Genomic DNA, 1153433 nt, shown 5'->3' with positions numbered 1-1153433 from the left:
ATGTCCGTTATCTTGCCTCAGGGCTCTATCAACTTTCCTGTCATGTAGGTTGAAGGGAACTTTATTATCTTAATAACCAACAAAACATCAAGCTGGTCAGCCACATCAATAGCATTATACTCATTGGACTCGTGGAAATGACTACATACTTTTAGGGGCGCCTGGGTGGCGCAGTCGGTTGAGCGTCCGACTTCAGCTAGGTCACGATCTCGCGGTCCGTGAGTTCGAGCCCCGCGTCGGGCTCTGGGTTGATGGCTCAGAGCCTGGAGCCTGTTTCTGATTCTGTATCTCCCTCTCTCTCTCTCTGCCCCTCCCCTGTTCATGCTCTGTCTCTCTCTGTCCCAAAAATAAATAAACGTTGAAAAAAAAAATTAAAAAAAAAAAAAAAAAAAAGAAATGACTACATACTTTTTAGAGTGCAACTTGGCCATATATACCAAAAGCTAAAATACTAAAAGGTATTATAGTAATCATAAGTAATCCTAATATTTTATATTCAATTTTACACAAATGCAATAATTGAGTACATGCAATTATATATACAACCAAAAATGTTTATTGTATCACTACTCATAAATGTGAAAAATAGTATTAACCTAAATATGCTAAAACATGAAATCATTTAACTACAATATGGCATATTCATTGTCTGGAAAGCTATATAGGCATGATAAAAGAATAGAGAAAATACATACTTAATGACATGAAGAGGATTTCTCAATATACCAAATGGAAAAGTATGTTATCAAATAGTATCTGTATTATGATACTACTTTGTCATAAAATGCTTATTTTTTTTTAAATTCATAAAGATATATACCAAAATGTTAACAAAGGTAATCGTCAGGTGGATATGGGGTGATTTTACTTCTTTCCTTCCCATTTTCTGTCTTATGTGATTTTTTTATAATAAATATATTTGACATTTATAATTAAAAAAACAAAACTAATTCCAATTTGGAAAAACTAAAGAGCTACCTTCCATAAGTTGAGTGATATCTGAGAAAGGCTTGCATCAAAGCTGAGCATGCTGAACCCCCAGAGAATTTGACCAAGCTTTATGTAATCTCCCTAGAAAAAGATGTAGGTCAGGTGCCTGGGTGGCTCAATCGGTTAAGCGTCCGACTTCAGCTCAGGTCATGATCTCATGGTCTGTGAGTTCAAGCCCTCTGTGCTGACAGCTCAGAGCCTGGAGTCTGCTTTGGATTCTGTCTTCCTCTCTCTCTGTCCCTCCCCTGCTCACACTCTGTCTCCCTCAGAAATAAATGTTAAAAATTAAAAAAAAAAAAAAGATGTAGGTCAACATCTAGGGGTGGACTGAACTGCAGGTAATGACCCAGGGGATCCGTCAGGGATGACTGGAGGCATGCAGGAGCAAGGATGGAGGAAGGCCATTGTAAGTCCTCCCTTTACAATCCCTAGAGTGTATACTTAGGCCAATGTACCAACAAAGTGAACAGAATCATGAGGAATTGAAAACTGTGGATAAAAATAAGGAGGAAAATAGATGTGTCTCTCTGATTTAATGACTCCTGGTTCCCAAAGAAATGAAATGTGAAGTTATTTGTACACACTTCATTAAGATAAATATGATCGTTCCATGTGACAGGCACCGTACTGGACATCAGATATAAAAAGATGGACATGATAGAACTAGTCCTTGGCTCCATAAAGCTTGTAACCTCGTGGAGGAGAGTCTGACAAAAGGGCAATTGCATGAAGGGAAAGTCAGATGGCTCTAAGAGGCATAAACAAACAATACTTTATTGGGATGAGTAGTTGAAGAACAATTCCAGGAAGGAGTAACATTTAGCTTGACATCTGAAAAGAAGGTAGGAGTAACAAACTGAAATGAGAAAGGGTGTGGAAGGTGATGTGGGGGAGGAGGAGGAAGTGAGGCTTCTCAGCAGAGGAAATTTACAGTTAACCAATCAAGGTCTTACTCTGCATTATGAATTTTTCTATAAGTACTTATGCTTGAGTATTTTTAGCCATAGGGAATTGCTTCTTCCCAAAGCAGTCAATTCCATTTTGGACAGCTCTACTTGTGCGAAAGTACTTCTTTAAATAGAGTCCCACATTGCCTTTCTATAAATTCCATCTATTGGTCTATTTCTGCACTTAGAAGTTGTGTAGAAGGAGTCAAATCACTTTTCCCCATGTTATTCCTTTCAATGTTTGGAGGCCATTATCAAATCCTTTGCTGGCTAATCCTCCAACAGTTCTTTCCTCTTGCTTTTTCATGATTTAATTCCAAATTCCTCAATATCCTAGTCATTCTCATCTAGACGTGCTGTAAGATGCCAAGGTCCTTTGTAAATATTAAAAAATAATAATAGTTCAATAAATATTTATTGATCATGTGCTACATGACAGGCATTTTTCTAGGTCCAAGTAAAAGCACAGGGAGTTAAACAGAGTCCCTTGACTTTGTGGAGCTTATATTCTAGTGAGGAAGAGAAAGAGAGATTGAAATATGAATATATATATAATATTATATTGGAATGTGAATTCCAGTATATGTAACATTATACTGGAATAAGTATAATATCTTAGGGTATATTCCTAAAAGTAAAATTCTTGGGTCAAATGGTAAGCAGGTTTTTTTTTTTGTTTGTTTTTTTTTGTTTTTAAATTTTTTTTTTCAACGTTTATTTATTTTTGGGACAGAGAGAGACAGAGCATGAACGGGGGAGGGGCAGAGAGAGAGAGGGAGACACAGAATCGGAAACAGGCTCCAGGCTCTGAGGCATCAGCCCAGAGCCTGACGCGGGGCTCGAACTCACGGACCGCGAGATCGTGACCTGGATGAGGTCGGACGCTCAACCGACTGCGCCACCCAGGCGCCCCAAGTAAGCAGGTTTTTAAGCCTTTCAGCACACTTTGCCAAATCACCTTCAAGAATTTTTTTCCAGTTCCAATCCTCACCAGCAATATATAGGATTTCTAATTTGTCACTACCTCAGCCTCCTACTTAATCATTTTAAAGTATTTCAATGTGGTTGATGAGTAATTATATCTCATTTCAATTTACAACTTTTATTACTAGTGAACCTAAATATTTTTTTCCATTTTGCGAGCTGCTTATGTATATCCTTTGCCCATTATTCTAAAAGTAGTTTTCTTTCGGTCAAATACTTGTAAATACTTTATCATATAATTAAGATACTAACCTCTTCACTATCCTATATGGTAAAAATAGTTTACCATCATTTCATAATTTTCTTATTGGTATATTTTTGTCAGAAATGGTGCTTTTAAGTGTGAGTTCTTTAGTAATCAAATCCATCCATCATTTTCTTTGTGCTTTCTCATTCTGGCTTTGACAGAGTTCTTGGAAAAAAGTTTTCCCACTCTGTCACGTAAATCTTCAATTATAATAATTCCCGGTCCAGGGAGCCTGTGTGGCTCACTCGATTAAGCATTGGACTCTTGATTTTGGTTCACGTCATGATCTCACGGTTCGTGGGATTGAGCTTTACTTCAGGCTCTACGCTGAAAGCATGGAGCCTGCTTGGGAGGCCTCTCTATGCCCCTCCCCTGCTCACACTCAAGCTCTCTCAAAATAAATAAATAAACATTAAAAAAAAATTCCTGGGGCACCTGGGTGGCTCAGTCGGTTAAACATCCGACTTCAGCTCAGGTCATGATCTCACGGTCCATGAGTTCAAGCCCCACGTCGGGCTCTGTGCTGACAGCTCAGAGCTTGGAGTCTGTTTCAGATTCTGTGTCTCCCTCTCTCTCTGACCCTCCCCCGTTCATGCTCTGTCTCTGTCTCAGAAATAAATAAACGTTAAAAAAATTATAAATTATAAAAAAAAATCCTGATCCTTCTACGAAATTTTAGAACCTAATATTTAATTATAATTTAATTAATAACAATATTTGGGTACCTACCATTATTTTGATGAAAATAAGAAGCTAGGAATCTTTACACTTTTCTCTTAGAAAAATCCAGGCATTTTAATAACATAACCCCATTTGTTTTTAAATGCCACTGATCCGGGGCGCCTGGGTGGCGCAGTCGGTTAAGCGTCTGACTTCAGCCAGGTCACGATCTCGCGGTCCGTGAGTTCGAGCCCCGCGTCAGGCTCTGGGCTGATGCCTCAGAGCCTGGAGCCTGTTTCCGATTCTGTGTCTCCCTCTCTCTCTGCCCCTCCCCCGTTCATGCTCTGTCTCTCTCTGTCCCAAAAATATAAAAATAAAAATAAATAAATGCCACTGATCCTTCTACCTACCATTCCATATGAACAGATCACATGTAAATCCAAAGGACTGTCCATACTGAGTTCTCATTCCTCTACAGCTGCTCTGAGTAGCTGTTGCTGTGTTAGAGGAAGCACAGCTCTCTAATTTGCCAAGTGCTTCTCTTGCTGTATTCTGGCTCCATGTAAGCATATGAGTTTAGAATTCTGTCCTAGGACATTCTCTTAATTATCAAGTCTTGTAACTCTATTAAGTATCCATTTAGCACTCCCCTTTCCCCCACTAACACCTGCATTTCCTAAATAGCTCACCAGTATTAGTAAGAGTGCCAACAGCTCTGACAACAGCAGCAGCAACATCTATAAATCTAGGGAAGAGCCCCTCAAGTCTCATGTCATACAGCTTGGTCTCATACAGAAGTGAATGCCCCAATGTTCAGAAGTCTTCTGAACCAAAGGGAGGAGTCCACAGCTTCTGAAATGCTGTGCAGGTGTCTAATTTGGTTTTACAGAACAAAATGGAGAATACCACTAGATAACAATTGCAAGTTGGCATTTTTTCTCCCTTATTTGTTTATGTATTTTCCCTGTGCATGTACCCAGAGGCTGTTGCTGTGATGCATTCTTCATCAGCCCAGTCAGAAAAGTGGCACACTGATGTAGGCAAACATCTCCAAGTTATAGAGACCCAGAGAGCCATCAAAGAAAGTTAGATTGTGGCCCACACAATGATAGTCAGCTATCAGTTATGGGGATTGAGGAAATAAACAAGGAAGTAAATGGAAAACTACCCTCTGTCTTCAGGATCAGCAGCCTAGGCACATCACATATTTGCTGAGCTAAGAGTCATGTGAACTTGGCACTGTTCCTTACATACCCACTTTAAGAATACAATAAATTACACTTTTAGATTACAGATGCTTTAGAAAGATGCCTCCAAACAGCCAACTCTCATAAAATAGAAGCAAAGGCTTCTATTTTTGTACAGTAGATGAGTGGGAAGGAGTTACAGAAAATCGCTTACTCAAAAAACCCTCTTTTAACTTGCCAATAGGTCAACAATTATACTATTTAAATGCATTATCCAAGGGGCGTCTGGGTGGCTCAGTCATTTAAGTGTCGGACTTCGGCTCAGGTCATGATCTCGCAGTTCATGGGTTCAAGCCCTGCATCGGGTTCTGTGCTGACAGCTCAGAGCCTGGAACCTGCTTCCGAATCTGTGTCTCCCTCTCTCTCTGCCCCTCCCCCGCTCATTCATTCATTCATACACACTCTCTCTCTCAAATAAATAAACATTAAAAAAATTTTAATGAATTATCTAAGAATATCTGGTAAAAGGATACAATGGTTACTATTATGAATCAACTTGGAGGGTGGTTTGGGATGAGATTAACATTTGAATCAGTAAACCTTGAGCAAACAGATTGCTCTTCTTAATGTAGATGGTCCTCATCCAATAGTTAAAGGCCTGAATCAAACAAAAAAGACAAGTCTCCTTGAGCAGGAGGAAATTCTCAAGCCAACTGCTTTCAGTTGTCATCTGCACCATTGGCTATCCTGGGTCTGTACCTGCAATCCTTCAGACTGGAAACTGCACCATTCACTCTCCTGGGTCTTTAGGCTGCCAGCCAACACTGCAGGTTTGGACTTTCCAGGCTCCATAAGCCATGAGCTAATTCTTTAGAACAAATCTCTTTATAGAGATTTTAAAATATATTCTATATTTTATATTTAAATACACACACACACACACACACACACACACACACGTATACACATCCCTTTGGTTATATTTCTCTGGAGAACCATGACTAATATGGGCAATTTTTACTAGGAAAAGAAAAAATCCTTTTCATCATATTTCATTACCAAATTAGCTATTCATATCTCTAGGTTCTGAAAAAATGGTACAAAAGATAAATAAGTTTAATGGAGAAGACCAAAAACACAAACAAAAAATAAAATAAAACTGATTTGTCCTGAGTGTAGATATCTTGAGCATCTGAAAGGCATCAAGGAAATGACGGTCATGGCCAACGAAAAGGAAGAGATGGACAAAAACAAGGACATCAAAGGCAAGCTATTTTATATTATTTTTCCAGGAGCAAAGCCTTAAGGTGGTAAATAGAAAGCTGAAATGCCTCAGAGGCGAGCACTACTAGACTGTGCCAGGACCAAAGATAAGAGTTGTATGAGTCACAGACCAGAAAATTCATAGATGTTTGGTCTGTGTTAGAGTGAGACCACTGGACAAGAACAGGTTGCCAAAGGAACCAGGGAGAATGCTCAATCTTCGTGAAATCTTGTTTTTTAAAAAACTAGAAAAGAAGAAGGTAGAGAAAAAATCAATGTTGGGCTCTTTGGTGCTCTAAAATGCCCTGAAATTATAGTAAAAAGATGGTTCTGTCATTTACCATCCATGTGACCATGGGCAAAGGACTGCTTTCATCTATATATGATAACAGGAAAATGATTCTTCCTCAGGTAAATAAATACTATAAATTAAATAAATTTATTGAATACTATAGACTCTCAATAAACATCAGATTCCTTCCTAAGAACAAAGTCATTTTGAGCCTTTCAATAATCAAATGCCTGGCACATTCTGCCCTTCCTGGAGAAAGTAGTCTGGCGTATGCCAAACTCAAAGGTACCAACTCAACTGGCTGGTAGAGATTAGTTTATAAATACAAATCCCTATTATTCTTTCAGTTCCCTAGGTTTAAAAGCCCAAGAAGAGTTGGTAACTGCCCCCACCTGTCACCCATATTTTGTTAGTTACCAAGTTCTACAGATGTTACTTACCTCCACAATGTTGCCCACATCTGTCCCCCTGCCCTCTACCTCATCCCAAACTCATTCAGACCTTCATTACCTTTTGTGCTGAATATGTGTTGACACTTGCGATCCAGATAAACCTTTCTGTAGCATAGATCACATAATGTCACTGTGCTGCTCAATTTCCTCCTCTGCAAGATGGACATATTAGTACTAGTTCGTGGGGTTTTTGTGAGGATTAATTGAGATAATACATATAAGAGTTCTTAAGATATTGCCTACTTAGGACTCATGAACTCTTGGCTCTCATTTTTTTGGTGGTATCACCATCATCATCATTATTATCATCATTATTGCTATTACGAAGTAAACAGTAAAATAACAAAGCCCTTTATTTAAAAACTTCCAAAAGCTAGTCACAGCCCATCTTCTCACCTGCAAACCAGAGGCAGGGACCCACACACCCATCTGTAGGAGCAGCATTGACAGAGATGTGAAGAGGAGTTCCAGGTACCCTGGAGACCCATGCAGAACAGTATCCGGTGTCCGGTAGGTCAGAAAGAAGGACACACAAGTGTCAAAATTTCTGCATTCAGAAAGAATCTGATCCCCCTTACCCGTCCAGTGAAATTGGTGTGCTGGTGCTGTTCTGATCATGGCTCCTATCATTAGATAGAAGAGGAGGTGGGGCAGCATTCTGAGTGCCTGAACCCTTCAGCACCATGACATTCTGCCTATTTGTACAAGAAGATAATAAAGGCGGGTACACATAAGTAGCTCTAGAGCCAAACTGCCGGGAGTTGAATCTGATTTCTGTAGCTCATTAGTAGTGTGGCCTTGGACAAATACTTAACCTCTCTATGACTCAATTTTCTCATGTTTACAAGCTGGATAACAACATAAACTAGCTTATAGAATTTTGTGAAAAGTAAATGCCTTAGTGTCTGTAAAGGGTATGAAGTAGTATCTGGTACATGGTCAGAGCCCAAAAATATTAGGTATTCCTGGGAGGATGATAAATAGCTAGAAGGAAGAGCACTGGATCCAAGAGCATGGGTCATTGCCAAATTGATCCTCGTATTTCTCATTCCCTTTTCAGTACTAAATGACAGCAATTCTTGCAATTTTCGTAAATCTGATAAGAAAAAATGCAACATTGTTTTAGTCACTTGAGCTGGGCATTTTGGCATGTTTACAGATGCCTCCTTTTATGTGTGTGAATTTACTGTTCAAGTTTCTTATTTTTTAATTTATAAAATTTTTTGCTCTCAGTTGTGCCCATTTTCACTACACAAAAGTGGACTCCGTGTTCATGCCCCCTCTTGCACTTTCCCATCACTGCAGCCTGAGGAAAATGAAAGGACACACAGAGCATGCCATCAGACTATTTTCATGCTGGTAGAACAGAGAAGTCCTCTGGCCTATGCCAACTAAGGCTTACAGGCTGAGCTCTAGCCAGTGATGGAGTGTGTGTTTATTAGACCTGTGTGCAAGAATCAAGCAAGGAAGCAAGGCAGTAGTCGGAACTAGGCAAGAATTCTAGGTCCTTGCCACCTTTTTCAGAAACACCAGCAACACCCAATAAATGTGTGGCACATGTGCCTAACCAAATGAGTACTGAAGAAATATATTGAGTTCATATGTTTATTTGGCCAGTTATCTGTTGATTTATTTCTTGAGCAAGCATTTACCAACTAAATACTGAAATAACAGTATAGTGTTGGGCATCATTCAAGAAATGAGAAAAGTATGCAAATAAATGCTCTCAAAGGAAATTACAATAGCAACACGGACAGAAACAATCAGCATACAAGTCTCATTGTGACCTCCCATGATGGTAGCCATGATGGATCACAGAGCTTGCATTTTGCTCAACTCCAGGTCATGTGTGACAATCTTACTTTTATGGTATGCTGCCAAGGCCCCTTCAAAGGGCATGGACTCTATGGGCAGCGTTATTCGGAGGAGAATAAAATAAAAAATAGCACAGATGTTTGGCTCCTGATCAGATGACAATGAAGAGCAGGCTGGTGAACGTTTTGTGATGCCTTCCTTTCCTCTTAATTCCCCACTAGGGGTATCATCTATCATGTGACATTTCCTCCTGAGTATCTCCAACACGTTTTAGACTAACATGTCCAAAATCAGATCATTACCAGATCTCATCTTGCCCCCAACCCTGGCTGCCAGCCACTGTTTCCTACCACCCAGGATGACACCACCATCTGGCCAGTCATGATACAAACAAATCAAGAGTCACCTTTGATTCCACTCTCCCTCAGCCCCACATCTACTCCATCATCTAATTCACTTCTGGAATAACGTTTCTCCATCCCTGCCCCCATCACCCTCTGTTTCAAGGCAACTTCCTCTCCTGTCCCTCTGCTTCTCTTATCCTTAGAACATTCTAATTTGTATATCTGCATCCATTCAGGACTTTCTCAGATGTGTCTTCCACAAGAGAGTCAGAATAACCTTTCCAAAAGGCAAATCATTCACACCTATGCTTTCAAGTGTCCAAAGCTTCCCACTGGAAGGCTTAAAACAAAACTTAGGTTGGACTTCCAGCCCCTGCACACCCATGGCCCACACCGACCTCTGAAACCATAACCCCCTTACTTGCCACACTCTAGCCACAGAGGCCTTCTCTTCCTCCATCATGCTTCCTGGGCCCCTCCCTCCACAGGCTCTCTGCACCCATCCTAATTCTCTCTTATGGGCTCTGTGGCTCTTGAGTTTATACTTTTTAATTTGTATGTGTAATTATAGTATTGTGCATATCCCCAAAAAGACTGGAAGCTTCATTAAGGCAGGAACTGACTTTTTCTCCCCAGCCTACTGAGATATAATTGACATATAACATTGTATAAGTTTAAGGTATATAACATGTTGGTTTGATACACTTGTATATTGCAAAATTATTATCACCATAGCATTAGCACCTTCATCACATCACATAATTATCATTTCTTTTTCTGTGGTGAGAATGTTTAAGATGTACTCTCTTAGCAACTTTCAAATATATAACACAGTATTAATAACTGTAATCACTATGCTGTACATTATATCCCCAAAGAGTACATAATTCTTTGTTCACTGTCAGTGCCTGACCCATAGTGGAACTCAGAAAATAATGCTACCAAAACAGATAAATGAATAAATGAACAAATTATAAAAAGGAGATAATTCTAAAATGGGCTACACCCTTTCCTATTATTTTTTATTTAGGATATGCTCATATAATTGGAGTCTTTCTCTTTAATGCTTTCCTTAGAAAATATAGAATTTCTTGAACAGTTTTTTTTGTTATTTTTTTAAACATTTATTCCATGTCGGTACATAAGTAGCATGTACTTTCACTGAAAAGGAAAAAAAGTGAGTATAAAAAATGTAAAAGTCAACTATAATCCAGTACTGAAAGATTATTAGTGGTATTTTGGTATTTTTCTTTTTATATGTGTTTTTAAACAAATGAAGATATTCTGGTAATTTTTGTAACTTACTTGGTTTTTCCAATTAATTTATCAGAAATATCTCTTCACACCAACAAATGGTTTCTACATCATATTTAGTGACTATGTTACATTATTTTACGTGGCTTAGTTATAGTTTGCCTTTAGAATATCACAGAATTTTTTCTTTGACAACTCAAAATTCTTTGCTAACAATCCTTGAAGTTAAATCTTTATGTTATGACTTTCTTAGATTAACAATTGTTTTTTTTTTTTAATTTTTTTTTTCAACGTTTATTTATTTTTGGGACAGAGAGAGACAGAGCATGAATGGGGGAGGGGCAGAGAGAGAGGGAGACACAGAATCGGACACAGGCTCCAGGCTCTGAGCCATCAGCCCAGAGCCTGACACGGGGCTCGAACTCGCGGACCACGAGATCGTGACCTGGCTGAAGTCGGACACTTAACCGACTGCGCCACCCAGGCGCCCCAGATTAACAATTGTTAAGTGGGCTCCATGGTGCTGGGTGGTGAGCGCTTTTTCAATGAAAGACCGTAGAGAAATTGAAACAGAGAAGATGACCACTCACAGATCCTGAAGAAAGCACATGGCCTTCTCAGTGGCCACATAAGAAGGCTGAGACAGGCTACAGGAAGAGTGAGAGGCAGGACCTGGGGTACCTGCCTTTATTAGGGTCCATGGGTGAGACCTTGGACTTCCCAGGCTAAGGCTGAATTGGTAAATTCAAACCCAAAAGAGCAAGGTTTTGGTAAGCTCCACAGGGAGCTGACCTAAGCAGAACTCAAGGAGAAGGCCTTGGGAGGTGGGAGAGACTGGTAATGAAAAGGACTCTTGGGGCAGTCTGTGAGGAACTTACATTTGCTCATGGCTCTGTGGGCTGCTACCTAGGGTACAAGCTTGCATATAGGGAGTAGTGTCAGTTGGAGCCCCCCAACCCCCACCCTCACTCCACTTGGCCAAACAAAATGGATGCTGAAGCATCAATAACACAGAGTTATCTCAGCTAAACTCTTGACATCTTATGAACACAATGTTTTCCTTGAAATGCTGGGTCAAAAGATGCACAAATTTTTAAAGCATCTTATATGTACTGTCAAAGCACCCGTTAAAAACTTGTACCAATTAATGTCTCCCCCCAAGACAGCTGCAGATGCTTGCTTCTTGCCCCTTGGCAACACTAGATATCACCTGGTTTTTAAATCTTTGCCAGTTTGACAGATAAATAAATACTGCTTTCATATTTCATTCACATTTCTTAATTACTTAGGGTTAAACATTTTTTCATTTCTTCATTGGCTATTTGCAGTTCTTTTATGAATTAACTTGATTCTGTGCTTCTGTTATTTTTTTATTTTTTAATGTTTATTTGAGAGGGAGAAAGAGAGCACAAGGAGGAGAGGAGCAGACAGAAGAAGAGAGAGAAACCCAGGCAGGCTCCGAGCTGTTAGTGCAGAGTCTGGCATGGAGCTCAATCCGACCAACCGAGAGACCATGACTTGAGTCAAAATCAAGAGTCTGACACTTAACTGACTCAGCCACTCAGGCGTCCCTACACTTGTCAGAGTTCTGCCAAACAAACTATAAAACTAACTCTGGGCACCCCTTTGGCTGCTCAGAGAACTTCAGGTTCTGCTCCTGGGTGTGGTCTGTGCTACACATAGTGGATATTCCCAGGTAAATTCATCTAAATGACTGAGAAATTGCTGCTTATGCACCTTTTTTTGTTTTGTTTTGTTTTTTTCTTTGCCAATGGGAACTATCTGAGCTCTTAAGCACCACAAAACTCTGGGAAGTTTTGAGTCAACAATTGTTGGGCAACAGGCCCAATTAGAGCCAAGAAGTCCTGGGAATCCCCTGACAGCTTGTCCACCAGAACCATCTGGCCAAACCCGAGAAAATCAAAATAACTCCTCTCTGTCTTCATCATGAGCCCAGATTAGCAAAGAAGAAACAATTTCCTTCTCAGGAGGACTTACCACTAAATTTAGTCACTGACTTTCAGACACCTTCACTGCATAAATAGGCTAAGACAGATTGTTCTGAGAGCTTCCGAAAAAGTCAGATAAACTGTAACGAATTTGAAAACGAGCCAAAATAATTAATAGAAACTGTTTCATTGCTGTCTTGTTTCTCTTCCTAATTAATATTTATATGCACACATTCCAGAGACATTGCTGTTTGTTTAAGAATACACTATTGCAATATTGTTGGCCACAGCTGTTTTTGCAAAAAGAATTCATTGAGCAGCCTAAAATTGACAGATTAATACCCTGGTAATTAAATTTCCTAAATGGGCGGAGCCATTTCTCTCTCCCTAAAAAATAAATGAACCAAGTATAGTGGCAATTATAGGTGGAGAAATACCAAAGATCCTAAAATTGTCAAAGGAGTTTGGGGAATCAGAAAGTATGTTAATCAGAAGCTGTCACAGGGTAAGGAATGACCAGACCGTGAGGTCTTGTTCCTAGGAGAAGGTGGGGCAGGTGTCTATGGGAAACTCAAGCCGTTTGCAGGAGGTAGCATTTGTGTTGGTAGTAAATGCTATATGTCTTTACAATGATTTGTCATGACAGCTCTACACTGATGAATCACATCTAGGGCAGCCCCTAATCAGGAAGTTTCATTCATACCAGTGGGTCATGTGAGCTTGTCCCTCAGCAGGCCAGTTTTAATGCAGTGGCAAAGAATCCGGAAGAGTCAGGAGTGCCCCCTGGAGTGCAATACCCCTAAAACTGCACAGGTCAACTGTACCGGACCCCCACCACCACCCAACACCACTCCCGGCCACATATTCGGGGAATCCAGTTGTGGTTTGCAGTGAAGGTCCTAGAGTGACCCCAGATCCTTCTCCAAATGAATAAACTTCCCAGTTTTCTGCTGGCAAGCTAGATTTGGCTGCAATCCTGAACCAAATTCTAGCATTTTTGTTATTTAGCATTTATATAAAACTTACTACTTTCCAAGTGCTTTGCAATCATTGATTAGTTATTAGCCAGCTTGTGATAGATGAGTATGCAGTTCCTAAATTATACTCTGCACCAAATAAAGCAGTGCATATCTCTCTCCTTCCCTCCTCTCTCCCTTCCTGTCTTTCTCTCTCTTTCCCTCTGCCTTACCCTCTCACTCTCACCCAACCCCCAACCCCACCCCCCAACCAGTCCACCCTAATCATTCCAGTCGGGATCTCGCTCCTGTGAGAAGGTCTCCATCCTGCCAAAGTGGGAGCTCTGTGACCACCTCCCTTCTGCTGCTCCCTGATGCTACACAGTAAAGTCCCTTCTCATCACCAGGTCTGTCAGTCACACTAAATCCGTAAATCATTTCTCTTGTCTGAGGTTTCAGCTTGGCCTCCCCTGCCCTCCCAGACTGATAGTTGGGAACAAATAGTGCTCTAACCGCCTGTTTATTAATAAAACATTTGCCTCCTCTAACACAAGCAGTAAGTAATTTGAAGTGACATTGCTGTTATGTTCCCAGTTATTTTTCAGTGCTGCTGAGAAATGCACGCATTTCTCTCTGTTTTGGGAAGCTCTAATTTACACCTTCCCTTAAAGGCCCTCGCCTCCCCTTTGTAGTTTGCCTGCCTTTCTCAGCTGCCTGTTTTGGTTTGTGTAAAGTCTATAGGTACCTGTCACTGGGGAGACTTGAGGCAAGCCAGGGAGAAAACACTGGGCATTTTGAGATTCTGCCAAAGGCACTGAGCCATCTTTCACTCCCTGTTCAAACGGGATTTCTTAGTCACATAAAGGTGCCAAGTCCTAGTCAAGGCATTATTTTGTTATGTACCCTGAATGATCCTTGATCTAATTTTACTCTTTATCTAAAAACTGGTTTAGTACCGATTACAGTTGCTCGTGGCAGTATCAAGGGAACCCACTGGCTTCAACCCCGTCCTCTGGGCTCAGAATGATTGGTCTTAGCACCGTGTCAGGTAACCCGCCCTCTCCTTCCTCATCCATCTCCTCCTCCAGGTTTCCTCCCTGCCCCCCGCCCAGCTGGGCCTAATACCAAAATTAATTACTTTTTACTAAATTGCCAGGCTTTAATTTTTCCCCTCCTTTGCTAGATAATGCCACGAGTTTAATTCAGGAAAGCATTCCTGCAGTATTCCCACTGACTCCAATTAACATGCAACCATAAGGGTCTTACTTTCTGGCATCCTGAGTAATTGCTTATTGCTTATACACAGTTTCCACTTGAACCAGGCCAAAGACACAAAACAAAGAATAAAACAGCAACGACCAAAAAAAAAAAAAAAAAGCCATATCATAAGGGAAACTTCATCAGTGCTTTCTGTTTGAAGATTTTAGCATATTGAAGCTTCTGAATGCTCTTTTCCCAGGATTCCAGACCAAAGGGAATCCGTTAAAGCAGAGGGCAGTTGCATCCATAATACTGCCAATAGTACGTGCATTAGCAATGCTGCCCACTAATTAGCCAGAACTGTACAGCAAGAGCACATCTTGTCGCTTCAATTGCACACCAAATAAGCATCCCTCCTCCTCTGGGAAAACTGATTAACCTTTATCTCCCAATTTAAGAATCTAGAATGATGTTACAAACAATTACCTCTTGAATCAATCATTATTAGTCCATTTGTGTGCAGTGCAACAACACCTCCAAATTCTGTTGTTTTTGTATATTTATTAATTGGCTAAAAAACATTGAGTGTTCGCCATATTGAGGAATGGATCAGGTGCTGGAAATAACACAAAGTTCATGAGGCAAAACTATTACATGGCCTAACAATAAGTTTATGGAAACAGAATAAAAATGAGGGGCGTTAAGCAGAATAATGCCCCCCAGATATTTATATCCTAATCCTAGGAACTTGTGAATATGTTATTTTATACGGCAAAAGGGATTCCACACTTCAAAGTTTGAAGTATAGAGTTTATCTTGGGTCCAATCTACTGACATGGGTCCTTAAAAACTGAGAACCTTTCTGAGATGTAGAGAGAAAGAGAAGTGATTGTGGAATCAGGGTAGGAGAGATGCTGTGTTGTTAGCTCTGAAGATGGTAGAAGGGGGCCACAAGGCAAGGAATGCAGGTAGCCTCTAGAGAGTGGGAAAGGAGGGAAACTAATTCTCCGATAAAGCCTCCAGAAAGTTAAGAAGCTCTGTAGATAGCTTGGTTTTTAGCTCAAAGGAATCCATGTTGCATTCCTGACCTATAGCACTGTGAGATAATAAATTGTGTTATTTTAAGCCACTAAGTTTGTGTTATTTGTTATGACAGCACTGGACGGTAATACAGGAGTTTGTCTGTGGTGAAGTACAACTGTGCTACTCATTAGCTGTGTGACTTGAGCACATTACTTAACCTTCTTAGTGCCTCAGCTTCTTTATTGGCTTACTGAATATAAAAATGCCTACTTTACAGATTAATGATGAGAAAAAAAGATAAGATGAAGCAGGTAAAGCCTCTGCACCATGCCAGAAGCCAATGGGAATTCAGTAAATAGTTGCTAAATATACTGTTGATACGTAACTCTGAAATTCATCTATACCAAGTCATCAGGGTTTAATGTCACTTGCTGTGGGGTAGACTAAGAACCCCAAAGGGTCAAAGTAGGCAGGAGAGGGGAGGTACTACAGAGGTAGGAGAAGAGAAGCCTGTGTGAGTCCAACAGAGATTATTATTTCAACATTCTGCCTCATTAATCCTGTTGTTGCTTTTCTCATTTTACTGAAGGTCCTAGGGTGCCCTGGTGCTTGAACTAGGGGTATGACTACCATGGGGGCTCCCAGTCCACATTCAGTGGCATTCCTGAGCACTCAGCATTGTTAAAGCATTTATCAAGCTACACTGTGATTAATGATTTCTTTCCACTCACATTAATTCTGAAAACCATAGAGATGTGATTGAGGCAGCATCCCAAACACAGAATCCCATAATAACAAAAGGGCTCTGGATCTCTCAATAGCCCATAACTACCTCCCAATATCACTTCATCTGCTCACATAGCTACAGCAGAGATATGGCGACACCAACGTTTGAGCCTGACTACAGACTATAGACTTCCAAATAACTAGAAAGCTTCTAAGCTGGCAGAGATCTTAGAAGTCATGGGGTTGAACTTCTACAAAAAGGGGGAGGGGGTTCATAGTTGTTCAGAAGAAACTGGTGAATCTCTAAAGGGTGCAAGATAGTGTAAAACTTTACCAGGACCTTCTCTGTGGGTAATTTGAAGGTTAACAGCTTAAACTTCAGAACGTTCATAACCTTTAGGTGGCTATGAAAGTTAAATTTTACTAAAGTTGTCCCAGATGGAATATATTACTTACAAGAAATCAGAAGTGGAACATTTAAACAGGAGAAACATAAGAGATAATGCAGAAAATATTCCTGAATGGTTAAGGGGATCAGACTAAGACAACTTCCAAAGCTTAAATTTTATATGTATCTTCAGCCATTTCAGCTTCTATACTGAGAAGAGAGCCAACATAAATAAGAGGTTTAACATAGCGAGATATTTCTTTAAGGAACAATATGGAACTTTAACTTATCTTTGTAATTCTCTGATGGTTTAATGTTAAATCCTAGAAGTAAAAGGTGGCTAACATCCGATGCTTTTGCACATTCAAAAGTTCTAACAAAAATGTTTATTTCAAGCTCTGTTGGAAAGAGAGGAAAACAATCAATATTGGACAAACAAAGCAGTACATATTTGCTGGAGAAATACTATCACATGGGCTGGAAAATAAACTGTTTAAGGGAGAATGAACAAATTTTGCTTTTCATAACTGATATTAATTATGCAGCTCAAATGCTTCAGGCATGTACTTTCTCTTCAGATCAAAAACCTTTGCAAACTGTTTTCTGTGACCTTCACCAAAGTACTGCTCTGGAATTTCCTCTCCCTAAAGTTCCCATGCTCCCTGTATAGAAATAAAAGTCTTATAATTCCATTTCTTCCATCTCTTCTTTTCACTCCAACTTTTTATCCAATTTCTTAACCTGGAAAATCATTTATTTTTCCTAATGGCAAGGTATTACAAATCTTTATAACCTTGCTTAAAATATGTCACTTCCAAGATTAACATAAAAAATGCCTATAACTGAATTATTTGAGTTCTTAATTCTTTCCATAAATGTTAAAATGTTCATTCAAAATAGCCTATGAATAAATTATATTTAGCCAATGTATAATTCAAGCTCCAAAACTAAGAGCTTCCACTGCCTTCCTTGCCTGTAATTAGACCCTCGAATATGTGTACAGTTTTGTCAGAGGGATTTCTAGGCCACCATCTTTAGAATAATTTCCCTGTGTTCTTCTGACCCAGATCTCCCCTTCTTGGTGGGCCAACATTGATTACCTTTGTTGCCAACAACCACTGAGGGCCCACCGCTTTGACGTGCCCAGCTGTCCTTGCTGGTTACCATAGCTGCCACTGTAGCCTCAGGAGAGATGATGTAGCTATTTCCTTTTATGCTATTCCAATGATAGAACATGACCTTCCCCTTAATCCCTCACAAAATAGGAAAGATCCTCCTGTAACTTTTAATGGTTAATGGATGGTCCAGGAATAATGGAAGAGCAACAAGACACAGAATGGTTTACAACAAACTACATGATTCCAGACAATCCCAGTGTTCCTTAAAGAACCTTATTTCTGCCCCACCATGGCTGCCTCCCTGCAGCCCAGTGCATTTCCCATCCCGATGGCCAGAAAGGCTCAGGTCATCTCTATGGCTCAATATCTAGACCAAACTATCCCTCAGCCCACGAGAAGGGAAAAATCTTTCTCTCTTATTGGCTCCTATGTCTTTATTTCCCATACTAAAATTCACTACCTTTTAGAATGATTAACAATAGTTTGGTTCTTTGGAACTCAAAAAAAAAAAAAAGTCACAATAATCTCAAACTTGCACATTTACTAAGGTACTTATTACCATGCTTTAAATTATTATTTGTATTATTAGCCTTGGGGCACCTGGATGGCTCAGTCTCTTGAGCGACTGACTCTTGATTTGGGCTCAGGTCATGAACCCAGGATCATGGGATCAAGACCCACATCAGGCTCTGTGATGAGCATGGATCCTGCTTAAGATTCTCTCTCCCTTTCCCTCTGCCTCTCTCCCCTGCTCTCTCTCTCTCTCTCTGTCTCTCTCTCTATATATATATGTGTGTACATATATATATATATGTGTGTGTGTGTGTGTGTACATATATACATATATGTGTGTATATACACACACACACATATATATATATGTACACATATATATACACTTGCCATTAGGCAAATATGTGTGTGTGTATATGTATGTATATACATACATATATACATATATACATATATACATACACACACACACACACATATTTGCCTAATGGCAAGTGTGTTGCCCTACTATCCACCCGTTTCTTTTCAGTCTCTCCTCTGGTCTCTCCACATAATCGATTTAAAAACATTGAACCTCTTGGGAATGCAAGCTGGTGCAGCCACTCTGAAAAACAGTTTGGAGGTCCCTCAAAAACTCAAAATACAACTACCCTATGACCCAGCAATTGCACTAACTAGGCATTTATCCACGGAATGCAGGTGTGCTGTTTCAAAGGGACACATGCACCCCCATGCTTATAGCAGCACTATCCACAATAGCCAAAGTATGGAAAGAGCCCAAATGTCCATCGATGGATGAATGGATAAAGATGATGTGGTGTATATATATACAATGGAGTATTACTCGGCAATCAAAAAGAATGAAATCTTGCCATTTGCAACTACGTGGATGGAACTGGAGGGTATTATGCTAAGTGAAATTAGTCAGAGAAAGACAAAAATCATATGACTTCACTCATATGAGGACTTTAAGAGACAAAACAGATGAACATAAGGAAAGGGAAACAAAATAATATAAAAACAGGGAGGGGGACAAAACAGAAGAGACTCATAAATATGGAGAACAAACTGAGGGTTACGAGAGGGGTTGTGGGAGGGGGGATGGGCTAAATGGGTAAGGGGCACTAAGAAATCTACTCCTGAAATCATTGTTATACTATATGCTAACTAATTTGGATGTAAATTTTAAAAAAAATTAAAAAAAACATTGAACCTCTAATGTCATGCATATCACACAGGGTCATCTTGGTACATGAGTAAAGATCTAGGTATGACATGGATTATCCCAGGTTTGTGACCAAATTGAGTGTAGAAATCATGTTGGGCTTCACAATGTTGCCAATGAAAGTATTCCCTTTAATAATATTAAGAGAGAGATGTCAAATGGTTTAAAATTATTCTATCTGCACAATTTCAATCACATGTATATTATCTTTATTTCTGAGAAAACTCTTTAATGTAAAATTGAGATTCAGAAATTTTATGGCTTGTTAGACCAAAACAAGTGACCAAGTTACAAGCTTGTGTTTCAATTATAAGATTGAATAATTTGGGGGGCGCCTGGGTGGCTCAGTCGGTTAAGCGGCCAACTTCGGCTCAGGTCATGATCTCGCGGTCTGTGAGTTCGAGCCCCGCGTCGGGCTCTGTGCTGACAGCTCAGAGCCTGGAGCCTGTTTCAGATTCTGTGTCTCCCTCTCTCTCTGCCCCTCCCCCGTTCATGCTCTGTCTCCGTCTCAAAAATAAATAAACGTTAAAAAAAAATTAAAAAAAAAAAAAGATTGAATAATTTGGGGCACCTGGGTGGCCCAGTCGGTTAAGTGTCCAACTTTGGCTCAGGTCATGATCTCACGGACTGTGAGTTCAAGCCCCACATTGGGCTCTATGCTGACAGCTCAGAGCCTGGAGCCTGCTTCGGATTCTGTGTCTCCCTCTCTCTCTGCCCCTCCCACACTCATACTCTCTTTCTCTCAAAAATAAACACTATTTTTTTTTAAAAAGACTGAATAAGTTGGCTTCTAAAATCCAGTAGATTTTTAAAGTCATTATTCAGCAGCATATATCAGTGTCAAATGGAAAGGGAGTTAATAATTTGATGTCAACCAAAGGTGGACATTTTTATGAAAGCTATCTCATTTAATCATGACAAACAACCTAAAAGGTAAGTGTTGTTATTCCCATTTAGTAAGTAAGAAAGATGAGACTCATTAAGCCTATGCAACCTGAGCACTGTCATGCAGCTAGTAAGTAGAAACTTTGAAATTTTTATTCAGTTCTCTTTTGTTTCAGGGCCTGTGATCTATCTTTAAAAATGGATTAACAAAAAAATAAAAATTAAATAAAATAAAAATTAAATGGATTAACAAAAACCTAGTAAGACATGAACTTTAAATGATATCTACAGCAGAGGGTAATGAATTTAAACTTTTTGCAAAACTATTTTCTTTTCCTTTGAGAAACATCCATTGCCAGGTGAGGCAAAAATAACTTATGCTCCCATGTGACTTGGTTCATATGGGATAGACTGCTGGCTCCAGGAGCCTAAAGGGTGGTGTGGGCTCTCAAGATGAGATGAATTAATTACAAAAAAAAAACCCTTTAATTGTTTTATAAATTAACTCCAGTGAAAAAAGAACCCACTGCTTGCAGGTTTCCTGACAGTTAAGTGACTAGAATTTATATCAAATTATAAACACTACACACTTACTAAGCACTCCTACTTCGGCCCATAAATCTTGCAAGATACCTACCTATGAGATACATCTAAATGATATCAAATCATAATTTGAATTTTACATGTGATGAAGGTATGGTTCAGAGAGGTTGCACAGCTTCCAAGCAATGAAGCCAAGAATCAAATCAGGTTTATCTGATTCCATGTTCAGTGCACTTTCTACTGTACCTTACAGAATCAGAAATTTTAAGCACCATTTAAAAATTTGATATGACCAGGATATGGCTGAGGATAGGAGCTGTATACATGTATGAGAGAAAAATTTAGGTATACAGTGCTGAGTCAGTGTACCACAAATGGATTTTTTTCTAAGAATGTTTGAAGACAGAAAGGTTTACTGACAGATTAGTTGGTGGACCCTAGTGTCATTTATCTTCTAGAAATGAGGAAGAGGAAGACACCAGGTTGAATAGTATGCTAAGTAATCAGAGACAAAAGAGTTATATTAAAAATGAGGGGTGCCTGGGTGGCTCAGTCGATTAAACGTCTGACTTCAGCTCAGGTCATGGTCTCGTGGTTTTTGAGTCCCACATTGGGCTCTGTGCTGTCATCTCAGAGCCTGGAGCCTGCTTCGGATTCTGTGTCTCCCTCTCTCTCTGCCCCTGCCCCACTCACTCTCTCTCTCTCTCAAAAAGAAATAAACATTAAAAAAAGAGTTACATTAAAAATGTTTTTAAAAATGCAAATTAGTGGGGCGCCTGGGTGGCTCAGTTGGTTAAGCGGCCGACTTCGGCTCAGGTCATGATCTCGCAGTCCGTGAGTTCGAGCCCCGCGTCAGGCTCTGTGCTGACAGCTCAGAGCCTGGAGCCTGTATCAGATTCTGTGTCTCCCTCTCTCTCTGACCCTCCCCCGTTCATGCTGTCTCTCCCTGTCTCAAAAATAAATAAACGTTAAAAAAAAAGCAAATTAGTAATTCATGACTTTTGCTTTTCAATGCTTCCTTGCCCAGAGATTTATGGGCAAAGATACAAAGAACTGGAATATGAAATAATAAATACTACACTCAAAAAGAGCAAAATTTTATATAAATTATCAAAAGAAACAGACCAAAACGACAAATAGGTATCTTGTGCTATGCCTTGAAAGTCAATTGCATAGACTTGCTTGATTTAATATTTAAAAATACACGGACATTTTTCTTTTTTCGGGCACTGCTCTTCAAGATCTGATTTAGAGGCTTAACTAGATGGATCCTTCAAATAACTTGTCAGAAGGAAAAACATTTTACAGTTGATTTAGAAACTGATTTAGAAGCGTTAAAATTTCTTTAGTTATATCCGTTAGATATAAGGAATATAAAGCAAGGAGAAATAGAGCAAATTCTGCACCAGTGTGTTTTCCATGATTGATATTAAAGGTAGATCAAAAGAAAAATAAACACATATAACAAAGAAAAGAATTAAAGGGGAAGAACAAGAAGAGGTGAGGAAAGGATCAGTTAGTTCACACAGGATGGCAGTTTAAAGTTTAAAACTAACATTTCTCTTTCTTATTTCTTTCCTTAATCATTCATAATGAGCACAATGAAGTAAGTTTTCCTATGACAGGTGACAAAAAGTAGTGGCCATTTCCTGGCTTGATCCTGAATTGTGTGTGTAAAAGATCTCTCATAGAACGAAGATAATTGTATAATGTGGAAATAAAAGAGAAAGGATCTGAATTTGAAACAAATTCCTATCAACTATGAAAAAATCCATTCTGTTGGTCACAAATATTGTTGAGCACTGACTATGTGCCACAGACTCACATCTTTGCTTTTTACCTTGCTCAAGTCTCACATAAAACAAAGTGGCACATGAAGTGAGTTGATGTTTATGTGAATTCCTATCATCACAAATAGTACTTACTTGAGGGATTTCCCCTTCCTGCTATGTACCTCCCTGCCATAAACAAACAAAAACTGGACAAAATATATAAGGCTACTGTTTTCAAGCATTGGATAATGGACAACTTAGTACCACGATTCTTGAGAGAAAGGAAACAAAAGAGGTAACCCCATGGTCTACATTGCTCTCTGCCCGGGGAGATAACCATTTCCCAGCCATAGCACAGAGAAGCAGAGCCCAAGCACAGCCCAGTGGTTGCTCTACACTGAGGAGCTCAAGACCAGAGTGCAGGGCTTTGGAAGCACCTGGAAGGTCCAGCCCAGATTAGCACAGAGGAAGAAGCTCTGCAGGAGGGGAATACCACAGTTGGGTGAAGGTGGACGGACACAGCATTGCTACAGAGGCCTGGACGATGTTCAGTGTAAGACTCTGTAAGTCTATCAGAGAGTGGCTGCTATAAGCTTGATATGGTATGGAGCTAATTTAGGAGAGTTTGAAACACTGGTCTAGTCAGAGTGGAAACACCACAATGGCCACATTTCAGGAATAAGAGCCACGTTTTAAGTGTAAAGCTACCTTAGACCTGTCCTAACAAACACTAAACAGAGCTTCAGTAGGATAAAAGAAACCAGAATTCCAGTAATCAGTTGCCTATCAGAACAAAACTCAATGCTCTTTTAAGGAAGACAACATATCCAAACTCTGCACAATTATCCATGATGTCCAGCATACCATAAAAAAAAAAAAAAAAAAAAAAAAAACACTTCTATACATGCACATAACTAGAGTATATATTCTTTAAAATTTTTTTAATGTTTATTTATTTTTGAGAGAGAAAGACACAGATCGTGAGTGGGAGAAGGGCAGAGAGAGAGGGAGACACAGAATCCGAAACAGGCCCTAGGCTCTGAGCTGTCAGCACAGAGCCCGATGTGGGGCTTGAACTCACAAACCGTAAGATCATGACCTGAGCCAAAGTCTGACGCTTAACCAACTGAGCCACCCAGGCACCCATGGAACTAGGGTATTTCATGCTAAGTGAAATAAGTCCATCAGGGAAAGACAAATATATGATTTCACTCACATGTGGACTTTAAGAAACACAACGGATGAACATAGGGAAAGGGAAGGAAAAATAAGATAAAAAATGAAGGAGGAGGCAAATAATAAGAGACTCTTAAATACAGAGAACAAACTGAGAGTTGCTGGAGGGGGAGTTGGTGAGGGAATAGGCTAAATGGGTGATGGACATTAAGAAGGGAACTTGTCAGGATGAGCACTGGGTGTTATATATACGTAATGAATCACTGGGTTCTACTCCTAAAACCAATACTACATTGTATGCTAACTAACTTGAATTTAAATAAATAAATTTAAATTAAAAACTTTAAAAACCTTATCCATGCAAAAATGAAAGAAGATGTGATCTATAATTAAGAAAAATATCAATCAAAAGATAAAGACTTTGAAATATCCCAGATGTTATAATTAATAGACAATGACTTTAAAGTAGCCATTAAATATGTTGAAGGGTTAAAACAAAAAGAAGGCCTTAATAAAAGACCTGATAGGGAAATCTCAGCCAAGAAATAGAAATTATTTTTGAAAGCTGAATAGAAATACTAATGCTAAAAAATACAGTGTCTGAAATTTTAAAATATTCGCTTCTTGGCATTAATAAATTATTAGACATAGCAGTAGGAAGAGTCAATAAACTTTAAGACATATTCATAGAAATTAATCATTCTGATTAAAAACAGAGAAACAGAATAGAAAAAAGAGAGCCTCACTGATCTGTGGAAAGACATCAAGGAGTTTATATATGTGTAATTAGAGTTTTATAATACAGAAAAGAGAAAATGAGGCAGAAAAAATATTTAAAGGAGTTGTGGTACAATTTTTCCTGAATTTGGTAAAAAAAAAAATCAGTGTATAAATTCAAAAAGCTTACCACCTAGCTTCCAGCAATATTCACATCACAGTCATATCACTGAAAATCAAAAATAAAGAGAAAAATCTTAAAAGCACCTAGAGGAAATGGCACACTACATACAAGAGTAAAAAAAAAAATAGTAACAATGGACTCCTACTGGAAACAACGCAGGTCAGAAGACAAAGGAATGGTATCTTTAAAGAACTGGAATTTGGGGAAGGGGATAGAGAATGGAGGGAAGGATAGTCCACCCAGAATTGTATGTCCAGTGAACATAACCCACAAAAGTGAGAATAAAATAAAGACATTTTCATATGAATGAAAGTGAGAAAATGTATTGCCAACATATCTGTACCATAAGAAAGACCAAAGGAAGTTTTTTAGGCTGAAAGAAAATGACAGAAGATGGAAACTGATCTACATAAAGAAAAGAAGAACTCAGACAAGATTAATTTGTGCCTAAATAAATGATCAGCATTTTTCTTACTTTAATTTCTTTTAAAGGCAAATAGCTGTTCGAAATAAAAATAACATTGCATTATGTGTCTATAACGTATGAAGAACTAAAGTATAGGGAAATAATAGCACAAAGGATAGGATAAGTGGAATTAAACTGTTGCAAGATTTATACATTCATGAAATATGATTTTTGAAGAGTGAAGTGTAAAATATTTCAGTGTAAATTTCCAAGGAGACTGTGAAAATTTAAGATTTTATATTGTGATCTTTAGAGAAACTAATTAAAAACCTAGAAACAATCCCAACATCCTTTGATAGGTGAATGGATAAACAATGATATATTCATATAATTGAATGCTAGTTCGAAATTAAAAATAAATGAATTTCTGGTACACAAAACAGCATGGATAAACTTAATAAATATTATTCACCCAAAGAAGCCAAACACAAATTATGTAAAGTCTATGGTGATAAAAATCAGATCTATATTTGCTTGGGGCAGAGAGGAACTTTAAAAGAACACAAGTGAATATTCTAAGATGCTGATACAAGTGGTGCTTTCATGGGTATATAAGTTTGTCAAAACTGATTGAACTGTGCACCTAAACTCTCTGCACTTCATTATATGTAAACTGTATCTCAATAAAGTTTACTTTTTTTGAAAAACACTTTTTAAATATAAGGGAAACTAGGAGAATCATAGAGGAGAAGGAAAAATTACTCATAATCCCATCACCTACAGGTAATAATTCAAATTCGGATGTATAATATTTTTGTACCCCTTTTTTACACAAATTTTTCACACTATACACAGCAGTCTGCAGCCTTCTTTTTATTTTAAACTTTAGCAATGGTAAAAGTTTTGTATCAATAAGTGTTCTGTTCTAATAACTTATAAATTATTACAGAGTATAAATTATAGCTGGATTAAAGGCTTATGCAAATGTACAAAAACATTAAATATCGCAATGAGTATCAGAAAGACTTCTATCCCACCACTGCCACCAAAAAAAAAACTTCCTTTAGTTTCCATTGCATATCACTTTGTATTGTCCAGTTCTCATTCCCACTGAAGATTAAACATTAAATCTGCGAAGTACAAGTATTGTTGTCTTCCTGCTTAAAATACTCACTTCAAGGTAATTCCTTTGTCTCTCAGGGTTTCTTCCACCTTTCTTGTGTTCCTAAGATGGTGCCTCAGTGTGTTGATGGCATTCTTGTAGCATTACATGAGGGGCATCTGTGTTTCAAGATGTCTTTCAGATGCATGCAGTATTCATTCACTAGAGTGAAGCTTAGCCTGACTGGTCACTAGTTGTTCTTCACCTGTATCTGCTTGAGTGTGGCTGATGGCATCTGACCTTTTGGGAATCACGTTATGACCCACTGCCAGTAACTGTAGACCTTGCCCTTAGCTTCACTCTCAACCACATCATTGTGCCTTTCTCGTCCTAAATCTCAAATTCTTAAATTCCATTGGTCTTCTTAGCAAAACTACATCTTGCTTAGAAAGCCTGAGAATTCTCAGCTGTTCATTCTACTTTATGCTAGAGTGTTCATGACACTGTGAATTTCCTCAGCCCCACATGTCTAGGCACCTCCCATAGTCATTGTTGTTTTATCATTCTGATGGCATGTTGGAAAAGAACTGCAATGAACTGGGAACACCTCTGAGAAGTTTTCATCCTTCCCAGACTATGCCAGAGGATTTAGGATACCAGCCCTGAAATTCTTCAAATTTTTTTTAAATTTGCAAGTGTTTCTTCCTCTACCACAAGGTGTCAACTACAAAGATTTAGAAAAAAAAAGCCATAACATTTGCTTCTCTATTTTTCACCTTCTCTATTTTTACTCTTCTTCTCTCTTTTGGCTTTATCCTACCCACCTCCAATTCCAGGAAGCAGGTGGCAGAAGGATGCCTGGGTGGCTCAGTTGGTTAAGCATCTGACTCTTGATTTTGGCTCAGGTCATGATCTCATGGTTTGTGAGATCGAGCCCTGCATCAGGCTCTGTGCTGACAGTGTGGAACCTGCTTGGGATTCATTCTCATTCTCATTCTCATTCTCATTCTCATTCTCTCTCCCTCTCCCTCCCTCTCTAAATGAGTGAATAAACTTTAAAAAAAAAAACATGGCAGAAATCTCCTTTATATCGCATCCTCCTCTTAGCTTTTCTTTGAATTTCTTTAGAATCAACCTTATAGGCATTGGTTCTTCATATATAAAATTCTGAGTTGAAAGTCTAGCTAGTATTTTAAAAGGGAATTGTTTGAAACCCAAAGAAATGACTTATGTCTGTTTTAAGGAGCCATAAGCTCAACCTGAAGGCAGAGTAGTAATGGAGAAAAGACAGGCAGAAAGAGCCAAGAAGAGAAAATATATTTGCTCATATGTCAAAGAGCTTCTAGCTTGAAGTATTCCATTGTTTCCATGTACCAAAATGTATTTAACCAATCTCCTATTGTTGGACATGTAAGCTTCTACCCATTTTTAAAATTATTATTTTTTAAGCTCAAAAAGGAAATTTTAAGAGGACTAGAAATCAGGGCTTATATAGAAGATATAAAGATACAGGTAGGAGAAAAAGTCTGTGAGACTGCTCAGCCTCCTTTCTCTTCCAGATGACTCATTGTCCCTACTATTTGAGCCTTGATCGGCGGCACAATTAAGAATTCAGGGGAGAGAGGCACCTGGGTAACTCAGTTGAGCGTCTGACTTCGGCTCTGGTCATGATCTTGCAGTTCATGAGTTCGAGCCTCACACCAGGATCGCTGCTATCAGCCTGCCAGTCTGTCAGCCCAGAGCCTGCTTCAGTTCCTCTGTCCCCCTCTGTCTGCCCCTCCCCCACTTACGCTCTTACCCCCCCCACACACACACACAAAATAAATATTGGGGTGCCTGGGTGGCTCAGTCAGTTAAGCATCTAACTCGACTTCAGCTCAGGTGATGATCTAACGGCTCATGGGTTTGAGCCCCACATCAAGTTCTACACTGATAGCATGGAGCCTGCTTGGGATTCTCTCTCCTCATCTCTCTGCCCCTTCCCTTCTTGCTCTCTATTTCCCTCTTGAAATAAATAAAAATAAACTTAAAAAAAAGAATTCAGGGTATAAATGCATTCTTTCTGGATTCCATCAGAATTTCCTCTAATGTGCTCATGAGTGTTCCTGATATGTGCCCACTTCCTCAAACAATGCCTGAAATATCTTGCAGCTTAAGTCAGCAGTTTCCTATCTAGGAATAAATAAATAAATATGCTATCCATGATGACTTACTATTTTTAATAAACTAAATGTCAGGCATAGAACCAAGAGGCATTTTTTAAAGCATTTCAATCATTTATACCTCTTTTATTGAACATCTAATTCCTACTGAATACACTCTTCCCCTAATCACCACACCTAATCCATCACCAAGTCCTATAAGCTCCGCTTTTAAACTCCTCAAATCTTGCCCAGTGCTCTTCATATACAATTGCATTACACTAAGGTCAGCCACATCCATTTTTTTCCTGAACTTCTGCAAAGCCTGATGTCAACTTTTATTCTTACCCTCTCCAACCTTTCACATAGCAGCCAGTCATCTTTTCAAACATAAAGTAGGTGACTCCCCTCTTCTGCTTAAACTTGTTGTACTCTGAATAAAATCCAAATGCCTTATAGTCTGTAAGACAGTAGGTGATCTTCCTCCTGCCCAACTCACTTTATCTTGTATTTCCTTTGCACATACTATCCTGAAGCCAGATAGGATTCCTTCATGTTTCTTGAACAATCCAGGTTCTTTTCCCTTCTAAGACTCTATACTTGCTTTCTTCTTTTCTATACTAGAAATCTCTTTTCTACACTCTCATAGTAGATTCCTTCCTATCCACCTACTTAAGATAAGCCTATGCTCACCAATATCTAAAGACTACTCAAGAAGCTATCTTATCACTCTTATGCTGATCACCATTTGAGGTATTCTTGGTTTTATTGTTCTATTTATTTATTGTTTTATTGTTTATTTATTGTTTTACATCTGTTTCCAACAGAGATTTTTAAGGTCCCTGAGGAAATAAACTTTGACTTACCCCTAATGCCTATCCACAACTCAAAATACAAAGATATTTAAGAAATATGTGTTTAATGAACATATGTATCACTTTGTTGTGAATCTCAAACCACCATGATTCGGACAGCCGGGGAAGGAATATATTAGAAATGTAATTCCTGGGTCGCCTGGGTGGCTTAGTTAGTTGAGTACCTGACTCTTGGTTTTGGCTCAGGTTATGATCTCATGGTTCGTGAGTTTGAGCTCTACGTCAGGCTCTGCACTGACACCATGGAGCCTGCTTGGGATTCTCTCTCTCCCTCTCTCTCTGCCTCAGTCTCTATTTTCTCTCTCTCTCAAAATAAATAAACTTAAAAGAATGTAATTCCTTTACCCCACCTCACCCAGATCTACTGAATCTGAAATTCTGGTGTGGCCCAGCTATTTGTGTTTTAATAAGCCCTTCAGTCACTATTTACTCTATTGTCCCATTTTACAGATAAAGAAATTAATAAAGGTTGTGTAATTTGCCCAAGTTAATAAGTGATAGATCTAGGTGCTAATTCTAAAGCCTTACACCTTAACCGTTAAATCACACTTCCCCAGAGTCCAGGAAACTAAATAACAAGAAAATGAAGTTTTTCCTTCAGGTTCAATACAATGAGTCAGAATTGTAGAATTGTATAGAAATAGATCTTATTTGAGTTATGTACAAGGTTCTAACAGAACACAGGGGCAAGATACTAGGACTCAGCCTGGAGTGGGAGGGAAAGCTTCAGCTGCAAGTTGCATTTCAGGTTTCCCTTTCATAATAAGTAAGAATGAGCTAAATAGAAAAGGAGTAGCATGGGTGAATCCAGCTATGAGGGAGTGGGGTTTTGGGTGAATAAGCGAGGGAAAGACGATAAGTTTCAAAACTACAGAAGTAGCTAGATCCTGAATAGTCTCAATTTGTATTAGCCATCTCAGGTGGCTTAAACAAAAAGCAAAAAACAAAAAAAAATTTTTTTTCTCAGAAATGGAAGCTAGAAATCTGAGATCAAAGTGTTGGCATATAGGTTTTATTTGGAGCAATCTATGGTGTCTCTTCTTACAAGGACATGAATCTCACTAGATTAAGACTCCCCTTCCACCTTGTGACTTTATTTAATTTTAATAACCTATTAAGGATACTATCTTCAAATACTTTCACACTGGGAGTTACAGCTTAAATATATGAATATGGGGAGGATAAAATTCAGTCCATAGCACCTCTGTATAGAGTTTGTCTCTTATCCTAAAGGAAATAGGGGATTGTTGAAAGATTTTAATAAAAGGGCAATGACCAATGATCCTCTTCTTATTCCCACCAAAGATATAACATTTGAATATTTGGAAGGAGGGTTCAGTATAATTTCAAAGAAAAAAGGTAAGTCAGCAATGCAGCCAAGGGCATTCTTATCCAACTGGAGGGTGAAGCAAAATTCTCTCCACCTGTCAGCAGCATCTTCAGTCACTTGGATTTTGCTTTGACTCCTCTATAAATTTTTTATTGTGCCCTGCTCCTAATTGGGGTCTGTGTGTTATTTTGGCATTAAGGTTGAATTAAATATCATTTCACACACATACACAAATTGACAACTGATGATAAAGGGAAAGCTACCATTGTAAATTATCTGGCACTTATAAGGTAAGACAGATCCTAGGAGTTGACTTTTATAACTGGGTTGAGTACAGATCCAGAATTTTTGCCTTGCAGCCATGGAATGACATTGTGAAAGGTACATGCATACAGAATTACATGTTTTTTTGCAAATAATTTGACATATGCTTAAGAGCTTGTACACAGAGCAAAACCTTGAAGTGCTTATTCCTATTTCTTAATATTCATTCTATATAAGAAGTTATCTAATCAGCATATGTTTTATGCCCCCTAAATTAAAGAAATATCACATTATCCATAAAATGGCTTGAAAAGAATCCAGAGAAACATTAAACATACAAAGGTTTTTAATATCAGGCATTTCTGTACTCAACATCATCTTCATAGATCACAGATCCCTTTGATGCACTATGATTATGGCTCTGTGCAAGTTGAGAAGAGGAATCATATCATTGGACACTATGAACATCTAATTTATGGATATTTAATTCAGTTGTAGAGAGAAAGCAATGAAAGACATTAATGAGCTCTGATACTCAGGACTGCATTGCAAACTAGAACACAACCATGGAACTACATAAAATTAAAACCAGTTTAACCATGAAACACTGAAAAATGTGTGGCTTATCAAGGGCCGTTCTCTTATAAGAAGAAGTTCTTCAGGTTCGTGCTGGGTTTCCATGAAGCATGCTCCCAAACTGAGTAGCATGAAGTTTAAATCAATTTGTATGCAGACATTCTTAGGAATTTACTGTGAAAAACTGCTAGTCTCTTGCACTGATTTGTTGTGCCAGCTATATAACTTGGTACATTGAGCACATATACACTTGCTAAAAAAGACTGCAAGGGCAAATTATTGATTTTCAAATAGTTTTCACCTAATTAAGTGGGGATGTACTGAAGAAAATAGGCTTTTGCCCACTAAAATTAAAATGAATGTAGCATTAGTTTAAAGAAGAAAAAAAATAATAAACGTGCTGAGACAGGCTTGAAAGACTGACAATGCCCAGGGTAGGAAATAAAGACCGTGCAATTTTAGGAATAAGCAGGCCCGCCTTTACTTTCCTATCAGGGTTTTTCATCAGTCCTTAAGCTTCATTTTCTTTCTTCTATCACCTTGCCTTAACTTTTTTTTTGTCTCCCTAAGTTTCTAAGAATAAGAGCTATAATATTAGTACCATGAGTTAAAATTGAATAAGAACTTGCTATGTGCCAACTCCGTGCTAAACTCATTTAGTCCTTAAAACAATCTGAAGAAGTTGGTGCTAATATTTTGGTATTTAACTGAATCTAAGATGCCATAAATTAATGTACACGCCTCTATACTGGACCCAGTCGTGTTCTTCATCAGCTATGCTGAGTCTCACTGTTGCCCAAGCCTTGGCTGCATGTCCTGCTTCCAGTTCAGTGACATCTCCAGCAGTGGCCTGGTTATAAAGATGTGACCACCTAAGCCTCGTGGGGTTTGCAGGCAGAAAAGCAAATCCACTCTCCAATGTGCAAACACCCAGGTTCAGCATGGCCTCCACCATGTTCACTGTGATGGGGCCTCCATAGCTCTAGCACTGAAGTCTGATCCACTCAGATCCCTGCAAGCTCTCCTGCCCCCAGTGGAGACACCAGATAACACATCCCAGGCATGGTGGGAATCAAACCAAAATTAGACCAACAAAAAACAGGAGAAAGGAAGGAAATTGTTCACTATTCCCCTCCACATATTGAAATGTGAGATGCAGTGGTTCCATACGGCTTTTCTAGTCACATCCCTTCTGATCTAGAACTTTCTGGGTGTTTTGTGAAGCTCTCCCAGTGTGGTAATGGATTCCCTATTTTTGTTTTTACTTCTTTCCTGACTAACTTTACTTTCTCTCACTCTTTGGGACCGCAAGCTGCACGTCTCACCCCCACCCTACCCAAAAGAAAATGCATACTTTTGGCCTCACGCTCTGTTTTCTAAGATACTCCAGCTAATAGAACTGATCATGCTATTGATTATAAAGTGCATTCTGAGTTCAGAGATATTAATATACACTGATGCTTACACAGTGCCTGTCAAGCTCTGTTCTGAGCACCTTATATATAATTAATTGTTGTACTTCTCACAGTCTCCCACTGAGTTAGTTACCATTATCCCACTTAATAGGTGAAGTATCTGATGCTCAGAGAGTTTATGTAACTTTCCTGAAATCACACAGCAAGTAACTGATGGAGCCAAGGGAAGAACATAGTTCTTTCTGATGCCAAAGCACAGGCCTTTTAGTCACTATACTACATTTTCCACACCTGCCTTTTTCCTCTGCAAAGCTGCACTGGCTTATCCATGGAAGAAAGTGTCAATGTCTAGTCATTGGGGACCTCTCTTGTTTTAAAGATCTATTCCAAAAATGTATGATATTGAGGTCATCTTTCTCTTCTTAAAGTCCCGTATCTTTAGCAAAGCTATTTCTCTATTTCATTACACTAAAACCCTTCCCTTCTGAGTAATTTTAACAATTACCATGTACTGTCACATAGTGTCATTTAAAGGAGAGAGGAGAGTTTAGATTTATGGAGTGCTTACTTGGTATAGGGCATTGCATGAGTATATAGACATATTGCAAAATTAATTGCAAGAAAAAAATCTTTTTTTTTGGCCGACAGTATTTTTCCATTTACAGATGAAGATGCTGAATCTTGGAGAGGTTAAATAATTTGCTATGGTCAGAGTGTTTAACAAACAGTAGCAATCCACTGGTGGGCACATCATTTTACCACTCTTTCTTTTTTCTTCCAGAGTAAAAAAAATCCAGGTTTTTATACTTTTCTATATTCGGCGTAGTGTCTAGTACATCAACATCACTTACGTGAAAGACACCCAACAAATGGAGCAATAAATGAATGCAATGTAAGTGTGCCATAAAACACAGCGAGAAGGGGAAGAAACATTATTTTACTGCAAAGATGATTCCCTTACCAACATTTTTTTGGGTTCTATTGTTTTTTTTTAATTTTTTAAGTGTTTATTTTATTTTTGAGAGAGAGAGAAACAGAGGGTGAGCCGGAGAGGAGCAGAGAGAGAGGGAAACATGGAATCCAAAGCAGGTTCCAGGCTCTGAGCTGTCAGCACAGAGCCCAATGCAGGGTCAAACCCATGAACTCTGAGATCATGACCTGAGCTGAAGATGGACGCTTAACCAACTGAGCCACCCAGGCGTCCCTCTATTGTTTTTTTAAAAGAACCCTTGAGATAAAGGGAGCCTTAGAGACTTTTTTTTTTTTTTTTTTTTTTAGAGAGTAAGAGCACATGTGAGAGGGGAGGGGAGGAACAGGAGAGAGAGAATCATAAGCAGGCTCCATGTTCAGTGCAGAGCACAATGCGAGGCTCAATCCCACATCTCTGGGATCATGACCTCAGCTGAAATCAAGAGTCTGATGCTCAAGTGACTGAGCCACCCAGGCACCCTGTTTCTATTGTTTTTTAAATTATCTAAAACTCACTCTCTGCAGTCACTTTTCTTGAATAAATAGAAATCCTTTAAAAGATTCAGTATATAATTGTTTCATTACTTTTACCCTCCTATGGAAGCTTTGCTCAGAATTCTTACACTTAAATATAGTAGTCAATCCTTTAGCCTTTGGAGAACAATTTCTACACTTATTACTGCACATATATACACTAGAAAGGGCCCAATAAAGAATCATTTATATGCAATCCATTATCAAAAACAACGTGTGGATGTCAGGGTACGGCAGACAAATGAATTACTTGGATCTTTTTAGTCAAATCAGAATTTGCACTTTCAACTTTTTAAATCCAGTCATTAATTCCTTAAGACAGGCAAGAGCACTAGATAAACCATTTAAATGCCCTTTGGTCTTGGCCACGAACACAAAATCCTAAATCTACTTTACCTGTCAACTGGCATTCAGATGTATGTGCAATGCTGGATGGGCTCATGTTGAGTCTTCTATAGAATTTGATCTTTTCTTACCCAGAATGAGGTTATCTCTTCTTATCTAATTAGTAAGGAAATGGAAATGACTTACTTTAGAAAAGATGGATCTGCTTCCTTTTATTTCATTTTCGTTACCTATGAAGCCATTTATATCTCATTAAATGCTCTACGTAGCTGCGGAATGAAACGTCCCAGAAATAAAACCCCATGCTCTGCAGACCTGTTTCCCCTGCCAAACTAGCAACATTTCCAACACTATAGAAAAATCCAGGGGAGGTGGGCTTCATAAATTAAGGAAAAGGGAATAGCAAGAAAGGAATAATAGTTTGTTTTTTTTTTAAAAGATACGAAATTTATGTCTCAAATAACATGGTATTTGACTTAGTCTCCATTGCCAACAATAGCATGAGCTTATTTTGCTTGCCCATTACAAATCCAAATCTAATTTATCATCCACTAGCAAGACTTCAAGGTCTTTTTCACCATTAGTACTTTCCAGGTTTTTCTAATCCATTGAATACCTGTACTGCACATTATTTCACCTCATATGTATCAAATTGCATTTGCTACAACTGAATCCCATTCTGTTAATTCCTACTCCTGTTACTAACCTTTTTAGGTTCCTTTATAAGACTTTTCCATATAAAGCCCCCACCGCACTTCAGCACAAAGCCCTGCTCTTTTTGAGGCACTGCAATATATTTGATGAACAGTGACCATGTATAATAGGAAATATAATAATCATTCAGCCTCCATACACTCAGTAGGTCCCTGGTCACACATCACACATCCAGAAATCCATGCCAGGCTATTTCTTTCTGAAGGTATGTATGGGTATTCTCCCTGGAATGAATTCTCTGCCAAACCATGGGGATTATCAGAAATTGCAGCTCTCAATAACAATCATTGACCTTGCAGACACATTTAGCTGAAAAATAAAATGACTTTATTATAAGTTCCCAAATCCTGAAATTAAATATTCTACAAGCCTTCCAATACAAGTCTCAATTAACACTCAACGTTCTGAGCTTGGGTACAAATAATCATTGACTGAAATATTTTCTTCCCAACCCAAACCTCATATTAACTACATAATCCCTATATAAACCAAATGATACACTGACTACAATAATTTGTAAGTGTAATAGAATTATTCAGGTGATCTGACAGACTGGTACTCTCCAAGAGCCCTCAACACAGTAAGTGATGCCGAATCTTCCAATTACAGAAATGTATACGTCCACTGTTAATTTTCTAGTTGCTAACAATTATATTAAGTATAGGACATATTTCATGACTAACAGGCACCTTGATAGATGGAGAAGAGACCATCACTTACATGAAAAAGAATAGTATCAGGGGGCACCTGCGTGCCTCAGTTGGTTAAGTGTCTGACTTTAGCTCAACGCATGATCTCACAGTTGGTGAGTACCAGCCCTGTGTCCGGCTCTGTGCTCACAGATTGGAGCCTGGAGGCTGCTTCGGATTCTGTGTCTCCCTCTCTATGTCCCTCCTCCACTCATGCTCTGTCCCTGTCTCCCAAAAATGAATAAATGTTTTAAAAAATTAGAAAAAAAAAGGATAGCATCAGAATTCAGGAAATGTGGGCTATGTTCCCACCCCTAATATGAACTTTGTCTTGCTGAGAAGGTTAACATTTCTCTGGGCTGCATGTTTACTGCTAACTACAGAGTGGGGCAAGATCATTTTAAAAACAGACAATAGTGTGGCATTCTAAAATGTACTTTGTATCTACTGATTTCCAGAATAACTCAGTAATACTGGATAATTAATTGTTCATGCATATAACCAATGAGAAAAGTAACTTCAGAAATGTAGGTCTATGCCTTTTTTAAAAGGTTTTTTGGGGGTGCCTGGGTGGCTCAGTCAGTTGGGCTTCCGACTTCAGCTCAGGTCATGATCTCGCGGTCCATGAGTTCGAGCCCCACGTCAGGCTCTGTGCTGACAGCTCAGAGCCTGGAGCCTGTTTCAGATTCTGTGTTTCCCTCTCTCTCTGACCTTCCCCCATTCATGCTCTGTCTCTCTCTGTCTCAAAAATGAATAAACGTCAAAAAAATTTTTTTTAAGTTTTTTGGCTTTTTATAAATGAAATTTATAATGATAAATAATACTAATCTTATAACCACAGGGTAATGAGCCTGTGTTATATAGACATAAACATTAAAGGTGAAATGTTTCTACTGAAACTTTTCATGTAAAACACTTACTATAGTTGATTTTATGCTCAAGAGTACATATACTGAGTAAATGTATCTGGCTGATTTTAGTTAATGACAACAAAAATACTCTAATTATGCTATCTGTGAATTGAATAAAATGAAATCAATTAACTTATAAGATTCATATTATATTCTAAAGCTCTAGTATATTATATTAACAATTACGGCCTATCACATTTTAAATTGAGCCACTATATAGTCCTTTAACAGAATAATACTAAAAGAGACAAAAGAATATTTGGTAGAGAGAGATGAAAACATCTCGCTGTTGTTCTGGATCTGCAAAGTGGACTCAATGGAAGCAGATCAACTTGGATGTGATCCATTTGTGTTTCCAGGATGTGTGGACAGACAGGCAAATCTAGTGGTTGATGTGTCGACATTCCATATTGCCAGTGGAGAACAGTGCTGCATCAGGGACAACCCTTTGTAGAGCAAACTCTTGGGGAGATTAGTCATCACCTTCCACAATAGGGGAAGGACAGGATATTCTCTTCCCACGGACTTCCTCCTGGAAAACTCTTCTACATCTGACCTCTGACTGGAGAACAGCATGGAGAATCAGAGCCTGTGCCAGCTGCTCCCCTTTGAAATGACAGGGTTGAATCAAAGGAAGCTGTTGAACTTCTGCCTCATGAGGAGCACCGAGACAAGCCCACCTTTCTCTTGTGGAGGTCCTGCTAACTCAGGGTAAAGCTGGTCAGACTGGAGGCAGATGATGGATCCTGGGCACCGGACCCTTCATGCCCACACCATGTCAGCCTGATGCGCCTCCTTCCTTGGAGATCTGGTCATCCAGAATATTCCCGATGTTTCTTTCAGGCCTCTCCCAAATGTGCCATTTGGAACAGCAAGAATGGAAGAATATTTTTCAGTGCCTCTAAGTTCTCCTTCAACCAGTTTTTGAATGATGTATATATCTTCTTTGGGTATGTCCTCAAATGTTTCTCAACTGATAGCTGTTATCCGAATATCATGATCTTTCCCTCTTGAGGAGTCAGAAGGATTTGATATTACTTACTGAGTTATTCTTCCCAATTTTCCTGAAATAATTTCAAGTGGAATTTTATAAGTGTGCAAGTCTTCACATGAACTTACTGATGTTTCATCTTTTTTGGAAAGATCCTCCTTCCCTTTATAGGGTAAATTATCTGTAAATTGAGTATGAGATACATAATTGTTTTTCTGGATTCAGTAGGACTTGGTGTTTTTTCTGGAACTTTTACCTCTCCCTTTCTAACTGGGTGTTTTCTAACTGAAGCCAACATTCTTGGCTTGAAAACTTTTCATATGATGTTTCAGTACATAGATTATTTCAGCTACTCCAGTTAATTTCTTGTGCATTTGGTTATTTTGTTTTCAAGATGATGTAAATAAATATGTAACTCTACCACATTCAAAAACTCCCTAGATTTATATGCCTGCAATATATCCAATTCCACATTCCCATGATTCATGTTGTATTCCCCCAAAATAGCAGCCCAGCTACTCATGTTTCACAAGGTTCACCTAGAAGCTTGATCTGACTTTATCTATTATTAGGAACTTGTTCCTCAGGCAGCGAAGGATTTTATGAAACTTTTTTTCCCCTCTTTAATAAGTTTTCCTGATCTTCCCTTCCATTTTTGAAGTTCGTATGAAAGCACCTTTATGCTTCTCTGAAGATTAGAAATTCCTTCCAAAGCTTCTGTTAGTGCTATCCAAATCACTTTGCCTTTTTCCTGATGGGTTTTAAGGGATATTTTGATTGCAAATACTTGATGTTGGTTTTGCTTTATTGAGTCTTCTGAGGACTGATTCTTACCTGTAATGTCGGTCACCAGCCAAACTTGTAAACATGTAGATTCCTCTTCTTTCCATGCTTTGTATTAAGAATTTATTCTAAGACAAAGTAAAAAGGTTTTACTTTTAAGCTCTTTATCCATGATCTCTATGTTTGCTAGACCCGAGACTTGGTTCTCAGGCTAACTTCTAGTATCTGGATTTAATGTCTTCAAATTCTTTTTCAGTGTGGCTAAGCCTATCAAAAAATTGCTGCTTTTCCTTAAGAAGGGCAGGTTCCAGTAGCCGGTTATTTGTCCTTTCTTGTATAGTAATAAAAAGCCTTAAGCACAAAACCTCCACTATGACTATAACAGCCACCATCTTCCAAAGCATTCTTTGCAGACCTGGGCCTGGATTAGGATACCTGGGCAGTGTCACTATCACCTAGCACAGGATCTCCAGGATTAGTATCTTAGCCCTCAGTGGACCTCCTATGGCTTCCAAGGCCAATACTAAGTCATCTCAGGTTTCCAGAATCCTGTGGCTAGAACTGACAACAGAGTGCTAAGGAGAATATTCTTCCCAGAGCCTGCCTAGTACCTAACTATCATGATAGATTTCAGTGGAGGTGAGTGAGGGGACAAGACAGACAAAAGCAGTACTTATCATGTCTTCTTCTCATCCAAATCCACAAAGACTGTGATCATATCCCATGACACAGGGATATGGACTAGACTCTGTGGGCCAGAGGGGATGGCCTGTGGCTCTGGTCATCTTAGGCCCTTCTTGGCTACCTCAAGAACAGAGGAAGTCAATGTCTTTCTATACCTGTCACTGTACTGGGTCACTGGTTGGGAAGCTCCATGGTGGAGGATTTGCAGGCCTGCAACACTGGCCACTACTCTCTTTCTCTCCAATATACTTTTTACTCTGTGGCCTTGGAGACCTCACCTCGCCCATGAGATCAGAGAAGACTCCTCCTTGGTTTGTGTCTGGCTTGCCTTGAATTTGTTTGGGCAAGAGTATAAGGGACTATAAGGAGCCCTGCATGAAGTTTCAACACACTTCACTAATTTTACCTTCAAAAGAAATAAGGAAGATATAATAAGAATTTTTTAATTTATTGCCTTTTTCTCTAATAGACTATTTTTTATAAAGCATTAATTGCTCTATCCCCATTATCACACAGCTGAAGTATATATGTTGACAAGGGAAGCAATGCGTGTGTGGAAGCAGAGAGTCTATGGGAAGACACAGAAGACACAGAAATTTCCCATAGACTCTCTGCTTCCACACACGCATTGCTTCCCTTGTCAACATCCCCCACCAGAGTAGTACATTTGTTACAGCTGATGAACTGACATTGACACACCATAATCATCCAAAGTCTGCAGTGTACATTAAGGTCCACTCTTAGTATTGTCCATTCTATGTGTTTGGACAAATGTAGAATGACATGTGCCATATAATACCATACAGAGTAGTTTCATTGCCCTAAAAATCCTCTGTGATCTACAGATTCATTCCTTCCCCTTACTAACCCATGGCTACTACTGATCTTTTCACTGTTGTCATAGTTTTGCTTTTTCTAGAATGTCTCATCATTGGAATCATCTAGTATGTAGCCTTTTCACATTGTTCTTTTGCTTAGTATTATGCATTTAAGTTTCCTCCATCTCTTTTCATGGTTTGATAACTCACTTCTTTTCAGTGAACAGTAATATTCCATTGTCTGAATGTATTACAGTTTGTTTATCCATTCACCTACTGAAGGACATCTTAGTTGCTTCTGAGTTTTGGCAGTTATGAACAAAGCTACTAATAAATATCTGTGCGCAGGTTTTTATTTGTAGTCTATTGCCTTTTTACAGATGAGGAATGGAAGGCTTAGAGAGGGTATGTGGCTTGCCTAAGACCACCTGGGTGATGGGTAACAAGAACAGATTCTGTGTGCACATCTGGCTCCCAGGCCTCTGCTCAGTCAGGTGACTACCCTCTATCAACTGTAATATACTTCAGCTGTGTGATAATGGGGCTAGAGCAATTAATGCTTTATAATGTTTACCTGGTTGCTTCTTGCAGGGCTTACTCCAGAACTTAACGAGAGAAGCAAATTCTGAACTGAATTCAAGCTCCAGGTCACAAAATTAGCTTAGAAAGGATGGAACCCAAGCTTAGAAGAAACTGCACTTACTAAAATTTAGAGTCCCTGCATCAGAATTCCAGCTCCATCATATACTACTCTAGACCCTTGAACCCCTCAGTTTGCTCACCGATAAAATGGGAATTGAAAGACACCGGGCATGTGATTGAACTAAAACAGCATTTAACTTCATTCCATCATTCATTTTTATCCAGACAGAGTCTGCACAAGATAAAATTTTATGGGCTAAAATACAGTTTCACAGTAGTTCTCATCCTTGGTCACACATTAGAATCACCAAGGGAGACTTTAAAAATTGCTGATACCCAACACAAGAGATTCATTATTGATCGACTTGGGGCTGTGGCCTGGGCACTGGCATTTTTAGAAGTTCCCCAGACAATTCTAACATGCAGCCCATGTTAAGACTATAGTATGTGAAAAAAAGAAAGTATTAATGAGCACTTGTAGTTGCTAAACATTGTCACATTATGAAGCATTTAATCCTCGCAGTGTTACATGGTAAGTGCTATTATTTTACCCATGGAGAACTTGATACTCAAAAAGATAAGTAATTTCTCCAAAGTCATAAAGCTATAAAATGAGAATGTAGAGATTTGAATTTGGGTCTCTACCTTTAAAGACCAAGCTGGCACGAAGGCACAGGGTCCACAGTCCATTCTCATCATACTGTATGGCATTTCCACTGCTCTTATGAATTGTTAGCATCACACTCACACTACAACGTCAATGGTCATCCCACATTGTTCCTAAAAGGAGCTAAGCCAGATAAAAGAGATCAAAATCCCAGGTCAGCTAAGAGTTGGAGGTAACAAAATTCTCAGGCGTTTCACTAGCAGACACCCAAACAGACTAGATTTCCTCCTCCTCTTCTCAGACTGTGCTTGCTGATCACCTTTGACCACCATTTCATTCCTCTTTCAACCACACTGCCCAACGGATCACTAAAAAATTATCATTTGGAATCACTCAGTGTCATTCCAAATATACTTGGCAGGAGGAAGGGCAAGGGGAAGGGAACTGGCAGCAAATGAGAGGGTATGAGAGTCTCCATGTCAGAGACACTCAGAGGCAACTGATTGATGTCCAACCCTGGCAAGAAGCTGAGGGTAGAAGACACATTGCCTGACAGCATGCAATAGATCCACATTATTTCTATCACCTGTCATTAAGCATCTGAGTCTCCCACCTGGTGCACTCTAGTTCCTGTTTGTTGTCTAACACAGATGTGGTCAGAGACAAAAAAAGTTAAGGACTCAGCTACATTGAGAAAACTTTTCTTTGAGCTTCGTCTCAGAAGGTTCTCTTTATATTTCTGTGTCTTTACTCCCCATCATAATACTAAGTTAAAAACTTGCTGAGAGACAAAGGGCTACACATCAGAAACCTTGGAGTGGTCACATAGGAGAGGAAGCCCTACATTACCCTGGCTTCCTGATCATTAACATTTGTATCCATCAATGGGAGGGAGAAGGAAGACCCTGGTCCATCCAGAGTACTTAATCCACCAGAATACTGGCATTCTTCAGTAACTTTTATTGGGGAAGGGAGTGTAATTTGTGAAATAATCTTTATCTTTGTCATTAGGAAATATTGGTACGCATTCCAGCTATATGTTTAGTTCTATGAGCTTGGACAAGTCACTTAAACTTTCTGGGCCTCAGCTTCCACACATAAATTAAGGATAAAATAACTCTGTGACAGAATTACTGGTTGGAGCAAATAGACTAATGTACACGAAGGTTCATGTAACGCACTTGCCATCATACAGATTAGCTGGCTGTCTCCTGCTGCTGGAAAGACTCTTTTTAACTACCTGTAGTTATATTAAAAATCCCTACTGCTAGTCACCCTGGAGAAAGCAACACAGAGATGCCCAAATGAGAAGCGGCCTCGACAGAAATCAATGCTGACAATTCAAAGCATCTACCCTAGCGACTTTTACTTTGGGGCTCTGTTTGAAAGCACTATATGTTTTCTCATGCATATGCCATGCCTCTCGGGGTCCAAAATCCTATGGGCTCTTCACTGTTTCTCAGTTTCAACCACTCCAGTGAATGACTCTTTGAGTTGTTTTCTGGGACTCCTCCAAAAATAAATCTTGCATGTGCTACTTATCTTTTTAAATTCCTATCATACAATTCTAAACACACTGGCAAAAACTGGCAATAATCCATCTAGCCATTTCTTACATGCTGTGGCAACTGTCAAAGATATAATAAAATTAACTTCCATTATGTAGATATTCACTTAGTTTTAATAAACTTTAATTGATTATCTATTCTGTGTCAGACACTCTGATATGTGCTAGGAATATCATAAGACATAGTTTCCATCTTCAGGTGCTCCTAATATAGTAGGGGACACTTACACAAAAAAGATGATTCCACGCACTGTGATATATTCTGCACTGATACTTACCCGAGATGCTATGGGGACACTTTGGTAGATGGAAAACACGGGGATAGTCAAGGATCCATCCTGGATTAGTAGGTTTTGAGTAACCTAGTTTTGAATTCTAGAGTGAATCTAGGTACATAATATAAATATTTGGGTACATCTAGATTCTGAGGAAGTCATCTCCTTCCAAAATAGCAGGGTTTTTTTTTTTTTTGCTATTTAATTCATTCATTTAATAAATAATCCTGAAGACTCACTAGGTGCCAGGCACTGTGCTAAGAATTGAAGATATAAAGAAACATAACACTTTCCTTGCCCTCAAGGGGCTTGCTGTCAAAGGGCAGAGTCTAACATAGTATAGTAACAAATATGGTGACATCAGTGAAATAATAGAGAAATGTACAAAGTGCACAAGTGGCCCAAAGAATTTTAAGATTAGGTCTACTTTAGGTAGTCAGGAAAAGAATCCCTGAGAAACAGACTTTTGACTTGATCTCCAGAGGCCTGGGGTGAAGTAGGGTGGAGGTTGGGGCAGGAAGCATAGAAAACAACCCAGGCAGGACACAGAAAGAAAGTCACACAGTGTTTCTGAACTCCAACAAGGGAGCTTTCTTTCCCTCACCTCCTTCTTGGGAGCACTTTCCACTTTCCACTCTGAGTGTGTAACAGTAGATTCTTCTACAAAGCCGAGAAAATCATCACAAGCACTAAAACATGTGAGGTGCCGTCCCTGTTTTAACCCATCCAGTTAAGTAGTATACCTAAGTCCCCTTCTGCTAAGTCTTAGTGGCTAATGCACAACTTCTAAAGTTTTAAAAAGAATATGATTTTTTGAAAGACTGAAAATGAAACCCAGAGATAACAAAGTTTATAGATAGCTGATGACAGAAAGGCTAGAATCCAAGTCTCCTTACTCTTGAGCCAATAAATTTTTGCCATCCTGAAGTGACCAAGCTGGAGTGCAGATATTACGCTGGATATTCTCTGTTCATCCTCGTCCATCCTGTTGTGCTCCACACCCTCCAGGGAGGCTGATCTCTATGAATGGCATTAACCAGGCTTCCCTGATGCCAAGCTTCCAACTGGGTTCAATGGGAGTCACAGAAGTAAGAAGAAATAGGGAAGCAGAGGCCTGGGTATTCACATCCCTGGCTCCTTCCAGTTGGGAATATGCCTCTTCCAAAGGCCACAGCACTTGTCAAGGGGCTCTCTGCTGGGGCTACAGCCAGGCCCACAGTACAGTTCTCCCGAAGTGCTGGTAGCCAATTCCTCCCCTGGCAGTCCAGACCTAGTGATGCTCTATCACCACAACAGTGGGTGGCTTAAAACAACAGAAATGTGTTTCCTCACAGTTTCAGAGGCTACAGTCTGAAGTCAAAGGTATCAGCAATTTTACACTCCAGAGGCTCTTGTGGAAAATAGGTTTTTTGCCTTATAGAGCTTTAGTTGACTGTCTACATTCCTTGGCTTACGGCCTCAGCACTCCAAGCTCTGCCTCCATCTTCACACTGCCTCTGCCTCTCCTGTCCAGTGTTATTTACCCCCCACTGCCTCTTTCTTATAAGCACACTTGTGAAGGCCTCTAGGGCCCACCTGAATAATCCAAGGTAACATCCTCATCTCAACATCCCTGACATAACCACATATGTTACCTTACAAAGTATTATTCAGTCTTCTCTCTAAAACAATCTTTAGTTACAGGGATTAGGATACAATATTTGAAGGTACCATTCAACCCACTGTGGTGGGTTTGTTTTCCTTAACTCTGCCTGTCCCGGGTAAAAATAATGCCTTCTAAAAACTGAGAATAAACTGAGGGTTGATGGAGGGTGGGAGGGAGGGGAGCGTGGGTGATGGGCATTGAGGAGGGCACCTGTTGGGATGAGCACTGGGTGTTGTATGGAAACCAATTTGACCATAAATTTCGTATTAAAAAAAATAATAATGCCTTCAGGGCACATGGGTGGCTCAGTCAGTTGAGCATCCAGCTTCAGCTTAGGTCATGATCTCGCGGTTAGTGAGTTTGAGTACCGCATCAGGCTCACTGTTGTTAGCACGGAGCCCACTTCTGATCCTCTGTCCCCCTCTCTCTGTCCCTCCCCTGCTTGTACTATCTCAAAAATAAACAAACATTTTTAAAAAATAAAATAATGCCTTCACAAAAATAATAACACCTTTATTGGACTCTCAATTACTCTGCATGTCTCTGCCATCTTTTTTTTTTTTTTTAATTTTTTTTTTTCAACGTTTATTTATTTTAGGGACAGAGAGAGACAGAGCATGAACGGGGGAGGGGCAGAGAGAGAGGGAGACACAGAATCGGAAACCGGCTCCAGGCTCTGAGCCATCAGCCCAGAGCCCGACGCGGGGCTCGAACTCACGGACCGCGAGATTGTGACCTGGCTGAAGTCGGACGCTTAACTGACTGCGCCACCCAGGCGCCCCTCTGCCATCTTTTTGATCCAATCGAATACAAATGTGCTTTGGTAACTTTGCAGCATACATGGGATTATGTGTATAGGAAGCCACGAGACAAAAATAATACATAAATCTTACTTAATAGAAAATAATTTAAGATAGAACTTTTCCATTTTAAAAAAGCATAGAAATAATGTGGAGTAGACACAAAATTCACATGCATTTTACAGACAACACATGATTTGGAGGAAGTTTATAACCCACCTTAGGTCATTTTTAGCTTCACTCCCTGATTCTTGTATCCAGCGACTGGGAGTAAGAGTTTTTAACACTATCCTATAATAGCTCACGTTAATTTCTTAATTTGATTCTGTTTTTAGTGATTAGCCTCTAGGCTTGAAGGATATTGTCCGTGAAAAACCAGAGGTTTTGTGTTGCTTTGACCCTATTCCCTCAGGAACTAGAAAACTCATTTCAGCTCTGTCTCCAGTTTACCACATGTGCCGTGGTAAGATGATCGGGTAGTGGAATGATGTTATGTTGATCAGGTTAATGCGATTTGCAGTATTGGACCATGCATGCACCTTCATTAGAGACACTCTAAATGCGTACTCATTCTAATATTACAGCCATAGCTCTGGTCCCCATTGATGGCTCTGGGTGATGTGTGAAAGGCAAAAGTGAAGAACCTTCTACTTAGCTGACTACTGACAAACAATGGCATATCTTTGCAAAACCTGACTTCGGATCCACCTCCCTGCCAAGAAAGCATTACAAAAGAATCACAGTGTGTGAGAACACTGCCTCAGAGAAGCTTAATGCCTAATTTTGCTATTCTTGACTCATGTTTTTTTTTATCATTTGCACATGAAATTCATTAACAAATCCTGTTTCATCTATTATATACATATTATAACATATATATATGTATATATATATATATATGTGTATATATATATATATATATATATATATATATATATCCAGAATCCAACCCAGCTCCTTCTTACCAACACCTTGAGCTAGAGCCACCTTGGCTGATGGCAGAGCCTCCTAAGAAATCTCTGGCTTCTGCCCTTCCTCACTAGAGCCTATTTTCAACACAAGTATTCTTTTAAAACACGAGTTGGATATAATTCCTCTGATAAAAATCTTTCAGTGTCTTTGCATATCACTCCCTACTCAATGTCAAAAACTCTTAAAATAGATTTCAAGACCTTCGGTCAGTGTTTCTCCATGGGGGTGCTAGTGTACTGAAGAGGGCCTTTTATAAAATTCTCCAGGGGAATCTTACTGTTCCCACGAGTGGCACTCTTAACATCTAGTGAGCAGGGCAGCTGCTAGATGTTCCACCATGCATAGCACAGAGAAGAATCTCCCTGCCTCCTGCATGACTTTCTGGCATCCTCTCTGAACGTTATACATCACTTCATTTGGAACTTTATCAAGAATTGTTGGGGCGCCTGGGTGGCGCAGTCGGTTAAGCGTCCGACTTCAGCCAGGTCACGATCTCGCGGTGTGGGAGTTCGAGCCCCGCGTTGGGCTCTGGGCTGATGGCTCAGAGCCTGGAGCCTGTTTCCGATTCTGTGTCTCCCTCTCTCTCTGCCCCTCCCCCATTCATGCTCTGTCTCTCTCCCCAAAATAAATAAACGTTGAAAAAAAAATTAAAAAAAAAAAAAGAATTGTTCTTTTCACAAAGTCATGCCATCAATGACAATGTCACTCATTATACTTGAGTTACTCATGATATCCTATTTGTATCAATCTACAATTTTATGTCATGTTTATAGTGATTCTGACTATAGTTAAAGCATTTACTTCATTATATCTTCTGGTGCAATCACACACTAGGGTTTACATATATTTTTAGAATTTTCTCACCTAATTTTACTCTTAGGAAATTACATGAGTCTTTTAGAAATTATACGTATTAGTAGATCCTAATAGTAATCCTATTATCTACGGATTTAGCTTCAGAAAAGTATAGAAAGCATTGCAGAACATTTTCTATTGTATGGGACACTGTGTCTGACAGGTTCACTTTACATGATCTGACCTATGTCACTTCTGATGTCCCAAAGCCCCATCATCTCCATCTCTAGGTGTATGTCAGTGTGAGGTGATCTGGTGGCCAGCTCCTTTCTCAACTGGGATGGCTAGTTTGCTAGTCTTTTCTCTGTGGCAATACCAGTTTTCCAGGAAAGTGTCCTCTCAACTCTTCCTGAGAAGTATCATCCTGGCTACTAAGCTCTGGAACTGGGTGCTGTGCAACAAGAAGACCTGCACTTAGTCGATCTATTTGCTAGATCAGTCCCAGGTCCCCATTTCTCCAGGCCTGCCATTCCTTCTAGCCTCTCTGGTTCCCTTCCACCACAATCACTAGCTTATTCTATGTTGGGAGTAAACATCCAGGGATCTAAGATCTAGATAGATAAGATCTAGAGATCTAAGATCTCTCCCCTAGAGAAGGAACACAGAATGGGAAGGGAGAGTGATTCTGGGTAACAATGGAGAATTAGGCAGAGACCAGAGAATCTCTCAAACTGAATTAAAAACTTAAGACTTTGATCTAAGAGCAATGGAAAGTCATCTCTCTAACCAAAGAGTAAGTATTTGGTTATGTTTGCTATCTCTGTGTGTATTTAATATTTAAATCTTAATCCATAAGCATTTTTCCATGGGCTTTGAAAAGGAGATACATGTTAATTTCCTTTCAAAATAGCTAATTTCCTAACACAGTGTAATACAGAGTCTGTTCTTTTTGTATTAATTTGTGATGCCTTCTTTATTATATATAAAGTTTTTCTATAAACTGAAGCTGCCTCTGAAATATTTATTCTATTCATTGATCTAACTATTTTTCCACAAATATTTCAAGCTTTAAATTATCTCTCTTCATACTGACAAAGCAAGTTCCCCTGAATTAGTCTCCCATACGGCTTTGAATTGAATTAGAAAATCCTGATTTGAAAAAAAAAAAATACAAATTTCATACTGTTGCCACAATACCTTGATCTAAATATAAAGTAAAATTCTATCACAGTCTGTACAATTACAGAAAATGGAGGTACATTATACACTCCAAAGAATCATCTCATTATTAGATAACAGCAGCGATAGCAAATACTTACTCAACCTTACCACTGTGCTATGTGTTCTGCATTGCATTAGCTTATGTATCCAGTCCTCTTACTGCTTAGTGATCCTTCATATGGTTCCAGTCAACTCCATCCACAGAGACAAATACTTTAATGATCCCCATTTTGCAGCTGAGGAAATCAAGGCTTAGATAGGTTAATTCATCTACTTAAGATTACTTGGCCAAGAAGAAATAGAGCCAGATGATTTTTCTACTTTACCATTTATCTAATACATAACAACTGTTAATTGTCCTTACTCTATATTCCCAAAGCAATCTGTATAAACTTATGTCACTGCCTTTATAGCACTCTCTTGCAATTTTGTTTGTCCATCTTTCCTGCCATACAAGAGAAGTTGGCCATTTCTTATTTATGTCTATGCCCCGTTGCCTAACATAGTGGCACCATCTTCCATGGAATAAGTAAACACTTGTTCATTAAATTAACTGTTTGCCTTTGCTTAAACTGTACCAGAAAACTAAGAAGATGTGGATGGAAGTCAAGGACAGGCATACTAAACAGCAAGAAAAAGCCAAAATTTAAACTTTCTACACAATCTTATCATACTTAAAACTGATTGACCTAATACCAGCAATGTTGACCTCAACCCAACTTCCGCTTTATCTGAAGGAAGTTAAGGAATGAGCATTAGCACAGAGACAAGCTTTTTGGGGCTAATGCAGATGTACCTCTAAGGACCAAACCCAAGGAGCAAAAGGAGAACTCAAGTGACAGCTCTGCTCTGACCAATACTAAGAATGTTCAGTGATTGGCGGCTGCACACTTGAAGTTTATCTAAGTTTAAATCCTGGGTAACTGTACACTCTTCATGAATTAGCTGGTGCCCTACACAGCTGTGACCCACAATGAAAAAGGAACTTATCTTCAGTTTAGATGTGTCGGTAATATTAGTTTCAGTGGCTTTTTATAAAATTTCCATCGCCTGGCAATCATAGACACTTTATCTTCTCCTCAGGGCCCATAATTGTCCTATTAAAACTAATTATGAGTTTTAATATCTCAGGAAATATCCATCAGCTCAATAAATGTTTAAGAGGAAACTCAAAGCTGACACCATACTTTTTATTTCTAAGGAGTGTCCAGACCAGAAAAACAATCCAACAAGCTGTCCTCTGGAAGAGATCTCAACCTCTCATGCTACAGAGAAATGAATGTATTCATTTCTTAAACAGTAAAGATATACTGAGCACTCACCATGCCCAGTTAATGTGTAGTGCATAATGAGTGATACCTACATAAATAGATAACGCCCCTGCATGTGGGGGCTTATCATCTACAGGAAAATGAAAACACAAAAATACTTAAATTATAATGTGATAAGGGATTTTATAAAAGATTAATCAACTTCTACAAAAGAACAGAGGAAGAACAGATTCATATGCACTTGGTTGGGATGGATGAAGGCTTCACAGAGAAGATACTCTATGAGATGTGTATCAAGGATGGATAAAAGTTTGGCCAGCAGACATGAAAAGAAAATGTCTATTGAATATGTTGTGTCCAGACACTATCTTAAAAACAGTAATGGCTAATTTTTTTGGAGAGATTCTATGTGCCATACACTGTGCTAAGGGCTTTACATGCATTATTTCTTTTTTTTTTTCAAAATTTTTTTTCAACGTTTTTTATTTATTTTTGGGACAGAGAGAGACAGACCATGAACGGGGGAGGGACAGAGAGAGAGGGAGACACAGAATCGGAAACAGGCTCCAGGCTCCGAGCCATCAGCCCAGAGCCTGACGCGGGGCTCGAACTCACGGACCGCGAGATCGCGACCTGGCCGAAGTCGGACGCCTAACCGACTGCGCCACCCAGGCGCCCCTACATGCATTATTTCATTCAACTTTCAAATCATCCCCTATGAAAAATACTTTGATTCATTTAATAAATGCCTTTTGAATACCTACCATGTGCCAGGTATTGTTCTAATTATTAATATTATTCTCAAGATGAAGATGCTGAGGCTTAGGGAATCAGCAGAGGTGGTATTTGGACCCACATGCTCTCCAGTCTGATAGTAGAGTGCTATATATATATATATATATATATATATATATATATATATATATAGTGTTCTAAAATCAGGCTGTCCAATATGGTAGACATTAGCCTCATGTGGCTACTGAGCACTTGAAGTCTGGCTTGTCGGAATGGAAATGTACCACGAATATAAAATACATAGGAGATGTTAACTTAATATTTTTTAAAATATAAAATATATCTCATAATTTTTATATCATTTATATATAAAAGTGATAATTACTTGAGAGTAAGTAAATAATTCGGCTTAAATAATTATGTTATTAAAATTAATTTCATCTGGTTTTCTGATTTTAATGTGGCTACTAGAAAGCTACAAATTACAAATTTGTCTGGCATTAAGTTTTATTGGACTGCTCTGGAGATGACAAAGATGAGTACAAAGATGCTCTCAAGGTGACTGAATTATAGTCTAGTGGGGGAGATGGGACGGTATACACAAAGCAGTATGATGCAAGGCATGTGATAATTGCCAAAGTCGGGGGCGGGGGGGAGACAAATACTATTATTTAAGAGCTCACAGAAGACAAAAATTTCTTCTAAGATAATTGGGTATATTTACTGGTTTAGTTACAATTGACTTTTTACAAAATTTCAAATCTGAATATTTTCTCTCACCTATAGGCTGTCATGTAAATAAAAAGAAGTGCTGAAGCCCAAAAGAAAACCTCTAAGTATGACTTTTGATGGTTCAATCAGCTACATAGAAAGTGAGAATAAAAATGGATTAACAAAATCTATGGCAGATCTGGAACTCAATTAGCTCAGAACTGTTTAATAAGTAGATTTCCTTCATCTAGTAAACATTTCTTAAGTGCCTATATAATGCTGAGATTAAGAGAATAGATTCCACTCATAGTTAACCTATTGGATCCCTTTTGCCTTCTCACTCATAAATTACAGTAGAAATGGCTAGGAAGAGAATTGACCAACAGGTAGACAATTGGGTGGGTGTGAGTGGGGGAAAGCAAGAGTCCTACAACATTCACAAATTAGGAAGTAGCCTCTGAATAAAGAGACTTAATTAGATCAACATAGTAGCTCCACTGGGATTTCACCCATTTTTCATTTTTGAATAATTTGAAAAATCTCCATCTAATTTATGAACCAGCAGGATGTTGTGAAAGATAAACAAAGCTGTCTGCAATTTGAATTTCTCCTGACTTTGTCCAGCTCCAATTTCACATTTACCTCATTCTCTCAATTGTTATGGACTACTTGCTCTTTGACAACTCAAATCACCAGATGTGCTTCAAACCAAGAGGCCAAATTCTTCTCCTGAGAATTCTTCTCCATGGGAATTCCTATAAAAAGTGCCATAAAAAGTGAATCTTCCTGGCAGCATTTTGAAGGCGAGCTCTTTGTTCCACATGGCATCATGTTACCTGGAGACCGTTCAGCATTTGTAGTTCTGGAGCTGTAACTTTCAAATGCACATGTGATACAAGCAAGACTCCTTGAGACATGAGAACATATTGAGATGTCATTGTAATTACACAGGACGTAGACCTGGCCAGAAAGCCAGAACTATGTGTGTGTAGAGGTAGTTCGCTTCAAGCCAGTTCTTCTCTCTCCTCAACTCCCTGAGGCCCAGCCAAAAATCAAGACAAACCAAAATTGTGTGAGCACCTTCCTAGAATTGCAAACACTGACAACAAACTCTCCAGTTTATGAGCCAATGCTGAGTCTCTACCATATAGTAGGCACACTACTGACTTTATTTCTTACAATGGTGCTAACTAGACGTTATTCATTCCCATTTCAAAAGTTAGGAAACTGAGGTATTTAGCAACTAGGATCAATGTTTAGCAACAATGATCAAAATCAGAAGAGTTAAGATGCTTTCCCTTGGTAGAACAAAGTTTGAAAGACAGGCTTATCTGAACCTATGTCCATGCTCCCAACTACAGGACATAGTTCCTACCACAATATTTCTTATTTTAACAATGTATGAATGCATCCTGCCCATAAGTGTGTGAACAATTTGATATAATTGGGCAAATCAAGACATGACTGTTAGCCATGTTTTCTCATCTGTAAAATGGATTAATGATAAAAGTTCCATCATTACATCTGGCTGTGAAGTAGTCATATGTGGTCGTTTCTGCATATGTTTTATTTTGCCTAACTATTCCCCATTTCGTTCAACAAAGTTTTTGAAATGTCTTGACAAATGCTTTAACTGCTCTAGGCCTCTATTTTCCATCTACAAATGGGAATAATTATACCAGCCTTGTGCTGGCACATAGGGTTGATGGAATGAAATAATGAATCTGAAAACACTTTATTGCTAGGTGCTATACTAATATGACTTTGCAGGTGACTACCGAAGCTGAATAAGAGTTTAAGAATCTAGAGTTTTATTTTATTTCTTCTCTTCATGCATAAGAGAGTAAAGTGAAGGCTAATAAAACACTTCATTTCCTTGTTTCTAACTTTTAGTTACCCACAAACTTGGGATGTGCTTATTTTAATTAATTCATCATGTTCCTAGTGCTCACAGCTTCAAGAGTCCAGAAAAATAAATAAATAAATAAATAAATAAATAAATAAATAAATAAATAAGATAGCAGTTTCATCTGCTGTCAGAATCTGCTACCTGAAAGAAAATTTCTGGAAAGATGGGTGAATACTGAGTGGTGTGCTTTGGGGATACTTAATAACAATCCCCAAGGTATCATTTTCTGGACAGCTCCATTCTGTGAATAAGGTCAGAGAGTAAAGTGAAGCCCTCACAGGTAAATATTGAACCAGGTGTTAAAACACCACCAGACACCATACATAAATAGCAGCTGCTGGAAGGAATGTGGAGATCTCATCACCTGGCAACAGCTCAGATTAAGGCTTCCTCGTGAGAGATGTTGGGAGAAGGAGGGAGAAGGAAAATCAAACATCCACGGTGTGTGGCCAGGCCTCCATGTCTGCACACAACAAACTTCCCTCAAAAATGCAAAAGAAATTACTCAGGGACTGTTAGAAAGACCAAGGAAAGGGTTTCTTCTGGAACAGGAAGTGGGAATGGAGTCAGTCTAGACTCTTCTGTAACTCTGATCTTCCTATAAATGTTTGATGATCCAGAGATGTCCTATGGGGAACTTGGTGCTGACGTGGCCCAGCTTTTTATTCTGCACAGTTTGTGCCAGTCACCCACGTACAGAGAAGAGAAGGAAGCTGGCACTTATTGAGCACCATCCATAGAACCACGTTCTAGGTCATGTGCTGGGTAGTTAGTTCTCATTCTCACTCTATTCTCCCAAGAGCATCACAATTACTCCCAGGTTACAGAGGAGGAAACTGAAGCTCAGAATCATGCTCAAACTATGTAACTAATCATTGATCAAATTAGGATTCAGTTCGGGTATCTGTTATTCCAAATCCCATACTTTTTCTGCTTTATCAAGTCCAACACTGTCCCAGCTGTACTTACTACTAATGGAACTTACCTCATAGTCCTACTCACCCACCATTAAGCACATGGTGCTCCACATGGACTTGGCTAGTTTAAACCTAATTAAGCCATGAACTATGCTCCCTAAAGATTTTCACTGGTGTTGCTCAATTCTCTATTCTATTTTTTCCATTTGGTACCCAAAGAGAATTTAAAGTAGAATTTCTTATACTTAAGCTTTATTTATTTTAAAAAAAAATGTTTAATGTTTATTTATTTTTGAGAGACAGAGAGACAGAGCAAGAGTCGGGGAGGGGCAGAGAGAGCAGGAAACACAGAATCCGAAGCAAGCTCCAGGCTCTGAACTGTCAGTACAGAGCCCGATGAAGGGCTCAAACCCATGAGATCATGACCTGAGCTGAAATCGGACACTTAACTGACTGACCCACCAAGGCTCCCCTATACTTAAGTTTTATTTATACACAGATATTAGTGCTTGAAATGGTTACTAAAAGCAAATGGTCCAAGTCCTCTAATTTTACAGATTAGGAAAATGAGTCACTAAAGGGTTAAGAGTATTCGTTTAAAGTCACATAGCAGTGAAGATAATAAGAGTCTAAGCCTATGTCTGTATCAGGATATCTTGAGATTCTGGGTCCTGTAATGTAAGAGTTATAGAAACAAATAGAATAGGGGCGCCTGGGTGGCTCAGGCAGTTGAGCGACCATCTTCAGCTCAGGTCATGATCTCATGGTTTGTGAGTTCGAGCCCCGCGTCGGGCTTTGCGCTGCCAGCTCAGAGCCTGGAGCCTGCTTCTGATTCTGTGTCTCCCTCTCTCTCTGACCGTCCCCCACTCATGTTCTCTCTCTGCCTCAGAAATAAACATTAAAAAAAATTAAAAAAAAATAGAATATATATTCTATATTCTATATTCTATATATAGAGAGAGAGTGTATATACATAGAGAGAGAAAGAGTTCAATTAGGCAATGTTATGTTTCCATCTAAAGGGATGACAAAATTAAGCAAACACATATAATAACGTAAAATAACAAGCAAAGGCCTAGAATTTAAAGCCAGATGATCTGGATTTCAATCTTACCTTTGCTTACTTTGTGATCCTGAAAAATATTATTCAACTCCTTCAAACTTTGGTTTCCTTATTTACAAAATGGGAATGTTAATCCCTACCTTAATGATTTTGAGTATGTAATGAAACAACCTAGGCAAAATACCTGGCACAGCCAGGCATATAGTTTCTATGCAATAAGAATCCAATTTTTCCCTTCACTTCTTACAAATTTAAGAAAAAAAACACAAAAGAGGTAACATCACTGCTGCCATGCTTATTAACTTATTTTTTCTCCTGCACACTTAAATCCTAGAATTGTGGGTCACACTTGAAAGAAATAAAAGACTCAAAACAATGTTAGGCGTCTAAACACAATATACAACCTAGTTACTACTCTAGCATAAAAAATTCATATAAAAACATCCACAGTTACCACATTATTTATTCATGATGTCATCTGCCCATCAGCACTGTGTCCCCCTATGAGTAAAGCTGTTTGCAGTCCTAATTATACTCATCACACACTCACAATATCATGTTTTAATGTGATGCAGTCAACACCACTCTTCCTTTGGCACAGCTTGGCTTCATACTCTTCCTCTTACTTTTTTCTTGCAAAAAATTCCACTTAATCCTATGCCATATTCCCTGACTCCCTAAAACAGTATATACAGTCAGGTGTGGCAAAAGTTAATGTGCATGAATTCAAATGTGGCAGTACACCTCTGAAAGCAACCTGGTACAGGCTATGACCAGACTGCTGTTGAGCTCAGTCTGCTGCTAGGATCCTTGCTCTTCCACTCCCAAATGCTGGAGTCTGTCTGAGTCCTAAGTACCCAGGCTGGAAGCCAAGAAATGCACCTCTTCCCACTTCCTAAAATAAGAATTTTCTGTATGATAAGAAAGTGTTCCAAGACTAAAGTCTTCTCAGGACACATGTTAGGAATTAAGACTTAATATTTATTTATTTATTATTATGTGGATTTTGTCTCCAATTTAACACTGTCCTCTTCAATCAGAATCACAGATTTTGACTCATAGAAAGTGGCAGGCCATTCTTTCCTTTCTAGAATATTAGTTCAAATCTGTCTGCGCTGATAATGACAGGCAATCGTCTCCAACTGTGTATGTTCTGTCTGTTGGTTTTAATTGAGTGTATACTGAGCAAATATTCATTGTCGCTAAACTAATTCTGCTCGGTCTTTCTGGAATTTTCAGCAGGGAGAATGAAGAGGAGAGAGAGAGGAAAGGGGGGGAGGAGGGAAGGAAAGAAAAGCAGGAAGAGAGAAAGAGGAAGGAAGGAATGAACGAAGGAAGGAACGAAGGAAGGAAAGGAGAAAGGACAAATGACCTCACATATTAAGACCCACAGAATTCTGGATGTCATCAGAGAAGACAGTAAAGACAAAATGGAAATCATGCTCCCACACTTTATATGGGTGACTATAGGTCACTTTATAGGGACATGGTTTCTTTAGCTCTGCATCACCTGTGCCCACCCTCTTGTGGTCACTGGGTCAATCCTCAACAACTCTAGGCCAGGGAACTCAGCAATAAGGTAGGTCACTATGAACCCTCTAATCCTATCATAGTTCTAATTATTGGGCTTCTTTCTTCTTCCCATGATGAACCTTCCCTCTTGCCTTCCTATCCCAGAATTTAAATTCATATCACTTTCCATAGTTAAATCCCTGCCCTTCCTTGATGACCATCCAATATACCATTTCCTTCTACCATAAAGTTATTATTATGAACTAAACATCATGTAAACCAAACTGTTCATATTTTACTTTAATCCTTACAAAATCCATTCAACACAGGTGTAATTATAAACCAGGAAACTGAAGAGAGAGGTAACTCATTAGAGTCACGCAGTGGTAAGGAAAGAATGGAATTTTATATCAGTTTTACAGAACCTATTCTTTTGAACGAAGTACTAGTAATGTCTCTCTTATTCTTGCCTTGAAGAGACTCATAATCTAGCAGTATATGGAGACAAGAAAATAAGTATCTAGCAGTATATGGAGACAAGAAAATGACACATACTCGTAAACTGTTACATTCGCTGAGGAAGAAACAATCCATTCTTCCTGGGAAGGCTGTGCACAACTTTACTTTATGATGAATTTAGAAAGACAAATGAGGAGGAAGCATGAGGATGAGCTTTCAAGACAAAAGAAATACACAAATGGCCAGTAGTAGTTTATGGTTAGAACTAAGGTGTGTGGTAGGAATGAGAAAACAGAAGAAGCTAAAAGGTTATTGGAGACTAATTAGAGAAGAATGTGAATTCACACTAGTAAGTTAGGACACAGACCTAGAACAATGCTTTCAATAAAAATTACCTTTTCCCATAGCTGGAGAATGAATGAGAGCTGAGAGAAACCAGAAGCAGAAAGGCCATAATTACAGCCCAGATTGAATGATGGAGCCTGATTCAGGTCTGTATGGCAGGTGGAAGAGAAACAATTTGGAGGCGGGATTAAAAGATCTATAACTGATGGCCAATTCGGTTATGATGCTTGACAGTAAAGGATGAGTTGAAAATTCTAGTTAGGCAATAGTTCCAGAAAGCTCACTAACTGCAAACTAAGAGATACATCTTGAAGCACTAAAAAGTATAATTAAACCAATGTGAGAAAGTACTAAACCATACAGTATGTTTATAAAATGTGTAAGATCATGAGCAGGTAGTCTAAAATAGTGCTTCTCAAATTTTAATGTGCATACAATTCACAGGAATTTTATTAAAATGTGGATTCTGGTTGAGTGGGCCTGGTCGAGGCCCAAGAACTTGGCGTTTCTAACAAGCTCCAGGGATGCTGACACTGATGTTGGTCCACAGACCACACCTTGAATAGCAAGGGTATAAAATGCAAAATGGAGATCTTCAAGATGCTTCCAGGCAGATGGTGACTATGTAATAGATCAATAAACCAAACTGCCTGTGGAAGATTTGAGGGTGTGTGGGGTGGGGGGAGGGATAGGATGGATATATCTTATCTTTTGTGAGTGCTGAAGGAAAGCCAACCATACCTTCCACAAAGTGTCCTGAGTGCTGCTTGCAGAGGCCACAGGGACCTGGATGTCTTGGCAGCTGTCCTGGGCGGTCTTTTCAATGTGTGAGATGGAAAGAATGAGGCCCATGAAACAGCCGGGTTACTTCCATCACAGCCAAGAACATTCACCTTCTACAGAGTAAAGGTTCCCCTGGCTTCTTCCTTTGCCAAGACTCAAAGACTTGTCCTGGAGATGGAGATGAAAACATTCTGCAGTCAGCTCCTTAAAGAATGCTAAAAACACACACAAGAGATCTTTGTCCAAAAGTAAATAATTATTGGTTGGCAAGTGCTTAAAACAGTGGATGGGACAATACATGCATTCTGTTCTCTCTTTACCAACAAATGCCTGCCAGCTTTTAACCTGCAGGTGTTACTGTTGCTGGTTCCAGTTTTAATCTAGTTTCATAATGAAGGTATTCAACAAAATTACTTTTTAAGAAATGCATGCTAGCTTCCACCCGGTTAATTTACTGCTGTTTCTATAAAATTAAACTCCAAGAACTTGAAAAGTCAGCTGAGACTGCCAGTGATTCCATGCTGATAGCTAACTAAGTGATCGACTCCCCTCTGCTTGAACGCTTCCAGTGCTGGACAGCTCACCACCATTCCAAGATCTGAGTACACCTGCCAACTCTCCTGGAAAATACTAACTTATGTTATCCCAATCTGGCTTCGTGATTCTTTCATTTAGTAGTCCTAGTTCTACTTTGTAGAGTCACAAAGGAAAATGTAACCTCTCTTTCAGATAAGAGTTCTTCAAATGTTGAAGACAACCACCATGGGCCAACACCATCCACAGCTATCCAGGTCAAAAATCCTTAGTTCTTCTGACCACTCCTCATGTAAAATGAATTTAAAGCTCTATGATTGTCTGTACTCTAAAAGCACTTTAGCTTTCCTCTTAAACTGTAGTGTTCTTAAAGGGAAAAACCCAAATGTGACTTTGAATAGCGTGAATTAAAATGTGCCTAAAATCCTTTCTTTATGTTACTTATTTCTTTTCACCTTAGTGTATATTAAGATCATACTAACAACAAGGCAGAAACAGAAAAAGACTATGAATATTGTGAATGAAGGATCTGATATCAGTAATCTAGTTCCAACTCTTACTAGCTGTGTGAGCAAGATATTTAACCTAAGTTTAAATTTAAATTTATAAAATAGAAAAAATCAAACTTAAAAATTAAAGATGGACATGATATTTATAGATAAATGTATGCTAAGTTCCTAACAATGCCTGGCACATAGTAGACATTCAATAAACTGTAGTAATTATTATTAATTTTGGCGTTTAGGTGAGACATGTCAATGGTTAATCTACATTCCATTTACAATCACCTTAAAATCCTTAAATCCTTTTATGTATCACATTTCATTAGCACAATTATTTTATGGTAAAAATGGTGACATAAATTTACCTTTACCTATTTAGAACCTTTATTTCTTCAAAACATTTATATGTTATTTCAATCACTTGAATTCTTTATGGATAATAATTCTAGCATCAAATATTTTAGCTAATATTTTTCTCAACTTTGAACTGTATAAAATTATGATCATTAGCTGAATGGCATGTCATGTTTAAAATGTTTTCAAAGAATGCAAGAACTTGTTTTAAACAACAACAACAACAACAACATGGCATTGTTTAAAATGTAAAAAAAAAAAAAAAAAACCAAAAACTATACAAACACACGCTCACATACATAAGGTTGAAGGAAGCGTCCTACGCCTCATAGAAACATCCTTCAGATAAACACTGACTCTTTGAATCTAGCCCTTGTACCTCCCGTCAATCACTCTGTTTATACTAAATCATCCTATGATGTTCACAAAGATATCACAGGAGACGCTGACATCATAATAAAATCAAAACAGGTATAATATTATACCTAACCCACCAAAGAAGGAAATGATTCTACCTTGAATGATTTCTTCTTGATGAACCCATGAAGTCTAATAAAAACCTCTCCTTCCACTTCTAAATGCTTACAACATTTCTCCTTTCCTTTTAAAGATTATATTTGTTTAGAGCAGTTTAGGTTCATAACAGAACTAAGAGGAAAGTACAGAGTTTTCCCACATACCTCCAGCCCTCACACAAGCATAGCCTGCCTTATTATCACTACCCCCCACCAGGGTGGTACACTTATTACAACTATTGTCTGTAACAACTTATAACTGACACATCCTAATAACCCAAAGTCCATAGTTTTTCTCAGGAATCACTCTTGCTGTTGTACATTCCATGGATGTGGACAACTGTATAGTGACATGTAACCACCATTATAGTGTCCTACAGAGTATTTTACTGCACTAAAAATCTTCCATGCTCTACCTGTTCATCCCTTCCCTCTCCCCAGCCCCTGGCAACCATTGACCTTTTTACTGCCTCCACAGTTTTGACATTTTCAGAATGTCATATGGTTGGAATTCCACAGTATGTAGCCTTTTCACACTGGTTTGTTTCACTTAGTGATATGAATTTAAGTTTCCTCCAAGTCTTTTCATGACTTGATAGCTCATTTCTTTTTAGCACATAATACCCCATTGTCTGGATGTACCACAGTATTTTTGTCCGTTTACCTACAACATTTCTTCCTAATAATCCCTTTTCAAATCTTGACCAGAATTGTTAAAAAAAAAAAAAAGACAACAACAACAACAACAAAACAGTCTTTCTATCACTAACACGAAACTAAGGATGATAAGAAAAATTACTTCACATACCCCTTCCACATAATGTCTGGTTAAAATAGAGAAGTATTTTTCAAACATATTTTACAGAGAAAATTATTCCAGGAAGATGCTCCATTAACAGCTTGGGAATGGCTAAAAACATGAGACTGTCTTTGAGATTTTACATTAAAAAAATTTTTTTAATGTTTTTATTTATTTATTTATTTTGAGATAGAGACAGAGCATGAGCAGAGGAGGGGCAGAGAGAGGGAGAGATACAGAATCTGAAGCAGGCTCCAGGCTCTGAGCTGTCAGCACAGAACCCGACGCAGGGCTCAAACTCACATAGTGTGAGATCATGACCTGAGCTGAAGTCGGATGCTCAACCGACTGAGTCACCCAGGTGCCCCAAGATTTTACATTATAAAAGCTACTAGGGTGCCTGAATGGTCTAGTTGGATGGGTGTCCAACCCTTGATTTCAGCTCAGGTCATGATCTCACAGTTACTGAGTTTGAGTCCCCTGTGGGACTCTGCACTGACAATGTGGAGTCTGCTTGAGATTCTCTCTCTTTCCCTCTCTCTCTGCCTATTCCCTGCTCACTCTGTCTCTCTCCAAAAATAGATAAACTTAAAAAAATAATAATAAACCTACTAAATAAGAATTCCTATAGAAAAAAAAATCCAATTTGTTGAAATTGAAAGTTCCTCAATATATTTGGTCACAAAATTATTCCCTTAGACCACACATGGAAACATCCCTTATAAGTTTTTCAAATCTCTTTCTTTAATCAAAGGTATTGAATAAACTTCCTTCATATAACAAGAGATAGCTGTTTTTTATTATAAAGTTTGATTAGTTCTTTTTTTAAATTTTTAAATTTAAAATTTTTATTTTAGAAAGAGAGAGCACACAAGAAGGGGAGTGGGGCAGAGGGAAAGAGAGAATCTTAAGCAGGCTCTATGTGCTGAGAGCACAGAGCCCCATGAAGAGCTCAATCCAACAACCCAGGAATCATCACCTGAGCCAAGGTCAAGAGATGGACACTCAACCAGCGGAGCCACCCAAATGCACTGAAGTTTGATTAGTTCTTACAAATATATACACTCATGTGTAAACACCAACACAATAAAGACAGAATATTTGTATCACCTCAAATATTTGTCTTGTGCCCCTTTATTATCAGTCCCTGAAAGAACTACAACTTTAGGCAACTATTGATTAGATTTCCCTTTTCTAGAATTCCATGTAAATGATAACATATGGTATATACATTTTTGTTTCTTGTATCTTTGCTTAGCATAATGTTTTCAAGATTCAGTCATGATTTTACACTTATTGGTGGGTCATTCCTTCCTTTGTGGCTGAATAGTCTTTAGGAATCCATCATACAGATATATCAGAATTTGTTTATCTGTTCCCCTCTAAATACACATTTGCATTGTCTTCATTTTCAGATTATTATTAATAAAGCTGCTATGTATATTCGTATATAAGATTTTGTGTAGACATATTCTTTCACTTTCTTGAGTGAGGTGAATTTCAAAGAAATTGTCATTGTTGTCTAAAGTGTGTTGAACCATTTAACAATCCTTTACATTTTACATACATGAGTGTTCTAGTTGCTTCACATATTTACCAATGACTGGTGTTGCCCAGAATATGTGTTCCGTTCTCACTAGGTGGAATGTTCTCTGTCAAGTCCTATTGGTTAATAGTTACAGTTGATATTCTTCCTGAGTGTATCTCTATTTTTAATTTATCAGTTTCTGAGACAGGATTTTGAAATCTTTAAATGTAATGTTAGCTCTAATTCATTTCTACTTTCATCTCTGTCCATTTTTGCATCATGCATTTTGAAGCTCTATTATTAGGTGCACTGAAATTTGTTAGGTCTGCATGATGATTTAACTTCTCAATCATTAGGAAAGTTTCTCTCATTATCTTGAGTAATATTATCTGTTTTGGAGAATATTTTGTCTAATACTAATATGGCTATTCCTACTTTCTTTTGACAGCTTTTATTTACTTTTAAGCCATCTATGCATTCATATTTAAGTGTTATTGCAAATAGTATGTTTTTTTTACGGTCTGATAATCTCTGCTTTTAAATGTTATGTTTACACAACATATAGTTAATATAATTATCAATATGGTTGATTTCAATCTATTGTTATTTGTTTTCCATTTATCCCTTCTATTTTTATTCCTTTTATTCCCTTTCTGTTTTCTTTTGTATGAAGTGAACATTTTTATGATTCTATTTTATCTCTGCTGGTTTATTAGTTATATGTTCTTTTTTAGAGGATGTTGCAGACTTTACATTTATATCCTTAGTTTATCAAATATTATGCCATTTCACATATAATGTTAAAATGGTCATCTCCCCATCCTGCTGTTCTTTGTGTTATTACCATCATATATTTTACTTTTGCTTTTCTTATAAACCCTATGATATATTTGTGTTTTTTTGTAGTAAACAACGAATTATCTTTTAAAAAAAAGAAGCCCTAATATTTACTATTTCTGTGGTCCTTTTTTTTGTCTACATCTATGGTTCCATATGGTATTATTTTCCATCTGTCTGAAGAACTTCCTTTAATATTTTTTTATAGTGCAGGTCTGCCAACAATGGATTCTCTCAGCTTCAATTGTCTGAAAAAGTTTTTATTTTGTGCTCATTTTTGAAATATAGTTTCATTGGATATAGATTTCTAGGTTGAAATTGTTTTCCCTTAATAGCTTTAAAAATAGCTTTTTATTATTTTCCGGCTTCCTTTGTTTGGGATAGGAAGTATGAACACATTCTTATCTTTTTTTTTTCCTTTATGTAATTTTTCATTGGTTTTCTGGTATATATCCTGCTAGAAGTTCAATGAAATTTTTGGATTTGTGTGTTCATAGTTTTCATCAGATATGGAAAACTTTTCAACTGTTTTTTACTAGATTTTTTTCTACACCCTCCTCCTTGAATTTCAATTACACATTGGCAAAGCTAAACTCCTTGGTATTGTCTATCAGATGACTGAGACTCTCTTAAAATTTGTAAATCTGGGGCACCTGGATGGCTCAGTCTGTTGAGTGTCCGATTTGACTCAGGTCATGATCTCACTGTTGGTGAGTTTGAGCCCCACATGGGGCTCACTATTACCAGCACAAAGCCTACTTCAGATCCTCTGCCCACCCCCTCTCTCTCTGCCCCTCTCTTGTTCATGCTTTCTTTCAAAAATAAATAAACATTTAAAAACAAGTAAAAACATTTTTAATTCTTTTTTCTCACTATGCTACCTTTGGGGTTTTTTGTTACTGATTTCCAGTTCAGCAATCTTTTCTACTGTAGAATCTAATCTTTTAGTAAGTCCACCCAGAAATTTCTCATTTCACAACTCAGCAAGATACCATGCTGTGCCTTACTTCTTTGCCCATGCCATGGCTCTTAAACGGCCTCCAGGCAGAAAACCAAAGCAATCACAGTATATACCTCATGTGTCTCCTTTTTCTTAGGGGTCGCAGCCTGCAAAGCCTCTTTCTTGTCCAATGTCTGAACACAATTGTTTCATGGATTTTGTCCAATGTTCTCATTGTTCACAGTCCCAGATTAGTTACTCCTTCATGGCTAGCAGCAAAAATCTCATCCTGTGCAATTTTGGGAAATGCTAAACTAGAAAATTTATGTAGATACTTTAGACCTGTTTTTATATTTCTGAGTCATTACTTTCCAATAATTTATTAAGAGAATGATAATTAATTCATAAGAATTTAAAAATGAGAAGTTTCTAACTTAAATTGGTATTTAATAGCCAGAAGACAAATTGCATGCATATCATTTGAGGAAGAAAAAGCTTAAATTAAGTCAGAATATTTTAAGTACAGTGATATAGGACACACAATGACTTATATCATATTGTGTTTAATTTATCAGAAATTCTTACTTCTATATTAAAGAAATGGTTCTTTCCTAGTTCCCCAATTAAAACACTAAACTCAAGTATCAAAAAGATCATCCAATATTAGAACTAGAAGGAAAGTATGTACCATTCCTTCTATACCTCACATTTTGCAGCTTTGGAATGTAGAGTCAGAGAAGGTAAATAACTTTTTCATGCACCCAAAGCAATGTAGCTTGTTATTGAAAGAGCTGATGATACCTGATTCTCAGTCCCATGTGCCACACAAGCTTTGTTCCCTCCTCCCTCAGAATTTAGAGTATACTGAAACTAATCAGTATAAACAAATAGTCTGTTATCTTTCTAAAAATTAGAATTATTTTTCAATTATCATTATGCTATATTATCATCAAACTTTTTAAATTATGTAAATACTAGATTAAATTCTGCCACATCCTTTATTGACAATTACTGCTTTTATAAAAATCAAGTAGCCACAGTCAGTTAAGCGTCCAACTTCAGCTCGGAGCCCGGAGCCTGCTTCAGATTCTGTGTCTCCCTCTCTCTCTGACCCTCCCCCGTTCATGCTCTGTCTCTCTCTGTCTCAAAAATAAATAAACATTAAAAAAATTTTTTTTTAAATCAAGTAGCCAAATTATGGTCTAAAGGAAGTGAGAAAGAGATATATCTTTCAAAAACCATTTGTTTGCCCTGTACACTCTTCAGCACTACACAGTATTATACGGAGTTGAAGTCTTAGAAGATAGTTATTATTTGAGCCCATGGAGAATTTGCAAAGAATTACATTTTTATCAAGAATCTTAAGTCCTTATAAAATATCTGATCTCCTCAAGAGGTCCCTTAAGGTTTTATTTTTACAATCTTACTTAGCAAGCATTTAAGCAAATAATTCATCTGACTGAGTTGTCCTCATAGTTGAATTAAATCTTTGGCAAGCTTGTGTTAGACAGATTAAATAATGACCTGAATGATGTTCAAACAGTTCGGAATTAGCTATCATAAAATAAGTTTATAATTCCCTTCACTTATTACTAACACTATATTACCTCATCTGCTTGAAAAAAATGGACACTGAGTTCAAAAAGAGAAGGTGCCACAATAAATGTAAGCTAAAAGGTGACCCACAGCTTTTGATCCCCAAACAACTTCCCACTGGTTTTACCAATGCTCCATGTCAGTGTTTTTTTCTGGTCCAGAATTAACAACGACAACAACAAAAACATTATTAAAATGCATCTTTGAGATAAAACATATTAGCTCAAGATTGTTATCAGTTGAAAAAAGCAGAATATTAAACTCAGAGGAAATGATTTTTCAAATATGCATTTACACATTTTAGTCAGCAGATAATTACTGAGAACCTACTAAATGCTAGACATTGTTTCAGGGAATATATTAATGTACCAGGCATAGTGATGATTAGTAATCTATACTGTCTTGCCCATTTGTCTATTTGTTTATTGCCTGTTGCCCCCACTCAGCACTAGCAAACACTGGAATGGAAACTCAATCAACACTCTGCAAATCTTGCTCATTGATGTATCCCTAGCCTCGAGATTGGTTCCTGCCATACAGTGGGCACTAAATCGATATTTGTTGATTGATTACATGAGTGGCACTGCCCTGCCCTCATGAGAGTCTGATGTTAGGAGATGGTTAGGAAAGTTGATAACATGAGACAGAGTTCAAGTGAGAAAGTTGCTGGAAATTTTCAGAATGTTTTACTGCAGTCTATCTATATTTTATGATTCTGAATTTTCTGGGTCTTCAGGTAAGTACTAAAGGAGAAGTATTTATTTACATATATTTATCAATTTATATTTCAGTGGCTTATCTAGATCTCTATTTCATCCTATTCTTCCAGTAATCCATATGCCAGAACAGATATAGAATCTCAGAACCCCCAAATTAGAAGGAATTAGTGCAATCTGGGTTGGAACCCAGACCCCTGGGCAATCTCTCCTCTTAATTGCTGGTGCACATTGAGAGCAGACTCACTGGTGTGTTCCTTCTCAATCAAAAGAATTAGTGAATAATGGAGATCTTATGGACTATTTCTTTGGAAATCAAGAGAAAGTTACACCACATAGCAAAACATTATTACCATCACTACTTAATACCTCTTCCCTCTCCCAAGTACATCCTCATTCAAGATCCTCATCTCCCTGACACTGCTCTCCACCCCTCACCCTTGCTCAGTCTCTAGAATATACCCTCTCTATTGTACCAAACCATCCATTTCTCACCCTCAATTTGCATGTCTCACTAAACAAAGCAGAGGTTACCAACAAACACCTGTGTTCCTTGGTCATGTCCTTAGAAGACATCCAAGTCATCCAGCCCACAAGCATACTCTGAGTGCAGGGGCAGGTTCAATCTGTTTTTATGCTTCTTCCTCTAAACAACCTTTCACAATAATAGATAGTATGCTTATTTTACACCTAAGGATACTGAGGCTTAGAGAGCACATGCAACTTGACTAAAATGGGATAGCTGGCAAATAGTAGTAGAAATTAAAAACCACATGTGTCTGTCTCCAAATCCTGTGTTACTTACTAGTTTCTATATGCTTCTTAATAATGGCTACTCTTAATTGAACACCTGCCTGTGTAGCATTTATGCTACACATTTCACACAGATCACGGAATTTATTCCTTACTCTGACCCAACTATGGGTGAAGTTATTATCCCCATTTTACAAATGAGAAATCTGAGGCTCAGCAAAGATAGGGCACTTGCCCAAGATCACAGAGCAAGAAAGTAATAGAGGAATGATACAATCAGATCAATTTGGCTCTTTCATTTGTTACATTCCATCATACCACACTGTTGAAGGGGAACATAGTGATGCCCAGTTCGACATTCTACATCAATATATTAAGTTTCATGCAGGCATTAATGAATTTCAACTTTCTATGTAAACCTTTGCAGTGAAAAGATGTGCTACAGGTGTGCTCAATGCTGTGAATATAATGGTGAGAACATAGATACAATCTCTTATAGCTTACTGATTTAAGCAGACACTAATACAATAATTACACAAATTGATACATAACTGCAAAATATGATAAGTTTAAGGAAAATTACAGGAGCTTATGAAGGTGTATTCTAAGGGGATATTAGTCTAATTGGGTTGAAATTGGTGTTTTGGAAGCACTCCCTAAAAGGGGGATATTTAAAGAGTAAGCAGGAATTAACAAGGCAAAGATAGTTAAGAAGTAAAGCAAGTCAGTAAGATTTAGTACAGAGAACAGTATACAAGTCACTGTGGCTGGAAGAAGCACTGGGCCTTCCAATGATAGGAAGGCCAGTGAGGCTGAACCTAAGGATTAACAGAGAGGATCAATGAAGTTAAGGCTGGAGAGGAATATAAGATCCAGTTCACACACGAAAGTCCATACAAACGGCAGTAATAATTTTGATATTCAGTACCAATAAGTATATTTAACACAGAGGTCTTAGTTTCAAATTCCATTCTCCGATAAAAGGAACCAGGGCTCCTTGGAGAAAGGATTGGGATAGGAAATATACTGGGTGAATCAGTAGCACAATGTAGTGCCAGGAAGTAAGGAAATGCTCAAAACAAACAAACAAACCAACAGAAAATGATGGAGGTATGTCAAAGGGACATAGGAACCCACTGAAAAAGCTTCTAATAGCCAAAAGGGAAACAGTTTCAGCAAAACAATAAAGTGGTATTGGACTATAACTCAAAGAATAAAATAAATATCCATTAATTCATGCTGATATGAATAATAAATAAATAAATAAATAAATAAATAAATAAATAAATAAATAGGAGAGAATAGACACATATCCCTGTGCAGAATTCCAAGAGTGCCTGGGTGGCTCAGGCAGTTAAGCATCTAACTCTTGATTTCTGCTCAGGTCATGATCTCATGGTTAGTAAGTTCAAGCCCTGCATCAGGCTCTGTGCTATTGGCACAGAGCCTGCCTAAGATTCTGTCTCCCCCTTCTCTCTGCCCCTAACCTGATTCCCCTCTCTCTCTCCCTCAAAATAAATGAATAAACTTTAACAAAAAGGATTCCAGATAATTTATACAGATACTCTGCTCTCCCAGAAGTGGAACATAACTTCCATTACTTAAGAGTGAGCTGAGTTATTTCCTTCCAAAGAGTTGAGTGTGGAAACCGGGGCGGGGGGAAATTTACAGAATAGAAACTTGACAAAAACTACCTCAGGATCAACCGTGACACACATAGGACATACTGATAGCATGCACCTTTGATATGATGTGTTGACAATGGCACTTAAATTCTGTCGAATTCCTTGCAAAGCCCAAATCCTCACTCTCATAATGAAAAAAAAAAAATCAGACAAATCCCAGTAGTGGGAAAGCAGACAAAATACCTGACCAGTAGCTTCCACAAATGTCAGGGTCATTAGAAACAAGGAAAGTCAGAGAAACTCACAGCCAAGAGGAACCTAAGGAAACAGGATGATTAAATGTAATGTATTATCCTGCATAGAATCCTGGAACAGGAAAAAAAAAGACGTAAGATATGAGCTAAGAAAACTGGAATAAAGTATGGACTTTAGTTAATGATGTATCAAAATCAGATCAGAATTGTGACAAATATGTAATGTAATATAAGATGTAAATTTGACATGAGTATATGAAAACTCCGCATCATCTTTTAAATTTTTCTGAAAATTTAAAAGTATTCAAAAATAAAATGTTTTCAAAAAAAATAGAAGAAGGAAGGAGGAAAGGAAGGGAGAGAGGGAGGGAGGGAGGAAAGGAATGAAGCAAAGGAAAAGAAAGCAAATAAAGGAGAAAAAAAAGGCCTTTATCTGAAGTCACAGGCTTGGTCTATGGTACAATCAGGACTCTGGTTTAAAAGTGTTTCCACAAGATCACTCTGCAGTAGAAAGAAGATGTCCATTTGTCTCTTTATAATGCCAGCCACCTGAGCAACCTCAGCATCCCTGTAAATGATCCTCTAAAGGCACCCTAGGCTCACAATTCATGAACTTGCTGAACCTCAGAGATCTCCACCTCCACGTCATGCCAGCACCCACACATGCCCCCTTCAGACAGGAAATGTCTGCTGTAAATCCCCCCAACACCCTGTTCTATTTCTCCTACTGTCTGAACCCAACCTCTACCATCATAGGAAATTCCTATTTCTTGTCACCTCCCTGTCATTTCACTCTACCAACTCTCTTCTCATACCATGCCTCTCCAGAACTTGGAGTTCCTGCAAATATTCCGCTTTACCCCAGATTCTCTTACACTCTTAGCATTAAGCAACTGTTCCTTCCCCAGGCCCCAGGCAGCTGATCTTCTAGTCCTTCTCCCAGAATGCTCAGGGTTGTTGACAAAACTCAAAGTACTCAGTTGATTGGCTTCAGAATAATAGCCCATCTCTGCTAGACTCCTAATGGGGTCCACTGATCCCTTTTCTTTTCCCTAAATGCTCGTGTACCAAGTCTGTCAACAAGCTTCCTAGACCGTGTCCGTTTGTTTTGAGTCCCTAGCCTACACCCTTCCTCCTTCATTTTCTCAAATAGAATTGCTTCTGGCCTGAGGAGATTGTGGCCATCTAACTCTAACCTCCTCAGTGTCCCTCTCCCTGCCCTAGGAGGAACACCCTCCCTAACTCCCATCCTTACCACTTCGTCACCCTCATCCTGACAACATGTTTTTCTCTCTCCACCATCTTCTCATTTTTCCCAAAGGATCACCTCTCAGAGATCTTTACTGTGCCACCTCCAACCATTGTATAGAATCCCTCTCATTTCCTGAGGGGTCTTATCTCCTTAAATACCCTTTCTCTCTCTCCTCATGACTTCACTGTCTTCCATGTCCACTTACTCTCCTTGGCCATCAAATATTCCCCCATCCTATAAACAAGTTTTGCTTAGCTGTATTTGATTGCCAAGCAATGATACTGCATTCATTAATCATTTGTTAATTAATCTGCTTGATAGGCAAGTTTTTTTTTAATGTGAGCTGAGGAAAAGAAAAAATATAATAAAGTGCATCACTGGCAGTGAAAATATGGTCACTACTAATCAAAATGTTCTCTAGACATCAAGATGGTTTCCATTTTCTATGGCTCTCTAATTCATCTGTCATGTTTCTGTCTTTCTTGAGACTCTGGGAAGGGATTCTAACAAAACCTACTTCATCCTGTCTTCTATTGTACTAGTTTGCTGGCTTGCCTAAAACTTTCTTGTGGGAAGATTTCACATTTTATGTATCTCTAACATAGTGTTTTGTGAATAATAGGTATTAATTAATTTTTAATGCTCTATTCCTGAAAGCATTTGAAGCTGCTGTTTTCATTGTTAAGTATAAAGAAACAAAAATAAGGAACAGAGCCTTAGGACCCAGATGATATGGAAAATGATCTCTGCAATTTATTTGATATAGATTCTACATGCTGCCAAGGTAGGTCCTTGAGAACAAGGTCCCATTTTGATGTATGTTTTGTATAGTGCCTATATCAATGGGAATTGATGGTGAATAAACTGAGGGTGAAAGCAATGTGACTAATGGTGAGGAACTAGAGTCCTATAATCTATTATCAGCTCTAGAATTACATAGATAGCCTTTAACCTCTAACATAGGGCTTTCAAAGTTAAATTCTTCACCCTTAGAATCAGAAATAATACTTGTACACCTAGCTGGTTTCAAAAGGGTTTTGCTTAGGGTAATGGCCACAAAAAAACAAAGTATTGCTCTTCACTGAGTAGAATAAATCAATAGCCAGTACTCCAGAGAGGTCTGTATGATTATGACAAAATCACATTCTATCCATTCTCCTAGGTTCTTTCAATCCAAATCATTGTGTTTGTACTCCTCCTTAATTAGAGTTGCTGGGATTTCATAGTTGCTTAATTAAATTGAAGGAATAGCAATTCTGTGATGCCTTTAGGAAAGTGATTCCAATTATAGGGCCAATCTGTCAGTAAAAGTTAAGAGGCCAAAACATTTTAATAGCAAAGTTTCAGGGAACAAAGGATGAATATAATAAGAGGTATACTTAGTAATTAGTCTTGCTATTAGCTAAGTTTTATAGAAAATGCTCATAATCTTTGACTTAAAAACTCTGAATGCAAGGCATAGGCATGTAATTCAGCACTCTCAACTCAAATGGCTTGAGTAGCTGTTTGGCGTCCCTTAGGGACAGTACCATATGAAGGCTCAGCTTCACCTCTGCTGTGACAGGTCAGACATCAAGCACCAGTAGTGTTAGGTGAGCTGTGATGAGAGGGAGCATATTCTCCATCTGTAGCACTCTGACTACTCTATCACTGACCCATTGTGCACTTTTGGGTGGCTAAGGACAGAAGCTGGCTGGCATTACCAGGAAGAGTCATCCTATCCACACAGTTTTTCAATGTTTCAAGTGATATATGTTCTCTGTATTAGTTATTGATTGCTGTGTAACAAATTATCCCCCAAACTTCTCAATTTAAAACAATATACATTTATTATTTCAGCTTCTGTGAGTTAGGTATTTGGACACTGCTTACATGGGTCCTCTGCAACAAGGTCTCTGCCAGGGCAGGAAGCTCATGTGAAGGCTATGTCTCATAGGGAAGGGTATGTCTCCAAGCCCTAGTGGTTGTTGGTAGGACTCAATTCCTTGCAGTAGTCACACAGATGGTCTTGATTCCTTACTGGCTGTTGGTGAGAGACTGCCTTCAGTTTCTTGCCACATGCCCCCCCCCCACCACTATGGTAGTTTGCTTTATCAAAACCAGCAAGATAGAGAGAAACTGCTAGTAAGATGGAAGTAATTTTCTTATGTGACATAATCTTTAAGTGACACTGTATCACCTTTGCCACAATATACTAGCTAGATATAGTAGCCAGGCCAGCCCACAGTAAAGAGAAGGGGATTATACAGGACATTGATAACAGGAGACAGATATCACTGGGGCCATCTTAGAATCTGCCTGCACAATCTCCAATGGACATTTTCATGAAACACAAAGATCCACACATTTTGTGTCCACTCCTATAGGTCCATGCATTCACCTCTTCCCTAGATCTGATTGACATGTATCTTCCTCTTTCTAGGCTGCTGACCAACTAGCTGAGTCATTTGCTACTTCCCATGAATATGTTATTATTTCCATACCTTGGACCATCCCTCAACAGAAAGTTGATGGCCAGGTAACTTCAATGCTCTGCCCACTAAGACAAGTTCCCTTCACCATTGTTTTTCACATCTGAGTGGGTGCAGAGCACTCTGTTTCTCACTCGCATGTTCTCTCTCTCTTTTTAAACAAATTCTCTCGTTTTAATAAATTAAAAAGAACTTTTAAAAGAAGTATACTTATTGCTTTATTCTTGATTGCAAATAATATGTCAGTTGTGAAAATAAAATAAGACTAAAATGATGGAAATTAATACTTGTGAAATTATAATCTAGAGATAATCATGTCTGTGTATATACATATATACAAATACTCATTACATATATTTGCAAATATGTAGGTACACATACACACATTACATATATATTATTATATATATTATATATTATTATATATTATAACATATATATTATTTATATTATATTATATTATATTATATTATATTATATTATATTATATTATATATTATATATATATTGTTGGATCTAGTATTTGATTTGACTTCTGCTGCAGTTTCATAGATATAGGTAGAAGATCTAACTCCTGGGCCACAAACAAGGAAATTTATTGCACAAGGCAAGGAATAATGTGTAAAGCCCAGATTGGTTACTTTTCCTTCAGGCCATAGAGAGCCTGACAGGCTACAAACATAAGCTAAGGGAGAGATGTCAATGCAACAGATGCAGATAGCTATGGATTCTATGCTACCTATTCAAGTAAATCACCACATTTTCCAGACCTGCTTAGGCCTGAGCACTAATTATCACTTGTGTCAGACAATGGACTCTGCCTATCCAAACTCATGATTTGTTCTGACAATATTCTTAACAGGAAACTCCAGCTACACAGTCACTTAACATTCAGTGATCAAGTATTTGGTCTCTATTAAGACCCAACAGCACAACAGGAACCACATTTTGAACAGTGATTGGTTCTTGCCATAAATGATATGCTCTTGCTCTAGAACTCATCAGTGTGTGCTATGAATTTCCTCAGGCATTGCCAAAAATTGCACTCAACCTCCTCATCTGAGGCCAATAACTTTAGTACCATTGGATCTACTAGGTCTTGTGGTCCAAAAGGCAGAACTTCTCTTACCTTGTTGGAAAGCCATCTGTTGCTCTGGATACGACTCAAAACTGACACTCTTCTGAGTTACTTCATAAATGAGCTGGAACAGTATTTTCAAGTATGACATAGGCTGTTTCTAAAATTCAAAAAATGCTATCAGCTTGACACTCCTGGGGAAGATGGCAAAGTAGGAGGCCCCCTAAGCTCATATTGTTCCATGGATATACTTAGATAACAGCCACATCCGTGTAAATAACCCAGAAAATGACCCAAAGACTGGCAGAAGAAACTCTCCACAGCTAAATGCAGACAAGAGGCTACATCCAAAAGAATAGGAAGGGCGGGTACACATCAGGAGCTAAATGGACCACCAGCACTGTTCCTGGGAGGAAGAAACACTGCAGGCATACAGATGGGAGAGAAACACACTCTCACACCAGAAAGCCTACACAGGGAGGATGAATCCTCATAACATTTCACTTTTAAAACCAGAGGGGCCAAGTTTCTTGAGTTCTTGCAATCATCAGGGCTTAAAATCTGACACTTGAAAAATCAGCAGGCTCATGGGAAAGCAGGGAGGGCAAGAGAAAACTGAGTCCCTTCACTTAAAGAGACAGCATAATAAACAGCCTCACAGAAACACAGCATAGAAACAGCAGTTTGAAAAATACCTGGGGAATACAGGAGGGAGATTTGTGTGCTAATCTCAGAGCTCATCTGGAGGGGCAGAGGTCATTGGGAGACTTCTCTAGGAAAAAGGAGCTTGTAGGTACTATTTCCACCCTCCGCCTTCCAAGCCTACATACATGGACACCTGTAGGAACCAGCACAGTGCCAAAACCCCCTACCTAACTTGCTAACAGCTCAAACCCACCCCCATGTTCTCCTGTGGACACATCCCCTCCAGTTGAGCCTCAGATCCAGTCCCATTCCATGGCAGACCCTGGTAAATCTTGTTAACATCCAGCCCCTGCATGCTTCTGTGGATCCACCCCTCCAACGTAGCCTACCTTGGTCTCTGTAGCTATAGGTCCCCTCCCTCCACCTCAGACCTTGCTATAGCAGCATGCCTACCCACATATTCTCCTGCAGTTCTGTGATACCACAACTCTGGCAAACACCTGGTCTAACTCAACTTAACCCCAAGGTGGCTCCAGACTGACCTGCTAACAACACAGGAACCTCAAAACAGGTAAAGAGGGCCATTGCAGATGACTGCACTGAAGGAGAAAGTAGCTCAGGCACAACAACTGGACACATGGAACACACATAGATGACTCCCCTGAAGCATCAGGTTTTGATGACTAGAGGACATTGCACTATGGACACTACAGGACCTACTCTTCATAAGGCCACTACTTTCAAGAGCATGAAACATAGCTGACCTTCCTAACAAATAGAAAGGGGTGGGGGGTCCTGGGTGGCTTAGTCAGTTAAGTGTCTGACTCTTGATTTTGGCTCAGGTCATGATCTCATGGTTTTCACAGTTCTGCTTAGGATTTTCTTTCTCCCTCTCTCTCGGCCCCTTCTCCCAATCTCTCTCTCCCTCTGTCCCTCCGTCCCTCCCTCTTTCTCTCTCTCTCTCTCTCTCTCAAAATAAAATTTAAAACAAAAAAAGAAACTGACACAGAAAGTTAGACAAAGTGAGTACACAGAGAAATATGGCCCACATGAAAGAACAGAACAAAATTACAGCAGGAGAACTGAACAAAACAGAGACAAGTAATATTCCTGACAGAGATTTAAAGTAATGGTCATAGGGCTGTCTGGGTAGTTCAGTTGGTTGAGCATCCAACTCTTGATTTTGGCTCAGGTCATTATCCCAGGATTGTGGAATTGAGCCCCACATTGGGCTCCACATTGAGCATGGAGCCTGTTTGAGATTCTCTCTCCCTCCCTCTGCCCATCACCCCGGCTTGCTCTCTCCCACTCTCTCTCTCTCTCTCTTGCTCTCTCTCCCTCTCTACCTAAAACAAAAGAAAAAAAGTAATGGTCATATAGATACTCACTGGGATTAAGAAAAGAGTGGAGGACCTCACTGAGACTCTTAACAAAGAGAACACATAAAAATGAACCAGAGATGAAGAAGTCAATAAATGAAATTAAAAATACACTATATGAAATAAATACTAGACTAGAGAAAGCACAAGAACAGATCATTACCTGGGAACAAACTAATGGAAAGCAATCAGTCTGAAGAAGAGAGAGAAAAAATAATAATAAATGAAAATAGACTTAGGGCACTCAGCAACACCATCGAGCTTAATAACATTTGCATCAAGGAATCACAGAAGAAATAGAGAGAGAAAAAAGGCCACAAAACATATTTAAAGAAATAACTGAAAATTCCCTGAATCTTGGGAAGGAAACAGAAATCTAGGTCCAAGAGGCACAGAGATCTTCTAACAAAATCAACCCAAAGAGGCCCACATTAAGACACAAAGTGATTAAAATTGCAAATGTAATGATAAAGAAAAATTTTAAAGCAGCAAGAGAAAAGAAAAGAGTTGGGGCACCTGGGTGGCTCAGTCAGTTGAGTGTCTGACTTCAGCTCAGGTCATGATCTCACGGTTCGTGAGTTCAAGCCTTGCATCAGGCTCTGTGCTGACAGCTCGGAGCCTGGAGCTGCTTCGGATTCTGTGTGTGTGGGTGTGGGTGTGTGTCTGCCCCTCCCTGTTCATGCTCTGCCTCTCTCTCTGAAAAAATAAACAATAAAACATTTTTTAAAAAAGAAAAAAGAAAACAGTTACATACAAGGGAAACCTCATATGCCTATAAGCTGATTTTACAAAGGAAACTTTGCAGGCCAAAGGGAGTGGCATGATATATTCAAAGTGCCAAAAGCTAAAAAAAAAAAAAAAAAAAAAAAAGTGGAGCCAAGAGTAGTATATCAAACAAGGCTATCTGTCAGAATACATGGAGAGATAAATAGTTTTCCAGGCAAACAAAATTTAAAGGAATTCATGACCATTAGGCCAATGCTACAAGAAACGTTAATGGGGACTCTTTGAGTGGAAAGGGAAGATCATAAGTAGGAGTAAGAAAAGTAGGAAACACAAAAGTGTGTATCTATAAAAATCAGTTAAGAGTTTCACAACATAAAAGGATATAAACTATGATAACATATACCTAAAATGTGAGGGGAAGAGGAGTAAAGAATGGGTTCAAACCTAAGCAAACATCAACTTAACATAGACTGTTATATGCAGAAGATATTATATACAAACCTAATGGTAACCACAAATCAAAAACCAGCAATAGATATGCAAAGAATAAACAGAAAGGAATGCAAGTATATCATTAAAGAAATCCAGCAAACTGTGAGAGAAGAACCAGAGAAGAAGGGTACAGAAAAGAACTATAAAAATAATTATAAAACAAATAACAAAATGTCAATAAGGACATAACTATCAAATGATTACTGTCAATGTAAATGGACAAATCTTTCAATCAAAAGATAGGGTGATGGAAAGAATACAAAAATAAATAAATAAATAAAGCCAAGAACCATCGATATGCTGCCTACAAGAGACATATTTCATATCAAAAGACACAAGCAGATTGAAAATAAAGGGATGGGAAAGCATTTATCATGCAAATGGGTGTGAAAAGAAAGCCAGGGTAGCAACATTTATACGATATAAAATAGACTTTAAAACAAAGACTGTAATAAGAGATAAAGAAGGACACTATATAATCATAAAGGGAACAATCCAACAATAAGATATAATAATTGCAAATACTTATGCAGCCAACATGGGAGCACCCAAATACATAAAGCAGCTAATAACAAACATAAAGGCATTAATTGATAGTAATTCAGTAATAGTAGGGGACTTTAATACCCCACTTACATCAATAGATAGATCATCCAAACAGAAAATCAAGTAAGGGAAGAGTGGTTTTGAATGACACATTGAACCAGATGAATTTAACAGATATATTCAGAACATTCCATGTAAAAACAGCACTATACAAATTCTCCTCAAGTGCAAATGAAACATTCTCCAGGAAAGACACATATTAGGCCACAAAACAAGTCTTAATAAATTCAAAAAGATTGAAGTCATCATTTCTTACCACAATTATGTGAAAATAGAAATCAACCACAAGACAGACTCTGGAAAACACACAAATACATGGAGGTTAAATAACATGCTCCTAAACAATGAGTGGGTCAACTTAGAAATCAAAGAGGCAATCAAAAAATACATGAGGACATGGGCACCTGGGTGGCTCAGTTGGTTAAGCGGCCGACTTCAGCTCAGGTCATGATCTCGCGGTCTGTGAGTTCAAGCCCCGTGTTGGGCTCTGTGCTGACAGCTCAAAGCCTGGAGCCTGTTTCAGATTCTGTGTCTCCCTCTCTCTCTGACCCTCCCCTGTTCATGCTCTGTCTCTCCCTGTCTCAAAAATAAATAAAATGTTAAAGAAAAAATTTTAAAAAATACATGAAGACAAATGGAAATTAAAACATAGTGGTCCAAAACCTTTGGGATGCCACAAAAGTTGTTATAAGAGGGAAGTTTATAGCAATACAGGCCTACCTCAGGAAACAATACTCAAATAACCTAACTTTATGCCTAAGAAGCTAGAAAAAGAACAAACAAAACCCAAAAGCAGAAGAAGAAAGGAAATAATAAATGTGGGAGCAAAAATAAATGATACAGAAACTAAAATAATAGAACAAATCAATGAAACCAGGAACTGTTTCTTTGAAAAGATCACCAAAATTGATAGACATTTATTCAAACTCATCAAAGCGAGACAGAGAGACAGAGAGAGAGAAAGGACTCAATTAAACAATATCAGAAATGAAACAGGAGAAATAACTAACACCACATAAATGCAAAAGATTCTAACTGAATATTATGAAAAATTATATGCCAACAAATTGGACAACCTAGAAGAAACAGATAAATTTATAAAACCATATAACTTTACAAAACTAAGGAATAAGTAGAAAATTTGAACAGACTGATTACCAGCAATAAACTGAATCAGTAATCAAAAACTTCCCAACAAACAAAAGTCCAGGACCAGATGGCTTCACAAGTGAATTCTACTAAACTTTTAAAGAAGAATTAATATCTATTCTTCTCTAACTATTCCAAAAATATAAGAGGGATAAAAGCATCAGAAATCATTCTATGAGGATAGCATTACCCTATACCAAAACCAGAAGGACACTCCAACAAAAGGAAACTACAGGTCAGTATGTCTGATTAACACAGATGTAAAAATCCTCAACAAAATATTAGCAAACTAAATCCAACAATACATTAAAAAAAATCATTCACCACAATCAAGTGGGATTTATTCCTGGGATGCAAAAGTGGTTCAAAATTCATAAATCAATCAACGTGACACATTGTATCAACAAAAGAAAGGATAAAAACCATATCATCGCTTCAATAGATGCAGAAAAAGCATTTGACAAAGTAAGACATCCATTCATGTTAAAAACTCTCAACAAAGTAGGAATACAGGGAACATACATTAACATTTTAGAGGCCATATACGAAAATCTCATGGCTAACATATACTCAATGGTGAAAAACTGAGAGCCTTTCTCCTAAGGTCAGGAACAAGACAAAGATGTCCACTCTCACCAGTTTCCTTTCAACACGGTACTGGAAGTCTTAGCCACAGGAATCAGACAACAAAAAGAAATAAAAGGCATCCAAATTGGTAATAAAGATGTAAAATATTCACTATTTGCAGATGATATGAAACTATATATAGAAAACCCTAAAGAGTCTGTGAAAAAACTACTATAACATATCAATGAATTCAGTAATGTCATAAAATACAAAATCAATATACAGAAATCTGTTGCATTTCTATACACCAATAATCAAGCAGCAGAATGAGAAATTAAGAAAACAATTCCATTTATAATAGCACTAAAGATAATAAAATACCTAGGAATTAACTCAACCAAGGAGGTGAAAGACCTATCCTCTGTAAGCTATAGAACATTGATGAGGGGTGCCTGGGTGGCTCAATAGGTTAAGCATCCAACTCTTGGTTTCAGCTCTGGTCATGATCTCACAGATCTCACTGGGCTCCGTGCTGACAGTGCAGAGCCTGCTTGGGATTCTCTCTCTCCCTCTCTCTCTCTCTCTCTCTCTCTGCCCCTCCTATGCTTGTGCTCTCTCTCTCATAATTATAAATAAATTAAAAAATTAAAAATAAAATAAAACATTGGTGAGAGAAATTGAAGGCAACACAAACAAATGTAAAGACATTCAGGGGCGCCTGGGTGGCGCAGTCGGTTGGGCGTCCGACTTCAGCCAGGTCACGATCTCGCGGTCCGTGAGTTCGAGCCCCGCGTCAGGCTCTGGGCTGATGGCTCAGAGCCTGGAGCCTGTTTCCGATTCTGTGTCTCCCTCTCTCTCTGCCCCTCCCCCATTCATGCTCTGTCTCTCTCTGTCCCCCAAAATAAATAAACGTTGAAAAAAAAATTTAAAAAAAATGTAAAGACATTCCATAGTCATGGACTGAAAAAGCAAATATTGTGAAAATGTCCATACTACTCAAAGCAACCTGTAGATTTAATGCAATCCTTATCAAAATAGCAACAACATTCTTCACATAACTAAAACAAACAATCCTAAAATTTGTATGGAACCACAAAAGACCTTGAAAAGCCAAAGGAATCTTGAGAAAGAAGAACAAAACTGAAGGGATCACATTCCCAGATTTCAAAATATACTACAAAGCTATAGTAAACAAAACAGTATGGAACTAGCACAAAAACAGATGCATGGATCAATGGAAGAGAACATAGACCCAGAAATAGATGCATGATTATATGGTTAATTAATCTGCAACAAAGGAGGCAAAAATATGCAATGGGATTAAGAGAGTCTCTTCAACAAATGATGCTAGGAAAACTGGACAGCAACATGCAAAAGAATAAAACTGGACCACTTTTTTACACCATACACAAAAACAAACAAATAAATAAATAAATAAAACTCAAATAGATTAAAGCCCTAAATGTGAGACCCAAAACTATAAAAATCCTAGAGGAGAGTACAGGCAGTAATTTCTCTGTTATCAGCTATAGCAACATTTTTCTAGATATGTCCCCTGAGGGAAGGGAAACAAAAACAAAATTAAACTACTTGAACTACATCAAAATAAAAAGCTTCTGTACAGAATGGAAATAACCAGCAAATACAAAAGATAACCAACTGAACGGGAAAGGATGTTTGGAAATGACATATCTGATAAAGGATTAGTATCCAACATACATAAAGAACTTACACACACACACACACACACACACACACACACACACACACACACACAAATAATAAAGAACTTACACAACTCAACACCCCCAAAAATAAACAATGAAATTAAAAATGGGCAGAAGACATGAACAGATATGTCTCCAAAGAAGACATACAGTTGCCAACAGACACATGAAAAGCTGGTCAATGTCACTCATCACCTGGGAAATGCAAATCAAAACTACCATGAGATATCACCTCACACCTATCAGAATGACTAAAATTAAAAAAAAAAAAAAGATAATAAACAACAAGTGTGGTAAGAATGCAGAGAAAAAGAAAAAGGTACCTTTGTGCACTAATGGTGGGAATGCAAATAGAAATAAACTGGTGCAGCCACTGTGGAAAACAGTAGAGATTCCTCAAAAAGTTAAAGATAGAACTACCCTATGATCCAGTAATTTACCTGCTGAGTATTTACCCAAGAAATACAAAAAAAGACTAATTTGAAAAGATATATGTACTCCTATGTTTACTGTAGCATTATTTACAATATCCAAATAATAGAAAGAGCCCAAGTGTTCACCAACAGATGAATAGATAAAGAAGACATGGTGTATATATTCAATGGAATACTACACAGCCATAAAAAAGAATGGAATCTTGCCATTTGCAACAATATGGATGGAGCTACAGTGTACAATGCTAAGGGAATAAGTCAGTCAGAGGAAGACAAATACTATGTGACTTCACTCCTATGTGGAATTTAAGAAACAAAACAAGTGAACAAAGACAGAGAAATCAAAAAACAGACTCTTAACTATAGAGAACAAACTCATGGTTACCAGTGGGGAGGTGGTGGAGGGATGGGTTAAATAGGTGAAAAGGAAAAGGATTAAGAGTACACTTGTCAGGATGAGTACTGTATAATGTATAGAACTGTTGAATCATTATATTGTACACCTGAAACTAATGTAATACTGTATACTGGGATTAAAGGTATAAGCTTTTATACCTCATTCCTAATGGCTGAAGGTAAAGAACAATAAGTTTATCTTTTAAAAGATTTTTCATTTGCTCTAGACCACTTTATTATTATACAGGTTTCTAAAAGATTATAAAGTGTACTCTCTACTCTCCAAGTCACGTTGACTTGATGTTCTCAATATAGTAGACCAGCATGATATTGGATGGAATGAACAGTAATGGTAAATGCCATAAGGCACTAGAGATAGTCTCTAGTCCTAAGCCACTTTGATTAGAGAGAAAAGGAATATAAAAATCAAATACCATCAGAAAATTGTATGTTGTACCTATCAACTTCACTGTAGGGGCAAAAAAAATGGAATACAAGTTTAGAGACAGGCAAGAGCATTGTAATTCAGACAGTTACTATATACCAACACATAAAGCCAGAATTATACACAGACTAAAACACAAATGAATGTGTTTATTATTCATGTATACTATGAATACAATCCAAAGAGTTTCCATATCAGCTGGAAGACTTGATACCACACAGCCATTTAGGAATCCAGACAAACAGATGCTTTGTCATCATCAACACATGCTTTCCTAGGTCTCCTCAGACTTTGATAAGCCATTAGGGGAAATTAATGTTTCATGTGTGCAAGTTCTATGAATCTAAAGTGGCACACATCCCTTTCTCTCATATTGTATTGGCTGGAACTCAGTCACTTGCTATACCTATTATGAAGACTGAGAAATGAATTCTAGCCACAGGACTGATTACATAATTAACAGAACCCTGTTCAAAATGAAAATGGAGAATCCTTGTTTAAGAAGCAGGGAAAAAAGTGCTGTTAAAGAAACTAAAATATGAAGCGTTTACCCTTCTCTTATGGTCTCTGTCTCAATTTGCCATGGTGTTTTTTATTTGATTTTGAATGTCATTCTAAGAATGAAAATTTTCAACTATTAACATGAGTTTTGTCATTCATCCTTGTATTATGCATCTTGTGATGCAAATATGAGTATTTAAAATTCATATGTGAAATCACTAAATGCACTAAATTTAATTTGTTTTTTATAGCTTGTATAATTATATATATTTTGGTCTGGCAGAACAATGGAAATATTGTACAAAACAAACTCAACTCCTTTTATTTCACTTCTTGATACATTCTGCCAACACTCTATCTTTAGCTTACTAGTGAATAAGAAGAATCAAAAGGAAAAGTCATCCTGGGTCACCCTATCTTTCCCTTTCCTTTCACATCATTTTCAGTGTAAGTGGTTAGGTAATACAAGGAAGTAACACGAGTAAGAAATGATATGGTAGTGTTTCTTTGTCATTTATGTTTCTTAGAACATCACTGCCTTCTGCTTTCAAAGCAAGTTCAGGTTCAAAGGGTACCCCAAGGTGGTCTCTTAAGGTTGTCAGTGACCCCATCCCTTCGTCATAGATGTAACCCATTTGTCTTGTACTTGCTCTGAGTCTCACTGAATTCCTACACATGGAGGATGCATTGGAATTCTGTGCTCATGAGGCAATGCAAACACTATATGCAAATGGTCAGTAAGGGACAGTGAATGTGCATTATTGTGTATAGTTCTCCTGTACATCCTTGCTTTACCGTCCCACTGGACTTCAGCTATAAAACACACGGTCAAGAATAAAATTATTAAGAAATTTTAGGATGATGACAGCAGAGCATTAAACCAAGCACAGGGCCCTCTGAGGATGGTGTCCAATGAAACTGCACAGGTTGCACAGTCCTGAAGCCAGCCTTGTGTTGAGTACCCAGAAAAAAGAAGAATTTGGTTTTCTGAAAGGAAAGTTTTGTGAAAGAATTAATGCTTGAGAAAATCTAGGTCATAAGAAGTATGGTTTCTGCGGTTTATTTGTCATTTACAATTATGGCAGTCATACACCAATATATATGCCTAATATATACAATATATATGCCAGAGTTTTGTTTTGTTTTCCTAGTCTGTATGAATCAAAGACAACCTCAATAAACCTTATGGAAATGACCTATGGTCTAATCAAACCTAACTACAGACATGATACATTACTCCTTTCTATCACATCACTATGTGGTTATCTATCCATTGTTTGATTATTCCAAGCAGTGGGGAACTTGTTTATTCTCAAGCAGGCATTTCATTTGCAGAAAGTCCTCAACAAAGCATATCAGCATCAAATCCAGTGTTATAAAAGTGTTAGACTCATATTTTCATGGCATAAAGCACTATTCTGTGATAAAATTAGACTAAGACATAAAAATATTGTCTTCCATTCATGATTACTGGTACACAACTTAATAATTTCCCAATGAGGAGGTATCCTGGCCAGGAGACAGCTGGGGACAGGCGAATGAGCCTGCAAAGCCTGTGGTCTCTGGTATATCATGTCTTGCATTTTGATGGGCTGGTGAGAGACAATGTCAGCAAAAGAAAATGAACACCGTAGAGTTTAAAAACATCTAAATTCAAATCTCAGTTACACAGCTTGTTCCAGGCCACTAGCTACATGATGGTAAAGTAGAAACTTAAGCTCTCTGAGTCTCTATTTCCTCATCGGGCAACTAAGAACAATAGCTACTTCACAGGAATGTTAAAAGAATCACACAAATCAGGTGAGTTGACATAGATCAATGTTCTTTATAAATACAAGGTGCTATACAAATATAAATATCATTATACCTTCCAGTACTTAAAGTACATGAGTGAATATAAAATCAGCTGGAGATGAGAGAGTAATTGACTAAAAGCAGTGCAAGATATACAAAGAATGAAGAAAACAGTGAAACAAACATCATGAGGAGAAAATGTTCTGCCATCTACATTTATTAAGAGTAATATCTTTATACCCAATTTTATGCTACATGTTGTCAGAATTTAAAAAGTAATAACAAAACAATAGAAAAACTGATCCTAACCTTACCAAGTGCTTCCTATTACAATTTTGAGGCAGAAGACCTGGTGGCCTTATTATTTACGTGACTTGTTCTGTGATTTTGGTTAAGGATACGGCCAATTTGAGCCTCATTTTCCTCCTCTGTAAAATGGGAATGATAAATTTCTATCTTCCCAGACTTTCCAGACTAATGAAAATTAATTGAGGAAGCATCTATGAAAATATACTATGAACATGTGAGCTATTAGGGTGATTCTGTTCAAAGATGGGCTGGTACAAATATCGACAGGGTAACAATTCATAGGCTCCATCCACCAGGAGTTGGAAAGCTGTGCTACTACCTATTGATGAATGAGGGAGCAGCAGAGCAATAATCAGGATAAAGAATATTTGGGAAACCATATTTGTTTCCCTATAGAAATTACAATTTAGGCTTTAGCTCAAGAAGAGAGTCTGAGATCTGATGCCATCAGGCTACATTAGAGAGTTTCAGATCCCCCATAGAAGCTTGGAACTCATCATTTCTATTTGACAAATGCAGCCATAAACCTGAAACAGGAGAGGCAGACATAATTAAAGACTAAATGACTGTTCTTTAATGAGAAACAATTTCTGTTTTGACTCCAACAGCCTTGAATGTTGCCTTGAATGTTAAACTCCTTGAGTCGCCAAGGAGTTTAACTTGAAAATACAATTCAGGTAGAGAAATGGTGATTTCAATAGAAGCATTATCACTCTTTAGGTTCCTTTTATTTATTTTTTTTTTTATTTTATTTTTTTTTTTAAGAATGCAAGGATAGAAATATCCACTTACATTCTTTTTTTTTTTTTTATTTATTTTTGGGACAGAGAGAGACAGAGCATGAACGGGGGAGGGGCAGAGAGAGAGGGAGACACAGAATCGGAAACAGGCTCCAGGCTCTGAGCCATCAGCCCAGAGCCCGACGCGGGGCTCGAACTCACGGACCGCGAGATCGTGACCTGGCTGAAGTCGGACGCTTAACCGACTGCGCCACCCAGGCGCCCCTCTTTAGGTTCCTTTTAAATCTAATTCTTAAACCTCCCCCAGTGAATGGGATGATGATAACAGCAAATTCACAGTACATGGACTCTTGGGTTGTTTGTTTGTTTGCTTGTTTACATGTTCATTGTGTTTGTTTGCTGCATAGCATGCTCCCTTTCCCTGGAAACACCACACCTATTTCCTTTAGAATTGCCTCTGTGCAGCCTTGGTGAATCTTATATAAATTATTATTTCTTTCATGAAGGGAAGGGTGGGCAGTTCATGATTCAAGCTTGGCCAATAAGACATTGAGTGTAAAGACAAAGGGTTCTTAAAGATGGCTGGACCTGACTCCTCCTGCAGTGTTATCTGATGAGACTGTGATTAACTCTTGCTACCTGATTTCCCAAAAGCTCTCGTTTATAAACTCTTCCCACTGTGGTTCCTCAAATGTTCCTTTGGTTCTGTGAGTCAACTCATACATTTTCATTAAACAACCTCTGTTTCAATTAACTAGAATGGGTTTCTGTTGCCAGAAACCAAAACCAAAACAAACACTCAAAAATAAACAAAAACAAAAATGCAATGATATCCCAACCTGGTAGAGCTCAGAGGGAATTACTTCATTCAACTATAAGACTTGTGGGAATAAGCAAGTTGTTCAGATTTATTTTCCATTGTGCCTTTAACAAAGAAGACAATTTGAAAGTAAATCTACCCACCTTTACAAGGCAGAAACTCCATCTCTTCTCAGTTTCACATAGGAAAAAGCACTCCTTGACAGCGTTTAGACCTGCCAAAAACAGAAATTTTGGTGTAGTCCATTTATCTATCTTTTTATTACTGTTTCATTGCTTGTGCTTTTAATGTCATATTGAAGAAATCATTGCTAAATCGACTGATCCACTGTCATGAAGCTTTCCTTTTTTCTTCTAAGATTTTTATAGTTTTAAGTCTTACATTTAGGTCTTTGATTCACTTCAAGTTAGTATCTGTACAGGATGTAAGGTCACAAATAGAAATTTAAACTTTATTATCCAAGAAATCTTGGCATCACTTGGTGGAAGTTCTAACCAAGGTAGTTTACAGAATCAGAATCTCTGAATGGGAGAGAAAAGTGTAAAGGAATAACTAAAGGCATAACGTAAGGAAAACTATGGGTTTGGTAAAGTGTGCTTTGGGTACCATCCCACCTTGTTTATGGCAACTCTTTCTGCCCATCTAGCACTCAAAGCCAGTCCTCATCCATATCCTTCAAGATACTACTCTTTTCAAACTTCCAACCAAATACCACCAAGGTATATGCTGGGAAAGAGAGCTGGCCTTTATGGAGTACCTGCTGCATGCCAGAAACTAGTGTATGATCTCATTTCACAGCATCTGAACAAAGTTTGCTCATGTCTATCCTATATATGGTTCCATCTGCGAGGAATTCAAGACTAAAAACCTTTCAAATCCATTTATTCCTTCACTCATTCATTCATTTAGTCTTGCTTCCTGATAACTATTGAGCACCAACTATGCACCAGGCACCATGCTAAAATTTAGAAATATAGCTATTAACAAGCCCACAAAGAACTCAATACCTAATGTGGAAGGCTGAGATAATGCAAGTGATTCATTTAATAACTTCAAAGAAATCCTTGAGAACAGTAGGTTTGCAAATTGGTATTTGGGAGTAAGCAACTCCTTAGCCAAAACACCTTGGGTCTATACCTCATAGGATCTTATTCATGAGGTCATTCCACATTCTTCTTAGGTCACTTATGATACACATAATGAGATTTGAAGCCATAGTGTTTTGAATTTTGATCAGAGAGAGACCAGCTGGTATAAGAACAGACAGGAGAAATGATAGCACATTGTCCCCTCTGGTATCTAGCGGCAATTCAATCGTGTCTCATTCTCACCTCCTCTCTCTCATCAAAAGATAACTGCCCATTAAAGTCCAATAAAAACAAATACAAAAGTCCATTTTTTTGCTAACTTCAAACAGGGCCACAGATGTTACTTGCATGAATGCCTAATAAATTGCTGACTTTCCACAATTTTGCCACCCTGACTTTGTCCACACGTTTTCCAGTTGCAATCTCAGGCATTATAAGAACATGTCCTGATTCCCATATTTTAAAGCAATTGTATATTTATGATGTAGGGTGCATATGGTTTCATGAAAATTTTTGCCTGAGGTAGAGGATGAAAATTGCCCTTTATTAAGGTTTTAATTTTTTTTTTTAATTGAGATTTCTGTTGTTGTTGTTGTTGTTGTTGTTGTTGTTGTTGTTCCTGTTCCTCTGTTTCTTTCTGTTATGGTGAGTTTTTGATTAGGAGATTTGGTTTTGGTTTGCTGAGGGCTTTTCTCAGAAATTTCACAGTCCACCTCCAGGAGGTGGTGTCTTTTAGCATTTCCCATATGTCAATCCTCTGTCAACTTAGGACAAAAAATTAAAATTGAACTAGATGACTCACTTTTATCAGAAAATGAGCTACACTTTAAGCCTAACTTCTGTTAACTCCACTGGGAAGGGGGAGGTAAAAGTCTGTGAAGAAAGGCTTCTTAGAGACAATGAAAGATATCTAAAGTGGATCAACAGGACAAGCACACCCATACCTCGTGTTTTCTGACACGAACAGACACTTTTGCAGCACAATAGCTTATATTCACAAGATGTCGGGCTATTGAAAGATTTCTTCAGACTTTTTGAAATCTCTCTCTAATGAGAAATTAAAGCTAAAAGAGTGATAGTATCAGAGAGATTTTTTTCCCCTCGTTTCTTTAGCTTGAGAAACAAAATCCCTGAATACTCTTTTGTGATTGGACTTATTGACCATTTCTGGAGGCTCAGGGGAATTTCTTTACATGGCTGTTTAGAAGACTCAATTCAGGTGGGGAAGGTTGAGACCTGTCAGCTAACCCATCCTCCCTCTGGGAGCGGTCAAAAGGAAGAAGAGAGTGAACACTGATACCCAGCACTTAGGAAGTGCTATTCACCTGGGTTCAGAGGTTGCTTTACCTCGACAATACCTATTTTCATTTATTGAGCAACTGCACTCCATGAGGCACCTGATCAAGCACTGACCCAACTGAGATTTCAGCTCCTAAATCATAAAAAGGAGGCAGAAAGCACAAAGGTAGAGATAGATGAGAACATGCAAATGTAATTCACCTAATCATCCAGGAGTCCTAGGTAAGCCATAAGGAGCCCACATTTTGTCTCCTTCTCAAAGATGCAAGAAGTATAAATGACCCACTGTAGAAATTCAGCTTACTTTTCTTCCAAGTAGATAAGCAGGCAACCATGCAGCAGCCTGATTTGTGGAAATCTAACATATTACAACTCAAATTCATGCATGCCCTCAGACTACATTTACGATTCTAAGGCTTCTTGTCTTCGAATCAGTGATATGACCTAGTGTCTGGGGCCTACTGTGTGACCGGGAAAGACCCTGACTGTCTCATTCATCATTATGTCCCCATACCTGGCACTGTGCCTAAAACACAGTAGAGTCTTGATAAGCGGGTGATGAATGAAGGAAAGAAAAAGGGAAAGTAAAATAACCCCAAATTATTAACAATATGTGCTGTATGTCACTTTTTTCTACTTAATCAGGATTCTGTTGGTTTCTGCTTTGACTTACCATTTTGTCTAATATGATAAAATGGAAGTTTGGATGTTAAGGAGTGTTTCTCTGTTTTGATTTTTAGATTAGGGCTGAGGGCAGACATCATAAATGTGGTATTTTTGTCCCTCCCGCTGTTAGCCTCCAGCAGGACTTTCAGCTTCCCTCTATTCCTCTTTTCATGTTATCTCTTCTTTCTGCCCCAACAATGTAAACAGGCCCATTTTTTTCAGAAGGAAAAGCCTTATATAAGAACACAGCTGTAGCACCTATTGAGCAAACACCTCCATGGGCCAAAGCAGTAACAGAACACAGGTGATGTTCTGGCCACCTCTCTTCTTCCACTGCTTCAGCACTCTGGGGACTCACCTGTTATATCTCAGGGGAGTAAGGCAACTACCAGAGCCTGCTTCCCCTTTTTCTCATTCCATGTCCCCTACCTTTCCCCTCCCTCCTCTACTTTTTCATGCTCTTTCCTTTCTTTCTCCTTCTTCCTCTTGGCCAGAGTGATTGCATCTGTTCTCAGGCATTCCTCTTCTCCCAGGAGGCTAGGGAGCACAGGCTGGTGCAGCTATCTTTCCTAATCTCTGTTGCTCACCTCCCCTAAGTTGTTTACCTCATTCACATCAAAGCATGAGAGACTTAGGTGGCTATCCTAAAGATGAAATTTAGATTTCCTTAAGCCTCTCCTTCACAAAAATCTCTGCCCATCAAGCTGACATGATAGCATGCTCTCTTCTTAACTTGCTCTATATTCTATCATTTCTTCCCTGAAGCAACACTGGAGAAGCCGATTATAGAAAGGTCCATGCAATCTGTGATGGAAGGATGGACTGCTTAAAAGATTGTTTCAGTGTCAACCAATATAGTATACTGGTAAATAGAACAGACTATGGAGTCAGACTGCCTGAGTTTTATTCCCAGATCTTTATTTATTAGCATTAATATTTTGAGCACATCCCTATTTATTAGCATTAAGACTTTGAGCACATTTCTAGGGGTGCCTGGATGGCTCAGTAGGTTAAGTGTCTGACTTCAGCTCAGGTCATGTTCTCACAGTTTGTGCGTTTGAGCCCCGAGTCAGGTTCTGTGTTGACAGCTTGGAGCCTGGAGCCTGCTTCAGATTCTATGTCTCCCACTCTCTCTGCCTCTCCTCTGCCCCCACCTCTGAAAAATAAACATTAAAAAAATTTTAAAAAGGACTTTGAGCATATTTCTCAGGTTCATCATTTGTAAAAGGAAGATAACTATAATACCTATCCTAAAGAGTTGTTGTGATCATTAAATAAGCAGTTAGATAGAAGATAGATAGATAAATAGATACATAGATACACAGATAGATAATAAAGAATAGTCCTTCACATTTGGAAGCTGACCTGGCACTCACAGGTAAGACCTGTTACTGTCCTGTTGGGCATAAAAAATCTCAAAGAATACTAACTTCAGACAAAGTTACTCTGAGACCATGAGAGAGTAAGACAGAGCATAGCCACTTCATAATTTTGTCTAAGAACAGACAAAAACAAGGTCACTGTGCTGCTCATAAAGTGCTAAATATCCCCCCACACACACACCACCCTTGGCTAAAATGAGTGACTGCTACTTCTTTACCAATGACAGCTTTACTCTGGCTCCAGTCTCCACTCCCCAAAGACAAGATTTAATGAGATACTCGATCGTAAAATTGCCCCTGCTTTTTGACAGCATTCAATTTAGCAGAAGTTCCAGCTTTCTTAGACCTTTTCCCAAATCTCTCAATTGGATCCTAAATTCTTTAAGTTTTTTCTAACACCCTAGTGTTGAGACATCCTACCGTTCCCTTCTCATGTTCTCGCATGTTCTCCCTTTTTGGCAACTAGTAATAAACTCAACTTGTTCAGCTTCTGGTGTTCCTGTGGTCTTTGGCTGAAGGGCACTGATGATAGATGGATGAGAGGCACAGAGAAGGATAGTGCCTGCTCGGCCTGCTAGGCATATCACACGAAGTGTTTTAAAGTCTTTCCTAGCACTATCATTATCCATACCTTGAGAATATTAAGTACAGGACAGGGAAATCATGTGCAACATAAGAACCAAGAAGGAGATTCGGAAGGTCAGGCCTATCAATCAAATAATAAGAATAAAGCATGTGTCTAGAACAGAAAGTCAGTACCAAGGCAATGAGACAACTGGGTAAGCACCGAAGAGCAGAGAGGCATTTTTGGTCAATAAACAGAGCATACTAGAAGTGGTAACACAATGCCTCGCACATAGAAAGCACACAGAAATGTAGCTATTTTTTTCATCATTTTCATCAAATGTTCAGGAAACCACTTGGAAATAAGATGATGCTGGCCCTCTGTTTATATGGTAGGAGTCCACAAAGGACAAAAACACTCTTTCTACCCGAAACAGTACATGACTAAGTACCTGGAGGTTCTCCTTTCAGAAAGCTCTTGGCATTTATGTCTGTAACTGGAAAGCACAAATATGTTTTTGCACAGCAACCATATCACTGTCATTTGGCATTCTGTGGTACGGCCCGTGACAGCCATTTGCAGTGTAAATTCGAGTCACATCCCAGCAATTTTGCTATCACTCTTACTGTAAAGTCACCTTGCAGGTTTCCTCTATGAGGCTCTGCTTATTTTTCAACTTTATTGCTAAGCTGATTTGTTTTCCATTTGCTTATTGATGAATTGCACTGTTAACCAGAAATATTTGTTCAGTGGCTAGTAGCAAGCCCAGGGAATCTTTGCAGGACAAACCTTACCAGCTGGCAGGAGTAACAGGCAAAACTCATGTGGATCCAGCTCACATTGTTCATTCCACAGCCTGTGTTCCAGGCACTTATCAATTTATTCCACTGATAAGAATGGCAAGCTCACAACAGTCATGAGGAGAGGAAAACAATATATCTCTGTCCATTATTTATTCATGCCCAAGCCACATGGATGAAAAATACTAGCCATTAACACCAGAACAGCAATCTTTTATGATAATTGTGCCATTGCTTTCTGTACCATTCATTCCATAGTGTACTGCATACAGCAAAAAACGGTAGTTTGGTAATTAATTCTCAGCGACTCCTCCAGAGCGTAGGAGTAGAGATCAGAGTTTCTGGCTTCTCATGTCAATATTGTTGGTCTCAAATAAACACATAGGGTAACTCACTTCACATTAGTTGCCAGGATTAACAGGAAAAAAAAATTCTACTGCTTTCGCATCCCTCCAAAAAATGCTGACTGTTAATATCTTAATGTATTTTAAATATTTTTAATGTCCATGGTTTGTTTCACACATAAACATTTATATATACATATGTGTGTATACATATGTGTACGTATATGTGTATATGTACGTGTAGTTGTATTTTCATCATACATACAATTTTAAGAAAAACGTTTTCCCCATCTAATATATATGTTCTGGCCATATCTTCCAAGTGTTTGGCTGGAAACTCAGGGAATACCTTTATTCTACCCATATACATATTTTTTTAATTTTGCTTTTTCTTCATATGCTTATTCCTCTTTTGTATTAAAAATGCAAAAGAGGGGCACCTGGGTGGCTCAACGAGTTAAGCGTCCAACTCCAGCTCGGGTCATGATCTCATGGTTCATGGATTTGAGCCCCACACCAGGCTCTCTGTTGTCAGCACAGAGCCAGCTTTGGATCCTCTCTTCTCCTCTCCCTATCCCTTCCCCACTTGTGAGCCTGTGCATGTGCGTTTGCTCTCTCTCTCTCTCTCTCTCAAAAATAAACATTAAAAATATATTTTTTTAAAAACGCAGAATTTTACTCTGCCCTTTCATAATGTGTTATATCCCCAAAATACATGCAGTTTTGTTTCATTGTTTTTGTTTGTTTACTTGTTTGTTTGTTTGGTTTGTTAGTAGATTTCATCCTTACATCAGTGATAGCTCCTGTTTCTCAAAAGACATTACTTAACGACATCCCGGAGAAAAATCATTCACATAATTGCCAACACAGCAGTAGCAATTTCAGTACTGAAATCTTGTATTTCTGTGTGTGCCATTGTTTAAAGGAGGAGAGTGTTGGCTAAATTTCCACATGGGTAGGCAAGACCTGGAGAGATCCTGTAAGGGACACATGGAGAAACACTTATATCAAATAAGGTAGAAATCACAGTGGGAGATAATGTGCAAAGACTGGAGGGTGGGGGGGGGGGGGGAAGTGCAAGGAAAAAGGTAGAACTGAAGAATAATTTATCAAAAAGAAATCTAACAACCCAAAGGAACACTGTAGCTTGTTACACAGGTTCCCATGACTGGAAAGGATTAGAAAAGTTCCTGTATAATGAAGGGGCAATTAGAGTGAGTTTAAGGCAGCCTTGTTATTTATGATTGAGCAAGGTCAACGTGATTAAGTCTCTTCCATTATTTATAAGTTTGTATGTAATTACTATAAATTCTAGGTGTTTTGTATATTATAATAGACCTCACAGTAATGTTATTTTAGATCCTCTTGATGTGTGCATCTGTTCCCCCCAAAATTTCAGTCATTAAACCAAAAATACACACAGTATATTCTGACACTAATCAAGAGAAAGAGCAAATAATTTTTGGCAGACTCAAATTTTTTCAAAAGTGTATAATATAATGAAAAGCATAATCACTTTCATTCTCTATCCTTTGCTTATGGAAAACAATTTATATATTTATTTTTAGAGAGAAAGAAAGAGAAAGTGCAAGTGGGGGATGGGCAGAGGGAGAGAGAATATCTCAAGCAGACTCCATGCCCACTGCAGAGCTAGATGCCGGCTCAAACTCACAACTGTGAGATCATGACCTGAGCCGAAATCAAGTTCAAGCAACTGAGCCACCCAGGTGCCCCTGGAAAACAAATTTAAAAGCAGTTTACATCAAACTCTTGACTTGAATCTTTTTTGGAAATGTCTCTCTTGGTGGCCACTTATAATTTAACACACAACTCTTATGATTATTGTCAATGTTTGTGACTAAATGAGTCAATTGTTCAATCAGCTACAGCACTGAAATGTAGGCATGAACAATGAAGGAGCACTCTCCTCCAAATTTGCATGACTAACATTTCCACTTTGATGGGAGAGTTAGCTTATAGCATCTGTTTCAGACACATGAAAATTCAATTAAACTATCAGCTATCAGAACTGCCGTGGAGCAAATATCAACAGAGGAAACCATGACCTAATTATATTATGAATTTTAAACCAGAGATTAAAGCTACATTCCAAGTTAAGTCACATTGACTGACTCATTTCCCAGAAAGCTAACAAATATTTTTGAAATAAAATATTCTCTGGAAATATAGGCAAAGGAGAATCTTCTCTAATATATTACTAGTTTTTTTACTAGTTTTTTTACCAGATCCTTCTAAAAATACAATTTATTATTATGTATTACTATTATTATTATTTTGAGAGAGAGAGAGAGCGTGCAGGCAGGCATGAACGAGGTTGGGGGGAGGGTGGGGAGGGGCTGTGGAGCAGAGAAAGAAAAAGACTATTTTAAGCAGGCTCCAAGCCCGGCACAGAGCCCAAAGCAGGGTTTGATCCCACAACCCTGGGATCATGACCTGAGCTGAAATCATGAGTTGGACCCTCAAGCGACTGAGCCACCCAGGCACCTCTAAAATACAATTTATTATTAACAAATGTAAAGCTTTAGTAAAAGAAGCTCAGACATTGGAGCAAGAGACAAGAGGTTAAATTGGAAGACTGAGCAAAAATTTCTACAGTTTTGCCCTAGCTAGTAAGAAGGACATTGAATCAAGACTTTGACAGCCTTGAAACTCTATTCACACTAGCTCTGACTACAAAGGAAAGCAGATGTGCTATGTGTGAGATCAGAGAAATGGTAGATCCTAGCATGAGGGAATCTACCCAGGCAGAGCTAAAACTAGACAGTCTGTGTGAAGACATGCCACCATACTGGGAGTTTCTTCCATTGGAACTTAGCTAAGGAGTTCAAAAGAGGTTACCTGTCACTCTTCCTATTTAAATTATACATGTAGTTTGGTCACAGAGGCATTCAGCCAACACCAGGAAGTGGAAGCCTTAGAACAAGATAGAGCACCAGAGGCCGGCCACCATGCTCACTGAATATACTAAGTAGAGTCTTGCCTACCAAGTCTCAGACATGGAGTCCTCTCATCCTCCCTGACCTACAGTACTTACGAATTCTACCTTATTTACTGATTGATGTTCAAAATTGTTTAGTCTCTTCCTAAAACAAATGACTAAAATAGTTACCTAAGGACAAAAGACTTTATGAAGTGACAAGTCTCAACCAGACAGAGTCTTATTCAGTATTAATCAAGCAATAAGACCACGAGTGTCACTATTGTACATACTCATCTTATGTCCCCAGTGTTCCAGCCACACTGGACATTGTACATTGCTCAAGCACATATGTTTGTCTCCATCCCCAAGCCTTTGCTCATGCTGGCTGCTCGTCCTATGCCAGATATGCCCCTGTGCATCTTGTGTAGCCGGTCAATTCCCAATCTCGCTTTAATATCTAATTAAAATGTCTAACAGCACACTGTTACCTCACAAACTCTCTAGTATACTGTATTTTGACATATATTTGTCCCTGTGCTTTTTTGATTGTGAACTCAGTAACAAAAGAGATCTAAGAAAGATGAATTAATTCATGTGATAAGGTCCTCTACAGAAGAATCTTTAATTGCTCTGGGCCTTAATTAGGGTAGGAGTATCTGGGGGAAGAAAAAGGACTTACTTCTATTTCCTTGCCTAGACCCTTTTCTTAAGAATGAGGAGATCAAGCTCCCATTCCACCAAGGAATAGGAGCAAATACACAGGACAGTCCATTATACAAACTGGATACATGTGAGGGGGAAAGCACAGTTAATACTCACAGAGGTACTCATGTGTTGAGTTTACTTCCAAGGACACAACACCATGGAAATGAAGACTGCAGACTAAATCCAGACTATTCACTCTGGGGAGTTTATCAGAGCTATAACAGACACCGGTTGATACCTATAACAATAACCTAAGGATGAAGTCTGAGCCCTGGGTCAAACAGAATCTTTAAACTTTGTGATCATGGCACACAGAACTGGATAATAAAAGTTTGTGCCTACTTCAGAACTGTTAACAAGAGCTAATGAAAACTTTTAGCAATTTTCCATTCCTGTATCATTCCATGTTGTCCCATCTAGTATTTATAAGACATTAAAAGAGTTGAACTGACAGAACAAAGCAGTTACCAGATTTCAATGGAAATAGATTAGGGAAAGTGAGAGACCTACCATCTTCATAGAGACACTAATATTTTTTTCTGCCTACATGTTCATGGCAAATCCTATTTGAAATAAGATCCCTGTAGCCAGCAAGCTTGTAGGTGGGTTGTGGGAATCCTAGCAATCATTAAACTCCATATGCTTCCTCACTGCTGCTCATGTACATTGTATTTTTGTTACTAGGCAATTTTTTTTTCATTGAAGGAAAAGTGACTCTAGCTCCATGCAATTTTTAATATGTAAAAACCCAGAAAAAAGATCATTAAGAATCTGATAAAAATTCTTGTAAATATATGATATCCTGGGGCACCTGGGTGGCTCAGTTGGTTAAGTGCCCGACTCTTGATTTTGGCTCAGGACATGATCTCAGGGTTCATGAGATCAAGCACTGACAGCACAGAGCCTGCTCGGAATTCTCACTCCCTTTCTCTCTACCCCTCCCCTGCTCGCTCTCTCTCAAAACTAAAATAAATAAACATTTAAAAAACATAAATGAATAAACATATGATATCCTGTTTTTTTTCTTATATATCTTTGATTACAGAGAGTTGTCTACATTCTCAGTCTATTATCCCTTTCCTCCCAATCTCTCCTAAACCCCACTCTACTCAGGGTTTTGCTCTGTCTTCCTCCATTCTTCTCAAAGTAACCAATGTGACCTCCATGTTTCTATGGAGCTAGTGGGCAATTCTTAGTCTTTATCTTACGGATTTGCCAACAATGTTAGATACAGCTGATCCCTTTCTCCTCCTTGATATACTTCCCTCACCTTGCTTCCCGAATGCCACCCTTCCCTTGTGTTCCTTCTTTTTCTCTTTTGCTAGCTACTTTTCCTTACCAGCCTTTATCATTGGAGTGGTTCAGGTGTTTATCAGCCTTTGCTCCTCTTCCCCTCTCTATTTGCACTCATTCTTTTGGCGATCTTACCTAGTCTCTTGAGTTCTATGTACCCTCTGCATGCCAATGAGTCTCAAACATGCACAAACATTGCAATCATGGCACAAAATTCTTTCCCAAAGTCCAGACTCATCTATCCCCTGCCTATTCAACATCCCCCCTACATGTGTCTAATAAAAACGTCATGTTTAACATGTCTGCAGCTAAATCTTTGATCTTCTCCCCCAAATCTATTTTATCTTCAGCCTTCTCTCTCCCTGTTGTTAGCAATGCCATCTGTCCATTTGCTCAGGCCAGAACTTAGAGGCGTCTTTGACTGATTTCTTTCTCTGGCTCCCACATTCAATTAATCAGCCAATCTTTTTGGCTCTACCTTCAAAATATTAATCCAGAGAAACAATCATTCTAGAAATATCTACAGGGAACAAAAACATTGTTCATGGTACTGAAATATAATTTAAGAATCACTCCATGCCCATGCTTGCATGGATTTCTATGCCATGTAATGAACCCAGTAAACAAACTGCATATGGCACCTGAAACTATTGTTTTTGTTTCTTCTCTGAACATACTAAGCAAAAGCAAATTAAGTTTTGGTTTAATCTCTGCTTTATTTTTTTCTAAATATCTTTCTCCACTGATGCTAATGCACCACAGTTAGTTCATTATTAGAAATTGACTATTTTTTTCTCCCAGAAGAGCATAACACTATTCATTTGGAACTCCAGAGAGCCTATTAATACAATTTAAGGTATGTGAGGATAATCAAGGGCATATCATTTTTAGCTTAGTGTGCTTGCCAGATAATTAGTAAGAAAGAAATCATTCGTTTCCATCTCTTACTACTGATGCATTTATCCTTTCTCTCTTTCTTGTTTCCTGTTTTCCCTGTATATATAAAACACATTTTTCATCAGATAGGGGTACACAATTAAAAACAGTGGATAGTAACAAATTCACCTCCATGTTCTAATCTATTCAGCTAACATACACAATATGCCAGGCACTTTGCTAGGCACTGGAGATTCAACAGTGGTCAAGGCAGATGTAGCTTCAGTCTCTCAGTACAACTTAGTCTAGGGACAGCTACAGTCAGAGAAATAGTCTATTTACTACAATTGAAGATCTGCTGAGATAGGTGAGGACCAGAGGTCACAGGAACGCTGACTTGAGCATTTCAGCAATGACCTCTAAGAGAAAGCAACTTGCAAGGTATGGTCTAAAGGATGAGTAGGAAGAGTTCGTTTGTCATGGAGGAGAGACTACTGTTTTAAGGAAAAGGAATGTCACATACAAAGACCCAGAGGTGAAAGAACACTAAAACACACTGGAAGTTCAGAGTGTTCAAAGAAGCGGTAAGGAAAAGAAACAAACTTGGGCCAATTCTAAGAGAAGGCAAAGGGCCTGCACTTGAAAGTAAGAACTGCAGAGAAACCATCTCAGTCTGCTCAGGCTGCTGTAACAAAACTACCAGAGACTGGGGGCTTAAACAACAAACACTTACTTCTCATAGTTCTAGAAGCCAGGAAGTTCAAGATGGACGCACCTACAGATTTGGTGTTTGGTGAGGGCCCATTTCCCATTTCAGAGATGACCATCTTTCCTTTGTACTCTTACGTGGAAGAAGCTTCAGGGGAGCTCTCTCCCTTTTTATAAGGGCCCTCATTCTATTCATGTGAGTTCCACCCTCATGGCCTAATCACCTCCCAGAGGCCCTAGCTCCAAATATCACCACGTTGGGGTCAGGATTTCAACATACAAATTTGGGGGACACACAAACACTCAGTCTCTGGAAGAAACCTTAAGCCTGAAAGTGAATAACCCAGTTGTGTTTCAGAAAGATCACTCTCACGTCACTGTGAAGAAGACACAAACAAAGGGGCAAGATTAGAAATAGGAAAACAGGTAACAGCTAACATAATCTTGGAGAGAAATGATGGTGGTCCGAACAAAATGAATGAGAATACAGACAGAGATAACAAACAAGAGAGACCCCACAAATTTGGATCATTGCCAAATAAAAGTATGGCTGTCTAGGGGATTTTAAATTCTAGCACATTCCCTCAGCAGCACTTGTGGAGCACCTATTATCAAAACAGGCAAACCATTATCTGGAAACTAAGACCCAAGGAAATTAATGAAATTAATTAAAGTCACACAGATAATTACTGGTATAATAGAGTCTAGTATAGGTCTTCCAGTCCAGTGATTACAGCTCAATGTTTTATATGTAACGATGCTCAAGCTATCTCAATAAAATGAATTCGTATCTATCCATCCAAAATGATACAAAAGGCAAGGTTAGGAACTACAATGTTTAAAGTGAGCTTAATTCTGATCCTTATAATTCGCATTTTAGAAATGTAATTTGGTTGCACACCTTCCCTCAAACAGTTTAAGTCCCTTTGAATTAGGCTGTACATACAACTGTATCTCCAACCAAGAAGAGCCTAATATTGTTTGCCAGAGACTGCCTCCAGCCATGCCACTCAATTTGGTACAGCCATCAGCAGACAAATTTATCACATACATTAACCTGCTGCCTTGAGTGGAAGGTTACTGAAATAATGACTAGGAGTATCAAAATCATGAATAAAATATGGGAATTGGGATTGCAAGTTATAAAGTTCTCTTATCAAGTCTGCAGCCTAAATGTGCTCTCAGAGGTGGTGCTCCCACCTCGGGTGACACAGATGAATGATGACACTTATTTTAAAAAGAGAGAAGAGCAGATTCGCACCTTAGGTTGAATTTTGTTGGCGTTGTTATCAGTTGGATCCAAATAAAATGTGTTAATTTTTCTGTGTTTTCTCAGAGTTCACTTGTGAAAATGGAGATGTCTCATGGAGAAGAAAATAAGAAAAAAGTGAAGATAAAATAGGTCTTTTCAAGAGACAGAAGTATGGCAAGTAAAAAGAGAGGATATTTGGGCTAAAATCAAATTCTTCTTTGGACCAAGATATAGTCTTAGTTTTCTTAGACAGAGTGAGGCATGGAAAATACAAGGTAATTTGTTGGGATTATAAGTGGTAGGTGGAGAAGAAACTGGAGTATTGCCCTGTACAAAGTGGTGGGGCGGGGGTGGGGGGGTTAAGTTTAACATATAGAATGTATGTTTAGACTCCTGGGTTGAATTACCTAGATAAGCTTTGACAAAGCTGTTAAGTATTTTTTTAACAATTCTGCCAAATCTCTCCAAATTCAGTCATGATTTAAACACTACAGAGAAGCTAGCAATTTCATAGGGCACCAAGTCTTACAGAAAGAGTCCAAAGTAAGCCAAATTTGACTGACCCTTGCCAAGAACCTCGCAGAGGTTTTAATCACAAGAAGGTCTACTGGAGATCAGCCCGACTTCCTGAGCAATTCTGTAGTGTTTCACCTGGGAATCGTCTTTTGTTTGCAAGTCAGTGCTGGGTAAATTTCTATTTGGGGGGGGGGGGGAGGGGGAATTCACCAATCCATTACTTATTTTGAAAGTGTGATTATTCATCTTTGAATTTGGATCTTTGTACTTAGTAAAGAAAACAATCAGGCAGGTAAAATAATCACGTGCATAAAATGAGAAAGAATGTTTGTATATCTCTAGGGAACTAAATGCTTGCAAGCACTTTAAAAGCACCCCTTTGTACATTAACATAAGAATGTCAGAGTGGTCACAGTCAACTCAAAGAGAAATTTCCGGTTTTACTCCACATTACTCAGAACAGACCGTAAAAAGATACTTGCTCCTTCTGATATCTACCTCAAAGTTTATGGATTAAGAAAAAAGGTCCTAGCTCCTGTTTTTAATTCAGGAGGAATTTGTTTCATCCCTTTAACAGTCTTATTATATTTTCATCTATAACTCATCGTTTAATGTTTCATTTAATCCTTATAGAAACACTAAAAAATAGGGATTAACTTATCCTCAGGCTGGAAAACCAGGTAGCTTCAGCTGGGAATTTATTCATTCAACAACTATTTATTTGTCTGGTTTTTTGGAGGTCATACAATGAATAGTTGAAATTGTTGCCAGATCTAGTTTGGAAAGTTTTGGAGTCAGACTGACTTGTGTTAGAGTCTCCCGGGTTTACTAACTTGGTGAATTGAACAAATTTCCTAAATCCTTTGAGTCTCAGTTTAATAATCTATAAAATGGGTTTAATAATAGTACTCACTACCTACCTGGTGACAAAATGTTTATAAATTGTTCTAGTGATGGCCTTCAGGTGCCCTTCAATCCTAGGAGCCCTTCAATTAATTGCACCCCAAGAGGAAAGAGACCCACTGTTGTTAGATCAGTGTTTATAAGATTTTTTTGTTTGTTTTTGGCATTGAGCCATTGAAAGGAGTCATTTAGCATTAAATGATCCTTGTTCCCAGTTTGACCTCATTTTCTTCTTTATTTCTTCCTTTGGGGAAAATACCCAGGGTTTACTTGTTCTTATTATCATTCTCGCTTTGCCATCTCTCCCTTTCTCCCACCGCCACCACCACCGCATTCTCCTGAATGCTGCAACAGTGAGGGAATGAGCCTAGGCCAGTTCAGCTCTAGGATCAAGGGATGCCAACTCTCTTGGTTTGTCTCTAGCACCACTTCCCATGCCTAATTTGTTTTGGGATGTTCTTTCCTCCCACTAGTGAGAAAGATAGAAAGCGCTGGTTTGGGCTTGGGGAAAGTATCAAGAACAAGTCTTGCATTGTTTTCTTTCTGGGCTACTTAATCTTAAGTAGCTTAGGGAAAAAACAGCCCTCTTTATGGTCCATCTTAACTTATTGGACCAAAGTCCTAAATAATAAAGGGTTAGTGTGCCCTGCTTTGACTTCTTTGTGCATGGACCTCCCTCAAAGACTTCATACCAAGGAAGCAAGGCTGCACCAAAGCTGAAGTCTTGTGATCCTTAGTATTTAGCCTAAGAACACCATAACCTTCACTATTATTTCAATCCCTGCTACAATTATTAATCAACTATTTGTCTCCTATTCTTAAGTTCTGTGATATGGAGGGAAACTCAGGAATTTAGTTTGTCTACATGTTTTATGATTTTAATGACTACTCTCACAGGAGCAATGTTGTATAAAAACAAATTAATTTTATTCTTTTAAAATTTGTTTTAAGTTTATTTATTTTGAGAGACAGAAAGAGCAGAGGAGGGGCAGAGAGAGAGGTAGAGAGAGAATCCAAAGCAGGCTCTGCGCTGTCAGTGCAGAGCCTGATGCGGGGCGCAAACTCACAAACGTGAGATCATGACCTAAGCCAAAACCATGAGTTAGACACTTAACTGACTGAGCCACCCAGGCACCCCAAAACAAATTAATTTTAAATCCCTCTTTCTTATTATCAGATAATTTACAATGTTGAACATATTAAGAAAGACTTTTCTCTGTATAATTTTGTGTCACTGGAAATAATAATACTGTATTTTTATAATACATATTCAGACTTTTCACTTATTTACATGGGCCTTTCCCTAGTTAATCCTAAATAACATTGTATTGATTCATAGGCTTTTCTTTGACTTATACTCATTCTAATCTCAGCCTCAGTTTTCTTATCCCTAAAATAGGAATAACAGAAGAGTGATTATTTCCTGGTCACTTGGAACTCACTAAATAAAAAAAAATGCTGTGTTTGAATAAGATGCTTTACAGTAAGTTTAACGTGACTGAATGAGGCATGAAGTAACAGCCATACACTTAGACCTTGAGTAAACAAAATAATAGACATTTCAGTTAAAATTACCTTCTCATTAAAGACACTCTGCTGACACAAGCCGTGTTCCAATTGTGGCAAACTTGATTTTATAATCAAGTATTAGCCTTATGGGTTTTCCCAGCAAGCTATAAGATTTCAGAGTATCACTTTTAGGTGTATAATCAAATGCTATAACCCAAGACAGTCAAGCGGTTTTAAAAGGCATTCATAATACAAAGTCTTTCTAAATTGCTGTTTTTAAAAGATAACAGCTCTGAAAATGAAAGAGGCTCAAGAGATAAGATCTAATCTGATGGTGAAGAGATCCAAATGTCTTTCTAAAGATCAAGTCATTGAGGTACCAGGCATATAGCAGTGGTATTCTGAGATTGAGATATCCTTTAATTTAACAAGCATTTACTGAATGCCTAAACACGGCAGGCCAGAACTGAACTAGACTCCAGGGATAGAGAACCAACTCACTGTGACTCCAGGCCTCAAGAACTCCTAGTCTGGTGGACAGGGTTGTGTATAGTACAGTGGGGTAGGGACAACTATTCACTGTCTATGCCTGAGGACGGAGAGTAAACTGGGCCTAGTTCAGGAGAAGTTTTATAGCATGAGTCATATATTTCCAAATATGCTTTCCCAGGTAGTAAGAGAACTGATGTAAAATTGAGTAATTTCTTGAGGTGTGGGGAAACAAACATTCATATAATTTATCTCATTTAATTCTCCCAGCAAACCTCAGAGGCAGAATTGTTACCCCTTTCTATAGAGGAAGTGATAGAGATTCTGTGGCTAAAAGACTGTCCCTCACAATGTGCTAATATGTGGCAGGCCCAGATGCTTACCCAGATACAGCTGATTTCAAAGCTCTGTTCCTTCTGTTGTACCACGTGGCTCCTCTGCAAGGGTGTGAATATCAAGCTGTGTCTGAATAGTGTCTGAGCTTCCAGAAAGGAAAACTCTGACTCCTGCTTCAGAGGATAGACCTAGTAAGTTGCTCAAATTGGCTACAGCAGAAAAGACAGTCAAAACCTTAATATAGGACGACACACTAAGAGGTGTATGAAAGAAGTTGGCTGCCAACAGATGGACCATGTGCACTAATTTGCCATCCTTCCTTGTCCAGAGTGTTGTAACACACTGGGGTAACTCTAATTACACAAAGGGGTAGAGCAATGGTGATCATGGTTATGCATAAGATTGTCCATCACATGAGTCACAACAAATGTAAAGGTGATAAAATACTGCATCTCAACTGTTAGCTATGTATATAAGCCCTGGGTCTGTGTCCTGTTCACTGGTGTAAGCTCAGCACCTATCACAGTGTCTTCATACAATAGAGTTTCAATACTTGTTGGAGGAATTAATGAATGAATGATAGCAGCAGACAAAACTCCATATACCTTAGTGCAAATTATAAGTCAGGTTTTTCTTTCTCAGTCTGATGATCTGAGGCCAGAAGGTGGGCCTCCAAGTAAGCCCTGGACTCTGATTGAGGAGCTCCTATTTACCTCCTGGGAATACCCACAATCTTCCAGGTGAATTCAGTGTCTTCATATAATTTCCCCAGAGCTCAGCTGCAGCACCTGTTCAAAGGGCAGCCTCAATGCCTGCCTCAGAATTTAAATACCTAGTGGCCCTGAGTATGCTGTGTAAGCTCATCTGGGTTTTTTTTTTTACAAGGAGTCACTGCTTTCTGTCTATGCAACCTAGTCTGCAGATCAGCATAGGTGAATTAATGATGTAGTACATTAGTGCAGAGATTCAGAATCTCCATCAGCACATGCTGTCTCTCTGCCTCATCAATTCCTAAAAATAAATCTGTCATGGTGAAGAAGCAGAGGACCCACCTGATGTAAAAGAGAAGCGTGGGGCAGTAAGGGAAAGCTGACAGGCAGGGTGCACATGTGTGGGGAGAGGTTTATGTATGCATTAGGAAGTATGAATCTCAATATATTTAGAAGAGTAAAAATAAACATGTCAGTAAGGTAGTGTGTGATATGGGAGAAGCATGGACCTTGGTGACCAACAGGCTTAAGTTCAAATCTTACCTCTAACATTTACTTTGTCATGTGACCTTGGACAGGTTATTTCACATCTCTGGGCTTGAGTGAAGTTATCTTCACATCTCTGGGCTTAAGTGATCAATTGCATATACCTTCATGGGTTATGGTAAAATTTAATTGAGAGAATTATGTAAATCTAATGACAAAGTGCCTGGCACTTCACAAATACTAGTGACTTTCCTTATTCTCCCTCCTGAAAGGGGAAACATCCCTTACTAGTATCCTCCTTAATTTGGGAGCCTTCTCCTCTCCATTCATCCAGAGCCATTTTAACCATTACCTAGTCATTAAGAACCATATTAACAACCCCAACCACCAGAGTGACTTTTCTGGTTCGCTACTAGAGACATCACTCATCCTGTCTTGACTGTATCAGAGATACTGAAAAAGCCTCCACCATAAAGCAATGCCATTATTATTTAGATCGTCAGAGTACTTTCCTATGAGGCTGATCATGAGAGGAGTGGCTTCCATGTACGGAGTTCTGATGAGGGAGATAGAATTTCACAGTAATTAGGAATGTGGAATTTGGGGTCAGAACTCCTCTAAAATTTCACTCTACCACATTCTAACCATATGACTCTGGAAAATTTATTTGACTTTTTTTTTAAGACTTTTTATTTATTTAAGTAATCTCTACACCTAATGTGAGGCTCAAACTCACAACCCGGAGATCAAGAGTCACACACTCCACCAACTGAGCCGCCTTCTTTAAGCTTAAGCTTAAGTTTCTTTTAAGCTTCTTTAAGCTTTATAATCTCTATAATATAGGAATAATGATAGTATCTATTTTGCAGAGTTGTTGTGAGGATTAAATGAGATATTTATGTAAAATAGCATTAGAGTCATACCCAACCCATGTTCGTTTTTATTGTTACATAGCTGATGCTCCATGGAGACTTTTCTAATGCAATCCTTTCAGCCCAGGGCAGTTGAGGGAGCTGAAACTCAGAGAAGTTAAGGAAGTGTTCCAGATTCTCACACTCTTTTCATTTCTTTATTGATTGCCCCTCCCTCCATAAGGCAATTCTGTCAAAGCTGCCTAGAGCAGGGAGGCTCCTGCAGCGCGGACAGAGAGCAGGTCTAGGAGCTGCGAGAGACCATTTAAGCAGTCGTTACTCCACTTATCAGCTGCACAAGGGGGCAATTCACTTCACCACTCTGTAAATGAGAAGGTTTGACAAGGTGTTTGCTAAGGTCACCCCTGGCTCTGACACACAGATTCCATGTGACAGGTTTGGAGACAAAGAAGCACACTCATCTCATGGGACCTCAGTGGGCCTAACCGATAGTGATGACATTACTGGGATCATCACCCTGCTTCCCTCACTATTCCATTCACCAGGATGGCCCTGTCATCCCTCTTCCCACAGGGAACTAAATGAGGTTCTCATTATAATTCAACTTCCTCATCTGGAAAAGTATATTCCCAAACACCAATCATGTTTCCATATGTACAAAGAATAATTCATTTCCTCTTTTTGCTTCCTTTGATTTGTCATCTTCAGTCTGGGTTGTCACAAGGTAGACTTCCTTGAATATTTTCAGGCCATATCCACTAAAAATGATCACAAGAGTCAGAGGTTGTAAATATTGAAATCATAAATAACATTTTGAATCCTAATTCTAAGGACAGACTTGAATTGCACTGTTTCTGGGAAAGGGTTCCCACATTTATACTGAAATGGCATGCATAAAAATAATATTCGATGGGGGATGGGCTAAATAAGTGAGGGGTTAAGGAGGGCACTTGTGATGAGCACTGGGTGTTGTATGTCAGTGATGAATCACTGAATTCTACTCCCAAAACCAATATTGCACTATATGTTAACTAACTAGAATTTAAATAAAAACTTGAAAAAAATAGCATTCAAGATATTTTGTTTAAATTAAAATGCTGATAATCTCATTACACTGGCACAAATATATCTATTCCTTTGCTATATTTAATATGTATCGATCCCTCACCATGTCAGGCACTGTGCTAAGAACTTCATAGGACCTATCTCATTTAATCCTTAGAGCATCCTGGGGATACTAGAACTATAGTTAATTCCATTTTGCAAATAGGGAAACTGAGGCTTCAACTGGTTAAGGGAAAAAAAATACCCCAGATCACACGGAGATAACGGAGATAATTAGATTCCTAATTCCACGGAGATAACGTGGGCCAAGTTTTGAACCCAGGTGTGTCATATTCTAAAGACCGAGGTCTAAATGGTTAAGCTATTCTGCCCCCATCTGTAGTCTTTCATATTTTTATATAGTGTCAATAACAGTGGGCATGAGGTTCTTTTCTGGAATCACTTGAATTAGTATTTAAAAATGAAAATAACAATGAACGTCAACATTTCCAGCATCGGGCTAAGTGCTTTACCATCACTCTTATTTGACCTTCAAAATACTGGTGTAAGGTAAAGAACTACTCATGTCTCCATTTTGTAGATAAAGGAGCAAGCTCCAAGAGGTTATACACCCGACATGGTCACAGCACTTAGACATGGCAGAGCCACAATTTAAACTCAGATCTGCCTGACTGTAAAGTCCAAGCTCTTAACTCGAGCAATACACTGAATAACATTCTGATAACACTAAAATATTCTCCGCTTTCTAAAAGGTGCAGAGATAGCAAGAAGTAGTGGGACTTCCTCCAGAAGTGGTATTTCTTTCCATTTTCACCTGTCATTATTCAGGGACTCTGAGCTTTCAATAAAGGCCTAGGACCTCTGCAAACCACAGACGAGATTACAAGAAGCTCTGGTGAGAAAGGGGCTTGCGATGGAAGCCATGCACAGCACTGCTTCAAATGACAAGGCCACCAAGAACTGTCCACATGGAAGCCCCATGGAACTCAAGAGGAAGGCACAGAAAGTGATTCCCTCAGTTTGGCTCGTCAGTGACATCTTCTACCACTAGGCAAGCCAGAAGCTGCCCCTCGTGGATTTCCATGTGGGTTCTCTATTCATACCCGTTCTCTCCATTGGCAGAGATGGTCTTCCAACTATCTTTTCCAGAAGTTTAGGAGAAGAAAAAATTCAACAAATGCCCACTGATAGAGTCTTGAGCTCCACAGACAATGTCTGTGGAAGAAATGATAAAGAAAGTTGTAGATGTGGGCTTTCATCTCTGTTTTACCACTTTCTAAGCATGTCACTTCACCCTTTGAATAGCAGGTTTGTCATCTATAAATATGGGCAGTAATGTCCCTCTGAAGACCTTGCAGGGAATGAGATAACCGACACAAGACAGTTGGAGCACTCTTCCCACTTTAACAAAGAACACAAATTCTGGGCCCTCATGCAATGGCTACCTTTCCTCACGGACACACATCTCTGAAATCAGAAGACATTCTAGTCCGAAAGACCACAAAAGCTGACTCACAGCCTTGAAAGCTGCCGAGCTATCCAGTGGTACTATACACTCTACATGATTCTATGGCAAGGAATATAGCCATATTCCTTGTAAAATCATCGGTTTAGAGCCTCCTGTCCAGCCCCTATTAATTTTCCTGTGCAGACGATAAAACGGAAGAGAGCTCAATAGTGCCAAGGCTTCAGACGGCAAAGGCAAACTCCCCCTCAGCTGAATTCACTTACACACAGATTATGCTTAAACACTGGTCATTATGCAGGCCTAGATAAGATTTCCAGATGTGCACATTTGGGAGACCAATCCTGTGTGTTGGAAGACTGAAGTGAACTGTGTTTTCACTGATGATAAATGATCTCTTCACCCATGGAATAACTCTCAGGAAGATAGGGACGAGCATGTCTGGCCACCACAGGGCTAATCCCCAGTTTTTAGGCACATGCGAGGCTCCTTTCTTGGCTAAGGCAAGACCCTCATCCATCAATGGAGGGAAATCTGTGTTTTTCAATACTTGAAGTTACTTCTGAAGCTTGGAATGCAGGATGGTGGGACGGCTAGAATTCTGCATCAGACCCTAGTGTTGCCTCTTGTTACGCAGGCTCTGAATCATTCAAGGAACAAAACACTACCCTTTATCTCCTCTGCTACTTTTTATCCCACTAATAAAACTGGAGTTGTAATAGTGATACCTGTGTCTAATTATAGCAAGGGCTAGGGTTATGGAGCACAGTTCAGCCAGGATGGTAAAAGCATTTTTCAAAATATAGTTCATCCATTCTCTCAACCTTCTTCCACTCTCATAAGCCAATTCCTGAATGCTAAAATTATTTGAACAGGCACAGAGCATGGTGCATTAATAAATGATCAAAGGGTGTGCATTTTCTAATGTCCCTTTGGCCTCAATAAAGAAACTGGCAAATATTCCATTAACCACAACCCATGAAGTCATTTTTTAAACTTGAAATATATTTCCCCAATCTCATGCTGGAGGTGGGTCACCAGGATTGCTTACTTTATGCACTTGAAAAGTGGATCCTTAAAGAAAAAGGTTGAGATGGATTATTTATGAACATGTGTAAATTATGTAGTGACTTCATTGAGATTTCTGGGACTTCTATGAAGTGGAATGTCCCCTGTGGTGGCCACATCTCATTTAAGCCAATCGTTTCATCTTTTCCTCCACTTCAGAGAGTTCTCATATTTTAAGGTTCACTTCGAAACAATAGCTCATTTTGAAATGTAATTTAGAAATATATTTATTATTATGTGTTTCTGTGTAGCATTAAATATTGCTATATATATATATATATATATATATATATATATATATATATATAAAGAATCCCACACAACAGGAACCAGGAAAAAGGAAGTCATACCCAAGAGTCACCTTTCATTTACGATAAGATGGGCAGGGGTTGGCGGGGGGTGGGGATAAGAATATCAAACGAAATCAAAATACGGAAAAACAATGAGAAAAATTGGAAAATAATAGCCATGAAAACTATATGTGGCATCATTCTCCTCAGTGCTTTAAGGCACTTATTATCTTCCACAAAATCAGAGTATTACTAGTACTATAATACTAGTAAGTACTACTAGTATTACAGAGTATTACCATTTCTACTCATTAGCCATTTCATGAGTAGAACACTGAGGAACATAAACTCACACATCGTACCAATCTTACATAAGTGAATCACTTACAAATCAGCACTAGAGATCTGCAAAAAATAAACGTAGTATTTTCATCTCAGCTGCAGAATTGGAAAACAGGAAGTATTCCAAGGGACACAATCCACATAAACAAGAGAACATTCTAAAATGTATTTGTGTGGTTAAACTCCATACTTAATATATGCATATCGGTACCCTATTACACAAATAATATCTACATAGGTAATATATCAAAAATATTGTGTAAAATTAGTCATCACAATTTTTGGAAATGATTTTAATATTTAATAATAAAGGAGTATATCCATATAATAAAATACCAAGTAGAAAATTAAAAATAGCATTAGAGGCAAATCTTTATTAACATGGAAAAATGTTTTTCTTATATTGCTAAGAGAAAAATAAAATAGGCCTCAAACAGTACTTAAATTGTAGTATTTTTATAAAGAAAAAGCATGGAAAACCCTGACAGATCATACATCAAACTTTAACAGTAGTTACCTTTGGTGGTAGAATAATAGCTGATTTTTGTTTCCTTTGTAAATCTCCATGTTTTATAATATTATCATGTTGAGCTTTACTATACCTGTAATTAGGGAAAATTTGCAAACCACTTTTTAAAAGTAAAAATAAAAATACTTTGTAAAGAGACCACACCCAGTAGTGATTAAATGAATTATACAGATTCTGGGTACTCTCTTCTTGAACCAGTCAAATTTTTCACCATGTTAAATATGCATTTTGATGCCTTGATGGTCAAGTTCAAATTGGGAATATCATCATCTGAAGAAGCCTTTTCCTTAATTTTCAAAATGAACAGGGACTCTAATATGAACATTTAATGAAGGTTTATCTATAGTTCTATAACTCAAAAGAATTGAGATCTGAAACATATGAGGAGGCACAGCATAAGGTTTTGAGGTTGTTATCACTCAATGTCTAAGTTGAATCAACAGTCTAGTTTAATCCAACCAATATTTACTGAATACACAATATATGCCGGGTACTCTGCTACGTGAAAGGAAAACAAACATGAATAAGACATGGTCCTTGAAACTCACAGTCTAGTGTAGAAGGCTGTGTGTGCTACAGGAAAGAAGACAGTATATGAAATCAGAGAACAGGTATCCAAACCATACTAAGGACTGAGAGGCAATGAAGATTCCCTGAAGGACATGACGTTGAAGTGAAGAATAAATACAAAATGAAGCTCATAAATAAAAAAGGGAAGATCACTCCAGGCATAGGGAACTGCACCAAAAAAAAGGAGAGAGAAAGAGGGAATTAAAAAAAAAGACAAATATTTGAGTTATGTTCTAGCAGGACTTGTGATGCAGGTAGTGGTGGGGATAAAGGCTGGACAAGTAGGCACAGGCCAGATCTTATACTTACTTGGTTATGAAGGAGAAAGGAAGGGCTTGGGATGGAGGGTGAGATTTATGATGACTTTCAAATTTTTTTTAACGTTTATTTATTTTTGAACAGGGGAGGGTCAGAGAGAGAGAGGGAGACACAGAATCTGAAACAGGCTCCAGGCTCTGAGCTGTCAGCACAGAGCCCGACGCAGGGCTTGAACTCATAAACCGCGAGATCATGACCTGAGCCGAAGTCGGACACTTAACCGACTGAGCCACCCAGGCGCCCCATGATGACTTTCAATATCTTGGCTTGGATAGGTGGTTCCATGACACCTCTCACTGAGATAAGATTAATAATAGTAATAATAGTGTACACTTCTTGAGATCTAAAAACTTGATAGGACCTGTGCTAAACACATTCACATACTGGCTCACTGAAACTTCCTAACAAGCTTATGAGCCAGGGTGATGCTGAGATGCTGGGAGATAGTAAACAGAGGCAGGTGAACAGGCTGGGTGGGAGGAGCAGACATTGAAATCAGGTTTAAACACACTGAGGGGTGCCTCGGTGGCTCAGTCAGTTAAGCGTCTGAATTCAGCTCAGGTCATGATCTCACAGACCATGATCTCAGAGATGGGCACCATCAGGCATCAGTAGGAATGGCTGTAGAAAAAGGCAAAGGGCATTTATAAACAGTGCTGTGCTCTTACTAGTGACCTTAAATTGTTTCCACAAAGTGCATAAGCTATTTTGAAGGATGTGTGCTTTAGAAACAGTATTTTGATGGGGCACTGGATGGCTCAGTCAGTTAAGCATTCAACTCTTGGTTTCAGCTCAGGTCATGATTCCTTACTTGGTTCATGGATTCGAGCCCCACATCAGGCTCTGTGCTGATGGTGCAGAGCCTGCTTGGGATTCTCTCTCTCTCTCTGTCTCCCTCTCTCTGCTCCTCCCCTGCTCATGCTCTCTTTGTCCAAACAAACAAACAAACTTAAAAAAAAAAAAAAAGAAATATTATTTTGTCAATTTTGTAGAGAACAGACTGGGGGAAAGCCTAAAATGTAGACAGGTAGACCCCTGTGAGTACCTAATGTAATAATTCAAGGTTGGCTAATGAGGCTTGACCTAAAGGGATGAAGATGACTTAAAGTGAAGGTAAAGATTGGGAGGAATGGACATTTTAACATTATATAAAATTAGCAAAAAAGGAGAGAAATATGGAGTGGGCAACATGGTTCCTAAACATCTGATAATACCATTCATTAAGAGAAGGGAAACAAAATAAAGAGAAGAAGTCAGGGTGGAATTGGAACAAGAATCGAGTATTGGCTCATATATGATTAGTTTACATGTCTATGGGTCATCTCACTGGAGATTTGCAATGAGAGGTATGCACAACTAGATTTCAGGAGACCATTATGGACAAAAGATGCTGGAAGCTATCAGAGTAATGGTTGATAAATCTACTGCTAGGCCTGTAAATGGTAGAACCGGAATTCAAAGACAGATGGATTTGACTCCAAATGTTCCATTCTTCCTTCCAAACACTCTCGCTCCCAGTCATGCTGTCATGACCAAGAGTAACTCTAAGCCTGATTAAATCATTTAAGAAGTCTACACAAATGGGAAAGAAAAAGCATAAATGAGAATCCCGAAGAACATCAATATTTAAAGCTAAGTGGAGTAAGGAAATACAGAAAAGAAAAGAAGGAAGACCAAAAATGTGGTTTCACAGCCACAAAGAGCTTAGCGTTTCAACAAGGACTACTGCCATAGAAAGCGGTAACATAAGGACTGATAAGTTTCCATTGGATGGAACTAAATGAAGGCAGTTGTGACCTAGGGATGGCCTTTTCCATGGAGAAAAGGGATGAAAGGCAGATTGCTTCCTGTTGAAGATTAAACATGTGAGGAGAAAAAAGATAGCTTAGAGGTGAAGAGAGGACAAGAGACAATTAGCAAAATAAGGTAAAGGAAAGATTTTCTTATGATTTTGTTTTATACTCATGGAGGGACATGAGATTTTTACTGAGAGATAAGGAATGGCAGAAGTTGGAGAGATAGGCCAGAGGAATTAACTGATGAGTTGAGTCTCTCAGGGAAAACAGGTGCCAGAACAAAAATGGTGGGATTAGTTTCCACTTCTTGGAGCCACCTTTCATCTACCAAGATGAGAATGAGACAAAGAAGGGGAGGAGGCAGATAAGACTCTTCCCCCATATACAAGTTAACCACCACTAATGCCACATGAATTATACTACACTCACCAGACCCCGTGGGCTTAAAGATTACTTAAAAGAGAAAAAGGAAGAGACCTTAGGCATTATAATTTTCTAAAGCCCGTAACATGCGTAAATAAATTTGTTAAATTATTTCCTAACCATAGCATATTATTCTAATTGCTAATAGTCTAAGGAAAGAATCAAGAAATCAACAAGTCAACATATCAACTCTCTCATGAACCCTGCTGATCTTTAAAAAAACAGACATTTTCTGAGGCCAAAACAATAATTAAAATCATAAATATGTATTGCTACATCAAGTCAAACAATTGGAAAAGGCAAACTCATTAAGAACATTTTAATCATCTCATTACTTCTGTGTCATAGTTGTATATAAATAATTTTAATTGTTCTACAGTTTAAGTGAGACGTTTCAAAAACACAACTTGTTTTTTGTGTGTCTTTTTTCCCCAAGGCAAAAGCAGAACTTCATTGAAACTGGGGTACTTCCTATGGGATAAACCTTTCACAAGGAAATAGGATATGGAAAGGCATATGGATGAAGTGACATTTTGGTTTAATTATTGAGACCACTGTACAAACAAATGCTGTGAATAACAAAACAAGTCTAATTCCAGGTTGCTATAAACAGAGAAATGAAAATCCCATCCACAGATGATACCTCTAATACATGATGCTGAAAGTGGCCTTGGAGATTCACTTCTCGTTACCTTCACCTCACAGAGTCACAGGCCTCTGAGAAAGGGATGGGAAATATACCCATTCATCCACAGTGCATCAGCAATCAAAGGAATGGATGGAGGCAGCCATACAAGGCATCCATACATCACCCCTCTCTCCATCTCTCTTCTTCCTCCTCATTGCCCCTCTCTAGGCCGGTCATCAGTCTTTGTTCCCGACCTCAGACACAGAAAAAAGGAGTAGTTTTCCAAAATGACAAATAAATATTCACACTGAGATTCAGTCTTTAGCTTTACAATGCACTGCATTATGTTGCACCACTGGCCTCCAGCCCGGTGCGACAAGATGTATTTTCAGAGGTGGTGGGCAGTGGGGATAATGGGAATGAGGCCTTGATTCACATTCACCAGAGAAACAAGCAAGACACCTCTCTTTCGGTGAACCCAAAAGGGTCACTGCCACAAATCAGCGGAACTCTCATCCCATGCAGAGCAAGGCAAGTATTCATAGGAGACGAGTGGTTGATATTTCTCTGTGCACACTGCAAGCCCAGATAAAGGCTTCTTGCTTTCATGTATTTTTTTAAAAATTCCAGTCTTCTCAGCAGCCCAAGGACTGTTTAAGAAATATGCAGTTTTAAGTTTTCTTTTTATAGACTTGAGAATAAATTCTATGTACATTAAAAACATATGTGGCCATCACTTTCCACCCCATCCCACCAACCACGCCTTTACTAATAAGCCAACACAAAGGCTAACCTAACCTCTGACCAGATCAGGGAGTTATTTTGCATGGAAAAATATGTTCAAGAATTAAAATTCACTGCTTCCTAAGGCAAGAAACCCGAAGGTGACAAAGGAGTTTAGCTTCCGATGGCAAAACAAAACATGCTTGTGCCAGGTGGGGAACAAAGGAACAATTTTTTTATTCGGTAGCCAAAGTTGCTGAAGCGCCCTATGGAAGAGATGGCAGTTCTATTCAAAAGTGCTAGTAGGCCCAACTTTGGCAGAAAGCTAGGCCATCCTGACCACCCTCTCAGAGCCATCTCACCCTCACACCTATGATCAGAGGACACTCACCCATCAACCTGAGACGACCTGCCCAGCAAGTGCTCTTCATTCCCGAGACAGGGCAGGGTCACTGTCAGCCCAGAATTGTTTACAACACCTAAAGAAAGCCAGAGGAAACCTGAAAAGTGCCTTAACACTTGCTCATTCATTCAATCAGCCAGTTAGCAGACAATTCATCTGAAAACATTTACCAAATACTCATTACGTGCTTGTCACTGTACCGAAAACTGGTGAGAAGAAGAGGCACAACTGCTCCCCCCAAGGCTTACAGCTTAGTGAGATCAACAGGTTCTGATGTAGTAAAATAATTCGGGAGCTCTACATGCTCAAGGCTGTGGGCTCTGCTTTTACCTGGGATGGAGTGTGGGAGTAGGGTGGTTTGTCAGCAAACATAGCTCTGAAAAAGTTAAATGTGAACTGAGATCTCAAAAACGGAATAGGAGTGAAGTAGGATGAGTGTCCCAGGCAGACAAAAGAGAGCATGGAAAAGCCCTGAGATAGGAAGGAGCGTGGGATAGGCAAGGAACTGACCCAAGGGACTGGAGAGCAGAAAGGCAGAAAGGAATTCAGAGTGGACACTCAGTAAATGTTTCCAGTGAGCAAATAATGGATGAGAGAACACATGAATGAACAGGTATCCGGTTACATAAGCATCCAGCATTCCAGCCATTCATTCACATAAGGATACTCAGGCAAATTCCACCTGCTTATTTTCTTTTGACTTCTCCCAGTCTACCTTTTTAAAATTCAAGTTTAACAAAAGTAGAAAAATCAGAGAAAGGAAAAAAGAAGCAAAGCAGAGTCATCCTTTCCAATATCTCCAAACCGAGATCTGCCACCATCATACCACAGGAGAGAAGTGTGCCAGGCACCTTGTTAGGGGCTTTTAATGCACATTATATTATTTAATCTCTCAAAAAAACTCATAAGGTAGCTATTATTCCTCCTATTTTTTAAGATAAAGAACAGAAAGGTTTATCTACCTTGCCAAAGTCCTGAAACATAAGCATATGCTCTTAACTTTTAGATCAGTGATTCTCATCCAGGGCCAATTTTGCCCTCAGGGGAATATTTGGCAATGTCTGAAGACACTTTCAGATACCACTGACATCTAGCAAGTAGGGGCCCAAGATGCTAATAAATGTTCCATAATGCATATGGCACCCCTCACAACAAAGAATTATCAGACCCAAAGTATCAGTATCGCTGAAACTGAAAAACTCGGCTTTACACCATTCTGTCTTTGAAAAAAAATATATACTTTTGCATCTCAATTCTTGCACTTACCAGCACACGTAGGGAACTGTAACACCATTAAATGGTGGTTTTATGTAAAACTGTTTACTCTCCCCAAGAGTAAGTACAGTACATGGCACAAGGTAGATGCCTAGTTATCATATGTTCTTATTCCTTTTGAAGTTAGGTAGTTCAAATATGGTAAAGGGAATCAGTGACTTCCACTGGAGGACGGGTATGGGCAATAATTTCCAGGCTGAGTGTCATGCAGTAGCCGAAGGCCTCATCTCACCCTCTGGCACAGACCTTTCCTCCTTATGATCAGACTGCCTATAAACATTCACGAGAGGGACCTTGCCAAGACAGAAGGAAGAAAGCCAGGATGGTAAGATTTAATATCCTCAAAAGGTAATGGATTTTTCAAAAATACACCTATAGGGACAACATGGTCTCCAGGGAAGAATCAACTTTTTCGTCTACACTGGAGATTAAAAAGACATTATGTAAAATGGCACAGACACTTGGAAAAGCAGTTTGTCAGTTGACCCAGTATATACCCAAGATAATTGAAAACATATGTCCACATGAAAACCTGTACATAAATTGTCACAGCAGCACTATTCAAATAGCCAAAAAGTGGGGGTGGATATTTTCAACTGGTAGATGATTTTTTAATGTGGTATATCCATACAATGATGTATTTTTCAGTGGAAATGTACTACATATGCAACAACATTGATGAACCTTGATATCATTATGCAAATTGAAAAAAGCCAGACACAAAAAGACATATATTGGATGATGCCATTTATATGAGATTTCCAGAATAGTAAGCCCACAGAGACAGAAAATAGATTCACAGGTGCTAAGGGCTGGGGCAGAGGAAATGGGGAATGACTATAAATAGATATATGTTTCTTTTGGGGTTAATGAAAAGGTCCTAAAATTAGACAGTGCTAATGGTTGCACAACTTTGTAAATATACCAGAAAACACTGAATTGTACACCTTAAAAGGGTGAATTTCGTGGCATGTGAATTATATCTCAGTAAAGCTATTACTAGCAAAAGGCATTTAAGTATTTTACTTGCTTCAGTGATAGGATCCACCATTATTCATGCTTTTCTTGGTACTGTATCTTAAAAAGTATTATTGTTTACCTTTGAATAGGTAATTGAGTGATTACAAATTCATTCGGAGATTTCGTGACTAAAGGGCACTGCTTCTGAAGGTGACTTTGCCTGCCCACTTAAGAATGCAATGTTCTTCAAGATTTCCCTTTCTAGTATTTACAAAGTTAGGTATTCATTTGCTTTCCTCAAGAGTCCACCTCTTCAGCAATATCACCCATTATAAACTTGGCCTGGAGATGTTACAGGATCAGATTAGACAGAACTGAAAGCTAAAAAGGGGGAACTTTATGTTATTTGATCAAATATCTCTAACATTTCCTTGCAATTTTTTAAACACTTTGCCTACAGTGAGAGTACCTGTTTTATTTTCTTTCTACATCAATGCTCAAATCCTTCAGGATTACCAGGAAAATTGTATTTTGAAAAAAACACATCTACTGTCAATTTCAAACTAATTCTAATCTCCTAATGTTACCATCCTAGTTTTCATTAACCACATCAGTGGGGAGAGCTTTAAAGATTAAAATTTGAAGGACACTAAGATCCTTCCAACCTTCACTCTTTGTCAGGAACCAGAGCCTTCCCTTCATCCTCCATCTCACACCCTCATCAGTCAAAACCCTCCAGGGAGGGAACAAAGAAGAAATAGACCATTTGATTTCCTTAAGGTCCTTTTCTGAGCACAAAATGTCCACTTCTTCCATCCATTCAGCAGAAAAAGGAAAGACTAGCACAGAGCAGGTAAGTGGATTCCAAGATTCTAATTTACTTCCATAGCCACAATAAGGACTACAGGCAGACACCAGGGCCAATGGATTTTGTGGATCCTTGGGCAGTTCCATGATACCACCTGGAGCTCTAGAGTGCTTATGACATCTGTAGGCTCTGTGGTGCTTGAAGATGTAGGAGCTCATGGGACATCTTTTCACGAAAATACAGAATCTCATAGTTGTGAAAAAACTAAATATGAAGTTTTGAATTTCTCCTCCAAAAGTAATTATCTAGCCCTCATTTGCATTGCACCATTAATGAGAAGCTCATGACATGGAAGATAATAATTTGAACTTCATTCCCTGTTTTGGGATTAATGAAACCAAAATGAAGAGCATATTCTGGTCTAGACTATAATTGTAGTTTTATCTTTTATCGTGTGATTATTATCACTATTATTTTCCCCCGACCGCCTTTCTGTCATTATTCCCATCTTCCCTCTCAGCAAAGCATCATGGATCAGACAAAAAGATAGAAATGCTGTGTTAGAGCCTCTTTCCACCTCGAGCTCTGAATTTAAGTGCCCAAACAACAAAGCAGGGCAGCTGGTTAGCAAACACTAAAGAGTGCCACACATCCTTAAGGAAACTAAGTAGAAAGCTTGCTGCCCCCTAACATTTATCCAAGAAACAGAAAGCACCAAGCTATGATTGCCTGATGGTTTGAGTGCCACAACTGAGAAGCCTGAGTGCAATCCAGCCTCTCTCCTTGAGAGAAGGCCTTAAGTAGGTATGGGACAGAGCACACATGAGCATATAGAGATGACTCTGAGCTATGGCGCCAATGCATATTATCGTGTTTCAGGATTTCATTTAGATTTAGGGAGAGGGAGATTATTTATTTAATTATACCTTATATTAAATGGCCCTAAACTGGATGAGTGGAAGGAAAGAAAAATCAATCTCATTTTTACTAAGAAACTACAATATGCCAGCCCTGGTGCAAGACATAGAACCATTCATTCCTCAGAAAAGCAATGACTACACCTAGAGATGTAACTGAAGCCTGGGAATTGAGCCAAAACCCAAGAACCTGCTTAGTTACTGAAGTGCTCTCCAGTGCTCATTGTCCCCAGAGGGAGCAGTCAGACCAACTGGTGTCAGCTGCCCCATGGCTTCCTGGAAGTCTCTTGTTTTAAAGCCCGTTGCAAGTAAAATGACTTATGTAAGCATCCTAAAAAAAGCCCTAATTCTGAGATGAACAAATCCAAGAGGAATTCCTTCTACATGCTTCTAACACCAAAATGAAGCACAGAACCCCAAATTAGCCACTCCTTGAAACCAGTAAATTGAGCACCACATCAAGAGTCACTACTCTATCCCTGGGACAGTCTATGTTCTCTATATCCTTCAGTTAATATTTATTGAGTTCTACCATGTGTCACTCATTGTGACACAAATAGGGCATTTTATAATAGATAAAAATTAGTTTTGTGTCTTTAGGAATGTATACTCTTTTAAGGAGGTACAAACACACAGCCAGCTCTGCAGGTTAAGATGTTGCTGAGGGTTTTAATGGAATGCAAATGGCAACCTAAAGAATGGAGAGATTAATTACTATTTTGAAGCATCCAGAAAAGCTTCCCAGATCTGGACATTATTAAAAGCCCAAGATTTTTTTAAAACTTTTTCTTTTAAGTTTATTTATTCCGAGAAAGGAGAGTGGAAAAGAGAGACTCTCAAGCAGTCTCTGCTCTGTCAGCACAGAGCCTGACGCAGGCAGGGCTCGATCCCATGAACTGTGAGATCGTGACCTGAGTTGAAATCAAGAGCCAGACATTTAACTGACTGAGCCACCAGGCACCCCAAAAGCCAAATATTTTAAGGCAGTGTAGTACATCTCCTGTAGACAACATAGCATAATAAAGGCACAAAAGTATACTGTTTGTTTGAAAAAATCATGTGGATGACTTATTTTGGAAGGGAATGTCATCCTAAAATGTTCAGCCTTGATTTGTGAGGGGACAAAAAGCCAACAAAGCCCTTGAGCAGTGTGTTAACATAATCAACACTATATTCAAAGCTAATGAGCCAGGAGAACAAGGGAGGGCTTAACAGAGGAGGTGACTTTTCAGGTAGGTCTTGAATACTACTTCAGAAAATAAGAATACTGATCAAAAGAAAGGCAAAGACCCTTCCCTCGAAGATGAGTAAAGACACAAAGGCAGCAGAGCCCAGGGCACATTTTAACAACATCCTGGAATCTAGTTTATCCAGGTTTTAGACAGTACACATGACAGGAGGGTTAGAAGCAGATCATGAAACACCTTGAATACAAAAGCAAAGTGTTCAGAATTTTTCAAGAGATGCTGAAAAGCTACCAGTGTTTTTGCTTGGATTTAGTTCATTAAAGTTTTACTTAATGAGACTGAAACTGACAGCCTGAGATAGAAACATTTAGAGAAAGACAATGGAAGAGAGGAGATCAATGGAATGTTGTAGTAACAATGGCTAACTTTTATTGAACACATAATTACCTTTATGTGCATTATTTCATTCTTCACCTATGGGGGTCAAAGCTTATTTTATCTGAGTTAAGGGAACTAAGCATTTGAGAGACTGCATAACTTTTTCTATGGCTCACAGGTAGAAAATAGCAGAGCTGGAACACAATCCCATTCCATCTGAAACTGTATCTCCAGTACTTAGGATAGCTCCTGACATAACGGTAACTATCTAACAAAAAATGGGTGAACTACTTTTGTTGAACCATCTCAACTCTGAGGCCTAGATCCAATACCATCTATTAAAAAAAATATTTTCCTAATATTTTCAGCTCAAAAACGATATATTTTTCGGCATCCCAACTCTATGGATTATACTAATTTGGGAGTATGTCCCACTCCAAGTTTGGGTGGGTAGGCAAGACATCTACTTCATTTATCCTTGCGGTTCTCACAAGATGTCCACCACACTGTCTACTATAGACAAGAGGCTTGATAAATATAGAATTAATGAAGGGATGGATGAATGAGTGAGTAGCATTTGCTAAGTGGTCTCCTCTCCATTTTAGCACAGGTAAATTTCAATGACGTTTCATGAAACACCCAAGGCATATAATTGACTCAGGATTCTCAATCAGATAATTCCTTCCATTTTCTTTTCTGATGAAAATCTTTATTGGTTGTGACTTAATTTAATCATTGCATTCATATTCTCTTTATAGAAGCCCAGGGGCTCTAAGGTGGTGGGTTCTGTTTAATTAAATTTAATCAAATAATAATGATCTTTAATTTCCTAAAATCAGGATCATCGAGCATATAAGAGGCCTTTATTTAATGCAATTTTATGACGATGTTCTCATTTCTGTGTTAACAGATACATGGATCGACTAGGTGTCCTCACTGTGAGATTTAGTGGAACTAGGAAGTCTCTTTATTTAAAAATAACTCTCATACTAGCCCGCTCCACTCACTAAAATTCCAGCACTGATATCTTATTTCTTTGGGTCAGCAAGGGATTCCTTTTAAAATGCAAATGATTCATGTCAGGGAAAGCAAAACCTTAAGTGACCCTTTGCATCTCTTTTATCTTTTCTGTGCAGGGACAAAGCAAACTAGTATTTATAGATGAACATCTACACACCAGGCACTGTACAAGGCACTTTACAGACATTACTTCATTTAGTATTCACATCTCTGTGAAATATTTCTTCATTTGCAGATGAGAAACCCAAAACTCAAAGGCGATGAGAAATTGGACAAAATCAAACAGAAAACAGTACAACTGGGATTCTGGATTTGCTATTTCTAATTCAATAGTTCTTTCTTCTTTTTTATGCTGCCTCATCTTTGAGAGAATGAAGTTGTGAAAGGAAAAGGGGGGCATTATGTTGTAATGCAGTAATATGGTAGGGCTATAACAAGAGACTGAACTGCCAGTGGGCAACGGGAGAGATCAAGGGGATTCTAAGAGAAAGGGGAGTGGTTATAAAACTTATTGGCCATAGAATGCTCTAGGCCAACTGACTATAGAGGATGGCTTATAGGTAACTAATTTCAAAGAAAATACTTGCTGATAAATGTCAGCATTTGTCCAATAAATCGTATATTAGAAATATACAAATAAAAAGGTACTATTTTCTTTCCATTTAACCTTTGCTTTTAAACCAATAAATTGAGAGATTTTCTCAAAATGTTAACATTTTTGCACACCATCCATTATGAACTAAGTGTTTATGAGGGGGAAAAAAAAACTTTAGAAATCTACAGCGTGGATTATGAAGGCAAAATTGGAAAGTCTCCAGCCATATGAAAAATTCACCAGGCTTTTTATCTGATTCAGAATCACAGACCTCTTAACCTGTTTCTGAATGATATGTGACATTTGGTCTGAGTCTTATGGATCAAACATGCCCCAAAAAAGACTGGCCTGGGTAAAACACACACAATGTTACAGCTATATGTTCAACTTTAATGCCTTTATAGAGATGAATCAAATCAGTGTGCATTTCTGCCAACTACAGTTTCTTGGCGGCTTTTCACCTTTAATTTTAGAAAAACTCACCTTGAAAAAAACTGTGATTTTTTTTTATTTTTCACTGCAAATTAATTCTTCACTCTTAATTTTTATGCTCACTAATAATTGTTGTAGGATTTGGGGGAGGAAAGGGATTGTCAAGAAACTAGTGAAATCAACAAATTTAGAGAGAAAGAAAAACCTAGATAAAACAGAATATAATTTCAGCCCCGACTTGTATTTTACATCTGGATGAATCGCCTCAACTCAAGTCCTCCTGCAACGCACCCCAATGAGTGGGAGGTGGCTCTATTGAAACACATACATCTTTTTATGGCCAATGTACTGCGAGTTGTTGCTTATAGAGACACCACAGGATCAATATTGCAGGGCACCCCAGTGTACTATATTATTGTTAACATCCTGCTAGATTTCCATTTAATTGTGTTCTTATTTAAAATGTCTGCTGCACCTGCAGCTGACTTGATCAGTATTAGCTATTTGCCTGGTGTCGTGCACATTCATGAACAATGAAAACTTTAGAAAAAACGTCAGAAAAGATACACAGATCATAAATCACAAGATGATAACATCTCACATGAAAAGAAAGTCTCTGAGAAAACAGCCCCAGTGATGTAAATATTGAATTTACCAGCCATGCCATATCCCTATGGAGGCTGGACAATAGGCTGTTTCTTAAATGGCAAAAGGGATGAGCTCTCTCCTTTATCTGTATTCACTTTTCCTTTTATTTCATTCCTGGGAAAGAGAAATGCCAGAGGAGAAGCTTAAAACAGATTAGACTGTGAGTACTGTATATAGGCTATTACATCATAACTGTCTTTGAAAACTCTCAAACAGCTGACCTGTTTATATTACAAGACAGGGTCAATTTCCATTCTAGCGACTCTTTTGAAGTTTGTGAATACTAATGGTCTCCCCAGAATGCTGGCTTTAGAATAACAGCAATTGAACCATTCAGCCTTCTCTGATGCAATCTTTCTGCAGCTAGATAGGATTCTATACATGGATTTCATTGAGCCACACAGCTTGGCATGATCAAAAGCTTTGCTGGAGCCATCAGTAAATGATGTTTCAAATAATAAAGTCACAATGATGCCTACAGTTTCTACTCTAGTCACTGAGTCTGTATGTATGAGCATGGATGTGTGTATGTATGTAACAACAATGCCACAGTTTTGCTTCTGTTGGAATGCAGAATGATTAAACATCAAAATGAAATAACAGGGTAATTTTCATAGTAAATGTCTGAGAAAGAGAGAGCTCCACAGCCACACAGAGTGCTAAAGAAACTGGTGTAGCTGTGGTGTGAGCAGGACATGGATTTGACTTCCATTGCTACTCTTTCCAACAATGGCAAGTCAAGCAATTTATTTGACCTAGGCCTCTGATGCCTTATTTCTAAAATGCAAATGACATCATCAACCTGAAAGGTCATAATGTAGAAGGGATTTATATACAGCAGCAACAACAATAATAGTGATTAACACTCTTTGGGAAATTATTACATGCCAGGCACTCAACACTTGACGTGCACCATCTCAAACTAATCTTTCTTCACAAGAGCCTCATGAAGTAGGTACCATATTTATCCCCTTCCACATATGAAGAATCTGAGACTTAGAAGTAAGATTTGTAGAGATGAGTAAAAGGCCATTAATACATACCTCTTAAGACAAATCAAATAAGCTATGGTTTTCTACCTAAACAGGTGCAAGTCAGAGCATATTTTTAATGGAAAGGCTGTTCTAATCAACATTTTACCTTTGAATATTAGCAATAGAAGACACCTTAAATTACATGCAGTCCAACACTCTAAAGTAGGAATTCAGACATCCTCATCCCTTGTCACCATCCTGGTCACCATCCTGGTCAACACCTTTAGCACCATGAAGCCCAGCCCCACAAACCAGCCTATTCCACGTATGGACAGCATTCCCTGTTACAAAGACTTTTCATCTACTTCCCTTTATACTCCACCCAATGGCCCTGTAAAGCTAAACACTGACCCTTCAAATATTGAAAAGTAGCTTCTTATTTCCTCTAATCCTTCATCAGGCTGAGCATCCCCAGATTCTCAACTGTTTCTCCTTAATCTCCTCACAATCCTAAACTTCTCTGGTTTGTCAATGCCCCCCTGAAAATATGACAACCGAACTCTGGGCACTTTAAATTAGTTTGTAAGGGTAGTTTACAGTTTTATAAAGGAAAGATATCAACTCCTGTTATTTGCCACAATCTATATCGAAAATCAGATTCCAGAGATTCGTCCCTTCATAACTCAGCCTTCTATTGAAGATTTTACCACCACTTCCATTTGCAATAGAGAGGCCTTGCTATTCAGAGGGTGACAAATTATGAATTATTTAAATTTTATTTAAATACTTTCCGAGTTTAATCTCCTTCAGCCAGCTGGGCACCAAATGCTTGATAGCTTCAGTTTTGTACTGGCAGGTGAATCAGACACAGAGTCTTCCAATGGAAATACTGACTCTAAAAGCTTAATAACTGAAATTATAATTTTCTCCCTTTAGGGCAGGAAGGGGACCTGAATTAAAGACATTTCTTCCTGCAAAGTAAGGGATTCATTTTTTTATGGCAATGGTCTCAGGGTTCAAATTGATTAAAATTTTATAGCATTTTTTTCTTTCACTTTGATACAGTGAAATAATGCTCCAGCTCTATTGCTATCTGGCCACATTACTTTGGGCAATTCCTCTACACGTCAAGTCCTCACCTGTGAAATGGGTATAATATTTATCTAGCCAGGTGTGCTCTGATGATTAAGTAAGAGAATACAAAGGTGTTAGTATGATTACCACTGAAAGGGAGAAGGGGCCATGGGGGGAATAAATGGAGCAAGAGGAAGAGGAATAAATTAATACTCAGGAAGGGGAAGCCTATCCCTTTCTGTGGGAAAAGTCATGAAGTTAATTTTTACTTAACAATGAATTATATCTGTATGGTTCTTTTGCTTTCACTTACACCACTCCATTCAACCTCAAAACAATCCTATGATATATATAGGTCAAGATCCATTGTTACCACACTTGACACTTAAGGAAAGAGAGGTTGAGGGAGGGTGAGTACCAAACCTCCAAGATCACGCAACCCAATGAGGCAGAGCCCAACTGGAAAGATTTTCTAACTCCAGAAAGAGCTGTGGAGTAGAAAGAGCATGCACAGTCTGTCTACAGACCTGGTCTGCCACATACCAGCTGCATGTCCTGAGATAAGCTATTTGCTAACCTTGTTTACTTTCATAAATTGCTGATAATTACTACCCTTCCCAGTCAGGCTACTTCAGAGAATCACAGTCAACAGGATAAGAAGATGCAGTGGGTAGGGAGGATACAGATGCACGTGTTCAAAGAATGAGAGATTTATCTTAATGAATAGGCTCACACAACTGTGGGGGCCTGCAAATCCTAAATCCACAAGGGAGCCCAGTGGGCTGGAAAACCAGGTAGAATTTCTATGTCACTCTCTTGGGGCAGAATTCCTTCATCTCCAGGAAATCTCAGTTTTGCTCTTAAAGCATTCAGTTGATTGGATGAAGTCCACTCACATTACTGAGTGCATTCTCCTTTACTTAAAATTAACTGATTGTAGATGCTAAGCACATCTACAAAATACCTTCAGAGTAACATCTAGACTGCTATCTGACCAAGCAATTGGACACCAAATCCTAACCATGACACATAAAACTGATTATCATGCTATTTCACAGAGTTTTTGTAAGTTTTAAAAGATAAACTACGCATCTCGTTCAAGGTGGTAAGCTCTATAGATCGGCACAGGGCGAATGGGAATCCAGGGGTTGCTTGATTCAGACACAGGATATTGGGACAGAATTCCCATAAGAAGTGGAGCTTCATTAGGTCCATTCACCTCTTCCCAATGTCTACTCGGGAATGAATCCAGGTATGTGAGGTTTGAAGCTTCTACAATTTGGATGTCCTTCTTTAATGGCCATAAAAATAGTCACAATCATTACAAATTTAAAGTGTTAAAGCAAGTGAGAAATTATACACAATTTGGCCAACATGGAAGCATATCTTCTTTGTTGTCTTATGTCTACTTATTAAAGAATGGAGAAAATCAAATTAAAAGTTAATGAAATATAAAAGGAAAGCACACAAGATAAGCACTGAAATCAATAGAAACTGGTTTGACATGAAGAAAATTGAAACTGTATTTTTCAGATCATACCCAAGGCAATAATTTATTAAAAGGAAGAGATGAATTTTGAATAGCAACCATAAATAGACTTCTGGGTTGTTTGATAATCCAATTAATGAAAAGGAGTGAATCATATGAAAACATTGGCAAAAGATTTTAATTTCCTGCTGATTTGATACTTAAATAACAAAACTATCATGCTATTTTTTTTCTGGATTTTGTAATGCTTCAGCTATTTTTCAGCTTTTAGTCATTTGTGTTTAAAACTGTATACACTGCAGGGGCGCCTGGGTGGCTCAGTCGGTTACGTGTCCAACTCTTGATTTTATCTCAGGCCATGATCTCTTGGGTTTCGTGGGATAGAGCCCTGCGTCCACCTGTGCACTGGCAGAGAAGCCTGCTTAGGATTCTCTCTCTCTGTCTCTCTCTCTCTCTGCCCCTGCCTCGCTTGTTTGCATGCCCTCTCACTCTTTCAAAATAAATAAACTTTAAAAAATGAAAATTAAAAAAAAATTGTATACACTGCATTATTAAGAAACTTTCTGATAGTAAAGGACTTCTTTTTTGACCAGGTATCACTGAAAAATCCTCACATGGCTCATGTTTAGAAGGATTTTCCACAAACCACCTCTCAGCTCCATGCATATGAAATCTTGCTTCTTTTCCACTACCCATGTATTTCTAGTGGGTGCTGGGTGTACAGGGTGTGCTCTTATCACAATACCATTTGCAGTTCTGAGCTTTGGTTTCATGACACCAGTTGGACCAGCACAGTGGGAAGCAGGAGTGTTCCTGGAAACTGTTCCCACACCAGGGTGACTAGTAATTACTTAACTTTACAGAGAATTAACTGTGAGTGGACATATATATGACCCACTAAATTGAAACCAAAAGCATCCTCAACTTAGCCTCCTGTTAGCTAGATACCAAAAATGCCATGGCCTCTACAACATCTCTGGACAAGAGGGGAAGATGGGGGATAGCTGGAGCAGAAATCCTCTTAGTTAAATTATCTTACCCTTCAAAATTATACTATATATAGTATAGTATATAAAAGATAGAATACCTGTGGAGTCCCAGGTGCTTTAATTAGAAGGCTTAGATGACATTTAAGTGTTGCCTTTTTTTTTTTCATTTTGTTTAAAACTTTTAAGCCTAACCATTTTGTTACTAAATAAAATATTTACTGGGTGCCTATTCATTGCTCAAAACTGATCTAGCTGCAAAGGGTACAGAGTGAGCAGTAACAGTCCCTGACTTCATGAGGTTTATAAAAGGTGTGTTACAACCAGGTGATTGCAACCAGGCCATTGAAAGTGAAGGGCTCTGAAGCTTAAGCTTCATTAGCTTCATGTAAATCAGCCTCTGCCTAGTGCAAAAATAATTTGTTTTTCCCCAAATGGAGAAGATTTTTGAAAAAGTGTGTGACATCTCTGCAACACACATTAGCTGGCCTCTTAGTCCCCTGTCCTTGCTTCTTTTCATATACAGGTAGTCCCCCAACCCTCAACTGAGCTCTAAACCTCATGAAGTCAGGTATTGCTTACTCTGCACCTCTTACAGCTACATCAGTTTTGAGTAAGGAGTAGGCACCCAATAAATATCTTACTAACAACATGACTAGGTTTAAAAGTTTTAAACAAAATGAAAGGAAGGGCAACACTTGAAATGACTGTCATGACAGCCTTCTACTGAAACCTGGGGTTCCACAGATGCCGCAGTTTTTTATAACTGCAAACAAATTACTCTAAAACTTAGCAGCTTAAAACAATAATCATTTATTTTCACTCAAGGTTTCTATGGGCTGGGAATCTGGTGCAGTCAGATGGTTACTGGGGCTGGGTCATCTCAAAGACTTCTCCATTCATGTGTCTGGTACCTGGGCTGAAAGAACCCAACAGCTAGGTTGCAGCAATTTGGGCATCTCTCTCCATCTCCCTCTCTCCTTCTCTCCACCTCCCTTCCTCTCTCTCCCCTCCCTTCCTTTCCCTCTTCCTCTCTCTCTCTCTCCCGTCCTTCCCTCCATCATTCCCTCTCTCTTTCTCTCCCTGCCTTAGTGTCTTCCCCGCTCTTCCTCACTCCCTCTCCCTCCCTTTCACAGGCAGACTCAAGTACTCACTCGTGCTCTCTGGTTTCTCTGCATAATCTCTCCAAGTAGGCAGCTGCTAGGGAGCTGGACTTAATGTTAGCTTATGTTCTCAAGGTGTATGGCCCAAGGAGAAGGGCCAGGTAGAAGCTATTTTGCCTTTTATGACACAGTCTTGGAAAACATGCAGCCTCACTTCCATTCCATTCTATTGGCTGAGAGGGTTACCAAGATCCCCCCAGTTTTAAGGGGTGGGAACATAGACTCAACCTCCTTACAGAGGCATATTAATGTCAGGCATATTAATTGTAAGTAGATCATCTGGGATAAGATATATACTGGTAGGGCTATTTTAGGAAATATAAACTGTCCTATAGGAGAGGTTTCTAAATTTATAAGCATTTTTTAAATAATGGAAATTTTTTGGGCTCTTGCTACTAGCTACCAGCTATTGTTCCTTTGGGGCCAGATCACTGGGTGCCCCTGCTAAGGAAACAAAGCATTGCACATAAACATTGAAATGGCCTTGCTTTCAGGATGCACACTGGTAGATGATGTTACATCTCAGAGTAGATGAAATATGTGATTTACTGTGGTTTTTGAAGTGCCTTATAGAGTTCCACACAGCAGCCCTCTCTCTCTGTTGCCACCGCCGTTCAATACAGGGTGGCCAAAGTGAATGACTAATATTAATACAACACAGCTGTATACTGTATTGTTTGTGTCTCCTCCAAATTCATATGCTGGAATCCAATCTTCTATGTGATTAGGAGGTGTACTAGGAGGTGGGGCTGTTTGAAGGTGAATATGTCACAGGTTGAACTTTCATGAATGGAAATGGCACCCATTTGGAGACCCCAGAACGCTCCCTTGACTCTCCTGCCATGTGAGCACATAACAAGAAGTCAGAAGTCTGTGAACCAGGAAATAGGCCCTCGCCAAATAACAAACCTATCAGACACTTGCTCTTGACTTCTCAGCATCCAAAATGGTGAAAAATAAGTTTGTGTGGTTTATAAAACATCCAGGCTGTTGGTGGCAGCTCAAACTAAGACAAGCCCTATATTCTATTTCACCCTCTGAGGATATAATAGGCACATCTTATGGACCTCCTCAGATTCCTGGACTCATCTCCTTTGTTGTCACCTGGCACTGCTGAGGCAAAAACAACTACGCAGATCTGGGAGGTTCTGCCTCCACAAGCTAACGAACCTGATTCCTCTAGTTGCTAACACCTCCCACCACTTCTACTTCAGACTCCAATAAATGGCCACGCAACAGGATATGGGATCTGACTTTGGGAGCAGCTGCCAGTTAATGCCCTGTGGGACAAATCGTGACCAGCTGCAGACAGGATACAGAAGGGAACCAGCAGATAAATTCCCTCTTCTCTCTTCTCACTGATGGTCTGTAAGCACAGTATTATTTGTCTGGAGAAATTCTGCAAGGCCAGACTGGTGCACCTGCCGTAGATCATGCTGTAGTGCCTGGCACAGTACTGCATTCTGTTACATAAATTCTCTTTCTTACCTGCTACACTTCCTTTTTCACTCTCAATGCTCTGGGATGACATCCCCCCCAAAAAACACAGCAACTAATCCTTTACTCAGGCTCTGTATTTTAAAGAACCTAGGCTAAGACTGAAACCATTCTTATTATCATTGTCTTCATTTTAAATACAAGAAAACTGAGACTCATAGAATTTTCTAACATCTCGCTGAGTGAAAAACAGTATTTGAAATAAGCATTTTTCCCCCTACTACAAAGTTCACATTTTATTTCCTTTTCCACCATGCTACTTTTTCAAGAAGTATAGCACATAGGAAAGCTGGAAAACAGGGTTGTAGTCCTAACCGCAATGGTGGATTAAATAAACACTGGAAGTAATATAAGAATAATATTAATAATTAGTAAATAATAATAGCTAACAATTGTTAAGTCATTACTAAGTGCCAGACTCTGTTCTACCTAATTTATACATAATTTCTTTAATTATAGAAGTTACTTTATGATTTAAGTAATATAATCATCACTACTTTATAGATGAGGAAACTGAGACACAGAGGTTTTCTACCAAAGGTTCCACAGGTACTAAGTGATGGAGTCTTTGTATGTCTGTCTGCCTATCTGTTAAATGTAGACATAACTCCTCTCATGCTTACCTCACAGCACTCTCATAAAGATTTGACAATGACATAAAAATGCTTAGAAAAGTACAAATACGAAGCAGCTATAATATCTTATCTGTCCTTTCGATAAATGGAGTAAAATATCCATGTACATGCAGCATCAGAAAGCAGGTCTTCAGGCATGATCTTCAGCCAACAACAGGCTCTACCTGGCGTTCCATCTGGCTCAGTCAGTAGTGCACAGGACTCCTGATCTCAGGGTTGTAAGTTCAAGCCCCACGTTGGGTGCAGACATTACTTTAAAATAAAATCGTACACAAACAGGTTGTATCGAGTAGAACCACATTCCCAAGTAGGCATTAACCAGGCATCCATACTCCTGTGAGTAAAGGCACTCACTCTCTCTCCTATCTTAAGATCTCAAGTACACACAGGGAGCTTTCTGTTCCTCCTCTGAGTTCAGCATACCCATTTCCTTTTGATTTCTATGTATTCTAAAGATCACATTATATCAATAAAGATCACTTAGAAGGAATCATAAATCACCCTCAATCTCATCACCCTCTCAATACCTAGGAGATTAGGTATTTTCATACGTGTGATTTCCCTTTGTCCTTACACATGGACATTTTTACACAGTTGTAACTATAATGCAGGAAAAATAGTTTTATTCTACTTAATATTACAGGATAATTTTTAACCTATCTCTAAAGAATTGTTGTTACCAACATTGAGTAGTTAGTAGAAAAGAATTTCATCATTAATTAGTCTATTTTCACCATGAATTTGGCAACAGACAAAATCAAGGCAATGGGCAATCCCTTATGAACCCATTTTCTAACTCCATTGAATCTGACCTCACCACTATCTTAATTCCCAACCCTACAAGTGCATCACTGCCTAATCAACCTCACCCTAATTTCTATGTGGGCAGGGACCATACCTGTGTCATTCATCTGTGTTTTAATAAATCACCTGAAAGTGTTCGACACTCAAAATTTCCCTTCCCTATACTTCAGAAATTGCTCAAAATCCCATTACCACAGCATTTTACATGGAATTTCTCTATCAGCTGCATCACCCAAAAGCACACAGCAGAATGCTCGATTCACGTTAGAAGTACACATCATGGGCTGACTATATTTGAAAAGAAATTAACTTTGAGATCACTGCTTAATTATACCTGCAACCTCATGATCTGGCTTATGTGGCAATCCCTATAGTTTCCTTCTAAAAATTGAAAATGTAACATGCAAATAAAATGTAAATTGTTAAGCTCTCTGAGGGCAGAGACTGTTTCTTTGGTCTAAAATCTGATAGTAGTACTGCTCCTGCTTTTCTTTTTTTTTCAGCAATGTTTGCGTGGTGTAACTTTTCTTTCTTTCTCTTATAACATACCTATGTTATAATACTTGAAGTGAATTTCTTGTAGCCAGTGTATTGTTGGGTCATGTTTTTTATCCACTCTGGCAATTTCTGTCTTTTAATTAACTTTAAACTATTCATATCAATTAGTGATATGGTAGAGCTGAAGTCTGTCTGCCATTTTTTTCCTTGTTGTTTTCTATCTATTTCTTCCATTCTTCATTCCTGTCTTCATTGTCTTCTTTCCTGTGGGTTATTCAAACTTTTTTTTTTTCAGGATTCCATCTTGACTCATATTTAGTGTTTTTGATATATCCCCTGGTTTAGTTTTCCTCGTGGCAGTTTTAGGTATCACAATATGCATACATAATTTCTCTTGGTCTACTGGTATCCACATTTTACCACTTCAGTGACACAGAAATCTATTTTCAAACTTCCTTCTTGTTAAATACAATTATTTTAAGTATTTCCCCTATATACATTGAGAACCACAACAGATGTTTATAATGTTTGCTTCAATCATTAAATACTATTTAAGAAAATCTCATGAGGATAGTCTATCATATTTTGGTTTATTTGTACCCATGCTGATGGTCTTTTTTTTTTTTCCTTTCTGAAGCTCCCAGCCTTCTTTTGCTGTCATTTTCTTTCTGTTCAGAGAACTCTCTTAACCATTCTTCAAAGACAGATTTTCTAGCAACAAATTCTCTGTTTTCCTTCATCCAAAATTTTCTTTCTTTCCCCTTCTTCCAGAGGACATTTTCACTGAATACAGCACTCACACATGACTATTCTTTTCTTTCATTACTTGAAGACTGTTGCACTACTTCCTTCTGGCATTCAAGGCTCCAGATGAGTGACATACTGTCATTCTAATTGGTCCTCCCCTATAAGCAATGAATGCATCTTTTCTCTCTGCTGCTTTCATTTTTTCTTTATTTTTTAGAAGTTTAATCATGATGTGCCTTGGCATAGGTTTCTTTGCATTTATCCTATTTGAGGGTTGCTCACCTTGAATCTACAGGTTTTTGTCTTTTGCCAAACCTGGGAAATTTTCATCCATTATTTATTTAAATTAATACCACTCTTGTCTCTCCTTCTGGAACTCCATAATATAAATGGATATTACACCACAGGTTCCCTGAGACTGTTCATTTTTATTCAGTCTACTTTCTCCCTTCAGATTGGGTAAATTCTATTGACCTGTCTTCAAACTCACTGATTCTGTCCTGTCATCTCCATTCTACTTTCTGATCTCATCCAGTGATTTTTTTTTTTTTCTTGGTTATTTCAGTGTTGTATTTTTCAGTTCTCTAATTTCCATTTGGTTCTTTTTTAGAATATTTCTTTCTTTGCTAGGTTTTCTATTTTCTTAATATGCTTCAAAATAATGATTGAGACTTTTTTTTAGTTGAAGTATGGTTGACACACAATGCTACATTATTATTATTTCTGAATGCACGCTATAGTGATTCAACAACTCTATAAGTTATGTTGTGTTCACCACACACGTAGCTACCATCTTCCAGCATACACTATTACAGGACCATTGACTATATTCCCTATGCTATACTTTCATCTCCGTGACTTATGCATTCCATAACTGGAAACCTGTACTTCCCACTCTCCTTCACTTGTCATACCTATCTCCCCTACAAGGCAACCCCTCTTGGAACCACCAGTTTGTTCTCTGTATTTATGGGTCTGTTTCTGCTTTTTGTTTGTTTGTTTGTTGAAGCATTTTTTGATGGCTGCTTTAAAATCCCTGTCAGGTAATTCTGACATCTGATTCACATTGGTATTGGTGTCTATTGGTTGTCTTTTCTCATTCGTGCTGTGATTTTCCTGGTTCTTGGTATGACAAGTGATTTCCTATTCTGACATATTGGATATTATATTATGGGATTCTGGATTCATTTAATCTTTTGTTTTAGTACTCAGTCCCTCTATTAAGGTGTAGCATGAGGACCAAATGGGCCCCACCATTACCATCTAGCAAAATAGGGGTACTGATTCACAATACCCCATAACAGAACAGTGGAGTGAACATTCAGCTCTCCCTTAGTCTCTGCTGACTCCTTTCCTTTAAAAATGAGGCACTAATAGTCAACTGCCTTATTGTCTCCAAGTGGAAGTGAAGATTAAGATCCCAATTGGGCCCAGCTTCCATCAAGTAGGAGTAGAGGGCTGACTCACACTTTGTTGCAGCAGAGTGGGGATGAGTCTCAGCTCCCCAGTGTATCCCACTGACATGGGGTGGGGAAAAAAGGAGAATGAAGTCCTTACTACCCTCAATTTGCACCACCATGTTCATTGATGTCATATAGGGGTAGAGACTCAACTCAGCAATAGATCCAATGATACCAACCTGGTGGGAGAGCCAGAGTCCTACCTGGGTCTGCTGGATTGGGGATGGAAGACCAGTTCACCAATACCATCTGGCATGGGGGAGGTGGAGTACTGACACCTGCTCCTTCCAACTAAGCAATGGAAGAGAAGGTCTCTGCTCCACTCAGCTGATATCAGCCAGTGGGAAATTGGTGCACAATATTTGCTTCCATGGGGAAGGGACTGAGAGGTGGAAAGAAAGATCAGTTCCTCTCTGGCAGGCTGAAACTATGGAGAAGAAATAGTACGTTTTTTCTGCTAGCATTTGACTAGAGTAAGGTTAAGTACTGCCAAAAAGAGTTCCTATTGTTAGGCTAGCCTTTTCTTGGTCCTTTAGCTAAGGGAAAGCTAAGGCCTTTCCTGGAGATTTTTGTCTGTGCTTATTGGTGTTTCTGGAATGGAGGTTTCTGCAGCACCCTGTTGAGGATATGTTGGAGGCAATAAGGAAACCCAGGGAACTTATCAAAATTTTGTTCCTCAAGCCCTAATGTCCCAAGGCAGTCCACCTTCTTCTTTCCACTTCGAGAGTCTTCCTGACCTTCTTTGTCATGTTATAGTCAGGGCTTTTAGTTGTAAGAGGGAGTACCTGTGAGGAATAAGCTACTCCACCTTGACAGGACCCAAGAGACTATTTCTTATTCTGCAAGTATCTTTGTATGTTATGAAAGTACCTGGCACACAGTAGATATTTTGACAAATATTTAGCCTACAATGAAGGAGTCACTAATGCAAAGATGGATATAGTACAGTCCTTCCCTATAGTAGTTTAGAGCTGGATTCTCTCGGTTCTAAGTTTATGTTTTACACCTGCCACTTACCAGTTTGGGCAAGGTCGTAAACTCTTTAAGATGTATTACCTCTAAAATGGATATTCTAATCATTTCTGTTGGAAGTGAATGGTTTTCCCCAATTCTTATGTTTCTTTCCATGTCAAAGTGGCTTCATTAACATGTCAGTCCTGGCCTCTCTTCCCAGTTTCTTTCTCTACCCCAAGCAAGTGGGGTGACTGCTTGATTGGTGAGTTTGGAAGGAGAGACTGAAAATATATACTGAACTTCTAAATCATTCTAACTTATCTACACAGGCATCAACAGCACTGGTTGGGGGCATGTCTCACAGGGAGGATCAGAGAGGATTGTATGTCTCCACTGGGCATCTCATGTCCAGGGAGACAGAAGGATGCGCTCGGCATACCCAGTGTCATTAAAATGGATTATAAACTTCTGTCTCTCCTAATTCATTGTAAGGTTCTTGAAACTAGCAAGGAATATTCAATAAATACCTCTTAAGCAATGACCAAGGGCCAGAGATTATGTCGCTAAACAAAGATGAATTATTTAAGGTGCCTGCCTTTGTGTAGCACATTGACTATTTGGGAAACTGAAAATATAAATAGTAACAAGCAAACAACCTCTTAAGTGCTATAACAGAATTATTAAAATATGGTGAATTGAAACAAAAGTGTGGAGAGCAGGTAAGCTTTCACAAACATGGTCTAATTAACCTAGCATCAGAAAAAAAAGAAAAAAACACCTGGGAAGTTAATTATAGTAATAATCACAATAGTAATAGTATTGGGCACTTACCATGATGAAGTGCTGAGTGCTTTACATGGACTATCTCCTTAATATCAAAGTAACCCTTTAAAGGACATGCATCCCTACCCTCATTCAGGGAAGAGAAAACTAAAGCATAAAGGGGTGAACAAGCTTTCTTGAGATCACACAGGTAGTTAATGATGAGTCCACCCACCCCAAAGTCTATAATCCTAACCAACAGAAGACATTCTCCACTCTTAAAATGAAGAAATTAAGGCTTAATTTTATTTAGTTTTACATCTCCAGCACTTTACTGCATGCATGGCAAACACCAAGCACTCAATAACTACCAGGGGATAAAAATAAGATAGGAAAGGAGAAAAGAAGGGAGGCTCTTTTTTTTTTTTTTAATTTTTTTTTTCAACGTTTATTTATTTTTGGGACAGAGAGAGACAGAGCATGAATGGGGGAGGGGCAGAGAGAGAGGGAGACACAGAATCGGAAACAGGCTCCAAGCTCTGAGCCATCAGCCCAGAGCCCGACACGGGGCTCGAACTCACAGACCGCGAGATCGTGACCTGGCTGAAGTCGGACGCTTAACCGACTGTGCCACCGAGGCGCCTCTAAGGGAGGCTCTTTGACTCAGAAAAAAATCATCCATCAGAAAAACAGAATGATATATTATTGTGGCTCCTGGTAGTGGTATGACTGTTGTCACCAGGAAGCAGTCATTGAAGGACAATATATTTGTAAATATTTTGAGTTCTGATTTATTGTAAAAAGGGCAGGCTGAATACACAGCTGTGTGCACTCCTATATATTTGTTTGGTCTATAAATAATAGCAATGTGGTGACAGTCCAGAGGCTACTCAGAAAAAGCACTCCTGGGTGACTTATCTCACCCTAAACAGCCAGGCTTCTGAGACCAGTCTACATGACAAAGCAAGGGCTTTCCATTCTAGCTGACCTTAGCCAGAGAGTCAGGGCAACACAGACGACACAGGTCAGAGGAATGACCAAAGAGTTGGAAAATAGAAACAGTGGTCAGTATTTGATTACCGTTTTTTGTTTTTGTTTTAAACCACTTTAACTCTCTGGAGTTATATTCTCTATTTCTTCAGAAATATTTCTATTTCTTCTTCTATTCTAAATCTTCTTCTATTTCTTCAAATTCTATGAATTTGAATTGTTAACACCAATTAGAATTAATTCTACCTCTCAGAGAAAATGTAAAAATAGTTTCATTATTTCTCAGGGCATTTCTTCTGCCATGCACTATATAGGTGTATTCTGGCATGTGCCTGTCTGATGTTCTAAATACACACACGTTATAGGTAAAGGCATGCTGTTTTTTAAATTTTATTTATTTCTTCACTCCTAGTTTCTTGCATAATAAAGATATAAAATGACACATGAAAACTCTCAGTAAATGACTGAGAAATTGGTAAGTAGTCATTAAGCATTCCATTTTTCCTCATGCTACCATATCTAGAGACTGAGTATTTTAGTCAGAAGAGAAAATAGGATTTAACCTGTTGGCAGCTTCCTCCCTGCTTCTCTCCTCCCAATCCATCCAATCTTCTCCACCTACTTCCTGTTTATCTTCTTAAAAGCACATTGGGCTGCTTATTTTCTAAAGCTGCACTTTCCCATATAGTAGCCTCTGGTCATGAATGTCTGTTTACATTTAAACCAGTTAACATTAAATTAAAAATTCAACACTTCCTCCCCACTTGCTGCATTTCAGTGGCCAAAAGTCTCAAGGGGCTAGTGGCCACTCTACAGACAACACAGAGAACATTCGCATCTTCCCAGATAGTTCCCTTGGATAACACTGCTTGAAAGACTTCCTTCTGCCCCCAGCTCTTAAGGTAACACCTTTATTAAGAGTCTGACTCCTGCTTCCCCCGGCATACATCTATGTTTTAAAATGCACACACATATCTGCTGTGATTTCTCAGAATAATCTGGAGGCAGGAACAGAGCTGGTAGGAAATGTCTAGGGGACTGTTGGTAAAGGGGTTGACTGATGAAAGTGTCTAAAATGTGACTACGCCCCACATGAGAATAGGCTCCCCAGGACCTGTGCTATTTGAGCAATTACATGTCCAGGGTTAGATGATTTGCATTCTGATGGGGTTGAGGGGTCAGGTCAAAAAAAACAGTGCATCTCTCAATTCTTCTCCTAGGATGTGAGGGATTGTGTGTGAATCATTTATATGCTCCCCATAAATATTTATAGAAGATAATATATATGTATAGATGTACGTATATATTTACTCTATGCATATGGTTAAAATTCATCTACATTAGACTTGAAAGACCTAATGTTTGCCATACTAGAACAACTGTTATCCAACTAGAAATCATTCTGCAGGAATGAGAGCAGGGAGGATGCCTTTGCCGAGGCAGAGCAGCCAGGGGTGTGCAGCTAGTGAACAATATGGCTTTTCTCCAGCCATTTTTTTTTCCATCCAGCCACTGCTGATGCAGAGATTCATTGCTGTGACACTGTAAGTCTTGCTGTCTACTTCATCGGGGGATCTCTCTGATTGTCAGGCTGTTCCGTCCTCTCCATTCCCATTGTAGGAATGAACCACACCATTGTTTTTATCAACCCACTTAAATACCAGTGTAATGACAAGAAAAAAAATCCTCATTGAAATAGGTTGATTTTCAATGTGCTTTTATCTGCCTGAAATGGAAATCTTGCTTCATTACTATTAATTTATTGAATGCTTACTGTATACGAGATTCACTCTATCCTTTACCTTATCTGACCATGACAATGCCCTACAAGAGCAGCACCAGTAACATATCCATTTTAGAGATGAAGATATTAAAGCTGAACTAAGTTAAGCTCTTTTCAAAGATCACACAGCAGGTAAGTCTTAAGATTCTGGCTCAATATGAAGCACATCATTCTAAGAAGCTGGGAACGTGGGTGATTTAGGATGGAGGGAAGGGAACCTGATGTTGTACATCTTAGTGATTTATGTTTGCAGCAGAACTGCCACTGTCTTGGGATACTTGTCTATGTGGAAAGGCCATTCGTGCTCTAAACTTGACACTCACTCAGGAGGACACATTCCTGCTCTGTTATTTCCCCACGGACATGTTCATTTCCCAACTAGTCTTCCTTTTTGGGGAATCCCCAAAACTGGGATTGCGCACAGTAGCAGGGCTGGACACTAGGTTTTTAGATTGGTGAATTCCCTGTGTGCTTCCCTTAATTTCTTCAGCTTTCATTTTCACACCCTTTGAAAGAGGCACTCACAAATACTCAAACAGAGCAACCAAGAATTGAACCATCTATGGCTTCAGATGAGATTATTCACAAAGACAAAAGCCTGGAACATTTAACAAATGCAAGTGTAAGCAGCCAGTTCAGTCTATGAGGGGCAGAGAAAATAGATTGCAGTGTCAACTTAATCAATGGTTCATCACTGTACTTTTTCAGTGCTTGAACCTTATTAGGATTGAGGCTGCATTGCTCAGCTGAAAATCAATCTGGAATTTTTCAAACAGCTACAAACTGTAGAAATAAAATTGCAAATAATTCAAATAATTTGATGACTTCTCCCAGTACCTTGGGAAAATCCATGCAGAACTAAGTGGGTGTGGTACATGGATGTGCCTCTGGCTGAGTCTCAAGGGCAGGAAAAGGATGAGGAAGCCAGTGGAATCCATGTTGGGGTTCCAAATCCAGGGCAAATTGACTGAACTCCTGTCTGAGCTCAGTTTTGAAGATGCAGTGACTAAACATAGTGGTATGAATATTAGACTCTCTCAATACAAAAACTGACTTCAGGCTAAGGTCGGAACAACAGAACATACACAAGATCATAGAGTTTCTCTTTGGAACCTGACCTAGCATTTAGAAAGGCTTCAGGGATGATATGGATTGCCAGGACAAAGGGAAAGAAGAGAAGAGACACTGACAGATGAAAGGTGAGATAGTCTTAGTGAACCTAAGCAGGCCACAGTGTATAGAGACTTATATGTCTGGCCCCAATTAGCTTGTGGCTGAATATATGATAGAATGATGCTCAATGCAGACATTAGAAAATAATTTCTAAAGTTTTAAGATACAGGGAATCCCAAAATGGCTAATAGGCTCATAAGTATAAAAATAGACATACCTGCATTGTGGCTAAGAAAATGAACCTTCATATAAGTGAAATCTGGATTAAATACTGCTCCACCATTTAGTATAGGACCTGGCGAGAGGTACTCAACCTCTCTGAGTCTCAATTTCATAGTTAACAATGCTAGCACTTCCCACCTCTCAGGCTTGTTAAGAAGATAAAAACGAAATCATTAAATGTCTAGGACCATGATTGGCATGTAATGCATGGTTCCAAAGGGTACAAGTTGATGCTATTACTGTGAGGAAAAGAAAAAATACAATTTTAGACTAGGTCATTGTTATGAGTTGAATTGCACCCCTCCCCCAAAAATATATGTTGAAGTCCTAACCTCTGATATTTGTGAATGTGATCTTAATTCTAAATAGAGTATTTGCAGATATAATCAAGTTAACATGAGATCATTAAGGGAGGCCCTAACCCAGTATAGCTGGAGTCCTTATGAGAAGAAACAGACAGACATGCACAAAGGGAAGATAGAAGAGACACACAGAGAAAATGACCGTGTGAACCCGGAGACAGAGATTGGAATTATGAAGTCCTTGAGGATGCCAGCAGCTGGAAGAGGCAAAGTTTCACCCCACAGAGGTTTCAGAGGGAGCGCAATCCAGCTAACATATTGATTTCAGACACCTGGCCTCTAGAATTATGAAAGAGTAAGTTTCTCTTACCTTAAGTTACTTGTTTTGTGGCACTTAGTTATGGCAGCTACAAGAAACTAATACTGTCATAATTTATACCCAAAGAAAGTCTGTTTAGCGGACATTTAATTAACTCTCAGTCTTAACTAACTAGAGTCACTTTGGTGCAGTAGGAAAGCTCACAGAAATACAGAAAGACTGCAAAGTTTTGAATGCTGTAATTTTGAAAAAATTTGTGATTTTTAATATAGTTATAAGTTTAAAAATATGGTACAGTTTATTGCATTAGTTAGCTCAGGCTACCAAAACAAAATACAAAAGATTGGGTGGCTTAAACAACAGAAATTTATTTTCTCACAGTTGTGGAGGCTGGAAGTCTGAGATCAGGGAACCAATAAGGTCAGGTTCTGGTGGAGACTCTTCCTGGCTTATAGATGGCCACCTTCTTCTTCTTTTTTTTTTTTTTTAATTTAAATTCTAGTTAGTTAACATATGGTGTAGTACTGGTTTCAGGAGTCAAATTTAGTTATTCATCACTTACATATAACACCCAGTGCTTGGGGCACCTGGGTGGCTCAGTCAGTTAAGCATCCAACTCTCAATTTTGCTCAGGTCATGATCTCACGGTTCATGGGATCAAGCTCCTCATCAGGCTCCTTGCTGAAAGCATGGAGACTGCTTGAGATTCTCTCTCCCCCTCTCTCTCTGCCTCTGCCCTGCTCTTTCTCTCCCTCTCTCAAAATAAACATTAAAAAAAAATAATTAACACCCAGTGCTCATTCCAACAAGTGCCTTCTTTAATCCCCATCACCCATTTAGCCCATCCCTCCACCTACTTCCCCTCCAACAACCCCTCCTTGCTGTGTCCTCACATGGCTTTTCCTTGATGCCATGTGAGAGAGGAAGAGCAAGCTCTCTGTTGTTTCTTCTTATAAAGCCATTAATACCATCAGACCAGGGCCTCATCCTCATGACCTTACCTAATCCTAATTGCCTCCTAATGGCCCTATCTCCAAATAAATATCATCACATTAGGACTTAGGGCTTCAACATATGAATTTGGGAAGGGATGCAATTATTTACTTCATAACATATGTTTTGAACCAGCATACTATATATTATTCACTTTCTCCCTCAAATATATCATGAGATCAGGTTCACATACCACTTTGGGTGAGAGGGGACAGAATATGCCCAGTGGTTAATAAGACATGGTCTCTGCCCTCAAGCATCTTACAGACTAATGGAAAAGATAGTTTGTTAACAGAACACTACAATCTAATATGGAAGATACAGTGCTGGAGGTGAGCCTGTGGGACAGCAGAAGAGGTTCAGGGAAATGTTCCTGCAGTGGACCCCTAAGTCCAGGGAAGGGGTATGCCTCATTCCTTCTCATCCATTCAGAGCACAGCATATTGCAAGTGATATGATTAGTGTTTAATAAATACTCATTGAAGAATAAAGAATAAATGAAACATATTGCCATCAACTAGAACACCAAAATTCCTTACCACCAAGGATGGTATGTTAGAATTTCATTATAAATTCTAAAATGTAAGTTGAGTTGTCGTATAGGAAAAAACATACAACTAGGAATCTAAAGAATAGGTTTTATTCCTCACTGCCTTAAACTAGCCCGGGAACCTTGGATAAGAGACTGGAAAGAATACATCTGAGAACAAAGGGATTCATCCAGCCCCTGTTAGCTCTAAAACTATAATTCTGGGATTCTCTTCTTAGATTTCATCTGAGGAACATTATGAATAACATCAGGATTTCTAAAAGTAACTCATTACTCTCTGTATGGTAAGAAAGGACCCAACAATCCACATAATAGCCACAGACGTCTGCTGAATAACAAACATTCAAATGTTGGTTGAATGTTTGTAAGTAGTATAATGCAGAGGTGCCAATGGATTTTATTCATTCATTTGAAAGTATTTATTCAACTACTACTAAGTATCACTCTAGATACCAGGTAATGGTATATGAAATATATGTAACATAAATTTTTAAAAATACTAAAATATATTTCTCCTGAGCAACTTTCTAAAAGGCTTTTTAAACTTTTCAACCTGACTGCTCTGTTGCCACAATCTCACGTTAGCAGTGCTCTGTGGAAAGGAATTTCCTCTAATGCTTTTAGTGTTTGGCTCTTATATCTGAACCATGAGGTTATTGTAGTTGACAAAAGCCAAAAATAGTTTTATAAAATGCAGCCTCTTTATTCCCCTTATAAGTTGAAAATTCTTAATAAAGTTTCATTCACTTCCAGTTTTTTGGGAAGAATATTTTTAAATTCTTCCTGAAGTCAAGTCCATCCCAGTATCAATGAAGGATCGCTTCCCAGCCTTTCCTACACCCTAAAGAGATAATGAAGTTTAAACATACAAAGAAAATGACAGCCCAAGTCTTGCTCCTCTCTGCCCTTGCCTTAGGTTCCAAAGAATCGTAGAATGTTAGTGGTAGAGTGACCAGAGGGCTGATTTAATCCGACTCCTTCATTCTGCAGATAAAGAATAGCTAGAGGAATGAATTGATTACCCAAGGTCTTTCAGCTAACTACTTTGTGAGGTTGAGACCATCTCCCAAGTCTCCTTATTTTAAGTTACAGTTGCTCCACTAAACCATGCAGCCCCATTGCCCAGTTTCCTTTTTGTCCTTCACATGGCTTAGCTCATAGATGTGGGCATTCTGAGATCTTTGTCATGCATTCAACTGGTTCATATCTGTTTAGATCAAGGGCCAGAAAACTTTTTCTGTAAAAGGCCAGATAGCAAATACTTTAGGCTTTGAAGGCCATATGGTCTCAGTTGACATTCTCTGCTGTCACTGTAGTGCAAAAGCAGCCATAAACAAAATGTAAACAAATAACAGTACCTGTGTTCCAATAAAACTGTATTTACAAAAACAGGCAGTGAGCTGCATTTGGCCAGTGGGCCATAGTTTTCCAAACTCTGGTCTAGATAGATTTGTCTTCCCTACTCCTGATCCTAGAAGACTACTTGTCAGGATGAGAATGAAAGATACCATCTTTCTTCCCTTATTGTAAAAACAAGATCTTAAGAATTTTATACATTAGTTCTACAGAAATCTATTGAATACCTACTTTATGGGAAAAGAACAAGTGGTAAAATATGCTGCGATAATAATAATAAGGTATGATATCTGTTGAGCACTTACTATGTCCCAGCTGCCAGGCAAAGTACTTTATGCACCTGCTTCTCATTATCCTTACAAAACCCCATGTTACTGCTAAGGAAAGTAAGGCCTAGCAGGAGTAGGAAACTCATCCACAGGCATACAACTAGAGAGTTGTAGAAGTAGGATTTGGATCCAGATATGCATGGCTCTTATCACTGTCACTGTCTGACTTCCTGAGATGTTGGGGAATCTGGTCTCATGTAACAAAGGAGGCATAGCTCTAACCTGGGGTCCGTTACTTAGGAGCAGGAATCCCCTCCCCCATCTATTCTTCCACCTCTGTTCTCGTTTGGCAATAATTTGTGTTCCCAGAGATAGCTGTGAATGGCGTGAGTTGTTGAATCAAAAGAACAACAGCAAACTATGGTGATATATTAGTCTAGGTTTCAAAAAAAGAAAATGGTTAAAAGCCTAATTATAGACCTTTTATTTTTCTTAAAGGTTTCTTTTTCTTCTGAAAGTTTATTTATTTTGAGAGAGAGAGAGCAAGCGAGTGAGCAAGGGAGGGACAGAGAGGGAAAGAAAGAATCCCAAGCAAGCTCCATGCTATCAGCGTGGAGCCCAATGTGGGGCTTGAACCCATGAACCAGATCATAACCTGAGCCGAAATCAAAAGTCAGATGCTTAACCAACTGAGCCACCCAGCCAACCCCAAATTATAGACCTTTTATAAATATATATCAATCAGTCTTTCAGTTTTTCCATATGTGTGATTTGTCCACTCACTCTGCCCCACACAGTGCTAGGCACGGCTAGTCCCTCACACAAGCAAGACTTTGAAGTCCTAAGGTTTAGCCCTTACTCTTCAGCTATTTAGTCAAGAGAACTTAGTCCAATACCTGTGATCCTTACATTCCCCTTAAGTAAAATGAGGGAGTTTTATTTAACACTGACCAAGGCTCAGATCGTCTTCTTACGGAGTCTACACACATGCAGCCCTCCGGATTTGACTATTCTTCAAAGAACTATCTCTGCTCCATAAGGTTCATGTGAAGGATGTTTCTAGGGACCAAAATTTAACTAGGAGCACCAACTTAATACAAATGCAACTGCATTTGTGTGAGCACACATATGCATGTGTTTGCCCAACACTGTAATGCGATAGTTAAGAACCCTGGCTTGGGCGTCAAACACCCCTGGTATCATGCCTTGATTTTACTGCTTTTTGATTGCATGGGCCCCTGCAAAGGGAGGGTTAAAGTGGACTGGACAACAGGTCTTCTCTAGCTAAGACATGAGAAGGGAAAGAAATGGAGGTGAGGGCACTGGAAGCTTCACAGTGTAATAAATTGAAACACTGGTGACTATAGGGGAGATGTCAGATCCAGATAAATAAAAAAAGGAAATGAAATGAGTAGGAAGGCGGTGAGCTCTCTGTCCATGGGAGGACTCAAATAGCAGCTGGACAATCACTTTTTGAAAATTATGAAAAAAGGAATTGAGTTACCAGATAAGAGTACAGCCCGATAGACTCCAAGATCTCTTCTCTGAAATTCTGTGACACTAGGGTGTATGAAATGGATTTGTTTGCTTATCCTCTCTCAAATATATAAGTAGTCCAAGGATCATTTGGGTTTAGTTTCCATTCTCTTGGAGTATCATGAAGAGCACTCAGCAGACATAGCCTTTCAGCATGCCCAAAGGGCATTTTCTTCCTTCCTTAGAACCCAGATGACCCCTCAAGTTATTTGCCCAGCATGTATGCAATGACCTTGAATTCACTGTCTTTTCAGGCAAAACAGACTGAGAGTTGTCCAAGTGGCTCCATGGAGTTCTCAGTTCAATGTTCCCTAACTTCATGGTCACAATCGACAAAAGTTTACATTGCTATTTAGAGTTTTCCAGTCACTAATCAGAACCCTCAGTGGAATGAGCTCCCTCCACAAGGTGTGGGCCCTCCTCACTGCAATGTAGTAGTTGGATAAATACTCTTTCATCCAATTAACAAGTCATACTGTTGCACTTTCCAAATGACAGGCACCGTACAAACCACTGGAAATACAGGAGCCACTTGCCATTAGCCCTTTGTACCACTAGTTCCCAGCATTAGTGCTGTGATTGATAATACCTTGTGTCTGGATCTCTGTGTAGGCAATGCCAGCACTGAATGCAACAGAGAGAAGCATCATTACTGGAGCCAAGTGTGATGTGATGAAATGGGATGCAGTGTCAGCAGTAAAAGTACATGAGATGATGTTCTCTCCAACAGGCGCATCTCTATTTCTGACTTTTTTTAGCTGCTTTGAGAGGCTTAGCAATGAATTGTCCAAGAACGTATGTGTCCAAGCTTTTGCCATGTCCTTATCAAAGTCTGCCATTTGAGCTCTGTTTTGGAACTTGTCCATTCCTCCCTACAGATCATCCAACTAAGTAACTCAAAATTCTTGAGGAAGTGTGTGGGGCTCACCTCCAGCTATCATATCCTTTGACTTCCCTCTCAGATTTCCCTTTACATGATTCCTAACAGAACAGAACTGGAATAGCAATCATAATAATATCAACAATAGTAACTGTGGTGTATGTTGTTGATTGATACTCAGTACCATCCCTACATTTCTCAGTTCTCCCCTCTATTTGCAAGGACTGAAAGCCTAGAACCTGTATTTTTGATATTCCTCTTCCTCCAAGATGTATGCTTAACCAATAAGACACTTTCACAAGATCTGTAAAACATAAAAAAAGAAATACGGGCATGGACAACACAGCACTTCTCCAAATGCTTTCTAGAAAATCCCTGATAATCATCCATTTCCATGATGCTGGCAGCTGAGATCACAGGTAGTGGCTTCTCTGTGAATCCTGAATATCAGTGTGTTCTGAAACCCAACAGCAGCTGTCCTAATCTTCTTGCCCCAGTTCCTCCAAGTCATGTAAACCTCTCTCTGGACCAAAACTATAGATACTAGTGGGGCTCATCTAAACTTTGACAAGTCTCAGTCTTGAAGGAAACTAAGTGTCAGAAAGGACAGCATAGCAGGAACTCAAGTATAGGCAATAAGACTGGGATACAGTGACCATTTGAAGTGGTCAGAGTAGAACAATGACTGATAGAAAGTAAGAACCCTCAAAATATGAAATGTGATGGCATGCTCTAGCAGCTTCTTGGCTACCCCTTTTCACACCGTCCTAGAATCACACTGGGATTGTTCTCAGAGACTAGTGAGGAGATAAATTTTGATGTGGGTGTCAGGAGGCCTCAGTTTTAGAATTTGTAAAAGTGAGAAGACAGAATTTACACAGTTTATCATTACCATGCCATGCTTTATTCTTTTCCCTTATCATTGAGCCATTGTGTTATACAAAGAACCACAGGCTACAAAAAAAAAAAAAAAAAAAAAAAAAAAAAAGCAATAAAAGCTATAGGGTGTGTTAGGTAGGGTTCCCTAAAAATTTATTCAAGCAATTTATTCAGGATGCATTCTTAGGAGAAGGATTAAAAACTAAGGATTAAGGATCAAGGATCAAGGATTAAGTCCTTCCTTCTGATGTCACAGGGAAGCTCTGGAGAACAAACTGCACCACATAGTTAGCCCCACCTTGCAGCAAGTGAGATGGCCTCTTAAATGACCATGCCAATGAGACTTCTGCCCCAAGAGGGAAGGAGGGATAGCTTCCAAGGTGAAGTGCTCCATGTTAGTCTAAGGTGATTCTTTAAAGAAGGGGATAGCCGTGAACTATTGCCAGCCAACACTCTCAGCAGGTGGGTTATGGGTACCCTTGGTGATTAAAAATATCTGGGCAAGGCCCCAACAGCATCCACTTCAGTTCACTGCTTACAGCACTTCGATCCATTTGTTTCCTACATTAAGTTCACTCCTTCTGAGTATAGATTCTTGAATTCTCATGTGTCTCAATTCCTTAGAGAACTTACAGGAAGATGGTGAATTGAGATGAACAACATCTGCTACTGCTGCTGCTAAGGCGTAACTGATACTCATTATCTCTAATTTCTGATGTCTGTGTTAGATTTTGCTCCCCTTGGGCCACAGTTCTACTGGTCTAGGTGACTTGTCTGATGCCTTACCATGAGTTCTCATCCCTAGGGCTCGAAAATCCTGGTTACTATGCTCTGATTAGACAATGGTTGCTCTATTTGTTAATTTGAAATTACAAGTGGGCATAAAGTACCAAGAGATGCCTACGTGGATTATCTCTATGTTAGGCATATTCCTCCTTGCCTTCATTATGTATAAGGAATCCTATCACCTCATGATAATCAGGTGCCACTATGGTAGCTCTGCCACTATAGTAGCTCCCTTCTTTGGCTGATGGTCAGCTGGCTTGAGGATCCCAAGGTGACCATGAGGCGGCCATAACTTTAGATTAGGAGTACTCTTACTATGTCTCCTGGTAGAAACAATCCCCTCTGGGACCTAAGACCTTTAAACCCACAGAGCCTAAATTTGCAGGAAAAGTTTGCAAAAATTCCACAAATCGTTTACAGGGAGTCAAAATGAATGGTGCCATTTTTTTAACCTTATTTATTCATTTTGAGAGACACACACACGGCGGGGGAGGGGGGATGAAGGGAGAGCACGCACAAGTGGAAGAGGGTCAGAGAGAGAGGGAGAGAATTCCAAGCAGGCTCTGTGCTGATAGCACAGAGCCTGATGCAGGGCTCAAACCCACAAACTGTGAGATCATGACCTGAGCCGAAACCAAGTCAGATGCTTAACCAACTGAGCCACCCAGGTGCCCCAAGAATGGTGCCATTTCTACTTCCACTCTTTGCTTCTCAGTCCCATGTATTCTACCTATTGGGAACATAATAACATATAATACCATTAAGGTATATACTGATAACTCTCCATCTTTTCAGGTGTCTTCTCAAAGCTGATGTTCCAGCTGTGACATCAGGAGCTTATTTTCATTGTTCTCCCAAGCTGTAATCTTCTGGATGCTATAGTACAAGATAGGAGCAGTGGATGCCACAGCCATGGGCTGCTTATGTCCAAGCTTTTGCAAGCCATCCCAGCACTCAAGGTCCTATGCCAAGGTGCTAAGTGCTATGTCACAAGAGAGTGCCCCCAGTACAGTTAGACTCTCCTTATCTAGCTTTATATTCTATTCCCCATGATCTAGCATTGATTCATTCACAGGTATACTCTCCAGTTCCTGCCAGTACATGTGAGCCTAGTCCTACAGCTATTTCAGCATACAGTCCTGTCCTGTCTTAGTGGGTTGGTTAGGTTATGCTGCAATTTGACTTTATGCATATGGAACAGAGGAGGTAGGACAGATCCCAAAATCCGCTACACAGGAAAGGATTCTGCTGAAGAAAATGTAAAAGCTTCTAACTGAATTAGTTATTAATTTGTTTCTAAATTTTAATAAGCAGTCACCAGTATGGGGTGAATTCCTTATCACTAGAGAGGTATGATGTGAGCTGGTTGGCCATTTAGAACTGGTAAGGAGTCAGTCCACTGGGCTCTGAGGTCCCTTCCACATCTGAGATGCTATTATTGCACTTCAGTGGGGAGAAAAGGAGTCGGAAAAATGAATGAGGAAAAAAGGGAGGTTAGAAGAAAAAAAAAAAAGAAAGCAGAATCAAAGCCCTAGAAAAGAGGTCATTTAGCTGGAGCCATTGAGCATGGACAATTTGGGATTGCTTAGGAACCCCTGAATTTGTATGCAAACTTCTGTGTGAATGGGAGTGTGCTTTTTGCTAGGAAAATAGTCTATAGCTTTCATCATATTCTCCAAAGGGTCTGTGCTATAAACAGAATTAAGTGAGAGAGAAAGGCTCCTTCTTAGAGAAGCAGAAATCCCTCACTGGAACTCCCTACATACTCCATGGCTGAGTTTTCCTTGTACTGTTTTGAAAATGCATTAATTGAATTTCTACAAGAGGAGATTGAAATCAAAACACCAGAGAGTAAAGACTGTACCTGATGTTCTGCCTCATAGCTTACAAGTTTTGGACTGACATTTTTTTAGGACTAGTCTTCCAATGGAGAAAAGGAAACCAAAGTAACTAAAGACATTTCATTTGTGCTGAACTAAAACAAGGCCCTTCCTGGTGAGTGTCACAACCCTACCATAACCCGTGCCTTTGCCACATATATTTTGATTCTGACTCTAGTGAGAGAAAGTTCAAGTTTGGGAAGAAAATTACAAGAGGAATAAGGAGGAATCGCCTCAGAGGACAGAAAAGTCCTACTGTAGAGATAACATATTTCTCCGGAATCCAATAAACCTCAGCTCTGTGTCAACAGCTCACAAAACCAGGAAAAGACACGTAGTCCCTGTTACTCAGTGAGCAGCCCCCCCTCATGATTCAGCGGTGAGGATGGGTCTGACCTGCAGGACTTGCCCTTATGAGATTTTTATTATGACAGCATTGATTCGCTCTACTGGATAGACTCATGGAAGGGATTTTATGGTTTATCTCAACGACTTCCTCATTTTACCAATTAACAAGCTGAGGCCCAGAGCAGAGAAGTGTCATGCTTGAGAGTGGCAAAGGTGAACCTAGCCCCAGATAATATTGTACAGAGAAGACAGCTGAGATTTTTAAACTAAGTTGCCTCAGGCCAAATCCTGACTCTGCTGCTTATTTGCTGACCTGCAGCAAGCCAGGTAACCTCAGTCTACTTGCCTATAAAATGGGGACCAGGTTATTGCAGATGGAACGAATTAGCTCTTGAAATCACTTAGCACAGATCTGGTATATGGTGAAGGCATAGTTAACATTAGCTCTAGTATTGTCATTTAAACAAAAGTCACCTGACTCTGAATCCAGTTTTCTGTTCAATAAAGAACAACAGATTCAAATTTGGAATATTTCACCTATTAAATGGGACTTTTTGGACAGGTGACTTAATCTCTCTACAGACTCATTCCCTTATCTGGAAGGTGACAATGATAACATGCATATTGCATGCAACTGTGTGAGGACAAAACAAAATAATGAGTGTAAAGCACGTCACATTTAAGAAACACATCACTTCCCTGATAGCCTTTGATTTAGGACTTCATATTGTGAGAGAGAAGAGGGTAAAATGGTAGAGAACTCAGAGACAATTAATGATTATATCATTTTTATGCAGTGGGTTTGCTTTTACCTGTATCATCTTCATTACCTTCAATCCAAAACCGTGTCTACTATTAACCCAACTTTACAGATGAGGACAAGAGCGTCAGGAAGCTTAAGGAACTTTCTGGTAAGTCTGCAGTGTTAATGTGCACCAGCGTCGGGAGTCCTGCTGAGGTGCCAGGTCACAGTTTGTCCACCCCACTCACCAACGCTGGCGAAATGGGGAGTTACCACCACACCCCCAAGCCCATTCCATATGCACTGCTCTGTGCTAGGCTCTGAAGTGAATACAGACACAGGAGGAGTGAGAACTACCATTGTCAGGTGCTCCTAGATCCAGGTTTTAACAATGTTATTCCATTTAGGAAGACATGACATCCTGTGAGCCTGGAAACCAGTTCCAAGAGGACAGCACAGTGTCTCACTGTCTTGTGTTTCAATTCAGCACTGTCTGATTTTTTTTTTTTTTAATACTAAGGTAAGCAACAGTGGTGAAGAGGCTCCTGGGTCTGTCCACACAAATGTTGACTCAGTCACCATCCCTCAAATAATTGTATTAAGTAAACTTCGAGGTGAGGAATGAACAGCCAAAATCAATTGGAGTTGCACAGTCCACATAGGTTATCTGCACAAATATTAAAATGCCTTCCATGGATTTGGAATTAACTTCTAATCCTACGAAGAGTGATGTCTGGAATTCATTGGCCACCAGTCCAGAAGCCATGAGCTGGATGTACCAGCACCAACCCGGATCTGGCTGTGGACAAGTTGGGCTTAGAAAATCAGCTTATCTGAGCTGTGAAAGCATTACTAATTTAGCCATTTCTTGAAGAAACCACAGTTGTTATAACTGTGATGATTAGGCTGATGTGCTCCTAGTGAGCTCCTTTCATATCATTGTCTACGTATTGCCAACATATCATTTTAAAGAGTAAAAAAATAATTATACCCACATCATTGGTGATTATTTTAGCTACACACATCCACATAAATGGCTTATTACCATATTAATAATAATCAGTACATGCATGTTACTTTTCCAAAGGACATTGAAATGTTTTCTTTTATCCTGACAACTCTGGAAATTGCACTTGGGTTGTTATTCCCAATTAACAGATGAGAATGGAGAGTAATTCAGTGATTTTACCCAATATTACACAGCTGAAAATTCAGACATACTTAAGGTGGTCCTGAGTGTTTTTACCTAAAAGCTACTGCTATGCTAAGATACCAGATGTTAATGTTCAAATATCAGTTTGCTCATCTGTAAAATGGGGACATACTATTAAATCATAATATTGTGAGGATTAAATGAGATCATTCAACTAAATCACTTAGAACAGTGCTGGAAACATTATAAGGACTCAGAAATTCTAAATGCATTATTAACAGTTCGTAGATGTAGCAAAGGACTCAAAAAGCACGAAGGTTCAGGTCCTGAGCTAATACTTTATAACTGCATGAGTTGCAGATAGGCCTAAATATAACATATTAAATAGGATTAGGTTATTCTTGCACTACTAATTTCACAAGATGTGTGACATAAGTGGAAACGCTTTGAAATTTGCAAGGTCCTATGAAAATATCAGAAGTTATTATATTAGTGCAATAAAAACTCATCAGGCAGCAGAAATAATACTAGTTAACAAATACTGGCTCCTTGCACACATGCGAGACACTGTGCTCAGTGCTTTATAAGCTGACTCCTTTGTCATTCTCACAAAGACCTCAAAGGGCAGATACTAACATCCCCATCCAATGGATGAACATGCCAAGGCTCAAAGCAATTAAGTAATTTGCCCAAAGTCACTCAACAATAAGTGATGGATGGGATAAGACCTAAAATGAAATCCAAATCTTAAGTTTAAACTCTTAAGCACTATACCATAAAGATGAGCTGGTGAACTTTATAATCGTGAAGAAAGGCTCAACAATAAAAGAATAGCATTCTTTTATAAATGCAAGGATCATTTACAACATACCAGTGAGACTGAGTAGATAGGCTTTGTCTGGCCCTGAATGCATTGTCAGAAAACAATAAATTACATTTAGCTAAATAGCTTTGTCATCTTCACATATGGACATTCTCCCCACTTGGGGGTTCTACTGGGGAATCCCAAACTGATTTCTTTAAAAAACCTACCTAAGTATTTGCACCTCTTTCAACTAGAACCCACCACTTTAAAATGAAAACAAGACAGTATTTAAACAGTGCCTCTCTCCCTCTCTGACCAGGGTATTCTAGAGAAGGAAATTAAAATGCCATTTCAATGGGGAAAAAATTTGAATATTTAATCTTGGGTATTTCAATCTGTTCTTTTGGAGCTTGGCAGTATTACAAACTTATTGGCATGTTTTTTTTAAGGAAAATACTGTGGGAGGTCCAATTGGATTTATTTTTACATAGCCATACCCCATCACCCCTATTTAGATGAGGTCATTTTGGAGGGATATTTATCTTTTAAAACTCAAAAACAAATCAGAATATTTTTTCTTTAAAAAAAAAGTTTTCAGTGCATTTTAATAAGGCTCAAACTGTCTCCCTGTGAGTTTCCCTCAAGTTATCCATTTTTAATTGTCTTTAGATCTTGGCATCTTGACGCCATGGATAGGAATTGTGGCTCTGTTCTGCCAGTCTCTCCCACCCCCTTCCTTGTATGCTCACTGAAATAAGCTTAGCAGCCATCTGCATCTCCGTGTGGAGGCAGACTGAATGTCAGCCCTCCCGCAGGCTCCGCACATAAGAGAGCTCCAGAGGACCTGCTGGTCTTGCACCCAAACTGCCGTCCCCTTGCCTCGCTGTCTTTTCCTATGAATATTTCAGCGCTTGGGTTGCCTGGGCTTCGGAAGCCCTTTTGTCTCAGTAGGGAGCAGAAGACAAGCTCCATAGAGGGTCTTTTTCTTGCAGTTTGAGAACTAGTATTTAGATCTGACTAAAGAGCAGGCTCCATTATTGTCTCCTTGTAGGCTAGAGAGACTAGATATTCATGCTAACCTTTAGGAAAAGCAGAGGAGAAAAGTACAGGTTGGGCTGAATGTTAGGCAGAAGAGAAGGATAGAAAAGGGAGAGAGGACAGGATGAAGAAGGAGGCTTATGGAGAAACGGTTCAGAAAAAGGTGAGAATCTGAAGGAGGAATGAAGGTAGACAAAAAGAATGTAGGTACTGTGCCTAGTGTTGAGATTGCAGTTGTAGGTATATCTACAGTCAGGAGAAGAGAAGTCTCTGAGAAGAGACATGGAGGAAGGAGAAGAAAAATAAAGATACCTGTAATGCCTACTATGTACATACCAAGCAGGTGTTTGGGCTTTTATATCCTCTCTCACTTAATCTTTACTGCAGTCCTATCTGGTAGGTATAAAGAAAATTAGGTTCAGAGTAATTCTGAAAGTTGCTTAAATTTTCAAAGCTAATAGCAGAATCCAATCCTTACTGGTCATTATGTCATCAAGCAAATATTTGTTGAGTACCTTATGAAGAGATTCCCTAGGCTGTGACAGTTGTCCAAAAAAGTGATGTACAGTTTCTGCTCTCCAGAACCTCACAACAAATTGTAACAGACTTATCTGACAATAGGATGAAGCCTAGCCTCAGGTTGACTTGGCAGGGCTCACAGTCTGAAGAAGTCCATATAATAGAAACCAGTCTCTGTGTTTCAGAATCAAGTTAGGAGCTTGTTCTAGGTTGGCTAGAATGTCTCTCAACTCTTTAGATTGTTGATGGAAGTTGCTTGGATGTAGGGCTCATGTGTTACTCAGTTTTCTCTTAATCTAGAGATATTTTATTGAGGTCAATGCTTCCCACACATACGAGGGCAAACATCAGCAAGATGATGGGCCAGAGATGCCCTAATTCTTATCTCCCCTACAAAAACAACAAAAACAATAAATAAACTACAAACTGACAAAAAAAAAAAAAGGCTTTGGCAAAGCTCTGGACTATGAAAGAGTAGGAGAAATCCTGCAAAGCTCAAAAATTTAGGATAGCTGCATAGACAAGTATGGGAAATGGTTTACCTGAACCACGGCAGTCCTGAGTCCAGAGCAGCTCAGTATCCAGAAGGATGTCCACGGGGAGATTTAACCCCAAAAGGAAAAAGGAAAGCAGGAGAAACACAGAAAACCTCATCGCCACTGTGAATGCTTGTAGCCCTTGGTACTGAGGACCTCCATGGTCTTTACCAATGCAGAATCCAACTGGTGGAGCCGCCCAGAGTCCCCATCACTGTATTCTCACCCCAAGGCTGGAGTTGCTGTTACAGTGAGACCTGCTCCCAGAGACTCTAGTCGCTGTTGTGAACCACTTGTCAGGTTCAGGACACCATAGCACCTTGCCATCTATAGGACCAGAGTGGCCACTGCTTGGCACCCCACCCTTTGAGCCCTAAGTCAAGGCTTTAACCTGCCCAAACTGGGTCCAAGCTGTCAATTCTCTGTATCTTGCCCTCTGGCTCCAGACATGAGGCTTCAATGGACCATTGCTAGCGCCATGCTGCTGCTATTCTATGACTGCCTCCTGGGTCCTAAGTCACAGCTTGGACACAACATCACCAAGCTGCACTGCCGCAGTTCAGTGCCCCACCCCCAGAGGTGTAAGTTGCAGCTTTGACCCGTCATCACCAGGGAAAGCTGACACTGCCCTGTGCCCCATTCCCTGGGTGTAGCTTTGACCCTCCAGCTTAAAGACTGTGCTGCTTTGCTGGTGCCCTGTCCCCAACTCACTGGGTTTTAAGTTCTGGCACTGACCCACTCTCACTGATCTGTGCTATTCCATCTTTGTGTTCATCTTCCTGGGTCCTGAAGTGAAGATGGGCCTAGCAACAATGGCCTGTGTTGTTGCTGCTCTGAGACCTACTTTCTGAGTCCTAAGCTGGGGCTTTGTCCAGTATCACTAGGGCCATACTGCTGATGCTCTGCACCCTGCCCATAGGCCTAAGCCACCACCACACTCTGTCATTCCAGGGTCCACGCTGCTGCTGCACCTCTCGCCCCCAGCCTGAATCACCGCAGAAAGCCTCAAAGCCCCAGGCCCCAGACCCCAGCTCCCAGGAGATGTGCACATGCCTGCACTTCTGGCACCAGCACCACCACTGCAGCACGTGTACATGTACCCCTTCTCCAGACACCATGGTAGTTCCACATGTGCCTGATGCCAGGCCACTGGCTCCACTGCTACCTTGAGTACCAGCACACTAGACCTGGCACCAAGAGAGATGTCCTCATCCAGAACTTCCTCCCATGGACAATAAAGAAGAAGAGGCTAACCCACAAGCCTTTACCACTGAGGACACCAATAGCCTTAAGCTACCACTGCCATTCACAGGACCTCCACAGTCTTGGACACTGAAAAGACCCATCGTCTTTGCCAACACTGACCTAAGCTGACAGAGTTACATGAAGACTCTGATGCTACACTCTCCCCAGAACCAGAAACACTGCACTCCAGCCAGCCAGCACCCTCTCAGCCACTTTCAGGTGAAAATCTTTCCCCACTGAAGCCAGTCCAAATACACTGCACTCAAATGTGCAGATATCAACACAAAGTCACTAGGAATATAAAAAAAGTAAAAAAAAAAAAAAAAATGACAGCCCCAAATGCCAAAACAATTTTCCAGTTAATTGACCCCAAAGAAATTGAGGCCTGTGAATTACCAGAAAAAGAATTCAAAATAGTTATGTTATGGAAGCTCAGTGACATTCAAGAGAACACAGACAATTCAATGAACTCAAGAAAATAATGTATTAAAAAATTGAAAATTTCAAAATACAGAAAAATTATAAAGAAGAATTAAACATATCCTGCACATGAAGAATACAATAAATGAAATTTAAAATGCAATGAAGAGCTTTAATAGTAGGCTCAATCAAGCATTAGAAAAACTCTGCAAACTTGAACACAGGTATCTTGAGATTACCCAGAGGGGGATGGAGAGAAAGAAGAATGAAAAAGAGTGAAGAAGGGGAGCCTGGGTGACTCAGTTGGTTAAACATCTGACTTTGGCTCAGGTCATAATCTCACAATTTGTGAGTTCAAGCCCCACATGAGGCTCTGTGCTGACAACTCAGAGCCTGGAGACTGCTTTGGATTCTGTGTCTCCCTCTCTCTCTGCCCCTCTCCTAATCACACTCTGTCTCTCTCTCTCTCAAAAATAAATAAACATTAAAAAAAAAAAAAAAGGAAAAGAGTGAAGAAAGCCTACATGAGTTATGGGACACCATCAAAAGAAATGATATTTGCATCATGGAAGTCCCCGAAGGAGAAAACAGAGAAGGGAACAGAAAACTTATTTAAAAAAATAATGGCTGAAAACTTTTCAAAGCTGGGGATAGATATGGCCTTCCAGATACAGGAAGCTTGGAGAATCCCCAAAAACATTCAACCCAAAGAATTTTTCACTGAGACACATCATAATTAAACTCAAAAATCAAAGACTAAGAGATTTTTGAAAGCAGTAAGAGAAAAAAAAAATACTCATCATGTACTAGAAACCTGAGTAAGACTATCAGCAGATTTCTTAGCAGAAACCTTACAGGCCAGGAGAGAGTAGGATAATATATTCAAAGTGCTCAAAGAAAAAAACTGCCAACATAAAATACTTTACCCAGCAAAGCTGTCCTTTAGAATCAAAAGAGAGTTAAAGACTTGCCCAAAGTTGAGGGAATTTATCACTACTAGACCTGCCTTACAAGACACAGAATTTCTTCAAGCTGAAATGAAGGGACACTAATTAGTAATATAAAAATATATGAGAGTATAAAATTTGCAGGTAAAGGTAAGTAGTGATTTTCAAAATACTCTAGTACTGCAGTGGTAATGTACAAAACACTTTGAACTCTAGCATAAGTTAAATGACCGAATAGTTAAAAATAACTACAACTGCTATATTTTATTCATAGGCACACAATATAAAAAGATGTAAATTGTGACATCAACAACATAAGTGTGGAGAGTGGGGCAAGTAATGTGCAGAACTTCTGGTTGTTTTCCGCTTAAATTATGCTCATGACTATAAGATGTATTATGAAATCCTCATGATAACTACAAAGAAAAAAATCTATATGAGACACACAAATGAAAAACAAAAAAGAACAAAAGCATACCACTACAAAAAAAAATCATCAATACATAAATACAGCAAAAGAGGAAGAAAGACACAAAAGACTACAAAACAATCAGAAAACAATAAAATAGTATAGTAAGTCCTTACCTAGCAAAATTACTCTAAATGAAAATTGTTTAATTTCTCCAATTAAAAGATATAGAGTGGCTGTTTTTTTTTTTTAAAAGACCCAACTATATGCTGCCTACAAAAGACTTGCTTAAGCTTTAAGGATATTCATAGGCTGAAAGTGAAGAGATGGAAAAATACAGTTTGTTCAAATGGAAACCAAAAGAGAGCATGCATGGCTACAGTTATATCAGACAAAATAGGCTCCAAGTCAAAAGCTGTAACAAGAGACAAACTTCACTATAAAATGACAACGGGGTCAATTCATCAAAAGTATATAACAAAAATATAAATATATACATACCCAGTATCACAGCACATAAAGATATTAAACAGATCTGAAGGCAGAAAGAGACAGCAATAAAATAATAGTAGAGGACTTTAATACCACACTCTCAACAATAGGCAGATTGTCCAGACAGAAAATCAATACAGAAACAATGGACTTGAATAACACCATAGGCCAAACAGACCTCACAGACATACAGAATATTCCAACCAAGAGTAGCAAAATACACACTCTTCTCAAGCATACCCAAAACATTCTCAAGGACATCACAAAATAAGTCTTAACAAATTTATGAAGATTGGAATCAGATCTAGTATCTTTTTCTGACCACCTGCATGGCACTAGAAATCAATAACAGGAAGAAAGGTTAAAAAATCATGGATATGTGGAAATTAAACAACATGGTTCTGAACAACAAATGGGCCAAAAAAGATATAAAAACGGACATCAAAAATAACTTGAGGCAGACAAAATTAGAAACACAACATACTAAAATTTATGGAATGCAGCAAAAGAAGTTCTAAGATGATAATTTATAGTAGTAAATGCCTACATTAAGAAAAAAGAAAGACCTCAAACAATCTAACCTTAAACCTCAAGGAACTAGAAAAAAAGAAGAACTAAGCCCAAAGTTAACAAAAGGGAGGAAAAATAAAGATTAGAGTAGAAGTAAATTAAATGGGTACTAGAAAGACAGTAAGAAAGGTCAAGGAAACTAGGAGTTTTTTTAAAAGTTAAACAACTATGATAAACTTTTAGCTAGACTGAGAAAGAGAGATGAGGCAAATTACTAAAATTATAAGCAAAAGTCAAGACAACTGATATCACAGAAATACAAGGGGTCATAAAATACTGCTATAAAAATGATATGCCAAAAAATTAGCTAATTTGTAGAAGTAGATAAATTCCTGGAGGCATAAAACTTAGCCAGACTGAATCATGAAGTAATAGAAAATCTGAACAGACCAATAACTAGCAAAGAAATTGAATCAGTAATCAAAACTTTCCCAAAAAATAAAAGCCCAGGACCAGATGCCTTCACTGATGAATTGTACCAAATATTAATATGAAATGAATTGTACCAAAGAATTAATACTAATCCTCAAACTCTCCCAAAAACTTGAAAAGGAAGGAACACTTCCAAACTCCTTTTTAGAGGATCAGCATTACTCTGATACCAAAGCCAGACAAGGGCACTACAAGAAAAGAAAATTATGAGCCAATATCCCTGATGAACACAGATGCAAAAATACTCAACAAAATGCCAAGAAACTAAATGCAAGAACTTCAAGAGCGCATTAAAAGGATCATACACCATGATCAAGTGGGATTTATCCCTGGTATGCAAGAGTGGTTTCAATCAATAAATATGATTTACCACATTAACAGAATGAAGGATAAAAATCATATAATCATTTTAATAGATGCAGCATTTGACCAAAACAAATTAAAAAAAAAAAGCATTTGAAAAAATTGAACATCCTTTCATGTTAAAAACTCTGAACAAATTACGTATGGAAGGAATGTACCTCACTCTAATGAAGGCCATATATGACAAGCTCATAGATAACATCATACTCTATGGCAAAAAGATAAAGCTTTTCCTCTAAAATCAGGAAAAGACAGGGATGTCCACTCTTGCCACTTCTATTTAACAGAGTACTGGAAGTTCTAGACACAAAAATTATGCAAGGAAAAGAAATAAAAGATATCCAAAGTAGAAAGAAAGAAAGAAAGAAAGAAAGAAAGAAAGAAAGAAAGAAAGAAAGAAAGAAAGAAATTATCTGTTTGCAGATGACATGATCCCATATATAGAAAACCCTAATGTCTCCACCAAAAAAAGAAAGAAACACCTGTTAGAATAATTCAGTAGAGTTGCAGATACAAAATTAACACAAAAATCAGTTGTGTTTCAATACACTCACAATGAACTATCCAAAAGAGAAATTCAGAAAGTAATCACATTTACAATAGCATCAAAAACAATAAAATACTTAGGAATAGATTTAACCATGGAGGTAAAATTGACTTCAAACTGTATTACAAAGCTATAACACCCAAGACAGTATTATACAGGCATAAAAACAGAACCATGGACCTGTAAAACAAAATACATACACCAGAAATTAACCCACTCATATATGGTCAACTAATCTTTCACAAGGGCATCAGGAACACACAATGGGGAAAGGATAGTCTTATATAAATGGTATTAGGGAAACTGAAAATGCACATGCAAAAAAATAAAGCTGGACTTCTGTCTTACACCATTCACAGAAACTAACTCAAATGGATCAAAAAATTTAAATGTAACACCGAAAGCCATAAAAGTTCTAGAAGAAAACATAGGGGAAAAGCTCCTTGATATTGGTCTTGACAATGATTTCCTAGGTAAAAACACCAAAAGCACAGGCAACAAAGTTAAAGTAGGACTACTTCAAACTGAGGAGCTTCTGGGGCACCTGGGTGGCTCAGTTGGTTGAGCGTCTGACTTCCGCTCAGGTCATGATCTCGCGGTCCGTGGGTTCAAGCCCTGCGTCGGGCTCTGTGCTGACAGCTCAGAGCCTGGAGCCTGTTTCAGATTCTGTGTCTCCCTCTTTCTCTGACCCTCTCCTGTTCATGCTCTCTCTCTGTCTCAAAAATAAATAAATGCTAAAAATAAAATAAAAAATAAAATAAATAAATAAATAAATAAATAAATAAATAAAGAGCTTCTGTACAGCAAAACCTGAGAAGAGGTTAATGTCCAAAATACATAAAGAATCCATACAACTCTTGAAGGGATACATGCACCCCAACATTTGTAGCAGCATTATCAACAATAGCCATAGCCATATTATGGAAACAGCCCAAATGTCCATCAACCGATGAATAAAGATGTGGAATGGAATATTACTCAGTCATCAAAAAAGAATGAAATCTTGCCATTTGCAATGACGTGAATGGAGTTATGGTGTATCATGCTAAGTAAAATAAGTCAGTCAGGGAGAGACAAATATCGTATGATTTCGCTCACATGTGGAATTTAAGAAACAAAAGAAATGAATATAGGAGAAATAAAAAAACAAGAGACAAACCATGAAAACCGTCTCTTAACCACAGAGAACAAACTGATGGTTATCAGAGGGGAGGTATGTGGGGGCTGGGTTAAACAGCTGATAAGGATTAAGGAGGGCACATGTTATGATGGGCACCAGGTGTTGTATGTAAGTGATGAATTACTAAATTCTACATCTAAATTCTACTAAATTCTACACTAAATTCTACAACCAATACCACACTGTATGTTAAATAACTGGAATTAAAGTTAAAACTTAATTAAAAGGGCACCTGGGTGGCTCAGTCACTTAAGCATCTGACTCTTGGTATCAGCTCAGGCCATGATCTCAAGGTTCGGGAGTTCAAGCCACGCATCAGGCTCTGCACTGACAGTGTGGAACCTGCTTGGGATTCCTTCCTTCCTTGATTGATTCCTTCCTTCCTTCCTTCCTTCCTTCCTTCCTTCCTTCCTTCCTTTCTCTCTCTCTCTCTCTCTGCCCCTCCCACATGCACATACTCTTTCAAAGCAAATAAACAAACTTTTAAAAAATGTAATTAAAAAAAAAGAACTCATACATCTCAATAGCAAAAAAAGCAAATAATTCATTTTTTTAATGGGCAAAGACCTGAATAGACATTTTTCCAAAGACATACAAATGGCCAATAGGTACATGAAAAGTTGCTCAACATCACTAACCATCAGGTAAATCCAAATCAAAACCATATAAGATATTACCTGTTAGTATGACTATCATCAAAAATACAAGAGCTAACCAATGTTGACAAAGATGTGGGGAAAGCGGTAGTATTACACACTATTGCTGGGAATGTAAATTGGTATAGCATTATGGAAGACAATATGACAGTTCTTCCAAAAATTAAAAATAGAACTACCATATGACCCAGCCACCCCACTCCCTGGTACATATCTGAAGGAAATGAAATTGGTATCCGAATGATATCTGCACTCCCATGTTCATTGCAGCATTATTCACAATAGTCAAAATATGGAAACGACCTTAATGCCCTTCGACAGTTGAGTGGATAAGGAAAAAAATGGATAAAAGAATAGATAAAATGAAATACTCTTTAGCTACTAGAAAGAAAGAAATTTTGACGCTTGCAGCAACATGGGTGAAAGTGGAGGGGATTACACTAGGTGAGATAAGCTGGGCAGAGAAAGAGAAACAAATGCACGATGTCACTTATGGGTGGGATCTACCAAAAAAAAAAAAAAAGTCAATTTCATAGAGACAGAGAATAGAATGGAAACTGTCAGGGGCTGGGGGGACAGGGAAGTCAGAGATGTGAGCTAAAAGTTATAAACTTACAGTTATAAGAATAAATTCTGAGGCTCTAATGTACAACATGGTGACTATAGTTAATAATACTGTGTTGTATATTTGAAAACCGCTGAGAGAAGGTATTTAGTGTTCTCACTGTAAAAAAAAAAAAAAGTGAACCATGTGAGGTCATGGATGTATTAATTATCTTTTTTTAAAGTGTATTTATTTGTTTTGAGGCAGAGAGAGGGAGCGAGTGGGAGAGGGGCAGAGAGAGGGAGAGAAAGAGAATTCCAAGCAGGCTTTGCACTGTCAGCGCAGAGCCTGATTCAGGGCTCAAACTCACGAACTGCGAGAGATCATGATCTGAGCCAAAACCAGGAGTTAGAGGCTTAACTGACTGAACCACCCAAGAGCCCCAATTATCTTAATCTTGGTAACCATCACAACAGATATGTACATCAAATCATCATGTTGTACACCTTAAATACATAAAATTATTACTCAAATATGCCCCCATAAAGTTGGAAAAACAGAAATTTTAAAAAAGAATAGGAACTGAGTTGAGCTACAAAAAAATAAAGAGATCTATTTCATGCAAAAATGAAGAAAAGAGAGGTACCTGGGTGGCTCAGTCAGTTAAGCAAACAACTCCTGGTTTCAGCTCAGGTCATGATCTCACGGTTCATGGGATCGAGCCCCATGTCCGGCTCTGTGCAGAACCTGCTTGTGATTATCTCTCTCTTCTTCTCTCTACCCTTCCACTCGTGCTCTCTGTCTCAAAATAAATAAACTAAAAAAAAAAAAAAATGAAGAAAAGCCAAGGGCTTTGGTATGCAGAAAGAAGAGCCACAAGCTCGACACTCCAGCACTTGTCATGTGCTAGGAAAGACAGAGGTCTGCAATGGCTGAATCTAAGAAAAGGGAAGAATCAGAAGGAAAATTATAGTAAGGATTTTGGATTTTTATCCTAAAAAGAAGCCCTGCAGAGTTGTAAGCAGGAGAATTATGTGATCTCATCATTCATACGTGTTCAAAGGATGATCTAGGCAGGTGGGGAGAAGGGTAGACAGAGGAGGCGAGAGACAAGTTAGTTGACCAAGTCAGTAGTCCCGGTGATAAAAGATGACAGCTGGGACTGGTGGTGGCAATGGAAATGAGGAGAAGTTCAGATAAAGGACGTGTTGTAGTGGCATAGTTAGTGGGACTGTCTCATCAATTAGATATGGCAGGGTGGGCAGAACAGAGAAATAGATGACTGCTCAGTTTCTGGTTTGAACAATACAGTACAAAGTGTTGTATTCACTAAGACCGGGAGGAGAGGTAAGAAACACAATTTTTCATTAAGTTATTGGCATGTAGAAACAATAGTTCTTTTTGGGAATTTTTACTTTGAGATACATTAATTAAATACACTAGTGGACACGTCTAATAGACAGGTGGGTATATAAGTTAAAATTTAATGGAGAAACTGGGGCAAGAAGCAGAAGTTTTCAGCACGTACAGCGAGAAGTGTAAATAGATGAAAGAAGTCATCCAAGAACTAAGCCATGATGTATTTCAACATATAATAGGCCAAACGGAGAAGAGGGAGCAAGCTCAAAAGTCAGGAAGGAACGACCTGTAAGGTAAGAAGAAAATTAGGAGAGTGTGATGTCAGGAAAGCCAAGAAAAGAGAGCGTCTCTATTGGAAGGGTCAGATGAGTTATCTACTGCTGAGAATTTGTGGAAAATGAGAACAAGAGGCAGAGCTATTGAATTTGGCCAGATAGAGGTCACTGGTGATATTGAAAAGAGCGGTTTCCATGGAGTGTTAGGTATAGAGGACTAATTAGAATAGTTTGAGGAAGGAAACAGAGAAGAATGAGAGGCACAACATGACTCTTTTGAGACATTCTGCTTTGAAAGGGAGCAGAGAAATGGGGCAGTTTTTAGAGATGGACCTCAGTCAAGAGTAGGCTTTTCTCCCCCCTCATAATGTGGAAAGTCTGAAGTTAGGTTTCCCTGACACGAGAATTCATGCGCAAGGACATTATGAAGGAAGTGTCCCCAAAGATAATAGTAAGGGAGTCAGGGAAACAAAATGGGGAGGAGAGGAGGCCCAGCAAAGGTGGGATCTCTGACATAGTCCTGCTGAGTACAGCTTCAGCCTAACGCACCAGGGGAGCTGTGTGGTGTAAGGTACCTTCAGAGCTCTCCATACCAGAAGCAGGGAATGCTGGACTCTCACAATCATTCCCCACCATCTGCCCCCTCACATTGCTAATAACTTCTAAGTACTTCTGGATTTCTGAGAGGACATTAGAAATGAACGAACAGGGAAGTGAGTAAGGAGCTTACTGAAGAAAAAGGAAAGAAAGGAGGAAGGAAGGAAGGAAGGCAGGAAGGAAGGAAGGAAGGCAGGAAGGAAGGAAGGGAGGAAGGGAGGAAGGAAGGGAAGGAGAGGAAGGAAGGGAAGGAGAGGAAGGAAGGGAAGGAGAGGAAGCAGAGCTGAGAAGTGTACCATCTCAGAGATGGCTGTTCTCTCTTGAAAGAAGTTAAGTGGAGACCTGACATAGACTCTGTGGGAACCTGTCTCCGTTTTGCAGCATGAAATTTCATTCCAAAGATATTTACTGACCACCTACTTACTACCTGCTTGTCAAGAATCCTCAGTGTTGATTTGTAAGCAAGGATGGAGCCTGGGCCTTTCTGCAATAAGCTGTGTGGTTTCCATAATGGACAGAAACTTATTATATACCATCCAAAGACAAAAACCTGTAAGTATTGAAGGGCTTTAATTATGCTTTCAATATCCATTCAACAGTTATTTTTTTCAACCTCATACCCTGAGTACTTGCCTGGAGTTCACTAGAAAGTAAATTGTTTTCTTCCCGCCTCTAACCAGAAATAAAGATTTTGCAATGCAGACTCTTATGACAGCTTAGTTGTTGGCATGAGCGAGATAATGGATTTCTCTGCTCCCACTGTTCTATTGATGGAAGAAGAATATAGCTAACACTCACAACTTGCAGGAAGAAGACAAAGGCATTACGTAGGCTGATTTCATATACTCCCCAACTCTAAACACGTATTCAGTCCCCAGAATTGTCCACCCTGCTTGGTGCTGAGACTACAGAGATGAATAAGACAGCCCCTACCTTTGGTAGGCTGGACAAAATCCAAAAGTAATACAGAAACATAGAGCACCAGCAAACATCAATCTAAAATTATGTGAATTCATCCCCATTTCTCTTCCATCCTGACAGAATTGTTCAGCCCAGTAAATTAGCATTTACTCTGAGCCATATTGTGACATAAAAATTCCTTAGTGTCAGTTTTTGATACCTTCTTCCTTCTCCATAGCCAGGACTGTTGTTATATTTTAAAATCCCATTTCCTTAAACAGGCCTGTCAAGCTGACAATGCACGAGCAGTAATAAGGCCCAGAACAGTTCGAGCCTACCTTGAGACCCAGCTCTGTAAATATACATGGTTTCATAGGCACCTAAGATTCAGTGTTTTCTGAGCACGTGCAGATCCCTCTTTCTTTGTCAGTTTCTGGACACAGCCTCAGGCAGCTTTATAGGACCAGGCATTTCATCACAGTGATATGTGGACATCACGAGAGGGAAGGACAAGTCCATTGCCTACTTCATAGAACTCTTTCAGTGAGAAACATGGCCCCACATTGGTCAAAGCTGGAACAGGAAGGCTCCTTCATCCCACAAACATCATGGAGTTCTGTTAGTAACACTGTGATGTGCACGCCCTCCCCCACCCTTCAGAGCTCAGGTATACACAGTCCCGCTGTCAGAGCACTGGCAACTACAACTGTTTCCCAGGACTCTTGTGAACAGTGTACCACAAACAACAGAATTGCATTGTCTCAGAGCTCCGGAGTTTGGGAGTCCAAAATCAAGATGTGTGTGGATTGGTTCCTTCTGAGGGCTGTGAAGGAAAATCTGGTCCTGGCCTCTCCCCCGATTTGCAGATGGCAATCTGGCTGGGTGTTCACATGGCCTTCCCTCTACACCTGTCTGTGTAAAAATGTCCCCCTTTTTATAAGGGCATAGTCAAAACTGGATTAGGACCCACCCTAATCATATCTTAACTTGATCATCGTGACCTCTGCAAAGACCCTATTTCCAAATAAGGTCACATTCACAGGTATCAGGGGTTAGGACTTTGACAACTTTTGGAGGGACACAATTCTAACCATAACAGCAACTGAGCACTTGTCGCTAAAACGCCTCCTGAGATTGGCCTCAGCTAAAGACAGGGACCTCTCCTCCCAAGTCACTCTCCCTTCCCTGCTTCAGCCCACATCCTATGACTGATCAATGCAGAGAGTAAAAAGGCCTGAATCCCCTGCCCCAATTCAGGGCAACTGCAGGGTTATCCCAGCTCCAAGACTCCCTGTAGTGGTGGCAGAGATCTCTGCCTGGCCCTTCTTCCTTCACTTCTCCTACAGGCAGTAAACTGGAAAATACACCCCACTAAATTTCCTGCATGCAAATGACCAAATCAGTGCCCACTTCCCAGGTCATACCTCTTGTAGCAGGGACTCTCTGAGCCTGCCCTGGGCCAGTGATGCTGGCGAATCAAAAGCAACAAGACAAATGGCCGCCCTCCAAGACTTTCCTCGATGGCAGAAAATGTTATAAGGTACAGAACCAAAGGCTTACCTCAAACACGTCCTGCCTTTGGGACCTCCATTCTCTGTTTTGTGATTTGTCTCCCTTATCTGCTCCTCTCCCAAATCTCAAACAATGGTCACATTCTTCTCTTCATGAACTGTGCTTCTATAAGAAAAAAATAAAGAGGAAAAATAATTGTTAATTAAGTAGGATTGAAAGCTAGGTATTTTGCATATGTGATTCCATTTAACTCTTTCAACAACCCTGCACCTTGCCATTACAAATGGAGAAGGTGAGATGCTTGGAGGACCAGTGACGACCAGCTCTTCTGGCTTGTAGTAGAACTAGAAGGAAGGAAATTCAGGGACTTCCAATGTCAAAGCCTGTGCTCACTCTACCACACCAGTGGTTCCCAAACTTGCATTACACAGGTCAGTGAATTAAAAACAAAAAATTGGCAAACAGAAATAGAGCTGGCAACTTTGGATGATGCCAAAAACATTTATTAAATGTAGAAACTACCATTTCATAATCAAAGGGACATTCCAACTCAGAAACTTTTGCAAAGACTGAATCACAAAATAGAGGATAAGCACTTATAATTAAACGAATTTAGCTTCATGGAAAATACACCACATTGCCCTTCATTTTCATTTCGCTAAAGATTCGTGAAAATTTTCTCAAGAACCAGTACAAATCCTGAACAAAGAAAAAAAGGGATTAGAAATCATTTCTAATAGATTTGGAATTTGTTTACACTGAAGTGAAAATGACCGCTCTGGGTTACTTAGCAAAATATTTTTGAGTGTTTCAGAAGATGTATCTAACCTAGCTTTGATGTGATCAAACATAACTAAGGACTACATGGGAATGTTACATTTGAAGAAACAAAGTGAAAGCAAAAGGAAATCATATTTTATAACTTGGCTATTTTTCCCCAGGTCTCAGAGCTCCATCAGAACTCAAGAGCTGGCAAGGGTCCAGTTTTCAATCAGAAGATTTTCTTTTGGCTCTATCCATTCACATTTGAATGCTGAAGTTACATTCGACAATTTTTATTCTGCCGTCAGTTATCTCTGACAGGGAACAATAGTTAAAATTCACACGTTAGTAACTGAAAGCTTGTAACATCACAGCTTGGGTTTGAAATGTATACATTCTATAACGCTTGCTGCACATTCTTTCTAATTATTTGGAGGCTGTGTAATGAGCTAATATATTCAGTAGCAGCAACAAACATGTCGTGTGCAGAAACACCACGGGCTTGCATTCACGAGTGTCCTTCATTCTGGGTGCTCTCGAAGCACCTCATAGATGTCGTAAGGATCAGCCGCCCACCAGCAGATGCCTCAAGGGTAAAAACCCTTGTGTCTGAGGTTTTAGCAGCGCAGAGAGCACACTGCAGCATTACATGGGATGAGGCCCTAATTCCCCAAGTATTACAGATTTAGAACTGACGTGAGGTATTTCGTTTGAAGAACAGAAGTATTTTAAGAAGGCTGAGTGCAATTCTGAAGTGGCAATCATTCCTTACAGGCAGCTTGTCATAGCAGAAAGAATGAAGTCTCAGGAGTTCATCAGAACTAAGCATGCATCCCAGCTTCACTCCTTATCCAGCAGAGTGACCCTGAATATAACCTACTTCCTCTTTGTAAAAGTGGGAGTGATAAGGATACCTTCCCACAAACTTGCTGTAAATATCGAATGAAAGACTGCACCCAATACATGACAGTCATTGTATTTTATCTATAAAATGGAGGTATCCTCAATCTCAGATATTGTGAAAATAAAAATAATAAAGAACAGGTAGTGAGGAGGTACAATGTGCTGGGAAATGTGCACGGCGCTTTACACATATTATCTCACTGAATCCTGACGATAAACATATCATTTTAACAGGCGAAGAAAGTGAAATCCCCGAGAGAAAGTGACACATCCAAAGTCACTGTGCAGTGAGGGTCAGGTGGTACCCAAATTTGTAGTGTTTAAGTGCATAGATGGACCAAACAAATGGTATTCAGCTGATCTCTTTAGAGAATCTCATCTCATCTCCCTACACCCATTCACGTCTCTGGCAAATTATTCTGAAGGGATTCAAAGTCAAAGTACACACTGCACCCTTAAAATTTGCCCTCTCCAGAATAGCTCCAATTCCATACAATGCACCAAATCATCATGGAGCTCGGGCAGAGTGCAAACACTGTTGCAGGCACCACAGGCATACCAATGTTTTTGAGAAGCGGGTCCAGTGCTGTCTTGTACCAAGGCTATACCACAGCTAATTAACACACAGGTTAGACTGAGCTAAACATGATAAAAGAAGTATTACCAAAATTTTATGGACTCAAAGGAAAAACAATTAATTCTGCTTGGGAAGAGAGGAAAATCTACAGAGTGGGAGGAGCATTTCAGCAAGCCTCAGAGATAGTACCCTCTCTAAGCCATCCCTGATTGCGGGTGAGTTCATTCCTTCAGCTAAGCAGCGCCCTCTTCTAAAATGTAAACGCCTCTTCCTGGAAGAGGAAGGTATTACATCTCTTACACAGGCACTTTTTTTTAGATCATTTTCAGCTGTGTCAGCAGGCTCTGGGAATGTCAGCACACAGGGCCCTGGGAGAAAAGGAGCACCAGGGCAGGAAGGAAACAGGAAACCACACACAGGTGACAGGCACAGTGGGCAACCTTCAGTGAGTTCGCCAACGTGCAGGACTATTAACGTGGAGCAGTGACCGCTGCTTTCTTGGCAGAGGCACAACACCCTTCCCAAAAGTCATGGGCTGGAATATCAGAAGCAGAAGTGTATGTTAGAAATGTGATGGGACATTTCCAAACGGCATCTAAGTTTTCAGGTCCAGAGTCCATTTACAGGAGTTTAACTGGAGTCGTCTGATTTCTGCACAGGATGCAAGAAGCTGGGGCAATGCCCTGTTAGGGGTCTTCTCAGCTCTCCTTAGCATCTGGGTTACTTAGCTGTTCTTTAGGAAATTTACTTCATTTTCAGAGGGTAACCAACATATCATTTTTTATCAAAAAATCTGCCTGAAGCTATAATAATGTCATAGAAAGTATGAGTTTGGAAGCCAAACAGGTGTGGGAATCTATTTCCTCTCTACAGCTAAACCTTGCAGATTCCTAGCCGTCTGGCCTCTCGCAAATTAACTTTTCCAAGCTCCAGTTTCTTATCTGTAAAGTGTGAATTGTACTGTCTACCTAATAAAGCTAAATACAAGATATAAAATAACATGCAACACTAGAATATAAGTCACATGAGGGCAGAGATTCTTTTTTTTTTCTTTAGTGCTGCATTCCTGGTGTCTAGAACATTGCCTAACATTTACTAAATGAATGAATCAATAATAACATCCACTCAAAACCCACTTGTGCTAGGTTTTGTTCTAGTAACTGGATTCCTGTAAACAAGAAATGGATGGTATCTACAAAGCATTAGGTAGGCTAAATAAATGTTTCTCTTTACATCCCAAACAAGAGCAGTGGATAGGGAAGAGAGAATCAACCCAAACTTTATTAGTGCCTGCCCTACACTCTCACTAATGTTCTGAATTGATCTGGAGGAGGTTCTCACCCAGATCCCAACCCTTTGATTCCACCAGCTGCTGTCCCTTTATCAACAACTGAAAATCCTTAGATCCTGATTCGAGCACCGCCCCACTTGCAAATCAAAGTGAGCCTTACTTAAAGCAAATTCTAAACGTCTTTCCCATAAAAGGCTCACCCTGAAATAGAACTGATTTCCTGCCAATGCCTATTTTGAACAGACATATATTTTAAGCTCCTCAGGTATGTCTTTAAGTCTCCAGCATTCAGCAAGGCATTTAGCAGTGTTTTGCACACAGCGAGTGCTCAGTGAGTGGATTTTTTCTTAGGAAAGAAAGAGGGGAGGAGGAGGAGCAAAACATGGAGAGTGAGGAGAGATGGGGAGAAAGAAAAGAAGATGAGGGAGAAGGAAAGGCAGGAAGGAAGGATCTTACCCTTGCTTGTGTGCCTATCTGTCCATTTAAGTTGCTCAGGGCAGTAGTTCTTAAACCTCAGTGCACAGAATCACTCAGGTAACCTGTTGAAAATGCAGATTCCTGCCCCCACTCCCAAATATTCTAATTTAGCAAGGCAAATCTCCCCAGTCATTTCTGATGCAGGTAGCCTGGGGACATTCTTTTGAGAAGCACTGCCCTAGGAAAGGCATGATAAAGGCTGCTGCAAAGAAAGGGAGTCGTTAAGGAATAGACACCCCATAGACTGAATTCAAAAACCTCAGGGACAAGGAAGGGAGTGGCTATTTTCTTTGAAATTTCACCACTGCAAAGAACAGAGTTAAAACATTGCTATTATTACCACGCTATATTCTTGCTAAACATTACAAAGTGTTCTCCACTGCCAGTAAGATAATTTTAGGAAGACACTCCATAATCTGGGTGCCACTACTTTGCTAGCTGATCCCTTTCCTCACCCATTGTTCATTGCAGGCAGAAGGATTCATGCATTATCCCTAGCATACTACAAATACCCCCTCAACATCTACGGTAGAATATTAAAGAGTTGACAAATAATTTCCACAATTGGGAGTGACTTAACACTTAGAATTTCTTCAAATCCAAGGACTGATGGCACCTCAGACTTTTGGACAGCTCCTGATATCCTGTCTCCTAAGGCCTCTGAGCCAGACTCTCAGGACTTCCCGGCAAGCCTATGAGTCCTAAAAGCCTTCAAATAAATTCTCCTTTGCTCAAGTGATTGAGAGTATTATTGTTGATTTGAATCAAAGAACCCTGACTCATACATATTCTTCCCTTTAACCTTTATTTTCTGTACCTTTCACTGGGCACCTTACATATACTGCGTTATCCCATTAATTTTTCATACACCTCTGAATTTTTCTGCAACTAAATGCAAGCTCTTTTGGAACAGAGGCTGTATAATTCTTTATGTGCCCCCACTAAAGGCCTAGGATAGTGTGTTGAATAAAACATCTGTGGTTTGGTTGGGTAATTGACTACCCCCAGAGGTACAAAGTCACCTTTCTGGCCTCAGCATAAAGTGTCCCTAACATTCTGACATCAAACTAGTTCTGGAATTTTCCAAGTCATTAGTAATCCTTTGCCAAGCCAATCTAAACTGTGATGGACAGGAAGCATTCCTGTCTGTAACATTTCCCTGGTGCCGTTGCTTAATAAAGATTGCAGCCCTGTGAACATCTGCTTAAAAACAAAAACAAAATGCCTCTAGGGTAACTTGATTTCTGATCTTCATCAAGATGTCTTGGATTCCAGCACTCATGGGAGCATTAGCAAACCCCACACTATAATTACAGAATGCTAAGCTACCCTTTTCCCTGTTTGGGAGGTAAAGGGTGGGCTTTCAGTGACACGCCCTCTTGGCAGTTCTCCAGGCTCCATTCTCTTGCCCTTTTCTTTCTAATTACCCAAAATATGTACTCTTCTGTACCCAGAGTACAGAATGCGTACCAAGGCTGCTTTTCATGAGTGAAAGGACACTGTTAAGTCAAATGGATTTACTGTGAACGTTGCCTTTCTAATTTCCACATGGAAAGCCCACAAAAACACAGTCTATAACTAAAATACTGTTAGTTTGCCCTTGGCAATACAGACAGTCCCCAACGTACAATGGTTTCACTTAGAAACTTTTCAACTTTACAGTGATGCAAAGTGATACGCATTCAGTAGAAACGGTATTTCTAGTTCTGAATTTTGATCTTTTCTCAGGCTGGCAATATGCGGGGCAATCCTCTCTCTCAATGCTGGGCAGTGGCAGCTAGATCCAGTGCACAGTCAGCCTCATGACCAGGACGGCCAACACCTGATACACTTAGAACCATTCTGCACCCATACGGTTTTTCACTTTCAGTATGGTATTCGATAAATTACATGAGACAGTCAACACTTTATTACAAAGTTGACTTTTTGTTCAATGATTTAAGGTACTGTGAGTGTTCCGAGCACATTTAAGGTAAGCTAGGTGAAGCTGTGCTGTTCGGTAAGTTAGATGTACTAAATGTATGTTCGACTTATGGTATTTTATTGGAGTATAACCCCACCCTAAGTCAAGGAAGATCTGTAATTTCAGGTATTACGTAAAAAGCTATTTCTTAAGTAACTTCATGTATACTTTAAAAGTACCCATTTTGGGGGTGCCTAGGTGGCTCAGTCAGTTAAGCATTTGACTCATGATTTTGGCTCAGGTCATGATCTTGCAGTTTGTGGGACTGAGCCCCATGTCAGGTCTCTGCACTGATAGCATGGAGCCTGCTTGGGATATTCTCTCTGTCTGTCTGTCTGTCTGTCTCTCTCTCTCTCTCTCTCTCTCTCTCCCCCCTCCCCTGCTTGCACACACACTCTCAAAATAAATATTTTTTTAAATGTACCCATTCCTTAATATAAACTGATATTTGGGGAGGAAATGGTGAAAAGATTTGGATATAAGTAATTGCTTCGGAATCCTGTTCACATACCCAAAAGCTTACACCCTTTCTTTGCAGAGACTCAGGGATATAACAAGCAGATACATAGATATCTTTGCTGTATTCAGTCTTGGAATATACTTTCAAACATTTTTTTAGTATTTTTCAGTGTAAGAATAATCCCCTTTCCTCCCACTTCTCGTCATTTTGTCCTTTAATCCCTGGGAACCCAAAAGAAGGGAGTCTATAGGCATATACTAATAACTTTCAAGATTGAATTTAATTTTTTGACAAGAAAAAAATGTGCTCAAGCCTGAAGCAATCTCAGGGATATTTTCCACTTTCAGGTGACATTACTTCTATGATAACCTAAGAGAATTCAGCCTGGGGTTACATTAAGAATAAACAAAATATCTTCTAAAGATCTTAATGCTAAAACTCAGACAGTGAGTGACACAATTTAGACTTCATAAGAAATCTGTCTCTATCAAGAATTCCTTAGACAACCAAGTACTACATTTAGAGCTCTTATTCTCTCAACATAATCGAAAGTGTCACATGCACAAGAAAGCCAAAGTTTTTTAAAATCCCAAGAAAACAATGTGACAATGTCTTGCCTTCTACTTCTCCTCACTGCTTGTTACTATTATTATTGATAATAAGCATTTCTGTTCCACTAAAATATTCACATTACCCCTTACAGTCATTCTATCTATAAGCTGCCATTCAACCCCTACATGAGGTGAATTAGTTTTAACCTGATTTTATTAACAATAAAACAAAGGCCTCAAGTAAATAAGTAAGCTGCTCCTTCTGAAATGCTTTTACTTAGAAGAAATCAAAATTCATATTTTTATCATATATTAATACTCTAAAAACACGATGTAGATAAAAGCACAAAAAATTCCACTGATAGTGGGATAATGATTTTTCTGCAAATATCCTCAAAGGTAGTCTCATAAATCTAGAGCTTTAATTTCTTTGCAATTGTATTCAAGGAAACAAATATTAACCTTGTATCCAGGCTTAATTTAACCTTCTTCAAGCAATTCTCAGAAACCTCCTTGGAAATGCTGGGGTTTATTTCTAGAAATTATGACAGCTGAAGTCATGTGTCACAGAAACTTTGTTTTACTAAGAACAAGGTAGAATTCTAACTATGAAGTCAACTGTCCCACCATTGTATCACCAAAATACAGCCACTAGCCACAGATGATAGGTCAGTAATATATGGGGTGCAATTTTCAAACTTGTATATTTATTAATACATATTCCTAATGAAGCCCCTAATGCTAAGAGCAGAGCTACTGGGTTATACCCTCCCCCCTCCCCACCTTTTCAATGTCAGTTCGTAACTGAGTGAAATACAAACCTTTGGAGAGGAGCTGGGGAAGATGGCAGAACAGGAGGACCCAAAGATAAACCCACACCCATGTTAAACTAGATATCACTCATATCTATGAAAAAAACAAAAACAAAAACAAAAACAAAAACAGAGGCAATCCGAAGACTGACACAATAAATTCCACAACTAAATGTACAGAAGAATCTACATTCTGAGAGGTTAGGAAGGGCAGAGACAGTGGTTAGGAGCTGCCTGGAGGTGGGAAGGAGCTGAAAGCATAGAGAAAGGACGGAAACGGTCCCTTGTGCCAGGGAGATCACAGAGGGAAGACACCTGGCTTTGAAAATCAGAGGGGCTGAATTCCATGAGGAAATGCATAAGGAGCTGGACAAGGAGCTTGGAGCTTTAAAAGTCAGCTGACTCCACACTGGGTAATCTACTAAGGCAAGTGATAGCTAAGTTTCCACCCTTAAAAGGACAGCAAACCACAGAGATGCAACACAGAAGGGATAGTTTGCACGCCTGGGGCAAATGGAAGGAAGATCTATTTATACTGATTTTGGAGCATGTTGGGGGACTTCTCTCAGAACAGAGGAACTAGTTGGCAGGTGCTGTTTTCCTGCCCCACCCCACAACATAAATACAGAGCCACCAGCAGGAGGCAGCACTACACAGACACTTGCTATCCGAACTGCTGACAGTGCACCCAACCCATGCATTCTCCTGGAGACCCTCTCACTCCAAGCCTGCTGGCCTTGGTCCTGGGCTAAGCACAGAATTTGCTAATGCCATGTTGCCAAGCACCCTGCCCAGCCACTGTGCACACAGACACCACAGGACCCCACCTGCCAATGCTGTGACTCCAGCTTCAATGTTTCCCAGGAACCCAGACTAGGACTAGTAGCTCAATGCAAGTTTTGCTAACACCACTGCCCTGCTCCCAAGTCCTCTTGTGGTCACACCCTCTCAGAGCTGACCTGCCAGGATCTCACTAACACCACAGACAAAGCACAGCCCACAACAGGCAGAGAGTCAATTAACACATCTGGACTGAAAGAAGTAGTGAATCAGACAACAGCAGGACACAAGCAACACACACTACTCAAGTGCCAGGTTCTGGCAAACAGGGGGTACTACACTGCAAAGCACTACAGGACCTCTTCTTCATAAAGCCACCACTTTCTAAAGCAGAAGATATAGCTGATTTCCCTAACACAGAGACAGACAGAGAGAGACAAAATGAGGAGACAGAGAAACATATCCCAAATGAAAGGACAGGACAAAATCACAGCAGGAGATCTAAGCAAAACCAGTAATAAGTAATATGCCCGGTAGAGATTTTTTTTTTCAACGTTTTTATTTATTTTTGGGACAGAGAGAGACAGAGCATGAACGGGGGAGGGGCAGAGAGAGAGGGAGACACAGAATCGGAAACAGGCTCCAGGCTCCAACCCATCAGCCCAGAGCCTGACGCGGGGCTCGAACTCATGGACCATGAGATCGTGACCTGGCTGAAGTCGGACACTTAACCGACTGCGCCACCCAGGCGCCCCAAGAGATTTCAAAATAATGAACTTAAAGATACTCGCTGGACATCAGAAAATGGTGGAGCACATCAGTGAGATCCTTACAAAGAGATAAAAAAAACAAACAAAAAAACACATCAGAGATGAAAACTCAATAAAAGAAATTAAAAATATAATAGATAGAATAAATGTATGCTACAAGAAGCAGAGGAACATATATGGGACCTGGAAGATAGAGTAATGGAAAGCAATCAAACTGAACAGGTAAGAGACAAACACTACATGATGAGAACAGACTTAGAGAACTGAGCAACACCATCAAGCATAATAACATTCACATTATAGGGATCCCAGAAAGAGAAGAGAAATAGGAACAGAAAATTAAATAACAATTAATTAAAAATACAAAAATAAATTAAATATAAATATAAGATGGCAAAAAAAAAGTGATAAAGCAAGAATTTTAAAGGTTGCAAGAGAAAAGAAGGCAGTTACATACGAAAGAAACTCTATAAGCCTATCAGCTGCTTTTTCAGCATAAACCTTGTAGGCCAGAAGGCAGTAGTAAGGTACATTCAAAGTGCTGAAAAAGAAAAATCCGCAGCCAAGAATAATATATCCAGCAAGGCTACCATTCAGAATAGAAGGACAGCTAAAGAGTTTCCCAGGCAAAAAAAAAAAAAAAAAAAGTTAAAAGAATTCACGACCACTAAGCCAGCCATATAAGAAAGGGGAACTCAGGAGTGGAAAACAAAAACCATAAGTATGAAAAAGAAAAAAACATGAAACAAAAAAGGGGAAAAAGTAAGTATTTCTGTAAAAATCAGCTAAAATAAGCACAGAATACAATGATGTCAAAGATGTTCTCAAATGTTGAGGGGACAGGAGTAAAGAATGGGTTCAAAATCAAGCAACTATCAGCTTTATGTAGGCGGCTACATGCAGAAGATAATATAAATAAACTTTATGGTAACCACAAATTAAAAACCAGTAATAGACACACAAAAAAATAGGGGCACCTGGGTGGTTCAGTCTGTTAAGTGACCAGCTCTTGGTTTCAGCTAGTTTCTAAGTTTAAGCCCTATGTCAAGTTCTGTGCTGACAGTGTGGGGCCTGCTTGGAATTCTCTCTCCTCCCCTCTTTTTTTTTTGCCCCTCCCCCATCTCTCTTTCCCTCAAAATAAATAAACAACTTCAAAAAATATGTGCAAAAAATAAAGAGTAAGAAATCCAAGTATTCCATTAAATAAAGTCAACTTATGACACAAGAGAACAAGAAAGGAACAGAGATGAAATACAAAAAAAACCATAAAAAAGTAACAAAATGGCAATAAGGACACACATATCAATAATCACTTTGAATGTAAATGGACTAAATGGTGCAATCAAAAGATACAGACAGAATGGATTAAAGAAAAAAAAAACAATACCCATCTATATGTTGCCTACAAGCGACTTATTTCGGAACTAAAGATACATGCAGACTAAAAGTCAAGGGATGGAGAAATATTTATCATGCAAATGGAAGTGAAAAGAAAGCCAGAGTAGCAATACTTACATTAGACAAAATAGACCTTAAAACAAAGACTATAACAAGGAACAAAAAAAGGACACTATACAATCATAAAGGGAACTATCCAACAAGAGAATATAGCAATTGTAAATGTACATGTGACCAAAATGGGAGCATACAAATACATAAAGCAGCTAATAACAAACATAAAGGCACTAACTGATAGCAATACAATAATATTAGAGGACTTTAACACCCCATTTACATCAATGGATAAATTGTGCAAACAGAAAATCAATAAGGAGAGAGTGGCTTTGAATGACATGTTAGACTAGGTGGATTTAAAAGATATATTCAGGACATTCCATCCTAAAACAGCAGAATACACATTCTTTTCAAAGGTACATGGCATATTCACCAGAATAGATCATGTATTAGGCCACAAAACAAACCTCAACAAATTCAAGAAGATCAAAGTCATACCATGCATTTTTCTGAACAAAAAACTATGAAAGTAGAAGCTAACCACAAGAAAAAAAACCTAGAAAGCACACAACTACATGGAGGTTAAATAATATGCCACTAAACAATGAGTGGGTCAACCAAGAAATCAAAGACAAAATCAAAAAATGCATGGAGACCAATGAAAATGAAAACACAGTGGTCCAAAATCTTTGGTTTACAGCAAAAGGTGTTCTAAGATGGAAGTTTATACAGGCCTACCTTATGCACCAAGAATATTCTCAAATAAACAATCTAAACTTAAATCTAAAGGAAATAGAAAAAGGACAACAAACAAAATCCAAAAGCATTACAAGGAAAAAAGAAATACTAGAAAGAGAAACCAAAAAACACAAAGAACAAAAAACAATAGAATGGATCAATGAAAACAGAAGCTGGTTCTTTGAAAAGATCAACAAAATTGATAAACCCTTAGCCAGACTCATCAGAAGAAAGAAAGAAAGAAAGAAAGAAAGAAAGAAAGAAAGAAAGAAAGAAAGAAAGAAAGAAGAGGTCTCATATGAACAAAATCAGAAGTGAAAAGGGAGAAGTAACAACCAACACTACAGAAATACAAGATTATAAGAGATTATGAAAAATTATATGCCAACAAATTGGATAACCTAGAAGAAATGGATAAATTCCTAGAAACAAATAACCTCTCAAAACTGAATAGCTTAAACAATCTTGAAAAAGAAAAACATAGAGGAGGTATTACAAATCCAGATTTCAGATTATAAAACAAAGCTATAATAATCAAAGCAGTATGGGACTGACACAAAAATGGGTAGATCAATGGAATAGAATAGAAAGCCCAGAAATAAACTCATGTTTACATGATCAATTAATCTTTGACAAAGGAAGAAAGAATATGCAATGGGAAAAATACAGCCTCTTCAACATATGGTGTTGGGAAAATTGGGCAGCAATATGCAAAAAAATGAAATTGGGCCACTGCTTACACCATACACAAAGATAAATTCAAAATGATTAAGTGCCTAAATGTGAAACCTGAAGCCATAAAAATCCTAGAAGAGAACACAGGCAGTAATCTCTCCTACATTGGATGTAGCCACTTTTCTCTAGATAATGTCTCCTAAAGCAAGGGAAACAAAAGCAAAAATAAACTATTAGGACTACATCAAAATAAAAAGCTTCTGCACAGCAAAGGAAACAATGAATAAAACTAAAAGATAGCCTATGGAATGAGAGGAGATATTTGCAAATGACATATCCCGTAAAGGGTTAGTATCCAAACTATATAAAAAAAACTTAAAACACTCAACACCCAAAAACAAATAATTCACTGAACAAAATGGACAGAAGACATGAACATACATTTCTCCAAAGAAGAAGTATAGATGGCCACCGGACACATGAAAAGAATGGTCAACATCACTCATCAGGGAAATGCAAACAAAACTACAATGAGATATCGCCTCACAACTGTCAGAATGACTAAAATTGAAAACACAAGAAACAACAGTTGTTGGAAAGGATGTGAAGAAATAGGAACACTCATGCACTGTTGGTAGGAGTGCAAACTGGTGCAGCCACTGTGAAAAACAGTATGTAGTTACCTAAAAAAGTTAAAAATGAAACTAGCCTATGATTGCAGTAATCACACTACTGGGTATTTATCCAAAAACATACAAAAACACAGATTCAAAGGGATACATGCACCCCGACGTTTATAGCACCATTATTTACAACAGCCAAGATATGGAAGCAGCCCAATTGTCCATTGACAATTGGATAAAGAATGGATAAAGAAGATGTGGTATATAAATGCAATGGAATATTATTTAGCCACAAACACACACACAAAAATTAAATCTTGCCATTTGCATTGACATGGATGGAGTTAGAAAATATAATACTAAATAAGTCAGAGTAAGACAAATACCATATGATTGCACTCAAATGTGAAATTTAAGAAACAAAACAAACAAGCAAAGAAAAAAAAAAGAGAGACAAACTAAAATACAGATTATTAACTATAGAGAGCAAACTGATGGTTACCAGAGGGCAGGTGGGTGGGGGGACAGGTGAAATAGGTGAAGGGGATTAAGAGTCCACTTATCTTGATGAGTACTGGGTAATGTATGTAATATATGGAATTGTTGAATCACTATATTGTACATGTGAAACTAATATAACACTATACGTTAACTATACTGGAATTAAAATCAAAAACTTAGGCAAAGTAAAAAAAAAATAAAATAAAGACAAAACTTTGAGAAAGAAGTGGTGAAGCAAGCTTTGTTCTGGATATCTCTTGCAGTGATGGTGAGCACTTTCCACTAGCAAGAGGTAATATATTAAGCATTTTTATAGTGCATGACTTATAAAGAGTACTAAATAATTGATAGATAATTGAAGTAAAGTTGAATAGAATCTCAGAAAATCTACTGTACCAGATTGAGTTATTTACAGTCTTTTCTGTTGTCTCTACCTGTTTCATGTCATGTAATCATTATACCAAGTATATTTGCATTTGTGAACAAAGAAAGGAGTCATACCACCTCTACAGCCCCCATGTATCTAGTCCTATTTCCAGTATAGACGACCAGGGCCACCCCATGGCCACACTGCTCACTGCACAACTCCAGGCAACCCTCCAATGGTCACCAATAGGAGTGGCCCTTCCTGGAGGCTCACCACATGATAACCCTACAAAATTCCTTTCAAGCATGAGGCCCTCAGGACAGATGTAGCTTTGATGACTCCTTCTGGACTAGGGTTCAGAGTCTGTCTGGCTTTTCCTGTCCTGAGGAGAAAAGGAGATGTAGTGTTAGGTCTTTGGGGATCATCTGAATGAATGTAGTGACAAATGTGAATGTCAGTCCCAGGCTGTGACAAGGGCTTAAAGCTTCATAGAGGACTCATTCACCACTTCCTGACTTAACTGGTCCCTTTCCCTGAGGCTATTATGCCTGCCATAGGGGCCTTCCCCTTACTGTTATCTCCTCCAAAACCTAGGGCAAAAGGTTAAGTAGGATCTTACTACTATTTGCTTAACTGCTCAGTCTTAAGAAATACAATAAGCTAATCATCATTTTGGTTAGGTCATGCTGACCAACATGAACAAATCGGAGGGGGGGGGGGCAGGCGGGGTGGTGTTGTTCTATTCATCTGAAGTGAAGACACACTATTTGAACCCTAAATACAGTGTTTATGACTTCTGTTACTCTTTGTTACTAAGTAAAGATCATAAGAATACTGTATGAGAACATTCTCAATATATAGACTGATACTTATATTGCTTTTTCTCATCCTCTAAGTTTAAATTCTTGCAAATAGAATTTTAAAAATATCTTAAAAAAATTTTTTTTATATAACACCATACAGGAAACATTTGCTCACTCCACAAATAATGAATACTTTCATAAGTGCCAGGGAAATAAAGATGAACAAGACAGACACAGCCACTGCCTCAAGCTGATAATAGTTTGTCTCCAGGATCTTGAAAGGAATAAAAGATTTTTCCAACCTGCATACTTCCTGTAAGGAAAACCATCTCATCCAGTGTTAATCCCATAGTAGGAGCTGAGCAATGGTTCATTTATGATAAAGAATAATCAGTCCCTCATGAAACTGATTCAGTACTCCAGAAATGTCACTATTTAAACGTGTCCTCCATTTTTCCATCTCTTCATATCAAAGTGACAATTGGTCTCAGCACCTGCAAGGTGCACACAGGTAACTTACTAAAAGTGTAAACATGCACTGATCAGCATGCAGAAGATCTAGATGCTGACATTTATTTTGTCTCTTCTTTCTGGGTGGCATTAAAGTCCCATAGAGAAGGAAAAGCAAAAGTCTGGGTTGGATTATAGACAAATGGGAGCCTAAAAGTCATGAGCAAGCAATTGATCTCTCATCTACAACATTAATCCTAGTACTTAAGTTACTTAAGTAAAAACTGGGGACGTCTTTTAGGCTTCACTGTGGAGCCCCAGCACTCTAAGATCCCAGATATTTGAGATTCAGAGGTCTGTTATAGCTTAAAATATTTCTCAGTAAAGGGATGCCTGGGTGACTCAGTCAGTTAAGCGTCTGACTCTTGGTTTTGGCTCAGATCATAATCTCATGGTTCATGAGTTCGAGCCCCACTTCAGGCTCTGTGTTGCACTCTGCACTCTCTCTCTCTCCCTCCCTCCCTCCCTCTCCAAAGCACTCTCTTTCTCTCTCTCAAAATGAAGAAACTTAAAAAAATAATATTGCTCAGTAAGTTATAACCCCACATATAGGAAATTACCCTAGGCCTTCCAGTAGGACTCCAAGTGTTGAAATTCATTGAGGTCCAACTGTTCTGTTAAACTTAACAAGGGTGGCCTGTTTCTACGGCCAAATACCCTTTGTTCCAATAGGACTTATCTTCTCAATATATCATGCCCTTTTGTAATTCAGGATACATTTGAGGTTTATCAAACCCGATTCCATCACCACCACCATGAATACAAACACATGCACACACACCCCCACACACATTTTTCTTCCTATAGGAAATCCTTAATTATCCGTAAGGGCTCAGACCAAATATTCCTTCTTCTGTATCAGTGTCCTACAGACAGAGCTCCAATATAATGCTGTTCATATTTCCAGTTTGAAATTTAACACATGATATTGTAAGATAAATATTTACATCCAGGTTCCCCAACTAATCAATGAATTCCTTAAGGATAGAGACTGAGACCTATTTATCTTCTTGCCACAAAGCCTAGAACACAGTAAGTGCTTAATAAACACTGAATAAATACAAACATGGTTGAATGCAACAAACCTATCCTATCCTAGAATATTTCATAGGCCCACCACCACAAGGGTCACCTGTCAGGGTAACCATCCTCAAGTGGAGCCAGTTTACTTTGGATCTAAAGTGAATCCTTAAAGGGTCACTCTGAGAACATCTAACTCTCTATGGGTTTAGGGATATTAGTAGAAGGTGTAAATTTTTTTTTTAATTATGATAGGTAGATAGATAGATGATAGATATTCCAAGAAGCTCTGGGGCTTTGCAGAGAAATATGTGGATTTAAAGGAAAAGAATATTCCATCTCCGGCACAACCTCAAGTACCAAGAGCTGATTTTTCTTAATGAAGTGTTAACAAAGTGTCAGCACAGACCAGAACACTGCTGATTTGCATACTCCTTGGTTAATAGTATTAAACTAGGATTGCATGGATGTTAAATCCTGTTTATGTTAAAGAACTAAAATGCCTGTTAAGATTATTGATTCTTTTTGGAGACTCTTCGTACAGAGTAGACTAGTAAATTAAAGGTGGATTCATTTGATTGCTCTGGAACGGTTACAATTCTAATTTTCCTTTTTTTTTTTTAATTTTTTAATGTTTATTCATTTTTAAGAGAAACAGAGTATGAGCGGGGGAGGGGCAGAGAGAGAGGGAGACACAGAATCTGAAGCAGGTTCCAGGCTCTGAGCTGTCAGCACAGAGCCCCACATGGGGCTTGAACCGGTTAACTGCAAGATCACGACCTGAGCCAAAGTCAGATGCTTAACCCACTGAGCCACCCAGGTAGGTGCCCCTGCAATTCTAACTTTCAAATAATATTTCTTCATTGTATCTTCACTGGATACATTTCTTCATTGTATCCAGAAACTAAAAGGTTGACTGGCCTTGAATTTTACAGACAACCTCTTGGTTCTGAAAATTCGAGATTTTGTGTACACCAGAGAAAGAGTTAATAAGCACTGGACCCAAAGTCACTGAACCCAGCCATTCACTGTTGACCACAGAAGTACTGGGAGGCATAAGTGCTAATGAATATACTGCATCACTGTTTTTTTAAAATACAGTGTAATTACCTTCTGGAACATGCTGTATCACCAAAGTACCTTAAACAGAAATGCAAATGTACAGTTATATATATTAATTTAATACATAAATATTTACATAATATTATATAAAATCATATTATAGTATATTTATTTAATATTGATATCTGACATTTAAATATTTAAACATATTTATATAACTAGTTATATAAGTTATATATTAGCTTAATATATAAGTATATATTAAATTGTATATTGTATATACATATTTATAATGCATACAAATATATAAATACTTGATACATGCATTTAACACAATGTACAATGAGGTTTCAAGCTACACTGATAAATACAAATTCATACGTGCATTTTATTTTCCTCCTGTTAGTATTACACCCATATATTCATCTGGAACTTCAAATTTATCAACTCAACAGCCACAAAAGTTACTTTTCATCTTCTTCTTCCTCCTCCCATAGCCCTCTCCCTGTTCGGGTCAATAGCTACCCAGTGAACCTGCAAAAGTCATCCATACTTCTCTATGTCCCTCATTTCCCCACACTGCAATGAATTACTAAATAATTCCAACTTGACCTCTTTAATGTTTCCCAGAAGATACCTTTTGTTCTGTTCCTACAACTACTTCCCTGGTTTAAATCCTCCTCATATCTCCTGAACATCACTTTCTCTCCGGAATCTGTCCTCCAACCAGTTACCACCATGGTTCATCCAAAATCCTGATGTTTCCTTGGTTTAAAACCCTTCAAGGGGCACCTGGGTGGCTCAGTCCAGTTAAGCACCCTCCTCTTGGTTTTGGCTCGGATCGTGATCTCCAGGTTGGTGAAATTCAGCCCGTGTCAGGCTCCATCCACACTGAGTGGGGAGCCTGCTTGGGATTCTCTCTCTCTCTCTGCCCCTCCCTCCCTCACGCACAGGTGCTCTCTCTAAAATAAAACGAAATAGAGTAAAATAAAATAAAATAAAATAAAATAAAATAACCACACAGAACCTTCGACGACAGCACATTACTCACATGACAGGTTCAAGCTCCCTAACAAACCAGGAAAGAAGCGTCTCTGCTCACCTTTCAATCTCATCTCCAGGAACCGCATGCCTTGCTCTTTACATTCCAAAACACCTAAGTATTTACGCTCCTTTACACAGAGCATGGCGGTTTTCGTTTGTTTTACTTTTCTGGATTTTTTTTTTTTTAAATTCTGAGCCGTTCCTCGGCGTTCTTTCCTCATCTTGGCCTTGGGGATTTCAAGACGGAACTCAGATGTGTTCTCCATAAAGCCTTCTCTGACCTCTCAGGTTTCCCTTCTAGGTATTCTTCTCCTCTTCGTGCTTGGGTCTGGCGTCGTTCTTCTCCCTTACTGCTTCCTGGCATGGTGAGGGGGAGGTCAGACCCCGGATCAGGATGAGCCCTCGGAGGAGGCCCCTCCCCCACCCCTCTGCCCTCGGGGTGACCTTTCCGCTCCCGCGTCGCACAGCCGGAGCCATTCTCCAGGAGGCGGCCGGGAGCCGGGAGACTGCAGCTTGCTATTGACACCACCTGGACAGGACATGTGACTCAGCCCCTTAAGGCCTAGTTAAAAACTTTGAAGACTCTGGGGCGCAGGTGCAGAGATTTACGCAAGTTGCGTCGACCCAAGACAAGCCCGCAGGTAAGTTCCCTTACTAAACCTGCCACGGACCTATCCAGGAGCGGCCTCTTTCCTTAGCGTGTCCTCGCCCTCTGGGTACGGAACCGGCTTGCAAACCAGCAATTGGTGAGCCAGCCGGGGTCGGCGGAAAAGAGTCTTGGGGAAGAGGCCTCTGTGGGGGGAAATCCCGAGCTGGCCACCCACCTCTGTGTGGGGAGGGGTGGCCCGTACGCTAGAAGCTGTGGACCACCCTGGGACACCCCCAAAAACGCGCTTGTCTGAGGAACTGGGCCGAGCCCACTGCCGCACAGAAGGGAAGCGCGTGGCGGCCACGGTGGGCTGGCCTCTAAGGGGGCAGCTTTGCGGGCTCTAGATGCCCCACTCGGGGCTGGAGCTCGCGTTAGAAAGGAGGAAGCGCGAGGTTGGAGAAGGGCGGATGCCCCCTACTCCGCTGGCTTTGGGGCCAGCAGACAAGGTGGGAGAGCAAGATAATCATCTGGGCAACTTAGCCTGCAGTTTTGCAAAGCTGGGCGGGCCCATGGTGGATTAAAGCCTGTGCATTTGGGACAAAGCCTGATTGAGCGGCCAAGACGAGGATCCCAGGCAAAGTGACGAGAACCAAAGGAAGGATGTTGTGTTGATTGACAGCGAAAGGGAGGAAGTACCCTGTGCCTTCGGACCCCTACTGCAAAGAAAATGTTTAAATAGGCATTATCCTTGACTTCTGATAATAGAGAAATATACGCCAAAACTCCTAGAAGACTTGCATTCTTTCTCTGTCCCTTGAAGATACAAATCTTACCAGGTCTTTGAAAGGTAAATACCCCAGGAGATAACTAAAAACACTGCCCACTGTTGCCTGAGACTAGACAATGTGCTTCATGAAGGTAAGAACTATATTTGTTTGTTGATCACATCCCCTAAACCTAAGATGTGGCCTGGGAGACACTTGTTGAATGAATGAATGAAGCCATTCTTGTTCACTTCTAACTTCCCTTAAGAATTTTTTTCAGCTCTTGGGGCACCTGGGTGGCACAGTCTATTAAGCCTCTGACTCTAGATCTTGGCTCAGATGAGGATCTCGAGGTTGGTGAGTTTGAGCCCCGCCTGGGGCTCTGAGCTGAAGGTGCAGAACCTGCTTGGGAGTCTGTCTCTCCTTCTCTGCCCCTCCCCTGCTTTTGTGTGTACACGCACACTCGCTCGTTCTCACACACTCTCAAAAATAAATATTTAAAAAAAAAAAAAGAATTTTTTTCAATTCTTAGGCAGGAGTGACCAAAGTTCTCAGAGCTGTTCTTGCCTCATTCTTTTCTACACTATTCATCTACTTCACAAATGCTTCTCTTATACCTTTCCCCTCCCTGCTATTTTATGGTTTTTAAAACTAATTTCAGAAATTAACAACTTCAGGATGGTCTCTTTTACCTCTATTTCATTAGCTCTAAACATGGCTGCACTTAATTTCCTACTGGATAGGTCTGTGCAATCCTAGAATATACTGCTCACCTCTCTCACACAAACATAGTGAAATGACTTGCTTTAATTTTCTCTCTCTCTGCTTAGTTGTGGAGGAAAAGGACCAAAAAAACATTCTTGGCTTCCTGATCTTTCTGACATGACTTCCAACTTGAGTACATCCTGAGAAACTCCCCCACAAAGCAGAAATAATTACCTCCTCCTTAATTCTTGTATTGCATTATGTGACACAACAATGAACAAGATACAATCCTGCCTTCAAAGGGTATAGATGTGTGAAGAAATAAGACAAACCAGACAACTGCAGCCCAGTTGTGGAAAACATTGTAACTCTCACCAGGGAGTTACTTTGAGAACTGGAGCCCCAAGGACAGGGAGCTGAGGTGCAGGAGACCTGCCCATCTCCCCCAGAAGTGGAATTCTGCCCCTGCAGTGCTGTTCTCCGCCTTGTGTCCAGCTCAGGGGTGTCTGCAGGTGCTCTGGCAGTGACCAGCATGTGTGTTTCAGCCCTTCAACCACAAAGCAAAATAAGCAAGTTGCAGGCACTGCCTTAACGGGATTGCCAGTTAAGAGGGTGGTTAGTTCTTGGGATAGAATTTTAGGCTACTCAAAAGGGATGCCTGTCCTCAAACTCCTAAATGTACTTGTTTGGGAGAGTGTCAAAGTTATCAGACCTTGGTTCAACTCAGTGCACGGCTCAGAACAATAGCTCTCTTCTCTAAGAATCGTAAAAGCGGTCACAACTGAGCCTGCCTCAGAAAAGAGCAGGCTCACTTTCTTAAGTGTGTTAACCAGCTGGTGTTGCAATTAATAAAACCTTGAAGCTGTTGCTTAGAAGCCTTTGATGGGAATGGAGAATTTAGTAAACATTTATGTATACCTTTATGTATTCATGCATTCGATAAACACTTATGGAGAAACCACTGTGTGTCAGGAAATGTACTAGGACATAGGGAGACAATCATGAATAAAACATAACCCCTACCACCAAAGGGTTTACCGTTTAGAAATTCGGGTAGCCTTCAATTATAATATGCACATGCAACATGTGGGAGGGTTTGAGAGATCCCCAGGTTTGAGAGATCACGGAAGGCTTCCCAGTCAAGTCAGCTTCCGCACCCAGTCTTGAAGAGATTAAAAAAGGGGCTTAGGACCCAACCTCGCATTTGCTCTCAGTTAACTCAGACTTGTGGGGCACACCCCTCTGCCTTAACTCTGTACTGCAGCAGTTCTGGCGATCCTCTCCTGAGATGAATGGAGATGTGTGGTAGAGGCACAGGACAGGGCTGGATTCGTTGGCTCACATGTGTGATAGTCTTGCTAAATGAGTCCCAACTGCAGTGTTTACTGAATATATTCTTCATTAAGACAACAAACCTCTTCTCTAAACTTGAGTCATAAAAGTCTTTGTTTCACCTCTGGAAATCTGCATCTACTTGTGCATGATTGAGTGAACCCAGAACAACAGAGAATAAAAGTACTTATCAATAACCTTACTGATTGGTTCTGAAATGGAGACTATTCTATGTTCTGGAATGAATATACTTCATGTTTTTCTTAAAAAAAATTTTTTTTTAATGTTTTTACTTATTTTTGAGAGAGAGAGAGAACAAGGGACAGAGAGTGAGAGGGAGACAGAATCTGAAGCAGGCTCCAGGCTCTGAGCTGTCAACACAGAGCCCGATGTGGGGCTTGAACTCACAAACTGCAAGATCATGACCTGAGCTGCAGTTGGACGCTCAACCGACCAAGCCACCCAGGCGTACCTATGTTTTTCCATAGGAGGGTTTCAGTGTTGTTTTATTTGATCTGTTTCATTGGCTTTAAGTCACAGCTTAAAAACCAGGCATGTACATTTAAAAGTACTTCACCAAACAGCTGCCTTCTTTCCCAGCACAAAATCTTTCTGTAACCATTTGAGTCACTACAATTATGGATATATTTTGTTTGTGATGGAACTTTAAATTGTTGAGACTAGAGGAGCCCAGGTGGCTCAGTCGGTTAAGCCTCTGACTTTGGATCAGGTCATGATCTAGAGGGTCCACCCCGTGTCCTGCTCTGTGCTGACAGCTCAGAGCCTGGAGCCTCCTTTGGGTTTTGTCTCCCTCTATCTCTGCCCCTCCCCCACTGTACCCTGTGTGTGTCTCTCTCTCAAAAATAAATAAACATTAAATTGTTGAGACTAAACATTAACCCACATTTTTCAAAATGGATGCCTCACAGGGTGCCTGGGTGGCTCCACTGGTTAAGTGGCCAACTCTTGTCTGCTCAGGTCATGATCTAATGGTGGTGAGATTGAGCCCAACATTGGGCTCTGTGCTGAGAGTGGAGCCTACTTAAGATTCTCTCCCTCTCCCTCCCTCTGTCCCTACCCCACTTGCATGTGCGTGCGTGCTCTCTCTCTCTCTCTCCTTCTGGCTCTCAAAAAAAAGGGGGAGGGGAGATGCCCCACAAAGTGATTACTTGGGTTATCCCCAAGGGAATAGTATTGAGGTAAGGGCGGGCTCTGTTTTTTACTTTGAACATTTCGGAAGTGAGCGTTTCGTTTTTGTAATACAAAATACAGTAAAGATGGAGGCTATAACTGCCAAATTTTGATTCTGTGATGAGACCCAGGAGAAAATAATATATTTCTCATGCCTGGGAACATTTCTCTTACAAAAGATATAATGATAAAGATATTCTACATTAACTAAGAGTCCAGGTGCAACATTGGATTAAAAATTAAGCTCATATGTTATTATCATAATCCCCCTTCGCCATGGGTGTCAGAGGGATAGCACATGGAAGCTGCTACATCGTCAGCAAGACAATCTTAAAAATAAGTGAGCAGATATTGTACAAACATCAATTTAATCTCCCAAGCAAATGCCACCTGCACAGACATCACTCCATTTATGAGTCAAATAGGTGAACCTACAAAGCACATTCTGTTTTCCAAATCTTGGAACTATGGGCTCTTGAAAGAAGAACCATAAAGATTCATGGAAATATTTGTAAGAGCAACATAAATCATGTGACATAGGTATTGTTTTTAAATCAAGTCTACTCTCCATGACTGGGCCAAAGTCCTTGAAAACATATATTGATATCAGGGAAACTAGCTGAGTTTGTGGAAACAGAGATCCAAAACGGGACTTTGTGACAGCAACAAGATTATTGATAATTTAATCTGTAATGGATTGAACCGGAAGGAATGGCAGAAGCAACATGCTGAAATCGAATCATGATCAGGTTGGTTAGGGGCTTAGGCAGTGCATACTACCATAAACAATGCTGGTCCAGGGAATCCGAGAGTGAAAGTTCTAGTAGTGCCTTTGTCGCTAACTACAGACTCAGGAAAGACCCTTCACTCTGTTATAGGAAGATGTGCTTGCTTGTCCTTGTTTTTGTAAGGCACAGAACTTGAGGGATTCAACCAAGGAGTTCTTGGCAAGCACTTGAGAAAAGTCAGAGCTCTGTTGGAAGGGAAATAGCATCCCAACCTAAAAATACTCCTGCTTCCCAAGCCTCTGCTGAAATGGGTTGGCCCTCTGACTTGGCAAACGTATAAGTGAAGCTCTTTACTTCCGTAACATAATGATGACTCTGCCTCTTTCATGTCTAGTGTCTAAAGCATAAGGGTTTCACATTAACCAATATCGTGGAATAGTTGTTAGGGAGGTCAATCATGAATGGTCTGTGAGCCAGCACCTGCCTGCCGACAGCTGGCTTAAGCCATCTGATATTTGAAAAAGATGGTCTAATGGGTATGCTAAATACCCTTTCTCCTAGATTCTCCAAGCTCGCTGCATTTTAAGTTAGACCACCAAGAAGCAATGTGCTTGGACCAAATTATCTCAGTTCTCCATAGAAATGCCTTTGCTGATTGATGATGTAAGATTTTGCCCTGAGCCTTTACAGAGGGTCGATATGAAAACTGTCTCATCAGTATTTCTGTTGTTTTTGTAAAGCTGTAGCCAGGCAATGTCCCCTGTGCTTGCAAATATCAGTTTTTAAAGGCCCCACAGAAATTCACCTCATTTAACTTAATTCCAAGAAAAGGTTTGTTCCTGTCTGTAAATGTGTATGCTTTCATTTGTCTGTAGTGAACATTGGGTAACTAATGAGGTTTCTTTTTAGAGCTACATTCAGACTTACTTTAGAGATTAACTCACCCTAGGTTTATGGCACTATCTATTTTTGGGGGGATGGCAGGGTTTAGATAGCATTTCTTCTGTTGCAGTCACCAACTATCCATTTTACATGATGTTTAACTTGGGAGCTGCTTTCTATCTTTTTCAAATTTTGGAGGCATATAGCTGAGAGGGTAAATACAAAAAGAACCACAATGCGCTGAACACTTACCCTGTGCCGGGTAGTTACATATATAACCTTGGGTGATATTAAGTAACACCATAATCTTTTTTAAAGATAAAGTTAGGGTATGTCAAATAACATAATCAATGTTAGGAAGCTAGTAAGAGTAGAGCTGATAATTAGCCCAGATCTTTTCTAGGTTTGTTCAAAGTATGTGCTCCTATTGAGGACTCTACTGTATATTTATTAAATATAAATTCTTAAAAGAAGCTTATTTTGAGCATGATTATTAAATTAAGTACCTAGTCTCCTTTGCAGTACTGTTGTGAGAGTAAAATAAAATTTAAGTATGAAAGTACTTTGAAAGAATTTTAAAACGGTACACAAATGTGAAATGTTTTATTGTCCGTTACTTCATTATACATATCATTGTAAGATTTGAATTTCTATATTAAAATCTAAGGGTCATGTGTGAGTATGCAACTCTACATCGTGAAGCTCCCCAGTTCATTACAGTTGACCCTTGGACAGCACAGATTTGAATCACGCAGATCATCTTATACATGGATTTTTTTCAATAAATACAGTACCATAAATGGATTTCCTCTTCCTTATGATTTTCGTAAGGACATTTTCTTTAGCTAACTTTATCGTAAGACTATAGCACATAATACATATGACATACAAAATATGTGTTTACCGATTATTTATGTTATCGGCAAGGCTTCTAGTTGACGGTAAGCTATTAGTAGCTAAGTTTGGGGGGCCAAAAGTTATGTGTGGATTTTCAGCTGCACTGGGGTTGGCATTCCTAATTCCCACATTGTTCAAAAGTCAACTTAACATTCAACAATGATTTTTAATCAAATGGAAAGCCAAAAAGTGCTTTGATAAAAGTCCCTCAGATGTAAAACACTTTACTGAAATTCATTAACAAATGACATTCTAAATTAAACTTGAGCTCATAACATTCCTATCCTAGTATAGGAAATTATTCTTATACCATACATATAGCACCTTCCTATTAGCTATGTGAAACCATCCATTTGGAGATCCTACAGTGGTCTTGTGGTCTTGTGACCTGCAAACAGGTATTTCAAAGAAGACACATAGAGAAAATAGTTTTTTCCTATGTCTTTTTTATTTATTTATTTTTTAATGTTTATTTATTTTTGAGACAGAGAGAGACATAGCATGAATGGGGGAGGGTCAGAGAGGAAGGGAGACACAGAATCCAAAACAGGCTCCAGGCTCTGAGTGGTCAGCACAGAGCCGACGTGGGGCTCGAACTCACGGACCGCGAGATCATGACCTGAGCTGAAAGTCGGACGCCCAACCGACTGAGCCACCCAGGCACCCTGGTTTTTTCCTATGTCTTAAGAAACAGCCTCAGACTTTATGAAATGATCAACCACCTCCAAACACAGATAAGAACAGTCCCTTCATTCGTTACCCCAGCCTGAATCCTCAGCAAATAAAGTACAGCCTCATCATGCTTGATCCTATTTCATTAATGCCTCTCTCTCCGTCTCTCTCTCTCATTTCAGCACTTTATCCTTCCAGAAAATGACTTTTGCTATTTCAACACTTGATACTAATTATATTTTTCATGTTGTGTTAGTTCTACTTCCTCTGGCTTGTCAGTGAGAAACTATTTTAAAACATACTGCGTTATAAACCATGAATATTTTTCTAAGCATCAACTGCAAGTATAGCACAATGAAAACATCACTATAATGGGAAGAGTCTAGTACTGTTTCATTATTAAGAAGGTAAACAACTCAGGAAGTCGAATGCAGTACTGAGGAATATTTAAATAAAGCTTAATTCCTTCAGTAGGATGTTTAGCAAACTACAGACAAATTATCTTCTCTATCTTCTCACCTAACTCTTGCCCATGCTTTGTCCTCACTGGTGGTTGGGGTGTTCATCTTACTTTTGTTTGTATTTTTAGAGGTGCTTGGACACCTGCCAGATCAGATATTACATGGTGAGATGTGTCATGGAGGCTTCTGGTGCTCTATAAATTATAAATACAAAGAAAATAATAATAATATGTGACCCTTATATCAGAATAACAAAGGCAGTTCTCTTGCTGACACTCTGTTAAAGCGGTAGACACAAAGTTCGGGTTGCAGAGATGAGAAGTGCCACCTCTTTCTGAGGAGTATGTCTAATCCAAAAGACCTATTGAGGGACTACCTGTTGAGCAATGTTGGCATATTGGTCTGGGAAACTTCACGACTCCCTTGAAGCCAATGCAAATGCAGAAAAATAGCAAAGAAAAATAAGGGAAAATGTGACTATACCTGACAGTTCTCTTGTCAGGAAGTAGAGCCTGAGGCACAGATTTGGATGCAATCTGTAAGTCAGAGAAGGAAGCAGAATGGAAGAGAGAAGCAAGCAAGGACATGGTGTCAAGTGAAGTCTAGCAATGGCCTGATGTGTTAGGGTTAGGCGAGACTCTAGAACAAAACCTGGCAGGATTTTTCAGTAAAGGGCCAGTTAGCCTTTCTTGCAACTACTCAGCTCTGCCATTGTAGCATGAGAGCAGCCACAGACAATAAAACAAATGAGCCTGGCTTTGTTCTAATAAAACTTTATTTACAAAAACAGTCAGTGGGCCAGATTTGGCCCCAGAGACCATAGTTTGATGATTCATTCTCTGAAGTATAAATCACACCACAGAATTGTCTGACCACCCCAGAGGAAGGAGTTTGGCCTTTACTACTCTCTACCCACCAGTCATCAGCTGTGGAGCCAGGGCAGGGGTGCTGCCTCACCCCCCAAGGTGGTTCTCTCAACTAGGATAGTAGTTCCCAAACTTCACTCTGAATCAGAATCACATGCAGTTCTTTAGAAAACACATTTCTGGGCCTCACACATTAGAGTGATTCAGCAGTTCTGGATGAGAGTCTGAGAATTTGCATTCTGTAGCAAGTTTCCCAGGGAGGTTAATGCTACTTTTTGGGAACCACTGAGATCACCAAGTTCAGACAGTTCTCCAGACAAGGGGCAGTTGTGAGCTGTTTTCAACTAACACTCAAAACAGCTAGAGGCCTGATGCACTGAGAGTAGCACAGTAGGACATCAACAGCATCTGGAACAACACTTTGACAACTTCGCATCAGGAAAGATACAGGCCTTTTAAAATGTACCTCTGATAAGGAAATGTTTATTCATGTCCGTTCTCTTTTTGATGAGGCTGCTCACTCTCAAGCTGCCTTTGCCTAGCCTATTCTGACCCAGTTATTTCTTACTACTAAGTTATATCCATCTGAGTATGTTACTTATTTATGTGTGTTTTCCACCATGTGTTTACTGATGCACTCACTGATATTGGTTGGCATACTGATCTTTGTTAAATTCTAATCTCCTTGAGAGCACAGACCATGTTTTCTCCTAATTTTATAGCTATCAAGGGAAAAGAATTCTATGCACTTCACGGCTGCTTTGAATCAATATTTCCCTAGGGAAAATGAAACTCATAGCACATAGAAAATAAGAATTTCTTTATTTAATTCCTCTCCAAACTTCTTATTCTTAACCTATATTTCTGTTATCATAAAATATTTTCCCAGGGGTGCCTGGGTAGCTCAGTCAGTTACGTTCCTGACTCTCAATTTCTGCTCAGGTCATGATATCATGGTCGTGAGATTGAGCCCCATGTCAGATTCCACACTGAGCATAGAGCCTGCTTAAGATTTTTTCCCTCCTTGTCCCTCCACCCCTCCCCTGCTGGCATGAGCATGCATGCTTACTGCTCAAAAAATTAAAATTAAAATAAATTAAAATATATTACCAGACAATTTACATGAATATTGTAAACATTGACTCTCTCACTAAATTTGTCCTTATACATAATATGGCCCAAGGACTAATGCCTGCCTGTGAGCACTCTAAGTCTGGCTCGTGGTTTCATTGTTAGAAGACCAAAGCAAAAAAAAAACCTCTTAATTTGTGCCTTATGAAGTCAGTTGTCTGAAACACATGATTTTGAGGGCAAATAATAGATCACTGTGTGGTGAACTGTGTATCTAAATCTCGATTTTATCTTTCTTGCGATCCTTGAAGACAAAGTCGAGAAATGAGGCTTGCAGTTCTGACTAGTTAACTACTTACCCAGTTTCTAGAGTGAAGTTAAGTCTACCTAAAGGATAATGATTGATGGAGTTATTTCAACCTTAAGTGTTCAAATAATAACACACAAACACAGTAGGCCAAGAAGTAAATACTGAGGCAGGATGCTGGCTCATTTGGCCAGAGCAAGAGATGGGGAGTTGAGGGGCTAAATAAAATGTGGAATATTATATTCTATCAATCAAAGCAATAAAAACTACAGTAGCAGATCCAAACCAAAATGTTTTGAGAAGCACTGAGGGTCAAAAATCAGGCAAATGAACTAAAAACATCAAGTGAGTAAGAGCTAGATCATAAGCCACAGGTGAAGCCAAGATTCAAATAAAAAACCAGTAGAATTAGAACTCAAGAGGTCATAAAGAAAGGAAGGCTAGGGGCGCCTGGGTGGCGCAGTCGGTTAAGCGTCTGACTTCAGCCAGGTCACGATCTCGCGGTCTGTGAGTTCAAGCCCCGCATCAGGCTCTGGGCTGATGGCTCGGAGCCTGGAGCCTGTTTCCGATTCTGTGTCTCCCTCTCTCTCTGCCCCTCCCCCGTTCATGCTCTGTCTCTCTCTGTCCCAAAAATAAATAAAAACGTTGAAAAAAAATTTTTTTTTTAAAAAATAAAAAAAAGAAAGGAAGGCTAGACATAAGTGATGACCAAAAGAAAATAAGATAAGTACTCGTGACATGTGCAGCTCGTGACATGCAGGCCTAAATGAAAAGCCAAGCCAAAGGCATCATTTGTAGTGCTGAACATCAGCATATATACTTTACAATCCAGCAATACCACTTACAGATGTATAAGCTAGAGAAACTTACCAAGGTGCACGAACAGGTATGATTAAGAGTGTTCAAAGCAAGGTTATTCATAAAAACAAATAACTAGAAACAACCTGAATGCCTATTTACGGGAAAATGGATAAATGATGCGATATTCACATAACAGAATATTATACATCAGGGGAAATAAATGAACTGCAGCTACATGCAATAATATAAATGAATCTTAAAAATATAATGCTGAGTAAAGAAAGCATATAAATCCTGCTTCCACTTAAGCTGTTGTTCCTGTCCTGATGACAATAACAAAAACCAGATAGTATACAAAATCATAACTTTTCTTGAACCCTTCAGGGAGCTGAGGTCACGAGGCAACCACAAGAACTGAATTTCAGAAAGAGACAAGCCCTTCCAAGGAGAAATAAGACATGGAAATTATTTTACCTTTGCCAGAGCACAAGCAAAACACAGAGCTGCTACAAAAAAAGGTAAGAAGAAATTAGCTAAAGTATTAACAAATTTCTAAAGGCCACATATGGGCAGCATATAAGTTTAGAATAAGTAATAATTAAAAGAAAGTAATCTGCTTGGATTAAGGCACAAAGCACCATCCATTTCTCTTGACCTGTCTTTTATAAAAAGTAAAAGCCTGGGGCACCTGGATGGCTGAATTGGTTAAGGGTCCAATTCTTGATTTTGACTCAGGTCACAATCTCAGTGGTTTGTAAGATCGAGCCCCATGTTGGGTTGACAGCGTGGTGCCTGCTTGGGATTCTCTCTCTCCCTCTGTCTCTGCCCCTCCCAGTTCATGCTCTCTCTCTCTCTCTCTCTCTCTCTCTCTCTCAATAAATAAATAAACATTTTAAAAAAGGTAAAAACTTTAAACCATTTGGGGAAGGGCAGCAAACCCTCTGTTCCTTGGGGTCACAAGGGAAGAGATAGAAGCAAAACCCATCCTTCTTTGAAGGAAGAATATAACACTTCCCTTCCTGCCACCAGAAACCTGCTTGGGGAAGAGGAGAAACAAGTTGTCTTCCCAGGAGAGAGAAAGGAAAATCTTTATGTCCAGGGTCCTGCACCAATATATAGCAGAGGTCTGCTACTCTAGGGAAAGGTCAGGAAACCCTTCTGCCTAAAACCTGCCACAGACACAAGACAGAGTGTAGTTGCCACAAGTGGAATTGGCAGTCACACTATACACACCCCATCCTCAAGGTCCAGGCACATAGATCCTGGCTAAAGATGAGACTGGCCCAACAAAACCAAAATATCCCCCAGTCCCACAACAAACCTAGCAACAAGTAACAAACAATAGCAATCTACCCCTAAGGAAGGGAAAAGAGAGTAGAAAGAGAACTTTGTAATATAAGCATACAGGGACTGCTAAAAGCTGAGAGTAGAGATGAGGCACAGGAAATAACCCTCCAGTACTCCAGTCCACACAGTAAGATGAAGGTAATGGCTATTCACTGCTGGAGGAACTCAAAGCCCATGGTGCACTAATAGTAACTATAGCAGCCATGGCACAGAAACCCAATTGAACTAGTGACTAGATTGACTCAACCCCCAACACTAATAGTCTGAGAAGATCCAAGTCCATTTCCAGGAATAAATGCTATTGACTCCAGTCTCTGCTGTCTACAAATGATGTAGCACATCCAATCAAAAATTATTGGCTGGCTGTGGGTAGAGCATGCGACTACTCTCGATCTTGGGGTTGTGACTTCGAGCCCCACATTGGGTATAGAGATTACTTAAAAAGACAAAATATATATATTAAAAAAATTATGAGACAGACCAAAACAACAACAAAAAAGAACTATTGTCAAGAGATAAAGTAATAAATAGGATCAGAGAAAATTCAGGTGTGAGAACTCCTAGACAACAACTTTGATTAATATGCTAAAAAATCTAACAGAAAGGTTGAGAACATAGATTTAAAAATGAGGGATTGTAGGGGCACCTGGGTAGCTCAGTCAGTTAGGTGTCTGACTAAGGCTCAGGTCATGGTCTCACAGTTTGTGAGTTTGAGCCCCACGTCAGGCTCTGTGCTGATAGCTCAGATCCTGGAGTCTGCTTTGGATTCTGTGTCTCCCTCTCCCTCTGCCCCCCGCCTCCCCACCTTGTGCTCTGTCTCTCACTCAAAAATAAATAAATGTTAGAAATGGGGGATTGTATGTACCAGAGAGATGGAAACTATTAAAAATGTCAATTATATATTGGGGCACCTGGGTGGCTCAGTCAGTTAAGTGGCCGACTTCAGCTCAGGTCACGATCTCACGGTCCGTGAGTTTGAGCCCCGTGTCAGGCTCTGTGCTGACAGCTCAGAGCCTGGAGCCTGTTTCGGATTCTGTGTCTCCCTCTCTCTGACCCTCCCCCGTTTATGCTCTGTCTCTGTCTCAAAAATAAATAAACATTAAAAAAAATTTTTAAAAATGTCAAATATAAAAGCTATAAATAAAATTTTGATATCAGAGATAATTCTTTCAACAGACATATCAGGACATGGTATATGGCTGAGGGAAGAACCAGTGAACTTGGAGATAGGTCAAGAGAAATTAGCCAAACTTAAGACAAAGATGAGAGAGAGAGAATCAGAGCAGAATATCTAAGAGCACTGGTGGAATATCACATAGTCTAACATATATGTAGTTGGAGTTCTTGAATGACAATTGCAAACTTCTCTTCAGAAATATTGTGACCTAGAGAATATTGAGACCTATGATAGAATATCACAATTAAAGTGCTGAAAGAAAATAATCTGTCAGCCCAGAATTCTACACTCAGCAAAGTTACCCATCAAAAAGGAAGGTGCCTGGCTGGCTCAGTCAGAAGAGCATGACACTCTTGATCTCAGGGTCATGAGGTCAAGCCCCACATTGGGTTTAGAGATCACTGAAATAAAAACTTTAAAAAAAAGGAAGGCAAAACAAAGACTTTTCCAGAAAACCAGAAGCTAAAATAACGCCAGTAGATTTGGATGGCAGTAATTTTATTTTATTTTATTTTATTTTTAATTTTTTTTTCAACGTTTATTTATTTTTGGGACAGAGAGAGACAGAGCATGAACGGGCGAGGGGCAGAGAGAGAGGGAGACACAGAATTGGAAACAGGCTCCAGGCTCCGAGCCATCAGCCCAGAGCCTGATGCGGGGCTCCAACTCACGGACCGCGAGATCGTGACCTGGCTGAAGTCGGACGCTTAACCGACTGCGCCACCCAGGCGCCCCTATGGCAGTAATTTTAAACAAAGTTTTTTGGCAGAAGGAAGATGGTATCGGATGCAAATTTGGATCTGTGTGAAGAAATGTAAAGCATCAGAACTGGTAAAAATGAGAGTAAATATAAAGACTTTTTTCCTTATTTTTAATAACTTTACATATATATATTGTTTAAAGCATGAAAAGTAGCAATATACTGAAGGGTTTGCAGCACATGAGAACTAAAATGTATGACAACAATAGTGCAAAGAGTGGGAGGGAAGAAATTGTTATACGGTTCATACACTCAATGTGAAGTAATATAATATTATGTGAAGATAGACTATAATGAGTTAAAGACTTATATTTTAAACCTTACAATTATCACCAAACACATTATAAAGGTGATTTAACTAAAAAAAAAACAAAACAAAAAACAAACAAGTGGAAGGGAAGTACAATCCAAAAAATGTTTGATTAATCCAAAAGAAGTCAGGAAAACGAATGGATAAAGAAGATGTGGTTTATATACACAATGGAATACTACTTGGCAATGAGAAGGAATGAAATCTGGCCATTTGCAGCAACATGGATGGAACTGGATGGTATTATGCTAAATGAAATAAGCCAGGCAGAGAAAGACAGATACCATATGTTTTCACTCATATGTGGATCTTGAGAACCATAACAGAAGACATTGTGGGAGGGGAAGGGGAAAAAAAAGTTACAAAGAGGGAGGGAGGCAAACCATAAGAGACTCTTAAGGACTGAAAACAAACCAAGGGTAGATGGGGGTGGGGGAGAGGGGAAAGTCAGTGATGGGCAGGGAGGAGGGCACTTGTTGGGATGAGGACTGGGTCTTGTATGGAAACCAATTTGACAATAATATTAAAAAAAAAAAAAAGGGTGAGGAAAAGCAGAAAAAAAAAGAACAAAGAACAGATCAGACAAATAGAGAGTAAGATAGTTTATTTAAGTCAAACCATACCAATAATTACATAATATAAATCGAATGCTCTAAGAATGATAATGTACAAAAATTTAACTATAACATGATAGCATTTTTATAAACCTCAAAAATGAGCCAAACTAAATAATACCACTTCTAAGAATATATTTATATGTATAAGTATTTATTTATTTTTTTAAATTTTTTTAACGTTTATTTATTATTGAGACAGAGAGAGACAGAGCATGAACGGGGGGGGGGGCAGAGAGAGAGGGAGACACAGAATCAGAAGCAGGCTCCAGGCTCTGAGCCATCAGCCCAGAGCCTGACGCGGGGCTCCAACTCAGGGACCGAGAGATCGTGACCTGAGCTGAAGTCGGACACCCAACCGACTGAGCCACCCAGGCGCCCCTGTATAAGTATTTAAAATATAGGGTCAACTGAGTGGCTCAGTCAGTTAAGCATCCAACTCTTGATTTTGGCACAGGTCATGATCCCACAGTCTTGGGATTAGGCCCATAATCGAGCTGTGTGCTGAGCATGGAGCCTGCTTAAGATATTTTCTCTCTCTCTCTCTCTCTCTCTCCCCCTCTCTCTCCCTCCCTTCCTCCCTTCCTACCTCCCTCCTTCTGCCTCTCTCTCCAGCTTATGCTCTCTCTCTCTCTAAAATAAAATAATAAAATAAAATAAAATAAAATAAAATAAAATAAAATAAAATATGAATAACAAAAGTCACAGCAGAGATTACTTACAGAAAGAGACCAAGAACACAGAATTTGAAGGAATGACAGCAGCTTCAGTGTTACAATAAAATTCTGTTTCTTAAATTGGGTGTTGAGTATAGATTACATTATTATGCTTTGATACTCATATGCTTTCTTATATTTTGTAATGTGTATTAAATAAAATATTTTCAAACAGAAGATTGCATAAACAACTAAATATAGGAAGGGACCTCCAAGTAAGGTAGACTGATTTTCAAAAAGTAAACAAAGAAAGCGTTTTTAAAACTATACTAAAGTGACAGGTCCCATAAGAATTTAGTTCAACAGGGGCGCCTGGGTGGCGCCGTCGGTTAAGCGTCCGACTTCAGCCAGGTCACGATCTCGCGGTCCGTGAGTTCAAGCCCCGCGTCGGGCTCTGGGCTGATGGCTCAGAGCCTGGAGCCTGTTTCCGATTCTGTGTCTCCCTCTCTCTCTGCCCCTCCCCTGTTCATGCTCTGTCTCTCTCTGTCCCAAAAATAAATAAACGTTAAAAAAAAAAAAAAATTTAAAAAAAGAATTTAGTTCAACAAAAAAATTTTTGAACATATATTCTGTCTGCAGGAAGCTGAGCTATGCAGTGGATATAAAATTATAAGTAAGACAGCATTCCCAATTTGGACCGCTTACAGCATAGTGAACACTTTGTTGTCACATCTCTATCTGAATATAATACATGGTTTGAACATACCTTAAAATGCCCCAGTGGTGGGAGCACAAAGAGGGAGTCAGTGAAGATACAGATGAGATAAATTGGCCATGAGTTGATAATTTTTGAAACTCTGTAATAGGTATGAGGTGTTAATCTATTTTTCCACATCTATATATGTTTGAAATTTTTCCTAAAAAATGGTTTTATTTTGTTTGTTTTACAAAACTATCTGGTTCCATACTTCTAAACTAAAAATAAGATGAGGAATTGGTGAACTTTTTGATCAACAAAGAAAAAACGAGGTGACAGTTTCATGATTCCAAAGTTCTTGACAGGCTAGAACAATAGGCTAAATAAAAAAAGAAGAAACGAAATAGAGATGCAAGAAAAAGAAACAAAAGACATACTCATTGGAAAGGAAGACATAAAACTGTCTCTACTTGCAAATGACATGATTATCTATGTAAAAAATCTCAAAGAAGCTTCAAAAAAGCTATTAATTAGAGAGTAGCAAAGTTGAAGAATACAGTGTTAATATAAAATGTAATCATTTCTGCATACTAGCAGTGAATAATCAGAAATTTAAATGTTTTGAATTACCATTTTCAATAGCACCCCAAAAATGAAATATTTATGTACAAATCTTACAAAATAAGTGCAAGATCTATTTGCTGAAAACTACAAAAGATTGTTGAAAGAAATCAGAGAAGATCTAAATAAATGGAGAGATACACCAGTTCACAGATTGAAAGATTTGAAATTGTAAATAAACCAATCCTCCACAATCTGATCTGTAGATTCAAACATAATCCTAGTCAAAATCCCATAATTTTTTTTTTTTTTTGAAATTGACAAACTCATTCTAAAACTTATATAGATAGGCAAATAAACTAGAATACTCAAAAACAGTTTTGAGAAAAGAGAACAAAGTTGGAAGTTTCATGTTACCCGAATTCCAAACTTACTATAAGAGTATATCTTTAGGTTCTGATACCAATTCCAATGTGGGTGTCGAGGGTCCCCACACATACAGCTAGCAGTGTTCTAACACCAGCTGAGTAGCCTACAATTTAACCCAACTCTGACAGTCTCTACCCAGAGATAGCATCAGACCCCACAGATTGAGAGGTCAGTCCTACAAGACTGCCCCACACATGCACTTCAGACACCAGTCACAACCCCAGATTGCTACCTATACTTCTGACTAACTGGCTATAAATAAGAGAGTCTCAAGACCCCCTCCTAAGGTTTGATTAATTTACTGGAATGGTTTACAGCATTCAAAGAAACATTTTTCTTACTAGAAATATCAGAGAGACATTTTACTTATGTCTTACTTTACTAGATCATTAGATCAGATGCATAGGGCAAGGTGTGGGGAAAGGGTATGGAACTGGAGGTGTGACACTATCCCAGCTCCACGTGTTCACCAACTCAGAACATCTCCAAGCCCAGTCCTTTTGGGCTTTTTTGAAGGTTTCATTACATAGGCATGATTGATTGAATAATTGGCCATTGGCAACTAATTGAACTTCCAGCCTCTCCCCTCCCTGGAGGTGTCTGGGGCGGGACTGAAAATTCTAACTCTCTAAATGATATGATTGGTTTCTGTGGTGACCAGCCTTCATCCTCAGGTGACCTAGGGGCATTCCACAAGCCACCTCATTAACATAACAAAAGACACCTTTATCATTCTCAACACTTAGGAAATTCCAAGGATTTGGGAAGCTGTGAGCCAAGAACTATGGAGGAAAACAAAACATGCATAAGAAATATGTTTTAGTCCTCTAAATGACCAAATATATGTTTTTATAAATCAAAATATCACACTATCAAAGTCAAGAGAGTCTGATGAGAGAGTACAGACATAGTATAAATAAATGGAACAGAAGAGTCCAGAAATAGAAGCACACACATAGTATCAATTTTTTATGAAGGTGCAAAGACAATTTAGTGGAGAAGGGAAAGTCATTTCAACAAATGGTGCTGAGACAATTGGGTAATAATGGGGAAAAATTGGATAAAAATGCGTTATGTTTTAAATGAACCTCAATCCATACTTCTCACTCTACATAAAAATTAACTCAAAATGGATCATGACCTAAATGTCAAACCTAAAACTATAAAATTTCTACAGGAACACATAAAGGAAAACCTTTGCATTCTTGAAGTTAAACGTGAATTTCTTAGATATAACACCCCAAGCACAGCTCATAAAAGAAAACATTTGAAAAATTGGAACTTCATCAAAATTAAGAACATTTACTCTTCAAAAGAAAATATCAGGAGAATGAAAAGATAAGCCACAGAAAGGGAGAAACTTTATAAATCACATTTCTAATAAAGAGCATATCCAAATTATGTAAAGAACTTTTAAAATCCAATAATAAATGGAGGAGATATTTGAACAGACACTTCATCAAAGAAGATATAAAGATTTCAAATAAATACATGAAAAGATGCTCAATATCAGTAGTCACTAGAGACAAAATAAAAACCATAGTAAGATACAACTATATACCTATTAGAATCAAATTGAATTTTTTAAAAAAATCTGAAAATACCAAGTGCTGACATGGATGTAGACTAACAGGAACTCTCATACATTGCAGAGAGGAATGCAAAAGAGTTCAGCCACTTTCTGGAAACATTTTGGCAATTCCTTGCAAATTCAACATACATTTAACAAGTAACAGAAATCCCACTACAAGATATTTCTCCAAGTGAATGAAAACCTATGTTCAAACAAAAAGAAGGGCAAAAATGGTTATAACAGCTTTATCTGTAATTGCCAAAATCTAGAAATAGCACAAGTGTCTCTCTACCGGGGAATGGATACACTTGATTATAGTATATCTGTATGATGGGATAATAGCAATGAAAAGGAACAAACACTGGGTACATTCAACAAGCTGTAACTGAGTCTCCAATGCATTATACTGAATGAGAGAAGCCATAGTCAAAAGCCTTTATACTAAATGCTTTCACTGAAATGACATTCTTGCAAAGGCAAAACTATAGGGGCAGAAAACAGCAGTGGTTGCCAGAGGTGGGAGTGGGAGGCTGGTTGGCTACATAACTGTGGTGGGGAATGTCTTGGAGCAATTAAAGTTTTCTTTATCTAGATTGTGGTAGTGGTTACATGGCTACATAAATTTGTCAAAACGTGCAGAACTGTACCATAAAAACAGCAACCTTTACTATAATGAAATTATGCCCAATTTTTTTTCTGTTAAAAAGTCCCCCTCCCAAAATATAGTAGGGATAACTATAAAATATTTAGATTCACAAAATTCATGAATGCGAACATGAAGAAGATATGATTTAATGTACATCCATGTAGAAAAGCACAAGAAATAATTGTAAAATCTATATGGATAAACACCTGGCATGGTTGACCAAGAGTCAGTTAACTCTTAAGAGATACACAGATTTCAAAATAAGGCAGGGACAAGTACCCTATTATTCTGTACTACTGAGACTCATCTGAGGCATTAATTCAAATCTAGGCCCAGGTGGTAGGAGGGATATGAACCAAATACCACTATCTACAATAGAATGGCCTTTTTCCAGCCAGTGTGAATTCACCAACACTGTGTTCAAGTAGAGAACCCTGAAATCAATTTCCAAGTGACTTAATAAGCCAGAACTTTAGGAATTGTTTCCTCCCTCCTCCCCAAAAAGTATCAATAAAGCACCTACTGTGGGCCAAGGACTGTATAGTCATGGTAATACGACAGTAAACAGATAGATGTGTTTCCATCTTAGCAAAGACCTAGTTAAAGTTATGAAACTAAGTACTCTTTTCTCCAAACTGCAAAACCTATAGCTAGGAAAGTAGAAATGCAGAGAGCAATGCTTCCTATTTTATTTTAATTATGTCCAGGAAATCCTCAGGTGTTTTCAGTGGGAGGTGTAGGAGAACCACTAGGGATAGTGCCAGATATTACTCAGGATTAGTAATTTCAGAGCTGTTACCACTCCTAAGCTCAGAGACAAGGAAAGACAGGATCACCAGGGAGTCCTGCAGAAGACCATCTTAAGAGCAGCAGTGACTTGTGTTTGAGAGGGATAATGAGCCCAAAGAGACTCCTCAGACAGACCTGGGGGAATAACACCCTGAGCCCACCCTTCTGCCTCCTTCCCATCTCTAACTAGGACTCTCATTGGCCAAACCAACTCAAAGGCCCAGGGAATGGGGAGCAGATGATATTATCTATCTTAGAAAATGGTAAATGGCGGAGAGTTAAGGTAGAGAGCAAAGAAAAGGTAGCCAGCACACCAACTATGATGCTTTTCATTTTTCTTGGTTAACACTGCTTGAGCTCTTTCTATCAAAAGACTTGATGCATCTCAGCTCTGGGAAGTTTTATTCTATTTCTTTTATACCTTCCTCCCTTTCTTTTCCCTTTGCTTTCTGAATGCTTTATTTTCTCATTCTGCAGCACTTCACTTGTTGTTATCTTCACCAAACTGTAAACGTCTTGAGGGCAGAATCCACAAATTACTTACCTTTCTGTCTCCTACACTACCCAGCACAATAGCTTGAACATGAATGATACTGGGAAAATGAGTTCTAAATTGAATTAAGTCTAAGCAATTTTCAGTTTCAGTGTTGGTTGCTGTACAATATTTTATCATGAGACTTTAGAAGAGAAAGGCTTGCAACAGCATTTACTTTTCTCTCTCTTCTGCAGTTTTGCTTTGATATCTGCACTGATACAGGAAAAAACAAACAAATGGGGTTTTGTTAGATTTTTAATTAGGATTAGGAATGAATGTATATCCCCTTTATTCACTTAAAATGTACACTACATTAAAACATCTAGCTCTTTAATAAGAAAGTAGTAAACAAACAGTAATGACTAACAAGTTATTGAATTTACACCTAATTTTCAATATACTGGAATTTTTTTAAAAGACACTGCTGAGATTCTGTGTTACAATTTTAGGTTATCGTGGTGCAATCCATGGGTAGAACCCTTCATCACCATTTTGTTGCTGTTGTTTACAATTTTGAGTTTTTCAATGCCAAGATATAGTTAGTCGAGTTATTTCTATCAGAGGAAAATGGAACATGTAAATTCCCATACTGCTTGGAGTCAGAAAGACCAACTCCAACCCAAGCTGTGCATTCTAACTCTACCAACCACCAGCTGATTGAATATAGGCACAATATTACCCACAAACTTTACATTCCTTACCCACAAAATAATACCTTAGATTATTATGACAATTAATTGAGATGATTTTGAAAATACCTTACTAACAGTCACCATGCCAGGAAGACCTATCCTCACATATTTTACAGACTAATGGAGAAGATAGCCAATTAAAAAAAGGAATTAAACTAAAAAAAAATCTATAGAACATGCTAGATTGGGGAAATCTATGGATGTATGGGAGTAGAAAGTAAGAGAATATTATTTCAATGGAGATAGAATGTATAATAATGAATATAACAAGTAACCTAGGTCAGGAAAAGTATATTGGAGGCAGATGGAATCTAATGTGTCTGGCACTTGGTGGGTGCTCAAAAAATGGCAGCAAATATTATTCAAACACTTGATGCAGTACTGGGTGCCAATGCAACCAGTAGATTGGCTAAATGATACTCAGAAGCAATGAAGGAGCCCCTGTCCTCCAACTGGGCATTCAAAGCCATTCTGTGGGGGGTTGTTCTTCCCCTGCCCATTAGATGAAATCTAGGCAGTCTCCATAACTTGTTCATTCCCTCTTAAATGATATGTACATACATACATAGGTACATACTACATGCACTGGTTACTATAATTTCAAAAAATAGTTTTATTTCAGTAATTAATGTGTCTGTTTCACTATAATAAAGTCATCCAAAGTCAAAACTTCTCTCTTCCTCATTCAGAAGGATGGGTGTTGGTTCACAGCCTAGGGAGTTCCAGGGTAAAATTGGAAACCAAGCAACCCCTGTGTACTTAGGGCAAGGAAACACCAAAGAAAACTGTAGGCCACTCCAGACTGGTAGGTGGCAGGGTTGGCAATTGGGAGAACTTACTTAAGAGACTTGTTCTGGGTGGCTGCAAGATGAGTAGATGTTCACACCCACCAGCCAGAATCTGAAAAGTTTATATAAAGACCTCAGTGGGGTTCAGTAAGGTATACCATCCAGAGGGTCTCAATAGCACATTGCTCTCTCAAGTCCTTCCAAATGGCTCCAGTGGAATGGTGGGTGGAGCATACATGCCAGGGACACGGGAGGGAGGAGGAGCCTCCAGTTGCCAGGGCCACTCGAGGGTCTGGCAGTCATGTCCTCTTAATAAGCGACAATGAGGGGAGCACTTTTTACTCCCCCCTGCCACCCCCCACCCCTGCCTTCCACCAACCCTGGGCTGCACATGCTTTTCCAAGTTGGAAGCCAAGGCAGAGAAAAGAGGTAGGGAGTAGGAAAGGTGTTACTTTCTGACATTACGAATCTACTTTTGGTTTGCTCTGGACTTGTTGCAAGTCTAAAATTAAGTCTCTTTGGGGTTGGCAGACGTTTAGACTGGATTCCTTGCAGACAGTGTCATTGCTGGGATCTTTCACTTCAGTTCTCACAACTGAGGCAACGCTTCATCTGCTTGTTCCCGTAAAACCCCCCATCTGCATGATCTATGCCACGCAGACTCTCCCTTTTGAGGACACATCACTCTTCCTTCTTCAAGTCATTTCAGAACATCTCTGGGTGGATTTTGTCTCATATTGTCCCACATCTGCTCATCAAGCAGTCATCGTGCATCCTTTTGCCAAAGGATCCTTTTGACAAACTGAGAGTTCAGGCTTCCCTAACACAGCTGCCTCTCCTCTGCTGTGAACACAACTAACCAGCTACAACCTCATAACTGTGGGCCTCTCTACGCTTGGCCCAGGGCCTACAGAAGACTCAGGTCAGTTAGTCTGCATGGTTTCCTCAAAGCAATTCTCACTCAACATGGGGTGAGTGTGTACAGAGTGGGGGTGTCCCAGCCTCGGTGCTGCCATAGCCTTTCTACCTACATTCTCTAATTGCTACCTTATTATTCTTCTAAAGGTGGGTGTTGATTCAAGGGCTACATAGCTGGAGTTGGAAAACTCTTTTGTGGATCTTGAATAAGTGGCCTGGTACTTCACTCCATTATAGAAATAGAACGCAGCTGTTTGCCTCTGCCAATTTGGGGCCTCAGCCAAAACCAAGGCAGGAATGCTCCTTTGTAAAAGTCCTGCAAACCATAGTAGGGACTCAGTTGAATGATTGTCCAGCAGCGGTTTGTGTGGGCAAAATCCTCAGAGCAAGATAAGCAGATACTACGAAATAAAGTGACAAGAAGATAAAAATCTAACACGCACAGAAAATAAGTATTTCAACAAACCCTACTGGGGAAGACTTGAGATAATAATGGGATGATGAACCTGACCCTAGTAAATAAAATAATAATAGTTACTAGTTATTAAGGGTTTAGTCCTTTCCAAGCATGGTGAAAAATACTTTATAAACAGGATCTCTCTTACTGCTCAAGCAACCCTATAAAGTATTACTGTCTTTACAATTCATGTAAGCAAATCAAGGCTGAGTAACCTTTCCAAGGACGAACATCTATGATATTGTGTGTAGTTTGTTGTTGACAAGTATGTATTTAAGCTTATGTATTGGATGCCCTCCTGAGGTTCCCATAAAGAATATTTTAAGATATTTTTAGAGGGAAGATTGCATTTGTGAGACCCAAATGGCACTTACAATCCAGGTTCTGGAGCTCAGAGAGCACAGGCCAGGTTAGAGGCACAGTAACCAGAGAGTAACTAAATCAGGTCTATCCATATTTGAGGTGTCCCATTGCAAAAGGACTTTTATTTTTAGAAAAGAAACTGAAAGTTATCTTTACAACTTATTCAGAGGCCTCATAACTCAGATCATCTAAGATATAACTTCAATATAAGCTAAATCACTTATAACCAGGTTTTCCCCATTTATAACACTATTTAACCCTTAGCCTCATTCATGGTTTAAGCAAAAGCCATTTTTAATAAGTAGGGGGAAAAAATCACATACAGGAAACTTATAAGCTTCTAATAATTTTATGCCAATAACTAGCTAGTCCTTGAAGAATTTCATAACGTGGTGTTTCCAATGGTTCCTTGTGACTTGTCAGAAACCCTGAATTTTCCTTCTTTCCTCCCTCTAGTACTTTCCAAGTCTCTTTTGATTTTCATGTATCATGTTGCCTATCAGATATATTCTTTAATTTGCTCTCTGAGATTTTAAATTTGCTTTCTATGTTAGTTACCAGAAAATATGCAGAGAGAGTCACCTCATCTTACCACACTTTGAAGTACTGAATATGTATAAACAAATTAAAAACAAAAACAGAAACAAAACCCGACATCCTGAAGCCTCGTCCTCCAAGGCCAAGCACCTGCCAGTCCCTCCAGTGGATGCATCCTCTTTGAAGAAGGAAGGGCTCCATCCACCTAATGGTTCAAGTCATTCCATCCACACCAAAGGACACCTCAGATATCTCCACCTACCTCTATCATCACAGAAAACACCCTGGTTCAAACCACCAGCGTCTTCCCAATCCTCAAAGTGATCCCTTCACTTGTGTCCCTGCCTCATCCAACCCTTTCTGCAAATAACAGCCACACAAGGGCTATTACAAATATAAATGGCATTCCATGCACCCCTATTTGGAACCTTCAAAGGCTTCTCATTACAATCAGAATAAAATCTAATCTTCTTAAAATTGCCTATAAAATCGTACATGGACTTGCCTCTGCTAATCCCTCCAATCATATGCTGACCATTCCACCCAGCTTTTATCCCAATTTTCAGTGTTTTCTGTGTAATGTTTCTCTCTCCCACTAGACTATGTGTTGCATGAAGGGGGCCCATGATGGTTTTATGCACCACTGATCATTTGACTGTCCCAAAATACCACATGTAGGTTCTCCATAACTTTTTGTTAAATAAATAAATAAACAAGTAAAAGTTGCTATAATCAGTAGGAAGTATTCTATTACATGCAGCCAGTAAAATGGAAATTACAAACACAATAGAGAAATGTTTACAATGATATTATGTGGGGAAAGCAGAATAGGAAACATTATGTAAAATACAGTTGCACATACCATTTACAGTATGACTAACATAATTTTTACAACATGTATATGTTGTAGATATGTATCATATTTATAATACAATTGAGCCCATTAGAACATAGAGTACACTTGCATAGTTTTTAAACTAATCCTGGTTTTAAAGAGAGGGAGATCTATGTAAACAATTATAAGAAGGGTCTGCATTCTGAGGTGGAAACTAGAGTTTATCTTTAGAGCAGATGATTCCTTTTGTTTGGAAGGAAATATTTTGGTGGCCCTTTTGGTTACACTCAATGAGGCAAAAGTCCTCTGAAATAAGAAGATGTGTGGAACGTAACTGCTCTGCATAATAATGAGTTTGCCTTTGATGTAGGTAGAGGTGTATCTCTGTGGATTGCCTTTCCTTTTTGAAAAACCTCCTGAGCCTACGCTCCCCTCCTCCCCTGTGGGTAGCAGTGAGTGGAGGGGGGCAGTCTTTCGAAGATGCTGGAACATGAAACTGTGTAGAAACACGGCCTAGGAAATAGTATGCTGAGGCAGCTCATGACAGCTTCTAAGACCCAGCTGTTTAATTTTCAGGGATTTTGTGAGATCATTGTAAAGTGCAGACGTTATTAAAAACTCATTACAAAACCTTACAATTAAAAAATTTTTACTAACAAGGTAACAAATATTCAAAACCCACCACTTCCTGTTTTATTGTATTGTACTTATGCTCTTCAAGTTACTTACACCTCTTGTATCAGGAGGGTGGAAATATTGTACAATGTTTGTTTTCGTTGTTTCACTTTTGCTATATTCCTTTATGCAAACCAAAATATCAACCAACATTTATGTCAGGACCACACGTTTTGTCAGTCACAACCATATGTTTTCTATGGGCACAAAAGTTCTGCAAAAAACAGTGAAATCAGGGGCACTTGGGTGTCTCAGCTGGTTGAGCATTCGACTCTTGATTTCAGCTCAGGTCATGATCCCAGGGTCGTGGGATCGAGCCCTGAGTTGGGCTCTGCACTGAGCATGGAGTCTGCTTGGGATTGTCTCCCTCTGTCCCCTCCCCTACTCACACACTCTGTCTCTAAAAATAAAATAAAATAAATAATAAATCAGTGACATCATTATGTAAGAATCAATTGCTATTTGGAATTTACTCTAAAAACAATTATATATTTCACTATAATGGTAAATTGTATTACACATACTTTATATGAGTAAATTTAATAATTTTTTTTTCAATGTTTATTTATTTTTTTGGGGACAGAGAGAGACAGAGCATGAACGGGGGAGGGGCAGAGAGAGAGGGAGACACAGAATCGGAAACAGGCTCCAGGCTCTGAGCCATCAGCCCAGAGCCTGACGCGGGGCTTGAACTCACAGACCGCGAGATTGTGACCTGGCTGAAGTCGGACGCTTAACCGACTGCGCCACCCAGGCGCCCCTATATCAGTAAATTTAATGATAAACTGGATATATGAGTTTATATATATACACATCCTTTTTTTTCCCTGGAGAGCCAGTTGAACCAGCTGGGTCAAAGCCACTTCTGTCACAGAATGGAATATGTGAAAGACTAAGCCTTCTTTGGGATACATAGAAACTTTTTAGAAGGGGACCATAACAACACACTGCCCTCCCGACAACAGGGGTGAGAACTCCAACTATTGGTATTTGGGGATTAAAGGTGAAATTAAGTCCTGAAGCCTGAGACTATCTGGTTCACTTGTATTACCTATACATAACATGTATGTGCGTATAGACAGGGACTAGGCTGTGATTGGAATCATGGCCTATAGCATGGTGGACTGGTGAGTGATTCTGTCTTATTTGAAAGTTTGTTTAATTATCTTGAAAATATATGAAACACAGTCACATGATTTTCAGAGAATCATTTGTCTCAAAGATTTAAGAGATATGCAAATTAAGATTTGAAGTTTAGCTTCCCACTTATAACTAATATGGGTTAAATAGTTGGCCACACTGATCCTGTGGCCCATCTCCAAAGAATAAAATCGCAGCCTGGCTCACCAGGTAATTATGGGGAATAAGCAATGCAGTAGCTTCGTACCATAACTTCTTAAAAGAATGACATATGGAGCAAAGAACACTCTACATTATAGAAGTAACTAGAGGTAAAGCTAAAGTGTACTTAAATCTATTATGTTTCCTTGTGCTCAGTTGACATTCTTTATCAAACCTGATGCTTTGAAATATCTATGATCTGTCTCTGGACAATCCTTCACTAATTCTCCCAAGTGTCATCTCTGCCATTAACTTTGAAAGTAAGAAATGTATTCTAATGAGAGTGTTAATTATAGAAAGTGCCTTATGTCCTAACGTGGCAACCTTATAAATCAAATGCTTTGTACTCTATGGCAACAAAGCTACAAATTTGCTCATTTCACAAGGCCAAAATTAACAAGCAAAATCTCCAGAAGTGACACCAGGGAATGTGGGTCCTATCACTGCTCTGAGAAATCCAGAAGAGCTCTCCTAGCATAATGACACTTGATTTCTCATATACAATTTTTACAGAAAATAAATTTGTGGCAATGTTTTAAAACAATTGCATTTTGTAGATGAAGATAGTGTCAAATTGACATTCCTATAGGTAAAGGAAGGTTACAACTCACCAGGGAAACTGTTATTTCTTTTAATAAGTGGCCTTTTACCCTCTCATTATTTTTGTTACCTCTAACTGGTGTCAAAATGATATCAGTAGCACATCCTTACCTCATAGGACTCTTGTAACTATTAAGTGATATATGGAGTGCTTAGTATAGGCACACAATACACACTATAGAGATGTTGCTATATTATTATTATTATTATTATTATCATTATTATTATTAGGAATAGTAGTAGTAGTAGTATACATGTTGGCTATGAAAATTTGATGTCAGCTCTATGCTGCCTGATGTTTTCCCAAAGTACATTTTTACTATCCATCTCATAACTTTATGGCAGGCCATCTTCTCTAGCTGTGTTCTCTTATCTGACTTCTTTTTTTTTTTAATTTTTTTAATGTTTATTATTTATTTTTGAGAGAGAGAAAGAGAGAGACAGAGTGAGGGTGGGGGAGGGGTAGAGAGAGAGGGAGACACAGAATCTGAAGCAGGATCCAGGCTCTGAGCTGTCACCACAGAGCCCGACGTGGGGCTCAAACCCATGAACTATGAGATCATGACCTGAGCTGAAATCAGATGCTTAAATGACTGAACCACCCAGGTGCCCCTGACTTCTTTCTTGTTACTTCATCTAGACTTCTCCAGGATTCACTGGGCACCTCATAGAAATTAGAAATAGATATTGAGGGGCCCCTGGGTGGCTCAGTCAGTTGAGCAGCTGACTCTTGATTTTGGCTCAGGTCATCATCCCAGGGTCGTGGGATCAAGCCCCTCATGCGGCTCTGTGCTGAGCATGGTGCCTGCTTGGGATTTCCTCACTCTCTGTCTCTCTCTCCCTCTCTCTCTTTCCACCCTCCCCCACCCTTCCTTGCTCTATTTCTAAATTAAAAAAAAAAGAGAGAGGGGCACCTGGGTGGCTCAGTCGGTTAAGCATCCAACTTCGGCTCAGGTCATGATCTCATGGTTCGCGAGTTCAAGCCCCGCGTCAGGCTCTGTGCTGATGGCTTAGAGCCTGGAGCCTGTTTCCGATTCTGTGTCTCCCTCTCTCCCTGACCCTCCCCTATTCATGCTGTCTCTCTCTGTCTCAAAAATAAATAAACGTTAAAAATAAAAAATAAAAAAAAAAGAGAGAGAGCATTTGAGTTCACTAGTGGTATCCAGGTAGCAGATCTTCCAGGATTTTGTGCAGTTAGATTTTTCTAAAGCTCTATAGTATGCACCTGATTGTTTCTCAGGTTCTTGTGTAATGGCCACCTAGAGAATGTTATTTTTGATAATTTTCTTTCCCTTATTTTGTTTCTTTATTCATTCTTCTTAACTCTAAATATATAATAGTTTTTACTTGGTGTAATTTTAGAACAAATGGCAAATTGTTTTAGAATTGTGGAATGAAATGAGAAGAACCTGACACATTGAGATGTCAAGACTCTCACTGTGGCATTGCAAAGCTTCCATTGTGAATCTCTCTCAGCTCTCCACCACTTTATGTCATTTATACTCAAGTAATGGCCACATCTGCATTGTTGCTATTTTTATCTGTCTACCCTTCCCACTTGCAAAGGGTCAAGTGGCATAGGCTGTTGAACTATCCCATCACTCTGGATGCTGTCATGGTCTGAGGGTGGACATGTGACCCAAACAGAGCTGATCTGTGTTCTCTGAAGATTGAAATTGATGCTAAGGGAGATTGTCTTATCTATGGGATCACTAGCAGTGAGAATAGTTCAGGTCTAGAGTCCTCTTCCTCCATGCAAAGAAAGCCTTGCCAGGGAATTCAGTAACTTTTAGTTAAATGAAGAAATTATCATTTGTTGTATTGGTAGGATATGCCAGGCACTGTGCCTGGTACTTCAGTCTTATTCAATCTTTGCAGCAACTTTTGAAATGAATAATATCTTTTCACTGGTAGGTGAGATATTCTGGATTCAGAGAAGTTGCTTGCCCCACACCGAATTATGCTTAACTGTCCATCACATCACATGATGATAAACAATCTCCATGAAAGTGAAAATTACCCAGTGGCTGGAGCAGCCTTCTTTCCCCCAGCAAAGAAGATGGGTGTTCCTGCGGTGAGAGCAGCACTGGGAAGAGACCAAGTCTAGCCCTGTTGCTGCCTGGAAGAGATGGAGTACTGCCTTGAAATGTGCCCACTCCACAGCTGTGACGAGAGCTGCCACAGTCTAATTGCTAGGCTGTGTCACCAGATATGCTAGTAGGGGGAAGAGAGCCTGAATGTTGCATACAAGGATTTAAAGCAAATCCAGGCCAGCGCATAACCCCTGTATCCTTCAGTCCTCTAGAGCTACCAACACCATGGTCAAGACATAAAAAAAGCAGTGACGCAAGGAAACTGACAGATGCTGTGAATGAGTTACAATATGCTATGGGTTTCCCATGAAGTTGAAAACTGCCTCCTATTCTGATTTCTATAATGTCATTCTCTTGGTTTGGGTTTTCCTGAGATAAAATGAGTGAATTCTCTTTTAATGAATTCTTCAAAATATAAAAATAAAACATCTTCCCCTCTAAACATGTACACGTGCTATGTGCGTGTATACACTACCCCCCTACATACACATACCTCTATTTCTCCTTTGTTCCTCTTTCATTGCTTGGTAATTGAAATTCTTCCAGACATTGCTTTGTCTAAGATTCTACTTGTTGTGCTTCCTTGCCTGACTCGGAGCATTGCTGAAGGCACAACTGGAGTAAACCAGGGGAAAACTTTGCCTGTCCCTTTCCTCAGCTCCATGCAAGCCCTGACCGTAGAGCATGGCAGTGGTTTACGCTAGATAGTTCTTCCAAAGGGAAGGGTCATTCCTTTTCCCCTGCTCAGAATTCTCCTTTCAAAAGCGCTTTCCGCTGGGAGTTTCTCTAAACATCTCTCACCTACTTCAATTTTGTCCCATTTCAAGAGGACTCATTCTAAAGGTCTCTTCCTTGCCTCTCATTTTCTTCATCTGCTGCCTCACTGTACTGAAGCCTTCTTTCTATTGCCATTCAAGTTTCAGTGAAGAATATGCAAACAAAATGTATCCTCACTTGCAATGCTGTTAGCAGGCTGCCCATGGTGGCTCTGGACGAATGCTGCCCCTGAACTAATCTTTCCTAGAAAATCCTTACCTTACAGCATTTGTCATAGGCCAGCTGCTGTGCTAAGTACAGCAGGCCAACTAGGGTGAACCTCAAATGATCCTATCTGATAGTTGTTATTATCATTTGCAGATTAAGGACCCATGGTTATAAAAGAGAAGCATCTTAATCAAGGTCACAGAACAAATGACTTTGTTTGGATCCTAACCTCAGTCTGTCTGATTCCAAAGCCCACGTTGGGGTGTGTGTGTGTGTGTGTGTGTGTGTGTGTGTGTGTGTGTGTGTGTTTGTGTTTCTTTTATCTCTTTGTTTAACCTGGGCATCTTGTGACTTCCCAAGGGAAATACTGGAAATTTGATATCGGAAGGCCTGAGTTAAAATCTCTGGTTTGTGCTGTGGACTTGGATTTCATTCACCCTTTCTGAGTCACCATTAACTTCCTATACCACCTACAGTTCTCTGAGTCTGCCATGTCCTCTTTGTCTTTGCTCCTTCTCCCTGGAATGCCCTCCCACACACTCCATGCTTAGCTGAGAACTACTGCCCTTCAGCCTTCAGCCCTGATTTCCTCTAGGCTAGATTGTCTCCACCTCAAAGAAGCTCTGTATGCCTCTATGCTCACCTCTGTCAGGTGCCCCATCAAAATGCACTGTAAGCATCTCCTCCCTTGCATGATGTCCACATTTATTTGGTACCAGCATCTTATCAGTAAACCATGTTTTGATGTAGATCAAATGTGTTCTACCAATATATGTACATATGTTGTATTTATATATATGTACATATATATGTATTGTATTTATATTTATGTATTTATAAATCATTTGCAGTATTATCTTTCTGACGTTTAATGCATATTTCAAGTTCATACAGAAAATACAAACTTTAATGTGAGAAAAATTTTAATGATGTGTTCGATATTTTGGTAATTATAATGTCTTCAGACTACCAATTTGCTAATAGTTTAGGGCACAATTTATACTTGGGGCAAAGTTCATCATTAAGAGAGTGGAAATAAATCAATATTTCAAATAGTCATCTTGGTATTGTATTTTTACGTGGCTTCTCAACACATCAGAATAGTTTGGCATTATTTTTAGCTCCTAATGTGGCTGACAAGAAAAAATGTCTGCCTTGCCATTTTTTACTCTTTGCTTATGTTTGTGTTATTAGTACTGTCTTCAATCCATTCTTTCTTTGAAGGGATCTTTTTAATCCAGTCATAAATCCACTTGGCAACACCCATTTGACACAGTAAATGGAAGCAATAGTAAGTAAGTAAGGAAAGAACCTCTCCTGGCTCCTTACAGGTGTAGAACTACTACTCTTCCCACGGCACACTCCCACCTATCCATGGAACAGACTGAGGGCCCAGGAAGAGTCCACACAGCAACTGGGACAACCTGATGCATGTCCTTCTTTAGACAAAAAATAACAATAAACAGGGCACCTGGTGGCTCAGTGGGTTAAGTGTCTGACTTCAGATTAGGTCATAATCTCATGGTTCATAAGTTCAAGCCTGGCACTGTGCTGTCAGTGCAGAGCCTGCTTCAGATCCTCTGACCCCTGTCTCTTTTCCCCTTCGCCCACTCCTCTCTCTCTTTCAAAAATAAATAAACATTAAATAATAATAATAATAAGCACCGGCCTCCACCTTCAGAAGACCACTGCTCTGGACAAGGTCCTAGAGGGCAAGAGCCATGTTTTCTTCAATTCAATCAGAGTTATTATTATTATGATAATCATAAATAGCCAAATTCTGTTACCCTTATTAGTTAATCTGTACAAGAAAACTACCACTTGGATATTGTTATGACTCCCAATTTACAGATGAAGAATGTGAGGTTTTGAAAAGTTAATTAACTCGGCTAAGGTCACACTGCTAGCAAGTGATAGATTTGGAATTTGAACCCAGTTATGAGGGCTTCCAATCCCATTTTATTCTTTTTTTTGGTAATGTGTATTTATTTATTTTGAGAGAGTGAGAGTGAACAAGCAGGGGAGGAGCAGAGAGTGAAGGAGAGAGAGAATCCCAAGCAGGCTCCACACCAGCAGCACAGAGCCCAGTGTGGGGCTGTATCCCATGAACCATGAGATCATGACCTGAGCTGAAATCAAGAGTTGGACGCTTAACTGACTGAGCCACCAAGGCACCCTCGAACCCATTTTAGTCTTAATGATTTTATTCTGCCTCATCTGTGTGTGTGTGTTATAATGCCTTACATATATTATATAATGTATATAATGTCTTACATATTATATATATGTGTGTGTGTGTGTATCCATCCATCCAATCTTCCATCCATCTATCCATACATCTACTCATTTATTCACTTATTTAACAAATAATTATTCAGAACCAAGCAGGGACAAGGTGTTGTTCTAGGCACTGGGGATACACCAGTGAATAAAGCAGACAAACATTCCTGCCCTTAGTGGGGAGAGACAAACAACACATTTAATAGATAATTAACTATATTATGTTCAAAGGTGACAAATGCTATAGGGGGAAAAATCAGGAAAATAGGGATTTTAGAATATTATGGACATATAATTTTAAGTAAGATAGGTAAGGAAGGCCTTGCAGACAAGGAACATTTGAACAAAGACTAGGAACGAGTTGAGTGAGTGAGTCACAGGATATTTCACAGGAAAGCATTCTGAGTAGAAGGAATAGCCAAAAGTCACGAGGCAGGAGCATGACCAGAATGTCTGAGGAAGAGTAAGAAGTCCACATGGTTGCAGCATGGTGAGTGTGGGAGACAGGATCATGAACCCCTAAAGACGTCCACATTCTAATCCCAGGAATTTGTAACTATGTTAATTTACACAGCAAAAGTGGTTTTGCAGATGTGATTAAGTATTTTGAGATTGGGAAATTATCCTGGATTAGCTCAGTGGGTCCAATGTAATAATAAGGGTCCTTGAAAGGGAAAGAGGGAGGCGGAAAAGTCAAGAAGGAGCTGTGGAGGGACATGATTTAAGATACATGGGCAGCCTCAGAAGCTCAAAAAGGCGAAGAATGGATTCTAGAGCCTCTAGAAGGATGTTGGCTCTGCCCAGAGAGACCTCAGATGCCCAGAACTATAATTTGTATTGCTGAAGCCATTAAGTTTGTGGTAATTTGCTAGAGCAGCAATAGGAAACTAATACAGTGAAGAAGAGGGAGAACAGTAGATGAGATCAAGGACATCACTAGGGTCAGATCCTGTAGGGCCAGTTGGGCCATTTTAGAAACTTTAAGTTTTATTCCAGGTGAGAAGATGACCATTGGAGGCTTTCCACACAGAAGGTATGTGATCTGAGTTACATTTTAAAGGATTCTTATGCCTGGCTTTGTAAGAAAGTCTAAGGGGAAAAGAGCCTAAGAGACTAAGGGCAGTGAGGGAGGAAGGATGTCTAATTTGGAAGCAGGAAACCAATTGGGAAACCATTGAAATAATCCAGACAACAAATGATGGTAGCTTGTCCCAAGGTGGTAACAATGAAGAGGATGAGAAGTAATCACATATTGGAAATATTTTTAACATAGAGCCCAAAGGATTTGCTAATGCATTGGATATGGAATATGGGATATAAGAAGGAATCAAAGATGATTTTAAGGTTTGGATCGAGCAACTGGAAGGATGGAGTTGCCATAAATAAGCTGAAGAACACCTTAGGTATAGGTTTAGAGTGGGAGTAGGACGGTGCAGTGAAGATCAGGAATCCATTTTTGGATATAATAAATTTCTCATTTGCAGTAGGCAGGTGGAACATTATACATTTATATTTATGGTGATTCCTGATACGATTGAAACTATTCCTCTCATCTTCTGGTTTTGATACTTTTCACTTACTGTATTTTTCCTTTGTTGTTCTTGTTGTTTAGCCATTCTGCCTTCCATTTGAAGTGATACTTTTTCTACATCCTTTTTAAAATTCTCCTGTTGGTATGGACAGTGTAGAAGACTTTTTTTTTCTTTTTTCTTTTATTAGACTTTTATTCTTTACTGTCTACCCTCAAAATTTTAGCATGTGTTTCTAAATACTTCTAAGAATGTCTTGCTATTTCTGTCTCCCAGCCAACTTGGGGACCTGGGTATGTTTTCTGTTTTAACTATATACTGAAGATCTTCTCTCATCTTGGCACTGCTCACCTTTCTTATTGTAGTTACCTAGAGTTTTCATTTCGATGTAAAAAAAAATTCAGTTATATTATAACTTCTAAATTTCCCAACAGTTTATCAATTTCTGTGTTTGTCAGTGTTTCTGGCTTTTCATTTCTTCCTTCTAGTTTCATTTTTCTTCTTTCTGGGATGTCGTTTTGATGAAAGTCTAAGAGTAATAAACCCAGAGTCTTTTTATATTCAGACGTATCTCTTTTTTGCTTTTATTCTGAAGTGGTAGTTTATCTGGGTATATAAATCAGGGTAGATAGTTATTTTCCTTTAGAACTTTGGGTTAATGTTCCATTAGACTTTTGGCAAATAATTTAGCTGATGAAAAGTATTTTTTCAATTTGGTTATTGTTCCTTCTAGGTAATCTGTCTTCTTCTTGGATAGCTTTACAGATATTCTCCTCATCCTTAAAATTGTGCTGAGGTGCATATTTTAATTTTTATTCATCCTTGTCGTCATTCAAAGTATACTTCAAATCTGAGGACTCCTGTCATTTTTCTGACACAGGAAATTTCTCCCCATCATCTTTCCAAATATTGCCTGTAAGGCACACCCCCAGGGTCTCCTTTCCTCTCTGGCTCCATTCCATTACACAACAGGAATTGATTACCTGGAGTTACAGAACATAGACAATTTCCTTCCATTCTCTTTAGTCTCTTCTTTTGCAATTTCTATTAGGCATATTTTTGTTAAAGATTTAATTTTTAAGTAATCTCTACACCCTATGTGGGGCTTAAACTCACAACCCTGAGATCGAAAGTCACCTGCTCCTCTGACTGAGCCAGCCACCACCCCTCCATTAGACACAGTTCAGAGCTTTGTGATCTATCCTCTATCTTCCTTACATGTTTTCTTTCATTCACTTATTTTTATTATGAATGTTATACATACAAACGAATATTACTATGGTACATAATTTATAATATATTGGTACTCATGTATTAAATAATCTGCTTCAAAATATAAGAAATAGGGATGCCTGGATGGTTCAGTGGGTTGAGCATCCAACTCTTGATTTTGGCTCAGGTCGTGATCCCAGGGTCATGAGATTGAGTCCTGCGTCAGGCTCTGTACTGAGCACGGAGCCTGCTTAACATTCTCTGTTCCCCGGCTCTGCCCCTTTCCCCTGCCTGTACTCTGTCTCTGTCTTTCAAACAAAAATAACTAATTAATTAACTACTTAATTAATTAAAAAATAAGTCATAAACCTTTAAAACCTTCTATTACAATATTTTCCAGTTTTATTGCATCTCCCACAAGAAGTTAACTCGTATTATGAATTTTGTATGTATAAGTTCTTGGTTTTTCTTTACAATTTTACTGTAGATTTATATATCCCTAAAATAGTTTTGCACATTTCAAAAATGCATATAAATGGTATACCCTGTGTAGTAGTCTTCTGTATCTTGCTTTTTTTTTTTACTTAATATAATTATTTGTGACATGTATTCACATTGATGAGTGTATCTTTAGTTTATTCATTCTCACTGTATAATATTTCATTATGTAAATATATCACAATTTATTCATTTTCCCATCAATGTACATTTGGTCATATGCTATTGCAAGCAGTGCTGCTGTAATTATTATTGTATAAGCCACCTAGTGAACACGTGCAGGAGTTTTTCTAAGGGGTATACCTTAGAATTGAAGTATCTCTTAGTGTATTAGAATTTCCAGTGATCTATATCCTCACCCACACTTCGTATCGTAAGCCATTTTAATTATTACTAATACGATAGGTCTGAAATCACATATTTTTCATTTTCCTAAATTACTGCTAATGTTGACGTCTCTTTGTATACATGTCCCTCATAGGTTTCTTCTTCTGTGAAGCCTATTATGACTTTTGTTTATGTTCTGTTGATTTGTTGCAGTTTTCTTGTTTATTTGTACAAGTTCCTTTAATAGTGTCAGTTTTAGACCTTTGTGGATTTGTTGCTCATACTTCCTCCCAGTTCATGATTTGTCTTTTCACTTTTTAAATATTATCTTTGAATTTTAAAAGGAAGCTTTTAATTTCAATATTTGTTTAATCTCATTTCACTGGCTACTCTCTCCAATAAAATATCAAAGAGAATTCATGACAGTGGCACCTTTTTCTATTCCATATGTTTAAAAGAATGCCTTACTATTTTACTATAAAGTATGGTATTTTCTGTAAATTACTTTTATATCCACTTAGTTTTGTTTTATTTCTACTGTGCTTTAAAAATATCATCCTGGCGATGCCTGGGTGGCTCAGTCGGTTAAGTGTCCAACTTCAGCTTAGGTCGTGATCTCACGGTTCGTGGGTTCGAGACCCGCATTGGGCTCTGTGCTGACAGCTCAGAGCCTGGAGCCTCGTTCAGATTCTGTGTCTCCCTCTCTTTGTCCCTCCCCAGCTTGTGCTCTCTCTCTCTCTCTCCCCCAAATATAAACATTAAATTTTTTTTAAAAAATATCATCCTGATATTTTCTTCATAATAGGGATTTTTTTTTCATTTTCTCCTTTAAAAACCATGAGCACACTTATTATATAATCTTTATTCAAATTCTTTATTCAAATTCTTATTCCTATTTATCCTGTGGTAAATCCCTCCTCCATTTGTAAACTTTTGGATGTCCTTGTTAATTGTTCTGTTTGTTTTAAGTGTATTTTAGATTTGGGGTTGCAGCTTAATCTCAGTAGAGATGTTTCTGTTACTCTCTCCCTCTCTTTCTCCCTCTCATTCTTCTACTCCCTTTCTTGTTCCTTCTCCCTTCTCCTCTTCCTACCCTACCCTGTCAAACCTTTGAATTTGCTTTCTGCCAACCCTTTGGCAGGACTGGTAGCCAGCTTGACTCCCTTCTTGGTCCTGAGGCTGCGACAATGTCTTCCAGCTTCCATAGTTGTGTAGCTACATATAAACTCCATCCTAGAAGACAGATGACATACTTTTTCAACATTATTTCACCAGTGGCAGAGGCACCTCTGCCACTAGTTTTAAGCAGTGAGCTTGGGGGCACCTGAGCTACTCAGTCAGTTAAGTGGCAGACTCTTGATTTCAGATCAAGTCATGATCTCACAATTTATGAGTTTGAACCCTGTTTTGGGCTCCATGCTGATAGTGGGCGGAGACTTCTTCTAATTCTCTCTCTCCCTATCTCTCTCTCTGCCTCTCCCCCTCTCAGGCTGCTTTCTCTCAAAATAAATAAGCAAACTTAAAAAAAAAAAAAAAAAAAAAAAAAGCACTGAGCCTGGTTTAGGTCTCCACTTCTCTGAGAAACATTTTCAGTCCAGCTTCCTGCATAAACTGGATTCCTGGCTGACTCTGCCTATTTCTGAACCAGAGGCTGGGAGGCCAACAGGACACCCTCTCTGCTTTACTTTTCATTTATTTTGCTTATTTCATTTGTGACTATGGACTTACCTTGTTTTCAAGCACAAAAATCTCTTTAAAAATTTCTCATTATATGTGGGTTTTTTTTTTTTTTTTTTAATTCCTATCTGGGGGAGAAGGTAGTATTTAAGTGCACAAATTACACAATTATATTGGCATAAGTTCTCTTATCTTTGTCTTCCTAGTAATGAGCACAATTCTCCACAAATGATTGATGCATCGACGCAGACATGCAGGATTCCCTTCAAGGAGAAAATAATGCCTATCTTACAACACTGTCTTGAGGCTTAGAAGTAGTGGCTCTGACTCTTGCCTTTGGTTTTTGTATTTTTCAGCTAGCTTTATACTATCTGAGTTAGTACTCTGAGGAATGTCTGATTGTTAGACAGGAGTTTGTGGGAGGAAAAAGATTGCACAAAACCTTCCTAATCTGAGCTGGCTTCTGCCTGAGGGCAGATTTTGGGAGAGGAGTCAAGTGACTTCATAATTGGAAGAGAGGCGTGAATACCAGACTTATAAAGGAAGCCTCCTGGCTCTGGAAATGGGAGAAGGCTGTGTGGGAAGGTTAAAGCCAGATCTTCTGGGCTAGAATAAAGTGACATGTACTGTGTAAAAGAATTTGAAAAAGTATAACCCTAACCCTGTAATATGGGGATTAACAATCTGGAGACTTCCCTAACCTCTCTGTGGTCTGGTCTACCCATACGCAAATCAGGGGGAGAAAGTTTGTGCCGTCCACAACCCCATAGCACATGTTAAAGAGTGGCTGAGAGTACCTGCAAAGCATTCTCAGCTTCCTGGAGGGAAAAAGGGCAGCAGAGGGTATATTAATTTTTAAGTGTTTTTATATTAATATTATTAGTAAAAGGTTCAAAATATTCTTTTTATGAGCCCTTCTGATTTAGAGGTGTTTATTACACGTGCTCTACAATTCGGTTATTTATATTGGTTTTCTCTAATTTTATTTTTCTCATATGTAACTTAAAGAATTTAATAGGAGAACTTGGTTAGGAAAGGCACTAAAACTCACATTCTCTTTTTTACACATAGTAAAACTTAATCCTCCGGGGGTAAATATATTTTAAATATATTTGTATTCACCATAAGGCAAAGCTCTGTATTTGTCTCTACTCCCTCTTTGAGCCTGCGAGGAATCCCCATCTATGAGGTGTCTTTGGGGTGTTCTGAGCAGAGGCTGACCCAAGGCTGTAAGGACAGCCATGTCGAGCACCTGGCGTACCTGCCAACCTGTTGCTAAACCTATGTTTGGCTGCCAGAACCCTCTTCCAATAAATAAAAATAAATGCATACATGGAGGAACCAGACACCGTGGAAATAATCTTGCTCAGTTTGAAGGGGGTTTTCATGAACTGCAATTTTCAAGAACAAGAATTTGCCTCTGAACCGGCTTTAATAATGGAAATTGAAATAGTTCTAAAGACGAGAGGAAGATTAGTGTGTTTGAATACTCACAGAAAGATGTATTTCCTAATGGGAGGTGACAGGTATGAAATGAGGCCACAAAATTGTTGGCATCTATAAATATATTATTTATATTCCTTCCTGAATCCAGGTACCATACTGTGATTTTTATCCAACAGTTAAAAAGCTGTGAACCCTGATAAATTTAACCAAGAGCTATTATACTTCTATCATTACAAAAAGAGACCCCTTTTACTGCTTGAGTTAAGGGTCTGTCCACTGTCATTTTCACCCTGATTTCTGTGAGGTTTTCATCTGTAAAACCATATAAAGGGTTGAACTTGACATAAATTCTTCAGAGTTGTAGGCTTTGTACCATTTTTTTTTCCTGCCCTTTAATCACTTTCATATATTTTACCGTGATTCCCGCAGAATAAGCCAGTATGATCTGAAGATCAGACTGTTCTAACCACTTGCTTATGTTGCAGGAGAGGCAACATTCCCGTTGTGGGTCGAATTGTTAGTTGATTGGGCCTAAAGCAGGGGAGCCGGCTGTTAGGAATGTCTAGCACACACCGCTCTTTCTCGGGTTGTGCGTATCATTTGATCTTTACCACGGCCTTAGGAAACGGAAAGCGTCGTCTCCGTCTTAATAAATGAGGAACCACAGGCTCAGAGAGGTGAGAGAACTTGCCCAAGGTCACACAGTAAACAAGTGGTACCAAGGAAATCCCAACCCACATCTTCTCTACTTCAAAGACCCCACGAGATCTTCATTTTCCAGTATGAGGGCTCAGAGTGGGGCCGCTAGAAGGAGGTTTTCAGCTCTCTTTGTTCTTTTCCTTTCAAGTTCCTTGAACTTCCAAAGACAAAGAGCAGATGCTCAGTGTGTGGACTAGACCCAGAAGTGCACTTTAACTCACATCTTTGCCATGGGGAGAGTTGGACTCTGCGAAAGAGCTTAAGTAGCCACTCTATCTCCTCCTGATGGTCCGTTTCACCAGCCCTGTGAAATGCTCTCTCCCCACAACAGCAGTGCTCTCTTGCCACCATTCGGGTGTCCTGCTGGCCACCCCTCAGGTTTTTATTCTCAAAGAAAAGCCTCATCCTTTAAACCTCTATGGTCAGTCAACAGATATTTACCAAAGGCCTATACCAGCCAGAAACCATAGCAGAAAAGGAAGATGTAAGGACAGATAAATAATACACAGTTCCTGTCCTCCAGAAGTTTACAGCCTTGGCAGTGGGGGTGGGAGAGAGGTGTCCAAACAGGTAATCAACTACAATGTGACAAATACCTTAGGAAGGCCATGAAACAGGGAAGATGAGAACACGGTAGAGTGAGAAATGCACTCTCCCTATGGTATTTGGATCAGGCTTCTCAGAGGAGGCGAGATTTCTATTGAGGTTGGAAGGTTGAATAAGAAGTTAAATCACTGAGGAAGGGAAAAGAGAGAATTCCAAACAGAGGAGTTGTATAAATAAGGGGAGAGAGGAATAAACGGGCATGGGAGTGGCGTGGCTGAGGTAGAGAGTGAGGAGCAGAGCAGAGGGCTGGATTGGTTTCTAATGACTCTTGTAACCCAGCACCAAACACTGGGGCGGCCCACATACCAGAAATGCACTGTCTCACAGCTATGAAGGCTAGAAGTCTAAAATCGAGGGGTTGCCAGGGCTACACCCTGTATAGTCTCTAGGGAGGATCTCTCCTTGCATCTTCCTAGCTTTTGATGGTTGCAGGTAACCTTTGGTGTTCCTTAACTTGTAGTTTCTTCAGCCCGGTGACATGGCCAACTTCCTTGTTGTGTCTTCAGATCGTTTCCCTCTGTGTGTGTCTGTCTCTGTGTCCAAACTCCCCCTTTTTATTAGGACGTCAGTCATACTGGGTTACAATCTACCCTAATGATTTTATTTTAACTTGATCACTATTGCAAAGACCCTGTTTCTGAATAAGTTTATGTTCTGAAGTACTAGGGGGTTGGTTAGGACTTCAACATATCTTTTGTGGGGGTATCCAGTTTAACCTATAACATAGATTTAAGACTGGAAAGGGAGGTTGAGAATCATTCATTCGGTAAACATTACCAGTCACAGACCATGTGCTAAATATTTTTCTGGAGAAAAAATAGTTCCTGTAAACAAGATGCTCAAACTTATTTGAGCTATGATACAATGATCTTAGAGTATAGAAACTCAAAGAGCATTGTGTCACTCAGCTATGTAATTGATCACTCCAAACTTGGCGGTTTAAAATAGGAATCATTAGGGGCACCTGGTTGGCTCATTCGGTTGAGCATCTGACTCTTGATTTCAGCTCAGGTCATGATCTCATGGTTCATGAGTTCAAGCTGACAGCACAGAGCCTGCTTGGAATTCTGTCTCCCCCTCTCTGCCCCTCCCTCACTTGTGCTTTCTTTCTCTTTCTCAAAAATAAATAAATATTTTTAATTAAAAATAAATAAACATTTTAAAACAAAAACAAAAAATGGAGCTTTCTAAAAAATAAACATAAAATAGGAATCATTAATTATTGATTATGCATCTGGAGCTCTCCTGGGGGTCAGATGATCTAGTCTGCATTCATTTGGGGAAGCTGTTTCAAGTATCTCCCATCTTCCTTGGATCAGTGGGCCAGTTGGGACTTGCTCTTCTCCTGACAATGGTGTGGAACAAATGGAAATAAGCAGGGGCTTCACTTCTATTCATATACCATTGGTCTAAGTAAGACTTATAGCTGAGCTCAAAGCTTAGAGGGGACAACTGTAAAGTCACATGGCAAAGGAAACAAATAGAGAAAAGGTGAAGAATCGGGGGTGATTTACCATATGGACTCTGCAGTCAAATAGACCCGAAGTCATGTTTGATGAATGGAGATTAGGTAGATGGATAGACAGAGAGATAGGTAGGTATGTGGATAGATATTAAATCCTTATTTTGGTAGCTGGTACGTATCCATTTTAACTTCCTTTATACTAGGCAGTAACTTGCTTTTGTAGAGTGTTTGATGTCAAATTCTGTCCTTTCTTTACTCCTTGTCCTCTTAATCTGTTGTTAATTTGTTGTCAAAGAAGTAAAAATATGACATTTAATTTAAATGATAAGGACTGGTAATGGTATAATATTTTCCCAGGAGTATGCTGAGGGACTCTGCCTAACCTGGTGGTGGGTATCACTTAATCCATCACAGTGAGGTAATAATGGTGGAATTTCAGGCATGTCTGACAGACTGGGGGCTAGCCATAATCTTCTCACTAACCTAGATAGGCAGTCACCTACTGCTCCTGTATATAAAGCAATTATGATGCTAAGGATACAAAAAACTCTCTGTGCTTATTTCTCCTTATCAATCATCACCCATTGAGGGTGATGCTAAGGGCTGCCAGGATGCCTTACAGAAATGGAGATTAAATCTAGGCTTTGGGGCCATGTCTACCTCTGTGCTCTGACAACAGCTTTATGCTGTTAGGACTCACTCAGTGTTCTTCCCCCATCATAATAGTCATTAATGTCATCCTCCCACCAAGTGAATGTGTACTCAGCCTCACTGCCATGGCACCTCCCACAGACCCAAAGTATGAAGACATCTCTGGGCTTCTATTGGCAATTGAATTACGGAATAAAACGTACCAATTCTTGATCTGTGAAAAAGGTGAGGATCTGGATGCCACTGTGCTTCATCAGGCAGAAACACACTTTTGCTTTTATGGAGAAAAAAATTTAAAAGAAGGAATAAATGACTCTTTGTGTTCACTTCTAATAACTGGCAATTTTTTCCTTTAACTTTAAAAGTAAAGTATGGTCATAGACAATTAGGAAAATTCCAGAAAGATATATAAAAAGAATAAAGACCATCCATAATACCACCACCTGGAGATAATCACAATTAACATGTTAGTGGGTGTGGCCCCTGGATGGCTCAGTCAGTTGAGCATCTGACTTCAGCTCAGGTCATGATCTCACAGCTCATGAGTTCGAACCCCGTGTCGGGCTCTGTGCTGACAGCTCGGAGCCTGGAGCGTGCTTCAGATTCTGTGTCTCCCTCTCTCTCTGCCCCGAACCCACTTGCATTCTGTCTCTGTCCCTCTCAAAAATAAATAAACATTAAAAACAAAAACATTTAATGGGTTTTTTTCATGTCACCCTTACATGTACATAAATACACATTTTACATAAAATTAGGTCACAGAGAATAAATGGATTATTTTTATTCATCTTTAATATTGTGGACATGAACCCAGGTCATTTTCATTAAATATTTTTGAAGAATGGGATTTTTAAGTGTGTAGGCTAGTCCAACAAATAAATTGATGCCTTTTTACTTTATATTTCAGGTTATGACATTTGCTATCCATGAGTCAAAACTCAAGGCCTAATTTTAAGGATATTCATTGCTAAGATGTTAAGCTTCCACTTTCAATGTTTGCCATAACCTATGTCCTTCAGGAAGTGGAGCCTGTGGCAGAGGGTATGTGTGCTATTAATTTATTGGGAACACAATTCAAGGAAGCAAGAGTTGGGGGAGGGGCGGGGAGGGGGACAAGGAGAGAGAAGCAGAGAAGGAAGGAGAGCCCACACAAATGCATTATCAGGCTGATCCCCACAGTACTGTCCAGGAAGCTGTATAACCAGACCCTCAAGATCATCCATAGGAAGATGGGAAAGAAGAGACTTTATCCACAGGTACCCATCTCCCATTGGACAAAGATTCAGACCAGAGTGTTCATTCTCCTGTACGTCAGGGCTGCACCCACATGGACACCAGGTGGAGTGTCTTGTCTCTGGCCTGAGGCAGTCTGCATGAAGTCGTGGGAGCTGGTGCAGAGTGGCAGCTGGAAAACACACAGGCAGATCTCGAGTGGTGTAGAAGAGGTGTCTGCCATGATGCCTCATCTACTCTGCACTTGCAAATTTATAACTATTTCACACACAAAACAAGATAGAAAAAAAAAACGATAAATGTTATTTAAAAGAAATATTTTACTGTTAGTCTTATGATGTTAGGAGACCAAGGGAAGAGGGAAGAAAACCAGAGGAGAGGGTTGGTGTATTATATCCTAGTAGGGCATTTACAGCCACCTGCCATTTCTTTCCTTCAAAATCCTCCCCCAAATAACCTCTCTGGGATGCCTTTCTCTATTTATTCTCCCTGAATGAGCACTGTCTGCTTGGTGCTCCCCTGGCATTTTTGCACTGTCTTCATACCGTAGTCATGACAATATTGTAGGATGGATTCTCAGTTTAACAGGGTAGAAATTCCCAAGGATGACTGTTTAGTCTTTTACATATCTATGTGTACTTAAAATTGTGAAGTGATCGAAAAACAGAAGTTTAGAGCTAAGGGTACTTCATTTCAATACGTAAATCGTATCAAATCCCCATCCCATAAATAGCAACAGTTGGGACAGTTCCGTGGTCATGGAGATAAATTTGATGTGGCAGTAGGGCCGGGAATAAGGTAGCACAGGTATACAAATGTTTTATCCAATAAATGCTGCTTGATCACCTGCTCATTCATGCTAAGCATGAGCAAGGTATACACAAGAATCAGATACAACTCTTTGTTTCAAAGGTTTAACAGTGGAAAAAAGAGTATTCTCTACATTTGTTAAGAACTCAGAGTGCTCTTTAATAGATACTAATTAGATGTTTACAATAATTTTTTTTAAATGTTCAGGTATTTTTGAGAAAGAGAGAGAGAGAGAGAAAGTGAGAGGCACACGTAGGGGAGGGGCAGAGACAGAGGGAGACACAGAACTCAAAGCAGGCTCCAAGCTGTTAGCACAGAGCCTGAGGCGGGGCTTGAACCCGCGAACCATGAGACCGTGACCTGAGCCCAAGTTGGGTGCTTAAAGAACTGAACCACCCAGGCACCCCAATTAGGTGTTTATAATAAATAACTCTGGGGAATGAAGGGTAAGCCTCGGGGCTCCGGAGTAAGATGTAGCTTCAACTTTGGTTTTTCCAGCAGCCGTAGTGGGGTGGGGGGCATTCCAAGCTTCACTTCACTTACATAAAAAGGAGAATAGTGATAAAATGAACAACATTCACTGGGTTGCTCTGAGGATAAAATAATATATGTAAAGCACTTAGCACATTGCCAAACATATAGTAACTCCATGAATGTTAACTGTTTTTATGTTGTTCTGGTTTCCCATTGAATTTAAATGCATTGTTCAGGATCATATGCCACAGCCAAGACTGGAACTCCTGTTTTCTGCTTCCCAGTCTAGTGAGATTTCCTCTGATATATAACAGGGAGGAGCATGGATGCTGGCTCCAGACTTTCAGCCCTAACATCTAGCACAGCATTTTGCGTGTAATGGATAGTCAGTAAATACTGGTGAATAACGGACTGGCAGCAGTTTCCAAGTAAAGATTACAGAGTTGCTAATGTATAAATAAAAATCAAATGTATTTCAGTGCTTTGCTTGGCATTGCTTGGGAGCATATTAAAGATACCAAACATAGTTTGTTCTCTTGGTCAGCCATCTGGTGACAAAAAATGTAGGTGCTCAGATCATGAACAATTCCTTCAAGGCCACATTTTGCTTGAGCAGAGTGGACCTGTGCACAGAAGTGTTGAGGACATAATTCTAGTTCTCATCATCTAATCAGGTAGAAAGCATGAGGTGATGGGAGTGGCTAAAGGAAGAAAAGGCTTTTTGCTTTGGGCTGAGGAGAGACCTATGGCTGACTCTGGAGCCCAGGTATCTGGGGAGAAGTGGTTCCTGGATCACCAGGGTCTGACTCATGCAGGCAGGAAAGGTGCAAGTTATTGAAGTCCAGCTCAACTGGAACAGAGGGACAGATGCTTCTCTGAGAAAGAGCCAGTGGGATGGAATCCACATCCTGAAAGGTTTACCTGTGCTTATTCTCTGGAAAATAATGGTTCTGGAAAAGCACATTGTTGGAATTTTTTTCTATTTCATAACCTAAGTATGAAATAAAAATATAAGTATAGAATATAAATACCTACAGGGACTTTCTAGTCACCATTTATTATCTGCTGTATGCCGTGGACTGTATATAAATTACCTCATTTAATCCTCAATTCTCTTACTTTCTTGGGGCATTGGAGCTCAGGGTAGGGGATTTGTTTGTTTTGCTCACCACTATATCCCTGGTGCCTAAAACAGTGCCTGGAAGAGAAGGTTCTCAACAGTTTTTGCTGAATGTCTGAAAAGAATAGAGAACACCATCCAAACCTAGAGCTCAGAAGGGTTAAGTGACTCTCGCGTGCTTGAAAGTAGGGGGCGGAGGCTGGAACCCAGATCCACCAGCAAGTCCTGCCCTCTCAGCCACTGCCCAGTGTTGCCCAGCCTTCCTGTTTCAAAGCAGATCACACACCGCCACCATTGGTGCCCTCAACACTACCTTCATCTTGTCACTTCTGAATTAAAAATCCTCAATGTCTCTCAGCTGCCTTAATGTGACATTCAGACTCCCTTGCCTAGCATCTTGCCCAGGACCTTGAAAATCTGGCTATCTGTCACAGAAAAGTAGCCCAATAGTCTCGCTACCCCTGGAACACGGTTTATGCATTTCTGTTCTCAATCTCTCCCTTTATATATGTCATTGGACATTACCAATTCCTCCTGCCCACCTCTCTGGACCCCCTCCTGTCCTTCAGGGTTCAGCAAAAGTTGAACCTCTTCCATGAAGCTTTTCTGACTCTCTCCGTGTGCAGTAATTTCTCATTTCCCAGAAATTAAAAATTGCTCATCATGTGCCCTACTCTCTGGGCAGTTGGATAATGTTCCTTATGATTCTGGTCTTGGTTGTGTTCCTAACTGGTCTTTGTTATACTCCTATGTCACTACAACTCAAGTGTAAGCATACTGAGAGCAAGGAACTTGGCCAGAAGCAAGCAAAGCAAATACTATATCTAACATATAAGAATTATAGGTTGAATGGTTGATGCAACTAAATATTTTAGGTTATGCTAGCTAGATGGCATATGTTTATATATACTTATATATATGTAATATATATGTCATGTATGTTATGATATGTTTTATCATGTTACATGTATGTTATATGTGTGTAAGGTTATTGATTTAGAACAAAAAAGGGCTCTCTTATCCTGATACTGTAAAATATCCCTTCCCTTTCCTGTTCCTTTGCTTCCTCATCCTTTTTGGTTGGGAGGGTCCTTTATGGGTCCCTGTCACAAGGCAGAGACTGCCAATGTTGGAGGATAGCATGCAGGGTCAGAGACTTTGTGAGACAAATGCAGGTTTGAGGCTGGACTGGAGTTCAAAGATTCCGGCCAAGATTTCAGGCGGGCTCCCTTAAGAACTATGGACATTTGAGTAGCAGATTATGCTGCAAGATTACTGCTGATGCAGTTTCTCAGTGACTTCAACAGGGACATGAAGGAGTGCCACTCAACATGCCAAGCCAAATTAGGGATTGGCGCTGTGAAAAGCAAGGGTTAGAAAAGATTGTTATTTCTCAACCCTTGTTAATGCAAAACCACAATGATATGCTTCTTATACTTAAGATGGAAGGATCATTCAGACTAAATACGACTGTTTCTTCCAAGTTAATCAATTGCTAGGCAAATGCTAATAAATCTGACGAAATACATGCTGTGTTAGAGCGGTGGTAGGGAGAAGCCATCTCATTCCTGCACTGGTGCAGGCTGCCACAATATGTAAAAAGCCTGCCCAAGTCTGTTCTCAGAAGGGCCATTTCTAACCCCTTTGGGGTAAGAGAATGATCTGTGCTGAGCAATCGCTCAGCAGCTCTTTCTATTCCCAAAGGAATCCAGTTGCTAGCACCAAGGGAAAACACATACCACGGGGAAAAAAAAACCCTGAAGACTGCTCAGGAAGCAGACTGGGGCCCCTACACCCTGAGAGACAGAGGCACACTCCTGAGATCCTAGGCTGTTCTGGAAAGGTCCTTCAGTTAGTTGTTCACTTAAAAAAAAAAGGTCCCCCTTTCTCTGAACAACAAAGGCAAGTTAGGGACCTAGAGACTCTCTGACAGGGAGAGCCCCTCTGGAAAGGCAGCAGGATAAGTATGCGACTACATCAAATTACTGCTGACTTGTGTTCTCCAGCACGGTAGAGGTGACTAGATACAAATAGAGCGGGTGTAGGCTCTTTGAGGCAGGACTATGTTGCGTTAACCTGTATGCCCTCTGCTTCTGGAACATAATAGGCACTCATGAGTGTTTATGGAATGCATTTATGCTTGCGCAAGTCAACAAATGGGCTAATAAATGAACAAAGGTAGTTGTCTTTTTCTATCTTGGATCTTATTATTAGTCCAAGATTATCAGAATGTTGTTACAAATCCTCTACTGTAGCACTCAAATTTACAGTAATTAAAGACTAATGCTTCCAGAATTCTCTATAGCTTCTAAATATTCTAACCATAATGGACTAAAAGCATGCATGTTTACTCAAAGTTTTAGAATAAAACACTCCACTCCCTGCTAAAAAAAAAAAGAAAAAAGAAAAAAAAAAAAAACAACTATGCAATTATGATGTGACCTCTAAGTGTTATTTGTCAATATCGAGACCGGGCCAGCTTCCTTGACTGTGACCACTAATAAAAACACACTGTGTGCTACTACCTCTGGGAGCTGAAGGATGTTCAACAGATTTGCAGGAGATTTCACACTGCTGTGGCCTCTCTGCTAGCTTCCAGGAGCAGCGCTCCAATACCTTGTAATGCCATTACTGTCACTCCCAAACAAGCTCAGAAATATGTACTGAGAAATGAAATTTTCTTCAGACATTCCTTCACCGAAGCCTTCCAACTCAGAGAGATAGAAGGTTCTATCAGGCGAGTCGATTTTGTCTTAAAGGCAAATAAAAAGTTATTGGCACGAGGTTTCAAATATCGCAGGGAAAGTAATACTTGTAGCATGGCTTAAAAAAAAAAAAGGTTACTAGTTTGTTTTAGGCGCAACCTGGAGAAAATGAAAAAACTTTCTGTGTAACTCCTTAAGCATTCTTTCATTTTTGGAGATGCCTAATCCATGTAAGTAATCTGATTACTTCTTAAAACCCAAAGGATTACTTGTAATCACTTGCCTCAAAATTCCCGTCTGAAGGTTTCAGAAATTGTGTGCCCCCGTGACTCCGACGGCAACAATATACGTGAAAGCAACACACTTAAATCGTGCACAACTGCACTTGATGTTGACAGGAAAATCAAAGGTGCTGAGGTGACCTGCCCCACATCCCCTGCTGTGATTCCAACAATGGGAAAGACACCCAAAGTGGACCCAATGCTGGGCTGGAAAGCACTTCCTTCTCTCACTCACATGCCACGTCATAGTAGCATCAATTGTAGTAAGGAGGGTGTAGGAAAGAAACCTGTGAAAGGGCCAAGTAGGTGCAGGTACCGATTCTGTTTCCTTCCTGAGTGGTTCATTTCCCCTCCCTGGCAGGTCTCTGGTTGGCTTCAACCTGAGGGGAACAGACTAGAATGTTTTTAGGATACTTTGGATGGTTTTGCCACCAGCTGTGCTTACCTAAGCAAAATGAATTGGTTAATTGAAGCAATTACCTGGCAATTCAAGTCCAAACACCTCCCCATGAGAAGCAAAGGAGGATAATTTGGAGTATTTGCCAAATTAGGCTAACTGAATACATCCTGAGCACCGATTTAAAGGTTGAGTTAAAGAAGTGTGGCATTTCTGTCTTTGGGGACACAAAATCAGGCTTCACATGGGCTTACCCAGAACTGTGAGCACATGTGTATATGTTAAGAGTAAGGAAGATCTATGTACAGGAATTAAAATTCAAACACTTTTAAAAAGTACACCTGAAACTAATATAACACTATATGTTCACTATAGTGGAATTATTTTTTTTTAATTAAAAAAACAAAAAAAAAGAGGCGTGCCTGGGTGACTCTGTCAGCTGAGGGTCTGACTCTTGATTTCGACTCAGGTCATGATCCCAGGTCGTGGGATTGAGCCCCATGTTGGGCTCTGTGCTGAGCATGGAGTCTGCTTGGGAGTCTCTCTCTCTCTCTCTCTCTCTCTCTCTCTCTCTCTCTCTCTCTCTCCCTCTCCCTCTCCCTCTCCCTCTCCCTCTCCCTCTCTCTCTGTCTCTCTCTGCCCCCCTCCCTGCCCCTCGCCTCTCCCTCATTCTCATTTTCTCTCTCTCAAATTAAAAAAAATGACGATGAAATAAAATGTTTTTTGAAAAAAGAAAGAGTGAGGAAGATCTAGGCTAATGGCTCTCAAATTTTAGTGAGCATCAGAGTCACCAGAAGAATTTGTGAAAACTCAAATTGCTGGGCTCCACCTCCAGAATTTCTGGTTCACCAGGTCTGGTGTAAGGCCTGGGACTGTGCATTTCTAAAAAGTTCCCAATTGATGCAAATACAGCAGGTTCAGGGACCACATTTTGAGAACCACTGAATTAGGCTTCTCTCTTTCTCTCTTTCTCTCCCCCACTGCTCAATAAGATGAAAGCAATGTGAGCCTTCCTATGGAAATTCCATTCTCTCCCATCTCTTGAAAATCCAAACTACTACTAAGATGTATTTATTCATTCAACAAGTGTTTTGTTGAACATCCATCCTATGATGCTTATCTTGGTGATAAAGAATTAAAGACCAGTCTGTATCCTTTTTTTTTTTTTAATTTTTTTTTTAAATGTTTATTTATTTTTGAGACAGAGAGAGACAGAGCATGAATGGGGGAGGGTCAGAGAAAGGGAGACACAGAATCTGAAACAGGTTCCAGGTTCTGAGCTGTCAGCACAGAGCCCGACTCGGGGCTTGAACTCACGGACCGTGAGATCATGACCTGAGCTGAAGTCGGCCGCTTAACCGACTGAGCCACCCAGGCGCCCCGACCAGTCTGTATCCTTAAGAGGTTTCCAGTCTGGTGGAGAGAGGGACAATACCAGATGAAGATGAGAATGAAGTAGTGTGAAAAGTGGTACAGAAGTAAAGACTGGGTACCACTGGGAACACAGAGCTCCACTTGGACTGGAGGTCATCTGCCTCTCTGCACATAGTAGGCTTTCAGTGTATGAACGAATTATGTGCCAATTCAGCAATTGTACAAATACTATATAGTGACCCAATCTGCCCAGTGGGAAATGTACTGAAGAAGTAGCTTGTTTCAAATTGACTCCTGAATCAGAGCCAAAAGCAAAGAACTTTTAATCACTGCAAATCTGGTTTGAATTGAGGCTGGTAGATTTTGAAATGAAAAAAAAACTGAATCCTATTATCGACTCCTTGAACCTGCTACTTCCTCATAATCAGTATTTTTTTTCACTTTACTGAAAAGCAACTGTATTTGGTAAGTAGTTGTTTTTGGGTGAACAAAGTTATCAGGTATGAAAATAGATGATGTTCTTCCAGCTTCCTTTGACAAAAGCCCTGGGCAGGAGAGAGGCTGGTTCTCAGTGGCGTTTTTGTTATGCAAATAGTCTGATGCAGCTCATTTCTTAAAAACTACACTGACATTCATGGCTAACATTTGGCCGGGTGAAATGGAACACGCACTAGCTTGCTTAGCTGAAGTATTCAAAAAATAAGGGTAAATAGACCTTTTTGTGAATTCAAAATGAAAAGGGGGGGTCTGTGTTCCTTAATTTAAGGCAGTATGCCAATATTTATATTTAATAATACTTAGCTGATTCAATTAAGATCAAGTTAAAAAAAATCAATTGCTACTATTTGTTCATCAACCTCTTAGAAAGGCTTTTTTTTTTCCTTTTCTTTGGTTTTGGGGCTCCTTAGTTTAGGTGGATTTCTTTTTAATTTTCCTTTCTGCATTAGTCAATGAGTAAGTTAGAAGACCATGTATGTCTTCCTTTTAGCAAGTAGACAAAAGTCTCCATGTTGTGCCCAGATGATTTTTTGAAGGTATACTAGGGAAGTAAATAAAGACTGAAATAATAAGCAGCTGTGACATGTGGGCAAATTAAAAGACAGTGAGGCAGATAAATTCTACTTTTCTAAGATTTTATGGAACTTACAATAAATGATTATCTCATTTTTATATTACATAGCAACTTTCCCTTTTCCTTAAATTAAGACGTAAAAGAATGTCTTAATTTACAAACAAGTAATGTTCCAAATGTCTGTAAGCCAGTTGTTTTAAACTTGGAATGCTTTTCCCAACAGAAATATGTTATAAATTGTGGTTAACTTGATTAGCCCACATAAGCATATTTCATTCATAACCTATCTAATGTACTGAAATATAGGGGCAGATAATAAGCACCCATAACTAATAATTTTAAAAGCAGTGATTTGTAAAACATTTTTCAAAATTATATTTTGGAGAGAGAGAGAGCTTGTGCAGTGAAGAGAGGGGGAGAGAGAGAGAGAGAGAGAGAGAGAGAGAGAGAGAGAGAGAGAATCATAAGCAGGCTCCACGCTCAGTGCATAGCCAGATGTGGGGCTCGATCTCACAACCATGAGATCATAACCTGAGCAGAAATCAGGAGTCTGATGGTCAAATGACTAAGCCATCCAGGTGTCCCTAAAAACAGTGATTTCGAATGAAAAATTCTAAAGTTTCCTCAGGATATTTGAGGAAAAGGTTTAATGAGAGGTCAAAAGGATAGATGAAAACTTTGGTGAGGATGTTGAAGTGAGATCCTGAAACTATTAATAGCTTAGTATTTGATGACATTCGTCATTTATAGGATTATGTCAAAACATGTATCAGGTGTAGCATTAGATATCCTGTTTACATATTGACCATGGTTAGTGTTGAACTTCAGTTTAGTATAGTTTATAAGTATAGCTTATAGAGAGAGGAATGGGAAGCCCTCCTTTCTGAGGTGGTGGTAATCATTAAACAAACAACTCGAAGGGCGCCATGGTGACTTAGTCCATTAAGCATCCGACTTTGGCTCAGGTCATGATCTTGCAGTTTGTGAGTTTGAGCCCTGCGTCGGACCCTGTGCTGACAGCTTGGAGCCTGGAGCCTGCTTCAGATTCTATGTCTCCCTCTCTCTGCCCCTCTCCCGCTCACACTCTGTCTCTCTGTCTCTCAAAATAATAATAATAATAATAATAAAAACATTAAAAAATTTAAGCAAACGTCTTGAAGCATTCATTTGTAGCCCTGTGTCTGTTACATTTCTTTATATGATCATTTAATAAATGGTGATTCCCATTGGTTTCAAGATCCAAGAGAGCAGATATCTTCTACATTTTTGATAACCAACATATCCCCAGCACATAGCAGAAAGCCAATTACATAGCTATTTAAGAGTATTTTTTGAGTGAATGAATGAATGAATTGAAAAGAAAAAAAAAACGATTGGCCTAAAGAATATACAATTGTGTTAAAAATATAGATGTGTTGGGGCGCTAGATGGGTCAGTTGGTTAAGCGTCTGACTTCGGCTCAGGTCATGATCTGGTGGTTCCTGAGACAGCCCTGCATGGGGCTCTGTACTGAGCAGGGAGCCAGCACTGCTTGGGATTCCTTGTCTCTCCCTCATTCTCTGCCTGTTCCTTGCTCACTCGCTCTCTCTGCCTCAAATAAATAAATAAACATTTTAAAAATATAGATGTGTTAAAAGTGAGTGTCTGAAACTACATTTATTATTACTCTCTCTGTTGTCAAAGAGGGGAGAATCATAGGGCCAAAGATAGGGATATAAAAATAAATTTCCCCAAGGATGAGAACAGTTGGTAAGACAGTTTTATTTGGTGAAAATCAAGTAGTTATGTCTGTCCAATTATGTTTGGTTGTTGTTTCAAAATAAGGGGGATTGGGATGGATCAGCCTTAGGATAGTTCAGGAGCAAAGAAGGCCCCATGCAGCGGTGTGCATACCAACGGCAGGACAGCAGGAGAATTCTGTACAGTATGCAGGTGATAGGTGGGGTGGAAACATTAACTGTAGAGAATTAAAAGAGAAAATTTAAAGAGAAAAGTCAGTCTGCTTCTTGGTATGACTATATTCCTGCAATTCTAAAAGATGTCCGTGATAAAATATTCCTCTGCAACAAGATATTTTTTTGGTGTAATTACTAAAAAATCCTGAAGTTACTGTTGTTTTAATTTGGTTACTGTTGAGTTTTAGTTTGGAGTCTGTAAGCTCCAAATTAGCACATTTTAATTACTTATCTTTTAATAAGCTTTGTAGTCTATGTGGAAGTTAATTCAGAGTACTTCTGGTTGTATACTGGGTCCCCCACAAAGGTGGCCTTGCCGGCAAATGTTTGTTTTAACGGTGAGTTCTTAAGAGTTTGGAATTATCCAAGTTCATTTCAGGTACAATTTGTACTCCTAACCCCGGAGGTACTACATATTCCTTCCTTTAAATAGCAGACTTAAAAAAGCAATGTTAACTCAGTAAGTAAAAACTTGAGGAAACAGAATTTGAGCTCTGGACTAAATTTTTTCATGCACATTTTCCTTAATCTGGATTTTATGGAGGGACTTTGGAGGGACTTGAAACCTACTGAAACAGATGCAAAAAACGTATGCATATGTGTGTGTGTATTTTTAAAACAAGGTTCCATACATAAGTTTAATCAAAGAGATCTGTGACCCCCCCCCCCCGCAAAAATAAGAGCCACTGGGATAAAGGGTATCCAATCTATCTTTTAGATTCTTCCATGTTTTATAAGGAGGAGGAATGAGCATAGTCAAATGAAGAAATATTTTTCTATAAAGTATTTAAGTTACAATTATGGTTATATATGAAGTATATGGTATATGTTTTCTTAATTATATGGTGTAATTTTGAAGGTGAATTTGAAATCTAAGGAGACTTATTTATTAAGGAAGAGCAGAAAAAGGACAAATAAATGTTCCCATCCGGTTAATATACAGATATAATGGATTGCATGAGACTGAATATCTAGAACATTGTTATTTTGCTGTATTCGAATAAAAGTCTGCCCTGCAGCTATGTGGATAAGAAGATGTCAGGGGCGCCTGGGTGGTGCAGTCAGTTGAGCGTCCGACTTCAGCCAGGTCACGATCTTGCAGTCCGTGAGTTCGAGCCCCGCGTCGGGCTCTGGGCTGATGGCTCAGAGCCTGGAGCCTGTTTCCGATTCTGTGTTTCCCTCTCTCTCTGCCCCTCCCCTGTTCATGCTCTGTCTCTCTCCGTCCCAAAAATAAATAAAACGTTGAAAAAAAAAATTAAAAAAATAAAAAAAGATGTCATATCACAATCATAAAATTTTAGCATGGAAGGTATAGTGATAGACTCTGAACTTTTTTCTGGCTTCTAGCACTGACTTTAAGCTCAGAAAAAACAAAACAAAACAAAAAACCAGGTGCTTTCTTTGTCTCTAAAAGAATAATAGCTAAAATTTGTTGGGTGCTTAGTATATGTTGAGCACATGCTTTTATGAGTTATCTCATTTATTCTATTGTTATTTTTTTAATGTTTATTTTATTTTATTTTTTTAATGTTTTATTTATTTTTGAGACAGAGAGACAGAGCATGAGCAGGGGAGGGGCAGAGAGAGAGGGAGACAGAGAATCCAAAGCAGTCTCCAGGCTCTGAGCTGTCAGCACAGAGCCTAACGCGGGGCCGGAACTCACAAACCGCAAGATCATGACCTGAGCCAAAGTCAGATGCTTAACCAACTGAACCACCCAGGAGCCCCTTTAATGTTTATTTTTGAAAGAGAGAGAGAGAGAGTGTGGGTGGGGGAGGGGCAGAGAGAGGGAGACACAGAATCTGAAGCAGGCTCCAGGTTCTGAGCTGTCAGCACAGAGCCCCACGTGGGGATTGAACCCATAAACTGTGAGATCATGACCTGAGCTGAAGTCAGACCCTTAACTGACTGAACCACCCAGGCACCCCCTTGTTTATTCTTATAATACTGTTACCGGATAGATACAGTTATAGGTCCTCGATTACATTTAAGGAACCGAAACTTAGGGAAGGTGACTTATCCAAGACAATGTAGGCTGAAGGTGTAAAATGAGAATTCTAACTCAGTCTCCCTCCCTCCAGGGCCTGCTCACTTAATGATCACCCTAAACTGACTCCTTGTTATGATATAACTTGAGTTTATCTGTTTTCAAAAAATTGTATTACCAGAGTTTTTTGACAGAAGCACTCAAGTTGATAAGCACCTATCCTTTGACTGAATACTTCCAGGGAAGGAAATTCCACCACTTTCCTCAGTGGACCACTGTGGTAACAAACTCGTCTGTGAAGGAAACCAGTACTGAATGTTTGTAGAAGGTTAACAATAAAGTGGGCATTGCCTCAGATATCCTGCTGGACAATTACTTCCCAGATCATTGATTTTATGAACACAAAAACAAAATGGGATTAATAAGAAGACATCTGGTCAGAATGTAAGTGATCACCAAGAGCAGTGTGTGTGTGTGTGTGTGTGTGTGTGTGTGTGTGTGTGTGTGTTTGCGCGTGCTATGGGGCATTTTGAAAAATCATTTGACTATACCTTGATATAAATATTTCAATTGGTGGCAGATGTTTAGCCTGTGATTGCCAGAAAGTAGAGCCTGCCTGCCTGATACAAAGACTTACTGAACATACTTTCTTGGGGGGGGGGGGTGTGGTCCCAGGGATGGAACCAGCAAAGGATAAAGAACCGATACAAGGTTGTGTTACCACGCTGGCCACTGCCTTAGGTGACTGGCTGCTTAATTCAGCAAGACCATTTGAGAAGATCTATGTAACACACTTCAGGATCCTTTGTCAGAGGATAAAAGGGGGAGCATTTATCCATGGGTCCCATCTCCCATTAGTCAAAGATTTACCATAGGGTGTTTAGTCTCTCATGCTTCTTTCTGGATTTTAGTCTACACCAAAGCTTCAACCAAGAAGCCTCTGGGTGGGAAGAGAGATGTAAGAGAGGTCTAGGGCGAGGCACTGTCAGACTGTATTTGTGTGAAGCTGGCTGGAACCCACTTAGAACTGACTGCTTTTGCAGTGCCTAAAATAGACAGGTAGACTCAGAGGATTTGAAATGGTACATACGAGGTGTGATATAGAAAGTAACATTATTTTTTCAAAGATTCACAGTTTTTCACTTACTGGCCTCCTTTCCACATCTGATATGTCATACTCATTGGGCCTAGCAGAAGAATCTCAAGCTTTCTTTCTGTGTTCATTCTTATAATATTTAATATTTACTCATGTTGATTGTGTCAGACCTTGTGTAGGGAACTGACAATAGAAATATAATTTTGATCAAGAGATTCTCTGCTATCGTAAAGCCTCCTGTATTCTCAAGTCTGTGCCTACCACAGTACTAGCACCCAGTAGGCATTTTTTAAGGAAATAAAAGAGTCTCCTAATACAATCAGTATTAAATGAGTATTAAGTACTATGGAAGTCTTAAAGGACCGGAGGGATGGCCCACTAGATAAACCACTCTATCATCCTGGTAGGAAATCTCTTACCCACTGGCTATAATGGCTTATGTCTGCCCTGGGAGTAAAGACTGTTTACTTTATTATCAATGTACTGCCTTGGGATAGGGAGGCTGAAATTTAGACAGATTTCTGTAGTTATCTGTAAGGTGCCTCCTAGGCATAAGAGAACATTCTGAGGAGCTGGAATCCGGGAGCATCACCAGCAGCAGCAGCAGCAGCAGCAGCAGCAGCAGCAGAAAGCGGTGGCGCCCACACCTACACATACCTGGCAGTGTTCCCAGGCAGAAGGTGGAAGATGTCCTGTCTCGTTGCCAGATCTCCTTCAACATCCCACTGGCCAAAGAACCATCAGCTGACTCCTACCCAAGATGCCTGGTTTCGGGAGCCAACTTGTCCTCGCATTCCACAGAAGCACTCAGGTGGGAAAGACACAAATTCATTAAAATTTCTGCTACACAGTTAGCTGCATTCTGTGGTCCAGGGGAAAATGCCATGCCAGAGACATATTTGTATGATAATGAAGTTTTCAATGCCTTAGGAAGATGCTGAAATAAAAATAAAATCAGAATAAAATTATTCAAATGATAACATTTGGGAGGGCAGGTAAGTCCTTCTGGCCTTGCAAGTGGTTCCCCTTCACTGCAGACCCATCATCTGGCCCTCTGTGACAATGAAGCCCGAGGTTACATCATGCCGATTACCTCCGCGAATTAGCTGATGTATGGGGACCTGTCAGTGTTCTTTAGTATTCACATTAAACTCTCAGGGCAGAGTGACCAGTGACTGCTTTATGGAGCAGTCAAGGCAGCGAGGCTGCTGGAGGCTTTCAAGAGGAACTTTCCACCTGTGGGGAGTAGCGGGGCCATTGTGTAGTGGCATCAGGGCAGAGGCCCCAGGCTGGGAGCTGGAAGGAAGGACAGATAAACTCAATTGGCTCTTCAAATGAAAGGGCTCACTCTAGTGACTGAGCACAAAGCGCCCCCCCCAACAACCCCTACCTCGCTCCCCAAAGGGAATTTCATGGTTCAGAAGGAGTAAGGATTTCTTGTGGAGAATGGATCTGCAGGCCCAGCGCGCCTCTCCCCCAGGTACCAATGGTAGTGGAGTCGAAGAGAAATCGCCTGGGAGAGAGCATCTGAGGCAACTCGCCTGCTGGTGTGCTGCTTTAGGGACAGATGTGCATTGCTGTGTGTGTGGGGGGGAGTAGGTGGGGAGGGGGAGGCTGGTGCTAAGACTGCCTCTATGCTTTCAGGGGAAGAAAGGCAGAAGTGCGAGGATACACAGAGCGGGACGAGCTTGGGCTCCAGGGCAGCCGCGCGTGGACGTGTGGGTGTGGTCTGGGAGTACTAGGAGAGGTGCGGGAGCAGAAGTTACTGGAACAGGCGTACTGGCAGGTTGGAGTTGCAACTCAAGCCCCAGATCAATCACTCATTCTATTCAAAGGACTTTTTCTTTTCGACAAAAATGTTGATAAACGCTTTGGAGTCAGAGAAGGAGGTTAGAGAATGCTCCTCGTTACCTTTTTAGTCTAATCCTACTCGCTTCTCCACAGGGAATCAGAGGACCCCAGGATTCAAAAAGGTGCAAAGTAGTAAGTAGGAGCCTGTCTGGGAAGCACATTCGGAATCAAGAGGCACAACCTTTGATTGTTTAATCCTCACGTTACAAACTAACCTTGGGATCTTAGATAAGCCATTGTAACCGCCTTGTGCCTCAGTTTCCCCATCTGCCCTCTGAGAGTATGGTGAGCTCCATCCCCGCCCCTGGCTGGGCCACTGATCGGGCTGAAAGCGGTGTGTGTGCTCTCCCCGAAGCCGGCACCACGCTCCAGGCGAGGCAGGGAGGCACGTTGGTGTTCTCCTCGAGCCCCGAGAGACTGGTGGGGGAAGACTCGAGCTCTAAAATTAGTCCAGCTTCCAGGCCCTGCGCCGGGAGCGCCCTCCAGCTCGCCGCGCCTCTCCCACAGCCCCCTCCCCGCCCGCCCCCTCTCCCCCCCTGCGCGGCGCTCCGAGATCGCGAGTCAGCCCGGACGCCGAGGCTTCTCTCCCCTTCGCCCTTTTCGCTCGCGGTTTGGGAGGAGGAGACAGCGAGAGAAAAGCGAGAGGGGGCGACGAGAGAGGGGCTTGGCTGTGCGTCGGCGTCGGCCGTGATGGGGAGCTGGGAGCAGCGAGGCGGCGAGCAGTAGCGGCGGCGGGGCGGCGGGGCGGCGGCGGCGGCACGGAGCAGACAGGAGAGCCGGCACTGCTCCCGGCAGGCTGCGCTGTAATCTGGGCTTCGGATTGGGAACTCGCACCCCGTCCCCCTCCTCCCGCTGCCGCTCTCCTCCTCCCGGCTCCCCTCCTCCGCCTGCGAGCCCCCCGAACGCCTAGCGCCTCTGCCCGCGGCTCCAGTCCCAGAGCGCGCGCGGCGGGCACTGCGGCGGCGGCGGCGGCCGGGTGGCCGGCTCGCTCTGGGCTGGAGCGCTCGGAGCGGAAGACCACGGAGGCAGCGCCTAGTGGAGCCGTGGATCGCCGGCGCAGGCAAGGGTGCGTGGGGATTTTAGTGTGATTATTTGGCTGCCGGGTGCACCGGCTGAAGCGCGCCTCCGGGAGCAAGCTCCAACTACCGGGTGCAAATGGGCTGCGAGGTGGGCTCGGGGAGGCGAGAGCTGGCGGAGCGCGTGGGGGAAACTTTTCACCTTGTAAAGTTCCTGCCTCGGCACGGCTCCGAGCCGCCGCCGCTGCCGCCGCCAGGAGGGAAGAGAGGTTCGGTCCTGCGGCAGTAGCCGGGAGGTTGGCATGGAGAGTTGGCTAAGTTTGGGGGTGAGGATTTTGGGAGGGCCGCGAGGGGGCTTACGGATCGGTGCACCTATCCCTGAGTCCCCCAAGCCCCGGCTGCCGGTTGCAGGTGGATGGATGAGAGGATCCAGGCGGCTAGCCTGTTAGTTAGCCGGTAGCTTTCGGGCGCAGTGGGGAGGTTCAGATGCCGATGGATGTACTTGGGCGACCCGGAGGCCAAGTTGGGTCGTTGCTGGGCAAGGTGCAGTGCGGAGCCGCGGGGGGGGGGGGGGGGGGGGGGGGGTTGCTCAGACTCCACTTTCTCCGGGGAGAGGAAGGGGTTTCTTGGACAGTTTACAGGTCGGCTCCACGCTTGACTCCGGCTTGCGGGGGGTAGTGGGCAGGGCGAAATGTTATGAAAGGCAGCGGCTTTCGGACTAGGGCGACAGCTTTTTAACAGAGTGGCTGGGTGGGAGGATTTTTCCTGCTACCTTCACAGGGAGAGGGAAACAGAGCGCCTGGGGAGAGTGCATGATTTTTGGCGGGCGGGCGGGCTTGCACGCGTGAAGGTTGCTTGTCTTTGAAAAGAAAGCTGCGCGGGTCTGAGGGTACTGGGGGTGCGTTGCCTCCTTCCGTGGGTCGGCAGGCGGGAACGCGACGGCGCGCCAGCTCCGCGCTGGGGGCCCCTTGCCGGGCGGGTGTGGACGGTCCCCTTAACCAGGACGAGAGTGGGTGAGGGGGCCGGGGTAGGGGCGGAGGGGAGCGGCCGGGAGGCGGCGGAGACGGCCGGGACTGTCTTCGCGCGGCGCGCCGTGCGCGCCAGGATTCCGCCAGTGGGGGTCGCTGAGCTAAAGTGCATTAGGCCCCCGGGCGTGCGCAGGGCTGAGAGCCCGGGTATTTTTAGCGGTGCCGTGGTCTAGTCCTCCCTCCTCTCTCCCGCTGACTTTGGTAGCGCGTGTTTTCCGAAATGGTTAAACATTGACCTCGACTAGGCTTCGCGGAAAGCAACTTTTATTGTGGAGTTTCCCCTGCTCCGCTGTCGTGGGCGGCGGCGCGCTTGGGGCTGAGATGCGGGGGTGGCGGGAGTTTGTCTGAGAGCTGGGGGAGCCTCTAGGGTAGCCTGCGACAAGAGGAAAGGGGGGCGCCCCGGACGTGTGTGTGTGTGTGGTGGTGGTGGCGGCATCCTGCGGCTGCAGCTCCTCGCAATAATGGGGGCCAACTAGGCAGTGGAAGGGTTCCCTGAATGGATATGAGGAGAGAGCGAGGCTGCGGTGACCGGGTGAGGTCGCCTTTGGGGGGGCTACGAGAGGCTTCCCCGCGGGAGAGGCGCCTGCGGCCCGGAGCGTGGGCGGTCGGCGGCGGTGGTCGGTAGTGGCGGCGGCGGCCGGCGCCTGGCGAACTCGGCTCGCCTTGGTCCCCAGCCCGGTCTCCCGCCGCCGCGCGCCGACCGGGACTCCGCTTCTGGTTTGGGCGAACCTGCAGCAGCCGCGGCGGGAGGAAGGGAAGCTCGGACCGCGCAAATGATTGAAGACTCTTTTCTCCTCCCCGGCCCTCCTCCCGCTCCTCCCCGCCCCCAGACTCCGGCGCGTTTGTTTTCCAAGTTGGATCCCACTTCCATTTACAAGTGTCAGACGAACCCGCTCGAACCTCCCCCAATCACCCCGGCCCCATCCAGACGGGAGAAGGGGCGGGGGGCGAGCTGTCTCCTCAGCGCTGGGGGCTGCTCGATGCTCCCACCGAGGGCTTGGCCAGCCCGGGCTCACATCGGAGGGTCCTTGGTTAAGAAGATACACATAAACACGAAACCCAGACCGTTCCTGGCCACTTTGTATTCCGTCGCTTTTCTCTTCCTAGCTTCGGACGTATTAATTTTCTGGCCCCAACGCTTGTTTTTTTCAAAGGCGAGTCGCGGGCGGTGGGAGGAAGGGGGCGGGGGAGCAGGCCGACCAGTTCATCACGGTGGATTTGTGCTTCTGGCTTTGTTGCTAGGATTAGATTCTCTGATTGCGCCCCGGCCGAGTTAAAATAGATGCGGAGACTGAGAACCGGCCAGAAAGACTGCAAACGACTTTGCCTGTGATCCAGGCGGCAAGTTCAGGTGGTGGAACGGGGAAGCCCGCCATCTAGGAATTGAGGTCTGAGGTGCCCCCTTGCCGGTGTCGATCAAAGAGAACCCAGATTTTGGCCCTACCTTCAGGCACTGAACTTCTCTTAACGTTTACCAAATGCTTGAATGATGTTATGGTTTGTGACGTGAAGATTTGAAACTGAGAAGCGTAGGAAGGGAGGGAGGGGCTGGAGGTGAAAGAAAGGGGGAGAAGAGATTGAGAGATGGAGATTCTGCAGAATCCTGGAAATTGCACAGAGCCAACTGCTTCTGCTTGCCTTTCTTTCTTTCTTTCTTTCTTTCTTTCTTTCTTTCTTTCTTTCTTTCTTTCTTTCTTTCTTTCTTTCTTTTTCTGTCTCTTTCCTTTTCTCTTATTCCTAAATTGGAACAGTTAAGCATCGAGAATAAAGAACAGCCAAGAAAACCAGGGCGCCAGGAGACAAAGACAAAAAATGCATAATAACTTTAGCTTTGATGTGCCTTTTTCCCCTCTAATAGGATTCCGGTGGGGAAGGGTTTTTTTTAACATTTTACAAGGAGAAAAGTTGTCTCTTAGAATTAAACCGAATGCTGATATTTAATCATGAATCCTTGTGGTTGTCTTTTTGTAACTTAGACAATGAATAGTGCTCTGGCCAGTTTCTATGCACAGTGCACTGGGATGAGAAAGTTCCCAGAACTGTCCAGTTATAATGTCTTCATATCTTAACCACACAGAGAACCCCACGTGAACGGCAGGCAGCTGGCTCAGAGATCAGAAATCAGTCGCTGCTGGGCTGGGTCCATCTCTTGTAGCTGCAGGATTTTCACAGCCAGTGTTTGTTGACCAGTGACTGGCTGTCAGCCCCCCACCCCGCTTTTTTCTCCCACATTTTATTTATTTTGGTTCTTGGCGGAGTCATTTTGGGAATTCTTGTAAATAGGACCCAGTGTATCTGTTAACTAGCAATTACAGTTATGCTGAGCTCCTCAGAAATGAAATGAGTAGCAATAAGCAGGGTGGATGCCCACTGACCTGTATGCTCTATGGTTATTTTGCCAGCTCACAGCTTTTTGTAAAGCGGCAGCTCTTCAGGCTGCTCACAGAAGAACATTTTGATGTGTCAGGTTATGTTATCCTTGCTTTCTTCATATGCTGCAGAATGACCTGCTGTAATCTGGCTGATGAATTATGTCAAATAGAAAGAAGTAGGCAATTACTGGTGAGGAGAGAAAATTTAGTCATTACCAGCTGGTCCTAGGAGTGCTCCCAGTGGCTCTTGTTGTGTTGTTCTGCTATATTTATAGCTCACAATGCAAATAGGACCATTTGTGGAGTTGGGTGTGGCATTCGATGATACCCCACATCTGTCCGCTTAACTAGTGGGTGGGCTTTACCTCTGGGCCAAGAGGGAAAGGATAGTATTTGGGGTGTTTGATTTCTTCCATTGTGGGTCATTCTTAGGCTCCTTCCTTGGGCAGGAGCTTTGAGTGGGGAATCATCTGATGGGATCAGGTGGGCTGGGCCATTTGGATTGATTTCCTTTGATTGCTGGGGAAGGGCTATAGATGAACCTTTGTCTTTGCTGATTGTGAGAAACACCAAGGAGGAATAGAAATTTAAAAGAAGGGATGTGACAGACCTAGAAGGAGGGCCTTGTCCCCTGTCCAGTCCTTCCTGCAGAGAAGAGAGCCCCTGATTTCCACTAATGTTAAAAGTGTTAAAGGAAGAAACATGTGTATATTGCTTTACGTATCGATTAAATTTTCTGAAATAGTTTTCAGTCTCTAAATGTTGAAGATATCATTATGAGGATTTTTCTGCCCAGTTATGGGGGTTGGGTCTTTGTTTTGTGTTTGTCCTTTTGATAGATACTTGCTGCTTAGGTGACTTCCTGGGCAAAGACCTTGAGGGTACATATCTTTCTAGGTTTGGCCAACTTCATTCTACAAGCTTCTTAAACTCACTGATTTTCAGTCAGTTGAAGAATATCTACTTCTTTAATAAAGCTCTTCTCTTTCTTTGTTTACATTGCCTCCTTTTCCCCAAATTTCTTTCTTTCTTCCTAAAATTTCTAATAATTTTAGGACAGCTTGCCTTTCCTTAAAGAAATAAAAATAAAAAAGATTCAGTGTAATGCCACAGGTTGAATTTACTGAGAACATATTTGACACTTGTCTAGTGGCTTCCAGCCAGTTTCTGGTCCACCAAAATAGTCTGTCAGTTACGTGTAACAGTGACAAATGACCATTCTAGTGGCTCTGGATTGGAATGGCACTCCCAGGTTAGTCTTCATTTTAGCTTGTTCTAGGATTGAGATATATTTGTATGAAATAGAAGGGTTGGAATTTGAGAATGGATTTACTGGCATGATGCTGGTCAGAGAAAATAGAGAACACATTTCAAAACGGAATGATCCAACTCCTTGTATAATCAAAGTGTGTTACTTCCCTCACTGGGTGGATGTGTGTGATTTTAGAGGCCTGGGAGGAGGCCTGGGGAGGGTTGCGGGATTGTCCTCCCTTAGATTATGTTTTATGAGAGTGTTGCCTTGTCTGGGCAGAAAAGTCTTTCAGGGGACATTGAGAGGGATCCTAGAAGAGATTTTGGTATTTCACCTTTTTGAACTTTCAGGCTTCCCAGACTGGATGACAGCCTCTATTTAATAAAGGACATTTAATTAACTTTTGCTCTTGTATATCTTATATTTTACCCCTTTGTGTTTATTCTGTGAGGTCACATAGAATTTAAAGTCCTTTCCTTTATTTTTCCTTAACTTTTCTTTTTTCTTTTTCCTGTTTTCTTTTTCTTTTTTTCTTTTCTCTCTTCAAAAAGTTCATTTCTTTTGCGTCCGAGTCTTGATTTTGGTTCAGGTCATGATCTGAGGATCCTGAAGTTCCTGAGATCAGCCCCATGTTTGTGGGGGCTCGTGCTGACAGTGGGCAGCCTGCTTGGCATTCTCTCTCTCTCTCTTTCTCTTTCTTTGCCCCTCTCCCGCTTGAACTCTGTCTCAAAATAAATAAACATTAAAAAATACATTTGTTTTAACTTTCTTTTCAGTATATTTACTCAATCTACCTCCCTTTACAAGGCAGTGGGCAGGATTCAGATATATCCTTCGTAAAAGTAAAATATACCCTTTGTTTCCAAAGGATAGATACCCATGTATGCAAACTAGAAATCAACACATGGCCATGTTTGTTAATTGACAAAGAGTGTCACTGAACAGGGTCCTAGAGGACGAGGGAGAGATTAATATGAGCTGAAGTAAACTTTTAGGAGGAATATAAAGTGAATATAATCCACTTTAGTAATTCTTAGTGAAACCTAATATGGGCAAGATATTACAAAATTAATTCTTTCATTTCTTTAGGACAGGGCTCCTTCTCTGGAAGAACATACTAACAGAATAGGTCAAATAGGCTGTTGGAATGTTATTCAGTATTTTGGGAAGGTACCGGGAATTTATTCAGGCCCTTTTCTTCGTTATCCTTTTGTGCCCCCCCCCCCAACTTCAAAGAGGACCCTTAGGTGTTTTAATTGTGTCTGGGAGCCTGCCTGCAGGTGCATGGGCATGCCCCCACTTCCTCTCCTGCGTATACACACATGGGCTCTCTAGTGGTTGTATCACCAATTCTGGGATTTTTAGTGGACTATTGGAAGTATCTAAAAAGTATCCATGTAAATAAGCTACCTTTTAGGAGACCCTTTAAAGAAGCATTCATTTTTGCTGTTTTCATAAAATTTAATGGGTTGTTCCTGGCACTACCTATTATTATTCATAGGTGACTCCTTGAGGCCTCTCACACCACCCAGCGCTCCCCAAAGTAGTCCTAAAGCAGTTCTCAGCCTTGACTGCACTTTAGAATCCCCCAAAAGCTCTGACAAACACTGTGCACAAGCTGCATCCAGGCCATTTAAATCAGAATCTCTAGGGGTAGGGTCCAGGCATCAGTATCTTTTAAAGCCTCCCAGCAGATTTCATGGGGTAGCCTCCCTGGAGAAACTCCACTCTAAAGGTTGTGTCTCAGGTATGGAGTTCGACTCTTGGCCAGAGCTCCTGGACCTCAGGGAATTTGAATGAAAACCAAGAACACTTGTGGTCTTCATTCTCCTGCTGGGAATGTAGTCCCTGAGAATCTATGCTGAGCAGAAGTGGAGCAGGCCTGGCCCTGAAGGAAGTAGCTAGAGGTTCAGGGCCTCCACCCTCCAGCATGTTTTGGTTCCCAGTTTGCCCGTGGGTACCACTCCTGTTGCTAATGTGGGTTTATCGTCCATTTCACTCTGCTTTGTCTCAGTTCCTTCTCCGGATGGTAATCACGGCTGGTCCAGGAGCTGATAAATGACATTTCGAAGGCTTCAAACATCTCCAGGAATAAAAATTCTTCCTCCTTCCATATTGGACTCTGGCTCTGGGGTCTGCTTTTATATACTTCTGAATTCAGGGGATGAATTTAATGTAATCCATTGATGTTTGCTCAATTCTCTTTTTATTTGTAGGGATTACAAGAGATGCGTTGCATTAAAATAAAAAAAATGAATCATGTTCTCCAGGAACTTACAGTCTACTTGTGGCTAAAGATGTGTACACCTAAGGAACAAACATTTTTAATGTGGGAGGTTGAAGGAAACCTACCAAGTTTAGCAGGCATGCTCCTGGCACATGCTCGGAAGAAACTTCATTCCTACAGTCTGATGTACTTGGCATATTCTTAGTTCTCTGTTTTCCTCTGAGGCTTCGTTAGGAATCTCAGAGTTAGCTTTGGCACAGAGAACTCTGAGGTGTTCTGTTCTTTAGGAATTCGGCATTCAGCTCTGTTACTCACTTTATAACATTAAAAAAAAAAAAAAAAGGTAAATAGTATGCATGCTAATGCTGGCTTCCAGAACGTGAGTGAAAAGGCTAGAGCCTTGGATGTTCAGCATGACTTGCTGATATCTGTACTTTGCAGGGCAGTTGCAGATAATATTTCGGTTATTCTTTATTTCTTTTCTTTTGTTGAGATGTCAGAGATAAGCCCAGCCGTTGAATGAGGCACAGATATGAAAGGTTAACTGGAAGTTTAATTGTAACTTCAGGACTTCAACTAGATGAAATTCCAAATAATCTGATAAAAATTATAGCCTTTCAGGACCGGGGAAGGTTAAAAAGTGAGCACGATGGAGCAGAGATTATGTTTCACATTTTGAAAGAAACCCCAAATTATTAATGCTACTAAATATCGTTGAACATTACTTAACACTTATGAACATCTGAAAGCATGCCAGATAATACAGATTAAATCTAGTGACAAATGTGCTTAATGACAGTGTAAATATCATTTTTTTCTACCAGATAAACATGGCGTGTGTGTGCCCACGTGTGTGTGTGTTGTTCTTCAAAGGCAGAATGAGACTGCATCTTTTTTTTTTAAGTTTACTTATTTATTTTGAGAGAGACAAAGATAGTGCAAGTTGGAGAAGGGCAGAGAGAGAGAACCCCAAGCAGGCTCTGCACCACCAGCACAGAGCCTGATCTGGGGCTCACACCCATGAAGCCATGAGATGATGACCCCGGCTGAAAACAAGGGTCGGACACTCAACCGACTGAGCCACCTAGGCACCCCAGTAGATTATATCTTGGAAGACGTGGTAGAGGGGTACGTTCGTCTTTTCTGAAACCTAGACCATCTATTACAAATGACATTTTGTTGATTTTTTAAAGTCTCTAAGTGTATGATTAATAGTTTGGACATCTGAAAAAAAACTATTTTGGGCATCTGAAATCTGTTTCTAAAGCTGCAGCTTAAAATGTTGTGTTTGGCTCTAAGTGGTGGCCAAATGATGGCAGTTGGTTCTGTGATTGGTTGAGGGGAGTGTTGTGTGATTCATGTGGTTATAGTTCCATGCCAGGCCAGGGTTTATGGCTACGGTTTCATAAGATTGGCCTGGGTGTAGAGACTCTTAGTGGAAAGAAATGTACACAGGAAAGTGAGCCACATACAGATAGATGACCTTAATGTTGCTAGAGTTATGGACAAAGTGGGGTGTGCATCGTTTCTACATTTCCAAAAAAAAAAAAGTTTCATAATAACAGTTTCAATCAGATGAATCAGAATTCAGAAGTGTGTAGTAATCTCCTTTGAGAATTTGGTACCTATCTGATAGGACTGTAAAGGCATTTCAGAATGTCAATTAAATGGAAAAATATGCCTGGAATTGAATATAATTAAGAAATGTTGAAGTCTGGTGTCTACATATTCAGACACTGTAGTAGATGGTTTAATTAGTGAACCAGGATTTGGATTTATTGACAGAAGGTCTCTTTCTCATGGCATGTTTCACTCATTAAAAGCTCATAATGTCTTGGATCTTTTTAGCTGTTGGAACTTGATCGTTTGCCATTTTGTGCTTCTTGACTTCAGTGATGTGTGCTTTTTTTTGACTTTGCAACTGATTAGGATGATTTCCCTTGTCCCATTGATGCCCATCCCCATGGAGTGAGCCCATGATATTTTCTAACATTATGAAGTGTCACCAAAACATCAGGCAGGGCTTTGTACCTATGAAAAACAAGGAATGGGAAGTGAAACTAATAGTGGAATTTTTGCTCTAGCAGTTTAAAAGTAGTTTGTGAGATTAATTTCTTCTTTGTAACTGTTAGCCCTTCATTGTATTTATCTGATTGCAGAGTTTACAACCTACATTTCTCAGTGTGCTTTTCAGTTTTATGGTTGATGGGTTACTGATAAAATGATTTTTAGTCCAGATTGTTGGCATGGAAAAGTTTCTAATCATATAAGAGATTGGGAATTGGTTTTTTTAATTTACTTTTTTATTATGAGAGGGAGAGAGAGTACACACGCAAGCGGGGGAGTGGGGTAGAGAGAGAGAGAGACAGACAGAGGGAGAGAGAGTCTCAAACAGGCTCCATGCTCAGGTGGGGCCTGATGTGAGGCTCAATCCCATGATGCTGGGATCATGACCTGAGCCGAAATCAGGAGTAAGACACTCAACTGACTGAGCCACCCTGGTGCCCCATTTCTTTTTAAATATACTTGTAGGATATATTTCTTTTGGAACTGCATTTGATAATTATAAATGCTTGAAAGTACCACAATTAGTAAAGAAATAACTTGGGAATGTTAACAAGGGAAGATGCGAGAAACACAGCTCACCAAATCCTTGAGGATTTGTCACTACCTGTTTACAATTTTAATTTTAGCTGTCTCTTGTAATGGTCTTAATGTGAACAGCTAGTTTCATAAGATTGCTTAATTCCTTGTCTTCCTAGGTACATTTCCATAACTAGGAGCTTAAAAATACCCTATCATTCCATCTTTGTTGTAGATGTAGCAGCGCATTCGTTGTCTGGGTGATCTAAGTACACGTTACGCTGTTAGTCTTTCTGAACGCCTATGTCAGTTCTTCAAGTCTACACTGTTGTTGGCAAGAATGTATTGAGTGCTCTAATGACCTGGGACTGATTTCGTCTGAAGCATATTTAAAAAAGTGTGGTGCCTGACCCTTGAAAAGTTGGCTTTCTCAACTGGATGATGTTTACCCAGGTAGGCCCAGAAATGGACAGAACACATGGGTGCTCTAAGTCAGAAAGACCACACAGCATCTTTTATTAGGTTGAAGTGACCTCATCTGCTTGGAACAGCCTGGATTAACAATGAGACATAATCCTTCATTTACATTCAGAAGGCAACTCCCACAATGAGGAAATTATGCAATGTAGGCAATTGATTGGGAAGTGTAAGATGAAAACATATTATATTGCCGAATCAATTTCCTAGATCTTCCTGAATTATCCAATAATTGGATAACCTTCTTTTCCTTTGGAAGGTGTAGATTTCCGTATGGGTAATTACTTATGTTCGTCACTTTATAGCCAAGTTTTATTCAGTAGTGCACACAGTCTGTTCAGTTTATACTCTCTATATTTCTGTTAAGTAGGTAGGATTAATAACATATTATACTCCCTCTTCAAAGAGAGAGAGGGAGATACAGGTATTTCATGAGATATGCCATTTTCCTACAGCTCATCAGTGGTTATTATAATAATCAAGGTGAATAAGCCTAGATTGCTCTTATACAATAGATACGTTTTTAAACATGAGTGCAAATCATATTTTTCAAAGCAAATCACATTTTAAATGCATTCAATTAGGGAAAACTCACTATTTAAGCAGATCCCGGGGCACATTATCTTATATGAACATTTTGTTTCTCCTTAATTTGTCTTTTTTTTTTTTTTTTACTTTAAATTTTTGTATATCAAATTCCTTGGAGGCAGGAGTGTCCACGTATGAGAAGTATATTTTATTTCAAACATGTGACAGTCTGAAAATTATAGTGTGACCTTTTCCTTCAGCACTACTTTGAGGTGAGGGATCCAATGAGAAGCCAGAGGGACAAGAGAGGAATGGGACAGAGTTAGGATAGAAAAGCCCACCTCATTTATGGTGAGGTTGAGGAAATGGTAAGCTGAAGAGTTCTGGGGCCATTCCTACCCAGGATTACACTTCTGATAGTATCAGCTGTTTCATGAAGATACGAAGTAAGGATCACTCCTTGTCCCAGACTTTGGAACGTCTAGAAAAGTATCCCCTTGTTGCTCAGGGCTTGTAACTTTCTACTGTCCACCTTCTTACCTTGTGCTCTCCTTGGTGCTTGTCAGCCCCTTTATATGTGCCCACCCTGCCCAACCCGTGTAGTCACTAGTCGGAGCCCTGTGAGCCCACTGCCATCTTGCAGATTGGATTAAACCTTACCTCCTGTATTGCTTTTCCACATCTCTGCACTCACGTCCCCACTACAGTTTGTATTAGTGTTGTGGCACCTAATACTGTCTGCCTTGTGATGAAATTACCTGTGGTGGTTTCTCTTCCCCACTATATACCATCATTCCCTGGGCTGAGGAGCATAACATAGTCTTTAACCCCCACTCTTATTATTGCTGGATGTTTGAGGTCCATATAATATGTTTGAGGTGCACATTTTCTACTGAAAAGAAAGATCGTCCAGGCATAGACACCCAGGTTCTTGGTTGGCTGACCTGTCAAAGCTGTGGCTCTTTCCTGTGTCTGTCTCTCTTGTCTCTCTTCCCTTCCCTTCCCTTCCCTTCCCTTCCCTTCCCTTCCCTTCCCTCCTCTCCTTTCCTCTCCTCCCCTCCCCTCCCCTCCCCTCCCCTCCCCTCCCCTCCCCTCCCCTCCCCTCTCCTGTCTTTATATTGAGAGAGAGAGAGTGTACACAGCAGTGGCAGAGAGAGAGAGAGGGTGAGAGAGCACTGTGAGCATGGAGACTGATACGGTGCTCGAACCCACAAACTGTGAGATCATTACCTGAGCTGAAACCAAGAATCTGCTGCTCAACTGCCCAAGCCACCCAGGTGCCCCTCTTTCCTGTACGTTTTCAATGAGTGTGGCGAATACACCAAAAAGGCATGTTAGATACATCCAGATATCTGGTCACCTTTCAGTAGCACCACTTTGTTTTCAAGGAGGTCTTGATAGAGGAATTTTTACGTAATGATACATACGCATGGAAATTAATGTTCACAAAGGTAAAATACACTGGGAGGTGTGAGCACATTTCAGTTTTGAGCCTTTTCTGTCTTAGAAAAGCATAAAATACATACATACATAAGAATGTTGTTATTACAGGGATCCTTGGAGTCTTTCTAATTTGTATTTAAAAAATCAAGTCATTTGTAGACACTTGTGCTATAAATATTGTTATACTAAACTACAGTTAACACACTATTCTGGTGTATACTGAGACATGAAGGTTCCCAAGGGTACTGTTTACTCAGTTCTGACCTTTGTGGGCAAGAGAATCTTGCTTTAAAGCATTGGATTTACAGTGTCAGGCACATAGTGTGTATAAATGAATGTATGAAATTACCTGGCACATAGTAATAAAATAGATTAAAATGCAAGTCTTGTTAAATTTCAAATACTGGGGCACCTGGGTGTCTCAGTCAGTTGAGCGTCTGACTTCGGCTCAGGTCATGATCTCACAGTTCATGAGTTTGAGCCCCGCATAGGGCTCTGTGCTTACAGCTCAGAGCCTGGAGACTGTTTCAGATTCTGTGTCTCTGTCTCTCTCTGCCCCTCCCCCCACTCATGCTCTGTCTCCCTCTGTCTTAAAAATAAATAAACATTAAAAAAAATCACATTAAAATAAATAAATAAATAAATAAATAAATAAATAAATAAATAAATTCCAAATACCTACTTTTTGTTTTTGTTTTTTCCCCCTGTTACATTGCAGTAAAGCATTATTTGAGGGGCAGGCTGGTAAAATCAGCAGGTGAACAGGTGTGTGTTTTGGGATTGTCACATATAAAAAATACTCAATTACTATTTCTTGAATGAATGGAAATTGGAAAAGGCCGTGTCTGTCTTTTAGACACTTTGTCATTCTGTGAGCTTAACAAACAAAATCTCATTAACACCAAATCCACGGGAGCATGAGAAGTGTGTAATGCTCTTAATTTCTTATTAAGTGATTTGTGTTTATTGAAAATTGGCTTGAAGGTACACTGAACATAATTCATAATATTGGATATAGGTGGGCCTAGATTCTTGAATCTTTTCCACACTTAGAATGTGCTCTCACAGTTCAGTATTGAAATAGTGGGTGAGAAGAGTGATATCTTATTTCTGGAAGGATTTACTGAAATGAGAAGGTGACGAGTTAGACTTTGGAGACCCTTTTCTTATGCTCCTGTGTCTTTTAGGTTTGTGTGATTATTCCAGGCCTTTATTTCTCCAGGCACACTTTGTACGTACGTGTCTACAAGCAGATGAGAGAGAGCGAGGGCACTTAGGGGCTGGTGGAGGCAAATGTGAATCCCGTTTTTTCCCTATTAACTCATGAGGCCTGCTGGGTAGCAGCAGGCATTACCAGACATTTAATTGTGTGCTAGGTAAGGCTGGCACAACTCCAGCATCATGGTGGAGCAAGAATTACACTAATCAGCTGGGATATACTGCATATATTGATTAGAGTTGGATTTTGTTATGCAAAAAAAAAAAATCCTTACAAATAGTGGGAAAGTAATTGAGAGTAATTAAAAAGGCAGAGAGTTAATTCACAGTTCTTTAGTTGAAAAGGCATTTTGATCCTTTGCTTCCATGCAGATTTCTGGGCAGGCCGGAGCAGTCTGAGCGCTGAGTCTAAATGGTGTGATCGCTGTCACCACTGAACTGGAAAGAGAGTAAATGGGCAGGCTGCAGAGATGAATCACTGGCGACCAGGTTCCAGCAGTTTCTTCGTGGTGGCTCTTTGCTGCTGGAAGCCTTCTTCATTGTGTGGGTCTGGGGGCTTTTCATTTCTTTTTCTTGGCCTCACTAATAGCTTTTGGTTATTATTAATATCCCTGATGGGAACTGAATTGGGTCCCCAGTATCCTTGTGAACACTGGTGAGAACATTAAACTGTGCTGGAATTACCTGGGACACCAGCATGTTTTGTCAGTGGCTTCTGTCCTTCCCCCAACTGAGAAGGCTTTGTAGCCATTTGCTGTCGTGGAAAACGCTTCATCTGTGAAATGATGACCTAGATGGAATGGTATATTTTCACACTCTTTCTTGCCTTCTGGACCCTTGAACTCATGGACAGTGCCTGCCACACAACATTTGCTTCATGAATATTTGCTGAATGGATAAATGAACGAGATGCATAGATTTTCGATGCTGGACTGATTTAGCATCTTTGGGTGAAGTTCTAGGTGGTGGCTGGTAGAGTTCCAAGAATCATTATGATCTGAGATCCTAAATAACCCATAGGAAAGGGGAAGCGTCAGGGGGAGAAGAAAATGGCTAAGATCTAGTAAACATCTACTGCGTTAGGCTTTTTGTGTGTATACTTTTATCCTAGCATTGACTGTGTCCTAACAGGTGGATGTTAGCATCAATATTTCATCGGTGACAAAGATATGGTTAGGAATTGAACCAAGGTCATGGAGCTTAATTGGCAAGACCGGGATTGGAACCCACAGCTCTTGTCCTCAACCAGAGTTCCTCAAATGTAGCCACACAAATCCTTGTACTAAAAGAGGAGGATGGTCTCCTACTCTCAGAGCTTGGTAGTAGGGTGCAAAGATAGACCATAGATATCAGTCAGATTTCTTTGAGGGCGAGTATTTTTTCTAACAATTTATGTGACTTTTACAGTCTGTTCATAATGTCTTTATTTCAACATGAAATAATATTTTAAGTCACTTAGTTATCAATATACTTAAATTTTCTACCCCAAATCTTTAACCAAAATTGATACACCTAAAAGTTGCTCCAAGTATATCCTCTGGGAGATCCTTAGAATTTCCATGTAGAGAGAACCAGAGGTGGCAAGTGTATTGGAAGAGGGACTGGGGAACCTATTGTGAAGTTTTGTTTCCATAGCAAGTAGAGATTTTACTTCCATTGCATGCTTATTTGCCAGGGCCTAGGCTGTTAGAGATGGGAAGGTGCTAAAACTCCCCATTTATTCAGGAACTCGAGGACCAGTGATGTAACTGCTCTTAATCCAAGTTTGAGGAGAAGCCCAGAGCCTTATTGCCCTGCATTATTTGGGTAATAATACGGACGACAATGACAAATACTATGCATATGGTTAACTACAAAGGGCTGTTTTATGATCCCAGTTTTACTGTAGGGATAATCAAGTGTATGGGAGAAACTTGAAAAAAGGAAAATGTGGATAAAGAATCCTGAAAAACAGAACACTTCCAGGCTTCCTGCTGGTCAGTAAGCATTGAGTCGATAGAGTATTGAAAAGAAGTTCTTGACAATGTTAGTAACTTACATTTGTTTATTTACAGTTTCTTCATGCGTTTTTGTATTTGTTAATAACTAACATTGAGGAGAGGCTTATGCCTATTACCTCATTTATCCCCAACAACTCTGTGAGGCAAGAGCCATTATTATTATTTTTTTAAAATAAAGTTTACTTATTTAGAGAGGGAGAGAGCAAGTGGGGGAGGGACAGAGAGAGAGAGAGAGGGGGAGAGCGAGAATCCCAAGCAGGCTCCTCACTGTCTGTGCAGAGCCTGATGCGGGGCTCGAACTTATGAATCCTGAGCTCATGACAGGAGCAAAAATCTAGAGTCAGACGCTTAACCAGCTGAGCCACCCAGGCACCCCAAGGCAAGTACTATTATTATCTCTATAGATGAAGAAATTGAGGCACAGAGCTGGTAAGTGACTTGACCAAGGTGACATGGCTTTTACAACATGTGCTCTTTACTCCTCTGCTGACCCGACAGCTGTTTCTCTCCCTGGTGGAACTCTGAGTTCCTGGCCTGTCCCAGCCTTACTCAAAGTTACAGTGACCCCATAGTGATCCTGCTGGAAGCTTGGAGTCTTCTCCAGACTACGCTGCCCGTGAAAACACCTGCCAGTCCATGGCAAATATGGTTTCATTTTTTAAAAGTTGAGTGTGTACCCAGGTCAGCAGGAAGCAAATTGAATGCATCCAGAGAGTCATGGCAACGGTATGGATTCTCCTTCTTAGAAATGACTTTTCCCTTCCAGGCTAGTCTGATAACACAAAAGAAGATGGAAATGTTAACCAATGCTCAGTAAATGCGGTTATTACGATGCTCTGCCTGAGTCATTTGCCACTTGCCCGAACTAACTTCAGAATAGTCGTCGGGATGTCCTAAATTCTGTTACGTTATTTCTTGGAGTGGGCTGTCAGATTTCCAGTGACTGCCAGTCAGGCGGGTTTCCAGCGCTGTTCTTGAACAGGACAGGTTGGATCAAAAAGCCGGAAATCTGCTCTTTTCTGATTTTGGCTTCTCAGCTGAATGTAAATACAAAGATGGAAGATAAAATGTAGAAAATTGCATTAGCATGATTAGGGGTCTTATTTGCATAAAAGAGTCTTTGAATCACAATTACCCTCTGGCTTTGGACCCTGCTTTTCTCTCCTTTCCTATTATCCCGTCCAAGGTCATTACTAAAAGGCTTCCTATTTCATGGAAGAAGACTCACTGAAATATTAATTTCATTGCCTGAAGTAGATTCACATGGTTTGGTGAACAACTTCAGGTTCTCTTAAAATCACAAAATAAGAGAGTTATCTTTCATGCCTTTGGAAAGGTGGTTCAGGAGTTTGAGTAACAGGCAGCTAAAACTTTATTTTGCCTGTCTTTGTGATAGAAATGAGTAAAAATGTCTATGTTCTTTGGCAATTAATGCAGGGAAACAACCATAACTGGGTAAGTTGCATGTTCAAGGCATCAGGGAGGAGGTTTTTTGTTTTATTTTGTTTTTGTTTAATTGCACTGTGACTGGGTTTGAATTTGGTGTGTAGCACTCTGGGAGAGAAATGAACTGGTGACACGTATCCCCCCCCCCTTTTTTTTTTTAAATATAGATAGAGCTTGAGTCTTCAAGATTTTGTTGAATGCCTTTTTCATTTTGTAAATCCTTTAACACAAACGCTTGATTTCAATTCTGTTTCATTGTTTTCTTTGCAGCCTCAGCTGTATGTGTAATTTAATCCAGTATATTAAGAAGTTGCATTCCTTCAATGGTAGAGGGAAAAAGCCCCCAATTTCTCTTAGGATTAGCTAGCGATAATAATACTTGCAAGCACAATTCCTTAAAACAAAATAAGACAAAACAAAAACAGACCCCAAACTGTAACTGAAGGCTTTTGCATCATTATAGGCAACAGCCTAAGGCTGTTGTAACAGATACACTTTGATGAGAGAGTTTGGCTCATTTTATTGATGTTTTGTCTGTTGTGAGTAGACATGCATTATTCTTGGCCCAAGTAACATCTATCAGTTGACAAAAACCAGCAACCTACTTACCTGGTCTCACTTTGGAAATATCCTTGAAAGTTGTTATTTTACTGTTGTTGTGGTTGTTGTTTTCAGATGGTTTTGTTCCCAGAGTGACTTAGTAGCTCTCTGCACAGCTACTTTCCAGTCTGTTTTATAATCTATACTTGTTCCCCCTTCCCCGCGCCCTCCCCCACGCCTGAATTGCTGGAATCGTTTCTGTTTTACTTTAAAACGCAGTTTGCTTAATGTCACAACAACATAAAGCATGGATTAGAAACAGCATTGCAGTTTCAGACTTAATGCCTTTGTGACATCTCATTGCTATGCAAATGAGATTCAAGGAGGTCATCCCTTTAGCAGTAGCTCTAGCCCTGGTATCTACTTGATATTCGTTGGCCAAACTTACTAAGCATTCATTACAGAACTAGCCTAGGTGTTTAACTCCTTGCTGGCTTTGAACCTGCTATTCTGAGGCCACTGAGCTGAACAGCTCCTCCCTCCGGGTGTGTTTTCATTGCAGGGACCTCCTTGCTTCTCCCCTCTGCACTGTGGGTACCTCAGGAAATCTAATAACTCATATTTGCAAGATACGCTTGTTTGTATGCCAAGATGTGTTGGAAAAGCTCATTTGTGATGTTTCCCTTGCTGTCTCAAGTATTTTTATCACTGTTAAATGTTGTATTTTTAGTTAGATGTTTTATTCACTTGCATCTGGGACAAGTTCCTGCAGGTATTTTGTAGAAAATGGGGGTCTGTGCTGCTAAGTGTTCATGTAATACTTATTTTAAAATTAATTGTCTGCAATTCAAATTTGATTTCATCTGATTTAACAGCTGTGTTAATAGTAAGTAGTTACTGAAGGTGGAGGAAACTGATTTTAATTCAGTAAGAACCAGCTATCTTTAATGAGTACAGATTATTGCTGGTGTTTCATTTGCTCAGGTAAAAGATTTTTTTTAAACTCACTAGTTTGCTAGGTTGTTTTTTTTTTTTTAATGTGGTTATAAAAATATCCATTTCTTTTATAATGGCAGTTATGAATGAGCCTTTTGTGGTTTGAGCAACTGGCCATATATATTTTTTAATGTTTATTTATTTATTTTGAGACAGTGAGAGAGCAAGAGAGAGTGTGTGCAAGCCAGGGAGGGGCCGAGGGGGGGGGGGGAGAGAGAGAGAGAGAGAGAGAGAGAGAGAGAGAGAGAGAGAGGAAGAGAGAGGGAGGAAGAGAGAGGGAGAGAGAGAGGATCCTAAGCAGGCTGTGTGCTGCCAGATTATGACCCGAGCCAAAATCAAGAGTTGGATGATTAGCTTAATGAGCCACCTAGGCGCCCCACAACTGGCCATATTTAAATGGTTAACTTATTACATAATTATTCTTTTAGTGATTATTTCAGTACAGTGGATTTTCTTTACACACCTGCATATGCAGTGCTCTTTAGACACTGAGTTTGTTCTGAGATTTTGGCTAAAATAACCACTGACTTAAAGAGAAACACGTTACACTTGGGGTAGAGGCTTAGGAACTATGGAGAAGAATATTGGTCATACTCATTAAGGAAGATCTCCTCCACATTAAGAATTGAAACGATGGCATTGCTGGAAGGGATGATTCGAGTAACTTTGTGTTTTGGTACTGAGAATTCTAGAATGAGGTTTGACCCTTTTCAAGGATTAAGAAGGTGTCTCTGGATTAAGGTATTGCATCAAATACAGATATTTTTAAAAGATGCTCCTTTGGCCTTTTATAAACCAGCACCTGACTAGAAGTGCCTTATCTGACTGCCTACTGGTGTGAAGGACTGCTCAGACATCTGATAATGACAGGTTATCTTGAATTGTGCTGAGAGAGGCATTACTCCTTATGATTTTGATCAAGGGCAGTAGAAAACTATGAGTAGTTACAATAGTGGAACAGTATTTGCAGGGCCAGTTAAGTGCAACTTCAAAGGGAAGGCTTAGAACCACCCTTTTATGTGGTTTCCCACCTCTTGTCCTCTTCTTTACTGGCTCTTAAGTATTCACGGAGACCCTATTATCCTGTGACCTCTTGCTGGCTGCTGGGAGGGTCAAGGAGATAAATACAACACTGTTCTTGACCTCAGGGAATTTAAGGTGTGAGGTAAGGCCTACTGGTAACCGTTGAGGAGTAGATAGTGATTTTGCTGTAGTGGGTGTGTTCTGCTGGTTTGGGCACAGAAGTGTCCTCTCTGAAGTCACCAGGGACTTGGTTTGTGACCTGAGTCTTCCAGTCAGCTCCTGGAAAGCCAGACTCTCCGTTCATAGTAGCACATCCCGGTACAGGAGCCGAGGGTGGCTTGTTATCCAGTAATTACCACTTGAAGAGCCAAGGTTCTCAACTTTATGCTTCTGATGTATGCTGGCAATTCTTATTTATTCACAAAACAAGTAGTAGAAGGAAATCTTATTGTATTTAGTAGATGTGTTCTGAGAAACAATGTGTGGTTTGTGATGAAGTCTTTTCACTTAAAAAAGCTTTACAGGTTATACCTTTGCAGAGAAGCAAATATAATTTCTGAGTTGTAAATTTGGATTTACTGAAACAATGCTGGAATTTAAAGTCAAGGAGTAGTTAGTGGTATTCGATTTGCAGATTATCTTGGTACCTGGCAGCTGCCTTTTTGCTCTTGTCTTCCTTTTTCCACCTCAGCCAGATGTTGAGGGCAGGACTGGTTGAATTGAAATCAACCAGTATTGATTAAAACGAGGGGAGGAGACAGAGGTAGAGTATGTATTAACAAAAATGAGAGAAAGTCTGAATTTCATTTGTCTCTGCTGTCATTGTTTCCATCACCACAGTTGATTCCATGGACTGTGTTCAAGCGTGGGTGAATTATAATAGCAGTAAGTTTTCTTTGGGGGATTTTGGAGAAAGTTTTAAAAATGAGTTTGCTCAGAGTTAGATGGAAATGTTCTCTGATGGAAGTCTTGATAAAAAAATGTTCATGCTCTATGTCTTAGGAAATTGTCTTCTTCTTCTTTTTTTTTTTTTTTCTAATTAGTAAGCTGTTAGAATTGTTTTTGTTTTTAATTGGTAGGTCAGACATTTTGCATCCTACCCAATTCATTGTTTTAAAAGACTACTTTCTTGTTACAAAGGATGCTGGTTAATAGAATACTCTACACTCACTTTTGTCATCAGAGTTCACAGACCCAACGTGGAAGAGTTCTTCCTGGAACCTTGGCTGGCTAATGGGGTAAAATACTACCAGATGAGCCTCAGTGCTTTGGTTTGTGGTCTGGACCATGAGCCAAGGACATTAATTTTAGGTCCAGATTCCAAACCATGAACTTTTTCACTACGTATCGTTTTTTAAAAAATGGACCCAATTTTTATTAAAATACCTTTCAATAGTAAACTTCAACCATGTTACTGCTCAGTGTATATAAAGGTTGATAAAGATCACAGTTTAAAGAAATGAGCATCCATGCATATTTAATGTTTTTCTTATCATTCTATTGTGATTCATATCGCAGACTGTTTCTTATACACACACTAGATTAGAATGTTCCTGTCTGCCATACAACTTTTCCCTCGGTTCCACGCCAGGGTCAGAATCCCCTTTTCTGGGTACTTAGAAGAGGCTTTTGAAGTAGCTCAGCCCCCAAAGACTTTGCAGCTGTTAACTGACATGAGAAGAGGGAGACAGATTTTTGAAATGTGAGATTTTGAGGTGATCATATTGTTTTGCACTGCGTTTGTACCATTGGCTTCCTGAATGAACTCTGCTACTTCTGGGTAAAAACTCCTTCGTGTTCACTTTATGGCGTGCATAGCATTGCTAGATTGAATAAATAAAAATACAGATCTCTAGTTAAATTTGAATTTCAGATAAACAATGAACAATTCTTTAGTATAAATGTATCCCAAATATTGCATAATATACATTTTTATCTGGCACCTTGACTCCTGTACAGATCATAGCTCATCCTATAATGTAGAGAAAGGGTTTGTTGACTGAACAGGAAGGGGCCTCCAGGTGGAGGTATCAGGTAGTTGAAAATGCTAATTTCGAACATAGTAGAGCTTGCTTCAAGAGTCACCATCTCATGCATGGGTGGTACTTGAAGCCCTGGAGATTGTCCAGTGTCATCGTGTGGACCGGTGGTTCTTAAACGGGAGTTCAGCATCAGTCACTTGGAGGGTTTGTAAAACATATATTCCTATGCCTCCCTCCATTATTTCTCATTTATTAAGCTTCAGGTGCAACTCAAGGACTATATTTCTAACACGTTCCTGGCTAATGTCAGTGCTGCTGGTCTGGGACCACACTTTGGGAGTCCCGGTGTAGACTGTCCAGAGAGGTATCGGCAGATGTTTTATGTAAAGGACGGGATGGTACGTATTTGAGGCTGTGGAGGGCATACCGTCTCTGTTACAACTACTCACCTGTGCCTTGGTAGCTTGAAAACAGCCATAGGAGATATGTAAATGAATGGGGTGCAGCTCTGTTTCAACAAAACTTTATAGAAACATGCTACTGGCCCCATTTGGCCCATAAGCCAGCGATGGTTTGCAGTCCCTGTTCTAGGGTGAGAATTGGTGAGAGTTGAGGTCGTTCAATTTTAAGAATGGGGCAGAGGAAAAGGAACCAGAGAAAGAGCAATCTGAGTACTGGTGGGATACCCAGGGGAGGGGAGCCACAAAGCCAAGGAATCCGATTTTCAAGAATGAGAGCACTAGTCACTCTCATCTTCTGTTGCGGGGCAATCGTGGATGCAGCAATGGCTGGCTGCTGAAAAAGGCCCTTAGATTTGGCAGTTAGGATGTGATGCTGACTGCTGAATGGAGTGGTGGAGGGGGATGCCTGCCAGATGGCAGTGGGCTGAAGTGAGGGAAGAGGTGGAGGCCACATATTGGGAATACTCTTTCAACAAGTGTGGCAGTGGAGGAAAGGAAGGAGTTGGAGCTGAATGAAGCCTAAGAAGAAAGTTGGGTCTGGGAAGGTATGTGTTTTGTTGTTGTTGTTGTTGTTTTTTCTTTTTAGTATGAACATAAGTGGAAAATGAGTACAGTAAAACCTTGGATTGCGGGTAACTTATTCTGCGAGTGTTCTGCAAGATGAACAAACATTTCTAATAAATTTTAACTTGATAGATGAGCAGTATCTTGCAATATGAGTAGTTCGTGATGCTGAATGTCACATGATCACAACTGAGCCCATGGTTCCTCTCTCTCTCTCACTGTGGGATTGTGAGTGATCATCTCCCGTGCTCAGATGCTCAGTCTCAGGCTGCGGTGTTTGACAGAAATCAGTGATTTTTCAGAACGTTAGAAGGTGCCCACAACTGACACTAGTGTATTTTTTTTTTTGTCACTTTAAAGCACCTATGGACAGTCCTTTGCTTTTCCATACAAGGGTAAGCTTAGGAATGCTTTGCTTCATTTTAGGTCAGGCTGCCTGCAGATATAGACCCCTTCCTCTGCTGCTTTATTGCCAGTTACATTAAATACAGTATATGACAAGAGTTTATTAATACTGTGCTGCAGTCAACATCTGGGGAGGCATGTACAATGGTCCCCATGCAGAAATAGAGTCCACTGAGCCAAATAGCAGTGGTTCTGTCAATGATAGTCAAAGTCGTCCTACACAATAACCCTCCTCTCTCTGGTCTTCCTCGCAGCAGCTACGAAGGTTTTCAAAGGTAACTGCAGATTAGTTTGTTTATTTTTCTTTATATTTTATATTTTCTTTATTTGTTTTTTTTTAATTTTTTTTTTTTTAACGTTTATTTTTGAGACAGAGACAGACAGAGCATGAACGGGGGAGGAGCAGAGAGGGAGACACAGAATCGGAAGCAGGCTCCAGGCTCTGGGCCATCAGCCCAGAGCCCGATGTGGGGCTCGAACTCACGGACCGTGAGATCATGACATGAGCCGAAGTCGGATGCTCAACCGACTGAGCCACCCAGGCACCCCTATATTTTCTTTATTTGTATTATGCTACAGTATTATAATCTTTTTTATATGAATATTTTTGGGTTGTGGAACGAATCATGAGAAATTTCCCCATAAATAAATAAGAAAGAATGGAATCTTATTTCTTATAGGGAAATTCGCTTTGATACACAAATGCTTTGGATTACAAGCATGTTTGCAGAATGAATTATGCTCACAAACCAAGGTTTTGCTGTGTATTTAGAGGTAGAGAGGAAAGAGCCAGTAGAAACAGAAGCCTGGGCACCTGATGTCTCCTAAGAAAATGGTGCCCCAGGAGTTGTGCAGGGTGCGTTGAAAAGGGAACAGATGAAAATACAGGAGAGTGGGGAGAATTAATGAAGAAAAGTTCTCAAAAGACACAGGATGGGAAGGGATTAAGCCAGCCTTGCAGGGATTGCAGCTTGGACTGCAAAAGGGGAAGTTCTTCTAAGACAAGAGAGGGTGAGGATCACTCCATGCAGAGGAAGGAAACTAAGAGCATTCCCAGAGGACTACCTCTGTTCCTTTGGGGAAGTTGGAAGGCTAGAGTGAAGAGATTATGGGAAAAGTAGGGATCTTAAGGAAATTAGTGAAGTAGACAATGAGGCAGAGTGTGCCAAATAGAAGTATCAAGTTTGCCAGGCAGCATTGAGGGCTCTCCTGGGGTTGAAGCTCATTGATCAGTGCACGTACATCACCCTGTTATACAAAACTCTCCTCTGAAGCTCTCCTCTGGTCAATGGCAGCCTAGGAGGCCGTAGAAAACAAAACGGATGGAGGGGTTATTCAGAACGGCAGGTTGGCAAAAGATATGGGTCAGAATGACATGGAGTGATAGAATTTAAGATGCTCGTGAATGGGAATATTAAGAAAAACTAGGGGTACAAGGGAATGAAAGTAAGAGTGGCTCCTGTGTCACAGGCTGAAGTCCTGATAGAGATGAAGGACAGGTTTACAGAGAGATGTGAGGGGGTTGGAGAAGATTGGAAATTATGAGAGATGTTGGGATTTCCTACTGGTTTCAGAGATGGGGAATCTCCAAGGAATGACAGAGACCAGGCTGTGGCTGTGGAGTTAGACTTTGAAGGAGAGTTGAAGGCTGTGTTGTTTGGAATTGAGGTGAGTATGTTGGGTAGTTTAGCAGAGTGACCTCGAAATCATGGAAGGTGAAAGTAGGAGAGGAGAAAGCTCTTGCCACAACAGAGAGACCTACTCCTCCACCTGCCTTAACCTTTGCTACCTAGTTGAGCCTCAAAACCTTATCTTGTATTTTGATTTTTTAAAAAAATATTTGTAATGTTTATTTTTGAGAGAGAGAGCAAGTGAGGGAGGGGCAGAGAGAGGGGGACAGTGGTTCCGAAGTGGGCTCCACACTGACAACAGAGAGCCCGATGCGGGACTCCGATCCATGAACCATGAGATCATGACCTGAGTCGAAGTTGGATGCTTAACTGACTGAGCCACCCAGGCACCCCTTCTCTTGTGATTTTTATAAGGCCCCTAATTTTTGCACGATTTTGTCTGCTTTCGCCATTGCTTGGTGTGACCTACCTCTTTCTGTGACTACTGAAGCAATTCGCCACACATTTTCACTCTCTCTTCATTGTTTATACCTGGCAGAAGCATGAAGAAATAGTTCAGACATATAGGGGACCCTTCTGTTGGTAACTTGAACTTCTGTGACTGTCCTTTCCAGATCAGAAGGGAGTCATTTTCCAGACACCGCTATAGAAGAGAGAGTAAGTCTTCCTGTCTACCAACGGTTACTGGTTATTAGGTATTGCTGAACATTTGCTATCAACTTCGAGTCCGTTATTATAGCTGACTTCTTTGAAGAAGTCTTTCTGTCCTAAAGTATTTGGACTCTTCTGTCTTTATATTCAAGCTTCTGATTTCAGATTACCTTCTAAAAACAAGATGGATCCCGTTCCATGAAAAAATTCAAGCTCATGTAGATGACAACTTTAATAAATGAAATAAGAATAGCATTCAAATGAACACTTAAGAAGAGTTTACAACAAATGGTTAAAATGGTTTCACCAAAGAGGACCCTTGCTTCAAAAGAATTGGATTATCTCCGCATTGCTCTGGTCCTTTCTTCTTTTCCTCTGTCTCTTACCATACAACCATTTTCTTTTTACCTACAGGAAAGGGGACTAGGTTTTAAATTTGTCTTTGTCTTTGAAGCTTTCCTTTTTTTTACAAGAATGGCTTGATTTATATCTCATATGCTGCTGTATCAGTTGGAAAATCACAGAAAACGGATTGGAAGAGTGTATCATTTTTTTGTATTTGAATCAACACATCTCACGCTAGATTTCATATCTCATGCAGATGGCATTACCCTCCGCATATTTTCCTTCCAGTTTGGAATTGCCAAAGGAGAGATGTAAATATAAAAGGTAATGGATGTTGGAGAAAGATTATTAGAATAGCTGTCAGATGTTATGAATACCCTATCTGTTTTGCTGGAATATATACAAGTTTACCTTTTGACTAAATCTGTGCAGAAAAGTTTACCATGTGCTTGACATCCATCATTATTTTTGAGAGCTAAAACATTAAAAACAAACTTAAACTTAAAAAAGAAAAAGCCCCAAAAACCTCTAGTCAACTTTGTTTTTTAAATTGTCATTGTGGGAACTGATAGATATTGGTAAGAGAGGCATAGCGCATGGGGTAGTACTTGGCAGTCTGATGTAAGATCTCAAACCCTACTGTGTGCAAGGACATTTCCATGTACATTTTGGTAAGGTGAAGAGTTTGGTATTTAAATAACCTGTCATAGATAGTTTCTAAGGGGCAGAATGAATTTCATTTAACATAACTACATTAATGATACTGAAAAGATACAAGAATCATGGAGTGTTAGGGCTGGAAGAAACTTTAGAGTGAATCTGATTTAAGCCCTTGTTTTACAGATGAGCTGAGGTTCAGAAAGGGCAAATGAATCGCCCAGGATCAACATAGCTAACTAGGGACCTAGCGAGGGGCTAGAATTCAATATTCTAAAATCCGAATTCTGTGCTCCATCACCAAATGGCTACCTGGATTTAAACATACCCGGCGTTTTCAGCATCTAAGGCTGGATTTTAAGGTTGCAGCAGGCATTTTGGAAGACTTGTTTGTGGTTTAAAAGTAAGTTAAAATACTTGCATTTTGCTTGTGAAACATGGAAACATTTTGGCAGCTGCGTCACTTTGGAAACAAACATTATCACCTCGGGTGAACTTGCAGGGAGTAATTTAGATAAAAATGATGAGCTGAAGGGGGGAATGGGAGATCGTAACAAGGCAGCCTGTGTTTGTAAGTACAGACATACCACCTGTGACTCAGAAGTGAAAGCGCAGAGGCACATGCAATCTGAAATGTGTCTCTCACTCATCAATCAGTGTTTATCAGAATTGGAGGTCTTAGTAAGTGAACTGAATGCTTTCAATCCAGGCATGTCAGTAATTGCCATCGACCAAGCGTTCTGTCACACCTGCCTGCTTTTCTTTCTTTTTCTCTTTACTTCATTACATATTGATTGACTTCTTGGGTTTTACAAGTTCATAAATCACCTTCTTTTAAGAGGCTTTTTGGCTTTTGTGTGTGTAGACTGAGAGTGCTGGAAAAGATGGATACTCGAATTGCAGTAACAAAGAACTTCATCTTCCCTCCTTCAGATTCATATGCAAGAGTAGAGCATCAAAAGATAGTGTCATTATGATGAAACCGATTTAAAAGCAGTGCAAACACCTTGCAAAAACCTGGGGCACTGGCAGCAGCTCTCCTGTCCTCTTGCCTTGCACACATGGAAGCCATTGGAGAGGGCTGGAGAGACTTTACAACCAAGAAGAGGTTTTAATATTCATTACATAATGAGAGGCCACCCTTGCTAATAATGGCGGATTATTACCCAATTGCAAATCTATAATCCCGGTACAGAATAGAATAGATTTTCATCTGTTTTGGAGGTTTACATTTTATATTGCCTGCAAAAGAATAATACGTGAGTTGGTACCTATTATCTCTTTTCCTAAAATTTTCTGAATGCATAAATCCTAGGAAATGAAGTTTTGTTATCATCATTTTCATGAAAAAGTTCATTATTTTCTCTGCTTATAAACATTTTAAATTCCTGGTTCCTGGAACATTCCTTACTTGCTGTTTTGGGATACAAACTGATATACGAATCCTATTTTTAGTCTCTAAGTGTTTTTGGTTATAATATAAACCAGTTGTAGGGCATTTTAAATTCTTGTTTTATAGATGAATCCTAAAACATTTGTTTTTTCCTGTTTACAAAGCAGACTTATATATGAACATTGAAGGGATGGTTTTCTATTTTTGACATCTAAGCATTTTTATTATAATATAAACCAGTTATATGAGACTTTTTTCTGGCAAGACCTATGCAGTTATACAATATTAATGCCCATTGTCCTCTTAAATAACAAGGAAGTCAACTTTGAGGGTTGGTAAGTCTAGTATTAGCAACAAAAAAATCATATTCCAGGCAGTTTATAACAGTTGATTTAATTTGGAGATACTCAGTCATTCCTTTCTGAATTAATTTAATTTCTGACAGCCAGTTTAATACATCAAAAGGGAAAAAAGAAAGAAAAACTGCATTTGAGGATGTCTGTAATTAATAGAGCTGACTTCTGAAGAATGCCAGACTGTTAAACCCTTACATGTGAGAAGTGGCTTATTCTGAAGGGAGAGTGCTTTGAAAGAACAAAACAATCGAAGCTTGAGGAGAGGGTCTCTGAACCGATTTCCACTTTGGTGATTCAGAGTCATTTCTTCTATGTTCTCTGTGGGGATGAGGCAGGGAGGAGGCCAGGAGAGGCTCTGAGAATAGCTGTCATTTCTTAACAGAGTTTGCAAACAGAATTTATGGGCATAAGTGTGTCTTTTGCACTAGTTTAGTAGAGTGACATTAACTTTCACAATGTTGCTACATAAAGTCAAATCAAACAAAGTGATGTGATAAAGCTAGCCATATTTACTGTGTATCAGTCAATTTCTACAGTACATGTGGTGTTTTCTTGAGACAGTTTTAGTAAACACACAGATCCAGAGAAATTCCCTTCATTTTATTAAAAAAAAGTTTTTTTTTATGTTTATTTTTGAGAGAGAGACACACACACAGAGCGGGAGCAGGGAAGGGGCAGAGAAAGAGGGAGACACAGAATCCGAAGTAGGTTCCAGGCTCCGAGCTGTCAGCACAGAGCCCGATGTGGGGCTCAAACTCACAAACCTTGAGATCATGACCTGAATCGAAGTGGGACGCTCAACCGACTGAGCCACCTAGGCACTCCAGAGAAATTCCCTTTAAAGCACAATCTAAAAAACCCAAATGAAATATATTTCAAATACTTTATTTTACTTTACTTATTTATTGAGAGAGAGCATGAACGGGGAAGGGGCAGAGGGAGAGGGAGAGAGAGAATCCTAAGCAGGCTCCACGCTGATGTGGGGCTCAATCCCACAACCCTGGGATCATGACCTGAGATGATATCAAGAGTCAGATGCTCAACCAACTGAGCTACCCAGGTGCCCATTTTTCCAGTACATTAGTTAGTAGCAGGCAGCACGAGTGTTTACTGAGCGCCAGTACTGTGCTAAGTGCTGCATAGATGGTCTCATGTAAGCTTCCTCACCTTTGGCTTCTGAGGTAGGTACAGACGAGCAACCTGAGCCTCAGGGAGGCTAAGTAACTTGTTGATGGTTGCACACACAATTAGTAATAGAACTCAAGTATGTCAGAGACAATAGCTTTCCTTTACCAACTGTGCTGTATGTCATGTTACACTAATTGAATTCATCCAGGTATTTTTCTTAATTTCTTCAGGAACATTTAGAATGGTACATTTAGACAAAAAAGCAGGTGCTTAGTTCCTACATCAATGAAAGTTAGTTGATGAAATTATTGAACTAAAATGACCTCGTGGTGATCTGATTGTAGATCTTCCACAACCAGGTATTTTTCCCATCCTAGTTACCTTACCTCTTACTTCTCCAGTAACGTGCTGAAGGAATTCATATTTATAGTAGTATTAATTGAAATCTAATTTAACAAAGATAAGTCTGCTGGATTAAGGCCCACAAGTTATATTTAATAATCGCAAATTACTTTTTTCATTAATTTGTTGAGTAAATAAGCAAGGAGTGCCTGTTCTGTGTCAGACTTTTTGAAGAAGCAGGAGATATGTGGGAGACAAAGACAGGCAAGGTCCTGCCCTCATGAAACTTATATTTTTTGCAGGGGAAAGATAGCTAATAAACAAGATCTGATTTGCTTTTATACATTTTTGAATTCTCGATGACCTAGAAAGACCCTGTGAACAAACTTATGCATCGAAAGTGCTGTTGATGTACTTGTCCCCACCCATTTTGCTTTAACAAACTTGAAAGTTCCACACAAAGAACTCACTGATCACTTTCAACGATGTGGCTAGGTTATCTGGGGTTTTATATTATTCCATTTTTAACATTTATCACTTTATGAAATATGAAGGCTCTCAGGGCCTTGACCTGATCAGAAATGTGTAAAGGGATCAGAAGCCACTTGTCTGGAGGAAGCTTCTAGAGAGGCCCCAAGGAGTCGAGAACCACAGATCTGGGGAGAATGAAGTGCCAGAAGGAAGAATGAAGAAAAACATTTATTGACTTTGCCTAAGACCAGTTTTCACGTGCCATCCTTGGGACCGAGAGCTCGATCTACTACATTGTGTATCTGAGTTGGTGTTGGGTAAGTGAAATGGCATCAGATGGGCTGAAATCCTTTAGGCTCAGCTGCCCTTGTGACCATTTCAACCACATTAGCCAACCGTGTTGCCCCAAAGTGACATCATTAAACAGCAGCAGAGTGAGGACTAGAACTTCATGACCATTTTTCAGGAATCCTGTGCTTGCGGATGTCTCTCCTTTGAGGTGACATCAAGGAGAGAACAGTCTACCTCTAAATCATGTCAACTGAACACCTCGATGAATTTCCTTGGCCGCAAGCACTGCATTGGGACCATGTATCATTTCCTTTCCTTCCTGCTGATGTTTCTGGACTCCATCCACTTTAGTCTCTAGCAGTCTCGTGCTGTGAAAGCCGTTTCCTAAGCCATGGCTCCCAAACCTGGCTGTGCCTTAGGACCAAGGGAGTTTTTATACACAGATTTCTGGGTCCTGCTGACTTAGGCCACTCATTTGGCTGAGAAGAAGCAAGTAAGTGCTGATAAACCTTCCTCCAGTAGCTATCTGTAGTAATTTTCTCTGAACTCCCCGCCAAGAATCTGCTGGGAAGACCTCTCTTCACCAGCCCCCTTCCTCCCCTCTTGTCCTGTAGAACTTTAGGTAGGGAGGAGTAAGTTAACAATATTCCATTGTGCTTTTCTCAGGGACTTGACTGTCACCCAGACATCAGCAGTCAAGCCTGAGTATCTCCTGCTCTTTCTGTAATTGTTGCCACACTTTTCTTCTACCACTGCTTTTTTGTCTGGGTCAAGCAGTGGTTTTGCAGGAACCTGGGCTCCTTGTAGACTCTCTCACCTCTCCCCCATTGCCCAGGGAACAGCCTTGCAGTGTATCTTTTATTCTCTTTAGGCAATGTGGGGAGGCCCTGGGCAAGACCTTCATAAGTTTGGCCAAGTTTCTCTCTGTAATGCTGAAGCTGGTCCTCCCTGTCCCCTGTTGCTAAGTGATCTGGGTAATGTATACACACTCAGTGGGGAGCACAGTTGGTCCTTCACACGAGTATAGGGCTGTATTCCTTCCTATCCTCTCTCACCCTCTGGACAGCTTCTGCTTCCCTGTCTCCTACCAAAGCACTTCAGATTTGGTCTCTCCTCTTTTTTTTGATTGGTCTCATTAGTTGATCTGTCTTCTCCTTGGTACATTTAAACATGTCATGCAAAACACTGGCTTCACAGTTGACAGCATTGTCCTTCATTCTTATTCATTCTTCCTGCTTATTTCCTTGGTTTCTGCTCTGAGTTTTTCCTCTTTGGAATGGGCCTCATTTGCCAAGGGCACCTAGGACATATTTATTGGCTCTTTGGAAAGGAAACCAACTGGAAAGCTTAAGCATAATTATCAGTACTTGGGATTTATAGAGAGTTATTTCTTCACAGTAACTCACGTTTCTTTTAATGTGAGGTAATTCTGTTCTTAGACACAATTGTAACCATGATTTAGCCATATTTTTTTCCTCCCAGTTCTCGTTTAAGAGGTAAGTCTTAACAATTCCTTTGTGAGGAATTTGTTTACTGCACAGATGTCCAGGTAGTGGTCCAGGCTGACAGCAGATTCACTGAATTATAGAATCTCAAGTTAGAGGAGATTTAGAAAAGATTTCCAGTCTTTACTATCGATGAAGTCTGGACTAAAAAAGATCACATTGCAGATTTCTAGATCGCTCTGAGATTTAATTCATTTGGGTTTGGATACTTAGACTAATTCAAATCAGGTATTAGTAATTCTCTAACCTTTAAAGCAGTGGCATCTTTTCTTGACATTGAAATCCCCCATGGAAGATCCAGATTTGAAATAGATAAAAAATGAAGCTTCTCTGGTTGCAGGGGGAACGGGCTTCGTACCCTGGTGGGCTCTGGGTTAAAGGTTTTTACATTATCTCCTCATCCTTTTATCTGGCATACTGCGCTTCTTTCTGAGAGATAGAAGGTGGGGGAGGCAAAGTAGAAATCCATTGACTCTGCCCTCTCTCTGTCATCTCTTAAAACGATACTGCGTTGTCCACACCCAGGGCCCTATTCTCCACATCCAAATATGGGCAATGCAATGAAACAAGATTAAAGAAATGTTAATATCCTGAGAAATCTCACAGAAGGATCCAAGAGCCTGAATTTTATTTTATTTGCCAGACTGTTCCTAAGATAGAACATTGTATTAATGCATTTTAGAAAGATTTTAAAGGACAAAGTATAAAAAAAGAAATTTCAAAGAATTAAGTTCCTGTTGGCTGGAAATACTAACCTCTGCCACTGAGCATTTGAGAAAAATAAGGCATTCCTTTATATTAGAAATTTATATATGAAAACTTTTAAATTATTAGGCAAGGAGGAGTCTTAGGTAAACTCCAAGGCAATGTTAGATACCAGGTTAGAAGACAGCTGTTTAAAATTTGGGGGCCAGGGAAAGCATTTTATGACATGTTACCCTATTAAAATTTTGTAGGAACTTATCTAATTTCTAGACATACAGAGACAGCCAGGGAGAGGTAGAAGGAAGGTTGGCATTTTGAAACTTTATTGGCAGCCATCTTGAATATTAAAAATGCGGGCAGTTGGCTGAACAGTTTCACTGGGCAGGACTTGGGAATCCAAATGTTATAGAAACAAATCCAGTGGCCACTTTGTGTTTATAATTTTTTTTCAATGTTTGTTTATTTTTTATTTTTGAGAGAAAGACAGAGTGCAAGTGGGGGAGTCACTTTGTGTTTATAGATGCCACGGCTAAAGTTAACCCTGGCTAATAGCCCTGTTAGCAACACCAGAGATCTGTGTTTCCTTGTCCTCCAGATCAGGATGGGTCCCTTGCTGTATCCTTTCACAGGCTCCTTTAAGAGGTTGCAGCACTAATCCTGACTTTATTTACCTAATTATTTATATAATTTAAAATTTTAGGATTTCTTTGGTAAACTTTATTTAACTATGTGGATAATTTTTAATTTTGGATTTTTTAAAGTATATTTGTTTATTTTTGAGACAGAGAGAGGTAGGGAGGGGACAGAAAGAGAGACAGAGGGAGAATCCCAAGCAGGCTCTATACTGTCAACACAAAACCTGATGCAGGGGTTGAACCCATGATCCGTGAGATCATGACATGAGCTCAAACCAAGAGTTGGATACTTAACCAACTGAGCCACCCAGGCACCCCAACTTTAGGGTTTTTTAAATAAAAATTTCTCATTAGCTTATAAACATCTTGTGCGCAGATACAATGTTTGTCTTCATGACTGAATTCCTACTACCTAGCACAGTCCTTGCCAATTAAAAAGCATAATGAATGAATGAATGAATGAATGAATGCTGAAACAATCAGATTTTTACATTTTCATTAGTGAAGAGGAGCTATTTTGGGCACTTTGGATATTAAGGAGGAAGTTTAGTGGAGTAATTAAGTATATGCTGCTCTGAGTTGAGCGAGGCTCTGCAACTCCCCGAATCTTAGGAGACTGGGAATTTACTTAACCTTTCTGTGCTTTAATGTCCTTTCCTGTAAACAGGTGATAATAATAGCACTTACCTTTTAGAATTTTATGATTATGGGGCGCCTGGGTGGCTCAGTCAGTTAAGCGTCCGACTTCGACTTCAGCTCAGGTCATGATCTCACAACTCGTGAGTTCGAGCCCCGCTTCGGACTCTATACTGACAGTTCAGAGCCTGGAGCTTGCTTCCAGATTCTGTGTCTACCCGCTGTCTCTGCCCCTCCCCCACTCACACTTGGTCTCTGTCTCTCAAAAATAAATAAACATTAAAACTTTTTTTTAAATAAAAAAAGAATTTTATGACTATGAGGGATCTGGCAAATAGTGGGTGTTCAACATTTGAGGAGTGGGTTAAGTATGAATGAACCTCCTTTAAAACTAGCTCTTGTCAAACACTGATCTAAAAAAATATAAAAATCTATTACTTTTTTCCTAGATACTGATGTGTGGTAATGGATATATTTTTGTTGTTGAGCCTAAGTGACACTGAGTATCTTTGGTGATTTTGTTTTACCTTCTTTTGTCATTCTGCTTTGAAAAGATTTGGCATCTGTTGGTGTAGCAAATAAATCCTTTGTGGAGTAGGGTGTGTTGCTTCAGGAGGAATGTGGGTATCTGGTAGAGACTACTCTAGGACGAGTGTATGTTTAATTCACACTTAGTGTTAAAATGCTCATGGTTTCCCTTAGCTACAGAGGCAATGCCTTAAATATTTGGAATTTATAGTCAGGAAATTTATAAGCGAGCAAGATTATATATGACTCATTTGTAAGCTTTATATAAAGCATTTGGGGTCATAAGATAAATGATGTCCTCCAAATTTATGGTTTTTAACATTATAAACAAGTGAGGAGATAAATAAAAAAGGAATAGAGAATAAGAAAACTCAGTGTAAAATTTAAAAAAAAAGCAAAAAAACAAAAGTCAAAAAAACAGCAACCTGGGCATCACTTGGCATGTGTGAATTGAGCCTTTTCTAAATACAAGGTACTGTGGCTCTATTAGGTTTCATAGTAATTTAAGTGCATTTAATACCATTAACATTTACTATGGATTTACTCTGGGCTACAGGATGTTTTGTGCTAAGTATTTTGAAAACAAATTTTTAAAGCTTTTTAAAATTTTTAATTGAAAAACTTTTTTAAGTTTATTTATTTTTACATGTTTAAAAAATCTTTATTTTTGAGAGAGAGAGAGAGAGAAAGAGAGAGACAGAGCATGAACAGGGGAGGGTCAGAGAGAGAGGGAGACACAGAATCTGAAGCAGGCTCCAGGCTGTCAACACAGAGCCTGACAGGGGGCTCTAACTCACGGACTGCCAGATCATGACCTGAGCCGAAGTCAGACGCCCAACTGATGCAGCCACCCAGGCGCCCCTTTTTTAAGTTTATTTATTTATTTTGAGAGAGATAGAGAGCACACAAATGAGGGAGGGGCAGAGACAGAGAGACAGAGAATCCCAAGAGGGCTCTGCACTAACAGGAATGCAGGAACTGAACTTGGGAACCTTGAGATCATGACCTGAGTCGAAGTCTGATGCTTAACCGACTGAGCCACCCAGGCACCCCGTGCTAAGTATTTTTTGTATGTGTTGTGTCAAGATCATCAGAGTTCTATGAGGTAGGTATTATGATGCCCGTTTTATGGTTCAGAAACAGGTTTAGAGACATCACTTAATTTGTCTGAGATTATAAAGCTAATAAGTTGTGGGGCCAGAATTGGAACCCAGATCTGCCCTGATTCCAGTGCTGTTCTCTTGACTACAGTTAAACTCTAAATCATACAGTCTCAGACTTTGGGCAATTTGGATTCTTTGTAACACTAGCAATAGGTTACCTAGGTTGCTGATCAAACCTTGCTCTTTTACCTTACTAATTTGTTGAGAATTTTAGAAGTTGGCAGCCTGCTTTTGAGCATTCTGGTGGTGAAGAGAAATTCCAAATGAAAATCTCAGGCCCTAGCTCAGAAGTTGTGACTTCTGAGAACGACGATACCGAAATTCGTGCATGTTGAGGCTTGCTGGGGAGAACAGCTCTGGCAAGGTTCACTCAGAAATGCATACAAACCTGATGTGCTCTTTTCCATTCGTGCCTAGGATTGTTTTACCCCATTGCGAAAAGCAGAGATCCTGGTTTTCATAGCTGTTTGCAATTTCAGCTCAGGTCTTGTTATAAAGTTTACATTTAAAGCTTTACAGTGGTACCAGGTTCAGGCTAAATTTGAAAGTAGCTGTGGAGGAGGCCACTTTAACATTTCCCCAGGGAAGTGGACTGGAAAATTGCTGGAGAGTGAACTGTAGGGAACAGCCTTGAATTGGTCTCTTGGGTTGGTCATAATTACCTAATGGATTTTCCATCTCTCAAAATTTTAGGAAGGAAAAAAATTCCCTTTAAAAAGTAACAACAAGAAAGTGAAACCTACATGCTCATCCATTTCTCCTTAGAACTGTGAACTTCTGCCCTCCTGACTAGCCTTTGAAGAATGACTGTGTACAGGGATAGACAAGTCAGGAAGGACAGGTGGAAGAGAAATCAGATTGATATGATTGAAAACTCACCAATACGTAGCCCCATTTCCCCCCTCTAAATCATTGTTGAATGCTAAGATTCAGCTTCTTTCAGGCTTGCTTTGGGTGCAGCTGGAACTGTATTTTAATGAACAATATAACCTAATTATGACTGAGCATTTTATTTTTCCATGGTCTCTAAAGGTATCGGTTGAGTGACTTAACTGTTTGCATATCAGGGTTTCCTGGTCAAAGGGGCCTATTATGTAATCAGTTTTCACCCAGAGCACTCCCCTCTCTCCACCCCCATCTCGCTTAGAAATTGTATATGGAACCAGGAACAGTGAAGCCAGCCCCCTCCACCTGTCCCGGATATGTCCCAATACCTTTTCTATTTTAGTGTGGTTTTTCTTTTCTATTATTATTCAGACTGCCCCAGGATGACAAAGTATCTCCTCCCTCTTCTGCTTCTCTCACTTTTATTATTATCAGCTCGTGTGTGTATGTCTGTGCTTGGAGCCAGGAGTAAATAAATATACTCCTATAGAGGAAGCCAGCCTCTGGGATCCCAGATGCATCCATTGGAATGGTGCATGTGAGTGCTTTGCTGTGTGTGCCTGATGTTTTGTTAAGTCTGAGATGGACCCACAGTGAAACAAACACTGACTCGCTGCTTTCCTGATTGGGGGAAGTAAGTGAGTTAGAGAAGAAATGAAAACACCAGGTATACTATGGTAAGAACTGTAAGGGATCAAAATGCTATGAAGTTCAGACAAGGGAGATTTCACCCTGGCTTGAAGGGTCTTGGGTGAGATCATTTCAATTAGCTCTGGTCCTGGTTGTGCCAAGAGATGTCCCAGCTGGGCACCACAGTGTGAGCAGAGGCCCAGGACTGGGGAGCACAGAGGTGACTGGCAGGGAGCAGGCATGGTTTCATTCAATTAGACTATTGGTTGCGTGGAGGATGGCATGGGGGAGAAAATTGGAGCCAGATTTTGAAGAGTTCTGGATGTCAGAGAGGGAGCTTGGACTTTATTCATTAGATGGTAGAGCTTCACTGAAAGAATGTGAGCATTTTGGCATCATTATGAGAACCATGATCAGTGTAGAGTTATCTGGAGGTAGTGTGGTGTAAACAGTGTATTGGAGGGACATGGGGGTAGAAGGAAACAGACACAGAAGAGGCAGGTGTGTTTTGATGAGGAGTATAAGGAATGGACCTAGAGCAGGTGGGATGGAGATGGGGATCAGAGTACCAAGGACATTTGGAGGGAGAGTGAACAGTTGAGCCACTGATGAGGTGTAGGGGAGGAGGATTAGAGTTTGGATGTCAAAGAGAACAATGGTGGTGTTAACAGAATTAGGTGAGAAAAGAGGAATGCAGTTGGGATGCGTGTGTGTGTGTGTGTGTGTGTGTGTGTGTGTGTGGCGTTGGGCAATGTTGGGCAGGAAAGAACTGTGGCTGTGTGATCTGACTTTCCCTTAGCTGTGTCATCTTGGGCAAGCAGTGTCACCCTTCCTAGCATTCTCCTGCATCTTTAATTCATATGACTCACTATTCCAAATAGTATCTGTTTGAGAAGAGTAGAGAATGGAATTGTTCAAGTAGTTCTCAGAAAGTAAGAAAAGGGAAGAACAGGAAATACAGTATGGAAATCTTCTGAACTTTCTGCTGCTGCATAAGATTTAGACTCTTGACATTTAAAGCGGAAAAATACAGTTTAAATGAATGACAGAAGTGTCTGTTAATTAGTGAAGAGGAAGTTTTCCCCTTTGACACTGAAGATGGCAATAATTGGGGGTAGCACCTATACTGGCCGTATTTATAATCAAGGCTAATTGTTCAGTGGGTAATAAATAGAAGATGGGTTGAAATTTCTAAAGAGACCACACCGATGGCCATGTAGTGAACATTACAAACTATAAAAAGAGAACTATAGGTCTTGTTCCTGTCTTACCTTTACATATGGTAGATGACACAAGAAGTCTACCTTGCAGTGGTGGGATAGGTGTATTTGGTTCTCAGAACTCGGCACTTCAGGAAGAACCAAAATCTTTCTCTACATCTCATAACTTGCAAATTATCTTACGGTGTCTACATTACTTGAAATTTTGTTGATTTGAAATGAATTGGAAAGGAACCAGACCTATCATTGAAAACTAATGGACTGAGCCTTCCTAAATGCTGGAGGAGACCAGAATGGCCTGCCCAGTCTTTAAAGGAGAAGGTTTTCAGCGTGCTTTCATCTCTTCTTCCTTAGGCTCTTTTTCTTTTTTCTTTTCTTTTTGTTCCTTGGGCTATTTTTCGTGTACGGGATGGAGAGCAGAGGATATGGTCAGGGTGTTTTTAAGGTGGACTTCAGTTTGCCCTCAAGATTTTCAAGCATAAGACAGTTTTCCTTAACCAGGGATAGGATCTATTACACCCCGAGCTGCTACTATTTTTGAGTCAGGAAAGTGAAGCTGAAGTTGAAGAGGTTTGTACAGCTGTCATGCAGAATTCTAAGCAGTCATTTTATAAAACCTGTCAGTGTCACCCGGTTTCTTGGGCAGATGCAGCCTTGGGCTATGGCCTCTTTTCCTGCCACCCCTCTTCCATCAGGTTTGTTTTGTTTCCTGTTAGGAATGTTTCAGATTTAGCTTAGAAGCCGTGTGTGTGTGTGTGTGTGTGTGTGTGTGTGTGTGTGTGTGTATTTTAAACATATTCATTTATGTGCTTGGACTTTGACTCCTATTTGTCTTCCAGGAGTCAAATACCACAAAACAAAACAAAACAAAACAAAAAAGATCCAGGGCTCTGGAAATTTTGTCCTACAGGGAAAAGGAAGAGCAGAAATCCTTATCAGCTTTCTTATTTGGTTATAAAAGTGGTAAGGCATGAAATTGGAACAGATGGCATAAAAATAGCTAGACTTCTCTCCTTTAGTTGAGTTTTGCTGACAATTAAAGAAAAAAATCGTTGTAAACTCCCACTTGCAATGGTTCTTTTAAGGGCCTTTAAGGCCCTGTGGGTAAATGCATCAGTGTAACACGCTCTTATCCAGGTATGTTACAAGAAGAAGGCCATAAACTCCTTCAGGACCCAAGATCTACACTGGAAAGGATTTTTTATGTATCTGTAATAAACAGATGGTAAAGGTAATGTATCACCTGGTCCCTTATCTGTCCCGAAGTTGAGACAGTATAGTTCCCATCTTAGGTTGTACCTGAGGGGGGAGAGGCGATAAATGGCCTATCTTTGATGAGTTAAAGTGGACACTAGAATATCCTTTAACAGAAGAGGAGAGAAGATTTGCGAATTGCAGGCTGAGTGTGCCAGCATATAGGACATCAGATAGACAGCAAAATAACTTAAGTAGTGGGTATCCTATTTGCTTTTTGTCTGCACATATTAAGTAGTATGAATAGCTGGGAAAAATTGTTATATCATTATCTGTGGGTAGTGTGGTGATAGTTTATTATAGGGCAGAGTTACTGAAAGAGAAAGAGCTGTATCATTACTCATATTAAAAAATGCTGTGACAGTGTACTACTTCAGATGAGTGTTGTTTCCATAAATCATTTCAAATCCCCATACTCAGGGGATTTTTGAAAAGATAGTATTTTCAGAGACAAAATTACTTCACTTTCATCATGGGAGGAATTTCAGAATGTAAGGAGGAATTCACCCAAGCAAGAAAGCCATTTAATGAGTTCATATCATTAAATAGGAAAGGTAAGGAGGAATATGTCCTGTTTAAAGATGTCTTAAAGTAACTCTCCCCAACCTGGATCCTCAGACCTCTGAGTAATTGGAATGTGTGACAGACCTGCTTATTTGTAGAATGAAGGCATAAAAACTGGATTCTTCTCTATTTTTTTTTTTAGTTTATTTTTGAGAGAGAGAGAGAGAGAGAGAGAGAGAGAGAGAGAGAGAGAGAAAGCACGAGTTGAGGAGGGGCAGAGAGAGAGGGAGACACAGAATCCGAAGCAGGCTCCAGGCTCTGAGCTGTCAGCACAGAGCCCAACGTGGGGCTCGAACCCAGGAACTGTAAGATCATGACCTGAGCTGAAGTCAGACACTTAACTGACAGAGCCACCCAGGCATCCCAATATTTTGGCTGTTAAAATGACCTCATACCCACAGGGTTGAGAATTGTTCTCTACGGTGAGGTATTTTAAGAACAAAGCTTTTGTTCGTTCTCACTCTGTTTGTCTTTTAATTTGTCTGTTTTCTTTTTTGTGGAATTTACCTCCAAGAATCTTACTACGTGACATTTCAGTCCAGCTGAGAATAGCACGGCCAAATTACAGCCACTGATTGGACCCAGTTCAGTGCAACATATAACCTAAGAGCCTTGTAGCTTCCAAGTGTTTGTGTTATTCCAACCCCTTGGTGGCTTACACATTAATACTTGATTCCTCAGGATATTTCTTTCTAAAAGTGGAAACGCCACAACTAAGAGTTAAGTGCAGTGTACTTTGAATCTCCAAACCATTAGCTCTTTGACCTGCTCATGCTGGCCGGATGCCAAGATATCTTAGCCATTCCTTTTATTAAGGATTCTTCAAATTAATGCCTTCTAATTAATATCCTATTAAATTTATTTTTTCCTTTCCCCCCTGAATCCCAGGTTTTCTCATTTCCTATATTGCTTCTTTTTAATGTATATTGACTTTTTTTTCCTGTGCCTTTTTTTAAATTAAAAAAAAAAAACTTTTTAAATGCCTAAGTCTCTGGAAGGCTAAATGGACTTAGGCATTAATTTGCTTCTGTGTAACCGGAAGAAACTTGGACAAAGGCCACCATGTTAGATTAGCTTTTGCTTACCAGAGGCATCTGAAATGATGGAATAGTGATAAGAACCTTCTGAGAAGGAGCATTTAATTGGAAATTCTACTACTGAACAGATTATAAAATAGGAGACCTCTTTAGCTGCCTTCTATAGGTAATAACTGCTTATGGGTGGTTTTAATAGCCTTCAGAATTCCTTGTCTCTCCTTCTCTTGTATTTTTCTGAAAGTAGGCAGTCTAGAAGTAGTTTCAATGGAAGAACAAGTATACACCCACTTTTACTTGAGTTCAGAGACGTCTCTTCACATATCAAGCTCTTTCCATCAGCTGATGAAACCTTAGCTCAGAATTTGGGGAATCAAGCCCTAAATGGTTATGAGATACTTTTAAGGCATTCTTGGTGTGGCCCTTGTCAGAGCTCAGAAAAGGTCATCAGACCCTTTAATGATACATGGAGAATCTCAGGAAATCAAACAAACCTCTTTTTCCATCTAGTGGAATTTTTGCTGGTCCTTAATGAGTAGGGCAGAGCATGATATGTTTGAAATAATTTAAATGTTAAATAATTTAGTGAAATAGTTGAAACAAATTTTATTTTTATAATTATTTGGGAATTTAGTACATAACCCTTCTTGAGAAAATTATAGATGATTCCACATGGGACTGTGATAAGACCAAGATCAGAAAACATCCCCATAAAAAGGGTTTGGGTGGTGATATCCATGTCTCTGAAGCTACAATACCTGGCCAAAAGGCAAATTATATAAATGCTTCTGAAGGAGGACTGCCAGTTCTGTTCCATAGCAACAGAATAGTAGAGGTATAGAGAAGTAGGGACAGTCACTGTGGTCAGAGTAGCTACTAAAATGCAAGTATTCCTCTTTGAGCCCTTCTACGCCCATAGCAATGTCTTTTATTTTCCTCTTCTTTTCCTTCTTTATTCCTCCTTACTTCGTAGCTGGTTGCTATGCCCCACATTGTCTATTGTAATAAATGGAATATTAGTCCCATGAACCTGGGAATCCTTGGTGGCCTTGTTCCCAGTATTCCCAGTGCAGTGCTGAGGGGCTGATCATTTGTGTGGTGGATGGAGCACCTCTGTGTTAACTCTGCCAGGTTTCGTGTGCTCCACCTTTCCCCAGGTTCTGTCCATCATTTTCTTTTTAATTCATTTAACTTGGTCTTTATGAGGGTTTTGGGGTCATATAAGAGCCTGGAATTTTATATATCTTTACCTATACACATACATACATACACACACACACTGTACATATATATGTGTGTATATATATATATATGTGTGTGTGTGTGTATATATACACACATATATGTATATATACACATATATATGTATGTATATATATACACACACATATACATACACATAATTATATATACACATATATATACACATATATATACACATATATACAATTATATATACACATATATATAATTAATTTGTTGAAAACTATTTCATATCACCAATACTGTGGTAGTAGTAACCATATCACTGCATATAAAGCTTTTAAACTGTTTAGCCTTCCTCTAAAATTTCCTTCCTCATGTCTGCACAAGATATGAAGTTTGGATCTGCTAAGTCAAATTCCATTTATTCTTTTTTTTTTTTATTTTTTTATTTTTTATTTTTTTATTTTTTATTTTTTATTTTTTATTTTTTATTTTTGGGACAGAGAGAGACAGAGCATGAACGGGGGAGGGGCAGAGAGAGAGGGAGACACAGAATCAGAAACAGGCTCCAGGCTCCGAGCCATCAGCCCAGAGCCCGACGCGGGGCTCGAACTCACGGACCGTGAGATCGTGACCTGGCTGAAGTCGGACGCTTAACCGACTGCGCCACCCAGGCGCCCCTAAATTCCATTTATTCTAAAACGTTGTGTGATAAGAGTAGTTGGTATTTGAATATAAATCTATACACATGTTATAATTTTAATTTTTAATTCTAAATGCTTGAAAGTGAACAAATCATGAAACATTTCCCCAGTGTGTCACCTATTAGTATTGATCATTTCCTACTTTGTATTGCTTTTAATCTTCTCTCTCTCTCTCTCTCTCTCTCTCTCTTTTTCATCTTGACTTAACTTTTCTAGTGACATTTCTCAAGCTCCCAAGAGCAGGGGTCTGCATTTGATATTAGCTTTTAGAATGAAAGAAAGCTGACATATACTGACTGAACAGCCACTGTCTTCTGGGCATCGTGCTAGGAGGCAGTGTTCAGGGAAGTGCTGCAAGGCTGGTATCATTACCTCCATTTTACAGATAGAGACCAGCAGAGTAATTAAGTACCAGAGACACATAGTTATGTTTGAGCTACTGACCAGTCACTGCCAAGCCCACAGTCTCATTTTACCATTATGAGATTTTACCATTATGCCACTTTATCTTGTGTGTTCTAGGTGTCATTTTGTTGACTTTAGCTAATTTAATTATACAAATGATAAGTAATAGAAACTTAGGTGTCATTTAATTATACAAATGATAAGTAATAGAAACCAGGGTACTTTGACATTTACCCCTGTCTCATGACAAGCCGAGGGACATTATACTAATGCAGATATTTACTTTAGATTTGAATGTGGAACTTGAGACTTATATTTTGAGCCTTGTTTTCTTTTTTTAAAATTGAAGGGTAATTGACATAGAGTATTATGTTAGTTTCAGGTGGGAAACATAGTGGTTTGACATTTACATACGTTATGAAATGACCACTATAATTTTAGTTACTATTTGTCACTGTACGAAGTTAGCACAGTGTTATTTGCCCATATTCCCTGTGCTGGTGCATTACATCCATGACTTACTCATTTTATAACTGGAAGTTTACACCTCTTGATCCGCTTTACCCTTTCACCTACCCCCCAATACCTCTCTTCTCTGGCAACTACCAGTCTGTTCTCTGTATCTGTGAGTCTGGTTTTGTTTTGCTGGTTTCTTTTGTTTTTTTAGATTCTACAAAGAAGTGAAATCACATAGTATTTGCATTTCTCTGTCTGATTTATTTTACTTACCCTCAAGGTCCATCAATGATGTCACAAATAGCAAGATTTCATTCTTTTTTATGGCTGACCAATATTCCATTGCATATATATGCCACATCCTTATCCAGTCATCTCTTGATGGATACTTAAGTTATTTCCATGTCTTGGGTATTGTATATAATGCTGCAGTGTATGTAAAGATGCATATGTATCTTTTTGCATTAGTGTTTTGTTTTCTTGGGGAGAAAAAATATCCATGAGTGGAATTTCTGGATTGTATGTGGTTCTGTTTAAGATTTTGAGGAATCGCCATGCTGTTTCACATAATGCTGCACCACTCACTTTACATTCCCACCGAGAGCGCATGAGAGTTTTCTTTTCTCCATGTTCTCGCCAACAGTTATTTCCAAACCTTGTTTTCTTTTTGTACATGTTCCAGGAATTCCACATATGAATACAACATGAAATATGGTTATTTATAGCATAAGTAAAATGTGTATTGAAATGGTTAAATTGTAGAAACCAATCTTGGGTTGTTTTAAGGACATTAAAGTGCTTTCTGCCCCTTGCCCTATAGAACAAATTGTACCTTTAGAAGGAGCTTAACCAGTCATTCAGCAGACCCTATCACATACCATACCTTTACTGTGGGTGAATCCAGGTTGCTATGACAATGGAAATATTTTTCATTTTCTTTTTTTCAGAATATAAACACATGAAACTTGAATATTGCTTAAGTTTGCAATTTTATATTTATCTTTTCTGACTTCGTGTGACAAAGACAAAGAGGTGAGGAAGACACAAGCCATTCATCTTCCGAGTTATGCAGTTGTCTCTCCCTCCCACTCCCAGCTCCTAGTGGAGGTCCTGGCACTAAATGTGGCAGTCACTAGGCTACGCTGACATCTTAAGGGCAGTTATGGAGAGAGATCAGATGTCTTTCCTTACTGTTATTATTCAGAGATTAACGTGTGTTTATTTCAACTTGGATTTGAAACCCCACTCCTTGAGTAAAGAGGGTCCAGAGTCAGAGATGCTCCATCACCCTTTTAGATTGTCGGGACTTAATTCTGTGAGTATTCTGTGGAGAAAAAAAAGTAGAAGACAGGAGAAACAAAACAATTGCTAAGCCGAGAGTCTAGAAATTACCACCGGCTCCCTGGAGGTTTTGGTCTTGGAATCCCTTCTTGGGGACCCACAGTGCTACTGAAGATGACCACTCAGGAGTCAGAGAACTGTAGATGGCTCAGCATGTTTTGGGGTGTCCAGGAGCTGAAACCCCATATTTACTTAAAAGATAGAAAACTTAGTGCCTTCTCCTTAACTAGGCTAACAACAAAAACTGTTGGAGATTTTGAAAAGAAACAACTCTGCCTTGTGCTTTCATGCATCCTCTCCCTCCAGTACACCCTCTCTTCTTTTCCTCCTTCCTTCTCCACCCTCCTGTTTTAACTGAGAGCCAGGCACTGTACTGGGCACCACAGATACAATGAATGGTGAATGGGGTTGGCCTTTTTCTCTGTCTTCATAGGGCCCCAGTCTCATGGGGAAGACACATGAGTAAACAGGAGGTTACAACCTGAGACCAAGATTTGTTGGAGAGGGCAAGGGGTGCACCACCTCTGGGGAACACCTGTGGTCCTGAGAAGACTTCCCAAGGGATGGCTAAGGTCTTGGGGAAGGGCAGGAGGCTCCAGCGTCTCTTCCCTCCTTCTTTCCCCTTTCCCTCCATCAATTCTCCCTGTTTTGGGGCATTAACTTTAGCAGTTGTCCCAGCTGAAATTATGGCTTCAATAACTACTTTTTATTATTAAACATAAGACATGGTTTGTAATATTCTCCTCCAAATCTTTAACTTGGAAGGAGATTTATCTCCGGTTCTAAACGTCTCTTTTAAGGAAATACTGACTAGTTTTTCATTAAGAGAAAGGGGTAATAAATAAGGTACATTTCTTTTCAAAATTTATCAAAGTAGCTCCCTGAGCAATTCATGCTGTTTATTTCATTCTCTAGCTTGGGAATCTGGCCTCATAATGAAAAATTATGTCCAAATATCCTTGAAACTGTATTTTCTCTTTAGTATGGGCAGCAGCTAAAGAAGTGTCTTCAGAACCAAAATGCTATTTATTCCCTGTTTGACACGTACAAATCCTCCTTGTTAAAATGTCATTAGGGAGGCATATGGAGCTGTATGGTCTTGGTTGATAGGTACTTTTCAGCTTTTATCACTGTCTCTGTCAGAAAATTAAGTGCAATCGAGGGTGCTTTCATTTCTTTTTAACTCTAGTGGGTATATTTTGTGTTAGGGAATATAGTACAACTTTTTGCCTTGGAGAAATGCATGTCCCTTTCCACTCCAACAACTTCAGCTCTCTGGAGGTTGTGGCTGAAAGAGCCTCTTTTGCCCGCCCTCTGGTTGAAAGCAAGAATTGTCTCAAAGACTCACCTCATTTCTGTTGTACAGAGAGACTGTATCTTCTATTAGTCAGGTGGTTATCTCCTAGAAGGTTTATGGAAACCCCATTTGAAAATTTGGGGATGCTTTTTGGGTGCCTCTTCCTGATTTCACCCTGATGATTTTCATTCTCTGTGATTCATGCTCATAATTCTCTGGTAATGCTGGCACCCACAGAGCTGTATTCCAATGGCAAATGGCCCGTCAGCACAGTCTGTGTGCCGCCCCATGCTGATATAAAGCTGCTGGGAGGACCTTGGACTTTGCCAGTGCCTTAATCTGGTGTGGAAGGGCATGGAAAGGCTGCCTGCCTGACAATGCCATACCTGTCACCCGCCACTGCTCCCTGAATTCCCACCGTGCTGATTCTTTACATGACTCATTTATTGAAAACATCTACTGGAGAGGAGATCTACTTGGCACCTGTGAGTTTATCATAGTATTTGTTACGCAAGAAGGAAGAACTGGGACAGAAAACAAATCCTATTTTATTTATTTATTTATTTTTTGTGTGCGCCTATACTTCTCAAAGATGAAAACGGTGTAGAGGTTGCTCATTGTAGGGACATTCCTTCAGGTGTGTAAAAAATTTCTAATCACATACCAGAAATCTAAATAGTTAATTAGTTCTAATGAGTTAACCTTAAGTATAAAAAAGAAATGGTAGGTTTCTTTGGACTAGGGACCGGGGAGAGAACACAGAGCTGGAGGTCTCCTTAGCAGCTCAGAATGTGCACAGAGTTTGGAGAGGGTCCTTGGGCTGAGAGTGGCAGCTTGGGAGCCATCATCACTTTGAGGAATGAACAGCCAAAGGGTTTGAATGTAGGGAAGAAAGCAGTGATGGTGATGGGGAAATGATCCCAAAGAAATAGATGTACCAGTTAGCCCTTTCACTTCCTGCCCATTTCTTGTATCTTCTGAATAAGTGGCTAAAACATAGTTTTACCTAGAACTATATTAAAAGAAAGTAAAAAAGTCATGTTTAATTCTGACACTTCTCAACAGAAGCCATTGGTTAACATTACTTATTTGGAGATATTCCTTTTTTAGGCTAGCATCCTGAAATTCTTAAGGAATCTGAGTCTGTGAAAATCCTTTTTGGGACTGCACAAGTATATGTGCCTTGCAGAATGACACATATGGGCATTTCTTTGTTAGGCTCTGGGGAGCTGGGTCTTCAGATGTTGTGCAGTTGCTTAGATGACTGAAAATTGTGGTCCTTCCCCCTTCCATGTACATTACCACCGGTATAGGCTTTTAGAGTATAAAGAGAATTTAGTTGTCTGCCCTCAATCCCTCATTTCAAAAAAAAAAAAAAAAAAAAAATCAGTTCAGAGAAAGAAAGGGACCAGGAAGAAACCCTGGTAATAAGCTCTGTTCAGGTCGTTAATTTACTTAATCCTAGCCCTGAGGGATACCTGTTATCCCCATTTCACATGTGGGGACACATATTCACAGAGTTAAGGAGCTTGCCTGGGGAGATGTGGAACTAGGCAGAGGAGTATTTAAGTTTAGATCTTCCTTGGGGTGCCTGGGTGGCTCAGTCGGTTAAGCAGCCAACTGTGGTTCCTGGGTTCGAGCCCTGTGTCGAGCTCTGTGCTGACAGCTCAGAGTCTGGAGCCTGCTTCAGATTCTGTGTCTCCCTCTCTCTCTGCCCCTCCCCCACAGGCACGGTTTCTTTCTCAAAAACAAATAAACATTAAAAAAAAAATTCAATTTAGATCTGCCTAGTGCTAATGTTCCTGCTCTTTCCACTACCAAAATTAAGGCCATTCTGCTAATTAGTGATCAAGAGAACGGACTGGAACCCAGGCATCTTAACCCCCTAAGCAGTGATCTTTTCAATACCTTGTAATACTTACTTGTAATACTTGGAAGAGTTTGAACATACATGCCAATTGTCAAAGAGATTCGTATGGAATTCCTTTTCTTAATTTTATAAAAAACAAAAAAATAATTTCCTTGAGACTGTTAATTCCACAATTCCCTCTCCTCTTTTTAAAAAAGTTTGGTTCTTTGCATAGAAGCTAATTGAACTTTCAGACGCATCAGGAACTCAGTTTTAATCTCTGGTCACTCTTCAGTGTATATTTCTTTTCCGTTCAGATGGTAAGTATGCAATTGCGGTTACCCTGATTAATGTTTTACATATTTCCCCAGGCATTCATAGAGAATTGACTAAAATATAAGTTACCCTTGGCTTCAGAAACTTCTGGCATTTAGAAACATGCACAAACTATACCCCTTGGTGAACAGTGTTCCAACTTACAATTTTCTTCCTTTTAAGGAAGAGTTGGGGGGCGGAGAAAGAGAAGACATTTTCAGGGGAGATTTTGGTTACAATAAAGAGAGACTGTGGTTTAAAACCATTACTTTTTTTCCACCTCAGCCTTTTACTCTGTGTGGGAAAAATAAAAACTGGTTGTGTTCAGGTGTTTTTAACATGACGAGCTGGAAGGGGAAGCAGAATCAGCTCTTTTCTCCTCTTCATCTCACAGCAAAAATATCACCATATCTTAAATTGCCTTGGGTCAGAACACTGTTTGTTGAATTATTCAACAGTTGGAACTGGTAGAATTAGAAGATTCATTAGACTGAAGGTCAGAAGTTAAGTTAAAAACATTTCCTTATCGTTATGATATGACTCGCAATGTTGACAGATTCCAGAAGGGCCGCGGGAGCTGAGAGACGTGTGGTCTTAATGAGCAGGAAATACTCTCTTGCCTGGCCAGTTAGCCCCCATCCATGAAAAGGTGCCCTGAATTCAAATCATTTCAGTCTGTGTTCGGATCTGCAGTCAAGTGTGTGCTGAGTGAGATTCCTCCTGGTTCTTTTCATGGAACATTAGGTAAGAGTGAAAATATCCCATTGATTTATTTTCATTTTCTTGATTTTATCCACATCCCATGAAAACATGAGTCTGGGTCATATAATTTGGACAAACAGAGCTTGTTGCTGTTCAGTTAATCTTCAGGTTATTTTTCAGAAGAGCCTATGGCTTGAAGTCATCAGATGGGAATTAGATTGAGTGGGATTTATCCTTAGAAGTGACGGCAGGGTCGCCTGGGTGGCTCAGTTGGTTAAGTGTCTGACTCTTGATTTCGACTCAGGTCACGATCACACAGTTTGTGGGATTGAGCCATGTGTCACGCTCTGTGCTCATAGCACAGAGCCTGCTTGAGATTCTCTCTTTCCCTCTCTCTCTGCCCTTCTTGTGTGTTCTCTCTCTCTCTCAAAATAAATAAACTTAAAAAAAAAAGTTGTGGCAAAAGAAAGGATATCAGTTCTGTGCACGTGCAGAGTACCAGGAGCTCTTGGGTAATGAAATATTTACCTACCTTCTTCCTCATTCATGTGTATGTAGTCGGTACTTAGTGTTGAGTATCATCATATGGACAATGGAGAGGATGATTTTCAGAAAAGAACACATGCACTCTGCTCTCTTGACTTGTCTATCCATGGTACCCCACTTTCCCTTCCCATTTGGCAGCCCACCAGGGAGGTTGGGCTTTGGGGGACATTCTACCCCACAGCCTCTAGTGCCACCCGAGTATTCACTTCTTGCGGTTTGTTGACATCACTTCTTTTTAACATGTTAAATTATTAGTTTGAACGCTTCAGAAATAATTGATGGTGAAGCCATCTGAGGAACAAGATGTTCACTTACCACTTTGGCTGTGGCCACTTTTTTCTCCATTAAGACTCTTTTTCCACAGGTGATTGATGACATCTTGTTGATCCTAAGCTGCCAGAGGGGGTGAGATTTCTCGGCACCATTTGGTATAGATGACCGCTTCCTTCATCTTAAAACACTTTGATTTCCGGTCTTCACTTACTTTATCCTCCCCTGGTTTTTCTCCCACCTTACTGGCCATTCTGAGAAGGCTTTTATTGAGTTCTATCTTGACCCTCCTCCCCATCTGTAAATATTGAGAGTATCTCAGGACTTGAACTTGGATCTTGTTCTCTTTTTATCTACATTCTTTTTCTTTACCTTTAGTGACATCATTTATTCCACTGGTTTTAATACCGTCTATAGGTTAATTACTCTTAAGTTTATATATCAAATTGACCTCCCACTTGGATGTCTAAGGGGTATCATCTACATACATGTCTACAGAGAACTAATGTTCTCTCCGTCACCGTCCTGAAACCTGCTTTCACCCGTCTTTCCAGACTCCATAAATGGTACCGCTATCCATGCAGTTGTTCAGGCTAAAACCCTAGGAGTCATCCTTGGTTTCTCTCATTTCCTTATTTCCCATATCTAACCCATTAGCAAGTCCTGTAAGTTTTACTTTCAAAATATATCCCAAACCTAACCACTTCTCACTGTGTCTGTTGTAACAACCCTTGTTCAAGCCATCTGTATCTCTCTCCTAGACTATTGCAGTGGCTCCAGTCCAGATGTGCACTACCTGCCTCCAGTCTTGCACTTTTATAGCCCATCTTCCACCCCGAGCCAGAATGCCTATCAGGCCGCATCACTATCTTGCTTAAAGCGTTTTAGTGGCTTCCTGTTGCTATCAGCCTAAGATTTAAATTGTTACCATAGCCATGAGGTGTCACATGACCCGGTTCCTGTGTGTCTCTCTGATTTCATTTCTCTCCACTGTCCTACTGGTTATTGTGACACACTGGTGTTCTCTCTGTACCTTAAACCTCTGGAATGGCCTGCCCCCTGACCTTTGGCTCTGCTGTTTCTGCTTCCTTTTCCTTAGCATGATCCTATTCCATTTTCTTCATGTACATTTCAGTACTTTAAGTGATCATGTTTATGCACTCTACCTTCAGTCTTCCATCACAAGAACTTCCTGTCCTTGGGGGCAGGAACTCTGTCTGTTGGATTCACTGCTGTACGCTTAGTGTCTGCAACAGTGCCTGGAAAATAGTTGCTGCTCAATAAACAGTGGCTGACTATATTTGCCTCTGTAAATTCTGGAACTCTTTTGATTTATCCTTTAAAGAGAGAGGTAACAATTCCTTTGATATGCTGGACTGAGTGAATTGGATTTGCCCCATTCATCTGAATAAACTATCTTGCCAGATCCCATTAATGTTTTCAATGTGACTTGGCTCTTTCTGTCTTCCTCTAGGTACCCATTTTGGAAGTAGATTTACTTTGATGTTGCAAAACTCTTGTCCCATTTTTAACCCTTGAGTGACAACTCTTGGAAGAAGTGTATACTGATTCCTTGCACTTCTTTCTTGGCTTGGGAGTGGTTTGTCATGAGGCTGTGTTTTTTTGTTTGTTTTTGTTTTTGTTTTTTCTTTTTTCACTGTATGGCTGTATGAGAATTAAGAACAGCTCTCCCAAGCAATAATTGGTCTCCACCTTACTTCTTCAGGGTTACAGAAGGAAAAATCCGTGGCTTATTCATCAAAGAGAGCCCTCTTTTGATGTTTTTCTAAATTCCTGCCCATGTCAGATGTGGAGGTAATGATGGGAAGGAATAGCGAAGCCACTGAAACGGCATTAGAGGAGAAATTGGTGGGGCGATTAGTGTTGTACATTGTGCCCTGCGAAGTTTATACTCCCATAGAAATGAGAGCCCCACCTGGTTGCAGATCACCAGGCAGTGTAGAAATCAAGTAGGTAAGTCTGTGCCAACTTTCTGGTTAAGGATTCTCTGTTCCAGCATAAACTTCACATTCCCATGGCATGATTAAACTACTTTCCAAGTCCCTAATACGTATGTGACATTTTGTGAGTTATTGAGTAGTGGTGGAAACAGTGACTGGAAAGATGAATGAGATGTGGATCATGTGCTCAGGGAGCTCTTAATAAATATGAAGATAGCTAACATAAAAATCAGAATACAGTTTGGGCCAGAAGAAGAAGAAAGAAATGCAGTGGCCACAGTGCAGCGGGCTTTTAAGGTGTGTGTGTGTGTGTGTGTGTGTGTGTGTGTGTGATCACATGTAGGTTGGAGGGGGATGGGAGAGAATGAAGAAGGAGAGCTGCATGGAAGATGGGTTATTGGAAAAGCACATGTCATATGGGGTTGGATAACCCAGGGAAAATGTGCTCCAGATGACTGAAATGTTAAAGGAAGGGTAATCCCCAGGCCTCCTTCACTTCTGTTCTTGTCCACGACCTTGGACAACCTTGTTAAGGAAAGGATCGCCAAGGAAGCTTGCTTCTACCTTTTGTAGAAGTAAGATCTGTTGAGCCGAATGAGATATTCATCTGCAAACCTGCTGTCCGACTGCCAGATGGAGATCTGACCCTGTATCTTGTCCAGTGTTGTGTTTATCCCAGGGAAACTGGAGGAAGCCCACCCTGTGGGACCTGGGGGGCTGGTTTCCTGTACATCAGATTTTCACATCTCACTTTCTATCAACATGCCATCGCTTGGTTCCCCCTGTACCACAATTATCTCGTACCTATTTTTTAATGTTAATTTATTTTTGAGAGAGAGACAGAGGGAGGGGGCAGAGAGAGGGAGACAGGATCCAAAGTGGGCTCTGGGCTGATAGCAGAGAGCCCGATGTGGGGCCTGAACTCACAAATTGTGAGCTCATCACCTGAGCTGAAGTCACACGCTCACCTGAGTGAGCCATCTAGGTGCCCCATCATACATATTTTTTAAACTGATCCTCTGTTTTACTTAAACAAATCAATTCCCATCCCAAACAGTAGTATCTGTGAAATCACAAGTCTGATGTCTAGTGTTATGTTTTCCCAAATTATATACTACCTCTGTTTACCTCATGTATTTTATGCTGTTACATTATACTAATGTGTTGTGTTTGTTCATAGAGAACTTGTGTCTTCTGCCTTTTGAAACCATTTCAGTTTTTGGGGAAAAATAAAATTACTTCTTCAACATCTTTGTAGCAATCCTATTAAGACCTTCTCCTTCATCTCCCTCCCAGCTCATCCCCCACCCCAGCTTCCAGATTCTGTAACATTCTGAGCCTGCAGGGATTGTAGAGGACATAATAAAAAAAGATCTTGGGTATTTTAGGATTTGAAGTGCAATGAAAGGAAATTACCGACACACTGAATCGCCATTTAATGGGAGATGGTGATATCGATCTGGTAATGTTTCTTGCGATCGTAGTTGTAATAACTGTATAATATCGTACACTTTATCAAAATAATTTAAAAGCCGGCAAATGAAGTTGTTATGGAGCCTCTGTGTAAATTGAAATGCAAGTCAGAGGGTCTAGAAGCTGGTGCAGGAGGAAGAACAGAAAGGCCTAGAGGACAAAATTAGGGGAAGACTAAAGCTCTGTAGCCAGATTATATTTCTGAGGATTCAGTAAATGCTTACGTGGGGCTTGGAGTCAAGGACCTTGTTATTCTACAGAGGGCAAAAAAACAATGCCTTCATCCCCTCATTTGTTTTAACCATTATTATTCTTTTGAGCTGACGGAAGTTAGCACACAAAGTTGCTTGATTTGTAGGATATGATTATGTTTATTAGAACATTTCTGGTATAATAAACCGACTTTATGAGGGGTCTGCTATCAGCAGGTTGCAAGTTAGTGCGTAGCTCGACACATTGGTTTTTATAGCCCATAATGAAATGTCTACTGTTATCAAAATTTTAATGAAAATTATGATGGTATTTCTCAGCTTCCTTATTAAAAAATCAGGTCTCAGTATTTCTAAAACTTTCATTATTACTTTAATCAGTTTGTACTCCCATTATCTTTCTTGGGCACTAAAATTCTTGAAATTTCAAATCTCTTTTAATATCCTTTCTTCACATGCATAATCTAGATCATGATTATAGATAGAGAAATGGTTGGGCATAATTAAGATTTTTTTTTTTGGAAAATTAGCATAAATTGGAGAAAACACTCTCCCTGTGTTCCTTTACTCGCACACGACTGCCCTGCCACCCTTCACTTTGTTTCTGACACCAGATGTGTGGGTTTTCTGCACACCAAGCAATTCTGACACCAGTTGGGTGGCCTCCAATTCAATTCCTGTAGGTTAAGGGCTCAGTCCCACAAGACAGCCCCCACTTGCCAATTACAAGTCTCAGATTGTCACCTGTCACCTTGGGTTCAATAATTTGTTAGAATGACTCAAAGAACACAGGGAAATATTTACTTATGTTTGTTTATGGGTTTATTCTATAATAAAGGATACAGATGAACATCCAGATGGGAGAGATGCATGGGCAGGTATGTGGGAAGGGATGTGGAGCTTCCTTGCCCTCTCTGGGTATGCCACCTTCTCAGCACCTCCACATGTTCACCAAGCTGGGGGCTCTCTGCACCCCATACTTGCGGGGGGGGGCAGTTATGGAGGCTTAATAACGTAGGCATGATCAGTTATTAACTCAGTTTCTAATCCTTCTCTCCTTCCTTGAGTGTGGGGAGGGGGGTTGTGAATTACAAGCTTCTAATCACAGCTTGCTTTTTCTGGTGACCAGCCAGAAGCTATCCAGGAACCTACCAAGATTTGCCTCATTAGAACAAAAAACACCCCATCACCTAGGAAATTATAAGGGATTTAGGGATTCTGTGTCAGGAACTGGGGCCAAAGACCAGATATTAGAACAAAAGATATTCTTAGTGGTCTTATCATTTAGGAAAATTACAAGGGTTTTAGGGGCTCTGTGCTAGGGACCAGCGACAGAGACCAATATATATATTTTCTATTATTTCACAAAGCAGCTACTCTTGTTATTACTGTAACAATACTGCACAATCTTGATTTGGGGCACCTAAGTGGCTGAGTCTGTTGAGCTCCCGACTCCTGATTTCAGCTCAGGTCATAATCTCAGGGTTGTGGGATTGAGCCCAGTGTCAGGCTCCACGCTCAGTGTAGAGCCTGCTTAAGATTCTCTCTCTCTCCCTCTGTCCCTCTCCCTGGTTCACGCTCTCTCTCTCTCTCTCTCTCTCTCTCTCTCAAAACAAAACAAAGCAAAACAAAACAAAACAAAAACCTTGACAAAACCCTTGATTTGGTTTCCAATTAAAATTTTCTGATAACTTGGAGGTTCACTAATATTTGATTTTGAATTATTGATACAAAGCGGGGGGATTTGTCAGAATTGTTTGGTGTGCAGAAAACCCACTTCAGGTTTGGCCACTTCAGGTTTGCTTTCAAATCTTAGCTTTTGTGAATGTGATACATTTGTTACAAAGTATTCTTAAATAATTAAGCTATCGAGGATTTATTCTTCTAGAAAACATTTTGGCTAAAAGTGGACATACATTTTTAAATTTTAAAAAACATTTTACACTTAGTGGAAAGCTTTATGTTATTTCATTAGATCTCTGTGCTTTTCTTTCCCCAGTTTAGGGACAGAGCTATGTAGTATATTGATCTTAATATTACCTTACCAGTCTAATTTTACTCATGTTTTTAAACCCAGAGGAAAACAGAATGCTGAGTTCTTGACCTTTCCTGTGACTCTGTCAGTACTCACATTTTTCTAGCCTTTCTTATACATTTATTTTGCTGTGCTATTTGCTTTTACGAATGTTTAATAGAGAGAGCTTTCACAGCTGTTGGAAGCCCTTACATCCATATGAAAGAACAGCGACTTTGTAATTGGGATTGTTAGGAGACATTTTTCCAACAGGGGCCCATTTGCACACATACGTGATGGTTACTTGCATATTTTAGTGTGTATGTCAAGTATTTAATGCAATATACATAAACACAGCAACAATAACAGGAAATTGTGCTGTAGTATGGGCCATGATTTCTTTAAAAATTATTTTGAGACACAGAGAGAAAACGATCAGGGGAGGGGCAGAGAGGGAATCCATCCTAAGCTGGCTCCACACCATTAGTGCAGAGCCCGACGTGAGGCTCAGTCCCACAAACTGTGAGATCATGACCTGAGCTGAAATCAAGATTCAGACACTTAACTGACCGAGCCACACAGGCGCCCCGGATGGGCCATGATTTCTAAGCCCTTGCTGCTCCAGTCTTCCTTCCGGGCGCCACCCTGCAAACAAGAGCCTCTCCACTCTCCATCTGTCCATGCGGCGTGCTGTAATCCGGTACCAGACCCTCTTTCCTTGTCTCATAATGCACTGGGGCCATCGCCCTCCCCAAGATTTACCTTCTTTCTTTCTCCCTAGCAATCCATCCAAGTAACTTTTCAGTTTCAGCCACTTTCAATATTTAACTTTCTCACCATATCAAATTCAAACTTTTGTGTATGGATTTCAAATGATGCCGTAATGCTCAATCTCCTTTTCAACCTTTTTTTTTTTTTTTTTTTCTAAATACCTACAAGCCTCCCCGTTCATCTCTGGTTCCACTGATTGGCAAACACGCTATGCTTCTTCTTTCCATGCCATTTAGTTATGACTCCCTTTCCCCAGCTTTTCCGAGTGTGTTTCTTTATTGTTCTCCATTTCATCAAAACCTGTGTATTTTCCAAAGTCTGACTTGATTCCTCTCTTCATCATGTATCCTAAATCACTGCTTTTCCTCACTTTGGAAGACAGCGTGTCTGTGCCACCAATTTAACATTTATCTACTAATTGATTACTTTTTGGGAGCACACATGCTGTGTAAAATAACTAATACCTCTGAATGTTCATTTTGATGATAATGATTCTTAAAATTGAGACTTAAGTACATTTATGCTTATGAATCACAGCCTTTTATAAAGTTTCCTAATTCCACTTTTCCAGTAACCTTCCTAACTTGTAAAATGAAGGAGTTGGATTGGGTGCCTCATCTTTAGAATATTTTCATAATTAAAATTTGAACCAAATCGGGGCACCTGGGTGGCTCAGTCGGTTGGGCCTCCAGCTTCGGCTCAGGTCATGATCTCATGTCTCATGGGTTCAAGCCCTGCATCAGGCTCTGTGCTGACAGCTCAGAGCCTGGAGTCTGCTTCAAATTCTGTGCCTCCCTCTCTCTCTCTGCCTCTCCCTGTTTGCACTTTGCCTCTCTCTCTCTCAAAAATAAATAAACATTAAAAAATTAAAAAAAAAGAATCAAATTTAAGAGTGCATTGTTTGTCATATGTTTATGATATCATATGTGTAATAATACCTATAAAATAGCAGTATTTTCAAAAAGAACCCATATGTCATTAAATCAAGTTTTGAATGCTAAAAGAAGGCTACTTTGCTGTCATGCTTCTTCTGCTAAATTGTAGTTCTCCGTGCTCAAATCTGCAGGGGCAGTAGTCCTGAACAAAAATGTCTTCTTTAGCCCAATCTGTTCAACAAAACAATATCTGAAACACTAATCATTTTTATTTCTATTAACATTCTCATAGTCTGCCAATACATTTTTATCAAAGTAGTCACAAAATTGTAATGCCATAGGAAGAGCTGAAAGTGACTTTGAATATCAGTTTTAACCAGAATTTTGACATATTCAAGACCCTAAGTAAGCATTTTGCTTTGGTCTGTATGGTATAGCAGATTATTGCTGAAAATATTCACTCCTTTCCCTCATCTCCACAGTAGTCCTCCTGTCCTTGAGGACTGGTATGGTCATGTGACTCCCTTTGACCAGTGGGACATTAGCATTCATGACACAAGAAAGTGCTTGGATGCTGTCTTATGCTTTGCCGTGGCCATGAGCAGAACTTCCCCCTGGATAGCTAATTCCTCTTGGTGCTTGGGTGCCTGAATATGTGTGTGTAGAGCAGACACAGCCCAATCTGCAATGAGGAATCAAGCTTAGTTGACCCACAGCTTAAACCAGAGGTGCTCACCTGCGTCGATCAGAGCTGACTTGGGGACTCATGAGCACGAGAATAAGATGCTTATTATATGTCACTGGATTTGGGTGGTTTGTTATGTAGCATTATTGCAGCCATAATTAATATAGTCTCATAGAACAACCATATTTGTTATTAAATAATTTCTATTTGTGACAGAAACTTTCTTAACTAACCCACTGAAATTCCTTTCTGGGTTCATAGACACTCCCTTCCCAATATGAAATATTCAGACTGGTGCCCGTGACTCATTGATTGCCTGCAGCTGGTAGCTTACTCTTTGGTGTGCCCACCAGCTGTTAGGTGCTTATAAGAATAAGTTTTAATTGTGCTCAAACTGGCTGATACCATTTGGACTTAAATGTTTTAATTAAATATTATGTAAATTGGTGTACTGCATCTTCATAAAGATAGTTGTTTCTGGGAAACTAAGTGAAATGCTGGGAAAAAGATAGTTTCCAAAATATTTCTGTCAAATTAGGCAGGTGAGATAACTGTATGAGAAGGGAAAAGACTGTAACATCTAGAAGTTGCTGTATAAGTTCAATTTACATTAAAGAATGGCTATGGGGTGTCTGGGTGGCCGAGTTGTTTGAACATCTGACTTTTGATTTCAGCTCAGATTATGATCTCACGATTGGTAAGATTGAGCCCCATGTTGGGCTTTGTGCCTGCTTCGGATTCTGTCTCCCTCTCTCTCTGCTCCTCCCCAACTCTCTCTCTGAAAATAAATAAAGAAGCTTAATAAAAAGGAAAAAAAAGAATGCCTAACTTGGAATCATAAGGAATGACCTATGTGTGTCATTTAAGAGCTGAAACAGGTTTTGGTTCTTGTCAAATGATTGGTGAATAGAGATATTTATGTATTTTATGTTAGAATTGTATGTTAACGACATTATTTTTTACTTTAGTCACCTTTTTGGATTAATTGACCAACTATTGGATTAGAGAGCACCTTTGGGATATTCCCTTAGAGTTTCTTCCATGTGAAAAAATGTTGGTACATTCATGAAATGTTTTGACTATATTCCTCATATTTGTGCTTCACTGTTGTCCTGGTAGGTCTTACAGGTCAGCATATATTAGGATGTTCTGCACATTTAGAATTTGCTGATTCTCTTTGGATTTCTCATATTCAGTATTAAGGGTCATATTTTTTTGATTGTCAAATCTAGCAATGCTCATATCATCTGACTAATGGAAACTGTTAGGGGTGGACAACTTTATAAATATATTCTCTGTATATTCTTCATGAAGTACATAGTATGTGTATGAATGTATATATGTTATATATATGTTATGTATATATATATGTATATATGTTAACATATATACACTTAAACACATACTATGTACTTCATAAATTTCATTTGTCTATTTATATATACATATGCACATTTTCCCTATATAAGCAAATTATAAGCAATGGTGAAAATAAATGGAAGAATAAAAACAAAATGTGACTCAACTCTTTAGTTTTGAATCCTGCTTACACAGAGTTAATTTGCAACATGCAATGATTCATGTTAGGTCCATCCACACCTTCCCCCCCACCCCCACACCTCACCACAAGTGCCAATTAGAAAAGAGGGGAGCCTGGGTGGCTCAGTTGGTTAAGCGGCCGACTTTGGCTCAGGTCATGATCTCGTGGTCTGTGAGTTAGAGCTGTGCTGACAGCTCAGAGCCTGGAGCCTGTTTCAGATTCTGTGTCTTCCTCTCTCTGACCCTCCCCTGTTCATGCTCTGTCTCTCCCTGTCTCAAAAATAAATAAAACGTTAAAAAAAAATTAAAAAAAAAAAAAGAAAAGATGGAGAGAGGTGCCTGGGTAGCTCAGTCTGTTGAGTGTCTGACTCTTGATTTCGGCTCAGGTCATGATCTTATGGTTCATGAGATCGAGCCCCTCGTCAAGCTCATGCTGACAGCATGGAGACTGCTTGGGATTATTTCTCTCCTCTCTCTGCCCCTCTCCCCCGCAAAAAGATATGGAGATAGAATGAGGGACTTTTTCTGGAGAACAGCCCATCTCAAAAGATAGTGTATCTCAAATATGATAAATATCGTGTTTGTTGATTCAGTGTGCCCTTTTTACTCCTGTGTGTTTACACTGTGGATGGCTTCCTGTCCTCTGGTGGGTACTATTGGATGCTAAGAACAACAGGAATGCTTGGAGAAGAGGTCTGAATTCAGAAATGTGCTTACCAGGCAGATGAAATCCTAGCATGAGTGGTGTAGAGGTGGGTCCCAGGAAAAGTAATATCATTTAAAATCATACTACTGTATCCTTTACCTGAGACTTTATAAGCCCTTTATACTGTGCATAAGATGACCTTAGGGCATGCAGGGCCCATCTGCCTGCTGTCCAGGTATGACCCGCCCCAGTGTGTGGCTCAGTCTCTCCCTTTACTGACTGCTGATGAGGCCATCATGGCCTCCATTGGTACAAAGGGAGGATGTACATTCATTCAGAGAAAAAACTTTAAGGTACTGAAGACATTTATTCTGTCAGAAGTAAGTGGGAGCGTTTATAATTGTTGACATTTTTAGAGAGAACCTGAAGAGCATATTTGACATGAAGGACATGTATATTCCCCCTATAACTTACATCAATCCATCTCAAATGGAAAGGGTCAATTATACTTCTCCCTGATAGGAGTACTTCACTGTCTTTGAAATCAGTGATCAGTTTGTACATTCCAACAGTTTAATATCCTTTGTGTGTATCCCTTTTTGTACATTACCATTGCCTTGCTTCGGGCCATTCTTAGTATGCTCCTTGATTATTACAGAAGCTCTCAAGGGCGTCTTTTCTGCTTCAGTGTATCCCCATCTGTCATTGCCATAAATGTGGCCTCTTTAAATCACAGATATGATCATGTCCTTCTTTTCCTTAAAATATTTCAGTTTCTCATAACTTACCCCACGATGGAGTCAAATCCCTACAACACTGCTTCCAAGACTATTTATGTTTATGATTTGGTTCTTGTCCATCTCTTGAGCCTCATCTCTGTTCAGCCACTCCCTTACCCTAACGTACACACCTCTTTGATCTACCTTTACTAAATTACTTGATGTTCCTGGAGGCTGTCATGCTGTTTCGTGACCATGAATCTTCATACACACTATTCCTTATGCCAACACTGCCCTCCCTTTCCATTACTTTACTTCTTTTGGTTCTTCAAAACTCAAGCCTATTTGAAATAAGCATGTTCTCTTTGACCTAATAACTCCACTTGTATGAGTTTCTTTTAATGAAACAACTTATGTGTAAATATGTTTATTGTAACTAGCAATAATTGTTCTAGGAAAAATACTGTATTTGGAGTAACTTAAATTCCAATAGTAGGGCAATGGCTTAGTAAATACTATTCAATATTGCATAGCCATTAGAGTGATGCTTCTGTAGATTATTGATAACATAAGAGAAGATCTATAAAATAATATTAAAAGCATATGAAGCACAAACATGTATATGTATTCTCATTTATATGTTTTAGTATATATTTCATGAGGAAGACAAGAGAGAGATTTTAAAATATCATTGGCAGGAGGGGTGCCTGGCTGGCTCAGTTAGTAGAGCATATGGCTTTTTATCTCAAGGTTGTGAGTTCAAGCTCCACATTGGGACTAGAGATTACTTAAAAAAACAAAATGAAAAAAATCACTGGAAGGAAATACCTTAAGAATGATAGAAGCTCTTCGGGTGGTAGGATTATTTTATTTTGTCTTTATATTATAAGTTTTTTGTATTGCAAGTTTCTCTAAGTGTATGTGTAGTTTACAATCAAGAGAACATTTCTGATTAAACACACGCAAGTGGATTCAAGGATCCACCCACCTGGGAAGTCTTCCATGAACTACTGATTGGGATGCCTCTCTTCATATTCTGAGGGCAAGGATAAGTCTTAAATGACTTTTTCTCAGTGCCAAGCACAGTAATTGCTTTGTGGTAAGTGCTCAGTCAAAGGCAAATGAATCAATAAACAAGAAATGAAGCCTCTTCTGGAGTTAGGCAGACACCCTAATCACTCACTGGCCCCCTGTGTGATAACAGGAGCCCTGGAGAGCACAGAGACCTGTGGAAAGTGCTTGCTTGTCTGGATTACTCCTTTTCCTAGAATTTAAACTAGAGTCTTTATATTCAAGGGTCCTACCGTTCTTTTTTTTTTTTTTTTAATTTAAAATGTTTTATTTATTTTAGAGAGAGAGAGAGAGAGACAGAGAGACAGAGCACAAGCATGAGGAGGGACAGAGGTGGAGACAGAATCTGAAGCAGGCTCCAGGCTCTGAGCTGTCAGCACAGCCTGATGTGGGACTCGAACCCAGGGACTGTGAGATCACGAGCTGAAGTTGGTTGCCTAACCACACAGGTGCCCCAATCGTCCTACCGTTGTAGTCCCTATCCCCCACCCTCTGACCTGTCCAAACTGCCCCTTTTCTCAGGTCTGTTTCAAATGCCGTCAGCTCCTTGAAGTTCTTCCTGATATCTCTCTTCTAGTGAGAGATTTTAAGTCTCTTTGGTTTGTCTCCTGCCCTGTATCAGTTGTTTTTGTCTGCACCTTCTCTGTCAGAAGTCTGGAAGGATCCTAAGGATAGGAAGCATGCTTTGTTTAGATTTCAGCATTTTTACAGTGCCTAATGATATTTTTGCATACGGCTGATGCCCTGTAAATGATGGTTACCTTGTGTCACCAATTCTGCCTTATGAATTTTTCTCACTTGGGCTTTCCCTGACCAGTCAATGTAAAATTGAACACTTTGCCCTGGAACTGCACATGTCTCAGATCTGGTTTTTATTTTATTTTGCTGTATAGTGATCATCACCATCAGATACACCAAGTAGTTTACTTACCGATTTCTTTGTCACCTCCAATCGATAATAGAGATGAATATTAGTTTTGTTCACACTGTATCCTGAGAGCCTATGATTGTGTCTGGCCCATAGAAGGTATCCAGTAAATATTTGTGGAATGAATAGTTGAAGGATAAATAAGTTCAGTTCCATTAACTTCAACAAGCAGGTACCAAATGCTTACTGTTTTGTAAAGCGCGACGAAAAGAACTGCGGATAAATCAAAGATGCTTCTCATCCACAGAATTAATTTTCAGTCTCATATGAGAGAAAGTTTCAGAGACATGATACAGCATGAACTTTGATAAGTGCGATGATAAAAATGTTGACGGTGTCCAGGGGGAGTCTGAGGAATAGGAGACCTGATTCCCACTAACTCTACGTATAGAGACTTCTTGAAAGCTGTAAAACGCGAGTTGAGTCTTGAAACACGGGTAAGATCTGAAGAGTAGTAGAGAAGATTGTGGACATGTGCATGGCCGGAGTGAGAAGCAAAAGAAGGAGCTGGCAAAATGAATTCTGAAGACAGTAAAGGGGTTATTTGTCTTCCTTATAAAGAAGGGGATGGCAAAGAAAACAGTTTGAAATTTTACTTAAACTCAGGCACATCCTTGTGGATATTGAGCAAGGCAATGTTGTAAAGCCTTGGGAAAGGTACTCTGTAGTGAGGGAAGAATCAGGGATAGGAAGAAGTACAGAAAGTAGAGATCCCTTGGGAAGCTTCTTAAATCTGCCTCATGTTCCTTAGTAAAGGGCTGGATTCCGTGGTGGTGGGTATTGTATCTGTGAAGCTTGAGAGTTTACGATGTGAAGTGCTGCAAACACACGTTTTGAAGATAGAACCGGTACAACTCAGCTTCTTACTCTGTTTCTTCATTTATAGAACAAGAATAGTAATTCTGTTTGGCTGACTCTAATGAGGCTGTTTAGAAAATATAAATTAAACCTTGTTCAATATTAACTTTTGCTATGAATGTAGGTAATCTCAGCACTGGACAGGACTTCAATAACCAGCTGTACCTTTTACCCGCTACATTTACCTGAAATTTACAATCCTGTTTAACTTCTACAAGTTAAGCCTTTGAGGTCAACATGCCTATTCTTGTTTTATAGATGAGAAAACTAAGGTATAGAGGTTGAATGATTTCTCCATAGTCACATATCAGTGAAGTTATAGGGCTGGTACTCAAACATGATCTTTGGAAACCTACTCCTGTGCAAATCCCAGCTCAGTGCTCTGTCTGTACAACCCAGACCAATTCTCTGGAAAATCTTGGTGTTATCTCCCCAGAAAATATCACACCGCTCATCATTTTATTTCCATTAAAGCAAAGTCACATCTGAGACCTCCTTATCAGTGGCAAGTTTGCCCCCTGAGTTGGGAGGCGGTCAGGTTTTCTACTTGACTTGTAGTTTGGAGTATTATAAAGTTCATCAGTCAAAAGTTTGGACATGAAACCACCACCTCAAGCATTAAATCTTAAATCATTCTCTAAAGCATCCTCGGTGCTGTGACAGTCAGGGAAGCCTGTTTCTATCAGGACACTGGCTCTGTTAACACCTCCTAGATTCTCTAGTCATTAGTTTTCACAGGTTGGTTTCAGAGAGTTTTTAGCCAGCAGTCAGTGAATACCCCAAAGAGTTGAATACAGTTTCTTTTGCGGCTTTTACACTTAATGATGGCCTATTCACTTGAATAAGCTTCTGGTCTCACCTTCAATTCAGGAACAGCTAAGTGATATACTTCTCCTATCCCTTCTTACTGAGATCGGAATCCTGGTGCTTTCTGGAAGTTTTTGTTGAAATGGGCTTGCATAAAGTGAGAGCCGCAGGGTGAGTTTGATATGTCATTCATTCATCCATGCGTTCATTCCTTTATTTCACGGACTGCTTTTTGGGCTAGTCCTCCTTGAGGGGCAGGAACTAGATACTGACCTTGCCTTAAAGTAGCTTAAAGACCAGAAGGGGCGCTAAGACCTCTTCCTTGAAGCCGTTGCTGACCCATTGAAGCAGATGATATTTTTTCTTTTGTGTCTTGGGACACAAAAGGGTTTTTGGGACTTTAATAAATCTCTCACCCTATTGTATTGCATTACTCTACTTCCATGTCTCTGTGAGTGTCCTGAGGGCTTGGAGCAAAGTCTATCCGTTTATCTCTACCTCCCTAGTATCAGACACAGCACAGGATAGGTTTTTAATAACTGTGTGGTGGATAAATAAATAAATAGGAAGTTTAGGTGCAGAATAACCCTGGGAGGATGGGAAGGAGGTGGCATTTTGGCTTTCAGGGATAGATATATAGAAAAGGGGAAGTCTTCACAGCAATGGGGTGCAGTGTATCAACGATATGGAGATGGAGGTTAAGGCCTCTGTGATTCCAGAAGTGATTCCTTTCAGATGGACTGTGGGGTTCACAAAAGCGGGGACAGGGAAATAATGTTGGAAAAGGAATATCTCATTTGTTTCTATTTCTAGATAGATTTCATTGTAAGGACAGACTATAATTTGTTTATCCACTCACATGACAGTGGACATTATTTGGTTGTTTATAGTTTTGACTGTTACAAATAAAGCTGCTATGAACATCAAAAGAAAAAAAAAACATAGGAAATAATGCTGGAGAAGGTGGTTGGGGTCCAATATGGGTTTTGCAGAGGAGGCAGTGAATAGCCAATAATGTTACTGCTCACAGGCCTTTGTGCCACTTCTAAAGATTCCATCTCTTGGGTTTTAAGGGAAAGAAAGGTAAGGGGAAGAATGAGAATATCATGTTATGAGGATTCAGGCCTGAAAAAATTTGACGGAGCTTAGGGCTGGGGATGGCTAAGATGGAAGGGTAGCCAGGGCTCTTGGAATGGGCCCATCTTACCCTGGGGTTGTGTGTGTTGTTTTCAGTTGTCAGTCTTCAGGCATGCTATGTTTGGACAAACCTGTATTGGATGTTTTTTAGCTGAACTTTGCAGAGGATGAGTGCTAGGAGGACGTCACTGCTCTACCCCTTATTAGCTCTTTGCACATGCCCCCAGCATAGTACCTCAGCTGTTGTCCCAGGAATGACTGCAGGTCAGTCTTGGTGGCAGACGGCTGCCACTGGCTGATGCTTCTTCGTTTCCCCACTCGGAGTGCATTGTTGGCACATGGAAGAGCCTCTACAAATATCCCCTGAGTGGAATTGAACTGCTGAAGTAGAGCCAAAGATAGTTTTACTCACCTCGGGGACATCAGAAACAGGAGATTTGTCTAGACTCGAGTTAAATGCACACGGCTCATGGGTGATAGAATTTTCTGTTAGGAAAATAACATTACAGGTATTATCTTCCTGGTTTCTTTATGCAACGGGAATGGGAGGGAGCAGAAATAGGGGGGTAGCAGACTCTCATCAAATTAGTAGTTATCTCTGGGACATGAATTAAGGAGTGTCCAGGAAAGTTGAGGTTGTCTGGTGGAGTCAGAGACTGATGTCTTCCATTTTTAATGGAGTAGGAATGGGAGAGTGCAGAGTATTCAAGTCAGCTCTGTGGGCTCTGCTGGGAATTGCATGTGCACAGCTGAGATTAGAACTTCTGAAAACACATGCAGTCTGTTTGTCTTTCCAATTAGGCACACACTTGTATGCATGCCCAGCTTTTAGGAAGGAGAAGCTGCTATCTATTAACAAGGTGGTATTATTGTTATTGTTATTGTTATTATTATCATTATTATTATTATTATTTTGCCAAATGGTTAGGCTTCCTAGAATGGAAGTAAATTGACTATGCTGCCTGAGCTTTTATGTGTGGTGGGATGTGAAGGGGCTAGGAGACTGGGTAGAAATAGTACACCTTACAGACTGAGAAGGGCTGGCCATGTTCTTTTCAGAGGCTTCGCCCTTTTCTTGCCACTGCACTGCAGCTCATTTGAGGTATCTAGTCAAGTGGCTGATCATCTGTGTGACATCTGGGGACCGGCAGTTAGGTCTCCTCTGTTTTTATGAAATTATCTATCTTAGCCAAATTTGAAATTATTTCCTTTATACTTAGAGGAAATCAGTCATCTTGGCAGAAGACTCCTATCTGGTTCCGTTGTGCGTGTCAGTGTTTTGTCTCCTAGAGGAGGCATTTGCATAGTTATAATTCAGTGCCAAAATTAAGAAAAAAATCTTTTTAACCAGTTATATATTTTTGTATGTGTGTTTAATTGAGGCAATTGAGGATGGAAATGGCAGCGTCACTTATTTGGGTGCTTCTATGTTTTGTTTTCTAGAATGTTCCACCTTGCTTCTCCCTGCCCCTTCTCAGAAGATAATGGGTGTGGTGGGCAGGGTGGCAGGCAGTGGGTAAACAGCTTGGCAGCACTCTTGAGTGCCACTGCTAATGCTCTTCCCCGAGATGAGAGTGTTGGCAAAAATTGCTGCTTAACAACAGCGTGACTCCCCTCTTCTCCCTGGAGACTGACTGCTTCCCTTTGCTGTTGGCTCGGGGCTTTAGATCAAAGACGGTTCCTAATGGGAAACTCTCCCCAGTTTTGGCAGCGGGGATACACATCGCTGGTGATGCTTTGTCATTCTAGCAGCTGATTTATTGTAGAGATTCAGTATGCGGTGCCTGTGGATTGGAAAAATTCAGAGTTCAAGTCTGTTTTATTGACTCCTAGGCAGGCAATCACTGCCAGTGACAGGATCAGTCCAGGGTTTTTGATTATTCTAAATCTCATGTCGCAGAAGCCTGGATAATCTAGCAGTGAGTAATGGATGTGAGTGCCCAGATCCTAGAAATAGCTTTGAGAAGCCTTCCCTTATACACACGGAGGGAACTTATTACTCCATTTGCTCATGGAGTCCTTTGAGTAATCAGCAAATAGTTACTGGAGTGGAATTGGTCATGTTGTTCAAATATATAATGTGTTTGGGGTAGCCGTTTTCCTGAATGACCACACTTGAATTAGCGATAGTCTCTGAAAACTAGTTCATTTAGAAAAGCCTCCCTATGTCCTTGTCTTAATAATACATAAAACACTTAGGACATGGTGATGAGCGTTTTAGTATCGTCATAGCATAGAAAAAAAAAATCAGTCACTTTTTGGTTCTGCTCTAAGAGCTCATTTGCCATTTGCTATTAAGGCTTGTGGCATCTGTTAGAAGAAGCTGCTTCGTGGTTTGGGCTGCACGAGGGATGTCGCCTGAAGTACTCAATGCATCAGACTGTGACTTCCTGTTGCCTTGTTACTCCCTCTTGAGCAAGAGACAATATGTGAAGAATTCTGATTACAGCTCAGATCTTCAGCATTAAGAAGTTGCCCTTTGAGCTTGCTCAGTAAATACTGATTAGTTGCAAACCTTCAATTTTGGCCCTTCACCACCCAGAATGGTGCCTAGGTAGTGAAGAAAAGTGCTTTTCCCACTGCAGAAGCACTTTAAACAGTAGATTCTTTTGCGGGGAGACGAAAATAGGTTTCCTATTGTTCAAATGGGTGTTTTAAGTGCTTTGCAGGTGTATCTTAGAGAATGGAGGTATTTATTTTTAATGAGAAGAACTGAAGAATAAAAACAATCACAGCCTTGGAGAATTGCAGATCAAAGCTTTTTTCATTATAAAACAAATGAGGGCCTCCATCCTAGGAGCTAGTAAATTCATTAATTTTTAATAGAGGAATAGGCTATAAATGGTAATTTAATTCTTGTAGGAGAAGATCATTTAAGTGGTGTTTAAAAATCTACATACTTAGGTGGTTTAGAGTGAAAACCTGCTGTGATATCGAAGGTAGTAAATGTATGGTGCAGCTAAGCAACTTGTTCAGAAACACTAAGGGTCCTTTCTAACTGTTCTCTTCCTACTCTGTGTACAGTATAATATGGTGTACTGTAAGTCATATTTAGCTCTTGTTTTGGACCTGGGTTTCCTGTCTTGCTGTTTGAATCAGAAATGCCTCTATCAAGAAGTAGAATTGTGTGCAGAAATAATAAGCAAATCCCAAACATTCCAAATCTTACACATTTTTTTTTTTTTTTGCAATTGGGCGAGATCCCTCCTCACCCTTCCAATACTTGCGCTCCTCTCTGAGTGATCCACATGCATTCTTTCTTTTAATCTTCAACTAACTAACAGCCATGATATTTATTTAAGAAGCAAGCCCTGCTCTCCACGAGTGGCCTTGTTGACTTGAATTCTGTAAGCTGCTTGTTTTTGCGACCATGGACTCACCTCCTTATCTTCGTCAACGTTGTGGTGCTGACTTGGAAAGACTCTGTTGGCTCCGAAGTCCCACATGCGCCAGGGGGCAGTGGAATTTGGGGACAGTTGTTAAAGTGAACTGACTTTGGAGTCATCTGGCAGGCACAGAAAAGTTGCAGAGCAAAGGAGCTGTCTATGATATAGACATGTTCATGGAGGCACGCATTGTAAGACTGAAGGTGCTGCTGGTCTGAGAAAGGACTTTGGGGAGATAAGATGAATTGCGAAGTCAAACAAGTGTCGAGGCAGAGGAAGCCCTGAGATCCTCTGGTTCGGTCCCCTGTTTTGGAGATGAGGAGACTGTGGCTTGGAGTGTGTCAGAGCATCCCCGGAGCCTACAGCTAATCAGTACCCAAGTCTCCTGTCCTTTAGCTCTGCTGCTGGCTTATTTATGCATTTCCTCATCTAAAGTCTTCCCCGGAACAAGGCAGCACATAAAGAAGTGAATGAATTCACGCGTTGTGTGTTTTAACATGCTCATCCTTATCAATCTGTTTGTTTATCCGTATTATAGACCTGCACGTGTTTGCCTATCCCGTTTGCCTTTCCTTTTCTACCCCTCAGATGTGGAGTTGAAGGAAGACAAGAACCTTGTTTAACTTAAACAAACTTACAGCATTGGCGATGCCATCATGTGCCCAAGAATTCTCAAAAAGTGTTCCTAGGGGATGAGTCTCATCCGTCAAATATTTGCATGTTTTATTTTCTAGGTTTGCTGGACCACACCGGGCTAGCTCTTTGGTGACGGGTAGTTGGTGTCCTAGGTTACTGCCTTCTTTTCTGTTCTTGCGAATGTACTGACAACTCCACCTCAGAACCGCTGAAGCCTGAACAATTATCTGCAGTTAGCTTCAGCTGTGCTCGCAGGGCTCAGGAGTCAGAGGGCAAGGTCAGGCCCCGACACAGACGTGCAGGGTTGTGGAAACGATCATCGATAACCCTTCTGGCGTCCATCCGAGAGCCTGTGTTCTCTAAATGATCTCTATGGCCGTTTTAGTCACACATGTTGGATGGCAGTCTGGAAACTTCCACTGTTTGAAGGGTTAATCCTGCAGGTCTGACTCCTAGGTTTGTCCAGGTGGGGGCAGTCAGTTTTCCTTGCCTCTTACCTGTGTTGGCTCCAGGCTCAGGTTTGGGGGCCCATTTCTGACTCTCTTAAATCTTAGTAGAAACTTCTATTGCACTGTCCCTCTCCTGCATTCTTCTCTGCTTTCTCTTACTTCCTAATGGCATGCACATGTGTTGTAATCCCTGTCATCATTAAAAAACATCCTTCATTTGATTTTACGTCTCCCTGCAGACATTGTACCATTTTATACACCTCTTTTCAGCAAAACTGCTTGAAAGAATTGCTTATCCTTAATTCTTTCACTTCCTTTCCATCCAGTTTCTCCTAGCTCCCAGCCAATCAGATTTGTGGCCTCGTCACTCCACTGGAACTGTCCTTGGCTGTGTCATCAGTGACCCTCATTGCCATATCCAGTGGTCAGAATGCAGCCCTCTTCATTTGAGCCGTCAGTAGCATTTGGCACAACTGACCATTCCTTCCCTCTTCCACAAGACACATTCTTCATCGAAAGACATACTGGTTTCCTTTTTGACATTCTGCAGGGACCTTCTTGGCCTACTTGGCTGGTGTCTCCTGGTCCCCTTATCACTGACCATTGGAGTGCACTGGGATCAGTCCTCTAACCCCTTCTCTTCCAGAACAAGACACACTCACATAGTGATCTCTTCCAGTCTCATGTGTTTTTTTTTTAAAGACGATTATTATTTTTTAAGTTTATTTATTTATTTTGAGGGGCAGAGACAGCAAAGTGGGGGAGGGGCAGAGAGTGAGGGAGAGGGAGAAAGAATCCCAAGCTGACTCCGAGCTGCCAGTACAGAGCCCGATGTGGGACTCGAACCCACAAAAATGTGAGATCATGACCCGAGTCAAAACCAGGAGTTGGATGCTTAACCCAGGCACCCCAGTCTCATGGCTTTTAATCTCATCTGTGCATCCTAAATGTAGAGCTCCAGCCTCACTCTCTCATGCTCTAGACTCCTGTACTCAGTAGTTTATTCAACATTCAAATGGGATCCCTAAAGAGCATCTGAATCTTCACATACCAGTATGGGTCTCCAGGTCTTTACCCCAAATGCTTGACTTTTTCTGCCACCTTCTTTGTCTCATCTCAACAATGGAAGTGCTAGCTTTCTTCCAACTCAGCGTCTCCATGATATAGACATACTATAATACATTGTAAATTTCTAATCATATAATAGTTAACTGTATACGATTGTAATATATTGCAAATATAATTAACTGGTTTTCTTGCTTCATCACTTCTTTGCTGTGGTCTATTTTTAACACTTCACTCAGTAATATTGCTAAACACTGGTTCGATTGTATCTTCCCTCTGCTCCAAACACTAATGGCTTCCTATCTAACTTCACAAGGCCTCTGCAGAATCTGGTCCCTTGTTTTTCGCAGATTTTACCTTTGCCGTCTGTAGCTCATTGACTCTCACCACACTGACCTTCTTCTTATTCCTTGAGTGCACCAGCCTGTTCCCACTGGAGGGCCGTTTGCTAAATCAGCCTGATGTGCTCTTCCCTCACATGTGTACATGTTCACTCCCTTACGTCCTTCATATATTGATTCCATGTGGCTTTCTCCATGACGACTTATCTGAATGGCCTGTTGAAAATTGTCACCTGCCCACAGTGCTGCCTATCGCTTTTTACTGCCCTCTTTCCATGCTCCTTATTAGCATATATTTTTGGTTATTATCCTCCTTTTCATTCTCCCTCTACTAGAATGGAAACCCCTTGGGGACAAAGATTATCATCTGTTTGTCTGATCCTGTATCACTAGCTCCTTAATGGTGCTTGACCCATAATAAGCCATCAGTATATTGAATAAATGAACCAATACTTTACAGCAAAATCTGCCTTTTCATGGCCCAAAGGTTCTGTTTTCTGTGGCATTAGTATTTAATGGGAGATACTCTAAGCTTACCAGCACAAGGAATGGATTTAGTTTATATGGCTTTCTTTAGCTGCACACCAGCCACCTTGGAACACCAATGTGATTTCTCTTGTGCAACTTATCAGAGAATTTTCACATAATTACTGTAGTGACGTTATAAATGCTCATTTGAAAGGCTTGGACTTGCAAAGATATATGAGAAGCTGAACCCCCTCAGCTGCCTTTTTAAGGGACCCGAGAAAAAATATCTAACATCTACGAGAATTTACTCTGGGTTATGCTTTGCTAAATGCTTTTTATTATCTCTGTCTGTGTCTGTCTTTCTTTCTGTCTCTGTTTCTGCCTCTCTCTCTCTCACACCACGCACCTGTGAGGTAGGTGAATATTTTCTCCATTTTGTACATGAAGACCCTGAAATTCAAAGGTTTAAGTAACTCGTCGAGTTCAAAGGTTAGTAGGTAGCAAAGTCAGGAGGCATCCAAACCACTCTGCTCTGTTGGAAGGATTGACTTTTCAGGTGTTCACTGAGGGGAGCTTTCCCTTTCTTCTCAGGCGTGTGCTTCTGTGTTTTTAGGGAAGCCTGATGCTTGCACTTGGGAAATCAGACCCAGCCAGAAGAGTAGAGAGATGGCAAGGAGAGAATAGTGTGTCCTCAAGTTAAGTTAGAATGGCATCCAATCTGTACCCTCAGTCTTGGGGCCTACCTGTGTGCTTCAGGCTGGGGAGGGGAGGAACATTAGCTAGTTAGAAACCCAGATGGAAAAAGGAACGCAGAGTCTCTGTCTTTCCTGGACAGGGATATAGCATGTGCAGACTACCTCTGTCTGGACAAAGAAATCTGGTCTAAATGCATATTCTACTCTGATGGCCAAAAATTATTTCTGCGTTCCTGGTCTGAGCCACAGAGAAAACCCCAGTGTATTCAGGTCTCCGAAATCACAGGAATTCAGAGCTGAAATGCATTTTAGAGATTGCGTAGCACTTCTCTTACCATGAGTGCTCCTGCCATGAAGAAGACATATGAATTCTCTACCACATTGTTCTCTTCCTCTCCCTGGACCTTTGCATGCTCTGCCGTCTCTGCTGTTAAACTTTCCCTCCGTGCTCCATGGCAAAGTCTATTTGCACTGTAAGATTCAGGCCTAGCAGAGGGGCTCCTGGGTGACTCAGTCGGTTAAGCATCTGACTTCGTTTCAGGCCGTGATCTCGCAGTTTGTGGGTTTGAGCCCCATGTAGGGCTCTGTGCTGACAGCTTAGAGCCCGCCGCCTGCTTTGGATTCTGTGACTCTCTCTCTCTGCCCCTCCCCTGCTCATGCTCTCTCTGTCTCTCAAAAATAAATAAACATTAAAAAATTTAAAAAAACAAAACAAAAGAATCAGCCTAGCAGAGAGAATACAATTGAAAATTTGCAGTTATTTTTTTCAAGAGAAAGGAAAGACAGTTAAACACTAGTATGGTTTGGGCTCAGGTCATGATCTTGCGGTTTGTTAGTTCGAGCTCCATGTCAGGCTCTGTACTGACTGCTCGGAGCCTGGAGCCTGCTTAGGATTCTGTGTCTCCCTCTCTCTCTGTCCCTCCCTCACTTGCACTCTGTCTCTCTCTCTCTCAAAAATAAACACTGAAAACAACAACAACAAACCAGAAGCATGGTTTGCTTTTATGTTTACGGCTTATTCCCTGAAGCAAAATGTTAATTTATGTAAGAGTTTATGTGGATGCTATCATACAAAAGTTTGGTCCAACTTTTAATCCCTTTTGTTTATTACAAGGCAGAATTTAACCAGGGATGTGAAACCCAAACAAGTGTATTTATGAATAGATATCGATGGCCTGTAATCAAAGCAGAGCCTGTTGGTTAAACATATTTTTAGATTAATAATAAACAGAATAATAATTGTTAAATATGCTAAGTGTGTATGTTTAGCATAAGTGTGGGACTATCTCGTATGGGTTTATCAATATTATCCTTAGGGAGAGAGGGGATTAGGTTATTTTTTAATGAATCCAGATGTCCAGCAGTGTATTTTCCCTCAAATTTTAAACATACCTCCAGTGGTAGTACTAAAGCCAGGGCTGTTGAACATGACCATGGGGATGGTAAGTGAGGTGAAACAGCTGCTTTTGTCTGTGAGGAAACTTAATTTGTGTGACACTTATTTTCTGCCTTCTAGAAAATTAGCATGCATAGTTTTAAAACACAGCGTGGAGATGCTACAGTATTTATTAAGCAAATCTAGTTTATGTCCATGCATATCTGTGTGCATAAAAGATTTTAGACTGTACTACATATGGCAAACATTTATGCACTTGAGATGACACTTTTATTTAAAAGGGACATGTAGGGGCACCTGGGTGATTCATTCAGTTGAGTGTTCAACTCTTGATATCAGTTCAAGTCATGGTCTCATGGTTCATGGGATCGAGCCCCTCATCAGGCTCTGTGCTGATAGCAGAGACTGCTTGGGATTCTCTCTCCCGCTCTCTGTGTCCGTCCCCTGCTTGCCCTCACTTTCTCTCTCAAAATAAATAAGTAAACATTTAAAAGGGACCTGTAAGTGGTGGGGAGGCGGTAAGGAGGAAGGGTACTGGCATTTATGGTATCCATTGTGTACCTGGCAATGGATTAGATGCATGCTTTGTGCACAGGCCAGCATTTCCTACTGTGCTCCGAAATCAGAGGTATTTTAAGGGCACAATGATGGGCCTGGGATGTCCTCAACTCTTCTTAGTTAAATCAGTTTCCAGTGACCTGAACTGATGGAAGAGAGCAACATTTTGGGAACTGTGGCAGGTGATTTCTCAGGACCTTTCTGGTTTTCTGAGAGAGGGGATGGAGAGCAGAGATGAGGGTAAGGCCTTGGAGGAGGGATGAGGGCTTCCACTTGCACTGTGGCCCACCCTCCTCTCTGTTCTTGCCTCTGGGAGGTTGCTGGGCAGGATTTCAGCCTTTTCTTTTGGAATGTCAAGAGTCTTTACCCTGTGTGGTTTTTTTTTTCTCTCAATTCAAAAGTAATGCAATTATTGAAAATTCAGAGTAGATGAAGCAGATTTTAATTATACACATAACCACCTGACCCTCATATCACCACTGTTACCATTTTGAATTGGAGACTGAGATGTTACAGAATTCTTTCCTTATCAAATTTGAAAATACAGTACATACCCTTTTACTTAACATGTTAGCTATCAGTTTTCTTAATTGAGCAATTGAAAAATAATGGCCAGAGAGTGATGTCACCAAAATGGTGAACTACATTGTTCCTGACTTCATTCCCCATCTTACGAACAACTAACAAGAACAACTTACGAACAAGTTCCTGTTCAGGAACAGGATGTCATGGAGAGAATCCTAGGGCACGGGGTCAGGTGCAGCATCCTCTGCACTACAGAGACCCAGACAGAGTGCATTAGAAGGGTAAGAGAAGCAGCTTCACATTGATCTCTTCCTCCCCAGACCAGTGCAGCACCTTGCAAAGAGATGTCCCCTGCATCTCCAGCTCCTCCAGTAAGAAAAGAGAACCCAGGAGGACAACCAACCCCTGTCCCCCAGTATTGGGTTTGCTTTGTGGGAGCCACTACTCTGATCTTGCACCATGGGGATTGCAGGGGAATCTCTAGGAACCACCACTGGGCGTCTGACTGTGACAGAGAGGTGGGGAGAGGCTTATAACAACCAGCACTTGGATCTTGGCAAACTGAGTTCATGCCTGAAGTACTCAAGTAGGAATTCCAACCAGTGACTTTGCTCATTTGCAGAACCAAATTGGGGGCTCACTCTGACCAGGGAACTTGGCGGGGTGCAGATCTGCCTGATTCTGATCCTTAGTAAGATGAGTTTTACAAGCCCTATATCTTGGTGTGTCCACACCCAGACAAGGAACTGAATCACAGCCCTACTCCCTGTAGAGAGTGCCTTCCAGCCCCATCTGACAAGGACTAGTGACAACTTCTTGCAGCTGTGGAGTCTGGCAGTTTTTGAGCCCAGAGAAGGGCAGGCAGAATTGATAACTTGCAAAGCAACCCAGTGACCCTGTTCAGCCCAGGAACGTGAGGTATGGATTGGCTTGACCTTTACTGGCTTTAGAGTGGCTTCTCCCAACTGCACGAGGGCAGGGATTCTAATTCATAGCTCCACTCATTGCTGAACACAGCCTCTCTGACCAGAGAACCTAACCAGAGCACCTGGGAAGCTGCTCATTCATCGCCTGACGTACAGTGGCACTTGAACAGAGAGCAAAACTTATGGCTTCCCTCATCTGGAAAGCCAAATCAGTGGCCTCATCTGTACTTAATTCCCTAATTAAGTGCACTCCCTGGCCTGATTTGGGCTCCCAAACAGGCTTTGGGTCCCCTCATGTTGCCTGCCACGGCAGAGAAGCTAATGCACAGACCTAACTATTACTAACTATAGTACCCAGTTCTGACCATCTAGTAAGCCTGACCAGAGAATCCATCCTACTGTAGAGCCCATCCTACAGCCTCACTTGGGTACGGAACCAAGCCAGCATCCAACCAGCTGTTCTCAGCCAGATGTGCACTCCGCCATCCCCAACCTCAGAGTTCAAACCATTGTCTCACCCCAAAATAGACCATAGTGGCATGTCCCAAAGATATTACCAACAGACACACTGAGAAACCCAAACTGAGTTGACTGGTAGAAAGTTGTCTCTGCCAAAGCAAACCTACAAAGACTGAAAGAGGAGGCCAATTACCCAAATGTGCATGTATCAATGCAAGGAATCAATGATCACAAAATATTAGGTAAATGTGACAGCACCAAAAGAAGCGAATGAAACTCCAATAACATTTAAGAAATGGAGATCAGACAAAGAATTCAAAATAATCCCCTAAAGGACGTTTAAGGAACTATAAGAACACAGATAACTAAAAGAAATCAGGAAAACAATGCATGAACAAAACAGGAAGTTTGACAAGGAAATAGCAACCACCCAGCAAACAAACACTAAAAAGGAAATCCTAGAGTTGAAAAATACAATAAATGAACTGAAGAATTCAATAGAGTTTCAAAGGTAGAGTCAACTCTGCAGAAAAAGAATTGGTGACTTGGAGGATAAGACATGAGAAATAACCCTTGGAGGACTCCATACACTCAGAGAAACAAACAGAGAAAACAACAACAACAAAAAGAGTGAAGAGGGGCACCTGGGTGGCTCAGTCAGTTAAGGGTCTAGCTCTTGACTTTGGCTCAGGTTGTGATCTCACAGTTCGTGGGTTCAAGCCCCACACTGGGCTCCATGCTGACAGCACAGAGCCTGATCAGGATTCTCTCTCTTTCCCCCTCTCTCTTTGTCTCTTCCCTGCTTTCTCTCTCTCTCTCTCTCTCTCTCTCTCTCTCTCTCTCTGTCAGAATAAGTAAACAAACTTAAAAAAAAGTGAAGAAAGTCTACAAGAATTCTGGGCCACAATAAAAAGAAACAATATTTGTGTTATGGGAATTGCAGAAAGAGAAGAGGAAGAAAAGGGACAGAAATTATATGTGAAGCATATGGGCATGGAAATCCATATCCTTGAGGCCCAAAGGATGCCAAATAGATTGAACCTGAATAAGGCTACACCAAACACATTATAATTCAGTCATGAAAAGTCAAAGACAAAGAGTTTTAACACCAGGAAGACAAAAGAGAGAAGTTATATATGAGAGAATCTGCATTAGAAATTGGCAGATTTCTCAACAGAAACTTTTCAGGCCAGGAGAAAATGGGATGACATACTCAAAATATTGAAAGAAAATAATTGCAACCACGAATTCAATTTCTGGCAAAGCTGTCCTTCAGAAATGGAGGGATAAAGACTTTCGTAAATGATGGAAGCTGAAGGAGTTTATTACCACAGACTTGCCTTACAAGAAATGCCAATGCTAATTCTTTGAGTGGTAGTAAAGAGCACCAGCTAACGTCATAAAAATATTTCAAAAAGTAGTGTAAGTCTCATTGGTGATGGTAAATATATAGTCATAGCTAGATTCTGAAATATGGCAGTAGTGATGCAAAATTTACTTACAACTCTAGCTTAAAAGTAAAAAAAAGCAAAAATAATCATAAATACAATAATCTGTTATGAGATGTACAATGTAAAAACATGTAAATTTTAGAAACATGAGGAAGAGGAGAAGTAAAAGTATAAAGTATATGAATTCTACTGAAGTTGTTACCAGTTTAAAATAGGGTGTTATAAGTTTAAGATATTTTATGTAAGCCTATTTTATGTAAGATATTTCCCACAAGGGAGAATCCTGTAGTAATCACAGAAAAGAACATGATAAAGAAGTCAGTGCATACTGATACCCAAAGACATCAAAACACACAAAAAAGACAATAGGATAAGAAACAAGGAACAAGGAGTCTACAAAACAACCAGGAAAAAAAAAAAAACAAATGGCAATAGTAAGTGCTTACCTATCAATAATTACTTTAAACATAAACAAATTAGGGATGCCTGGATGGCTCAGTTGGTTAGGCATCCACCTTTGGCTCAGGTCATCTCGTGCTTCTTGAGTTCGAGCCCCCTGTCAGGCTGTGTGCTGATAGCTCAGAGCCTGGAGCCTGCTTCAGATCTGTGTCTCCCTCTCTCTCTGCCCCTCCCCTGCTTATGCTCTGTCACTCCCTCTTTCAAAAATAAACAAACATTAAAAAAATTAAAAAAAAATAAGCAGATTAATTTATCTAATTAAAATACGGTTGAATGGATGTAAAAATCAAGATCCAACAGTATTCAGCTTACAAGATACTCACTTTAGCCTTAAAGACACGCATTGACTTAGAGTAAAGGGATGGAAAAAAAAAACATTTCAAACAAATGGTAACTAAAGAAAAGCAGGGGTAGCTATACTTATATCAGACAAAATAGACATTAAAAATGGTGGGAAAAAAAGGGACAACGAAGGTTATTATGTAATGATATAGAAGTCAATACATCAAGAAGATATAATAGTTGTAAATATTTATGCACTCACCACCAGAGCACCTGAATATATAAAGCAGAAACTCTAAAAAGAGAAATAAGCAGTAATACAATAATAGTTTGGAACTTTAATACCCTGCTCTCAACAGTGGATAGATAATCCAGACAGTGAATTAATAAGAAACAGTGGATTTGAACAACAGTATAGACCAAATGGACCTAATAGACATTTTCAGAACATTCTGTCTAGCAACAGAATATACATTCTTCTCAAATGCACATGGAACATTTTCTAGGATATCATGTTAGGCACAAAATAAGTTTTAGCAAATTCCAGAAAATTGAAATCATACGAAGCATCTTCTCTGACTACAGTGGTGTGAAACTAGAAATCAACAAGAGAAAAACTGGAAAATTCACCCATGCATGGAAATTAAACAATAGTCTACTGAACAGTCCATAGATCAGAGAAGAAGCTAGCGTAGAAATAGAAATGTTTCTTGAAATAAAAATGGAGACACAAGATACCAGAACTTAAGGGATCCAGCAAAAGCAGTTATTAAAGGGATGTTCATAACCTACATTAAGAAGCAAGAAAAGATCCAAATTAAACAGTTTAACTGTATGCTTTAGGAACTAGAGAAAGAACAAACTGAGTAGAAGAAAGGAAATAATACAAAGTAGAGCAGAAATAAATGGACTAGAGAACAAAAAGACGTTAGAACAGTTTAACCAAACTAAGAGTTGATTCTTTGAATTAAAAAAAAATTTAATGTTTATTTTTGAGAGAGACAGAGAGAGAGTCAGAGTGTGAGGATGGGAGGGGCAGAGAGAGAGGGAGACACAAGAATCTAAAGCAGGCTCAAGGTTCCAAGATGTCAGCACAGAGCCCAGCACAGGGCTCAAACTCATGAGCTGTGAGATCATGACTTGAGACCAATTTGATGCTTAACCCATTGAACCACCCAGGTGCCCCTAGGGTTGATTCTTTGAAATGATAAACAAAATTGACAAACCCTTAGGTAGGTTAGCCACAGAAAAAGGAGAAAGGGCCCAAATTAACAAAATTATAAATGAAAAAGGAGACATTACAACTGATATCACAGATATTCAAAGGATCATTAGAGGCTACTATGAACAACTATATGACAACAAACTGGACAACCTAGAAGAAATGGAAATTCTTTTAGAAATATACAACTACCAAGACTGAATCAGGAACAAATAGAAAATATGATTAGGTTGATCACTGGTAAGGAGATTGAGTCAGTAAAAATCTCCCAATAAAGAAAAGCCGGGGACCAGATGGTTTCATTGATAAGTTTTACCAAACATTTAAAGAATTAACATCAGTCTTAAATCAAGGAGAAAGGAACATTCCCAAACTCATTTTACAAGGCCAGCATTATCCTGACAGTAAAGTCAGTAAAGGACATTACTAGAAGAGAAAACTACAGGCCAATATTCCTGATGAATATAGATGCAATTTCTCAATAAAATACTAGGAAACTGAATACAGCACGTTAAAAAGATCACTCACTGTGGTTAAGTAGGATTTATTCTGGAGATGCAAAGATGGTTCAACATACAAAAATCAATATGATATATCACATTAATAGAATGAAAGAAAGGAACCATATGATCATCCTAATAGATATAGAAAAAGCATTTGATAAAATTCAACATCCATTCATGATAAAAACTCAAATTAGGTATTAAAAGAATACATGTCAACATAAAAAAGGCATATATGACAAGCCCACAGCTAACATCATACTCATTGTTGAAAGGTTGCAAGCTTTTCCTCTACAATCAGGAAGAAAGCATAGGTACGCACCCATTCTCACCACTCCTATTCAACATAGTACTGGAAGTCCTAGCTACAGCAATCAGGCAAGAACAAAAAATAAAAGGTATCAAAACTGGAAAGGAAGAAATAAAATTGTCTCTATTTGTAGATGGCATGATTTTATATAGAGAAAATCTTAAAGACTCAACCAGAAACTGTTAAATCTATTCAATGAATTGAATTGTTTTAGGGTACAAAATTAACATACAAAAATCTGTAGTTTTTCTGTACACTAACAATGAATTTTCTGAAAGAGAAATAAAGAACTTGATCCCATTTACAGTAGCATCAAAAACAACAAAATACTTAGGAATGAATTGAAGTAAGGAAGTGAAAGATCTCTATTCTAAAAACTATAAGACAATGATGAAGGAAAGCAAAGAAGACACATATAAATGAATGATATCTTTTGTTCAGGGATTTGAAGAGTTTATATTGTTTTAATGTCAACACTACGAAAAGCCATCTATAGAATCAATTGTATAGATACAATCCCTATTAAGATTCCAATGGCAGTTTTTATAGAAGTAGGAAAAACACTCCAAAAATTTATATGGAACCACAAAAGACCCTGAATACCCAAAGAAATCCTGAGAAAGAACAAGGAAGGAGCCATCATACTCCCTGATTTCAAGCTTGTACTATAAAGCTTTAGTCATCAAAGAGTATGGCACTGGCATAAAAACAGACACATAGGCCAATGGAACAGAATGTAGAGCCCAGAAATAAACTGAAGCATGTAAGGTCAACTAATTTTGACAAGAGAGATAAGAATAATCAATGGAGAAAAGACAGTCTCTTTATGAATAATGATGGAATAGTTGGATATTCATATGTAAAAGAATGAAACTGGAACAATATCTTATACCACTAACAAAATTAATGCAAAATGGATTAAAGACTTAAATGTAAGACCTGAAACCATGAAGTTTTTAGAAAATGAAGGAATAAAGCTCCTTGACATGGGTCTTAGTAATGATTTTTTGGATATAACCCCTAAAGTCCAAGCAACAAAATAAAAAATTAACCAATGGGATAATTTGACAGCAGGTTAAGATCCAAAACACAGGAAGAGTACATACAATTCAACAGCAAAATAAAACAAAAAATGGGCAGGTTGTCTGGCTGGCTCAGTTGGTAGAACATGTGACTCTTAATCTCAGGGTTGTGAGTTCAGGCCCCACATTGGACATGGAGCCTACTTAAAATTAAAAGAAAAGGAAAAGGAAAAGGAAAAAAAAAGGCAAAGGACCTGAACAGACATTTCTCCAAAGTAGATATATGAAAGGCCAATAGGTGCATGAAAAGATGCTGAACATCTCTAGTCATTATCGAAATTGAAATTAAAATCATAATGGTATACTACCTCACACCTGTTAGAACAGCCATCACCAAAAAGTCAGGAGATAACAAATGCTGGTGTGGATATGGAGGAAAGGGAACCTTGTGCATTGTTGGTGGATTTATAAATTGGGACAGCCACTGTGGAAAACAGTATGGAGGATCTTCAAAAAATTAAAAACGGAACTACCATATTCTCTAGGATTTCCACTTCTGGGACTATATCCAGAGGAAATGAAACACTGACTTTATTATTTTTTTTCAATATATCAAGTTTATTGTCAAATTGGTTTCCATACAACACCCAGTGCTTATCCCAACAGGTGCCCTCCTCAATACCCATCATCCACCCTCCCCTCCCTCCCACCCCCCATCAACCCTCAGTTTGTTCTCAGTTTTTAAGAGTCTCTTGTGCTTTGGCTCTCTCCCACTCTAACCTCTTTTTTTTTCCTTCCCCTCCCCCATGGGGTTCTGTTAAGTTTCTCAGGATCCACATAAGAGTGAAAACATATGGTATCTGTCTTTCTGTATGGCTTATTTCACTTAGCATCACACTCTCCAGTTCCATCCACGTTGCTACAAAGGGCCATCATTTATTCTTTCTCATTGCCGTGTAGTATTCCATTGTGTGTATAAACCATAATTTCTTTATCCATTCGTCAGTTGATGGACATTTAGGCTCTTCCCATAACTGGGCTATTGTTGAAAGTGCTGCTATAAACATTGGGGTACAAGTGCCCCTATGCATCAGCACCCCTGTATCCCTTGGGTAAATTCCTAGCAGTGCTATTGCTGGGTCATAGGGTAGGTCTATTTCTAATTTTTTGAGGAACCTCCACACTGTTTTCCAGAGCGGCTGCACAAATTTGCATTCCCACCAACAGTGCAAGAGGGTTCCCGTTTCTCCACATCCTCGCCAGCATCTATAGTCTCCTGATTTGTTCATTTTGGCCACTCTGGCGTGAGGTGATATCTGAGTGTGGTTTTGATTTGTATTTCCCTGATGAGGAGCTACATTGAGCATCTTTTCATGTACCTGTTGGCCATCTGGATGTCTTCTTTAGAGAAGTGTCTATTCATGTTTTCTGCCCATTTCTTCACTGGGTTTTTTGTTTTTCGGGTGTGGAGTTTGATGAGCTCTTTATAGATTTTGGATACTAGCCCTTTGTCTGATATTTGCAAATATCTTTTCCCATTCCGTTGGTTGCCTTTTAGTTTTGTTGGTTGTTTCCTTTGCTGAAACACTGACTTTAAAAGATGTCTGTACCCCCAAGTTCATAGCAGCATTATTTACAGTAGCCAAGACATGAAAACAGCCTAGGTGTCCATCAGTAGATGAATGGATAAAGAAATTGATACACACACACACACACACACACACACACACACACACACACACACTGGAATGCTATTTAGCCATAAAGAAAGGATTTTGTGACAATATGGATGGACCCCAAAGGCATTATGCTAAGTGAAGTAAGTCAGACAAAGACAAATACTATATGATCTTACTTGTATGTAGAATCTAAAAAAGGGAAGGACCAAACTCATAGACAAAAATAGATCAGACTCTGATTGCTAGAGGTAGAGAGTGGGGAGGAGGGTCAAATGATACAAACTTCCACTTTTACAATAAATAAGTAAGTACAAGAGATGTAATGTACAATATGATGACTATAGTTAACAAAGCTATAGGATATATAGGGAAGTTAAGAGAGTAAATACTGTGAGTTCTTATCACATGGAAAAATTTCTTTTTTTCTTCTTAATTTTCTTTTTATTTTATATGTATGAGAATATGGATGTTAGCTGAACCTATTGTGACAATTGGACAATATATGTACATCAAATCTTCATGTTTTGAGGCATCTTTATGCCTTAAATTTATAAAGCAATTTATGTCAACTGCTTCTCAAAAATGTGGAAAAATGAAGAACCTTGTTATTAAACATTTATAGTTCTTAGGAAAGAAATAATGGCTATGTGGGTAGAGAGAAGCCCCAAGAAGAGGATTGGGAGCCATTCTAGTGCTCACAGCCACTGGAGACTGAGTATCAGAGCATGTAGGAGAGAACCCCAGCTCTTTTGATAACAATAGTGCCACACAGCCCTGTGTTCATATAGCTGTTTAATCCTTCAGAAAGTCCCTGATTCTTGTAGTGTTACTAACAGTATATAAAGGAGATTCTCTCTTGTCCATGTTAGAGATGAGGAAATGAGGCACTGGACTATAACCACTTATTTTTAAATTTAGTTATTTATTTTGAGGGGGCTCTCAGAGAGGGAGAGAGAGAATCCCAAGCAGACTCCATGCTGTCAGTGCAGAGCTGACTCTGGGCTCGAACTTACAAACCATGAGATCATGACCTGAGCCGAAATCAAGAGTTGGACACTGAACCAACTTAACCACAGCCCCTTACTTCAAAGTACCTAGTTGGATAGAGATCTATATTTCTAATGAAGTAGCTTTTCTATGACATTATTACGTTCATCAGTTTCTTGCTGTCTTAGCTTGAGCTGTCATAACAGAATACCATAGACAACAGAAATTAATTCTGTCACATGTCTAGAGAGCTAGAAGTTAAGATAAAGGTTTTGATAAATCGGTTTCTGGTGAGAGCCGTTTTCCTTGCTTGCAGATGGTTGTTTCTTCCTTTGTTCTCCCGGGGGCCTTTTCTTGATGAGTGTACATGGAGAGGACAGAAGGGTGAGGGGAGAGAAATCGTGAGTTCTCTGGTGTTTCTTACAAGGACACTAATTCTACTGGACCAGGGCCCCACACTTATGATCTCATTTAACCTTATTTACTTACTTATAGACTCCTTCTCCAAATATGACCACACTGAGGATTAGGGCTTCAGCATATGAATTGAGGAAATACAACATTCAGTCCATAACACCTGTTGAACAAACATTATTAGGTATCTACTGCTGTTGTGCTAAGTGGTCTACGGGATGACACAATATCCACAAGCAATTGCCACATCATGCTATAGTGGAATTAAGTGTGAACCCGCATAGGACTATATATTAGGTAGAATATCCATTGGGAAGAGATGTGTGAATTACACCTTGAGAGATGAGTATATCTCAGGCAAAAGAAGATATTGTAATCAAGGGTTGATTCTATGTTGCTGTCTACCACTAGCACAAAGAAACAGAACTTTGTTTTGTCTTTGCCTCTTTTTTATTTTGTTCTATTTAACATCATTTTGCTGGATTATATGAAATTTTGTGAATCATACAGATGCTCTACATTGTCCGCCCCCCCCCCCGTTTTGGAAAGGTGAAATATGAATAAATAAAATGCAGAGCGTGGAGTCTGGTGGTCATGATGATGTTAATTCCAGGCATGTACTCCTGTCTGTATCTCTCTTCTAAATTCAAGTGTTTAGTAGAGATTGCATAATCTCTGTCAATCCCTATTGATCCCTTGTACTTTAGTTTGCTTGCTTTATTCAGGGGCCATAAGCATGGCTTCTTCTCTCAAGGTCTTTCTGATCACCTTGTGAGAGCAAACCTGAAATCTTAGCTTGCTAAGAAAAGAACATCACAGTGCCGGAGATTTTCTGTAAAATGCATTTCTTGGGTCACTGTCTCATTTACTCATTCAACTCACATTTACTGAGCATTTACTACTTGACATAAACTCTTATAGGTGTAAATAGTGGGTACAAGGTAGAATAAAATAATTCTTCACTTGGAGATGTGTGTAAGCTAGCACAGGGATGGAAAATACTGTTCAGCTCATACACAAACTTGGTTCCAAGGCTGTTACGAGTACCTCCATTAAAGGTTTCTAAGGCTGCCTTCAGACTTAGCCGGGAGGCTGTACTAGATTAGTGGTGTCACTGTGGGCCAGGGGCAGGAGTTGAGCAATGGACAGTAGTGTTATATGTTTGCCATCCTGGGCTGGGCAGTATCTAAAAACAGTTTTTTCACTGTATTATGGATGCAGAGTCAAGCAAAATGCATCTTCTCAGTTGGAAAAAGCATCTCCGAACATGACCAGTTATTTTAGTCTTCTGAAAAGAAGACTCTTTGTCTCCTTCCTGTTTAAATTTTGGGTTACAGTTGGGAAATTGTTCTCTTCTTGAGAGAGCAATCCATTGTCAGCAGAGATATATATTAATGTGTTCCACAAAAGTAGGAGATGAAGCCAGCTATTGTGCTGCCTGTGAAAAGAAGGGGCCTCTCAAACCCTTGACTTTGTTTCTTTCAACACAATAATTACCATTCTTGGATGCACAAGAGAATTACCTTAGATATTTTTAAAAACCCAGGTCCCACCCTGGACTGGTAGACTCTCTGAGGCATGAGATTCTAATGGGCAGTCACGGTTGACAGCTACCATCCTACCAGATCAAGTTCAGGTTTGGTTGCTTGGATGTTGGTCTGGTGCAGTTGCTCCTGGCAAATGTGGGGTTAGGAAGGAAGGAGTAGAGGGAGAAGGCCATGTCAGTGGTTCTCCTGGTTCAGTGGTCAGAGGCAGACTCAGAGTATATAGATGTAATCGAGATATTTTTGTTCAGCTCTAGACCCACAGTTTTGACAGTATCTGCTGAGTTAAAAATTCAGAATTGTAGTCTTTGGGAAGTAGCACAGAGCTGTGGTTAAGAGCGTGTGGTTAAGACCATAGGCTGTGGATTGGAAAGAAGTGAATTCAGATCCTGACTTTTATACTTAGCAGGTGCATGGCCTAAGCAAGCTACTAAATGTTACCCTGGCTTAGTTTCTACCTCTAAGAAATGGTGGAATAATAGATGCATTTAAGGATTGCATAATGGTTACAATGAGACTGTGCCTAAAGCACTTTATCCTACCAAGTACACAGAGAGGGCTCACTAAACATTGGTTTTTGTGGTAGCTGCATATCTAGTGGAGGGTCAACCAGAGATCTTGGTCCCTGAGTATCTCCACAGCACCAGCAATGCTGGGGTGCCACAATCTATCTAATGACCAAGGGATGGGAAGCAAGTTTAAGAACGTGCTATTGGTTGGGTGCTATCAGGCCCAACTTGTCATAGCCCATGTATTTCATGGGCCTTTAACAATCAGTGGCGTAAATGGATGAAATAGTTAATAGATATTTTGAAGCCCAGCATGAAATGGAGGTGATCTCAGTGGTTAGCGTGCTTTTTGTACTTTGTCAGCGACCTCCTTGTTTGTTAGGATGGTGTGCAAAGGGATAGCTCCATTACACATACTGTCCTGAGTAATGACAGTCCCAAGGCCATAGGATTCTCCAGGTTCAGAACCTAGAAAGAAGGTTCTGACTTCTTTCTTGGATTTGAATGTGCTTCCTATGCTAAATATTTAGACCACTCAGTGACCCAGAGCAGTGCATACTAAGTGGTCCCTTGCTTTTGTTTTAGTAATGGAATATTCTGTATGCATCAAAATTACCCAGACTTCAAATGGGCAACAAAATTGGAGCTTGAATTTTAGTGATCTTGTTTCTGACCTGTTCTCCAGAAACAAGCAACACCAAGTATGAGGAGCAACCAAAGACTGGATGGTCTACAGCACTGGAAGAGTAGTTGACCAAATGTAGTTTATCAGTGGCAAATCCTTCTCCTCCATGAAGCTCTCCTTGAATCCCTGTCCCTTCTTCAGGCAGATGCAACATCTTGTCCCTGAAGTCTCATGATATTTTGCTGATATTTTGATGCCAGTTTTTTCTTTTATTGAAAGTATTTATGTACATATCTCTACAAACGTTTTATAGGAGAGGAGTTGTATTATTTTTGTATCCCCCTTAACATGTAATACATATTACATGTAAACATGTAACACTTACTTTTACATCGTAAGTATTCAGTGTTTATCAACTAAAGTATATGCTTTGGATGCAATCACAAGAAATGAATTTGTACCATCAAGACTCATCACTATAATCCTGACCATTGAATGACAACTGTCACTTATTCTGTGTCACTTATTCTTCACGTGTGTGTGTTGTGTGTGTTTTAGTAAGCTTCATGCACAGTGTGGAGCCCAGTGCAGGGCTTGAACCAATGATCTGAGATCAAGGCCTGAGCTGAGATCAAAAGTCGGACACTTAACCAACTGATCCACCCAAGTGCCTCTATTCTTCAGATATTTAATGGCATTACTGATAATGAGACATTTTAGATTCTTAGAGTCTTTGATACTTTACTTTTTAAATGTCCACTCTCTAGACAAAACCTGTGGCTAAGAGCAGTGGAGAGCATCCACCATTATTTTTTTTCCTTCCAAATTCGCAACGGGTATGTAAGCATGCATTTGCAAACATACTGTTTTCTGTGTTCTGCTGGCATTGGAGTGTAGTTATCATTTAGAATTCTCCCACCTGCTTCCAGATGTCAAAGGGGGGAGGTGGATTGCTCTTGAGAGCTCATCAATTCTGCTTCAGTGGACGCTGGAAAGATGCATGATGTAAATTTTCTTTTGAAATCTTAAATTGTTCACAATCTGTGGTAATGCTTGCTTTATTTGAATATGTTGGAACGATGGGATGGCAGTGATTTGAGTTAGAAATTCTGTCCAGCAGAAGCTGGACATAAAAAATGAGCATATGCCTGCCTGGTGGTAAGCTCTTTTTGGAAGAGTAAGCTTGTTTTTGTGTGCACAACAAGGAAATGGGGGTGGTGAAGACATCCAGGATAAGACAAGTGGTGATTGACAGCCCAGCTGGTGGAGATGGGTAATTGGAAATTCATGGCACATAAATCTCCCAACACTTATCTTGAAGCACAGGAAGAGAGGAGATCTGAGCATGGGAACGTTTAACTCTTTCAAAAGGATCTAATAATGTAGCAGATCTTTAAGTTTTTCATTTTAACTTTAATTAAATTATGTTTTTCTGTCTTACAGAGATAAATGCATTCTGCTTAAGGAAATGACTCTGGGTGCAGTAAATGGAAATCTGTAGAAATGTTGGAGAACTTCTTCGTTTGTTAGTTTCCCAAGAATATGCGGCCTTGTCCCATGGTTCCCCTTCCTTTAGAGAGCTGTGGCTTCCCCTCTCTTGATGGGTTTCTGATTTCTCTGTGTACAGTGATGTCTTTTTTATGTGTCTTAGCTCTCTGATTTCCAAACTAGTGTTTTATGAAATGAGGTGGTATTAAATCATTAGCAAATAACATGAATTAAAAATAGCATAGTGTAAGGGATCTTTGCTATGCTTGTTGAAGTCTCTTGCTTTTTCTGATGATTTAATTTTTGGTTTGACATCTTTGAGCTGGACAACTACTTTTCATTATCTTCCTCATGATAACGCATTAGACTATTAAAGATGGTGATTAAGTTACCTCTTCTAATTTTCTTTTTCAAAGGGAGACAACCCCTTATCGCATACATAATTAAACTTTGTAAATCCAACAAAGTTGAGTGCTTTGGATTCATCAGGATATGACTGAGATTGGCAATCTCAAGAATGTCCAGTTCATATCTGAACTTACTCCTTTCTGTACTTGGGATGGATCTTTTAAACGAATGGATCTATTTTATTGGCTGGGCTTCCACTGTCTCTGCTCCATTTTTGTTAATATAAAGACACTTATCTAATCTCAGTGTCTTGTATGCTTAAAGATGTGTGGCCACATCTGTGTTATTTCTGGCTGCCAAAGTGTTGCATCTGTTGCAATGCCAGAGTTCCTGCTGGTGAACAGAGCTCCTCTGTAGGGGGCTGACTCTCTAGATGGCTTCCACGCTTCCATGAACATACTGCCCTGACATCTGGCTGAGGCCTGAAAAGGGAGTAAAGATTGGAGAGGTACACTTGGGTACACAAACAGAAATGAAAATAGTTACAATGGTGGGGTATAGAATGGGTTAATTAATCTGAAGGAATGGATTGAGTTTTAGAAGTGTTGGATGCTTGTGTTAGGCATCCTTGGAAATAAGGACAAAGTATGGTAGCCTGATGACCTGAAGCCAGGAAACCCAGGTTATCATCTGAGCGCTTCCAACAGCAACCTCGTTACCTGGATTGAACTAGGTTTTTAAGATGAGTTGAGAAAGAGTTGGACTAGATAATAAAGTATAGTAGGGACAAAAATGCCATAAACTTTCTTCCCCTATTCAAGGCAACTTTATGATTCTGATGTGTGAAGAATATGTTATCTCACACAATGCTCCTTGCTGTGCACAGAGGAAGAAGACAATAGATACATATGGATTGACTGATTCAATGTGGAAGAGGTAATGGCAGGGAGGTGGGTAACAAGGAATGGGTGAAGACTTATATTTGACAATCACAGCAGGAAACCTTTAATAGAAGTGATTATCAAGCTTTTAAAACCGTGTTTCATGTCTTAAAAAGCACTGTAATTAATATATGTCTCTTCAGCGAAGGAAACAAAAAGCCACATCTTCATTTAAACAACATCAGCAGCAGCTGTCAGCACTACCAATATAGGCTTTATATGGGAAGGCTTCCGGGTTCAATGGTGGGTTAAGTTCACTTTTGTCATCCTTAAGGTCTGTTGTGAATTGTAAAACTTTTGATGGTCCCCATACCTACAGAAAGAAGTCCAGTTCCATAGCCTTGTCCATTCCAACCTTCACAAACTGTCATTAACCTGTCTGTCTACTCCTCATGCCATTCATTCAACAGATATTAATGGGCTCTATGTGCCAGGCCTTGTACAAGAAGCTCAACTTTCAGATTCAAACAGATTAAGTTTCCTGTTGTCAATGAATGAGCATTCTAACCATGGATGAAAACATGAAACAAATATGTGCAATTAAGTGCTTAGATGTGATGAGAGTAATTTCTGCAGGGTGCAAATGTGAATCATGGATGTGTCAGACATTTTCTTATTCCGTCGCTTATTATATGTCCTGTCCCCAGAACGTTGCTTCCCACACTCAAGTACGAAGGAGACTTTATAGAAATCGTCATGGACTCTTCCCATTGGTGTTTGCGTGGGTGTTTGGGGGTGCCCTTGCTGTGTCACCGTGTCGGTGCTGCCTGTTACATGTGGGAAGTTTAAAGGCAGAGGATTTGTGTTGTTGGCTTTTGTGAAGAGTGGGAGCTTAATCAGAGTTTACAGGAATGCGGGCAGGCTGTTATGGCAGACTCTGCAAGTGTCCTGCCCTCTGTCTTGATTCTTCCCAAATCTTTGAATTAATGAGTCAGTCTCAGAGAGGCCTCCGACTATGTTATCTAAAATAGAGACTTCTCCTTATCCAAGTGTCTATTTATCACTCTGTCATGTTGGTGCATAGCACACATCACTCTATGAAACCATCTCTTATTTGCTTTTTTTTTTTTTTTTTTTTTTTGCAACTAAATTTCAGCTTTCTAAGAGTGGAGATCTTGTTACTCTGGTTCTTCTGCTGGATTATGTGCAGCCAGAACAGTGTCTGACCCAGAGAAAGGCTTCAGTATGTATTTGTCTAATACATGAAAGACATTTTGTTTCCTTTTTTACCTGGTTTGTGTTTCTGATAAAGCGCATGTTTTTATTATTAAAAAATAAGCTGTTTATAGTTTTTCACAGTGTTTTCTTCTCTCTCTGGGCTTGAGTTCTTCTGCTTCCTTAAAGATAACGGTGGCCAGATGACACATTTGGCACGTTCAGCTCTGTGTCGCTGACCTTTCGTGGAGTTTTCCTCAACAGGTGCCACACAAAAATGAGTTCTTTCTGAATCATGGAGTCCCTAACCCTCTTTCCCTGTCCTTTGGGTGTCAGGGCTGGGCTTCTGATTGCCTTTGTCTTTCTTGACTGTTTGTCTCCATCAAGGCAGCTGGCTAACCCTGATATATGAATTATATTTGAGAGGGAAGAGAGTGGGTTTCTTCTTTCCTCAAGAACTGCTGACCATTCCTTAAGGAAAAAGGACTTGGAATTGAAGGGAGTAGATTGGGTAGATGGCAAAGGAGAGAATGCTGTAGTGGATAAGCATGTGACTGAGAAATTCTGAGGTTCTAACCACTTGAGCGTCATGAGTCCCCAGGGCCCTGCTCACCTGACTGGAGTTCTCTCCTGACCCCTGTAGAACCTGCTTCTCCTCACATAAGGAGGAAGCAACATAGGAACAGAATGCCCCACTTCTGGGCCTGCAACTCTCTGCCAACCTGTCACCCTACTTTGATAGACTACATCTAGGGATGGACAGTGGGGTAAGGGTGAAGAACTAGCTTTGCTAGATGCTGAGTCCAGCACCATTCTCAGTGGGGTCAGTTGTACCTACTGTTCTCAGCTTTGGGACTCACAACAACCAGTTAAGCTATTACTATTTTGTCTCCCTCTGCTGAGTGATCTTATAGTGTGTTGCACAGTTATTACACTGGAACAGGAAATCACAATGATTAAAATGTCAGATATCATGACCGGATCATCTTTTTGGGCCTCTTTACGCACGTATTTTAGGTTAACGTGAAAGTACAAGAATACACAAAATCTCCCACCTCTTTCCATAGAGCCCAAAGAAGCGCTGAATCATTCAGTGTACAGCCAAACTCTGTAGAACCTCCTAGAATTCCATTGGCACATCCTAATGAAATGTCAGTGTTAACCTCTCTAGTCTGCTCCTGGGATGGAGATGCATGCAAACACACACACACACACACACACACACATACACACACATACACACATACATCTATACCATAATCCCCTTACATAAGAAAATATCTTTGCCTTAGTTTTCACTGGTGATCATTAGCATAAGTGGTACAGACTTCCAGACACAAGATGAAAGTCTTTTTCTACAAAGTTTTAAAATACTATTGGATAACATTCAAATCTCCTGGTGGTTTTATGTCACAGAAACTGAAATTCTGAGGAAAAAAATGGCCTTTGTCTGTAGCATGGCTATATAATGAACTAGAGTAGCATTTAGTCAGCTGAAAAACTCTGGCAGTTTATTGTGCAGATGTAAATTGTAATTATCCACCTAGCGTTTTCCCATGTTAAGCTTGTTATTGAAAAGGTTGTTTTGTTTCCTAAGTTTTTTTTTTTCTTTCAGTCTTGGCACTATTTATGTGTATACTAAGTTTAATTTAAGGAAAAGATGGAAAAAATGCTAAAACCAATTGGTAGAAATCACTCCTTTGTGGAATATTATCTAACCTCTATAGCAGAATAGAAGGTACTGCATTTATAAACAGTCTCTACATTTATAAACATTTTTTTTTTATGCTGGCAGGAAAATCCAAACAGAACTCATAGACCTGTTTTGAATGAGAAATAGTCTCAAGTTGGAATTTATTATTATAATCACTGTTTTTATTAATCATTTAACAAATGTATAGTGTTGATTAATTTTCTGGCAGCGTTATGTTAATAAGATTTCAGGGAAGGAAAAGAAGTCATTTCAAGAATGTGGGTTTAGTTTAATTTTATTCACCAAAATGGTATTTACTTAGTAACAACTATGGAAATCAGTACAGACTCGGGCGTTGTTGTCTTCTGTTTTAGTGCAGAGCTAATGAACAGAGCGGGTGCTTGTGGAAAAATAGGTTGGTAGAGCTATCTGGGGTGTGAGTCACAGGGGTGCGTTCCGACCTCATTAGAGTGTTTGCAGTTTGGATCAAAGATGTTTAGTTTCTACCGTAGTGTGATGTGTCCATGGATGCTTGGTCGAAGTGAATTAATGAGGAGGATTGAGAGCCCCTGTATAATTTCAAATTTGTGCTGATTCTTAATGCACAGATGAGGAAACCCCTTTAAGTGGAAATCGGTTTACTGAGGAGTTTCTTTGTAAATTTGGAGGTAAACATTTACTTTAAATTCGGAGTAGTCTGTTGGTACCAGTTTTTAAATTCTTTTGTGTTGTTTTCTCTTCCTCTCTTTACTACATGATGATGGGGATTTTCTTTTACCTGTTGGTAAGAATGCAGATCTAGATATCTTATACCAGCCCTTGTGGTTATGTCTTGTGAGTATCTTGAAATAAATACCATTTGGATATTTAATGCTTTGAGGGCCTAACATAGTCTTAATCACTCTAAGATTTAAAGAATTGAGTCCTACACGTTGACATTGCTTAAGTATTTTGCTCTTGTAGAGTCTAGACAGGCTTTGAAATTCTGGTCATAAAAATGAATTTAAGAATAATAAATTTATTGCTTAGCTCAGAGTTCCAGTAACAGAGCTTAGGTGCTGAACTACCTTTCTAATTACTTTCTCTTATGAAATATTTATAGTTTGGGTTGGATAGTCAGAGGAACAGTGGTGTCATATCAGGGAGTGGGTTGGATTCACCTCATCACACAATCATTTCATTTTGGATGTAAGTTTCACACCTGGTGGTGCAAACCTTGAGTAAATGTTGACAGCCCATTGAAGTGTAATTTAGAGGGTTTCAGATTCCAATAATAAATAATACATATAGACTTCTTTTTAGCGATTGTATAGTTAAGTAAAGATTTCAATTGGAAGCCCATGGGATTTGACGTTATACTCTGGTGTTTCAGTGATTTTAAAGACCGTTTGTAGAGTATATACCTGGGAAGTAAGGGAGCTGTGTAATGTGGTTTTCCAGCCACTTTCTGACCTTTTCCTCTGAAGACTTTTTCCTTCCTTAATCCTCTCCAGGTGGTTTTCTGGTCCTCTGAGGCATGCCTGCTTGAGGAGTGCGCCTCAGTACACCTCTCCATCCCATCGGTGCTCAGAAGGGGTCTAGGTAGCTCCTTTGTCAGCCTCCAATTTTCTTCCCACGTAATAAATCAGGATTCCTCCCGGGTTGGGATGTCAATGCCAGAGTGATTTCTCTGGGAAGTGATTAACCAGTGTTTTGCTTCTTGCCCTTTCCAGCAGAGTGTGATATAGGCCCAAACTTCTGCTTAACACATGCGGGAGAAAGGATTGGTGAGGACTTGTGTACTGGGTGAGAGCATGCCCTGATTTCCGTAACAGCTTGGTCATCTCTTCCTAGAATGAATATCTACCCTTTGCTTTCACAGAATTTCCTTTTGGCTGTTTATCTTTCTTCACGTGGTTTGCATGACTGAAGTTTCCATCTAAAGCTGGTATGTTAGATCAGCTCTGCAGTTGTCTCTGTTGTTTGTAGATATGAAGGGGCGAAGATGGCTGGTACCTGGCTCCTGTCTGTGATCTGGACACACTACAGTGGGAAAGAGGAGGTCTGTCCTGTTCTAACTGGGAGGACATGATTTGAAGAATGAAAGTTAAGAGGACAGCCTCAGTCTGGGACTAGAGAAACTAGATCTTCCACTGACCTGGAGGGGGTGAGGTGAGGCAGGGCCAGGGCCGAAAAGAAGTAAAGGCACGGAGGAGGTCCAGTATAGGTATGGAGGTCCCTGCGCAGGGAGATCTGATTATCAGATACAAGGTGTCAGTGGTGGCCAGCCTGTGGGGCCTTTTGTCAGTTGCATCATACTGATCCTTTCAGTGGGTCAGACCAACCCAGACATGACAACTAAATGCAGTATGCATTGCTGAATTCAATTCTGGACCAGAAAAAGACATGAATGGGACAGGTTGGCCAAGTTTGGTTAACAGACATTTGTAAGAAAAGTTATCCATTTGTTTCAAAGTTCTCTCATTATAAACCATAGTTGCTAAAGGGAAACTGATGACATTTCTCTGTGCTGTGTTTTGCTCATGCCCTCTTCTTTACTGCAGTGGAGCTGCTGAAGAATCTTGAAATGCCACCAGAAGGTTGAAAGAGAAAGGTTCAGAATTTTCACATCATCAAAAAATTGGTTGGCACAGAGAGGTGCTATTTTATAGATACATCAACTGTCGGTTTGGGGGTAATTCAATTTTTATAATTTTTTTTCTTTTAAAAGTCTCTATTCTAGAAGGGACAGTTCATTCTTACCGTAGTATTCAAATTGATAAATGTAGACAGAATAATGGAAATAGAAAATCATCATTTGGCCAACACCACAGCAGTAATTATCTACAGGCAAGGCTCAATAGGTATTAAAGGTAGTGGGTGAAAGCATGATGAGAAATTGTATGTGTGCATAGTCCCAAAGGGTTTCCCCACAAGGAATGTATAAGTTTAAAAGGGAAAATGGTAATTTTACAGCGGAGAAACCTAACAACTGTCACTTTAACTAAATGATCAGCCAATAATAAGACATATCAATATCATATACCTCTTGATACGATGCAGGAGAAAGGGAACATCATTTCTATGACATTCTTTCCGAAAATACACATCCTGAGTTAATCATGAGAAGATATTGATAAACCCAAATTGAGAGCCATTCTACAAAGTAACTCGCTAGCACTCTCCAATAACAAGATCATGAAAGACAAAGGAAGACTGAAGAAATGTCACGGATAACAGGACACTAGGAGACCTGACAAGTAAATGCATTGTGGGTTCCTAAATTGCATTCTGGACCTGTGACCTGTGACAGTTGGCAAAAAAATGAGTAGTCTGTCGATCAAGTAATAGTATAGCATCAATGTTAATTTCCTAGAGTTGCTACATGGTCAACATGCTAGATGTCAACATCAGGAAAAACTGAGTGACAAATATATGCAAACTCTTTGAACTAGTTTTTCTCCTGTTTTGTAAACTTGAAATTATTAAGTAAATAAGAAAAAAAGCAAAACTGTCCTTTCTTTAAGAGACATTAAGCTTCACTGAATGAATGGATTCATTAACTCCCTCCTATCTTGTCTCTGCACACACCCTCACCTTGCTAGGAAAATAAAAGCCCATGGAGTCTTCCCTTTGATGTTATCATTTTGAATATTCAGACTGTATTTTTCTAGCTGCTCAAAGCACTCTCTCCTCTTATCACCACCAGTAAGAAAAGGTATCACTCCAGTGTAGAAAGAAGGAAGTGCCTGCTTTCCCCAGGAGCTGGGTCTTTCCACCCTCAAGGTGTCTATGGAAGAAGGCATTGATAGGAGAGGCATATTTACTGTGAAGTCATTGAAGCTTCAGCTTTACAACCCTTCATTCTCAGGGGCTTCTTCCAAGCTTCCTACTTAGTTTTGAATTCATAATTTCAAACCTTTTCTTAAAGAGAGACCTCCAAATGGTATAAGCCTCAGGCCCCACAATACCTGGAATGCTCCTACCTAATGGGAATCTTTTGCCTGGGGCAGCTCCATAGAAGACCACACAGCCCATTTACATCCTGGCAGCAGAGAAGAAAACAACATGAAGCGGAAGCTAGAATAGAACATTTCAAAAGTTTTCCTTTGTTTGATTTGGCTCACTACCTGGCTAGGCAAAATTACAATCAAGTAAAGCAAAAATACATGCAAATGGAAAGCATCCTCGTAAGCAGGCTGAAATGGAGCACGTTTCGTCAGAAGCTCAGCTGTGCCACAGCTGAAAGATCACTGTGCAGAGCAGTGCACTTTGGGACACTTGGAAACAACATTACTTAGACCATGACTTGGAGTTGCAACTGTAAACACCCGCTAATACTTGCAGGCTTGCCACTCCCCAGTGGGGCCGCCAGTTCACCCCTCTTCATTGTATATCTCAGATTCTCTAACAGCCCAAGGTTCTTTAGCCTTAGATTTTGAAGTACCAGACCTCACAAGAAGAGTCAAATTATTCATATGCAGAAATCTGTGTTAAATAAAATACAGGATCAAGCCAAGGAGCATGAAATTTGGAGTTGGTGTTGACAGCCCCTCATTCCTATCACTTATTAATTTTATTTCCCTCCTCAGCTTGTGTCATTGCCTATAAATTATTTAAACACAGGTTTTCATAGTCTGTGCTTTAACTCTTTTAAGACCTTTTGTAACACATGGGAATTAAAGACCTCTTTCTCTATGAACAGTTTAAATTGAGCCTATTCTTATGGAAATGTGATCTTTAGTAATTTTATCAGAAAAAAAAATATATATATACATATATATATACTAGTGTTTCTTTCTTTCTTTTTTTTTTTTTTTTTTTTTTTTTTTTTTGCTTGCTGTAAATCTAGCTGTTCCAGCCCTGAATTTATCATGGGCATTTTATTTTTCTGGTCACGCACTTCTGAAATCAGAAGGTTGGGAATTACAACACCAGAAACAAGGCACTCATTTTGAAGTTGCCCTCTTGTCTCCTCACTTTCACAGTTTTTTTTTTTTTTCCTGTGTGTGTGTGTGTGTGTGTGTGTGTATTTTTGGAAAGTTTTACCACCATCTCTTTCTTTCACAGGGTTGGTTAAGTACATTTCCAGAGTAAGCAGAAATAAAAAATTAAACTAGTTGAGCTAGAAGTGAAGCATTGTTTTTTAAAATCTTTTAATGTTTATTTATTTTTGAGAGAGAGAGAGAGAGAGAGAGAGTGCCACAGATTGCGAGCGGAGGAGGGTCAGAGAGAGAGGGAGACACAGAATCCAAAACAGGCTCCGGGCTGCTATCTGCTAGCTATCAGCACAGAGCCCAACGCGGGGCTCAAACTCATAAGCTGTGAGATCATGACCTGAGCCAAAGTGGGACACTTAACTGACTGAACCATCCAGGTGCCCCAGAAATGAAATGTTGTTAAAGGAAGAGCTTTGGGGTTGGACGTCCCTCTTGAAAATGGTTTCTTGTTTCTTTGTTTTTTCTTTCTTTCTTTCTTTCTTTCTTTCTTTCTTTCTTTCTTTCTTTCCTTTTATGAAATAATTAAATCTAGCAATGTTGTTTTTGATATTGTTTTATCTCTGGGCTTTGGAAAAAAACCAGTGGTTTGATAACAAAATGAAAGCAGAACTAAAGAGAATGCCATTAATTTTTTTTTTAATGTTTACTTATTTTTGAGAGAGAGACAGAGACAGAGACAGAGCATGAGCAGGGGAGGAACAGAGAGAAAGGGAGACAGAATCCGAAGCAGGTTCCTGGTTCTGAGCTGTCAGCACAGGGCCTGATGCAGGGCTCAAACCCACAAACCATGAGATCTTGACCCAAGCCAGTCAGATGCTTAACCGACTGAGCCACCCAGGTGCCCCAGAGAGAATGCCATTTTTAAGAGAGACTTATGAAAGTTATGAAAGTTATTGGGGGAAACCAAGTCAGGTTTACCAGACAAGGTTCTCTAAAATGTATGAGTGAATCATTTGCCAGAACATCAGAATTATGTTATGAAGAACCCAGTAGCCATTGGGTTACTCTAACTCACTCCTGCTTGTGAGTTAAAGCTTAGAAAACCTCACAGAAGAAACAGCGTGCAGGCCATCAAAGACTTGAGGAGGATACAGGAGAGATGATTACATTGACTTCAGAATTCTATTATACTTAAGGGTTTTTTTTTTCAAGTTTATTTATTTTCAGAGAGAGAGAGAGAGAAAGTGGGGGAGAGGCAGAGAGACAGGGAGAGAGAGAGAATCCCAAGCAGGCTCCTCACTGCCAACACAGAGCCCAACACAGGGCTTGAACTCGGGAACACGGTGATCATGACCTGAGCTGAAGTCCGATGTTTAACTGACTGAGGTGCCCCTATACTTAAGGTTTTAAAATATGTTCAACCGACTCATAGTGCCCGTATCTGTTCTCACCTCATGTCTGAGATGTGTGTGACTCTCCACCCCCAGCCTCCCCAGTTTGGCTGTCACTCTACAGAGGAAATAAAAAAGCAGCAGACCCAGTTTCCAGGCTGTTTTATTTTATGGAGATGCTAAAAGGCAGCTTATTTATATTGATCATACCAGGGAGCTAGCCAAGTATGGTGTTAATTGGGTCCTCTGGAATTCTAAACCCCTGGGACCAAAAGCTTTCTAGGAAGGAGGGGAAAAAACCCACTAGCTGTATAAAAATGAAATCCAGGAGCCCACGGTGTCCCAGTCGCTGGTGATTTGGCCAGCTCCTTTTGTATCCAGTCGCTTATTTCAATTAGCTTGTTTTGTGTCATGTTTCCCCACACCCCCCTTTCCTGCAAAGCTATGAAGCCTTGTTTTGAAAACTGCTGCCCCAGAGTGCACTGGTTTGGCTGTCCTGTCCTGTCCTCATTGTTCTGATGCTCATTCCATATGTGGGTCACATACTAGTGCTCTCCCCCACCCCCCACCCCTCCACCTCCCTCAGATCCCTCCAGCCACCTCCTCTTCTGTTCATGCACTAGCTCTCTGGCTCGCCTTCTCCTACTCTCCCCCCACCCCCCAGTCCTCTCTCTCTCTCTCTCTCTCTCTCTCTCTCTCTCTCTCTCTGACACACACACACACACACACACACACACACACACACCTTTTCTCCTCTCAAGAGGCAGAGGTAGGGGCCAGATCCTTTCAGGAGCTTGCAGACAGAGCCATTCAAACCGAAAAAGCTGGCTGCTGTGCATTTAGTTTACGGCAAACACCACTTCACTGTCATGAAAGTAGTTACTCTGTTCCTCTCCCTTTTTCCCTCTTCCCACCCCTTGCTCTTTTCCCCTCTCTTTTTCCAGGACAAAGGTTTTTTAAGAAACTAAGATTGCTGCTTCCTTCTGCCCTCTCATGTTACTGTGGTAGCGAGAATCTCAGACAGTGAAGGATGGAGCAGGCAGGCTGGGGTTTTGCGCACAGTTCCTTGGGGGCTGCAAAAGGAGTCCACCGAGAGATGTGCATTGCAAGCATGCCTGCCGAGTTTCTTATGCTGGTTACCTGTCACTTACTCTGACGACTAAAATGTAAGGACTTTTGTAATCTGCTGCCGCAGAGAATTGGTACCTTGTTCTATTTCTAAGGCCTTCAACTAATTGGCTCTAGAGAGACGATTGGAATGAGAGTTTTTGCTTGACTTCTGTAGCTTATCCTATTAGATCTCTCTGATTCTTTGAACATCTGAAGGAAAAATAAGTTTGGCAATCTTATGGTTATTGACAGAATGTCTGTTTACATGTCTTTGAGGAAAAAAAAAACAACTTTTGATTCCGTGATGTTTCTTTTTTTCATTTAAAACTTTTCATTTGCCAGTGAAGAGATGTGGTATATATGTGGTCAACATTTTCAATGATTTCTGTAAACTTTGGGTGTAGGAGTTATCTCAAACAACATAAGAATATTTTAATTCAACAGATTGTATTTTTATGAATTAAAAATTATAGTGCATTTGAGTAGTCAGAGTAACAAAAGTCTGAGATTGTTTAAATGAGTAGTAACGTTTACAATGATCGGTCAGTTACTCTAGCATGGATAGATATTAATAAACCTAAATCACCATTGATGCCTCTTTTGTTTTACATATGTTTAGAGGAAATTTTCTTTTTTCTAAAAAAAATTTTTTTTAACATTTATTTATTTTTGAGGCAGAGAGAGAGCATGAACGGGGGGGGGGAGGAAGGGTCAGAGAGAGAGGGAGACACAGAATCTGAAACAGGCTCCAGTCTCTGAGCTGTCAGCACAGAGCCCGACGCGGGGCTCGAACCCACGGACTGCGAGATCATGACCTGAGCCAAAGTCGGACGCTTAACCGACTGAGCCACCCAGGCTCCCTGCCCTTAGAGGAAGTTTTCTGAGAATTTAGACTGAACTACAGGCCAAAGAATCTTATGAATAAGAACTATTATAAAAGTGTATAGACCTTAAGTTTATTCTATTAAAGTCACCTACTTAAAGTAGTTGAAACTAGAATATCAATTGCCTGTTATCTCTGGGAAAATTTTACCTTTGGTTAAGAAGCATAATTCCAAAAACAGATTATACATCACTATGGAATTTGTACAGTTGGAAACCAGCTGAGCTTTATTGAATGAAATGATTACACCTTATTTTCTTTAGTGGTGGTAATTTATGGAGACTCTTTGGTAGAAGTGTAGGATGTATTTTATTGGAGATGGAGATCCCTTTAATGATATTTTCTTTTATGGCTGCTACTCAGGGCGTGGGATGTATGTTGAGATCAGGCTCTGTTTATCAGTCTGTCGCATGAGCCATAAATGAAGGAAAGGTATATGTTTGGATACCCAACTTAAGTCAGCTTATTTTATTTATTACTTTATAAAATTTGGGTTGAAGAGCATGTGGGAAATGTTTCCTTCCAAAGGGCATGCTGATGCACCTGCTTAAACCTGGTGATACTAACAAAACAAACTGGATTTTTTTTTTTGTTAGTGATTGATTAGACTTTGAGAAGAGAGAAATAATGTGGATACTGAGGAAAGATGGTGTCTGTGAAGGAGAAAGGTTTTATTTTTTTGACCCTGACTCAGAGGTTCTTACTGGAACTACCAGAGATTGAGTAGGTAGAGTAAGGCCTAGATTTTAAAGTTTCTCTGCCACAGATACTCACCCTGATTCCTTATTGTCCAGGGTCTTTGTCAGTACGTCCCTCTCCTTTGTGTGTCAGCAGGATGGCTTTACATTCCGTTCAAAATCAATAGACTGTAACTCAGATGAACACATACTCATGGAGACCTTAAAAGTTTTCCTCCTCATGTTTTGTCCCAAATATCTCCTTCTTAATACAAAGAAAGAAAATGAACAAGAGAAAAAAAACCCACACCAGATACTTCTTCATATGCAATTTTTCTTCTCTTCCAACTTTTCAAACTTTCTAAAATTCGAACTGGATTTATCCCTTCCATAAAAGGTGATACCTTTTCGTGTGTTAAATCAGTGACTATCAACCAGGGGGTGTTCAAAGGACTCACCTGTGAAGTATTTAAATAGTGCAGGCTCCCCAGGGAGTTTGTTCTGGAAGTCTCTATCCATGCCTGATACATGGTACGTGTTCAGTAATAGTCACTGAATGTTGATTACTGAAATGTTTTCCAGGTAGATTCTAACAGGCCTCATTGGATAAGATACTGCAAAATCTTCCCTCTTCCTCTTTAGTTGAAATTGGACAGGAGCGCTTTCTAGCTTCTGTGCTTCCTACTGAGAAAAGCAGGCCTCTTCTTTTACAGACGTTTTTGAAACTCTGAAAGTAAATGAATCACCCTTAAAAGGCTAGTAGGGCCCTCTGATCATTTCCCACTACCCAGACAAAAAGGATTAATGTGTACCCAGTCCCACGACTCTTAGGAATCTCAAAATAATATCATGGAGAGAACCCAACAGATTGAAAACATTGTCTTTACATATGTATGTTTTTGAGTTAGATGTATTTTCTTACGTGGACCAGTAGGAATGTGCTTCTTGGATGCTAATTATTGTGTGTCTCCTATATAACTCTTAAGGTACCCAGGTTGACAGTGTTCCCCATATCAGATGAGAGACTGGAATTGGTCTGTGTCCGGAGCATTTGATTTTCTAATCAAAGCTTCTCTCTTCCAGTATTTTCTCTTAGACTGAGTCTTGAAAGATTATTAGTCCCTAAGCTATAGGAGCAAGACCTTTAAAAAAAGACAGTTCAACACCCCTATGTTTATTTGTAATTTATTTGTAAAGCATTATTTATAATAACCAAGAAACAGAAGCAACCCAAGTGTCCATTGATACATGAATGGATAAAGACAATATGGTATTATATACAATAGAATATTACACAGACGTAAAAGAAGATCTTGCCATTTGTGACAGCATGAATGGACCTAGAGAATATTATGCTAAATGAAATAAGTCAGATAGTGAAAGACAAATGCCATATGATATTATAAAACACACACACACACACACACACACACACACACACACACACACACACCAGAAAGAGATTCATAAATACAGAGAACAAACTGGTAGTTGCCAGAAAGAAGTAGAATTGGGGGATGGACAAAATAGGTGAAGGGTGTTAAGAGGTATAAACTTCCAGTTATAAAATAAGTAAGTCACGGGGATGAAAAGTACAGCTTAGGGAGTATAATCAATAATATAATAACATTATATGGTGACAGATGGTAACTATACTTACCATGGTGAGTACTGTGTAATGTATAAATTGATCACTGTATTGTACACATGAAACTAATATATTGTATGTCAAGTATACTTCATTAATATATATTAAAAAATGATGGATTTTTAAAAGAGAAAGTTCAAACAAGATAGTAATATCTTAATATTATATGTAATATCAGGACTTGAATTAGAATAGATGATCCTTAAATCATTCCTAGATTTCTAATCTTTGAATTTTAGTCTTCATTTCTTTTACAAGTTTAATCAACTCTCAGTAGAGTCAGGTCTGCTATAACACTTGTTTTGAAAATGAGAATTTGTCGCAAAGTAACTAATATATTAGAGAACAAACATAAAGCAAATGGTTTGCTTATGTGACATTTCTTTCTAGAGAAACATTAGATGAATGCAGGAAAGTGCAGCTTGTTGAAACCCACTAAGGACTACCCAAAATGCACAGGTGTGCACATCCCAGTCATCTGTAGCCTTAATTGACCTGTGTATTATGAGCCTCACCCACACCACATTTGGTGTTACAACTTTTCTGTTTGGTATCAGATGATCCTTGTACCATGCTTCAGAGTAACTCACAAGATGCACCCCTTTCTGCACCCAACTCTCGGTGCAAACTCTAGGTTTTTTAGTGAGGTAAAGTGCCAGTTTGATATGTGTTAGATGGTTAAGAAATACATCAAATACAAAACATTGTAGTTTTGATGTGTTTCTTAACCACTTAACACGTATAAAATAGCTACCGTTTTTATTAAGATCCTGTTTTAAAAAAATGTTACTCGTATCCTTTTGGACTGCTTTACCCCTAAGCACATGTTCCCCATAAACCTTACAGTCTTTATTGCACAATTTGCATAGCACAGAGATTTTTAGGAACACATATGTTTTGTTGTAGCAGAATTGGCTATAATGGGTTTTGGCATGATACAATTCTTGGAAGCAAGGTGCTGAGGACATTTAGCATATCCTAGCTTTGTTTTCTGTGAATGTGGTCAACTTAACATGCTTTTACCTACTTTGCATTTTTTTTTTCCAGTGGCTATAGGATGGCCTCAGAAGAAACATTTTTGAAACCTCCAAACCTTAGGGAAAGTTGTATGACATTCTCAAAACTGAAGACCAGGGGCGCCTGGGTGGCGCAGTTGGTTAAGCGTCCGACTTCAGCCAGGTCACGATCTCGCGGTCCGGGAGTTCGAGCCCCGCGTCGGGCTCTGGGCTGATGGCTCAGAGCCTGGAGCCTATTTCCGATTCTGTGTCTCCCTCTCTCTCTGCCCCTCCCCCGTTCATGCTCTGTCTCTCTCTGTCCCAAAAATAAATAAACGTTGAAAAAAAAATTAAAAAAAACAAACAAACTGAAGACCACTGCAAGATGATTAGATATCTGGTCCAACCCTAGAAATAAGAATTTTGTTGTCTTGGCTAATTAGAAATTAAGATCATTGGATCATATCATTTTTCACAGATTCTCAGGTTCAGGTTAAAAAATGGAGATGGTGGGGTACCTGGCTGGCTCATTTGGGTAGAGCATGTGACTCTTGGTCTCGGGGTTGTGACTTCAACCCCCAGGTATGGTGTGGAGTCTACTTAAGAAAATTAAATTAAAAATTAAAAAAACAAACAAACATGGAAATGGTATCATACTTTTTTGGTAAAAAACTTTATCAAATGTAATCATTTTTACATTTACCAAAAAAATCACTAACTCTTCATTGTGTGAAACCAGGAAGAACACTGGTGTGGTTTGATAGAAGGGAAAGGAGATTTTAGCCTTCCGAAGTGAGAGAGAGGGAGTATATACTGCAAGCTTGTTTGTTTGTTTTTAGCGTCTGCTTATTGTGGGCCTGGGAATTGGAGTTTGGGCTTTAGTTTCTGATTCTCCTCAGGGTTCTGACTTTTGGCCAAAGCAGTTACAGCCTGATGCTGTTCTGAGTATTCTCTTGCCTCTCTCTGCCTGTTGATGTTTGTTCCCCCCCCCCCCCCCCCGAATTTGCCCTCCAGCATGCCGCTGAAATTCTCCAGGGAACTGAACGGGATTGGGGCTGAGCTGTCCTGGGTGCCCCGCTGGTTTCTGGCTGTGTCATCTGTCAGGCCACAAGGCCAGGCTCTTTTGTCCGGAGTTGTAAAATGGAGCTTCTCTCCACCTCCTCTGCGAGAACTTTTTCGTTTCAAGTGCAGCCATTTGAAAGCTTCTGGGCACATCAGGTAGTTAGGGAAGGTCAGAGGATCATGCTCAGAATTTATTCACTTGGCTGGTGTCTTGAGCATTATATACTTAAAACATGTTTATTATTATTATTATTTTTAATGTTTATTCCTCTGGAGAGAGAGGGAGAGAGAGAGTGAGTGTGAGCGGGGGAGAGGCAGAGAGAGAGAGAGAGGGGGAGGGAGAAACCCAAGCAGACTCCTCAGTGTCAGAGCAGAGCCCAACACTGAGCTCCATCTCACAAACCAAACTGCGAGATCATAAGCTGAGCCGAAGTCAAGAGTCGGAGGCTTAACTGACTGAGCCACCCAGGAGCCCCATCTCGTGTTTATTCTTAAACATACTGTTAGGGGTTGTGTACTCCCCCAGTTCATATGTTCAGAAGTTCTGACCCCGGATGTGACTGTTTGTGGAGATAGGGCTTGTGAAGACATTGGTAAGAGTTAATGAGCTCATAAGGATGGAGCTCTAATTTGGCCTGGCTGGCGTCCTTTTGAAAAGAGGGAGAGACACCAGAGCTCTCTTTCCCCTCTTGTGAGGACACCATGAAGAGCTGGTTGTGGTCTGCAATCTCAGAGGAGAGTTCACACTAGGAATGCCAAGAGCCGGCATTTTGATCTTGAACTTCCCGTCATCCAGAACCCTGCGAAATAAATTTCTACTGTTCAAGCCGCCCAGCCTGTGGTTTTTTGCTAGCGTAGCCCATGCAGAGTGAGACACATAGACACACACAGTTTCATTTGTAACCTTAATGGACTTCCGGTTGAAGAGAGGAAACATACGAAACATTGATGTTGGAATACAAATATTTGACAAGGATCATGAAAATGAAAATCCAGCTAATAACCTTGAGATTGTCCTGGGCAGGTGGATCCTCAAGCTGAGTGGATCAGGGTTCTTAAGTTGCATATTATATCAGTTGCTAAAAATAGAAAACACAGTGTCTACTCCATCCCTTGGCTCATTTGTTTTGTTTCTTAAATTCCACATATGAGTGATATCATATGGTATTTGCCTTTCTCTGACTGACTTATTTCACTTAGCATTATACTCTAGCTCCATCCGTGTCATTACTAATGGCAAGATTTCATTTTTTTTTATGGCTGAATCATATTCCACATTTTCTTTATCCATTCATCTATGGATGGACAGTTGGGCTGCTTCCATATGTTGGCTTGGCTATTGTAAATAGTGCTGCTGTAAACATAGAGATACATGTATCCCTTTGAATTAGTATTTTTGTATTCTTGAGTAAATACTCCATAGTGCAATTGCTAGGTTGTAGGGTAGCTCTATTTTAACTTTTTGAAGAAACTCCATACTCTTTCCTAGAGTGACTGCACAAATTTGCATTCCCTCCAACAGAGCACAAGGGTTCCTTCTTGTCCACATCCTCACCAACACCTTTTATTTCTTGTGTTGTTGATTTCAGCCATTCTGACAGGTGTGAGGTGACATTTCATTGTAGTTTTCATTTGCATTTCCCTGATGTAAGTGATAGTGAACATCTTTTCATGTGTCTGTTGGCCATCTGGATGTCTTTGGAGAAATGTCCATCTTCTGTCCATTGTTTAATTGCATTATTTGTTTTTTTGGGTGGTGAGATATGTAAGTTCTTTATATATTTCGGATGCTAAACCTTTATCCAATATGTCATTTGCAGATATCTTCTTCCATTCAGTAGGTTGTCTTTTAATTTTGTTGTTGTTTCCCTTGCTGTGCAGAAGCTTTTTATTTTGTTGTAGGTCCAATAGTTTGTTTTTGCTTTTGTTTCTCTTGTCTCAGGGGACATATGTAGAGAAAAGTTACTGCAGCTGATTTCAAAGAGATTACCGCCTATGCCTTCTTCTAGGATTTATATGGTTTCAGGTCTTATATTTAGGTCTTTAATCCGTTTTGAATTTATTTTTGTGTTTGGTGTAAGGAAGTGGTCCAGTTTCTTTCTTTTGTATTTTGCTGTCCGGTTTTCCCAACACTATCTGTTAAAGACATGGTTCTTTTCTCCTTGAATACTCTTTCCTGCTTTGTTGCATATTACTTGACCATATATTTGTGGGTTAATTTCTGGGTTTTCTATTCTGCACTGTTGATCTGTGTGTGTATATTCGTGCCAGTACCATACTGTTTTGATTACTACAGCTTTGCAATATATATAATGCCATTTAAATTTAAATTATAAGCATATCATTATTTTTCTTATACACTTAAAGGAAATTAAACCCCATATATTACTTATTAAATGGGGAAAGGTCAAAATTTGTCTTCATATGTAATGAATATTATTAAGATTGTATTAAGTGAACTTTTATGATAAAATCTTTAATGATGTATTGATCTCAGATGAATGCTTGATTTTAAATCCCTTATCATATACCATGCAAAAAGGATAAAATGATTAAAAGATTTCCTAAGGGGGTTCCAGTGATTATACACTACGGTGAAAACACAAAAAGACTTTCTGAATAAAAAATGAATAGACAATGCTAAACTGAAAGAGTCCCACAGGCCTCTGTAGAGGCTTCAGTTTTCAGATACGTCTTGAACAAAGCAGATTTAGGAATACGAAAATGGAGAGGAAGAAGAGATTACTTAGGAAGTGTAAACAAGACACTCCACTTGGAGCTCAGTAAGTACAGAAGGTCTCATTCAGCTGAAAAAGAGAGAGGTTTCAGTTCTCAGACACAGTCTGCATCCTAAGATAACAGACTTGTTGGCAGAAGGGTAACTGTTGGATTTTGAAGAACTATGTACAGAATACATATTTATTCGTTGCTTTGATTAAAAACAAAACTAATCTACATGTCTGTTTTTCTATTCACAATGGTCCTCTTAATGTCATGCCAAAAATATGCCCCCAGCTAGCCATGCTTAACAAGTTGAATTGGGGATGGTTTACCTCTTGAGTACTTCACAATTAACTGCTTTGGTTAGTCTTGGCAAATTATGTAACCAAATTGTTGATCTGTTTTCTAATGTCTCTACAAAATTATGCTGAAAAAAAGGCATGCAAAGTAAATTGCAGCTGGAATTGCATGATACCCACGTTCTCTTTGTGCGGAAGGGGGAATGATTACATCACTGTTTGGAATCATTCTATTTCAGTCAACTTTTTGACCATGGGTCTTGGTTAGGGGTTAGTATGTGGGACCTATATGCTGCTGTGTGCTAGGCTGAGTAAACTCTTTATTAGTCTCATTGGAGCTTTCAGGTTAATGATTTCCCACATTTAATCTTTCTCCACTGCAGAGCCAGGCTTCTTAGGAAAAGCGATACCCAGGGTTTAATTTGAAGAAAGAAGGAATTAACCAGTCATTGTTCCAAGTAATCCTAGTGATAGGACATATGGAAGATAGAGCTGTGCTACCAAAAAGGTGGCACTTCTTGGTAGGAATTGGAGGAATTGGAACTTTAGGAATGATGATTCTGAAGGTGAGTAGGTGGGTGGGTAGGTAGGTAGGAAGGAATGAAGGAGGGGAGGAGGGAAAAGGGAAGGAAGGAAGGAAGGAAGGAAGGAAGGAAGGAAGGAAGGAAGGAAGGAAGGACTAAGAAAACTCAAAGCATGCAAGTTTAAAATGTTTCCCTCTTCCTCCAAACACAAAGCATAGAGATCCAGGCAAACTCTTCCTCTCCTTTAGTTGTATCTTTCTGTTCTAAGGAATATAATCGTTATTTATTTATTTTTAATGGAAGTTCTTTTCATTTTGGCTGCTATTACTGAGTGACCTTTGGCAATTTTGCTTGAAAAAAACTAAGGGGTTTGGTTGTTTGAAAGGGAGGTTGCCTGGTGTGTGGGCTAAGGTAACCTTGCCTAGAGAGGCTGGGTGGGTGGTGAGGTAAGATACTGTGTGGAATTTCAGAATGCAAGTGAGTGTTTGTTGAGCAACAAATAAATAAAGCCTTGCTCTCAGGTACTGGTGATGATCGAGTTCTCTTTACTGAGGTGGATGAAGTGTGTTGGAAGTGTCTATGGCTTCTTCATGGCTGTTAGTAGCTGTATGCTCAAGACTGACCAGTGAGGCCTTACACTTTTTTAGGAATCACAACTTTTTCAAATCTTTTCCTGTCCTCAGACTTCAAGAATTACATGATGTATAGGGGATGTGGTGGAATAAAGAGTTCTGACCCGAGTCAGGAGACTGGCCTTTGGGTGCAATCACTACTCTTAATGGACTGCTCTTGAGTAGCTCCCTTTCCCTACGTGACCTCAGCCTCATTAAGCTTTAAAATATGGTGCCTTGATTCTAGTAGTCCTTGCTATTCTGTTTGCATTTATGAAGCACAAAAGCTCCTGCCTGTGATGGAAGTTGGCCCAAAGTGACTGGAGTGAAAGAGTTATTCCAAGCCATCTGCCACGGCTGGAGTGGTTTTTCTTTAACAGCAATTGGCTGCCTTTACCTGGAAAATACTTTGCAAACCCCAACTCTTATAACATCCTATAGTATAGAGGAATCACCATATCGGGTGCTGATTTCTAGAAATGGGCAAACCGAGATGGAGAGGGGTAGTGTGGCAGCCTTCACGATGTCCCATCCTGTAGTGCCCTGCTGGTGAAGCAGGAAGCAGTCTCCTCTTTGAGGTTGCCTAAGAGAAGTTAGCATTTCCCTAGGAACTACATGGCCTTTTGTGCCTCCCCTTCTCCTCCCCCTTCTTCTCCCCTCCTCTTTCTCCTTTCACTTAGTCATTTCCAAGCATTCTCCCAATTTTGCAGCTTTAACCTTATGTCCTTAGCCATGGTTGTGTATTTTGAAAATAAAGGATATATGGAGAGAGGAAGACATGGAGAGAGTTTTAACCCAGTGAGATTTGTCTTTTAGGGTGTATATAGTTCTAAGAGAAGATCCCTCCTTTTTTTCAGGTTGTTTATTTTAGCTCTAATTATCTGTTTCCCCTCTGCTCCTCGGACTCCTGGTAGACAGGCTCTTTGAAGAAAAAGTCCAGCTTATGGAGAGACGTTCCTTTGTTCAGAGAATGAACACGTTGCAGTTTCTTGGAGTTGAAAGATCCATAAAGTAAAAGCACTATTTTTGCTAGAGGTATTCGACACCAGTGACCAATGCAAAGGTCTTTCCTGAATTAATACAAGCTCTGGGAGGTCTCTGTGGAGCTTCAATGTTTGGGGACACTGTCGGGGGACACTGGTAGTTTTGAATCTTGATTAGCCAGGAAAAGAGGATTGTGGTGAAAGCAGGCCAAGGAGGTACACGCTGGTCCTGTAACCACATCCCCAGCAAGAGCATGTCATCAATGTGGCATTCATTAATTCACTCATCTGTTCCCCGTGGTTCATGGAGCAGTGCCCTGGCACTCTCCTGGAGCTGAGGCTGCTGTGTCAGTAAACAAAAGGAACCCCCACCTCTTCTCCTCTCCTAGGACCTTCATTCTAATGGGGGAACTTTGGTCACTTGCTTGTATGTACACAGACACACAATCTAAAACAGGATGTACTCTAAATGGTTTCTGAAAAGAGCTGGGCAAAGGACACAGGATCTCTGCTCCCACATAATCAGCATGTTTCACAAATAAGGGGTAGACCGTCAAAAAAGTCTTCCCCTGGGTAGGTGTTAACGGTTTTCTCTAACTCTAAACTCTTCCTTGATAGGGTATAATTGGTTAATAACCTGGAATGGGTCAGGATGGCAAGTAGTGAAACATACACATTCAACAGGTGACATGAAATAATTGGAAACTTGCCAAGTTGTAGACCTCGAAGAGATTTTTGTTGTCTGAGATTTTAGGCAACAATGAACTGTTTTTGCTTTAACTCATGTTGCTTAAAAAAATTTCTTGTCAACTGCTTTAATCCCTTCTTGGGTTCAGTCTGTGTAGTACTGTGAATCTTCATTTGAACAGCTCCAGCAACAAACATGGATTCATTTCATACCCTGTGCAAAGTGTTGCTGATACAGAAATAAATAAGAAATGATCCCCACCTTTAAGGGCTTATAAAAATGAGGATTTGGAAGTATTGTGGAAATCTGCTTCTGAAAGTCATTTTTTTTTTTTGCACAATTCTGCAGGTGTATGTGTAGGAGACAGTGAAACAACTCTCTGTATATCCAGGGAGCCCTCTTGCAATAAGTTTGTACTATAAACGTGTCTGCTGGCGCCACTTACCAAATCTAATCAAGTATATATAAAAATGAGATTCTAAGAATATGAGGGTTATGGAAACACTGGATTTGCTTATATTAGTGTTTTTTGAACTTTATTCAGTGGGAAAATGTTAATAGTTATGGGGGAGGGGGAGAAAGTGGGAAGACAGAAGGATTTTCCATCAATTGAGTTTGGCAAACATTGGGCTGAAGAAAGGAAGCACTTTTTTTTTTAAATGTGTGATTTTTCCCTAACTTTTAATTTGCTGATATGCCTTGCGAATCTCCAATATGTGTGACAGCGGTAGTTTCCAAATCTTGCCTTGTAATCACAAATTCCCAGGCTCCATAAACTCACTGAATCAAAATTTGGGGAGGTGGGACCTGGGGATTTTCATTTAAAACACATTTGGGAGGCTACCTTTAGGTAGGGAATTAGTCTGTTCCTGCAGTGGTCTGAGGCACCTTTGAAGTGCAGAATGCAGTATTATGCCCCAGCTTATTTAATAGAACTGCTTTTATCCAAGAAATACATGTTGACATTTATGAACTAACAGCTTAGAGAATGCTGGCCCATGCATTCTCTTACTAAAGCCTGAAAGAAAAAAATGGTCCCTAGAAAATTTATTGGTTTGGGACTTTGCTTGAGTTGTGTATGTTACTTGTAGTGGTTGTTCAGATAACGCTAAAGATCAAGCCCATTTTCTGAACCCACACTGATGTGTTTATTTATTATTTTTTAAAGTGATACTTATTTAATTATATTATCCTTAGACTTTTTTGTTTTTTTACAACAGACATTCCTACAGAGGTTGAATGGAATATGCAGTAAACTTTGTTTTGTTCTCTTACTTTGCTAGGGAATAATACTTAAAGTTGTTTTGCGTTTAAAACCCAAATCCCCAGAGATAGGAAATTTTGTAATTAAGGCGTATTTGCTTAATTCTGGGCATGAAATAGATGCGTCTTCAAAGAGAGGAGAGAGTGGAGGATCTTATTTAAAAAAATGCTTGATCGTTTTTAGGACTGGATTCTAGAGTTTTCATTTATTTTGCTGGAGGATTACAGTGGCATAATTAGTTAGTGATAAAAGGAGGCAAATAGAATATAAAAAATACTAGTCCTGAAAAGAATTTTTCTAGGGGAAAAAAAAAACTGGGAAAGCCCTCCACAGAGGTTTAATTTTCTCTTCATAAACACCTGCTGCCACATGTGAGAGCACGGCTGTGGAAAGGCCTCAGCTCACTGTAGATGGACATCCCGGTGTGTGTGGACAGCCACCACAGCACAGGGGTGTGACCGTATCTTGAATGGTGATGATAAACTGCGATGGTAACCCTGGTCACGACAGCCATTAGCATCAGACGAAATCTAAACACAACCTTCTTTTCATTTTGAGTGTTCTTCGGTGTGGGAATGTTTTTAGAAAACTCACATTTGAGTTTCTGCTCACTTCCTTCCAAGAGAGTGGAAACCAGATTACCGCTTTAGTTCAAGCGGCTGGACCTTTGAGATTATAGGTGCATGAAAAGGCTGTGGACATTTTTGTATGGCCATCATCAGAAACCTTAATTGGTAAGGTGCAGATTCAGGCTAAATGTAGGCTTTGTCTTAAGGCCCAAGGAAACCATGTGAATGTCAGATAACAAAGTGCCATAACCATACGTGAATGGTGGCCTCTAACCCATTTTGTGATGATTGTAATGGATCTAAAGATCCTCTGAAGAGAAGATCAGTTATTTCCGACAGTCCTGCAAGCTGGATCTCTCCATAGGTTAGATGCGGGTCCTTACTGAAGACAGCCACCAGGAGTTTGAAGATGATTCTTGCAGAGATATCTTAGGAACCAGGGCCTTTAATCTGATGACATTTAAAGCCCATTTCAAGCATGTTAGGTGTATCATGTCAAGGCTCTGGGGAGGTATCTCCGGAATCTAAACAATCTCTGGGGATTGTTGTTTGACATTTTGGGGCAGGTGGGTGTCCTACACCTTGTGAAGTCATTAAGGTGCAGTTATGACAAGCTTGACTTGATCCTTTGTGATTTGCCTGCCAACCTTGACAGCCCCAAACAGTTGTAGGGACCTGGAGATACTTCTTCTCTGGCTCCTTATAACACAAACAATGGAGATATTCTGCTCCCTGTGGCTCACGCTGCATGAAAGAAATTTTTGCTGAGGAAAGGTAAAAGGCCCTCAGGTTGACAACTGCTGTTAAGTTAGAAACCTTGGCCCTATTATCGATGATTCCCTAGGTGCACATAATGGGGATAATTCCTTTTCTTCTTCTTCTTTTTCTTCTTCTTCTTCTTCTTCTTCTTCTTCTTCTTCTTCTTCTTCTTCTACTTGTGCTTTAATTGAAGGCAGACATTTTCCTCATGCTGACAGGTCACTCCTTATCTTAGCTCCCATTTAACATGTGGCTACAATGGTGCTTTTGGAAATGCAGGACTATGGCATGTCTGAAGCAGCTTGAGCGACATAGATGAAGGGTTATTCATTATTTGTGGGCATGTGTACATTTCTTTTGTGCATGCCAGAGCCCTTGTAACTTAGGGTCTGGCTCTGAAGCCATATCCATTGTTGGCAAAATAGTTTAAAATGGGCCCTGCTTGTTGAATCGGGAGCATAATATTACTATGATCACTGAGCACCAGGGTCATACAGGGTCCATCATAACTAACTATGTGATCCAGAACAAGTCATTTAACTTCTAAACCCCAGTTTCCCCAGCTGCCCATCTGAGAAAACTGGCTAATTAAACCTACCCCATAAGGTTAACTTAAGGTGAAATGAGACAGTGATTTAAAACACCAGCGTCAGGTACATAATAAGTACTTTATAAATGATACTATAATTGTTGCTTCAAGTTAACGGCACTAACTCACATAAAATATATGCATTTTTTTATCTTCTTGGAGAACAGGGGTCTTTTATTGACAGTCTTTGTGATAAATGATATGGATACGAACGTTGGCTAGAATTTCTGAATTAATGCATCTGCTCTCAGGAAATTATCTTATGTTGCTAGCAATGATTGAAAACAATAAAGAGATTGGCACTTGTCAGATAAGCAAGGTTTAAATTACTGGAGGGCTCATTTCTTAAGTCTTTGGCTATTCCTTAACTTCTCTTTTTTACCTTGGTTATTGTTAGAGTTCTTTTCCTCCTTAGTTATATATAAATACATTTTATCTAATGCCTCATTTTGTAAGAAGATAGAAAATGTTTTTATTGTTTAGAAATGCATTTGGCAGCCAGTAATAGAAAACCCAACTACAGAATCTTAAACAGATAGAGGGTTATCATTCTAATTTAACAATAGTCCAGAGATGAGTGGTTGCTAGCTTTAGTTCAAGACTTCGACAGTGTTAGGGTGAATGTTTCTTTGATTGTTGTAGATTTCCCTCATTTTTGTCTCCATCTGGTTGCAAAATGGCTGTTGCATTCTAGATATCACATCCTCATTCAAGGCAGGAAAAAAGAAAGCAGAGGGAAAGGTCATGCTTTCTGCCATCTCGTATCTGAAAAACAAAAAATTTCACACCCTCGCCTCCTTCTTCCATATATCTGCTAGTTTCATTGGCCTAAACAGCATCATTTCCTAGCTGCAAAGGAGAACAACAGTTATCATCACTTGGGGTTGGAGATAGGCTCTCAAAAGATTTATGGTATTGTTTAAGCAGTAATAGGATAATGAATATTGGGTAGGCAAAAATAGTAAGATTGCAGACCACAGTTTAGTTTTTATGCAAACTGTCTTATGAATTAGAGGAAGTAAACATCAGGGGAAGTGGCTGAGCCCAGTCCTTCCAACCTCCTTCCTATGAGTTGAACATGCTTAATGTCTGTATTATTTATTTGGTGTGATGGGCAAAGAAGGAAATGTTTGAACCAGCCACTTGCCCGCCCCAGTCTCCATCCTTGGCCTCAGGACAGTTTGTCTTCTCCTTATCACATCTATCAGGATGATTGTAGTTGATCGTAGATATAATGGATGTGATATTGCGCCATGTTTGATAATGGTTGGGTGATGACAAAAAGGCATCTGAACAAATAAATAAGCATGAAACCTGTTTTCCTGACCCAAACTCTTGGGACCAGGCACAGCCCCTGGTGTGTTCTCCTTGTACCATCTGTAGTCATCAAGCAAGAGCCCACCCATCCCCATCCCTACTCCCTCCCCTCCATCACCACTCCCCTTTCTGCTCCCATCCTCACTCCTTTCCCACCTCCACCCCTCCCTACATTCCACCCCTACCCTTACTTCATCAGAAACTGGGACTTTATTTCCTTTTGGCTTATTTACTTCCAAGACTCACTTAGAAATAGGGACTGGGGGACCTGGGTGGCTCAGTCTATTAAGTGCCCAACTTCAGCTCAGGTCATGATCTTGTGGTTCACTAGTTCTAGCCCTGCACTGGGCTCTCTGCTATCAGCAAGGAGCCTGCTCTGGATCCTCTGTACTCCTCTCTCTCTGCCCCTCCCCCGGTTGTATACACACACACACACACACACACACACACACACTCTCTCTCTCTCTCTCTCTCTCTCTCAAAAAAAAAATAAACTTAAAAAAAATAAACAGGGACCTATATTGACTCAATATCTAGATTCATGAATCCAAGTTGAATAATTCTGTAATATTTTTAGGGGCTAAAGCCTTCTGGAATCAGCATTGAGTAGCCTAGGACAAAGTGGCTGCTTTCTTCACCTGATACTGCATTTGAAAAGCAAACTTGAAGTTCACTTTCCTTTACTCAGTTATTGTTCAGGGTGAAATAGGCATAACGGAAACTTTCAGATATCCCTTGTGCAGTGCAGATAGCTTTCCAATAATATTTGTGAAAAGATATACAGTTGCTTTTGCTTATCATGCAGCTTGCTTCTGACTTTTTCTTTTCTGCATAGAAAGAAAAAAAATAAGACTTCTGTAGGCTTCCTATTAAAAGGCACCTGAGCTGAATGGAAGATTTCCTTTTATTATTATTTTTTTCTACTTGCAAAGCCAGGAGTCAAAACCATAGAATCAGAGAATTCAAGTTTCTTTATAGTTCAAGCAGAAGGAAGCAGAGAATGGGCAGAAATAGGTCACATTGTGTTTGCAGGACCAGGACAATGAGGAATTTCTTGGAGTGGTCAGACTCTGATGGGTTCTTCTTTTGGGGAAGAATGTTTCAGAAAATTCAGAAGACAAGATTTATGATGTAGGGCAGCCTGCAAAATACTTAAAAAACACCAGTCAGTGGTTTTTGTGCTTTCGTAGTAAAAGGAAATTATTTGGCAATTTTCTTTAATCATTTGTCAAAAAAAAAGACAAGTGCCTTTTCCCAAGATTATTAGAAGGTGGATTAAACGTGTGTGCGGTTACTTGCAGCCTTTAAGTGGCATTCAGCCATCACTAACTCTCACACGCTTAGGACAGGGAGAAGGCAGCAGTGCCCTTGGCTGAGAGCTGCACCTCTAGCCGCCAGTTTCGCCAGTTGCTTAGTAGCCATTTGGCAGTACTTGGAGGAAGTCACTTAACCTGAGAAGGTTTTCACCAATAGAACAAATGGGACTGTTTGGCTTCTTCAACTTCTAAAATCAGGGTGTTGCCCTCACTTTGGGGGATGCAGTTTCAAGATAATCTCGAATTCTTGGGTTATTGCTCGGGTCCTAAACAGATACAGTTAAACCTTAGTTTGCTAGCAGAATGCATTCCGGAAACATGCTTGTCATCCAAAGCACTCGTATATCAAAGCGAATCTCAAGAACCATTGGCTCAGCTGTGATCATGTGACATTCAGCATCATGTACTATTCATATTGCAAGACATCGCTCGTGTATCAAGTTAAAATGTATTAGAAATGTTTGTTTGTCTTGTGGAACACTTGCAGAACAAGTTCCTCGCAATCCAAGGTTTTATGTAGTAAAAATGAGGAGAGGAGAGGTGGTGGCTTCCATGGGTCCCTGTATCTCCCTGTCTTTCCCACAGGAGGACAGGCTGGTACCCGTGAAGGCTTCCCAGTCTTTCATGGTCTCAGTGTTCCATGGACTCTCCTTCTGGTTCTTACTCCTCCTCCTCCTGGGATTTAGGGACATTGTCCCCTTTCCCTTTCTTCTCAGTTCTGCCCAGAGATGACATGCTTTGAACTCCTGTAACCACCGGAGCATGCCCTCCTGCTGTAAAATGCCACTCCCTCCCCTGGCAGCTTCTCCACTCCCTGGACACAAAACCAAACTCAGCTAGTTGCCGGATGATCTGATTAAAGTGTTGGACGTTAGGTTGTCAGATGGTGCTGAACTTCAGCAGGGGTTTCTGCCTTTATGAAGAGCATCGTGTCCCCCTGAAAAGGATCTCCAGTTGGTGGGATATGGGGAGGAGATAAGAACAACACCCTATAGACTCCTGCTAAGTGAAATAAGCCAGTCAGAGAAAGACAAATACCGTATAATTTCATTCGTGTGTGGAATTTAAGAAACAAAAGGGGGGAAAAAAGAGACAAATCAGAAAAAGAGTCTTATGTGTAGAGAACAAACTGATGGTTACCAGAGGGGAGGTGGGTGGGCCGTGGGTGAATGGGGGAAGGGGATTAAGAATGTACTTACAGAGATCAGCTCTGAGTGATGTATAGAGTTGTTGAATCACTATATGGTACACCTGAAACTGATAGAACACTGTACGTTAATTATGCTTGAATTAAAAAAAAAAAAAGAACACCACATATGATGCTTTGTCCATTGCAAAGGCTTTCATATTCAAAATCACATTTATCACAGTCAGCCCGTTTTATCTATTCCATTTTAACCATCGAGACTCAGAGAAGCTGAGCTAAAATTTAGTTAAAAGTCATCTGCCTAAAAAGTGAGAAACCTAAAACTTGCACCAAGTCTCCCCACCTAGGGTGCTGGCCTCTGTAAGAGCCAACTCTCCACAAGTTCTTCATCCTCCTCTTCCTCTTCTTTGTCCCTGTTGAGTCAAGTGTACTGGCCACAGGACCACCATAAATTTCACAGACTTGCTGACCTTAGAATATGACTCCTGAGTTAGCTGCAGCTCAAGTATGTGTAGGCTCAGCTTTGCAGCCATAAAATATCTGCGACCATGTGCTTTTTTGGCTTTCCCCATCTTTAAAAAGTGGATTCAGTGAAGACAGGTGTTGAACCGTGTGGCATAGAGAAACGAGGATATCTTATACCGTGACCTGGGCAGTTGTCCACTGGGTGACAGAATGTAACATGACAAAGAAGGACAGTTCAGTGGGGTGATACAGGACCAGCACCTGTTTTCATGCTCTAGAAGACTGTGTTTAAATCACCAGGTAATAAATGACAATTCTTCATTCTTCAAATAGCATTCTTCAAACGATTCTTTATTCTTCAAACAACAGACAATATGAAATACAACGTAAAATCTCTCTTTTACCCGATTCTAATCTCTCTCTTGGGTTACTTTGGAGTGCATAATCTTCCAGATCTTTTCCTCTACCATGCCAATGTCTTTATGTATACATTTTAAATAATAAATCCCAGTTGCTTTAAAAAAATCTTTCTCTTTTGGTAAAAAGAGACTTACTTGATTTCTCTTAACGGGTACCTGATATTCACTGCATAGACTCACCAGAAGGTATTTACTTTTTCTTTACTGGAAAACATTTAGGCTATCTTCAGTTCGCCACTATTATAAATGATTCTTGCTAAAAATATCATGAAGGTATTTCTGTGGACTCAAAGAAGTGACATTGCAAGGCCAAAGACTATTTAAAATTTAAATATTAAAATTTAAAAACTTATTTTATTTTGCTTATTTTTATTTTACTTTATTATTTTTTAAAGTTTATTTTTATTTATTTTGAGAGAGATAGAGAGCAAGCATGGGAGGGGTAGATAGAGGGAGAGAGCAAGAGAGGATCCCAAGCAGGCTCCATGCTGTCAGCACAGAGCCTGACATGGGGCTCGAACCCACGAACCGTGGAGATTATGACCTGAGCCGAAATCAAGAGTTGGACCCTTAACTGACTAAACCACCTGGGTGCCCAAGACCATTTAAAATTTTAATAAGATCTGTTCAATAATCTTTCAAAACTATCATCGCAAATTATCCTTCTACTAGCATTGTTTCAGAATCTACTAGAATCTTCTTTTGCCAACACTGAGGAAATTTTATATTCATTTTTGCCGATTTCATGAACAAAAATAGGATCTTCTTCTTAAATTTATGTTTTTCTGGTCCTGTGAAGATTGTACATTTTTTTTTACAGTTTTTGTTTCGTTTTTTTAGGTAATCGTTTTCCTCTTAGTGGTAAGTAATGTTCTTTCTGGTCTGCTGTTAGTCTTCATTTAGTTTACAGCATCTTTTGCTGCTCATAGCTTTTTAATTTGCATGTGGTCAAATATATTAGCCTTTTTCTTTATGACTTCTAAGCATTGTGTCGTCTTTAAGGAGGACTTCTCCCTGCCAAGATTATAGAAATATTATAAAATATTTTTTCTAGTACTTTTAGAGTTTTTGTTTTTTAAACTTTTGTTTGTTTGTTAAATTCCTGATTCATATCTGACTCCAGGGAGACATCTAATTTAACTTCGAAGTTCTAAAACTGGACCATTTTAGGGAAGAAAATAAGATACAAAATTCACCAGAAAACTAAGAAAACTTTCTGGTGGCCCAGGATTGGGAGAACCATTCAGGGTGGAGTTGGGGATCCAAATCACCCACAAAGTGCTGGAGTCCCCTGAAGTCACTTCCCCACTGAGCTCTCAAGTAGCTGTAGACCATCTCCTGCCCCTATTTTAAATTCATCAAAGCATATTTTTGGACTGGTCTACGGGTTTATTGATTAATGAGAGATACTGAGCCAGTCACTGGACTTGGTTCCTCTGAAGACAGTGTACAAGAACAGCAGCCTTGAGGACCAAGAAGATGCTTGCTAGGGGAAGCACTTTGAGACAAAGGAGAAAGTTGAATGGAGTACAGCAAAGACCCTCATTTCGGCTGGATTGCAGAATGTATATTCCATTTCACGTGGATAAAACCCACCAGTAAGTCGATGTGTTGTTGACGATGCGGAATGGGAAGCCAGCAGAATTCATGGAAGATGTGTACAAGTAAAGTGAGTGCCTGAGTGGCTTAGGGATCATCCATAGATGATTGGCTTAGAGGACTGCTTGTGGAGGTAATGGGGTCAGGAAGAAGCGCATGCGGCGGGAATTTATCCTCAGCAAGTCTTGGTTAAAAAACAGAAAGCAGCAGTGAAGTTTTGATCTATTTTGAGTCTCCTTCTCCTCGAGTTGCCTTTAGATCCATGAAAGGAAGCAGAAAAGGATATCAGCATGTGCTAGACGTGGCCATCCCAAAGGTCAGAGGTGAGCAGGGAGGAAACCATGAGTGTCGCCTTCTGTCAGAGTGGAACAGCCATACACAGATGTGTGTTACATCACAAAAAAGGCATTCAAAATTTGTCTTAAGAGAAATTTCCCAAGATTGAATTTTCACTAAAACATAAAATTATAATGTAAACTAAAATCTACTCAAGAGAAAGTAAACTTCTTCATGAATTACTGCGTGTCTTTTCTGTCTTGAAGCATAACAGAGGTTATTTTGTTTGGTGTCTGTAATAATTGGTGGCCATTCTGAGGCAAGATGTTGTGGGATGTTGTGTCCTTACTTAGGGCCCTATGGGTTCATTGATTTGCCCAGGTCATTTAACCTTTCCTGAGTCTCAGCTTTCCCACCTTAAAATGAGAAATAATGTCAGCTTCTGAAAGAAATAATGTCAGCTGTGGAGAAAAAGCTAGCTAGTACATATAAAAATTAACCTGAATAATTTGGAAATCCCTGTGTAGATGGAGAGGTTATAAAACATACTAGAGCTATAAATGGATATGAACTTTTTAGGACATCTTTCTGATACAGGTCAAGTTGCTTCTGATAGGAGTAAAATATTTATCTTGACTCATTGTGCCCTGAAGTATTTGACATTATAAATACATTTTAGGGGCGCCTGGGTGGCTCAGTCGGTTAAGCGGCCGGCTTCGGCTCAGGTCATGATCTCGCAGTCCGTGAGTTCGAGCCCCACATCGGGCTCTGTGCTGACAGCTCAGAGGCTGGAGCCTGTTTCAGATTCTGTGTCTCTCTCTCTCTCTGACCCTCCCGTATTCATGCTCTGTCTCTTCCTGCCTCAAAAATAAATAAAAACGAAAAAAAAAAATTAAAAAAATACATTTTATTTTTTTTTGAAGTTTATTTGAGAGACAGAAAGAAAATGCAAATGGGGAGGGACAGAAAGACAGAGGGAGAGCGAAAGAATCCCATCCCAAGCAGGCTCTGCACTGCTAGCACAGAACCCCACGCAGGGGCTTGAACCCACAAACCATGAGATCATGACCTGAGCCGAAGTTGGATGCTCAACCAACTGAGCCACCCAGGCGCCCTATTATAAATACAATTTGAATTGTATTTTCTGTGCTATAAAGGAGGGTATGGCAAATTAAGCTTTCCAGGGCAAAGATCCCATTGTCTCCTTTCGTTTATCCCTCGGTGTTCAGATAACATAGTGCTTGTGTACATAGAAGACACTAAAGAGAGATTTGGTGATGGTCACAGGTCATCATCACTGAACTATGCTCCAAACTTATTTGCAAGAGGAGAGTTGAGGTATTGGTACCCCTCATAGTGCTGGTTGGAATCTCCTAGTGCTTCTGTATTGCTTCTGCACCAGCTCAAATTAAAATACTTGAATATCAGGGGCTCCTGGGTGGCTCAGTCAGTTAAGTTTCCAGCTTCGGCTCAAGTCATGATCTCATGACATGTGCCCACGTTGAGCCTGGAGCCTGCTTCAGACTCTGTGTCTCCCTCTATCTGTGCCCCTCCTCTGCTCACACTTTGACTCTCTGTCTCAAAAATAAACATTTTAAAAAAATGCTAGAATTCCAGATGGATTGTCAAAAAGTTTCCCTCCCCCTCTCATTTGGGAAGATGAAGGGCTGTTTAGAGACCCACACTAGAGCATCTATCCAGCTTCTGGTATATTCTCAGTTACCTGCCACAAAGGCCTGTGACTCCTCATTTGTTCCAGAGCTCACATTTCTAAAAACTAGACCTTGGAGAACGGGAAATGGATCTTGACAGGCAATTTCTGAATGAGTACTAGGCTTTTGGCTTTCTGCTTTCATACATCCTTAAGAATTATTTGTGCCTAACACAATCTTGACAGTTAAAACCTCAAGCCATCCGAGTCCTGAGGATGTTGCTGGGGGTGGAATACTGCCTCTGAAAGTTGGGGGCCAACTGAAATTCTTCCTGCTGTGCTTCCGTTGCTGGGCACCTATCTTTCTTTGTTTCCTGTCTGGGATAGTAAACAGAGGGTAATGTTGCACAAGCATCCAGTCTTTTGTGATAGCCTGGGAGCTTCATACAAGGAGTTCTGAACAGTTTGCAAAAGGGAAACTATTGTTGAATGTCCAACAACAGCAACAACAAACAACAAAACAAAACAAAACCCATGAAAAACAAAAACCTTTCCTGTTCTAGCTTGTTAGTTTTTTCCAAGCCTTTGTGAGTCTTGCCTATCTGTGAGTCAGAACCTTGATAGTTTCTGCAGTCATAAACTGCCAGGTAGTATTGAATCTTACACACTGGGTGATTTTGTAGGAGGTTCTCACCTGTGCTTAATAAACTTCAGCCTCATCTGAACACATTTCTCACAGTTGGTAGAAATCAGGCATGTTCTGAAAGTCACACATTGAGGTAGCTTAGTACGTTTAATGTTTTAAAGGAAAGGTTGAAAATTCCCAGCATGAGCAAACTAACAGACTAACCCCAAAGCAGCTGTAGTGTGGAGGAAAGAGAACTGAAGGACAAAGTAGACCTGAATTATTTTCCTAGAGACCATTTATGACCTTCAGCTGCCCCAAATATAGAAAGATTTATGGCATATTTCCTGTCTATAAATCAAAGATTTTTTGGAAATCTCACAAGACTCCATGTATGCTGAAATTAAAATAAGTATATTAAAATCAGCATTTCTAGATCGTGTAGTTGCAGAATTCCGCATGCACTTATGGAAACCGCTCTCTCCCCTTCTCTGCTTTGTTGATGTCCTAACAGTTGCTGTGTCAGCCTGTAGGGGAATCAAGCACAACTATCTTGGCTCTGTTGCCCTCTGGCTTTTGACACTGGGCAAGACATTTCTCTCATCCTTGGCTTCCTTATCAATATAATGAGAGACAGTCTATGCATTAAATTTTAGGGTGTTTTCAGATACACGATTTCATAATAACTCCATGAGATAGATGAAGAACAGGATCGGATAGTAGGAAAAAAAATTTTTTTTTTAAATTGGGGTATGATTGGGGCGCCTGGGTGGCTCCGTCGGTTAAGCGTCCGACTTCGGCTCAGGTCACGATCTCACGGTCCATGAGTTCGAGCCCGCATTGGGCTCTGGGCTGATGACTCAGAGCCTGGAGCCTGCTTCTGATTCTGTGTCTCCCTCTCTCTCTGACCCTCCCCCGTTCATGCTCTGTCTCTCTCTGTCTCAAAAATAAATAAACGTTAAAAAAAATTTTTTTAATTAAAAAAAATAAATTGAGGTATGATTGACATATAGCATTATATTAGTTTCAGGTGTACAACGTGACTATTTGTATACACTGTGAAATGATCACCACCATATGTCTAGTGACCATCAGTCACTGTACAGTTACAATTTTTTTTTCTTGTGGTGAGAACTTTGTGGGTTTACGCTTTTGGCAACTTTCAGGTATACACTACAGTGTTTTGGGCTGTAGTCGTCATGCTACTACATCCCATGGCTTACTTATTTTATAATTGGAAGTTTGTACCTCTTGATCCCCCTTCCCTGTTTTTCCAACCCCCATCCTTCCTCTGCTCTAGCAACCACCGTTCCGTTCTCTGTACCTGTGAGTTTTGTTTTAGGTTGCTGTTGATTGGCTTTGTTCTTTAGATTCCACACGTATGGAATTTGTCTTTGTCTGACTCCTTTCACTTAATATAATTCCCTCAACTTCCATCTAGGTTGTCACAAATGGCAAGATTTCATTCTTTTTTATGGCTGAGTAATATTCCGTAGTATGTGTGTGTATCACATCTTCTTTATCCATTTATTCATCAAGGGACACTTTGTTTCAATATCTTGGCTATTATGATAATGAAGCAGTGAACATAGTGAACATATCTTTTTGAATTAGTGTTGTCATTTTCTTTAGACAAATACCTAGCAGTCGAGTTGCTGGGTTATATGGTAGTACTGTTTTAAATTTTTTGAAGAACTGCCTTGCTGTTTTCCATTGTGGCTGTACCAATTTACATTCCCACCAACAGTGCTCTATTCTCCACATCCTCCCCAATCCTTGTTATTTCTTGTGGTGGTGTTGTTGTTGTTTTGATAGCCCCTCTGACAGGTGGTATCTCATTGTGGTTTTGTGTTGCATTTCTTTAGTGATGTTTAACATTTTTTTATGTGCCTGTTGGGCAACTGTAGGTTTGCTTTGGAAAAATGCTTAGTTAGGTCCTCTGCCTGTTTTTTGATCTAATTTTTGTTATTGAGTTTTATGAATTTTTACATACTTTGGTTATTAACCCCTTATCATATATATGATTTGCAAATGTTTTCTTTTAATCAGTAGGTTGATTTTTAATTTTGTTGATGGTTTTCTTTGCTGTGCAGAAGCTTTTTAGCTTGATGTAGAAAACATAGGCAATAAACTTGACATTGGTCTTGGTGATGATTTTTTTGGACCTGGCTCCAAAAACAAAGGCAACAAAAGCAAAAATAAACAAACGAGAGTTAAAATGTGTTGTCCAGGGTCACAAGGCGAGCACGATACAAGTCACATTTACTTTCCAAATTCAGTTTCTTCAGCTCCTGCTTTTCTGAGGTTTATGATAAACTGTAAGGACATGACATTGGGTATTGGACAAAAATATGCAAATAAATGGAATACTTTATTGCTTCATTGTTATTTATTTCAGTAAATATTCATTTGAATGTAGCTATTATGCCTCCAAAAATGTGTAATTGTTTTATTTTGAGAACATTAGCACTTTTGGAAGAGGGCTTTAAATATCTGATAAACATAGCAAATATTGAATAATGTGAAGTATTTTAATGAGTTTCCATTGACTTTAGTTTGCAAATTATTGTAATGTAGTAAAGTAAGGAATTTCTTGTTAGTGGGACTGACAGGAGTGAGTGTGTGTATGTGTGTGTGTGTGTGTGTGTGTGTGTGTGTGTGTGTGTGTTTAAACATCTCCAACTATATTTACAGCTTCTCAGATGCTGTTATTGAATGCTATACACACTTGTGTAAATAAATGTTAAGAAACTAAAGCCTATAATAAAATACTTTATCGTGTCAGATAAAATGTATACTTAGGAGTGCTATTTGAGATAAGTTTTCAGCTTATCTCTAGATGTAGTAGATCATGAGTAATTTAACATTATTTAGCACTCCTGTTGCCCAGTTAAACATTATCTATGGTTGAATGGATAATGAAATGCAGTGCACATAAGGTATGTTTTCTTTCTTCTCTTTTTTTCTAAATGAGAGTTCCTTCGAAACCTCTCTCAGATATTAGAAGTCCTTCTCTGATCTGAATAAATATTTTCTTTTCAGGCAGGTCATATATTCTAGTTTGTTTAACAAAATAAAAGCTTGTGGCAGAGGCATATGAAATGCAGATAATGGTAAAATAGCAGTGGACATTGCCCCCCAGGGCAGGTGCAGAGTGTTATTTTAGCAGTAAACCCCTCCTTATTAAAGTCTCTGTCACAAGGCTTTAGAAGCAGCTGATGTTCTTTTGAACCAAAGTGGCTATAAAAATGGCATCCTCACGTTTTTGCCTTGATTATGGGCTGAGATACTCCACTAGTGAGATGCTAACCTTCTTGTTTTGGCTTTGTAAAATTAATAATATAGTGAAAACTAAGTGAATAAAAAAGTGAATTTGAACAGCGCCTTAATAAAATGGAGTTTTCTCTCCTGTACTTCTCAGATCCAGTCATTCCTTAATTTGTTGAACAAAGATAGTATTGAAATATAACAAGGGGGATTGGTAAATGGAAAAATAATACATTAAACAATAATGCATATTTAAAATACTAAAGGTGAGATGAATTAACTTGACAAAAGGCCATTCTGTTTTCTTAAGCTAGTCTGTTCCTAACTTGTGTTCCTTATCAGACCTCCTTGCCCCTTATGTATCTATTCCCTCAGTTGTATCCCTCAAGCACTAGCTACAAAGCTATAATTTTCCTGAAGCGGTTCTTCCATCATGAGTCTTCCATGGTCAACAAAACAGGGCAGGGAGCGGGTTCCACAATTGCCTGTGAGTTAAAGTTCATGGTCTTTAGGTTGATTTAAGGTTTGAAGACCTACCTTTGAATATATATATATATTTTTTTCTTTTTTTTCTTTCCTCATATATATATTTCTTTCCTCATTATCTCTTCATGATGCCTTCAGCCCTGCTAACCTGGGTCAGTGATTCAGTGGCCACACACTTTCCCACATCTGTGTCATCTGTGTTTTGCTTCTTTCGTTTCCTCTGGGGTTGGAGCCAAAAAGATTCCAATCAGTCATTTGAATTTTTTCTGCCTCCTGTGACCCACCCCAGATGAGTGTATAATGCTGTGATGGGTGACAGCCTGGGCATTGAAGTCAGACACACTCAGTTTGGAAATTGTAGCTGTGCCGTAAGTGAGAACATGGGCAAGAACCTTGAATTCTTCAAACCTCAGTTACCCCATCTGTAAAATGGACATGGTGATACTTCATGAATTTATTGTAAGAATTAAATAAAATAATATAGGTGAGGCATACATGACCATAATGCCTGGCATTTATTAGGCACTCAGTAAAATATTATTAAACGCCTCCTTGTCCATGATGTTTCTCTGTTTTCCTACACCTGCACGGCAATTAGCAGCCCCTCTGCATCCCCCTAATCCATTTTATCCTTACTCTGTATTACTTGCCATGTTCTGTTCCATGTTTTCCTTGAAGTTGATCTCTGCTAGGTGGTTCACAAATGTTGAATTAAGTTGAGTTGCTGCACCAGTGTACTTAATAACGGTGGGGTTTAAATGATTTCATTATAAAAGAAATGGGAGTTTTAGCTAATTAATGGTTCTTAGGTCATGCCCCAAACTCAAGAGTCATTTTTTTTATAGTATAATAACTGGAAATTGAGCTGAAAATAAGCAAAATTGAAGGATAGATACTTAAAGTGTAAATAGCGGGGAGGTCTGAAGAGGTCCAATAGCTGATGAAAGTCATTCAACGCAGAAACATGTCAAGGGTGTTTGGACTTCGGCACCACCGGTTGAGCTGCAGCCTTTGTAGAGTTATAAGTATTTACTGTAACAGTGATTTCTCTGCATTTTAGGTTCTCATTAGATCATATAATCAATGTTATGTTTCTATTAATCAGCATTTGACTTACCTGAATCATTGAAGTTCTATTAAAAGAGTGAAGCCATCCAGTGAGGCAGCAGCTGGCACTGGTGGCCAGTGGCCAGGAGAGAGGGGTAGTAAGTGCTCAGTGTTTGGCTGTCACCTCTATACCTCTCCTCCTCCTCTTTATATGGATTTTTTTTTTCTCCCAATCCCCTTATCTGGTGGGGAATTTGGAGCCACAAGTCCTGGAACATAATCAGCATTCTCCAGCTTCTCATCTTGGAGTATCAAAGATGAGGGGAACCATGAAAGTTTCTTTCCAACTTTGTGTTCAGATTATCAGCCTCCTTACTTCTACCTCTAAATATATGTCTTAATGTAGCGGTCTTTTTTTCTCCACTGAGGCACCAGAAAGACATTTTTTGACGACAGGGCAAGAGTTCCGGAGTGCTCTCCAGTTAGGTTCTACACACTTGAGCCATAGAGCATTAATAATACTCCTCCTAAAGATCTCATTTTTAAAATTTTTTCTAATGTTTACTTTTGAGAGAGAGAGAGAAAGAGAGAGAGAGAAGGGGAGGGGCAAAGAGAGAGGGAGACAGAGGATCCAAACAGGCTTCGCACTGTCAGCACAGAATCTGATGCTGGGCTCGATCACCACCTGAACCAAAGTCAGATCCTTAACCGACTGAGTTACCCAGGTGCTGTGTAAAAGATCTCTTTAATCATGACCTTTCCCTTATCCCTTTTCCCTCTCAAAAACAGTGAAAAGAGAGAAAACCTTTTTTTTTTTTTTAATGTTTGTTTATTTTTGAGAGAGAGAGACAGAGCATGAGCGGGGTAGGGGCCGAGAGAGAAGGAGACACAGAATCAGAAGCAGGCTCCAGCCTCTGACTTGTCAGCACAGAGCCCCACACGGGACTCGTACCCATGACCGGTGAGATCATAACCTGAGCAGAAGTCAAACACTTAACTGACTGAACTACTAAGGTGCCCTGAGAAAAACTTTTAATTTTGCCCCCAGTTAATTGGTAAGACATTAAGGTTGAAAGTTGAGTCGCTAAGCCAAGTAGTTGACCAGTATTCCAATATTTATATATTGCCTTTTCTTCTCATTCAGAGTTACTTCATGAACCCAGGAGAGTAATAACTTAAGTAACACTGGTATATTTGGTAGATTATGAGAACTGTTTTGCAAATGCCATGTGACTTTGTCGGGACCCACTTTTATCAGGACTCATTTTATACCCCCACTTAAGAGGCTCATCTGTTGCCTATGATTTTCTTTCTTTCTTCATTTTTTAATTTCAGTCATCTGTAGAGGGATTCCAGAGAGTGCTGTTGATAAAGGTGTGATTCTTTCTATGAGTTTGGAGGGCACAGCCTCTGTTCAAATAATACCATTCATATCTAGCTTATAATTCTTTCCCTGGTAGAATATGAAAACACCACCTTGAGGAGAAAAGATAGCTGCTTCAATTATGGGAAGACTTTGAAACAGCCCCAGGCGAGCATTTGTGAAACCTGTTCAGAGCTCTCCTCTTCTGTCAGTGAAGAGCTGACTCAGATAAGAATTGGTCACAATTAAATTAGGCTTATGTGAGGGAATGTCAAGCTGGAGGGACTGCCCTGTATGTTCACCATTGATTAGACCTGGTGGAAATTCTTATCCTGAAGGGACTGTGTGCCAGGATCTTGATGAACTCTGCATATATTAGAAAGGAGAAGCGCTTACCATGTTGGAAGTCTGAGGACGGCACGGTAGGAACATTAGACACAAAGCCATCTCTGTCACCGGCTTACTTTGAATATCCCCGAGAGTTACTCTTAGCCTATTTCCTCCCATCCCGCGTGCTGGATCCATCTTCTGTTGATCTACATGCTTGTTTTTGTTAAAAAAAAAAAAAAAAAAAAAAGGCAAAAAGTCCCTAAATGTCCCCTTCCCTGCTCAGACACTGAATGTATGCAAAAATCCCAAACGACTTGAAATTGAAGGTTTTACTCCTTGAACTTTTTATTGAGGTTTCAGTAGTTGATTATGGTTTGCTTGACAGGCAGGGGAGTTTTGAAATTGATCGGATGATGGATGGAAGGTGATGTATTGGAGTTATTGTGTACTTTCTGGGATTTGATAAGGTAATTGTTTGCAGTTGTGTAGTTTACAATAACTGCTCCTCCCACCCCTCCAAAAAGACTGTGGCTCTGCTGAAAATCCAAGATGTTCTGCATTGTATGGCTGAATGTAAAATCGGACTAAAAAAAAAAAACATAAAAGCCCTGACCTTGAAGAAGACTAATATTTTATTAAGAAAAATTATTTTAGGGGCGCCTGGGTGGCTCAGTCAGTTGGGCGGCCGACTTCGGCTCAGGTCATGATCTCACCGTCTGTGAGTTCGAGCCCCACGTCGGGCTCTGTGCTGAGGCTCAGAGCCTGTGCTCAGAGCCTGGAGCCTGCTTCGGATTCTGTGACTCCCTCTCTCTCTGACCCTCCCCCGTTCATGCTCTGTCTCTCTCTGTCTCAAAAATAAATAAACATTAAAAAAGAATTAAAAAAAGAAAAATTATTTTAAATTGTGATAAAAAACAAGTAACATAAAATTTACCATCTTACTTACGTGTACAGTTCAGTAGCATTGAGTATATTCCCATTGTTTTCCAGTTGTAGGCTGATGGCTTTGGCATGGTCCTAGTGCACAATCAAGTGGGCACACTGTGCCACCGAAACTTGTGACTATGTGATAGAGAAAAGTTGTGAGGAACTGAAACTAACATTGAATCAGTGGAGAAGGAAGAGGTAGCTAAGCAAGGTCATTCTAAAATCTCCAAAATGAGGGGCGCCTGGGTGGCTGCAGTCAGTTAAGCATCCGACTTGGGCTCAGGTCATGATCTCAAGGTTTATGAGTTTGAGCCCTGCATCTAGCTCTCTGCTGTCAGCACATAGCCCGCTTCAGATCTTCTGTCTCCCTCTCTCTCTGCCCCTCCCCTGCTTGCTTGCGCTCTTTCTCAAAAATAGTAAGCATTAAAGTGAATAAATAAATAAATAAAATCTCCAAAATGAGGTAGACCCCACGTTTCAAAAGAAGATCGATCTGATACAGTACCTATATGGTGTTATGCCTACGTGATCTGTACATGAACTGTGAAGGGCAAAATTATACAAATAATTTATTCATTAGCTTCACATTTACTTAGTGGAGGGATTATGATGATCTATACCAGAGCTGATTTTTTTTTGCCGTTTTTTATAAAAACAAATAAACAGTATCTATTCAGTTGTGAAGCCAAATAATTTTAAACTACCAAATAATGTTTCCTGACTGCTTCTTAGCGGCGTTTTGAATCCAAATAAACACTTGAGTGGGAAAGGTAGGGTCATAAACTCTATGGCTTACATCTAAGATTCTAGGAGAGTATGATACATAAGCATTCTCTCTGTACTTCTAGAAACTTGTTTTAAATGTTTTTTAATGTTTGTTTGTTTGTTTCTTTCTTATTTATTTATTTATTTACTTATTTATTTATTGAGGGAAAGGGAGAGACAGAGTGCCAGCAGAGGAAGGGCAGAGAGAGAGGAAAAACACAAAATCTGAAGCAGGCTCCAGGCTCTGAGCTGTCAGCACAGAGCTCAATGCGCGGCTCAAACTCACGGACCGTGAGATCATGACCTGGGCTGAAGTCGGACATTTAACCCACTGAGCCATCCAGGTGCCCCTAAAAACTCATTTTAAAATATAATAGTATTATAACTGTTGATTTTGGTCTGGAGCTTGTGTTCTCATCCTGGCCGTGCCATCAGCTAACCCATGCGATGAGTACTGAATTCTGACGACCAACATTTCACCCCCCCGTAGCAAGGCGGCTGAACTGAACTACTTCTGAAATTCCCTCCTCTTAACGTCCCTAAGTCTGGAAACACCAGCTGTCAACTTATCTTAGATAACACAGCAATGCATAAGGTCTGGCAACGTGGTGCGTAATCATTCTGTGTTGGCTATCATTCCTCTTTCCCAAGTCAGCAAGTATCTATTGAATGCAGATTATATGGGAGGTCTTTTGTTGCCTAAAATTCTGGTTAGGGATATTTAATCCAAGTAATTTTTCACTAATCATATCGTTTGTTCTTTCACTTGAAAACACAGAAGAAATAGGAGGATAGTACGGTTACTCTCATGTGGCCGAGAAGTAGCATCTTTCTTTCTGACGTGGAAGAAGGAAGTTCTTGAGGACAATAGTGTAGCCTAGTGGATTCTTGGAATCAAGAATGAATGAATGAATGAATGAATGAATGAATGAATGAATGAATTTATTTATTTATAAGTGCTTGGCATACAGACTTTTCTGTGGCTAAACTCTTTGTTAATAATATTTACTCTTGTCTGTTGGCATTTGCTAATAACACATGGACATTGAAAAGCAAACTTCTGGGCTTACATTTGTAATGGTGAAATGACATTTGCTCATAATGGTCAAACCACTAGGGCTTCTTTCTTTAGTTAAAAAAAGGGGGAGGGGGTAGTGGGACAGGCATGTTAAACACAGCGACAGAAATCTGTTCTAAAGGAAAATTCAGATCTGAACCCCTTAGGTGCAATGGTTTGGTAAAGGTTAAACAAACCTTCTCTCACTCATGTGGGACTTTAAAATAAATTTCATCTAAATTCTCGTCAGCTTCCCTGTACAGCTGTCCCTAAACATCTGCTGTGGATGCTCAGAATGGCTGCTTCCCCCTTTCACAGTTTACTTAGGCTTGTGTAAACTCTTTATTTGTAATACATAATCAGTGGCAAAGTATACTTGGTTCTTAACTACATATACTCAGGGGGTGGACTAGAGAGAGCCCTGTTTACGTGGATTGCGAGCACATGTTTGGTTTAAGGCTTGTTGGGGGGTAACAATCACACTTACTTTCGAGTAGTTTCCAGCTGTTGATATTAAGGGGTGTTCGAAAATCTACTTAGAGTCTTGTAGCTTGGGGTACAACTGTGGGATGTGTGTTTGGTCTCTCCATTCAGGGCAGGGTTTGATAGCCCTGCCTGTACACTGTGCTGCAGGGTAAAATGGTCCCCCCGCCAAAGCCGTGGAAAAGTGAGGCTGCTCAGATGCTTGGGAGGCTGTGGTCTTAGTAGTCATGCAGAGAAAATTATGTAAACCTCTAGAGAGGTGGCCCTCTATTGACCTGGAAAGATCCATCTTGCAGGGTCTTGATTTTGTTGGCAGAATAAATGCTTCTGTAAAGAGTGAGATCCAAGTCGGGTTGGTGGAAAACTGGAGAACATTAGTCCTTGGGAGCAAACAGGGATTCTAGCTGTCAAGGTGACTGATGGCCTTGCCACACGTGAATACTTCCTGGAGAAATCAGGTCAAATGGCTCCACCACTGAAAAGTGAAGGTTTCTTCATTCTGTGTTGTGGATGGGAGCTCAGAAAGCAGCCAGGTTCATATTGTGGGAATGGAAGCCATCCTAGCCCTAGCAGAGGGGAGCCCAGTTCTCAGCACCAATACCCAGAGCTGATCTCCCTGGGGCTCATCTGGGGACCATCTCAATGGCAGCAGAACAACTCTGTGCAGTGTCTCTGCTGTGAACCATGCTCCTTGGGAAAGGTTTCTTTCTATATACTTGGCTCTACCCTTCTCGATATAGTTGCCCTAGTTCCTATAATCCAGTTGCAACATCAGCGTTATGGGCATTTTTTTATTTTATTTTATTTTATGTTTATTTACTTATTTTGAGAATGAGAGAGAGAGAGAGTGTGTGTGCATGTGTGAGAGAGAGAGTTGGGAGAGGCAGCAGGAGGGAAAGAGAGAGAATCCCAAGCAGGTTCCACACTACCAGCCTGGAGCCCGATGCTGGGCTCAAACTCACAAACTTTGAGATCAGGACCTGAGCCAAAACCAAGAGTTGGACGCTCAGCCGAATGAGCCACCCAGACACCCCGTTATTGGCTTTTTAGACCAGATAATTCTTTGCTTGGGAGGCTCTCTTGTGCCTTGTAGGATGTTTATCAGCATTCCTAGCCTGTAGCCACTAGACAACAAGCAACCTGTTCTTATTGTGACAACAAAACATATCTATTGAGGACAATTGAGAATCACTGCTCTAATTCTAAATTTTCTGGGGTTTCCTAAGACATTTATAGTATATCCAATAACAAATATTTATGGGGTACTTATTATATGCCAACCAATACATTTGGTGTGGAGCAACAAGGGTGACCGTAAGAGACAGTCCCTTCCTTCAGATAGTTTATGGTCCATTTGGAATAACAGATATTAATCGAATAGTCTTACTAAAATAATTAAAATGGTAGTAAGTGTATGAAGGAAATGTTCTGGGTGCTGTGAGGACATACAAGAGGCCATAGCTGATCTTGCGGATCAGAAAGGTGCGCCCTGAAGGGTATTGCAACTGAGATAATTGGGTGCGTGTGTTTCCGTGATGGGAACCAGGATGGGAAAAGAGCGGAACTCAGGTGTAACAACGTGAAGAAAACACCTGAGGCAGGAGGTGGAGTGCCAGGAACTGAGGAAAGGCCACTGCGGCTGGAAAGGAGAGTGATGAGAGATGATAGAAAAGAACTCAGGGCCAAATATGGCAGAACCTTCTCAAAATGTTGACGGTTTGGTCCTTTGTTATCCTGAAGGAACAGGGAAGATGTTGTAGTGTCTCATCAGGAATAGGACCTACTCAGGTTTTAAGTATGTCACTGGTTGGTTGTACTGGAACACCGTAGAAGGGCAAGAGTGATGCGTCAGCTGGTCAGGAGGTTGAGGCTGTAGGGTTACTGTCCTCTCGTCCCAGACAGCACCTGGACCTTAGTGACACTCTCCTTTTCCTCATGGGCCATGAACTTTGATCTACTCTGCCTCCAAAGCCCTGGATTTGAACTCACTGAGTTCTTACATATTCATTTTCTTTTTGAACTTAGTACATTTGGCTGCTTTCTCATGTCTGGCTTTTAGTTTCAAAAATGATACTGGGATTCCAAGAAGGAGGGTGAGGGAGTGTCTCAGGAAGCCATGTCATTAGCCACACCCACTCCCCGGGATCTTAATTCTTTCACAGTTGCAGTGTGGTAGCATTTGCAGAGATGCTGAGAGTACTTTAGTAGGTCTTAGCCTGAGCTCACCTGGTCAGCCTTGTTTGTGTGTACGTGCAGGTATTCCAAAGATAGGCTCTGCCCGTGGCCTTTTCCTTTCCTTTGTGGCAGCGCCTCTGGAGGGCAGAGTTCTTGTCGGGCCAGCTGTGATGTGCTGAGTAGTCTCCCACTTGATCCACTTGTGGCTTCCTTGGGAGAGCAAGCCTGTCCTGGACCTAGTATATGAGGCTTGGGTTGGCCATGCTGAGAATTACTAACTAGGTCCTGGGAGGTTCTCTGATAACTCCTTCATCTCGTATCTACAGAAATGTCTGCAAATGTCTTGCCCCTCTAAAGAAATAAGTTTTCTTAAGTGAACCTCAGGACCCCACCGATGCCTGATCCTGTAGCCTTGACTTTTTAGTTGAGATGGAGAATCATTGGTGCTCACTTGTTCTTGTTTGACCTGTTCTAAGGGGTGGACCTATGTGTTGTCCCCTGTGGGATTGAACCTGTGACCCTGGTCTCATTAGCACAGAGTACTAATCCAGGCCACGTCATCATAAACCATCAGTCAGTAATAAATAGCCTTAATGGGGAGTGCGGGAGAGCTGAAGGGACCAAATTTGCATTTTCGCCTCGCTTGCTAAGGCATGGTTGTCGGAGATGGCAACATGAGGAGACATGACTGACAAGATTTCTGGACGGTCAACAAACTTCCAGACGGCATTTCTTAACCCACACGTGAGCTCTTTGAAATCCCGGCAACGCTTCTTGTTGCCTGGTTCCAGATAATCTTTGCCTCCTCCTATAATGTAATTCCTACCTCTCTCCATAGTGTGTTCCTTTCCCATATGTCAAGCTGTTTTGTTATCTCTTCTCCCTTTTGAGTTTATCAGGATTGCTGCCTGAGATACCTTTTCCAATTCTCACCCATTTCCTGATATATTGTTTCCTTATTTCCTGCACACGTATTCCTTGTATTCTTTTTCTCCCTCCTTATCTGCCTGTTCCCCAGCCTTTGTGACGTGACACACAGAGCGTTAGCCTGTTGTTCAGAGTTGCGTGTGTATCTCTCTTCTCATTATGTCCATTTAGCAATTCTATATTGTGTATAATATACATAGAACTCAGTGCTGCTGCCTTACATTCTGGGGAGACATTTAGCCAGACACACAGACATTTCCAGAACTGCCCTTTGGAGCCTGTGATGTGCTTTGTCCAGAGTAAGAGCTGGTCCCATGTGTAACCTTGGAAAAATTAGGGATGGAATCATATTCTCCCAAAAGTCATCCACAGTCTTGAGGATGTTTTGTCATTTATCACATCTTTTGGCAGTTCATATGTTTTGGTAAAGGGAAGCCTGATACCCCCATGACCTTATTTAGGTCCTAACGCTCTGTGTACATCACCCCCGACCACAGCCTTTGCACAGATTCTTTTGCTTCCTTCTTGCCCTAATATTGCCATCACTTATCACAGTAGGAAAGGGGGGTCCTGAGGGAAGCTCTTCCATGTTATGATTTCCTGATTCCTGTTTTCTCCTTGAAGGAGAATGACTTTTAAAGGAGAATGGCAGTTGGGATGGCTAAAAGGATGTTAACTCTTGGAGGCAGGACAGACCACAGGGACTTAGCACAGCAGTAAATGAGGATTGTGTCAGAATGTAGCAAGCCGAGGGCACCTTTTTCCTTCACCTGCATTTTGCCCCCCCCCCCCCAACTACTGGAATGAACACTGCTTAAAGACATTGTTCCATCTGAAACTATCTGGGTTCTTTTCTCTTTCAGGAAGTTATTCCATAGTAAACGGTGTTATTTGGAAAAGGTGTTTTTCCCCCTTGCTTTACTTCTTTTTTTTTTTTTTTAATCTTGAGCATAAGCGAATACTAATGTATTTACCCTTTGCTTTCTGTCAGCAAGGCCCACCAGAGAAAAATTGAAATCGTGCATTTTTCTGGAACATTTTCTCAGACAGCCAAGCATAGGAGCAAATTATATCCTCTCCATACATTTTTTTTTCTTTTACCCCGTGACGAATTTCTTTCTCCAGAGGGAGAAATGATTTTTTAAAAGGCTTGAACAACATGCTAATCTTTCCTTCTGATAGCCCCTGGTTGAATTACCCCTGAATTTGAAGCATTTACTGATGAAATGATACTTGACATTAACCAGTGTTGTATGGAAATATTTCTCGCACCTGGGGAGAAAATAAAGGAGGGTATTCATAACACTGCCGCTGTGTGGCTGAATCTCCCATTTCCCTCAGAGCCACCTTGAATTACACTTGTTTCATGCTGATTGACTTTTCTCCTGAGACACTTTTAGACAATAGAAAGATTTGCACCACTGGAAAAAATTAGAATTCACGGTATTATAATAATGAAAAAGGTTGGGTTTGGGTAATGGTCTGCTTGGCTGGCTGGCAGAACCAACTGGAGGCTTTGGTGTGGGATTTTGTCCTTGTTTAGACTGACAGAAGGTGATATATCGTGTCCCTGTTCATGTAATACTCTTTCTGCTTGGGGAACTCTGCTTAGACTTAGGACTCAAGTAGACAAGCAGGATTTTCCAGGGAGGAGCAAAATATGAACGTGGTTTTAGGTTTTGCATCTCAAGAGTATTTTGGATTTGGCAAACTGCTTTTCAGCGCTGACTTTGGTGATAATAGATAACAAAAACTATGAAGCTATGTGGTTCATTGTTTAACGTTAAAAAGGTTCTTCCCCTCATGCCAGTCTTTGTTGTTTATAGGACTATCAAAATTCTGTGTGTGTGTGTGTGTTTTTTTTTTAAAGATTTCATTTTTGAGTAATCCCTGCGCACACTGTGGGGCTTGAACTCTCGACCCTGAGATCAAGGGTCCCATGCTTCACTGACCGAGCCAGACAGGCGGGCATGTTTTTTTTTTTTTTTTTTTTTTAATGAGAAAAGAAAAGTGCATAGCAAACCACGGAACAGTTGTCTCATTCTTCAGTTGGAACACGGAGATGTGTTTGTATAACAAGTATTGAAACCATTTCTTCAGGGATAACTCCCAGCTTATTTGAAATGAGAATCCATACCCTGTGATATGGTGTAGGAAGAATAATGAACTAGTCTGAAGAATCCCCAGATTGCATCCCACCTCCCAAGCTTTGCAGGCAGCCGTTTGACCTGTCTGGGCTACAGTATCTAGCTTGGACTGTGTCTCCCCAGCTGTATTCCAGAAAACACTCTTTTTTCTCCTGCAGGTGGCTATTGTGGGGATGGGGGGAGGAGATTCATGATGAAATAGATTTTAGAAGTTGTGTATGTTACATCCCTTGCAATCCCAGTTTACATAGTATATTTGTGTGTGCACCATGAATCCTGACCATGTGCCAGGACACTTTCCTTCTGCTAGTGCAAATAGACAACATACACTATGCTTTCATAAGGAGACAGCAAAGCAGGGGAAGTATTAGAGGTGACTAAGGATGGGGGACGGGGAACATTTATTTTGGACCTTACAAAAGACTCCAAGGAGTTCTAAATTAACCAATCTGTTTACCTTTGCTCAAAATGCATTTCCTAAACTGTTTTTTTTTTAGTTGCACACCTATTCACATGTCATGAAGTAATGTATCATGGGACACAGTTTGGGAAATGGTGGACCAGGTATTTACCCAGGGTCTGTGAGCTTTATAATCATAATTCCTGATTTGTCCAATGCTCATTTTGATCTTCTCCCTGGAGCATGTTGTGAAGTTACAGTGTATGCTGACCAGACACATTTCACTCCACATTGATCCAATTTTTGCCTTTTTCAAAGCATTTTGTTAGACAGATACTGCAAGAAGGAGATGAAATGAGGGAGCTAACTGTCCAGTATGTAATTTAAAGACACACGTAAGTAACTTTAATACAAGGAAGAAAGTGCCATCAGAGAGGTACAGTTAGGTAAAATACAGGCAAAGTTCAGAGCAGTGGTTCTCAGAGTATGGTTGTCCCGGGACCAGCATCTCCAGGGAACTTGCTACAATTAGAAATTCTTCACCAACTGGTCCATAAACTCTGAAGTGGAGCCTAGCCCTACCGTGATTCTGATGTTTGCTAAAGTTTAAGAAACACCACTTTAGAACTGGAGCTCACTTTTGAATGGGAATCTCTGGGATTGCTTCATAGAGTAGACAGCATTTTAGTTTCATCTAAGAAGATGAGTAAAATGTGTAGACATGAGCAAATAGAGACCTGTATTCTTGGAGGAGGACGATAGCAGTGAGTCACATTCACGGTAGAGACCTGAGGTCCAATTTAAGCTTTTTTACTGGCAAGCTGTGTGACCCTGTCCAAATCACTTAACCCCTCGCAGTGTGTTTCCTCCACTTTAAAACCAGGGTGTTGGACTAGACAATTTTATGACCCTTTTGACTGTAAAACTCAGTGAGTTTACATGGCCCTGGTTCCATATATCATGATATAATCTGAATAATGGCATGACATGCATTATTTGTGACCTGAATGCCTAGTATATGCTCTTCTGCACTCTCCAGCCACAATGGTTTGTGTTAAGAGAACTACAGAGTAAACATTTTTTCTTCTCTTCAGGCAGCCATTAGCATCAGCCAGAGAGTAAAACTTTATTCCCAAATGTGTCATACAGGCAGTCTATAACTGATTTCAGGAGCAAGGACCCAGAACATCAAGTAGTGCCATGAGGACGGTAATTTGAGCAGTGTCGGAATAGGCTGCTCTGGAAGACAGGGTTTAGCAGTATCTGGCTGTTCTGGGACTCGTCACAGCAAGGAGAAATGCTGCTAGAACTCCTCAGGAATTAAATGCCAGGTCTGAGGAGGAGCTCACTAATGCAGCTGTAGTTTCCTGACTTTTAAAATATACACGCAGGCATTGGATATGTTACAGAGCTGTGGCAACAGCCCTTGACCCGTGCCACCAGGCACAGGCCTTTTCTGGCACTGACCCCAACACAGGGTGGGAGTCTGGGGTCTGTGAAAGGGTGGCTTTCATATGAGGGTTGGGCTACCCCAGGGGTAGTCTCCCTCTTGACCCTTTATCCTTAACCCCGTTTTCATTTGTTTTCTGTTTTGTATCCCTGCTTCTGAACGCCTTAATAATTGTAATGTCAGTTAATGTTTATGGAGCATTTACTCTGTCTGAGACACTCTTGCAAGCCTGTTACATGACTGTGGAAACTCTTATAATCACTATTTTATTTTATTTTATTTTATTTTAATTTAATGTTTATTTATTTTTGAAAGACAGAGACACAGAGCATGGGCAGGGGAGGGGAAGAGAGAGAGGGAGACACAAAATCCAAAGCAGGCTCCAGGCTCTGTGCTGTTAGCACAGAGCCTGCTGTGGGGCTCAAACTCACGAACCGTGAGATCATGACCTGAGCTGAAGTCAGACGCTTAACTGAGTCACCCAGGTGCCCCAATTTTATTTTTTTAATGTTCATTTATTTTTGAGAGAGAGAGAGAGAGAGAGAGAGAGAGCATGAGTGAGGGAGGGCTGAGCGAGAGGGAGACATAGAATCTGAAACAGGCTGCAGGCTCCAGGCTCTGAGCTGTCTGCATGGAGCCCAAAGTGGGGCTCAGACCCACAAACCATGAGATCATGACCTGAGCCGAAGTTGGACACTTAACGACTGAGCCACCCAGGTGCCGCTATAGTCGATATTTTAAAGGTAAGGAAGCTGAGACTTAAAAAGGTTTAAGTATCACCCCAATGTGCCCCAGCAGTAAGTGACAAAGCCTGGATTCAAGTCCGGTTTCTCTGACCTTTGGGTCTACTATAGCAATCATTTGTTTTTAGTAAAGAAAAGACATCTTTACCTTTGATGTGGCTTTTGCTATTGGAAAAGAAAATGTCTGAGGAGATTGTAAACTCCTCCCCATCCCTATCTTGTGACTCACAGATTTTGTCTTCTCTAAAAACCGCCTTAGTTAATGATCTTAATAGCTAACCGTTGTATACTTAACCATGTGACGTGAACTGTTTTTTAGATGCTTTATATTTATTAACTCAAATCTTATTTGGTAGGCACTATCATTCTGATTTTAGGGTAGAAGAAACCGAGGCACAGAGAGGTTAAAGAACTTGCCCAACATTACACAGCTAGTAAATGGTAGAGCTGGGATTCAAACCCAGGCAGTCAGGTGTCAGAGTGTGTGCTCTGGACTCACCGTGCATACAGCCCTTGTGTGGGTGTCACGGGCTCTAACACAGATCATCTTCATGCAGGACGCAGTGAAGGGGAAGCCCGGCAGATACGGACTTTGCTCTTTGTTTTACAGCCCCTCCTAGCACATTTCCTAAGCACTATCTCTGTCTGCCAGTGAAACCCTTTCAAAGTATGTAAGATAAGAAGAGATGGAGTGAAAATAGAATGTTTTTGTAAGGTGCCTTTTCTGCTGTTCAGAAATCTCAGCTATTTAAGGAGGCCAGTTTAATGCTGGAGGAAAACAGCCTCACCAGGTGACCAAAGCAATCAGTGGCACGTGCTGAGTCAAGGCGCTCCCAGAGGCGTGGCCCTCGTAAGAGCTTTCTTGGCCCTTGGGGTCACTTGCATTTATTCACCCCTGGAAAGAAAAATCTGCATGCCCTTCCGAGTCTCGAGTCTCGGTGCTAAGATCCGCTCTCTCAGAGCTCACTGGGCAGGGGGGGCAGCACATCTGACTGCTCTGAAAAATAAATGTCTCCAAGATTGATGGCCTGATGATTTCTTTGGAGATGATATCAAAAAATATTGATTATGTTACTAAGTTGTACAAAATAGGCTCTGAGGTTGGGAACTAAGTGCTTTGTTTAAAATAATCCAGAAGCAGGATAAATCAATGTGCAGAGCATCTAAAATACCATAACTATCATATTGGCTTTGCAAATAGCTTGGCTTCAGTGTGGAAAGTGTACTATTTTTTTTGAAACAGCTTAACAGTTGTCTTAGCATGCTAAAAAAAAAAAAAAAAAAAAAAAAAAGCCAGAATCTTATTCTGGTGTTTACTTTGCAGAATTTTACAGAATCCCCCACTATCAGGCTTCATTTATTGTCTAAATCAATGGGTAAAACTGCAGGGTTTTGTTTTTTTTTTTAATGTTTATTTATTTCTTTTTGAGACAGAGAGCATGAGTGGGGGAGGGGCAAAGAGAGAGGGAGAGAGAGAGAATCCCAAGCAGGCTCCACTCTGTCTGAGCAGAGCCACACACGGGGCTTGATCCCACGAACTGTGAGATCATGACCTGAACTGAAATCAAGAGTTGGATGCTTAATTGACTGAGCCACCCAGGCTCCCCAGAAAACTGCAGGGTTTTTTAAAATCAGTTGGTGCCAGATAGGACTATTTTTTTTCCCCAAGACTAAAGATCCAAAACCTGATGACCCATTTTGGTTTCAACAACGGAATCTGACAAGCTTAGTCCTGCTCAGGTTTTTGGAGTTCAGTCCAGATTTATGCACGCAGTGATACTGTTCCACTTCAGTGTGGTTTGTAGTATTTCCTATTCACATTGAAGACCACTGATTCTATTTTATAAGGAAAACATTGCAGCAGTGTATTTTGCTGGAAGAAAAACTCAGTCTGCAAAAGTACCACTTTTCGAATAGTGAAATCGAATGATGTTTTTTTCATGTTATGACAGCATTCTGTGCTTTGAAGGATTTACCAGAATGGTTTGTAGAAGTAACTGTACCCCAGGGCACTTAAAGGTTTATTTACAGTTAACTACTTAGAGGAGGGAGTAGCACCAGGAAAATTAATAAGGTGTCAGAAGACAGCCATCGCTGCCATGTGATGATAAACCTCGTCACTAAGATTGTTACATAACTCAAAGAAAAACTAATTCAGTTGACACACGTTTCCATTTGGGATGAGTTCTGAACCTGGGAGTCCTGAGACCTGGTATGAGTGAATCTCTTCATCTTTCTGGGTCTTAGTGTCCTCATCTCTTAACTCAGGAGATCAAATCAGATGATCTTTAAGGCTTCTTTCAGTTCATATAATTTCTTGATTCTGTTTCCTGAGGTTAAGACCTGCATATTTTCTGGGATTTGGAAACGGACCATGATAAAGGCCTCTGGGCCTCTGGTTACATCAGTACCTTAGTGCTCTCTTTAGCAAACCAGTATGGTGCCCTCCTGCATGGCATGCACTATGCTGGGTGCTGTGAATAGATTGGTGCACAAATGCAGCTCCTCTCTTCAGTCAGGGTTTAAAATGGGGGTGGGGAGTGGACTAAGAAAAGTTGATTTGAGCTGAATTTACCATCAGGGCTGTTTTCTTCCCTGATGACCATGGAGTCCAGACTCCATGGGCAAAGCATCAGCAAAAGCTGTGCCCTTGGCACAGACCAGCGAGTGAGAGGTGAGGCAGAAACAGAATTTGTATTTCCCTGGAGATATTGGGAGTAACCCCAGTTTTCTAGTTTGCGAGACTATACGTGGCCTTAGATCATTCCCTAGAAGGGCCTTATCTCCTTCTGTTATGTCCCTAGTGAACCTAAAAATACCTCCCCTACTTTGGAGCGTTCTCCAATGATGAAATAGGGAGTCTATTGAGTGATATGGGGTATTAATAAAGCTTCTCCTGGTTTGTATCTGTGAGCCCTAAAGAGGGCTCTGTCACCCCAGGTGTCAGATGAGTGTGCCCCACGAAGAGGAAGCTCTAATCACACTGGTCCCAGGGGGCTCTCCATTTCTCCTGGGTACCACATTTGAGCCTTGTGCATCCAAGCCGCTGCTTCTCACTCTTAGCATGTGAACCATTTCCTAAGGACGACAGCCAAAGCCATTGCATGTGAAATTAACTTCTCTCCTTTTATAAAAAGTTATCTCGTCTTTCTACTTTTCATTTGTACCGTCTATTCTGCCCATGAAACCCCTGTATTAAACTGCACTCTTTCTACTTGCGACTCTATTTCCCGACTTGCTTCAGCAGATGATAGCAGCAAATCATATCTCATTCTCAGTCAGAACCAAGAAAATACATGCCAAGGAATTTGCTTTAGAGTCTTCTGTAAGGCAGGGTTGGAAAAAAAGAGATGAGAAAGCCTTGTGGGGGTCTGGGGAGGGCTTAGGTTCTAATCCAGACTCTGCTACCAGGAAAATGAAGTCGGATATTCTCATCTACTAAAAGGGTGTTATAACGTGTGCCTTGCCAACCCTGGGTAGGAAAGTGTTCTATAAACTACACAAATAATTTATAATAGTTTAAGATGTTAAATTTCTGTGGGCTATTTTTCAGCTGATAGCCAGCTGGTAATTGTAACTAGTTTAGAAAGGAGATAACCAAATAGAGTCGTTAGATGGGTTTCATGCTTTTTTATCAATGATGAATGGTGACTAGTTCAACAGATTTAAATTATGTCATAAGTGCTTCTAGAGGGCCTTAATTCTTGGTTACAGGTAACTTAGAGAGAATGATGATGTGATGGGGAAAAGCGTACATTTTAGGAGCAAGAAAAACCAGCGTTTGGGACCCTGCTCTGCTCCTTACCTGCTGGGAAACATTGATGGAGCCAGCGGTCCCACCGTGCAGGTTAACTTCTCTAACCTGCAGTTTCCTAACACGTAGGTGGGTAAAACCACTTAGGGCTGTTGTAAGGATTAAACACAACAAAGGGGAGATGCCGTATACAGTGCCTGAGTCAGAGAGTGGACAGAAGCGTTCGTTTCCCGTCCCCTCTTATCTCCACATTCCCTGCAGAGGAGAATGTGAGGGTCCCGCAGTGGCTGTTTCTTGGTGGAAGAACTCCAAATTGGGGGATTCTAGAAACCGGAGCTGTGAGAGTGTCAATAGACTTAGCTGTTCCTTGTTAAATTAGCCCTTTTATCCACCCTGTTTTAAATACTGGACAGATTTTATTGGTTAAAATAGGGAAGTGTTTTTATTTCTTAATCTATGTAGTCATGGGGCTGTGGCAACTATGAAAATTTAATAGTGACTGTTGAAATGAAGTGGAAGCAATTTTTAAAATTAGTTTTAAGAAATAAATCTCATATAATTTAGATTTTTCTGGCACTAAATCTTTCTTACCTCCTGTGTTCTGGGTAGCATGGTCCACACATGGCTATCACTCAGATTATGTACCTCCTTAGGGATTGTCATCTCTGCTTTCTTTATTCAGCCTCACGGTACTGGATTATGCATAAATCTTGATCAGTTTTGAAGTCAGCACAACAAAAGATGATAATGCCTTATAAGAATTCTTTTAAAAGTTCAGTTATAAAGGTAATTGTGTGACCATTGATGAGCAACATTAATTGGAAAAATATTAGAAAATACAAAAACCCCTAGCTCCCACAACTGAGTTAGTCCTTTTTATTTTTACTTCTTTAAAGTTTGTTTATTTTGAAAGAGAGAAAGAGCGTGAGCAGGGGAAGGGCAGAGAGAGGGAGAGAGAGAATCCCAAGCAGACTCTGCACTTAGTGTGGAGCCCGATTCGGGGCTCAGTCCCACGACCCTGGGATCATGACCTGAGCTGAGATCAAGAGTTGGGTGCTTAGCTGAGTCACCCACGTGTCTCAGTTCTTTTTAAATGTAAATTTGAAATTGTGCATTTAGATATTTAAGTAATAATAGAATCATAACCACACATACTGATTTTTAAAATGTTTTATTTATTTATTTTGAGAGAGAGAGAGAGAGTGAGAGCAAGGGGGGGGGGCGGAGAGAGAGGGAGAGAGAGAATCCCAGGCAAGCCCCCACTCTGCCAGCACAGAGCCTGACAAGGGGCTTTAACTCAAACCACGAGATTGTGACCTGAGCCAAAATCAAGAGTCAGACGCTTACTGACTGAGAAGCCCAGATACCCCCACATGAATTGTTTTATGATCTTTTTTTCCACTTAGCATTATATCTTACCATATTTGAAAATATACATTTTTAAAAGAATTATTTTTAGTAGCTGCGTAGTATTTCACTATATGAATGCACTAGAAACTATTTGATAAGCAGTTAGTGGCTTTTCAATCCCTTTGTCTTTTAAACTTTACTGTAATTTTTTATTATTTATTTATTTTGAGAGAGACAGGGAGACAGAGAGAGCATGTGTGAGTGGGAAAGGGCAGAGAGAGAGGGAGAGAGAGAATCTCAAGCAGGCTCCATGCTGTCAGCACAGAACGTGACATGGGGCTCAATCCCACGAAACATGAGATCATGACCTGAGCCGAAACCAAGAGTTGGAGCCACCCGGGCTCCCCTAAACTGTACTTTAAATGTACACTTGTCTATTTCCACTGGATAATTGCCTAGCAGGTAATTCTAAGTGACAGGTAAATGCATTTTTTAAGGCTTCTAGTACATTTCTCAATTAACCTTCGGAATGCAAGAAATCTTGTCCCAACGAACAATTGCGGCAACAGCGTAAAAGTGGGATTTAAAAACCCAAACAACATCAGGTTAAACCCTAGTGACTTTGAATTTCTTGCCATCTAGTACGATGAGGTTTCTGACTTTTTCTTGTATTGATGTTTTGGTAAAAAAAAAAAAAATTATAATGAAGTTTTTAAAAAGCACTGTTTCTTCACGGTGCATTCCTACACCTTCTCCCACTTTTCTGTAGGTTAATTTATCTTTTCTCTCTCTTTCTCCCCCCCCCCACCCCATTCCAGGATGGAGGTATGATACGATGGATATAACTATGGGATACTGTGTGGGTACACGGCCTCCTCCTTCTTGCCTCATTCTCCTGCTTCTCAAGCTTTTGGCCACAGTCTCCCAGGGGCTTCCGGGGACTGGGCCCCTGGGCTTCCACTTCACACACTCCGTTTACAATGCTACCGTGTATGAGAACTCAGCAGCACGGACCTACGTCCACAGCCAGGGTAGAATGGGCATCACCTTAATAGATCTGTCCTGGGATGTCAAATACAGAATTGTATCTGGAGACGAGGAAGGCTTCTTCAAAGCAGAGGAAGTCATCATTGCAGACTTCTGTTTCCTCAGAATAAGAACTAAAGGTGGCAATTCGGCCATATTGAATAGGGAAATTCAGGACAATTATTTATTGATAGTAAAAGGTTCTGTCAGAGGAGAGGATCTGGAAGCATGGACCAAAGTGAACATACAGGTTTTAGATATGAACGATCTGCGACCTTTGTTTTCACCCACAACATACTCTGTTACAATCGCAGAAAGCACACCTTTAAGGACTAGCGTTGCCCAGGTGACAGCAACAGATGCCGATATCGGCTCCAATGGAGAATTCTACTACTACTTTAAAAACAAAGTTGATCTCTTTTCAGTTCACCCCACAAGTGGCGTCATCTCTTTAAGCGGGCGGTTAAATTATGACGAAAAGAATAGGTATGACCTGGAAATTTTGGCTGTGGACCGGGGGATGAAGCTCTACGGAAACAACGGAGTGAGCAGTACTGCGAAGCTTTATGTTCACATTGAACGTATAAATGAACACGCCCCAACTATCCACGTGGTCACTCACGTTCCTTTCTCACTGGACAGAGAGCCGACATACGCTGTGGTGACAGTCGATGACCTTGATGAAGGGGCCAATGGAGAGATTGAGTCTGTTTCCATTGTCGCTGGGGATCCTTTAGATCAGTTCTTCCTGGCTAAGGAAGGCAAGTGGATGAATGAGTACAAGATTAAGGAGAGAAAGAAGGTTGACTGGGAGAGCTTTCCTTATGGCTACAATCTCACTCTTCAAGCAAAAGATAAGGGGTCACCTCAGAAATTTTCAGCAGTAAGGATAGTCCACATTGCCAACCCCCAAAGAGACAGTGTCCCAGTTAGATTTGAAAAAGAAATGTATGATGTGAGCATTAGTGAATTTTCCCCTCCTGGTGTTGTGGTTGCTATAGTAAAATTAAGTCCCGAACCGCTAGATGTGGAATACAAATTATCTCCTGGTGAGGATGCACAGTACTTCAAAATTAATCCTCGGTCAGGTCTGATTGTCACAGCACAGCCACTGAATACTGTTAAGAAGGAGGTTTATAAACTGGACGTGACAAACAAGGAAGGAGATTTAAAAGCACAAGTTACCATCGGCATAGAAGATGCGAATGACCACACCCCAGAATTTCAGCAGCCGCTGTATGATGCTTTTGTGAATGAAAGTGTTCCGGTGGGCACAAGCGTTCTGATGGTTTCAGCTTCTGATAAGGATAAAGGGGAAAATGGGTACATCACCTACAGTATTGCCAGTCTTAATCTGTTACCATTTGCCATTAACCAGTTTACAGGTGTTATTAGCACAACTGAAGAATTGGATTTTGAATCCTCTCCAGAAATTTACAGGTTCATCGTAAGAGCCTCTGACTGGGGTTCGCCATACCGCCATGAAAGTGAAGTCAATGTGACTATTCGAATAGGAAATGTCAATGACAACAGCCCTCTTTTTGAAAAAGTGGCTTGCCAGGGAGTTATTTCCTATGACTTTCCAGTTGGGGGTCACATCACAGCTGTCTCAGCAATTGATATTGATGAACTTGAACTTGTAAAGTACAAAATCATCTCCGGAAATGAACTTGGTTTCTTTTATTTAAACCCAGACTCTGGTGTTTTACAGCTTAAAAAGTCACTGATGAATTCTGGCATCAAAAATGGTAATTTTGCCCTCAGGATTACAGCAACCGATGGAGAGAATTTTGCGGACCCCATGTCTGTTAATATTTCAGTCCTGCATGGGAAGGTGTCTTCAAAGAGCTTCAGTTGCCGAGAAACTCGTGTGGCTCAGAAGCTGGCAGAGAAGCTACTCATTAAGGCAAAAGCAAATGGGAAACTGAATCTGGAAGATGGATTTCTCGACTTTTATTCAGTTAATAGGCAAGGGCCACATTTTGACAAGTCATTTCCTTCTGACGTGGCTGTGAAGGAGAATCTGCCCGTTGGTGCTAACATCCTGAAGATCAAAGCCTATGATGCCGACTCTGGCTTTAATGGAAAGGTGCTATTCACAATATCTGATGGGAATACGGATAGTTGCTTTAATATCGATATGGAGACTGGGCAACTTAAAGTCCTTCTGCCTATGGACCGAGAACACACAGACCTCTATCTCCTTAATATCACCATCTACGATTTAGGTAATCCACAAAAATCTTCATGGAGGTTGCTGACCATCAATGTGGAGGATGCTAATGACAATAGCCCAGTCTTTCTTCAGGACAGCTACTCAGTTAACATTCTTGAAAGTTCAAGTATTGGTACTGAGATTATTCAGGTGGAAGCCAGAGACAAAGACTTGGGTTCTAATGGTGAAGTGACTTATTCAGTCTTGACAGATACACAGCAGTTTGCTATCAACAGCTCAACTGGAATCATTTATGTAGCCGACCAATTGGACCGGGAATCTAAAGCAAACTACTCCTTAAAAATAGAAGCTAGAGACAAGGCAGAAAGTGGCCAGCAGCTGTTTTCGGTTGTCACTCTTAAGGTTTTTTTGGATGATGTCAATGACTGTTCCCCGGCTTTCATTCCCAGTAGCTATAGTGTGAAGGTTCTTGAAGATCTCCCTGTTGGCACTGTCATTGCTTGGCTGGAGACCCATGATCCAGATCTTGGGCTAGGGGGTCAAGTGCGCTATTCTTTGGTCAATGACTATAATGGGAGATTTGAAATAGATAAAGCCAGTGGTGCCATCCGCTTGAGCAAAGAGTTGGACTATGAAAAGCAGCAGTTCTACAACCTCACTGTTCGGGCCAAAGACAAAGGACGACCGGTCTCTCTGTCATCTGTTTCCTTTGTTGAGGTGGAGGTGGTGGATGTCAACGAAAACCTCCATACTCCCTACTTCCCAGACTTTGCTGTCGTTGGATCTGTAAAAGAAAACTCACGCATTGGAACAAGTGTACTGCAGGTGGCTGCCCAAGATGAGGACTCTGGGAGGGATGGAGAGATCCAGTACTCCATCAGGGATGGCAGTGGTCTTGGAAGGTTCAATATAGATGACGAGAGCGGTAAGTTTAATATTTTGTGCCACAAGTATTGTTTCACCTCTCACGAATTGTAACATTGGAGAAAAGAAGGAATATTCTCACACTGAAATAGAATGACAAATGAGGTTGCATTCGGTGCAGAGATGACACAAGTAAAAGCTTTATCTCAGAATGCATCGGTTTGTGAGAAGACACGTTTATACAGTGGTGCTAACCATGGTTTTCAATGGGAATCCCTGTGTTTTGTTTCTCTTGTTCTGCACTATTACCAGCTTATCTTTTGATAAGCGTAAGTAATTTTCACCTCTGTTGATTGCACTTCTGACCTTCACTAAATTAAAGGCCCTGATAAAGTAAATTACATTTGAATTGGCTTTAAATTAGAAGTGTGAAATGGATTTTCAGATGGATCTTATACACCAGTCTTTCCCTTTCTAGGAAAGCTTTGCTGGAGTGATATTGCAGTAGTTGCTTTCATGTTTCACAGGCACATCTGGCCTTTGAACGACAGGCATTCACACTGTGGATACTCAATTAATATATGGCAGTATGCTTCCGCCAGTGTTTTCGTGATCGGCTAGAGGGGGCATGTTGTGGATTTTGCTGATAAAAATTGATTTTAAGATTTTATTTGTAAGACTTGATTGTTGTATAGAGACATTTTAAAATATGGGGCAAATTTACCCCAATATTTTCATTGTCCCCCACCCATTATATTCACACACACACACACACACACACACACACACACACACACATTTTCTGTTCTTGTTATTGTCATTATTTATCTTTAAATGTACATGTGCCCGGACATGTGCATATGTGTGTGTGTTTCATGATTAGCACTGTGCATTTTCTAGTGTTCTTCAGATTGTAGTCATCTCATGACAGGGGTTGTGTCTTCTCTATTCTTGTGTAAATGGTAATATTAGCACTTCACAGCTTTCGGGGTACATTAATATATATTAACACACTGCAACACTCACTGGGTGCTTTGCTCCCAGTAAGGATAATGATGATGAAAACAGGTAGTGATGATGAAAACAGGTGTTATTATAGTGATAGAAAAAGAATTTGAGGAATTGTATTAAATATTGGATAGCAGTTGCAAAACTGAATGTACCATCACAAATTTAAACTGTGATTTTTATATACATGGACTGTAATTATGGCCAGTGTAAATTGTAAAATTGGTCTCCATAGCCGTAATGAAGGTAAATGTCAAGAAAATTGTGTTCTGATTTAGCCACACACTCTATTTTATTATATATCACTTTTCATTCCACTGGAATGTATTTTCATTTTTGAAATACAAAATGAGAAGGGAAGGGCAGTATCTTTACCGAGTGTCTACTTTGTAGTAATACTTTGCACTGCTACCAGTGACTTCATGGAATACTTAAGGTGGGCACAACATTTTATGAAGACTTTTATAGTAAGGTCTTATTTAATTCTCCCAACCGCCCCATGAGGTACAACTAATAATCATCAATTCATGAACTGATACGCAGAGAAGATAGATGATTTGGAGCCTCATTTCAAACTCAGCTCTAAGTAACTGCAGTATTCTATGCTATCTTCCATTTAAAGACATGTATGGACTTCCTCATGTTCCTAGATACACTTGAATTTGGTGTTGATCTAAAATCTATTTGGTAATAAGTGTTAAACTGTTTTCAAAGTCCTTACAGCCCTGGGTACATTGACTGATGGCACTGGCCCTTAGTCACCCTTTCTTTTTCAAAACTCTCAGTCTCATTGTTGGTGGCTCTCCAGTGAGAGAAGCTTATCGTTGGGACTCAGGTGGATGTGTGTAAGGTAGGTCAAACAGGAAGGCATCAGGTGGAATCATTAACCGCTGCTACCTAGAAGACTACATCAGCCACGTTGAGTTGTTTGTATTTGGAAGTTTCGTCTTGGTGTAGCTTGATGCAGGGAAGAGCAGCAGCAATATGGTGAGAGTAGCCTAGATTTTCCCTACTGGTACCATGTTATTTTGTTCTCATCTTGCGTGTGATTTCAGAAAATACATGTATTGTTTCATCTGATGACATAACTTCCCTTGTAATTCTTGACTCCAAGAGTTTGGTATCCTTTGTCTCTACTTAAAATAAACAAACAAACAAAAACAACAACTCACTGCTCTGACTTTGTTCCATTAGATTCTGGATTGTATAAAATAAATTTTGCCATGGATGATAATATCGCTACTTATATTTTGACATTGCTTTGTTACTTAAAATGCTCTCACTGGTAAACATTATCCCCTTTGGGTGAAGGACTAGCTAAATGAGTTGTGGGAGGTCACAGACCCGTTAGTAGGATATAGATGGACCTAGAACCCACTTGTCTCCTCTGGCCTAACTTGGTGTTCCTTTCTTTGCATTCCTACACATTCTGATTTACTTCCCCAGAGAATTTTTAATTTTTAAAACTATTGCAGCAGTTTTTATTTATTTATTAACAAAATTTTTTTAATGTTTATTTTTGAGAGACAGAGACAGAGCATGAGCAGGGGAGGGGCAGAGAGAGCAAGAGAGACACAGAATCCGAAGCAGGCTCCAGGCTGTCAGCACACAGCCTGACGCGGGGCTTGAACTCACAAACTGCGAGATCATGACCTGAGCCAAAGTCGGACGCTTAACTGACTGAGCCACCCAGGTGCCCCTATTGTAGCAGTTTTTTACCCCCTTTACGGATTTTCCCCCTCTCTTAGAAAGTATAACTGTGTTTTTCTTTCTGTTATAGAAAAAAATACATTATGGGACTGGGTGTTGAAATTTTTTATGAATTTCAGAATTTCCATGTAATAATATCCTTAACCATCTTACTTTCTCCCCTCTCCCCTTCTGTTTATTTTAAAATGCAAGCCCAGAAAACTGACGAGGAGTGATTGCCAGGACATGTGCCAGAGGGATGCTGGGGTTGAGGAGAATTTTGGCCAATGTATGTCCAACAGAAGTCATCACCATGGTGCTGTTGGGTTTGCATTACCGTTGAGGCTTCCATCAGCTCTTTGCCTCCAAGTGCTAAAAATCACAGCCTGCACTCCTGGCAGAATGAATGGCTGTTTAGCCCTGCAGCTGTTACTGAGTCTCAAGTCCAGACTCTATTGTCTTCCTTTGGTCCTTTTGGCATGGAGTGGGCTAAACTTGTTTGGGTTTTTGTCTTTCAAGAACCTTTAAGTTAGCTGCCAAAGGTTATTTAATGGCTTGCATTGTCTAGTGGTTCTCAAACTTAGGAGTGCACATGAATCAGCTGGAGAATTTGGTAACAAATACAGATTCCTGGGCCCTTTCCCCCAAGATTCCGATTCAGTAGGTGTGGGGTAGTAGCCCAGGGATCTTCATTTAAGCCCTCCAAGCATTCCTTCTATAGGTGCCTTGGAAACCCTACCCTGCATTTACTTGGACTCCTTAGAGACTGTCTCCCAGATTGTATCTTTTCTGCAAAATCTTTTTCTGTATTCTTTTGAAAGGCAGGAAATTGAGCTCATATTTTAGATAAATTTCCTTCTAGTCAAGTTTTACAATCTGAATAAATCTTCTATTATTCATTAGTGGTGATAGTTTTCTGAATGCCTTCCCGATGGATCAAAAATCTATTTCTGTGCTTCGGTAATTGCTGTGCTCCTGTTTTGTGAAACTGCATATGCCGGGATTAGTTGATCCATTTAGTAGTTTTATGTTCTTGACTTTTTTTTTTTTTTTTTTTTTTTTGGTGCTCAGCGAACAAAACCATACCTTTGAAATTTTTTTACCACGCACAGGCATTTAATAAATGTTTAATAATGTTCACAGTAAATGGATTAACTGGGAGGCCCCCAGCTACAGTGGATTTGATCACAATTTAAATTACTAGTCTGGAAGATGCAATTTAATCATTTTTCCTTCACAAAGAATGCATTCTTATTCTTTGACACAACAGGAATTCATATTCTTGACGACTCAGAAGTTTTAGAAGGTTTAGAAAGAGCACATTGTATTTTTTTTCAACTGTGATTTTCTATTAGATTCTTTTGTAAGCTGCAAACTAGAGCAATGATTTCATTGTTTTATTTATCTGAGGTTAAGGAAATATTTTAATTGGGATCAACACTTTCTAGTTCAGTGCATTAGTCATGGATGATTGGGGAGATATTTTTGCCGTCCATTATTGCTCATTATATATATATTTTTTCATTTACCAAGTATCTATTATGTGCCGGCATGATGCTAGGGGCTTTGTGGGTGCTGTTTCTAATTGTCACAGGAATCCAGCAAGGTGGGGGTTCATGAGACTTATTCAGTCAGGGTGACATATCTAGGAGTTTGTCAGAGCTGGGACTGGCAGGCTCTAAATCTCTTGTGAGCTCCTCTCTTTGCCACATTAGCATGCTAGAGTAACTTTGTTAAGCATGCGTATTAGGTTTTTTTGTATTAGTTCTGTGTAACAAACAACCACAGAATCTAATGGTTTCTGGAAACAGACAGCTCTTCTCCTTGCTCCCAAGTCTGACAGAACAGTTGAAGTAGCAACTGTGGTTTGAATTCTAGCCTGCCCCACATGCCTGCTGATGCCAGCACCCGGGTGAAGGAGTACCCACATTGTCTGGGATGTGCTGTTTTCCTCAGGGTGGAGGTCAGGGCTCAGGAGGGCTGTTGGAAGCTTGTGGTGCCTCTTCAAGCCGCTGCTCAAAACTGACCCACATTCTGGTAGCCGAAGCAGGCCATGGGGCCAGGCTTGACACTGGGGTGGGGCACAGAATGTTTCTTTTACGGAGGAATGGAGAGGAGGGAAGAATTACTACATACCAATGCAGCCTGCATCCTGGCATGAGATACAGCAGTTCTCACCACTGTCTCATAATCTAACATTAATCATGTGCTTACTTATGTGTAAGGACAAGGACAGGCACCTAGTGACACAGAGCTACAAGTGTAAGACTTCGGTCTTCTGTGGTGGGAAGTTTCCCAGGCCATCCGAGAGATCAGAATGCAGCTGCAGGTGGTGATGCTGGTGGCCATGGCCGCAGTGGTTGATATTTACTGAGCATCGTCTATGTGCCAACTTCTGTGCAGAATGCTTTATGATACTCCTGTCTCGTTCAGCCATGCCACGAGGTAGGCACAGTTGTTTCCTTATTTTCATACATCTGGTGTCTTAGGAGAGGGAGCTCACGTGCACAACACATGTGCATCTATATTTACCTTTCTTTAATTTGAAACTCCAGCCAGCATTTCTCCAATGTATGTGAGCATAGAATGCTCTCTTTATTCCAAATGTTTGCATAGAATCGGCTGAGGCTTAGGAAACCTAATGTGTGGTTGGATTCAATCGGACACCCAAAAGAAGCTTCTCACACTTCTCGAACACTGTAAAGTTAATTATCATTTATTCCAGCAGTAAGTAAACATAACTTTGTAATTGCCTTCTGTGTCTGTACTAGCTGTCTCCCATTTACCTCTCCAGACCCATTTTCCACCCTTCTTTCTGCTTTGTGTCCAGGTGCCTCAGTTCCTTGGCCAGTGGGCTCTTTGTTCCCTGACATCTGTTGGTTCTGCCCCTGGGAACGTAGAGAAGAAGAGAGTCAGGGCAGGGGATATATCCCTCTGATTCTTTCTACCCCGGCCACTGTGGCCTGGCTGCATCTCTGTTGGGGGTAGACACAGCTCCCTGCTGTTCCTGACCCTAGAGACCGCATCATTGCCCCTAAACCCTGCCCACACCTTGGTAAATAGTCTGTTTACTAAACGCTTCCCAATTACCCTGTTGGAGTGTGTGCCTTCTGTTCTCTGTTAGGACCCTGACTGCTGCAATATTTTTTTAATGTAAAGATTTCTAAAACAGATTGTAAATTTAAAAATATTTCCGAGGCTGGTGCTTTCCAGCAAATCCTGTCCACCCCGGTTTCTGCGGTGCTGTGTGTCGGCACATTCCACCGGAGGCCTGGAGAAACGGTAGAGAGAGAGTAATTACCAACCGCTTTCATTTTGCGAGGAGAGAAAGTGAAACCAGAGGACTTCGGGTCCCCATCTAGTTATGCTTTCCATCTATTGTCTACAATGAGCAGACGGTTTTTGCTTTGCTGAAGACCATCTCCCAACAGACAGAGGAAGAAGGGATATGGCTGGATGGTGTGCTACCAGGATCTTTCAGGCTCTCAAATGTTGTGATGCTGTACCTTGATCTTCTCCAGTGAGAAGGACACATTTCCTGGTGGCCCAGGGAAGAATAATACAATACCGTAATAGGGTAATACAACTGAGTAGCTTTTGTTTACTTAGTTCAACTGAAGGGTTGTTGGCCAGCACCAGTGCTGAGCCCAGTACTCTTTTATCTCTAGTCTCTAATCATCAGATAGTCCACAGGGGGTGAATGAAAACTGGGAAGGAGAAAATCTGTGTTGTGTGAAAAATGAGGAGCTTTTTGTCACTGAAGAAACCATTAGCCCTAGCCCACGTATTTATTTTTTTTTATTTATTTATTTTTTAATATTTTTTTTTCAACGTTTATTTATTTTTGGGACAGAGAGAGACAGAGCATGAACGGGGGAGGGGCAGAGAGAGAGGGAGACACAGAATCGGAAACAGGCTCCAGGCTCTGAGCCATCAGCCCAGAGCCCGACACGGGGCTCGAACTCACGGACCGCGAGATTGTGACCTGGCTGAAGTCGGACGCTTAACCGACTGCGCCACCCAGGCGCCCCTTTTATTTATTTATTTTTATATATATGAAATTTATTGTCAAATTGGTTTCCATACAACACCCAGTGCTCATCCCAAAAGGTGCCCTCCTCAATACCCATCACGCACCCTCTCCTCCCTCCCACCCCCCATCAACCCTCAGTTTGTTCTCAGTTTTTAACAGTCTCTTATGCTTTGGCTCTCTCCCACTCTAACCTTTTTTTTTTTTTTTTTCCTTCCCCTCCCCCATGGAGCCCACATTTTTAAAGGGGTGGGTAATTCCCATAGTAGCATGTCTCTTACATGATGTAATAAAATATAAGCTTCCTTTTTCTTACATTCAGAGGTGCCAGAAATCCTATTTTATCTTCTGGATGGCTGTTAATCTTTCCAGCTTCTTTCCCCCAAACTTGCCTGTTAACTCCTCTTTGACAAGCTGAGCAGTAATATGGATGTTATTTGCTGACTTTGGTGCAATTCCTGATCATTCCAGACCAAATGGCATTCTCCATCCTCATTCTTTTTTCAAGGCGATATTTTTACCTCCACCCACCAAAATCTAAAGAGATTCCCTGAATTCTGGCCCAAGCTTGCCCTGAAAATTTCCCCTTGGGATCAGAGCAAGCAAAGGAGGGAATGAAGTTATAATCTGTGACAGCAGAAACTTTTCTTGGCTCTGGAGTTGTAACCTCAGCTCTAGACTTTTGATCATAATTATTTAAGAGAAAAAAAATGTTTCCCGGAGGATCCCTGAAGACTGTGCAACATTCAGATGAACTTAGTAGCTATCATATAAGCCAGGTGGGAGAGAGGATTAGAAGCTTCTGGAAAATAATGAACAGCATGTTTTTATGACTCTTTTCAGCAGGGGCCTTCTTCTTGACCTTTTCTTAACTGTTGGCTGAAGGCAATTTAGGTTTTAATGGAGGATTGTTGGTCCAAATCTGTAATTATGTCTGTGTTGCATATCAAGTTTGAGCTGCTGTTATTCCTGGGCAACTAGTAAATGATAAAAATAATGACCATGATGAAGAGGAAATACAAATAGTGTGGCAAACCAATGACCTGAAAATCTGTGTGGTTCTTTTCTCTGAAATTGGTCTTCCTTTTATATCAATAATGGAAGTTTTCAGTGGCTTACCTGGCCCTTCATGTCAGGGTCCCCAGCGCCAAGTGATGCTGAATTATTTTTATTTTTATTTATTTATTTTTAAAATTTTTAAATGTTTATTTATTCTTGAGAGAGAGTGAGACAGAGAGACAGAGCATGAGTAGGGGAGGGGCAGAGCAAGAGAGGGACACAGAATCCAAAGCAGGCTCCAGGCTCTGAGTTGTCAGCACAGAGCCCGATGTGGGGCTCGAACCCACAAACCATGATATCATGACCTGAGTCGAAGTTGGACGCTTAAGCAACTAAGCCATCCAGGTGCCCCTTATTTTTATTTCTTAAATTAACAGAGAGTAAAACTTGAGACGCCTGGTAAGCAGAGGTTACGAAAACTATCAAACGATGACTTCATCTATTAGTGGTTCTGATTTCAGATAGCTTGCGTTTCATATCAGTCTTCTGAAAATGTTTTTTGCAGATGTTTTGTATGCACGTGAAAGATACTTTCATTTATCATTACATTTGGAAGAATTATAGAGTTTGATAAATATTTATGTGGTGCCACTACATTCATAATGTTTCATTGAAAAGAAAATGAAATGAAAACGAAAATGGGCTGTAGTCTGTATTTTTAGCTCACCAGTTTTTCTGAAAGCATGTCTTATCGACAGACAGAATCTACAAAGAGTTCTGTGTAGGATTCAATTCAATTTATATTAAATTCTGGGCACCGGTATATGACTTACTGAATATAATAGGAGTCTCCAATTTTCTCTTTGGACGTTGGAGGATTTAGTGGCTCCTCTAGGGCCACTCTTTGTGATTAAATTCACATTTTCATTTGCATAACATAGTTAATATTCTAGTTGCTTTTAAAAAGCAGTATGGTGGTGAGAATAATACTGAGCTAAAATAGCGTATGGATATGAAATGTCTTGAGTCAGAGTGAATAAAAGTGGGAGCAATTAAGCTAAAAAATTGAGGTGTACAAACACACACGCAAAGATACTATGGTAAAAACATAAAGCCTTTGTGGTTCACCCCCAATATCTATAAAATACAGCTTAAACAACTTTTATAGTTTTTTTTTTCTCCACTTGCTTCCTTAAAAATCTGCCTTTTCCCCGTTTCCCTTCTTCCTTTTTTCTTGCCACCTGTTTTTTTTCCCTCATTCCTACATTTGTAGTTCCCTGATTCCCTGTGGGCACTGGTGCTTTGCACTCGAAAAGGATGCTGAGATGATTAAGTCAAGGGCTAGCTGTACAGACAGAAAAGCATGTAATTGCAGACCGTGTGATGCGTAAGTGACACAAAGTAAGTGAGTGCCTTGTGCTAGCCATCCATCATGTTTATTGTGGCCTCAGCATCACCCTTTGGCATTGTGGGATGATTTTTACAAATTCCAATTGGAGACAAGACAGAATGAGAGATAACCAGAGCATTACAGTGAGAGTTGATGATGATATATAAGCAAGGCTTAATTGTCAAGGAATGCCTGACCCCAGAAACGGATCCAGGTTTTGTAAGGCTTGAAGTACCTACCTTGTATCATTTGTTGGTTGCCTGCTTTGAGAAAAAATATAAACATTCATGACTATAAAATTACTGCATTTGTTTGAACCGAGGAAAGAAGTCACATCAGCTCTTAAGTTTAAAACTCAACAAATACCACAAATGTCACAAAACTCGGAAAAATAATATTATATTTTGTTGATTAAACTCCTGACATACCTCTCTGATACTTCCTTTCCCCTACATTTTTTGGTTGCATGTTTGGCTTGATTGCCTCTTCATGGGCTAACAGTTCTGTAATTGTTTCTATAGAAAGTGAAGAAAGATTATTTAGTTTTCCTCCAGTGCTAGTTGATTGAAATTTGTTTTTTATTGTTGAGAGTTTAGACATGTTACTCTGTGGTCATGACTTGTTACTGGTAATGCTATGTAAATTTTCTACGTTGGTGTCAAATTTGAAAAAAAAAATCTCGATCAAGTTTCTTTTTCGTATGAGCTATAACAGACACATTTGCTGTTAATACTGCTACATGTCTGTGCTCGGTAAACAAAGAGTCCAGTAATTTCCATTTCTGGGAATCTAATCAACAAAAGAAAAAGATCATGGTGTGTTTATAATTTGTGTGCTGCATTTCAGGAGAGAATTCTCATTATGACTCTGTAGGCAAGAACCAAATATTCCAGTTACAAGCATACATATCTAATGACTGGGGAATTTTCCACAAGCTAGCTCTGGCTCCATACATTTGAGCTTGGTTTCTCCTCCCCCCACCGGAATTGTAGTCCCAATTCTGCCCACCACAAGACGTGTTCATATAGTGATGCAAGTTCTAGTCCTTCATGTCCGTGCTAGACTGCCAGGTCTCTTGGTTCAGTAGGTGGTAGGAGTGTTTTTGGAAGCCATTCCTGCACTGGACGGCTAGCGACAATTTATCTATAGCTGGGACTGATGGGGAACCACATAAATGTATGCCACTGAATGCAAACCTAATGTATCTTTAACTCCATTTTCTCTTATGCCTGCAGCCACTCTCCTTGATGATGCAGAATGTAATAGAGGAGTTGGAGGGGAAAGAGAAAGAAATTTTAAATTGTTGTGGTTAAAATATATTACTTTTGCAAAAAATGAATAAAAATGTATAGCCATGTGAATATTGCTAGGGTCCTCCCTGGGGCTTAAGGTTTGCCTCAGATAGCTACATGTTAAATGAGCATCTGCCTAACAATGCTGGTAAATGAACATTTTTCTGAAAGAAGTAAATCTTCAAGGTCAATGGAGGGAGTGACTGAGCTGGACCAGGCTGCAAAGGCTAGTCCTGACTTGAAGATTGGTGCCAGTGACACCCGGGCCAGGTTTAAGGTCTTTATCCCTCTTGGCTATTATTGAGGCAGTAGATAGACCACGCAAAGGATATAAGATCAAGGTTGCATGTGAGTGGATCTGGTTCCCTGGTGTGTCCCAGTATCTCAAGGAAGTGCTCTGGAAGTTCTGTAGCCAAAACAGCCCTTGAAGAGTAAGAAATCTGCAAGGTCAAGAAGTTTAGAGTCTTGGGCTCACTGCCTTTTTGGAACAGTTGGCTGGCGAGACAATTGCATTGTTCCTTGGGCCTACTCTGTTTCATAACACACGTTTGGGAATTGAATAGTAAGATACATCGGGATCCGGAAACAAATGAAAGGGGCCTCTGAGACCTGTCCTAGCAACTGTTGGAGTTCTTTCATTTAGACTCATTATCTATACCCTAAAAGCATGACTTGGAGGTTTCCCCTAAATCACGAGGGATTTTGCTGAGCCATAATGTCCACATCATTATTAAAATTGATTATGGATCATCAAATTTATGACTGTTATAATGTATACATTGGTAGCATATCTCACAAGTGGATAATTTTCATCCCCATGGCCTGCTGACTTTGGTAGTATGCTTCTGATTTCATTGACTAGAACGTTGATAAAGCCCTGCAATTATTTAAAAAACACATTGACTTAATGTCAGTTTTGATAAGGAATTCTATACTTGGGATATCATATCAGACTTGAGGCAGTATGAGGCCCTGAGATCCTGAATGAGTTCATGGAAATGGAACACAAAGTTAAAAGTTTTCTCCTAAAAATCCACCCTTGCCCTCATGCATATCCTACAGCTCTCCCCAGATCTGGGCAGTGGTTCATGTATTTCTTTCTCAACCCTTGAGGATACTTCTAAAGGAGTGTTTACCACATGGTTAAACTGAATGAGCTTGGAGGGTTGCCTGGGTGCCTCAGTCGGTTGAGCACTTGACTCTTGATTTTGACTCAGGTCATGATCCCAGGGTTGTAGGACTGAGCCCTGTGTCAGAGTCCATACTGAGCATAGATGAGCATGGAGCCTATTTGAGATTCTCTCTTTCTCTGTCTCTCTCTCAAATAAAAACAAAACAAAACCCATGAAATTGGAAATGAAAACACAGTGATATGTTTTTGGACAACAACTTCATAAAACATTGTTGTAGTTGCTAAAAGTGTAGGTATAGTCTTATTTGTAAGTGGTTTTAGCCTAGAGGGCAAATAATCAGAATTGGAGTGAGTGAGAATTCCATTTATAATGACTAAATTCTTGTGTTTCTTAAGTAGGATAGTGTAGGCACTCAAGGGTGCTAATGCTAGGTCAGAATTCTGTATTCCACAGTCATACAGCATGACTGCAAAACATATAATAATACCTTGCTAATTAAGAACTTCAGAATTTGGTAGGATACACTCAAGAACTAGGATGTAAGCAAAAAAAAAAAAATTGCTGTTGGGGACCTTGTAAATAGCCTATTGAAAAATAATTTGCACTGACATACCTGAACTCCTGTTTTTTGCCCAGACCTTATTTACTTTTACTTTGCACATAATTCTAATAAGCTAGACTTCCTGATATCTATCCTACTGTATTTTAGAAATTGCAAGGGGGATATTGCTGTAGAAAGGCTTAATAACAACAGTGAGAAGTAACCCTGGTAATCAGACAACAAGAGAAATAAGTAGCTAACCCCTATTGTGTGTTTGTTATATGCTACCCATTAAAGAAGTGTTAACTCATTTACTTTTCACAAGGATTCCATGAGGTGGGTACTCTCGCTATCCACATCTTACAGATGAGGAATCAAAAGCTTGATTTTAAATGACTGTCTGAGTTTTCCCAGCCCTGGTAGAGCTGGGATTTAAATGAGGCAGGCCAGTACCAGAGTCTGAGCTCTTAATCACTACACTTCAGACACTCTCTGGATAAACAGCCCTAAGTGTCTCCTTAAGGGCTGAAACCCAGAGGGAGCCCTTCGCTTCATTACTATGCGGTGTAATAGTTGATCATTACTGAATAGCCCCAGTCATTGTAGAGGCCCCGGTTCCCTAGAAAACAGACCCTGGGGCGAAAGTTACAGTGGAAGCTAATGTTTTATTAAGGGTGCAATCCCAAGGGAACACGGGTGCTTGTGGAAAAGGAAGCCAGGTCTGAAGGAAGGGACACCAAATATAAATTGGTACGTTATTAAATTGGTTACAGCTTCCCAACAACATCCAGCACGTTTCTCAGTCTCCCCGTGTGTGTCCAGGGAGGCAACATAGAACTTTTGCATCTTGGACCGCTCGGCCTGGGCTTGGAGGGGAGGACAAGCGGTTCTTCTGTTGTCTCTTTCCCATTTTTGACCTCTTACGGATCAGCTTCACCACCTGGGCATTAAGTCCTCAGCTCTTCTGGGTTGTGCTTGGTGTGCCTGGGCAGCTGGGGGAGCTGTGTTTGTTGGCAGGTCTCCCTTACCAGTCAGTGCCTTGGGGGAGCTCATTTCTCTGGTGTAGTAGTGGGAGTTCCTGTCAGGAGGCTAGGGAACAAGTGGGGGCCTGGAGGGTGGTAGAGAATCACCACCCGAGCTGAGTGAATCTCTGAGTGAATCTCGGCACCATGCAAATTGGGCTCAGGCAGCGAAGTTCAGTGCGTTTGGAAGTTTTCATCAAAACAACACGTAAGCAGAACAAAACTCAACCCATAAGATTGTGATGGCTACCTGGGCACATGCTCTTAGAACATGCAACCACACGGAAGGATACATTTCCCAAAGGCTCTGATTTGTCAAGGCATTACGACTCCCGTTTCTCTGGACCCTGGCGTGTTTAGATCTACAAGGGAAAAGTGCCAGCACTTTGTATTCTTCTATTGATGTGGGCAAAACATCTTTTTAGTATCTCTCCTTTCTTGGGAGCATGTGTGTGACAGCTGAGTGCTATTCTTTCAAATGTGTCTGCATGAATTCATGGGCTGGAAGTGCAGAGGGAGGCAGAGAGGGAACCAGATGTGGGAGATTTCTGAATTTTGTCTGCTGAACTGAGTGTCCTGTCTTCATTCCTCGTCACAGTGTAATGATCACCTTCTTTATCCTCCTCATCAGCATCACCACCATCATCGAGTCCTTATGGAGAGTCTTTCTGCTAGATAGATACTCTGCAGGCTGTCTCACATACTTGAGCTCACTCAATCCTCACATTAAACTTATGAGGCAGGTACTCTTACTATCGCAGATTTATGGATATGGGAACTGAAGTTTAGAGAGGTTGAATAACTTGCCCGATTGCACAGAGCTAGGAAGTAACAGAGCCAAAACTTCAGCTCATGTTGTCTGACTCCACAGCCCTTGTGCTTGTCCTGACACTGCTCCTGTGGTCTGCATGTCTAGGCCCTCCTAGAAAAATGCCACCCTCACCCCGCTCAGTGCATCCCATTTTCTCACTGGTCTTCGTTGCTAGGAGCTTAAAGGGAATATCTGCAATATCCAATCATTTATTGTAATATATGTTGTACATTGTGTGTGTGTGTGTATATATATATATATATATATATAAATAAAATACATTGTATATTATATAACATAATGTATATACATATATAATATAATGTATATACATATAATACATTGTATATTGTATAACATAATATAATGAACATGTAATATAGACTAAAGTGTTTTCAGCATAATAAATACATGATATACTATTATAAAGTACATCATGCAAAATAACATAACATATCATAGTATATATATTCTACATAATTTATGGTATATATTTGATATTACAATATATAATGTCATATGTTATGACATATCATATACAGTAAAATCTTGGATTGTGGGTAACTTGTACTGTGAGTGTTCCACAAGACAAGCAAACATTTCTAATAGATTTTAATTTGATAAATGAGCAATGCCTTGCAATGTCAGTAGTACATGATGCCGAGCATCACGTCACGGCAACTGAGCCAATGGTTCTTGAAATTCACTTTGATATACAAGTGCTTTGAATTACAAGCCAAGCCTGTTTCCAGAATGAATTACATTCACACACCAAGGTTTTGTGTATGTTATATATATATGTTGAGCACCAACTATATGCCGGGCAGTGTTCAAGGCACTGAGTTAGACCAGTGAGCCAAATGGACAAAATCCTTTTCCTTGAAACATTCTAATGGGGAAGTAGATCACAGTCAAGATAAGTATAATGTGTAATATGCTACATGGGTTTAAGCGCTAAGCAGAAAAATAATGAAAGTAAGGGAGAAAGAAAGTATACAGGTGGTAATGGATTCCAAAGAATGCATCACCAAGGAGATGACCTCTGGATCGCGTCCTGAAGGAATTTTATATTTGTAAGCTGGTTATTTCAACTTGGGGTCAGACAACAAAAATGGTGAGCAAACTTGGTTGATTGCTTCAGACACACTCAGTCAAGTACTTTTAGTGATTAACAAAACTATTGTGAACTACCTGTAGAAGAATACAATATAAAAGACAGAATTATTATAAATGCAGATTATTGAAACACAGAAGTATCCTGTTTAAAAGTATTTTCCAGTTAGTCAAAAGTCTTAACGTCAAGGACCCTGTCTAAAATTCCCTTTCACTCCAGCTCGTCTGCCCCATTAGAGAAACAAGTTTTTCACTCCCCCCTCTCGTTAATTACACTTATTTCCTGTCTTCCTTCCGGAGTCCCATTTTTCTGAGTACTGTTTTGTAGCAATTATACTTTTATTATTGTCAGCTGTATTGTCTTTAGACCTATTGGAATGAACTTCTGGTGTGTCAGGTGTGATGTCCCAGCTGCTGAAGCACGGAGACTTCCATCTTCATCAGGAGGGTGAGAAAAGTGCAAGTGTGTTGTCCTATTTAAAAATAAATACACAGGGGCGCCCGGGTGGCGCAGTCGGTTAAGCGTCTGACTTCAGCCAGGTCACGATCTCGCGGTCTGTGAGTTCGAGCCCTGCGTCGGGCTCTGGGCTGATGATGGCTCAGAGCCTGGAGCCTGTTTCAGATTCTGTGTCTCCCTCTCTCTCTCTGCCCCTCCCCTGTTCAGGCTTTGTCTCTCTCTGTCCCAAAAATAAATAAACGTTGAAAAAATAAATAAATAAATACACATACACATACTCTATGTAAATTACTGACTGTCAAGGAATTACAGTAATTTAGTTTGCTTTCTGCTAAGATTATAATTGAACTGGATTCTTTTTTAGAAGTCCAGTTACCTTGGAGTTTATTTAAACTAAGAGGAAAAGGACAATCTTTTCATGCAACACATACTTGATTCTTTAACAGTTGTGACAAATAAGAAAGAATTGTGGAATGCTGCACTTGGGATCCACACAAAACACCCAACATTTTGGATTGTACATAGTTTAAAGAAATGTGACAAATACTTTTTGAAATACTGTAATAGCCGATACATGGAGGCATGCCTTAGGTGGGCACATGAATGTAATTTATCAAAGAAAGATAAATATGACAGTGAAACTACTTAATTTCTTTAAAATCACTGAGCAAGAAAAGTGACATTGAACTTCCATACTGATTATACATCACCTATAAGATACCTTGACTTAAATCCAAGGGTAAAAGCTATGACTCTCCTCCTCTGTTTTTGGTACACAACTGCATGGTATGCTTGGATGACTTTCCCCCTGGATTTTACCTGGGAGGAGCCTTTTCAATTTTTTATTTGAAAGGACTAGGTTTGACACTTTTGTAATGAGACCACGAATGTTCATAATTCTCGGGATCTCAGGAAGATTCATATTCTTTTTTTTAAAGTTTATTTATTTTTGAGAGAGAGTGAGAGAGCAGGAGAGGGGCAGTGAGAGAGGAAAAGAGAGGATCCCAAGCAGACTCCACACTGTCAGCACAGAGCCCGACTTCGGGGGTCGAACTCATGACCATGAGATCATGACCTGAGCTGAAGTCAAGAGTTGGACTCTTAACCGACTGAGCCACCCAGGCGCCCCAGGAAGATTCATGTTCTTTACAGGACAGACTGTAGCTCCCATTAAGCCAGCCTGAGAAAAATGTTGACTAATACAAAATAGGCCAGTGAAAGGTATTACCTCAGATTTCTCCAGTTAATTTTGTGCATCAACTTGTGTAACCATCTTCTTCATGTTGGTTTCCAGTGCCATTACCCCCAGTCACCATTTCTGCAAGAATACCGTGAACCCCATTTACATGGAAAATTAAATCCAGGTCATGGACACTTTCAAAAAACTTGTCTAATGTTTCCATAAACACCTTGAGTTCCAGGGACATTGTGAAAGGTTTTCAGTAAGCGGGGAGAGATGGGTTTGGGGGTCAGGTCTGGATACACGTGGTTAGGAAATCCATGAATCATGGGCTTCTTGCATGATTGAATTAGATCTAAAATGTCAAGTTCACTCTGAAGAATCTACACAGGAGGCAAACTATAATGTTGCATAGTGTCTATCCATCAGTTTGTTGTCTGATCCTCCAATTAACAGTCCTCCTTCTATGAGATCACAAACATGTTCATCTCTCTGAAATATCACATGGAATGTTTCCCTGGAGATTTTCTCTTGTGTGTCTTCACTGTAGGGCTGGTAGAACTTGGAGGGCTGTGTTTCCCTTAGTTGTTGAAGGTGAGGATCACCTTGGCCTTGAACTGGATTTTTAAAAACTCTTTGATGATTCTTTGGAGCATGGTTAGTCCAGTGCCCTGCGTTGACAGTTGAGGAAGGTGAGACTTATTGAGATACATGGCTTTTCCGTGGTCCACGGCTGGTCAGGGAGCTTTGAACTCAGAACTTGTAAACAGGAGTACTGTTTACTGTTGATGGTTCAGAAGATGTTTTTAATGCCTTCGGTTGTCATCATTAACCATATTTATTACTGAGAGGTATGATTACTGGCTTGGCTCTAAGCAACACCACCTCTTACTAGAATGGCCGATGTCAAAGTTGACTATTTGTGCACCTTATACATGAGAGGTTTTTAGATGATTGTCCTTTATGGTATTTTACAGCTTAATATTTTACATTCTATTGTTTACTGACCTAAAAACATCATATATAACATTTGAAACAAAGATGAAAGCACACTTTTTTTTTAATCACACATCCTCAGTTTTTATTCACAGAACTATTTAAATTAAATCATTAGCATGTGCAAACACTCCTTTTCCCAAAGTGGTTTTTCTGCTCTGCAATTATTATGTTGTTTTGGGTAAGATAAATAAACCCAACATTAAAACATTAGACACTGAAATGAGAAACAGTAGCATTGTCATTATAAATTATTAGGGAGCCATTAAAAACATGAACGAACACAGACCATCTCCCTGTGGCTCCTGGCAGGGTGTGCTGAGCAAAGCTATGCCCCGTGGTACTTTAGCATCTGCGCGTGAACTCTGGGTGTTAAAAATTCTCTGCTGGGATCAACTGGCTGCCTCTTAGCTTGAGGTGGGTGGGGAAAGAGAGGCTTTTGCTTTCTTTTGTTCTGATCAAAACAATGCACTTTCTCCAGCTGTGAGGTCAAATTTGCAGCCCTTTCATAAAATTAAATTGTCTGCTTTGTCTAATACTATTTCAGGCAGTTCTGTTTTCAGGCAGACAGAGTTGCCTTGGGAAAGCCACCCGTTTGGGGAGCATGCATGTGGGGTTGGCTCTTGGGCAAGTGGTCAGTCATTCTGGGGACCTCAAATGCTAAGTTAACATGCAGAGCTTGCCCACCAGGTTTGAGTAGATGGCTTGTCACTCTCAAGAAGATTCATCTCGTAGCAGAGGAATATTTCCTAGTCAGCACATGGGATTCTTAATAAAGAGGTCGGAAACACCAGCCTTGCTGTGTTTTGGCTTCTCAACAGAAGGTGAAGGAAGATCAGGAGTTATCTGTCTTTCTCAGATGGATCTTAAAATCTCTCATTTTGGGAAGTGAAGTGCATTTTTGTTTGCTTGGGTGTTCGTTGTTACTGTTTTCTGTCTTTTAGCGTTTCTGAGTTGCTCTGACTTGGCAACTCTTGAATAGACATATGAACCCCAAATAATCGTACTGAGAAATGCAGAAATTATGGAGCAAGAGGCTATTGGATTTCCATAAGTAAGCAAATATATCCTAAGAGCTCATGGGTGAAAATTGCTTTTTATTTAATGAGTCATTTTTATTGGAAGGTAATGATTATGTCCAGGCCATAAATACAGTGTAAATTCCCTTCAGTGGACATTAAAAAGATGACTTTCAATTGGAAGCAGCTCTAAAGGCTTAAGAATATTGAAGCTACAAAATTTCAAACCTATGCCTTCTGCACTGTATGTGTATGAAGAAATGTGTGAAATCCAGCAAGAGCTCATGTGCAGGAACAGATGTTTATGACCGGGCAGCAGCAACTTGAAGAGAACACACAGTGGTGTAATGAAGAGTTGCTTTTTTTTTTTTTTAATTTTTTTAATGTTTACTTATTTTTTAAGAGACAGAGAGACAGAGTGTGAGTGGGGGAGGGGCAGAGAGAGAGGGCAGCGGTTGCGGGGGGGGGGGGGGGGGAGGGGGAGGGAGGGGGGGGGCACGGACACAGAATCCGAAGCAGGCTCCAGGCTCTGAACTGTCAGCACAGAGCCCGATGTGGGGCTCAAACCCATCAGCTGTGAGATCATGACCTGAGCCAAAATTGGACACCCAACCGACTGAGCCACCCAGGCGTCCCAGTGGTGAAGAGTTTTAAAAGGATGATTGCATGTGTCATCTTATTTTGTTATGGGCACCCTATGAGTGATCTCTCTCTCCCCATTTTATAAATGAGAAAACTGAGCTACAGGGGGTGGGGGTTAGTGACTTGCCCAAATACCTTCTTGACATGTCATGCTGCCTCTTGTGTTTACGAAGGTGTGAATTTTAGCACTGGCAATTTGAGCAGTTTGTCGTTAAAGTCTGAATATATTTTCTCTCAGGAGCATTCATCCAGGAGCAAGAGTTATTGCTGGTGGTTAAACTTACTCATTTGTATAGGATAATTTTTAAAAATTCTGCTGTGTTCCTGCTATACATGGGAAATAAAAAAGGTCATCCGGTTATTTTAGACCCTATTTAGACTATGCATCTGTGTACTGTCTGCGTTAAGATTCTGTTCAGCTGCTCAGAGAGCAAATGGTAGAACTTTTCCAGTTGTGTTAGCTGAGTATTTGTCTTATTCCTTCTTGATCGTAAGCTCCTTGAAGGCAGGATTTATTTCTCTAAATAAGTACGCACCATTGTGTCTTGTGCCTTTCCCAGTCAGAGCTTGGTGCATGATCACTGCTCAGTAGGTACTTTGGTGTTTTTTTTTTTTGTTGTTGTTGTTGTTGTTGTTTTTGGTACTTTGTTTTTTTAATGTAAAGGGGAGAAGTCTTTTTTTTTTTTAAGTTTATTTATTTTGAGAGAGGCAGAGACAGCATGAGTTGGGGAGGGGCAGAGAGAGAGTGAGAGAGAGAAACCTAAGCAGGCTGTGTGCTGGCAGCTCAGAATGCAGGACTGAAACTCACGAAACTGGGAGTTCATGACCTCAGCTGAAACCAGGAGTTGGAGGCTTAACTGACTGAGCCACTCAGGTGCCTCTTCAGTAGGTACTTTTGAAAGGAGGAAGAGTAGGAAGGGCTGGCTGTGTATATCTAGCTGCCACTCTTTGTCTCTGTCTCATTCCTTTCCAAAGGTCGGATTAGATGGAGACATGTTTCCCAGCCGTCAGCTTCGCCTCTGAGCATGTGGGGATTTGTTCCATTACCTTCTTTGTTCTTGTGTGGTTCAAAGCTTTGAATAATGTATGTGTAGATAAAGGAAATTGAGACACAGATGATCCAGTCCAATACTGGAGTTTGAGGTTTATTTTTTTCCCAGCCACTTAAGGTAATGACAAAAATAATGATCACAGCTTACATTTAAAAAATATATTTGATTTTCAGTGATTTGCAGTACATCTCATTGAGCCCCTAGTAAGTAACTTATGGCTTCTTCCTTCCTGCCCTAATAGAGCCAACAAAATGTCCTCAGAGCTGCCCCTCACTTTCTTGTAAACTCAGTGATCTCAGATTTCCAGTGCTTTCTGGTCACCTGGCTTGTTCTTCTCTTACAGTGTGTTTAATGCTCTCTTGGCCAGTTCTTAGGCTGACTCTTTATATTTCTATTTTTGGACATACTGTGTCCTCAACATGCTTTTTCTTATTATCTTTCTTCTCTTCTATCTTTTAACCAGTCCCCATAAACCGGTTATTGGTAAGTTCTGCTCACCAAGCAGGTCCCCCTTCAGCAGGTGATACCTCCCAGATCCTGTATGGAACTTTGGGTTCATTTCAGGCAACAGTTTTTCATACAAGATGTTCCATGCTCTTTTGACTGTGCCAAGGGCCTCTAATTTCACTACTCTCTTAAAGATTTTGCGAATATATTCATCTTCAAGTCCTTCATTTTCTATTTTATATGCATTGACCTCTTTTGGTATTTCTTTGCAAAAGTATTTTGGTGTTTTTCCAAGTTAGGTCTTTGGACTTGTCACTTCCCTCCTGCCCTCCCATCCATATGCTGTCTGTAGCCAATGCTTTTCTGACTTCCTTAAAAATATTCTACCTTCTTGGGACACCTGGATGGTTCAATGGTTAAGTCAGTTGGGGATCTGTCTTTGGCTCAGGTCATGATCTCTCAGTTTGTGAGTTCGAGCCTTGCGTCGGGCTCTGTGCTGACAGCTCAGAGCCTGGAGCCTGCTTCAGATTCTGTGTGTGTCTCTCTCTCTCAAAAATAAAATAAACATTAAAAAAATTTTTAAAATATATTCAATCTTCTCTTTCATTCAGTCTTCTTGTTCACTAAGAAATATTCTTTCTTCTTGAGAAAGCATAGTGTTTAGCTTATTGCACAACTGGTTAATTTGTACTAAATGAGTTATTTTATATACAGCACAGAGCACAATGTTTCTATTCCTTGTATATTTATTCCAGGTTTCCTCATTCCAAAAGGAATGTAATGGGCATTACTGATTCTCACAGCAACTGCCCCAATACTGTCAGACACTCATAAATTTAAACACAAAAGTATTCAGTTATCCAACATGGCCTCATTTACCAAGCCATGGCTTCATTTTTCTTCTGGCACGTAGCACACATCACTTCTGATGGAGTTACCCTGTTGAATGGGGTGAGGAACTTAGTCCCCATGATCAAGAAATCATCTCTTTTGTACACATCAGGCAATTCGAAGACTGTTTGGTGGTAATCCAGACCAAGGGGGATTATTCTGTCTTTGCCTTTGTCAAGATCGCTTCACTGGACTGTGGATGAGAAAAAAAAGCCTGAAACTTTGGGTTAAGACTGTTCATTTTCTGATCGCTGGGAGACTTTTATGGATAAATAACAGAAAGATTTGCAGGTCAGCTCTTGGCTTTGGTGTCCATATCTATCTGTAGTCAGGGCCAGAATCTTCACAGATGTGACCAAAACTATCCTAAGTACTAATGAAGAAGAATCAAGCTTTTTTCCTTTAGGTTTGAACTTCATGTTTGCTACCATTCCAGAATTGCTAACATGACTAGAATAGGGTCTTTGGAGTGGAGGCACGTAGGCATCTTCGTTCTATCCACATGAGGAAGAAGCTCAACAAGAATCAGACTAGGTTCTGGAAAATTGATGTCCTAGAGTGGGGCTATGAGGTTAGGTGAGGTTGAAGGCCAGCTGGTTAGGTCATTAACTGGAAGAACATTTAGAGGAAGTAACTATGAGAGACAAGATGAATAGTGCTATTGCTTGGTAATGTCGTTGGGTTGGAATGCCATCATGTAATCAGATTCTGTGTGTGTGTGTGTGTGTGTGTGTGTGTGTGTGTGTGTGTGTGTAGGTGTGTATGTTTAAGGAGGCTGGCTACAGGTGAGGTTCTGTTCTCAAGATAATTGGTGTTAAATTTTATACCAGGGATTATGTGTAGGAAACGTTAAATTTAAAAACAAAAGTCAATGCACCTGTCTCATAACAGTGTCTCACCTTCAAAATCCCCATTTGTGGTTAACTTTTGATATTTATGGTGCATCTCACTAATGCCTGGAGCAAACAGTTTGGAGCTGGTACGTGAATATTCCACTTACTCTGTGGCCCTTGGCATTTTGTGGTCCTTAATGGGTTCTGTATGCCCGTCATCCTCTTCCAGCGAAACATGGCCATCTGCTTGATCTGTCAACTGTAGTTTACACAGCTGTTTCTTTTCTTGAGCAGCCCAAAGGAAATCATGTTGGGCATGCCCCATCATGTGAGGTGGTGCCCATGTGACCTTCACAGCCACCCTGTGAGGCATAAGTATTCCCACTTCAGAGACAAGGATACACAGCATAGTTGAGCTCTCTTCATAGAGCTGAGACCAAACCCAGATCCCTTCACCCTTAGGCTGGCTCTCTTTGGACGGAGAGCCTCTTGGTGGTGCTTCAGTCTTTGGTTTAGTAGCTAGAATTCTTCTGTAGGTTGGAAAAGGTACAGAGTCACATTTTCACGAGTGGATGGTGTAAAACAATCCCACTGCATGCCCTCCTTTCCTAGCTGACTTCTCACTGTCAGTGAGCTGCTGATGAAATGTTGTCCTTAGGGCAACCTTGGGATTTTCCTGCTTTTACATTTGTTTTTGTTTTGTTTAGGTGAAATTCACATAACATAAAATTAGCCATTTTAAGTTTTATTTATTTATTTATTTTGAGAAAGAGAAGGAACGAGTGTACGTGCATGGGGAGAGACCGAGAGGGGGAAGGAAGGAGAGAGGGAGAGAAGCTCAAGCAGGTGCCACACTGCCACCACAGAGCCCGGTGTGGGGCTCGAACCCACAAACCATGAGATCGTGACCTGAGCTGAAATCAAGAGTCAGATACCCAACCAGATGAGCCACCCAGGCGCCCCGAAAATTAACCATTTTAATGTTCTCAGTTCATTGGCATTTATTACATTAATAATGTTAGACAACTGCTGCTTCAGTCTAGTTCTGAACTCCCCATTCCCCGCTTTCTCCAGCACCTGGCAACCACCGGTGTGTTTTCTATCTTCTGTTTTCATTTTTCGTAAGCATGGAGTGTAGCCATATTAAAGAACAGGGTGCAACATGATACAATTACCCCAGTGTTAACAGAGAAGGTGGGATCTTAGGGACTGGGATTTCTTTTATGTTATCATAAATCGAGGAGGTGAGTTTGAAGAATAAATCCTCATCTTGATTTATCTTCCCTTTAGTGATAAAAGAAAGATGTTAATTTTCTAAAGTACCTTTGATCTGACTTTTAAAGAAGTAAACCCATATATTTTTGTTCAAGCGGATAGGCAGCTAGCTGAAAGATAATTAATTGATGAACATTTTTTTTTCATTTTAAACTGTAAATTTCCTTTGGTGAATCCTAGTGGCAGTCTGGGAAATTTATGGATTGATCTTTCATTGGAAGTACCCTGTTCCATTTTTTTTTCTTTAAGGGAAATATTTTTGAAATATTGAATATTCACTATGGGAAGATGAAGTTATCAGGTATCAAAAAGAGAAGGAAGGAAACCTGAGATGTTGTCTTTTTCTCAAAACATAGGAGGTTGTGTCCTTTCAACAGAATTTTTGCTTTATGAGTTTTTGTTGCTTCATTGTAGTACTAGTTACATTCAGAGGGCCTGATCTCATAAAATGCCAGAATATCAAGGAGAAAATTGAACTCTTTGGCTCAAATCAATTGCAAATTATGTTAGGAGACAGCAGACTTCCCCAAAATGCCGCATGTAAAGTGGCAGGAGCTGGGTTTTCTCTGATTCCCGATTTTAATATCAGCTTCCAGTATTTAATAGTAAAAAGAGGTGGCTTCCCACTTATTTTTAATTTCCTCACGTTTGAAAGTTGCCCAAGTCTTATCTGGCCCTTACAAGGGGATTTCAGAACTGGTATTTAAAATATAAAAATGACTGAAATTCTTCATGGGGGGTGGTGTCAGCTGGCGTGTCATTTTCTGGAAGGAGCAGTATTTTATTCAGTTTTCATTTGGTAAATCTGGTTGTTATTAAAGTGATCAAGCTCATGTAGTTACCTTTTCAGGTGCTCTTTCCCAGAGGGCATCTTTCATTTACGGAGGGGAGACCAGTATGAGCTCCTGCCTCACAACCGGGACCCAGAAAAGTCAAACTGCCAAGTGTTTCCTTTCCACCCAAGTGTCATTTGGCTTTAATCCTTCTGCCACCACCCCCAGAATTGCCACCAATTCTGTCAGCCTCCAGCTTGAATTCATTTCGAGAGCTACTGCTTGTTTTTTTGTTTTTTGTTTTTTGTTTTTTTCCTTTTCGAAACCATAACAATAACAACAGCAGAAGCAGCAAACTGCTTTCTGGTTTCTTTTCCTTCAGGTTTTGCTAATCTTGAGATAGCCATAGTTTGATGGCCTTTTTTGTGTACGTATCCAGAAGGATGTTTGGGGACACACCAGACTACAGGTCAGGATCTACTGTTTCAAATGACTGTTCTGGTTCAGTGTTTCTTAGAGTAGTCTGCCATGAGTCAGCAGGTGGGGGGGCGGGGGGGCAAGCATTTGCACTGTAAACCAGACGACTCACTTTAAGTCACATGATCCTGATCTAGGTGATGTGCACACCACACGTTGAGAAACACCATCCTAGCCTATTGAAGTCATTTAGGGCCTCGCTTTGTCATCCGGCATATTTCTTGTCCCTCCCAGTTCTGAGTCATGTGAAAATTTGGTGAGATGTCCATGACCTAATCCCAGTCATTAGGAAAAATGTTGACAGATACAAGACTGAATTCAGAGCCCTGAGGCAAGCCACTGGAGACTTCTCTCCAGGTTGACATTGCCTTGTGTGTACTGAAATTCAATCAGTTTTAAACCCCCTTTTCCCGGCTTGTCATTCAGCCCACATTTTCTCTGTCTTGTCCCCTGGGATCTCATGAGAGATTTTGTCAAATACCTTGCTGACAGCCAGCTAGGCTAGATCTACAGAATTTCCCCCACCCAACCAGTTTAGCAAACACATTTTTTTTTTTAAAAAAGGAAAGAAGTAAAGAGAAGGGAAAATAATATTTTTAAACAGGAGAAGAAAAATAAGATTAATTTGGCCAGCTATCCCTTTTCCTCTTGATCCAAAGATACAAATTTGAACCAGAACTTTGTTTTGGGTATTTTCCCTGGAACACTCAGTTTATCAGATACTTCCCAGGAGTCACTACAGCCTGACAAAGAAACGCACATGCACTTTACAGAGAGGTTTCCCCTCCCCACAGGAACATGTGCAGACATAAGTGTGACAAGTCATTAATACCAGCCTCCCTCTTTGTGTGACGGGAAGTGGGGGGTGGGCATCTTTAACCCTGCAGCAGTTATTCTGGGGAAGGGTACAGAGATGGGCATTTTCCAGCAAAAATCTCGGAATGCTTGAAACTGGTCATCCCTCTCTTTCTCTCTCTCTCTCTCTCTCTCTCTCTCTCTCTCTCTCTCTCTTTCTTTCTTTCTTGTTGTATTATTTATTTTTAAGAGAGAGAGAGCATGCATAATCAGGGAAGGGGCAAAGGGAGAGGGGGACAGGGGATCCAAAGCGGGCTCCATGTTGGCAGCAGAGAGCCCGATGTGGGACTCGAACTCTCAAACCACCAGGTCATCACCAGAGCTGAAGTTGGAGGCTCAACTGACTGAGCCATCCAGGTGGTCCCATCCCTCACTTTCTTACCTGAATGCTTCCTCCTTCCGTTATTGCTAAGTGGCCCTGATACTTTATCTGTCTCCCTTGTGCATCAGGGAGGAAACAGAGAGTTACTGCCTGAATGAGAAAGGGAAATCCTGTAGCACATTTCAGTGACAAAATTATATTTCTCAAAGAGTTTGTTCCTAGAAAAAGGAAAGAGGGCAGTGGGACTATGTGTGTCTCTGGATTTTGAGCGTGAAATTGCAGAAAAGAACTTTGACTCACGACTGGTTTAAGCTATTCCTCCCCGAGCCCTGACCCCTTGATGTGGTGATTCATTGTGAATATCTGAAGCAAGCTGGATTTAAGCACACACAGAAGCTGGACTCTGAGGCATTGGGGAGATCAGGCACTGCCATCATCCCTCGAACATTGAGAGTTCAAAAGCACTGCCCTTCTGATGTATAGATTTAAAGAGTGGGGGAAGCAAATTAACGATATTCAAAAGGAATTTAAAGTGGAATTAATCAGCGCATTGGAAGACACCGGGAACTGTTTATGGATGTGCTGATGTAGACAAAGCAGCATTGGCTTTGTCTGGAAGAAGGAGTGACGGGGGGTGAGGTGGGGGGTCTTCTTCTCTAGCTAATTAAAACGGACTTATCTGTAAATTTAGTTATTCATAAAGCTTGCTTCCACAGAGCTGCTGTTTCTCTAATAGGATGGGAAGGCTGGGTTTCTGTCAATGTGGGTCAGCCATGTGATTGAGTGACCCAGATTTCTACACACACCCAGAAGACAGAGCAGAGAGAGGAACCACGAGCTCCAGGCTGCACAGCAGAGCGTGGGGGTGCACCTAGCGCATACTTCGTGTGCTGGCAGCAGACCTTGAACCTGAATGTTCTCACTGAGAAATCATGTAGTTTCCGCCTAAGAAAGCAACACCGACCACCAGGCCTTCCTGTTTATTCTTGATCACGTTTCCGTCTAAATTCACGAAGGATCTTGTGAGCATTTAAATTATGGTAGCATCTTTATTGACTGTGGCTGTAGCTGGTAGCTGGCAGCATGGGGAGTGGGCTTGTGTCCCCGAGTGTCCAACAGTGGAGAGTCTGGAAGTAGACTCCTGCTGATTGTAGACAGCGCATTGCATTAGCATTTTATTATCTCTGCACATTTTCTCTATAATGTAGCAACTGTTTTCACTGCGTAATCAGCCAGATTTTTTTGTTGTTGTTATAAATTAAGTTCAAGATTACGTGGCTCAATGTGGAAAAACTAGAAAACGTGAATAAGCAAAAAAAAAAAAAAAAGGAAAATTAGAAAGTGAGAAAAGAAAACGCATTCTTACTGCTACCACTCAGAGATAAACATTCTCATTATTCTGAGGCAATGAGCAAGAAGATGGTTTTGTTTAGTGGTTAAAAGAAGGGGTTCTGCACCAGGTATTGCATGGAAGTGTTGAGTTACTGTATTGTACAGCTGTAACTAATACCACACTGTATGTTAACTAACTGGAGTTTAAATACAAAGTTTTAAAAGGTGTGTGGGGAGGTGCCTCTGGAACCAGCTACCTGGATTTAAATCCTTTTTGCCGCTTCTCAGCTGTGGGACTTGGGAAAATTAATTGATGTCTCTGTACCTCCGTTTCTTCTTTGATAAAATAGGGATGCCTTCCTCAAGAAAATGCCTTGATACACTTAAAAGACTTTGAACATAGTGAGCATTGAATACATGTCGCAAAAGACGCTGAATGATTGTTTAGGCAGGATATTTCCCGTGCTGTACGTGGTTGTTTATGTATCTGGTCCCTAGTCGATTGCCTACAGCAACACTGAAAACATAATGCGGCTTGCTGAACCCAGTGCATGCAGAGTAAGTACCATATAAGAATTAGTTATTATTATTGAATGGCACATTATTGGTATTCATTAGATGTTTGTTGAATGAATGGGTGCCAGTCACTGCCGTTGGGTAGTTTAAACTTGGGAGAGAAGAAAGTGAAGATTCATGAAGCAATAGTGAGCCACTTGGTATCCAATTGGAGGGGAGAGCTCTTGGGGAGCTGTTCCTTTTGGGAAGTTTCTTTGTTGTGTTCATTGGATTAAACTGTTCCCAGTATATCCTGACTGTTAGATCAGAAACCAGAGTTGGAACAAGATCATTAAATCACAGAGTGGGAAATACGCTATGGTGTTATTCATTTAACCTTTTCATTTTTTTCTCCAGGCATTTCCTGAGTGCTTATGGAGTGGCAGGAACTGTGTCAGATTGAGCAGATCCAAAGCCATTAGCAAGAGGACATACTTTTGTTAGCGAAACTCGAAGGGGATTTATAATGTGCTGTGAGCCAACAGTGCCCAGGATGTGGGAGCTCATGTGTGTATGTGTGCATGTGCTCACACACATGTGTGTGTGTTGGAGGCAGGGCTATCAAAGCATTTGTCCCTCCCCTCACCCCAGAAGGTCCGGTTGGAGCCAAGTCCGAATAAGGGACTAGGTGTTAGCTTTGCATGGTAGGTGGGTCTCATTATAAACCAAAGACACAAGATTAGCATTTGCAAAGATTGAGGAGAAGAAAAAACTAGGAAGATGAGTTATCATCCTTAGTTCAGTATGAACAGACATTTAAAGTGAGGAGGGGTATGGGTCTTTAAGTTCAATGCTGACTGGGGTTGGTAGCCATTGAATGATTATTAAGCAGAGTGTGACATGATTAGAGCTGCATTTTAGAAAACTAGCCAAAAACCATGTATGTGTGGAGTAGGGGGATGGGGTGGAGCCAGGAAGACTAATAGGAAATCCAGAAAGAAGGGGCTGGAGTAAGGGTGGGGTGAAGGAACTGATTTGCTAGGTGTGACACAACCAATGGATGTGTGTGTGTTGGGTGGGGGAGGGTGGGGGAGGGGTGATTAAAAAGGAACTACTAATGGTTCTCCACCTTTGGCTTGTCCTGATGAGCACAGAATGGTGAGACTTTATTTAGATTAACACTAGAGGAGAAGGGTCAAGGCTAAGGTGGGAAGATGATGTCCCAGTGGATTGTGACAAGCCTCTGACATACCGGAAGGAGCTTCTGAACACGAATGGCAATAGAGGAGCAGCTAGTGTGGAGGCGGTGCTACAGAGCAAGGATTTCTTCATGCAGATGATCTTCTTTTAGTTGGATCAATATATTATCTCTTGATTTTTCCTCATTAAGTAGCTTCGGGAGTTACCAGCTTACATTAAGTTCTGTCTTCTTAGAGTAATTGCCCTGTCAATAAAGAACCATGGTACGCTGTCCTTGTTTTAAATACTGTACAAAGATCTTCTCTGGTGAAGGGAATTAATCTGAACAGCTAATTTTCATTTTTGGGCTTTTTGCCAGGCTATTTGAGGCAGCTTTGAGAAGCAGAGAGAAATAGATGAGCACTGACTATAGTTTTTGATGCTTTGGCTCCAAGCTGATAAGGTAATGAAATTTTTATGATTTCAGCATGGTTTTGTGGACATGTCACAACTATTTATCTATTTTTTTGAAAGTAAAGGAAATACCAGTTCTGAGAGTGAACTGTGCTCTCACCTTGTAGCTGCTGGATCTGGTGCTGCCCTTTAGACCCCAACACTTGGTCAGGTCATTTTAATACACTCTTCAGGGGAGTTGCCTCCTGATGTCCTGACCATCACTGAGCGGGTGGAAGGTAATGCTTACTGCCCATTTGTTCTAGACTGCTCAGTGCCTCCGTTCAAGTTATTTCCTGGAAGAGAAATGGTGGGTAAGCAAAAATCAGAAAAATGAAGTCGGGACTATAACTTATTTCTTAACTATCACCAAGTTACAGATTTCAGATATGGCAGGATAGAGAATTGAGCTCATGTTTCAAAACAACATTTATTTAGGACTTATTCTTGTGTACCAGCTATCGTGGGAAGTTTCCTGCTGGGGGGATAAGAGGCTGCATATGTAAAATAGGAGGGGTTAGTAGTCCTGGAATGACTGGAAGGATTAATAGGCTGAAGAAGCCTATTAATTTTCTGTGTAAGGTAGGTTTCCAAACAAAAAATGCAAAGCAATGAATAAGTATTGTAATAGAAGGATATCCAGAATAGTTTGGGGGTTCAGAGCATAACTGCCTGGAAAGTGCTAAGAAATTCTTTTCGGCAGGAATTTGGGCAGTCTACATGCTCCTTTACCTTGTTTGAAACAGATGGCGTACTTGGTGAAGGTCATGTCCCTTTCCCTGAACTGGACTTCCTTTGTATTTTATCTGTGCTTCTTCGAATGCCTTTGCTGCTTTGGCTTTGTATTGTATTTTTCAGTTAGGTATCTTTTCTCCTACACTCTCCTGGAACCTCTTCAGGGCAAGATTCCTATCTTTCAACTTTCTGTTCCCTGCCATGCCCAGCAAGTGCATACTAACCCAGGAAAGTTTTCATTTTATTCTCCAATTGCCATAGATGTTTTTATTAGTCCCACTTTTATAGATAAGAAAATTAAAATTCAGAGCATTGGAAACTTTTCCCAGGGTGTCTTAGTTTGGGCTCTCATATCAGGATACCGTAGACTGGGTGTCTTAAACAACGGAAATTTATTTTCTCACCATTCTGGAAGCTGGAAATCTGAGATCAGGGCGCCAGTATGATCAGGTCCTGGTGTGAGCCCCATTTCTGGGTTGTCTTCTCTGTATGTTCTCACATGGCAGGGTGAGGAAGGGTGAGAGAGAGGAAGCAAGTTTTCTCCCGTCTCTCGTCTAGCACCTGTTCCCATGGGGCTCTGCTCTCATGACCTAATTATCTCCAAAAGTCCCATCTCCAAATACCATCCCACTGGGGATTAGGGTATCCGCATGTGAATTTTGAAAGGACACAGTCAGTCCATAGCACAAAGGTCATGCAGCTAGTTAAGTAAAAGCCAAGACCAAACCCAGATGAGGCTTTAACTCTTAGACTCTTTTCACTAAACTGTCCCATTCACTAGCATCACCATACTTGGAGAGAGGAATGGGACTATCCTTGTGGAAGCTCTATGAACAGTGGGCCAATACACATAGGAGCCCCTATACTTTAGCTTGCGTTTCCCAGAAGCTGAAGTCAGGGAGGGTATTTGAGGGGAGCAAAGAGTGTTGGTATGGGGAGAGAGGAAGAAATTCAAGAAAGGAAGGCAACCAGTAAAGGACATTACTAGCCATTGACCACAGTGAAAAACTAGAGCTCATTCTGAAGGTTACTCTGGGAAATGGTATAAAACACATTTCAGAATTATTCTGTTCAAGGGTGAAGGAGTTGAGGTATTGAGGTGCCATGTTCATTGAGTCATTAGTTAAGGGCTGCTGGGGCATGGGGGAGATTGATTGCCTAGCACACTGAATCTGCTGTGAGGTGGGCACAGTGGCTTAATTAGTTCCGGAAAAAACCCTCAGACCCAGAGACGTAGCAGGAAGTCATCCAAAGAATTCTAAGATGGCCAGGTCACTAGGTTATCAATGGGGGTACTGACAGTATCTCCTAGGCCTGCCACTTTCCTTGCATGGATCCAAGCTCGTAGATGTGTTCTTTAGGCACTTGGCTTTTGCCATAAGGGATGTAACAGTAAAGGCTACTGTTCCCTGGCCTGAAATTATACTACCCCCATGAATGCCCACAACTTCACCAAGCAAGTTATTCCTATTCTTGTTTTACAAATGAGAAAAGAGTGGACCAACTTAAGCTCTAGGTTGGGAGAGAAGGCTTATATGCAGGGAAAGTGAAATAAATACAGATTTAAATAATAAAGATTCCTGGTATTAGATATACTTCAAGGCAGAACATGCTAAATTGTCAAGAGCGTGGTATGTAATAAAAACTAGTATTTAGTGAACGTTATGCATGTGATAGTCTTGATGAAGCATTTTATAATAATTTAATCCACACAGTCACAGTTAGAAGTGACTACTATTACCTCTCCCTTTTCCTGATGATGAAATCAGCACAGAGACATTAAATGCCAATGATCACGTATTAGTAAGCGTCAGAGTAAATGTCAGGACTGTTTGTTTCCAGTACTTAGTCTCCTAAATCCTATGGAATTACAGCAGTGTAACACCCTGAGATATAAAAATTTGGAGTTTTTCTTTTTCTCTCTGTCTAATGTATGGTCTTTCTGACCAGCTGATGGTTTTCACATTGCCATGTGGAAAATTAGGGACATTCTAGGCAGGGAGCAGAGGAAGCAGGAGGCATGTCCATAGAAAAGCAAAGAAAGCAAAGGGGGAAAAAAGCTGTTTTTTAAATTTTATTTCCAAAGTAGGCTTTTGAAGTCCACATCAACAATGAGAGTTTTAAAAGAAACATTTTTAACCTTAAGAGCTAACTTTTGTTGGCAGAAGAAAAGACTCCTGAGAATAAAAAATGAAGGTTTCTGAAAAAGCTGGCCCTAGGATTATGCCATGAAAATAGATTGGAAAGGGGCTGGATGGAGGTTTAGGGGCTTTCCTCTCCCCTCTCCGTCCTCCCAAGACTTGTAGAAGAGGAGCATGAGTCAGGACTTGAGCAAGGAGGAGGGGTCTGGAGCCTGCAGTGATGGGGCTGGACCCCCAAAGAAAGAAGTGCAGCCAAGTGTAGAGAGTGTGGCAAGCACCAGCCATGGCCATCTCTGGGAGCCAAGCCCAAACCTACTCTCTTTCACCTTTGGAATGGGCGCCATATGTCATGTGTGTCAAGGAGCCCTGGGGGGCTGCTCACTACTGCTTCTCTGGCCTTCACTAATGGCTTGAATGCATGTTGCTTCTGGGTCCTCCACTAGAGCCAGTATTTCTTGCCCTATGTCCTGAGAGTCCCCTGAGCCTTGATTTGAACCACCCATTTGGACATTGCCCTTTTCAAGACCCAGGATACTTAACACCTCACAAGGGACACATAGTTCTTACCTGTTTAGCACTGATTATATTTCAAAAGGAGAAGTGAAGGATATTCTAAGATGGCTCCTGGATGGAGATGGGATCAAAGCAGGACTTTGAAGGGTGGATAAGAGCCAGGGGGGACTAGGGGGTAAGAGGGGCTTTTGAGGAGGTGGAACAGAGTGAGCAAAGGCATGGGCATAGGAAAGCAGGATTAGTGCTATGGAAGTATTTACGTCCTGTAGTTACAGGTTGGGGCTAGAATCTGGCATGGGGTCTTGAATGTGATGTTATGGTTTAGATTTTAGCTTCTGGACACTGGGGAGCCATTGAGGCTAGATTTTGCTTATTTGTTGATAATGGCCTGGTGAAATCCTTTACGAAGCATTTTACACAGACCTATATTCAGTTAATATCCAAAAACAACTCCAGAGTCTAAGTAACTGGCCTAAGGCTGCATTTCTAGGAAGAGGTAGAACCCAGATTCGAATTCTGGGTTTGTCTACATGAGACAAAATCTTGTGCCTTTCCAGTTCTACCAAGCTTCCCTCAACCACTCCACCACCCTTGGTAATGCTTGACCCACAAGTAGTCAGACTCCAGACTCTCCTCCAAGGGGACAGATTGCTGAAGATCGCAGTGTGTTCCTGCAGCCTTGCCAATGAATGTAATTCCCAGCACCACCGTGAAGTTGTTTTAGCCTGGTTATTCTCAGGTGGTGTGGACCCTTATTCTCCTCATTTCAGTTTTGACCGAAAAGTGAAATCTGTGTCGGTCATCCATAAGTTTTGGCCCCGAGGCTGTGGGCATATAGTTCTTTATCTCGGTATCTTAGTTTCTGGATCTGTGCTTTAAAACAGAACTGAATGTGTTATTTTCTCTTCTCACTTCTTCAGAGTAACTTAATTCCAATGGAAGACAATTTGTATGCTTAACTGTAAGTTCTTATTATTTATATGTGGTTTAGATCTGTATTCTGTCAGCTCATTAATTTGTCTACTTCCCGTTCAGTTAATGACAAATGTGGACTATGCAAATGTTTGACATTCAAAACAGACAGCTAGGCAGTTTTGTGCTTTTGGATCATTTATTCACTCCATCTTGGAGATTTATCTAAATTAGCATGACAGTGACTGCATTTTCTTTCACTTGTACCTGTCCTTTCTGGAATTTTCCTTGGCACCTCAGAGTTAGGAATGGGATCCATTAACATCAACAGGCTTTGCGATCCACAGGACAAGTGTGCTAGTACTCTTCTTCATCGATGAAGAAAAACACAGCACACGGAAGGTACATTCCTGTCTAGTGGAATGGGGGTGCTTGCTTGGAACGCCCAACTGTGTCCATTCCATTGGCATTCGGCATCATGCTCAAGTTGGAAGTAACTCAGACTTCTACCTTCAGATAATCCTACTCTTCTCCCTCCTCCCTTCTCCTCTCTCTTATCTCTTCCTTCCTCCCACCTCCCACACACTATATTCCGGTCAAATTGAACCATGTTAATTTTCCAGAATGTTCCGTGTATTTTTGTTTTTACCTCTACACATCTGCACATGTTGCTATTCTTGTTGTTATTAATAATAATAACTATAGTGATGACAATAATGACTATCATATATTGAGTCCTAAGTTCTTTACTCACATTTTCCCACTGAGTGTTATTATTTTCCCATTTAAGAACAAAATTTCTGGCAGACTCTAAAGCTGTTCTCCCTGCGTCCGCTGTATTTCTCCCTAGTCACCTGGGTGATCACAGTTTATCTTTGGGACTCAGTGTGCTGCCTTTCACACACAGTCCTGCCACACACACACCCAGTCTTTACACCAGCCTATACCTTATTGTAGCGTGATGCACACTGTGTCGTGTTGGCCGGCTTATCTCGCTAACTGCTTTACTAGAGTCAGGGTCCGCATCTCTCTTGTTTGGTATTATGCTTCCAGGTTCAGCATAGTGCCAGGTCATCACTGCTCAGTAAAGGTGGAGTGAATGACTGAAAGTGATTCAGCACGTATGGAGGGAGAATGCACCACAGCTATTTTGAGGTTGTGACTCTTGAGGTTTCCTCCCCTCCTAGCCCATAGAGGGTGATCAATAAATATTTGTTGACCAGCTGAATGAGTCTGATGAAGATGAATCTGAGCGATCTGTGACAGGAGCTTTTGGGACCTGGCAGTGCTAGAGGCTGCCGGGGAGATGCAGGGGGCTCTGATTCCATCTCTCAGTTGCTAACAGGCCATCTTTTCTTTAGCTGTGAGTTCGGTGGGGGGCTGGTGGTGACTTCCTGTTATCTGAATGGGACCTAAATATCAGAATTATGCCAGCAAAGAACAAAATAGTTCTGCATTCGCTCCTCCCTTTCTAGCTGAGTTTATACCATTAGCTGAGTTTATACCAAGGTAGACATATGATCTGGTGTGTGCACGTATGCATGTGTAGGCACACTGGCACACGCGTGTGTGTACGTTCATGTTCGTATGTTTGTCTGTGGGGATCGGCAAGGGGTTCTGTTTTGCCACCAGCCTCTCAGGGAAAGGCATTGCTGTCATCACAGTGAAACATGTGGCATCAAAGCAGCAGCGGCAATTATGCCACCATTTGGATGTCTGTGCTATGGCAGCATCTGCTGATGCTTTGAGACTCTTCCGCCAGGGTTTCGCCTGCCAAACCACCCAAACCATATGTTCTCATCAGCAGTAACACCCCCGTCACCAAGTCTTTTAAGGGTGAGGCATCATAGATCAATGGCCGACATCTTGGTCGGGATAAGCACAGCTTGTACTTTGCTTGGCTTTGATAACTGAGGGGAGGGGATGGGATGCCTTGCAATTTTGGCTTCAGAAATAATAGGTAGTAAAAAATAATGTTGAATTTACTTCGGCTCCACAATAATTGATAGTGTAATTTATGGATTAATTAACGCCAAAGACTACAGTATTTTTCCAAGACCCGATCTACTGGCTTGTTGTGGTGAGAAGCATCCCTAAAGCAGAATAACATTGAAGGACTTCACTTAGAAGTAGTTGTTTTTCCTATAGGGCAGAAGAGAATTTCTTAACTTCTGGTCGGGGAGGATTCTACTTTCCATGGGCACCTACACATGAGTTTTATATGCTACTGATTTGTTATCTTGCAGTATTTCAGGAATTGCTCTTGGTTGCTTTCTAGTTGTTTAAGATGTGTATGTTTTATTTTCCACCCCATCTTCCTCCTAAAAAAGTGATAAGCCTGTTAAGGTAAGGACTACATATTTTCTTCCTTTCCACTCCTAGGAACTCTTACAGAGTTGGGCTGAGGAGGTACCCAGTAAGTTACTCACTCAATGGAAGAATAACATTGACAAATAAAATGCATTTAGGAGGCGATACAGTGGGGTCAGGTCACCAACAGATTATAAACATTTAAGCTTTTATTGAACTACATGTAAAAGGAATTAAAGCAGAAAACTCTTTTATTCAGATTCAGTTAACAATCCTTCCGGAGTTTCTTGGATGATCTGCAATTAGTAGGAAAGTAAGTATTTTGTTTTTTGTTTTTTGTTTTTAAATTAAAGTTCTTTAATATATATGCCATAGAGTATTTGTACCTACCTATACTGATGAAGGCTACTGGAATCTTTAAAAGGGGTAAAAAGTTTTTAGTACTTTTCCCCAATTTTTTAAATTAAAACACAATAAACACATCTCTAGAATTCACCTCTCATCAGGGCACGGATGTTGTGTTTTGTTTTTCTGGCACCCTCATTGGCTAGAAGGGTGCTGCCTGACGCATAGTAGGTATTGAGTATTTGCTGGATGAGTGACTGAACCCCGAATCCTTTCTAAAATTAGTTGAGAGTGGTATAAATAACAGTTTTGGTACTTAGTTTAATGCTGTTAGCAACAATATTTTCAAAAGTACTAAATATTTTTTTCTCTATAATAGTTTCCCTACGTATATACCCTTTATATTCTTTACCAACTTCCTGTTTTGTCTCTCTGTAAAACTAAGACTAAGAGTTTAAGGAGGCATTTGAACCATATGTATTGGTATATTGGCATTAGCCAGCACTTAGAGTCCCACCTATCACCCTGTGGGTACTCAGTAAATATTTGTTAAAATATCGCAGCCTGTCTGATTGACTGTCACTTCTCTTGTATACATGGACAGCTTTTTGTTTATTAGTATTTAGAAAATAAGACTCCACATGTAGGCCCAGGCCTTTGACACTAGCTTTACATCTTACCAATGCTCGCTAAGAGTCCTGGATTCTAGCTTTACCTTATTTCTCACTGTTCTACAAAGATGCTTTTTTTTTCATGCCTTCTCTTTCCTCCCTACTTTGCATCTTTATGGCCCAGATTCAATGTCACCTTCTCTGGTCCTGGGCATCTGTGATTCTTTGTTTCTCCTTCAGTGGGAATGTTTAACCAACCACAGTGTCGTGTATACTCACCTGGGTGTCTCTCCCTTTAGTTGTCGAGCCTGGGCAGCCCAAGGAAACTAGCTTTTTCACCTTTGTACCCATTCCTTTCTCCCTTCCCTGACAACAGTTGCACACTGACACGTAGTCAGTCCCCGGCACATTTGAGACACTGTAAATGTTTATAGAAGGAGGGGGTGACAGCTTCCCTCAGATACAAGGGTAAGTTTAAATCTGAGTTGCATGTAATAAATCCGAGGGGAACGGAGCACATCCATGAGCCAGGCATTTTACAGTTACCATCTCATTTAATTCTCAAAAACTCTGTCATGAATCCACTTTATTTCTGAGGAATTGGAGATGTTGGACTACTGAGTGTAGTGTTGGAGTGTGAATGCTTTGTTTACTTACCTAAACCCTTGTCACCCCACAGGTGTTTTATATGGGTGAGAGGGCAGAATTTAAGAGCCCGTCTGCATATTCTCATTCATCCTGGCAAGGGGAGATCCAGTTCACATGTAGGGATAGAGCCTGGAGTGGTTTGTTGCCAGTGAGTGTTGGGTATTGGGGTGTAGTAGGAATTGGCCCCCTCTCCTAGCCCAGAATGAACAGCCAGGGACCCTGTGGAAGTCCTGTGCTTAGATGGAAAGCTGCAGCATGAATAAATCATGTTGGCATATCTCATCTCAACATCCTGTTCTTATAACAGAATAAGTCATTAGGTTTCTCTTTTTTTTTTTAAGTTTTTATTTTTGAGAAAGAGAAAGGGGGGAGGGGTAGAGGGGGACAGAGGATAAGAAGCAGGCTCTGCGCTAACAGCAGAGAGCCCTATGTGGGGCTTGAACTCATGTACCGTGAGATCATGACCTGAGCCTATCCCACTGAGCCACCCAGACACCCCTCTTTTTTTTAAGTTTATTTATTTTGAGAGAGAGAGAGCATGCTCACTCACGCGCGCGCGCGCGCACACACACACACACACACACACACACACACACACGCGCGAGCAGTGGGGGAGGGGCAGAGAGAGAGAATCCCAAGCAGGCTTCACACTGTCAGACCCCGAGGTGGGACTCTATCTCACACACTGCGAGATCATGATCTGAGCTGAAATCAAGAGTCTGATGCTTAACTGACCGAGCCACCCAGGTGCCCCAGGTTTCATTTTGTTGCCCCTTTGACACATTTACAAATACCTGAGATTGGGTTATAATACAAGTTTCCTTAGTTAATGATATAATATAACCCTGTATTATAGGAATTTTGTGCCACTTAACTTGTGTCACAATATGCATTACAATAACAAGGCTAAAACTGTTTACAAAGTGCTCTTTGATTTGGCCCCTGTAAAAAGAAAAAAAAAATCAACTGGGATTTTTGGGATTTGGGCATTAAACAATACATTTGCCCAGATGTTAAAAGTTAATTTCTAAGGGATGGGGAGATCTTGTTTACGGTATGTGAAGGAAGCTTAAAGGGAATTAGTTTAATTGTGTAAGAATATTAAGCAATCTTCTGCCGTCTGCTGTCAACAGCGCATGGGTCCCTTAAGGTCTGCTTTTCCATTACTCTGATTTTCTCCCTGTCTGCTTGGAGTTCCCAATATCATTAACACGCCTCACATAGTTTCTTTTGAAGCTTGGGCTGGGTTAAATCATCTTACTTATGCAAAGTGGATTGGCTAAAACCTTTTCCCAAATACCTGCCAAAACCAGCTTTTTTTTGTTTCTCTTGCAAGAGACACATGGCTGGTCTCACACAGTAAATTACCAGATCGTCAGCTTAGTCTATTTAATTGTGCCGCTCTTTTCACCCACCTTTCCAGAAAAGCTCATTTTGTTCAGGAACCACCCTCCATCCCCCACCCTGCAAACACTCCACCTCTCTTCCCTTTTCCCAGAATATTTCCTTTTGCCTGCTTCCTGTTTTAAGGGGATCGCCGGGCTAGATTTCAATGGCGGTAGATTTGCCTGTGTTATGGAATGGTGTTTTACAGACTTCTTTTGACCACAATCCACGGTAGGAATTAAATTTACGCTGTGGCCCAGAATACACACCCACATCCACACCCACACACGCTCCACAGATGCTTTCATGAAACAGTATTAGTTTCCTAGGGCCATTGCCACAGTGTACCAAAAACTGCATGGCTTAAAGTAATAGAAATCTATTGTGTCGCGGTTCTGGAGATCAAGGTTGGCCTGGGCTGTGTTCTGTCTGATGACTCCAGGAGATTCTTGGCTTTGCCCCCACCCAGCTTCTGGTGATCTGTGGCTTGTAGATGCATCAGGCGAGTTGCATGGTGGTCTTTTCCCTCTGTGTCTTCTCATCGTGTTCCCTCTGTGCTTATCTGTCTCTGTGTCAGATTCTGCACCCCCCCTTTTTTTAGAATGACACCAGTCATATTAGATTAAGACTCATCTTAATAACTTCATTGTTATGACTACCTCTGTAGTGACATTAAATCCAAATACGGTCACATTCTGACGTTCTCAGTGGGGGATACCCCCAATTAGGGTGCCCCCATACCACTTTGGGGGGGGTCACAATCTAACTCCTAACAACAGCCAACCTTTAAATAATGCCTCAATGTATATTCCATTCTCTCATTAAAAAATGTTGGCTGCTGGGGTGCCTGGGTGGCTCAGTCGGTTAAGCATCCGACTTCGGCTCAGGTCATGATCTCACGGTCCGTGAGTTCGAGCCCTGCGTCGGGCTCTGTGCTGTCAGTTCAGAGCCTGGAGCCTGCTATGGATTCTGTGTCTCCTTCTGCCTCTGCCCCTTTCCCACTCACGTTCTGTCTCTATCAAAAAATGAATGAACGTTAAAGAAAATTTTTAAAAAATGTTGGCTGCTTCTCACTAAATTGATTTCATGTCAGTTTGAAGATACCAGTTAGAGTACTTCTGAATTTGAACCATTTCTTCTCTGATTTTCTGTTTTCTCTTTAAAAACTGGAGGTTTAAATCCTTACTTTCCAGGCTTGTGGTGAGAATTAAGAATATATGAAAAGGTACTGGGTAAGTGAAAGATAGAAAAAAACAAAGTAAAAATGAATAGGAAATTGCAAGCAGTACCTTTCAATCTGTTCAGTGAAGCCACATAGAATTTGTCGTATCTAAATGAAATGGACAGAATTCTTGAAAATATATAGGTGACTAAAATTGACCCAAGAAGAAATAGAAAACGTGATAAGATAAAAACCAGAAAAAGGTTTCTAGCTTGAGCTGTGACATGGGGGAAGAGGCTGGAAGCTGTTACTCCCAACATTATAACAACAACAAAACCCTGGACAGACTGGAAATTGATATTCTTGAGATTTGGTTATCTGGCACAGAAACCACCAGATGACATAACTTGGAGGAAATTTTTAATGGTAATTTTGACAAATTGCCGGAAGCTGAATGCAGACAAGTGGGAGACTGAAAAGCACCTAGGGAACATGGTCTAAGTGGGTTACTATACTTTGACAAGTATGTCTGGAACCCCACCAGGTGCTCAGGGAAAGGATCCAAGTAAACTTCCCACCTGGCGCTCGTCATGAAACCTTCTCAGACTAGGGAGAAGCCCTAACAAAGTTCTCATCTCCAGGGGAAGTTACTTCTCCAGAGGGCAATTCTGAAACCTTATTCCAGCCAAAGGAACAGAAAATAGGCCCCACTTCAGCTGCCTCCAGCCTTCCTGTTTTACCTAAGGGAAAAATCAATAATGGAAGCCATGGTCAATAGAGGAGAGAGTTTCAAGGAAGTATATTGGGAATGTTTTAGCCAGGAAAGGGCCTGGGGACGGGGGCAGGATAGAAGTAAAGTTCTGCTCTGGAGAGGAAGAAAATACTGAAAGTCACATCCTGAGACATAGTCATAGTCCACTAAGATGGAGACTTAGAATTTGAGAATACCCCCTCCCCCACACCAGTCCACGACACTAACAAACCTCCAATAATAACAGTGCAGTGCAGCTAAAAAAAAACTGCACAACACAGCCTGTCTCTCAGAAGCAGAAAAAAAGGAATCCCCAAAGCCAAGAAGGGAGGAACAAAGAAGCCCACTATTGGAATTTGAAGCCTCAAGAACCAGTAGCCACAACAAGCATTAACACAGGCCATCTCCCAGCCAGGTTAATATAAATTCTCACACTAAAGATGCCTGTTTGCTTCAGTTCTTATTATCCTGTACAACATGTCTGGCTTTCAGTAAGAAATTATAAGGCATTCCAAAAGGCAGGTAAAAGAATTTCTCTCTCTCTCTCTCTCTCTCTCTCTCTCTCTCTCTCTCTCTTTCTCTCTCTCTCTCTCTCTCTCTCTCTCTCTCTCTCACACACACACACACACAAACACACACACACACACACACACACACACACACACACACACAGTCTGAAGAGACAAAGCAGTCAGCAGAGCCATACCCAGATGTGATACAGATTCTGCAATGAACAGAGAATTTGAAATAATTATGGTTAATATGTTAAAGGTTCTGATGAAAAAGTAGGCAACATGTAAGCTCATGTGTGGAATATAAGCAGAGAGGTATAAACTCTAAGGAAGAATAAAAAAGAAATGATAGGAATAAAAGCAGTAACAGAAATAAAGGATGCCTTTGATAGTCTCAGGTAGATGTAACATAGCCAAAAAAGAAGGAATCAGTGAAACTGAAAAGTCAATAAAACTTAAACTTAAAGAGAAAAAAGAATAATGTCCAAAAACTGTGGGACAGTGTAAAAGATGTAACATATCTTTTAAGAGAAAATGAGAGAACAAGACAGAACTGTTTGAAATAATGATTGAAAAGTCAAAACTCTTACACTCTCTTCCCACCTACAACCTTGCCTCCTTCATTAACAAGTTGCCATACCCATGTTTTACATGCAAATTTACCTAACTTTCAAGATGTACATAATCCATACACACACACACACACACACACACACACACACACGTATTTTAAGTTTATTTATTTATTTTGAGAGGGGGCCAGAGAGAGAGAGAGAGAGGGACAATATCACAAGCAGGCTCCACATTGTCAGTGCAGAGCCTGATGTGGGGCTCAAACTCACAAACCGTGAGATCATGACCTGAGTCGAAGATAGACGCTTAATCGACTGACCACCCAGGCACCCCAGAGCAAGATGTCTTATTACATTGATCTTCTATTTGGGTTTTTGTTTCTTTGTTTCATTTTACCCAGTCTCTAAATTTCCATCCTCAGTGTTTTCTTAAATTATTCCATTCCTAGATTCCTCACTGATTAGCTGGGTTTCCCTGAGCCAGTCTTACTCCCTCTTATTCCATAAAAAGGAAGATTGCTCTTTGGAACACAGAGAAGGCTTCCAGAAAAAGCAAGTTAAATACAAAGCGTTGCAACATGTGATTGTCATGTGGATATTATAGACCATAAATACAGAGATGAAAGCCAGGGGATGAGGTCTAGGAAATAAAATAAAGGAGTTAGATTTGAACTGGACCTTAAAATTTAGGGTTTCCATTTGCAGAGGTAGAACTGATTTCTGAGGGTGCTTTAGGTCAGGACCACAGCATTGTTAAAAACGTAGAGGTGGGAATTTGTAGGTCCTGGTCAGTTTGCTCCTGATGGAGGGAAAAATTTGTATTGAGGAGCTGTGTAAAATAAGTTTGTTATGGATTTTATACTCTAAAGAAAAACAAGTAACAGTATTAGAACTTTCATGTATGAATTTATTCATTCATTCCTTTATTCAACAAATATCGATCATCTCTTCTATACCAGTCCCTGTGCTACCAGCCAGAATACAAGTATTAAAAGGACATGTTGCTTGTTTTAGGGAGCTTTGCAACTAGAAAGACAGATGCGTCTGTCATAATACACACTGTGACAGGTGCTATATGGTGGAATGTATGACTATGTATAGGAGACCCAGAAGAAGGAGTGATTAATTCTGTCAGGCAAGAGGAAGAATAACAAAGAGCTGAGAGAATGTAATCCCACATAAACTACCCTGGATAACGGAGTAGATGATCCATCTTTGTTAAATCCCCAGCACTGTTTCTCACTGAGAGCTCAGGGGGCGTAGGAGGTCTTCCATCTGTGTTTGGTCAAAGCCTGACCCCACTGTGTGTGGGTCATGGCCTCAGAAGCCAGTATGGCAGGTGCATGAAGCTGGCTGACTGGCAGTTGCTCCATTTACTGCCTCTTTCTGTTTTACTTCATGGCCATTTCTCTCCAGGCAGAACTTTCCTGTTTGACAGACAGGTGTAAAGGTTCCTCATGTGTATGTTTGTATCACTCTTATGGTGGGAGCCTTCCTGTTGCCTTCCCATGATGCTCTAGAGAAGCAAAAGGTCGAACATTGTTGAACAGTAACTGCTGTGCTGTGAAGTACACTGAGGCATGGCCTCTCGCAAGACTTTATGCAACCAAAGAGGTTTATTCGTTGGCAAGAACTTGCTCTATAATGTGGTCTCATCAGATACTCTTTTGAGTGGTATCTGAGGATGACATGAGAATGATGCTCCCATTCATACATTAAGATCCACTAATCAGGGGGGTCTGGGTGGCTCAGTTGGTTAAACCTCTGACCCTTGATTTCAGCTCAGGTCATGATCTCATGGTTGGTGAGTTCGAGCCCCATGCTGGGACTCTATCAGCACAGAACCTGCTTAGGATTCTCCCTTCCCCTCTCTCTCTCTCCCTCCCCCACTCATTCACCCCCCCCCCAAATAAATAAACTTAAAAAAAAAGATCCACCAACCAATTGGAGAACTCTTAGAAAAACATGTTTGAGGGGTAGTGAAAGTAGGGAAAGGAAGTGGCTAGGAATGTTTTGTCCTTAGGTAATTTGCAGAGATTTAAAATTTTTCTCTGACCAGTGACAGTTTGCTCTTTTTTTGTTTTGGACATTCCCTAGTTTCCTAGTTAAACATATTAACATTTTGGAAACTTTGAATATTTCAAGAAATATTCTTGAAATTTGAAATATGCCTTGTTATTGCAAAAGCTAAAAAAAGAAAGGTTCATGAGTACCTGTTGCTTGATTTATATAATTCTGCTTATATATTCTTCTTAGTCTCTGCTAAGAATTCCATTTTTGGTTTTTAATCTGGCAGCAGTAGAATTATAAAAGGACTCTTAACCGTTTGAGCCATGCATTCTATGACTTTGTCTTAATGTTTCTACAGAGATTGTCTCGTTCCTTGAGAAATAAACTGCTTTAGGAGTTAGTAGTGTAGAAAGCAGGAACTATTTTATTTCTGGTTCCTTTTGTTACCCCAGTCCCTGAGAAAAGCATATTTGAGTAGCACGTTATACACTTCCTTTCTAATTGTACTTTGAGCACCTAAGGGATCCTTAAAAATTCCTTCGTAACTAATTGTTCCCTTTCTCAAATAAGTACCCTAGTGCCTCCAACATTAGAGTAAGCAAGAGAATAGCATCTCATTTCCCCAAACAGTCTAATTTCCTTGCTTCGTGAACCCCATTAGTTTGCTGGCCTGAAAGCTGTACAGGCTGCAGTGGACTTCCAGAATTATTTCCAACGGGAAAGATAACTTACGTGGCGTCCTTCCAAGCATACGCTCCTCTGTGTGAGCCTAGCCTGGAGGAGCACTTTGATTTCAACCCCTTTTCCAAGAACCAGGAACAGCACATCATAGTACATCCTCAGCGTGCAGGTTCCAGGTGCCTCTAGAGTCTAAGCGACTGCGATATCAAATGTGGTTTACGTAGATGCATCCATAGAGGCGACGACAGACTTCTCCAGGTATGTGCCTTTTACCTGAGTGGCCAAAGAATCCACCCTTCAGAGACTGAAGAGGCCCTATGGCTTCCTCACGTTATCATGTGACTTTTAAAAGTTTCTTTTCATATCTTAGAAGGCTCGACTCCTGGAGGGAGGCAGAGAAAAGGGCTACGGAAGGCTAAACTTTCTGAAGTTGAAAATTCTTCTAGCTGCCAGAGACCAGTCTCATGGGTGCTATCTCTGCTCAGGCTTACACCGGGTGATTTTATTTGATAGAAAAATTACTTGGGAGATGTTGCAAGAGAGCGAGAGAGGCAGATTGTGTGTTTAAGAGAAAGATAGGGCGATAGAGGTTGACTAGTAACACTTAAGGGGTACTTTGTGAGAAAATGCGTTCATCTGTCCCCCTTTGGTGAGGGATCAGATACCAACCACTTGCAGCTGTCGTGCTGGGAGATGGGGGTATAGTGGAGAGAAGAAATAATGCTCACATATTATTACTTCGTAGGTCTCCAAAACATCTAGAACTCTGCCTAGCACATAGTAGGTATTTAATAAATATTTATTGAGGGAAAGCGTGAATAAATATTGAGAATATATTTCTCTGATGTCGACAGTGTGTTATTTTTTTTTTTCAGTTTTTCAGGGATTTGTACCTTAGCTTTCATTCCTCTGTTTAGTGTCGTTTGCCTGCATAATCCTTGGTTGATTTGAGAGGAAATGCCCTTGATTAGAGGCCTATAATAAGTCAGGACTGATCAGATTGAAATCTAATGTAGGCACCTAATTTAATGAGGAGAGAAAAAATTACCCAAACAAGAGCATGTGTAATTATGCTAAATTTCATGACTTCGGGGTCATAAATGGATTTTTCTTGATGTTCATCTGACACGAATTAATTCCAGTTGTTGCTGACTGTTAAGCAGCGACTTGTAGGGTCCTTTATAATAAGAGGACATTAATTCCTGTTAAATTATGATGAGCCTCCTGCGGAATCATACATTTTATTCATATGGATGCAGCTAATAAGGAGACAACGAAAGACCAGGAGGATCAGAAGGAGGCTGTTGCTGCAGAAATCGAGGGGGAACGAACCTTTTTAACCCATGAGGCAAGGTGGCGGCAAGGGGCTTTAGGATGGTTGTCTTAGTCGGCTTGTGCTGCCAGAACGAAATGTCACAGATTGCAGGGCTTAAGCATCAGACATTTATTTCTCACAGTTCTGGAGGCCAGAAAGTCAAGATCAAGGTTTCAGCAGGATTCAGTTTCTGGGGAGAGCTGTCTTCCTGGTTTGTACATTGTTGCTTAGCCCTCACATGGCCTTTCTTCTAAGCATGGAGAGAGGGAGAGAGAGAGAGAGAGAGAGAGAGAGAGAGAAAGAGAGATCTCATCTCATTTTAGAAGGATACCAGTACTATTAGATAAGGGTCCCACAGTTACTGACCTCATTTAATCTGAATTATTGCATTAGAGGCCCCATCTCCAAATACAGTCACACTGGCTATTAGGGCTTCAGCATAGGAATTTTGGGGACACAGTTCAGTCCACCGCAGTGGGATAGCTTCAGGTTTTGAACTCCAGTTCTTTTCTGCTTAGCTGTTTGGACTCTGGCCAGTTGCACAGGCTCTAGGAATCTTGGTTCTTCTACAAATGCCATTGGAGTAATAATCACAGCTTGAGTTGGGAGAATACAGTGAATTAAATAAGTGTGTGGAAGATCTCGCCCAGGGCAGGACCCATAATGTCCACTTGCCACATGCCAGCCCTCCACATTCTTTCGCCCCATGATGCCCACTCACATATTGTCCTTCTTTGTCTGGTGAGGCTGGGTTCCAGGTTCACATGCACATTGTGGTGTTGAGGTCCCTCTCGGTGATTGGTGGATCATATTCTGGGAGGGCAGACAAATCTTCAGAAGCATGGTTTAAATACAGAATGTGTGACGGACTCTCTGTGTAAGTTGTGGTGTTGAGAAAATGGGAGGATTAGCAAGCACATTAACTCCAATGGAAATTATGGAAGGAGTGGCATTATGGAAGGCATTTTTAATGATTTGAGTAAATGAGAGAGTGACCTTAATTCCATTCTTTCAAACTATGGGATTAGGTTAAGGGCTCTCTTTGATGAGAAAATAAAATGGAATAATTTTCAGCAGAATTCCATTTTAAAATTCTGCTCTTTAAATATTTTTCTTTAATAATCCTGTCAACTGTTAATGAATTAAACATTGTGTGTAGAAGTGTTGTTTTTATTTCCTTCACTGCAGATAAGTCTCATGAGAAATGATTCTGCATCTTCTCTGGGCTTTCTTCTTGTGGCATTTCAAATTAAATTCCTCTGACCAAGTATATAATTCTCCTTATTCAGGATTTGAGGGTGGATGTTCATAAATGTCACTACAGTATATTTCCTTTCTTTATTAACTGGAACTAATGAAGTTTTTGTATATATAATATATATACATCACTACAGTCTGAACATTGACACTTTTAAAGAGATAAAGCATTTTTTCCCTCCATTTCTTTGTGTTGAAGAAAAGAATTTCATCATGTGTTATTCCAGCTGCCTTCTAATAAATACCTATGTAGATTTCCGTTAACTATGCTGTTTGCATCCCATGTATTAAGCCCTCTAATGAGCTAATATCAGTCCTCCACAACAGTTTATCTGGGGCATTTCCTCAGCTCAGCAAATGCATCTTCTTTCCTTCATTCAACCTCTGGAGTAGGTTGTCACTTGCTATTTAGTGTGTCAGGAGGGTGGAAAGTAAGCTGTGCTTTAAAGTGCTATCAAATTATTATCATTTTTTTTTTGGTCCTGGTTCTTGTATTTGGTATTCAAAAGAAACCCTTTATTTAGGGCACTGAGTACAAAATTAGATCAGTTCCGTAAGATAATGACCATATTTCACAGTTATGAGCCAGTGTGATTGCTGGGTAGTGCTTACGGCATAGAGTCATATTTTTTATTTTCTTCTGTGTTTTGCCAGCCTCAGACAGCATTTTTTTTTTTTTTTTTACTGGCGGTTGGGATAACAGGTCTTTTAATTTTCCTGAATAGAGTGTAGTGGAATGGACATAATCTTTCTGACTGCTAAATCATGCTGGAGCATTGGTTCATCTATTCATTTGTGAGAAGAGGTAACAAAGACCATGCATTATTTGATTCTAGGAAAAGGAAAAGAAAAATGGCACAGAATAAACAAGGGTGAAGAAGTAAGGAGTAATAATTTTAAAAGCCCACTCTTTAGATTTCTCTTACTTAAGGATCTTTTAAAGATTATGACCATATCTGCTTTGTGGGAGAGTGGTCAGGGATTTCTTTTTTTTAATCATCAGATGTACCGCAGGTGTGGGATTCCACAAATCCAGAAATCCTTTGTACGTTTTACTGCCCTGGCTTTCTCACCTGCATGCAGATTGCGTTATGTGGCTGTTTAAAAGTTCACTGTACTTGAATTTTTTTTTATGGTGTGTGTGCGAATAATCACTCTGGGACTTGTCTGTTGGGGGGGGGGGGGAGAGTGGAGCACTCACCGTGCTTTTGAGGCACCTGAGGGATTATGATGTCCCAGAGCCGGGCATACGATCTGACACTTACCTTTTCTGGGTCGCCTTGAGTTAACCTGAAGCCCAAGAGGCTTCCCCTGTTTTTCTTTTTCATTAGAGGTTTCTTGATTTTGCTACTGTGTAAATTCTTGTGTCATATTTTGCTTTTAGTTCTTAGCCAATAAGTAAGCTTAGTAGCTGATGGGAGGGAGGGGTGAGTTTGCTGAATAATTTTCCAGATCAGTTTCTGGCCCAGACTTCAGCTGCACCCAGCGTGATTCCAGACATGCCAGGTCCTTATTTGCTCATTGACCTCCCTGGCCTCCCTGCCAGAACCAGGCAAAATAAACAATAAATAAAAAATATGGCTCTTTTCCTGCCATTTTCTTGGAATATAGTCTTGGGGACATAAGCCAAAAGTCTATTCTAATGAGGAAAAATAAACCTTGTGGGAAGGAAGTTTTCATACATCACACTAGATTTTTTTTTTCTTCATTTTGAACGTGAGGTACAGTTGGTATATGTGACAATTTCATATGCATAAACCGGCGGGTCTTAAAGCTGTGGAGTCACTTAGGCAAGGAAACAGGATAAAGAAATACATGAGAAATGATAAAGGCAGTGAAGATGTGTAGTTGAGTTAGAATGACCCATTTTTAAATGAACATGTTAAAGATGGTCTTTCATAAGCCCGCCGTGTTACTGGCATCGTGCTAGGACCGTAGAGACATCAAAGTTGAATCAGACCAAAGTCTAGTAGGAAAGTACATGAAATTCTGAGTTATAGGAACAATGACCAATGGCTTGGGAAGTTCAGATGCATTTTTATGAGAAGGAAGAGTAAGGAGCGATTGTGTCGAGGTTGTTTCTTCTGCAAATGTGTCTATGGGCCTGCTCCTTGCTGGAAATGCGATTTCACAGGCCCCACATGAACCTCTTCTGGGCTGGGGCCCAGGAATCTGTATTTTGATAAGCCCTTCAGGACATATCGATGCTCCCTCAGATTTGAGAAAGATTGGTTCTATTCCATGTAGAAAGAATAAAGAGGTTGTTGGGGGAGGTGGCATTTACATTGGGCAAGGGAAGCCAAAAGAATATGAATCGGCTTTGCCAGAAGGCGAAGTTTGCACAGTCCTTAAACTGCCTCCAAGTTTATGGTCTCCAATTCTTAGAATGAAAGATCTATCTTATATGTAATCTAAATTCATCATGCTTTCCCATCATGCTGTTTCCTCTGTTTTCATTCTCAGTGGAAATAGTGAATCACGGTGATCATATTTTGTGTAATAGTCTTTCCTATATATCAAGGAGAATAATAAGTTCCTCACTGTCTTTTCTTCCTCAGGCTAATTAATCCTCATTCTTCAGCCTATTTTCTTACCTTTGAACCCTTTTATCATTTTCACTGCTCTTGTCTGGGCTTTCCCCAAATTTTCCATCTTTCTCCAGAGTTACAAAGACCCAAACCAAAGTGGTGCTGTGTTGATGTCTTTGCTTCTGCAGGAGAGTGAATGGATATTTTAATCCCCACATGTCATTTTCCTTCATGAGAATTTACCTAGAGAAGTAGCAGAGTATAGGGTACCATTTTTAACGTATCGTCCTTGGGCTCATGGGAGACTGGAGATTGTTCACATGGGATACTTAGATCCATATCAGTACCAGCCATTGTTTGGAGACTCAGTAACTATAATGGTTCCCACATAAATACATTCCTTGTTGTATCTTAATGTACTTTGCTGTAATGGAGACTAGTAAAACTCAAAATGTGTTGTTTCATCTTGTTGGATTTTAATTTTTTTTAATGTTTATTTATTTTTGAGAGAGAGAGAGAGATAGATAGAGCATGAGTGGGAAAGGGACAGAGAAAGAAGGAGACACAGAATCTGAAGCAGGCTCCAGGCTCTGAGCTGCCAGCACAGAGCCCTACACGGGCTCAAACCCATGAACCGTGAGATCATGACCTGAGCTGAAGTTGAATGCTTAACTGACTGAGCTACCCAGGCACCCCTGGATTTTCTTAAAAGAGTAAACGTCCAACTATTCTGATGGGAACCTATGCAATTAAAAAAAAATGTTTATTTATTTATTTTGAGAGAAAGAGAGAGAGAGTGCACAGGGGTGGGACAGAGAGAGAGGGAGAGAGAGGATTCCAAGTAGGCTCCACACCAGCAGCATAGAGGCCAACATGGGGCTTGAACTCATAAGCTGTGAGATCATAGTCTGAGCTGAAGTCAGGAGTTGGACACTTAACCGACTGGGCCACCCAGGTGCCCCAGAATCTATGCAGTTTTTAATGTCAACAGAGGAGCCTTTGTGTTTGAGAACGCATTTATAGGGGCGGTAGGTCAGACATTGAGCATGGTGGCCTGTCCTCATCTGTACAATAGGGAGAAAAGTATCTGCATTTCATGATACTGATTGTGATGGTAAAGTGGTTACTGTATGTAAAAGAACACAGTAGGTGTTCAGCAAATGGTAGTTTATTAAGTATGTGTATTGACTGGTCTCAAATGTGACTTTTAATCCACCATGAGTAATTGTTTGGCTAGAGTATGTAGATAGTAACTGTCAAATGGGGCCACATTTTTCTCTAACTACGTGTCTGTGTTCTCATCACATTCTTGTGTTTAGGTTTCTGTGGGTAGGGGATGGAAGAAGGGTTCCTTTCTGAGAGTTTTCTCAGTCTGAGTTGGCCTTCCTCATACTGTATCTTGCCACCAGAGGCCCCTTCATACTCTACTGGATGCCTAGAATTTCTGCTTTTCCTGCTTGAACTAAAAGCAATAAAAGAGAAATAGATAGTATGAGATGGGTTTGCTGAGCAGCACAAAGTTGAAAATTTAAGAGTTTTCTATATAATCATTGGAATTGTTGCCAAGAACATTATTTCCATACATGTTGACAGGCAGTAGAGGAAAATTTCTGACCCAGGAGTCTTCAGTGTGTTGAAGACTAGATAAATAAATGTTCTTAGTAGACTGAGGTGAAGGTGTGGTTCGTCTCAGTAGGGCCTCCTGTGAAGGAGATGCCGTTTTCTTGGCCCAATATCCCTGTCACTGTGGGATCTGTGAGTACATGCTGGTAACTTGGCATTGGTTGTCTTTTCAGCTGTTGCTGTAGACGCAGATGACGCCACACCTGTCTTCTTGGTTTGCCTTGCATTCTGTGTGAGGAGGTCTGAGAATGCCCTGGCATGTATGCTTCTTTGATGAGTGACTGCTCAGTTAGTGAGGCTCAGCTCTTATGATTCCCCCACCCTGTTCTGCATGTCGGCATACCATTGTTGATCTTTGCCATTTCTCTTTGCCTTCTATCCTTAGGCTTTGAGTTAAGTCATTTTGCTTACAACAGAATTCACCTGTCTAAACACAAGCTGGGTGAGAGCACGGTCATTCCCCATGCCCTCGATTTATGAGCAGGGAACGAAAACCTCTTAGGGAACCAATACTGCCCCAGAAAACTAGTGAACAAGTGACAGTCTGGTGTTTGAGGAGAGACTTGGAGAGATGCTCCTTGGTTTGGTGATCCAGCTAATACAGGATACTTGAAGTTGATTAGAAAATTAGACCTTCTAGGTGATTTTGCTTTTGTCCAGCCCCAGCACCGGTGGTTTTCCATTGCAAAATAAAATGTAGTTACTTTCATAGAATCTTATTGTAACTTTAGCCTGTCTTTTCTAATTTCTCCTTTTTAAAGCATTACATCAGTTTTGTATTTTTCTGCTACCTCTTGGCCCATGAGAAATAGAACACATGGGCTTAGATGGTTTTCTTGGAAACACGCTTGACAGAGCTGCATGTAATAAAAGCACAATTTTCTCCGCAAGAGAACAAAATACACTACCCTCTCGCATCTGGGCTTTAAAAATATCTAAAGAATACACTTACTTAGATAAATTTGGCTTGTGTTTTAATATTTTTGTGGTGACATCTTTGCTTCAGAACATTCCCAATTGAAAAATACAAAACTTTCTTTTCCTGACGCTCTGGGGCAAAAATAGATTCTTCTGCCAGTTTCAGTGTGAATAACTGTGGTGTCTATTTAACTTGTTATCTTTGTGAGTTACAAGCCTAGAATAATTCTGCCATTTCACATTTTAAAATGCATTCTCATCGGACTTAATTTATTGAGCAAAGAGTGCTGATGGCATTCCACGGACTGGTCAGCCGTTTGGCTGGTTATATGCCTTGAGTCCTGCATTCCTAGATGGTTGTGTGTTCTTGTCATGTCCAAATCAGAGTGGGTATAGAATCAGAATCTTTAGAGTGGGAACAGATGCCCCATGCCGTTAGCTAATCTGTCCTCTTGCATCATCACCAGGGCAGCAGAATTTCATTTTATTTATCTCCTGTTGGCCACAGTTTTGGGAGAGTGAAGTCTCACTACACCATATTCTGCCTCCATGCTTCAAATATCAATGGCTGTGGTTTAGGAAGATGCTATCATAGTTGTAAAAAAGACATCTGTAATGTCAGAAAGGAACAAAAGTATCACTGGGAATTAAGTCCATGTACCGGCAGGTGGTTCGAAGCATCTGGAGTCTAGTAGTGACTTTGGGGGTCTCCCTGGTACCATTGGCTTTGCAAGGTCGAAATTGGCCCCTGGACTGTGCTTTGTTTTAGCCTCTACCACCTTGAAGGTGAGAAAGGATGTGAATAACTGTATGGGTAAATGTACTTATCTTCTAGTATAGAGTTTTTGCTTTGTTTTGAATCCTGTTCCTTAAAATTCAGAGCAAACCATCTCTACGCAGACAGGATCCCTTGAAGCTTTATTTTTAAAACTTTCTATGTTAATGTTAATGATAATTTATGCAAACAAATAATTCAATTCGTGTTTCTTATACATTTTTCTCCAATTAGGAAAATGGATAAGCTGTGTTTACTTCAGGTTATGTAAGAAGAGCAAGGCCACCTGGATCCGATTATTTCTCAATTTTGTTAGTGCTTTATCCACTGCACAAGACTGTCTGCTGGAGATGCAAACAGTTCACATAAACAGTTGTCACCGGTCCCTTGAAGGCAGTTAACATTTTAGCAACCCACCCAGAAATTTTGCCTAATGGATGAGATTTTAGTGAGGCATGAGGTTGCCTTTGAGATGCGCTTCTTATTAGGTCCCAGTTCAGAGGGCAAACACCCAGAAGATAAGACTCTCTCTTGCCCACTCCTCCAGCACCCTTCGCAGGTGCAGATCTGTCTACATCCTGCTGAGAAAGATTGATGTGTCTGAGCTTCGGTTGGGGCAGAGGATGGGACCAGGACAGATGCCGGAGGTTAGGCAGTGTCCTGGGGAACTTGGCCAAGGCCGCTTGGATGTGTGCCTTGGAAAATACCAGCCATGCAGAACAATCTCGGGGCTAAGCAAAGGAATGGAGGGTAAAAAGATATTGAGGCAATTGTTGGGTTCTGTAGGTTTAGAAATGACTTTCTAGTCATTATTCCTTTTGTCTGACCTACTGTTTTGATAGTTCTTAAGAATCTGTCATAATTTTTTTGTTGTTGCTCAGTTCCTGCTTTAAAAATGCTAACATATTGGGGCACCTGGATGGCTCCGTCGGTTGGGCGTCCAACTTCAGCTCAGGTCATGATCTCACGGTTCCTGAGTTCGAGCTCCGCATTGGGCTCTGTGCTGACAGCTCAGAACCTGGAGCCTGCTTTGGATTCTGTGTCTCCCTTTCTCTCTGCCCCACCCCTGCTCACACTTTGTCTCTGTCTCTCTCAAAAATAAACAAAAATGTTTTTAAAAAATTTAAAAATGCTAACATATTATGAAAGCTGTTTCTAAGTCACAGCTGTGGGGAACAGTTCACTGTCAGCTAATGACAGGGTTGTGTTTCTCATTAGATAATTAAACCCATTGTAGGGATTCAATTTTGAATTGTACACACTCAAATTCATCATAAAAAATATTTAAACATCATGTACCTCTTAGGTATCACACGGATTCTGGAAATACCAAAATGGGAAGAAATGGACTCTGTTCTGCCAGAAGTACCAGGAAGTAGGAAGACAGATAGGTAAACCAACAAGTACACTCCTACAGTAAAATAATACAGTACAATAAAATACAAAAGCGTGGTGAGCGAGGGTAGCCTCAGAAATGCACAAGGTAAACAATTAGCATGCAAGAGGTCATGGTTGACTTTCCTGAGGGAGTGTGTGAACCAGAGACATCTTCAGAGAGGAACTGATATCTGAAGGGATTTGACAGGTGGACAGGAGCTCACCGGAAGGGGAAGAGGAGATACACAAGGGAAAACATGCTGGTCAGACCCACAGCATGAGCAAAGTTGCATAGATGGGCTCTTCATGTACCCCATTCTTAAATCTCTCTTGATGGGGAAGAATATTTAGAAATAAAATTATTAAAAAAAACCAAACTGAAGTGATAGAATGACTTTAGTGATAATGGTGGATTATTTACTGCTCCCTGTGGATCTTTAAGAGATAGCTGTCCTTAAACTTAGGTGAGAACCATTTTTTTTTTTTTAATTTAGGAGAGAAAACAATAGCAGGTTTAGCAGGTGCACAGTGAATACCTATTGCGTGAGTGCCTGGGGAATTCTGAAGTGGGAATTGTGGCTTTCTGTCAGTCAGTCACTGACTGGGGTCGTAGCCTTAAGCGTGTCACTTAGTGGAGTCTTGCCTTTCTCTTGATCAAAATGAGCTGTTTGTATGTATAAGTATCAAATTCTCTTCCAAATCTGATTTCTTCACCTATCAAAACACCTCCTAATAAATGTTGACACATCAGGGAGAATAATTCATGTGTCTAGAAAATTCCCTCATACTGGATAACTGAGGTATTATTCCATACCACTTAGTAAACTCATCACTTAGTCAATGTGTTGTACATAATGGTAAACTCCTACCCCCAAAAAGCCAGCTTTCCCTAAGCAGAGACATTGATTTAAAAAATAATAGAAATAATTGCAACAACAACGGCAGCAACAAACTTCCGTGAATGAGTTCAACAACTTCCTCTCCCTCCAAAGGAGAAAGCAAACCTTTCCTTCCTAATAGCACCAGGCATCTCGTAGCCTCTGTGCCTTGCTCCAGTCCTCACTCCCTTTCCAAGCATGATTCTGCACGCCAAGTCATCAGAAGGTGATGAGCATCTTTCGCAAAAACACAACTTAGACCAAGTCAGCCTCCCTGTGCCTGAAGAAGGTGCCCCAGGACCCGTCTGAAGTGCTCATTGACCCCACTGCCCCGGGGAGCTCACCAGCCAAGAGTGCTCATCCCTGCCTGTCCTGACAGGTGCATTAATATGGGTTTGTGGAGGGAATTTGTTTGGATTTTGTTTTGAATCCAAGTTCTTTTTCAAATAAACTGTTTTTTTTTTTATTTTAATTGACCTAACTTTGCTGAGAAATGCCCTACTGGTGTGGGTGACTAACAAAGATAGAGCCTCTGCCCTCACAATACTTTTGGTCTGCAGAACACAGACATGCCTGCTATAGTTTTAGCACACCATTGGGCGCAGAGAGAAGAATGTTTTTATAATATCTGGACCTAATTGGCCAAACATCCATCTAGTTTTTAAAAATTATGAACAAAACAAAGGAGGTTTTAGAAGAGACTTTGGCCTTACTCACCAGACTCCTCATGTATTCACTGAATGAAAGAAAGCCCTTGAATGCAGGCTTCTTGTTCCCCTATCTCCAATTAATATTCGATCTTAATTTTATTGTTTATTTATTTTTGAGAGAGAGAGAGACAGAGTACAAACAGGGAGGAGCGGGGAGAGAGGGAGACACAGAATCCGAAGCAGGCTCCAGGCTCTGAGCTGTCAGCACAGAACCCGACGCGGGGCTCAAACTCATGGACAGTGAGATCATAACCTGAGCCGAAGTTGGACACTTAACCGACTGAGCCACCCAGGCGCCCCATATTCTGTCTTAAATTCTTAGTGCTTTCTATGGGAACTCCCTTGGAAATCAGAACCATTATTGTGACCACTGGATTTTATTTTCCTTATGTACGCATTCTAATTAAAAAACAGCTTTCCTGATAATGTCATCTTTTTAATCCTGTTAAATTTTCTTATGTTTCATGGTGATGTGCCCAGGTGTTATTTTCATCTCTATGTAGCATTTTTTTGTTTGTTTGTTTTGAGGAGGGAGATCATCTTGTTTTTGTTTTTGTTTTTTTAATGCTTATTTCTTTACTTTTGAGAAAGAGACTGAGAACGTGAGCACAGGAGAGACAGAGAGAAAGGGGAATAGGGAATCCCAAACAAGTTCCATGCTGTCAGTGCAGAGCTTGATGTGGGACTCAAACTCACAAACCATGAGATCATGGCCTGACCTAAAATCAAGAGTCAGATGCTTAATTGACTGAGCCACCCACATGCCCCTCCGTGTAGCACTCTTAAAAGGTTAAGGGACTTTCACAAAAGACCTGGCTCCCAGGAAAACCTTGTAATCGGTTGCAGGTGTTGGGCATTTATATTGACCTACAAAGATCCAGGAAATTCATAAGACCCCAGCTTTTTAAACCCCATTTGTAAGGGTGCCTGAAGGAGAGAGTGTGGGGCTTAAAAACACTGAAGATCCCTATGAAGATTAATTATAAGATATAAAGCAGAGATAGGAGAGTATATTATATTTCTTCTGGACTTTGAATTTCTTTAATCCCCAGGAGTGTTGGGATAGTGCTTATCTTCATATTGGATTAGCCAACCAATGGAGGAATTTTGAATTTCTATCTTCTGCCTTTCAAATAACTCTATGTTTATGATTGGTGTTACTAGTGTATATTTGTTTATCTCCAGCTGTGTACCTGTCACCACAGCCAGGGTCCCTGACTTGCCGTAAATGAAGTAAGTGACAATCTGGAGCTAGTGAGTCAATTTTAGTTGTACTCTCTTTAATTTATTTGAAAGACTTCCTGCCATCCCTCTGGCTAAATGACAACATCACATGTAGACCCCAGGAGTACTCACCTCTTCGAGTCTTTAAGGAAGGGGGAAAGAAGCTTGGTTTACACGAAAGATCATTCTGTTTATGGTGGATGAAGCAGGAGAAACACGCAAAGTTCATTTAGATTTTGAGCCCATTCTGATTTCTGTAGTTGATTGTAAGCACAGGGATGAGCAGAGTCTAGTGTGTAGGCTGGCCACCTGATTTTGTAAATAAAGTTGTAATGGGACACAGCTTTTGCCATACAAGCGCAGAGATGAGTAGTTTCCACAGAAACTATGTGAATCATAAAACCTTAAATACTTACTGTTTGGGATGCCTGGGTGGCTCAGTCAGTTGAGCATCTGACTCTTGATTTCAGCTCAGGTTGTAGTCTCAACGGTTCGTGGGTTTGAGCCCCAGGTCGGGCTCTGCACTGACAGCATGGAGCCTTCTTGGGATTCTCTCTCTCCTTCTCTCTGTCCCTCCCCCACCCCCCCACTCCCAGATAAAGACATAAACTTAAAATAAATACATAATTTTTAAAAATTAAAAATAACAAAATACTTCTTATTTGACCTTTAACAAAGAGGTTGACAAATCCATTGTAGAGCCCCTGCTCTCGTCTCCCACCCAGTTTTATTACCTAGTGGGATTTCACATCCAAGTTCTGGCTCTGGAGGACTCAGCAGTTCCAGAAGACTTGGCCGGAATAGGCTCTGGTGGGCCTTTCCACCCTTGGATGGGGCGTGGGGGCAGAGCGAACTGTTCGTTTTAACTAAACCCTTACTAATAATTTAAATTCTACCAATTCCAGACTTTGGCAGCCTGATTCAGTAAATCTTTCCTGTCTTTTCTTTTTTTAAACAAGAGGAAAATACACAAACAGATTAAAGTACACTTAGAAACCCAGCTGCCTTGTTTCTATGCTCCCAGAGGAGCACTTGATTTCCAATTACACTATTTTTTCCTTTTGATCAAATTGCTAAGAAACAGTAACTCAATTGATTTAAATGATTTCTATCACACATAGCCTTTAAGACAAGTAATCGGTTTTATTATGCTCAGTCATAACGATGGTATTTTACTTCTATGAATCGTATTTTCAGCAGAGCTCATAAAATACCCAGTTTGACTTCGTTTATTAACTTTCTCATTTTCTATGAACTGATGTTTTCCTGTCTCAGATCATTTTCATGCCTGTTGATATTGCATAACTCAACAGAAATGTGTCTTTCAAAAGAACAAACAAAATCTTCTTTCAGATTTGGATAACTAATTTTATCTCAGTATATCTTGAAGAATAATTTTTTCAGGTTTTTGTTTGTCAGAGTTCACTTATGCTGTAACTTGAATATCATTTTGAATTTAATTGTATCAATTCCTGTGATTTGCTATTTAATGGTTTCTAACTGCTGAGAGCCTAGACATTTAAAAACATTTTCTATATTTTAGAACAGAAGATATGGTTCAGTTTTCATTCACTTGGCTCTTGTTGTCAACAAAATTAACTAGAAAAAAATGTCTGGTCCTATATTAATTAGTTTCAATTTGATGTATAATTCTCTGTTGAGCCCCTTCCAGTCTGTTGCTGAAGCAGTGTAAGCCTGCATAAGGCATCTGAATTTTTTTTTTTTTTGCTTCCTCCTGTTTTATTGGCAAGTGACCGTGTGTATGGTAATTGAGCAATTGTGTGCTTACATGGGTTTATGGAATTTGCATCAGCAACTTTTGGAGATCTTAGATTTTTGTCTCTAAACAGACTTGAAGGGAAAGCTTTCGGGAAACACTGTCTTTTGGTTAAAAATATAGCTTGCATTTTATTGAGTGACAGTCTACCTCAAAACATTGGAGATGCATTTCTCTTTTCTCTTGGCCATATCTTGTGTTTTTGTTCTCTGAAGCTGAGTTAACTCGCCATTTATAAGGGGGTGGTGGGTGAAATACAGATGAGAGGGAAAGTGTTTACCCAGTCCCCAGGCGGAGGGCCCACGGCAAGCCAAGCCTGTGCAATCATCATTAGAGCTTCTCTTTTCCCATAGCTGCTGTTTTCTCCTCCCTGTTGGACAAATGAAGATACTGAGTTAAGAGGGTGAATCAACCTTTGTCTGAGTCACCCAGCAAGTGCGACAGGTCAGAGTTTTGAAAGCGGATCTAACAGACCTTGCAACTCGAGAGCTGTTCCTATGCTCTTTGCCCACCTGTAGCAAATCTTTATGTCACGTTTTCTTTGGGCTCGCTGGTCAAATTGGATTGTGCCATCAGGATAGTTCTCCTCCATGGGAGCCTCTTTTCACACTGCTATTTCCTCCTTGTGTGAGTACCAGCCCATTCATTCCTGAACTCAACCGTGCTCCTGAACTCCTGCTCCCTGCTTCTTGCCTGTGCCACCTTGACTTTCCTTCACTTTTTCAATAAGAACAACGCTTGATGGGAAAGTGCCATATCAAACTTGGGCCCCTCTGGCTTGAGCCAAATCTATCCTGAAGCTTTTGGGACCTTTTTGCAATACAAACATGGGACTTGGAGTTTATTCTGTTTGCAGCTGAGAGCTGCAGGGACTTGGCGGCAGGGGAAGTCATGTCTTGCCTGTGCCTGGCACAGGCAGACAGGAGGTATTTACTTAGTGGCTAGTGATCAGAACTGGACTTTATGGGTCCTCCTGCCAGGGAATTAAATGGGGCAGGAGGAGAGTGAAGTTAGAGGCAGTGCAACCCAATGGGATGCTGGTATCGCCCATTCTCCCTCCTCTCTGTATGTAGGACTCAGGAAGCTGGAGATGCACTCCCGGAAAACACTCTAGAATTGTATTCCTACATGGTGCCTCATGTTTCCTTCATTTACGTTTAGGGGAAACAAAACCAAAGACTGTGTGGAATACAGACAGAGTAAAATCTCTGATACGCATATTTCCCTCTTTCCCCTCCCTCTCACCAGTGTGTCCTGAGACAGGAATAAACACTGCAAGCCGGTCAGCCCTGCATTCCTCTAAGTCAGTGCTTTCCAAACTGAGTCATGCTCCCATCCATGGATCATGAAGTGAAATTACTGGGTTGCAGAGAGCATTTGAAATGGCACATTATACAATATAAAACCGCCCATGAAGGTCAGTTTTGTTTCGTGATATGAAGTATATTTCTTATTGTGTGTCTCTAAGAAGTTTGAAAAACAACATTGTAAGTGGAAGGATCTCATTACTTTGGAATACCATAAATCTGTCTTTAACTCCGCTTGTAAAGTGATCGTGTAATTTTTCATCCCAGCCAGGACACATTTCAGAGGGAAAGAGGTGGCTCTTAATTACATGAAACAACAGGTGTAAACCAGGACTGCCTTAAACTACTAAGAAATAAGGTTACTCTTCCTGTGTTAGCCAGGGTTCCCTAGAGAAATGGAACCAATGATGTATATACGTAGAGAGATAGAGAGATATCTCCCACTGAGGTAGAGAGAAAGATAATAATTTTAAGGAATTGGCTCACATGAATGTAGTGGCTGGCAAGTCTGAAATCCATACTTCAGGCCAGCAGCAGGCTAGAGATTTAGGTTAAGAGTTGGCGCTCCTCTCTGGAATCCACATTCCGCTGCAGGGCAGCAGGCTGGAAACTCAGGCCAGGTTTCTATGTTGCAGACTTGAAGAAAATTCCTTCTTGAGGAAACCTCGGTCTTTGCTTAAAAAGCTTTCAACTGATTGAATGAGGGCCACACATATATGGAAGATAATCTGCTTTACTCAAAGGTTATTAATTTAACACTTTATCACATATAAAAAATGCCTTCCCAGCAACATTTCGACTGGTGTTTGGCCAAAGAACTGCCCACCATAGCTTGGCCAGATTGTCATATGAAATGAACCATCATACCACTTAAGCAGGACGGGCAATGGATGAACACACATACACAGCTTTCTTTAGTGTCCAGAGGCTGTGCTGAGGCTGGGCACCTTTCCAGGACTTTTGTTGTGCTATTTACTTACATTCCTAGTTATTAGCAATGAACCTGTTGGATATTGCCGTTGTGACCTTGTGGCTTGTTAAAATGATTAAAAAAAGGTTTCATATCTCACTTGGTTAATTTAGATAGCTTTTTAACTAGATGTGAACTATATGTAAATGCATTTAATTTTTTTAATGTTTACTTTTGAGAGTGAGAGAGAGGCAGAGCATGAATGGGGGGGGGGGGGAAGGGCAGTGAGAGAAGGAGACACAGAATCTGAAGCAGGCTCCAGGCTCTGAGCTGTCAGAACAGGGCCCAAAGTGGGGCTTGAACCCATGAACTGTGAGATCATGATCTTAGCCGAAGTCAGACGCTCAACTGACTGAGCCACCCTGGTGCCCCTATGTAAATGTATTTAAAGTTATTTGAGTATTTCATAAAATGTTTTTATGAAAATTTCATGAAATATTTGGAGAAAGATGTTCCTGAATAGCTTGCCTTCTGGGGACACAGTTTATCCTACAGAAATTGCCACAAGAATACTTTATAAGTATTCAGCAACTTGCCATTTCTCTTGTTCCACGTTAAACTGTGAAGGGTCTGTGAAGGGTCCAGAGAGTTGTGAAAGCTTTGATTCTTATATAGTGGCAGGAACTAACAATTAGGCATCTTTACCTTACATTTGACTGCCAACAGAGTAGCTGGTAAACGCTCAGCCGAAATTTGGCCTTGGTAAGATCTTTGAAGAAGGAGAAAGAGTTCCTCAAAGTTCCATAGCAAAAATGTCAAAGCAAAACTCTTGTCCTTTCCTCGTTGCTGACCTGACAGTCAACCTAGGGCTGAATGCCATAAATTTTGCATTTTTTTCTAGTGTTAGAAGGATTGCTTGCCAAGTATAGAAAATTTGGGAGCTATTGAAAAAGTATGAAGACAGAGAAGAAGTTGAAAGTGATAATTCTGATCCTATTGCAGTGTGATCATGCCCTTTTGTTTTTTCCCTTCCATCTTTTTTCTGAGAATTTATTTATGATCGCATTGGTATGCGATGGTATACTTCTATGCCTTGTGTTTGTCAGGTGACTTCGTAAGGTAATACTTTCCAATGACAATAAGTGCTTTATAAACATTAGGTTTATGGTCTGTATAATACTATGACATATGGGCATGTCACACTTAAGTTGTGTAGAGTTCTTCCCTGTTGGACCTTCACATTGTTTTCTTTCCTTTTTTATTTTTTATTTTTATTTTTTTGAGAGAGTGCGTGAGCAGGGGAGAAGGGCAGAGAGAGAGGATCTTAAGTGGGCTCTATGTTCAGTGCAGAGCCTGACATAGGACTTGATCCCACAGACCTGAATATCATGACCTGAGCCAAAATCAAGAGTCAGATGCTCAGCCCACTGAGCCCCCCAGGTGCCCTCTTCACATTGTTTTCTAAGTATTTCCCATGGTTGTAAATAATGCTGCAGCAAACAGTTTGTGAATGAAGCTTTTCTGTTTTGTTTTGTTTTTTTGGGGAGGGGTGTGTGGGGGGATTAAAAGATCTCTTTCTGGTTGCTTTCAAATATTAGGGATATGGCATTACTACTGGGCCCTGCTTGCTTTGGGTCCTGACACTGGCCAGAGAAGGCCCAATCCTCAGCATCCTTGGAGACCTTCAAGGAAGGGTGAGCTACTTGTAAGTGGCAACGAAAAGCTACTTCATAGGGGAAGCCGTTAACTTGGGTTGAGAAGGTTAAACTTCAGAGGATGCTGGTCAGAGGAGAGGCACTATCAGTCTTGGGGTGGCTCCCCTCACAATGGAGTAATGGAGGCTGCTGAGTCCGGAACTCAGAGAACTCATAGTCCAGGAAAGTAAGGTAGAGTGCAGTGGAATTGCCTTACTGGGGCTTCTCATGGTCCCCACTGGCAGTGTGTCACAAATGTGATGTTTAACCAGGAGGACGAAGGGGATCTGTAGCTCCCTTAGAATCTCGTAAGGGAGAGCTCCCTTAGAATCTCGTAAACATGTATGTTTATATCATCTCTGTTGACAGCCAAAGTACAGTAAGGGCTCATGTCCTATGTGGTTCTTTCTACTCTTTATGAATGAGTGGTGAATGTAATCTTCAGCAGCAGCTAGTCTGAAGGACCCTCAGTTTGCCCTATTTCTATATCATGTGGTCAGGCAAGCTTGTATTACCACTCTAGAAGCCCTTGATCATGATGCAATTTGGAAAGACCTTGAGTAGGATTCAAGGACATGGAATCCCGCCCACCTCTTCCTGCTGCTGCTGCTGCTTTTTCTTGAGGTATAACTGACATATAACATTCTATTAGTTTTGGGTATGCAACACAATGATTCTATGTTTATATATATTGTGAACGAATTACCACAATAGGTTTAGTTGACGTGAATCCCTCCTGCTTCTGCCAATCTAGAGGCTTTGTCCCATTCTGGAGACTTTGATACTGGTTCATAGCACTGGTTCTAGAACCAGATAGATTTCGACTTAAGATCAGTCTCTACTACTGCCTAGCTGTGTAACACAAGCTGCCTGATGCCCTGGGACTCCTCCTCTGTCGCATAGATATGTAACATCTACTTCTCAAAGTTGTTTCAGGGATTGTATAAACATAGTGTACTTCGAGCAGTTCACACATTGCTTGGAATATGCTGAGTATTTGTTAAGTGAAGCTATTTGTATTCTTATTAATGGATGACTCAAATGATTTCTTTTTTTTTTTAAGTTTATTTCTGAGAAAGAGAGAGAGAGAGAGAGAGAGAGAGAGAGAGAGAGAGAGGTGGGGAAGAATGCAAGCAGGGAAGGGGCAGAGAGAGAGGGAGACAGAGAATCCCAAGCAGGTGCCCTGCTGTCAGCACAGAGCCCTATGTGGGTCTCGATCCCATGAACTGGGAGATCACGACCAGAGCTGAAACCGAGAGTTGGACGGTTAATCGACCGAGCTACCCAGGCGCCCCTGGCCCAAATGATTTCTAAATCAGTGCCACAGTGAGTGCTCTTCCCCAGTGTCTGTACTGTGACTGGTACTAACTGACATTAGAATCATAACAAACAGCCAAAGGTGAAAACACAGTTCTTGAGGACTTTATTCTTTAAAATTTTCTCTCCCTTCATATTTTATTTGTATTTCCATGATCTACTCTGTGTCTAGTACTGTGGTAAGTGCTGGGGATATAAAGTTGAATAAAATACCATTTCTGACCTCCTGTCATTTTTTCAGTTCAGTGGTTCCCAGATTACTAACATATAAATGTGTAAATTAAAGCAATCTGATGATGCTCTCCTTCACTTGTGACACACCCTAGCTATTCACGGTTCTGAAAGGCTCTTTGTCCTCTGTTTAATACTCCAAGTTATCTCAGCTTTGACAAGCATCCCTTCTTGAAGGAGTGGGTTCCCACCTTTCAGTGTTCAGACACTGACTGTCAGCTTCGCATAACTTCAAGGACTTGGCTCTTCAGAGCCCGGTTCCTTGTCACCTGAGTGATTGGACTGGCGTTAGGCACCCACTCTTCTAATGGGCAAAGAGGACCATCTGCTTCTCAGATCCTTGAGCAACGTCCCATCAAGAGAAGCTTCTGGCTTGATGCCCCGAGCCAGCTTTGAGGTCCATCTGTTCCATTTTGGCCTCTGAGTTCCCAATTTCTGACAGTCCCACTTTGATATTCAGGTTCCTGTTCTGTGTTGCTTTGCTTCCTGAGCACAGCAGCCCTCAAATGAAAAAATCACGAGGAGGCATATTTTTGCAATTGCTATGGAAGCCTCTGAAAACTTCAGTCTTGCATGAAAAGTAGTTTTATGACACTAATTCCCCGATGCTATTTTCAGTGCTGTCTTTGCATTTTGGGTTAATATTTACGCTGCCATTGTTGTCATTGGATTGATCATTGAGAAGTAGTAAGAGCAACCGCACTTATCCGGTGTGTTGTTTGTGATTTTTCATCCTGTCTCCAGTGAACTTCGAGAACAAAATCTTATTTACTTAAGTAATGTTCTGAGTAGGCAGCAAATAAACCCTCATCCTTATTTTGAGGGATGCAAAAAGGCTTGAACTCAGATGCATGAAATATTTAAAAAACTCTTAAAATCTCATAGCGTATTAGAGTTGAAAATACGTTCACGGTTACTTAACCTACTTTCACTCATTTTACCAGTGAGAACACTTAAAGCTAAGCTGAAGTTTTGCCTACCTGTGAAGTACATAGTGACTGGGGGCAGAAGGACTGGGTTTGAATCCAGCTCCCCCTCTTATTAACTATGTGACCTTGAGCAAGGTTTTTAACCTCTCCAAGCTTCATATTCCTCATCTGTATGAAAGGGGAAATTATCTCAGTGTAGCTTACAGAGCTGCTTTAAAGTTAAGTGAGATATGCTTGCCCCTGGTTAGTGCACTTTGGTAATCGTTAGCTATTATTGTGATGGAGTATGGAGAAGGACAGGCACAAATCCACTCCAAGCCGCAGGGCGAAAAAGGAACACGTTTTCAACAGGTGTTAGTGGTGGGTGATGATATTCCAGGAAGGAAGGACGTACACAGAGGCAGGGAATTGAGGGTCTTAATGGGAACATTGGGAGTAATCCAGCTTGGCTTGGCTGTGTGGGGTCTGAATGCAAGAAAGGAGAGGTAAACTCTGAGAAAATAGTGGAAACCTGATCATGGACGGTCCTGAATGCCAGGACGTGGAATTTAAACTTCAATTATTAGTCTGGGGGAAAGAGGAGGGGTTGCTAGCTGGCTTTAATGGCTGTGTTGAGACAGACAGATAGAAAGGCAATTAGACTGAGGCTAAGGGAGAGTAATAGGGTGATGATATATGCGGGGGCCGGGGGGCAGGTTCTTTTTAAAAAGTGGAATTATGATTAATCTGTCAGTGTATGTTGAAAACTTAAAAGTTTTTTAATTGCCTTCCTCTGTCCTGGAAATTCTAGTTTTAGTAAAGTATACAGAAACAATGGCTTAAAATTAATAACCTAATATCCGATAATGGTGATTTGGTTAAATAATGATACATTTGTATAATTTAATATTATCTAGCCATTAAAAATGGTATTATTTATCAGCATCAGTCACTAAGATAGTGCTAAAATAATTTGGAAGGTATAAAATATTATGTTATTGTGATCTCATTTTAAAAATATATGTATGTGTGTAAAGGCCTATACTTTCATTCAGGCATCCAGAAAGGGTCTAAACCCAAATGGAAACAGTGGTTATCTCTGCGTGGTTGTGTCATAGTTGATTTTTTTTTTTTTATTATAGTAAAATGTACGTTACAGGAAGTTTACCATTTAACCATTTTTTTCCAGGTCTTTCTTTTTAATGAAAAAAAATTTTTTAATGTTTTTATTTATTTTTGAGACAGAGAGAGACAGAGCACGAGCAAGGGAGGGGCAGAGAGAGAGGGAGACAGAATCCGAAGCAGGCTCCAGGCTCTGAGCTGTCAGCACAGAGCCCGACTCGGGGGCTCGAACCCACGAACTGTGAGATCGTGACCTGAGCCAAAGTCGGACGCTCAACCGACTGAGCCACCCAGGCGCCCCTACCATTTAACCATTTTTCAGTGTGCACCATTGTGGCACTAAGTGCATTCATGTTTCTGTGCCATCGTCTCCATTCTCCATCTCTCTAACATAGGCTGTTTTTTGTGTGTGTTCTTAATACTTTTATGTGTTTGAATTTTTAAATTTTGTAGCCGAAACACAATTTTAGCTTAAAAATACGAAGTGAGGACTTGAGACTAGCTAGGATACTATTGCCTTGATGCAGAAATCATATCCTGACTCAAGATTACACAGTTGGAATGTAAAGGAAGTGCAGGAACTGAGAAGGCCAAGTTGTCCTAATGTTTTCATTTATGGTATTTTATCAGCCTAGATTAGATGGTGCTTTTCCCTGAGATAAGTTTGGGCTGCCAAGTTTATGGGGGGTAGGGTGAGACCGAGGAGCTACTGGGGTGAGCCAGGAGATTGTAGCATGATGAAAAATGTGGCTAAACTGCCAGATCCATAACCAAGCTGGTTGGGTGCACAGTTGTACCAACTTCAGGAACCTGAGGGACCCAGACCTGGGTAAGGTTACGTCTATGATAGAGACATAGATAGAGGGAGAAGTCCCTGTGTTGGCGTATGGCTGACTGTGGGAGAGCCTTTCTTGGTGTTAGCATCAAGAATCTCACTGTGGATTTCATGTTGTATAATTAGATTCTCTGATGTCTAAATTCCTTCACCGAAGGAGCCTTTGTTGCACAAACATATACAAAAAGTCTCAAAGTAACAAAACATAAAACTATTTTATTTTTAGGCTCTATTTCTCCCCAGAAACCCAGTCCTACTCCTTTGTATCTAAATGGAGTCTGCATGATGTGCATGTAGGAGGAGGTAGGAGGAGATATGATCTCTGTCCAGATGCACCAGGAATAAATCCTCCTGCATGCCTTTCTTATCCCCTTTTCTTCTCACACATCCCTAGCACATTATCTCAGACAGAGAACAGTTGGGAATTGGCTGGACCACTGGAGAGTTGTAAAAGTCATGTTATGGAGGAGCATAGACAAGGGTCTCATGTGAGTCTCAGTTGGCATCTCGGAATGCAGCTAACACTCATGAGATTCCTATGGCATGCCAGATAGATATTGTATACATGATGTGATTATTTTTAAAAAAGAATAAGCCAATGTATTCAACTAAGAAAAAGTGCCAGAAAACATTTCACTTATTTCTCCCACCCCCTACCTCCTGCTGCTAGCAACCACCACTCTGTTCTCCATATCTGTTAGCTTGGTTATTTATTTATTTGTTTAGTTAGTTAGTTAGTTAGTTAGTTAGTTAATTAGTTATATTTTGGTTCCACGTTAAGAAAGATCATACAGTATTTGTCTTCCTCTGTCTGACTTATTTCATTTATCATAATGCCCTCCAGGCCCATCTATGTTGTTGCAACTGGCAAGAGTTCATTCGTTTTTATGACTGAGTAATATTCCATTATATAACTATGCCACAATTCATTAACTCATTCATCCGTCATTGGGCACTTACGTTGTTTTTGTACTGTGGCTATTGGAAATAAGGCTGCAGTGAACATGACGGTACATATATCTTTTTGAGTTAGTGTTTTCATTTTTGTTTTTCAAATAAATACCTATAAGTGGAACTGCTAGATCATGTAGTAGTTCTATTTTTAATTTCTTGAGGAACCTCCATACTGTTTTGCATTATAGCTGCACTAATTTACATTACTGCCAACATTGTACTAGGGTTCCCTTTTCTCTACATCTTCACTAACCTTTTTTGTTGTCTTTTCTTTTTTTTTTAAAAATTTTTTTTTCAACGTTTATTTATTTTTGGGACAGAGAGAGACAGAGCATGAGCAGGGGAGGGGCAGAGAGAGAGGGAGACACAGAATCGGAAACAGGCTCCAGGCTCGGAGCCATCAGCCCAGAGCCTGACGCGGGGCTCAAACTCACGGACTGCGAGATCGTGACCTGGCTGAAGTCGGACGCTTAACCGACTGCGCCACCCAGGCGCCCCTGTTGTCTTTTCAATAATAGCCATTCTAACTGGTGTGAAGTGGTATCTCAATGTGGTTTCAATTTGCATTTCCCTGATGATTAGTAATGTAGTGCGTCTTTTCACGTACTTGTCATCTGTATGTCTTCTTTGGAAAAAATGTATATTCAGGTCTTCTGCCCACTTTTAAATTGGGTTATCTGTTTTTGCTATTGAGTTATATGAACTATTTATATATGTTGGATATTAGCTCCTTATCAGAAATATGATTTGCAGTATTTTCTCCCACCCATTAAGTTGCCTTTTAATTTTGTTGATGGCTTCTTTTGCTGTGCAGAAGCTTTTGAGGTTGATGTAGTCCCATTTGTTTATTTTTGAGTTTATTGCTTCTGATTCTGGTGTCAGATTTTTAAAAAATTACCACCAAGACCTCTGTCAAGCAGCTTATTACTGCCTATAGTTTTGTGTAGGAGTTTTACACTTTCAGGTCTTACATTCAAATTTTTAACCTATTTTCAGTTCATTTTTGTGTGTGGTATAAGATAATAGTTCAGTTTCATTCTTTTGCATTTGGCTGTTTAATTTTCCTAATACTATTTATTGAAGAGACTGTCCTTTCATTATTGTATACTCTTGGCTCTTTTCTCTTTTTAATTGACCATATGTGTGTGGGTTTATTTCTGGGCTGTCGATTCTGTTCCAATGATCTGTGTGTTGTATTCTATAAGCCAATATCATGCTCTTTGAATTACTACAGCTTTATGATATAGTTTGAAATCAGGAAGCATGATGCTTCCAGCTTTGTTCTTTCTCAAGATTATTTTGGCTTTTCAGAGTCTTTTATGGTTCCATACAAATTTTAAGATTATTTGTTCTATGTCTTTGGAAAGAAGGGAATGTTGAGAAGGGTTGCATTGAATCTTTGGCTACCTTGGGTGGTATGGACATTTTAACAATATTAATTCTTATACTTCATGAATATGGAATTTATTTGTGTCTTCTTCAGTTTATTTCTTTACTGTCTTATAGTTTCAATATAGTTTTTTTATCTCCTCGGTTAAATTTATTCCTAGTAATTTTATTATTTTTTATGAAATTGTAAACAAGATTGTTTTCTTCATTTCTTTTTCTGATAGTTCATTATTGGTATATAGAAGTGCAACAGAATTTTGTATGTATTGATTTTGTATCCTGAAACTTTACTAAATTTGTTTATTAGTTCTAACAGCTTTGTGGTGGTGTCTTTAGGGTTTATATATATAGTATCAGGTCATCTGCAAATAATGATCATTTTATTGCTTCCATTCCAATTTGGATGCTATTTATTTCTCTTTCTTGACTAATTGCTCTGGCTAGCATTTCTAATACTATGTTTAATACAAGTGGCAAGAGTGAGTATCCTTGTCTTGTCCCTGATCTTGGGGGAACAGTTTTCAACATTTTACCATTGAGTTTGTCATCAGTTATAAGCTTATCATATACGGCCTTTATTATGTCGAGATATGTTCCCTCTATACCTACTTTGTTGAGAGTTTTTATTATAAATGGTGTTGAATTTTGACAAATGCTTTTTATGCATCTATTGAGATGCCTAAAAGATTATATGATTTATATCCTTCATTTTGTTAATGTGGTGTATCACATTTACTGATTTTCAGATGTTGAATCATATTTGCATTGTTGGACTGAATCCCAGTTGACCTTGGTGAATGAGCCTTTTAATGTATTGTTAAATGCAGTTTGCATCCATTTAAGGATTTTTCTAAATCTATGTTTATCACAGATGGTGGCCTGTAATTTTCTTTTCTGGTAGCATTCTTGTCTGGTTTTGTTATCAGAGTAATGCTGGCATTGTAAAATGAGTTTGGAAGTCTTCCATCTCTTCTATTTTTTGGAAGAGTTTGAGAAGTGTTGGTATTAATAATTGTTTAATATTTTTTAGTGTTTGATAGAATTCACTAGTGAAACTGTTCTGTTTGTTGGGAAATTTTTTATTACTGATTCAATTCCATTACCAGTAATCAGTTTGTTCAGATTTTTCTATTGCATCATGATTCAGTCTTGGTAGGTTGTATGTTTCTAGGAATTTATTAATATCTTCTGGGTTGTCCAATTTGTTGGCATAGAATTCTTCATAGTAGTCTTGTATGATCCTTTGTGCTCTCGTGCTATCAATTACAACATTTCTTTTAATTTTAATTTTATTTATTTGAGTCCTCTCTCCTTTTTTCTTGATTGAGTCTAGCTAGAGGTTTTTTAATTTTATCTTTCCAAAGAACCAGCTGTTAGTTTCATTCATCTTTTCTGTTAGTTTTAGTCTCTATTTCATTTATTTATGCTCTAATGTTTTGATACTTCCTTCCTTCTGTTAACTTTGGGCTTTGTTTGTTCTTCCTTTCCTAGCTCCTTGAAGTGTGAAGTTGGGTTGTTTATTTGAGGCTTTCCTTGTTTCTAGGTATGGATCACTATGAACTTCCCTCTTAGAACTACTTTTGCTGCATCCCATACATTTTGGTATGTTACATTTCCATTTTTATTTTTCTCAAGGTATTTCTTAAATTTCTCTTTTGATATGTTCTTTGACCCATTGGCTGTTCAGTAGCATGTTGTTTAATCTCTATGTATTTGTGAATTTACCAAATTTCTTCATGTAACTAGTTTCTAGTTTCTTATCATTGTGATCAGAAAAAAAATGCTCAATATGATTTCAGTCCTCTTAAATATTTGATCTGTCTTGGAAAATTTTCCATGTGCACTTGAAGAGTGTGTATTCTCTTGTTTTAGGATAGAATGTTTTGTAAATATCTTTTAACTCCATTTGGTCTAACATGTCATTTAAGGCCAATGTTTCCTTATTGGTTTTCTGTCTGGATGATCTATCCATTGATGTGAGTATATATGTTTTTAAATTCTTTGTAACAGGCAGGCTCTAGTGCCTCTGATCTAAAACTAAGAGAATGGAGAGCATTTCAGCATTTTCTTTCATCTACTCTTCCTTATTAGGTGTATTCATTATAATTCCACATTGTGAAAGCCAGGGCTCTCTGTAAGATAAGAAAATAACTCTGTAAGGAAGAATCTTTCAGTAAGAAACACATGGTTTTATTTAGGGATATTTCTTTTTTGGGGGGAATTTTATTATTTTTTTATTTTTTTATTTATTTCTTATTTTTTAAAATTTACATCCAAATTAGTTAGTATATAGTAAAGCAATGATTTCAGTAGATTCCTTAATGCCCCTTACCCATTTAGCCCACCCCCCCTCCCACAACCCCTCCAGCAATAGGGATATTTCTAAAGTTCACCTGTGTTCACAGACAGTTAATGAATGCTTACCACATAGAAGTACATTTGCTCTGTTGGAGGTGAGAACAGAGATGACAGGGTGTCTGCCCTCCCAGAGCTCATAATGTAGACCCCAGATTATAGTCAAAGTAAATATACATGTAAACTTTATATATGAGATGTGCTGGACTGTACTGTTGAGAGGTACACATTTCTATGGTTGGTGCAACTCTTCCTGGTTGATTGCCTAAGGAATATTGGTAGAGGTGAGCCTGGTCTTGAGCCCTGAAGGGTAGGTAACTTTGATAAGGTGGATGTGCGTAAAAGGTTTTCTGGATGGAGAGAATGGCCCCAGTCAAAGTGCAGAACTGAAGATGTACAACATGGCGTTTAGATAACGTTGTATGTTGGGTTCTCCCAGAACCTCTGGGAAATAGCTTGCAACAGCCTCAGATTTATCTCACCTGAGGGTCAAGGAACCTGTGTCGACAGCTCTCACTGGTTGAGAATGACTTTCAGGGGCTGGCTCTTCCAGTTTGCCCTGCATAGGTGGAGGGTGCTTCTGTGACTAGAATAAAAATTCTCAGGTGGTGTGTGGTGTTTGTAATTATAACCTTTAGCGTGTAAATTAGAAAGAGAATAGAATATTGAAGTGCCACCATTACCTTAGTAGTCGATGGTGGAGGTGTCAACCGAAGAAATGGAGGGCAGAGACCAAGTAGAACTCCATTAGTGACTTGGGAGTCAATAATGGGGAGAATTTCAATAAGGAGAGAAAGTCAAAAGGACAGTAATTTTTTACCAAAGGATAGTAATAATTGTGCTTTCAGACCCCAAACTATCTAAATATGTGTTAACCTGAGTGGTGTAATGGAACAGGCTTGCTCTGTAGGTTGGTTCCAGTTCTGTCTCTGCTCTTACCAAGCCATGTGATCTAACCCCTTCTGCATCCCAGAGAGGTCCCTTCACCTTTCCGGGTCTCAGGCTCCTGTTGTGTACAGTGAGGTGGTTGTTTCCAATCTCTCCTGGCGCTAAGATGCAATTTGTATGGGTTCAGAGATGTGGCGTGACTCCTACCTCACTACTTGTCGTTTATTAAGTTCCTAAGTTTATTGCATGTTAAACAGAGAAGTAATATAATTTCACAGTTAAATAAGAGCTAATTTAAATTACTTTTGAAATGAAAATGTTCATAGAATAAATTTGCTGGGTCTAATAAATGAACTCTCAAGCGTTTCCTCCCCACCCCCACCCACCCTGCTATCCTCCACTTTGTATCTTCTCTCTCGGTCTGCTCCTGTTTTTCTACCTCATTTTGGACTCTAGAACTATTTTTATTTAGTGTTCCTTTACCTTTATCTATGGCTGTTTTGGCAGCGGGAATTATATCCATTTTCCTGACAGAGTTTTACGTGGAACATGTGTTTGAAAGATTAATATAAGCAGTTGCTTCTGAAACAATTTAATCTTGCTTTCCATAGTAATGAAAAATGAATAATCAAAAGCAGTAAATTGTGTCTGGAAGATAATAAATACTTCTTCAAGCATTTGAGCAGTGACTGTGAATTATTGCTGACCCCCAGTTCGGGAGGGGTGAGTATGACCAATTGGGACTCCACAGTGGGTGCCAGCCTTTAATATCGGTCTTCAGCTGCTTGATTCATTTCATTGCTCCCCATGAGGAGCCGGGGAATCTGTTGTCTGTCCCACTGATTTAAAACTGAAAGTGGCATCTCATGCCAATTAGGGCCGTCTGTGTTTAAACTGCCATGAATGAAACAGTCTTTGTCTTTTTCTGTCCCTTGACAGAAGTGGACCTGGGTTAGGATTTGAAATATAGATAGTAACAAGCAAATTAATTGTAGATCCAGACACTACAGGCAGGTAAACTCCTCTGCGTGTAGTGGGAAAAACCTCATCAATTTCTGGGGTATGGGTTCAAAACTTGACCAAACTCTAGAGAGATCCCTCAGAAGCTTACTTTACTTATAACTTTCCCATCTTCTGCCTGCACGTTCATGACTCGGGGTTACTTTACAAATGAGATGTTTTACAAGTTAGCATACCTCTTTAATTAGGCATTCTGTGAGGTATCGAGGTCCTGGCCTTTTTTTTTTTTTTTTTTTGATGCAAAACCTAGGAAACATATTTTCACATTGCTATGTGCAATGCATATATTCAGATTGCTATGTGCAATGCTACCCTAAATAATAAATAAATAAAACAAATGCATCTAGACTCTCTCTGTCTTGAAGAAACTTAAAATTTACTTGACAAATAAGGATAATGTACTTCACAGAGCAGCCGTGAGGCAGAGACACCTAGAGTTTCCTGCAAAGCTGATGGCAGAGGAAAATGAGACATGACCGTGGCCAAGCTTCTTCACTACTGAACCAAAAAGCAGGATGCATCCTCCTTGTCTGAGGAAGCTCATCAGGCAATGGTCCGTGTCTCGTGTAGTAAAAAGAAACCCAAGTTGCATCAGGTTCAGTTGTTTCTGAATGCTACCTATTAGTTGAGATACTTGAACTGAGGTGTTTGATCTGAGCCTCAGCAGCCTTTAATATGGAGATAAAACTTCCTTTCTTTTCTGTTTTCAAAAATTATTTCTAATAAATGAAACAGTGTGATATATATAAATGCCTTTTGAAAACTGTATAGTGATAGGCAAACACAAATAAGGGTCTGTCTCTTGATTGACCTGCCAGAAGTTGATTCTTCCTCTATGTCTGTTTTGGTCTTATTGTAATTGTAAACATTACTACTTAAAAGGTTTAGGCAAAGAGTGCCTGCGTGGCTCAGTTGGTTGGGTGTCCGAGTCTTGATTCATCAGGCTTTGCTGAGTGTGGAGCCTGCTTGAGATATTCTCTCTCTCTCTCTCTCTCTCTCTCTCTCTCTCTCTCTGTCTTTCTCTGTCTCTCTCTCGCCCCCCCTTCCTCTGCCCCTAACTTTCTCTCAAAGAATAAAATAAAATAGAAGGTTTAGTCAAGAAATATTTTCATGTCTTGTACATTTGCACGAGTTTGTGTTTCAAACCTACAGATGTAATTCTGAGACCTCCTTCATCAGTGAGAGGCAAATCAAGTTAGCAAACCAGTCTTTTGACAGAGGAGAGGTTCTTCCTAGCTTATTGTTTCTAAAAATAAGCTTTCCTAATTTGGTACAGCTGTTGGGGAGCAGAGATGGGATGTCGGTAGCCGAAAGTCCCCAAGTGCCTGCTATATGCACTGTATTGTCAAATGTTTGCAGAGCTACTGAGAAAATTCCTGGCATATGTGTTTTGTGCTAACAACTTAACACAGCATGCTTTTTTTTTATTTTGTTTTTATAGAAATGTTCAGGTTCTCCTGGAGTCTTTTGAACTGTTGCCAGTATATGATTTAAGCCCTTGACTTGGCCCTGAGAACAGAAGTTGAAAACCAAAGATGAATAGCCATGTGGTCTCTTACACATGAGAATTGTCCAGTTAATATTTCAAATCACCAAGGCCAGTCTAGCAGGAAGCACGTATTTTATTTTCATTCTAAAACATTACATTTTGAGATATTTCCTGAAGGGCTTTTGCAAGAAATCAATCCATCGTATGTGGGAAGATGCTATTTCTCAATGAGCTCCTTATTTTTAATCACTTGTTCCGAAGTGTCATACTGATACTGGTCGTATAACAATAAGAAGAAGAAAAAGAAGAGAGCAGAAGGAGAAAAAGGAGGAGTTAGGAGTTGCTTATTTTATTATATTTTACAAAGTGATTTTATGTGTTAGTAGCTAATTTAACACTTAAAACATCTCAGTGCGATCATTGATTTCACACATGAGGAAACTTAGCTTTCTTTAAAGACACAGTTTCTGAGGCACCTGGGTGTCTCAGTCGCTTAGGCGTCTGACTTCGGCTCAGGTCATGATCTCAAAGCTTGTGAGTTTGAGACTTGTGTTAGACTCTGTGCTCACAGCTCAGAGCCTGGAGCTTGCTTCAGATTCTGTGCTCCCTCTCTTTCTGCCTCTCCCCAGTGCTCTCTCTCTCTCTCTCTCTCTCTCTCTTTCTCTCAAAAATAAATAAATGAACTTTAAAAAAGAAAAAGATAATGCAAAATATAGTTTGTGTTAGTTATTAGAACCACACTGATTTTTAAGAATGTATGATGCAGTTTACAGACGTCAGAGAAGAGTGCTCAGTGTATCTGTGGCAGTCATCAGCAAACAAGCCCTTTCCTTTCTCAAAGATACATCTTCAGGAAATTAGCAGAATGTGTGTAATTGAAATATAATGACTGCACCCTTTCGATGGTTTCTGTCTTAGGAGGAAAGTGTTCTATCGGTTTAACGTACACAATAAAAATTCTAAAGTCACAGACTGGTATGGGTTGAATTCTGCCCCCCACCCCTGCCCCATTTGTATGTTGAAGTCCTGATCTCTGGTATCTCAGAATATAACTGTATTTGGACATAGGGTCTTTGGAGCAAATTAAATTAAAATGAGCCCTTGGGATGGTCCCTCATGCAAACTGACTGGTGTCTTTATAAAAAGGGGAAATTTTGCCTCAGACCCACATAAACGGAAGACGGTGTGAAGACACAGGGAGGAGATGGCCATCTGCAAGTCAAGGAGAAAGGCTTCAAAAGAAACCAGCAATGGCCTTGGACTTCCCAGCTTCCAGAACTGTGACAAAATAAAATGTGCTGTGGAAGCCAGCCTGTGATAGTTTGTTGAAGCAGCTCTATGAAGCTAACACACTGTTTTAAGTCAGTAGCTCTCAAATATGGGTGCATTTTAGAATTACTTTCCTCCTTTCAACAAGACTGATGCTCAGGACACCATTTCAGAGAAGTAGGGTCAGCATTATTAGGGATGGGACCTGGATGGCTGTGTTTTTCAAAACTCTGCAGGAGATTCTAATAAAGTTTAAGTTGAGAATCACTGATGTACACTGTCCTTCCAGAAGAGTTTCCAACCGGTTCCTTTCAGGAAAGGAAAACGAATCTTTCGTTGGCTCCTTATTCACAGAGCAAAGGAAGACCCCTCACACAGGTCAGTAATGGTCCAACCTGGCTGATCTTTAGAATCATCTGAGTATCTAGGGTTGATGGGGGGTGAGAGGGAGGGGAGGGTGGGTGATGGGCATTGAGGAGGGCACCTGTTGGGATGAGCACTGGGTGTTGTATGGAAACCAATTTGACAATAAATTCCATATTAAAAAAATACAGATTCATAGAAATTCTGGTTCATAAGTCTTTGGAGCTCTGGAACAGGGGACAGGAGTTTGTATGTTTGAGATGATTTATATGTGATTTATATGTGATTTTTCAAATTGAGAATGGCCTAATATTTGTTTTTATGCATGCACACATGATACACACATAAATGTGTGCATGTATGCACATACTGTCTTCAACAAGGAAAAATTACCTATAATGCCACCAGCAAGGAGCTGGTTCACACTTCTGGTCTGTGATTGTTTCCTTTGGTCTTTGTTTTGTTTTGTTTTGTTTTTCATTAGACATTTCAGTGATGAGAGTGTTAAGGACACTGGGAGTGATTTTCACAGTAGATGTGGAATTTCATGGTTTGGTGTTTTGTAGTAATGACCTCAGGTTAATCAGTATTTTCTCTTTTCAAAACCTGCTGTTAGGGCAAAAGGTCTGATGCTAACAAATTATGTGGTTCACAACTGAAGTGTAAATTGAACTAATTCATTTGTTTGCTAATCATTCCTCCTTATGAATATAGTAATCAGCCTCTTTGGGGAATACACCTGTGCAGTCATATGTACGTGCAACAATTCATTGACCTGAAATCACTGATCCCCAGCCAAAGAAGTTAAGATCAGATTGGAAGAAAAAAAAATATGGAAAGTTAAAATAAATGTTAAAATAATAACTGACCTGTGGCAGGAATGATACTGAATGCTATTATTCATAATCTCAAAACAACTCTGTGCGATATGCTACTTTCCCCACTTCACAGATGAAGAAGTTGAGGCCAGGTCCGAGTGCCTGGGCTGGGAAGTGGCCGTCAGTTTGATTCCAGAGCCCATGCTCTTAACAGTTATTCTTCTCTACTGACCCAAACCTTACCCAGCAACTCCTCCCTGGGCCCTTATCTAAATCTTTTTTATACTCTTTTAGACCTAATTCTAGCAAGCTTGATTTTTAGGTTTCCTAACCAATCTCAGGTTAGAACGAACTTCCTGATCAACATACTAAAGGCCAGCAAGTATGAAATAAATACTTTTAGGGTAATTGGTCCCTTTATACAGTTCTCTTGTCTTCACCTACAAAAAAGTTATTAATTATGATTTCCTGGTATATAGTAGATTTTTTTAATAAACTTCTCATGTATTAAATTATAAAGATATCCATATGTCCATAGACTATATCCATAATCTCATCCCGACACAAAAGCTATTTTTCTTTTGCTTACTCTCTTCTAGTCTTTGACTGCCTGGTGTTTTTATCTCATTGCAAATTGGCATATATGTTTTCCATAATCAGTTTTTTTATATAGTTCCAAGTAGTTGTAGGTAGCCATCAAAGTAAATATCTGCACATGGTCCCTTGATATATCTGGATTTATGATCTTATGTCTTAGCATTGTAATGCTTTCTGTTGCCTAAAATCACCTAGAGTGCAAGCTTTCTGAAGCTGACTGCCCTTTCTAAAATTCTCCTGTAAATCTGCAGAACGTGGCATACTGCAAAACAAATTTGGTAGCCAGTAAACATTGAATGTAACCCAATAATTGTCACTAAAATATCCTTCAACCAACTGGAAATGCTACACATATACACATACATGCCTGATATATGTATATGTATAGATGTATACAGGCAGTGGTTTCCAGCACACGTTTCAGAATTATGCTCATTTGGAGGAATAACCTTGGTCCAGTGTTCACTCCCTGAGTCACCGGGGAAGCGACTTAATTTTGTTGAGCCTCAGTTTTCTTTTCTCTGAAGTGGGGACAAGAATATCTACCTGCAGGTAGAGATTAGATGCAGAATAAAGGTAGTGGCAGGCTAGCCCACTGGAACGCCCAGGAACAGCTGAACAGTGTTACACGGAAAATTTGATTTACCCCAATCTGAAACTGTATGAAGCTAGAATGCAGGTTTTTATGGGCGTCTCCCAGCGAGAGTGTGACACAGAGAAAAGTTTCTCTGGTCCTACCTGGAAAGTGACAAAGACACACTTCTGGTGAGTCTGGGTGAGGTTTCCCTGTGTAACGTCACCAGAACAAGGGTCTTCATGTATGTGTGTCCATCTACTGCTGTGAGCCAGGACCACTACTCAGGGCTGTGGAAATGTTTCTGGAGGAAAAGTCGAAAGAAAAACACCAGAATGGTTTCTTTCACCCAAGGCTAATCCCATGAGCAGTAGGAGGGAAGGGTCTTCAGGCCTACCCAGAGCAGTTTTAGCTTTGCCTTATAAAACCTTGCAAACACAGGGACCAGAAGGCAGGATTCGGAAATAGGTTCATGTCAACTTGAATCTGTATGAGTTCATTCTAGAGCCGAGGGAGGGCTTGTGGAAGGTGGTCAAACAAAGTCATTCTGGGACCACGTGGCCTGGGTTCGACTTCTGGTTTAGCCACTTAGTTATATGACCTTGGACAAGTTTTTGCTTTTCTGTGGCTGATTCCTTGAATTGTAAAATGGGGATAAGAATAGCGCTTACCTTCTCGGGTTGTTGTGAAGATTAAGTAAATTAATTTGAAACTGTTTAGGACAATATATGGCAAAAAAAAATACATGCAGTAAATGTTAGCTATCATAATCTACCTCTGGAGGGCTGAATGGCCAACAGTTTTTCTTGTCCCCTCTTTTGTTCATGATTGCACCTGGGTTTATGTGCATTTTTATTTGAGAGGTTTCTAATTTCCTGGGGGAAGATAAATATATGACATTATGAATGATAAGTCTTGGACCTGTTCTGTTATTAAATCAGAGTTGTAGGAGGGGCACCTGGGTGGCTCAGTGTCCAACTTCAGCTCAGGTCATGATCTCACTATTCGTGATTTTGAGCCCTGCATTGGGCTCTCTGCTGACAGCTCAGAACCTGCTTCAGATTCTGTGTCTCCCTCTCTCTCTGCCCCTCACCCCCTCTCAAAAATAAACATTAAAAAAAATGAGAGTTGTAGGAATAGTTACTTTATATATTAAGAATTGTTTATCGTCCTTACTAATCTTTAAGATGCAAAATCTGCACCCTATTGTCATGGGTAGCAACAAACACATTTGCAGGCAGAATAAAATTCTAAACAGGCACACATTTCTGAGATTAGAACGTGAGTTAGTTTTTAGCAAAGGTTTTTGCTCAGGATTCCAATTGTGTCTCTCGTTCTCTGTGATAAATTCATCTAACCACAGCTGGGGTTTTGGGTAGGTCTGGACTCCCTCCACCTTCATTAATTTATTGTCCTTGTTGCCTGCTGAAAGTGTGCTGGAGGAACACAACTGTGCTTTCATGCTTCCTTTCTCTCTGCTCTTTTGCATTCTGAGTCTCGGGGATTTGACTTGTCACTAAGCCCAGTTTAGAGCCACTGATCTCTGAATTCTGCTAAGTTTTGCCTGCTGTTATTTGAAAATGTACTACAAGGCGCACAGATGTTGCTACCCAGGTAGTTCCCAGGGGCAGCGTGCCGCCCTCTGTCTTGAGTCTGGAGGCGTGTGTGCCTGGCTGGCACTGTGGTGCCAGCCTGCTCCGGTCACCAGTGCAGCGGGGAGTATGAGATTTCATTCAGCCAACATTTAGTGCGGTTTTACGCTGGGTGGGGCTTAATGCTAGGCAGCTTAACGTGCCTCTTCATTTAGCCTTGCAACATCCCAGTCCCTATTTTCCAGATTGTTGGGGGTGCTTGAGGGAGATCCACAGAGAGAATCAATCTCCTCAGCCTGAGTTCTGGACAATTTGAGAAGTAAAGCAAAAGAGCAAACATGGAGGCCAAAACATCATCTTTATTGTAGAGACACTACGTTGGCAGGTGTAAGTTAGTGTCATAGCCAAACGAGCTTGCAAAGGTTGAATCCCAGAATTAGATAGATGTACACACCAGTTACAACATCAGTGGAAGCCTTCTCGCCTCTACCCCTGACCCCAGCCGCACCTGAGCTCTGGGATGGGCAGTTGGAATGGGCTTCACTGTGGGCAGCTCAGCCCCAAGAGGAAGAGGGGTAGGTCTGGTTGGAGAGCATCTAGTTATTCTCCCCAAATGTGCTAAGCCAGTGAATCCCCCCTCCTAGAGATGAATGGAATGAGTCAAGGGTTGGAGAGAGGCCAGGAGTTTATTTACAGAAAATATGTCTTTATGAAAACCAGTGTGGAGTAAAGTTCAGATGCAGGAACTGGGGCACACGGAGACCTGATAACTTGCAAAAATCTTCAACAGCTGTGCAGCTGTGGAGCTGACATTTGAATATGGTTTTTGTACTCTTCCACCTTCGGCAGAGTTAGAGATTTTCTCCAAAGTGAAACATTAGAATTTTGACAGAGGACAGAACTGTGAGTCGTCATTTATTCTCTAGAATCCAAAACAAGATTTTACATAAACTATCCAAGAATGATAGGTGGGGATTTTCTCCCTCAGGTATGCTGAAACCACGGTGCTTTTTGTTAACTCTCTGTTGAAAGTTCTAGTGGCCTTATCTTTCACAGTCTAGGCCACTTGCTTCTCAGGAAGATATCCTGACCACTGGACCTTTTCCTCCAGAAATGACCTGGTGGTACACCAAAGCCCATGTTTGAAAGACTTGTTTTCGGACCCCTGACTGTTTGGAAACCAGCTTCCTCCCCCACGCCTTGTCTTGCCCAGTTATAACTATCTCCTTAGCCCCAGGCAAATGCTGCCCCAATACCAGTGGGCTGGGACAACTGTCTGTGCACGGTGCCCCTGACCCGATGTACTCAGCACCGGCACATCAGCTGAGGGTGTGCTCTCCATCATCAGACCTTATTTTTAAAACAAACTTCTCCTTCACAATGTGATTATCATGATGTTTAGTATTTAAAAATTTTAATGGAATGTTTAAAGTTTTGGAATTGGATGGCTGAATGACATTTTCTTTAAGGGTGGCTCTCAGGGCTTCCTGCAGAGTGGGACCCTGCTCTTCAATTGTGTTCATATTAAGAGTTTGGCTTCCTTGTGGCTGTGTGTGTGTGTGTGTGTTTGCGAGGGTGTGTGTGTGGAGGGATTTATGGGTACGATTCTGCTAGGAGGCTTCCTGGAACATCATTATGTGTGAGCTACATAGAGGCCCTGAAGGAGACAAACTCTCACAGCCTCTGGTTCCCATACAGGTCTTATGAACCATACACGGCTGGAAACAATTAGCGCCTGTGAGATTTGGAAAGTAAGGAGGAAAGAGGTAAATCTTGTACCCAGAGTTAGACACAGGAACTTGGAATTGTGTCTTCTTCCTGTGAATCCAAAGTTGTATTCCAGAAGCCATGAATCCCAAAGTCTGCCTACGTCTTAGGTAATGATTTTAGGAACCTAAACTGCCCTTTGCCTTTATGGCTATGCTGAATTGGTAATACAAATCTTACAGGTTATATTCTCAAAATACTATTTTTTATTAATTTTTAATTTTTTTTTTAATTTTGTGTAGGCTCCACACCCTGTGTGGGGCTTGAACTCATGACCCTGCGATCAAGAGTCCTATGCTCTACTGGCTGAGCCAGCCAGGCACACCCCCGTTCTCAAAACATTATTAAATAGATAGATTTACATTGTTTAGAAACCAGTCGTTCAGGATGGCCAGCTTTAGTTGCAATATTGAGAATCCTGTAAACTTGGGCTCCCAGACATGTATTCCTCAAGAAGCCAAGAAGTTTTAAAATAGAATCGTGATCCCTGCTGGTCAGTCTCTTGAAATTTGCCCTACAAACAGTTTTCCCGGAAGTTGTCGAACAGCTTTTATTTAAAATTCTACAAAATACTTTCTTTCATACTTTTTCCTCTTTCTTGTCCTCATGGGTGAAACAGTGGATAAGCAGGAAGGTTTCAGTGGTTTTGAAAGAGACTGTAAGCACTTGCCTGTCTGGCAGAAGCTGTGGCTTTGAGGGACTCGGGAAAGAGAGTTGACCTCCCCTAATGTGGCGAAGACATGTTTCCTATTTACGGCCAGGTTCATTGTCCGGTCACTCTGGGGGAGCTTGTCCTAAGCAATTTAATTCAGGTTGTGAAGCTAGTGAACCTTCAGCAGAGCTTCGTGGATAAGGTTGTAACCAGCCTTTCATAACAAGTCCTGTCTCTGATTCCCTTGAGCTAGCGTTATTCTTTGGACTGTCAAACTAGCACCTTTGGATATTTCTATGACCTTGAAAATTAGAATAATTAAGTTTCCTCTGGCACAGCGGGACTTGATATGCGTAATTAACAGCAGCCAGCAGTCCCTGGAGACCAAATTTATGAACGACATTAAAGAACGAAGAAGCAAACCTTTTTGAATGAGGGGAAGTGAACGTTAGTTATGTCAGCACGGCAGTATTTGGATGTTACTTCTATGCACGTAGATGTTTCTCTGAAATTTTGTAATGCATTTTTCCCGTTATTTTTCTGGTAGCACATGTCATATGAAAGAGAGGGAAAGTGAATAATTGGCAACTGAATTAATGAACAGAGGCAGGAACTGAGAAACTCCTTTATAGGGGAGAAAAAAGTCAGTTGCGGGCTACATTAACTTTTTTGCAACAAAAACGATTTTTAGACCATGGTAATTGTGTATTTACATTTTATGTTCCTAACCTGGGACCGTGTTTAGCATGGACTGGTCACAAGTACGTGCCTAAAAAATGTGCAACAGATGTGTTTGAGTCTATGTCTTTTTAAAGATTTTTTTTCAGACAACTCTGATTCTTTACAGCACTGTTTTCTCTGAAAATTTCTTTAAGGATACATAGAGAAAGAGAGGGAAGGGGGGAAGGGAAGGAGAGAGAGGCAGGACAACCAATTAAGATACAGTTCTTTTTACCTATTGGTTGCTCTGAATATGGGTGTTTGCTTTTAGCCAATGGAAGTTGAAAGATTAGATAGTAGCTACACTCTTACCCAGTGAACATTAGCATTCCATCTGTAAATGCTGTCTGCCGATAAGCTCCTGTAATGATGAATTCTTCCTCTGGATTCACACTAGCCTTTATTTCATGTTAGAACTAATACCAAAACGTATGCAAGTGATAGTGTCTGACTGTTCATGAAGATAAAAAAAAAAAAAAAAAAGAGTATCATTGTGACTGGAAAACCATGGATTTTACAGTGACTTCAGACACCTTCAAGGAAATCATCAGGTCTCCAGTAGTAAGACCAACAGGTGATTAGAGATTACTAGAAGTCCTTGGCCATTTGTTGCTCAAGTGCTGCTTTTCATATGTTCACTAATAAAACCGAATGCTCTAAGTTAAATATTGATCATGTACTATTATGTACAGTGTACGATGTCCTCCCTGTTCTTTGGGTCTTTTTTGTTGTGCTAGTCACACTCCAAATTCTCTGCTCCTAAAACGAAGACTCATCTTTTTGTACCTCTCCAGATTCCAAATTAAGAGTAGAGCCATTTCCCAGACTTTTTCTGGGAAAAAAAAAAAAAAGAGTTCTACAAGCAGCTCAACTAACTAACTACCCAAATAACTAACTAAATGAAAATAGTATGATCTAATGAGTCTGAGAATCACTGACCGCTAATCTTTGAGAATCAGAATCCACATAAACATAGAGTAGTAGCTCTGTGAAGTCTTGGGTAAAGAAATTTGCTTTATTTAAACTTAAGTTTTGACTAACCGTATTCAATATGATAAAAACTGTGTATATAAATAGCTAACATTTATTGAGGGAGTTTATTGGCCAAGGCATTATTTTATTGCCTCTCCCTGCTTTTTAATGTAACACCTATTAACCGTAAGTAACATGTGAAGCCATCAAATGCCCATTTAAGGAAAACAAACTGTTGTACTCTTGGGCATGACTGTGGAGCTCATGGTCTAAATCCACATTACCCAATAGATATATAACTGCATATGTAATTTTAAATTTTCCAGTGAAAAGGGCAAAAGAAAAACCCGTGTGAAAATAATTTTAATAATAAAATATATCCAAATTATAAAAGTAGTTTTATACATGCTCTGTAAGAGCATGGGATTCCTATGTGCCTCTACATCCAGGAATCTGCAACCTTCTGGGATCAGCTGACACTGGCACAGTCAGGGGGGGGATGGCTGTAGACTAACCATTAAAGGAGAATGGGCCCTTTTGGGGGAATATCTCTGAATAATATCCTTGACACCAGGATGGTGTTCAAATGCTTTCTTCTTCTTGTGAATGTGAAGATTATAGCATTTCTATTTTAAAATTGGGGGATAGTTTGAACCTAGTCCTGGAGAGTCAAAATGATTCTGAGTGTAGTTTCAGTGTATCTACGCCTTGCAGCTTCAACATGATGACTTTCTCTGTTCCCTGAAATTGTGGCTCTGACAGGCTCCTGCTGCAGTCACTTCATTAATCTGCCTCTAGCAGGACACCTGTTCACTCCTGCGCTGTGTCAGCTGATATCATGCGGTAGTTATGCTGTTAATTCATGGGCTGGTGTCTTCCAGGCTGAAGCAAGTCTTCCTGTAAGTAGTGATCTGGGAAATCAAATCAAGGAGACAGGGAAAACATTGACAATTATCTGCTTCTGCTAGCTTGCTTATATGATACGATTTTGGGGAGGAAAGAATACCGTTTGGTGAATATGGTCTCTTTCACTGGGCCACTACTCAGCAGAAATTTTGTTACTTGAATGGTAGTGTAAAATATGAATTATTTTTTTTTTAATTTTTAATGTTTATTTTTTTGAGAGAGACAGAGAGTGAGCAGGGGCAGAGGGAGAGGGAGACACAAAATCTGAAGCAGGCTCCGAGCTGTCAGCACAGAGCCTGACGCAGGGCTCGAACCCACAAATCGTGAGATCATGACCTTGGCCGAAGTCAGACACTTAACTGACTGAGCCACCTAGGCATCCCTAAAATGTGAACTCTTGAGTGAGATTTAACATGACTTAAATCTAGCCCCACTCCTTACTTAGGGATCTTGATGTTACTTAACCTCTCAGAGTCCTTCCCTGTGTGATGGAATAATTATAGAGCAGTGTCATAAGATGTAAACTCTTAACCCAGTACTCAGTAAATGTATTCACTGCTCTGTTATTTAGTAAATATGTATCAATGCCTGCTTTTTACTTAAAAATATGGAAAAGCTTCTTGAAGAAAATGGTGTTCTAGTTCAGCTTTGTGTGACAGGAATAATGAAATAAATACAAATAATATAGAAGGGTGCTCCAGATGGGGGAGAATGCTCCATGTGTGCAGTGGTGCAGTTTGAACCCTAGAGCTCTGAGAATCTGCAAATGAAGATTTTTGGTTTTGAGTTCTTTTTAAAAAGAAATTATTTATTTTAAGAGAGAGAGACAGAGAGAGAGAGATCGGAGGGGCTGGGAGATGGAGAGGGAGAGAATCCCAAGGAGGCTTCTCACTTTCAGTGCAGAGCCCAACACAGGGCTGGATCTCATGAACCGTGAGATCATGACCTGAGCTGAAATCAAGATTCAGACACTTAATCGACTGAGCTACAGAGGTGCTCCACTTTTCAGTTCTACGTGATATTGTGATTTCTGAAGGAATTAGACTAGAATCTTGGCTCTAGTACTTCTTAACTGAGCAACTTTGGGCAAATACTTGACCACCTGGCTTCTTCACCTATGAAAGTGTAGATAACAGTAGTATCTGTTTCATCAGTCACTGTGAGGAATAAATAAATATAGCATATCAAGTACCTAAAATGGTACCTGGCTCATGGTAAATACTCAGCACTAATTAGCTACTGTCTATAATAATCATGTTATTACTTCGGGAATTTATAGTTTCACTGGGGAAGCATACTTTGCACATGAAATAATAAGTAAACTGTGACTTATTGCCACATGTGTGGTGTAACTAGCCCAAACCAGTAATTTCCAACCTTTTCACCTTCAGATATCTTCTCATCATTTTTTTCCCCTAATAGCAGTTAAAAAACAAAAACACAAATGCTTTAACTTTTTTCTTATTATTAAAGCAGTAAGGGGTGCCTGGGTGGCTGAAGTTGGTTAAGCGTCTGACTCTTGATTTCAGCTCAGGTCATGATCTCACGAGCCCCGCATTGGGCTCTGTGTTGGTAACATGGAGTCCACTTGGGATTCTCTCTCCCTCTCTCTCTGCCCATCCCCCACTCACATGCGTGCTCTCTCTAAAAATAAATACACATTAAAAAACAATGAAAGAACATTGTAGATAAATTATAAAATATGGATAAGCAAAGTGGGGAAAAATGAGGCCCATAGTGATACCACTCAGATAACTGTGGTTAATATCTTGATGTATATAGCTTTTCATATCTTTGTCTTTGTGTATGCATATATGGATTTTCTAAAAATGGAATTATACTATCCATATTGTTTGTAACTATTATTCTAGTTCAATTTGTGAATGTTTTATGTGAATACATGTCTCTGAACAACAATTTTTCTAATGACTAAATACTACTCTATTGTATGGATGTTCACTCACCAGTTCCCACTGCTGGATGTGTAAGTGGTTTTGTGTGTGTGTGTGTGTGTGTGTGTGTGTGTGTGTGTGTGTGTATTTGTCATGGCAAGCAGCCGTATGATGAGAATATCTTATACCTAAATGGATGCGACTTGTTATAGCGCTTTGCTTGACCTACACTTCTGAGTAAAGACGATGGCCATGGGTCTGTCGTTGGGAGATAAGGGCCAAGATGGAGTTGTCATCCACTTCTTGGGCAGGGGAGGGAGAACTCAGGAGGAAGGCAACCCCAAGCAGCAAATGTAAGAGTGGAGGGCAGGTGGAATATAAAATATATTATAGGAGAGAGCAGGCAGGACAAGCAAAACAGAGCCTGTAGTTCCTGTAGATGCAGACTAGAAAGAACCTCCGTTAGCAGTCAGGTCTATTCTCCAGTGCCAGTTCCCTGAGCCCTTTCCCTTTGGGTCTATGAACACCCTCTGTGAGCTGGGCTATCTAGAGAGCAAGTATTGTGAGTGATAAATACAGATAGGTCAAGAGGAAATGGGAGAGTCCCGGACAGGAGAATAGCATGTATGATCTGCCATGGCTTGGACCCATGAGTTCTGAGAAGCTGATAGTGCATCTTCAAGGTTGCGATCACTCTGAAGAGCTTCTGGTGGCTGCCTGTGAGTTGTTTTTCAAAGAGGACCCTTGCCCACCAAGGTTGCCCAGAGAAATGGGGCAGAAAAGCTGATCAGCAAACATCAGTGGATATCCTTGCCTTAAAAAAAAGTTCATCTAAAATTGTCTTATCCAAATCAGTCTAATCTCCTAGAATAAGACTCAATTTAATGTAATTATACATTAAAATGAGCAACTGAAATATCTTAGGCCATTGGGCCAGAATTAAGCCAATAGTCTACCTCTCTCTCACCTGGCTAGTGGCTAAGAAAAAAGTTTCACTTTCTTCTTCAAAACCTCCCACTGATGACTAGAAGAACATCTCTTGTTTTTCCCAACACGGGACCCATTCCTAGGTGGCTTCCATTTTTTTTTTCTTCTATCATAAGCAGTGCTATGATGAGCCTGTAGTATTCCAGCTCAGTTGTTTTTGAATATTTTAACTAATGGAATTTTACTGTATTTTTGCCCTGGGGACTTGAAGCACTATGTAGAACCATGCAGGACTAACTGATAAATAATAAATGCCATAATGCCCATTAAGTTATATTTAGAAGCAGTGTTTCCCTTGCTCTTTCCAGGTTCTGACATTTACTTGTACTCTTCGCCTCTGTATACATTGGTTTATTCAACAGCATTTTCCATGGAAACATTTTCTTTAAATTTCCAGACTCATAACATGTATTTTTCTCTGCCATTTACTCAGTAGGGAAGAATGCTCGCTCAAGAATGAGGTCCTGCTTGTTTTCTGTAATTTGTCATGAAACTTTGAGAAACCCAGTGCTGTTATCTGCACCCCTTATTTCTGCCATCCTCCTTCCCAGCCACAGCAGAGTGACCTTTGTCTTCATTTATGTCCCTTACCTGCTAGGTTTCCAAAGTGGTGTCAGCCATCGTGACTGTCATTTTAAGGATGGATGGCTTTGCATTGGCTTCTCTAAAGATGTTTTATGTGGTAGGCTTTTATAGCGTGTGATATACTAGTGAGAGAAATGACAAGAGGCAACACTGGTTTTGCATGGTCTTGAGCCTATGAGGCTGAGCTGCACCCAGTCCCATAGAGAACACAGGAGTCCTGGCTACGATACCATCAGTGTTTAGCGTGTAGCCTTCATTCAACAAGATTCATCAGGTTACAGTGTATTCGCCTTCCAGAGGTCAAACGCTGGCACTTGACTATGGTTTGCTAAATTTGAATGTGGACAAAATCTACATCTATTTTTGACAATGTGCGAAGACCATGGATTCTGTTTCCCCATATCAAAAAGGCATGCACAGACAACTTCGAAATGCAGCCAGTCCTGTGTTGCAATCCTTTGACCCTTTCTGCAGCCTGGTCTGCTGGCATACGGCCCTTTGGCCGTACAAGGATTGTGTTTGACCACAGGTGCCTGAATGAGGCAGCCCTGGGGCTTGTGAGCGGGTAGGATGTTGGCTCTTCAGAGAGCTTGTTGGAGCCGTTTCAGACACCTGGGGGGCTTGGTGCGTCCCCTCACCCTGGAGCATTGCAGGGGGCCAGAGAGCTGCTCTTACAGTGCCCATGGGGCAAAAGAGCATGGAATGATGAAAAGTGAGGAGTGGCTTTCCATGCCTGGCTCAGCTCCTTGCTAGCTTTGCAGCTTGGTTAAATCTGACTATGTCTCGGAGCCTTAGAGTATTCTGGTAGTCTCTTATTACGGTGGTAATGCTCTCTGCTTGCCCGTGTTCCCGGGCTATTGTCAGGTTCCGTTAAGCAAGCTCCTCACGTTCTCCAAAACTTTCTCTGACTTCACCGTCTATGCCTGGAGCAGAGGAGGTGCTCGAAAGCAGTTGACAATTGAATGAATGTAAACTCCTACACGGGTAATTTTGGTCAAACCTCTTCGAATCTGAGCAGATGTAGTCTCATTCACTTCCTGCCCCTTTGAGAGTAGAGCTGTCGCCTCACTTGCTTAATTGGGGGAACAGCCAACAGTGTTTTGATGTCACCGTGCCTGTATCTGGCCAAACATCAAACCCACATTTCCCTGGGGATCAAAATGGGAATCTAGCTGTTGCAGGACATGACGTGTTTTTGCCATCACTTCAAATGCTGGTTGATCTTTAACTTTGCGTGCGTCGTCTGCATGCCTGGAGCTCCTTCAAAGTGTGATATTGAGCAAAGAGGGGCTATGGCTAGTGCAAGGCAGAGAAAAAATATGTTTTCCTTTGTTTTGTCTTTAGCCCAGGCTTTATTGCTGCCAGAGACCTATTTATTAGCCAGCTTTAAAAAGCAGCTGTTCTCGGTTCTTCTTTTTTCCTCCAGTGATGCCTGCTTTGGATAGTTGGGCACAGCTTAATTTTAGCAATGCCCTGTAAAATGAGTTCTGGGAAATAGATTTTGTATCTCTATCAGAGGTTAGAGAAATGGAAGCATAAATATTGAATCCACATATTAAAGAGAGGGCAGATAATTAAGCTCCTGCCTGGTCCCTGGCAGCTTGTTGATGTGTTTTTATTTTCTAGTGAATGAGTGATGTTTTTCAAAGGGAGGTGCCATTTGGGAAATCAGATCTCTGCTGAAGCATAGCAGTGATCCCTGCATTGTCATGTTTCCGTACAGGTCCGGCTCTAACCCACAGGCAGGCGGCGGCGAGGCCGGACTAATTACACAGCTGTCAGAATCCCACAAATGAATGGACCCGGAGTACTGCTTCCTTATCTGTGACAGTGTTTGTTGATTTGGATTCACTTTTTTAACTGTGGTATTTTAACAGGCAAGAGAGCATTCACATGCTGTTGAAGATCTTCTGAAAACCGCATTAGGCCGTATAATTGTACCTGCTTGTGGCCCCATGATACAGAGCTTGCGACCAGCCTAAAACCACCATTGCTTGTAAGACAAACGGATGACATTTAGAATCATGCTGAAGGGCAGTGACCTTAATACCCTGCAGAAACGTACTTGTTTCAACACATACACCAACACATACTCAACAACACATACACCCAGTACCTTTACGCTCATTAGATGTATGTTACGGGTGTCATCTAGCTAAAGTACAGTTACGGTGTAGACATATAATGGGAAGCTTTATGATATAAGACGTTTTTCTGTGAGTAGCAAAGGGCACTCCTCTCTTGATAAACCATCCTCACTGCCCTGCAGATGTGTTGTGAAGTCATCCAGAAACCTTTTGGTTCTGAGCTGTATGAACCAGAGAATTGTTTGAAGGGCCATCTTTCACTTAGCCATATAGGAGCCTATGGCTATAGGAAAAACTAGTAATACTGACCCTATCTTTGTTTTTATATATATATTTTTAATATTTATTTATTTTGAGAGAGGGAGCATGTGAGCACAAGTATGGGAGGGGCAGAGAGAGGGAGAGACAGAAAGAATCCTCAGCAGACCCACACTGCCAGAGTAGAGCCTGATGCAGGGCTTCATCTCTTGAACCGTGAGATCGTGACCAAAGCCAAAAGAAAGAGTTGGATGCTTAACTGACTGAGCCACCCAGGTGCCCCCTGGCCCTATCTTTAGTTAAAATTTGATCTTTTGTTTATCGTGCATTGCAAAAATTTTTAAATATTACATTAGGACATTATCCATCTATGGATGATTATGCAATTGTGGGTTTTTTGGGGCACCCTCTTCAGTTTAGCACCTGGGGCAGATACCTTACTTGTCTCACGCTTCCTGGCCCCTAGGAGGGTCCTCTGCATTTGTCTGTGAGGTAAGAGGACAGAGATAGGAGCTTTACCCACCTGTCCCTGCTTCACACTCTCTTTTGCTCTCCACTAAGCCTGGTCGTGTAATGTAACGAAATCACATAGTCCCCACAGTCATGGAGTTAATGGTCTGGAAGTAATGATAGGCAAAATCAGATTAAATATATTTATAAAATCAGAGTAAACACATTTGTAAGAAATAGTGTAAAAACTTTTATAATTTTTTTTTTTTTTTACAAAATGCAAAGCACCATGAAAAAACAAGCACATTATGGTGAAGTGAGAAAGCATGGTGAAGTGTAGGGATGGAGAACCCAATTCAGAGGGGTTAGCAAAAGCCTCATGGGGGCGCCTTGGTGGCTTAGTTGGTTGAGCATCTGATTCTTGACTTTGGCTCAGGTCATGATCTCACAGTTTGTGGATTTGAACCCCACATCGGGCTGTGCACTGGCAGTGTGCAGCCTGTTTGGGGTTCTCTCTCTCTCTGCCCCTCCCCTGCTTGTTCTCTCTCTCTCAAAGTAAATAAATAAACTTTTAAAAAAATAATAAAAAAAGAAACAGCCTCATGAAGAAGCTGACATTTACCTTGATACCTGATGGAAAGACGCCATCACAATACGGGATAAGGGAGAGAACTCCAAGCAAAGGACACTGTATGGTGTCTGGCTGAAGAGCCAAAGTTAGAAAAAACAAAAGGTTGGCTGTTTCAGTGAGCAAATGAGTGGCAAGTGGGACAGGGGTATAGTGAAGGAGGTGGTGCAGGAGAGAGGAGGCAGAGTCAGAGCCAGAGCCAGGGGCCAGGTTATGGAGGTCTCTGAAGGTTAAGATCAGAAGTCTGTCTAGAGGAGTGATGGAGTATGGGAGTCATCTTCTCTGAGCAGCTTTCGCTCGCTCTCTCTCTCTCCCTCTCCGCATCTCAGCTTCTCCTCTTGCAGTACTGATCATTTACAGTAGAATAAATGCTTGTTTATGTGCTGGAATGCCTTCTAGTTTGAAGAGTCCACAAGGACAAAGAACGGGTCTTGACTCTTCACTTGTGTTTCCTGTGCCTGGCATGGGGGCTCTGTCAATATTGTGACATAAGCTAATCTTTAGTGACGTGTGGTAGGCAGAAACCAACCTGGCTGGAAAAAAAAAAGAACAAGAAGAAGAAGGGGATGACCTGGTGACACTCTCACCCTTTGGAACTGAGGCAATCTGTCCAAAAAGAGATTTGGGGCTCAGGAAAGCTCCTTGCTGTATCGCCGGGAGTGTTGGGACCAGAATCCCATACCCTGCATAGCGCGTGTTTTTTATACTGTATATGTTTTCTCAGTTAATCTTCTTTGCCCTGGCTTATAAAGAAAATGCCAGCTCATCTCAGCTTTAGGGAGATTTTATCTGGAGTGTTAAGGCAGATTCATCATCCTTCTGTGTTTAGAAATGGCAGAGGAAGGTGAAAGCAAATGAGCAAACACCAAGGGGAAGACAGAACCCAGAGGAAAGTGGAGGGCCACTTAGAGAACTCCCGCACCCTTTTTATTCTCTGAGAAAGCCCAGGATGCTTTGGGAACACTTTGCCAGTCACGCCTTTGCTCATGCTGCAGAGTTCAAAATCTAAATTATTCATTAGCTTTCAAGTTTTAACATCCTGACGCAGTGACTGATTCCCCTTGGTTAATGCTTTTCATTAGGAATTGTGTTCTATAGCGAAGACGTGGAAACAACCTAAGTGTCTGTGGATTGGAAAAGACCAATGAATAAGAAATTGTGTATGTGTAGATATCTAAAGAAAATACATATATAGAATGGAGTAGTATTCATCCACAAAAAAAGGAAATGCTGCCCTTTGCAACAATGCGGGTGGACCTTAGGGCATTCTGCATAACTGAAATAAGCCAAACATAGGAAAACAAATATATAGAATCTTATATATAGAATCATCTATGTCAACTCTAAAAAAAAAAAAAAAAAACTCATAGAAACAGAGAGGTGATTGGTGGTTGCCAGGGGCTGTGGGGTCGGGGAAATGGGGAGATGTTGGTCAAAGGGTACAAATTTCTAGTTATAAAATCAACAGGTTTTGAGGATGTAATGTACAGCATGGTAACTATAGTTAACAATACTGTATTGTATATTTTAAAGTTGCAAAGGGAGTAGATCTTAAACTTCTCACCACAGACACACACACAGACACACACACAAAGGTAAATATATGAAATGAAGTATGGATGTGTTAACCAACCTTCTTGCGGTGATCATTTCATAATATATAACATATATCAAATCATCATGTTGTACACCTTAAACTTCCATAATGTTAACTTTGTAATTATATCTCAGCAAAGCTGCAAGAAGAAAGAATTGTGCTTTAGGAATTGAAATTGTGACAGATTATAAAAGGTTAAAAGAGTATTTGTCTTATTCCCTGTCCAACATTTCATGTTCTCTTTTGTCTCAGAAAGAAATACTACTTTCCTGCAGCCAAATCTTTTGTCCATTTGGCACCTTTTGTGCCCATTATTTTTTCGTTCCACAAGCACATGTTGGTGTCTTCTGTGGGCTGAGAACTGTGCTAAGCACCGAGATCCACAAATTGCATGGCGTTCATGGAGAGGCCCCATCCTTGCTGGTTCATGGGGTGACAGAGGGGGTTTCGATGTGCTTGAATGCATGGTAGAGTGGGAAGTCTGTTTTTCATGAGTATTTTGGGAAGCTTCACAGAGGAGCAAATATCTGTGCCAGCACTTAAAAATCCCTAACAAATGTGTACGACTGGCCAAACTTATGTACTCTTTGCTAATATAGTCTCTGGAATAATGTAGCACAATGGTGAGGAGCCCTAGTTCTGGGGGAAGAATGGCCCATGTACCGTTTCCAGCTCTGTTAGCTGACAGCATGTGTAACCTTGTGGAAGATTCTGAAATCCGGATTCAGGTTTCTTCTCTTTAAAATGGAGGTAATGCTAGAAGCTACCTCATACAGTTCCTGCGAAAAGAAATGAAATGGCCCATGTAAAGCACTTAGGGTAGTAACTGGCAATTAATGTCTTCAATAAATGGTAGTTATCTTTATTAGGGTCAAAACTGACCTGGGAATTTTGTTAAAATATACCAGCTCTTGGGTCCCACAGAGACTCACTCCATCAGCCTCTCTCGGTAATTTCTAGAATCTCTGTTTCCAACAAGCACCCCAGGTTCCTCTTACACAGGCACTTGGGACCCAAATCTATACTGGGGCTTGTCAACACTGGGACTTTACAGTTAGCAGAACAGGGGCTTGAACTGCAGTTCTCAGCCCCTTCCTGTTTGTGTGGCTTTGGACAATGGTCTAAATTCTCTGGTCTTGATTTTCTAACTTGTAACAAAGAAATAATACATACTGAGGTTTTGGTGAGACAACAGGAATGTCATGACACAATGAATGTCACATACTTAGCACATAGTAAATGTTCAATAACGCTTGGCTGCTGGTCTCATAAGTGTGTACCATCCACTGTGTTAGAAGCTGGGGATATGAAGACAATAGTCATCTTCAAGTTTGCCATTACAAGAGCAAAGGATGACTAGTGCTTTAATGAAGAATGGCACCCAATAGTTGGAAAGGTGTAATAATTGGAGGGGCATTTAAAAATCACCTAGTCCGGGGCGCCTGGGTGGCGCAGTCGGTTAAGCGTCTGACTTCAGCCAGGTCACGATCTCGCGGTTCGTGAGTTCGAGCCCCGCGTCAGGCTCTGGGCTGATGGCTCAGAGCCTGGAGCCTGCTTCCGATTCTGTGTCTCCCTGTCTCTCTGCCCCTCCCCCGTTCATGCTGTGTCTCTCTCTGTCCCAAAAATAAATAAACGTTGAAAAAAAAAAATAAAAATCACCTAGTCCTGGGGTACCTGGGTGGCTCAGCTGGTTAAGCATGTGACTCTCTATCTCAGCTCAGGCCTTGATCGCAGGGTCATGAGTTCAGACCCTATGCTGGGCTCTGTGCTGGGCATGAAGTCTACTTTAAAAAAAAAAAAACACAAAAATCACCTAGTCCTATGTGGTGGAAGGATGACTCCTTTAACATTCCCTGCAGGTGCTGGTTATCTAAAAGGCACACAGCACTGTCACAGGTGCTCGCTCTTAAAGCAAGTCATAGCCTGCCTCATTGTGTATTGTAATTATTGTTCCTTGTGGATAGATTCCTCTGGGTCCCTGTAGAGTGAGTCTCATCTTGGTTGAAGTCGCCATCTTGAAATATCTGAAGAAAGATGTCATATCCCCTTGGATTTTAATTTTCCAAGTCAGTATCCCCAGCTACATCATTTTTCTTTCTCATATAGGATGACTGGGGCTTCCTCCATGCCTACCTTCTTTCATTAGCAGGAAACCCTTTATCCACCAGGGAGGGTCAGGGAACAGCTTTCGTGGCATGGATGCCTCCGCAGAAGTACATGTAGAGCCTCTTAAAAGGCCCACGTGGGAACTGTTTCTCACTAGAAATAATACCATGGCATCTGATGATCATGGATCGACCAGTAGTGCTAAAGTGGGTGAATCTGATGCTTGTGGAAGAACATTGAAAAGATGAACAGGAAAAATAAGTGCTTCTGAACGGTCCTTAGAATATCCCCAAGACTTAATCTAAGGCTCCGATTTCTGTTTAAAATTATTTCTTTGGGATGTTGAAATATCTCGGGCATATAAAGCTCGTCTGACTTTGTTCTACTCACAACAAATAAAGAGTGCTCTGGGACCTGTTTGAGAGGACAATGCCATTTAAACCCTGGGAGCTAATGAGAAGGCCAAAGCATGTATTTGATAAGCTTTGTCATCTTTTTGTCTGCAGATCATAGACCTTGCATTTTAATTTACTATACATAATGCTTTCTTAATGAGTTCCAGTGGATGGCCATTGAAACATACCAGAGCAGCTGCCGACGTGATTAAGGGGAGGGAGAGGATGGGGGGGGAGCATTTATTTGATTTACGTGATATGCAGTTAGGGTAACTAATATTTGCAGCCAGGGTACAATAACAGCAGGGAAAAAAAAATCTTCAGTATTACTGTGGACAGGAGAAAGGTGCTAAATCAATTTATTTTTCCTATACGTGTGAAAACTACTAATTGCAAGCTAATGGAATTGCATTTTAAATGTTGAGTGTCTTGCTAGAATATGGTTTGCTTTATGCCAGGAAGTTCATAGTAAGCCAATGCAATTATCAGAATTATTTTTAAAGTGAAAATTGAGTTGAAGCATCCTAGTACTGATTTTGGCCATGTTATAAAGCACTGTCTTCAAAAAACAAGTGTGGCTTTGATGGAAGAGTAGAGAAAAGATTGGAGATAATTCCTGAGAGTAAACCATGAGCAAGGTCACAGATGTAATCGCCATGGTCACAAGCACTTGTTATGGGGCTTTAGTTTTAATAAGTGTTGAAAAGCACTTTAATGTGTATCACCTCATTTGATTCTGTTAACAAATCTATACAGTAGATATTATTGTTCTCATCTTCCAGATAAGAAAACTGAGGCTTTACTAGCTTAATTAATATCCAGCGTAGGGATCATCAAACGATGATTTGAACTCACTTTCTGAGTCTAAATTTCTTTTTAAGAGATAATAATACCTGTCCTTGGAACATTGTTGTCTCAAGAAAAGAAAATTTATGTTATGAAAGTATTTGTTAAACTGTAGAGTACTATCTATATGATTATTACTGTCATCAATTACTCGGTTAAGCCAGAAAATAAGAAAGGAAAAGTGGAAAACAAGCAATCAAAATGCGGAAATTGAGTGGTGTATATAAATAAGAAGAAAATGTTTCTGGATCTTGAGGTTTTAGAGTTTTATCTCTGGGTTCTGATGATTCAAATCCATCACTTCTGCCCCTGGCATCTCTCAGCGTTCCCTCCCATTGTGCCTGTCCACTTGGCCTGGCCAGATTGCCATGTCTTTGACTTCTTCCTTAATATCTTTTGACATGTATAGTCTAATGCATAGTATAACTCTTCTCTTTCACGAACACACACACAGACATGCACACCCGTGCACACTGGGGACCCTGTAATTATTATCTTGTTTCTTCCATTAATCCTTCCCTTCCTTGGGTTAAACAGAAAAGTCATGATCCCAGCTTCAGTCCCTACTCTGTGTAAAGATGCAAACTCATGACAGCCCACTCATGCATCCTCAGTGCCCTTATCCCTTCACCTGTAAATAATTGAGTTAAACACGCCTGTTTCATGTGCCCAGAATGAGCCATTCACTTGACGAGTGTTGGTGAGGGCCAACCTTACCACCGTGCCCTCTAGTCTGGAGGCAATGGCATCGCAATTTTTAACATTTGCCTGGGATCTCACTGTTTCTCCAGCCTTAGGACTGCAGCATTTTCTTTCTCTTCCCCTGTTAAAAGAAAAGAATATACAAATGTTAACATAGGTTCATTGCCCTCTATCAAAATCCTTGGGGTCAAAATTCAGAATACTCCAGAATTTTTAAAAGGCAATATGGAGGGTGCATATACTGTGACATATGCGTGACATCCTCAGCAGGGTCCAGGGCAGCAGTTTGTAATCAAATACTTTAATATTTCAGTGGCAAAACATATGGAGAGCCACTCTGGTGAACTGAGTATAATAGCCTCACATTGGATCAGGTTGGGTTTAATCATTAAATGGTTTCTGGTTGGATCAGGTTTTGCAGTTAAATGAGTTTTCAGAGCTTTTGGGATTTTAGAACTGTGGCTAGAACAGGGATTGTAGCCCTGTAATAACAGAAGAATCACTATATATAGTAATTGTCCATACTGTTGTGCCTTGTTATAGAAATATGACCTTCCATTTTCTTTTTCATTTTTTTAAGTATATTCATTTATTTTGAGAGAGAGAGAGAGAGAGAGAGAGGAAGTGTGTGCACAAGTTGGGGAGGGGCAGAGAGAGGGAGAGAGAGAGAATCCCAAGCAGGCTCCACACTGTCAGTGGAGAGCCTGATAAGGGGCTCAGACTCAGGAACTGTGAGATCATGACTTGAACCGAAGCCGGATGCTTAACCGACTGAGCCACCCAGGCATCCCAACCTTCCATTTTCTAATTAGAAAACAGTATATATTTTATTATAATAAAATGTACCAAATTGGAATATGGTTGGCCTAATTTGGTGCTTTATGAACTTGATAGAAGTCCTAGAGAGTTCTGTCTATATACCCTTTCTTATAGAATCTATAATGCACTGGCTCTTGGTAGATTCAAGTAGAGAGGTGTAGCATAATACCCTACCCCTTTCTGTCTGAGAGACCGAGGAAGGGTCAGCACAAAGTCAAAAATGTTGGAGGTTGTGAGGGGTTTTAGACGTTTTGTGCCAATCTTTATAAATCATTTTTCTCCCCTGATCATTTCTTTCTCCTGGATGTGAGGCCACAGCCAAACTACCAAGGTGTCTTATCATTCCAAAGTCATTTTCAAATATATTCCGAGTTTTAAAGCTGAATAGTAATTTCTCAGCATGGTTTCATTGTCTATTAGGGTCATAGCTTAACGGACCAGAGGACCGATCAAGGTCACTGTATATGTTAGTGATGATTAAAAGAGAAAAAGCAGGCATGTGGGATCTTGATTGTTTCATTGAAAAACCCCAAATTGTTCAGGAACTCATAAATTAGCCCCATTTAATGTTTATAAAGATAATTAGGGAAAGATTGCTTCAAAGTAATAACTGTTATAAAAATGAGCCCTTTTTAAAACCCTGATTTATAAAGCACTTATTTGCCTTCAAGAATTTTGGGGGCTGATTTATAAGCTGATTCGCCATCTGTCTCTTCTTGGCAAAACCAGAGAAATGGTTGGATACTATTTTAGGAGCTAGATTAAAATATTAATTGTGTATTCTACATGAGCAAGAAACAGGAGGAGGTAGCATTTTTGCCTTTGACTATGGGTGACTCCTTTTTATAAAGTAGCTTTTAAATTGTCCTACTTTGTGATTGGTTAAGATGAAAAAATATATTCTAAATAGAAAAAATAAAGCTTGAAAACAAGTGGTGGTGTTAGTAAGCTAGCAACCAAAGCTTTAGAAGTTTCACTCAGTTTACATACTGTAGCAATTAAATGTCTGGGGCATATTATCTGTTGATGCTCCAGTTCTAAGTGCAGAAGAAACTGCTGTGTTCCTGGGATTAATATTTTCCATTGATTGAGTGCCTCCACCATGCCACACATAAGGGTTATTTTCACGATCACTAAAGGTCTAGTAGCCATGCAGGGTTGATACTGTCCTATATCACCATTCTGATGAGGGGGAAATTGAGGGCAAAGGGGCTGAGGATTGTGCCCCAGACTGCCCTCAGCTCTGTCTGACTATGAAGGATATTCTCTCTCTTCTGTTCCACACTTGACCTTGATTCTTTGAAAAGTTTGGATAACTATAAGCAAATATTTTATAAACTCAAAACAGTTATACCAATGACCCAGACCATCAGACTTTGGGATCTGGGTATTTTAAAATTGGTGTTCTCGGGGCACTTGGGTGGCTCAGTTGGTTAAGCGTCTGACTCTTGGTTTCTGCTCAGGTCGTGCTCTCACAGTTCATGAGTTTGAGCCCTGCATCTGGCTCTGTGCTGACTGCAGGGAGCCTGCTTGGGATTCTCTGTCTCTCCCTCTCTCTGCCTCTTCCTTCCACCTCCCTCTCAAAATAAACATTTTTTAAAAATTAAAAAAAAATAAAGTCGGTGTTCTCATTCTGAATTGATGTCTTTTTACCATCAGCCACATAAAATATGTTCATTTTCTAACCCTCAGAATTCAGTTCTAGCTGTATTTTCTGCTCAACTCTGTCTTGACTCTCCTTAAACTGTCCTGAAATGTAAGCATAGACATAGAAACCATATGCCTCCTCCATGACTGGGGTACAAATTGCCTTTCCCATTCCTTGTCTGTTTGTCTTAATTGTCTCATCTGTCTTACTTAGATTGTAAACCCTTTGGGATACACCGAGGCCTGCTGTATGTGGAACCCACAGAACTTCTCGGGTTATTATTTTCCATTAGGTGAGACAGCAGTGATCTGAGGGTGATCATTTTCTGTGGGTTTGGCTGAAATCTCTGGCCTGGGGATATGCATCGTGGACACACTGGTCTTATCTGGTGCCTCCACTGTTCCTTGTAATCTGGCGCTTTTCAAAATTGTCTCATAGGTTAATTTTCCTCCTGATAGTCTAATTCTGAAAGAATCTCCCTATTATGTTTATGTGCATAGCTCTAAAGTATTTCATATTTGTAGAAATGTTAAAGAAAATATAGGAATAAAAAGAAGGAAATCTACTTTTACCTATAAACTAACAATAATTTCACTTGCTGTCATATTTTTCTTTGAGAATTTTTGCAACTCGCCTTTTTCATTTTATGTATTTTTAACATTCTTCTATACATTAAACATTTTCATATAAATGCTGGTTTTAATATCTGCATAAGCAGTGTATGGATATGTCAATCCCTTTTCTCTGCTGGAGAATTTCATGTTTTTCTTTTTATGGTTATTATTTAAGTATACTGCTTGTAATATTTGTTTTTATAAACAATACTTTGATGAACATTTTTGGAGCCTAAATCTTTTAACATAGCTTTTATTCCTTTCTTAGTTTTAATGCATTAAGTGTGATTTTTTTGATCAAGGAGTATAAGAGTGGTTTAAAAGCGTTAATACATAGCCCTAATATGTTTTGTATATTTTTTTAAGCAAAGGATCAGGATCAACATGCAAAAAGAAATTCTACAAAAAACAGTCCAATGGAAAAATGGACAAATGTCTTGACTAAGCATTTTACAGAACAATAAACCAAAATGGTCTGTAACCATGAAAAGGTGCTCACCTTTAGTAGTAATCAGAGCAACAAATTAAAATTTCGCATCCATAAGGTTGGCAGAAATGAAATTTGGCTCTCACTAAGTGGTTTTGAGGTTATAAAGAAACTCACGCACTACTGGGGAAGGTGTAAATTGTTTCAGCTTTGGAAAACAATTCACCTATGTATCTCCTGAAGGAGATTAGAAGATGCACTTAGCTAATCAGTGCTGGAGAAAACTCTCCTGGAAGCTCATGCAAGTGTATTACAGTGTTGCGTCTCATAGCAAAAGGCTGGAAACATCTTATAAGTCCACCTCTGGACGAATGAAGAAGCATAGTGCAGTATATTAGTGCAGTCGAATACTATCTGTGTATATGTGAAGTGAATAAACCAAAGCTACATTTATCAGTACAAATAAATCTTTGTTTGTTTGTTTACTTGTTTGTCTATTGATTTATTTTGAGAGAGGGAGACAGAGCAAGCATGAGTGGGGGAGGGGCAGAGAGAGGGAGAGAGAGAGAATCCCAAGCAGGCTCCACACTGTCGGCCCAGAGCCCGCTGCGGGGCTCAAACCCATGAACCCACAACCGTGAGATCATGACCTGAGCCAAAATCAAGAGTTGGATGCTTAATTGACTGAGCCACCTGGGCACCCCTCCGTACAAATAAATCTGGAAAAAAACATGTTGTTGAGAGAAAAAGGAGGCTTCAAAAAAGCCTGCTTTTTGTAGTTTATTTATATCATTTAAATAATATTTAAAACATACAGAAATTATTTTATATTATTTTTGGAGATATCCACATTGAATAAATATATCAATATGCGTGCATGAAGATGAGAAATTCATGGTGGTGATGTATGGAGGGAAATGGTGTGGAACGTCTGCACACAGCTTTCAATTATGTCTGTGAAGTTTTAGCTCTTTCTTAAGCAAAATGAGCAGTACAGAGTGTATGTTATATTACTCCTCTACATTTTTTGGTGTTCTGAAATATAAATGAACAACTTTACTTCCCCCAGCACTAAAGTGATTCTCCATTCCTCCTACCCTTCCCGGCACCGACCACCCCATTTCTGACAGCAGTTTGGTAACTTGGTCTCCATAGCTTAATTTGGAATATTTTCTACCTGTCTTGACAGGTTTGACCTGATGGATGGATCCACACTCCCTGGTTTAGACTGCCTTATGGTAACCACCAAGCATTTTGAAGATACTGGCAACAGCCAAGGGTATTTTCTCAGACCATAGAACATATTTTTCACTCTAAAAACTCCCTGGCCCTTGTAGACTCCCTAAGTGTTTCCGGCTAAGGTAATACAAGTCAATGCATGTTGTTGAGTGTCTATCATGGGCAATGTACAGGGCCCCGAAGCCCTTGTGCCACTGAATTTTCTGCGTAAAAACTGAACTGACACCTTTGTAGAGTCTGAATCCACTCTTCAGTGTAAACGGAATGTAACCATCATGACCTCCAGACTGCCTGCCACCTCCATTTGCTTCCCCTTTATCCTGTGACCAGAGGCATCTTGGTAAAGCTCTTATCCAGGCATGCCAATGCCGCAGATAAACCCTTCTAAAGATTCTCGATGACGTTCTGCTACTTAGCTTGGTATTGGAGGCTGTCCCGATCTAAGCCCTCCCTGCGCTCCTACCCAGCTCCTGTACTTTATAGGCCATATTGTGCAATTTTGAGAAGGCTGCTTCCTCTCCCATTTGTCAATGACTTCCAATTGGTTCTTCTGCACGTTTGATTTTTTTTTTCTTTTATCTATTTGGCAAACCCCACTTATCCTTCAAGATTTAGCTTCAGTGTAAATTCCTGGGGAAAGTCTTCCCTGTTGCTCAGTGTTTCTTCCTGGTGTTCCTGAGTCCCTGTGCATATCAACATCTGCACACTTTGCCCCTCACTTGTGACTCTTTGTGTGTGTATCTATCTCGCTAATTAGGATTATGAGCTTCTTAGAGTTACAGACTATATTCTTCATGTTTGTACACTTAATTGGTGCAGTACTTACCATGGAGCAGGTGCTCAGTAAATGTTTGTTAACTTAATTGGAATTAGCAATAATCTCAGTTGTGTGTGTGTGTGTGTGTGTGTGTGTGTGAGAGAGAGAGAGAGAGAGAGAGAGAGAGAGAGAGAGAGAGAGAGAGAGAAGGAGGATGTGCAGAGGAGGCGGGTGGGTATGGGAGAGACAGAGAAAAGAAAATGAGGAAGAGATGAAATGAGTCATCATTTCATCTTTTTCCTCTGGGAAAAAGATCTTTCTTAGTTGATGACAATTATTTTCAAGTTCTTTCCACTCATTTGTCCTATTGGAATGTCGCCTACACATTTAATAAATACATCTTTGATTCCTTCGTCTTAGGCATCAATATAGGCAGAAGCAGATTGCATTTTAGGACTTCTTCCCGCATCTCCAAGTGCCTGGGAGACACTTGCTTTCATTGGTTTTGATTGAGGTGAAATACTAACTCCTGTATCCAGGATCCTAGTCATCATGTATTTTCTGTCCCATGAAGGAGATCGAGAGGGCTTTGGTCAGCAAACCCTGGCACAGAGGAAACACCATGTGAACATTTTCTGGCAAGAAATTCACATAAGATAGAGAATGTATGCCATTTCTGCTGTTCTAGTCCTGAATGCTGTGAGTTCTTCATGGGCCTCATGTATAGAAAGACTGTTAAAGAGCCCCTCAGGCACCCGTAGGATTTTCTGTACCTGCTGTCACTTAAGGACGCTTCTGATGCCAGCATGCTCACGAAGCTGGGAATCCCGAACATGGCACAGATACCATGCTGTTAGGTGATGTTAAATCTAACTGGAGTATATAATGTTTGATTGTCAGAAGTTAAAGGAGCAGCCTTTTCCTTTGGGCTGAAAGAGGTTCTCCTGGATTACTCCAACGGTCTCTTAAAAACTCTGCCCTGAGGCTCACTAGTGGTTGTTCCCACACAAGTACAGTGTCATTTTGCATCGGGGAGGCTCCTAGCCCAGGAAATAGGCTCCTAGCCCAGGAAATAGCCCTCAGCTAAGGAGGAGTGGCTGTGCCAGGGACATATTTCTTTATTGGAAATTTATTAACGGGAGGAGACACAGTAGAGGAGATTCACAAACATGATCCCTAAAAAGGGTATGTATAAAATATAAAGAATGATGAAGGATAGATTAACTCCTGTGAAATCCTGGAGTCACTACGGCTGACTCTGGGTCTGAGAGTCGTGCAACGGCACAGATACTACCTGAACTCGGCACAACTCATGAGTGAATGTGTTCTCTGTGCTGGGAACACGGGGCCGGCGGGATGGGCATCGTTGCCCCTGCCCTGCAGGTGCCCAGAGTGTGGCCGAGGCCAGAGGCCTCAGACACGGGGTCAAGATATGATGAGCGTCCATCTCAGTGGCAACAGGAGACTCTGGATGTCTAGCACAGCATGGCTGCTATAAGCCAGGGGCCTTCAGAAGGCTTTCTAAGGCAGAAATCAGAACCTGGAGTTAAAAATCCAGGTCTGCGTGGGAGTTGTCAACGGAAAAGGTAAAGAGAAGAGTGTTCCTTTTGAGTTATAGGTAGTGCCAAGGGTACGGCTATCAGATGACTCCTAGGCTGGTGACAAAAGACGGTTAAGAAGCTGAAAGGTGGATGAGATACCGACGTACCTGAAAATGTGCTTTGCTGTCTTTATAAGGTGTTTGTTATTCCTCACTAGTTCCATTCATTGTTGGTTCTACTTAGAGAAGTACAACTAGTCATGTCATTCCTGTGACCTGCACCAGGAGCACTGCCCTTCCTGTGTGCCCACTGGTCTTAAATAAGTCTTCCTTTTCCAGCCCCACTTGGAATGGATGGCCGTTTTAGGTCCCATCTTTGTGAGTCTTGCTTGATCAAAGGCTATTTTTGTATGTGTACGTCTCCCCATTTTCATGGTGCGGTCTTTGAATCTGGGGATTGTGTCTCTCTAGTCTCTGGGATGCTTATGCCTGTCTCTATGGAGATTCTGGGATTCTCTGCATCTTTTCTTATCCTTGTGATGTTTCTAGTGACCCCTCCCAAGTCACTTTGTTCATCTCCTGGCAGAGAACTCCATATCCCAGCAGCACGCTGCTGGCTATTTTGTGTGGGCTGTCTATTTTTTGTCTTTGGGTCACTGATGAACAATGGACATGGACACAGCCTAGGATGCCTCTCTGGACTCTTCTTCTTTGTGGGAAGCCCAAGGTCAGGGCGATGGTGAAAGAGCTCAGAGAAAACCTACATTTATATGAGTGAAAAGCTGGCTATATGCCCCATACAGAGACAAAGCCTTACAGTTTTTAGTTCCTAACTTTACAAAATACTGACATTCTTTGTTACTTTTTCAGCAGTCATTTGTTGACCAGAGGAAGATAAAACAAGAAAACAAAAAGCTTTAGCATAACAAAGAATACATGACAATATCCCAATTCTTAAAAGTTTTGATTATTATGAGTTCACTTATTTCTGTCAATGCCTTTGAAGTGTGTTATGTAAAATCTAAAGATACGAGCTAGAATCATCATTGTCAAATACAAAATGAAATTTATTTTTAGGGAGGCATCTCCATAAAATCCTTATAAAAAGGCCTTTATTGAGAGAGCAGGTCATAAAATCAAGTGAAAAGGAAAAAATGAAAGACCAAAGGTTAATGTGAAGCAAAGAAGGAAGGTTAAGTGATTTATGAGACAACTCAAGTGAGAAATCAACTCCCTTTCAAGGTTCACATGTCCAATGGAGACACCAGGCCACCAGGAGCGATTAGTGAGTGTGTGTATACAAATGTGTATGCGTGCACTCTGGGGGAGGGGAGGGGGTTCCAAGATTGGAACAGTGACTGGACTGGGCAGTAAAGAGGTATCTGTGGAGTACTGAGCATATGACTTGGAAGACAGGTAAAAAAGAGGACAGTCTTTTCCCTCTTTTGTGTAGGCTCCATCACCATTGTTTTCTTGAAGTCACCAGACAAGTTCAGCTGAAAGGAGTTGATCAGATGGAAACGTCAGACTGATGATATCTCTCATTTATGTAAACCCCATTTCATGTTTTTAAAATATAATTTGTTGACCAATTGGTTTCCATACAACACCCAGTGCTCATCCCAACAGGTGCCCTCCTCAATGCCCATCACCCACTTTGCTCTCTCCCCAACCCGCCACCAACCCTCACTTTGTTCTCAGTATCCAAGAGCCTCTTATGGTGTCAACCCTGTTTCAAACGCATTCGTCAAAACCATCTGAATACATTTGGGTCGTGAGAAGAATTACATAAAAGTCAAATCTGCCTGTGTGCTCCACGGGCTATATCTTCCTACACAGGCAGAATGAGGGTTTGGAATTTTAAGGGACTTAACAGCAGAGCAGCACATAAACCACACACTGCATCCCTGTAAGCCTGCAGAACGCACAGAATGAGGCGGTACAGGAGATGCTGTAGAAAGTGGGGACGGATGATTCCCTCAGAGTGTATTTAAATGGAAGACATTTAAATACACAGACTCTGTCAAAACACATTGAGTGGGGTGTGTGGTAGGTACACAGCTCTGTGAGAATGAAAACCTAAGCCCTGCCCTCATGAAGTCCACAGACTTCATAAACTAGGACACCAGAAGAGCATGGGGTCTGGAGAAGAAAGTCACATTTGCTAAAATGTGCCAGGTGTTACGGGTACCCCTCACTGGAAGATCAAGTTGAAGAAAGTAGTACAGCAGTGCTAACAACTAATTATGTTTGCTCTGGAAACCCATAGGAATTTGCCCACTTCAAGTATATTTGCTGTGACATTCTCCTCTACTTGTTTATTTCTTCTGCCGCCTGGACCACCACTTGAGGCCTTTTGTGTAACCAGTTACTTCATATTTTTCAGACTGCCAGCAGCCGAAAGTACTAATGTAAAATGTAAATGGCATACTTTAATTGCACTGAAAATTCCTCCATATGCTACCTTTTTTGTTTCCAAATACCTGATGGAAAGTTCATTGATGAACTTTATTAGTGAATCCAAAGGGACCATAATTGGTCTTTCGTTTATTATTTTTAATTGAGACTGTCTGACAGCTTTATTTAAAATACTTTCCCACAGAAGAGCGCCGGGATTTCTGTGGTAACTTGAGACTGTTGGTTCTGTATAGCAGATGACAATGTAGATTTCACCATTTGGGGGTCTCTGGTGTGAAGTGTGTTTTTGTTCATGCTCGATGTAAGTGGCAAACACGACATTCTAAAAATACAAACCGTCAGACTTTAGGGCATTGAATAAAAAGGGACAAGATGAGATAGGCGACCTAATCCCCAACAGACTGTGGCTCCCCTCTCTTTCCTGGATAATTCTTGTACCTATCCTTTTGTAAGCACTTGCTCTTATAAATACGTCTTTACTTTAAATGTTCTACTTCGGTTTAAATGTTCTTTCCCTAAGCTTATTTATTATCTTGCTGGAATCAACTGCTTCCTCAGTCCTTAAATCTACATTCCCTGTAGCACTTAATGTGTGTTATCGCACTTACTTCTTTTCTTGTCTATGTGCAGGCTTGGATGGGAGTTTCCTGAAGGGAGAAAATGTGTTATTCAGCTTTCTAGCTCTTATACTTAACACAGCTGGTGCCAGACCCCAGAGCAGATGCCCAGTGAATGTATAGGTTGAATTTGTTCAAGGTTCACTGAGTTCTTCTCTGTCTGTATTAGAACATGAGGTCAGTTAGACGGCTCAGGGTATGCAGGTCACGATCAGCGTCGACCTTCGGTAACTTACAAGAGAATGCTCGGGGAGGTCTGTCCTAATAGCAGCGTGGCATGGGCGTACGAAACCATGTGGCTCATTAGAAGTCAGTGGTACTGTCCCTGGTTATAGCCTTTAGTACAGAAGCTAGAAGGCCTCATATACCTATGAATAATCTAGCCAGGCACATTTCTTTCCTGAAGTGTCCTTGGGGGAAAAATTACCTTATAGAAAAGTTGTTTAAGGCAACTAGCTATAGGTTAAGCACTGGCTATGTGAATCCAGGCAAACATTTTAAAACTAAAATGCTTTCTTAGGCCTGGAAAATACTGTTCAAGATATTTACATATTCAAGATACTTACTTTGAAGAGAACATTTTGAGCTGGTGACTGAATTCATCACTTGGGCTCTCTCTTGAACCAGCTTTACTCTTGACTCTAAAGTTTCTATAGATGATAGCATCATTTTCCCCATTACCCAGACTTGACATACTGGAGTCTTTGTTTTCTCTTTAAAAAAGAAAAAACAAACCTTACTAAAATTCTTTATTTAGTCAGGTACCATATTCTGTAGGTTTGAGTTCAGCATGTTGCTTGGTATTTAGCTCTTTCTTCCAATTCCACCATTGTTGTCCTTTGGCTCAGCTGGTCCTAGTTGACTATCTGTTATTGCCTACACCATGAATCCTAACCCCCTTGCTTAGGTTGTAGCCTGTAGGCCTGGAGTGTTACCACATACCAGCTGAGGGTTCATGGGGGTGTCTGTGAACATCTTTGAAACCCAGATTTTTTCCAACAAAAAATGAGACCAATAGTAATATCTAACTTTTGGAAATGTTGGGAGTATTCAATGAGATAATGTTGGAAAAGCAATGGTAACAGGACTGGCTCAAGTTTAGTAGTTGGAAGTGATTGGAATCGACTCAGCCATGTCATTAAGACTCAAGAGATGGTGATTTGTTAGGACATAGTCAAAAATAGTTATTCATGGGGTGCCTGGGTGGCTCAGTCGGTTAAGCATCCGACTTCAGCTCGGGTCATGACCTCACAGTCTGTGAGCTTGAGCCCCACGTCGGGCTCTGTGCTGACAGTTCAGAGTCTGGAGCCTGCTTCGGATTCTGTGTTTCCCTCTCTCTCTCTGCCCCTTCCCTGCTCATGCTCTGTCTCTCTCTGTCTCAAAAATAAATAAAAACATTAAAAAATAGTTATTCAAAAAAACATATCATTTTTATTTATATACTTCACTGACCTTTAAGTGTATGGCATTACATCTGTAATAATGCTATACAGTTTGGGTCAACCTACCCCTTTTACTGCCCTGGATTGCTAGTTTTCTTTTTTATAGATCTTTTACTTTTTCCCAAGAAGATACAAAGTTCTTGTAGGCAGAAACTGGACGTTCTACTTCCATTCACATGTAGCACATGAACTGGATGAACTTGGTAATATTATGTTGACACTAGACCTCCCAATATGGCAGTTTGGGTGGCTCAACCTAATAATAAAAAACCTGTATAGTCTGGTTGCTTGCTCAATAATTAAATCTGTATGTTTTAAATATTTCCCACTCATTTAATTTCAGTAGGAAGAACTTACCTTGTTTTTGTTATTGTTTTTTTTTTTAATGCAGAATCTGATTCTGATGAATCTGGTGATGGGTCTGAGGGGCAGCCTGAGATTTGCACTTCTTTTTATCTTATTGTATGATTTTTTAAAAATGTTTACTTACTTATTTTTGATAGAGTGTGCACCTAGTGGGGGAGGGGAAGAGAAGGAGAGGGAGAGAGAGAATCTCAAGCAGGCTCTGCACTGTCAGCACAGAACCCCAAACAGGGCTCGGCTCACAAACATTGAGATCATGACCTGAGCCAAAATCAAGAGCCAGATGCTTAACCAACTGAGCTACCCAGGCACCCCTTTTATTTTTAATTTGAGAGAGAGAGAGAGAGAGAGAGAGAGGGAGAGAGAGAGAGAGAAGGAGAGGGGCAAAGGGAAAGAGAGAGAGAGAGAAAGAGAGAGAGAGAGAGAGAGAGAGAGAGAGAGAGAGAGAAGGAGAGGGGCAAAGGGAAAGACAGAGAGAGAGAAAGAGAGAGAGAATCTTAAGCAGGCTCCACACTTACCTTTGGAACCCACCAACATGGGGCTTGATTCCATGACCCTTGGATCATGACCTGAGCCAAAATAAAAAATCATTTGTTCAACGAACTGAGCCACCCAGGTGCCCTGGGACTTACCCTGTTAAAAAGGTTTTACCTTATTTGGAGGCAAAAATACCTGCAAACATTTGTAAGAATGTATACATTGTTTAACTCCTATCAGTCCAGTTTGAAAAAATTATGTTAACTTGCTTCTGGTCAGTATGGGAACCTGCCCACTTTAGTATTCACACACAGACACACACACAGAAAAGAACACTGAAGGAAATGCATGAAAGGACCTATACATCTAGAGACTTGAATTTGACTCCCGCTGACTAATGATATAACTTTGGTCAAGTCATTTCTAGGCATCTATTTATTCATCTTATAAACAGAATCTTTAGACCAGATGACTTTCACAGCATCTCCACCAATGAGATTCCTCAATTTGTGTAGGACTCTTAAAAATACTGAGAAATTTTCATGGTAATCTGTATCTATAACAGTTGGGAGAACTGGTTTCTTATGGACTTTTGTGGCTGTGTTAAATTTCTCTTTCATTGGAGAAGAATAGTCATCTGTTAATACTGAAAGTTTCCCTCTTGCTATATGGGTGGTTCATATGGCTGCTGTGGCAGAAGCCAGCTCTTGGACAGAGAAAGATAAAAAGGCATGAGTTCTGCCACCCACAGATCAGGTTTTCCCCCGACTGGAAGGCTGACACCCCCACAGTTGTGAGGCTTGGCCAGGGGAGACAGACTGAAAGAGGGGGTAGTGGGCTCTTCCCATAATTAAAGGCAGCGGCAGGGGGTGCCTGGGTGGCTCAGTCGGTTAAGCGGCCGACTTTGGCTCAGGTCATGATCTCATGGTTTGTGAGTTTGAGCCCTGCCTCGGGATTTGTGCTGATAGTTTGGAGGCTGGAGCCTGCTTCGGATTCTGTGTGTGTGTCTCTCTCTGACCCGTCCCCTGCTCATGCTCTGTGTGTGTGTGTCTCTGTCTCCCAAATATAAATAAACACCAAAAAAAAATTTTTAAAGGTGGAGGCAAAAGTCATCTGATTTTTCAATTGTGTGTAGTGCTTTTAACTTCTGAGTATGCTTTTAGTTGTTATCACATTCTATTCACTTACTCCGCTCCCAGACATTTGTTGAGCACTTACTGTGTGCCAGTCATTTGGAAAATATACAATAAACTAACAATTTCAGATGAGTTGTAGAAGAAATTTGGGGTGCTCTGGAAGCATGTAAAGACTGTATCTTGGGATGCCTGGGTGACTCAGTCACTTAAGCATCCTGATTTTGGCTTAGGTCATGATCTCATGGTTTTGAGATCAAGCCCCATGTCAGGCTCCATGCTGACAGTGTGGAACCTGCTTGGGATTCTCTCTCCCTCTCTCTCTTTTACCCTCCTCCACATGTGCATGTGCACTCTCTTTCTCTCTCTCTCTCTCTCTCTCTCAAAAAATACAACAGTATATCTTAGCTTATGTTGTTCCTGTACAAAGGCTGCAAAGCTGCCTATTGAAAGAAGGCCAGTGTGCCTGGAATACGAGGGAGGTGGCTACCGGGTGTGACCGGTACTCAGTAGAGGGTCTTTTAGGTCTTTTGATGGAACTGGGAGGTTACCCACGTATGGTAGTGATTTTCTTCCCTCAGGCAACCTCCTGAGATAAACAGAAAAGATATTACAACTCCAGGGGTGCCTGGGTGGCTCAGTTGGTTGAGCATCAGACTTCAGCTCAGGTCATGATCTCGCAGTTGACGAATTCGAGCCCCGTGTCGCTCTCTGTGCTGACAGCTCAGAGCCTGGAGCCTATTCCAGATTCTGTGTCTCCCTCTCTCTCTGCCCCTTCCCTGCTCATGCTCTGTCTCTCTCTGCCTTAAAAATAAATAAGCATTAAAAAAATTAGAAGAAAAGATATTACAACTCCCATTTTAGAGGTTTCATAAATGACTGTCGTACAGCTAACATGTTCAGTGTCTTGCTCAAGGTCATGGTATACCCCAAAGTTTTAGAATGCTCTCACTCTCAACTCGTTCATTCATTCACTCTCCTTTAGTAAATATTTATGAGTGCTAAGACCTCTGGTGGAAGGGCTGTGATGAAGGCTGAGTATTATATGCTGCATTCACAGAATCCAGTAAACACGGGAGGGCCTCGAATGGCCTAACTGGAAGTTCCTCTCCTACTCTGTTCATGCAGATAAGGTCCCCTGGTCAAACATTCCCCCTGACCCCCCTTATCAGAGGGACCCGGCACAGTTCCTGCTAATCCCGGCGAGCCTACAGAATTGCTCAGATAAGCTAGTCACATTGTACTGTGAGAAACCAGGCATTCCACTCCCCTTGGTACTACGAAGCTTGCCTTCCATGGCTGCTGGTTGTTCCCTGTGTTCACAAGTACAGCCCCCAGGAGGCTCTGCATGGCATCCAGTATCCTCCTCCCCTGACTCTGAGTTTATGTGACTAATGAAATGTTGTCTATCTTGTCTGTCCACTGCTAAGTGTCATGTACCAGCCACGTCCATGACCCGAAGATAGGAATTCTTCCCTTACCAACACGGTGAATAGGAGGCCATTCAAACAGTGCCAGAAACAGACTTTAAAGGGAGTAAGTTTAAGGAGTTGATACATGTTGGTGTCAGCTGCCTCTGTATACCTTGAATTATGAAGTGAAGTAATAGTAGAAGTTTTGTCTAGAATTAAGGGAAGCGTTTGCCTCAGAGGACTCCCACTACCAAAACTACACTGGCGAGTTGTGTTGTTGGTGTTATCTGAATGCAGCCCACAAGGTGAAAGGCAAGAGGCACAACTGACTTTATGTTCTGTGTCTGTGCTTAGTTCACATGAAACCAATTTTCTCGTTTCTTCCAACATTACCAGCAAAAGGTAGCTAATCTGCCGTGCATTCTCTTTCAGTAGCATTGTATGATGTAGGTTGGATTTTCTTAGGAGATCAGAAGGGCTCCAGGGTCATGTAAATGGAAGTAAAGCACATTTTATTATGACTCTAAGTGAATGTAAATGCTTAGTTATAGGCACAAGGGGAGGCAACCAGTTGTTGATTCTGACTTTAATAAATACGTTCATTGAATGCTGTGTAACCAAAACATACAAATAAATAAACCATGTGGAGTGAAATCATTACTTCATAGATGAGGTGCTAAGAGAATATGTTTAAGGAGTTGCTGAAAACATTTGCTGTGGAGTGAAGTTTAGGGAAGCTGCTAAACTATTATACTCAGTCCCTTTTGTTCATCCAGACCAGTGACAAGATGCTATTGTACACTTAGGAGTTTCTTCCTCGAAATGGATGACTGAGAGTGCATCGTGGTTAAGAAACTCAACTGATGATCAGGAAGGAAGACCGGGATTGTCAATGTAATCCTAGCTTCATTGTAGCATTTGTTAAATTGATGTCCCATCTGTGAGTATGCACTGCAAAGAAAACACTAAATTATTCCAATCAGTTAAACTGGAGTCCTGCTGTTTTCATCCCTGGCTCATCTAAATAAAGTATCTGGGCACTCATGATATTTAAATTATGTATAGTCAGGAAAATTATGTTTGTGTAGACTCTTTGCCTCTTTATATTATATATTGGGATCCCGTGATGTTTTTAGCTTTTCATTATTGCTTTAGAAATCAAATCCCAAGCCTTAAACAAGCAGAGCATAAGCTATGAGGTTATAGGAAGTTATACATTCAAGGGAAGGGTGTATTACTTATTTTAGTACATTTGTGCACGAGTCCAGTTTATTTTATTTAAAAAATGTTTTGAAGAGCGTTTATAGTTGAAGGTGGATTTTGGTTTATTCATTTGGTATTATTCTAGGAACACTGAAGAGTAACGTTATCTTGGTTCTGAAAATTTCTCAGGATTTTTAAGAGGCAAACTGACTTATGAATGAATTGAGCCAACGTCTAAAATATGTGTCTCATATTTGCAGCTCTTGTGCAGATTACTGTACCTTTTTGATTTCTCTCCTTCGTGAGATTGCAGAGCATGGGAGGCCTTAAGTTGCTGGCCAGGAAGTAGAAAAACACCAGATATTTGATTCTAGCACCCAGTGGGACATGTAGGAATCGGACTCTTGGGAATAAGACTGTTAAGAAAACCTCAGCATCTCAAAATCTGCGACTTAAAATAATAGTAAAAAAAAAGTCATTACAAATAATTTGTTAAAACACACAAATATGCAAAGCATAATTTTCACTTTATTTCATTCCACAGAGATAACAACTTTTAATTACTTTGACACATTGTTCAGATTTTTAAAAAATGAATTTTACTTAGAGAAATGGAATGATACTACTGTTAGTGTTGTTGAACTTGGTCTTTTTACTTAATTATACATTTGGACATCTGCCATGGCCGTGCACAAAGATAGATCTCATTCATTTAAAAACGGTAAGGATACCATAAGCCCTGCTTTTGTTAGTGAACATTTGGATTGTTTTCCATTTTTCATCATTTTCCACATTATTACAGTAGGTAGTCTTTCCACCTATGCGTGTATCTCTGTGCATTAAAATTCTTATAGTGGAGGGGCATCTGGGTGGCTCAGTCAGTTAAGCGTGGGATTTCGGCTCAGGTCATGATCTCACGGTTCGTGAGTTCAAGTCCTGCATTGGCCTCTGTGCTGACAACTCAGAGCCTGGACCCTGCTTCGGTTTCTGTGTCCCCCTCTCTCTCTGCCCCTCCCCTGCTCACGTTCGGTGTCTCTCTCTCTCTCTCTCTCAAAAATAAATAAACATTTAAAAAATTAAAAACAATTCTTAGAGTGGATATTATAAATTTAATAATAACAGCAGTAGCTGTTGGCAGCTTTTGGGTCCTTACCAATGCAACAAGGATCCTGCTGGGAACGTATATATAGTATTCCCTTCTGATCCTTATGACAACATTATTAAGCAAGTTCTTTTTTTTTTTTTTAATTTTATTTATTTAGTTTGGGGGTGGGGGGGAGGGGCAGAGAGAGAGAGGGAGAGAGAGAATCCCAGCACAGAGTACAAGGCGGGCTCGACCCCACAAACCATGAGATCATGATCTGAGCTGAAATCAAGGGTTGGACGTTTAACTGACTAAGCCACCCAGATGCCCCTTAAGCAGGTTCTTTGAGTTTCCCCATTTTACAGCTGAGGAAACCAAGTCTTAGGGAAATTCAGTAACTCCCCAAAGTTATGTAACAAGTAAGAAACAGAATCGAGACTGAAACCAAGGTCTTTCTGATTTTATAGCCATCGCTGCCCTTCTGGCTCCCATCACCACGTCTGTATCAGTATTTAACTTGTTTTGTACAAATGCATCCTCTTTTCTCAGCTGGGGCTTCTGTTTCACATTCCTCTCTGCTCTGCCATTCTGGCAGCCTGGTATAGAAGTCGCCATAACCTCTTCTTTAAGAGCCCTCAGATCTGGAGACAAGCCAGAGCAGTCAGTTTTCTCGTTTGCCCCTTCTTCAACTCCATATCGGGCTCTGTTGCTGAGGCTGCATTCCTGGTAGAAGGCAGAGCCTACCTAGGTCTGAGAGAGGGAGAGGGAGAGGGAGAGTTCCCTGCAGGTTTCTTGGATTTATAATGCCTTTGCTGTGAGCCAACAGATTCCAGCTGACCAGCAATCTCTGAAGCAGTCGCAAAGAGCAGCTGTCATCATAAAACGGGAGGGGGGGAGGAGTAAAGAAAAATTGCTTTATGTACAATATGGAAAGAGTCATAGATACTCTTTGATGATTAGAATTATACTGGTATAACTGGGTAGTGGGGGCAGTCACGTAAATGAATTGGGAGACGCTAGCACGTCATTTGGTAAAATTTATATGGCAGAAATAACCACCATGCTGTGCCGACGTTTGGATGAGCTACATGAACTACAGTATGCAGAAAATACAATATTTGAATGACTTCTGGGCATCCTGTGGGAGGAGTGCATTTGTCTGGAAATTTTCTGTGTTTGCATCATGATCCAGCTCCTTCTTAATCTTCCCCGCTTTCCACAGCAAATACTACTTCTACCTTTTATTTTCTTGCATTACTTCTCAACAAACTTGTTTTCTAACATTTATTTTTTTGGCTCACTGTTGGTTAGACTGTGAGGTCTGTCTGGGTATGAATCCTGTCTCATCCATGTTTTGGCCTCACCTATATTTTCCTCCACAATTTTTGCTTCCTTTCTTCCATTTATACCCGTAGAGGTACAGTGATGTGTGTGGAAGATACATCTGCTTCTCTCACCAACTCATAATCTGATAGAAATTTTTCTTCCAGAAAGACCTAGACTCTTGCATATAATCCGACACACGGATAATGTTTATTTATTTGTCAAATGTTTACAGATGAGGTAACGGATGCTCACAGTAGTTCAATAACTGACTTGTCCGCTCAGTCGTAGAACTCAAGTTGCGATCGTCTGTCACCATGATGCAATTCCCAACTCCTTTGCCGAGTGGAGGCAGGTACTACTATTCCCATATACTGAGATGAGGGGGGTATGCCACATGTCGTCATCCATGTTAGTGATCCTAGTCATTGGCTAGAGAGACAGATAGGTAGTCAGGGGCATACAGAGTTCTGTCACTTCTTCAACGTGAACAACTGCATCAATTTTCTACAAGATTATCTTTTGTCCCAAGGCATGTCTTCTTGGCATAGAGCCCCCAAGCTGGCCTTATGTCTAGGCTACATGAATTATACAAAAAATTCTTGTTACTTACCAGGCTCCATTGTGATATTTTCTCCCTAAGCAGTTTTATTTTTTCTTTGGTTTTCTATTTTATTTCCTTTCTTAGGCTAGAACTCTTAGGCTAGAATTCTCAGATTGGGCAACATTTACCCATGTCTAGAAGTTTCACTAGTATTTGACCAGTATAAGAAAGAGAGAGGGGTGTCTGGGTGGCTCAATTAAGGTTAAGCATCAGACTCTCGATTTTGGTTCACATTATGATCTCACTGTTGGTGGGTTTGAGCGCCGTGTCGGATTCTGCATTGACAGCACAGAGCCTGCTTGGGCTTTGCTTCCTCTCTTTCTCCCTGCCCCTCCCCCACTCGTGCACTCACATGCACGCGTGCTCTCTCTCTCAAAATAAATTAAAAAAACTTGAAGAAAGAAAGAAAGAAAGAAAGAAAGAAAGAAAGAAAGAAAGAAAGAAACCAAGAAACCTCTGGAAGATACCGCTTAAAAGATGTTGTTGATGAGAGCTCCTGTTAGCACCGGGTGCATAAATACAGGGATTGCGTGCAAGTCAAAAGGGAATAGACCTGAAAGAAAAGGAAAATTACTGGGGAACAATGGAATATAGCCTTCATTAGGCATCCTCAGAGAAGGAAAAACAAAGATTTAAAATGTTGGATGATGAAAGCTGATAATAAAAATGCATTCATTTTATCTTATGTAAATTACTGAGCTACAGAAAAAAAAATCAAATCATTTAATCTAAACCCTACAGCTTATTGGATGTAAATTCTATTAGAAGACTGAGTCATTCTTGCTATCTCTTTGCAGAGCAATAACTGTAAATTTCACCCTATATGTTTGCTTCTACATTGCTTTCCTGGCTAATAACCACCGTTAATAATATTCTGAAATCAGACACCCAGGTTGCTAGACTGTAGTTTGTCTATAGGTGAACAGAATTTATTTGTTCATAAAGAAGTTAATTGGACGAGTAATTTTTGAGAAATGTCTTTGGAAGTATGTGTGCATTGAAAGGGAATGAGCAAGTTTTCACATATATATTTATACAACCTAACAGTTTATCCTGTTTGCAATTTTTGGAAAATAAGATATACAGGTCAAAGAATGTGGACGTAAGCTTATACGTGAGCTCCTGTAAGGGAAAAAAACCCAAAATGGATCATTTAAAATATCCCTTGACTCCAACTAAAGCAATTCTTCAAATTAAAAAGAATCTTGTAGGTGTCATGTGTAGTCAATAGTGTAATGCAAATGGGGTATTTTAACTCCTTGGAATCCTAGTGTTGGGTTATATGTGGGCTCACTACCTACTCTCTGGAAACTGTGGCATGTAGTAATTTTTTAAATAAATGTTGAGGACTGAAGAAGTTGACTTGTCTCCCCTACACCCCAGCTGCTTATTGGCAGATTTCACTTTGGAAGACATAAGGGAGGTTGGAGCATCCCCAGTGTCCTGAGAAAAGCCCAGAGAAGTCATCTCTGAAGTAATGCTGCTCTAGAGACAGAAAAGGACCACACTGCAGTTGTAGTTAGACATTTGAAATAATTGGACCACATATTGACAGACTGGCTTATGTTCATCATCTTAATGGGGACACCAAATCCAATAAACTGCACAAAAATGAAAGGGCCCAAACACCAAATTAGCATCTGAACAGCTAATTCTATGGTCATGTATATATTATGGGGATGAAAACATTTGTCCCCATCCTGCCACCCCCCACACATAAGCACACAAATTCATACGTGCTAAACAACCACAGGTCCCGTGGGAATTCTTGTCCGCTGCTGGAGCAAATCAGAAAGGCATGGAAACAGTTCTCGGTTATGAAGAATAAAATCGCAGCTTTCATGTACCCTAAGAAGTGTACTGTTTTAAAATAATCATTAATGAGTTGATGAAAGGGCTTCTGATTGCATAACTGGCTAATTGCAACCTTATCAAAACTGTGGATCTTTTCGTAGATTCATACCGGTAGCTCATGAATAATTAATTATGAACATATTCTGCATGCAGGGAATAGAAGGTAAGGCTCGTAACACTGTAGCTGTTGAACAAAGGGATTTTTAGGTTGACACTATACACTGTAGTAGGTAGGAGATATGGGAAAGATATGGATAATTTCCATGAATTCCTCTAAGGACTCGTATGTGAAATAGAGGAGAGTCTGCTGTTTTTTTTGGTAGACTCATCTTTGTTTTGCTTTAATTTGCTCTCGGAATAAAACACTCCAGAATTGTCCTTTGGGGGGCTGTTACTACGGATTGGTTAGTTACTTTATTGACTGTGTATTAACATTCTCTGAACTACGTGTTCTGCCTGTTTCTTTACTAAATTATACTTTCCAACCTAGGCAGATGGCGGTGCCTGATTCGGAAGGACATTTTGCTGTGCTTTTGTTTTACACACGAGTCTGCCAGTTTTGGGGGCCATGTCCTTCTCCTGTGTCAATAGTCAGTAATGAGAGATCAAAGTACCAAGTAGAAGAGAAATAATACAGAATTTGGTTTCATTCATTCTTTAGTTTATTCTCTAAGCATTTGGTAAGCGCTTTCTTTGTGCCAGATTCTATAATCAAGTGCAATAAAGAAGCCCAGATGTTGTGTCTTTCATCTTTGCCCTCCCCAAATAACATGACCAGGACTCTATAACCGATAACTGTAAGCTTGCTGTCCTCTAGAAGTTTCATGTCTTCATCCCTGTTCCCTGAGTCTTTGTTTTGCCTTTGCAAAACTCATTCAAGGGATTTCCCTAGACAAAACAGTTTTCTTTACACAAAGATGAACCCTGACCTTTACCTTTTGGAGCACAGAGACCTGGAGGGGAAGTTAAAATTAGTTTTCCTGTATATTCTACCAAGATCTTGCCCTAGTGTCCAGCTCCCTTCTGATTCCTCCCGGCAGGTGTTCTCCTAAGTGCAGAGCTCTTTCCAAATGTTGGGGGAGTGTAACCTTGATTGGAGAAGAGGAAGGGGACAGGACAGAACAGAGGAGAGAGAAGGACAGGGAATAAAAGAGTCATTCATTGCCTCTTTCCAGAAGAAGTTTCTCCTCCCCTTCCCCAGTGCAGTGATATATGGCCTCTGTCCCCAAGGAGTTTTTAGTCCAGTAAGGAAGATAGAAAATTAAGTTGACAATTACAGTATCGTGTGATAAGTGCCAAAAACCTAAGTTTCCACAGATTAGGATCCCCACTTAATAATTGTTTAGAAACTTCCCTTAGGGTGTTTGTATGGCTCAGTTTAATCTGCTTTATATATATATATATATATATATATATATATATATATATACACATATATATATACATATAGGCAAGTATAGTTACTGAGCCCTGGAGGGTATACCAACCATTCAGGAAGTTCCATATGGAAGATGTTTTTCTAGCAAACAAAAGGAGCCTGGTGGTGGCTCATTTCCAGTACCATAGGAGATTAAAAACACAACAACAATTAAACAGCAAAAAAAGCAACTCATAATTTAGTGTTGCCATTGCTATTCTAGGTAATGGAGAAAAAAATACACCCTTCTCAAGAGCAGGATTTTTTTAATCTATAATATTTGAATTCTTGAATCAGGAGTCATTTATATTATATGGTCTAATCTCATTTTACAGAAGAAACTGAATCCCACAGATGTTCGTAACAGTAGCCTACATTTACTGAGCACATCCTTTGTGTCAGACATCCAGACATAGATTACACTGATGACCATTTAACTCTTATAAAACCCTAAATTCTATGAAGTGGTTTCTATGGGAATGCCGTGATATACAGAAGAAAGCTGAAGCTGGGGCACCTGGGTGGCTCAGTAGGTTAAATGTCCAACTCTTGATTTCGGTTCAGATCATGATCTCATGCTGTCAGCGCAGAGCCTGCTTGGGTTTCTCTCTCTCCCTGTCTCTCTGCCCCTCCTCTGTCTCTCTCTCTCTCTCTCAAAATAAATAAATAAATAAAAAAAAAAAAAAAAAAAAAAAGCTGACGCTGTGTGAGGTTCAATAACTTGCCCGAGGCCACACAATCTAGAAAGTGGCTGAGACTTGAACCTGCATCTTACTGGCTCCAAAGCCTATGCTCATGACCATTCTGTTAAACTGCACATGTCAGACAGCTACTACAGCTCCTGGTTCTTTTGGTCTTTCCTTCTAAATGTCTCTCAAATCCATAATCTGGACTAGTGGTTCTTTTTTTAAATTTTTTTAATCTTTATTTATTTTTAAGAGAGAGAGACAGAGCATGAGCAGGGGAGGGGCAGAGAGACAGGGGGGCACAGAATCTGAAGCAGGCTCCAGGCTCTGAGCTGTTAGTACAGAGCCCCAGGAAGGGCTCGAACTCACGAACTGTGAGATCATGACCTGAGCTGAAGTCGGACACTTAATTGACTGAGCCACCCAGGTACCCCTGGACTAGTGGTTCTTAAGCTTGAGTATGCTGCACAGTTATCTGGAAGACTTGTTAAAACACAGAGTACAGGGTCTGTGTGGACTGACTCTAAGGTGATCCCCCACAGTCCTTGCTTCCTGGTGTTCATATCTTGATATAATCCCCTCCTTTTGTGTAAGGGATCTGTGACTTGCTTCTAACTAGTAGAATATAGCAAACATGATAGGGTGCCCCTCCCATGATTATGGTACATTATATAAGACTGTTTTGCTAACAGATTTGCTCTGGAGACACTGCAGGCCTAATGAGGTATGCATCCATGTGGAGCAAGCTCGTGTGACAAGGAACTGTGGGCAACCTCTAGGAGCTGCAGGTGGCCTCCAGGACCTGAAAGTAGCCTCCAGATAACAACTAGCAAGAAGTTGGGGCCCTCAGTTCTACAATAACAAGTAAATTAATTCTGCTAACCAATTCAATGAGCTTAGAGGCAGATTTTCCCCACTTGAGCCTCCAGATGAGAACACAGACTGTCCAACACCTTGATTGACACCTTATGAGACCCTGAACAGAGGACCCACCTGGCAGTGCCTGGGACTCCTGACCCACAGGAATGACAAAATAATAAATATAGGCTGTGTTAAGCTGCTAAGTTTGTAGTAATTTTTTACACAGCAGTAGATGACTAATACATCCCCAGAGTTTCTGATTCAGTAGGTTTGGGGTAGGTCCCAAGAATTTGAATTTATAAGAACCTCTGTGGGGTCAGTAATGCTGCTGGTTCAGAGACCACACTTTGAGAACCATTGGCCTAGACCCTTGACAATTGCACTGTATCCTACTTGTTTTTCTCATATACCCTCTGAACCTTTCTGCTCCATTTTCCACACTCCAGCCAGAGGAGTTCTTAAACACAAATCATATTACTGCTACCTAAGAGCCTTTCCGTAACTTCCCACTGCTGTAAGATGAAGACCCAAATGCTCTGATCCTGCAGCCACTCAAGCCCATCTCCCTTCATTCCCTTATTCTCTCCCCAAGCACAGGGGCCTCCTTTCCTTTGTTCACTTTCCCTTCTCTGCCTACAACCCCTCCTTCCCTACAGATGAACTCTGTGCTCCTTTGATGGACTCATACTCACTTCCAGCTCTAGTGTTACCTCCTTAGCAAATCCTTCTCTGGCATTAGTCTGGGTGAGGAGTTTCGGTAATACGTTGACTTGGGGGTTAAAAGTGTGGCCTCTGCACTCCATCTGTCTGGGTTTGGATCTCAGCTCCACCATTTATCATCTCTGGAACTTGGGACAAACCAACCTCTTTCTGTCTCCATTTTCTCAACACTAAAGCATAACACTGAGTGTAGTTACTTCATCAAAGGAGGAAAATTAATACCTTCTACATTAAAATGAAGTTGTGGTAGTAGATTACTTCATTAAGTTAGAAAAATAAAATGGTTTTTTAAATGTTTTTAATTTTTTTTTTATTTTTAATTTATATATTTTGAGAGAGAAGAGAGAAATATGAAACAGAACCCCAAGCAGTCTCCACACCACCAGCACAGAGCCCAACTCGGGGCTCAAACTCACGAACTGCAGAATTATGACCTGAGCCAAAAGCAAAAGTCAGACACTTAATCGACTGAGCCACCCAGGTGTCCCTAAAATTTATTTCTTTTGAGAAAGAGAGAGAGAGAGAGAGAGCCCCATGCCTGCACATGGGTGGGGGAGGGGCAGAGAGGGAGAGAGAGAGGATCCCAAGCAGGCATTGTACTGTCAGAGCCCAACGCAGGGTTCGATCCCACAAACTGTGAGATCATGACCCGAGCCGAAATCAAGAGTCAGATGCTCAACTGACGGAGTCACCAGGCACCCCAAGAATCAAATAATTTAAATGCATAGAACCTGTCAGGCACCTAGGATACTCTCAGTAGATGGTGATAGTAGCTGCTTTTTGTGTTGTTATTACTGTCGTGATTCTTATAGAACCATATTCCTTTACTTGAAATGTTGCATTTGTTAGTGTGAATGTCCATCTCCCCTTGTAGATTATAAACTCCATGAGAGTAGGAACCACTCTTGCTTCTCATTTCAACCCTGGTGCTTTCTGCAGTATCTGCACAGCATGGACAGTCAGAAGATATAGTGTATATTTGATGAGTGAATGAATAAATGAATGAATGGTAATGGAGTCAGGACCCCATTCCAGGAGGCCTATTCCTGGATAAATGTGTATTTTTTCCACTTGGGTGGAATGTAGTTTGCAATGTATTTCAGTCCCGAATTGTGCCAGTCCTTGAGCCTCACCCTTTGCCCACTAGGTTGTGGTAAGATCATACGAGAGTATATTAGGCTTGTCCTTGAACTTGGGTTCCAGTGGACTCTGTGCCATCAGATATAATTTGCTTTTATCACGGAGCTTAGAGAAGAGGTAGTCTTGAGTAATTTTACTTAGGTCAAATACGTGAGCATCTTCCCTTCTTGAGATTTTCCTTCTCACTTCAGTGCCTTCCAAAGTAGTAACATGTACTGGATGCTAATAGGACATCATTGCTCTAAACCAAACTATATTAGCGTCTCTCTGAGGTCAAGTACTGTGTGTCCCAAGCTCGGCTTCTGTTCATCAGGGCAGGTCGAAGTGCCGAAACATACATTATACCACAGCTCACTTTGCAGTGTGTTGGAGCATAGCTCCATTCTGTTCTTCATTCCAGACAGAGAAATGCATTTTGTAGATTTTTTTTTTTTTTACTTTATCCTGAGAGCAACAAAAGAGCTGGCCCAGAAAACCAAAGTCTACAAGGTTCTCTGGAGACTTTCTCCCTCCCTACTTCATTTCATTAACCTTTCTTCTGAAACTACTTTTGCATGTCTGGGTTTAATTAAGAGTTTTTGCATGCAGAACTGGAAAGAGCCCATCTCTCCCCTTGGTTTATTCCTTCATCTGATTTGGGTTGAATGTACACATTTTTTGAGAATTAATTATAATTGCTTTTGACAAAAGAAATAGCTCTTTTTTATGTCTACAGATCCTTAATGCTGGCTTATATGCAACTAATGATGATAGCCGTCGACATAATCAGTTCTAATGGTCTCTACTGTCTACCTAGTTTTGCATATAGGAATGTAATTCAAATTTCAGAAAGCCTGGGCTGAATGGCTCTTTGTTCTGTGTTTAAAGCATTACTTCAGTGTTCATTGGAAAGAGGTCTGTTATTGCAAACTGGATTTGAGTCTCTACTTTCCAGCTCTGGGAACATGGGGAGAGTCTTTAGGTCTCTTAGGCTGTCTCTTTGCCTTTTTGGTAACACTGCACTGAGCAGTGGGGACCACTGAAATATATCATGTGTGTGAGAGGACTTTATAAACTGTGAAGTGTTCTTTACCTGTGATTATTATTCTAATTCACATTGTCCTCACAGGGATTTTCTGAATTTGCTTGAATGCTACATTCAGAAGAGAAAGCTCAATTTTTATTCCTGATTTTTAAAATTCCGATGGTAACGCTTTGCAACGGTTTAGCTCTTACAATTTACAAAGCATATTCTCACACATTAATCCATTCCTAACCTTTGGGTGGAAGGGGAAAGGGGTTCTTGCTAGGCAGCTTGATGTGTATATCTCACTTAAACCTTATAAGAAAGTCAAAATTAGCTCCATGAGAGTAGGAACATTGTAGATAAGAAAACTTAAGATCAGGTTATACAGCTTGAACTCGGGTCTTTATAATAATCGTTCTCTTGTCCTTAGGCATAGTTCTCTTCTGTGAAGAAGATTGTAAATAATAAAGTACGAGGCCTTGAGTTTGCCAGAGTGGAGCACTCACTGTACAAATTTTACTTTTTTAGATCTTAACCTTCATTTATATTAGCAGAGAAACATGGAACTAGAAAGTACCTTCAAGAATTTATTGCTGTAGGGGTGCCTCGCTGGCTCAATTGGTAGAGCGTCTGACTTGTGATCTTGGGGTTGTAAGTTTGAGCCCCATGTTGGATATAGAGATTACTTAAAAATAAAAATAAAAATCTTCGAAAAAACAAACAAATAATAAGTTATTGCTCTACTTAAGATTTAAGGCTACGGGGCGCCTGGGTGGCGCAGTCGGTTAAGCGTCCGACTTCAGCCAGATCACGATCTCGCGGTCCGTGAGTTCGAGCCCCGTGTCGGGCTCTGGGCGGATGGCTCAGAGCCTGGAGCCTGTTTCCGATTCTGTGTCTCCCTCTCTCTCTGCCCCTCCCCCGTTCATGCTCTGTCTCTCTCAGTCCCAAAAATAAATAAACGTTGAAAAAAAAATTAAAAAAAAAAAAAGATTTAAGGCTGGGCCACTGTAACCAAGATACAGAACCAGCCCAAGGATAGTCTAGCTCAGTGGTTCTTAACTGGTGATGACTGCCCCTGCCCCTGCTTCAACATTTGACTCTATCTGGAGACAACTTTTATTGTTGCGACTGGCCAGGTGCTATTGACAGCTAAGTGGCTAGAGAGTAGGGATGTTACCAAACACTACAATATATATAGACTGTCCTACCTTTCACAACAAAGAATTATATGGCCCAAATGTCAATAGTGCCGAGGTTGAGAAACCTTACTGTAGCTGGTGGAGTCAGGGAAGACTTCCTGGAAGAACTGGGGTTTATTTTGTAATTGTTTTTAAAAAATGTTTATTTGTTTATTTTGAGAAAGAGGAGAGAGAGAGAGAGAAAGAGAGAGAGAGAGAGAGAGAGAGAGAGAGAGAGAGAGAGAAAGCATGAGCGGGAGAGGGGCAGAGAGAGAGAGAGGGAGAGAGATGACTCCAAGCAGGCTCCATGCTGAAAGCTCCATCTCATGAATCACGAGATCATGACCTGAGCTGAAATCAGAGTCAGACACTGAATAAGAGTCAGACACTTAACCGACTGAACCACGCAGGTGCCCCCAGAACTGGGGGTTAAAAGACAATGAAAAATTCTCCAGGCAGACAAGGGAAGGAAAGGACATTCCAGATAAAGGGCGTGGCATTTGCATAAGGAGGGAGGCCTGAAGTTTACCTCCCAAGTAGGAATTTTTTATCTCTTTGGCATTTTTGTAGCATTTCTGGGAGAAGAAGTAGCAGGATGACACGAAGAGCAATGTGCTAAGATCTTTTTTTTTTTTTTTCCGACAGTAATTCACATTGGGAGTTGGATTGTAAACTTATCTTGTTCCCCGGAATAATTCTCTCTGCCAGACAGCCTGTGAATATCATCACCAGTTCTTAAGAGGATCATGTGGAGATTACTCTACAGTAATGATACAGACAGATAATCAAGCCCAATGTCAGGTCTTTGAGGACCTGTGCTTGTTTCCCCTCGGTGGGTGTCAGTACGAATTGAATCACATGTAGGTGAACACTCGAACACCTGAGCTGAACACTCTTTCCTTGCCCCCATTAGTGTCTCCTGCGTGGTCTAAGTGCCAGAGAAATTTGATGGAGCAGTGTGCAGAAGTGGTACTCAGCGTGTTCTTATGTAGTAATCCAGGGCTGTGGGTCTCTAGCCAGTGCACTTTGCTAGCCTATGTGCCTTTGAACAATATACATATATATATGTATATACACATATCACAGGTGATTTCCCTCCTTTGTATTATACCACAGCTTCAATTCGGGTAAAATAAATTACTTTCAATGTATTGATTAACTCTGTGTGTGTGTGCGTGTGTGTGTGTGTGTGTGTGTGTGTGTGTGTGTGTGTGTCTGCGCGCTAGCAGACCTTGGTTTGAATCCTGGCTTCAGCTTTTCCTTGCTGTGTGACTTCTGGCCAATGCCTTCATCTCTCTGGCCTCCAATTTCCACATCTCTAAAATGGAGATCATAACACTCAGCAAGGTTGTATTCACGATTAGATGGGATGCAAAGAATCTAAAACAGTGAGAGTAGATATGCTTAATAAATATCGGCTTTATTATTACTGCTGTTGTGGTGGTGACAGTGTCACAGCATTGGAATCTCTGCTGTGGAGGATATGAAGGTTGACAAGATGCATTCCTACCCTTTGGTGCTCATGGTGAAGACACCCCCTCACCAGCCCGCCAAGACAGTTGTTAATGCATAATCCTGCCATCTCAGTCTCGTAACAACCCTGCAGCAGCAGTGGCTAAGACTGAGCTTTGTGACCTTGGGTAAGTTACTTAACTTCTCTGAGCATCACCTAAGGATTTTCAAGAACTAAATGAAATAAAACATGTAGAATTATTGGCACACGGTAGACACTGAACAAATGCTGGTTCCCCTCTCCCTCAGGCAGTCATCACCAAGATGTTCTGTGGATTTTACTGCTGGCAAAAAAAAGGAGGTTAAGTAAAAGTCAGGGGTGAGAATAAGGGGAATTACACAGTTTTTGTTTTGTTTGGCTTTGTTTTCTTTAAGTTTTGCAAAATATTCAGAGATCCTTCCGTCTCTTAAGCTTCAGTGATTTCAGATGACTTGTCATTCTCCAAGGTGAAATTTATTTTTCTGCTTTGACCTCTAGACATCTCCAGACATTTCTCAGAGATGGTTTTGACCATGGATGGAGATGTCTCAGCCCCATCTGCACCAATCCTGATTATGTCCCCTCCAATCCCAGCTTGAGCACCGAGAATTTCTTCTCTGGTTCAGTCGCTTCTGCCTTGGCCTGTGGGTGTCTGCTTGCACTAGACCCCCAGAGATGGACAGAATTTTCCTGTTTATGCCCAGAGTTCCTGCCATTTGGCTCCTGGCCTTATTCCTGAGCACCTTGTACTGCTTACTGTCCCTTGAATATGTGAATGCTCCATTCGTTCTGAGTGGATTACCCGTCCACCCACAAGAATGTCATTTCCAAGCCTCAACCCAGAGAACTTTGCTCCCTCCTCTAATTATAGCATGTGTGATCATTTTTATTGTAATACTTATATTGCATGGTTAGTTTCATGCATGTCCCCAGCAAGGTTTTGAGGTCTTAGGGCATAGGGGCCATGAAAAATGAATCTTCCTTGAATCCACAGCAACTGGTACAATGTAAGTGTGGAGTGGGTGTGTCCTGATGCATCAAATTAAGGAGACTGGGAGTGAAGCAAAAAAGCCACAGAAACATGCTGAAGGATAATGGCAGGAATGGGACTGTGAGAAGATCCCTTAGACTTCATGCTCCTCTCAGTGCCAATGGGAACTGACCACATAGGAAGTAAAGATACCAGGGATTCCAGGGTTTTCAGAGGCGGAGCCAGAGCCCATGGTGGGCTGGGAGAGTGGTCTAGGGGAATGAATAGGAGCCACACAGGCCTGGGGGCAACCTTCATCCCATCACTTAATAGCTCTGTGACCTCATACAGATTGTTTTCATTCTCTGATGCTAAATTTCAGTTTCAGTTTTGGTTCATATCTTCTACTTAGAGATCGTGCATTTGGCTCATAGTAGACACTCCATGAACTTTCATGAATATTCGATGTGGGAGTGACTTCCCGTGTCCCTTGCCTGTATCTGTTGCGTTGTCCCCGTATACTGCATCTACCCTGTTGTTGCCATTCGTGTCAAGCACTGTGGTGAGCATTTTCCATACATTTGCTCATTTCAATTTGCCCTCAATAGTCTTGTAAGATGAGAGCTTCTGTCATCATACATATTATACTCACGAAGAAACTTGGGGATTGGAGGAAGTACATGACTTGCCCAGAATTTCCCATAAGTAATGAAGATTTAAAACCAACTAGTCCTGGAACACCTGGGTGGCTCAGTCGGTTCAGCATCCGACTCTTGGTTTCCGCCCAGGTCATCATTTTGAGGTTCATGAGTTGGAGCCCTGCGTCAGGACTTACAGTGTGGAGCCTGCTTGGGATTCTCTCTCTCCCTCTCCCTCTCAGCCCCTCCCCTGCTCATGCTCTCTGTCTCTCTCTCTCTCAAAATAAATAAATAAACTTAAAAAAAAAAAAGCAACTAGTCCTAATGTAGCACCTGTGTTTCTTGCCATTATCCTGTATCTTCTATTCCAGGTTGTCAGGAAATACCTGTGTGTTTTTGTGAAGCTGTCCGAACTCTGCAAGCCTTCACACAACATGTGGAAAATACAATTTCTATCTTTAAAAAACTCTGTATTTCAGGTCCCCAAATCTAGTCAGGAATGGACCACAGGGTTCGGTAATTCTAATACATTAATAATCCTAATACATAAATTATATGCTTAAATGATGAGATATCATTGAGCATAATTTCAGGGCAGCATGAAAACTGGTTTAGGAGATGGATTTTTGATGTTGTTCTTTGAAGTTCTCAGGTTAAAAGAAATCTATGCCATTTTGCAATGTAAAAAAATCAACAATCTAGTATGTTTTTTTTTTTTCCTACTGATCCATAACCTCCTCAAGGATAGGTCCTTTCTTCCATTTAATAATAAATCATTGTATTTGTCTAGCAAATTATACTTTCCAAAGTGCTTTTGTAAACTCATCTCATTTGCTTCTCCTAGCAACCCAGCAAGGTAGGCAGGGCAGAGGATATTCTTCATGAATAGGTGAAGTGGCTGAGGCTCTTAGTGAGGGGAGCTATCCAAGGTCACAGGAGTAATTGGTGACAGAGCTGGGGATAGCATCCAGGTCTCTTGGCTCAGTGTGCATCTTCTCCCAAATGCCTATTTCAGTAAGATCAGACAGCTGCAACAATTTGTACACAATGAAATCTTCAACAAATGTTGACTGGCTGATTTGGCTCAAAACAATTGAAGAGATTTTTCACCATGATTTCCATTGTTTCTCTAAAGTAGCTTAGGAATGCATTATCTGTAGTTTGCCCGTGTGCAGAAAAGAAGCAGAAAGCAAACCACTGATCAGTCTTGAAAGTTGTTTCCTCAGACATCTGAAAAGTTTTCAGAGCAGGGAAGTTTGTGGTTTCTGTTCAATGGCACTTTCCTCATGCCATTTATATCACAGGCTCTCGTCTCTTCAGTCATCACTGGAGATAATCTCCCTGTAGCTAGTACAGTGGAGTCCAGGCTCATATTGGAGAGTATGTCCATTCGACCCCAGTGAGACATAATGTCCACTAGAAGGTTCTGAGAGAGTAGTAAAACTAGACATCCAGTACACTATTTTTTTCAGATTCTTGGATAGAGTAATTTAACAGAGTTCTTTATAGTGTGAGCTGCATGAACTAGGGATGATTCACTCATTAGTGCTTAGCTATCTGAACCAAATTAGCTGGTTTAACTCAGAGTTCAAGAGACATTTCCAATTTTTTTTTTTTTGGTTTCTATTTTGGTAATATAAAATCTTCATTACACATCTATTTTCTCTGGTGTTGACCCATACACAAGATGAACACTGACAATTTTCAATGCAAAAATTTGGGGATTGTAGATCAATTAAGTCTGTTGTGCAAAGTATTGGTGAAGGTTTGGATTAGGGGCACTCTGCCAACATAGAACCATACTGTCCAGCTGTCCCATCTGACAAATGGATATTTAATAAAAGCCAATGGATTATACATGTGTAGCCTTTTGCTTAAAGAATATTGAGGCTGAATGAAGATTTTCCTCATGATTCTATCCCCAGTGCCCGGCACACAGTCAATAAATTTTTGTTGCATGAATGTAGCGTTGTGTTGTTGACCTTTGCCTTCTGCTCCCCCTGCTTCTCCACCTCACTGGTGCTGCCCCGTGCCCAGTTTTTAACCCTGGTTTTCTCCATTAAAAACATATCATCCTTTCTATTGCTTCTTAGAAAATCTCTTCTCCTGCCGCCCATCTCCTACTTTGTGATCTTATTTACCCTATGAACCCAGATCACATGTTCTTCCTCTGTGATACCTTCTGTGACACCTACTCAAGTCAGTTTGTAACGTGCCTCTCTTTGCTAGACGCACACTTCCATGGCCTTGGCTATGACTGACTCACCTCATTGTCATATATCTGTGGCAGTGTTACTGGGTGGACTGGGGAGACCTTGCACCCGGTAGCCTCAATCCAGCTCATCCAAAAGATGTTGCCAGAGGCTCCTGGTCTAGTCATGAGAAAGAATTCAAGGACAGACACATCACAGTGGGTAAGTAGCACAAGCAGGAAAGTTTATTAAAGTGAAGGTATACTCTTGAGATATGACAGCAGCTGAGTTCAAGGGAGAGATGTGCCCCTAGGGTTTGGGTTTCTATCTTTAATGGACAGTTGTTAACAAGGGGGTGGAATATTCATTAACTGAGGCAGGGATTTTTTGGAAGTAAGGTTACAAGCTTTCTTTTCCTTATTTGGTCAAGGGTTTCCTGTCAGGGCACACTTGGGGAGGAGATTTTACTATGTTCATATAATATGATGTAGGAATAATATAAACTTGCACATACTTTGTCAGCCATCTTGGTCCTGTCTGATTTGATTTGGTTTCTTGTGGAGTGCCTCCAGGACAGGCCTCTGACTTCCTCATCGTTGGCCATGACTTCCCGTTGCTGGCCTTCAGGTGTCTGATTAGAACCCAGCTAACTGTCTACTCTAACAGTGACTGTAAGTTCTGCTAGGCTGTCCCCACGAGTGCAGGACCTCTGTTCTACTCACACTGGAGTTCTAATTCAGGTAGTGGTGGGCACACAGTAGACACTTGCTAACTCCTGATTGGGTTGAAGGAAGGAAGGAACATATTAGACTTGCAAACAACTTTATGAATGGAGGAAGGGATTTAGTCTTTTAAATTCTGAGAATTGAATTTGAAGAGACCCTCCTGGGCCGTTGGGGAGAGTCTTAAGAGAGCACTGAAGGCAACACTCCAGAGCTGGGAGACGGTCAAGATTCAGCCTGACATTCGCGGTGATAATCATAAAAATGATTCACATCTATTCCATATTCCATACCCTTCACAGTGATTATGTTAACACTTAGAATGCCACAGCCTGGCCCATGTTCAGCTCCTTGCTTGGTTTGAGCATGTTTTACACTGAACCTGACTTTGCTGATAGAATTCAGTAGCATTTTCCTAGACTTGATCTGGAATTCTATAGCCTAGTTTGGGTCTCTCTGGTGCTTGTTTCCATAGGACCCTGGGCTGCTTCTTCCATAATGAAATAAGTGTGTTTCTAGGGTCACACTTCATTGCACTTTGCCACAGCAGCATGCTAAGTTTCTGCATCCCTCTCTCCAGCCTTCTCACAGCATCAGAGAAGGGACCATGGCAGGCTCTGTGCTGCCTGGCCCCTAAGCCTGAGAGCATTTTTGTTAGATAAATGAATCTGTATCGGGAGGGTTATTTTAATAGAGGGAATGCAAATCAATGCTAATGTCCATGCATTTTAAATACTACCAGGGGGTGCCTAGAGCAGGGCTTTGGCTGGAAAAAAAATATTTTAGCATGGAAAATTTTACCCAGATAAAAACTAAAGTGGATGCAGCTTTTGCACATACATTTCTGTCTTAACTCCCCTGTGAGGTGGGTGTCATTCTCACCTCAGTGTTATGAAGGAGGAAACCGAGGAGGCTCTTGAGAAATTTTGTTGTTGGCTGGAGGTCACACAGCTGGTCAATGACAGCGCAGACCTTGACCCAAGTCTGTCTCCGGATTTTATGATCTGACATCATCTGGTAATTATTGAGGTGACACGGCTTCAATTGGTCAGACACCATGGATCAATAGGACAAGGATGCTCTGTAAAGGAATCCAGGTTGTGGTCATTTTTGAAAGGTCTTACTTAAAAGCAAAAGGTGGACTAAAGGACTTTTTTAAGTTTCTTCTCTCTCTCCTGCTCTGCAATTCGATGCAGCTTTGTATGACTTGCAATCTTGAATACAGCTAGTGTGCCTACAATGGAGACTCTTCTACGGGTAAAACACACATGAGCAGTAGAGAATCTGGTTCTGTCATCCCTTTTAATACTTTTAAGTTCATTGCACAGCTGTTTAGGAAGGGCCTTTGTTGTGCGGGGAGCAGTCTGCAATGCCCTCGGGAGCACAGCTGTGCAGCAGGAAGGGGCAGACAGACCTGCTTCTGCCCCCAAAGAACTTGCCCTCTAGCATTTTACTTACTATAGCTGGAAAACCTACTGTTAAAAAATAACATTAAACTTCCCATGTTTATAGAGTAGTAGTCATCGGTGCTATTTTCTTTTTATATTCACTTTGTCTTTTTCTTTTTGTGCTATTTCGGTATCATTTAATTAGGAAACATTTGTTGAAGATCCACTGTCTTCTTGACACACAGAATTGATGACTACGTGACCTGTGGCCTCGAATAGATATGTACAAAGGGAAAGTGGCTGTATAGTCTGTGAGTGCTGGCGGGGGGCAGGGAAGGAAGATAAGGACTGGGAACGTCCCAAAATGGTGTGAGCCGACCTAGTCATTTTTGGAGTGGTAGCTCCACATAATATAAAGTGCAAATGTCACTTAACTATTCAGATGTTAATTTTACATGACACTGAATAAAGTTTTGCTAAATAGTACCCAGCAGAGTATACCTTCAGTATCTGTGGATTTAACATCAATGATTTTGATTAATCAAGAACTATTTTATGGGTTCCTGATAGGAACACTTCCTAATCTTGCTGGGAATCCATGCATAATTACCTGGCTTTGGAATGCTTCATGGAGGCAAAGGACTTGGGGAGTGAGTGTGTCCAGCTGACTGTGCAGCTGTCACATCTGAACTTGTCTCTGTTGTTCCCCATGTCATCCTGAGTCGTCTTGTGCATGAGCAGAGCTGCGATTGCTTTGTTGAAAATGACCATCATTTGAAATATTAAATGCTGAAAAATTTAGAAAGGTAGTTAACTTGTGTTCGAAGAGAATGCACAAGGGATGTCTTTCCTCAGAAGAGTGTTAGCATAGAACTAAAAGAGCCTGTAAAATCATCTGAAACTTGGGGTGTTAATGTAGAGTATCCATTCTTTTTACAGTGTGTCAGGGGGCCGATGGACGTAGAAATTTTTGGTGTTAGATTGGGACTGTACTGAAACATAAGGAATTTGCTGTAATAGAGTAAATAATGTTGTGAAATTCAAAATGCCTTTAAGCTTCCTTGGGCTTTCATATTCCACATTATATCCACAGACTGATACAGTGCCTATAATGTAATAAATGCTCAATATACATTTGTTGTCTGGAATTAAAAAGTCTTATGGACATTAAAATGCTAACACTCATCACACACATTACATATTTATTTTTCATTAAAGGATCAATTCCCAAAGATTTTTGGGGGGCTCGATAGCATGTCTTTAGATTAAATGGTTATATAATTTAGTTTAGTTTGAGATATCTTATTATTTAGAAGGTATCTGTTTTCTTCTAGGAACATATTTGTATTGGAGATTAAAAATATCTGTATCTATTAGGACAGCATTGATGGTCTAAAATGCTGGCCACCATGATTAGGCAGATTGTAAAAGAAATTTGGAGGCAAAAAATACAATGAAATGTTTCAAAATAGTGACATCTGTTAACTCACATTCAGTGCCTAATGTACATTTTTCCTTTATGTTTCTCTCTGTCTCTCTTTTCCTGAAAATATCCTTCCCTCAAGTTTCCCCCTTATCAGAACAAAGTAGTAAGAGGTAATTTTTTCAAGCCAAATGTGACAGAACACACATCAGCATTCAGGAATGAGGTTTTTGCACTAGGTAATAGTGTAATCGGTTTTGCCAGCAGCAGAATGTACAATCCTATTAGAGATGGGGAAAAGGAAAAGTATCACCTTAATTTACCTCTAGGCAATAGAGCAATAACTTGGGGTGCCTAAGGCTGCCTGTGTAAAGATACTTTAATCATGCAGTAAAAACATTTTTAGTCTGCTGCCTGCTTTAGATGAGGGAAGACTCTCCTAAGTTAATAAATGAAATTCATTCAGCATACAGTCTGGCAATGATGATATGCTATTCTTAATCTTTGTCAACATTAAATCTGTTAAAGAAATTTAGCAGGCTAGAATGAGATCAGTTTCCCCCACCACATTCCCTTTAAAAATTGGACTGTGGTCTTTGGATTGGGCTGATACTGCACAGGAAGGAATTTCTCCAAAAGGAAGGGAAGCCAGGGTTTCATTCCACAACCTTCAGACAGAAGCTGCTTTCTATTGTCTTGTACCTTTGGGACTGAACTCATTATAGTAACCATCAAAGTAGAAAGTCTTCAGCTGGGGGTATTTCTCATGTTTGCTTTCTGGCTGTATGGGGAATGTGATCTTTAATTAGTTCAGGATATAAAATATTGCAGAGAATTTCCCAGGCACACTCTGCTTTGTCGTCTAGGTCAGCAAATGCAATTCTGTTTTAATTGTGGCTGAGCTATTGTCTTAGACTGGTATTCCTAGAGTGCCTTTTACCAATTAATGGTAATATACTACTGGGAAATCATGTTGCTTTGTGGAAGCTCGTAAATAGCAATACCCTAATAGGCTGTCTATTAATAGTAATACAAAGTCAAGGACCTAATGCCATTAAATGGTGGTATTCATGTGTGAAAGCCTTCTAGCAACTACTTTAAGGAATTTCACCAGTCAATTGTGTGTGTGTGAGTGTGCGTGTGTGTGTGTCTGTGTGTGTGTGTGTGTGTGTGTGTGTATGTATCCATGTGCACATGCATGTTTTCTTCCTGTCTCTTTCTCTCTTCTTTGTCTGTCTGTGGGGCTCTTTCCTACTATGAATTTCCATTTTCTGTCAACTCCATGATTGATTGGGTTCAGGGAAGCAACACGTGCCAGTTGTTGCCTTTGAACCTGCACTTCAGATGTGTGGCGTTTTATTTCCTCTCCTGCCTCTTGGCTTATCATCAATTCTAGCAGTGGATTTTGACATGTGCAAATTAATAATCATTCAGTCAAAATGAATATGGTGACCTTTGTGCCCACACAGTGTACTAAAAGGAGAAGGATGTGGTGCTCATGAACTCGAGGAGTTTACAATTTAATGAGAGAAGCAAAAATGGATGCTTTTGTGTGTATCTATATATTTTTCCATCCGTCTCTAATAGTCTGTCAACTTATTATAGTCTAATGTAACCACATGCTTTTTACATTCGCATGTGATATACTCCTGAGAATAATAGTTAATTTTATGGAAGACAGAATTAAGAATTGAAGTGACCTCTCTAGGCTGGAAAGCTGAGCCGAGAGCAAGGCAAGAAAATATTACAGGGATAAAAATAAAACTTTAATTGAGGCTCAAAAATGTGATTATACAAATGCAGGATGGAAAGATGGCCCAGCGGTTCATATGAAAAACACTTGGATATTTTAGTGACCAGAGGCTGGAGATGAAGCAGAGTGTGAGATGGTTTCTTTCCAAGAAGCCTAATGCAGCCTCTGAGGACAGTGATAGACAAGTGTGGGTTTTAAATGAACCAGTTTTCCACGGCTCTGTCCAAACAGGCCACATGTGTCAGGGGTATTGCATTAAGGGAGATTTTCAGACTCAGTACCATCTAGGAGAAGATCGATAGTATAGGAAGAAATGGATAACAGCTATCTCACGAGAGTGAAGTTCAAAGACAACTCAGAATGTTGACTCCAAAAGGGAAAAGGTAGAAAGGAAATAAATTCATTTATTGTTTTAGGACTTGTGGAGTAGAAGAGGCTTAGTGCATAAGCTGTGTTATTTCAAGGAGTGAGAGTGAAGACAGGCAAATATATGAACCCAGTAATCACAACTGCCTATTGGTAGCGTGCAAAGGCTTGGGAAGTAGGGAGCTCATGGGTAGTGAGCCTTCAGATGAGACCGAAAGGATACTAAAAGTTGAGGCCTGCCATCGGTGGATGCTTGCATTTGATGATCGTGATACACTTAACTGTGTTAAGGTTCTCAAGACATGCCACACTCAAAAAAGAAATAAACTTAAAAAAAGAAAACCCTCCCCCACTCTCGCGCTCTCAAAAAATAAACTTAAAAAAAAAAAAGACATGCCAAATGGACATGAGAGCAAAGCCTGATTCTATTGCTTACTAATAACGTGATCATGAAAAAGCTACTTCAACTTCACACCTGTTTCCTCATCTTTAAAATAATTGCCTTGGGGCGCCTGGGTGGCTCAGCCGGTTAAGCATCCGACTTCAGGTCATGTCATGATCTTGTGGTCTGTGGGTTCAAGCCTTGTGTCGGGCTCTGTGCTGACAGCTCAGTTCCTAGAGCCTGCTTCCAATTCTGTGTCTCCCTCTCTCTCTCTCTCTGCCCCTCCCTTGCTTGCACTCTGTCCCTCTCTCTCAAAAATAAATGACATTTAAAAAAAAATAAAATATCCTCTCCAGCATCTATAGTCCCCTGATTTGTTCATTTTAGCCACTCTGACTGGCATGAGGTGATATCTCAGTGTGGTTTTGATTTGTATTTTCCTGATGAGGAGTGACGTTGAGCATCTTTTCATGTGCCTGTTGACCATCTGGATGTCTTCTTTAGAGAGGTGTCTATTAATGTTTTCTGCCTATTTCTTTACTGGATTATTTGTTTCTCAGGTGTGGAGTTTGGTGTGTTCTTTATAGACTTTGGATACTAGCCCTTTGTCTGATATGTCATTTGCAAATATCTTTTTCCCATTCTGTCGATTGCCTTTTAGTTTTGTTGATTGTTTCCTTTGCAGTGCAGAAGCTTTTCATGTTCATGAGGTCCCAGTAGCTCATTTTTGCTTTTAATTCCCTTGCCTTGTACCCCAATGTTTATAGCAGCATTTTCAACAATAGCCAAATTATGGAAAGAGCCTAAATGGTCTATCAGCTGATGGATGGATAAAGAAATTGTGGTTTATATACACAATAGAATACTACTTGGCAATGAGAAAGAATGAAATATGGCCTTTTGTAGCAATGTGGATGAACTGGAGAGTGTTATGCTAAGTGAAATAAGTCATACAGAGAAAGACAGATACAATATGTTTCCACTCGTATGTGGATCCTGAGAAACTTAACAGAAGACCATGGGGGAGGGGAAAGAAAAAACAAAAGTTAGAGAGGGAGGGAGCCAAACCATAAGAGACTCTTAAAAACTGAGAACAAACTGAGGGTTGATTGGAGGTGGGAGGGAGGGGAGGATGGGTGAGGGGCATTGAGGAGGGCACCTGTTGGGATGAGCACTGGGTGTTGTATGGAAACCAGTTTGACAATAAATTTCATATTAACAATAAATAAAATAAAATAAAATAAAATAAAATAAAATAAAATAAAATAAAATAAAATAAAATAGATTGCCTTAAGTACAGTGTAATAAGCACTCAATAAGAGGTAGCTGTTATCGCTCTAACCTTTTGTACCAACTCGTCCTTCTTTACTTTAACCTGAGAAGTCAGCTGAAGATCAGCTGGTGAAATCCTGATGTAGTGCTCAGTTCACATTCCCTTGGTAGTGTTAGCCAGGATTCAATTTGTCAGCTGAATGTCAAGAAGTTTGAATCACAAAGTGTGGCAACAACAACAAAGTTCCAATCTGCTTTCATTCATTCTACCCACAGGACGTGGAAAGTGATATTGGAATCTAGCAACTTCATGAAAATTCCTGATTATAATACTCACATTGCCTTATAAAACAATAGTAACGATTTTAAAACAATAATGTTAACAGCCGTAATTGCTAACATCTAATGAGTGCTTATTGTGTACCAGGCACTGTGCTAAAACGTTTAAATACTAAACAATTAGTGTTCCCTACTACTTGCATTATAGTAGGTGGGTTAAACATATTATATATATTCTTTAAGACTCACGTACCTTCAGGAGGTGTCATCCCCACTTCATAGATAAGGAAACAGGTGGAGAAGTTATTACTTGCACAAGGGGACATCACTAATAAATGTCCGAGATAAAATTAGAATTTTCACCTGTATTTTCACTGTACTTCCTGACTCCAGAATCAGGTCTTTCTAGTCAATTCATCAGCTGTTTTCCACCTGCTTTGGCCATGACCCTCAGTAAGAAATATATTTAAATACGTTTTGTGTCACAACACACTATGCTTGCTCCCTCACATTCTGTCACACTTACAAAGCACCGTTCATCCTTTTTACACACGACACATTCCAGTGTTTCCTATTCTGGTGCATTTCATTTTAAAAAATACACAAGTCAGACCTATTAAATTGATTTTGCATCTTACTAAGTGATCTTTACTAACTGTAATTTTCAAAATAATGCACATGTGTTCTTTGTCTTCCTGTAGGAATAAAAATTCTCTGCATTGGGTAAATTATAGTACTCATATATGTAAAAGGATTTATTCTTACTCTTTTAGATGGTCCAATGAAACGGTGTCATTTCTTAACGGCAGAGGTTATGGTAAAGGAGAAGCACATTATATGAATCGTGTTGTCCAAATGAATTACTGCTGTCATCTGAATTAAAACAGATACGTTGTTCCAAATCAGAGTCCTAAGTGACTTGAACATTTCCATTGGAGATGGTGAATTATTATGTAATGGAAGCTAAATAGTTGTAGTTTTTCATTTTAAAACACCCATAGCTGTCAGGTTCAGATCACACACAAAAGCCAAGTTGTGCCATGAAAAATACCGTGTGAGGCCTGGAGAGCATACCGATTCCGCCAACGAGCCAGACATCTTGTGAGGTCAGTGCTCAGACGCAGGCATGGAGGGAACAAGTTTAACTTACTTTTGTGATTTTTTTTCCATTCATCTCTTTTGGATGCTTCCCAGCGACTACGCCTATTTGTTTAAGGGGCATTTGAAACCTTTCTGGTCTCTGCTCGGGGCTCAGCTCTGAGAGCAGAAACAGAAGGAAGGTATTCCAAAGGTCCGTTGGGTGTGAACAACTGTTACTTTGGAGTTTAGTATTCATTCTCTGTGGGAAATCAGGCAAATGGCTGATGAGCTCTGCCCAATAAAATAAAGCTTTTTTAGGGCTGATTTTAAAATCGTATGTTGGCCATGTCTTTGAAGCATTCCCTTAACTGGCTAAGAATACATATATTACACTTTTGCCTCTTCTTCCTTGCTCTAATTTCTTTTTGTACAAGGACAGTTATCCTGGTGGGCTCGAAAGTCTTCCTGACAAGATTTACTTGTTAGCATGTTCCCTGGCAGGACATTTCTGTGAATGGCTGCAGTTCAGGAACATTTATTTCCCTTTCATCCAGTACACATTTGCTGAGTGATTACATGTGTCAGAGGCAGAAAGCACAGAAGATGCATAAGACATTGCCCCCCTTTAAGACACTCGCGGAGGGGCACCTGGCTGGCTCAGTCAGTGGACCATGCAACTCTTGATCTTGGGGTTGTGAATTCAAGCCTCACGTTGGGTATAGATTATTAAAAAAAAAAAAAAAGACTCACAGAGGTATCCAATTTATAAAGAAAATTGCAAAGTAGTGTGTTAAATGCCATAATAATGGTAGATATAAATATACCGGTGTGAAATAATGGCCATGTCTATTTGGGAGGTTGATGGCTTCAGGAAGCAGGAAGTGCTCAATTTCTGTCTTAGAGGTGGGGGAGGGTGGTTCTTCCAGGCAGAGGGAACAACATAGAGCAATTGCATGCTCTGTGAGGCAGGGAGAGGAAGGGGACAAGGGTGGAGAGAGGAGTGAAAGCCTCGTGGAAATGGCCGTGGCCGTCCAGTGGAGGTTGTCCACGTTCACTTGCTACCTTGTTTGAATTGGCTCTGGACGCTGGAGCACCCGTCTGATCACTTCCAGGCCAGGTTTTTCTGCAGAGACTGACTCTGGCTGGCGCTCCCTTTTATAGTTGTCCTTGGACTTGCTGAGACTTGCTGTTGGAGACTGAGCAGATGGTACACTGATTCGTGACTTTGGGTGTCCGTTTACATCTCTGGTCCCAGCTCCCATTTGTGCAGCAGATGCATTTTTGAGGAGCCGAAGCTGAAAGTGCCAGTGCGCTGCTGCTGTGCCGCATTGCCTTCTCTGTGCTGCCTCTGCCGCGAGGCCAGGTTACAGACCCACGACTGCTGCAGCTTTGTATGGCTTATGTGAATACGGTGCCAGTTGGTGACAAGCTTAGATTCTCTCAGCTGGGCCTCATGCTAATTTAATTAAACTTTGCTTTTAGCAGCTCTTCCTGTTTCCACTCTCCTGAGAACTAGGTGTATTTTTTTTTGTTTTGTTTTGTTTTGTTTTCAACTCGTTGCCACATGTTGCACACTGTTGATGGATGTAACAAATTATAATAATTCTTGGCTGGGCTCTTCGCGCACAATCATCCAAACTCCATTGGTGATAGAAACACCATGCACTCATTCAACAAATATTTATTGTTCATGTACTGTGTGCACAAGCTGCCAGGTGCCCTGTAGGTGCTGGAGTCTGTGTTGAGTAAGGCAGGCAGAATCCTCTCTGCGCTGGCGGGGGGCGGGGGGGGGATTACAGTCCAGTGGGGAGATAGACATTAATCCCATAATCAAGAAAGATCACATGTGATGAAACCCACTCCTCAAGGAATACTTCTATGACTAGAGAACATGCCTAAGTTTTGAGCAGGCAACTGGTCAGAAGTGGCCCTTAATTCAAGAATTCCTTCATGCAACCTACAATCCGGAGTGATCTCCCAAAACTCCAGGCTACATCTGCAGTCTCTTTTACTACTACCTTTCCTGTGTTGTTCCTTTCTGTTGCAACTTTCCATAGGGACCTGGAATTTCATCTCTGTTGGACTCTGAAGAGTTAGATGCACGAAAGAAGGAAGGGTGGCTATAGCAATGTCCCGTGAGAATCCAGGAGCCATCGTTTTTTGGACACCTTCCGTCTTTTCTCTTTGATCTTAGTTTATCCGTATTATCTGACCAAGAAGCTATCCTAAGTTTAACCTAGAACTGCTTGGGTTGAATGAGACCCTCTGGATACCAGTCTCATACATCTTTATTTTAGTGAAGCAACTTTCCTTTAGATATTGGATATTTATCAATAATGTACATACACTGTCTGTACCTAGCCTCAGAACCCTTCATTCGACTATTTGCACACATTTTTAAAAATTTTTATGTTTTTATTTTATTTTGAAAGAGAGACAGAGTGTGAGCAGGGAAGGGGCAGAGAGAGAGAGGGAGACACAGAATCCAAAGCAGGCTTCAGGCTCTGAGCTGTCGGCACAGAGCCTGACACGGGGCTCGAACTTACGGACTGTGAGATCATGACCTGAGCCGAAGCGGGATGCCCAACCGACTGAGCCACCCAGGTGCCCCTGTTTGCACACATTTTTATTTTTTTTTATTTTTTTTAACGTTTATTTATTTTTGAGACAGAGAGAGACAGAGCATGAACAGGGGAGGGGCAGAGAGAGAGGGAGACACAGAACCGGAAGCAGGCTCCAGGCTCTGAGCCATCAGCCCAGAGCCCAACGCGGGGCTCAAACTCACGGACCGTGAGATCGTGACCTGAGCTGAAGTCGGACGCTTAACCGACTGTGCCACCCAGGCGCCCCATGTTTGCACACATTTTTAAACAGCATGCTAATATAGTATCATACTATAATTTTTATATTATCTTGAATTTCAACAGTAATACAGATACCACATTGTTACTCCCTTTATTTTGGAGTTCCTAAAAGAGTGGTTTCTGATTCTGTGCATATTACTTGCCTCACATTGTGGGCCGTGTCTCAATTAATGTTCTTACCAACAGGAGAAAAATCAACATGATTTTTCATCTCCGTCTTGAGGAAACTGCATAGCAATTTGTTCACAAATCTCAATAATTTGTTCTAAAACTAACATTTACCTGTATTGCTATTTACACAGCTTGGAATTGCTAAGCACGTTTAAACCTAGACATTCAGAAAGAGCTATCCTATCTGCAGCATAAAAGTAGCAACAGACTCATCACACAGTTTTCCCCTCCTCTTTGACTTTCCTAGTGCAAGTCAACATATTTACCCAAAATGCAGGCCTTGTGCATAAGCAACCTTAGCTGAAGGGCTATAACTACTTGAAGAGTTGTCTTTTGTTTTCTTGGCAAAGCCGGTCTAACAGAGTGAGTTACTATTTGCCTGTGTCTTGTCAGTGCCTCTGGTACTGTCCGCAGAGCCAGTGGGCACATTTCGTCTCAATTACAAATAGAAGATGAATGCAGGGTGGTGTGTGTGTGTCAGAGGTTAGAACCATTTAATAGGATGAAATGCGAATGAAAATTGGAAAACAATCCAACATATCTATAGAAGATGAGAAAGGGAGAAACTCAATTAGGGAAAACCATACACTTTCCTCCTTCTGGGCCTGGGTTTCTTTGCACTATTGTAGTTGCTTATTTGGTTTTAAATAGGAAAGCAAAGAGTTTATTGTTTCCATTGTGCAGAAAGGTAAGGTGGTTTCAAGGATTTCATTCATGTGCTCTAATGCTTATGTATAGTCTCTATAACCTAATCAGCCTGACTTAATTACCTACGTATGGCATTGTCTGTGCGATTTTGACAACACTGGCCAAAGGAAAAAGCAATTTTGTGAGATTTAACCTTGAAAGGGTGAAAGAGAACAGAAGTTCTGTGGGGTGCTTTTCCCATGATAAGCTTTTATAAACTTGTCATAATAAAATGCGATTGTGGGTTTTTAGCCCACAAATAGGAAGAACAACAACAATGCTAAACTTAGACCTGGATCCATCTTCTTTGTTTGGTGTGTGTTTCCCTTCCATTACCTAGAATGTGTTTTTGCCAAGGGAATAAATTCAGCTATTTTGGTATCAGATGTGCAGTTATCTGTGCAACCTCAGTAAAAATATTTTCTTGGTAAACATCAAATCAGCTGTGAAAGTCAAGAGTGCATTCACTTGAGAAAAGAATAAGTGAGCTGTATGCTTTCATTATTTTATTAGGAGGTTACTGAAGGCTGTGCTTCTTCTGGGGTAGTAGGAATGAGATTTCTGTCTGGATGGATGGATGCCCCTTACTTACTTTTTATATTCGGATATAGGAGACATAAAAAAAATAATATGAAAGCGTTCTCTCTGACTTGGAGACAGAGATCCCCCAAAAGGAAAATTTCCACAAAGCTTCAGCATGAAAGGAGAGAAATTCCAGTGGATCAGACCCATTTTAAAAAGTGGACTTTGGACCAGCCTACATTGCTTACGCATGATCTTTTGTGGACACGTGGGTGTGCACACAGACTCCAAAGTTTTTACCTTGGTCACCTTGATGTAGGGAATCTTTCTTGGAGTCTTACTTTCTTGAAGGTGAAAAGCCTTTTCCAAGCAAAACTCAAATTCCCAGTCCAAATGGAGACTCGTGGTAGCTAGTCTTCTAGAGACCCTAAATGTTCTTTGTGCTGAGTTAGAGTAAATAAGAGTAAATAGAGTAAATAAGTCTAAATATTGGATTAAAGTATGACTAATATCTGACAGCACATCCACCTGAAAATATTCTTACTTGAGGAGCTAAAGGTTATGTTCTGACACTTCATTGAAAAATCCCACAGCACTTTTCAAGGCTGAAGACTTTGATTTTGTGGACAAATTTTAATTTAATTAAGGTTGTGCCTTATGTACAATCTGTCTTGTCAACAACATTTTCAGCACCATCTCTCTGTCAGCAGTGTTTTGTCTTACCACAAAAACATGGCCTTTTGTTGTCGAGTCAAATCATTAAAATACGATGAGGAATGGTTTAAAGATTTTTATTTACAAGGTCTGCTGCCATCTCCATAGATGATAAACTTGTGTATTGTTTTTTACTTTTTCATTTTCCTCAACAATAATACAAATCCTGTAAAAATTTAGTCAAAGATAGGGATCAGAAACCACCGGTGGGTATATAATTAGTAGAAACTTTGTGGACGGCAGTTGATTCAAACGCTTTCAAAACGTTTATTCGCTTTGACCCACCAACTCTACTTTTAGGAATTTATCCTAAAAGATAATTTAAAAAAAGATGTAGTTACAAGGTTATTCATCTGTACATGAATTATAATAGTGAAAAATAAAATACGACCTAGCAAATGACCTAACAACAGGGGCTTCCTTGAGTAAATGATGAGCATCATGCATTTCAGCATTAGCATACTTTTAGGAATTTATCCTAAAAGATAATTTAAAAAAAAGATGTAGTTACAAGGTTATTCATCTGTACATGAATTATAATAGTGAAAAATAAAATACAACCTAACAAATGACCTAACAACAGGGGCTTCCTTGAGTAAATGATTAGCATCATGCATTTCAGCTCAAGCAATATTGTTTGAGCACCTAGTGTGTACTGGGTACGCCACAGTGCTGTAACGGGGAAAATCCTTGCACACAGAGAGCTTACATTTCCTTGTGTTTGTGGGTTAGTGGCAAGTGGGCATCACTACTAAACAGTCATTAAAAGGCAATCTCATGGAACTATAGCTATTGATGTGGAAAGATGTTCAGTAAGCAATAGTGAACGAGGATCCACAATTACAGAGAAATAATGCTGCTTTAAGGTGACAATAATATAGAACTAAGGCAATGCACTAAGGATATTAACAGTTATTATCTCTAGGCCACAAGTGAATGAGTGCTTTTTTTAAAAAAAATTATTTATAGTGTATAATTTCTTCTTTAATGGAGTGTTAAACATTTTTTAAACACAAAGATTTACCTAATTACCAATGTGAATGCTACAAAACTTCCTGCGAGGCCAAAGATCGTTCCTTTGTTCTTTGTTCCTTCTTTCCTTTCTTTGTGACTATCTCTGTTTTCCTTCCTTCTTCCTCCCTTCTTTCCTTCCACCTTTCTGCCTTTTCTCTCTCTCTCTCTCTCTCTCTCTCTCTCTCTCTCGTCGATAACTGAAACATGGAAACAGAAAATAAGTTCAGTTTCCCTCAGATAGCTATTCCTTTGTTTGTCTACCATTGCTAAAAGAAAATATTTCTAGGAGCACCTGGATGGCCCAGTCTTAACCGACTGACTCATGATTTCAGCTCAGGTCATGGTTTGTGGGATCAAGCCCTGCGTTGGGCTCTGTGCTGATAGTGCAGACCCTGCTTGGGATTCTCTTTTTCCCTCTCTCTCTCTCTGCCCCTATCCCACTTGCATGGTCTCTCTCTCTCTCTCTCTCTCTCTCTCTCTCTCTCTCTCTCTGAATATAAATATATAAATGTTTTTTTAAAAAGAAAATATTTCTAGATATCTAACCCAAATCCTTTGTAGTGAAGGTTGTGCTTATTTCTTCTTCTAAAGAAATAGAATCTAGCTAATTGCTGCCCTTCATGTAAATGTAATAAACCTCCATCTTTTCAGACCCTTAACAAAACCACTTTTCTTGACTTTATTTTTTTATATTGTTTGAGAGCATTTTCCACTGCTTTAGATTTCACCCTTCTATTCTAGTCAGCTGTGAGGCTCTCTATCCTTGCGCTGTGTATGGTACTTATGCTAATTAGCACAGACCACAGACAGGGTTTGAGGCTGGGAATAATCTGGGTTACAGGAAAGGAAAAAAAAACAACAACAACACTGAATGCAAGCTGATGTATTGCTCACAGTCTGGTATGCTGTCTGCTTCCTGTTTCCAGGCTGTTGGTGCTTGGTGGCCCACTACACAGACTAGAATTACTGTACAGAGAGAATAGGTATGCATTTTGAGTCTGTTAAAAACTGATACCGAAAAGTTCATTTTTTTAAAAAATCAAGTACCAAATATATGTTTACCAAGCCCCTAGAACTTCCTGGCCAGGGAGGCTATCAGGCATGCAGCTAAGATTTAGAATTCCTGAGTTCCAAACAGACAAGGAGAGCTGTCCATTTTCATTAACTCCAAAGAAAAGCTTGAATTCAGCCCACAGCCCTTTGCCTTAATCATAGGAGCAGCCCTCCAGCTTCCAGTCTTGGGAAATAACATGGAATGAAGGCGGCTTGCATTTCAGTACATAATTGTTCCCAACAACTGGGTTGTGGGTCTTTCTTCTCTCCTGCAAAGATGAAAGATGTCTAATCAATAAGAGTCGGCGTGAAGAGGAGGGAGCAGAGTAGAACAAAAGTGTCCAGGGTGGATGCCAATCCATGGATGAGAGCCCGCGGAGAGGGAGCGCCTTGCTGATGTTTTATCTGGGAGCCTGAGGCTTTGATTCTGACTGCCTACAGTGTGTACCTGGGAGCAGTGCAGCATTTATGTGCATGATAAAAATCAACTGATGTCTTCATCAAGCTTTGTTTTTGCTTCAAGTCTTGGGGATATTACCATGACACCATCTGCATTCTAGGTAGCAAAGGGACGACCCCAAACTAGACGTAGTTTTTAAGAAAAATTTGTCTTTTAAATGGGATAATTCACAGATGGAGCACTGAATTTCAGAGCAAGTTAACTATCAATTCTGCGTATACATTCAAGAAGTCTAAAACCAATGACAAACACAACCTATTGCCATTTTATTTTGCCTATGGATCACAAGGTAGCAAAAATCTAGTTGACTTAGGTTTTTGTTTGTTGTTGTTTTTGTAATGCAGGTATTTTTCAGCCTGCTTGTCTAGAAAGACTCCGATATCCCAACTTACTCGCCATTTGCCAGATGTTACGATGCTATCCTTCATTTACTTACTCAATGTTTATAGCGTTCCCTAGGATAAAGGGACAAAAAGAAAGTGCTAAGGAAGAGGCAGAAGAGGTAAGTCCCAGCCCTGGCTGGCTGAGTGGCGGGGGTTTCTCGGAACCTGAAACCTCCTTGAAGCATGAGGAGGAGAGAGGTCATTTGTGGAGGCATGGACGGAAAGAGCAGCACGTGCAGGTGTACACAGAAGCAAAGGAGGAGTGGACATTCAAGGAAGACTCGATCCTCCAGTGCATTCTATCTCAAACCAATCCAACATCTGAGAATCTTCTGAGAAGATCTGAAAATGAATTCTGAATAACGCATCACAGCAACTTTTAGAAATTGAGGAAAGCAATGAAACTATTGAAGTTCTTATCATCAAAGAGCTGATACCATCCCACTGTGAGGAGCACATGGGCATGGAATTGCCTTCTTTTTTCATGATAATGGACACATGTGGATAGATCAGCGGGCAACTCCTGTAATGAAAAGAGTGTGTGACTCCTTTTCAGTGCTCTAGATTCCAGGGCTGACTTTGCCACTTGATTAGCTGGACCATTCACTGAAAAGCCCCAATTTAAAAAGTGCATTGAAGTGTATGTTTACATATGTTATATGCCAAGTATGTGATGTAGAAGGTACATAATATATATAAGATATATGCATGTATTATATGTCCACACTAAGTGTATTTGAAACGTTTTAAATATCTTGGATTCTCTCCACTCACAATTTCTCTGTTCATCTTGCCTCATCCCATTTCAACTCATTTCAGTTGTGCCGTATATTTCAGACTGGTGGCAATTATAGATACAACCACAGGAGTGCATTGAGTGACCCTGGTTGGACCTATGAGGATAAAATCCCCATTCTTCCCTAATTGTTACCACCCTCTGCTCAGAACAATGATGCCTGTTAAGGCATTAAGAGCCTTATGCCAGTCCAGGGGTGAATCAGAACAGAAAGAACAATACTGTCCGTATGATCCTGCTGCGGGCAAGCAAGGGTTGGATAAAAATGGTTATGGATTCCATGAAGAAATCCCATGTGTTCTCAGAAATGAGTCTAGCAAGAGTTTGATTCTGGAAGGAATAATCAGTTTTAAAATGCCCTTAGATGCAAACCATGGGGGTAGCTGGGTAAAGGGTGTGCAGGAACTCCCTGTACATTCCCTTGCACCATCCTGTGATAATCATTATTGCAAAATAAAACAAAAAGTTAACAAAATTTTCAAATGCACTGAGAATTGGAAGTTAGTGTTTTGACTAATCAGAAATGATAATTAAATGTATAGGCACAAATAAACAGACTCTGTGAAGGACATCTACAATGAATACGCCATCAGGTTTTTTTTTTTTTTAAGTTGCTTTGTCTGTTCCTGTTTTTGGGGGTTTTTTTTTGGTTTGTTCTTTGTTTTTTAACTGTCTCAGAATCTACATTATTTACCTTGGTAAGAGGTTTTTCATCATGTGATAAGCTCCCCACACCCAAAGCATCCCCTGAATCATTTTTGACAGAACTGTTGGGGGCTTGGGGGTGTCATTTGTTTGGAACAAGATGTCATGTGAGACCTAGGATGTGGCCTATGGGGATATGGCTGGAAAGTAGATAAGGTGAGTAACCTAGCATGTAATGGTCACCTGATTATGAACAGCTCCATACAATTGTTCTTTCATAGTAAATATTTAGAGCTTATTCAATGAGAACAATGTGTGTATGTGTGTGTGTGTGTGCATGTGTGTGTGTGTGTGTATATATATATATATATATATATACACACATATATGTATGTATATATATGTATGTGTATGTATATATATATATGTGTGTGTGTGTGTGTGTTTATATATTTTCGAATATTTTTGAATGAAAAGGAACAATTATAACTAGCATGTGATTCACGCTGGGGTCAACTAATTCCAGTTTAAGCTGTGCACGGCTCTGTAGCAATTAATTAATTACTGTTTGTGTATCTGCTTCTACAACTAAACAAACTAAATATTAAGATGCCCAAAGAATTCCAGTCCTCCATTGCCCTTATTATACATCAAAGAAAGATGAAATAAGAAGAGAAAAAAAAATGTATAAACATGAACATATCTCAAAAATTAAAAAAAATATTTAAAAACCCCAATTGTATTTTTAAAGAATTTTTTAAATGACATTTTCATACGTATCAGCATAAATTCAAGCATCTCCATTGAATCTGCTTTTAGCATTTCCGTGGTAGATGCAAATGGGAGGGTAGGATGTATCCCCATCTGGAATATTCCACCTGAGCTCTTGCCACTGAACTGCACTATCTGGAACATGCTAAAAGCTCACTGTGGATGGTTTATCTTTTTTTATTTAAAGTTTATTTATTTGTTTTGAGAGAGAGAGAGAGAGAGAGACAGAGATAACACAAGTGGCAGAGGTGCAGAGAGAGAGGGAGAGAGAGAAAATCCCAAACAGGTTCTACACCACCAGCACAGAACTTGATGTGGGGCTGGAACTCAGGAGCTGTCATGATCATGACCCGAGCAGAAATCAAGGGTTGGATGCTTAGCCAACTGAGCCACCTGGGTGGTCCTGGTTTATCTTTTAAGTAAGATTTATTAACCGCCCATTTCTACCCCCACTTTGGACACACTTGTGAATGGACAGATATTCATGTCCTATTGATTTCAGAGGCAGAGATGGGGAGGCAGAAAGGACTAGAAGCCTACATGGCACATGAGGACAGAGCTCATAGATTGGAGAAGAAAAACCCTGGAAAGAGAGGATCATCTGCTGATATTTGAAGACCTATCACAGGTGAATGGTGGTTTGCAGACCTGTTTTGGTTTATTTGAGATCTGAGCAGGGGTACAGGTAGAAATAGCATTCAGAACTAGAGAGAGAGTGGCCTTAGTTTGAAGAACTTCCTGTTAGCTGAAAGTCCCTAGTAAATAATTAGGGCCCTGTCACCAGATTCAGAGCAGAGGCTGGGTGTCCCATCAGAGATGTTGTGGGAAGGATGCTTTCACTAGCGGTCAGTAATACCTACCGGTCTTTGAAGTCCCTTTCAGGTCTGATCAAGTGAGACTGATTTATCTCATCAGTGAATTAAACTAACCTACTTTTGATTGGATGTCAGGAACTAAATGCCTTCATGAAAACAAATTTATTGGGGTGCCTGGGTGTCTCAGCTGGTTAAGCTTCCACTCTTGATTTGGGCTCAGGACATGATCTCCTGGTTTGTAAGTTCAAGCCCCGCATCTGGCTCTGCATTGACAGTACTGACAGTGTGGAGCCTACGTAAGATTCTCTGCTTCTGCCCCTGTCCCCCTATCTCTCACAATAGATAAACAAATTTAAAAATCAATAAAAGAGAAAAAAAACAAATTTATTGCATGCCTGCTCTATGCTAGGCACCAGATAGAAACTCTCCTTATAGAGCCCATTTTCTGTAATGGGCAGATGAAAGGAGGCTCCTTTGTGGAGATCAATACTGCTATCTGTATTGAGATCAATTAGCTAACAATACTGTGTTAGCTAATGGACTAAGAATATGCATTTTTTTATACATCAAAACAAACAGACTCTCTTTGCAGAGAATTGATACTTTTTTAATATTCTGTAAGGATAGACCAAGAAGGACCTTTTTAAATATTTTTTTGTAGTCAATATGGAGGGAGACCTCAAACAGGAAGGTATAATATTAACTTAATATGGTTTGCTCAATTAATAACTCTGTCAGTGGGAAAAATATCTTTGGACATGAAATACTATGTGTATTTGATATGTTTATGGATTTAAGAAGACAATATAATGTTTTGGTTGACAACTGGTCTCGAATTTGACAGACCAAAGTTTGAGAACTAGATTTTCTATTTACTGGCTGAGTGATCACTGGCAAGTTTCTTAAGCTAAATCTGTTTTCTCATCTGTAATAAGGAACTAGAAATAGTAACTACTTTATGAGTGTTTGGCACTAATAAGTACTCGCTGAATGAATGAACAGCTAAGACATTTTAATGAAGAATGCATTTATTGTACTTTTATAGTTCCAGGCACACAATGATCAAACAGTGATAGGTACAGAGGTGTTGATAGTGATGACAGGGGTTGTAAAATTGTTCCTATTTGGGGGTAATGTGATCATCTATATAGAAAATGGCATGGAATTTGTAACAACTCCTTACAACTAATAAGTGAGTTTAACAAGGCTGCAGGATATAAGATAACATAACAAAAATCAATCATATTTAATATACAAACAACAAACAATTAAAATTGAAATTAAAATAATAACATCATTACAATAGCAATAAAAATATGAAATTCCAGGGGATAAATTTGGCAAAAGATGTACAAGGTCTGTGTACTAGAGCTCTAAAGCATTGTTTAGAGAAATAAAAGAAGACATAAATAAATGGGGAGATACACCATTTTCATGGATCAATGGACTCAAAGTTGTTAAGATGTCAGTTCTTTCCAAAATGATCTATAGAGTTAACATAATCCCAGTTAAAATGCTAATAGGTTTTCTTAAATTTTATATGGACTCTAAAGCTGATTCTACACTTTATATGGAAACACTAAGGATCTGGAATAGCCCAAACCACTTTGTAAGAGATGAGCAAAATTGAAAGAGTTAACACTTCCTGATTTCAAGACTTACTATGAAGCTACATTAATTAAGACAATGTGATACTGATGCAAACATAGCAAAATAGATCAATGGAACAGAATGGAGAGTCCAGAAATAGACTCATATATACATGATCAATTGATTTTTGACAAAGATGCAAAGGCAATTCAGTGGAGGAAAGATCACCTTTTCAATAAATATGGCTGGAACCATGAATATCTACATACATTACAAGAAAAAAAAGAACTTAGACCCATATATTGCACCATATATAAACATTAACTCAAAATTGATCATAGATATAAAACCTAGGACTATTAAATTATAGAAGAAAATGTAGGAGAAAATCTTTATGACCTCTTAGATGATTTCTTAGATGCACCAAAAGCATGATCTATAAAAGAAAAAAATTTTTTGATTGGATATCATTAAAATTAAAATTTTCTGTGCTTCAAAAGCTATTATTAAGAAAATGAAAAGATAAGCAGCAGCCTGGAGGAAAATATTTGAATATCACATATCTGATAAAACACTTTTAGCCACATATAAAGGACTCTTAAATCTCAGTAATAAGAAAACAAACACCCTAATCTGAAAAATGGATAAATAATCTGAACATGTATCCAAACAAGACATACACATTGAAAATAATCACTTTTAGGGAGGGGTGCCTGGGTGGCTCAGTCGGTTAAGAGTCCACCTTCTGCTCAGGTCATGATCTTGCGATCCGTGGGTTTGAGCCCAGCGTCAGGCTCTGTGCTGACAGCTCAGAGCTGGAAACCTGCCTCAGATTCTGTGTCACCCCTCTCTCACTGCCCCTCCCCCACCCATGCTCTGTCTTTCTCTGTCTCTCAAAAGTAAAATAAATGTAAAAAAAAAAAAAAAAGAAAAGAAGCACTTTTAAAGATGCTCAATATCAGCAGGAGGATGCAAATTAAAATTACAAGCCACCACTGCATAGCACTGGAATGTCAGAACTTAAGGAAACTTACCACGCAAAGTATGCCAAAAGTGAGAATGTGTAACAACTGGTATGTTCCATATTTACTGCTAGTGAAGTACTTGCACATAAAGCTTGCATAGGAATGTTCTTAGCAGTTTTATTTGTAGTATCTAAAAACTGAAAGCAACCGAAATGCCCATCAATAAGTCAATGATTGAAATGAATCTTGGTATACTCATACAATGGAATACTTTATGATTTGTCAGTTATACCTCAGTTTTAAGAAATTAATGCATGGTGGCTATCACAAAATTAAGGGCTCATTACATGGTTTTGGTGATCTTTGGGCAATCTCAAAAGTGAGTTTTTGCTTAATAGGAAAGGTCATGTGGGCTTACATTTTTAGTTCTGACCATGTCATAATTAGCTATGAGAACATAATAGAAAGCAAGAAAATGCTGTCACTGGGCATTTGTTGTATTAGTCAGATTAATGTGGAGCCTTGGATGAATCTGAGAATAATGATTAACACATTTCAGGATCATTCTTGTCATTTTTTTCCTCAAAATTTTAGAGCATTGGCCTGATCTCTGAACATTTAAGTTCCAGGATACTCATCCCCACTTCTAGTTAGTGACTAAATATAGCTGTAAATATTGTATTTTAAGCGGAAAGAATTCTGATTTCTAGAGGATATATCTGATCCTTTATTTAAAAATGAAGTAAAATTCCACTCATATTTTAATTGGCATTAGTGGATGTCTTTCATCCAAGGACTTATCAAAATCATTTTGTAAAATATTTTTTAATGGTTATTTCCTTTTGAGAGAGATAGCATGTGTGAGCAAGGAAGGGACAGAGAGACAGGGAGAAAGAATCCCAAGCAGGCTCTGGCTGTTAGTGCACAGCCTCCCGTGAGGCTCAGTCACATGAACTGTGAGATCATGACCTGAGCCAAAATCAAGAGTCACACGCTTAACCAATTGAGCCACCCAGGCGCCCCTCAAAACCATTTAATGTCCAAAGCCTGTGATATACTATCTTCCAGTTTGACAGGTGCGAGAAAAGGGAATTAAGTGACTTCCAGAGATCACAAAGCAGGTCTGTGTGTGTGTGTGTGTGTGTGTGTGCACCCGCGCATGTGTGCATGTGCTTATACATGCATGTGAGTGTTTGAGTGCATGCGTGGTAGGTAGTCAGCCAAGATACAAACAAAACTGACCCAACTTCTTTGATTTTGTTGTGTTGTGTTCTCTTTTTAGTGATCTTATTTTACTATTTCCCAAATAGGCCAGTTATTTTCACAAAAAGGTATGTCATGGGCAAGTCACAAAGATTATGAAAGAATGCCACATGAACAGAGAAGAGAGAAATATCTAAGGCAACAGTCCATGCCAGAAGTCTCTCCTCTCAAAATTGTCCCTTGCTTTTGAATGTGGTTACTGTTTATAAGGCTTCCAGTACTGCTTTTGACTCACATTTACATAACATATTCTCACAGTAGAATATGTTAGACATATTCTAACACATATTCTACTGTGTTACAAGTATTTTGCCGGTTTCTTGACATACATTTAATTACAAGATCACTGGTTACATGTAATCATGATTACATGATTAAGCTAGACTTCCTTGGTTTAAACACCTTGTCCATGGCCAAACAGGTAGTACTCTACCAAACAGGTAGATTTACAAAACAGTAAATCCAGGAGTCTAGATTTGAAATTAGAGCATTTGAAGCAAACAGACCAGAGTTCAACAATTAGCCCTTCAACCTTGGACAAGTTACCTACTCACACTTGAAACTTCCTGACCCATCCATAGAAGACAATAATAAAGCTCATATTACAGAGAAGCTGTGTTGCAAGCTTCACAGCACTTTATAAATGCTCAGTAAATGCTATTTCACTTGCCTCCTACCCTCTTCTGGTGCTAGGTTTTTTGCCCTTCCTAGTATATTAGTCTAAACCAGTACAAAACCAGAGAAGACAGAGTCCTCTGGCTGTTGGCTGTGCAATTTTCTCCTTAGAGCGTATCTCCTCATCAGACATCTGTCTTCTCAGCAAAATTATGAGTGCTCTGAAGACAGAGATCTTCTCTCAGTTATCACTGTTCTTCCAGTGTCCAGCACAGGGTCCAGTAGATGTTTATGAATTGAATTGACAGATCTCATGCCCAGCTTCTCAGTGCTTCCCATGCTTCCCATGCATCTTTAGAGCATTCTTTGCAACCCATGTCCTGCATCCCAGGTCCTGCCAGCCTACTCTATGTCTCCATTCCAGAGACTGCTTGCTTTCATGTCACCTGACCATCCTCTGACTTGAAAAGCTCTAATCCCCCTGGGTGCCAGTGAAACCCATGTCTGCACAGTGTCTCATGGCTGTGACTGCTGTGAGTGTTCCAGAAAGCTGGCCACGGTGTCTGTGGTAGGCCTGAGCCTTATAGAGGTGCTCATGTCCGACCCAGTCTCCGGCTCTCTAGCCTCTCTGGACCTTAATGTCATGTTGACGTTCTACACTGTCTCAGCCCCTTTTATAAGGCTGCCTGTCACTCATTTAGTCAATGGACACATAGCATTATGTTTATACTCATTGTGTTTTACTCTTCCTGCTTTTCTCCCTACCCTGTTATCTGCTATCTGTCCTCCTAATGCCATATTGGCATTTCTATTTTGACATTGAGATAACACCCATGAATCTATAGGAACCCATATTGTCTTATATATTTCCATTGGGAATGTTTAAGATTATCTAGTACTGGGGTGCCTGGCTGGCTCAGTTGAGAGAGCGTGTAACTCTTGATCTTGGAGTTGTAAATTCGAATTCCATGGTGGATGTAGAGATTACTTAACAATAAAATCTTAAAAGATTATCTTTTGTCTTGTTGCATAACAGTATGCAGGGTTCTTAGCTGGATAACTTTGGAGCTGAATCTTCACCATCAGTTAGGTTCTCTCCTTTTGAATAGTTTAGTTATTCTGAGTTTTGGGCAACTTTGAGAATTCCAGCCCCACTATTTCTGGACAGATTCCCTCCTCTCTTCCAATTGCCGTACTTGGCATTTTGCTTACGTAGGGTCTGTAGGTCACACTATGTGCCTAATACAGTCTGAACTTTGATGGGAATACAGAGGACAGAGGATCCAGATCTATTAGAGATTAGAGAATGATTTCTTGACTTTTTCCATGGCTTTCTTTTTGGGTATAAGGATTTACATGAATTGCATGCCTTCCACAAGTATCCTGACTGCTGTTAGAGATTTTATAAGCCAAGCCCAAGTTTTCCCACCACAGTGAAAATGCTTAGGCACTCCTCTATTAAGTTTCTGTAGCCTGGTGATTTGAGTGAGGGCTGTGAAGATATTCAAGAGCACTGTGTTTTCTCTCCAGCTTTTCTGGCAGACATCTGATTTCCTGGTTGGCACTTGTTTCCACCATGAAATGGGAAAGGTGAAGGGAGCAGATCGGGCATTTTTCTGCTTCTAATTTAAAATGATTGTCCATGAGTATCTCTCAGAGTAGCTCAGAATTTATTTAGCACCCTCTGTAGAGTTCTTGAGGGGGTAAAGATCATTTAGAAAGTGTGCTCATATGGCTTCTTCTCTTATTCTTCTGGAATAACTGTGACATTTGGTTTTCAGGGAAACTGTGTGAAGGAGGCTTATATCTTTGCATGCAAAATATTTTCCATCCTTACTGGCAAAAGAACATTTGAAAAGTCTTTTTCATTTTTGTGAACGAACAGGTAAAATAATTTACCCTGGGAGAGCTTTCCCTTGCATGGGAAATAAACTCAGTATCAGGTCAAATGGAGATACTGACCTGATATTGCCCTGATTTCCCATGCATCACAGGAAGTGTTCTGACCTCTGGCCTCCTCCCTTCCCATTGCCCCCTATTGTCTTCTCTGTGTGTGTCTTTGCATGTGCATTGAGATATGTCTATTCCCCCAAATTCAAATAAAGTATTTGTGAATGTAATTAGACTTTTCAAATGGAAGAGGAGCTATTTACTTAATAAGGTTTTGTGGAAACTAATTTTCTTCTGTAAAGAAAAACATCTTAATTGAATCTTGTGTTAAGGACTTTTTTTTTTTTTGTATGCCAAGATTACTTACTACCTCCTCCCCCTGCCTCCAAATTTGGGACAGTTTACTTCATCTCTTCCAGTTTACTGTAGCAGTCATGTTCTCTCTACTTTCTTTTAGGAGTCATCTCTACAGCAGACATTCTTGATCGAGAGACAACAGGGTCATACTGGCTGACCGTGTATGCCACAGATCGGGGCGTGGTTCCACTTTATTCCACCATTGAGGTCTACATTGAAATTGAAGATGTGAATGACAATGCCCCACTGACCTCAGAACCTATCTATTATCCTGTTGTCATGGAAAATTCTCCAAAGGATGTATCTGTCATTCAGATCCAAGCTGAGGACCCAGACTCCAGTTCCAACGAGAAACTGACATACAGGATTACAAGTGGGAATCCCCAGAATTTTTTTGCCATCAATACCAAAACAGGTAAGGAAATGCTCATCTGACTTTTTTTTTCATTGGTTGTCCAACTTTTAAATCCATCAGCCTGACACTTGCTTATTTATATTATTTTATTTTTCCCCTTAACTTATTTTATTGTGTGGAGAACAACATTCTCTTTTTTTTCTGGAGGTAGTTTCTGAAAAGGTGTGCATTCTACTTGGTATGTTCTGGCTGGTATGTGTTAACTTTAGCTGATACCAAGGAGAAGTGATCTAATGGAAATTAGAGGCTTTCACATAAAGCTTTAGATTTGCTTTACTCATAATAATAAAAAGGAGTTCCCAGGCCACTTAGTAGACCAATTGCCCCCTTTGTCCTTCTTGGAAAATTACGTGGCCCATGCTGGGTTCTGTGGGTAAGCTGGCCTTGTGACACCTCTACTTCTAAGAACTTCTTTTTTGTTGGACCTAGCTTGCTGTAAATTTAAGCCCCAGATTTTTTGCAATTCCTAGACTACCCAAGAGTGAAGTATCAAAGTTTAGAAAAACTTCCAGCATCTCAATCTTTACATAAAATGTACCACCTTTAAATTTTCAGGTCTTTTGATTAAAAAATTGTACTGACAACTTAGTTTGTTGGCTAAGGCTCAGAAGGGGCAGGTGTGTGCATTCTGAGACAAGTACATATACCGGAAAGGTCTCAGACGTTCCTTGTTTCTCTTGTGATTTGCCTTGTTGAGATCTGAGCTGGAGAGTCAAACACTCGGTGAGAGTTGTGATGGGTAGAGTTTGAGTTAATTGAAACTTAGAAGATTGTAAAGCAGGTGCTATTATTGCCTCATGCTGGGCAAGTGCATTGACAGTGGTCATAAGTTAGGCTAATTGATGTTTGCTGGTGTGGATGGACATACTCAGCGTTCCTAACAAACCACTGATGGAGCTGATGGTTATTTCTCCTGCTTCTGTTCGTTCAAGTAGGAACATACAGCTGACCCCATGCATTTTATAAATGTCAGCTTCCCATGAACATAATTTGGAGAGAATGCCAAGTTTCTTGGAAATAATTGATTTTCTCTAATTATGAGTGGGTCGGTCCTCTCATTAGGCAGAGCCTCGCATTCTAATGGTGTTGAGTCACTGTTTGAGCTGCATTTCATTATTAGACCAAGAGTGGTCATCAGCTATCTGTGTCGATTGAAGTCCACTGGAACTTGAAAGAGAAGACTCAGAGGCTAGTCCAGCCTTTATGAGCCATGTTAAGTAGGGGAAACTGCCTGGGCATCTGAGGGACCCCTGAGCTGTGCTGGGAAGCTTCTCCTGATTCACTTTATCACTGTAGCTAAGGGCTGTGTGGAGTGTGGTGACAGAGAAGTGAATGCAGATACTTTAGAAGGTCAAGAGAGAGTGAGCACATTGACAAGGTGTGACAGTAAACATGTTGAGGACACAGAAATCTTCACAATTCACAACCCCCGTAGAATCTGAAACACCCCCAGTCACATTCTGTCTTCCCTCTGATTCCATTGCTACTTGAGTCCCTCATGGTGAGTGACCACCCTCTTTTTGATAGGTTAAAAGACACGGTAGAAGGGAGGATTCAACTGTTCTCCTCCACTTACTGCTAAAAATATTCTAGAATAAAGTCACAGGGAAGAATGTGGGTTGGATGTGAAGAACATAGGCCACATTACATACGGAGAAGAGCATATAGACTTATGTAACTAAAGTTGTCTTCTGTGCAGCTTTTAGAAGTTTACATGAATTGTCAGAAACCCCTGTATTATCACAGTTTAGCCTATAATGTGTAAGAAGGCCCTTAATCATATTTATAATTTATCTGTCCCTGGCATAGATTTAAAAAAAAATTGTGCCAGGAATGACATTTTAGACTAACGTCTAATTGTTTAAATCTGTAGCATTACTTTGTAATTCTCAAACAGATGACAAGAAAATACTGGATTTTGTTACTTCTTCATTCACCAAACATTTATGGTGTCTTCTAGTCTCCAAATATAGTCTAATAACTAGAGATATAAACTTAGGATATGGTCCAAGCCTTTCCAGGACCCAAAGATGTAAAAAATTGAAAAAATAACAAATATTTAGTATACAGTGAAGGAGTATAGTAATTGATTATGTTGGAGCAATTTCACTCAACACGGTGTTGGCAAGAGTGATAGTCAGGGAGTGCTTCATGGAGGAGGTAACATTCGGGAGTAGAAGTCCTGGTTTTTAAATTGTGGTGCTGCATTCGCTAGCTGGGAAACACCATCAACCACAGCAGGGGAAACAAACCAAATCAGACACTCCTGACCTCACCAGCTTTTGTGAACTTGGGAAAATTATGGAACCTCTCTGAACTTCAGTTTTCAGTAAGAAAGGATTGTTACCAGGAATCCTCTGTGAAGTGCTTATCACAGTGCCTGGAACACTGAAACTCTGCAAAAAAGGTGGTACCCCATCCAGTCCTCCTTAACTCTGATTACAGATGCACCGTTTACTCTCCCTGGATCTTTGGTTCTTATCTATAAAAGGAAAATGGGATTGCTTACTTCATTTTTTCCCCTTTTTTTTTAAACATTTTTTATTTTATTTTTGAGACAGAGAGAGACAAAGCATGAACAGGGGAGGGTCAGAGAGAGAGGGAGACACAGAATCTGAAACAGGCTCCAGGCTCTGAGCTGTCAGCACAGAGCCCGATGCAGGGCTTGAACTCACGGACTGCGAGATCATGACCTGAGCTGAAGTCGGCTGCTTAACCGACTGAGCCACCCAGGTGCCCTGGCATTGCTTACTTCATAGAGCTTGCTCGTGAAGTCTGAAAGTCGTGGTATGTGTGAAGGTTGCTGGTAAACTATCGAGTTCTGTGAGAGTCATGTTGTTACTATCCTTATTTCTATTAATATTCGCACAACTGCAAGCCTGGTGAAGCTTCTATGTCTACTGAGCAATCTTTAACCAACTCAACAAACTCTCTACAGAGACATTTTATTCTTTAGCATTTCTTCCTGTCTTTCTAAAGCCATTTGTCAGAGATAGTTATTTCTCCAGTATATTTAGTAAGGATCTTTGCTTTAGATTTTTGCAACTGGATGTAGACTGACCTTTTATTCCTTCCTTTGTGGTAGAGCTGAAATTTATATAGAGTTTCGTTTTATTTTGTCAATGTGCTACATAATAAATAAGATTTAAATGATTAATGCACACCCAGATAATGTCAATATTTTCGGTCCATAGCTTGCAGTAGATAACAGATGTCCACCCAGGAAGGGAGAGAGATTTCTCTGTTGAACACTGTTCTCTAACCCAAAATGCCTTTTTTTCCCCCCTATCATACTAAAACCATGTAAAATCAGTGGTCTGTGGACCTTCTTCAGTAATTTCTGTGGCTTAAGAGGAGAAACAAAAGCAGTAATACTCTGAGGTCCTTTCTGAGCTGTACAGAAAACCCTTGATTAACTCGAGGCTGAGCAACTGAGTTCAATCTAATGCTGCTTCCTTGTATATGTATGCCTTAGCTAGTAGCTGGAGCCCTACCAACATGTTCTGAGCAGGAGACACCCATCAGGCTGTTGTTCCCTTGCCTCTTTGGGCAAGTAGGAACTCAAATGCTTCCTTCCAGCCCTTGTAAAAAAAAAAAAATCCAGGCTGGCCATTGACTAATCTTCCAGGCTCAATTGGGAAACAGGTGTGAGAAGTTCCTCTATGGTTTTAGAATGTTTACTTTAGTTGTATCTATAGTATGGAAACCATTCGTGCCAGCATTTAGTAGAGCACTCAGTAGACGTTAGTTGTTATTGTTACTGTCAATAATCATCCTGTATTCCCCACTAGAATAAAGCTTGTGTAAGTTGCACACATACTGCTTTACAGCTCCACTGGATTTTGAGGAAGGCATACTTGAAAGGCAGCAGTGTTTTTCCTTACTACGTGGTGTGTAGCACTGGAACCTTCCATTCATGTTTATAAAGTGTATTATTGTCTACTGCCACTGCTGTTTTATTTCAGTTTTTTTTTTAACATATTTACTTCCTAATACAAAGTCACTTTTTAAAAAATTTTTAATTTATTTTTGAGAGACAGAGAGAGATAGAACATGAGTGGGGGAGGAGCAGAGAGAGAGGGAGACACAGAATCCAAAACAGGCTCCAGGCTCAGAGCTGTCAGCACAGAGCCCGACGCGGGGCTCAAACTCACGGACTGCGAGATCACAACCTGAGCTGAAGTCAAATGCTTAACCAACTGAACCACCCAGGCACCCCATTTTTCACAGTTTTTTTTAAAAATTTTTTAAGGTTTATTTATTTTTGAGACAGAGAGAGACAGAGCATGAACAGGGGAGGGTCAGAGAGAGAGGGAGACACAGAATCTGAAACAGGCTCCAGGCTCTGAGCTGTCAGCACAGAGCCCGATGCGGGGCTTGAACTCACGGACCGCGAGATCATGACCTGAGCCGAAGTCGGCCGCTTAACCGACTGAGCCACCCAGGCACCCCCACAGTTTTTTTAATGTTTATTCACTTTTGAGAGAGCGAGAGAAAGAGCATGCAAGTGGGGGAGGGGCAGAGAGAGAGGGAGACACAGAATCTAAAGCAGGCTCCAGGCTCTGAGCTGTCAGCACAGAGCCTGATCCAGGGCTTCAACTCATGAACTATGAGATCATGACCTGAGCTGAAGTCACTTAACCGACTGAGCCACCCAGGCGCCCCTCTACTGACCCTAGGTGTTGCAGAATGGGAGATATAACAGAAGCATAAGATAGTTTCTCAGAGATTTTATTCTTATGGGAAAAACAGGACCGTCACACCTACTATGTACTTTAGCAAGAATATAAGGCAGTTTGTAATAAATAAAGGGTCAGACTCCATGGAATATAAGGTGTGAATAGGGTAGCATGTCAGAGGGGGCCTGCAGCAAGGACTTCGCAGACCTGAAGTGAGGCCGGAAGAATTGGTCCACCTGCAGAGAGAGAAGCCAGAAAACTACCAAGGGAATATAAACAAGTTAAGCTGACCTTGAGAGCCCATCTGCTGCTTCTTGAGCTGGCTTGAGAGGCATTAAACCATTAGAAAAAGATTTTTGAAAAACTCATAAATGTCTGGAGTGTTCTAAGATATTAGAAGTAACAAACATGTGTATCTCTTTCTTCTGGTTTTTAGTTTGGTGATACTTGGATTTTTAAAAACCTTGGGTTGTGTATCTTTCCTTTGAGAGACCGACTTAAAATAATACTTTTAGAGGGGAAAAAACATACATAAGAAAGACCCCTTTATTGTCTTCCTTTGCCTCTGTTAAACGTGCATCCAGGATTAGGATATGCTGCTGTGAGCCTGTGTCTGAAAATGATCCTTGCTTCCTCCAGATCTTCTGCTGGTTGATTATCCAAGGCATTGGCTCTCTGAATTCCCTCTTGTGCTTGTGATGTCTGTCTCCCTTTGACCCGTGCTTTGATCACTGGCATCGCCACCTGTGTTTCAGTGGTGATGGAGCGGAACTCTGATTTCCTTTTGAGCATCTTGGGATAATCCTGACCGAAATGCACTTTATGTGTAGGTACACATACCTACGCATAGGTACCAGGGCACCCACCAGGTGGGTGGAGAGGAAGAGCTCCTCTTCAAAAGTGTGTCTGCTATAGGAATACCTCAAATTCTACTTTCATCCATCAGTATCTTCGGATCTAGACATTTTTCCCCTATTAAAATGGGAGGGGTAGCTTATTAAATACTGGGTGTCCTCCGTTTTTTCGTCAACCTCAAATTTATCAGCCTGCCTTTTGGCATATGGTATTAAGGCATGGTGGGTAAGTAAGCAGGAAGGATAATAGAGGGAAAAGTCTAGACCACACTTCGGCTTCATAATAATCATCGGGCAGTCTTGTTAGGCTGCAGATTCCTGAGGTGGAGCCTGATAACTTGCATTTCCAACAAGTTCCCGGGTGAGGCTGATGTTCATTCCCTGGAGAGCCTGGTTAGCAGGGCTCTAGACTTTAGTATCCCAAAAGAAACAAAAGAGGGCGGTAACACAGTGCTGAGACATAGAACTGAGGACAAGGGAGCCCATCTTGTAATTTATCCATACACTCTTGCCTCATAGTGCTGGAGTTTTGAGGTGTGACTATGAATCCAAAGTGCTCTCTTTACCCACCCCCAAAATCAACTCTCATAACCTTGCTTATCCCTTGTGTTTTATGAAGTGGAGATAAATGAAAATCCAGTCTTTTTAATCATCCGTGGGGAAAACATCACTGATTCCTAAGACTTACCGTTAATGAAAATCTGGGTTGTATAATGTCTGGATACACTTGTATTATTTCCAAATACACAGAATGCAAGCAGCAGTTGTTACTAAGTGGAAGTCAGACCTACTTTAATGAATAAACAAACATTTGATGTTAGTATGTTGTTAGTTCCTAAAATAGTGGTACTCAGAAATAATTTATTGTCTTAAGTAACCTAATCCTTACGTTTATACACAACCCTGATTGGTGGTAATCTGCTTACAAAGCTACCTTTTCCTGGAAAGCAGGACCCTTGCTTTATGTATAAAACCAGGGACTAAAAAGAAAAATCACAGAAGGTGAGGGACAAGGGTACAAATATTAGTGCCTTTTTTTCAGAGTGAACACTAAAAATCTCTTGTTGCCATCTCTTATTCCTTATTCCTTCCTAATGGAAAACTAAATTCTTCTGAATGGGTAGAAATGGCCTCTAGATGAGGAGTTGATATTCACAAGTACAGGCGCAAAGCAGATAATGTAGCGAATGAGTATGTATGAAACTGTAAATCACCCTCGCTCCTTCTTTCAGCCATGAAAGGAGGCCTTGTCCTATAGAACATTAAATTGTGTTCATTTAATCCAACAAGTCCAGTAGAACAAATCGGGCTCATGCAGATTTATCACAGGGGGTTATTTAAATTCAGCGGTGACCTTTGCATCCCTGTGAATGTGCTCCAAATGAACAAGGACAAAGGGAACTTTTCTGCACTGTCATTATGTTCCCTGGGAGGCTGTGGGTTTCCCATTTTGATCAACTCACCACTGTGGGCTGAAGGGTCGGGGTGGGGGTTCTGAGGGTGCAGAGGGCTTGGTCAGGGCTGGCCATCGCACCGGAGAATATGTTCTTTCCTGTTGTGGACTCTGCCTCTCCTTCCTCTGGCTTGATTTTGTTTGCATGCTTGGCTGTGAGTGTAAGTGCTAATTTCAGAGTTTCTCAACCTCAATACTGTCAACATTTTGGACTGGACTAGTCTCTTGTGGTCTGGGCTGCCCTATGCACGACTGAGCAGGACAATAGCTGTGACAGTCAAAATACCTCCTGGCATTGTTGAATGTCTCCTTGGAGTAAAATTGCCCTCTTTGAGAACCACTGAATGAATGCAGAATATTTTGCAGGACTCTTCTCCATGTGACCCTTACCAAAGCATCCTGTACAAAATGAATGACTGGTTAAAAAAAATAGTGTGTACATCTATACCTATACCTATATATAGACATATATATATATATATATATATATATATATATATATATACATACATATATCTCATTAATAGTAAAATGAAGTAATGTAAATATGGGAAAAATCGAAAGCTGCCTCTTACTTCCCTCTGACTCCAGGTCCTTTGTGTCTTAAAGGCTCTGAATATTTGAAATCAACTCCATTAGAAAAAGAAGAACAAAACAATAACAAAACTTCAAACAGAATGAATGTGGATAAAGGTACCCTTTTCTCTCCTCTAAGTCTTTGGAGAGGATTTGACTGAAACAAAATTGTCATCAGAGTCAGTTTTGAACAGCATTCTTCAGAAGACAGCATGAAGAGATTATTTCGAGGGTTCCAGGGTTTATTCCCTTGAAATGCTTACACAGCTCCAAATCCTGTTTCTGCTTAATGTCAACCTTCAGATGGATAAATATGGGGATAGTTCCTTCCCTGGAATAAAGGTGGATGAAAAAGAAAAGGAAAAAAAAAAAAACCTTTAGACTTCCGTTGAGGATTCTGTAGTCATGTGTGTACATTAGGGCTTTCAGAGGTGTCTGGCATCCCTCATAAGTATGCAGTGTTCGTTCACAAGCCCCCCAAAACTGGTACATTTGTGGGGACTCAGACCAGTATCCCAGATCACCATCTTTGGATACATCATAGGATTGGAAAGACTTAGCTAAATAGGAAGTGGTGCCCCCATCAGTAATAAAGAAGGAAATCTTTGACCTCCACCTCCCCCCAAATTAAGTCAAGTTTCAATGGACAGGATTGCTACTTAGGCAACAGTATGCATTTTTTCCCATTTAGGACATTCGCATCTTTGAGTTAGTGCAACTGTTACTTGGGAAAAGGACTTCATAAAACCTAATGACAGTGAGGGATGGGGAAATTTGGTAAAAGGGAGAGAGGCTTGAGCAGGCAGACCTGGAGGGAAGAGGATGATGCCGCTGCCTGGTTGGGGACCCACCAGCTGTGTAGGTGGCTCAGAGGTGCCCCCCACCCCCAGGGGGCAGGGTGCTGGTCATTCAGTGTGGCTGGTAGTGTTGCTCAGTCTTCCAGGCTGCTCCCCTGTCCTGCTAACCCACGGAGGAAGGGCGGGGAGGAGGAGTGGGGCAAGGGGTAGGGAGGAGAGGTGGGGCTCCTAGATATCCAGCCTGCCCCCTGGGGCTCAGCTGTTGGCATAGCTGCACTGAAAATTACAGGGGATTATTTGGGAGGGAGTAAATAAAGCAGATGATAGAGTTGTATATATATGTATTAAAAAAAGAGATTGATTAAGGTCATAAATTTCTCTTTTATTTCTTCTATCTGGGCATTAATTCCACAGCACTAATTTACAGCATTGGTTTATTACTTTCTTCTGTTCTGAGAGAAACAGTGAATTTTAATTGAAACCACTGTTTGCTTCTCTGCATTCTTCCCCGCCACTGTTTTGGAGACTCTTGGATACTACTCCTTGGGCATGTGCCTCTCTCTCCCAGGTATGATGGGATGGTGTGGGAAGAGGAACCTTCACCCAGAGCATAGGTCTGTTCTGTGGCCCCAGCCATGCTGGTGTTTGTAGCTTCCACCACAATCCTGAAAAGAAACTGGGGCTCCGGACTCCTGGGCAACTTGCCAGGGTCACCCAGCTGGTCAGCGCACAAGGGTTTGTCTGATTAATGATCCATAATGCTAAAGACAAAGGCTATGTAATTTGAAAAAATGGGAGCAAATTCAAGAAACACTTTAATGACCCTAGAACCTTGGGGGCTAGGGAAGTCTTTCAGATGATTGTACGCACACTGTAAACACAGGTGTATTACGGGTTGAATTGTGTCCCCCCCCCCCCCACACACACACACACAAGATGTTGAAATCTAATTCCCCTGTGCTTATGAATATGATTTTATTTGGAAAGACGGTCTGGGCAGATATAATTAACTTAAAATTCGGTCACACTGAATTAGGGTGGATCCTAATTCAGTACCCAGGATCCTTATTGGGAGAGGAAAATCCGGACACAGAGACACAAACACAGGGAGACGTTGTGAAGATGGAGACGTTGGCATCATACCGCCGCAAACCAGGTAATGCCAAGGATTGCCAGCAACCGCTGGAACCTAGCAAAAGGCAAGGAAGGATCCCCTGCCCCCAGAGACTTCAGAGGGAGCATGATCCTGCCTGGGCCCTAAGTTTGGACTTCTAGCTTCCACCTCTGTAGCTTGTGGTTCTTTGTGACAGCAGCCGTAGCAAACTGCTACAAACTGCTGCAAGGTGCAGTCTTGGGGAACAGATGGGAAGACTGAGCTCTCCTCAGGGGCTGAGGGTGGTGGGCAGAGCCAAGGATCCCTGATCCCCAGTGCAGCGCCCTGCAGCACCCTGCTTACTAGACCAGATGTTAACACTATTAGCAATTTTTACACTAGTCAAGCCTGACTTTAGTCAGACAGTCCGTTTTTGGTTTGTTTTGCAGTTGTGATCTAGTTAAGTTAATTTATTTGGTGATTCTAAACGGGATGAGGATTTTTTTTTTAATTTTTTTAATGTTTATTTATTTTTGAGACAGAGAGAGACAGAGCTTGAGCGGGGAAGGGAGAGAGAGAGAGAGGGAGACACAGAATCCAAAGCAGGCTCCAGCCTCTGAGCTGGCAGCACAGAGCCCGACGCGGGGCTCGGACTCATGAAATGCGAGATTGTGACCTGAGCCGAAGTCAGACGCTTAACCGACTGAGCCACCCAGGTGCCCTGGGATGAGGGTTTTGATGAGGGACTGGTGTGACATCACATCACTCTAAAAACTTCCAGGTCTTCTGGGAGATCATCCTCCGGTGGCACTTTCATGCTCCTCAGGGCCTGTGAGGCCACCTGGAAGCTACTGTTGACTGGCACCTGGTGTCCCAGTGGTGAGTCAGGAGCTCATCAGTCTTGCTCATTTTGTCATTTCTCAGTCTTTCCAAAAAAAATGTTTATTTATTTACTTTGAGAGAGAGAGAGTGCATGCACATAGGAGCAGGGGAGGGGCAGAGGGGGAGAAAGAGAGAATCCCAAGCAGGCTCCACACTGTTAGCAAAGAGTCCCACGCGGGGCTCGATCTCACGACCGTGATAGCATGACCTGAGCTGAAACCAAGAGTCGGACGCTTAGCCGAAACAGCCACCCAACGCCCCGCATTTCTCAGTCTTTTAAAGCAAATTCTCTGGAAGCACTGTTCTTTCAAAGCGCTGGAAGTTTCTACCCGAAAAGCTAATACAGGACAAAACATAGTTTCACCATTAACCTTGAGAGCCTAAAGTCCAGTTCTAGTATTGTTACCACTTTGTATTCTAGTCTTGTCATTTCCTTGTCATCTTTGAATGACTTTGTTCCTAGCTTCTGGACATCCTTACAAAAATGTTGAAGTGTTTCAGAAATCTATACATTTTATTCACATAGAGGTAGATCGTTCTAAGAAAGCACATGGACCTCAAACAAAATTATAAACCCAGCATGTAGTGAATTATTGATCACAGTCTGATTCTGTTGTGGCAAACTGACAAATGTTTGTTTCGCGCTTTGCTATGCATAGTCGTAGTTAGGGTTCACAGGAATGCAGGGGAGGAGACAAGCCAAACGGAGTCGTGCTCAAGAGCCTGGACACTAGAATCAGATGTCTTTGCATCTGAATGCGAGCTCTACCATTTCTTAGCTGTGCGATGTTGGGCACATTACATAACCTCTCTGAGCTTCAGTTTCCTCCTCTGTGAAAATGGAATAATTCTAGTAACTAACCAATTGGCTTGCAAGCAAGATTAAATGACTTAATATATATAAAGTAGTTTAAAAAGTACGCAGCATGTAGTAAGCTCTCAATAAATGTTAAATGACGTTATTTTCACGTATAGAGTTTGTTTTACTGAAGTCGACGTCCACATTGTATGATTAAGGCCTTAGAAAGTTGATGTTTTCAAAGTACAAATAAATGTAACACTTCACCTATGGATTCATTAAATTTCGTCTTGTTAGATTGTGTCCTTCTGCCCTGTTAACTTCTGTATATGTGACTGTCTAAGATGTAGCTGAAAAGTGAACTGTGATGGGGCTAAATAGAGAGCACTCTCTTATGTTTCTAGAAGCCTCTCTCCCTATTTTAGATATGTCTACTTACCAAGAATAAACTAGCAAATGCCTTGGAAAGAGCCCAAGTAGCAGTAGTTGGGTTATCCAGATTTATTTTTTTTTAATGATTATTCATTTTTGAGAGAGAGAGACAGAGTTCGAGTGGGGAAGGAAGGGGCAGAGAGAGAGGGAGACAGAATCCAAAGCAGGCTCCAGGCTCTGAGCTGTCAGCACAGAGCTCAACATGGGGTTCGAACCCACCAACCGTGAGATCATGACCTGAGCCGAAACCAAGAGTGGGACGCTTAACTGACTGAGCCACCCAGGCACCCCCCTTGGGCCCAGCCTCTGCCACTAACTCCTTTTATAACAGTGGACAAGTTTACCTCATTCCTATAGGCCTCGGAATCCTCACCTGTAAATCAAAGAATTAGAACAAGAGTCGAAAGTATCAGTACCTGACTCACGTGCCGATACTCTGTTTTTTCCTGTCCACAGACATCATTAATTGATTATAACAGCCTTTCATATAATGCTCGCACTTGGCATCCATTTCAACCTAACACCGATGGGAAGCCGGTATGAGGGAGGGTATTTATTTGCTGTTGAGGGCTCTGAGACCCTCTCTACCTCTGATAGTCCTGGTGTCTATAAAGGACCGTGGCACTGAAGAGAAGGGAAGGGGTGCTGATGCCAGGGACGGAGTAGAAGTAATTACCCAGGACTTGGTGGCTCTGAAAAGAGGTGAACGTGAGAGGTGCAGACAGCCTTCACAGAGAGGATACCTTGTTGTAAATAACTTTGGAGATATCTGACCAGCCCATATCATCACCCCTTTTCTCAATTCCCTCAATCCTTCCTTCCCTGACACTGGATCAAGATTCTCTCTTCTGACAATCTGTTATGGGCATTCAGAGATAATCTCTTGAGGAGCTGTAAACCTGAGAATTGCAGGTGCATGTTTGTGTCCCTCCAAAATTCATACGTTGAAACCTGGTGCATGAAGGTGGGGCCTTTGGGAAATAATTAAGTCCTGAGGGTGGAGCCCTCAGGAATAGGCTTAACGCCCTTGTAAAAGGGACTCCAGAGAGATTCCTCTCCCTTTCTGCCCTGTAAGGACACAGCTGGAAGATGCAGTCTTCAAGGAAGTGGGCCTTTACTAGATACCAAACCGCTGGCATCTTGACCTGGACTTCTAGGCTCCAGAGCTATGAGGAATAAATTTCTGTTGTTTATGAGCCAGCCAGCCTATGATATTTTGTTAAAACAGCCTGAATAGACTGATACAGTGGCTGTGTGCAGCAAACAGCTGAGGCACAGGCAGGCAGACAGACAGGCTCTGATAGGCTTGATCCTGAAGACTTTTTGATGACTGGTTCTAGTGTTGGTGAAACTCAGCTGTGCTCTTTGCCATTAGGTTCTCTAACGTACCTTGTAGTAATAGCACAAACTTTGCTATCAAAGCTTGAAATGGGTTTCTCTTAATGCAAAGGAAAGGGCCATGAGAGACTGTTGCTGTAGAAACCAAGTCAGGAGAGAGGCTCAGAAAAAAGGAATGTTCTCTAATTTTGGTTGCTGCACAAAGGTTAAAAACTGTAAGAGCCCTGTAGTTTTGGTAATTAGGGGTGAGATCAGTGAAAGGTATTTGTCTTTATAAGTCACGTTATTTCTGGGACTTTTCATCCACATTAGTTTGAACATTGACCAGCACTTTTTATCTTTCGTTTATGAAATTCTGTGAGTCGGGACCTAAAATATGTGTGATCTCCAGCATGTGCTTGAATTAAGCCCTGTCTCTATTAATAATTCTTAGATAGATATGTACTGTTTTAAATTGTATCTATAGGATTCCATAGGAAAAGTAACCAACGATTCTGTTAAAAGTGAATTATGCTATTTTAGACAACTTTACTTATCCTTAACCTGTCTAGGAATTCACCCTGTGAAATTCTCCCAGTACAGCCATGAGAAGCATAGATTTACTTCTCATTTGGAGCCCCCTATCTCACTCAGCTACCAGCCATCTGACAGTGGACAAGTTTTTAACTTCTTACGGCTCAGGTTCCCCGTCAGTAAAATGAGATACTAACTGAGTTGTGAGGATTAAACGGGCTCATGTATTTTATAAAGCATTTAGCTCAGCCTTGCACATATGAAATGTTCAACAGATACTATTATAGTTAATATTATATGCATTCAAAATTCTTGCCTCTCAACAGAATTTGCTCGTAAAGAATCCTTTCTTGCATTTGGATGAAGAATATGTCTGAAGAAATGTGTGAAGGGTCTCAGATATATATTACATGTTTATGTTTCATGAGTGCCTTCTGGATACCAGGTACCATGCTCAGCAGGGAGGGTCCGACGATGGTAACGCAAGGACCCTATCCTGTAAGATCTCATAGTCCAGAGTCGTTTCACCATGAACGGTTATTTATTGCTATTGTCACACAGCTTTAAAATGAAGAGATTAAGTAAATAATATCAAGGTTCTTTATGGGACTTTTTTCTGGCAATAATAAATGGTGATAATATTTATTGGTTGTTTCAGGAAGGAAAACATCTGAGAACACGAGCGAGGAGATGTAAAATAAATCCATCACGTTAGAAACAGACTGTTACATGCCGACAGTGCTGAGCCTTTGCCAATGCACCATTTTTAAATATGGTGCCGTTGCCGGTTCTTCAGTTAAGCAAGACAAATCCAATTTTACCTCCTACCACTTAAGTTAATTTCTCTTCTCAGTAAAATTTCCCATTTTATAAAGACATACTTCATCTTGGCTATGTACATACTAAATTGTTCATTTTTTACTTAGTTAAATTGTTTTCTGTCATAGTGAGAAATGCTTTCCTCTTGAAGAAATGATGTTCATGCCCGGGAAATAGGGGTATTTATTAAGATGGTTTATTACAAAACTAGATTTAGACATATTTCTGTAATTTTAGTATTTAAGTAGTTTTAGTGCCCAATGAAATGACTTTTGGTGTACCATGGGCTTTGATAATCAGAGTCTCCAAAGTCTCGCTCTCAGGCTTTAATCAAATGTAGTTGGTAGATTTATATTTGCATGCATGTGTTTAGAAATATTAGAGATGTTTTCAGTGGATCTCCATTAATGCATTGCTGGGTTGTAATGACTAGTGGGTGACTTAAATTATCTTGTGCTTCATCTCTCTGATCTAATAAGCTTTCATGGATTTTGGATTCTGTGCATAGGCATGGGAGGGACGTAAGGAAATAGAAAACTTCTGGGACCTAAAAGAGCAAACAGGCTTTTTACAAGACAAAAATACGTCAACAAGTCAAAACCTGGGTGGAGGGTGCATCCTGGGCTTGTCACTGAAGTTGAGTGCTGGAATTTTAATGATATCGGTAGCTCCTGAGATGGAGGAAATATACATACATGGTTTTCTCAGATAACTGAAAGTCAACATTTTAAGTGCCAAAACGACAATTTAAGAAAGCAACTATATTTCTGTACCACTTTCCAAAGTGTAGTAAATGTGTCTTCCACTTTTCCAGAGTAGCATACTGAGCATGATGGTAAAAGCAGGTCTGGCTTCATAGGCCTGATACCTTTGCAAACATAATAGGACCCGTGCCCAGAAGGGCCACATGCTTGGTGTAATGCTCTGCTGTCATTGTCTGGAAATTTTTAATAATTTTTTGAACAAGGAGGCTGGCATTTTCATTTTGCACTGGGCTCCGCAAATTATGTAGCTTATCATGGATACCGAGTTTCCATTTGGACTGTTAATTACTGTGGGGGGCCATCAAATGCAGGAGTGTTTGGGTCCCTCACTTGAGCTCTCAGCTTCCCAAGCACTCACTTCTGTTATCAGTATGCTTCTCTCTTCCAGGGCTCTGCCTTCTAATTTGCTGCTTCTCATCTGCCGAGACATCATATAAATAAGGTATTAGAATAGTGAGTAGGCTGAGAACCACTAGGCTCTGGAAGGTGACCTTGAAGGCTCCTCCCACAAAGAGAAAGTACCACACCATCAGTACCCAGGCTCTGTGGCATTTATTTCAGGGGTCACACGCTATTTTTCTCCTCTCCTGCATTGACTGCATTGGTGAAGAGGCTGTGTCTGTATAAAACCGGGTGGGACCATACAGTTCTGGTGCATTTCCATTAAAGGAAATGTTGTTATAATAGTTGTAAAGAAACTATTTTAAAAGCCCACTTTTCTTAAATTACTCATAGACAGTAAAAAGGTAAATGAAGTTTCTTTTGATGAGATTCCTGTTACATAACTCTATATAAACTATGAAGGCTTTATTGTCGACCATTGGATTCCAGTGGTTTGTGTCCCTTCAAATTGTCCATGTATCTTGAAAGTAGGGCTCTTGCTTGGCGTTCCCTTGTCCTGAAATGAACCATGGCATACCTTTTTGACACAGGTCACAATTGTTAGGTTTTCTCTACAATTACACAATTTCATTTTTCACTGTCTATTTAGACTCCTATTGGCTAAATACGTGGATGTTTTCCCTGCTGTAACTTTTCTGCCTTCCAACATTTAAGCTACCTGCAGCAAAAGGAAGGAAAACCAAATAAATGTTTTCATTTTCAGGCCATTCATGGTATAGGAAATGTGCTGGCATTTGTATTACAAGAAAATAAGATTCTTCAGAGTGGGGAAAAGGTTGTCACTAACTCATCATTCATTTACTCATATATTTATTAAACATTCAGTGTTGTTTATTGAGCACTTACTGTGTACCAGGCCCTATGGCAGGGGAGTAAGGCAATTGATACTCATTCCAAAAACAGTGCTTTGCACACAGGCATGCTTTAAGGAAATAATGAATGAATGAATGAATGAATGAATGAATACATGCTTTGGAAAATATGTGTCACTTATTAATATTGCGCAGGGATTTCTGAATTCCTTTTGTAACAAAACAGCATGTGCAGCTTTCTGAAATCCAAACATGGCTGAAATTTCCTTGACTAGTTGCTTTGGTTTAAACTCCCATTTGACATTTGAACTGTTTTCAAAATGTCATTCTGGATTTACTTGCCTCTGAGGAATTAAAACAGATTTTACATTGACATAGTCTGCAAGTTGTCAGAATGAACACAGTACTGGAAATTTCCTAAGTGTTCAGATTGGAAAATTAAGGGGTCATTAGTCACTTTTTCAATCAGTTTATCCTAGGTTATGAAAGCACTTTGTGTATTATAGCATCAATTCTGGGCCAAGTCTTACTTAACATTAACTGCAATGGTTAAAGGTGTGGGCAGGACCACAACAATGTCACCGTGAAGCTTCTACTGCCTTGCCACTGTCCCTCTATTATGTTTGATATTAATGTGATTTGATATGTGGGGGAGAAAGCAGGCAGTCATTTGGGAAGTGTCTGCTACTTTCATAAACAGGAAAAATATGGGAGTTGGTCTTTGCTAATAGATGTCAGAATAATAATTGCTATCCTAATTGTAATTTACATGATACTTCACAATATTAAAACTCTCACATACTTTATCTGTGATAAGTTTAGAATAACATCTTCTACAAGATGAAAGTCTGCCTAGGGAACCTACAGAAAAGTTCTGTAGAATGCGAATTTTATATCTCAGAATGAAAAGCAACAGACAAATCTAGGTTACTAAACTACCCTACTTAGATCCTTTATTTTCGAGGAAGGCCAGCCATTGTATTGATATTAAAATAAAGAAAGGAGTGGTGGTTTAAGTGGGACCAGATTTCTATAAAGCTTTTGAAGAACCAAATTTTAAAGTAGTAGATTGGGGCGCCTAGGTGGCTCAGTCAGTTAAGCGTCTGACTTAGACTCACGTCATGATGTCATCGTTCATGCGTTTGAGCCCTGCATCAAGCTCTGCACTGTCAGCTCAAAGATTCTCTCTCTCTCTGTCTCCCTCTTCCTATGCCCCTCCCCCAATTGTGCACGCACACGCTTTCTCTCTCTCCCTCTCTTTCTCTCTCTCAAAATAAATACATAAACATAAAAAAAAATGTAGTGGATGGTGTGCTTAAGAATTCAGTATGATGAACTCATAAATAAATTCAACATGTTCTGGCCTTTAATGAGTTGATGAGAGTGTGTGTGCCTTGTCTTTTGTATTAATTATGAATTAATTCAACAAACACATATGAAAAACTCTACATCAGGTACTGTGCTAGGTCCTGGAAATACAGGAGGAGTAGTATGTCATATCTCAAGGTAGGCAGGGTCTGTCTGTCACAGCTCACTTCCTGTGGCCTTTTGGTTCAATTTTTGAGGTGCTTTATTTCATTTTTATTGATTCATACTGAACAAATGGCTCCTTACCCTTTATGGCTTTAATTTCCCCTGCATCCTAGGTTCTTTGTTAAGACAAGCGTGATTGTAAGTCCACACCGTGATGCACTCGGGGAGCTTCTCTATGTGTGAGCCCCACTAGCCCTTTTGCAGAGAGAGGAATCTCAGATGGGTCTGTTTCGGTGCACAATTAAAAGTTAAAATGTCCTCGTCTCTGAAAGGCTGTTGGTAGGGAGACCCTGGCTTCTTTTTAAAAAATGCCGAGCCATCAGTCTGTTATAACTGCCAGTCTTACATGACAGGGACGAACTGTGCTATAATCATCTGACCTGCCCCTTCCCAACTTAAGAAGGAAATTGCATTGTGAGAGCTGGACTTTGAACAGGCTTGCCCTTAGTAGAGGTGCTCAGCACCCTGTGCCCAGCCAGGAAAGCTCTCAGGATTGGCAAAGACTCCTGGCGTTTCCAGAACACAGAGCCCTCCTCTGAGTGCAAGAGGGACTCCCCAGCTGTGTCAGCCCTCAGGGAGCTCCTGCTAGAGTGTGGGTAGCCATTCACGTGGTTAGGCTCTCCTAACTGGTCTTCAGACAGATACATGCCAGACGCTGTGCCAAGGTCGTAACAAATCTTCACGGTGTCAGAGGCATGCACTGTAATTCATGTTCGGTGTTCTGCAGATGCTCCAAGAAGTTCAGTCTCACTCTGGCAAAGCCCAGGTTCTTCTCTCAACTGCTGTGGGTGGGTCTGATCTGCCCTCTCTTTGCCCCCTTCACATCTCACTCTTCACTGCCCTCCTTAGGTCACCTGAGCACTGAGGCACATTCTTGGCCGTGGCTCCTGCTGGCTCTGCTGCTTGGAATGCTTTTCTCCTTGATCCCCACATGACTGGATCTCTAGCTGCCTTCAGGGCCTTCCTTGTATGTTACCCTCTAACACAGCCTTTCTTGGTCACCCCACATGCTATTGCAATTCTCGTTCTTCAGTGCCCCTCCCTTGCTTTATTTCTCTCTTTAGCGCTTACCACTAGCTAACAAAGTCTGTATGTAATCTCTTTAGTTTGCTTGTTCTTTATTTCTCCCGCCAGAATGGAATCTCCATGAAGACAGGGCGTTTGTCTTTTTTTTGACTGTTGTATATTCTGCCTTGAACAGGGACTGGCAACTAGTAGGAATTTAGTAAATATTTGTTGAATGGATGCATGAATGGATGGATGAACTAGTCAAAGAGTAAATTTGCCAGAATTCTCACTCAAAGATTACAAGTAATGAGGTCAAATTTGACTCACTCCGTCTAGAAGCTATGCATTAACCTTCCAAACCAAGAGGCCAAGGAGTAGATAAGATTTTAAACTGGAACTCAATCTTTTTTTTTTCTGTTATTTTTAAAAATTTATTTTGACAGAGAGTGTGCAAGCAGGGGAGGGGCAGAGAGAGAGGGAGGGAGAGAATCCCAAGCAGGCTCTGCACTATCAGTGCAGACCCCGATGCGGGACTAAAAACTCATGAACCATGAGATTATGACATGAGCTGAAATCAAGAGCCGGATGCTTAACCCACTGAGCCACCCAGGCACTCTTGAAACTCAGTCTTTAAAAATGTGTATGGGGCACCTGGGTAGCTCAGTCAGTTAAACATCTGACTTCGGCTCAGGTCATGATCTCACAGCTGGTGAGTTCGAGCCCTGTGTCAGACTCTGTGCTGACAGCTCAGACCCTGGAGCCTGCTTTGGATTCTGTGTCTCCCTGTCTCTCTGCCCCTTCCCTACTTGCACTCTGTCTCTCTCAAAAATAAATAAACATTGAAAAAAGATTAAAAACGTGTAGATGTTGGCAAGTTGATCAGGGAGAGAAAATACAAGGTACATATGAAGGTGTGGAAGAAGAGGCCGCCAGGTGCATTCCTTTCTCCACTGTCTTCGATTGGTTTGGGAATTTGCTTTGCCAAGCATCTACTTAAAGACAGCATTTTCCCTGCTCAGTCATGGGTGTTCCATTGCTATATACCCAAGTCATTTCAGAGCCAGCTCTGGACGTGTTGTTGCTTAGAAAATAACCTTTCCATCTTGAGATTATAACTGATAGTTGAATGTGACCAGGCATTTCTAAAATTAAGCGTTTGATCCTGGAAACATTCACAACTCTACTTAGAGAAATTGTTACTTTTTTTTTTCTCTCCTCTTTCCACGTGCCTGTTAGATTTTTCCATACGTTGTTTATGATAACTTTTCCCTGTGGTTGAAGATAACAGATTTTTGCTTTTAATTCAAGAAATGTCATCTGCTGTAATGTTTTGCAACAAGATACTTTCCAAGTTTCAAAGCGAGAGTGTGTTGTCGGATTGTGTTTTTGCATGTGAAACTCCAGCAGTGGTGAAAATTCCCTGGGACTGCAGTGTGAGGCAGGTCTGCCCTTTCCATCCTTGTCAGTGTGTATAAGTGAATGTAAAGGGTTTTTTTTGTCATTTTAATTTAAATTCAGAAGGAGTCTATTTGTATGATAATCATAAGCAAAGGAAAACAGTGTTTCATTCCTCTCTGGGATTTGTTTTCTGACATCTCCACATTCCCTAGTACTTTAACCTGGCAACAGCATATTAACAGCGATTCATTCTCCGTATTTTACCATGTAGAACAGTACCCAGAAGATTAATACATGATGAAGAGAAGGAACTAAGAAGGGATGGTGAGGCCATAATTAATTTTGCTTTCATACACCATATGCTAGTGCTTCCTGATCTAAACCGAAATTAGAGTCACTGTAGAGTTTTCGATATCAAGGAAAAAAAGATCGTACACAGTGAAGCACAAATAACATTGACCTTTTTTTAATGTTTATTTATTTAGTTTGGGGGAGGGCATGCTCAGACTTGGGCGCAAGTGGGGGAGGGGCAAAGAGAGAAGGTGAGCAAGAATCCCGAGCAAGCTCCACGGTGCCAGCGCAAAGCTTGACTCGGGGCTCAATCCCACAAACAGCAAGGTCATGACCTGAGCCAAAATCAAGAGTCAGACGCTCACCCACCTGAGCCACCCGGGTGCCGTGTAACATTGCCCTTCTTTCAGAGATTAAATTTTCAAAATGAGGGTGTAAATGATATTCTCATTGTTTGGATTCATTATCTTTCAACAAGGATTTTTCAGGGGGTAATTTTCTTTCTGTGAGCATAATCAGGAAGGAACCCCCCTCACTAACTGCTTGTCTGGCATGGCCTGGACTGAAGGAAGACAGACAATTAACGAGACTTATCTCCCAGTTCAGTTGTTACTGCATGTTCTTGTCTTAAGTGAGAGAGTCCCGAGGACATGGGTTATATCTTCAGTCACACCGAATGATACTTATTTGTTCACAAAACCAGCTCAATTAGATTAATTTCCCTGGATGATCCACTAATACCTAAAGGTTTCCTCAGATCAGGGGGCTGGTGCTCAGATGCCTCCATGGGCAGAGAACTGATGGAAAGGAGTGATATGGATCCTGGTCAAAGAGCGGTGTGGAAAACAGGGTATGGGCTCTGCAGTTCTAGTGGAAGCTTTACATTCAACCACTGAAGGTGGTCAAGTGGACATTCCCTCCCTGTTTGAAAGGAGGCTACTGCTGTTTAATCCCAAAGGGTGACTGAGTCTAGAATGCTGTCCTGGAATGGCCAGATGTCTTCCTTTAAGAGATGCTACAAATTACTGTTTTCATGCAAAATCCCTTGATTGATATACAGTGTTACTTCAAACCTAAAAGGAAGTAGTCCTTTGCACCAACCTGATGAATAATGCCTATGGCATGAACATTGACAGGTCTGAGATGGAGAACAAATAGAAGCCACGTACAAGTATAAATATTTAAAAATAAATAAAACTGTTAGTAAAGTATGTTCCATCCTCCACTTTGACAAATATTCAAATCTGAAAGGCAAGATTTGAAACTAGAGTTCTCTAAGTCCTGTAATCACCAGATGAGGCAGCATGGAGAAAGCAGACCCTGCCTACTTTCTCTTCTTCTCTTCTGTCTCCCAGTGCATGTGTGTGGACAACCCAGGCCACATGTCCAAGCTCTGGTCTCCTACCCTCTAACTCTCTAACCCCATATGAATGGCTTTCTCTCTCTCTCTCTCTCTTTTTTTTAAGTGTATTTATTTTGAGAGAGAGACAGAGAGCAAGCATGAGTCGGAGGTGGGGGGGGCAGAGAGGCAGGGAGAGAAAGAGAATCCCAAGCAGGCTCCTCACTGTTAGCACAGAGCCCAATGCAGGGCTTGGTTCCACAAACTATGAGATAATGACCTGAGCCGAAATCAAGAGTCAGTTGCCTAACCAATTCAGCCACTCGGGTGTCCTTAAATGGCTTCCTCTTAACCAGTCCTGGGCACTGAGCAAGTATGGCCTGCCCAACGAGAGTGAATTCAGCAAAGAGAGTCACTCAGGCCCTAGAAACAGGCCAGGTAGTCATCTGGGCAGAGAATTCCAGAATACTTAGAGTTAGTGCTCAGTCTAGGATCTAGACTTTAGAATATGAGTGGATGGCCATGCACAGACACCAGGTGGGCACATCTCCTTGGCTCCTCGGTCTCCTGGTTTTGTGGAGAGAGGCATAGCCAGAGGGCCAGAGATGTCTTCTGCATTGTGGAGGCAGAGGCTTTGGTGGCTGGGATCAATGGGCAGTGTCTGAGCCCTTGGTTTATAGAATATTTGCTCCTGATGAGATCTTAGACATCACCTTATGAGTCCCGAGCTATGAGAGGCAGTACAAATTCCTCTGGAATCCCAGGCTTTTTAGTCAGACATATTAGATATATCTGAATCTAAACCCATTTCCAAACAGTTGCAGGTCAGTGACATGTAACTTAGCCTTGGTTTGTTCCTTAGAAAAATGGAGATGAAGTACATTTTATTCTGGCATATCAAGGGCTTTTCTGATCAATGGTGGTTACTACTTTTGTGTAATGGTTCATCCTAATGGAACATATACCCTGGGGAACATATATTTCATGTAACTCTCTCTCAGCTACAGTTGTTTGCTTACGCTCTTCTGGTTAAATTCAAGGACAAGCTTAGCTTGCCTTTCTACTTCTTGTACTTATCTTTCTTGTACTTTCTACTTATCGTTCGCTTTTCCATGAGAAAAAGAATGACAGAGAAAGGAAATTACCAGGACAATGTTGTTAAACATGAAAAATTTCGTGGCTTTTCTCTGAATCTGATGGTGATAACTTCAACTTTTCGAATCTTTATTTTCAGAGCTATGTGTAATTTCTAAAATTAATTTGCTCATAAGACCTGGCACATAGATTCTTGCCTAAGTTTCCCTGGAAACTTGCATGCATGTAACTTTTTTGAATCACTTCAATAAGAGATTTTTTCAAAGATAGCTTCTTGTTTTTGTTTTAGAAAGGAAGGAGAGAAGAGACGGAGAAAGGATTTCTTTACTAAAAGGAAAATATTTTAAACACAATTTAAACCAAAGGTCTTCACAAATTATAAGACTGGCTATTTCAGTGTGTGGTTTAGAATGTAATTCTGAAGTAAGAGAAGTTGGCCTTCACAGCTTCCATTGGCCATCAGCAATGGCCATTGAGTGTTGGCATCAAGCATATATTCATTGTATGTAGTATATTAAGTCAATTCCTTAAAAAGGAAAGTCTGGCTAATTAGCCTGCCAAGATCGTAATGCTAGCTGTCTGGTTCTAAGGCTGTACACTCCTGAAAACCCCATTATAGAATACTTCTTTTATGTGCAGAATAGTTGTAAATGCCTAAAAATGTCTTAATTGCCTTTTCATCTTGGAAAGGTAATAGATATTATTGGATACCCACTTCCTCATAGACTAATTTACGTTTTTCTTATCTTAGGCATTGTTCCCCTCCGGGACATCTTGATTTTAAGACAAGCAATAACCCATATTTTGGTACAAGCAAGAGATATAGTTGTATGTAAAGATATTTCAAAACAAAAAGCCTGTTAAAAATGTTTTTTACTGCTTTAATTGTAGAGGAACCATTTAGTTTTATTATATTAGAGATTAAGATTTTATTTTCATTCACTATCAGCCTGTCATTGAAGTACTTATCTCTATTCGTAAGTTGCATGGCTCCAGTGGTGTGGAAGATGGATTATGTAGTGGATCTCAGATAATGGTAGGAGAAGATATATAAGAATGTTATGATTTGGGCATTTCGTGAAGGTATAGGTTGATGATGATGATGATGATGATGATGATGATGATATGGTAATTTTTTAAATGAGTTTTTTAAAAATTTTTTTTAGCATTCATTCATTTTTGAGAGAGAGACAGAGCTTGAACGGGGGAGGGTCAGAGAGAGAGGGAGACACAGAATCTGAAGCAGGCTCCAGGCTCTGAGCTGTCAGCACGGGGCCTGATGAGTGGCTCGAACTCACGGACCTGAGCTGAAGTCGGACGCCTAACCGACTGAGCCACCAAGGCGCCCTATGATGGTATGGTAATTTTTATTCTAGTATATCTTTGCCAAGTATTCTTAACAACAGCTATTTTATACTCTGAATAACACACCAAAGTTTTTGATGTTAGTATTATTGTGCCCAGTCTATCACCAAAGAAAATGATGTTCAGGAATCTAACTTGCCAGAGTCACTGAGTTAGTAAATATCAGAGTCAGGACTCAAGGTCAGATTCACGGACTCCAGAGCCTGTGTTTTTGTCCAGCATACCACGGACAGAAAGATAAGTGACAGCCAACATATTTTAGTAATAGGAACTGCTTTACACATATGCTCTCATTTCATTTCATTCCAACAAGCCAGAGAAGGGTTTTATGATTAGCTGCATTTCATAGATTAGGACACTGAAGCTCAGAGAGTTTTACAAATGTGCCCAAGTCATACAGCTTGTAAATTCAAGAGCTGGGACATACTCCAGAGCCTGTAGATTGCTTTGCCTTTTAACCAGAAAATAGAAAAACCTTCAAGAATTAAAAGCCAATTTTTGTTTTAAATCACTTTCTATGCTATTTAGCGGATAACACTAGAGAATTAAGCCATAAAAGAGATGCCGAAGTGTCTGTATTTGAGCTCACCAAATCAAAATTTCCCAGTGGGTCCTTTTATCTGGTTGTGTGAGCTGTGGTGCGGTGTATTACCACCCAGCTTACATGTATAGACTTCCCGCCAAACAAGAAGAACCATCAGATCGCAAGCTGTGCTTTTCTAAATGTTCAGTGATGAGAGTGGATAATTATTAATATCATTTTGTGATTGATTTTTCAGAGGATCTATCTATCTATCTATTTATCTATCTAAACACACACATACTGTCTGAAAATTCAGGAACTTTTTCAGGGAAATTTTCATAGGTGTTCTCTTTCTTAGGGTTCTCTCTTGTGACTTCTCTGCATTAAGCAGTGATGGCCACTGGGAGTGTTGGCCAAATCTGCTTCCCTGCTGACCTGAGTAGCCTCTCTGCAGAGTCCCTGCTAAGACAGAAATTCACAAACAATAGGTGGCCATTGCCAGCAATTTTGAACACAGCAGTCCTGGTCCTTGGCAGCAGTAACCAGCAATTGGCAAGCTATTACCCAAATCCCCTGCCAAGAGAAAGCTAGGACTTTTGAAATTACCTTGTTCCTTTCACCTGGTTGCCACATTTCTCTCTTTAAAAAAAAATAGGCTTTGTGTGTGCAAGTATGTTACTTTATATCTTTCATGCTCAAACTGTCCTTGGCACAAGTATATTTGGGTCTTTATGGTTGCTTAGAAAAATGAGTGCCCTTCTATTCAGAAATGCAATTCTTTACTTGGGTATGGGATTTGATTTGCGAGTCCTTGCGTTTTGATATTTTATTGGTGCCTTAATTGAAAATTATAAGAAGATAGATTGTATATGTGGGTCTGTGCTGTATATCAACATGTTAAGCGGTAAATCATACTTGATTTTTCCTTTTAGTGCAAGCATCGAGTCAAAGGTATTTAGAGCTTATGCAACATAGCCTTCCCATGTTACAGAGAAGAAAACTGAGATATACAAAGTTTAATTGACCCACCAAAAGTCATGAGCCTATTTTAATTCATTGGGTGTTCATTGACCCGCTGCTATGTGTGGAAGGGGGTGACACTGAAGTAACAAAAAAATAAAAATATTTTGAATATGGTATACCTATATATGTTCAGTACATAAAAAATAGCATAACTCTGGGTGTAATTAACAAATAAAATAGTAGAGGTAATAGTTAATTTAGTTGAGTAAAGGAGAGCTCAACATGGTCCAAGACATCATGGAAGATATAGAACCTGAACTCATTCAGTCATTTATTAACTCACCATGGATGTACTCATTGTTTACCATGTACCAGTCACTTCCCAGATTTGGAGGATAGCCCAGCAAAAAGGTGCATGTGGTTGCTACCATTATGGAGCTCAAGGTCCAGTGGGGCACACAGGTAGATGGGGAGAAATAGTGATGAGTACTCGGATGAGACAGGCTTTTGTGAAACTATAGAATTGGGGAGCGATGAACCCAGATTCCAAGAGGCTGGGGATGGGTTATGTATAAGCCGATGGAGGTGGGATGAAAGGTATTCTGGGAGGGAGCCAGCATAAAGAGGAAGAAAACATGAAATGTCTGGGGAAGAGCCATGTGTTGGGCACTGTGCTAAATACTTGCTATGCGGTGTCTGTTTTAATTCATACAACAGTGTGAAGTGGTGCGTGTATTGTTAACTAAAGTTAACTGACTTGCCCAAGGTTACATAGCCAGCAGATGGAGGAGCAAGATTCTGAGTTAGGTCTGTATGATGTAGGGGTGCACCTTTAAGAAACCACGTACGGAGAGGCACCTGTGTGACTCAGTCAATTAAGCATCTAGTTCTTGATTTTGGCTCAGGTCATGATCTCCAGGTTCCTGAGTTTGAGCCCTGCATGGAGCTCCATACTGACAGTGCAGAGCCTGCTTTGGATTCTCTCTCCCCCACTATATATACTCCTATACCTTGTGCGCTCTCTCTCTCTCTCTCTCTCTCTCTCTCTCTCAAAATAAATAAACTTAAAAAAAAAGAAACCACTTACAGAAAAGGATTTTAGTGAACATATGAAATGAGGCTTTCAACATGGCTTGATGTGATGATGTGTCTAAGACAGTGGACCACTGGAGTATCCAGGACCTTAGATGTTCCAGGAGACAGTCTTTTTGGCCCCAACTGGGAAGTGCCCTTGAGTGCTGGTACATCTTGCTTCCCTCTCTGACCTCTTTCAGGGGCATTCCAACTAAGTCACTTCTGTAGTGCTAAGGTCCCTACCCACCCTCATTTATTGCTTGTCACCTGCTCTATGAACCAGCACTTGTTTTCTGCTCTTTTCCTCCTGAGCTACCACTTTGATCTGACCTCTGCTCCCTCCCCCTCTGAGAGTTCACCAGCCTCAATCTCTGAACACGGCCTGGACTCCAGATTCTTAAACTCTGTGGCCCAGATGGGGCTGAATATCAGACAAAGTGTGTTTACCTGTCCACCTGTTACCTTCTATGTGTGTCTCCGTCTGATTCGTTGGGGGCAGGGGTTGGCCCTGGTGCTTTCTACAGACCAATTGGAGGCCAGCAAATACCTGCAGCTTCACCAGATGTCTGGGTTCCGTCTGGGGGTCACCTCTGAAAGAACCTGTCTTTGAAATACAAGGTTTAAATCTGTGTGCTTTGAGACTTTCCAAATCTCTCTACTGTAGGAAAACTGTTCTGTCAGTGCCAATCCTTTAAAACGTGGGATCAAATTCTCCCCTGCCATAGTATTTAAAACAGGGAGACCTGTTCCTTTGGTTTCCTCACCCCGATCTGTTTTATTACTGCAACTGGTCTAGGTGATTGTGGTCCCTATCCAGTGGTGTGTGTGTGTGTGTGTGTGTGTGTGTGTGTGTGTGTGTTTTCTCAGCAGCAAACTTTTCTTTAACCTCTCTTCTATAATTTGGATAAACATAGTTTTCAAAGCCCTTGCAGTCTAGGCAATATTTTTCCATATTTTACAGTGACTGCTTGATATTGCAGAAACAGAAGGCAGGCAGGGCATTTTTCTTTTACAATTTTGTATTATGTTGGAACACTCAAGGAAGCCATTTCTTAGTGAAACTGCTACACTTGGTCATGTTATTACAGGAAGCGCATTATGGGCTTGTTGTCTTGACAGTGAAGCATCTTTAGACTCAAATTTTAAATTACTCATGCAGGTAGGGTTTGTTGCTGTTCAATAATAGTTCTCAGGTATTGTTTCAAATTTTAGGATTTTTCCTAAACTCTTACCAAGTCAGAGTAGAATGTGACAAATTTAGGGAGGTGTAAGATACGCCAGTTTTCATGTCTCAGGGCAAATCATATTTTGTCTAAGTGCAGCCTTCTTGCCTTGGTATGCTCAAAGAAATTAATTTGACTGTTTACGATGTTATTTAATTTTCAATAATTATTCAAGCATATATCACTACAGACATCTATGTAGTAGGCAGATGGATCAGCAATTGTGCATGTAATTAGAAATAACCCTTGAAATACAAAAGTAGATTTTAATATTCAGCATCTAAAGAATTGCTAACATTACAAATTGCCCATACCCTGGGGTTGCAGCCAGTGATGTAAAAATTTAAATGTAAAAATTTAAATGAAAATTTCAGCCTTCTCAGCACTAAACAGTTATTGAATTACAGTGGAAAATCATGGCGAAACCACTTAAAGGGACACTCGTTCTTTAACATAAAAATGTGATGTGTTTGTAACTAATTAAAACAAGTAATTTTAAATAACTTAGATTTGAGTGTCTCTTTTCATAACAAGTCACACACTGAAAGGAAAGAAGTCAAATTTAAGAATCATATTAGTAAATACCAGCTTACTTGAAGATTCTTACAGGGAGAAAAACAAAATAATTCTGTTTTCTGTTTTTAAAATGAAGGCTAGTGCTCTGATTTACTATTGCCAATAAATATAAGGAGTGTACTTCATTTCTTGTTGAAAGAGAGAGACAGAATCCTCTGGTGAAATAAGTTCTGGTTTTAGATTAGTGGGTTCTGGATTCAAGTCCATGGTCTTCTGTTTATAAGATGAATAACTTGAAGCAAATCCCTTAATCATAAAGTCTTAGGATTTGTTGGTATTTTTGCCATACTGGTTATTATTTTCTTTTAATAATATCTAACATGGTACTTAACACCCTCATAAGGTACTAATAAAAATTTAGTGAAGAACGGAAAGAGGAACTAGAAATGTGGAGGGGCATGAAAAAAGGAGACAGAAAGAGAAAGAAATAGAAAACAAAAACAAAAACAAAAAAACACCCCAGTCTTCAAGGAACTAATACTATCACTTTATGGCTTTGTATAATATTGTAGCTAAAAATTAATATTCCAGTTGTATTTTTGCAACTATAAGCATCACCCCTTTATACTTCAGCCAAAGGCTAGATCTTGCTCTTTTACCAGATGTTTTCCACTTTCTCTTCTCGAAGTAGTTTGTGGACTTCCTACTTTGTGCCAAGAGCTTTGTGAATCAACAAAGATGAGACACAAATACTGACTTCAAAGAACTTAGAGTTTGAAGAGGTTGATTCTTCCAGAAAGAAATTCAGAGCAGGAATACTCTGATGTTGGGGTGACAGGCATCTGTTAAACTTTAGAATGTGGGAAAACCAGAGGTTTATGTGCAATATAATGAATGAAGCTGGGCTTTTTCCACCCTAGGAACAGATCTAAACCCTAGGGGCACTGATGGAGACCTTGAGAGCATAAATTCTAGAATCCACTATTTCTTTATCATTGTGCGAGGCAGGGTATGATTTGTTTCAGGAAAGAAAGAAAATGGAGGACTTCGTAGCATTGTCTGTTTCAGATCCTTAACTAGAAGAGGCAGCGGTACAATGCAAGTAGAAGGAAGCCACCACTGGCTTAGTGGATGATGTCAATGCTTGTAACATCTACAACCTAACTCTAATCTTACCTCCACTAAACATAACCTGTAAGTCCAGAAGTATGTCCTGCTAAGCCCTGCTTTTGTCCCAGACCTTGTGTTTTCTGTGGCCCTCATGTGCTGGCTACAAGGCAAAGAAGTCCCCTTTCCTTTAGAGGAACCATGTGCTGCCATGTGTCATGGTGTGCTGATGCCAGTCTCTTTGCTGGCTTTGTGCACTTCCATGACCATCACTGGAGAAACATCTCTGTGCCTTCTGATCTGGTGTGTCTCTTGCACAGAGGCTCATAACTTGGGGGAGTGTTACCACTGGGAATTGTAGACCTGGGAACACCATTTTATTCATTCATCTGTCTATGCTAATGCACCAGAATCTTAGAAAGAGAATATCTAAAATTACAGAGGCATGTTTTCAATCCTGTGGTCATAATAAAAGCTGTGAGACTAAAAAAAAATCATCATTTAAAATTTTTCCTTTGATACCTAGAACCAGTTTTTTCTTTAGACTGAAAATTTGTAGGGAGTCCACCAATCCAGATACATTTTCTGTACCTGGAAAAGAAGATGGTTTGGTGAGATACTTTTGAGATTCTGCCCCGATGCAATAGGGGTGGTGCTGCAGCATTAAAGATTTAAGTAGCTGAGAGTGTGATGAAAAAAAAAATAGGTTTCCTTTGCTTATGGTTAGGAGTAATATTCTTGTGCAACTTTACATTGGAAATCACTTGAGCTGCATGCCATAAAATTAGTTTTAAATGGAAATGGGAAGCTCTGGTTGTTTGAAGACGTTTTCCTTTTTTATTAAGCCAAGTGCCGTCTGGGATAACAGTTTGTGCACCTTTAACTCCTGGGACAAATTTGTTTTTTTCTTTAAGGCTTGTATTGCTTTGTTCATTCGGGCATGTCCAGGCCACCTGCTGGTCAGTTCATTCGCAGCTAACACCCACAGCCCAGTGGAGCAGGAAGCTGCTCCCTTATCGCTACCCCTTTGTGCCTTGTGTTCTGAGCAGAAAGGGAGAGCAGTGGCCTGTGTTGACTAATCCTGGCAGCCTCTTGTCCTCCTCAAGGCTAGTCCAGAGCGAGACTCAGCTCAGTCATTGGCAGAGTCAGCAGTATTCACAGATTCATTTGAGAAGTTTATGTCATTTTATGTCTCTAATCAAAAGCTCACAAATACACATAAATTACCTCACTCACCCCAAACCCTACATTTTATCATCCTTTTCTGTAGCCTGTTGGTTAAGAATTTGCACTTTGTGTTGACAACCTGGCTCTGCTACTATGGCTTTGGACCAGGCAAGTTAAACATAAACCCTGAAAGCCTCAGTCTGCTTATTTAAAATTGAGACCAAAAATAGTATTGTCCATGCTGGGTTATGGTGAGGATTAGGTGGGGCAATGCATCATAGTGATTAATTCAGGATATAGTAAGGACTCAACAAATTTTATCTGTGATTATTGTTGTCTTTCTGAGTTTAGCCATAGCTAGCTCAGCCCACTGTAGAGGACTTCACTTTTCTGGAAACCATCTCAAAAAGAGGTTATTCTATTCTGCATAACATGGAGGAATAGGATTCAAGGTTAACTTGTACTCAGTCTTTTGACCTAAATTACCTCCTTTCTTTTAGTGGTTATCTATCAGTCTCTCAGATGTTTTCTCACAAAGTGTGCTCGCTGTACCTAGCTTATCATCATTTTCTCTATACTTGCCCTCATCATTACTCTCAGGGCCTACATTATTTTCATCAATGATTATCAAAAGTTCATCATTTCAAATGAAACCATTTCTCCACTCTTTAATTCATTTACATGTCAAAGCTAGTGTGTTTTCATCAAGTCCTACCCCTGAAGCTGAATTCTTACAATCCTTCCATTCACATGTCTCCCCAACCCCGGCCCCCACCCACCGCCCCCCCTCCCCTCCCAAAGTATTAAGGTCTTACACAGAGCCTGGCGCTCTCCAAGGTGCTGAAACACAACAAAGACCAATACCATCATTTTATGAACATACTGTTTCCGACATATCAATCCATAACTCTGATTGACTAAAGTCATCAGCTTTGTCTGCTACTTTTAGGCTTCCAACCCCATTAGGGGAAGGAAAAGGCCACAGAGTTGGTAATAAGCTCTATTACAGATCATTATTCATAAATGTCCAATGTTTGGCACCATCAGAGCATTCACCTTGCATTGGATTGTAACTTTCTATTTATTTATCTGTCTGCCAACTAAACGCAGAGCTCCATATACTGTTTCATATGTTTCTGTGCCCCTGAGCCAAATTTGCCTTAAAGTAGGGATTTAATTAATATTTGTTGAATTCATGCCAATTAATGCATTTTCCACTTTCAACTTTGTAACTAGTTTCTGACTGCTGCTTAGCAGACTCATTTTTTATATTTTTTAATTTTTATTTTACCCTCTATCGTATTTCTTCTAGTTTTACTTTCAAGCTTTTCCACTGCCCTGCACTCTTCGCCTCTCCATCTCAATTTGTGTGGAGGAATTGGCTCATATTTATCAAGGGTGTTTATATCACTTATGTGAGTTCCCTCACCCTCCCTTTAAGTTGGTTCTACTTTTACATCACCCCACTACCACACATTATGAGAGGCACTGATAGGGATCACAGGGTCCCTCTTCCTCCCAGTACTATCCTTCTTCCTGATGCTTCCTGCTGTGCTTAGATCAAAGACCTGCCAAATAGCACAGGTGCAAAGAAATTTGTTGCATTTAACTTTTTAATTTCCTTCCCGAGTTGCTGTCCGAGGACTGACCTTTAAAGCAACTAAAAGTTTGCATTTTGAATCTCTGCATCTTCACTGCCTGGTTTGGGCCTTTTGGACTGTAACCAACCCTCAAGCCAGACGTCAGTCCTGATTTCTCTCCTATTTAACCTCAGCTTCCTTATTTCCACAACCCTACACTTGACTTTCCAAGATGGGATTGGTTCATTCTTGATCAACTTGGTGTCAATGTCAGGCCTACCCTGAACCCAGCTACGGTGTGCTGGTAGTCTGCAGTTCTCTGCCCCAGTCAGACTGCAGGAAGCCTTTATAAATTCTGGAGCAGCAGAGGGGGTGATAAAACTTGTGCTTTGGTAAGGCTGTCCTGTTTTGGAAGGGAAGAAAATAGAATCAGATGAAGCCTTGAGAGGTCTTGAAATCTTGGTCTCTGATGTGCTAAGAACCTAGAAATGTTCTGAATTTAATGCAGAAAATTAAAAAAAAGCTTATCCTCTGTTCCTGAGGGGTGACTTATTTTGGGGTGAAGATTCACCAGGATTGCCTTTACAAAATGTGAAAGTTTCATTGGCCTGAAGGCTCTTACCACATATTTTATGGGCCTTGTTTTGGAACGGCTTCTTTTATTTGGCCAGAGTATATGTGTCATGCTATCATATCAAGCACTTGCTGCCAGCCTCCGACTTGTGAGAAATTGTTCAAGATATGGAGCATTCCATAAAGTGCTATCATTCTCTGAGACAGGCCTGGGCTTGTCTGGTGTGCAGAAGACTCAGATCTCTGGAAGAGACCGGGGTATTTTCTGTCCTCCTAAAGTACTTGGTGGTCAGCGTGCTTATTCCAGGAAGTAGAATATTCCTAACCACTGGTAGGAATATATTGTAATAACTCCAGAAAATGTTTGTTTAGGTAAGAGGAAATTTTATTTTCCTGGAGATAAGCTCTTGACTAACCAGCATTAAATTACATTTCAAATGGTCTCTCAGAAGCCAAATTGTGAATGTAGTGTGATGTGTTCATATGTATAAGAGCGTGTGTGTGTGTGTATGTGTGTGTGTGTGTGTGTATCTAAGCTGCTGAGTGTTTAAACCTGCTTTTGTATTTTGAGGGTTATTTCTAGTAGGAGATGAGCCTGTCCAATTTATCTCTGGCACTGAGCAAGCCCTATTTGTCTCTGGCATGAAACAGGCTTAGCTCATCTGGTGCCGTCTCTGGTTATCACGCTACTCAGCAGGGGTAATTTGTTTTGTTTTATTTCTGTCCCAAAAGGTAATTAATAATACAGGGACAAAATTGTTTGTATGGTGTTTTTATATTTTTGATTACCCAAAGAAGAATTTTTTAGGAGGCTTTCCAAATAGCTGCTTTGCACCTGACTGGAAAACTACTCTCCTCGATGACAAAGAGCTCACTTTTGGAAACCTTCCAGTGTCTATTCCTTCACCTTCACACATCTCTAAGCCCCATTTAATGTGGGTCAAGGAGGATTTCAGAGAGTATTAAAACACATATCAGTGAGTAGTCTTTGGTGCATAGTAACACTGAACCAGAGTCTTCATTTTCCAGCACAGTTTTCTGGCTTCCACCAGTGATTTGAAGAAATCCTTCAGATGGCTATTACCCACTAGGTAATTGTGCCCTATTCTTTCCATACATCTGATTTAATCTTTCTAACAAAACCAGGGAAGTTACTACTGTTATTCTCCATTCCAAAGGTGGGGACAGCTGGATGTTGTAATATAGTGTTTAAAACTGCTTTGGGGGTGCCTGGGTGGCTCAGTTGTTAAGCATTTGACTTTGGCTCAGGTCATTATTTCACGGTTCATGAATTCATCATGTGAGTTCGAGTCCCACTTCAGGTAAGGAAACATGAGCCCTGCTTCAGGTGAGCCTCACTTCTCTCTGTCTCTGTCTCTGTCTCTGTCTCTGTCTCTCTCTCTCTCTCCCTCCCTTCCCCCCCTGCCATTCACTCCTTTGTGCCCTCTCTCTCTCTCTCTCAAAATAAATAAAACCTGCTTTTGCATTTTAAGAGTCTTTTCACCCAATCATAACATCTTAATCACTATTCCAGGAGCGGCAGACTCCACGGTCTGTGGGACCTATAAGTTGGGGTTGTAGTTGATTGGAGAGCATCTACTTCTCCGTTAGGGGGTGCCTGGTGGCTCACTTGGTTAAGTGTCTTACTCTTGGTTTCATCTCAGGTCATGATCTCACTGTTGTGAGTTCGAGCCCTGCGTTGGGTTCTGTGTTGACAGTGTGGAGCCTGCTTGGGATTCTCTCTCTGCCCCTCCCCCACTCACACTGTCTTTCTCTCTCTCAAATAAATAAAATAAAGCTCAAACAAAAAGCTGTTAGTATTCTGTACTTGCTGGTAGTTGCAAGGGAACAGTGTGGACCACTGAAATCAGATAGTTCTGAGTTTTCAATACAAACTGGAAATCAGGTACTCTTCATTATAATTCTGTAAGTTTGTTATAATTGTTACTCCCTTTTTTCCAGAAGAGATAAACTGAAGCTTAGAAGGAATAAGTAACTTCCCCAAATATTCAGTCAATAGGTATTATAATGGGGGGCACCTGGGTAGCTCAGTCAGTTGAGTGTTTGACTTTTGATTTCAGCTCAGGTCATGATCCCCAGGCCGTGGGATCAAGTTCCATGTTGGGCTCCATGCTGAGTGTGGAGCCTGCTTAAGATTCTCTCTCCCTCTGCCCCTCTCCCCACTTGTGTTCTTTCTCTAAAGTAAAATTTAAAAACAAGTATTATAATTGGAATTCAAACCTATGTTTGTCAAGTTCAGAACCCTATTATGTACTTTATTGTATCCATTTCTGTGACGTCATGTATATTTTCACCTTCACCCACTGGCAACCTCTAGCTTACTTGTTTTTGGATAAAGACTTTATGAAGATATAATTCACAAACCTTACAATTCACCTATTTAAAGTTGTATAGTCAGCGTGTTTGTATTCACAGTCACACAACAATCACCACGATTTAAGAACATTTACATCACCTCAAGAAGAAACCCTGTAACTTATAGCTATCACCTTGCTGTCCCTTTGTGCCGCCAGCTCTATGCAACAACTAACCTACTTTCTGTCTCTATATATTAGTGTATTGTGGATATTTCATATAAGTTAAATCGTATAATATATGGCCTTTTGTGATGGACTTCTTTCTTGAACATAATGTTTTCAAAGTTCATTAATGTTGTTACATGTACCAGCACTTTCTTTGTTTTTTTGGCTGAATATTATATGCATGTACCACATGTTGCATATCCATCAGCTGATGAACATTTCTGTTGATATGGTCATTATGAACAATGCTACTACTGATGTCAACTTTTTGCATGAATATATATTTTCATTCTCTTACGAACATACCTAGGAGTGGAATTGCCAGATCATATGGGTACTCTCTATATAACTCTTTGAAGAATGCCCTCTTCTTTTCCAAAATGGGAAATGCCCTCTTCTCTTCCAAAATGACCATTTCACGTTCCCACCAGCAGTGTATTATATAAGTTCCAATTTCTCCACATCCTTGTCAGCACTTACTATTATCTGACTTTCTGTTTTCAGTTATCCAACTGGGTATTATGTGGTGTCTCACTGTGGTTTTGATTTAAATTTGCTTAATGCCTAGTGGCGTTGAGTATTTTCTCATATGCTTCTTGCCTATTTGCATATCTTCTTTAGAGAAATGTTTACTTAAGTCCTTTGCTCGTGGTATTGGTGTCATATCTAAGACAGATTGCCAAATCCAAAGTCACAAGAACATACTCCTGTGTTTTTTTACTTACTTGTTCTAAAGCATATATTTTGATGGGTATATCCCATGATTCTAGAATACTGAACTATCTTTTAGAGTGCTGTTCTGTTACACATAAATCATAGAAACTTAGGTCATCCAGTTTTAGCCGTGGAGTTTTAAAGGTGTCTTTACTTCCCGTCAGACATCACTTTTGTTCATTAAGTGCACTGAGTGTCTCTGCTTGGGGCTTTGCTGTTGTTCATTGGGTAAATTTTAAATGAGTTCTACATTTTACCTTCTGTGTTTTATCTAACATTTATTTTTTTTTTAATTTGTTTCTGTGTTTGATATTTCTTTTTTTTTTTTTTTTTTTTTTTTTTTTTTTTTTTTTTTTTTTTTTTTTTTGCAACGTTTATTTTTGGGACAGAGAGAGACAGAGCATGAACGGGGGCGGGGCAGAGAGAGAGGGAGACACAGAATCGGAAACAGGCTCCAGGCTCCGAGCCATCAGCCCAGAGCCCGACGCGGGGCTCGAACTCCCGGACCGCGAGATCGTGACCTGGCTGAAGTCGGACGCTCAACCGACTGCGCCACCCAGGCGCCCCTGTGTTTGATATTTCTATTGTTCTCACAGAGTAGCCTTCTAAAAACTTTTGTAGAAATACAGAAGTATTTACTGCAAAAACTTTTCATGTTTTAAAACTTTCTGAAAGAGGCTTTTAGAAAAGGAAGAATACCTATCAAGGCACTACCGTCTCATAGTATCAACTTTTTTGATAGAATCTTTAAAAGGTGATTTCAGACTGATTTGAAAGCACTTATCAGTAGGAAAGAAAATTTCTCTTTCAGTTATTTAATAGCCAATCTGAGGCATTTGTAAGGAAAAATCTCCTAGTTTCACAGATGTTTTTGCCACTGCAGTACCCTAGAATGTACAGTGTGGCTGACACTTTTGTAGCAATACTCCTTCAGTGTTGACAGTTTTCCTGATCCTTCCGCTTTTTGTGTGTATGCATGTGTGTTTCCATCATGATGCTTTTATCTGCTTTATCTGCCTTATGTGTTACTAATGTCCCGAGAGCTCTTTGAAGCAAAGTATGGCATTGACTAGGATAAAGAGTCAACTTTTATTTGTTTCATAGCCATAAAATTTCCACCAAACTCCATGCGGTTCAAAGTATCTTAGAGTGTTGGCCTATATCTTTACATGTAGGACTTTATCCAAACCCATACAAGATCGCCTTTCAGAGTTCCCACAAATTTGTTCTTTTGTTCTCTCAGAGAGGGTAGTAAATTTGTTTCCATTTGGCATCAACCATTGGATAATTTTAAATGTCTCTTGCCCATGAAGAAGAGTATTTGCCCATGAAGAAAGAGAAAGGATGCTGATTTAATTGTGTCTATATTCATTCACTAAGTTGGGTAATTAAATCCCCTGTCCAGGGCAGTCATCACCTTCTATTCCTCTGCCCTGTTATCTGCATGCTTTGACCTCCCCCCAGCAGTATCAACTGAGCCCTACCTGGCTCTGTTTAACTCTGATTCCCACTTTTCAGACTTTCACCAGCTAACATTAAGCTTTTACAAATACGAGTTAGTCCTTGGATATTTATATTCTTATGTAATGTGTGCATATGACTGCATCCTATGCAAGATAAATATTTAATTCTTATTTTAATTAATGTTCTCCCAATTACTCCAGTACTATCCTGAGTATAAATTGAGAGAATTCCTATGAACAGCTTTGATGCCTGAACTATACTTGGAAAGAGCTGGAGAATGGGGCTTCTGTCTCTTTTTTTATTGCAGGTTCTGCCTCTGCTGTCTTCCACCCATAGATGCTTCTCCCCCAGTTCCAATGGCATCTGCAGAATAATTGCTCAGGAAATGTTTTCTAATGGGTTTCTGGGAGCTTATTTTATTCTTTGAATATAAAAATAATCCTCTGTACATAATACTGGCTATAGAGACGCAACAGAAAATCTGTGAGATGGAGGGACTGGAGGTAATCATCATGATTTATGAATGTGACAGTCTCCTAACTTTTGATCACATACTCCTCTCAGTGAAACGTTTTCGAGCAGGCACCCCAGTATTTTGTGATTGGTTGAAAATATCTGTCAACCAACCTTGAAAACTAAAGGGGTAACCAAATGCATTGTTTATTATTATTAACAGTAATAGAAGTCCCAGTTTTCTCTAAGTTTCAGCCAAGAGATATGAATAGGGATAGGCATCGTGATAAATTACTCATTTGAACTGAGAAACTAAAGAAATTTTTAAGACTAACTTTCCCTCAACCTAACCTACTTTGAAACGCAACTTAAAACTGAGCCTATTCAGTCAATACAAGATATTACTGAGTGTCTGCTTGGCCATTTGTCACTATTCTTAGCACTGAGAATACAGCAAAGAACAAATAAATACAGTATCTGTCCTTAGGCAAATCATCCAGTTAGTACGGGAGCAGCAGAGTGGAGCAAGCAAAATGCATTTTGTAATTTCCAAATATGTGTATTTAACACCCCCACTATCAGAAGAATATAAATTTTACTGATATTTAATATGCAGATTAACATTGGTGCCAACTCCAGTCCATGAGTTAGGAGGTGATCTGCCAAGAGTTGTATTTACAGTGTCCTGAAGGCATCATCAGACACTGAGGAAGTGGACTATTGAGCGATTTTTATATTGTGCATATGCTTCAGAGTGAGCCAAAAATGTATGTGATGATGCATAGTCGTGGTTAATGCCAGCAATGCAAAGAACAGAAAATGTGTCCCTATCAGGCCCCCATACACAAAACCGTAACAGAATGCTAGGCCGCAGTTAGATCATTGTGACCAGACTGATTATAACGTGGTCATTAAAACCTTGAGTAGCTGTCTGTTGTTAACAGGATAAAGTCTATACTCCCTGGCCTGGCGTAAAGGAAACTTTGTCCTCTGGCCTTAGCCTGCTTTCTAGTTTGTTAGCTACTTTTTTACACTTGCACATGGCTTAAATGTCATCCTCACCCTGTTTACCTGATGGTTTCCAACTTGTCCTTCAAACCTCTGCTGAAAGATTGTCTCCTCTGCGAAGTGATCCTGGGCATTTCCAGACAGTTACTCACACTGTGCTCTGACCTTCAGTGATATCTCCCCCTAGATGCCTGTCAACCTTCCAGTCAGTGTATTTCAGTGATCTTTTCTCTTCTCTTGTGAGCTGGTGGCACCACCCTCTTCACATGAAACAAAAGTAGTTTTGCTTTGGGCGGCATTGTGAATAGAGCCTGACTTTCTCTTTCTTTCTTTCTTTCTTTCTTTCTTTCTTTCTTTCTTTCTTTTCAAGTTTATTTATTTATTTTGAGAAAGGGAGAGAGCACACAGGTGAGAGTGGGGGAGGGGCAGAGAGAGAATCCCAAGCAGGCCCCTCACCTGGCAGCACAGAGCCCCACGCAGGGGCTCGAACTCACGAACTGTGAGATCATGACCTGAGCTGAAACCAAGAGGTGGATGCTTAAGGCTGAGCCACCCAGACTCCTCTGGATATATCTTGATTTTCAAGAGTTAAAAGGTCTTTTTACCCCAGTGTATCTACCCCACAGCTGTCACTTGGCTGAAATTCACTGAGCAGATATCCAAGCCCTCTGTTTACAAACAATGGATAAAGAAGATGTGGTATATATATATACAATGGAGTATTACTCGGCAATTAAAAAGAATGAAATCTTGCCATTTGCAACTACATGGATAGAACTGGAGGGTATTATGCTAAGTGAAGTTAGTCAGTCAGAGAAAGACAAATATCATATGACTTCACTCATATGAGGACTTTAAGAGACAAAACAGATGAACATAGAGAAGGGAAACAAAAATAATATAAAAAGAGGGAAGGGGACAAAGCATAAGAGACTCATAAATATGGAGAACAAACAGAAGGTCACTGGAGGGGGTGTGGGAGGGGGGATGGGCTAAATGGGTAAGGGGCATTAGGAACCTACTCCTGAAATCATTGTTGCACTGTATGCTAATTTGTATATAAATTAAAAAAATAAAATAAGACAAAAAACAAATAATGTAGAAGCTTCTGATGGATGCGGTGTGACCCAGGCGCTAAGGGAGGGGTGGTGTCAGTCAGCCTGGGAACAATCCTAGCTCTCCCGCACACCACTCCATAATTATGTTACTTAATTGCTGTGTGCCTCAGTTTCCCTTTCTGTAAAATGAAGATAAGAGACACACCTATCATACAGTATTTTTACGTGGTAGGAGGAATATGATAATAAAGGCAAAGCTCTTAGAACATTCAAGAAATGTAACTACTATTGTATTGTTACAATGCAGAGTCTATGCAAGTGTACCTAAGTATACTTAGCCTTCAGTCACAGGACAAGGGATATGGCATTTATGTCATTATGTTCTTGCTTGTTTTGAATAAGGAGGGAGAGAAGTGTCAACCATAGGAAGAAGAGTAAAGAATTGTGAGACTGGGACACCAAAAACACTATTGTCCCCATTTTCCTATTGTACCAGTGGGAAGTTTAGCTAAAACACTGCTTTTCATGTAACTTTTGTGGTCACGATTCTTGTTTTATCCTACAGAAGTGGTTCACTTTGCTCTTGTCTTCCTGAGAATTGTAGTGGACACATCCCTGCTCAATTAAAGCCCCCCCCCACTTTTGTTTGATCATTTTGCGTATTTAATAAAGCTAGAATGCTTGCTGCTTCATTAGGAGCCTGGTATATGCTGTGGGAATTGTAAGCCTTTACCATCTCAGTGGCTCATCTCAATAATTGGTTGGAAAAGTGATTTCCAACAGCTCATGCTTTCTGGAGCCACGACTGAGCATTTCATCTCACCACAGGCCTCTTCGGCAACCTGTGATGTGTTATTGCTCTCTTTTGTCTGACTATATGAATCCTTTAATGTCGCCGGCAAGGTATCTGAAATCCATCATTTCTGTTGGAGATGGGCGTTGTGGTTCATGCGTCCTTAACAGTTGTTTTGGCACCATGTGGTAAAATTGGATATGGACTGTTGAGTAAGGGACAAAGTGAATTTGCAATAGTTGTCTAAAGACTGTAATTGATTTACGTTGAATTCATCTGTATTCAATGGCAGCGCTTTTCAGCTTCTGCCGTGTAATACTAATAATAGATGCACATGTTGTTTCTCTCCTCTAGACTGTAAGCTCCCTGTAGGCAGGCCTGGTCCTTGATCATCCTTATGCTTGAACACAAAACAGTTTCAGCGTATATTACTCCTCCATAAATGTCTGATGGTGGACATGAGTGAGAATCTAAGCATGGTGTTGGATGGTAGTTAGTGTTGTTACCTTGGGAAATTTTCATAAAGTTTGATTATGCAAATTGGCAAACATGTACAAAAGGAAAGAGAATGGGTAATGAACTCCTATATACCCATCATCCAGCTTCAGCAGCCGTCACTGGCTAATCTTGTTTTATCTGTACCCCTGGCATTCCTTTCTCCCATCAGACTATTTTGCAGAAAACATACAGGAAAGATTTTGACACTTATGTGCAGATAATTTAGTAAATTAAATAAATACACAGCTTATTTTGCATTGTCAGATTTCCAGAGATATTTCCTAAGAGCAAGCTGTGCGTTGGCATTTTAATGCCGCTGATTCAAAGAGGCACTGTCCCTCTCTATTTGGTCCCCGTTTGACCACACAGAACCAGTCTTTTCTAAGGTTTCTCAAGATTCTCATGGTTGAATAGCTAGCGGAACTAAACTACCAGCAAGGTGTAATTTCAGTGTCAGAGCCTGGAAGCTTGTTCAGTTGTTCATTCCTTCATTCTCTGAGCATGAAATCCCTGTCTTCTATAGGGTGCTTGATAAAGGTTGTTGATTTGTAATTATTCTATGCCCAGGGCTGTCCTGGGTGCTCAGATTAAAAAGCAAACTTCTTAGTTCTTTTTGAAACTCTGTAGCTACAAGCATTAAGATCTTTTAGATTCTAGCAAGAGAACCTTGAAGGAAAAACTGAAAGGAGGGGAAAGAGATAAAGACGTAGAGCATAGAAAAGGGAACAGGATGAACAAGCGAGGTGTAGTTGAAGGGAGGCTCCCGAAGGATTCCCTCTGCTGTTCCTTAAGGATGAGGCCTCTTCCTCCAGGCCTGTGCTGCTCAGTTCTGGGACACAGGCAGTCATGGCTAAGAAGCACAGGTGGCCAGTGGCCGCTTTGGGGGCTGTGACAGTCTGTGACAAGGGCCAGCCATGGCCCACAGGACCTGTACCCCAATCCTAGCCCACAGCAAGTGCCTTTATACTACAGTGGAGCTCAGCTCAGCCTGTGGAGCCTGAACATAAAGGTTGCCCTTCCTTCCTTCCTTCCTTCCTTCCTTCCTTCCTTCCTTCCTCCCTTCCTCCCTTCCTCCCTTCCTCCCTTCCTTTCTTCCTTCGAGAGAAAGAGAGCAAGAGTGCAAACATGAGCGGGCGAGAGGGGCAGAGAGAGAGAGAGAATCTTAAGCAGGCTCTACACTGAGCATGGAGCCTAAAGAGGGGCTCGATCTCCCAACCTTGAGATCATGACCTGAGCCAAAATCAAGAGTCAGCCGATTAACCGACTGAGCCACCCAGGCGCCCCATGGGTTGCTCTTTCATAGAGTGAATGTCACTACCGCTCAGTAGCATCTTGTTTCTCTTTGCAACTTTCACCATGACTTAAGATAAATTTTGTAAAATGTCACATTTGAAATTTGAATATGTGATACTGTTGCCAACTCACTGTGTCTTTTGCACAAGCCCGGTAAGACGAGCAGGCGGCTGTCACTTTTCCCACCTCCATTTCTCTTTCCTTCTCCTTCGGTATTTAGCTCCTCTTTTCTGGTTTTTGGTTTCCTTTCCCTGACTCTCGCTTTTCTTTTGTTGTTCCTTCCCCGCATTGAACTTGCTCCCACATTGAATTTTGTTCTTTTCTCTTCCTGTCCCTCTTTGTGTTTTCTCCTGGCTTTTTCGTTGGGTGACTCTCTGAAAGCATTACGGGGATGGAGCATTTATGCATGTCTGAAAATGTCTGAGAACTTCAGCATCGCCTGTCATATATTTGCATTGGAAGGAGAGCTTAAATTGTTGCTTGGCTCTTAGGGCCCTAATAGGTACCTGACCATAAATTCCCTTGTTCATTCAGTGTTGGGTGAGTGTCTCCTATGTCCCCAGCACTGGAGATTCATATGGGCGTGAAGGAAACACAGCCCCTACCCTTACAGGGCTCACCACCTACTGTGTCTGATGGTGAAACATAATGCCCCTAAAAGATACCATTCACTGTAAAATTTAAATTGAATGATCATACTAGAGGTATGCAATTTTAAGGATATTATTTACTTAAGTTACTGTATCATTCCATCAACAAGTTTCATAGGTAATTTTTATGGGCCAAAAGCTGATAGATTCTGAAATGAGATTCAGCCTGAAGCCAGTCAGGATGAAATGATAACCCTGAGCATCTGACGATGAAAATAAAATGAAATAAGCACTACAGAGAGTTCAGCATTTTCTCATCCACGCACTAAATGTCAAGGGATATTTTCAGGAATATGGCTCTCTGTGCTACTCGAGCGGAGTATTAATATCTGACCATGGTTTTTAAAAATCTGTCAATACTGCAACCTTAATAATATAGTTAAATGAAAGACAGCATGTGGCGGTGCCTCATCATAACCACTGACGTGTCAGGAGAGGTCTAAAAATTAAAGACCTCATAGGAATAAAAGAAATAAAATGACTGTGTACATTGAGGCACTTTTAACTAGTTAACTAGTAATTGAAGTAGCTAATTGCTAAACGGGTGAGTTGTCCTTGTTCAGCCAGTTCTGTTACCATGACAACGGAACCCTTCATCTTCCTTGATATACGTTGAATTCTCAGTACTTATAATGTACGCATTTGATTTTCTCATGAGTTAACCGATAAGCATGCAGTATCTTGCTAACCTAATTAAGAAACTGATGCCGCGTAAAAGTGCCTAGAATACAGTGAAAAAGAAAAGGCAGATTGTTGGAAATCGATTCATGTCAAAATTGAGAAATGCCATGGCTTGGTTTTGGCAACCATGAATCGTACAAAATTGAGCTGGTTTTATCTTCTATCTTCTCTTCCAGTTCCTGTAACTTTTCCCCACCTTCCCTGTAGATTCACTGTGTTAATTATTGTGTTCCAGGGCCTATGCAGGTAGGAAAGTTACAAAGATGAAAAAGAAGGCCCCTGTTTCTCATAACTCAAAAGACAGTGGGGAAGCATCAGCTCCATTACTGTCTTGGGTTATTGATGTTTAAACACATGTGCTGCATGCGCTGCAGAGCAGCAACCTCTGCCTCTCCTCCCTGGCCCCTAGGAGTGACTATGTTTGTGGTGAATAGAAGTTTCCCAGCGAGATTACATGGTATCCCAGTGGGAAGATTCTCCAGGACTCCTGGAAACATCCCTCTGCTTTCTGTTTTGTTGGAAGGGAAGATGGGCAGCCAGTCATTACTGGTACATGTCCAAGTCCTAACCCCGCTGCCTGTGAATGTGGCCGTATTTGGAAGTAGAGTCTTTGCAGATAATTGAAGTAAGGACTTTGAGGTGAGATCATCGTGGATGTAGGGTGGCCTCTAAGTCCAATAGAATGTTCTTACGAGAGAGAGAAAAAGAGAAAACATAGAAACACCCAGAGAGAAGAAGGTCATGTGAAGACAGAGCCAGAGACTGAAGTTAATGCAGCGCCCAGACAATGAATGCCAAGGGATGCCATCCGCTGGAGGAAGCCAGGACAGAGGTACAGAACAAATTGCCCCTCACAGCCCCCAACGGAAACCACCCCTGCCGACGTCTTGACTTGGGAATTTAGCCTCTGGATCTGCAAGAGAATACACTTCTGTTGTTTTAAGCCTCCAAGTTTGTGATAATATGTTGCACAGGCCAATTAGAAAAACTAATAAAGAAAATTGAAATCATCTACAATGGAAGTTCTCCATTTAGCCATGACATAGAACTGGCACATTCCTCTCAAGGCAATTCTAATAAAAGAGCAAAGGTTTTCGTGAGGCTGACATTCCTTGAACCGTCCCAGGGGCCTTCAGAAGAAGGAGGAATTTAATTGATGTCTCCATGCCGGCTGAAAACAGTGTGGCAATGGGTGAGGCTGGTCATCACACAGCAGTGCCACACTCCTGTTTACAAGTGTTATGGTCTCTCAAGACCAAAGATACACAAGTATCTGAGATGACACTGTATTCAGAGAGAAACAGGAAATACAAATTGTACTCCGAACTCCCCATTCCCACCTCAGACTTGGAAAAGAGTTTGAAGTGTGTTCATGGTGCATGCAAGAGATGACAGAAGTTTCCGCTCCTGTGAGGGTGGGCCCCTGAGTCTCTCACTGGACTAAGTGGCTTATGTTGGAAATGAAACGAGTCCTGTGTCTTGCTCAGCCTCTAATTTGCACCTCTGAACCTGGGGTTTAACTTGGCAGGACTTTGTTGCTTTGTCAATAAAATGGGGATAATAATGCCCACCACAGGAGATATTGCTCACTGGCCTACTTCACAGGAGGGGAAAGCAGCTGTATTTCTTTCTTCTCCACGGTTGACTTGTTTTTCTCTAATACGACCTGTAAATCTTGAAGCGGATCTTTTTTCCTCTTACTTTTAATGGGTTTGAGACTGTGCCAAATTGTGGTGAGCTCATAGCAAATGCCCTGGGTCTTTGGCATACCTCTGTATGTCCTGTGTGTCGTGTACTATTTTTAGTGTTGATGGCTAGCATTTGGGGAGCATGGCTTCATTTTAGGCACTATGCTAAGTATTTAATGTTTATTTTTTATTTTCTATCTTACAGCAACCCTGTGGGGAGGGGAGAGTGATGCACTCATTGTCCTCTCTACTGGGTGGGGGGGGGGGGGAAGGAAACAGGCTTTGAGAGGTTCTGTCATTAACTCTAGATCCCACCCCCATGAAAGGAATGAAGTTGCTGGCCTGCCCTTGGGCTCAAACCTGCTGGGTGGTTCCAGAGCCCAAGCTTGAGCCACAGAAAACAGATTATTATTATAATGCCTACGACTTACTTTTTTTTTTTTTTTGAATTTTATTTTGAGAAAGAGATAGAGAGCAAGCAGGGGAGGGGCAGAGAGATGGGGAGACAGAATCCCAGGCAGGCTCTGCACTGTCATCATAGAGTCCAGTGCGTGGCTCGAACTCACAAATATAAGACCAAGACCTGAACTGAAGTGGAGAGTCAGATGCTTAACCGACTGAACCACCCAGGCACCCCTACGACTTGCTTTTTAAAAGTGGCCTATCACTGCTGTCTTTTAACCTTGATTTTTTTCCTCTATTAATTATTTCTACTGTGATTTTTCCATGTATATCTTTCAGCTCCTTCATGAATTTTGAAGGACAACATGTAAGACTAACACAGGTGATATAAAGATTACTTGAGGATAATATAGAGAAACTCTAACCCAACATCTGACCCATGAAAGGCACAGAATAAACCCTATCCTTTTGGTTTTCCATTTGGTGCCACCCCCTCCCCCCCCCACTCCTGTTCAGTTTCTTCTTCATGTCTCAGGCAACATGATAAACTGATTGCAAATCATGTGGCAGAAACAATAATAATAATGATACATTGTGTGTGAGTCTGTAATTAGATGTTCTAAAATGAATCAAATCTACATTTAACACTGTTTCTGTATTTTGTCTCTCCTACCATTTAATTATCTAAATATAAAATATATAGAAGTCCCTTCTAAAGACCTTGCAAAGACTTTTTTTTTTTTTTTTTTTTTTTTTTTGCAGGATGGGTGAAGGGGTTTTCTCTTTGGCAATGTTAATGTTTCTCTTCCATCGTTAGGCCTGTTTCCTATCTGTAAAATGGGGTTGATAATAATTACTCCACAGGGTTGTCATTACAGTCTAGCGATAAGAACATATGCTAATAGCCCCATGCTTGACACTTGTAAACAGTACAGTTTTATAAACAACGTGGATAAATCTTACTTGCCTCTCTCCTCTTCTTCCCTGGGAGGGTCTCCTGCCCTCCTCCTCCTCCTCCTCCTCTTCAACAATTAAATGAGGCAACTAAACAATTAAAAAGAATTAATTGCTTTTTAATTCAAATGTGTTCATAAGCAGAAGGAAGAGGCTTTTCTCCAGGACCATTAGCAGTTTTTTGAGACGAGAAATGAAAAGCTAAAAGTTGGGAAGAAAAGATACTAAAAGAAAGATACTTGTAAGAATCAGAGATCTTGCCTTTTAGGTTGTACTAAAATGTGCCACACTTAGTTTGAGGTTTACGTACTAATTACTTAGTCTAATAATTGGTTGTCATAAAATGAATTATTAATTGGGAGTTTAAAAATGTGCGCTGTTCCTAAGTACATCTCTGCCAATGTAGGTAATTGCTTAGACCTGGCATTAGATCCTAAGGCACATGCAAATTATCAGGAGTAGTTTCTAAAGGGAGGACTTGAGGTCCTCGAGTAGTGACTGAGACTGTAGCACCCTTCCCTGGTAGGCAGCTTTGTCACAGAGTTGCAGCCACTTGTCTGTGACTGGGGACTCCTTACAGTTAATTCCTCGTGAATATTTAGTTACCTGGCTAGGATTCAGTTACTTGTTGGTCTCGACCTTAACATAACCTTGCCTGTGTTACTAAATAGCCTCTTGCGGTGAAGTTTGGGGGATGGTTCATACAAACAGGTGGATTGTATCACAAGTAAATTTATAAATATTCAGCCTGAGAGGAGAGGTCATATTTCTGTGTCATAGATCATGTGTTCATTCTCTAGAAGGATGTACACACTGTTCTTATTTCAGTAAGTACAGTTTGTGAAACACTTCTATGCCATTGGGATAATCCATTCAAATTCTAGCCTCTGTGATCAAATGCTAAAAATTTGGGCAAACGCGGATTTGGGCAAAGCACCACTCTAAGTTTGCATACTCTGAAGACTGTCTTCTCTGAAAGTTGGCAGCAACTTCAAGGCATAAGTTCTAATCATTTGAGCCCTTGTCACATGGAGGAGGGAGCAAAATAGGAAGAACTACCCCCTTCCTGCACTTGGTAAAAGAACAGCTTTAAAAAAATACCAACGTAAAAGCTTTTTTCTACAACTTAGATCTTGCTTTTGATAACCACCAAGAAGTGAAAGAAGGAAGAAACAGGACACTGATTACAATAAAAATTTTTAGCTTTCTCAAGAAAGAGAAGATGCTTTAGAAAAAAACTTAATATTGTGGCACAAAAATTAATGTTCCTGCAGGCAGGCTCGCTCAAGCTCCACAAAGAAATTCATAGGGCATCAGAATGTTGGGAAGTAACCAGCCACTTACGAAGGAGAATGCAGATCTATTTGTGGTACACATTTTTTTCTTCTTGCAATATAATTTTTTGATTGTTTCGTTTCCTTCAGTTGTGTCTTCTGGGAAAGCTGGGAGAGAAAGGAATTGAGATTTAGAGAGAGAAAAGAAAGAATACTGAACTAGAGAACACACTGAAAATTAAATCACTTGCAAGTAATATATATGTGTGCATATATATATATATATATATATATATATATATATAAAATAAGTCAACAGATACTGATGGTATACCTGTAGTATGCATAGCATGATGGGACACATAGGTAGTTTGCAAACTCTAAGCTTTGCATTTAAAAATTATATGCAAGCTAATAAACTGCTGACTCAAACAGATACTGAAATGGTTGCCAGAAAATATCTATTTGAATATTAAATGTCAATGATAAGAAAAAAAGAAAAAAAATGGTAATTTGACCAACACTGACTAGTAGCCATTGTTCACAGGATTATCTCACCAATACTGCCTAATAGTATTCATAGGATTACTTCTCTTTATTAACAGATTTTATCTGTGCTAAGTAATTTTATTTTTTAAATTTATTTATTTGGAGAGAGAGAAAGACACAGCGAGCAGGGGAGGGGCAGAGAGAGAGGGAGAGGGAGAGGGAGAATGCCAAGCAGGCCCCAGGCTGTTAGTGCAGAGCCCAGTGTGGGGCTCGATCTCACAAACCATGAGATCATGACCTGAGCCAAGATCAAGAGTCAGATACTTAACCATCTGAGCCACGCAGGTGCCCCTATGTGCTAAGTAATTTTAAATAATTATATAGTGCATTAAAAATTCAAGGGCATCATGGTGGTTTGCTCATTCATAGTGATACGTTCTGTACCCAGTTGGGAAGTGTTGATTTACCCCATGAGTCACATATTGTTATCAAGACTATTTTGCAAAACAAAAACCCAGAGAATATAAGTGATCAAAGTCACACATCTAAGAAGTGGTGAACAGTGTCTTCAGATTACAGACCACATGGGCTTTCCACCAAGCAATGTCGCCTGCAATACAGTTACACAGTAGTTCCTATTTTGATAATGGACTGAAAATTTGAGGAAGTTATTACATAGCACTATCCCCCAGCTGCATTAGGTAACAAACAGCCCGGGATATGTACCCCAATTCTTGCCCCTGTGTTAGCAGTCTGTCAAACCTTAATCATGTTATCTTTAGAGGCCTCACTTTCCCTGTTTATAAAATAAGGAATAATAAAACCTTCCATCTCTCAGGGATGAGTGTAATAAGGATACATTAGATCACTTATGAGAGAAGCTTGATATTCTTTAGAAGAAAAGTACATGGTGAAGTAACATTTTTCACCATAATCATCCAATATGTCATAAAAACCAATGCTGGAGATGTAATTAAGTATGTGGCTTTGACAGAGGAGTTGAAAGGAATGAAAAACTGATGAAAATAAAAATAGTTATCTTGGTGACTGGAATGGTTATTACCTTATAAGGGCATTTCTGAGCCCTTCGTTCACTAAGACAGTTCTTTATTAAAAACCTGATGAGTATCTGTAGCTCCATTAATTGCGTTGCAAGCTAAAATCCAGACTAATCTGGGAGTCAGATTTGTAACATAAATATCAGTGCTCTGTTCTTATTAAATTGCTATGTCAGGACCCTACAACAAATGAAATATTTGGAAAAGGTCAGGAATGGATCAGTGAAAATGATTCAAGAACAAGGAGGCAGAAGATTCTTCGGGGAAGGTTGGAAAGAGAAAATAAAATAGAAGACAAGGCTGAAGGATGAGAGAGAGATAGGAGAGGAGGATGGTGACGGGAGGACAGAATGAAAAGTAATTGGTTTAAATTATGACCAGAGGATTATAGCTAGTGCCCAGGGGAGAGTCTGATGCATGTGAAGGTTGTAAGCTAACTGGAAAGTACTATTGATTGAATTCATGAAATCTCTTTTTTTTTTCCCCTGGATATATATTTAATAATAGGCCACCTTTCCATCTCAGCAAATTGCTAGAGGCTGTGGATAAGAGGATACATAGTTATGCCCTAAGATAATTAAATTTGGAGACAGAGCTCTTCAGTATGTGGACTCTGTCACTAGAAGAGCTGTGGTGTTTCAGGACCCCAGTCAAATACTATTTGGCATTAATTAAGGAAAGATGTATGTTCCATTTTCAAGAAAAAAATAACACAGTTACTCTTTCTCATAGCTACAGAATTCTGACTATTTTAGCAATGGCTCCAGACAATTCCACCTATAATAAGCACCATTATAGAAAGATATTGGAAGTTATGGGATTGTTTATATGGTATCACCTTATGAAACAGCTTTGTCCGTCAAATGGCAAAGAGTATTGGATGCCTTCTTTGAAAATCATCAAAAGTTTCTAAAAAGTAGTAATTATATAATCTCTGAATATTTCCATATAATTAATAGGCTTTAAATGCACCAGTAGAGTTAGGGTAAACAAATAATTTGGCATGGACTAGAGTATTACATAAGCATAGTTACTCAGGGTACATTATATGCCTAATAACTGCTTGAATTGCTTAAGGCATGTAAAGCAGCCTTTAATCTTGTTTTTGTCATTTTTGGTAAGTTGGCATGGAAAAAACATAGAAGCTTTTTGTTTGTCTGAAGAAAAAGATTAGGTCAGGCTGAATCGTGACTCATATCTCTTAGTGAGGTTTCTGCTTCTCCTCTCACCTCTGGTTTTGTTTTTCTAGCAAGTTCCACAGCATCCTTACTTAGATGCCTTGGTACATTCTGGAAACAGTGTGCCGTTTCATCCACTGACACTACGCTGACTTTTTGATGTCACCTTTGTTTGAAACGCTCTTCCCCCAGCACTAGCTAAGTCTATTAAAATGCTACTCTTTAAGGTCCAATTCAAAAAACCCATCTCCAGTTTCCTCCTCACCCCCAGTTTGGTTAAGACAGTTTCCTGCCTTGAGTGTATCCATAATGCCTAGCTCATGCCCTCTCCTGGCCTTATCAGAATCTGGCTGTTTATCGTTCTCCATCTTTTGGGTTTTTTTAAGCATTTTTTAAAATGTTTATTTATTTTTGAGAGAGACAGAGCATGAGTGGGGGAGGGGCAGAGAGAGCGAGAGACAGACAGACAGACAGACAGACAGAATCTGAAGCAGGCTCCAAGCTCTGATCTGTCAGCAAAGAGCCTGACATGGGGCTCAAGCTCAAGAACCATGAGATCATGACCTAAGCCAAAGTCAACTGCTTAACCGACTGAACCACCCAGGTGTCCTTGTTGTTCTGTGTTTTATCCTCAGTCTTCCTCCTTTTGATAAGGAGCATTTTGATTTCTTACTTATATTTGCCTTCTTTGCAAAGCCAGGAACATTATATTGAACATAATTAGGTGCTCACTTCTCTCCTGTCTCCTCTATACCCACTGTATCTACAGTCCTGTTGTTGTTTTTTTTTTTAAGTTTTATTTTTATTTTTGAGACAGGGAGAGACACAGCATGAACGGGGGAGGGTCAGAGAGAGAGGGAGACACAGAATCTGAAACAGGCTCCAGGCTCTGAGCTGTCAGCACAGAGCCCGACGCGGGGCTCGAACTCACAGACCGCGAAATCATGACCTGAGCCGAAGTCGGATGCTTAATCGACTGAGCCACCCAGGCGCCCCTACGGTCCTGTTTTTTTATGCCTTTAAACTGGATGTCTTCTGGCTGTTCTCACTTTCATTATGATGGTCTGGACTTCTTTTGGTGATTCATAGCTCAATTCCTACCCTAGCTACCTCAGTTGAGCCTGTTTGGATTCCTTGGCAGTCTTGCCCTGCTGCTAAGCTTTGGGAGCCCATCAAAACCCCACAGCTGCAATTTGGTCTCTCAGAGAACTTGTCCAACCATTGCCTTCTCCATTCTATTCCATCTTCCCATGTTTGCTTTGAGGTTCCTAGTTTCTAACTTGTTTCCACATGCTTAGGTTTGGCCTCACCAGCTGATTCCATCACGTCTTTGCTGCTGCTGGACAGCTCTCGGCTTTGTCTTCCATTTCAGTTCTGCCCAGCACCTGCTCTTGGCTCTACTTTGCCTGCATTTGTTTCAGCCCAAATGCAAGTCACCATCTAGCACTCCCCAGATCCTAGCAGGTCCCAGAAGTTGGCCGTCCTTCTTATAAGAAAGGAGATTATGGCCCCTTGGGACGTAGGAAGTCAGCTTCTACATTGGCATCCAACACCCAGTATAATCTGCCCTCATCCTATCTGGGAAATCTTCTTTGCCACGTCCTGTCAAATAGGCCTCTTGTCTCAGCTGGGCTGTTCTTGATGACCCTTGAGGATGGCAGGCTCATTCCCCCTTGGGGCGGCTGCTTACACATCTAGAACACTCTCCTCCTTACTCTCATTTTTTCAGCAGTTCCATTAGGACTCAATTCAAGATCTGTTCTATGATTGTTTTTGTCCAGCAATTCAGGCCATCTGATTTTTCCCCCATTCTCACCCACACATTGCGTTTATGATTTGGGCCTTGACTGAATTGCCATCCTATGTTTGTTCCAGGAATGGGTATCTCATCTCACCAGCTGGTTTATAAAGTGCAGGAGGAGACACACTGAACTTCTCGTTTGCCATTGTAGCTTCTTCATGATACTAGATGTTCTACATGCATTATCTAACTTAATCTACACAACTAGGGTTGCCAGATAAAATATACAATACAAATATCGAATTCTGTAAAATACTCAGTGACTATCCTAAATATTATTCAGTGTTTATCTGATATTCAAATTTAACTGAGCATCCTGTGTTTTAGTTTGCTAGATCTAGCAACCCTTTACACACATACCTGAAAGATTAGTATTTACCACATCCATTATTTTGTAAATGAGGAACACAAGGCTCAGTGACATTTAGTGATTTGCCCAGAGCTAGATTTCAGGTGAAATTGGTTGGCTACAAAGACATGTGTTCCTTAAGTGTTATTCGTAGCTTAATAAATGGAAAACAATATGATGGAGCATAAAATGACATGACACCCTTCAAGATAACCTAAGTTCCACTTTGTTTTAAAGGAATGAATTATATAAGCTCTGAATCATCTTCAGGTCTTCTGTTGCAAGGATAAAAGGCCTATTCAGTAGCTGGAAAATTCATTTCTCTAAATATTATTTTAACATTGGAATGAACCTCTTCTGAGCATAAAAGCAAAACCCAGTCCAAAACTTAGCCACAATAGGTGCTGTAGAAAGCAGTGGAGATAAAATATATTGTATATGACAAGGCACCTTTTAAATACTCTTTAACAATTTTGTGTTTCACTTAATATATTTCCTGTAAATACTGGTTTCCTTATTGGACTGTTATTACAGTGAAATCACATTAGCGCTTTGCAGAATTTTTTTTTTAAACCACCCATCTCCTACAATTACATTAAATTAAATTTAATTCTGGCTCCCTGTCTAAAAGAAAATACCTTTGCATTTAGTGGATCTAATTAGCATTACATAGACCTTTCCCATTCATGGAGACAACTTGGAATATTCCCTTTGAATAGAGAAACTCTTCTCTATTAATGAAGAACAGGGAAAAAGTCCAGGGAGCTTTACAAGATAGGCTTCTCCTTTCTTTGTCTTTCTTTCTTGCTGGGTGAAGGCAGGTATTGGGTGGAAAGCTTTGCTCCGGGCTGGTCTATGGAGACCAGAGTAAATGCAGGAAAATGGAGATCTGGAGCCTCTCAAACTAAGGTACTAATATGTTAGCTCCGATATGACCAAGCTAAGATAACATTCATCTGACACATAGCCTGCCTTTAGGATCTTTAACAAAACCACAGAGTGTAAATGATACATCTTTTCAGCCTTCTTGCCTCTTCGAGTCTTTCCCTCTTTTTGCCCACAGCTCTGATGATGACCTTTGGTTTGGAATGTTACTCAATTTACCCAATCCTATCTCTAAAGCTTCCAAAGGACCTCATGTACTGTTCAAACTCAGACCACGCCCCCACTGTCATTGTCATCAGCCTTATCTGAAGCCAATGTTCTGCCTAATTTGTCTAAAAAATTTTTTTAATGTTACTTATATTTTTTTAAATTTTTTTTTCAACATTTATTTTATTTTTGGGACAGAGAGAGACAGAGCATGAATGGGGGAGGGGCAGAGAGAGAGGGAGACACAGAATCGGAAACAGGCTCCAGGCTCTGAGCCATCAGCCCAGAGCCCGACGCGGGGCTCGAACTCACGGACCGCGAGATCGTGACCTGGCTGAAGTCGGACGCTTAACCGACTGCGCCACCCAGGCGCCCCAAATGTTACTTATTTTTGAGAGAGACAGAGCACAGGACAGGGAGGGGCAGAGAGAAAGAGGGAGACACAGAATCTGAAGCAGGCTCCCAGCTCCAAGCTGTCAGCACAGAGCCCGACATGGGGTTCCAACTCATGAACCACAAGATCATGACCCAAGCCGAAGTTGGACGTTTAACTGACTGAGCCACCCAGGTGCTCCAATTTGTCTAAAATTGTAATTAATCCCAGGCAGTTCATCATCTGAAGATTTTCCTTCCTTCCTTTCTTCCTTCCTTCCTTCCTTCCCTTCTTCCTTCCTTCCTTCCTTCCTTCCTTCCTTCCTTCCTTTCTTTCTTCCTTCCTTCCTTCCTTCCATCCTTCCTTCTTTCCTTCCTTCCTTTCTTCTTTCCTTCTTTCACTAGTTGGAAGGAATTTTAGAACTGAGGTTACCTGACTCTACTTGCCTACAGAATGTGGTTTCAACAGCATACTGAAAACCCGACCATCAGTAGATGAAATATTTTAATTGAGACATTGAGGTTAGACAAAGTTCTTACCGATACTAGGCAAAGAAAAATGCATTTCTTATAAGGATCACCCTCAGATAGAAAAGGGTTTGAATTCCAGCTCTGCTTGGTGCTATCTGGGTGGCCTCAGACAATTTCATGAACTCTTTCTTTGATTCTCCCTTTCCTTGTCTAAAAAATTGTGATACAATACAGCTGCCTTTCTGTATTTCTGAGACTATTAGAGGAAATTATGTGGCTTGGTTAGTTTTAAATCTCCATAGATAATAGCTATCATTATTGTATTTATTATGTGTGATGCTTGGGATCAGATGTACTGTTGCCCTCAGCAGCCATATGGCTATAGCTTCATCACCTCCCTCCCAGGACACAGCCACGTTACTTTCACAACATTGTTCATCATAGTGGTGGTCCTTAGGTGACCCAATCTCTTTATGTTCAATCATTTTTAAAAATTATTTTAACTGCCGGGCGCCTGGGTGGCTCAGTCGGTTAAGCGTCTGACTCTAAGTTTCAGCTCAGGTTATGGCTCATGGTTCGTAAGCTTGAGCCCTGAGTTAGACTCCAAGCTGACAGCACAGATCCTGCTTGGGATTTTCTCTCCCTCTCTCTCCCTCTCTCTCCCTCTCTCTCTCCCTCTCTTTCAAAATAAATAAATAAACTTTTTTAAAAAATTGGTTTAACTGGGATTCGTGGAATTTATTGATGTGGTTTTTATGGTACGGAAAGCTTCTTTTGCCCCTTGACATGTAACTAAGTCAGCTTCTGAAGGCTAAGCAATGCATTTGGGGCAGCTTTTTTGCCTTATCACTTTATCACCTGAATGTGCTTGTCTTAGTCTGCTCGGGCTGCTGTAACAGAACCCCATGAACTGGGTGGCTTATAAACAACTTATTTCTCACAGTTTGGAGAAAAGAAATATGGGAATTCCAGGATCATGGTGCCTGCAGATTCAATGTCTGGTGAGAGCTCACTTCCCCTTAGCCACCTTCTCACCGTAAACTCACAGGGCAAAAGGGCAAGGTGTCTCTCATGTCTCTTCCTGTTAAGTCACTAATCCTCTTCATGAGAATCTGCCCTCAGAACCTAATCTCCAACCAAAGTAAACATCAGCACGTGGGGGAAGTAGGTTTCAACGTACAGATTTTGCGGGTACACCAACATTGAGTCAGTAGTACCTCCTGTGCCCATTTGTGTGGCAAAGGTGAGAGCGTCTGCTGAGTGAGTATTCCACCCTGTGGCCATACTGTTGCATCAATTAATGAAAGTTTTTTCCAGGAATATGAAATAGAGGCTGTCAAACAGGTCTTCAACAGGCTGCTGGCATCGTGGTGATGATGGTAAAAAGGGAAATGTTACAAAGGAGTAAGAATGCTTGTGTTTTGATTCTTTGATAGTCCCTGATCCTCACAGAGGGGTGTGTGGTAACTATTTATAAATTATAATATGTCTTTAGGGACCACTTTATTTTTTAGGCACGCTGAGGAATAGTTTCAGTAAATTGGGGAGGGAAAAAAGACTGATTGGAAGATTAAGTCATTATCTCAGCTGGAGGACAGTATTTTGCCTTGAGCTGTGTTGTGAACAGTCTGTGGAATTTACTTAGATTATTTAAGCTAGCGATTTGTAATTTAAAATGATACCACTTTGTATTTATATAGCGGTTTTCATCTTAGGAAAGCTAACTGCTGAAAGAATACCTTATTTCTAGGAAAGAAAATAATGAAAATGATAATAGCAGTCATTGACAATGAAGTTATAAGTAAGAATAATTAATATTTGCAAATCTTTGATAACCAGGAAAGCCTAGCTTTTTGCTAACGGCGTGGACACTCTACAGAAACGAGAGAGAGGTTTGAGAACAAGGAGTTAGGGATGGATAGGATGATGAGTCTCATTCCCAGTGTTTCAAATTCTGGTGACTGTAAATTTAATTTTGCACGATCTTTCTATACTTTCCAGCAGCTGCACTCTTGCCAGGACATCTAAAGGTAGAAAGCTTGGTTGAACTGATTTGTGTCTTAAAATGGTTGTCTCAACGGTGACATCTTTTATAGTTGTGCCTTAAGGAGAGAAATTATGAACTTATATAGATAAGTAATAAAATAGTTAGTGTTCAGTTGTTCTGACAAAGTGCCAGATGCTGTTCTAAATGCTTTACATATATAACATATTAGTCCTGTAAAATAGGTGCATGATTTGTGTTTTAAGGATAAGGGAAAACAGAGGCTCAAAGAGGCAGAGTTAGTTTCCACATTTTTGTAGCTAGTAAGTAGCAGAATCAAGACTCAAACCCAGGAAAGTTGATTCCAAAACCCATACTCTAGTCATTATTCTCTGCCGTCTCTTTTCTCTTCCTCACCTTCTTCTTTTTTCCTTTCCTACCCGCCACCAATTAAATGCATCTACTGCTACAAATTTTTCCTCCCTCCCTTCCTTCCTCCTTCCTTCCTTCCTTCCTTCCTTCCTTCCTTCCTTCCTTCCTTCCTTCCTCTTTTCCTGCCATCTATTTCAGTGGAAAACAAGCAGGCCTACCTGAAGTGAGGTGACTGGGTGGGACTGGACTAACTCAAGGAAGGTTCCTGATCAAGATACCCCACTTGGATCAGAGATGGAGGGAGGAAGGAGCTGAGAAAATCAGTGGCTGGTCAGGTCAGTAGATGAGGTTGGCGGCATATAGGGTTATTGAACAAATAAGTAAGTGGATAATGGGAGCCTGTTTTGTCTTGTTTTGTTTTGTGTTTTGGGGGTTGTTTCTGTTTTTGTTTTTGTTTCACTATGAAAGGAGACGAGACGATAGTGCAAATAAGAAAAGTGGAAGGCTACACTGACTCTATGATGTTGGATTGTAATTAGAAGTATCAGTACATTTTCAAGGTATATACTGGCAATAGGCATACCTGAGCCCAGTCTGCATCATCAAAAATGATAAAGTCATGGGACACCTGGGTGGCTCAGTTTGTTAACTGTCCAACTTCAGCTCAGGTCATGGTCTCACGGTTCGTGAGTTCGAGCCCCACACCAGGCTCTGTGCTGATTGTTCAGAGCCTGGAGCCTACTTTGGATTCTGTGTCTCCCACTCTCTTTACCCCTCCACCACTCACTCTCTCTCTCTCTCTTTCAAAATAAATAAACATTTAAAAAATGATAAGGTTGTGAAGGTCAAGAAGGACTGAAGAATGTCTTCCTGACTGAAGAAGAGGAAGGAGTTGTGACCACTAAGTGCCACATGTGATCTTGGATTGGATCCTTTTACTGTAAAGGAAATCATTAGAACAATTAGTCAAATTTGAATGGGGTCTCTAAGTGAAGGATGTAAGAGAGTTCTTTGTACTCTTCTTGCAGATTTTCTGTAAATTAGAAATTATTTTGAAATCAAAATTGAGGAGCGCCTGGGTGGCTCAGTCGGTTAAGCGTCTGACTTCAGCTCGGGTCACGATCCCGCGGTCCGTGAGTTCGAGCCCCGTGTCGGGCTCTGTGCTGACAGCTCAGAGCCTGGAGCCTGCTTCCGATTCTGTGTCTCCCTCTCTCTCTGCCCCTCCCCGGTTCATGCTTTGTCTCTCTCTGTCTCAAAAATAAATAAAACCTTAAAAAAAAAAATTAAAAAAAAAAAAGAAATCAAAATTGAAAGAAGGAAAGAAAGAATAATGGCCAGAATAATAGTTGTTACTTGCTAGTTCTTTTTGTCAATAAATTTAAAATTTTGGAACTTAACCAAGTCCCCAGAATCAGATATTATTAAATTCCACTGACTGTGGATTAAAATGAGTTTCTGTTAATTACAAATAATGAGTCTGAAAATAGCAATATTTTTATATCCTTTCTTTTGGGAACATACTTTGATTCAGTGAAATACCGTGCTTTTAAGAGATGGGCTGCATTTCAGCAACTTCTTTCCCTGATTTGCTTTTGTAAAACCATGTTTCTGAATGATACTAACTGGAGAGATTTTTAGAACAGAAGCTCTAGGTAATTAAGGGAAAGGTGTTTTCCTGGTCTTAGAATAATTTCAAATATTAAAGGTATGGCAGAAGTAAATTGTACCAAGCTATACAACTGATTTTCTATTAGTATATATTTATCTGGATGTAGCCATGAGAACTTCTACAGCTGATTTTCTTTTCATCACTTTCTTCCAGAGATGGGAAAATGCCAATATGATATTTTCTAAGGCTTTTTTAAAAATGTTAAATCGGTCTCACTTTTGCAATCCTCTTAAATTCAAATGAATTCATTAAATTATATTTAGGATCCTCTAGACAGGGACCCTGATCTGCAGAAAGTGGAATATTTAATCACACTAAATTGGTTATTAGTATAATTTTATTACAGCAGATCCCATGTACCTCCTTTTCTGTTGTTTCCAACAGCCAGAGTGATTCTGTTTTTTGTTTTTTTGTGTTTTTGTGTTTTCATTTTTTACTATTATTAAAAAGATGCTGTGGGGTGCCTGGGTGGCTCATTCGATTAAGCATCTAACTTCAGCTCAGGCCATGATCTCACCGTTCCCAAGTTCGAGCCCCATATCGGGCTCTGTGCTGACAGCTCAGGGCCTAGAGCCTGTTTTGGATTCTGTGTCTCCCTCTCTGTCTCTGCCCTCTCCTCCCTGTGCTCTGTCTCTCTCTCAAAAATAAATAAACGTAAAAAGAAAAGTAAAAAACAAAGATGCTGTGACCATCATCTCTGTAAAAAAACCTCTTTTTATTTTCCCTTTAGAATAAATTCCTAGAGACAGACTTGCAGGTCAAAGAAAGGCACGTTTTTGAGGCTTTTGATAAATAATGAAAATTTATTTGTAGTCACACAAACTAAAATGTCCCCTATTGAGGTTAGCTATTTGTATTATTTTCAATATTAAAAATATTTAAGTGTAGCCTATTTAACTTACCCAAATAAAACCTTGATTTTGAATATTTCGTTGTGTTTTTAGAATGGTGAGTCTGTTGACCCAGACCCCATCATGGTACCTGAGAGCCTAGAACTCCTCATTCGTGGGAAGGCTTCACAGAAGTTGGGAGTGCAAACTCTGACCCCCGAAGAGGGCCCTGGAGGGCTAATGTGGGATTTGATTCTCCTTCCTTTAATAACACTTGACACTTCTTGCCAATTCTTTACTTATTTGCTCTTTTAGGTATAGGCCTAAAATTAGAGACCAAATCTCCCCCTTTCCATTTTAAGCCTTTACCTCGCTCTATCTAAAGCCCAATCTCAACAAGGAACAAATGTTTCTTTTTCCCCAACAGTGGAACTGTAGCAAAGCTGGCCAGGAGCATTGCCTAACAGCCATCCACTTACTCAAAGTCTGGTGTAAAATCCCTCATCACTTCTGAGTCACCTAAAGACTTCCAGGACTTTGGCAGTCGGCTACCCACTTTGCTTCATCCTCAAGAGGATGACCATTTGGGTGTAAGAATCTCTGTGTTCTGATCTTTTCCAGTAGATTTGTGCCCAAGACTTAGAGAAAAAAAATATTTTCAACAGTAGTTGAAAACTATTTACCTTGCGTCCATTTTTAGAACAAGAATGTTTCTAAGGATGGCCTCTGTTCCTAATTTTTTATGTCATTTTAGAACAAGTGTCCTAACGCTTATTAAGACTCACAGATTTTTCATTTGCTTTTTGCAATAATCTGCTGTTCCAGGACAGAGATGAAATGTTTTCTTTTTCCAGTAACTTGCTAGTGCGGTACATCCATTAAATCCAGTTACACATGTACTATTGTTATTGGCAGTGACCTCATTGATTAATTACAGGCTGACCCTCCTGACAAGTTCCTACTGATTTTACTTCCTGAGTCATTAGTTCCAATGTTTCTTATGCAGTTGGAGTAAAGGAGGCTTACAATAATAGTCCTGCTTTGGAACACTCTGTTCTACCAACATTAATTAACAAAGCACTTCATTGAGGAAAATGGGTATGTATTCTGTCACAGATGAAAAGGTTTAAGAGACTGGTTCCAGACCATTCAGCAAGTCACTAGTACCCATCAGAGGGAGGAGAAAGAAATCAGTTATTCTTTTGTAACACATCAGCCAGATGAATTTGAGTGAAGGTAGACAAAGATCTACAGAAGAGCAAATAATATGTGGCACATTTCCCATAAAATATGATCATAGCTTTGTCCCCATTCTGAGGCTAGACAGAAAGGCTAAATGCAGCTACCTTCCTTCCAATAGTTTGAGGGCGATTTATATTAGGGAGTTAATGAGGAATTATATTAGTTAGGATAAAAGTTAAGCTGACATAACAAAGAAACTCTCAGGTACAGTGGCATCATGAAGACAGAGGATTTGTTTCTTTAATGTAACAGGTATGAGGTGACAGCCCAGGTAGATGGGGAGGCTCTATTCCATCTAATAAATCATGCACTAAGAAGTTTCCGTCCTGTGACCCACTGTCTCCTTGGGGGTATTCTTTATCTCCATGTTTGAAGCTAAGTCATAGGCATGTCCATGTTCTAGCTCACAGAAAAAAAAGAAAGTCAGGAACTTCAGGGCATATGACTGGCCTTTTACGATGGAGATGACCTGGAATTTGAATTCCATTGGCCTGAACTAGCCATCCCCAGCTGTAAAGGAGGCTAAGAAATGCATGTGTTTTTGAGCTGAGTGGCCGTGATTTTCCATTACTGTGGAGGAGGAGAAGAGATAGTGGAAAAGTGGCAGTCCCCACCATAGGTTCGTTTCCTAGAGCACTTCTCCTGGACTATGGAAGGTTTTGTCAAACGTCATATCACCAGCACGTGTAAGCACTCAGTGTATTTTCACTGAATGAGTTGATTCAGGTGTGAAGACATATGGAAAGTTCTAATCTACAGTTACCAAGCCCTGACCCTCCCCCTATGTGGGAATACACATCATCTAAGTACAACTGTCTCCTCATTTATTTGCATTGCTTTCTTAAGCCTAAATCTGCTCACTTGCTCAGCAAAGTGGATATATCTTATTTTCTGTACTCGAGTAAGCTTATCTTTTTGAATGACTTTTGCTGGTCTCTCTGTCTCTCTGTCTCTCTCTCTCTCTTTGGTCACATAAACGGTGTTCCTTCCCCTCGGATCTCAGTAACAGAGATGTGACACGTATAACTGAGGCCTAATTGAGGCTATTCATATTGTGAGGCTGCTGTCTACTTCTATATCAACCACCGTTTGTCATAGAAAGGATGCTTAAATACAGGAAATCAATCTTGTACCATCAGCAAGCACATGGAATACATGCCCGCTACATAAGACCAATATAAATGGATGCCTAGATGCCCCTGCTTCTCCCAAATTCAATTTCAGAAGATTTTCTAAGTGAGAACAAACGTCTCTCCCTATAGAACCTCACCTTTTCCTTTACTCTGTCGTTCTGGTGTCATTTCACATCTCCTAGGAAGTATTCTTCAAGCAGCTGCTGTGATTCACGTGCTATGTATGGTTCAAGTGCTCAGTGCATGAAAGCTGACACACACAGAATTTATTTTTAGTCCAGGGAACTTACTCATAAGTGATATAATTGCCGTATACACAATATGCTTTAGGAGCATGGAGGAGACACAGGTTAATTCAAAGTGAGAAAGTGGCAGAGGCTTCTTGGGAGGAAGAGTGGAACTTGACCTTTAAACCTTAGAGGAGCGCATATAGTAGGAAGGTTGTTACTGGTTCAAGAACCCAGCTACAGAGATGCAGAAAGTTTGGAGAGAGTGTGTGAGCATGTTTGGAGGTGGTGCAGGGTAAGTGAGACAAACTGTATTAAGTAGGTAGAAGCCAAGTCATAAGTGGACAAGTGTCTGGAAAGTTATATAACAGAAAGTGGTCAGGTTCATAAAAGTACAATTTCTCATCATAAAATCAAATTCAGATTTTAACTGGCCATCGCTCCTTCTGCAATACCCTAAACACAGCCTATATGTAAAAAGGTTAGACGAAAGAGTGCTCAAAAACTGATGTTTATTTATCCATAGAATAGTCCTCTGTGTTGTGCAGTAATCTTCTAGCTTGGTTAGTGCAAATGTTTCTTTCTTTCTTTCTTTCTTTCTTTCTTTCTTTCTTTCTTTCTTTCTTTGTCTTTTTTTTAAAGTTTATTTATTTTGATGGGGAGCACGCATGAGGGAGGGGCAGAGAGAGCGAAGGAGAGAGAGAATCCCAAGCAGGCTCCTCACTGACAGCACAGAGTCCAACAGGGAGCTCGAACTCACGAACCTCAAGAACATGACCTGAGCCTAAGTTGGACACTTAACCGACTGAGGTACCCAGGTGCCCCTGCAAATGTTTCAAAAGCATTTGCTTATGCATTCACTACAATAGCTTATTTGCATTCAGTGTATGCTGGGCATGGTATGCTGATAATTGAGATTAAAAAACAAGGGGTGCCTAGATGGCTCAATCAGTTGAGTGTCAGACTTCAGCTCAGGTCATGATCTCACGGTTCACGAGTTCAAGCCCTGCGTCAGGCTCTGTGCTGACAGCTCAGAACCTGGAACCTACTTTGGATTCTGTGTCTCCCTCTCTCCCTGCCCTTCCCCCACTCATGCTGGCTCCCTCTCTCTCTCTCTCTCTCTCTCAAAAATAAGCATTAAAAAAAAAGAGGTTTGTTTGTTTTTTTTTACTTTTTCCCTATGACCTTTCTTTTTCTCTATGTCCTTTCTTTTCCTTAATCTTTTAATAACAATCTTCCTCCATCTCTGCTTCTGTGGTCAGAGGAGCTAGGATTTTGACACAGACCTAAGTGCGCTAAGTTCGTTACAAGGGAGAATGGGCTAGAAATCGGGAAGAAGTCAACACAACCCATTTCCACTACTAGTAATTCAACCATAAGCCCAACTGGGTTGACCTCTGTGAGTTCTAAATTGAATACAAAAGAGGGGAAGCTAAAGGCCTGGACTTTTTAGGGTGGAGTCTCCAAACTGCTAATTCAAATTCAAGACCTTTTGAAAGAATTCTATTACCAACCAAATGTAAACTTACCTGCCTTAAGAACAAAACAATAAAACCCACTTAAGTACTTGGGATGGCCTGCTGGCTTTGAAAATGTGGTTTTGGGGCGCATGGGTGGCGCAGTCGGTTAAGCGTCCGACTTCAGCCAGGTCACGATCTCGCGGTCTGTGAGTTCGAGCCCCGCGTCGGGCTCTGGGCTGATGGCTCAGAGCCTGGAGCCTGTTTCCGATTCTGTGTCTCCCTCTCTCTCTGCCCCTCCCCTGTTCATGCTCTGTCTCTCTCTGTCCCAAAAATAAATAAACGTTGAGAAAAAAAATTTAAAAAAAAAAGAAAATGTGGTTTTGGTGACCTCAGATCCTCTTAGGCTGAAGTTCAGTATCCCCTCATCTCTGAAATAAGTGCCAGAATAACTTACAGTTCCTAACGGGCCCTCGTGTTTTCACAAATGGCTTCTGCGTTGGGTTGGCTTCCACAGCACAGGCCTTCCATACATGGGGCACTATAATAGAGGAACATTCTGGGAGATGTGATTTTGGAAACATTCAGGAACACCATGGAATCTATTCATGTATTTCTATCAATCTGAAGAACCCATTAGCTTAACATCAACAACCACATCACAACAACAGAAGCATAGCAGTGAAGACAGTGTGTTATTGAAATCACTCTTAATCTCCTTATTTCACCTATAATGTTATCTTCTCGGAAAGTTTTTTAAATGCCTAATGCAGTTTTGCTGTTGCAGAGGCTAGTAGGGATACCAAGGCAATTTTGGCTGCCCTATAAGCACACCAGCTGTTTTGCAAAGCTCATGACAAGGGCTTAAAATATTCTCACTCCTAAAAAGGTATAGAATTTTATCATTTTAGCTGGAGGCAGAGAAGCGAGCATCTAGCTTCTGACGTGTGAATTGTTACAAAGGAAAATGAACGTTTTCTATGTTTCTTCGGACTTGTCTTGTTTCAACAGTAGTTAAAAGGAGAGCACACTATCTGGCCGTTTATTCAGCACACTTTCTTAGGCTTTGGGCAGGCAGAGTAAGACAGACATGGTCCCTGCCTTCAAGTCCTTCATAGTCTTGTGGTCAAGGAACATATATAATTTTTAAACTTGTCTAGTCACTAATTCTTTCGTAGACAACAATATTGCCTGGAATAGATCAGGAATCTTATCATTCGTATTTTTAAAGAGTAGCTATATTTAAAACATTCATTATATTTTTGGGACAGTTGGACATTTGGCTACTGACAGATATTTGATGACATTAAGAAATTATATTTCTTTGGGTATAAAAGAAATCGGTTTTGTTTCTATGGACTTTATGGGTTTTTTTTATTTTTAAATTTAAAAAAAAAAAATTTTTTTTAACGTTTATTTATTTTTGGGACAGAGAGAGACACAGAATCGGAAACAGGCTCCAGGTTCTGAGCCATCAGCCCAGAGCCTGACGCGGGGCTCGAACTCCCGGACCGCGAGATCATGACCTGGCTGAAGTCGGACGCTTAACCGACTGCGCCACCCAGGCGCCCTATGTTTTTAATTGTGGCAAAATACAGTAACATAAATGTCACCACCTTAACCATTTTTAAGTGTATAGGACAGTAGTGCATTCACATCATTTGGCACAGACATTTAGAACTCTTTCCGTCTTGAAAAATTGAAACTTTATACCTACGAAGCAACTCTCCATTGCCTTCCTCCACAGGCCCTCGGCAATCAGTACTGTGTCTGTAAATGTAGCTATTCTAGGTATCTCATGTAAGTGGAATCATACAGTGTTTGCCTTTTTAGGACAGGTTTATTTAACTTAACATTATGTACTCGAAATTTATCCGTGTTGTAACATGTATCAGAATTGCCCTCCTTTTTAAGGCTGTATAATATTCCATCATATGGATATAGGCCATTTTCTTCATCCATTCAAAACGTATGCTGACACCTGGGCTGTTTCCACCCTTTGGCCATTATGAATAATGCTGCTCTGAACATAGGTATACAAATGTCTCTTCCAGACCCTCCTGTCAACTATTTACCCAGAAATGGGACTTGTGGATCATAAGGCAATCCTATTTTCAGTTTTTGTGAGGAACTACCATACTGTTTTCTATAACAAGTTTACCATTTTATATTTCCACTAGCAGTACATGAGGGGCCCAGTTTTTCCACATCCTTGCCAACTGTTATTATTTTCTAGGTTTTTTTTTTTTATAGTAGCCACTCTAATGGGTGTGAGGTGGTCTAATTTGATTTTAATTAGCCATTTAGCAAATGTTTATGGAGTGCCTACTGGATTAAAGAACCCGGGCTAGGTTGTGTGGGGCTCTGAGAATGTTTCCTTTATAGTCAGTTGACTGATTGACCGTTGTCTAGTGGCTTCTGCCAATAGTCAGGTACATTCTGTACCTTCTACATCCTAGAAGGGTAACTAACATAAGGTTAAGGATTTGAAACGCTGACCATGTTACAAGAACTAGCCCCCTGTCTCAAGACTTCATGAGAAAAGTATACAGTATAAAGTATACAGTATACTTTTAGTATACAGTATACAGTATACTTTTAGTATACAGTATACAGTGTACAGTATATATTTCTCATGTTATATACATGAGAAAAGAGTCCTAAGCCTAGGAGGAGAGTATATTTAAAATGTATTTACTTATCTCTTACTGGAACACATGTTCCAGTTATATAACAGTGTATATAACTGTTATATACAGTTCTGTATAGGCCAGAAAAGCCAACTGCCACAAAAAATGATGACCAGGTTTGATAGGTTTTCTTATAAAGCGTGTTTCAGCCACGTGTGTCTCCACTTGTTGGTCATGATGTCAGACACACAAGGTCCCTACTCTACACTGCATGCACACCCTTAACAAAAACAAGAGGAATGGGAACCCCTTTCCCTGACTCTCCTTTCACCTCTCTTTAAGCAGTGGGATGTATCACAGTGAGGGATCAGCACTTAGAACCAGAATGGGTGTAGAGGCAGGAGTCAAGGACCTGGGGGTGGGTGCACACTCTGGGAACTTCTAGATGTCAATCATTTAACTTGTATATCTGCATAAGAAAATGATTTAATAGTCTTCCTTGTTCCTACGTGTTCAGAACGTGAAACCAAAGTCACTTTTCACCTCTGGGTACTAACTCCCCTCATCCCTTAGTCACCCTTCACTTTGTCAGTGAGCCAGGCTTGTACTGAACACATCTCTGCTGACAGTTGGTATGGGTCAGGCACTGTGCTGGGCACAGAAGATACGGTGGTGAAAAAGATAATAGCATTTGAACTCATGGTGGCACTTAGGGTCTGCTGGTGTTTATGGATTATTTATAAGGAAGAGCCTCTTAGTTCAATGACAGCCTATACATTTTTCGGTAGTATCCCAGATTGCTTTACCATAAAACTCAGCCCCCCTTTCCCCATCCTTGATATTTGTTGCCAAAATCCACAGTATGCTTCAGAACTCTTTCTATTTTGGTAATGCTTCTAAATGGGTATGAGGAGAATTGCTAACAGGAAAAAAAAAATACATATATATACAAATACAGATATATATCTGTATATGATAGGGTCCACTGTCTAATATACCATTAGAAAAAGCACGCATATTAAAGTACTCATTCATATATTTATTATTTCTTTGGAGCTAGGAATAAGGATCATCTTGAGGTCCACATATACTCCACATAAACCATGTGGGCTCCTTAATTTCACTCCCCCATTCCCTTGTAAGATGAATGCTTCTCTTCGGTAGGAAGGATGGGACTTGACAGGGATGTGAACCTCTTGGTTGAATCTGATTTTAACAGCGCATGAGCTCAGAAGGGCTCAGAACAGGGTGGTGGAGGCAGAGTCTGCGGTGAAGCAAGTATTGAGGAGCCACTGTCCCCACTGAGGCTCCTCTGAGAAGCTTCCGCTCCCTAGCCTGTGTGTCCTCTTTGGCTTCACCTTAGATTGAATTTCTGAGAAGGCTGGAATCTGTTGAACTGAGTACAGGGATGTGGGCAACTGAACAAAAAGTGTTTTATTTATTTCCTGACAGACTTTTAACAGGCTGTGGTTATAATGGGAGAGAAATGCATTCTGTCCACAACACAAATTGCTTTTCTTCTCGAACATTATAGTGGTACTTCCTGGCCCAGGATTTCCATGGTTGTCGAATTTGGTCTCTCTTTTGTTGGTTTGTGAACGAAGAAAGAAAAGAACAAGACCTTTGTAACCCAAATAACGAAGTAATAATTAAGTCCTTTATAAAGGCAAGCTTATTCCCACATCTGATTCCAAGGTACAGGACATACTTTCTCATTAGGAGGCATTTTAAGTACTTAGTGTAGTGTATCAGGCATTAGAAAGATTAAATAAGTATGATCTCATTCATAGGAAGCTTCACCCCCGAGACAGACACCTTATGCACATACAAGCATATTCTCAAATGCTGTTAATGTTAAACAGTAATGGTGCTGGTCAGACCCCTTAGACTAACTGCCCCACCCCCACTATCATGTTCTCATGTTTGAGATGCACGTTCCCGGGGCCTGGAGAGGGAATTGACACTCACCTTTTATTGATGAACCTAGAAAAAGAAGGAACTTTGAACAGAGTTTGTGTGTGTGGCCCAGGAAAGATTTGGGGGTCAGGGTGGTGAGGAGCTCATTGGTGTGAGAAGGCTCAGGATAATGATGTTTCCCAGGTCATCCTTATAGGGTGACCACTTTTTGATAAGAAATATGCTATATTTTAACTTATATTCCTCCTTAAAACTTCATGGGGCACACCTAGCCATGTCAGGTCTGTACATGGGCTCCCCCCACGAATGTTCTGAAAAAGAACCTAACTCCTTCTCCAACCCCACCTCCCACCACCAAATCTCACTTTCTGAGGAACACCAGCAGCAACTCTAGAACTTTGGTATAGGTTGGGTTTGTGAGAGCATTCAGATTGGTAAGGACTCTAGGGACTTGCCTTGGTCCATAGTTTTAGAAGCCAACACAACATTTTATTCAGATGGCAGTACATTCAAGGCAACTCATGAGGCTGATGGAGGTTGTGGGCACCATGCTTTGGTGAAGTGCTCTTCTGAACTGGGTGGCCTGCAGATATTATGCTTTAGCACACCAGGCCAGCACCTATTTCCTCTCTGACGAGAAAGGTAGCCATCTTGTTTTGACCCTCTTGTGCAGACTGCAAGAGAGTGAGCCCTGAGTACAGTAAGAATGAGCTTCTTTCTCTATTCTTTTGAGTCCGATACCATGCTCTTTGGTATCCAACTATGAGAACAACAAACTTTCTTTCCTCCCAACGTCTAAGCGATCATGATTATCAAAAAGTTTTGATGAACAACCAACATCAGGCCTCAGTTCTGTCAGACATCTAGCCCTCACAGTACCACTGGCTGCTGGTGCTCTGTTCCCCCCAGTCAGGCCACCTGGGTTCTCATGAGTCTGACCACAATTACCGTGTAGTTCTTTCTTCGTGTGCCTATCCTGTGTTACTAAGATTTTGTGAGTTTCTTTCCCAACACTCCTCCTCTTTGTCACTTGAATGACCAACCTTGACATCTGTGTGAATTTTGTGCCCTTCACTTCTTAGCTTAGTTCTTCTTTTTTTCTCTGTGCCTTTTCCTTACTTTGCTCTGTCCCCTCTGTCACCTCCTACAACCTCCTCAATATTCTTTCTCCTTATACCTGTCTCATTGCATCCTTTTGGATGTACTGATGGTTTATAGAGTGTTTTCATAAATTAGCTCGATTGCTGAAAACTTGTGTGATGTCACATATAACTGGGTTATTTATGGGTAGTGTTCTGGTTAGAAATAGACTCAAGAGAGGTCTTATAGCTGCTTCAAACTAAAGCTTAATGATAGATTTTACATAATGATCCATAAGATCTTTTCAAAGTAAACAAACACCCCGTTTTTTTCTTGTTAACATTTTATTGAGCACCTACAAGTAACAGACAATTTATAGGATATCATTTTTCCCATTTTATAGCTGATGAAACTGGGAGTCAGAGTTTAAATTGTTTCTCTAGACTTACACTACTGGTGAAGGGACAGTGCCAGGATTTAAACTCTGGTCTTTGTGGCTTTAGCCAAGTCCTACCATCTGTGTTATGGAGGCCTGTTCATGGATAGAGAATTCTTGGTTTTTAGAAGCCCATTTGACTATTTCTCAAGCAATCTTCCTTAACTGTGTAGATGCATGAAAAATAGGAGTAAAGAGTTTAAATATCCCTTGCCTCCCTGGGAGATTGCTGAAGATGTTGACTCAAAGTATATTCTGGGAAATGTAGGCTATTCCTCTGAAGTAGTACATGTTATTGATAACGGGTTACAAAACTAAATGACTCAGGGATGCATGACTAGTCTTAAGTTTATAACTAAGTCTAACATGCCAGACCAATATGAATCAAAAGGAGAAAGGCCTTTGGGAAATTGTTTGAATTATTAAAGCAAAAAGGAAAAAAAAAAATGCATCAGTAACCCATGGGAATAAAAATGGCCTCATTCATTTAAAAGATTTGTATTTTATTTGGGAGTTTCCTAAGAGAACCATCTCTGCAGGAGAAGTTTTTCTTAGAAGCTCATGGTTGGAGAACAACTTTGAAAATCCATATTGAAGAATCAGATAAGGGGAAAATAATCAAGCATGTGAACTTGCAGTATAACGGCTAGATAGCACTTTTCTTTTTAAATGGGTTTCTGCCATTTCAGAGAAGCTTGTTTTTTCTATGCCGTGAAGATGTTCACATAGAATTCATCTGCATAATCAAATATGTAGAGCTTACTTTGGTGCACGCTGTGCAAGTTTCCACAGGGATTTGAGGCATTATTGGAGCTTCACAAAACTCTGTGAGGGAGAGAGTGCATATATGTATTTTCACCTAATAGCTGAGAAAACTGAGGCCCAGGAAGTTTATGTGATTTGTAAAACATCCAGTTGGAAAGAGGCAGGAACAATAGAAGCCAGGCTTTGGGAGGTATCATGGTGCAATGGAGAGGCTGAAGGACTTCGGATTTACACAGTCTGCGGTTGAGGCCTCGCTCCTCTGTTTACTGTTGGCTCACCTTAGATGATGATGATGATAATGATGATGATGATAGAAAAGACCTAATGGAATGATTATTAGGTGAAGAAATGATCAAAAAGTACACAGCACAGTTCCTAGCCCAAAATAAATGTCAGTTCTTCCTGCAGTGGTTTTGACTTCTAACCCTGTGCTCTGTCCTCCATACTGTCTTGCACCTGTACTGGCCGGAACAGATGCTTCCAAGAATAAGACATGCCCTCCGGACTGCTTCATATCCAGAGACAAGAATAGTCCTCTGCTATTTCTCACCTCTCCGTTTGGTGTTACTATCCAGGAAGTTAATTTCTTTCCCAAGAGAATGGTCTCGATATCCCAAGAAGAAACATTAGTATAACTAAAGTTCACACTTCCCAATCACCAAGCATCACCCCATCACTATCCCAGTAAATATCAGACCAAACTGTTGTCCCTTAGCAACATGACCCAGTGATTGCAGAAATTAAATTACATATCCTAGGCTGGTTTACCAAATAAATAATACCATCAGTAAAATTACATGTCCAGCCCTGTGCTAAGCATACAGTGTAAGAATGACTCATTTATTTGACCTCATTAGGAAAGAGGTGCCTTACCAAAAGAGGGGAAATCTACCTTTAAACGCATATACCTCAAAGAACTATCTTTGATTGTAACCTTTTCCAGGATATATGATACTTTCCTGGGCCTTTTAAAAAAAAAAAACTTTTTTTTAAAATTTTTTTTAACATTTATTTATTTTTGAGACAGAGAGAGAGCATGAACAGGGGAGGGTCAGAGAAAGAGGGAGACACAGAATCTGAAACAGGCTCCAGGCTCTGAGATGGCAGCACAGAGCCCGATGTGGGGCTCGAACCCACGGACCGCAAGATCATGACCTGAGCCGAAGTCGGGCGCTTAACTGACCGAGCCACCCAGGCGCCCCTCCTGGGCCTTTTAAAACGAATCATGTTCTTGTCAGAAAGTGCCAAGTTGCTGGAATTGTTCCTAAAATAAGAGTGTGCCGATGCTTAGTGAGGCCCAAGAAGCCTCTCTTCCAAGCTAAGTGCATGAACGTCTGATTCCTCCTGACTTGCACAGCTTAGAGATGGTCAAGGTTGCTGCTCTCAAGGGATTTAAAAGCCAGCTGGGGAGAAAAGACAATTTCTACAGCTGAAACAGGACAAATAGGTTTATATTTTGATAGTAAGTATATTAGGAGTTCAGATTAGGTGAAGCCATTGGAGAAGGCTTCATAGAATAGGGGCTAGCTAGCTAAGCTAGACTCCAAAGAACTACTTAGAGTTATATATTCACTCACATGCTCACTCATTCATTCATTCCTTCAATAACCATGGAGTATCTGTTAGGGGTGAGGCGATGTTGCAGAAGACATAATAAGGAAGCCAAGCAAGGTTTCTGTTCTCATGGAATGTGTATGTGAGGATAGAAAGACAATAGACACATAAACAAAAAAGAAACAGGAGCATATCAGAGGGTCATAGTTGCTGGAAACAAATGGGGTAGGCAACTAGGGCAGAGAATGATAGACCAGGTGAGGGCATCATGGGCTACACTAGGGAAGGTGGCTGGGAAAGGCCACAGCAGAAGTGAGGTTTTAGCTGAAACTTGAATGGTCAAAGGAGAAGGCCATGGGAAAACAGAGAAACAGAATGCCAGTAAAGGGAACACAAATGCAAAAGATTTGTGCTGGAGTGAAAGCTGCTGAGACAGGAGCGGGGAGGGGAGGGATTTCCAGAGCACATGGGAGTTTAGATTTTATTGTCAGTGCAACAGGAAGCCAGAAGGTTTTAAGTGGGGAGTGATGCAAACCAACTGTTTTTTTTTTTTAATGTTTATTTATTTATTTTGAGAGACAGAGAGTGAGCAGGGAAAGGGCAGAGAGAGAGGGAGAGACAATCCCAAGCAGGCTCGCACTGTCAGCCCAGAGCCAGAGGCAGCACTGGATCTCACAACCGTGAGATTATGACCTGAGCCAAAATCGAGAGTCACACACTTCACTGACTGGGCCACCCAGGCACCCCAAAAACCAACTGTTTTTTTTTAAAGGTTGCCTGGTAGCTATGAGGAGAAGAAGGTGGGGGTGGGGGCAGGAGTGGAGATGTATGTAAAGACCAGCAGACCCATTCCAAGCAGGCATCTTCAAAGAAAAAAAAAAAAAAACAGAGAAAGAGAGAGAGAGTTGTGGGGAGATAGTCTGAGAAGAATGGCAAGGGATGTGAAGTTGGAGGGAGGGGCATAAATAAGTGTGTAGAATCTTAGAATGGAATCTGATCCATGTAGAATAAACTTCTGTAGTTTACAGGGCTACATTTCCCTGTTTATCCTTCTGCAAAACAGCTTAGGGTTGGTATTCACACCGTTAGTGCCAAGACTTGATTGCCTCTGAAAGTTCACATAAAAGAAATTACACTGCACCCAGTTTTTCATTCCAAAACAGCCAGCTATTAAACTCTCCTGGCCTGTGAATATCGGGCTTTGGAAGACAAATCTGGGCTGATTCCAACCAGGTATTTAGAGCACATTTGATTCTGCTTCTCTCTCAGCAAGAATAATAGCTTACATCTATTGAGTTTATACTGTGTACAAGGCACAGTCCTCCATGCTTATGTGTATTATTTTATTTAATGTTCACATCTCCTTTATCCTGCTTTTGCAGATGAGGAGACGAGACAGACACAGTCGGCTGGTTAGCCTGTTCAAGGTGATAGATAATGAGAGGAGGTGTCAGGATTTGAACCCAGGGTGCTTGGCTACTGAGTTGGTGCTATTCACCACTCTCCCTCCCTCAGGCCTCATTGGCTGATGCCATGTTTCTGTGATAATATTTAGGGATATAAGTGTGGATAAAGCCTGTGGCAAATCAAAGAGATGGACATGAACTGCCACTCAGTGCCCCTGGAAAGGGCTTGCCATTCAGCTCAGCCCCCATCTGCTTATTTTTCTCGTTGTTAAACAGCTACTGTAATCCACCCCAGCCCCAAAGTGGCTACTTCCTTAATAGAAGTATGGCAGATGTTTATTAAAAAAAATAAATAAGGAAAAAAAAAGAATATAGAGCAAGCTTTCTCAAACAAAAGACTCATTGGACCCAGTGTCGGGGAATTTTCATCTCATTTATTTGTTGGCACTGACAAGGTATCAGCCAAAAAATAAAAGTAATCATCCTGGCAGCTTCTACATGCTTTTCAACAAAGATTTAATAGCCTTGTGCTATCAGGAAGGTTCATATTGCAAAGACTTCATTACTTTCAGTGTGCACACTGTGAGATGGGGTGATAAATCATTAACCCAAACTTTGCTAATCAGACGAAATGTACAGAAGTCATGTTGCAATGGCTTGTGTTGTCTCAGTAATTCCCAAAGTTAAGGTAAGCTTCACTGGGCTTCCAGGTCATTAGTGAGAATTGCAGGCTCGCTCCAGCTCTCTGCCCCTGCCAGTCTGCCCCTGCGGTGGCTATACGCTCGTCACATGCTGCCCTGGGAAAAGCATTGCCAGGACCACGCAATTCCATTGTAACTTCTGCTTCCTTCCAGATGACTAGACTGTATGTGAGTGAATTAGGCCAAGAGCCCTCAACTCATCAAACTCGAAATGACAGGAGAATAATGAACTGTGTTTGTTCATCTGCAGTTGTCAAGGTTAATTCCTTGGTCATTTCACTAAAAGGTTTTTCCTTTTTATTAGAGCCCCATGAAAGAAAACTGGGCCTCTATTTCAACAAGGAGTTGGAATTTCAGAAGGGCCGCGTTTCTCATAAAGATATAAATTGAGGGGGCGCCTGGGTGGCTCAATTGGTTAAGCATCTGATTTTGGCTCAAGCCTTGATCTCACGGTTTGTGAGTTCAAGTCCCGCTTGGGATTCTCTGTCTATCCCTCTCTCTCTCTCCCCCCCTCCTCTGCTCGTGCTGTCTCTCTCTCTCTCTCTCAAGATAAGTAAACTTAAAAACAAAAAACAGGTATAAATTGAATGTAAATCATTAGACATTTGGTTCGAAAGCTTCTTATTTCTCCCCTCAGAGCCCTCACTGGGATCTGCTACTGTCCCGCTGATCTCTCCGTGCACCCAGGTCTTACTTCATCTTTGGGTTGTGACAACAGCTAACACCAAGCTTTGGACGTAGTCCATGTGTACCGCATGTTTGTGAAATTGAACACTTTTGAGCAGCTCGTCAGATTGCACTTCAGTAACTAGCATTGGATGTAGAGTACCAAAGAGAGGCACGGTTTATGCTTTTAGCATCCATTTTTTCTTCTAGACTTGCAGCTATTCCTAGATCTCTGTTTTCACATGGACTAGATTCTCGCGTTCTGCATCCTGAAAACAATTTTTTTCTCAATGCTTAGTCTCAAGGTACCCTCCCACCCACTGATATTTAAAAGGCCGTGATATGCCTCATATATGGCATTTAAGAAACAAAACAGATGAACATAAGGTAAGGGAAGGAAAAATTAGATAAACACAGAGAGGGAGGTAAACCGTAAGAGACTCCTAATGATAGAGAGCAAACTGAGGGTTGATGGAGGGGAGGTAGGCGGGGAGATGGGCTAGATGGGTGAGGGGCTTTAAGGAAGGCATGTTTGGGGATGAGCATTGGGTGTTGTCTGTAAGTGATTCACTGAATTCTACTCCTGAAACCAGTACATACTATCTGTTAACTAACTTGAATGTAAATTTTTTAAAAAGGAAAAAAAAAAAAAAAGAAAATGCTGTGATAGGCATCAGAATTCTCTTATGTGGAGGAGCCCAACATGGTTTTCACTGACAATGAAATGGATATCATATACATATTTCCTTGAGGTCCCCCTCAGTATTTGCATGTGCTCAAGGGTTCTGTTTAGTTGTCTGTGTGTGTGCCCATCCGCTGTCCTGATGAGCTTTCAGTATTCCCAACCAGAATATATCTCCCAGAGGAACACTGCTGAATAGAGAGTAAAATGTTAAAAAAAAATGCTTTGTTAAAAAGTGAATGGTAGTATATAGCGGCCAATTTGCTGGTTAAGGACTATTTTCTTCCTTTTTATTATGACTTTGTGCTTGAGGAGTACAGGTTAACCTTACAAATTACATTATATTTAATTATACTTTAATATCTTCTGCATCTCCCGTTCTAGGCTGGGAATCATGAAGAAATCCATGCCACAAGAATTGTTCTTTCTGTGGGTGATTAGCTTATAATCCTCCCTGGGTGGCCTCCAGTCCCACAGTCTTCCCCCCAAGTTAAACCATGCTGTACTTCATAACCACATCACTGTTCCCAGAAGGATGTTTCCTTCCATGACTTAAGCTGTATGTGGGGATTTTGGCATTCACTGCCCTGTGGTAACTGGCCCTGTGCATATACTCATCCTATATCATCTCACCCTGCCCCCAGCAGTGGCATGGGGCTTCAGGAGGACTGATCTCTGCTCCCTTGCACCTCTTACTGGCAAGACACCCCCATTCCTCAGACAAGCCGAGGAAATACTCAGGTCCCATATGGTTGGGGCAGAGGTCTCATTGGGAGGCAGTCGGGGTTCAAATTTGGGCTCTGTTATTATGAACTGAGTGCCCATGAACAAGCTATTTAAACATTTTGAACTTGGTTTTCCTCATCTGTAAATGCAGTGCTTCCTACAAGATGTTGATGAAGATGGAAAGGAGGTGAGTATGTAAAGTGTCAAACACAGTGCCTGGCCCACAGTACCTGCTTGGCGTGTAAAACTTCCAATTTGTGAAGCTTTCCCCAGTGCCTCCAGCATTGTTAATGCGTTCTCCCACCAACTCCGACTCTCAGATCTGAGTCATGAACTTCCTAACAGGCAGAAGCCTGAATTTTGTCTTCTTTTGAACTCCCGCATGCCACCTAGTCTGATAGACAAGAGGGACCTGACAAATACTTACTGACTCTTATCTAAGTGACAAAAGCAATCCTGCCTCTTCCTGCCGTGGGTATAAATCTGCAGCCTGTGCTTCAAAGGAGGCCATCTGGGAGTACCCATGACCGTGCTTCTCTAACCTCTGGGGTAGGCTCTGCTGTGGCTGGGGTCATGGGGCTTCCTCCCACTGTATTTACCAGGCACTGACTCTTACCAGCTGTGGGCATGGCCCTGCAGAGCAGTGAGGAGCCTAACAGGCACGACATCTGCCTTCTGACAGGTTAGCATCTGGAGAAAGGGTGCTTTAGTGTATACACGTTAGTGTATGTATTGAGGAAAAGGAAGGGGTGCCATGGGAAAGAAAGAGGGCAGAGGGGACTAATACGGTTTGGAAATTCAGAGAAACCCCCCCCCCCGAATGGTTCAGATGACATACTGATAGTTAAAATGACTTCGAGGTTACTCTGTGTACTCTGAACACATCGCAGAAATTAAACCTCATGCAATAAAATTGCTACTATTACCGTTTTTGCAAATGAGAAAACTAACACTTCTGGAGAGTAATTCTTACCGAAGGCAACCCCTGTGAAGAGGCCGAGCCTGGGCCTAAGCCTGAGTGACCCCAGCCCCAGGCCCAATCAGGGATCAATCAGTTTGTAATGCTCTTTGCCAATGCCTGCAAGCACAGGTTTTGGAACAGGTGACCTGCCAGGGAAGCCCGCTGGAGGGGGACACACTGGAAATTCAGTGAGTGCAGAACGTCATCGTTTTAACCAACCACCCCTGTTCTCTCCCCGTTTCCAAGCTGAATGAGTTAGCCACGTGACGAGGCTTCTGCTTTCTCCCCTCATTAGGCTGTCAACCACTGGTGACTGCTTCCCCGTCCTGAACTCCATTCCTGTTTACTTACTTCTGTTAAAGTCAAGACAGCATCAGGGTGGTTTCTGGGTTAAACCAGTTGTGCGAGTTCTGTTACTGTGCCTCCTAAGTCCATCCAAGGAGCTTCCTAATGAGGTTTTTTATCTTTAAAAAATTACCAAGCAGAAAAGTCTGTTCTAGTTTGGGATGGATACGCATCATCCCTTCCAGGCTCATCCAGTGTGCCATCATCCCTCCTCCGACCTGGACCGGAGTGCCACCCGTGTGTCTTGCACGAGAATGGAAACGTCTCTAGGTCAGAGACCTGGCACCCCATAGAGCCCAGTAGTTGGGCATCGCCCGGAACTCTGCCAGGCAGAGGTGGTCTGCTCTGGGCTGCTCCTGCCTCCCACTTCTCCCTTCCAGCTCACCAGTGAGCAAATATTTGCTGAAGATGATAATTGCAATAATGAAAGCACGTCCGTTTGTTGAGTGCTTCCTCTGTGTCAGTCATTCCATTACCTGCTTTATATGCATGGTCTAATTGAATCCTCGCCACACTTTTCTGAAGTCGCTATTACTAAATCACATTTTAGAGGTGAGGGAACTCAGGGAACTTAGAGTTGAGGGAACTGAGACTCAAGGTGGTCAACCAGTTGGCTCATGACTCAGACCTGGCTCTATCTGAATCCCAAGGCTGGTTCTCAATCAGTTTTTGTGGGCTTTGGAGCAGACGGGAGTGGGAAGGACCCATGCATACCTCACTTTGATTTCTTATCGTTTGGTTCACTGTGGGTACCCCTTCCCAAGTGAATGATGAAGCAGGGAGAATGGAGGATATAACAGTGACCTTACCACGTTGCTATTACAGAGAATCTCTAGGAGCTTCCTAGGTCTTCATGCTGTCCCCTCCAATCCACCCCACCATTAGCAATGGAGAGGTGGAACCTATAATCACATCCCACTGATGTCCTTCATTTTCACCTGTGTAGTCTTTGGTAATGTTTCGTGTCTCTTGGTTGAAAAGATTTCAGTAACAGCCCCATTTATGTTTTTGGTAGAAGTGAATTTTTCTGTGATGTTAAGGATTTTTGTTGGTGATCAGTGAAAGTACTCACTGAAATTTACCATGCGCTATTTTCCCACAGAAACCCATTATTTCTCTTGTAGTCTCTCCCCTCTTCCTGCTCCACCCTCGTGAGTGGGGCAGGGTGGCTGCTGAAGTGGAGACTCAGAAAGACAGGGAAAATGGCTCTAACTCAGGCAACCAGCTGACTTCATCTGTTACCCGTTTGATCCCAGAAACATGGCAGCAACTCCATTGATTAATTTTAGTATTAAAATTCACTTTTAGAGAAAACTTAATATACCATTTGGTTAATAACAGAATATTTTATCTTCTTACGGAGGTTTATCTGTCCACCCCCCCCCTGCCCCGCACTGTTTCCAAGCCAGCTTTGAAGCAATTGTTTAGGAATTTCTTGCGTATATGAAGGGATAATTATTGCTTTGCTGTTCAGTCTTAAAACAAATTAACCAAGCAGAACTTTATTTTAAACATGTATTTAACTGTGAGATAAACAACTCAAATGTCGAGAATCCTTTTGAATACCACGTGATTAAAACTGCCCTCATATTTTATGTAGTATACGTTATTATAATCTTGTCTTCGTATGTGAGTCACATTATTTAATCAAAAAATGATTTACTGGTTTTTCATTTACCTTTAAAATGGAAAAGGCAACAGTTTACTTTTCTTGCTGATTCATTTTTGAGGCAGTTTTCTGTATACCCATGACTAAACATGAGTATGTGTTTGGTCACCCTTAATATTACTGGTTTCCCTTTTCTGTAGCTCTGTCCAATTTCCTTTATCCTGATAAGACTGGGGACCAACATCTCTCATATCTACCTAAATTTCCTTAGATATGTTGGTCAAGTAAACAGAGTGCCATCCATTTTTGAACGCTTTTTTTTTTTTACCTTGAAATGAAATACCATGACATCTAACATTGTGGTTGAGGTTTTAAGTACGCTCAGGAAATTAAAAGCTGGGATCCCTGCAAGAACCATGAGATAATGATACACGGATGATAAGTATTACAAATTTCCACATATATCTGAAAGAGGTGAATCATCACTGCCTTTTAGCTGTGAACAAATACCAATTCCCTGACCTTAAAATCTTCAAACGTTAAGTGAATGCATTTTATTTCCATTTCCAGTGAGTTGTTTGAGGCAGTATTACACACATGGGTTCTGATGGGTTTTATATTACCAGGATATTGATACTTGCCAACACTCAGTTAATTTACTTTTCATTTTCTACTCCTTATGGAATGATATGCTGTTAGTTGTTACTTTTCAATCTTGTGTTCACGCTTTCATATTGCAATTACTCAGCTTTTAATAGAAAACTAAATGGAAAAATCCTGCCTGGGTGTGAAATATGTGAATTTGCAGGTAACATATTATCTGCCTGTTTCTTCTTCTTTTATCATACCTCAAAACTTCTCCAGTCTATCTCCTCTCTTCTGACAGCACAAAGACAGCTTTTTGAATGGGCTACTGATTGCATAGTAGTTTTCCTGGGTAATTATGCCTGTAACAGGGGACCCTCTGTGGCTCAGTCAGTTAAGCATTCGACTTCCGCCCCAGTCATGATCTCACAGTTTGTGAGTTCCAGCCCCGCATCTGGCTCTGTGCTGACAGCTCAGAGCTTGGAGCCTGCTTCGGATTCTGTGTCTTTTTCTCTCTGCCCCTCCCCACTCGTGCTCTGTCTGTGTCTCTCAAAAATGAATAATGTTAAAAAAAATTAAAACAAATTATGCCTGTAACAATCAGAGAATTAAAAAGAACCTTGTAAGGGTGCCTGGTGGCTCAATTGGTCGAGCGTCCAACTTCGGCTCAGGTCATGATCTTCCAGTATACGGGTTCAGGCCCTGAGTCAGGCTCTGTGCAGACAGTTCAGAGCCTGGAGCCTGCTTCTGATTCTGTGTCTCCCTTTCTCTCTGCCCCTCCACTGCTCAAGCTATGTCCCTCTGTCTCTGAAAAATAAATAAATATTGAAAAAATAATAAAAGTATAAAAAGAACCTGATAGTGCAGTAATGTTCTCCATGAAAATAGAGTCCTGAGTTCTGCAATTAAAAAAGCCTCACAGCCAGGGCACCTGGGTGGCTCAGTCTGTTGAGCACCCGATTCTTGCTTTCAGCGCAGCTCACAATTCATGAGTTTAAGCCCCCTCATCTGTGCTCTGCTCTGACAGCATAGAGCCTGCTTGGATTCTCTCTCTTTCTCTCTGTCTGCCCCTCCCCTGCTCTCTCTCTCTCTCCCTCAAAATAAATAAACTTAAAAAAAAAAGTCTCAGGGGCGCCTGGGTGGCGCAGTCGGTTAAGCGTCTGACTTCAGCCAGGTCACGATCTCGCGGTCTGTGAGTTCGAGCCCTGCGTCAGGCTCTGGGCTGATGGCTCAGAGCCTGGAGCCTGTTTCCAATTCTGTGTCTCCCTCTCTCTCTGCCCCTCCCCCGTTCACGCTCTGTCTCTCTCTGTCCCAAAAATAAATAAACGTTGAAAAAAAAAAAAAAGTCTCATATCCAACCCAGCAGTGTTTTAGTGCAGCAATCAATGCCTAGGATTCGAATAGCATCATGGCCAGGGAAGTGGTAGTAACAGGGAGCCAGCCAGCCAGGGAGTCCTGAGATCCTCCCCTTTGCAAGAGCCTGGTGGAAAGATGGGAGGCAAACTGTTGCCATGGCCCCGGCTTCATGGCACAGAGCAAGGAAGGGAGACTATTAAGATAAATGGGAAAATTTCCCGGAGGTACCTCCTGATTTTTCATTTTTGTGTCTGTGGTTTATGAATGCCACTGTTTATGAACACAGCTGTTTTGTTTTGCATACATTTTGAATGATGTATCCTTGAGCACTGACTGAGCAAAGAGGTCCTTTCTTTCCCACTGATATCTATCTGTGATTGCTGAATAATTAACTGTGGGTCATTCAGCTCCCAGAACTCTAATGCACTGTGTATACCTCTTGCTCCATGGTGTTTCTCTGCTTCTTCCAGAGCAGAACTTTTAAGTAATACCTTCATAGTAGCCAAGCACTTACAGGGGCACAAAATGGGGATGGGAGAGTTTCTAGCTAATAATCAGCATAAAGGTAGGTTACAGCTTGCTTGGAACTTGCACATGGTTGCACGTACGTGCTTTTTAGGAGTGAGAGTTGTGTGTATGTTTGCTGTGATGCACATGCGTTTGTAAACTGTTTCAAATGTGTACTTCACAAATCCCTGGTTGAGTCTCAGTTTGGATTTGCTTTATGAATTCATGAAAAACAAGTGCACCAAAAGCTCATTATAGCTCACGTTACTGTCTAAGCTGAAATAAGCAGTGAGCAAAACAATGTATTTTGGTATCAAAGCTTATTTGGGGATTTAAAAAAATAACAACTAGATATCAGATGCACAAGTGAAAAGCAACAATTATCAGGGCTGAAAGTCAAATATTGCTCATCTTGGGAATAAAAGACACACCAGAAAGACAAACACACACACACACACACACACACACACACACACACACACGTGCGTGTGTGTGTGCGCACATGCGTGGAGAGAGAGAGAGACAGTGTGTGTGTGTCTGCAATTTAAGCACATCGTCCCCTAGTGATGCTATTTCATTTGCACTGTACAAAAGGGCCCAGAAACTATTTCATTTGTTACCAGTTTGTAGCTTCAGACATTGGATAATTGACATTGAACTAGTTAAAACTGGCAGACTAAAGTTATCCCTTCTTGTTAGTAAGTGAAACAAAGGAATATTTGTTAAGTTTGAAACTGTTCATAATTCTAGAAATAAATTCCCATTCAGGCTTATTTTTTTCTACTAATGGTGTACAAAGCATTTTTAAGCAGAATCCTTTTGAAATTTTTTCCCTTCATTCAATGTAAACTCTAGCAAGTCAATGTTAAGTGAAAATTTGAGGCAATTTAATTGTGATTGAGCTGACATTTACTGTTGCACTGGTGTGAAGGATTGCTCACTAAATTAAACTATTATACTATGTTAGCAGTAAAAACCATATAAGAAGCGGTGTTTCCATCATCCTCTCAGGAAGTGTTTATTGAGCCTCTAGTTTATGCACAGTTTTTTGTCAGGCGTAGATTCTTTCTAAGGATGTTATCTTTTTAAATTTTGTTTTAGATACTAATGGGATTCTGTAGAGTAATTCTAATGAGTTCTGTCTAGTCTTTAAAATAAGTTTGTGTGATCTCTGATAACATTTATTTATGCTGTAATATATGTTTGAAAAACATGCACCTATGCTTTTTAAAAAATATTCTGAAGTTCAATCATTTCTATAATTCAGTCCAATATTTAGGCCTAACTTCTCTTTGTTGGTCTATTGAGTGTCTTTAAATGTTTTTTTTCTTCCTTTTAAGATACAGGCTTCAGATCTTCCTCTTTTTTTTATTTAGACTTTTTTTTTAGTTTGTTTATTTTGAGAGAGAGAGAGAGAGAGAGAGAGAGAGGGAGAGAGAGGGAGAGGGAGGGCAAGCGAGCAGAGGAGGGGAAGAGAGAGGGAGAGAGAGAATCCCAAGCAGGCTCCACACTGTCTTTGCAGAGCCTGCTGCAGGGCTCGAACCCACGAACCCATAAGATCATGGCCAAAATCGAGAGTTGGACGGTTAATGGACAGAGCTAACCAGGGGCCCCAGATCTTCCTCTTTTTATATGCAAAATCTCAGTGTAAGTATCTCACCCTCAGGGAAGTTTTCTTTGGCATCTCAGGTCAGGTTGGGTTTCCCTCTTTATGATCTCACAGCACCCTAGATTTCTTTACACACTTACCATAATGGAAATTACATAATTAAAGATGTTTGTTTAGTGCTGCCTCCCCCTCTATCCTAAAAGCTTCATAGGACAAAGACCATGTTTATTTTGCTCACTGACAGTGCCTGGCACATAGTAGGCACTTAATGGATATTTATGGAGGGAATAAGCTCATGAGCAAATGTGCAAAGACCCTAGTGGGCTTCAGTCCTCTGCCTCCTTCACATGAGATGTTCTTGTCTGAACATACTGAGTAGGAGAATATTTCAAAATCCAGATTTAAGAATAGGTTAAGCCAAGTTTACTTTCTTTATTGACTTTAAATCTCCAACATGTCCTATCCTGATGGCCTTTTTTTTTTTTTGCTTCTGATCTTTAATAGGCTTTTTCTTAATTCAAGGAAAAGTTAGTGACCATCCAAACAAGACAAAGTGACTGCCGTCTTTCTGCTATTTGATATATTCCTGTGTGGCAGGAATAATTGGGTGGGGAGAGAGACCACACTTCAATGGTCTCAACAAAGGTTATTCAGAAAATATCATGAGGGGGCCCCAAAAGCCAAACATTAGTACACCTCCTAACAAGAGTTGAGATTATACCTGAGACTGTGTAAGAAAGACTCACGAGTACATTTGCTCTCTCTGTGTGACCGTCAGCATGTTTCTTAACTTGCTTATGCCTCAGTTTCCTCATCTCAAAAATGGGGAAAAACGTTAAAACTTACTTTAGTACGGTTTAGGTTGTAGTAAGTTGTAAAGATGAAAAGAGAGAATATATTAAAAGTGCTTAATTAACACAATGGAAAACCAGAGAGTTCATTTCAAAATTGCTTTGCTGAGGATGAAAACATGGAGTCCAAAAGTAATGAAGTGTGAACAAATGAACTGAGTTTACAAATATTGCAGTTAACTTCTAAGTCAACTTTGGATTGATTTTAAAAGCAATGAGAAAAAAAAGGAAACACCTGTAACTCTTAATCACTATTTTTTATTATTCATTTTTTAAAATCCCATGAACATGCACGTGTATGAGAGCGTGCACACACATACATTTAACTACGTGCCAACTCTTCTCTTTCTTCACTCCTTGGGGTTACTCTTCAAACCGCATCTTTCAGCCTCTATCTGGGAACTGGCCAACAAAAATGAGGTAGCTGATTCCCTAAGAATTTTCTTCATTGAACGTGTCAGACAACTTGATTAAGAAGCTTATAATTGGTACTCTGGGCATAAAATGAGTGAAGGAGTATGCCTCTTGTTTGTTTTTTTAAATTGTGCAGTTTGATTGTTTTGAGTATATTCACAGAGCTGTGCACCTGTCACCATAATCAGTTTTAAAACATTTTCATCACCCACAAAAGGAACCTTGTACCCATCGTCGGTCACTCCCCATTTCCATCAAATCCCCTCAGTCTTCGGCAACCAGATATCTACTTACTATCTTTATACTTTTACCTGCTCTGAACATTTCATATAAATGGAATCATACAATATATGGTTTATTATGACTGGCTTTTTTCAGTTAGCATAGTGTTTTTAAGGGTCATCCATGTTGTAGCAGGTATCAGTTCTTAATTTCTTTTTATTGCAGAACAATATTTCATTGTGTGGAATATTGTATTTATCTATTCATCAGTAGATGGACATTTGGATTGTTTCCATGTTTTTGTTAAAATGAGTAGTCCCTGTAAAACTTTTTGTGTGAATGTATATTCTCACATCTCTTAATGGCTATACCTAGGAGTGCATGTGGTCATACGGTTACGCTATGTTTACCCATTTTGAGTAACTGCTAGACTCTTTTCCAAAGGTGCTATGCCATTTTACATCCCTATAAGAAATATGTGAGGTGAGTTCCAGTTTTCCCACATCCTCACCAACACTTGTCATTATCTGTTTATTTTGATTCTAGCCACACTGAATTTGAAGTGGTATCTCATTGTGGTTTTTATTTGCATTTCCCTAATGGCTAATACTGTTAAGTATCTTTGCATATGCTCATTGACCATATGTATTTCTTTCTTGGGGAAATGTCGATTTAGATTCTTTGCCATTTTTAATTGAATTGTCTGTTATTTTATTATTGAGTTGTAAGAGTTCTTTAGGTATTTCAGATACAAGTTTTGTTTTTGTTTTTTTTTACGTTTTTATTTATTTTTGAGACAGTGAGAGACAGAGCATGAACAGGGGAGGGTCAGAGAGAGGGAGACACAGAATCCGAAACAGGCTCCAGGCTCTGAGCTGTCAGCATAGAGCCCGACTCGGGGCTCGAACACACGGACCGCGAGATCATGACCTGAGCCGAAGTTGGCCGCCTAACCGACTGAGCCACCCAGGCGCCCCAAGTTTTTTTTTTTTAATCATATATGACGTGCAAACATTTTTGCCTAACCTATGTGTTATATTTTCACTTCCTTGATTGTGTTCTTTGAAGAACAAAGGTTTAAAATTTTTATGATTTCGAATTTATTTTTTGTTTTGTTTTGTCACATATGTTTTTGATATCATATCTAAGAAGTGTTCACCTAATCCAAGGTCACAACGATTGAATCTGTATTTTATTCTAAGATTCCATTTGAGTCTTTTTCTTTTTTAGATAGTCTTAGTAGAGATCTAACTTTATTCATTTGCATGTAGAGATACTTGCCCCAGAACCATTTGTTATATAGACTGTTCTGTTTCCACTAAATTATCTTAGTACATTTTCTTTCCTGATATGGAGATTAATTGTATTTACTTATTTATTTTATTTTAAATCTAGTATAGTTAACATACAGTGTTATATTAGTTTCAGGTGTACATCATAGTGACTCAACAATTCTATATATTACTCAGTGCTCATCATAAGTGTACTCTTAATCTCCATCACCAATTTCACTCATGCCCCCACCCACCTCCCCTCTGGTCACCATCAGTTTATTCTGTATAGTTAAGAGTCTCTTTTTTGGGTTGTCTTTTTTCTTGGTTCATTTGTTTTGTTTCTTAAATTCCACGTATGAGTGAAATCATATAGTATTTGTCTGTTTCTGACTGACTTATTTCACTTATCATCATGCTTTCTAGTTTCATCCATGTTGTTGCAAATGCCAAGATTCATTCTTTTTTTATGGCTGAGTACTATCCCAGTGTGTGTGTGTGTGTGTGTGTGTGTGTGTGTGTGTGTACACATATATACCTTTTTTATCCATTTATCTACCAATGGACAGTTGGGCTGCTTCTATACATTGTCTATTATAAACAATGCTGAATAAACATAGGGGTTTTTGAATTAGTGCTTTTGTATTCTTTGCGTATACCCAGTAGTGGAATTACTGGATCATACGGTAGTTCTATTTTTAAATTTTTGAGGAACCTCCATACGGTCTTCCTCAGTGGCTGCACCAGTTTACATTTCTACCAACAGCACACTAAAATTTCTTTTTTTCCACATTCTCACCAACACCTGTTGTTTCTTGTGTTGTTTTTAGGTATGAAGTGGTGTCTCATAGTTTTGATTTGCATTTCCCCGATGATGAGTGATGTTGAACATCTTTTCATGTGTCTTTTGACCATCTGTATGTCTTCTTTGGAAAAATATCTGTTCATGTCTTCTGCCCATTTTTAACTGGATTATTTGTTTTTGGGTGTTGAGTTGTTTAAGTGTTTTCTATATTTTAGATACTAACCTTACCAAATATGTTATTTGCAGATATTTTCTCCCATTCACTAAGCTGTCTTTCAGTGTTGTTATCTGTTTGTTTTGCTGTGCCAACGCTTTTTATTTTGTAGTCCCAATAGTTTATTTTTGCCATTGTTTCCCTTCCCTCAGGAGACATGTCTAGAAAGATGTTGCTACAGCCAATGTCAGAGAAATTACTGCCTGTGCTTTCTTCTAGGATTTTTATGGTTTCAGATCTCACATGGGGTCTTTAGTTCATTTTGAGTTTATTATTTTTGTGTTTGGTGTTAAAAACTGGTCAGTTTCATTCTTTTGCATGTAGCTTCAACACCATTTGTTGAAGAAATTATCTTTTTCCCATTGCATATTCTTGCCTGCTTTGTCAAAGATTAATTATCCATATAATTGTGGGTTCATTTCTGAACTCTTTTCTGTTCTGTTGATGTAGGCATCTGTTTTTGTGCCAGTACCATACTGTTTTGATTGCTACAACTTTGTAGAGTATCTTGAAATCTGGGATTGTGATATCTCCAGTTTTGTTGTTCTTTTTCAAGATTGCTTTGGCTATTGAGGTCTTTTGTGGTTCCATACAAATTTTAGGACTGTTTGTTCTAGTTCTGTGAAAAATGTTGTTATTTTGATAGAGACTCCATTAAATATGTAGATTGTTTTGAGTAGTAGGGATATTTTCACAATGTTTGTTTTTCCAATCCATGCCCATGGAATGTCTTTCCACTTGTTTGTGTCATTGTGAATACCTTTCATCAATGTTTTCTATTTTACAGAGTATAGGCCTTTTAACTCCTTGGTTAAGTTTACTTCTAGGTATTTTATTATTTTTGGTGCAATTGCAGATGGGGTTGTTTTCTTAATTTCTTTCTGCTGCTTGACTATTGGTATATAGAAATGGAATAGATTTCTGTGTGTTGATTTTCTATCCTGTGACCTTATTGAATTCATTAATCAGTTCTAGTTGTTTTTTTTTTTTTTTGGTGGACTCTTTAGTGTTTTCTATATATAGTATCATGCCATCTGCAAATAGTGAAAGTATTTCTTCTTACTTACCAATTTGGATGCCATTTATTTCTTTTTGTTGTCTGATTGCTGTGGCTATGACTTACAATACTATGTTGAATAAACTAATGAGAGTGGACATCTTTATCTTGTTCCTGACCTTAGGGGAAGGACTCTCAGTTTTTCACCACTGGATATGTTGTTAGCTACGGGTTTTTCATATATGGTCTTTATTATGTGCAGGTATGTTCCCTCAAAACCTACTTTGTTCAGAATTTTTATCATGAATGGATGTTGTACTTTGTCAAATGCTTTTTCTGCATCTATTGAAATGTTTTTTATCCTTTCTCTTGTTGATGTAATGTATCATGTTGATTGATTTGTGAATATTGAACAAACTTGCATCTCAGGAATAAATCCCACGTGATTGTGGTGAATGATTTTTTTAATGTATTGTTGGATTCAGTTTGCTAATATTTTGTTGAGGATTTTTACATCTATGTTCATCAGAGATATTGGCCTGTAGTTTCCTTTTTATGGAGTGTTGTTTCAGTGTTATGGAATGGTTTCAGTATCAGGGTAGTGCTGATAGGCCTCATAGAATGCATTCTGATGTGTTTATCCCTCTTCTGTTTTTTGGACTAGTTTGAGAAAAATAGGTATGAACGGTTCTTTAAATGTTTGACAGAATTCACTTGTGAAGCTGTCTGGTCCTGGACTTTTGTTTGTTGGGAGTTTTTTGATTAATGATTCAGTTTATTGCTGGCAATAGGTCTGTTCAAATTTTCTATTTCTTCCTAATTTAGTTTTGGAAGTTTATATGTTGCTAGAAATTTCTTCTAGATTTTCCAGTTTGTTGGCACATACTTTTTCGTAATATTCTCTTATAATCCTTTGTCTTTCTGTGGTGATGATTATTATTTCTCCTCTTTCATTTCTGATTTTGTTTGAGTCCTCTCTTTTTTTTCTTCTTTCTTTTTTTGAAGAATTTGGCCAGAGGCTTATCAATTTTGTTGATCTTTTCAAAGAACCAGCTCTGTTTCATTGATCTGTTCTAGTGGGGTTTTTGTTTGTTTGTTTATTCCATTTGAGACATATTCCTCTCTTTCCTCATTTTGTCTGACTCTCTCTGTTTCTGCGTGTTAGGGTAGTCAGCCACATGGCCTTGTGAAAGAGAGGTCCTGTAGTGCCCTGCAGTGTGGTGTCCCCTGCTCCCCAGAACCTGGCACTTCAGGGGTGTCTCCTATGTGTGATGCATGCATCTTGCTGTTGTGGCTGGGTCACTTTGCCTTTAGTCCAGTCATCTGCAGTGGCTCTCTTTGCCTGCAGGGGCAGGGTTTGGTCCCTGTACTGTTAGTTGACCAGTCTGAGGTACCCTGGGGCTTCATTTGAGTAAGAGCAGACGTTTGGTAGACATGCCATCACACTGAATGCAAGGTGCTTTTCTTATTTTGTCCCCTGAGAAGCTGTCATTTATGGACAGGACCTGCAGTCAGACCAGTTTCGTGTCCCCAGCCCACTGCTGGGACTGCAGTCTGACTGGTATTTGTGGTTATCTTTCCCTCTTCGTGGGGCAGGAGTCACTCTGGCATGGGGCTGCCCCTGTTGGAGCTCCTTGAACACTGCCAGGCTTGTGGTACCACTTTGGGTGGGCTCTGGGCAAGAGTGTGTTGGAGGAGATGGGTCAACAGAAGCACGCAGGATGAGGGTGGATCACAGAATGTTAGGAAGGTTGAGTTGGTCCACTGAGGGAGGAGACCTGGAGCTGAGGGCTGGCCAGAGCAGGCAGGTCCACAGGGGAATGTGAGGGTGTGGCTGTGGTTTAGCAAGTTAGGTAGGGAGTGTCATCAAGGGCCTGTTTGGGCTGGGGGGTTGGGGAAAAGAAATGGTGCTGACAAGGTCCTTTGTTCCTAGAGAAGTCTCTTAAAGATCCCTGCCCCTCTAGCACGTGTTTGAGAGTAGTAAACAAATCTCCCTCCAGTATGCTCCAGGCATTTTTCTTAGTGCTGCTTCTATGTTGTATTTCCCAGTAGCTGTTTGTTGTGCTGTCTCTTTAAGTGTGGGGACTCAATTTTCCCTGCCCCTCTTGGCTGTCCCAGAGCCAATTAGCAGGTTTTAAGTTTGTTGGTTGTAAGAACTCATGAAATTCAGCTTCTCTGGTTTTCAAAGCCAAATGTTATGGGGATTTGTCTTTCCTGTGTGGCCTCCCCAGTATATGAAGCTATTTCTCTTCCTCTCTCCTTGCCTGAGGTGTCCCTCCCTGCCCTGGACAGTCCCACAGGTGGAAGTGCTAGTCTCTACCCTTCCTGCCCTCCTCGTTGCTGCCTCTTTTCTACATTTAGCTGTGGAGGGTGTGCTTGATGGTCTTCAGGTATTTTTCTGGATTATTTACACTAATGCGAGTGTCATGTGAGAAGGTGAGGTTAGGATCCTCCTACTCTGCCAGAAGCCCCCTGTCTTGGCACTTTTGCTGCCAATCAGTTGGTCATTAATGTAAGGGTTTATTTCTGGACTCTCAATTCTGTTCCATAGCACTGTAAATCTATCCTAATGCTAGCGAGTTTCAAGGTCAATTTGTTAATTTCTGGGTTTTTTTTTTAAATATACTCTTTTTTTTTTAAATGTTTATTTAGTTTTGAGAGAGAGAGAGAGACAGACAGACAGACAGACCATGAACAGGGGGAGAGGAAGAGAGAGAGGGAGACACAGAATCCCAAGCAGGCTCCAGGCTCTGAGCTGTCAGTACAGAGCCCTACATGGGGCTCAAACCCATGAACTGTGAGATCATGACCTGAGCTGAAGTCAATGCTTAACCAACTGAGCCACCCAGGTGCTCCTCAACTTGTTAATTTCTTTAAAAAAAGGAAAAGAAAAGAAAAGAAACAAAAAAGAAAAAAGAAAGAAAATAAACCAGCTGGTATGTATTGTTTGAATCTTTAGGTAATTTGGGGGAGTATTGCCATCTTAACAATATTTAGTCTTCTGAGCTATGAACAATGTATATCTTTCTATGTCTTTAATTTATTTCAACAGTATTTTGTAGTTTTTAGAGTACATGTGTTACACTTATTTGTTAAACTAATTCCTAATTATTTCATTCTTTTTGATGCTACTGTGGCTGGAATTACTTTTTTAATTTCATTGTTGGATTGTTTAATTGTAGTATATATAGAGAATTGATTTTTTTTTGATATATTGATCTTGTACCCTGGAGCCTTGCTGAATTCATTAAACTCATTAGCTCTAATGTTTCTTTGTGGATCCCTTCGGGTTATCTGTATATAAGAATATGTCATTTACAAATAGAGATAGTTTTACTTCTTCTTTTCCAACCTTAATGTCTTTTATTTCTTTTTCTTGCTAATTACTCTGGCTAGAATCTCCTATAAAATGTTGAGTTGAAGTGGCAAGAGCATATGTCCTTATCTTACTTCTGAACTTAGAGGGAAAGCATCCAGCCTTTCACCATGAATTTTTATGTTAGTTGTGTTTATGTTTTTTATAGATGCCCTTTATCAAGTAGAAGTCTTCTCTTCCTAATTTGTTTAGTATTTTAATTATGAAAGGGTCATTGGATTTTGTCAAACCTTTTCTCTTCTTTTTAGTCTATTGAGATGATCATGTGATTTTTTTTTCTTTAATCTATTGAAATACAGTATTTTATTGATTGATTATTGGATGTTAAACCAACCTTGTATTCCTGGGATAAATCTCAATTGGACATGTTGCATAATCCCTTTTATACTTTGCTAGATTCAATTTGCTAGCTTATTGTTGAAAACTTTTACATATATATTCATAAAAGATATAATTTTGTAGTTTCTTTTTTTTTTTTCAACGTTTATTTATTTTTGGGACAGAGAGAGATACAGCATGAACGGGCGAGGGGCAGAGAGAGAGGGAGACACAGAATCGGAAACAGGCTCCAGGCTCTGAGCCATCAGCCCAGAGCCCGACGCGGGGCTCGAACTCACGGACCGTGAGATCGTGACCTGGCTGAAGTCGGACGCTTAACCGACTGCGCCACCCAGGCGCCCCTAATTTTGTAGTTTCTTAATGATGGTTGGTGTCAGGGTAATACTACCCTCATAGAATGAATTGGGAAGTGTTCCCTTCTCCCATAATTTTTGAAAAAAATTGTGAAGAATTGGTATTAAGTCATTTTTAAATGTTCAGTAGAATTCATCAGTGAAGCAATTGGAACTTGGGCTTTTATTTAATGGGAGGTTTTTTAAAAAAGTATTAGTACTATTAATTCAATCTTTATACCTGTAGGTGTATTTGGGTTGCCTCTTTCCTCATCTGTCAGTTTTGGTAGTTTTCTTCAAGGAATTTTTTGTTTATTCTAAGTTATCTATTTTTTGAAATATATTTTTAATTTTGGAAATGCCTTGGAAATCTTCATAATTCTCTATTATAAACCCTTTTGTTTTTGTAAGGTCAATAGTAATGTCCCCTCACCCCACCCCCCACCCCTGCCTTTCATTCCTGAATTCTGTAATTTGAGTCTTCTCTGTTCTTGTTCTTGGTCACTCTAGCTAAAGGTTTGCCCATTTTGTTGATCTTTTCAAAAAACCAGCTTTTGTTTTGTTGTCCTTATTTTATTAATTTACACTATTATCTCTATTGTTTCCTTCCATATGGTTTTAGGTTTAGGTTTTAGGTCTTCTTTTCCAGCTCCTTAAGGTAGCAAGTTTAGGTTTGATCTGAAATTTTTCTTTTTCTTTTTTTATTTATTTTTTTAAAGTGTATTTATTTATTTTGAGAGAGGGAGAAAATGCAAGCTTGAGAGAGAGTGGGGGAGGGGCAGAAAGAGAGGGAGAGAATCCCAAGCAGGCTGTCAGCTCAGTGTCTGTCTCAGGGCTTGATCTCACAAACCGTGAGATCGTGACCTGAGCCAAAATCAAGAGCTGGATACTTAACTGACTGAGCTACCTAGGTGCCCCTGAAATTTTTCTTAAAGCACTTTTTAGCTGCATCTCACACATTTAGTCTGTTATACTTTTGTTCTCATTTATCTCAACGTACTTCTAATCTCCTCTGTGATTTTCCACTTACATAAGGAACTCCAAAATTCCCTTCTATTTTTTTTTTCTAATTTCATTCCTTTTTGGTGAGAGAACATATCTTGCATGATTTTAATATTTGTAAATTTATTGAATGTTGTATGGCCTATCCCAAAGAATGTTCTTTGTGTTGTAGAGAAGATTGTGTAATCTGTTGCTGAGTGTTATGTAGGTGTCTCTCTTTTTTTTAATGTTTATTTATTTATTTTGAGAGATAAACAGATAGAGAGCAAGCAGGGGAGGGGCAGAGAGAGAGACAGAGAGACAGAGAATCCCATGCAGGCTCCAGGATGTCAGTGCAGAGCTCAATGCAGGGCTCAAACTCACAAACTGTGAGATCACGTCCTGAGCTGAAAGCAAGAGTCTGATGCTTAACCGAATGAGCCACCCAGGCACCCCAATTTCTCTGTCAGTCTCCAGCAGTGAACTGTGTGTCAGACCCAGCACCAGGCTCTCATGTGTCTCTTTTTATAAGGGCACTAATCCCATCATGAGGATTCTACCCTCATAACCTAATAGCCTCCTAAAGACCCCACCCCCAAATATCACATTGGGCATTAGGGTTTCAACATACAAATTGGGGGGAGGGGGGCTGGGGTAGATACAAACATGCAGTCGATTACAATTACCATCCTAAATCAAGGCTGTATCTTGAAAACTACTCCCTGATATGATCCCAAAATTTAATTCTGCCTTTTATCCCTATCAGAACGCCTCCTTCCCAGTCAACCAGAGAATGCATTTACGTATGTGGTAGGTTCATCTGGGAATCAAGAGTACCCAAAAAAAGAGACATAGAGCAAAAGAATTCTTTGTCTTGTGCAAGAAGTCAGAAGAAAAGAAAAATTAGTGTTAAGATCGTTGGGAAATAACTGTTTTTCCCAAGGGATTAAGTCACCAACTTCATACAAACACTTCTTGTTTGTATTTCATTCCCAAATCCTCCTCCTTGAGATGTGGAAGCTCATTCAACCAGATCAATTCTTTTGTGGAAGTAGAGAGAATCAAGTGTCCCACAAAGACTTTCGGCAGAAGCTTCACTGTGTGATCTGGCTCACTCCTCCAGATGCCGCTGCAACATCATTAGTTTCCACAGCACATGTAGCTCCTGACCATCTTCTTTCCTTTACCCTTACCAATCAGCATTGTTTCTCTGCTTGTTTTTGTGGGGTTTTTGTTTTTGTTTTTTTTGGGGGGGGGGGTTGGTTTTGTTTTTGTTTTTTAACTGTGAAGATGTATCCTTCTAATCCATGCTGTTCTGTGAGTGTTGTGATTCCTAAAGTCTGTGCTCTGAGTTGCTTGAGTTCACCTGATATGAATGGCAATTAATTTGTCGGAGCATATAAGAAAAGCCAGCCTGAATGAACATTCAGTGTTGTTTCTCATGGCTTGATCTGCAGAGACATTCTATCAGAAGTCCCTTGGGTGCTTATTTAAAAATCAGATTTTGGGGGCACCTGGGTGGCTCAGTCTAAGCGTCCGACTCCGGCTCAGGTCATGATCTCGCATTCCATGGGTTCAAGCCCCGCATGGGGCTCTGTGCTGACAGCTCAGAGTCTGGAGCCTCCTTCAGATTCTGTCTGTCTGTCTCTCTCTCTCTCTCTCGGCCCCTCCCCCACTCACACTGTTTCTCTCTCTCTCTCAAGAATAAATAAACATTAAAAAAATTAAAAATCATGGCACCAAAACAGACACATAGACCAATGGAATAGAATAGAAACCCCAGAACTAGACCCACAAACGTATGGCCAACTCATCTTTGACAAAGCAGGAAAGAACATCCAATGGAAAAAAGACAGCCTCTTTAACAAATGGTGCTGGGAGAACTGGACAGCAACATGCAGAAGGTTGAAACTAGACCACTTTCTCACACCATTCACAAAAATAAACTCAAAATGGGTAAAGGACCTAAATGTGAGACAGGAAACCATCAAAACCTTAGAGGAGAAAGCAGGAAAAGACCTCTCTGACCTCAGCCGTAGCAATCTCTTACTCGACACATCCCCAAAGGCAAGGGAATTAAAAGCAAAAGTGAATTACTGGGACCTTATGCAGATAAAAAGCTTCTGCACAGCAAAGGAAACAACCAACAAAACTAAAAGGCAACCAACGGAATGGGAAAAGATATTCGCAAATGACATATCGGACAAAGGGCTAGTATCCAAAATCTATAAAGAACTCACCAAACTCCACACCCAAAAAACAAATAACCCAGTGAAGAAATGGGCAGAAAACATGAATAGACACTTCTCTAAAGAAGACATCCGGATGGCCAACAGGCACATGAAAAGATGTTCAGCGTCGCTCCTTATCAGGGAAGTACAAATCAAAACCACACTCAGGTATCACCTCACGCCAGTCAGAGTGGCCAAAATGAACAAATCAGGAGACTATAGATGCTGGAGAGGATGTGGAGAAACGGGAACCCTCTTGCACTGTTGGTGGGAATGCAAATTGGTGCAGCCGCTCTGGGAAGCAGTGTGGAGGTTCCTCAAAAAATTAAAAATAGACCTACCCTATGACCCAGCAATAGCACTGCTAGGAATTTATCCAAGGGATACAGGAGCACTGATGCATAGGGCCACTTGTACCCCAATGTTCATAGCAGCACTCTCAACAATAGCCAAATTATGGAAAGAGCCTAAATGTCCATCAACTGATGAATGGATAAAGAAATTGTGGTTTATATACACAATGGAATATTACGTGGCAATGAGAAAAAATGAAATATGGCCTTTTGTAGCAACGTGGATGGAACTGGAGAGTGTGATGCTAAGTGAAATAAGCCATACAGAGAAAGACAGATACCATATGGTTTCACTCTTATGTGGATCCTGAGAAACTGAACAGGAACCCATGGGGGAGGGGAAGGAAAAAAAAAAAAAAAAGAGGTTAGAATGGGAGAGAGCCAAAGCATAAGAGACTGTTAAAAACTGAGAACAAACTGAGGGTTGATGGGGGGTGGAAGGGAGGAGAGGATGGGTGATGGGTATTGAGGAGGGCACCTTTTGGGGTGAGCACTGGGTGTTGTATGGAAACCAATTTGTCAATAAATTTCATAAAAAAAAAAATTAAAAATCAGATTTTGGCACAGTAGCTTTGGGTTGCATGCCACCCACGAATCTGCATTTCAACAACCCACATAATTCCAAGGTATTGAAATTTTATTTTTTTAAGTTTATTTGATGTATTTTGAGAGAAAGAGAGAGAGCATGTTTGCACAAGTGAGGAAGGAGCAGACAGAGAGAGAATCCCAAGAAGCCTCCACACTCAGTGCAGAGCCTCCACACTCAGTGCAGAGCCTCACACAGAGCTCTATCCCACGAACTGTGACATCATGTCCCGAGCTGAAATCAAGAGTCAGATGTTAACCGACTGAGCCACCCAGATGCCCCAAAGGTATTGAAATTTTAGATCCACAGATTTAGGGGCTTGTTGAATGGGTACTCCGTTGTAAGTAACAATTCAGCCCTTCTCGTTAGCCCCTGGTTAGTTTTCTCCTAGCACCTTAAAAAATTTGGTAGAACATAAGCATGAAAGAGTTCCTGAAATTGGCCTCTCGTATTAATGCAGTTATCTTTTGTAGTAAATATTATTTATTGGTCATAGACAGTATTCCCAAAACTTCCTTGCTGAGCAGTTCTTTGTAGGCAGTAGAGCGTGTATAACGCCAGGTGTTTACACAGGCAGAGAGACGGAGGGTGAGACCATTGTTTGAGTGAGATTTGATTGCGAATCCACCTCGCTGCTTCCTCAGCCTTGACTCCTGGGAGCATTTGAGGTTTTGCTTTGTGATAAGAACCACACATGCTGTGTGTATTTATATATCAACCTTCAAGTGGAAGCATCAGACATCAGAAGTTACGCGTGACCTGTTTTCACGAGATTTAGGAAAAAGTAGAGAACAATCAGCTAAAAGAAGAGGAAGAAGGGCTTCTCAAGTGCAGGGTCACGTAGAGTTCTCGTCTGAGTCCTAGTAGTTTCAGAGTGAAGCCACAGAGGTTAATAAAAAGGAGTTTAAATCTTCTGCCTGAAATTATATTCTTCTTCCGCAGTACTCCCCGTAAGAAATTTGGCTACAAAGGTAGCCTCACGTTTGCTTCTGCTGTGTGAACCAGCTTCCTCCTAAAGACTTAAAGGCCCTGTTCCTGGGTGGTTTCCATGATCTGTGGGACCCTGACCAAGTGCTGATCCCCAGTGGCCTCCCAGCAAGTTTGGATTCAAAGCACCTCCCCTAACAAGACGGTCCCCAGGGATGTCTGGGTCTCTCTCACTACTAGCTCTGGAAAGCCTTGGTGTGCAGCCCTGACATCATCTTCAACATTTAGAAAAGAACCTGAACACAGTCTGTCTCTGTCACGCCGACCCTCCTCAGTTCCACGTAGCAGCCTAATTAAATATCGCAGAGAAGGAAGTATGCTTCCCTCAGTGATCTGTGAGCTTACTGAACAGGGGGATCTTTCTTATTCACTTTCATAATTTTCACCTTCCCCCTACTACCTGCCTTCCTCACCCCCACCCCCTCCAATGTGCACCATACCACAGGACTCGCAGTACATACATGCTTCTTAGAATTACATGGAGTTGACTTGAATCCGATTGGTCCTAACTAGTCTGAAGTCAGATGGATCCACAGAGGATATGTGAACTCATGTTTTTTGTTATGTGTACTGTAAGAGAATGAGAACATGCCACATCCATGTTGTATGAGGGCAAGAGAATCTATCACTCGTTTACTGCTCTCTAAAGCATCCTAAATTGTGGCCGAGGGGAGAAAGACACTGTGATTATTTTTGAACTATAACATTTTGAGTGTTACAGAATTAGTATTGCCTGCTTTTAAATATTACAGCTTTTTAGTGTATGGAACAGATATGTGTGAAGCTCTTACCGTGTGCCCAGCGCTGTGCTAGATGCCAAAACAAACAGGGATACATAGGTGCACAAGTTACAGCCCCTGCTCCTAAATTGTTCACAAGCAAGACACGATCACAGTGCAGTCTAGTTAGTCTTTTGACAGAGCTGTGCACAGGTGCTGTGGGGGCATTTGGAGATAATAACTAGGCCCAACTGGAGGCAGAGAAAGCTTCACAAAGAAGCCCTTGAGAGTGATGACCGCGGGTTGGGGGTGGGCAGTATTTTGCTTGGTGAAGAACAACAGGGAGGGTGTTCTCTGTAGAGAGAGGAACATAAACGAGTGCACGCAGGTAGATGAGCCTGGCAGCCTTAGAAAACCATGTACGGATGGAACCATGGATTTGAGGGAGGGAAAATTACCCGGATGAAAGTCTAGGAGAAGTTGTCCAAATCAGATCCTGAACGGTCTAGCATGCAGAGTCTAGGCCAAGCACACTGCCTCGATCCTGATGCCAGGAGGTACACATTGAAGGCTTAGAAACAGGTCTGCATTGTAGAAAGACCACCTGGGCAACAGGGAGAAGTGGAAGATGGAGAGATGCGAGGCCAGCTGACCCGCGGGAGGCCTGTGGTGTGATCCACATGAAAGATGATGTGGTCTGAACCAAAGTCTGACAATGGGGTAGAGAAAGTGAACAGAGTCTAAAAATCTCTCTCTCTCTCTCTCTCTCTCTCTCTCTCTCTCTCTCTCTCTCTGTTTCTCTCCCCCCTCTCACACCCCTACCTCTTGAGAGAGACAAATTGAGAGAGGAAATGCCACTGTCTGGCTTGGTGGGTGTTCTAGTTTTCTAGGGCTGCTGTAAAAAGTACCACAAACTGGACGATTTGAACAGAAATTTATTGTCTGGCAGTTCTTGAGGCTAAAAGTCTAAAAGTCTAAAATCAAGGAGTCAGGAGGATCATGAGGGAAAAAGCCTCTCTGCTTGGTGTGCAGTTGGCCAGCTTCCCTTTTCGTCCCTTCATGTGCTTGTTTCTCTACGTATATCTGTCTCTGTTTCCAAATTTCTTTTATAAGAACATCAGTCTATGGGGCACCTGGGTGGCTCAGTCGGTTAAGCGTCTGACTTCAGCTCAGGTCATGATCTCACAGCTCATGGGTTTGAGCCCCATGTCGGCTCTGTGCTGACAGCTCAGATCCTGGAGCCTGGTTGGGATTCTGTGTCTCCCTCTCTTTCTGCCCCTCCCCTGTTCTTGTGCTCAATTTCTCTCTCTCTCTCTCTCTCTCTCTCTCTCTCTCTCTCTCTCTCTCTCGCTCTCTTTCTCTCTCTCTCTCTCTCTCTCTCTCTCTCTCTCTCTGTCTCAAAAATGAATAAACATTGTAAAATTTTTAAAACAAGAACATCAATCTTATTGGATGAAGGCCTACCCTACCGACCTCATTTTAACTTTATAACCTCTGCAAAGACCCTCCGTCTCAATAAGATCACATTTTGAGGTACTAGGTGTCAGAACTCCCAACATAGTTGTTCAGGTAGATATAGTTCAGCCCATAACAGTGGATGTGGGGCCATGCACTGAGAACGCAGGAGAAGGAGATTTGATGGATGAAAATCAGTTTCATGCTATGCTGCCCATGCCACATTTTGCTTAAATATATTATAGTATCATAGTCACATAAGCTGCTTGCTTTTATGACTTTTACTTTATGCCTTTGCAGCACCTTCGTTTCTGTGTTTATCTGGCTTTATTGGCTTAGTCTTATTACAGTGCCTGAGGGGGTGGTGCTGTGGAGAAACCATGGGCTGTCCAGCTTACATATGGGCTGTCACATTCTATGGCATCGGAGACATTCTTCTTGGATGACATTAATCCATGTTTCAAGTCCCACCACCACCACCCCCCCCCCAGGATAGTGACTGTCATTGCTGAGAATGACACCTGAGGCCAGCAAAACCAGCTTCTAGAAGCTCTCCACAATTGTATTGTCAGCTGGAGTTCCCAACAAAATGCAGCCCAAGAGCCCCGAGAGCAAAGATGTTGCTGTCAAATTTAGCAGCTAAATATACTCAGACACCACACTGATTCTTTAGTTTCCCCAGTTGTCATCGGCTATGGTCATTCAATGCTCTTTGGGGCCAGGTAGGGTGGGTAGATTGTCAGCCCCTAAGTCAGTAAACCAAGTATCTGTCCTTCACCTGTTTTTGGTGTTTTGTTTTGTTTTGTTTTGTTTTGTTTTGTTTTGTTTTGTTTTGTTTTGTGGTAAAGCCAGATACTCAGTATTGCCCAAACCTGGAGACATACTTAGCTTCACCCCAGGCCTGAGATTCCTCTCCTCTCTCACTTTGAAACATTGGGTCCTGCTGAAGGCAGAGATGAATTGTGACCCAAAGAGAAGAATCACATCGGGTAGAGGGACTGCCTGGCTTTAATTAAAGCCCTGAAATTGATGAACACTGTGAGCGACTTGCCAAATTACCTGACAAAATGATTTCCACAGGAAACTCGTTGTTTTCAGAAAAATGCAAGAAAGTAGTCAGAGCTTTGAAGCGAACCAAACAAATGACATCCTAATGGAGGATTAGCTGGAAGATGCCTGAGGTTTGGAAAACGACCAAGTGTTACTCTGGAAAACTCCTTTTATTCTAGCCCCTGGAGCAGCCCCAAGGCCTGAACTGAACTTATCTATGGTAGTTTTTCTCCACAACTGAAAAAAAGTGCTGGAGTTGAATTTGCCTAAATTATTGTTATTGAGAGTTAATTTTAAAGAAAGAAAATTGAGATTGTAGTTTCAAAAGTTGGGATTGAACTTGGTAGCCTGATGTGATCGGGGAATTAAAAACAAAAACAAAACAAAACAAAACAAATCCTGGGGCTTTTTGGGTTAGAGAGGTGCCAAAACAGAATGTGTGTATATCAATTTTCTGGTTAAGCAGAAAGATTTTTTAGATCAAGGGAAAGGGAGTCTGTCGTATATCCCTGTTTTTTTGTTCTTCCAAAAAAGAACCTTGTGTTTTCCTTAATGAGTTCATTTGCCAAATGACTCCATGGCTTCTTTTTCCGATACTTGCTTGGATTCTTTATTGGGCTGATTATTACATCCCATAAGACACTAAAGTTTCTCGTACATGGCAGCTTCAGAATGAATGGGAAGTCGTTCAGGAACTTGGTCCTGATGGAGACGACCTGGAATGATGGTGAAGAGGTTTGGATTTTTCTTCCCAGCCCAACAAAGCATTAAGGAGCGTGTGGAGGAAATGAGATTGTGGTCACGGGACTGGCATGGCAGGTCTCCTCCACTCCGTTGGCTCTGCCACCTGTTAAGGTTGCTTATCTTATTTCTCCTGGTCTATGTGCATGGTACTTGTTCTGATATGGAGGGTGCCCCATCAGTAACGCTCTCCATGCCAGTAAGAGTTACTTGATGCAACTACACTTTTAATTCGTCCGGTGACATATACTTAAGAAGAAAATGAGTAAATTTTACTAATGAAGCTGCTGCATTGCTGAGATAGGCATGGACCTCCTCACCCTGTGAATTTTAATCAGTCTGTAAATCCCCATTTATTAGTGATAGGTAATCTACGGATGTCTTACTTTTTAATGGCCCTCTGAGAAAATTGAATGTTGTTGAATCATTGGGGTCTTCTTTGATATGCATGTAACTCATGTTCCCATTAATCACTGCTCTTCATAGATTAATGAGAGAGACCTCTTTATACAAAGATTGGTAAGGAAGACACACACAGTGATTTCAGTGGCCCTCAAAGAGCAAAAAAAGTCAGTGGCTTGAGTCCGAGGGGAAGGTTCTGTTGCATCCAAAAGATAAATACAGCCTGAGAAGTACAACTTTGAGATGGGCTGGGGAAGGGTGGGAAGAGGCAGGTGCCTCCTCTACAAGTGTCACTATATGGCAGTTAACAGCAGGGAATCCTTTAGGAAACTGTTCCCTGGGATTTAAAAATTTTATCATGTACAGGCATCTGGGTGGCTCAATTGGTTGAGCATCCAACTTTGGCTCAGGTCATGATCTCCCGGTTCATGAGTTCAAACCCCATGTTGGGCTCTGTGCTGACACTCCAGAGCCTGGAACCTGCTTCAGATTCTGTGTCTCCCTCTCTCTCTGCCCCTGTCCCGTTCACACTCTGTCTCTCTCTCTCTCTCTCTCAAAATTGAATAAACATTACAAATTTTTTTTTAAACTTTGATCATGTAAAATGGCCCTTAAATCTTGAGGAATTTATAGCTAAAAGATGTGAAAAGAGGGGTAAGGAAGAAGGGATAGAGAACCCACTTAGGAAAATAATTTATCAACAATAAATAACAAGGATTATAGGTCACACAGGGTGTGGGGTGGGAAGAAGCTGTGGTTTGAGAGCCAGACCAGCATGCTATTCAATTCTCATTTCTGTGGGTGGAATTTACTCTCTTTGGACTTTGGTTTTCCCAGCAATAAAATGACTTACCTGGACAGGTTTTCTTGAAGTCTTACCTTCCTCTAACAGTCAGTGCTGATAATGTAGAGAACAAAATGCGCATGGCATTGATAAATAGGGTGACAGCATTATGAGAATGAGTTGACATTAATCATGAAAGGATTATGGGAAGAGGTCCGGTATGAACAGCTTCATAAGTGGACAGACCTGTGCAGGAGGATGACAGAGCCCAGTGAAGAGAGCGAGGGCTTTGGAGTCAGAGAATGGGTCTGAATCAATACTTGCACCTACTGTGTGTCCTGGGGGAGTGTTTTTTGCATAGTCACCATTTCTTCATTTGACCCACAGGACAAATACAGCCTTCCTTATTTGGTTGTTGACCAGGATAGCTCAGATATTGGATGTCCAGGGCATAGCATGGTGTCTACACATAGTGGGCCATCAGCAGTGGGGCTTTAACTTCTGAGTAATGCATATGTGCCCTGTGTCATTGTCACATTTAGCAAATATTTCCTAAAATTGTTGTTGTTTCTTTTTGAGAGAGAGCACGCGAGCAGGGCAAAGGGGCAGAGGAAGAGAAGAAGAATCCCAAGCAGACTCCCTGCTCAGCTCAGAGCCTGACACGGGGCTCAATCTCACCACCCTGGGATCATGACAGAGCCGAAAACCCAGAGTTGGATGCTCAACTGACTGAACCACTCAGGCACCCCTCAAATCGTTGTTTAAATAACTCTTAGAATGTAAATTTTATCACACGTTCACTAGGGAGCTTACTATTTCAAAGGAATCTAGCTCGATTCTCTTCATAAGGGGATTTTTATAATGCTAATTACCTATTCATAATTTTATCTGGCTTATTAAGTTTGGCTTCTGTTCTTTGGCATTTTTTTAAGTGGAGCGAGCCTGAAAGCTCACTAATATCTTGCTTCATTCACATTTGCCCTCTTTTGTGAGCAGCTGTGATGATATGTGATGACTGACTTCAAGAAAAATGCCTTTGCCCTCCTCTCTTGAAACATTAAACTGGGGGAAGCTTTTCTTCCAGCGATTATTCTCACAGGTTGAATGTTCTTTAAATTGCAATTGACAGAGTGCTTAGTGAAATGCTATATTTAGGAACTATTGTATACCTATGTCTATTATCTGTGTTTCCATTTCTTTTCCACAAGGCGGGTGTTTCCATGGAAAAAGTGCATTTGTTGCTTAGGAGATTGTCCACTCTTGTCTTCTTGCTTATCTTTCCCATTTAATCCCAGACAGGTTTGTAATATCACTCACAGTTGCTGTGGAGACTATTATGATGTCATGTGTGTGGAGCTATCATTTAAGGTGGTGACTTCGCAGCCAGATCTTCCAAAACAAGAAGGGTGAATGCACATGCGTGTGTACACACACATACACACACGCAGTGCTCTCCGGAAGTCTTCCTTGAAATGATAGTACCGTAGACTTTTTGAAGGGAAAAGTGCATCAGATTTTCTTTTCATACTGTAGTAGAACTTCTATTCTGTTCTCAGACAGCTTGGCTTCTCAATCATTCAGGATTAAAATAGTGACAAGAGAAAGGATGTACAACTTTTCTAACATAAGATACTTCTAGAACTGCAGCACTCTATAGCAGACCCGATTAATTTGTAGCATGCACCCAGATCTTTCTCTACAAGCTGGTCATTCTTTATTAATCAGTTTAACTGGAAATGAATCAAGATGTGGATTCAGTGAGAGAATTCAATTACTCATAACTGTGCTAGAAATTTCATTCTCCTAAAGGGAAAATGAAAGGAGAAAAAAGACTAACATTTTATTGAGTTCTTACTATGTGACAAGTAGTTAACATGCCCAAGATCTTCTGCCTCTTCTCTCCTGACACCATGACCTCCCCTTTAGCTCCCGCCTGACACCAGCCTATAAATAAGCTTGAGTGTCTCCCATGGTGATCCCTGCTTTCCACTCCCATCTAAATCAGATTCCTGACCCATCTCGCTCCTTCTGTTTGTTGCCATGTGTCTTGAGACAATAGTCTGTTCCCAACCAACCTTTACATCAGAGTCACGAGGGGAGCCTGAGAAAGTATGGATTCCTAGGCTCCCCTTCAGAGGTTTTTGATTCAGAAGATTCAGAGTGTGGCTAAGATATCTGGTTTCTTTTTTAGCAAGTACCCTGGGTAATTCTGCTGGGCTGTCAAGTATTGGAACGCTAATCTTTACTCATTCTCTCTTATTTCCTCTCTTCCTATTCACTCATCAGCCCTCCTCAGTCTGGCTTCCATCACTCTCCTGTCAGTGACAGTGTTTTTGCCAGGGTCACCATGGTCCTTCCCAGCTGCTGAGTACAATGGCATGTTGGCCCACTGTAGAGCACTGGACATGGTGGACCACTCCCACTTTGGAACTCTCTCCCCATTTGGTGGTTGTGACACTGTTCTTGCCCAGTCATCTCTCCAGCCTCTTTGTTGTCAGTTCCTTCTTGGTATCCTTTGTGGATTCTAATTCTTCATCCTATCTTTAAATGTTGGGTTTCCCCCCGCCACCCCAGGATATTATGCTCAGCCTTCTAATCTTATTTCCCTACAGATGCTGAGCAGTTTCATCTATTCTTATGGCTCAACTACCAGATACATTGACCCACATGTACGTACAACCCCACCATCTCTTGCCTAAACTTCATAGATACCTTTGTGTCCTAGACACATGTGTTCCAATGCCCTGTAAGCTCCTTACATTCAGCTTGTTCAAACCTGAGCCTATTGTCTTCCTCACTAAACCTTCCACGGCATGTTTTCTCCCGGGAGAGATCCCACTGTCAGTCAAGCCAAAAACTTGAACTCACCCTGCTATAATTTTTCTGACCCCCAACATTAAATATTACCAAATTCTCCTAGTTTTTCTCCAAATATATGTATACGTATGTATGTGCACACACACACACACACACACACACACACACAGTGGTTTCCTCCAGACTTCAGCCCTTTATTACCCCTTGCGAGAGTCTTCCTCCAGGTTCTCCCAGATATCTAGCAGGAATTTATGTTCTCGGTACCCTTGTTAGATGGTTAGCTCCATGAAGTTAGAAATATGGTTTCTTCATGCTCTATTCTCAGCATCTAGCTGAATGCCTGGCAGGTGATCAATAGAGTTAGATAAATGAAAGCATGAGCTTCCAGCACACAGCCTCTTTGGAAATTCTTACTTACAGATCAAACCTATAAAGCAATGAGCTTGAGGGCTAGAGTGTTTAAACCCCAAATTGCCAGCAACCATGTTGGTATTGGTATTAAGTTGAGAATTTTGCAATTTATTTCCCTCCTTCGGGTCCTCAGCACCAAACTAGGTCAGCTGGAAACTTTTCTTCACACTGAAAGAGCCAGCTATTTTGTCTCGAAGTGACAAAGTTCACTTTAGAGAAAGTGTGGATTCATTGCCACGACTCTCGTCTTTACAGTGAGTTGCTCAGATCTGTATATTCTCTCCTGATCTATTCAGATTAGCAGTGAATTACAGGCATGATCAGTGTGGCTTGAGTCTTCTCTGTCACAAAGGGTCACTATGGCAGTCTTGTCAGTGAGCCTCTGATTTCCCCCGTTGGATCTTTCACAAAGTAGGAATACTTCTGTAATAAAATATCATTAAAAATTAAAACCTGTCATTCCGTTTCCCCCCGGGTACATCACACACAGGCAGAAAGCAGAGCTCAGGACAGTGGGCACTTATCCAATCAGCTGATGACTTGGGAGCACTGAGAGCCTCCCTTTTCTTTTTTGACATTATGGAAGCCACTCAGCTTCCCTCTGACTCTGTGACACCATTGGTAAAACCTGCTGAGTTTTCTGGCCCTTCCCTGGATATCTGCATTATGTATAAAAGCATTTGTAGTTTCTTGGAGGAAATATGTCAACCTGAATAAGTGGTGATTAGTATAGCCATGGGTGATAGGTGACATTTGAAAGTCTGTGTTTACAGTTACTGTTTTTAGGATTCCATTTGCAGTGTTTTTCTGTGCTTCAGCCACTCCCTGTGAAAGATCATGGGCATGGAACATGTGGAAAGACTTGTAGGCTAGTTTGCTGCATAGCCTGCCATGTAGTAAATATAACCATCCTAGCAAGACCTTGACTAGCCATGCTAATGAGGACTAGGCATGGTATGGATAATTTAAACCTACAGATAATGTAAAAATCTCAAGTCACTCGGTCTTATCTATCTTTTCCTGCTGTCAAATCGGCAGTCATTTGAATTTTACATTCTATTCCTTCCCAGTACGCTTTCATGAAAGGCACTAATGAGAGGCAAAATGGCCAAGAGGCAGGCGGGTTACTGGAGAAGGAGCTGTAGCTGGGGGATGAGCTGAGGCAACCACTGGATAATCAGCTCCTGAAAATCAGCTTCAAAAAGCATTATTAAACTCGTCTTGACTGCTCCTGAAAGTTAGACAGTCATTCTGTTCTGCAAGGCATTAACTGAGGCCTCCTCAGAGTCAGGTTCTATTCAGGGGTATGCAGGAAGAGAGAAGTCGAGAAGGTAAACGAGACCTACACAAAAGTGTACATCAATTCCTACAATAGAACACAGCCCCTGCTCAGTGTCATAAGGGAAGTTCCATGTGTGGGGGGCTCAGAGGCAGGATCCTGGCAGAGTAATATTGATGGATTTCACCTCCTGGCCTGTAAATTTATCCTTCCAGATTTCACTATGGATGTGTAATCAGAGATTAATTCCTATTGTGGGCCTAAGGTCAGAAGGCAAACACCTCTCTTATTCCTCAGTCTTTGGAGAAACACATGTCTTAGAGCACATGGTAGCAGGGGTCCAGTAAGTATGTACAGTTTTTCTTCACTGCCTCTGAAAAAACATGTTTTAATTTTTTTAATATGTATTCATTTTTGAGAGATGGAGAGGGAGAGAAAGAGAGACAAACAGAGACAGAGCACAAGATAGGGAAGGGCAGAGAGAGAGGGAGACAGAATCCAAAGCAGGCTCCAGCCTCTGAGCTGTCAGCACAAAGTCCAACGCAGGGCTTGAACCTACAGACCACAAGATCATGACCTGAGCTGAAGTTGGACACTTAACGGACTAAGCCACCCAGGTGCCCCAAAACATTTCCTGTTTTAAGGGACATTACCAGCTATGCTTATTCTTTCCACATTTTTCCTAATTTTGCACCTGCTGCCTTCACTGATAGTAATGAACCAAAATCTTTGTTTTACAATTTACTGGGTTTACTTAATAAAGTAGTTGTATGTTCCTGGTTATTTTCCTTCCTTGTCTGATACTTTATGACACATTTGTGGGTTGACTAAATGTCACCAACTCTATCCATAAGTAGCTTCACAAACAAAAGGAACTTTTCACTCATAAGGGGATTACAATTGAGGGGGTTTTAGTCTCTTGTGGGTCAGTAGTTTTTAATATAAAAGAGAGAGTTTTCCCAGTTTGGTATAAGAGAGTCCTGGCTCCATATGGTCTTAGACAGCCATTTTTTTGTCTGCTGAAAATTTCTAGATAATAGTTTGATGGTTATATTTTCCAGGCCAAGATAAGCCAAATATGTTTTCAGAGAGTGACTTTAAATGCATTCTTCATTTTCCAGCATTCTAAAAATCAGGATAATGCTCCTGTGAACTCTACAAATGTCAGTGATTGAGTGGAGGGTCAAGGTAGCCAATAGAACGATGAATAATTTCACAGGGTATCATTCCTCCTCTCTGTCCTCAAATTCGGGAGACTGACACGGGGAAAGGAGAAGAAAAGGTTTAGGCCTAAGGATGAAAGGCAATGAACTCCCCCTTTTAAACATGACATTGGTCAGCAAACCATCTTCTATCAGGCTTTTTGTTCATCCTGCTGATGAGCCTTGGAGGTAAAGGAGGAAATACATCACTTGATAAATATGAATTTGATCTGCTGATCTCCTTTCCAGTGATGTTCTTCCAAAGAAATCGTCAATGGGTGAAATTTTAAAAATAGAGTAAAATTGAACATGTCAGGGTTCAGTTGGGTTCATCATCTGCCTGTGGAGGTCACTATTTTTACTCCCAGAAAGAAAGATTGACTTATCTTTGTCTGTATAGATGGGGTACTATGCCAGGTGCTGTGAAATGAACCATTCTTCCTCTCAAGGAGCTTGGACTAAAACAGACAGGTACAAGAGCATGTAATGATCATGGTATACCCATAACTTTGTATCCCTTCTGCCAAGGAATTGAGGCCCTCTGTCCCCTGCTTGCTGGAACATTATGTTGTAAACAGCCATCTTCATGACCATGGGAACCCTGCACAGCCCAGGACAGATTTGGAAATGCACAGATGCTAACAGTAAAGTCTTAAATGTGTAGCGTTTCAATACAGCAAAGCCCTAGATAAGGACTGGTGTGACAGACACTGTGTTTCTAACCTACCACTATTTCTTCCTGCCATTTTGGACCCCTGCCTATTTCTTATACCTGCTGAGAGCTCAAGTCCCCCTTTATGATCTGTTTTCCTATCTCATAACCCTCACAGTCAGGCAACAAACTTGTACTGTCAGGAGTCTATCCATTATATCTCATTTAAATCTCTATCAGTGTTGCAGCTTAATCCTGTTTCCTACTGGCTGACCTCCAGTAGCATAGACAATTGCCAGTCAGAATTCTGTGCATTGGTATCTTTTCCTGTGTTGAAGATTATTAATCACCACCATCTTCTATCAGCTATACAATTCATGTTCCTTTGATTTTTCCTCATAAATTTTATTTTCTAATCCTTGAATTGTGTCCTGCTCATCTACTCCAGTGGGTAGAGTGTAGTGCTGTACAGGGCCTCAGCAAACCACGTGAGATCTTTCCTAGGCCCTCTTCAGCCGGTGCCAGTCATGCACTCTGAGGACCTGGCAGCCCGCACAGAACGGGAATGACACGATATGAGCAGGGTCAAGGACTGGATGTTTGTGCCATGCCAAAATCCTAATCGCCAATGTGACAGAATTTGGAGATGGGGCCTCTAAGAAGGTAATTAGGTTAGATGGGGTCATAAGGTAGGGCCCTACCCTGGTAGGATTAATGCCTTATGAGAGGAAACACCAGAGAGGTCACTGTCCACTCACGTGCACTGAGGAAAGACCATGTGAAGACACAGCAAGAAGACAGCCATCCACAAGCCAAAAAAGAGAGTCCTCACCAGAAACCAACCATGCAAGCACCTTAATCTCAGACTTCCAGGCTCCAGAACTGTGAAAAAATAAACTTCTGTTCTCTTTCCTTTTTTTTTTTTTTAATTTACATCCAAGTCAGTTAGCATATGGTGCAACAATGATTTCAGGAGTAGATTCCTTAATGCCCCTTACCCATTAGGCCCATCCCCTCTCCTACAACCCCTCCAGTAACCCTCTGTTTCTTCTCCATATTTAAGAGTCTTTTATGTTTTGTCCCCCTCCTTGCTTTTATATTATTTTTGCTTCCTTTCCCTTATGTTCATCTGTTCTGTGTCTTAAAGTTCTCATGTGAGTGAAGTCATATGATATTTATCTTTCTCTGACTAATTTCACTTAGCATAATACCCTCTAGTTCTATCCACATAGTTGGAAATGGCAAGATTTCATTCTTTTTGCTTGCTGAGTAATACTCCATTGTGTGTGTGTGTGTATATATGTATATGTATATGTATATATATATATATGTATATGTATATATATGTATATGTATGTATATATGTATATATATACACATATATATGTATATGTATATGTATGTGTGTGTGTATATATATATATATATATATATGTATATATATATATATATCTTCTTTATCCATTCATTCATCAATGGACATTTGGGCTTTTTCCATACTTTGGCTATTGTTGATAGTGCTGCTATAAACATTAGAGCGCATGTGCCCCTTCGAAACAGCACACCTGTATCCCGTGGATAAATACCTCGTAGTGCAATTGCTGGGTTGTAGGGTAGTTCTATTTTTAATTTTTGGAGGAACCTCCATACTGTTTTCCAGAGTGGCTGCACCAGTTTGCATTCCCACCACCAATGCAAAAGAGATCCTCTTTCTCCGCATCCTCACCAACATCTGTTGTTGCCTGAGTTGTTCATGTTAGCCGTTCTGAGAGGTGTGAGGTGGTATCTCATTGTGGTTTTGATTTGTATTTCTCTGATGATGAGTGATGTTGAGCATTTTTTCATATGTCAGTTGGCCATCTGGATGTCTTCTTTGGAGAAATGTCTATTCATATCTTTTGCCCGTTTCTTCACTGGATTATTTGTCTTTTGGGTGCTGAGTTTGATAAGTTCTTTATAGATTTTGGATACTAACTCTTTATCTGATATGTTGTTTGCAAATATCTTCTCCCATTCTGTTGGTTGCCTTTCAGTTTTGTTGATTGTTTCCTTTGCTGTGCAGAAGCTTTTTATTTTGATGAGGTCCCAATAGTTCATTTTTGCTTTTGAAAATAAACTTCTGTTCTTTAAGTTACCCAGCCTGCAGCCCTTTTTGGCAGCCTGAGCAGACAAATGTAAGCATTTCTTGGACAGTCTGCACTGCTTCTCTGTGACTCAACCCTTACAGAGTTTGTTCCTGAGGAAGCCTACCACGATGCTTAGATTTCTTCTCCCTATCATTCTGACCTACTTCTCTGGCAGACTGTTTAAGAAAAAATTTTCAACAGGACATCTTCTGGTCGCTGATATTGAGGAACCCATCATATGCATGAGTTTGTTGAACCAGGCTTTTACTCTGTGTTGTCATTAGCCTTCCACTGGAATTGGTTTAATCTGTAGTACCTTTGAATGTATTTCAGAGTAAGCCATATCATGAGGGCATTCTACTTTATTATTAAAATATCAAGAATCACTGTCTGATGAGGTCTTCAGCATTATGTTTTAATTATATATAGAGAAAAAAGAGTCAGGGTGTAATTTAAAAAATGTATTTAAATTGACTTTGAGGCACCTTCCAGCCATTTGTTCAACAGTTAAACTCCCCAGAATGCCTGCTGTTTTTGCTCTAATTTTTGACATTATTATCTTTCTGGAAACAGAGCTGCTATTTAACTCAGCTAGTACTGAACAGAAACTGATTATTCTCTTTTGATGTAACTGGAGTGACTTAAATACTCAGTCTTTTGTGTTAAGGGAAAATTAAAGCAGAGGAGAAAAGTGTTCTGTCTTACAGCTCAAAATAAATATTTCAATATGAAGTGGCTATAATTTCGTTAGGAAAAGTGTATTGGGTCATTGGGTGTTCTGTAACAAAGCCTTAGAGACAGATGTTAAGCGGTTCCTACCAGGCTCTTTGTTCTTCAGAGATGCAAAGGCATACTTTGACTTTGGTCAGGATACATGATGGAGCAGAAGGTGAAGCTAAGTTATACTGAAGACTCTTCTTATAAATCAGAGACTTGTCATTACCTTATCCATAATCCATATTCCTGTCAGAGTTCTTCAGAAATTACAATGCTTTTCAGTCATCACATCTTAAAGTACTTACTATATCAGGGACAACTGTGGCCTCAGAGATTCAGGTAGAATTCAGACAATTAGATCATCCTGAGTGTTGGGCAGTGAGTTGTAGCCTCTCTCAAGAACATCCTTGGGCGTTTACTAGTTTCTGAGGAGCAAAGATCCAAGAATAAAGATGAAATCAATGAGTTATAAAAATAAATGATAAAGTCAGCAAGATTCACAGAGCCCCTTGGGCTTTCTCTTGATAGCACAGTTTGGAATTCACTGAAGACTAGGCTTCAGAACTCTTCCTTTTGTTTAGATGAAGGGTGCAAACTGGGTTGCTCATAAACCTGTTTCATTCAAAAGAACCACAGTGACAGTCCAGCTGTATCCTTTTCATTCTTCAGATGACTTAATGACCATTCCTAAGTAAAATTGAGTTATGTTGGCTACAAATATCAATATCACCCAGGACTTCGATGCCAGTCCCATCTAGCCTCTCTACTTCGACATCTGGCTGTTGTAGCAAACTCAACACGCACCGAACCATTCGTGTTTTCTTCTCAGAGCGATCCCTCCAACCTGGCCATTTCTGTCAGCATTCAAAGGATCTCTCACTCAACTACAGCGAACCTTTACTGAGTACATATTCAGTGTCAGGTATTACATCAGGAGAGTCAGGACCAAAGTGAGAAAAGGGATAGGGCACAAAGATACATGAAAAGGAAAAGACAGGCCCTGATCTGATGAAGCTGACAACCTGTCGAGTAGGTGGTGTGAGGCATGGAATGGATAATTGAACAACCAGTGTTCCACTGAATATTGGTTTATGACAAAATACCAAACTTCTTACACATCCTTTCTTCTTAAAGCCCCATCCAAATCTATTGTCTTGTCATCTTAGGATAAAGACATTTACTTTACTAACAACAAAATAAAGACCATGTACCCTGCCTCCTATCTTGCTGGAAAGATTGTTGCTTTCTCTCACTTTTACAATGAATCATGACAAAGAATAATGATAACTATATGATATCTCTGTCATTAATGGCACTGAAGTCACCGATGCCTTCCTCACAGCAGGCCTTGACAAATAACAACACAATTTTCATTTTCACTGGGTAGCCAAGCAACTTACAGTCTGGCATCAGCATATGTTGTTAAGAGCTGTAAGAGCTGTAGGCATTTTGTGAGTGTTCACCTCCATGTGGTTATGAAAATCTCCCAAGAAAACAAGAGCAAGGTAACTGTGAATAATGGGGTTTATCTTACCTTGCTGAGCTCCTGAATATTTTCTGTACTCTGGAAATAATTCAAACTCTATTATATGTCTGGGTAATGATACCTCCTTATTGTACATGGAGCTTTTGGTTTTAATATAAATGAACTAGCATGTCAGGAATATGAAGCAACTGGAAATAAATGTGACTGTCCTCAACAGCTGTGAGTTGTAAGAATATTCCCTTTTTTACCTTAATATATTGGAAGTTCCTCCTTCAGGTGACAGGTACTATTGAGGTTTGGGAATCCCATGTCCTTCATGTTATGTTTGGCACATTTAGTGGCATGGATCACAGTCCGGTGAAAATATGAATCTTATCACATGGATTTTATTGACCTCAGTTTGCAATAGATGTTACTAAAATGCTTTTCTGAAAAGGTTGAGAGATACTCATTTGATTGGGTAAGAGGGTGAGCATTTGCATATTAAATTTAAGCTACATTAAATACTATGGACAACTGGGGCGCCTGGGTGGCTCAGTCGGTTGGGCAGCCGACTTCGGCTCAGGTCATGATCTCGCGGTCTGTGAGTTCGAGCCCCGCGTTGGGCTGTGTGCTGACAGCTCAGAGCCTGGAGCCTATTTCAGATTCTGTGTCTCCCTCTCTCTGACCATCCCCTGTTCATCCTCTGTCTCTCTCTGTCTCAAAAATAAATAAACAGTAAAAAATTAAAAAAAAAATAAATACTATGGACAACAAATGGGCATGTGTATGCAAGTATATACATAACCCTGAACTCAGTGCAATAAAGTAGTCAGAGTCCTAACCTAGAACTTTTTTTTTTGAGCATTCTTTACTCTTTTTTCCTTGTCAGTTTGGCTGTTCTAAGATCTCAAGTGTGTCCCATTGTGACTGTCCATCTTGATAACATCTCTGTGATTCTCCCTTTACCTCTAATCGAATTGAGTAAGTTATGCTGTGTCTTAAGTTTGGATTTCATGAAGTTCATATTTTATAAGTAGGGAAAGCAATGTTCTGCATTGTGGTGTGTAAATCTAAGTGAACAAGAGTTCTGAAGTCTGGTTTCTTCTACCTCTTTCTATGCATTTGGACCCACCGTTGACTTTGCAGTTGAATTGGAAACTTATTTAGCATGCATCCCATGCTAAATAAGTGTCAGTGACAGTTTTAAGAAGTCATGAAGACGTTCTGATGTGAATTTTGCTTTTCTGGACTATACATATGAAGGAGTAAGTGAAACTGGACCAATTGTGTACAGCTTATCTGGTTTCTAATATTCATTAATCCTTCATCCAAATGGTCATCCTGATACAATAAAGCAACTCAATGATCATTGGTCTGGGGGTGACCAGTTTATTTCAGACTATAAGGGCACTCATTCATTGATTCATTATTAACCTCTTAGAGCCCCTACTAGTAGGATATAAGCCATGTCTAACTAAGAAGGTGCAGATCTCATACTCCCAAGCACAATCAGCAAATCTTCTTCCCCATGTACCCACATTTCTTCAGATGATCCCATTATAGTTATTATAACATGATAAGTGTATTCATACTAATAGCCTGAGGCACAGACACAAATGAATGAAGCCAGGCTGCCTTCTAGATCAAATCCCCTCTTGTCCTGGAATCAACTCTCTAGCCCTTTCCTAATATGTGAATCAGCATCTGGATGTGAGGGGGAGAAATGGTAACAGCAGTGCCATCACAGGATCCTGAGAGCTTCAGATTTAATATCTACTACTCTAGAGCAAGATTCCCTGACACTGTCTTTAACATCTCCCCCGTTCTCCTTGTGTTGGGGAACAAATGAACCTAATTGCTCTGATCTAATAAATTATACTTTAAGGATCATGAATACCCACAATACTGGATGCCTCTTCCTTCAGATCAGATAGCATGATAGCATCCTGTAGTTCACAGCAGATAGCTCTGCAGTGTGGTTGTGAAAAACCCAGTATCATATCTCAGTGTTTAGAAAACTGGACAGCAACATGCAAAAGAAAGAAATCAGACCACTTTATTACACCATACACAAGAAATTCAATATGGATTAAAGACCTAAATGTGAGACCTGAAACCGTAAGAATCCTAGAACACAGGCAGTAACCTCTTTGACATTAGCCATCGAACTTTTTTCTAGATCTGTCTCCTGAGGCAAAGGGAATAAAAGCAAAAATAAACTAGTGGAACTACATCAAAATAAAAAGCTTCTGCACAGCAAAGGAAACAATCAACAAAACTAAAAGGCAACCTACAGAATGGGAGAGGATATTTTCAAATGACATATCTGATAAAGGGTTAGTATTCAAAATATGTAAACAGCTTATACACTTCAACAACCAAAAAACAAATAATCCAATTAAAAATAGACAGAAGACATGAACAGATATTTCTCCAAAGAAGACATACAAATGGCCAACAGACACATGAGAAGATGCTCAACATCACTCATTATCAGGGAAATGCAAATCCAAACTACAACAAAGTATCACCTCACTCCTGTCAGAATGGCTTAAAAACACAAGAAACAACAAGTATTGGCAAGGATGTGGAGAAAATGGAAGCCTAGTACACTGTTGGTGGGAATGCAAACTTTGCAACCACTGTGGAAACAGAATGGAGGTTCCTCAAAAAGTTAAAGAGAGTTCCAACCTATCATCCAACAATATACTACTATTTACCCAAAGAATGTAAAAATACTAATTCAAAAAGATATATGCATCCCTATGTTTATAGCAGCATTATTTACAATAGTCAAGATATGGAAGTAACCCAAGTGTCCATCCATTGATGAATGGGTAAAGAAAGATGTGAGATACACACACACACACACACACACACACACACACACACACACATACAGGCACATACACACACATATAGAATATGCAATGTATACAATGGAATATTACTCAGCCAAAGAAAAGAATGAAATCCTGCCATGTACAACAACATGGATGAAGTTAGTATAATGCAAAACAAAATAAGTCAGAGATGATTACCATATAATTTCACTCATATGTAGAATTTAAGAAACAAAATAAACAAGCAAAGGGACAAAAAAGAGAGAGGGAGGCAAACCAAGAAACAGACTCTTGTGTGTAAAGAGATAAAGAAACTGATGGTTTACCAGAGGGCAGGTAGGGTAGGGAAATGGGTGAAATGGGTGATGGGGATTAAGAAGTGCTCTTGTGAGCACCGGGTGATTTATAGAAGTGTTGAATCACTATATTGTACACCTGAAACTAATATAACACTGTATATTAACTAACTGGAATTTAAAACAAAATATATATTTTTTAAATCAGTATCACTTCCAGGGCACCTGGGTGGCTCAGTCAGTTAAGCATCTGACTCTTGATTTCTGCTCAGGTTGAGATCTCACGGGTTCATAGATTTGAGCCCCTCACAGAGCCTGCTTCCTCTCTCTGCCCCTTCCCTGCTCATATGTCCTCTCTCTCTCTCTCTCTCTCTCTCTCTCTCTCTCTCTCTCTCCCTATCTCTTTCTATCTCTGAAAATAGATAAAAATTTTAAAAAATTAGCATCACTTTTTTCTTTCTCTTTCACCCTCCCCTCCCCCTCCCTCCCCTCCTCCTCCTTCCCCACCCCTCAGGCTGACCCTTCTCTTCCCTCTCTGTCTCCCTCCCTAACCCACCTGTCCTCCCCACTCTGCTGAGAGCCATTTGATATCAGAGCATGGTGCCTGAGGATATACTTGGGTATAGAAATACCTCTGCAACAGAAATGTCTAAGAGTTCTGTGAATCTACTCAGCCAGAAAGGAGCATGAGTTTGAGGGCCTCAGACGTAGAAGGTTGGGGGAAACTTCTGCCTCTGAATGTATTTAGTCTTTCCTTCTTTACCAGCCAGTTGTGGTATAGAGGTAGACTCTGTTATTGTTGAGAATTACCACGTTGTCTTATGAGCTACATGGGTTGTATGTACTCACACTTAACCACTTTACAAGTGTGTTTTCTAGAGTGGAAGTTTAATCATCTTTAGGAAAGGGCTTGGCTGTCCTCAGACTCATGACCTTGACATTGGAGTCTTTCATGGTCAATACCAGAACACATTCCTCCCACGCCTACATGTTCCTTCTTGCAATGCCCATTCTGTCACTCCCCCTGTCCAAACCTTACTCACTTCTTTAATACCTCCCAGTTCCCGGAAGTCTTCATTTTAGTATCGTGATTGTTTTTGTCATTTTCTGTCTTCAAATAAATTAGGGCAGGGAGTTTGGAGAGGCCACATCAGGAGTCCTGTCACCGATTATGAGTACACGGGAGAATTCCACAACAGATTTCAGGTTCTCCCTGCCCCCAGGGCTACTATGTACTTGTTAGGGTCAGGAGCTTGGAGCCTAACAGCTGAGGGGCAGAGGCCAATCACTCCTGTTTATTGTAACAAGCCAGCTTGGATGAGTCTCTTCCTCTCACTGAACATGACATTTGCTTCTGTATCTGAAAAATAGATACAATGATACATTCCTGCGGGGAATTCTATATGGATTTGTTAAATGAGATAGTGCATGTAAATAGTTTCTCCTTGTCCAGAATCATAGTAAATGCTCAGTAATTATTAATTATAAACATTATGGCTTGTTTATTTTTTTTGTTATTGATAGAACAGATTAGAAATATATAAGAAAGTTTTACTCTGAATTCATATGAATATAAAATAAGGACATGGAATTGCAAAACAGATTATATGAACCATTACTCTGTGCCCCATGCCACATCTTTTTGTATATTTAAAAAATTTTTTTTTAACATTTATTAATTTTTGAGAGTCAGAGACAGAGCATGAGTGGGGGAAGGGCAGAGAGAGGGAGACACAGAATCCAAAGCAGGCTCCAGGCTCCCAGCTCTCAGCACAGAGCCCGACACAGGGTTCAAACCCACAAACTGTGAGATCATGACCTGAGCCGAAGTCAGACGCTTAACTGACTGAGCCACCCAGGCGCCCCTATCTTTTTGTATATTGAGCATACTACACCTTTACATTAGAATGTATATTTTATTAATATAGCTAGCTCAAATTCTTTTAGGTAACCTAAGCTAATTTAGTATTTAATGATTCTTCCTGAATAAAAGATAGCCCTGAATTATTTTCATTCTACTCAATTCTCATGTTAGGGGCCCAGTGTAATTCTTTCTTTCCCCCACATAAGCCGCAGTTGTTGAATGTGGTTGATGAATGGGTCACAACCTCTTATTTTTCAGTCCCACTTGGAAGCCAAGAGGATGAAGGAATTTATGTCCCTTGTGATAAACCAACACATTCACCATGTAACCCGCACATTATACTAGACAGACAGATGGATAGATAAAGATAGAGACATAAATACAGATTAAAAAGGTACATGTTATTAACAGACTTGGGGCACCTGGGTGGCTCAGTCAGTTAAGTGTCTGACTTCTTCTCAGGTCATGATCTCGCAATTTGCGAGTTCAAGCCCCACATCAGGCTCTGTGCTGACAACTCAGAGCTTACAGCCTGCTTCAAATTCTGTGTGTGTGTCTCTCTCTGCCTCTACACCACTCATGTTCTCTCTCTCTCTCTCAAAAATAAATAAACATTAAAAACACACACACACACACACACAAAACAAAAACAAAAAAACACACTGCATTAGTTTCTTAGGACTGGTGTATTAAATGATTGCATATCTGATGGCTTAAAATACCAGAAATGTATTATCTCACAGTTTTAGAGGGCAGAGATCTAAACTCAGGGTATGGTAAGACTCTGTTCTCTCTCAAGGCTAGGAGAGAATTCTCCCTTGCTTCCTTCAGCTTCTGGTGGTTCTGAGTTCCTTGGATTGTGGCTCATAACTCCAATTTATGCCTCTGTTTCCAGATGGCTTTCCCCTTGGTGTTTCACATCCCCCCTCTGACTTTTTCTTATAAGGACATTTGCCATTGGATTTAGGGTTCAGATAATCCAGGATGATCTCATCTCAAGATCCTTAATTTAATTATATATACAGAGATTCTTTCCCCAAATAAGGTCCCCTGGACAGGTTCTGAGGAGTAGGATATGGACCTATCTTTTGGGGAGCCAGCCTGCTATACACAAATTCTAACCATTCTGCATACCTGTCATAACCACTCTGATATTCTATCATTTATGTTAAGTTTGGAAGTGAAGTGTATTACTATTACTTTTAAGCACAAACAAAATGACAGCTGTTCGGGTGGCTGAAAAGTTGCTTCAACATACTGATTACAACTAAGATGCTTAACACCTGGGGTTGAAGAAGATCGCAAAGCACATCCTGGGAGTCTTTGGAGGAAGGCTGGATTCTTATGAAAAGCACTGGTCCACCTGGGATCGCATGTCTGTCCTCCCAAAGGCGGACGGCTATGGAAAGTCGTGAGATGCATCTGTCTGCAACAGGGGCCTGTGAATCTTCCTTTGTGATTTGCCCCTGTGAGACCTCAGGAACTAATCTGAGACAGCCCTAGGTGCAGTGGAGAAAAGTTTTCCTGCTAGATCTGCCCTGGCCGTAAGCCTCATCCTCTTTCCCATCTTCACCCGCACCATCATTGCCTTTATGCCTCTGAGTCCCGTGACTCAAAGATGCCCTCACGCAGGGGCAGGGCCAGCCTTTCGTGGTTACCTGCAAATCCCAACAAGCTGACAGGTTGAGTCACCATGAGGACACAGAGCTGATAGAATTTGATATTTGAACCTCTGTGCAAAACTGAACTGTCATGTCAATTATTGCCCGGCCCAACACACCAGCTCGACGGGCAGGAAGCCCACTCTGCTAGGCAATGTTAGAAGGTTATGTGGATTTCCTTCTAACCAGAGAATTGTGACTACATTTAAATCAGCAAGAAATGCTTATCATATTGCAGGCCTGGTTGCTATTGTTTTTCCCCTTTCATTTGCGACTTTAGACAAGGGCCCACAGTGACACAGTACTGCCTATTAGAGGATGGGTTGAACATGTCCGTATGGCACGGTGACATGGCTTCTCCTACCTCACTCTTGGGAGGCAGCAGACTATCTCATGCCTGGCACGTCCTCCTGGATTCCTCCCTGACAATTAGCCAGAATAAGGCTTTCCCTAGATGCCTGGAGTTCTGGAGTTATTCCCATGGGGGAAACTCTTAAGAACACTCTCCTTCCCCTTTACAGAATAGAACAAAACCCAGCTGGAGAGGGGAACAAAACTAACCCTTACCCTGGGCCAGGCTTTGCACCTGTGTGTTAATCCATTCCATCCTCATAGTGACCCTGTGAGGCGCTATGAATCAGTAAACGAAGTAGAATACATGACGTCAGCGTCAGGGTGCTTCTGACTTACTATCAATTGTTACATAGCCTCAGGTATGATTACCTGTGAGGGAGCCAAGTCCCAAAGAGGTTAAGTTACCTGGTGAAGCTTTTCTGGGCCAGGCTGAGACTTGAACCTATGCTTGCCAACTCTTTGCTCTTTCTCCTGTATCAGGTTGCAGGTTAATTAATGCAGATACGTTGGTCCTGCCTGGATTCAAATTCCTGAGCTCTGGACCTGCAACGTCAGAAGCAAGAGGGACATTCGAGATGTCAAGCAGCCTCTGTCAGCCAGAATACCCTGCAGCGAGCTGCCTTGGCATCCAAGCTTCTATGCAGAGGCTTTGGCACAAGCCCCTATTAGACGGTGCAGTGTCTGGAAAGTCTGAGTTTGTAGGGTGAAGACTGGGTGTGAGTCCTGCTTAGGCTTCTTACTTGCTGTATGGCTTTGGGCAAGTCCCTCAATGCCTCTGATAAGTCTTGTGCATCTGTAAAATTAGAATAATACACCCATCCGATGCTTCCAACAGGAGGCATGATGGTGGCATAGATACAATGTAAGAATTGCGCTCCATGGGGTGCCTGGGTGGCTCAGTTGGTTAAGCATCCAACTCTTGATCTCAGCTCAGGTCATGCACGATCTCACATTCCTGAGTTCGAGCCCCACATGGGGATTCTCTCTCTCTCTCTCTCTCTCTCTCTCTCTCTCTCTCTCTCCTCCCTCTCTCTGTCTCAAAATAAATAATAAAAAAAAAAATTGTGGTCCAAATGTTCAAGTGCTATTATTACAAGGAGCTGCGTGGACTCATAGACTCTCTTGCATTACAAACCCCCAGCCATGATCACAACTGTGAACGCGTCAGGCGGGCACAGAAGCCCAAGATGCAAAGACTAGACCACAGCGGTGCGCGCGCCCTCCAGGCCATCAGCACTGCTCTGGGCACTCTGGCTCTGGCCCAGTCTGCATCTCTAATGCCTTTTAACAGTGACAACAGTGTTTGCAAGGCCGATGTTTTATTGACACCTGAGCTTGCATAAATCGCCTTCCACGGTGCATAGCACTAAGTCGATGCCTCGGAAATATTTGTTGAATGAATAGAAGAATGAATGCATGCCTCCGAGATTCTTTTCAGTGAGCTGCGAGGTTACAGCTATCATATCACGGAGGCTAATGTGCTGACCTAGCAGCCATCCTTGTCAACGCCTGGGCGCCTGAGCTGCTGCCTGCCAGGTCAGCCCAGGGCGGTCTCCGGGCTGGAGGGCCAAAGTGGCAGTCTTAGAGCCATCCTTCTGTCAGGCGCGCCAGGGGGGGCACCTCTTGAAGCCTGCGTTGACATTTAGCCCCCCTCTGTGGTAAAGTGCCTCCCTGGTGCCAAGCGCCCACTCAGTTGCAGTCCATCATCTGGATTTTTCCCTCTGTCAACTATTTTTGGATTTTGCCCTCTGGACCAGTAATCATGATGCTACGTTTTGAGATGTCAGCCAGACATTCTGAATATTCCTGACCCTCCTCACTGGGAGCTGTTGCAGGAGAGGTGCTTCCGGATACCTGTCACCATCCATGTTTCGTCCTGTCACGGAAGACACACGTACCCCCTGACAACCTCTAATCCTTGGCCTTGCGCCTGAAATAAAAATGATTGCTTCCTAACACTCCTTCTCACGGACCTCTCGCCGGAGATAGATTTTGACGAATTCTCTATTATGAGTTCACTGGCACACGATTACGTCTCCTGCGCCTTGCAGTACAGAGATGTTGTTACCATGTGACTTGACTGTCCCGAGGCCAAAAATCCAGTAAAGATGGCACGCCAGCCTTGTTACGTGCACTGCTACTTTCCCACAGCCTGTCGCCAGCCCAGGTATTGCACTTTGGGGGCCGGGTCAGAAGCTAATTGAAATGGCTACCACATTGCACCTTGCAGAAAATCCTTTCCCTAACGTGTGTGACTGGTTATGCCTCCATGTAGAAGTCCTTCTCTTTTGCTGTGCAAAGCATAAGTGGAAATATAAAGTCTCAGGGAACGGGGACTTTATTCTTGATTGGAGTGAAAATGTGACAGAAACAGGACTCTCACGAAGCGAGTGCATCAGTGGATGTCAGCACTTTCCTCCAACAGAGTGATCCATTTTTAAAAAATGTTTTTTGTAATCCTCCTTCACTTTATTTACTTCAGTCCGTGTGAAGAAGTTTTCGGAGTAGATGGCAAAGAACAATTCTTAAAATGTGTGAATACCAAATGTAAGATAAAAAAACATAATTGCAGTTTAGACTTCAGATTTATTTGAAAAGGGGATAATGATAGTAATTACCCAGTTTGAGTTTTGTAGAAGGCTAATTAGATCCCCAAAGCATTTGTATGCACAAGGAAAACCATAAATACAAAAGACCATCTGGTCCTTATCAGCTTACAACACTAACACTGTCTGTAATTATTTTTTCTATATTGTTTTGATGTTGACATTTTATGAAGCAATACATTTTACCCTGGTTAGGGGTAACCTACATTTTTTAAAACCTGGGGGGCTGCCCCCTTTGTCCTAATAAAATTTTAGGACTCCGCAAGAAAAAGAGATACTGTTTTTGAGAAACAGGTAAACATCCTTTCATCACAACCATTGTTCCTGAAACGTGTTGTTTATAAATTTCTCTGGCTTATCTGACTTGTCTTGTTAGTAACTAAGTCTTCCAAATACTTGGATTCAGTTAAGTTCTTCGGCTGTTGTTTTGTTTTAGGTGAAATTGAGAATGACACATTTAGCTGTGTTGTACGAGAACAGAAATGCAACATTCATTAGTCACTTTCTATAGTTAGCACTGTTCCTGGCAATTTGAATATTACAGAAGTAATGTTATTTGTTTTCATATTCGTTGTCTGCCCCTCCCACTAGAATGGTAGCTTTAAAAGGGCAGAGGCTTTTATCTTACTCGTCTTATTGGGTCTCTGGCTCCTACGTGGTAGGTCCTGCGTGGTTATTTGTTGAAGTACAGGAGTGAATGAAATAGACTACATGATTTCAGCCCCAGGATGATATGATTTGCTATCAGCTGTTGTGTAATAAACCACCTCCAAAATTCAGTGGCTTAACAACTAACATTTCATTAGGTCTCAGGATTTTGTTGGCCAGGAATTTGGACACGACTCCTCTGGGAATGAGTGTTGATGGAGCTCACTTGGTGGTGTTCAGTTGGCAGATAAACCGATCTAGAGGGTCTGAGAAAGCTTCATCATATGGCTAGTCTTTGAGAGAGATGGGTAGAAGGTTGGGATCAACTGGGACTGTTGATCAGAGCACCAACCTGACCTTCCCATGTGGCTGAGGCTTCCCACAGCATGGTAACCCTGAGTTCCAAGAGGGCAAGACAGAAGTTGCCAGCTGTGTGAGAGGATGGGCCTGGAATCGGCGTAACATCATTTCCACCATAATTCATTATTTAAGCAAGTCACAAAGGCCAGCTCAGATTCAGCGAGAGGGTAATTTAACCCCTCCTCTCAATGGGGGAAGTAGCAAAAATAACCACAGCCACCTTTAACGTACCATACCGTCTAACTGATGAGAAAGGCATGCTAACTGAACAACCTTAAAACAATAGTTAGACAAGAATGGGAAGTCCCACATATATAAACTGTCCCGTGGATGCAGAGTAAGAAAATCTGCATGATGAAGGGAGGTTTTGTGGAAGTGACACATGAGTTTTGAACTGAGCCTCGAAGAAACCATGAGATTCCAAACCCTGAAGATAGTAGAGGGGAGGCATTCTCAGAAAAGCATGTTTTGCTCAAATCTGGGTGGAGAACCAGGATTGTCAACACTGATGACATTTGTGGTTCTGGCAACTGTCAGTTTGCAGTAGAGATAAGAGCACGTGACCGTCACCATTTATTTTGGAAAGGCACTGTTGGAAGCAGAATATCCAATTTCCCATTGCAGTTCTCTAAAATGCTGGTTACATTTCTCCCTATACAATCCTTTGTTGAGAGTTACCTTTCGGAATCATGCTAAGAATAGATTTTTGTTAGATCCGTTCTGCCTTCTTCTTTCCGATATGAACTAGGACAATTCCTCTTTTCTTTTTCCTATTGGTTTCTAGGAGGCTTAGACCCCAAATTGAAACTCAGGCAATTATGTCGAACCATCCATTTGACATTTTTGCAGTATCTCCTTGACTTTGATCCTAATGTTTTAATTCTCCTCCTGCTTTGCTAGTTCATTGTATGAAGTTTTGGCTTTTAAATTGCCCACAAAATAAATTCAGCAAACGTTTACTGAGAGCTTATGCTAATCCTTAGAGTTAGAAAAAAATGATATATAAATAATTATGAACAAATGACATAGATCCTTACTTAAAAAGAATTACATAGTTTCACTGGGCATCCATGTAGAGGAGGATGGGAGGAACAGCAGCAGATTTGAGGAATGGACTTCAGATGAGGTCATTTTTTTTTCTCTTTTTGTTTTTCTTCCAATTTTTATTTAAATTCTGGTTTGTTAACATATAGTGTCATATTGGTTTCAGGGGTAGAATTTAGTGGTTCATCACTTAGAATAGGACACCCGGTGCTCATCACCAGTGCCCTCCTTCATGCCCATCACCCCTTTAGCCAATCCCCTGCCCCCTCCCTCTGTCAACCCTGTTTGTTCTCTATCATTGAGTCCAAATGAGGTCATTTCTTAAAATAAGATGAACAAGGTGAGTTGTGCTCACCTGACTGAGTTCTTTCATGCTAGAATAAAGACTCTTTTCCTAATTGGAAAATTTAAAAAGTCCTGGCATCAATATGATGAAGTATTTCAAGCTCCTACAATGTGCACTTTTTTTCTAAAGAGTTGAATTTTTCATGGATATTCTCTTCTAAATTGTTTCCTCACTTAGAGAGTAGGTCAGAATTCTTATGACATTTTTCATTTCATCAGCATTGAGGGCCCAACATGAATAGCAACTTCTGCTCGGGGCCTGGGAGGTATCAGGACCAGTAAAATACATTTTGTACTTCCAGCAAGCTTACTGTAGAGTTGGAAAGACAGTTCTTTAGCTTATTAGCAACCAGGAGCTCATCAAACTGTATTTCCCCTATCATATTTCTGGATCTTAATTCCCCTGGCTTTCTAAACAAGGAACACAGGAAATAGTAGACATTCGTCTTATGTTTGATGAGGGAAATAGACTGCTCCAGCATGCGCAGGGCTTCTTAATAAATGTTAAATGTACAGAACAGGAAATTACTGAACGAAATGATAATATGCTTATTTCCCATGATATACATTCACCCTGTGAAAAAGTATGCCCAGTGTCATTTCATTGGTACACCTGGATTTCAGTAGGTTACTTTCACCTCCCAGGGATAGAAATGGTCTGAACAGAGATTTCAGTAGAAAATTTGCCTGGCCATGTCTCAGGACGAGAAAAGTGGTCAAGAGACCAAGGGGGATATTAGAGGTAGAGAAGACATTTCTGTCTTCATTCTGGTGGTTTGGTTGGCCATACTATGTTCTGATGAGTGGGGGGTAGAGAAATCAGAAAATTCTTTCTGGGTTGTAGAGCAAATAGCAGATGAATCAAGTAGCCATATATTAGTTTGGAGGCATGTTGCTTTCTGCAAAGAAGGTACATGAGGATGGTTACTTGAAGGGTGACTATAGTCATTGACACCACTGAAAACCAGACAAGGCACTATAAAAAGCATTGCACATGGGTGACATCTTTGACTGCTCGGAACTATGGTCTATAGCTGATGCTACGATGTGCTGTGCAGCCCCCATTTCTTCTGCTTCCGGGAGTGCTGGCAGCTGATGACTCCCTGTTGACTCCAGCCCTAGGAATAGCCTTAGCTAAAGAGAGCCACCTCATCCTCTCCAGGGACAGTCCACATCCAGGGGTACACAAAGGCCTGCCCCCGCCTCAAGGACAAACAACTCCATAGGGTCATCCTATCTCCCAAGAGCTCTTTGGATCAGCAGAGGCTTCTGTTGCATTTCTGTTCTCCCACCTGCCTAATCCCGCTCCCGTCACGGCCCCACGACTGTTTGACCCCACCATGCCCTCCAGTGAACTTCCTACCCACGGATCCTTATCTTGGTCTGCTTCCTGGGGTAGCTGAGTCCAAAACATAGGCTATCTTCCAAACTGTGTCCCATGACCAGGATCCAGCAAACAATGATAAAGTCTATGCTTTTTGCCAGGGAATCATGGCAAGGGTGCAGACACACCTTTCAATAAAGCCTGTGGCTTCAGACTCCACTGTCTGAAGCTCTCAAGAAACAACAGGGATCAGCCAGGAATGCTGCAAGCATCTCTGGATTACTTCCTCTGGAAATGAAGGATGGCTCTCCTTTCCTTCTGTTCCCATCCCTTATCTCCACAGTCCTGTTCTGAGTGTCTCCACCTCTATTTGTCTTTATAACTCAGCTTCATGTACCTGCCCAGTGAGGCAGAAATGATGATATTTGTCTTTTATATCTAGTGTGCGGAAAAGTGTCTGGACACATGATGAAACAGGTCCCACTCTGGGTTGTGATGAGGACCGGCATTTCTCACTAATTATAAAGAATATAGGATCGCTGGATCTATTGATTTCCATTAACTTGTGCAGAGTTATGAATTTCAAAATGGAAATCCACAGCTATAGATACCTTAGGACACTGTTCTGTAGCAAGCAAGACTCTAGAGAGCACCATAAAAATCAGCTTTTGATGCTCGTCGGAGGGTTTATGATTTAAAAAAATTGCTTGTGCTCTCTGCAAGTGTTCCCCAGTCGTACTTTGCAATACTGGGTTGATTGAGGCAGAGGCTACTACTGAGTTTAATCCAGAGCTCTAGAACTCTCCTAAGGTAGGCTACTTTCTTCCTTTACTCCTCTTTTCTTTCAGCTGTTGTTGAGGAATGATCTCCTTGTCATATTGCCAGGAGGTTCCTGTTACGGACATACATCACCCATGTTTTGGAAAGATCCTTTCCAAAGCTACAAGGCAGGTATTGGCATCTTGGCTGAGTGCTTTGTTTGACCCTCATCTCAGAGGGCTACACAACTTGCCTGTAATGCAAGGAATATCCAAAAGAAAGGAAAATGGGCCTAGAAATGCCCCAATGACACTAGGTTGGTGTGTCTTAGATAAGTTTTGATGTCAGAGATCTAGATATTAGATGGCTAGAGATCAAATTACAATCATGGGTTCTTTCATCATTATCATATCTCATCTAGTCAGAAAGTATTTGTTGAACACTCACTTTGTATCATCATATGTACGTGCCTCCTTTCCTTTCCTTTCCCCTTCTCTTTCTCCCTTTTCGCTTCATTTCCGCAACAAATAAATGAGGAAGAAGTCAGCCCCATCCAAGAAGACTGCTGGTTTCTTATCTTTGTGCATGGAGAAGGGCAGTTTTATTAGTACACCGAGGAGAGATCAGACATTAGAGACCTAGTGGCAGGTCCACAAGGAGCTGGTAAGAGTCATTTTCTGTCATTACAATTGGGTATATACCTTTCTAATGACCAGAAAGCTGGGGTCTGTCCTTCCACTCGGGTACGAGAATGCTGCTAGAAAACAGAGAAGGGGCACCGGATGGTCTTGAGAGATACTTGTTCCAGTCTCTGGTGAAAACTAACGACCCATTCCTTGTGCTTTATGAGAACATACCTTTCTGTTGGCTTGGGCCTTCCAGACACTGTGTTTGTCTGCTGTGTGCTGACAAAAGTTCATGCTCAGTGTTCTTTTTCCTAGGCTCCCCACATACCTCCGTCCTTCTGTTGGCACTCATGACACATTGCCCTTCTCATCTCAATGGATAGCTGTCACCAAGTCAATATACTATCATTTATCGATTAGGTATGGAATAGTGGTTATTAGCACAGACACTTTAGAATCAGACAGCCGTAGGTAGTCGGCATGGCCACATTCGTGCTACTCAAGTAAAATCACTGAACACAGAGTAGGCGAAAAATGAGAGCGGTTGGTTCTCATGAGCTGGTAGCAGACGTCATTGGCCCTAGGACTGAGCCCAGGATCCATCCCTTGCCAGCCCTGGGGAACATTACTTATCCTCTCTCTCTCAGCTTCCTCATATGTGGCATGGGGTTGATATGAAAATAATTGCCCTAAAGGGTTAGTGTGAGGATTCGATGATAATTCGTATATAGAATTTCACTTCGCAGGGGGAACATCCTAACCATTCAGTGAGGGATACTCAGTCGCCCAGGCACACTGGGCACCTTATCCGCATCAGTTATCCAGCTTTCTCCCTGGAATAGGCATTCCTTCTGGTGAATTTCCAGTGTAAACCAACCCAGTTCATGATGTTGGTTCCAGATGAGTAAGGGGACTGACCTCCTTTGACTTAGGGGAGACACTTGGCTGTCAGCCCTGCTCATGTCCTGTAGCTCCCTCATCCCATTTAGTTATTAGCCAAGAATTGGTTGTTAAATGACTGCTGCTCATAAAAGAGTATGTTGTGCTAGATAATGTGAGGAGAAATACCTGAGCAGGTGTAGACCTTGCTCAAACAATACAGCCTAGTGGAGGGGGGCAGACGTGTACAAGTAGCACAGCATTGGGATGCTGGCTGGGCCGAGGTAAGTCAGGGCAGCCCTGTTTGTGCTACAGGGTGATTCCTCCCAAGAGGGCCCCTGGGCTTGGTCAATGCACCCATCTTCAGAGACAGGCAAAACATGGAATATTTGCTGGTGTGTGAGCCCTGCCTCAGTGTGGAGTGCAAAAGGCCTACTGCTCTCCTAATTCCTTCCAGAGCTGTCTGTTACTTTAGACTAGGGACTCCATGGTGTCTTTTAATGTGAGTGGAAACTGTTGTTTTTGTTTCAGAATCAAACTGCATGCCCTGACTCCACAGAGTTCCAGCCCAGCTGGTTAGGAGTCGAGAGGTGCACACTAAATCCTTTGAAATGATGCTGACGGTGAGAGCAGATGTATCTGAAGAAAGAGTGGTGGCTCCCTGCCCACTTCTGGGTTTCCCAGGTTCTCCTCTGGTCTGTTCACCTGGTCTGTGTTGTGTGGGGAAGAATATCTAGAAGGCCAGCATTTGTCTCCCTTAGGCCATGCCAAAGCTGTCCTTGCCAACTTTTTTCTATCCAAACTCTTGAATTTCTTTCTTTTTTAAAAAAGTTTATTTATTTTGAGAGAGAGAGAAAAATTGAGAGCATTGGAGGGGCAGAGAGAGAGGGAGAGAGAGAGAGAATCCCAAACAGGCTCTACACTGTCAGCATAGAGCCCAACACAGGGCTTAATGACCTGAGCTGAAACCAAGAGTCAGATGCTTAACTGACTTAGCCACCAAGGTGCCCCCATATTTTTGAATTCTAAGAGAATAAATACTGTTACCTGACATTCAGGGGAGGCTTTGGTTGAAAGGAATGAAAGTTGATTTTCATCATTTTAATGGTTTGTCTTCCTGTCCAGACTGTAAACACTTTGAGAATAAGGGAAGTCACTCTTGTCTGCCCACCCCTAAGGAGCCATTATTGAGCACAGGGACTCACTATAGCCATTGCAGCAGTCCTGTGAGGGAGGTATTGTTAAGATGCCTCTTCCATGCCTGCTGAAACACAGGCTCTCTAACCTCACTGACTCTCCACGGTTCCGTCAGGGCTGAAGCCAGGGTGGCCTGACTGCAAAGCCCTGTTCCCAAGGCCTGTGCTCTGACCACCCCCCCTACCCCGCCGCTGGACAGCAGCCACTGCCTTTTGACTGCTCAGATCCAGCCTGAAAGGACCTTGGCTCTCATCAAAGCTATAATCCAATCACAGACATTTGCCTGTCTAGGTAAGGAGGTCAGATATTCAAATTAACTTAATTTTAAAATATTTAATTTCACTACGCTTTTAAAGCTATCAAACTGATTTTGCTTTCAAGAATTTACTAAGCCGCTTTGAAGAGAGAAACGTATGCAAAACTCTGGTCCACATTTTCCAATAAAACTTGTACCGTGTCCCTCAGAGCTATGAACAAGGTTTTGATTAAAACTCAGAAGCGAGTAGCTTACCTGGGATAAAGAACCTCCCAACGCTATAGCTTTTCCTATTCTCTCCTGGTTCCCCAAGAGCCTGTCTTCTTCACATGAATGTTTCCCTTCACTTTAATTGCTCCTCCGAAACAGAAAAGGAAAAATGGGGGTGGGGATCTGAAAGCACTTGGCTGGGAAATGATAGCTCTTCTCTGGTATGTATGTGTATTGGTGTAACAATTTTGCATCTTCCATTGAAATGTTAACGTTGGGAAAAATTCTCCCCAAAGTGCTTGTCCTGTCTCTTCTGTCCCTGGCTCCTGCCTCTCATTTCCTCTGCTTATGTCCTGTGTTTGGCTCACAGGCTGCTGAAAATCTCCTTCTCTGTTTGTCATCAAGTGTGGGTTGTGTACATGTCTTTCAGGATCCTATTAATATGTCCTCCTTCATGAAGCTTATTCTCATCCCCAAGCCAGAATTTATTCAACCTGCTACTGTCCCAATGGCCCTGTCTGCCACTTCAGTGGCCCTCATCTGCTATCTTGTGGTATTACCAGTTGGAGGTACTTCCTGAACACCACTCTAAATGGATGGGTAGGCTCCTTGGAGGCTGGAGTCCTGAATCATCTACGCAGCTCACCTCCCTACCCATATGATGCTTTGAATATTTTAGTGCTTGGTAAAGCTATCAGATCAGATCTCTGCTTTCCAAAAATGTTTTAAAGTATAAACATGTTGGGGAACATCCAGAACTCCCTCTCCTAAAGCCATTGGGTGCTCTTGCAGTATTAAGAGACAACAGGGTCTGGTTCACAATAGATCTTAAATCATTACATTGATCAGTGTTTCTGTCTATTGTGGTAGGAAAGTCCGGTTCCTTGTTATTCCTTCTTGCTGGGAACAGACCTAACAAATTGCATCTCTTCTTGGCTGCCGAAGTATGGGCCTAATTAGCATTAATTCCTCAGTGAATTTTAAGTATAACCACTTTCTTTTTTTATTTGTCACTAAAATAGATTATTTGTGCTGCCTCTAAAACAGGCCTCTTGTGGCTTTAGAAAAAAGGACTCCTACGCATATTGCCCACCACTACTCAAAGCTTTCCATAAATCTCATGGAGATATTGCAAAATTTCTAAACCTTTTGATATTTTGTCTTAAAATTGCTTATAAATTACTGAATTATTCCACTTTAAGCCATTGTTTCTTTCTTTTCCTGTGGCATATTTTCAGATTAGTTTAAATATCTTTCTTTGCCAGTGATGGCAGAAATCCACTTACTTAAGGAACTTTAGATATTATACCCTCTGCAGCATTCAGGAGATAAATTGATGAGGAATGGACTCATTATACATTTCCTTGGGAATTCCAACCCACTGGAAAGGCAGCAACAGTATCAGTTTTGTTAAGCTACTTATACCCAGCACCTGGAACAATTTCTGGTACTTTGTAGACACTCAGTAAATATTGGATGAATGAATCAATGAATGAATGAGTGAGCCAGTGATGACTGACTTTATCACTTTGTGCCCATGGATAGATTGCTTACTTCTTTCTTCTACATTTAATTCTTTATCTATGAATGGGGTTGTTGTCAGGACAAGTGTAATAGTTGTGCAAACCTCTTAGCACAATAAGAAATAATAAATGTTTGTTATTTCTGTTGTTATTTCTCTCTGCATTTTTTTCCTCATCATTCCATCTGTCTGCTCCAGTTCATTTAGGCTCAGCTGTCATGTTAAATGGGAAATGCCCTCACCTGTCTCTGACTTTCCAGAGTGTTTGCCTTGAACATGGCATTTACCGCTCTCTGCCTTGCATTCAGCTAGTCAGCATTCTTTTAGTGCCCACAAGATACTGGGCATTGCTCTGGGTGCAAAGGTATTTAATTTTGTAAGTTATTATTGCTTTGTTTCTGAAGCTTGACTGGAAGCTTCTTGAAACTAGGGCCGATACAGCATTGTAACCTCACATTGTCCAGCAGGACACCTTGCATTTATTCCTATTTCATATATGTTGAATTAATAGGTGGATGAGTGAATTACCCTAACTGAATCTTAAGGAACTAGATGCACTAAATCTATCCCATTCTGTCCGTCACTGCATTTCTTGGGGCCTCAGGAAGGACTGGGCTGTGAGATGCTTGAAATCTTTGCCTACACAACAGCAAAGGCCTGCACACCTCTGAATTGTGGGTGTATGAACCCCTGGAGTTGAGTTGCTTGACCCCACATTTGATTCAAGCCATTTACTCTGCTCTCCTTGACAAATGTTTCTACTGGAACATGTGATCACTAGATAATCTTAGGTATAGAAACAAAATTATAGTGTTCAGTGGTATGAAGATAGAGCTGGGTTGTTCTATTTCCCTTTGTCTCAACTGTAGTATACAGAGAACCCACTGCTGATGATTTCGATCTGTTCCATTAAAGTCCACTCTATTGCTGGTCTCATGACCTGGTGGCTCCAAAGTGGTTCCTTGCCCTGAGCTAGGTCCATCAGCCTCCAATATACAGATGTCTTCTTTTTTGCTTTATTCTTTGCACCTTGCAGGCATGCACTTTTTCCCCTCATATTTGTTTTTATATCCCAAGCCACATGCTCATTGGAGATAGCCTATCTTTTTGATGTAATGACACAACCCAACCACCAGATACGGACATAAAACTCCCACTGTGATGGCTTAGACCACCATTAGTTCTGCTATTTTGCCATCCCAATAATGGATTCTCAAGTTTAAATTTACTTTCTAATTCAGAGCAATCATAGTTTTGCTAATTACTTTAAATGGTTTCTGTGTAAGAAACACTTAGCATTAATGGCATTCTTTAGATTTTTAAGAGTGAGTTACAGTCATTAATTAGCCAATTAATACAACATCCCTGGGTGGGAGACTTTATCAGCCTGGATTCCATTTTATAGATGGAAGAACCGAAACAGATTGACTCAGGCTTGCCCATTGGAACTCCATCATTTACCATTTATTTCTCTTCCCCTCCTCCACTGCTTGTTTTACCACATGTTCCTTCCTCCTAAACACCTGGCTTGCAGATTGTACTGTGTGTGTTTCTGTGTGCGTGTGCACGCATGTGTGTGCGTGTGCGTGCGTGTGCGCACATAGTGGGGTGGGGTAAAAGGTAGGGAATAGCTATGGCACAAAAGAAAACCTGATGACCACCACCAAGAATTAAGTTAGAAAAGATCGTACCCTAGGAGAGAAGATGGGTTGAAACAAGAACTTATATTGCCACAGGGAAGTCACATTGTTAAGCATTTTTCGGATCTCTTTGTATAAGACATGCCTGTTTCCCCGTGGCATTGCCAAAAGACCCACTACCACCTCCAGAATGAGATTGGGCTGATCCTCTATTTGGCCATCCCCAAAATACATCTCCTGTAGTGCATCCAGTCATGTGCCTGATAAACAGAGTGAGAAAATTTTGCTGAATGAAGCACGAAAGGGTAAATTTATCCATTTGATGTTTCTTGAGTAATAATTTTGCTGGCAAAAGCTCAGTAGGCAGCATTTGATTATTATTTGCATAGTGGGTACATAGAAAAGGAAATAGTGGGGGCAGCCCTGGACTTAGAGGCTTCTGTTGAGTTTATGGTGAGGGCTGTGCAGTCAACATCTAGAGTATAGAAAAGCCCCTTCAAGGCACCTGGGTGGCTCAGTCCATTGAGCATGCCTTGATTTCGGCTCAGGTCATGATCCTGGTGTCATGGGATCAAGCCCTGGGTCAAGCTCCGTGCTCAGCATGGAGCATCCTTAAAATTCTTTCTCTATCCCTCTGCCCCTTTCCCCAGCTCGTGCTCTCTCTCTCTCTCTCTCTCTCTCTCTAAAATATAAACAAACAAACAAACAAACAAACAAGTCCCTTCAGTGAGACTGTGAGAGGAGATGTCTTCATTACAAATGATGGCAGGAAGTTGGAGTGTGGTGTGGAATTTACACGTCTTCTTTGAAGCCTTCCCATATGCATTTCATAGCATTTTGTCAATTTTGTCATTCAACCAAATAGTAGAAGACATATTTATCAAATTTTCAGAGGGTACAAAGATAAAAGGGAAAGCAAATACTTTGGAATACTGCATCAGGGTTCAGAGAGACCTTAGACAGCAAAAAATAGGCTGATGATATCTAAGTTAGTAGAAGCCAGATTCAGATTCAGCTCTTGGCTCCAAAGCATGTACCCTGTTAGACCTGAGAAATCCATCACAAAGGACCTGATATTCCCAGTACATTTTTAGTGGCCAGATAATATCTGAAATTCTATGTCCATTTCTGGAGCATATAGACCAGTGCTGTCAAATGGAAATATAATATGAGCTCACTCTATATATTTTCAAATTTTCTACTAACTACATTAAAAAGGTAAAAATGAGAGTGCCTGATGACTCAGTTAGTTAAATGTCTGACTTTGGCTCGGGTCATGACCTCATGGTTTGTGATTTTGAGGCCCACATCAGGCTCTCTGCTATCAGCACAGAGCCTGCTTTGGATCCTCTGTCTCCCTCTCTCTCTCTGCCCTTCCCCCACTAGCACTCGTTCTCTCTCTCTCTCTCTCCCCCCCCCTCAAAAATAAACAAACATTGAAAGAAGGTAAAAATGAACAGAAAACATTTACTTAATAATAAATTAATAATTAGTTAGCAATTTTATTTAGCTTAATGCACAAAGCATAATTTTATGTATAATGATTATAAAAGTACTAATGAGATGTTTTATAGTCTTTTTCATGCTAAAAATTGTGTCATACATTAAGTTTCTACCCCCAAATGAGGGTACGTACGGTCATTAGTCAAAATTCAGTGTGCATTTTACATTAATGGCACATCTCAATTTCAGTGCTGTTTTCATCAGAAATACTTCATCTGTATTAAGATTTCATAAAATTTATAGTTGAAAAAATGGATTCATGTATCCAGGTTGTTCCAAACATATTTAAAAGTTTTCCCAAAATGGAATCAAATGACAGTTTTTAAATTTATGTTGAAACTATTTAAAACTAAGTAGAATTGAAAAGACCACTGCTGAACCGGCTACACATCGCATGCTTAGTAGCCACGTGTGGACGGTGGCCGGCATATTGGATGCTGAGGGCTGGATTCAGAAGCATTCCCAGCGTGGGTGTTCGACTGAGGCAAGGTCTTAATCAGGAACACAAGGCAGAGCAGAAGGAGTTGGTTGGCATCCGTCAGGGACACAGTGGAAGGAAACTGAACTGAATGACCGCTACCTTCATCTGAGTTCATCCAGTTTGGCAGAGACCCCATCCGGTGGTCTTGATGTGCTGCCTTCCCAGAGGCCTTTGCCCCAGTGCTAAGTTAATAAAACAGGGCCTGAACATCTCACTATGCCACTTGTTTTCTCAAGTTCTTCTCTAAAAGTAGACATGATTATCACTCCTCAAGGACCCATTCCATTTTCTGAATAGATAAACCCTCTTTTGGAGAGACAGATGGCTAGACCTGTTCCATCCGCTGAGCCTATCTACCTTGTTAAATGAGTTTTGAGTGCCTTACAGGTAAAGTGCTGGAAGCAGTTCTTGCCTTCATTGTCTTGGCCATTGTCCTCATCCTCCTCCTCCTCCTCATCCATGTCTCTATCTTCCCTTTCTCCCTATCAGTCTGTCAGGCCCTCACTATCCAAATGGAACTCCTGTTCTGGGGTAGAGGAAACAGAATTCTCACCTATCTAGCTATGGAGTTTATGGAAAAGGAAAAAGAAACTAAACATACCAGGCATTTTTACCTAACCCTCATGGAGGGAAGGCTGGTAGCTCTCCCTTCCCTCTTTTAGAACAGTCGAGAAAACTGAGACTCACAGAGGTGAAATAGCCCAGGACTGCACGGCAGGGCTCAGATGTAACTCCAGGCGGAGCCTGACTCCCAAGTCCATGCTATTTCTGGTATACATTTCTATTGGAATATAGCTCTCAGGGAAGGTAATGACACATCATGTCCTCATTGTCATATGATTGTGTCATACATTAAGTTTCTACCCCCAAATGAGGGTACGTACAGTCATTAGACAAAGCAGCTGGTACCAAAAGTACTTTCTCGTTCCTTGGTTATAACGTCATATCCCTGAACATCAAATAAGAATTCTGCCTTCACCTTCTCTTCCTAAGAATGCTCACAAATATTATCTCCTAGTTTTCCTCGTGGTTTTCTCATAATTACCCCTATTTGGCTGATGAAAATTTCAGGAAGTTTCTGAGAGGACGAATAGTCCAGTGTTGGTGTCGGAACATTGGTTTCCTGAGGAATAATATCTCAGGAGGGCTGCTTGCTGCCTGGGTTCAGGCTCCCTGTTGTAAAGTCAAGAGCATAACAGGAAAAAAAAAAAAGTGTGAAGCTGATGGTAAAAGATGGCCTCGTTCCCAAAACGTGAGTGACGAGTGCTGATTGACAGTGATGAAGACACATTGCAGGGAGTAGCCAAGCGGGAGAGATGATGGAGCGCCTGCCAAGTGCACTCAGAAATCTCAGACTGGACCTCCTGCATGTGTGGACACCAACCCTGGGCACATGCTACTCTAACATAGTAACTGAGGAACTGGGAACGTACGAAGGAAAAAAAATAGAAGCAGCTGCCAAGACTTAGACCAAGAAATGGGGCTTTCATTCAGCCACACGTTGAGAGTATGGTTGTAATCTCCAGGTGGCATATCGAAAAAACATGAGAGGAAAATGAGGCAAGACTTAGTGTAACAGTGATATGCACCACTTAAGGATTTCTTTTGGGGGGAGGGGTCTGAAAAACTGTAGGGAGCTCCATATGGGTATAGCATATAATAATAAAAACCCAAATAATTCATTGGATTTCTACTGCTGTTTATTTATACAAAGCGTTTTAGCATCTAACCTAAGAGTAAATTGCTGATTTGAAATAGATGAACATTTGTGCTGAGGGGCAGGTTTTATAAAGGTGTCCTTAAATTTTGTTTTTAATTTTATTCATCTATTTTGAGAGAGAAAGTGCACACGAGTGGGGAAGAGGCAGAGAGAGAAGGAGAGAGAGGGAGTCCTAAGCAGCTCCATGCCATCAGCACAGAGCCTGATACAGGGCTCGAACCCATGACCCATGAGATCACGACCAGAGCCAAAACCAAGAATCGGATGCTTAGCCGACGGAGCCACCCAGGCGCCCCTATAAAGGTGTCGTTAAATCATGAAAGAGATGATTTCCTAGATTAATGTTAGACTGGATAAAGATACCAAGAGCACTTAATTTTCTTTGACATCTTACCACGTGGTGGGGGCTGGGGTAGCAGTGGCAGCAGCCGGCAGGGGTGGGTAATGAGATAAGCAGGCCTTATGCTTTTGAGGTTCAGAGCAGAGGTGTGTCCCCTAAGATATCCAAAAGTGATAACCAGTCCTATAGCCAACAGTAGTCATGGTTACCCCAGACTCCATCCCACTTTCTAATGGTAGTCACTTTTTGAGAGTGATGGTAATTTTTGTGAGTTCGTGTTATGCCAGAGGAGAACGGGGAATGAGAAGTTTGGGTCTCTCATGCTGTGATTTAAATTGTGGTCTTAAACTGTGGACTTGGCCCTTCCCTCCTCTGTGTTTCACAGCTTTGAGGCAAAGGTAAATAATAAATTCAACTGTCACTGACCTCATGGGGTGAAAGGCTTTCGTCATATAGGTTTCACCCAAAATTTGCTCCGAAACATCATAAAATATATCTTTTCGAGATTATGTCTTAAACAGCAATAGCTGTCTTCACCGTGGGGCTTCTTTTTTTTTTTTTTTAATTTTTTTTTTAACATTTATTTATTTTTGAGACAGAGAGAGACAGAGCATGAACGGGAGAGGGTCAGAGAGAGGGAGACACAGAATCTGAAACAGGCTCCAGGCTCTGAGCTGTCAGCCCAGAGCCCGACACGGGGCTCGAACTCAGGGACGTGAGATCATGACCTGAGCTGAAGTCGGCCACTTAACCGACTGAGCCACCCAGGTGCCCCTGCTTCTTTAATATTTAGATCCAGTGACAATAAGAGTAGTATCAACAGACTTAGTAAAAGTTAATCTTTTAAAAAATGTTATTCTTGGGGCACCTCGGTGGCTCAAGCTGACTTCAGCTTAGGTTAAGATCTCACGGTTCGGGTTCGTGAGTTTGAGCCCCACCTTGTGCTCTGCATTGAGAGCGCGAAGCCTGCTTGGGATCCTCTCTCTCTCCCTCCCTCTCTGCCCCTCCCCCACTCATGCTTTCCTTCTTGGCCCTCAAAGTAAATAAAAATTAAAAATAAATAAAGGTAACTAATTTGGATGTAAATTTAAAAAAATAAAATTGAAAATAAATAAATACATAAAATAAAACGTTATTCTACTTTTCTTTCCATGTCCACATATATATTTTAAGCTGGGCACTTCATTATATAAGTACATGATAATGAAGCAGAACTAGTCATGGGATTGAGCTGAAGAAATGTGCTGAGTGATATTGGAAGTGGCTCAGAACCCAAGAGGAGCTGCTTGGAGTTAGGACAGGAGGCAGAGGTGAATAAGGGTAAGGAGAGGTAGGTCTTTAGGGAGGGCCTATGTGGTAAGCTGTTCAGGCACAGATTGTCCAGGTTCACATTCAACGCCCAATGACATCTGAGTCAAAACTATGAAGAAATATTAATGGAATAAATTTGATAAATTGTGGCCGCATGAAGGGGATAGAAAGGTGTGTGGTCTTTTGAACCTTGGTCGTAGTCCATAATGTGTCCGGAACTGCCCCACAGCTCTGAGGGGAGATGTTGTTCCCATATGTGGTGAAGCCTTGAAATGAAGGCAATTCCAAGATCCACATCCTGCCTGCAAGGACCCCCTAGAGTCATGAAGACAGTTTCACACATGGATTCCGAGGCATAATGGATAGGCATTAAAAGTGTGTGGTTGGCAATGCTCCTATATTGCACTGGTGGTTTGTGTTTTGTTTTTTTTTTTTTTTTTTTTCTTTTTTCTGTTAGAGCATGTTGACACATGTCCACTCAAATAAATAAACGTTCCCATTTCCACCGATCCGTTTGGAAGCGTCAAGAAATTCACATGGGGGGGAACTCATTTGTCTTTAGAAATTGAAAAAGCAAATGTTTCAGAAAGAACTGGAGAGACAGGAGGGGCGTTTTACAAATGGTCGATAAATCAGCATCTAATTTTTTACTAAAATAAGCACCGGCTCTTTATATAGTCCAGTCAGAGATTGTGAGAAAGGAATTATAAGATGGAGAGACACAAAGAATCTTTGTGCTTTGTTTGACAGCCGGGAGATCTTCAAGCAGATGTAAGATGCGTGCCCTACACATCTGTGAATGTGGGTAATTATTATACAGAAAAGTGGCTCTCCTTGTAGCCAGGCAGATGATCTGTGTTTCTCTTACCTCTGTACCGATATTATTACTGCTATTACTGTAATTATTAGAATGCCATTAAGAGGACTGACCAATATAAATATGGAAGGAGCTATATTTTATGAGCATAATCCAACGACATATCTATTCATGTTGACACTCTGCTTCTAAGTTGCTAGTGTCTTGTCAACTAATGTGGAGTGCGGAGGGCATCTGATACCCGGAACCATTATCAGGAGCAGACACAGGTGTGGTATGAGCCTTGCACAAGCAGAAACTAGGCGTAAACAGTTGGGGGCATAGAGTGCGTCTTCCTACCTGTTTCCACCTCCCTAACTCTTAGGTGGTGAGAGAATTTACAAAGAAAAAGCTGCCTCTACTCTGAGGTCCACTCCTGTTTAACCTGATCCCTTTAGAATTAGAGGCCGAGTTACGTTGTTTTCTGGGAAAGATAGTAAACTATTGACAGCTGAGGTGACAGCCTGAATTTAGCCATCCGTGGTCAGGGTCGCAAGTGCTTGGGCTTCCATGCAAGGAGCAATAATCGTTTTTAAAACATTTAATGAGTACACAAACACGAAATCCTCATGATTAAGTTGCCACAGAACACACATTTCCCCTCTTCATGTGCCCTGCACACGGAAGTCTTGATCCTCGGGTGTGGCAGGAGGGGTCGGGACCAGGAGAGAAGCCGGATGACACCAGAAAAGAAGGAAGGTCTAATCTGTGCAATTTTGTCAGTTCACTTAGTCATTTGTCATGTTTCATCACGTCACCCGCAGTTCTCTGTTCCTTACGGGGCCCGAATGATCAGCCCTGAAGCTTTTAGCTTCCAAGGTGATAGCAAGACTCTGTGTAGCCAGGAGCAGAACACAGATGTCATATGCTCTAAGCCCAAGGAGATAGCCATTTCCACTCAGCATGCCTTTATTTAGCATGTCCTCTAGGGATGGTCCCGCTTCAGATAAACCCCCAGTCCAGCACAGGACTGTGACTTATGAAGATGGTGGTAGGGCAGGCTGGAGAGGGTAACATGCATCAGAGGCGTGAGCTCCGTGTTCTGGGAACCCAGAGGAAGACATCGTTTATCATTGAGGGGTGCCATTGGGGGAACACATAAGGCCAAGATGGGATTTGGGATGAGAGCTGTAATGGGTCAGATTTCAATCAGCGGAGTGAATGCGGGCAGGAAGGGAATGTTACGCGGAGGAAGTGGCAGCCACTACCTAAGGATGTGTTCAGGAACCAACGAGTGGTTTACATGGCTCGAGAATCCAGGTTGAAGGCGCTAGGCTGGAAAGAGGTGGAGACTAGATGGCCTTTGAAGGCCTAGATGAGGAGTCTGTGCTGGATTCTCTGGGCGGTGGAGGAGCCAAAGGGGGTTACTGCAGGAAAGTGACAGACCTGCAGCTCGGGAAGAGAGCAGCTGCTGGCGGACTCCAGACCCACCACCACCACTACCACCTGCTCTCCTGAGCTGGAGACCTGAATGTCTAACGGCCTCTGGAGTAGCTCGATCGGGATTTCCCATGGAAAATCTTGCGTCCACCATATCCCAAAGGTTCTACCACTCTAAACTTAATCCTCCTTTTTGGAAAACAGCACATCTACCCACCCAGTTGGTCAAACTAAAAGAAAAAAAAATCTCTTGGGGCTCCTGGGTGGGTGGCTCAGTTGGTTAAGCGTCCAACTTCGGCTGAGATCAGGATCTCACGGTTCGTGGGTTTGAGCCCTGTTTCGGGCTCTGTACTGTCAATGCAGAGCCTGCTCGGATCCTCTGTCTCCCTCTCTCTCTGCCTCTCCCCTGCTCATGCTTTCTCTCTCAAAAATAAATAAAAACTTTTTTTTTTAATTTTAAAAAAAAGAAAAAAAATCTCATCATCCTTCAGTTCCCATCTCCCACTTCCCACATCAAACCAGTCATCACATCTGTTAGATTCTCACTCCCACTTCATGAATCTGTTTAATTCCTCTTACTCAAGGCCACCCCGTTGCCTTAAAGCTGGCCTGCATCAGCCAATTCGTTTTGGATTTTTTTGGTTTTTTGTTTTTTGGTTTTTGTCCTCCCCAGTTCAGGCTTCATGAGGCTGCTAGTCTGAAGACAGATAAGCTCATATAACTTGGAGATTCTAAAATCACCACTGGCTCTCCATTACCAAAGCATAAAATCCTGCTGTTTAGGATATCAAAAACAGCCAATTCAGTTTGGCCTCCTCTACCTTTTCTCCTTTCAAGCCTGATACCTCTAATCAACTCACCCGCGACCCACGTGTGTGCGCGCGTGCGTGCACACACACACTTCTGGCCTTGTGTTTTCCATTTGCATATGCTTGTTTGTGTCTTCATGCTTTCATATAAAATGCAAGCTCAGTATGACATGCCCTTTCCCTGCTTGGCAAACTCTTATGCATCCTTCATAACCCAACTGGATTCTTTCCCTGTTTCCTCTTGTTAGTAGTTCATTGCTGTATGCTCCAGCAGTACATGGTGCACAGAGTGGGTAGGTTAGCATTCTAAAGCTGTTGCATTTTAACAAACTAATTCTTCATATCTGTCTCTCCCACCAGGCTATAAACTGCTTAATGGTAGTGATTCAGTCTGAGTGATATTAGTTCTTTTGTCGTCTAATCCACAGGAGACACTAATAAATGTATGTGGAATGAATGAAGGACGGGGGTGACCACAATCAGAGTCTTGGCGTGTCATTGAATATTGATGTCCCATTTCTTAACTAGGCTCTCAAGTCTCCTATAAGTTTACTTCTTAATTTTTTCTAAAATCAATCAGAGATAAAATATCTAACACATTGCACTTGGTGACTGTGTCATTTCCACCAATACTCACACACACACACACACACACACACACACACACACACTTTTAAGAGGTAATTTACATTTCTTTAAAGACTAATAATGACCGGGGGTGCCTGGATGGCTCAGTTGGTTAAGCGTCCAACTTCAGCTCAGGTCGTGATCTCATGGTTCATGAGTACAGGCCCCACGTCAGGCTCTGTGCTGACAGTGCAAAGCCTGCTTAGGATTCTCTCTGTCCCTCTCACTCTTCCCCTCCCCGACTTGTGCTTTCTGTCTCTCTCTCAAAATAATAAAATAAAATAAAATAAAATAAAATAAAATAAAATAAAATAAGATACAACGTAGCTTACCTATCAGGAAATATGTAATTAACTTGATATATATTTCCATCCCAGAATTTAAGAAAAAAATTTTTTTAATGTTTGTTCATTTTTTCAGAGAGAGAGAGAGAGCATGAGCAGGGGAGGGGCAGAGAGAGAGGGGGGCACAGAATCTGAAGCTGGCTCCAGGCTCTGAGCTGTCAGCACAGAGCCCACCGCGGGGCTTGAACCCACAAACCATAAGATCATGACGTAAGCCAAAGTCGGATGCTTAACCGACTGAGCCACCCAGGCACCCTTCCATCCCGGAATTTTAAACACTAGGTTGACTTTTGAGCCTTTAAGAAAATATCTTTCTTATACAAAATATTCAAATATTAGAATGTTTACTTATTTGCTTGCCATTTGAAGTGGGCATTTTTATTCATTTCTGTTAGTGCCTTCCCCATGCCTCCCCCCCCACCACCTACACTCCCAACAAGGTAGATGGCTTATTCGTTTTGAATCTCGTTTGCAGATTTTGATTTAATGAAGAAGGAACAGTATCAATTCGGTCATATTTTTGGTCTGAAATTTCTACTCTACAGATCCCTACCAAGGAGTCACATTTGCCTCATTTGTCACCCATGACAGTTGCCATGCTGAGTTGTACTCAGACTCCTCCAATACCTCGTTAGGTCATTTTTATCCAATTATGTTCTACAGTGAAAATCACTTTAATGCTGTGACACAGGAGAGCTTAGAAGAGTCTCTGTTTGCCTCAGAAGTAAATGAAGATCCCCCAAATCTCCCACAAATGTACGCAGGCACTTGTTTTGACTGCCATGGCCCCACCGTACCTGACCTCATGTTATCACTACCGTGCTGTTGCCAGAGAGGAATGGTTGACCAGATGCATCTCACGCCATGACGTTGTCAAGTACAAAAGAATGATTCAAGTAAAAATCACAGATTTTTGAAAATTTAACAAGTACCAGCTATACTTACATTCATCTGGTTCAACTGACAGCAAAGTTTCTCTTTTTAATTAATGAAAAGAGGAAAGAAAATACCCAAAGTAGGAAAGGCTAGTGATAGCAATGGATACATTTCCCAGAGAGCCCCTGAGAGAGTTCTAGGGTTTCTGTCACTTGCCTGAACTGAGTTGTGGCAGAAGTGATGTCACCTCAGTTGCTGGTCCCTGAAGCCCTAAAAATTAAGAGAATGACCAGAGATCGGTCAAGTGTGAACTCAGTTGTCCTCACGTCCTGGTGTGAGCTCCAAAGTCCTGGGGGATGGTCTGTATGCACATATCCTCCTTTCTGACTCAGTATGGCCCTCCCTTCTCTGTTCTTCTCCACCATGCCACCCTGAGAACCTCCCATTCGTACTGTTGTGTAGCCCCGATTTCTTGAGGATGCTGGCATTTGCTGTGGTGGGGAGATGCAGGTTGCTGTAACTGGGTCTTTCTTTTCTTCCACTTCAAAATCACTTGTACTCCAAGCTGACCTTTTACCTTTTAGCACTGTATTCTGAAACACCACGTCTGCTTCATTTGATGCGAATTTTATGACATTGCCTGTTGGCAGGTTGCTGCTTTAAAAAGAGGCTCAAAAATAGTTGAGTTTTAAAAATAGTAAAAACAGTGAACCAGGAACATCAAGGTCGAGAGGAGTCTAGGTAAAACATCCGTGTGTGAAGATGGAATTGATAAGCACATTAATTTGGCAAGATATAGATAATGCTTGGTACATTGATTTATCCATATTTTGTTTCTAAACAGATAAATCCTAAGAGCATTCAAGATATATCCTTAGGGGGCAGGTGGCTGGTGCAAAATGTTCTGTAAGGTAAGAGATGGCAGTATGACACAGCACTTTGGGGGGGCGGGGAGGTAGGAGAGCTGAGAGGTAGTAGTCCAGCCTTGCCATTGACTTCAGGAAGCCTGCAGAAGGGGCAAGAGCCTGAAGCCGAAGCACAGAGGTTATCCTGGGTCAGCCCGAAAGTGGCCCAGACCCCAACTGCTCACGTTCAGTGGCCACCCAGAACTGCACGGGAAGCTGAGGTGCCTAGCCCAGCTCTGTGCCCAGGAAGAAGAGGGAACCGGCTATGGTGAGCGGCCGGCTATTGCCAATGCAGGACCAGGGGCCAAGACGCCATCATTTCTGGGCCTCTGTTCACTCACCTGTAAGACGGAGGAGTCATATCCAAGGTTCTGTTTATAACTCTGATGTCTGCAATTCCAGCTCAGTGGCAGATCTGATTCTGCTTCGCCATTTGCAGTGCCTTCTTAGAGGAATTTTCCAACACTTACATTTAAAACATCAACTAAAAGCTGCTGAGAAGCAGGCTACAGGGCTTGTGTTCTGTCCGACCTCTTCCCTATTCCCATCACGTGGGATGAGGTGGGCTTTTCTTGCTCTCCCCTCCAGCCCCTTTGCCCTTTCCCCTCTTCTACTTAACTCCAGCAGCCTTGTAAACAAACACGACAGAAACAGAAAACCAAGAGGACATCAGCACATCACCCTCACCCCTCCCCTCCAAGGTAGTTTTGAATATGGGCCAACCCCCTTTAGGATGGAGGCCAGGCATTCTGGCAGATCCCTTTGGAATTTTGAAGCCGCAGTGCTGACGGTTGAGCCTGTGGTGAATGGGCCTGCAGAGGAGCCAGTGCTGATTAACGACATACACACAAGCTGCCCAAAGAATGTTGGCTCTTGCTGGGGCGGTGATGTCATCCCTAGCAACAGGTGGCAGCCCTCTTTCTCTGAGCGCTCCTTGAGAAGGTCCTAGTGTTCCCAGTCATGAATGAGGAACAATAAGGCGACCACAGGGTTAACTGCCACTTTCACTTGCTCTTTTGTGGAGCTGGGGCCTTTCCCATAGAAATGTCACTGGCTTGAACTGATTTCTTTTTTTTCTGCTGCCCAAATGTCAGACGCTCATATAAAAGTGGATCATGAGCAACTTTCACCACCGAGGCCTTTTCAAAAGCAGCATAGTGATGTGTGTGCTTTCCTTGTGCAAATAGAAGTGAAGCCGCCTCTGGGAAGGGTAGTGGGACGTGAGCCTGCCTCAGGCTCCCCATTAGAAAAGATCATCAGGGCAGCATGAAACCTGCATTGATTGCTAGGCCAGGATTTTGCCTTTCTGTCTCTTCTGGTTTGGGAGCACAACATGTCTCCATGACTGGGTGGCAGGACAACAGAGTTAGAAGAATTTCCTTGGAGTTCTTACAGACAGTTGCCAAATGGGACTTCCTCATAGTAACCTGTGTTAAGATTGAGGTTGGCTGAACGTGACCTAAATTGATAGCTCTCAATCCTGTTACACCAGAGCCTTTTACAAATGTGCACATCCTTGGTACCTTCCACATACTCAGGAAGACACAAGGGAGAATGAGACATGATCCTTCCCCACAGAAGATTTCGTATGTCAGGGATTTGGTGTGTAGGCCTGGGAATCTCTGTTTACGGCGATCTGGGTGGTTCTCCTTCGCACTGGCCTCGGGAAGTGGTCTGGGCCTTCTCGGCAGAAACAGAGATTGCAGTCAGGGTGGAAAATAGCATGGGCCTTAGACTCGCACAGTGAGGGTTTGAATCTGGATTCTACTGTCTGCAAGCTGTGTGACCTTCTCAAGTCATCTGAGTTTCCTGAACATGGCTTTCCATTATCTGTAAACAAGGAAAATAGTTTCCTCCTTGGGGATCATTGTGAGGTTTAGAATAGATGTGTGTCACGCTCCTCGCCTGTGCCTAATGGAGGGTAAATGTCTTAGCAAGTAGGTCTGTCTTTACACGAGGCCTGTTTCTTCAGTGTCTTATCTGTAAAATGTGAGGGTTCGACCACATGACTTCTGGGCACCTTCTAAGCTTTAACATTCCGTGGCGCTACCCTGGCATTGGTGTCGGTTTTCAGAGGGGGTTGTGTCCAACACGTTCCCCAGCCTGGGAAGGAGTCCCTTGGCTACACTGAAATGTGGAAGGCATAAACCAAGTAGCGCAATGAGGCATCAACCCCGAAGGCCGTCCGTGTGCGGACATAACTGTCTTCCGTGACTTTCATTTATAAGATTATCGGGTTTCTGTAAAACCTCCCTGGATTTCCAAGACACCTTTTACAGTACCAACAACCATGATTTATCTGGATCCTTTTTCAGCTTTTTTATGGTTTCGCTCTATTCAGTGCCCTGGGATAAAGAGTCGAAGTTGACTCTTGCCATCTCAAGTAATACTTTCTTTTACTTGTTGTAGGACCCGTTCTTTCCTCTTTCAGAGCTCGAGCTTGGTTTCAAACACACAGATCCCGGCTCCAAAGCTTTCTGGCTTTGTGATCTCACACAGTCACTCAGTAAGCTGAGCCTCTAGAGTGGTGACCACAAAATCTACATTGAGCAATTGCTGTGCAAATTAAATGAAATAACTTGTGTCCTGTGCTCTGTAAGGGAGCTCAGCACACGAGAGTCCCCTTCTTAATTTCATGTCCATTGTGAATCTACAGGTTTTGACCACATCCCTTCTTGTGCCTCTTTCTCCCAGACCTAGTCTGTCTTACACAGAATTTACACTTTGGACCCATTGATCACCAGTTCCTCAGTACTTAGCCTGTCTTTGTTACGGCCCACATGAGCAAATAGCCCATTTGCCCATTCTGGGTTAGGATAAGATGATTAGCCCTCTTAATCAGAGGCTGGGTGGCAGTATGACAATATAAAGAACATGTGCTTTGAAGGCAAGCAACCCTGGCTTCCAAGGTTACTGGCTACCAGCCTTAGGGAAAATCATTTAACTCTGTCCCTGATCCATAACATGGGAACAATCATGCCAGCCTTGCAGTGTGATTGTGGAGATTACATAAGAGCATGTAAATGAATTAGCAAGGCAGCTGGTATTAATACCATTCAAAACAGGCAGCATGGGCTATAGATGGAAAATAGATCAGAAGTGAAAGACACAATGTAAAAGAATTGTTTCAATGTTTTTATATTTTGAGAGAGAGACAGAGAGACAGACAGAGCGTGAGCAGGGGAGGGGCAGAGAGGGAGACACAGAGTCCGAAGCAGGCTCCAGGCTCAGAGCTGTCAGCACAGAGCCCGACACAGGTCTTAAACCCACAAGTGAGATCATGACCTGAGCCGAAGTCAGAGGCTTAACTGACTAAGCCACCCAGGTGCCCCTCAAAGACTCAGTGTTACCAACATCCGGCCACGGGACTGGAGAAGAACCATTTAACCCTTCTGTATCTGTTTTCTTGGCTGGCAAAAGGCATAATAATTCTTCCCATATGGGTACCATAGTGGGGGTTTCTGGCAAAAAGGAGATAACATAAAAGTGGTGTCAGAATTTTTATTAATGCTCTAATTCTTCTTTTTGGCACTTCCCAGAGGTGGCTTTTCTTCCTAATGACTCAGCATCTGCTTTAGAGACATGCTTTTGAGGCATGGGAGGTCTCCAGTATATCTTCAATGAATATGTTTGTGGTAGGCATTTTGGTTGAAATTACTGCTTTTCATTCTGGAGCATTCCTTCAAAGTAGACTTCCCATTCACAAATTTCCTTCGACTCGATGTTAATCAGTATGAAAACCAGTTAGACAAAAACACTGTGCAGCCTTTGCTAGATATGGATCTGCAAACGCCTTACATGTTTCTTTATTAATGAAACACAGCAAATCGCATCCTTTTAGAGGATACTCGAATTACCTCTGGGAGGAAGTACTTTGTTAATGAGCTGAACTGCCTTGCTTAGGAGGATGAGTTGTGTTGACGTATCAGATATCCTTTTGAGCCAACGTGCCTGAGTGCCTGGTTACTGAGGCCAGACAGCATTTCATGACACAAGTTTCCTGAATTCCATCGCCTGAAAGTATCTGTAGCAAAGCGGGAACTAGATTATTTACACTGTGATAACATCTGCTGAAGAAATGGCTTGAATTTCAAAAAAGAAAAAGCGTTTTATAAATGGGTCACACCTGTGGCAGGAAAGCGAGACAGGTTGGGGTGGAAAAGTGTCTGGACGCAGAAACACTCTGTGTCTAGTCAGAGCTTACTCATTGGACAACAGGAAGTATCAGGAAGCCTCCAGATCCCATGCTGATAATCAGTCACGTCACTCCCTTCCTCAAAAACCCTTAAGTAGCTTTCCATTGCTGTAAAAATAAATTAAAAATAAAAAAACCCTGAACTCAGCATACAAAGCCCCTGCCTGCCCCTCCAAGCCTCATCCCAACCCATTACTCACTGGCTTGCTCTTCTGAAGCCACACTGGCCGTCTTGAATTTCCACTGATTCAGCAAGCTCTTTCCAACCCCAGCTCGTTACCACACGCTGGTTCCTACCTACGATGTTTTCTCCCCACTCAGTTTGACTAAACTGTGGCCCAGCCTCCGGAACTCACCTGTAAGGCCTCTTACTCAAAGTGGCCTTCGTTGTACACTCCAACTTATATGAGGTCCTCTTTTATCCATTTTAACTCATTCGCTGGTTTTCCTTCCAAGCACTTACTGTACTGTCCAATCCTGTATTTGTGTGCTTATTTGTTTCTGACTAGACTGTATTTTCTGTGAGGGCAGGGATCGCATCTGTTTTGCTCCTCATTATATCCTTTTTTATCTGAGTAAAATGCTTATAGCAGCAGTGGCTTATTAGTAACTCTTAGAATGAATTAATGAATGAATGAGATATTTGGCAAACAGGACAAAATATACAGTGGGTGCCCTCTTATCCCCAGACATATCAGCCATCTAATCATGGTTCACTTGACCTGGTATCACCATATTTGAGAGACCCCTTTAGGGTCAGTCATCCTGCCCATTGTTAGATGGAAAGTCTAACAGAAGCATCTTGATAGCAGAAATGGATTTTGCAATGTTTCCAATCATTGGAAACCCTGAAGTAAATACTGCAAAGACTGCCCTTTGCTTCAAATGGTTGTGGTTTCTGATGGATCGAAAGTCTCGGGGAACCATATTGTTGTTTAGTCCCCAGTAACCTACATAACCTGGAAGAATGAGGGCAGGTCTCAGTACTTAATTAGAATTGCAAACAAACAGGGGTGCCTGGGTGGCTCAGTCGCTTAAGCGACCGACTTCGGCTCAGGTCATGATCTCACGGTTCGTGAGTTCAAGCCCCGTGCCGGGCTCTGTGCTGACAGCTTGGAGCCTGGACCCTGCTTCAGATTCTGTGTCTCCCTCTCTGTCTCTGCACCTCTCCAGCTCATGCTCACACTCTGTCTCTGTCAAAAATAAATAAACTTAAAAATTAAAAGAAAATTTTTTCAAACAAACAAAAAATGCCAGTTGTTCCCACATCTTATACAGATTGGAGACCTTGTTAAGAGGAGAATGGCCACAATGGAACATGGTCTGAAATCCTTGAATCAAAGTGAGGAACTGGAACAGAAGGATTATTCTTGAAAGACAAAGGAGAAATCTAGTGTTTGCCATTAAGTATTCAAAGAGGTACTGTGTAGAACAGAAGATTTCTCTGTGTTTTGCTGGAGGGCCACACTAGGAGGACATTACAGGGATATGCATTTCAATCACTACAAGGAGGAACTGGTGGTCCCTTTTGGGATTCAGAAGTGAAGGATGATCTGTCTTGAAGCTGAGAGAAGAATTCAAGTAGAGTCTGGTTGACCATCTGGTAGGAATATTACAAAGAATATTCAGGTATTGATTCCAAGATACTCTCTAAAGGTCTTTCCAGCTCTAGGAGTTGGTAATTCTTATTCTGCTTGGGGTTATTGTTAAAAACCATTTGTTAGTTTGATTTGGCTTTGGATTTATGTAAATTTAGGACTTGGGATTAGAAGGTCAGGCTAATTTTCTAAATTTAGTTAAAAGGGGACTTAGATTGAAATTAGGGGCACCTGGGTGACTCATTTGGTTGTTGTGCAGTCAACTCTTGATTTTGGCTCCATGATCCCAGGGATGTGGGATAGAGCCCCATGTTAGGCTCTGCATGGAGTGTGGAATCTGCTTGGGATTCTCTCTCTCTCTCTCTCTCTCTCTCTCTCTCTCTCTCTCTCTCTCTCCCCCCCTCCCTCCTTCCCTCTGTCCCCTCCCCTATTCATGCTCACTCTTGCTCTCTCTCTCTCTCTCAAATATTTTTTATTTAAAAATAAATAAATAAATAAAATGAAATTAGATTATTTCCTCAATTTTACATAAACAACTCATACTCAGTACTCTACAAATAAGTCATAACCTAGAAAGCTGTTTCCAAGTGTTGTTTTTATTTGTATTTTTACTGTTAAGTAGTCAATTATGTTCAGTTAAGCAAACACTGATGAATGCCTACTGTGTGTGTTCATCCTACAAATCTTTATTGCATATTGACTCTGGGCCAGACTGTGTTAGACAATGAGAACATAGTCCTTGTCATTAGGAGCTCACGGTCAAGTTCTAACAAGTATGTCAGCAGTAATAATTCCTGCACTAAGCGCTGTGATAGATGTTTGCATATAGCAATATGTGAGTGCAAAGAACATTATAGAAGTCACCCTGTGTGAGAATATGGGATTAAGAAGGCTTCCCACTATAGGTGAATTTCTAGGAACCCAGATGAAAAGAAGGATGAGACTTTTTTTTCTCTTCCATAAGTTTGCAATTAAATTGGTATTTTGTCCAGATGATGCCTAAATGTTCACAAGGTGTTACGTTAGTTCTTTGTGTTAGACTCTCACCTTATTTTCTTAGCTCTGATGGGATCACTACATATTATCTTTCTACCTAGTCTGGACTCTAGTCCTAGAGCACTCCACAGCTCCCAAGGACTCTAAGTTCCTGACATTTAGGACAAGAAGAGAAAGGAAGAGATTTATTGGTGTGTGCTGTAGTGCACGGGGAAGCATGCATCTTAGTGAAAAAACATTGCAAATATGGGGTCAATATGTGACTACTCTCTTTTCTCCCTTACCCACTCCAGTGCTGCCTCTTGGTTCTGAATTGTGCTACTTTACCTTGTTTCTTAAAGGTACCAAAGGATCTTTAAAAATATATAATCAAGGGTTTTGGAAAGAGCAAGATAAATAAGTTATGTTCATTAGGATGTCTTTATAATTAGCACCTCTTCTGGGAATGAGATCTGCTAGGTTTTATTCCTTTTTCCTCTTCTGAAACTGATCTTCTGACTCAAGTTTTCTTATCATTTTAATGGTGTAAAAATGTTACCCTGACAATGTAAATAGGTGACCTGAGAATTTATTTCCTACAGCTTGAGTAATTGAGAAATGTAATTCTCAAGCAGGAAGCATGAATGTTACTCTCTTTGTGATCCTTGAGAAACACTTGTCTTCCATTTGCTCTACTGAGAAACCAAACGAGCAGTACGAAAAACCCTTCTCCTTAGGTTCAGAGAGAGTCTCATTCATTCAATTGGAGAAGGGAAACAGTTCCTAAATGCACAGCTAGGTCATTCAAGAATGTACTCTTTGTGTTTGTGTAGTGGTGAACTTCTTGGTACAGAATAATAAGGACCTCAAGTCCATCTCCGCAGAGCACTTAAACTTAGAACTCAATGGGTAGCAATTAGGAGAAATTTAAAGCATACCTGGGAGGCTCCAAAAGTAAATATTTCTCTGGGCAGATGTGTTATAGCTGAATTAACTGGGTGTTTGTGCAACAGCAATGAATCGGAGAGATAACAGTCTTTATTGCCTGTAGATGTAGTGATTTCAAAATACAAGTGGTGTTAAATGTTCCCAGTAGAGGTTCAAGCAGTTTGCTGAGCAAACCATTGCCAATGCCAGGTTATAATCATACTGCCTTGGGTTATTTGTCCAATTCTAAGTAATGAGGTTCCCATCACCCTCCATTTGAGGTGTGTTTATCTTACAAGAACTTGGGTCAAGTTGAACTTAATTTTCACTTGACCGTTCTCCACTAAGAACCCATTCTTAGAGGAGTAAAACAAGATTCATTTCCCTCATATTATTCCTTGTTTAAAGTTTTTGCAGGAGAAAAACAAATGATCTCCCCCTTTAAGTTGATTGGGTAATTTGGGGTCATGCCTTCAGCCTCTTACTGATGAGAAAGCTATAAGCAGGGTGCTGCTGTCTGGATGCTCTGATCTTTTCTGCTTTCATCCGGAGACCACTTGATGGGAGCAGCCTTTTGTGAGATCCCTTTCAGGGTATAGTAACGGGAGAGGGGGGCAATGAGTGTAGAGATTGAGGCTACAGGGGCCAGAGAAAAGAAATAGGGAATGCCTGTAAAGCAGTGAGCAGCAAATGTATGTACTGGTTTCCAAGAACTGCTACCTTTGCCCTAATACAATGCATTTCAGCAAGATAAAGGCTGTACTGTAACTGGAAGCGGTTTAGTTGTGGTCCGACCGAGGCCAGGATAAGGCAGGTATTCACATGGGCTCATCACTGACTATGCTCCAACCCTCATGCTATGTATGGTCGTGATTGATATTTCTAATAATCCTGTAAGGTTGATATTATAGGAACAGATGAGGAAACACAGTGTGTCCAATGTCACATGGAAAGTAAGTAACAGACCTTGGGCTGGAATCGTCTCTCTGATTCTGGTCATCTTAATGTAGATATGGCTGAGGTCAACATGATTGCCATGAGGGCATTTCACACTCTGGCACATAAAATAGCAGGCATTATACCCAAAGGGTCACGCATGAAAAATTCCTGATGGTGATGATCCCTGGTGCATAGCCTGGAAGCATTCACTGCATTTTTGTGGAGTGAATCAGTGAATGGGATGAAATTTAAACCAGGTTTTGAAATGGGGAAGGCTAGAAGTATGTGTTAATCAAATCATGACTATTTCACAGATTGTGAAAAGGTTGGAGAGTTTATCATTACATATCCTTTTTTATTTACATCTCTATACTGAGACCTGAAGTATACGAGACTCTAATCACTATCCTATTCTTGTTAAAGTACTACTTTTTATTTGAAGTAGCTCTTTGAAAGTTGTCTTACTTGGATCCTCCCATTTTTATTACTTCTCTCAACTGGTATCTGTGAAAGCACTGTGCCCAGGCACAGTACACAGGAAAGTCAGGGCTACTAAAAGGCTGAGCTCTGATCACAAAAGACCCTGAACATCAGATTGAACTGGGGTTTTACTCAGTAGGCTACTAAGTAATGGTGGTAGGACAGTCATGGATGATGATAAATGGATGAGCTGTGTGGTTAGATAGCTATGATTATACTGTTACAGATGCAGACATTGAGTCACATAGTGGTTGTATGACTTACATGAGAGTGTAGAGTATTGACGGGGCAAACTGAGAGCCTTGTTCTCTGCACTCTGGAGCTTTCTCCACCGCCTTCAGCTGCCATCTTTCTTACCAAATGCCACAAACACCTTACCGCAAAACAAGGATAGGACAAAAGAAAAGAGATACTTGGAAACTTCTGCCTATTGAGTTGCTGCAAAAGACCCTCGTTTATCCAGGTGGAAGAATACAACTGAGTAAAAGGGGTATGGAAGCAAGAGATGCTTGCCCTGAGGAACAGAGAGCTGTTCTAATGATCTCATGTGCAAGAGGTTGAAATGAACTCTGAGATTTGAATGCCATCCTTTAACTCTAATAAGATCAGATTTCTTACCCTTCACAGTAACCTCTTTGGTGTGATGGTAGAAGTTACACCCATCTCCCTCAAATTTCCTGCCCAGCAGGGTGCTGACCTCCATGCACTGCTATGCAACCAAACTTCTAACTGACATTCTCTGTCCTGGTTCCTGGGTTTTTGAAAGAGAATAGAAAATTCTTAGGTTTTCCTGAACTTCCATACATCCCAAGCTCTCTATTTTCGAACTAACAAGTTCATTGCTTAGCAGTTACAGGTAATTAGGTAAAATTCTAAAAGTGAAATATATTTAATAGCGACATGAGAGAATACTTGGTAGGTGCCTTTGTCCACATCTCATTTCATATTCACAGTGGTCCCATGACACAGATAGGAGCATTCCCTTTTTTTGGGCAAAGAAACTGAAGTTCAAGGTGACTTGAGTCACCTGCTCAAGATCATTTAGCTGGAAACTAGGAAGGCTTGGAAACAAACCTGGATATTTCTGGACTTCTGTCCACTGTCCTTCAGACTAGTTCCCAGATGGAAGGCTTCTTTTAGTCATAGACTCAAAACCAATACTTAAAACATTTACTATGAAAATTATAAAAGAACAAACAGCATGCAAGGACAAGAGGACTTCAGCAATGTATTTTGCACCAAGTCATTCCTTCTTCCATTCAACAGTCATTTATTGAGGACCTACTGTGTGCCAGGCACTTTTCGAGGAACAGCAGGTATGGCAGGGCATAAGACAGGGGCTCCTATTTTTTGTAAGACTGGCCTTCCAACAGAAGGAGATAGACAATAGATAAGTGAACAGGGGTGCAAACAGAATAAATTCAGACAGATACTGTCAGAAGAAAATAAAACCAGAGGGGAGAGATTTTTGTCAGGGTGACCAGAGAAGAGAAGTTTTCTCTTGCTGAAGAAGGGATATTTGAACTGAGGTCCATGTGATTGATAAAGAAGATATCAGCCATGCAGACATGGGCGTTGGGTACATGGAGAAGGACGCTGCTAAGGAAAGGCCAAGGTTAAAGGCCTAAAGCAGGAATAAGCTTTCCATGCTCAAGGAACAGAAGAAATTGCAGAGTAGCTGGAACCTGATGATAAATATCAATACTTTGGTGCATTGAGTTGAATTTGTTAAGTATGAAGACTTTATTTTCAAAAGAGTAGCAAGAGGGGAGCTGATGGAGGACCTAACCTAAGGAGAGAAAAACTCGGAGAAGAACTAGAAATCCAAATGGTGAAGGTCTTGGCAGAGTTTTTAGGAGAAGCATGACATTTGGATTCCTTTAGGATCTCCTTCGATTGATAGGGGCTGAGGGTGGGGTGGGGAGGCATTGACATTTAATTGGTTTGATCCTACAACAGCAGTTCAGTGGCTTAGGACAAAAACACTGTCCACACATCAAATTTGCATTTTTCTGAAGCACTATTTTAGTGGAAAGGTTGGATGTGGCCCCAGACCCACTGGGAACTAAAAAGCAAGTGTAGACTCTGTATCTGTAGATACTTTTCCAGTAAGTGAAATAATGAATGGGAGGTAGAATAAAATATGGAGATGAGAAAAACATTCTGTGCTTTTTCAAATATTTTTGTTAAATGACCAAGTAATTTTGGGGCGCCTGGGTGGCGCAGTCGGTTGGGCGTCCGACTTCAGCCAGGTCACGATCTCGCGGTCCGGGAGTTCAAGCCCCGCGTCGGGCTCTGGGCTGATGGCTCAGAGCCTGGAGCCTGTTTCCGATTCTGTGTCTCCCTCTCTCTCTGCCCCTCCCCCGTTCATGCTCTGTCTCTCTCTGTCCCAAAAATAAATAAACGTTGAAAAAAAAATTTTTTTTAAAATGACCAAGTAATTTTTAAAATATTTTTAATGTTTATTTATTCTTGAAAGACAGAGAGAGAGCGTGAGCAGGGGAGGGTCAGAGAGAGAGGGAGACACGGAATCCAAAGCAGACTCCAGGCTCAGAGCTGTCAGCACAGAGCCCAATGTGGGGCTCGAACTCACAAACCACAATATCATGACCTAAGCCAAAGTCAAACGCTCAACCGACTGAGCCACCCAGGCACCCCAATGACGGAGTAATTTTAAATGAAATAGCAGAAGATCAAATCGAATAGGAAGAGGAGTCTCGTATCCTCATAGTTAAGGATAAGGATTCTGGAATCAGATAGCTTGATCAAGTTTCAAATCTTTCTCACTAACTGTGTAGCCTCTAGCAGGTTTTCTTGGTTTTGCTAAGACTCAATCTCTTCCATCTGAAAAATGGGGGTGGTAACAGTGTTGAGCAATTTAGTAATGGACATTTAGAATTGTATTATAAGTATTGCCTATAAAGTGTTAAACGTATCCTGGTCACATAGAGAGTAATCAGACAGTGCTATCAGTTGGTAGCTAGATCAGGGAGAAGCTGACAGGAGTTTTTAGAAATGTGTGATTATGTGAGGAAGACAAAAACAAGCCATAAAGCAGTTTCAAATGTTTTTGACCAGGTATTACCTCGTCAGAGCTAAGCATTATGGAATCTGATAAGTCACTGCCTCTCTCTGCACCTTAGTTTCCCCATCTACCAGCCAAAGCAGATGCCAGGGCAAGAGAGCAAACGCTCTCACATGCATCCTGCCTTAACAATCTGTTTGATAAGTTAGTCCCATAGACCTGGCACTCGGGTGTGATCTAAAGCTAGGGTGACCAGTCCTCCTGGTTTGCCCAACACTGAGGATTTTTGTGGAATGTAGAACTCGAATTTTTAAGGCTAAAATGGGACAATCTCTGGCAAACTGGGATGGTTGTTCCCTGTAAAAAAAAGTATTGCTTCCAAGAGGAAGCAAAGGGAGTGGTGAGGAAAGACTCTATTTCAGTGGTGCATGACTGGCATTCTCCTAGCATCCCCTACCCATTTCTTTGTTAGACTCAGGTACTGGCTTATAATGTGGTCTTGGCCTCTTTATTGTGAGCCTTACAGGGAAGGAGAGGAGACTTTTGCCATTGGCATCTACAGTGCTGTTTCGTGACATGTAAAAATATAAAACACTTCCATGTTAACAGTTAAGAGAACACCTTGCAGTGCTGACTGAGTGACCACAAGGTATTACTTTCCTTCTGTTCCCAATCCTAAGTAACATAAAATTCCAGAGTTTCCCCTAAGGCTTCTTGAAGTAACTCTGAGACATAACTAGGGCCCCTCTTGCCTGTATGTTTTCCCTGTCCCACCAGAATATGGTGAAAGGCTCGCCTATCTTTGTCCACCTGACAAACTTCTCATTCCAACCCAAGAGACCCCATCCTAGGAGGCCTCTCCCTGTACCTCCCAGGTTGAGTTCAAGGCAGACCCCTCTGTGTCCATGTTACCTTTTCTCATAATTCTACCTGAGCCTTCAGTGCCTTGGCTATAATTATGTATTCGCTGCCTGCTCCCCACGACTCCCAGCCTTCTCTGAACGTGAGTGCCCTGGTGCAAACTCAGCAGTGGGACTAGACTATACGTGCTTCGTGTTATGTTACAAACCCAGAGCCCAGAATGGCTATTGAGACTGTGGAATGCATCCTGCGCTCTTCCCCATCCACCACTTTGGTTTGTTAATGCAAAGCCTTCTAACAATTTTCTTTTCCATGGGAAAAATGAAACCCATTAATATAATTTCAAACCTTAGTCTCTCCAGCTTGCGCCCCAGGTTTCCAGGTTTTCTAGTGCCAGGGCACCAATGTGGCTCAAAAGAATTCAAATTGCAGCAAAATTAAATAATCTTGTTGAATGGATGCTAAACCAGGCGCCAGTTCCGTGACATGTAGCATCGAAATGTACAAGTAGTAATTATCCACTAATTACAACCACAGTAGAATTGAGCTCATTTTCACTGAGAAAGGACTGACACGGTGTTGTGAATGGTTTAAAAATCCAATCTCAGACTCTGTCTGCACAACCATTTGTTCAAAAGATACTGAATTTCTCCGAGTACCAACAAAGAAGATGACATTTTCTTTTCATCTGGGTGGCATGTTTATTTGGCTAGTTGGTCTTTAAATGGGTCCCTCTTGTATACCCACCCATTACAAGCTGTTAGCCCCAAAGGGGGAAGATGTAGAAGAAACATTTGCAACTGTGCTTCTGGCCCCTCTGCTGACTTCATGGGAACAGATGGCAATCAACTTTGGCATGACAAGGAAAGGAGGAAGGAAAGAGAGACAGAGGAGCCTGAACCTAAGTGCCCAGCAGACCCACCAGCAGCGACAGCCCTTAATTTTCAGTTTGCCAGGTCAGGTGCCCCATTTCAGGTCAGCCATCTCTGTTCTCATCCCTGAAATAGGAGGAAAACCTCAATAAGCTTTTGCCCCCTGTACTAAGGGAACCTATAAAAGGAAACCAAGCAAATAATTATGGGATATGCTGGTGAAGGACACAAAATTAGGAGTCACACACAGCTAGCCACTTAGTAATGGAGCTCTCAATAAATGACATATATTTATGTTGGCTTTCTGGATAAATATGGAATAAACAAGCTCTAGGGACAGATTCTGTGGCAGTCTTCAAGACCTCCCACCTCCCCCACCTCCCCTCCCCAACCTGCATCCCCCAAGCCATCATTTGCTGCCCTTTGATTTTTCCCCAACCTTACTCCTTCAATGATTCTCTCTTTCTTCTTTTCATTTACTGAACAAGGAGCTAAAATTTCCACCCAAGTCACCCTTTGGATAAGACAGGGCTGAGGTAGCCTCTTAGCACACTCCTTACTAGATTAATGGTTGCATTCTCAAAGAATGAATTCATCAGATTCTAGCCAGGAGTGTGATCCTACAAGAACCTTTGACTTGTCCTCCATTTTGATATTCACTATGGACCTAGAGAAGTCAGGGGCTGGCTGCTTTTTGCAACCTACCCCTCTCTGTTTCTCCCTCCCTCCCCCCCCCCACACTTTCAATGTTAGTTAGGAAGTGAAACATGGGCTGAGCCCTCTCTGACAGACAGGTTAGCAGCCCTACTTATATGTGACAGGTTCTTGGATACATAATATAATTTAGTTAAACAAAAACTAAGGCAAAAGAGAAATAAAATACATATTAGAAAGAGTCAAGAAAAACTCATTAGCATTGGCAATCTGCCATTTCCCACCATTAACCTCAATTAACCACACAGACTCCAGACGCTGACATATGATACAAAAAAACATGGCTTTATGAACTTGTAACATTTTATGTTAAAAACCCAAAATAATAATTATCACAGCACGTAATTCCATTTTGAATTTATTTTTAAGGTTTCTCCAAAAGACATGGGAGCTTTTACAAGCTATATAATATAAATGCTGAGTGATCATTCCCATGTATATAGACCGTTACCTGCTTGGGGTGGTGTTACATGTGCATACACTCACCCATTTCCATACACATTTTCAGTAGTATGGTTTATTCATCCAATAGACTAATATTGATTGATCACCATCCATATACCAGGCACTGTGCTAAGCATGGAAGATACAAAGATTAACGTAGGTTCCTATATTCTTTTAATGAACATTAAATGAGTAAACACATAGTTGCCCTGGAAAAGCCACAGTCTACCAAAGGCGACAAACATGTAAACGGAATACAAAGTGATAAAGCTATAATCAATTATTTACAAAGTCCTCTAGAAAAGACCATAAGGAGTATACAAGTCTTCACTGAATAGATATAGCATTTTTCCCAAAGAGTTCTAAAAGATTCTAACCCCTCCTTTATTTCCACTTATATTTATAAAGGAAAAAAAAAATATTGTACATTGCTCCTAGTGAGAAAAAGACAGTTGCCCACCCCGTTAAGTTTTGCTGTTACAGAGGAAGAAACTGAGGCACACGACATTTTTAAAGACTTGCACAAAGTTGCTGTACTGATGAACAATTACACACAAATTTCAGCATTCTTGTAGGAGTTGGGATTTTTTTTAAGTTTGTTTGTTTCTTTGTTTGTTTATGTGAGAGACAGAGCATGAGCCAGGGAAGGGGCAGAGAGAGAGAGGGACAGAAAGTCTCAAGCACTGAGAGACAGATTCTGTGATGTGCTAACAGCACAGAGCCCAACATAATCTCAGTCTCACCAACTAAGAGATCATGACCTGAGCCAAAACCAAGTCAGGTGCTTAACTGACTGAGCCACCCAGGCGCCCCAATTGCAGGAGGTGGTACTTCTTCCCAAAGCACAGAAAAAAAAAATGAAATTCCATTAATTCATATTCTCATTGAGAAGGATTTTACAGCATTTGAAAATGCAGATTCTAGAATATTTCAGGAAACAAGCATTTACTGTTTGCAAATAAACACGTAAGGTTAATGCAACTATTAAAGTGTTGCCAAACAAAAGACCTGGTTGGACGGACTCTAATGAACAGTTACATAGGCTATTTGCAATTAGAACATCAAAATGGTGCCTGTTAAAATTAACTTGCTCTGCAAGTGGTTTGTCTCAAGTATATTAAATATTCCCCTGGGACCTTTCCACCCTATTAATTTACCTAGGTAATACAAAGCTAAACTTCAACCAGCCCCAGAATTATTACAAATTTCATATAGGTGGAATGAAAAACAGTGAGGTTTTACAGTGTATTTGTAAATTTAGGACAAAAAGAAAGGATTGAATTACGTGGAAATTAACTGAAAAATGTGTGATATAAAAAAGGAGGGGGTGTGTCAGTCTTCTGATAACATTCAAAGCTCTCCATGACAAGTGATATTTTTCCCGGATTTTTAAAAATTGGATTTCAAAACATTGCTCCTACCCAAGACCTTGTATAAATCACAGAGCAAAGAGGATCTTAAAGAATGCGTGCCTACAAAGCACGCGTGTGTTTTCAAGACTTTGCACATCCTCTGAGTAATTTGCACTTGATCCAACCTTCTGATTTTATCTGTCATGTGAAAACAGATGTGGAAACAAATTATTTGCAGTGAAATCATTTCTAAGGGAAGTGCAGTGGTTGTTTTCACACCTCTAGAGTGAGTAAGAATTAAAGAACTTTATGGTGTTTGTTTGAATAACTGGAAGGGAACTTCAACTTCCACGGACTTGGTTATGAAATTTCTAGACGTTGTCAGAGGTGACCAGTCCGAAGATAATAAGGTCTCTCTCTTGAATATAATTATTAATAGCATCCCGGTGCTATGAGGACTTTTAATAAAAATGAGAGATAATTCACAGCTTTTTTTATAGAGTTACTTCAGTTTTGTAAACAGCCCGCTAAGTGCAAGGCGCTGTGCCAAGAATTTCATCTGTATTGCTTGCTACCCAGACTGTGATGGAGTTAAACCCCCGTTTCAGAGACCACAAGACTTAGATCAGAGAAGTTGTATGACTTGTCCTTGGTCACACAGCTGAAAAATAAGAGAGCCAGGATTTAAAACCAGATTTACCTTTTCTGTTAATCTGTCATCATGCTCACCTACAGATTTGCTGCTTTAACTTTTTCTCTAGCTTTAGAGTCTTATTCTCCATTTAAGGCTCAATACGAATTCAGCATTCAGTTTTTTCCCTTATCTTTTCCAGTCCCACAATTCAGCATTAATCTTTCCTTTTTCAGGGCACCCTGACTTGTCCAGGGTATTAGCTCACACCATGTATCTCGTAGTTATTTGTATATGCGTCTCTCGCCCTCACTGGATGCCATGGGGGCCAACATAAAGGCTATTTGCTGTATCCTCTGGTTTCTTCCCAATGTGCCTTCTGTCCAAACATGCTTTTGTGGTGAAGAAGTGGCCTTACCACAGAGGAAGTGTTTACCTCTGCTACCTGAGGGCCGGACGGAGCTGGGAGAGGTATAATGTGGCACAAGAAGTTGCCAGTACAAAGAAGTCGAAACTGTAGCTGAGATAAACCATTGTATTGAGGGAAGAGACAAGGCATTCATCCAGTATAAATCAGAATAAACCTGGAAGTTATGTGGTTTATCCTTCACTGGGTGGATTCAGAATAGAACTTGTAGAATTCACTTGATGACACACAGGAGACTAGGTGTCGGGGGCCCCATTTTATTGGCCTTTAAGTTCTTTTATATTTTAAAACTGAGTATTTTTCATTGTGGGGAAAACTAGGCAATTTAGATAAGCCAAAAAAAAATTAATTACCTTAACCCCATCATCCAGCAATGCAACTACATATACAGTGATCCTCACCCTTGGCTGAATGTTAGAATTGCCTGGAGCTTTCAAAAATCTCTGTGCTAGACCTCTGCCCATCCTGAATCACTCAGAACCTCTGGATGTGGGACCCTGGCATCTGTGTATCTTCATGCTCCCCGCATGATTCCAAAGCACAGCCGAGTGTGAAAACCGGCAGCAATCTAGGGCCAGGCTTCTCAAAATGTCCCGTCCGTACAAATCACGTAGGTCTGGGAGGAGCCTGCAGCTTTGCACTTTAAGCCAGCTCCTCCGTGACGCTGATGCTGCTACTCCTTGCCATACTTTGAGCTGCAAGTATATATAATATCTTCTTGATAAAATTTAATAACGTGTGGATGAAGGATTTGTGGTAAGTAAGTTTTTGAACAAGATACGGAAACTGTAAGCATCAGTTTCTTCCTCTGTCAGGTGATGGGGTAAGTAGTAGACATTTTACAATTTCTGTTTCCCAAACATTTAGACACCTTTGAGGAGAAATCTCAAGATGGGAAGGAAGCACAGTTAGACCTTTGAACACATACGAGGCCATGGGCGTTATTTCTGGAGATAATAAGAGTAACATTATTTGGGCATTTAACATGTGCCAGGAACCAAACTAAGCATTTTAAACCAATCATTTATCTTAATAAACCTCATTTTACCAATGAGGAAGCTGATATTTAGAGAAGCTAATAAGTAACGTGCTGAATACCGTGCAGTTGACTAGGAGTGGGACTGAGATGCAAAGCCGGAGGGTCTGATGCCAAAGCCTGAGCACTGGTTAGAGTCCTGCTCTGCACCATGATGCTTTCCAAACTGGACAATCCCTAAGACCCATCCAGATAGTGTCATTTAGATTTCCAGCCAGTACTTCTTCCTTGTTTTGATCATCTAATATTCAGAATTCTTCAAAAAAAAAAAAAAAAACTCTTGGCAGAAAGAGAAAGGGGGAGATGTGCACCATATTGCACATCTGAGCACACACATCAGTGGTATGTTAATGGCACCTAAATATGGCATCATTTTATACAACATCCTTAATATTGGTTCACCATCTGTAGCTTAATTTCTCTGAAGAAATCCAATATGGCATTCAAGGTTTAGCTAAAGCGTCTAGAGACTTCTTCAGGTGCATAAATAACTTCTTCATCTAGGCCAAACCAGAAGGCAGAGCCAGAGGGCTGTGTGAGGTTGGGAGGGAGAGCCATGAGGATTGGTGATGAGGAGAGACACTGAGGCAGAACAGATGGGACTGGGAAGTATCCAGGTATCCTGGCAAAAAGTAGACTCGCACACAACGCCTCTGGTCCTGTGTGTGTGTACATGTGTGCATGTGCATATGTGGGTGTGCATGGCAGAACCACTTGGTACAAGAGAAAATTAGAGAAGATGCCTTTGGAATATTCTCCACCATACAACATCTTCATTATTCCTCCCTTGTTGGCCACTGTCTTATCCTTCGCCCTGATGACAAGTTGCCTTGACCCAGATCCCCTAATAGACCTTGTCTGTAATGAGCGGTACAGCAAGGGGGCAGGGCTTGCCTGAACCCCAAAACTCTCCCTCTGGGCTGTGGGCAACAATATCTGTCAACTAGGCCTGAGCTAAAGGTGCAAGATGTATGCCCACATCGATACTTTTCCTGCACAAGCTGTATTTTTCCCCTTTGCTACCTGTAGCTGCTACAGTGTCCTGTATCCAAGGAGGAAGTATTTCTGGCAGAAGAATCCTGCCTGCGATTTCCCTGCTGCTCAGGCAGAATTGAGAAATGCCATCCGTTGGCTTACAAAGAAAATGAAACTTACCTGTTAACAGAAAATCAAGAGCTAGGAACCACGTTTGACCCACAGGGCCTTCATACTTGAGATGCATCCTCATTTACACAGTTTAAAAGCTTATGTTGGCATGTCAGAAACCACTATTTATAAAGAAGAGTTCAAGTTGCAGACGAAGGCCCCATCAGTGATTTCCCTGTCAGATTTTCTTAAGAAAATTTAATCGTAGCGCTGTGCGCTCAATCAAGCAACTCCAAATCTTTACACCTCATGAAACCGCTCTTACTTAAGAAGGTTGTCTGATGGAGCCAGTTTCCAGATTATTTTTTTAACCCCCTCATAGCTGATGTTTGAGCTCTTATCTATTCTTCATTTCTGGTGGTTCTTTTTAAAGAAATACTGTTTAGTCTAAGAACACATATTACCTAGTTGTCTTTTGTTTATGTGTGTGTGTGTTCTATATTTTAGAAGGGGGAAAGGCAGAGGGAGAGAGCAAGAGAATCTTAAGCAGGCTCCAAGCATAGCACCAAGCCCAGTGTAGGTCTCAGTCCTATGACCGTGAGATCATGACCTGAGTGGAAATCAAGAGTCAACCATTCAACTGACTGAGCCCCCTAGGCGCCCCCTAGTTATCTTTTTAAAACAAACTTAATAGCTGTCTTCACTCCAACTTTAATTTTTCCCATAAAAATTTTTGTGTTTGAATTTGCACTTGCCCTGAAATTTGCACTTATTGTGTGTGCATTTCATTCTCTCCAAATTCAGTGCATGGCCTTATGTCCATGTGTAAATACTGCAGGCCACATTTTAAGGCTTCCTGATAAGCTGAATTGAAAAGTAGAAATGAAACAGAAGTTTTAGATTTTGGAATCTTATGGAAAAGACAATACACGTGTGGATAACTAAAAGGTGTTTTTTTTTTTTCACTTGAAAACATACACTCATAGTTAACTGTATTTTTATTTTCCTCCCTTTGAGAGATATGTGGATGCTTCAGTGCTGATTTTGGGCAGTGAACAAAAACCATCAACAAAACAAAAAGACAATCTATTGAATGAGAGAAGATATTTGCAAATGCTGTATCCATTAAGGGGATCATTTTCTAAAGATGTAAAGACTTTGTGGATAAATAAAAATCAGAATCTTGCCTGGCTGACTTGTCCATGTCCTGCTCAGCTGGGCTCAGGCCCACCGAGAAGAAAGTGGGGTCAATGCAAGATCAGAAAATGATCTCCTTTTAGTGTTTTTGTGTTACAGAGTCCTCATGCTGAAAACAGACTTAGGACATTCCCAGATGAGGAGAACAGGACCTAGAGAAAATATGTGATTGCCAGGAATTTCATATCCAGTAACTGACAGAGCTGAGATTAGGGCCCAGATCCCCTGGTCCCCAGGCAGGTAGCTTTGCCACCACTGCACAGACTCATCTGCTGTGGAGCCAGTGAGAAATCTTCAGAGTTAGCATCACTGGGTGGGGAATGATGGCTCAGTCATTGACGACCTTGCTCAAATTATTTAACTCCATTTCCTTCTAAGTGAAGTCAGAATAGTTCTTGTTTCTTGTAACTGTGAGATTAAATGAGAGCATGTATATGAAGTATTTAGTACAGTGGCTGGCACATAGTACTCAACAAATGTGGGATACTGTGATACTATTATTTGTCTATCTCTCTCCATAAACTCGATAGAAGCCAGGATGTGGGAAGACCATGGAAATGGCCACAAAGCCCCTGTGTATAATACTGAAGATTAAAAATCTTTAATCAGCAGCTAAAAAATAAAAAACTAAAAGGCTTTCAGGAATTGTTCTCTAAATACCTCCAACTGTCAGTATGAAAGAGGGTTCCAAATATTGGGAAAACATTGAAATTATTCAAAGAATGAAATAGAGCGTTCAGGTAATTTTAACTCCCTTGATTGGGGACCATTATGTCCCTTCTGTATAAAACACTATTGAGAGTTCTAGATGCATTCAAACAACTTTTGCTTGGTACCTACAATGTGCTAGCTTCTATGTTAAATACCAAGAACACAAGGCAAATAAAATCTGTTTTTAACCCCTTTACTTGTATTGTGTTAGGAAAAATGCCCTAACAAATGGAGCTTGGTAGTATTGGGTGCTGTGATAGTAGTATTTCTATGTTGGACAACTGTGATCAGCACTAATCTAGGTTTCTGAGCTCACCTGGTGAACTACCCAAAATCTCTGCCTTCTTGCAACTGTGGTCTAGAGGGGGATCCTGGCCACAGATGGGTTATACAAAACACAGTAGAGGAAAAATCAGACAAGGCTTCACCAAGAAGGCGATGTGCCAACTGTCTGGAAGGATGGCGAGGGGTTTACCAGATAGCTGGGGATAGACACAGGGAAACGGAAAGCAGAGGAAGTGCAGATGAAAAAGACAGACTAGGCACTAATTGTGGCTCACAGGGCTGATCATTCTAGTTGTATTTTTAATACGAACCTCAGCTTCCAACAGTCCTGGAAAATTATGCTGAAGCAGCTAAGACCTGCACTGCTTCAAGTAGCACTTAAAGAAAATGTGAATGTCACGGCAATAGATTGCACAGCTGTGACCCAGGACACCCATAGGGAGAGAAAGCCGGGGAAAGATGTCATCTTACAAGTATCACTCCTCTGACCATAACTACTTAGAACACTGTTAGTTCTCTTTGGAACAGGCAGCGACATTTTTGTGCTCAGGCTGTTTCTCAGAGAGCTTGTGAGAGTCTCCTGTCTCCACAACAAAAAATCAGAACCAGTCATTTTTAAAGTAATTGCATGGTTGCAGCCATATGCTCTCCCCGCTCTTTGGTGAGTATCATTCATTTAGGACTGGCGTAATTCCCCTCCTAAATTGGAGGTTTGCATATGTAATTATATCAAATGATGTGTTTGTTTATATCTCCAAACCACATTCAAAAGCTCGCCTATGATTTATCTTTGAAATTCAATTTCTTCATGTCAGTCCCCAATTTACTGTGCCCAATGGGTCTATAGTTACATGTGTGATGTACACGCCTCTCTCCTGCAGAGATTACACAATGGGGTTGCCTTCCACGGTGATGAATCAGAAGAGCTGAAGAGAGGGGGTGCTCTGTTCTATTTTAAGGCCCAGCTACGTTCAACTACAACCGTTGACCATTTTGATGAATTCCTCTGGACTGTGAGGATGGCTCAGTGCAGTCCTTTCTGACTATGAGAAACAGTGCTGCTAAGGACCATGGCTCATCCAAATGTGTACCTTTTAAGAGAAGAGAGATTTTGCCACTTCTTGCTGTAGGTGGTCCTGTCTTGATAACAGGGATTATTTCTCAGTACAAGTAACTACCAGTTGTGGCTTTGACCTAAAAGTGTTCTATTCATTATTTTTATGTTCCTGACTCCCCAGGGCCAAACCTGATTGCTTCATTCATTCCAGCCCCTCTTCATGCCTGATTCCTAAAGTAACTTATCCATCCATTCCTTCATTTTTAAGTGTCTGTCTTCTCCAAACATGAGAGGCTTGTTAAACTCTAAAAAGCAGAGCTTATGATTTCTAAACAGCTTTACTGACATGTAATTTACATGCAATGACATTTACCCATTTAAAGTATACAAGTCAGTGGTTTTGAGAATACTTTGGGAACTGTGCAACCATCACCGTGACCTGTCATGGTAGAGCATTTTCCTAACCCCCAGAAGAAACCTTGTACACTCTAACCGTGTTCCCTGTCCCCCACCCCACCTCATCGGATTTCCTACTGATTTTCACTTTTGACTTAGATTTTCTTTTACCTGCCTCTTACCTTATATTTGTGAGAATAGAGATGAGATAATGGAAACACATTGTGTATACTTTAGACTTTTCAGGAAGCCCATCTCCTTCTCTGTCAGCTGATAAATAGGTGAAAAACACATCCTCCGGCTGGCAGGCAGATGACAGGAGAGTCACACTGCTCTCTTAGTTCCACATGTGCATTGTGCAAATAAGTGGCTTTCCTTAAAAAAAAAAAATCACCCTAAGAATAATCAGGAGAGGAAGCTGACCTCTTCCCCGTGCATAGCACATCACAACGGGCTGTGGCTGAAATGACACAAGTGTCCTCAGGGGAACAGAGGGCAAAGGGCTCCTGGTCTTTTGTGCCTGGAAGAGCAGCAGGCAACCAGCACTGCCAAGGCTGACAGCCCTTTCATCCATTTATAGCCTCCATATAACAAGTGTTTCTCATTCCCATTGTGACCTCTAACAGAGGATGCCCCCTGAGGAGGTAGTGAGGTTCCTGAAAGCCTCCTTTCCCTTTCCGAGAAGACACTTACTTCTCACTTGGAAAGAGCCTTCGTGACATATGACCTTGTCGGATAGGATGGTCTGAAAATGAAGGCATCACATTTGTGTGTTAGACCCCCACTGGTCTGACCACATCGACCCTTAGTCAATACAAATCAGAAAGCTGTGCCCCCTTTATTCCTCCTTTATCACCTCACCCACCAGTGCACTCTCACACCATCTCCGCCTCCCTCTGGTTCACCCCTTACCCCCTGCACACACTGATTCAGGTGCTAAAGCATTTCAGTATATTTCATTTTTGGATGTGGCTTGGCAGAAAAATTAATGTCAATAAAAATTCATAGTGAGATTCAACAAAGGATAGTGAAATTGTGTAGAGCCATCTTTTAGAATTAGAGAATCATCTCAGGCATCATCCCAAGAGACATGGACACAGTAAAGGAGGGATAGAGTGGGGCACAGAATCTGAGTTTTTTAATTTCTCAGGAGGTTCTGATAGGCAGCTAGGGAAGAGAAGTTACTGATTCTCCCATTTAAAACTTTTGATATCAGTCTTCTCTCCATAATCTTGGACAGTAGCTCATCTTTGTATCCCAAGAGTGCCCAGCACTGTGTCATTCACATGGAGGCACTCAGTAAGTGGTTTCCAATGAATACTAAAGGCCTACACCCCCAGTCCACCTACAAATACTCTCCCTACACACAAAACAATACCTTCCTGGGGCACCTGGGTGGCTCAGCTGGTTGAGCGTCCAACTTTGGCTCAAGTCATGATCTCACAGTTCGTGGGTTCAAGCCCCATGTTGGGCTCTGTGCTGACAGCTCAGAGCCTGGAGGCTGCTTCGGATTCTGTGTCTCCCTCTTTCTCTGCCCCTCCACTGCTTGCACTCTGTCTCCTTCTGTCTCTCTCTCCCTCTCTCAAAATAAAACATTAAAAAATTAAAAAAACAAAACAAAACAATTCCTTCCTAAACAAACACATTCTGTGTCAGCAGCAAAACTGAAGATTAGTATATAAGTAATCTCTTCCACAGCAACTTTTGTTAACTGAGCATTAATGAAATTCCTATTCTTTGTTTTAGATCAGGGGTAGGTGGGCACCAGGGCTTCAGAATAAAAAGGGAGACCCTTCTCATGAAGGAACTCTGTCCACTTGTCTAGTGGGAAACACACACGCATGCGCGCACACACACACACACACACACACACACACAGGTGAGCAATGGATTATAGCATGGAACAAAGAACAATGATGGAGGAACATACTGGTTGTGTTGGGACATAGCAAATGGGCACCTAACCCTGGAAGACAGGTCATCTCTCTAACATCTGAGCTAAATTGGAAAAAACTAGAGGTGAAGCAGTGGGGTGGGACATGCTCTAGAAAGAATTTATGGAAAGCCCGCTCATCAGGGCCGTGCAAACACAGGTTTCCCTCCCATGAGGAGTGTGGACAGATGAGAGTAAAGGGGAGTGGGGCCATTTTGTAAAGAGCCATGCCACCCCCAATGGGATTTTATTAGGAGGGTCCTTTAGCCTCCTGTGACCTCTCCTTAGCTTTCTCTAAAATCCACATGCTCCCACCACCACATGTGTTAGAACAAAAGCTGGTGATTACAGCTTTATAGTGGAGGCTGAAGTCTAGGATTGTGATGCCTCCTGCTTTGGTTTTCTTCTTCAATATTACTTTGGCTATTTGGGGTCTTTTACGGTTCCATACAAATTTTAGGATTGTTTGTTCTAGCTTTGAGAAGAATGCCAGTGCAATTTTGATTGGGATTGCATTGAATGTGTAGATTGCTTTGGGTAGTATTGACATTTTGACAATATTTATTCTTCCAATCCATAAGCATGGAATGCTTTTCCATTTCTTTCTGTCTTCTTCAGTTTCCTTCATAAGCTTTCTATAGTTGTCAGCATACAGATCTTTTACATCTTTGGTTAGGTTTATTCCTAGGTATTCTGTGGTTCTGGGTGCAATTGTAAATGGGATCAGTTTCTTTATTTCTCTTTCTGTTGCTTCATTTTTGATGTATAAAAATGCAACCGATGTCTCTACATTGATTTTGTACCCTGTGACTTTGATGTGGTGTATATATACAATGGAATACTACTTGGCAATGAGAAAGAATGAAATCTTTCCATTTGCAGCAATGTGGATGGAACTGGAGGGTATTATGCTAAGTGAAATAAGTTAGTCAGAGAAAGACAGATACCATATGTTTTCACTCATATGTGGGTCTTGAGAAACTTAACAGAAGACCATGGGGGAAAGGTAGGGGGGAAAAGTTACAAATAGAGAGGGAGGGAGGTAAACCATAAGAGACTCTTAAATATAGAGAACAAACTGAGGCTTGATGGCGAGGGGGGAGGAGAGGGGGAAATGGGTGATGGGCATTGAGGAGGGCACTTGTTGGGATGAGCACTGGGTATTGTATGGAAGCCAATTTGACAATAAATTATATAAAAATAAATAAAAGTAATAGTAGCAAGGTTAAAAAAAAAAGCTGGAGGTCATGAGCTCCTCAGCAGATCTTGGCAAAATGTCTTTTCCATACTTCACGTACCTCACCAGTGTTGGGAGTGACCTTTTCACGTGATTTTCTCTGCTCTTTTCTGTCCATTGGCTTAGGTCATGAAGCCAGCCCAATCCATAGTCTCTTGTCTTCAGGGACAGTGTAGAGTCAAGAAATGGAATATAAATTTGACCTCCTAATTGCCATTTGACAATAATAATAATAAAACCTGCAAAAGACAAATTGATGCAATAAGCTGGGCAGCCTTGAAGATTCTGTCTTCTCATTGCCTTTTCTTTGTCTTTATACTCAAAGGGCTGATTCATTTATGGGAAACTCCATTCGAAGGAAAGATACAGACATATTTCCCATGTGGATCTTATTTTGTGTAAAGATTTAAACACATAAAACACAATGATAAAATTACGGTGTGAGGTCTTCCATATATAAGAGTTATTAAATTTGAAATAACTATGTGTACAAGGAGCTATTACGGAAGTAACCTTCTTTGTCAAGTGTAACAAAAAATTATATAAGCATAAAAACGTTAAATAAGAAAGTGCTGTTTCACAGACTGATTCTAATCAGCATCAACAACCTATTAATGTTCAAGAACTCTGAAATCTTTAATGAGGTTCTTACTGTAGAATTTCAGTCATATGCAAATGAATCATTGAAATTCCTCATTATCGGAAAAACAATGGTTCTTTCGTGAGTTTTTACATCCCCAGAGTGATGACAGTACCTCACTGAGGTAAGCAGAGCCAGAAAAAATTTTGCAGGTTTTCTTTGTGAATTTTATTTTGTTTTAAGAATAATTTGGAAACATCTCGATTGTCACTGGGGATTGGAGAGTTACTGTCCCCCATCATTTTTGCTTTTCCTTTAACTGAATTTGCTTCCCGTGCTCAGTAAGCTACTTGCCCCAGATATTTAAAAGTCAAATATTCTCATTTCTACGCAGGTCTGATTACAACAACTTCAAGGAAATTGGATCGAGAACAGCAGGCAGAACATTTTCTGGAGGTAAGTGCGTAGAGGGAACTGGCATTCATTAAAACTGACTTTCACTAAACTTCTTTAACCTTCAACATAAACTAGAACTTTAATACATTTGAACAGTGGATTCCAAAATGAAGAGGTCTCTGTTGGGCTGATTGGTTTTGAATGTGGAGATTTGGGGTGCATCCCTCTGAACGCACTCGTGAGTGCCAAGCAGGGGTGGCAGACTGGCCTTCTCCTAACTCTGAAAACAAGCAGATGCACCAACATCTTTGCCTTGACTTCAGCCCCTTTGTCAGCCATCAGAAAGGAAAGTTCAGGAGCAAAGCCCCGTGAGCCTCCGGGGCCTCGGATGCGAAGAGAGAAAGAGCAAAAGTGCTGTGATCAGAGTGAAGTACATCATTTGTGAAGACGCGAGTTGCTTTGCTCCTCGTTTCTTTTCTGGGGAGAGGGTTGAGGAGGGGAAGTCTGCTAGTTGATTCACTGCCCGAGACTACTGTTTCTGAAACCATAAAATGTACTCCTATAATTCATTAAGACAGAAACAGCAGCAATATAAACTGTAAGAGCATTATTTCTGGAGGAAAAAAAAAACGCCATAAGGCAAGAGATGAGAAAATAGATATGAAAGCGCTTCATGGAACAGTCTTTCTATACGTATCGAGTATTTTTATTGGGAAGCTTGAAGTCTGGGTAGTGTGTGGCACTGTGATTTAGGTGTGATGGTCTGGTACAGAGTGGATGACAATGCTTGGAAGTTAGGGGTTTGTTAAGGTTTTAGCACAAATCTGTGCTTCTGAAATGATCTGTTAGTCCCTAAGAATCATTTACTGGAGTCCACAGATCCTACACACACGCGCACGCGCGCACACACACACACACACACACACACACACACACACACACACCTTTGTCTCCTGTTGTTTTCCTTTAAATCAGTTAACCAGCAATGATTTATTCAGCAAGTACTGGACTAAGAATCGGTGCCTGTGGATGCTGGAACTGCCTTGCCATGATCATGATTAGCTTGAATGGATAAAAACTGTTTAATTGTGCTGGACCTCAGTTTCCCCTACTGTGAAGTGTGACAATTACTGTTCCGTATACCTCAAAGGATCGCTAGTGGGATCAGTCCTTATGTTTTATGCCAAAGTACTTTTATCTTAAAGCATTACACATAATAAAGGATTATTATGATGATCATCAGCACTGTGATAATCCTTTTAAAACATTGCCATCATCTCATAAAGATGAAAGACTCCGGGCTGCCAAAAAATAATTATTATAATTCTTTTTTCAAAATCATACCGCTGGGCTGCGGTTCATTTCTGGTCCAGACTTAGAGAACATTTGCCAAAATAATAACACCTTATGTTGTATTTATGCGCTCCTTTTCTTTGCAACAGAATCTAGGACTCCTGGGGAGGTTGTGTTCTCAGACAGTTGAACCCATTACCTCCCAGCAGGGAAAAGGAGGGCGTCTCATTAGCTGGAGCCTCTGCCCGAGGTCACTTGCTGCCTTGTCCCTGGAAAGGCGGTGTCTTCAGGAAGATGTGGTGCAGAGTGTGACAGGAGGGAAAAGTGCTCTCCAGGCATCTGAATTTACTTCCCAGAAGAATCCTTAACAGTTGTGCATCCTTTACAGACCTACGTAAATACTGACCAAACATTTTAGTTCTTTAGATTAACACAGATGGATCCGGAACATCATTTCTCAGTACCTGGTATTAATCATCCTAGGGAGGCAGTGCAGCATAGCAGTTGGCAACCTCTTAGGGTCGTTGGGGAAAATAGGCGGATAGCATCCCATCTGGTATCTGCGCTAAGAAGGTGCTCAGTAAAGTGGAGCTGTAACCATTGTGGTTTTAGTTATTATCGTATGGTGTCATGACACCTAAACCTCCTGAACATTCTGTTTCATCTCTACACTCCAGGATAGTAGCTCCCAGGCAGCAGACGTGCAGAAAGGAACCCCAGACCATAGCTACTTGATTTGGCCCAGGTCTCAGGGTCTGCCCTATGTGCTGGGGATACAGAGTAAACAGGAAGGGACAGGGGGCACATAATAAATGAATAAAGGCTATAACTCCAAATACAAGCTTTCTGAGGCCACTCAAGGAAGGTCCCATGGTAGTGCCTGAAAGTGGGAGTGGGAGGCAACGTCTGGTTAGGAGAGCCTCTTGAGTGGGTGACATTTAATGACAGGAAGCCAAGATTCTGTTCAAGGCCAGTATGAACACCTAGGCCGGTGTGATCAAGAGTTTAAAGATGGAGGTGGGTAAAGGTGATAGGAAATGGAAGTTGCAGAAAGCAAACAGGGCTGTAGGAAGGATTATGCATCTTTTCCTGAGCACAGTGGAAACACATTAGCTGGGAGTAATAAGATATGCTTGCCCGCATACCTACTCAGCTGAACAGAGATGGGCTGGGGCAGGGCACAAGTAGCAGGGAGGTTCTGGGGGTGCTTCTGGAGGGATCCACGTGAGAGATGATGATGTGTTTGGATGAAGGTTATTAAAAAATAACTAGAGAAGACGGAAACAAACGTAGAAACAAACTTTGACACCTCTCAAAGCAGACTGTCTCCACTCAGGTAACTGCAAAATGGGGTGGAAGGCAGAAAGCTTTTACAAAGTGAAGGATAAAGAACAAGGAAGAGAAAATTTAAAAATAACTGACTGGCAGGGGCCACCTGGCCAACGTTGTTTGGGATGAGAAAGAACAAAGAAGTAAGGAGAGAGCCCAGCATTGGCTAGGCTTTTGGGGATCGAGTGACTGGATATACTTGGATTCTGGTCATGCAAAGCATTTACAGGGGGCACACAAGTTATCTAAATTTCAGTTTGCTGATGTGGCACCTCGAACAATAGTGGTTCCATCTTGGGCCCAGAAATTTATTTCAACCAGGGTGAAGGCAGTGGCTCAAAGCAGCAAACTGGCTTGTCTGAAGTTTCAGGGTGGAGATTTGAAAACTGTAGGTCAGCTGAACCATTTCAACTTGCCCTCAAGCACCCACCATTTCTCTGCCCATCACCCAGGATCCTCATCATTTGTGCCTTTTCTTTTAGTCACCCCTCCCGCTGAGGTTTTCAAACACTAGATAATCTGTCTTCCTCTCTCTCCGTCTCTCTCTCTCTCTCTCTCTCTCTCTCTCATGCACACTCTCCTGCTCTCGCTTTCTAAATTGTACAATTCTTGGTCACAGTATTTTTTATATTACTTTGCTGTGAAGGTTTCAGTGACATTCATTTCTTTTTCTGAATGGATCATGGAAAAGATATTGCTTTAACTCAGTCCTCCAAAAACTGAGTAAAATAACATCATTCAGAGTGCAGAATCGAGTTCTCTGCTGTACACAGATTTTTGTAACTGCTGATCCATTGTGTGAGTTGTAAGTGCTGGGTGTGGGTAATTAACCTCCTGGAGAGCCTTTAATTGCCAAGATAACCCTATGCTCCTCTTAAACTCATATTAACCTTCTGGCTCTATTTCATATCTCTCCTTCCCAATAAAATAAAATTGACTCTTCCTGAAAAGGACCCATTTAGAGGCCGACCTGGCAGGTACACTTTTGAATAGGTAACCAGGAGGACATTAGTGATCTGTTTCTAGTTTGCATTCCCCATGATAGAAGGGACTTTAATTGGATACTGCTGGTACTCTGCCTGTACATTGATTTAAGATTTTAGCTTGGCCATCTATAGGCTGTAAGGGTTTTTTGAGCCTGTAAGCATTCATCTTACATCTCTGACTATAAGAGGACAGTTGCCATGATCAGAATCCAAGGGATTTGCTAAAGAAACAAGACCAGCAAAGAACGGTAGAAAGATTCACAAGTGCAGCTTCCTCTTCTTTGGTGAATTCTCCACATTAGATCTTGCCTAATTTCAGGTCTGTTATGTGTAAACATTGGAGTGATCTTCTCTCCTGACCATAAAATATGGAATTTTTTACCCCACTTGTTCAAAGGAATATACATTCCTTCATAGCCTTTTATGATTGTAACAGAGGTAGAAGGCTAATTCCAGCAAATAGGTGCAGAAAGTTGATAATGGATGCATAAACTAAACGGTGAATTAATGTTTTAGCTTAGTGGTTATGACTTTAGCCCTGATTACCTCATTATTAGAGAAGGCAGCTGCAAAAAGGAATAAATGTACTAATTTCTCTTACGTTATAATCATTTATGTATATGACCTACTAGGTTTAAGCCCTTTGTGGGCGTGACATTTGATTTACCAAGATGGTGAATAGATGTAGTGTGGGAGAGCAGAGATGTTAAATTCAGGCAGGCCTGAGATTATAGTTTGGGACTGCTCACAAGGCTTAGACACCTTCTCCTCACGAGCAAAGGGGGGATAATAGTCCCTAACACAGGTGTGTGTTAGTCCCTAACTCTTCTTGGTATGAAGAGTTAATAAATGTCGGGTGGAAAGGCTCAGGATGCTGACTGTCAGAAAGCAATTGGTCCATAATTGTCAGTCCCAAGTACCTTACTTACTTCTCTCTGTATTCAGAGTATCTGGTCTAGCACCTGGGAAACAGGCAGCACTCAATAAATGCCCTATGAATGAATGATGATTACTCTAAGAGGCCTTTGTTTCACCCTACATGAGGTGATGGACAGCAGTTTAGCACACGATGACGTCCATGGGCTTGGAGACAGAAACAATGGAACACGCTGTGTCTTCCCGTCTGCCTTACCAAGTTAACTTTGATCCCCCGTTTCCTTATCTGTAAAGCGGGGGTCAATGATCCCTACTTCTTCCGATGAACTACACAGAGGGCCTGGCACGCATAGACACTGCTGAACCATTGTCTGTCCCTCCCTCTTTCCCATCCCCTCCCTTCTCGCCTAGTCCTCAACAAACACCTTGTCAATTCCCTTTCTTTTTCAGTCCTGGCCCCAGTATTTTGAATAGCTTCTCACAGTTCAATTATTCTTAAAAGATATATCCACTTAAATAATCCTATAGTCCCGGCTTAATTATGTGTGAATCTTTATCTTGCTTGCTAAAAGAGTATTATTTTCCTCCCTTTTGATCTTAAAATGCTTCTCTGTTCAGGGCTGGATGGTTCTGATAAAAGTCTTCCAAAGAGAACAGAGAGCGTATTTTATTTGCAAATCAAAAAAGATGACAAGGCCCAGTCACCAGTATAAAGACACAGGATGGGAAATTACGTTGTGTGTGTGCATATAACTTGAAGTAGCCCAGAGAAGGCGGTGAGATTTTAGAGTGCAGTCGGTATTAATAACAAAAAACACATTACAGACTGATACACTAGATCTATAGGAATGTAAATTATTTAGTACCTGTCCCTGTAGCATACTCATCCGTTGTCCTCTGTGAGGTACACCTCACGTGACCATTTTTTTCTTCCTGTTTGAAATTCTCATCCCTTTTTGTGGCTGTATCTTCTGAGAAAAAAAAAATCATGTTCTTTGCTAAGTTTTTGTAACATTTCCTCTTGCCTTAGGATGCAGATTGATTTTTTTGTCGGTGACTACAAATCCTTACAGGTTTCTTCCTTTGGCAAGCTTCTGCTCTGGAGATGATGGCCATTTCTGGTGGTGAAGGATTGCAGGCCTGTTTCAACGCATTAAGCAGTCCGCAGTTGGGTAATTTACCTATGAGAGAAATGGAAGTTTCTCTCAGTAGGTCCTTCTTTCTGCCTCCTTCATGATACTTTGCAGGAAGTACCGGGCGGCCCTTCAAAAGAGGTGGTGTGTCCAACCACGGACACAGCACCTGTAGCACACACTGGCCTCGGAGGGAGGTTTGGTTTCTTCTCGTAGCCACTTCGAAAAGTAATGAATAGTCACTGGTTTCCTCCTGTCTGGCAAGCTTTATCCCATGCTTGTTCTGGGCCCGGCACTGGGCTAGGCACAGCTTCTGTTACTGGACCTTGCATGTTTTGCCCCCTGAGCATTTTCTCTTCACCTTTCACACCGAGGTCACTAGAGTCTAACCTGCCGATTATTCGTGAGCTGCTGGCTTGGAATTAAGGGGCTGTTTTCCATTCGTATCATCCAGACACTTCTCCCGCCCGCATTCTACAGATGCAGAAACTGAGACAAAGGACGAGAGACCCAAGATCAAACAATCACTTCATGGTGGCGTCCAGTACATGCCTTCCTCGCTTTGTAGAACAGTGTGGCCCTAAACATCCATCAGCACATTGAAACGTGGCAAATCAAATCATCTTTTCCCACTCTTGTTTTATTTTTTAGAGTTTATTTGTTTATCTTGAGAGAGACAGCGATGGTGTGAGTGGGGGAGGGGCAGAGAGGGGAGTGGGGTGGGAGGAGAGAGTGAGAGAGAGAGAGAGAGAGAGAGAGAGGGAATCCAAGCAGGCTCCGTGCTGCCAGCGCAGAGCCCGATGTGAGGCTCGAACCCATGAACTGTGAGACCATGACCTGAGTTGAAACCAAGAGCCGGTCGCTCAACTGACTGTGCCACCCAGGCATCCCTCCCACTCTTGTTTCACACCAGATTTACCCAGGTGTCGGGTCAGCCCACCCTCAGGCATCAGCATTTTATGAGCATGAGAAGAGAAGGTTTTCTCTTCTGCTCTTCAGGTATCCATTGGCTCCTCCCTCAGCTGCTCCTTGGTGCCTGCGGAGCTCTGGACAGGGGCTGTCCCTGCGGGGCACTGCCCCAAGCCCCAGGACAAAGTCCACCTGAGAGGATGCTGTGCCCGCACTGTGCGCACCAGCTTGGACTCCAGCAGAAAAAGAGACCGAGGGTTACAGGCTGAATTGCCTATGTTGAAAGTCATACATTGAAGTCCCAAACCCTGCTACCTCAGAATGTGACTGTATTTGGAGTCTTTAAACAGGAAATTAGTTTAAAATGAGGTCATTAGGGGAGGATCCAGTATGACTGGTGTCCTCATCAGGAGAGGAAATTTGGACATGGGCACATTCAGAGGGGAAATCATGTGAAGACACAGGGAGAAGACAGCCATCTACAAGCTGAGGAGAGAGGCCTCATAAGAGACCAGCCCTGTCAGCACCTTGACCTCAGATCTCTAGCTTCCAGAACGGTGAGAAAATAAATTTCTGTTGTGTAAGCCGTTCAGCCTGTTGTCCTTTGTTACAGCTGCCTGAACACCCTACTACAGCAGGCAGACTCCAGTTACTGGCCCACTCCTGCCCCTTTCTCCACATACTGCCCCCTCACAAGCCTACTTGATTTACCGAGTCACTGGGGCAACTACAAACCCAGTATAGGAAGAAAAAGCCTTCACCTAACTATGGTTATCTCCACGTTCCACACTCCGTAACTACGATCACAAAGCAGCCCCAAGTGAAAATTCCTCACAGAAGCTCCCTCACAGCATACATTGGTTTCTACCTGCTTCCCTGCCCTCAGGTACCTAGCTTTCTGAGTGCCTGCTTACTCGACTGTCTGCAGTGAGGGTTTCTGGCCCATCTTTCCCAGAAATCCTGTCTCTTAGCTCAGGAACAGACGCGTCCCTTTCGATGTTGCTAAACCACCGTCGTTCTTATGTTTCAAATAATGCCCCAAGAGGGTGTAAGCAGGCTAGTCAGGGGTGGCCTTTGGCACTGCAACTCCAGTTAAATAAGGAGTACTGGTGGCGGCAGTGATGCTGATGGGTGGTAGTGTGCTGGGGGTAGTGGTCCTGGGGCGGTGGTGATGGTGGCGTGATGGCGGTCAAGGCGATGGTGATGGTGGTGGTGCATGTGCGCGTGTACTTGGTGCGGGAACACGTGCAGTTGAGGTGGGAGCAAGGGTCGCCATTCCAATTCCTGCGGGACAGTCCAGGTCGGTACCAGCCCCGAAGAACTATCTTACCGGAGATCTTCCCGGAAGTGTGAATTGCGCTTATATCAATGTGTTTTCCCAGCCGACCAAAGAGTACATATTGAATGAGACACACACACATTTTTCAAAGCAAATATTAGTGCTCAGAGGTGGTTTGCTCAACATGGAAATTGCGGGCTAGCCCCACGACTGGTAATTGAGAGGCACAGCATGTATACGGGTGGGGGTGGAGAGGGGAAACGTGCCAGGTCTCACCTGCCCCTTCTGAAGAGGCTCAGCCGGTGACAAAATGGAAGCAGGCAAGCCCGGTTTCATCAGAAATTCTGATTTTTCCCAACACAAAACAAAACAAAGACAAACCCCCAAATCAGATTTATGTGTCAAATCTCCCTGTACGGAAGTTGACACCTCCATTTTATTTAACACCGTGTAAGGCAATGAGCTCCTGGTTTCCAACATTTGATATAAGGGAGGATTTCTTTTCTTACTGCCTCATAATTTGTAATCCTCTCACAATAGAGTAAATAATTCACATATATCGTAGAATGCAGTTTGTGTCTTAACCTCCCTTTGCTCCACATTTTTTTTTCACAACGTGCCCTTTTGAACCCATAGAAATACAAGAAATGAGCCCAGGGCTGTGTCTGAAGAGACCCTGTTGAGGTTGGGAATGACAGCATGTGAGGACTTGGTTAGGATCTCGGTGGAGGGCCACCTTCCCACCCTGTCTTCATCCGAACCGGGGAAGGGAAGCATTGCTTTGGCTCCTTGGATTACGCAGAGTCGCGAGGGCATCATGCCTGCTTCGTCCGCCGCTGGCAGTTTTTTCCTTCTTAGCTTCGTTTGTCTGTGTCCCTGGTTAGCCTCCAAGTTAATAATCTGCAGTCACTTTTGTATGCTAGGAGACTGGTCTGGAATGAGTCCTTGATTCTATAAATAGCCACTTCTAATTTATCTGGTTTTGAAAGCTTGGATTTGTTTTGTTTCTCCTCAAATCTGAACACTAATGGGTCGATCAATAGTAAATGAAACCTGTTCCCCTGGACCTGGGAAGGTCTGTCCATCCAGTGGTCCTGCCTGGAAATGGAAATGAGCCTGCTTTTTGCTCCCAGCTCGCTGGTGGTGCTGGCGGGCAGATAACTGCTCCAGGCGGGTCACGGCTTGTTGTGCTGGGCCCACAGGCCACCGGGAGCTGGGGCTCTGCTTTTGTTTTCCCTTGTGAATGGTTTCTGAGTGTGATGCTATGCTGCCGCTTCCTTCCTGGGCAAGCACTGATTGGGTCCTGGCAGGGGAGGGGGCAGGAGGGGGGGCAGGGGAGGGGTAGGTGAGGGAAGAGGGGTGGCGGAGAACCTCTAGCCCTGCAGATCTGGTGTCACACCGATCCTTATCCCTTCCTCGCACGGCTCGGAACAATCATGATGACTCCCCACGTGAATCACACATCCCAGAAGCCCGGGCTGACTTCTCCCCCTAGTGCAGTGATGATAAATTGACCCTCTGCCCTGTACTTCCAAAGCTCCTTTTCGCTCTTTTTCCCTTGTGTTGCTTTCCTAGTTTGTTTTGTGCAGCACACTCTCTGAGCTACAGAATGATCTGTCCAGTCTGATTTCATTTGGGCCCTTCAGAAATCATCCAAGCTTGTGCCTAACGCCAGATGTGTATGACCCAGTTGGGCACATTAAGTCTGTCTGCGGGAAAATAAAAATATAATGGCGGCAGATTCAGAACATGAGATTCCAACTCAAGTGCCTCTATTAATAAAACGGAAAAACTACTTTGGCTTGCTTCCTGCTTGCTGCAGACAGCTTTGTTCAAGTGAGCTGTGGTTTCAGGACCTTCCAAATGACTTGCTTCTGTGACAAACCAGGGGCTACCAATCTCATCTATTGTGCGGCAACGTTGTTTTAGCAAAATGCGGAGAGGGCTGTCAGCAGGATGCAGATCACTGTAAGGAAGATAAGTCAGGACAGTCCTGGATGTCAGAACCAAGGAAAATAGGTCGATGTGTTAGGGCAAATACCATCAGTTCCTTTGAAAGTGAGAAAACCTATAATAAATTTGGTTATTTCATCTTCAGGGATGTAGCACTGTATGTATTTTACAATTATTCAACCTGACTTAGAACTAAAACATCTCTTATAAAACAATGCCCTTTGTACTACAAATGTGGATAGAGACAGTTAAAGCATAGGATTTGAAGACAGACCTCACCACTCACTCACCTTTCTTTATCTAGCCTCAGTTTCCTCACCCATAAAATTGGGATGACGGTGATGATGATGATGCTAATAATAATAATAATAATAATAATAATAAAACAGGGGCACCTGGGTGACTCAGTTGTTTAAGCCTCCAGTTCTTGATTTTGGCTCAGTTCGTGATCTCATGGTTCATGAAATCAAGACCTATGTCCGTCTCTGTGTTGACAGTGCAGGGCCTACTTGGGATTGTCTCTCTACCTCTCTCTCTGCCCCTCCCCCGAGTCATGCACTCACTTGCTCTCGCTCTCTCTCTCCCTCAAAAATAAATAAACTTAATTTTTTTTTTAATTTTTTTAACATTTTTATTTATTTTTGAGAGACAGAGAGAGACAGAGCACGAGCAGGGCAGGGCCAGAGAGAGGAAGACACAGAACCCAAAGCAGGCTCCAGGCTCCGAGCTGTCAATACAGAGCCCAATGCGGGGCTCAGATCCACAAATCGTGAGATCATGAGATCATGACCTGAGCCGAAGTCGGACGTCCAACCGACTGAGCCACCCAGGCACCCCTAAACTTAAAATCTTTAAAAATAATAAACAACAACTTCCTAGGATTTTGTGAGGATTGGCATGTTGCATGTATACTGCACTTGTTAAGTGTTTAACGTACAGTAGCTCTTATGATTAGAAGCTTAAAATTTTTCCTGGTGATTCCTGAAACAGTCTTCTTGTGGCAGAATCCCGAACACGTGCTACACTATGCAAGGCCTTGTATCTTGAATTTTCTCATGGTTGTTGAATATACTTAAGGTTCTTTAACGAGACGGCATCTGTAAATGTACCTAGCATAGTTCCTGGTGCATGGTATGCACGTAAAAGAGTATTAACTCCTTCCTTCCTTTTCTGAAGAGGAGCCCAAAGTTTCGGAGCCTTCTGTGTGCCAGTATCCGTTTAACTGGATCAGGACCGAGTAAGTTGGAACAGCTCATTCTCCTAAGATAGGCTGTATGAGCAGTCAACCGTGGGTCTGGCCCAGCTGTGAAGAAGGTCACTGGGCCTCTCGTCTCCAGGAAGGAGAGTCTCCCTGGCTTTCTGAGTCAGAATCTGAGAGGAAATGAAGGCACCCAAGCTGAGAGCTCTAGCGTTCCTGGAATCCAGGGACTCCATAAAGTAGTTATTCTTGAGATTATCTTGGGACAGATAGCTAATTTCTCTGGTTAGCTGTCTCTAGGCCCACCCGGTCTTCCCACTAACTCCCATGCTTTCTGTGGAATTATAATCCTTCTAAGGCTTTAAATTGTGTTTAATTGTTAAGAGAGTAAGTGTGTGTTTAATGTTGAAACACACATTGAGATTTTTTTCCTGCTTTATTCAGATGTCAACACGTCAGCTGTGAGGAAATCGTAAACCGGTCAAGAGTAGTCAGGAGAATACCCGGTGACAGATACCGTAATTCCAGATTTATTGCCCTTAGGCATTTCAAGCTGTGTCCCTTCTGCAGGCCGTCCTCATCTCTCTTAGCAGGCTGCAGGATGAGCTCCCCAGAGATTCTGCATCATCTACCTGCCTGGCCCTACCTTTGACGAAGGTCCATGGTAGGCTGGAGGGCCAGAGCTGAGGAGAATGCTCTTTGTAGTCCCATCACCTAGAACAATACCCGGGACATCACAGGCACTCTGTGTCTGCATGGTGGTTGAACCTTCCGTTTCAGGCTATAGGTACCCCCCAACCCGGATAATCCACGCCTGCCAGGTTACAGTGATCGGTACTGCCCAGAGTGTTCCTCCGTGAGAGGTTTGCAGGCCTCCTGTGGAGCCAGCTGACATGCGGAAAGGGGAAGGGCCTCACCCCAGGGCCACTTGCCAACCCCGGTGTGCTTGGAGCCTAAAAGCAGTTCCTAAATCACATTTACCTCCCTGAAATCTATCCTCCTCAGTAGGTCGTAAATATATAATTCAGAAGGAAGATCATAGATTTTTCATAAGGCACCCTGTTATAATTCCTGGCATGCCACTGGACACTTTTAAAGACGCTGATAAATCTTAAAATTGGACGTGGGGCTAAGCTCCGTGTTAATGTATACTTTGCTGCGATGTGATTGAGATACACCCTACTTCTAGGATACTACTTTCCAATAAAATTTTAAAAGTTCAATATTTTTAAAAATGTAGGAGTTCTCATTAATAGCCCTCTTAAGAAGCTTTATGAAGACATTCTGAAGTAGGCAGCGAGGACCCACGGAGCAAGGGCCTTCTGACCAATCGAGCCCTGTGTTCTGAAAAAGCAGAATGTCCTCTTTCTCCACATAGACAGGGTCTTAATTTGTTCTTGTCCTGTTTTTCAATTGAATGCGGTGAGAAAAACTTTTGGTATCCCTTAGCTTACCAAATAAATGACTGTGTTTTTCTCTTCTCGGTGTGGGGAACAGCCTCTTTGCCATTTGAGAATAAGTTTGGGGAAGTTTCACCTTTACATATTCCATCATTACCATCCGAAGACCTTAGATCTGTCATTAGGTGCAAGAGAGGTCAGAAGGTCTACAGGTAAATTTAGGGCAACATGACAGCCTTTCCAGCAGAGGGACAGGGCTGCAGCAGATGCTCTTGTGGAATGCGGGAATTAGAGATGCGCTCATTTGGTTTCATCTAGAGAAGATGATGGGGTTTTTATGTAGCGTTTTTACAACAGGAGATGTTCTGTCTCTATCAGCAGTAGCCAGGACATGCTTGTGCCACGTTGGGATGAAGAATTACAAATCTCTCTGTGCGAGGCCGTGACAGACCCATGATGTGTGCTTTGATACATGCACAAAACCATTTACCCATCTTCAAAAATGATGCTTCCAGGAGCAACTTATTTGAAAGTTCCTGTCATATCACAAGGACATCAGTATGTAAGGAAGAATGAACTCAGTGTCCAATGGTTTAAAGCACGTGTATGTACAGCTCAGTGAAAGGAAGAAAATTAGGGTCTCTTTTAAAACTCTTCTTTCAGAAGTTACATAGGGCCTGCAATAGAATTATTAAAATATAGGTATTTCTAATTATACATTGATTAGAAACATGTAACTATGATGTGCTAGAAGCATGTAATACATAATACATGTTCACTGTAAACCACAGAGGCAGGGAGAGAGGAAGAGAGAGATACAAGCCAGAAGAAAATTTTAACGCTCGTAATTTCCCCATGCAGTGATGATCACTTTTTACATTTTGGGGTGTGAACTTTTAGAACATGTTTTGCATTTATGGATATATAAGACAATACTGCAGAAAATTTGTCAAAAAGATTGAAATAATATTATACATATTATTTGTAACCTTTCTTTTGCATTTTCCAATTTACTATGGGCATTTTTCTTTTTTTATTTGTTTTCAGAGAGAGAGCAGGGGAGGGGCAGAGAAAGAGAGGGAGAGAGAGAGAGCGCCTGATGTGGGGCTTCAACTCATGAACCATGAGATCATGACCTGAGCCAAAATACAGAGTCACATGCTTAACTAACTGAGCCACTCAGGTGCACCTCTTGTGGGCATTTTTCTATATTCCATGTGACATTATTAATTTCTTTTGTGCTTGTGTGAGATCACATTAAACAGCAGTCTGTGGTTGCTTTTTAGTGACCTTAAGGAAATGGACCACCCATCACTTTTTCTGGAAGACTGCATAGGTACAGCCCAGCCCCTAGCTCCCCTGTTCATACTTCTGTAAGTTGATTTGGTGCCTGCTTACAGACAAGCATTTGCTTACCTCCCTCTGCTTATAGAGTAGCTAAAAGAAAAACCCTGTACGTGATCTAATATCATTTAACAGATGTTTTCATACACTTGACCAGACTACACACAAATATGAGCAAAAGTCCTTCCCGTGGCTAGAGTTGTGATATTCTACCTCATAGCATTCACTTATGGAAGGAAAAATTATACAATGTAAGACAATTTTTACAAAAATATCTCTGAAACACTTGAAGAAAGACTACTGCCTATTAACCCATGTCGTTTAGAAAATTATATCAGAAACCTGATCACAAAACCTAAATATGGAACCTTAGACATCTGAACCCCTTGCCCATACATGTGATCTGCTTTCCTCTCTTCTACTCTAGATGCATGTTCTACCTTACAATACTTTCTCACTGACAGCAAAATGGTACCCTGTAAGCAACTTTCCACAAAAGTGCAGTAAATCCCACAGAAGCATGAAATTTCAGCATTAAATAGTACCTTGGAAAACATCTAATAGAGGATGGACTATTTACATCCCAAACTAAAGATCTGGGCAAACATTTGCCAAACGGGGGCACGCAAGCAGCATTCACATTTGGCATAGCTGTCTGCATTCTCTGCTGGTGACAAGTTGTGCCGTAAAAAGAGGGAAAATATCCAAAACAAACTGTAACCGAGGCTTGACATGTCTCTGAGAGGGCACATATGCCTTCCCACGTGGAAAAGCAAACTCCCATCAGATGTGCACGCAGACCCAGTAGCAAGAAGGGCCGCCTGCTTACACGTACCACATCACTTCCAACTTGGAACTGTTCAGTAGAAGGGACTCTGGAAAGACTCTGGTGCGCATGCCAAGAGTAAGCCATCTCTGTACTTAGAGACACTCCACGTTCAGATAACCCCAAAACGTGGTTGCTGGTAAGAAAGGGCAGGAAAAATAATATGCTTCAATGAAATATCCCATTCCTAGGATAAGTATGTAAATAAATATGTAACTATTGAATATGCATCTGTTGTGAGACCGTGGATTATAGGGTCCTTAATGACTATTTTTGTTTTCCCCCTGACACTTAGGTTATACTTATTAGACTCACAGTAAGTACTGGCTGGATTGTATTGAAAAAAATGTTCTTGCCCCTCCTCTTTGTTGTGGTTACACAGAGGAAGGAGAAAATGAATCTCAACTCAGTTACAGTGAGTTCTTATTCAGGAGGAGCTTTAGTGGGTATATAAGGCCTGTGTCTGGCCATTTCCAGCAGTCTAATATGTAACATTAGACATCTGACAAGTGGCAAGTCTAGTCCAAAAACTGTAGGAGGATGGACCATATATGAGGCTGCCCGCCGGGAAGACAAATGTAGCTTGCTCCTCTGTCTGTACAGTTCAACTTCATTATGTCATTCACGCTAGTGTCACTTGGCCCCAGAAGGACAGAGGACATTGGACTCCGGTTGCTTCATTAATGATATTATCTGGAGATGCCTACATTTCCAAAGGCCAGACATAGCATACGAGGTTGACATCAGCACTCTGACCCGTTTGCATGTGACGCTGAATGCTGCTTATTTCACACAGGTGTGCAGGAATAGGGTCTAAGAGCAGATAAGGAAGCAAGCCAGTGAAAAGTGCAGCTGTGGGCAGGATAAATAGGCCCAGAGATGGACTCCTAGGATCAGGAATAAAAGGTGAATCTTTGAGAAGGGTGCTGCCCTTGACTGCCACAACGGAGGTTTGAAGCAAGAGTTCAAAACCACAAAGAATTTAAGCAGAGGAAAAGCATTGTTCCCACTGCTTTTCTGTTCTCTCCTTGATTGTCATACATTTCAATGGCATCCAGATGTTCCATTATTTTAGCTACCAACTTGGGAAATTACGTTGTAGTTACTTTCAAAGTTGTCAGAACACTAAACTCAACAATGACAGTTTATAACCCATTTTCTCTAAAGTGCTTAATTTTTTTTTTCTTATAACCCTGATGGGCTGGCATTTAAATAAAGAAAGTCAGGATTCTGAAATTCAATTAGTTTCTGTATATGCAAAGTTATTCTTTGAGCTTATCCACATGTATATTGGTTCTTGCACACACATATTGGGTGTATCGGACTTTGACTCTTCCTCCATTTGGGTCTAGATTCGTTAAAGATAGGAAATTTGCTTCATGCTTTAACTTCGGATAGTTACGCTCTTTAATTTTAGACTAAACTATTTAAATTCTTTTGGTATTCAAATGTATGCATTTTTTTTTCAGGAAAGTGAAGGCTAGTTAAAAAGCGGTATTATTAATTTTGAAAATGCATATTCCCCATTTGAATAAAAAACATACTGGTATGTATATCGTATTTTACAACTGATTTATTTAAGATTTCTCAGAAAACTCCATTTGTAATTTCCAGTTGCAAAGGGATGAAGTTCTTCAGTTTAGTGCCTGCAGCATTCTTATGGTAATTTGGAAATTGGGAGACTTGGCCACATTCATAAATGGTAACTGTAGAAAATCGGCCACTTTCAAATCAAACAAAAGCATAGAGGACCTTGCGGATACTTTTGAAAAGAGGAGACTATTTCTAACAAGTCTAGTTACACTGTCTATTCCTGAAGCAGATGAATGAGAGAGTTCTTATAAGAGTATTGCTGTTGCTTTTTTGTATAGACCGCTTGTATTATCCGTCTGCACCGTACTTAGCACCCTGTTGAACTCAATAAATATGCAGTGGTGATAATATTATTGCTCAGAATTCATTTAGCACTTTCACATCTTTTAAGTGTCACAATGTTCTGCCTACTAGGTGCAGGGAATTTTAATTTAATGCTCATTCTGAGGCTCAAAGCTTGGAAGTGTAATGACCCATGTGACATAATCCTCCGTTCCAGCAGGACAGTTTTGGAGCAAAGCCATTGAGTTGTCCAAGGATTCATTACAAAGCAGAGAAATCTTACTTCCCACACTACAGTTCAGGGGCTCAGTGTACTGGCTTTCCCAATCTCTACCTTCCAAGCCATGCACATTGTAATTCTTCAACAGACACACACAGAAAAGAGAAATCGAGAAAATTTACATATAACTTTGACATTAAATAGCTCTGACCTGTGGCGCCTGGGTGGCTCAGTTGGTTGAGCGTCTGACTTCAGCTCAAGTCATGATCTTGTGGTCTGTGAGTTCGAGCCCCACGTCAGGCTCTGTACTGACAGCTTAGAGCCTGGAGCCTGTTTCAGATTCTGTGTCTCCCTCTTTCTCTCTCCTCCCCTGCTCATGCTCTGTCTCTCTCTTCTCAAAAATAAATAAATGTTAAAAAAAAATTTTTTAATAGCTCTGACCAGCTTCAATCAAGCTGTGCCCATGGTAGAGGTTGAAATCAAAATCAAATGGAACTAGAATGAGTGTGTTTGTTTTTTATGTGTATTTGTTTATTTTGCAAGAGTATACACACATAGGAGCAGGGGAGGGGCAGAGAGAGAGAGAGAGAGAGAGAGAGAATCCTAAGCAGGCTCTGCACTGTCAGCACAGAGCCCAACACAGGGCTCAATTCCACAAACCATGAGCCAAAATCAAGTCAGACACTTAACCAACTGAACTACCCAGGAGCCCCTGGAATGAGTTTTTTTTTTAATTTTTTAATGTTTATTTATTTTTCAGAGAGAGAGAGAGAGAGAGAGCATGAGTGGGAGAGGGGCATAGAGAGAGGGAGACATAGAATCCAAAGCAGGCTCCAGGCTCCAAGCTGTCAGCACAGAGCCCAAAGTGGGGCTCAAACTCACAGACCGCAAGATCATGGCCTGAGCCAAAGTCGGACGCTCAACCGACTGCACCACCCAGGCACCCCATGAAATAAGTTTATTTTTTAACAGGACAACCAAGTTTGCCTAATTCAACTATTATGAGACTTTTGACAATCTGACAGTTTTCACCTATTTTTTCCAATTAAATTACATTTCCTTTTGGCTTAATACAAACTATCCACAAATAGTTTTGGTACCAATAATGTCCTTGATACCTGACACAGTACTTGGTATCTAATAGGCATCCTGGAACTCTTTAGTTGAATGAATGAATGAATCAATCAATCAATCAATCATCCATACGGGGAAATTCCCAACTGTTCTAGAAACCCTGGTCTTGGTTATTTTATTGCTTCTTTGAAAAGAGAAAACTGTCAGGGTTTCCTGACAAAATCCTTAACTTTTTCTTGTATCTCATTTGAGGCTCATAGGACAACTAGCCTACTTTTTAGAAATCTAATTTAGCAGTAAATATAATAAAATTCTCTGAGAATATCTAAGTTGATAACAAATCTATGTAAATTATCATTTGTGAAAATACACAAACATTTTGTGTGAGATTTGTTTAACAGCCCATGGTCAATGCAATAAATAAATAACTATGGACACATATGTGTGCCTATGTACACACACATGTGAGTACTTACAACACATAAAACATAGTAATGACACTCAAGGTTACCCAAAAGCAGTTGGGGACACCAGAATAGCACAGTGAAGCAGTAATTAACTGTAGGGCAATACATAATAAAATTACATGCCTAGGGGCGCCTGGGTGGCGCAGTCGGTTAAGCGTCCGACTTCAGCCAGGTCACGATCTCGCGGTCCGTGAGTTCGAGCCCCGCGTCAGGCTGATGGCTCAGAGCCTGGAGCCTGTTTCCGATTCTGTGTCTCCCTCTCTCTCTGCCCCTCCCCCGTTCATGCTCTGTCTCTCTCTGTCCCAAAAATAAATAAACGTTGAAAAAAAAATTAAAAAAAAAATTACATGCCTAATTGTGAGAGACAACCTGTATGTCCAATAAGAGTTAAGGGTGGGCTGTATCAGGGAGGACTTATCTGGAAAGACGAGAGACTTGACCTGGGCTTTGGATAAGAGGAGGAGTAATGTAAAAGAAGAGAACACGCATGATTCAAGTGCAGACCTAGAGAGAGATGCACATGGCACCCTTGGCCGACTGTGATAGAGCAGCCTAACTGCCAAGGGAAGTAAGATCTGGAGAGGAGTGGGGGGCCGGGGGAGACTGAGGTTATAATTTGGGCTAGAAACATGAAGTGCAGAGAAATGAAAGGTGTTTCAGCAGAGTGTTGACATGATGTAAATCTCCTATACAAAGGTCATTTATCTGGTGAAAGAGGTCTTTGGAATAACAAAGAGACTAGGATCAGACCAGCCAACTGGGAGGCAGATCCAGATGTAAGGGAACTACAGGTACCGGTGTATACAGGTGATACTATCCAGTCACAGGAGGGGGTATCTGTAAGATGAGAGACATGGGAACATGGGCAAAGCTTGGGGACTGGATGGGAGACTTAAGGGAGGAACAAGGGTAGTTGTTTTCCACAGATGTCAAAAGCTGGTATTTAGTTGTGGGCCTGTAGAGATACCGTAAGTGTGGTTGGCTTCAACTGGTTTCTTCTCCCTTTAAGTAAAGTGACGTGCCATCACGCCAGCCGCTACTTGCTTATTTAGCTGCTTCTCATTCACCATCAGAATATGACCTCAGGGTTGATCTACTCTTGTGCAAAAAAGAAGACTTCCGTAAGCATTATAATTGTCTTCTTTTTTATTGCAAGTTTACACGATTTTAGCTTTACTCATTTCTGTAAGATTCTTGACTCTGCCTGCTGTGACCACTCTGGCAACTGCAGTGTTTCTAGCACAGATGAGTTTGACTTGGGGTCCATGTGTTATAATTTTCTTCTTCACTGCATGTGTACTTGGGACTTGACCCTGAGGTGGAGACGATTCACTCGCCACAGCCACTCTGTCTGATGAACCCATCATCCCAACTGAATCGCAGTCCTGTAGAGATGGAATCTAAAGAGAGATTCATTGAGGGGAGGGAAGGGAGGGAAGTTTCCCTTTTATAACTCTAGGAGTGGTCTAACAGAGAAGAGAAGCCAGTGGTACATTTGCATAGCTGGAAGAAGCCCTTTGTTATCAATTGGAAAGAGCCTGGGTGTAAGTTCAGGCTGGCCAGGGTCTGAACCAAGATTCCTGCCATCTATTTGCTGAATGACCTGGAACAAATTCATATTCTATGACAGTTTCTGTATCCTCGGCTGTAAAGTAAGGGATAATAGCAGCCACCTCATTGGCTTGTGGTAAGTGCTATGTAAAAAGTGTATGTAGACGGAATAGCAGAATGCCTTGCATATAGGAATATATCAACTATTATTAGTTTCCTTCTTCTTTAAGGCAAAATCCCTGCCTGTTTCATTGTCCCTCACACCTAGCACAGTCCTAGCATAGTCAATAAGCATTTTTGCTCAGCGGATGCAAAAGCAGAAGGGCATTTTGAGAACTACACAGAGCAGCAACATCCATAGTCAAATACACTTATTTGCCTTCCAATGAGGAAACCCAATGCCACACTTCAGCTAACATGCATCCCTATAATTGTGGGCGTACGCATCGCGCTTCTAAAGGTGAGCCGTCTTATCCCATCTCACAAGTCTGTCAGGACGTTCATGATGACTCACCCTCCTACAGATCGGGGGGCTAATTATGTTATTAGAATGTCAGAATTATCTGCAATGGCTCTGTCACCCACCTAACAAGAGAACTAAGTTGATACTGCTGTGTTCAAAACGACTATAAAAAATGTGAGTGATGTATGAGATGATGTATGAACATATATGGAAGATTTTTTTCAAAATGTTTTATGACAGACTTTTTTTTTCTTTTATCCCTGTGCCTTAGCTATTATATTGTTCTTCACTTAAAATTGGGTTCAGTTCACTTCTACAATAATTCCTTCAGTGCCAAGGATAGATGGGTTCTGTGCTCTGTGTGATAGGGACAGAAGGTGAATAGGACTTGGCCCATTGGGACCGCTGGCTCTCACTTCTTATACAGTAGAGGAGCCATTTCTCCCTTTGCCCTATTTTCATGATGTGATCACTCCTTGAGGCAAGATGGACCTTCCATCCAAACTTTGGTTTGAATGCCAACTCGCGATGCCACGCACGCACCAAGATAGTATGAAAGGGCTTACTACTCGAGTAATGCGCTGCCTGGAGGCAGAAGGTTGAAGTGCCAAGCTGGTTCAAAAATGGCTTGAGAAAGTAGGGAAAGGAGACTGGTTCGGGGTTATATGGTGGTTGGGCCTGGGGTGAGGTCTTCTGCCCTGGCTAGACAAACAGGATTTGAACTTCTTACACACACCAAAGGTAGGAGTACCTGAGCTTTCTTATCAGCTTGCCTAGAGGGGAAGACAGTGTGGTGGGGCCTGCAAGCTGTCAGCAGTCAAACTGAAAAATGCAATCAAGTTCTTTATTACTCTTTATTGCAGGTGTCTTCGTAGCCCTTCTCACCTGAAGTTATCTTGTTTTATCTTATTTTTATTTATTTAAAGAGAGAGACAAAGCACATGCAAACAGGGAGAGGCAGATAGAAAGAGAGAGAGGGAGAGACAGAGAGAATCCCAAGCAGGCTCCCAACTTTGGAGCCCTATGCGGGGCTCAAACTCACAAGCTGTGCAATCATGACATGAGCCGAAATCAAGAGTCAGATGCTTAATTAACCGACTGAGCCACCCAGGAGCCCCTGAAATTATCTTTTTTTTCTAATTTATTTTTATTATTCATATGTGTACCCTCTACAGAGTATAAACTGAGTAATGGCTGGAACCAAGTCTATATTGTTCTCCACTGAATCTTACAGCCTCTGGATTAGTCCTGGATAACATAGTAGATGCTCATTAAATACTTGTGTCTGAATGAACTTCTATAAGTGAACATTACTTTCTCTGTATCCAGTCTTGATGCCCAGGGGCTTATTAAAGAACAGTTGCATGGCAGGTGATTCTAATATTCTTAAGTTTGAATGTCCTGCTCTGCATCTCTTGTAAGCTGATACCCCAAAGGAATGGTTGAGAAATACTAGCCTTGGGTTCTTCTCTATGCTTTGAGCTGTATCCTTATATGGAATCAGATTGCCAGAACACCATATACCTGGATCCGGTTGCTCCAGCTTCCCATGGAACTATATGTACAGCATTATGTTTTTTGGTTTTTATTGTTGTTATATTACACAGCCATGTCCACCTGTCACTGGATATTTTGTAAAAGTGCCCTCCAAGTTATTTACCATCTCCTAGAAAAGACCCTTGCAGCAGAATCTCACAGATTAGAGTTGGGGCTAAGGGGCTTCTCCTCTATTCCATGAGGAAGTTGGCCTTCTATTATAATGTCTATTTTATTTTTGAGACAGAGCAAGCATGAGCAGAGGAGGGGCAGAGAGAGGGAGACAGAGGATCCAAAGCAGGCTCTGTGCTTTGAATGCAGAGCCCGATGCAGGGCTCCAACTCACAAACCGTGAGATCATGACCTGGGCCTAAATCAAGAGTTGGCTGCTTAACTGACTGGGCCACATAGGCCCATCTAATGGCCATCCAGTATAAAACTCACTGCTATGCTAAGTGGTAATAGCTTCCCTTAACCTAGATGTATGCCTTCATATTATCATCCCTACCACACTCACACCCCCAGCTCTTGTCATTGTACTTTTCTTTCATTATATACACATTATATACATATATACATATATATATACACACACATATACGTATACATATACATATATACACATATATATATGTTTATGTGTGTGTGTATATGTGTATATATATATATATATATATATATATATATATATATATATAAAATAAAATAAATGGATGCTTTCTCCAGAGACATATTGGAAAAAAGTCCAAGGAAGACTTTCCTTTCCTTTGCCCTTCCCCTGTTTAAGGGAAAGCTGTGCCTGGGGAAAAGCTGAGAACAATGCTGTTAGGTGACTCCATCAGAGAAAGAAGTGTTATTCACCCTTATGTCTCCCGTAGCAAGTTTTCAAGTGGTCAATAAATATTTGTTACATTACTCTCCCTTGAGGTTTTTTCCATACCATAGGGGTTTAATTAATGTCATTTAGGGCCAGAATGTATAGAACTTATGGATCTAGAATTTAAAATACATCCATGTTCCAGAGATATTTCAGCGCTATCTTTTGAGAACAATAGAGGTTGATTTTCTTTTTTGAGTGTTTTTCATTTATTTTTGAGAGAGAGAGAGAGAGAGAGAGAGAGAGAGAGAGAGAGACAGCGAGCACGAGTGGGGGAGGGGCAGAGAGAGAGGAGGACAGAGGAGCCTAAGCAGGCTTTGTACTGACAACAGAGAGCCTGATGTGGGGCTCGAACTCAACAAACCGCGAGATCATGACTTGAGCCGAAGTCGGACGCTCAGCCGACTGAGCCACCCAGATACCCCCCCCCCACTTTGTTTTTAATGTTTTTTTTTTTTAAAGAGAAGTTAATTTTCATCTGTACCCTCTCACTACTTAACATAGTGCCTGACTTTTAAGTCCCTAAAAACTTCTGGAGTCATTATCTGTTGACCTTCAGGAGTACTTTAATATCTCTGAAACTATGGGATTGGGTCTCTTCTTGGTGGTACATGGAAAATGACATAAGAACTCACTGCGAATGTAGTTGTTTTAACCTATGATTTAAAATGTGTTAAAATGGAGCACCTCGGTGGCTCAGTCAGTTAAGCATCCAACTTCAACTCAGGTCATGATCTCACGGTTTGTGGGTTCACGCCCTACTTCAAGGTCTGTGCTGACTGCTCAGAGCCTGGAGCCTGCTTCGGATTTTGTGTCTCCCTCTTTCTCTGCCCCTCCCCTGCTTGCACTGTGTGTGTCCCTCTCTCTCTCTCATAAATAAATAAACCTTTAAAAAAAAAAAACTTTAAATGTGTTAAAATGCAATCCAGTTGACCTTTTCTTTAGGAAACAGGTGGGTACCCATACAGTGAGCTATTGAGAGAGTTTCCATAAAATGAATCTATTGGCCTGATTTTTCATTCCATGTAGTGGGAGCTATGTTTTCTTTTGAGATGTTGGGACTGTGAAGCATTTATGAAGAAGGACTTGCAGTTTGGCAGGGGTGCAGCCTGGGGTGGGGGGAGCAGAAGTGTTCCCCGACACCTTGAGAATCTGCAGCACATCTCCTGCTCTGCTCCTGTGTCCCGTTTTCTTCATCCCCATTTCTAGAGTCCACACCCCAGCTTCTGGACCTTAACTCCTCTCTACCTTAACAGCAACTTGAAGCGTCTTGATAGCCATCTAAATTTGCTTAATTTTGTTTTGTAGTCAGTAGAAATGAATTATTATTAAACTATACTGGGGCTTCAAATTTGAAATCTGCTAAATAACCTCTTTTTTGAGAGACAGAAAGAGAGCGTGTCCGGATGCGCAGGGGGAAGGGCAGAGGGAGAGAGGAGTCTTGAGCAGGCTCCACGCTCAGAGCAGAGCCCTGTCGGAGGCTCTTTCGTACGACCCTGAGATCATGGCCTGCGCTGAAATCAAGAGTCAGATGCTCAACTCACTGAGACATCCAGGTGCCCCAAAACAAGTTTTCTAAGGCGAATACTACTTAATCTCAGCACTTGTTATCCTCTTAGGATTTCTGGGTGAGAGTCCAGGATTCTCAATGCCATGGGATTGCTTAGTAACAAGACAGCATGTGTTTTGCAACATGGGCTAATTGGGCTAATGCAGGAAATATGTTATTATCAATGAAATAGGATGTTCAAGTATCTTATCAGGTACTGATGACAGAAAAATAGGAAACAAAAAGCTAAGTCTTTTTGTGGGGGATGAAAATATTCAAAATTAGATTTTGGTGATTGTACAACTCTGTAAATATACTAAAAACCATTTAATTGCACTGTTGAAACAAGGGAACTCAATGGCATAAAATTCTATCTCGATTTCTATCTGATTTTTTTAAAAAACTGTATTCTGCTAAAGGAATAAAATAATGCTTTAATTTATATTTACTTATAAAGTCATCAGTGATCCCAATAAACCTTCAGTTGAAACAACTAGTAATTGTAACATTAGAGGTATAAACATCAACTGCCTAAGGAACTTTCTTAAAGTTGTGGCTTGTCTTTGGCTGTGGCCACATCTCATGACATACAAATACTTCACCCTTGATGTTCATGCCAAAGGCAGGTGTTTACCGAGAGCCATTGTGATAGGAGCCGCTCCTTGTATAAAATGTAAAGCACCATTGCATCAGTTGACCTATTTCCCTGTAACAAAACTTAGTGGCCTAAAACAAGAACCAACTTATTTGGCTCACAATGTTTTGCTTTTTGTTTTGTATTTTTTTTTCTTTTTCCAATGTTCACCAACTGGGCCACCCAGGGACCCCCTGGCAGTTTTATTTTTAGGATTAACAATGGGAAACAAAAAGCACCCCTATCAAATGTCCTCAGATATTGAAAAATTAAGTTTTCATTAATTAAAAGCAAAATCCACATATTTCCCAAACAGCATCTATTTTACACACCCCATTCATTATCCAAACTTGACATAAAACATTAAGAAATAGAAAACAAAAACAATGCTTAGAATAGCCCATATTCCTCAGGGCGCCTGGGTGGCTCAGACAGTTAAGCATCAGACTCTTTTAATTTTTTTTTATTGTTTATTTATTTTTGAGAGAGAGACAGAGCACGAGTAGGAGAGGGGCAGAGAGAGAGCAGGAGACACAGAATCTGAAGCAGGCTCCAGGCTCAGAGCTGTCAGCACAGAGCCCTCTGAGGGGCTCCAACTCGGAAACAGCAAGACAATGACCTAGGCTGAAGTCGGACACTTAACCAACTGAACTACCCAGGCACCCTGAACATCAGACTCTTGACTTTGGCTCAGGTCATGATCTCACAGTTTGTGAGTTTGAGCCCCACATCGGGCTCTGTCAGGGCAGAGCCTGCTGGGAATTCTCTCTCCCCTCTCTTTCTGCCTCTACCCCACTCATGCTCCCTCTCTCTCTCAAAATAAATAAACATAAAACATTTTTTATACAGATGATTTGCCCTTGAGTGTTATTAAAATACAGTCATAATATTACACATGTATTAAATTTTGGATTAATCACCCCACTGGAAGTGGCAGCAATAACAGCAGCTATTGCTAAAATTGTTTACATATTGCTTTTGAGTTTTGCCACAGATTTATCTAACAAAATTTCTTTGTTCTCCTAAATTGCACATCATTAAAGGGGAGCCTAAAACTACAGGAGCAGGGCGAACTCAAGATGGAATTAAAATTATGCTGTGTTTAGTACCCATTAGGCTATTGAGGATTGACTCCATTATGATTTGTGTTCTGATTACGGTCATTTGCCAGCTAGAACTCTTCTCACAGCAATGGGAAAAGTTAAGGAGTAATTCCAAAGCATTCACATGAATATAACAAGAAACATAAGTCAAGAATGGGAAATAACACCCTAAGCCCTATTGACTCATGTCAGGAAAGAAATTAATAAAATCCACAGTCTTGGGTAAGCTGCCCATCAAAAGGAAAATCAGCAGCAGGAAATTGTCAAATATGATCTCACAACCTTTATTAAAGATAGGAAACCATCATCCCACTGCCAATTGTCCCTAAGAGAGGACAGTCTATAGGTTGAGAGCAGAATGCCCAGGTTTGGGCAGAAAAACCACTCAATTCCACAAACATTTGACATTAGCTATGTCAAAACTAAAGACCTGTGTCCATAGCCATTGACATTTTCTATACTCAACTCTGAAAATCCTCTTCAGGTTCAAGCTTGAGTCTCAGAAAAATCCATCCTCTAACTGCTTGTAGTGTTCAGTTTGATTTCCTGTCCCTAGGCATCCATTTTCGTTAAACACAGCTCCCACTGTGATGTTCTTAAATTAAATGCCTGCTTCCAAGCTCTCTGATAAAGGAAGATAAAAAACAAAAAGTACCTTCTTATTTTAGAAGTGTTTTGTGGGGCAGCGGGGCTGGTGGTGACTGGGTGCTCAGTTACTTGAGACATGGACCCTTGATTGCCGCTCATCATGACCCCAGGGTTGTGGGATCGAGCCCTGCATCAGGCTCTATGCTGAGCATGGAGTCTGCTTAAGATTCTCTCTCTCTCTCTCTCTCTCTCTCTCTCTCTCTCTCTCTCTCTTTCTCTCTCCCCCAGTCTGCCCCTCTCCCCCACTAGTGTTCTCTGTCTCTAAAATAAATACGAACAAAGGAAAAAAGAAGTGTTTTTTAAGTGATTCTATAGCTATAAAAGTCTTGTATCTTAAAAAGTATCTTAAAGGCCACTTTCTGTGTGTAATTTTACCTCAGATATAGTTGTGATGTTTCTAATAAAAGCATTAGGCAAGTTGCTTAGAAGTATGTTAGGTTAGGATTATCAAATGCTTTTATTTTTTCTTCAAAACAGAGATTGCTTTTCTATGCTGTAATCTTCAGGATAATAGATTTATAGAGAGACTCCGTTTCAATATTTCTGTCTCCTGAGCCATGAGTGCAACAGTGACAAAAGCCTTGCCAGGGTACCACACTGAAGATATGTGCTATCCCTCCATTATCCCACGACAAGCAGACATTTTTTTTTTTAATTTTAAAAATTTCTATTTAAAAATTTTTAATTACCAAAATAACTGGTATCTAGAGCTTTCACTCACTTCACCAAATTTACTAAAATGCTCGCTATAAAGTTTACAGAACTTCACATTGGATGGAATTATAACAGCTTTGACAATTTCTAAGAAGTTCTAGTTCAGAGATTTTCTTTTCTGTATCCAGCATTTTAAGGATAATTTACCTTCTCAAAACCTAGGGGTTACAGGCTGTTTGATTTCCTTATCAATGTGCTTAGTCTTCAGAAACATACTCTATAGTCAACAACCACAATTTCAAGGTAACTTCCCATATATTTGTCCTATTTAGGAATTTATCGAGGAAAGATCCGGAGCAACCATATCAATAGGAAATGGTGACATTTTGATTACCCATTGTTAGAAATGCAAATCTTTAGCTGATTTACCCTTTGAATAATTGGTAAAAGAATAATAAAGTGCCTAATTTGAAATATTTTTAATGACAGAGGAAGGAAGACACTCAGATGCCCAGAACAACCTCTTGACACATGATATGATCAAATTTAACAAGTGAGTTGCCAGAAGCACCAAATTAGGGCCGATAAGTCATTCCGGTTGAGAATATAAGAATCGTTAAACTCTGAAATAATAGAAAATGACATTCAAAAACAACTAAAGAAATCTAGAATGTCTAAAGCCATTTCATCTCAAATGAGAAGCTCATTTGTTATTATCTAGCAACCGGGGTATATAATAAATGGGATATGTCAACTTGGTAACAGTGGGTAGACAAGATTCAACATGAAAAGTAAAACGTGCCCAATGCAATAGAAAGGAAATAAGGATGGGATTGCTCAAAATATCAGGACACTATCAAATTTATCTTAATATTAAATCTATTCAGTAGAAGTCTAAATCACTCTGGTTCTTAACTCTCAGTGAAATGAACATTCACTAAAATGCTGCTCAAGGTAAAATGTTAAAAACAGTCATCTCATCAAATAAACGTTACACAATTATTTATCTAGAGTTGTAATAAGTACTTTTTAAAAAATAAGAAGTGTGGTGTGAAATGAGAGGGTTATTTATAGAAGAGGCCCTCATAACTAGAACTTTTTTTTTTTTGAGAGAGAGAGATAGAAGACGAGTGGGAGAGAGGCAAAGAGACAATCCTAAGCAGGCTCTGTGCTATTGGCGTGGAGCCTGACTTGGGACTCGATCTCATGAACCGTGAGATCATGACCTGAGCCAAAGCCAAGTTGGTCACTTAATCGACTGAGCCCCAGTCACCCCACTAGAACTTTTTATGTTCAATTGGTTTGCAATTGGAAATTCTGTAAAATAGGAAATGAGGTCTCTGCCTGCTGAAACAGACCAGAAGCCAGGAGTCCAGTGTCATCGCCACACCAGGTGTTACAGGTGGCAGGTTGGGCAGGGGCAGGCACAGACCAACGGCCAAGAGGGCACTGACAGAGGACCAAGGGTGGCCTTCTTTAAAGTCTCTAGTGGTCACCTTGTGCAGGAGCCCTTTCTGGTTTTCTCACATGCCTGAGAGATAATCTTTGTCCGTAAAGTGACACCCTAGACATCCCACATGTACCCCACCTGTGGCTCCTAGCTTCTCTCTGCCTGCCACTTGCTGTTCTGTGACCACTTGCCAACCCCCTACCCCTGATCCTATTATCCTACTTCCCTTTTCTTGTCCTCTTGATTTTTATCCCTGTTCTCTGTCACCTGCCACACTTCTTTGGGTTTTCAGCCTTTGAGAAAATTTGCTGGCCAGTCACAACATTGCTATACCTCTATAGGGGAGGACCGAACCCCTAAAATTCATTAGATATTAGCCTTTGGGTCTCTGACACTTTTAAGGGAGCGTCTTCATGTTACGACAGTGTTCTAGAGCTTTTATCCCCAGGTAATCTTTTTTAGAAATGTAAGGATTGTCAGAGTGTAGATTTGAGGACACCAACGTTTGACCTTAATTAATACTAGAAGACAGATTATCTGTATTATTAAAAGGCGTCTTGAGTATTTAGGGTTTGTTAGGAGAAAAGATAAATGAAAAACCAGAGATAAAATCATGTATACAATGTGAATAAGACATATCTATATCTATATCTATATCTATATCTATATCTACATGCATATCTATATATACTCTGTAAATAGCTATGTTAAAAAAAAAACTCCTGATCAAAGTCATCGAGAGGAAAATTATTTTTATTGAATATGGAAATATGTATGAGAAAACTAATTGATGGCTTGCTTTCCGGTTGTTCTCAAGCATAGAAATATTTCCAAAGCATGGCGTAGATCACTGGTTCTCAACCAGGGTCAGTTTTGTCCCCAGGAGACATTTGAGAATGTCTACATTTTTCGGTTGTCATCAGATTAAAGGGTGGGGGGGCTCTGGAGAGGATGGATATCTAGTGGTTAGAGGCTGAAAATGATGCTTAAACAACCCCAAATGCACAGAATAACCCCCCAACAACAAAGAATTATGTGAGCTCAGATGTCAATATTGTCCATGTTAAAAAATGCAGGCATAGGTAAGGAGGCTGGGTGGGTCAGCTGGTTGAGCGTCCGACTCTTGATTTTGGCTCAGGTCATGATCTCACAGTCGTGGGATCAAGCCCTGCATCAGGCTCTTTGTTGAGCGTGGAGTCTGCTTAGGATCCTCTCTTTTCTCCCTCTGCCCCACCCACACTCTTGCGCACATGCACTCTCTTTCTGTCAAAATAAAAAAATAAACTTTAAAAAAAATAGAAAAAATTGCAGGCATAGGTCAACAGCACCCATCTTTCATCTCTATCTTGTAGATAGTCCTAGCTTTTTTCTCACTGAGGATCACAGAGATACGCAGGCTTTACAGCATGTACATTTAAACCAGGAGGTCCAGCATTATTCCAGTGACCCAGTTTCACTCTTACTTCTTGGTAACCTTCACAAGGCAAATGGCTTTCATATCATCTCAAATCTAGGGTAATGAAAGCAGCTTGCTCTCTCTCTGGTGGCTCAAGGATTTCTATGAACCCTTAGCTTCAATCTTCTGGGAGAAAAAAAAAAAGGATTACGGACTGTAAGAGGACCCTCAAGGGAACAGTTGGTGTTCCTTCATCTGTATCCTCTTTTTATATCTCTAGCTGAATAGGAGTTTGCTTTTTTATAAATATAATTTAAGGGTGGTATTTTTGTCTCCTCAATAAATTAAATTAGGGCATAATGCCAGTACCTAACATAATGGCCACACATAAAAATCAGGTAATAAATGTTTGTTGAATGAATGACTTTAATTGTATTGTCCAGAGTTTTGTATACAAGATATAGATCATAAATTCCAGTTGCCTGTAGTTTCTTGTCACCTTCCTCAGAATTATTCTGTCATCTGAATTCAATTTTACTTCTCCCATTGGTTTTATCTTCATCATCTGGGGATCTGTTTTTCACCCAGTTAGTCCATTCATCCATTTACTAATGGATGAATTAGTAATTCATTCTGGTAGCCTTGCCAGAAACGTGCAAGAGACCTGTCTTTCAGGAATGTCGAAGTAAGACTTGAATAAAGACAATATCTATTTCAATTATACAGAGAATATGTGGATGTTAGAGGAATCTATTCGTTGAAAGATTGAAATAGAATTTGAATCATAGAGGAGGAGCTTGTGGAAGTGAAATGGCTCTGGGTACGCTCCTGAAAGTGGGGTTGAAACAGGTAATTTTTCGTCCCTCATTCACTCATTCAGTCATTCAGTAAGCATATCTTGAGTGTCTTCCATGTGTCTAGAGATACAAAGATGAGTAAAAGAGCTCCTGATTTAATGAGGGAAAAAATGGACAGTCAACAAACCTCCCAGGATAGTTTGATAAGTTCCATCCAGAGGATTATAGAGCAGTCTTGCTTAACTGGTGGAGAGGTGAAGGACGGCTTCCCGGAGGAGAAAACCACTGAATTTATTGTCTAAAATGATTGGAGTGCATCCCAGGAAGAAACTGAGCAGAGTGTCCCAGCCATAAAAATCAGCAGGTTCGTTGAGGGGGAGGTAGATGAATGGAACCTAGACGAAGGAGAGACATGAGGTCCAGAAAAGGTCAGGGACAGAGGGAACACTAGAGTGGCAAAGAGAGGAGCAAAGCTGTATGTCAACAGGCTTCATGTGCCAATGAGAGAGTTAGACTACAACTGGGAGCCACTGGAAGAAACAGACTGCTTGGTAAACTCTTGGTAGATGAATAAATAATCCTGTGTTCCAAAAAGTTCGGGATGAAGACTCAAGTGAACTTGGTATATTCTGGGGTTATTGCACCAGGCTCATGTTTCGAAGTTCAGGAAACCAATCTGAATAGGTAGCAGAGATAAGACTATAATGTAATTTGGTAATCATGGTGGCCTTTTACCTGCAACCGATAGAGCATTTTAGCACCGTGTGTACAATGTCCTAAATGAGGAACAGACTTGAAGCTTGTACACCAGATATGTGAGTGTTGTTTACTTACCAAACCATAGACCAGGTCTAGGGGAGAGCAATAGGCATAAATGAAGGGATGGATAGCAGTCTTCTCTGGAAGGAAGAACCGACAGAATGAAAAGGAGGAGGGAGAACTTACAAGGGGCTGTCAGCTTAGGTAAATGAGAGTGTGGTGGTTCCTGGGTGAAATAAGCAGACGTGGTTTGAGAGAGAGGAGAGTAAGTTGAGTTTGATGCATTATGTGTTGATGCAAGGGAGCCAAACAAGTGGAACTTCCCATTTGGACCTTGGAGGTGTGTAGCAAGATTACATGTAAGACATTGAAGCTGGGGCTACAGATTAGGAATTACCAAAACGTAGATGATTCTTTCAAGAGCAAGTAAATGCTTCCCTGTCTTCTTTATGTCAGTTTTTGAAAGTTTTTGTAGTGTTCAAGAGCTGCTTTAGTCTGACATTTGATTAACAGAGCAGCACTTGTAAGTATCTTTTTTTTTTAAGTTTATTCATTTTTGAGAGAGAGAAAGAGAATGGGGCAGGGGCAGAGAGAAAGGGAAAGAGAGAGAGTCCCAAGCAGTCTCCATGCTGTCAGCGCAGAGCCCGATGTGGGATTGAACTCACAAACTGTGAGATCGTGACCTGAGCTGAAACCAAGAGTTGGATGCTTAACCGACCGAGCCACCCAAGCACCCATCCTGTTTCACTGGTGCTACTACCTCATAAGCCAGCATATTCTTAGCCCCATTGTGATAAATTGACACCTTTGGAAGCTGCGTGAAATTTCCTAAACTCCGAAGCCCTCCATGAGTGTCTGATGTTTTCATGCACAGGGGAGCATCAATAGTTTAATTATGGTGGGAGATCTTAATACTGATCCCTGTGTGAGGAATCAACCTGCCTCTTCTGGAGAAAGAACAATCTCTAGTGGGGAGAGAGAAACAAGCTGAGGTTCAGTATGGTGTCACTTATGTCAGTGAGACCCTCACATATTTGAGAGCCTTACATGTTTTAGACACTGGATTAAACACTGAGGACACAGTGAGTTCTTAAGGGGCCAAGTCAAGCAAGTAATCACATGGGCATGGATAAGGGCTCAAAGAAAGGTCTGTGCCAAAGGCTATAAAAGCACCAGAGGAAGCAGAGGCCAACCTCATCCAGGGAATTAGTGTAGAAAAACCAGTCATCTGAACTGAACCCTGAAAGCTGAGTAATATATGCTTCAACAGTTAAATGAGATACTGTCAGTTGGCACCAAATGTGTATACTGAACATCCAGTCTGTGTCGGGCACTGTTTGGGCACTGAGGGTATAGCAGAGATGAGACCGTCACAGTGCCGGTCCTCATGTAGCTTGGGTTGAAGTGGGATGAGGTGGACAGGATACATGTTGAGAAGTAGAAAAATGTCGTGGAGTGACTGAGGCTGTTGCTTTAGCAAATGTTGTCAGCAAATGGCCCCTTTGAAGAGGTGTATTTGAGGTAAGATCGAAATGAGAAGGAGAGGGCAGGTAGGGGATGAGATTTACAAGTTGAAGCAACAGTAAGTACAAAGGAGTGTGGCAGGTGGTGAATGTGTGCAGAGAACCAATGCATGTGGGCTCATGAGTAACGGGGCTGTTTGAGCAGGAGTACACAGGAGGTTGGCTGGGGTAGGAGATGATAATCACACAGGGTTATGTTTGAAACTGAGATTCGGAAGTGTTGCAGTTATTGGTGACGTCCAATCTTGGTTTTTATGTTATAAATAACATCTAGGCTACATCTACATTTATATCATAAACTTATTTACCTAACTTGTCATGATTAACAAAATATTCATTCAGCATATAAATGGTAGTTGCATTGCATGCCAATTTCTGAAAATTATAGTAGTTGTAGAGGTTATGGTTCAGGAATGTCAACACTTGGTATAAGAGAGTTCTAAGGACCTTACAAAGGCAGAACCCTTGAGCTGGAAAAAAGAGGAAGGAAACAACAATGAGATACACACTACACGCCTATCAGAATGACTAAAATCCGAAGCACTGACAATGGTGTTTGTTGGTGAGGATATGGAGCAACGGGAGCTCTCATTCGTTGCTGGTGGGAATACAATATAGAAGAGCCACTTTGGAAGACAGTTTGGAAGTTTCTTACAAAATTAAACATAGGATCCAGCAATCATATTTCTGAGTATTTACCCAAATGAGGTGAAAACTTATGGCCACATAACAACCTGTACATGGATGTTTATAGTGGCTTCATTCATAATCACCAAAACTTCAAAGCAATCAATATGCCCTTCAATAGACGAATGGATAAACACACTGTAGCACATCCAGACAATGGAATGTTGTTCAGAGATAAAAAGAAATGAGCTATCAAGTCACAAAAAACACAGGGAGGAAACTTGAGAGCACATTGCTAGGTGAAGGAAGCCAATCTGAAGAGGCTATATGCTGTATGCTTCCAATTATATGACATTCTAGAAAAGGCAAAGCTTTGCAGACAGTAAGATGTTCAGTAGTTGCCAAGATCTTGCAGGGAGGGAGAGAGGGATGGGTAGGTAGAGCACAGGGAATTTTTAGGGCAGTGAAACTAATCTATAGAACACTGGAACTGTGGACACATCAATATTCATCTCTCAATCCATGAAATATACAACACAAAGAACTCTAATGTAAACTAGGGACTTTACTTAACAGCAACATACCAATATCGTTTCATCAATTGTAGCAAAGGCACCACACTAATAAAGGATATAAATAATAGGGGAAACTGGGAAGAGGAGGGAGTATGTGAAAACCGCACTTTTCAAACAACTTTTCTGTAAACCTAACATTACTGTGGAAAAAATAAAGACCACTATTTAAAAAAGAAGAAGAAGAAGGAGAAGAAGAAGAAGCAGCAACATGCTTGTTTCCTTAGACTATAGTAAGTACTCAGAAATGAAAAAAAAAAAAAAAAAGATGACCGGTAGGCAAGGAGAAAAAAAGAATAAAGTGTGTTTATTCCACAAAGAAGGAGTAAGTGACGTGTACAAAAACAGAGAGGAGGAGTGGGCATGGTGTGCAGGTTTGTTGGGCAATCATGCTGAAAATGTTGGCAAGCAAACGATCATATTTGCTTCACAAAATGCTCCCTGAGCCTGCAGTGAGGAATATGGATTACAGCCGGAGCAAGACCACATGAAAAGAGACCAGTCAAGAAGCTATTGCCCTGGTCTAGAAGAGAATGAATGGGATCTGAACTAAGGTGGGAAGGGATAGAGAAGCGGAGGTGCCTTTTAGGTTGGTTTGGATGGTAGAGTTCAAAGAACTTGGTGGCTGATTGAATGTGTGAATAAGCAGGCACAGATTCTAGAATGCCAGCATTTAGGCACTCCCAGCGGAGTCTGAGCAAATCATGTCTGACTTGGGGCATGCATATCTCACCCCACCTACTGCTGAAGGATGAGCCTGATTTTTCCAGCACCAAAATGCCCTCCTAGATTGTTTGCTTGACACTTTGGGAAGTAGCATTAACACTTTCAGGTCACCAGGGGGCTAATCATAGCCATTTTTATGATTGTAAAATGGAATTGCAGTTCTGAGAGAATCATCCCTGCAGTTCACACAGGGTTCTTTCTTGGAAGAGGATTTTGCTATCTTATAAGGACAGAGCCATTTATGTTAAGACCATTCCATGAGGCCAGTATCATCAAAAACATTATTTTTATGCAGCTTTTGCTCTCAAATTCTGAGCCACCCAGACCAGAAGTCCTCTGAATACTAAATCCCCTATTCATTGCAGAGGCTATGTGTTAAACTAGTGGCCATATGAATGAATGATTAGAAAGATTATGGATGGACATAGATAGATAGACAGATAAATAGAGATGGATAGAAATTAATGATAGCAATTAATGTTCTGTTTCCATAAACCTGTTAATAATTTTAAATTTTTTTAATGTTTATTTTTGAGAGAGAGAGACAGAGAGAGAGCGTGTGAGCATGAGTGGGGGAGGGGCAGAGAGAGAGAGGGAGACACAGAATCCGAAGCAGGTTCCAGTCTCTGAGCTGTCAGCACAGAGCCCGACGCAGGGCTTGAACTCACAAGCCTTGAGATCATGACCTGAGCCAAAGTGGGACGCTTAACCAACTGAGCCATGCAGGTGCCCCAAACATGTTAATAATTTTAAAGGAAAATTACAAAAATAATCAATATAATTTAAAAACCACTTTTAAATTATTTTTTAATTGTTAAAGGAAAATGATTCAGTAACAAGCAAACTTAAATTTATTAAACATCAGCTACATGCAGGGTACTGTTTTAGATACTTACGTACACTACTGGACTCACAGTTCTTGGCTATGCCAATTTACATTCCCACCAACAGTGCACGAGTGTTCCCTTCTCTCCACACCCTTGCCAACAATTGTTACCTCTTGTCTTTTTGATGGTAGCCATTCCAAAACACATGGGGTGATAGCTCATTTTGGCTCTAATTTGTATTTTCCAGATGATTAGGGAACATCTTTTCATGTACCTGTTGGCCATTTGAGGTTCTTCTTTGGAAATAGTATATCATATACTTGGAAGTCGCTGAGAGAGTAAATCTTAAATATTCGCACCACAAAAAAGAAAGGGCAGTGATGTGACGTGATGGAGGTGGGGGTTTAAGCTCTGGTGATAGTCACTTTGCATGGGGGGGGTGGGGGGAAACAAGCTCTCTCCTGGGAGCAGAGCTGGGGGATCTTTTCCCTTTGTATCCCCAGTGCCTCCCGGGGAGGTAGTTGGTGCTCTAAAAGTGTTTGCTGAATAATTAACACAATATTTCATTAATTCTAGTAAAATCTCTGTGAGCTGATATTGCTCTTCCCATTTCACAGCCATAGATATTGAGGCATAATTTAAATAACTTGCTGAAGGTTAGTGCAGCTCAGAAACAGTGGAAGAACTTGGACTGGAACCCCAGCCTATGTGATCCAGAAGCATTGTTTTTCTCTCCACCATCATGGAGACGGCTCTTTGAGTGACAGAGTGATCCTACTTAACTTCGGCATAGTTCCCTAGTTGGGGACCAAGTTACTCTTTCAGACCATGGAGAAGTCTCATTATTTTGGCAGCCGACTTGTATATGCTGGCTCTGACAATTTCATATCTCCATCTGGAGCTGCCATTTGAGAAGAATAAGCAGAGAGCCTGAGCCCAGGTGGCCCCAGCCTACCAGCTTCATGAAATGAACGAGATAGTGATTTTCATGACCCCTGCTTGGCAAGATGCTCACCAAGTCCAGATGTGCACCCTCCGCAGGGCACACTGTAATTCCTCACCCACTGGCCACCAGACTGCGTTCAGATAACCATGAAAATGATTCCCATTGATTCAGTAGAACCCAATTACACTGCTAAAGAGTGAAATGGAGTAGAAGAATGGCATTTGGAGGCAGAATTGTTAAGTAATAGAAAATAAATAATGCCAATTGACCCTTTAGGTGTTTGGTCAGATCCTCATACGACTGCTAAAAGAACGAATTTATTTCAGAGACTTGCACCTTCGTCTCTGAATCACTGCCGGAGGTTATTAGCATTGTCCCACCAAGCTCTCCAGGAAGCACCCAGGCTTCATTTAGCTACTGACACTGTAGAAATTTGGGCTTCATAGAGAAAGTCATAAATATAGCAACACCCTATCCTTTTGAAAGGAAAAGATTCCTACTATTTGAACTATAAAGTCCGTTTATTTAAAAGATCTGTCACTCAGATGCAATTTCAGTCACTTTAGGGTGGTCTTTTATGTTTTCCTCCTTTCGTACACGTAAAGAGGAGCTACGACCCTCCCACCCTTACCCATCTCATTGATGTCTTTAGAAAGCTGGAACCAGGCTCTGATTACAGACCTTTGTTGCCATAAAGAGACAACAAAATGTGGTTAAGGAAGAAGAAAGAGCCTTAACTATGAATTCTTTTCCGCTGATGGCTAATTTTTTTTCCTCTTATACCTTTCCAAAAAGGTGGCAAAATGACATCCACTTACAGTGTATTTAATTGCAACTTTCAAAAGACTGAAACAGTAATACCTCACCGACTTCTCAGTCACAATTCAAAATGTTTGGAAAAGCAGAAGATGAAGTGTACTGTCAGCAGAAGGGGAAGACACTGGAATTTTGAGTAATCTGCCGGGTCCACTGATTACACTCCATAACAAAGAGGATATACCGGCCCTTGATTTTAGCATCTGATTTCTATTCAGCTGGGGTCCTTTCATTACAAACAGGGTTTCTCTCTGGGTAGCCACAGTATTTATGGGCTGAAGAATAGCAAAGAGCATTTTGTTCTTTTATAATGTGGTGATGTCAGATGCAAGTCATTTGATCCTAATCCCTACCTCCAGAAATCCAAAGGCACATTAAGGACGTCACCCAAAGCTTCTTCCCAAACCACTGGGTATGTGCATGTCTACACCACTGTGTGTGCCTGGAAGCATATTCATAAAGGAACACATGGTATAGTCATGTGAATAACAAAAACTGATGACCCAGCCATTAGATGAGAATTTACCTGCTTAGTTTAATTTTTATATAGACTTACTAAAAACGGGCAGTCAGAATTCTCAAGTCTATTTCAGGAAACTTTTTAAAATTCAGCGGAATCAATTACTGAAGTTTGGGAAGCATAAATTCGAAGTCAGAATATGCATTACTCACATAACTCACATAACTGAAGTCCAGGAGCAATGCCATATTAGGGATAGCTCAGCTGTGTAACAAGGCTGAAAAACCTAGTCTTCTGCCCTGATGTCCTCAGTGTCAGGTCACCCAGAAACTGGCACCCCTCTTGATTCTAAGAAGTGAAAGAGAAACAACTAGAAGTACATGCTCCCTTGTTCACGTCGACCCAGAGATTGGGGGTCAAGGGTGCTGAGAATAAATGGCAAATAAAATTGGTTTCCTATAAACCCATTAAAAAGGTGTGCAAAACCTATGATTTTTTCTTCTATAGCATTTTGTGAGAAATACAGGTCTTAAGGATAAGCAGAACCTTGAGAAATCCTCTGGGCAGCCCTCCAAAATGATACAAATACATCACTCCAGATAGATTTGAAAACATCCCATTTTATGAAGAAGAATTCCATAATCACCCTATAAAAAGAGAAATCAATGATACGTATTCCTTTTCCAAGACTTTGATTTTCTAAAACTAGAGGGCATTCTTTTTTTTTCAATTTTTTAAAATACATTCTTTTTTTAAAATTGTTTTTAATGTTTATTTTTGAGAGAGAGAGAGAGAGAGCAGGGGAGGGGCAGAGAGAGAGGGAGACCCAGAATCCGAAGCAGGCTCCAGGCTCCGAGCTGTCAGCACAGAGCCCAATGCAGGGCTCAAACCCACGAATTGTGAGATCATGACCTGAGCCAAGTCAGACGTTTAGCCAACTGATCCACCCAGGTGCCCCAAGGGCATTCCTTTAAAATACCAGGTTCCCCAGGATACTTGGATGGCATTTAAAATGACACCGTAGCATAGACTGAATACTTTTGTACACAGCCCACATAGAGAGCTGTCCCCACTTCCGTTATCCCTTCCTTATTTGTCAACGTGCCTATTATCTATCTCTTCTAGGCAGCAAGCTCATGTAGGGGCTGAGACCATGTTTTCAGTCATGTTCATCTCTCTCTCCCCCACAGTGCTTTCACATTGCAGGTCCCCAAGAAATAATTGTTGAATATACAATATGTATTTCAGATTGAGACTAGTGAATTCAAAGTATTCTGATACAAACAATATAATACTTTCATATATGAAGACACGGTACTTCCTCACTGTTCGCTGGTTTTTCCTAGGAGTGTTGATGAATCTGAGCTCATGCCCTATGAGTCTCTGAGGGTGTGGTAGCGTTAGCCTGGATTTCACAAAGTGCTAGCTCTTCTGAGACCACACTGTCACCTACGAGCAGAGTGACTTTAGGGAAAGCTTTTGACCTTGCTGCGTCTTCCATCGGCTGTCAGATGGGATTAATACTGCCTGAACAACTTCCCTCGCCAATTTGTTGGGAGAAGCCAATGAGATCACAGGTATGAAAGTGCTATGAAGGTGTGGCATGAATGAGGTGATGGTTAGGGGCCCAGGATATGAAGAATCCCTGCCACCCTGTACTTTTCAAAGATAAATCACCTTGATGGCAGACCCACAAACTCAAAAGCACTGAGAAAGGGCATTAAGACGTGAGCTGGCATGAGAATCTGAGGGGGCAGCTGTATGAGAGCACATGTCATCCACACTCAGCCTGCCCTGACTGCAGTGATGTGTCCTGGGCCCCTGACCATCGGATTTCACAACTAAAGGACCAGAACCCAGATAACAGTCCTACATCATGCCTGGTAGCCTTCAGCTGCTGCCAACACAATCACCTGATGCCTCTTGTGATTTCTTGTTTGTATAATTTCTAGAGATTTCTGGGCAAGGCTGTGAGCCTGTATGTTTTGGTAATGGGCCTATTCATTGGAGAATGGAAACCAATAACTCTTTATGATCGGTAGAATCCTCATCGCCTTTAAGTCTATTCAAAAATCATTTTTATCGTAAGGTTTCTGCAGAGTTTCTCATTCTAATAAAAACCTACTCCGTCTGGGAGCTTTATAAACTTGTTCCTATTACTGCCATAGAAGGCTTCCTAGGACATTTTCCATATGTTTTAGTGAATTATTTTTTCTTACATTGGTCGAGTATTGGGATCCCTGATGTACTCCTTTGACAAAGCCAAAAGGAAAAGAAAGCTGTTCATTCACAAAGTTACAGGAGAGTTTTTAGAATCGGAGCAAATAACTCAACCTTCCGTGAGTGTGCATTGTAGTGGTAAATCTTGCCAAGTGCCTAGTGATCTCTGCTGCCTCTCACACATTGTGAAACGTGATTTGGGAATATTTCTCCCCAAGAGCTTTTGCCATAAAGTAAAAATAGTCTCAGCTGCCCGCTAAGTAGAATCTTACGAAGAGATATTCATTATTCATGACTCACTTTTCTCTAGTGCTGCCCACCAGGGATCTCTTTCACACATAGGTACTTGTGGACCTGATCTTCTGAGAAGAAAGTTTTGGGAGAAAATGGAAAAAGAAAGAAAGAAAGAGCTGTTCTCACAATGTTATGCCCTGCTTCATAAAATGATTGGGGAAGGTAGATCTGTTAAGCTACAGGAATGACTCTGTCCTGTGTGAGTGTAGCACATAGTGGGGAGTCATATTTGATCGTCATAATAATACTCTGAGAATAAAAATCAAGATAGATAAAGTGACATCTATAAAAACCACTGTATTATATTTTCACCCAGCAGAGAAATTGAGTGCTGTGGAAAGTCTTTCATTTCAAAGGACTTTTCAACATTTTTGTCTGGGTGAAATGACTATTTCTAGAGTTTACAAATGCACAACTTGAGTTATACATTTTTAATTGACTCTGGGGGTAGTGTGATGATCATTTATCTTCCACGATTTAACACATTTCATCTGTTTTGCTATTGACATGGGCAGAATGTCCACCAGCCACTGTTTTTACATTACTTAGGCTTGGTGGTAAGGGCTGCCTCTGGGGCATAATGATGAGAATATGCTTGCTTAGCCCTCTGCCTCCAATGTTGAAAAAGAAAAAATGGAGAATCTTTTCAAATAGAATTTAAACCCATGAGTGTTGACTGGGAGCAGAGTGCAAGCTTTAGGCTTTTTTTTTTTAATTATTCTTTCAGGTGATTATTCAATGTCTTAAGTTATTGGATTTCTGTGTCTATTTGATTTCATGGCCAAAAGATAATTTGGCTTTTTTTCTTCCTTATCTCTTGGGGAAGGGACTTAAAACACACACACACACACACACACACACACACACACACACACACACACTGGGGTGCCTGGGTGGCTCAGTCAGTTGAGTGTCCAACTTTGGCTCAGGTCATGATCTCACGGCTCATGGGTTCTAGCCCCACTGTCAGGCTCTGTGCTGACAGCTCAGAACCTGGAGCCTGCTTGGGATTCTGTGTCTCCCACTCTCTCTGCCCGTTCCCCACTCACAGTCTCTGCCTCTCAAAAAATGCATGAAAACATTTTAAAAATTTAAATACACACACAAATGTAAATGCTTAAAAAGAAAATGTTGCATTTTTTATCTTGTACCAGTCATTCAAATATTCAAGGATTTATAACAAAAGGGGTACTAGACCACCCATACCACTGTTTCTGTTTTTAATTCCTTACCACATTATTAACATTTCCAGGCTTTTCATTCAATGGATAGGATTCATATTTTATATTTGTGGTAGGTTTCCTTTTCTGGACACAGTATGGAATTATGTCATGGCTAATGTTTCTCATATCTGAGTTTTCATATCTGCCAAAGGGTAGTTTACTTGTCCCCTACATTGCTTTCATTTATCTGTTCTAGGTACCGAGAATGAAAAGTTCCTGCCCTCAGGGAACTCACAGACAATCAGTTTTCAAGTGGTTTGATAGAAATGAGCATAAATTCTGAAAAGGACTATAGTTTAGACCGGGCACTGGGTATATGCATCTTACACTCTCCTGGAAGGCAAGAACTGGCCTTCTGATAAATGTACTGAATACACACACATGATAAATACTTCCTAAATATTGCACATTGACCATTATGCTCATTCTCAAGTTTGTCCTTGTGAATCTATTTAAACCTACTGAATTGATCTTTATTTAAAACTTACATATACTCCCTTTTGTCTCGTGAAACTAATTAAGATACTTTAAGTATCTAAGATGACCCATCTTTCTCTTTTAATAGCCTTTATCCCGAGACATGTTTCCCCAAGGATTTTAATTTTATTATGTGTAAAGAACAAACCCTACCTGTTGTGTGATTAATATAAGAGTACACAGGACTTTTAATAGCTCTGTTAATGGGATAATGAATAATGTTTGTTTCTAACCAACAGGATATCTGCCTAATTTATCCTAATTTATTGGCAATCTAAGATCCTTGCTATGACTCAAAATTAAAATAACATGCTATTAAAAGTAGGAAAACAAAGCAAGATAAGTAATTCCTTTACCAGTTAAGAGCCACATTCCTGATGCCTCTTATGAAAACCTAAAGGAACTGATGTTAGTTAAGCATATATTATCATATATTATATATCAGGACATCACGCCTGATGCTGCCAATATAGTGACTGATGTGGTATTGTCTTTCCCCCCGGGGAGCTTCCAGGCTAGTTCAATGTGAGAGTGTTAAAGAGGACAAACATAATAATTAGATATGTGATCAGTGAGATGCCAGTATATGAATGAAGTCAAGTGAATCATGAAAAGGAGGGATTCTCCCAGAATGTGGTCTCTGCAAAGGTGTCACAAAGGACCAGATATTTGCATCTGGCCTTGGAGGATTTTATAAGATCTATAAGAATAAGGGAATAAAGGGGATCTTGTGCAGTGGGAACCTCAACTGAAGGTGGACAGGCATTGAAGTGCATGTCCCATGTTGGACCCAAGTAGACCGTGAGCTTCCTGAGGGAAAGAGGCTCATCTTGCTCACCACTCTACACCCAGTGTCTAAAACACTGCACAGTGTAAGTGCCAGTATATGTGTGTTGAATTAAGTGATCTGGTTGTGTTGTGATTGAAACTTCAGATATAGAGGCTGAGAGTAGCCCAGTGAACAGGCTGCCTCAATACTAAATAATCTTGCAGGTTGATACTGAAGAGTGTGGGTTTTATTTTGTAATGAATTCAGCACCTCCCAAAGTATACTCCTTGAAATATCAAATCTAAAGGATGTTAATGAGCATCACTCAACAAAAAGGTGTTGTTGTCAAGTCAGCTTGGGAGATAACTGGTTTAAACAAAGTGAAATCAGCTTCTTCGCTTTTACTTTACTCTGATCGACATGCAGTGTAAAGCTCCAAGAAAGTTGTATGGTGCTCTTCAGACTCCAAGGATCCTGGACTCTCTCTTTTAAGGCAAGCACATTGCAGGACTGATGTTCTCCATCACACATTTTATACAATTTGCTTGCAGCAGTGAGCAACCATTGAAGTCCTCTCAGCAGGGGGCTGACATCATCTAAATTTCATATTAGAAGATTTTCTGGACTTCTGCAATATGGACGGTGATGAGACAAGACCGGAGACAGGGAGACCAGGTTGAAGACCAGGGCAACAGTTTGGGCTGAGGTGCTGAGAGCTTGACCCCAAGAAGAGAGAAGAAAGAGCTAAGAGATACAATTGACATTTCAGAGGCAGAATTGTCTGGGCTGCTATTAGAACTGGATAGGATGCAGCCTGCTCGGGGACACCTGGCGGAGTAGATCACAGGGCACTGAATGTGGCCCAGGGTCTTTGTTACCAAGCTGGGCCTCCAGGCACATCTTGAGGAGGGACACCTATTTCTGATTCACAGCCAGCAGTGTCCCTCATTAATGGCTGATGAGCTATGGGAGGAAAGCAAGAGAAGGGTTCAAGATGATTCATATTTGTTGTTTAGATGGTTATAGGGCTAAAGATGCCTTAATTTGTTTTGAAACTTCTTTTTGATTTTTATAAAATGATAGTACCTGAAATCAGAGTACCCAGAGAAGGAATGATATATGTGTCACTCTTCTTACTCCGAACGGTCTCTGCCAAGAGCAATGGTTTTACCTGTGCCACACATTGAAATATGCATCCTAGCGTTACAGAGAGATTTTTTACCAAGACCTTGAACCAAGGGTTACAAGCTCAAATGTCTGCAGAGCCTACTCTGACATCATAAATGAGTATGGTAGAGCAGGCTGAGCTTTTGCATACGAAGCCTACCGGAATCTACTTCACTTACAAAAAGAAATATGGTCTCTTCCATTTGTCTTTGAATACGAACTTCTCCATCTATCTTTTAGAGCCATTTTTGATAAGAATGTGGATTGTGAGGGGCGCCTGGGTGGCTCAGTCAGTTAGGCATCCGACTTCGGCTCAGGTCATGATCTCACGGTTTGTGAGTTTGAGCCCCGCATCAGGCTCTGTGCTGACAGCTCAGAGCCTGGAGCCTGCTTCGGATTCTGTGCCTCCCTCTCTCTCTGCCCCTCCCCGGCTTGTGCTCTGTCTCTCTCTGTCTCTCAAAAATGAAAAAATGTAAAACATAAAAATAAAAAAAAAGAGAATGTGGATTGTGAGAAGTATTTCTCTATTCCAAGAAAAATCTCTGCACAGTATTGATGATGAATGACAGCTCACATGTTGAAGCATCAGGAACACAATAGAGAGCGGTGGGCCCATCCTGATTTTTCAGGAGAAGCTGGGAATTTGAATTTTTATATGAAACCTCTCTATTTATAAATGTTGGCAGAAAGTTCTAAAATACACTGCATGGGCCCCCCAAAAGCCTGTCTCTGGGCCGCCAGTTTTCATGATTTTTACCTTGGTCCATATGTGCTCTTGTCCATACACATGGGCCTAATTTTTTAGGTTGATAGATTTACAATTCATTTTTTTGAGGCAGATAAGGTGCTAAATGACCTGCTAAGTTGCCAGGCAAACCCGTGTTGAATTGCTGAGTGAGAGAGGTAACGCTGTTGCTGGAGCTAGTAATTAGAACAGTGTCTTCATTTATTTATTTATTTGCATTAAGTCTTTATTGTGGGAAGAAAGACAAAAAACCTGGTGTCTGGTGGAAGTGTTAGTGCTGAAATTCAAAAAGCATCATCAGTGGAGCTAAAGGTATGAGCGTCCGCCACGATAAAAGTGTGAGGTCCGGTGCCAGGAAATAGGGAGGCTACCAATACACCATATTGTAATTCGTACCTGGGGGATTCTTCCACGGAGAGGGGAATGTGGAATCCTATATCGACTAAGGCCTGGATGTCAGGGGAATTACGAAACAGTACAGGGGTATTTAGTCCTGGGGCTCATGTGATGTCACCTCTTAGTTCATAGCAGAACTTTCTTAATGGCCCACATGTGAGCACATAGATTGGACCCATCTGTTTGAAAGGGTGAGTTAGCACATGTGTGGTAATCACCATCATTCTAAAGAAACTTTGAGGAGGTGTTTAGTTCCTGCTGATAGAAAAGATTAGAATCAAGCAAGTTTTATGAATAGAAAATGATGAGCAGATGAGCCTGGAAGGAAATGGAAATGTGATGAGATTAGTAGCTGATGTATACCTCTCTGCAGGCAAAAAAGCTTTAAGAGATGTCAGGCTGGGAAATACTTTATTTCCTGAAGTGTAAAGAAGAGATTTGGACAAAGCTATAATCTTAGCAGCCACTACCAAAGTGAATTGGTCAAGGATCTTTCTAAAAAAGCTGCCATTTAGAAATGGCTGGGTCTAAACATGGCAATGAAAAGGTACCTTCGTTGTCTTGAGATGTGAGGGTCACACATGCCTTCAACCAACAAACATTTATTGAGGACCCACTATGTGATAGTGTAGACTAGACCATGGAGTGGCTCACAGACTTGCGGGAATCCATGCCCTGCAGAAGACAGACCGCGAGTGCTCAGCGGGGATCTCTGGGTGGATCATGGGCAGACTTTGTCCTAAGATTCCCCAATAGTGGCAGCTTGGGCAAAGAGAGAGATGGCAATAATGAATGACACAGTTCAGTGGCCCCAAGACCTAGGTTCCATGGTTCCGTAGATCACAGAGCACCTCTGGTTTGTGTTTTTAACTGTTTAGGACAAACGAACTTTCTGGAAGATAGTTTAGAGTAAACTCTCATCAGATTTATATCATCTGTTCCCCAAAGATTGCTAATTGTAGCATTTAGTGAATAAATTTTCTTGTTTCCATGCCTTTGTAAATGTCCTTCCATACACAGAAGGGAATGCACCCCAATTCTCTTCAAAAAGCTACCCCCCACCCCGTGCCTCCTAGATTCACCTCTTCCCATGACGTTGCCTCCATGCCTACCTTTCTTTTTTTTTTTTTAATGTTTATTTACTTTTGAGAGAGAGAGACAGAGTGTGAGTCAGGGAGGGTCAGAGAGAGAGAGAGAGGGAGACACAGAATCTGAAGCAGGTCCAGGCTCTGAGCTGTCAGCACAGATCCGGACGCGGGGCTCAAACTCACGAACCAGGAGATCGTGACTTGATCCAAAGTCGGATGCTTAACCGACTGAGACACCCACGCACTGCATTTCCTTGTTTACTTTCATTCGTCATCCCTTCCTTTTTCTTATTTCTAATGAAGTATGTAAAATAAGCCAGTCCACAAAGGTATTCAACCCAGTAAGCATACACGTCCTGAAATATCTAACTTCCTGAAACTGGAAATAGCAGGGACGTGAATATTCCACCGCCCAGAGAATATGTCCCTCAACTGTACCTAGGGGACAGCAGCGTGGGATGGGGAAGGCAGGATGGTAAGTGACTGGAGGACCTATCCATCTTCAGGTGATTTCTTAATGCCAAATTATGGGTCAAATAAGAGAAATCACATGGAATAAAGCCAAGGGCAGGTGGTTTAAACCTGGCTTTTTATTTCCTTCCCTCCATGGAAAATATGGGTGATAGTACAGGTTAATTTTAGTTCAGTGACTTCACCTTTCAGAAGGTTTATCTTTAAGAGTTGTTCCTCCTTAGAGACCTACCCTTTAATTTACTGTTTGTAAGTAGTTTTCTTTCTAGAAATGGCAGGAAGCACTTGCCTTTCCAGCAATGCAGCTGTCTGAGCCCACCAGCAGACAGGTCTGAATTCCAGCCGCCACGTTAATATCAACCCCTGAGTATAACTTTGAGAAGGTCGTTTCTCTATTCTCTGCTTGCGGAGAGGAGATAAAGTTGTTTTCAACTTCTCTGCTATCGTGGGAGGATTAAGTATTTAATGTTTGTGAAACATTTTGAAGATAAAAAGTAAACATAAAAACTAACCATAACATCTACTCTAGACACATTTCTTCCTTTTTTAAAGGGTTTAGCATTCTGAAAAATACCTAAATTAAAACCTGTGCAATATTGAAATCACACAGCTGAGAAGGTATGAACAGTAGGCCTCATTTGAAGCTCAAAAGGCAGCTTGGAATCCTGGAACCAATGTCTTGGAAAGATTAAGGTTATTGCTGGTAATATGATGTTGGTCTAAGAAGCCCATCTGTCTAGACCTGTTTATTCATCTGTAAAGCAAGTGGAATGAAGCAGAATACTATCTAAACTCTCACTTACTCATGAGTTCTCTTCACGTCTAGTGACTCTCTACTTTCCCGATTATAATAGGGGCAAGTTTTCCTTTACTCTGAGGCTCTTTGGTGCATGTGAGAATGTCATAGAGATAAGAAAATATTCAACACTCAGTCCCTTCATCTGTTTGCCTACCTGTGTGGTGACTAAGAATGGAGACATAAAGGGTAAGAACATTGCTACCCATAACTGGTCTTGTAAGAAAATAGTGAAAATAGGTGAGCATCCTCACTGGAATTAATTGTCAACAGCCATAGCATCTAAAATTCTACGCATAAAGGGGCGTCTGGATGGCTCAATCAGTTAAGCATCCAAGTCTTGATTTCAGCTCAGGTCATGATCTCACAGTTCATGAGTTCAAGCCCCACTTTCGGCTCTGGGGTGACAGCACAGAGCCTGCTTGGGATTCTCACTTGGTCCCTCTCTCTCTGCCCCTCCCCTGCTCACATGTGCTCTCTCTCTCTCAAAATAAATAAACTTTCAAAAAATAATAATAATAACATAAAATCCTATATACAGAAAGTGTGTCCTCTGGATCCAGTGACCTCCCTAGGCATATTGCTTTAAAATACAATCAGATCCAAGAAAGGATAATGTTATTAGTAATTTGTTACGGGGCCTCATAACCTTTATCCCGTTATGGTGCACACAGAAAATGATTATATGTGTACAATACTTCTAGGTTAAGAGAAAGGCTAACCCCAGCCAGAGATCACCAGCCGTGGGGGTCCAGCTGTATGAGGTCACACTCATCTACCCAAGAGTTAGGAGGTTCAATATCACAGTATATCTGAAACTTATTTGTTACATGTGGTTGGAAGCTCTGCCTTAGTTTAAATGGCTTTACCTTTAGATTTCTTCCTTACACAAATCTATTAGGTAGGCCTTGAGACGTTTGATCATGAGATGGAGGAGGGAAAAATAAATACCTTTGAGCTTTCTCTTCTGCTTTAGAGGAGTATCAGGTGCAAAATAGCTCCTGGAAATCAGGAGACTCAGAAGAAGGAGCGTTGCCAGGATAGGGAGAAAGTATGCAGCAGCCAAGCGTGAATGCCGAAAGACACCACATTTGGGGTGTGATCAACCTAGACAATGGCAGATGGATCTGTAGTAACCGTGCCCCATCTCCGACGTGCTGAGGTCCCACCTGCAACATGAAGAGTAAACTGTTGGTGTCTTGCTAGGATGTGCTGAGAGCATTGATAGGGCATGTTTGAACTGTGTTCAGAGGAAGAAGAATGTGGCCACACCCACTAGTTGGGGCAAGCATTTAGGTAAGATGCAGCATAGGGTAATGGTTGGGGGCACAGACTCTGGATCAGGTTGAATCCACTTCCATCACCTTTTTGTGCCTGTTTCTAACCCATAGTATGAAATAATCACCCCCTCCCTGCTTCCCCCAGGACTCATGTGAGGATAAATGGGTTAGTATCTGTTAAGCACTTAGAAGAGGGCCTGCCCAGAGTAATGACTTGAGCACCTGATAAGAAGAGATAGCAGGGAAGTGAAAGCCCCCCCACTGCCTCCTGCCTCCCAGCTCCTTTATTAGGGAGAAGGGTAGAGCAGATTTTGAGCGGGGACTAAAGACGTAGAAGTGTAAGAAAATAGCAGAAGACGCAGCTGCACTACATAAGTTTGGGTATTAAGTCAGAGAGCTGGAAGAAGTCACAGCTGCCACCCAAGACCTCGTGGCAGTTTTTAAGCAATTGAGGAGAACAGGAAAGGTGCCAAAAGACCAGAGACAGTCAAAGATGGTCCCAGTTTTCAAAGGAGGGAAAAGCTTGACTCTCGAAGCACTGCTACAAGCTTGGTGTTGATCCACAGCCATGTTTGGGGAGGGAATTTTCAACAGATGGTTACCAGATGCTTCTACATAGGCTGTTTAGGGTAGGGAAAAGAGCATGAGCTGTGACGCCAAATTGACTTGGGTGAGAACCTGTGTTTTGTCACTTACTGGCTGAGTGGTCTTGCAAAAAGTTCCTTAACTTCTGAGCTTCACTGTCTCTAGCTGTGGAATAGAAGTGGCAATGTCTGCCAGGTTCCTGTAAAAAAAAAAAAAAAAATGTAAATTACCATGCAAAGGACTGAGCAAAGCAGGCAAAAGAGGCAGCAGAACATAACGTAAGGTTTACAACAGAGGTCAGCAAGGGGCACTGGGTGGCTCCGCTTGGTTAAGTATCTGACTCTTAATTTCAGCTCAGATCATGACCCCATGGTCCTGAGATCGAGCCCCACATTGGGCTCTGTGCTGACAGTGTGGAGCCTGTTTGGGGTCTACTCTCTCTTTCTCTCTCTCTGCCCCTCCCCTGCTTTCTCTCTCTGTCTCTCTCTCTCAAAATAACTAAACATAAAAAAAAAAAAGAGGTCAGCAAATTTTTTTACATAGAGAGCTGAATAATAAGTATTTTAGACTTTGTGACTCTGTCACAACCACTCAACCATGCTTTCATAGCAGGAAAGCAACTATAGGTGATATGTTAATGAGTGGGCGTGGCTACATCCCAATAACACTTTATTTACAAAAACGAGTGGCCAGGTTTGACCCATGGGCTATAGTTTGCCCATCCCTGGTTTAGAGAAACAAACTGCCAGGTTTAAAACAAACTCTGCCACTTATGAGCACTGTGACCTAGGACAAATTCATAAATTCAGTTTCTTTATTTAATAGGTTTAATAATAGTACCTATCTCATGAGATTGTTTGAACGATGAAAGGATTTAAAGGAAACAATTAAAGGAACAATTAAAGGAGCAAGAGGCATGCCTCTCTCAGTTGGTCCTTGCTGCTTGGTGAGCTCCTGAATAAATAACTTTTTAATGTTTATTTATTTTTGAGAGAGAGTACAAGCAGGGGAGAGGCAGAGAGGAAAGGGGTAGAGGATCTGAAGCAGGCTCTGAGCTGACAGCAGAGACCCGGATGCGGGCCTCAAACTCACAAACTGTGAGATCATGACCTGAGCCAAAGTCGTTCATTCAACCGACTGAGCCACCCAGGCGCCCCTCCAGTAAGATGAAATTTAATAGGGACATTTAGAAAACTCTGCTTTTAGCTCCGCCCCACAACAAACCACACACTTAATAGTTTATTGTTTTTGACAAGAAAAAGACCTAAATGGTTTAATTCGTTCATATCACAGAGCTGTGTGCTGCCCCCCACCCCCACGACTACACATGATCACAGACGGAATAAATAGAGGTGAGATTGTCTCTAGTACAGTGGAGGTAGTTTGCACGGGCCTGAGTAAGTGTGGTATGTTGTTGTTTCATTGTTTTGTCCTGGCCATTGTATTTCAAGAAGCAAGCTGATATCTAGGAAAACATACTGAAAGAGGTAACTGGTGTAGTGAATAACAACTCATTATATGCAATGAATGACCTGAGAGATGATTATATAAATTACAGCTTTTCAGTCTGGAATGAGGATTCTGAAATAGCCCTATGGATTTTATGAGTATGGCAGTTTTAAAATGTGCCCTCCCCAAATTAGGTAATTATTTAACCCTCCGTGCAGCTAGATGTGAGGTTTATGTCCCCACTGCCCACCCTGCTTAAATATGGATTCTGGGGCTGTTGGCCAATAGAATGTGGATCAAGTGGGGTGCCTGGGTGGTTCAGTAGTTTCAGCATCCAACTTTGGCTCAGGTCATGATCTCATGGTTCATGAATTTGAGCCTCACACTGGGCTCCAAGCTGACAGTGCATAGCCTGCTTGGGATTCTCTCTCCCTCTCTCTGCCCCTCCCCCACTCATGCTTTTTTCTCTCTCTCAAAATAAATAAATAAACTTAAAAGAAAAAAAAAAAGTGGATCAAGTCATGCTGTGCCAGCTTCTGGGCCCAGGCCTTAAGAAACTGGCACTTGCCACTTTCTGTCCTTTAGCCTACTTGCTCCTAGAATCCAGCCACCATGCTGCAAGGAAGCACTATTGTCCCAGCCAATGGCTACCATCACCCAACAGAAGTGTCCAATGACTTCAGGCCCAGTTACCTGCGACTGTGATTGCACGAGCAACTCCAAGTAAGAACTTCCCCGCTCAACCCCTGAAATCAGGAGAGATAATAAAAGCATTATGGTTATTTAAGCCACTTGGTTTTGCATTACATAGTAGTAGATAACTGGGAAAATGTGGAAGAGGAATTTGATTTTTCCTGTATAATTTTAAAAACAGGAAAACTAGTCTATGGGAAGCTGCAAACGGTCTAGGCTAATGATTCAGGTAGATTCAGGTTCGCTATTAAAAAAGAGCTTTGAATAAAGCAAACCTATCAGACAACAAATGAGCTGCTTCATAAGGCATTGACTTGGTCTTACTGAAAATATCCAAACCGAGGCCAAATGATTGCAGGTATGGAATAGGATCTGGGGCCTGTGGGAAGGGTAAATGTAGTATGAATCCATGTTTTCTGTTGATTGGTTCGTTGGTTGGTTTATCTCCCAATGTACCTTGAAAAGAGTTTTGTAACTAGAAGGCACTGGACGAATATTTCCTTTCTTTAATAAATATCTGTTGAATACCTACTGCATCTGTTGTGGCAGGCACTAGGAATACATCTCTGAACAAAATAGATGAAAATCTATGCTTTATGGAGCTCATATGCTGATTGAGGAAGACACGCAATAAATAAGAATATGATTGAAATATATATCTGATGATAAAATGTCAAGAATAAATATAAAGTATAGGAAGGGGGATATGTAATCCCTGAAGAGAGGTGTACAACGCTAAGGGTAATGGCCTGGAAATAGCCATTTATGATGAATTAATAGGTAAGGAGAATGCCAGAATTGAACTCTCCATTTTAGAAATATTAAATATATTTTCAGAAACTCTCAATAATCACTGGTGACAAAGCAGTGGACAAGACACAAGGTCTCCACACTCAGGCAGCTTCCATGCTTATATTCTACCATGGGGAGAGAGAGAGCAAATATAAATACATCAAGTAATTTCAGTGAGTAAGAAGCATGGCCTTCCACCAGCTGCCATAACTCCAGAATTCTCAATGTCCATCCATTTTTCGTTTTATAAAGCTTTGCATCTTCCAGAGATAGGCTTATAAACATGTTCCTCTTTATGGTTTTATTGTTATACTCCACTGGGTCCTGTTGATTTCCTCTGGTTCTGCCTGATAGACACAAACCCCAAGGGCATGAGAGAAAAATGAAATGGGTTGTACTGTACTTTGAAGTGGTAGTGAACTATTTGTGATTCCTTTTGTTAGGTGCTAGCCAGAAGCACCTGAAGAAATTAATCTTTCAGGTTTTTGATTAATTGCTGAACCACTGATTATTGATCAGTGGTGAGAACAGAAAATCCAGGTTGAGATGACTCAGTATTCCCTGTCAGATTGTGGCAAGAAGGGATAGTTTCAAAACAATAGCTAATTAATGGAAAATGATGCAGAGGAGTAGATGGTGGGGATTTATCTCAGTTAGTTTTGTTTTAATCTCCAGTGCTGTTACTCCTTTTCCATATAGACGAATTCCACCTCGTGGGTTGAGGCCTAAGGCAACATCAAGTATGAAGCCTAAAAGACTGATTGAATCATTAATGATTCCTATTCCAGGTACAAACGTAGCTGGACACATGAGTGGGTCTAGAGAAATAAAAATGGAAATGAAGACTTTGAGGTCAGAAATGACGTAGTTCAGTTCAGCAAGCATTATCAAGAATACACCAGGTTCCAGCAAAGATGAAAAAGACAGACTCCCTGCCTCTGAGTGGCTCACAGCATACTGAAAGAGCCAAATACATGAGTAGATCACTTCAGTAGATTGTAGATAAGTGTTCGCAATGACCAGCACGATTTTGGAAGTGGCTAGAAATCATTATGGGTAATCATGGGATTGGTAGTGTTCTCAGTGATGCAGGGTGGGTATGAACCCCATGGTGCAGGGTTAAAATTGTGTCTAGTTCCACCCGACCTCCATTCACAGACTCAAAGCAAGAAGCACTTAGGAGATCATATGTTATCAGTCTCTTAATTTCCTTCAGATGAAGAAACAGACTCTTCAGTGTCTAAATGTTCTCTCCACTTATTATTTTAGGGACAAGTTTGGGGTAAATTAATTCTTAATTTCATTTAACGATGTTTATTTGGCACTTAGGGCCGTACCAGGTGCCAGAACACAACAATGAATAAGAGTCCCTGACCCAGGGTTGTTCTAGAAGGATTGAGTGGAGACCAACAGGAAACAGAGACTTGAAAAATGCAGTTGATAGGGGTGCCTGGGTGGCTCAGTCAGTTGAGCATCTAACTCTAGGTTTCAGCTCAAGTCATAATCTCATGGCTTCGTGGGTTCGAGCTCCACATCAGACTCTACACTGGCAGCATGGAGCCTGCTTGGGATTCTCTCTCTCTCTCTCTCTCTCTTCTCTCTGTGCCTCCCCAACTCATGCTGTCTCTATCTCTCTCAAAATAAATAAGTAAACTTAAAAAAGAAGAAGAGGAAAGAGGAGGAGGGGGAGAAAGAGGAAAGGGGGGGGTGCCTGGGTTGTTCAGTCAATAAGTATCTGACTTTGGCTCAGGTCATGATCTTCTAGTTGGTGAGTTCAAGCCCTGTGCCATTCTCTGTGCTGACATCTGAGGACCTGGAGCCTGCTTCAGATTCTGTGTCTCCCTCTATCTCTGCCCTTCCCCCACTCACACTCTGTCTCTCTCATAAATAAGCATTTAAAAAAAATTTTTTTAAAGAAAAGAAAATGCAGATGATAATTAGTGTCCTAGAGTTATGCACTCAGTGTTTTGGGAACATGGCGGGAACGCCACCATCTGTCTGCAGGAAGCAGGAATGACTTCACAGAAGGAGTATTTGAATTGCAGCTTCTAGAATGAGTCAGGTATATTCCCAAGACTGGGCATTCCGTGGGACAAACAGCTGTGAGTGGAATAGTGGTGGAGAAACATGACGACCTCGGAACCTCCCAGGCTCACAGTGTAACTGGGTATAGAGGCTGAAAGCGGTGGATGATACAAGATGTTAATAAGTCTGGCCAGATCCTTGTCCTCAAGGATCCCCTGAAGGGTGTCATACAAGGTCAGTGGCATGATCAAGTTTTTAAGGCAGCAGTAACACTTTACAACAAGGATGGAGGCAGGGAACCCAGCAGGCTACTGTGGTGATCCAAACAAGCTGCAGAGGAGGCCTGTCCTGGGGCAGCATGGCCAGGAACGTGCACGTGAGAGATACCTGCTTGCCTCCAAGCTTGGTTGGATGCTGATAGTTAGAGCAGAGACTCTAGGTGGATGCCCAGGGTTCTGGGACAGCCCAGGGTGTGAGTAGGTAGGAATATCATTCACTGAGAATGAAAATAGGAGAAGGGGAAGGTTGAGGGTAGTGATTTCAGTTGGTGACTTTTTGGGGATTGGGGGTAAGAGGTCCAGAGAACAGATTGCTAGTAAGTAGTTGAACATGTTGGTTTGGTATGGGGAAGGAGACTAGGATACGAGAGTACATACTGGGGAAGGATCAGCTGTAGGTGGTGGAAGAAACTGTGGATAAGGAGATGGGGGAGTTACAGGATGCCTGCATGGGCTGAGGGAGCAAAACAGCTGGGTGCTTGAGGTGAGGCGGGGCCCACAGCTGTGTCGCTACCACCCTTCCAGGCCTGTAAGCAGACACCAGAGGGCCTGGGTTTGCAAATCCAGCTGTCCTCCAAAAGAAAGCGTTTTTACCGCAGCAGGATCCTCAAGTGAGTGTGAACACAGCCAAGAAGGTCTCTCTCCTTTCCTTGGCAGCCCCCTGGCCCCAGCATAGCCCCAGAGCCCCTCACAGAGCCTGCTGCAGGGCATTTATGGAAAAACAAGGAGGTGATTTTGTGCACAGTGAAGGCAGTGGGAGTTGTCTGGATTTGGAAAGAGGCTGTTCGAGGCGAAAAGAGAAGCAGAGAAGCTGAGCGGCCAAGAAATCAGTGTGTTTTGGTCAACATAACTCACCCGGGAGTATAATATTTTACTTCAGCAGCAACGGCAGAATGTGCCTCTTTAAGAGCTCAGTGTGTCCGGGAAAACCTCAAGAGTCAAAATTCAGCCCTGGCACATATTGGTCCTGACGTGTTTCTTTTGTGAAACATAACAAACCAATTGGGAAAATAACTTTAGAGGGAAACTTGATTGATTTTTCAAAGAAAGCAAGAACTCCTATGAAAATTTATCTTAAGTCTATTAAAGCCGTTCTCCTAGGCGGCTTGTAAGAGAAACCAAACTAGATTGCCGTCCCATTTTGCAAAAAGCCTTTAATTTGTTTTCCCACATTTTTGGCCTTTGTTTCCATTATTCCTGTCAGTTGCTTTATTAGGTGAAAAACTGGATGACCAGGTGCTGTGATTCACTGCTGTTTTTCTCTTATTGGTGCCGAGTACGTCTTTATGTTCCTTCTAGTCTCCCAATATATATTTTGATGTAGTAAGCTGTCTTATTCCAGGTAATGATTTAAAGACGAAATATAGGTTCTTCCAGGTTTGTGGTCACATGGAATATTAAGAATTGCAAAAAAATTGAATAATATCTGGCTTGGCACTTAGTAGCAATGGGACATCTATTTACTCATCTGTACAGTGGGAACAAATAAACCTCCACTTCCTGAAGAGGGTGTTTGGGAAAGTGAATGATACAGCGCATGCAAGAGTGCTTTATTAACTGTGTCACCATCTACACGTACAATTATTCATATGATAGTAACTATTACAACTATGCCCAAAAATATTATTCACACTAAGACTCAAAGACTTTACATAGGCCATGTAAATTCTTTATATACCTGCTCTTCATTCGTTCCTCTTTCTTGGTCTTTCCAGATACTCATAAGAATAGCATCTCAGAGATGTGGGAAGAATTGTCCATCCCCCTCGGGTTTCCCAGAGCCAAGAAAAAAAAATTATTTTGCTACTGTTAAAAATATATTGTGACTGTCAAATGCACTTACAATGAGCCATCAAAATTATGAAGCGTATAGCTCAGTTTTCTTTTTGTTCGGTGACAATGTAAAACTCACAAATTTTACATGACCATGGAAACGGAAAAAGAAAAGGAAGTGAATACTGAAAGAATTTAGATGGTGATACCATTGTCCAAGAATTAGAAGAAATACCCACTGGTTAACATATAATAATGATTATATATTGCTTTTTGTGTCTCTTAGGGGGGCATATTTTATGTCCACTAAGCTTATACAAGCGGTACATTTTGTAAAGTCAATCGTATTTTTCCCCCTCTCCACACCACAGCACAATGGGAGCTCTGCCTCCCTCCTGCCCTTTCAGCAATGATTTCCATTACTTGATGTAGGGCAATCCTTACTTTTACGGATGAACTATGAAAAGTTATGCATTGACCATGAACTATACGGGAATAAGAAAAGTTGAGATGCCCTAAGGCATAGGAGACACCTTTTGTGGGGTGGGCAGAGGGAAGAGTGGCAAGAAAAGTTTTTCTCCGTTCTGATTGCAAACTGCTTTCTCTTTCAAAACTCAGGTGACTGTGACAGATGGCGGTTCCTCTCCAAAACAGTCCACCATTTGGGTGGTGGTTCAGGTTTTGGATGAAAATGATAATAAGCCCCAGTTCCCAGAGAAGGTCTACCAGATCAAGCTGCCAGAACGTGATCGAAAGAAGAGGGGAGAACCCATTTACAGGGCTTTTGCGTTTGATAGAGATGAGGGCCCCAATGCAGAAATCTCCTACAGTATCGTGGATGGGAATGATGATGGAAAGTTTTTTATTGACCCTAAAACTGGCATGGTTTCTTCCAGAAAGCAGTTTACAGCAGGGAGTTATGACATCCTAACGGTAAGATTTTTCTGAACCTCAATAACATGCATGGGGGGGTGGGAGTTACTTTCTTATTCATGTATATTCCTTTGAGTAATAAATCTTTAGAGTAATAGTTTAGAGTAACAAGTGTAGAAGGCTGCTTTCTGCCTCAGTGATATTTTTAAATAATGAGATCATTTCCTTTGGTTGTATCCTGTCAGCAAACCTCCCCCATTCCCAGTACACAGTCTGTACTCAACCACACTTCCTGTAGCCTTACATCATTTTAAGGTACTCAGCATAGATAGAAACTGAGGGTAGAGGAATAGCAGAGTGAAATATCACATCCACCACTCAACATATCAGTCACTCAATGTGTCCCCAACACTTCCCAAAGAAACAACTCTTGTAATTGTTGACAGTGTGATAGGACATGAATTTAGCTGTGTAAATTGTGAGACACAGACCACAGCTATGCTTGTTCTGCAAAAAAAATGAAAACGCTTAAGTTAAAAAATGACTACATTTTTTACCATTAGAAAATTAAAAGCAAAAACAAAAAACATGAGCACTATCTCAAATAGAGATTTAAATTCCTGTATCTAAAATGCCAGCCTGCTCCCGCCACCCCCAACCACTTTAGAAATATAGCACCTATGCCAGAAAGGGGACTGGTCATCCTTACAAGTGATGGGCATTTTCCAGGGTCCCAACAAGAGTTGGTCAAGAGTTAGAACCATCTGCTGTCCTTCTCTTAGTTTGCAGCCTTCTCTGCTGTATAAAGTCAGTCCTTTATGATTTTAAAGGATGGTCTGAGTCCCTTGATTTGTCTGTTCATTCTTATGGTGTGGACTTGGTTTTCTTTCCCTACTCAATAACATACTCAGAACCGTGGGCAGAGAAAGTGGATAATAAAATACTAGCTCTGTGTCTGCCATTAGTAGCTCTGATATAATGTGTGCTACTATAGTTGTGTGAGATTCGACAATAGGAGTCTTTAAGGACTGAATGGACTATAGTAGAAACTGTTGGTGCTTCACACAGATCCCCTTTACCAGGCTGGGGCAGCTATGCCCCAACTGCTGTGCGTGTTGGCTGCTAAGGGCTCACAGATGCCCCCTTCTTGAGACGATCATCCTTGGCTAAACTTCTTGTCCCAGGAGATTCTCCACTCCCGCCCCAGCCCAGCAGCCCATTCCCAATGAATAACTGACACAAAAGTCTAGCCCCTTGCCTCCAGATGTCTCCAACACAGCAGTGGGATTGATGATTCAGAACTCCCCATGGGATCAGGCTGAGACTAAATTTCAACTGAGACCACGCCTTTACTTACCATCTTTCTCTGTTTATCTGCTTCATTCAGTCCCTTTCTCCTGAGAACACTTCCCCAACCCGCAAAATGACGTGTACTCAAATCCCTGTCTCAAGCTCTGTTCCCAGGAAACCTGACCTAAGACCTGTATCTTCAAGGGGTCTTCAATCTCACAGGAATTTTCTGGGGCAAAGTGATCATCCATGAACATATAGCATTTGGGTGCTGTGAGTAATTGCTGTTTTAAAGGCTGTGATGATTGGCCATGCACCTATACATGTTATTTTTCATATGTGATATTTAAAAACTCATTTTTAAATTTCCCATCAGTGGTTTTCGCTTGTTGGACTTGAACCCTCATTGAAGTCCAGGACACCATAGCAGTTGACCCTGCACAGCTGGCTGAGGAGACATGCTTTCTTCAGTTCTTAAATAAGATCACAGAGGAGAGTCATTGGTACCCCTCCTCCCTATCCTGCTGTCTCTGGGAGCCCATGCTTTCACCAAGAGAGTCCTTCACCCCTTCGGAGTTGGTGTAACTCAAAGGCTTCTGAGGCAGTTAGAGCAAGGCTGCTGCCTCTCTCACACCTAGCCCATCACCCTCCTGGGATTCTGAGTGAATAGAGTGCTTCTCCAGAATAAAGCAGAAGGAAGGAGCTGCACAACACAACCACACACACACACACACACACACACACACACACACACACACTCACAAATTAGCTATTCCTGTCTATGTAACTATCATCTGTGCCCGTAAAACACTAAAAATGATAAGCGCTGCTTTTGCTTTTCAAGTTGTCCACATCTGTAAAGTTGGCGGTGGTTCAGATCACCTTCTGGTGAATGTGGTGTGGGACCCCCAGGTGACTGAGTTGTCTCCCCCAATTCCTGAGCTCATTCTCCCCAGATCCACTCTCCCTTCCCTTTGCTGACACGGATGAGGATGGATTCTTGGGCCAACAACAGATGTGTGACAGACCTAGATTTCCACAGGGATCTGACTGAGCTCTAAGACCTCTTTCTCTGTTCTCTCCGTGTGAGTAGATAAAGGCAGTGGACAATGGGCGCCCACAGAAATCCTCCACGGCCCGCCTCCACATTGAATGGATTAAGAAACCACCCCCTTCACCTATACCACTGACTTTTGATGAGCCGTTTTATAACTTCACAGTAATGGAAAGCGATAGAGTCACCGAGATTGTGGGGGTGGTGTCTGTGCAGCCAGCTAACACCCCTCTGTGGTTTGACATAGTTGGTAAGTTTGAGTCCCCCAGAGCAGTACTGGCCAACGTAATCATTGACTGGAGTAACTCGCAAAAAAAAAAAAAAAAAAAAAAAAAAAAAAAAAAATCAGAAACAAACAAAAAAAAAAAATACAAAAAAATTTAAAAATTAAAAAAAAAAAAAACCACTAACAATTAGTGCTAAGACGAAAAGATATATAGTGCTGGAATGCAAAAGAGCCAGTAAAATGAATAATCGACCTGTGCTTTCGTTCCAACTCTGTAGCTAAGCTGAACAGAAAGTGCTCTCTGGCTGGATTTTCCATAGTATGTTATTTACTGCAATCTTAATGTCTTTCTGTGTGTCATTTAAATTCTATTGTCACACTTGGCTAATCTCATTTCTAAATGTATTGATGGTACTAGACTTTGCTGTCCTTCATTTCTCTCTTTTTCTTCACCTTTTTTCTGCATTCTGTTCTTTTTTTTTTTCTGCTCCCGACTGCCCTGCTTCAAGGTGGCAAGCATGCTCGAGAGATGTTCTATATTCTACAGACAGCTTGTGGGCAGAACTGTTCAACAGAAGGTACCCTTAGTGCAAACACATTTGCTAAAATACAGCTATCCAATCTGCCTTTTACGGTTTTTTTTTTAAGCAAATTAAATTACATCTTTCATAACTGCCTGTGACAGGCTGAAGTGCAGCCCACAGATTTCATACATGCCTCTAACAACTATTGCATTACTCGTATCCACTGACTCCTTTGTTTGAGGTTTGATGGGGTTTGAATTTGGGGGGAGGGGTGGTTTCGATTTCTTTAAAAAGATTTTTTTCTCTTTGCTTTTGAGGTATATGGGCTTTTTGTTGTTTTGTTTTTATCATTTTGTAGGTTGGGTTTTTGGGCCTTTTCCGATTGAAAAATAAATTAAAATTTATCCCAACACCTCTGTTTTGCCGCGGTAGTGCCATTCGTAGACCAAAAAGCTCCACCAAGAGGGGTCCCTGGCTGCCATCCACAAAAGTAAAGACAGGAAACGGAACCCAGATATATAGCCAGTGAGAGCTTCCTACGAGAACAGAATAGAGAAAGCAGACGGAAGCATGTAGGACAGACCTTGGGAGCCAACCTTTAAATTCTTTGAAAGAAAATGAGCAAGCAGGCTGCAAAAGGAGAGGGCAGAACAGCAGCCCTGCCCTCCACACATAGGCAGGGAGAGGTGGTGCAGGGGAAACCAGTGCTGAGGACGGCGAAACAAAACAGCCCCCAGCCTGGAGGACAGAACGGGGAGAGTGTGCCAGCCCTGGATCTGACACCGGGTTGAGCTGGGTCTGACTTCCCACGGTTCTTTGTGGGAGGCCGGGAATCCAGAAACCTGGTCTGTGGGAATCATTTCCCTCCATTTGTCATTGCCTGGATCGGATGGGCAGGAACCTACCTCTCTTCCCAGGAATGGCTGGATCTGGAGAAAGCATTTAGAACATTCCACATCTGTTTTCATGAGGCACAGGAAAAAGAATGCCCCGTGGCCTCCAACCAAACCTCAGTAGAAGGTCCTGTGAACTCCCCCAAAACGGGCGTGTTTTCTACATATTTCATCTTACGGAATGCTGGTAGAATGTCTTTGCTTTCCTTAGTTGGCATTAGTCACGCCATCCCTGTACATGACCATCCTCATTCTGAACTTTCAACTCCTTCTTCGTCTCCACTTAATGCATTAGAAGTGGAACCTCTTCTGATCCAGGAAAGATGTCTTAGATTCTGTATCTTCTCACTAGTTTTCAGCCCACAAAGTTATTATCTCATGCAGCTTCTTCTTTCTTGGTGGCACACGTGCCTTGCCTGGTTGTCTGCGCTGTCATCCTTCGTGGTTCCTTCACTGCCGCCCCCAGTCAGAGTTGTAGAAAATGCATCTTGGTTTGCACATGTGCCCCCTGATACCAGGCCTCCAGGGGCATGTGCAATAATGATTGATTTCTTTTAAATATCCCAGAGAAGAGTGCAGTCAACCCTCAACAGGCAACAGGGCTCCTGGTGTGCTGTCCTAAGCTGTGGGAGGGGTTGCTGTCTCTCATCAGCCACCAGCGTACCTCCTTCCTCCCCTGAAGCACCAGTTCACAAGCACCTCTGCACCCCACAGCACTGCTTCTCTCCCTCATGTGATCCATGTCTGCAACCTCGTGCCCCACCACACAACCTGCTACCATCTCCGCCCACCCAGGAACCCCTTATATGTACACAGCACAAATCCTACAAAGCATACCTTTCTCTGACGCTCTGACCCCAGATATCCAAGTCAGTTTACAATTCCTTAGCATTTCTGTGTGTGTGTGTGTGTGTGATTGGGTGGAGGTAAGCATGCCTAGTAATGCTGCATGTAACATTACCTCCACGTTTTCATGTTCGCATTGTTAGTGCTATTGTGCATTTTCATTTCTGTTGATCAATGATCATTCTCTTTTTAATGTTTATTTATTTTGAGAGAGAGAGAGAGAGAGAGTGTGTGTGTGTGTGTGTGTGCATGAGCTGGGAAAAGGGTGCAGAGAGAGTGGGAGAGAGAGAATCCCAAGCAGGCTCTGTGCTGTCAGCGCACAGCCTGATGAGGGGGCTCAAACTCACAAATCAAGAGATCACGACCTGAGTCTAAATCAAGAATCAGCCACTTAACCGACTAAGCCACCCAGGCACCCCAATCCAATCTCATTCTTAACCCTTAGGTCAACGTCTTTTTCTCCTCATTCCTTCCTCCTGCCAGTGCTTCTGTTGATTGCTTCAGGGAGAGTGGAATAAACCATGGTGATGGAGGAGATGCTCCAGCCAGCCAATGCATTAACCCTACTAATGCCTCTTGAGATGACCCCAGAGTCAGGGTGACCTTCCAGTGTCTTTCCAGCCATAGCAACCATAGCCCCTTGGACAAAATGAGAGCTAGTCCAAGAAGAGAGGGGCAGTTTACAGATGACAGCCCTCCCTGGAGTGAATCTCTTCAGGCTGCTCCAAATCCACATCCAGAAATCATTATCAAAAACATAGCAGCAGTTTCCATGTTTCACCACCTTCGTGCTTCTAAATGCCGTACTCTTCCTAAAGAATCCTCCCCGTATCAGTACATGGAGTAGTTCTCTACATGAAGACCTACAGGGTTGTCCCTCTAGTCTAGATGCTTCCACCACAGAGATTTCACTGTAGATCTGGTATCATCTAGCTGAGCTTCTCTTACAGATTGAGCTTACTGGGCCCAGTGCCCAAACAGAATGTGGTTTTATTTCCATCCCCACATCCAGCCAACAACATCTTGAAACACCAACTCTATGTCACCACCAAAGTTAAATCTTTCCTCCAGATGCTGGGGTTGCTTTCAGTATCAGTATGGTCCCCTTTCCACCAAATCCCCCTTTTGAGAATCCTTTCTAATCTAACAGAGTCATTTTTTTTTTCAATCTGCTGACAGTGTCTTTCCCCTTCTCTAAAAACCTATTGTTTTCTTTATCGTATTCAGATGTTTCCTTCTCACTTTCGAGATTTCTTGCTTATTTATCCTGGGCCATCCAGACTTTCCACTCTCTTCCCTTTCTCCTTGCCTCAGCATCTTCCTTGGCCAAGCTAACACAAAGGGAAAAGAGAGGGAATCGTGCTTCCCAATGCTTGAGAAACTTGACAGTATACTGTGGTTGAGTGTTGACATACACTGTCAGCATGGATCTGAGAGATGAGATGTCGGGCGTATTTATCGGTCTTGCCCAGGTAAATACTCTGTGACTCTTCCAGTGGAGTCAAGATTTGGTTTCATCATAGACCTAGTGTATTTAGATACCTATACAGACACTCAAGGTTACAGAGCATGCGACGTCCTGACCTAGCACTTAACAACTTACAAATGCTATAACGAATGAATTCTCATTAAGTAAGCAGAAAGAGTGTTTCTGCATGCTTTTTCCCCTGAGAGTATTGTCTCCTCATTTCCATATTTCCAGATCTACCTGAGGGTTGTTTAACTTCCTTCCTTTTCCTCCCACTGTAATAGGAATTCACAAAAACTGTAGCAAGCAAGATTTTGTTCCCAAGTCTGGCCCCCCGTACCACTGATCTGCCAGTCACTTTTCTGTTCCTCCAAAGAGACCATTGCTTACAGTATTATGTAGCTAGACCCTCCTCAGCTTCCAGAAACAGAAGCTCCACTTGTAACCCAGTTAAGAAAGCTGTAATTAAAAGGAAACATAATAAAGTTCAGCTGTTCCGTGTTTAAACAGCCCAATGCACAGCATGTTCATTCTCTGTGTTAAAAGGGAAAGAAAACGAAGGGAACAAAAATAACCCATAATCCTCTGTGGCTTTGTCACATATCTTCACACTTCTCAGGAGACTATGATTCAACCCAGCGGCTCCTTGATTTACATTCTTTGTAATGTGCACGCAATCTGGTTCACAGTTCATTCCCCGCATCTTTATCCCGATGGCAAATGTCTGTATGGAACGACCACCGCTATTACATACTTCAAACAATGCCTCTCGACCCACAGTTGATGGCGGACACTGCCACCCATTTTGCTAGCTTTTCACCTGATACTTCGATTAGAAAAATGGTCGTTCTTCTCGAGAGTAGACGTTTAAAATGTCTTTGCTTATTTTATTTGAAAACAACTCTCTGACAGTGCAAGCTAGCACATAGGTCCAACTCTAGCTGAAGTACTTATCTGTGTTGCAGGTATACAAAGATCACCTTGGCTCTTAGTCTGTCATAGGTTCTTTGGGTTCTGGGCTGCTTCTGTCTCCTAAGCTGACACCTGTCCTTCTTGAACCTTGTCCCCAGTGGAGCCATCCCTTAGGATTGGATCAAGTGGGCAAGTGAACTCTTTAGCAGCAGGCCTGTTCTCTGACTATAGATTGGGTCTTTCCTAATCAAGTGGCCGTATTTCTTTATCACAAAACTCTTACCCATCCCTCCTGAGAGAAGCCATGTCTGTCTACCACTTCTAATACACCGGTTTATCAATTCGAGTAGCGTTTGCTCAAAATCATTCAATTAACATCAAATACTTCAGTTCTCCTATTCTGCACTCTGTCCCTAATTTGCTCCCAAATGACCCTCTCTTTTCTCTGTCACAACAACATAGACCATGAAGCACATCTGAAGAGGTTTCAGGGAAATAATAAAAAGCCTAAACAACACTTTGTATATTCATTATTTTAAGAAAATGAATTTTAAACCAGATTCTAGAAGGCATTTTCCTTCCTACCACTGTTTCCTGACCTCCACCCAGCATCTCCTGCCTTCCATGTAAATATCCTTTTCGGCCCTATACTGTGCTTGCTTCATTCCAAGACAGAAAACTATTCATGATCAAACCGTAATCGGTGTTTAGCATTTTTCCTTAAGTTTGCTGTACATGCTGAACTTGAATGAACAGCTTGTGAACGACTCCCTTAATTCATTGACATTCAGCAGCTCAGTGTTTTGGAAGCTTCTCACATAACACTTCCCCCTTGGTGACTACTAGATTTTGGTTGGTGTTTTTATAATTACACACAGAGTGGAATGGAATCATGTGCTAGGGGAGGAGCCTGGAAACGTCTCTAAAGAGGACAGTGGTGTGATACCCACCTTTGGATCTCATTATGGAGAGATGGTGGTACTTTGGACCCTTCTTTAAAGAAAGACTTGACCAAATCATGATCCAATGCCCTGCTGCCCAAAATATGCAAGCAGTAGCTGCTGGCTTAAAGTATTTTCACTCTCGTCCCATTTTTGAAGCTTTTTAGGACATTATGACTTGGTACATTTAACTTTAGAACCCAGTAGAAATCCAACCCTCCTCTTCTGCTCTCTGTTTACTCTGGTACACCCGTCTTTACCAAAAATGGTCACAGAGGAATGTCCCTGACATGAACTATCTGTTATGTGGGCTGTTCACAACCTTGCTTTTAACCATCTCTGCCGCACACCCCTGCAGCAACGCTCAGGCTGTGACTTTTCTACTTTCCCACTTTGTTGAAACTCAGACCAGCTCGGCGGTGTTCTCCCCTGCCCCCACCTTTTGTTTAGCCTAACGCTGCTGCACCAGCATACTCTGGCTTTGCATGTTGTGTTACTGGCTCTGAGGAAGCACATCTTGTTTAAACGGAATGCTGCTAGTGAAAATGGACTCCTACCATTTGATACTCTTCACCCCAGATGAATTGGACATGGTTTCCTATGAAATGAAATCACCTTTCAGGCTAAAAGGGAGCCTGAGAAATGAGCCCTGGGGGAGAGATATGGCGTCGTTTATGAAATGGGATGCCTAAGTGGTAGGTTATTAAATTGCGTGAGGGTTGATGGTGAACTGCTGGTCTAGATTCTGTGTCCCTTGTCAGAAATTCATTTTAAAACTCAGGCAAGATTTTGGGAACCTTGTTTCCCGTGATATCTTGGTTTAACTGGGAGCACATGCCCTGGAAGTGACTACCAGAGGCTGCTCGCCATATTGATGGACTGAGAAACACTTCACAGACTCTCTCTCTCTCAAGTTCCCCTTGATAGGCTTTCCATTTGTCTACCTCCCTACCCCTTTAGAGCTTTCTGGCCCAGAGCATTTGAAACTGTAGTAGTGGATGAGGGAGACACGCACACACACACACACACACACACACACGTGCGCACATGCACACATGCAGAGGAGTGAGAATTATAAAAAATTACAACCATAAAACTAGCCAGAAATGCTTTTTGATATAAAAAATGAGTAATAAGAAAACACAATCTACATGTCATATGTAATTTATGTAAATTTTATGCCACTCAGCCCATGAAATGATTATGTCTTTCATCACGAGGCCCTGAGGAAAATGTGAGTCTCAGGCAATGAGGGAGAGCACATAGGATTTCCCCATTTAAACAGGAACTGAAACTGGAAATCTTTGCTTGGGTGTTCTCTAAATTTTATTTTCATTCATCTTTAAACTGGAGCACACCAAAGTTTTATAGTTTGCATAATTTCTACTTTGCCTCTACCTACAAATTTCCACCTTCTAAAATAATTTCCTTATCCTCTATCCTTACCCCCCCACCCCCCACACACAAAAAAATGTGTTCTTCATATTTAAGAAAGCCAACAACCCGGTTAGGAAAACATTCTGAAGATGATTTTAAGTCTGATTTAAAATATGAAGTACTCCCCACCCAAAACAGCACAAAAAGTGGCACTCTATGCTTCCTTCTACACAAGTCTGACATATTTTATGTCGTTTCTTTGAAATTTTCCATTGCAAAGTGTTTTTGTTTTTTTTTTCCTCAGAATGTACCAGTTGATAGCAAATTATTTTCCTTTGCTCATTAGGATGGTTATTCCAAATCCCTGAATCAGCCTTACGCTTTATTTCATGTGGTTATCAACAGGAAGCACTCCCTTTGAAAGAGACACGGTGACCTGAGGCTTACTTCCCTGTTCAGCCCAGATTTCCTCCTTTTTCTCCTTCTCCTGTTCTTCAAAAGATTTTTTTTTTTGGAGTGCTCCTCAGTAAATCAATTAAAGATATTAATTGGAAGATGAGTCTCTTTTTAGATGAAATTTTTGAAAAATATATCATCTCCAAGCAATTCTGTGGTCCCCTGTATCTCCATAACTTTAATTAAATGTCAAGGGCAATTATGTTCTCTCTAGCAATTAAGTAATCCTAAGTGTATATGACAGCTGCAAGCAATAAGTATTGAAATATATATGACCAGGGTTTTTTTTTAGTAAACCATGTGATTTATTCTGTGTCACTGTATATCAAATTCTACTAATTCAGGTAAAATTCTCCTTTCCTTTAACTCATCCACTCATTTGTAATTGTAATATCATAGATATTGTATACGGTATTGTTCACTGACCAGCAAAATGAAATGTAAAGTATGTTGAATGGAAGAGAACCCAAGATTTCTTTTCTAAAATATGAAATTCAGTAAGTGAATCGCCCCGTGTGCTATGGCTAAATAAAATTACTGTCCAAGAACAAAAGTAATTGACATCATGGAATTTCAGACTGAAATAAATGGAGCTTGTGAACATATAGTGATATTTAATTAAAATCCATCCAGCGTTTGTACCATTATCTTCTCTCCTCCTTAAAACAACAACAACTTTCATTTTGGGAAAAATCATAAACCACATTTTAGTGCACAGAGATGAAAACAGCTACAGTAATTTTAAAAAGGCCTGTGTTGTCTTAGCACATTATCAGGTATTCCTAGTCCAACAGAGAGGGAAGGAAAGTTTTTTAAACTTTCACACTGATTTTTTCATAAGTTGATGTCACATAAGCTGATGTTTTCTTCTACTTCCTTCCAGATTTCATTTTGTAAATCTCCCATAAACTTTCTACCTTTTGGGGAGAAAAATAATTTGCACTGTCAGGATGGCAAAAGACAATTTTTCTATAAATATCCCAACTTACAGATATAGAATTTGTATATGAAACTCAATTTTTTGGCTTTTTATTATTTTCTAGTGTTTATAATTTTATTTCTGACATCTAATGGAGGGGATCTGAACTCTACCAACCAGAGTTTACCATCAATCCTAAAAGCAGAAAAGCAGAAAGGTCTACAAATCCTTAGCATAGAAGCCATAGCCACAGGGGGTTGGAAGGCCTGCAGTTTTCTAAATATTTTACTGACTCAGTTTATGCTTCACTTCTGTAACATTAGTGCTGAGGTTTTTCTTTGCAATACATTCTTTTTTGTGACATTTGTTATGCATTGAAGAGGCTGTGTTTTGTAATATAAATTAAGTTGGAAATAGAGGTCCCATTTAAGATGTACAAAACTGAGCCAGAGGGATGCCTGTCAAAAAATATTTCTATATAAGAGTTCCCTTTAAAGCTATATGCTTCAATAGACGTAATAACTTCTCAGAAATGCTAATTTCATGTTGTTTTTGTGAAATCATCAGGGGGGAATTTTGACAGCTCTTTTGACGCAGAGAAGGGTGTTGGGACCATTGTCATTGCCAAACCTTTGGATGCGGAGCAGAGGTCCATCTATAATATGAGTGTGGAAGTCACCGATGGGACAAATGTTGCTGTCACTCAGGTAAGATGTCAAATTACTAAATGGTGAGAATGCCAAACGATCTGCTAAAGTCATTGGTGCAAGTGATTAGACAATGTGTTGAAAGTAGTAAATTATGTCCACGGATTTCTACCGTATTTAAAACAATCGTCTGAGAGAACAACCTGGCAAAAAGATTGTATCAATGGTATCGTATAACTTAGCCATCTCCTTCAAGAGATTGTGACTATTCATGCATGGAAGAGGGATATGTATTTGCTTCCTGATCATTTACTGTAGATTTCTCTCTTTGACAACAAAGTCAGCTGTCCTTGAATTTACAAGAAAGAGGGCATGTATATTGTCTGAGGCAACACATCATTATATTCTTCACCTTTTCACGTGTCGGTCTCAGAGAGTTAGAGCTAGAGGCACCTAAGAGTCCAAATTCACTTCACAAACTAAGATGAGTGATATATCCACAGCCTTACTTGAGAACAAGGACTGAGAGTTAGATTCCCTGCCTCCCATCTCTTGTTCTAGCCTCTATGCCATTGGTCCCTTATCCTGGCCTCACAGTAAGGTGTGCTGGTTGTGGGGGCCCAGGGTGTTGAAACCACAGAAGCCTGGGCCGCACCCTCAGAGATCCTGCATGATCCTGCTTGTTAGCAGCTGGGGATGAGGACCATTGCTTGAACTCTGGTATGTGAGTGTTTATGAAAGGGCCTTGAGAGCAAGGAGGAGGAGAACATATGTGGGTAAGACTAACACGATGTTAGATATCAATATGGGGCAGATTTACCCTAAATATGAGAGGATTTTTTTGTTTTCTGTTTTAGCATCAGAGACCTTAGGCCAGTTATGGCAGAGGACTGGCCCACACTCATATCCTAAAATCTTTCCATTCTCCTTACTTCTGTCTCCTGTTCTCATGACCCCAGAGGCCATCACTAGTTAATCAAGGTCCTTTTTCCTGCTCAGCCCAAATGTGCCCTGAGACTCCCCAACACAAAGGTTCAGGAAGTGAAGATGAAATTTTTGCCAACCCTAAAGTAAGCAAATGTTGATTGGTTTAAAACTTGTTGTAAGCTTGGGGTGCCTGGGTGGCTCAGCTGGTTAAATGGACAGCTCTTGATTTCAGCCTAGGTTATGATCACATGGTTCATGGGTTGAAGCCCCCCATCGGGCTCTGCACTGACAGCCTGCTTGGGATTCTCTCTCTCTCTCTCTCTCTCTCTCTCTCCCTCTGCCCCTCCCCTACTCTCTTGCACACTTTCTCTCTCTCTCTCTCAAAATAAATTAAAAAAAACATGGTTTAAGTTCTTGTAACTATGTAGTTTTAAAAAGGAGAAAGGAGGATTATTTCATGCACTGCCTCTTTGTTTGAATTGGTTTCAAAAATACTATGAGACTTTCTCCTTTGACGCTGTTCATAATCATAAAATGGTGGAATTTTAAAGAAACATGAGAGTTCATCTTTACTTTTTACTTTTTTACTTTACCTTTTCCTTTTCACTCAAATAAACTGAAACCCACAAAGGGGACATGACATGCACATGACAGGGCAGCCATGTGTGCTGACTCCTAATCCTTCAACCTGTGTCTTTCCCTAGGATGACCATAATATCCTAATTGCCTGAGAGAGACCCATTTACACCTGTTACACTGGTGTAACTCCCATTCACTCTTAAATTGCCTCTGTTGGGACGATAAATTTTATGGCCACCTACTTAAATCTGTACTGCTTCAGAGTATTTTCTTTTTTTTTTTATTTTTAAAATTTTGGGGGGAGGAGGGGGAAGACAGACACAGAGTGTGAGTGGGGGAAGGGCAGAGAGAGAGGGAGACACAGAATCTGAAGCAGGTTCCAGGCTCTGAGCTGTCAGCACAGAGTCCAACACAGGGCTCGAGCCCATGAACCATGAGATCATGACCTGAGCCAAAGTCAGATGATCAACCTACTGAGCCACCCAGGTGCTCCCAGAGTATTTTCAAGACTAAAATACAGATTCCTGGAAAGGACACCATGGTTGAGATCCTATGGGAATCACACAATCTAAAATCAAGCCCCAAAGACTGATACAAAACAACCCACTTGCAATATTTCTAAGTCTTTATTGCTAATTCACTTTTTAAATTAGCCATTCCTTAGCAAAGCCAACCTCAACTTCTTGGCATCACTTAAAAATACAAGACCAAGTTGAGTAAAATACAAAGAAAGCATGGAACCATATTCATTTCCATACTTTTTTCCAGGGTTTTATAACAATTGGATTAAATGGCAATTCAGTGTGCCTAGAATGTTACAGATACACATTAAGTATGTTTAAAATGAGTGAATGGATAGCAGGTGGTAACATATTCAGCGGGGCCTACATGGCAGGTATGCTGGATCTTCAAAGCACAGAACTTATTCATGGTAACCAGAAAAACAAAAAAATTATCAGTGAGGCTTTTCTTGTAGAGTTTTTTTAGGACCAGGCGAGAAATCATTTAACAGTATGTATTCCGCAAATATTTCTTGGGTTCACACCATGTGCTAGGAGGTGTGCTAGATGCCTGAGGTCACGGTGACTCAGTTTTAAAACCAGATGACTGATGTGCACACCCTTTTTAAAAACTAACTTGAAAGCGTACATTATAAGATTCTGAATGTACACATTGTTCAAGTTCTGCTTTGGTTGATTTTCTATCAGCCTAATGTGGAATTAGACCTCTCTCCAGAGCAGTTGGGAAGAGGTGGAGAATCCAGGTGAACTTAGATGTTTCCCTTGGCAAGGCCAAACTAAGTAGGTTGACGAAGGGTATCAGGAGATTTTCTTTCAAAAGCTTCGAAGCCACTCTGTGTCTCCAGGGCCATGACCTTCTCAGTAAGTGAGAACTAACCGTTTCCAAGGTATAAACTTGTGCACGATCAGTATTACCACCAGAAAACCATTACTCTGTCCATAAGGCCGCATTCAGGCCTAAGTACCATCCCCCACCCCCACCCACCCAGAGCCCCTGTCAATCCAGGCCTCTGCTTCTCTTTGCCACAGCCCCTCCGACAATAGAGAGAAAAGAGGTTCTCTCAACTAATCCAAGCCCTCTGTATCAAGGACATGTTTACGAAAAGATTATTTTGGTAAAGAAAAGGCATTCTAGACCTCTTTTAGAAACCACCAAAGCGTGTTCCAACCCATGACCCTAGGCAACTTAATGATTCCACCATCAAACAGATACCCTTCACCATATAACTAAGTAAATGTTTTGTAGCCCCAAAACACCTGTCCAGTTTCCCTTTGGGAACTTTCCTCTACTTTGTTCCTTTGGAATCATAAAACATCCATGACAAGGGCTTCAAATCAGCCAGAAACAACATGTTGAATTTCACTTCACAAATGTCACACAAATCAGAGCCTCGGGGATCTCCGTGTCTACATGAAAACTCTTCCTTCATCTTCAGTTTTGTTCTGTTGTCCCAACTTGTAGGATTCTTGTGCCTCAGAGCTACAATATCTGGTGGCAAATAAACATCCTTTTCCTCACTGAGATCCCCTAGCGTGAGTACAGAATATAAAATATATAAAACGGTCCTGTGGATTTCATGTTGCAAAGATTCAGATGTCCTAAATGAGCCCATAAGCAGGTGACTTTCTCCAGCTGGAATGGGAAGAGAGGCGGCCAGAGGGGATGTCAGAGATTCCAAATGTGAGATGATTGGAAACATCGTCACTAGTTCAGGTACGGAGGGGGCGGTGTGACAAGGAACGCAGACAGCCTTGAGGTGCTAAGAGGTGCTCCAGCCGACAGCCCACAAGGAAACGGGGACCCCGGGCCTAGAACCTCAGGGAACTAAATTTCATTAACAATCTAAATGAGCCTGGAGCGGATTCACCCCCAGAGTTTCTGGAAAGGAACACAGCCCTGCTGACCCCTTGATTTTGGCTTTGTGAGACTCTAAGTAGAAAACACAGGTGAGCCTCGCTATACTCCCAACTACTGACTTACAGAGCGAGGAGGTAATAAATGCGTGTCGTTTTAAGCCAAGTTTGTGGTAATTTGTTATGTTAGAAATAGGAAATAGAAATAGGAAACTATTTTGCGGGAAAGGCAAAGCAGGGTTTTGTAACTCGAGTAGGGCAGAGTTCAGACATAAGTAGTTGTATTCCAGAGCCTGCTTTCTCAACCACTGCCCTGTGCCACCTTCTCAAAGGCAAGGCTAAGTCTTTGCTACCTTTGCTAAATTTTTGCAGGAAGAGAAACTTACCTGGCTCTGCTAATTATGAGGGGAATACTTTTTTTTAAATAGGTTTATTTATCTACCTTTGAGAGAGAGAGAGTGTGTGTATACAAGTGGGGGAGAAGCAGAGAGAGGAGAGAGAGAGAATCCCAAGCAGGATCCACGCTATCGGCACCATCGGCGCCAAGCCCATCACAGGGCTCGATCCCGTGAACCGTGAGATCACGACCTGAGCAGAAATCAAGATGTGGATGCTAACTGAGTGAGCCACCCAGGTGCCCCTGAGGAGGACACTTCTTAAGATGGCTGCCTGGGGAACATAGTGCCATCTGCGGCCATTAGAATGTCTCAGAGCCAGCCATGCATCCTGGGCATGGAGCAAAATACCCCAACCTCCTTATAGCCTCCACTCAAGCAGCTGAGTTTATGGGCCACAGGGGCGCACATCACCAAGGAGGAGAAATTATGGGTTTTCACAACTTTCCCCATACCTCTATCCAACCCATATGAGCTACTGCATCTTCACAGCAAATTTAAGAAAGTCTAGAGCATGACTCTTCCAAAGGATCAATGGATAGAAATATGTAGTAATATATAATGCCTGCCATTTGCATAATAAGACTTAACAAGCTTCATTCTTAAGTTTCATTTCCTTGTCTTACTGGGAGTAGTTACATCAAATATTACCATTACACTTATTTTTCTAGTAAAAAACTCACACAGATTGCTTAGGTGGACACCTTGGGTGTACACAGGTAAAGAGGTCCAAACCCACTTTTTCCTTCTCAAGATCAGATATATCTTAGAAACTCCACCCTACACATCTATATATACATAATATACAATTCACTAGAGGAAGCATTTGGTATAAAGGAGGGAATACTGACCTTGAATCAGGTGACCCAAGTTCAAGTCAGCACTTAACCAATTCCTGTCTATGTTACCAAATAGAAGGTAGTTCTCTCTGTGAGACTCAATTTTTTCTGTACAATGGGGATACTACCTTACATACTTCATGAGTTGGTATAAGAATAAAATAAGATCTTTTGAGATATTTTCAGATCTGTGATGTGCTGGGCTCACGCAAGTTTTATTATTAGTCTCATCCTCAACTTAAAATTGGAATACTATACCTGATAACTATAAAATATTGTGTATGTGGCTTTCATTGTTATTCATGAAAGACAGCAAAGATATTCATGCCCAAATAATAATCTAAAAATTACATTGATTTGATTCAGAGACTCATGATATGTGCTTTTGTGATTTTAATATGCTTTTCTTATTCAAGTCCTACTTTGATTTATAAACATATGAAAATCAGCTTGTATTCGTATGCTCCACAGCCAAACCTGAGATTAAAAATCTCTTTCAGATAATCTCCAAAATCCTTAGGCCCCACAAAGGCAGTTAATTGAGTTAATTAGCCACAAAGGCTTTCTGCCAAAGAGAGTGTATTCACTGGGGCTAAGAGGTCTGGGACCTGCATTCTTCAGGTTAACCTTGCCCTTCACAGCCTTGAGGAGTCCATTCTTCTTTTGTCTTTAAGCCATGTGCTGGAAATTCCTCACTGGCCTTCTTCTTCAAAAAGCAGACTTTATCTTTAAGATTTAGACTGTGTCTTCTCCTTTCCTTCCACCTTTGCACCTGCTTAAAGGCAGGTGAGGGTAAGAACAAATCACGTTTTTTTTTTCTCTTAAAATTTTTCGAGAGAGAAGGTGACAGAATGCAAGGTGGGGAGGGGCAGAGAGAGAGGGAGACACAGAATCTGAAGCAGGCTCCAGACTCTGAGCTGTCAGCACAAAGCCCAACACAGGGTTCGAACCTACGAACCACGAGATCATGACCTGAGCTGAAGTCGTACACTTAACCGACTGAGCCACTCAGGTGTTCCAGAAGAAATCACTTTTGCTAAAGCTGTTCCATGATTCCCTAGTTCAAGGAACTCCCAAGGATCACTTCCTTTGTCAGGAGTTTTTATCTTCCTCAGCACCTTCTCCCTCTTAGCAGGTGAAAAAGAAAGTAACCCCAAACTTCCTTCTGTAGTTAGGTTAGGAAAATGCTGGAACTAATACAATTATATAGAGATAAAATATAGCAGCAAACCAACTCTGAGGTAGGATTTCCTATTAAAAAAACAATAATAATGGTAAAACTTCATTGTTTGTAATAGATCCATGCCTAACAATTTGTGAGTGAATCAATTTTTGAAAATGGATTCCAGTTTTAAAGGCAGCAGGGAACTTTCTGCTTAGAATAATGTTCCTGAAATGACAGCGGTCACGTCTGTTGTCTATTGTGTCAGTTAGGATTTCGGTATAACAAGGTACGTGCTATGTACACACGCATTTGTTCACGTATGTTAGGTGCATTTATAATTAATGTGTATATAATTTCAGTGCACATGGAGATGGCATAATGGAATGAATGAATGTAGAACTTGGCTCCATATGACCTAGTTTGAGTTTGGCCTTGCCATTGTCACTTTGGGCACACCCCTTAACTTCTCTGATTCACATTTTTCCCATCGATAAGCTAGAGACGATAAAGGTTAAGAAACAAATATGATACAGGTTTAACATAAACTGACATGATTTTTTTTTTTACTTACACATCCAAAAATAAAACGTGTAAGCTTGGGGAGAATCCAAGGAGCACCTTGAAATCACAACCATAGAATATTTTAAATATGGTTTCAAAATGCCAACAGAGGCGGAACAGAGTGTCAGTACTTTGGGACTTAATTGATTCTAATGAAAGACCGAGGCCTTCCCCTGTAACTCACCCCAAGGACACTTCATGCCATGAGCCTTTGTAAAGCCAGGCTTGGCACGTACCCAGACTTAGCTTAGATGAGCTTGCAAAACCCGAAGTGTTTGTGGTAGGCACCATTGGATCCAGCGCTGAAGAGACTTCCTACATTCAGGTTTCCTCCTGCTTTGATTCCATTATACTTCTTTAGGCCTTTCAATTACCATTTTGAGCACAACATCTTTGAGAGTTACTTTGCTTTGTTTGTTAGTTCAGGAGCTCACAAATGGCCCCAACTGTGGGAAATAAAAAGCAAACGAGGAGAAGGAAGTCTTTTACAGAGAAACACTTGTTCTGACTGTAGATTAGGCACAAGACAAAGCAAGCAGAAAGAGGCAAGCTTTTCAGGAGCACATCAACTTTGAAACTTCATGAAGGTCAGGGCAGCCTTGCTGGCTGGAAAGGCTTTTTTATCCCGTTAATATAACTGCTTCTGTGCACACAAATATTTTAGCATCTTGACTAAGTTAACTTGAACTTTTTAAAGGAAAGAATTGGCATTCAAAGAATCTAGTATGACCTTCCAAATACAGTGGAGATAATACCTAAAACTCACAGGCACACTTCTTAGCCCTTTTTTTTAACCATAAACTGCAAGCAAATCTTGTTCCCATGTCAGGCTCACTCACTGGGCAAGTCTTCTGGGCACAGAGGCCGTAGCACTGCCCTTTTCTCTTCCTCAGAAAAGAAAAAGCACATGTGCGTCAACGTGAGTGACAATGCAGCTGCTTATAAGAATAGCCGTGGTCTGACCACATTTTTAAAAGTAAATAATTTTCTAGAATGCAGCCAAATGCCTGCATATGTAAAAGCTTTCCCATTAGTCAGGAATAAGACGGGAATGTCACCGGCTCCAATAGTATTTAACTTGTGCTGAAAGTATTAACCAACGCAAATAGGTAAGATAAAGCAAGTTGTGTTATAAAAAGGAAACGGTAGAACAAATGTAATGCTTCAACATGGACTCCTTGGCATTTGCATATTTTGGATATATGCGTTCGGGTGCTTTTGATAATTAAGACGGTCCGCAAATTCAAGAAAACCCAACAAAGATAAAGAAGCTTTTTTAAAGTACTAGAAAAATATAAGGAAATATATGGTCATTGATCTAGTTATTGCTACTATTAACATTACTGCTATGTCCAGTGGTTTTACTGTTGTCGTTGTTATTGTTAAATTATGCTCTTAACATTATGATCATCATCTTTATAATCATCGTTTTACCTGGATCATGGCCGAAGAGACTAAAATCTGTGGTATCACATATGTCTAAACTCTGTGTACGAAGATACTAAATATTTAACTATGACATTTATTGAGTACCTGCAATTCATTGTGTCCAGCCCTGAGCTAAATGCTGGGTATACCCTGATGATCTCTGATATTTATCTATAATCCCCAAGTCAATATTCTCAGCACCTTTGTGGTTGTTCCTGGACATGCACAGAGCAGCAAAATATTTTCCCTGCTATGGTTGAACAGAGTGATGCTCTGCCTTCCTGTTTTAGCTCTTGTATTCTATACAAGTGTCCTTTTTGCAATCTATTTAGTGCCACATTTTTTGCATTCTTGTGTTCTTTGTCAGCAATCTCACTGTTTAAAAGATCCCTAAGTGTAGGACTGAAATGCAATTCAGTGTTCCCAAGTGCAAGAAGGACATGCTGATGTGCCTTATAGACAAAATATGTGTGTTCCATGAGATTCATTCAGGCCTGAGTTATAGTGCTGTTGGCTATGAGTTAATGTTAATGAATCAACAGTATATATGAAAGTGTATTTAAACAGAAAAAGAAAAAAGTAAAACTATCTCTCCATTTGCATGTAGTATAATTATGCATCTGTAAAGTTCAAAGGAGTACTTAGAAAACCTGCAAATGATAGGAAACTTTAGTAAAATAACAGATTATAAATTCAGCATACAAGTCAATAGCGTAAATAGCAAAAAAAATAAAAGGGAAAAGATAAGATGGAAACGAAGACCCCACTTAGGATATAGCACATGCATAAACTTTAAAAAGTGTGTTTTGTTTAATGTTTTATTCATTTTTGCCAGAGAGAGAGAGACAGAGTGTGAGTGGGGGAGGGGCAGAGAGAGAGGAAGACACCGAATCTGAAGCAGGTTCCGGGCTCTATGTTGTCAGCACAGAGCCCAACGCAGAGCTCACACTCACAGACTGTGAGATCATGACCTGAGTCCAAGTCAGATGCTTAACCCACTGAGCCACCCAGGCGCCCCAAAAAGTGTTTAAAATCTATTTGAGGAAAGCTAAAACTCCCTGAAAAATAAAATGGTAGGTCTGAACAAATGGAAAAAGAAACTATGTCCTTGGATAGGACGACTCCATCAGAAAGGAATTAGTTCTCATGTAGTTAAACTATACTCTCACCGTAATCCAATCTAAAAGGCTATCAATTTTTTGTCAGTTGTTATACAAGCTGATTATAAAGTTCATTTTGAAGAACAACAAACAAGCCTGGCCTGGAAACTCCTTGAAAAGAACAAAGGGGCTAATTTTTGCAATTAAAACACACTATAAAGCCTTTTTAATTAAAACATTTTTATATTGACATATGAAAAGACAAAGAAACCAATTGAACAAAATAGAAAATTCAGAAATATATCATGTGCGTGTGTAAACTTAGCATACAATAAAGGTGGCTTCTCAAATCAGTGGAATTTTAGTCTTGTAAAAAGCATTGAAGTAAATGGAGAGCCCTGTAGAAAAAAATGAAATTCAATCCATTTCTCACATAATATAGGAAAAATTCCAAATGGAGTAGAGATGTAAATGTAAGAAAAGGGTACTTGTAAATGCTATTTTTAAAAAATGAGTGTATTCACCTATAACCTGAAAAATATAAGTATTCTAAACTATGACTTAGCATCCGGTAACAATAAGGGAAAAGACTGATGTTTTCAATTTCATAAAAATAAAAATAAATGCTTTTGCATGGAAAAAATCACCATAGCAAAATAAAGTTAAATAACAAAATTGAAATCATATTTGCAATTTATATCACCATGCTACCAAAAATAAAGAAGGAAAAGGCCATCTAACTCATAAGGAATGAGCTGATATAAATAATTTTCACATTAAAAGAAACGCAAATGACTCTTAAGCATATGAAAAGATGCCCATCCTCGCTCATAATAAGTGAAAGGCAAATTAAAAGTACACTGAAATGCTATTTCTTATCTATCAGATTGGCAAAAGATTCAAAAGTTAGAGTACATACTTTGTTGGCAAAGCTGTGGAAGACATTCATTCGTATATATTGCTATGGGAATGCAAATTAATAAAACTTTTGGGAAGAGGAATAAGGAAATAACGAACAAAACTATATAAGCACTTACCTTTGATCCAGCACTCAGAATTCTAGGGACTCAAATATATATGGTAGCAAAAAAATAAAAAGACCTGGACACAAGGCTCTTTTTTCTAAGGGTGAAAATTGGAAACACCTGACATGAACATCGATAGAGGAATGGTTGAATTAACTGTGATCCATCTACCCATTGGAAGAGTATCTCTATATTGCTGTGGATTGTCTTTGGAATGTGATGATTCAGAGTTTCTCAACAGCAACACTGTTGACATTTTGGTTCAGATAGTTCTTTGTTGCAGGGGACAGTCCTGTGCATTGTAGGGTGTTTAGCATCATCCCTGCCCCCCTACCCACTAGATTCCAGGAACACCCCAACACCCAGTTGTAACAATGAAAAATACCTCCAGATATTGCCAAATATCCCCTTAGGGGACAAAGTTATCCCCAGTTGAGAATCATTGATATGATGTTAAGTTAAAGAGCATGAGGTGGGGGAGGGGGGGCTGTATACAATAATGTTTATGTAACAAAAGAGATGGATAAAATGTAACATTAATCTTTAAAAAGCATTACCTGTAGGAGAAGAAGGGAATAGGGTGAAGGGGAAAGAGAAGCTAAACTACTTTGACTATACCTTTTTTGTAAATTTGACAGTGGTACTTTTACATGTAATATAAAAACAAAATTAAATGTTAAGACAAGTTTAAAATTTTAAAGTAAATGAAAGCCAGTAAACTTAAATGTGTTGCTGGCATATCTACACAGAGAAGAGCTCTTCTGTGCTTTGAACATACTAATTTGACTGTATATCCTAATTTATCCTAGTGGGATAAATCTCAAAATCAAAGGAACTAAAAATAATATTAAGTTGTTTTTGAATGATCATAGTTGTAATAGAATTACAGCACCAAAGTTGTTATTGTTATTCTGAGACTTGTGTGCATGTATTTCATATAAAACTGAGTAATTGTGATGATGTCTTTGAGCATGAGAAATTTCAACATAGGGTCTTAGCCTGGGATACAGATATAAAAAGAATGAGATTAAGTAAAAAACCTTGATGCCCTAATTTTGAATTGGATGTGTCAGTATGAACTCATGAAATAATTATCAACAGCAAAAAACTCTCGGTGACTCTGTCCATTGAAGCAAACTAAACACAATAGTAAATCCAACAGCAATGATCATTCCTAGCACCACTTCTAACTAAAAAGATATCATTGTTTTTTGGAGAAATAGATATTACAAGACTGGGTCAGAAAATGTACAAGGTGACCCTGGAAAAAAATCACCAGTAGCAATTATTAGAAAGCAAAGAAGCTATCAAAGACTACTAGGATTGTGTCAAAAGGTCTCATGAGCCACCTTGAAGAGGCTCCCATTGGCCAAGGAAGGGCCATTTGTGCATCAATAAGTATAATAACTGCAATGGACAGAAACATCAGCTGTGATTAAATTCATGAGCTCGTACTGACACTTGAGAAAAAATGCTTCGTTGGTCACTTTGGGAAGAGCTGAAGAACAAACTATCATTTTGAGATGATAAATAAAGGGAAAGAATTAAGTATTCATTATGACTTCACTATCTGAATTGTCCTTCAGAGTAACGAAGTATTCAGAGAGAAGTTTCTTTTTAGAACTATTCTAGCTAATAAATGAGGATTAAACCATAGAATTAAAACCTTACCATTTTGTATTTTTAATGAATAAATGTCATCTATGTAATGATCATCAGGGGTTGCCAATACCACTTAACAAGAGTGAGAACTAGGTGGGGCGCCTGGGTGGCGCAGTCGGTTAAGCGTCCGACTTCAGCCAGGTCACGATCTCGCGGTCCGTGAGTTCGAGCCCCGCGTCGGGCTCTGGGCTGATGGTTCAGAGCCTGGAGCCTGTTTCCGATTCTGTGTTTCCCTCTCTCTCTGCCCCTCCCCTGTTCATGCTCTGTCTCTCTCTGTCCCAAAAATAAATAAATGTTGAAAAAAAAAATTAAAAAAAAAAAAAAGAGTGAGAACTAGGTATTGCAGACAGAACTACAATTATATCCAGATGTAAAAAAAAAAAAAAAGAAGGAAAAGGAAATTGAGCATGAATCTTACCAAATCTCCTAGATCAAACTATCAGTTTATAAGAAATACAGGGAACAGAGGCACATGGAGAACAAAACCAAGGGGAAGCAATGAGCAAAATTCAACCTGTGGGAATTAAAGAGAAAATGGTGGAGTTTATTTACCACCACGAGCAATGACATAATATAAAACAATATAATATAAAAATTGCAAGGAAATAAAAGGAGACAGAAGGAGAATCTTTACATTAAAAGATAATTAAGGGCACCTGCAGTTAAGTGGATCAATTCTTGATCTCAGCTCAGGTCATGATCTCATGGTTCGTGGGATCAAGCCCCGCATAGGGCTCTACGCTGACAGTGCGCAGCCTACTTGGGATTCTCTGTCTCCCTCTCTCTGCCCCTCCCCCCGTGTATGCGCTCTCTCTAAATAAATAAATAAATAAACTTAAAGAAAAAAGATAATTAAAGGGCATACCAACCAACGGCACTGTTTGGACCATATTTGAATAGTCTGATGTTTTAAAATACATTTGTAAACATACATGACACAGTAAAAAATTATAGAAGCATAAACACCCTGAATATTTAATATTAAGGAATCCTTGTTTTCTCTGTTTAAGGGCAGTGATGGTAGTGTGTGTGTTTATTTTAAGGATCCCTGTCTTTTGGAGTTACATCCTGAAATTATGGGATTTGCTTCCCACTGATATGGGGAGCAGATGGAGGTGAACCACTATATATAGGAAACAAGATGAGCCATAAATTGATCACGGTCAAAGCCAAGCTATAAATATGTGAAGGTTCATTAATCTATGACCTAGCTCTTTTATTGCTGTTTCTTACTTATGTCTGCCTGAAATGTTTTATAATGAAATGCCTGACAAAAGAAAACAACCCGGGGACTTCCTGTTTCAGCTGCCATCCGTGCCGTGTTCTTCGCGAGACCCCTCCCATCTGAAGGAGAGCCACTGTGTGGGGCCCCTGCAGCTGAGGAGTTCTGACTGCTCTGAGGATGCCGCATCTGTGTCCATACCTCCCCTTCTTCTGCCTCTTTGTTACTCTTCCCATCCTGTCACTGCTTCCACTGCACCTCCACCCGGAGGAGCTCATAACAGAACTTAAGACAACAGGAACTTAACAAACTAAGGTCACCTTGTGATCTCTTACATTGTGCCTCAAATAGGCCTGTGGAATTATCACCCCCAGGGGGCTGTCTCAGCTGTTCAATTAATAGTGAGAATATTGATTAGCTCATAGTTTATGTTCCTGCTAATGTGAACCACTGGTTTATTGTCAACCTCTAATTACAGAGTGTTTTCATATGAGATCTTCCTACATATTGAGAGAGCTGCTAGAAGCTGGGCTCCAAGGACACGGAGGGAGGGGGGTGGGAGGGGGCCTCTTTATTAGCAATGAGTGAATTGGCATTAGTCATCACTCCTGTCTTCTTTTAACTATAGGTATTTATCAAAGTGCTGGATAATAATGATAATGGCCCAGAATTCTCTCAGCCGAATTACGATGTGACAATTTCCGAGGACGTGCTTCCAGATACAGAGATACTGCAGATTGAAGCCACCGATAGAGACGAGAAACACAAGCTGAGCTACACTGTCCACAGCAGCATCGACTCTGTCAGTATGAGAAAATTCCGGATTGACCCCAGCACCGGTGTGCTCTACACGGCCGAGAGGCTGGACCATGAGGCCCAGGACAAGCACATCCTCAACATAATGGTAGGACCAAACTGCTGATTTGCTCTCCTAACAGAGTCGTTGACCATTCAAGACACATTCCTTGGTCTTCAGGAGTACAGGGCCCTTACGTTTTGTAAGTAGTAGTACATTTGGTCTTTTCACAGCAGGGCTGTGTTCCTTTTTTGCTTTTTTTTTTTTTTTTCAGTGAGGAATTGGCTATTGTTACAGAGTGACTCGATACTTTTGCCAAACTGAAATATTAGATGAGTTCTTCAGACAGTGGCTTCCCAGGAAATGCTGCTGACAGGCTGACTTGGGAAGGAAGGAACAGGCCGTGTTTCTGTAAATCTCCCAGGCTATGATGTTGGTTCGCATCCAGAAGATTTTTGTGGAAAAGTTTAACAGAAGTTCCTTGAGAAGTTAATCACAAGAGTGATCATTTACTCACCCTATGCAGTGCTCAGTCCTGGGAGGCATGTAGGGAACTGAGTCATTACCTACTGCACAGGCATTGGACCAGTGAATACTGGCACCCAAGAGAGATCTCAAAACACTCTGAAGCCTGCAGAGAGTGTTAGTTAGGTCTGAGGTGGGGTTCATGGGGCCTCCGAATTATGTGGATGGAAGTTGCTTTAATTTTAAAGTGGAGTTGCTCCAGTTCACGTAAGTGGGAAGTAGAGATGAAGAGAAACGTCCTTGATTAGCTTATGGCCTAAAATCTGTCCCTCTGACCACCCAAGTGCCCTGTGGGCCATTGCATTGCACAGCTACTGCCTAACAGACCCCCTGAGTTCCTTAAGACCAGTAGGAAGACACAGACTAAATTTTGTGTACTGACTGGCTTTCAAACACCCTAAGACGCTACCAGTGTCCTAGCAGCTGAAGGTGATGTTCCACTGAGTGCTACTCTTCCTTCCCAAGTCTGGAAACCCTCTTGGGCAAGAGGAAGCTGGAATGCCATGCCCTTGGCTGTGGTTTCCAGCTGTGACACCAGGGGCAGAAGAAGAGGGACTCATAGAGACCATCAGATCCACCCTCATTCATTCAACAGATATTTCTCCAGCACCTACTGTGTACCAAGCCCTGCTCTAGGCACTGAGGATACAAGAGAGACATTCCACTGGATGTTCCACTGGAACAGACCTAGATTCCAATAATCTTCATATACAGAGCTCAGCTCTGTCCTTGGGTGTAGGGGGCCGGTCTACAGGCAGGAAAATTGAGCACATTCACTGGGGTGCTTCTGCATGTGTTTTACTCAGGGGCAGAAACCTCACGCCAACGACTAACTCCATTCTCACTAGTCAAGTCATTTCTGTTCATTCTTTCCTTAACAAACTCAAAATTCAGTTTGGTCACCCTGTATCATTTATCATTTCTGTAATTGATTATTTAGAGCAAACATGTCCTTTGTGCTGCCTTTCTCCCAGCAAAGCCATTTTAAGTCATTTTGCTCGTTCCTTCTAGGTACTATTTCTGAAAAGCCCTTTCCCTTTGATGGCTCTCCTCGGTCTATTTTCTAATTTCTTCACATCCCTCTGAAGTTATGGAGTCTATAATTGAACAAATGGAAGGCACACATTTGATTAGTGCTACAGCAAATTATAGCAAAATCATGTGGTTAGGGCTAAAGAATTGATTATTTGCAAGCTCCTGGCATATGCAAAGCAGGGGAAACTTTCAAGCGGTCAGGCAAGTTTCCTTGGTGAAGTCACAAGGGGGGGGGTCTCACATTTTAGGAAGATTTGGTTCATCTTCCTGGGAATCAGGGCTCCCCCTCGGTCTTGGGCCTTGGCATTGGTTGGCTCTTGCCTGAAATATGTGGTGGCCCACGCCCCCCTTTTACCACTTGTACTTGCTTTTGTTAACCTCTTCCAAGAAGCTGAATGCCACCTTAACTTCTTCTTACTCCTCACTCCCATTCTGGCACTTACCACCAGGCCTTACACCTGCTTACTGATTTCTATGATCCTGTTAGCTTCTTGAGGGCAAGGACCAAATCTGAATCGCTGCTGAAGTCAGGAGAGAGTGAAGCCAGGACTTGACAGATAATAGGTGACAATAAATGTTTGTTGAATGAATGAATAAATGCCAGTGCCTGCTTTGCATTTGTTAATTCTTTCATTAAACTTTTTTGTTTCCCTCTCAGAAGAGCCCCCGTCTGCCATTCCATTAGCAGCTATATATACACAAATAAGGGGGTAGTGGCGGTGGGAGGTGGTGCAGAGAAAAGTGCTGTGTCGGTGATGCCCAGGCATCAGCTCCACACACACACAGACTGAGGATGGACCGTAGGTCAGTCAGAATGCTGAGCGATAAAATGGATGGGGCCCTTACTCTCAATTTGTTCACGGTTAGTGTCCTCACTTGATATACCGTCATTTACTGAGCACCTACTGTGTGCCCGGGATTGCATCAAGCACTTGGTGTGAGTTACCTCCTTTGGTATTTACCACAGATGTAGCCATGTGACTTCCTTGCAATTTAAGATTTTAGTCCTGCTGCTTCTTGTATTTTGCCTGAAGGTCAGAGATCAGGAGTTTCCTTATCGAAGAAACTTGGCCCGAGTCATTGTGAATGTGGAAGATGCTAATGATCACAGTCCTTATTTTACCAACCCACTGTATGAAGCATCTGTGTTTGAATCGGCTGCTCTGGGATCAGCTGTTCTGCAGGTGACGGCTCTGGACAAAGACAAAGGGGAAAATGCAGAACTCATATATACCATAGAAGCAGGTGAGAGCTGTTGCACAGATTGTAACATAATGCATGGCCTTTGCCCCTCCGTAGTGTTGATCACCATGTGAAATTCACATCGTTTCCACTGGAATGTCTCCCAAAGAATTTCTTGGCCAAGCAACTGCCTGATTTGCGTGATGATGCTGTATAGAGTTCTTGGCGTTCCTGTAATATGTTTTCCATCACTGACAGTGAGGAGAGAGTTCCCTCTTATTGTGTTATTCTCGGATTTTTCTGGAATGAAAGGGAGAGAAGAAATGGGTGGTGAACTCAGTGACTTTCACTGATGGGTCGACAAGCCATGGCCTTGGACTAAAATAACCAAAGCCTTCCACCTTTTGAGGGCTGCCAGGCTGTCCTATGAATTGGATCCCACAAGTCTTTGTTTACTTGTCATTGGGCAAGCGGTGGGCTTCCAAAATACCTACACCCCCACTGTTTGCAAAAATTAACTTCACCCGAGGGGAATCAGAGTAGCGCAGTAGGTCGTAGACATTGAAATGTCTACTTAACTGGACAGATAAATAAATACAGGCTCAAATTTTGTGAAATTGGAGATTTTTAACGTTTTTTAAAGTTTATTTATTTATTTATTTTGAGAGAGAGAGAGAGAGAGAGAGAGCGCATGCGGGGGAGCAGGGGTGCAGAGAGAGTGAGAATCCCAAGCAGGCTTCGCTCTGTCAATGCAGAGCCCAACACGGGGCTTGATCTCACGAACTGTGAAATCATGACCTGAGCCGATATCAAGAGTTGGATGCTTAACCGGCTCAGCTACCTAGGTGCCCCTTAAATTTGAGATTTTTAAAATCAATCTGACCATCTATAAGGCAAGACCATAGTTCACTGATGGTTTGAAGATAGAGAAAGGAAGAAAACACTTCTGACAGAGGAGAGGAGAATCCAAGCAAGGGATAGGACTATGAGCCTAAAAATTACAAATATCTCTTACCTGTTCTATTTTCCTTTCCCCTCTTCTGTCGTTCTTTGAATATTCAAGCCACATATTTCCAAAATGTTCTACAACATTATGTCTGTCGTGCATAAAAGCCAAATGCTGTCTCTTTTTATGCCAGCGCTGGAAAAGCTTCTTTCCCGTGATTTAAATGTGGAGCATTTTTGTGAGTGGTTGAATTAAAATATGAATGCTAGGACGACAGTTTGGGGCTAAAAAAATATTAGAAAAAGAAAAGCCAACAGTCTTCTTTTTTTAAAAAAGCCACTGCATCCAATGCTAATCTAAAACGGTTTCCTGTATCAGGCACCCACATTTTATAGGAGTCTAAGCTAAGCTCTATACAAAAAAAATAATAAAATGAAGAAATAAAATACACAGGTTCACAACTCCAGGTGCCCCAAGCAACTTCACCAATAGTTTTTCTAGATTTTTATGGAATTTCCTGCTAACGTAAAGCCTGACCAGCACTTTTCTTTTAGATGCTATGGTGCATCTGTTGTTTACCCCAAGAACGTTTAATTATTTGATTATATAATCTTCGTTCTTCTAGTTCCACAAATAATATAGGGCAACTTCTTTTTAAAGACACAAATATTTAAATAACGTCACAGAAAGTGTCGCCTGATCCAACAACTCTTTAGAGTCTTTCTACGTTTTTTTTTTTCCTAATCTGATATATAGCTTCCTTTCCCCGGTATTCATCCATGCATATGCATCGTTTCATATCATTGTGATCATTGAGGTATGGAGTCCTACTTCTGTTTTTTTTTACTTAACATTTTCTAAGTGTCGTCTATGGCGTCTACTTGCTTTTTGTATTTGTCATTAAGGCTACTACTTATACTGTCTCAGAGAGGGAGATAATTTCTAAACCAAGAGTCATTTCCCATCCGGCTGACAAGACTGCTTTCCTTATCTTTCAGCAGCCACACGCTGCAGCCTGGTGCTGTGCATAGACAAGGGATTCCATCATTCCTATAACAGTAGGTTAAAAATAGAGAAGTTATTTCCTTAAAACATCTTTTATAGAGAAAACTTGAATTTTCCAAAAACCCATAGGAATGATTGGTATCTCAAAAAATGGAATCTCAAACAATGACCCCCGATTGTATGTGTAAGAAGCTGATGAGGATTTCAGTGTGTGCGCAGTTAAGTCACAAGTGGTGATGGGGCTCCTTCATGGACAGACAGACCTCACTAGCCCCTGACTGCTCCCGACCAAGCCAGTCCCTTCCCAGATCATGCTAGGAAAGAGGGAAAACCCAGATGCTTCCAACATTTTGAAGCAAACGACAAAGTGGTTATGGGAAGAGGATATTTTCCTTAAGTTCTCTTACAGACCTCAGATAAGCAAGATTTTACTCTGATTACTGGTGGGCCATAAACTTCCTATCCCCTGTCTGGCTTCTAAAACAACTACTGAAGCTTTTATTTTGACCCAAAGGACTGAGGTGGACTTTGAGTGCAGAACTTCTAATTTAGCTCACGTTTCTATTTGGTGCAACAGTGGCTCATGGGTGGGCTTCGAAACAGGAGAGACAAAGACTAAGAATTGAGTTGTGATGGGGGCATATTGGATCCCAAGATGCATACAGATAGAGAATTAAAAATCTTTTGTAGCTCTACCTGTCCATCCAATCATTTAATACATATTTATTGAACACCTTCTTTGTGCCATGACTGTGCTATATGCCAGATAAATAATGTAAGTAAGATAAGTTCAGCTTTTGCTCACTTGCCAGAAGTCTACAAGAAACTAACTATAGATTCCAAGAAAACAAGCAGAGGTTAGTTTCCAAGGATTCGAGGATACCAGGAGAGAATAAGCAGGAAGTGGATTCTAAGAAAATGGGCAGGCAGTATGTTAAAGAGGGTAAGAGACCGAGAGCCCACTTTGGACATGATCAATGAGCACAGCATCCAGGCAGGTGTGACAGGCAGGTCAGTAGCCCTGGGACAGCAGGGCTGTGAAGTTCTACTCGAGACCAGAAGCTAGCTCCCCATCATCCCTGCCATATATCTTTCTGGGCATGAAGGAATGTGCTGGGCCTACAGCGAGGGAGGACTTAGCTGGAGACTCCACAGAGGGAGTCCACAATCAAGGAGCACAGAGACATTTGGTTCTGTTGCATTCGTCATTTGGGGCTGAGTGTTGGTGACCATTATCTCTACAACCTCTACATCTTCCTCCTCTGAGATGCTGAAGCAAAATGATTCCCGCCTCCCTGCGAGGGTCTATGAATCAAGTGTTGGACTCACGCTCAATGCCACTATTTACTGAACGTTTGCAAGCCTGCTCATGAGATCCTTGAACTTCATGCCGTCCTCACAAAGTGCTCATGTAGAGGTGACAAGGAAAAAAATCATGCTGGCACCAAAGATGACATTGTTCAATACTCACATTTGGGGGGCTGGCATCAAATCCTTTACCTCTTTATTAAATTTCTTCTTTAAAAATAAGCAGATTTTTTATGAACATTACTGTTTTATTCTCAGACACAGAGAAGTTGATTGAATAAGTATGTAGTAAGAAGTATGTATACCACTGTATTTGCTGCATATTTCAGGAGACACATGTAAGTGCCTCCCAATGCAGGAGTCTGTCTTAATAATAATGACATTGAAGCTGTCTCTATGCCTGCCATCCTTCAGTACTTCAAACAGAAAGAAAAATCCAGGTATAACTGAATAACCACGATTTTTAACTTTGTTTTTAAAGAATCTAGACACGCAGGACTATGCATTTTTGAGAAGTATCAGAAAGCCTCATGAGAGAAACAAAAAGCAACTTGGTGAAGGATTCTTTTTTTGTTATTTTTTTTTTAATGTTTATTTATTTTTAAGAGAGAGAGCACACGCGGGTGAGGGGCAGAGAGAGAGGGAGACAGGATCCAAAGCGTGCTCTGCACCGACAACAGAGAACCCAACACAGGGCTCAGGCTCACGAACCGTGAGATCATGACCTGAGCCAAAGCCGGACATTCAACCGACTGAACCACCCAGGCGCCCCTGAAGGATTCTGCTTCACACTGTCCACTGCTTTTCAGCCAGCTTCTTGACATCCTTCAGTCTTGCGTTCCCCATTCTTTACTCCTCTCTTATCCTCATCCTCGGCAACCTCAGATTTCACACCACTCAATATTTCAGAGGCAGGGCTCTCAACTTCTGGAGTGTCGAGGGTCGCAGCCTTCCCACTCCAGACACATCAAAGTGGGGTGCCAGTTTCTCAGTTTCAGATGGGTGATGCCTCAGGTTTTCAGTTTTAATGCTGGTGCAGGTGATCAGCAGTTTGCTACTCCTCTGGAAGCCTCTCCAGCACTTAGGATGGTTACAGATTGGAGGGACTGCCTTAAAATTTATGTCTAGTTTTAAGTCTGTGTGTGCATGTGTGTCTTTTGGGGTGTGTGGGAGTGAACGACAGAAGGGTAGTCAGAAAAAAGTCCTCCCAACTTACAAAGCAAACAGGGACTTAGGAGGAATTCTTCAGGCCTGAACAAAAGACCCCCACCCCTCACCAAAGCAGTGTTTGTGGAGTGAAGTCAGTTTTGATGGGGTGGAACAATGCCAGCTCCACGTAGCAAAGCCTATCTTTGGGATAATCTGCAATCAAATGCCTGTGCTTTACTGTTCTGAAACAACTCTCACAACTATCTTTCTCATTACATAGTACACAGAATATGGCACTGGTTTAGGTAAAAATGCCTTTCTCACAGTGGCATTGTACACAGTATTGTGTTGTTGTTGTTAACCTGGATTAAGAAGATACCAACCCGAAATTTACAATTTTACTGAAAAACTTATTTCAGTCGCTTTTGAATTCCCCTAAAAGCAAAGTCTTTCATTCTATCTCAGAATGAGATGGAATGGATAGAAATAATTGCTTTCCCCTTGCCATGTTGCAGTAAAGTAGACTTTAGATGAAGAACTAATCTTCAAAACATGACGTGTAACCCATTTCCCCATTGATTTCTATATTGCAGGGAACACCGGGAACACATTTAAGATTGAACCAGTCCTGGGCATCATCACCGTTTCCAAAGAACCAGACATGACAACAACGGGTCAGTTTGTACTGTCGGTCAAAGTCACGGATCAGGGTTCCCCACCAATGTCTGCCACTGCAATTGTGCGCATTTCCGTTACCATGTCTGATAATTCTCACCCCAAGTTCACTCACAAAGACTACCAAGCAGAAGTAAATGAAAATGTTGATATTGGAACGTCAGTCATTTTAATCTCTGCCATCAGTCAGTCTACCCTCATTTATGAGGTCAAAGATGGAAACATCGATGGGATCTTTACCATAAATCCGTATTCTGGAGTCATCACCACCCGGAAGGCACTGGATTACGAGCGTACTTCCTCTTATCAGCTCATCATTCAGGCCACTAACATGGCAGGAATGGCTTCCAATGCCACAGTCAATATTCAGATTGTTGATGAAAATGATAATGCCCCAGTGTTTCTCTTTTCTCAATATTCAGGCAGCCTAAGTGAGGCTGCCCCAGTCAATAGCATCGTCAGGAGCTTGGATAACAGCCCACTGGTGATTCGAGCCACCGATGCTGACAGCAACCGGAATGCTCTGCTGGTATATCAAATTGTGGAGTCCACGGCCAAGAAGTTCTTCACAGTGGATTCCAGTACAGGTGCAATCAGAACAATTGCCAACCTGGACCATGAAACTATTGCCCATTTCCATTTTCATGTGCATGTGAGAGACAGTGGCAGCCCCCAGCTGACTGCAGAGAGTCCTGTTGAAGTCAACATAGAGGTGACAGATGTGAACGATAACCCGCCTGTTTTTACTCAGGCTGTGTTTGAGACCATCTTACTTCTGCCCACCTATGTTGGAGTAGAGGTTCTGAAAGTTAGTGCCACAGATCCTGACTCCGAGGTGCCCCCTGAACTGACATATAGCCTGATGGAAGGCAGCTTGGATCATTTTCTAATTGACTCCAACAGTGGAGTACTCACCATAAAAAACAACAACCTCTCCAAAGATCACTACATGTTGATAGTTAAAGTATCTGATGGAAAGTTCTACAGTACGGCCGTGGTCACCATCTTGGTTAAAGAAGCCATGGATAGTGGCCTCCACTTTACACAAAGCTTTTACTCGACCTCGATCTCAGAGAACAACACTAACATAACCAAAGTTGCTATTGTCAATGCCATTGGAAATCGCCTTAATGAGCCCTTAAAATATAGCATCCTAAACCCAGGAAATAAGTTCAAGATAAAATCTACCTCAGGGGTCATTCAGACCACCGGAGTCCCCTTTGACCGTGAAGAACAAGAGTTATATGAGCTGGTGGTGGAAGCCAGCCGCGAGCTAGACCATCTGCGTGTGGCTAGAGTGGTGGTGAGGGTTAACATTGAAGACATAAATGATAATTCCCCAGTCTTTGTGGGCCTCCCTTACTATGCTGCTGTGCAAGTTGATGCTGAGCCTGGGACTCTGATTTACCAGGTGACAGCCATTGACAAAGATAAAGGTGCAAATGGAGAAGTGACCTATGTCCTACAGGATGACTATGGCCACTTTGAGATCAACCCTAATTCAGGGAATGTTATTTTAAAAGAAGCATTCAACTCTGACTTGTCTAACATTGAGTATGGAGTCACCATCCTCGCCAAAGATGGTGGAAAACCCTCTTTATCCACATCTGTGGAACTTCCCATCACAATCGTCAACAAAGCAATGCCTGTGTTTGATAAGCCCTTTTATACAGCATCGATCAACGAAGACATCAGAATGGATACCCCCATTCTAAGCATCAATGCCACCAGTCCAGAAGGCCAAGGCATCATATATATCATTATTGATGGGGATCTTTACAAACAGTTTAACATTGACTTTGACACCGGGGTCCTGAAAGTTGTTAGTCCTTTGGATTATGAAATTACATCTGTTTACAGGTTGACGGTAAGAGCCAGTGATGCCCTTACTGGTGCCAGGGCTGAAGTCACCGTTGACTTGCTGGTTAATGATGTAAATGACAACCCCCCTATTTTTGATCAACCCACATATAACACAACATTATCAGAAGCATCTCTCATTGGAACACCTGTTTTGCAAGTTGTCTCTACTGATGCAGACTCGGAAAATAATAAATTGGTACATTATCAGATTGTCCAGGACACTTACAACAGCACAGATTATTTTCACATAGACAGCGCAAGTGGCTTAATCCTGACAGCACGGATGCTGGACCACGAGTTAGTGCAACACTGCACTTTGAAAGTCAGAGCAACAGATAATGGCTTCCCATCACTGAGCAGTGAGGTCCTGGTTCATATCTATATCTCAGACATAAATGACAACCCTCCCGTTTTTAATCAGCTCATTTATGAATCGTATGTGAGTGAATTAGCCCCCCGGGGCCATTTTGTAACCTGTGTTCAAGCCTCTGATGCAGACAGCTCTGATTTTGACCGCTTGGAGTATAGCATTTTATCTGGGAATGACCGGACGAGCTTTCTGATGGATGGCAAGAGTGGCGTCATCACACTGTCCAACCACCGGAAACAGAGAATGGAGCCTCTGTACAGTCTCAACGTGTCAGTGTCTGATGGGTTGTTCACTAGCACTGCACAGGTGCATATCAGGGTACTTGGGGCTAACCTGTACAGCCCTGCCTTTTCCCAAAGCACCTACGTAGCTGAAGTGAGAGAGAACGCAGCCGCTGGGACAAAGGTAATTCATGTTCGAGCTACAGACGGGGATCCAGGGACATATGGACAGATCACTTATGCCATCATCAATGACTTTGCTAAGGATCGATTCCTCATAGACAGCAATGGACAAGTCATCACAACAGAAAGGCTTGACCGGGAGAACCCTCTGGAAGGAGACATTAGTATTTTTTTGAGGGCCCTTGATGGTGGAGGGAGAACGACTTTTTGCACTGTGAGAGTGATTGTTGTGGATGAAAATGACAATGCTCCCCAGTTCATGACAGTGGAGTACAGAGCCAGCGTCAGGGCAGACGTTGGAAGGGGCCATTTGGTCACTCAGGTTCAAGCCATGGATCCAGATGATGGCGCTAATTCACGGATTACCTATTCTCTATATAGTGAGGCCTCAGTGTCGGTGGCTGACCTCCTAGAAATCGATCCTGACAATGGCTGGATGGTCACTAAGGGCAATTTTAACCAGCTGAAAAACACAGTGCTGTCATTCTTTGTCAAAGCAGTAGATGGGGGCATTCCAGTAAAGCACTCCCTCATTCCTGTCTATATCCACGTCCTGCCCCCTGAAACATTCTTGCCTTCATTCACCCAGTCTCAATATTCTTTTACTGTTTCAGAAGATACAGCCATTGGGAGCACGGTGGACACACTGCGAATTTTGCCCAGTCACAGTGTCAGATTCAGCACAGTTAATGGGGAACGGCCAGAAAATAACAAAGGGGGTGTCTTTGTCATAGAGCAGGAAACAGGCACAATCAAGCTTGACAAACGCCTTGATCATGAAGTCAGCCCAGCGTTCCACTTTAAGGTAGCAGCCACCATACCCCTGGACAAGGTAGACATTGTGTTTACTGTAGATGTAGATATCAAGGTACTGGATTTGAATGACAACAAACCAGTCTTTGAAACTTCCAGCTACGAGACGATCATAATGGAAGGGATGCCTGTCGGCACCAAACTCACACATGTGAGAGCCATCGACATGGATTGGGGAGCCAATGGGCAGGTCACTTACTCCCTGCACTCGGATTCCCAGCCTGAAAAGGTAATGGAAGCCTTCAATATTGACAGCAACACAGGCTGGATCAGTACCTTGAAGGACCTGGATCACGAGACAGATCCCGCCTTCACCTTCTCTGTGGTGGCCTCCGACCTGGGAGAGGCCTTCTCTCTTTCATCCACGGCTTTGGTCTCTGTCAGGGTGACGGATATAAATGACAACGCACCAGTCTTTGCCCACGAGGTGTACCGAGGGAATGTGAAGGAGAGCGACCCTCCTGGAGAGGTGGTAGCCGTGCTCAGCACATGGGACAGAGACACTTCCGACATTAATCGCCAAGTGAGCTACCATATTACAGGTAAGTCAGCCACCTTGGCTTTCACTGGGTGCTCTGCTTTCTAAAGAAAGGTAGGAAGAGGCAGAGGATAAGAGTAGGAGAGAAGAAGGAAGATAACAAGGGGGTTGAGAGTAATAAGACCTTTCTGGGGCTGAGTGAAAGATCTCCAAGTAGACTGTTTTTCAGTTTTTGGTTGTTGCTGACTCAGCCCTAGCTTGGAGTTCATTGGTTGGCCTATGACGGATTACCCAGATTGGTATCCAGTCTTTGCATCCCCTTTTATCATTTAAAAAGGAGTCCAGCCAACTATCTCAGTTAAAAAATGAAAATTAACAGCTTTTTTGGGGAGACGGGAAATGTATTTTAACTAAATTCCTACTTTTTGTATTGGTAAGGAAAATAAATCCCAGTAAGCTTCATTTATTTATTTTTTTTTAATATGAGATTTATTGTCAAATTGGTCCAGTAAGCTTCATTTACAAGTTCCTCCTGGTAGTGAAAACTCCTACGCACGTACACGTACCCACCTATACAAATTAAAGGGCACGGTTTGACCTTTTGCTAAAAATCTTAAGTCGTGATTCCGTAAATCAAAGAGTGTTTCTCCAGAGAAGTCCATTTTCTCAGATCTCTGTTTTGTCTTTCCAAATAGTAAGTAGCAGGTCGGTGGAAACGCCAAGGTAGACAAATGAGGTCACCCAGAGTGGACAAAAAATGTCACCATTGCTCTGAGGGGCAGAGGATTTCATGTCGGTGTTACTGATCAGGGGTAGCTTTATGGGGAGGTGACTGGCTTTAGACTGAAAATGGGAAGGTTGGTGGTATAAGAACAGTCTTCCTAAAAACTATTTAAGGGTTTTAAAGCTAATATTTTGATGTTGTGACATCCAAAGGCAGAACATAAGCAAAGTGCCAAAAGATTGTAAAGAATCCATCAATACTTGCAGTCAGGTGGCTTCCCTTTAGAAAAACGACATTATTCAAAGTGAAAAATGAATTAATTAGAATGCCCTCAGGACACAGAATCTGCTTAAGTACGTTACTGGGAAAGTTAATTAATCACTGCAGAATAAGATCCACAGGAGAGCATATGTGTCAATGCCTGGGATTGCCACTCTTCTCCATCACTCCTCTCCTTTTTCTTTATAGAACTGTTTTCTTGATGGTGCTTTCTGTTTAAACTATTTATGCATTCGTGCTTTATCTGATACCTTCCTTTTTTTTTCATTAAAATGTACATTTCTGCTGAAAAGACATGAGCGATAGTGGTAAGGAAAGAAAAGTTGAGTAAAGCATCACTTAGGTTTATTTGCATTCAGTTGCAGACAAAAAGCTTCTTAGGCATTCTGAGGGCTACTTTTCTATTGGGAAGAATTGCTCAATTTTCAGCTTTAATTATTTATACTTTGTCTCTGGATTGTCAGTGGATGATTTAAAGGGACCATCCCATCAACTTTACCGAAGTAATGAGAACAGAGTAGCTTAAAGCTACTGTTACGATTAGCAGTGCCAACCACCAACTGATTTTAATTAGGTTTAACTTTTGCTCTTGATGTAACACAACTTGGCTGCGCTGCCGCAGATTAACAAAGGACCATTAATCATTTTATTTAACAAAAGATGTGGGCCCGCACTGAAAGCATTTAATGGAGAGGTGAAATTTGTGCATGCTAAAATAATATTCAACGGAAGCATAATTGAATCGTAGCCAGTGGCAGAGGAAAGTGATATCCCAGGGAGGACCCTGAGCCTCAGCAGAAACAGGTTTCTCCACCTCAACGAGACTGACATTTGGGGCTGGAGAAGTCTCGTCTTGGCTGTAGGTGGCCGTGCTGTGCATTGTAGGATGACAGGCAGCATCTCTGGCCTGCACCCAGGAGATTGCAGCAGCACCACCACCACCCTCAACGTGACATTCAAAAATATCTCTCGACACTGACAAATGTCCTGGTGTGGGCGTGGTACACAGCCACTCCCAGCAGAAAACCACTGTCCTTGGGGAATGTGTGACCCTCACAATTTCTGTGCTTTCTGTTCCCAATATGGTCCTTTTATCCCAGGCTGAGGCCCCCGGACTGACCCCTCCCCATAACTTGAAAGTGCGTGTCTGGCACTAACATTCCCCTACTTCCCCCTCAGTCCCTCTGGCAGGACCACAGTCTTTGCCCTCCACTCTTTTAAAGATTCACTTTTTCAACAGACCAGCAGCCAGTACGCAGTATGCTCTCCTTAAATAAGGAGATGGGTGTACTGTCGGTCTTCCCCACTGGGACCTGAGCTCCCCTGTGGGGGCAGGGGTTTCTGCCAGTTTTGTCTGCGGCTGTGGCCCCACTGCCCAGAACAGTGCCTGGCCCAGAGCGAGCAACAGATACTTATAGAATGCCCGAACCAACAAAACGGTGATGATCTAACCGGATTCTGGGCTTCTTGCCAGTTGTCTGGTCCAGTCTTCCTCCATGTTTGAAAGTGACAGTGTTTCCCTCTTCAGGACTAGAAGGTCAAGGCAGTTTTCTTCTCTCCTCCTCTTCCTGTCTCCTCCAAGATGCTTTTGTCTCTGTGTAATTTAATGATGTGGGAAAGCAATATTGCCGGGCCACTGTCGGTGCTTCGGCCTCATAAAAACTGTTCCCCCTCATCTCTTCTCCTTTCCTTCCGCTATCCCCAGCTTCACTCTGATAAATTCGACCTAATTGCAGTGCTTATCTTTGAACTGCTCCTGAAATGACCCCTCTTAGGGCTACTTAATACTAATGGGTCTTCCTCTGTCACGCCAACTTTTCTTCCCCAAACTCCGGTCCTTGTAAGATGAGCGCAGCTGTATGATGAAGCCTTCATTAAAAGATTCCTTAATAGAACTGACTGCCTCTCCTTGATTGCATAATCAACAGCTAATGAAATTGTCTTGGTAACAAGAGCTATAGTGTACTACATCCTCTCTCGAGACCAAACGGGAAGACAATTGTATCATCCTGAGAAGAGGATTCATTGTTCACAGTTTGAATTTGATTATCCTTCGGGGGGACTAAACAAGAGATCATCCCCAGTTTCTCTAAGTGTATTTTATTCTCTTGGAAAGTTACTGTTTTACATTCCCCACAAGCCAAGCATATAAATATCTGCTTTTGTTGCAGGAGCATCAAAAGGAAGTAACTGTCAATTTTTTTCCAGTTTTGTAAACGATACAGTTGGAGGGGCAGCTGGATGACCCCACACGGGCCTCTCACTGGAGGTGTAGATCAAAGCTCTTCATGGCACATCTTCAAAAAACACTTTTTTCTCTACAGGAGGGAACCCCCGAGGAAGGTTTGCTCTGGGCCTGGTGCAGAGTGAGTGGAAGGTCTATGTGAAAAGACCTTTAGATAGAGAAGAACAAGACATTTACTTCCTCAATATCACTGCTACCGACGGGCTTTTTGTCACACAGGCCATGGTAGAAGTGACTGTCAGTGATGTGAATGACAATAGCCCAGTGTGTGATCAGGTAAGATCTGTGGGTATATCAGATATATTGCTGCTTTTTACTCTGTTTCTCAAAAATTAAATCAAAGCCCATTTCATTATTCTCCTGAAGGCCAGGCTACTTTCTGCTCTTGTCTCCTTAATTAGTGAGCTCCGATTGGATGCAAGAGGGTAGATGGTAGAGTTTAGGATGAAACATTATAAACAAAAAAAGGCATAGGTAGCAACTTCAGGTACCTAATTTTGCCCAACCCAAAAAAAACACAAAAAGAAAATCATGAGGTTTTTGTTTTGTTTTGTTTTGTTTTGTTTTAAGAGAGAGAGAGCTGCGGAGGGGCAAAAGGAGAAGGAGAGAGAGAATCTTAAGCAGGCTCCATGCCCAGCACAGACCCTGACATGGGTCAGTGGGTTCAGTCTCACCACTGTTAGATCATGACCTGAACTAAAATCAAGTGTCAGATGCTTAACTGACTGAGCCAGTCAGGGGCCCCAAATTGTATTAATGCATTTTTTAAGTTTTTTTAAATGTTTATTTATTTTTGAGAGAGAGACAGAGTGTGAACAGGGGAGGAGCAGAGAGAGAGGGAGACACAGAATCCAAAGCAGGCTCCAGGCTCTGAGCTGTCAGCACAGAGCCCGATGCAGGACTTGAACTCACAAACTGCGAGATCATGACCTGAACCGAAGTCAGATGCTTAACCGACTGAGCCACCCAGGCGCCCCAGTATTAATGCATTTTTAAAGAAATAGTTTGTAATGCAAAATGTGGCAATTGCCTCACAAATACCAATGATTCAATTACCTTTCTTTACCTTTGCCAGGTTGCATACACAGCATTATTTCCTGAAGATATTCCATCAAATAAAATCATCCTGAAAGTCCGTGCCAAGGATGCCGATATTGGATCCAATGGAGATATACGATACTCACTCTACGGATCTGGAAACAATGAATTTTTTCTAGATCCAGAAAGTGGTAAGGTTAAATTTATTTTTTTGGGTAAATGCCATTGTTAATCCATGAGAGAAGTTAAACTCTCATATGGCCTCGTCACTTGTGGGTACTTAGCGTACAAGATCATCGATATGATGCCCTGCTATCTAGGACTCTAAAAAATACTAGCTGCACATGGTATCTGATGATGGATGCCCTGGAGCGCACAAACTTTCTTTGGCCTACAAGATGTGCCCTGACTTTACCTACATTCGTTAGCATCAAGTAATCAGATGTGTCTATTTGGTTCTTCTGTTTTTCATATCTGTGAGTTAAGGCACCTACCCTATAAAGAATATAGAGTTACATCACAAATGCAAGTTGCAAACCAGAGAGCAATGGATAGTAAGGAGAGTTTTTTCTCTCTTGAAGTCCCTTTTGGGTCCCTTCCTGAAGCTTATTAACACACTTTTCTGGTTTTTATTAAATATTCCCACCTAGTTTCTCCAAAGCTATGAGCCCTGAGATTAGTTTATATATTCAGGCAAAATTTATAAGGTCAAAGGCTATGTATGCTAAAGGCAGATGCCCACATTGAAGGCCAGAGCTAACGGAAAAGACATTTTTATGGAGGTAAATTATTTCAGTGTTGTGTACCGGATGGTTCATCCAATGGCAATTTGTAAATGAAGTGTAAAGATTGAATAATTTGCATATTTCCAGTGTTGTGTTGGTCCTAATGAATAATGACTATTGAGTCTCCAAAGATAATGGCTCCTCCCTGCCCCTCTCCCGTGTCAGCTGCGTCCTACTAGGAAGCACTTGGCTCCATAGAAATATACGACTTGGCGATATAGGTTTAGCAATTACTTATTCAGTAGCTAACATTCATTGAGTAACTAGTAGACATAAAAGAACTTTATGGGATATTAGCGGTGGGCTGCAAGAGAAGTAAAACAAGTCATGCCTGAGGGATATTGAACCCAGTAGGGGGAAATTTTTTTTTTTAAATAATAATAAAAGGCAGAATGAAATAAGTGCCCAGGAAGGATATCAGGAGAGTAATATCTGAGCACAGAGGAAAAAGTAGCTAATATTCTGATGAAGGGGAAGAGCCGGTAATTGAACCGAGGCAGGATTCTAGTAGCTGAAGCAGGACACTTCAGGCCCTGGGGTCAACATGAGCAGAGAGCATGGCACATTCGAGGAAGGGCATGTACAACACTGTCACTGGTGAGAAGAGCTATAGGATGGCCTACGAGAAAAGCGGTGGGAGAAAGAACTTTAGGCTGATCATGGAAGGTCTTGAATGCCGAACTGAAAAACCACTGGAAGTTTCTGAGAAGGAGAAGGAAATAGTCCAAGCTGTGTTTGAGAACTGGCTTACAGCAAGGACGCCATAGAAGGAAATGCTTTATAAGTATAGATGGCTTGGTCTGAATAATGTCTACTAATTTTATTTAAGAATAATAGTATTTCATGAGTCATGCTTTTCAGCAAATAGCATTTATTCAGGTCTGTCACTGTGCTTGTTGCCATTGTCTATTGAAATTTTTTTTTCAACGTTTTTTATTTATTTTTGGGACAGAGAGAGACAGAGCATGAACGGGGGAGGGGCAGAGAGAGAGGGAGACACAGAATTGGAAACAGGCTCCAGGCTCTGAGCCATCAGCCCAAAGCCCGACGTGGGGCTCGAACTCACGGACCGCGAGATCATGACCTGGCTGAAGTCAGTCGCTTAACCGACTGCGCCATCCAGGCGCCCCTGTCTATTGAAATTTAAACAACAAACTCTCCACAGCGGCTGATACCTAGCACTGTTCCACTGGTTAAAATAAAGATATATCTTAGCTCCTGACCTTGCTAAATTCCTGCTGATCCAAACCCCTCAAATATTCCCCCACTGGAACCCTCCCCAAGCAACCACAGGCCCTTCCACAGTCCAGCAAGTCGGGTTTACAATGGCACAATAGGATTCCTTCCAGACCTCTTTTTGCTAAAGCCAGCCTCTGTTTTGATTGTTTTCCTCTAAAAGACGGGGTGAAACAATGTTGGAAGCAGCTCTGGAAGCAGAGAAGACTGCTCTTTCTGGGTCTGTGGATTATTGACATGACTGACTACCAGAGAACTAAGGATACTGTTGTCAATTCTCTATGCTTTTTCTGAAGATATAGCAGAAATCCAGAGACACACATAGCTGATGTCCAGAGCAGGTCTTGAGAGGTTTAAAGAGCTACAGTGCTCTCCAGGTAGCCAAAGGAGGGAAATCCTGATACCAGGAGTTTCACAGTGGGATTAATTAATTTGAAGGCCATGCAGTTGATTTGTTGTTGTATCCAGAAATTCCATAGGTTTTTCCCTGATGCTTAAAATTGGATTTGCTGTTTTTCAAAGTAGGAAGCACTTGAGCCAAATGTCATTGGTCCTTCCCGTATTGGGGATTCTTTATATACGTGATTCTCTGCTCTTCAAAGAAAAGTGGTTTTTGAAATGTGAGGCCTTTTATTTTCACAGGTGAATTAAAAACATTGGCTCTTTTGGACCGGGAAAGGGTCCCCGTGTACAACCTGATTGCCAGGGCCACTGACGGTGGTGGCAGGTTCTGCCAATCTGACATCCACCTGATCCTGGAGGACGTGAACGATAACCCCCCTGTGTTTTCTTCCGAGCACTACAATGCCTGTGTCTATGAGAACACGGCCACCAAGGCTCTCTTGACCAGAGTTCAAGCCGTGGATCCTGATGTTGGTAAGTCAGTTGCACTGATGCGATGCCTCCTTGTTCATGCTCTTGACATATCTTTAGTGGTTACCTCTCCTTTGGTTTTACCAGCCCACCTTGGTTCCTTACCATGAGAACACATGTGTTAAACCAATGACCATGTGTCAGCTTTTCCACTGATATGCTTTACATGTATGAGAGAACACTACAGGGTGCCCCCCCCCCGCCCCTCCTCTTTCTAGGGTTTCAAAAGCTATACTCTGAATTTCCTTGCCTTCTAACAAAGAGTTTTGGGCTTGTTTGTTCTTTTTTAACCTTTAGAGTAAAAATAATAGCTTGCTTATTTGCCCATTCCTCCTGAACATAGTTAAAATGCTGTGTTGTGTGGCAGGGAGAATTCATTTCCATTTCTATAAAGAATTGCATCACATGCTTCAGCTGAAATATGACAATCTCGATTTATGGTAGTGCCCCACAGTGCAAAGAACAATTACTAAATGTGCTGCCAGTCCTATGTCAATTTTTTTTAACTGCCATTTTCCATAGCCTTTTGGTCACACGTATACTGACGTTACTAGGCAGAGTGAGGGTGGTGGAAATAAGATGGAATTCGAACTAAAAGTTGCTGCTGATAAAGTTTGTGTTCAGATCCACTTTGCATAATGAGATGGTGAGTTAGAAAAGCCTGGAGTTAATTGCTAGGTAGTCCTTTCAAGAATGCATAAGTTATTGAGGTGACTGTGTGATGGGATGTACATACAAAAGGGCATATAGACAGCCTCTTGGTTGTGCATTTTAAGAGCTGTAAATCAGAGGACTAGGGAATGATGGGGTGTGTCTGCTATGCTAAACAGGCCTTTATATAATTCAGTGTCTTATTGCTTAATTCTGAATTGAAAGAAAAATTATTGGACTAATGGAAAAGTAAATACATGATAATTAGTCGAAAACAAACGTAGAGCCCCAGGTCTCTGCATATTTCCCCTTCGAGAAATTAGTGGCTACTTTAAATTATTGCTCTTACCTCATTAGCATAATTTTCCAGGCTGAGCACCAACCCTTTAAAAGTCTGCATATTATGTGAAGCTTGGTAAAAAACGGTAAACAGGAAAAGACTCATTTATTGATTTATAATTACGTAATACCTACTAATGTCCTTTTTTTTTCTTTGTAATTGTATTTCAAGGTTTTTCCAAAACAAGGCCCAGGAACCCCCAGGTTCAAGTATTCCCCTGAGCTTGGTCCACTGCTGTCTTATACAAATACGCTTTTTTAAAGCAGCATTGGAAAACATCCTCTGGACTCTTATTAGCAGGCTTTTGGAGGGGAGAGCAGAAATCACGCAGATAAATCTTTCAATTATTTAAATTTGAGAATGTGTAATGGAGCCATAGGGTGAAACTTAAAAAAATTTTTTTTCATGTTTATTTATTTATTTCGAGAGTGGGGAGAGGCAGGTAGAGAGGAAGAGAGAGAATCCTAAACAGGCAGAGCTCAGCAGGGGGCTCGGTCTCAGGAACCACAAGATCATGACCTGAGCCGAGATCAAGAGTTGGAGCCACCCAGGTGCCCTGAGCCATAGATGAAATTTCATGATTTAATTTTTTGACTTAAATTAAAATCCTAATTTTAAAAAAATGAAATTTTTCTACTCCCTTCCTTCCTGAAGGAATTGGGTATGCTCTAGCTACCAGAGATTGAAGACAGAAAGAGGCTGCTTGGCACTCATGATGTTGAGGACAGTGGAGGGATGTTACTGGCTCACGGATGTGGCCGTGGTGAAGAACATGCAGTTAGTTCCATCCTTCTTTTCACTTCTTCTGAGTCAGCTGTTCGTGTTGGGAGTTGGGGAAGAAAGATGACTAGAATGTGGGCCTTTAGATGGCAGAGATGAGAAAGCCTTTAACGGCCCCAAACCAGAATAATGACCCCATCAGCACCTGCCTCTGCTCATTTGCACTAATTCTCCAAAGGCTTACATTCAGAGCTTCAAGCAGACACAGAGGTAGACACAGAGGCTGTGAGTGCGGTGCATATAAAGTGTATTCACCAGACCATTGAGTATCCGCCTCAGGAAAGCTCTAGCTTAAGATACCAGATCCTGGCTCCTTTTCTCAGTTTATGTACAACTCATTTATTATTAAATCATTAATTATTATTATTGTTCCGAAAGAGTGAGCAAGAGAGCATGCACATGAGAGCGGGGGAGGGGCAGAGAAAGAGAGAGAGAGAATATCTTAAGCAGGCTCCACGCCCAGCATGGAGCCCAACATGGGGCTCAATCCCACAGCCCTGGAATCATGACCTGAACCAAAATCAAGAGTTGGACGTTCGACCAACCGAGCCACCCAGGTGCTCCGCACTTAGCGTGAAAAAATAAAGGAACTAAGATAGCTGGCAAGAACAAACGAACACTTGTAAAAATGCAGTCTAAGCACCCGACCGTGTCCGGGGCACAGGGTGAGGAAGTGGCTGTGAAGGTCCTGGCCAGAGCTTGCAGGGGGATGCCAACAACAGAGGCGTCAGTCGGAGCTGACATCAAAGCAACATCCTCCAGAGTCCCTGGGTGTCACTGAAATAGCTTACACCATCTTCATTAGTTGCCTGCTCAAAAAACTTACCTCCTCAAGGGGACCCAGATCTCAGTCTTTCAGAAGGGACCACAGAGGAGCGTGAGATGCATATTGAGATTGCCAGGTCATCACGTGGGCAGTTCACCTCGGCCCAGCTCACCTGGCCTGAAGCTGAGTTTGCATGTCATTAGACTGCATCTGGCCCTCATATCTTTAGTTTGGCCCATTATATAGTGTTCCAAAAAGGTAGAGTTCATTGCCAATAAAATTCAGGAGATTTTCTTTTTGAATTTTCAGTTCTGGGTATTTTATAAAAACAGAAGCAGCCCTCAGAAAACAGCAAATCCAGACACACAGCCCCACCATGGTAGGAGCTGAAGACATAGCAGCTGCCTTTATGAGAACAGCCAGAGCTCACGCTCCCTGTTCCCAGCCACTTTGCTTATTTATGTTACTGCCTGACCTCATGAGCCCCTTTGTGACAAGAAAATAGTTGAGTTTTTAAAAAAAAATTTTTTGGAACTGATAATAGATTCCCAGGTAGCCACAAAAAAATGCGTAGAAGATCACATGCACCTTTCACTCGACACTTTCCCCCAGTGACGACATCTTGTGTTAGCTGTAGTACACTGTCAGATTTGGCATGTGTCACATGTGCGTGCGTGTGTGTGTGTGTGTGTGTGTGTGTAGTTCTCTACAATTTTCTCACCTGTGCAGCTTCATGTAACCGCCATTACAGAGCTCCCTCCTGCTACCCCATCATAACCACCCCATCCTCCTCCTGACACTTCCTTCCCAGTCTCTAACCCCTGGCAACCACTAATCCCCATATCTATAATTTGATTATCTCAAAAAACGTTATTTGAAAGGAACTATGTGGTGTATAATTCTTTGAGACTGACTTTTTTCACTAAGCATCCCCTTGAGATCCATCCCACTTGTCCTTTCCCTTGGAGATTCACCCGCATTGGTTTTTGATCCTAGTGAAGATCGTTGGCTCCATTTGTGTAGACAGCAGGGTTATTTCATTCATGAAACTTCTTTTGTTAAGCATATTCCTTTACCTGAATTTATAAATTACTTCACCACCATTTTGCTACAGTATAAACAAAGTCACTATAAAATACAGAGAAATGACCAGGATATATTCATCTGAAATCTGATTCCATAACTTCATGAATTCAAAGCTCTTATAAGGACTCACTGAACTTTCATATCCTGGTTTTCTAATTTTAAAAACTACTCTTGCTTTTAGCCAAACACCTCTTTGCTATGCTGAATTCGTTATTCATAATAAAACCAACACTGTTAGAGTAACTGCCTAAGTTAGGAATAAAATCAAAACAGAGGAGGACAAGATAATTTCAACACCCAGTTTATGAGCTCTACGAAATAGCATGGCAACTGTCTAGATTTTAGCATTAAAGTCTTAGTCTTCCTGTAAAATGGAAATGTCCTCAATTCCGTAAACTAATGACATGATTTTATGACCTAACATGTATAAAAAATGTAATCCTTTCAGTAAAGATCAGGGGACCTTTTGTTGTTACACTTCGGGGTTAATATCTTCCTAGTTAGTCTACCTCTCATAGGTAGGATTTGTGTCCGGCTTCCTAATTTTGAGGGTCTTCTAAGCTAGCAAAGGAAATATGCAGAGATGAAGATCAGAGCTGAAGTCTGTGACCATTTTAGGCAAAGTTGTATGAAAATAAAATGTAAACACGCTCTGCAAAATATGCTGTAGCCCATGATTTATTGAGAGGCCAATTTTGAGATATCTGAGATGCAAAAGGACATATTTTTCCTCTTATGGACCAGGGACACAAGGCAAAGAAATGTTCTAATAAGCAACTCACTTTCTCCTCTCCTATAAAATATTTTCTGCAAGGTATGGAACTTCTTTCAGGGAAGTTCTTTCAGAGAAGCTTGGGGGCTCATAGCACACATTACAATTTTTTTTCCATTCAGTTTAACAGAAATTTAGTGAGTGGCTAGGTAGAAGGCACAAGAAGGGACCGCAAGATTCTCCAAGATGAGGACAGTTCAGTGACAGGCCTCAGGTCATGTGCAGCAGTGGAGAGCTTGAATCAGTAGCACACATACTTTTCACAAAAGGTGGAGCTCCCAGAATGAATAGGATTTCAACAGGCAGAGGTAGGAAGGTATTCAGGAAGACAGGAACCATGAGGATAAAGTTGTAAAGCTGGGAATGTGTGGCTCCAACTCAATGATTGGGAGAACATCATGTCATCCAGCATGGAGAGAAGCAAATGAGATGAGAAAAGTAGTCTGGGCCTGACTGTGGTGGTTCACAAAAGCCAGGGATTATGTGCTTAAACCAATAAGTAGAGGGGTGCCTGGGTGGCGCAGTCGGTTAAGCGTCCGACTTCAGCCAGGTCACGATCTCGCGGTCCGTGAGTTCGAGCCCCGCGTCAGGCTCCTGGCTGATGGCTCGGAGCCTGGAGCCTGTTTCCGATTCTGTGTCTCCCTCTCTCTCTGCCCCTCCCCCGTTCATGCTCTGTCTCTCTCTGTCCCAAAAATAAATAAACGTTGAAAAAAAAATTAAAAAAAAAAAAAACCAGTAAGTAGAAAACAGCCACAGAACACTTGTGAGAAAAGAAATGATCAGTTCTGGGTTTGGGAAATGCTAATCTGATAGAAGCCTCCAAAACGAGGGTGAGGAAAGGTCCTAGGAGAGTACTGTAAAAGATTACAAGGGCCAAAATTAGAGTGGTGGCTTAGGGACTTTAAAAGAAAAAGCAGGGGCACCTGGGTGGCTCAGTCGGTTGGGCGTCCGACTTTGGCTCAGGTCATGATCTTGCACTCCATGGGTTCGAGCCTCATGTCGAGCTCTGTGCTAACAGCTCGGAGCCTGGAGCCCACTTCAGATTCGGTGTCTCCCTCTCTCTGCCCCTCTTCCCCTCTTGCACTCTGTCTTTCTCTCTCTCTCAAAAACAAATAAACATTAAAAAATAAAAAGAAGGAGCAAAACCATGTCTAATACCTGCCCAAAGTGACTCCCATGGAACAGGGGGGTGCAGGGAGAGGGTTGGGGGAAGGAGCCCTGCCCACCAGCACACCAGCAAAAGCCTCAGCTGAGCCTCTCAGTCAGCCACAGCAGTGCACCCACAACAGTTGTGACCCAGCCACACAGCCCACACAGGAGACAGCCCTGGAGTGCCTGGTCTGGACACCAGTGGGGATTGAGCTTCTGGGCCCTACAGGACCCTCTACATAAGGCCACTCCCTTGAGTCTGGGAGATACAACTGATCTGCCTAATACATAAAAACAAACACAGAGCCAGACAGAATGAGAAAGCATGGGAATATGTTCCAAATGAAAGAATAGAACCAAACCTCAGAAACAGAGTAAAAGAAACAGAGGTAAGCAATCTACCTTAGGGTCCAAAGTAATGGTCATAAAGATCCTCACTGGACTAAAGAGTGGATGAACAGAGGTCGGAACTTCAACGAAGAGATAGATGATACAAAAAAAGAACCAATCAGAGTTGAAGAATACAGTAACTGAAATGAAAAATACTCTAGAGGGAATCAAGAGCAGATGAGATGATGTAGAGGAATCGATCAGTGATCTATAAGACAGGATAATGGAAAGCACCCAAGCTGAACAGCCAAAAAGAAAAAAGAATTTTAAAAAATGAGGATAGTTTAAGGGACCTCTTGCACATCACCAAGCATGCTAACATTTGCATTATAGCAGACAAAGAAGGAGAAGAGACAGAGAAAGGGGTAGAAAACATATTAGAAGAAATCATGGCTAAAAACTTCTTTAACCTGGGGAAGGAAACAGATATTCAGGTCCAGGATGCACAGAGAACCCCAAACAAGATGAACCCCAAGACGTCCACACCATGACACATAATAATTAAAATGTGCAGGGAGTTTTCTTCAAGGGCTAGAGGAAATGTGAGAGGAAGTCACCAAGAAATGAGGAAGAATGCCTCACACATGGAGCGTTCTGTAGGTATTGCATGACATTAATGAATGGACACAACTGGTAGAATGAGTTACGTTAATAGAAAATACAGAGATTCTCTCTAAGACTCTTCCAAAATGATGCCTTCTGCTTTCAAGTGAACAGTTAGGTCCTCACATTAATCGAGAACAGGAAAGAGACAGAGAAGAGTTATCTTGTGGCAGAACTTTCCCATTTCTACCCAAATGTTTGTATTTGCACAGCCCTCAACATTCTTAATTTTGTACTGTCATTCACTGTAATAATGTAAACTTGCTGTCCATGGTCAGGATTCATTTTCTGAGTATTTAATGAAGGAGTTGGTATCATGACCCCTGCTGTCCTCTCATGGAGCAGGACCTGCAGTGAACTTGCTTTTCCAAAGCACCGATCTTGTCAGAGGAAATAAATGGCTGGCCTAGTATTGTGGAGCATTGTTTGTTCTGAGAGGGTAGCTCCTTATGAAGGAGCAGGAGATTATTTATCCGAGAGTCATGTTCATTAAAATAACCCCTGAGGGTTGTTAAACAGAGATCTTTCTGACCAAACCACAATAAATGAGTCTATCCAGTTGTTTGTTATCTCCTTTGACTCATCCTAGGCTTGTGTATGTGTGCCACTTACTGAAAGCCATGAAAAGGGCCTTGGGAAAAAAGTGAAGACAGGAGATAAACTCTCAGCAAAGTGCTGTGGATTAGGTGCTGGAACTATGACAGAGAAGCATGTCAAGAGCTCTGCGTTAGCAGTTTCCTGCATCTTCATGGGACAAACTCTATGGGAGTGTCAATCATACCAATCTATAAGGATCTCACTGCCTGCTCACATGGCCTCTCTGTGTACAGCAGAGAGAGAAAGAGTTCTCTCTGTCTTCCTCTTCTTATAGGCTATGAGTCTTGCTAGATTAGGACCCCATCCCTATGATCTCATTTAACTTAATATCTCCTAAAAGCCCCATCTCCAAATAGTCACATCAGTGTTAGGGCTTCAACATGTGGATTTGGGGCTGGACACAATTTAGTGCTCAATACCCTGGGGAGGAGAGCTATGATATTGTGAGGCAGGCCTGTGAGAGGCCTACATGGTGAGGGACTGAGTTCTATTAGCAGCTACATGAGTGTGCTTGAAAGAGGACCCCCACCTCCGTTTGAGCCATCAAATGAAACTGCAGCCCTGCTCAACAGGACACCTTGGGCCACAGCCGACCAGCTAAGCCATGCCTGGATTCCCACCCCCACAGAAACCATGAAATACTACATATTTGTTGTTTCATGCTACATTCTGGAGTAATTTCCCATGCAGCCGTAGAGAACTAGCACATTCATGCAGGTTTATGGGTGTTCTGAATTCTGTCCATGTATCCTTAAGAATCTCATGCCATAGCCATTATCCACCCACAGACTCCACTGTGTGAGGAAGAAGGGCTGTCATGCAGGTCAGTGGCAATCAAAACAGGGCCCTCCCTGAAGGAGAAATAGTTCAGCCGAATTGGGAACACGCTGCTTTGATGTGGTGGAGTGAGTGCTGATTCAACAGCATCAGCCGCTCCTTGTTGCTGCTCTTGTGGTTTCCTGAATTCTCCCTGGGGCAGCAGGCCCACTTTGTTGGTGCATCACAGTCCTAGTAGATGTTCGGATGTTACACGGCAGGTCCCTGAAAAAAATCCAGTCAAAACCTTTCTTTTCCCAAGAAGGAAACGGAGGCCCATAGACAACGAGATGTACCCAAGACGACTTTGTGAGTGGCAGAGCGGGATCTAAAAGGAAGGTACCCTGAGATCTCAGTCCAAGGCTCTTTTCTGTATTCTAATAATTTCCACCAGAAGGTGTTTCAAGAAGGATTTGATTCTGATTCAGCCGGCCTGCTCTTAGGTACCATATATTCTTCTCTTTCCTAATGCCTTGGAGCCTCTTGCCTCTAAGCTGCATAGGTCAGCGACTTAATGTGGTTTTTTTTCTCCCCCAAAGCTCTGTTCTTCTCTAAAGTATTAAATCTTTAAAGGCGGCTGAGGAACTGTTAAAATGTTCATAAAAATTAAATAATCCCCCGAAAGACTGAGACATGGGCCACTTCCGGAGCATGTTGTGGCTGAAACCCTTTGTCTGTTGTGGATATCAAAAAATACAATCTTAAGAGAACCCCAAACACTTACACAAGTAATCTTGCTGTGGCACAAGAGCTAGTGGTATTCTTGCCTGCAGATGGAGAAACTGAGGTTCAGAGAGCTAGCTTGCTCCCCTCCAGCCATCTGTCAGGTGGTCCTGAGCAAAGGTTTCCGTGGCCCCATAAACCCCTGAATTCTTGACTTGCCACCAGCACCAGGACGCTTTCTGCAGTGCACGCAGTACACATGGCTAAATGGTGGACTGTGGCAGCCCATCACCTCCTTGTCACATTTGCCTGTCGCTTTGGGAAGCAACAGCATGCAGTGGTCTGGGGGGGGAGACCAGATCAAATACCTCTAGTCTAGCCTTTACTAACTGTCTAACCTTAAATAAGTTCCCCAGCCCTTTTCAATTCCACTTCCTGCCTATAAAAATGGAGATATTAATTCCTTGTTTTCCCATTAGACCATGAGCTCCTGGAGGGCTGGGACACCAATCTGTTCATCTCTGTGTCACCAACACTGGCATGGCACCAGGCACCCAGTACATGTTCCATACATGTCTGCTGAGCTGTCGAGTGGTTGGGAGAACGAAATTAGACATTCCATGTTAACTCCTTGACATCATGTCTTGTGCATAAATGGGTTCCTTCCGCCAGGGACTTTCATCCTCAGAGCTGGGCTCTCTCATGTAGGAAGCCTCAGAGGCTAAAAATTCCTTTCTCCAGGCCCATTGGACAGAACGTAAATGCCTTCTGTCACACAGGGCTTACTTTGGGAACATGAAATAATCCTCTATGCCTAAGAAATTAGAACCCCTTCAGTTGATTAGAGCACTACAAACTATCCCCTCACAAATTCCAGGATCCAACAGCAGAGGAAAAATAACACACAAGAATCAGACAAGCTGGTTATCAGCCCTGGCTGTGCATCAGAATCCCTTTGGGAGCTTTTAAAAATAAACAGACAAAAATAAACACAAACAGGTGAAGGCTCCGTCTCCAAAATCTGATTCAGAAAGTCTGGGATAGGGCTCGACATACATTCTTTTCCTCTTTTTGACCGTGATGCCTTGCCTGGTTTAGAAGTGTCTGCGTTTGATACACAGAAGTTATTATCGTTATTATGCCTTTTAAAATCCAATTTCTTCCAAGCAGGGGGTCCAAACAAATGAAATAGCGAGTTTCTTCCAGGAAGGGATGTCTCAGTGAAGAGTTTTAGCACCACCACCCATGAGCAGGGAATTCTGATTTCTAACTGTTGATGGCAGTGACCCATTCACACACTGCTTCATTCCTGGATGCCACGAGGGTGGTTAACAGGCCTCTGTGCTCCTCCGTGGATCAGTCCTGATCCAACATGCAGCAATGCAGAGGACAGGATTACAGGAGCGCTGGTCTCGAGGGGAATTTCCACCTACCCCTGGGAATTTTGTGCAGACTCCAAGGACCCCCAGCTTTGGCTTCTTGCCTCTATGTTGAGTGTGCTCATCAGCTTTGTCACAGGATACTCACTCTCATTTCACCTTGTGAAGCCTCCTTGACGGGCGCAATTTTGTTGTCCATCACCTGTGGGGAGCTCTCTAAATAACTTCTCACATATCACAGAGTGCTTCCCGCTCGGACACCCTCTTCTTCCCCCTCCTCCGGTCTTCCTTCTCTCTCTCTCTCTCTCTCTCTCTCTCTCTCTCTCTCTCTCTCTCTGTCTCTGCTAATTCATCCATCAACTTACGCTTTTCATTTACTCTGGCTATAATTGTTTATAACAGCTTTGGTAATTTGCTAGTGGTTCTGAAAATAGACAGCTTTAGCTCCTTATATTCTACACTTACAATTTAGCAACACTGAACCCCTTACCCTTCCCTGAGCACCCGGTTTCATCATTCTTAACTTCACATGTGTTCATGTCACCCGAAATGCCCTTTCTTTTTGGTCACTTTTCCACTTTGGTACTCCTGACAACTCCTGTCTTTCCTTCATGACTCAATTCAATGGTTTTCTTCCCTGGGAAATGTCCCTTGGCCACCCCTCACCAATAATCCACTATATATATGCTTGTCTCCTGAGACATGGGAGATATTGAGGGGCTTTGATTCTTCTGTGCATCCTCAGTGCCTGCCAAGAGGTGGGAATCCTGTGAAGATTTATGGGATGGAGGTGATTTATTGGATAGATTAATGACTGATCCAATGGCATACATAGTGACCCACTGAGGAGACATATGTAGTATTATTGCTGGGTAGTCCAGTATAGAAGTTCTATACACCAATAAAGATGGAGTTTTAAATACTTTGATGAATTCATTTACTTACACTTGACTCTTCCGGGCTTAGCAAAGTGCCAAGCCATAGATGGGGGAGCTTATGTCCAGACGAGCTGAAGTCTTTGAGGTATTGCGAAAGGTGGTATCACCCACCAGCGGGGCCAACTCTACGGAAGGACAGCCTTTGCAGGTATACAGGTCCCTCGCTTAGAAGGGCCCCTGTTGGTTTAATACTCTGCTCTGGCTATGTCCAACAGGGGGCCCTGCTTTCTTCTATGTCTTAGAACCTCACAATCATGTTGCCAGTGCTACCCAGCAGAGCTGGTGCCAGCCCAACTGGTGAGTCCCCAGGAAGTCTATGGTATTGCCAAGATCTCCCTGACTCTGTGACTGGGGCCGCCTTGTCTCCTTTTTAACTGTTCAAAAGGCCCTGGGATTCCTGACCCCAGAGTTGGTATTTTGCCCAGGGGAATGTGCCAGGGTTAGTCATCACCCAATGAAAAACTTGTAAGAGGCACTTAAAACAGAAATAATCAGAGAGTCTATTTAAAGTCTAACTTGAAAAGTAATTGCAATTCCATGGACCCCCTAATGGCAACTTTCTTTTATTTTACATCATCTGAAGGCCTATTTTAAAGATAGAAAAAAAGTGGTCAGTTTGAGCTCTTTAGCTATAATGGGATTTTACTTGCCTCCCACAGACAATGAGATGAGGCTAACCATTTTCTTCTACAGCTTAATTTAAGGATATCAAATAGCTCAAAACAATGTATCATTTGAAATACCTTTATAATGAGACCTTGACAAAAAAATATTTTTTTAATTTTTTTAATGTTTATTTTTGAGAGAGAGAAAGAGACAGAGCACGAGTGGGGGAAGGGCAGAGAGAGAGGGAGACAGAATCTGAAGCAGGCTTCAGGCACCGAGCTGTCAGCACAGAGCCCAGTGTGGGGCTCGAACCCACGAACCGTGAGATCATGACCTGAGCTGAAGTCAGACACTTACTGACTGAGCCACCCAGGCACCCCCCAAAAAATATTTTCTACGTAAAGTCAGTGTCTTTCTGAGTACACACACACACACATACACACACACACAAAATGAGGAATGGAAATATCCAGAAAAAGAATGCTAATATAATACATAAGTATCATTTTCTACAATTATTTCAAATGGTATGTATGTTGAGAATTAAACTGGCCTGGAAAATAACTCAGAAATTTGACTGCTCTCCAAAATTGGTGATAAATTTTCCATTACATGATGTTTGTAATAGTTCTTTTACTTACTAGAAACATGATCTGTGTCCACTGTAGAAAATCTAGAAAGACAGACAAAAGGAGAAACGAGTCAATTCTAACCACTGTTGCTATTTCGATGAAGTCCCTTCCACCATTTTTCTTTCCAAAAATGGACTCATAAACTAGATATTGTTTTGTAACCTGCTTTTTTCACTGGCTCGCAAACATATTTCTGTCTCTATGTTCTCTTTTATACTTTTATATGGCAACGTATACAGTATTCTATGATTTGAGTGTCCTATAACTTATTCAGTCAGTTCTCATTCTTGACAAATTGGGTAGTTACCAATTTTATTCACAAATGCAAGCATCCAGTAAGCAATAGTTTTTTATATATGAATGTTTTTATATAGTTTTTATATATTAATGTTTTATGTACATTTTTGATAGTAAAGATTCCTGACTCCTCTGTGTTGCACCCTTTTGGGGTCCTTCATTCTTTAACACATATACTTGTAGTGGCCATGGATGTGTAGAGTGCTTATCACCTACATTTGTTGTCTTAGTAATACTCTCGCTTTGATCCTCTGGTCACTTCTGCAGTTCAGTGTTCATTACTCTCTGATGTGGGGCCCGGGACTCAGCATTGAACTACAGAAATAATAAGACACAGTCCCTCTGCGTAAAAGATACATTAATCTAGTAGGAGAGAGGCCATAAGTATAACTAATGATAATGTAAAAATAATATTAAGGGAGCACACAGAAAAGAATAACTGGGAAATTAAGGAAGCTGTGGAGAGGAGACCCTTCACAGAATAGGTAGGAATTTGACGAGGGAGGAGGGGAAGAGAACATTCTGAGCAGAAGGAAAAGCATGTGCGGAGGACTGGGGAATAACTGTGCATGGAGTCTTGAGGAGTAGCTGGAATAGAGAACACACAATGGAAGGAGAGCAGGGGATGACACTGAGAGGGTGGCTTGGGACCAGAGGGCAAAGGATTGGAAAGCCATTCTTAGAAGTCTCTACTTCTGACTCTAAGAAGTCAGAAGTCAGAGCCTGTCTTGAGCCACTGAGGCAAAACTGGATCCAGAGCTTTAGAAACCGACCTCTGGTTAAGTTTGGCCAGGAGAAGAGAGAGTCGAAGGCAGCCTGCAGGTTGGAGTCTCTGGCAACAGTCTAGGTGAGAGAAGATGGGAGCCTCACCTGGTGGTGAGAGCTGGCCATAAGATAGCAAGGAGACATCTCCAAGGCAAATCTAAAGAACTGGTGGTTCTGATTCAGATGGGAGACAGAAATTGAGGGGAGATGTGCAGCAAACTCCGTTCAATTTAAATAATTCCTCATCGGGGCGCCTGGGTGGCTCATTCGTTTGGGCATCTGACTCAGGTCATGATCTCAGAGTTCGTGGGTTTCAGCCCCATGTTGGGCTCTGCACTAACAGCATGGAGCCTGCTTGGGATTGTCTCTCTCCCTCTTTCGCTGCCCCTTCTCCACTCATTCTCTCCCTCTCCCACTCTCTCTCTCTCAAAATAAATAAATAAAATTTTTCAAATAATAATAATTCCTCATCAAGTTGTCAAACTCCTAGGTTTGGAGATGGCGTCTTTCAGGCTCCACTTTCCCTCAGTGCGGTGCCTAGAGTAGTCAAACAGGTGACACTTGGCAAGCCCTTATGAAAAGGAAGGGTCGTGTCCAGTGTCTCCCTTGAGAAAGACAGAACCCTTCCACTTCTCAGAAGTAACTACTGTCTTTGAAGGATGAGGCCGTAACCAAAGAATGCAATGACATAGTCAAGAACCGAAGCTTCATTGATCATTTTTCTTCAAAGGATAATCCTTATTGCTTAAATAAGAGCGTGCCTTAATCACCAAGCTTGGGTCATAGAAACTGTGAGATCTAAATATACTTGCGGGATTTCTGGTGCTGATGAATACATATGAATGAAAGCAGGAAAAGTATTGGTTCAAAAACAAGTTATTAGGGGCTCCTGGATGGCTCAGTTGGTTAAGCGACAGACTCTTGATTTCGGCTCAGGTCATGATCTCACAGTTTGTGAATTCAAGCCCCATGTCGGGCTCTGTGCTGGCAGCTCAAAGCCTGGAGCCTGCTTCAGAGTCTGTGTCTCCCTCTCTCTCTGTCCCTCCCCTGTTCACCTGCGCTCTCTCTCTCACTCTCTCTCTCGCTCTTGCTTTCACTCTCACTCTCTCAAAAATAAATAAATAAACAGTTTTTTAAAAGTTACTAGATTTCCTGGGTGTGGAATCAGGGTATTGACCTAAATGGAAAATGGAACATGAGGAACCTTTAAGCGGTGATTCAAATGTTCTATATGTCAGTGAGGGCCATGGTTCCCCGGGGGTATATGGACGTGTTTAGAATTTATGAGCTGGACACTTAAAATCTGTTCATGTTTTTGTACATAAATTATGACACCTCAGTATACCAATAAAGTTGATTAAAAAAAAATAAGTGAGAAGAACCAAAATTAAAAGGGCTACTAGAGTCTGATTGTTGAAATTGTTTCAGATCATTCCTTCCCCCGGATATCTATTCCATATGACTTCAAATCCCTTTATAAAAGCCAGGAACGTAGCACGGCCCCTATTTTTACTGTGTCACCTACATACCGGACCTTGTACAGTTGCTGGAGGATATTCGTGTGAATGTCACAGACAAGGCCCTGCCCTGACAGAGTCACAGCAGCTGCTGACATAAAACCCCAAAGCCAGCCTAACAGAGCTCTCGCGGGTTCCTTAAGCTCAGAGAGCTCGATGTTAGGAGGAGGGCAGAAAACGTTTTCCAAAGAAAAATCTCAAGGTACTTCTGTGTTGACTGCTCACGCCATTTGGTTTTGGTGCTGATTCTAACACCTGTAACAATCTCAAACATAAAGCTGAGTTCTTCTGACTCTGGGTTAGATCCCTGGGAATGATTCTAGCAGAGAGCATTATCTCTCACCGAGGTAATAATGCCTTGCTGTAAGCTGTATGTGTGAACTCTGAACACTTAACTGAATGGTATGAATCTGCTGCACTGAGCTTTCTTCCCATCCAGAAGATTCCAAGAGCTGTCAGGATAGGCTTAATTTGGACTTTGGTGTTACAGCCCACTTATGCCCAGGCGTGGCAGCTTAATGAGCATTTTGAAGGTGGGGAGATGATCCTTTGGAAATATAAATGAAATGAGCTCTATTAGTTTCATTTGGAAATGAAGTACAGTCTGAAAGATCATCTTGGACCTCACCTGATCTGGGTTCTGTCATTTTAAAATAAAAAAAAAAATTTTTTTTGGTTTATTTTTTGAGAGAGAGGGAGCAGGGGAAGGGCAGAAAGAGAGGGAGAGGGAGAGAGAACCCCAAGTAAACTCCACACTGTCGGTGCAGAGCTTGATGGCGGAGCTCAAACTCACAAACCACGAGATCATGACCTGAGATGAAATCAAGAGTCAGATGCTTAACCGATGGAGCCACCAAGGTGCCCGGTCATTTTATTTCTTTATTTTTTTAATTTTTTTAATGTTTATTTACTTTTGGGACAGAGAGAGACAGACAGAGAGAGAGAGACAGAGCACAAGCAAGGGAGGGGCAGAGAGAAATGGAGACACAGAATCTGAAGCAGGCTCTGAGCTGTCAGCACAGAGCCCGATGTGGGGCTCAAACTCACGAACCGTGAGATCATGACCTGAGCCAAAGTTGAACAATTAACCAACCGAGCCACCCAGGTGCCCAGCCCCCTGTCATTTTAAAATTGAAGAGACCTGAGGCCCAGTGAAGAGGTTAAATGACCTATCCAAGCACACGGGTATAGCTTGGGCAAACCATGGGCTAGAGGCAAGGTCTCCTGTCTTCCAGAACTGGACCATATTGCCTTCATTTGAAAGTACTCAAAACTTCAACTGTTATGTGCTATCCGATGTCTAAAAAGCTCATCTCTCTATTTGGCTGAATTGAGAGGAACCTAACCTCCATCTAGAAACCTTCCAAGAAGGGAAATATAGATACCCTTGGCAACCCACCTCAGAGTTTCACTGCCTTCCCATACTGGGAATTTTTCTGTGCTATTTCTTTCCTCCAACCCCACCCTCCAAAAATGCCACTACCTACTGCTTCCTTTCAGCAAATAGGGATTTTAATCATTCTCTTTTTACTTGATTTTAATCCTCTGAAGACCTGCCTGCTCCATTTGCCACAATTATAGCATGCAGAAACTTCACTTGAATGAAAGTCGTATTTCTCTTGGTAGCCTGTCATTTCAGCATTTTGGGAAGCTAAGTAGCTCCGTCCTCATTAAATTAGGCTCAAATTGGAGAAAAGAATTACATACTTAAAAACACAGACGCAAAATGATAGATTAGTGTTATACCTTAATAGAACACATCGTGGCACGCAGTAAAAGCATTAGACCAATTAGCAAGCAAGTTTTTTACTCAGGTTCATCTTTTTTGCTGGGTATGTAGCAAAGGGATGGTGATTTGAAGGATGGAATTTATCGTATGCCCTTGGATAGAAAGTTACCACTTTAGTGGCATGACCTGCATTCATTTAACAAAGATAGCACCCATCACCTGGTAACACAGCAAAGATCCAAGCGCTAGACCAAATGTACTGCCTCCAAATTGGCATTTACCCGTCCGGCTTTATTTCTAGAAATCATTGAAATCCATGGCAATTGGGTCTAAATGGGAATGTTAATACATTCCAAAAATATATTCCGCTCTTTCCTTGAGAGCTACCAGATCATAAGTGATGGCATTTAACAGGGTTGGTGGTTTGAGGTTTTGTTTTTTTTTTTCCTCCCCTCCCCCTTTTCTGGTCTCGCTTCCCTATCAATCTGATTGGTAACAGAAAGGAGAAGGAAACAATAAATCTCCCAGTTCCTCCTGGTGTGAATGCCCAAGATATTGTCAGAAGCAGAATGTATGGGAAGTGGGGGGGGGGGGGGGGCGGGGAGTTTGGGTCAGCAACTTGGTGGGGGAGGGGATGCTTTTCTGCTGTGGTAAAGCAGAAAAACCCTGCCTCCGAATCTAAATTAACAGAATCTGCCCGGAGGGGAGCCGTGGTCTTTGTGTGGCTGATTAATGTCAGCCTTGTAAACGCAGTGCTCAGACAACAGGGCTAGCCCGCTGAGCAGGAAGCTCAGAGAACACAGCATCTCCTGCTCTGGGATGTGAGCAAAGCCGGGTACCTCTGAATAGGGCTGAAAGAGAGAGAGGCAGACCAGGAACATAGGTGATAGTTTTAATTAGATTTCAGCTGTCTGTCCTAGTGAAAGAAACACAGGCAGCCATTAGGGGCACCTTCCCTCCAGGACTTGTGGCCACAGAGAACAGCAGCGTGCAAATCCGACCCCTGCCTCTCCTAACACTCAGCTCTCAGCCTGAAAGCCACCGCTTTCACAACAGTCGGAAGTGCTCTTCTTCCCAAATGATCTTTAGGTCTGAAGGGGAAGCGTGTCCAAGAGCACATCTCCAGAAATCCTTAAAGGGAACACAGGAGCTTTTCCCTCATGCTTACCTAAAAAACGCTAGTGGCAGCAGGCAAGCCATCAGTCCTTGGTTTATGCATCTGCGAAGTGGGTCTTGTCAGGAGATGCTCAGATGAAGGATCCTGCATGGATCTCCTGCCCCAACTTATTGTTCCTAAGAGTGGTGTTCCCTACGCTGGGGGTGGAAGTCAAATCCACAGGCAATGTGTGTGCTTTGAAAACCTGCATGGTGTATTGATGTCAGTCGCTGATGTATTCCCATAAATCTGTTTCTGTGACTTTGAGGGGTGTCCTGAGAACCTCTAATCAGTCACTGCAGCTTCTAGGCACAAGACCAGCTCTGCCCCCTTCCCGCCCCGCCCCCCCATCCCCCCCCCCCCCCCCGCAGGGTTATTGCAACACTATGTATATTCACCCCAGGAGTTGATGTTGAAGAATTTAATCTTGGAGAGCCAGAAGGCATCCTTAAAATGTCTGCTCTGGGGCCTTATTTTAAGGGGCAGCGAGGAAGAGGAGAACCTTCTTGTTTTTAATCCCAGCACCAATAAAATCAGAAGCTGATGTGTATATATCACAGGGTAGTTGTTTTGAAAGAGAAATAAAAGTAAATGATGAAACTCTGGAAAAAATGGACTCTCTGGAATGGAACCAAGAACAAGCTCTCAGTATTGACCTTTTGGTTAAAGCCACATAATGCAATTTATGTCATTCCCTCCAGATAGATGATTTTATTGGTTTGCTGGGAATTTTGGCTTAAGGGAAATTACATACTAGGGGAGCAAAGTGTTTAACTCTTATTACTGCCGAATGTCTGACCCCATGGCGAGGTGTTATAGTAGAAAACAACACAGAGTTAGGCCCTCCCCTCTAAGAGCTTACATTCTAAGTCTGTGATTTGTAAAAGGCATTTTTAGATCGTGGTCATAGCTAAAAACCCTTGATTAATGACTGTCTTCATTAAGGCATTTAGGATCAAAGTAATGTTTTTTCAGCCTACAAAGATGTTATATTTTGCCTCTTAGAAATCTTAACACCTAGTGAATTGGGGGTGCATAAATCATTTTGAAGTCCTAAGATCCTCTGATGAAAACAGTTCAATCAGTCTTCAGAACCAGAAGTCAATCTGATCATCAACCACTAATTTGTTGGTTGTTGGTGGACGTCTCCTGGCTGGTATGTTTTAGCTTTCATGTATATGAAGGCAAAATGGCGTCTTGATAAATAAGTGCGTTTCTTTAAATCACAGAGCTGGAGGCCACCCTCTGAGTAGATCTTCCCCCTTTTTTGATGGAGTGCTCCAGGCTCACTGGCCATTGCATTTCTTTTTCTCTTTGCATTCTCTTACGGCCCCAGCCATCCTCATGGCTCCGCGTGGCCCTGGAACCGGGTGGCGCTCACATTCATAGCTCCACGTGGACTCTCCTCTGATCTCCAGCCTCCTACACCGGCTCCCTACCTGAGTATCCGCTTACATATAAAATGCCCATCTTGAACTTAATCTGTCCAAAGTGGGGCTCCTAGTCTGTCATCCGAATCCTGGTCCTCCTGCAGTCCTTCATCCCAGCCGACGGCAGCTCCCTCTGAGTCATCCTGGGATCTTCTCTTTCTCTCACGGCAGAAAACAGTCTTTTCTCACCACCTCCAAGTTGACAACACACCCGGGATCGCTCCCTTCTCACCACCTACGTGTTCAGAACAGGGCGGAAGCTGACCTCTTCTCACCACTCAGAGGCCACCGCCAGTGCAAGCGACCACGGTCACGTGCCTGCGTTCCCGCGGGCGTCAGCCAGCTGTCCCTGCTTCCTCGCTTGCCGCCCTTCCTTCTCTTCACAACCAGCAGCCTGAGTGATCCTGTTAAAATCTGAGGCACACCCCATGACTGCCTGCCTCAGAGCCCTCGGCTGGCCTCCTGGCTCAGCACCGCAACCCCACGTGGGCTGCTCCCCAACCTGCTGTCACCCTGAAACCATCTTCTCTTTCTTGCTTCCTGACTGTCGTCACACCGGCCTTCCCGACAGTGCCCTGCAACACGCCAGAGGGGCACTCTGCACTTGGGGGTCTCTCCGCCTGCCACGTTCTCTCCCCAGATTATCTGCACTGTTCTCTGCCTCCCCTCCTTTGGGTTTTTATTCAAGGGCCAAGGCCTTCCCTGAGCACCTTATTTAAAATTACCACCTTCCCCTCCATCTCCCAAACTCTCTCTCCTCCAAGCACTCCTGGTCCCCCCTGTGGCTTTTTCTTCCGTTTTACCCCCTGACCTGCCATTTGTTTTACGGATTCTTTATTGTTAATTTATTACTTACTCCCACTAAGTGTAATAATTTCCTCAAGAAATGGTTGACTCTTGTCCATTGCTAAAATCTCTAGCACCTCGAGTAGCGACAGATAGATTCCAGATAAACATTTTTTGAAGTAATTAATTTGTATTTCTCTTTTGGTGGCACATCTTTACCCCCGTATTTATTGGCACCTTAGAGTTTTTCTTAAAGATGCATGGGGTTCTCTAATATATGAAGAATACCCAACTATTTATGATATCTGTTGCCAATATTTTATGTTTTTTTATTATTTAAGTTAGTTGTATATGTTACTTACATACAATGTTTTTTTTTTTTTTTAACGTTTATTTATTTTTGAGACAGAGAGAGACAGAGCATGAACGGGGGAAGGTCAGAGAGAGAGGGAGACACAAAATCTGAAACAGGATCCAGGCTCTGAGCGGTCAGCACAGAGCCCGACGCGGGGCTCGAACTCACAGACCGTGAGATCATGACCTGAGCCGAAGTCGGACGCCTAACCGACTGAGACACCCAGGCGCCCCACATACAATGTTTTTTTGAGAGAAAGAGAGAGGGCGCACACACACATGAGTGAGGGAGGAGACAGGGCGAGAGAGAAAGAGAGAGAGGATCTCTTGGCTTTTCAGTTTTTAAGGCATTTATTTATTATTAATTTATTTTGAGAGAGAGACAGAGAGAGCGAGTTGGGGAGGGGCAGAGAGAGAGGGAGAGAGAGAATCCCAAACAGGCTCTGCACTATCAGCACAGAGCCCAACTCAGGGCTCAAATTCATGAACCATGAGATTATGACCCTGAGCCAAAATCAAGAGTCGGATGCTTAGCTGACTGAGCCACCTAGGTGTCCCTGTACATTTTTATGCTTTTGTAGGACCAAAGCTGTTGGCTTCTGTCATTGCTGGTCTTCTTTCTATGAGTAGCCATAATATGCTAGTGCAGACCGTCATCGAACAGCATTCTTCTCACTAACGTTCTTGCGTCTCCCGCAGGCATCAACAGGAAGGTGGTGTATTCCCTGGCCGACTCTGCCGATGGGTTCTTCTCCATCGACGGCTCATCAGGCATCATTATCCTAGAGCAGCCGCTGGACCGAGAGCAGCAGCCCTCCTACAACATCAGCGTCCAGGCCACCGACCAGAGCCCCGGCCAGGCTCTCTCCTCTCTTGCCACGGTCACCATCACTGTCCTGGACATTAATGACAACCCCCCTGTGTTTGAGAGGAGGGACTACCTGGTGACGGTGCCTGAGGACACCTCCCCTGGCACCCAAGTGCTTGCTGTTTTTGCCACCAGCAAAGATATTGGCACAAATGCTGAGATTACGTATCAAATCCGGTCTGGGAATGAACAAGGGAGATTTAGAATCAACCCAAAGACAGGTGGGTAAACAGCAATCTGCTTAGAATTCACAGCTTCACTTTTCGCCTGCTTCTCCTAACCATCTAACTGCCCTCTGGGTGGCCTCTGCTTCTTCCCCTTCCACCCTCCCAGTGGAAGCACATCACGTAGACCCCAGGGTGCCTTCTGACACTCTGCCTCTGTGCCTGCCCCCTGCCAAGTTGTAAGCTCCTGGCTGTGGGCTCACTGGGCAAATATGTGACCTCCAGGTGGGCTCCAGGATTTCTCGTAGGAAGGCTTGGGAGCAGTAAGGTGGTTCATAGATGGGGACAGGAAATAATATTTGCGCACCGAGCATAAGGGTTTGCTTCTTTCCCTCTTTTCTCTGTTTTTGCTCGATTTCATTTTGGGTTGTTTCACTTGGATCATGTGTTCATGTGTTTGGAAGTGCTCCTGGAGATGAGCATCCTAGTGCCCCTGTCCACGCTCAGGCTGCCACTCTCTGGTCACCTGCCAAAGAAGACATTGCTAAGTGGTGTGCGTGGTGATATGCAGGCCTTCTCAACTGTGCACCCCAGTCAGCTGGAACCGGCTCTGTATGAGTCCTGTCCACAATTCGCAGTCAGGACACTGTCCTTTCTCACCACGCCCTTTTCAAATTCAGGGGCCATGTGGCATCACCTAGGGAAAACATGCCTGGAAATAAATCAAGAGAACAAAAGGAGAACCCTAGGCCTTTCTTTCTATTAGGGAGTTAACTATTGGGAGCATTTCGGGTAATAAAGATGGTAATAAAATAAAGATGGTGATTCAAGAAACAAGTTGGGATATTCTTGGGAGAGTAAACATACTCACCCTTTCCACTATGTATTTTCCTAGTGTTTGTATTCATATTTTTACACTATGTATTTTCCTAGTGTTAGTATTCATATTTTCACAGCACTTTCATGGATAATCTCATTCATTTACCTATTTCCCTATGAATAGTCATAATCAAAGCCATCCCATTTTTCAGGTGAGAAAGATAAGTCTCTCGCACTTTGTGTCCATTGGACGCAACTCCCTCGTCATCACACGAGAAAAATGCACTTGCTGAACAGGAACCTCATAATTAGCAACATCTAATTAGCAGGTTGGATACGCCAGACTCTTATTAATTCATTGGTTATTTCTCGCATTTTCCATATGAGAAAAACAGAGCTTCAAAGAGGTTAAGTAAGTTCCCCACTGTCCACTGTGAATCAGTAGAGGACCCAGGATTTGAGCTCAGATCTTCCTGATTCTAGAATACGTGCTTTCACCTCTGTAGAGCACTGCTATGCTGGGGTCGGGGGAGGTGCAAAATAAGGAGATACCGTTCCTGCCCTTAGGTGTAGGGAGGTGGAAATAGCGATGGAAGAATTGCATTAGCAGCTTCTCCCAGCAGTACCTCTGTTTATTAAGGTCATTACTTCAAATTAAAATGTATGGGATTTTCCTCATTTAAATACGTGTTAGACTTAGTCTGTCTAGTTATGGCCATTGTATATGAACACCACGGGGAAATGGTTAAGTACTGTTTAAATTTGGCACTACATAACGAGACTGGGATACAACACAAAGCACTAAGGGTGGTAATTGCTAAGAAAACTTAATTATGGGGAGAAAGAGGCTCTTGTTATAGGTATGACTTCTGTTTCTCACCTTAAATAGAAGGGCAGCTTTAGCAGCTAGAGAAGGTGCCTGTCTGGAGATGTGAATGGATGTGACATACTGACCTTGGTCCTAATGATTGTTTTCCAGTTGGTAGAAATGCCCACGAATGCCCTTGAGATCTGCTCTGCAGGCAGTACAATGACCAGTTACCAAGTGCAGAATGCAGAATTGAGTCACCTCACCAGAAAGGGATAGAATGGGAAGGAAGAGCACTCATAGAGCCCCTCCTAGAGGTGGCACCCCGCCAGGGCCTTTCTACTTGTTCTACTGGCTTAACTTAAATAGCTTTAGGACGTGGACGTTCCCTCTGTTCTGTAGTTGTGGATGTTGAACTCACACTTATTAGTTGGCCACTAATCCCAGGTATTTCCTTTTCATTAGGTCACTGTACCTTGAGATTTCTGAGATCTTTGCCCTCTTTGTGCTGTCATGGTTTTAGATAAGCGCACTGTAACTTGGCAAGGCACGTTCGTGGTTAATTGAATTCAGTGAAGTTTGCAGATATTCACTGGCTGACCTGGGACAGGATCGTGCAATCACATCCACACATCTCAGCTCATTTTCCATCTGCCTGGGTCCAGTTAAGGGATCATCAGGAGACGCTTATCAGGGATGCCGGTTTCTGGCCCTTCTCCCTAGAGGCATGTGGGTGAATAATGCCGAAGATTTTCAGGCTGCTTGAGAGAAGTTCAGAAAGTATTGTAGAAACATTCAAAGACTTTATTTCTTCAGTGTTGCATCTGATGGATAGCTATGTTTTAACTGACAGCATTAATCAGACTCTGAGATGCTTTCAGCAGGGCATTAAATAAACAAATTCCTGAATGTCTAAAATTCTTGGCTGGAGATGATGTGATAAATATTGTCATGATTAGGGAACCGCTGACCGATCTTTTTTTTCCTAATCTCTCTTCAAAGGGGGTATTTCTGTCTCTGAAGTGCTGGACTATGAATTATGCAAAAAGTTTTACCTGGTGGTGGAAGCCAAAGATGGGGGCACCCCAGCTCTCAGTGCCGTGACCACCGTCAGCATCAACCTCACGGATGTGAATGACAACCCTCCCAGGTTCAGCCAAGATGTCTACAGTGCCGTCATAAGTGAAGATGCCTTGGTCGGGGACTCTGTCATTTTGGTAGGTGCCAGTGGGAGATCCAGATGTCTGGGACTAATAAATCTACTAAAGAGAGTGAAAAACGTGAGCAAAGTCTGTCTTGGATTCTTGTCACACTCTCTCTTTATGGGTCCTTTTGTCCCCAAGGACTCTAGTCACTCACCAGTCTTTTAACTGTTCTTTCTCCTTCTGTACATTGGAAGGGTCTGATAAATTCATTTATACCAAAGTTTAAGTGTCTGATAATTACTTTTTTCCTGAAAGTGTATGTTGTTCAAAAAAACAAAACAGACCACAGAATATATTTCTAATGACGGCTTCCACTGGTTTGTGACCTTAGATAAGAAGGTATTAGGTGGCTAAGGATAAAAGAAAGTCTGCCTCCCACCCCACGCATGCACACACACACACACACACACACACACACACATGCATGCACTCACACACGCACACAGGGTAGGACAGCTGCATATGGGAGCAAGATTAAGATTGCTTGGCCACTCTTAGAGAAGCTCTTTCTGGAGGGAATTTTTTCTAATACCAGTAAGAGCAAGCCATGTAAAGAGTACATGGGCTCTCTCAGACTTACAAATTACGTTTTGGAAACAGTGAGTTCCATCCTTACCATCATCACCACCCCTACCGGACAGGTCCCTCCCATCCATCCTTATCTCTGGCTCCTGCAGCACCAGGTGTCGGTGTGCGTTCTTTAGACACCAGAGGTGGACTTCCCAGGACCACTTTCACGCATATAAATCCCAGTATCACCAATACGGAGCAGCAGGGCAGTGTGTTTGCCACGTGAGAAAGGGAATTTTCTCAGGCTTCCTTAACACGGAGGCACATGAATTTAGAGAATGTCTGTCTCAGTGGCAGAGACCACTGTTTGCAGAATTGGGAAAGAATCACCAAACTCCCCCTATGAGCTTTAGCTCTATCCTCAGTGGCTCAAGGCCCAAGGAAAATCATGCCTGACAAGCATCAGGCTGTAGGCAGACAAAAACTACTGGAAAGGAGGTGGCTGCTCCAGTAGTGGTGCCTCCCTCCTCCACCCGAGCCATCCGTTCTTCTGCCGGGGGCATGATGGCTAGCACGTGAGCATAGAGAGCTCTAAGAAAACTGCCAGAGCTGTGCCCAGTTATAAGACCCGGGACCCTTAGAATAAACCTTTTCTCTGTCTCTCATGTCATGCCTTTTATTGTTGTTGTTGTTGTTGTTGTTGTTGTTTGTGTCCCATGAAGCTAATAGCAGAAGATGCAGATAGCCCACCCAATGGACAGATTCATTTTTCCATCGTGAACGGAGATCGGGACGATGAATTTGCTGTGGAGCCTGTCCTGGGACTTGTAAAGGTTAAGAAGAAATTAGACCGCGAACGGGTAAGCTAGTTTAGGCCAGCCCCCTCCCACCCATGCCCATCCCTTCACTGGAATCCGCTCAGGCTCCGTGAGTAAAAGTAGGAAGATTCTGCATTCCAAATAATGAGAGTAAATAGGATAGGCTGAAATGCAGCATGACATATTTGGGTTAGACCTTTGAAAGAATTTTCTGCCAATAGATGCTAGCAGCTTCTTATTTATGGTGTCTTAAAGGAGAAAGCAAAGATGTATCTTTCTCTTTGTGTAATGTTTATTTTTTAGAGAGAGAGACGGAGAGAGCGAGTGGGGGAGAGGCAGAGAGAGGGGGCAGAGGACATGAAGTAGGCTCCGTGTTGACTGCAAAGAGCTTGATGTAGGGCTCAAACTCACGAACCTATCAGACCATGACCTGAGCTGAAGTCGGACACTTAACCAACTGACCCACCCAGACACCCCCAAAGGTGTAATTTTCTGGATGCTTTGAATTTTGGTCCTTCCCAGAGCAAGGAGGCAGGAAAGTACCTTCAGCATTGGGATCCTGTGGTCCTGGTTTCATCCACAGCTTTAGCACTAGGTGAGCAGACATAAAAGGAGCATCTGAAGGTATTTAGGTCAGAAAGAATGATCCAGAAAACTCCTCTGCCAACATTAAACAAAGTTTCTAAACATTGTGTTTTGTGACCCAAAATATATGTCTTCACAGTGAAATTACAGGAAGAGATGTCATAGTAGTGGTACTCAAAAGCAGGAAAACCTCTTTAGGTGATATATCCCCATCACTCCTGAAGTTCAGAACTGATAAGGAAGATCAGGGTGACAACCGTCGTGTTTGAACACAGGATGAGAACTGTAGTTGTAACCAGGGGTTGTTTTGTGCGTCCCCACCCCCCACTTCACCCCCGCCCCCCCATCCAGGGGACACTTGGCAATGTTTGGAAACATTTTGGGCTGCCACAAATGGGCAGAAAGTGATACTGGCTTCTAGTGGGTAGAGACCAGGGATGTTGCTAAACATCCTACAAAGGCACAAGTCAGCCCCCGGCAACCAAGAATTACCTTGGCCCCAGATGTCAGGGGTGCCGACGTTGCAAATCCCTGGTCTCGAGGACCAAGAGGGAAGGTGGCTGATCTTCAGCAAAGCACAGCCATTCCCGCAGCTCTTCTGAGTGTGTGCAGACTGAAGGAGATGCTGTCCGTCTTCACTGTCGGCCCTCTGTGCTTTGGCAGGTGTCTGGATACTCCCTGCTCGTCCAGGCAGTAGACAGTGGCTTTCCTGCAATGTCATCAACTGCCACCGTCAACATTGATATTTCTGATGTGAACGACAACAGCCCGGTGTTCACCCCCGCTAACTACACTGCTGTGATTCAGGTGAGCCACATCTTGCCTGCTAGTCACCTGTCCTTGCGTGCCCAGCCTTCTTCCTCTGCGATGGTTTACGTACCATTTTTGTACATTAGTCCTTTAAGTTTAATTTATTTTTTGAGAGAGAGAGAGAGAGAGCGCACAAGCAGGGGAGAGGCAGAGAGAGAGGGAAACAGAATCAAAGCAGGATTTAGGCTCCAAACTACCAGCACAGAGCTTGATGTGGGGCTCAACCCCATAAACCGTGAGATCGTGACCTGAACCAAAGTCAGATGTTGGACTGAATGAGCCGCCCGGGCGCCTCATTTTACTCACAAATTCAAACAATGGTTTTTGGGGTTTTTTTGCCTGATATCAATTCATGCCATCATGAGACGGGTATGAAGAGAGCCTGATTCTTCCACAGCTACTGACTAATAAATAGTCATAAGCACTGTTGCCAAAGGGGCTCTCTCAAGTGTCGGGTGCTTTACATGAGCCACCTGTCCCCCCCACAGCCTCGTGAAGTGGGAGGCTGGGGCAGCCCCCACTTTATGCTGAAGGAGCTAAGGGCCTGAGGGGCTAAGTAGCTCACCCAAGACCCTGCAGCTGCTAAGTGGTAGAATCGGGGTTTGAACTCAGGTCAGTGTTCTGCAAAACCCATCCTCTTCACAAGGACAGGCTGCCTTTCAGCTACTCTGTGCTATTCTGGCAACAGCGGGAGATTGATACAAACCGTCTCATCTCTCCAAAAGAGATTGGGCATCAGGATAGAACTGCTACTCATTAAAATCAATCTTCCATAAGCAATTTGTTTAGCACTTTAAATCCACCTGCTCCTTAAAATTAGGTTGCAAGATGGAGTAGCTGGCATTCTATTCTCAGGGGGAATGACTCTTCTTCCCATCTATTTTTTTTTTCAAAAGATGTTTCGGGGTTGCCTGGGTGGCTCAGTCAGTTAAGTGTCCAACTTTGGCTCAGGTCATGGTCTCACGGTCTGTGAGTTCAAGCCCCGCATCAGACTCTGTGCTGACAGCTCAGAGCTTGGAGCCTGCTTCAGATTCTGTGTCTCCCTCTCTCTCTCTCTGCCTCTCCCCCGCTCATGCTCTGTTTCTATCAAAAATAAATAAACGTTTAAAAAAAAAAAAAGATGTTTCATGAGCACAGTGCTGGGTGCCGAGCTATCTCCTCTTCCTGACCACTGGAGGCTCGGGGAATCCAGTCCAGGAATGTTGTCAGTGTGGAGGACATAGAGGAAACAGCAATTGATACATGTGTTGTGGGGGGACTCAGAGAGTCCTGAGAACCGGCTCTTGCCTGATCCAGTTTGGCCTCAGAATCACCTCCCACGGGGTCTTAAGGCTTTGAGGGGAGAAGGTGAGATGAGAGTGAGCCAGGTCTTGAGAGACCCCTTTGGAACAACATCAGGACTTAGTCTGGCCGTCACGGCCGGCTCCCCAACTCTGAGATGTCCAGGAGTCAGGCGGAGCGGAGAGGCGCTCGCTCGTAAAGCAAGCTGCCCCAGCCTCTTTCCTGCCACCTTGTCAACGAAATCGGATTCCTTCAGCGATGGTATTCAGGTCGTCCTCTCCTCTCTGATGGTCTTTCCAGCGGCTGTGCACTCATGTCCCCCTCCTGCTTCCGCACAGCTTCACCTAGGGGCTGCCCCTTCCTCCATTTCTGTCTCTCTCAGATGGCCCTTCTCCAGGACCGACTCCCACGGAGGCACTGTCGGCCTCGCACAGCCGGTGTGCTCGCCCCAAAACAAAATGGGCTTTGCCCACTCAACATTCGGTTTTATGACACACATCGATCAGCTTGACAGCCTGTTTTCACATGCACAACAGGAAGCCAGCAGTGAAAGAAACGAGAATCGCAGCCATGAGCGGTGACCGCGGCTCCTATCTGCAGCGCCGGGGCCTGTCCGTGTTCTCTTTCACCCTTCTTTCTCAGATGGTGACCCCTGGGGCATACATTCTGTCTCTCTCTCTGTGTCTCTCTCCTGTAGAGGAAATGGCCTTTATAAAGTGAGCAAACAAATCAATAACTCTTCTATTTTGTGTGGTGCTGAGCATGCTGTCACTGTGAAATAGTAAATCTACATGGGGCTGAGGCGGTGCCATGGCTGATTCCAGAGGGAAACAGGGTCTAGTTCCTGATGACCAAAAGGCCACTTGAGAGAAGGAACAACGTAAGACGTCTTTTGAGGTCCTTTTCTCTTTCTCCTTCAAAAACTGTTCCTCCCTTTTCCCAAGCCAGGACAATTTGCTTTTTCCAACACATGGTTTTCATAAGACTAATTCAGCACAGCAAGCTGAAGCGTGCCCGCCCCGTGCACGACTCCGTCCAAACTGCCGTGTATCACGGTCTCCATCTCTGTGACCCAAACTTATTTAATGCTAAATCAGTGTCATCAGAAGGCCTGAACTAATGAAACTGACTTCAGGCCCAAGCTGTGGTAATGCCGAAGTCTAAACAGAATGGGGCAAGAAAACCAATGCCTGGGCTCCAGAGGAATTCAATTTGGCGTTTTTGGAGTGAGGAGAACCTTCAACCCAAGAAGAGCCTTTGTGTTTCTATTTTGGGGAACAGGCAGAAAGGTTCTGCGAAATAATCCTTGAATAAAAACATCAGGGTTTCCAGACATGCTGATGACTTTAAGGGTTTTCTTTCTCTCCATTCTCAAGTCGAGAAATAGTGTGCTCGCTTTCCCTGTCCGCAAGAAAGACGGGAAAACCGTGTTCTGAGGGGTGAGATGCAAAGCCCTAGTTCCACCTGGCGTATGCCTTCGTGTGTTTCCTGGGAAGTTGCTAAGATGTGCCCCCGCCAAAGTCTGATGTTGTGACACTGCGTCACAGCGTTAGGGCTCAGCATGATTGTGTTGTGACAAGTGTGACGAAGTGCCTTCCTGTCCCAAAAAGGTCGATGTTTCCTTGGCCCGAGAGGGTTTCCGACCTAGTCACAGAGGCTCGTGGGCACCACATGTTCCCAGAGCTGCTTAGGTGACCCCAGGGCCTTTCCAGCCTACAAAGGACAAGATGGAGGCCACACCATCCTGGGACCCTATGAACCTGTTCAATGCGAAGTTCTTGTGTTCTCTCCCGCAGCTCATTGTCTCACGGGGAGGTTGTGGGGAGGCAGCCAAGGATGTGGAGCATGACGCTTACAGACTCCAGCATATTTTCAGAAGACAAGATAATATTACAGGGAATCCCTTCTGCTGAAAGCCCTGTTTTCTAGCCGGTAATGACGGGTTTTTTTTTTTTTTTTAATGTGAAGAGAGGTGTAATTATATCTTCCTTTTTAATATACTCTTTTATGCAGGAAAACAAGCCAGTAGGCACCAGCATTCTGCAGCTGGTGGTGACAGACAGAGACTCCTTTCACAATGGGCCTCCCTTCTCCTTCTCTATCCTGTCGGGAAACGAAGAGGAGGAGTTCATATTGGACCCACATGGGGTCCTGCGGTCAGCTGTGGTCTTCGGGCACACGGAGTCTCCGGAATATGTGCTGTGTGTCCAGGTACGGCCCCATCCTCTGTCCACATCAGGCTGGCTTTCTCTTTTGCTGGTTTCCGTGCCCCGTGGATGGTTTTTCTTTGTGGAGCAAGTCAACATAATTCATTACCATGCAGGAATGTTCCCCTTTTAATCTCAAATTCAATTTCACACCAATAAAAGCGGCCTCTTTGTGTGAAATTGAACAGGAAGGAAGGGAAGCGTCATTGTTCAGAAGGGACTTTCCCATAGGGTGTACCAGGCAGACAGTCACTGGGCCCGAATCTGCATTCTCAAAATTCCTAGGGTTCTAATTGACCCACAAAGACAACTAATTGGTCGAGGCTTGCTGCTTTATACTGAGTAGACTTTGCCACATTACTCTACTTGGCAAAGCTTCCAATCTTTGTCCTAATATGATTGAGACATAGCGTGGCCTCTGCTTTTGAAGAGACCTTTGCTTGGTAAGTTTTCCCAGTGAGGCAGGAGGGGACCAAGCACTCAGATGGCAGTGGTCTCCCAACATTTTAGCTTCCTCAAGGTCAATGGCCTTGTAAAATGAAATGGGACAAAGGGACAAAAGTGGCAGGTGTGCAAGGGGTGTGGATAAGAGCACGAAATGAGTTCCCAGGAATTAATTTTGCCAGTATCAAGATTTGGGTCCCATTAGTGAAACCAAGTGACTTTTTACTCACTGTTGCCACAGAAGGCAACCTAAAGTCATTATTAATGGTGGCAATAATAACAATAATAACCCTTTATATGTGTGTCACATTCCATTATGTTCATTATTTCTTCTGGTAAGTTATGGCTTGCACTGCTCCATGTAACCTTCCAAATTAATGACTCTTGGCTCTGAGCATGCCAGTGAATGCTTTGGTTGCCACTCACTCCTCCAACAATGTTGAGTGAATATTTTTTAATGTTTATTTAGTTCTTTATTTTTGAGACAGAGAGAGAGCACGAGCAAGGGAGGGCCAGAGAGAGAGGGAGAAAGAGAACCCCAAGCAGGTTCCACACTGTCAGTGCAGAGCGTGATGCAAGGCTCAAACCGTGACATCATGACTTGAGACAAGGTTGGACGCTTAACTGACTGAGTCACCCAGACACCCTCGTAAATAATTTTATATCACAGTATAGGTACCAAGAGCAAGGACAGACTTTCAGTGCCTTGTCACAGGAGCTGGTATAGTTTTTTACCCTCTCTGATTGTTAGAGAATAGATTTCACATCTCACCCCTTAGAAACACCATAGAGAACTTTCCCCTCCTAGTCCCTAATGTTAAATTACCACCAAGTCCTGAGTTTCTGCCTTCATAAGGTCCCCATACGCGTCAGTTACATGTCCTTTGTCATCGCCCCACTTCATTTACTACCTCCCTGTTCACTCATTGTTGCAGGAGCCTCCTGGGTGACTCCTCTGGCTTCAGCCTCGTTCTTTTCTGATACATCCCTACACCCCTCCCTGAGTAATCATTCCACTTTGGTTATATCAGCCCGCCTGAACCAGGGCTCAACCAACTACAGCCCCAAACACATCATGCCCTTAGCCTGTTTTTATCAATAAAAGTTTATTGGAACATAGGCTTACCCATTCATTTACATATGCTCTGGCTGCTTCACACTGGAACCATAGTTGATTAGTTGATAGAGATCATATAACCCCCAAAGCCTAAAACTATTTCTATCTAGCCCTTTACAGAAAAAATATACCAGCTCCTTCCCTAAACTAAAACCATCTGTGGCTCTCTAGTGCCTGAAGATGTGGGGTCTGCAGGCCGAACTCCGGGCCCATTCTCTCCCATTTTCAATTTTGACGTCCTTCGGCAGACATGGTTTTCCAGTCCTGCTCAGTCCACAGGTCCTCTAATCTATCACCTTCCACCCAGCAGCTCCCTGCCTTTCTGTCACCTCTCTGCTCTCTGACATTCGAGTGGGCAACCCCCTAGCCTATGAAGTCTACACTTATCCCTGTCCTTTGAGGCCCTCCACAGCCTGACTTCAAGTTGAATCTCATTTGCTAACTTATCTCTTCCTACCTGACTTTTCCATGTCAGCATCTCTGGTTCATGTGGTTGATCACATAAAGTATGTGGTGATTTTAATAGTAAAAATAACAATCACATTAACTCTGAGGTACAAAGTACCTCCGTGGGTCAGGCCTGTGCTAAGCACTTTGCCATCACGGTGTCTTTTCATCCCCACCGTAGTAGAATCCTGTGAAGTAGGTTCTACTATTATAGCCATATTAAAGGCGCAGACATTTCAGTTCAGAAATGTTAAGTAACTTCCACAAGGCCAGACATGTAGTGAGTGCCTGAGTCAAGATTTGAACTCGGGTCCACATGATGCCCAAGTCCCTGCTTTTACATTGCCTTCCACATACGAGGACATATCTCCTCAGATTTCATCTGACCTCCAAGGTCCACCGCATCCCTCCATCCTCAGACACCCTCCCTGGGGACCCCGTCCACAGGAATCTACCCGTGTCTGAAGTTCTACAGCACTGGCTATGCCCATGCTGCGCACAGAAGGGTTCAGGAAAGATGTGCCATCGGGTGCTTCTTCTGTCAATTCTCATACATAGAAAGAAGGCAAAGCTTTTCCAGGCTACCTATCTTTCCCTTCTGCATTCCATTTTTTTATTCTGTACCTTAATTTATGCAATTCACACCTCATGTTATTTCTTCAGCGTACAGAAAGATGTCCTCTGGCCCAATCCAAGGGAAAGAATTGCAAAGATTGTTCCTTCAAGTAAGAACACCACTTTATGTACGACGTCCCCTGTGGCTTCTGTTCAAAATGAAAACAAGGCCAGTGTGTGGTGGGCATGTGGATCTCAGAGCAGCCTCCCTTCTCCTTCCCTGTTCACCCCCAGCGGCTATACTGTGTGCACATATTTTATCGTCCATAACAGAGTGTGCATGTAAGGACCAAAGCTGATAAATCACTCCTCTTACTTCAATGCACGCTCTCAGCATTTTGCAGAACAGTAACAGGGGACGGAGGAAGAAGCAAACACGGGTAGAGGAATAGACGTCTTCTCTCTGAGTTTTGTTGTTCTTAAAAGTGTTGTGATTTTTCTTAGTTCCTGCCTTTCTCCCTCTTGGTTGTTTTAGGCAAAAGACTCCGGCAAACCGCAGCAAGTTTCTCACTCCTACATCCGCGTGCGGGTCATCGAGGAAAGTATTCACAAGCCCACGGCCATTCCCCTGGAAATTTTCATTGTCACCATGGAGGATGATTTTCCTGGTGGGGTCATTGGGAAGATCCATGCCACAGATCAAGACATGTATGATGTGCTCACGTTTGCCCTGAAATCGGAGCAGAAAAGCTTGTTCAAAGTGAACAGTCACGATGGGAAGATCATCGCCCTGGGAGGCCTGGACAGCGGCAAGTACGTCCTGAACGTGTCAGTGAGTGACGGCCGCTTCCAGGTGCCCATCGATGTGGTCGTGCACGTGGAGCAGCTGGTGCATGAGATGCTGCAGAACACCGTCACCATCCGCTTCGAGAACGTGTCCCCTGAGGACTTCGTGGGGCTGCACATGCATGGCTTCCGGCGCACCCTGCGGAACGCGGTCCTCACCCAGAAGCAGGACAGCCTGCGCATCATCAGCATCCAGCCCGTGGCGGGGACCAACCAGCTGGACATGCTGTTTGCGGTGGAAATGCACAGCAGTGAGTTCTATAAGCCAGCCTACCTGATCCAAAAGCTGTCCAACGCCAGGAGGCATCTGGAGAATGTCATGCGCATCTCGGCCATCCTGGAGAAAAACTGCTCGGGGCTGGACTGTCAGGAGCAGCACTGTGAGCAAGGTTTGTCCCTGGACTCCCACGCACTCATGACCTACAGCACGGCTCGCATCAGCTTTGTGTGCCCACGTTTCTACAGGAATGTGCGCTGCACCTGCAACGGTGAGTGTGGCTTGCAGCTCCCTCCCACCTCCCATGACCTGAGTAGGCTGGGCCGCCATTCCTGGTAAGCATGCATTCGTTCGTTCCCTCATCCAACATAGTATTTCCTGACCACCTACGATGCACCAGGTCACCGTGAGAGATGCTGGGGCCGGGGGTAAATGGGACCAGCTCAGCCCCTACTTCCGCGGAGCGTACAGCCTACTGAGCTGCCCAGGCGAGCAAGCCAGCAGGAGCCCGTGTGTTGAGTGTTGTTAGGGGAAGTACCAAATCTTGCCAGAGAACCCATCCAGAGGGAAGGTTTCCAAATGGGCTAGGATAAAGGAAAAGTAGGAATCAGACAGGTGGAAAGAGGTAGGGGAGGAAGAATATTCCAGGCCGGGATGCAGCTCGTATGAGGAAGGTTCAGGGCAGGAGAGAAGCCCCCAGCAGGGGACTGGGAGAGAGGTTCTGTCGCTGGAAGGCAGGGCACGATGACAAATGAGACCTGTGAGCAGGCTCAGGGTTCACACAAGAGCCATTAGCCGGGATGAACACTGTAGGAGTTGTCCCAAGGCAGGAGGAGCCATGGGCCGAGATGCAGGGAAGAAGTGACGTGCTCTGCACAAAGAGCACGACGGCTGCAGAGGGGACAGACCAGTGAGGGCCCCAGGCCAGTGGCAGGGCAACAAATTAGGAAGCTATTGCAGAGGGTGCAGGCGGTTAGATCTGCTTCAGTGAAAAACGGGCGCCACGTAGAGGAGCACAGCCAGGGGATGGACTCTGCCGTCAGAGCAGCAGAGATGGAGTGGCTCAAGTTTGCTGATGTAACTAGAGTCCCTGAGCCTTGACCTTTCCTGGGCAGAGGCCATAGCTGCAGAGTCACGTGCCCACGGTGGTCAGTGAGAAGTATTGCTCTCTGCCTCTTTTCCTCTCGACATGTGGAGCCATAAATTCACTGCTCTCTTCTAAGAAAATCACACCCGGAATTTTTCTAGCCAGCGTGAACTCGGCCCAAAGGGACTGTGGCCAAAAGAGAGGCCATTTGTAAAACATCCCTTTAGGTAACTGGGGACAGGTAGGGCCCCTGGCCTTTTCTCTTAGAGAAAGTTCTTCATTGCAGTTTGAAAAATAAGCTCATCAGAGGAGGGCTGTGGAGATCACAGCTCCTTCCAAGAGTCATTTTGACAGCTTCCAAGCAGCCCCAAAAGTGCCAGCCACTCACCTGGTGGTACCCAGTGAATTCTGTCTGTGTTTTCATCAGGTAGATGCAGGGACGTCTGACCTGTTGAGTATGTAAATTAGATCCAAAGTAACTCAAATCATGCATGCTAGATGCAACGTATTTCTGGCAGATGCCACGAACATGCAGGATTTATGAATGCCAGCTGTCCCGGCTTTCCCTAAATTTCCTTTGTAGGCAAACTGATTTATGCACCAAAGCTCTGCTATGGCCTTCATGCAGTGATTCACGGCAGGGTTCAAAAGAGGTTTGAACAGGACAGGGCAGACCCTGCAGGAGAAACTAAACCAGCTAATTAATCCTTGTGCTCTGCGAACTCATTTCAGTCAGCAAAAATCTGTGGCGGCAGCAATGTGCTAGGCACTGAAGAAGATTCAAAGTGGAGGGGTGCCTGGGTGGCTCAGTTGGTTAAGCATCCTACTTCAACTCAGGTTGTCATCTCACAGCTCGTGAGTTAGAGCCCATGTCGGGCTCTGTGCAGACAGCTCAGAGCCTGGAGCCTGCTTCGGATTCTGTGTCTCCCTCTCTCTCTCTCTGATACTCTCTCTCACGCGCGCGCTGCGCTCGCTCTCTCTCTCTCTCTCTCAAAAATATGTAAACATTAAAAAAAAAGTTATAAAGATCCAAAGTGGAAAAGACTCAGTCCCTGCCCTTAGGAGCTGACTACTACAAGGGCAGCTTGCAGGGACCTATTTGCAATAATGGTGTCCTAATAAATGCTAGGAAGTAGAAAGGACAAAATCCCTGCTATGTATGGCCAGAGAAAAGCTTTCTGCGGACATTTCTGTACCACGCACTGTCTATGTCCTGGGTCTTGAGGGATGAGTAGGAGTTAATCAAGAGAAGACAGAGAAGGGCAGACATGGCAGAATTTCTTGAAAGAAGGAATTTAGAGGGTGATTTTTTTGGAGAGAAAAATCATGAGAAAAATTCATGAGACAATAATGTTTTAAATGCAGTAAGTTTTTAAGGTGGTGACCTTGCCCAGAACTCCTATTCTCTGATCCCCACAAACCTTTCCACTCCCGGTAAAGCCAGAGTGCCAAAAGATTTTGTGATTTAACCCCCAGGCATCCCACGAAGATGCCTTCTTGGTTTGAAAAGTGAGCTTTTCCAGGGCACCTGGGTGGCTCAGTCGGTTGAGCGTTCACTTTGGTTCAGGTCATGATCTCACAGTTCTTGAGTTCAAGCCCCACATCGAGCTCCCTGCTGTCAGGGCTAAGCCCATTGGGATCCTGTATCTCCCTCTCTCTCTCTCTACCCCTCCTCTGCGTGCACTCTCAAACATAAACAAAAAACATTTTTTAAAAAGTGAGCATTTCCTCAGAGAGGACAGTACATAGTTTCAGGTTCACCTCAGAACCTCTCCTTACCTTCAAGTCACTCTTACAATTAAGCTGTAAAATAAAATACTGGATTTTAGTAGTAAAAAGACTTCAAAAGGTCATCTGGTCCAGTCCTATTTTCAGCAGGTGATGGACAATAATCTCCACTTGAAAAATGTGGTAGCTCTGTGCCTTGCCCAGGGCCGTAAAGCTGGCGTACTGATACAATAAAGGCTCTTCTTGGACCCCGATTTTATTACCTGCATATTAAGAATAGAAACTCTTCCATTTCTTATGTGAATCATTACCCCAGAGCTATGTGCTCTGTAAGAATACTCAAGTGACCCATTTTCCCTGGCAGACTGATCACCAGCCTCATGGTACATCATGAGGGGCATGATACAGGGCATCATACAGGACATCAGAGGGGCTCTCAGACACCAGCATGTGTGGGGCTTACCAGAAATGCCCATTGCTGAGCCCCACACTCAGATGTAACAGTAGGTTTCAGATGGAGCCTGGCAGTCTATATAGACGTAGCCTGGGTGATCCTAATGCTGGTGGTCAGGAAAGCAAACTTGGAGACATCTCACAGCAAGATAAAAGAGGAAAAATTTCCTGCAGGTTCAGGGGGCAAGCTCTTAGTTAGAAATAGAAATAGCTCTCACTTCTTCTAAAGTGTCCTCTAATAAAAATACAGCGAGAAACTGTTAAGGAAAGCATTAGACATTTGAGGTATTTTCTCATTGATTGGATGGAGAGGCAATCGAATTCAATAAATGCCCCCCCCTTAAAACACATGCACACACGCATGCACACCCACACACACACACACACACACACGCACAACTAGTATTGACTGTTCATCAGTTTACTCTGGAATCTTGGCAGATACAATAAATGGACTTTTCCACCCCTTGGCGGAATAATTATGATGATAAATAGAGGTAGCTGCCTATTCTGGACTGTGTAGCAATATTTATACAGATCTGGCCTCCATATGCTCCTTCCAACTTCCAACTCATCTTTCTCTCATGCATCTTTTTTGGGGGTCCAATTAACAAAATTAGCATCTTGAACCAAAATGCTGAGTTGCTTTAACAAAATGAAAGCAGAGTTGAGGTTTAGTGCCAGAAAGGCTCATTAGATCTAGCATCTAGCATCACATCTGAACAGGACTTCAAGAGATATGAAGTCCTGATGTCATGACACGGTTCCCGGTAAACTTTACAAGTCCACTGAACCCTAGCACTTCAGCCTGACACGGGTGTCAGGGAATGGATGGATGCCCTGGAGCCCCTAGAAGGGAAGCAAGTGGACAGAACACCAGGGACAGTCCACAGGGCTGTGCGGACTGTCTGTTTCTTAAAAATTGCATTGACGTTTCAAAAGTCTGATCGAAAAATCTATCAAAAAGGAGACACTTGTCGAGGAGAGTGGATTCCCTAGGAGAGCAGCAGAGTTTAAGAGCGGGGTGTTGATGGGAGTGACAGCCGGAGCTCCAGGTAAAGCGAAGGGAGCATCGGCCACAGGGGAATCATGGTACCAGCTACACAGAGTGTGTGCAACGGCAGTCCTGCCCTCAGCCACGGGCCGTGGCACTATCACAAGAGCTTGCTCGGCCAGGTGAGAGGGACACCGAAGCACATCATTAACGGTGATGCCCGCTGGGCTAGACCTGAAAGGATGCCTAAAATCAGGTTGGTGTTGGGTAGAGTGCTCCAGGCAGAGGAGCACGAGAGCCGAGGCATGGAGGTGACAAACTGCACAACTGAAGGCAGAGACAGGCGCAACAGCTAGCATCTATTGAGCTGTGACCAGTTACCATGCTGTTTTTCAAACATACATAATTGCATTTACCCCTTATGATAAAGGAAGGGTATTATTAACTTTCCTCAAAAGTGAAGGAAACTGGGGCATCTGGCTGGCTCACTTGGTTGAGCATCCGACTTCTTCAGCTCAGGTCATGCTCTCACGGTCTGTGAGTTTGAGCCCCCACCTGGGGCTCGCTGCTGTCAACTCAGAGCCCACTTAGGGTCCTCTGTCCCCCTTCTCTCTGTCCCTCCCCCACTGGCTCTCTCTCTCTCTCTCTCTCTCTCTCTCTCAAAAATAAGTAAACATTAAAAAAAAGTAAAAAGAAAAGTGGTATCTTGTTTAAAAAAAAAAAACTTAAGGAAACTAAAACTTGGGAAGATCAGTTGACTTTCTCAAAGTCACGGAGCTAAGTAAATGGCCACGCCAGGACTCACACCTGGCAGTCTCAAGCCCCGCGCCCTACTGCGTCTCCACACTTTTGAAAGGAACTTGAAAGCTCCCAATTCACCCTCCCACCCGTGACAGACATCCTGTTAACTACATTCCTGGCACAGTAATTCAGCCGGCCTCACAAGATGGACCTGAGACAGTCTTCTCCAGAATCTACTTGCTGGTGATGTCCCCCAGCTTTGTCCATTAGAGCCACACAGAACCTGACCTGTCTGACGCCTCCTATACCAGCTGCCCTCCAGATATTAGAGGGCAGTTGTTATCACCCCCCAAATCCTCTTTTCCTAGACAAAATGCTGAAGTTCCTTTCCTCGCTGAGTGCAAACAAATAAACGCTATAGACAGTTGTAGGGAGTGTAGTTAGGGCCCAGAGGAGGCCCAGATGAGGGAGTCCCCGGTCCTCCTGGAGGAGTCCGTGAAAGGCACTGGAAGCAGTGAAGCTTCTCATGTTGAGTCTTTGCCAGACAAGCAATGCTGTGTAAGCAAAGACAGCAGTGAAGAGAAGGGCCCAGAGATTTGGGGCACCACCCCCCTTTCATTTGCTCATCATTCAGAGTGCAGTAGATCCTTTGCCAGGCCCTGGGCAGGGTGCTGGAGGCATAGTGGTAAGTGAGCCTGGCGTGGTCCCCACCCTCACGGTGCATGGACCCGCAGCCTGCAGGGGACAGACCAGGAGCTCAGCTGGACAGGATGGTGAGGAGTCAGGACAGTCCAGGGGAAGAATGCCTGGTGACAGCCCAAGGAGCCTGTGATAGGCAGTCATAGTAATACGCATCTAATAAGCACAGTAAAATAAAATGACAGAGGCTTCTGTGATGCAGTAAGACGCTTAAAACATAACCTTGAAGAGTTTTTAAAAGGCAGAGGAAAAAATCAGAGATTTGGGCTTACACTTGGGCTGGGGTTTGTCAAGGCTCGTTCTCAGAGGAGAACCCAGTGGTTTCAAAGAACTTTCGGTGTAGCCTCTGAATCTTAACCAGGTTCCCCCTGCAAATGGGGGAGTTTCCATTTTCCACTCATAACAGCTGTGTCTCTGCAGAGCCCTCGTCTCCAGGACCCTCAAGTTCCAACATGCCAAGAGAGGTTTAGGGGTGTCTACCCTAGTGATGACACCAGCTTCTCCGTGTGTGGATATTCTCTTATATATTCCACCCACACGCAACTGCCCCAGAGAGGATGTCATGAATGAAACTTTGCTCAGTCTTCAGCAAAATCATCCAGAAAATATGGCTGAGCCAAGCAAACGCCATTCCAGATGATTCTGTGCTTGTGGGAGAACCACAAGAGACCACTTTGCATCCAAGACCTCTGGAGAAGGTGTTTTAAAACTTCATGGGGGCCAGTAATTAAGAGGGAAGCTTACTGACTTATGTGACATTTGCCAAGACATGGCATCTTGGCAAAGTGTGTGAATTCAGGGTGTAGGATGTTTACCATTAGTTACTGGACAGTATAATGAGGCAGAGACGTAAATCAAGAGGTTCAATCTCCTCAAAGTGATGGTGATAGAAATCACAGCTAGACACTGATGTATTAGCTAAAGGCAGAGACTTAACCCAGAGGGTTGTGGGAATACTGGGGAGGCAAGGGGAGAAGAGCCATAAATATGTAGCAAGACCCTCCTAAAACCTCAAGGGGGTCACCTCTCTCCTCTGTGCAGGTCCCAAAGCTCTAAAGCTTCTGCTCAAATGAATTGTATGTTGTCAGCTCTGTAGAAAGTGACCTAAATTTGCACCTGAGCAAGACTTCAGAACGTGGAAACCTCCTTTCAAAGAACAGTCACATTGTGTGCACATTTCTCCTGCTGGAAAGGCTGTATAGAAAAAACACATCTGCCCACAACAACGTGGCCAAGGGGCTAACCCCACAGTAGCCAGGGACACTGATTAGTAAAAAGCTCCAGGCCTTATCTTAGACGCTGCTATGCACACAGGGTTTCATATCATCTATCAATTTACAAATCATGAATCTGACCCAAAAAAGACAGCAAGGAAAAGATGACACTTGAGTTCAGGTTTCTGGCATGTGGCTGAGTCAAAACAAGCGTCTCCAGTTTTGAGACCTTATAGTAATTTGTTTTTACTTTAAGTTTTTCCCTTTAAAAATTGTTTTCACAGGGGCGCTTGGTTGGTTCAGACGATTGAGCATCTGAGTCTTGATTGTGGTTCAGGTCATGATTTCCCGGTTCATGAGCTGGAGTCCCATGTTGGGCTCTGTGCTGGCAATGCGGAGCCTGCTTGGGATTCTCTATCTCCTTCTTTCTCTACCCCTCCCCTGCTCCTACACTCTCTCTCTCTCTCTCTCTCTCTCTCTCTCTCTCTCTTTCTCAAAATAAATACACATTTTTTTAAAAATTGCTTTCACATACGTAAGCCCATTTGAATCTCACAATTCTATGAACGAGTATTATCCTCATTTTTCAGAAAAGGAAATCAAGACTTAGAGAAGTCAAGTGACCTGTTCAGAGCCACACAGTAAATAAGTAGAATAACTGGTCAGAGCCAAAATCCAGGTCTACTGCTTGTCAGCGCAGACCCTTTCCTGTTGCGCTACACCGGCTTCTTGAGGGGACGTGGGAATGAGGAACAGAGTTTTCTCTGCCTGCTTTATGTTCTCTGAGTTGCTGAAAACATCTGATCCTTCTATCCTGCCCTGACACACAACACATGGCATCAGTTGGTTTGATAAAGTGCAGCCCTTCTCCCTTCGTGCTAACTCTGGCACGAAACTGATGGATGCCTCGAGATGCAGAACATGTAGGTCTACAGCCCCCACCCACCCAAGCTGTCACTGATCACAGCACGAGTTAATTAAACCTGGATTATGTAATGAGAGTTAATAAGATAAACTCCCTACCAGAGGCCAGTGGGAACTGACACCGTTGTCTCTTAACTGTTACTACGATAAGGCACTCTCTGCCACCAGAATGGGGGTCTTTAAGACTCTTAACAATAGTAGGTATATGTACTTCCATGAAAGGGGGACGATATAAACGTATTTCTAAAAACAAGTTAACCACTCAGCATCCATCTAAAGTATATAGGATTTTATGTCACTAGAGAATTTAGGGCTTTGTCTGGAAAGAGGGTTATCATCCCCAGGAAAGTGTCCCCCGGACCCAAACATACGGGTATACCTGAGGTCAAGGGACACACAACATTGTTCAGAGTTAGCATACAAAGGTCAAGTCCCTCTGACAATATATATGTCAGAAAGGACCTAATTTCTTATCCTTATTGATGGTGAAGAACTACAGTCATTGTACATGGAGAATATTTACTTTGGGGAAACCTCGTTCTCGTAGCTAGAAGTCTGTCTCTATTTGGAATCGACTGCATTTTGCACACATGCTCACATCTGTCCCTAGCTAAGGAGTACCTTACATTTACACTGACCTCCAGACTCTAATCTGCCTTCCTGCTCTGTGGAGCCACGGGTGAGCAGACGTGCCCTGAGCAGAGGGAACTGACAGCAGCAGCTGGAGCCTGCGTGTTTATGGCTGGGACTTGGTGGGGGAGGCCCCCGAGGGTTTTTAATGCATCAGGAGACAGATCACTTGCCAAGAACTGTCCCCTTTGCCTTAAAAAGCCTACGAAAAATAAAAAGGATGAAAAAGAAGCTATCGAAGGCAATGGCTGCTAGAATGAATGGAAATATACTTATTGTACATCTAATATTTATTAGTTTGAGAATGCACATATTATAATACTTAAACTAATGTATTTTTTTATATATCCTCCAGCTAGAGTTTTCATAATGGGCACTGGATCTAACATAATCCATTAAGTTAGTGGATGCAGTCAGGTGGGTTCTATGGTTATGGCATGAGGAAAGACAGAGAAGCTGTGAGTTTGAACCCCCAGCTGCTGGTCTGAATGGCTTTGTCTTTAACCCAAGATAAGAGATATGGTGACAGAGTAAGAAGCCTGTGCCAGCTACCAGGGCAGGGCTAATAATAGTAAGAGAAAAGGTGAAAAAAAAAAGTGGAAAAGTACTCAAATGCTGTATTTACTCCAAAATACTGTGTTTAGTTTTTATTATATATGCTTATAGCTGTTTTTTAGAATCTTGGCATAATTCCTATATTGTCATGGGTCTGAAATTATCTAGCCCTCCTTTGCCCTTTTGAAATAGTGGCTTTTCATCTGGAGTTTTGATAATGCATGGTTTCTTAGCAATGTGGCCATTGCACTAGAGCAGAAAAGATACGAATGTAGCACAAGTAGCTGTACCTCATCAACATAGAAATTTAGAGGAAGGTTACCCTTTGACTGGCTAAAATAGGACACGGGAAAAGACGTGTCCATGGAATGGGAAGCAACCGATTTCTTAAATACCTAGATTACTGTTTCTATGTCTGATTGGAAGGTGATGCCCAGAGTTACATCTATTCGATGGGATGCATTTTATGTTTCATTTACGCACATTTCCACCTTCATGTGGCCAAGGTTAGCATTGGGCTGAGTTTGCATCTTAGAGCATATACGAACTAGTCAGTCAACATTTAGGAGAGACCTGGAAGCGTGCAGGCCATCTGCAACTGAAATGAAGCCAGGCATGGAGACAGCAGAGTCAGCTGGCAGAGTTGTGAACTTTTTATGAATGAGCCTTAACGCATGCATGCAGTGAGCCACTAACCATGGCTGGCTCATTCCCTTGAAACACAGTCCCTTGTTACTCGAAGGATCTCATCCTTCAGGCCTGAGTTTAAAATGCTCGCTTCTTTTATTTTTCCTTTAAAGTTTATTTATATTTGAGAGAGGGAGAGAGAGACAGAGCATGAGCAGAGTAGAGGGAAAGAGAGAGACACACACAAAATCCAAAGCAGGTTCCAGTCTCTGAGCTGTCAGTGCAGAGCTCACGCGGGGCTCAAATCCACAAACTGCAAGATCATGACCTGAGCCGAAGTCAGACGCTTAACAGACTGAGCCACCCAGGCGCCCCTAAAATGCTCCCTTCCTTTGTGAGGATTTCTGACATTGTCCTAGGAAACACAATCGTCCCTTCTCTGGTTGCACTCACATGTCACTGTCTAACTGGTTACCTTATGGGATTGTAATCATGTGTTTGCTTGTTGTTTCCTGGAGGGAGGGAGGGGCGGTGTTGTTTCCTTTCATCTTTATACGTGCAGGCTTATCACTTCAGTGGCCCTAAAAAATTATTTATTGAACGGATGCACCAAGAATTATAAATTATTTAAAAACTGGTTATCAAAAGCCCTATGAAACAGATCAGAAGGTGATAGGTTGTGTAAATATTGATGCCTGTATGGCAGGAGTAAAGATTTCTTGGGACGAAAATAGGACGATGTATTTTGGGGCACTTGTGACTTTTAGAACCGTTTGTAGAGATCATTCCAAATTTTCAGTTAAAAATCCCTTCATCTTCCAAGACTTTGTAAGCTGGCTCGTTGCCACGAGTATGTTTTATGGCTGAGCTCTAAACCAGTGGAAAATAGGATTTATGAATTCTGCATTTGCTAGTGCTACTTTTACTGCTCTTCTGGAAGATTACAGTTTTTAAATGTTTATATGCAGTTAGCATTAAATTTCTGCTTTCTCCTAGACAAAGATAGGACTCTATAATGGGATAATATGCTTAATGATGAGGAAAGAGTTAGGATGGCAGGGAGTAATGGTAATGGGTCAGATCTTCCGGAGGAAAGAAGCTGCTGATGTCCGAACGTTCTTGGTTCACACAGGAGTGCTCCTTTTGGCCACTGCTAACCCAGCTGTGGGCGGTTGTTCATTTGTGTCTCCTTATCTATGGTCCTTTTACCACTTAAACTCTCACCACGTTGAAAGTGGCCTAATGACATTTGAAATATACAAGATTTCTGAAACGTGGATCTTTCAGTGGATCCTTCAGTGGACCTGCGCCTGTCATCACCACACTTCTGAAATGACTCACTTGGGTCCTGAATTTTGCCTTAATCAGTTAATCTGCTTTCCAGGATTTTCTTTCTGAGGGATTAACCTTTCATCTCACTGTGCTACGAACATCGAACACGTAGAAAGCAAGCCTCCTTTGCCAAGGATAATGCAACTGTTTTTGATAGGCGGCAGGGCACATTTACAGCTAATCAATACAATAGCAGGTAGCAGAAGGGATTAGGAAACAATGTGAATTGTGCTTGCCCGGTTTGGAATTAGTCCTACTTTTCTTTAGGAAAGTCTTTTTCTTTCTCCTCTGAAAAGAACAACTAACATTTTCTGAAGTCTACCCCCTAAGTTTTTCAGAGCAGGGAAAGGGCATAGGAGAAATCTAAACTCAGGTGATGCATTCAAGTGGGCACCCGTGTGCAGGACCCGCTCCAGTCAATAGGACCGGAGCCCATGTGGTGTGATCTTTTCTCAGCTAAAGTTGGCCCAATTCCAACCTTAGCATATTGTAACCTGAAAGGAGGAGCTCCGTGTATTCTCTGCAGCCAGCCTACTTCAGTCTGCCAGTGTGCTTTTGACAGAGGCAGGGACGTTTGACAGGCGCTCACACCAGGAAAAGCCCCTCAGGTGCTCCTGCCTCTGGATGGCCTCTTTGCCTCTCAGCTCAGAGCCTGCAGAGTGCAGCCCTTGAACTTTTTCTGCGCTCCCTGGAATGTAGTGTGAGTCCCCGTGTACTGATCATGTGTGTTCCCTTTTGTCACAGGAGGACTGTGCCCGGGGTCCAACGATCCTTGCATGGAGAAGCCATGTCCAGGGGACATGCAGTGTGTCGGTTATGAAGCCAGCAGGAGACCATACCTCTGCCAGTGTCCACCAGGGAAGCTCGGAGAGTGCTCAGGTGCAGAGTGGGGTGGAATGATGAGGGTCTAAATTCATATTCCTGAAGCACTTGCCCTTGAGTAAATTACACTGCCCTAGCCCTTCCTGAAGACATATCTGTCTGCATGCAACATTTACCTTCAGAATGCACCACAGCTGACATCCACCCTCAAACATACTTGGGATTTATTACAGCTTTGGCCTGTGCTAAGGAAGCATGCAATGACCGTGGACTCCTTGCATAACAGGAAGACCACAACATGTGTTTTCAATCATGTCACATGGATATTAAGAGTGTACAGTGGAAAATAGAAGGCCGTTCGTTAGGCAGAGGAGTCAGAGTATCTGTGGCACGGCCTTCGATGTTCAGAGGGCTGCACAACCCATAGACACAACACAGAGATCAACAGAAGGTACAGCTGAGCCAGTCCAGTAGATCTTCCATAGAGCAAGCCCAGCCTAGAGCACCAAGTAAGCAGACCCTCCACTGGAAATACATATGATCTACTACATGTTCCCAAAAGGAGAGGTGCTTGCCTCTGTGTCCTGAAGGAAAGAAAGAAAGAAACAAAGAAAGAAAGAGGAAGAGAAAGAGAAAAGAGAGAAAGAAAGGAACGAAGGGAGGGAAGGATGGGCGGAAGGAAGGAAGTGGGGAGAAAGGAAGGGAGGAAGAGGGAAGGGAGGGAGGGAGAAGAAATGTATTTTGTTTCTGAATGACCAATAATCCTGTTACCGATTTTCACTCAATTGCAGTACTTTGTTTGATTCACATATTCTCTATCACTTCTAAACTCTATGAAGAACTCTTTTTGGTAGAGGATGTATTTGAAATACAGGCACACTGATACCCTTTTTGGAATCTGAGAAGTATTTATTAACAAACAATTATGCCTACCATGTGCAAAGCACTTTGCTAAGCATTGGGTTTTAGAAATTCATCCTTTGCAAAGAGAAGCACTATTTTCAAAACATGGAAGCCAAAGCTGTTTCACAGTTGATTTCAAGAAAAGAGCTGCCTGTGAATGAAGAGATCACCAGCCTACTTGCCTTTGAGGTCACCTAGGGCTTAGATTTAAAAGATACTTGTGCTGCCCCTCCCCCTGCACCCACCATGTGCACAGAGCAGGTGGGTATGTGGGGTGCCAACAAAGCCAACAAGTGTCCTAGCCTTGGATGTCACTTTCCACCCATCTTCCTTCTCCTTTCTCTGTAGAAGACTTTTGATTGTCCATGCTTGTCATCCATCTAGTGTATTTTCGCACTTTCCACCTTTCACCCCAGCAAGACAGCTTTTCAGCATTACTTTGCTTGTTAGAACATTAAACTGGAGTCAGTAAAATAGAGGGTGACTGCAGAATTGAGTGACGTGGGTAGGACTGAGGATTCTGAGAAGGGAAGCCTTGAAATTAATGGCCAAAAAGTAGAATTTTCACAGCACACGAATAAGACATCAACTCCCTTCTGTCAACATTAGTGCAAATTATGTAAGTTGGCTATTTGGCATTAGGGTGCTCAGGGAATATGGATATTCTTTGAAAAGAATTCTTTGTCTTTCCTCTGTTTCACGGAGTGGAAAGTTTTTTGGTATCTAAGTGATTGGTGGTGGGAATGAAGGGGTATCTTTTAATGGTGCTCATTTTACAAAGCAGGAATTGGGACCTTAAGAAAACTCAGGATATAGAATTTACCAAGTTTCCCTTGGCATGAGACAAGTAAGGTTTTAGGGTTGGGTTTTTTTTTTTTTTTTTTTTTTTTTGGTATCTGATGAATTAATATTTTTTCCACATTGGAATTAGAGTGGGGCCTGACGTGGAGAACCAGTTTTTAATCAAAAAATGCCTTCTCCTCAATGCCTTCATCAACTTCCCATGGTCCTTAATCAACTTGCTTGGTAGTTGTTGGGTGATTTCCCGTTTCTGGATGTTAACAGTAGATATGTCTTCTCATAATGGTCTTTTCAGGGCACACTTCTCTCAGCTTTGCTGGAAACAGCTACATCAAATACCGGCTTTCTGAAAATAGCAAAGAAGAGGACTTTCGGCTAGCTCTGAGGCTGCGAACTCTGCAAAGCAACGGGATTATAATGTACACCAGAGCAAATCCCTGCATAATTCTGAAGGTAATTAAAATGGGTTATCTTTTCCTGCAGTGAGTTCTCATGGTGATGTTTTGGCTCTGGGATTGGGGACTGAAATCTTTTTTGTCTTTTAAGTTCAGAAGACCAGAAACTGGCTTGAGGGCAAAGAGGAGCAGCAGCAGGACTGGGAAGTGTGCCAACACCCCATTTCCTTTTCTACACCCGGCTTCAGAATTGGCTCTTCGGATACTGGGGCATCTCTCTCTAGAGTGGGTTCAAGGGCTGCCCTTCTTTGAGCCGTAATCAGGCAACAGTTCGTTACAATGCACTTCCTAATCAATTCCATGGCAGGGGTGGTTTTTTAAAGAGATCAGCTGTGTCCTTTTCTACCATATGGGCCTATCCCCACTGACCCCTGAAGGTGACTTCTGTTCTTACACAGGGAGGAAGTTGGAGATCTAGGGTCTAGAAGGTTCCATATGTCCTATTGTGGCCCAAGCGGCCCAATTTTTAAATCATTCCCAGCCTCAGAAACTCTCCAACGCAGCCAGATTTCCTTTAGAGCAAGTCTGGCATGTGTATGCAGCTCAGAACTTCTGGGGCCTTCATGAAACCGACGACAAGACTAATACTAACAGTGTTTTGTGCCTCATTTGTTTTGATTACAAAGTTAACATAATAATGTATTATATATGATCTTCCCCATCTGATCAAGGAGAGAACAGAGATTCAGAAAGGTTTGGTTCGTTACCCAAAGTTGTTCGGTTAATGGGCGCCGAGGCCTGGACTTGTGTTCCAGTTTCTCTCACCCCGTGCTGTTCTTCTGCATGCTCTCTCCAGCTCTCAGTCTTACCGCTCTAATCATTTTGTAAAAATCCCACTCTGGGCATCTGTAGATGAGATGGAGCCTTCCAGTATGGGAGGAGAAGGGAGAAGAAGGAGGGAGATGTTTAATCTAACATTGTTTTCACAAGGTCACTTACTAGACCAGCCCGTTGGAAGTATATTCAGAGGCAGATGCAGTCTGACCAGTATGAAGTGCCCATACAAGTGGAAATGGCTGGCATTTTTTTCCTTCCGAGGGTTCTACCAGTAGGCTTAATTGAGATCATGGTGGGCCCTTATAGCTTCCGTCCTTTGATTGTTTGATAGGTCACATCCAAGTTGATTAGGTGACCCAGGCTTTAATCCTGGAGGGAGAAAAGTATGTAGGACATTAAATGCCAGTGGCTTCTCCTGTCACATAGTCTTTTGCTTACCTGCTTCTGGTATTGCCAGGCACTACGTGGTGGCCAGAGGGAGTGAGCAGGGAGTTGGAGTTTAAAAGTTGGCTACTTTCATAGGGAATCCCCCATTATCTGTACACATTCAACTGAGAGAATGATTTCAGCTCTGGGAGAAAAAAAAAGCAGTGTTTTTAAAGAAAACAAGAGAAGCAAAGGATGCAGTTTTGGCAAACAGTGAATTCAAATCCGATATTCATGGTGGAAGAAGAAAAATTCAGAGCCCTAAGTCCTATCTTTACAACCTTCTGGCCTCTGAAGCAAACTGCCTTGGGTCAGTAGATCCCTGTCTTTATTTTATTTTATTTTATTTTATTTTATTTTATTTTATTTTATTTCATTTTATTTTATTTTTTATTTTTATTTTATTTATTATTTTTACTGAGAAAGAGAGGGCACAAGTGAGTGAGGGTGGAGAGAGAGAGAATCCCACAAGGCACAGAGAGAAAGAGAGAAAGAGAGAAACGGGGCTCGAGCTCTCCAGATACAGGATGCAGGGCTCAAGTTCTCCGGATGCAAGACTCAAGCTCACCATATGTGGGGCTCGAGTTCACGGGATATAGAGCTCGAGCTCACCAGGTGCAGAACTCGAACTCATGAATCACCGAAGTCAGATGCTAAACCAACTGAGCCACCCAGACACCCAGTAGATCACTTTCTAAATAGCCCTGAGAGGTGGGGTTTTGTATCATTGTTGGGAAAGTGCTCTGCCCATCCAGAGGTACCAACTACCAGGAGCTCAGCTTAGGTGCCTCTGACCTTCCTGTCCTCCTTCAAGCTCTAACAGGACTCGTGAATTCAGAACATCCTTATGAGGCAAATACTTTCTATTAGCAAATCTCTTATATAGCATTAAATTTGAGAGAGAACAAAAATATTGGGCCTGAATGGCTTGATCCTAAAATGGAGCTTGTCATTTGACACTTCACTGGCAAATGTCTAAAATGTGCAGATCCCTGGGGATGGGAAAGAAGAATAATTAAACCTTTTAGGCAGCTCTAGCTCCTAAGGTATATTGTATTTCATGAAACAAGCGTGTTTCTGAAAGTTGTGTAAATTGAATCTCTGTAAATGGAATTCTAATAAACTATGCACGGTTGCTATTTGAAGGAACCCTTCCATTAATCCCTTTGTGATGTGACTAATCACCCCCAATCTGTCTGTTCGGTAAGTTTGCTTTTCCTATGTCGAGTTTGCCTACAGCAGGACACAGCTGTACTGAACTATCGCAGATACTCTACAGTCGCCAGGAATATCCACTTAGGGGATTTGAATCTGTTTGCTTAACATTTCCAGCCTCATGCAAGATTTAATTTCATTGGCTTTAGGTACAGTATGTGCCTTGTACTTAGGTTCAATGACTACACTGAAAAGCTTTGTTTAAATTGTACCTCTTGGTTGTTTATATTTTCCCAGTTAGAGCACATTCTCTAAAAAGTATTTGAGACAATCAATAGGGGTGAAGGGCATCCCTTGAAGACAGTCAAAGAATTGCATTGGGATCTCAAGAATTGAAAATGTTCATGGACAAGGGGCACCACAGTCTCTTAGCAGCAATAAAGGCGCTCATTCTTCTGTTGACCAATGATACCCTGTCTTCTTCCAAAAGAGATTCTAGGCTTACCATAAACACCAAAATGCAATAATCTCAGAGCACTATTAAGATGAAAATGAAAGGTTAAGACCCAACCAATGAAGTGAGGAAGAGCAGAATATCATCACTGAAAACTCTAGATCAAGGGTTACTATATCAGTTGAACACCAATCATAACTGAATTTTTTGACAGCCAAATAAAGAATAAAAATGGTGGGACAGGTTCTCTGGCTCTCCTCAAACCTGTGAAAGAAACATGTCAGATAACCAGGAGAGGTTTGTAACTTTTTCCATAAATCAGTCTTTCGGGTCCCATATTATAGCAAAAGCACAAGAATCCTTGCTTGTTAATCTAAAAATGTCATTATTTCATTTTGTGGGGAAGAGATGACACATGGCTTTATTTTTGATGGTTCTCAGACATGGCTAGCTTAAAACTCCAGGAATGAAAGGAAGATGGTCAGCTTAAAATTCCAGGAATAAGAAGAAGATAAAAAAGCTCATTTAGTTTGTAAAACAGCCCACTTGGAGTGACCAGATCTTTCCAACATAAAAAAGTGACAAAGAAGTTCCCACAAGATTCTCAAGTTTCAAGGATCTGTGTAACAGTATCATTGAGATGTGAGTCAAGTTATAATAATTGCAGTATAATGGTAATAAAATACCTAAAAGTTTACCAAGTACTTTACAAAATACATACATGTGTTTTCATCCTCAGTCTCTTGTGCCTAGATATGAATGCCTACTTTTTTTGCCTGTGAGGAAACAGGTTCAGAGAGAATCAGTGGCCTTGCCGGAACATAGCTGGTCAGCAGTGGATCTGGCCTTCTGAAGAGGCAAGCCACTCAGGAGTACGACAGGTGTTTATTAAAAGAAGAAATTTGGAGGGCTGAGATGATTATTTATTCATCTAAGGTATAAATTTTGAGCTAGATAGCAATTGATGGCTATCAATAGATAGCCTTGAAAATAAGTTTTCAAAAAGTTCCCTTTACAAAGAATATTTAATAACCTTCTTACAAGTTTGGGGATGTTAGTGCATTTGCTAGAGCCACACCAAGGATCTGAAGCAGTAACACTTTGCGCCATTGTTTATACTTTTTTACTCAAAATCCTAGTTTCCCACAAGATGACTTCTATTTTTTTTTTATTTGAGAGAGAAAGAGAGAGAACGTGGAAGCAGGGGAGAAGGGCAGAGGGAGGGAGAGAGAGAGAATCCCAGGCAGAAGGAGGGAGAGAGAGAATCCCAGGCAGAGGGAGGGAGAGAGAATCCCAGGCAGGCTCTATTCTCAGCAGAGCCCAATGCGGGACGCAATCCCATGACCCTGGGATCATGACCTGAGCCAAAATCAAGAGTCAGATGCTCACCCAATTAAGCCACCCAGGCAGCCCCTACAAGATGACTTCTTACAGCTCTGATATCGTGTCTTCTAAGCCCCAACCCCAAGCCACTCAAGATCCAGGTTAAAGCACATCACTGATTTCAGACAAAACTGAGAAGCTAAGTATCTTTCCCTGCTCTCTGAATTATGCATTTCATTGAACAAATTGCCCACCTGCCTCCCCCAACTCAGCACATCATTTCAGATCATTTGTGTAGATTTTTTTTTTACAGTTTCATGCACAGTGCAATTTCTATTAAAATATCTTACTGTCTTCTGCCCTTCTCTTGCTCGCACGTGCACATGCTCTCTCTCAAAAAGAAATAAAAGAAAAAAGAAAAAAAAGCTTGCCCTCTGATTTGAAAAAGCTTTGTCCTCTTAAAAGAGAGATCCTTTCAACTGGGTAAACCCTATTCTGAAGACAGAGAAAAACTAAATATGATGAGAGCATGAGTTTCCAGTATGAATGGACTCAAACATGAAAGTGTTCTCTTACGAAAAAAAAAAAAAGAAAGAAAGAAAGAAAGTGTTTTCTTCTCTCCCCGGCGTAATATGCCTGTGAGATAGGAAAAGATGAACTTTTGCAAGGTAGCCTTTGATTATCAGCACTCTAGTGTGTCGTCTAAACAAGGCTTATAATTCCAAACGCCTAGAATTTTGAGGCTACAAATCGCTTTTGTTTTCAAAAGGCTAAGGATGATGTAGGCACCTGGCTTTCTCTTCATTCAGCAGCTCGCTGCTGTTATTTTTTTTCAACAGAAAAGAAAACTGTACTCAGTTTAGTACAGTTTAACTGTACTGTCAGTATGGGATCGTTTTCTGTTCCTTAGTTAAAGAACTTTGATGTACCTGAGTACATTAGAGCTATAATGGTTCTCCCAGATGAATTTGCAACCCGGTTATTATCCCAAGAGGTAGGGAGTAGGGTTGGGGAGGGGAATGGACTGAGTAACATATTAATTGAAGATATCCTTTTACAATATCTTAGATGAATTGCACCCTCACCACCAGATTTTCCTTGATAGTCTGGGGACACCACTTTGTAGCCACGGAGCATAACGGCAGCTGGACTGTGCCGGAAGGAGGAAGTCCCCAAAGTCGCATTTGATCATTTTATTACTTACATTGAAATAAAAATATGGATATTACCCAGGAGTTGTTACTGAGCAAGTATGCTGGTATGATTTACAATATCCATTCAGTCCATTTTGTTGAACCAAAAAAATGACCAAGGCAACAGCACAGATTACATATGAAAGCTCTCTGAAAAGAAATAAATATCTGTCTCCAGTCTTTTTCCACTTCTTTATCCACTTGTGTTTCTGAGTGGAGTACGTACGTATGTGTAGCTAACCATTCTAGAGTGGACATGGTCTCCTATCGCTGTTCTCCAGAGAAGGGTCCCAGGCCCAGAGAGGCCAGCTGGTTCTCGCCAGGCTACACGCCAAAGCCTGAGTTAGAGTCCTCATTCACAAATACCCAGGGCTCAGGGGATAAATTCACACTGCCCCCTGACTTCCACATACACATGGTTCCGTGGTGTAAACTTTCTATGCAGGAAGAGAGGGTGCCAGAGAGTCCACAGAGGCAGAAAGGAGAGTCCCTTAGAATCAGTTGTCTGTGGAACACACCGAAGCACAGGTAGAGAAATGCCCATTTGTGAGAATGAGTGATACCGTGAAAACCCCTATCAGGCTGTCCTAGGCCAAACACACTTTGGAAAGAGTGGGTGAGTCTGTTTCTGTGCATCAGTTTGACACTTATGCCTCCTTAGCTCTTAGAGACCTGGAAGGTCTGTCTTCCCTTCCTTTCCCTTCCCTTCCCCTTCGCTCTCTCTACAAGTTTGTGTTCTCTGCCCGGGTTTGGGGAGAAGACCAATGTCAGCAGATCCTAAATAAAGGCCAGCTGCCTTTGGATGTCTCAGACGCCAGCCTTCACAAGACCTTTTTGCTGGGTCATACACAAAGGCCAGAAAAAGGACTTTTATTTCAGTCTCGGGAGGTGAATCCTTTTCAGGGCCCAGTATCGGTTTGTCACGAGGACGGGGGTCCAGCATCATTCCCTGGATCCTCAAGCCACCTTGCATTTCTGAGAAATGCAGATGAGGGTGGACAACGGGGTTCACAGACTGGCCCGTGTCCTCAGCAGCAGTGGAACCTGGGTCTCCATGGAGGACCAGTCCCTGGCCAACGGCTGTTCACCAGCCACCATGTTCAATAACCCACACTTCCTCCCTGACTTTGATGTCCCCTTCCAGTTAGTTGGCCTCCCGGAACCGACTTGGATGCCCTCCCTGCACCAGTGCAATCAAAGAAGCAGGCAGGTCTCTGTTGTCGCTGACCCTAGACCAGGGGCTGGGAATAGTTAACCAGAAAATCCTTCTGGAAGGCCAGATGTCATTGAACACATGTAGCTATATTCTAAGCAAATGGCCAAGCCCTGAGCACTTTGTGAGGTAATCTTAACCTAAATGATGAGCAGCAGTCCTAAAGAACTGTTTTAAGAATAGGCTAGTGTGTAGGGGCTTCTGGGTGGCTCAGTCGGTCGAGTGTCTGACTTCAGCTCAGGTCACGATCTCACAGCCTGTGAGTTCCAGCCCCACGTCGGGCTTTGTGCTGACAGCTTGGAGCCTAGACCCTGCTTCAGGTTCTGTGTCTCCCTCTCTCTCTGCCCCTCCCCCGATCTCTCTCTCTCTCTCTCTCAGTAATAAATAAACAATAAAAAATGTTTTAAAAAAAGAGTATGCTAGTATTTAATATAGAAGGGTTTTAAACTCTTAATTATGGATGAAGCTGGGAAGTAGATCTTTTATTTCTACCTGGCCTCTTTCTCTCTCCCGTAGCACACTCACACAGACTTACTTGTGGAATATATACATATTTCTATGCTTATTTGATTTATGGCAATCTGCCCCCTAAAACATAAGCCCCAAGAGGTCAGAGGTAGTAACTCTTTCTGCTCATGGTGGTCTCCAGAGCGCTTAGAATACTGCCTAGCAGATGTTCAATAAACATCTGTAAATAAATATAGAGTTTACAGAAATCATTCCTGTGGTGGTAATAACTAAGAAGGGTGCAGGGAATAAACAGACCCCTCAACAAGATATTGCTGTGAGATTCCGAAGGGCAGAGGTCCAAAGAATATGAACACTCTGAAATATAATTGTGGATTTGTGCAGCTGTGCTCATGTTACTAGTTGCAAGATTTGTGACATTTCAGGCGTGCATTTGCATGGCATATAACGGGTAGAGATCAGACCGTACTAGATTTATGACTGGATCAAAAGCACTGTCCATCCTAGAGCCTTCCTGGGAACAGGGTGTCCGGGAATGTATTGCCAGATGCATACTAAAAAGCGCTCCCGTCCTCGTTCCCCACGCAGATCGTGGACGGCAAGCTGTGGTTCCAGCTGGACTGTGGCAATGGCCCGGGAATCTTGGGCATCTCGGGCCGCGCCGTCAACGATGGGAGCTGGCACTCGGTCTTCCTGGAGCTCAACCGCAACTTCACGAGCCTGTCCCTGGACGACAGCTACGTGGAGCGGCGTCGGGCGCCCCTCTACTTCCAGACGCTGAGCACCGAGAGCACCATCTACTTCGGGGCGCTGGTGCAGGCGGATAACATCCGCAGCCTGACCGACACGCGGGTCACGCAGGTGCTGAGCGGCTTCCAGGGCTGCCTGGACTCGGTGGTGCTGAACAACAACGAGCTGCCGCTGCACAACAAGCGCAGCAGCTTTGCGGAGGTGGTGGGCCTGACCGAGCTAAAGCTGGGCTGCGTGCTCTACCCCGACGCCTGCGAGCGCAGCCCGTGCCAGCACGGAGGCACCTGTACCGGCCTGCCCTCGGGGGGTGAGTGCACTGCACCCAGGCACCTGCCGGGCGGGTGGGGGTGGGGCGGCGGGCAGAGGGGCTGGACGACCCGGGAGGGACTCCCTTTTACAGGCATAACCTACTCCTCAGTGACAGGAGTGTTCACCCAAGATGCTGGCCAACCTTCCTACTCCTCTTTGGGAAGGTCCGGGAGCTTGGCAATTATAGGAGCGTGCGGTTTAACGCTTTTGCAGCAACCCACAGACACGGGGCAGTGACCTCAGGAGTCCGGAGATGCTATCACGGCTGCCCCCTCCCCTGGGCCCTCCACACTCTTCCAGGCCTGGGGAGGACTAGGACCCCCTTTTAAGTATTTGCCCCCTGGAACCAGCTGTGTGTCACTGGAGAATGACTGGCTGCAGTCTGAGTCACTGACATCCCCACACAATCCTTTGTCGCTCAGACATACGACTTCAATAGAAGCTAAAGGGAGGGAAGAGTGGAACCCACCACTCCAGAAATGGAAGTGCAGTGGCGATGTTTTGGAGCATGCCTTTAAAATATGTGTATTGAGGGGCACCTGGGTGGCTCAGTCGGTTAAGCATCTGGCTCTTGGTTTCCTTTCAGGTCATGATCTCACGGTTTCGTGGGTTCGAGCCCCACATGGGGCTCTGCGCTGACAGCACAGAGCCAGCTTGGGATTCTCGTCTCCTCTCTCTCTCGCTCTCTGCCCCTTCCCCGCTCGTGCTGTCTCTCTCTCAAAATAAACTTAAAAAATATATTTTTAAATAAATTAAAAATGTATATTAAAAATAAGTCTAGTGGCACTTCTATAAAGGGGTGGAAAGGAATAAAGAAAGGGCACTTTACGTGAAATCTCAGGGTGGAAAAACAGTCAGTGACGCCATGATGATTTACCCCAATAATTTTTTTCCCCCAAAACATATATCATGAAAAAGAAAGAACAGGGTAGGTCAAGAAGGCGGGGGGAGGGTACTGAATGTTTCTAACATTTCTAATGTTTCTCCAGGCCTGGGAGTCTGAAAATGAAAGCGTCCCTGACTTCCCCAGATGTGGTCTCTGCGCTAACATAAACTAGGTCAGGCACTCGGCGAGTCGAAGGCTCGCCTTCCAATAGCCCAGCCACCGATCACACTTCAGCTCCTTTGCAGAGTCTCTCAGCAGTAGTGTGATTAGCAAATTTAAACCTTCCTCACAAATCACTTAGAGATTCTGCTGTGTGCATTACCATCTAATGTTCGTGAAGCCCAACTCCAAATTTAGAGTCCATTTTATTATTAGAATGTTATAAACTGTCCATGAAATGATGCACTGCCGAAATACAGACACCAAAGTTATTTAGACTTGCATATGTTACTGCCACAATGAGGGCCAAGTGCCCTGGGGGGAAATTTCTGCCGTCTCGATTTAAGAAATCTATTTGCTGTTTTTACTGTCTCAGCAGTATATGTAAATAAAGGGTTGTTATGGTGCCATAATTCCCGAATGATGGGCAGTAACTATACTTCAGTGGTTCTATAAACCAGCCCATTATGACAAGTCATGGCCAGTTTTTCACCAGGCAAAACAATTCTGCTAGTATGAGCCATCCACGATATATAAAAGGAGCATATAATTAAATTGGGTTGAAATAGAACACCACTCCATGTCAAATGCTGGGTACATAGCCACAAATTGTAACATACTTTTAACGATGGCAGGACATTGTTTTTGCTGGCAAAGCTATGGGCTTCCACGATAGGTTATCTTTAAAATAATAATAATAATCACTGTATTAAGGAAAAAGACTAAGGAATCTTGCTCTTCAGCGTGCATTTTAATTGCTTCAAATCGGTGAGCTAAATATTCTGTGCAGGTATGTTAATTAAGTGAGTGTGACTCATACCAGCACAGATTTCCTCTACTTTTTTTTTAAATGTTTACTTATTTTTGAGAGAGAGAGAGAGAGAGAGAGAGAGCACATGGGGGAGGGGCCAAGAGAGGGGAACAGAGGATCTGAAGTGGGCTCCTTGCTGACAGGCTGACAGCCCCAAGCCCAACGGGATCATGACCTGAGCTGGAGTCTGATGTTCACCTGACTGAGCCACCCAGAAACCCCTCTTCTAGTTTTTAATCTCTTTTAGTTTAACCAGATTTCAGCGCTGAGGACCTACCTGCTGTATACTTTTCACATGGCCTAAAGAACTTGCTTTCCTCTCCCCAGAGGCCCAACCTGGCCTACAGGTTACATTCCCTCTCATACTCCTCTTTGTCCCCTGCTCCCCACTTGGCCCATGATTGGGGTTGAGATTGCGATTCCACGACAGGTGATCTTTCTTCCAAGGTGACAGAGCCGTTCAGCAGTGCAAGTCTCCTTTGTACATGGAAGCTCATGTTTTTCTAAAACAGAGAAAGTATCTTTCTTCATCTCCTCATGTAGGCACCTCTTCTCTCAAGCTTACTATACCCGTGGAGTTGTGGAGGCCCAGTGGCTCTTACCTCAGCAACCGCCACGGCATGGTCCAAATGCAGCCGTCCGGGGGCCTCATGCACAGCAGTACTGAACCCAGGGCCAACAAACTTCTCACCATTCACCGGGAAATCCAAGAAGTGGGTTTTTGTTGCTTCCCTGGGGAATCAAAGGCACAGAATTCCACCTCTGATGTGTGAGGAGGTATTTACCCACTTCCTGGCTATTGGGATTGAGACCCTGGCTTCTCAGAAAAGAGGAGAGGGAATCCATTTTCTTGCCACCATTATCTGTTCATATCAGAGGAATTTTTGTCTAGGTTCTCGTATCCTCTGCAAATTCCTGAAATTGGTGCCAAATAGTAAGGGGGGATAAAAGCAAGAAAAGAAACAACCAATAATTTGGCCTTTAACTCATCTGTGAAACTGCAGCTAATTATAAGGTTATTTAAAAAAAAGGGGGGGGGGGAATAATCATCCCAGTTGTGAGTGATGATTTAAAAAGAATAAGACTTGAGTCATTAATGAAAGAATATTCATGCCTTGAAGAATTCCTTCTGGCTGCAGGGGTATCTAATCACAGAGAGAATCTTGCTTCCCCAGATCAAAGGCTAAGATGCATGCAGTATTCAAACAGGGAAATAGGGCTACAGAAAGTAGAGTGAGGTGCTTCAGGTATGCCTCTGTGCAAATGCTGATGACACATTTACTTGACTGGAAGTCTTGCTGCTGTTTGAAGCCTGTAGTCTATGTTGCTTTTAAACTCCGGAATGCATAGTTTAGTATAATCATCCCCTTGACTATTGAATGCTGGAGGATTGGTCATTGGCTCTCCTGGTGACAGACTTTGCTCTTCAACTGTGACTCTTCTAACGCATTGTTCCAGAGCCTTCCGAGGTTGTTGGTTTTTTTTTTTTTTAAGTTTATTTATTTTGAGAGAGAGAGAGAGAGAGAGAACGTGCACCTGAGCAAGGCAGGGGCAGAGACAGGGAGAGAGAGAGAGAATCCCAAGCAGGCTCCATGCTGTCAGTGCAGAATCTGACGTGCGGCTCAATCTCACGAAGCGTGAGACCATGACCTGAGCCAAAATCAAGAGTCAGACGCTTAACTGAGCCACCCAGGCATGCCCAAGCCTTTAGAGTTTTTAAAGCAGACAACCCACAGCAAGAGGCATTTTCTTTCAGAGAGGCAGGATTCTGTGCTAACCACCCCCAAACCCAATCAAACCCTCGGTATGAAGTGGCAAGGGAGCCGCGTCCGCTAGCTTGGAATGACACAGTCAGTGGCTTTGACCAGTGTTATAACTCTAGCTGTCCCAAGAGCAAGCCATGGGAACCTCAGGGCACTTAGAGCCCAGAACACTAACTTGTAATAAGAGTGTAAATATGACTCTGTAAATCAACCACAGAGGGAAGGCTCTCTCTTGTTAAAGCCTTAAAATTATATGTATTTCATAAACATGAACTGGAAATAGCAACCGCTGTGGAGAAGAAGTGGCCTCGTCCCTCTCTGACCCCTGCATTTCCAGACCCAGTGGGTAGGGAGCAACCCACTGAGGACCCACAGTCTGGATGAGGAGTCCTCAGTCCTCCATGCCTTATCCTGTTCAACTCAAGCCCCTTCTTGGAAAAACCTATTTGAAGCTAAGCTATAATTTGGCAAAGCAATGCAGCTAACCAGGCAGTCACCAGGCCAGGAAGAATCATTCTGCCTGTTTTGCATGAGCTTAGAACCCTAACTCTTAAAGTAAGAAGTTGGTAAAATTTTAAATGGTAAGAGTTACCATTTAATAGACTCTTGCTAGTCTTGGTACTTGCCGACCTTGTAAGTGCTCATGCACTGTGACAATTCTTACAGTGCTCTGGGGTCGGTACTGGTCTTCCCTCCTCTTATCCCCATTTTACAAAAACACAGGCCAGAGAAGTTAATCACCTAGCCCAGCATCACACAGTAAAGTGAGGAAGCCAAGATTTGACCCAGGTTTATGGAACCACCCCTCCCCACCCCCCGCCAGCCTGTGCTCTTAACCTTTGTTACTTAAAATGTGTTCCAAGAACCAGCAGCATTGGCATCACTACAGATGTTACAAGTGTAGTGTCTCTGATCCCAGCCCAAACCCACTGAATCAAAATCTGTATTTTAACAAGATCTCTAGGTGATGTACTGATATCTTTCTCTGTCTCTGAACTGCTCTTTTTTGTTTGCACGTATCATATATAGTCGTTCTCAAACCCTGAGATGCATCTGTATCACCTAAGGACCTTATTAAAATGAAACCTTGTTATAGAAGAGTCTCTTGATTGTTAAGGGAAAAGGAGAATTTCTGTACTTGCCTCCATCATTTGTTGCCCATGTCAGAGGAGCCTTCTGCTAGATCACTGAATCATATTCACAAGTTCCTAAACATACTACCAGGAAAAGTTTCTCAGTGAAAGTTTTGGGGGGAAAACACACACACACACACACACACATACACACACACACACACACATACACAAATCTACAAATCAGAATCTCAGAATCTGCAAGGGTAGAATTCAGACATCTCTGTGTTTAACAAGACTCCGAGGTACTTCTATGCACATCTGAGTTTGAGAATGACTGACATTTGGGAATCCCAATAACTCTGTATTTGCAGGAATGTGAGTTAGTGAATTCCAGAAGAGTTAAGCAGACATTGGATGTTTAGGAATCGAATGTCAGGTACACAGCCTGCATTTGTTATCATTGCTTTAGTGTAAAGATTGAATTTTGCTCCCCAGATAGTCAGGAGTTTGATGTTACCCTGTACTCCCCTTTGAAGAGAAAAGTGATAGTGTCTACTCCCTCTAAAAAAGTTGCAAGCGACAAGTTCTTGGATGTTGTCAAGAGTTGGCCATAGAAGTGTTTTCAGCAGTAAAGCTGCCCAAGATCTTTTGGGTGGTGTCTTACTGAGTATTTTGTGTCCTTAACTTGTAAGGGTCTAGATAAACTCAGGCCTTCAAACCTTAAGTAAATTCTGGGGTCCCATTGGTCTCTGTGACCAATGGATTCCACTTGTGTGGCCACACAGCTGGCTTAAGGGAATTGAACAGGGTTCCTGGATGTGCTCAACCCACTGGCCCACTGAGCAGAGCAGGACAGACAAGGGAGAAGCCAGACTCCCAGTGAATATGCTGGATAAATCTTTTCTAAAGATTTTATTTTTAAGTAATTTCTGCACCCAATGTGAGGCTCAAACTCACAACCTTGAGAGCAAGAGTCACGTGCTCTGGCAACTGAGCCAGCCAGGCACCCCTATTGTGGGCATAATTTGACTGAGCTTTGCAGCTGATGGGGAAAAAATTTTTTTTTCTTGGTGACTGTCTTCTAAATACTGAGGTACCTTTTTTTGGTACTTTGGAAAAAAAACCTTATGGTAACAACATTAATAATGTAGATACTGATAAAAAGGAAAAAAATACCATCAAAACCCTGAAACAGTCAGGTTATGGGCAAACACAAAAGAACATGCTGGAAGGTGAGAATTTACTGGGTGCCTAATGTTGTTAACACACTGCATGTTTCCAGATCCTCAAAGAAAATGTTAGAGGCTCAGCCCAATATACAGTGTATGAGATGTGAGCAAGCTTTCCTGGGAAAAGTTACAGGTCTCCCCTTCAAAGGCCATTACGTAAAAGAGAAAGAGAAAAGTCAGGTAACTATAAGTTGAGATGGCAAAGTCCCGACAGAGGCCATGATCTGCAACAGGGCTCACCCTGCTTATGATTAGCATCTCATGTGGTAATGCGTCCACCAGTCTTCTCAATACTTCTTGAGATTCACACAGACTAGAAGTTTCAGGATTTCCCAGTATTCAGCCTAAAAGTCAGAGTAAGAAATTCCCATGGCTTTCAGTTGTTTGGTGGATGGGTGACACAGAAATGAAGCTGATTTCAGAATCCATAGTAATTACAATAATGACAACAATGAAGCACCTAATGTTTGTGTGCTACATTGTGGTTGATGAATCCAAAAGCCTTATCATCCTCTATGAAGTGGGGATTAGTGAGGTTCAATTATCAGATAAAAATAGGGAGGTTCCTGGAGGCCAGGCGGCTCGGCTATGATCATACCCCGCTGGTGGGTAACAGCCAGAACTTAAAAGGACGCAGGGCCTCACTGCCACCTCACAGCTGCCTCCCCAGATCCTGGGAGCTCTTGGAGTTTCTAAACGAAATCCGTAATCCAGCAAGCATAGTGGTTGATGCCGACTTCAGATCCCAAAGGCCAGCTCACGTTTGTCATTACTTCCACCTTTGTGCACCAGGCAGATGTTTCCTTATCGAGGCAGCCAAACCCGATCAGAATCGTGTCACCAACACTAGAGAAGAGGGCCGAGGGTTGAGGCCATTACCTGGATGAATCGGGTTGGAAAACGACTAATAAGTCAAAGGAGTGAGATAGAAATGATCTTGATTATTTGCCTACACAGCCCAAACTTACTCTATAATTGCTTAAACCGTTTCTATTTTTTGCATTTAATAGGTTTTGCAGTGTTCTTTGCGCAAGGGAAGGAGGGGGCATGTTAAGTTTGTCCGGGTGCACATTTCAAAGCCATCTGCATCTGCTGTAGCTGGAAGGATTGTAAACAAGAGCGCAGCTTTGAGGCAAAGCTTAAAAATACACTTCTCCTTTTGCCAGGATTGGGGGGAGAGAAGCGATCACATTATCTTTTTTTCTTTTTAACATGCATCTCGATGCTGAGAATATGATTGTCTTTTTTTTAAATCTGGGAACTGGTTTTAAGTGGTGCCTGCCAATTATTGACTATGTAACTTTGAGTAAACCATCTTAGTTCCCTCATTTATAAAATAACTATAATAATAGTACTTACAGGGTAGGGTTGTTATCAAGAATTAAATGACATAATGCATTGACTGTCCTTAGCATTTTTCCTAGTGCGTAATAAGCTATCGTTCTTGCTAATGATTTCCTTATGTGACAATTCTCCCCCGACCCAGAAAAAAAAAAAGTACTCTTTTTAATAACACTGGGATGTTATCCACTGCACTGTATTTTTCTTTTACATCTACAAAGTGTTACAATATTATTTGTGGTCAGAGAATGCCTGGCTATCTCTTGAAAATCTGTTTCCTTGATTTGTGTTTTATACCAACAGACGGCAATCTTGGGAAGAGCACTAACTTTATTATGACACTATTTTACTATTTAATGATTATTTGGCTCCCAGAGGAGGGTCTGATGTTGTCCATCATCTGTATCTCCTTAGCTGCCTGGCGAGTTGTGGGGACTAACCCCAAGCCCCTCCTCATTCCTAGCAAGTGATAAGTTCCTGCTCACTGTCAAGCTTCAGTGCCAATACCGTCTTACAGATGTACTTGAGGATCTGAAAGCCTGGACTTAGGCTAAAACTCTATCACTTACCAGCTATATGTACTTGAACAAGCCACTAACCTCTCCAGCACCCTCATGGCGTTGAAATGTTAATGGAGCTGCTTATTTTTCCTTCATAGGGTTATCGTGGCCCTTCATAAAGTGACTGAGGGTGATTTAAACCACTATCGTATCACTATGGCAGGGGTATTGATATTATAAAATTATTAATAATAGGGCCTAGACCAGGATAATGAGATGAGAAATAAAACCTTGTGATAACAGGTTACATTGATCAACAAGCCTCTTTTGTTGTCTATCTAACAATAGATATCACTCTTCTTTCTTTTTTTTTTAAATGTTTATTTATTTTGAGAGAGTGGAAGCGGGGGAGGGGCAGAGAGAGAGGGAGAGAAAGAGACTCCCAGGCAGACTCTGTGCTGTTGACATAGAGCCCCACATGGGGCTCAATCCCATGAACTGTGAGATCACGACCTGAGCCGAAATCAAGAGTTGGATGCTGAACCAACTGAGCCGGCCAGGCACCCCTCATTCGTCTTTCATTAAAACAAAAATCTGACCACCTTAAAATAAAGTCCAATTGCTTTTCCCTCTCATCGTGTCAACATAAAAGCTGCAAATTTCAAGTTGTAAAAGCAATATTTTTCCAAACGTTCTCTACCTCCTTTGCCCCGGGGGTTTGAGATCGTGAGAGCAGGTCCTAGACAGCTTCCCTCTGCTTTTGATAAACAGAAGATCCAGAGAGAGTGTGTCATGAAGCACAATTGTTAAAAATGCAATTCAGGACGATACTGAACAGCTTAGGTGTGGAGCTTAGGGACCGCGAATAAGCCATCAGCTTCTTTGAACCCTAGTTTCCTCATCTAATCAGCTTCTCTGAAGCCCAGTTTCCTCATCTAGAAAACAGAAATAACAATCGCACCTTTGACGTAAGCTTGTTTTCAGAACGTGTGCGTGAATACACAGAGAGTGCCTAGAACTGTCCCTGGCACAGAGTTTCGTACGAGTCTTAGCTGCCGCCATCATCATCTTCATCCTCTTCTTCCAAATGGGTAGCAAGTTTTCTCAGATGTCACACAGAGCTCCTCAGTCGGGCATGGTTTCCTCCAGCCTACATCCAGCGTCCCCACTCTGTGCTCCCCTCACACCCTGTGCCTACTCGCAAGGTAGTTTTGTACTTGTCTCTGTTTATACATGGTGTATTTCTGTCTGTCTCCGCGGGGACTGCCACGGTCCTTATTCCAGGGTGTGCCGGTAATCAGCTCTCTAAAAATAAAAGCCCTGATTTGCAGTGTCTGTTGATTTCTGTGATGTAAATACTCCCACCACGGCTGATGTCAGGCTACCGGTGGTTTAATGAGTGGCCTGCCAAATTCCCGAATATTTTACGGTCTGTTCTCACATCCCTTTGAGCTGGCTCCGGCACACCACTGCCTATGGCTTAGGCATTCAGTCAGTGAATAGGTTAATCAGTCAGGCTGGCGGCTGCATCCAGTAGCACTAGATATCCCACAAAAGATAATGAAAATGACAAAATGCAGAAGGAAATGTGTGGGAGTAAAATAGTGCACTAGAGGTATTGCCTCATTTTAAATTCTGATTTTCCAAGGCACTGAGACATCAAATCAAAGAAATCAAACCCATGACCTTAGTTAGAATCCAGTTTCCATGATAGTAATTCAAATGTCCCTTATTCCCAGACACTCCCTCTTTGTGCCTCCCCTGCCGCCTGCCAACTGCCTCTGCTATGGCTTTATTTGGGAAATTGTCAGGAGCTTGCCAAATAGAAGCTGGAGAGGGAGGAGTTTTACCTGCAGTGACCTACCTTGCCTTAGATTCCCCTTCCTGGCTTCCCTCCCACCTCGTCATCGATGTGCTTTCGAGTCCTATCCTGTGGTTGTGTCGCCCCTCCCTTTAGTCAAGGAAGGAATCTAACTCAGCCTCACAAGTGCCTCTACCTCTAAGCAGCATGCTGTTCTGGCCAAGGACTAGCCAGGTGACACGAAGAAGCATTTTTCCCAGTTCTCGCCGCTTTCATCAAGCCTATTCAATTCCATTAAGGCGAGTGGCTTCCCAAAGTGGAAAGAAAACAGCTTCCAAGTCAGCATAATGTAGCTCAATCATACCTCAGACTACTACATCCTGTCCACAGACATCAGGCCGGCTGCCTTTGGACACAATAGTGGTCTTTCCTTAAGAGGCCATTCCCTGATGTTTCACTGGTATAGCATTCAAGAGTATTTGTGTCTCTCTGAGCCTCCATCTCTGGCCCTTTGTGTTTCTTGGTGAGACTACTCAGTCCTCCTCTTGTGAATGGAAAGATTTCTCTCTTGCCTCCTGCACCTGCCTCCTGAAGATGAGTCTTTCTTTCTCGGAACCTGCGAACACCCACACGATCCTAATGTTCTGCTGTACATGAGACCTCTCTGTAGTGTGGGTTGAGTAAACATAAATGAGCACGTACACTCTTTCAATCTATCGATGTTTGACTGTCTTAAACCAATAGAAATCAATCTATTGGGGCATCTGGCTGGCTCAGTAGGAAGAGCATGTGACTCTTGATCTCTGGGGTCATGAGTTCAAGCCCACGTTGGATGTAGAGATTACTAAAATAAATAAATAAACTTAAAAAAAGAGAAATCAATCTATAACATCCCAACATCAGTCACTGGGGAGCAGAGATGAGCCCAAGAACCCTTCAAATAAGAGTGAGAATGGTTATTTACAGCATTTACAAAAGATCTTAGCAATGAGGAAAGCCTTATTACTTCCCAGTAATGGCGGCAGCTTGCTGTCACAACACCACTACCACATGAGTAAAGGCATTTTTTAATTTACTGTTTATTTATTTTGAGAGAGAGACAGAGCATGAGTGGGGGAGGGACAGAGAGAGAGGGAAACAGAATCCGAAGCAGGTTCCAGGCTCTGAGCTGTCAGCACAGAGCCTGACATGGGGCTCAAACTCACAAACTGTGACATAGGGACCTGAGCCAAAGTCGGACACTTAACCAACTGAGCCACCCAGGAGCCCCTGTGTAAAGGCATTTTAATAAGCCATAAGCTGGAGGAGGGAGGGGACCTGAGAAGGAGACAACACCAACACAAGCTTTGAGGGTGAGAGGCAAACAGAGAGGTGGTAAGGAAGAGGGAAGTGAAGCTTTGTTTTCTTTTTTTCAGCATTTATTTTTGAGAGAGAGAGCATGCGTGTGAGTAGGGGAGGGGCAGAGAGAGGGAGACAGAGCATCTGAAGCAGGCTCTGCGCTGTGAGCACAGAGCCTGATGCGGGGCTAGAACTCAGAAACTGTGAGATCATGACCTGAGCCGAAATCAAGAGTCGGCCACTTAATTGACTGAGCACCCAGGACCCCTAGGAAATGAAGTTCTGAGAAGCTCAAATGCTGACCAATAAAAGGGGATCTGGGAACTGAATCCCCAAAAGGCTCAGGAATTGGAGGCAGCCACTTCTAAAAGGGGAAGGGATAGGGAGAAGGGCTTAAAATAAGAATTGTTGAAAAGTGAGTTCAAGAGGCAGTCAGAGCCCCAGATTCCCAATCTCTCTGCATGGCCACAAAACCACTCCCCCCCACATCCTGGCAGAGCCCACAGGTGATGGTGAAATGCAGGGGTGAGAAGACGCCAAGCAGCCGGCACTTGGGGGACAGGGAGGTAAAAGTAAATCTGATGTGTTCATTGGATGCTGAGACCCACAATCAGCCCTCCTCTACCACCACCCAGTCCCCTGAATGTGAGAAACCAGGCCTTCACTCTCCCTCTGAGCAGGTGATAAGGGTCATTACTGGTGAAATTCCCCAAACCAATGGTACTAATGCAGTATCACAGTTGACAAACCCCATTCATGTGCTCAGAGCTTCCCATCAGATTTCTGGTTTCCTACCACTCCCCTCTGCAATCTGAGCTGATAAGGAAGGATTGCTGGACAAGATAGAAAATCCTCTAATTTGGAAGATACGGAATGTATCAAGCTTCTCCAGAAAAACAGAATAGGTAGGATGGATGGATGGATGGATGGATGGATAATAGATAGGTTTTAAGGAATTGATTCATACAATTGTGGGACTGGCAAGTCTGATATTTAAAGGGCAGGCCAGCAGCCTGGAAAATCATGTAAGAGTTGATTTTGCAGTCTAGAATTTGAAATCAAAGAGCAGGCCAGCAGGCTGGAAACTCAGGCAAAATTTCTATGCTGCAGTCTTGATGCAGAATTCCTCCTTCTTAAGGTCATCAACTGAATGAGTAAGGGTAATCTGCTTTACTTAAAGTCAGCTGATTGTGTTAATCACATCCACAGATACCCTCAGAGCATCATCATAGATGGTGTTTGCCCAACATTTGGGCACCATAGCCTAGTCAAGTTGACACATAAAATTTACCATCACAGAGACCAAAACAAAGAAACAGAAAAAAAGAACTTGGAGACAACTATGCAGGAAGAAAACTTCATAAATATATTAATATCCTCAGAGAGATAAGAGAAGATATTATAACCACAAAACAGAAGCAGGATGCTCTTGTTTAAAAAACAGAAACACACACACAAAACCTCAGTGAACAACAACAACAAAAAAAAAGCCCTTGGAAAACGACAGCATAAATGAAAATCTCAGAAGTTGTTTCAGAAGATGAGAATCTCTCAGAAAATACAGCAAAAACCCACAGAGATGTAACATAAGAAAAATAATTAGAGGAAGATTCAGGAGATCTGAGATCCAAACCATAAAACTTCCATAAAGACAGAACAAGGAAAACAAAGGAAAATAAATCATCAGTGAAATGATGAAAGAAATGTCCCCAAAGTTAAAGAACAGGACTTCCCAAAGTGCCCAGTGTTGGTTGAAATAAACCCATACTAAAGTATATCATTGTGCAATCTCAGAAAGCTGGGGGCCAAGGGAAGAACCTCCACGTTGTCGGAGAGGAAAAGAAACCAGGCCATGTACAAACTTCAGGAACCGAAAGGGCCTGGGATTTCTCAAAGGCCACATGGAGGCAATTACTCAGAATTTTGTACGCTGCCTGCCTACCAGAGAGGGGAAAGAGTGGAGTAGTAATGTAGGATTCAGCTATGCAGGGTCTCACAACATTGACCTCCTGTAAACCCTTTCTCGGGAAGCTACTGTGGAATGTGTCCTGACGAAATAGAGTCTGCCAAGAAATTAGGAAAACAGGTGATACCACAAACACTAGCTCCAGCCCAGCAGAGGGCGTTCCCATGACAGCAGCCCCACAGCAGGACGAGGGGGCACTATTCAGGATGAAGCCAGTCAGACCTTGAGGAAAGACTTCTCCAGGAGATGAAAATATAGAACACCAGTGAAACAGAGATAACACAGAAAGACCTAGTCCATGAAGAGTTTGGTGTTGAATTAACGATAAGTACAGTTGACCATTGAAGAAAATGGGGTGAGGGGCGCCAAACCCCCACACAATTGAAAATCTGGGTATACCTTTTGACTCCCAAAACTTAACTCCTAATAGCCTACTGTTGACCAGAAGCCTTACCGATAACATAAACAGTTGATTAACACGTAATATGTATGTTATATGTATTATATCCTGCATTCTTACAATAAAGTAAGCTAGAGAAAAGAAAATGGTATTAAGTTCCTGAAGAAAATAAATTCACAGTACCGAACTGCAAAAGATTCACACATAAGTGAACCTTCGAAGTTCAAATTCATGTTGTTCAAAGGTCCACTTTTCTGTTCACTGGGATGCGGAGCTGCTGTTGTACAAAACAGAACTTGTAGAACTGACTCTTTACTATGTGGATATATAGCTTTAATTTAAAAAAAAAAAAAAGGAATTTAAAATGTAAGTAGGGAGAAAGAAAGTCCTTACTAATTATTCATCCCTTCTATCTCTGAGAGGTAAATAATGCCATTGCCCTCTTAGAATCTTATCTACTCTGATATTTGATATTCTTTGCAGTAGGGATATTACTATCTCTTTCCTCATGATGGGTTCAGGAGTGGAGAAAGTTGGCAAAGATGTGAAAATCGGGATCCAAATATGGGAGCTGGGTAAAGGCTGGGATTCTTCCATCTCCCTGTGCGTATGTCAAACTGAGGCTCAGTTGCTATATATTTAAGTTGCTATATATCGTTTTACCTGTGCTCTCCTCTCCAGGTGGGGGAGTGGGGTGGATTGCAAGTGTTCAGCCAAGGAGAAAGGGCATGGGGGTGAGAGAGGTCTTCCAGAAACGAACCAGCATTGTATCTATGGTAGACTTCTCCTCCCTGGAAACATCCTGCCTTTTATGTAGTCGTGTGCTGGGCAAAGCATCTTCGTCCTGTCTTGGTCTCTGCTCTTGGAATCTTGGGTGTCTCTTACCATTCTCGCTAGCATTTAGGTATGTGGTTAATTCGGTGCAATTAACTAGTGGGGGATCCAAACCGTTACTTGGCATTTTTGTGGCAAATGTGTCCCAAGTTCAAAATAACAATTTGAGGGGTGCCAGGGTGGCTTAGTGGGTTAAGCATCTGACTCTTGATTTCAGCGCAGGTCATGATCTTACAGTTCGTGAGTTCGAGTCTCGCATCAGGCTCTGTGCTGACAGCACGAAGCCTTCTTGGGATTCTCTGCCTCCCTCTCTCTCAGCCTCTCTCTGTCTCTTCCTCTCAATTTCAAAAATAAATAAACTTTTAAAAAGTAACCAATTTGACAATCATCTTTGGAACCTGGGCCATGCCAAAGATTTGGTTTAGGAGGAAGTAGGAGGGCGCATCGTGGCCGAGTCCCTGCACTCTGAGCACTGCCAGTGGCATCTGTGGTTCATGAGGTCCTTTGTCTCCCTAGGCTATCAGTGTACCTGTCTCTCACAGTTCACCGGGAGAAACTGTGAGTCTGAGATCACAGCCTGCTTCCCAAACCCCTGCCAGAATGGAGGCTCCTGCGACCCAATAGGGAACGCTTTCATCTGCAATTGCAAAGCTGGGCTCACTGGAGTCACGTAAGTGAGATTGTGCAACAGTCTTTCTCCCTGCCGCTTCTTGTCCCCAAGAAAGCAAAACAGTAAACAACTAACTGGGATAAAAGATTTACCACGAGCAGGCCAGGCAAAGGGTTAATATCTCTACGAAAAGAGTGCTTACAAATGGCTTAAATCTTAACTGGGATTATCTCTGGGTAATGGAGTTACTGGTAATTTACATTTTTTACCTTATACTTACCTATATTTGCAAATTTTTACATAATTGCCGTGTGTTCTCTAATTAGGAAAACAATTCTTTTAAAGGGAATCATCCATGACCCCTAATAATTCCAGTATCATTCTGAGGCAGACATGCTTACCCGTGTCCCCAAAAGTCATTAACTGGACTCTACTGCCTAACGTTTTATGACCATTCTGAGAAACTAAAACATACCTCTCCTTTGCATACCTTTTTTCCCCCCCAAGAAATGAGGGAAATTAAAGTGTTAGCCAAATGGAAAGGGAATGGTTTAAGCTCTTAGTAAAATGCCACTTCCAACCATCCTTGATCGTTTGAGAAGTATATATATGTAATCTCAAGCAAGTGATATTCTAATTACAGATCAGTCTTATGTATTCATTAAAGCAAATCTCCCGAGGACTTTACCAGGAAATACTTAGCTGACTTTGAATCGTTGGATGTAATTTAAAGTAATAAAGCTGCATTTATTTTTAAATACTCTGTGATTCTAATTTCCAAATGACCTGGCCTCAATCTGTTCAAATTAGGGACGTTTGACTACATTTTAAAAGGTGGATTACCAAAGATATAAGTGATCGTGCCTTTTAAATGAACACATCAGATCAATTGCTGAAGCAGAGAAAAATGAAGAAGGAGAAAGAAGGTCCATGTTCTCACATAATGTTAAACTAAGAAAGAGTAAGACTCAGATGTTTTTGCCTTGTAATTATACTTGAAGTGAGTCGTGGATTGCTTTAAAGAGAATAAAATTGATTTAATTGTTTTTCATTAGAATGTTTTAATCATTCTTTCCTGATAATCTATATTAGCATTAACCTTTATCGTAAGCACAGAATCTGTAAAATACATAGATATGTAGCCCTGTACCTACCCACCTACTCCCTATTTTGCCCACGCCCTCTAATGCACCTATGTGTGGGTGCACACACACACACACACACACACACACAGTTCCCAGAGAGACCAAAAATTACACTAACTGTTGAAGGAACATGTCAGAACCAAAGATTTCTTCCTCTTGGGAAACTCTACATAAGGTATATAGGTTCACTCCTCCTTCTCTGCAACTCTACAATCCCAAAAGCTCAAAGAAATAAAAGGGTTAAGGATAAATTAGTGGCAAACTAATCTGGTGGCAAAACCAGCCAAAACTGCTCTGAGACTATTTCTAGTCTTTATTTCTCTCACTGAGAATGAATATCCGTATGTTTTATTGTGGAAACACTGGCGTATTTGGTTATGGGTCCCGTGCCAGCGCCATGGTTCCAGCAGTAGGGCGGGTATCTGCCAGAGCATGAAAGCCATGTACTGTATGACGTTTCTAAGACTGCAAAAATTTAAATTCTGAAACGCACCTGGCCCCGAGGATTTGAAAACCAGTACCTCTCCAACAGCATCTGTTCTTTCTTTCTGCTCCTTCTCTCCTCTCCCCCACCCCCACCAGTCTTTGCCCTGCTCCCATCTGGCTAGGGTCTGGGAGCCATCCCCTTGGGAGAAATCCCTTAACTTCCCATGACAACTCAGGTCACCCCCCCACACACACACACACAGAGGTGCCCAGCCACCTCCCACGCACTCGCACACCCTCACTCTGTTTTTGTCACGCTCCACGTGCCCTTTGCGCTCTGTGCTTTCTGATAAGGAAGGCGGTTGGGAATGGAGGCGCGCGCCTTGCTGTCTGAGAAGGACTCTGTGTTTCCTCCCAAGGTGTGAGGAGGACGTGGACGAATGCGAGCGGGAGGAGTGTGAGAACGGGGGCGCCTGCGTCAACGTGTTCGGCTCCTTCGTCTGCAACTGCACGCCGGGCTACGTGGGCCAGTACTGCGGGCTGCGCCCCGTGGTCGTGCCCAACATCCAGGCCGGCCACTCGTACGTGGGCAAGGAGGAGCTCATCGGCATCGCGGTGGTCCTCTTCGTCATCTTCATCCTGGTCATCCTCTTCATCGTCTTCCGCAAGAAGGTCTTCCGCAAGAACTACTCGCGCAACAACATCACGCTGGTGCAGGACCCCGCCACAGCCGCCCTGCTCAACAAGAGCAACGGCATCCCGTTCCGCAACCTGCGGGGCGGCGGGGACGGCCGCAACATCTACCAGGAGGTGGGGCCCCCGCAGGTGCCCGTGCGCCCCATGGCCTACACGCCGTGCTTCCAGAGCGACTCCAGGAGCAACCTGGATAAGATCGTGGACGGGCTGGGCGGCGAGCACCAGGAGATGACCACGTTCCATCCTGAGTCGCCGCGCATCCTGACCGCCAGGCGCGGTGTGGTCGTGTGCAGCGTGGCCCCCAACCTCCCCGCCGTGTCGCCCTGCCGCTCCGACTGCGATTCCATCCGCAAGAATGGCTGGGACGCAGGAACCGACAGTGAGTAGGAAGCCATAGTGTGTCTGTTCATCCCTCTAGGGTCACTGGGGAAGCTGTGGTCTGGCACTGTGGAAGGAAAGCAGGGAAAGGAGAGAGAACCCGCCTGCACAGAGCACCCGTTGTGACGTGTCCTGGCATTGACTGTTCAGAAAAACTGATCTGGTTCTTACCACATTTACAGATGGGGAAAATGAGGCTCGGAGAGCATGCATAAGGTCCCCAAGGTCACACAGCTAGCAAGAGGCAGCAGAGCGGGTGGGCCAGCCCAGAGCTGTCAGCTCTAAAACCCATGCTCTACTCATAATGGCACACCGTTGTTGGTAATGCAAGCTGTGTAATGACCTAAGTGATAAACAGAAAGCGTGTTCCTCCAGGTCAGAAGAAGAGACTATTTCTCAGCTTAGGGTGAAGACTTGAGAGGAACAGAGGGATATTTGAAATGGACCATGGTACATTAAAGGTCCGGGGAAAGGTGGAGGGACCCAGACAATGAGAAGACAAGCAAACCGTTCTGTTCGGCTGGAATGCACGGTCCATGAAACAAGAGGGTGAACCGCAAGGCAGGAAAAGTCCGCTCCAGATAGTGGTATTTCCCTCTCCTTTAGGCCTCATGCAGCAGTATTGTAGCCAAAGGAAAGAGCCACAGGTGCAAAGCCCCTGTGGTGGGAAAGACCTTGACATGTTGAAGAACAGAGAGGAGATCAAGGTAGTTGGGGATTGGTGAGCAACAAGGGAAAGCGAATGCATTTTAATGGCAACATCAGTGCAGGTCTTTAAGCAGGTGAGTGACATGATCGAACTTACATTTTTAAAAGATGGCTCTGGCTGATCCATGGAGACCAGACTAAGAAGGACCAAAGAGGAAAGAAAACAGAGATCAGTTAGCTAGCTTCTGTGAACATCTAATTGAGCGATGGTGATTGTTTCCCCTGCCCTAACACCGGTCAGGATGAAGCTAACGCAAGCTCTGTTGTAACCTATGACTTTTCATCAGGCCAAATGGCCGTATATTTCAGCAGCAGAGATGCCCCGGGAGTAGGAATTTCCAAAGGCTGGGGGTTTAGTACTATGATGCATGTTGGGGTAGAGGGTACAGGGGAGGCTGCTTTCAAATGGAGCTGGAGAGCATATGCAGCCCCAGAGGTAAGGGCATCTTTGTAGAGAAAGGGGGAATTTCTGCTGTGTCTTCAAGCATAAGTAAGATTTGGGTAGGAAACTATTGGAGAGGGCCTTCCAGAAGCAGGAAGCAGCTTGATGAGTATAAAGGGCACATGAGGGTTACCTGACAGGTGTCTGGCTGTGTTATTCAGGAGAAAGGTGAGGCTAGAGATGAAAGTTTGGACATCATCTGCATGCAGGGTGGTTGAATCTCTAGGAGGGGTGAACTCGCTGAGGGAACAAGAACAAAGAAAGGATGGTCAAAATGGACCTCCAAAAGAATTTGGAGATGCCTACGTGTGGGAGGTGACAGAAGGGAGAGGCCAGGAAGGGACAGAAAAGAGAGCAGAAGAAGACGACAGGGCAGCTGTGTGGAAGCCAAGACCATCAATAAGGTTAGCAGGGTTGAGTACTGTGAAACCATCAGGAAAGACACAGCCTTGAAAACACAATTGAAAACACAGCCTTGAAACTGTACCTGACACCTGGAAGATTCTTAGACATCAGAAGATATTTCAGCAAGTCATCAGGACAGAATCCAGAATGCAGACGTTAAGGACAAAGATTTGTTGAGAAGACAGAGGCAGCCCATGCCACCATCAATGTATATTGGGTCTCCTTAAAGCCTCACACATGCCCACATGGGCACCCAGGGGAAGGAGCGGAGGGGTGAAATGAGCAGCTTGAGGACAAGGAGCTAATAAAAAGAGGGGTGAGGACTAGGACCTGGCGCATCCGGACACACAGCCTGTGCTCTTACCAATACCGCTCCTGGGAGCTTTCGCAGGAAAGAGGGAGAGAGACTCCTGATGATCGAGGAGGGGGCTTCTGTTCTTTTTAGGGCTGCCCCAACCACACTATCTGCTGATTCTGCCTCTCTGTGAGACACTCCTATATTGTCAGTCATTGCCCTTGGATTTTAGTCATTCCCTGTCAAATGATCTGTAGAGTTAGTCTTTAAGAAAACCTCACCAATCCACCAGCTATTAGAAAGGCTCTTTTTTAATTTAACAATGAAGAAAGAGGAGGTTGAATAAAGGAAGTGGAGAAAGAAGTTACATACACGGCATTCACCAGGGTGGATCATTTGTTGTTTCCTTCCTAGTGTCCGGGGTTAAGCTGAAGGGCCTCACTCTGTGCTTTTCTGAGGCACACCTTCGTATGTTTTTGTGGTGTGGCTGTTGGGAGGCAGATTCTCTCAGGCGTCTCTCTCCACTCACATCAGCTGTTTATCCACCTCATCGTTCTGCTGTGGCTTCAGCGTCTGACAGCAGGTGTGGAGCCCCAGTGCCCGATACTGACATCACCGTTTGTGGAAGAAACAGTGATTTCTGCACTCACAAAGAGGGACAACTGCTCCCTCAATCACAAGTCACCGTCTCTTCTTCCCATCGTGTTACGCGATGATTTGAAGGTTTTCCTGGTGACCATTTTTCCTCCACTCGCTTCATAACGTGACAGCTTTATTTACAGAATCTACCTCAGGCCAAAACTCACATTTCCCCCCGAAGTATTGTTGTGTTTTTATTGAGTAGATTCCCTTCTTTGTTAAGCAAGGCAGGGTTAGCCAGCGAGACAATCTCTAGGCGACTAATTCATTTTTTACTTGACAACTTCAAAATATGGGTTGTTTTTATTGCTTCCTTTAGTCCATCAAATAAGAAAATAGCCCTGTAGTGTGTGTGTGTGTGTGTGTGTGTGTGTGTGTGTGTTGTTCAGGCTGTCTTTGCATAGCCAAAAGGAGGAAGTGTGTAGATAAGAGCATGTCCACACTGCTGGCTGCCCCTCTACCACACACAGTGCAGAACCACCGTCATTCCCAAAACCGATGTGACGCTGCCCTCTAGGAGGCGAAGCTGAGAAAGCCACTTGCTCCCCAGAGATGGAAGTTTGGATGAATGGAATGGCATTCTTGCCTATAAAATATTTATACCCCTATTTTATAAGTAATCTCATTTAACCTGGTGTTGACACCACGTCGGTTCATGTAAATGATTTAAATTAACTCTGAATGGCAAAGAGCAACACAGCCACTTCATCCTGCCTTCAACTCTTCACTTAGTCGCCTCACTTTGAGGAGGGAACAGCCACTTTCAGCTGTCAGCTCTTTGCAAGCTCATTTACCACGGGTTAAGGGTTCCGAATCCATAATGTAAATCACTTGATTGACAGACCTTTGCCCCCAGTGGCACAATCAGTTTTCTATTGTGGAGCTAAATTATTTTCTCGAAGCAAATGAAAGAGCTCTGAGAAGTGAACTCTGGGGGTGGGAAGGCCAGAAATACGCACAAGGTAACCAGTGTCATTTCTGCTTTCTCTCCGGCTGTCCGCAAAGACAAAGGGGTTGATGATCCGGGAGAAGTGACCTGCTTTGCAGGCAGTAATAAAGGCAGCAACTCTGAAGTTCAGTCTCTCAGCTCCTTCCAGTCAGATTCTGGCGACGACAATGGTAAGCAGTCTGTAGATGTGTTCCCCTAGGTGGGTTCTGCCTTCTGTGTGGGCGGTCAGTGGTGACCCGATCATGGACTCGTGAGCGCGTTCATCAGCGTTTTGGTTGACCCCGCTGTTAGAGGTCATTGCTGAGGGAGGACCTATTGAGCTGCAGCTGTGGGCAGGCCAGGGGTCCATATCAGAGGGTGACAAAATTCCCTGACCTCTGATAATGCATCCTCTGACTTTTTTTTTCATAATGGAGCCACCTCATCCCAGATGACACTCTCTAGAAAACTGTGACTTTTTTTTTTTTTTAATTTTACTACTGGTGATCTCTTCACTCTTCACTGTATATCCAAATTCCCCATCATGAGAAATTAGGAGTAAGACCTCCTTCCCACACACCCTCATTCCATGGAAGTGGCATCCTATTTCACTTGAATTCTCCTGATAATCATCTAGGGTCATGGGTCTTTGGAGTATTTGTGAATACTGTGACTACGGACCAGCTCCTTAGAAAAATGCACATACACCCAATACAACCAATATGTTGCACAAAATTCCATGTGGTGCCTGGACCTCACTGACACTCCAGAGCTGCTACCACTACCTGTTGTGAACTTACATTCACAGAGAGGGTACCACTGGGTTTTCTGAGATGAGGAACCAGCTTTGGAGGATGGCTTGGCCTCTCCGGGCCAGGAGATGAAGCAGAAATGGTCAAAAGGCAGTGAGAGCTCACTATATAGCGGTGAATCAAGAACAATTTCAAATGGTCATCCTCAGAGACAGTTAGCATTACCGTAGCCTACACCTCACTTCATTTTCCCGTAAATAAGCAATTGGCAAAAATGTAATATTTATTAATTAATGTAATCATACAACTCATAAACCCATGCTGAGTTTCTCTTATGTGCTGCACCCTATGCTGGGTATTTTGTACCCAGAAGTACAAGATGAAAACAACATAGTGTTTACCCGCCCTCCCACGCAGGTAAATATAGGAACAGGTGAGCTCCAAGGCTATAGAAGCAATCTTAGAAGTAAAATAGTCTACTTCCATCACCCTCATCCCCAAATGTCTTCCACTCTAATACCCAGCACTCCTTAGAGGTGCAGAAGCCTAGTGTATGTAACTGCTGGGATAACAAACCATAGAACAGTGGATCTCTTCTGACCATCTTCAGAAAGTTAAGGGCACGCCTCCACATCTGTTTGCCTTTATGCTTACTCTTTCCCTCATCCCAACCAGAAGATAAGTTATTGCTGGTTTGCATTTTTTAAATGTTTATTTATTTTTGAGAAAGGGACAGAGCATGAGTTGGGGAGGGGCAGAGAGAGAGAGAGACACACAGAATCCAAAGCAGGCTCCAGGCTCTGAGCTGTCGGCACATGAACCGTGAGGTAATGACCTGAGCCAAAATCAGACGCTTAACCAAACCCAGGGGCCCCTGGTTTGCATTTTAGAGAGAAGCACCCAAGAACATACAGTTTCCAAACTCCAGGAAGAGCTCCAACATGATACCTGGTTGACTATGCTCACGGGCTCTGCTATGTGTTCCCTTAAGCTCACACATTTGGCCTTTCCTGCTTAACATTCTGGGTTGGTCCATACTAAAGGGTGTGGTGTTAGGAATTGTCAACAAGTTAATTTTAAGCAGGATCACCTCTCCACGGGCTGCTGCCGTCAGGTGCTAAATCAACCCGTGCAGATCACAGAATTCCCCTTCCCAGATTCTATCTATTTTGGAGGCCAGACACTGACTTCTGTTCATGCTCCACTGGTAGAAGCTGGGCTCTGGGTTGTTCTAGGCTATCAGTGGCATCATGTAGAGTGTGAAGCCTTCAATCCTGCAAAGGTTGTCCTCCATCACTGGCATTTGGTTTGGAGCAGCATGGCTGACCAACAAATAATTATCCGTGGGAATAGAGAGGTCCTCCCTGGAGAGCCTTTGGGAGTTATTAATGAGAAATTAGCATGAGCTTGCCGAGCCACTGCCTTCCTAGATTGATTTCACTGGGCCATGGGGTGTGAATTTGTGATCCAGCAATCCCTGCCGATCATGCCTTTCAAAGGACTAGCCCCGGATTTGCTGCTGTTTCCCTTGTGTTCCAAGTAGCCCCAGGACTCCCAGATAAAAGTGTCCGCTGGAGCACTGCCTAATGGATGGACTGGGGAGCCTTTGGGTGTTTGCATGCCACGTCTTTGTTGTTGCCATTGTTGTGAAGAGAAGTTCACTTACATCTGAAATACGTGACTAACCTGAAACTGTCCTTCCCTTCCCCCCATCTTCTTTTCCTGGCCACAAGCATCCATTGTGACTGTCATTCAGCTTGTCAACAATGTAGTTGACACTATAGAGAATGAAGGTATTTACTTTTTTCTTCAATAGCATTTCTTTGTGTAGAGTTATCCTTTTGGAAATAGGGCTTCCTTGTTACTTGGATCTAGGGGTGATTTTAATCAGCTGGTAACTGAGGGGACACCGGATGTTTCTTTAGAGATTGGAGTGAATTTTACAATTTTGAAGGAAAAAAAATCTAGTTCATAAGTTTTTAAATAGTTGGGGTAGTCTTTTTTTTTTTTTTTTTTAAATAAAATCCCTTCTAAGAGAAGAGCACCCAATCATCTGGAATCCAGATTGCTACTAAATTCCTTCTTATATTCAACATGTATCCAGTGAGCACCTATTATGAGCTGGAAATACTTAAGGTATCATTCAAAGCTATAATCCTAGAGGGATTGGTTTCAATCAGGTAACTTTTATCAGTGACTTAATACAATTGGGGCCAGGTATAGATGGGATTTATCTTTTTGTTTCCTAAATAACAATGAGGAGAAACAGGAGCGTGTTTTTTTTTTAAGTCATCTAAGATGTTCTGTTTTACCCTCTTCACATGGCTTGGATTACCAGGTTTATCTCTTACTTTGTATTTAAACAGTGTCTGTCATGGATCAAGGACAAAACTACAACCGAGGTGACTCTGCCATGACCCCAGCATCACATTTACTTAATGCCTTTTGAATTGCCAAGTTTGTTCTTACTGTGTCCCTTTGCCTCCGTCTTTCCTGTGTTTCTTTGATCTGAATTTTGCATGTTCCAGGTGTCTTGTGTGCTTGGCATCGGGAGGTGAAAGCCCCTCCAGCATCCCACCCCCAGCCTCCCCACTGCGCGTGCGGTTCATCGATGTGCAGTGCATCTCCCTGCCTTCTGTGGACCACAGTATGGCCCATGTACCCCTCCCTCTGGGAGCATGCTGCCAGCCTCGCTCTGCATTTAGCGTGTGGAAAGGAAGAGGGAATAGAGGGAGGGGGTGCTGGAACTATGTTTCCTCAGCATGCCCTGGCTGGCCGTCCCTTCTGGCATGGCTGAGTGTGAGGCCTTGCAAAACCAGGCACCATCTCTTACAGTCGCCATCCCCTCATTGTCCCAGGGCCAGAGCATGGCTGGTCCCTCATAGAACCCTTGTAAGGAGCATGCACTTGACCCCCGGCATCTCAGGGTCTCTTGGATGTCAATTGCATGTCAGGTCCCCCCTCTGCTCCTTTCCGAGCCCTGCCCCGGCTCCAGACTGGAGGAAATTAACTGTCACCGCTTTTGTCCCACAGCCTACCACTGGGACACCTCTGACTGGATGCCCGGGGCCCGCCTGTCGGACATAGAGGAAGTGCCCAACTATGAGAACCAGGAGGGAGGGTCTGCACACCAGGGCAGCACTCGGGAGTTGGAGAGCGATTACTACCTGGGCGGCTATGACATCGACAGCGAGTACCCACCCCCCCATGAAGAGGAGTTCCTGAATCAGGACCAGCTGCCCCCTCCCCTACCAGAGGATTTCCCAGACCAGTACGAGGCCCTGCCCCCTTCCCAGCCCGTCTCACTGGCCAGCACCCTGAGCCCGGACTGCAGGAGACGGCCTCAGTTCCACCCCAGCCAGTATCTCCCTCCCCACCCATTCCCCAACGACACGGATTTGGTGGGCCCGCCTGCGGCCTGTGAATTCAGTACTTTTGCCGTGAGCATGAACCAGGGCGCAGAGACGGCCGGCCCAGCAGACAGCGTGTCTCTATCCTTGCACAATTCCAGAGGCACCTCGTCCTCGGATGTGTCGGCCAGCTGCGGCTTCGATGATTCCGAAGCAGCCATGAGTGACTACGAGAGCGTGGGCGAGCTCAGCCTCGCCAGCCTGCACATTCCTTTTATGGAGACTCAGCACCAGACCCAGGTGTAGACGGCGGCGGGGCGCCATAGCCCTGTCTGTGGCTGAACCGTGGAAGGAGGCTGGCCGGGCTCGCGTCTCCACGGCCTGCAGCCGGAAAGAAACACATTGTTTGCCGCTGGGAACTTCTTCACAAGTCCTGCTGTCATGGGCAAGCTCCACTCCAGCTGGGCAGAAAGAAAGGCTCCGATTGTTTCTTGGGGGTGATGGAGAGCCTTGCAGTAGGTACCTGCGTTCACAGCCAAGACCGGGCACCGAGTTTCTACAGGGCGAATCAACTCCACCCGTTGGGTTATACAGCCTATCTTGTATGGCTTTGTGCAGTATTTGGGACCTGGAAAGGGTTACGGCAGAGCCGGCAGTATTAACGACTGGCAAGCAGAAAGAGGCATTGTTGCATGTAATTTTGAGCCAATGGGGGGTGGGGGGTTAAAACAGTAGTTATGATGGTCAGAAAAGTTAGTCTCTTAGGCAAAAGAAAAGAGAAACAAATATTAAATAAATAAAAAAAACAGACAAGAAAATGGGCTGAAGCCTTTAAAATCAACTCTATTTTTCTTTAATAAGCTGTCCAATTTTCAGCTATAAAATTAGGTTTGGGTAATATGGTTTGTATGCTTAGTTATTTTTGTTTGTTTGTGTTAAGCATCCAATATAATATAGTTGGGCTTTATGATCTTTGAGAAGGGTATCAGTGGAGGGAAATATGAGGATATGTGGGCTCGCTTTTGTGGGTTGGGGAGAAGGTTAACAGTGTTCACACATTAGAAAGAATGTGATTATCTGTTTTGTGTTTTCCAGAAATATTCCTGGCTCTCGCTACAATTTTAATATTGCTGCAGACATTGGCCTTTGTTCTGAGAATCAGGGAAGAAAAAGAAAAAACAAAAGACAAAAAAACAAACAAAAGGTGTACTTTAGCGCATTGTTCTCTAGAATGAGAGGTATTCAGAGGTTTAAGCAGAATTCAAATTCAGGAGGAAAAAGGGAAACATCCTTTCAAAGTTTTCAGCTGGATAATCACAATTCTTGCTAATGTAGACAAAAATCTAAGTGTTATCCTAAATTGGTAGCATCCTCACTATAAATGCAATTACGTTTGGAAAAGGAGAAAGTAGATTAGCTCTTGTGTACAAATTATAATAGTGCGTGTGTCTGGGCCTATGTACAAATATGTGCTTGCACTCAATAAGGCTGCTCTTGAGGAAAGCTGACGTGAAGAGTTTAGGATACAGATCGTGTTGAACACCCTGCCAGCAAGGCAGGTCTTTCAGTTTCTCCAATCTCTACAATGTCAGAGAAACGCAAAATGCCATATTTTGCTCTGGTTCAGTTAACTTTATTTTGGCACCGCCATTTATATTAACTTAAAACAAAACTGTGCTTTTTAACGAATAATATTTTGTTATCATTTTCCAGAACTAAACTCTTATTTGAAAAATGTGTAATGCTTGATCACACCCTGGGGTTCTCCTCTCTTCTGACACGTGGGCTTGAGCCATATGAGTTTCCAAAATTGACAGGAGAATCATTCCACCAGAAATAGAATAACCCAGTACTCGAAGCTTAAAGTTACCAAGTTGACGGACTTTCCTCTTTCGCTTCAATCGGATTATGGCCACGTGCACAGTGGCCGTGGTAAATAAATGCACATTTGCACTAGCTGCTTCATGAGCAAATCTCTGTGTCCACAGTTTCTGGTGACATATGGCATTGGTGTGTCAATTGTACTGTCCTGAATCCGTGTATCATCCACTCAGACACATCTTTAGTTGCTTCAGTTGTGTTTAGTAGGAGTCAGTGTTGCTGAAGTTCGTTGTAAAAAAAAAAAAAAAAAAAAAATTCCTTTCCATTCCCAAGCTTCCTGAGTACATGAGACACCTCACAGATTCCTCGGCTTTTCTCCTCTTCCCATCTCTTGGTCAGACCTACTCGTGGAAGCATTATCCGCACTGTGGTCTTGAAATAAATGAATTTCACTGAGGCTGCTTTGGAGAATAAAGCCTTTGGTATTTTTCTTATAGAAGAAGCACATTTGCAAGAATCACGGAGAAAACGATGAACTAATGGTCTAGAATAGAATCACCGCTACACTGTTAATAACGCAATGACATAAAAACCATCAAAGTAAAACCAACAATTCATTTCTTGCCCCCAGGAAACATTACAGCGACATTAATGCCGACGGCTCACTACTGCTTACCCAGCATCTCCTCCAGGGAGAATGCCTGACTGACACGGTAATGAAGGAGTAAATAGATCTTAATGCAGTCGTGAAGTCACCCAAGAAAATTGTGCCCACTCTTTGCTCTGGCCTATATAAAATACCTCTTTCTTCAGCATATCTTCCCCTGATTCTCTGCAGCTAAATGTATACCAGACGAGCATGTGTTATGTTGTGATTCATTACCTTTAAACACATGGCATCTTTTCCCTTTGGGGATAACTGGATTTCCCTGTAGGTTACAAAATGGTTTGTAGTTAGGCCAATGTGGAATTAGGTGGGGTGACTGCTGATTCAAAGAGCTGGAAGGGTCCTTAAAATCCGCTTGCCTAACCCCCTTGTTTTATAAAAGAGGAAACATGGCTGGAGAGGCGACGAGACTTGACCGAGCTCACGCAGGAAGTTAAGTAGCTGAACAGGGACTAGAACGCATCATTCTGCCAAGATGCTTTCTATAGAACACTGCTCACCACTAACCTTCCTGGGATATGGTATCTGCCTGCTTCTGTTGACCTCCCACAATCCTGCTTTGGAATACGCTAGAAAAGAGAGTTCATGGAAGCCTTAGGATCTCCTGCTTGCTTGCAGCCCCCCTAGGAAGGATGCAGTTACAGAATTCACACTTTTCTTTGGACATTTATCAAAATGCTGCTTTTACCAAATGAATGTTTTCTAAAGTGAAGCTGGAATGATAATTACAGAATGGAGCTCAGACCAGGCATCAATTATAGTGAAACTTTGATTATAATGTTACCTACTGGATGCATTTTTGTTTTTCTTTTTTCTTCCCCCCTACCAGTCCTGATGTTTGTTCCTGCCCCCTCCACCATGATGAACCACATGGAAAATATGTAAGCCAGGAAATGTCTTTCCCTTTTTTCTAACATGTATGTGCTACCTCCTAGAAGCCATTTTCCATAGCCTGTTGTAGGCACTTTACCTGTATGGCACACATTCTGGTTAGGTTGAAAGCAGCTAATGTCATAGCATTGTCATAGCAGAAGCGATGGGGCTGTAAAAGATGAGTAATGTGCGTGTTCATTTGCTTTCTTCTGCAAGTATTTTGCTGCTGAGTTCCATACCGTGCCAGCTTTCCGTTTACTCACGTCCTGCCCATTCGTGAAATGCCATTGTCGAAGACCCAGTAGTAGCAGTAAGAGCAGGTCAAGTCTATGCATTTGAGGTTTACCCCGTCAGACAATCAGTTTGAAGGCCTGGAAAGGGAATTTATGATGCATTCCTGGAACGTGTCTGGAGCCGCCCTTGGGAGTCACCAGCGCAGACTGGGAAAAAGCCAGTAAAAGATCTATACCACTGGCCAACTCCTACTTCTTCCCACCCCCACCCCACCCACTGCCCCTACTAATGCCGTGTCTACGTAATCAAAGTCAGGGGACTTGAGAAAAGAGATCACCACAGTGAATCGCACAAGATGCAGAACTCACCTCCCTGGGAACGAATTCAGGAAGATGTAGCGTTCGTTTTGCAGGGGCTGTCCAGGTAATTGTCTGGGTTTTCCCCACTTCTGCCCTCCCAGTGCACGGATACTGCTAACGTGGTTAGGCTTTTATGTTTCGTGTTCCTAGTTTCACACCATGAGAAATGGAGGTTCGAAGAGGCCCTACTCCAGAGTCCTCATTTTGTGTGGTCTGTGAGAAGGCGGTTACGTGTTTATGCTGGTTTTTGTCCCGCGACCTTCAACTGCACATTATTCTGGTGGAAATCCACAATGGCTTTAAGCTTCTGGCTGCGTAATTCTAGGGTTTAGAGTCACCATTTGTGGATTTGGCATCAGTTACTAGTTAGCCAGCTGGCTAAGAGGTAGGAAAAGAGTAAGATTTTCTTTCCTTATATAATAATGAAAAGCAATAATTACAAGTATGTAATAATACACAAAGGCCATAATTAGTCTCTTCCAGTGTTGGAGATGCACTGGAGAATCGTACAGTCATTCGAAGCGTGTTGGGACCCATTGGTATGGACCGCAGCACCCTTCCGGCAAACAAATACCTGAATTGCTACCACGTAACAACTCTGAGCCCATACTACTGCATTTGGGGAGGTGACAAACATGTTCAGGAAATGGAAGCAGTTCTTTTTAAGCACTGTATCAGAGAGATTGTCTTGTAAATTTACCTGTTACAAACAGGCTGGTTTGTAAAAGATGTATGTTTTGGTGTTTCAAATGTTTATAAAATTGTATATAATGGTTTCAATTTTCCAGGCTTTTGTAGATACTGTATTTGATGCCTATCAGGATGCTTTAATTTCGGGGGGTCGAATATAATTCTAAGTCACCCATGCTGTTGGTCTGCCACTTTTGAGATAACCACACACACATACACACACACACACACACAGGATTTTAGATTTGCAAATGATGTTTTTTAATCATTTCAAAATGTACTGTAACCTTTCTTTGGTTCTACTGTTTTCATTTAACTTTCTCTGTTTCCAAGAAGATGTTTGTAATTGACATTTTTTAAAACAAATGTGTTTTGCCCAGTTACTAAATACCTGATTTTTACGTCATTTCAAATTCAGATGAAGTATGTCATTTCTTTACATACACACACGCGCACTCCCCTGAACTTGCACACATCACATACCAAACCTTATGCAAAGGGGGGAAGCTAGCACTTCAAGTGAATCTTGTCCCTTACGGAAATGGATTGTTTCTGCATATATTGCTGTTGGCAGTATTCAGTCTTGTGTTCTTTTTCTAAAAAAAAAAAAAAAATTAAAAAAAAAAGAAGAAGAAGAAAGAAAGAAAGAAAAACAAACATCAGCAACAACAAAAAGACGGCCAAAAACAAAAACCACAGAAAAACAACCCAACAGTGTACAGGTTTGTAATTGCCAAAATTTGATGGTTAAAACACGTTTTCAAGTAAAAAAACAAAAAAATGAAACTAGCAATTGTGTTGACCCTTTTTAAGTGCTTCCTTTTATTCGCCTCCAGTTAATTACTCATGTGGAACTTAGTCATATTTTGCAGGGGATGGCGTTTTCTTCAGACACTTCTTATTCCCAGAGAGACTTCCACTGGTTCTGGGGCACATGTGTTGGAGTCCTCTGTAGCAACTCACTGGACACATACCCTGTAGGGATTTCCCTGGTGAGAAAGAACACAGCCCTGGAGGCTTGGAAAACAAGGGCCATTGAGCCCCACCTCTGCAGAAATACCTCCCAAACACCTCCCCACACTTTCTAGACAGCTTCTCCAGTACTTGTCTCCCTAAACAAAAAAGTCAAAAACTTTGGAGCACAATTAGTACTTGAGTTTTCCTCCAAAAAGCTCTTGAAAATTTTCCATACAGAGTAAACATCAAAATATATACAGAAGTTGGGGGATTGGGCAATGAGTTTTTGTTTCTGTTTTGTTTTGTTTTGTTTTGTAGAGCGAGAGACCAGGGGGGACAAGAGTGCATGGGCAGGGGGAGGCACAGAGACAGAGAAAGAAAGAGAGAACGAATCTTAATGAGGCTCCACGCCCAGACCCAGTGCAGAGTCTCTCATGGGGCTCAGTCTCAAACGTGAGATCATGACCTGAGCCAAAATCAAGTCGGATGCTTAACGGACTGAGCCGCCCAGGTGCCCCTACAAATTGATACTTTGAAGAGGAAGTGACATTACAAGAAGTTAGCATGCGAGCAGGAAGGACTCCAGAAGGGGAAGGGCACTCTCTGCCTTGCGTTGGTGGGGCAGGGCTGGGGCCTCCTGGCAGAAGGCCCTGGCTGAACCCCAGCAGCAAAAAGGCCCCTTCCCCAGCCCCAGGGGCTCTCGCTAGATGCTAGAGTGGGTCCTGCCTACGCCTGCAGCAAAGTGCCCACCCCACCCCTACCAGAATCCTGGAGCCACTCTGCAGGGTGGGTCCCAGCTAGGCATCCAGTGTCTCTTTACTGGAAATCCTTACTATGCTGGCAGAGGTAGGTGTCCTGAGATCCTCTGGTTCTTCGTGCACCCCACAGTGGTGCCCAGGAAATACTGAACCACTAACTGGGTAAAAGAAGGGGTGTGGAAGTTTGGTGCACTGGCCACTTCCTCGTTACAAATGCTCCAATCATGGCTGATTTGAAACTACTAAGGTAACGTGAACAGGCTTACAAATTCCCGGGAGGCTAACCAATAGTGGCTGTCACAAGCCAGTATGAGCCAGTCCCAGTTTTTACCTCCTGCTCCCGGACTAGACCATAAGCTTCTTGAGAGCAGAGTCCTGTCTTCACTCTCTTTGTTTCCCAGGTTCCCAGTACAATACTGGCCTTCGCTATTATGTTCTTGCTTGAGAATTTAATCGATGATGTTTCCAGCTGCATCCCCTTGACCTCATAAATCCTCCCTCATTCTGCTGAATTTAGCAACTGCAGTGAGAAGGATTTCAAGACAGACAAGCGTTGAAAATACTCCAGGTCTCCTGTCTTTCAACCCAACAGCACAGTGATATGATCATGACTTGAGCAACAGGAAAATATTCACCTCCTTGCCTTTCATGTGGCTGCCCTTAGCACACGGAGAATCTGTTTACATCTCCATCCATGCCTCAAACAGGACAGAGCAATCCAGACCTGTCAGTTAAGAAATAGCACTGGTCTGTTGGGGAAACGGGAAAAGAAAGACTTTTCATTTCTGTCTTCGTTCTCTGCTGGTTCTTTTTCTGTGCCTGGGTCAGGAGTCCCTAAGACCACTCCCAGTTGTGATGATCCCCAGGACTCAGGACTCAGCATATAGTTGTGCTCACAGCTATGAAATATTGCCAACCAGGGGAGCCCATTAGACAGTCTGCCGGCAGTTTTATTGGAGGTTGATGTCACCTGCAGCCTCTGCCTGGGATTTGCCAAAATTCCAGACTCCGAGAAGGAATGATACTGAAATAGTGGGGGCCCCTCCCAAAGTTCCAATCCCAGACAGCAGCCAAGGGCCAACCTCATAAGAAGGCCTTTCAGACCATAGCATCAGACCTGCCAGTCCCTGCAGAATCCCTGTGAAATTTCTACCACATGGACACTCCTCTGTGATTTGAGCAAGAGTTATCATCACCAATCACTAGCTTTGGATAACTGCTAGTTTGGGTCCACAGCAGGGCAGTTTTCCAACCTAGATCTTCATCTTAAAGCATTTGGCCCATTTCTCAAAATTCTTCCATTTATGTCTCCATTCTTTTTTTTTTTTTTTAAGTAAGCTCCACATGCCCACATGGGGCTCGAACTCATGACCCTAAAATCAAGAGTCACATGCTCTACTGACTAAGCCATCCAGGCACCCCTTGTCTTCATCTTTTTGCTTGTTAAATTCTAATTAATTTTTAGCCAATTATGCCTGTTTCATACTGTTTTTAATAAAGAAGATTTGGGACAGCCTAAATATCAAACAATAAATGATAACTTGGAACAAACTGGCATAAAAACTAAAACAGCCTAACAAACCAAGCAGGAACAAGTGGCTTAAAAATAGAAAATTCTAGAACAAATTTTTAGTGTTTCTTTCATTGTTTGTACTGCCCTTCCTTCCTTCCTTCCTTCCCTCTTTCCTTCCTTCCTTCCTCTTGCTCCAAACCAGTGCAAGTTCATTACATAAACAAGAAAATGAAGACAGGGAAAGAAGGGCATGAAGATCCCCTCTAGATGTCCCCAAAAACAATCACTTGTATTTTATCAGAGTATATTCTTTCAGGCCATTTTCGATCTAGATACACATCGACATGCTTTTTTAAAGGGGAATTTTTATAAATACACTTTTGGGAATTTTTTAAAATACTACCCTATGTAATACACGACTACTTTCTCACGAAAGACAGACACAATCCAAAGGTATCCCAAACAAAGCAAGGAAGGTCCCTTTCACTTTGCAACTGACAACCCCACATTTCTTCTACCTTCAAAATACCATTTCTTTAAATATGTAGGGGCATTTTTTAACACTTTATATTCAAATCATTCCCGATTGAGTGCTCTTTTGTGATCCTCCTTGATGATTGCCTTTTTACATTTTATGATCTAGCTGCCCTTCGTTGGCCCTTGGAATTCTATAAGATTCCAACACCTCTCCCCTGTCACTTTCTCCGGCTTCAGGAAATCCTGCACTGTTTGCCAAAGGCACCTGTCATTTAGTGCCCTCAGGACCTTGCACAGAATTGGCACAACGTTTCGGGAACCCACAGTCAGCTAGAGCCAGAACAGCACAGATATGGACTCCAGGGCTAGGCAGGAAGAGAATTGCACTAGAGAATATTTTTACAGGTTTTCAGTTCCTTGGTGAATACTTTCTTAGTGTGAATACCTTCTCTCGCTGCCCAGCCTAACAGTAAAGGGTTCAGATGATGAAGACTCCCTGTACATGTACAAAAATATATATGTAGATGGGAGGGAGTTATACAATGGGATCCGATTGCCCTGAAACTTGCTGTGTTTGCTTTACGATCTGTCTTAGACATCTTCACAGGCTAGTGCTGTATTTTCTTAATGGCTACATTGTTCCCATACAATGTTCATTCCATAATTTATTTAATCATGCCCTTATTGATGGACTATTTTACTGTTCAGATATTACAGATAATGCTCCCATATACATCCTTATGCCAGTGTGCACATGTGTTAGTGTTTCTGAAGGACAGATGTCTGGAACCAGAATAATTATTTATAGTTTTTTTAAGTTTATTTTTTGAGAGAGAGACAGAGAGAGCAAGCAGGGGAGGGGCAGAGAGAGAGAGAGAGAGAGAGAATCCCAAGCAGGCTTCACACTGTCAGCACAGAGTCTGATGCAGAGCTCGAACTCACAAACTGTGAGATCATGACGTGAGCTGAAACCAAGAGTCTGATGTTTAACAGACCAAGCCACCCAGGTTCTCCTCTGGAAGTAGAAGTTTGAAGTCAAAGAGTATGTCCATTTTTAAGTCTGAGCATTTCTCCTATTTTAATTGCCTCCAAAGTAGTTTCACCGAATAATAATCCTATCAATAGTTACACATAGTGTGCATAAAACTATAGAACTTTCTCTGTCAAACAAGTCTGTGGAACTGGCTTAGCATTCCAGAAGCCATGCTGCTACTCCCTAGATTCTCAGGAGATCCTAGGTTGGAGACTGCTAGGCAACTTACCACCACCATGAGAACCAACCCTGGAAGTCTCCACTTCTATAGATACTGTCACTTGTGCTACTTGTCCGCTGGCCAGGGCTCACAGAGGAGGGCTGGACTACTGGCTAAGAGCACCGAGAACTCATTCTTTCTGAGACACTAATCGTCCAGCTCTCAGACCCTACGTTAGGACATTTCCTTTTACCAAGGAAAACATAAGCAGTTTCTATAGAGACTGAATGCTGATGTCCTTATAACATCAGGCCATGCCTGAACCATCATTATTCCACAACTTTTAGCTTTGAAATTGTCTAATCTCTGTGCTATAGAAAAGCTCAAAGGAATCCTTAAAAGGTGACTTTCCATATGAGCTTGCATCAGTTGAAAGCAAAGAAGGAACATTCAGAGGAACCATAATGTGTCACTCTGGAGGCTGTTAGGGTCTACCTCCTTGCTCCTCAAATTGTGGTCCACAGACCAGCAGCATCGTTCTCACCAGTGATCTCACCAGAGATCTCCCCAGCATGTTAGAATACGGAGTCCCAGACCCATTAATGCACATTAATGTCTGGGAAGCACAGCAAGACTTTTGACTTAGACTCTAAGACACTAGCCTAGTGTGAACTTGAGTGAGTTACTTAATCACTATGTACTTTAGTTGCCTACTCTATAAGATAGGTAGGTTATAAGAAACAGGAATGCAATTCATGCAAAGAGCTTAGTACAGTGTCTGGAAAATAACAAGCACTCAAATGGTAGCCACATATTATTTTTCCTATTTTCATTCAGGTTCCACTGCGCAGAAGGGGCTTTAATCATTTCCGGGGGCCCATCTCATCTGACTACTAGAGAAACAGTTCAGTTCAGAATGATTAAAACTATTAATATAAAAGAAAAATCATTTGCGTTCAAGCTCAGGTGTTCTCTGGAGTCATGCTTTCTGAGAACACTCTTCGGCACATTATCAAGCATCTTGTTTAAATAAATGTGTCTTGCACAGATGGGGGCTTTGATGCGGACACCTATCGGTACGGAGGTTCTTCATCTTGCCCGTCTGGTCCGGGCATTTCCTAATGAAGTTGAGTCCCTGATCAATCCCGGGTCCTACTTCTTGAGGCAGAGAGTTTAAGGCTGTATCATTTTTGTGACCCAGAAAGAAATAGCATTTAACTGGGTCACAAAGGAATTCGGTGACAGGTGACAAGACCTTGGTGTGTGGGAAGACTAACAGTGGGCATGCTAGTTCTAAGTGGTCGGAAATTGGCTCTGAGAGGAATGAGATTAAAATGACCAAAAGGGCAACAACTTTGGGGACAAAACTGAAAGGCCATGATAAGATTTACCGTGTAAATAAGTCACCTAACACAGAAAAAGGCTTGGGCTCTCAGCACAAAGGGACTTTTTGCATGTCTCAGAATATAATTAATCAAGAATTCAGGGTACGAGGGAATTAGAGAAACCGTAACCTGGAGGCATGCTGCTGAATTATTCTGATTATTTTTAACAATGAGAAAATTTAATTTTCCCATCGTGTGGCATAGATTTGAAATTTGGGTAATGTGGCGAGCAACATTCCTACAGTGCAGTCAGCAAATTAAACTGTTTCTTTTGATTTGGATTTTCCAGCAAAAATCAGGATCACGTGATTGAATCTGAATCACGGAAATGATTGTCAGAGCTGGAAAATACTTGAGAGAAAAATGTACAGATTACAATTGATTCTTGAGTCTTAACACTAAGCTGCCCTTTGTAATTAGTGTGAGTGTGTGTGTGTGTGTGTGTGAGTGAATCTATTGCATTATTTGATGTTATGTACTGGGATCAGGGAGATGAATAAATTATTCCTATATATATAATGGAGGCAAGGTCAAATTACCAACAAATTACATTTTCTTTGACAGGAAGAGGCTGTCAACACTTTTTAGTCTCCAATTAGTACTCATAGAGTTAAAAATGAAGAGCTGAATTCACTTTTTGATGAACCCAGCATTCACAGAAGACAGGCTGCAACCCACTGCTCTTGAATTACCCATTTTTCACATTATTTCAGGCATTGCTTATTTAAATATTTCCAAGTGTACTTTTCATGCTTTTTATTAGCACATCAGTTATTCAATACGCATTTGCAGACCATTACGGTAATTTTCCAAATATCTATTGCCTCATTTTGTACCTGTAATATCCCTACTTTAATTGTGCTCTCAAAATTTCTGAGGGCCCCACCCAAAGCATGGTTTTGGTTTCAGAGAGACTCGGTGTGACTTCCTCTGTTGTGGGTTGAATTGTGTTCCCTAAAAAGCTATGTTAAAGTCCTAGCTTTGGGAGCCTGTGAAAGTGACCTTATTTGCAAATAGGCTCATGGCAGATATAAGCAAGTTAAAATGAAGCAATACTGGATTCAGTGGCCCCTATTCCGATATAACAATTGTCTTCATAAGAAGAGGAAAACAGACACAGACACACACACAAGGGAACATGCATCTGAAGGTGGGGAGAGACTGAAGTGCCAGGTCTCAAGCCAAGAAGCCGAAGGATTGTCAGAACGACCAGAAACTAGAAGAGAGGGTCAGAACAGATTTTCCCTCAGAAATTCCAGGACAAGGGGCACCTGGGTGGCTCAGTCAGTTAAGCCTTCAACACTTGATCTCAGCTCAGGTCTTGGTCTCAGGGTCGTGAGTTCAAGCCCAGAGTTGAACTTCATGCTGGGCATGAAGCCTACTTAGAAAGAAAGAAAGAAAGAAAGAAAGGAAAGGAAAGAAAAAAGAAAAGAAAAGAAAAGAAAAGAAAAGAAAAGAAAAGAAAAGAAAAAGAAACTCCAGAAGAAACTAAGTCTGCTGACCCTTAGATTTTGAAAACTCATGTTAACAAACCATATCTGCCTTGAAGAACTGGGGCAGCATTTAAATGAGATCCCTCTACTAGGTGCCGATAGAAGTGTTGTGCACGCTGATTCTAGCTTCAGTTCAAGGAAGCCTAGACAAGGGGCACCTGGGTGACTCGGTTAAGCGTCAGACTTCGGCTCAGGTCATGATCTTACGGTTGGTGGGTTCGAACCCCATGTTGAGCTCTGTGCTGACAGCTCAGAGCCTGGAGCCTGCTTGGGATTCTGTTTCTCCCTCTCTCTCTGCTCCTCCCCTACTGGTGCACATGTGCACACGCGCTCTCTCTCTCTCAAAAATAAATACACATTTAGAAAAAAAAAAAAATTAAGGAGGCCTAGACGTTAAGAAACAAGCCCAGCAAAGATAAACAACTCTGTCTTCTTCAGAAAAAAAGATCTCACCTGTTTTTCCATTTTGATTGACATTTTTTTGACTGACAAGCAACAAAAGCAATACTAAATAAGCTTTTGTTGGGGGAGAGGAGAACTCCCCATACTTCTACAACCCTAGTGATTTCTGTTTTTATTTTCCATTTATTTTCTTTTCCATTATTACTTTACAGTAATACAGTAATTCAGCCATTCATTTGCATAATTTTTTGCAGCTGTAATCACAGTGTTGACATCATTTTTGTATTCATATCCTATTCTTTCATTCTGTGTATTTAGATATTTTTCTTGCTTTTACAAAGTTATCGTATTTAACTTTTCATGATTTGCTTTCTTTTTTATTTTTCTTTTTGACTTGCTTTCTGTATATTTGAGGGCCATTGATGAGTTCAAGGAAGATAGAGCTTCTAAGTTTGGAGACCAAATGGGGGAGGAGATGGGGATCCTTCACCTGAACCCCCTTCCCCTGGACATCCCCAGATGGTGGGCCTGTCCACTAGGGTGGGAGGGTCTTAGAGAATGAGAGGACTTGGGAGACCTGGAGACTAGGGCCTAGCCCCTGTTGGTCACAAGGAATGGATGCCTTCCAAATCTACATACCTTTTCTCCAGAGGAATTGGCTCATGTGGCTGTGGAGGTTTGGTGGGTCCAAAGTCTTATGAGGTGGGGTAGGATAGGCCAGGAGCCTGAAGACTCAGGGAAGAGTTGCTGTGCAAGTCCAAATGCAATTGGCTGACAGAATTCCTTCTTACTCTGGGGAGATAAGTCTTTGTTCTATTAAGGCTTTCTACTGGTTAGATGAGACCCACCCATATTATGGACTGTAATCTACTTTAGTCAAAGTCCACTGATTTAAATGTTAATCTTATCCAAAAACACCTTCAGTAAATAGCATTTGAAGGGTGCCTAGCTGGCTCAGTCAGTAGAACATGCAACTCTTGATCTTGGGGTTGTGAGTTCAAGCCCCACATTGAGTGCAGAGATCACTTAAAAACAAAATCTCTAAAGGGGTGCCTGGGTGGTTCAGTCAGTTAAGCATCTGACTCGATTTCAGCTCAGGTCATGATCTCATGGTTCATGGGTTTGAGCACCACATGAGGCTTTGCGCTGGCAGTGTGGAGCCTGCTGGGGATTCTCAATCTCTATCTCTCTCTCTCTACTCCTTCCCCCAATTGTGTGCCCTGTCTCTGTCAAAATAAATGAATAAATTTAAAAAAATAAAAATAAAATTGGGGTGCCTGGGTGGCTCAGAGCCTGGATCCTGCTTCTGATTCTGTGTCTCCCTCTCTCTCTACCCCTCCCCTGCTCACACTCTCCGTCTTTCAAAAATAAATAAATGTAAAAAAAAATAATAAAAAAATAAAAATGTAAAAAAATAATAAAATCTTTAAAATAGAAAAGAATATTTTGCCAAAATAATGTTTGACCAAAAATATTTTTATTTTAAGTAATCTATACATGTTTTAAATCAGAAGATGAAGAAAGCTAAACTCTTTCTTATTCCCAACATAACTTCCCCGATATATAATAATATACAATAATGATCTCAAATGTAATCGTTTGGTGCATATCCTTCCAGCCTTTTTTCTATAATGAAGTGTAAATATAAATGTGTGAAATTTGTTATACAAATATGGGATCCAACTGTTCTGAAACTCGCCTTTTCTACTTCACGGGAGTCCTTGGATTCCTTCCTGTAATCAATACATTGTTTTAGCAGCTGTGTAATATGTATGGAAGCACCTTAATTTACTCTTATTGATGGTCCTCTTATTGATGGATATGTGGCATAATTTGCAGTTTGGAACTGTCACAAACAACACTGTAGTGTATGTTGCGGAACATATCTTAGCAACCCTGTGCAAGTATATTGTACAATAGAGATCTAATAGTGAAATTATCATATCAAAGCATATACCCATTTTAGATATTGCTGGATATTGTCAAATAGATGGTTAAGAAGTGTTTGTGGAGTTGAAAGACTCAGAGTTCTAAAGCAAAGACAGCAGAGAATGAAAGGAGAGAGGAAAGGAAGGGGAAGAAAAGAAGAGAGATTGGAAGAGACACAGACAATGTTTTGATACCGATTACATTTGGCCGAGCTGGTGCTGTAGACAGTACATTGTGTCCATGAGGTAGACTCTAAGAAGACAGGGGTCTTTTGTCATTGATACAACCCAACAGAGCCTGATAAAAAGAAGATGCCGGATAGATAAATATTTGTTGAATAAATGGTACAAAGAAAATCAAGACCCACTGAGTTTAAGTGAAATAAGACATGAAAAGTATGTTGTATGTCTTACGCCCTCAGTACATGGTGGCTGCCTCTATAATAGCAGATACTAAATTATGCTGTCACTAAGCATTGGAAGAGTAAGTGTTTTTCTAAATATTTTATCTAGTTTTGAAGGAGTGCAAGTGGGGGAGGGGCAGTGAGAAAGGGATACAGAGGATCTAAAGTGGGCTCTGTGCTGACAGCAGCGTGCCCCATGCAGGGCTTGAGTTCACGAACCGTGAGATCATGACCTGAGTCAAAGTCAGACATTCAACCGACTGAGCCACCCAGGTGCCCCTACATATTGGAATGGTGAGTAAACCCCAGTATGATGCCTGCGGAGCAAGTGACTTCCCATTGCCTCATAGAGGGTGTCCTTGGCTGAGGGACATCATCTAGAAAAAGTAGGATTCGGCCTCTATGCTTGGATTGAAAGTCACACAAGGACAGGCTCAAATACCCGAGAGCAGCCTATTTGGGAGTAAGCAAGGCAAGGGATCCTCAAAGACTTGAGTGTGGTCTCAGCCTCCATTTTTCACTGAGGCTCTGGTTGCCAGCTTTATGTGGCGTAAAGGGAGGAACACAAATGTTTTCTTGTGTACGATCTCTCCTCTTACAATGAACACCCCAGTGTTCGTCACAGTATGAGAAGAAAGTGGCTCAGCCGCTGTGCGGGGTGTGCCCCACACCCTGGAGCTGCGGCAATTACACCATTTCGGATAATTGTCTTGTAATTGCTGCTGTGATTTAAAATCTAACGCTATCCTCCAATTGTTCTGATGTCTTCTCATGAATAATGCAATCGTCTCGGGAGCCCTCCGCCAGTTTCTCATTTAGATTGGCCCTGTGTTTGAGTTATGCACCATTGTCTCACACACCATTGTCTCTCAAAACTAATGTGGCAGAGACAATACAGGAAATAATTAGGACTTGGCTAATTACGGGAAATGGGAATGTAAGTGAGGAAGGTATGAAGTTCTTCCTCTGAAAATATTTTCCACCCCCACTTGGCCTCTGGGTAAATAAGAGGAGGGCAGATTTCTCTTTGAGGGCCTACTGCTATTTCCGAATGCTGGCCATGCTCCTTCTGTCTGATATGGTAAGAGCTTTCTTTTTGGAACGGAAGGAAAACAGATTTCTCCGTAGGGTGACTTCTCTCCATGGCACTGTGTTGTCATCAAATGCAAACAGCTCTGTAAACATGAGCCGGCACATCTCCCTACAATGCCAAAATACCAATTGTTTCAATGAATGGGCAATGACAGCTTGGATTTCTGTTTCTGGAATCTGGGCCTTGGTTTAATAGAACCAGAAGGAATCAATTGTGTTCAGACAAATGACAATTGGGTCATTTTAGAATTTCAATTTAGCTTCCACCAAGGGAAGGGACCATCTCAGTCTGGTAGAGTCTTGATCACTTATTTCCATGTCAATGACATGATGCCCTCACTATGAGGCCCTCTCAGCCCTAATGAAAGTGGCAGGGTACCTCGACCACCTCCCAGCAAATGGAAGTAATCAGGTCATGTGTAGTCACTGTGGGGCTTCTCATGTTAGGGCCCAACGTGAGTATCTCAGTCAGTTCAAAGCCTGCATTTCTCATTTAGAAGAAAAGCATTCACATGAGCACTTTATGGCTACTCTCTGCCTTCATCACTTCAAGGCCTGCCCACCTTAGCATTCCCAATCTGCACACCGGCATACTGCCCTCCTGCTCCCCTCTGGGCCTTTGTACATGCCGTTTTGTTTTTTCAGGTCAGTACAGTATTTTCAAGAAGTTTTTTTTTTTTTGATTCCCCAATCTCTGTTGTTGCCCTTATGTTCTTCCATAGCCTCCCGAAGTTAGCCATATCATAGATTTCTCGCATCATATTATAGTTTTCTATTTACTTATTCTCCTTGCCAGACTATGACATGGGTGGGCAGGACTAAGTGTTCCATCCAGCTCGGCCATGTTTGTCTTCAATGAACATCTGGTAAAAGACAAGATGAGTAAAGAAATACATGGGCTGGGTTAGGCAGCATGACCTCCCAGGAAAGGGGGTGCCCAAGGACTTCAGAGTGTTCTGATGTGATTTGTGGTCTGTAGGATAGTTTTATTCTACAGAGTAGAGGTGGCTGTTTAATGTCTGAAGGAACCTAATTGGGGCTGCACACGCTAGAAATGGTTATTTAATGTTTGATCAGTACTCCGAAGCCCCCACGGCAGATGGCAGTGGTTGGAGGGCAGGGGAAATGGCTCTTACCAGGAGCCTCAGGCAAGTCAGGCTCACCCTTATCTATCTCCAGTTAGCACCAGAGTTTGTTGTTTGTCGTAAGGGAGTTTAGTGAAGATTTTTCAGTGGTGAAACCGGTAGAGCTGATGTAGAAGTTGACAGGAGCTATTACCTAGGCACCTTCCTGGATGAACAGGTGAGCCCAACAGCCTCTACCCTTTGAAGTGGCAGCCAGGGCCTAGGGACTCTATCCTATATTGAGTCATTTTCGGGGGATTCTGTCCCCCACTAAAAGCCTAGCTGAAGCCTACTGCCTGCGTGCAAGGTGCTTGTCAGGAAAGACAAGGACAGATTGCTGGCGCTTCACTGTAAGGCAGGCACGCATGCCTGTTCGATGCCTGCTAACAGGTGTATGTGCGGGAGAATTCCGTGCAAGGCCTGCTCCATTGTACCAACCTGTCTCAGGACCAGGCGCGGGGAAATCCAACAAGGGGAGGCCCCCCATACCTGCCAAAAAAGAACCGAATAACTGTGACTGACCAATTATTACATCCATTTGCAACTTTGTGTTAAGGACTAAATGAGGGGGTCCTAGACCAGGAGGCTTACTCTGCAGGTACAACGCCGGAGCTCTCACATACTGGTGCACTGCTACAGCCAGGGTCAGGCGCAAAGCCTCAGCCAGCTCTGGCAGTGCTCACAGAAGCGCTTTTGGGGTTTCTAGCGGGACGAGGTTCCCTCTACGACCCGCGTCATTTCCTGCCACCTCAGTGAGGAATTACTGAATAGGGAACATAACATAGTACTTGCGAGGGTTCATCATGATATTTTTAGTTTTCTTTTTAAACTGATTTTTTTAAGGCATTCTTGAGAAACAAGCATGATTATTCTTGAGAACTGAGAGTAAATTGGCATCCACAGTCATTCACTTCTTTCAACAGACAGGTTGACACTCATTCATTCACTATTCAACAAGTACTTCTTGAGTACGTATCAGGGACCCACACGCTGGAAAGTTGCAACTTGAGCTCCCTGATCACTTGAAGCAAAGCTGCAGTTGTGATTCATAGAATTCTTAATAAAGACTTCGAAGGACAGAAAGGACTGGCCATTTTGCACAGGCAGCAGGAGGGGGTGGGCGATCTGCATTCTATCTCCATAGCACCTTCTGAACACGTCTGGCTTCCCCAAGCCAGGCGGGGTGGTCTTTGATGACACTGACAAGCTTGAGGTGCTCCAAAGCTTGGTCCAGGTCCCATTAAGCAGATTTGTGCTGACAACAGCTGGCATTTGACAGGTTTCTCAGCCTGCAGACAGGTGACTTTCTTGATGCCTGATGCAGTGACAGCTCTGATAGGCCATCCTGTTATTTCCAGGTTTGTGCCGGGCCTGGGGTTTCCCTGGGTATTTGCACTTGAGAGGGAACCAACTTGACAGACATGGACAGGTAACGTTATTGATCGGTGAGAAGAGGCCACTACACTCTTAGTCTAAATCTTGGACATCAAAGTCTCAGGGAAGGGCAGGAAGTAATATTCCCAACCTGGCTTCAGAAAGGGCTCCATAGGAAGAAGTAAAACTTTCACTGTTTGCAGGTGACATGACACTATATATAGAAAACTCTCAAGACTCCACCCAAAACTACTAGAACCAATCGATGAATTCAGTAAGGTCATAGGATACAAAGTTAATACGTGGAAATCTGTTGCGTTTCTGTACACTAATAATGAAGCAGCAGAAAGAGAAAGCAAGAGAAGAATCCCATTTACCATTGCAACAAAAATAATAAAATACTTAGGAATAAACTTAACCAAAGAGGTGAAAGGCCTGTAGTCTGAAAACTATACTGATGAAAGAAATTGAAGATGACACTAACAAATGGAAAGATATTCCATGCTCATGGATTAGAAGAACAAATATCATTAAAATGTCCATACGACCCAAAGCAATCTACGTATTTAATGCAATCCCTATCAAAATACCAGCACCATTTTTTTTTCACAGAGCTAGAACAAACAATCCTAAAATGTGTATGGAACAAAAGACTCTAAATAGCCAAAGCAATCTTGAAAAAGAAGAACACTGCAAATATCACAATCCCAGATTTCAAGATATACTCCTCAGCAAATGGTGTTGGGAAAACTGGACAGCGACATGCAGAAAAATGAACCCAGACCACTTTCTTACACCACACACAAAAATAAGCTCAAAATGGATTAAAGACCTAAATGTGAGACCTAAAAGCATAAAAGTATTAGAAGAGAGCACAGGCAGTAATTTCTCATATCAACCAAAGCAACTTCTTTCCAGAGCTGTCTCCTGAGGAAGGGAAACAAAAGCAAAAGTAAACTACTGAGAATAGCTATATGTATAGATGGACATCTATGGCTTCTGAGCAGCAAAGGAAACAATCAACAAAACTAAAAGACAACCTACTGAATGGGAGAAGGGGAGAAGATGTTTGCAAATGACATCTCTGATAAGGAGTTAGTATCCAAAATCTATAAAGAACTTCTATAACTCAACACCCAAAAACACAAATAATGCAATTTAAAAAATGGGCAGAAGACATAGATATTTCATTTCTCTAAAGATGACATCCAGATGGCCAAAAGACATGTGAAAAGATGCTCAACATCACTCATCATCAGGGAAATGCAAGTCAAAACCACAATGAGATATCACCTCACACCCATCAGAGTAACTAAAATCAAAAACACAAGAAACAACTGGTATTGGTGAGGATGTGGAGAAAAAGGAACTCTTGTGCACGGTTGGTGGGAACGCAAACTGGTGCAGCCACTGTGGAAGACAGTATAGAGATTCCTCAAAAAGTTAAAAATAGAACTGCCATGCGATCCAGTAATTCTATACTGGCTATTTACTCAAATATGAAAACACTAATTCAAAAAGATACATGTACCCCTGTTTATAGCAGCATCATTTACAATAGCCAAGTTATGAAAGCAGCCCAACTGTCCATTGATAGATAAATAAAGATGTGGTATTTATATGCGATAGAATACTACTCAGTCATAAAAAAAAAAAGAATGAAATCTTGCCACTTGCAACAACATGGATGGATCTAGAGTTTAATGCTACGTGAAGAAAGTCAATCAGAGAAGGTATTAAATCTCACTCATATATGAAATTTAAGAAACAAAATGAACCAAGAAAAGGGAAAAACCAAGAAACAGCCTGTAAACTATAGAGAACAAACCAATGGCTACCAGAGGGGAGGTAGGTGGGTAGATGGGTGAAACAGGTGAAGGGGATTAAGAACACCCTTACTGAGTACTGAGTACCATCGAGTAATGTATAGAATTGTTGAATCATGACATTGTACACCTGAAATACAACATTGTATGTTAACTATACTGTAATTTAAGCTGTTAAAAAAAAAAAAAAAAAGGACTCTACAGTCTTTTCCAGGCCCTGACACGTTTTACGAGCACTCTCCACGTTTGTAAGACTAATGGTTTTTCCGATAAAGGATTGATTGCAATCACACAGTTGATGATTTCCTTCTAGCAGGCAGGGTCCACATGCCTATCCTGGAATCTCCAAGTGGATGCTTATGGGCAAGGAGTTGTACTTCCATGTCTGGAGGACTCCCCCCCTGACTATCTTAGCCTCTCCCTTCTCTTCACACCAGCATCTTAGCTGGCAATCCACCTCTACTTCTCATAGAAGCTCTACCATTCTAATCCCTCAGGCCAAAAACCCAGATGTCAACTGACTTCCCCTCTGCATACCGTCCACTCAATTTTTAGAAATGCATCAGCTTGTAAGTACTTTTAGAACCTTTACAAAATACTTCCAGAATTTACCACTTAACCCCATGATTACCAGCCTGGTCCAAGTCACCACCTTGTTTGCATTGTTGGAATATAGCCTTTACTGTGTGTCTTTCGTGGTCTACTCCCCAGCTCTACCATTCACCATTTGATAGTTGCCTCTGCCTCTAACTAGGTCAAGTCCATGGGGTGAGAGCAGCATCTCACATACGGGAAGGGCCACTATATAATAAATGGATAAAGAACGTACCACTGGCAGACCTTGGGGACCTGACTCCCAGCAAATGTTGAAAAGAACACATAATTTAGCTTAAGGTCCATGAGATGTTATCCTGTTGCGTTCATGAAGTTAGGAAGCAAAGACCACAGAACTATATCCCTTCACTCCTTGCCCTCTAGGCATATTAATATTGACCTGACCCAGACTAACGTGTTGGGCAGCAGCTTGAGCCCAAGCTTCCAAGGGAGCAGCTTGGGGGTTCCCACCCCATTCTTGGCCGAGTGATCTTGATGTTTACTCTTCTCTCAGGATTCTGGGTAATAAAGCCACTAGTACCAGGAACCACACAGCAGTGCTGGACTGACCCACTGGCACTGGGATCCTGTCCTACGCCATTGTTAAGTGTACTTTTCACATCCCAGAACAATTCAACTTCCCCACAGGGAGAACAGGTCAGAAGCGATTAAGTTTGAGGGAAATGAGAAAGGACAGGATGGAGCCCTGCCTGAGAATGAGGGACAGGACCCTGAATCATCTTCACAACCCAGGGCGTAAGTGCTTTGAAGCCGGTGGGCACTATCTTTTTTTACTGTTTGAGAGAGAGAGAGAGAGAGAACAAGTTGGGGAGGGGCAGAGAGGGAGAGAGGATCCCAAGCAGCTGAGAATCCGCGCTTGTCAGCGAGCCCAACACGGGGCTCCGATCTCATGAACTGTGAGCTGAAACAGTCAAACGCTTAATCGACTGAGCCTCTCAGGTGTCCTGGAAGTCAATGGGCCTTAAACTATAGTTCATTCGTGTACCTAGAACTTCCTTGTTTACCTCCTCAGAAGAAACCAGGAGCCAGGACAGCTACTTCAGTTTTATTAATCTCATTCGGTAAATACATAGAATTTTCAGTAGCTTTTATAGTGGAAGATTGCTGAGGAAACCGCATGCCTCACTTCTTGCTGGCCTTTGCCGCTGACTTGGTGACCTTGCCAGCAGATGACTTCTTATCCACAGCCTTAATAACTCCCACGGCCACTGTTTGTCTCATGTCCCGCACGGCAAAACGGCCTGGAAGAGGGATGAAGAATGAGGTTTCTGGAAAGTGATATGTAAGAAAATGCTCTTTAGTCTGTACCCTGCCCACAGGAGATAAAAGCTTTCTTCCTAAGACTCCGTAGCAATCCCTGGCTCACCTAGAGGTGGGTACTCTGAGAAGGTCTCCACGCACATAGCCTTGCTGGGGACCATCTGAACAATGGCTGCGTCACCCGACTTCAGGGCCTTGGGGTTGTCCTCGAGTTTCTTGCCTGAGCGCCGGTCAATCTTTTCCTTCAGTTCAGCAAACTTGCAGGAGACGTGAACTGTATGGCAGTCCAGCACTGGGGTATAGCCAGCATGGATCTGCCCGGGGTGATTCAAGATAATCACCTGGCACGAGAGCAGGACAGAATTTGTAAGAAATATGGCACATGATCTGGGGCCACATCTTCATGAACCTGGGGCCTACGAAACCAGAGCTGATCCGTAAGGTAAGAAGTATTCCCACCAATGCCAGTGCCCTTAAGGTTCTTGGCGTCCTGGGCACTCACCTGTGCCACAAAGCTGGCAGCCTCCATGGGGGGATCATTTTTGCTGTCTCCAGCCACATATCCACGGCGTATATCCTTTACGGACACATTCTTCACGTTGAAGCCCACGTTGTCACCGGGCAGGGCCTCAGACAGGGCCTCATGATGCATCTCCACAGACTTGACCTCTGTGGTGAGGTTTGTGGGGGCAAAGGTGACCACCATCCCAGGTTTCAGGAAGCCGGTCTCTACACGGCCCACAGGCACAGTGCCAATGCCTATCCAAGGGAAGGGAAATCAGAGCTGTCCCACACACCTCTCCCTGCCTTGAACAGGCTTCTTGGGGGGTCCCTTGGTTCTGCATTCGAGGACAAAGGGCCACCTGTGGAACTAGAATGACACACTGCACGGATCATGAGCTATTTAAACTACCTATGGCATTAGCTGGAAAGGCTGGGTGCCTTTGCACGTTGTCCTAGCTCAGAAGCTGTGGATTAAGTCAGGATTTGAACCCTGGCAGTCAGACACCAGAGCTCATTCCTAACTTCCCAATTGCAGAGTGAAAGGTCTCCTCTCCGCCCCACCCAGCCCCTTCACCTCCAATCTTGTACACGTCCTGCAGAGGGAGCCTCAGGGGCTTGTTGACTGGGCGAGTGGGCGGGAGGATGGCATCCAGAGCTTCCAGCAGAGTCACCCCGGTGGCATTTCCTTCCTTCCGTTCCACCTTCCAGCCCTTGAACCAGGGCATCTGCCGAGAGGTAGAGCGCACGTGAGTCTGGGGCACAGGTCCCGGAGCGCCCCCTCCAGGACTGACTACACCTTGCTCCGCCCCCCACCCTCACCCCCCCAAACCCGCACTCACGTTGCCGCTGGGCTCCAGCATGTTGTCGCCGTGCCAGCCGGAGATGGGCACGAAGGCCACGGTGGCTGGGTTGTAGCCGATCTTCTTGATGTAGGCGCTCACTTCCTTGGTGATCTCCTGGAAGCGTGTGGCGCTGTAGGCGGGCTCGGTGGAGTCCATCTTGTTGACCGCCACGATGAGCTGCTTCACGCCCAGCGTGTAGGCCAGCAGCACGTGCTCGCGGGTCTGTCCGTTCTTGGAGATGCCAGCTTCAAACTCGCCCACGCCGCCCGCCACGATGAGCACGGCGCAGTCGGCCTGCAGGCGGGACAAGGGGCTGGGGCAGGGGGCCTCAGACGGGGCCGGGAAGCCGGCTGGCGCTCGGCAGGCCCAGATCCCTTTGTAAAGCTGAGGGGCGTGCCCCCAGAAACTTACAAAAAAGGCCCCACAGGGATTCATGGACTTTCCTGCACCACCCCAGGTCCTGCCTCCCAGTGAAACTCTCATCTACTCCCACAAATGAGCTTTTAGTTCCTCCTTCCAGGAGCCCAAGGAGGCTCCTGAGGGCGTACTACTTTACCTGGGATGTGCCAGTTATCATGTTCTTGATGAAGTCCCTGTGGCCTGGGGCATCGATGATGGTGATGTAGAACTTGTTAGTCTCAAACTTCCACAGGGAGATGTCGATGGTGATGCCACGCTCTCTCTCCGCCTTCAGCTTGTCCAGCACCCAAGCATATTTGAAGGAGCCCTTGCCCATCTGGGGAAGGGGAGGGGAGGATAGTGCATTGATGGTGAGCAGAACCGTTTATTACAGCCAACTTCAGGGCACCTTAGACCGCAGAGTGCACCCTGCTTTCTGCACTCTGCAACCTAGACGCCCCCACCCCCGCCGCGAAGGGGGACAGCCACTCCTACACACAATAGGCACCTTACCTCAGCTGCCTCCTTCTCGAACTTCTCGATGGTTCTCTTATCGATACCCCCACACTTGTAGATGAGATGCCCGGTAGTGGTGGACTTGCCAGAGTCCACGTGGCCGATGACAACAATATTGACATGGGTCTTCTCTTTGCCCATGGTGCGGCTTCACTAGTCACTACTGGACAGACCGTGGGAGTGGGTGAGGCCAAGGTATTCCGAGCCTGCCTCCTTCCTTTATTTCCCTCCATTCTGCTTGGGTCCAACACCCCTTTCCACGTCAGTCCCTAGTCCAGAGTTTAAGACATGGCAGGCATAAACTGCAAAGTAAAACTAACCTACCCAGGCTCACATGGTGGGACTAGTCCCAGGGCCCTGGTGGGCACTTCCAAGAAGTCCTAGCTCATCCTTCCTCCTCAATGAGCCTTCCCCAAATGGCCAGGGCTCAACCAACCCCTCCTCCCCAACTCCCTCCTTCATCTGATTCACTTCTAACGGAAAAGACCCCGACGCTCTGTAGTTTGTTTGTTCCTTACAAGAACTCACCTCTAAAGAAAAAGAAGCAAACTAGATCCAAAGACCAGCAAGAGCTACAGCAGCTGTGACGATACCCAACGTCTTGCCTCTTGCTTTTATAAAGGTAGCACTGGACCCTCCTCCTTCTGGTTCCCACCAAATCCAAAACCAGAGCCAAGGGTTTAAAAAATGCCACTCCCTAACCCCAGTCCCAATTTAGAAGACTCCTATCTTGATTGATTGGATTTTTGGGTGAAGAGAGGGTAGACCAGTCCCACTAATCCTTTTTTAAGTAGGATTACTGGGCGTGGGGAGTGGGAGAAGGGAAAGACTGGATAAGATATAGAATACATGTGCACATTACCGGACTTTGTGCAGATGTTCCCTCAAGACTAAGGTACGGAATGGTTGTGGCTCTTCATCCATTTAGCATTCACTGAATACAGCACCCAACACCATACAGGAGGATGAAGATGCCCAAATTAGGAAACAGTCAAGACCTCTCTTCTGAGAAGCTCTCAGGCCCCTGGAGACATGGCAGTCGCTTCTGGGTCTCCTCCAAGTCAGCCATCTAAGATCTCTTAAAGAGACTGCTGCTTGGACTGAATGGGGACTGGCTGTGGCTGTTTGGAGCCTTATCTGAGGCCAAGTATGTCCTCATCCTTCCCCTAGAAAGTCCTTGGCAGAGCTCAGTCATGCACAGTAAGTGCTCACTCCATCCCCAGCTCCTACTTGGGCCCAGGAGAACAGGAAGCCTTTGAGGAGTCTGCCCTTCCAGGGGTCCTGGTCCCACAAAGGCCACGTCCCTGAGCACTGCCTGCTTTGCTCATTTTTTAAGTCATTATTTTCCACCTTTACTCCTAAAGAACCAAGAAACTAAAATGTCAGAGAAGTGAGGTCCTTAGGAAACATCAAATTCCTCCCTTTCCCCGTTTTGCAGAATTATCTGAGGTCTCAGGTGATAAAATACTTCTCCAAAAGGTTCAGCAAGTCCTTGTTCCCCACTATCAGTATATTTTCCTCACCCAGTCACCTTCTAGGAGGAACGAGGCAGACATATTGAGCCCATTTATCCATTCCACTTACACCTAGGAGTAACCACTGCTTGTCTCTGCCCAGGGAACGATAGATGCAACTAGGAGTAATACAGCCCGTCTTGGAGGGGTTCACACTCCGGTAAGGGAGAGAGACCACAAGAAACATTTCGATGTGAGGATACAGAACTAGGAACGCTATCAGTGGGGCTGGTTCAGGAGAGCCTCAGGCGTGTGGGGAGGTGAGGACTGCTTCATAGAGAAGCTTCATGGGGTCTTAGACAGTGAGCATGTCAGGGTCCACAGGTGATGGGGGGCGGGGGCTTGCCAGGCAGAGGAATCAGCTGAGCACAGTCCTATACTCAACTTGCCGAGAGGTCAGGGAATGGATTAGAGAAAATGGTGGCTAAAGGGATGAAGAGGAAAGATCATTATGTATTAACTCCTCAGCATTTAATTTTCCTCAACTGTAAATCTAATTATGTAATCCCCCCGCTTAAATCTCTTGATTACTCTTTATGGCCCTCAGGGGGAAAATTACTCGTTCATTACTTGGTGAGAAGCTCTGGAGACCGAGACTGGAGGGGGCGGCCCTTAGGAGGCTAATAATGTAGCAGTCGTGGAGGGAGGTGGGGGGGGCCCCAGCCAAGCAGTGCAGTTGATGTGCATTTGATGTCAGTGGAAAGGGGATCAAAAGAAAGGGAGGGAGACCATGAGTGCTCATGGGAGCCCTTGGGAACACAACTTGGTCAACATCTTCTCCCTCATCCCAAAGACAGGGTCCAGCCTTCAAAGGAGCTCCCAAAGGACTATGCCGTGAGCTCTGAGGCGTCAGAGTCTGGGCCCCTCCCTGACTCTGCAGCCCGTCCACCAGGTGCAATTGAACTGATCACCGCCTGTGCTGTTTTAACATGCCACTGTAATGACATTTCATTCAACCTCTTTGAAGAAGCACAGAGGCAAATTAAGCACATAACACAGTGCCACTGCGGAGTCAGCCCTGAGTCTAAATCCTGCCTTGCCTACTTAGACGCTACGTGAACTAGTCTTTCTGAGCTTCAGTTTCACTCTCTGTAAAGTGGGGGGAAATACCTACCTCCTGCGTCTAGTGAGGATAAAATGAGATCATCCTGTACAGGGCCTGGCACGTGGCAAGTCGTAAATAACTGGGACCTCCTAGCCCTACCTTCCTCTCCCTGTCTTGCGTTGCCAGACTCATATTACTGAGAGGTGAGGCACCTCCACAGAGACAAAATGATTTGCCCAAGGTCACAGAATACATTAATGAAGAAACAGGATGGTACCTCTCAGTCTCTGGGTTTCCAGGCCTCTTCTGAGCCAGACTGTCTCCTCATTAAGAATTATGGTTACCCTTCTTCCATTTGAGCCATTTACATAGTATCTCTGTGGTCTTGGCTGACTCAGGACTGAAGGAATAATCAGAATTAAGAGGTTTTCTGACATTGAAATAAGCTGAAGGGTAAGTGTTCCTGACAGAATGACTTTTCCTGCCTCGTGTAATTGGCTGTTGCTATCGAAATATCCCCATTATTTACAAATTTGGAGGGATCTGGCAATTCATTATCAGCTTATTGGAAATAGTATTTACAATTCATAAACATAAAGTCATCAGAGTTTCTGGAATGGGACAGTTAAGGATTAGAAATGAATCTATAATGACGATAATGCAGGCTTCAGACAGGATGAAATAAAATCATTTAGACTGACAAGCACAATGCAGTGAGGAGTTGCTGAGATAAATGAGGTTATATGGTCAAGAGGTGTTTGCCAGGCAACGGTGTAAACACAGGGAGAGGTGACCTTGGAGAACACCACACTGGGAGGGTTCATTAATTCCTAAAAGATTAAAAGAGGTCTCCAATTTTGGGGTATGAAGCAAATACATTTATCCATTAGTTTATCTATCTACATAACTATTAATCAAAGCCCCTTGGTCTCCATAGGTGGTGAGTAGAGGTAGATATATTTTTTAAAGTTTACTTATTTTGAGAGAGAGAGGGAGAGAGAGAGAGAGAGAGAGAGAACAAGAGTGGGGGAAGGGCAGGGAGAGAGGGAATCTCAACTAGGCTCCACGTTGTCAGCACAGAACCCACTGTGGGGCTCGATCTCATGAACCGTGAGATCATGAGCTGAGCTGACATTAAGAGCCAGACTCCTAACTGGCCGAGCCATCCAGGCACTCCAAACCAGTATATTTTAAAAGGGACAAATGAAACAAACTGGACTTAGTGATGGGGAACTTTAAAGACAAAAGTTTAACACCTAATATCAACAAATCAGAAGAGCCACCCGCAGTCTGTCTTTGGTAGGTGGTGGAATTAGACCTAATTTGAACAAAGTGGATTTACTGCATCTGTCTTCCATGTCCCGGGTAGGTATAAAGCCATTCTCTTTGGGGGGAGTTTAGGTTAGATTATGGGTGTCTTCCACGAGGGGTCAGGCTGAGGCGGGTATGTGGAAGATTCCTTTTCTGGTTCCTTCTACTGACCCAGCTCCTTGTATTCTAATTTATAAAATGGAATTTTTCCAACTAAACAAGTGTTTTGACATAGTTCATCCCAGTTGCAAGTGTGCAAACAAGTGGTAGCTAAAGGAAACTTTTCCCAGGGTCTGATCACCTGAATAAAGAGATATCCAGTTTGCAGACATGCAGAAATAGGAAATCAAATCCTAAGTAGGAAGGAGTCATTTTTTTTTTTTTGCAGCGAATATTCATAGAACACGTTTTATGTGGCTGTCCTGAAAGAGGAGACAACCTCTGATATCTGCTCCCGCTGAGCCAACAGCCAAAGGGGGAGACAAGGACGGACTCAGCCCCCACCCCACCCAGGAGCTGGAGTCAAAGCCCCAGAGGAAACAAAGGACTTAATGTTGTAGTGACTCTGAATTAGTGACCTTTCTGCTCAAATAACTCTGGCTCTGGTTGGGAACAGAGACAAAAGAAGAGGGTCCTTTCCTTTATGTTCCGGAGCTTGACAACTTTAGGGGAAAATGGCAGTGTGGGACGTTCTGGCCAAACCCCATGAAAATGGAAAGCTTTTCCTGTGAACTATCCAAGCATCATTCATTAAAGAAAAATTTCTTGAGCACTTTGTGTTGTTGAACCCCTACCCTGATGCTGTGGATGAGTATTTTTGCCTCACCTGCCTTTTAAGGGTCGCTCAGAGAAGTAAAACAAATTGTTCAAACCACACATCTAGTATGTAGGTGGGAGTGTGGGGGGTGGGGTGGCATGAAATTTTAATGAAGATGCGTTCCTTTTTAAAAACACCATTCTTACCCCAGCCAGAACATGCTGCCTCTTTAGAAGTTCCCTAGGCATTATTCTGGTACAGCACCTTCATCTGAGATGTGGAAACGGAGGCTCAGGTGTGATTCAATCTGATTTGAGCCCATAAACATTTATGTGCCCAGCACCTTGCAAAAGTGACCTACACCTCCAGGAAATCCCAGGTCAGCTAAGGGGATGCACTCCCACCTACACGTGATAGGCTTTTGCATACAGAGGTCTGTCCACAGGCAGGAGGAGCACAATCCCTCAGGAGCCCCTGCTGGTTCACTTGACTGTAGGTGCCTCTGCTGAGCAAGCATCCATCCACCAATGGAAGTCCCTGGTAAGATTTACGTGATTACTTTTCCTCCTCTGGTACTCTAAAGGTAGCTTAACTTCTTTTTCTGCCAGGACTGCAGTTAATTTTAAATCTCCCAATCTCTATTCACTTTGGATCATAGGCCAGATTCAACAGTGAGTGGATTTTGAACTTCAGCCCAGAGGTAGGGTGGGGCACGGGATGGTGACTAAAATTGTCAAGGCTGCCCTCCTCCAGCCTCGGGACCTGCTCAGAGAAGTGTCTGTCAGGGGAAGAAGTGGGGGAAGCAGGGGCTCCTTTCCTCTTGTGTTTCCAGGGGAGAGAGAAGGGAGTTGGATGAGGTGAGGGTGCTAGTCGAGGTAAGAAGAGGATGCTAAGGACGTAGCTAAAGTTCAATGTCCCAGGGGGTTTCCTTTTGAAAACAGCAAGTGTTGGGGCACCTGGGTGGCTCGGTCAGTTAAGCGTCCGACTTCGGCTCAGGTCATGATCTCACGGTCCGTGAGTTCGAGCCCTGCGTTGGGCTCAGTGCTGACAGCTCAGAGCCTGGAGCCTGTTTCAGATTCTGTGTCTCCCTCTCTCTCTGCTCCTCCCCTGTTCATGTTCTGTCTCTCTCTGTCTCAAAAATAAATAAACGTTAAAAAAATTAAAAATAAAAAGAAAACAACAAGTGTCTGGGAAGTGAGTAGAGGGAAGTCAGCATTATAATTGCCCATTCACTCATTCAATTCATTCATGCATTCATTCATTCAGCAATGGGAAAGTACCTATTTCCAATTCTAACTTTTTTCATTGTGAAACATGTAATGTAGGGAAAATCAGTACGTAGATGTCCCATATCTTTGAGCACCCTTCCTTCCTTTGATTCTGGAAATTTTAGTTGAGTTTCTGCCTCTCGTTTGTCACTGTGTGACTTTCCAGAAGCCACTGATACTCTGGTGGGCTCTTCACCTGTAGAATAGGACTGATAGCCATTCCTGCCCTGCCCTCTACCAGTCCTTAGGAGAATCAGATAAGGAGTTAGAAGCAAACCCATGAGGGATCCACACGCAACTACAGTCAGCGAGTAGAGACCGAGGGCTTAAAATTTAACTCAGCTGTGCTGGCAAGAACAGACATAACACCCAGAGCACTGGAGGAGAAAAGTGATTATGTAAATATGGCCAAGGGCTTCCTTTATTTGATGGATGTTCAGGGATCATGACAGACTTATTCATTGCTGTTTCCAAGATGTCATTCACAGTGATTTGCACCAAGTCCATTAATGAAGGATCAATGAAGTACTCAGGATGTCTATTCAGTGTCCATACATTAGTCAATATTTAAAGCACCTATATATCTTGAACTCATGCTGTTAGCCCGTGAACACATACGTGTGTTGTGAATACTTTGGCTTGCTTTCGAAATAACTTTATTTGGTCTACCGAGAGATAGGAAGATACAGAAAAAAATTGTAAGATAAAACAAGGTTCTCCTTCCTCTGGGATGCTTCTAAGGCAAGTACGCTCTCCACTCCCACCCCACCCCACTCACATATCTATCCTAATCCAGATGTCAGTGCTCTAGGGTTGACAGTACATCAGGTGAACAATTAAAATATTATCCGGAGAAATGTCAGATTCCACTGAGTATGTTGACCATTTAAGTGTTATTTAGCATTTATGGATAACACACATACTTGCAAATTGTTTTACAATCATTTTATGGTTGCTCTGTGTGAGGTAATTAAAGCAAAACAACTTTAACTGAAGCGACTCAAAGGGACAAAGTTGTTGTGCCAATAATGTGCTATATAAATGCAAATTATCAGGACTTGTATTATAGTGAAAACAGCTTCTATCGTTTTTTTCAGGGACCAACATGTAAATACTTTAACAGTTCCCTGATTTATAGATCACTTTTCTCCGTAAAAGATAAGAGTACCTAGCCATGCATTATTTAACAGATCTCCCCAACTCCCAGAGATGAGTAAATCCATTCATTCATTGATCCCTTCAATCAGATCTCACAACAATGCCCAGCTCCTGATAGGTCCTCAGTGTTTAACAACTGAATGAATGAGGTGGCATTTTAACAAGGCCCATAAATGTTTGTAGCCTTTATGCAGAGAGTGAGTGTTGAGAGGGATGGTCATGAAGTAGAAAAGGTCAAGGTCACAACATTTGGTGATGCACTGAAAAGTCAGAAGACTTGGCAGGGGCTAAGGTTAGGGAGGTGAGTTAAGGCTACCATCAGCACATGGAGAAAAATCTATTTTTCTAACCCTCAGAAAGGGAAACTGAAAGAGAGGAAGGGATGAGAAAATTCACTAGTAATTGGTGAGGTTAATGTTCTGGAGAAGTAACCCCAACTGAGCAATAATCTGTACATTTTAAGTGCCCGAGAAGCCAATAAAAATGTAATCTTGGGAGAATTGTGTCTTCATTAGTATGGATAGAATAGCGGCCTCATCAGTGGTGTGTAGAGAGCAATCCATGCTTTAGATTCTACAAGAATCTGCTTTTATGCAAAGAAAACCTATCTTGGAGTTCACCACATACATTTGATTGGGGAACCCTTTTTGGAAGCACGCTATTAACCACTTGATGGAATAATGTACTGAGGAATATGCTTTGGAAAATAGTGGAGCATAGGAAAAATAGGACAGAACAGCAGTCCCATGGTGGTAATATCTCTCATAAAGAAACAAATCACACTCCTGTTTATATTTTGGCGCTTAACCACAAGAGAAGTCCCCAAACCTTAAATCCCCAGATTTCTGAATACCACCTATAGCATACCATTTCTTCCATAGCGGGAAGTAAGAATATAACTGGAATATTTAAATGACCCCTTTCATCCTTGTTGATTTTATCAACAGGAGAATAAGGTTTTTTCAGTAGAGTTATTGCTGTCAATTTTATTTATTTATTTATTTTTAACTTTACTTATTTATTTTGAGAGAGGAAGAGGGAATGCAAGCAGGGAAGGGGCAGAGAGACAGGGAGGGAGAGAGAATCCAAAGCAGGCTCCCACACTGCCAGTGCAGAGCCTGATGTGGGACTCAAACCCACAAGCCCTGAGATCATGACCTGAGCCCAAATCAAGAGTCACTTAACCAATTGAGCCACCCAGGCACAAACACCATTAAAACATGAAAATGCGCCCTTCTCTGTTGGACTCACATGGGCTATGACTAGGCAGATCTATGAGTCCTACACTCGGGCACTACACAGCCTCCTTGGGTTTGGACTGGGAAAATAAAAGACCCACAATTCCCACCGACTGTGATGGTGATTAAACAGAGCAAGACGCTGCGAAGCAAAAGCCTATAATCTGCAAAGATCATCACTATAGTTGCCACCCCCAAAGACTTGGTTATCTGTAAAATAACAAGAATCATTACGAATTCGTGCTGATCTTCTGACACAGTTTTGAGCACTTTCCATGTACTGTTTCATTCTGTCCTCACTATAGCCCTACAAGCTGGGTACGACCATAATCCCTATTTCACAGCTGGAACCACTGAGATACAGGAGTCCCATTGGAATACTGGTTGCCAGATACAGGGCAAGTGCATCTCGTTATCCCCAGGTCTTTAAAGTAGAAGTGGAATTTTTTCTTGGCCTGGGAGAGAACACTGGATAGTTTTGATCGTAGTAAATAGGCCAGGACTCTAAGCAAAAGGAGCTTTAAAAGGCCCTTGAGCCTAAAATGAATGTCACCAAGTCAACTTTGGAAACTCTCAGTAGTCCTCTGCCCTCTAATACCTTTATCTATTGTGGCACAGAACTGATAAAACAATTTCAAGTTCAAACTCATAACACAAGATGGAGAAAATATCTTGGTGATGGTGGAAAGAAAAAGGAAGTTTTAATTGAATAGCAGTATTTTAAAAACATAAAGCAAAGGAAGGAGGGGACTTAGTACTTTATAATGACGGTGAAAAAATGGTGAGGTACACTTGTGACTGAAAGATTGTGGGGCAGGATTGTTAGAAACTAGGAGGAGGCTCTGGAGTCAGACCACCTGGGTCAAGACCTCACTCTACTGGGGCACCTGGGTGTCTCAGTCAGTTGAGCATCTGGCTCTTGATTTTGCCTCAGGTCATGATCTCAGGGTCATGGTTTTGCACTGAGCACAGAGCCTGCTTTAGTTTTTTCTCTATCTCTGTCTCTCTCAAGTAAAAAAATGAAAACAGAAAACAAAACAAAACAAAAAAAAAACCCAACCCCCCAAAACATCACTCTATTACTTCCCAGCTAAATGACTTTGAACCAATTAAAATTTCATAAGGACCCTGGTGTGAACACAAAATGGAAATAATACTGTCATCTACCTACCCCCTTACCTTTGCTTTGATGCTTTCATGGGAGAGTCCATAGAATGATGCCTGGTATATATTAAGCTCTCAGTAAACGATAGTCTTACTATGCCTCCTTTCTCAACAAATCCAAGAACAAATATGAGGCCAGGTGTCTGTCCCGAGGAGTAGATCAGATTCAGTCATGGAAACAAACACTAAGAGTGGAAATTCAAAATGTTTTCTGGTGCAGGACAAATGTGACTTGTGAATGATACATGAGAATGTAGGCAATTTCTTTTATGGATTTGAAGTTACTCTTCTGAGAACTTTGTGCTGTTTGTATGCCAAAGCCTGGATTTTATTACCTGCTTTGAAATCATTGGGAATACCCCAAGTTTGTGATCTGGTTTATTTCTATCACTCCAGTTTGGAAGCCTGGAAAGGGAGGGTGTCATCCTCTTACGTTTAGCCATTTTCTAACCATTTTTTAAAAAATGTTTATATATATATGTATATACGTAGTTTTATTTATTTTTAATGTTTATTTATTTTGAAAGAGAGAGTGAGCACGGGAGGGGCAGAGAGAGAGGGAGAAAGAGAGGCCCAAGCAGGCTCCGTGCTGTCAGTGCAAAGCCCGATGTGGGACTCAGACTCACAAACTTAGAGATCATGAGTCAGATGCTTAACCCACTGAGCCACCCAGGTGCCCCTCCAACCATTTTTTATTTGTTTTTTGTTTTGTTTTGTTTTGTTTCAGCAAACATGTTAAATGTTTACCCATGTGTTAGGAATTTTTACATTATGTCATTTCACTAAATCATCGTTACTAGTAAATGGCAATTGTGTTGAAGGAATAAATGCTTTATCTTGTTTTATTCACGTATCAACCCTGTGAAATATGGGTTTGTCAATTTCAAAATGGAAGAGCATGATGAGAGTGGAAGAGGAAAAGAAAATTGACATTAGTTGAGTGCCAGTTACAGAATTCAAAAGGTGTTTCCCATTTTTTTCTATTATGAAATATGTTGCAGAGATTAACACTGAAATAAAAACATCTTGCCATGCAAAAATATTCATCTAACTAAACTGCTGAGTAACACAGACACTGTTTGAAACTACTCTGTATTCCTCTAGTGGCTTCTAAACGTCCCGTGGGGAGGGTGTATAGCAATCTGACACTGAGCCTGACCTTGATAACGCCCCGTTTTCCTCCCACACAGAGGAGACTCTGAGCATCTATTGAAAACATGTACTTGGAGATGTAATACTCTGGGAGCTCCATAGCCTGCAAGTCTGAGCCCCATCCTTCCTCCCTTCTCTTGCCCCCATCCTAGTTCTCACACTCCCCACCCCTCACCTGGCTTAGCCTGGCTCTTGGGGTCCTTGGAGCCGCTGCTGGCAATTCTCTGGCTTGAGAGCAGGAAGGGGATCCTCTTTGGGATTTGGGCTTTCCAAGTGCAACAGTGGAAATCTACCCAGCTGGGACTAGAGCATTTACAGAGAGTCAATATTCTTACTAATGGAAGTTTACACCATGTGAAAAATTCACCTTTAAGGAGCTATGATTTATTTTAGCAGCCAAGCCCTTGATGTCATGATTAGCAAGTGAAAATCCAATAACCTTCTTTACCTCGAGATGGTCTTTGTCTTATCTCTGCATTCCTCTAGGCTACAAGAGGAGATAGTGAATGTAGAAATTGGACAGAATGCTTCCCTGTGAGATTGGTCGTCCTACTGACAAAACTCCAAATGTAATTCTTATCATTTCTCACCCATTGCAAAGGTGACTCAGCATTAGGGAGTGTGGCCCTGACACCATAGATCCAGGCTCAGACTCCAAGAGCCCCCAGGGATTAATAACGATGGGGCATAGGAGGGGGCATAGGAGGACCTGGGCTTCTGCACACAACATAACACAACATACTGAGCACAGGCTGCCTGAGAACCTACCACTAGCTTTGCTGCTTACTAGCTGTGTGACCTCAGGCAAGTCCCTTAACTTTTCTGAGTCTCAATTTCCTCATCTGTAAAATGAGGATGATAACTACTTAATTCTTAGGATTTTGAATATTAAATGAATTAATCCACATAAAGGGCTTAACACAGTGCCTGAACATAAGTGCCAAATAAATGTTAGCCCTTGTGTTTACTTACACTCGTGATTGGAAAGAAGCATCCAAGTCAGAGCTTCCCTGAGAAAAACGATCTCACCCTTCATGGACCAATTTTACTTGGCATCTGGGTCCTCACTTTAAGTAAATAAAATGCATTTGCTATTGAGGGGATGGATTTGCATGAACCATCCATGTATTTTTCATCTAGTGACTCCATGCGGTAAATGCTGAGATCCCAGGATAAAATCTGTTCATGTATTTGTTCTTTCGATAAATACTCATTATCAGGCTCTGGGCTAAAGTAAAAATAGTGGCCCATATAGCATGTGTCTAAACATTTAACAATTGTAAGTAAAGGTAATAAATCATTATATGAAATGTTTTTTCTTGTTTTGACAAATAGACTTTCTTTTTCTTTTTAAGTTTATTTATTTATTTTGAGAGAGAGAGAGAGAGTAAACAAGCAGGAAAGAGAGGGAGGGGAAGAGAGAATCCCAAGCAGATTCCACACCATCAGCGCAGAGTCCAACTCAGGGCTTCATCCCCAAAACCATGAAATCATAACCTAAGCCGAAGTCAAGAGTCCGTCCGTTCATGAGACCCAGGAAAGAAGTGCATGTAGGCAGTGGAAGTGGATTCCGGGCCGTTGGGGTAGATAATTCCAGGGTCCTGGGCATCGGCAAGGAGGACACCGTCCTGGGTGAACAATTCCCTTGGCTCTGTAGACTTCTTACCCTGTGGGAAGAGGCACCCCTGGAGGAGGGCAGGAGCACAAGCCAGGCAGGGGCCTCTTGTTTTCGTCTAAGGACAGTACCACTTAGCAAAGTCCCTGTTGTCTCCACTGTCCCTGACACTGGAGATACCACAGTGAGAAGACAGACACGGCATGAAACAGATAATATGAATAAACGTTAAGCAATTACTTAAATAAATAATGACTCCAGGTGTGACAAGGCCATAAAAGACAAATCCAAGGTATGGGAGCATGTGGAAAGAGAGCTCTGACCTCCTCTGGGGTTTGTGGGAGATTTTCCTGGGAAAGCTCCACGAGCAGGGAGCTGGAAGATGTGGAATGTATAGAGGGTATCAGAGAGTCTTCTAGGTGAAAGAAGGATCATGCACAAAGGCCCTGAGGTGGGAAGGAATTGAAGAAGTTAATACATCTGGAGTGCAGAGAAAGACGGAGAAGGAACAGGAAAAGACTGGAGATGTAGGGAGGGCTGAGGTACTTCAGAGTTTGAGGGGATTTTTTTTTTTTTTTTTTTGGTGAGGACTTATCTAGGAACAACAGGAAGGCATTTAAGGATTTTAAGCAGGGTATGATTTGATGAGAAGGGATGGGGCAGGAGGTGCAGGGGTGCATGTGGTGAGCCATTTGGGAGGCTAGTGCAAACACACTACTAGCTTCAAGAGTATGTGGAGAGAAGTGGACAGCTCCAGGGCATGGAGCTAAGTGAATGTGGAGGTGAAACAGAGGAAGTATCCAAGATGAATTTCCAAGGGTCTAGTTTAGCAACTGGGTGGGCAGTGCATGTCTAGTGGGGCAAGCCATGTCGAGCTTGAGGCAACTGTGAGAAACCAGTCGGAGACATGGAGAGGGAGCTCAGAGAAGATGCCTGGGTTGGACCTGTCAGTGGATAGAAGGCAGTGGAGCCATAGGAGGAGATGGGGTCACTTAAGTGACATCTCACTCCAGGGCTCTCTACTCAGGGAGAGAGGTCAGTGTTGGCTGAGCCCTGGAAACTTCCACAGCGCCCTGTTGGACTCCATGACTTCTCATCCTTTTACCTAAATCATCCTCGTCCAAGCCACCATCATCCCTCTTCCCCACAAGACAGTCAGATTGATCCTTTTGGAACACAGCAGATCATGTCTCTCCTTGGCTCAAAATCCCCCATTAGCCCTCAGCTCATTCAGAGGGAAAGCCAAGGTCTTCATGGTGGACCACAGGGCCCTGCACAATTCAGCACACATGCTTCCTCCACCCCATCACTACTCTCACCTGATGGTCAAATGCTCACCCTCTCGTTCTGCATCAGAGCATCTGCACTGGATATTCCCTCTGTCTGAAATGCTCTTCTCTCAGATGCCTCCATATTAGTTCCATTAGTTCACAACTGTCACCTTCTCTGGGAAGCAACTGTGATCACCGTATATAACCCTGACTCACACCTAGCACTCTCCATGTGCCTTCCTCCTCGAGTGTAAGCTTTGTGAGGGCAGAGATTTGTATCTTTTTATTTATTACTGTAATTTCCCAGCACCTAAAAGAGCCTCTGGCACATACTTGGTCCTTAGTAAAATTTATTGAATTAAAAAAATGAATGAAAAAATTAAAAAGTCAAAGGAAGCTGGGGCACCTGGGTGGCTCAGTCGGTTAAGCGTCCGACTTCGGCTCAGGTCATGATCTCACGGTTCGTGGTTCGTGGGTTCCAGCCCCGCGTCGGGCTCTGTGCTGACAGCTCAGAGCCTGGAGCCTGCTTCGGATTCTTTGTCTCATTCTCTCTCTGCCCCTCCCCATCTCATGCTGTCTCGCTCTCTCTCTCAAAATTAAATAAACGTTAAAAAAAAAAAGCCAAAGGAAAATGAGATGTATCAGCCATTTGAGAAAAATCATGCCCAGTACAAGGTATTTCAAAAGTAAGTGAGTGACCCTGCCTCCACTGAAGCTGAAATAAAGTGAAGCCTGACATGTGATCTCTACACTCCCTACATGACCAGCTGGTAAACCACATGAAGACAGAGATCTTTGCTATTTGTTTACAGTGTGGTGCCAGTTCCAGGCACCGTGTCTGCGGCACAGTAGATATTTCAATGCATACCTTGAATTTAGGAATAAATTGGCACAGAGGTCACTCGTTGATGACCTTGGTGATGGCCACGTTGACTGTGTAGTGAGGGTGGGAGGCAGACTGTGGGAGTTGTGGGGGATGAGAGGTGAAGACATGGAGTGCCGTGAACTTGAGCAACCCTGGAGACAACTGGCTTCAAGGGGGAAGAGAAGGATAAGGGAGTAGCTGGAGGGAAGTGTGAAATTCAGGAAGGTTTCCATTGGCTTTTAAGATGGGAGAGACAGAACCATGTGCAAGTGCTGAGTACAGGGAGAGGGACATGTGCAGTTTCATGAGAGAGCAAGGAAAATCAACATGGAGTACATTCCTTAGGAGGCATGGCCCCCAGACATGGCGCTGGGAGAGACCCCTCTTCTCCAGGGCCAGACAAGGAGGTGGGGGGTTGGTGCAATGGTAGATATGTCTGTGGAAGTTATGGTGTCTCCAGTCATGGCTTCCATTTTCTCTGCATAGTAAGTAAATGGGAGGTCATGGGCTAGGACACAGCAGCAGGGAGGGCAGGTTGGAGCTTTGCAGTAAAAGAAGACCTGACATTTTGGACACAGAATGGCAGATGTTGGGAGGTGGTGGTGTTAATAGTGGGGAGAGCATGTTCGGTGGGGCCCAAATGAGGAAGTCTCTGTTTACTACATGGAATAGATTAACAAGAGGTCAGGGGCCTAAGTTCCGAATCCATGATCTTTTTCTGCATTTACATTTTGTAACTCTGTTGGGCCCGTGCAGGTACCAGAACAATGAGGTTGACTCCCAATAGCATCTTAAGGTAACTGAGAGACTCGTTCAGTTCCAGAGAGAGATTTCATTAGACACAGGGCTTTTGTCTATTGCCCAACCTCTCTAGGAAGCAACAGCGCATTATTTTATGAACTGGAAAAAACCAGCCCGAGAGTCTTTGCTGTTTATATTTGAGAATACTGTGTAGGTATTGAGCTCCAGGGGTCACCCCAGGGATTCAAAGCTTCCAGTGGAGGATAAATTACTGTGAAATGCATAGCCCCTGCTCCCAGGAGACCTTGTTGGAGCACAGTGAAAAGATTACTGGATCCGGAGTCAAAATCTGGTTTCCAATCCTAGATCTTCCACTTGGGGAAGAGAAGTCATGCTGATGGAGGGAACCTTCTCTGAGTCTCTGCTTCCCTAACAGAGGAGGACAATAACATGGCCAGCCAACTATACGAGGATACTTACTGGGATCCTTAATATTCTATGAGTCAGTCACTACTGTGAGCATGTCTTATACTAAGTCATCGTGTCTTCACAATCCTCTGAGAGCCTACTATTTTCATCCTTCTTTGACAGATGAGGCAACTGAGTCACAAGGATGTTAAATAAGTTGCCCAAGGCCACCTAGCTAGTAAGCACTGAACCAGTCTGAATGCAGAACTGAATGCAGAACCCACCCACTGCAGAAGCCTCCAGCCACCAGGGAGATTTACCACTTATTGTGTCTTGCCCACCTTACAGACGTATTATACTTAATTATCCCAATAACCTTCAGCATCATTATCACATCTCTTTCTTGCATGAGCCTGTGGATGCTCTCAAAGGTTAAGTGACTTGTTCAAGAGCACAGAGCCACTCGGTGGCAGAGCTGGGTGTATGTTGAGGTTTATGGCTCCCAAAGCCTGCTCTTGTCCTTTCACATCAAGGTGCCTGTCAAAATAAAGTAGCACAAGGAAATTCTTGGCAACTTGCGAAACACTCTGCAGACAAGGACAATGGTATTACCTTTCTCAGAGGTTCTGGCTCTCTCTCTCTCCAGATCTTGCAGGTTCACAACTGCTTTTACTGGTAAGACAACTGTTTCAGAGCAGTGAGTTAATTTGCCAACATCACGCAGGAAACAGGAGAGCTGGGATTGGAAGCAGTGAGCCCCGCCCCACGGTGGTCACCATGGTCTCTGTGCCCTTCTCACTAGGGACCCTGAGGCTCAGGGATAATGGCTAAGGTGCGCCGCATAAAGAATGGTGTATCCTTCTACAGAGTTGACTTTATTCAGAGATTTGGGTGAAATACCATTTTTATGTTAAACATAGCAATATTGGTGCACTGGAATGCAACAGTCACATAGGTGTTTATAATAAAACGTGAAACTTCAAAATAGTTTTGCCTTTGCTCCCGAAGCTTAGGACCCCAGACCCCCAGGGACGTAGATTAGTCCTCTCAGCCAGCGCGGGTACTCGGGAAGCTTGAGAAGCAACTCCTACATCATGCACCAGAATACTAGGGACAAAATAGAGACAGAGCAGGGACATTGGTATCTTACGCTGGTCGGTTTTATACTGGTGGAGGAGCTGATTGCTTAGATGTGATTAAAACTGCTCGGAACATGAGGTGAGATGGAGAAGTATTTTATCATTGTATACTCTGTGTTGCTTCGCTTGCTGTACGCTGTGTAAGCGGTGCCTCTGGGACTCGGTGAGAGCCTCTTCCTTCCCGCCTCTCAGACCTCCCTGCATGTATTTCCCTTCTCTACCACTGGGGGTCACAAGTACCCACAGTAATTCTCCGTCTCTTTTTTAAGGAAGCAAAGAAGCTACCTTTTCCCTGAAGCAAGGGAGTCCTGCCTCTTGGATAATGGAAGGGGTAAGGGCTGGGGACGGTGCGGGTTGGGTGGGTGGGGAGGGATTGGGGAAGGGGAAACAAGGAGCAGGCGGAGCTTGAAGCCACCAGGTTTGAGGGCTGGAGCTTGGGTCTCCTCCCAGGGAAGCTGCCTGCCAATGACCACCTGGGGGTAGTAAAAAAGCAGGTGTAGGGTGGTGGAAAGAACCACAGGATGTTAGCCACACCTCCTTCACCTGCAGGCCTGAGTGCTGCTAATGGGCAGGCAGGATTAAGAACTGGTTTAGGATGAGGTCATATTTTACAGGCAAATAGGAAAAACATGGAGTAAGAAAAGAAAGTTGAGGAAATCCGTGCATATGGCCAAAGGGTAAGTGACTGAAGTTTGGGAAACGTTTTGTTGGGTCTTTCTCCTCCAAGGGGCTGGAAACTCAGTGTTCTCAGGCTTTGTATTCCCAGCTCCTGGTGTAGCTCACAGGGAGTGCTAGAAAGAAGTAAGGAGGGAGTAGAGGAAGGGCAGGAAAAAGAGAGGGAAAAAAGAGTGGAAAGCTTGTGTGGTAAGACAGGGTTTGTGGTAGATGGCCCCCAGTGATTTCCATCTTCTGGTGTCCAGGCCTTTGTGTCACCCCCTCCCCTTGAGTGTGGGCTAGTCCCTAGTGACTCACTTCTAATAAACAGAATGTGGAAAAAGTGATGGGGTGGCGCTTCCAAGATTAGGTACCAAGAAGGCCGTACCTTCTGTCTTGAGCATCGTTTCTTGCTCTCTGGCTCATTTGCTTTGAGGGAAGACCGCATGGCAAGGAACCGCTGTCTCTGGCAACCGCTGAAGAACTGAGTTCTGTCGACAAGCACACGAGTGAGTGTCGAAGCAGGTCTTCCCCTGTGAGCCTTGACGTGACTGCAGCTCCAGCTGACATCCCTGCCGCGGCCTTGTGAGAAACCCCAAGTCAGAGGCACCCCGCCAACCACACTGGACTCCTGACCCACAGAGACTGTGACGTAATCAGTGTTTGTTATTTTAAGAAGCTGATTTTATGGTGAAATTGTTAGGCAGCAACAGGTCACTACCAGAGATTTCGGTACCTGAACACTGGGGTGTGGCTGTAACAAATTCCTAGAAAAGTAGAAGTGTAGGTAGTGGGTGGGGCCTGGAAGGATTTTAGGGAAATCCTAGATTACCTTGAACAGACTTTTGTAGACATCTGGGCTTTGAGGTCACGGCTCTCAATTGTTACACTTCCACGCCTCTCAGGAAACGCAGAGACTCTGCATATATGCAAGAATCATTATGCCAAGATTTGTGTTCCTCTTCCGCAACTCTGGAGAAGTTCATTGCTTTTTATGTCTTTAAACACGAGCGTGCTATCATTGCAATTACCCCAAGGATACTTAAGCTCCTTTTATGTGCCTTGCACCATGCCAGACACTGGCAAGACAAAGGTGAATGAAATCATTTTTGTTCTCGAGAACACAGTCTAGTCAGGCGTTTTTATTTTTGTTTTTTGTTTTTAAAACTGGATCCCAGGTTGAGAAGTCCTTGCGTCTGAGAGCTATGTGTATTCATTTTATTGATAGCAGTGATCATCCCAAAGGCTGTGTGCCATTTGAGATGTGATAGACTCGAGTCAAGTGCACACACAGAAGCTCTTTTCTTAGTAACCATCTTCTCTTTACAGCCGTAATATAATGTCAACATGATCAGCTCCAAGCGATATGTTGAAGGCGTGTTGTGAGACAGGCTCACTGAAAAGTGCCTGATGAGCTTCTGTGGACCCCATTTGACTCAAGGGCAGCTTACCAACCATGCACACCCTGCAGGAAAGAGAACTGGGCTGAGAGCCAGAAGTAGGGGGTAAGTCTTGTCATTGCCTTTGACTGAGTGATGTCGGGCTAATCACTTGGATTTTCTGTACTTCACAGAATCACTATTAATGGAAACACACACCTACAGAATTCTCGTGAATATTACATGCAACCATATATGTGAAAATGCCTTGAAAAATGTTGTGTTCCTCACGTGTATGGGGATAATCTTGCAATATGATGGAAATTAAATGACAATTTCCCGTCTCTTTTTTTTTTTTTTTTTTTTTTACCTGGTAACAGTTTTCTATGTTCTGACAACCTTTCCACAAGTATTTCAGAGAAAAGTAACATTAGCCAGAGAAAGATTTTAGATTTAGCATTAACCTTATACAATTTATGAAAGCAAGTAAAATACGTCTTGTCCCTTTTTCCTTGGGGGACCCAGCCAGGCATATTTTCATTTCCTTCACATGCCACCTTCTTTTCTTCTTTTTGCACCTTCCCTCTGTCTGTCTTTCCTTCCTTTCCCTGAAAAATGGGGGGGGGGCTAAGATACATTTTGCCAAATAAGACATATAAATAGTCTTTAGGGTTAGCAAGGCAATAGAGAACAAGACACTTTCATACCCTGCTGTTGGAATTACAAATCGGTGTAGTCTTTTAAGAGGACCAGGTGGCTATATTTCAAAATCTTTAAAGTATGTGCCCTTTGACCCTATAAAGTCCACTTCCAGGAGTTATTTCTCTAAGAATTACTGGCATACATGTGTATTTTATGTAAAGAGAGGTGATCATAACAATGCTGTTTAAAATATGAAAAATTGGAAAGAGTACAAATCCCGTAGGGTGTTGATTATGGTACACTGATACCATGGACTGCTATGCAGCCATTGAAAAGAATCTGATAGATCTATGTATGTGCTGGCATGTAAAGATCTCTAAGACATTATAAGCAAGAAAACCAATGTACTGATGCATTTTAGTTATAGAACGAATATTTACTGAGCACTCAATATATCAAACACTGGTATTGATGCAAGAAATACGGCAGGGAGCAATTCAGGCAAAGTTCCTGCCCTCATGGGGTTTGCCTTGTAGTTGAAGATTAATGTTTAAAATGTGACCCCGTTTAGGTTAGAAAGAACCATGTACGGATATGTTTCTTTTTTCTTTCTTTCTTTTTTTAATGTTTATTTATTTTTGAAGGAGAGAGAGACAGAGTGTGAGTGGGGAAGGGGCAGAGAGAGAGGGAGACACAGAATCCGAAGCAGGCTCCAGGCTCTGAGCTGTCAGCACAGAGCCCCACGCGGGGCTCGAACCCACAAACTGCGAGATCATGACCTGAGCCGAAGTCGGACGCTCAACCGACTGAGCCCCCCAGGCGCCCCCAGATATGTTTCTAAATGGGTAGAAAATGACATGAAAGATGTAAAGATGAATCTGACTTCGTCTCTACTCTTGTGGCTTTCAGTGAGTAGGAAGCACATTCTTAACTCAGAAACAGGGACACAGGGACTGGATGGGCACAAGCCCATGTGTCTGAGTCACAGGGACAGAAGGAAGAAGTGTGTTCAGGCAGTACTGGACTGGCAGCAAGAGGACTAGATGATTATTTTTCTCTTTCACACATGCATTTTACAAACAGACAATATACAATCACTGAATGGTATACTGCCATACTATCAGCAACCCAAAGAGTTCTGCAAACCCACGCTCCATGATAATTCAGCAGTTCTATACATGACTCAGTGCTCATCACGATAAGTGTACTCCTTAATCCCCTTCACCTATTTCACCCATTCTCCCACCCACTTATCCTCTGGTAACTATCAATTTGTTTTCTATAGTTAAGAGTCTATGTTTTGGTTTGTCTCTCTCTTTTTTCCTTTTTTCCTTTTTTCTTTTAAATTCTACATATGAATGAAATCATGTGGTATATGGCCTTCTCTGAAGGACTTATTTTGCTTAGCATTATACTCTAGATCCATCCATATTGTTGCAAATGGTGAGATGTCACTCTTTTTTATGGCTGAATAACATTCTATATATATATATATGTGTGTGTGTGTGTGTGTGTGTGTGTGTGTATACCACTTCTTTTCCATTCATCTATCAATGGACACTTGGGCTGCTTCCATGGTTTGGCTGTTATAAATAATGCTGCAATAAATATAGAGGTGCATGTATCGTTTTGAATTATGTTTTGAATTACATTTTGAATTGTTTTTTGTATTCTTTGGGTAAATATCTAGTAGTGCAACTGCTGGATCATAGGGTAGTTCTATTTTCAATTTTTGAGGAAACTCCATACTGTTTTCCACAGTGGCTGCACCAGTTTGTATCCCCACCAACGGGGCATGGGGCGCAAGGGTTCCTTTTTTCTGCATCCTCGCCCACACCCTTTGTTTTTTGTGTTTTTGATTTTAGCCATTCTGATGGGTGTGAGGTGATATCTCATTGTGGTTTTGATTTGCATTTCCCTGATGAAGGGTGAGGTTGAGCATCTTTTCGTGTGCTGTTTACCATCTGGATGTCTTCTTTAGAGAAATGTCTGTTCATGCTTCTGTCCATTTTTTAAATTGCATTGTTGTTTGGGGTGTTGAGTTTTATAAGTTCTTTATGTATTTTGGAAACTATCTCCTTATCAGATATGTCACTGCAAATACCTTCTCCCATTCAGTAGGTTGTCTTTTAGTTATGTTGATTGTTTCCTTTGTTGTGCAGAAGTTTTCAGTTTTTTTTTTTAATTTAATGTAGACCCAACAGTTGATTTTTGCTTTAATTTCCCTTGCCCCAGGAGACATCTAGAAAGAAGTTGCTACAGTCGATGTCAGAGAAATTACTACCTATGATCTCTTCTATGGTTTTTATGGTTTCAAGGCCTCACATTTAGGTCTCTCATCTATTTTGAATTTATTTTTGTGTATAGTGTAAGAAAGCGGTCCAGTTTCATTCTTTTGCATTTTGCTGTTAGTTTTGGACATTTTGTTGTCCATTTCTTGAGGAGGCTGTGTTTTCCCATTATATATTCTTGTCTCCTTTGTCGAAAATTAATTGACCATATAAGTGTGGGCTTATTTCTGGACTCTCTATTCTGTTCAGTTGATGCATGTGTCTATTTTTGTGTTACACGTACCATACTGGTTTGATTACTACAGCTTTATAGCATATCTTTAAATGTGGGATTGTGATATCTCCAGTTTTGTTCTTTTTCAAGATTGCTTTAGCTTTTCAGGATCTTTTGTGGTTTCATACACATTTTAGGAATATTCTAGTTCTGTGAAAAGTGCTGTTGGTGTTTTCATAGGGATTGCATTAAATCCTTAGATTGTTTTCTTCCCATTAACTCTTTATTCTGTAGAGCATGGAATTCTTGTCTGAGCTGTCACTTACTAGCTATTTAACTTCTGGTTTTTGAGTCTCAGTTTCTTCATCTGTAAAATGAAGAGAAAAATTTCTGCCCCCAAAGGCCATGAAGATTAAATCAAATGACATAGATGAGAGAGATTTGCCATCTAGAAGACATTGTGAAAATATAAAATAAGCTTATTATTAATAAGAGGCCAGGTTGAGGAACCAGGGGAAGCTTTCAAGCAGATTTTCAACATGCTTTATTTTAAAAAAATTTTTTAAATAAATGTGATTTATTTATTTACTTATTTTGAGAAAGAGAGTGCAAGAGAGAGAGAGAGCGAGAGAGAGCAGGGGAAGGGCAGAGGGAGAGAGAGAATCCCAAGCAGGCTCCATGCTGTCAGAGCAGAGCCCAATACAGGATTTGATTCCATGAACTGTGAGATTGTGACCTGAACCAAAATCAAGAGTGGGATGCTTAACTGATGAAGCTACCCGGGTGGCCCTCAACATGCTTTAGAAAGAGCTCTCTGGTAGCACATAAAACATGCCCGAGAAAGGGAACGCTGAGATAGAGAGACCAATGTGGTTTGTTGGAGCAGCGGAGGTGAATGGTCACGAAGGACATTGGCACTGGCTATGGACCAAAGGATTCTCCATGTGAGAGGCAGTGTGGAGAAGAAGGCAGCAATGGTGACCCCGAAATTGTAGTCTGAGTAGCTGGGAAGACAAGGATGACATTAACCACAGCGGGTAATTTGTGTATTTGTTTGTCAGTGTTTACTGAGTGCACGTTTCTTCGCAGGCATTGGTCTCGGGGCCTGGGGTATATCCATGAACACTGCACCAACATTCCCTGTTCTCATGGGCGTACATTCTGGAGGGGTGTCGTGGATCTTTGCCAGCTGCTAAAATGAGGTATCCATAGCCCAATCCAAGGATGAGCTTGAGTCAACATGATCTGAAATGCAGACAGTGTGTGTCTGTCTATATGAAAGAGGCTTCATGTCTAGGAAAGGTCTCTGAAACTATAAGAAATTTTTTTTTTTCTTACTTTTCATTACAGGAAATTTCAAACATTGGCCCTGGGGATTAGTATAATGAACTCTCAAGTACCTATCATTCAGCTTTAATAATTATCAACCTACAGCCAATTCATCAACTCTCATGCATTTTCCTTCTCCCGTTGCTCTGCCCCGATTTATTTTAAAGCAATTTTCAGATATTGTTTCTTTTTATTCATAAATATTAAGTATTCTAATATGTATCTCCAAAAGATTAAGATTTTAAAGGGGCACCTGGGTGGCTCGGTTGATTGAGTGGCCGACTTTGGCTTAGGTCATGATCTCGTGGTCCATGGCTTTGAGCCCCGCATCAGGCTCTGTGCTGACAGCTCAGAGCGTGCTTCAGACTCTGTGTCTCCCTCTCTGTCTGCCCTTCCCCTGCTCACAGTGTGTCTGTCTCTGTCTCTCTCAAAAATAAACATCAAAGAAATTTTTTTAGAAAGACTTTAGATACATAATCACCATACCATTGTTATACCAAAACAAATGAACAATAATTCTTCAGTGTGCTAAGATGAACTACTCTGAGGTTGCTGATGTGAATATTTAGAGGAAAGAGTTTGTGTAATCGACTATACCTTTTAGGAGTCCTCCCACCAAAAGCAAGGATCAACTCAAAACAATGTAGCTGGAACCCTGTGTGCTGTTTATATCTTGCTGCACGGAAGAGGCTGATCAGCAAGTAAAGGAATAAGTGGGTAGATCATTGCAGTTACTACTAAGTGCCAGGAGGAAAATGAAGCAGGGTGGTGTGGTGGTGCTCGCGGGAAGGGGTGTGCTCCTCTCCTAGGAACGTGGCATCCATTGATTCAGGGAGAAGGATCGGTGGGAGCAAAGACCCTGCCGATGAGAGGGCTGGTGAGGCTGGAATGTGGGAAGAGATGGGGATACTGGGAGGAAATGTGAGGTCAGATCACGCAGTCACGGGAAGGAGCGTGGGGTTTTTATCCTGGGTGGGAAAGACCCTGAGGGCTCTGAGAGGGAGAGTTAGCTGATTGGTTAAGAAAATCTAGCCCAGGCCGTTGTATGGAAAACGGATTGGAAGCAGGCCATGGGGGCTGCCAGGTGGAAAAACAATGGCAGCAGGGAGACAAATCAAAGGCGCCTGCAGCTGTCATCCTATATCTTGTAGGGTAGTAGAAACACACGGAAGAATTGGATGAATATGGGAGAGATTCTTAGAAGGAGATGAAAGAGAACCAGCAGGTTTGGAGATGGCAAAGCTCATTTTAAAAGCATTCAGGATAAGGTGCCGAAGCACTGGTTTGAGATATGGTGTGAAGATATTTGAGGGTACCCATCAGAATGGCTGGGTTCACCCTGCACAGTTGCACTCAGGGACCTGGCCTTCAGCCAGCCGTTCCGGTGAGCTCACACACACAGCACAATGTGCCAGGCAGTAATGATGCAGTGAGGCCCATCCATCCCCCACCCCCTTCACAGCAAAAAAAAAAAAAAAAAGAAAGAAAAAACTTCCTTCATGAAAAAAAAATCTGACCCAACTACTGCCTCGAGGAAGGTCTTCCTCCTCGATTTGGGGGGAAGTTTTCATGCATCTTGTAGATTTTGGATAAAATGAGCAGAAATAAAAGTGGGGAACACCGGAGGCAGGTTTGGTTCTAGTTTATTCCTTCCAATGTCCCCATCCTACTCAGAGTCTCCCTCGGTGTTGAGGAGGGGGCAGTGAGGGATGGCGATGAGACGAGAAGGGGAGCGTGATGGTAGCTGTTTCAGTATTTCACTGTAGTTAGTCATTTCCATTATGAGGTCAAATCATTGTCCTGGGTTCCATTTTTGTTCCCGCTGCCTCAGTTCTACTTGGTCTCAATTCCCTCTTCGTATCATTTGTTTATCTCCTAAAACACTAAAACGATTTTTTTTCTAATCTCTAGTTCTCATTTCTGTGTTGTATAACATTTGTCCTTTTTAGAGTCGATATTCAACATTTTTCTTGACTTTGGTTCCGTATTCCTTGAAACAACTGTTAGTGTCAGGTGTTTTCCTTTTTTTTTTTTTTTCTATTCCATTTAGAATATCCTACAGCTGTACACTTAGACAAAAGATTGCATCTACATCTACCATTCCAACTCTTTGCTCTATTAACAGTGACTAAGTGCAAAGCTGTATTGTGTTTTAGGAACAAAAGATCCTCATAACTTCATCTTTAGGTTTCCTCACGTTTGAGATAAACACACAGTAGATCATTTGTATATACCAGTTTCTTGAAGAACACAAAACATTTGTTTCCCCCTAGGGAAACCATTTAAGAGCCAATTAAATGAAACAGTTATTTTTTAATGTAATTATATATTCCTAAGCAAATGTAAACTGATGTAGCTGTTGCACGTGCAATGTAATTTAATGATAAACAGTGCTAATTAGCACAGAGCCTGATGCGGGTCTCAAACCCACAAACCGGGAGATCATGACCCGAGCAGAAACCAAGAGTGGACGGACGCCCAACCGAGTGAGCCACCCAGGCACGTTCAAGGAGCAATTTAAACACTTACTGTATGTTCCATTCTAGTTAAGACACTAAAGGGGCTAAAAGAGGAAGAAGAAGGTACAGTCCATTATCAAACTGTTTCAGTCTAACAGAGGGAGAATGTATGTATTTATTAGAAACTAATATGGAGCCAAAAAAGGTATAAAAGAAAGGTGGAGTGGAGTATAGAGAGAGGTAGATGTAAATGAGAAAGAAAGTCAGCCCCCTGTAAGGACACTTGAGGAGTAGTCCCTTACTCCCCCAGCCCTAACATCTCACCTTCACCTTAGCCACAGGATTCTGTCTTTTTCAGGAAGCATCCGTTTTATTGGGAAAGGAGCGGTATAGTTTTAGCCACCATATTTCCTAAAGCAAAGAATCTGGACAGATGGTGTGACAATGAATGTTTTCTCCTGAATCCTTAAAAGTATTCATACAAAGGGGCGCCTGGGTGGCTCAGTCGGTTAAGCGTCCAACTTCAGCTCAGGTCACGATCTTGCGGTCTGTGAGTTCAAGCCCTGTGTCGGTCTCTGTGCTGACAGCTCAGAGCCCAGAGCCTGTTTCGGATTCTGTGTCTCCCTCTCTCTCTCTGACCCTCCCCCGTTCAAGCTCTGTCTCTCTCTGTCTCAAAAATAATTAAACGTTTAAAAAAAATTTTTTTAAGTATTCATTCGAAAAGATTTACCAAGCCATAACAATTAGATCACATTTGATTATCCAATTAACAAATTTTCTTTACTGACAAAAGATATAATTAGGTGTACTGGAAAATCTGGGACGGGTGTTTTCTCATATATTTGCTGCATCCCTAATCCCAGGCCTTGGCAAAACTGGCAAAATTTGACCTGTTCTCTTGAGAAAGGCGACCTAAACTGAGTCCCCTAAAAATTATCAATGGGGGTGCCTGGGTGGCTCAGTCCTCAGCCATTTAAGCGTCCAACTCCTGATTTAGGCTCAAGTCATGGTCTCATGGTTTGTGAATTCCAGCCCCACATCAGGCTGTGCACTGATGGTGGAGAGCCTGTTTGGGATTCTCTCTCTCCCTCCCTCTCTGCCCCTGCCCCGCTGGCATGCTCTCTCAAAATAAGTAAACATAAACACTTAATTTTTTTTTTTTAATTTGAAAATTATAAATGAGTTTCTGGACTAAATCGGCTGATTCACAGAACTGTGGGCTGGCTGTTCGTTTCTAACGTAGACTTGGCTTAGAACAACCTGTAGTTGGGAACTCTCAGCCATGGTTTACTGATACAGACCTACTAAGGTATTTTTGAAATATTTCCTCTACTTTCATGGCCATTGGTATTTCAGAAGATTGAGGACCAGCCAGGGCCCCAGGAGGCCCTCCAGGATTTGTCCAGGCGTTGGGGAGGGGTTACTTCGCCTGGGCCATAGTAGAGAATGGGGAGGGAAAGAGCATTAGAATGTACTTTAAACAGCGAGGCTTCCTATAGGATTTATTCCATTCATTTCAGTCCATCGGAATGAGGGGACACCTGCCCCACTTTGGCACCAGTGCCACCAGGAGCTAAGAAAGAAGAACTCAGTGAAGTGGGCTCCCAGATGCAAATGCTTACAGGGAGCAGGCAGATAAGACCCAGAACTCGTGGACAGGTGTAAGGAGCACATGACATCCTGTCTCTTTTACCTACCTTCGTTTGGATGTTTAATTAATTAATTAATTTCTGTTTTAAGGTTTATTTATTTTTGAGAGAGGCGGGGGGAGGGTCAGAGAGAGAGGGAGACACAGAATCGGAAGCAGGCTCCAGGCTCAGAGCCGTCAGCACAGAGCCTGATGCGGGACTCAAACTCATGGACCGTGAGATCGTGACCTGAGCCCAAGTTGGACACTTAACCCACTGAGCCACCCAGGCGCCCCTAATTTTATATTTATTATAAGGAAACAGTAACGAGAAGAGTTGCCGATGACACTTAGTTTACTTTGGTATCAAGAACACAAAAGACAGTGGTGATCCTCTGCAGAGAGCGGGCCTGATGTGAGGTGCAACCAGGGTGGCGCCCCAATAAGCTCTCACCAGAGTCAGGCCAGGCAATGCCGACTCTCCATTTTTTCAAGAGAAGTCGGATGTCAATATTTTTATTCATATTTCCAACTTTGGGCATTCCATTAAAATATTTAGAAAATACCTTCTGAGCCATAATTCTGCAGTCAGTTAAAACTGGTTTCATTCCGGGACGCCTGGGTGGCTCAGTTGGCGAAGCGTGGGACTGTAGCTCAGGTCATAATCTTGCAGTTTGTGGGTTTGAGCCCTGTGTCGCATTCTGTACTGACAGCATGGAGCCTGCTTTGGATTCTCTGTCTCCCCCTCGCTCTGCCCATCCCCTCCTCTCACTATATCTCTCTCTCTCTCTCTCTCATTAATAATAATAATAATAATAATAGATACATTTAAAAAAACCTGGTTTGGGGGTGCCTGGGTGGCTCAATCAGTTAAGTACCTGACTTCAGCTCAGGTCATGATCTCGCGGCTTGTGAGTTCGAGCCCCGCATCAGGCTCTGTGCTGACAGCTCAGAACCTGGAGCCTGCTTCGGATTCTGTGTCTTTCTCTCTCTGTCCCTTCCCAGCTCACACTGTGTCTCTCTCTCTCTCTAAAAAACAAATAAACATTAAAAAAAATTTAAAAACAAAACCAACCTGGTTTCATTCCCTGAAGAAATGGACCCTACCTCTTAGTAAGCTGCCATATTCCTGGATGGATAAAACACACTAACTTGAGCATGAAATGAGAATATCTGTGGTATCTAAAGGGTATTTAATATGTGTCCAACCGCTTCCTCTCCTTCCCATTATAAAACAATATTTGTGTGGTAGAAAAAAAAACCAATGATAGGGTTTCCATCTCTTTCTTACTCCTTTCTGAGAAGGCTGAATCCCTTCCTCCAGTTGGAGAACAGGCAAGAAAAAAAAACCACTTGAGTCTTTGCTGATGAGGGGGATGGGAGGGAAGTGAGCAGAGGCCTACATTTCTGTGCTCCAGAATGGACTCACAGACAGAAGAGTCTGGAGAAGAAGAGAAAGGTTGGAGCAAAGGGGAAAGAAAGACTATAGAGAGAGATTCAGGGCATTTGCTTAAGGGAAAGCAACTTTAGGAAAAGAGAAGGGAAGAATTTAAAGGAACCTTAAAATATTCCACCATGTAGTATATACATAACCCTCTGCTCTGTACACACGAGACCTAAAACAAAGACAAAAACATAAGTCAGAACCAAGAGTGCCCCTCAACGTATTTGTAGTCAGATCTGTGTTTGCTCTGAGAAGAGAATGAGGCAGTCAGGTTGGGTCACCTTAGGCTGTGCCACAAAGAACAGTCATGACTAAAGGTGACGAAGGTGTGCTGACCTCATTTTACCAACCGAGGACAGGAGGTCTGACAATCGGATAAGATATTTTGACCATAAAGGGATGTCATGGAAAACCCAGGTCTTAAGACCGGCTAGTGGGGAGGTGAGGGCAGAGGCGGTGGCCAGTGGTGGGGGAGGAGGTAAGGGTGCATGGTGCCTCCAGGCCCAGGCCAGCAGGTGCATGGTGGGGGGGGGGGGGGGGTCAGCAGAGGCTTTATGCCGGGAATATATCTTCTTTTCAAGTTAGAAGTGGGACCTGGGTTGTCATTAGCTGTAATTTATCTTTAGAGCTACTCGAGGCTACAAGCTTTTCCTTCACTCTTAGTGTGTCAAAGCAGGTAAGACCCTGAGCATCACGTCCAACATAGTCGCTCCAAGGTTTGGAATTGAGAAGCATTTTTATGTGTGCAGTGGGCAGCATTTTTATGAGTACCAGTGAATTTGTAACTTCACTGGTTATACTTTTTCGTGCTTGTAGAATGTGGGTCTGGACATTCAATGCAGGAGCTAGCCTGCTCTGCTGAGTCTGTTCTCTTGTGAGCTTGGCTCACCCCAAACTCACAAGGTTGGATCCTGAGGAGATGTTTTTGAACTCGGGGTGGGTCACCTATCTCAGTGTGCTCATAAAGGTGAGAAAGGGAAGGAAGAGCAGAGGGCTCTGGAAATCTGGTTTTGCCCCTGGTGTCCCCACTGGCTCTCAATTCCTGGGCAGGTCAACTAATCTCCAGGGACCTCAGTGTAAAATGAGAATGTTCCTGTCTTTGCATCTGAGGATGGAATGAGATATAGATGTAAAAGCCCTCGAAAGTGTAATAATACCCCCAATTTACTTAGTGCTAACTTACGAGCCAGGCATTATATTGCTTCATTTCATCCTCTGATGGAAGCAATATTAGCCCTATTTTACACATGAGGAAACTGAGTAACAGGGAGATTAAGCAGCTTGCCCAGGGCCACACATCTGATAGTCTGACTTCAGAGTTAAATACCACATGGTAGATCTCAGAGATATTATCCACAGGCAGACACTCATGGTCAGGACGAATCAGACTAACCTGGTTCTTAGCTCTCTGGCCTTGGCAAAGTTAGTTAATGTCTCTGTGCCTCAGTTTCCTCGTCTGTAAAATATGGATAATGAATTTCTCCACCTCAGAGGACTGTTTTTCGGTAATGCATAGGAAGTCATCACACATTATCCAGATGTGTCCAACAAATAACTGTTATTAGATGAAGCCCTGGCCAGGGAACATGGATGCAGAGGGAAAAAGAAGAGGTGTGGTAGAGGGCGACCATGGGAGGTCTGGGGACCCCACAAAAGCGCCAAACTTGTCTTGATTTCTCCTAATGCTGAAGGTCGGTGCTGGGTGCCAGAAGGATCCTGTGTAAAGGAATGGGGTCTGGGACCGATGGGCCGCAGGCATGTGTTAGATGAAAGAGCAGGCAATGAATTCTCAGGAACTTCAGCCAAGTGCTCATGTACTTCTCTGATGCCTGGGCCCTGGACGGAGAGTCCAGCCTCCTCTGAGGTTAGACCATTTTGCACATCTAGCCGTCCATGCCCTCAGTGATGGAGTCTGAGGGAGTCGACTAATTGACTGGTGGGTGGCAGTCCTCTGTCTCCTGCTTTTGATGGAACAGGTGATGACAGGCCCTCACAAACAAGCTGGATATCTATGTTCAATCTGCATCTTCAGTGACTCACAAAGCTTGGCTGGGATGGGTGGCTTTGGGGCCAAAGATACAGACGTTCTCACAGGGCACTATTGAGACCTTCTTCTCCAAGCATAGAAACAGACTCTAATCCACAATAAAGAAGCTTCAGCATGGCTGTGGACATTCGTTTAGGGACCAGGCCAAGCCAGGCCCTGGCAAATTAACTTGGGAGGAAAAAAAAAAAAAATAGCTCAATTCTAGTTAAATGACCACAAGAAGAACCTAGAATGGATCACTCATATTTAAAATTCTGCCCTAGGCTGAGATTACTACTCACTGGCATTGGAGACAAAAGTACATTACTGGCTGAGGCCCTTGTGGGCTGATAGCGGCCAGTCTCTGGGGAAGAGGCCTGGGCTGATAACATCATCTTTGCAGGGCAGAATATTCTTTGGTAATGAAAGTGCTCCCAAGAGACAGGAGGCTGGTTACACATCCCAGCCAGCTGAGGCTCCAGGACCATCTGGTAGCACCTTTTCCCTGGGAGACAGAGTCGGCATTGGTCCCCGGGCCCTATTGTTCTTTCCGGTGTCTCCCTTCCCAAATAGCTTGTCTTTGGACTGATTTCCCTATGACTAGGTCCCCTTGTCCCCAGCTTTTAAGAACAAGCATGAAGATCCCCAAATAAATTTCCTTCTGTAACAGTTAAAACCATCAACATTGGTGTAGCTCTTACCCTGGAAGCTTTCTGCTTATGATTTGTAGCTTATAGTTATTTATCTTTTCTAGGAAAGTAATACTGTTCTGGTAAACATTAATCCATAAACAAAGAACTTCTAATAGAGCCAAAAATTAAACAACTTTAACTCTTTATATTTTTCCCCATAAATAACCTATTCTGGACAGTGTACGATAATAGAGAGGCACTGACCTGGTGTTCAGCAGACTCGTAGGGAAGGGTCAGCCCCTTCTGCTTGAACATTGAACTGTTAGGTTAGATTCAAGTCTGAAATGACCAGGGCAATAACTCTTGCTCTGAGGTTTGCCCTGAAGGGAACAGAAAAATCAGAAAAGGTAAAGATCATGCAACCATCAGTGGAGACAGAGCATTTGCATCTTTGACCCTGCCCTGCCCCACTAGGTCATTGGATCCCCCTACTGGTCTCTGCCGTGGGGGTGTGCTGGGTACCAGGAGGAAGACTGGCTGGAAGGTGGGGTTTTTTGTTGTTTTGTTTTTACTCTTTTGTGGTACAATATCTCTCTTTCCAGACTATTCTTCACTTCAGGAAAAGATTAGGACATCTTCCCATTGCTAAGCAGCAGTATATATATCTTCTAAGTGATCTATATAAAACCCATCTTTTTTAAAGCTGACAGAACCATTTTCTCCCAGAGTTCACCCTGCGTGACATCATCAAGCTTTCCCATCCTTCTCTTGAGGTGGAGAAGGATTCAGAGGTTGTAATACTCCCTATGCGAGAGCAAGACCACTGGCACCAGGTGTTGGAATAAGCCTAGATTCTAATTTTAGCTCTGAGATCCACTAGCTGGGCAACATCAGGCAGATTTCTTAACCTCTCTGGATCTCAGTTCCTTTACCATGCACAGTAATAGTATCCATCTCATAGAGATGTGAGGGTTCAATGAAAAGTCCATATGTCTCATGTGTCTAGCACACAATAAACACTCACTTTTGGCTGTGGCTGCTGTTCTTGTTTACAGTAATATTAAAAGGGCAAGTGGCTGTTTCAGCCATGTTGCAAACTGATTACCTACAGAAAATTTTGATTATGTTCTTTGTATATTTCATACTGTGGGAGCAAAAACCATTATGCATTCAATAAAAGAAATGGATTCTGTTAGACAGCTGGTTTACAGACTCATCTTGGCCACTCATCAGCCACCAACCTTGGCAAGTGACTTATCTCTGAGAGCCCGTTCCTGTCTTTTCCAGCTGGACCAATCATACCTGCCTCCCGGGCCTCACGGAGCTTTACAAAGGGGACATGAGGTGGTATTTGTAAAGTGGTTTGGAAAAGGTTTCAAGTACTATCCAGATTGAAAGGTATTATTGTTGGGATGTGAGATGCTGAGCTCCTGTGAGCATATTTTGATTTGCATTTGGACTTGGGGGCAAGTGTAGGGAACACCAGTCCTGCTCATTTTTGTCACACTAGGACTCTCTGTAGGTGTCAACATGTTGATTTATTTTGTTGAGAAACCAGCTAGGAATCTTGAACCTCTCTCCTTTTTTTGTCTCCCCTTCCTCCTCCAGGGTTTGATTTTTCTTCCCATGTAGTTTCATTCCACTGTTGGCAGCCACTGTTGGTTTCACCTATTGTGAATCGAATCCTCTCAGGTTAAGAGGCCATCAGCGGGGCGCCTGGATGGCTCAGTCCGTTAAGTGTCCGACTTCAGCTCAGGTCACGATCTTACGGTCCGTGAGTTCGAGCCCCACGTCGGGCTCTGGGCTGATGGCCCAGAGCCTGGAGCCTGCTTCCAGTTCTGTGTCTCCCTCTCTCTCTGCCCCTCCCCCGTTCATGCTCTGTCTCTCTGTCTCAAAAATAAATAAACGTTAAAAAAAAAATTAAAAAAAAAGAGGCCGTCAGCTTGGAACACCGAAGCCATCTCTTCTATGCTTGAAACAGTCAGCATGGGAACTGCTTTCTGTGGCAGACATCCTCTCTGTATTAGAAGGGAAGCCTGCAAAGTAGGGCAGGGTGCAGATGTCCGACAAACCCCTCCATGGATTTCACCACATGGGGACAAGTCCAGAATCCTCAAGGTGGCTTTGAGGCCTACCTAGACCAGTTCCTGCCCACTTCTCTGGCCCAGCCTAGCCTCCCAGCCCTGAGTTCACTCCTTCTGGGATGTCTTCTTAGTTTCTGGAATGTAATAACCCTCTCTCTCTCTCTCTTTTTTTTTTTTTTTTTTAAGTTTATTTATTTTTGAGAGAGACAGCACTAGCAGGGGAGGGGAAGAGAGAGAGGAGAGAGATGTAGAATCTGAAATAGGCTCCAGGCTCTGAGCTGTCAGCACAGAGCCTGACGTGGGGCTTGAACTCATGGGCTGCTGTGAGATCGTAACCTGAGCTGAGGTCAGAGATTTAACCAACTGAGCCACCCAGGTGCCCATAACCCTCTCTCTTAAATCAGGGGCCCCACTCCATCCCTTAGGCGTCCTAGCTTCAACCTCTGCACCATCATGACCTCTCTCTCTAGATTTGCTGTAGTCTGTCTTGTTGATAGTGGGGTGGATTCTGTTTTGGCTGAGGATGTGTGAGTCCTGGGGCATTTTTACCCTCCCTGGCAACAACCCTCCTTCTTCCCTTTCCCTCCCCTTTTAAGTAGACTATTTTTAATTTTTATTTATTTATTTATTTATTATTTTAGAAGGTGGGGAAGAGGAGCAGAGGGAGAGAGAGAGAGAATCCTAAGCAGAATCTTCTTAGAGAAAATCCTTAGAGAATCCTAAGCCCCAACAAGGGGCTCCATCCAACAACCCTGGGAACATGACCTGAGCAGAAATCAAGAGTCAGACACTCAGCTGACTGAGCCCCCCAGGCACCTCATAAGTAGACTATTTTTTAGACCAGTTTTAGTTTCACAGCAAAATTCAGGGGAAAGTACAAAGAGTTCCCATACATCTCCTGCGCATACATAGCCTCCCCCGTTACCAATATCCCCTGCCCCCCAAAAGTGGTACATTTGTTGCAGTTGATGAACCGACATTGATACCTGATTATCACTCAAAGTCCATGGTTTACATTAGGGTTCACTCTTGGTGTTGTAGGGGTTTGAGCAAAAGTACAATGACGCCAATTCACCACTGTAGTATCACACAGAATAGATTCACTGCCCTAAACATCCTTTGTGCTCTGCCTATTCTCCCTATCTCTCCTAATCCCTGACAACCACTGATCTTTTTACTATTGCCATAGTTTTGCATTTTGCAGACTATAGAATATTCTATATTATATGGTTGGGATCAAATAGTATGTAACCTTGTTAGATTGACTTCTTTCACTTAGGAATATGCATTGAAGGTTCTTCCATGTCTTTTTGTGGTTTGATAACTCTTTTCTTTTTAGTGAGGAATAATATTCCATTGTCCCTATATAACGAAGTTTATTTATCCATTAAGCTACTGAAGGATACCTTGTTGCTTTCAATTTCTGAAATTATGAACAAAGCTGCTATAAATATCCATGCACAGGTTTTAGTATAGAGATAACTTTTCAACTCCTTTGGGTAAATACCTAACAGTGTGATCGCTGTATTGTATGGCAATAATGTGTTTAGTTTTGTAAGAAACCATCAAACTGTCTTCCAAAGTAGCAGTACCTTCCCCTGCCTTCTAAGTACCAGCCTGGTCAGCTGTGCCAAGATATAATACTGACTTCTTAAGCAGAGAGCACCCCAATTCCTGGTGCTCAAAGATCTCTGATACACTGTTGTGGGTATGTGCATAATCACATCCCAGGGCAGTCCATCATCTGTTGTCATGAGGGCTGCTCAAAGCTGAATTGCCACGTTATGTTTGCTCCCTATGCATCTGTAAGAACAAGGAGAGCTTGGTTATCCTCTCTTTGGAAATGGCTGGAGACATTCACACCATCCTGCTGTCTCTTCTTTTTCCTCTTTCCCGCAGCTCTCTTGCCCACTGATCGTTCCTCTTCATTCACTGGGATTTACCCCCTGACTCAGTTTCCCTTTTCTCTCACTGCCCCAATACCCACCCTTGACCTTGCCATTTCCGGTGAACTTTCCCTCACATTCTTCCAGCCACCAACTCCAATCATCACACTCGGAGCCCTCACTTCAAATAGAATCTGTTCTCTTAAGAAATCTCAAGCAAGTGTCAGTCAAGTCCAACACCACAAGCTGTTTTCTTTTTCAGGTTCACCTACAATTCTTTGAATTCCCTCCACTTCCTTGATCCCCTCTTTCTCAGCCTCCTCCTGTTTTCTCAGCATCTCTCATTTAATGTAGATCCTAGGCTTTGTCTTCCTGTCATGACTTGAACTTCCTTCAGTTATTTACTCTGGCTGGCCAACCCCAATCCCTGCTGAAATTCCCCCCGCCCCCTTCTTGCCTGTCCCAGCAGATCCAGGTTGCTGATGGACAACCCACCCCACGAAGCTGACTGGCTTCATTTAAAGCCATGATCTTAAGCTGCACAGGAGCTTACTCTCTCTCCTGACACATTTGCCATGCTCCTAGTTAGTGTACCTATTTTCTGAAATGACATTTCATACCTTCTCCTGTCTTCAAACCTCTCATATTCTCCCCGCCCTCCCCCAGTCCTGCCTAATGAGGCAGCCTCAAACTCCTTGAGATTAGGGCAGCCAGAGTGCAACTCCCTCACTTGCTCACAGCTGTCTAGAAACACTTGGGAACTTACCCCTGGCTTCTGCTTCCTTTCTACCACAGGGGAGGGGCCTCTCCATGCTAGCAAGAATATTCATTCATTCCTTGGGCTCTGGCTGTTCTCCAACTATCACATCCTTCTCCTGAATCATCATACCAGCACTGCCTCCCTCTTCAATGAATTCTCCCTTTTGTTTTTGGTTCTTGGGGGTCGGGACAGGATGGAAGTGGGAGAGTATGATTTACAGAAAATAACACATTTTTTTTAATTAATTTTTTTTATTTATTTTTGAGACAGAGAGACAGAGTGTGAGGAGGGGAAGGGCAGAGAGAGAGGGAGACACAGAATCCGAAGCAGGCTCCAGGCTCCCAGCTGACAGCACAGAGCCCGATGCGGGGCTCGAACCCATGAACCATGAGATCATGACCTGAGCCGAAGTCGATGCTTAACCGACTGAGCCACCCAGGCGCCCCACAGAAAATAACACATGTTATATTCACATGAAATACCACGCACAGAAATTTATTCTACGCTCTGTCCCAGTCGATCCTCACCCCCCCGCCATAGGCAACCATTGCTCTAATTTCTATCACCATAGATTAATTTTTCCCATATTTTGACTTCATATGAATGAATTGTAGAGTGTGTACTCCTTTGTGACTGGCTTCTTTTGCTTCATAGAGTATTTCTGAGATTAATCCATGTTGTGTATGTATGAATATACAATGTGTTGACCCATTCACGGGCATTTGGGCTGTTTCCAGGTTTGGGCTACTATAAATAAGGCTGCTCTGGACATTCTGGCACAAGTCTTTTTTGCGGACATATGTTTTATTCTCATTTCGTTTCTGGTCAGAGGATGGATTACGTCTAACTCCATAAGGAGCCACCAAACAGCTCTTCCAAGTGGCTGTACCATTTTGTATTCTCGTGGAAGCAGTGTGTCCAGGCACATCGCCTCCTCCTCATATTTAAAATTCTCATTTTGATTTTAATGATTCTGATGATGTGAAAAGTGCTTAGGACAGCACTTGGCATAAAATGTACCCTCAGAGAGGATATCGTTTCACTACTGTTATTATCAGAGTAAGTGCTCGAACATTTTAAATAAAGAGCATCTAAGTTCCTTGTTTCCAGGAGTCACTTTTCACTCTATGTTGTTGTTGTTGTTGTTATTCTAAACCCTCCCAAACCACATAATAATAACCTCCAGTATTGACCATACATCTGTTTAAGTATTGTCATAATTAAATAAATGTTCATACATCAATAGATGTCTTGGTTTATAAAAAGGACAGGGCAGAGACATCATCAATATCTCCCAGGATAAACAACAAGTGCTCAATAAATAGCACAGGCTTGTTTTTCTCCTGTAGCTGCCTGGAACAACCCTCTACCCTACTCTGTCCTGGGATCTGTCCCCATACGCTGGGGAGGGACTATGTTCTCTTTGGAGCTGCACAGCCCCATGGGGACTGCAAACCTTGCCCTTCTGACAACAGGTGGGTAGGTCCCCACCACCAGCACCTTCTCCAGTCTGCAAACCTAGGTGTCCCTTCCTGGGCACAGCTTCTCTTGGGTGTTGAGGGAGGAAGGAATCTGGGATCTGGGCGTGGAGGTGCGCTCAGGGACTGAGACCTGGGCTGGGCCAGGCACAGTTGGGCCCTGGGTCTCAGTTGCTCCGGAGCCAGCCACCGAGGAAGGCGCTCCTTTGGGCAAGCCTGCACCCCAAGTCGTCCTCCAGTTCCTACATTCTCTCCGCCCCCTGCCCACGCTTAATTATTTCCTCTGGGTCCCTCCCTACAGGCCTCCTCCCTCGCCCGCGCAGCCGGAACACAGAGGGGAGGGCGAGAACTCCAGGCGCGGCACCGCGCTCCCTGAGGCGGCGGCGGGTGGCGCGGTGGCTGGCGCGCGCGGCGCGGGAGGGTCCAGGATGCCTGAGAACATCTCCTACGCCAACTGCTGCGAGGCGGGCGAACTGGCCATGCGCCCGGACTGGACGGGGACGGGCCGCGCGCGGCCCTCGGGGACCGCCCGTCCTCTCTGGGAGGCGCCCGCGCTGTCTACCGTGCTCATCGTCACTACCGCGGTGGACGTTGTGGGCAACCTCCTGGTCATCCTCTCCGTGCTCAGGAACCGCAAGCTCCGGAACGCAGGTGAGCGCCACGCCCGCTGCTGGGGCTGGCGTCTGGTCTGGACTCTGACCCCGCCATCCGCCTCTTTGCGTGTCCTCAGTCCCGGGCGCCCCGTTCCCTATTCTCTAACCTAGTCCGCAAGTTTGGTCCTCAGCTCAAAAGTTAGGGTGAGTTCTTGCCCTTCCCCGACGCGAGGCGCCGGCGTCCGCCTCTCGCAGCCGCCGGAGGGCACTTGGCGGACCTGTGCCAGCGTGAATTGCACGAAGTTTTTCTGGCGCACTTGTTGGCACGGCGCCGGCGCTGTGGGAACGCACGTGTCTGGAGGCTGCTGTCATCCGGGGTACTCCAATTTGTGCGGGTCCAGATGGTGCCCCTATCTCGCCACAGAAATCTCAGGATCTTTAACACCTCTCTCCCTCCCCTGCCGAGCACAGGGGTTCACAAAGCAGGCGCCAAGAAGATGAATGAATTCAGGGAAGCGCTCGGGTGAGCTTTGGGTTAGAAACTTCTCTCCAGTTCGCCGAAGACCCAATTCCAGCCAAGAGAGTGCAGATGCAGAAATCTGCAGGGTCTGCTTGGGTGGGAACTACATTGCTTTGAGATAATGGGGTCCTTTCTGAAGACAGAGAATTCGTGGGATTCAGTGAAGATTAAAACGATGATTTGGCAAAATAGGGTTGCAGTCCTGAAAGTATTTTTCCCTTCTGCCCACTCTCATTTCAGTGTTTCCACTCCGGGGCTCTACAAGGGCAGGGGTGAGGGAGGGAGTCTCTGAACTCTGATCCTGAGAGATCATTGGAGCATGCTGAGCACCTCAGCCTGCGAAGAAGTTCAAAGCCCTGTTTGTCAATTTGTAACTTCCCAGTTTGGGCTTAAGGGCCCTTCAAATATTAGAGTGAATTAAAATTAAAAAGCAACAGCAAGAAAGCCAAGTATGTAGTTTAACTGTGCTTTTCTAAGGAGCCAGACCATTCAGAAAGGCCAGTTGTAAATGAGTATATATATTTTGTGCGGATCTGTGACTCCAGTGTTTTTACATAAAGAACAAACAAAAAATAAAATTAGGAGCTACTGTTCATAATATGGGAAACAACACTGTTAAGTAGAAACATGCTTTCTAACGCCATCATTTCAGTAGTGGTGGTTAGTATTATCTGGAATACCTTTTTCAAGACATTATTACGTGCTCTGACTAAAAGCTATATATTATGAAAGGGCAGGTTGTGGTTAGAAGGTGGTATTTGAAATTTTTGATCACATTGTCCCTTTGCGGGAACCACAAACATGCTGACCCGGCACAGAGGGGCAGGAGGGAGGTGGGGCTGGGTCCTCCAGGTTCTGACACAGGCGACTTCTCTCCCTAACTAACCAGGTGTTTAGAGATAGCCTGGAGGGCTGTGCTTCCCTGGTGAATAATCTGGGCAGCCCGCTAAGGAAAAGGAGACTTGGGGGGGAGCAGGGGAACTGCTTTTTTTCTTAACCTGAAGCAGACGGGCATCTTCTCCCCTCCTCTATCCCGAGGGGCGGGGGGGGGGGGGGGGGGGGGGGGGGGGGGGGGGGGGGGGGGGGGGGGGGGGGGGGGGGGGGGGGGGGGGGGGGGGGGGAGGGGGGCGCTCCCGGAAGCCTTACTGATTTGGGAATGTGGCCGGGGTGTGTAATGAGCTTGTGACTTGCTGGCACATCCCCTGTTCCTACTTCCTGTTGAGTTCACACCAGGAACAAATTTTGACACTATAGCTAAATGACATAAATTCCTGACACTGGTGGCTGCTCTAGTCATGCAATTCAACCAGCTTTGATTTGACCATTGCATTTATTGACGAGGGTCATGAAAAAGCATACCATTGACTTCAGTTAAACCCTAGCAGGGTGAGGGGCGCCTGGGTGGCTCAGTCGGTTGAGCGGTTGAGCATACGACTTCAGCTCAGGTCACGATCTCGCGGTCTGTGAGTTCCAACCCCTCATCGGGCTCTGGGCTGATGGCTCAGAGCCTGGAGCCTGCTTCCGATTCTGTGTCTCCCCTTCTCTCTGCCCCTCCCCCGTTCATGTTCTGTCTCTCTCTGTCTCAAAAATAAATAAAAACGTTAAAAAAAAATTTTTTTTAAACCCTAGCAGGGTGAGATCTGAAAAGGTGCTTAAAAACTGTCAGCACTTGGAATTTGCTCTCATTCCACTAGGAATCAAGTCTCCTCTACTGAGAGTTTGGAGTGACCTTAAGAAACACTCATGTCGGGGGCGCCTGGATGGCGCAGTCGGTTAAGCGTCCGACTTCAGCCAGGTCACGATCTCGCGGTCCGTGAGTTCGAGCCCCGCGTCAGGCTCTGGGCTGATGGCTCAGAGCCTGGATCCTGTTTCCGATTCTGTGTCTCCCTCTCTCTCTGCCCCTCCCCCGTTCATGCTCTGTCTCTCTCTGTCCCAAAAATAAATAAACGTTGAAAAAAAAAATTTAAAAAAAAAAAAAAGAAACACTCATGTCAGACCTTTCTGTAATTAAGTTTGGTTCCTTAATTCATTGGTGTTGAGAAGATAGGACTGTGGCAATGAGAACACTCAGAGGTCCCATAACCAAGGCACACAGCCCATATTAAGATCATAGAACCTTTCTTAGCAGACAGACGCCAGTATCCTTTACTTGACTATTACAGATGCAGTTCCTCTTTCCATTCCTTTTGTAAAAAATGTTTATTTATTTTTGAGAGAGCCAGAGAGAGAGCCTGAGTGGGGGAGGGGCAGAGAGAGGGGGACAGAGAATCCCAAGCAGACTTTGCACCATCAGCGTCAGTGCAGAGCTGGGTTGTGGGGTTGAACTCAGGAGTTGTGAGATCATGACCTGAGCTGAAACCATGAGTCGGATGCTTAACCGACTCAGCCACTCAGGTGCCCCAGTTCCTCTTGTCATTCCCAACAGGGATGATCCTGGTGGCAGGTAAGTGGATAGATTAATTGTCCTTTTTTCCTGGAACTACCCTATCTGTGGCTTCTGTTGCTGCATGCATTGGGTTGATCTTTTCAGAGACAGCAGTAAAGAGAGGGAGGGATGGAGGGAAGATGGGAGACAGATCTGGGGCATTGACCCACCTTGGAAGGGAAGACCAGGTGTTTGGTTCACTCTTTTTTTTTTTTTTTTTTTTTTTTTATATGGCACTGGGTTGGTGGTTGACAATTCTCAGTGTGTGCTTCCTGGGGACCTACCATATTTGAGGCTTTCCTGACAGCATCTGAGGACATGTTCTGTGCCTGCCACGGCCATGCTTGCCCTGGTCTAGACTTAGCCAACAATAATCTCTGCATTTTTGATTTTTATCTCTTCCTTTCCCTGCTTTTCTGGAACCTTCCCCCATCAAGTTCTTTCTCTCTTATTTGTGTTTTCAATGTCTATCATAGACATACACATACACATACACACACACACAGTCACACAGGTATACACACAAATAGGCACACATACCCAAGGGTCTCTGGTGTTTAAAAAAAAGTGGCTCCTGGGTGACTCAGTCAGTGAAGCATCTGACTCTTGATCTCGGCTCAGGTCATGATTTCACCGTTCATGAGATCAAGCCCCGTGTCCAGCTCTACACTGACAGTGTAGAGCCTGCTTGGGATTCTCTCTCTCTCTCTCTCTCTCTCTCTCTCTCTCTCCCCCTCTGTCAAAATAAATAAAGAAAATAATAAGATAAAACAGCATTTCCAAAAAAAGAAAAAGAAAAGAATTTTCCCTTGATTGTATGTCTGCTTCTAAGTTCATTGCTACTCTCTGTCCCGTCACAACCAGACATCAATTTCCACCCGCTGACTACCTCACTGCTCCCCATCTCCTCCTCAGTGTTCTGCAGCCTGGCCTCAGAAATGCCCCTCTGTGCAAATATCTGTCATCGAGGCCTACTCCCTCCTTGAAAACCTTCTTTCCTTGGCTTACCAGATGCCAGTGTTTGGACCTCCTTCTTCTCTCCTCCCAGACACCTGATCCCTGGGAGTCATTCCTTCATTCCCCAAGTCCCCATGAGTTTTGCTTTATAATATCTCTCAATATTCCCCTTTCCTGCCCTCCCTACTCCTACTGCCCTACCTTACACACTCACCATCGCTTGAGGAAACTATATCCATAGGGTCCAGTCAGCCTTCCCTGCTCAGTCCTGCAGTGGCTCTTGCCACCAGTGGAGTCACTGCCATCCGTTACTGCCTTGGGTCTATACCACAGGTGACTCGGGAGCGCGGCTCACACAGCCCTTCTCCAGGGGCTAGCCCCCGCTAATGCAACAGCCTCTTCTCTTCTCTCCTCTCATCGCACTTGTGAACTACAACCATTCCCACACAGTCCACGCGTGCTATGCACTGCCTCATCTCGGGGAGCTCCCTGCCTCTTCCTGCTAGTGAATGTCCCGGTGCGGTTGTTGACGTTGCTTATTAATAGCAAGAAAGGCGTGGGGACTCTATCTCCCTCTTCGGGCTTCCACGGGCCCTCCCCAGACAGCTCCTGCCTCGCTGTCCTGTTGTTGGTCTTTCTCTCTCCCTGTGGGACTATGAGTTTGTTGAAGGCTGAGACTTTTAGTCCATTTCTGTCCACAGAGCTGAGGGCATACTAAGGACCGAATACGGGTGTTGAAACAAGTTGAAAATGGACACGGCAACAGAAGGCAATGGGTCAGAAGGAATTGATCGTGCTTCACGAGGTGGGGCAGGCTCATTACGGCACTCAGAACTGCACATGCCATCAGTGGAATTCTTACGGAACCGAATTGCTTTGAACACTAAAAGGGCACAGTACACCTCACTCTTGTCCTTGAAAGCTGAGTGGCACCTCTACACAAAGGTGTGCCTGCTCCACTTGCTCCTGTGTGGCCGGCCGCCTCCAGCCATGCCTGGGCTGCCCCAAACTGTGCCTCAGGGGCTCCTTAGGGAGTTTGCCCCTTGCTGGTCTGGGCTGCCTGTAGAATGTGAGCCTCCTGCCATTACCTTCACTGTCCAGTTGGCCACACAGAAGAGAGCTGAGAGACTCATGTCCTTAGTGTCATGTCGAGATGATCTCCATTAAGAGAGGTGAAAGCATGACAAGCATCAGTTACTCCTGGCCCATAGGCACAGTAGCTGATTTCCCAGGTGACAGTCAGCAGCCGTGGGCTGACAATGGATTCTTGTGCTGCGTCTGAGTTAGAGGCTGTTGGGGAAGACAGTTTGGTGATATGTAAGGAGAAAGGATGTGAAATGTTTGACGTTGGGATTGCCCAGGAAAACATGGAGGACTTGGTTGCCGAACACACAGGTCCTTGTCCAGAGTCTGCTCTGTCCTCCAGGCACCCAGTGATGCTCAGCCTGTACCATCTTTTTCCAAGGACAGAGACCGCATTGCAGGCTTCCTGATGGGAATTTCCAGCCCAGCAGGGGTTTTGCATGCCCAGTTAGACTGGAGCAGAGCCCATCTTCTCCTCCCACTTGTTGACTGAGGGTGTAAATGATGGATGAATAGATAGGCTGGCTTCAAGCAAAGGCTCTTGGGAGGCTTGGAGGAAATGCTTAGTAGACCCACAGTCCCTGCGCACTCCAGGTGTTATAGGTGAGGTGGATTCCACTCGGTCCAGGCATCATCCTACCACCACCAACCACTCATGGAGACGCGCCACTTGGTGACAGGTGTCCTTTGACCTGCTCAGCCCTCGGGGTTTGCAGTGCTTATCAGCTGAAGACCAAACTGGGCTAGTTTGGACTCTCTCCCTGATGTTGCCTGAGCTCTCCAACTTCAGGTTTCTGCTCTGAATACTTTCTTATCTCTTCACCAAGCAAAGACAAACACATTTTAAATCCCATAATTATGTCTTTAGCTGAACAATCAAGAAAGCTCATAATCCTCTTTAATTCCCTCTCTGTAGCTCTCAGTAGCCCAGGGGCATGGAGACTTCTGTGTTCGACTTTTTATTTTTTTCCCCGTAAGTTGGGTTCTGTGTTTAGCATGATATATCACAAAATTCTGAAGACACCAGTGCCACTATTAGGTCTTACAATTTAAAATACTTATTGCTGAAAGAGTAGAATTTGGGGAGTTGAGAAGTAGAGTCCCCAGTGCTGAGGGAGTTTTCATCCTGGGGTCAGTGTCCTACCTTCTATGCTGTCCTTCCTGAGGTGTGACTTCTCATGTCTTATCTCCAGGAATTATAGTCCAAGATTGTAGTTGAGAGTCTCTTTCTTGTTTTTTTCTATGCAACTAATAATAATATAAAAACAACAGTAATAAATTAGAGCTAATATTACTGTGTGCTTATTATGTACCAGATAAAAATCTTTCCCATTTAAAAGAGACAGAAAAGGAAAAAGACTCTGTACATCCCCCCATCAAGGGGATATCCCTTGGCAAGGACCCTTCCATTTCTTTCCTTGTCTTGAAGCCAGAGCTGATTGGGAGAGCCAGCTACAGTGCAAAAGTTTATTCTCCAACATTTGACAGAATTTGCCCTTGCTAATGTCACCTCCTCATGGCCAGGTTAAATGGGCACACTTTCCTGTTCTTTCTCACCTTGGTGGATGACCAAGAAACTACACCATTGCCCTTGACATTTCTTTTTCCTGATTCCCTCCAGTGCCCCTTCTTTGTCACTCTTTCTCTGTTAGGGCTATTGGCAGTTCACATAATCTTAGTGTCAGTTTCTTGAAATGGAAACCATGCTGTCAACTTTAAAGGATTCTTGTGATAGACAATTCAGCCAATTTATGTAAAGGCACATTATAAACTCCAAGGTGCTATACAAATTTTTGCTTTGTTGTTAGTATTAAGTGTTAAGTGAAGTAATAAAATGGTACCATAAGAGTCTCCAGATATCTCTATTGATGCTTATGGAAGAATATTTTGTAACAAGAATCTCATTTTTTAAAAAATAGATGTTTATGCTCTTGGCATAAGAAGAAAAGGAAAAAGAATACGTTTTCTTCTTTTAAGTGGTTGAAGTACCCCCATCATGTTTTTGTTTACACTATTAGCTTGCCTAACAGTCCTTTTCTTTTTTAATTAAACCAAAGTTACATTTCAACTTAGCCCTTAGACGCATCCACACTCTCTAAGATTTTCATAAATAATGTCATTTTAGTGGAAAACAATCTCTGCCACCAAAGAATTTGGAAACCAAATTAGGAGCTTACATTAATGTAAAAGCCATTTGTTTTAGTGTTTGTAAGGAAATCAAGTTTTTTTTTTTTTTTAAGATTTTATTTTTAAGTAATCTCTACACCGAATGAAGGGCATGAACCCACAACTCCACGAGCAAGAGTCACATGCTTTACTGACTGAGCCAGCCAGGTGCCTGAGGAAATCAAGTTTTTGATAAATGATCTGCTCAGTGATTTCAGATGCTTATCCCCAGAAAGGAACTGATAAAAATAGTTCAGTTTAGTTTAGAGATGATTATTATTTCCTCTGCCCTTTCCCGTACAAATCCCATTGGAAGAAAACAGCCATTCTAGGAAGGAGGCAGGCCTGTTGCAAGGGTCTTTGTGATTTTGTTCAACTCCTTGGTGAACTTTCCTTTCTGACCAGCCCCATCTCCTGCCACTGCCCCCATCCTCAGGCCACTTGAGTACTTCCTCACTGCTCCCTTAGCCTGGCCTCCCTCCCAGCTCTCACCACACTGATTGGCTGCTGTTTTTGTGTCTGTTTCCCCAATAGCCCTGTTGGCCTCTCAACAGCAGGGGCCATGTCTTTGACCCACACACGGTAGTACTCAATAGACATATTGTATGTTTGAATAGGTAAGGGATAGAAGATGACCCCAAGGCACAAAAGTTTAACCCTGTTAGAAATGATAGACGATCTGTTTATTTCCCTATTTTAACCTTTCTACGTCTTGGTTTTTTATTTATTTAATTGGCTTCTCTGAGACCATGAGCTTTGTGTGGGGAGGGAGTGTGTCGCTTGTTCACCATGCCTCCCTCGGCCCTGGCAAAGGCAGAGCTGGTGCCTGGTAGATACTCAGAAATATTTACTGAGAAAATGATTCCGTGACTATTTGTTTCTACATTGGCTTTTAGCTCAATGACCGAGGACAATTTAAATCCAACAAACTCTTTTCGGGCATGCAGGGTGGGCACAGGGAGGAGGGATGCAGGGGGCGCACAGGAGGAGGGGCAAAGGATGGAGATAGCTTTACCTTCTGGAATTTTCCTATCTGATGAAGACTAGATAGCTCGACGACGTCTGCTGGCTTTCTTTCCCCCCACCTGGATTACCAGATCCTTGTTAAGTAGAGTTCCCAGAAAAAAGGACAGAGGAAGCGAGGAGGGAGGGGATTGTGGTGGTTGTGTGTGAGGTATGTGCTCTGTGTATGAATATGAAAAGGGAATCCCGTATTAGTGAACAAAGCCCTGTTGTTGAAGGCTGTCTCCACTAATACACCCTGTCTGATGGAGCCAGATGGAAATAAATCACGCCAGGACTTGTGATGTAAATATTCATTAGAAGCCCGTGCACTGGGGGATGAGCACTGTTGTGTGCACCCTGATTGATTTCTCACCTGTCTAGGGGAAGAAATGGATAGAGAACTAGATCTCCCTTGAGTATCCTCCAGAGAGGACCTGGCTTCCTACAGATGGGAGACAAAACAAGAATTTCATTTGCCTAATTTGGAATTATGTCAAGAAATCTGGGAGATAGTCTGATGTCTGGGCAGATGAACCTACAGCGGGAACTGGTTGATTTCAGCCTTTTAGGAACAGCCGGAGCAATAGGGGAGAGTAATTGAATCACTGTCTACGTGGGGTTGAATGTGTTCTTCCCACTATTTACAAGCTGTTTGCCAGCCTCTGGGGCATTATTAGGGGATGAGCCACATTAACACGGCAGAGCTTCACTGGTTTTCGGGGGAAACAGCTGGCTGAGCTGGCACCAGCTCCCAGCAGCCCTTGACTTTCTCCGCACGTGCTTGCAAGTGCCAAAAGCTTGTTTGCTGCTCAATCAGGAGCCCAGAGGGCCCTGCAGAGACCAATATTCCCATGTTGGAAAGAAGTGATTTTCTTCACAGAAACAGCCAAGTGGAATGCATGGGAAGAGAAGGAAGGAGGGCCTCAGGAGAAAAGGAGAGAACCCATGAAGGAACAGTCACGGAGAGAGAAATTCAGTAACTTGCCCAACCTCAAAGTGACAGAACTGGAATTACCCATGTCATTCTGGCTTCCAGCACCACCTCCAAGTGTCAAAAAGACACTTAAAATTCTGGGAAGAGACAAGGGCTCCTGATTCAGCTGAGAACAAGAACTTTGAGAGAAGAAATACCTCGCCATCTTGGAGCCAGGTGAGGTCTGAGCAGGAGAGCCAGAGACTGAAATCCACCAGTGGAGACAACAAACATGACTGGGAATTGAATGGAAAAGCAGGAGACCCATTCCACACCTCAAGCAGGTCCTCAGATGTGCATTTCCTGCCTGGCCACACTCAGCAGTAAGAATGTGACGGGGGTTTTATCCCAATTATATCCCATTAAGATGCCTAATTGTCCAAACGATGTTACATCAGTTACATCCTATCTCCCTTGGGCCCTCACATAGCTCTGACTCAGGAGTGGTTAGGTCCTGACGAGTCCCAGGAAGCTAACAGGCTTCTTTTCTATTGGTTCTGAGTGAGGTTGACTACATGCCTCTAAGTCCAGAATAGGCACTTCAAGAAGACTGCCTGGGGGCACCTGGGTGACTCAAGCATCTGACTTCGGCTCAGGTCAAGATCTCACCATTCCTGAGTTTGAGCCCAGCGTCAGGCTCTGTGCTGACAGCTCAGAGCCTGGAGTCTGTTTCAGATTCTGTCTCCCTCTCTCTCTGCCCCTCCCCCACTCGTGTTCTCTCTCTCTCTCTCTCTCTCTCTCTCTGTCTCTCTCTCTCAAAAATAAATAAACGTTAAAAAATTAAAAAAAAAAAAAAAGAAGGCTGCCTGGGGGTCTTCTGTGTTCCCACCCCCGTCTGGAGCGCATCCTGTGGAAACTTCTTTGAGACGTGGTAAATGTGCGTGGGGAACGGGCTGGAAACAGCCCTTTCTCTACCTTGGTGGTTTGTAACTGTAATTGTGGAGTCTACCTTACCTGGGGGTCTGACTCAGAAGGATCCCCAGCCAGGTGACTCTGAGCCTCCCTTTTTCTGTACCCCCTTGAAGCCAGACCACAGCCAGACCTCTCTCTGATGGCTGCACCTTTTGGACCCTGCCTGATGCTTTGGACCCCTGAGGTGGTCACATCGGCCCCTGCCGCATACAGAACACATTCATGGCGGCACCGGAGCCAGTGTCCTTGCCTCCTTGGGGAGTCCCTCCTGCACACGTATTCCATCTGCCCTCCGTGTTCAGCTGCTCTAGGGCCGGCAGCTTGCACCCCACCATGTGGTAAGAGGCTAGAAGGCTTGAAAGATGACGTCTAGTGCCCACTGCATTCCCAAGGGTCTCTATGGCTGGAGAGGATATCATCTTCTGAGCATGTAGTTGGTGCTCCAACAGTGCACTCGGTGAGTGAAACAAGTGGCATCAGGGATCGAGCCTCTCATGTTCTGAGCTTCATGTCGGCCAACCTTTCAGATTCTTGGTGCTTTATTCGTGAGTCAGTGTTTGTTTTAGAATGCAAATGTTTTAGCCATAGAAATGAGTTCTTTTGGATGTAGCCCCCTCTCTTCCCTAGGGTTCTGGCCCAGAACACGTCCAACGCATATTAATCAATGGCTGCTGTAGTTTCCAGAGGTTCTCTCTGGCTACGGAGCTTGGTGACGCCAGAGAACACTCCATTCAGCAAAGGGAGGCGGCTCAGGCTACTTTCTAAGTGTCTTTAATTCAGTTTTCTAAATGTGAACTGCAGGTGGGATAGAAGAAAGGTTGCAAGAGGAAGAACCATGTACTCTGGTATTCCCCTGTGTTGCCTTGCCTGGGGCCTACGCTCCCAGCCACGTGGCCATGTCGGCAGACGCCCGGCCTGGTGGCATGGAGTCCAGTCCTTTCTTCTTTTGCATATAAAAGCCAGGGAAGTGGATTCGCTACCACCCCTCCCTGCCCACACGCCACCTTCCTATAAATCTCTCTGATAGTCTCCTTTCGCGTCTTCTCCCGACTGGTCAACAGGCTACTCTCTAAGTGTCGTTAATTCAATTTTCCTGATGTTTGGATCCTCGTCCCTGGGAATCCTTGTTGGAGTTTAAACGATGCCAAGCCCCCGAGCATCTGTGCCTCTCATGAAAATTGTCATCGTTTGTGAGCACCCACTGTGTCCCCAAGCACTCGGCACCATGATTTAATTCTACGGCTATAGTGTAAAGTAGGTATCATTATTCCCATTCTGCGAATGAGAAAGATGAGGCCTGGAGCGCCTGCGTAACTTGCCTCAGTCACACAGTGAGCAGCAGAGATGCTGTGTGAGCCCTGAACGCTGTGCCTCCAAAAGCCACTGTTCCATCCCCAGTACTAATAGCTCAGTAGCTTTTAAGTAACTGTTTAGGGTAACTGGATAAAGGGTAGGATATTCGACAGAAGAGAAATTGTGGGGTCTCTTGCTGACTCTTGCTCCCTATTTCCTGCTCCAGGTAATCTGTTCTTGGTGAGCCTGGCATCAGCTGACCTGGTGGTGGCCTTGTACCCCTACCCGCTAATCCTCGTGGCCATCTTCCATGACGGCTGGGCCCTGGGGGAGGTGCACTGCAAGGCCAGTGGCTTCGTGCTGGGCCTGAGTGTCATTGGCTCTGTCTTCAACATCACTGCCATCGCCATTAACCGCTACTGCTACATCTGTCACAGCATGGCCTACCACCGGATCTACCGGCACTGGCACACCGCCGTCTACATCTGCCTCATCTGGCTGCTCACTCTGGTGGCCTTGGTGCCCAACTTTTTCGTGGGGTCCCTGGAGTACGACCCACGCGTCTACTCCTGCACCTTCATCCAGACGGCCAGCACACAGTACACAGTGGCAGTGGTAGTCGTTCACTTCCTCCTCCCCATTGCTGTCGTGTCCTTCTGCTACCTGCGCATCTGGGTGCTGGTGCTCCGGTCCCACAGGAAGGCCAAGCTGGAGCCCAAGCTGCGCCTGAGGCCCAGCGATGTCCGGAGCTTCCTAACCATGTTCGTGGTGTTTGTGATCTTCGCTATCTGCTGGGCCCCGCTGAACTGCATTGGCCTTGCGGTGGCCATCGACCCAGAAGGAATAGCTCCCCAGGTCCCGGAGGGGCTCTTCGTCACCAGCTACTACCTGGCTTACTTCAACAGCTGCCTTAATGCCATAGTCTATGGGCTCCTGAACCAGAACTTCCGTAGGGAATACAAGAAGATTGTCTCAGCCCTCTGGAACCCTGGGCGCTGCTTCCGGGATGCTTCCAAGGGCAGCCAGTCCACAGGGCCTCAGAGCCAAACTCCACCTGTTGTTAATGCCCAGCATCCTGTCCAGGTAGACACTCTCTAGACTGGATCACTGACCGGGCGGCCGGTTCATTAAATGGTGGGGGTGGATCTGCTCCGTGCGTGAGATCAGGCAGCCTGCTGGGCTGTGCCGTCCTGTTCATGTGACAGCACGTGGCTTGTGGAACTTCATCCTGTGGACAAGAAGACCATCGGCACCCTTGGTTCGGGCTAGTCAGAGGATGCCTATAGGCGCTGGGGGCCACATCCAAGTGAGCACGGCATTGGCCCTAGCAAACACTCTCACTGCACCGGAGGCTTGAGGCACACATCAACCAAGAAAGGGACAGAATGAGGACGGGCTTGGGACAGAAGAAGCCAATTGCTTCCTATGAGCTGTCCTCTTCTCCCACTTTGGCCTCCTTTCTGGTTTCTCTCTGTTCCCCAAAGGGCAGTAAGAATGGATACCTTCCTGTTGGCATTGAGAAGGGCACCTGTCGGGATGAGCACTGGGGATTGTGTGGAAACCAGTTTGACAATAAATTATATATATATGTATGTGTGTGTGTGTGTATATATATATATATATATATATACACACATATATATGTGACATATATACTGATACACACACACACACACACACATATGGGAACATACCTCAACATAATAAAGGCCATCTATGACCCCCCCCCACCCCCCGCCACCAATAAAAAAGAAAAGAAAAAGCTCTGTAGTGCTAGGAGCTAGGTAGCTCTGCAGGGCTGCAGGGGGCTGGCGCGTCCAGAGGGCAAGTGTTCTGCACGCTCCCCCACTGACTCCCTGCGCATACGTGCACGTGCACACACACATACACACCACCGTGTATACACCGCACTCACCACACTATGCACATACCTCAAGCACACACACACACCCTCCTCAGGCATCTGGAGCATGTAGCCGGCCTGGCTTCCTTTCCCGGTTCCACCAGGCATAAGGTGTGTGACTTGGGGCAAGCTCCTGACCTCTGTATTCCTCGGTTTATTCACCGGACAATGGAGATTGTGCCAGTACCTGTCTCCCAGGGCTGTTGTGAGGGTTCCTTGGGATAATACAGCCAAAGAGCTGAGGACAGTGCCTGACGCATGGCGATCATTCAGTAAACACTAACTATTATTATTACTACTACTACTACCTAAAATGAAAGATAATCTTGAAGGAGAGGAGAGGAGACAAAGACCGGAAGTGGAGGCAAGTGAGTGGGGGAGGTGTGAATGGAGGTGGGGGAAGGGCGCCTCACTTCCTGTTTTAGCATGTCTGCCTACAGGCTTTGTATTTGCAGACACTTCAGGTCTTAGCACCAATTTGGCTTCCTTCCTTTGAATTTGGCCTCCTTCTTCGGTTCCACAAACATGACCGACTACTCTGGGGCCAGGTCCAGCAGGAGAAAAAAAAGGCATGTTGCCTGCCCTCTTGGAGGTCACAGTCTGCTAATGAACAGTATCGGCTGGCACTTAGCGGGTGCTTGCTTTGTATCAGGCACTATATGCACTCTCTCATTGAATCCTTAGAAAATTCTTTGAGGACATATCATTATCTATATTTAGTAAGCGACTAAAACTCAAAGAAGTGAAATGATTTCCTGAGTTTCCTTGGACAGAGTCCAAGTCTGTCTGACAGCAGTATCCCATTTCCTTCCCCACCTCTGCCCATACCTTAGAAGGTGTGCCAGGAACAAAGTGGGGTAAGTACCCCCAGTTGCGTACTGGGGGGGGTTCCAAGGAGAGAGAAAAGTTACCTCAGCCAGCTGGCAGCTTTGCAGAACAAAGAGCCCAGAATGCTGACCTCTCAGCATTATTCTGGATGCTTTGCCTTCCCTTGTCATGTGAGGAATCAGTTTGGGTGCTGTGGCTAGTCATCTAGTTACCTGGGAGCTTGTGAAACATTCAAGTGCTCTTAGCTCCACCAAAACCATTTTGAGTGTGGGGTGTGGGGAAGAGCCCAGTAATCTGATTCGGACCCCGGAGGTCCTCTACCAAACTGTTAGGAATGCAGGTGTTTCAGCCCCGGTTGCCTACCTATTGGGATCCCGTTGCTGGGTGCAGAGAGTCCTGTCCAGGGAGGCCTCCCAGTTCACACCTCAGTCTGAGAGTGAAACACAAGGGACCTATGGCTTCTCGCTGAGCTGCAGCCACTCTTCTTGGTTCTGTGCAGAGCCTGAGCTCATCAGACCAGGCATGTGTTGTGTTCTCTCTGCCTCCTCTCCCCAGGCACCAACTATAGGGATTTGCCCTTCACTCTTGACTTAGAGGCAATGGGTGTCCCCCACTGCTCCTCTTATTTCTATCTTTTAACTCTGAGCTGAATGCATGGTAAAGTCTCAATAAATACGGATTGAGGAAACAAAAGTTCTCTTCAGTTTTCTGGGCCCACAGATGTTACCTGATCTGCCAGTTCTGACAGTTTGCTAACCGGGACCTTTTCTTGTTTCCATAGGTTTTGGTGATGATCCAGGAACCAAGAGAATGAAAGGGTACAGAGAAAACCCAGGATACTGGGGCCATCTGTGTGCTCATGTGGAATGGCCTCAAGCTACAGGCCCTGATCTTAAATAAAGACAATTTTGCTGCAAAAGTGTGGGAACTCTATCCATCCTCCACCACCTTGCTGTAAATGTCTATTTAGGAACTTGGATTTATTTTTTAAAAAATCTTTCCATAAAGATAACTATTGGCCCACGTAATTTAACTTGTGAATTTTATCAAATATTTAATAAAGAAATAATACTAACCTTACATACACTCAGAAAATAGAGGAAGAGAAAACATTTCTCAGTGTATTTTGTGAAATCAGCATAACACTTCCTTATAGCATTGCAATTTCATTTAAACAAAAGAAAAATAACATACAAGAAAAGAAAAATTATGTCCCTCCTGAACAGAGATGCAAAAATCCGTAACGATATATTAGCAAATTGGTTCCAAAAATATACAAGAAGGATTCTGCATCATGACCAAGGTGGTCCCCCAAGAATATAAGGTTAATTTTACATTTGAAAATCAATGTAATTTGTAATTTTAACAGAATAAGAGAGAAAATTGTCAATACATGCAAAAAAATCATTTTACACAATTGAACATTCATTCATGACAAAAAATTTTCTTTTGGAAAACCAGGAATAGGAGTAAATTTCCTCAAGCTGGTAAAGAGTATCTTTGAAAAAACTACAAATAATAACATATTTAATAGTGAAATCATTAATGTTTTTTCCCTGAATTGAAACAAAGATGTATGCTCCCACCATTTCTTTCAATACTTTACTGGAAGCCCTAGCTTTATAATAAGTTAGAAAAAGAAACAAAGGACACACATGTTATTAAGAAAAAATAAAAAGTAAAACTCTCATTCTCAGATTACATGATCCTATATGTAGAAACCGTATAAAATCTTTAAAACAAACAAACAAACAAGGGACACCTGGGTAACTCAGTAGATTAAGCAACTGACTCTTGATTTCAGCTCAGGTCATGATCTCACGGTTCATGAGATCAAGCCCTCTGTCGGGCTCTGCACTGACCGTGCAGAACCTGCTTAGGATTCCCTCTCTCCCACTTTGCCCCTTCCCCACTCATGCTTTCTGTCTCTCTGTCTCTCTCAAAATAAAGTTAAAAAAATAAACAAAACAAAATAAAGCTACCAGAATTAGTAAGTGAATTTAGTAAGGTCACAGGATGCAGGGTAAATTTTTAAAAAACTATAGCTGTTCTTAAAGTGAAAAAATAAATAAAAACAATAACAATACCACAAAAATGATCAAATATAGAATTAACCAAAAGATGTACAAAGTCCCTATGCTGAAAACTCCAAAAGACTGCAGAGAGAAAGAAGACCAAAATCAATGGAGAGATATACCATATTCGTGGATTCGAAAAGTATTAAAATATCTACTTTCCTAAATTCATCTATGGAGTCAATGAAATCCTAATCAAAATTCTAGCAAGATGTTTCTTTTTAAAAAATTTTATTACATTTATTTATCTTTGAGAGACAGAGTGAGACAGAGCCCAAGTGGGGGAGGGCAGAGAGAGAAGAAACAGAATCCAAAGCAGGCTCCAGGCTCTGAGCAAGCATTCAGCACAGAACCCAACGTGGGGCTCGAACCCACACCACCAACTGTGAGATCATGACCTGAGCCAAAGTCAGACACCTAACCGACTGAGCCACCCAGGCAAGATTTTTTCAAGATTTTGGCAATCTGATTATAGAAAACCTATATAAATGCAAGTGATGTGGAATAACCAAAATAATCTTGAAGAGAACAGATTTGGAGACCTAACAAGATCTGATTTCAAGATGTATTCTAAAGCTACATTATAAGAAGCAGTGTGGTTTTGGCGTAAGGATAAGCAAATAAATCAATACAACAGAATAGAGTCAAGAGATAAATCCATACATATATGGTAAACTGATTTTTAACCAAATCACCAAGCCAACTCAATAGGAAAGTAGACTAGTTTTAACAAATGGTGCTGGAAAAACTGGGTATCAAAAAGAGGGAGGCAAAAAACCTCTTCAATCCCTCCCTTAGTTCATACACATAAATAATTCAAAATAGATTATAGCCTTAAATGTAGAAGACATAATGATAAATATTCTAGAAGACTACACAGGAGAATGTCTTCATGCCCTTGTAGTAAGCAAAGATTTCTTAGCTGAGATATAAAAGCACTAACAAGGGGTGCCTGGGTAGCTCGGTTAAGTGTCTGAGTCTTGCTTTCGGCTCATGGTCATGAGATCAAGCCCTGCAATGGACTGTATGCTGGGCATGGAGCCTGCTTGAGATTCTCTTCCTTTCCCTTTGCCCCTCCCCTGCTTGTACTCTCTCTCTCTCTCAAAAATAAAATAAAATGACATAAAATTAAATTAAATTTTAATTTAATTTAATTTAATTTTTTTTATGGTAAAGGGAAGATTTTATTTATTTTGTTGATTAAGTCTTGTAGTAGATAGGATTCAAACCTTTTGGAAAAGTCAAATGTCTCCATGAAAATGTAATCAACAATCTCCTACATCAAGTGTCCGGATATGATGTATAGGATGTTTTAACTTACTAATATTCACAGAGAGGACATAACAGTAGAAAGAAAGATTTTTTTCATAAAGGCATTTTAAGAGTAAATGTGTAAATAAAAAGCTGATCACTAGACTATACAGTATATGAATTTTTGGAAGGTTTCACAGACATACATCATGATTTGATTTGTGGCTTGGATTGCATAATTTAATTTAATTTAAAAAGGAACCATAGTCTTCATCATGGTACATTAGACCTTATTGAAATTAAATTTTTCTGTTCATCAAAAGATACTGTTAAAAAAAGTAAATAGCTTGGGAAATATATCCACAATACATTTATCTGACAGAGGAGTTGTATCCAGAATACATAAAGAATAGATACAATTCAACAACAAAAAGATGATCAACTCAAAAAAAATGGACAAAATAATGAATCTTGACTTGAACCTCATTACCTACACAAAAATTAAGTCAAAATTGATGACAGATTTAAATATAAAATGTAAAACTACTTTTAGAAAACAATAGAACATATTTGAGATGTAGAGCTAAGTAACAAGTTCTTAGACTTGCCAACAAAAGCACAATCCACAAAAGAAAAAAAAATGGATAAATTGGACCCATCAACATGAAAAAGGTTTGCTCTGTAACAGATCTTGTTAAGAGGATAAAAAGATAAGCTACGGACTGGGACAAAATATTTGCAAACCACACACCTGACAAAGGATTAGTATCGAGAACATATATGAAGAACTTTCAAAACTCAAGAGCAAAAGACTAAACATTTCAATTGAAACAGAAAAAAACCAGAAAATTCACAGAAGAGGATATACAGATGGCATATAAGCACCTGAAAAAAAAAAAAGTTCAACATCATTAGCCATCAGAGCAATGAAACTGAAGCCACAATTATATATCACCACATACCTATCAGAATAGTAACTAGTGAACACCCAATGTCGGTGAATGTGCAGAGAAACTGGATCCCTTATGAACTGCTAGTGGGAATGTAAAATGATACCACCACTCTGGAAAACAGTTTACATTTCCTTAGAAACAAGCCATGCAATTACCATATGGCCCAGCAAAAAACCTATACGAGAATGATCACTTAGCTTTAGTCATAATAATGAAAAACCGTAAACAACCCAGATGTCTTTCAGCGGGTAAACTGTTAAACAAACTATGGTACATCCACACCATGGAATACCACTTATTTAAAAAAAAGAAGAAGAAACAAACTATTGATACAAGCAACAACTTAGATGAGTCTCCAGGGAATTATGAGTGAAAAAAATCATCCCAAAAGGTTATGGACTCTATAATTCCATTTCTACAATACTTTTCAAATGACACAGTTTATAAACGGAGATAGGTTAGCGGTTGCAGAGTTTAGGGATGGGTGGATATGGTTATGAAAGAGCCACATGAGGGCTCCTTGTGATGACGGAACTGTTCTGGATCTTGACTGATGGTGAACATGGGAATACGGTGTATACGTGTTATAAAATCATGTATAACTAATACATATGCACAAATGAGTATATGGACAAAGGGGTAAATCTGAATGTGATAACGGTAGCAATGGTGGTAACTGGCTGTGATATTGTACTACAGTTTTAATTTTTTCTTAATGTTTATTTATTTTTGAGAAAGACAGAGACTGAATGTGAGCGGGTTAGGGGTGGAGAGAGAGGGAGACACAGAATCCAAAGCAGGGTCCAGACTCTGAGCTGTCGGCGCAGACCCCGACGTGGGGCTCAAACCCACGAGCTATGAGATCATGACCTGAGCTGAAGTTGGACACTCAACCGACTGAGCCACCCAGGCGCCCCATGTACTACAGTTTTACAAGGTGTTACCCGTTGGGGTACACTAGGTGAAAGGTACACAGAATGTCTGTATTATTTCTTACAACTGCATGTGACTCTACAATTATCTCAAAATAAAAAGTTTACCTAAAAAAATGGGTGAAAGATTTGAATAGTCACTTTGCAATCGAAGATATGTGAATGGCCTATAAAAACAAGAAAAAATGGGGTTGCCTGGGTGGCTCAGTTGGTTAAGTGTCCAACTCTTGATTTCAGCTCAGGTCATGATCTCACAGTCATGGGATTGAGCCCTGCCATCAGGCTCTGAGCTGAGCCTGGAGCATGCTTAGGATTCTCACTCTCTCCCTCTCTCTCCACCCCTCCCCCACTTGTGCTGTTTCTCTCCTTTTCTCTCTCTCTCAAAATAAATCAAAACATTTAAAAAAAAAAAAAAACAAGAAAAAAATGGTCAGTATTAATCATGATGGCAATGTAAATTTAAGCCATAATTACCTCAACGTTTATACTTTTGAGAGTGGCTAAAATCCAAAAGCCTGAAAGTATCTAATGTCGATAAGGAAGTAGAGCTCCTGAAACTCTCATATATTATAGGATGGAGTGTGAAATTAAATATTGGAGGACATGTTGACAGTTTCTTGCAAGCATACATTATTATACATAGCTTTCATTAAAAAAAAATTTTTTAAATGTCTATTTAATTTTGAGAGACAGAGAGAGCGTGAGCAGGAAACACAGAATCCGAAGCAGGCTCCAGGCTCTGAGCTGTCAGCACAGAGCCAGACGTGGGGCTTGAGCCCACGAACCATGAGATCGTGACCCAAGCCGAAGTCAGACGCTTAACCGACTGAGCCACCCAGGTGCCCCCTTTCATTTTTTATTATAAATAGTCTTATGACTCAGCTATTCTCCTAGGTATTTATGCAAAATAAATGAAAGCTTACATCTGTACAAAGACTTGCGCATAAATGTCTATAGCAGGTTTATTTACAATTACCAAAAACATAGCAGCCCAAAAGTTCATTGATAGAAGATGAATGAGCAAGTGACAAGTTTTCTATTTTTCTAAATGGTCCCCTAAGAAGGTACATGTTTATTCTAATAAGAATGGTTCAAAACAATTCAGGAGTTGCTTTGGGAGACTGTAGCACTTTGTTTTTTCTTTCTTTTGGTGAGTGTTTTCAAAGTTGTTACATTTCTGTATTTTGATGATCGATTGAAATTTCAGAAGCAGTGAAAAAAAATCATTCAAAGAGAAATAGGGTGTGTCTGTTTGTTAAAAGAAGAGGAGTAATTTTCAATCCTTGCTGCATATTAGCATCACCTGAGAAGTTAGAAAAACTTGTGAATGCCCAGCTATGCTGATGTAATTGCCTTATGGTAAGCTAGGCATTGGTTTGGGTTTTTAAGCTCCCTAGCGAATCTAAAGTGCAGAGAGAGTTGAAAACTAAGGCTGGAATTGAAGTTGATTTTGTTATAAACTTACAGCCTGACTTCTAATGATAGATCCCAAAGAGGAATCTGCACACATCCCTGAGACCACAGGCTTGTAGGAGCAAGTATACAGTGTCTCAAGAGCACCATTGTGAAGAATAATGCACATTTGAATGTCTACGTTTCAGTAGTTTCCTAACAAATTAAGACATGGCAGAGGGACAGTAAATGTGAAAGATGTATCGACTTGCCAATTACCTTAGCAATAAGTTCAGATGGTTAAATATAAAACTTTCAAGAATGCGTGTTCGTTCTAAAACAGATTAAGGATTACAATTCTTTATCTTTCCAGGTTGGGACACTGAAAAAGCCTACAACTATAATACAGTTCTCTGCTTCTTCTCTTTGGAAAATCTTACGGTGACAAGTTATAATCTGAAATCTGAAAAATGATCTGAAATATACTCATAGAGCATCAATGCACTTTCTTTTATAGCAGTAAGGTATAAGCTTGGTGATCAGCAAGCCACTTGAAATGCTCTTGGATGAGACCAAACTGTACATGATGGCTGACCCCACCCTGAAGCTAGGTCAACGAAGAGTCTGGCTAAACAAAGCAGTCTGCCAATGACCTACTTCAGGTGGCCAGTGTGCACGGCCAAGCCACAGGCCGGGCCAGAGAGAGGGACGGTGGCATTGATTAGCCACATGCCAAGTCAGCTACACTCAGAGATTTTTTTCACAGACTGCTTTACTTTTTTTTGAAGAAGGAGGTACAGATGGGAGTCACGTGGTCCCTGCCCTCTGAGAAGCTCAAGGTCCTGAGGAAGAGACATCAAAACAAGGAAAAAACTCTTCTCTTCTAGGTTTGCCTGCTAAACCCCTAATAACTTGGTTTCTACCACATCTGTGGTAGAGAGAGTCAGTGATGGTGAGGGAGAGGAGGAAGAAGACCACAGCAATAGATGCAAAGTCAATTATCATTGTTTGAGTTCCGGCTGAAGGGTAGATCCTATGGGAGGGCTTTAAACTCATCATCACCTTTATTATTTCCATGGGTTAGGGGTTGTTATTGCCATTTTATGGATGCAGAAACAGAAGCTCAAGTTCAGTAACTTGCTTAAATGTCTACATGAATCCACGCTGAGTTCATGTGGGAGAATCTGGGACTCTCTCCAAGTCTCAGTTTCCCCATCTATGAAACAAGAACAATTACATCTGCCCAATACCAGGGGAGCTGGTGTAAGACTAGACTCATTAGCCATCAATCCATTAAGAGGTAGCAGGTGACTCCTGAAAATAAACTCTGTATCGTGGGAAGCCCCACTGTGTCAGTGTTTCATAATATACCTATTTGTTTGACAGGTACACCAATACTGGTATTCATTTAGATTGCCTCCATGCAAGCATTTTTTCCTTCAAAATATTCTTAACTTTGCTTTATTATCAAATCAGAGTATCTCTACGGGAGCTCTTTCTTCCCAGGAACCCCCAATCAGGGACTAATTGCTTTTCAATAGCACAGTAACACATTTTTCTAATTGCATATGGAAGCTTAAAAACAGAAACTTCTTTTTGGAGAGAGAGGGGGGAACAGAGAGAGAAGAAGAGGGACAGAGTGGGAGGAAGAGAGAGAATCCCAAGCAGGCTCCATGCTCAGTGCAGAGCTGGATGCAGGGCCCAATCCCAAGACCCTAAGATCATGACCTGAGCCGAAACCAAAAGTTGGATGCCCAACCAAGTGAGCCACCAGGTGCCCCCCAAAGCAGAACCTTCTTAATGTTTGCCCAAACTGCAATTTCCAAATCAAGTTCTGTATCTCCATCGCCCCACAGGCTGAGCCTGCACACTGCTGTTGATGAATACATTCTAAAGGAAGGCTTTACTTCAGCAGGGAAACCCATCCTGACATGGGGCAAGAAAATTCCCATGTTTCTTTGGCTATTTCTCTTCCTTAGGATGGACTGCAAACACATCATTTTCTTCTTTACTTGCAAAAAGAAACTATAGCTCACTCCAGGGCTGGCATGACCCACTAGGTATGGCGATAGCAATTCAGCATACACAGCCAGCATCACTCATATGAACAAAGCCCCACCTGGGCCAGGAGAAGAAAATAAGTGAGTTTTACTTTCAGGTCTCAAAGATGCCTGCCTGCCAAGGCTCTTTCCCCTCCCCTCCCCTCCATTCCCTTCCTCTCCCCTCCCCTTCCTTTTCCCTCCCCTCCCCTCCCCTCCCTTCCCTTCCCCTCCCCTCCCCTCCCTTCCCTTCCCCTCCCCTCCCCTCCCTTCCCCTCCCCTCCCCTCCCCTCCTTTCCCCTCCCCTCCCCTCCCTTCCCCTCCAGTCCCCTCCCTTCCCCTCTCCCCCTTCCCTTCCCCTTCCCCTCCCTCCCCTCCCCTCCCTTCCCCTTCCCTCCCCTCCCTTCCCCTCCCTTCCCTTCCATTCCCCTCCCCTCCCTTCCCCTCCCTTCCCTTCCATTCCCCTCCCCTCCCTTCCCCTCCCTTCCCCTCGCTTCCCTTCCCTTCCATTCCCCTCCCCTCCCTTCCCCTCCCTTCCCCTCCCTTGCCCTCCCTTCCCCTCCCTTCCTTTCCCCTCCCCTGCCCTCCCCTTTCCTTCCTTTCCTTTTCTTAAGTAGGTTCTGTGCCCAGCACAGAGCCCAGTGTGGGGCATGTACTCAGGGCCATGAGAGATTGTGACCCTGAGGTCAAGAGACAGATGCACACAGGCACTCCCGGGACAAGGCTTTCTGAGAGCAGCCCTGGTTTGCAGGCTCAGTGACTCTTACCACCTTGCAAAACACACGCTCTTTCTCCTTAGCTGCGATGGCCGGTTTTTCGGTAGGATGACCATGTACTTTTGGCGATGAAAGAAGGAACCGTTAAGGATTGTGTAAAGATTATGTCCAAATCAGACTATCCAAGGCAAAGTGGGCCTTCCCTAGGTTTAGGGAAGACCTGCTGATAGGAGGAAAGGCAGCAAGAAAACGAGATGACAGGTCTGTCAGAACCAGAAACGGTCACATTAGCTTCTGTGTACAGGAAGTCCAATGCTTGCAAGAGAAATGGAAGAGCTCAGCCCATTGATGGTTTAAACTGAAGTACTTCTCTAAATGCCTACCACAACCCCACACACACGGCGAGGCTTGCTGTGAACCTTCAATGCAGTAATGTTTGTCGAGTGCTTAGTTGAGCCTGACCCAGAGGAAGTGTTCATCATGGTGGCCAAAGGCAGTGGAAGAGAAAGGACAGCCTGAGTAGCTGCGGGAGTGGTGGGACGGTGGTGTTGCTGTGCCGTGTGGGAGGAGGTGTGAATGCAAGGCCTCTCCAAGGGGCTAGAAGGTCAGCATGAGCCACCTGGTCCCCTGAGGAAGGAGCAGGAACAAAAGGATGGGGGCGAGTTGCTATGGAGTAAGGTGGAGGTACAGGGGACCCTCTGCAGTTTGGGTTTGCAAATTTAGCTCCCCATGGGCAGCATGGGATGTGGATCAAACACACCTGAAATTAAATACTGACCTGCTGCTTCCCAGCTGTGAGAACTTAGCATCATTATCTAAACTTTCTGACACCACCCCTGCCCCCCCTCCAGGGGCTCCTTATTTGTGACACGCAGAGGATAAAAGCCACCTCTAGTGGTCTCGGGGAGGACTGAATGACTGCATGTGGTTAAGTGGCTGGCACAAAGTACGTGCTCAACAAAGTAATTGTTGCAACCCCAGGATTTCACATATAATGAGGGGGAAACTGCAGTAGGCAAGATTGAAAGAAAACACACATGCTTCATACTCTTTCTTGAAACCACGTTGTTGTTTGTTTTTTAATGTTTATTTTTGAGAGAGAGAGAGAGCACACACGCTGGGGAGGGGCAGAGAGAGTGGGGGGCGGGGCACAGAGGATCTGAAGCAGGCTCTGTGCTGACAGCAGCGAATACCCACAAACTGTGAGATCATGACCTAAGCAGAGGTCTGACGCTTAACCAACCGAGCCACGGGGCACCGCTGTTGTTTTCAATACATTGAGCACAATGCTTAGAAAGCCGCTTGTAAAGAAAACAACATCGAAAGCACACTAAACCCTAAGCATCATGCATTGATCTCTATTTTAGACTTAGTCACACAGAGTGTGCCTTTGTAACTTACACCCTTCAACTCGAAGGCCAGGCCCTGTCCATGGTGTCCTCGAGCTCTGCAGTTTCACTACATGTGAAGGCCTGTGGCCAAACCCCAGGGTGACGTCCGAAGGCATGACGGGTCCTCGTGGACACACAGGACAGTGCAGGAGCTGGAAGTGTGGGGAGGGTCAGGCCCTAGCAGAGGTTACTTCCTGGAGTCCAACAGCTGTGTGATGGGGGGGGGGGTGACGTGACCCAAGTTATATGTTGACAAGATTACTCTGGAAGCAGCAGGTAGGAAGCGTGGCAGGGAGAGCCCAGAGGATGGGGGTCATTTAAAGACTTTAATTCCAGGGTGGCTGGAATTCTACCTGGGTGGCTCAGTCGGTTGAGCGTCGGACTTGGGCTCAGGTCGTGATCTTGCGGTTTGTGCAGAACCCGCTTTGGATCCTCTGTCCCCCTCTCGCGGCCCCTCCCCCACTCGTGCTCTCCCTCTCCCGCCAAAAAATATGAAAATAAAAAGACTTTAATCCCAGGAAAAATACAGAGAAAACTCTACTTGCAGTGGCAGCAGTATAAATAGAAAGCAGGTGGTCAAAGCCAGCAACATGGCAGTGATAAAAGCTACAGATTTCAAAGAGGTTATATCAACTTAATAGTTCATTCTCCCACCTGGCTGTGTCACCATGGCTCGGGACAACCCACCTTCAGGCTTCAGGTCCCATTATCTTCCACCCCGTCCCAAGTGCCAACCCGGGAAACTGATGTACCTGCCTCCTCTTGGCTTCCCTGTAGAACAGTGAACTGAGACCACCCACGTCTACACAGCCTCATCATTTGTTCTGTGAAAATGTTTGCCCAGGAAGACAAGGGCTTACGTCAATATCTCATTTCACTGTGTGCCTCAGGAAATCCCAATCACCTGATAAAACGGTTGGTCTTATCTAGGCAAACGGCTCCGCTATGGGAACAATACGCTTTGCTCATCTGCTCAGACAGCTTCTTCGTAGACAGGTTTCCTTCTCAGGAATGGCTCATTCCTATAACGTCACAAAATTTGTCACCCCAAATTAGTTGCCCATCATCAAAGCCTACCCTAAACCACTTAAACCCAGGCCCCCAAACCTTGCAGATGCCCTTCCTGACCTCCCCCTTCTGAGTTACTTCCAAGACTGTCAATAGGAACTCTCCCTTCCGGCGGCCAGCCTAATGAACCGAACTTGGGCCAAGAGACTTTGTGGGAACCTTCTGCAGCACCGTGGGGCATCAAGCCAAACCCAGCAACTTGGGGGCCACAACCACACACCATTCCTCCTGTTTTGGCTGCACTGCCCGCTTGAACCCCGCCATTTCCAGAGGCCGTGGTCACGCATGTTCATATATGTTTCCCTCTAGCTGTGAGACCTCTCCCTTCTCCGAACACCCCCTCCCCCCACCCCACACACAGGCTCTTCGTGTTACTTTCCTCTTTCTCAATTTTGAGCTGTTTGTGCATTTTTTTTTTCTGTTTGTTTGTGGTACCATCTGTATTTCAGGTGAGGATGCCAATACTGTGCCTTGCACGTGACCGGGACACAACAAGCTCATTCTAAAACTGTTTTTAAAGATTCCCAAAGCACTTAAGGTGAACCAGTCAAAGGAAATGTAAAATCTAAATTTTTCCCCCTTAAAGCAAAATTCAAAGAGTAAGATCTCTCTTATAATTTAGAGTTGTATTTGACCTTACAAAACAGGCTCCTTCTAGTTCTTTTCAGAGTGCTTGACGAATATGTTTTGGTCTCTTTCGTGCTGTTCACACACACAGGCTCGCGCACACACACCCTCACACCAAAGCATGTCAGCTGCCGTGCACCGGGATTGTCCTTCCTTGTTGTGACAACTGTCTTCTTTCTCTCTTGTCTTCTGTACCTTCTATTGGGTGTTTTGAGATATTTATCTGCTTCTTTCCCTTATCATAAATCCTACTAGAAACATGTCCCAGGCACTGTGCTGGGTCCTCTATGCATGTAGTGGGGATCCTGCCCGAGGGGAGCCCAGGTCTGGATGTGCTGCTGAGGGAGAACAGGTTTCAGCACACCACCAGTATCTAGACAGATTCCTTATTTTGCGCAAGCACCCTGTTTCTCATTACAGCTTAGTTATAAACAGATGAAGACTGATGGATCGGTTCGTGATGGAAGCAAGATAGCATTACGGGATGACAAACCTGGAGAGAAAAGTCATCAAAAGGAAGTACAATGAATCAGACACGGTGGGACAGATTCAGCAAGAATGCCTGTGTGCCGGTGACAGGGAGGAGGGGAACCAACCCTAGATATCCTTGGCCTCATGGTGGCAGCCGGCTATGTATGTCTTAAGACCTGAGCAAGATAAATACGAACAAACAAACATGCCCAAAGCTCTCTTACCTTGCCACATTTCACTCTAGTGACAAGGTTCCCCTCTTCCACGTTGTCACCATAACAACCACATCCTATACCAAGTGACAGAACCATCATCAGGAAAGACGGAAGAACCAAATGCACCCAATGACTCTCCCGTTCAACTTAGCCTCAAATTTCCTGTGTCATTCTGTTTCTGTGAGCGTTAGTATCCTGAGATACATGATAACCTGCCTGTGAATCACTGACAACTTTACAGCTGAATATGAGCTTTATTCTACATGTTACCACAAGATCGGGGGAGTTTCTTTGACCCTCTGCAAATATTAACTGATCAACTTGATATTAAGTGAATATAAAATATAAATTTGGATGAAGACAAAGGGAAAATTTCTAAGACAATAGGAAATGCAGAGGGACAGTGGGTATATCCCAGGGGAAATAGGGATGAACGCTTTCTTTCTCTCTCTCTCTCTTTTTTAATGTTCATTTATTTTTGAGAGAGAGAGAGAGAGAGAGAGTGCATGAGCTGGGGAGGGGCAGAGAGAGAGAAAGGGACAGAGGATCCGGTGGAGGCTCTGCATGGACAGCAGCAAGCCTGATGCGGGGCTCGAACTCACGAACTGTGAGATCATGACCTGAGATGAAGTTGGAGGCTCAACCAACTGAGCCACCCAGGCACCCCAGGAAGAACTCTTTCCAAGCATCTTGGCTTCCAGACTTCTGCTGTAGGGAACACCCTCTACCCCAGTCTAATTGGAAACCCTTCACAAGAGTACTTGAAGAGTACTGTTGACCTGAACAGTTACCCTCATACCACAATTAGAGTCATTGCTTGGAACTGGTTGGACCTAAAATGATGTTTTGGATTTCAACAGGGTGGATGGCCCCTCTCAAAATTTTAGCCAGGAGAAGATTAAGTTTGACTCTTGATTTTGACTCAGGTCACGATCCCAGGGTCGAGCCCACATCAGGCTCCACACTTAGCATGGAGCCTGCTCGGGATTCTCCCTCTCTCTCTTGCTCTGTCTCTCCCCCTCTGTCCCTCTCCCCCACTTACTCTATCTCTCAAATAAAAAATAAAAAATAAAAACAAATGAAATGTAACCCAAGATTAAGTCTCCCTTATCTTAATGACTCAAAAAATATTCTTTAGAAATTTATTTGTAAGCAACTTTTACTGCCCAATGTTCTATTTATGCACATACTGTTGCCTGGTCCACCCCATTATCAATAAAAATCTCTTAATAGGCTGCCAGTGCATGTGTGGGTTAATTATTTTGCCTTTTTAAAATAATGAATCATTATTTATTTTTTTTTCAACGTTTTTTATTTATTTTTGGGGCAGAGAGAGACAGAGCATGAACGGGGGAGGGGCAGAGAGAGAGGGAGACACAGAATCGGAAACAGGCTCCAGGCCCCGAGCCATCAGCCCACAGCCGGACGCGAGGTTCGAACTCACAGACCGCGAGATCGTGACCTGGCTGAAGTCGGACGCTTAACCGACTGCGCCACCCAGGCGCCCCTAATGAATCATTATTAATGTGACTTGAAGGGACAACAACATGGCTATTTAACCCCATTACATGACCTGCAAACACCTCGTTCTCAATCTATCTACAGATAAATGTACAGATACACTGTATACATAGATACATCACTTTATACATAGATATATCACTACATATATCTACCCATCTCACAATAGCCCGGATGTTGCAACAACCTCTCGAATGTCTCCGTGATTCTCCCCTCATTCTCTTTTTCTCTGTTTTTCATACTCCAACCAAAGTGATTTTCTGAAAATGTAAAAACGGTAATTTCATCTTCCTGTGAAAATCATTCTTGTGACTCTTTATTGATGAAGTTCAAGACAGCTTCCTGATTTTTTTTTTGCTTGTCTCTCCAAAGGGCATCATCTGCTGCTCCGTCTCCCTCTTCCTCTCTCCCCCAGCCCGTGGGAGCCCTCGCCATTGCCTCAGTGCTCCAGGCTGACTCATGGCCTGCACCCATGTCCGTGCTGGCTGTGCTGGACCACCTGGCCTGCCGTCTGCTACCTGGTGAGCTCCTGTCCACCCATTAGAACCCATTCTGTGTCCCCTAATGAGGCTGTAAATTGTTTGGGGACAGGGTGTGCGTCTAGTTTTATCTTTCTTGTGCTTAGTACAATATACATGGTATATAATAATTGTGCAATATGTGTAAACTGATGAGTGAATGAGTGGAACTCTTGAGGATCTTTTAATAGACTATAGGGAACCTGGAGAACAAACCCTTTAGGTTGTCCTCAAATTTCAGACTCACGTAATTTCTTTTCCTTATGAACCCCTAAAGCTAATGTAGAACCCAAAGGACCAGTGTTAAAGAAAGCCACTTCCAAACCCTCTTAAAATTTTTTGTCAAGCACTAAACTTGTATTCATTAGTATGAAACAAATATAAATTAAGAGCAACCATCCTCTCTTAATAGAATGTGAGCCATTTAATCTTGGGTTCACATAAAGCTCACTGCAGTCATATGTAAGTAGATCAATGGACCAGAAACAAGTCCAAGGACAGAGGCATATATATTTAGAATGTAGAATCCAAAATCTCTTATTACAAGTAAGGAAACAACAGTGTATTTAGTAAATTGTAAGTAAGATTTCTCACTCATACCATGTACAAATATGAATTACAGAACTAAACATACAACAAAACTATACCTAGAGGAAATGAACATTTTTTATAATGTGGGATGGGGAAGGCTTTTCTAAGAATAACATGAAATCCAGAAGCCATAGGGGAAAATATTGACAGATTTAACTACATAAAAATTTAAAACCATTGTTTGGTTAAAATGTATTACGAATAAAGTTTGAAAAGCAAACAACAGATTGGGAGAAAATATTTGCAACACATTTAAAAAAAGAATAATATCTAAATTATGGTTTATAAAAAAGTTACAATATAAAAATGTAAAAAAAAAGGTCAAATAGACAATGCACAGAGGAAGAAATAGAAATGACTATTAAGCATTTGGAAAAAATATTCAGTCAAAAGTTTAAAAAAATACCAATTAATGAGATACCATTTTCACTCACTAAATTGGTGAACTGATAAAGGTGGGAAGTACTCAATATTGGCAAGGATATGGACATTGTCATTCACTATTGTAAAATGCAAGTTTTTATAAAATATTTGTGAAATAACTTTTTTACTGCTTATCAAAAGTTTATACATGTATGCCTAATGATTTAACTTGTGGAAGTATCTGTAGCATTTGATGTAATAATCTATAATACCTTCTTATTTGGAGTGCTGGAAAATTGGATTCAGGTTTAGTATATATCAACAGAATCGTGGTAACATAGAAAACTGTACCTACAAACTATGGGATACTGTGTTGGCGTTCAAAAGCATAGGTAGATCTATATACTAACGTGGATTGTTACATAGAATGAAGTGAAAACAACAGACTGAAGATCCCCCCATATTATATCTTCTATGTACATATGTATGTTCATCTATTTATAATGTGTATATACATAATACAAAGTCTAAAGATACATTTACCCAATTTTTACCTTTGCGGAAAGGGATGGATTGTAATTGTGGGGAGAGATTCTTCATGTTTGACTTTATCTACTTCTTTATTGGTTTTTTTTTTCTTTCCAACGTGAACATGTCTTATTTGCAAGAATAACAGTTAAAGATAAAAAACTTTTGTAAGTGTACCACTAGCTAGGACTCTTGTGATCTATCATGATATCACTGAACAAAGATGGCTTAACCACAGCAAAAGAAGGCGGACAGAACAGGGTCTGGATGAACTCTTCAAGGCTACTGGTGCACACGGGGGGGCGGGGCGAGGCAGACTTTGTTGCATCAATAAGACTGGGAAGAAGTACACTCAATACCTAGAACCAAGTATTCAGGGACAATGGTGAGAGGAATAGGTCATGGCTAAGAGTCAGTGTCCACAATCCCAGAGGTTTACAGGATAGCCTCACCCCAGGTGGCAGACTAGGACGGGAAACTCGAATGTGGTTGGTGGCAGGAATCAGAGGACCAGGCAAAGTCCTCGAGTGCAGGGGATGGACCTCAGCCCCTAGGCTGGGCCACGGGAAATAGCAAGAACAAGAACAAAAGAGAACCTCCAGAGCACTCATCAACCTGAGTCAGAGGGCATGACAAGGCCACAGCTACAGACCCATCAAGAGAAAGGCAGGGGCGCCTGGGTCGTTCAGTCGGTTAAGCCTCTGACTTCAGCTCAGGTCATCATCTCATGGTTCATGGCTTTGAGCCCCATGTCCGGCTCTGTGCTGACAGCTCGGAGCCTGGAGCCTGCTTCAGATTCTGTATCTCCATCTCTCTCTGCCCCTCCCACACTCACGCTCTGTCTCTATCTCTCAAAAATGAATAAATGTTAAAAAATTAAAAAAAAAAAAGAAAGAAAGGCAGACCCCAGTTTTAGAACAGTGGTAATTTTACATTTTAGAACAGTATCCATTTTATATAATAAATCATGACCACTGACCAGTGTGTGGGGCAGGCAGGGCCAGGCCTACATCTGAATGTCACATGTTCTGAACTCTGGGAAAGAAGGCTGTGGAGAGGGCACACAGGCAAGTGTTGGTGCCATTCAGGGTAACTGAGAAAGTCCTGCAGACCTTGGCCTCTTAGGTGGCTCTCTTAAGTTGTACAGTCAGTCAGAATGTGTTGGTCTAGATTGTGGATCAAACACAGGACTCTGCAACACAATCTGAAGAAATATGAGAAATAGTGGTGACTCAAACTGAGGGTTTCTAGAATTCCTGATAAATATTCCTCAGAAAAGCCTTCTTATTTTGTGGGCCGTTAGGAATTGAGAGATGGGTCACACATCTCCACTTGAGGTCTAAGCCCGTCGATCTTGACGGTTCTCTCTCCTGAACTTTCTGGAAGCCAGTATTTACCTGTAATCGATGGAGTAGCAAGAAAAAGGAAGAGACATCAGTGCTGTCTTAGATTTATGACCTCTTTTTTCACTCAAGGTAAGGACTCCAGAATTCAGAATACTATATTCTTATCTGATGCACAGGACCAGATTAAATGTTGAACTACATGATCGATGAAGCTGAATTAATTAACGTCAGTCCTCAAATAAATTGCTTATGATGAGAAACAATGAAATTTAGGAAAGTAGATGTGATACATCATTATTCCTCTTCATTTAACCCAGCTGAGAGGTGGGCCAGAGGAAGACGCATCACATCAATGAGAAAAATGGGCAGACCTGGTGATACATTTACCTTCATTTCCTTCACAGAGTTGTGAGAAATGGTTCTCATGAGCCTAAAGTTCAAATTTAGTGTACAAACAATCTCCATGCTTTCATTTAAAGGCAATCTGGCTTGTTCTGTCTGGTGATAATATACCCTTCATTTTAGCAACACAAATTTGCATGGAAAATTGGGGAAGGTTTTCAATGGCTGGAATGTTAAAGCTTTAACATATAGCTGGTTAAGTCCTGGATGGGATAAGCTCCCCTGAAGCCTGGAACACATGACAGCATGGGATTCAGTTTTCTTCCAACTTGGCTCATGTGCATTCAGAAGTCAAAGCCAGACCATCCCCAGGAAGCACAGAGTCTTGTCTGATGATCAAGTCCTCGGTTCTTTCCTAGTCACCATCTCCTTGTTCTCTGTGAGGAACGGGTGCTCAGTGGCCAAGCAGAGAAACATCCTGACTTAGAGAGATTCCAGGGTGCAAGGCATCACCCAGGTATGTCAGAGAGGAGAAATTCCTTCAGAATGCAAAATTGTAGTTTGCCGATCCTGTCACCAACTGATATGCAACCAAAATATTTTTTAAATTCATTAAACGAATACATATGTGCTAGGTTGGGTGTTGAGGACACCATAGTGAGCAAGTCAGGATTCCAGTCCTGGAGAGATTAATGGTCAGGACGGTAGACACCTGAACAAATAATGGAGAAGGTGCAATAACAGAGAAAAATCAAAGTGCTGTGGGAACATTTCATATGCGTGTGGGAGGTGGAGATGTCCTCCCAGAAAGAATGCCTTCAGGCAGTGCTCAGATTAGATAGGTCACTGGTTGGAGGGAGAAGGGTGTGTGAGACAGATGGAAATGCAAAGGAAAGGCATAGAAGCCTGGAATATATAGGCTGATTCTAGGCCTATCAGATTGTCAATGATTAAAAAATGTATATGATACTGTGTGGGCAACAGTGTTGGAAACAAGCCCCTTCACATTTGCTGGTACAAGCCCTATTGAGGACAAGTGGGCAGATCGCTCACGACCACGAATGCACCTCTGCGTAATTTAGCAATTTCTCCTTTAGGAAATTGTCCTAGGGATACGCTCATGCAAACTGTAACAGGTCAATCACTGTAGCATAGTTTGTGATAGCAAACTATGGGAAACAGTTTAAGTGTATGTCACAGGGAACCAGGGAAATGAACTTCGGCATAGTTTCACAATGCTACACTACGGTGTCATAAAAGAATGAGAAGGCTCTTGGGGTTCCTGAGTGGTTCAGTTGGTTAAGCAAATGACTCGATCTCAGCTCAGGTCATGATGTCATGATTTGTGAGACGGAGTCCCGTGTCGGGCTCTGTGCTGACAATGCAGAGCCTGCTTGGGATCCTCTCTCTCCCTCTATCTCGGCCCCTCCCCCACTTGCGCATGCTCTCTCTCTCTCTCAATAAAAATAAATAAACATCAAAAAAATAAAAATTAATAAAAATTAAAGAGAAGGCTCTTTATAATTTGTGTTGGAATGATCTCTAAGACATATGACTAAGGAAAAGCACAAACTATAGAACAGCAGGTATGGAAGACTACTATTTATATAAATAAAGTGGACAAAATAAATAATAAATATAAACATTCAGTAATGTATGCATATACTATTTCTGAAAAGGCATAGGAAACTTATAAATGTGTTGCCTCAGAGAGAAACTGGGAGGAATGCTCCTCTCCCTCCTCCTTCTCCTTCTTTGTGTGTGTGGTGAGAACACTTAAGATCTATCCTCTTAGCAAATTTCATGTGTGTAAAACAGGATTGTTAATTATAGTCACATTTATGTATGAGAGATTTCCAGAAGTATGCACTGTGCATAACTGAAACTCTGTACCCTATGACCAACATGTCCCCATTTCCTCCTCCCCTTAACCACCATCCTACTCGCTATTTCAATGAGTTTGATTATTTTAGGTTCCATATAAAAGTGAGATTGTGCAATATTTGTCTCTCTGTGTCTGGTTTACTACACCTAGATTCATCATTGTTATCCCAAATGGTAAGGTTTCCTTCTTTTTTTAGGCCAAATAATATCCTGTTGTGTATGTATACCATATTTTCCTTATCTATTAATCCATCAACAGACATTTACATTGCTTCGATATCTTGGCTGGTATGAGTAGGCTGCTGTGAATGTGAGAATACAGCTATATCCTTGATGCCCTGATTTCATTTTCTTGAGATATATATATATATATATATATATATATATACATATATATCCTTCCATGACTTTAAAGTGTATGGTTTGTTTAGCAAGTAGTCTACTGCAGGTGGGGTTGTGGGAGATGAGCCCAAAAAGGTTGGAAGTAAAGGGCTTGTTACCCCAACTTAAGAAGGGAGGCCTACTGGAGCGGCATATAGTGTTCAGGACATTGGCCTTGGTGGCAGACAGACATAACTTTAGAATTCCACCCAGCACTTCCTGGCTGCCTGTGGAACAGCACCTGGCCCAGTCCTGGCCACAGTAGGCTCTCGATAAATCCCTCTCCTCCCTTCCTTTTCCTTTCTTCTTTCTACTACGTCCTGGTTTAGCTGGATAGTAGGGTGTTCACTGAGGCCGATTTGAAGAGGGGGGCATTTACCTCTATGGCGCCCAGTGCTTTTCCAAGCCCTTTTTCTATATTAGAAAAGGCAGTTAAAAAACGAGAACTGTTGTTTTAATTATTTGTTCACCAGGGGACACATTACCACAGTTTCGTGCATCTCAGAGGGAGGTCTCATGAATCAACATGGCACAGAGAAAACAAAGTGAAAATGGAATTAAATGTGAGAGGGTAATTCTGAACACAGAAGTGCACTCAGATTAGCTCAGGCAATTCCATTTCCCACGGCCCTCACCGTCAGGAAAATATCATTACTCTGTACTTGACTTCCTTCCTGGAATGACTAAGTGGATGAACAAGGCTCAGGTTGTCATGCAAGCAGTTTATCATCATGGTAGAAAAGAGGACAATTTGGTTCAGAATAGTGTGCTTTCTAAGGGACAAGGAGACCGGAGCCAGGTGTCAGGAGCCAGAGCCCTTGGTGGCAGGACCTGAGGACAACAGGAACAGGAGCCCCTAACACCACCCTGAGAGGGGAATGGCAAGGGGTGAGAGTCCCCAGGACTTACTCATTTATTCTGGCAGGAAGTAATAGTTTGGTGTCTACATTTTTATAAATTAGAAAGTGCCTCTCTACTTCTCTGATTTTCTTTCCCTTTTGGTTTGTTCTTTCATTTACACAACATATATTCATTAAATACCTATTATTTGTTCAACATTGTGTAAGACAATCAGAAGACATAGAAAAATAAGACAGTTCCCATCCTCAAGGGACACTTGAGAGTCCAGAATATCTCTCAGTATCAGCATCAAATATACACACACAAGCAGACACGCACACATAGCTGTTGTTGCTAGGAGCTTGCTAGTGTAAAAATACAATAAAACCTTCAGTTTTTCTCTGGAGAAATCATCCCAGGCCTTGACATGTGATAATAGTGAATCCAAGACTTGGTATGCATACCAGACTACCTGAACTAAGTGGCCAAACTTAGCATGGCCGATGACAGAACAAACTGACAGGATGCACCTCTTGGTACAATTCAATGGGAAATACACATTATCTGCATCTAGTTAGAAGGAAACAGCCAGACAAACCCAGAACCTGGGCATCCCACAAGACAACTGGCCTGGTCTTTCCAAAAATGGCAATGTCAAATGTGGTAGCTAGCTTCCAAGATGGCCGCCAATAATCCTAGCCTCCTTGTGCTCATGCTCTTGTGTAGTTCCCTCCCACATTGGACAGAGTACTGCAGAATTAACTGTGCATGGCTTCTGAGGGTAGGTCATAAAAGACACTGTGGCTTCTGATTTATACCTTCCTAGATCAGTTGCTCTGGAGGAAGCTAATCATCATGACCTGAGAAGAATGCGTAGATATTCCTACGGAGAGGTCTTTGGGCAAGGAACTGTCCTACCAGCCATTAGAACCATCTTGTCCGCCATGTGAGTAAGCCATCTTGGAAGTGATTCCCCAGCCTCAAACAAACCTTCAGATAATTGAATTCTCAAGTGAAATATTGACCACCACATGTCAGACCCCAAATCTGAAGTGTACAACTAAGTCATTTTCAAAACCCCAATCCATAGCAACTACAAGATAACAAATGTTTGGAGTTGTTTTCAGCCACTAAGTTTTGTGGTTATACAGCAATTTATTTTTTTATTATACAGCAATAGATGACTAATACATCACGAAAGAAAATAAAAGGCAAAGAATTAAAGGAGACTAAAGGAATAAGACAACCAAAGATAAGACATAGCTTTTCACTGAATCCCGGAAAGGTGGCAGGGTACGGCTAGCAAGATATTTGGAGGATGGTTGGGGAAATCTGGATAACATTGAATCAATGTTAAAGTTTTGGGGTGTGATAATCACATTGTGGTTAAGCAGGTTAATGATTTTGTTCTTAGGAAATGCAAGCTAGAATAGTTAGGTGAATTGTCATGACCTTTGTAGTATTCAATACTTTCCAATAGAAATTTATAGAAAGCGGGACGCCTGGGTGGCTCAGTCAGTTGAGCGTCCAACTTCGGCTCAGGTCAGGATCTTGCAATTTGTGAGTTTGAGCCCTGTGTCGGGCTCTGTGCTGACAGCTCAGCGCCTGATCTGTGTCTCCCTCTCTCTGCCCCTTCCCTGCTCATGCCCCGTCCCTTTCTGTCTCTCGAAAATGAATAAACATTAAAAAAATATTAAAAAAAAGAAATTTATAGAAAGGGATAAAGCAAATGTGATGAAATGAATTTTGGTGAAGGTTATGTATTTATTGTTCTATATCTTTGATTTTTTAATACATTTTAATATGTTCAAGATAAAAATCTGGGAGGAGATGTACATACAACGTAAGCCAGTAATTACCTTCCAAGAAATCATCCTAGTGATGTAACTAGAGATGAGCACAAAGATATAACTGTAAGAATTTTTATTATCTTTTTTATAGTAGTCAAAATGTAACTTTCACATGCATATTTTTGTGCTATTCTTTACATGTTTAGCTCTACTTTAAATATGCCCCCCCCCAAATTAAGAAATTCATTTATCAATTCTCTAAATATTCACCAACAGAAGACTCATTGAGTTACACCAATAGTATGGAATACTATCTCACCATCAAAAATGATGTTGGAAATTAACATTATCAATACTTTTTAAGAACCCGGTCAAGTGAATAAAAAGCACAATAAATCAGCAGGAGTAGCGTGATCTTATTTTTAGAAAATGTGTGTGTTGAAAAATATGTAGAAGGGTAATTCCACAAGAAGTTCCACCAGGGGGCTATTTCTGGGTCATGCAACAGTGGATATTTTTTCCTTCTTCTACTTGTCTGCATTTCCTAATTTTCTTCAACATGCACTGACTTTGTTATAAGGCAAAAAAAAAAAAAAAAAAAAAAAAGAATTATTGTTGTTTTGAAAAGATGGAGGTGCTGTTTCATTTTGGTGTCCTGTCCTTGTACACAAACTGGCTGCTACTCTCACAAGAAAGAAGGTTAACTTCTTTCATGTCAAGGACGCAAAGCGTAGACCTAAAGCGAACCTTGATGAAGTTAAAAAGAAAAGTCCAGTGTCCCCAACAAACTGACATACACATGAGTCCACCAGCCCTAATGAGTAGAGTTTCTTCTCCATAGTTAAGCTGGACAGTTCAATCCAAGGGTGACCCTGTGCCCTTGCCCCAGACACTGCTGTCTCAAGGGTCCCCTTTTTGGGATTCCTAGTGAGGTCACTACATTTATCCTACTTTCACCCCCTCTGTAGCTCCTCCTGGAAGGCCCTCATCCTGGCGACCCCTCTCCAGGTCCGCTGTAATTCCTGGCTCCTCCTCGACTGCACACTGTCCTTGTCAGTGCCATTGGCTTTCACTGCTGCTACTGCCCTCTCCCGAAGACTACAGGGTCCTCTCTCCCCCTTTCTCAGAAAGGAAAAAAAAATCACTGTCCCCAAGGCTCAGAGTCAGACCTCATTCACACCAGCTCTTTCCCAGCTATTTCTCAGCCCAGGAGCTGAGACAAGAAGGGCTCTGAATCACTGAGACCCCCAGGCCTCGTGCTGAGATACATCCATAGCAGGTTGCAAAGGCTGCAAAACTAACAATGCCCCTCACTTTGTCCAGTCCATGGGGAACTTGCCTCTCAATTCTAAGTTGTGGTCCAAGTTTCCAGCCACTGGAGGCACACGCAGATTCCCTGGGGTTAACATCCCTGACCTCCTGTGTGTAGTTCAGGCCTGAGAGCTTTGGAGTTGTCAAAATGCCTTCACATACACTGTCGCATTTGGTCATCACAACTACTATGAGATCAGGTACTCCCATTTGAGAGAGGAGGCACTCTGGGCTCAGCAAGTGATGGTAATGAGACCCTCCTTGAAGGAGCCTGCAGATACAGAAGGCGTATGGACTTTTCAGCTGGACCTGGGTGTGAATCCTGACTTTGACATCTATTCGCCACTGGGCACTGGGTAAGTTGTTTCATCATCTAAGTCTCAGAGTTTCCCGAGCAGTCAAATGAAGATAAAAGTATTTGGCTAATGGGGTTGTGATGAAGATTACTGGAAAAGGGTAGGTGCTCAGTAACTTTTAGCTTTCACCCTGCAGGTCAGAGTTCTGGCTACACCATACAGTTTCTCTTAACAGAAACATTCCAGCCCCTTCCAGCCCAGGGAATACCACTCTCGTTTTTTATGAGATATGTTAATGACAGAACAGTTCATTGCTGGGAAATGCAGTCACAGTTTGAATTCCTATGAACGGCTCCTTAATTCTAGCACAAGCATATGCTGCTGCAGCTTGTTCGCAGCAGAAGTCACCTGGAAGCCGGGGGCCCAGCTGTGTGGACCATTAGTTAGCCGAGCTGCCAAGCTGTGGGATGTCAAGAGCAGAGGCAAGGCTGACTTTGAAGCAGGCAGGCGCAGACTTGTCATCCATCAGAGAGCAGCTGAAGGAAGACAAGCAGGGCTCCAACAGGTTCTCTGTCTCACTCAGGTCCTGGAATACTGCTCATGCCACCATTAAATTACTGTGCATTTGCATGGGTTATTTCCCAAGGGGAATTCAGAGAGACCACCTACTCTGCACTTGGGGGTCCTGGGAGGTCTGTGAGGAGGCCTTCTGCGGGATGGGCAGGTGATGGGAGGGCCTTGCAAGTGGACACATCCCCCAAGGTTTGCCCCTCGTCCCTTCCTGGGTGGTGATGGGGAGGGGGAGGCTGCTGGCTGGGCCTGCAATGACCCAGGTCTGGGTTCAACTGGCCTGTAGAACAGCATGTGGGGTGGAGAGGCAACCAGTAGATGCAGCCTTCTGCAGGCTTCCGGGTCAGAGCCCCGATGCAGTCTGAGCCTAATCTATAAATCAGATGAGAATGGATAAGGGGTTAAAAAGCAAGCAGGTGGGGAATTTCAGAGAGCTGATGTGTGATGGCTCAGTAGATAGAGGGAAGAGGAGCTTGGAGAAATTGAGCCAGAATTCAGAGATGAGCTGTAACTTTTTTTTTTTTCAACGTTTATTTATTTTTGGGACAGAGAGAGACAGAGCATGAACGGGGGAGGGGCAGAGAGAGAGGGAGACACAGAATCGGAAACAGGCTCCAGGCTCCGAGCCATCAGCCCAGAGCCCGACGCGGGGCTCGAACTCACGGACCGCGAGATCGTGACCTGGCTGAAGTCGGACGCTTAACCGACTGTGCCACCCAGGCGCCCCGAACTGTAAATTTTTAAGGGTCAAGACTGAGCCATGACCAGTTAAGGAATCCAAAAGAAAGAGCATTATTTATTTTTATGATTCCAGTGTGGTTCCTGATACATGGTCGCTACTCACCAAATTCTGTTAAATGAATGGATTCATTTAGTGAAGCCAAAGAAGAAACATTATGTTTCTCCTGAGACCTGGTGAAAGGGGCTGCTGTGGGAAACTCTCATCCCTCCTAGCCTCTGCAGGTATAAAGAAAGAAAGTCAAGAGGTTATTTTTAGTCTTTTCTCTACACATTGGGGGCTGTCGTTAATCTTCCCAGATAAAAGAATAATCTAAAATATCTCTAGTCCTCACCAAGGATAAGTTCTCACTTCTTTAAAGTAGCACCAGAATTCTCCTAAGATATGCTCCAAGCAGTGAAGAGCTGGATTTAGGAAAAACAGAATACTTCCCACTTGCTGCCTGGGGGCTGTAAATTACTGTGTAGGATCATGGGCTCTGCCACTGGAACGTTGCCATGCAACCGCTGCTAGAGGAGAAAAACCACCAGCTCATGTTGTTGGGGCGGTGTAAGGTCATACGGGGGATTTTGCTTTTGACCAAAAGCTCCCCGTTTCCTCATGGGATCTGCTTTGGCTAAAAAGGTGTGCACAAAGTCAAGCGTCAAAGTCCGGCACAGACAGATTTGTAGAGAAAGTTATTCCCATGGCTTTTTCTCCCTGAATTTTTGCAATTGATTTTTGTTTATTTATTTGTTATTTGTTTTAACCAAGTTCAAAATCAAAAAATAAAACCACATCATGTTATTGTATTAGATCTGACTCGTCTCCAGCCTGCCTAATCTTTTGTGATCCAAAGTATGCAATAAAATATGCAACATTTATTGAGTGTCTACTCCATGCCAGGTGCTTTGTGGATTGGCTTTAATTTCACACCAAGCCTGAAAGTGAGTGTTCTTAACATCTTCATTTTACAGGTTATGAAAGCAAGGCTCATCAGTGGCTCGCCCAAGATAACATGCTAGTACGTGGGCGGAGAGATGGAGTTTGACACCAGTATATTTCACTCCCAGCCCATGCCTTGTCCAGATTATAACATACCGCATTAGCCACTTTGATGTAGATGCCTTTGAGGTCTTCACTGAAGCCCCTAAGGGAGATGCTGAGCCTGGGGCCAGGGCCTGGGACTGAGCACAGCTCTGCCACTCTGAAATTTTCTCTGGGTCACCGTCTTGGCCTAAGGCACAGTCTGAATGTCCCTGGTGCTTTGCTATTAGTACAGATTTCTCCATGCTGACTCCAAAGGGTATCATGGCACTTCATGTAGGGTCTTGCCCAAACGGAGGTCCCTATGCCACCTACCTTCCTTATCCGTTGGTTCAAATATTAGATTTGTTCACCATGACTTGTTACTTAAAGAAACCCTGCTGAAACCTATCATCGGGTTTCCTCTTCCAGGTTTATATCCCCTGGTTCTCTCTCTCTTCCTTATCTTGTTTCACTAAGGATTTGAGGTGTCTTATAGGGAAAACCTATAGCATAACAGTAAAGCACAAATAAGCACTGTTAAGCAGGACCATGGAGTTTTAAATCAGAATGGGAAGACCTACCGGGGTAGAAAATACAATCCAATTATGCAGATTGTAAAGGTTTCCATACTTAATCTGGTTGAGCCTGAAGCTATTTGAGACAGGCCATGACAAAATTCTTATCACAGTGAGAAAAAAAGGTTCTTTCTGGGTACTCAGGAGGGAAAAAAGCTTTGTTTAGTATTTAGTTTTACAAGAAAATGTTCACACTCTTGGTTTGTTCAGAGTACTAAAAGCAAATATGCTTTCATTCGACTCTTTCCAGAATCTCGCTTGGAATTGACCTCATCCTTACCTGTTGGAGGCTTGCATAATCTATTTTCTTCCTCTTTATAAAAAAAAATGGAATTAATTCATCTGGTGTCTAGTGCTTTCAACGACTTCTCCAAGTCCGCAAACAGGCTTCAGGTGCTCCTTAAAATCAAGAGGGACATTTCCTATAAAAGAAAAGACATTGGTTCTGCTTACTGAAAAGGATTGTATGCGTGGGTTATACATGCATTCTACAAATCTGAGCACCTACTATGTGTGGAATTAAAGGATAAGCACGAACTTTGTATTAGTCTTTGAAAATACTGAAGGAAATTATGTGACCTTCATATTTTATAGAGGAAATAATTTATTGCTTAGATTGGAAACACTGCAAACTCTGCTTCTCTTTCAGTTGTGAAATGTAACACATGTGACAGAGTGCATAAAGTATACAGGCAGGACTGAGTTATAATTATGAGGCAAATATCCATGTAACTACTACTCTAGTCAAGAAAAAAAATCTTGGGGCACTGGGGTGGCTCAGTCAGCTGAGTGTTCAGCTCTTGATTTTGGCTCAGGTCATGGTCTTAAAATTCATGAGTTCAAGACCCCGCATCTGGCTCTGCGTTGACAGCAGGGAGCCTGCTTGGGGTTCTCCCTCTGCCACTCTCTCTCTGCTCCTTCCTTGCTCATGCATGCACGAGCTCTCTCTCCCTCCCTCCCTCTCTCTCTCTCAAAATAAATTTAACATTTTTAAAAAAGGAAAAAAAATTGTGTCAACACTGAAGAAGCTCCCCGCGTTCCCATTCTCCATCACAGATATCTCCACCCAAAAAGTTAACTACTACATTAGATTGTGTAATAATTATTTCCTTGCTTTTATCATTTTATGACCAGTGTTTATAACCTAAATAACATTACTCAGCTTTGCCTCTTTGAATCTACTATAAAGGAATCATGCTGTGTGTCTTCTTTCATGCCATGATCATCCGTGCATCCTGGTGCCCAAGTGTGCATATTTTGCTAGAGTTTATGGCCAGGAGCAGAGCTGTGGGGTCTTAGGTTGCGTGCATCTTCAAATTTGCTGAATAGTATCCAGTTGTTTTCAAAGAAGTGATGCCAGTTTTTACTTCCTCGCCTGGCCACCGTTTGGTAGTGTGAGATATTTTAATTTTGCCAGTCAGGAAGATAGGCAATGTTATCTCCTTAATTTGCATTTCCCTAATAACTAACATGTTGAGTGCTTTTTTTTTTTTTTTTAACGTTTATTTATTTTTGAGACAGAGAGAGACGGAGCATGAACGGGGGAGGGTCAGAGAGAGAGGGAGACACAGAATCTGAAACAGGCTCCAGGCTCTGAGGGGTCAGCACAGAGCCCGACGCGGGGCTCGAACTCACGGACCGCGAGATCATGACCAGAGCCAAAGTCGGACGCTTAACCTTAACCGACTGAGCCACCCAGGCGCCCCTGTTGAGTGCTTTTTTATATGCTTATTATGCATTTGAATCTTGTCTTTTGTAAAATACCTTTTGAGGATTTTTATCTAGTCTTTTCTCTTTTCTTATTGATTTGTAGGAGTTTGCCATATATTCTGCATGCTAGTATGTTATTGGTTTTATATGATAAGAATATCTTTGGGGCGCCTGGGTGGCGCAGTCGGTTAAGCGTCCGACTTCAGCCAGGTCACGATCTCACGGTCCGTGAGTTCGAGCCCCGCGTCAGGCTCTGGGCTGATGGCTCAGAGCCTGGAGCCTGTTTCCGATTCTGTGTCTCCCTCTCTCTCTGCCCCTCCCCCTCTCTCTGCCCCTCCCCCGTTCATGCTCTGTCTCTCTCTGTCCCAAAAAATAAATAAACGTTGAAAAAAAATTTTTTAAATAAAAAGAATATCTTTTTCCTCTCTTTGGTTTACCTTTTTATTCTCTTTATGGTGTGTCGTGTTTTTGGCTTTTTTTTTTTTTCCTGTTTATTGTTGTTCTTGTGGTGGTGGTGGTTTGGTGTGTTTGCCTTTGGAGGAATAGAAGTTCTTCATTTGATGTGGTCCAATTTTTCAAACTTTTCCTTTATTATTACTTTTTTCACCTCTTGGAAGAATCATCCTATATTCTTTAGAATCTTGCTTTCCCTGTGGAATCAACTTGGCGCAGGGTTTAAGGAAGGAGTGCAACCCCATTTTTATTCATATCAATAGCTTGCTGTCTCAGCAGCATTTATCGTACAGACTGACCTTGCCCCTTGAACCCTCACTGCCTCTTCTGTGGTATCAGTGTTGCTCTGCCCACATATTAATAGATTTATTTTCAGAGCTCTGTACTCTGTTTTAGTGTTCGATTTATCTGTCGCTGCCCTAAACCACATTTTCTTAGATATTGTAGCTTTAAAATTAGCCTTGATTTCTGGTAGATCAAATTCTCTACACTATTCTTTTTTTTTTTTTTTTTTTTTCAACGTTTATTTATTTTTGGGACAGAGAGAGACAGAGCATGAATGGGGGAGGGGCAGAGAGAGAGGGAGACACAGAATCGGAAACAGGCTCCAGGCTCTGAGCCGTCAGCCCAGAGCCCGACGCAGGGCTCGAACTCCCGGACCGCGAGATCGTGACCTGGCTGAAGTCGGACGCTCAACCGACTGCGCCACCCAGGCGCCCCTCTCTACACTATTCTTGACCATTTTGGGCTCTCAGCAGTTTCCATAAAAATCTTAGAATCATCTTGTTGAATCCTACAAAAATCTTGTTAGCACTTTGGAATTAACAAAAATCTCTAGACAAATTTGTGGAAAAATTTACATGGTAGCAATAATGAGTCTTTGAATGTATGATTATTCAATGTACTTAGGTTTATTTTCTTTCAGTAACATTCATTCTTTCCTCTGTAAGTTCTTGAACATAACTTATTAGCTGTTTTTATTTTTTCAAGACATTTCATTTTTCTGAATAAGGAAACCCAGAAAGTTCTGCTCCATGTGTCCTTTGTACCTGGGACAGACACACATGAGCTGGGCCACCCACCAGACTTACTTACATGAGATTTCAATTTATTTATTTATTTTTAGGAGACACAGAGTGAACAAGACAGGGAAGACTCTTGATTTTGCAGAGCTGACATTCTCCAGCAAGGGTTGGCAAACTACAGGCTGCAGGCCAAATCTGCTCTCTCTGCCCTTGTCAGCTTCCGGGACATGCACGCACAGAGTGACCTTGGAAGTCCCATGTGAACATGGCGTCTCTCTGCTTGGGCCCTTGGTTAACAGAAAGGAGACACCCCCCATGAAGGCAAAGCAAAATTCTATTCTGTTATGTTGTTTACATTTTAGTAGTGTGGACACACACAGTGTGTGGGTTCCAGATGGCAGATGATACCATGATACACTGCGTGGGACAGATGCAGGGGAGGGGGGCAGCAGCAAGCAACAGTTTTGGGGGGGACACAGTGATGAACATGTGTGAGACACTGGAACTGGTGGACAACAGGGAGATCTGTCGGGAGCTCAGGTGAGAGTTTCTGGCTGGAGAAAATTGACCCAGAGCTGTCATTATCCTGGAGATAATTAAAGCCATTGGCAAGTAGGAAGGCCCACAAAGCAGGTGAATGTTTCCTCTCCAGACACAGAGCTGACGTGCAGCGTCCTATTGTGGTGTCCTGGCACTTTAATTCTGCAAGGGCTATCTATTCCGGAAAATGCTTTTTTTTTTTTTTTTTTAACGTTTTATTTATTTTTGGGACAGAGAGAGACAGAGCATGAACGGGGGAGGGGCAGAGAGAGAGGGAGACACAGAATCGGAAGCAGGCTCCAGGCTCCGAGCCATCAGCCCAGAGCCTGACGCAGGGCTCGAACTCACGGACCGCGAGATCGTGACCTGGCTGAAGTCGGACGCTTAACCGACTGCGCCACCCAGGCGCCCCCGGAAAATGCTTTTTGCTGCCCTCTGAACTGTACTCGAAGGTACGTATCTCCTTTGGAAACGTGGAGTGACTCTTCCCTTTCCTTACCAGGGCCTGAGCAAGCAGGTGCAGTGATAGCCTCTGACTCACATCGCAGCTGGTGAGTACCAATGAAAACAGCTGCCTTCAAACACGAGGAGACGCATAACCCGGCCTTTAGCTGTGCTGCCCGGTGGAGAGAGGGAATCGGGCTCGGACGTCAACCAAACTCGTGGAGATATTCTTCTTCCCAGGGGGGCCGGGGCGGCGGGGGAGTTCTGCTGTTGGGCAGTTGGGCTGAGTGACACTGTGAGGGAAACACACTTTTCTGATGGATAAACGCGGTTAACCTGCAAATAGATTTATACCATATTGTTAATACTGAAGTATTTGGAAACAAATTACCGTGTCGAAAAAATATACTGGATTTTCTAGAAGTATAACGTTTTCACAAAGTCAAACTCAAAGTTCTCAGCACTGACCTTTGATGATTCCGGCCCCTGCTGGCGGTACAAATACGTTCCTCCCTGTTCCTATACCACTACAAAATTTAAGTGTTCCAAAAGAGAGAATAGTCCTTAAACCCAACAAAACATCCCATCAGCATACTTATCAGTCATTTTAGACATGATTTTTAGAATGAAAGGCCTTGTGTCTATAGATCCTGACATAGAAACCCATGAATGAGATTACTGTGGGAAGGCTTCTAATAACTCCCAAGAGTCATTTCTGCTACTCTAAGTACTGTTTTCATCAGCTCTTGGGGGGAAGGAGTAGTGAGTTTTATTAATATGTTTTGTCAACAGTATGTAGGGGTAACTCAACAGGAGAGGGTAGCATCCTTTGATTCAAAAATAAATAAATAAATAAATAAACGGATAAAGGTTTGCCGGCACTACCATGGGTAGAGTAGTTCTAAAGGCGCATCCTAGGGGAACGACCTTGTTATCAGGATCATAAGTTGTATCGAAAGTCAGATAGTGTAATGTCGGTCTCCCGACATTTACATTTAAGCATTTAGAGCTTAAGAAAGAAGCTCTCTGCGTGGGCTGTGTCTCTGGACCTTAGAGCGCAACTCCAATGGGATTCAAATCTTCAGAAAGAAAACTGAAGCCAAACAGACCCCTCGCGGGTGGGGAATCTTATCTGGGGACATTAGAATGAGGGGCACTTTGCGGCCTTGAACTTGCTCAGATGCTTCCTTATTCCTCAGGCCATGGTAGAGGAGTCCTTTTCTGACAACCTAAGCAAGACTCACAAAGATATAGATGGTTTGGGTGGTAACTAACCTGGTGTTTGGAAGGAGAGATGTGCCTCTCCATGTAGCTTTCACGTTTGCCTTCGGGAGGCTAACTGGAGCCCAATTCTTTTCTCTCCACTTTAGAGGCCACATGCCCCTCTCATAACCCCACCGCATCCCCCCGATTGATTCCTGCACCTCACCTCACCTGGGCCTCACAGCAATCTGAAGCAAATATTCTGGGAGTGAATACGGTGATAGTTCTTACGTGGTTGAATAATGCATGATAGGAAAGAGTGGGAAGTTTTTCACTCCATCGGATCATACCTACCATACAAGGTTAGGTGAAAACATTTTGTGTTTCAAGGTCAGTAGGAAAATATGTTTACATTGGCTATGTATACTTAAAAACATTTTTTACATGATTATTTATTTTTGAGAGAGAGACACAGTGTGAATGCAGGAGGGGCAGAGAGAGAGAGAGGGAGACACAGAATCCGAAGCAGGCTCCAGGCTGTGAGCTGTCAGCACAGAGCCCGATGTGGGGCCCGAACCCATGAACTTTGAGATCATGAGCTGAGCCGAAGCCGGACGCTTAACCAACGGAGCCACCCAGGCGCCCGTGTATACTTTTTCTTTTTTTAAAGAAAACGTGTTTTTTGACTCATATCCCTGTCTTCCATATAATGGTGATGGTTAGTGTATGAATATACGAGAAGCTGTAATAAAAATGGGGAAACAGTTGCCAACACCACCTCTAATCCTTCCCTAGGTGCACAAAAATGTGTAAGTTGGTAAGCCTGCTAAGAGTTGGAAATTGTGACACAGGCATGTGTTTTTGGAAATTTATATATATAATGTATGTGTGTAGATTGTAAGATCGGTGTACTAGGACTGAAACAAAAAACAAAGAACCAAAAAAACCCAGCCACTTTACTGTTAACATAGCATGGCTGTCATCCATCTTATTTGTTTATTTATCTATTTATTTATTTATTTATTTTGACAGAGAGAGAGAGAACAAGCATGTATGAGTGGGGGAGGGGCAGAAAGCAAGGGAGACAGAATCCCAAGCAGGCTCCACACTGTCAGCACAGAGCCTGAAACAGGGCTCAAACTCACAAACTGTGAGATCATGACTTGAGCTGAACCAAGAGTAGGACACTTAACTTCCTGAGCCACTCAGGTACCCCCTGTCTTGAAGGAAGTGTATAGATGCTTAAAACAATAGAATTGAAGTTAGAAAGACAGATTTTTAGGAAGATGGCAGGTGATGTTAAAATGACAATGTTTACAATAGCCAAAGTATGGAAAGAGCCCAAATGTCCATCAACAGATGAATGGAAAAAGAAGATGTGATATATATACATAGAAGATGTGTGTGTGTGTGTGTGTGTGTATAGATATACACACACACATATATATACACACATATAGATACACACACACACACACACACAATGAAATATTACTCGGCAATCAAAAAGAATGAAAGAATGAAGGGGCACCTGGGTGGTTCAGTTGGTCAAGTGTCCAATTTTGGCTCAGGTCATGATCTCGTGGTTCATGGGTTCAAGCCCTACGTCAAGCCCTGTGCTGACAGCTCAGAGCCTGGAGCCTATTTCGGATTCTGTGTCTCCCTGTCTCTCTACCCCTCCCTGGCTCATACTCTATCTCTTTCTCAAAAAATAAATAAACATTTAAAAAATGTAAAAAAAAAAAAAAGAATGAAATCTTGCCATTTGCAGCAACATGGATGGAACTAGAGGGTATTATGCTGCGTGAAATTAATCAGTCAGAGAAAGACAAATATGACTTTACTTATATGTGGGATTTAAGAGACAAAACAGATGAATGTAGGGAAAGGAAGCAAAAATAATATAAAAACAGGGAAGGAGACAAAACATTAAAGACTCTTAAATATAGAGAAGTAACTGAGGGTTGCTGGTGGGGAATGGGCTAAATGGGCAAGGGGCATTAAAGAAGACACTTGTTGGGATGAGCACTGGGTGTTATACGTGGGGGATGAGTCACTGGATTCTACTCCTAAAATCATTATTGCACTATATGCTAACTAACTTGGATGAAAATTAAAAAAGAAAAATAAATAATAAGGAAAGGACAACGTTTAGGAAGTGTGTGTCCAACAGCCCTGAGGATTTGGTTGAGGCACAGCTGTTGGCTACTTGATCTTATTTTATGTTTTGCTCCCCTAGAGCCCTCAGTTCCCAGAACAAAGAGGGTGTCTCTGAATCATACAGATCATTCTTCAGACTGATACAGCCTGTAGTGGCACCAACCGCCAGGGCTTGGCCAGCCTTCCTGAGACCCTGGGGACACGGTCTATATAGTCCCCATGGAGAAAGCAGCTGAAACACAGGGCACTGAAAACATGCATGAAGTATGGCAGGGGGTACAAAGTAGTGAAGAGTAATGATGGTGAAGCTCAACCGATTTTCCTTTTTAAAGAAACTGAGAATTCCTATGTGAAATTTTTATAGTGTTGAATATAATCAGGAATTCTGTTCTCTAAAGCAGATGCTGTCTTTTACGGAACCCGTCGGGAGTTTTCAGAGACTCGTTGGCAGAACAGAGCCTAGAAGTTTATACCCAACTCCAGTTGTCAAGAGAAGGTAAACAGCCACTGTCCTCGCAGAAGCCAGAACGCCGTGAGGTTCCTTGTTGCAGTCACATCTTGTTGGTTTTAGATTATGAAAATATCATGATGGTGGTTAAGAGTAAGAGGAGAAAGGGCATAGAAATTTTAAATCTGTTCTTTGTCCTCAGGTGAATCATTAAATGTAGCCGCAGAGACATGCATTAAAGTCATTAAGAATCACACACAGGGGCGCCTGGGTGGTTCGGTCAGTTAAGCATCGACTCGATTTCGGCTCAGGCCATGATCTCACGATCGTGAGAATAAGCCCCTGCATTGGGCTCTGTGCTGACAGCACAGAGCCTGCTTGGATTCTCTCTCCCTCTCTCTCTCTCTCTCTCTCCTTCTCTCTCTGCCCCTCCCTGAGCTTTCGTGCTCTCTCTCTCTCTTTCAAAACAAGCATTAAAAAAATTTCTTTACATAATCGCACACATGTGGCCACTTTGAAGTTTCTTTTCCACCTTTTTCTTTGCCCCCACAGTTTTCCTCACAAATAATGGCCCATTGCTGAACAGCAAACCTTGAGGGTTCATTTTCCCTTTTTGCGATAAGTAAACCTGGGTCCTCTTACCTGTCAAAATTAACTTTGCTGCTCTTCCCAGCATTCAGTGTCATACCATTATTTTGAACATTGTCATGTCTTAGAGCTGTAACACTTGGGGCCTGCAGAAATAAATGCTAAGTGGGAGGACCAGGCACCACATCACTACAATGTTCACCTGGGTCGAGTACCTACGGATGAATTCTCCTTGAGATGCTGAGGATCTCAGGGCCACACGTCAAAGCCATCTGCTTTCCAATTCCTGTCGCGGGAGAGCCAAGTCTAAAGATGATTTGCTCTAGTCCATGTGGGGCGTTTGACATTCTTCCAACATCTCTGAATTTTCAAGGGGACGTGCCTTGATAGTTACTGACGGTTACAAGCCCGCAGACTTCTCACTGAAATGGATATTGGAAGGATTGGGCCATCATTCAAATGTACCCCTCCAGCAGCAATCTTGTTAATACGCTGGGGGTTCAAAGCAAATACTCTTTAAAGCAACAGTCCTCAATATACTGTGTTTACTGTCTAATCATTTCACCCCAGCCTCCTGCTTACGGTGGAGGTGGTGAACACAATCGTCACAAAGCTCTGAGGGAATGCCTTATGCGTTGAAAATGGCAAACTTCAGGGGCGCCTGCGTGGTTCAGTCTGTCAAGTGACTAACTCTTAATTTCAGCTCAGGTCATGATCTCACGATTGTGAGATCAAGCCCCCTGTTGGGCTCTGTGCCCACAGCGCACAGTTGGCTTGGGATTCTCTCTGTCCCTTGCTCTCTGACCCTCCCCCCACCTCAAAATAAGTGAATAAACAAATATTTAAAAAATTTTTAAAAATGCCAAACTTCACAAATCTCGGGAGCTTTACCTGTCACTTCGAGCACTGCATTTACTCCAGCAGTATCCTACAGCACACCAAGTCCCTTCTATGGCTGGCTTTATATACCTAGAGGGGTGGGTTGGTTGATCTTAGCCTGGGTGCAGTAAAGAGCAAATATTAGCTTTCCACCCCTCCTCAGGAGCAGGCTAGAAAAACATGTCCATGACGGTAAATACGATTTGGCTTTTTTCAGATCAAAGTTTGATAGGCAGCGATACACTTTAATTCTGGGAAAAGCTGTGTGTGTATGTGTGAGATAAAACTAGTGGGACAGAGAGTTAGGATGTTATCAGAAGTTTCTTAGCAAATTGTCTGGAGCTGGCAGTCTTTACACCGTAAGCATCTCGCCTTTCCCACTCATCTGATCTATGGAGCTGCAATATTAAATGTGGCAAGGCAGGGGCTCTGTGAGCACGTTGATATGGACCATAGTGAGCGTCAAAAAAGGCCTCACCAAATATGTCATGCTAGCTACCGTCACAATCCTTAAACTTACTTGAAGTGTGTTCTGACCAGGGCAAGAAAAACTACCTGTCAAAATCATCACAAGATACATAGTTCTTTTTATCACCTGCCTAAGACAAATTACAGATACCTACATGGGCCAGATCGGTATACTCCAACCACGTGTGTTTCCTTCTGGAAGCTTCCATGGTGCTGCCTGGTTGTCCCTGCAGAGGCCTCTGGCTGAGGTAGATACACTTGAGACTCCTCAACGTAATGATTCCTTGACAAAGTCCCACTGAGAGCAGGTGTCTGAACCCAGTTGGCTGTTTCTGAAGGTCTCAAGGAGGTGCTCATTCTGGGACGCCGAAAGGAAGGTAATCTTGCAGCAATCTGTGGTCACACACTTCTGCACTGTGTAGACTCAGCCACGCCTGATGGCATGCTACGGGATCTGAACCTATTGAAATTACTTACGTGGGCATCCCCCAAACAAAGAAAAATACAAATAATTTAGTTCTGATCATCTTGGAAATTGCCCTGGATACACTGAAGGATAAAATACTTCTATCAACCCAACCAGGTCTGCATTTTACTTATTTTTATTATTTTTAGTGTTTATTTATTTTTGAAAGAGCACAAGTCAGGGAGGGGCAGAGAGAAAGGGGGACAGAGGATTGGAAACAGGTTCTAAGCTGACAGCAGCGAGCCTGACGTGGGGCTTGAACTCACGAACCACGAGATCATGACCTGAGCTGAAGTCACATGCCCAACCGACTGAGCCACCCAGGTGCCCCCAGATTTGCATTTTAAACAAAAGTGGGTGCTGACTGAAACTATAATAAATAAGATTCCTTAACTGTTAGCATGTTCTGTTCTTTCCCTGGTTCTGAGAATTCTGACCAGTTGTTAGCAGAATATAATAAGAAGTTGTATCTGGTGAAATGCCATCAGATGGAACAAATGAAGAATATACTTCTACTTCCTCTTCAGAGGAAAATATGATTATTATTTGTGTCTACCATCTAGACATGTGCTGGTCAGTGCAGTAGCCACTAGCCACATAGGGCTACTGAGTGCTTGAAATGTGGCTGGTCCAAAGTGAGATGTGATGTAAGTGTAAAATACACACCAGATTTCAAAAATACAGATTTTTAAAAGTATAAAATGCCCCACTAATGAATTTTTATATTTATTGTATGTTCAACTAATATTTGGAGTATATTTTAAATTAGACTATATCGTGACACTTAATCACCTGTTTCTTTCTGCTTTAAACATTTGTTTTCTTCTTTTTGCTTTTATTTTTTTTTTTTTAATTTTTTTTTCAACGTTTATTTATTTTTGGGACAGAGAGAGACAGAGCATGAACGGGGGAGGGGCAGAGAGAGAGGGAGACACAGAATCGGAAACAGGCTCCAGGCTCTGAGCCATCAGCCCAGAGCCCGACGTGGGGCTCGAACTCACAGACCGCGAGATCGTGACCTGGCTGAAGTCGGACGCTTAACCGACTGCGCCACCCAGGCGCCCCTTCTTTTTGCTTTTAAACTATGACCCTTAGCAAATTTTAAATTACAAATATTGCTTGCATTTGCATCTCACATTAAATTTTGCTGCACAGCACCAATAAAGAAGTTTCATCCTGCTCTGATTAAACAGCAGGGGAAGAGACACTCAGAAGCTGTGTTCTAATACCTGGCCGGTCTAACAGTGTGGTCAGAAAGAGGAGACGCTTAGACTTGTCTTTCCCAAGGGCCAGTGTACCTCCTGCCCGGCTTTGCATGGCAGGAGCACCACACACGGCTTACATGTGCAGAAACCTCGGACGATGTGAACTGATGCTGCAGAGAAAAGTCTGTTCTTCTGCTGAATTAGATGCAGCAGCGTAAGCAACGTGAACCAAGTACGCTGGGAGGTCAGAGGAGGGTGATGGGAGTGCATCCTGTATGTTAGCACTGACCTGGACTGCTTTGCCACGCGACCTGGCACAGACAGACCCCTGTCCAAGGTGGGGACGTTTCCAACACGGCTTTATCATCCGACAAATTCCATTGTTTGTCCTGAGGAAACACGGAGGCGTGGAAGGATGGGCGGCTTCCCAAATGCTCAGCTGGGGAATCTGAGGAATCAAAAGTGATTCTGATGTGGAATGAGTATAGCTGCTAATGTAAGAAAAGCCTGACATTCTACAAAAGGAAAGAGTGAATCTATGCACCCTGATGTTCTTCTTTTAAAACAAAGTGAAATAAGTTTCTTAGTTTATTAACATGGGGGAATATGTGAGCATGAGAAAAGGGTGAAAAATCACCCATAAGGAAACACAAGCAAAACACCCTGAGTCAGCTTATGACTGACCGGTTAGAATCTCCTTTATTACGACGGTTGATGGAACTCCCGTCTGGAGGCAGACGTCTGTAGGGAGTGGAAGATGGGCAGTGGTGGTCTATTTTTGCACTCAAACCGCTTGTTCTATTTAAAAATAAATAACCATTCTGTTATGCAGACAGAGGAAGATGCAATAGATATTTTACGTTCTGGGCAATAAAAGATAATCCCTGCCAATGATAGTATAAGAAATAAACATTGTTAAAAACAAGTGTGATACAGCCACGTGCTGCGGATTGTGAAATATTCCTATTCTGAAATGTTAACTTCAGAATGCTTGAACACAGATTATGAAGTCTTTGGGGAAGCTATCCACTTAGGCAAGTGTCCAAATAAGTGAAAACAACAAATTTACCAGTTGCTTTACAGAAATGAGCTTGCAGGGGCCAAAATTTGCAATCATTTTAATATGAAAAGCTGATTAACCATAACACATCAGATTAAAAAAAAAAAACCTACAAACCACAATGACCCTCAAAAAAAGGAGGGAGGGAGAAAGTTCTTTACAGATATAAAGTTAATGAATATCAAAGGAATAACGAAATTAGAATCAGCGGTTTGCAGACTCCATTATAAAAACTGATTCAGGGGGCGCCTGGGTGGCTCAGTCGGTTAAGCGTCCCACTTCGGCTCAGGTCCTGATCTCGCGGTTCGTGAGTTCAAGCCCGGCGTCGGGCTCTGTGCTGACAGCTCAGAGCCTGGAGCCTGCTTGGGATTCTGTGTCTCCCTCTCTCTCTCTGACCCTCCCCCGTTCATGCTCTGTCTCTCTCTGTCTCAAAAATAAATAAACGTTAAAAAAAAACTTTAAAAAAAAAAACTGATTCAGGCAAGCATCAGCAGTGTTTGCTCTAATAAGTACGTGAAATTTGGTTGAGGAACAGGAAATCTGCGTGGTGCTGAAATACCAGCCCACAGATTTCTCCCAAATGTAAAGAAGAAAATATGCCTTTGTAATGAAGGAATCTGATGATTGCCCCCTTAATCAAATGATAAAACTTACTAACCACGGAATGCCATGGCACCCTGGACACGAGATGTGAAGTGTACAATTTGAAGAATGCAGCACTGTCTGTGAAGCATTCTGGCCAAAAACGTTTACGTCCAATGAAGCCTAGAACTACACTATCCAATCCTGCCCTATGTGGCTATTGAGCAAAATTGAGGTGAGGCTAGTCTGACCTGAGATGTGCCACAATGTAAAATACTGGATTTTGAAGACTTTAGATAAGAGTGTAAAATATCTCATATTGATTACATGTTAAAATGATCGTATTTTGGATACACTGGGTTAAATGAAACATATTATTAAAATTAATTTCATCTGCTTATTTTGCTTTCTTAAAGGAATAGCCTGAACATTTTCACAGTTGTATCAAACTTCAATACTTCAAGAATCTTACCTAATTAAAAATTGGAGAAATTGGCTTTTATGTCATTCTCCCCACCAGTGCTTGAACAGACCTGGACATAGATGATCACTGTAATTAAGTAACAGCTCAATACTGGTCCCTTAAGGGTGGCAAATGTTGCTTTGGCTGATGGGTCAGGCTCACAGTTAATTAAGAGATGGAGTTATTGACTAGGCCCCCAGAAGCTCCTCCATTAAAATCTTCCTTCCTGATTTCACAAGACAGAAAGAACAGATCCTCATTCTGATAAACCTTTATCATTGCCAGTCACATAGAGTTCAAGGGGGGGAGGAGCAGGAGCAGATATTCCTGTGGGCTGTGCTTTGTCACAGATGCTTTTCCTCAATGCACATATGTGTGTGCTGTCTCAGAGATGTCCCTCTGACATGGTTCATTTATTGGGCTGTAGCATATTTAAAGGCCATCGTCGCTATTTGTGATGTGTGTGTATGTGTGTGTGTGTGTGTGCGCGCAAAACATACTGAGAAAAATCCATGGAGTGATGGCGTGGCTTTCCATGGGAATTCTCTACAGCTTAGTATCACCTTCTCCTTTTGCTGATGCATTGTTTGAGTCTTTTTTCCTTTTTATATAAAGTTCCCTCCTAAGTTTCCTCTTACATTCTGTACAAGTCCCATCCCCCTTTGATCAATTTCTTTACTGAACAGTCTTTTAACAATTCCTCAATCCCACATTCACAGTCACACTTTCTAACTGTCCTGTGAGGCCTAAAAATAACATTCCTTTCTAAAGAGATACAATCTTTCAAAATAAGCCAAGGAAGCTTCTCCCCACCGATGACTCAATCACCCCTGAGGCTCCATTAAGTTGTATTAATCCCAAACCATCATGAGTCCTCTCTTGCCTTTCTATAGTTTTCAATTCCTGTCCTCTTTTTAGAAAACCATCTGTTTCTCTTAAATAGACTCATCGCTCAGGAGTCACAGGTGCATCTTCACAATGAAAATGAGAAAGACAGTTTGTCTATTCAGCACTGACCGGGGGGCTCCTAGTCGGTGCAGCAAGGCAAGGGAAATATATGCAGTGTAAAGATCATAAAGGGAGAAGTAAAGCTTTCATTATCACAGATGAAATAATTCTTTATAAAAATCCAAAATGCATATATGATTAGACAAGTTATCAGAACTAAGTAGTGATTTTAGCATGGTCCCTGAACACAGGACAGTATACAAAAATTAATTGTTTTTCTATGCACCAGCAATGAACAGTTGGAAAATGAAAATGCCATTTACAACAGCATTGAAACCCACCAAATAAATAGGAATAAATCTAACGAAAGATATGCAATACCACTGTGCTGAAAACTATTGACCGATACTGAGAGAAATTTCTTTAAAAAAATTTTTTTTAAATGTTTATTTATTTTTGACAGAGAAAGACAGAGCATGAGCAGGGGAGGGGCAGAGAGAAAGGGAGACAGAATGGGAAGCAGGCTCCAAGCTGTCAGCACAGAGCCTGACACAGGGCTTGAACTCACAGACCGTGAGATCATGACCTGAGCCAAAGTCGGGCGCTCAACCCACTGAGCCACCCAGGCACCCCAAGAAATTTCTATTTCTAAGTCAGTGGAGAGATTCTCTCCAAAAAGGGGAGGAATAAGATATGGCTGTTCTTTACATATATAAAGTTAACGAAAATAAAAGAAATAATGGATTTAGAACCAGTAGTTTCCAGCCCCCGTTACAATAATTGCTGCAGGCATCAGCAATGGTTGCTAAAATCAGGAGGTGAGGTTTGGTTGGGGAACAGGATGTTTGCATAGTGCCAAAGTATCAGCAAATGGGAAGATTTCAATATTGTTAAGATGCTAATTATCTTCAAATTGATCTGTAGATTCAATACAACCTCTGTCAAAATCTCAGCAGGTGTTTTATTGAAAATTTAAAAGTTGATTTTACAGTATTTAGGGAAATGCAGAGATCTAGAATTGCCAAGAATTCTTTGGGAAAAAAAAAGAAGAACAAGGAAAGATAAAGGACTTAACCTACCACCTTTCAAAGCTCATTATAAAGCTATAATAATTAAACAGTATGTATCGTATGAGGATAGACAAATAGACCAGTGGAATAGAGAGTTCAGAAACAAATCTATCCTTACACAGTCACTTTATAATAGACACTGCTGCAATTCAGGAGAAAATATGTTCCTTCAAATAAATGTTCCTGGATCTTTGATCTCTTCTTTACACTTACACAAAAATTAATTTCATATGGATCATAGTCCTAAATGTTAAAAATTAAAAAAATAAAAAATTTAGAAGAAAATAACTTCATGACCTCGGGGTAGACAGAATCTTCTTAAACAATACATAAGAGGACTAAGTGCAGAAGAAAAGATTTATTAGTGCAACATCCTTACCGTTAAGAACTTCTGTTTCTTAAAAAAAAAAAAAACCACTATTAAAATGAAAAGTCTTGATGAGGGGTAAAAGCAGAAAAATGTTCACCTCTAGCCAGGAAGGCTAATTTATAGCCTACATAGTGTTGATAAAGATCAAATGTGTACTGGTTGCTACATTTTTTTAAATGTTTATTTATTTTTGAAAGAGAGAGAGGAAGAGAGAGAGAGAGAGAGAGAGAGAGGGAGACAGAGAATCTGAAGCAGGCTCAGCATTGTCAGCACAGAGCCCAATATGGGGCTTGAACTCACAACCATGAGCTCTTGACCTGAGCCGAAATCAAGAGTCAGATGCTTAACCGACTGAGCCACCCAGGTGCTCCTGGTTGCTACATTCTTAAAGGGTCTCATGACTGCTGGTACAGCTCACCAATAGTTAATATCAAAGTGAATGATAAGCACCAGAGAAATCGTGAGAAAGTAGTTTTACAAGTAGAAATTCTAAGACATTTATGATTTAATACTGTCTGCACATCCCCTCCCCCGTGAGCACTAAGTGTAGAACCACCTGCTTTACACAGTGTAAGTATATCTCTTCCTGCCCACAGGTCCTGTCCCTGTGCTGCTTAAATAAGCGTACTAAGTTGCACCATAAAACATCTTCAGAATTCTATCCTGGGGTGTCTGCTTGGCTCAGTTGGTAGAGCATGTGCCTCTTGATCTCAGGGTTTTGAGTTCAAGCCCCAAGTTGGGTATGGAGACTACTCAGAAAGAAAAAAAAAAAAAGAATTCTTTCTTGACCGTCTCACTCAATGATCCTGGGAGAAGGTATTTGCAATAATGATATTCAACCAAAGACTTATATCAGAATACATAAAGAACTTCTAGGAGTCAATAAGGAGAAGACTAACACCTCAATATAAAAAATGGGCCAAGACATAGGCTCTTCACAAGAAGAGGTGTCCAGATGGCCAATGAGCATGAAAAAAGACTCAGCTCCGTGACTTTTCAGAGAAATGCACATTAAAGTGACAAGGTACAACTACGCATCCACCGCAATAACTAAAACAAACAAACCCGAGAATTTCAACTGTTCATGAAGACGTGGAGCAACTGGAACACTCATATTTCCCCGAACTGGAAACAATGCACATGTTCATCATCAGGGAAAAGGATAATTGTATACATTCATCCTGTGGAATACGACGTAGTGAAGGAAAAAACCAAAGACGTGCTACACACCACGTGGATGAATCTCACAAACACTCTGCGGGATGAAACAAGCCAAACTGAAAACAACGCGCAATGGGATTCCGTTTAGGTGACGTTCAAGAACAGGTGAAATTAATAAACGCTTAGAGCGGTCAGAACAATGGCACTGCTTGCAGGAGGGGGGATTGACTGCGAAAAGAACAGTGGAATTTCACTGAGAGCTGAAAATGTTTTATGTCTCCATCTAGATGATGGTTGCATGAGCATTTACATATGAAATAATCCGATAAGGGGCGCCTGGGTGGCGCAGTCGGTTAAGCGTCCGACTTCAGCCAGGTCACGATCTCGAGGTCCGTGAGTTCGAGCCCCGCGTCAGGCTCTGGGCTGATGGCTCAGAGCCTGGAGCCTGTTTCCGATTCTGTGTCTCCCTCTCTCTCTGCCTCTCCCCCGTTCATGCTCTGTCTCTCTCCGTCCCAAAAATAAATAAACGTTGGAAAAAAAAAATTAAAAAAAAAATATTCCTTAAAAACAAAATAATCCGATAAGCTATACACTTAAGATTAGTGCATTTTACTGTGATCTTTGTACCTGCTATACAAAATATCTTTTTAAAGCAATAAAAATCTACATGGTGGAGTTGGCGCCTACTAGAGGAAATTTTTGCAAATGCAGGAACATTTTAAAAATTGTCTTCATTTTGCCATAGCTCTCCAGAAATACAATCCTTCTAAAGTCAGAACAAACTCATTTGTTTTTAAAACAAACGTAAGCCTCAGGGCCATCTAATTGAGGCATTTCCCAAATGCCTTGGAGATTGTCTACATGGACAGCTTCTATCTTAAAAGGATCCCATTTTTGTTGTGGCCTAAATGCGATGGCAAATACTGCCTGCAAAAAAAAAAAAAAATGCCTTTTGGCATTTTGCCTTTATTTTCCTTTGTTTCTTGCCAGCAGCACCTCAGTTTTGCTTAGTGTCTACCAGTTCTCGTCCTGACTTCTGAGAAGAGGATTCCGTTTCCTGCTCCACGTAAATCTTGGTTCTGTGAATTATGGCAAATTCCCATTCTCTTGGCCGGGTCTGGTGCAGGAGTATGTGATATAGATCAGTTCCATCGTGTGCAAGGAGAGAAGTGCTCTGTGTGTGTGTGCATGCGTGCATGTGTGCGTGTGTCTGTGTGCGTGCGTGTGTTTGTGTTGGAGAGGTGATTCTGAGAAATATTTATTGTTCCTAAGGAGACCCCAGAAGGGAGTTCATTTCTGCCTGCGGATGGTGTTTCTGGGACTGAGTGCAGCTTAGAGCTGTTAGTAGCAACGTTGGTGAGACCCAGTCCTGAAAGAAAACCGATGGGGATGATGTGGATGTAAGGTCTCCGAGCCCTTTATGACCTTAAAGTTTATGTCATGTCTCCTGTTCTACCTCTGGACTTTTGCTCAACTGACTGAGGTTTTTTATTATTGGCAGCCAAAGTCGCTAGTCGCCAATGAGAACTATCTGCCATTTTAGATTAGTCTCTTTGGGTGTTTGTCATTAGATTCTAGCCAAACTAGCCAGTTTAAGTGCCTCAAACTTATTTTTGTTCTGCCTTTCACCTCAGGATGTTTGCATATGCTTTGGCTTTTGCCTAGAATATTCTCCACCCTCCCTCACCCCTTTTACTACTTAGCACCTACTCATCCTTCAGATATCAGCCCAAGCATCATTTCCCCAGAGAAAGATCCCCGATTCCTCAGACTAGGTCAGGCTGATCCTCTTTTCTCTCACCCGGTATAGTCCTTCATTCACCTCATCATGTCCCAATTTTCACACAGGGTATTGCATTTCAAAACATGTGAGCCTTGTTCAGGTTGTAGTTGTGCACATAAAGGACCGTGTCCTATGGGTGAACCATGAGGTGTCCAGCAACATACTCTTTTCATATTTGACCTGTTTCCTCGCCCTAAAATTGTTCCAATTATTACTTCAAGGGCTGAGATGAGTTTTGTCAGAGCCCTCACAGACACTAAGCCAATCAGTCACCTCTAGTGCACTTGATGCTGTTACAGTTTGATTGGACGTGAACATGGATTCTTTTTTTTTTTTTTAATGTTTATTTATTTTTGAGAGAGAGTGCACTTGAGCAGGGAGGGGCAGAGGGAGAGGGAGACGGAGGATCTGCGCTGAGAAAGGATAGTCCGATGTGGGGCTCGAACTCATGAACTGTGAGATCATGACCTGAGCGAAAGTCGGAAGCTTAACCGACTCAGCCACCCAGGTGTCCCTGAACATAAGTTCTTTATAGCCTTGAGCCCTTGTATCAAGATTCTCCAGGGGCGCCTCGGTGGCTCAGTCAGTTAAGTGTCCGACATCTGATTTCTGCTCAGGTCATGATCTCACAGTTGATGAGGTCAAGCCCTGTGTTGGGGTCTGTGCTGACAGTGTGGAGCCTGCTTGGGATTCTCTCCCTTGCTCTTTGCCCCTCCCCCACTTGCACACGAAGTTCCTCTTGCACTCTCTCTCTCTCTCTCTCTCTCTCTCAACATAAATAAATAAACTTAAAAAAAAATAGATTCCCCAGACTTGTGCATCTTCCTAGAGCCTCACAGCAGACCTCTGCCCAAAGGGTAGCTGAGGCACCACTTGGTGGGGTTAGCAACCTGACTGCTGTTTGCTGATCACAGGCCATAAGCCAATGGATGAAACTGGCACTTTGACAGAGCCTTGAGTCTGCGCCTCCTGAGGGGCTTCTCTGCACAGCTAGAAGAGCAGCTCTGTGAGACCCGAAACAGGCAGGACAGCGTTTTTCTCTTTTCAGCTTGCTACAGGACTTCCTCGAGTCCGTGACTTTCACCTCTGTTCTACATTCAGCCACTTCCTCTCAGGCCATGACTCCATTTTCTTCTGAAACTGGCCCTCTCTAGTATCTCAAACTGCAGCCCCTTCCTAATTAAACACAACTTCTGACTTTCCCCTACTCTGGTTCTCTTCCGCCCTCAAAACACGCGTAGGTCCCCCAGGGAACTGGCCCACGTTCCCCCCGTCCCCCCCTTCTCCTTCGCCTTCCCCTCCTCTCCTGCCTGTGAGGTATGTGGAGTGTGCATGAATTGCAGATGTGTGACTTGTTGATTGAGAGACTCATTTGCTGATTTAAAAAAGTATTTAACAAATACAAATACAGGGGCGCCTGGGTGGCTTAGTTGGTTAAGCGTCCGACTTCAGCTCAGATCATGATCTTCTGGTTTGTGGGTTCGAGCCCCACGTCAGGTTCTGTGCTGACAACTCAGAGCCTGGAGCCTGCTTCAGAATCTTTGTCTCCCTCTTTCTCTGCCCCTGCCCCGCTCACACTCTGTCTCTCTCTCTCTCTCTCAAAAATAGATGAACATTAAAAAAATAAAAATAATAGACCAGAAGAGAGAAAATGTTTACAAATTATGTTTGTTTTTAGGATGGTTCTTCTATAAGCAAATAAAACCAAACTTAAGATGGCTTTAAAAAAAGAAATAAAAATAAAAACTAAGCAAAAAATAGTAAATGCACCATTCAGCTCTCTGTTAACATGGTCAAACCAGTTTTATATGCGGACAGTTTCCAACCGTGGCTTCCAGGTGTTGGGTTGTCTTCCCTGTGGAGTGGAATACAGAGGCCTGGAGGGCTCGATTCGCAACACAAACAGGCACTGGCGAGTTCATCAGCTGAGCCGGAATTTCATTTTGTGCAAAGACAAAGATGAAAAAGAAACTCGTGCTAGAAACTGCACTACAGGTCAGTCTGCCTTCAGCCTTCGGAGTATTGGGAGAGACTGCAGGTCAGGAGGAATGTCAGAATATGTATTCTCCGTGTGTCCTTGGAGAAAAAAAGACTGTATGAGCAAATTACATGAATTTCCTCGTTGGTACCCCAAGTCTGTAGTTCAGTCATTTTTAGAAGAAAGGAAATTTTGCTGTATTTACAAATGCGGAAACTGTTCTTGCCTCTGGAACCCCAGAGGCTATTATTAAAATGATAAATTCCCAGCCTAGTCAAGTAAAATGACACACTGGGTCACGATAAGGAACGTCTTTTCTGAATAATGCATAACACAAACTTTTTTACTCCTGACTCTGGTGGCAAGACTGGGTTTTTTTTTCTTCCTGGGTTTAAGTGCTGTCTGTTCTCTGGGGAAGACTTTGTCCTACACTCCTGAAGATATTTTAATTCAATACTTTCTTGGATCCCGTGGTTCCCTTGAGGAATCAGCCTTTGTACCAAGAACTCCCCAGGACCCTGAACAGTCAAGGTGACACGGAGACCCAAGTTTGGCCCCCTTGGTCTTGCCCCAGACCTAGACTCACGCTGGCCTCTGCCCCTTTCTGAAGTGCTGCGGAAGGGTGGTGATGATGCTTAGTCAGCTTGCAAGTGTGGTCAGTGTGAAATGCAGTGTAGATGGAAGGCACGCTGGTACTCCTCCAGGGCAAGCGCACTGCCCAGGGGATGATTAGAATCTAGTAGCTACTTTGTATGGAACAAGGACACTGGCGTTCTTAGCTCCTTTTCTGCTTTAGATACAGTGCTCCACCCCCACTTCTGCAGCCACTGGGCCCAACTGAACCCCCACAAGGGCAACCACGGTAAGCCACTACGGTGTGACAGATGCTGGGGGGATACATGGTTCCTTCGTTCAAGGAGCTTAGAGTGTAGCTGAGGAACGAAGATACACGTATGTGAAAAGTTTATGGCGGGCGGAATACGATTGATTAAAGCCTTTGCCTGGTGTATTAGCGAGAGCTGCCTTCACAAAGTACCACAGACTGGGTGATTTAAACAAGAGAAATTGACACTGTCACAACTCATTTTATGACCTCATTGTAACTGAAGCATGTCTTTAAAGACACTGCCTCCAAATAGAGTCACATTCTGAGAAACTGGAGGTGAGACCTCAACATAAGAATTCTCGGGGGTACACGATTCATCCTACAACACTTGGTTTCCAAATGTTATATAATCTCTAAAGAAATTGTCTAATTGCAGCTCTTCCTTGGGTGTCTAACAGGCATCTAAACCTAACTTCTCTAAAACCCAGCCCCTACTCCTCTGCCCTGCTTCCCCATTTCTGCTCACCCGTGAGTCTCTGTCTTTGTGATAGATGGTACCACTCACCCCCATTTACTATCCTCTCTGTGGACCTGATTACATCTGAAGTTGGGCTTTCATTTTCTTATGTGCTTTTTTGCCCGAATCCCTGAACTAGAATGCCTGATGCATAGTAGGCACTAGACACATGTTTGCTTGAATGAATTGTCAAAGTAGTTAAATAGCTAGTATGTGCACAGAGAGGGAGATTTCCATGGGCTGGGGAAGGGATGGTAGGGTCCGTGCAGGGGGGTGCTGGAGCTGGCTTCAACCAGCTCACAAGCACCAATTGTCAAATTTTCAGTTGTTAAATATAGACATTATTAAAAATTAAGTTAAGGGGTGCCTGGGTGGCTCAGTCACTTGGGCATCCGACTTTGGCTCAGGTCATGATATCAGCTCGTGAGTTCGAGCCCCATGTCGGGCTCTGTGCTGACAGCTCGGAGCCTGGAGCCTGCTTTGGATTCTGTGTCTCCCTCTCTCTCTGCCCCTAACCCACTCGCATTCTGTCTCCATCTCTCTCAAAAATAAATGACCATTAAAAAAAATTAAGTTAAATAAAGTTACAGGTAAACTATACTGAAAATAAAGGTGATAAATACTTGACTCAGCGTTTCTTAGTTACTTCATTCTCTTTTACTATTATCTATGCTCTGGAGGTTGCTTAACTTTATTGTATCTGATGATAGAAATAATTTAGATTATTTCTAATAATAATAATATGTACAACTGCTCGTCTCTTCCAACTATTCATCCAGTGCCATCACTGGTAGATTGAAATTGGCCATAGTGGGAATATTTACTCTATGGAAATCAGTAAATGCCACAAATCAGTTTGCCTGCTTGCTTGTGTGTGTGTGTGTGTGTGTGTGTGTGTGTGTGTGTGTGCGTGTGTGTGTGTGTTCCTGGAAAGCTGTGAAATATTTACCAGCACACTATAGCTTCCTTGTAACAGGTGTCCGTAAAGCATGGTGAAGATCCATATGTAGAGGGATGGGAGGAAGATTCTAGGCAGTAGCCCGGGAATAAACAAAGGTCCAAAAGAAGCAATAGTATACATGTTTGGAGTGTGTGTGTGTGTGTGTGTGTGTGTTGGTAGGAATTGAGGGAAGATGGGGAAGGGAACCACCCTAGCAGGGCCCACAGTACTAGGCTCAGAGATTTAGATTTGAGTTCTATAAGCAATGGAACACCACCAAGAAATTTTTGGTAGGCATGTGATGTGATAAAGCGGATAGTAAATGCTGAGGGAACAGCCAAAGAACAGAATGAAAGGGAGTACTTTTAGTACAGGAAACACTCTTCAGGGGCACCTGGGTGGCTCAGTCATTAAGTGTCCGACTTCGGCTCAGGTCATGATCTCACAGTTTGTGGATTCGAGCCCCAAGTCGGGCTCTGTGCTGACAGCTCAGAGCCTGGAGCCTGCTTCGGATTCTGTGTCTCCCTCTCTCTCTGACCCTCCCTCACTCGTGCTCTGTCTCTCTCTCTGTCTCTCTTTGTCTCTCTCTCTCAAAAATAAACATTGACTTTTTTTTTTTAAAAAAAGAAAACACTCTTCATAGTTCTTTCTATGCTTTACCAAGTCTGTAAAGAATCTACACAATCATTCCAAATGTGTGAGTGAAGGTGCTCCCCAGGGAGGAAAATTATTCTTTCAGCTAAAACTTCTCCAGATCTTTGTGAACTGAATGAAATCAAACTAAGGCTGCCTTTAGGCTGTAGATTGAAAACGCCTTCTCTGTGAAGAGACAAAACTCATGGAAAAACTAGAATCAAAATGTGGGGCAAAAATCATGAGTTTCATAACATTTCAATGTGATTAACTGTTCACAAGACAAAAGTCACCATGACTTTTGCTGCCAATACATCTGTGAATATAACCCCTCCACTGACCTGAAAAGGTGAGCTATGGTTTTCAGTATATTTACTGAGGGGGTGTATGTGTGTGTTTTTCCCCACAGTGGAAGCTCATTAGCAGCAGCTGAAAATAATTAGAGGGCTAATTAAAACAGTAATGAGGCAACTAAGCATGAATGATATGGTCCTCATTGTTATCCATTCAATGATGCTCTTTGTGTCTCATTTGTGATTGGGGAACAGCATGTGCTCTGCTCAATACAAAAGGGTCCTGCCATTTTTGTTATAAAAACATCACAATCATGCACCCAGAAAGAAACTGCTGGAAGAAGGTAAACCTTCTGCCTCTCCCTTTCCATAAAGTGAATGTTACATCTGACAACGGGAGGGGTACCTGGGCCCTAATGGCCAATATTCTCATTTTGATATGAAGACGGGCCCATATGGAAAGATAACAAACAAGTTAAAAGCTAACAGAAGAATACAAAGACCTTAAAAATGACACAAGTGTATTTGTGAAAGGAAAAAGAAGACATAAAAGCTTTAATAAGCAATGTGAACACCTTTGGAAGGACATGTTCAATCTCAAAACAATGAGAAACTGAGAAACTTTTTTTCATTACTTTTCAGTTGAGCCTATTCGGTAGCACTGAAATGGCCTGGTAAAAAGTGATGATATTGCAAATATTGTTTTTCTGAAAATGATGAGTGTAGTAGAGAAAATTACACCATGAGTTCGAATTTCAAAACCAGTGTTCACATATACATTTCTATAAAAACCTGCCAGAAAATTTGATGGTGATGATGAAGGGGATGTCCCTATTGCGATGTCCAAGGAAATGTATAGAATATGACCTAAAGACAGAAACCTACCTGTTGTAACACTCGTTCAAAACCAGTCAACACATGGCCAAAAGGGAACTCTGATGGAAATCCCAACTAATAACCTCACTTGAGTGAGCCAGATATACCCAGTAATTAATCTACCACAAGTGTTTTGAGTCTTATATTGTCTTGACAAGCAGAGAAATCCCTGATGAATGGTCAGTTTAATCTATCTCACCTAGTTCAGAAGACCTGATAGATTAGGAAGACTGTAATCTGCTCTCCACTATCCCTCTCTCAGCCACAGGCAGACACTGTGCCTGATCGCACTTCCTGCCTCTTGTTCAGCCCCAGTTGTTTTCCCCATGGCTCTCAGTAAAAGCTTTGTCACGTCTCAGGCTGGCCATGAGACAACTCTTTGGTTGCTTCCCATTCCTTGACAATTGTCAGCCAGTAGGCACACAAGGCTCTCTCTTCCTGGGCGCTTCTCTCGCGTTGCCTTCTGACGTCTTCCCTTCTGTTTCTTTTACCCAGCCAGAGCAACACTACGGCAAGCTGCAGTTTTTAGAAGAACTTTGTTCTTTCATGCTTTCGCATACCTAATACTCTGTTCAGAAAGGCTTCTCCCTTGGGGCACCTGGGTGTCTCAGTCAGTTAGGAGTCCAACTCTTTTTTTTTTTTTTTTTAATTTTTTTTCAACGTTTATTTATTTTTGGGACAGAGAGAGACAGAGCATGAACGGGGGAGGGGCAGAGAGAGAGGGAGACACAGAATCGGAAACAGGCTCCAGGCTCTGAGCCATCAGCCCAGAGCCTGACGCGGGGCTCGAACTCACGGACCTCGAGATCGTGACCTGGCTGAAGTCGGACGCTTAACCGACTGCGCCACCCAGGCGCCCCAGGAGTCCAACTCTTGACTTCAGCTCAGGTCATGATCTCATGGTCCGTGAGGTCCATGAGTTCGAGCTCTGCATCAGGCTCTGCACTGATAGTGCGGAGACTTCTTGAGATTCTCTCTCTCTCTCTCTCTCTCTCTGCCCCTCCCTCACTTGCTCTCTCTCTCAAAGTAAATTTAAGAGAAAAGAAAAGAAAAAAGAAAAGAAAGGAAAAGAAAAGAAAAGAAAAGAAAAGAAAAGAAAAGAAAAGAAAAGAAAAAAAGAAAAGAAAAGGAAAAAGAAAGGCTTCTCCCTTACTTTTTCTCATGCAAACTCCTATTCATACTACAGCACTCAGCTCAAGTAACATCTCTTCCAGCTTTCCCTTATATTACCCTGTCTCTAGTTTGAATTCTCAAATACCTAACTCTCCTTGTGTTTTCTGTCTCTGGCCCTAGATTGTTGGAGACCTGAGATCTTTCAAAATTCAACAAATATTTATTGAGTGCCTACTATCAGCCAGGAATTACTCTAGGTGCTGAGGATACAGCCATGAATAAAGTAAAACCCTGTCCTCACAGAGTCTCCATTTTAGGGGGGAAAGGCAGGTTAGAGCAAACAACTACGTAGTGTTTCCTAACATTAGTCAACAAAGATCTAGAAATTTTAGATTCAGAAAAGAAGCAAGATAAAACCTTTAAGAGTTACACCCTAAATTAACATCAGGATACCTTTTCCAATGACCCTATTTTCATTGTGAGGAAACCAAAGGCAGAGAGACGTGTGGGGCTTTGTTGGAAGGAAGTCACATAGTTTATTGGTGGCAAAGCTGGATCCTCACTCCCTTTCCCTGACTCCTGGTTGTGTGTTGTCTCAGTTCTTCTAAAACATGAGAACTCTCAGGCAACTCATTTACGGTACAACCTTGACTGTGATCGAATCTTTTTTTGCCTTTCAGCTTTATTGAGGTATAATTGACATATAACATTGTGCCTGTTTAAGGCATACAACAGGGTGATTTGATATTTACATGTTGCAAAGTGATGACCCCTGTGGCATTAGCTAATACTTTTACCAATGTCACATTATTACCATTTCTTTTTGGGGGTGAGAAGATTTAATATCTACTCTTTTAGGAACTTTCAAGTATATGATACAGGATTATAAATGACTATGACCATGTTCTACATTAGATCACTAGAACTTATTAATCATATAGCTGGAAGTTTGTGTTCTTTGATCAAAATCTCCCTATTTTCCCCCTCCCCAGCCTTTGGTCACCACCTCTCCATCACCTTTGGTAATCTCTGTTTCTATGAGTTTGGCTTTTTATTGGATTCCACATTTAATTGATATCATGGTATTTGTCTTTCTCTGTCTGACTTGTTTCAGTTAGCATAAAGCCCTTAAGTTTTGTCCATTTTTATTTGCATTTTGTTGCAAATGGCAGGATTACCTTCTTTCTCGTGGCTGAATAATACTCCATTGTATATATATACTGCATCTCCTTTATTCATTTGTTCATTGTTGGGCACTGAGGTTGTTTCCATATTTTGGCTATTGTGAATGATGCTACACTGAACAAGGGGGTGGATATAAAATCAAGTCAAAGTGGATTAAAGACTTGAACATAAGACCTGAAACAATAAAATTCCTAAAAGAAAACATAGGGAATAATCTTCTTGACATTGGTCTCGGTGATGATTTTTTGGATGTGACATCAAAAGCAAAGGCAACAAAAGCAAAAATAAACAAACAAGGCTGAGTCTTTTTAATACTAACTGTGTAAGCTTATTTGCATGAGTTCAAGTATGCAGACCAAAGCCCAGCTGATCTGCCAAGCTACGGTTTAGCTAGAATGACTGGCTTTCTGTTAAGGCCACTGCTCTAGAAGGTCACCTAGTTTCTAGAGGAGAAACTAATCTAGAAGGTAGCACTCTGAAAAGGTAGCTGCGTTTGTGGTGTCTACCCTCACCATCTGAGCTTTTTCTGACTTCAGAAAAATGCTGACTGACATGACAGATAAGTCAGGGATATATCTTGTAGGGATATCTTTTTCCTCATAATAATGACAGGTGGTTGTGAGAGATTTCTTGTAGAAATGTAAACTGAATGGAGACTCATACTTGGCATTTCCTTTCTGACTCAGTGATTTACAGCATCTCTGTGAGGGTTTGGATGTGCAACTTAGTAATAAAGGTAGAGAAGGAGACAAGCTCTCAGGGCGCCTGGCTGGCTTAGTTGGTGGAGGATGTGACTCTTGGATCTCAGGCTAGTGAGTTCCAGCCCCACACTGGGTGTAGAGATTACTTTAAAAAAAAAATAAAATCTTTGGGGTGCCTGGGTGGCTCAGCTGGTTGAGCAACTGACTCTTGATTTTGGCTCAGGTCAGGATCTCACGGTTGTGAGATCAAGCCCTGTGTCTGGCTCTGTGCTAAGCGTGGAGCCTGCTTAAGAGTCTCTCCCTCTCTCTCTCTCTCTCTGCCCCTTACCCAAGGGGCTGCCCTCTCTCTCTCTGCCCCTTACCCAAAGGAATGCCCTCCTTTCTCTACTCATTGAGCCAAATGTATTCATCCTTCCAGGACTCCTTCTTCACAGTGTGCCCAGACTAGTCTTCCTCCCTCTGAATCCTTCATAGTTCTTAGAGCATAATTTTTGTTTGTATTCAAAACGAGGCATCTTTGCCTCAGCACTGTTCACTGTTTTGACCAGATAATTCTTTGCTGTCCTGTGCCTTGTAGGATGTGTAGCAGCATCCTTGGCCTCTGTCCACTAGATGCCGGGGCACTGTTCCCAAGTCGTGACAAAAATCTTTCCAGGCATTTCTGAATGTCCCATGGGGAACAGATTCATACTGGATGGAGAAGCATTGATTTAAACTCTCAGGGGCACCTGGCTGGCTCAGTCAGTAGAGTGTGCAACGCTTGATCTCAGAGTTGTGAGTTCAAGCCCCATGTTGGGTGTAGAGATTACTTAAAATAAAATCTTTAAAAAATGAATAAAATGAAACAAACTCTCTTCCCTTTATTGGTAACAACAGCAACAATAGTACAATGGGAGTTTATGTACTAGGTCCTTTGCCAAGCACTTTACATAGACTGTCACTCTTGATCCTTAGTTAAGGAATATCAGATACAGAATACTAGCCCCATTTTATGCATGAGAACACTGAGGCTAACTTGCCCAAGGTCACAGAGCTAAAAAGTGATGGGGCGGGGATGCCAAGCAGTCGTTCTGACTTTAGGGCCGTTACTTGTAACCACTGTTCTACACAGCCTGGTCTCCCTTCCTGCCAGCGTCCCCCAGCCACGCGTCTTCTGGCCCCTGGAAGTGGCAGTTTATTCCAGAAGCAGCAGCTTTCCCAACACTCACAGAGCCAACTTCTTGCACCACCTCAGATTCCAGCACCAGTCAGTCAGTGCCCCTTCCTCACACGTGTGGGTCTCAGATTCTTGGGGCCCCTCTGCTAAGCTCAGAAATGCCAGGATCAGCTGAGTGGTGCCCCCTCGTCAGAGATCTGAATTACTGTTCAAGCTTCTAAATTTTAATAATCCCAACCTCTTCCCTTCGTTTCCCCAGCTCCAGGCAGTAGCTGCTTCCCGCATTTGCTAACTCTGTGATACCTTACCGTTCTCTTTCTGACTTTTAGTTACCTAGTTAACAATTCCTGATGCCTCACTAACAGCCCTTTATATAAAACCCTATTATAAAAAAATAACTGGTGTGGTTGCTATATCTGGACTGGACCCTGATCAATACAGATCTCCCTAGTACTTATCAAAGTTTATTGCTAAATATGCCCAGAGGAAAAAGCAGAACAGAGCATATTTATTCTTCATAACTCAGATGATTATCGTATATATTCAGAGCTTTGAATGTACCTCCTGGATTTGTAACATTTATCAAGAATGTTAACATATCTGATTATTTTGTGTGTATGATGAAATCACGGAGGGAAACAAAATAGAGCCTCTGGTACAAGCAATGATGGAAGTGATTTATCATCTAATTTGATCCTGCTTTTCATGTGGGGCCTCTGAATATGCAGACAACAATATGCGAACACAATATACTGAAGAAGGCAACTGAATCTGTATGAAATGAACTTTAAAGAAAGGTACGTTTCATATAGCAATAAGCTACTGGTAAGAAATTAAATGGAATAGAAGCATGGGAGTTCCTTGGGGGAGCTTTGGATCAGCACACTAGGGAATTTCTTTAAGAAAAGAGATCAATGGGGAAGAGTCTAGGATGATAAATCCCACCAGTCCATTTTGATTAACAAACGCTTAACAAATGTGATAGGATGTGAACGTTAATGAGTTTTAGTCATGGAAAGAGCACACTTCATGCTTATATCCCCAGCGTGGCAGTTTTAATATCTTTTCCAGGTACTGTGCTGTGCCTCCGGAAGGTCCGAGGGCTTCAGTCACACAGTTTTTGTAATAATCCCCAACCTGATTCAAAAGGCAAAACATGCCCAAAACATCCTAAATTATCTTGAGTCGTTTTTATGTTAGCTGCTCCCAAGGGTTTCCATAAGCTCTCTGTAGGACTAAGAATCATGTGTCAGAGAACCCGAGGCTTACACAGAAAGCCAGCTTCCTGAGGGGTGACCCCAGCCCCTCTGACTTGAGTTTCAGGATCCCCGCAGCTCTGGCAGAGATTATATACCCATCAGGGGCATTTGCTGCTCCAACAACTACTCAGACTCCCACAGGGACCCTGTTTCTCTGAAAAAGAACCACTTCTCAGTGGATGAGCCAAGGTTTCCCCCCACGTCTTCTCAATATTTCCATAATATTTATTCTTCTCCTTTAGAGTGTGACATTCACTAAGTTTCACTGTTCACAATTTGACAATTCTCAGGGATATATCTGGGGTTCTATACTAAAGACAAAAGTCTGTCCTTTCCTGGCCAGTAAACCTGTGTTTACTTGAATTTTCTGCACAGATTCTAACAAGATTTATTAAATAAACAGATAAAAATCATGGTCTAAAAGAAAGGGCCTGGGGATCTTACACTAATACTATTACCAGTTAGCTCTGGAGACTATCTAATCTGCCTCAATCATCTCAGTTGTAACGTGGGAGAAACAATATTTTTAAAGTCCTGAGCTCCTCTTTGGAGAAATGGCTGATTCTAGATCTGGAGCAAGAAATTAGATAAGCCTGTAACACTTCATAGTACCAGAAAATAAGAAAGTAGTCAAACACACACACACACACACACACACACACACACACACACACACTACATGGTTGGGATATGTCAAAGGGGCATAGGAACCAACTGAAAGTATTCCCAATGCGTTTGAGGAGCAAAATAAGTAGGAAGGTATTACAAACCCAAAGTATACATAAATAGCCAGGAGTCCATAATGATATAAATAAATAATTGCACAAATAAATAAAGGAGAGGATATGAATCTGCCTTGCATGAGAATTTCAAATAACATATGTAGATAACTCTAGCCTCAGGATGGAGGGCCTGACTCCTTCCTTCTTAAGTGTGGGTTGCATGGAGTACCATCAGGAAAGGGAGAAAACAAAAGAGTAACTTTGTAGTTGAAAACTTGACAAACTCTACCTCAGTCAATGTCAAGGTCAATATCAGCAGGGATAAATCATGTTGATAGTACATACCCTTGATATTATGTGATGAAAATGGCAATTTACCTCCGTCATCTGCCTTCTAGGAGTGAATTACCCCAGGCTAATCATGAGGAAAATGCCAGACAAATTCTGATAGAAGAGCATCCTAAAATGGACTCGAGTAGCAGTACTCCCCCAAACTGTCAAGGTCATCAAAAACAAGGAAAGTCTGGGAAACTCTCACAACCAAGAGGAAACTGAGATATGACAAATAAATGTAGTGTGGTGTCCTGGGTGGGATTTAGCACAGAAAAGACATTAAGTAAACCTAAGGAAATGTGAATAAATGATGCAGTTTAGTTAGTAACAAACTATCAATATTATTTCATTAATTGTAACATACTATAAGATGTTAAGGGAAATTGGGTAAGGAAGTACATAGGAACTCTGTGTGCTATCTTCTCAATTTTTCCATAAACCTAAAACTGTGCTTTAAAAAATCCTATTGAAGATAGTATAAAAATTTCAGAAATCCCCTAGGCACACACACTCACACACACATCCTGCCTTCCTGAAATTCACTGAAGGTGTGGAATAAGGAAATTGACATGTCTTACTCTTTTGTATTAAGTTAAAGAGGTCAAAACTGTGTGGCAAACACTGTTAATCTGCACCCAATATCCTTTCCTCCTCCCTTATTTACCAACAAACACTCAGTTTTGTTTGGGAAGGAACGTCAAGACGCTCAGTTAGAAATATTTATTTCTCTAGGCTCCCTTGCCTCTAGGAGTGGCCATGTGGCCACATTCTGGCTAATGAGATATAAGTGAATGTGAGGCTGTCAGAAAGCTTGTTACAAAGTTCATGCATCTTTTGCCTTTTATCCTTAACCCTTTGTCCTCTCTACTTCTTCCTCCCGGGAACACAGACACATACCTAGAGATGAAGTATCTGTCTTTGAAAGATGAGGAAACAAGCCCCACACTAAGGATGGTAGGACGAAAAGCTGGAAAGAGCCTGGACTCCTGTTGTCACGAAGCTGCCCCACCCATGATGCTCTCCCCAACTCCACATCCCTTTTCCTGTGAAAACAAGCAAACAAAACTTTTTTTTTTTTTTTTTTTAATGGAGAGGGGACAGGACTATTTGGACAAGTTGTGTCCCTGTTGCATGCAACCAGGTATCTGTCAAAATGAGGGTGTGGTTCTGATCATAGTAAATGAAATGGTCAGTTCCCTTCAGCCCAACAAACAAACCAACAAACAAAAACTCATCAACTAAATGTACAAAACAGATTTTTTGTGTGAGCACTGCCCTGAGAAGTTATACACACTTTTTTTTATTTCAGTCTTTGGCCATATTGTGTGGGGTTGGTGGTGAGCCAGCACTGAGGGATTGTATTTGACCTTCCAGGATTGATGAGGGGGTGAGAAGGTCCAGCCCAGAGCACCATACAATCATCAGTGGCTTCTTCCATTCTAACAACCTTACAATGGGTCTTTTTTCTTTTCTTTTTTTTTTTTTTTAAGAGAGAGAGAGAGAGAGAGCATGAGTGTGACCAGAGAAAGGGCAGAGGAAGAGGGAAAAGAGGGAGAGAGAGAATCCCAAGCAGCTGCATGCCAAATGTGGAACCCAACACAGGGCTTGATCCCATAACCCTGAGATCATGGCCTGAGCCAAAATCAAGAGTCGGGCACTCAACTGCATGGGCTACCCAGGCGCCCATGAGCTACTTTCAAATCCTTTGAAGAAATAGGTGGAGTATAACTACCTTTTTTCTACATAGTTTGGTTAAAATTACATAACAATTCGAGGTGGCTGCGTCCGTCTTGAAGGATTATTTCAAAATAATAGGAACTGTTCTTGTTAGTCTGTGAAACTTCCTTTTTATGCCATCTGTTCTCTCATGGTTGTCATTCAGGAGACAGCGTCGCAAACTTCTCCAGAAGTGATGAAGTGAGCTGGTTGGGAGTTTCCCTGCAGAGTTGCGCTCCGAGATTTTTATGTGATTTTTCTGGAGAACAAGCAGCTACTAACATCAATAAATGGCATTTATTTTCCCAACTCAGGAATGAATCAAATACATTGCTGTTGTTCATGATCAAACTGTGAAATACTGTTTCAAATATTTCTTGGTCTTCTTGTATGGTTGTTTTTTTATTATTATTCACGGTTTTATATTTGAAACAAGATTATGGTAATCCAAGCTTTGAAATTCTCTAAGGGCCTTGACACAGCCAAATAAATGCCTTAAACAAACAAGCTTTAAAGCTCATAGTTAGAAAGGTAGAGAAGTGGAATCACACATTTCCCCGAGAAACTAAAAGGTAGTGGCTGCGAATACAGAATCATCTTTGTGTTCCTTCTCGTAGGAAGTTAGTAGTTTGGTTTCCAGACAAGTGTAATGATTATAAGGTTTATTGTTTTTTCATTGCCAGCCATTGTGCTAAGAACTTTGCAAAGCTGGTTCAAACTTCATTCAAAGTACTTAGTTCTTACAGATTCTATGCTCTGCCGGCCTTAGTGGGTGGTGCCAAGCAGCTGAGTCAAAGCTGGAGGTCAGAACGCATTTGCTGATCTCAAGTAGGAATGAACCCGTTACACCATTTCCTGTCACACGGACACTCGGCCCTCATGCCCTCCTTCTGCTCAACGCAAAGCTTGAACTGGCTTTATTAAAAAATCTGCCCTGGGGCGCCTGTGTGGCGCAGTCGGTTAAGCGTCCGACTTCAGCCAGGTCACGATCTCGCGGTCCATGAGTTCGAGTCCCGCGTCAGGCTCTGGGCTGATGGCTCGGAGCCTGGAGCCTGTTTCCGATTCTGTGTCTCCCTCTCTCTCTCTGTTCCTCCCCCGTTCATGCTCTGTCTCTCTCTGTCCCAAAAATAAAATAAACGTTGAAAAAAAATTAAAAAAAAAAAAATCTGCCCTTATCTGTGTTTGACTGGATGTCAAGAATTGTAGAACCTTTTTTAATAGTTGGAAGAAGTCATTAATACGTTGTGTATATTATCCATTACTTTAGATGTAACAGAACTTCAACCGAATTTATTGGACTTTCTTTTTTTCTCTTTGTCTCTCTTTCCCTTTCTCTCAATTTCTCCCTTTCATTCCTTGCCCAAAGCTGAACTCATTGTTCTTTGACACCATAAGAAACTCAAAATAATTCTGGTATTTTATTTTATGTTATTTTTAAATTTTTATTTCACAGAAAGAGAGAGAGGGTGACACCTGGGTGACTCAGTCTGTTGAGCGCCTGACTTTGGCTCAGGTCATGATCTCCCCGTCTGTGGGTTCGAGCCCCACAATGGGCTCTGTGTTGACCGCTCAGGGCCTGGAGCCTGCTTGGGATTCTGTGTCTCCCTCTCTCTACTCTTCCCCTTCTCATGCTCTGTCTCTCTCTCTGTGTGTCAAAAATAAACATTAAAAAATTAAAAGAAAAAAACCCAAAAAACAGAAAGAGAGAGAGAGAGACAGTGGGGGAGAGGGGCAGAAAGAGTCTCAGGCAGGCTCCACACCTAGCGTGGAGCCTGCTGCAGGGCCCCATCCCATGACCCTGGGATCATGACCTGAACCAAAATCAAGAGTCAGTTGCTTACCAGATGTCTAACCGACAGAGCCAACCAGGTGCCCCAATTCTGGTATTTTAGCTAAACCACCATTTTGTTATCTCTGGCCTGTACTGGTTCAACATAGATATGCTCTGGTAATCTTTAAAAATCTAAACCAAAGAGCACCTGGGTGGTTCAATTTGTTGAGTGTCCAGCTCTTGATTTAGGCCCAGGTCATGATCTTGTGGTTCCTGGGATCACGCCCCGCATTAGTCTCTGAACTGCTTGGGATTCTCTCTTTCCTTCTCTCTCTGCCCCTCCCTTCCTTGTGCGCGCTCTCTCTCTCTCTCTTCCTCTCTCTCAAAATAAATAAATAAACTTAAAAAAAAATCTAAAGCAACACAAAGTTTTGTTTATTCCTTTTTTTCTTTTTTCTTTTTTAAAGGTTTGTGTATTCTTAAACAGAGTTAAATTACCCAATTGAACAAGCAAAGGCCTGGAGAAGAATTTTGAGAAATTCACATAGTTAGTAGATGACAGATGTGTAATTCAAACCCAGATCAGCCTGACTAGAAAACCTATGTTTCTGGCCAAAAAAGCAAAACCTACCTTTTACAGAATTTATCATTTGTAAATGTATCATTTATCCTTTTACATTTATCATTTTACCGATGGGATGATAACAATAAATAACAACACCGAGAGCTAATACCTATTACACTAATGATTTAAATATGTTAATTAATTTAATTCTCACAGCAACCCCATGTGGTAGGTGCTATGATTTTCTCCATTACACAGATAAAGTGGCTAATGCACAAACATGAGATTAAATACCTTTCCTAAGGTCGCAGAGCAAGGGGTAAACTGTGGATAGTGGATAGTAGGGCCCGGACTGTAACCACAGTGTAATATATCTTGCAACAATTCGTTCATATCAGCAATAACCAACTGGGAAATGTTATAACAGTAACACAACTATCGTTTAGATGAATTAATCCAAGAAAGAATTATAAGATAACTATGGAGAAAACTCCTCGAAGATAATTCTGTTTTTAAAAAATCTCAAAAATGACTAAGATGAGAAATAGTTTACATTCACGGGTGCTCCCCCACAGGGCTGTGGTGAGGATCGAATGAGCTCCTACTTGTAAAGCCCCCAGACACAGGAAGTGCCCAATAGTATTAGCATAGGTTTTTGGAATCAAACTCTCCACTTAGTGGTAGTGTGACCTTGGGGAACAAATGATTCTCTCTGAGCTTCGATCTCCTCATCCACGAGGGATCGGTAACCAATGTCTTATGGCTGCAATGAGAATTTGATGAGCTAACAGGTCAAACCAGACTTGCCCAGAGCCTGGTCCATGGGAGGGACTCCACTGAGGTTGTTTGCCTTCCTTCTCTGGAAAAATACAGTCTCATTTTTCTTCTGAATCTACTTATCCAGTATTCCCTGGGTTTTGAGATTTTAGGCACCAACAGTTTCTTTGTGTATTCGTTTCCCAGGGCTTTCATAACCAAGTGCCACAGAGTGGGTGACTTAAACCACAGACATCCATCATCTCACAGGCAACAGCTCTGGAATCTGGGCATCCGCAGGTTGGTTTCTTAGGAGGGCTTGGAGGGAAATCTAGTCCAAGCCACTCTTCTAGCCTCGGGCATTCCCTGCTTGCACATGTCCTTTATGTAAAGACAGTCATATGGAACTCGTACCCACCCTAATAATCTCATTTAAATTTGATTACCTCCCTAAAGGCCTTATTTCCAAATAAGGTCACATTCTGAGATCCTGGAGGTTAAGACTTAAGCATCTTTTGTGGGGGGACACAGCTCAACCCATGAAAGTTTGATAAGCTTTTTTTATGTTTATTTTTGAGAGAAAGAGAGACAGAGTGGGGGGGTGGGGGCAGAGAGAGGGAGATACAGAATTGGAACCAGGCTTCAGGCTCTGAGCTGTCAGCACAGAGCCTGACGCCAGGCTGGAACTCGTGAACTGAGAAATCATGACCTGAGCCGAAGCTGGACACTTAACTGACTGAGCCACCCAGGCGCCCCTGTAGGTTTTTGGTTTTGATTGTTTTCATATGAGAAACTGATGTAAAGTTGACAGGTTTTTTTGTTTTTATTTTTTGCCAAGCCACTTTAAATATAACATAACTGGTGTCTATTAATTTCATCATTGTATTTAAAACCTATTTAATGCCTAAACATGTTATCTCTCCAAGCAGCATGCATTTGGGCAATATCCTTTACAAAAGGCATCTGAGATGGAAAAGTGGGGGACACAATGCTGTATGGGTTCTGGGTCATTTTCTTCACTAAAATCAGGTCCTGTGTTTATTTCACATACAGGGTGGGAGTTCTGAGAAAGATTGAAAGATTTTATTAGACACTCTGGATGTTTGCTACTAAAGCAACAACCTCTTGACCGCCACTGCTCTAGGATACTTGTAGGAAACTCACTAAATTCTTCTTGAGTAATTTGTCCTGTGTTTCTCCTCACATTACGCCATTCATGTATTAGTAAGTGCTATAAATTGAATGTTAGTGTCTCCCTCAAATTCGTAAGTAAAAGCCCTAACCCTTCGTGTGATGGTCTCTGGAGATGAGGACTTTGGGAGGCAATTAGGTCATGTCGGTGAACAGAATTAGTGCCCTGATAAGAAGAGACACAAGAGAGGTGATCTCTCTCTCCACCTTGTGAGGACACAGCAAGAAGACACCTGTTTTGCAAACCAGGAAAAGAGCTCTGACCAGGCACCAAGTCTCCCGGTACCTTCATCTTGGGCTTGTCAGTCTTCAGAAGCATGACGAAGCCACCCAATCTCCAATATCTTAGTAAAACAGCCGGAACTAAGGGCAGTAATCCCAAAGAAGAGTTTGCCTTTAGTGTCCTTGCTAATGCATTAGTAACGTCAGCATATCCTGCTTAGCGCATTTCTTCCATCTTTGCCAACGTTTTATCCCAATGAAGTAATTTCAAGTTCTTCAGTTAATCTCTTGGGAAAGCCATAGGAGGGCTGACTTACCAGCCAGCTCCAAATCAGGAAACAGTGATTTAGTAGTAGTCGGATTTTCTATACCAAAGAAAACAGTCATCACTTATGCACCTCTGTCTGTCTCTGTTTCTCTTTCTCTTTCTCTTTCTTTCTCAGTATTTTATACCGATAGTTAACACACAGTGTTATATTAGTTTCAGGTGGACAATATAGTGATTCAACACTTGCATACATCACCCAGTGCTCATCACGACAAGTGCTCTCCTTAATGCCCATCACCTGTTTCACCCATCCCTCTACCCACCTCCCCCCCCCCCCCAGCCATGGCCATCAGTTTGTCCTTTGTCATTAAGAGTCTGTTTCTTGCTTGTTCTCACTCTCTTTTTTTCCCCTTTATTCCTTTGTTTCTTAAATTCATATGACTGAAACCATATATTTCTTTTTCTCTTATTTTGCTTAGCATTATACTCTTAAGCCCCATCCATGTTGTTCCAAATGGCAAGATTTCATTCTTTTCTTATGGCTGGGTAATATTCCATTATATATATACATTACAACTTCCTTTTTCCATTTATCAACTGATGGACACTTGGGCTGCTTCTATGTCTTTGTTATTGTAAATAATGCTGCAATAAACGTAGGGGTTCGTGTATCCTTTTGAATTAGTGTTTTCGTATTTTTTTGGCAAATAGCCAGTAGAGTGATTGTTGGATCATAGTATAGTTCTATATTTAATTTTCTGAGGAACTTCCACCCTGTCCTCCACAGTGGCTGCCTACCAACAGTGCAAGAGGGTTCCCATTCCTCCACATTCTCGCCAACACCTTTTGTTTCTTGTGTTTTTGGATTTAGCCATTCTCACAAGTGTGAGATGATATTTCACTGTAATTTTAATTTGCATTCCCCTGATTATGAGTGATGTTGAGCATCCTTTTATGTGCCTGATGATCCTCTGTACATCTTCTTTGGAGAAATGCCTGTTCATGTCTTCTGCCCATATTTTAACAGGATTATTTGTTGGTCTTTCTTTTTTCTTTTCTTTTCTTTTCTTTTATTTCTTTCTTTTTTTCTTTTTTGGTGTTGAGCTGTGTAAGTTCTTCACATATTTTGGATACTAACTCTTTATCAGATATGTCATTTGCAAATACCTTCTCCCATTCAGTAGGTTGTCTTTTAGTTCTGTTGGTTGTTTCCTTTGCTGTGCAGAAGCTTTTTATTTTGACGTGTTCCCAGTACTTTATTTTTGCTTTTATTTCCCTTGCCTCAGGAGACATGTATCTAGAAAAATGCTGCTATGGAAAATGTCAAAAAAAATTACTGCCTGTGCTCTCTTCTAGGATTTATATGATTTCAGGACTCACATGTAGGTCTTTAATCTATTTTGAGTTTATTTTTGTATATGGTGTAAGACAGTGGCCCAGTTTTATTCTTTTGCATGTAGCTGCCCAGTGCTCCCAACACTATTTGTTGAAGAGGTTGTTTTTTTTTTCCCCCGTTGCATAATCATGCCTCTTTTTTCAAAGATAAATTGACCATAAAATCAATGGTTAGTTTCTGGGCTCTTTATCCCATTCCATTCATCTATGTGTCTATTTTTGTGCCAGGACCATATTGTTTGGATTATTATAGCTTTCTGGTATAATTTTAAATCTGGAATTGTGGTATCTCTACTTTTTTTTTTTTTTTTTGAGAGACTGAGACAGAGCGTGAGTGTGGGAGGGGTAGAGAGAGAGGGAGACACAGCATCTGAAGCAGGATCCAGGCCCCGAGCTGTCAGTACAGAGCCTGATGCAGGGCTCAAACCCACGAACTGTGAGATCATGACCTGAGCAGAAGTCAGATGCTTAAGTGACTGAGCACCCAGGCACCCCTGTTTTTCTTTTTCGAGGTTGTTTTGGCTATTTAGGGTCCTTTGTGGTTCTGTACAAATTTTAGGATTACTTATTCCAGTTCTGTGACAAATTCTGTTTGTAATTTGATAGAGATTACATTAAATCTGTAGAGTGTTTTGGGTAATATAGATATTTTAACAATATTTGTTCTTCTAATCCATAAGCATGGACTATCTCTCTGTTTGTGTTGTCTTCAATTTCCTTCTTCAATGTTTTATAGTTTTCAGAGTACAGTACTTTATTACACAGTATTTGTTATTATACAGTATTTTATTATTTTTCGTGCAAGTATAAATGGTATTGGTTTCTTAATTTCTTTTTCTGTTGCTTCATTATTAGTGTATAGAAATGCAACAGATTTTGAATCCTGCAAACTTATTGAATTCATTTATCAGTTCTAGTAGTTTTTTGGTGAAATCTTTAGAGTTTTCTATGCATCATATCGTGTCATCTGCAAATAGTGAAAGCTTTATTTTTCGCTTTTGTTTCTTTACCAATTTGGGTGGGTTTTATTTCTTTTTCTTACTCTATTGCTATGTCTAGGACTTTCAGTACTGTGTTGAATAAAAGTGGCATGAGTGGACATCTGTGTCTTGTTTCTGCTCTTAGGGGGAGAGTTCTCAGTTTTTTCACCTTTAAGTGTGATGTTACCTGTGAGATTTTCATATATGACCTTTATAATGTTGAGATATGTACCCTCTAAACCAATTTTGTTGAGGGTTTTTCATCATGAATGGATGTTGTACTTTGTCAAATGCTTTTGTCTGCACCTATTGAAATGATCGTATGGTTTTTATCCTTTCTCTTATTGATGTGATATATCACATTGATTGATTTGTTAATATTGAACCACCCTTGCATCCTGGGAATAAATCCCACTTGGTCATAGTGAATGAATTTTTTTAAAAATGCGTTGTTGAATTCAGTTTACTAATATTTTGTTGAGATTTGCATCTATATCCATCAGAGATATTGGCCTGTTGTTCTCTATTTTTTAGTCTCTTTATCAGGTTTTGGTATCAGGGTAATGCAGTCCTCACGGAATGAATTTGGAAGTTTCCTTTCTCTTCTATATTTTGAAATAGTTTGATTCTTCTTTAAATGTTTGGTAGAATCCACCTGTGAAGCCATCTAGTCCTGGATTTTTGTTTGCTGGGAGTTTTTTGATTAGTGATTCAATTTCATTGCTGGTAATTTGTCTGTTCAAATTTTCTATTTCTTCCTGGTTCAACTTTGGGAGGTTATATGTTTCTAGAAATTTACCCATTTCTTCTAGGTTGTCCAATTTGTTGGTGTATAATTTTTCATAATATTCTCATCCTTTTTATTTCCGTGATGTCAGTTGTTATTTCTCTTCTTTCATTTCTGATGTTGTTTTTTTGGAGTCCTCTCTCTCTCTCTCTCTCTCTCTCTCTCTCTCCCCATGTGTGTGTGTTTTTATGAGTCTGGCTAGAGGCTTATCAAAGAACCTGCTCCTTGTTGCATTAGTCTGTTCTATTGGATTTTTTTTAAGTTTCTATATCATTTATTTCTGCTCTAATCTCTATTATGTCCTGCTTTCTGCTGGGTTTGTGTTTTGTTTTCTCTTCTTTTTCTAGCTCCTTTAGGTATAAGGTTAAGCTGTTTATTTGAAATTTTTCTTGCTTCTGGAAGTTAGATAGTATTGCTATAAATTTCCCTCTTAGAACTGCTTTTGCTGCTGCATCCCAAACATTTTGGGTAATTGTGCTCTCATTTTCATTTGTCTCCATATTTTTTTTTTCCACTTTGCTTTCTTGGTTGACTCATTCATTGTTTAGTAGCATGTTATTTAACCTCCATGTATTTGTGCTCTTTCCAGATTCTTTTCTTGTGGTTGATTTCCAATTTCATACCATTGTGGTCAGAAAAGATGCATGGTGTGACTTGGATCTTTTTCAATTTGTTGAGACTGGTTTTGTGACCTAATATATGATCCATTCTGGAGAATGTTCCATTTGCACTTGAAAAGAATGTGTATTCTGCTGCCTTAGGATGGAATGCTCCAAATATATCTGTTACGTCCATCTGGTCCAGTGTGTCATTCAAAGCCACTGTTTCCTTATTGATTTTCTGTTTGCATGCTCTATCCCTTGATGTAAGTGGAGTGTTAAAATCCCCTACTATTGTTATATTATTATTGATTGCATTCTTTGTGTTGTTATTAACTGCTTTAAGTATTTGGGTGCCTTCATGTTGGGTGCGTAAACATTTACAATTTTTATATCTTCTTGTTGTATTGTCCCTTGAATGATTCTTCTTTGTCCCTAAAGACTTTGTTTTAAAGTCTGTCTGATACTGCTACACTGGCTTTCTTTTCACATCCATTTGTGTGGCATCCATCCCCTCACTTTCAATCTGCACATATCTTTAGGTCTGAAATGAGTTTCTTATAGGTAGCCTATAGATGGATCTTCTTTTTTAATCCATTCCATCACCCCTTGTCTTTTGATAGAAACATTTAGTCCGTTTACCTTCAAAGTAACTATTGATAGGTATGCATTTATTACCATTTTATTACTTGTTTTAGCAGTTATTCTCTGTTCTTTTCTTCTCTTGCTCTCTTCTCTCAGGATTAGTTGGATTTTTTTTTTTTTTTTGGTGATATGTTTGGATTCGTTTCTCATTATTCTTTGCATATCTATTACTGGTTTTTGCTTTGTGGTGACAGTTCAGTTTGTATATAACATCTTCTGTATATAGCAGTGTGTATGAAGTTGATAGTCACTTAAATTTGAATATATTCTTTACATTTTAGGTATGTGGTGTTGTACTTTACACCTTTTGTTTTGAGTCCCTTGACTGATTTTTACAGATATGCTTATTTTTACTGCTTTTGTGCTTCCTACTTTCCTTACTCTTGCTTATGGTCTTTCCTTTCCACTCAAAGAATCTTATTTAACATTTTTTGTAGGGCAGATGGATAGGTCATGAATTCTTTTATCTTTTGTTTGCCTGAGAAACTATTTAGCTCTCCTTCTATTCTGAATGATAGCCCTTGTTGTATAGAATATTCTTTTTTTTTAAATTTTTAATGTTTATTTATTTTTGAGACAGAAAGAGACAGAGTGTGAGCAGGGGAGGGGCAGAAAGAGAGAGGGAGACACAGAATCTGAAACAGGCCTGTCAGCACAGACCCCGACGCGGGGCTCGAACTCACGAACCGTGAGATCGTGACCTGAGCTGAAGTCGGACGCCCAACCGACTGAGCCACCCAGGCGCCCCAGAATATTCTTGATTGAAAAAATTATTTCCTGTCAGCATTTTGAATATATCATGCCATTCCCTTCTGGCCTACAAAATATCTGCTGAAAAATCCACTTATAAGCTTATGACTTTTCCCTTGTATGTGACTGCTTTCTTTTCTCTTGCTGCTTTTAAAATTCTCTATCACTACTGTTTTGCCATCTTAATTACTATATGTCTTGGTGTGGACCTCCTTAGTGGATTTCGCTGGGGGATCTCTGTGCCTCCTGGATCTGATTTTCTGTTTTCTTATGCAGATTTGGGAAGTTTTCTGCTATTATTTCTTCAAATAAGTTTTTTTCCTCCCTTTTCTTTCTCTTCTTCTGGGATCCCTATAATGCAAATGTTATTATGTTTGATAGTGTCGTTGACTTCTTGGAGTATATTCTCATTTTATTTATTTATTTATTTATTTATTTATTTTAAAGTTTATTTATTTATTTTGAGAAAGAGGGAGAGAGAGTGGGGAGGGACAGAGAGAGAGGGAGACTGAGTATCCCAAGCAGGCTCTGTGCTATGAGTGTGGAGCTGGACATGGGCCTGGATCTCAAGAACCATGAGATCATGACCTGAACAGAAACCAAGAGATGCTTAACTGACTGAGCCACCCAGGTGTCCCTTTTTTCGTATTTATTTATTTACTTATTTTAAAAGTTTATTTATTTATTTTGAGAGAGAGTGAGAGAGCTGGCGAGGGGCAGGGAGAAAGGGAGAGAGTTGAGGTATATTCTCATTTTGCATAATTTTTTTTTTTTCTCTCACCTCAGTTGGATTACTTTCCATTACTCTGTCCTCCAGGTCACTGATTTGTTTTTCTGCTTCATCTAGTCTCCTGTTTATTCCATCTAGTGTATTTTTAACTTCAATTATTGTGATCTTTGTCGCTGATTGGTTCTTTTTTATATCATTGTTAAGGGTCTCAATGATGTTCTCCACACTTAAGTCCAGTGAGTTTCTTTATGATCATTACTTTATTATTTTAAAAAAAATTTTTTTTAATGTTTATTTATTTTTTTGAGAGAGACAAAGCGAGAAGAAGGTAGGGGCAGAAAGGGAGGGAGACACAGAATCCGAAGTAGGCCCCAGGCTCCAAGCTGTCAGCACAGAGCCCAACGCGGGGCTCAAACTCACAAACCAGAGATCGTGACCTGAGCCAAAGTCAGACACTCAACTGACTGAGCCACCCAGGCGCCCCTTTGATCATTACTTTAAAATCTCTATCAGGTATATTACTTATATCCTTTTTGTTTAGGTCTCTTGCTATGATTTTGTCTTGTTCTCTCATTTGGGACATATTCCTCTGTCTCCTTATTTTGTCTGTCTGTGTCTGATTCTGTGTGTTAAGAAAGACAGCTACATCTCCTGTGCTTGAAAGTGATGGCCTTATGAAGAAGAACTCCCATAGTGTCCTTTGTTCACCAGAATCTTGCGCTTCAGCGGTGTCTCCTATATTTCATGCATGTGCCCTGCTATTATGACTGAGCTACGTTTTCATTCAGTCCAGTCATTTGCAATGGCTCTCTTTGCCTGTTGTTGGCCATGTTGGTCCCGGTGGGCCAGTCTGGAGCCACCTTGAGCTTGCGTTGAGTCAGAGCAGGCGTTTGCCAGACACAGTGGTACCAGGCTACAGGGTGCTTTCCCTGCATCATCCCCTGAGAAGCTTTCATTGTTGGGCAGGGCCCATGGTCTGGCCAGTTGTCTGCCTCTAGTCTAGTGCTGGGTCCTCCATCTGACTGGTGTGTGTGGTTATCTTTCCCTCCCCTCAAAGCAGGAGTTACTTTCGAGTGGTTCTGGCCACTGTAGGTGCTGCTTGCACACTGCCAGGCCTGTGGCATCGCCCTCTACGGGCTCTGGCCAAGGGAGAATCGGACAGGGCAGATTCACTGAAGTACAGGAGGGAGAACAGGGTAGGGGATCGTGGTGCTAGAAAATTTTGAGCACTGCTGTCCTCTGCAGGAGGGGCTCTGCAGCACTGGGACTGGGGCAGGTTACCCAGAGGTGTGGATTGCTGGAAGCACAGCAGGAGGGGTGTGGTGGTTGTGGTAGCAAGTAAGGTAGTGAGTCCTGCAGATGGGGGCCATGGGAGGGAAATGGTGCCTGCCAGTTCCTTTGTTCCCAGAGGAGCTCCCCAGCGATTTCTGTCCCTCTAGACATGCTCTCAGATAGTAAATACTTCGTCCTAGGTGTGCCCCAGGTGCCTTTCAAACTGCCGCTTCCATGCTGTATCTCTGTGGGCTGTTTGTTGTGCTGTTTCTTTAAGGATGGGGATACAGTTTTCTCCAGCCCACCAGCTCTCCCAGAACTGAGCTGCTGATTTTTTTTTAATTCCAGGTTTTACGTCCCACTGGCTGTAAGAACTCGCAGCATTTGGCCCTTCTCATTTTCAAAGCCAAATATTATGGGGATTCGTCTTCCTTGTAGGCGTCCCCAGTGTGGGGGGTTATTTCTCTCCCCTCCCTGAGCCCACAGTGTCCCTCCCGCCTTCAGACAGTCCCACGAGTACCTTTAGCTGCCAACCACGTCTCTGTCCTCCCTACCCTCTTCTCCACATTTAGTTATGGAGTTTCTTTTCCCAGTCTTTAGGTCATTTTCTGGGTTATTTACCCTGATGTGAGTGTTATCTAGTTGTATCCATGGAACCAGGTGAGTTTTGGGGTCCTCCATTCCACCATCTTTCCCAGAAATCGTACATTTCCCATTTCCCATACTTTGTATTGAACTTTGAAACTTTCCAGCACAATGTATCCCCAAAGGGTCAGCTCATTTGACTCTCATTTCATGTTGAAAGTTTCTTTTTTTTTAAATATGAAATTTACTGTCAAATTGGTTTCCGTACAACACCCAGTGCTCATCTCAGCAGGTGCCCTCCTCAATGCCCATCACCCACTTTCCCCTCTTTCCCACCCCCATCAATCCTCTGTTTATTCTCAGTCTTTAAGAGTCTCTTATTGTTTGGCTCTCTCCCTCTCTAACTTTTTTTTTCCTTCCCATCTCCCATGGTCTTCTGTGAAGTTTCTCAGGATCCACATAAGAGTGAAAACATATGGTATCTGTCTTTCTCTGCCTGACTTATTTCACTTAGCATCACACTCTCCAGTTCCAGCCACGTTGCTACAAAAGGCCAGATTTCATTCTTTCTCATTGCCAAGTAGTATTCCATTGTGTATATAAACCAGATTGAAAGTTTCATAAACAAGCATTGTTTTAGATAATTTGTCTTCAAAAATAAATGATGACTCTTTTCTCCCCCACTTACTTTTCTTCTTTCTACTGGTAACTATTATTCACTTATGCTCCATTTGAGTTTTCTTCACCTGGAGAAAATATCAGCTACTTGATTCCAAGAGGCAGTGGGCTTAAGATATCTATTTAGTATCCTTTGATGTTAATGATATTGCTAGCTACACAGTAAAAATGTTGTAATTTAGCAGTGCCTGGATAGCTCAGTCGGTTAAGCATCCTACTTCAGCTCAGGTCATGATCTCGCGGTTCATGAGTTCAAGCCCCACATCAGGCTCTGTGCTAACAGCTCAGAGCCTGGAGCCTGGAGCCTGCTTCAGATTGTGTCTCCCTCTCTCTCCGCCCCTCTCCTATTCATGCTCGCTCTCTCTCTCTCAAAAATAATCATCAAGAAAAAAGAAATGCTATAATTTAATAGTCTGTAGCATTTAATTAAGAAATAAAGTGTAATGAAATGTGGTTTATAATATTCATTAAACATGCTCTACAGAGTCTAGTTGGTCTTCTGATATACATTTTCATCTCATAATACATGTCTTTTTAATGAACTCCAGCCCCAGAAGACGTTTGTCAAACTTTGTGGTTTGTTTTTTTTTTTCAAATCTAAATACCCAATGAAACAGCATTTTATTAAATGGCTGTACCCTTGAGTAAAATTCCAGCTTCTGGGGCTCCTGGGTGACTCAGTCAGTTAAGCGTCTGACTTCAGCTCAGGTCATGATCTCACAGTTAGTGAGTTCAAGCCCTCCCTCTGGCTCTGTGCTGACAGCTCAGTGTGGAACCTGCTTCAGATTCTGTGTCCCTCTCTGTCTCTCTGCCCCTCCCCCTCTCGCACTCTGTCTCTCTCTCAAAAATAAATAAACATTAAAAATATTATAAAAATGACTGAGATTTCATATGGTAGAGATGCTAGGCAGGCTTTTGTGATAAATTGAAATTTGTATCTGGACTTAGTCTGAAATTTACATCTGAATCCTAGTTTCAATGCATATTAGTTTGATCTTGGGGAACTCATTTACACTCTAAGTGTCAGTTATCTTTCATATAAAATGATTATAACAGTACTCATCTTACACAGGTGATGTAAACATTAAATTATACACAAAATGAACTAAAAGATTATTTGGACTATGTCAAAATTAAAGATTAAAAACATTTTTTTAAACAAACAATACTGTCAAGAAAGCAAAAAACAACCCACAGAATGGGACAAATATTTGCAAATCACATATCTGATAAGCGACATGTGTCCAGGATATATAAAGAACCCTTACAACTCGAAAAATGAAAACACACATCTACAAAAATTTGTACGTGAGTGTCCACAGCAGCATTATTTGTAAGAGCCAGAAAGTGCAAACAAACTAAATGGTATTCAACTGATGAAAAGATACACTGGGCACCTGGGTGGCTCAGTCACTTGGGCATCCAGATCTTGATCTCGACTGCTCGGGTCATGATCTCATGGTTCCTGCGATGGGCCCCCCCATTGGTGGGCTCCAAGCTAACACTGTGGAGACTGCTTGGGGATTTTCTCTCCCTCTCTCTGCCCCTCCCCCATTCACGCTCTCTTTCTCTCTTAAAATAAATAAAGTGAATTAATAAAAAAAAAAATAGACAAAATGTGGTACATCCATAAAATAGAATATTATTCAGCTGTAAAAAGGAATGAAGTGCTGATCCATACTAAAATGTGAGTGAAACTTGGAAACATTATGCTAAGTGAAAGAAGTCAGACACGAAAGACCATATTGTTAAGACTTCATTTATACGACATGTCAGAAAAAGGCAAATTCATGAAAAAAAGTTGATTTGTAATTGCCAAGTCTTGGTTGGGAAGGGGAATTTGAAAAGGAATGGGAGTGACTGCTTAAGAGGATAGGGTTTCTTTAGGTGGGGACCAAAATGTTCTAAAATTAGATTGTGATATTGGTTGTGCAGCCTTGTGAATATACTAAAGTCCCTGAATTTTATCCTTTAAGCAGAGGAACTTTATGGTATGTGAATTACATCTTAATAAGGCTATTTAAAAAGAATAAAATTAAATAGCATTTTTAAAGACTGTACAGACTGGAAAGCACATAACAGGCATGCAGTGTATCTCAGTTCCTTTCCCCTGGGCTATCATAAACCATGTTGGTTTTATTGATGTAGAATACTTTTCTCCTATTTCGTTAATTTCTGTTCTCCTCATTATTTCTTTTCTTCTATTTCTTTAGTTTGCTTACTTTTTAGAGAGATAAAGAGTGCCAGTGAGGGAGGAGCAGAGGGAGAGAGAGGGAGACAGTACGAGTGAGGAAGGGACAGAGGGAGAGAAAGAGAAAGAGAGAGAGAGAGAGAGAGAGAGAGAGAGAGAGAATCTTAAGCAGGCTCCATGCTCAATGAGGAGCCAGACACAGAGCTCAATCCCATGACCCTGAGATCATGATCTGAGCCGAAATCAAGAGTCTGAGACTCAACTGACTGAGCCACCCAGGTGCCCCAGTTTCTTTCGTTTTAATTTGCAGTTCTTTCCCCAACATTCTAAGTTGAAATCTGAGCTCATTAATTTTCAGCTTTTCTTCTTTTCAAATATATGCATTTAAGAAATATTTTTCGTCAAGCATTGCATTAGCTATTATCCCATTTATTAGTATGTACAATTTTTATAATGTGATTCAAAATGTCCCTAATTTACCATTTGACATCTTCTTAAATGTTTGGGAATATATTTATTCCTATCAGAACATAAAAGAAGTTTTCTATTATATTTTCTTACTGATTTTTAGCCTGATTGCATTGTGGTCAGAAAATACAGTATATATCTTGATTCTGAGACCATTTCTGACCTGTATGTGCGTATGGTGGTGGGGTTCCTTCTCCATCACCAAGCATTTCTCTGGATACAAGCCGGGTGTCTTACAACTCAGCTCAGTTCTGACGCTATGTACCTGGGGGTAGCCATCAGGTGACACAGGTTAAGGGTTCCATCCTACAAGCCTAGGTTGTTACCTGCACTTCTGACCAATTCCCCAAACCTCCTTCTTGGGTTTGATTAATTTTCTAGAATGAGCGGTTCATAGAACTCAGAGAAACTTTTTACTTACTAGATCGCCAGTGTATGATAAAAGGGTGTAACCCAGGAACAGACAGATGAAGAAATGCATGGGGCAGAGTATGGGAAGTGGGTACAGAGCTTTCATGCCCTCTCCAGGCACACCACTCTCCCCAGATCTCCACGAATTCACCATCCCAGGAGCTCTGTGAACCCTGTCTTTCCGCGCTTTTATGTAGGGTTTTTTACATTGGGATGTTGATTACATCATAGACCATTGGTGGTTGATCTCAATCTCCAGCCTCTCCCCCCTCCTGGAGGTCAGGGGTAAGACCGAAAACTCCAATCCTCTAATCCTGGGGTTGGCTCCAGCAACCAGCCTCCATCCTTAAGTACTTTCCAAAAGTCACTTTGATAATGTAACAGACATCTTTTATCACTCTCAACTCTTAGGAAATCCCCTGGGCTTCAGAAGCAGAGTTTCCAGGAACCCTGGAGGAAGAACATATATCACAATATTGCAGTATGACTTCCACTGTAAAGTTTGTTGCAACTTGCTGTATTACTCATTAGAAGATCTATCTGCAGCTGTGATGTGCAATGTTCCAGATATGTCCATGAAGTCATTTATCATGTTCAAATCTTTGATAGTCTTAGCAATTAGTGTGTAATTATTCTGTTACTGAGAGAGGTATTCTAAATCTTCCATCATAATTGTGAATTTATCAATTTCTGCTTGTAGTTCTATCAGTGTTTGCTTTATATATTTTGAGGCCATGTTATTTCATCCATACAAATTTAGAATTGTTACATTCTACCTGTAAACCGAACCTTCTATCGCTATGAAATGTTTCTCTTTCATCTCTAGTAATGCTTGCAGTCTTAAAATCTATTTTGTCTGAAATTAGCATAGCCACATCTTTTTTCTATGTTTTGTTTGTTTGTTGTTGTGTTCAACTTTCTGCCTCCACGCATTAAGCTATGCCACTGGGAAGTAGCATGTGTTTGAATTGTTTCTTTAATGTCTGATTTTTTTTGTCTTTTTGTTAGTCTACTTATGTTCAGTGTACTTACTGATATATTCAAATTTATATCTATCCCATATATATTTGTGCACACATAGGCATGTATTTTTTATTTGTTCCACTTATTCAATGTTACTTCTTTTTATTTTTCTTTTTTAAAATTCATTATTTTTTATAATTGTTCTGTTTTCCTATGTTCATTTAGAAGTAATATACTCTTAACTAGTCTCTCAGAAACTATACTATGAATCCTTGAATTATCAAGGATCAAGTTATCTTCTTGATAAGTTATCTTCTTGATCAGTTATCTTCTTTCGTAATAAAGCAAGAAGCTTAAAATAATTTAACTTTATTTACCCTCTCCCAACTTGTGTGCTTTTGCTGATGTAGATGGTATTATATGTTTAAACTTTTTCTATCAATTCTCCTTTCTCCTTCTCCTCTCTCTTTCTTTCCCTCCCTTTTAGCCTTCGTCTCTATTCTCTAACACATGGTTATTTGTCACAGTATATTACTATTATTATTACTTTATTCAAACAATGTTCATTTATATTTACTGATATATTTGCCTTTTTCCATTGCTCATTATTTATTCCAGCATTTGCAAACTTCATGTAGGGATAATATTCTTTTTGCCTATAGAGTCTGCTGATGATGATTTCTTTCCATTTTGTATATCTGAAATGCCTTTAAGTCACTTTCATTCTTGAAGGAAATTTTTGTTAGGTATAGAATGCTGGCGGACAGCTTTTCTTTCTGCCAAATTGCCTGTTTTGACTTTCAGTGTTTTTTTTTTGAGAAGTCAACTCACAGTCTTGGGCCCACTAATTCTCTGCTTTGGCAACTCCCCATTGCCTTCAGGAGATGACTTTATTTTCGCAACTTTTTAATTAAGAAAATTCTTTTTTCTTTTTAAATGTTTATTCAACTTAGAGAGAGAGAGAAAGAGAAAGAGAGAGAGAAGGGGAGGGGCAAACAGAGAGGGAGACAGACAATCCAAAGCAGACTCTGTGCTATCAGCACAAAGCCCAACGTGGGGCTCAAACCCACACACCGTGAGATCGTGACCCCAGCCAAAGTTGGACGCTCCACTGACTGAGCCAACCAAGTGCCCCAGATGACTCTTGAATTGTATCTTTGTTTCCTGCTTCTGGATGGGGCTGCTGGTCTACTGATATTATTGCATCCTGCCCCAAAGCAGAGGTCCTTTTTAAGTGGTCATGTCACTTTTTACAGTTCCCAGGTCTTGGCTGAAAGTTTCAAACTTGTCTTTTATCTTTGTGAACGTAATAAGCATGGTTTATGGTAAAGGTTGCATCAAATAACTATGGTTGTCTGGAGTCACTACCTGTCTGTCTCTGTTGTCTATTGTTTCTGCTGGTGTTTGTTCTCATTGTCTCATGCCTCGAATGCCTGGTTAGCATTGATTTTGTGCCAGGCATAGTATTTGAAAAAACCATTTTGAGTCATATTTTACAGCCTAGAATTGTTATCTTCCTCCAGAGGAGATTTTTGTTTGCTTCTGACAGGTGCTAAGTGACCTTAGTAATCAGGATCGTCTTAATCCAGTTCCAAAGACTAAGATATCTTTGTGGTCCAGTTATTGGGATTTGGTGTTCAATCCCTGCAAGGGTTGGTTTGCTTCTTTCTTATTCGTATGCTTGTGGAATTTTCCTAACTGGATTCAGAAAGGGACATAAATCCTTTCCAGTGAAAGAAATAATAAGATATAAAACCTAAAAGCTATCAGTAGCAGTATCTCCTGCCATGTAGAAAAAGCCATTTCCACCAGAAAATGAGGTTGACGTGAAGTCAGCAACATAGTAATCATAATAATAGCTAACACTTGTACGGGGTTTGCTACAGACGTGTCTGTTTAAAGCACTACTGACATCAACTCATTTATTCTAACCCCAACCTCGAGAGGAAGATGGCAAGTCCTGTTCTTGTTTGAGACCCCAGCTCTAGATGCTCCGAGTGCCCAGCCGGACTCCCGCCCTTCTTGGCAGAGTCAGAGAGATTGAAAGGCGAGTTTCCTCATCTCACAGCCTTATGTTTGCTCAGATGTTATAAGCTGCCTCAGGAGTGAAGCCCCCACCCCCCCTCCCAACCCCGTCCCTTGTCCCATCTCTGAGTCTTACGGCTGCCAGCTCTATCTTTTTTGTAAAAATGGCATTGCTTGCCAACCTCTTCATTTCTGTCTGTCGATCTAGCTGCTACTGACTGGCAGACGCTGCTGCAAAGCTTTCCCCGAGAGCACACTCAGAGACCTTGTTGCGCTAGATTTGTTTGTTTGTGTTGAACAGTTCAGCCGTCCTGTCTTACACAACGCCCCCAGAAAGGCACTTTATAATTCACATGTATTGCACATAAAACATTATACTAATCATAAATGAATTTATAAAGGAAAGAAATCCCTCACGATCCCAGGATCTTGATAGTTCTTGCACTTTGTCATTCTTACAAACACTTTTTAAAACATGGCTGTCATCATTCCACAGGCGCATTAACCGTGCTTTACAATGAATTCGTATTTCTCAAGTTACTGATTAGGAGCCCCCAGAAAAAAAGTGGTGGGTACGTAGCAAAGAGCCGTAAGACCTGTTCCTTCTCCAGGGTGGATTAAAGAAAGAGGGGAGGTGAAGCCTGCAAAGGCACCAAAACTCGCCCAGTCTCCATCATCTGTCAGGAGCCTAACTTCCTTCACCTTGTATGTAACCGGTTGTCAGTCTGGCCCAAGCAGCACAAAGCTGTGGCACACTCATACCCATGTATTCTTTCACTCCATTTCATGTTTTATTTTGGAACAAAGCAGGATATAAATAATTATCTTATCTAATTGTTTTTAATTAATAAGAGAATGAGTCCCATTTAGAAGTTGACATTCAGAAGGTTACATGATTCACGCTTGTTATGAATGGCAAACCTGGTGTCCGATGCCTGGACCGAAAGACAAAAAAGCATGCTGTTTAACCACTAGCACTTCCTCGGCCCCAGAGTAGACTCCCTCAGAGTGCGCCCAGACGAGGCTGTCAGATTTAGCAAAGAAAAATATACATCACCCAGTCAAATTTGAATTTATAGAAATAAGAACAAGTATATACAGATACAGAATATAGAATAACATAATTCTACATATTATATATAACATATATATTATATATAATATAATAATAATTCTATATAGAATATAGAATAAGAAGTTTGTTTTTAGTATAAGTATGCCCCAAATATCGCATGACAACCTTATCCCCATGGCCCGTATTGAAAAGATAGGCCAAAGTGACCACATTTGTTCCAGGAGAAGCCACCCTGGCCGCACAGCTAGCTGCTCATTCTCTGGCTTTCTATAACTAAGTAACTAACTAACAGCATAGGAAGTGTGGGCAGAGAGGGTCTTGAGCGTGGGAGCTGGGATCAGAGGCAGCACCATGGTGCACCAAGCTGTATCCAAGCTGAATCTATGGGAGTGTAAAAAATGCTTTTGCAGAGAGGAGCAGGAGTGCAGAGAGAACTCAGGGTAAGAAGTCATGAGGTCACAGAGAGCAAGGCAGAGAGGGCAGCTGCCCAGCAACTTACCAGACCCCACAAGGCACAGTTGTGTATGTTACACTAGGGGCCAGAAGATTCCTCTTTATTTACACTAACTTGAGAGATTTCCTGTTCCTTGCAAGCCGAGTCCCAACTTGACCTCCTCCCTGCCTCATGGGAGTCCGTGCCTGGTAGCATGGCTCAGATTTCTGGGGGGGGGGGGTCTGAAAGGTGGGAGCCTCCACGGGCTTTGTGATGGAGTGTGGTAGGCACTGTGTGCATGTGGGTGCCATGTGGGGAACACCGTCTGCTTCCTTCCTGCTCACCCTTCTAGAAACTTAAAGTTCAGGGGACTCGGACCTGCAGACCAGATTCTTCAGACAGACAGAAGAGGACCAAGGAAACACAAAAGGTCAGGGAACTTTCTGGAATGTGCCGAGTAGACCCCAGGAGTCATTTATCAATCCACCTCTATAGGTCCAATCACACGCATATACACTCACACATGCATGCACTTACACAAGCACCCATGCACACACAATGCACACCTAAGTGTTACACACTCCCACATGCACACTGGCACACACGTACACACTTACACACGTACACAAACACAGGTGCACATGCCAGTGCATGTTCCAACCATTCTTTCCCCTCCTTTCTTTTGTGTTTATTAACATCCCTCATCCTCCCCAGCCCAGCCCCTGCTAGCTCCTCCTCATATATTAGAAAAGGACAATGAGGAAACCCAGGAGTGATGACAGGGTGAAGTCCTTCTCAGGACACAAAGTGGCCCAAAGCAGAGAGGTGGGTACCAGGTGGAAGAGGCGGAAACTTCTTCAAAAAATGCCTTCCCCAGGGCTCCGGGGTGGCTCAGTCGGTTAAGCCTCTGACTTCAGCTCGGGTCATGAGCTCACGGTTAGTGAGTTCGAGCCCCACGTGGGGGCCTGTGCTGACAGCACGGAGGCTGCTTGGACCCTTTGTCCCTCCCTCTCTCTCTGTTCTTCCCCCGCCCTCCTCAAAATTAAAGAAATATTAAAAATAATGCCTTCCCCAAGGTCAGCTCGGTATCGCCACTTTCCCCAGGTCAGGGTATCGCCACTTAGCATAAGCACTTCTCTGACCACTGAGATCTCCTTAGGAGCTTCTTTGGTACAAAGAGGCAGGATCTCAAGTTATCTTCCCTCTGTCCAAGGAACGCAAATCATCCAATACAGAGCATCGAAGCCCCAGGAGCACAACGCTCTGTTCTTCCTAACTTTCATCCAAGGTGCTTAAAGCCCCGGGGAAAACTACCCCACCAGGGGAGAAGTTTATATTCAGCTAAGGCATGATTTCAGATCTGACTCCTAAAACTGAAGGTTTTTCTGTCTACCTTAAAATAAACAGGCCTTCACACTAGTGACTGCCCTCAGCTCTAGGAAGAAATGCCCACAAAACTCACAGCCAGCATCATTCTATTTATACTCAGGGCTTCACTCAGTCACTCCTAGATCTACGATCTCCCTTAACCTCACAGTTCCCATACAGCCGACTTAGTGGACGTGTATAGGGGTCCACACGACACCTATTGTAGACCCTCCCTCATGCTTAGAGTACCGAGGTTTCCACTCCTGCCCTTGCAGACTCTACGCTTGCAGAGACTAGCCTCCAGGGCATAGTGAGCCTGGATAACAAGGGCTGAGCAGCACATGCTCTGTGAGACTCTCTGCATCATGTTCATTTGCACATGATCTAATCGAGCCCAGTCCGGAATCCTGCTGCGATGCTGGGGCAGAAGCCATGCCTTCCCTCGTTCAAGTCTTGAATTAGAAGTCAGACAGCTTCCAGTCCTTTGTGATCCACTCATAAATGGAGCTAGTATTCCTCACAGCAGAGCAGAAAGAAGTGCAGAGAAAGTGCAATAACACTGTTGAGCTGCTGGATCAGTCACCCTGACGCCTGCTCTTCTCCTGGACTTTCCAGGCGCACAGACTAACAAATCCCCCTTCTTGTTTGTCCCGGTTTGGATTGCGTTTTCTATTATGAGCAACTCAGGACACATGAATGTGAAATATGAAAGTGAAACAAGTAGCAAATATTCTAGTGCGTAATGAGACAGTAGCCATTCCAAAACATTCCAAAACTGCTTGTGTATATGCATGGTGCACCCTAACATTGCGCAGTGTGCAACCTGCACAACTACACTGGAACGGCCCTGGTGTAGAAGCAGGTATCTATGTTAAAGCTGCATTTACACAGTGAGCCTGGATAACAAGGGCTGATGAAAACAAGTAAACAATGTTTACATTTGGACTGCTTATATTTGGGTGATTTGAGGGGTGGACTAATAGAGATTATACCCCCCCCTTTCATTCACTCATTTGTTCATTTAATAATTTAATATAATATTATTATTGAATGCCTAATATATGCAAGGCCCTGACAGACAAGCAACAAGACAAGGTATTGCCCTCAAACTGTTTTGTTTTGTTTTGTTTTGTTTTTTAAAGAGACAGAGAGCAAGCCGCGGAAAGGGGGGAGAAAGAGAAAGAGAGAGAATCTTAAGCAGGCTCCATGCTCAGTGTGGAGCCCAACACGAGTATGGATCCCACAACCCTGGGTTCATGACCTGAGCCAAAATCAAGACTCAGATGCTTCACCAACTGAACCACCCAGGAACCCTTGCCTTGAAACATTTTAACGAGGGGAAATTGATCATAAAGAAATTAATATAAACATAGGGGCAAATGAGGACGTGTGGTAAATAAAACTAAATCAAGACAGGGGCGACTGGGTGGCTCAGTCAGTTAAGCGTCTGACTCTTGATTTCAGCTCAGATCGTGATCTCAAGATTTGTAAGTTGAGCCACATGTCTGGCTTTGTGCTGACAGCATGGAACTTGCTTGGGATTCTCTCTCTCCTTCTGTCTCTGCCCCTTCCTGGCTTGCGCACATGTGCGCGCTCTCTCTCTCTCTCTCTTCCCTTCCTCACCCCCCTCTTAAAATAAATAAATCTTTAAAAAATAAAGTGGAGCTAATAGGAGCTGCATATTCCTTGAGCAGAGGGCCGAAATAAAAAGAAATGGAGATGGGACAAAACTAAGAGAGAAGCCGGGCTGCTTGGGAAGCAGGGGAGGCTGACTGCTCCAGACCCTTCCAGCCCTGCTGCGCCTATGCCCCGTGGAGGCAAGAGGTCTCAGTGAGGGTCTTCGAGGCAAGCTCGCAGAACCCGCGTACCACGGACTGGAAAAGAAGCCCGACTTCTCTGGGCTCCGGCTCCACCGGCAGTCTCAATGCCCTGCCCTCGGGCAGTCCTGGGGGCACAGTGAGCCTCCTCCCTGTGGGAGAGGGTTTCCACTCTGATTGCTTATTCCGGGGACACTGGAGTGGAACAGAGGAGAAAATGAAGATTCGGGAACCAGGGGAGGAAAAAGCATCTTTTGCTTTTTCTAATAATTCCCTTTGTAACGTTTTTTAAGTAGTGTAAGCGGAGAAAGCAAGAGTAACAGCCAAAACAAACCCTCCAAACCAACACAACTAAACAACTTCAGGAGGGAAAGAGAGGGCCCGTCACCTTGAAGAACTGCTCGGCCAAGGTCAAAGCCACTCTTGGGCCTTCTGAGGGTGCTCTGACCCCTTCTTGGTCTGGAGGGACAGTTCTGATCATCTGGCTGGTGCAATGGGAGCCAAATAAGGGTCCCCTCCCTGCTCCCACCCAATAACTACTACAGAAGGAGGCAGCCCTCAGCACTGTGGCTCCTCCTGCTTCCCGTGGAGCAGCCAGGAGGACTTATCATAGGCCATGACCCTGGGAGCAGGACGCAAGATGATGCTGGGGCCCTAATTTAAAGCTGAAGACATGGGGCGCCTGGGTGTCTCAGTCGGTTGAGCATCTGACTTTGGCTCAGATCATGATCTCATGACTCTTGAGTTCGAGCCCCACGTTGGGCTCTGTGCTGACAGCTCGGAACCTGGAGCCTGCTTCGGATTCTGTGTCTCCCTCTCTCTCTGCCCCTCTCCCACTCTCTCTCTGTCTCTCTCTCTCAAAAATAAACACACACAAAAAAGCTGAAGACAATCAGGGTTCTTGCGGGGATCATTAAAACAGGTTTTGTGTATGTGTGTGAGGACCGAAGTGTTGAAGCTCCTTCTCCCCACTCTCTTTTCCTAAATCACACTAAACTAACAATCTGATCAACCCTAATGATAGCTACTCTTCCTCCCTACATTTAGTGATCACTGTCTTTGTGCCAGGCACAGTTAAGTCATTTCCTTACATTAATTCATTTTGTCATCATAACTTTGTGAGGTGGGTATCATTATCTTTATTTCACATATAATAATGCTAACCTACATGTATCTGAATCTTCCCATCTGCCAGGCACTGTGCAAAGGACGCGTGTTATACATCTCACTCGCCATAACACAGAGGAGGAAACATACTCAGAGAAGTGAAGTACCTTGTCCCAGGTCTTACAAGCGTCCGGATCGGGCCTGAGATGTCCAGCAGGTTCCCTGGAAAGGCTCACATCCTGGGACTTCTCGGCCATCGCAGGCCAAAATGAAGGTGTCCAGGAGGCCTCCCCATGGGCATTTTCCCCATGGGCTTTGTGCATATATAACTCACATATCATCGATTTCATCCACTGACAGCATACGATTCCAAGGCTGTTAGTATATTCACAGAGTGATGAAACCATCCGTTCAGTCAATTTTAGAGCATTTGCATTTCCCCAAAATAAACCTCTCATACCTTAGTCATCTTCCCCCCCCCCCCCCACCCCCGCCCAGGGTTCTCCATCCCCACAAATCAGGGCAACTGCTACTTTCTTTTCTGTGAGTTTGCCTGTCCTGGATACTTCATACTAGAGGAATCATACAATATGTGACTTTTTATAAATAGCGACAAATGGTAACGAACAGTAACAAAAGTTTAGGCACCAAAGAACAAGACGTCCTTAATGTTTGCAGAACTGACATGAATTTTTATTTTAAATCCCATTTTACCAAAGCTGGCTGAAAACTTTCATCAACCTAAAAAAAAATTTTTTTTTTTTACCTTTATTCATTTTTGAGAGACAGAGAGAGACAGAGCACAAGCGGGGGAGGGGCAGAGAGCGAGGGAGACACAGAATCTGAAGCAAGCTCCAGGCTCCGAGCTGTCAGCACAGAGCCCGAAGCGGGGCTAGAACTCACAAACCGCGAGATCATGACCTGAGCCACCCAGGCACCCCACTTTCATCAACTTTAAAGTACACACCCTTCACGTGGAAATCTTGTTAAAATGAAGATTCCAATTCAGTAGCTCTGGGGCGGAACCTGAGATTCCGCATTTCTAGTAAGCTCTCAGGCGATGCTGCCGTGACGGCTGGCCCACAGCTGGAGATGTGAGGACCCACAGGGGTTCTGGTCTAAGATGACTAGCCCTGAATCCATTTTCTCCACAGACACAGCAGTCTACACCTATTATAGAGCAATGACTCCAGAGAAGAACTGAGGGCTGACCAAACAGCTTCTGCACAACGAAAGACAGAGACCACATAGAGAAGGGAGAAAGACGTGCCAGGCGAGGAAGAGAACCAGCCCCTGACACTGCTAACTGCAGTGGAAAGGGATAGTACTGAGGGTCTGGGAGTAGATTCGTCCATCCTCAAAAAAAGATGAGCTTTGAAAGGGCGACTAGAATACAAAGAACTGGCTCCCCCAAACAGTGGGGGGCCTGCTAGAACTCTCTATAGGGCAGGCGGGGCTGGCAAGCGCGAGGTTTCTGCTCCCTTTCCACCTTAATAACATGAATTGGAGCAGAGTTCCAGGGCCCCTCACCCCAGAACCAGCCCTGATGCCCTGGGGCACAGAAAAAGCAACTAGGATATAGAGGAACTAGCCCCAGAATCCTGCCAGCGGCTGGGGAGCAGCTAGAACTCTCTGTGGGGTGGAGGCACTGGCGAACTCCACGGTTTACATTCCCCCTCCACCTGGAGAGCAGGACGGGAGCAGGGTTCCAGGCACCAGAGCCCCTGCTGCCTCAGTGGGCCCCAGGCCCCCGGCCCGCCCCAGCTCACCCCATCCCACCAAGGTGACTTCAGCACAGTGTACATCAGGACACCCCTGCTCAGTACTCACTACAGCTCCAGCGGTTGCACCAAGGTGACAAGCGCAAAGCACCTGGCACACTCCAGGCCCACACCTCCTGGGCCTCAGCTGCCCCCACAGGGTGCCTGCCTTCTGCACAAAGCACCCTCAGGAACCCTGGTCGGTGGCTGCCACAGTTCCAGTCACCCCACAAGGGCACGCTTTCTGCTGAGCACCCCTGGCCCGCACCCACTTCAGCTTGAGCTGTCCTGCCAGGGTGCCCTCTGTGCAGAGGGGAGTCCCACACAGGCATGGGCTCCCCATTATCAACAATCGATGAACCTGCATTGCCACATCGCCATCACACAAAGTCCATGATTACATTACTGTTCACGCTCTGTTGTGCGTTCTGTGGGTTTTGCAACTGTGTAAAGGACATGTATCCGTCATTATGGTATCATGCAAGGTTAAAAATCCTCTGAGCTCTGCCTATTCGTCTCCCCCAATCCCCAGACCCTGGCAACCACTGATCTTTTTACTGTCTCCATAGTTTGGCCTTTTCCAGAATGTCACATGGTTGAAATCCCACAGTATATAGCCTTTCAGACTGGCTTCTTTCACTTAGTGACATGCATTTAAAGTTTCTCCATGTCTTTTCATGGCTTGACAGCTCATTTCTTTTTGTTGTTATTGTTGTTGTTGTTAAGTTTATTTATTTTGAGAGAGAGAGAGAGAGAGAGAGAGAGTTGGGGAGGGGCAGAGACAGAGGGAGAGAGAGAATCCCAAGAAAATCCCATTCCCAATGCAGGGCTCAAACTCATGAACCATGAGATCATGACCTGAGCCTAAGCCCAGAGCTGGACGTGTAACCAACTTACCCACCCAGGTGCCCATTTTAGTGCCAAACAATCCCCCATTGTCTGCATGTTCCACAGGTTATTTATCTATTCCCCTACTGGCGGACATCTTGGTTGCAAGATTCGGCATTTTTCATGTCTATAACTGTACGTGCACATCCAGGAGAGAAAGAAACACAATGGCTGCTGCTGTGGGGAGCGCTGAGAAGCGGGGAGAGGGACCCTGGGGGAGTTCCCATGTGGTATCTCTGTGCTGTCAGTGGAGTCAGAGGCACGTCTGCCTGAGAGACACAAACAGACAATTCAGTTCAGTTCTGCTCACAGGAGAGGGGGCTCCTTTTCCAGCATATCTGATTCTTGCTCTTCCTGCTGGATGACATACCCGCCCATCCCCGCCTCCTGCAAGTGACAGAAACCATGGGAAGAAGGAGGGTCCGGAGAATCAGCTCCTCACGCAGGCTGCAAGAACCTGGTCTTTACTGGCCTCCTTGAACCTCCTAGTGAGAATGACGGGTTGATGAGTAATAGTGAAGCTTTCTTCATCACAGCTGGGCTCAGTTTTCCAAAAGTGGAAATGGCTCCCCATTAGTTCCCTGGCAAGTAGGTGAGTCGTAGAGCTGTGAAGGAAAGGAGATTGTTTCTCAAAAGTTTCCCACCTCCGGGAGCCTGGGTGGCTCAGTCGGTTAAGCATCCGACTCTTGGTTTTGGCTCAGGTCATGATCTTGCGGCTTCATGGATTCAAGCCCCACATCAGGCTCTGTGCTGGCAGAGTGGAGCCTGCTTGAGATCCCCCCCACCCCACCCCCACTTGTACTGTCTCTGTCTCTCTCAAAATAAATAAATAAACTCGAAAAAAGTTTCCCACCTCTCTCTCTGTTTCACCTCTTGGTACAGCTGCCTAGGACTCAGAAACCACATCTTTATCCTTCCCCAGGACCTTCTATCAAAATGTCCAATGTCTTCTGGATTTTACCTGGGTGTTAGAAAAGAATTAATTGGTTTACCAGTCATTGATGAACCTCTAAGTCCCTCTAAGAAGTTAGAGTTTTTAGAGAGGATATTTAACAATCCAGAAAAATCTTAATTTTTTTTTTTTTCAACTTGTTATGTCTCCTTTCTTTTAGCCCTTTGGTCAGCAAACATTCTGAGTACCTACCATACGCTAAGGTACTCTAGGTGCTAAGAATATACATAGGTGCATATGTAGGGGCAAGATGCAAATCTTGTCAAAACAGATCAGTCTGGAAGAGAAGGTAGTGGTGGGATTCAGGCAGTGGAAATTAAGGTGAGAAGGTTTGGAGTTCTGTTTTGGTACAATTCTACAGTTGTGGCAAAGCGAATAAACTTTTGTCTGAACTCTAAAAAGAACTTCATGTAGCTTGTGACCTTGTATGTCGGGAAAGCAGGAGACGGGGCTGCTTAGATATTGATGCCTTTAGGATATCCAAGCCCAAGAAGTAAGCATTTCCCAGCTCTGCCTTCCCCACTTGGCTTTCTCACCAGCTGAGCTAAAAAATTGTGCCTTGATCTTAGACCTACAGCCCTCCCACTCATCTGTGAAGTCTAAGGAAGTTCTGCTTACAATCTTATTTAACAGTAGGATTTTTAAGAGTATTAAATGAAAGAAGATAATGCTACTTAGCATGGTTCTGGGCACATAGTAAGGGCATAAATAAAAGCTGGCTGAGCAAGTTACTGTTTGAAAATTAGGGGCCCCTGGGTTAAGGGGCACAGTGGGTTAAGTGTCTGACCTTGGTTCAGGTCATGATCTCACCATTCGTGAGTCCTAGCCCTGCATCGGGCTCTGTGCTGACAGCTCAGAGCCCAGAGTCTGCTTCAGATTCTGTGTCTCGCTCTCTCTCTGCCCCGCTCCCCACCTTCTCAAAAATAAATAAACATTAAAAATTAAAAAAAAAAAGAAAAGAAAATTAAAATGCATGGGACTTGCATTGCAGACATAAGAGTAAATTCCTAAAGCAAGTAAGTCGACTGCATGTCAATAGTTTAAGGAAACTGCTTCTCAGACGCCCCTGAAATGTCCTCTTAAGCTACTTGCGTTAAACCAGAACGGCTCGCCTTCCCAGTCATCTTCCTGGGCTTCTATGGCTTGACTCACTGACATGGGAGAGCATGCTTTTTTACTACAGGGGGACATAAGTGATGGGAATAATTCATATCTTTAAAAAAAATCCCCATTTTCATTTGCTACAGTGTATGCTCTTTGTAAGCAAAACATATTTACCACATTTGCATTTCGTTAATAGTTACTGAATTTCTGTTTGTTGCCTTAGATAACCAGAATGAAGTGATATTTACAATATCGTCCTCATGATTATTAAAACGTATCTGTTTTATGTGTTTAAAAAAAAAACTAAATACAAACTATGAAAGAGATGTGATTTCCCAGAGGGGAAGTGTGGGGGAAAGATGAGTGAAATAGATAATGGGGATTAAGGAGGGCACTGGTCCTAGTGAGCATTGGGTGATGTATAGAATCCTTGAATTGTACACCTGAAACTATAACATTGTGTGTTACCTATACCGGAATTAAAATTAAAATTAAAATTAAAGAAAGAGATGTGATTTCTTTCTGTGTACTTTCAGCAAATAGGTTCTTTATTCTGCCTTCCATAATTGTGCCAAGGCAGCATTATTGTTTTTATTATTGTATAGAAAACCTTAAGATTTTGGAAGGAGTGAGAAATTACTGAATATCCTTTCAATGAAAGGCTGAAGGCTCCAGAATTAATTCCATATAGAGGTGACTCTATCTAGGCTTTTACAACTCTGTAGAGCTAGAAGTTAACTTAGTAGCCAACTGACAGCACAGCAAAAATTCCTGTCTACAAGAATGTAAATTAATGTAAATATCCACTGGAATAAAACTGACTATTGCTCTATGCGTAAAACGAGTTTTGCAATTCATTTCAACATTTATTTGCTGCATTATAATTTGTGCATACAATGAGTTAAAATCTTTGACACATGTTCGTTTTCTCTCTGAAAGTCATGATTCCTATTAATTCTTGAAAATTACCCTTTGACGTCCCATTTAATCTGCACAAATTTTCAGTTAGTAATTGTACTGAATTGTGAATTCAGCAAATTAGTAAGATGTGGAACAGAAATGTGACCTTTTGCCGTTTTGGTTGGCATAGCAAGACAGGCAGGAAATGTTTAGAACTTGAAAGCTGGAAGATGCCGGCCTAAAATCCAACCCAAGTAGTAACAAGTTCCTTTCACCCAAATTTCCAATTTATTTGATAGTAATTCATGGGCTTGTCTGTTCCGCCTGTTGAGAGTGGTTAACAGGTAAGTAGGCAGCAATTGTCATGGGGAGCCAGAAATAGTTTACATAACAAAAAGCCACTCGAATGTGAGTGAGATTTCAGTGAGTAAGTAAGTACAAGATGTTGTGGGGGGGGGAGGGGGGAGACAAAAATCAACTATAAGGTAAGCTTGGGTAAAAAAAACATTTCATGGCAAATCGCAAAATGGCTTTTACCATACAAAAAGATTTATTACGCTTCAAAAAAGAAGACCACAAAAGGCTAACCAGGTTCTCACCAGATTTACAGCAAGCTCTACTCTGATAAGCTGATGGTGGTCAGTGTCCAGAGGAGATATTTCCTAGAGCAGTAGAGCACACTGGATAGGTTGCCAAACAAGGTTCAATGCAGAAATCTCGCTGTAACACAGCCCATCACAGTATGTCGGCCAGAATGAGGGAACAGGAAGTATTTATTGAATGAAGAACAAATGAACAACCTGGTGACCATCCTCAGAAGTCGGAGCCTCATGATCAGATCTGCAAGCCATGGCATGCATCGACCATGGTTTGGAAGGCTATGGGCTTCATGCATCCACCCATGTCTGCTAATTTCCAGGGTAGTGGTGATAACGCGATATGAGTTTGCTTAAAAGTGCTGAGGTTATTGTAGTGTTTTGCTATTTGCATTTTCCCTATGGATAAACGTAAGAGTATGGCAACTGTAATGAGGTGGCCTCATTATAGTTTTAAAAGAGGAATGTCTTGCTCAAAAAAGTCTGATATTATTATTTCTTCAAATACTCTGAGCCCCACTCTTCCTTCTTTCCTTTTGGGTCTCTGTTATACAAATGTTAAATCTATTGTTCCACCAGCCTCTTAAGTTCTTGTTCACTTCTTTTCCATCTCTTTTCTTTCCATTGTTCAGATTCGTCATTTCTGTTCTATCATCACGTTCCCTGATTCTTTCCTCTGTCGTATTCATTCTGCTATTGAGTCCATCCAGTGAGTTTTCCAAATGTCAGTTATTATGTTTTTCTGTTCTAAAATTTCCATTTTGTTCCCCTATACTTTCTATTTCTTTGCCGAGGCTGTTTTAGCTATTGTTTCAAGCATGGTCGTAATTGCTCATTTTATGGCAGCTGGTTAAAAATCCGTGTTAGCTAATGCCAACAGCTGTAATATCTCAGTGTGGCATTTGTTGACTGTCTTTTCTAACTCAAGTTGAGATGGTTCTTGGTTTGACAAGGGATTTTTGTTGCATCCGAGACAGTTTGGATATTACGTTGTGAGATCCTGGATCCTATTTTTCTTTTTTGCAGGCCGTCATCGAGTTTAGGTGTAGCAGACAGGTCTAGATGGGGCTGGAAGTTCAGTTCCCTGATCGGTCCCAGTAATACCTCCTGGTGAAACTGCAGCATCAACTCTCACTGCCTCATTGCCTTTGGCAAAGGGTGGACGTTCTGCTCCCCATTGGGCCTTTCTTTTTTTTTTTTTTTTTTTTTTCAACGTTTATTTATTTTTGGGACAGAGAGAGACAGAGCATGAACGGGGGAGGGGCAGAGAGAGAGGGAGACACAGAATCGGAAACAGGCTCCAGGCTCTGAGCCATCAGCCCAGAGCCCGACGCGGGGCTCGAACTCACGGACCGCGAGATCGTGACCTGGCTGAAGTCGGACGCTTAACCGACTGCGCCACCCAGGCGCCCCCCCCCCCCATTGGGCCTTTCTGATGGGGGTGGGGGTGGAGGGATCTAGAATGTTAACTAGCTGTACCTTGTTCAGTCTCAGGTTCCCTGGTGGGGAAAGCAGAGTGCCTTTGGGTAAATTCTGTTATATCTCTTATTTTTTCACTTGTATTTCCCATTTTCTTATACTCTTTTGCTTCATGATCTGGGAGATTTACTTGACTTTAGCAATCCTTCTGATGAATTACTTTATTTCGGCAATAATTTTTAATTTATTTTATTCTTTGTCATTTTTCACAACATCTTATTCTCAGTTTGTAGCAGCAGTATTTTATCAAGTCTTCCTAAATAACACTGACTAGATTTTTTTTTTAATTTTTTTTTTCAACGTTTATTTATTTTTGGGACAGAGAGAGACAGAGCATGAACGGGGGAGGGGCAGAGAGAGAGGGAGACACAGAATCGGAAACAGGCTCCAGGCTCTGAGCCATCAGCCCAGAGCCTGACGCGGGGCTCGAACTCATGGACCGCGAGATCGTGACCTGGCTGAAGTCTGACGCTTAACCGACTGCGCCACCCAGGCGCCCCCTAGATTTTTTTTTAAGTATAATCTGTTCTCAGAATTAGGTCTATTTCTTCTGGGCTCATTCCCCCCCCCCCCCCCCACCTGTTTGCTTATGTTGGCCTTCCTCTTCCATCTTGATGTTTTCCTCATTTGTCTGATGATTGGTTGTCCACTCATATTTAAGAATGATTATTGGAGGTAGATGGGGTGTGTTTCTTTGCCACTGTATAGGAGATCCATTTTTCTAATAAGTGTCTCCTTATTATTCTAATAAGTGTCTCCTGGTAGTTCTGTGTATGTGGCCAGGGCATTTGAGAAGGACAGTAACCTGAGAAATGACCTGAGAAGATTGACTTTTGGGTTCTTGGGAAAGAATCTGGCTATTTGGCTTGCTCACCAAGTACCAGAATGAAGAGGACTAGACTGCGGCAACAATATCCCTTCCAGGGAGTTTCTTCTATTTATTTAAGAAAATTCTTTCTCTATCTTTCTTTCTGTGTGTGTGTCTATGCATGTGTATGTGTGTGTGTGTATCCTAGATGCGGTAGCCAGATTGAAATAACATAGAAATTCTCACTGCAAAACTAACTTTGTACTCTTCTCTGGAGGTCTGAATTAGCAATAAAATGTTACAAAAATCTTAATTGTCTAAATAATCCTCGAATTTAGGGAGATGTGGGACTGTTTGGTCTTCCCTTGTTATAGCCAAAAAGATTTTCGGCATGTGTTTTCAAGGATCTGAACTTTGGTTCAGAATGTCCTTAATAATGAAAACCCTTTAAGATTTTAAGAAGTAATTAACTCAATCCTCTTGCTCTGGGCTGAAATCTTTAAACCTTTTGTGGACATTTTAAGATTATGCATTCCCTCTCCCAGTAAAACATTTCCATACCTATTACACTATTGGGAATTTCTCTTTTACATCTGACCTGCTCCACTTTGAGCCTGTCTCCTTTCTTTTGTCTCTTGACATTTTTAGGGAGGGTAGAACAGCCTGGAAGCATTCACATAATTACCTAAAGAAGTTACTACTTCATTGTCTGACTTTTGAAAAATGCCAAAAGCTATTATCATTAAAGTTGAATAATGTCATAAGATGATAATTAATTTGATCCTTAACCGTTCAGTGTCATTTCCCTCCACAAAGAAGCAATCAAATATAATATGTACTATATTAGTTGGGAGCATGGGGTTTCACGTTGGTCAGACCTCGGTTTTCATCCTGGCTTCACCACTTACTAGCATTGTCTCCTGAGGTTACTCGCTTAACTGTCTTAGAACTCAGTTTCCTCTTTTGTGACGTGGGATAGTAATGCTGTCTCGCTTATACGGCTGTGAGATTTAAACACATATTGCCTATAAAAAGGGCCCCACACATAGCAGGTACCCCCAAACTATGTATTTTTCGTTTCTTAACTACAGTAGACCCATTTTATTAAAACTGAGCAATGAAATATTGTATAATTGGTAATTACCCTTATGAATTAGCTACGAGAGAATTTGTCATTCTTGTTGCTCCACGTGGCCAAATTTGAAAGCAATAAAGGGGATTTTGCTTATTTATTTATTTATTTAAAAAAATATTTCTTTAAATCCGGAAGCAGAGAGAATGCATTGAATGTCTCTTTAAAGTTTAAGCAATTTTTACTCTCAATTACTTCTGGCTTTGCTCATTTCACAGAAGTCAAGTGACCTTAAGTCTTACTGTGCCTCACTGTGAAAGACCTTCAGACAGTGACACTTGTGGGGGGCAACTGTCAGCTACCATTGGCAAAATGGTTATCAGAAGTAATTTGAATAATTCTAGAATATGTTTTTCTCCGCATTGGACGTCCACTAATGGAGTCCAGCAGAGACGCAAAGTAGCTGTAGAGAGCTGGCAAGCAAGATATAAATCCAAGGGATGAGACAGCACTACAGTCAGACTGTCAAAGGACACCAATTCTCAGGGGTGAGAAGCTGTTGGAAGCAAGGACGAGGCTCTCCATCTCTTTCCGCTAGTCCCACTCTGTTAGGCTACCTAGGTTGGACACCAAAGGATGACACTGGAACCTTTCAGAAATAAAGGAATATAATCGGCATAAACAAAAAGTGATCACACAATGACCTCTCACATTTGTTGTTCCTGCAATTGTGAGCAGATAATTAAGCTAAAAAGTCTACTAAAAGATTGTTAGGGGACACAAGATTATTCTAAAATTTGTATGGAAAAGTAAAGGCACTAAAATAGCTAAAACAATTTTGTACAAGAGAAATTTGTAGAAATCAGTATATCAAGTTTCAAGACATATTCTTTTTTTTTTTTTAAACATTTATTTATTTTTGAGAGAGCACAAGGGCAGAGAGAGGAGGACAGAGGACCCGAAGTGGGCCCTGTGCTGACAGTCTGACAGCAGCGAGTCTAATGTAGGGCTCGAACTCATGACCCCGAGATCATGAACTGAACCAAAGTTGGACGCTCAACTGACTGAGCCACCCGGGCGCCCCTCAAGATATATTCTATAGCTGCAATCGTCAGGGCAATGCATGTGTTAGTGGAGGAATAGACTCATAGATTAGTGGAACAGAATAGAGAGCCCAGACATACACCTACAGATAACCCCAAGTGATTTTTAGCAAAGGTGCAAACGCAATTCAATGGAGGAAAGATAGGCTTTTCATGAAATGGTGCCAGAGCAATTGAACATCCATGGAGGGGGGAAAGGAACCTTGACCTTAGTCACACCTTAGGCAAAAACTAACTCAACATGGATTATGGACTTAAACGTAAAATATAAAAATATAAAATTTTTTTTTAAAGTAGGAGAAAGTCCTTAGGGTTTAGGTCTAGGCAAGGAGTTCTTGGATCTGAAACCAGAAGCGTGATCTATAAAATAAAAGATTTATAAATAGGAATTCATCAAAATAAAAACTCTGCTCTGCAAAATACTCTGTTATAGGATGAAAAAGCAACATACAGTCTGGGGAAAAAAATAGGTGCAAACCACCTAGGGTTAATCTGTGACTTGGTGGGGTCTGCACTCTGTTAGCTTTTTTCTTGGTTTGGTAGTTTTTTTGTTTTTTACCTATTATCTCCAGAGCCTTTTATTCTCATACTGTTCTAAACTGTGCTTTTTACTTAAAAATATGAAGCCTTTGGTATTTACTTATATCATAATTACATATTTAATGCTCTTGTAATTTCAGGAAATTATTTCTCCTTAAGCAAGCATGGAGATTCAAAATGGCAAGTTTAATTATTGACTGTATCTTTTTAATGAAAAATGATAGCGTGTTCCATTCAAGAGTTGTCGGTACTGCAGTATCATTCTCTACCTCTGCTCCGCCATTCACCAAATGTTTCTTACTACATTGCTGTGTTCAGAAGGGACTTTTAAAATTAGTTCAGTGGCTGCATTCCATGGATGATGCTCGCTTGGTTCTGACCCCTAAGGTTTCAAGAGAAAAGGTACATGGTAAATTTCAGAAGTGAAATATAATTCCATATTCTCCCCGTTGCTGATGTTTCTTCTCTCTTTGTGTGAATGGGAAAAGCTGAACAGACTGAATTCCTTTCACCTTTTTTATAACAGCAGTTAATCTTCCATCATTGCCTCCTTTTAGGTTCCCATGTTGAGGCCCCTCAGTCCTGATCGCAGTGCTAATGAGATCAGCAGCCCAGCTGTTTCCATGTCTCGTATGAGTCAATTATCTCCATTAAGGGAATGGGGAGGAATGTGTGAGAAGAAATTTTGTCCTAAATGTGCAGATTGCATATCTGATTCTCTCTGATGTCGATCACCGAGCTGAAAATGACAATGTGCGGATAGCTCAGTCCAAAAACATGGCTACCAACTTCTCCATCTTCTTTACCAAGATACCTGTTAGAACAGCAGAGTGTGACTGTGCTTTCTCAGGTGTCCGCAGTTTAACCCAATTTGAAATCCTTAAACTCAGAATTGCTTGAATGCATTGTGCTGCATTTTAAAAATTCACATGCTTTCTGGATCTTATAGCATAATTGTTTTGGTGTGTTTGTTAGTGTAAAATACTACTTTCTGTTACTCATCTCCAGCTGAGACTTGCTAGCTGCTTACCATTCTCATTTCATCTTTCTGGGCATACGGAATGCCTCTACAGTAAAACCTTGGATTAAAAGTAACTTGTTCTGCAAGTGTTCCGCAAGAGAGCAAACATTTCCAATAAATTTTAACTTGATAAATGAGCGATAGCTTGCAGTATGAGTAGTACGTGATGCTGAACGTCACATGATCACAACTGAGCCAGTGATTCTTCTCTCTCTCTCACTGCGGGATTGTGGGTGATCGTCTCTCATGCTTAGGTCGTGGTGTTTGGCAGAAATCAGTAATGTTTCAGAATGCTGGAAGGTGCCCACAACTGGCACTAGTGTATTTTTTGTCCCTTCAAAGCACCTATGGACAGTCCTTTGCTTTTTGGTACAAGAGTAAGCTTGGGAATGCTTTGCTTTATTGTAGGTCAGACTGCCTGCTGATATAAACCTTTTCCTCTGCTGCCTTATTGCCAATTACATTAAATACAGTATATGACAAGAGTTTATTAATACTGTGCTGTGGTCAACATCTATGCGAATATATACAATGGCCCCCATGCAGAAAGAGATTCCAATGAGCCAATAGATAACAGCGATTCCATTAGTGATAGTGAAAATCGTCCTATACAATAACCCTCCTCTCTCTGGTCTCCCTCACACCAGCCATGAAGGTTTGCAAAGGTAAGTGCAGGTCAATTTGCTTATTTTTCTTTATATTTTGTATTTTCTTTATTATTTTGTATTATATTACAGTATTGTAATCATTTTTACATGAATATTTTTGGGTTGTGGAACGAATCATCTGAGTTTCCATTTTTTTTTTGATGGGGAAATTCACTTTGATACACAAGTACTTTGGATTACAAGCATGTTTCTGGAACGAATTGTGCTCTCCAATCAAGGTTTTACTGTATGTCCAAGCCTTTGTTGCAATGAGTAACAAAGGGCCAATTGATTAGGTTCTGGGCAATGGGATGTGGGTGGCAGTGATATTACGCCTCTTGTAGGCCTGGCCACAAAACTCCATACACAGTAGCCCATGCTTTTTTCTTTCCCTTCCAGGGTTACCACGGAGGTTATGTGTTTAGTATGGTAGTGACACAAGATGTAATCGGCCAGGATCCCAGTATCTCCACCTGGAGGAGAGGGGCCCAATGTACAACACTTTGTGACTTGGGCAAGAAATAAACTTTTATCATGTGAAGTCACTAAGACTTAGGGGTGGTTTGTTATAGCAGCTGTATTACTTGTACTGACTAATGCACCATCAGAGCAATATTTTCCTACCAGCTGTACTCCTCAAGATGTAGTTTCATGGACTCAATTTTGAAACGGACTGATTATCAGATTTAGTATCTAGATCACCTCTCTCTTCTTTCTTGCTATCATTATATTTCTAGACCTCAGGCTCACAAAAATATGTGGATACCAAAAATAGTTGTCCTTTTATTTTTTTTTCCCCTCAAAGTTCAGTGAGCTCTATTAGGGTAATCATGAGAGAAGATGTCCAGAATACTGTCCAAAAATGCAATATCGGGGGCCCAGTTTGGGTTGAAATTTTGGCAGGCAAATCTTCCTGCCAAGAGGAAAATCTGTGTATCATTTGGCAGATTTAAAGGGTTTCTGACCTGTTGTCATCCTGCTAGTGTCTTCGTTTTTATTGAGAATGGTTACCAATGATGCAATTTATCTTATGCTAATATGATAATTTCCATACGTTATATACTTGTCCCCTCTTGTTCACGAGTTCACTTTCCAGTGTTTCAGTTACCCACAATCTAGCATGATCTGGATGCAGGTGACCCTCCTGACATATGGTCAGAAGGTCAGAGTAGCCTAGCACTACATCACCATGCCCACATCACCCACCTCATCTCAACACAAAGGCATCATCACAAGAAGGGTGAGTACAGTACAATAAAATCTTTTGAGAGAGAGAGAGAACCTACATTCACGTAACTTTTATTACAGTATTTTGTTGTAATTGTTCTATTTTACCATTAGGTATTGTTAATCTTTTACTGTGTCTATCTTATAAGTTAAACTTTATCATATATGTGCACATATAGAAAAAAAAACAGTATATATAGGGTTCATTACTTTTCATGGTTTCAGGCATCCATTGGGGTCTTGCAATGTATCTTCCATGGATAAGGAGTGGGGGAACTATTGTATTTTAAGAGTCTTAAAAGATTCAATCCTCAGGGGCATCTGGGAGGCTCGGTCGGTTAAACGTCCGACTCTTGATTTCAGCCCAGGTCGGGATTTCATGGTGGTGAGATCGAGCCCCTGTTGGGCTTTGTGCTGGGCATAAAGCCTCCTTGGGCTCTGCCCTACCCCTGCTTGCACGCGCACTCTCTCTCTCGCTCTCTCAAAATACATAAGTATTTTGAACTGGTCCCTTGTACCAGTTCTCAATATTTATTTCCAATTTTCCGTGGCCTTGGCAAGAAAAAAACCCCTTGAGGATTCTCTTTTGTCACTGTCAGGCTTTATGTACCTTAGACAATTCCCTCGGCCACTCATTCCACCAACAATTTCTCACCAGAGTTTCTCAAATTTTTGTTATCCCCAAACTACTTAATGGTTTCCTCAGTGTACTCTTGGGCCATTAATTCTAAGTGAATAGAAAGACACAGAAGGGGCGCCTGGGTGGCGCAGTCGGTTAAGCGTCCGACTTCAGCCAGGTCACGATCTCGCGGTCCGTGAGTTCGAGCCCCGTGTCGGGCTCTGGGCTGATGGCTCGGAGCCTGGAGCCTGTTTCCGATTCTGTGTCTGCCTCTCTCTCTCTTCCCCTCCCCCGTTCATGCTCTGTCTCAAAAATAAATAAGCATTGAAAAAAAAAATTAAAAAAAAAAGAAAGACACAGAAGTATTTAAATTATAAAAGCGGAACATAATAGTGATGGTAAAAATAATTGCTTCATGTCAGTGGAAGAGGGATGATCTCATTGCTAACCTTTCACTAAGCTTTGGCTCAATTAATTCAAACATGAACTTCTATCTGCGGTATGTTTCTTCACTGTCTCTCCATTGCTACTAAATTGGAGGATTCAAATTAAAATTATAGATGATGGGGAATTTCAGCAAGTGTGTGATGGCCCCATCTGATAATTCTGGATATTCACGTTAAATATGCACCCAGAACTAATAGAGAGATTTAATAAGTGGTGCCTTGAAAACTCTTACGTCCACAGGGGGATCAAAACCTGGCAGTTTGGGTCCAGTTATGGGGAGTGACAAATAAATTCCTAATCCACTCTGTTGAACAATTCTGTTGAACAATTCCTTATGTCTTCTTGCAGCATTCTGATGTGGCTTTTCAACATACCTTTCTTCGCTTTCTTTTTTCTAGTGAGAAAGCGACCGAGACATTTGTACCGCAGCTTGTTTTGTTTTGTTTTAATCCTGACACTGTATCTTCATCATTGAAAACTGGCAACAATTCATCCCTGCAGTGATAGATTCAGGCTTGTCAGGATAATGGAGGATATCGCTGAAAGAGCTCACATATTTGAAATGATAGAAATGGTCGTCGTTGGCATTAACGATGTCATGAAAGAATTTCCCCATCCCATAGTGCACAGCTCCTGGGAGCACATGTCCCTCTGCCAGCCAGCATTTGTCAGTAGGGAAAAGCAGTGTCTTCTAATCACTCTAGTCTATCTATTCCTTGGCAGAATGGGCTAAAAATATGCACAGGCAATAACTACAAGCTGATCATACTATAATTGTCACTATTTCCTTAAACATAAAATTGCAATCAGGAGGCTCTATGGTAGATGGCTAATTAACTTCTGAAAACCAAGCAAGGGTATGGATTTGCATTTAGAGGCCACTCTTCTAATCTTGTAAGAATCTGGGCCTCTGTCAGAATTGAGCACAACACATGTCCAGTCTATATAATGGCTCCCAAATAACTTAAAAATCCCTTCTCCTGTGTGGCTTTTCTGTATTGTAATAACCAAAAGTCACTGAGCACGTCCTTCATATAGGTACTACACAGCATTAGCTGAACGGTGAAATCGCTCCCAGAATACCCGTTTGATGAGGACCTTCCACATCATACACCACTGATATTATGTGATTTCTGACACTTTTGTTATTTACTTACTTATTTATTTACTTATTTCTCTGTTTGTTTAGAGAGTATGCAAGTGGAGGAGAGGGGCAGAGGGAGAGAGAGCATCTTAAGTAGGCTCCACACTCATACAAGCATATCCTAAAGAAGGTGACCTGAATTATATGAGAGTAATCTTGAGGCCTCTTGTCTTTTCCTAGTGGCAAAATCCATCTATTTCATACTGAAAATTCTGATGGCAGTCCTAGAGCACACTCTGCTTTCTGTGCCAATAATAGACATGGGTGAGGTCTCATGAAAGACACTGTATGGAACAATGGATCTTCAGTTAATTCCAATTTCCAGATAGCCATTGCTTCTTATTTTCACTTTTCATTTCTAGCTATTTCTACAAAACAATCGTCTTAACAGTCCCTTTCCCCAACACTTATAGATTCCCACTCACTTTTTTTCTTTCTTTTCAAATTTTTATTTAAATTCTAGTTAACATACAGTGCAATATTGGTTTCAGGAGTAGAATTCAGGAATTCATCACTTACATACAACACCCAGTGCTCATCAGAACAAGCACTCTCCTTAATGCCCATCGCCCATCTAGCCCATCCCCTACCCACATCTCTCCATCAACCCTGAGTTTGTTCTCAATCTTTAAGAGTCTCTTATGGTTTGTTTTCTTCTCTCTCTCTCTCTCTTTTTCCCCTCCTCCCATGTTCATCTGTTTTGTTTCTTAAATTCCACATGAGTGAAATCACATGGTATTTGTCCTTTGCTAACTGACTTATTTCACTTAGCGTAATACACTCTAGCTCCATCCACATTGTTACAAATGGCAAGATTTCATTATTTTGATGGCTGAGTCATATATATGCATATACATCTTCTTTATCCATTCATCAGTCAATGGACATTTGGACTCTCTCCATAGTTTGGCTACTGTTGATAATGCTGCCACAAACAGTGGGATGCATGTACCCCTTTGTAGATTCCCATTCTTGATTTTTACTGGGGTCTATTTATGGCATATATTGTGACGTGCTTGACAATAGATAGCTTCTCAGAATAGCCAAAGAATACTCTCCTTTGTGAGAGGATCCCCCAAAACTACTGAATGCATGACTCTTCTACAAGCACGGAACTTTTAGGCATCAAAAGTTCAGGAAAGTACTCTCAGATATCAAGACTAGATGTCATACGTTAGACAGATACTTCTTTTTATACTTTTTTAGACAGAAATGGACTATTTGCATTGTAGGTCATATGTAATTTTTTAAACAATGGGTAGAAAGTGTAACCTCTGATTTTTTTTCCTACAAAACTCAATATGTTTATGTATAACATGAAGACATCAAAGCTTATGAGGAAGAGTTTTCAGCTTTTTCTTTCTTATTAGACTTCACATGGTCTACCAGGAGGTCCCAAATATGTTAAGGTTTGACAGATTCATAGGATTTTCTATAAGACACTCAGAATTGGGGGTCTTTGCTTATAATATTGCAGCCTGCTGGGTTAGCATACAGAAGAGGGTTGGCTACAGTCATTAAACAAACAGGCATGGGGTACAGGGGACAGTATAACAAGTGTGACTTTGCCCCTGTGCTTGGAGATGTTATTATGTGCCAGAGATCAAATATGGGCTTTTTGTTGTTATTTTTTCAATTCATACATTCATTCAACAAATATTTTTTAGGCATCTACGATGTGCCCAGCCCTCCTCTAGGCACTGGATTTTCAGTAGTGAAGACAACTGACAAAATCACCTCCTTCGTGGAGCTTATCCTCTCTATGGGTGGACAGAGAAGAAGCCAAACAATGAACATATGTAGCATCCTTGTAGAACTCCCAGTTTAGTGGAGAGACACAGAAACTGGATTGTCAAACCATGTGTAAAGTGTGATAATAAACCCAAGGTCATTTGCTAGCGTGAAAGAAGACACAACTCACTCTGAACAGGGGAGAGGAGAGGATGGAGAGGAAGGCTCGCTGATAGAAGGTATGTGTCAACTGAGCCTTACCAATAGCTAAGGGTTGCCCAGAAAAACACAGGGGTGAAAGTAGAAGGAAATCATAGCGTGATGTGATGGACTTGTGCAGGTGGAAACAGAATATGCACTGTGGGGCAACCAGCATGTGGGCGTCACTGTAACTTATAGGGGAGGCAGGGAGTGAGACCTGCCGGTGAGCCACGTTAAGGAGTGTGGTCTTTGTATAGCTGAGATTGGGGAAGGAGAGAAGATTTAAGGTAGGAGAGTGGCGATATCCAATTTCCTAGTACCTATTCTTTTGCCCTTTAGAGCACTGTGAAAAGCTGGAGCTATAAAGATACAGGAGACCCTGTGGCTCTGTGATCTGAAGGCACTCCTTCTACAGTTTATTGTCTGCGTTCTTGTTCAGCTCTAGACCTGCTCAGCCTGATCCACACTCGACCCCCCTTTCCTCTCGGCTTAGTGCAAGTTAGGCAGGGTGTGTGTAGGGGGCAGGGTGAGTTCTGGGTCCACTTCTCATCCTTTAGCCCAGATCAAGATCCAGAAGGGAGGGAAATGAAATTACTCCCTAATTCCTTGGCGAGACTAATGTATCAGCTTTCGTTTGAGGAGCATTCTATCATCTGGTACCAGTGAGTCCTGTGCTTCATGGCACCAGAAAACTCTGAAGACTAGAAGACCTGATTCCCTCCTACCATTTTAAGCCTTCAAACAAATCTACACTTAAAAGGAAACTTCAAATCAAACCAGTCCTTTGACATGTGAACCCCACCAATTTATGTGCAAAATTTTGAGGCCATGTTGCATGTTAGAACCACCATTCTAAATCTTTTGCATTAAAAAAAAAAACTAAAATTAATTTTACGAAGTGGTCATATTTGATGTTTTCCTTCAGCAAGTAGCCCATGGGGCTTTTTGTTGCATTTATATCTCTCTGTACCTTGTTCTATCTCTACTGTATGTTTATTGTCTTTGTCCTGTTCCTTCTGTTGCTGGCTAAGAGCATGTACTCCTCCTAAGGTTTTACAACTTTATTCCTCTTTATTTCTCTCACAGTCAGTCCTTCCTTTACTATTCATTTTAAAATAGTAACCCATCTTTTTTCCTAACACTATGGTTCCAATTTCTGTGTATCTCGTCTCAGTTCAAAAGCATTATTTTTACAGAGTTGCAATTAAAAATTAATTTTATGTATGTATTCTTTCCAAAATTATTCATCTTTGGTATGACAATAGTGTAATTAATACAATCTGCATTGTATTCTAGGTGAATATATCACAATTTATGATTTCCTTATTGTTGAACATTCAGGTTGTTTCCAAGTTCTCACGACTAAAGCGTAATGCTGCTGCTGTCTCTCTTCTGATGAACTATGGCCTGCCCTTACATTAGGTTCACAAGAGCAGGATTATTATTAAAGGTATAAATATCTTCATGATCTTTGATATGGTGAGCTGGCATAATGCAAGCAAAGCGTATTAAAAGTGTGAGTGATACATATTCTTGACCTAAGAGAATGGGACATTAAACCACGGAGGCAGCATCGCCAGACTGTTCATTCTGTGTTCACTCTGTAGGAAGCTCAGGTCATGGTTTGAGTATGTTCATTTTTCATCAACTTCTGCTCTCAAATCTTGGAGGCACATAATATCAACTTCCAACGCTGAAGATCACACATGACAAAGATTTAACCACAAAGACCGATTAAAATGTTATGAAAATATGAGCGCCATTTTCAGCTTATGGCACATGTCAATATCACTTAACCTTATAAAAGCCAAATTCATTTAAAAAGGCATTTGCAAGCAAAATAATTGTATTTTATTGAAAATTCAGAAGAGTTACAGTACTTAAAGACAGTTTTCTTCATATAATAAAGAAAAATAAGTTAAAAGAAAAAGAACTCAAGTGCAACGATAACTTAAGTTTTCAAACTAACAAAATCATTTTGAAAAACAAAAATCCACAGCTTAATTTATTCACGATATAAGCATGTAATTTCCTATCTGTTATCAAGAAAACTCTAATGGAATAATTTCTGGAGTGATCTTTCAATGAATGCATTATCTTTCTGGACCCAATTTAAATGGTATATTCATATTAGTATCTAATTCACATAGATTACTGGTGTGTGTGTGTGTGTACATAAGGACTAGCTAATTTTAATACGAAATTTTAAGAATGAGAGTTGTCATTTATCAGAGGGCAATAAATAGCATTTCTAGTCATTTCTTAAGCATGTTTTCCTATCTTCTAGGTGGAAATCAGCCACTTTCATTAAGGCATTTAGCCGAGTGAGCACTAGTGGCATAAACAAGATAGTCCATAAGAAGGCATCACTTATTACAGTTGGCCACGTCATGTTAGGAAGTGTCTTATTCCACCTTTTAGATCAAAGTTCTCAAATTTTCTTATGAAGGAGAAGGCTAGGTAATCCAAAATGAACAAAATACTCATTAAAAAAAAATAAAATTCATTTTACATGATCAACAGTATTTTCACCGATTTTTTTTATTTCTCAACAGAAAATATTCATTGAGCCACGGGTATGATTTTAAAATTATTTCCATTATCTTTATTCTGTACACTGTCCTTTTTAAATAAAGAACTGAGGTGAAAACCTAATGTGGCTGTATACTATCATACACAAATGTACTTCAGATGCTGGGCTGACATCTACAGTGACCAAGTGCCCCAGGTAAGCTAGAGGCAGACCTGCACTTCGCCACAGCAAGAAATGGCACTAATGTGGAACTTTAATTAATAGTCCAGTTAATATTTTTATAGTGCTTTGCGGTTAGACAGCTTTCCTGTAACTATTCTGAAAATACTGAATGAAATTAGGCCCTGTTAGGAAATTTACAACATGCACATTGCATAAAATGCCTATAAAAATGTTAATTTAAGTGCACTGCTTAGGTGGGAGGCAGAAATGGTTTTAATAAAGGAGAATCCAGCAAGGACAGAATTAAAACATGATGTGGCATTTGCTAATACATCGCACTCTTTTATTTGATAACATAATACCAATTGGTCTTTACCTAGGGAAAACAAACCCTAATTCTTATTTAATTGTGCAGAAATCTGACCATGTGGGGAAAAGAAGAGCCTCCGATACGAAAGGTCTGAAAGCCAGCGTTCTGACAAGTGGACTCTGGAGCTGGGAAAACCCTTTTGAATGTAGGGTGCTGATGATGACTGGCCTAGAGCAGAGGTCAGCAGAGGTGGGTAAAGCTCTCCTATCTCTCCCCTACCTCAGTGGTGGAAAGGCCTCTCAGGCACCTGACTCACTTTCAGAGAGGAGGGTTTTTTACTGCAGTGGCAGGTGAAATGCTGAAGTCGCCCTAGCCATCATGTAACGGACCTAGACATCAAGTACACAATTTGACAGGTGCAACCACTCTCATTTTTCCAGGCCCCCAAATAAAAGCAACAGCTGTTCTAATCAAAATATCTTCTCCAAAAATCTTTTGAAACGTTGTAAGTTGTTAAAACTAAATTTTCAGAGGAAAAATATGACACTGATTTTTTCGCAAAAAATATGCTTCATCAAAAATCCTTAAAGAAGAGTGCATATATCCTTTACATCTAAATAGTTACTTGTTAAGAATTGGGACTAGTCTCTCCCTTTTTAGCCCCTTTTTCACCATCTCGACTTTCCTCTCATATTTAAAGTGTTGATCACTTAGTGAACTAAGTACTGGATGTCGATTCAGCACTCGCTACAATAAGGAAGCCTGGCTGATAATGCACTCAACATTCTGTTCATGCTAAAATTCATTTATTGCTATAATCAACTATTCGAAATTCACCGAATTTGATGAATAAGGAAAATAAACAGGTCAAAGTATAAAAATAAAATTTCATGCATAGACTAGAAATATCTGAAGATACCTGGCAAAAAGTAATAGTGCTTTCTATTAAGTAATGGTTTTCAAGTCATTTTATACCAAGTTATACATTTCTTTTAAAAAAAAAACCTAATTTATTCTTAGAAACACAACTCTAACAGTTTCAATGATGATAACTTTTCCTGTAACTTCTTCCACATTCTCTCAGTGTGACTGAAAGCTCAACATAACAGATTTGATACAAAAGTGTCACAAAAAATTATCGGTGACATCTAATGTAAATGTTTAAAAAAAGTTTGATTCTTATGAATTTGTACAAAAATAAAGCTTCTGAGACTTTGTTAGAATTGTACTTGATGACTCATTAATGATGGAAAGCAAAAAAATACTTGAGCTAAGTTCACATTTACATATAAAAATATAGAATACATATACTACAGTGATCTTGACGATATCTTGTAGTATTACAAATTACCAGCCTGATTAAAAATGTTTTAATGTATGAATTTTTTAAAAAAATCAAGATTCCTAATGTTTTAAACTTAAAAGTTTTCATCCATGTCAACTGAGCTTGTTTTCATTAATAACTGGGCTTGACAAATATGAATACAAGGTATTTCTCTGCAAGAAACCTGGAGTATCTCAATATTTAGTAGACAGTCTATTATTGCCTTGATTTTTCCTCAGTATAAATTTATGTTTTTTGTTAATTCTGCCCATTCAGACTGATAAAAGGCTATAATCAGGAAAGCCACAGGCTGGAAATAATACACAAATCCTGTATTTTGTCAGATACCTATTTTCTGCCATTAAGAAAAGCGGTGCCTACAATCCCTAGAAAGAGAAGAAAGACAGAACGGCTGGGCACCTCCAACTCACCAGCAGTTAAACCAGAAAGTGCTTTCTATTCTCTAAAACAAACAAACAAACAAACAAACACTTTCTTTCTCTTGTTTAGGTTTATGTACCGGTAAGGCATCCTTTTTAGAGTTCTCTGATTTTATGCTCAGGTCACATATATTACTAAAAGATCACCGGCTTTCTGAGCTTTAAAATATAATTATGTAGATGCAACACTAAAGGCTAAACTGAACATACTTTATTTTTCTTGGATGTGATGTGAAAAATAAAAAATCTTGGACTGGGGTAAAAAGATCATATTCTCTTGCTTGATCTCAAAGCTAAGTGGTCTTGACCAAGTTACTTACCCTTTCTGGACATCAAGGGAATTGTGTTGGATAACCCTTAAAGTCTCTTCCAAATGTGACTGAGACACTAAATCAGGATCTCCACAGCACCTCATAATTTTCATTGTGCAGGTCAACTACCATCATAGAATGGTGTAGAACAATTCTGGTTTAGGGATTTCTGATGCTTACATTAGAGTTTTCTATCCTTGCAAGGGTGATTCGTAAGTATTTGGCTTTCTAATAAAAACACAATTGAGATATTTTTACATTATACACAAAGTACACTTTGACATTCACCGAGATGGTCTGAAGATTTTTGTGAACTATGTCCTTCTCTGATTCTCTTATTGTTGGAACTTTGTTCTCTCCTCAGCTGGGTGGGGAAAGAGGAGCATGGGCGTAAAAGAGAATTTTGGTTAGAGTATTTCTGATTGAATGAAGAATAATGGAAGTCTTTTTATTCTTTAATTCTTCTACATTTTAATTTATAGTATTTTCAAAACTAACATTTTTTGAAATTATTATTAATACTCAAAACAAAGAATCTGTCATAGTTTACCACTACTGGTAAAGAATTACAGTTTACTACTGAAATGTCATTATTGTGCCAAAAGAAAAGAGAGTTTGGCTCTAATTTTAGACATATGGCAATGGACTCTACCAGTTCTTATTTTAATAATTTTCAGAACTGAGACAAAAGGAGAAGACTCATAATTCCGCTTCCACTATTTCAACCCAGACATAAAGCATGTTGAATTCAAAGTTAGAGGAGGACTTTGTGGAGTGCCAGCTCTAACTTTGGGCGTAGGATAAATAATTTCTTCAACTGTTACATATGTACCTAAGAAGAAACCAACAACACCAGTGAATGCTATAGAAATATTTTTCAGGATCATCCATATATTGTAGTGTTCCTTAGAAAATGTAAGAATTTCAACCAAAGGTGGCAGGATCAGAGCCAATGTGCTGCTGCTCACAGCTCCAACGAAGGAAATCACAATGTCTAAACGAGGAATCAGAATTGCTCCAGCACCTAGAAAATGAAAATACGTATTTTCTTTATTTAAATATATACTGCTTAAATGGGCACTAAATGTAGACACATAAAACCTTGGATTGCAAGTAACTTGTTCTGCGAGTGTTCTGCAAGACAAGCAAACATTTCTAGTAAATTTTAACTTGATAAACGGGCGACGTCTTGCAATACGAGTAGTACATGACACGGAATGTCACATGATCCCAACCGAGCCAATGGTTCGTGAAATTCACTTTGATATACAAGTGCTTTGGATGACAAGCATGTTTCCAGAATGCATTACGCTCGCAAACCAAGGTTTTACTGTATTTTCAATACTTCAAAATTAATGCAAGTAGGCACTAACTAAATTGCTGCCTGTTGAAGACTCTGTCAAACACACAAGGAAACCAAAACAGTGAGTCACATTTCTTGAACTGTGACTTTTCAACAGATTTTCTTACGTAAACAACTTTCATAACTTTTCTACTCTTTTATAACTTTTCTAAATTATTTCAAAATGAAAAATGAAAACAAAATAATGTACTACTACTACTACTGTCGACAGGACTTTCTTCCAAACTATTGGCAAATTTCTGAAAAGTTCTGATCTTGCACTTTCTTGACCTCACTTACCCTCATCATAACAAAGGTATCAACAAAAGGTCTGTAAAAACTAAGACCGCTACTCCTGCTTCAAAATGTCCTAAAATGGTTCACTGAACGGCTTGCTGAGGGTCTGGAGCAGCTAGACAACGGAGTCTGCTCACACGTACCCCGTGACAGCCACGTCAGCCCTGCCACCACGGAGGACTCCACCCGCAGAGTCCCAGCTTTGAGGACCCCATCGAGGTCTGTGCCGGCTCTCCCTAACTTGTCTCCTAAAGCTACCATTTTTTTTTTTATCCCTTTTTATTTTTAAGTTTATGTACTTTTGCTTTCCTCATTTCTAGTATGTCTCCTGCCGACCTTTCTGTGGTGGGTATATAATTTAACTTGGGCTCTTTGCAATGAAGTCTTCAGGGTGCAGCCTACTAGTTTCTCCACTTCTTAATTTTTAGGTTATGGGTGTTTTTTTTTCCTTCCCCTATTCTTTTTGTGGCTCTCAATGTTTTCCAGGAGGACATGGGATTAGTTTGGAACTACTAGGTTTCTCGGAAATATCTGTTATTTCCTATTTAAATTCTTTTGAAAGCTAAAACCAAAAATTATTTTGAAATTATAAACGTAGCCTCACACCTAGAGGACTGAAGTGTAGCAAAGTTTCTTAAATAAGATAAATGACTTGGAAGAAGTTGAAACTCTAAACTGGAAATGCTTCATAGAGTAGATTCCCTGTGGAACGGACGCTTGCTACATTCTCTTAACATTTTTCTCAAGGGCACTATAAGCATAACTCCCAAACACAATTAGGACCTCGCAAATTTCAGTGACTACATCCATTTAATGGAGACACATTTCTACCTATTTATAGCAGACGGCAGTGTAACAGACTGGCTGGATAAGCATGACCAGAACAGAGCCATCTGAAGAGGCTTTCTTTTTGGAATTCATCTTTCCTCATTAATGTTTTTCAATAATCCAGCTGTTACTAGGAAAAATCAAGTGAAATATGGCTGAAAAAGCATGTGGAGGAACACTATAGGTTTTTAAAATCTATTCAGACATTTATCAAACATTTTTGATCATGAAATTTATCAATTAGCTGAAGTCATCCTTTAAATGTTATATAATTGGGGCGCCTGGGTGGCACAGTCAGTTAAGCGTCCAACTCTTGATCTCGGCTCAGGTCATGATCTCACAGTTGGTGAGTTTAAGCCCCACATCGGGCTCTGTGCTGATGGCATAGAGCCTGCTTGGGATTCTGTCTCTCCTTCTCTCTGCCCCTCTCCGCTGGTTTGTTTCCTCCCTCTCTCTCTCTCTCAAAATAAATAAACTTAAAATAAATGTTATATAATCAGTGGGTACACGCTAGTAAAAAATGGCTTGAAGTTTTATTTTATAATGCTACTAGTAGACAAGGAAGATAAATATGTACACGTTAGGCAAAATCAATATATAAACACTCAAAATCACAGAAACAAAGGATAGTCTAGAATATGGGCAATTTATTCATTACAAATATTTACTATAGGATTACTGTAAATAGGCTGCCCTATGTCCTTTATAGACAGGTATTATGAGCAGATCTATTAAAAACCAATTAAGCTTATTCACTATTTGCCAAAACTACAGTATAGAGAAAAAGAAAGTATCTTTAAGGCACAAAGTTTCCTCTCATAAAAAAAAAAATCCTATTTTAAGTCCATTCTTGACAACTGTAGGGTGAAAAAAGATGTATCAGAGAAAAAAACAAAATACTTGATATTAAACAACAAAACTGTAAGAAATACTCCAGCACATAAGTTTTAATCACACAAATAATTAATGGTACTTCCCAGATACCTCCTGACTCTAAGATAGAATATGAGGTTACGAAATCGTATCTTTCCTCACCTGAAGTGGCACCTAACTTAAATGAAAGATTTTAGTGGATCTTCTCTAGTATTCTACAAACTAGTAAGATTTCTATTTTTTGGTGCTTTGTAGTCATAATCTCCTAAAACCAGAAAGCATGCTCCCAAAGCCAAAAACTTTCCAAAATAAAAATAGTAGAAAGATCAATGAATTGGATAACAAAAATAAATAGTATTTAGCATATTTTACAGATTCAAGTCAAACATGGAATCAAAACATTGGTCTCCATGTTCATTACAATTCAAAACTTAACAGGTTCTTTCTATAGATGTGCTCTTAAAGTAAGAAGTATCTGTTGTAGTCGATGGTGGCCACTGGCCAGCTTCTACTAACTCTTCTCTCTCACCTGTGAGATGCCTCTATAGCAAGTAAGGTGCCTACAGGAAACAGCTAGGATGAGTCTGACCCATCTTTCCAAGCTTTTGAGTTCCATAAGAAGATACTTTGAAATGATGCTTCAAATGCTAAATAGAGCCTTGGACAAACCAATGCAACCCAAGCTGATAAGCCCACTACTTTGAAGGCCAATCCTACAAACCCAGATTCGGTACTTGGAAAGGATTATGGAACACTGATAGGTTATTCAATTTTCAAAGCACCTCCAGCTGAGCCTCCACTCTCACTGCTAGTGGTGAACAGCCTGCTCTGTGGACACGATGAGGTCCCAACAGCTGTGTACACATTCATCAGCGAGGAGCCTGCCCCAAAAGCTTGTCAAGTGCTCTAGAGAACAGATGAAAAACAGTCCTGCCATGAATATCAACTGGCCTTTACCAGGATGTGCCTAAGACTCAAATGAAGTTCAGCGTCCAATGATGTGCCCCAATGAAGTAGAAGGGAACACTGCCTGGTCTGTGTTCTCTTTGTCCAAAGACAAATATAACCCTCATATACCGTTCAATAGCTTTCACTATTTTTAACTAAAAGACAGAAGCAGGAAAGAAAACTGGCAACTCTCTGTGCCATGAACTCAGCTCTTGAGAAAAAGCCCGTGGCTTCTGGGAATAAAGTCATGGTAGCGGATATGCAGTGTGCTCTGTGCTTCAGCAGACGGGCAGCTTCCACATAACAATGGCAGCCAATGTGCAGAAACGGATGGAGTTCTCAAAATATCAGAAGTGTTAAATCCCGTTAATGTTTTCCTCAAGCTCCTTCAAGTGAACTTCAGTAATTTTTTAACGTTTATTTATTTTTGAGACAGAGAGAGACAGAGCATGAATGGGGAAGGGTCAGAGAGAGGGAGACACAGAATCCAAAACAGGCTCCAGGCTCTGAGCTGTCAGCATAGGGCCCAACGCGGGGCTCAAACTCATGGACCGCGAGATCATGACCTGAGCCGAAGTCGGCCGCTTGACCGACTGAGCCACCTAGGCGCCCCGAACTTCAGTAATTTTAAAAGGAGATATACTCTCAGAACTTATAGTCTTACGTCTATATTAAAAGGACTTTTACTGAAATCAGTCTTTTTATGTAGCAGTCAAAATATCAATAAAAACAATGTGTAAGAAATATTTCAAATGTCTTAAAATAATTTTTGCCTACCGAATGTTTTATTAGTCATTGGAGTAAGGGCTTACTGAATTCATTCCTCAGTGTGATTTTTGAGGATTATTGTTGATACAATTCACTTAAATGATTACTTTGGAAAACCGGTTTCATCTCTTCTTCCCAGCTTTGCTTCTTCTTTACATCTAGGCATAAGATCCACCCCAAACTGCTCACTGCGATTTATAGAGTTGCCTCGAATTTCTAGCTCTCTCGTTTCTCTCACCTTGAATGGGCCAAGATGGTTTTCTTCCACAGAAAGCTGACCCACTTCTAATGGGTCATTCTAGGTCTAGGCAATCCCATTAGTTAGTTCAGTGTTATGGTCATCTTATATTTGTGGTTACAATAATAATGGTGACAATAATAAATGCTGGCTACTTTATTAATATTCTTGAACTCTATAAAAATGCCATTAAGGAAATCTTATCTTCATTTCAAAGTTGAGGAAAGACGGGTTTAAAGATGCTATGTAACTTGCCTAAAGACACGAGCAGGTGAGTGGTAGGTTTCAACCATCAGGTCAGTATGACCCCAAAACTCATGCTATTTCTAGTATATCACTGTACCACAATCAAGTTTCTTCTCCTACAGGTCTCCATTTTTAATGCTTTCTGGTGGAGGCATTTTATATTGTGAAACCTTAGTACAAGATTATATATTCCTTCAAACAATATAAATTAGCCACTGAAATAATTAAAGACCAAAACAAAATAAAACCCATTTCTATAGGTAGTCTTAGAGAATCAAACTGTTAAATACACAAAAGTTAGTGGAAATAAAAAACCTGAGGAAAATGAAAACCAATGCAAAATGTGTATGAACAATATAATGAGTCCCTTATGCATCTGATTTAGATATATTTTAATCACCATTGATGTAGTTTTCAAAATAACAATCTGAGTAGTTCTTTTAAGTATGATAGGATCTGGTTTGTGTTTTTCTTATATAGTGGTAGAACAACAGAATTTTAACCCAAAAAGTAGCTCAGCGAGGTGAATGAATTGTTTTTAACATATTAAAAAATATAACTTAAGTAGCTTAATTATAAGCAATTCAACAAGAAAAATTATGATATAAATATGTAGTAATACTTACATGTAATACTAACCAAGAGGGACCTTACTGCAAATTCACAGATTTGTTTCCATTTAGCATGAAATTTGGATGTGATCACAGGGATGATGATCTCTGCCGGAACGTAGAACTGAATTGAATATGTCACAAAGATGCCAAAGGAATATAGAATTTTCACTGATTGATATAACCTGTTAAAAGAATATTTCAAAATTCAGTTGATTCTTTTCCCCTCAGATTTACTGAGGTATAAGTGACAAAACTGTAATATGTATGAAGTGTAAAACATGACTTAAGTATACATTGTGAAAAGAGTCCCGTAATTGAGTTCATCAACACATCCATCACCTCACGTGTTTGTCTTTTTTCTTTCTTTTTGGTGAGAACACTTCGGTTCTACTCAGCAAATTTCAGTTAAACGCTACAGTATTATCAACTATAGTTACCACATTATACATCAGATCCTTAGAACTTCTTCATCTTACAAGTAAAAGTTTGTACCCTTTTGTCAGACTCTTTTTCCCTATCCACCAGCCCCTAGGAACCTGGCTTTCTTCCTTTTACCTTTAATGTTAGATAGGTAAAAAATTAACACAAACGTAGGCCAGTATCTTACTAATTAAATGCTTTTTTATAAAAAAAAAAAAAAAGCTAGCTGATCTCTACTAAATTTCTAGATGACGTATGGACAGTTCATTTTGACAAGCCTAGAGAGCTTGAATGTGGCAATGCAAAGATTTCAGAATATTGCTGGAAATATTTCATTTTAGGCTAAGCCAATGTTTAAAAAAATTTTTTTAACATTTATTTTTGAGAGAAAGACACAGAGTGCAAGCTGGGGAGGGCCAGGGAGAGAGGGAGACACACAATCCCAAGGAGGCTCCAGGCTCTGAGCTGTCAGCACAGAGCTCGACGTGGGGCCCAAACTCCCAAACCGTGAGAACCCGACCTGAGCCAAAGTCAGCCACTTAATCGACTGAGCCACCCAGGCGCCCCGAAGCCAATGTTTTAAAGGCTAGGCTGAGTCTCATGAAGAGCTAATGTCTTTTCTTAACTTTCTTTTAAAAACTGAGCATACTGTTTGTCTTTTTATTGATCTATATATAGAAGAAAAACTTCACAATGAACTTTGAGTTATGCTTCTCCTTGCTTAAAAATCTTGGTATGTATGTCATTAGTTGCAGAAATGTCATCATTCTTAGGTCCACAAGGAGGGCATCTAAATGGTTTCAACTTGCAAAGTCCTCTAGATTACACAGGAATTCCACCTATATAAAAGTTACATTAATAGGGAAATAGAGTTATTAGGCTGGGTTGATGCCCAGTGCTTCAAAACAGCAACGCAAGTTTTAGTTTTATAAGTATCTTTAGAATTTCTACGTTGTAGATGGTGTCTTGTCAAAATCAGTATACATGTCTCTATAGAGACTTTGGTTAACTACCTTTTGTCTGAACAAAGAACACTTGTTAAATGTTGATAATGGCACACAGAGAAAACTAGAATCATAGGACTCAGAACATTATAGAATCTACTCTCTTAGGTTACAGATAATAAAATTATGTGTTGTGGTTTTTTGAAATTTTGAATATTTTGCAACAATTAAAATTAAAAAAAAAACAACAATTGCTCTTGTATTCTTTAAAGAAAACAAACAAACTGGAGAGGAGACCATGGATGGAAAGTGCCGCAGCATTAACACACGTCCTCTTTAGGCAGAAACATCATTGATAGCCCCGATCTTCCCTTTAGAGCTCTGCTTTCCCACCTGCAAGGCCTATGCACAGGGAAGAGTGTTTCTTCCTTAGGAGAAAAAATACAATCATTTTAAAGGGATATAAAATATTCCACTTTTGGTACAGAAAGTCCTAAATATTAATTAGGCTTTAAGCTTATTTCTGATGTCTTAAGACTTATAGTAAAGATTATCAACAGTTCTCTAAACTGTGGCCAAGCAAGAGGGAATTCATAAGTCTCCTTCTATAATATATGCATCATAGGAAGTAAGAGGAAAGAAAAACAGCTGAGTAGGAATAGCTTTGAAAATACTGCAAACAACATAATTAAAGAAAGAAGGAACTCCTTAGGGCTAGCAACAATAAAATCTTAATATTAAATGCTTTCAGGATATATTTCTCAGCTTGAGGCTTGAGATTTAAATATAAACGGTCAAATTATTGCAATGTACAGAATAAAGACTCCTGCTTCATTTACTCTGATATATAATTATAGACAATTAAATAAATATTCTTACCAGTTTATTATTAGAACATTCCTTTTGTTCTAATAATCTTTTAACTTATAGGTTTTTAACAATATATTTTAAAATACACCTATGCATATAGGTATAATTACTTTTCTATTGATTTAAAACAAGTTATACAGGCTAAGGATCTGGTTATTATTAATGCCAGTCAATAATACTGATTATATGCAAATATTATCATTTGGTATTACACAGAGTACAAATGGGAAATAAAATGATATGAACCTTTGAAAGGCTAGTATACTTCCAATTATCAACCACAGAAGAGTAATATAGAAATAAGAGTGCTTAAGAAAAGCACTGCAGTCTTTTAAAATCAATTGTTCCATTTTTACTTCTTTTCTGTTTTAAGAATCTACTAGTTTCTGTTTGACATCGATATTTTCAATCACCCTAAACTTTTACTCTCATCATCTTTTCTACAGGTATTACCAACCTTTGTTCTTAATTTGGTTGTAAGCAGGCATCTATGTACTAAGTTTTAGAAATGAAGAGTTGAAAGAACAATCTACTCTTAAACTGCATGTCCAAAGGACAAAAAACTTTCTTAAAGTTATAGGAAGTTGTTTTGAAGATACAGAAGAATGTAAACAACTTTTAAATAACATTTAATGCACATTAAAAACTACCATGAAACTCACTGCCAAAGTTCTTGAAAGTTAGAGACCATGTTTTATTCTTCTCTGTATATTCTTAGCAGGTGGCAGATACTCATTAAGTAAATATTAATAATAAAAAATGGGTATGGACAGGTAATTCTTAGAAACTATATCTATTAAATATCACAAATAAAAATACTTCAAAGAATAAAATAATTCTTGCTTGAAAAAAACACTATACTGGTAGCAAAGAAATTTAATATCTCAGTAAAAAACATAAGTGTGTGTTTTAAATAATTACTTTGCAGTCAATATATGAAATCTATGAAATCAGATTATGGGGCAACTAAATGTTCCAATGAAAACATTAGTTTTAAAAGCACAGCATTTCAAAATTTGCAATGCTTCTACTCTTTTCCCCACATTGGCTAATAAATCAAAACTCACCCTAAATTTACAGACACGAATATCTTAAAATTTTTGAAAAGCCAACCTGGGATATAAGCTGCCGACTGACTGTCTTTCTCTCAAGGCTGACTACAAAGCTACTCCTGGGATGACTATGATAATTCACTTTCCATCCCAGACCCTTGGTGATACTCAGGTTAAGAATCGGAGCTTAGTTCTGGGGCGCCTGGGTGGCTTAGTCAGTTGAGTGTCCGACTTCGGCTCAGGTCATGGTCTCACTGTCCATGGGTTCAAGCCCTGCGTTGGACTCTGTGCTGACAGCTCAGAGTCTGGAGCCTGCTTCGGATTCTGTGTCTCCCTCTCTCTCTGTCCTTCACCCACTTGTGTTCTGTCCCTCTCTCTGTCTCTCAAAAATAAATAAACATTTAAAAATATTAAAAAAAAAAAAGAATCTGAGCTTAGTTCTGTTAAGAAGAGACAAGTCTGAGGACTAGCTACAACCCTTACCAAGAACCTCACCTCATGCTAAGCTGAAAACTAAGACAAGGGTTATTTACTCTTCACAACTAGATTGAATAATGTAAACCACTCAACTTTTAGAGCATATTCACTAAACTAAGTATCACGAGGAAGAGATTTTTCATCTGTTCACCACTAGTTCCTGGAACAATACCTAGTACATAAAAGGCATACAATTAAGTATCTGTGAGATGCCCTTCATTTTGAATTTAATATAATTAATAACAGTCATTCTGATGAGGAAAGTCAGAGGCAGTTTGGGCAGGCCAGGATTCCCAGTTACAGGCAACTTTAATATTGCAAAAAGATAATTAAATTTGTCACAGAATGTTGACACCCATTAAAACAAAAGTGTAATGAGGAAAAAAAAAAAGAATTTGTGAGGGAGAGGACAGAGGGATTAGTCTAGGATATATGAATCTTATTTTTCCAGTTTTCTTAAATTTATTTCTCTTACTGCTTTTTTATTGTGCCCTCTGGTGAGTCCATTCCTGCCTAAATATTTTCACTGTAGGTAACAAGCTCCTCAGAGTTCAAACCATTGATTGCCTGGTAGGATCCATTAAGACATGGCTTGATTACCTGCCATTACTTGTCAGCTTTATTTCCCAGAATATTCATGTTCATAGCTTGGGTATGCTACAAACATGGGCTTAGACTTGGGGTTTGTTCTGTTTGGGGAGGAAAATGAAGTACCAGCTCAATTATCTTAATAAATCAAAATGCCTGCCTTATGCCTTCCCTATTCTTATATGGTTCTTATGTATTTTTAAAAAATGTTTATTTATTTATTTTTGAGAGAGAGAGAGAGAGAGAGAGAGAGAGAGCGAGCATGAACAGGGGAAGGGCAGAGAGAAAGAGAGAGAGAATCCTAAGCAGGTTCCACTCTGTCGGCATAAAGCCTGATAAGGGGCTCGATCTCACAAACCATGAGATCATGACCTGAGCTGAAATCAAGAGTTGGATGATTAACCTACTGAGCCCACCCAGGTGCCCCAATTATTCTTCTCTATTTTTTTAACTGAATTTTTCCTATCCAATACATGCTTCAGAAAGAACGCCACATGTGGGACAGCAGAAGCACCTTACTGCTTCTCAATATTTGTTTGTATGAAAACCTAATACCCTTGATATTTAGTGGAAGTGCTATGTGTGCTGAATGAATGAGTAACATGTGAATTTATTCTAGGCCAGGATTTTTCAAACTCTAATCAGGAACCATTAAAGGGGCTATGATATCAATTGGGTGAGTTGAGTTGTGAATATGTTTTTTCCTAATATATAGACTGGAATAGAGAATATCAGGGGACACTGTATGCAGAAAATATGTGTTTTTATTTAGCCTTATACTTATTTCAGTTATTTACATATGTGTGAGTGGTGTGTACCACAAAAACGCACATACACACAGACGCACATACACTTATTTCTATGATGGTTTTTCTATAAAACATTTTCCTTTCTTACTATAGGTTCTAGTTTGAAAAGTTAAAAAGCCACTAACTGGAACCAAATAAGAAGGCACGGTAACTGTGCTGGGGAAAAGGTGAAGGGGTATGGAACAGAACTCGTGTTTCGGGCTAGTAAAAAGCAAGCAACATAACAAAAGTGAACAAAGGAAACCACAACAAAGAGAAAGATGTTTGTTCCTATGATGTATATACCATCACTCAGAAGGACACAGTAAGACAGAACCCACATAAATACTCTGTGCTATTTTAAGTCCTCTTGTGAACTTGTTCTACCACCATTGATGCTCAAATCTCCACACCTTCCCTTACAACATTGACTAGAAATCTTCACCTGATGGCTTACATTCCAGAAATTGCTATTAGAGGAGGTAGAGAGACATGTAATCTAGGAAGATTTTACAATGAATGTGGCATCCATGCTCCAACATAAATACTGTTCGTCTGCCAAATTCCACATTCCAGTATTTTCTTCAGGCTAATTTCATGCACACTTTTCCTATTTAGGACCTCCTTGATGGTAAGAAGAGTCTATAAGTTAAAGTAGTACACAGCAATTTATGTCAACCCCTGGGACCACGGTGTGAAGAACAGAATCTACATAAAGTGATATGAAAAATTCTTCCTATAGATCCAGACAAAAAGAAACATCCTTTTATGGCCTGTGTAATGTTATCATGGTGGCTTCACTTGTATAGTGTTTTTAAATCAAAAGGTTATTTCCTCTTGGTTATTTTGCTTGCAACTGCACTGTGCCTTTGCTCTTCAGAGGACACATTCCTTCCTGGGTGGCAGTGTGCTGGGGGTTCTCAGAGGATGGGCTAAACACAGTGGGTCGCTCTGAAGTACCAGTTTCAAAGGTTTTTTGGAGGGAGAACTATTTTTACAAAAAGCAACATCAAGATTATGATTATGTAAACAGAGCAGGAGCTGATACTATGCTTCAGGCAGGCTACTTGGGCAAGTCTATTCTCAAGACTCCCAAGGGAACACTTTTGCCTTTTTCTCTCCACTGTTAATTGGATTACGTTAGTGGAAGTCTTGGAAAAACACTGCTAAAACATCACTCAACTAGGACTAGTAGTGGTGCCTTGGTTATATTATCAGGTAACATGGGAAATGCTATTAAACCTAGATTCCTATTTAGCAATCATTTACCAAGGGCCTCTTAAATGCTGAGCAATGTGCTAGATCACGGAGATACATCATCAGCCTAAAAGATGAAGGGTTCCTGCCCTTACAGTGCTTATATTTTAGCTCAATTATCATCTCTAAGACACATTCTTTGCTTAAAAATCTAAATGCGATCCACTGAACAATACAACTCATAACTAGTTTTAAAAGATGTCACCTCAAACAATAAATAGTTAATAACCTGGAGCCTCTCTAATTCATACTTTCTTTATCCCGGGGATGCTTTCTAATTCAATATTTTCTTGTAGGAATACCCATTATGAATTCTGACAACGTAAGTCACATGACATCAAAAGCCCTTTACAGCTCCTCATAGCTAGCAGCTACGGGTTCCCTAGGCTCTTACGACAGCCATCCGCTTTTATACCGACAGTGATGAGTACACTGCACATTCTCAGACTTCCTAGGCCTGTATCGTCCTAAGCACAGGGAAGGAAAGGAAAAGACTCATACAGAGCACAACAAGAAAGAAATCTTAGATATAATGCCATGATCATTCCGGTCCAAACTCCTCCTTTTACAGAAGACTATCACTATAACAAAACAAGCATCTCCTCAGCAGTGTTTCTCAGTCTTAGCTATTATCTTAACTGTCCCAGCTGCAAAGACCATAATGAAATGGACAGTAGGCCACACAAGGCTTATCTCCACAAGGAGAAGGAACTACCTAACACAACTTCTCTAAAGGTGAATAGCATATCTTCACTTGCTTTCTGTTTCTCCCAGATCTTTGTTTCTTAGGATATGTGTAACTAGCCTTTCTTCTAAATGAAAAGTGGGTGACTTAGCTAAGCTTTCTTGAATAGAAATGATGATGCAATGGTCCCTTTTTAATCAAGACTTGCAACTAATTCTGTTCTAAGGGTAAAGCCATAGCAATTAGGGATAAGGTGAGAGCAGGAAGGGGATGTGGAGAAAGGGAAGGATTAAATAGAACTATTGCAGGGACAGTATCGCTCCCACAGGATTTAGTGAATACCAGAAGCATTCCCTACTCATCTTTCCCACTGTTCCTTCACCATGCTCTTAACTCTCTGGGGACAGGAACATCTGAACTTGATGTGCATGCTCCCACTTCAGTCCCTTCTCTCTGAGAAGAATTCTGAGATTGTTTCCACCTACATTTTAGTTTTGACATTGAAAGTCGTCAATTTTATTTATAAAAATTCTTAACAGTTATTTATCTTTTTGTTGAGAGAGAGAGAGCGAGCAAGCATAAGCAGGGGAGAGGCAGAGAGAGGGAGACAGAAGATCTGAAGCAGGTTCTGCACCATGAGCACAGGGCCTGATGTGAGGCTTGCACTCTCGATCATGAGACCATGATCTGAGCTGAAATCATGAGTCAACCACTTAACTGACTAAGCCACCCAGGCACCCCTGTATAAAATCATTCTTAAGATTTATTCCAAATATTATTCTAAGTGCGGAAAGATATCACTGTTTTCATTATATGGTATCTGAAAAGAGGACCTATGATACCATAATTTTTAGCCTGATTCTTATATTAAGCTGTTTAAGCTGCTAGTCCATATTAAATTGTTACAAAAAGAGGCGTATTTGGAGGAAACAAAATTATATAATCAACTATAATGTAGGTTAATGAAATAAATGCTTAAAATTATATATCTTGTTTGTAGTCCTGTCTCTAGCCTGAAACAAACATTTAACATTTGAAACAACATGCTTCCATCTTGAAATACATTTATAAAATGGGTCATGGCTAAAGCAGAACTATAATTTTAAAAAATAAACATACTGCATGTGTGTCCCTTGTGCAGCCTGGAAACTATTCTAGGTATATTCTTTCTACCACAAATGGCTTCCTATATGCATTTGGTCTTACAACATTTTCAACTCCAATAAAAACCCAGGACTTGTCTACTGAATGGTAGACAAACTCCCAAACTACAAACAGAAAGCCAGAGTATGTAATATTTAAAAACATTTCAGGTTTCACAGACTTCTATCCAAGCAGCCTGAGCAGTGTGACATTAATTAAATCAGCAATTTAAAATTTATTCTTTGTATTTATCAAAACTAAGGAGTTATCTTCCATTTTATAAATAAGGGTGCACGTCTACATGGTCATCACTAGCAATAGCTTTTAAAATCTCCAGGGACCAATCTCTGGAAGAAGGAAAAATCCTATATAATTCTTCATTTTGCAGAATACGGTTCTAATATTAAGATAATATTTAGATGCACCATATTATATTTTTATAATGTGTCCTACTTATGCTCTGAAAGGACTTGGGGTACGTACAAGATTAAAGCTTACCAGTAAAATAATGAGGGTCATAAGTGATGGGTTATTTTATCAGGAACCCAGAGTGTTGGATTTTTTGGCATCATGTACATGTATTACAATTTTTATTATAGTGAGTCCATATTAAAAGAATCCATGTTTTACTTTGATATTTTACTCAAATTTGGGATATCCTATAATTTTTAATCTTTTCAAAGAATCTCAAAAGGACCTATAAAATACTAGATGGTCTCCGAAGATTGTGAAATCACAATAAAATAAGAAATCACAAATAAGGTTATACAAATAAGGAATCACAAAAAAATTTTAAATGTTTAAACCATAAATCCAAAAATACATCTTTGTCATCAAACATTGGTAAGCTATATTTATAGAGTATACAAGCTAGGATTAACAAAATGAGGTCCACCTACCACACATCCTGGGGAAGATTTAAAGTTATGCTGCCTTTAATTTCATCACGGAAACACATATATCCTAAAGTAGCTAATGTTACATACAAAGTTGTAACAATTCCCATGCCAATATTCAATGCTTGGGGGAAGCGTTTTGATTCTTTCATTTGATTTTCCAGTGGAAGGACCTACAAAGAGAATGTAGGTAATACAAGTCATTTAAAATGATCTGTCTTATATATACACAAGTATACATATATACTTGTCTTACATATACACAAATTAATCTTTCTATAGTTTATATGCAAATTTTATTTCCTTTTAAAAAACACATAATAAATCACTGAATATTTTTCTTGGTGTTATATATATTATTTACACTACAGATTTTTAAATCCTTAAAAAGGTCTGAAATCAGCTCTTACTAAGCAAACCTGTCAGGTTTTTGTAAGTAACTTCTTATTTTGGAATAACTTCAGATTTACAGAAAAGTTGCAAAGACAAACAAAAAACTCCCATACACCCCTGACCAGTTTCCCCTCATGTTAACATTTTATACTACTAAAGTACATTTGTTACAACTAAGAACCAACATTGGTACATTATTAAACTCCAAATTTTTATTTGGATTTCATTAGTTTTTCCACTAATGTCCTTTTTCCGTTCCAGGGTCCCTTCCAGGATGTCACATTGCATTTTGTCACCATATCTCTTGTCTCCTTAGTCTTCTCTTAACTGTGATGGATTCTCAATCCTTTATCATTCTTCATCATCTTGACAGTTTTGAGGAGTACTGATTAGATATTTGGTATAATTTCTCTCTACTGGGGCTTGTCTGATGTTGCCTGATGTTTGTACACTGGGATTATAGATTTTAGAATAAGATTCCACAGAAGTGAAATGCCCTTCTCATCACACATACTATCAACATGATTTATCACTGGTGAAATTCACTTTGATCACTTGGTTACAGCAGTGTTTGCCAGGTTTCTCTGCTTGTAAAGGTCTTTTCTTCTTTCTCATCATACTCTGCTTGTTGGAAGCCAAGTCACTAAATGCGTCCCATAATTCAGGGACTGGGGGGGATTAAGCTACACCTCCCAGAGAGGAATACCTACATAAGTGATTTGGGAATCCCTCTATGTACAAATTTACTTAATTGCTCATTTATACTAGTATGCATTCATGTATATTGTCTTATACTTTGGGTATGAATCCAAAGCATTTATTTATTTTGTTGCTCATATTGTTCCAGCTTTGGTCATTGTGAATCCCATTAGGTTCTCATATTCCTTGTAGTCCTTTGACATGCCTCTGTTCTTTTGTTTTTTGAGCACTTCCATACTTTTTGGCACTACAAAACGCTCCAGACTCATCTTGAATTTCCTGGTTTCAGCCCCAGAATCAGCCATTTCTCCAAAGAAATTTCGTTCTTTTGTTGTAGAATGGTACTTAGAAATCAAGATCTGGGTGCTGAGTGGGCTTGTAGTGACTGTGTATCTCTGCTAATAGGACTTCTTATCTGATGGTGCTAGGAAATACATGTGTGCATACTAACCTATGTATATTCATGTCATAACTGCTTCTGTATCCATGTGTATCTACTGTGTGTCAATTTTGTGAGATGAGTAAGTTATGTTTATTATGTAAAAAAACCTTTAAAAAAAAAGAAAAAAAGGCTAATTGAAGTTAAGCTACTTTAGGCAATTCTTCAGAGGTTCTGGCCAGGTGATCTGATCATACAGTAAAAGACACTAAGAAATAATAACAGCAATTATTTACCAAGTACTTACGATTTACCATTTTTTAATTGAGATAAAATTGGCATAAAACATTATATTAGTTTCAGATGTACAACATAATAATTTGATATTTGTATACACTGCAAAGTGATCACCACATGTCTAGTTATCATCCATCATCATACAAAATTATAATTTTTTTTATAATGAGAACTTTAAAGATTTATTCTCTTGGCAACTTTCAAATATGCAATAAATTATTACTGCCTATAGTTGCCATGCAAAATTTACAAACCTTTAGCTAGACTCACCAGTTAAAAAAGAGAGAGAGCACAAATAAACAAAATCAGAAATGAAAGAGAAGTTACAAATGATATTACAGAAATACAAAGGGTCATAAGAGACTACAATGGACAATTATATGCCAATAAACTGAAGTAGGATAAATTCCTTGAAATATATAATTCCAAGACTGAATCCTGAAGACATAGAAAATCTGAATAGAAAGATTACTAGTAAGGAGACTGAATCAGTAATCAAAAAAACTTCTAACAAACAAAAGTCCAGGACCAGATGACTTCACAAGCGAATTCTACCGAACATTCAAATAAGATTTAATACCTATCCTTCTCAACTTCTTCCAGAAAACTGAAGACGAGGGAACACTTCCAAACTCACTTTACGAGGCCAGCATTACCCTAATATCAAAACTAGACAAGGACACCAAAAAAAAAAAAAAAAAAAAGAAAAAGAAAGAAAGAAAATTATAAGCAATATCCCTGATGAACACAGATGTAAAAGTCCTCAACAAAATATTAGCAAACCAAATTCAATAATACATTAAAAGGATCATACGCCACAATCAAGTGGGATTTATTCCCAGGATGCAAGGAGGATTCAGCATCTACAAATGAATCAACATGATACACCAAATTAACAAAATGAAGGAAAAAAATCAAATGGCCATCACCACAGATGCAGAAAAAGCATCTATAAAATTCAATATCCATTCATGATAAAAACACTCTACAAAGTATGTACACAGGCAACATTACTCAACATAATAAAGGCCACATATGACAGGCCCACAGCTAGTATCAACTCAACAATAAAAAGCTGAAACTTCTCTTCTAAGATCAGGAAAAGTCAAGGATGGCCATGCTCACCCTTCTGTTCACTTTAAGAGCTCCTTCAATTCCAAATGACAACCCTGCCAGGTAGAGTACTCCTGGTTATAAGTTTTTGGTTTGTTTGTTTTTTTTTTCCTTTCAGCACTTTGAATATATCATGCCACTACCTTTTATTCTGCAAAGTTTCTGCTGAAAAATCAGCTAACAGCCTTATGGGGGTTCCCTTGTACGTAACAAGTTGTTTTCTCTTGCTGCTTTAAAAATTCTCTCTTTAATTTTTGACATTTTAATTACAATGTGTCTCTGTATGGGTCTCTTTGGGTTCATCTTATTTGGAACTATCTGTAGACCTGCATGTCTGTTTCCTTCTCCAGGTTAGGGAATTTTCCAGCCATTACTTCCTTGTTATTTTTTATGGCTTTTTTCTCTTTCCTCCTTCGAGGATTCCTATAGCGCAAATGTTATTCTCCCAGATGTTATCCCACAGCTTCCTTAAACTTTACGTTTTCAAAGTTGTTGTTTTTTTTTCTTTTTCCTGCTCCGTCTGGGTGAATTGCATTGCCTTGTCGTCGAGGTCACTGATGAGTTCTGCTTCATCTGGTCTGCTGCTAAACCCCTCTAGTATATTTTGCAGTTCAGTTAGCACGTTCTTCAGCTTTGTGACTTCTGTTCGGCACTTATATTTTCTCTCTTTGTTGAAGTTCTCACTGTGTCAATCCATTCTTCTCCCAAATTGCATCAGCATCTTTATGACCATGACTTTAAACTCTTACCCACTAATAGATTACTTCTATTTCAGTAAGGTCTTTTTCAGAAGTTCTGTCTTGTTCCTTCATTTGGAACACATTCCTCCATCTCATTTTTCCTGACTTTTTGTGTTTGTTTCTGTGTATTAACTGAAACAGCTACATCTCCCAGTCCTGAAGGAGTGACCTTGTGTAGGAGATGAACTTCATCATTCAACCTTGACCTAGGTCTTGGCTGTCTCTTGAACCTTTGTGACTGTCTAAGCAGCCTGATTTAATCTTGAGAAGTTACAGTTGTTGAGGGCGTGCCAAGACCTGCCAGTGTTCCAGTATGGGGATTTTAGTCAGTACTAAATTTCAGAACAGTTGAAAGCCAGATTCCTGGGCAGCAGCGTTTAAAGTATGGAAATATACAGTCTGTAGGGCTATAATTGTTAACCCTGCTGGCCTCTAGAGTAGGAGATCTGGAGGGGTCCCCTGGATAACAGTTGCAAAAATTGAGGCTTCAGACAACACTCTAAGCTCCTTTCTGGGAGGTACCACCAGGCTGTAGCAAGGCCAAGGGAGAGCACAAGACGGTGTCTCCCTGTGTTCCCTCAGAGTGCTTTGGTAGCCTTCAGATGCATGGCAAACCTGAAGCCTGTCCCTCAGGTTAAAGCTTCAGAACTTGTAAATAAGCCTTTTTTGCTGACAATGGAACTTTTCTGACAATGGAACTTCAGAACTGGAGTACATTTCAGTCAACTGTCTGTACAGCACCCTGGGAATGGCAGCCTGCCAAGAACAGTCTTTCCCATTGTTACAGTCCCATGGGGCCCTGGAACATAAAACCTCCTAGCTACCAGGGCCAGGGATCAAGGGGTGTCCCCTGTGTGGACTACACTTGCCCACAGCCTTAGTATGGCAGGGGAATAGCACTGGGGGCAGGGCACACCCACCATTGTTAGCAAGGCAGAGGGAGGCTGCTGTGTTTTTGAGTGTCCTCCTGTGCCAGCATCACAGAGGGAGCCTGCCAAAATGGTGCCCACCAGTGCCTCCATCCCCAGAGAAAGTCCCAACATGTCCCTGCCTCTCCAGAAGATTCTTTAAGATTCACAAATAAAATCTCCTCCACATATAGCCTAGGCACTTTTCAAACTGCAGCTTTTAGGCTAGGTTCTGGGGCAAGTGAGTCCATATGCGAGCCCTTTAAAAAGGAGTTTCTCAGATCCTACAGTCCTCTGGATCCCACAGATGTAAGCCCCACTGGGGACTTGTCTCTCCAGTGCAGGTCTGAAGGGTTGGGATGCCTGATGTGGGTCACAAACCCCTTGCTCTTCAGATAAAAGCTCCCTGTATTGGGTTGCTGCACTGGGGATGGGGTTTTTGGTGAAACCTCATCTCTGTCTCCCTCATCTGTCTTGATGGGGTCCTTTCATCGTCTGTTGTGGAGGAACTCTTCAGCTAGCATTCAGTTCTTCTTCAGGGGGATTATTCCATATGTGGCTGTTGACGTGGTGTGTCCTTGGGAAGGGGGGAGTTCCGGATCTTCCTACACTGCCATCTTGGACCAGCCCCTGCCAGGTATTTTTCTAGATGCTTTGAATGCAGCATCTCATGTGGTCCTCAAAATAACACTATGAGATAATAACTCTAGTAATATCTCCACTTTTGAGGTAATAGGTCCATATGGGAATATTAACTGGTTAACAGAAGAGAGAATAATTTGGATGCTGTAAAGATCATCCAGACCTGAAATAAAGGGCTACAGTCAAGAATGGTGCCGGTGTGGCTAGAAAAGGAGAAAGGGAAGGAAATTCACATTTAGATAGGCTCCTTCATATTTAGATAGGCTCCTTCACATTAGACAGCATTTGGGTGTTTCAAATGTATTTTCATTTATGGGGAAACAGGAAAGAAAAACAGACATGCCTTCATTACTGATGGAATGGGGGAACCAGGGGCAAAGTGAAAGGAACTGTTCCAATGTTTCAAGCTTGAGCAACTGCAAAAAAAAAAAAAAAACCTGAAAGTAACAGGACATGAGAAAGTGAAGCTGGTTTTAGATAAGACAGTCTATGTAGTACTCTGGAGTTGCTGAACTTAAGATGTCAGAGGAACAACTTAACTGGAAATGTCCAATAGTTAACTAGAGCTTGTTGGTTAAAGACATAAGGGAAAACCTGCAGTTATTTCTGTAACAGTGATAAGTGGAACTGTAAGAATATGTGAGAATTCTCTAAAGGAGAATTCAGAGAGACAAGGAACGCAAGCAAAATGCTGTAAAATTGTCTTGTAGATCTATTTCATCTGTAGTTCGCATAGATGTATAAGTGGTTTTGCTCCTATACCAAACCATCTGACAATGGAACATAAGCTGCAGAGCAGAAAGCAATCTTCTATTTTCCCCAAATCTACACATTTCAGGCTTTAAATAGACTGGAAGCATCTTGAATGGAAATATTTAAGATCTTAGAATCCTCAGGGTACTTGTATTTCTTGGTATTAGCTTTATGATATTATCATTTCTCAAAACAAATATGACACGTGCAAATCTAAAGGGAGAATTTATATTTGATTCTTCTATGTAATGGCAACTTTGTAACAATTTCAATCCACTTCAAATCATCTAGTCTATAAAATATGATGTTTGGGGCTTGTCTGAATGTAACTTGGGCTTGGCAGAGTAGATGGAATACAGATAAAACAAAGTCGGCCATGAGTTGGTTTTTAAAGCTGGGTGATGCTTATACAAGAGTTCATCATACTATTCTCAAGATTTTATATCAGGCTTGCAATTTTCCTTAATAAAACATTAAAAATCATCTAAACTAAACTATAATTCAAGTCTACCCTATCAAACTGCAAATAGTGTTCTGGTAATGAAGAAAATAGAAACAAAAAAGAAAAGTGCATTTTAAATGTAGTCTGACTACATAAATCTTTGTGTTAACTTAAAATTTTTATGAACAATAATAAAGAACAAATCCTTACCACTCCTATGCCTTCAAAAGCAAACACAGCAGTACCAAAAAAAAGTGGGTATTTTTTCCAACCAGCCACTATTGGAAGATTGTGGGGATTTGGCATATTCTGGAGAAAGAAAAAAAAAAAAAAAACAAGAGAAGTTACATCTTTACTTATTTTAAACAATGTAAAACGAAAGCGTGACATCATATACTTCTGAGCTTCACAGTAACAAATTTATGTTATAAAAGTGAATAATTCTTTCAATAAACACTTTAAGCATCTATGTTAAATGTAGCCAAGCTGTTAGAATTTCACTGCCAAAGCCATTGTTTCCCTCATGCCCACACATTCCATCTGAGCTCAATGCTCCCGATTACCTGTTTCCACCTTCAAGTCCCAGGCTGTTCACACTGGGTATGGCTCCTGGCACAACAGGAAATAACATAAGCATACTCAGTCTGAACTGAGTGCCATATAGTCAGTTATCAACCACTGCTCATGGTGTCCAGTGAAATTCATTTTCTACTCTGTTTTGCTCTTTCCATCTCCAAGTCACCTGGTTCCTGATTTTGGCTTTCTACCTCATAACTCTGCTGCTTCCTCGTAAAGGTCTCCTTGATGCAGTGTCTTACACTTTAACCAGCCAGTTGCCATTACTCTTATTATTCGTACATACTCCTTGACCCTGGCTTTGATTACTCAGCCCCGACCCACAGCCTTGTTCCAACTTTTGCCATCCGGAGACTCACAAACTGTACATCTTGTTCAAGATCTCTGGTTCCACAACGACTATATCTTCCAGCTATCCCAAGTCTGCTTCCTACTCTGTTTACCACCGTGTGTTCTCTGCCCTCCTTAACTGGAAGTGGAATTCAAGATCAAGAAAAGAGGATGAAAAAAATAACCTGAAGTGTAAAAGCACATGGATAATTTGGGTAATAAAGAGGTCTAGAATATCAGAAGCGTAGGGAGACTTGTGTGATATAATGGTTATCCATGATGGAAAATACAAGTTATGGTCAAAATGAAAGGGATATTTAAGTGTTTGGGTCATCTGAGAATATCTGTTATTCAAGACTCACACTGTTCCCTCTACCTAAGGAACTACCTTTTCTGCTCCACTAATTCTTACATGTTCAGGTAAGAGGTCGTGAACTACAGCCTTATGAGATGTTCCTGCCTGTTCCCTTCCATCTTATGTACAATAAGAAAATGTCTACAGGTTTTAGAATTCAGGGCAGGGGGAATGAAACAGACCCATCATAACAGAGTTTGTGACAAACTGCCAATGGAGGTTTTAGGACAATTGCAACAGCAATATACAAAATGGATTGGCTCAGGAAAGACTAGAGCAGGCATTCTTGACCTTTTCTGAGTCCTCAGTCCCTTAGAGATGAAAGCTATACACTGCTCAGTAGAAGAATGCATATATACATACAGAGATGCTAAATCTTGCAAATAATTTTAAGGGATTTGCAGATCCCCTGAATCCCATCAACCAATGTTTTTTTTAAGGATAGTCCTTGTAGGGTTAGGATCCCCAGACTTCAGACAATGAAATCAGCTGAGGTTGCATACTTCAGACAGACAGGCTACAGATTAGTAGAGTGGCAGTGAATGGAAGTGGTGGCAGCAAAAACAGGTTCAGAAGTCAAAGAAAATTATAAAACTACATCTCGAGACTGGTTCAAATCTTATAAGAATAAAGAAAACACTAGTGAGTTCTTTGTTCCCTGTTACACAGTGTACTGAGGCACTCCTAAATCTTACAACTCAATAGGGTAGGTATCACTATCTTCTGCAGCAGTGTCACAAAGCCCAGAAACAGATTTACCAAGATTCAAAACCAAGCCTGAAGACAAAGCCTGCGCTCTGTGTCACACACTCTGCCAGCTGAGCAGGAGCCCCAAGTTTACTGATTATCTCCTGTGTGCCACATGACGAAGTAGGGGTCTTGACACATCATTACTTTTACCTCCAAAGTGAACAAAGAATTAGTTATAAGAACCATAGGTTAAAAACGGTTAAAAACATGTTATACTTACCCTAACGACATACTGATAAATTATCACAAGACTGACAGCCATGGAAAGGTTGGCGAGGAATGAAAGCACAAACAGATTCTTTAGCTCACGAATGAAGACCAAAAGAATTATAAATGGAAGAAAGCAAAGCATATATATCCTTAGGTCAATACTTCTTCTCTCACATGGATTTGATGAATTGGTACTATTCAAAAGTAACACTTTACTCTCCAGGAATCCTTCATGAACCTACACAGGATTACCAGGAGAATAAGGAAGAGGGGGAGAAAAAAACTTTCATCAACTTATAAGTGACAAAATATCAAGAAATTACCTATACACTCTATGATAATTCCTTTACAATAAATGTTTATATTTTTTCAAGATATTCTAGCTTCCTAGAAATACATATTTATCAAATTTAAGGATAATTAAAATAGGATAATTCTTCTTTGCAAAACAACTTCTTTTATCATACTGTAAAAATAAAGTTCACTAGAAAATTATGAGGATGAATTTACCAATTTATTTTGAAGCCTTTTGCTCATGATTCCAGCAAAGGCTCAACCTGCTTCTGAGATAATCAAAAGTGTATGTATACTTGCCTAGAATGACCATATTCTACTCCAGATATCCTACTCTGACTTACTCTCTTCAGAGAAGGTAACAAGCTCATATACCTCTTAGAAATGTACAGTAGTCAAGATAAAGTTTAGAAATCATAGCCTAACTTTAAAGCTGTTTTATAAAACAACTGTTTATAAATTATCATCACTATCAAAGGGGTGCCTGGCTGGCTCAGGCAGTTAGAGCGTGTGACTCTTGATCTTGGGGTTGAGTTCAGGTTCCATGTTGGGTATAGAGATTACTTAAAAATAAAATCTTTTAAATAAATAAATAATCATCACTATCAATACATGCATGGCCATGTGCCAGATGTAGATAACTTCTTGCTAGAGCAAAAAACTTCAATAAATCAACTTTACCTTCAAATTAATTCAGCCACTTCTATATACCAACATTCAGTGTTCAAGAGTTACAGTAATTTGTAGGTTCCACATATTAAAACTTGTCTCATTCAATTAATCACATAATCCAACTTACTAAAACAAAAATGAAATTATACAGGACTCTACAAACACTCTTACAAACTCACAGCAGAGGTATATAATATTATAATTTAAATGCTAGGGAAAATCTATTTGCCCACAAACACTCTACACCCTCCTTTGAACACAATGACATTATCAAGTCTCTAGATACTTAAATTCTTAAGAACAAGATCCTATAATAATAATAGGGAACATTTTTTGAGTACTGAACTAAATATATACAACATCTCATCTAATCCTCAAAACAACTGTCTGAGATGGGTAGTAGTATTAATGTCAACTTATAGTTGAGGAAACTGAGGTTTAAAGAAGGGCCTTAAAAAAAACCTTACATAATATCAAGCCAGTAAGTGGTAGTTCTAGGATCCAAACCCGGCGGGAGACACTAGAATTTAGCTTATGACCGCTGCATGTTAACTGGACCAAAATACTGCAATTTGGAAAGGGGAGGCCCCTTGCTCAACTAGCCACCTGCCCTCTACTTTGACATCTCTCTCTCTAAATATAATAAGTATTAAGAGGCCCATAAGTCAGAAGTTTAGAACAAAATTATAATATGATTAACAATTCAACTGTTTCCTATATACTATATAGAAACAAAATTATATAGAAGTATAATTCTATACTTCTAATTTGTGATAAACAATGTTTAGTATCACTACAAATGTACACATCACCTTAAACTGCAGGCAATGTATTTACTAGTTTTAAGTTAGATAGGCAATTTGTAACTTGTACTGGACTAACAAACTCTCAGGTTATACCATGAACCATTTAAGAAATGCATACCTCACATTTATCTTGTAATTGGCCATCAAAACTTTGTATTTTAATTTTTTTTTTTTTTTTGAGAGAGACAGAGAGAGAGAGAGAGAGCACGCAAGCAGGGGAGGAGCAGAGAGAGAGGGAGACACAGAATCCAAAGCAGGCTCTAGGCTCTGAGCTGTCAGCACAGAACGTGATGCGGGCCTCAAACCCACAGACCATGAGACCATGACCTGACCCAAAGTCAGTCGCTCAATCAACTGAGCCACCCAGGCGCCCCCACAACTTTCTATTTGAGAATCTGAAATTAGAAGCAAAATTGGTAATTCACATTACTTGGCTTTTAAAAACATATTTTATTTGTTGACTCGTTTTCCCAGTAACAAAATTATTTATAGCAAATGCTTCTGTATCAAAGAAGTACCACCCATAATCAGATTAGATAATGATCAACATTAAGCTCTAACAAGGATACCTGGCAAGAGAAAATCAGTTATATAACCAATTTTAAAAAGGGTTGTTTGAATGGTGAGATGGTTGGGAACATGAAATTAATTCTACCACAAATATCTCATAATAATTTAGTATTCTTTGCCAGAAAAATGATTATAAAAATCATCAGGATTAAAAAATAAAATAAAGTGTAGATACATACCCAGAGCAAGATTCAGGTAAACATTTGAGTCCTTTGGTGCCCTCTAGAGACAGATATTGGCTATCTAATAGGACTTCCTATGATCTCACATGTTTACCAAAATGCAAAACACTGAAATAAATATTATAAAATAAAATTACTAAATTCAGTTGTTTCCATTTAAAGCTTAAATTTACTAAAATCTACTACTTATTAATTTTCAATGATTCAGTAATTTAATGGTTAAAATTCCAAAGGTAGATTATGTTCTTCAGCAAAGTTAAAATAAATACAAAATTAAAAAGCCTTAACACCCTATATTTGTATACTGCTTTACATTTTGCAAAGGCTTTCACAAACCTTTTGTCACCTGAACCTCAGATAAGTTTAGGAGGAACAATGGGAGATTTTGTTATTATTCCCATTTTACATATAAGGAAACTGAGGCTTGACCAGGGATAAGGAGATCTTGCCCAATGTGTGATTTAAAACTGAGAGACAAGCAATTTGAATGTGGATATTCTGTCTTTAAAATACACGGTCTTAAGTATCACTATATCTTTTTTTCTCTTAATATCCCTTCCTCACTCTTCATTCCCAAAAACACTATTTTATCTACCTGAAATGTTCTAGAGTATCTTCGAGTAGGAACAGAGGGGAGCTACAGTAACCACGATGGATTAAATCATTGGAGGTACTATCCATTCATTTTCTCCTGCCAATTGTCCACAATGACTTAATGGGACCAAAAACAGTCCTGTGGCAGTCAGGGTAGGAGGTTCACATATCTGTATGGCAACTAACCCCTTACTTCTCTGATCTGCTAAAATATTGCAACTTTGATTTTATGTAGATTAATGTGGTAATAAACTTACAGTTTTTAACTCTAACAATAGTAATTGGTAACATATAATCAACCAGTGTGTCTACTCTTGGAGACTGCTATAAAATGTGAGAGAACAGATCTGCAGAGTGAAAATCTCTGACGCTACTGTTTCAATAACCATCTGTCTGCTCTGCTGAGGTGAAGTGTTCACCATTGCTTTCAACTTTTCTCAAGTCTGCGTATCTTTTACCATGTTGCTTTTTATAACTCAAAGGACTTTCATTGTTCCATCTATAGCAGGCATTCTTCTCCCAGAGAGTCACTTTTTCTGCCTGGTAATTCTTCCATTCAACTTTGGAAGCAACTGATAATATTTCATAGGAGAAAGTCACCAACCCTAAGCTTATAGACATTTATTGTATGCATTTACATACTCTATGTCATATGCACACACATGCACAACTAAAATCAGACAAGGTCCTGTCCAGTGATGAACAATTAATGTAATGGGTGGCACCAGTGTGTCATAGACCTAGTTCTCAGTTTAATCTGCATGACTTAGGGCACACTGCTCATGCTTTGTGAAATTTAGTTTACACATTCAAAAAATGAGCATTGTACATGACAGAGTAGTGGTTAAAAACTAAATGAAAAACTAAATGAAAAATGCAATACTTTATTAATATAAGATTATTAGGCATTGCTAGCATTATTCTTAAATTCACATCAAGTTTGTGGTGGCTCTCTTAGAACATAATAGAAAAGATACATGACGGGGCGCCTGGGTGGCGCAGTCGGTTAAGCGTCCGACTTCAGCCAGGTCACGATCTCGCGGTCCGTGAGTTCGAGCCCCGCGTCGGGCTCTGGGCTGATGGCTCAGAGCCTGGAGCCTGTTTCCGATTCTGTGACTCCCTCTCTCTCTGCCCCTCCCCCGTTCATGCTCTGTCTCTCTCTGTCCCAAAAATAAATAAACGTTGAAAAAAAAATTTTTTTTTAATTTAAAAAAAAAAAATAAAAAAAAAAAATAAAAAAAGAAAAGATACATGACTACCATGTTGTATAATCCTGGAAAAGGATCATTTTTCATCATATTCTACATAAATGACTGGTAAGATGGTATGTCTTATCATTCTTGACAACAGATAGTCTCTTGACTGAGTTAGTAGTCAAAAGAATATGCAACTTGTGGAATTAAATACTTGTAAGTCAAAAGCACACTGTCTATAATGAGTAATGCTAATGAAAGCATCTACTCTCCTATTTGTAAGGAAGGGTTGACTCCGTGAGCCTTTCCAACATTAAAAATCTAAGCTAGGGACTTTAGCAAATTATGGCCCAAACACCAGATCCAGCCTACCACCTAAATTCTTGAAATAAAGTTTTATTGGAATATTGCCATATATATTTGTTACTATCATTATTGTCTATGGCTAAGTCAAGAAGACCATATGACCTGCAAAACTGGAAATACTTATTATCTGGACCTTTCCAGATAATTTGTCATTCCTGGTCTAAATATAAAATGAAGCATACTTTATACTTGAAAAAGTGAGTCAAATATATACTTATATATCTACATATAGGTTCTTTAGAAAACATATTCATATCATTTTGCATTAAAATACCTACAAGTACTGTATCTTACTATGTAAGATGTCTACTATTGTACAATGCACATATGGATAGTTAACAAATGTTACTGATTAAAATAATGATTAAAGCAGAACAGGGTGTAATGTACTAGTTACAAGTGAAAGTGCATAAAGAAATGTATTTTGGCGCTGTTTTGATAGGGGAGCTTTTTTATTTCAGTGCTTTGCATGTTTGTTCAAACTGACAGTCTCTACGAAGACTGCAAACCACTTCCTTTAAAAGTGAACCCTTAAAATATGGAGAGAATTACAGAACACTACACATTTTTGGACATGGTATCTTTTTAGACAATAGCAATAATTACTGGATTTTAGTAATGCCCTCTTTTAACTTTACTTTTTAGGTTGCTGGCTAAACCATATATGTTTACTTATAAAAAAAATCAATTTAAAAATATGCTTCCAAAACATCTGTGTATCTGCTTTTGAGGCCTAAATTTCAAGTATGTAAGAATCAGTCAAATTATGTCCGGTTCTGATCTGACATAACAAACATTACTGATATACAATGGCAAGAAAAGTAAAATCAACAACAGCAGCAGAAAATCCAACTTACAAAAAAGAAGACTAAAGGAAAATTTACAAAGGAACATGCTTTATGAAAGCAACACATTTTCATATTCACCATGGTTTACTCAAAGGAAATATGATGCCAAAACTATGGAATGGGAAGAAACTGATCTCCATAACTGAAGAGAAATACTTACTTGTTTTACATTTTCAGCTAAGAAGACAATATAAACACTACAGAATCCCAGCTGTGTTATCACCAGAAAAAAGTCAACCACACTCCTGAAAAGAGATACCCACAAATAAGTATCAATAAGAGCTGCTGATATATTAATATATTTTTCTCTTTTTAAACTATTTGAAAACATTTTATCATAGCTTATATTCTTGTCATTTCCTTAAATAAAATAAGTAAATAAAATTTATTTCCTCAAAGACCACACATTTGCTATCAGTATGTGAACTAGTGAAGTATTAACTCACCAAAAGGATGTTCCATTCAGCTAAAAGGCCAACATTTCCCTATCATTTATTTCTGAAATTCAACAGTCTGAGTATATGCTTATAAAATGATTTCATGAAAAAATTTCATCTTTTAGATCAAGCCTATCTCCTCTACTTCTTGAGCCTTTTCTGATTAACCCAGTGTATTTCCCAGCTCTCTTGGCTTCATGTCATTTGCAAATGTGATGAGTGAGCATGCTCTCCACTATCCAAATCACTAATAAGAACATGAAATGGGAGAGGACTGGGGGTGTGGCCCTAAATCATAAACCAAAGACTTATCCAGTAGCTTAGCTCTAAGTAAGCTCCAGTAGTATCTCTTAATGAGATAACTTAAGAAAATTCCAGCTACAGGGGCACCTGGGTGGCTCAGTCGGTTAAGCATCTGACTCTTGATTTCGGCTCAGGTCATGATCTCAGGGTTCACGAGATGGAGCTCTCCGTCGGGCTCCGCACTAACAGGGGTGCAAGCTGCTTGGGATTCTCTCTGTCCCTCTCCCTCTCCCACTCATGATCTCTCTCAAAATAAATGAACAAACATTAAAAAGAGAGAGAGAGAGAGAGAGAGAGAGAATTCCAGCTACATAAAATAGTGTACAGAAATGAGAAAGGGATGCCACCAGTTAAATTTGCATAGTTTGGGTATTGTGTTTAATCAAGTTATATATCTGCCTGCATATTATTAATATGCAGCCCATATGTCTCTATTTTGTCCAGGGAATGATGAGTAACTACAATAGCATTCACCTACTAATTCATTGCAGTCTTTGCTTGACAATCAATGTCAAGCTGTCAAACAATCTGGTCTACAAGTCTACAGACCTTCCTTCTCTCATTTGAAATTGGATGGGTCCTTGCTTATTTTCATTCTTGCCATAACTATAGCTCTCATGGTTCTTCAGGGATCTCCTTATTGTAAAGAATCTTACTACCCTGAAATGAATTCAAGTTTCTTCTTTCTGATGAATTACGTTTAATTATGTTTAAGTATTCCCTTAAGATCTTTTCATCCACCTTGGATTTTAGCATCTTACCAACAATCATTCCAGCCACATCTACCTGAAAGTCATTCTTCTTGACAGAAAAAAGAGACAAAGCTGTCTCTACTCTGGGGCAGAAGAAGGAAGAAGATAGGATTCTGGGGCAAATCCTAGGGCTTTTAGTCTGCTTTCCTCCTTCTTCTACTTGGCATATCAAGAACTCTGAGAAGCTCATAAATAAACCGAACTTCCTGCAAATTCCCAGAAAGGTCATATTTAACCATAAACTCTACTAGCACTCCACTGTTCTTTCCCTTCTTTTAATTTCCACAGCACATATCATTTGCACCACTGTCAGCATTTTGTTGATTACCTATGCCTATTTTTCCAGTCCTGTTTTCAGCTGGCTTTGATCAGCCATGTCTACCAATGATGAAGTTACATTTAAATGATAAGATAGCAAAATAAGATTATGCTAAAATACACACTTCAAATGTTCTATGAGCATGAAAGCCAAACACCACAATTTTATCTAAAATAATGAGACTGCAACATTTTTCTTGCTTTTTTTCCTTTCCTCAAAAAAAATATTAACATGACTATATCATAGGTTAGCCAGATGCTTTATAAATCATTTTATTTAAAATACTATGATAACCCTGGGGCGCCTGGGTGGCTCAGTCAGCTAAGCATCTGACTTCGGCTCAGGTCATGATCTCACGGCTGTGGCTTCGAGCCCCTCATTGGGCTCTGTGCAGGCAGCTCAGAGCCTGGAGCCTGCTTCAGATTCTGTGTCTCCCTCTCTCTCTGCCCCTCCCCTGCTCACACTCTGTGTCTCTCTCCTTCAAAAATAAATAAACATTAAAAAAAAAATTTTAAATACTATGATAATCCTATGAAGTGAGTATCACCATAAACTCATCTGATAACATGAAAACTAAAACAAAATGATAAATCATTTGACTCAGTTCATAAAATTGAAAAATGGCAGAGTTGATATTTGAACCCAAGCCTGTCTAACTCTAAAGATTATGTTTATCCCCCCAGCTTTATCACGCTTCTATTCACGTATCCTGTCAACTTAAAACACTTGAAAAGTAATGTGATTTTGATAACCAGATACTAGAAACATAGTAAGTGCTTACCGTCCCCATGCTGCTTGCTTCTGAAGACAACTCCAAGGACTTACTTCCATAGCAAAACTCACAGTGTCACTATAACCCAATGTTGACTTTTTAAACCTGCAATTTAAGGACGTACATGCACATGAAAAAGGTAAATTTTAAGTTGATCTGTAAATCCAACCCTTGAAAAGAACATCAAATACATAGAAAATAATAAATGTAAGGGTATACAATAACAGAGGAGCTTTTGAGATTTCAAGATTTGCACACCATAAGATATGTCTCATGAAATTTTAAGTCTTTTTACTAATATATTAGCTTTTATCTACTGTTAAAGTTTATAAATTTGGAAAAGTCGTATGACATAAATATTTGTGCTTCACTGATTTAAATATTTAAATTACCTAAAAACATCAACTACATTGTTCAAGCCTAAATTATTCATTCTTAAAAGAGCATTATTTTATGCATCTGCACAGGGCTTTACAACATATTTACACATAAACTATCTTATCTAATACTTAGCCCCATGAGGTAGCTATTATTTCCCTATGTCCTCTTTCCCACTTTTTTTCAAGTATCATTATTATTTAAAGACGATAAATGACTTGCTCAAAGTTTTAAGAACATTTAACAACAACAACAAAAAGAGTTAAAATCAGAATATTAGTTTATTAGAAAAGGCAATATTTATTTTTAAAAAAGTCCACTGTGCAGTAGAAGCATTTCATGATACAAAAATAAAGAAAAAGAATATTATTTTATTGACTATTTACCAACCCACATATCAGCAAAGAACACCAAAGGCACTATACCCTAAAATGAAATCCAAACAAATTAAGGACCATTACTCTATAACTAAAAGTAGTGCTGGGGCCTCCATTTCCTCCAGGTCTTTCCTGATATTTTTTTATTCATATGAAAAGAAATCATTCCATTTCACTACTAAGGTTATCATTTAAGAGAAATAAATATATTCTGACCAGATTTCAATCACAGGAAATATCTTTTTACATATTTATTATTTTAGACTTGTCTATATAACAGGTTAGAGAAAATCAATTATTAGTTGTAAAGCACAGTTAAGACTATCTAATGTTTTAAATCAATACATAGCTTTAAAATAAATAAAATACACTTAACAAATTTACATTTACCTCTGACACAGAAAGTGACTGCACCGTACCAAAATGTGCATACAGTGAACAGAAATAATTCCTATAAATACGAGGCTGATTGGTCCAAGCTGTGGGGGGAAAATGTATAAGGTTTAAATATTTAAGTTTAACAGAAATTAAATTGCCTTATAAGCAATGAGCCAACTACTCTTTTGTGGAAACAAATTTTGTTGGGCAAAATAATTAGTCATTTGCATAAAGGAAAATTCATAAACTTGATACTGAAAGAATTTCAGCAATACTTACAACAAGGACATAGGACTTCATCTCATCAGCTTGCCTATCCAAACCCATGAATACAGAGTATAGCTATGCAATAAGCTAGGATAGCATACAACATCACAGTTAACCTCAGATGGTAAGTCTATGACCATCTGTCCCACCATTATAATTAAATGCAACTATGAATCACTATCTGAATGACCAGAAAGCACTATGCCAATCTGGGATGGTGCTTGTTGAGCACTTACTTTGTGTGAGGAAGTATGCCAAGAAAAAGATTATTTGAGAAAGTGGTACATAAAAAATTACAAGTATTTGTTTACTAAAATCAAAATAATGCCTGGGTTATTGAGAACCCAACAAAATATTGTCAAAACTTATTTTTATAATCAGAAATTTATATGTTTCTCTAAATTAGGGTGGACAACATCAACTGCAGCGAAAGGTGGCAGTTAAAACTGTTCTTAGAAAACTGGTAAGGGTTTAAGACTGTGAAAAAAGGTTAAATTAATTTCATTACTTCATAGGTGAATTCTCCCTTGCTGAGAGTCTCTGCAATTACAATAATTGGTTATAATAATACTTTGCATATTTGTTTTCAAAACATATTGTTATTCCTTTTCTTAACTGTTACCTCTTTAAATCTGAAAACTAGATTTCATTCTCCATTTTAAAAACTATAAAATTTCACCAAACAAGCTACTCTATAAATACATCTCTTGATATGAGTACACTGCTTAAATCTCTGAAAAATCCAAAAGAATAATAAGATGTAACCATACTTGGAAAAATCAAATATTATTTTAGGATCTTTCTGTCAAATGCTATAAATAAATAATTAAGCAGAGATTAAAAGAGTAATTAATTCTCATTTTTTATTAAATGTTACTATTATCGTTCACCCAATATTATCAATACAAACTCACTGTCACCTGAACAGATTATGTGTGAACAGGCCAGAAGTTAGCCTGCAATTTTTGCTCTAATCAAGACTGATAACTGTAATTTAGCTAGAGGTCACGAAGAGAAGTCTTACCACTATGCCTGCGTTTTTTATTGCCAGTGGAAGCCCTAAAAGGCCAGTTCCAATATTTCCTTTAAGAAGATGCATAAGAGTTTGCACAAACCTGAAAAGTAAAAGTTGTAAGATTTAAACATTTTAGGAAAAAAGCTAATAAAAATCACATGATCACTGTTTTAGCATTGGAAGGGAACCGAAAATTAATCTAGGCAAAGAATCAAATAGCACTCCACTCAACCAGAAGTTGAATTGGCCAGAGATCATATTTGGTTCAAGTCCTACCTTTGCCATTTAAAAGCAGAACATGGAAAATTATTATGGAGATTAAATTAGATATTTGAGTGAAAATATTTTTGTACATATTAAAGAAATACAGAAAAGGTAATTTTCTCCTAAGATTCCTTGCTGCTATGACATTCAGAACAATACCGAAGATTATATATGGCTAGGTTGATAAGACAAAGCAATTTATTGACACTGACTACTGTCATCATGGTATATGTGATCTATGATTATCAACCTAACAGGGGCTTAATTAAAAGAAAAATCACACAAGTTTTAAAACTATGTGTATCATCAGGTAAGATAAATACTAATTAACATTTAGACACCGAGTACTCCCTAAGGTATTTCACCTAAGTTTCCAGGAGGCATTTGAAGGAAGTCTCTTGACCAAGAAAAAATAAACTAGGAAGAATAGCCCAAATTTTAAACGTATAAAACAAACATGCTTGCCTAATTTTTTTTTAGTTCATACTGTTCTTTTATGATCACTTAAAATGTAACTTTGCTTAACAGTTAAATTACTATTGCTGTAAGAACTTACTCAAATCTATTAATGATGACAAAATAACAAAAAAGGGTTCTAAAAGGTTCCACTGCTTTCTTACCACCACTTTGTTTCACACCATTAACTCAGCATAAAAAAAGTGTTTACTACCCCTCACCGCCTAATTCCTAATTCCTAACTATTTCAGAAGCCACTGCTCTTAAAATTTCTATTCCTTTCAATCAGATCTCCCTTCTTGCAGGATGCATAGCATTTAATAAGTATTGCGGCAGGGGCGCCTGGGTGGCTCAGTAGGTTAAGCGTCCGACTTCAGCCCAGGTCACGATCTCACGGTCCAGTCCGTAAGTTCGAGCCCCGCGTCGGGCTCTGGGCTGATGGCTCAGAGCCTGGAGCCTGCTTCCGATTCTGTGTCTCCCTCTCTCTCTGCCCCTCCCCCGTTCATGCTCTGTCTCTGTCTCAAAAATAAATAAACGTTAAAAAAAAATTAAAATAAAAAAATAAGTATTGCGGCAATATATATCAATTGCAGCAATTCCCACACATGGCTCCGTATTTTAGATGTATTTCTTCTTCCCCAAACAGACTATAAACACCTTGAGGGTGGGGACAATATCTGACTCATCCGTGTGTCTTCTGTAGTATCTAGAAAAGTGCTTTACCTATAGATTACAAAATAGACACTGAATGAAAAGAAAAGGACACATATAACCCGTAATACTTACGAAATACCCTCTTGATCATCAAGCTGGTAATGCTTCTGAACAGGCAGCAGCTCTTGCTCGTGCTCTTCATCTGATGTCCCATCAAAATTCTGCTCATTTATTAAGGGCCTCATTACATCCATATCTTTAAAAAGAAAAGCAAAGTGCTTCACTATGATTTTAAAAACTGAGTTAAAGTGGTAATAAATGAATTTTTAAAACACGGACATACCGCTTGTACTCATCCTTACTATTTCCACTCTGAGTTAATTCACATAAATACTTTTGAGTTTTAGTATATTTAAAAAACAACTGGACTTATTTGCTGGATATTGTTTGGACTAAGTAGTGCAGAGTGAAAAGCTTAAGTATTCAATGCAAAACTTTTTCTGCTTTGTCTACATGAGGTTTATAGCAAATGATCCCAGAACTATGAGATGAAAAAAAATGTAAATAATCAAATGATTTTGTGTCTCTTGTCTTCAAATCATACTGTATCATAAATAGCAATCGCATTTTTGAATACTTTAAGTTATAAAGCCATTCCAATTTTTAAAATTTAGTATCAAAATGTACTCTTATATCTAACAGTTTTTAGCATGACTGAGGATGACAACTCTAGAACAAGATTTTTTAAATAAAGTTTATTTATTTATTCTGAGAGAGTGGGAAAGACAGCATGTACATGCACACACAGGAGAGGTGGGGGAGAGAGAGGGAGAATTCCAAGCAGGCTCCATGTGCTGTCAGCGCAGAGCCTGACGCAGGGCTGGAACTCCCAGACCATGAGATTATGACCTGAGCTGAAATCAAGAGTCAGACACTTTGAGCCACCCAGATGCCCCTGAAGTATAGGATATTTAAAAGAAATGAAAAGTTGCTCCCTTCAAATAAACACAATAAACCTATGAAACAGAACTAGGGTAACATAAATAATTCAGTTAGGAATGACGGTGATATAATTTTTTTAAGTTTTTTTATTTTGGAATAATTTAAAACTTACATTGAATTTGCAAGAATGGTACCAAAAAAAAAAAAAACCCTCCTATATATCCTTTCCAGACTTACCAATTTTTAACATTTTGCCATGTTTGCTTTTTGTTGCTCAAATGTTTATCACTTTTTATGAACTATCTGAGAGCAGGTTACATATATCAAAGCCCCTTACCCTAAAGTTAGCATGTATTCTCTAGGAACAAGAAGATGTTCTTGAATATTCACATTACAGTTATTAAACTCAGTTTAATATTAGTGCAATACTTTAAAGACTTATATATACAATTGGTAATATTAAATGCTTGCTGTCCGTCCTCTGCCAAAGTGTTCTCAATCATTCCTTGGCTGGAAGAAGTTCATTCTTTTGTGGACTGTGTATCACAATGACCCGTAAGATTTGAGAAAACACAAATTGATGTACCTCACCCCAAAGCTTCTGATTCAGCAGGCGTGGGGTGGGTCTGAGAATATGCATTTCTTAAGTTCCCAGGTGATTCTGAAGTTTCTGGTCTGGGAACCACACTTTGAGAACCACTGCTCTACTACATTCTCTAGGAAGAGCTCCTGGACACAGTATTTCCTAACTTCTAGCATGCTTTAAACTGCTGTTCCACAGCCTTGCTATGAAGGACAGCTTGACAGAACACCTCTGGCTTACACTTTATATCTTTGAGTTTCTTGAAAATGCTGCTCCACTCTTGCCTTGCTTTATAGGCTACTCTACAGAAGTCTGATGACAAACTAATTTTCTGAGCCATTACATACTTTGCCCCTTTTGCTTGAGGTCCTGAGGAATTTTTGCCTTTAAGATCTAATGGTTTTACTATGATATGTCTTCAGTTTAAGCATTTTGAGTCAATTTTCCCAGGGACACAGTGGGCTTTTTTGATTATGTAGATTTTGGCTTTCTTATTTCTGGACATTTTTCTTGGATTAATATCTGTTTAGTTCAAATATTTTGTTTTTCTTCTTTAGAGATTCCAATTATATGTCAAATCTCCTTTGCCTGTCTTCCATTTCAACCACTTCTTCTTTGACCCTTTTGATGTCTTTAACTCATTTAAATTCTTCTTTGAAATTCAATGACTCTATTCAATTTTCATTTCAATATGTTCTCCCTTGGACACCTTGTACTCTATTATTTATTTATGATTTTTCCTACTGCTAGGCATTTCATGGACAGGGATCCTAATTTGAAAGTAGTGCCTTCTGTTAGCAGGATGAAGTTCAGTTTATGTAATGGATGATGTTCACTGACTGGGGTTATAGGGAGCAACTGGTATCTTTCTGGTTCTCTTTCATTTCTGCAGGATATTCAGTCCCCTACCTGCCCCCCTGCCCCTTACTTCCTTCTTTTTTTTCACCTCCAGGTATCAGAGGGACATCTGGATTGCTCCTTTTATCTCCTTCTCCTCCAGAAGCAATGTTTTGCCAAGGTTACTATACTTCTAGACCTCCTAATCACCTCTCCTCTTTTCCAGAGATTCTAAAGAACCCTCCCCACTTTCAATGCTTGCAGCAGCAACAGGTACTCTGAATTTTGCTGTTTATTTTTCTGCTTATAGAAAATTTGAGGTTTGTGGTATCTTGGTCTCCTACTAATGCTAAAAGAGTAACTTCATGAATGGTTTACGTGTGCTCCTTTTTGAATTAACAGGTTTTTAAGGGAGGACATGTAGAGAGATTAGGATTTAGGCAGCCTTCATTATCCCAGTACCAAATGGAACTCATTACAACAGTTTTTCGTAAGAGTAAAGTTATACTTTAAGATACTGGAAGATGCGTTAGCTTTGTAATATATATTTTTGTAATACATTTTGAAATCAGGAAGTATCACTTTGTTCTTCTTTTTCAAGATAGTTTTGGGTATTGGGGATTTTTTTGTAATGAAAATAGTATGATATTGGCATAAAGCTAGGCTTATAGACCACTGAAACTAAATGGAGAACCCAGAAATAAATCTATGTATATATGGTCAACTGATCTTTGCCAATGGTGCCAGGAATACACAATGGGGAAAATCTCTTCAGCAAATAGTCGTGGGAAAACTGAATATCCACATGCACGAGAAGGAAAGTGGATCTTTATCTCAATCCATACACAAAATCAATTTAAAATATATTAAAGACTTAAATACTTGAAAAAGCCTCAGACATTGGTTTTGGCAATGATTTCATGGGTATGACACCAGAAGCACAGGCAACAAAAGCAAAAATAGGCAAGAGGGCCTACATCAAACTAAAAAGATTCTATACAAGAAAAGAAACAATCAACATAGTGAAAAGCCAACCTACAGAATGGGAAAGAATACTTGCCAACTTTGCAAACTATATATTTGATAAAGGCTAATTTCCACAATATATAAGAAACTCCTACAACTCAAGAGCAAAAAACCTAGTGATCAGATTAGTAAATTGGCTAAAGATCTGAACAAAGATGATACACAAATGGCCAATGGATTCATGAAAAGATGTTCAATGTCACTAATCATCAGAAAAATGAAAACTAAAACCACAGTGAATGTCACTTTACACCTATTAGGGTGGTCATTATAAAAACAAATAAAAAGGTGGGGCACCGGGATGGCTTAGTAGGTTAAGCGTCCAACTCTTGATTTCAGCTCAAGTCATGATATCGTGTTTCATTGGACTGACCTCCACATCGGGCTCTGTGCTGACAGCATGGAGCCTGATTGGGATTCTCTTCCTCTCTCCTTCTCTTTCCCTCTCTCTCTCTCCCCCTCCGCCGTCCCTGCTTATGCTCATTCTCTCTCTCAAAATAAACTTAAAAAAAAAAAAGGCAACAAATATTGGTGAGGATGTGGTAAAACTGGAACCCTTCTACACAGTTGGTAGGAATGTAAAATGTTATAGTTGTGAAGGAAAACAGTACAGAGATTCCTCAAAAAATTAAAAACGGAAGTACCATATGACTCAGTCCCACTTCTGAGAATTTACCCATAAGCACTGAAATCAGGAGCTTGAAGAGATGTTAATACTCCCGTGCTCAGGTTAGTGCTACTCACAACAGCCAGCATGTGGAAACAACATGCACTGACAGAGAAATGGATAAAGAAAATAGGATATATACACACAGTGGAATATTATTTAGCCTTAAAAAAGAAACTCTTTAATATGCAAAACATGGATGAACCTTGAAGACATTATGCTAAATGAAATAGGCTAGTCACAGTTCAAATACCACCCAATTCCGCCTATTTACGGAATCGAACTCATAGAAACAAAGACTAGAGTGGTAGTTGCCAGCCAGTGTGGAGGGGAAAACAGGGAGTTGCTAACCAACATGTATGAAATTTCAGTTATGCAAGGTAAGTAAGTTCTAGAGACCTGACATGCAACATTGTGCCTATGGATTACAATACTATACTGTACACTTAAAAATCTGTTAAGAGGACAGATCTCATGGTAAATGTTTATATAACATAATTAAAAAAAAGATATTGGAAAGTGCTTGAAAATAGCCTACTCTTCAGTAATTTAAATATTCCTCCTCTAATAATGTTACTAGTATGTGTAAAATAAAATCAATGAATTAGTAAACATTCTAAATGCATGGAATCTAAATTAATGAGGATTTTCTATAATAGGAATACCCTAACTTTGTCTTTGGGTAGTTTTTCTAACCCTTCAATCTTCAGGACATTCTCCACAGACTATTTTGCAGGATTTCCTAGTTTCTTGTTCTTCAGTATCAAAAGTGGCTCAGCTTAAACCTGTGCACAGTGAAAATTTAAGTAAATTAAGTGTTTCTCAGTATTAGAGAGCTAATGCTGGGATACCTACCACATCACTTTACTCTGATATCTATTAATATTATAAATTATGTTCATCTTTTGTTTGAACAGATCCTATATCTTTTCTGTTATACTCTATACAAAGTAAATTAACACTTTATCTTGTAAAACCACGGTATTTGTTAGGGCTGCTATAACAAGGTACTACACAGTGGGTGGCTTAAAAAAACAGAAATTTATTATCAATTCTGGAGGCTAGAAGTCCGAAATCAAGGTGCTGGCATGGCTGGTTCCTACTGAGGGCTAGGAGAGAGGGATCTGTTCCAGGCTGTTCTCCTTGGCTTATAGATGGCTATCTTCAAGTTCATAGGGTATTTTCCCTGTATGCATGTCTGTGTCCTAATTTCCCCTTATTATAAGGATACAAGTCATACTGGATTAGTGGACCACCCTACTCCAGTGTGGCCTTTATCTTAACTAATTACATTTACAATGATCCTACTGCCAAGTAAGGTCACATTCTGTGGTTAGGACTTCAATATATGAATTTAATTGACAACAATCATCATTATTCATTGCATTATCTTTAAACAGAAACGTGTTAATATTTTCATTCCAAAATTTACTCCATTGCTCTTGCGGACTCTTAAGTTCATTTGCATTTTTATTCATTCAGCTATTCAAATTGTCATTATTTGAACTAATTTCTTTCTGCCACAGGATGTACTATACATTTTATGCATTACTAAGTACACTATTTAAGTTCTCTATAAAGACAGTTATCACTGCCAATATTTCAAACACTGAACAATCTATTTTTTGAAGCATACCTCCCAAGAGATCATAGCAGCAATGTAAAGTCAGAAAAAAAAAGTTTTCTCACAACTTGTAAGTTTACTTTTAATGGCATCATCAGATTACTTTTTAGTATCTTTTAGTTAAACCTGAATATCTAGAGTTGTTAATATAATCTATAAGTACTCTACTAGTTCTATCATTCACAGAATCAAGTTTTTAAAATAGGATTACAATGTACAGTCAAATTCCCAACTAAAAGTTAGTTGGGCTCACAATTAGTCTTAACGAATTTATACTGCATAGCAACTGTCTTATTTAATTTTAACGCTGTAATGCCTTGTAGTTTAAACTTTTCCCTCATTCTTAAATTCATTATTTCTCAATTTTATGTGGTCTAGGAAACATTAAATATGAGTTACTGTGGAAATAACTTTTCATATATATTTCTTTGCTTTAAATCCATTTGTCTGAACCCTCACCTTTAAAACCTTAATAAAAATTTAATTATCTCAGGAAGCTTCTCAAATAACAGTGAGATTAAGAAGAGCTATTTTTTTAAATCTGAAACTATTTGAGATAAAATTATTCTTAACAGTGCTAGCAATTTAAGAAGTACACGTTTCTAAATTGTTTCTCATCTACCATTAAGGCAATATGACACATTATTAGTTAAATAACCATATGCTTAAACGTATTTTTAAAAGCTACACTTAAAAATATAACTCCCTAAGACCTTCTCTGCAGTTTCAGCCTGTATTATTTAGGTAACATTACATAGTAAGAAGTATGTATTTGTTAAACTAAGTAAACTAAGAGTAGGTGAAGCAGTCAGGTTTTAGGGCCGATTACATTATCATGATTTTGAATCATGATTTGTTTGTATGAAGTTTGAAAGATACAAGATAGTTACTGAATCTAAAGAACACATTAAAATGCCTTCTGATTGAATGTGCTCATAAAAGAGGTTGCAATCCTTTTTAATTCAGTTTCACAAATATTAACACCCAATATGTGTCAGTATTATTAGATGCTGGGAATTAAGCAATTACTAAAACTAACAAAAATTCTTGCCCTCATGGAGCTCAAATTCTAGTGAAGGAAAGAGACAATAAATAAGTAAAATAGAGAGTATGCTAGTGTTAAATGTTAAGAAGGAAAATAGGGATTGGGAAGGACAGTCTATGGTTTTAGATAGGACAGCCGAATTAGGCCTCACTGAGAAAGTAGGGTTTTAAACAAGAACTGAAGGAGGAGGGGGCGGTGAACAATGTGGTTATCTGGGGGAAGAGCAATTAGGCAGTGGAAACAGCAAAGACAAAGGCTCTGAGGATGTAGAGAGCCTGGTGTGTTCAGGAGAAGGAGGCCAGAGTGAGCAGAGAGGGCAGAGCAAGGGGGAGTAAGCGAGATCAGAGCTAACAGAGGTAACAGATGGTACACAGCCTTGCAGACCATCCTGAGTGACATGAAAGCCACCTAAAGCAGCGTTGTACAACAGAAATATAACATGAGCCACAAACATAATTTAAATGTTCTAGTATTCACATTTTTGAAAAAGGAAACTGTAACAGACAAAATTAATTTTAATAATATATCTTATGTAAGCCAATATATTCAAAATACTATCATTTGAAAATGTAATCAACAAAAAAATTACTAACAAGATACTTTACATTTTATTTTTCATACTAAGTCTTGGAAATCCAGTGTGCGTTTTACACGTACATCATATTTTAATTTGACAAACAACATTTCAAATATACGTACGGCTGCAGATTATCACACTGGACAACACAGCAACAGAGTCTGGTGCAGGGGAGTGACCTGATCTGATTTATACTTTAACCAGGGTTCCTGTGGGCCTACCTTCTCATGTGTAAAATGAGAGCAGTAACTTCTCCCTCACACGGGTTTTATGATAATGAGATGAGGTAACATTTATGAAGCACAGAGCCTCGTTCTTGGCACAGAGGTAGTCAGTAAACACTAGTGTTCCTCCCCTTCCTACATAATGATATATTAGAAGCAATCATGCTGCACAGGATTTTAAATGTAAATTTCTGACAAGAAATTTATTAATTAATTTACTATCAACAATTAATAATTTTGAGCATTTATGAGGTGCAAACTGTGTGTAGGCAAAATGTGTTATGCTGGCCAGAAGGAAATAGAGACTAGCAGAAGAAACAAGTACTTAAAAAAACCTAACACGGTCACGGTAAATGCTTTAACAAACTTTAGAAGGGTATGGAGTAAATCAGAACACTCAAACAACATAATTAAAAGTTACAAAATTACAATTTATATTATAATTTACTATTATTTGCCAATGTCCTGCTGTAATTTTTGGCCAAGTACTGAACTGGACAGTTCTAAAAAGTGCTATGTGATTACTCTAGGTAAGAGTTAACAACGCCTTATAAAATAAAACACTATTAAGCAATGGATAGCAAACTACCTAAACACAGTTATTTCTATTTACAAATGGAAAAACCATATGAATAAGAAACACCAGCTTCATTCAATATTATACATGATACATAACATACCGTATGTATACATGAATAGGGCAGAAAATCGGAACATTCTTAAATTAGGCAGTACTTGTATATCTTTTATACTGCCCAGACAATTGTTTCAACCTCAATTTCTTAACCTAAAAATCGACCTAAATTTCTAGTTGTAGTCAGAATTAAAGAAAATCACATTAATTTACCAATATATCTTGAAACCTTAAAAATGTTTATCCTTTCACCTAGTAATTCCACTTCTGACAAGCCGGTATATAGAAAAAAAGGATTTCTGCACAAAGATGTTGAATGAAACATTATTTATGTTGAAAATTTGGAAACAACCTAAATGTGCAACAATCAGGAAATTGCTAAATTAACTACAGGACCTCCACTTTATAAAGCATTACACTGACATTAAATTATAGTTTTGAAGTCTGAGTAAAACAGGGAAAAGTATATCATGCTGAGTGTGAAAAAGCTGGATAATCACAGTATGAATTCAATGATGTTTTAAAAAGTTAATTTAAAATGAAAGCAAGGAAACATATCAAAAATGGGGAATAAGTTAAGGATAGAGATGGCCAATGGGATCATGAGTGCTTTTTACTGTCTTCCTCTGGAAAATGTAGAAAAGAAATAAGAAGAGAGTAATAAACTACATTTCTTTTATAATAGCAAAATAAATCACTTTTATTTTGACAATGGACAAACTAAAAATAGAAATAACTTCTTTTAATATAACATAATGTGGTCTTCTAAATCTATAAACTACTATCTATGCAATATGGGAATAGTAACTGTCTTATTCATTTCTGAAGTGGTGAAAATATGCACAGCAAGAAACCTTCCAGAGTTGTCCACTGCCTATGAAATGAAGTGTAGACCTTAAGCTGTACAAATGGCTACTCACATACCTTAAGAAAATCTGTGTCTTAACATCTCTACCAGTGCCTTTTACATAGACATCCAATTTTTAAAATCTGGTCATTGTAGAAAATAATATTTTGTCATTGTAGAACATAAGAAGATATATACATAAGCAATATTTTTAAATTAAAATTACCTCACTAGCCAGAAACAACCACTCGTAACATTTTAGAGTGCAAATACATGCAGTCACTCCTGTATGTTCTCCTTCAGTCCCATGGCTTTTAATACCATCTAAATGCTGATGACTTCCAAATTTATATCTCCAGACCAGATCTCTCACTAGGTCTAGACATAAATCTAATTGCCTACCTACTTAACATCTGCTTGAGTATCCTCACAACATGGCAGCTGGCTTCCCCCCAAGTGAATGATCCAGGAAAGAGAGAGCAAGGCACAATGCCTTTTCAGACCTGGCTTGGAAGTCACATATTATCACTTCCACCATCATCTGTCCATTGGAAGCAAGTTAGTAAATACAATCCACACTCCAAGAGAAGGAAATTAAGTCCTCCTCTTGAAGAGACAAACATCAAAGAATCTGGAGACATTCTATAAAACCACCATAACATCTGAGTTGATGGCAATTTCATTCTTGCAAATACTCAGATCCCTGGAGTCATCCCTGTTTCCTGTTTCACTCTCAACCTTCATCTAATCTGTTAGGAAATCATTCTGCTTATACTTTCGAGTATATCCAGAGTGTAACCATTTCTCTCCAAGCCCACGGCTACAACCATACTTCTGGAAAGGACATATCCATCTCTTTCCTGAATTTCAGAAAAGAAGAGTGAGATCAAGCCCCACGTCCACACTGGGAGTACAGAGCTTGCTTGGGATTCTCTCTCTCCTCTCTCTCTGCCCCTCCTCCATGCACACACACACCGTCTCTCAAAATAAATAAATAAACATTTAAAACATGTATGTGGCAAACATCGTCCCATATTACTTTTAATGGCCTATTCAGTATATGGCTATATCGCAATTTACCCAATTTCCTTTAATTGGACATTTAGATAGTTACCAGATTTTCTCAACTATAAGTAACGTAGTGAACATTTCCTGACATAAGTATTTGTTACATGACTTATTTCTCTGGGAAATATTTCTAGAAGTAAAATTGCTGGGTCAAAGGATATGTGCATTTTTAATGATAATTACATTACACTGTTCTTACCATCAACGCATGAGAATGCCCATTCCCCACATCCTAAGAGGCGTTATTAGTGAATTTAAAACAGACAAACTGGGTTTGTATCTGGGTTATGCCTTTAATTAACTTAAAATTACTGTACCTATAAAATGGGGATAATAATAGCATCTACCTCACCCAATTGTCTTGAAGGTTAAAGGAAACAGTGCGTATGTATAGCACTTAGCACACGGCTTGACACAAAGTAAACAATCAATAAAATGCTAAGTTTATTTCTACCATTATTAGGACTTGAAAGAAATCACTTGCAAAGTGCCCTGCCCATTATTACAGGAACACCAACCTATTAATTACTATAATGAAGTGTTTCTTTAAAGCTCAACTTAAAAAAAAAAAATCATTCAGCATCGAATTAAAACTATTCCTAAATATAATTCGTACAACTACAGGAAACAATGACAAGACTACCCCGACCCTTGCTTTTGTTTTCCTTGTGACAGCAGGAAACCATAAACAGTGTTGTACTTGCCCTGTCGCCAAGGAGATAAGAGACCAGAGGAAAACAGAAAAACAAACTTTGGCAATCCAGCTGGCTACAGGTCTCTCCTGTCCAGTTAGGTGAACTCGGCGCGCTCGCCACTCCTCGGTGGCACCCGGTAAATTAAGGATTCACCTAGGACTCAGAACGGGGCTGCTGCGATCGATCGCAAAGCCTTAAAAGCATCGCTGGGGGAAACGCGGAGAGTCACCGCGCAGGCTCTCGCTTGCCATTGACGTGTTTACACAACGCAGCCCACCCCCAACGCGCGCGCGCGCACACACACACACACACACACACACACACGCACGCACGCGCGCGCACACAGACACACACACACACACACACACCCACCCACCCACCCACCCACGCACGCCCATTTGACGCCCTTGGTAGGCCGGGCTTTTCGCCGGCCCAGCTCTCCGGTCAGACAACCCGTTCCTGCGCCGGTGCCATCCCGGGGTCAGTCACCTCCCCGAGCCTCAGCTCATCCCACGTTCCGCGGAGGTTTGCTCTGCCGGGTTTTCAATTCATACCCGTGCCAGACCCATGACCCCAAGAGCCCCCGACCATTCCAGGAAAGCCACCCGCGACTCTCCAGGGCCACGCGCGTGCGGATGAGCGGCAGCCGCGGCCCGGCGCCAGCTCCCGCCTCCCCGGCCGAGGCCGAGCGCCGGCCCGGAGCCCGGGCGCATCCCGAGGGCACGCGGCCTCCGCCCCCGCCGGCACGCAGCACCCACCGAGCTCCTCGCGCCCCGCCGCCTCGGCCGCCGCCGGCGCCGCCGCTTCCATCTCTCGGGGGTCTCCAGGACGCCGCTCCCCCGCCGCTGCGTGGCCGGAGACAGGCGGAGGCCTTCCCGGCCGAGCGCGACCCACGCCCAGCGCCCGCCTCCCGGCCCCCAGGACCCCACCCGCGCGGCGGGGAGCATGCGCAGTGACGCTGCCCGGCCCGCCGCGGTGCTGGCGCGCGAGGGGCCGTCCCGGGGCTCGCCCGGCGCTGCGGGCGAGAGGTGTTGCCGGGGGAAGACGCGAGGGAGCGGAGACCGGGCGGAAGAGGGCTGTATAACGGGACACAAGGGGCGGTTTGGAGGTCACTGGCATGGGAGCTCAGAGCTGGCGGGGACCCAGGCCTGTAGTTCCCTGGAGGACTTAAAAGGTGACCATGAACTTAAATTTGAAGGGCCCATCTAATTTGCAAGGCTTCAGCATTCTGTAAGGCACCAGAGAGAATGCAGAGTAGGAGGGGATTGTCCCCTCTCCATGCTGGAGTTCTGACTTATTCCTTGGTTATCCGTCTTCCTATGCCCCTGTTTAGAGATTCAGGATGCACTCAATTTTAGGATTTAATTTAGTCAAATAGTTTCACTTTAAGGATTTTTCAGTGCCCTCCAAAAATATTTGGCGTTAATCTCACGGCTGAATGAAAATTAAGGTTAAGAATAATTGTACTGATGTGTCAGACACTCTTAAGATCTACTCATAATTCTGATGACAATCCTGTGAGATAATGCTAATGTTTATATCCGTTTTACTGATGAGGGAACTAAGGCCCACAAAGCTAAGTAACTTGTACAAGGACAGGAAAGTAATAAATGGCAAAGATGGAATTCTATCTGCAGTCAGAGCTGGGGCTCTCCACCAGTATACAAAGCTGACCTCTCAGGTGCCTACCAATTAATATTTGATCAATCAATAGATGAAGCCAGCTTTTGGTTTGAAAGGAAAATATTTTAATTTTGAAATCGCTTTCATTATCTTTCACTTCATCTTTCTTTAAATTCAGGACACTAGACACTTTTGGTCTTCTCCATTTCAGTGTGGTCTTTTTAGGAAAGCCTTTTTCTGAGGGGTGTCTAGGTTCTAGGATCCCTGTTATAACTACATGGTGGTGGTGTTAAAAATTTTAAATTCTGAGGTTCTAAAAGTACACAGCTACATAATATCTATATCTCTCCTCCTGTTGCATCCTTTGTAGGTTTTACTAGTGAAAATGACAGTTTGCCAAAACCATTTATTTTACTACATATCTACCCCCAATCACTCACACACATACGCCTGCAAACCCCGAAGAAAGGTTTGATTTGAAATGTCCCTGACAAGTAACAAAGATGTATGGGAAGGTAGAGAAAGAAGAATCCTATTCTAGGTCATAGCTAGAGGAATAGTCTCTCATCTGTATTGATGGAGCACTAGGTTAGAAATCAGTGGGAGAGAAAATAGGCATCAGACTGGTGATTGCCCAGAAAACCATCCATTGTAATGAGAATACTTGGGGCAGTGTTGTGAAAGAGGAACATTAGTCTTTGAGTGTTAAAAGGGATCAAAGCCATTGTCCTCTAATCTCAGCATCAGGAAAGCAGATCTGGCAGTGCGGAAAGAAAAAAGGCTTGACCTGTGATACAGGCCTGGGCTTCTTTGGAGAAGCCTGGGCTGAGGCAGGCAGCCAGACTCAGTATCTTTGCAAAGTGATGTGGAGATAAGCCAAATGATAGGGATGATAATAAGATTCAAGAGAATTATGGTTTTCACATACCATTACTTGAGGAGATACTTGCTGTCGCTTCTGCTCCAGGCCTTATAATTTGGAAGAGGTTATGGGGAAAAACTGTATCAGGATAAAGACATAAAGAATGTAACCATTTGAATGGCAACCCTGGCAATTCCTTTCTTTCCTTTCCTGTTTTGAGCTTCCTGGATTATATCCCAATTATTTCCTCCTTTGTAACCATGGAACTTTGTTTATATCTCTGTTGTTATAAGTCTTCTCCCCTTATATTATAATTGCTTGAGTCTCATGCTATGCTGTGAACCCCTGCTGGGGAGAAGCTATATCTTTGTGTCTTTTTCTCAGCAGGGCCTGGCAGAGGGCCCTGCATGTACTACTCATGTAGGACTAGGTGTGGCAAGTTGTGGACTAGAGCCTCATAGATACGTGAAAGAAAATATTTAGAAATAGTTAAGGGGCACGTGGGTGGCTGAGTCGGTTGAGCATCCGACTTCGGCTCAGGTCATGATCTCGCAGTTCATGAGTCCGAGCCCCACATTGGGCTCTGTGCTGACAGCTCAGAGCCTGGAACCTGCTTTGGATTCTGTGTCTCCCTCTCTCTCTACCCCTCCCTGGCTTGTACTCTCTCAAAAATAAATAAACATTAAAAAAAGTTAATAAAAAAATGAAATAGGTAATGTATTCAAACACATTTATGGAGCAATTTCCATGTGCCAGGGGTGCACTAGATGCAGGGGCTATAATGGCAAACAATACTCGTATAGTCCCTGCCATCATGGAGTTCATCGTCTAGTGCAGGAGCATGCAAAAGAAAAGAACTATGCAAAATACTATGTAATTACATTGTTGGTGAAAAAAATAAGGTGTTGTTGAGGAACCTACCTTAGATTGTGTAGGCAGGACAGTGTTGTCTGAGAACATTTAAGCTGACACCTCATGGTAAGAAGGAATCAGCTCGGTGTATGTAGGGAGAAGAGCCGTTCAGGCAGCAAGAACAGCTTTCTCCATTTTATAGATGGAGAAATGGTGTGTTTTTGATATGCTGATGTATACCAAGGAACATCTAGATAGTGGTGTCTATTATACAGCAGTTGGGTCTGTAAAGTTTCTTCATATGTAAAATAATTTTACCAATCTCACACGTTGTTGTGAAGATTCAGTGAGATAATGTGTATAAAACACTGTGCCTGGGTGACTCAATCCATTAAGTGTCTGACTCTTGATCTCAGCTCAGGTCTTGAGCTCAGGATCATGAGTTCAAATCCCACATTGGACTCTGCACTGAGCATGAAGCCTACTTTAAAAAAAAAAAGTTTATAAAGCATTAATACTTGTCTAGTTCATAGAAAGCATCAAATAGTTACTAAGCCTATTAGTTAGGATGCTTTGTTGTAATGGAGAAAGAGGCCAATTCAAACTAGCTTGAGCCAAAAGGAGAATTTAATGAGGATACTGAGATACCTAGGATAGAGATGTGACTTAGCTCGGAAGCATCTGATCCCGATGCCTCTGACACTTTATCTCCTTCTCCATGAATTGCTTTTCTCTGTGCATCTGCTTGTGCATCTGTGCTAGTTTTTGCTGCAGAACTCCTTGGCTTCTCAGGTTCACCTGGCAGGAAACATGGTTCCTAAGAATTGTGAATTTCTAGAGCTTGTGGTTTGCATGTCCAGAAAAATACTGGTCTCTTTCTCAGTTTCGAATTAAAATTTTCCCAGACAAAAATTGTGATGGGATCATATTGGATCGGGTCCCTACCCCAGACTGGGCAAGTGAGTGGTGGAGAAAGTCATACATCATGGTGGGCATCGATGGAACCATGTGGATGACAGTATGGAAAAGGGAACAGTTTTCAAAAGAAGCTGAGCAGACCTCAGAAACGGAGTAGGTGTCCACCCTACTTTGATTCCCCTCTATGTAAAATATTACTCATTATGTATCTTAAGGCTGTTTTCCTCTCTTATGTTTTCAATGGATATAGAGACAAACTTCTCACCATCTTTTAAATACTATCTGCTTAAGTGACCTCTCTATTCTGTTAATGAACTTAGGAAACATGATGACATAAACATGAGTAAACATAAAACAAAAATAGAATGTCCTAGAAACAGAAGTGTTTAGGGAACATAAAGTAGAACAAAGAAACAAAAAGAAAAATAAGAAAATTAAAAGATCCACCCAGAAGATCTAAGATCTCAGTGAAGAAATTCAAGGACTAAAAGAAAGAAGGAAAAAAAATCAAAGTAATAATACAACACAAATTCTCAAAATTGAAGGACATTTGTTACCTGACCAGTAGAATCCACTGAATGAGCAATACATTAGATGAAAACAGACTTATGCCAAGATATACCATCATAAAATTTTAGAGCACTGAGCATAATAGGAAGATCCTAAAATCTTCCTGAAATTAAAACAAATAAAATAAAAGGGGAAGGTGCTCACATTCAATTCAATACTGAAATTCAGCAGCAACATCAGAAACCAGAGGATAACGGAGCATTGCATTACAACTTCTGAAGGAAAACATGTCCAACTTCACATTTTATATCTAGCCAAACTGTCAGTCAAATGAAAGGGTGAAATCAACACATTTTAAGATATATGGGAGCTCAAAAGAGCTTTATATAAGCTCTACGCAGAGTTTTACTCACTTCTCATCTTCCTTTTCTTAGAAAGTAGTAGAGGAATGCTCTATCAAAATTAAGGAGTAAACACAGAAATAAGAGGACTTGGGATCCAAGAAACCAGGGGTTTAACATGGGAGAAAAGAATCTCAAGAGGATGCCAAAGGGAAGTTCCAGTATCACACTTGTGCAGAAGGTCAAGGAGAGCAGTTGGTCCAAATGGTAGCTGGGGGACAGAAGGCACAAGGAGAGAATAATCCACAAACAAGATTGACAAAAGAAATACAGGGATAGTGCATCATTTTCCTTGGCAGTCAAGAATACATGCAAGCCACAATACTGAAATATCAAAATATGACTTTAACGGAGAATGGGAGAATGTATTACAACCTGTTTGAAGGTGTGGTTGGAGTGGGGGAGAGATATTCTGTATGAAATCTGTGCAAAAGACTAAATTCTCACTTTTGTAGTTGCAAGAACATAGTTTCTAAAACTGAAACATTAATAGTGCTATAAGTATATAAGTAGAAATAAGTAGAAACATGGAGGTAAATACCAAATGAATCTACCAAAGAGGTTCAAAGTGGTTGCCTCTTGAAAAAGGGGCAAGAACTTGTTTTTTGTTAGAAGTCTTATTTGACTCTTTAAGTACACAATAAAAATAAACACTAAATTTAAAAAAGAAAAAGTCACGGTCCCTGCTAATTTCTAATTTTTATGAAGTCAAATATCCCAAAAGTCATCTATAATGTGAAGTTCACTATTTTTATATTCCTGTGTTTTCCCTATGTGTAGTTCTTTTTAATGCCAATCAGCCCTACGACTAGAGAAAGCAGTTTCAGAACCTACATTTTTAATGAATGGAAAGACTCTGAATAAAGCAGATTTTCTAAATAGTCTTTTGAAATTTTATAGTCAAAATAAGAGGGAACCTTCTTATTAAAGATTACTGGCCCACAAGAATAGATTTAAACATATTAATCTACCCAACCACTACTCCATTCCTCTTTAAAATTATTTATGTGCAAAATTCCATCATCAATCATAAATTATGTCTTTTGTTTTTCATTTGGATTAGGAAAAACTAAATTCTTCATACAATGTGGCATTTATCAAAACCACTGAATTGAAATGCCATTTGTTTCATTAACTGGCCTGAAGAAGGTTCTCTAGAGAAGTGTGACACTCCAGAGAAAAAAGAAGTTCAAACTGAAGAACCAATCGACAGAATTACTTTTATTCCCAGACTTACCATACTTAATGTTCTTTTCCCCAACATCTTGGAGCAATACATTAAACTTGTACTTGCAACATGTACAGCTGAACATACAAGACAGTGTTATTGGAAAAATCCTCTGCACAATAAGTAGACTGAAACATATTTATGAGATGTTTCAAAAGTTTATATTTATAAAGCTTTGAACATTTCTTAATGACCTCTTAAATTATCTGCTAGCCAACCCCCAAAGATGGAACTACAATTTGAAACCCGGTCTGTGTATTCTTTCCTTTTATTGTAATGCTTATAATTCCTATCTAGGTGCCAGGAAAAATACTATGTACCTGATGATGTTCTCCAGTTGTCTTCCATTTTACCCTCCAGATCTACTTTCCCTCCTTTTCCATTTTGCTCTGGGCCCTGGAAAACTACCCTGTAGAGAATGGTTCAGTGCACTTCCTGAGCTCTGGTCTCCAATTAGGTTTGATGATTGGAGATAGTGGAAGGAGATCAGAAGAGGTCAAATTGGTAAGAAATTCATTCCTCTGGTGCCCTCCTGTTGGTTGCATCCCTCTACCAAAACCACACCTTCTGTTGAGCAGCCCCCTCTAGGGTTCCTGTAAACACTCCTTCCCATTGCCTGTCCAGGCTTAGAGGCAGGAACACTTCTTCCCACTGCCTGCTTGAAGGCACTACATCATCCCCTGTTGGTTTTCCAAGAAATATGTCTGCCCATCCCCTTGTAAATAGTTCCTTTAACTGACTCCCTCAATTAACAATTTGTGTGACTTTGTGCCATCTGTTTCTTAGAGGACCCTTGTAAATGCCCACACATAATCTTATTTATTTCTCTCTAAAAAAAAAAAAAAAAAAACACTCCATTTCACAAATGAAGAAAGTGAGATTAAGAGAAGTTAAGCAAGTTGCTGAAAATCCAATTATACTATCTCCAGAGAAAATTTATTCAGGCAAAGAGAAATCACATCCCCATCCCAGAAAGTTTTCAAAACTTAGAATCTTTTGGGCTTTCATTGCCACCTTGATAACTTGTTGGGGATCATTATTTTTTTTTTAAATTTTTTTTTTCAACATTTATTTATTTTTGGGACAGAGAGAGACAGAGCATGAACGGGGGAGGGGCAGAGAGAGAGGGAGACACAGAATCGGAAACAGGCTCCAGGCTCTGAGCCATCAGCCCAGAGCCTGACGCGGGGCTCGAACTCACGGACCGAGAGATCGTGACCTGGCTGAAGTCGGACGCTTAACCGACTGCGCCACCCAGGCGCCCCAGGGGATCATTATTTACACAGGCCAATAATGGTCAGTCAGGAAGACAGCAGTCACTGAAGCAGCCATGGCCTTGATTTTGGCCAAACCCTCAGGCCTCTGGCCAAAAAAATTAAGCATGGTACATAGGTCCAACCGAGGGGCCCCTGTCATATTCACTCCCTCTGCCTCACCATCTATCATCTCCAGCCCCTTCCCTTTTCTTCAGGGCTAATTGGGAACAGAAGTTTCTGAAGTCCTTCTCCTCCCATCCTCCCTTCCCTCTGTCCAGTCCCTGGAGGGCCCTACTGAGGATATACTGTCTTAGGGCAGGGCCATCA

At 41.3% G+C, this 1153433-nt stretch overlaps 4 protein-coding genes and 1 pseudogene across 7 annotated transcripts; 2 read left to right on the top strand and 3 right to left on the bottom strand.

Moving 5' to 3' along the window:
* The first annotated feature begins 248294 nt into the window (after nt 1–248294).
* On the top strand, nt 248295–917933 carry FAT3 (FAT atypical cadherin 3). 3 transcript variants are annotated; one of them, XM_043579960.1, is made up of 29 exons: nt 248295–248799; nt 395635–398943; nt 557056–557370; nt 729791–729852; nt 787008–787322; nt 789646–789856; nt 790342–790410; nt 798736–798875; nt 812722–812997; nt 815484–815694; nt 820633–824706; nt 827970–828166; nt 828966–829119; nt 831592–831825; nt 852724–853113; nt 855686–855900; nt 857121–857258; nt 858465–858608; nt 861906–862103; nt 865198–865996; nt 877454–877588; nt 879531–879688; nt 887288–887756; nt 902379–902532; nt 904463–905118; nt 908612–908725; nt 911020–911079; nt 911653–911688; nt 912320–917933. In XM_043579960.1, the coding sequence occupies exons 2-29, from the start codon at nt 395652–395654 to the stop codon at nt 912940–912942; spliced, it is 13839 nt and encodes a 4612-aa protein (XP_043435895.1). In that variant the 5' UTR covers nt 248295–248799; nt 395635–395651; the 3' UTR covers nt 912943–917933. The 3 variants fall into 3 exon arrangements, with proteins under 3 accessions (XP_043435895.1, XP_043435892.1, XP_043435893.1); XM_043579957.1 differs by lacking the exon at nt 790342–790410; XM_043579958.1 differs by lacking the exons at nt 790342–790410; nt 911020–911079; nt 911653–911688.
* On the bottom strand, nt 414745–416203 carry LOC122482866 (annotated as a pseudogene).
* A 16917-nt stretch (nt 917934–934850) lies between the features above and the next one.
* On the bottom strand, nt 934851–937483 carry LOC122482537 (elongation factor 1-alpha, oocyte form-like). The gene is made up of 7 exons (XM_043578854.1): nt 937340–937483; nt 936984–937163; nt 936425–936721; nt 936160–936310; nt 935584–935840; nt 935188–935422; nt 934851–935062 (listed from the first exon to the last, which is right to left on the bottom strand). The coding sequence occupies exons 1-7, from the start codon at nt 937481–937483 to the stop codon at nt 934944–934946; spliced, it is 1383 nt and encodes a 460-aa protein (XP_043434789.1). The 3' UTR covers nt 934851–934943.
* A 37518-nt stretch (nt 937484–975001) lies between these two features.
* MTNR1B (melatonin receptor 1B) lies at nt 975002–988362 on the top strand. Its single transcript, XM_043579956.1, has 2 exons — nt 975002–975544; nt 987047–988362. The coding sequence occupies exons 1-2, from the start codon at nt 975322–975324 to the stop codon at nt 987916–987918; spliced, it is 1095 nt and encodes a 364-aa protein (XP_043435891.1). The 5' UTR covers nt 975002–975321; the 3' UTR covers nt 987919–988362.
* Nucleotides 988363–1095677: 107315 nt separating this feature from the next.
* SLC36A4 (solute carrier family 36 member 4) lies at nt 1095678–1146427 on the bottom strand. 2 transcript variants are annotated; one of them, XM_043579954.1, is made up of 11 exons: nt 1146215–1146427; nt 1134820–1134943; nt 1133323–1133413; nt 1132044–1132132; nt 1130908–1131003; nt 1128476–1128560; nt 1122801–1123028; nt 1120780–1120878; nt 1114207–1114376; nt 1105096–1105265; nt 1095678–1099953 (listed from the first exon to the last, which is right to left on the bottom strand). In XM_043579954.1, exons 1-11 carry the CDS (start codon nt 1146264–1146266, stop codon nt 1099646–1099648), a joined length of 1512 nt encoding a protein of 503 aa, XP_043435889.1. In that variant the 5' UTR covers nt 1146267–1146427; the 3' UTR covers nt 1095678–1099645. The 2 variants fall into 2 exon arrangements, with proteins under 2 accessions (XP_043435889.1, XP_043435890.1); XM_043579955.1 differs by lacking the exons at nt 1132044–1132132; nt 1134820–1134943; nt 1146215–1146427 and having other exon boundaries at nt 1133323–1133419.
* Nucleotides 1146428–1153433: the final 7006 nt, after the last annotated feature.

This window comes from Prionailurus bengalensis, chromosome D1, assembly GCF_016509475.1.
Source record: "Prionailurus bengalensis isolate Pbe53 chromosome D1, Fcat_Pben_1.1_paternal_pri, whole genome shotgun sequence".
Classification (NCBI taxonomy): Eukaryota; Metazoa; Chordata; class Mammalia; order Carnivora; family Felidae; genus Prionailurus; species Prionailurus bengalensis.
The sequence above is the reverse complement of the archived record's forward strand: the minus strand, read 5'-3'. Positions and strand labels throughout refer to the sequence as shown.

Bases quoted from the DNA above. Each gene is read 5' to 3' on its own strand.
- FAT3 (XM_043579960.1), top strand. From the start codon at position 395,652: ATGGATATAACTATGGGATACTGTGTGGGTACACGGCCTCCTCCTTCT. The intron at 865,997-877,453 runs GTGAGTGTGGCT...CTTTTGTCACAG, and splicing joins TGTGCGCTGCACCTGCAACG to GAGGACTGTGCCCGGGGTCC. The intron at 879,689-887,287 runs GTAATTAAAATG...TTCCCCACGCAG, and splicing joins ATCCCTGCATAATTCTGAAG to ATCGTGGACGGCAAGCTGTG.
- SLC36A4 (XM_043579954.1), bottom strand. From the start codon at position 1,146,266: ATGGAAGCGGCGGCGCCGGCGGCGGCCGAGGCGGCGGGGCGCGAGGAG. The intron at 1,134,944-1,146,214 runs GTGGGTGCTGCG...TTCTTTTTAAAG, and splicing joins GGCGGGGCGCGAGGAGCTCG to ATATGGATGTAATGAGGCCC. The intron at 1,131,004-1,132,043 runs GTAAATGTAAAT...CTTAAATTGCAG, and splicing joins AGTCACTTTCTGTGTCAGAG to GTTTAAAAAGTCAACATTGG.
- LOC122482537 (XM_043578854.1), bottom strand. From the start codon at position 937,483: ATGGGCAAAGAGAAGACCCATGTCAATATTGTTGTCATCGGCCACGTG. The intron at 935,841-936,159 runs GTGAAGGGGCTG...TCCCTTGGATAG, and splicing joins GGACGTGTACAAGATTGGAG to GCATTGGCACTGTGCCTGTG. The intron at 935,063-935,187 runs GTGAGCCAGGGA...TCCCTCTTCCAG, and splicing joins CTCAGAGTACCCACCTCTAG to GCCGTTTTGCCGTGCGGGAC.
- MTNR1B (XM_043579956.1), top strand. From the start codon at position 975,322: ATGCCTGAGAACATCTCCTACGCCAACTGCTGCGAGGCGGGCGAACTG. The intron at 975,545-987,046 runs GTGAGCGCCACG...TTCCTGCTCCAG, and splicing joins CCGCAAGCTCCGGAACGCAG to GTAATCTGTTCTTGGTGAGC.